Source organism: Macaca thibetana, chromosome 15, assembly GCF_024542745.1.
Source record: "Macaca thibetana thibetana isolate TM-01 chromosome 15, ASM2454274v1, whole genome shotgun sequence".
Classification (NCBI taxonomy): domain Eukaryota; kingdom Metazoa; phylum Chordata; class Mammalia; order Primates; family Cercopithecidae; genus Macaca; species Macaca thibetana.
The window spans coordinates 105,071,162-106,178,035 of NC_065592.1; the positions used below are offsets into that span (position 1 = coordinate 105,071,162).

The 1,106,874-nt window shown below is 46.7% G+C and overlaps 9 protein-coding genes, 4 long non-coding RNA genes, 1 other non-coding gene and 2 pseudogenes across 35 annotated transcripts; 11 read left to right on the forward strand and 5 right to left on the reverse strand.

Annotated features, from left to right (window-relative positions):
* Window positions 1-4,076: 4,076 nt before the first annotated feature.
* Window positions 4,077-7,376, reverse strand: LOC126937337 (mucin-5B-like). The gene is made up of 5 exons (XM_050760716.1): window positions 7,299-7,376; window positions 6,358-6,442; window positions 5,609-5,748; window positions 4,864-5,527; window positions 4,077-4,833 (listed from the first exon to the last, which is right to left on the reverse strand). Exons 1-5 carry the CDS (start codon window positions 7,374-7,376, stop codon window positions 4,538-4,540), a joined length of 1,263 nt encoding a protein of 420 aa, XP_050616673.1. The 3' UTR covers window positions 4,077-4,537.
* Window positions 4,077-872,252, reverse strand: NINJ1 (ninjurin 1). Of its 4 annotated transcripts, none has more exons than XM_050761592.1 (5): window positions 872,249-872,252; window positions 17,521-17,639; window positions 9,745-9,973; window positions 8,264-8,427; window positions 4,077-4,811 (listed from the first exon to the last, which is right to left on the reverse strand). In XM_050761592.1, the coding sequence occupies exons 2-4, from the start codon at window positions 17,593-17,595 to the stop codon at window positions 8,273-8,275; spliced, it is 459 nt and encodes a 152-aa protein (XP_050617549.1). In that variant the 5' UTR covers window positions 17,596-17,639; window positions 872,249-872,252; the 3' UTR covers window positions 4,077-4,811; window positions 8,264-8,272. The 4 variants fall into 4 exon arrangements, with proteins under 4 accessions (XP_050617549.1, XP_050617548.1, XP_050617547.1 ...); XM_050761591.1 differs by lacking the exon at window positions 872,249-872,252 and adding an exon at window positions 448,611-448,614; XM_050761590.1 differs by lacking the exon at window positions 872,249-872,252 and adding an exon at window positions 407,407-407,410.
* On the forward strand, window positions 69,652-210,407 carry WNK2 (WNK lysine deficient protein kinase 2). Of its 8 annotated transcripts, XM_050761574.1 has the most exons (31): window positions 69,652-69,879; window positions 70,420-71,102; window positions 116,465-116,637; window positions 117,654-117,874; window positions 124,117-124,274; window positions 127,805-127,893; window positions 129,274-129,493; window positions 137,022-137,313; window positions 142,061-142,260; window positions 145,532-145,687; window positions 146,170-146,361; window positions 148,156-148,767; window positions 151,034-151,327; window positions 151,888-151,937; window positions 152,779-152,947; window positions 153,103-153,219; window positions 156,920-157,090; window positions 157,193-157,238; window positions 157,796-157,915; window positions 158,009-158,119; window positions 178,422-179,254; window positions 179,612-179,681; window positions 181,925-182,013; window positions 182,107-182,795; window positions 187,895-188,109; window positions 189,111-189,302; window positions 190,096-190,194; window positions 196,767-196,811; window positions 198,301-198,557; window positions 207,368-207,479; window positions 207,721-209,052. In XM_050761574.1, exons 2-31 carry the CDS (start codon window positions 70,422-70,424, stop codon window positions 207,873-207,875), a joined length of 6,828 nt encoding a protein of 2,275 aa, XP_050617531.1. In that variant the 5' UTR covers window positions 69,652-69,879; window positions 70,420-70,421; the 3' UTR covers window positions 207,876-209,052. The 8 variants fall into 8 exon arrangements, with proteins under 8 accessions (XP_050617531.1, XP_050617528.1, XP_050617524.1 ...); XM_050761571.1 differs by lacking the exons at window positions 158,009-158,119; window positions 207,721-209,052 and adding an exon at window positions 210,209-210,407; XM_050761567.1 differs by lacking the exon at window positions 158,009-158,119.
* On the reverse strand, window positions 208,035-232,255 carry LOC126937825 (putative uncharacterized protein C9orf129). The gene is made up of 4 exons (XM_050761593.1): window positions 231,954-232,255; window positions 225,609-225,706; window positions 225,103-225,389; window positions 208,035-209,016 (listed from the first exon to the last, which is right to left on the reverse strand). Exons 2-4 carry the CDS (start codon window positions 225,684-225,686, stop codon window positions 209,001-209,003), a joined length of 381 nt encoding a protein of 126 aa, XP_050617550.1. The 5' UTR covers window positions 225,687-225,706; window positions 231,954-232,255; the 3' UTR covers window positions 208,035-209,000.
* LOC126938232 (U6 spliceosomal RNA) lies at window positions 255,280-255,391 on the forward strand. The gene has a single exon (XR_007720043.1). It is a non-coding gene; the product is annotated as a U6 spliceosomal RNA (small nuclear RNA).
* On the forward strand, window positions 300,173-317,074 carry LOC126937828 (uncharacterized). The gene is made up of 3 exons (XR_007719863.1): window positions 300,173-300,252; window positions 311,317-311,550; window positions 316,206-317,074. It is a non-coding gene; the product is annotated as an uncharacterized LOC126937828 (long non-coding RNA).
* Window positions 325,370-330,166, reverse strand: FAM120AOS (family with sequence similarity 120A opposite strand). The gene is made up of 3 exons (XM_050761594.1): window positions 329,638-330,166; window positions 329,030-329,150; window positions 325,370-326,574 (listed from the first exon to the last, which is right to left on the reverse strand). The coding sequence occupies exons 1-3, from the start codon at window positions 329,652-329,654 to the stop codon at window positions 326,488-326,490; spliced, it is 225 nt and encodes a 74-aa protein (XP_050617551.1). The 5' UTR covers window positions 329,655-330,166; the 3' UTR covers window positions 325,370-326,487.
* On the forward strand, window positions 330,248-445,409 carry LOC126937819 (constitutive coactivator of PPAR-gamma-like protein 1). 5 transcript variants are annotated; one of them, XM_050761575.1, is made up of 18 exons: window positions 330,248-330,956; window positions 349,741-349,987; window positions 354,861-354,943; window positions 376,626-376,754; window positions 377,928-378,024; window positions 395,392-395,492; window positions 395,712-395,998; window positions 406,987-407,074; window positions 409,169-409,396; window positions 411,970-412,144; window positions 422,664-422,913; window positions 430,036-430,150; window positions 435,771-435,980; window positions 437,183-437,366; window positions 437,937-438,074; window positions 440,478-440,619; window positions 441,564-441,660; window positions 443,522-445,409. In XM_050761575.1, the coding sequence occupies exons 1-18, from the start codon at window positions 330,483-330,485 to the stop codon at window positions 443,831-443,833; spliced, it is 3,357 nt and encodes a 1,118-aa protein (XP_050617532.1). In that variant the 5' UTR covers window positions 330,248-330,482; the 3' UTR covers window positions 443,834-445,409. The 5 variants fall into 5 exon arrangements, 4 of the variants coding, with proteins under 4 accessions (XP_050617532.1, XP_050617534.1, XP_050617533.1 ...); XM_050761577.1 differs by having other exon boundaries at window positions 395,395-395,492; XM_050761576.1 differs by having other exon boundaries at window positions 330,291-330,956; window positions 440,481-440,619.
* On the forward strand, window positions 457,555-562,100 carry PHF2 (PHD finger protein 2). 2 transcript variants are annotated; one of them, XM_050761580.1, is made up of 22 exons: window positions 457,555-457,842; window positions 512,912-512,997; window positions 519,333-519,447; window positions 528,536-528,696; window positions 532,019-532,160; window positions 535,943-536,129; window positions 537,175-537,337; window positions 538,646-538,733; window positions 539,207-539,313; window positions 540,869-540,960; window positions 542,207-542,296; window positions 542,882-543,250; window positions 545,536-545,655; window positions 546,147-546,265; window positions 548,268-548,446; window positions 548,572-548,642; window positions 549,666-549,826; window positions 556,099-556,376; window positions 557,429-557,524; window positions 558,193-558,302; window positions 559,095-559,479; window positions 560,107-562,100. In XM_050761580.1, the coding sequence occupies exons 1-22, from the start codon at window positions 457,745-457,747 to the stop codon at window positions 560,193-560,195; spliced, it is 3,306 nt and encodes a 1,101-aa protein (XP_050617537.1). In that variant the 5' UTR covers window positions 457,555-457,744; the 3' UTR covers window positions 560,196-562,100. The 2 variants fall into 2 exon arrangements, with proteins under 2 accessions (XP_050617537.1, XP_050617536.1); XM_050761579.1 differs by having other exon boundaries at window positions 457,604-457,842; window positions 549,663-549,826.
* On the reverse strand, window positions 817,339-821,060 carry BARX1 (BARX homeobox 1). Its single transcript, XM_050761588.1, has 4 exons — window positions 820,625-821,060; window positions 818,616-818,907; window positions 818,449-818,533; window positions 817,339-818,039 (listed from the first exon to the last, which is right to left on the reverse strand). The coding sequence occupies exons 1-4, from the start codon at window positions 820,845-820,847 to the stop codon at window positions 817,875-817,877; spliced, it is 765 nt and encodes a 254-aa protein (XP_050617545.1). The 5' UTR covers window positions 820,848-821,060; the 3' UTR covers window positions 817,339-817,874.
* LOC126937830 (uncharacterized) lies at window positions 821,532-823,613 on the forward strand. The gene is made up of 2 exons (XR_007719865.1): window positions 821,532-822,568; window positions 823,213-823,613. It is a non-coding gene; the product is annotated as an uncharacterized LOC126937830 (long non-coding RNA).
* LOC126937829 (uncharacterized) lies at window positions 866,351-871,542 on the forward strand. The gene is made up of 3 exons (XR_007719864.1): window positions 866,351-866,588; window positions 870,202-870,250; window positions 871,365-871,542. It is a non-coding gene; the product is annotated as an uncharacterized LOC126937829 (long non-coding RNA).
* Window positions 872,253-911,477: 39,225 nt separating the features above from the next.
* On the forward strand, window positions 911,478-968,404 carry PTPDC1 (protein tyrosine phosphatase domain containing 1). 6 transcript variants are annotated; one of them, XM_050761585.1, is made up of 10 exons: window positions 911,478-914,696; window positions 929,678-929,765; window positions 949,995-950,166; window positions 952,517-952,597; window positions 952,830-952,948; window positions 953,914-954,051; window positions 955,939-957,182; window positions 960,184-960,369; window positions 962,835-962,945; window positions 966,361-968,404. In XM_050761585.1, the coding sequence occupies exons 2-10, from the start codon at window positions 929,684-929,686 to the stop codon at window positions 966,475-966,477; spliced, it is 2,250 nt and encodes a 749-aa protein (XP_050617542.1). In that variant the 5' UTR covers window positions 911,478-914,696; window positions 929,678-929,683; the 3' UTR covers window positions 966,478-968,404. The 6 variants fall into 6 exon arrangements, with proteins under 6 accessions (XP_050617542.1, XP_050617541.1, XP_050617538.1 ...); XM_050761584.1 differs by having other exon boundaries at window positions 911,480-914,696; window positions 955,939-957,197; XM_050761581.1 differs by lacking the exons at window positions 911,478-914,696; window positions 929,678-929,765 and adding an exon at window positions 949,066-949,518 and having other exon boundaries at window positions 955,939-957,197.
* A 44,885-nt stretch (window positions 968,405-1,013,289) lies between these two features.
* LOC126937356 (lysine--tRNA ligase-like) lies at window positions 1,013,290-1,017,594 on the forward strand (annotated as a pseudogene). The gene is made up of 2 exons (XR_007719704.1): window positions 1,013,290-1,016,492; window positions 1,016,797-1,017,594. The product of XR_007719704.1 is annotated as a lysine--tRNA ligase-like (transcript).
* An 11,841-nt stretch (window positions 1,017,595-1,029,435) lies between these two features.
* On the forward strand, window positions 1,029,436-1,042,969 carry LOC126937712 (uncharacterized). The gene is made up of 2 exons (XR_007719826.1): window positions 1,029,436-1,029,559; window positions 1,039,320-1,042,969. It is a non-coding gene; the product is annotated as an uncharacterized LOC126937712 (long non-coding RNA).
* A 49,491-nt stretch (window positions 1,042,970-1,092,460) lies between these two features.
* LOC126938148 (uncharacterized) lies at window positions 1,092,461-1,092,525 on the forward strand (annotated as a pseudogene).
* Window positions 1,092,526-1,106,874: the final 14,349 nt, after the last annotated feature.

The following is a 1,106,874-nucleotide window of genomic DNA, read 5'->3' on the forward strand; positions in this document are numbered from 1 at the left end:
TTTTTTTGGAGTCTCGCCCTGTTGCCCAGGCTGGAGTGCAGTGGCACGATCTTGGCTCACTGCAACCTTTGTCTCCCAGGTTCAAAAGATTCTCCTGCCTCAGCTTCCTCAGTAGCTGGGATTACAGGTGCCCACTACCACACCTGGCTTATTTTTGTATTTTTAATAGAGACGGGGTTTCACTATGTTGGCCGGGCTGGTCTCGAACTCCCGACCTCGTGATCCGCCTGCCTTGGCCTCCCAAAGTGCTGGGATTACAGGCATGAGCCACCGTGCCTTTTTTTTTTTTTTTTTTTTTTTTTGATACAGAAATCTCGCACTCTGTCTCCCAGGCTGTAGTGTAGTGGTGCGATCTCAGCTTGCTGCAACCTGCGCCTCCTGGGTTCAAGAAATTCTTGTGCCTCAGCCTCCTGAGTAGCTGGGACTACGGGCATGTGCCACTACACCCAGCTAATTTTTTTGTATTTTTAGTAGAAACAGGGTTTTGCCATGTTGTCCAGGCTGGTCATGAACTCCTGAGCTCAGGTGATCCACCTGTCTGGGCATCCCAAAGTGCTGGGATTATAGGCATGAGCCACTGTGCCGGGCCCAGTCCTCTGATTGTTAAGAATAATGCAGTACAAAAAAAAAAAAAAAAGAATAATGCAGTGAAGAACCAGGCACTCCACTCTGATTGAACACAGGTGGAAGTGGAGGTCCCTAGGAAATGGAGGGGAGGGCTGGACATAGGGTGTGACGTGGGTTCTGTCACAATGGCCAGCTCCTCAGTACACACGGATCAGGTGCTCCTCCCTGCCTGGCCCTACCAGGCCTGGGCCCAGCACCTTGCATGGAGGCCCAGTTGCCTCCCCACTCATCTGGCATGAGCTGCCCTCGTCCTTCCTCTGCACATGTGGAATGAATGGGCCAGGTCCTTCAACGGTGAACCAGACAGGAAGCACTGCCCTGGGAGAGGGAACCTGTAGATCCAACAAGACTTAGAAGACACTTCCAGTGCTTTTAGGTGGGCAGGAATAAGCAGTGTCAAGGACATGCACAGGGCACCTCAGCCATGAAGAGACCCGAGCGAGGGATCCCTGTAAGGGAGTGAGCGGCCGAGGCTGGGCTTCAGGCTGGCACAGTGGTACCTCTTCACCTTGCAACAAGCCACTGAGATCTATGCCTGCCTACGTATCTATCGTCTATCCATCATCTATCAAACTATCCAATGTCATCTATTCTCATCTATCATCCATCTATCAATCTTTTCATCTTTTCCATCAAATTAATACAACAGCTTCTAGCAATCATCTCTTTCTAATCATCTATCTAATCTATCTATCCATCATCTATCTATTATCTATCTATCTAATCTATCTGACCATCCATCCATCATCCATCCATCATCCATCCATGTATCTACCATCTATCTATCTAATAATCTCTCTGTTATAGGAAAGAGGTTAGGAGACCCTCCCATCGCACTCTGCCCCGTTGGTCATCTCCAGCTGTATGTGACTGCCCCTACCTGCTCCCACACGTCACTGCTTCCCCAGCAACAGCCCAGCTCACAGCACTTGTGCACAGGCTTCCTTGTCCTCAAACCTTCTTCCCAGACTTCCACATGGCCCCTCGCCATCATCCCAGGTCACCTACTGACCTCCCTGCCCATCCCTCCTGAGCTCCCTGTGTGTCCCTCCTTGTCCCCCCCACCACCCAACTTGGTGGGTACATCTTGTTGACTTTCCAGGTCCCCCATGAGAGCAGAGCTGAATCCACAGGCAGGACAGGCTGGAGTGGATACATCAGGTCCTAGGATCCCATAGGGGCTATCAAACCCTCCCAGAAGCTAGCTTGACTCTCAGCAGCTCCTGGGCCTATTTTTTGTCTGTCCCTTGGCTGCTGTGACAGGTGCACAGGGCCTAGCACAGACAGGCAGGTGAGTGGGTTCTGCCCCAGACATTTACTGAGCACCTCCTATATGCTGGACAGTGCTGAGGACACAAGCTGCAGGTAGGTGGTGGCATCTGGTAGGAGAGCCAGGTCAGACCAAGGATCCTTAAGTAGGAGAAGCACAGACAGGGATGCGGGTGCCAAGCCCTGCCCCCGGCTCCTGCAGAGCCCCTTGGCCCTTAGGAGACCCAGCAGGTAGAACACTCATTCTTGGAGTGCCCGCCCTGGACTTGGGCTGGACTCAGACACCAGCTCCAGGGGGAGAGTCCACCTGGCTGCACTGTCTCTGGCAACATGGACAGTGACTCTAGCCCAAGGCACCAAAGCATAAACTGCAATGGGGCCAAGACAGTGATCAGGGAGGGGCGGCATCAGACTGGTCAGGAAGGCCTCCGGAGCAACCTTAGAGCTAAGCCCCGGCCAGCCGATGGGGGCCTGGAAGGATGCTCTTCAGGGGGCAGCAGCGCAGGCTGAGGACTGAGATGGGAACCCCAGAAATCAGGGTCAGAGCTGGTGGAGTGGTTGGTGAATGAGCCTGGGAGTTGGTGGGCGGGGAGGTTGGGGGCAGCCAGCATGGGTGTCTGAGTAGGTGAGGCCACCTTGGCATGGGGACTGCAGGGGGTCAGGGTGCACATATCCAACTGGGGATGGCCCAGGGCCCAGCACAGCCATCTGGGTTCGTCCCTCCCCCTTGGTCCTGGTGAACTTCCTTTCCTGGCCAAAGGAGGAGCTAAGACATGTGTTGGCCAACATCCGGCTGCTTGTGTGTGAGGCCAGGCACACAGGGGGCCTTCTCTCCTGCCGGACCGCCAGCCAGCCCACACCACAGGCCACGGCCAAAGCAGGGACTGAGTGCTAGGCGGCATGCATCTCAGTCAGCCCTGGCCACGCAACCTGTGGCCAACGCCACATCGCCTCCTCTCAGGACACATTTCGCACCCACCATATACCTTCACAGCTTCCTTTTCCACTCAGCACGTCTCAGAGCCCATTCCCGTATCAACTGCTTTTCACACCCTCTATGGGACAAACACAAAAGCGGAGAAAGCAGTGCCACAAGCTCAGCTTCTCGGCATCCACAGTCCACCTACTCAGTAGTTGCTGCTGTTTTCCCCGGGAGTGCTTTCAAGCAGAGCCCAGGTTAGACCCCTTCACTCAGGAGTGCTTCTGCTTTCCGTCACCTCAGCAATGGGGCTGTGCAGACCCGATGTCAGCCCAGACACAGGACTGCAGGGTGGGGGCCGCTCATCCATCCGAGGAACCGGGAGCTGGAGTCACCCCAAGTCATGGGGCCCAGCCCAGATGGGGACAGAAGAAAAGCGATGAGGAAGGAAGTGGGGGCCTTGGCAGTGCTGGAGGCCTCGCCCCTCCCCTGTGCCCCTGGAAGGCTGCTTGGAGGAGGAAAGGGCAGAGGCTGGCAGGAGATGCTCAGGTACCACAGCGGGGACACAGAGGCAGTGTGGGATGGAGAATGGGGCAGGCTGGCCCTACTCCCACCTCAGGCCACCAGATGCTCCGCGTCCCGGGAGATGAGGGGCTGGGGCTGGGAGGGCCAGTGGGGAGAACAGAATGGGTAGTGGGGGGTTGGGGAAGGACACGGGACCAAGGAGAAGAGAGTGAAGCGCCAGACACTGGTGGCCCGGGAGCCAGATTTCCACTGGGTGAGGGGTCCTGTGGGGCAGGTGGGCCCTGAGAATGCAGGGCCTGGTCCCGGCATGGCTCCCAGCTCCCCTCTGCCCAGAGAACGTCCCCGCTGACCACAGGCATCACTGGACACCACTGTGGGGAAGCAGCAACTTCAAACTGGGCAGAGAGACGCAGGGGCAGAACCTCAAGGCCTGTCAGCAGGCGGCCAGGAAACAGTGCTGGAAACGTGTGAGGGGCAACACGCCGCTGCTCCACACCTGACCCTGCCTGGGTCAGAAGTCACCAGGGGCTGCTGATGCCAGTGACCTCAGACTTCCACCTCTGTGCCTCCAAACCTCACCCCGGGAGATGTCAGGAGCCAAAGAGCTCCCCAAGCCAAGATTCTGGAGAAGGCGGCCCTGGCCAGAACCGTGTGCTCCTGACGCCCGTGCAGCATAGCTGGAGAGGGGACAGGGAGGTCAAGGCCGGTCCAGCCCTGGGAACAGGGAGATGGCACATGGAGCCTGACAAAGAGCATGGGCTTTATTGGTCATTCATGATTAGAAAAGTGGGCGCTGGGACCCCCGTGGAGGGGGCTGGGCTCTGCCTGGTCACTGCTGGTGCAGGGTATATACAGGGTCTATGGCCCTCCACAGGCTTGGCTGGCTCCCTCTTGATGGCCACCAAGCCCAGGCACTTGAGACCAGAGCCAGTGACCATTAGTAGGGCCAAAGGCAGTTCTGGCTGTGCAGGGTCCCTGGGTTAGGAAGTGGATAGAGGCTGGGGTCACCATGGCAACCCGGACAGGGCCCACGCGAGGTGGGGACGCTGGTGCTTCGCGAGACGGAGAGACACCTCCTCGTCCTTCTGGAATGTCCTAAGACAGAGGCTGGCCCTGGTCCCTCTTCCAGCCCATCCACGGACCTGCTGTGTGTCCTTGGGTGGGTCGAGACCCTTCTCTGGGCACAGGTCTCTGTGGCTATCCAGTTCTGACCCTCTGGGCTATTGTGGCCAGCCCCATGTGCCAGGAGGGAGCTGCCTCCTGGGAACAGCCGCCGAGAGACAAGAGTGGCCTCCTGCATGGCGCTTGGTCGCAGTCAGAGCAAGGGCTGGTCCGGGGACATGGTGCAGATGAGGCCGGCCTGGGCTCTGGCAGTCTGGGGAGTGCCACGTGCAGGGAGGTGGACACCTCACAGGTACGGCGGCTCCTGGGGTCGGGCGGCTGAGCTGCAGGGCAGGCAGCATCCAGGGTCCTGAAAAGGAGAGAGAGGAGAGGCTCTGAGCCTGGAAGGAGAGAGAGGAGAGGCTCCGAGCCTGGAAGGAGACAGAGGAGAGGGTCCGAGCCTGGAAGGAGACAGAGGAGAGGGTCCGAGCCTGGAAGGAGACAGAGGAGAGGCTCCGAGCCTGGAAGGAGGGAGGTAAGAGGGTCTGACCCTGGGAAGGAGGGAGAGGAGAGGGTCTGAGCCTGGCAGGAGGGAGAGGAGAGTGTCTGGCCCTGGAAGGAGACAGAGGAGAGGGTCTGGGCCTGGAAGGAGGGAGAGGAGCCTGGGAAGGAGGGAGAAGAGAGGGTCTGGGCCTGGATGGAGAGAGAGGAGAGGGTCTGGGCCTGGAAGGAGGGAGAGGAGCCTGGGAAGGAGGGAGAGGAGAGTGTCTGGCCCTGGAAGGAGACAGAGGAGAGGGTCTGGGCCTGGAAGGAGGGAGAGGAGCCTGGGAAGGAGGGAGAGGAGAGGGTCTGGGCCTGGAAGGAGACAGAGGAGAGGGTCTGGGCCTGGAAGGAGACAGAGGAGAGGGTCTGGGCCTGGAAGGAGGGAGAGAAGAGGGTCTGGGCCTGGAAGGAGGGAGAGGAGCCTGGGAAGGAGGGAGAAGAGAGGGTCTGGGCCTGGATGGAGAGAGAGGAGAGGGTCTGGGCCTGGAAGGAGACAGAGGAGAGGGTCTGGGCCTGGAAGGAGACAGAGGAGAGGGTCTGGGCCTGGAAGGAGGGAGAGAAGAGGGTCTGGGCCTGGAAGGAGGGAGAGGAGCCTGGGAAAGAGGGAGAAGAGAGGGTCTGGGCCTGGATGGAGAGAGAGGAGAGGGTCTGGGCCTGGAAGGAGACAGAGGAGAGGGTCTGGGCCTGGAAGGAGACAGAGGAGAGGGTCTGGGCCTGGAAGGAGACAGAGGAGAGGGTCTGGGCCTGGAAGGAGGGAGAGGAGCCTGGGAAGGAGGGAGAGGAGAGGGTCTGAGCCTGGGAAGGAGGGAGAAGAGAGGGTCTGGGCCTGGAAGGAGGGAGAAGAGAAGCTCTGAGCCAGGCTGTGACCAGCCCCAAGTGTCGGCGCCATTTGGACACCCGAACTCAGGAAGGAGAAGAGACTGATTCTGACATGAGAGGTGTCAAAGTACTCCATGCCTCAGTTTCCCCTCTGAAAATGGAATGAATATAGCATGGCCGGGTTACTGCCAGGACTTAAAGGCCTGGCCCACCATGGGGGGCTGGGGCTGGGCAGCTATGACCATAGCCACCCACGAAGCCTGAGACCTCTCTGGCTGCTCCAGACAGGACACACAGCAGCTTTGGCCTCCGAGCCTCTGAGGACAGCCCTAAGGTCCACTGCTGGGTCCCCACCTGGCCCACAGGCCCAGCACCCTCTTCCCGGCAGGCAGATAACTGATGTTTGGGAGAGTTAGGGAGTGCATTCAGCACACACAGCAGGTGGTTAATAAATGGCCTGGCCACATGCCCCAAGCCAGGGAACAGCTGACATCTAGGTGTTCTGGAAGGGGACAAATACAAACTGGAGGCAGCATCTGAACAGTGACTCGGACCCCACTGGGGCCGCTCAGATCCAGGCCCTTTCAGAAAGGTGACTTCAGGCTCCACGGCCGGGACACTGGGGCTGGTGTGACCCCACTGGGGGAATGGCCATGGGTGTGGTAGAGGAGCATCGGTCACCACGAGCTGCAGCCACTCCTAGCTGGCCCCTGTGTGGGGAGGGGCGAGGCCGGGTGGATGCGGGGCGTTCCCAACCCAGCTGCTGGCCCCAGCACCCCACCTCTTCCTCCACTACGCCCTCTTGGGGAATTTTTTTTTTTTTTTTTTTTTTTTTCCCCGAGACAGAGTTTTGCATTGTCGCCTGGGCTGGAGTGCAATGGCGCAATCTTGGCTCACCGCAACCTCCACCTCCCAGGGTCGAGCGATTCTCCTGCCTCATCCTCCAGAGTAGCTGGGATTATAGGCAGGCACCATCACACCCGGCTAATTTTGTATTTTTAGTAGAGATGGGTTTTCTCCATGTTGGTCAGGCTGGTCTCAAGCTCCTGACCTCAAGTGATCTGCTCGCCTCAGTCTCCCAAAGTGCTGGGATTCCAGGTGTGAGCCACCGCGCCCGGCCTGGGGAAATTTTTATATATCCTTGACACACAGGTGCTCTGTCCCAAGCACACTGCTCCTGTCTACTCTGCCGTGGGCCACCACTGGTGGAGAGATGGCCACCTGCCAGGAGTGCCCACCCCTCCCTTGGCAACTCACCTCCACCTCTGCTACAAACCGGAGGGGTGACCCCTAGGCCCGAGGTTGCAGGGACTGTGGTGTGTGGCCCTGGCCTGGCTGCATGGACTGTAGTGTGTGCACCATGTGGCCCTGACCATGGCTGCATCCTAGGCCTTCCTGTGGATCCTGCTCCTAGGCTGTGTCACTGGGCAGACGCTCACCCCCTCTGAGCAAGGACACAGGGAGAGGGTGTGTGTGGTGTGGGAAGTCTTCCTACACTGGGTGCCTCGTCCTGTGGGGACAGCCTCGTCCTGTGGGGACAGCCTCGTCCTGTGGGGACAGCCTCCGTCTGCATCCCGCACACAACCAGGCTCCAGCCTAGGGCAGGCAGCTAACAGACTCTGTGAGGTCCGGCACGGGGCAGACTTGAAGAGTCACAGGGGCTCATGTGACAAGATCCTGAATCCCACCGTCCTGGTTAGACTGGCACAGTGGGGTCAGGCAGGCGGTCATACCAGGGCCCCTTTTTCTCAGATGAGGGCTGGGAGGAAGCTTCACTTGCTAAGTGGAGCTGATAAGGGGTGCAGAGCCCCTGACTTATCAAGAGAAGCCAGAAATCTCTGGGTTTTGGGTGTTTTTTGGAAAGAATCTCACTGTCGCTCAGGCTGGAGTGCAGGAGTACAATCTTAGCTCACTGCAACCTCTGCCTTCTGGGTTCAAGCGATTCCCCTGCCTCAGCCTCCTGAGTAGCTGGGACTACAGGGATGTGCCACCACACCCGGCTACTTTTTGTATTTTTAGTAGAGACGGGGTTTCACCCTGTTGGCAAGGCTGGTCTCGAACTCCTGACCTCAAGTGATCTGCCTGCCTCAGCCTCCCAAAGTGCTGGGATTATAGGTGTAAGCCACAGCACCTGACCCAGAAATCTTTTTTTTTTTTCAGACAGATGTTCTGAATACATAGAAAACTTATGTTTAAGTGAGTTCTCCAGGATGTTCAAATGGTGGCTCTTATACACATTACATCTAAACATTGTGACCACAGGACCTCAGGTGGCCAGCACCAGTGGCAAGGCTGGCCTCAAGACAGTGGCCAGGCATTGGCCTTGTAGGTGTGGACAAGGATGCCCATAGTGTAGGAAGGTGTCCAAGGCTGGCCAGCCAGGGACTCGCCACACTGCGAGAGCCTCCGACAGTGAGCAACCCCAGGACTGCAGGCCTCGCACCCCATCTCCCGGCTCACCTGGGTGCCCTATTGCTGGGGCGCCATGTCCATCAAGGGCTTCTGGACCCCGAAGGCCGTGATGAAGATGTTGACTACCACGATGATGAACACCAGGCCCGTGGCCAGGTTGTTGAGGAAGTCCAGCTTGGCGTGCTTGGCCGGGTTGTTAAGGTCGTACTTGACTGTGGGCGAGAGAGGAGTGGATGGTGCCAAGGGCAGCCCAGATGCAGCACCCCAGCCTGGGACAGTGGAAGGGGACCCACCCCAGTGGTCAAGCTGTCCTGGGACATTACAGGGCCCTCAATCGCATTTACGATGAGTTTTGTTGCCCAGAGAAAAATACACGTTTTGCTGAAACACTGACAATAGCACCCCTGGCTTGGGCAGCCCCTCAGTCTACGACCCCACCTTCTGTAGCCCCCGCACTTTCCTTATAGGAATTGAAGCTATGGATGTCAACCAAAGGCCAGGTTTGGGCAAATGCACTGAGCCCTTTGCGGGCCTTAATCTAGTGATTCCTGCCACAAACTGTAGTTCTATTATGATGCCTGTTTTATAGGTGAGGCCTGGGAGGTTCAGCCACTTGCCCAAGGTCATGAAGTCACGAGGAGGACCCTGGGCCCAGGAGGTGAGGACTGGCATGGCTGAGGCTATCTCATGGCATGAGTCAACAAGAACCCAGTGAAACACCTGCCCTAATGCCCACAGGCCAGGCCCTGACCCCACTCTGTGCTCTTTCAAAATGCAGGGTGGGGCCAGGCACGGTGGTTCATACCTGTAATCCCAGCACTTTGGGAGGCTGAGACAGAAGGATCACATGAGCCCAGGAGTTTGAAACCAGCCTGGGCAGCATAGCAAGACCCCGTGTCTAACAAAAACAAAAAAATTTAGCCGGCATGGTGGCACATAGCTGTGGTCCAGGCTACCTGGGAGGCTGAGGCAGAAGGCTCACTTGAGCCTGGGAGGTTGAGACTGCAGTGAGCCATGATCAAGACAGAGAAAGACCCGGTTTCAAAAACAAAGCAAGGCCGAGCGAGGTGACTCACGCCTGTAATCCCAGTATTTTGGGAGACTGAGGCTGTTGGATCACTTGAGCTCAAAAATTCGACCAGGCAACATGGCGTAACCTCATCTCTACAAAAAATACAAAAATTAGCCGGGCATGGTGGTGAGCGCCTGTAATCCCAGTTACTTTGGGGGCTGAGGTGGGAGGATCACTTGAGCCCAGGAGATGGAGTTTGCAGTGAGCCAAGACTGTGCTGCTGCATTCCAGCCTGGGTGACTGTTTCAAAACACAAAACAAAACGAAACAAAAACCAAAGTGGAGGGCGTGGGGGGTGGGGTACCACTTCCTGGACTGCATGTCTGGGTGATGAGGGCCAGGGACTCGGCAGCTCCTTGAGAGCCAAGTGTGCAAGGTGGTGGGCACCTGTCCCGGGGGTGCGAGCAGATGCCAGCAAGGCGAGCAGGTGGCCCGGCTGCCCCACCCGGGGACCTACCGAGGAAGATGAGCAGCACCCCCACGCCAATCTGCAGCGCGAGGGAGATGGAGATGAGGACCACCAGGGGCACGTAGAAGGCGAAGCTGGGGCCCTGTTCCACGACGGCCTTCAGCTGGGACGCGTTGGCCATCAGCAGCGCGATGTCCAGCATGCTCTCGGCTGCGCTCTTCTTGTTGGCATAATGGTTCACATTGATGGGCCCGTGCCTCCAGCCCCAGCGGGCCGGCTGCGGGGAGGGGGATGGTCAGCAAGGAGGGTGGGGGAGGGGCAAGGGCTGCGCCTGAGTTGGGCTCTGGGGGTCGCTGGGCCCTGCAGGTGAGGGCTACCCTTGCCCCCACCCCGGTAAGTGCTCAGTCAGAAGTGCTTATTACCCTAAGGAGAGGCTGCGAGAATGTGCTCGGTCTTTATAAAACCTCCCCTAGGAATACAGTCCTGGAGAGAACGGAAATGACATAGCAACCCTAGTACATGCACTCTGGTTTTCCACTGGAAAGCGCTGCCCGATCCTTGCCCTCCTGCCATAGGCGCGGCTGCTTCTCCCTGCCTGCCCCTACCCGTCTGTGCCCTTGGCCTCCTCTCCCCCCACCTCAGAGTCTGAGCTCCTGATGCCAGGAAAGGAAGTGACGTGTGGGTGGACAGATCTGTGCACACTGGCCCAGGCAAGAAACGAGTCTTCCTGGGCCGGACCTAAGGGCTGAGATCGCCCCTGCCACCTCCCAACCTCCCAGACTTGGGGCCCGACAGGCCACTCAGCCTCCAGGCCTCAGCACAGGCCTTGCAGAACTATCTGGCCATTAGCAGCAAGCCCTCACTGAGGTGGGCCACCCAGAGCCGGGCCCCCACACAGCAGAGGCTCAACAGATGCCTTGGCATAGGACATACAGTGGAGCTTAGCTTCCACATTACTTCTCAGAGTAATCAAATGGAAATGCGAGTTCTGATGGAATCCTCTCTGCCTTAGGGGCCGATCTGGGAGGGGCCCCGTACAGTTCTCTTGGAGCCCCCAGTGACTTTCCCTGTTGCCAGATACTCTCAAGCTCCAAGGCCCCACACAGAGGCCACTGCTTCCAGGAAGCCTCCCAGGACTTCCCCTGGCAGGACATGGCCCTCTCTCCTGCCACAGGAAGGTCCTATCTAGCGCTGGCCCTTCGTTCCAAGGCAGGCCGAAGTATCCAACTTCCTCTTTCTCTGGAGCAAGAGTCTGCCCCTCTCAAGCTGCCCTGGTGGGGCCCTCTTCAGTCACTCAGGACAAACCTGCCAGCCCCTTGGCCCAGCCCTTTGTCCGCAGGCGCCCCTGAGCTGCCAGGCCCTGGACCACAGCCTCCCAGGACTGGTCACCTGCTTGGAGGCAGCTGTGAGAACCCACTGCTGGCAGCCGACCTCCTGGGGCCTGCTCTGGGAGATACTGTTTCCAGACTCATGAAAGATGCAGGCCGGGAGGCCGGGGTGCCGCAGGGCCACAGGGAGGGGCGGACACGGGCATCCATCCAGGCCTTGACTTTCTGCAGGCTGGAAGCATGCACAATGAAAAATACATGAGGCAGCCAACACAGAGCCAGCAGAGGCCAGGGGCCTTGCTTTCGTGCTGTGCGTTTTCAGTTTCATCTAAAATTATGTGCCCAGGAGGAAGAGACAGTGGGCGTCAGGGGACACCGGCGGGCTCTGCTGCTTACACCTGGGCCTGGGCATTCCAACAACCTGCCTTCAGCATCAGCCGCTCTCTAAGTAGCAAGTTTACGTGGACACGGGTGTGCACACGGACAGCCGCCTTTACCTGGGCCGGCCAGCAGCCCTGTCCCTGGGGCCCTGGTGTGCTCTCGGGTCACTCCATGCATATCCCGAAGCCACTATGGGGTCTGTACTTCGCCTCTCCCACCCTGGGCCTGACGCTGCACTCCCTGGGATTTCCCCAGGCCCCAGCACAGGCAGGGCACACGCCGACTGGGAGGCTGCACTCCTCTCCCATTCTACAGACCAGCAGATTGCAGCTCGGAGGAGGTTTGCCCAGAGCCACCTCCCAGGACTGTGTGTCCCTGTCCCACCATTATCCACTTAGGGGCTTCCTTCCAGGCTGCCCAGGGTCTGGGTGAGGACGGCCCAGACGTAAAGGCCTGTGCCTGGCACTGAGTTGGTCTCCAGCTCTGCTCTTGCGAAGCCGTCCAGAGGGTCACACCCCATCACACGTGTGCTCTGTGAGGTGCAGTGTCGAGGGGGCTGCTGGCCACAGTGGGCATGTGCTCCTGTTTCACAAACCTCAAGTGCCAAAGTGCCTTCTTTCAAGGCCACCCTAATGCTCATTCGGGTCTCCATCCCAGGACTTGTGCTGGGAGAAGGCGGCCAAGTATAGACCTTGTGAGGATTTCCACCTTCCAAGGGCATCTACACAAATATGTGCATGTTCCTAGTCACACAGGCACAGAAACACACATCCCCCAGAAAGACACACATAGACACGTGAGACACACAGGTGCACACAATACAGCACACACAAATACACATGCACATATATACACAAACTACACACACACATACATAAACAGACACACATGCCCAGGCTAACTGTGTTGGCCTCTGGGCAGGAGGAAGAATTCCCTTTTTTCTGAGCTCTGCAGAGCCGTTTAAATATTTCATAGCCATGCTGTCACGAGGAACACTCAGAGCCATTAAAAAGGGCCGTCCGCACAGAGCCCCCAGCTCCCGAAGCCTCAGCTCTCAGCACCCCCAGCCACGGGGAGCCTGTGCCCCTGCTGTCCTCATGCCCACTTAAGGTGGGTAAACTGAGGCCCAGCAAAGGTGGTTCCTTACCCAAAGCCACACAGCAAGTGAGGGCTTGGTTAGGATTTGAACCCAGGCACCGGGTCTCAGAAGCTCTGGTAGCTGACGCCATTGTCCCCTTAGGGGCTGAGCTCTCAGGGGCTCCCTGCTTCAGGCTCCAGCTGTGTCACTTCAGGACAACTAGCCCCACTTTGTGCCTCAGTCTCCCATGTGTACCACGAGGCTGTGGAGCAGATGCCCCGGGATGGCCTCCAAGCCCTAAGTGGCCAGCAAATGCCCTGACCACACACCCCTGCTGGTGAAGGGCACTTCCAGCCCATCCGGCCATCTGCTTCCTGTCCAACCTGCAGCTAAGGAAGCTTCTGCATGCAGGTCAAGCCCTGGCTCACCACAGCCCAGCCCATGGCCCTGACACAAGCTCCCCCTGCGTTGGCCTCAGTCTCCCACTCAGTGTATCTAGGGTTGCACCTGGGAAGCTCCCACTCACCAAGGGAGAGGCTGTGTTCCTCTCCATTCTACAGACCAGCAGACTGCAGCTCGGAGGAGGTTTGCCCAGAGCCACCTCCCAGGACTGTGTGTCCCAAAGCATAGGGCTGCCCCAGGATACAGCGTAGCTGGCAACCACCGCGGGCAGCAGGCCACATTGGGAGCGTCATGTGGAGGGGAGGGCGGCAGGGCCGGTCTGCTTCCCTGTCCCTCACCTCGGTGAGGGACACCTCCCACACAGGGAGGTCCCAGGGAGGACGACCCCACTCTCCCCCAGTCCTGGGCACTTGCCTCTATGTTGGGATGGGCCTTAGGGTGGCCGGGGGACCCAGCTACCACACGTGAGGGAGCCCTGTGGTCCTGACCGGCCAGCAGGAGCTGCCAGGAGCTGAGCCCTGCCGAGACCTGTGCCCATAGCTTGGACAGGGCAGGGAATAAACACCCTGGTTAATATATTCCCAGGGCCAGCGGGACTTTCCCAGAACCTCAGCAGCACCCGGGGCCTGGGGCCAGGCCAGATATTTCTCCTCTGAAAGTTAGGAAGGAGTCTTGGTGAGGAGGTCAGCTCTGGGCAGGGGCGTGGCTGGCTCTTCGTGCAACCTTCTGTGGACAGTCAGCCTCCCCACTGCAGGCTGCACGTGTTGGGGCTGGGCCGCACGGTGGGTCCCAGGGCCACTGCAGTGAGCATCCTCCGCTCAGGCAGGAGGGGTTGGCACAGAAGTGGGATATGAACTAGGCTTGCTGCATCCACGGGCCTGGCTCTGGCCGTAGCATAATGGGTGCTCCGGCTCACCCAGGGCTTGGATGGGCAGAGACAGGGTCAGGGGCTGTGGGTCCACAAATGTGGTGATGCATATCATCCACCCCTTCCAAGGGCCTGTGAGAAGCAGGGCTGGAAGCTGCCACAGCACCTCCTTTACCTCCCCAGTCCTGCCTCAACACTGACCACTCTATGCCTCAGTTTCCTCATCTGTAAAATGGGTAGACAAGGATGTGGAGGCGACTGAATGGGATGGCCTCAGAGGCCCCGTAGCTGGTGGAGCACATGGCAGTAGGTGGCAGGGCTGTTCTTCCTTGATGCCTGGCTCTCACTGTTTTGAAAGACTCTGCCTCCCCAACCAACTCCACTGACTCAAAAGCAGCTGAACAGGCTCACATAACAGTCACACGGCAAAGAAAGGACAGCCTGGGGCACAGGCTCTCCTGTGCTGAGCAGGACCCAGTGGATGAGGTGCCTGCCCGGGGTGCCTGGGGGGTCCTAGTCTAGACCTTGGCTGCTCGCAGCCTGTCCTGCTCACTGGCCCTAACCTTGGACTCAGCAGGCATTGGCAGACGGTGGGGGGACCTGAGAATCAGGCAACCCCTCTTCTCCCCTACCATATGCTAGGACCTGCCTGGGGCCTCCGACATCCCTTGTCTGACCCACCAGTAGGGGCATGAGCTGCTGTGCCCATTCCCCAGATGCCACACAGACAGGCGGGGACTGGCACTGGAGCCCTGCACCATCTCCTACTGGCCAGCCCAGGAAGCAGGCCCCGAGAGGGTCTCCCAGCTCCACGTCTGTGTTCCTGGCAGGAAATCCCCAGCAAGAGAGCAGGAAGTGCTGGGAGGCGGGGTCCCCACCGCAGCTGGGCCAAGCAGACCCACTTCCTGTGGACTCAGCACTGACCAGGAGTGGCCCTGAGACCATAGGGTTGCCTTTCAGAACTTGGCCCAGACCCTGCCAGCCTCAGGATCTGCCAGGAAAGCAGAAATGCGAAAAAGAGCAAACCTCCCCCTGGGCAGCTGAGGCCATGCACGGCCCAGACGGCAGGTGTACCGGGCACAGCTACCTGCGTCCGAAGACCATGCCTCTCGGCCCAGATGTGGCCCCAGGAACCTTCAACATGCGGGCCGTGAGGGTCAGGAAGGTGTGGCTGGCACCAGATGGCCGTGTCCCAACCCCATCCCCACCACCTCCCTGCCTTGAGACGCCCTCGGGATAACAGATTCAGGCCATTTTCACATTGAAATTGTTGTTTACTGTTCCTTCTGCTGACAGCCACAGCGAGCTGACTCAATCCCTGGACACTGATGGGGGCCCTCACATGAAGGGCCACAGGGGCACAGGACACATGGGGCGGGGGAGACCTGAGAGCTTCCCACGGCCGTGGCCCAACAGAGCCCACCCAGGTCGGAGTTCCACGTGCGGCTCCTCCCTGAGCCTCGGCCACCCTGGGAGGTGAGCAGTTGTGCCCCATTTTACAGAAAAGGAAACTGAGACTCTCCTTGGGACCCACGCTGGGCAAAGCACTGCCCTCTCCAAACCACTGCCAGGGCTCACCACCGGGAGAGGGTCTCCATGGCAGGCAGAAGTAAGGATGAGGGCGCTGAGTGCTGGCCTGGCTCTAAGCACTTCATGTACATCAGCCACTGAGTCCTCACCACCCTCTGCGGCAGGTACTGCAATCACGCCCATTTCACAGATGAGAAACTGAGGCACAGAGTGCTGACATGATGTGCCCAAGAAACGGAGAAGCAAGGTCTTGAGGGTGGGAAGAGGAACAGGTGTGTTGGGTGGTCCTGGGCCTCCAGGCTCGGTGAGTAGAGTGGCCCTCGAAGTTTTTACCCTTCAAGGGGAAATGTGCTCATCCTCACACTGGCTCATAGCCCTTCCACAGCTCCCTGGACACCAGACCGTGATCAGGCCTGCAAGGCCCCTCTCATCGGCCTGGCTTCCCATCCCCCCACCTCCTACCCAGCCCTCATGTGCTTTGTGGTCCAGCCTCCGAGCCTTTGCTCCTGCTGTTCCCTCTGCCTAGATGCCCTTCCACACATCTCAGAGAGCCAGATCTGCCCACCCATCTTCCCCACCCTCCAGGGCTCAGCGCCAATGTCCCCACCTCCACAGAAAGCCTTCCCTGACCACCATGCCCCGCCCCCCACAACGGGCCGCCAGCCCCTAGGGCACCCCATGCTTTGCCTTGGCCTCTCCTGCCCTGTCTGGGTTGGGTTCTTTCCAACCGCGGCGTGATGGGGCGGGGCTGTGTTTCCCTCCCTCTGGTGCCCAGAGCCAAGACAGTGATCCGGGAACAAATCCAACCCAATCTCCTCTGGGCCTGAGATGCACCCATCTCAGGAGGCACAGCCCATCCTGCCACCCGCAGAGGTGAGCAGAGACTGCTCTGAGTGGAGGGCACTGCCCAGGCAAGGTCAAGGGTGGGGGAGCAGTAGTATCCCTCCCTTTCCAAGGCGCTTCCAAGCCACTGCCCTGTTTACTACCTGACTTGCTTTCCCCACTTCCCTGAAGGCAGGTGGGAGCCTGTGTTCTGTCTTTATAAGACCATGTCTAAAAGGCCCAGCGAGGTGCGGCAACTTCCCAGGGACACACAGCCAGAGGAGCCCCCTGCCTATTGCTCCAAAGTGCTCACACATTGGGGTAGGGGCAGGTCCCTGGGGTCCTGCACACCGGTCAAGTCCTACAGTGCGACAGCTCCTCTCAGCCCTCAGTTTCCTCATCTCTAACCTAGCGACAAGTGTCCATGCAGCCCCAGGGCCATCCTATCCCGGGGCTCATGGGGCCCCACCTCCCTGAACATGGTCTGTCCCCACAGCACGGCCTAGGACTGTCCACCAGCAAGCGGGCAGAGCATCTTTGCCCCCGTCTGGTCCACGCCACGGAGAGGCCTGGAAAAACCCACAGGCTGCTGTTCCCTGCCCCCATCCCTGGGGGGTTGGAAAAGGAAAGAATGTCCAAAGTAAACAAGTCATCAGAGGGCCATGCCAGGACCTTGCAACAAACACAAGGTGCTCAGTAAGTTCTGAGTCCTGGGATGAAGAATTCGGAAGCAAGACCATTGCCAGGGCCTGCCCCTGCCCACAGTCCTACTAGGCCGGACAGGGCAAGCTCTGGAGGGCCTGTGGGGACATACACTGAAGGTTGTGTGACGTTTCTATTTCTCAAGGCAGGTAAGTGGAATAGGGACCACAGCGGGCCCCAAGTTCCCCCATCAAGGCACGCATCAGATTGTGTAGTCAGCGTGGGGTGACGTAAGTGTCTGCATGTCGCTGGTCTGGAGCCCGGAGGCTGTGACTCCTCTCCGCCCACCCCCGGGCAAAGTGCGCTGAGGAGCCGGCGCGGCGAGGCTGAAGTTAGAGGGGGCCGCGCGGGAGTCGGGGGAGGTCGGGAAAGCCCGGCGCCGGCAGTCCTTAGCCCGAGGAGCTGCGCCCAGGCCCGCTCCGCCGCGCAGCCAAACGCGGGCGCTGCTCAGTAGGGCTGGGGACGCCAGCCAGCCCTGCGCCCCCACGCCCCCACATCCCGCCCACTTGCCGGGGGTGGCTGGAACTCCCGTGGGCATCGTTCTGACCCTGATGGGGCAGGAGGGACTTGGCCTGGAGCGGGACGTCCCCCACCACTCTGCAGTGCGAACGCGGCGCGCACTCGGCCGGGCGCCCACAGGTGCCCGGGGAGCCGCGGCACCCGGAAAGGACAGGGCCGGGCAAGATCACGCAGCAGTGGGAGGAAGGTCTTACCGAGGCGTCCGGGGAGCCGGGTGTGCCCGGCGGCAGGCGGCCGTTGAGCTCGTACTCCTCGGTCCTCGAGTCCATGGTGCGGCCGCCCAGGCCACCAGGATCCGGGCCTGAGCGCGCCCGAGCCTCAACCTCAGACTCCAGCTGCGTGCCCGCCCCCGGCCCGCCCCCGGCCCGCCCCCGGCCCGCCCCGCAGCCAGCGGCTGCCCCAGACTCCGCCTCCACTCAGGGCGGAACCGGGTCTAGAGGCCATCCGCTGAGAGCGAGCGGTTCGGGGCGACTCCAACCTCTCCAGCCTGAGACGCTCCCGCGGGACCCCCCAAGGGAGGGGGCGCGACGCCGATGGCCCCAGAGGACCCTGCGCTGCATCTTGCTTTGAACCTCCGTCGCGGACACTTTTAATACACAAAATGAGGCCAAGAACAGACCTTTCCCTGGCCACCAGGCAAACTGCATGAAAGCGAGCGGGCGTTGCCGCTGGCGCCCACGTTGGGTTTTTCCCAGGCGGGGTTCGCTCTGAGAACCGCAGATCGCTCCAGCACAGCGCCTACTGCGCCCCTAGTAACAGCGTCAGAGTCCAGGTTTCCCCTGACTGCGGGTCACGCTGGCATGCAGCTTCCCACTCCCTGACCTTAGGCTTTCTTGCTGGGAAATGGGGGTTATGAGGGCACAGACTCCTGAAGGGGCGGGGGGAGGCACAAAGGGGATGAAGGTGCTTTGGCTCTCAGCCTCTCCTGCATGATGGAGCCCTCTCTGTGTCAGAGGACTAGAGGGAGCCTGACTTGCCCTAGGGTGGCACTCTGTGCCCAGGCCAGTCACCAGGGGCTGGGCAAAGTGTGTTGGACCTTCCAGCCCTTGGTTCAATCGGCCCTTTTCTCCCCAGGACGTGCTGGTAAAGCCTCTTCCAGGCTGGAAAGCCAGGTGAGATGCAGAGGACATTATTTCCCCTGGTGGCACTGGGCTGCAGGAGCTTGGGGTGAAGGCTAGGGTGCTGTGTCCTATCGGGGGAAGCTGCCCCCGATAATTCAACGTTATTTCATGTACGTTCTTTTCTATTTTCCTAAGTGTCAGCCAGTCTGAGAAATAAAGGGAAAGAGTACAAAAGAGAGAAATTTTAAAGCTGGGTGCTGGGGGAGGCATCACCAAGCTGCAAAATCAGCAAGTTTTTATTAGTGATTTTCAAAAGGGGAGGGAGTGTACGAATAGAGTGTAGGTCCCAGAGATCACAAATATCACAAGGCAAATGGAGGCAGGGCGAGATCACAGGAAGGGGCAAAATTAAAATTGCTAATGAAGTTTAGGGCACGCATTGTCATTGATAACATCTTTTCAGGAGACAGGGTTTGACAGCAGACAACTGGTCTGACCAAAATTTACTAGGCGGGAATTTCCTGGTCCTAATAGGCCTGGGAGTACTATGGAAGACCGGGGCTTATTTCATCCCTTATCTGCAACCGTAAAAGACAGACATTCCCAGAGTGGCCATTTTAGAGACCTACCCCTAGGAACACATTCTCTTTCTCAGGGCTGTTCCTTGCTTAGAAAAAGAATTCAGCAATATTTCTCCTATTTGCTTTTAAAAGAAGAGAAATATGGCTCTGTTCCTCCCGGCTCTCAGGCAGCCAGACCTAATGGTTATCTCCCTTGTTCCCTAAACATCGCTGTTGTCCTGTTCTTTTTTCAAGGTGCCCAGATTTCATATTGTTCAAACAATTTGTGCAGTTAATGCAATCATCACAGGGTCCTGAGGTGACATACATCCTCAGCTTTTGAAGATGGGATTAAGAGATTAAAGTAAAGACAGGCATAGGAAATCACAAGAGTATTGATTGGGGAAGTGATAAACGTCCATGAAATCTTCACAATTTATGTTCAGAGATTGCAGTAAAGACAGCCGTAAGAAATTATAAAAGTATTAATTTGGGGAACTAATAAATGTGCATGAAATCTTCACAATTTATGATCTTCTGCCATGGCTTCAGCCAGTCCCTCTGTTTGGGGTCCCTGACTTCCCGCAACAGTGTCTTTTACTTCTGGCCTTGGCCTCACTCCCAGATCCCACTGCTTCATAGCCCCCCCCCCCTCCAGGACCCACCCAAGGCGTGCATTCTCTCACCATGTCTGCTGGTGCCTCCACTAAAGCCTCCAAAACAGTGAGTGGACTCTTGACCCCCCAAACTCCCTGGGGAGGTCAGATGGGGGTCACCCTGGCAGGACTCTACATCCCAGAACTGCCACCAGTAGTTATGTGGGCTCAGGCAGGTGGCTTAACCTCTCTGCATCAGCTTCCCTTTTGGTGCTATTAGCATTAAAGGAGGAGACCACCCCTCATATTGTCTTATGCCCAATTTCTGCCTCCAAAGAAAGAAAAAGTAAAAACTAAAAGGCAGAAATGAAATCCACAGGCAGACAGCCCGGCACCACCCTGGGCCTGGTAGTTAAAGATTGACCCCAGACCTAATAGGTTATGTTATCTATAGATTACAGACATTGTATAGAAATGCACTGTGAAAATCCCTATCCTGTTGTGTTCCCATCTAATTACTGGTGCATGTAACCCCCAGTCACATACCCACTGTTGGCTCAATCAATCACGACCCTCTCATGTGCACCCCCTTAGAGTTATGAGCCCTTAAAAGGGGCAGGAATTGCTCACTCGGGGAGCTGGGCTCTTGAAACAGGAGTCTTGCCGATGCCCCCGGCCAAATAAACCCCTTCCTTCTTTAACTCAGTGTCTGAGGAGTTTTGTCTGCGGCGCGTCCTGCTACAGCATAAGCCTGGGGTTTGGTCAAGGCCATGTGAGCATGATCCCTTCTCCCTGCCTGTAAAGAAACAAGAGCAGAGAGAGGTTAGGTAGCAGTGTGCGAGATCACCATGCAAATCCTCAGGGCAGCCTGGAGCCCAGCCCAGTCTGGAGTTTCTTCCTGTAAGTGGAAGCCTGCTCCTGTGGCACCGATGGGGTCCGACAATGAACAAGAGGCACACAGACAGCTGCGTCAGTTCTTATTTTACTGTCAGCCCTGGAAAGTGGGCATCCCCCCCAACCTGACAGGGGAGGAAACTGAGGCACAGTTGGGGAGAGCCCAGGAGGGAGCCCTCAGCACCGGAGCCCCTCCTCAGAACTCCTGAGGAGGCTGTGCTGTCCTCTAGGCCACAGCTTGCCTGCACTGTCCCCTGCCTCATTGGACGCTCCCTAAGGTGAGGTCTGCTCGGCCCTCAGGCTGCACAGGTGGCCACCCAGCCAGCGTTGGAACCCTGTGCCTGCCTCACCTGTGTAGGGCTCCCATTCTCCCCCTGACCCCTGCCTCGTCCTTGCTGGGGGAGGGGGTGAGTTTTGTAAGTGGGGAAAATGCAAGTCACCATGAGCAACTTTTCAGGAAAAAAAGGATCTTCCACTCCACCCTGTCCAGGCCTTGCTCCTGACTTGGGCACATCTGTGCCACCTGTGGCAGGAGGTGGGCTGGGGGCATCACAGTGCCCAGAACCCTGGCCAGATGCCAAGCAGGTCTCCACCTGTTGTATGATTGAAGTGGTTGCTTGGCCTTTGTTTCTCCATCTGTTCATTTCTCAGCACTGTGCCCACCTGGAGTTGACAGCATGTGAGGGCCACCCTGGGAGGCCAGGGGAGTTCATCCTGACCACAGCATAGTCAGCATGCAGCAGCATGGCCACCCTATTTCCAGAAGGGCAGAGGAAGGAAGGCCAGCTCAGACCCCAGGCTCCGTTCGACCAGGCCACCAGCGGGACAGGAGGTAGGAGTGTATGGGCATGGGCAGGGCAGCAGGATTGCGCTTGTCTGGCTCCTCCCAATGGGGTCATCCCATGAAGGAGGAGCTGTTGTTGGCCCACTTCACAGCAGAGAAACTGAGGCTCAGGCTGTCACTGCCCCAGCTCTGCCTCAGAGGGGATCTGCAGGACTGGGTCTGGCATCATGACCCACAATGGGGATAGTTGCTGTTGTTCATGCATAATCAGGATACTGTTGGCACACCTGAGTGTTCACCAGCAGCTGGAAATCCAGCACCATCCACACAAAAAAGTATCTTGTGGCTCAAAACTGTAATCCCAGCACTTTGGGAGGCCGAGACGGGTGGATCACAAGGTCAGGAGATCGAGACCATCCTGGCTAACCTGGTGAAACCCCATCTCTACTAAAAAATACAAAAAATTAGCTGGGTGCAGTGGCGGGCACCTGTAGTCCCAGCTACTCGGGAGGCTGAGGCAGGAGAATGGTGTAAACCTGGGAGGCGGAGCTTGCAGTGAGCTGAGATCACGCCACTGCACTCCAGCCTGGGCGACAGAGCGAGACTCCCTCTCAAAAAAAAAAAAAAAAAAAAGGTGTCTCACAGGATGGGACAAATTGCTATTCTGGGGAGAGTACCGGCCCATGAGGGCTCAATTCCTGGAGGGGCAGGAGGTGGGGGACCACAGAGAAAATACGGCACAGCCAGAAAGGGCCCTGGGAACGAGCCCTGAGACCTTGGAAGGCCAAGGGCGGGTGGAGAGGCCCTGAGGTGGGAGGGGTTGGCGGGAGGGGTTGGTGGGAGGGGTTGATGGGCGGAGACCCCATCCTGAGAGTATTCCTTCCTTCGGGCCATGCGGCAGCTCCTCAGTGTGCTTCACCATTCCCGCTGTTTTTTGTTTGTTTATTTGTTTGTTTTTGTTGTTGTTTGTTTTTTTAGATGGAATCTCGCTCTGTCGCCAGGCTGGAGTGCAGTGGTGCGATCTTGGCTCACTGCAACATCCACCTTGCAGGTTCAAGTCATCCTCCTGCCTCAGTCTCCTGAGTAGCTGGGACTACGGGTGTGGCACCACCACACCTGGCTAATTTTTGTGTTTTTAGTAGAGACAGAGTTTCACCATGTTGGCCAGGCTGATCTCAAACTCCTGACCTCAGGTGATCTGCCCACCTCGGCCTCCTAAGTTGCTGGGATTACAGGCGTGAGCCACCGTGCCCGGCCACATTCCCACCTTCTAAGAGGAAGCTGGGAGGGTCGCAGCGCCAGTGACATTGGGAAATCAGCCTCAGGGTTTGTAAACCTGCTCTGTGCTGGCCATCCGACCCTCTCCCAGCCTCAGTTTCCTCAGCTCCTGGGGCTGCTGGGAGGACGTGTGGGTGTCAGGGCTCAGGCAGGCTGCAGCGCTGGAGTTCCCGGAGTTCCCGGAGTTCCCGTGTCTGCTCCGTCATCCTCATTTGCGTATGTAGTGTCTGTTTTCCCCACTGTGCTCAATGCTGTTTACCCAACTGTTCTCTGCTGGATCCAACCCAGGACAAGTCTTAAAGGCACAGTGTCCCCCGTGTCCCCTCCATCTACCTTTTTTTTTTTTTTTTTTTTTTTTTTTTTTTTTGAGATGGAGTCTCGCTCTATTGCTCAGGCTGGAGTGCAGTGGCGTGATCTCAGCTCACTGCAACCTCTGCCTGCCAGGTTCAATGATTCTCTTGCCTCAGCCTCCCAAGTAGCTGGGACTACAGGCACGTGCCACCACACCCAGCTAATTTTTTGTATTTTTAGCAGAGACGGGGTTTCACCATGTTGGCCAGGATGATCTCCGTCTCCTGACCTCGTGATCTGCCCACCTCAGGCTTCCAAAGTCCTCGGATTACAGGCGTGAACCACTGCGCCCGGCCCATCCACCTACTTTCAAGTTCTCCTGGAGACCATGAGTGCATGGCCTGTCCAAGACCAGTTTCTAGATGCTGACCCTGAGCTGAGGGACACGTCCCCATGAGAGACACAGAGGAGGGCTGTGGCTGGGAGGAACGGGTTGGCAGGTGCTCCGGCAGAGCAGGCCCATGTGTGGGTGGGTGTGCTCACACAAACACTGTATATGCACGAGGGCCCCAGGCCTCTGCGGAGCAGCCCACAGGGTATTTTGGGATGCCTGTCTGGTGCCCAGGGAGGCGTGGTGCATCCCTCTCCCCCGTCAAAGACTGGTGGATTCTTCTGGGGCTGGTGTTGTGTTGAGTTCAGATCTGCCCCTTCTGGCTTGGGGTGCGCTTCATCGCATGTAAAGTGGGTATATGGCAAGATGGTATGTGAGGACCATGGAGGCGTCACCTCAGCCCACTCCTCACAGTGCCACCTCAAGCAGGTGACTCCATCCCGCTGACCAAGAACGAGACCCCAGTGGGGCAGAGGACAGGCACACCGGAGGCCTGGGCCTCTCACTCACCCACTGTCCTAGGAGCTGGGACTGAGCACGGTCTGAGCGCCCCCCCACCGCCTGCTGTGGGGAGTACAGTTGTGTCTCTTGGACCTGGATAACATGTGGTGAAAGCACCAAGCTGTTGAAAGGTCAGTGGGTCAGACGGACCATGTTTTTACCCACAGAAAGCCTTCAGAAGCAGCCAGCCCCGGCCGCCTCCACTTCGGAGAGGCTTGCAGGCCGGGATGCCATTTCCACATCAGCAAGGGAGAAAGCGAGTTTGGCAAGGTGGCGTGGCATGCCCGAGGCGACCCAGTTCTGCATGCCCGCCTGCCCGCCTGCACATGCTCTTGCTAACGTGAGCGGGATGAGGACGGGACCGGCAGTTGGCCCAGGGCAGTGGCAACTCCCTGGAAGCCTGTGGTGTTGCCAGCACCAGGCGTGGCCCATCCACTCCCCACCCACCTGAGGGAGCCGTTACCTGGCATCAGGGTGGGCCCAGAGTCTGCGTTGCTATCAGGCGGTCCCCAGGGACCACAGCTCCCACCAGGTCAGCGGACAGAGCAGGGAGGTAAGGGAGGCGGGAGGGTGGCATAGCCACCCCATTTCCAGAAGGACAGAGGAAGGAAGCCCAGGCCTGCAAGGACTGGATGTGGCCATGCCATCATCCCCACACTAAAGACGGGATGGCAGAGACTCGGAGAGCCAAGGGACTCACCAAGGTCACCAGGCAGGGTCCAGTGGGAGGGGAGGCACAGCCAGGTCAAGGATGATAAGGGGCTAGGTGACAGGAGATGAGCACCACGCAGGTATGACAGCCTCTCATGCTGTCCACCACAGAGGAGCAATGTGTTCAGGCTGCACAGCGAGGCACAGCTGGCCCTAGAAGGCCACATAACAGCAGAAACAAAGTGGATGTCCACCACTAGGGAGTAGCTAAGTGGATAATGGCCATCTGCATTCGGGAGTGGGATGCTTCGTCTACAGAGCAAGCGAGGCCAGGCCAGGAGATGTGGAGGGGTCCAGCCGCACCGCGGGCAGAGAACAGGCAGGAGCTGGAGGCTGGCCCCGCTTCCTCTGCTGCGCCCTGACACACTGCTCTGTTCCTGCCTGTTTGTGCTTCCGTCTCTCCCACTGGGGCTCCCAGGGGCCAGGCTGGGGCTGATGCCACTTTGCATTTATGGACATCTGTGCCCAGCAAAGCTCTTGTCCCCAGCTGCCACAGCAAAGTGGCAGGGAGAGTAGCCATCCCCCACTATGTGCTCTCTTCTTCCCCCTCAGTCCCAGGCTGCTGACTTTCAGCTGCACCAGTGGCTTCTCAGAATCAGAGCTTCGTTTCCGTCTCCCCTGCAGCTAGAGATACCCTTATGGCTACATCTGGAAATGAAAGTGCGTGTGCAACCTCGGGGAAGGGATCCTAAACAGAAGGCGTGTGCCATTCTTTATTACTTCCTCTATCCTGCTGGCTGGAAAGTGGATGTAATGGCTGGAGTTCCAATAGCCATGTTGGACCATGAGGAGACCTTGGCTGTGGGAGCCTCAAATAGTGGAGCCGAAGACAGAAACAACCTGCATCCACAAAGCCTGCAGCACAGGCCTCCCTGGGCTGCCCACTTCCAGACTTCTTAAGTGTAAGTAAGGACAAAAACAAAACAAAACAGGCCGGGCGCGGTGGCTCAAGCCTGTAATCCCAGCACTTTGGGAGGCCGAGGCGGGTGGATCACGAGGTCAGGAGATCGAGACCATCCTGGCTAATATGGTGAAACCCCGTCTCTACTAAAAATACAAAAAAAAAAAAAAAAAAAAAAAAATTAGCCGGACGTGGTGGCGGGCGCCTGTAGTCCCAGCTACTCAGAGGCTGAGGCGGGAGAATGGCGTAAACCCGGGAGGCGGAGCTTGCAGTGAGCCGAGATCGCGCCACTGCACTCCAGCCTGGGTGACACAGCGAGACTCCGTCTCAAAACAAACAAACAAACAAAAACAAAACAAAACAAAACAAAAAAACAAACAACTATCCTGTTCAGCGGCTGCTGTAATTTGGTTTTTTTCTGATAGAGCTGATGTCAATCCTACTTTGCAAAAGTGAATTACATTATGTCACTGACCAGCTTAAATCTCCCTGAAGGCTCCCCATGACCATCCTTACTCGTGGCCCCTGCATACTGAGCCCCCACATTGCCTGACCCCCTGCCCTCCCCTCGCCCGCTCCACACTGGCCATCCCCTTCTTTTGTTCTGTCGACTTTTCTCTACCTCAGGGTGTTTGTCCTCCCCATTTCCTCCACCTGAATATCCTGCGCCAGATCGCCACGTGACTGGCTCCTTCCCTTCGTCACCTGAGTGCGGAACACCTGTCTACACCTGGCTCAGTGCCGGTGCTTGTGTGAGTGTTGTCTGCCCTTCTCCCCAAAAGGCTAGCATCTCAGTGGCAGTGGACCCAGAGGGAGGGAAATCCACTTCAAAGCCCCCAGGTGCCGCCGACAGGCTGCCCACCACCCAGGTGGTTGCCCGGGGCATGGCCTGGCCACGTTCTCTTTGTCCAGCCTCCAGGCACAGTTCCCAGGCGTCCCTCTGTCCAGCCTGCTCGGCCCAGCCCATTCCCAGCAAACCACTAATGACAGGGGCCGCCCAGGCTTCTTATTCTTGGTCCTGACATCGACCGCTGACTCAGGCCACAAAGCCACGGGGCCAGAGAGCATGGGAGCAAGGATGGGCCTCTGGCGGGGCAGGTGATCTGTGGTTTGGCGAACAGACATCCACCGGCGAATCAGATTCAGCATGGGTACCTCCCCCTTCCTCTCCCAAGAGCCCAGGCCGAGCTCCGAGCTCCGAGCTCAGCCTCATCCGCCGGCCTTGGCCCATCCAGGGAGCCAGCTGGGCTGAAAGCCCAACCCTGGGGCTACAATTAGGTAACATCTCTTTAGTCAACTGGGTCTCAAAGCTCAGTGCCTGGCCCAGGGCTCAGTGCACAGCCATTAACGGGCCAATGTGAGCTCGCATCGGATGGTGGTGGGGCTAGTGCACCCAGCCAGCAGGCCCCATCTCTCCTGCCTCCTCTGCCGGGGACCAAAGTCCCCCTTCTCCAAGTCTGGGGCACCTCCTCCAATAAACCCCCAGATTCCCCTGAGGGCATCCTCTCTGCACACACATGCCCCCTCACTAGGTCCACTGGGGCCCACAGGCTTCCCCTTCCCACCCTCAGCCCCCTCCACGGACACCCCATGCCCCAGGAGGTTCAGAGGGCTGAACAGTAGCCGTTTCCGTCTGTTAGCACCCAACAGCCTCCCACACATTTTCCCACCCGTTCCAGGCTGTTGGGGTGTCCAGAGCTATGAGTTATGGCTGTTTTCCTAAAAAATTTGAGGGCCGGGCATGGTGGCTCACACCTGTAATCCCAGCACTTTGGGAGGCTGAGGTAGGTGAATCACTTGAGGTCAGGAGTTGGAGACCAGCCTGGCCAACATGGCGAAACCCTGTCTCTATTAAAAACAAAAATTAGGCCGGGCGCGGTGGCTCAAGCCTGTAATCCCAGCACTTTGGGAGGCCGAGACGGGCGGATCACGAGGTCAGGAGATGGAGACCATCCTGGCTAACATGGTGAAACCCCGTCTCTACTAAAAAATACAAAAAAAACTAGCCGGGCGAGGTGGCGGGCGCCTGTAGTCCCAGCTACTCGGGAGGCTGAGGCAGGAGAATGGCGTAAACCCGGGAGGCGGAGCTTGCAGTGAGCTGAGATCCGGCCACTGCACTCCAGCCTGGGAGACAGAGCGAAACTCCGCCTCAAAAAAAAAAAAAAAAAAAAAAAAAAAAAAAAAAAATTAGCTGGGCATACTGGTGGGTGCCTGTAATCCCAGCTACTTGGGAGGCTGAGGCAGGATAATCCCTTGAACCCGGGAGGCGGAGGTTGCAGTGAGCTGAGATTGCACCAGTACACTCTAGCCTGGCGACAGAGCGAGGCTCCGTCTCAAAAAAATATAAAATAAATAAATAAATTGAAAGAGTGATGATACCACCACCACTGAGAGGCTGAGTATGGAAATGTTACCAAAACACCAGGGTTCTGTCTAGGTCCAGCTTCTCACCGCGCACAAAGCTAGTCACTGAGACAAGTACTGCCAAGGAAGAAGCTTTAATCAGGTGCTGTAACTGAGGAGATGGGAGCTCAGTCTCAAATCCATCTCCCTGACTGACTACAACTAGGGGTCTACAGAGCAGGGAAAAAACGTAACAATGTGTAAGAAAACAGGAACTGGAGAAGGGCAAGAAAGGGTCATGGTGAATCCGGGTCAGGCATCTCATTGTCTGGTTGTGGTGATTTATTAAAAAAAAAAAAGAAAAAAAAAAAGGAAGGTTGGGGGCAGTGGCTCACACCTGTAATCCCAGTACTTTGGGAGGCTGAGGCAGGTGGATCACTTGAAGTCAGGAGTTCAAGACCGGCCTGGACAACATGGCAAAACCCTGTCTGTACAAAAAAAATTAAAATGGGGCTGGGCGTGGTGGCTCATGCCTGTAATCCCAGCACTTTGGGAGGCCGAGGTGGGCAGATCACCTGAGGTCAGGAGTTTGAGACCAGCCTGACCAACATGGAGAAACCCCATCTGTACTAAAAATACAAAATTAGCCAGGTGTGGTGGCAGGCGCCTGTAGTCCCAGCTACTTGGGAGGTTGAGGCAGTAAAATCACTTGAACCTGGGAGGCAGAGGTTGCAGTGGGCCAAGAACTCACCATCACACTCCAGCCTGGGCAACAAAGGCAGAGTCCATCTCAAGAAAAAAAAAAAAAAAAAAAAAAAAAATATATATATATATATATGTATGTATAGAAGAGAAAAGAAAGCCCGTCTGTGAGACTATTGGGTGGGTCTCAATAGCAGTCGCTGCTGAGCACACTGTAGCCCAGGTGTGGTGTGCATGATCTCATTATGGGGTTGTGTCCTTTCTACAGATGGGGAAACTGGGGCTCTGAGAGCTGAGATTCAAACCCAGATTGCCTGAGTCCACACTGCACCCTCTGCCTCGTTTGGCTGGGTGCCAGGAGCTACCTTGCAGCCAAGGCAAAGCCCTTTCCTGTCCTGCCTAGGGAATTTCAGCCCACCTCAGGCCCAAGGCTGCCCCTAGCTTCCTTGATGGAGACCTCTGTGAATGTCACAAGAGTCCGCTGTGGGGCGGGGGCTTCAGGCTCAGGCTGTGGAAGCCTCCGGTCCCCACTCCCTCCCTGTGCTGCGGCAGGGACGGCACAGAGGTCAGCCTGCAACTTCTGAGCACGAGCTCACAGCAGTAGAACACCATCACTCCCGGCCTAGAGGGGCTCATCTGGTCCTGTTTCTGGTTGGGCCCGCGGTTTTCAAACTTGGACGTGCATCAGAACCCCAGGAGAGCAGAGCTCACTGGGCCGAGTCCCAAGGGGCTGATGCTGCTGGACCAGGAACCCTACTCCAAGCCAATGGGCACGGCTGTCCCTGGAAGTCCTGAGGCGGGGATGTGGGCCAGGCTGAGGATTGATGCAGGGGCACAGGTAGGGGAGGGCCTGCTTCTGAGCGACTGCCCCCTGTAAGCCTGGGGCGCAGTGCCTCCCACAAACCCTCACACTGTCCCTCAGCATGAGGCAGGTGTTCCCCCACTGTGGAAAAGTCAGGAGTCATCAGTGTGGCATGTTGGAAACAAACATACTGTAAACATGCCACTTTTAGTTATTTTCCTTGCATAAACCCGTGAAGGGACGAGGCCTAAAGAGGACTCTGTCCCAAGCCCGAGAGAGCCAGGCCCACATGTTTTCATGCTAGTTGGGATCATTGTGGTCAGGATGGGGATGTCCTCACTGGGTCAAGTAGAGGGTTGGTGAGCACATTCAGGCCAGCAGGAAAGCGAGTGTCGCCTTCATTTTGGTCAAGGATATGTCATCAGGGGCTAGGTATGGTAGCTCACACCTGTAATCCCACCACTTTGGGAGGCCGAGGCAGGTGGATCACTTGAGGTCAGGAGTTTGAGACCAGCCTGGCCAACATGACAACACCCTATCTCTACTAAAAATACAAAAATTAGCTGGTGTGGTGGTGCATGCCTGTAATCCCAGCTACTCGGGAGGCTGAGGCAGGAGGATTGCCTAAACTAGGGGTTGGAGGTTGCAATGTGTGGAGATTTCACCACTACACTCCAGCCTGGGTGACAGAGTGAGACCCTGTCTCAAAAAAGAAAAAAAAAAAAAAAAGATATGTCATCTGAGACAATAACCTTGAAAAGCAGGGGTCCCAGATGACCTTATTTGCAGAGAATGTAACTGCAGATGGCAAGCAGTGGGCTTAACTTTCACTGAGCCCTTCGTTCTCTGTCCTCTGCCCTCTGCCCCAGCCACTGCTGGCCTCATCTGAAGGCCATCTGTGCCTCACGGTCTAAAAACGCTGGTTTCCACAGCTGCTTCTCCTTCCAAATTTCCCTGGAATCTTGCTTTGGCGGCGAACCTCTGGTTCAATTCCTTCCTTTTAACCGAAGTCTATAGGAAAAATTTGGAAGTTGAAATATGCTAGTCCAAGAAAGTGGACGTGAAGTTCTGGGGACGGTGGGCTGCCAGGGAAATGGCACTGTGCAGGGGACGGCCCCTGGGACCCCCTGGTTCCTGTCAAGGGCAGGTAGGGGCCGGGCACAGTGGCTCATGCCTATAATCCCAGCACTTTGGGAGGTCAAGGAGGGCGGATCACCTAAGGTCAGGAGTTCAAGACCAGCCTGGCCAACATGGTAAAACCCTGTCTCTACTAAAAATACAAAAATTAGCTGGGCGTGGTGGCAGGTGCCTATAATCCCAGGTACTCGGGGGACTGAGACGGGAGAATAGCTTGAACCCAGGAGGCAGAGGTTGCAGTGAGCTGAGATCGCACCACTGTACTCCAGCCTGGGTGACAGAGCGAGACTCTGTCCCCACACACACACACACACACACACACACACGCAGATCAGGCAGGATGTGAGGTGTGTCCTCATGGCCAGGCATGGGGTGGGTGGGGCCGGATGACCACAGGGACTCTCCTATGGCCACTGCTGCTCAGGAAGTGGATCACAAGGAGCAGAGTCGCCAGACCCTTCAGTTCCCAGCTCCACATTTAAGGCAGGTCTGGCCATGAGCCAGGCCTCTGCATGTGACCCGGGCCTCACTGTGGCCTGGCTGCCTGTCCCGCCTGTGGATGTTGCCTGTGCTGTGCAGAAGCCACACAGCCTCCAGGGCGGCTCCCCAGAATGCCACATTTCCTGTCTCTGGCTCTGATGGCGTCTAGGCTGGCAGGGGTCCCAGCCCCAACAGGCCTGTTGCTGGGCAGAGCTCAGGGCCACGTGCAGTTGGGTCTGGCTGAGAGCATCTCATGGGTTGGTGAGAACCCTTCCAGCACAAAGGGGCATTTATCAGGCGGGGATGGCATGTCTCCGTCTGAACACAGGAAACACAGAAATAGCCTTTCACAGAGCGCCAGCAGGGCTGGGCTCGCCTGCTGTGGAGGGTGTCGGCTTTCCAACTACTTCTCCAAGCTGTGGACCCATCCATGTTCCCCAGCGAGTTGTTCTGTCCCTGACAGGGCGCTCTCTGAGAACGGTCCTGCTGCAACTGGAGGGAGAGAGGCAGGGAGGGGAAAGGGGAAGACTTGGGGGAGAAGGAGGAAGGGAGACAGATGGCGACAGACAGAGGGAGGGATGGAAAAAATGAGAGAGAGAGAGAGGGAGGGAGATGGAAACGTAGGTTGTCTCCACTGGAACAGTCTGCCTCCATGGTTCTCCATGATGGGAATGGAATTCATGTCTCACCTGACAGCAAGGGTCTCCACAGTATGACTTCACCTTCTTTCTCTTAGTAAGGCAAGAGCAGACAGGCAAACACTCCAGAAGTGACGGATGTGTCCCTGAAAATACCTGTCTTTCCCAGCTTGTACATCGTTGCTTGTGTTATTTCTTCTGCCTGTAATGACTCTCAAAATACCCAGACTGAAAAAGAATTAAGCCCCGCTTGACACCTATAAATAATTTCTCTCATTGTACTATGCTAAAAGAAACAATGATAGTAAAGTTTTAGAGAGGTAAGAAGCAGTCCTGTTGCTAGTACAGAGATTGAAGATTCAAAGCTTTCACTAATTAGGATGTGTTTGTCTCTCACATGAAAAAAGCCTGGAGATAGGCAATCTAAGGTCAGCATGGTACCCCCATATATATATATATATATATATATATATATATATATATATATATATATATATATTTTTTTTTTTTTTTTTTGAGATGGGGTTTCGCTCAGGCTGGAGTGTAATGGCGCAATCTCCGCTTACTACAACCTCTGCCTCCCGGGTTCATGTGATTCTCCTGCCTCAGCCTCTCAAGTAGTTGGGATTACAGGCGCCTGCTGCCCCACCCAGCTAAATTTTTTTGTATTTTTAGTAGAGACAGGTTTTCATCATGTTGGCCAGGATGGTCTCGACCTCCTGACCTCAGGTGATCCACCCACCTCGGCCTTCCATGGTGCTGGGGTTACAGGCCTGAGCCACCGTGCCTGGCCTGTTTCTTTTGTTTTCATTTTTTGAGACTGAGTCTTGCTCTGTCTCCCAGGCTGGAGTGCAGTGAGGCAGTCTCAGCTCACTGCAACCTCTGCCTCCTGGGTTCAAGCGATTCTCTTGCTTCAGCCTCCTGAGTAGCTGGGATTACAGGTGCCCACTACCATGCCTGGCTAATTTTTGTATTTTTAGTAGACAGGGAGTTTCACCCTGTTGGCGAGGCTGGTCTCGAACTCCTGACCTCAAGTGATTTGCCCTCCTGGGCCACCCAAAGTGCTGGGATTACAGGCGTGAGCCACCATGCCTGGCCCCCATAATGTTACTGGGGATCTTTCTTTTCTGTTTTGCAAAGTATATAACTTCCATCCTCAAAGTAGCCTCATAGTACACGAAGGCTGCCAGATAGCCAACCATCACAGTGGAGGTGAGGGGTGTGGACACTTGCTGATTGATGACCAAAATATCCCAGGTATATACCCTTTCACACTTTTCCTATGCTTTTTAAAATAAAGACACTCTTTACCAATCAGAATCACTGTACATATTATTTTGCCACTCAGTTATATCTACGACTACATCTTTTTATGTCATAAAAATTCTTCTGCAACATGTGACTGCTTGCAGTTCTATTTTGTGGTCGTATCATGATTTATTCAACCCAATGGACATTTATCTTTTCCTTTATTTATTTATTTATTTATTTACTTACTTACTGAGACAGAGTTTCACTCTTGTCACCCAAGCTGGAGTGCAATGGCACGATCGCAGCTCACTGCAACCTCCACCTCCTGGGTTCAAGCGATTCTCCTGCCTCAGCCTCCCAAGTAGCTGGGATACAGGCATGTGCCACCACACCCGGCTAATTTTGTATTTCTAGTAGAGACGGGGTTTCACCATGCTGGCCTCGAACTCTTGACTTCAGGTGATCCACCTGCCTCAGCCTCCCAAAGTGCCGGGATTACAGGTGTGAGCCACTGTGCCTGGCATCCTTCTTTTATTCTTCTGAAAACAACGCTATAATGACCATCCTCTCTGGTATGTAAATCTCTGCACACATACTTGAATGATTTAAGAATTAATTGCCAGCCTCAAGATGGCCCCCAATGATCCTTGCTTCCATATTCATAACCAGTGTAGTCTCCCTTCCCAGTAAATCAGGGAGAGTGCCTGTGGCCAATAAATTCCAGCAGAGGTAGATGGTGTGTGACATCTGAGGCTGGGTCATAAAGCACATTGTGGCTTCAGACTTTTCCTTCTGGACTGCTCATTTTGGGGGAAGCCAGTCACCATGGCATGAGGACAAAGCAGCCCTGAGGAGAACCAATCCCTTGTGGAGAGGAGCTCGGCCCCCAGTCAGCAGCTGATACCAACTTGCCATGTGTGAGTGAGTCACCTTGAAAGTGGATCTGCTGTCCCAGCCAAGCATTCAGATGAGACCACAGCTCTGGCCAGCACCTGACTGCAGTCTCATGAGAGACCCAGAGAAAGAACCATCCTGTTGAGTGTCTCTTGATTTCTTGGCCCGTAGAAATTGCTAGTGATAGTAAATGATTGTTTTTTAAACCACTAAGTTTTAGGTTAACTTATTACACAGCAGGAGTGATAACTTAAATGGTAACTATTTTGGCGAAAGAGGCCAGGCTCTGCTACAATATCAAATAAACCACATCTTGATGACTAATACGATAAGGTTTATTTCACCCTCACTTACGTCTGATGTGGGTAGGAGGGCTCTCCTGCTTGGCACTCAAGTCCCAGGAATGGAGGGTATTTTCACCTAGAAGCAGGACACTTCTTCTCACATTCAGGTGGTGAGAAATCCATGTTATCACACCCAGCAGCATGGGGCCAAGAAACATAGTTTAGTTGTATGCCCCAGAATATAACTAGATAATTTTTTAGTATTGCCTCTGCCACAGTGAATCAAGAGAAATAAAAATGACTACTATGTATTTGAAAAGTGAAAATTCCCAGAAGTACAGAAATGCATATTGAAACTGATTCACAGTGTTTCACTTCCTATGGCATAAACAAAACTCCCTTTTCGAAATCTGAGAATACCCAAACTTCCACAATTGCTACAGGATAAACACTTCCACACACAGCTGATAGGAATAAGAATGGGCTTGACTTTTCCAGATAACAAAATTGCAAGATTTATCAACAGCCTTTAAAATATTTATATTCCGGCCGGGCGCCTGTAATCCCAGCACTTTGGGAGGCCGAGACGGGCGGATCACGAGGTCAGGAGATCGAGACCATCCTGGCTAACACGGTGAAACCCCGTCTCTACCAAAAAATACAAAAAACTAGCCGGGCGAGGTGGCGGCGCCTGTAGTCCCAGCTACTCGGGAGGCTGAGGCAGGAGAATGGCGTGAACCCGGGAGGCGGAGCTTGCAGTGAGCCGGATCTCGGCCACTGCACTCCAGCCCGGGCGGCAGAGCGAGACTCCGTCTCAAAAAAAAATAAAATAAAATAAAATAAAATATTTATATTCCTTGACCCAAATAATTTTGCTTCTGGGAATGCATTCTAGGGAGATATTTTTTAATAAGATAAAAGCTTTATGCATAATTCACCATAGCATTATATGAAATAAGGAAAAATTGCAGGCAACTTAGATGTATGCCAGAGTAAAGATAAATTATGGCACCTCCATGCGATAGAATATGTGCAAGCATTACAGGAAGTACAGTGGAGCCCGTCAAAGCTGACGCTACAGCCTTACTTGGAAAAGACTGCAGAGCTGAATAATCAGCAATGATGTAAATGCAGACACATAGGAAATAAACATTGAAATGTTACCAGTGGTGTCCTCTGGGTGATGGGATGAGGTTTGCCTCCTCTGCGTCCTTGCTGTCCTTTCCCAGTTCCCCCAGGGGGCGCATGGCACATTTGTAGCTCTGCTGGTCTTTCTCTGTCCATCTGTTTATTTGTTATATAACAAAAATGCCCTTCTTCAGAGGGTTTGCCTCTGGTGCAGTGCCGTGTGTACTTCCTACATTATTGTCATTATTATTATTTTGAGATGGAGTCTTGCTCTGTCGCCCAGGCTGGAGTGCAGTGGTGCGATCTCTGGTCACTGCAACCTCCACCTCCTGGGCTCAAGCGATTCTCCTGCCTCAGCCTCCCGAGTAGCTGAGACTACAGGCACCCGCCACCACACCCAGCTAATTTTGTGGAGACAGAGTTTCACCATGTTGGTGAGGCTGGTCTTGAAATCCTGACCTCAGGTGCTCCACCTGCCTCAGCCTCCCAAAGTGCTGGGATTACAGGCATGAGCCACCGTGCCTGGCACAGAGGTTCCTTTTGATTCAGTGTCCTGGATCGCAAATGCAGGCAGGTGAGGCAGTAATGGTGGGGCCTCACGGTTGTGCCATGATGGGTCAGGAACATGGGGTCTGAGTATGGAAAACACTGAAGTGCATAGAGTTCTTGGAAAACTTCACAGACGAGGACAAAAACGAGAGAGTGTGGAGAGAGAGAAAGAAGGGAATAGGGAGAGGGAGGGAGGAAAAGGGGTGATGGGGGCCGAGCCTATCCCATTTTTCCCCCACCCCGGCACACCTCCATGGTCTGGTTGTCCCCTGAGGCCACTGCCCACCTTCTTGCTGACTTTGCTCGGGCTACAGTGACCATGAGCTCCCTCTAGCAAGTGGAGCTGTCCACGACCAGTCTGCCCGTCTGCAGTGATTGGCTTGGGCCCTTCCGACACAAGGGCTTGCTTCTGGCGGCCTTGCAACAGGTATCCTTGGCCAGGATTGGCCCCTTTCCTCTCTCCCTGTGGCCGTTGGACATAGGTGTGCAGCTCTCCAATTAGGGTGGCAGTTCTGGCTTTGGTAAAGGACACATCATCACCAAAGGCCAGTAACCACAATCGTCACCCATCCCTGCACTCAGAGTTTGAGGTGGGGGCCACCCCTGGGGTGAGGTACCGGCTCGCAGAGGCCTTGCAGGTGGCAATGCTAGCTCCAGCGGCTTCTAACAGCTGCCCTCACTCCCTGGGACTCACTACTGTCCTCGGGGTGTGGTGAAAGGCAGGAGCAACTGCTGTCACTAGGATCTGCCCACAGGGTCTGCCCTTAACCCTGGTGTCCACAAGACTGTAGGACAGAGGAGTCAGAAGCTCTTTTCTCTGTTAAAAATTCTAACCATATTAGAAAATAGCAGCATTGGGCCGGGTGCGGTGGCTCACGCCTGTAATCCCAGCGCTTTGGGAGGCCGAGGCGGGCGGATCACAAGATCAGCAGATCGAGACCACGGTGAAACCCCGTCTCTACTAAAAATACAAAAAATTAGCCGGGCGCGGTTGTGGGCGCCTGTAGTCCCAGCTACTCGGGAGGCTGAGGCAGGAGAATGGCGTGAACCCGGGAGGCGGAGCTTGTAGTGAGATCGCGCCACTGCACTCCAGCCTGGGTGACAGAGCGAGACTCCGTCTCAAAAAAAAAAAAAAAAAAAAAAAAAAAAAAAAAAAAAAAGAAAATAGCAGCATTTACTTCCCTCCTTTTTTCCACCTTGTTTCTGTGAATTGCGTTAAACATAAATGGCCATTAAAGTGGACTCCGATTATCATTTTTCTTCCTTCTCTCCATACTGGGCTCATGTGCTGGCCCAGCTGAGGATGAGGGAGGCACCCATTCTTCCCAAGATGGGTTTCAGAAGCAACATGAGGCCTCTGTTCGTGGAGATATGGAGGTAGGTGAAATGCTTGTGCTTCACCTCCAGGTCAGGTGAGAGTGTATATTTTAAAGGCAGCATCACAACTTATAACCAAATGTGCGTCCTCCCCTCTGGTGTCCAGTCTGAACTTGGGAGATGGTGGCCAGAAAATTCATCCTTGGGCACACTGCCAGTGTTGGTCTATAAGCTACCCATGTCTGTCCACCAGGAATGGGATGGGGCTTCATGTAACAGAAATAAAATTTCCTCCCACCCATCACTACAGCAGACCTGGGCAGCGACCGTCTTGCTCAGAGGCTTGATGTTGTGTGGGCCTCATCTCTGTGATGCTGTTGGCCTTCTCCTCAGGGTTGCTGCCTACTGGTCACAATAGGGCTGCTTGAGGTCCAGACAGCATGTTTGTGTGCAGTCTCGGAAGAAACAGGGAGGAGACCACAAGCCACATGGGCCCCCTTTTCTCCTGAAAGCAAAAGCCCTAAATTTCCCCAGTAGACTGCACCTTAGGTTTCAGGACCACCCTTATTTTCGAGGAAGGCTGGGAAATATGGAACTGAATTGGCCGCGTCTTGACCTGTCACCTGGACTGAATATGTTGTCCCCTGAGGCAGAGAATGGATATATCCAGTAATCCAGTATCCATTCTTTTTTTTTTTTTTTTTTTTTCTTGGAGACGGAGTTTTGCTCTTGTTGCCCAGGCTGGAGTGCAATAGCATGATCTCGGCTCACTGCAACCTCTGCATCCCAGGTTCAAGCAATTCTCCTGCCTCAGCCTCCTGAGTAGCTGGGATTACAGGCGCCCAGCTGTAATGCCTGGCTAATTTTTGTATTTTTAATAGAGACTGGGTTTCACCATGTTGGCCAGGCTGGTCTCGAACTCCTGACTGCAGGTAGGAGTGTTACCTGCAGTCCTACCCAGAGTGCTGTGATTACAGGCATGAGCCACCTCACCTGGCCACAAAATGTTTTTGAGGCTCATCCATGTTGTTACCTGGATCAGCGGTTCTAAAGTCCTTCTCCCTGCTAACCAGCACTCCTCTGTTGGGATGCACCCAGCGTGTTTATCCATGTACCTGGGGAATAGACGTTTGGGCTGTTCAGCTTTAGTTGTCACAAATAAATCTATTCCTTAAGACACTGGTGTGTAAGTACTTGTTTGAGTAAAGGTTTTTATTTCTCCTGAGTAAACAGAATGAAATTTCTGGATTATATAGTAAAAGTATGTTTAGTTTTATAAGAAACTGACAGACCATTCTCCGAAGTGACTGTGTGTTCCATGTGCTCCGTGTCCTAACACTTGATATTTTCCGGCTTTTGAGATTTTAGCCATTATAATGTGCTTGAAGTAGTAACTCATTGAAGTTTTAATTATCCCTTTCCTGGTGAGTAATGGTATTGCATACAAATTCATGTTCATTAACTCTTCATATATTTTCTTTTGTGAAGTGTCTGTTCAGGTGTTTGGCTCATTTTACAATTCAGGTCCATCTAAAACATTTTTTGTTTTAATTAGCTGGGCATGGTGATGCATGTCTGTAGTCCCAGGTACTCTGGAGGCTGAGCTGGGAGGATCCCTTGAGCCCAGGAGGTCAAGGCTGCATACAGTGAGCTGTGATCGTACCATTGCACTCTAGCCTGGGCAACAGAGCAAGACTGTGTCTCTAAAAAATAATAATAAATTTCAGGTTATTCATTTTTTTTAGCATTGGCTTTTAAAAGGAGTTCTTTATATATTATGGATACTTGTTCTTTTTTTTTTTTGAGACAGAGTGTTCCTCTGTTGTCCAGGCTGGAGTGCGGTGACTCGATCTCGGCTCTCTGCAACTTCTGTCTCCCGGGTTCAAGTGATTCTCCTGCCTCAGCCTCCCAAGTAGCTGGGACTACAGATGTGCTCTACTATGCCCAGTTAATTTTTGTATTTTTAGTAGAGACGCATTTCACCATATTGGTCAGACTGGTCTCAAACTCCTGACCTCAGGTGATCCACCTGCCTCAGCCTCCCAAAGTGCTGGGATTGCAGGCGTGAGCCACCACGCCTGGCCTGGATACATATTCTTTTTCAGGTATAGTTATAAATATTTTTTCCGGTTCTATATCTTGTCTATTATTTTCTTAGTAGTGTCTTTTGATAAGCAGAAGGTTTAAATTTTGAAGTCCAACTCACCAAGTTTTACGGTTATTTCTTTTGGCATCCTGTCCAAGAGGTCTGTTTCTTCCTCTAGGGTCACTGCATCTGTTCACTACCTCTGAGCTCCAAGTCACCCTTCAGTTCCTGCTCCGGGATAACATTTCTCCCTCCCAGTGAGTGCAGTGCCAGCCTTTCACTATAGAGGGCGCTGGGGGGCACTGCACGAGGAAGGGCTCTTTTGCCAACTCTGGACTCCCACAGCTGCAGGGTGGGTCCATGGTGTGGGGTGATGGTGCCTGGTGCTGGCCATGTACTCCAAATGCGTGTCCCCTTTTGACCCTGGCTGGTGACTACATTTCCATGCCCTCTTGATCTGGAATTCCACATGCTCCAGGCCTGCCTGCGCCCAGACTTGCTGCACGCCTGGCCAGCAGGGCCCCAGTTCCACAGTGCCTGCACCCCACCAGCAGCGGCTGCAGACTAGCCTGGCCCAGGCAAACCCACGGACCTAGCAGCAGACAATAGCACATCTAGTGGGCCTCAAATACACCTTCTCTGTGGAGGCCTCCTTCCACATGGGCCTTCCTGGTGCCTCCCTCGGCCCTCGAGCACCTGAGTTTTCTTTTATCTTCTCAGTGTGTTTCCTATCCCTGATGACACAGCCACAGAGATACTCCTCTGTGTCTTCCTCTGGAAGCTTTAGGTCTATGGTCAATGTGACATGAATTTTCTTTTGCCATTTTAACTGCTTTTTTTATTTTTGAGACAGAGTCTGTCTCTGTCGCCCAGGCTGGAGCGCAATGGAGTGATCTCAGCTTACTGCAACCTCTGCCTCTCAGGTTAAAGCAATTCTTCTGCCTCAGCCTCCCAAGTAGCTGGGACAACAGGCACATACCACCATGAATGGGTAATGTTTGTATTTTTAGTAGACATGGGGTTTCGCCATGTTGGCCAGGCTGGCCTTGAACTCCTGACCTCAGGTGATCCCCCCGCCTCGGCCTCCCAAAGTGCTGGGATTACAGGCATGAGCCACCGCGCCTGGCCTTAACCATGTTAAGTGTATAGTTCAATAGTGTAAGTATATCCAGATTTATGAAACAGATCTCTAGAGCTTTTTCATGATCCCAAACTGAAACTCTGTCCCCATTCAACACTGACTCCCTATTCCTCCCTCCCCCAGGCCCTAGCAGCCACCATCTGACTTTCTGTTTCTATGAATGCAGCTCCGCTGGGTATCGCATATACATGGAATCATGCAGTATGTGTCCTTTCATGATCCAGTTATTTCACTTAGCACAGTGGCTAAATGATGAACCTCAAGGTTCATCCATGTGTAGCACGTGCCAGAATGTCCTTCCTTGTTGAGACTGAATAACATTCCATCATATGGAGACACCACATTTTGTTTATCTGCTCATCTGTTGCTGGACGCTTGTGTTGCTTCTGTATCCTGGCTCTGTGGATAATGCTGCTGTGAACCTGGGTGTGCAGATAGAAGAAAATGTGTCAGTGAATGTGGCAGGTAGCAACAAGGAGATGACTTCCCAGTGCCTGCTCAGTGCTAACGCAGGGCAGTGAGGCTCAGGGCGGTGATGGGGGAAGGGTGCCAATGGAGCCGTCCAAAGCCTGCACATGGTGTTTAGGATTTAGAAGACAAGCAAACAAGTGCAGCGCGGCCTGAGACTGTGCTTTTTCTGCGCTGGTCATGCTGGGATGGACCCAAGAGGCATTAGTACTGTGCTATCCGCCTCCCTGCCTCCCCTCCACACTGTCTCTCACACGCCTCTCCCCTGTTAGTTGACCGTAAACCTATTTTCACAAGTGTTCAGTGTGAGAAGGGCTCTTGACTAAGTTAAGGCTCAGGCGCTGGGCTTGGAAGTGGCCGAGTGCCCAACCCCGTGTGTGGGACCACTGCTTGCGCAGAGGGGCAGCCCAGCATGGGGCCTCCGCAGAACGTCACTGCAGCCTTTGTTCACTGGCGTCTGTGGAGCCTTTTCCATTCTGGGCTGCCATCCCTTTGGCACCCAGAGGACTTTCCTGCCACCCAAACAGCAGATGGTCAGGAAATGAAGACTCACACTAACATCAACCAGAGGAAAATCTCATTCAATTGGCAGAATCTGCAGTGAGCGAAGCACGCGGCTGGACACATGTCATCTTCTTAGGGCAATGCCCTCTGCCAGTGGGACAGTAAGTGCTAGAAACCGTGGGCACTCTGGCCTTCGAAAGCCGATGACCCGCAACCAACCGCTGGGCAGGTCGGGGCCAGGGCTGGCGGGACTTTGTGTCCTCCTCTGGGTCCGCTTCTCTCCCAGGCTCCCAGGAATCGCTGGGCTTCAGGACTGGGTTCCCTTCTCCCTGCTGCAGACATGGGGTTACTGGGGGAGGCTCAGCTGGAGCATCTGCCATGGGTCAGGCCCTGAGCCAGGGGATCTATATGCTTTGTCACTCGGGGCTAAGTGTCACTATGAGTGACACCAACTGCAAAGTACCAGTTGCTTAAACAAGACAGACATTTCTTTATTACACAAATGATGTCTGGAGGTATGCTGTACAAGGCTGGGGTGGCAGCTCCACATTCTCCGGCACCTGTTTCCTCCTAGCTTCCTACCCTGCCATTCTCTACTTACAGCTTCCACCTCATGACCTAAGATAGCTGCTTGAGTTCCAGTCATCAAACTTGCATCCCAGCCAGCAGGAAGGAGGAAGGGAGGAAGAAAGGTATGCTCTGACCCTCCAAGACACTTCTCAGAGCTTTCTGGACACATTCACTCACGTGTCGTGGCCAGAACTTCACCACATGGCCACACCTAGCTACAAGGCAAGCAGGGAGATGTAATTTCTACTCCAGGCAACCATGTTCTCAAGTAAAGTTCAGGGTTTCTGTGCCTGAGGAAGAAAAAGGGAATGAATAGCGGAGGACACTTAGCCATCTCAGCTACACACACCTAATTTCTATAAGTTCTAGTAATATTTAAAAGTTTAAACCTTATGTATATGTTTTTGTTACAGACTAACCACACAGTATGAAATTCAAAATGGTGAACGGTTAACCTTTCCTTCCTTCTCCTATCCCCAAGGTGCCCAGTGCTACCAAAGGCCATCTATGCCAGCAGTCCTCAAAGAGGATCCCAGGACCACAGTGCCAGCATCCTTGGAAACGTGTTGGAAATGCAGATTCTCAGGCCCCGGCCTCCTCCACCCCACCGATTTAGAAGGTCTGAGGGTGAGGCCAGGAGTCTGTATTTTAGCAAGCCCAGTGGAGGGGCTCTGCTGCCTGCTGAAGTCTGAGCACCCCCGGGCTGAGCAAAATCAGGCTGATACATCTAGCTGTGGGTCTCCCTGGCCCCCATCCGCACCACTCTCACACTGCTCTGCCCAAGCATTTCAGGGAACAACGTTCAGGACCGTTCGTTTTCCCTTTCCTATTTGTTTGTTTATTTATTTTTATTTTATTTTATTTTTTGAGATGGAGTTTCACTTTGTTGCACAGGCTGTAGTGCAGTGGCAGGATCTTGGCTCACTGCAATCTCCACCTGCTGGGTTCAAGGGATTCTCCTGCTTCAGCCTCCTGAGTAGCTGGGACTAATTTTTGTATTTTTAGTAGAAACAGGGTTTCCCCATGTTGGCCAGGCTGGTCTCAAACTCCTGGCCTCAAGTGATCCGCCTGCTTCGGCCTCCCAAAGTACTGGGATTACAAGCGTGAGCCACTGCAACTGGCCCCCACTTCCTTTTTAAACAGCTTTAGTAAGATATAATTCACATACCATACAATGCACCTGTTTAAAGTGTGCAATTCAGTGCTTTCTAGTATATTTACAGACTTGTACATCTATCAACGCAATTTTAGAGCATTTTCATCATTCCTATTTATTTATTTATTCATTTATTTATTTATTTATTTTGAGACAGAGTCTTGCTCTGTCGCCCAGGCTGGAGTGCAGTGGCATGATCTTGGCTCACGGCAGCCTTCGCCTCCTGGGTTCAAGCGATTCTTCGCCTCAACCTCCCGAGTAGCTGGGACTACAGGCGCACACCACCATGCCTGGCTAAGTTTTGTATTTGTAGTAGAGACGGGATTTCACCATGTTGGCCAGGCTGACCTCAGGTAATCTGCCCTCCTCGGCCTCCCAAAATGCTGGGATTACAGGTGTGAGCCACCGCGCCTGGCCCCTTTTTATTTTTAATTTTGAATACTGATGTTTATTTACATTTTTAAAAGGCCTCCCAGCCATGCCTGTCCCCACCGCCCCACCCAGGTAGCCATGGTTATTTATGTATTTAGGTCTTCTGTTTCCTTCCAGAATGTCTTTTTGTAGATGTGTGAAGCAAACGCAAACTTAGGCTGTCTATCCACACAGATGGACGAGGGTAGGGGCCCTCCTCTCAGCCCTGCACTTTGTTTCTTTCTGTAACTCTTCTGTTTGGTAACAGAACCACTAGGCAGGCCCCTGGAGGGTCCGGGGGCACCTTGAGCAACAGGTTCTGCTTGTAGCAGGATCAGGACCATGAAGCTTCCAGTCCCTACAGTCAGACATCAGCATAGGGCTGTGGGATCCAGGAAAGTGACATTCCTTCTCCCATACTCCCCCCACAGACCCCCAACTCTAAACTCCAGAACCTGGCTCGTGGCTCCTGAGGGTCCTGCCTGGACTTCCTTATGGCTATTTTATTTTATTTGAGATAGGGTCTCACTCTGTGACCCAGGCTAGAGTACAGTGGCGCCATCTTGGCTCACTGCAACCTCCACCTCCCGGGTTCAAGCGTTTCTTCTGCCTCAGCCTCCCAAGTAGCTGGGATTACAGGCGTGCACCACTACACCTGGCTAATTTTTGTATTTTTAGTAGAGATAGGTTTCACCATGTTTCCTAGGCTGGTCTCGAACTCTTGACCTCAAGTGATCCACCCGTCTCAGCCTCCCAAAGTGCTGGGATTACAGGTGTGAGCCACCGCGCCCGGCCTTCCCCTAGGGCTCTTGTTTGTTGTCTGTTTCCCAAGACTGTGAGCTCGCCAGGACATGGTCTCTGTTTCTCTTTACTGCCATGAGCCTGGGCTCAGCAGGGGGTCTGTGTGAAGTACATCCTCACAAATGTTTGTTGAATGAATGAATGAATGAATGAGTCAGTCAGTCAGTCCCTGTTCCAGAGTTTAGTAACCGTAGAACTTTGAGCACTCACTTCATTTCCCTGAGTCTTGGTTTTCTCTGTTGAATGGGGATGAGAATCTTGACCTCGCAGGGTCAAGCATGAAATGAGGAACGGCTGTGGTCTAGTGCTGGACCTGGGCAGGGGAAATGTTTTCCTTTCCTTCCCTTCCTGGGAAAATGACAGTAGCCGTGAGCACAGATGCTGGTCTGTCAAGTTTATCATTTCTAACTCCCATGTTCTCAGAGCCCCTCATTAAGCCAGTCGGCCTTGATAACCAGCCTGTGTGGACAGGGAGGGCAGCAGGCGCCTCCCAGGACTGAGACGACAGGGTTGGAGATGCCTACAGCCGCCAGCAGGGGCCGCAGTGCACCTGGGCTCTGAGAGCAGGCCTGGTGTGGGAGGGGTAAGGAGGTGACCAGGGGCCCAGAAGGGAGGGGCAGGGACTCGGCCAGAGTGTGGCAGATCTAGCCGGAAGATTGATGGCACAAGCAGCCAAAGAAAAGCAATAGATTATCTGGATTTCATCAAAATTAAAAACTTGTGAAAAGACAACCCACAGAATGGGAAAAAAATATTTGCAAGGATCTTATATCTGATAGGTGACCAGTATCCAGAATATAAAGAACTCTCTCTCTCTTTTTTTTTTTTGAGACGGAGTTTCCTTCTTGTTGCCCAGGCTGGAGTGCAATGGCACGATCTCAGCTCACTGTAACCTCCGTCTCCTGGGTTCAAGCGATTCTCCCGCCTCAGCCTCCCGAGTAGCTGGGACTACAGGCGCCCGCCGCCATGCCTGTCCAATTTTTTTCGTATTTTTAGTGGAGACGGGGTTTCACCATGTTGGCCAGGCTGGTCTCGAACTCCTGACTTCAGGTGATCCACCCGCCTCAGCCTCCCAAAGTGCTGGGATTACAGGCGTGAGCCACCGTGCCTGGCCCATAAAGAACTCTTAAAACTTAACAACAGAAAGACAAACAGCCCAACTCACAACTGGGCAAATAATCTGAATAGACATTTCTCCAAAAAGAGATACAAATGGAGAATGAATACGGGGAAGCTGCTTGGCATCGTCAGCCACCTGAGAAAAGCATACCAAAGCCACAGCATGATTCTGCCCACACCCTCCAGCATGCCGGCGTTAAAACCAACAGGCAGGCCGGGCACAGTGGCTCATGCCTGTAATTCCAGCACTTTGGGAGGCCAAGGCGTGCGGATCACAAGGTCAGGAGTTCAAGACCACTCTGGCCAATATGGTGAAACCCCGTCTCACTAAAAATACAAAAATTAGCCGGGTGTGGTGGCAGGGGCCTGTAGTCCCAGCTACTCAGGAGGCTGAGGCGGGAGAATCGCTTGAACCCAGGAGGCGGAGGTTGCAGTGAGGCAAGATTGCCACACTGCACCGCAGCCTGGGCAACAGAGCGAGACTCGGTCTAAAACAAAACAAAGCAAAACAAAAAAACAACAGGCATAGGGCAGGTGATACCCTCCAGTATGCTGGCTTTAAAACCAAAACCAACAGGCAGAAGGCAAGCGTTGGCGAGGACCTGCAGAAGCTGGAACCTCACACATTGCTGGTGGGAATATAAAACGGTGCTGCCACAGCAGAAAATCGTTTTGGAGGTTTCTCAAAAGGTTAAACATAGAATGATCTTTTGATGACTGGGCATGGTGGCTCACACCTATAATCTCAGCACTTTGGGAGGCCGAGGTGGGTGGATCACCTGAGGTCAAGAGTTTGAGACCAGCCTAGGAAACATGGTGAAACCTGTCTATACTGAAAACACAAAAAATTAGCTGGGTGTGGTGGTGGTGCACGCCTGTAATCCCAGCTACCCAGGAGGCTGAGGCAGGAGAATCGCTTGAACCCGGGAGGTGGAGGTTGCACTGAGCCGAGATCACGCCACTGCATTCCAGCCTGGGTGACAGAGTAAGACTCCATCTCAAAAAAAAAAAAAAAGAATTACTTTTTGACCCAGTAATTCCACTTAGGTTTGTACAAAAACACAGTAGATGAGTTTTTTTTTTTTTTTTTTTGAGACGGAGTCTTGCTCTTCCGCCCAGGCTGGAGTGCAGTGGCCGGATCTCAGCTCACTGCAAGCTCCGCCTCCCGGGTTTACGCCATTCTCCTGCCTCAGCCTCCCGAGTAGCTGGGACTACAGGCGCCCGCCACCTCGCCCAGCTAGTTTTTTGTATTTTTTAGTAGAGACGGGGTTTCACCATGTTAGCCAGGATGGTCTCGATCTCCCGAACTCGTGATCCGCCCGTCTCGGCCTCCCAAAGTGCTGGGATTACAGGCTTGAGCCACCGCGCCCGGCCAGGAGTAGATGAGTGTTTATTGCAGCACTGTTCACAATCACCAAGAAGTGGAGACAACTCAAATGTCTACCAGCTGGTGAATGGATGAACAAAATGTAATTTATCCATTCAGTGGAATATTATTCAGCTACAAGAAGCAATGAAGTACTGATGCAGGCTAAACACAGATGAGCCTTGGAAGCAGCTCAGATGAGAGAAGCCAGACATTGAAGGCCACATACTGTATGATTCCACTTACATGAGATGTGCCGAATTGGCAAGTCTATAGACAGGCAGTAGATTAGTGGTTGCCAGGGGCTGGGGAGGGGGTGATGGGGAGTGACTGCTAATGAATACAGGGTTTTTAGAGGTGATGAAAATCTTCTGGACTTAGTGGTGATGGTTGCACAACTTCGTAAGTATACTAGATCACACTGAATTATATACTTTAAAGGGATGAAACTTATGCTATGTGAATTTTGTCTCAGTAAACTGTGTTGTTCAGCTTGAGAATTTTGTAGCGGATGGTTGGGCATTTCCCTGCAACGCTGGCCTCTTGGCAACCTCCAGGATGTTGTTATGCATTTCTGCCCAATTTCCAGACCTTTCGACCTTTCTAATTCATGTTCTCATTCATTCACCCCATCATTCTTTCTCTGGGCTGGAAAGTAATGGACCATCTGGTGGTCAGCAGCGTGTCCAGGGACGCACAGCTGAGGGGCCGGGCCGTGCAGGCGGGGGCAGGACGATTCACTGTTCCAGGGCAGTGACATGCGAGATGTGAATGCAGTGAGCCACCTCTGGGCAGACACCTGTCAGAGACTTGGGAGGGGCTCCCTGCATCCACTGGAGGTTGGACCTGACCATCCAGACTTTTTTTTTTTTTTTTTTTTTTTTTTTGAGACGGAGTCTCGCTCTGTCGCCCGGGCTGGAGTGCAGTGGCCGGATCTCAGCTCACTGCAAGCTCCGCCTCCCGGGTTTACGCCATTCTCCTGCCTCAGCCTCCCGAATAGCTGGGACTACAGGCGCCCGCCACCTCGCCCGGCTAGTTTTTTGTATTTTTTTTAGTAGAGACGGGGTTTCACCGTGTTAGCCAGGATGGTCTCGATCTCCTGACCTCGTGATCCGCCCGCCTCGGCCTCCCAGAGTGCTGGGATTACAGGCTTGAGCCACCGCGCCCGGCCCATCCAGACTTTTTGTGTCATGTACAACTTATGCACATTTTCAAAACAATTCCAAAGTTACAAACATTATCTCTGGGTAAATTAACGTATTCAACAGAATGGCAAATTAATATTGTGTTACAAGTGGCCCTCCTGCAAAACTACCCAAAGCTATGTCCCTTTCAGTGAGCTGCTGGCAGTGAGCTGCTGAGCCGAGATGGCGCCACTGCACTCCAGCCTGGGTGACAGAGCGAGACTCCATGTCAAAAAATAAAAAATAAATTTAAAAAAATAAATAAAATTGGAGGATGATTCAGGCAGGGCTGCAAGCACAGAGGAAGGTCACCGGAGAGCCCTGCAGGAACCTCTCCTCTGTGCAGAGGTGACTTTTCAGTTGGGATCTGACTGAGGAGGCAGAACCACAATTGAGTACTGAGGACAAGGGTGTCGGGAGCAGGGAGGGAGATAGATCCAGAGTCCACGGCTGGGCTCCTGGGGACCTCGGTGTCCTGCTCTGCCATCCAGCTTCTCCCTGGACACTCTGGTGATAGGGCAGTGGGGACAGGGAAATGGACCCAGTGAGTTGGGGAATGGCCAGGGCTGGGACAAGCCTTTTGCATTGCAGAGCCTCACGTTCCCCTCGGTTAGCCGCGATGATCAGACGAATTTCTGCCGCCGGGCATCGCCGGACACTGACTCTTCTCTACATCCCCAGGAGGAGGTGCCGGTGTTGTTCCTGCTTTCCGGTTATGGAGATGGCAGAGCCCAGGTTTGAGCCCAGTGGTGGGCAGAGAGCCTGGCCTGTCTTGGCTGTGGGAAGGTGCCATGTCCACACCATGCCACACATGAGCTGAGAGCAGGCTCGTGTTGTGGCTGAGGCTCTCCTATTCCCACGGCCAGATACTCGGAGGCTGGGAGGCCTTGTCCTGACAGCCATGCCATCATTCAGGTGTCCCCACACTCAGGACTCATGTTGGAGCTCTGGGCCCTTATAATGGGGCAGGAAGTTGCCAGCCCCTGTGTGGGCAGTTGGCAGAAAAGCGGTAAGAATGACCCCTGACCCGGCCAGGTGCGGTGACTCACTCCTATAATCCCAGCACTTTGGGAAGCTGAGGCGGGTTGATCACCTCAGGTCAGGAGTTCAAGACCAGCCTGACCAACATGGTGAAACCCTGTCTCTACTAAAAATACAGAAAATTAGCCAGGCATGGTGGTGGTCGTCTGTAATCCCAGCTACTCGGGAGGCTGGGGCAGGAGGATCACTTGAACCCAGGAGGAGAGGTTGCAGTGAGCCGAGATAGCACCACTGCACTCCAGCCTGGGCGACGAGAGTGAGATGCTGTCTGAAAAAAAAAGGCCCCTGACTCATGGGAAGACTGCGGAGCCTCCCTTGTAACAAGAGACATAGAAATTACTGCTCTTCTAATCTCAAAGTCAATTAGCGCTCTCGGTGGGAGAGGCCGCGGAACGGAGGCTCCCCTGCCTCAGCGGCAGGGGGTGCGAATTGGTACAATCTCTCTTGAGTGCAATCTGACAAAAGCTATCAAAATTACAAATGCATACACTTTTCCACCCGATAACTTCACTTCTAGGAATTCATCCTACAGAGGGGCATGACACGAGCAAGTCACAAGCTCATTGCAGCCTTATTCGCAAAAGCAGAATGGCCTGGTTACATAAACCACGATCCCTGTCGGATCAGGGGGAATGCCACACAGCTGTCAAAAAGAACAAGCACCGCTCGTGTAGACCGTATAGAAGATCTCTGAAGCATAGTGTTAGGCTGACAAGGAAGCACTGAGGGGCGGCTTCTGCAGGCTCTTCTGGTGTGAACAAATGAGGAAATTTAAGCACCTGCACTCTTGTTTGTGTGTAAACTTCAGAAATGAGGGTTGGGGTTGTCTGTCAGTGGATGTGTGCTGGGGAATCAGGGGTGTGAGAGAGGCTTTATCTTTTATACCTGTTTATACTTTTTTTTTTTTTTTTGAGACAGAGTCTCACTCTGTCTCTCAGGCTGGAGTGCAGTGGCATAGTTTGGGCTCACTGCAGCCTCTGCCTCCCAGGTTCAAGTGATTCTCCTCTCTCAGCCTCCTGAGTAGCTGAGATTACAGACATGTGACTCCTCATCTGGCTATGTTTTTAAATTTTTAGCAGGGATGGGTTTCTCCACGTTGGTCAGGCTGCTTTCAAACTTCTGGCCTCAAAGTGATCCACCTGCCTCGGCCTCCCAAAGTGCTGGGATTATAGGTGTGAGCCACAGTGCCTGGCCATACCTTTTCATGACAATAATAATTAAATATTTAATGACAATAATAGTTAAAAGATTTCTCACAGCCTCTCTTGGGTCTTGGGAAAGTTTTTTTTTTGTTTTGCTTTTCTTGTTTTGTTTTGTTTTGTTTTTTGATACTGAGTTTCGCTCTATTCCCCAGGCTGCAGTACAGTGGCACGATCTCAACCTCTCAACCTCTGCCTCCAGGGTTCAAGAAATTCTCATGTCTCAGCCACCCAAGTAGCTGGGACTACAGGCATCTGACACCACGCCTGGCTAATTTTTGTATTTTTAGTAGAGATGGGGGTTACACCATGTTGGCCAGGCTGGTCTTGAACTCCTGACCTCAGGTGATCTGCCTACCTTGGCCTCCCAAAGTGCTGCAGTTACAGACATGAGCCACTGCACTTGGCCTTGGGAAAGTTTTATAGCAGATGTCCAACACAATGCATTACTTTTGTTATCCTTATAAAAAAAAAAAAAAAAAAAAAAGCCAGGCACGGTGGCTCACGCCTGTAATCCCAGCACTTTGGGAGGCCGAGGCCGGCGGATCATGAGGTCAGGAGATCGAGACCATCCTGGCTAACACGGGGAAACCCTGTCTCTACTAAAAATACAAAAAATTAGCCGGGCGTGGTGGCGGGCACCTGTAGTCCCAGCTACTCGGGAGGCTGAGGCAGGAAAATGGCGTGAACTCAGGAGGCGGAGCTTGCAGTGAGCCAAGATCACGCCACTGCACTCTAGCCTGGGCAACAGAGCAAGATTCCGTCTCAAAAAAAAAAAAAAAAAAAAAAAAAAAAACCTTTAATATTTATTTGTTGTTTGTAATTGCTAAAGTCACATGGTACAGCTGTAGCTGTCCGTCTGAAAATACCAGAAAAGCAGCAAGAAAAAAAGAAATAACTGCAGATAATATTTGGTATAGTTCCTTGCAGTACTTTCTCTGAGGTCATTTCTTTATTTGATCTTTTTTTTTTTTTTTTTTGAGATGGAGTTTTACATTTGTTGCCCAGGCTGGAGTGCAGTGGCACAATCTCTGCTCACCGCAGCCTCCACCTCCCAGGTTCGAGCGATTCTCCTGCCTTAGCATCCCGAGTAACTGGGACTACAGTTGCATGCCACCACACCTGGCTAATTTTTTGTATTTTTAGTAGAGACAGGGTTTCACTGTGTTAGTCTGGATGGTCTTGATCTCCTGACCTCATGATCTACCCACCTTGGCCTCCCAAAGTGCTGGAATTACAGGTGTGAGCCAACATGTCCGGCCTATTTGATCTTTTAATAATTGTTCATTGAGTTTCTATGATACACCCAACTCTTGTAGTGCCAGGAACCCAGTGCTGAGTGTATCAGTGAACATTTGCTGCAGTAACAAACAATCTCAAAATCTCAGGCACTTAGGATAACAAATACTGACCTTTCATTCAGTTTATGTGAGGGTTTTGTGACAGCTACACTCTGCTCCTTGTACCTTCCCATCCCACAGCCAGAGTAGGCAAGGAGTAGTCACCCTCTGGAGGAATACAGGGGCCAAGAGAAACTGAAATCTTATCTGAAGCTGCTGCCAGTGCTGATGCACAGCCTTCGGCACTTGGGACTCAAGGCAAACAGAGTCTCCTTGCTGCTCTTTCAGTGGGTGAGCTGAGGAGCATTTGCCCCAGGCAGGAACAGCTGCGGACACATGACCAGGAGGAATATATAATCTCCCTACAGTGGAGGGGATAAATGAATGGCAACAGCATTACGACGACCTACCTCAGGGAGCAACAATTAATAAATGTAGCACCTCTTCCAAATAAAAAAGTGAAATTGTTTTACAAGCATTTCCCCACGCCTTTCACAATTTCCTTACAACCGTCCTCAGCCAGCGATTCCATCTGTTATGGAATAGGACATGTCCTGTTCTCAGCCCCAGGCCCTCTGGCCAGAACCTGTGACTGCTTCCAATCTTTTGGAATTTGTGTTTTTTTAAATGGAGTCTCACTCTGTCACCGAGGCTGAAGTGCAATGGCACGATCTTGGCTCACTGCCACCTCCACCTCCCAGGTTCCAGCGATTCTCCTGCCTCAGTCTCCTGAGGAGCTGGGACTACAGGTGCGCGCCACCACTCCCAGCTAATTTTTGTATTTTTAGTAGAGACAGGGTTTCACCATGTTGGCCAGGATGGTCTCGATCTCTTGACCTCGTGATTCACCCACCTTAGTCTCCCAAAGTGCTGGGATTACAGGCATGAGCCACCGTGCCCAGCCTAGAACTCTTGACCTCAAGTGATCTGCCCACCTCAGCCTCCCAAAATGAGCCACTGCGCCCGGCCTCTTTCGGCCTTTTGAATTACTCTTAGATAAACAACTTTATCCTTCAATCTCTGCTTTCCTTGGGGTAAATTCCTAGAAGTAGATCAAAGAGTAGGAAAATGTGAGAGACTTTTGCCAAATTGCTTTCCTGCAGGATTCTGCTGACTGGCCTGCCCACAGCAACACGGAGGGCACCCGTCTTGCCAGTCTTCTGCCAACTCTGGACCTTATTGGAACAAGAACAGCTAAACTCACGTGTGAAGACATCTGTTTGCCTTCATTGCCTCACAATTGTTCCCAATGAGACCACACTGTTGTCTTCTGGGTTTGTGACATTCTGTGACTCCTCCTTTCTTTTGGGAGCTTGGTCTTTACTGTGCCGATCCACATGAGTTTCGTGCATATTAAAAATGCCCTCTTGGTCCGGGCGCGGTGGCTCAAGCCTGTAATCCCAGCACTTTGGGAGGCCGAGACGGGTGGATCACGAGGTCAGGAGATCGAGACCATCCTGGCTAACACAGTGAAACCCCGTCTCTACTAAAAAATACAAAAAAACTAGCCGGGCGAGGTGGCGGGCGCCTGTAGTCCCAGCTACTCGGGAGGCTGAGGCAGGAGAATGGCCTGAACCCGGGAGGCGGAGCTTGCAGTGAGCTGAGATCCGGCCACTGCACTCCAGCAAGGGGGACAGAGTGAGACTCCGTCTCAAAAAAAAAAAAAAAAAAAAGCCCTCTTACGTTTCATGTCGCGTTCTCAAATCGATGGCTGCCTTCTAATCTCATTTAATATTTTTTAAATAGGTCAGATGTACCTTTTGCTTTTAAAATCTCTCCAACCTCCCCCCATTGCTCTTGTGTTCAGAGACACTCCCCACATCTGGCCGGTGCTCACAGATAACTAACTCCCTCTGGGCTGGCCGCCCAGGAGCCTAGAGACCTGGCTCTTTGGTGACCTGCTTGCTGGGGGCCCTTGGGCAGTTCTCTTTTCCTCTCTGGGCCTTGGTTTCTCCACTTGTCAAAAGAGTAGAATGTCCAGCCCAGGCATTTGAGGAGCGCCCTGGGAGAGGCCGAGGGCTCCTTGCGCCTGTCACCTCTGCAGCCAGAACGCCCACTGGCTTTCTCTCTCTGAGCCCTGGACGGGTCTGACCTCTGGCCTGGCCTGATGTCCACTCCTCAGCTTCAGCTCCAAGACCCCCTTTCCCCCTATCCTCCGAACCCACATCATCAGAGACCAAAGCCTGTTCAAGCCCCACAAAGCACAAGCGAAGCCTAAGCCACCCCATGTTCCGTAGCCTTGCGGGCTGCAGGGCTCTGCCCCAGCCTGGCCTGTGATGACCCTGTGGGAAAACACCCAGGGGCCCAGGCAGCTGGGGAGTAACCTGCTGCCGCCCTGCAGACATCACTCTTTTCCAGGTCTTTATTTAAAACAAAGAAGCCTTCTGGTCTCACCAAACCAATTATCTTGTGAAACAGCAATTCTTTTCTAAGATCAATATGTATTTGTTCATCAAAAGGGTCACTGCTGTGGTTTATTGATCAGTGACTTCCTTGAGCAGTTCACATAAAGCCTTTTAGAGAAACATAGGTTCCCGTTCCAAAGGCCACAAGAGAATGTGACTCCCTTGCAGGCATGTGCTGAGCACGGAGCCTGGGAGGACAGGGCTGGCATATGATGGGCACCTCCCATCTGGGGGTCATCTGGGAGTCCTCCCACGACCCCCTCCACAGCTTTTAGTGAGCTGTTTAACAGACCAGCAAACCGAGGCCAAGAGAGTAAGAGGCATGCCTGGGAACCCCTGGGAATTAGTGGAGACCTTCAAGGTGAGCCAAACCAGCCTCCCCAAGATCAAGGTCATGGGAAGGTGGGACAGGTGACCTTCCCCCTTCTTCTGGGATCAACCCCTATTCCAGCACCCTGCCCTCTGACCCCAGGTGCATGTGACCCAGTCTGCCAAATCAGAACACTGCAGCCCTCTTCTTGGTGATTGGTTTAGGGATGAGCAAATCCTTAAGTCAGCCAATAAGATTCCACTGCAAGGCTTTTCCTTGACTGCAGAGACCAGGCCAAGAAGGCCATGTGGGAGCTGCTGTGGTCATGGGTATCCCTCCAGGGGGAGTTGGACCAGGCATGACACCTTCATGAAAGGAAGTGGAGGCCGGGTGTGGTGTTTCACGCCTGTAATCCCAGCACTTTGGGAGGCCAAGGCGGGTGGATCACCTGAGGTCAGGAGTTCGAGACCATCCTGGCCAACATGATGAAACCTCGTCTCTAGTAAAAAATACAAAAAATTAGCTGGTCATGGTGCCGAGTGCCTGTAATCTCAGCTACTTGGGAGGCTGAGGCAGGAGAATCACTTGAACCCAGGAGGCAGAGGTTGTGGTGAGCCGAGATCGCACCACTGCACTCCAGCCTGGGCAACAGAGTGAGACTCCGCCTCAAAAAAAAAAAAAAAAAAAAAAAAAAGGAAGTGGAGCTGAAAGAGGGAAAGGAAGCACTTGTGTGCCTGGATCAAGCCATCCCTGAAACTATTACTGCTTACCAGAGTTTCCACTCTAGGAGTCAATGAATTTCCTTTTGGGCTTAAGCCAGTTTGAGCTAGCATTTTGTCACTTGCAAGCAAAAATGCTGAGATGTGCACTAGAGGGAGGACACATACTAGAATCAGCAGTGTCTCCACATTTGAGCTCAGAGTTTTTGAGTGAAGAGAGGCTGGCCTGCAGCTGTGTGCAGGCCACTCATTAGGGGAACAGCCCAAAGGACGGCCAGGGACACACAGAGGCAGACGCAGTGATACCTGAAGGCAGTCAATGCAAGCAGCAGGGAGAGAAAGCAAAAAGTAAATGTGGCAAAATCTCACAGTTTTTCTTGTGGGTTTGAAACTGTTCAAAATAAAAGTTGAGCCAGGCAAGGTGGCACACATCTGTAGTCCCAGCTACTTGGGAGGCTGAGGCAGGAGGATCACTTGGGCTTAGGAATTCGAGGCTGTAGTGTGCTATGATGGCGCCTACGAAGAGTCACTGCACTCCAGCCTGGGTGACACAGTGACCCCCCTCTTTATTTGAGATGGTGTCTCACTCTGTCGCCAGGCTATAGTGCAGTGGCATGATCTTGGCTCTCTGCAACCTCCGACTCCCTGGTTCAAGCAATTCTCCTGCCTCAGCCTCCGGAGTAGCTGGGATTACAGGTACGCAACACCATGCCCAGCTAATTTTTGTATTTTTAGTAGAGATGGGGTTTCACCATGTTGGCCAGGATGGTCTCGATCTTCTGACCTCGTGATCCACCTGCCTCGGCCTCCAAAGTGCTGGGATTACAGGTGTGAGCCACTGTGCCTGGCTGACCCCCTCTTAAAATTAAAAAAAGAATGAAAAATTTAGTAAGCAAAAACAACTCCGCTACCAATCTCATTCTAGCTGACAATGGGGAATGTCAGGAGGTGCGGTGTCAGGAGCCCTGCTCCACCCTGCTGGGCACCTTTGATTCTTGGAGCTCGGCCTCCTGAGCAGTGAGGCCTGGCTCAGGACCACCTGCCTCAGTTTGCACACACTCCCCAGGTACCAGCACATGACCTTGGGCGGGTGACTTTGACTTAGTGTCTCAGAGCCTGGCTTATCTGTAAACCTAACTCTGTGGGAGATCCTTCGCAGTGCACTTTCACACTTTCTCATTTTTGCCAACTCAAGAGGTAGAACCTGGCATCATGAGGACTCTTATTGTGGTTTCAATTGGCAATTTTCTCTTCATGAGCAAAGTTGCGCATTTTCATATCGAGAAGCTGTTCGTATTATTTTTCTGAGCAGAATCACAGTTCCTACTTTATAGGGTCACTGTGGGATCTTAAATCAGCTCATGTACATCGGGTGTGGACCAAGCTGGTCTAGAGGCTGACAGTTATTACTATGGAGTGTTGGAGGGGCATGTCCCGTGACTGGGTGACTGCCCTGGGTCTGCCCTAGACATTCGGGCTGGGTGGCACAAAAGTTACCTGTGTGTCTGATCTGTGTGAACTCTCTGTGGTCCACACCCCACGTGGGATCTATAATCTGCCAGCACTGGGTAGGAGGTGGGAGGGAGTCATGGTGGGAGGGGGCATGCCCCACCCAGGCCTCAGCAGAATGAGCTCACAGCAAGAAGGCTTGGATCTAGGACCCGCCCCTGCCTAGGCCCCAGCACCCATGCTGTGGTCCCCTCTAGGCCACTGCCCTGTGGCTGGGACTGGTGATCCTGTCAGAGACCCCCTGCAGGCGTTGCCTGAGGCCAATGTACTGGCTCCAGGAAAGGCTGCAGTCCTGCCCACCCACCCTACTCATCAAATGCCTGGGGCCTTGCTCCTCAGACTACTGAAAATGAGATGTGAAGATAACGCAACCCTGCACACACAACTGAAAGAATAGGATGAGCCCTATAGCAACATGAGGGAGAGACAAAAGGCAAGTCACTCATACTGAAATAGTCTGTCCTTGAGCCTATAGAGCAAGCTCCTGGGAAAGAACCCTGCCTCGGAGACCCCATGCATTTGTGACTTTCCTTGACACAAACAGTGGATGGCTGCCCCCAGCAAAGCATGGGACAGCCTGTCCCCACGGCCAAACCTCTCAGTGCACTTTCATGCTTCCTCATTTATGCTAGACCAATAGGTAGAACCTGGTGTCATGAGGGCTCTCGCTGTGATTCCAATCGACAATTTTCTTTTCATGAGCAAAGTTGCACTTTTTCCTATCTAGCAGCCATTTTTATTGTGTTTTTTTTGTTTGTTTGTTTTGTTTTGTTTGAGACAGAGTCTCGCTCTGTCGCCCAGGCTGGAGTGCTGTGGTGTGATTTTGGCTCACTGCACTTCTGCCTCCTAGGTTCAAACAGTTCTCTTACCTCAGCCTCCGGAGTAGCTGGGATTACAGGCGCACGCTGCTACGCCTGGCTCTCTCTCTTTTTTTTTTTTTTTTGTATTTTAGTAGAGACGGGGTTTCACTGTGTTGCCCAGGCTGTTCTCTGAGCTCAGGCAACCCACCCGCCTCGGCCTCCCAAAGTGCTGGGATTACAGGTGTGAGCCACCACATCTGGCCCATTTGTATTGTTTTCCTGTTAATTCTCTACTTACATTTGTCCCTTTATTTTCTGGGTTGTCAGTCTTCTGCATTCTATTTAGTGCCACATTTTCTGGGTTTTTGTTGGTGATTTTGCTGTTTCAAATGGCTGCAGGCACCGTGCTGAAGAGCTGCCCTGTTTTTTCTTTGTGTTTTGTTTTTGTTTTTGTTTGAGATGGAGTCTCGCTCTGTTGCCCAGGCTGGAGTGCAGTGGCACAATCTCGGCTCACTGCAAGCTCCGCCTCCCGGGTTCACACCATTCTCCTGCCTCAGCCTCCCAAGCAGCTGGGACTACAGGCGCCTGCCACCATGCCCGGCTAATGTTTTGTATTTTTAGTAGAGACGGGGTTTCACCGGGTTAGCCAGGATGGTCTCGATCTCCCCACCTCGTGATCCACCCACCTCGGCCTCCCGAAGTGCTGGGATTACAGGCGTGAGCCACTGCGCCTGGCCTGCCCTGTGTTCTGAAGCATAGAGAAGCTGTGATGTGCCTAGGGGAGAAAATGTGTATTAGAGAAGCCTCCATCACATGTGAGTTATGGTGCTATCAGTGCTGTCAGTTATGGTGCTGTTGACTGAGGTTCCCTGTTAGCCAATCAACTGCCCGTCCACAAAGAGGAGAGGAAACGTGCCGGTCTGTACATGGAGCTGATCGGAAAGTGTGTTGTGTTTTGCTGGGAGACAATGGTTTGGGATTTGCTAATTCAGTGTTGGAAAAGACTACAAAGCATCACTTCCCCGGATCCAAGAATTGACTGTATAAGCTGTAGATCCAGCTCCTGGATTGTGTGGCATTCTTAGAAAGCCCTCCCGTTTGGATCCTCTAAGAAATGACATTGTCTCATCATCTTCTTCTTCATCTCCTAATCCTGGGTTCCGTGCCCCTCGTCTGGGCAGCTTCCCGGCTGTCCCGGGTGGATGATGCCTCCCACGTGGTCTGTCACATGCTACAGTCGTTTTCCAAGGCAAGCACTAGGCCATGTGCACAGTAGGCCATTTGATAACGGCCTCATGTCCACCCAGGCACACCTTCAGTCTGAGTGAGCCAGGCACTTCCAGGGACAGGCACAAGCAACATGGACTGAGTCTGCTGGAAAAAAACAGAAATCAGGCAGGCAAGTTCATCAATAAGTGGAAAAAACCCTCTTCTATATTCACATGGAGAATGATGCGGCCCCTTTGGGGGTTCTCAAGGGGATGTGATCGGCTCCAATTGCCAGGCTGCCTGGGGCCCCACTGGGTGCAAATTGGAAATTCTGGGCAGGAGAGACCCCTGCCAGTCCCAGGCCTGAGTCAGCTCCCCCAGCTGGGAGGACAACCTGGCCTTGGCCACGGTCAGAACCTGCCTGGACAGCAAGTGTAGACTCTGGTCTGAGGACCCCGCCAAGCCCATTGGGTGGGGGCCGAAACTGGTGGCTGCCCAGCTCCTTCTTTCTGCTCTGTCCACACAGACCCCCGCTGGCTCTGTGGTCTTGACACACCTGTTGCTGTGTTCCCTGAACCCCCGAACCTCCGTGTCCCCCTGTGGAAACGGAGGTGAGGACCTGTGCCCAGGCAGATTGGAACGGGTGGCCATTTCTCTCTCTGTGGGCAGGCATTGCCGGCAAGGCGAGGACAAGGAAGCTGGGGGTCCAAGCCAAGGCCTGAGTTTGCCCAGAGTCAAGTGGACAGCAGTAGCCAGTTTCCCCAAGCTGCCCCAGCACACCTGATGGCCATCTCTGCAGCCTGCAAAAGCCAACACATCTGCCTCCTTTTGGGGCTGCTAAGACCTTCCCCAGGACTCTCTCACAACCAGGGATGAGGCACCTCCATTGTCCCTTTGACTAATGAGGAAACTGACATTCAGATAAATTAACTAGCCAGTTGAAGGTCATGGCCAGAGGGCGTCGCCAAGGCTTAAATCAGAGCCAGGAGCCTCCAGACCCAAGCTTTGAGCCGCGTTCAACACTCTCTGCTGAGCCCCCTCCTTCATCTCATGGTCTCGTTGGGGGTCTGTCAGCACCCCCTGTCTAAAGACACAGGCGGAACTGCCTCTTGTCTGACGTACAGACGCATGTACAAGAGCAGAAGCATTCACTGGCAGTGCTTTGGTGTATTTCCTTCCAGCGTTTCTTCCTGTGTGTTTTCACTTCACAGTATCTCTAATCATTACACAACTCCATGAAGAGAATTTAAATGGCTCAGCATTTTTTTTTTTTAGACAGAGTCTTGCTCTGTTGCCCAGGCTGGAGCTGGAGTGCAGTGGCACGATCTCAGCTCACTGCAACTTCTGCCTCCCGGGTTCAAGCGCTTCTCCTGCCTCAGGTTTTCGAGTAGCTGGGATTACAGGCGCCCACCACCACGCCTGGCTAACTTTTGTATTTTTAGTAGAGACGGTGTTTCACCATGTTGGCCAGGCTGGTCTTGAACTCCTGGCCTCAAGTGATCTGCCTGCCTTGGCCTCCCAAAGTGCTGGGATTACAAGTGTGAGCCACCGTGCCTGGCTTGACCATATTTGATTATGTAGGAATAGCACTGTTTCCTTAACTATATTATTCATAATGTTTTATTACAAATAATCCTTCAGTGAACATCTTTATACAACACTATCTGCATTGCTGGTCGCTTTGTTAGTGTAAATTCTCCAAAAGAGAATTACTAACTTAAAGGGTCAGAACAATTTTTAGACTCTTGCTCCAGTCACAAATTGCTTTCAGAAAGCCTGTACCAGTCTACACAGGTGACTCGATTTAAAGGCAGCAGGGGCCGGGTATGGTGGCTCATGCCTGTAATCCCAGCACTTTGGGAGGCCAAGGCGGGTGGATCATGAGGTCAAGAGATCGAGACCATCCTGGCCAACATAGTGAAACCCCGTCTCTACTAAAAATACAAAAATTAGCTGGGCGTGGTGGTGCGCAACTATAGTCCCAGCTACTCAGGAGGCTGAGGCAGGAGAATCCCTTTAACCTGGGAGGCAGAGCTTGCAGTGAGCCGAGATTGCGCCGTTGCACTCCAGCCTGGTGACAGAGCAAGACTCTGTCTCAAAAAACAAAAACAAAACAAAAAAGACAGCAGGTATAAGACAGTGGCCGTAGGCTGAGCTGGGGCTGGCAGGAATGGTCAGGGCCAAGGGGGAAGGCCAAATTCAGGGCCTTGGCAGGCAGTGGTTATGCTGGAGGGCAGTGAGCACACAGGGTTGGGCCTGGGGTGAACGTAGAATTAAAGGAGGGTCATGACTCAACTTTCTGTTTGTAAGAGAGGAGTCCCAAGAGAGAAGCCTCAAGGGAACCTAGGACTTGCCACAGAGGCCTGGGGACAAGCTGGATGGCAGCTGCAGGATGGAGTCATGGGCAAGTCCTCCTGGGCTCACCTCCAGGCTGCACGACCTGCTGGGTGTGGAGCTGTCATGATGGGTCCCCTCTCCATGCTGCATTTTCATCTCCGAATGCTGCCACATCCAGGGGGTCCTGAGGGTGAAACGAGAGCATTTTTGCAAAGCATTAGCTCAGCACCTAGCATACACTGAGTGCCCAGTAACGGTGGCCATTATTATCATTATTTCAGCTGTAAGACTTAACTGGGGTTTCACCACTTACTGGGCTCAACAATTCACCTCCAGCTTCTCACGAGTCCTAGTTCCTGTTCCTTGTGCAGTTTGGCAGTGGTCTGATCAGAGGAGGCTGGGAGGCAATGATGCTCTCCATGCCTGGGGGCTGGCCCCCCTTCAGCAGGAGTCCTGGTCGGCATCTCAAATACCTGCAATCCCAGGACGTTTGAGGGGCTAAAGCAAAACAGAAAATAGGACCTTTTATCTGGTGTAAGCCTAATCAAGTAAAATTAAATAATAACCCTGTAGTTAGAAGAAAAATGTTCAATCACGTTCATTTATTTGATCTGCACTCCAGCGTGGACAGCTGCACGCAGATAGAAGTGTACTTGCCACAGGGGCTGTGGGGGGGATCATGTTGAGGTAGTGACATTGTGCACAACTTAAAACACTTTTTTTTTTTTTTGAGGCAGAGTTTCGCTCCTGTTGCCCAGGCTGGAGTGCAGTGGTGCGATCTCAGCTCAATGCAACCTCCGCCTCCCAGGTTCAAGCGATTCTCCTGCCTCAGCCTCCTGAGTAGCTGGGATTATAGGCACCTGCCATCAGAGCCAGCTAATTTTTTATATTTTTAGTAGAGATGGGGTTTCATAATGTTGGCCAGGCTGGTCTCGAACTGCTGACCTCAGGCAATCTGCCCACCTCGGCCTCCCAAAGTGCTGGGATTACAGGTGTGAGTCACCGCACCCGGCCTAAAACACTTTTATTTGGACTTTTTCTGTTGCAAAATTTTTTGTTTTAGATAGTCTTACTCTGTCTGCCAGGCTTGAGTGCAGTGGTGTGATCTCAGCTCACTGCAACCTCCGCCTCCCGGGTTCAAGTGATTCTCCTGCCTCAGCCTCTGGAGAAGCTCGGATTACAGAGGTGCACCACCATGCCTGGCTAATTTTTTTTGTGTTTTAAACAGAGACAGGGTTTCACCATGTTGGCCAGGCTGGTTTCAAACCCCTGACCTCAGGTGATACGCCCACCTCGGCCTCCCAAAGTGCTGGGATTACAAGCATGAGCCACTGCACCTGGCCTTCTAAATTTTTCTATAATGAATTTGCACTCTTAAAAAAATCAATCCAGGCTGGGTGCGGTGGCTCATGCCTGTAATCCAAGCATGGGAGGCTGAGGTGGGTGGATCATCTACCTGAGGTCAGGAGTTCAAGACCAGCCTGAGCAACATGATTAAACCCCATCTCTATTAAAAATATAAAAACTTAGCCTGACGTGGTGGCGGGCGGCTGTGATTCCAACTTGGGAGACTGGGGCAGAAGAATCCCTTGAACCTAGGAGGCAGAGGTTGCAGTGGGCCAAAATCGTGTCATTGCACTCCAGTCTGGGCAACAAAATGAGACTCTGTCTCAAAAAAAAAAAAAAAAAAAAAAAAAAGAAAAAAAAAATCAGTCTGTATATCCACGCAATGGAATATTACTTGGACCTAAAAAAAGAATCGCGGCTGGGGGCGGTGGCTCACGCCTGTAATCCCAGGACTTTGGGAGGCTAAGGTGGGTAGATCACCTGAGGTCAGGAGTTAGAAACCAGCCTGGTCAACATGGCAAAATCCCATCTCTACTAAAAAAAATACAAAAATTAGCTGGGTGTGGTGGCAGGCGCCTGTAGTCCCAGCTACTCGGGAGGCTGAGGCAGGAGAATTGCTTGAATTCCAAGCGTGGGAGGCTGAGGTGGGTGGATCATCTACCTGAGGTTAGGCGTTCAAGACCAGCCTGACCAACATGATTAAACCCCATCTCTACTAAAAATATAAAAAATTAACCTGACGTAGTGGCAGTGAAGCGAGGTTGCAGTGAAGCGAGGCGGCACCACTACACTCCAGCCTGGGTGACAGAGGGAGACTCCACCTGAAAAAAAAAAAAAAAGAATCGCACCACTGCACTCCAGCCTGGCAACAGAGCGAGACTCCATCTCAAAAAAAAAAAAAAAAAAAAAAAAGAATCCAAAGAAATGAAATTCTGATACATGACAGAATATGAATGAACCTTGAAAACATGATGCTCAGTGAAATACTACACAAAAGGTCACACATTGTATGATTCCGTTTATGTGAAATGTCCAGAATAGGCAAATCCATAGAGACAGAAAGTGGACCAGTGGGTGCTAGGGGCTGAGGCGAGGAGGGAATGGGGAGCGTCTGCTAGTGGGGACAGGGATTCTTTCTGACGTGCTGAAAACGTTCTGGAATTAGATAGAGGTGATGGTTGCACAACGCTGAATGTACTAAAAACCTCCTAATCGCACACTTTATGAGAGTGAGCTTTACGGTACATGAATTATATCTAAATAAAGCTGTTATTTAAAAATCAAAGTGTTTTGATATTTGGGAGTAAAGGAAATGTTACATAATTTTTTAAATTATTAAAAACAGAGAAATAAGGACTGTGTTCTAGAACATTGCACCTCCTCCCTCTGCCCTCCAGACCCCCATCTCTGACTCTGGCGGCCAGATGTCCCTAGCAGCAGCAGGGAAGCAGGCCAAGCCAAGTTCACCATCCCCTCCCACAGCACACCCGCTCCAGAGCTCCCTCTGACCTTCGCCAATGGCCCCACATTCTCCCCCACCTCTCTAGGCCCCGATGTCACTCTCCCCTGTGGGCCCATGGGGAACATGTGGTAGCCTAGGCTTGGGGTCAATCGAGGAGATTTGGCCAGATCACCCCTGGGAAGGTCATACCCTGAAGAAAGCAAAATCCTGGCACTTCCCTGGCTTGCCCTTCACATGAAACGCTCTGCTCTGGATGTAAGCCGAAAGCGAGCGTTACCCTGGCTGCTTCTGGTCCCCAGTGAATCCAACGTTGGGTATTTCCTTGAAATGTCAGCCTCAACTTCCTGCAACCATGGCCTCGTTTCCAATTCTTGCCAGCTGTGCCCGATGATTTGTTGTGGCCACTGGGAATACGTCACGCCGGAGGATGCTGCTGGTTTTCCACTACAAACGGGCTGGCGTCAATTCAGCAATCATGGTATGTCAGTTTTTGGCCAGCTGTGCCCCTTAGCTTTTCTCAGGCTCTGTCCTCTGTCTCTGAGGGACTGGTGCCACCCAGTCCTGCACCATCAGACAGGCCATGGGTGTGTCCTCGTGCCTCAGGTGGCCACTGCCCTGGGGCTGTGGACTGCATTGTTTATTTCCTCCTGGGGGCATGGAGCCCCTCCCTCCCTGGACCTTTCAGTCAACCCTGAACTCCCTGAGGCCCTGCTGGACCCTGCACTTCCAAGAGCAGAGGAACAGGATTCTTTATTTTATTTTTTATTTTTTCCTTTTTTTCCTTCTTTCCTTCCCTCCCTTCCTTCTCTCTCTCTCTCTTTCCTTCTTTCTTTCTTCTTGACAGAGCACAATCTCAGCTCACTGCAACCTCCGCCTTCCGGGTTCAAGTGACTCTCCTGCCTCAGCCTTCTGAGTAGCTGGAATTACAGGCATGAGCCACCACGCCCAGGTAATTTTTGTATTTTTAGTAGAGATGAGGTTTCACCATGTAGGCCAGGCTGGTCTTGAACTCCTTACTTCAAGTGATCCACCTGTCTCAGCCTCCCAAAATGCTGGGATTACAGGCATGAACCACTTCACGCGGCCACAGGGTTCTTTAAATAGTGGGTACTCTGCAGCCCCTCCACCCCGCTGTGGAGCCTCCCCCGGGGGGCCAGAGCAGCAAGGCCCCCATCATCTGCCCTTTGAGCCACACGAGCTGGCTTAGCTGGCCTGACCCACAAAAACGGAATAAAAGCCTGGGTGAGCAGGACCTGGGGTCTTTTCCAGGGGCAACAGGTACCTGCCTGCCCCTCAGGGCCACCTGGGAGCCGGGTGTCAGTGTCCAAGTCGGGGAAGCTGTGGGGCTCCAGGAGCTGAACTTTCATTCCTCGCCTGAGAGAAACAAGCAACCCCAAGGGGCCCATGGCACGAGGCTGCTCTCGGTGAGCACGGTAAAACAAGATCTGCGGCCACCCTCGGTGAGCACGGCAAAACAAGATTTGTGGCCAGAGAGTGCAGTGGACGGTCTGCTCTGTTGCTCTTTCCACGCAGGTGTGCCCCCCGACGCAGGCAGCTTTTATTGAGTGCCATTGTGTGCCAGACCCTCGCAGCATGTGGAGTCTCCGCAGGACCACCTGGAAGCTTTCAAACACCTGAGGCCAGGCCCACCCCATCCCACACAGCAGAATCTCCAGGGGGTGGGGTGCACCTCAGGCCTTGGAGATGCTGCAGGGTAGCTGTGTGCAAGACTCACTGGGCTAGAGGGCGTGAGACAGGGTCATGCAGGTCTGACAGTGACTCCTACCAGCAGCTGAGATGGCCCAGCGGGGCCCACAATACAGATAGAAAAACCAAGGCCAGAGGAGCTGCGGGGGAGGTCAGGGTGACTCTGCCTTCCTCCCACAACCGTGCACTCTCTTTTCTTCTGTATTTGCAGTTTTACTTTTCTTTTTTCTTTTCTTTCTTTCTTTTTTTTTTTTTTTTGCGACGGAGTTTTGCTCTTGTCGCCCAGGCTGGAGTGCAATGGCGTGATCTTGGCTCACTGCAACCTCTGCCTCCCAGATTCAAGCGATTCTCCTGCCTCAGCCTCCCGAGTAGCTGGGATTACAGGCGCATGCCACTGTGCGTGGCCTTTTTTGTTTTTGTTTTTTTGTTTGTTTTTGTTGTTATTGTGAGACACAGTCTCACTCTGTTGCCCTGGCTGGAGTGCAGTGGCACAATCTTGGCTCACTGCAACCTCTGCCTCCCAAGTTCAAGCGATTCTTATGCCTCAGCCTCCTGAGTAACCAGGATTACAGGCACACACCACCATGCCCAGCTAATTTTTTTGTATTTTTAGTAGAGACAAGGTTTCACCATGTTGGCCAGGCTCGTCTGGATCTCCTGACCTCAGGCGATCCGCCCGCTTCGGCCTCCCAAAGTGCTGGGAATACAAGTGTGAGCCACCGCACCTGGCCTCCTTTTAGCTGTATAATCTGCCTTACCAGAACAGAGCATTACCCCAAATCTCACCTCTCCCTAGAATCGCAAATAAAGTCCTACATAGTGAAGTGTTGACTTGGGAAACTGGGGATCGTTTTCTGATTTGTGTGTCATACTTCAGAAGATTTCTAATGGAACCCTGTTGTTGGAAGGAAACAAGTTCTTCAACCATTCATCCGTCACAGCTGAGTCAGAAGCGTTGCGTCATCCCGTACCTGCCGACCTGCCTACCTCAGGCCCTACCCACCGGGAGCTTCCATCCTGCTGGTTGTCCTGAGGCTCTATGACCCACAGCACGAAGATACTGCAGCCTCGTCATGCCCTTTCCATTCTCTGACATCATCTTCCAGGAGTAGGAGCCCAAGCTTCCACAGCCCACCTGCTCCCACCTACTGCCACCTTCCTGCCACCACACACTGTCAGGCCTTTGTCCTGTCCCCATACCCTTCCTCAGGTCACAGGTCTTCCTGCATTCCCCCAAGCCACTTACCTGGCCTCCCTGGGCTCTGCTCTTCCAGCACTGTCCTCCCCATCTGATGCTCCTACCAGGGTATCCTCCCCATGGTGTGACCCAGGGGGCATTCAGGCAAGTGGCCTGGCCATGCTGGACCTGTGCACTAAATAGGTTGCCTGACTCCACTCAGAGGCAGACCTACCCCAGGGGGCAATTGTAGACTGAGCTCCCACTGGACATGGCCAGACCCTGCTCTTCCTTCTACCCAGTGACCCTCGACAGGCCCTGATGTGAGCAGAGGCAGTGAGGCTGGCCCCATCTCCCTTCCTCCCTTCTTTCATGAGCATTTGTTGAAAGCCTTCTGTTGCCAAGACTGTTGGGCATGACCATTATGCCCATCTCACAGATGAGCAAACTGACACCATGGTCCTGTTGCTTGCTGGGGCCCAGCTCCTGGAACTGCATCTGCATGGAGCAGGTGTGTGCCTGCACGTGCCCACTGGCTGGGGCAGGCTGGAGCACAGCCTGGACTTGGAAGAAACTTGTTTCACCAAAGGGGCTCCTTGGCATTGTGGAAGCTAAGGTGATAGCTGTGGATGGAGGTCACTGCCTCCACTCTGAGGCCTTGAGAAAGTTACTTAAAGTTGAAAAGTCTCTGGGCGAGACCTCAATGTACTCATCTGTTCTAAACATTGAAGACAAATGCTGCCCCGTAATCCCGGCACTTTGAGAGGCCGAGGTGGGTGGACCACTTGAGGTCAGGAGTCCAATACCAGCCTGAACAACATGGTGAAACCTCGTCTCTACTAAAAATACAAAATTAGCCAGGCGTGCTGGTGGGCGCCTGTAATCCCAGCTACTCAGGAGGCTGAGGCAGGAGAATTGCTTGAACCTGGGAGGCAGAGGTTTCTGTGAGCTGAGCTGAGATCCCACCACTGCACTCCAGCCTGGGCAACAAAGCGAAACTCCATCTCAAAAAAACAAAAACAAAAACAAAAATAGAAAACAAAAAACAAACCTCCAAAAGACAAATGCTGGCATCATGACCCTGGATCATGCAGCCTCAGGACGCCCAGCAAAGCAGACTACAGTACGTACACTCCCCGTCTTAGCAGCAGGGAGATGGAAGCTCAGAGATATCTAGTGACCTGCCAAAGGGCACATAGCCAGTGCTGTGAAGTCCTGACTTCCAAGGTCGGTCCAAGGATCCCTCAGGCTCCATCTGCCAGGATGCTGAGCTGCTCCTGAGCCCAGCCTGAGATTCCTTGCAGAGGAAACTGTGACCTGTCCACTACTGACTTAGCTGTGTACTCTAATGGTCATGGCTTGGCAGAGAGAATGAGCTCTCCACCATGGGAGGCGTGTAAGCAGGGATGCGTGAATTCATCCCAAGGGCTCAGAGAGCACACAGTGCTCTCTCAGGGACAGGCTGTCCCCCACTCCCCACAGCCTGGGCTGCTCCCTTGGGTGTAGCCATCCTTTCCCACGCATATCTACAAGTGTGGGTGGGCAGCAGCCATGGGTGCTTATGAACCTCCTCCAATGCTGGCAGGTACTTTGCCCACACACTGCCAGTGTGGCCTGTTGGGAGCAGGAGGAGGCCAGATAGGTGTGTGCTGGTCTCAGAACATGCTTAGCTCTATCCCATCCTGGTTTTCCCTTGGATAGGCTTGAACACACCCACCATGAACAGGTCTGTGGACATGGTGCCCTTCCTAGACTGACTGAATCCACAAGGAATTGGTAGCCTTTTAAGGTGGGCAAGCAGGATGACCAGCCCGCTCTGCAGGGCTGGATACTGGGGCTCAGGAAGGATCAGGACTTGCCCAAGTTCACTCAGCTGGTTAGGGGCAAGGTTAGGGGGTCTTTAGCCTCCAAAGGGAAGACAAAATATCCTTTTCCACCCTTGACCTCTACCTGGAAGACTCCTGCCCCAGGAGGTGCAACTTAGATCCCTGTCCCTCAGGCCTCTCCATCCTGCAGAGCTGGCATCTGCTGTTTGGCCTCCTCCTCGTGTGAGCTCTGGGCTCATGCCAGCGGACTCGAGCCCCGGAGTGCACGCCTGTCTCACAAGGTAGATGTGAGGATTAGATTATATAAATAACAGGCAAGTGCCAAATGCATAGCCCCACACCTAGCACACTGTTTAACCACTGGCTCTCTGGGGAGAAAAGTCCTGATTTGAGGTGTTTGCCAATTTCCATAGTGTAAATACTCCCAGCATTGCTGACTTCAGGCTACAGGGTGGCACTGCTGAACCCAGAGCTGGGAAGGCATGTGCACTAGTGCCCCTCACAAGTTAGTTTCAGCCAATGCCAGTGTCCAGCAGGGCTCCAGGAAGTCCTGCTTCTCTGGGTAACAGTTGGCTTAGCATATTCTTCCCTCTACATTGCGAAGGTGAGATATCACCTCTGCTGGCTTTTATGCCACACGAGTTACTTTGTGCCAGGGGCTCCAGGGCCAGCAGCCCACAAGCATCTTTTCATCTCTGGAAGTGTGTGTGTATCTGATGGGGGTGTCAGCCCAGGGAGATGGGGACTGAGATAAGAATACTCTGGTATCTCCCTTATGCCTCAGTTTCCTCACCTAGGATCATGCAGGCTGGGGTGAGAGTGAGGTGTTAGCTCAGGGCGTTGACAGGAGCAGGGCTCAGAACTTAGCAGTATGGTTACTGACACAGGTCACCTGCTGCATTATGGCCAGAGACGCCCAAGAGAGGGCTTGTCCGTGGGGGTCTAGTGGAGGAAGGACAGAGAGATCATGGAAGACTTCTTGGGAGAGGTGGCATCTGGCAGAAGTGGGAAGGAAGAACACTTTGGGTCAAGGGGCTTCTGGAAGCCTCTCCATATCCCATCCAAGGCATTCCAGCTCAGCCTCGGTCGTGGAAGTTCTGGGATTTAGAGTGTATAACTTCTGCCTTTGGCGCCTCAGTTTGCTCTAGATTGTGAAATGGGCACAATGGTCACCAGTGCCTCCCTGGGTGATGATGAGGTCCTCATGGTTCCTGGTGGTGAAGTGAGGGCAGGAAATGACATGCTGACTCCCACCAGGCTTAGCCCCAGGCTGGGCTCCCGAGGGTGGCGGTACCCCTGGTCCTTTTCTTCCTAGCCTGCCCATTCTGTCCTAGCACCGGGCCCTGAGGTCTGGCGCGCCGGGCTGCGGCGTGCTGAGGCGTTGAGCCTGCTGCCTCCTCTCAGGAACAAATAGGGTCCTCTGCAGCTGACAGCCCTGCGGAGCGTTCCAAAGAACTTCCGAGGCCAGGAGCGCTACCTCGAGCAAAGAGCCGCGGGTGGGACCCCAGGTAGCCGGCCCGCAGGTGGCCGCGCGCACCCGCCCGCCCGTCCGCAGCCAGGTGGGCGTGCCAGGCCCAGCCCCCTGCGCCGGTCCGGGGCGGGGCGAACGGAGCCCCGCCCTCCCCGCGCGCCGGGTCGGAGCCGGTGCGGGAGCGGAGTCGCGCGAAGCCGGCAGGAGCACGCGGGAGCGCGGCCCCGCAGTGGCCCGGCCCGAGAGAGCAGCGCGCAGGAGCCGGAGCGGCGCAGCGGCCCCCACCCCAGCGCGGACCTCGCCTGGAGCTCGGACCCCGGCCCCGAAGCGTGATCTCGCCCTCCTCGCAAGCCCCGGCCGCCGGGCCGCGGGCATGGACGGCGTCCGCTCGCCCTGTGAGTGCCGAGCCTCCCCCCAACGCCGCTCGCCGCCTTTGTGTGCGCGCCGCGGCGCTGCAGCCCCCTCCCCGCGCGCCCCTCCCGCGCCCCGGGCCCGCGTCCTTTGTGGAGCCGCCGCCAGGCCGGTGCCTTCCTCCCGCCCCAGGGCCTCCCTATCCCCTTTACAGCTACCTCCGGGACAGCCTAGCAGGACCCTCCCGGGCCGGGGCTGGGCAGGGCGCGAGATCCCTCTGCCGGCCTCCGGGGCCCTCAGAGACACCCTAGCAGGTCCTCTCTCCCAGGGTTCCAGGGACACCACAGGCCCGTCCCTCTCCGCAGCCTGAGGCTGAGCAGGGCACGGACCCCTCCTCCCCAACCCGAGCCTCTGGTCCCGTCTGCAGCCCCCCTTTCCCAGGGCCCCCAGAGACGGCCCCCGCAGGCTCTCTCCGCGGTCGGGGCTGGGCAGGGCGCGGACCCGGGGCGGCGCTGTCTCATTCCGCGGCCTGGGCAGGTGCGGCAGGGCCGGCGCTCACGCGGGCCTGTGTCCTTGGCCCACAGAGATGGACGGCGATGGCGGCCGCCGAGACGCCCCCGGCGCGCTGATGGAGCCCGGGCGCGGCGCGGGGCCCGCGGGCATGGCGGAGCCTCGGGCGAAGGCGGCGCGGCCGGGGCCCCAGCGCTTCCTGCGGCGCAGCGTGGTAGAGTCGGACCAGGAGGAGCCGCCCGGCTTGGAGGCGGCCGAGGCACCGGGCCCGCAGCCCCCGCAGCCCCTGCAGCGCCGGGTGCTTCTGCTCTGCAAGACGCGCCGCCTCATCGCGGAGCGCGCCCGCGGACGCCCCGCCGCCCCCGCGCCCGCAGCGCCGGCCGCGCAGCCCGGAGCCCCCGGAGCCCCCGCGGACGCCGGCCCCGAGCCCCTGGGCGCGCAGGAGCCCTGCCCGGACCCCATCGCAGCCGCTGTCGAAACCGCGCCTGACCCCGACGGCGGCCCCAGGGAGGAGGCGGCGGCGACCGTGAGGAAGGAGGATGAGGGGGCGGCCGAGGCGAAGCCTGAGCCCGGGCGCACACGCCGGGACGAGCCCGAAGAGGAGGAGGACGACGAGGACGATCTCAAGGCTGTGGCCACCTCTCTGGACGGCCGCTTCCTCAAGTTCGACATCGAGCTGGGCCGCGGTTCCTTCAAGACGGTCTACAAGGGGCTGGACACGGAGACCTGGGTGGAGGTGGCCTGGTGTGAGCTTCAGGTGAGGGCGCCCCAGCACGCAGGGGGCTTTCCGCAGGGTCTTTGCGCGAGTCGTCCTTGGGCCCGTCCTTGCTCCTGCGCCTGGCCTTAAGAAGCCCTGGGGGCGACGGAGCTCCATGTGCGTCGCCCTCTGTGTGGGTGGCCGGCAGGATGCGTACCAGGTGTGCGGACTGCATGTGCGGCCCGGCTGTGTCCGTGCGCAGGTTGCGGTTTGTGAGTCAGCTGGTGGCGAGGGCAGGCCTCTGGTGTGCTTTTGGTGTAAGTGTGCGCGCTGTGGGCATAGAGAGGGCCCTGGAGAGTGGGCCTCGGAGGCTGTGTCTCTTAGGCTGATGCTTCTCCAGTCCTGATGACCTACTTTAATGACCCAGGGAGTCTGGACTGTTGTGTCTTTGCAAAACAGTATGGAGGCTTCAAGGCCCGGTGTGTGCAGTTATAGAGTGGTTTGGGGGCTCTGAGCTGCCCATAAATTAGTACTTTCCTGTGTCCGGCAAGCTGTGGCTGCCCTAGCAGGGATACCTGCAGAAACTGCTTCTGACCCTGGGCCTGTGACCCAGAGGTGGTGCCTGGTAGAGCTCTGGGGCCGGCTGGGCAAGGCCTGGAAGTGTGATTAGTCGCCTCTGCTGTTCTGAGAACTCTATTTGTTCACAAAATGGACGTGTGAGAGGTCTTAAAACCGAGTCATGCAGAATGCGGGTGGGGGTTTTCTTGGCTGCAGAGGCTCTGGGTATGCATTTTTCATGATCCTGCCATCTCCGTGGTGTCAGCCCCAGCCCTGGAAGATTATATAAACAGCCACCCTAGCTGTCCTGGGCCAGCCTTGGAAGCAGAGGCCATGCCTGTCCAGGGGGTGTTTATAAGCCTCCCTCCTTGGAGGAGGGCAGCTGTCAGGCGTGAGCCAGTCTGGGAGAGTGCTGGCTGGAGGTGTAAATGTACTTCGTTGGCCTGTAAAGTTAGCTGGCCATCCAGTCCGGGCCTGACACCGGGCTGGGGCTAGCTGGGGCAAGCTGTGTTCTAGGGCCGCTGGCCACACTGCAGGACGCTTGTATTTTTGGTTCAGAAATGGGATTCAGTTGCTATATCCTCGGGCCCCTACAGGGTGGCCTGCATGTGTGTGCAAGCCTGGCTGATTCGGTGGGTGTCGACCTGTCGTCAGCCTTTCTCCCAAGACAAAGAGCTCCAGAGACCTGCCTCTCCACCACCTCTTGGTTCTGCCTTGGAGATGTGGCTTTTCAAGGCAGGGGTCAGTGGCATTGTGTGAGGTCCTTAGGAGGGACTGAACAGCTCCCCTTCTTCATGGCCCTGCAGGTTCTGATGGTACGGGAAAGGCGGTGGGTGGGGCAGGGGGCTGTGATCTGGGGGTCCTGGGGTGTGCTGGGCATTCCTGCTGCAAGGGAAGGCAGAGGGAAGAGAGGTCCTGAAAGGGGAGATGACTTTGATTCTGGTGAGCAGTCTTCCTGCTCTTGCCCACCGACCCGAGCACCCTCAGGTGCTGCCTCCCAGCGCTGCCTGTGCAGGCTGGCGGATGGAGCAGGGGTGCTGCCGCAGACTGGGTTTGAGTTAGATCTCAGCAGCCAGAGCCTGCTGATTTGGCTGGGGCATCTCGGGCGCATGTGACTCTTGGAGCTTGTTCGTTCCCATTCCCTTTAAGGAGAGGCAAGCAGTTCTGTCTCCGGGTCTGTCCCCTGCGGGCATGGGGTGGAGCCTGGCCTCTGTCCAGGGGTCTCTTGCTCCATGACTCTAGATGGGAACAGCAACCTGGAGGTGCTTCTGGTCTATATGCTTCTTGTCTATATGTTGATGTTCCTTGCCGGGATGTTACTGGTGCCCCAAACTGGTGGTTTCCCTGCACCTCCCCCAGAAGAAGTACCTCCAACATTTGTCCCTGGTCGATGTGTGTCATTTGGGATCAGCTCCCTCTGTCTGTGCTGATCTGAGAGGGTTTTCCACGAGAGGGAGTCTGGACCCGCTTAGAATAGCCCCGCCTTTGCTGGGAACCTGGTGTGTTTTGGGGCTGTGCTGGAAGCTGCCTCATCACAAACTGAGGACTGAGGGGAGCAGCCCCCAAGGTCGCCAGTGAGGAGATGGCAGGGCACGGTGGGATCAGGGGAGGAGGGCCCCTGCCTGTGTGTAGAGTGGTGCAGGCTGACTTTGTGCAGAGCTATTGGAGGGACTGATGGGGCTGCCTGTGTGATGTCGTGGGTGTGGGCCAGGGGCTGGTGGGCGTGTGGAACGCAAGAGAGTGGGGTGTAGGGCTGCAGGGAGATCAGGGCTGTGGGAGGGGCGTTGGACTCCACAAGGGGAGTGTGCTCCCGGGTGGGATGTGGGGTCAGGTCTCACTGAGCAGAGGGGCCACGCTGCCAGGGAAGGGCGACAGGTGGCCGCTCCTTCTCTAGGTGTGTTGGCTTTGTGCCGGGAGGGGCTCTCTTAGTCCACAGTGTGGAGATGCCATCCGGCACATGACCCCAGCATTCTGGGCATGGAGAGGGTTCCTGGGAGTCATGCTTTACACAGCGGAGGGAGGGTCTAGGGAGATGTTGCGTTCAGCCAGGAGCCCTTCTTGGAATTGCTCTTGGCCTCCATCCCTTTATTCCCCTACGCCTGCAGCACCTGCAGTCTGCCCAGGTGCCTGGGCTCTGTTCCCCTTCCTGCCCTCCGCAGGCCGGGGGGCCTCCCTGGAGAACTGAGAGGCGCTGGTGGGGGTCACTTGTGTTTTTCAGGGTTCCCTGCCAGACGGGGAAACGCCTTCATGTGGACCTAGTAAGCCTGGCTTGGAAGATGTCTGATTTCCTTTGATAATTAGCGTTGAAAGAGCTCCGTGGAGAGGGTGATGTTTATTTATCTCACATCTAAGGGCAGTGAGGTGTTTCACCTTCTGAATTCTCCAGATGTGCAAAGCTGGAACATGCACTGTTTTTTGTGGGAGAAGCCGTTTAAAAATACCTCCCTGTCATTCTTCTCTTGAATAAACTTTCATTCTTGGCAGCAGAACACATTACGGTAACAAAGAAGGAAGTAAAACACCAGAATCCCACCGCCTTCCTCCTTGCCCACATGTCCTGTGTTCCTGTGGCCATCTTTGGCCAGCCCTGGTTCCCCTGCAGACCCCTGTACTGTCAGACAGGGTGTGGGGTAGCCTGGGGCTCCGTGTCGGCTCTGGGAGCATCTGCCTCCTGCCATAGCCGGCCCAGCTACACTGGGGATGCCGATCTGGGTCACTGGCCTGACCTTCTACAAGACCCTCCTCTGGGGAGAGGTGAGGCCACAGTACGGCACAACGGGGAAATCCTGGTGTGGTACCGTGGCCACCACTTGCTCTGCCACCTTCTGTTGGGTCAGCACAACCTTGTTCCCTCCTCGTTTTGGTGTTGAACTTTTGTGACTTCCTTGCCCTTCCTGGCTACCCAGGTTGCTGGACCAACACTATTCCATGTGGCTCAGGGCTCCTGCTCTCACTTGCCTCCACCTTTGAGCTGGCCATAGGTCCCCAGATTGAGAAAAACCAGCCAACTCAGACCCAGGGAGGCAGCCTGTTCGCCTTTCCTGGACCTTCCTGTTTCTGCTGTGTCTCCCTTGGGGACCTGGAGTAAGCTTGGTTTTCACCCCCTTTAACAACACTGACCCCTCCCTGTCAGCAGCTCCCCACTTTGGGGGACACAGGATCTTAGGACCTCGGTGCCGCTGCCTCTCAGCTGCTGTGGCAGGGCTGGAACCTGAGTTTCCCGAGGTGGTGCTGGGGCCTACACCCAGCGTGGGGGTCTTTCTACTTCATGGAGACGTGCATTCCTTGATCCTTGGCTCACAGCACTTGCTGGGCCCTGGCAGAGCGGTGTGAGTCCTACAGAGGACTAAGGGTGGGGGTGCTGCTGCTAGTTCCAGAAAGTTACAAAGTAGGTCTTGCTGCTGCTTGGTGCTGCCCAGAGCGGGCAGGAGTGACGTGTCCTGCCCAGCCGGGTGTCTCAGTGTCCTGTCCATCTTCCTGGGTCTGGGAGCGGATAATGCCCGTGGAGACTCGCCCTGTATAGCCTGTGCCAAGCGGGTGGTCCCCCCACCATCCTCCAAGGACAGCCTAGCCACCCGACACCCTCTCTCCCAGCCATGAGCAGCCCCGCCAGTGCCAGTGCTGAGCTGGCCCACTGTCCCCTGCAGGTGGGATCCTTATCACCTTTCTAGGCAGGCCCTCTGCATGTCATGGGCCATGCAGCCTCCGGCCAGGGTTTGGGGCACTGGAGAGCCCGCGTGTTTTGCACCGATGGCCTCTTGTTGGAGGCCCGGCTGCCAGCCTCACCTGCTTTCAGCCCTGACCCAGCTGACATGGGGAGAAGAGGAGACAAGGGGGCGAGCCAGTGCCGAGCACAGAGGAGGTGCGTGGCACGCACTCACTGGGGCAAGACAATCAGAAGGCTTGACCCGATTTGGCTGGTGGTCACCCCTTTTTAAAATTCTCTGAAGTGCTTGGTTTTATTGGGAGAGTTGTGATGTGAAATCATTTGGATGCCAGCACTGAATTCGTTTTCCTGGGTGAGATGTTTTCTGCGCCATGCTGACCATGGTTTTGGGTTAGTTGGCAAAAAAGGCTGGCGCTAGCTGCCTGAAAGGCCTGTGCAGACGGGCTTTCCCCCCCTGCCACCAGGGCAGAAATGTGGGCACTGAGCTCTCAGTGGTGCTTCTGTCCCCGAGTGGTGGTGGCAAGGGGTGTGTCCGCAGCGATGACAGACAGCAGCCTGTGCAGGTCACTGTCATGGGGGACACGTTGAGGCTCAGGTACCACAGCTTGTTTTCTGCTAGAAGCAGGTGCTTCCGTGGCTCAGCCGTGCCTCGCGGGTGCCTGGCTGAGCTGAATCAGGACCAGGCCGCCATGGGACTCGAGCGTAGCTGTGCTGCTCTCTGAGCCCTGGAGGGAGGACCCCAGCCCTGGCTCAGATGTGTGGAGGGCCAGCCCCCACATGCTGCTCGTTTGATTTGCCTTTGCCAAAGCTTGTGTTTTCTCATTCCTCGTCAGCGTGTTAGGAGGTCTGCCAGGGCAGCTGGACACGCCCTCCCGCAGCACTGGAACCTTCCGTGGTGGCAGAAACATCCTGCCCCTGCATTTGTGTCTGCAGGCCCTGCGGAGTGCCCGGGATGTGGCTGGGGCAGCTGAGGGTCAGTGTTCTTATTTTTCCTCACATTAAATGCGGATGCGAATGTCCACACGTGCCCTGGCTGCTTCACGGGTCACCCGCATCTCCAGGCTTGATCTTGGGCCCTCCTCTAGGTGGCTGCTTTTCCAGAGGATAAAACAGACCCAGGTGACCTAGAGGTGGCCACTGGGATACCAGACAGACCCAGATGGGGACAGCTTATAGACCACTTCACAGCAAGGGAGACAAAGGGGCCAGGACACATCAGGGCTGGAGAGGCCCAGGAGGCGTGAGATGGGGCCTGCTGGAGACTCCCGGGGAGGACAGGATTGGGGCACTTGGGCTGTGAGGACCTAGACTTGGTGACAGTGCCATGACCATGTCAGGCTCTGGGAAGCAAGTGGCCACCGAGTCCAGGACAAGCTCCAGGTCAGTGGGAGGATCTCTTGGGCCCTGAGAGTTGCATCCCCCACCTCTGCCCTGTCATTTCCTGGGATAGCTGGGGGCTTACTCTCAGGTTGGGTAAAGCTTTGTTGATGGACAGCTAAACAAAAGATATCATCAAGAGAAGGGGAGAGAGCAGATGTTCCAGAAGGTTCCAGAGGCCTGTGCCTGGGTCTCAACAGCGCAGGCTTGTGTGTACGTTGACTCAGTGAGCATTTGTTGAGTGTGTGTCCTGGTTCTAGGCCTGGGGCTACCGTAGTGAGCAGGACAAGTCACCACCATGGGAGACAGAGCTGCAAGACCCGGAAACGTGTTGGGCAGGTTGGGGAGCTCTGAGGGAGGCCGGAGGAGGGGCCGAGTGGAGTCAGGTTTTGACAGGATCTCTCTGGGTAGAGGCAGGGGACCAGCAGGGATGTGACTGCCACTGTCTAGGTGTGAGACTACAGGGCTGGTACTGGGTGGGATAGAGGCGGGGAGGGGGAAGCATCAGATTCTGGGTGCAATTGAAGGTGGAGAGCACAGGATTTACATCAGATCTGAAGGTAGAGAAGGTAGGAATCGTCCGGGCGCCATGACTCATGCCTGTAATCCCAGCACTTTGGGAGGTTGAGATGAGTGGATCACTTGAGGTCAAGAGTTCGAAACCAGCCTGGCCAACACAGTGAAACCCCATCTCTACTAAAAATACAGAACAATTAGTCAAGTATGGTGGTGGGTGCCTGTAATCCTAGCTACTTGAGAGGGTGAGGCAGGAGAATCACTTGAACCCAGGAGGCAGAGGTTGCAGTGAGCCGAGATTGTGCCACTGCACTCCAGCCTGGCGACAGAGCAAGACTCGATCTCAAAAAAAAAAAAAAAAAAAAAAAAAAGGCCAGGCGTGGTGGTGGACGCCTGTAGTCCCAGCTACTCAGGAGGCTGAGGCAGGAAAATGTTGTGAACCCAGGAGGCGGAGCTTGCAGTGAGCCGAGATTGCACCACTGCACTCCAGCCTGGGCAACAGAGCAAGACTCCATCTCAAAAAAGAAAAAAAGAGAGAGAGAGAGAGAAAGGTAGGTAGGAATTATGGTGGCAGCAGCTTTGGGCCTGGCAGGATGCGGCTGCTGTCCTCGTGCGGGAGGAGGAAATGTGGATTTGGGGGAAGAGCAGGCCTTGGCTTGGGATGTGCTTAATCTGAGTGCTTCGTAGGTGGCCAAGGGTGGTCCTCGTGGGAGTGGGATCTCCCAGGCTGATCTGAGTTGGGAGCCTGGGTGGGCACCCCAGGAGTGCAGGGATAGGCCAGGACTGTGTCTCAGGGGGGCCTGGAGGGAGGAGCTCATCACCGTGCCCAGAGGGCCTGCCCAGGACAGGAGGGTGCTCCAGGATGCCAGCACTGTTTCAAAACATGATTCATGCAATGGGCAGCAGATGCTGAGTTTTAGGTGCTCAGACAAAATTGGGAACTGTACTGCACCTTAAAGACAACGGTCCCTTCCCTCGGGAGTTACCCTTCTTCCCACCCCTGGACCCTGCTGGCCACCATGAGTCCACGGTCTGGGTGGGGCTGGCCAGTGGTCCTGGGCTGGCTGGGCTGGCCCCTCACCTTCCAGGACAGCTGGGACCTGCAGCCCTTCTATGCCCATAGGCATCTTGTAGGTGTCTCTCAGGGCCTGTGGCTTGGGCCTGGCTTCAGGCTGCAGCTGGAAGATACCCAAGGTGATGGCATGAAGCTTTAGGTCGCCTCGTTGATGGAGAAGAACTTGACCTGGCCCAGCAGAGGTTTGGGCCGTGTGTCTGGGTCTCCCTTGTGGTCCGCCCTGGCTGTGCAGCCACGATGGGGCATCAGCATCTGCCTGCCGTGATGGGAAGCGGGGTTTGGGAGCCTTGCAGCCAGGAAGCACATCACCCAAAGGTCCCGGCCACCCTGCGCTGGTGCACACAAAATACCTCAGGGTTAGGAGGGCCCTGCCATGTTCCCAGTGTGTGGCACCTGTTTTTGTGAGCCTCGGTTTACCCTTTTGTGCAGTGTGGATGGTGCTAGCTGCCCTTCACGGCTGGGGGCACTATTGAGAGAAGTGTGTTTCACCTGAGCACACAGGGTCCTCAGGTCAACCTCTTTTCACCCCTCTTGCTCCCTCTGCAAAGTAAACAGTTGTCTCCAGCAGAGCTGTGGAGAGCAAGCCGAGCCAGCAGGTGGAGGCTGGTGCCCGGGGCTGCCTGTCTACCCGCCCAGAGCTGTGGGCACCCATGCCGCTGCTGCCTTAGCGCTTGAGCTCAGATAAGGAAAAGGGTGTGAACAGCAGCAGCTGGGATTTTTGAAAAGCAAGCTAGGATCTGCCTCTGACCATAGACAATTCAGGGCTGCGTTTTGGGGAATCCCAGCTGGGTGGAGAGGCCTGAGCGGGGATGCTGGAGGTTGGCAACCTGAACACTGTCTGCAAGTTTCCTGCTTCTGAGAGTTTTCACATCCAGTTCTCTTCCCTGGAGCATTGGATTCTAAGGATTTCCCAGAATACTTGATTACAACTTCTAATTTAAGTTAGCTCTCATTAAATTATATTAACTTTTTTTAAAAAGGACAGAAGAAAAGTGGTCAAGGCAGTGCAGTATTGGTGAAAGAACAGACCAGTTGATCAATGGAATAGAATAGCAAGCCTGGAAATAGACCCTCATGAATAAAGTCAACTGATCTCTGACAAAGGAGCAAAGGCAATAAAATAGAGACAAGATCATCTTTTCAACAAATGGTACTGGAACAACTGCACATCCACATGAGATAAATGATTCCAGACATAGAGCTTACACCCCTCACAAAAAGTAAAATTGGCCATATGCCTAAATATAAAATCCAAAATTATAAACCTAGTTTTGGCAGTGACTTTAGATAGAACACCAAAGCCACAGTCCTTGAAAGAAAATAATGATAAGCTGGACTTGATTAAAATTAAATGCCTCTGTTCTGTGAAAGACACTGTCAAGAGAATGAGAAGACAGGCCACAGCTGGGGAGAAAATATTTGCAATGACCCATCTGCTTAAGGACTGTTATCCAAAATATACAAAGAACTCTTAAAACTCAACAATAAGAAAACAATCAGCTAAAAAAAAAATAGGCCAAAGAGCTTAACAGATACCTCACCAAGGAAGACACACAGATGGCAAATAAGCATATGAAAAGATGTTGCCCATCATAAGTCATCAGGGAATTGCAAATTAAAACAGTGAGCTCCCACTGCACACCTACTAGAATGGTCAAAATCTAGAACACTAACACCAAATACTGGTGAGGATGTGGAGTGACAGGAACTCTCATTCATTACTGGTAGGATTGCAAAATGGTACAGCTATTTTGGAAGGTCTTTTGGTAGTTTCTTATAAAACTAAACACACTCTTGCTATGCAATCCAGCAACTGCGTTCCTTGGTATTTACCCAAAGGAGCTAAAAACTTAGGTCCACACAAAAACCTGCACACGGATGTTTATAGCAGCTTTATTCATAATTGCCAGAACTTGGAAGCAGCCCAGATGTCCTTCAGCAGGTGAATGGATAAACAAACTGTGGCACATCCAGACAATGAAATCTTATTTAGTGCTAAAAGAAATGAGCTATGAAGACACGAAAACACAGAGAGGAACCAGAAATGAATATTTAAGTGAAATAAGCCAAATCCGAGAAGGCTGCATATTGTATGATTCCAACTAGATGACATTCTGGAAAAGGCGAGAAACGATGAAGACAGTAAAAAAAAAAAAAAAGGATCAGTGGTTGCCAGGGATTAGAGGAAGGAAGGGATGAAGAGGCAGATTTGCAGGACAGTGAAACTGTTTTGTATGATACTTTACTGGTGAATACATGTCATTATACATTTGTGAAAACCCATAGCATGTACAGCACCCAGAGTGAACCCAAGTGTAAATGTTGGATTTTAGTTAATCATCAATATTGGTTTATCAGTTATAACAAGTATACCACACTAATGCAAGATGTTAATAATAGGGGAACCTGTGTGTGGATGTGAGGGAGTGTATGGGAACTCTACTTTATGCTCAATTTTCCCATAAATCTAGAATGTCTCTAAAAATAGTTGATTAATTTAAACAACACAACAGCTACATTAAAGATGTTTGCAGAAATGGGCCGGGCGTGGTGGCTGATGCCTGTAATCCCAGCACTTTGGGAGGCCGAGGCGGGTGGATCACCTGAGGTCAGGAGTTTGAGACCAGCCTGGCCAGCATGTTGAAAACCTGTCTCTACTAAAAATACAAAAATTAGCTGGGCGTAGTGGCGGGCGCCTGTAATCCTAGCTACTTGGGAGGCTGTGGCACTAGAATCGCTTGAATCCAGGAGGTGGAGCTTGCAGGGAGCCAAGATCGCGCCACTTGCACTCCAGCCTGGGTGACAGAGTGAGACTTTGTCTCTAAAAAAAAAGATGTTTGCAGAAATGAAAACAAAATCACCCATAATCCAAGTGAACACAACTGCTTTTATTTTTGAATAGGATCTTCTAGGTCTTGTTTACATGTATATATCATTTAAAAATATAGCTGCAGTTCAAGGTGTCACGACTTGATATCTGTCTCTGGAGTGTCTTTAAAGCTATCGTTTTGCAAGAGGCCATGGTTCTGAGGTTCGTTCACTGGTCTTAGTGCTGTTTTGAACCCTTTGTTGAGGCTGGCTGCAGAAGGGGTGCTGTCACTAGATGTGTTTGGGGAGTGGTGGGTCAGGCAGGTGTTAAGGAACTTCTCAGAGCCTTTACAATGCCCGCTGTGTTGTGAAGCTCTTGAAGTGTGCGAGGGGGAAGGTGTTGGGCTGCCTCTTTTTTTTCTTTCATTTTACAGTTATCTTATAAGCCAGGACTGGCTCGGGGAGGGGTGTAACAGGCTGACTCGTGGTGGAGGGTCACTGGGGCTCCCTCTGGTATCCACTCCCCCACCCATCCACCCCTCACCCCTGCTTTGTGGGCACTGTGTGTGCTTGCTCTCCGGTGGGGGAGATGGGACAATTCTCAGCTGTGAGCTGACTGTGGGAAGCAATGCTGACCTTTGATCCTACTCAGAATCTGGAATCTGGAGATGGCCAATGTGACAGTCCTGGAGGTGGCTCAGCAACATCAGCTGGGACATGAGGCTTTCTCTCTGTTTCTTCTGTCCTCATCCATGTTGGCATTTTGTTCCTAGTCTTGCTTGGCCTCATGGCTACAGTAGGGCTGCCACAGCTCCAGGCATCACAACCACATTTGATGGTGGGAAACAAATGGGTGGTTAGGTGGGGGCCAAGCAGCCAAAAGGTCAATTTCTCAAGCGACTTTGTTCATATTTTAATCCATAAAGAGAAATATTTAGCAGGGATTCTCTGGTCTCCTTGGTTAGCATGGGTTTGTGTGGCCAACTGTAACTGTGTGTGTATCTGGGAAAGGCTTGATTGGTATAACAGGTTATGATCTGTCCCCTGGGGCTGGGCATAGTGAGTTTCTGGGTTTCTGTTGGTCAGGAGGGGTGGCAGGCTGTGGATGGAGCGTGCCTGCTGTGTCTGTCTTGGTTACCTTGTCCCTTCAAGACCGTCAGTGTCTGTGTGCGCTAGAGCCCTCCTCTGCCCGGGCCTGCAGAGAACAGCACAGCACACATGCCCGCTGCATCTGCAGGCTCCTCCCTTCCCACAGCTCCCACACCCAGGCATCTGTGGGCCCTGATGATTTTCCTTCCCTCCTGTGTGGCCACCCCAGCTCCCTACCCTCTGTGCCAACCCTGGCAAAGCTTTTTCCTCTCTGCCAACAGTCTCGTTTTCATGTATCCCTAACGTTTTATTTTGGAAAACTTTGGAAAAACCAACAGAGAAGTTGGAGTTACCAGTTGTTGGTGTTTGCCACTGTCCTGTATATCTGTGCCTGTGATTTCCTGACCCATTTGCCGTTCACCCCTGGGTGCTTCAGCCTGTGTCTCCTGGTAGGAACGAGGATGCTCCCACATCGCGTCGACCCCCTGCCATGCTCCAGGCACTCCAGGATAGGACCTGAGGCGCTCAGTGAGGTCTCAGATGGGTGGACTGCGCGTCCCAGGGAAGGGATCCGGGAGCCAGTCAAGGATCGCGTGTTGTGTCTGGTTGTCATGTCAATTTCAATCCAGAACAGTCCCTCCGCCTTTTATTATTACTGTTAAATCTGTCAGCATTGTCTTCTGAAGGTTTAGAGCCAGTGGTCTTGCATGGAGACCCCGTCTGGATCTGTGTGGCATTTCTTTTTTTTTCTTGAGGGAGTCTTGCTCTGTCTCCCAGGCTGGAGTGCAGTGGCGTGATCTCAGCTCACTGGAACCCTCTTGGGTTCAAGCGATTCTCCTGCCTCAGCCTCCTGAGTAGCTGGGATTTATAGGTGTACATCACCATGCCCAGCTAAGTTTTGTATTTTTGGTAGAGACACAGTTTTACCATCTTGCCCAGCTTGGTCTCGAACTCCTGACCTCAGGTGATCCGCCTGCCTTGGCCACCCAAAGTGCTGGGATTGTAGGCGTGAGCCACTGTCTGGCCCTGTGTAGTGTTTCTGTAGGACCGTGTGAGGTTGTGCATTCCTGGCTCGGGTGCTGAGTGTGCAGGTCAGACCTGGCTAGGCTGTCCCTGTGGGGGACCTAGAGGAAGTCAGAGTGCTGTTATTAACACAGAAGTGACCATGCTCACGTCAGTGGGGCACTGCTCTAGGGGCATATCTGCTCCCTGGGCGGGAGGTGCTGCGATTCCCCCCTCAGTAAAGCTTCCCAGTTTACTAAGCAGGAAACTGAGGTACAGGAAAATACAGGATGTTGTCCTGTCCACCCGGGCAGCCAGGGGCTGAGTGGGACCCGCACGGCCTGAGGGGTTGTGGCACAGCCTGAGGAGGGTGGACTGCAGGCTGGGGTGGTTCTGGGGCTCAGGGTTGCCCAGCTCCCTCCTCCCTTTAGGTGCCTGAGGCATCTGAGCTGGAACTCAGTTAGGTTGAGTGGTTGATGCTACCAGGACTTGCTGTCAGCCTGGAGGGAGCTGAGCGGCTGCAGTTTCCCCAGGCAGGCGGGGCTTGCTGGCAGGAGGAGGCTGATGGGAACCCACCTGTTGCCCATCCAGCTGCTTTGGGTGGGGCCCCTCCTCAGGCCTCACAGGGCTGTGTTGTTCCTCTCACCTGCCAGCCTTGGACCGACTCTGTTGAGTTGGGGGAGGGTGCCCGGGCATTGGGTTTCATGGGGATGGGGGGGATGGCCACTGTGGAGGGGATGCTTCCTAGGGAAGATGACATGATGGACATGGAAGCCTGACAGAGGAGGAGCTGTCCACAGCCTCCATCCTCTGACATGGCAGTTTTCACTTCGGTATATGCCCTTCTTAGCTCGTTTTTTATACTCTCGGGCATTTTTGCTAAGTCATGATCACAGCGTCTGCGCTGATATGTGCAGTGAAGTGAATAGCCCAGACCTCCTCTGGGCGCCCACTCCCAGCCCAGCCCTGGACCTGCTGCCCCTCTGTCCAGCCCTGCCCTCTTGCCCCATTGTCCTTCCACCCCTGTCCTTGCTGCCCGAGACCTGGAGTTGAGCTGGGCAGCTTTGGTGCAGTCTCGGGCTCGGGGCCTTCTCAGGTGTGAGTCAGGCCTGGGTCAGACCCACTTGTCATCCTCTCGCTGGCTCGGTTCGGGGTGGGTAGAGGCCTGGCTCAGTCCCAGTCTGGCCCCCTCCAGCTGGACCCAGGCTCCCACACACGCTGCATACCTCCATGCTGTCCCCTGTGGCTGGAGGTCCTTGTGTGGACCTTAGATGTGTGGGCAAGTCCCTTTGCCCTCTGTGGAGTGCGGCTTCTCAGCCTGGCGGTGCTGGGATCACACAGGCCTCCCAGAAGGAAGATGACCGATGCCTGGGTCTGAGTGGGCCACCTCTCTCCCTTTCTGGTGGCACCAGGACTGAGCCGAGATGCCCTTGATTTTCGTGTTTTCAGGCTTCCCCCAATGTTGAGGACAGTCCTGAGCTCTGGACCTCGTGACCTCCCACTGTAGCCCTGCCCAGGTTGGTGACTCTAGGCTACGCTACTCCACCCGGTGGCGGCTGGGCTTGTGCGTCAGGCGGTGAGAGATGCCCTGGGCCTCCTATCTGGCCTTGTCCTGTGTCTTTAAGTTAGGCAGCCATCTTCCTGGGTCAGCCAGCTGCAAGGCTGTTGACATCTGCCCGGACAGGTCTCTTGGGATTTCTTGTCTTTAATTAAGAGTTTCGAGCAGTGTAGTGAATTTGTGTTTTGGAAGAAGCATTGAAAACACAAAGCTATGGGCCCGGTGCGGTGACTCAAGCCTGTAATCCCAGTACTTTGGGAGGCTGAGGCGGGCGGATCACGAGGTCAGGAGATCGAGACCATCCTGGCTAACACGGTGAAACCCCGTCTCTACTAAAAATACAAAAAAATTAGCCGGGCGTAGTGACAGGCGCCTGTAGTCCCAGCTACTGGGGAGGCTGAAGCAGAAGAATGGCGTGAACCCGGGAGGCGGAGCTTGCGGTGAGCTGAGATCGCACTACTGTACTCTAGCCTGGGCGACAGAGCGAGACTCCGTCTCAAAAAAAAAAAAAAAAAAAAGAAAAAGAAAAGAAAACACAAAGCTGTGGAGAAGAGCTAGGAGGGGCAGCAGTTGGGCAGGTTGTGTGTGTGTTCAGGGCAGTCCCAGCCCGGCGCTCCATCCCCTCAAGGGGGACGAGTGGTGGGCCGTGCTGAGCAGGCACTGCATGGGGATGCTGCCTGACTTAGTCTCAGCCTCCCCTGCCCTCGGCCCCACCTGAGAGTGCGCACCATGGAGGGTTGCAGGAGTTAAGGTGCTGAGGGGTGGGGAAGGTCCGTCAAGTGGAATTGTTGACTCTGATACCCCTGGGGACATGGATGGCTTATGGGGTGCCTCCTCGAGGCCTGGCCTTGCTCTGGCCCCTCGAGCCAGAGGTCCAGGGCAGGTTTGTCTGATGGGCTGTCCAGCCTGTGTCTGTCACTGTTGTAGCAGGTCCTGGGGCAGCTGGATATGGCTGGGTGATCTTCACAGGAGGGAGGCCCGAGGCTGTCTGTCTCTGCCCGGAGGAGGGCACGTTTCTGCACGTTCCCTCGAGAGCCAGCGGTGGTGGGAGATCCACAGCGTTGGGGAGCCCAGTTGCTGGCTGGACAGTGATGGCCTATTGTCCCCTTCAGCCTCTCGGCAATTGGACGCCAACCCTGGGCTGCCAGTGCTCAGTTCCTCAACCTGTCAGTCCCTCTGGTGCCCTTGGCTTGGTGTGGTTGGACGCAGTGAACTGGGCACCCTCGTTTGCGGCTGAGCTTGGGGAAAACGGAGCCCAGAGGACGCCGGAGCATGGCCCTCCTGCTCTGGGTACCTCTTGGGCCTCTGGATTGGGTGGCTGAGAGGTGAGACGGCCACATGAGCTCAGGGTGTGGTGGTTGTAGTGGGCTTTGTACAGACAGCCACCTGTGCCATTTGTAAAAAGAGGGTTAAAAAGGGAGGCATGAAAGCGGATAAACTTGGCTAGGCGCATTTATAAGAAGGATGAAATAGGGTTAGCTGAGGGAAAAGGGCAAAAACCTTTAAAACAGCTAGAAACGAAACAGAAGAAGATGAAAAAATACACGGAAATAGATTTGAAGATAGAAAGGGACAGGTGATGTTTTTTAAAGGTAAAGGAAAATAAAATGCTAACAGCAAGGGGCCTTGCTTTTACTGGGATGGATTCTTAGGGACAGTTAGTGTGTGTGCAGCCCCTCCCCAGTGAGGACCTAGGCGTCCGCTCATGGCAGAGGGTCCCGGTACCACCGATCCTTTCCATCCTGTGGCTGTACTCTGCCTGCTTTAGGGTCCTGCTTGAGATGAGTCTGTGCTCTTAACACCCCGTCTGTGTGGCCGAGGGCGTTTCACTGTCTGTTTATCTCTTGCCATCTGTGGACACCGGGGCTGTCTGGGCTGAGACTGTCCCGAGCGAGGCTGCCTAGTGTTCACCCTGGGCTGGAGGAGCAGGGGGAGTGGGGACGGGTCCAGGTGGGCTGCTGACCCGGCCTTCACGGCTCGAGGCCCCTGCGTGCCGTCCTAGGTGGGGTGCTCACGCTGCATGCTCTTGGCAGCCTGGGAGGTGGAACGTGGAGAACACGTGCCTGGCCACACGGCTCATTCTTCCTGCTGCAGAGCTTGTGGGAGCAGGGCTGGGGTGTCAGCCCGGCCTGGCCTGTTTCTAGCCCTGAGCACTGTGTGCAGAAAACTAGCGCCTAAGCCCCAGGTGGGGCGTGTCTGAGGGCTACGGACAGGTCCCGCAGGGAAGGCCCTTCGTTCCCTTCCCTGCCCAGGGTTATATGCCGGACCATGTGCCTCCCAAGTGCCCAGGACCTGCACCTCCCCCGTGTCCTGAGAAGAGCCCTTTTGGCTCATATCTGGCCTGTGTGAAATGGCCTGTCAGCCTCTGTAAATATTTGATGAAGGCAATGATAAAAAGACAAAGGCATGCTCTGTTCCCCCGAGGGGAGCGAGATGGTGACATTGGAACGTTCCGGCCCTGCTGGCTGCTTCCCTCAACTGTTTATGGATGGGGTTCAGGCAGGCCCTTTGTGTCCGCGCTCCCACTCACCGCAGGCCAGAGTGGAGCCCCTTGGGGCCTGGCAAGGCTGAGCAGAGGCAGCTGCCAACTTTCCACCTGGAAACCAGGCTGGGCCGATGAGGGTTGCTGGCTGCACTGGAGGTCACGGGGGTCTCACGCTCTGATGCTACCTGGGACATACGTAGGCCTTGGCCTCCAGGTGGGCTTGGAAAAGTGAGGGGTGACTAAGGTTTGGCGTGGGACGCTGACCATACAAGATGGCTCTGTGCCCAGATACCACTGGGCCCTGGTGGGGCGGCTGCTCAGCATGATACAGGCCACCCCCACCCATGCCTCACTCCATGGCTGACCCCAAGCTCCCGGCCCTGCTGCGTGTGGGGGCCTGGTATGCTTGTCAGGGCCTCTGCTGGGTTCCGTGTGCACGTGTGTGTGTGTGTGTGTGTGTGTGTGTCTCGCCTTTGGCTTGCTTGCCGGGGAACAGGCCCGCCCCTCTGGCGCTTCCGTGGGAATGAGGAGCCCTTTGAGTTGACCTAACTGAGGGGCCACCTGTCCCGTGGGCGGTCGGCCCGGCCCTACCAGGGGAGAGGACAGTTTCTGCTTGGGAGGGGCAGGAACTGCTCGGAGCCGCAGCTCTCAGGGAGGGGTGGGTATTTGCACGGCTGATGGCCTTTCCACAAAAGGTTTCTGCTGTGTTTTCTCGTTGGGGGAGGGAAAATTACATGTGGGTAGGGCTGGGGCAGGTGGCGTGGTGGGGGCCGAATCAGGAGGGTTGGTTCTGGACACCAGTGTGATTCTGGACACCACTGCAGCTGGGGCTCAATGCTTCTCCCTCACTGGAGCCTCCCTGAAGCCCCTGAGGAGCTTTCCCCCGGGGTGGGAACACTGAGGCACACATAGGCTGTGCTTGCTGGACGCTTGTAGCTGGAAGGCCTGCTCGGAAGGGCTAGGCTGCCTTTGCGGGGGTGGGGATTCTTGCTAGGGGAGACATCACCCTTTTTCCTGCAAGGACCACATCTAAGGCCATTTGCAAGCCACCCAGGCTGGATTCCACATGGCAACCGTTGGAGGAGAGGGGCCTCTGGGGTCTGTGTCCAAGTGGGTGATGCTGGAGGGTGGGAGGCACGGGATGCTCAGGGCCCCATAGGCCTTGTGGGGTGGGGCAGTGATGCTTCTGCTGGAGGGGTAGGGCCCAAAGCTTTTTGGGGGGTGCTGGGAAGGTCCTTCCTGGGGGCTGCAGGTATGACCCCAGTAGGGAACCCCAAGTATCCTTTGCTGAACTCAGCTCCAGGACCTTGAGCTGCGGTGAGTGGCGTGCCGGGAGTTTGGCCCAGGGAAAGGTGTGGCAGTCAGGACCGTGGCTGGAGTGGACAGTGGTCTGAGCTGGGGGCACTGGTGGGGGGTGGTAGCAGAGGATGCAGAGGAGTGGCCACCCAGGTTGGGGAGGCGTGGCGCAGGGTGGGGTAGGGGACTTGGGGGGGCGCCTGCCAAGTGAGGAGGTTTTGGGTTTTCACTGAAAGAAAAAGCAAATGAGAACAGGCAGCCCCGGGGAGCTGGGAGACCCTGGCCACAGAACAGGTTGGGAGGGAGCCTGTGAGGGTGGCTGCGGGGTCCAGGCCGGGGGCACAGGGGCTGGGTGACGAAGGCCTAGTCCCTGCAGCCTGTGGATGTGCCACTGCACGTGGCAGAGGTGACTTTGCAGATGGGATTAAGTTAAGTGTCTTGAGACTGGGAGATCGTCTGTCTTGGGCTGTCAGGGTCGGCTACACGTCGTCTTCAGGCCGTCCTAAGTGGGAGGCAGGAGCTTTGGGACAGAGAAGGGGATGTGGGTGTGGAGGAGGGAGGAAGGGACTGTGGGACAGGGAACGAGGCATCTCCAACTGTAAGAGAATAAAGGTGTTGTTGGAAGCCCTGTGTGTGGTGATTTGTTACTGAAGCCGGGGGAGGCTGCTGCAGCCTGATCACGGTCCCTACTGGTTACCCATGCAGCCCTGTGGACATGGTGCAGCCGGGGCCAGTCAGGCGCCCTGTGGGAGGGATGGCCCGAGGGCTTCCTAGACAAAGCTCCCTGAGCAGGGCCGGAGGCATTGATGGGGCCGCGGGATGGCAGCCTTGGGAACGGGTGTCAGGGAAGGCTGGCTAGTGTGTGTGTGTGGTGGGGATGGGGGGTGTATTCTAGCAAGTGCTGGAGAGGAGAGGGCTGACATAAGGCCACACTGAGGAGGTGTTTTAACTGCCTGCCTGGTCAGTGGGTACTAGGGGACCACTGAAGGCTCCTGGGGGAGAGTATATGAAAACCATTCAGAGATACAGGCTTCACAGGTGTCTGTGAGGTGCTGGGAGTGGGAGAAGCAGAGGCAAGGACAGCCTGGGTGCTCAGCATTTCTGCTGGGGAGGCAGACGAGGGCGAGCAGAAGAAATGATGGCCTCTGTCAGCTGCATGGAATGGAGAAAGTATATTAGGTTACAGCTTCCAAGAGTCAGGCAGGCCCAAGCACCTGCAGGTAGAACTGCCCAGGTTTGGAGTGGAGGCCAGAAATGCGGGGCCAGCCCTCGGGGCTGTGGGCCCCAGGAGGACTCAGGGTTCTAAATGTACTGGGAAGCCCCACTTTCCCCCAGCAAACTGTGGTCGGGTGCCCAAGGTGCCTGGCATGGGGGATGCTGCAGGAACAAGCTGCTGGCTCCCACTGAGGGACAGGGGTGGGGAAGGGTGCTGACTCTGAGCCATCACGGGCTGGGTGTGCAACAGGAAGGGACAGAGTGGGTGTTTGGAGGCTCTGTGACCTGGGCCGGCGTTCAGCGTCCTGCCTGGCTCTGATGTGAATGTTGCAGCAGATTGTCAGCACTCTCCGGGGCTCAGGGAGGCTCAGAGAGTGAGGGATGTCTGAGGACACCAAGGAGGAGCATGGGTGTGTGGTGGGGGTATGGGGACCCCCAAGCTGGGCAGGGCTTTGGGGCTGTGTCTGGTGGCCCTGGACTGACCCTGTCCTGCCTGGCCCTGGGTAAGGACAGAGGAGGCCTGAGTCCAGCAGGGCTGGAGAGCTCGTCAGGCTGGAAGCTACAGGCCCAGAAGCGAACTGAGCTTTCAGGGGACAGCTTCAGGTCAGAGGAGGCCAGTGGATATTGGAGTTAGGCACTCTGTAATATGTTGAACGTGTTGGGCTCAGATCAGAGCTATGTTAACATCTGTGGGAGGTCCTACTTTCCTCCATGCATTCTGGTACAAATTTTCCAGTTGAGCATACTACCTCCTCCTTACCCCTTCGTTTGTGGATCAGTGTTACCGGTGACTGGGAGGCTTGAGGAACACTGGGCTGGGACTGTACACTTTGGTAGCACCTTACCCACTTCCTGAGGTCAGGGCGTCTGTCAGCACAGATGTGTCAGTGAGCAGATGGCCACTCTGTGGGAGGGCCAGCACCAGCCTTCATGGGGAGTGGGCAGCCTATGTGCAGGTGGGAGCCCCTGGACCCCCCAGGTCTGGAGAGGCCATTGACCCCAGTGGGTGGAGGCTGGCACTCAGGCTTAGCCCTGTCCTGGGCCCCCTTGTTCCTGGGGGCCCACCCTGCTGGCCAGCCTCGGTCGTCTCCCCCACCCTGCTGGTCAGCCCCTGTCCGTCCCTACACCCTGTGCCTGGCCCCCACTCTGTCCCTCGGCCCGCCCCGCGGCCGGCTGTCTGGAGCCTGATCTCCATAGCAACAGTTGCTGCTGTGGAAGCTGGCGCCCGCTCAGCCTTATCCCGTGGGGAGGTATTTTTGGCACTGCTGAGGGATTTTATTTTATCTTTGGTGTTGACTTTTACTCTTTGAGTGACATAGACGGAGCTGGGGGCAGGCTTTGAGAAGCTTCTCTCTGGGGGACGTGGTGTTAAGGGCCGTTCTTCGTGGCCCCTTGAGTGCAGGGTCCTCCGAATGGCTTTCTGCTGGGGACACTGGCTCTGTGTGACGCCGGTGCCTTCTGGCAGCCTCTGGGCCAGTGGGTCTCAGGCTCCAGACGTGCTGGGGGCTTTGGATGGCAAGAGGAAAACCAGGGGTGGGTGTGAGTCTCAGGTAAAGCCACTAGATTGGTGGGGATACCCCTGGAGGCAATTGCTGAGTGCTGGCTGTAGTCTAAACCCCGTGCGGAGCCTCGGGGCACAATTTTATGGGATCCTCCTGCCCACAGCCCATTTTGTAGTTTAGGAAACGGATGCTGCAGAGGGTGGTGCCTGAGGGGCATGCGGGGCGCAGGGCATCGCTGGTGCCTTCTGTCCTCCCTGCCAAGGCCCGTGTGGACAGTCTGGAGTGCGTGTCTTTTCTCTAATATGTAGGGCCCCATTTCTTTGGGGCTTGGGGCTGTCCCTTTTGAGCCCTCTGGTGCTGGTGGTTAGGCCGAGGTGGGCACAGGGAGTTGCCAAGGGTCACCTGCAGTGACACGGGCATGTGGACCTAGGGTGCTGGGGGAAACCCCCACCCCTTCACCTCCCTGACCTTCGTGGCTGAGGGCACAGCATTTGGCATGCACTTGCCCTGGCTCCAGTCCCTGCCCGGGGACCCAGGAGACCCTGAGAAGCACGTGGCCTGCCCCACCCTGGCCCTGGATGCACCCGGGAGTTCTGGCTGGGGGTGGGGGTGGATTTCTAGGCAGCCATATTTAGTGCCCTTGGATGGGACAACACTGTGGAGGGTGGTAGCTGCGTGACTGGGGGAGGTGGGCGGGCCTGTCCCAGGGGCCAGCACTGGGCAGACGTGTGCTTGGCCTGCCCTTGAAGAGTGAGTGTTGACCATGGGCCCCAGTGCTCCTGCTGCCATCAGGGCCCCGAGTCTGGGGGAGGGACAGGAGGAGGCGGTGCCCTCTTGGGGAGGGCAGCCAGAGTCCAGGCCCAGAGTGACACCTGCTTCCCCGCCTTGCAGGTCTCCCCTTGTGTTTGTAGGTTTTCTGGGGACGCACTGTGGCAGTGACTGGTGTGCAGCAGCCTGGGGTTCCTGAGAGCTGGACATGGAGGGGGAGGCAGTGCGTTTTGTTCTGGTTCTGCCACCCCCTGGGAGTGTGGAGGACTGCCTGGCCCTGTCTCTATCTGCTGAGTGGGGGGGCAGTTCCCAGCTTGGAGGGGCGCCTTGGGGCTGCTTGTGATGCCCACCCTGCCAGGCTTCCTTGGAGAGCAGAGAGGCTGCTCCCAAAGGTTAATATCCTGGGGCATCCAGATGAGAGGCCAGGCCAGCTGTGCAGGAAGCTGAGACCAGAACCCCCAGGCATTATTATTAACCCGTTATCATGGGAACTTGCAAGCAGACCGGAAAGTAGAGGATGCCTGACAAACCTCACGTCCCACCCCAGTTAGTTATCAGGGTCTCCCGTATGTCCTTTACCTTGTTCTAAAATGCTCAGGCTTGGATAGCACTCCTAAGTTGCAGAGCCGTGGGTTTGACCTGCCCCAGATCACTGGCGGGGGGCCTTGTCCACCGTTCCCCTGCAGGCAGCAGACCTTCAGCTCCCCACCAGCTCCTGAGGAGGGTGTGCATCTGTCATTCATGACTTCATGGTCAGCGTGCAGTAGGTGTTCAGTGCACGTCCGGGGTGATCAGGCCAGCCCCTCCTTTTTTGGACCCTTCAGGAGGAGCCCAACAGGCTGGTGAAAGCTCAGGCAGAAGCATTTGGGGTTTGTGAGCTGTACAGAATTGGTAATTCTGTCTCCAGTGAGTGTATTTGGTGCAAACCCCAAAGCCATTTATAGAACAGATGCCAGAGGGAGCACTTGAGGAAATTAAACTCCATGGTAACCTCACTGTGGAAATGAAAATAGCCTCACTGTCAGTGCTCTGCTGCTGGCCTAAGTCACGGGCCAGGATCGCGGTGCCTGCAGCAGGGAGGCTCGCCTGCTGCCGGCACCCACGCCCTCTCCAGGCGCTGTCTGTTTTTAGTTTTGTGAAGTTCAGTAGATTGCAAAGAATTTGGGAAATACAGGAAAGAAAAAAAAAAAATTCCCGGGGGTTCAGAGAGAACACAGCCACCGTTCTCGTTCACAGTTCCATCCTCATGCCTGTGGACTTTAGGGGCACAGCTTTGTGTCCCGCCCCTTCCACGCGGCACCTTGATGCCTGCTCCCTTCCTTCTTGTCCAGGGGCTTCGTGACTGCCCTGAGGACCTTCATCTCCTCCCCAGGCCCTGCCTCCAGTGCCTGGCTTTTCTTGCTATTATAAATAATGCAGCAGTGACGATTCCCAGACAGAACACACAAGTATCTCAGTTTTGGTTGGTTTCCTGGAGGAGGGGACGTTCCCAGGTCCAAATTACCGGCTTTGGAGATGGGTGTCCCTTGTCACACCACCCTGCTGGAACCGGACGTTTCCACTGAAAGTGGAGTTTTTGTGTTCATGTTGTCTGCCGCCCTCTCACTTTATATTCTTCTGAGAAATATTTTGAAAACAATAGAGGTAACACGTTTTTGTAGAGAAAGGAGAACCACCCACACCCTTGTCACCCAGGCTGAAAGGGAGGCCTCATTTTTGTGTGTCCTGCCATTTGGCTGGTTTCTGTGTGCACGTTTTCTGTGTGCATGTGTCTCCATGTATACATGTTCTCCGTGTGCATGTGTTCTGTATGTGCATGTGTGTTCTCGGCGTGTACATGTTATGTGTATTATGTGTGTGCACATGTTCTGTGCACATGTGTTTTGCACATGCGTGTATTCAGTGTGTTCTCCATGTACCCGTGTCCTGTGTGTGCGTGTTCTGCACATGTACGTGTTCTCCATGTGCACATGTTCTGTGTGTGCATGTGTTCTGTGTGTTTGCGTGTTCTGTGTGTTCTTTGTGCGTGTTCTCTGTGTGTTTGTGCATGTGTTCTTGTGTTTTGTGTGTTCGCATGTGTTCTGTGTATTCTTTGTGTGTATTCGTGTGTCAGTGTGTTCTATGTGTTCTTTGTGTGTCCATGTGTTCTGTGTATGTTCTTCGTGTGTGTGTGTTCTGCGTGGTCTTCGTGTGTGTGTTCTTTGTTCGGTATGTTCTTTTGTGTGTGTGTGCTCTGTGTGTTTTTCGTGTGTATGTGTTCTGTGTGTTCTTCGTGTATATGTGTTCTGTGTGTTTTTTGTGTGTATTCTGTGTGTTCTTCATGTGTGTTTTGTGTGTTCTTCATATGTGTGTTCTGTGTTTTTTGTGTGTATTCTGTGTGTTCGTGTGTCTGTTCTGTTTGTGTGTGTGCTGTGTGTTTTGTGTGTGTTCTGTGTGTTCTTCGTGTGTGTGTGTTCTGTGTGTGTGTTCTGTGTGTTTTGTGTGTGTGTGTTCTGTGTGTTTTGTGTGTGTGTTCTGTGTGTGTTTCGTGTGTGTGTGTTCTGTGTGTTTTGTGTTGTTCTGTGTGTGTGTGTATATGTTCTGTGTGTTTTTTGTGTGTGTTCTGTGTGTTTTTGTGTTCTGTGTGTTCTTCGTGTGTGTGTGTTCTGTGTGTTTGTGTGTGTTCTGTGTGTTCTTCGTGTGTATATGTTCTGTGTGTTTTTTGTGTGTGTTCTGTGTGTTCTTCGTGTGTGTGTGTTCTGTGTGTTGTCTGCATGTGCTCATGTCCTCTGTGTGCATGTTCTGCGGCTGTGTGTGCTTTGCATGTGTATTCTGTGTATATGCATGTTCTTCGTGTGTGTTCTGTGAATGCATGTGTCCTCCGTGTGTACAGGTTCTGTGAGTGTGCATGTTCTACAAGTTGTGAGTGTGCATGTTCTACAAGTTGTGCGTGTTCTTTGTGCATTCACATGCATGCAGCAGAGCCCCTCCCTCTGATGGCGTCTTGGTGACCACAGCTCTGGGGGTGCTTGGTGCCCTGGCAGAGCAGCCTCATTCTTGAGATTTTCCTTTACAATCGGACCAAGATATTGCAGCTCTCATGTGAAACTGTGGCCTTGATCCTTAGGAATAGCTTTTTTTCTTCCAAATGATTTCCTGGAAAAAAAACTGCTGAGCAGAAGGACATAGACCTTTGAGCAGGGGAATGTGTTGGTGGGGCCAGCTCCACCCCACGTAGGTGTGAGCACCTGGCGGCCTCCCTGGGGTACGGAGTCCATGGCGATCTCCTGGGGCTGTACGGCCACAGGACAGGCCTGTGGCTCCTGAAGGCACACTGGCGCAAGGCTGGAACATGCTGGTCTCTGTGCCTGCTCCCCGCCCCTACCCACCGCGTGTGTAGCAGGACAGCTGTGGGCTGGGGCTGCTTGCTCTCCATTGGGGTGGCCCATGGAACACCTCAGCCCTTGTGTGCCTTTGAGACGGGACAGGTCTTATAGCCTGAGGTGGACCTCGGTCCCTTCTCCCTCAAGTCCAAGACCCTGGCTGAGGCCTCAGGAACCTTAATTTGGAACATCTGGGATTCTTCTGGTCTTGGTTTGTTCTTACCACTTCAGAGGGGGTTCTGTAGGGTTTTGGGGTGCTGTTGAGGAGGAGCAGTTCAGAGGAGAAGGGGCAGCTCCCAGGGCTCTGCTTGGGTAGAAGGAGCAAGCCTGCATGTGGTGGAAGGGGTCTGGGGTCTCTGAGCCAGGCCTGCTGGTGGCACTGGCTGTGTGGCCTCTCTGGGTGCCTCAGGGCAGGGTGGAGTGAGTGCTGAAAGTCGCCATGGCTGATGGCCCAAGCCCGCCCTTCCCCCAGGATGCCAGGGGGATTCTCCATGTCATCCGCCAGGAAGCACGTGGGGCTGGTCTATCAGGGTCACATGGTGCCTGTGCCCCCACTCTGACTGGGGGATTGGTGGGACACCCCCACAGCATGGCCAGGGAGGAGCCCCATGCCTGTGGGCACCAAGATCATGGCCTCTCTGTGGACAGGTGGAAGATGCATTTCCATGCTGTGGTGGGGACTTGGGGGTTCCCCTCTTTGGGGCCCCACAGTGAGGATGGCAGGGTTGGGCAGCAGTCCCACGGCCTGACCCTGCCCGCTTGGGTGAGCAGGGCCCATGGCTGGTGTGGCTGATCCACCGGCAGCCTCATGCACTGTCCCCACGTGAGTGACTTCCCTGCCTCTCTGCAGTAAGCGTTCCCACCCCGGGGATGTGGGCTGTGGTGCTCCTGAGATTTGGGGAGGACGGTGGGGTGTCGAGGGAGATGGTGCTGTTTGTGCTGATGGAGGGGTGAGGAATGGGCAGCGTGGGCAGGGATGGGGGACTGGGGCATTGCTCACTGTTGGGCCCCTGCTGGGTGACTAGGGGCGCTGGCCACAGTATGAGCCCGGGGCAGACCACTGGCTGCCAGGCTGTGGAGTTGGGTCAGGGGCGGCTGTCACGGGAGCGAGTGGGACCCCACTGTCTGCAGCTGCCTCTGGGCCCATTGAGCCCAGGTGCTGGGGAACTGGCCTTTCTGTGCACATGGGTACTGGGGCACTTGAGCCTGCCCCGCACCAGCCTGGTGACCTGTGCTCTCACTCAGATCTGTCCGCCTCCTGAGCCTGCTGAGATCATACCAGGCCCCTTCCTTGTGAGCCCGCAGGCTCCACTCTGCACCCCTGAGCAGGTGAGGGCTCTCTGCCCTTCTGGGCCTCAGAGTAGAGAGCGAGATGGGCAGGCCTGCTGCCTGAGGGCCGGTCTCTCCCGCTTCAGGCTCCAGGGCACCATCATGGTCATTTGTTCTCCAGATGTTTGTTGTCTCTTTTATGTCCCAGGCTGTGTGAGGCCAGCACAGACACAGACTGGTCTCAAGGGTGGTCCAGGGCTGCCATGGGAGCACCAGGGACTTCAGTGGCTTGCAGGAGAACATGTCCCAGAGGATGTCTACCCTCATGCGCTCATATCATTCAGTCATTCACTCTCTGCGTTCTTCACTGAGTCATTCACTCACTCACATATTCACTCATTCATTCACTATACATTCACTCACACATTCCCTCACTCATATATTCACTCACTCATCCACTCACACATTTACTCATTTACTCACTCAGTCATCCACTCACTCAGTCATCCACTCACTCACTCATCCTCTCATCCACTCGCTCATACATTTACTCATTCACACACTCACACATTTACTCATTCACTCACTCATCCACTCACTCACTCATCCACTCACTCATTCATCCACTCACTCATACATTCACTCATTCACACACTCACACATTTACTAATTCACTTACTCATCCACTCACTCATCCACTTACTCACTCACTTATCCACTCACTCATTCACTCACTCACTCACTCACTCATACATTCAGTCATCCACTCACTCATCCACTCACTCACCCACTCACTCATCCACTCACTCACCACTCATCCACTCACTCATCCACTTACTCACCCACTCACTCATCCACTCACTCACTCGTCCACTCACTCACTCATCCACTCACTCACTCATCCACTCATCCACTCATCCACTCATCCACTCATCCACTCACTCATCCACTCACCCACTCACTCATCCACTCACTCACTCATCCACTCACTCACTCATCCACTCACTCACGCAGTCACTCATCCACTCACTCACTCAGTCATCCACTCACTCGTCCACTCACTCATCCACTCACTTACTCATCCACTCACACATATACTCATTCACTCACTCATCCACTCACTTACTCATCCACTCACTCACTCATCCACTCACTCACTCACTCATCCACTCATACATTCACTCATTCACACACTCACACATTTACTCATTCACTCATCCACTCACTCACTCACTGTTCCACTCACTCGCTCACTCATCCACTCACTCATTCACTCACTCACTCACTCATACATTCACTCATCTACTCACTCATCCACTCACTCACCCACTCACTCATCCACTCACTCACTCATCCACTCATTCATCCACTCACTCACCGACTCACTCACTCATCCGTTCACTCACTCATCCACTCATCCACTCACTCATTCATCCACTCACTCATCCACTCAGTCACTCATCCACTCACTCAGTCACTCATCCACTCACTCACTCACTCACTCATCTACCTCATTCACTCATTCATTCACCCACTCACACATCACTCACTCATTTACTCATTTGCTCACCATTCAGTTATTCATCTACTCATTCATCATCTGTTCTCTCACTCATCATTCCTCACTCATTAGTTGTTTATTCACTAGCTCATTCATTCATTCACCTAATTTTAACTCTTCAATTGTGAGAGGTGCCCCCAGACCCTGCAGGAAATTACAAAATGGAGAGATTTCATTCCCTTTCTTCCCAGGCTACTCTAGGTTTCAGCAAAGCCAGCAGCCAGACATTGGGATGAGGATAGGTTAGTCATGCATAGAGTGGATTCTGTTGCTGGGCTTGGTGTGGCTTGACTGCCTGGTGGAGTCAGTGTGCGAGTGGCCCCCCAGCAGGACAGCATCCCAGAGAGGCTGGCCCCAGGCCCACCTGTCTGGCTGACGGATGTCTACTCACCCTGCCTGCTCAGAGGCTCCTATCTTGAGTCTTCCAGGATAAACCCTGGCTGTGTTGTTTCAGCCAGGCCCTCCTCTCCCTCCCTGTGGCTCCCAGAGTGGCCTCTGGTCAGGGGTACATGATGGGGAGGTAGCCAGAGTCAGGCTGCTGAGGTTTAAGGTCCGGCCTGCCCCTTGCTAAGCTGCTGAGCCTGTCTGAGTCTCCACTTCTCTCTCTGTAAAATGGGAGCAGCATGGACATGCAGGGATCATAGGACTGAGCCCTCAGGGCAGAAGTCCTATCTCAAGGTCACCTTCATGGGCGCAGTGTGTGGCTGCCCAGTAGGTCATGACCATTGGCAGATGTTTGTTTAAGGGAGAGAGAGAGAGGAAGGTGTGGAGGAAGGCGTTTCTTTATCTCTGGGTGTGAGTGAGAAAAAGACAGACTCTTCAAACTTGGGCTCTCCAGGGTGTGTGGTCTTGGGATGTTTGGACTCAGAATTTTGGACTCCGCCTTGGGGCTGTTCTCACCTTTTGAATGTGAAACGTCATAGGTGGAGGTGGAGACTATCATTTGTGTATCAGCCTACTTCCAGGAAGGGGCATTGACTGAGCCCTGAGCTCTGTGTTGTACTTTTGATCCTCTTCTGATCTTGGGAAGGGATACAAGAGCCGTCTTCCCAGAGTAGATTGGAGCAACAAGGATGGTTGTGCTTCCGCAATGGGCAAGTCTGGGAGGCCTGGGCTCTGAAGCTGGACAGCTGAGGAGGGCAGGGTAGCAGGTGACAAGAGGGCAGGGGTGGTGGGCTTTGCGAGTTGTGTTCATTGCACCTGTCATTTTATTTCACTTCCTAATTTTTGGTCATTATTTTATCACATACTCATGTATCCATGTTGGTAATTTTAACAACCAATGTGTATTCTCAGATGTGGCTGCCCTGTAATTAGATGAGCTATTCATGAATCTTTGGGCAATTTTGAGTTTGCACTTACAAAGTTCTTTATATATTTGTTTATAAATTTTTAGTCTTAACCGGGCATGGTGGCTCACGCCTATAATCCCAGCACTTTGGGAGGTGGAGACCAGTGGATCACCTGAGATCAGGAGTTCAAGACCAGCCCGGCCAACATGGAGAAACCCTGTCTCGACTAAAAATGCAAAATTAGCCAGGCATGGTGGTGTGTGCCTGTAATCCCAGCTACTCAGGAGGCTGAGGCAGGAGAATCGCTTGAACTCGGGAGGCAGAGGTTGTGGTAAGCTGAGGTCGCACCATTGCACTCCAGCCTGGGCAAAAAGAGCAAAACTCCATCTCAAAAACAAAGCAAAGCAAAAATGTAGTGGTTATGCTGGAGATTACAACATGTATCCAAAGTTATTGAAGTTTAATATAAACTAGCACTTTTCCCACATCGTGGGCAGTGTGAGCATCTTAAGACATTTGAACTCCATTTACCCACTCCTCTTACCCACCCCTGCTTTTTGTGTACTGTTATGTAATTTAACCCTTGCTGTTTTTTGTATCCCATATGACATTATTAAATTGTTCTTTTGTATAGTTAATACTAGCAGAGAGTGACAATGACTGGTGCATTTCTCCTTTCCGTTGCTTTCTGTTCTTGTGTTTCCGTCTCATACCACTTTCCCTTTACCTGAAGTTTTCCCCTTTGTATTCCATTTAGTACCCATTTGCTGCCGCTGCTATCTCTGTCTAAAAGAGTCCCTATTCTTATTTAAAGAATAATTTTGCTGGATACAGATTTTGAGATTAATAGTTTTCTTCTTCATCACTTTTTTAATGTTTAAATTTTATTTATTTATTTATTTTGAGACAGAGTCTCGCTCTGTGGCCCAGGCTGCAGTGCAGTGGCACAGTCTCGGCTCACAGCAACCTCTGCCTCCCGGGTTCAAGTGATTCTCCTGCCTCAGCTTCCCAAGTAACTGGGATTAGAAGTGTGGGCCACCATGCCTGGCTAATTTTCGTATTTTTAGTAGAGACGGGGTTTCACCATGTTGGCCAGGGTGGTCTCAAACTCCTGACCTCAAGTGATCTGCCCGCCTCAGCCTCCCCACCGCGCCCGGCCTCTTCATCACTTGAAGATGTTAGTCATCACTTGAAGATACATAGTCATTTTCCATGGTTTCTGTTGAGGTCAGCTGTCAGTCTACTTGAGGCCCGTTTGAAGGTAGTGCCCCTCCCCCACCCTTTGCTGAGTTTAAGATATTCTCTTTGTGTTTGATTTTTTGGAGTTTTATACTATAATGTGCCCAGATGTGGCTTTCTCTGTATCTAATCTGCTTGGGACTTTTAGCACTTCTTGAATATGTGGGTGTCTTGCTTCAATTTTAGAAGATGTGGGGGCATTATTATTATTATTATTTTAGAGATGAGGCCTTGCTTTGTCACCCAGGGTGGAGGTCACTATAGCCTAGGACCCCTGGGGTCCCATGATCTTCCAATCTCAGTCTCCTGAGTAGCCAGAACTGCAGGCGTGTGCCACTATGCCTGGCTGTTTTAATTTTTTTGTAGAGATGGGATCTCACTGTGTTGCCCAACTATGTTGCCCAAGCTGGTCACAAACTGGGGTATTATTTTTATTTATTATTATTATTTTTTAATATGCTGATTTTTGCATATTTAGTAGAGACTGTTTTGTCATGTTGGCCAGGCAGGTCTTGAACTCCTGACCTCAGGTGATCCTCCACCTCAGCCTCCCATAGTGCTGGGATTACAGGCGTGAGCCACTGCACCTGGCCGTATTTTAAAAATAATGTTTTGATTTCATTGTTTATACCCTCTTTTCCAGAACCCCATTTACACATAGGTTGGACTTTCTCCTTTGTCTTCTATAAGTTTTTTATTTTCTTTTTCATATGCATTTGTCCATGTTTCAGTTTGTTTATTTTCTACTGCCTTCCAGTTTGCTAATCTTCTTCTCACCTATGTCTAATCTGCTGTCGAACTCAATAGATGGGTTTAATTTTACTTTTTTAGTTCTAGATTTCCATTTGATTCTGATTTCATAGATTTTAGTTCTGGTGAAATGATTTGTCCTGCTATTTTTTGGGCCATACTAATTTTACACTAATTTTAATTTTGCACAAATTTTAAAGTCTGTGTCTGATAACTGCAATATTTGGATCCCCTGGGAATTTGTTGTTATTGTCTATGTTTTTCTTCTTTTATTTTTAATTTTCGTCACTTGGTCTCGTCTCCTGATCTTCTTGGTCATTTTTTATTGATGTATTTAGAAATTATGGACATATTTGAGGTTCTGGATGATTTTGTCTTTCACTAGAGATTTACTTTTTACTGCCTCTAGTAGGCAGCAGAATAAGAGCAAATCATCTTAATCCAGTCTGGAATTGAACTGATTCAAAGCTGCGTTTCAGCCCCTGTGAGGGCTGGCTGGTCTGTTCTGTTTTATCTAGGCTTCTAGTATACAGCCCTTCTGGCAGGGTATTTCTCAAAGCCTGCACGTCTACCAAGGCCTCTCTTCCTTGGCAGGCTCTGGGCTCTGATTGCTGTCTTCTCGGCCCTGTGAGGCTGCTGAAGTTCTGCCCTGCTTCTCTGCTTTTAGTCTACTGCTTAGTGCTGATGCTCCAAGGCATTCCTGTCCTATAGAAATGTCATGTGAGCCACAAATGTGAGCCATATGTGCAATTTTCAGCTTAGCAGCCACTTTAAAAGTATAAAAGGAACAGGTGGAAGCCAGGCGTGGTGGGTCACATCTGTAGTCCCAGCATTTTGGGAGGCTGAGTTTGAGACCAGCCTGGGCAACATGGCAAAACCTCGTCTCTACGAAAAATACTAAAATTAGCTGGGTGTGATGCTACTGGGGAGGCCGAGGTGGGAGGATTGCTTGAGCCTGGGAGGTCGAGGCTGCAGTGAGCCATGATCACACCACTGCACTCCAGCGTAGGTGACAGAGTGAGACCCTGTATCAAAAAACAAGAAACAAAAATTAGCCAGGCGTGGTGGCGAGCACCTGTGGTATCAGCTGCTTGGGAGGCTGAGGCGGGAAAATCGCTTGAACCTGGGAGGCGAAGGTTGCGGTGAGCCAAGATCACACCACTGCACTCCAGCCTGGGTGACAGAGTGAGACTCAGCCTCAAAAAAAAAAAAAAAAAAAAAAAAAACAGACCTAAAAAAACAAACAGGTGGAATTAATTTTAACAGGTGGAATTTAGTATATCTAAAATATTATGTTTTTGATGTGAATCAATAAAATTATCAATAAGATTCAAAAAAATCTTATTTATTTATTTATTTATTTTTTTGAGACGGAGTCTTGCTCTGTTGCCCAGGCTGGAGTGCAGTGGTGAGATCTTGGCTCACTGCAACCTCCGCCTCCTGGGTTCAAGTGATTGTCCTGCCTCGGCCTCCCAAGTAGCTGAGACTACAGGCACGCGCCCCCATGCCCAGCTAATTTGTGTATTTTTAGTAGAGACAGGGTTTCACCGTGTTGGCCAGGATGGTCTTGATTTCTTGACCTTGTGATCTGCCTGCCTCAGCCTCCCAAAGTGCTGGGATTACAGGCAAGAGCCACCGTGCCTGGCCCAAAAAATCTTTTAAGAAGATACTATGTCGCTGCAACATACTGCGCACTTACAGAACATCTCAGCCTGGACTGGCCTCATTTTAGGTGCTCATTAGCCACATGTGTAGCTACTGTTTTGGGCTGCACAACTTTACTGGGAGAAGCAGTGCTGAGTGTGGGGTTTTCTTTTCTCCAGAAGAGTCAGAACGGTGGCATGAGGATGAGTGGTGCTGAGGTTTATCTCAGGTATATGTGCGCTCTGCACCTGCCATCTCGGTTGTGGTCCCCAAGGCTCTTGCCACCAGTTCTGGGAGGTACTGAGGAGTCAGTTAATGGGATTGGGGAGCAGATGTGGGCAGCGGGGCCTAACCTCATCCCCATGCTGCTTTACACTTCCGTGGTCCTCCTGTGGCCCTGATCTCATGCTGCTGGGGCCATCTGTTGGTGCCCTCACTCCCCTGCCAAGCAGCCTGGTGCCATTCCTGGCTTAGAGGGACACCACAGATGTTTGTGCCTGGGTGCATGTTTATTCAGCAGACATCTCGACCTGAGGCCAACACTGGCCTTGAGCCCCAGTAGCCTGGCCTTCAAGGTCATCTTAGCTCTTGGTGATAGCTTGGGCCACCTAGGGGCTCTGGGTAGGGAAGGAAGTGAGGCCTAGGTGACTTCATTCTGGGCGTAGGCATAGAAGACTGAGCCAGAACCAGGGCCTTGTACAGTAGCAGGCACCAGAATGCCCAGCCCTTGCTTAGTGCCCAGAGCCACAGGTCTGGGTATTTCCCTATGTTGGAGGGGTGGGATGGGGGGAAGGGCCTGCCTTTGAGGGTCCACGATATTCCACAGACTGTTAGACCCTCACCCACTGCCAGCTTGGGGTGCCCTGAGCCTTTGAACCCTGTGTAGGGGCAGGGCAGCCACAGGGATGACCCCAGTAGCTTGGCCTCTGCAGCTGTCTCCTCAGAATTCTGTGGGACTCCACAGGATTCCACAGGCCTTGCCCTGGGGCTGCCCTGCCTGCCCCACCCCACAGGAGCTGTTCTTGATGGTGGAGCTGCTAACCCTGCTGACCTGTGTCCCCGGTGCTATCCAAATCTATCTTTAGGTGTCCCTGTGGGAAGTGGCCATGGGGTGGGGCTGGCCCTTTCTAGAAACCAGATACCAGATACATGGTGTGGTCAGATGCAGGAGTGGCCGCCTGGCCTGTGCCCACCGGGCTCCCAGTTACCTTGGGTGAGTGCCAATGTGTTCTCCTGGGGAGGAGCCAGGCCTGCAATCAGGAAAGTTTTTGGGGTGGGATGGCCCCATGGGGTTTTCTCTTCCTCACTTGTGTGCCCGCTGGGCCAGCCCCATTTTCATTTCATCCTGAGGTGGTTGAGCCACTGCTCTGGTCCAAGGCTGAGGGTTCGAGCAGACATTTCCCCATCAGGAAGTAATGTCAGTGTTCCCTTGAGAACAGGAAAGGCCTCCTCGTTTGGGGCTGGCCCTGCACAGTGTGTGCTGCCTGCACAGCTGCCTGTCCATGTTGGGGGGTGTCTGTGGCTGGCCCTGCACAGCTGCCTGTCCATGTTGGGGGGTGTCTGGGGCTGGCCCTGCACAGCTGCCTGTCCATGTTGGGGGGTGTCTGGGGCTGGCCCTGCACAGTGTGTGCTGCCTGTGTCCATGTTGGGGGGGTGTCTGGGGCTGGCCCTGCACAGCTGCCTGTCCGTGTTGTGGGGGTGTCTGGGGCTGGCCCTGCACAGTGTGTGCTGCCTGCACAGCTGCCTGTCTGTTGGGGGGGTGTCTGGGGCTGACCCTGCACAGCTGCCTGTCTGTTGGGGGGGTGTCTGGGGCTGACCCTGCACAGCTGCCTGTCCGTGTTGGGGGGTGTCTGGGGCTGGCCCTGCACAGCTGCCTGTCCGTGTCCGTGGGGGTGTCTGGGGCTGGCCCTGCACAGCTGCCTGTCTGTTGGGGGGGTGTCTGGGGCTGACCCTGCACAGCTGCCTGTCTGTTGGGGGGTGTCTGGGGCTGACCCTGCACAGCTGCCTGTCCGTGTTGGGGGGGTGTCTGGGGCTGGCCCTGCACAGCTGCCTGTCCATGTTGGGGGGTGTCTGGGGCTGGCCCTGCACAGCTGCCTGTCCATGTTGGGGGGGTGTCTGGGGCTGGCCCTGCACAGCTGCCTGTCCATGTTGGGGGGTGTCTGGGGCTGGCCCTGCACAGCTGCCTGTCCGTGTTGGGGGGTGTCTGGGGCTGGCCCTGCACAGCTGCCTGTCTGTTGGGGGGGTGTCTGGGGCTGGCCCTGCACAGCTGCCTGTCCGTGTTGGGGGGTGTCTGGGGCTGACCCTGCACAGCTGCCTGTCTGTTGGGGGGGTGTCTGGGGCTGGCCCTGCACAGCTGCCTGTCCGTGTTGGGGGGTGTCTGGGGCTGACCCTGCACAGCTGCCTGTCTGTTGGGGGGGTGTCTGGGGCTGGCCCTGCACAGCTGCCTGTCCATGCTAGGGGTGTGTGTCTGGGTTGTCTTGCTCTCAGGGCCAGGGCTGCCCCGGCTCCCTGGGGTTTGGTTGTCCTGAGTTGGCTGCACCCCTCTGCCCCAGGAACACCTATCCTGGCTCTCCCTCTTTCCCCTATGTCCGAGGGAGAACGGATGGGCGTGGGGAGCCTGGATGTGACAGGTTGGCTGTCAGGACTCACACAGGGCCAGGGCAGCCTACTGACTTCTGACCTTGAAGAGGGGGGTGGCCACCCAGTGACACGGCACCAGGACTTGTGGCTGAGACCAGGGGCCAGGACTGTGTCCCTCTGCCCCTCACCTGCCCGTGTTAAGCCCACCTGTAGGCAGGAGAGAAGGGCACCTGCATGTCCCTGGAGGGGAGGGGCATGGGTTCAAGCTCTCTCCCTTCCTCCAGCCTGATCTAGGACGAGGTGGCACTCTGACAAGGTAGGTTTCTGTCAGCCACTTCCCCCAAATGTGAATGGTCGGTATCCACCAATACCCCCAGTCCCATTGGTCAACATGCCGTGGGCGGGGCTGGCCACTGTCCTGGAGGGCCTGTGGCAGCCCTGGGTGATGCTGGGCTCGAGTCCCTCCTGCTCCTGTCTTTCAGAAAGTGCACACAAGGACAAATGCTCATCAGTTCTTCTGACCACAGTAGGGATACCTGCGTCCAAAAGTGTGGATATGGACCCTAGGGAGGAAGCCCTTTCCCTTTCCCCCTAGAGACCCCCTAAAGTTAAGGATGAAGTGTGGATCATTTCCAAGTTTGTCATTGGCTTCCTTTAAGGATGCCGGTCCTTGGGGAGACCCCTGTCCACAGAGGGCTGGGCAGGTGTCTGCTCGGGGCAGTGTGGGCCGAGGCTTAGCCCGTCTGGGGACCCGCAGTGCTGAGAACGGGGGCGCTCAGGTGGAAGAGGCTGTATGGGGGCTCCTTTGCTTTTATGGAGCTCTAGGTCAGCCCTGCAAGCTTTAAAACTTTTATTTGGAAACAAAACACCCGTATGCCATGTGCCCAGCTCCACCTGTTGCCACTGGCTAGCTCACCTGCTTCCTTGCTTGGGCTCTGTCATTTCTGATCCAGATGAGCGCAGGTACAGATGGTGGCGCTGGCCTTGGTGCCCTGCCCTGGAAGCCTGGAGAGTGCAGGCATGTCCGGGCCCCACCCTGCCTAGTGCTCGGCTCCTCTCGGCTGGGACATCACATGGTGTTGGAGGCCTGGGACCAAAGGGGATCCCCTCTTCCTCCAGGACAGGGTTCCCTGGCTGCAGCGTTGTGGGGGAGGGAGTCTTGGTTGTTTAAAGTGGTTCCCCCAGGGTGTGAATGAGCATAGGTCCTGCCTGCTTGATCTGCAGGGGGCCAGGCCTCCCCTGGAGCAGGTGCACTACCCAGAGCCCATGAGGGTATATGCAGGGTGCATCTTACTGGCTGAGGGCTGGACACTGTGGGGGACGGGTGCTGCTATCCGCCCAGTACACAAATGGGGAGCTGAGCTGAGAGGCAGGGTCAGTGTCTGAGCGTAGGTTTCACCCCGTCTCTCTGGTTGGAATAGCCTTTCCTGTTCTGTCCACTCTGCCCAACACCAGTGCAGGATGGGGCATGGTAGGGACGGGCCGAGGGTGAGGCCGGCTGTGGCAGCTGCGGTTCTGGGCAACTCCACCTGTTAGCACAGCCTTGCACCAACCCTGAGGAGACCTCCGACCTTTACTGTTTTGTGAAGGGGGGTGGGGCCCACTGAGTTAGAGCTGATTACCCTGCAGCCCAGCCAGGAGCTGACGGGCAGAGGGACTAACTGGACAGCGTGTCACAGCTGCTGTTGGGCAGAGGGTTGGGTCTCCCTGAGGCCCTAGCTGGGGAGACCTCCCTGGGGTGGCCTTCATGGCTCCATTCTGTGGTCCTGCCCTCCTCCTGGACTGCCCACACATTCCTGCCACGTGGTGACAGCTCCACTGGCTTCCCACAGTGGCCCTGTCTCTGCCCACGATGGAGGGTAATGGGTGGGCCTGGGATGGGGGGGGGGCTCCTGCAGCCTGCCCTGTGACCAGGGCTCTGTGGTGGGGAGGGTGGGGCCCTGCACAGAGGGCCTGGCCCAAAACTGACCTGCTGTGCTCATGCTGGGCGTGGGGGCTTCCTTCAGGCAGATGGGTGGGGACCCCTGACCTTCCCTGGACCTCCCTTGCTGCTGGCCCTTATGCTGGGTGCTGGTATGGGGGGCCTGTATGGACTGGGCACCACCCCCATTGCATGTGTTCAGTAAAACCTAGAGGAGTCCCTGGCATGGCTGCCAGCTGGTCCCGGGGAAGGACAGCTGGAGTTTTGTACGTGCTCGAGGGAGCGTGGAGAGTTCGTGATAAGGCCATGGCAGACTGTCTCCACTCGTCTACTGGCTGGCAGGATCAGGCCTTCTCAAAGTTCAACATCCACACACCAGAAGGTGGACAGAACGATGCTGGGCCTGCCTCCTTCTAGACATGATTTAGAGTCACCCACGGACACCCCAAGTAATTGGCATAAGAGCTCCATCTGGCTCGGTAACGGAGGCACTTTCAACAAAATTAGTTATCTCTTTGCTTTGGTCAACTATGCACTGCTAATTTATGGTAGTGATTCAGTCCTGAAGAAAATCCTGTGGGCCTTAGAGTCTTATGAACTAAGAAAAGCTAGATTCCAATAGGAACGATGTGATGGCAGGAAAGTGTGGCAGGGCAGTCAGTGGGAGGCTTTTGGGAGGAGCCACGTCGTGTCCATCAGCTCCGTGGGAATGGAGGTGTGTGTCCTGGCAGGAGCTGGAGACATGTTTATTCATGTGTTTAGAAACAACTGGTGAAGGGCATCAGATTGCTGACATTTGGGTTCCATGGGAAACATTTCAAAAAACATTTTTTGAAAGTCAGTATTTATAGAATGCTGGAAATGGCATCTTTTACAACTGTTTGAACCTATGATGACACATTTTACATCCCAGCTTACCCCTGGGGCAGGCAGGCACCTACTTCTTTCTGTGTGTGGGTGACAGGGTGAGTACCGGTGTGTATGTTGGGGGGCAGGGTGCCAGGTGGCCTTTAAGAGAGTAAAGCTCACTTGGCACCTCCCCCTGTTCCCTCTGCCCCTCCCTGCCCCTCCCTGCCCCCTTTCTTTGAGGCAGGGTCTTGCTCCGTGGCCCAGGCTAGAGTGCAGTGGCAGGATCTTGGCTCAGCTACACCCTCTGCTTCCGGGCTCAGGTGATTCTCCCATGTCAGCCTCCCAAGTAACTGAGACACCAGGCGTGTGCCACCACACCCAGTTAATAATTCCTCCCTCCCTTTTCAGATAAAATAGTATGATTTACAAAAGCAACCAGGGGCCAGATGTTCAAGCTCAGGTGTCTGCCTCAGAGAATTATAAACTTCTTGGAGCCCTTGACAAAGAAGACTGAATGTGGGAAGAGCCCAGTGCCGCCGTCTCACCCCTACTGAGCACCTCCTTCTCCGGCTGCACTCACCCAGATGGAGGGCGGCATCTGGGACAGGTCACTGGCATCAGGGTCCCTCTTCTGTGAACATTCGGGGGCCGTATCAGCCTCTGTGACTCCTTGCCCTCCTTGGCCACTTTTATTTGGTGGTGTCGGGAAAAATGTTCATCTTTATAATGATGTTCTTTTTTTTTGAGACGGAGTCTCACTCTGTCACCCAGGCTGGAGTGCAACGGCACGATCTTGGCTCACTGCAACCTCCGCCTCCCAGGTTCAAGTGATTCTCCTGCCTCAGCCTCCCGAGTAGCTGGGATTACAGGCACCCACCACCGTGCCTGGCTAATTTTTGTATTTTTAATAGAGATGGGGTTTCACCACGTTGGCCAGGCTGGTTCCAACTCCTGACCTCAGGTGATCCGCCCACCTCGGCCTCCCGAAGTGCTGGGATTACAGGTGTGAGCCACCGTGCCCAGCTATGATGTTCTTTTTAAAAACATGAATTAGAGAAAACACACAGTGGCGCACCTGTCAATACAGTTGTGTCATTTTGTTGCTCAAGATGAGGTTAAAGGGCCGGGCGCGGTGGCTCAAGCCTGTAATCCCAGCACTTTGGGAGGCCGAGATGGGCGGATCACGAGGTCAGGAGATCCAGACCATGCTGGCTAACATGGTGAAACCCCGTCTCTACTAAAAAATACAAAAAATTAGCCGGGCGAGGTGGCGGGCGCCTGTAGTCCCAGCTACTTGGGAGGCTGAGGCAGGAGAATGGCGTGAACCCAGGAGGCGGAGCTTGCAGTGAGCTGAGATCCGGCCACTGCACTCCAGCCTGGGCGACAGAGCGAAACTCCGTCTCAAAAAAAAAAAAAAAAAAAAAAAAAAAAAAAAAGATGAGGTTAAAGAGGGAACTTGGCTTTAAAGGAAGTGAGCGTGTTTGAAGACCAGCAGAGAATGCTGGAGGCGGCAGGTGGAAGAGCTCTGTAAGGCCTGCCCTTCGCTGGCCGGTGGCGGGTGCGCGGTGTTGATATCAAAATGGCTCCGCTGAGCCCACCGACCACTCACTACAGAGCAGGCCCAGCACCTGCCTCTTGTCCAAGTGGTGCCCTGTTGCCTGGCCCTGTAGTGACGTAAACCGCCTACTGCTCAAACATCATGCCTGCCCCAGAGGCTGCTTCCTCCAGGGACCCCAGACCTGCCCATGCCTTAGATGGGGTGGCGGGGGGTACCCTCCTCCCCAGGCTGCCTGAAACTGGAGCTTTTCCTCGGGGCCAGGGTTGCCCTGACTGGTAATTTTTGGCACAGTGTGTAGTTGAATATTTATTGGTTTTCTCATTTGTTGGCTGCATTCCCATGGGATTGTGAACAGCCCTTTCCACATACGCAGAGCCTCCGTGACTATCTGAGCAACTCCAGACAGAGCATGGGGGATGGTGTGGCTTGCTCTGCAGCAGCCATGCCTGTGCACTTGCCAAACCCTGACCTCCTGGAACCAGACCCAGACCCTCCCTCCACTTCGTGATGAAAGGGCAGGCAAGAGCCTGCTGGCCCCCAGCTTGGGTCGACTGGTTCAAATCTTCCAGACCTGGGAATAGCAGGGAGGCCCTTCCCACCAAGAGGGTGTGGAGTGTGTGGGGATGCCAGGCCTCCTGAAGCAGTGGGGACACTCTCCCGGGGGTGGAGGGGACAGAAGGGGACACATATGGTGGAAGTCTCATGCTGTCTTCCCAGTGTGTCCCTGTGGATATCATGGCTTTTGGGTGTGAGCACTTAAGTGACAGGGAGGCGAGTCCTTGGTTAGGCCCAAGCTCTACCAGAGACCTGATGCCCTCCCATGCTGCACCTGGGGCCTCTGTCCTGGGCCAGTTCTCCGTGCATGGGACTACTGTGGACAGAGATGCTCCAGGCTTCCTTTGGTTTTGATTTATGGCCCCATGGAACTGGAGCGAGTCCCTGCCGTAGGCTTGTCTTCCGGGGCTCAGCCTTGCTGGTTCTGGGCACTCCTCTGCCCGAGTGTGTGTGGGGCTCACCTCCTGGTGGGACCCAGTTCTGCCCCTTCAAGGGGTTGGATTTTGGGGTCCTGCCTAGCTGAAAGGGGGATGCCATGGAATCCCAAGTGTGCCCCTGGTAGGTCTGACATCTCCAACCGTTGCCCACTGGGGACTGTTCTGGCAGAGCAGGTGGCCCTGAAGTGTCATAGGAGGGGGCTGCCTGTAGACACCCTGGCATGTTCAGGGCAGGAACCTCTGATGCTCTCAGTCCACACCGAAGGCAATCCCTGGAGGTTTCCCAGGTATCCTGGGGGTGCTGGGAAGGCCCGTTGGGACCAAGAATCTTCTGACCATCCTGACTGTGTGACTCGTGCAGGCCCGGAGGGGCTTTGCTGCCCGGCTTGGAGGGTGTGTCCTGCCTCGCCTGTGTGTGACCCACAGGGCCTTTTTCCTAGAGCAAACAAGAGCTGGCATTGTCCCAGAATGCCTTAAATCTGTTGTCGTCTGATTGATTTTCACCACTATGAGGGAACAAGAGCCGTGAATTTGCATAGCACTGGGGACTTGGTAGGAAGAAGATTGGTGCTCATTGACCTTACCCTTCAGTGTCTGGGAGGGAGGAGTATCATGTTGAGTGAGCAGCCAGGATCCCCTGGCCCCTGACTCAACACCAAACCTTGAAGCACCGTGTGAGCCTGGCAGGTTTTGGGAATCGTTTAGGGATCAGGTGCATCTTCCTGCCGTGGCTTGCTGACTGTGAGCCTTCCTGGTAGGTTAATGAGTGAGTTCAGCCCACAGATGTTCATGGAGTTGCTCCTGCAATGCAGGCCAACCCGAGATCACCAAACAAGTGATGAGGATGTGGACAGGCTCTGTGGGGGGCAGCACACCCTGTAGGTGGGCTCCGGGCAGGACTCGGAGGGGGACACACTAACTGACCCTTAAAGTACCAAGCAGCCTGGGTGTGGTGGCTCACACCTGCAATCCCAGCACTTTTGGGAGGTCAAGGCAGGAGGATCTGTTGAGCCCAGGAGTTCAAGAGCAGCCTGGGCAACATAGTGAGACCACCATCTCTAAGAAAAAAACAAAATTAGCCAGCATAGTAGCATGCGCCTGTAGCCCCTGCTACTCAAAAAGCTGAGGTGGGAGGGTCACCTGAGCCCAGGAAATTGAGGCTGCAGTGAGCTATGATCACACCATGGCACTCCAGCCTGGGTGACAGAGTGAGACCCTGTCTCCCCTACCATAAAAATCACCAAGCAATGTGTCATGTTGATTAAAATAGTCGTGTGGCCTGGAATTTAAAATGAGATCCTCTTCCCTTCCAGGCCCACCTCTAAGAGGCACCATTAACCATTTCTGACTTTCGTGTCTTATATTTATCAACTTCGGTAGGTAACTGCTGTGAAAAAACAAAGACTGTAGTGCATGCAGGGTACGCCCCCCACCTCCCATTTTTTTCTTAGTCATTTAGAATGTGAACATTTTGCTCTGAAACTACAATGAAATCTTTTACACGTTACTGTTGGTGCTAAAACACTGGCAAAAATAACTTGTGCTATAAATGATTCTTTGAGTTTCTCCTAGAATCAAGGACTAAGCGCACTGAAAGGGAATTGTAAACTGACATGCTGTTTCCCAGAGAAGGCTTCCTGGGCTAACTGGCCTAGCTGAGCACTGCCATCTCCTCTCCAGCTTCCTTCACCCCCAGGGACCTCGAGGGTCACCCTGGGTGCATGTTTTTCTGTTGTGTTATGTTGTGTTGTGTGTTGTGGAAACATTTCTTCTGGGAACTTGTTCTACCTAGACTGCATGGGAAGTTAACTTTGAGCTCCTGCATGTCTGAAAATGAGTCCGGGCCGCCTGGCTTCGTGTCCATTTGGCAGGGTATAGAATTCCGAGTTAGCACGTTGAGGACACTGTCCCCGCCACCTGCACCCAGTGTCTCCTTTTAGAGTCACTGCTCATCTGGGCCGTCTTTTGTGGATAGGACTTGCTTGGGGTGCTGACATTTCACTAGAACAGCCTGGAGGTGGGCTGTTCATTTACTCTGACCTGGCCTTGGTGGGCCGTTTTATTCTAAATCGTTCTCCTTCCAGCTCAGGGAAATGCTATTCTACCATCTGTTTATACTTCCTGGTTCCTGTTCCTAGAACCCTTTTGACATAGTTTGACTTCCAGGCGGTTCTTCCATGTCTCTTAATGTTTCTCTTCTATTTTCTTTCTTCTACTTCTCTCATTTGGTCTTTGGATCTTTTTCCTTTTTTTGTTTTTACATATGAAAAATTGAAGGGTAATTTGCATGTAATGAAACACACAGAACTTAAGTGTGCAAGTCGAGCTCTGACAAACGCACATAGAGGTGCAGCCCATGTGTGCTGTTATGATGTGGAACATGTCTCACCCCCGACCCCGAGATCTCTTGGCTCCCACTTCTACCCACCCCGGAGGCAACCATTATTCTGATGGCATCCCCCAGATATTAGTCTGTCTTTTCCAGAGTTTCCCATGAAGATGGGGTCCTACCGGACATAGTCTTTTGTTTGGCCTCTTTTGTTTGGTGCGATGCTTTCGGCCTTCCCCTCTGCCGCTGAGAGGCAGGAGTGTGCTCCTTGTGGCTGCTGAGCCATGACCCCATTTGGATGGGTGCAGCACGGTTCATTCACCTGGCCCCAAACGTTTTTGTGGTTTCCAGGTGGGGCTATGATGAATTATGCTGCTTCCAGTATCCAAGTCCATTTTTTATGGACTTATGTTTTCCTTCCTCCCAGATGGATCCTGGGAGGGGAGTGGCTGGACACAGAGCAGGTGTGAACCCTGCCAAGCCGTCCTCTGAGGGCTGCACCACCTGAACTGCTGGCAGCAGTGTGCCAGGTGGGGCTCGCTGTTCCCCAGCCTCCCCAGCAGCTGGAAGTATCCATCTTTTTTTTTTTTTTTTTTTTTTTTGAGATGGAGTCTCGCTCTGCCGCCTAGGCTGGAGTGCGGTGGCGCGATCTTGGATCTTGGCTCACTACAAGCTCCGCCTCCCGGGTTCACGCCATTCTCCTGCCTCAGCCGTCCGAGTAGCTGGGACTACAGGCACCCGCCACCACGCCCAGCTAATTTTTTTGTATTTTTTGGAGAGGCAGGTTTCACTGTGTTAGCCAGGACGGTCTCGATCTCCTGACCTCATGATCTGCCCGCCTCAGTCTCCCAAAGTGCTGGGATTACAGGCGTGAGCCACCGCGCCCAGCCATATCTGTCTTTTAATTTAGCCTGTCTGGTGGGTGTGGGGTATATCTCAGTGTGGTCTTTGTTGGCATTTTCCCAGTGACTGATGATGCTCAGGCACTTTCCGTGTGCTGTTGGCCATTTCTGTGTCTTTGGTGAAGTATCTGTTCACATGTTTATTATTGAATTTCAGGAGTTCTCTATACATTTTGGATCTGAGTCCTTTGTCAGATTTATGTATTGAGAATAGTTTTTCCCAGTTTGTGACTTGACTTAAATAAATAACCATTTTTTTGGAGATGGGGTCCCGCTGTGTTACCCAGGCTGGTCTCGAGCTTCTGGGCTCCAGCCATCCTCTGCCTCAGCACCCCGAGTAGCTGGGACTCAGGCGTGAGCTACCGCACCTGGCTTAAAGAGTCGTTTTTGATGAGTAGAGCATTGTTTGCATTTTATTGTCTGGATTAAACATGAACTTTTTTGTACGCAGTGTTTCACTGGATTATGGAATATCTTATTTCTAAAATAACACTGAGCTTGTTAGGAAAGGCAGTCCCCATCCCTGTGTTAATTTGCAAGAGCTCTTTCTCGAGTGTTCCTTTCTCAATAGAAGCTTGATTTTACTTACTTGTGTCAACTCTTGAGTCTTTATGGGAACATTAATTAGATGTTTTTGGGAGTTGCCGTTGGTCTCTGAATTCTTTGTTTTCTCGGTTGGCCCCATCATGACAGTGGCTTCTCTGGGTATTGCCTGGCCCTGTGGTGATAGTCATCGCGAAGTCCCATACTGGAGTGAAGGGGAGCATGAGGATTCCTGCTGTGGGGAGGGGTCTGGCGGATTGATGGAGGAAGAAGGGTCTCATGGGCGTGGCCGCATTTGGGATGTAATTTTTTTCCCCAAGATGACCGTTGTCGCCATCCTGCCGCCCGCTTCTCCTCTCTGCTTTGGAGTCTGGCTTGCTTGACGTTCTTTGGGCCTTTCCGGAAGGATCCAGGGGTCTGGGCTTGCCTTTACTTTCACTCTGATCTCTCCCCTCATCAGTCCAGATTTACTTGCTTTCTGTCTGTTTAGAATTCCCTGGAATTTTGCTGTTCTGTGTTCAGTTATGTTTCTAGTTTCCTTCTGAAAATACACGTTTCTTTTCTGACGTTCTCATGGGAATGGTGGAACGGAGGCCGGCATTGCTCCGTGGGCTCATTGGACCAAGACAAGGAGTTGATCCTGGGGGCAGGCCCGGGTGGAGGTGAGAAGGGCGTGGCATGTGTGCAGCAGGAGGAGAGTCCTTGACTGGGCCTTTGGGCGTGGCTACCACCTCGTGAGGGGAAGTTGGAAGCACATGGAGCCTTCGGGACCATGCGGGCTCCCTGGATTTATTCTGAACCCTCTGTGGAGAGAATCTGTTGAAGTATTTGGGGGAAGGGAAGGGCCAGGATCCAGGGGGACTGCAGTGAGGGAGGAGGTGGGAGACAGGGTGGCGAGGGATGGGTGATGGGAGTCAGAGGGGAGAGGCGGAGGTTGGGCAGGCGGCGGGAGGGTGGCCGGTGCTGGGGCATGTTTGAATGTGGTGCCCGGGGTTGCTGGTCCCCTTGTGGGATGGTGGGTGGAGCGGGAGTGTGGGGCATGCACCTGACCAGGGCTCCCGGGTGATGATGGTCGTGTTTGTTTGCCGTTTTCTATTGTAAACTTAGGTCAGTGATTGGTTCTGCTGGCTTGTGTGGACACAGTGGGCCAAAGGTCTGGGGAGGTAATCTGCTGTGTCCCTCCTGCACTGGAGGGCCTGGGCTGCCCTCTGGGCTGCTGGCTGGTCAGTTTGTCTCTGCTGGGGCTTTTCTCTTCCCTCTATTCTCAGCTGTTGTCTCAGTCACCTGTCCACGTCTCCTCTGTTCCAATCTACTGGGCCCTGAGCACTTCCTCCGAGTTGTGTATACATTAGAAGTAAACTGATGGTTCATTCTTTTCACAAACACACAGAATGGGAGTGATTGTGGAGGAGGCAAAGGCCTTAGAGGTGTATTTTTGGGAGAAGTGCTCAAGTGTGGCTGTGTGGATTTACGAGACCTTCGGCTTCCTAGGATGTCTTTTTGCTGAGGTTCCTTTGTGGGGGCTGTGTCCAGGGTTGTGGGGGCCTAGGAGTCAGCAGTTATGGTGCCAGTGTCTGCGTGCCCCTCTGTCGTAGCCGCTCAGCTGCCTGTGGGTACGGGAAGGGCTGGTCCTACTGCGCCGCTGGGATGTGACACCGCCGTGTCCCCTCCTGTGTCCCATCTCTTGCTCACTTAGCATGTCTCTGGCCCTCTAGGACCGGAAGCTCACCAAGCTGGAGCGGCAGCGGTTCAAGGAAGAGGCTGAGATGCTGAAAGGCCTGCAGCACCCCAACATCGTGCGCTTCTACGACTTCTGGGAGTCTAGCGCCAAGGGCAAGCGGTGCATTGTGCTGGTGACCGAGCTGATGACCTCAGGGACACTGAAGACGTAAGCTCCGCTTCCGGAGGGCTGGGGCAGGTCCTGGCATGGGTACAGGGCCACCATAGCTAGGGGTGAGGTCTTGGGCTGCTGGGGCGGTCCTGGCTGGTACCTGTGGGAGGCTGTCTCCTCTTTCCTCTCCTGTGTGGGATGCCAGGAGGTGGAGGTGCTTGACTTCCCATGGAGATGGTTGATGTGTCTGTGGTGTCTGGGCCTTGTTTCTGGCTGGGGTTCTGTTTCCGCCTGGGAGCCAGCCTGGCACATCCTCAGGCTCAGGACGCAGGCTGGGCAGGGTGCACAGTGGGGACTGTGGGATTCTGAGGACGTGGAGGTGGTTAGCGAGGGTTGGGGAGTGGGGAGTGGGGTGGCCACGGCAGCTTGTTGCTGCTCACTAAGCCCCCAGTCTGCACTGTGGGGATGGGGGCTCCCCGCCTGGTGCTGTATCCTGGGTCCACCTGAATCGTTGGACCCTGCAGCCTTAGGCAGGGCCTCAGTGCCCCTCAGCCAGGCGGTTTCCCTCATAGGTGGATGTGCTGCAAGGGGAGAGCCTTTTCTCAGCTTCACCCACCACCTCCTCCTAGGTCACAGCTCAGGGCAGGCCACACAGGTGGCCAGTGGCAGGGAGAGCCCCACCTGGCCCCTGTGGTTCTGACAGGCCCTGGGCTTTTGTAACCCTCACCCCCGCGCCTGAGCATCTGCTGGCCGGGACTCTGTCCTGCCTTGGGCAACTTGTAAGTCAGCCTGGCACCGTCTCCCCATGAGGCCAAGATGGAGCTTAGTATGAGCTTTAGCAGCCAGGTCCTTGGCATGAGGGGAGCAAGAGGGTCGTGAGCCCACCCTGCTGCCTGCTCAGGGGCCTGGCTCCAGGGCAGAACTGTCCGGCCTTCCCATCTCACCTTCACTACCTGTCACAGGTGTGCGTCATGTGCACTGGAATGGACTTCCTGAGCAGTGTTAGGCGGGGGCTTTGCTAGGGGCCGCTGCCGGTGAGCTGCTTGGTGAGCTGTGCCTGTGCACCTCTGCAGGTACCTGAAGCGGTTCAAGGTGATGAAGCCCAAGGTTCTCCGCAGCTGGTGCCGGCAGATCCTGAAGGGCCTGCTGTTCCTGCACACGAGGACGCCGCCCATCATCCACCGAGACCTGAAATGCGACAATATTTTTATCACCGGACCGACTGGGTCTGTGAAGATTGGCGACTTGGGCCTGGCCACTCTCAAAAGAGCGTCATTTGCCAAAAGTGTGATAGGTAAACCTGCTTCTCCTCCCCAGGCCCTGGGAGCCCATGAGAAGCCGGGCAGTGTTCAGGGCTGGCGAGCATCCAGTTTTGTTCAGACCTGGTGCAGGAGACCCAGTGGGAGGAGCGTCTGGGCACGGGAGCCTCAGGCCGGGGTGTCTGGGCTACGCCGCCAAGCCTTTGGTAGCTCAGCTGGAGGGCCTGCCCACTCGTTGGATTCCCAGGCCACTTGGGCTGGGACAGCTGACTTGGCTCCCTCCCTCCCCTGCTGCCCCCGCCTTGTCCGACTCTGGCCCCAGATGGTCTTTGTGTTCCCTCCCTGGCTGTGGCTTGGGTGCCAGCTCTGATTGTCTAGCAGGGGAGGTGGGCTGGGTGCCGATGCTCGCGGTATGTGTGGGCGCTGTGGGCACTCGAGAGAGGGAAGCTGCCCTGACCACAGAGGAACTTGGGAAGTTTGTAGCCAGTGATGCTGGAGCTGTCTCAGTGGGCAGGAAGGGGCCACCCAGGCTGTGAGGCCCAAGACAGTGAGAACTTGCAGTATCTGGGGAATCCACATACCTGCGGAGCGGGGCACACAGCAGGCGCTGTGCACAGGGGAACAGGGCGCCGAGTAATTAATTCAGTTTGTTGGGCATTTCAGGCCTCGGTGCAGGCGCCCCTCCTGTGAGAAGCCTTCCCAGCCTTCTTTTGGGCTGAGATGCCCTCGACCCTAGGGACAGCTTCTTTGCAGAGACCAGGGGTCTGCGTTGTGCCATGTGCCTGGTCCCACGTGTGTTCCTGGCACAGTGGGTGTGAAGTGTCCACTGGTCCTGGGTGGGGCCTCCACGGACTTTGAAAAGATGCTTGGGTGGTCGTGGAGCAGCTGTTTCTGGGGTCAGGATGATGGGAAAGCTCCAACATGTGCAGGGCAAGAAGCATGGGTCAGGGCTCAGGAAGCCCAGATGGGACCCGATCGGATTAGACTGGGAGAGGCTCCCTGATTTTAAGACCCAGTGTGCCCCTAATGTGAGGGCAGGACAGTGAGCAGTCGATCTTGGGGCTTTGTGAATTCTTAGTTCTGCTGCATGTTTGGGGACAGAACTTGGCAGGTATGGGGAAATGAGACTCCAGAGCTGCTTTGGTTTGGGAAGTGTCTTCAGAATGTGACATCTGGGGCAGGGTGGCTGCCCGGGGGTGGCCCTGTGGACACAAAGCCTCTGGCATTCTGGGGGAGCTGAGTGGTGGGGCATAGGGGCTGACCCAGGGTTCAGTTTCCCCATCTATGAAATGGGTGTATGGGTGAGGGTCTCCACTCCCTCCTGGAGGGGCTGAGAGCAGGGGCCCAGGACTGTGGAGAGTCCATTCCCCAGGGCTTTGAGCTCTGCACACTTTCTGGGCAGATTTTGCAGGTTTGGCCTCGGAAGTGGTAGGAACCCAGGTCTCAAACCCCGGGCGCAGTCGGGTGGCAGGAGGGAGGCTTGGGATCTCCCACTCAGGAGTCAACACTCCTGGAGGAAGAAGCACAGCCCACTGTGAAGCGGCCGCCCTGCCAGAGCCCCTCGGCTTCCTCCGGCTGGGTGGCTCTTTGCCCTCTTGGAGATGAGGTTTTGAGTTGCTGGATCGGGTTGAGATGAAGGCCAGGTGTTTCCAGCAGGCACAGTGTGGAGACCTTGTGACCCGCATGGTTGCCCGGCGCTGTGGGCTGTCCCTCGTCACCCCAGCTTTTGCTCCGCTGGAGTCCAGGAAGCTTTGGTTAGAGAGGCTGCAACCAGGGGTGTCCTCAGCTGCTCAGGCTCCTAGAGAATGAGGCTGTGTTGATGTGACACCCCGGGGCTCTGGGCAGTAAGGCCAATCTTCAGCAAGGGGCCAGCAGCTGGAGGGGGTGGAAGTGGGGGACTGTGGCCAGTTCGGGGGTTCCCCTTAGGCCCTATTACCTAGGTGTCCCCCAGCTCCTATGAATGGGAGCCCCAGGTCTATTTATAGGAGCCCCCCAGGCCTGTTAGTAGGGCTCCCCTGGCTTGTGAATGGTGTTGGCTTTGGCAACCCACAAGTGCTGGCCCTGGTGGTAAAGGGGTCCAACCCTCCTGGGGTCTGTGTCCTTCTGGGATGCATGGTCCTGTTGGAAGGACAGCCTCAGGCCATAGGCCCCTGTCTCCTCAGGAGGAGGGCCCTCCCTGCTCACCAGTGAATGCCCTTGGGGCAGTTGGTGCTGTGGGCCCCTTTCAGCTGAGGCTCTCAAGGTCTCCTCTTGCAGATAGGAGAGGAGAGCAAGTAGGCATTTGGTTTGCACTTTACATGTGGCCTGTGCGAGGGACCAGGGTCAGCCACCGGCTTCTCAGGGCTGCTCTGGGAGGGACCTGGATAGATTGAGGAAGACGGGGTCCCTGTGCCCGATGTCATTCTCATTGTGAGGGCCCCGACCATGACCCTTGGGCCTAGCCATGTGAATGAGCAGGGTCTTGTGTGCCTCGGAGGTGCCCTGCCCACCTGGGAGGGCTTCCTGGAGGAGGTGATGATGGAAGCAGATCCAGTGGTGAATGAACTGAGGAGGGGCCAAAGTGAACCGAGGGTGGTTACTGTAGAAAGAGCCACCGGCTGCCCTGGATGATGGGAGGGGTTGGGCTGTTGAGTGGCTGTGGCACTTTATCCAGACCCTCTTTGCAGCCCCTAAGCAGCACTCAGGGGGGCTCCAGGCAGTGGAGCTGTTGCTGCCAACAGGTGCTGCCTGCTCACCTGCCCCCCTGAGAGCCCGGGAGGTGGGTTCTGCCTGTCTGGTGAGAGGAAGGATGAGGGCCGTCTGTGTTGGTTTGGTTTTAATAGAAATGGTGAAGATAGTTAGGGCTAAGGAATCTTTTGATTTCCCTAAAGAAAGTCATTGGTCTTTCGTTACAGATCTGGAAACAAGCAAATCCTAATGCAGGGTGGTTTTCAGGGGATACAAGGTGATTTTGGCATGAGGCTGGAGTGGGTCCCTCCCTCCTCTTATCTAGCCAGAAGCAGGGACCCCACCCTCCAGGAACCGAGACTGCCTAGTAACCACAGAGGGCTGAGCCACAGCCGCTTCTCCTTGAAAAGAAGAAGGGCCATTCTGCCAGAGCCCTTATCTGCCTGCGGCAGGAGGGGTCTGGGGAGGGGGCTGTGTGGGGCCTACACTGCCAGTCGGCACAGGCAGGCCCTGGCCTGGCTGAGGGAGACAGAGCCCTGACATCCTGACTTTTGCACAGTTGTTTGCAGGGACTTCAGGTGCAGATGAATGTGCAGAGGGGGCTGCGGGCAGGGGTGCCCCATTGGGTGGCTCTGCAGCTGATGGCTGTCCACGGAGTGGGGGGCAGTGGGTGAGACTGTCCACGGGACACACACATACACGCCCATTTTTAGAATTCAGATTTAAGTGACTGCAGTTTGAGGGAAAGATAAAAAGAGTCTGAGTGCATCAGTGTCTGAGCACCAGCGTCTGAGCATGTGCAAGAGTGGGCTTCATGAGGGGGTCCCTGTGCCCCCACTCAGAGCTGCCCCTATATCTGTGATCCACCCCTCAGAGCCAGGTTGTCTGGGGCCTTGGATTAGTTCCTACAGAGTAGCATCCTCGGTTCTTGAGGGTCTCAGAAGAGCTGGAGCCCAGGGACACTGTCACCTCTGTTAGACCCCCCAGTACTGTGCTGGCAGCCAGGCCATTGGGGTCCTCGCAGGTGCCAGACAGTGGCTGGCTCAGCTCCTGGCTTCCTGCCCAGCAGCCCTGGGGTTGGGGCTCCCTTGAAGCTTTTTCGTGCATGCAGATATGGCCGGGCTGAGGGCCTAGGATGTGGCTGTGGGGCTCCCTGTCATACCCTCCTAGCAGGAAGGAGCTTTGTAGAAGTCCCTCTCTGCACTCACAGGGCTGGGGTAGCGTGGGTGTCATTGTGGACAACCGAGGTGGCCCTGGGGAGTGAGTGCTTCCCATCTGTGGCTTGGGGCTTTCCCCTGAGTCAGCCGTCACGTCTCCCTGTGTGCCCGCTGCCATTAGGAGGGCCTCCTTGGTGGCTGTGGCAGGTCCAGGCCCATGCAGCAGGCAGTGAATCCCTCCAGGTGGCTGCCAGGGGACCCCTGGACACATCAAGAGAGTGGGAGAGGACAGGGAGCAGGTGTTCACGTTGTGGTCGGGCCAGGCTCCCAGCCACAGCTCAGGCCACTTCCTTTTGTGGCATTTTTGCTTCCTGCTCCAACAGGGCTGCTATTTAGTGAGAAGCTTAGGAAAGGAAAGAAACTTAAAAATATTAACTTAAAAATTATCAGTATAGGGCCTGGCACAGTAGCTTAGGCCTGTAATCCTAGCACTTTAAGAGACTGAAGCAGAATTGCTTAAGCTCAGGAGTTGGAGGCTAGCCTAGGCAACACAGTGAGACCCCTGTCTCTACAAAAAAAAAAAAAAAAAAAGAGAGAGAGAAAAAGAAGGAAAGGGGAAGGAAGGAAAGAGAGAGAGAAAGAGAGGGAAAGACAAAGAAAGAAAGGAAAAAAAGATAAAGAAAGAAATTAGCCCAGCGTGGTGAACACCTGTGGTCCTAGCTACTTGGGAGGCTGAGGTGGGACGATTGCTTGAGACTAGGAGGTCAGGGTTGCAGTGAGCTGTGTTCATGCCACTGCACTCGAGCCTGGGCAACAGAGCACGATCCTGTCTCAAAAAAAAAAAAAAAAAAAAAAAAAAAGTCTAGTGCAGCAAATTTTCAGTATAATCATGTGGTTGAAAAACCCAAAAGGATAAAAGTTCCCAGCACCAGGTCCCTCCACTCAGCTCCTGTTGTTTCTCATGGGTTCTTCCAGAGTTCTGTGTGCGTAGACTGAAATCTAAACAATATTCTGGTCCCAATTTTTATCTAAAACGTTAACTTTAAAAAAGAGTGGCTAGGCATGGTGGCTCACACCTGTAATCCCAGCACTTTGGACACTTTGGGAGGCCGAGGCAGGCAGATCGTTTGATGTCGGGAGTTCGAGAACAGCCTGGCCAACATGGTAAAACCTCATCTCTACTAAAATACAAAAAAATTAACTGGGCATGGTGGCGGACGCCTGTAGTCCCAGCTACTTGGAGGCTGAAGCAGGAGAATTGCTTGAACCTGGTGGGTGGAGGATGCAGTGAGCCAAGATCGCGCCCTTCCATTCCAGCCTGGGGGACAGAGCGAGATTCCGTCTCAAAAAAAAAACAAAAAGTAACACATTTTAAATTGAAATGACAGGTAAACAAAACATGTGCTTTTAAAACGCACTAATTAGTTAGCATGAGCTTTTAAAAAGAAACTAGAACATTTTGAAGACCTTCCAAAGTCAACAAATATCCAGACATTAAAAACATCCGTACTGAAGTCTCTAGTCGCCTTTCCTTGCATTCAGCGTGACAGACACGCACCCGGACTTATGTTATTAAAAAGGCCTTTCCAGTTGCTGTGTTATGAACGCAAAAGCTTATTATAGAGAATAGAGAAACCCCAGACCAATATAAGTAAAAGAAAAATCAGCGCTCGCGCCCGCAGACGTCATCTTGCCCTGGGAGTTTGGTTTTGCACAGGTGAGACCAGCCGGCACCTCTAGCCTCATGATCATTTTGCTCAGCCTGTGGTAACTTCGCCACGTCCTTAAAACTTCAGCCAAGACACTGTTTGTGCATCTCTTGTGTTTAAGAGCCACGTGCAGTTCCCTTCTTAGCAACTCTGTGGTTCTGTCAGTGGGCACCATTTTCTACCCCACCCCCATTCAGGGGCGCTGTCTTCGGTGTTGCTGATTGTTGTACGTGCTGCGTGACACTGTTGTGGGATGGGCTGAGTGTACCCAGCCTTTCCCCGCGTTGGGACATTTAGGGGTTTTGCGGCTTTAGGTAGCTCTGTAGTAACCCAAGTTCTTTGTGCTCCAGGGCATCTGAACGTGGCTGCAGCCGAGCCTGTGGCAGGATCACGGTGTCCACAGGCGAGGGCGTGCTCAGGGGTTTGCCTCCTTCCAGGCTCGGACCCCGTCCCCTGGGAAGTCGTAGCCTCCCAGCTTATGAGCAGGGGATGGCTCTGTCACCTGATTTCTAACTCTGGACTCCTGTGGTTCCAGGTGGAACTTTTGGAACCCCTCCATCTGTAAAGCACACCTGTGTCCCAAGTGAGGGGCAGGGCTGGCCCTGGGGTCCAGGTGTTCTGAGTGTGCCATGGGATGTGGAGGGGACATGGGGCTCTGGGCAGCCAAAGCTCCCGGGACACTGGCTCCAGCTCTTCCTGGGCCCGTGGCCAGCTGACCACTGTGTCTGTTGCTCCCGGGCGCAGGTACTCCCGAGTTCATGGCGCCCGAGATGTACGAGGAACACTACGATGAGTCCGTGGACGTCTATGCCTTTGGGATGTGCATGCTGGAGATGGCCACCTCGGAGTACCCCTACTCGGAGTGCCAGAACGCGGCCCAGATCTACCGCAAGGTCACCTGTGTGAGTCCACCTGGCCCCTTGGTTAATTAATAAGGACATGGAGGCCTCGGGCCGTGCCCTGGGCTGGGCTCCATGTGCCTCTGTGAAGCCCTCCTGGCAGCTGGGTAAAGAAGGAGATTGGCCATTTTACAGAGGGGGAAACGGAGGCTTAGTAGGGGGTTGGTTACTCAAGGTCTCCTACCTGAAGTGATGGTGGTGCATGGGGCGCTGTGGGCAGTGCTTAGCCATGGAGGCTGTTGCTCTCACAGCAGGGACGGTGGGGAGACTGAGGCTCAGAGAGGCTGGAGCCTCACCATAGCCCCCTGCCCGGAGGCGTGCCCAGGCCACCCATCCCCAGTGCTCACACTCTGGGCTGCCCATGGCTGCCTGCTTTCCTATCTTATTTTGAAACAATGGTTTGATTTCTTTTTCAGCTAAACCAGTCACCCCTACACCAAGTGTGTCTCTAGGCAGTCGTTAGCACCGGGCAGCTGGGAACATTAATCCCTGTTTTGCTGTCGCTGTGGTTTTTTTTCTTTAATCGGATGGCTTCAGCTGCATAAACAGATCTGTCTTGTCCTCCCTCTGTGGTGGCCCCGCTGGGTGGGGGGAATGCAAACAGAACATCTGGAAATGGAATGGCCAGGCCGAGGCTTTCTGTGCCTGTTTTCTGCACCGTGCGTCTTGTCGTGAAGCCCAGGGGCCTGCAGAGCTGTCCCTGACATGTGGTGTCCACGCTGAGGGCCCAGGCTGCCCTGATCCCTGCAGTCCCTGCTGTCTCCACATGCCACCTGACTGGATGGGGCTGCGCTGCCCCTTAGTGCTGCTCTGCGGCACTGTGGCTGCTTCTGCCGGTGCACCAGGGGCTGTGGTCCTCAGCAGCTGTGCAGCCTCACCCTGACCCATCCCTCCTTCCTGAGCCCTCCTTGCAGATTACTTGCATTTCTGTCCCTTGGTTGTTGTAAATCATCAGTCGCTTGGTTGTTCTGAGCCCCTCCTGTGTGCTCTTGAGGACGTGGGAGGGCAGACAGAGTTCTTGGCTCACTTGTGGGCCTGGGTCAGAAACTTCACAGACAGGTGCACAGTTTTCCATGGGTGCTGGAAGGAGTAGGGACCTGCGGGCTGTGTGCAGCGGCCCTCCAGGGAGGCAGGGATGGTCTGCAGCAGGGGGAAGTGGGGCGCTCCAGAGATCAAGAGCTCCATTTGCCAGGACTTGGGGTGCTGGTGTGGGATGGGAGGGCCCCTGGGTTCACTGTGGAGGGTGGATGGTGGTCTGTCCGGAAGCCATCCCAAGGGGCTGGTGGTGCTCCTTGACCCTGTGGGTGTACACTACTGGGCAGAGCCCTTAGGTTCTTCACTCCTGTGTCTGCCCCAGGCTGGGGGCTCCAGCAGCCTCGGCAGGTGGTCGTGCCCCCACTGTCCTCCCTGACCTTGGGAACATTTATGCTTTATATTCTGTATATTAAGAGTCAGGTGAAGCTTTTGAAGGCTGAATCATGTTGAAGGAAGAAGAATGTGATAGTTGGTACCCTCCATTGTGTTTAAAATTTTAAAAAATTAGTTGCTCATACACCGTCTCACTCCGCTTCCAACACAAAACAACCTAGCAGATTGCAAGCGGCACCTGGCCCCGCCCTGCTGCTTCTGAGGTTTGAGTCCGGTTGCAGGGCTTGCCCTCTGCTCCCTTCATGCACAGCCATCGGCTGGGCGAGGAGCCACCGTCCCTCAGGCTGCCACCTGCACCCCCCTGCAACAAAGCCGCATGGCCTGGCCCTTTCCCAGCAGCAGTGACCACAAATAGTACTTCTGCACACTCAAGGAGGAGGTGTAGGGAGGAAGCCCAGGCGTGGTTAGAAAGGCCTGGCTCTGTGGGAGGCGTCCCATCCTCCGCGTCATGGCGCTGCCTCTGCCAGCCTCCTGGCACAGGGGCCCTCATGGCCCTACTTGGGAGGCTCGGTGAAGCTCTGATCAACACCTTTCCAGAGACTGACTGCTGCATTTGAGGTATTAACCCCAGTATCGAATTCTGCAGCTTAGGTGGAGGTGTGCAGTGTGTTGTGGCTGGGGTGATGGTGGCTTTGACAGACATAGAGTGACCCAAAAGGTTCTAAATGGCAGGAGACCAGGCTCCCGGCTTCAAGCAGTGGGGAGGGGAGACCTTGGAAGGGAATTGCAGTGGTTTCACAGAATTCTCCAATTTATTCCCTGCTCTGCTTTATCTTGCTTCATCTGTGGGCATAGAGTTTCCATCAAAGTTGTGAATTTTTCAGCCGTTATGTCTTTATGTTCCCTTATCCTTTTTGGGATTCCAGTTTTATGGATGTCACGTGCCTGTGTGACCTTGGTAGCATTCCAGATTCTGAAATGAACGGAATAGAGCCTCAGTGACCATTTTTCTCTGCTGCACCACATCTTCAGGTTCACTCGTCTTTTTTCTGCAGTGTGTAATCTGCTGTCAGTCTGCTGCGGTGAAGTGTTCGATTCAGATGTACTTTTCATCTTGAGTTCTATTTGGTTCTGTTTTTTTTCTTTTTTTTTTTTTTTTTTAGACGGAGTCTCGCTCTGTCGCCCAGGCTAGAGTGCAGTGGCCAGATCTCAGCTCACTGCAAGCTCTGCCTCCCGGGTTTACGCCATTCTCCTGCCTCAGCCTCCCGAGTAGCTGGGACTACAGGTGCCGCCACCTCGCCCGGCTAGTTTTTTGTATTTTTAGTAGAGACGGGGTTTCACCGTGTTAGCCAGGATGGTCTCGATCTCCTGACCTCGTGATCCGCCCGTCTCGGCCTCCCAAAGTGCTGGGATTACAGGCTTGAGCCACCGTGCCCGGCCTGGTTCTGTTTTTATCTCTCATTTTTGTATGTTCATTTTCCTTTACTACTTGTGTGTATCTGTGAAGAGTTTTTACCTCCCCGTTGCAGCCCCTCTCATTTGCAGGTCTCTTTCTGTTGGCTGGCTTTTCCGCAGGCTCGTGGGCCACATTTTCTTGCATCTCAGCATTTCTAGTAATTTTTTATTGGATGCTGTACATTGTACACATCCTGACCTGTGTGAACTCTGCAAACTGCCCTGCCTGCAGCTCCCCGTGGTTCTTTGCCCGACCCTATGGCGTTGACTATATACATGTGGTTTTGTGTTCTGGTCCTCAGCAAAGGCTGGAGGGGACCCAGGTGCAGATACTTTGGGCTCTTTTTTTTTTGCTGTATGCTCTCTTCTTTCTGGAATTCTGCCTGTGGCCTCCTCAGCCTCCCTGAACTCAGCTCCACCCCTCAACTCAGGGGGCCACAGGGCTCTGCTGGGTTATGGTGCCTTGTTTGGGAACTGCTCTGGGCAGTGAGCTGGGGCCATGGGGGATTGTGTCCGTTTCTCCCAGAGCCCACATTTGGCGCCGCCCTGTCATCTCTTTCGCATACTTTGCCCAGTTTTCTAGTGGTTTGTGCAGGTTAGTCCGATGCCCATGTCCTGCCGTGACTGGAAGTAGGAGTTCCTCCCACCGTGGTGGAGACCTCACCTTCCGCGGCCGGTCGGGTCAGGTAACTCTGCTCTCTCCCTGTCAGGGTATCAAGCCGGCCAGCTTTGAGAAAGTGCACGATCCCGAAATCAAGGAGATTATTGGGGAGTGTATCTGCAAAAACAAGGAGGAAAGGTGAGTTCCCCTGAAGGGCTGGGTTCTGGGGTCCGTCTCCAGCTGAACTCATTCCAGCTGGCATTGAGAACTGCGTTCTTGATGAGAACACTTCAGGACAGACAGGTTCAGGCCAGGGTGTCTGGGGCACATCAGCAGGGGCTGGTGGGCACGTCGGTCCTGAGTGCGTGTGGGCGACGCCAGGCCAGGAGTCCAGGCCTCACATCCTTGTCTGTCATCTGGGAACCCGCTCCTTGACTTTGGGGACAGTCCTGTCCTTGGCTGGCTGCTCCTCCAGGACCCGGCCTGTAGTGTCTGAGCGCCCGGGGCTTCCCCAGCCCGTCTGCTGCTCCCTGCATGACTCCCATGCCAGCGGCTCTAGGTGCGGGCCTCCCTTTGGAGCCCTGACGTGTATTTCGTGGACCTGGTTGGTTGACCCGTCTCAAAAACAGCAGGCCTGGAACCGCTCCACAAAGCCGGCTCCCCACCTCCAAGCAGGGTCTGTCCTTCCCAGCCGGTCAGGCGGAAGACTGGGGGTGCTTCCTCAGCCTTCCCTCCCCTCACACTGGAGTACACCCACCATCTGATGTGACACCCCTCAGCAGTAAGCAGAGATGGATTCTGGATACTCGGAACCACGCAGGTGACTCTGGAGCACACACAGAGGAAGCCAGGCCCCAGAGTGCGTGCTGTGTGGTTCCATTTACAGGGTAAAGGGGGTTAGGTTAGTGGTTAGGGAGGCTTCTTTGGGTGGCCAAGGCCTGCAGAGCCCTGAAGTGGTCACAATGGCAACAGCCTATGGCTCGCCCTCCTGGATCCCGCATAGAGCCTTCGAGGCTGGGTCTGGCTGGGCCCCCGGTTCTGCAGGTCCTCTCCTGCGGCTCGCCCTCTGCCCTGCTCTCTGTCAACTGGCCAGTGTCCTGAAGGAAGCCCCCTTGAAAAGGTCACTTCTTCATGGCACTGGGCACAGGGAGCTCAGTGTGTGGGGACTCTGCCTCTGTGTCCATTTTAGACCTACCCAGGACTAACACTAAAATGTTTCAGTTGTGTCTTCTGGCCATCGAAAACTGGCTAGAACATCCACAGGGGCTGTATTTGCATAATGGGAGGACTCATGTTTTTCCAAATCCTCTTTTGTGTCATTGAATCTTTTGTGAGCATGGTTTTTTGGTTTTTTATTAATAATGACGGGGAATAAAGGAAGTCTTAAAACACTATGTGTTAATAGTAAGACCAGATTCACTGAAATCTTTGCTTCACCCCTGGGAGTGCTGAGACGTGAGGCCTGGCCTCAGGCACCTGCAGGTGTGCCTGTCCTTGCCTTGGTGTGCGTGGCCACAGGAGCCTGGGCATGGAGGCCCTGGCACCCGTGCCCCCGCCTGTCAGCTGCTCTCCCTCCAGGTACGAGATCAAAGACCTGCTGAGCCACGCCTTCTTCGCAGAGGACACGGGCGTGAGGGTGGAGCTCGCGGAGGAGGACCACGGCAGGAAGTCCACCATTGCCCTGAGGCTCTGGGTGGAAGACCCCAAGAAACTGAAGGGAAAGCCCAAGGACAATGGGGCCATAGAGTTCACCTTCGACCTGGAGAAGGAGACGCCGGATGAGGTGGCCCAAGAGATGGTAAGCGGGACTCAGGTGGGGTGTGGCGGATGCAGGTGTTCGCAGCTCGTGGCTTCCAAGGATGAGAACAAAAGTGGGCTGAGGGGGCTCGCTCCGGAGGGGACTGCGAGGCCGGCGGGTGCGGCGGTGCCGTCCAGGCAGGTGTGGGCAGCTGAGGTCTCACAGCCCGGTCACGTCTGCCTAGGGTCTGCACAGGGGTGGCCTAAGTGGGAATCCGCTCAAGGGCACAGCATCCCGGGGATTAGCAGCTCCGAGCCAGTGCAGTGCAGGAAGTCAGGGTGGGTGTGCAGAGAGCAACCCAGGACCTCTGACTTGTCAGAAAGGCCTCGCTTGCTTTGCCGGACTCTTGCTGACTTTGTGCCAATGTGGTGGCTTTGCGTTTGGGATCTTTGCCTTTCCTTTTGTTTGGGGCACTGTTGTATTGGGTTTCTGGGATCTGGGACTTTTCTACCTAGAAGGGCGGGTGGGGGGTACCTTTCCGCGTCTTCTCTTCCTCCTTCTCCTCCCATCATCTTCAGCTCTGTGGATGAGGAGTGGTTGGGCCGGGCAGCAGAAGTGCCCCTTTGTGCTGGGGCGTCATCTGGGCCTCAGCGGGGGGCACTGAGCCGGCTGGAATGAGAGGCAGAAGAGACAGAGCCACAGGCACAGGCAGAAGGGAGTGGGAGTGGTCCAGACGCAGTGGTAGGAGGAGAGGCCACGCTGACGATGCCAGGGGGTCAGCGATGGAGTGGGAATTGTGTGGGATGTGGGGACAGGCACAGCAGGTGGGATGGATCTAGATTATTCTGACTTGATTCTCAGGTCTCTGCCATCTAGTAAAATCGCCACTGCCCACATGTGCTATTAAAATATAAATTAATTAAAATTTAAAATCTACTTTCTCAGTCCCACTGGCCACATTTCAAGTGCTCAGTACCAAGGGTGGTTAGTGGTTCTTGTCTTGAGCAATGCAGGACGTTTCTGGCCTGGAATGTTCTGTGGGGCACTGCTGCCCTGGGCCAGGGGCTGTTAGAAGTTCTTGGACAAGCGGGCTTTGGTCACATCCCTGCAGATAGGGCATGTTTGCTGGGCATTGGGCAGTGGACGCCAGAGAGGGACAGTGGTGGGAGCCTGGCCTGGGAGGGCCCCCGGGCCAACGCTGCCTCCTGAGAACCCTCACGCGGGGCCTAGAGACAGACGGAGACGTCTTTGTTGTTGGCTACAAAACACGAACAAATGTTGACATTAAGTCAGATAACTTGATACGAAGGACAGGAATGTCTGTACCGGAACAGGTGAAAACAGAGTCACAGAGGGGAAGACCAGTGGGCACGAGAGGCTGGGAAGAAGGCGGTTCGTATCGCAGGGTAGGAAAGTTGCGTATTTTCAGTGAACACCCGAGCAGAAATAAATCCAGTGTGCTCATGGCAGAGAGCCCTCGGCTCATGTGTCCTGACCGCAGAGGTGCTCGCCCTTTCTTCTGTCTTTTAAATAAGCTTTTTCCTGAATATGTGACGTGTGTTGAAAATGTCCGTCAGTCACCAGTTCCAGGCTGATGATTCTTCCCAAGCTTCACTTCTCCAGGCCGGGCTGGGTCTCAGTAAGGGGAAGTGGATCATACCTGGATGGGGGTTGCACAGAAGTGGGAGGGGCGGCTGCTCTGGAAGGTTCCTGCGAAGGTCTCAGTCAGGTGCAGAAACTGAGGCTTGGCGATGCCATGAAGGTGCGTGGGCCCTCAGAGCCAGGAACGCTGGGGTGCAGTGAGCTGCATGTTTGTCACAGACTCTGCTCCTCCTGGCAGCTCCTTGTCCGTGGGGGTCCTGGTGTGTGGTGCATGAGGGATTCAGTGGGCCACATGGTATAGGCTACGCCGTGAGGTCAGTGCAGGGAGCAGCGGTCTCTCGGCTGGACTTCCTGCAACTGTGATCCCCGAGGAAGGAAGCAGGTGGAACGGGGCCGCTCCTGGGGCTGAGGGCTTTGGGCTGCATGAGCTAAGGTCCTGCTGGGGTCTTGGCACGCTTCCTACTGCTCCTAGCCTCTCCACAGCTGTAGGATGGGGTGCTTCTGGTGTGGACCTGAGTGCAGGGCCTCAGCACCTGGGACTTGGATTGGAGGAGATGCCTCCTCAGGCTGCCAGTGCCTCAGCCAGGGCTCTGCCTTCCCCTGCACAGTGGCCCATGTCCTGGGCTGTGATAGCACAATGAGGATGGCTACAGCATCCCACTGTGGGGTGATGCCCAGGCTGGCTTCTCTGTGGGGCTCCTGCAGGCTGGCTGCACCATCACCCCAGATGCTGCAAAGTGGCCACCTGTGTCCCCACCTGGCCCACTCTCATCTGGGTTGTCTCTGGTCACATCCCTGACCCAGACACAGAAGCCTCTGCTATGAGCAGATCTAACGGGGTTGATGAGCTCTGTGCTTCCTGGAGGATCTTTCATGGCTCTCGATGACTGTGTGGTGCACAGAGGTACATTTTCAGATCGAATTGCTCCAAGTTTGCTGTGAATTACTTTCGGATAATTAGCAGCACATCTGTCCTGTGACTTCAGGTGCACCATTTCTCTGCTGATGTAATACAGCTGTCCCTTCACACATTCAATGCAAATAGCAAGTGCTAAGTGAGGTGCTGCACAGGCTGTGTACAGCCTGCCAGCTAAGGACTGAGATGGTGGCTGCAGGCCAAGAACATCTTTCTGGAGGCACCTGGCTGGCCGCTTGGTGGGAGGGCTGAGGTTTTGAGAGGACAGAAGGTGGCCTCGAGGGAGGATGAGGATGACCTCTGGGAGTCTCACGCACAAGTGAGGATGAGGAAGGTCCTGGGGCAGCTGTGCTGGCTCTGCCTTGCAGGGAGTTACCTCTGTCCCAGTGCTGAGGTCTGGGCCAATGGCAAGGATAGGAGGACATTTGGATGACCTGGTTTTGATGTGGTGACAGCTCAGGAAGGACAGGAGAATGAGGCGCTCTTGTTCCTTCCACGAATGTGTTTATGCTTGGTCAGTGCTGGGGGGACAGGGTACGAGGGACTGGGGAGCCGTGTCAGGAGGCCAAGTGCTGCAGCGATGGCTGAGCGGCAGAGGGGACATCACAGCCGGCTCAGCGCTGATTCCAATATGGGTGGTGCAGCCTGGGGAGGGGCCCAGGATTCTATAGGAGCAGTGTTGCTGCCTCCAGCGGACCTCATGGCCTCCTTGCCTGTCTTGGGTTCTGTCCTAAGGTGGCAAAGCCTAGAACCTGCCCTGGGCCTTGTCTAGCTGTTCCCGAGACAGGCGAGCAGGAGGAGACTCACAAGACTCCGACTCCTCCCTGCTTTTCATTCACATGGAGACTCGGCCTCCCCGGCCCCGCCTGCCTCCTGCAGGGTCGTTGAGGATGCAGCTGTCCCTTTAACCTACAGCCTCTTGCACCCGTCACCACACAAGTCCCCACCCCAGCAGTTGGCTGAACTCTGGGGCTGTGTTCCTGTGTCAGTTCACAGCAGAGGCCCCTTGGCCCCAGCATCTTCACCCTCTTCTGCATCTTTTACATTTTTTTCATGGTGAGACACGTCTCCTGTGAAATAGAGCATCCAAGAAGAAGGGACACGACCTGTGCTCGGCTAAAGCACAACAATAAACAGCACCCGCCCCACTCTGCTAAGAACAGGGAAGGCAGCACCTCAAGAGCTGCCTGACAGCAGTTGGAAGCTACATGTGCCTACCTTGGGTCTCACTCCCTGGAAACAGCTTGTGTGCCCCGGCAGGTCGACACTGGGTCTCTATGGGGCCTTTCCAGGTTCTAACCTCACACTCCTCCTTCCCACCCATTTCAGACACCAGAGTCCGTCACTGGCCTCCCTGGGGTCCTGACACCAGCCCTGCCATGGGCCCTAGACTGGAGGGGCCTTGCCATGATGCAGTGAAAACAGCTTGATGTTTGTATATCTGCTGAGGCTAGAGAGACACTAGCACCTGGCTCTGAGGCCGCTCTTGTTCCTAACATCTGAGATTAGGCTGGGTGCAGTCACTCACGCCTGTCTTCCCAGCACTTTGGGAGGCCGAGGCAGGAGGATTGCTTGAGCTTAGGAGGCCTTTGCCGTGAGCCATATGCCGCTGCATGACAGCAAGACCCTGTCTCAAACAAACAAAAGTCCCTGAGATTAGCAGGTGTTGGGTCTTAGAGATGTTCCGGAATCCAGGTGAGACTTCCTTCTGGAAGGACCCTGAGGGTGGGAGAGGATGCAGATGGGGCAGAGCTCTCTTCCCCCTGAAGTCACCTCTCAACGAGTTCCACTGGGCGGATGGAAGGGGCCAGATGGAGCTCCCCCGGGAGAGACAGAGGAAATAGCGGGCTCTGTGGGGCCTGGGCCAGCTTCGATCTGGAAGGGACTCTGGGAGTCGGCCCCCAAGGGGATTCCCAGCCAGCCCTTCCCTCCACCTTCATACTCTCCTGATAATGCGATGTGCATGTGTGGCACTCACCATGGCTAAATGTTTTCCTGTTTGGGAAAAAAATAGAAGAAACACTTTAGAGAGGAAGGCTGGGGGTGATGATGAAGACAGAGTCTCCAGGGAAAACGGGCTGCGGGCTGCGGCACCAGCAGCAGATAGTAACGGCAGCAGGAGGACGTGGCCTCGGCAGCCTCTGGTCACGTATCTGGGCCAAGGTGGGCAAGGGTGGGGCCACGCCCTGGATATGACCCTGAGGCTACATGGAGCCTCAGGAATGGCCTCACCCACGTGCTCACTAGGAGCAGAGGCCTGGGCCAAACAGGTCTGGCAGGCTGTACATACCTGCCCCTGGGTGCCAGTGACAGGGACACCTGCTTCGGCCTCCCTGTGAGACCCCCTAGGGTTGGAGCCCGTTCTCTGGGGCTCCCTAGAAAAGAGTCCGCTCCGGACTCTGAGCCAGAAGAGAACCTGGTGCCTCGTTTCTCCTCCTTCCCAGCTGGGCTGCCCTGCTGCTGAGTGGCCTTGGGGCTGGTTTGGGGCCAGTGGTGACTCTGAGTGTGGGCGGGTCCCACTGACTGAGCTGTCACTCTCTGTCCCACCTCACTGACCCCCCTCCCCCACCCCACTCATGTCTCTTCTGAGTCAGGGGAGACTGACCGCAGCTGTTTTTGTTAGGGAACGTCATTCTGTGGAAAAAAATTGTCTTTTGAAACAAAGATTTTTGAATAATCACAAACACTGAAAAATTGCAAGGACACTACAAAGAACCATTTATTTTCCACGAACCATTTGAGACTAAGTGGCTGACCTGATTCCCCTGAAGCCCTGAATACTTTCATGTCTGCTTCCTGAAACTAGGGCACGGTCTTGCATCCGGAAGTACCGTCAATCCTCAGCCCCATCCTCCCATCCTCGGGCCACTCAGGTCCCCAGTTGTCCCAGTGACACCATCACGAGGCCTCTGGGCCCCTTCTGTGCCTGACTTCCATGTCCTGTCCCTAGGGACGGGCTCAGGCGTCCCTCGTGGGTGGGTCACAGTCAGGTCTTGCGTCTCCACAGGAATCTCGTGGAAGGGGCTGGGTTTGCATGTGTTTCCCAGGGGTGCACGGGTTCACCCGCCGGTTAGGCAGATGCTGGCTCTGAGCTTGGTGCAGGGCGCCTGTGGCTTCTCTAAGTGGAGCTCCTCTCACCTTTCGCAACTGTACGTGTCTCATGGAGAACGTCTGGGCACTGGAAATATCTGTTTGTCACCAAGCTTCCCGCTTATTTCTTTACTTGTCTGTGGCCTCACGGTTTTCTGTTTTACTCAATGGGTCCTGCTCCACGGATGAGCTGTCACATTGCTGCCTAGCGAGTCACTGGAAACGCCCTGGCCCCAGCCTTGGAGGTCAGGGATCAGGTGCCTGGGCTCAGGGCCCCAGTGAGGTGGGATCGGGTGTTGGCCAGGGCTGCAGTCTCAGACCCTGCCTCAGAACTCAGTTCTCTGCCAGGAGGGCCTCTGCATAGGGTCATTTGTGACATGGCTTCCCCTAGAGCAGATGATCCACAGGAAAGGGAGGGAAAGAGACTGGGTGAGGGAGCCACAGAGGAGAAACAGAGGGAGGGAGAGATGGAGGTCGAGAGGCCACACTTACCCGCCGTCCCCCACCTGATACCAGCAGTGACACCTCGTCCCTCCTGCCACCCCCATATGCAAAATGCATGTCAGAGTCTGTGGACATGTCCTTCAAACCGTCATTGTGTTACTGTGCATTTTGATGCTCAAAATGCCCCAGATTTGCCAGCGGGAGGCCCTCGGCACTGGCTCCCGTGCTGTTTTGCACGTCCCTGTCACTCTGAGCACGTCCTCACTGTCAAGCTCATCCTGTCCTTCTCCTGCCGAGCCGGGAGCTGCCGCTTCGTGGAGCCTCACCGCGTTCCTGTCCCGGCTGAGCTCCACGCGCTCCTTGCTACGGGTCCTCCTGGTGAACTCAGTTCACAAGTACACATGTGTCTGTGCATTTACACCACGAAGGTGTCGTGAGTCTGCCCGTGCAGTCTGTCAGTGTTTATTCACGTCTGTTGTGCGCTTCACACCAACAGCTCCAATTCCCATCCGGCAAAAAGGTTCCACACCTGAGGAGCCTGGTGTCCACTACTCCTATATATTTTCTTGTTTGGTCACTTTTGCGGGGTCGCCGGCCTCCAGTGGTGCTGTCACCACCTCCCCTCCCCCACAGTGTGACTCCCTCTGCGCCTGACACTGCCCTGAAGCCAGGATGCCCTCCTGCATGGGCACCTCCGCCCTACTGCAGAGGCCTGGCTGGTCCAGCCTGACCTAGCGCCTTTAGAACTGAGGTGCTCAGGAAGGGAGGGGAAGCGCAGGTGGATTTGGAATCTTTGTTCTCCCGTATTTTCATGTGTTTGTGATCACTGCAACTGCAGCCTGGCAAGAGCGGCCCCTTCCAAAGCCATCTCTTTCATCAGAAGAAAGAAGGTAGTTATTCCGCGAAGATTCTCTGCGAGCTTGGTAGTTATTCCGCGAAGATTCTCTGCGAGCTCATGATGTTTCCTGGAGACCTTGGGGCTCTTTTACAAATGCCCTCAAGGTTCTGCTTGGTAAATCAGTTTTAAAATTTGCCAGGCATCAGTGCATACCTTACTGGTCTAATACAAAACGCACATCCTTCCTCCATCTACAACTCGGGTGTGGCCCCGTTCCCCATCTTTGGGCAGCCCCAGACTCAGAGACATTTCAGGAAAATGCTAGCCCCAAAGCTCCTTGTCACCACTTCTGAGCATGGAGACAAGCAGGAGCTCCTTCCCGTCCGCCACCAGCCCGGGGGTGGCCAGGAGCTCAGGGAGCCCTGAAGTCCGGTCCAGGGGCTGCTCTGCTTCGCTTTTGGTGCGGACTCTGCGGGAGGCAAGTCAGGCCTGCGTGGTGGTGGTCGTCCTTTGCCTTGCCTGGCAAACCCCTGCCATGCCATCTCTGAGCTGGCCCTGCGGATTTTACGCTCAGTGGCAGTGGGGTGGCGAGTGTGTCCTATGTGGATGAACCAATGATGGGAAAGCACTTTAGGTAAGGGGTATGGGCCGGCGTGGGCTGATCCCCTGCGATGCTGACAACATGACTGCCTTTACAGATTGAGTCTGGATTCTTCCACGAGAGTGACGTCAAGATCGTGGCCAAGTCCATCCGTGACCGTGTGGCGTTGATCCAGTGGCGGCGGGAGAGGATCTGGCCTGCACTGCAGCCCAAGGAGCAGCAGGATGTGGGCAGCCCGGACAAGACCAGGGGTCCGCCGGTGCCCCTGCAGGTCCAGGTGACCTACCATGCACAGACTGGGCAGCCCGGGCCACCAGAGCCCGAGGAGCCAGAGGCCGACCAGCACCTCCTGCCACCTACGTTGCCGACCAGCGCCACCTCCCTGGCCTGTGAGTGCTCAGGGGTGGGGTGGCCATGGGTACCCCTCCCACCTAGCCTGCAAAAACCAGCTATTGGGCAAAGAAAAATGAAGTCCTCTGTCTTTATTGGAATGCTTTGTGAGGAAGGGGGTCAGCATAGCATCCCCTCGGAGGAGACATGGTGCAGCTCTGAGCTGTCCTCACATAGCGTGGGTGATTGCTTTCGCTGTAGGTGGTTCCCAGGAGTCCTGGCTGGGTGCCTGTGCCCCATGACAGGCTTGCCTTCTGCCAGCACCCTTGGTGCCAGGGCATGTCGTGAACTTCATAAGAGAGCAACTTTCAGGGTGGTGGGGCCAGCAGACCCAAGCACTGGGATGTGCAGGGCCTGATTCTGTGACCGGCCTGGGGCCGGTCCCCCCGGCCCACCATGCAAGGTGTGGACTCTAGGTATGGGTGAGCCCCGTTTCAGGGAAGGGACTGGGGCTTTCTCAGCATTTCCCGGTGGTCTGTAACCAGAAGGAGATTAAGATTCACAGAAGTCCATGTTCTCAGGACAGATGGGGACAGATGGGCCCTGAGCCAGCGGGGTCTGGTACAGCCAGTTCAGTCCCACTCTCTGCTATGGATCTGTGGACTGGGGGCAGGTTCCTTAACCCGTCTGAGAATGACAGTTCTGGCCCCTTGGGGGGAATGTGAAGGCCAGGTGAGGTGGCGGCTGCGGCTGCTTGGTGGGACATCTGTCCTGGGAACAGAGTGTGCTGCTTGCTGGCTTGGCTTGTGGTGTTGCCATGGGGATCTGCCATTCCCAGTAGTATCTCCCTTCTAAGGCAAAACCTTTAGGACCTTTTGTATATTTTCAGCAGGGTGTTACTGATGAATTGGCAGGAATCACTTTGGATCAGCCTTCATCTAAGACCATTTAGGGAGAACCTAGCATCTTCTGCACATACAGGCAGAAAAGTTCCTGCCTGTGCCTTCCACATCCCAAGAACTCAGCAGTGAGCTGAGGACTGAGGAACATGGCTTTGTTCATTCTGTGAATACACATGGGATAGAATGACAGAGCCAAGGGACCTGCCCGGGCCAATATTTCAGATCATTCATGTGCAAAGACTGAAATAGTCTGTTTAATTTATTTAATATGCACGTCCTTCATTTATCATTGAAATGGCTAGTTCTTGAAAGTAGGCTATTTAAATTCAAACAAGCAGTCATCATGTCGAGACTGTTCACCTACTATTTATGTCACTCAAACCTGCGTAGGTTTGCTTTGGAGAATAAAATTGGTACATTATTGCTCCATTTTCTGATACATCTAAAAAATTAAAGAGCACAGGCTTTTTGTAAGAAAAAATTCATGTCCGACACAGCACGACACACACACTTTTAAATCGTAATTGTGGGTTAAACAATTTCTAGGATGGGAGTTTAAAAATCTTCTTTTTTTGAACTTTGAAGAGACATAGTTTGAGGATATTTCTATATGTTTAGCTTGTGGTCAGATAGTCTAATTCAGGTTTGATCCACTGTGGGAAAATCAGATGGAGACATTGACCGACTGATGATTGCAGTTCAGGTGTGGGTGTTCTCTCTGCAGACAGGCCCACTTCCAGACTGACTGAGAAGGATTCTGTGTGTTTTGTGCAGAGGCCATGGCCATGCTTCTCAAAAACACTTTTTTTTTTTTTTTTTTTTTTTTGAGACGGAGTCTTGCTCTCTTGCCCAGGCTGGAGTGCAGTGGCCGGATCTCAGCTCATTGCAAGCTTTGCCTCCCAGGTTCACGCCATTCTCCTGCCTCAGCCTCCCAAGTAGCTGGGACTACAGGCGCCCGGCACTACGCCCAGCTAATTTTTTTTGTATTTTTAGTAGAGACGGGGTTTCACTGTGTTAGCCAGGATGGTCTCGATCTCCTGACCTTGTGATCTGCCCGCCTCAGCCTCCCAAAGTGTTGGGATTACAGGTGTGAGCCACCACGCCCAGCTAATTTTGTATTTTTAATACAAAATTACAAATTTTTAATATAAAATTTTGTATCTTAATACAAATATAATAATACGAAACAATAATAAAACATGTAGCCTACCACACACATAGAACACACACAGGCACACATAGAACACACACAAATACATAGGCACACCTACATATGCACATACATGTGGACACTCACACGTGAACACCTGCACACAGACATGTATGCCCCACGTGTGTGTACACATGCATGCCCACCCTGCATGCACATGGACACATGTATGTATACATATGAATACCCTCCACAAATGTGAACACATTCACATGCACACATACATGCACACATGTCTGCACTCATACGTGAATATGCACTTGCACACTCACATCCACATGTGTGCACACATGTACACCCTTATCCCCTTCTGTTTCATAATGGATAGCACCCCACATAGCCTTCTGCACCTTGCTCTCGGGTGTGCCAGGTAAGAGCAGGAACCCCATAATCCAAGAAGAACCTGCTCTGTGTAACAAGATTGGCACATAGACACACATTAGTGCATTGGAAGATGCAACAGTATGTCAGTTTTTACAGTTTTCCCTTGTGTTTTCTTAAACTGCCCATCAAGTGTCCTGACCAAGCGGGGGCTTCCTTGGTGACTCCATTTAAGCAGCTGATGACTGTAGTAGCACATTTGCCAATAGTTTCAAAAATGTCTTCTAAAATGTTTAATTGTGTAAGTAATGAACTCATTCACTTTTTTTTTTCTTTTTTTTTTTGAGATGGAGTCTTGCTCTGTCATCCAGCCTGGAGTGCAGTGGCACAATCTCAGCTCACTGCAACCTCTGCCTCCCAGGTTCAAGTGACTCTCCTGCATCAGCCTCCCTAGTAGCTGGGATTACAGGCATGTGCCACCATGCCCGGCTAATTTTCATATTTTTAGTAGAGATGGGGTTTTGCCCTGTTGGCCAGGTTGGTCTTAAACTCCTGACCTCAAGTGATCTGGCCACCTCAGCCTCCCAAAGTGCTGGGATTACAGGCATGAGCCACCGTGCCCGGCCCATATTCACTTTATTTTTTATTTTTTAAATTTTTTAATTTTTTTTTGAGATGGAGTCTCGCTCCGTCACCCAGGCTGGAGTGCAGTGGTGGGATCTTGGCTCACTGCAGCTGCCATCTCCTGGGTTCAAGCAATGCTCCTGCCTCAACCTCCCGAGTAGCTGGGACTACAGGTATGTGCCACCATGCCCAGCTGATTTTTTTTGTATTTTTATTAGAGGCAGGGTTTCACTATGTTAGCCAGGCTGGTCTCAAAGCCCTGACCTCATGATCCTCCTGCCTCGGCCTCCCAAAGTGCTGGGATTACAGGCGTGAGCCACTGTGCTCAGCACATATTCACTTTAAACATGTAAAATGTGGGCTGGGCACGGTGGCTCCTTTTGGGAGTCAAAGGTGGGTGGGTCACTTGATTCCAGGGGTTTGAGACCAGTCTGGCCTACGTGGCGAAACCCCATCTCTACAAAAGATAGAAAAATTAGCCAGGTGTGGTGGTGTATGCCTGTAGTTCTAACTACTTGGGAGGCTGAAGCAGGAGAATTGCTTGAGCCTGGGAGGTCAAGGCTGTAGTGAGCCGTGATCACACCACTGCAGTCCAGTCCAGATGACAGTGACACCTTGTCTCAAAAAAAAAAAAAATAAATAAATAAAATGCTACACATATGGTTAGAATCGCTCTACTTGAGACTTGTCGGGTCCATACATGTTCTCCCCTTCCTCCCCATCCTCCTTTCCCCTCCCCTTTCCAAGTGGAAATGAGCACTTTATGACCACTCAGCTCATTAAAAATCAGAGCTGCCTGTCTGATTGGCTTTGCTCAATTAAACCTCAGCATTTCTTACGTCTTCCTAGGTTACAGTAGGTTGTATCCATTCCTGGGAAAAGTTATTTTAACGCCAAGCCAACGGGATTTCCCCTTTGTTTAAATTATAAATGGACACAATAGTCTGAAATACAGCTCCTCGCGAAAATAGCGTGGCGTTTGTAAGTGGTAAATTCTAAAGTTTCTGTAGCTTTTGGCTTCTGGAAGCAGTAAACCCAAAGTACCGTTTCAGACAGGGTTTCGTTTTCCCCTCAGCTGGCATGACCCCACAGGTGAAGATGGTTCCAGGCACACCGGGGTCCTGTCTGCGCCTCTGCTAGCGGGTGGGTCTGTTTGGGTTTGATGGGGGCCAGGCCAGCCTGAGCCATGTGAGGCCTCTGGGGGATCTCAGGCCGTGGGCGCTTGGTGCCACCCCTGCCACTGCATCCACTGCACAGGGGAATGGTGGGTGCATTTCCCTCTCAAGGCCTCTCTGTGGGTGTTCGGACACCTTGGCCCCATTTTCCAGCCAAGTTAGTTCTGGTCCCGTGACCTCGGTCCCACACAGTGAAAACATCAGCTTTTTCTTACCTCGGACATTCCTTTGGCCTCCCAAGCCCCTTGTTCCCCTAAGAGCTGGACTGTGTGCTTGCCCCCCAGGCTGTAGCGGGCTGGTTGTGGGTACCTGTCTTGTGGGAGGGTTGGCACGATGTACCTGCCCTGGCATCATGCTGGCCAGACATGGGCAGTGTTGGAGTGAGGCACAGTGACAGCGTCCCAAGTATAGTTCTGTAGCAGCCAATTGTATAAACAGTATGCACCGGTTATTTATGTGATCTGGAGAAACAGTCAAACCTTTATTTTGCAGAAGAAACTATGCAGATGAGCCAATGTTCGTTCATGTGATATTTGGAGATGTCCACTCTAAGTCCTGCTTTTGTCCTCCCCAGCGGACAGCACCTTCGACAGCGGCCAGGGCTCTACCGTGTACTCGGACTCGCAGAGCAGCCAGCAGAGCGTGGTGCTTGGCTCCCTTGCCGACGCAGCGCCGCCCCCGGCCCCGTGTGTGTGCAGCCCCCCTGTGAGTGAGGGGCCCGTCCTGCCGCAGAGCCTGCCCTCGCTGGGGGCCTACCAGCAGCCCACAGCTGCGGTGAGTCAGAGCACCACTCCCACCCCCTTCCCCATCCCCACTATCTGTTCTGAGGGCCCTGAGGGCTCTGAATTCTATGATGGGCTGTCCAGGCTGCACTGCACTGTGGTCAGCGTTAAAAGTGGCCTGTGGTCAGTGTCCAGTCACACTTCCCCTGGGGAGACATTCAAAAGCCAGGCCCAGAGGAAAGCCGCGTCCTTGCTGCCAGCTGCGGAACTGCTGGCCGAGTAGCCCTGATGTTCCTGTAAAGACCTACTAGATAGGAAAGACACCCTCTTGGAAAAGAGACCCCAGGACACCCAGAGTTTGGGAGGCTGTGATAGAGCTGAGTGGTTCCCCCTGGGGGGCGGGCACAGTGATAATGGTGACAGCCCACAGCCACAGTCATGATACCCATTGACTTTGCCCTGGGTCTGCGACATTATCCCAGACTGTTCCACAGATCACGGAAAAGCATCATTTGTAAGAAGGAAACCTGAGATTCGATCTCACTGCCCAGCCTCCTGAGGGGCTCCTGGCACTTCTCTCCCACATACTGCATAGCGGTTAAAGTCAGAGCTATGAAAATAGGGCGGGGCTGAGGGGAACACTTTCGGGGAGCACGTGTGGCGAAGGAGTGATGGAGCCTCGGGCTGTGACGACGCGTGCGGGATGATTCCCACGGGAAAGACTAAGATGAGTGGGGTCACATTCGGCATGTATTTTTTTATTTTGATTTTTTCAAAACACTTTAGAAAGCAAAACACGGTGAAACCCCGTCTCTACTAAAAAAAAAAAAAAAAAAAAAAGAAAGCAAAACAATTGCTCTTTGCAGTCCCAAGTGCCCAGCCACGGAGGGGTTGCCCATGAGCCCCAGGCAGTAGATTGGTACCCTCAGAGGGTAGTTTATTTATTTATTTATCTGAGACGGCGTCTTGCTTTGTTGTCCATGCTGGAGTGCAGTGGCGCAATCTCTGCTCACTGTAACCTCCGCCTCCTGGGTTCAGGCAATTCCTCTGCCTCAGCCTCCCAAGTAGCTGGGATTACAGGCACGTGCCACCACACCCAGCTAATATTTGTATTTTTAGTAAAGACAGGGTTTCACCATGTTGGCCAGGCTGGTCTCGAACTGCTGACCTCAGGTGATCCTCCCTCGTCGGCCTCCCAAAGTGCTGGGATTACAGGTGTGAGCCACTGTGTCCGGCCTCAGAGGGTGGTTTATGGGGTGGGCTGTTTCACCTCCCGTGTGAGCCAAGAAGCCCAACAGGGACATCACACGTACAGCCACTGTGTACTCTGGGCCAAGCTCCTTCTTCCCTAGCGGGCAGCTCCTGCCTGGTGCTTTGGCTATGCTGGTTGTCACTCACACACTCAGCACTGTGGCCCGTCTTCTTGATGCCGTCTGAGCGTGGGCACATGGGCTGTTCTGGCCTCCTCTGTCCTGCTGGCTGCCCTGCTGCACCCGTGCATGTGGGATCGCCCTTCCCAGGTCTGCTCAGTCAGAAGGGTGTAGAAAGGCCCTTTGGAAAAGCAGTTGAAGCTATTTGCCGAGTCTGCCTTTGCTGACTGCAGCCCCAGCACTCATTTGCAATTTGCATTTGCGTTTTCTTCATTTCACAAAATGAAGTGAAATACAATTTTAAACAGCAGAAAGACCTCATTTAAGGAAAGGTGAGGCTGGATGTGGTGGCTCATGCTTGTAATCCCAGCATTTTGGGAGCCTGAGGCAGGAAGATCACTTGAGCCCAGGAGTTCTAGGCCAGCCTGGGCAAAAAACCAAGACCCTGTCTCTACAACAAATTAAAAAAAAAAAAAAAAGAAAAGGCTACTTGCTGCTCCAGAGTGGTGGTTCTTGGCTTTGAGGATTGGCTGAACTGGGGCTGGACTGGAATGTTCTGTCTGGCTCTCATTCCTCTTCAGCCTAGGTTAGGGCTTCCTGTGCCATGTGATGCCACATGAGGCACTCCTGGCCTGGGCTCCCACTGGTTCAAGTCCCTCTCCTGTGGCCTGGGTGATGCTGCTGGTGTCAGCATCAGCCTGGAAGCCAAGATACCTGAGCAGGGACATCACAGGTACAGTCACCTTGGACCAGGGGCCCGAGTCTCAGTCTTCCTACCCAGTGACACAGAGACAACTTATTCAAAAAGGATGAGGCCTGGAAGGAGTCCCCAGGTGCACTGAGGGCTCTCCCTACCACCCCTGTGCCTCCTGGGATGGTTGCCATGGTGATGTGCCTGCAGCGCCCAGTGAAGCAGGAGAAGCAGCCAAGGAGGAGCAGCCGCCGTGGGGCTGCCAGGCCGCCCTGGGGGCTGTTGGGAGCACGAGGCCACTTGCTCCTAGGCTGCCAGGCCCTGCCCGAGCTCCTGGGCTGTGCACAGTGCTCAGAGCTGGTAGACAGATGGTCCGGCCCAGTCGGGCCCATCCTCCACTCCCTGGCTTCAGGTGAATCCAGAAGCCCAGCTCGATCCCAGATACACTTGCTCCAGCCACTCACACCACGCTGCCTTTCATAAAGCACCCACCGCGAAAGACAAGTGAGGAGAGCAGTTTCGGGCATGTTGTCACTCATGTGATCCAGAGAACCGCACGGGAGGGAACGTTCGTGGCAGGGTGGGACAGCCACGATCCTCTGTAGCCCCGCCTGCTCCTCACATTCTCATTGTTTTGAAATAAATCCCAGACAGCAAGACACTTCCCCTGTAAATGATTCAGCCTCCGCCTCTGCACAATAAGGACTCTTAGAGAACAAAGCCCCATCCCGTTATTACACCAACAGATTAACAAATTCGCAGCAATTCCTCAATGGCAGCAAATACCCATTCTGAGAGCTTAGATTTCCCATTCTTCTGTGGTCTGTGTTTGCTCCGCTGCCGGACTGCCCACACGCTGTTCCAGGGCCCATTTCGCTTCATATCGTCTGTGAGTTGTGTATATGTTTTCATCTGACGTAGTCACAGTCATACGGACCGTGAGCTTCCCCAGTTTAATGTCCTCGGGAGCCTTTCTCCACGGTTCTGCAAAGCCCCTGTGCTGGCCTTTGTTGTGGTTGTGTAACGTTCTGTGGGGCTGACGTGCCCGGGCGCCCCTGGGCTGGGGACTGTGCTGTTCCTGGCCCTTCACTGCTATGAATGATGCCCAGGGCCGCCTCACTGCTTCTGCTGTCATGTTCCTGGGAAGAGGGACCCTGGTGAGGACCAGGCACAGGGATGACACGAGGCTACCCTGCCCCTGCCTGGGAGGGGGCCTGGTGGCCGAGAGCTGCTGCTGAGTGTGGCCGTGGTGCTCTCTGCAGCCTAGCCTGCCGGTGGGCTCCGTCCCAGCCCCCGCCTGCCCTCCGCCCCTCCAGCAGCACTTCCCGGATCCAGCCATGAGCTTCGCCCCCGTGCTGCCGCCGCCCAGCACCCCGCTGCCCACAGGTCCAGGCCAGCCAGCGCCCCCCGGCCAGCAGGTGAGTGTGGCACCTCCTGTGGCCACTGTTGCTCCAGGCAGGCAGTCAGCTCTGCTGGCCCCTGGGCCCAGGTCTGTGAGCACCTCCCTCAGACCCTTCGCTCACATCCTCTGTGGTTCCCCCAGGTATTTGGTGTGGCCGAGGGATGGGGGTAACTCTCGTATGTGCATGTGTATATGTGTGTTTGTACGTGTGTGTGTGCGTTTGCGTGCGTGCATAGCGTTTGCAGCACCCTGCACATGGAAGGCTCTGCTCACTCAGAACATCTCTCCAAGATCTGCTGTGTCGTGGCTCCAGGCTGACTGGAGTTATCTGAATATGTGTATGTGTGACTGTGCAAGTGTGTGTGCAGGTATGTGTGAATGTGAGTGTGTCCGTGTACATGTGAGGTTGAAGGTTGATATCCTGTCATGTGTAACCAGTGGGGTGCGCTTGTCTGGGCAGATTGGTGGTCTAAGAGGAGCTACCTTCTCTTCTTCCAGCCTCCTCCGCTGGCCCAGCCGACACCCCTGCCGCAGGTCCTGGCCCCACAGCCCGTGGGCCCCCTCCAGCCAGTGCCCCCCCACCTGCCACCGTACCTGGCTCCAGCCTCCCAGGTCGGGGCCCCTGCTCAGCTGAAGCCCCTCCAGATGCCACAGGCGCCCCTGCAGCCGCTTGCTCAAGTCCCTCCGCAGGTACTTCTAGGTTGATGGCTGCCATCAGTGGTGGCGCACGCTTTGCCAGGCTCTGGCTGGTGCACCAGGACACCCACAGAGGGGGTTGTCTGTGCATGTGACCTGTGACCTGGGGTCGGGCTGGCCAGGGAGTTGGGGCTGGGCTGGGGAGTCTGGGCCGGGCAGCGTGGGCTTTGTGCACAGTCATATGCACCAGGAACGCTCCAGGGACCCACACAACCAGCCATGTATCCCTTGGTGGGTGGCTTGGCTGCTGTTTCCTGCCCTCCAGCCTCACCTTCTCTCCCAACCTGGCAGGCTGCTTTTGGTCCTCCCAGGCCATGACACCTTCTGGGCTGTGAGTGTCGGATGGGGTCCTTCAGGGAGGGCGGGCAGCCCAGCACCCCATCACCCAGCACCCTCCCAGCAACATGCCCATCTGCCCTCAGCGTACCCATGTGCCCAGGCTCATCCAGGATAGGAAAAGGCTTGTTAGTCCAAGGTTGTGGACAGCAGTCTTGAGGTGGTTGCTGGGCTGGCACAGAAAGCAGGTGAGTTTGCCTCAGAGGAGCATTCTTCCTGTGGAGCTCCCCCAGGGCCGTGCGGCATGTGGCTCCTTGGAGTTCCAGAGCCAGCCTGTGGCATTGCTGACTGCAGGGAAGCCCAGCCAGCAAGGCTCGACTCACACAGCAGAAGTGACTTCTGCTGTCTCTCTCTGGGGACACTGTCCATCACTCGAGGGACCCGACTGCATGTAACTGGTGCAGAATGATTCCAGGGCCAGGGCACCATTGCCCAGGTAAATGGCATGGAGGATTCTAGGTGTTCCCGAGGCCTTCGGTGACCCAGACGAGAAGTGTGCTTCACTCTGAAGATGGGGCAAGCACGTGTTCCTGTGATTCACAAGCCCCACCTGGAAGATTCTTTTGTGTTGTCTCACCCTGCTCAGGCCCAGATGTCACCATAGGACGTTAGGCAGCTTCAGAGTCTAGTGAAATCATTATCTTGCTCGTTCAGACAGACAGGAGTTCATGTGCATTTTTGCTGCTTCTTGATTGCATGGAGGTGTAGGCCGTGACACACACCAGCATGCACAAGAAGGCTGTCAAAGATGGAAATGCTAAGTCCGCGTCGCTGGGTGTCAGCCACCCCCAGGAGGCACATGCATTGCTGAGAAGATATAGGCGAGGTTTCGGGAGTCCCTGCTGTGGGGAATGCTGGACAGGATAGGGGTGTCCCCTGAGCCAGCTTCGGTGGCTCAAAGATTTGCTTTCTCTGAGAACCCTCTGAGAAGTTAGGTTTCAACTTGAATTTGTGCATGTTGCAGGGATCAGGCTAAGGTGATTTCAGATGCTCAGGGCCAGTCTGGTGGCCCTGGCAGTCCCAGCCCTTCCAAATGAAAACTCTCCAGGGCTCTGAAGTCACTCCTCTATGACTCGTGGTCACTGCTCCTGCTGCTCACACTGTGTGAGCTGCCCCTGACTCCCTCAGAGCCCCCAGCAGGGCTGTCGTGTGTGTGGACACAGGGAGATCTCCCTGCGCTGGACCAGGGGTGATCTAGCAGGTCATTCCCAGCCTGCCAACTTTCCTTTTCTATTTGAAGAGCTTTACATGGTTGGGATTTCTGCTTCTATTGGGTTTATCTTTGGGTTCCCTTCAACAGCAGCTACACAAAGGTGTCTCGGAGGGAAAGGGTCATGCTCTCTTCATCCCATGTCCCCTCGTCCCCAGTGACTGTGGCTGTCCTTGCATGAAGTGCTGTGGTCAGGGACCCTGGTTGGGGCCCACACTGACATACTTCTGTGTCTCTTTCAGATGCCCCCGATTCCTGTTGTGCCCCCCATCACGCCCCTGGCGGGAATCGACGGCCTCACTCCGGCCCTCCCAGACCTGCCGACTGCGACCGTGCCTCCCGTGCCACCGCCTCAGTATTTCTCTCCAGCCGTGATCTTGCCGAGCCTCGCTGCCCCACTCCCCGCTGCGTCCCCAGCCTTGCCTCTGCAGGCTGTGAAGCTGCCCCACCCCCCTGGGACACCCCTGGCCGTGCCCTGCAGGACCATTGTGCCAAATGCACCGGCCACCATCCCCCTGCTGGCCGTAGCCCCACCGGGCGTGGCCGCCCTGTCCATTCATTCTGCCGTGGCCCAGCTCCCAGCCCAACCTGTATACCCAGTGGCCTTCCCACAGATGGCACCCACCGATGTCCCTCCTTCCCCCCACCACACGGTGCAGAATGTGAGGGCCACCCCTCCCCAGCCGGCACTGCCCCCGCAACCTACGCTACCCCCGCAACCCACGCTGCCCCCACAACCCACGCTGCCCCCACAACCTGTGCTGCCCCCGCAGCCAGCACTGCCTGTGCGCCCTGAGCCCCTCCAGCCCCACCTTCCTGAACAAGCTGCTCCAGCTGCTGCACCAGGGAGCCAGGTAATCACTTGCTGGGCAGGGGCTCACCCTCCCAGCGTCTGGGGACCCTCAGGACCCAGAGATGCAAAGGACTCTTGGCTGCTCTGTCCTCCCGCTCCCTTCGCTGGGCCTGTGCTGCCCCTGAGCACCTTGATTGAGGGGCAGCTGGGGGCCAGGCAAGGAGGCAGCTCTGCCCGGGGTGGCCCCTCTCAGGAAGAGATGTGTGTGAGGTTGAGGGAGGTGGGGGCTGGCGCCAGCGCGGGGCATCTGCGTCTCCTCCGTGTTCTGAATGCTCAGGAGGTGCAGGAGTCCGTGCCTGATAGGTTCTGTGTCCCTCCCTTCCCACGGCTCTATGGCCCCTGCTCTTGTGGTGTCTTTGTACCTGCCCTCACCCAGGCCCGGTCTGGCAGCCTTGGTGTGGCTGGCATTGGGGCACAGGGCGTCTGTCTGAGGTCTGCCCTTCAAAGAGCACCTTGTCAGGATGAGGCAGGGTGACAACCCCATCTTAGGGAGGGTGAGGAAGCGAGGCCAATTGCGGGGTGGGGGCTGGGGGCAGATGGCACTGCTGGCTGCAAGGGTGGTCATGGTGGGACCTGGGGCCATGTCCTGGTGTCAGGTCAGGTGGATACCTCGTGGCAGCATGCTGGCTGGCTGTGAAGGGGCGCTCTGGAACACAGGATATGCGCCCCGCTGGTGGGGGGCCTTCCCACGGGGATTTGCACCCCTACCCAGTCCACTCACGTTTTGGGACTTGCAGACTATTCTGTTCAAACTTGAGTGAGGAGAGAGAGGCTGGCATGGGAGCCTTCCCACCTGGGCATTCTCGCACCTGGGCCTCTTTACCTGGGTCCCATCCTTCCTGGCATTTTCCCACGTGGGCCTCTTCACCTGACCTCCTCCTGCCTGGCCTTACCCCAGCTCTGAGCCCTGTCAGTCCTGTAACTGTGGCACAGCCCTGCCTTTCGAGCCTCAGCCTCCGCAGGAAAGTGGCTGGCGTGGCCCTAATGTGAAGGGGTCTGGGGTGAAGCATCCCTGGTGCCAGGTGCCCCCCAGCTGTTAGTGCTGAATCCAGTCTGGAGTGAGCTGCCCCGCTGTGAGCCGTCCCTCCTGGCCATCACTTCTTGCTGTCTTATCTCCAGAGGGCTTTGTGTGTAGAGAAGGAAGGGGTGGTACATATTGGATAGCAGGGTGGCGTTTGATTAGACAGTGAGTGGGAAGAATCGCGTGCATCCTGTGGCCCACCTGAGTAAGCACTGTTGGTCCCAGCAGGTTTCAGCGGCAGCTCAGAGCCTGCTGGTTCACAGTCAGGTCTGTTTCTCAGAAAGCCGAGGGCCACAGCAGGGAGCAGGAGGGGGACCTTGCTGTCTGGGCCTTCCTACCTGAAGAGCCTTTCTGGCCACAGTTAGTGTCTACAGAGGGGTGCCCTGTGACATGTGAGGGTCACTGCCAGACTCAGTGGCTGTCCCTGCTGTTTGGCTGGGGAAGGGTCCAAAAGTCTGTTGATGAGCTGGGCCGGCCACCCCGTGGGGTCCCCTGAATGCAGCAGCTGGGGTGTCTGTCTGTCCAGGAGGGAAGTGGTCACCGGCCAGGCTGGGGCTTGGTATTTCCGACCCAGCCACTGGCTGCCAACAGAGGGTCTCAGGGCCAGCAGGCCCAGTGAATGTGGCTGTTCCTTCCAGCCCTGAGAGGTGAGAAGTTCCTCTACATTTTCAGCCTTCCTACCTCCAGAATGGGGGAAGAAGACAGAGGGTACTTGCACTTTCCAGTCCATGGTTCCTCTTTCCCCACTTGTCTTACCTTTTACTGCCGAAGAGCTTTTAGAGGGAGATGAGAACAGTGAGAGAGCCAAGCCGAAGCCGCCGTCGCCCTCCAGAAGGCGGCAGGTGTCGGTGTGCACTCTGAGGCCCTATGCGCGCTCTGACCAGGGGGCCAGATGGGGCAGGCTGCCGCGGGCCCCAAGGGGTGGTGGGGGCCTGGCTTTGATGCTTTGTGTGTCCTCTTCTCTGACCCTTCAGCCAAGCTTGGCAGGTTCATAGAGCCCTGTTCCTGACCTTTCCACACAAATAGACTCTTCCACAGAAAGGGCTGTGAGAATGCCTATGTTTGTTTGCTTCTGCTCACTCCATCCGGCAAATGTGCTCTGAGACAGGGACTCCCCTTGGGGAGGGTGTGGACCGGAGAGGGGCGTTCCCATCTTGGCCTGGGTGTTCCCAGATACACCTGGGCATGGCTCCCTCAGTGAAGGCAGCACCGGCCCTGACTTGCATCTTGTCCCCTGTGTCCCCAGATTCTGCTTGGCCACCCAGCTCCCTATGCTGTGGATGTCGCCGCTCAGGTCCCCACCGTGCCTGTGCCACCGGCTGCGGTCCTCTCCCCGCCTCTGCCGGAAGTGCTGCTGCCCACCGCCCCTGAGCTCCTGCCTCAGTTCCCCAGCTCCCTGGCCACGGTGTCCGTCTCTGCGCAGAGTGTGCCCACCCAGACCGCCACGCTTCTGCCACCAGCAAACCCGCCACTGCCTGGCGGGCCCGGGATCGCCAGCCCCTGCCCAGCTGTCCAGCTGACGGTGGAACCAGCCCAAGAGGTGTGTGCCCCTCCCCCCAGCTTGTCCCATGACTGGGCAGTTGCGGCCACCGGGGGTCCGCACAGTGACCTGGGGTCTTAGTCCTAGAGGTTGGGGTTGCTCGGCTCTGGGACAGTCACCCAGGTTCTGTTCTCACCTCTCCCTAGATTTCATACTTTCTGTAAGCCACATCAAGATGGAGGCTGTGATTTTTATAGATACAGGTTTAGAGGATGCTTTCCCTGGGACAGGATGCCAGAGACTGTGAAAAGCTTTCATAGCACCAATGTGTCCTTTTTGAGGGATGATCAAAGTGGGTTAACATTTTTGGAAAGGAAGTGGCTCCCAGCTTTTATTAATCCACTTGGGTCCAAGCGTTTCAACAAGATAAAAACCTCCATGCCTGCTCCCATTGTGATGCCCCCCCGGGTCGTACCCACCTGGCTGCAGAAGAGACAGGAGAAGGCAGGGGAGCAGGCTGGGCCGAGGCGGTGGGGAGGGAGAGCTGACTGCGCGGCTGTGCCCACAGGGAGGCAGGAGCCCGCGTGACCCGTTCTCTTTTCTCTGGGTTTTTATTTCAGGAGCAGGCCTCACAGGACAAGCCGCCTGGCCTCCCGCAGAGCTGTGAGAGGTACTGTGGCCCAGCCTCGACCTCGCAGGACGGGGGTGGGGGCGCAGGCCCATACAGCCACTCAGCCTGGCTGCTGCCGCTGCTTCACCTGGAACCCACTGCAGTTCACCCTGATGCCATTAGGGGTTTTTCAAACCTGACATGGTGGAGCCTCAGGGGCCTTCTCTCTGGGTCTTGCTGGCTGTTGGAGTTTGGTAGCCAGAGGCCCCTGGCTGGACTCTGGGTCCCTGCTCTGGTTTGCAGTGCTGAGAATGTTCCAGAACGGAGAGGCTATGGGCGGAGTTGGCAGTGCCCAGAGGCTAGGAGGGGGCTGGGAGGGTGGCTCCCTATGTACAGGGCTGAATCCAGCCCAGATCGTGGGTCTCCTGGCCTCCTGGGCTGTGGACAGAGGTGTTTCAGAAAATGAACTGTGTCCTTTTTTGAACCGTGACCATTTGTTCCACCCTTCTGGGGTTCTGGGCACTGCCTGTGCTTGGCATTTTGCAAACTGCAAAATGAATTGGCCTCACAACAGTGGTGGATGTGTTTCTGTTGCTGTGGCACAGATGGGGAAACTGAGGCACAGGGGCGGATTCACAGGTCAGGAGACTGAGAGGACCAAGGTCACGCAGTTAGTAGAAAGCCCGTGCTTCCCTCTGCCCATGCCACTTGGGTGCAGCAGGGAGCTGGGTGAGGGCCCAGAAGCAGGCTTGGTGTATTCGCACAGGACAGGGGCTGCCTCTGTAGGTCACGAATTTGGGCCCTGGAGACTCCAGACTGTTCCGAAGAAGTTGACTTTCCCCACCATTGCCGACGTGCTGGTTGTCCTTTGGTGCCATTAATATTCTTGGGTTTTGCTCAGCTACGGAGGTTCTGATGTCACTTCTGGAAAAGAGCTGAGTGACAGCTGCGAAGGCGCCTTTGGAGGGGGCAGGCTGGAGGGCAGGGCAGCCCGGAAACACCACCGCAGGTCCACGCGCGCACGCTCCCGGCAGGAGAGGGCCAGCCGGCCCCGGCTTACCATCTTGAACGTGAGTGGGCGGGGCACGCAGGGGGGCGGGGCGCGCGGGGGGCGTGGCGGGAGGCGCGTGGCGGGTGGGGGGGGCTGTGGGGGTGTGGCAGGTGCGCACGTGGGTACGCGCATGGCGGGTGCGCGCATGGCAGGTGCTGATGGCGCCCCTTCCAGGTCTGCAACACTGGGGACAAGATGGTGGAGTGCCAGCTGGAGACGCACAACCACAAGATGGTGACCTTCAAGTTCGACTTGGATGGGGACGCACCTGATGAGATTGCCACGTATATGGTGAGGCTGAGTCTGGGTGGCTTGCCTCCCGGTGTTTCTTGCGCACGTGTGGGCCTGAGCAGAGCGCCACAGGTCACATGTCGAGCCTGGCCCTGTGTGGAGGTGTCGGTTGGCCCAGGGGCTTTTCGGGGACAGTGCTGACCTTTTATGCCTTGGGCTCTTCCGCACACTGGGCGGAAACCCCTTGGATTTGGAAGAACAGCTTGAAGGATGTTCTAACCATTCTAAGATGCTGCTCCCTGAGGGCTTCCGGAGCGTCCGAGCCCTTCCTCCAAATAAAAGGAAGCCTTGTGGGTGGGTTCCTTGAGTGAGGCATGGGGAGGACATCCCGGAGTCTATCCCGGAGTCTAATGTCCTATGGTCCTTACTTAGAGCTTCTTCCAGCCTCCCCAGCTGGGGTGCGGGTTCTGAGCCCTGACCCATGTCCCATATCCCCACCCAGCTCTGCTTGCATCTCCCTCTGGAGCCACCCCTCCCTGCCTGTGCAGACCAACCTGAGTCCATGAGCACCTTGTAGGCCTTCACAGCCCCACACCTGTTGTCCCCAGCACCTGACCCAGGCTAGGAGTGGGGATGGTTTTCGGGCCTTCAGAGACTCTCCATCTGAAAGCACAACGAAGAAACATGGAAAGGATGCACATGTGTTCCTCAAACTTCCTGGTCCATCCATGACTGCCTCCCAGGAGGACATTCTCCCCAGACCGTTATTCCTTCATAAGTGAAGTTTAGGGAGCCAGGTCCTACAGGGGCCAGCAGCACACTGGACAGTGTTGTAGCGCTCACTCCAGATGGCCACCAAGTGCCTGGAGTGGGCTGGCATGAGTAGGGAATAGAATATTCCATTCAAGTTAATAAGATAGATTGCCCCATGTGCCTGCCTGCGGCTGCTGCATTGCACATCATCAGAAAGCTGCCCCCATTGGGCTGCATCCCCTTGACCACCCCTGCCCTGGCTTCATGAAATCCTCCTGTGGGCTTTGCAGGGGAAGCCCCTGGCTTTCTGCTCCTAGGCAGCAAGTCCCTGCCTTAGGGTCTGCTTTGCAGAGACACCCTGGACAAAGCCCTCCCAGAACCCAGGCCCAGGGCATCGTCCCCTGCAGCGTTAGAGAAATTCTTCTGACGCTTGCTACAGTGGTCGGGAAGACTTTGTTCAGGACTGTGGCAATGGGCGAGAGAGAATGAGTTTAACTCCGAATGCAGCAGACACCACAGGGGATTGGTAGCAGAGGAGCAGCATGGTGATGGGTGGCTGGAAAATAGCTAAGAGGAGACATCAAGGTTGGGGATTCTGGAGAAACTCTCGTAACAGGATCCGTGCTGCGGGCAGGTGAGAGGCTTTGTTCAACCTCAAAGGTGGGAGATGAGGAATATGGTCAGATACAAAGGCTGGGAATTCTTGCTACAACTGGCTTAGGCCGAAGACATGATGGGGCCTAGTCAAGCTTATTTGGAGGGTCAGAGGCGCCAGCTGTGCTTCAGTCAGGGAGGAGCCTTTGTCAGCAGCAAGCAGCTGGTTCGTCAGTGCAGCACGAACACCAGGTCCTCGCTGGGCTGCTGAAACTGGAGAACATTTCTTCTCTCATCTTACTGTGTTTTTAACCTGTGTCTTGTATTACTTTATACACACGTGTTTCAAACAGGATAAAGCATAATAATAAGTGCATTCCCGTGAAGTTATCACTCAGCCACCGGCTGATGCTGCGTGTGCGGCTGACGCTGCGTGTGTGGCTGATGCCTCCAGCGCCCGCCTGCCGGAGCAGGAAGCCACACACGCGACATCAGCCACATCGGCCTGTGTCGTATCCACTGGCCCCCTGGTTTTCAGTCTTCTTGTGTGTCTCTGTGTGTGAGTCTGTGAGCTGCACACATGTAAGTCCTGCACAGTAAGCAATGTGGCTATCTTTAGCTGTGTGCTTTGTAAAAATAGCATCTTCTCAAGCCTTGTTTTTTTCACTCAGCACTCGGATACTCCTCTCATTTTATTGCTTTTTCTGTCATCTTAGTAAACCAAGTCACCTAACATACCTGTCTGAAGTAAGCATGCTACAGATACACAAATTTGGTCTGTAAAAACAGTCCAGCAGCCCTCCTCCTCGTAGCCCGTTCCTATCCCAGGGACAGACTGGCTCCAGGGACTCAAGTTGAAGGGTGGGTATGTGGCCAGCAGGACAAGCTTCTGCCCGCCCTGTGGACTGTCTTCCTGTGAGCGTGAGGTACTGGCTGTCCTGAATGTCCCATCAGTGGTTAGAGGTAGGCAGTCCTTGGATTCATCATTCTGACCATGACGACCTTGCCAGCCCCTTAGTAAAGGTGGAACTGCAGAAGTTTCATTTAATTGGCGTGGATTCTAATGCCAGGTTTTACCTGGACCCTGTAGTTTTAGATTTTTGTTTTGTTTTCAAGTTAATTTTATTCTCAACATACTTAAAAAGAAACATAATATGAAAACATTTTCTAGTTGCAAAGGGGTTCTAGTTCAGTTTTGTTTAGTGAAAGTTTCACAAAATTGGAACGTTGCTTAAATTCTCGTATGTGGCACTCCAGTCACAGCTGGCTGGATGCTCCAACTTTGGCCACAGTGTACTCCTCTTAGACAACATCGCAGTCACATGCTACACTAAATTAAGCAGTGAATCACGGAACACAGCACAAGCCAGCACTTCGTTTAGGGGTATATGCAGGTGGTGCTGCTGGGGTTGGGGTCTGGGGTGCCAGGGGAGTGTGGAGCGCAGAGGAGCTCTGCTTTGCAGCCAGCTCGTTATAGTATAGGGCAGATGTGCCCATCCCAGAAGGGATCTGAGACCACGGATGCCCCAGGCAGGGCCTAGAGCATCTTGGTGACTGCAGAGGTGAGTGCGTGGGAGGAGGTACCATGGCAGGAAAGGGGTAAGGTCTGGACCCCACTGGGTGGTGGCACAGGCTGAACTTTCATTGGTATGGTTTTATGAGATGCACAGCATTCTCTCTGCCTGAGTGGCCAAGGTTGTAGCCAGAGCCTGGTGTGAGCCCAGGGTCACGTGCCCATTGTGAAAGCTGGGGACTTGGACGTGTCCTGAGTCCCTGGTCTGGAGGCTTTGTGGCATTCAGGCTATGGTGTGGGACCTCCCCTCAGCCATGACAGGAGCTGCTCGTTGGACATCAGGCCACGCTTGCCTGTGTGCCGGGGCCATAGTTGAAAGTCAAAGCCTGAGGCTGGGAGAGCAGGGGGTGCACAGACTGAGAGGTGACGTGTGGCCATCCTGCTATAACCTTCCCATCTCTCTGTTGTTTTCTGTCTCCCACAACCTCCTGCTGGCTGGAGCCTTTGCTTTCAAACCCACCCTGCTTGTCTGTCATGACTGCCTGGCCAAATGGACCCCTTCCCCTCTTCCCAGTCCCCATCCTTGGCCCCCTCCATCTTATGCACTCACCTGTTCTGCAGATGGCTGGATCGGCCTCAGGGTCTGTGACCAGCTGCAGCTGTGGCAGGGCAGTGCTGGCCCAGGTCCCATGCTTGGAGAACGGAGTTGCTTCTCAAGATGAGGCTGTTCTCCGCTCATCCTGGGGCCATCCATGTCACCTGCTGTGCTGTCCAGCCTCTGTCTTGGGGACCACACCCTTTGACCATGTCTTCCCAGGGTAGACATCCGTCAATCTGGATGAAGACCCAGGGCGGTCTTGGCTTGTGGGCGGTCCTCACCGGCAGTATGTCCCTTTGCAGGTGGAGCATGACTTCATCCTGCAGGCCGAGCGGGAGACGTTCATCGAGCAGATGAAGGATGTCATGGACAAGGCAGAGGACATGCTCAGCGAGGACACGGATGCTGACCGTGGCTCTGACCCAGGGACCAGCCCGCCACACCTCAGCACCTGTGGCCTGGGCGCCGGGGAGGTGAGGTGGTGAAATCGGGGTGGGATGTGGCGAGAGTGCAGTGGCTGGGCAGGTGGGCGCTGCAGCTCAGTGAGCTCATTTCTGACCCTCTACCTCATTCAGGAGAGCCGGCAATCCCAAACCAACGCCCCCGTGTATCAGCAGAACGGTGAGTCTGCAACTTCCCTCCCTGCTTTTAGCAGGCATTTGATGAAAGTCCTCGCTCAGCATCTTATCAGGGGTTTGGCCATTGCATGGGGGGATTATGGAAGCATGTGGTGACCAGGGGCCCCAGTCTGGGGACAGCTGCCCCGTCTGAGGAGCTGTCATCTGCAACCAGCATCAGGCCTTCATGGATGGTGCCCTGGGCATCCCAGGAACCAAGCCTATGCCAGGGGTCCTCTTGGGAGCTTCGGGGGCTGCCAGTGAGGCACCCCAGGTCAGCTGTGCACCTCTTGCCCTCTGGTGTGAGGGAAGAGCAGGCAGAAGCCAATCACCAAGGCCTCTTTACCAAGGGGACTGGAGAACCACCTGCTTCATGGAGGGAAGTGATGGGGATTAATGACTGGAAACAGTGTTCTCTGCCCACACCCTTCCTGGAGAAAATCCCATAAATGTAAAGGAGTTCCCCAGACCCACTGTGGCAAGTCTGCTGCAGGTGATGGGGGTCACACCGGCCTGGAGACGCTCACTCACTCAGCATGCTGTTTCTGTTCTGCCCTTCAGTCTTGCACACTGGGAAGAGGTGGTTCATCATCTGTCCGGTGGCTGAGCACCCCGCCCCCGAGGCCCCTGAATCTTCACCCCCACTTCCTCTCAGCTCCATGCCTCCAGAAGCCAGCCAAGGTATGAGCAGCCCGCGCCCACGCAAACCCCTCCCTGTTTCACGTGCAGGCCTCCTTCTGTGCATGACCCAGCCGGTATGTGCACAGTGCCCAGGGCTATGCAGGGGGCTCACCCTGCCCTGTCACCCATGGCACAGAGAAGCCTGTGGGGCTGTGTTCCTGTCCCTGTTTTCTGCCGAATCAGCTCAGTCAAAGCAGCCTCCAGGTTTGAGTCTGCTCTGTTACCCCACCAAGCAGGTGGCTCGCATGGCCACACAGGTGTGTGTTGAAGATCTCCACTGTCCTTCCTTCACAGTGTTAACCTGGCAACTCCTTGCTCCTGTCGCTTTCCTCTGCGCCGCACACCTGCAGCAGACACGCCTCTGCTGATTCTGCTTGCTTTGGGGGGTGGGGTGGGAAAGTCCCTGTTGGCGCTGAGACTCTGATTTTAAAGTGTTCACACAGACGTTTATCACTGTGCATTGATCTGCACCTGCATCTGCCTGTACCGATGCCAACAAGCCCGTGCTTTGGGCTGTCAGTTAAATCTTGATAGTCCTTTGGGAGGCTGAAAATAGTCACTTGAACAAATTTAAGGTTTAATTCCCTATCAGTTGGCAGGGGTAAGTTACTGATTATATAACTTGACATAACCTTATGGCACATTCATAAAAAATATCTGTAAATCATTTTTAATTTCATATCATGTGCTTCCAGTGACTCCCATTATCTTTTGGAGATTCGTTCCCATGGGGGACAGGTCAGCCTAATAACAAAATCCAAATGAAGCAACGAGCTGAAACAAGGTGACCTCAGGTAAAAGGCTTGGGCCCAGCCTGGGCTGAGAAATCGGAGAGAAGCAGCCTTGCCTACAAAATTGAATTTTTAAATAAGTATATGTTCATATATTACTTCTGGATTTAAATACATACACACCCAATTATAAGAAAAACCCTTCTAAGAGCTAATTTTTGCTGTGACGTAGGGGTGCAGGGCACACTGTGGTGTAAGTTTAGGGGACAGTATGGTTCATAGAAAGAAGTTAAACCCTCTTTCCTTCATCTATGCACTGAGTGACCTCAGGAAACCTGTTAGAGCTGGTTTCTTTCTGTATTAAAAAAAAAAAAAAGGAAAAATTGGTGGCAGATCTGTTAATTTAGATTAACCATCTACTGAGAATAACCAAAAAATGATAAACGTCATCTGTGTGAAGGCATTTGAAATCTGATCATAGTGGAGAATTATTAGGCTGGGATCCAGGGAAGGATGGAGACATAGGGACGTGAACCTAGTTTTGGCTCCTTTTCCCCAGGGAGCATCTCTCATTCCTGCAGGGGTGGCTAAGAGGCTGTGTGGCTTCAGCAGCCTCAGCAGGCTAGAGAAAGGGAGCTTATAGAGTCCAGGGCCCTGAGGGTGGTCTTGCTGAAGTGCTGTTCTGGAGAAGGAAGGACCAGCTGGAAGGAGACAGGCCTGCAGAGAGAGGAGCTCACCTCAGAGCATCTCAGCCCCTCATTAGGATGGTCTTGGAGTGCTGTGGGTTCAGGCATGTGCACGAAAGTCCTTTCTGCAGGAAGGAATATTATTCTGGGCCTCACGTGACTTGTATGAACAATTTTGTGAATATAATATCTGGCACATAATAAAAATGACCAAAGAGTTGGGTTCTGGGTAAGGTAGAGGAAGCACACACACTCATTTTTCTTTCCACTGAAATGCACTGTAAATCCTGGACAGATGTGTGGCATAGCTGTCTGAGTACTTGGGAAAATTTTAGCAATGGGAAGATTGGGGACACACCCCAGAATTCAAAGTGCCACTGAGCTGCTGGCGAGTTGAATGTTTTCCTCTGATATTTCCTGGTTTGAACGAAGTACAGCCCAAGGACCAGAAGCAAATGCTTTGGTGCAGGCAGGAAAGCCTCCAGGAGAGATCCTGTAGTTCCAGCTCCCAGACCAGGAAAGGCAACTCCTAAAGCTCAGAGAAGAGAGAGAACCCCTCCCCATTTCTCACCCCGCTTCTCTTGCACCAGCACCCAGACAGTTCTGGAGGTAACAGGAGCAGCAGGTAATAGGAACATGCAGGAGCCAAAATAGTGAGAGCAGAGAACCATTCTTTATTTGAGGAAGCCAGGGCTCTAGGAGCACAGAACCAAAACCTGTCGCATTTTTTTTTTCTCTGTCCTCATGCCACCTTGTCATTCATGGCACAGTTACAGAATTGGGTGGTTTCTGTTCAGAGGTTTGGAAAGGTGAGTCCTAGGGAACCAGGAAGTATCATGGAGAGCACAGAAAAGGAGTTTGGGAAAGTAACCCTGTAGTTGTTTATGGACTCCTGGGCTCACCCCCAACCTGTGCATGCATGCATCTGATCCTAATAGCATGTAAGAAACTTTGGCAACTGAGCTAACGAGTAGACCTCGCCCAGGTTCCAGTACACCTGTTTCAGATGCGATTAGTACTGCGAAGGCATTAAAAGTGGAACTGACCTGTAGCCACAGCCCATAGAAGGCAGGTTGCAACTTGCAGTCTGAATCTAACTAGGTTGATTGCCTACTGAAGCAAAAATATTAACGTTCATCATAGGGTTTGAACAAGTCTCGGGATTTCCTAATGTCATGAAAATGTTCAGAATAGAATTAGAAATAATTTGGCAAATGAAAAGCCATGAAAATGTTAACTTGCATGGAAAAAGATAGCCATGGTGCCAGTGACAAGATGATGTAGATTTTGGGATGATCTGACAAAAACTTTAAAGTAACTGTTATAAATATAACTGAAAAAGCAGTGACAAACATTCTTGAAACAAATGATAAAGTAGAAAGTATCTGCAAAGAAACAGAAGATGCAAAGAAGAAACAAATGGAATTTTTAACATTGAAAGTTAAAATACCTGAAATCGTCCAACTGGAAAACAGGGGAGAAAGATAGAAAAAAATAAACAGAGCTTCAAGGAACTGTGGAACAATAACTAAAGGGCTAACTTGTGTGTCATTAGAGTCTCAAAAGGAAAAGAAAAAGAATGTAGTGCTGAAAACATATTTGAAGAAATAATGCTAAAAATCTCCCAAGTTCGGTGAAAGACATAAGTCTACAGATTCTAGAAGCTAAGCAAACCCCAAATAGGTTAAATGCAAATCAATCTGCTGAAAAGTAACGACAGCCAGACCCAAATTACGCATTACCTAGATTGGAACAGTGATTCGAATGACTATAGATTTCTCACCAGAAGGTGTGGTGTTCAGAAGAAAGCAGCAGTCCATTTTTAAAATGTTGAAAGAAAAAACTGACCATTCAGAATTCTGTTTCCAGGGAAAATACCCTTCAAGAATGAGGCTGAAGTAAGGCCATTCTCAAATAAAGAAAACCAAGGGAATACATGGGCTGCACATCTACTCTAAAATTAGAATTACTAAAGATCTTCAGGCAGAAAGGAAATGAGAGTAGGAGATAACCTGGAATATCCGGGCTGAAGGAAGAGCAACAGAAGTTGTAAATATAATAGACTATTCTTCTCCTCGAGTTCTTTAAAACATTTCTGACAATTGAAGTAAAAAAAAGATTGTAACAATGTTTGATAGAGCTTTCAATGTATGTAGATGTAATATATAACACAACTATGATATGGCAGGTTACCTATACGTTACTACATTCCAATTCAAGTGATAGACTACTAATTCTTTTTTTTTTTTTTAACCTTCCATTCCACCAGTGTGACAAATGGAAGGTAAACTACTAATTCCATGTAGACTGTGAAAAGTTAAGTATATATTTTGGAATTCCTAGAGCAACCACTGAAAGAATTGTAGAAAAAGATGTGTATAGGCAAAATTGTAATAGATAAGATGAACTAAAAAACTTCAAAGGCCAAGCGTGGTGGCTCATGCCTGTAATCCCAGCACTTTGGGAGACCAAGGTGGGGGGATCACCTGAGGTTAGGAGTTTGAGACCGGCCTGACCAACATGGAGAAACCCCGTCTCTACTGAAAATACAAAATTAACTGGGTGTGGTGGCACATGCCTGTAGTCCCAGCTACTCAGAAGGCTGAGGCAGGAGAATCATTTGAACCCGGGAGGTGGAGGTTGCAGTAAGCTGAGATCGCGCCACTGCACTCCAGCCTGGGCAGCAAGAGTGAAACTCTGTCTCAAAAATTCAAATAACCCGAAAGAGGAAATGAGAAGAGAAATAAAATAATTTTTAATTAAAAAACTGAGAGAAAAAAACCCAGAAAACAAACAATAAAATGGCAGACCTTAATCTAAACATACTGATAATTAACCTCAAGGTAACAGTTTTAACACATCAATTAAAAAAAGTAATTATGAAAATGGATTAAATTTAAAAACCAAACAACTTGAGCTAAGTATATGCTATCTACTAGAAAGTTCAAATACAATGATACTGATGAACTGAAAGGTCAAAAGAAAAAGGATGGTAAAAGATAGCCCATGCAAACACAAATCAGAAGAATGCTGGAGTGCCTGTTTTAATTTCTGACAAAATAGACTTCAGAGCAAAGAAATTACCAGGGTTAAAAAGAGACTTTATTTATTTACTTACTTACTTAATTTTTGAGATAGAGTCTCACTCTGTTGCCAGGCTGGAGTGCAGTGGAGTGATCTTGGCTCATTGCAACCTCTGCCTCCCTGGGTTCAGGCAATTCTCCTGCCTCAGCCTCCCAAGTAGCTAGGACTATAGGCACACACCACCATTCCCAGCTAATTTTGTATTTTTTGTAGAGACAAGGTTTCACCATGTTGGCCAGGATGGTCTCAACTCTTGACCTCATGATCCAACCGCCTCGGCCTCCCAAAGTGCTGGGATTACAGGAGTGAGCCACTGTGCCCAGCTGACATTACATATTTATAAAGAATAAATTCATCAAAGGACATAACAGCCCTAAATGTATACACACCTAATAGCAGAGCTTCAAAACTAACAGAACTGAAAGCAGAAATAGACAAATCCACAACTATAGTTGGAGACTCCAACACTCTCAATAATAGATAGATCTAATAGAAAATTAGCGAGAATATAGAAGATCTGAAAACACTATCAACTAACTTGACCTAATTGACATTTATAGAACACTCCACTCAAAAACAGAATACAGTTTTTTCAAGTACGTATAGAACAGTTAATATAGCCTGAGTTATAAAACAAAACTTAACAAATTTAAAAGTATTGAAATTATGTCAAGTATGTTCTCCTATACAGTGTAATATAAAATTAAATAACACTTATAAATAATTTACGGGTAAGAGAAAAAGTTGGAAGGAAAACAATTTAAAATGAACAAGAATGAAAATACAGCATAATAAACTTGTGGGATGTAGTTAAAGCAGTACTTAGAGGGAAATTTATAGCACTAAAATGCTTAGATGAGAAAAGAGGACTCAAGTCAATAACTCAACCTTCTACCTTAGGTAGAAACAAGGAAAACCTATAGGAAAATAAACTTGAAGCAAGCATAATGAAGAAAATAAAGACAAGAGCAGAAAGCTGTGATATCTGAAACAAAAATCATAGGCAAAAACCAATGAAACAAACTTATTTTTTTAGAAGTTAATAAAATGATAAACCTCTAGCAAGAGTACAAGGAAAAAACGAAATACCAATACTAAAGAGAACACATAAAAGACCAATATCAGGAATAAAAGAGGTATATTACTGTAAAGGATAAAAAGATAATACTGCAATAGTCTGAACAAGCCTACAGACAAATTAAACAATTTAGGTGAAAGAGACTAATTCCTCAAAAGCCATAAACTACTAAAAGTCATCTAAGATAGAATAGATAATCTGAATAGCCCTGTACCTATTTTTGAATTCATTCTTTTAATAATGAATTTGTAGTTAAAAATCTCCCCAAAAAGAATTCTCCAGGCCAAAATAGTTTCACTGGTGACTTCTGCCAGACATTTAAAAGAGATTCAACACCAATACCACTTCCACAAAATCTCTTCCAGAAAATAGAAGAGGAAAGAACACTTCCCAAATCATTTTACAAGGCCAGCACTGCCCTGATTTTAGGACCAGCCAAAGACAGTACCAAAAAACAGAATGATAGACCAATAAGTCTCATGAACATAGAGGGCAAATATTCTCAAAATATTAGCAAGTCAAATTCAGTACTATATTAAAAGGACAGTATGCCATGAGAAAGTGGGTATATGCTGGGAGAGCAATATTGAAGAGTCAGTCCACCATGTTAATAGTCTAAAGAAGGAAGAAACATATGATCATAACAGTTGACACAGCAGAATCATTTGACTAAATACAACATCCATTCATGACAAAAATCCTCGGCAAACAAGCTAGGCACAATTGCACATGCCTATAGTTGTAGCTCCTTGGGAGGCTGAGGCAGGAGGATCACTTGAGGCCAGGAGGTCGAGGCTGCAGTGTGCTAAGATTGTGCCTGTGAATGGCCACTGCATTCCAGCCTGGGCAACATAGCAAGACCCAGGTTTCTTTAAAAAAAAAAATATATATATATATATATATATAATTCTTAGCAAACTAAGAAAATAAGGGTACTTCTTCAGTCTGATTAATGTAGAACACACACACACACACAACATAAAAACCCACTGTTTACAGCATATTAGACCAAATGTGTTCTCCCTAATATTGAGAAACAAGGCAATAATATGTTTTCACGTATCTTATTCAGCATTGAACTGTTTTAGCCAGACTTAAAGACAAGCAAGAAACAGAAGTGAAAGGTATGTGGATTAAAAAGAAAGAAATAAAACTATTTTATTTGCAGATAACATGATTTCATATGTATGTAGATGATGACATGGATTCTACAGCAACAACTCCTAGAACTAATAAGTGAGTTTAGCAATACCATAGGATACACAGTCCTCATACAAAAATACCTCAATATTTCTATATACTGGCAGTGAACAATTGAAAACCCAAAATTTGAAGGCTCTACCATTTATAGTAGCTCCCCACAAAAGGATATACGTGGATCCAAATTTCATGAAACATGCAGAATCTGTATGCTGAAAACGACAAAGTACTAATGAAATGAATCAAAGGTTACCTAACTAGAGAAGCATGCTGTGTTCATGGATTGGAAGACTTAACATAGTAAAACTGTCACTTCTCCCCAACTGGATCTGTAGATGCATTGCAGTAACAAAAATTAAAGCAGACTACTTTTTGTAGATATTGACATTCTAAAATTTATATGGAAGTACAAAGGACATAGAAATGGCTAAAACCATTTTGAAAATGGAGAATCAAGTTAGAGGGATCACACTACTGAATATTAAGATTACTATGAAGTTACAGTAATCTAGACAGTATAATATTGGCAAAGGGATTGGTACACAGATCGGTGGAACAGAATGAGCCCAGAAATAGACCCACACAAATATGGCCATTTGATTTTTTTGAGAAAGATGCAAAAGCAATCCAAGAAAAGATAATCTTTTCAATAGATGTTGGAACAATTGGTCATCCTTATGCAAAAAAATGAACCTTTAAGCCTCACATTTTACTCAAAACTTAATTCAAAGTGGATCAAATGTAAAATGCAAAAACTGTATAACTTTCACAGGGAAACATTGGAGAAAAATCTTTTTTGATCTGTGCCAGGCAGGAGTTCTTAGACCTGACACCAAAAATATGGTGTATAAAAGAAAAAATGGATACAATGTCAAAATTAAAATATCTTGCTCTGTGAAAACTGCTGTTAAGAGAATGAAAAGACAAGCCACAGACTGGTAGCCAATAATGGCAAATCACATATCCAACATGGTGTCTGTGCCAGGCATATGTAAAGAATTCTCAAAACTCAACAGTAAAATGAGCATTAAAAAAAGGAGCAACTCGGCTGGGCACAGTGGCTCACGCCTGTAATCCCAGCACTTTGGGAGGCCAAGGCGAGTGGATCATGAGGTGAGGAGTTCAAGACCAGCCTGGCCAAGATGGTGAAACCCCGTCTCTACTAAAAATACAAAAGTTAGCCGGGTGTGGTGGTGGGCGCCTATAATCCCAGCTACTCGGGAGGCTGAGGCAGAGAATTGCTTGAACCCAGGAGGCAGAGATTGCAGTGAGCCAAGATCACGCCACTGCACTCCAGCCTGGGCGACTGAGCTAGACTCTGTCTCCAAAAAAAAAAAAAAAAAAAGAGCAACTCACTTGAGCAGATGACCAGACACTTCACCAAAGAGCATATAAGGATGACAATTAAGTCCATGAAGAGTTGTTCAATATTATTGACTCCTGGGGAAATGTAAATTAAAGCAGCCACAGGGAGGCATCACTGGACACCTGTTAGAATGACTAGACTGAGTGCATCAAATCTGGGTGTGGCTGTGGAACAGCTGGAACTCATACATTTCTGGGGGGATGTAAAATGATACAGCCATTCTAGAAGACAGCTAGGCAGTTTATTATAAAAGATAACCTTACTATATGTCATAGCAATTTTACTCAGTTTTTACCCTAGAAAAATGAAAACTTACGTTCACTTAAACACCTACGTATGAACGATTACAGTTTTACTCATAATTACCCAGTTGCCAAAACCGGAAACAACCCAGTTTTCCTGCAGTGGGTAAATAGATAAAAACTATGGTACTTTGAAAAAGCAATATATCATTGGTAAATTGATCAACATGGGTGAACCTCAAAGGCCTTAAACTGAGTGAAATAGGCCAATCTCCAAAGGCTTCGGACTGTATAATTCCATTTATAATGACACTTTTAAAAAGCTAAACTATAATAAGGAACAAGGTCAGTGCTTTCCAGAGATTAGGGGAGTGTTCTTATATAGGGAACATGCAAGGAGGTGTTTTGGGGTGATGGAATTGTTTTCTATCCTGATTGTGGTGGTAACTAAATGGATACATGTGTGTCAAAACTCATAGAACCTACCTGTAAAGAAAAAGTTAATGTTACTGTATGGTAAGTTTTAAAGTTCTTTCAAGTTTACATGTGTTGAAAAAGATGACCAGGCAGATAATGAGACAGCGATGAGATAGCATAAGGGCAAAGCAGCAGAAACCATCAACAATAAAAAGGGCCCTCATACTTCTGCTTTAGGCCAAGATGGAATAGTAGGCTCTAGATTTGTTTTCCTTCAGAAAACAACTTAAAAAGCATTCAAAATGTATAGAACAATGTTTTTTTCAAGGCTTTGAACATCAGTCAGTGAAGGATCCTGCAAGACTGAAAAGAGTCACTACAGTTATCTCAGCCCACTGCCTTGAAAAAGTCTGTATTCCAGAGCGGGGAAGGAAGAGCCCAGGCCGAGCGTGGGAGATTGTGGAGTGAGGAGACCAACCTGAGAGTGTGGAGAGACCCAGATGTCAAGAATTTCCAAGGCGGAGTTCTGGAGAGGAGAGAGCTGCGGAGAGAAGAGTCTGAAGATAACGGGCGATTCCCCTGGATGATTTAGCAGAACACTGTGTGTGAGGAAACTCACCCAGGCCGAGGAGTGGCCCACCATGAAGGATCAGAGGCAGTAGACCTGGGAACTCACACAGGCCTGGGGATGTCTGTTGCTGCCAGCCAGCTGGAAAGCCTTATAATTCAAGGGGTTTTGGGTACAGTACAAAAAAGGGGCTTGCCTCAGTCCTGGAGGATAATTAGCCCTAGACTAAGTGCTTCTCTTATCTCACCTGTCAGATCTTAAGAGCAGGATCTGAGAAAATCAGATTGTTTCAGAGTAACTTAACTGCATCCCACAACACACTTCAAGAATGTTTATAGGAATACAAATTCATCCAGCACCCAATATGGTATATTTTACATCATCTGGCATCCAATCCAAATTATGAGACAGGACAACATAAGAAAAATGCAACCTTCTAAACCAAACCATAACTGATACAGACATTAGGATTAGCAGACAAGCACATTAAGACAGTTACTATAACTGTAGTTCATATGTTCAAAAAGCTATGGAAGTGTAATTCACCATACTGATCAACTAGAAAACAAAATTCATATGGTTGTCTCAATAAATGCAGAAAAAGCGGTTGACAAAACCCAACAATTGTAAACATCCTCAGAAGACTTGGAATTGAAAGGAACTTCCTCAACCTGATGAAGGGAATATACAGAATCCTACAGGCAACATCGTACTTAATGGTGAACAGCCGAAAAGCATCCCCAAAGATCGGGAACTAGGTGAGGATGTCTGTTCTTCCACCTCTCTTCATCCACCTGGAGCTTCTGGGCAGTTCACAAGAAAAGGGCACAAAACACATCCGGGTTGAAAAGGAAGAACTAAACCCGTCTTTATTTACAGAAAACCTGTTTGTGTAGAAAAACAAATGGAATCCCCATCACAACTAGAATCAGTAAGTGAGCTGGGTGGTAAGATACGTGATCAGTATATGAAAAGCAGTTGTATTTCTGTATGCTAACAACAATCAAAGATTGAAATTCTAAAAAATTATTTGTGTATGGATTATTTAGGGTTAAACCTGACAATATGTGCAAGATCTGTACAGTGAAAACTGCAGAACAGTGCTAACGGAAATTAAAGAAGATCCAAACAAGTGCCCTATTCATGGGTCAGAAGACACGGGATTGTTACAGTGCTCATTCTCCCTAAATTGACCTACAGAGCCAATGAGCTGCAGTGAGAAGACCAGCAGTCTTTGTAGAAACTGAGAAGCCAGCTCTGGATTTCACATGAAAACACAAAGGACATGGAAAATTGGAAACAGAACTAAATCAGAGAACTAACAATGCCAGATTTCAATAATTATTATAAAATTCCAGTAATCAAGACAATGTGGTATTGATGCAAAGACAAATAGATCAACAAAATGAAACAGTCTGGAAATCAACCCACACAACCTACAGATGCTTGGTTTTTGATAAACATTTAAATGACTTTCAGGGAAGAGAGGATAATCTTTTCAGTCTTAGAACAGTTGATCATCCTTATACAAAAAAATATATACATATATTTATTCATAGTGCATGCTATATACAAAAATCCACTCAAAATAGAATGGAGAACTAAATGTAACACTGAAGACAATGAAACTTATAGTAGAAGACCTAGGAGAAAATTTGTGTAACCTTGGGTCAGCAGAGATTTCTAAGATACAACATCAAAGTATGATCTGTAAAACAAAAAATTAGTAAACTGAATTCATCAAAGTTTAAACTGTCTACTCTTTGACAGACACAAAAGGAATGAAAACCTAGGCTAGAGACTAGGAGAAAATATTTTCCAAGCATATATGTGATAAAGGTCTTGTATCCAGATAATATCAGGAACTCTGAAAAGACAATGGTAAGAAACGATCTAATGAAAAGGTTGGTACAGATGCTTCACCAAAGATTATGTGGATGTCAAAGGGGTGTATGAAAAGATGGTTATTCAGTAGGGAAATGCAAATTAATACCACAATGAGACACCTATTAAAATAACTAAACTTTAAGAGATCACGTGTTGGCGAGGCCATGGAGGAGCTAGAGCTCTTATGCACTGTATGAAATGCTACAGCCACTTTAGAAAACAGTTTGGTAATTTCTTTTAAAAGTATATGTGCAGATAACCATGTGATCCAGCCATTTTACTTCTGTGTACTTAACCAAAATCAGTTAAAATAGATGCCTGTACACTGCAAAGGAATGTTCATAGCAGCATTATTGATAATAGCCAAGACCTGGAAACGGCTCAGGTGTCCATCCTCCATGTTTCTTGAGTTGAAATGTGCAGCTGATGAATGCTTTTGTGTTAATTTCATCTTCATTGAAATCAGATCCTTTCCCCAGGATTTGAGGCTGGGGCTTATTTTCTTCAGCACTGTGAGGACAGCACTATTCCTTGTCTACCGGCATATGTTATCTGTACTGTGGCAGAATCTTCCAAACCTTTAAAGAACCTGTTTTTTCTCTAACATTCTTTGAATTTTTCCACCTGCCTTTGTGAAACACTTTGTGGTTTATTCATACACTATAATGCTACTCTGCAGTAAAAAGGAATCAATTGTTGGTACCCATTGCAGCATGGATGATTTTCAGAATAATTATGCTGAATGAACACAAGAAAGAATGCTTGCCATGTGACTGGACGTATATAAAATTCTAGAAAATGCACAGTTATTCGTGGTGGCTGAAAGCAGATCAGTAGTTGGGAACAAAGGCGTGGCAGGAAAGGAGAGGGAAGAACGGATGCAAAGTTCACAAGGAAACATCCAGGAGGGTGATGACTATGTTCATTGGATTGATTGTGATGATTTTACTTATATGCCTGTGTCAAAACTTAGATATGTGCAACTTATTGCAGCAATTACACCTAAATAAAGCTATTAAGATCCAAACAGCAGTAACAGAGCATGCCAGCAGAGGTTCCTGATGGTGGAGTTACCAGACTGAGAATTAAGTTTGCCTACTGCATTAAAAGAGACAAATGACTAGATTGAAATTTTTGTCAAAGAATTAGAAACTATGCCAAAGAAAAAAAGGAGCTAAATGGAAGTTGTACAACTGAAAAATACATTAGTTAAAATTAAGACATCAGAGGATGGTTTGTACACTGCCAGAGAGAGAATCAGCAAGCTAAATAGGTAGCTCTAAAGAAACTAAAGTAAAATAAGGATAATGAAAACAGCAGAAAATAGAAAAGAGGTGCTAAGAAATATAGAGGTTACAGTGAGATGATCAAACACGTCGTGTAATTGGAGTCCCAGAAAGCAAGAGAATGCGGCAAAAACAAGTTTGAAGAGATAATGCAGAGAATTGGAAGGCTTGAAGCCACTAATTCAAGAAACTTCCAAACTCTGTAAGTTAAAAAATAAATCCGCACTTACATATATCATAAAGTGCTGAAAACCAAAGGCACATGGGAAAATTTAAAGGATGCCAAAGAAAAAACAGGTTCTTTAAAGGTTTGGAAGCCCCTGTCTCAGTACAGACAACATATGTCAGTGGACAAGGGATAGTGCTGTCCTCGCAGTGCTGAAGGAAATAAGCCCCAGCCTCAAATATTGGTGAAAGGATCTGACTTCCGTGAAGATGAAATGAAGAGAAAAGCAGTCATCACCTTCACAGCTCAATTAAAGAAATACTATCCCAGCACATTGGGAGGCCGAGACGGGTGGATCACGAGGTCAGGAGATCAAGACCATCTTGGCTAACCTGGTGAAACTCCATCTCTACTAAAAAATACAAAAAAAAAAAAAAAAAAAAAAAACTAGCCGGGCGAGGTGGCGGGAGCCTGTAGTCCCAGCTGCTCGGGAGGCTGAGGCAGGAGAATGGCGTAAACCCCGGAGGCGGAGCTTACAGTGAGCTGAGATCCGGCCACAGCACTCCAGCCTGGGCGACAGAGCGAGACTCCACCTAAAAAAAAAAAAAAAAAAGAAATACTAAAGGGAATATTTTTAGACAGAAGAACAGTGACTGCAGATGAAAGGCCAGAACGCAGGTAGGAACAAAAACCAATGGAATTATAATTGTATGAGTACATCTAAGTGCATTTTGACTGGATGTGAAAAATAATGTCTTGAGGTTTAAAATGTTTGGTATGTTACAATGCATGAAAATGGGGCATATTTATCAGGAGGCAGGAGATGCACTTAAAGGGCTCCAGGATTCCATGTTGCCTGGGCAGAGAGCCAAATCAAGAATGCACGTGATAGTCTCTAGAGTAACCCCTGTGAGACTCGTAGAATAGCAGATAACCTCCACACTTGTGGTGGAGGGGGCAGGTGGGGAAGGAGTTTTTTAAAATATGGCAAGGAAGGAAAGAAACAGAAACACTGACCATGGAGAGCACATAGAAATCTTTAGTAAGATGCTAGTTTTAACCCAAGTAGATCAGTAATTAAATGTAAATGGACTAAATCTCAAAGATTTTCAAAAGTGAAAAAAACCAGGACAAACTAAGACATAAGATTATAAAAATATTAAAAGTAAAAAAAAAAAAAAAAAAAAGGAAAAAGAACACACAAATACTAACCTAGAGAAAGCTAATGTCTATATTTTTATATCAATGTAGATTTTAAGGCAAAAACGTAATGGTGAAAGACTCAGCTGGCCAGGAGGATACAATAATTTAATGTTTGCTTATGTTTAGTAATAAAGCCTCAAAATGCATAAAGTAAAAATTAACACAACTAAAACAAATGGAGCGATTTACAGTCCTCATGGGATATTTCAACTTTTGGAATAGGGAGACACTCAGTAGGGATAGAGAAAATTTCAACCACAGAATTAGTATCTTATATATACAGGACACTGTACTCGGCAGCTGAAGAATACACTATTTTTTCATGCACACAGCGTATTTTTAATTTAACCTTACGCAGACCCAAAACAAATCTCAACAAGTTTCAAAGAATCAAAATCACTTGATGCATGCTTTTGATTGAAGTTGGAAGTAAACCCAAACTCATTAACTAGAAGATAACTAGAAAATATCCACATTTGATAGCTAAAGCAATGCATTTATAAATATCTCATTAGGCAAAGAAGGAATTGCAATGGAAACTAATAAAACATTCTGAATGATGATAAGAACGTCATGCTAATGAAAATATTACATACCAAAATTTGTGAGATGCAGTTACAGCATATTGAGCAGAAACTTTGTAGCCTTTAAATGCACATATTGGACAGGAGAAAAGTCTGATAGTAATAAAAGTATTTACTGCAAAAAGTTAGCAAAAGAGAAAATGAACCCAAATAAAGGAGAAAGTAGAATAGATAAGAACATAAATTAATGAAATAGTAAACACATATACAATAGAGTATCCACAGAGCTTAGCAATGGTTCTTTGAAAAGGCTCATAGCATCAGTAAGCCCCCTGTGATGAGACTGACTAAAGGAGAGAGAGAGAATACATACGTAATCAATATTAGGGATGAAAAGGTGGGGGACACTGCTACAATCCTATAAACATTAAGACAAATATAAGAATGTGAAAATTTCTTTGGATTGTGTCTTAGGGAACTACAACTTACCAAACTTATTGAAGAAGAAATAGAAAATCTGAAAAGCGCTATAAACATTAAAATGTCAAATCAGTCATTAGAAGCCTTCTCATGTCTACCCTTCCTGGTGGCAAGATTGCTGGAGCAACTCAGAGTGTATAGTCTTTCAGGTTCAAGTGCAGGCAGAAAATAGAGACCCTTTTCAAAAGGTTTCATACGTCTGGCCCTGACTCCCATTATGCAGAACAAGGACACATTCTCTAAAGCAGTCGTGGCTAGTGGCTGGAATCCACGCTGACTTGTGCCCAAATTGCAGGCACAGCCCTGGAGTTAAAGTAAGTGACACTTGTTCCCAAGAGGAAATTTGGAGTGGCACTACCCAACAAGGAAGCAAATGGATGCTGCATAGTTAAAAAACAAAAACAAAAACAAAACACAAGGAATGTTCACAATAATGAGAAAGATGGACTCACTCAAATGTTAGGGAAAGAGAAATCATAGTTGAAGAAAAGGCAGTGAGAAAGAAATCAGGCACATAAGTTTGGACCCCTTGGCCTCCATCAAAGTGAGTGTCCACACACAGAGGTGTGTATAAGGGGAAGAAAACCTTCCTATAAGGAAAAGTTTCAACTTGATGGCTTTACCACAGATACTTAAGTAAGAAATAATTCTGATCTAACCCAACACGTCCAGAGAACAAAGAAGCTTGTTTTATCAAACTAGCATAACTTTGACACAAAAATCTGACTGAGAACATTATAAAATAGGAAGATAACAGGTCAGTCTCTCCCTCTTCCATCAGCACTTGCAAAAAATACTAAACAAAATAGTAGCAAATTAAATCTAGTGATACATGAAAAGAGTATGTATGACAGGTTACTAAGTTGCAGTGATTTCAGAATGCAAGGTTGGTTTAACTTAATTTGAATAAACAATTTATTCAGGCCGGGCGTGGTGGCTCAAGCCTGTAATCCCAGCACTTTGGGAGGCCGAGACGGGTGGATCACGAGGTCAGGAGATCGAGACCATCCTGGCTAACACGGTGAAACCCCATCTCTACTAAAAAATACAAAAAACTAGCCGGGCGAGGTGGCGGGCACCTGTAGTCCCAGCTACTCGGGAGGCTGAGGCAGGAGAATGGCGTGAACCTGGGAGGCGGAGCTTGCAGTGAGCCGAGATCCGGCCACTGCACTCCAGCCTGGGTGACAGAGCGAGACTCCGTCTCAAAAAAAAAAAAAAAAAAAAATTTATTCACTGTCCCAATAGATGGGAAATTCTATTTTTACAAAAAAAAAAAAAAAAAAAAAAAAAAAAACCCAGCAAATATTCTTAATGGTGAAATGTGGAATGCTTTCTCTTTGAGATGGGGAACAAGATAAGGATGCCCATTCTCACCACTTCTATTCAGTAACCTGTGTCCTAGATATTGTGGGGGGCAGTGGGGGTTGGTGGGCAGGGAAGGAAGGAAGGGGTAGAGGTAAAAAGGGAGAAAGAGAAAGAAGGGAAAGCAATAGGATTGAAGAAGCCCAGGCCCTGCCTCATGCAGCTTAATCTGGATTTCTGGGGGTAAGACCCAACCTGCAGCCCAGTTTAAGAGCCAACGCCCTGACCACTTTTTATAAGTATATATAAGGAAGTGTCATGGTGGCGTCACAATCACTTTATTTTTCTTTTGAAGAAAATGGTATTTATTTCTAAACACGGTCTTCCAAAGAAAATGTTTGCTTGTTTGAGTTGGTACTAACTTGAGGTTGGTGTTTTTCTATTATCTACTCCAATATCAACTACTCTGTAAATGGAAATAAATACATAATGTATGCCACATAGTAGACACTCAGCTGAATGATTGTTCTGATCAATATAATGCTATATAGTGTTACATAAAAGGTAATATTCCTTTTAGCATTACTATTTTTTGTTAAAAATGTGGGCAGAACAAGATAACTCTTCTTTGACTCAGAAGCTCTACCTATAAAATTATTGGGCTAAATAGCAGTTATTTCCAAGGAATACGTTTGCTAAAACTCTTTCTATTTTGAAGAAGAAATAATCGTGGCCTTTTGGTAACACTGTAATTTTATCATTTTGCCTCAATATCTAATAGCATTAAAACAATTACTGTTTTAAAAAGTGATAAGGATTGGAAAGGAAGAAATAAAACTATCACTGTTTGCTGATAACATGATTATATACATAGAGACTTAAATTTACAGATAAATTAGAATTAATAAGTTAGTGAAGTAGCTACAGACTGCAGTTATCTTTATACCAACAACAATCAGAAAATAAGGAATATTGAAAAATTCAATTTATATTAACACAAAAATGCCACACACCAGTGTATGAGTCTAACAAAAAGTATGTAAGATCTGTATACCAAAAACTATAAAACATTGAGAGAAATTTTAAAAAGAAATGAGTAGGAAGATATGTACCATATTCATGGACTGGAAGATTCAGTATTATAAAAACTTCTTCCCAACTAGGTCTGTAGATTCAGATTCTAACCATTTCTAAATAAGCATCAACAAGCTGATTATATACTCTATAGAAATGCAAAAGCCAGTCAAAACCAAGACAGCTTCTAGAGGAAGGATATCATTCTCCTAGATGTTGTGACTCATGTAAACCTGGAGTCACAGAGATAGTCTGGTCCTAGAACAAGGACAGAGAAATTGAGCAGTGGAGTCAAGACAGCTCAGAAGCAGGCCCACATCTTTGGACACATCTTTGGTTGACAAGAAAGGTCCGATTGCCAGACAGTGGAGACAGGATGGCCTTCTTAACAGAAGGAGTTGGACAGTAGGCTGTCCACACAGGGAGATGACCTCACACCACACGCAAAACTCAGTAACAAGTGGCTTGTGAATCTCTAAGAGGGAAAACAGTAAAGTTCCTAGAAGTAGTAAGAGGCAGTATCATTATGGCCCCCACGTAGAATATACATGTTCAAGTTCCACAAAATATGCAAGTGGGAAAGACTGGCTAAAAATTGGTTAAATTTGACTGTATTAAAATCAAGAACTGTTGTTCATCAAAAGACACCACTAATCGAGCCCATAGGCAAGTCACAGAGCGAGAGATGTCTGTAGTAAAGATTGCCCCCAAACAATTCTCTACCCAGCATCCATGAAGAACCACAAATTAAAAAGAAAAGAGTGACAGCTCTGTAGAAAAGCAGGAAAGAGACTTGAACAGGTGTGCCCTGAAAGAAGATACCCAGATGGCCAGTGAACACAGGAGAAGGTACTCGATTGAATTAGACATTATCAGGAAAATGCAAATCAAAACCACACTGAGCTATCACCTCACACCTGTTAAGATGGCCGCTCTCAAAAACAAAGGACAGCAAGTATTGGCTAGGATGTGGAGACAGGGCACCTTTGTGCAGTGTGGTATAAATTAGTACAGCCATTATGGAAAACAATGTGGACCTTCCTCAAAAAATTAAAATAGAACTACCATATGATCCATCAATCCCACTGCTGGGTATATATTCAAGATAATTGAAAACAAGGTTTGGAAGAAGTATCTGCTCTCCTGTGTTCACTGCAGCGTTATTCACAATAGCCAAGATATGGAAACAACCTAAGTGTCTATTGACAGAGGAATGGATAAAGAAAACGTGATGTGTTTGCACAGTGGAGTACTATTTAACCACGGAAACAAGGAAACTGCCATTTGCGACGACATGGATGAACCTGCAGGACATTATGCTATATGAAATAAGCCAGGCACAGAAAGACTACACGATTAATTCCTCTCATATGCGGTATCTAGAACAGTCAAAGCCAAAAACAATCAAAGCAGAGAGCAGAATAGAAGTTGCCAGCGGCTGGAGGGAGAGGGAAACGGAGTTACCAAGTTCAGTGGACATAAAGTTTCAGTTTTATAAGCTGAGGAGGCTCTAGAGCTTTGACACACAACATCGTGCCTATAGTTATAATAGAGTATCGTGCTTTTAAAAATGTGTTAAGACAGCAGATCTCATCTTCAATGATTTTTTCCACAATTAAAAACAATAACGAACCACAATGAGACGCCGTCACATGGTCCTAGGGGTGCTCAGAGGCTGCCGATGGTGGGGGCATTGACTCCGCTTGGGGAAGCAGCTTAGCACCCCTACATAAGGCTAAAGGGGATTGCAGCTCCCCACTGGCGTGTGCCTGGCGGGACACGGGCCCGTGTACACTGTGCCTCAGTTTTAGTCGTGGTCCCACCCGGCCACAGCCCAGCCAGCACCAGCACAGAATGGATGTGTGCATCGTGGTGCAGTTGTGCAAACACAATAAGAACACATCTCACAAACACAGGTGAGAGAGCCCAGGCACCAGAGAATAGAGTGCCATTCCATTGATAGATCATGCAGCCCTGGACCATGGTGTTTAGAGAGACAAACGGTAAGGTCGGAAAGAAGAGCAGTGGAGGAAATGCTTGTCAAATTAGTTTACCTTTGTTGGGCCAGGCTGGGGATGGGGGCCAAGGGAGTCTGGGGGCACAAGGGAGGGCATCAGGGCCCTAGTAATCTCCCCATTCTTACCTTTTATTTTTTAAACAGTTTTCTTTTTTTGTGTGCATTTTCTGTGTGTGTTTTAAAAAGACAAAGTGGACTGGGCATGGGGGCTCACGCCTGTAATCCCAACACTTTGGGAGGCTTTGAGGCCAGCGGATTGCTTGAGCCCAGGAGTTCAAGACCAGCCTGGGCAACATGGTGAAAGCCAGTCTCATATGAAAAACAAAAATTATCCAGCTGTGGTCCCAGCTACAAGGGAGGCTGAGGTGGGAGGATTGCTTGAGCCTGGGAGGCAGAGGTTGCAGTGAGGTGAGATTGCGTTACGGCACTCCAGCCTGGGTGACAGCCCAGACCGTCTCTAAAAACAACAAAAATAAGGTTGGGTTGCAAGTGAGGAAAACTGGGCTCCAAGGCCAATTAAGTTTGAGAAACACTGTCCTGCCACCTCTCAGATGCCCGCAGTCCTTGTGAGCCTGGTGGAGGCTCCGTGAGCTCCTGCACAAGGCGCTGTGAGACTTGGTTAGACTGCTGGGGTTTTGGACCTCCCATAAGGTCACTGACCAGCCCTGGCTGCGCTTCTGACCATACCAAAGACTGGGGGTCTGAATCTGAAGGCTCCAGGCTCCTGCACACTCCTGGGCATGGAAGTGTGTACAGCTCACTACTTAAACTCTAATTTTTAAATTTCCTTGAATAACTTTTGTCCAGTGCAAGAGAGACAAGAGCCGTATCTTTCCGGAGCTGTCCGTACAGGTGACAGACAGATGACAGGCAACAGCCGCAGCTGATGGTCACATGCTGCAGAGGACACAGAAGGAAGGGTGGTGCTGGTTCAGCTGCAAGGGACACTATGGGAACTGGGACCTGGAGTTGTGAAGCTGGTGGCCCAGAGACCTGTGGGAGGGGTTACAGGAAGCAGCAGCCAGAGCTGGGCTGAGCTGCAGGCAGGCAGGAGCCTGGTGTGTCAGGAAACAGAGAAGACCAGCACGCTGGGGCCATGGCCAGGCCGTGTGAGGCATCTTTTTAGCCAGGGAAGAGACAGGTAGATAGGAACTGGAGTACCCTGGTACAAAGGCATTTTCCCCATTTCTTCTAGATCCAGCGCCCTATAAAGACCAGCTGTCCTCAAAGGAACAACCCGGCTTTCTAGCCGGTCAGCAGCTCCTGAGCCAGGCGGGCCCCAGCAACCCTCCTGGGGGGCCCCCAGCCCCTTTGGCCCCCTCCTCCCCTCCTGTGACTGCTCTGCCCCAAGATGGAGCAGCTTCAGCCACCAGCACCATGCCAGAGCCAGCATCAGGAACTGCCATCCAGGCAGGGGGTCCAGGGACCCCTCAGGGGCCGACCAGTGAGCTCGAGACTTCTCAGCCACTAGTGGAGACTCACGAGGCCCCGCTTGCTGTGCAGCCCGTCGTGGTGGGCCTAGGACCTTGCGCTCCAGCTCCAGAGGCCGCCTCAACCAGGGAGGCCAGTGCCCTAGGGGAGCCCCTGCCAGCTCCTGCACCTGAGCCCAGCCCCCACAGCGGGGCCCCACAGCCCACCTTGGGTCAGCCCACTCCCCTGCTTCCTGCCTCAGTGGGGGCTGTCAGCCTGGCCACTTCTCAGCTCCCAAGCCCACCCCTGGGACCCACCGTCCCCCCACAGCCACCCTCGGCCCTGGAGTCGGATGGGGAAGGGCCGCCCCCCAGGGTGGGCTTTGTGGACAGCACCATCAAGAGCCTGGACGAGAAGCTGCGGACTCTGCTCTACCAGGAGCATGTGCCCACCTCCTCAGCCTCAGCCGGGACCCCTGTGGAGGTGGGCGACAGAGACTTCACCCTGGAGCCCCTGAGAGGGGACCAGCCCCGCTCAGAGGTCTGCGGGGGAGACCTGGCCCTGCCCCCAGCGCCTAATGAGGCGGTTGCAGGACGTGCCCAGCTGCCCCAGCCCTTGGTAAGTAACTGCCTTGTCCCAGAGACACCGCCCTGGGTCAGGGGCTGGAGCCCAGGCGCGAGCCCGGGGGTGGGCAGGCATCTCGACTATGCAGAGCCACCCTCACTCAGGGCCTGTCCCTCTCTTGATGTCCCACCCACGTGTGTCTGACTCACCCGTGCATGTTTTGCAACAAGTGGCCCCTGTTTGGGGTCATGCTTGTGCAGCGTCAGGTGACACAGCCCCATCCATGCACACAGAGGGACTGGGACAGCCCAGGGGCAGCTTGAGACGAGGGGAGTGGATTTGCAGATACAACTGCTGAGACGCTGACGTGTGAGTCTCACAGCTCTTCTCTTTTTGTGTTTCTTTCTCCAGGTGGAAAAGTCAGAACTGGCCCCCACTCGAGGGGCTGTGATGGAGCAGGGCACATCTTCGTCAATGACAGGTAACAGCTTCCTGCTGAACCCTGCATTCGCAAGGTGCTGCCCAGCTTCCTTGCCCCAGAACCTTCTGCATCCACATCCTCATCTTTCATCTTTTAAGGGATAAAAGCATTTCTTGAAGATCCTTTTATCTGTAAGGGATCCTTTAGCATCTAGGGTGGGGCCCAGACACAGCAGGAGCCCGTCATGATTTAATTCAAGCTTGTCCAGCCTCTGGCCCGTGAGCTGCATGTGGCCCAGGATGGCTTTGAATGGGCCCAGCACAAATTGGTAAGCTGCTTATGAGCTTTTCTTTTTCTTTTTCTTTTTTTTGCAATTTTTTTTAAAGCTCATCAGTTACTGTTAGTGTATTTCATGTATGGCCCAAGACAATTCTTCATCTTCCAATGTGGCCCAGGGAAGCCAAAAGACTAGATGCCCCTGGCTTAATTAAAACCTACAGAGTTCTAGAAGGAACCACATGCTAACACTCCAGAGAGAGGAAGTCCTCCGGGGAAATGGATAAAGCCCCGGTTGGTGGGTGCTGGGATGTTGCAGGGACTTGTCACAGTTCCTGGGCTCTCCAGTGGCTGAGGGTCTGCACACGTTCCAGTGGATCCACCCCAGCCCTTGCTTTTCTTCAGCAAGGTAACAAGATGCCCACAAAAACCCAGGCTTACTTCAGCTAAAGCCGAGCAGTGTGCTGGGGGGCCCTGTGACTGCTGGGAGCGCCAGGGCCAGGGCAGTCCCTGAAGACCTGGTGCAGGGCTTTCCCTTGTGGCTCCTGGCTGCCACTGCTGTCTGTGGAAACGCCTTTGCTTTGCTTCTCATTTCATTATCTGCCTGCCTCAGTGTCCCTTCTAAGGGAGCTGGACTGATCTTGTGAGGTCTGAGCTTCCTTCTCAGCCCGGGCTTTCTTGGGGGATGGGCACAATATGAATCAGGATTCCCGTGAGCCTCCTCACGGAAACCTCAGTGCACATCAGCCGCAGGTGGGACCCTGTAGTCCCGGGCCACATTTATTTCCAGACTTTAAGAGGGCTTGTGGCAGCTGGCACTGGGGTCAGAAGCTGTGTACTCAAGGAACTGGTGATGTTTAGCCTGAGGAAGATGAGGGACGGGGCAGAAGCAAGAGTGTCTTTGCACAAGGGTGGAAACGAGAGGTGGTGTTGGAGTGCCAGCCCTGACCACGCTGGGCTGCGTGTGGCGCACCTCTTCCTTTGGCCTCGTGCTGTGAGATGTGTCCGTCCCATGGGCCCCTTGGGCAGATGAGCAAACTGAGCTTCAGTAACATACAAATGCTATAACTTGTACTCCAAGTCCATGCTCTTTCCAAAGTGCGGAACTCATGGGGGAAGCTCCAAGGAGACGGATTCTAGTTTGACAATAGTGACCTTTCCTGGCGGTTGGAGCCATTTAGAAGTGGAGAGAGTACATTTGACAGTGAGCCTCCTATCCCTGGAGGTGGGCACGGGGATGTGAGGAGGGGAGTCAGGTGTTGCCCACGGGTTGGGGACATGTGATAGGGACTAGATTTGGTCTCCTTGGGAATCTGATTTGGGTGTTGTTCCCTTGTGGGTTTCCAGTGGGGTGTGCAAAGGAGACACGTGTACATGTGCGGGCGGCCCCAACCTCCCCAGAGACTCCGTCTGCCCTGCCACCTTTCCCGCGGCCCATAGGTCTGGCTCATGCCCTGGCCTGCCCACGAGTTTCTTTTGTCACATGAGGGTCTCAGCTCAGGCGAGGCCCCCATGTCAACTTGCTTGGCTTTTCTGATTGCCTCTTCACGGCAACCCTGGGAAAGCTGGTCAGAAATAGCTCCCTAGACAGAGAGCACTGAAACAGCTGCAGGTGCAGTGGGCGACAGTTTTTGAGACACCCTGGGAGCAGGGCTGGAACCCGGCCCCGTTGATCTGTGTTGTGGGACCCTCTCACATCAGACGGTGGGGCGAGACAGGGTGCTGGCCTTCGGGTGCACAGAAGGCCTGGCTGCACGAGGGTGCCCGGGGCTGACGCCTCTTCTCTTGCCCAGGTTTATTGGGCATCTGTCATAGAATGCCATGGGGCCAAGACATCGTGGTGTATTTTCAGTTCCCAAAACTGCTGTGAGCACCCACAGCTGGCTCCTCCCAGTGCCCACTCCCGTTGTCCTGCCTGGCTGGCGGCACTCCCGTGGGATCACTTTGGGCTGCTTTGGGTCAGCTGTGAGCCATCTCTGCCTCTTCCTCCTCCTTCAGCCCCAGTAACGTTTCCGATGTTCCCACAGCAGAGGCATCTCCCAAGAGCATGCTGGGCTATGACAGAGATGGAGGGCAGGTGGCCTCAGACTCCCGTGTGGTCCCCAGCACCCCCCAGGTAAGGGCGACTTGGCGACCCCCTGGCTGGTTGGCAGGGTTTGCTCTGTGCTGATGCTCACATGAAACCTCTTCATCTCCGCTTTTTCCCAAGGAGGTACCTGCTTTTGTGAGACCTACACGCGTGGAGCCCACAGACCGGGATGGTGGAGTCGCTGGAGAAAGCTCAGCAGAGCCCCCTCAAAGTGGCGTGGGCATTTCCACAGCGGGGGGCCAGGCCAGCCACCCCCAGACACTCGGCGCTCGAGCTTCGGGGTCCCCTCGGAAACATACAGAGCAGCAGGATGCCAGCTCACCAGCCAAGACTGTGGGCCGCTTCTCGGTGGTCAGCACTCAGGATGAGTGGACCCTGGCCTCCCCCCACAGCCTGAGGTACTCCGCCCCTCCCGACGTCTACCTGGACGAGGCCCCCTCCAGCCCCGATGTGAAGCTGGCGGTGCGGCGGGCACAGACGGCCTCCTCCATCGAGGTCGGCGTGGGCGAGCCCGTGTCCAGCGACTCCGGGGACGAGGGCCCTCGGGCGAGACCCCCGGTGCAGAAACAGGCGTCCCTGCCCGGGAGTGGCAGTGTGGCCGGCGACTTCGTGAAGAAGGCCACCGCCTTCCTGCAAAGGCCTTCTCGGGCCGGCTCGCTGGGACCTGAGACGCCCAGCAGGGCAGGCATGAAGGTCCCCACGATCAGCGTGACCTCCTTCCATTCCCAGTCGTCCTACATCAGCAGCGACAACGACTCGGAGCTCGAGGACGCTGACATCAAGAAGGAGCTGCAGAGTCTGCGGGAGAAGTAGGTCCTGTGGGCGGGAAGCGCCGCCCCCTATCCCGGGCCGTGGCACCACTTCCCAGTTGTGAGGGAACCCTGGCACTGGGGCTGAAGTCCTGGCCAAGCGGCACCCGCTTGGAGCTGCCAAGCAGGTGACAAGGGAGTGATGAAGGCTTTTGTTTTTGAGACAGTCTTGCTCTGTCACCCAACCCGGAGTGCAGTGGCGCAATCTTCGCTCGCTGCAACCTCCACCTGCCAGGTTCAGCGATTCTCCTCCCTCAGCCTCCCGAGTAGCTGGGACTGCAGGTGCCTGCCACCATTCCCCGGCGGATTTTTGTATTTTTAGTAGAGACGAGGTTTCACCATGTTGGCCAGGCTGGTCTCAAACTCCTGACCTCAAATGATCCACCTGCCTTGGCCTCCCAAAGTGCTGGGATTTCGGGTGTGAGCCACCAGGCCCAGCCTCCCTGTGGTTTCGAGTAGGCAGTCTCCCACTCAGAGTCCTCCGGGCTGGGCCGGCCACCACCCTGCTGTCTGCCTGGCTTCTGGCTTCTCTGGATGCCACGCCTCCTGCTGCCCTTGGGGGTATGTCTTGGGGGATCGCTGAGGCATGTGTCTTCCTCACTCTCTCTGCTCTCATCTGTCTCCTTCCCTCTTTCTTCTTTTCTCCTTCTCTCTCTCTCTCTTTCCCCCCTTTCATTCCTTCTCTCCCTGTCTCGCTTCCCCTCACTCTGTCTCTGCCACTCTCTCTATTCCTATATGTCTCTCCTTTCTTTGTCTCTCTCTGTCTCTCTCTCCCCCTCTTTCTCTTCCTCTCTCTTTCTACTTGTCTCTTTCCCTCATCCAGCAAATATTTATTCTGTCTTGCTGCAGCTGGGGGGTTACTGAGATGTCCTTCGGGATGGGAGGGCTGACACCAAATTCACCAGTGCCTGAAGGCACATTTGTAAGTCGCGTCGTGTTGGAAATCACAGGCTTAGGTGGGAGGAGCCATGCACATCTCCTTTCTCTCCTACGAACCCTCTCTGCACAGTGTGCACAGGGGCTGAGAGACTGTCTGCCCAGGCTGGTGGGGTGCTCAGTGCCGTGCATTGAGGATATAGTGAGTGTCTGTGTGTTCTTGCAGAACTGAGGAGGGAACTGGAGCTGCTGGGAGAGGCGGGAAGGTAGGGATGAGTGGAATCACTGCTGATCTTAGAGGCATCCAGGAGGGTGGCCCCCACTGGCCACATGGCTCAACAGATTCTTGGTGGAGGCCAGAGAGTGGATGGGGCCCAAGGTGGGCATGACCTAGAACTTTTTGGGATAGAGGGCAGCAGATCCTGGGCACGTTTGCTCAGCAGGAATGTCACCCTGGGGAGACAGTGGTCAGAGTCAGCAGGAACAAAGGGGAGCTGAGATGTTGCCAAGCCACAGACCAGCTGTGGCTGCTACGAAGAGAGGCTTGTTGGGGGCAGGAAGGTGTGGATGTGAAAACACTGGGGAGAGGAGCTGCTGTAGGCTCTGAGAGCCTATATCCTGGGTGACAGGGGCCAGGAGCCAGAGACAGAGGGTAGAGATAATGGGGTAGGGACTAGAAATGGCAGAAGTGGTTGGGAGCCAGGGGCAGGGGGGGCCTAGGGAACGGGCAGGGAGAGGACCGGAAGGAGAGAGTTCCAGTAGCCTAAGAACAGGAAGGTGAATGCTGGGAGGGCCGTGGAGTCCGGGGGGAATTGGGGGCTATTTAGGAGAGGGTGGGGTAAATTTTCAGCCTCAACTGGGAATTGAGGTGACTTGGCCTCTGATAGGCAGTAGCCAGCAGCTCCCCAACCTTCCTTTCATTTGAACCCTCTGAATACCGAGGTGCCTGCGCCTCACTACAGCATTTCTGCCATGAGCGCTGGGGTTTCCTAGGACTCCAGGAACCCTGTGCTGAGCCCAGGCTGTGCTTTCAGATGTCCCAGGCTGCAGGGTTCTGTGGTGAGCAGCCCAGGGGCAGCTTGGAGCAGTCAGGGCACCCCCAGTGTGGGAGCCACATTGCAGTCTGGGACCGTGGGAGCTTGGCCATGTGGGTGCAGCCTCGGAGCAGAGCCACCAGCCTGGATCAGCTCCAGCCTAGATAAGACGCTCCCCTGCCCACGCAGCCGTTCCCCAACCCTGGGGCAGTCAGCACTCTCTTGAAATAGTACTCCCTTCCAGAAGATCATCTGATGCCGTGTCTCCCTGGTGTTTGTAGGGAGAAAGCCGTTTGGAGTTTTGTTTTTATTTATTTCTTTTTTTTAGTAGAGGAAGTCATTAAAAAAAAAAAAAAGCCTATGTGGTGGGTGTTGAAATTCAGGAGTAAAATCAGAACTTGTTTCCTCATTTCCGACCTTGTGAACTACCTGTTTTCCTTGTCATCAAAGGAAGAGGAGGGGCACTTGGGGTGAAGGCAAGGGTTTACAGGCCTCCAGCCAGGGCCCATGGGGTGGCCTTGGGCCTTGCAGAAGCTCAGAGCACTGTGATGCAGCAGGGAGGCTCAGCTCCTCCCTCCCCATCCTCTCCTCTCCATCCTCCCCTCACCTTCCTCCCCTCACCCTCCTCCCTTCACCTTCCTCCTCTCTCCATCCTCCCCTCACCTTCCTCCTCTCTCCATCCTCCTCTCTCCATCTTCCCCTCACTTTCCTCCCCTCTCCATCCTCAACTCACTTTCCTCCTCTCTCCATTGTCTCCTTTCCATCCTCCCCTCACCTTCCTCCCCTCACCCTCCTCCCTTCACCTTCCTCCTCTCTCCATCCTCCCCTCACCTTCCTCCTCTCTCCATCTTCCCCTCACTTTCCTCCCCTGTCCATCCTCAACTCACTTTCCTCCTCTCTCCATTGTCTCCTCTCCATCCTCCCCTCACCTTCCTCCCCTTATCTTCCTCCCCCTCCATCCTCCCCTTACCTTCCTCCCCTCTCCATCCTCCCCTCACCTTCCTCCTTTCTCCATCTTCTTCTTACTTCCTCCCCCTCCATTCTCAACTCACTTTCCTCCTCTCTCCATCCTCTCCTCTCCATCCTCCCCTCACCTTCCTCCCCTCACCCTCCTCCCTTCACCTTCCTCCTCTCTCCATCTTCCCCTCACCTTCCTCCTCTCTCCATCTTCCCCTCACTTTCCTCCCCTCTCCATCTTCCCCTCACTTTCCTCCTCTCTCCATTGTCTCCTCTCCATCCTCCCCTCATCTTCCTCCCCTCTCCATCCTCCCCTCACCTTCCTCCTTTCTCCATCTTCTTCTTACTTCCTCCCCCTCCATTCTCAACTCACTTTCCTCCTCTCTCCATCCTCCCCTCACTTTCCTCCCCTCACCCTCCTCCCTTCACCTTCCTCCTCTCTCCATCCTCCCCTCACCTTCCTCCCCTCACCCTCCTCCCCTCACCTTCCTCCCCTCTCCATCCTCCCCTCACCTTCCTCCCCTTATCTTCCTCCCCCTCCATCCTCCCCTTACCTTCCTCCCCTCCCATCCTCCCCTCACCTTCCTCCCCTCACCCTCCTCCCTTCACCTTCCTCCTCTCTCCATCCTCCCCTCACCTTCCTCCTCTCTCCATCTTCCCCTCACTTTCCTCCCCTCTCCATCCTCAACTCACTTTCCTCCTCTCTCCATTGTCTCCTCTCCATCCTCTCCTCACCTTCCTCCCCTTATCTTCCTCCCCCTCCATCCTCCCCTTACCTTCCTCCCCTCTCCATCCTCCCCTCACCTTCCTCCTTTCTCCATCTTCTTCTTACTTCCTCCCCCTCCATTCTCAACTCACTTTCCTCCTCTCTCCATCCTCTCCTCTTCATCCTCCCCTCACCTTCCTCCCCTCTCCATCTTCAACTCACTTTCCTCCTCTCTCCAGCCTTCCCTCACCTTCCTCCCCTCTCCATCTTCCCCCATCCTTCCTCCCCTCACCAACCTCCCCTCACCAACCTCCCCTCACCTTCCTCCCCTCATCTTCCTGCCCTCTCCATTCTCCCCTCACCTTCCTCCCCTCTGTATCCTCCCCTCACCTTTCTCCCCTCACCACCCTCCCTCACCATCCTCCCCTCGCCTTCCTCCCCTCTCCATCCTCCCCTCATCTTTCTCCCCTCTTCATCCTCCCCTCACCTTCCTCCCCTCTCCATCTTCTGCTCACCTTCCTCCCCATCCATCCTCCCCTCTCCATCCTTCTCTCACCTTCCTCCCCTCATCTTCCTCCCCTCCATCCTCCCCTCTCCATCCTCCCCTCACCTTCGTTCCCCTCCATCCTCCCCTCACCTTCCTCCCCCCTCATCCTCCCTTCTCCCTCCTCTATCTTCCCGTCCCCCTCCTTCCCTTCCATCCTCCCCTTTCCATCCTCCCCTCGGCCTCCTCCCCTCACCTTTCTCCCCTCTCCATGCTCTCCTCTCCATCCTCCCCTCATCTTTCCCCTTAATCCTCCTTTCTCCACCATTCCCTCTCCATCCTCCCCTCACCTTCTTTCCCTTCCATCCTCCCCTCAACCTTCCTCCCCTCTCCATCCTCCCTCACCTTCCTCCCCTCTCCATTCTCCCCTCACCTTCCTCCTCCTCCTCCATCCTCCCTTCTCCATCCTCCTCTCTGCATCCTCCCCTCACCTTCCTCCCCCTCCATTCTCCCCTCACCTTCCTCCCCTCCGCGTCCTCCCTTCGGCCTACTCCCCTCCCCATTCTAGCCCCCTACTTTCTTCCCCTCTGTTTCTTCCCCTCTGCATCCCTTGGCCTTCCACTCTCTGTTTCCCCCATGGGGGAAGTAACGCACATTTGCCTGATAAACAGAGGCAGTCTCTGGTGCCTGGCACCTGCTGGTTTCCCCTCGCCTGTGTTCGTGTTTGGGACGTTCATTGTAAGTATCAGTGGAAGCGGTTTGAGTCTAGGTATTTGGAAGTTTGAGGCCCCTTAGTCTGGCCCGTGCCGTTGGGCACATCGATGCCAGAGGCCCCCCACCTTGGCACCTCCCCATTTAGATGTGAACAAACAGTGTCATTTTACAGCCCCCGTGTGGCGCTTTGAGTGGTCCAGGCCAAGGCACAGGCGGGGCGCCCACCCTGCACCCCATGTTCTCCCACGGCGCCTCCCTCCTGGAGGGGCTGGCGGTATTGGAAACACGGAGGAAACCCAGCGGTGCTCCCTCCTGTCCCGTCCTGCAGGCACCTGAAGGAGATCTCCGAGCTGCAGAGCCAGCAGAAGCAGGAGATCGAGGCTCTGTACCGCCGCCTGGGCAAGCCACTGCCCCCCAACGTGGGCTTCTTCCACACAGCGCCCCCCACTGGCCGCCGGAGAAAAACCAGCAAGAGCAAGCTGAAGGCGGGCAAGCTGCTGAACCCCCTGGTGCGGCAGCTCAAGGTCGTGGCCTCCAGCACAGGTCGGCCTCCGGGCGCAGGGCTGGGAGGGGAGCGGGCCTGGGGACCCCTGAGTGAGCCTGGGAGGTAGGCTCCGTGCAGGTGTGACACCCTCGGACCTCGAAGACCACTCGGGGTTGTCTCCTTACTGAATCTCCTTTCCCTGGAGCAGGGGAGTCATTGCAGCAGGAAGGCAGTCCTGGTCCTCTGTCCTCATGCAGAGAGAGGCAAGGTCCGTGAGTGGGCAGGGGCTGCTCAGCGCTGGGCCTGAGCCCCTAGGCTGCAGGCTGTGCCAGGGAAGCTCAGGCTGCCCTCCCTCACCTGCTCCTCTGCAGGGCACTGCATGGACGGATGGCGGCTGCTTCCTTTGACCCATTTCTCGGTGTGTGCCAGCTGAGCAGCTGTCGTTAGGGGCTGGGGAGGACGGGAGGACGGTGATGATCTCCCAGTCTGGTTAAAGCTGACACCTAGTCCTGGAGTGGCACTGTCCTGGCCCCGGGCAGTCACCAGCCCACATCCCTGCATGTCAGGGCTTCCTGAGGCCTGCTGAGCAGCAGTGCAGCCTGCTTGCTGGTTGAGAGCCCCGGCACTCTGGGCTGGAGCCCCTGTGAGCCCAAGTCCCCAAGCATGCCAGGCAAGCCACCGTAAGCTCACTGTAAGCCCACAGCCTTTGGGGTATACATCCATGAATTATACCCATTACACGAATTCAGAGAAAGTTCCCAGAGCTAAGGGAAGACTGAGATGAGAAGTACACAGGCCACTCTGTGCCTGGGTGTGTCTTCTGTCACTGTATTTGCTCAACACAAGTCCCGCACGGTAGTGGGGGCTGGTAGAGACTGGGCACTTCCTTTGCTCTTCCCCATCACTCCTGTGTGGGAGATGCGGCCACGTGCCTGTGGTCTGCAGGAGACGTGAGCTTCCCCAAGGTCACCCAGCAACGAGCAGGCAGAACAGACTCGATCCACACAGCCCCGACCCGGCGGGCCTCATCGTGCCTGTCGCCTCTTCTCCCCCCGCCCAGGTCACTTGGCTGACTCCAGCAGAGGCCCTCCCGCTAAGGACCCTGCCCAAGCCAGTGCGGGGCTCACTGCAGACAGCACGGGCCTGAGCGGGAAGGCAGTGCAGACCCAGCAGCCCTGCTCCGTCCGGGCCTCCCTGTCTTCGGACATCTGCTCCGGCTTAGCCAGTGATGGAGGCGGAGCGCGTGGCCAAGGTGATTTCCAGCTTGCCTGTCTCCGAGCATGTGCTAGCCACGTAGGGCCTCAGTGGTGTCCCCAGGAGCACACCCGTATTGTGTAGAGGGGTTGCGAGCTGTGGCAAAGGCTGTTGAGAGGCTTCTTTTAAAAAGGAGAAAGAAAAGAAAAAAGACGTAGTCTGTGGATGAAAGGAATGGAGTTGTCCCAACCACCACCAAGTCTTGCTTGTCAGCAGCTCAGGGGGAGGTGATGCTTTGCTAGAGCGGACCTTGGGGAAGTGGCTAGGACTGGGGAGGGCAGGGGACCTGGCATCCGGCCGTGTGCTCCGGCGCCAGTTCCCAGGCACTGGCTGCCCCACCCCCACCCCCACAGCGGAGCCAGATGGTGCTAAACACCGGGTCCTTCCAAAGTCCAGAGGGCCGGCTGGGGGGACGAGGGCACAGCTTTCGAGCTGGGAGTTTGGCCTTGAGGAGGAAATTCTCTCGTCAACGCTGCGTGGACAGCAGCAGCTGCTCAATAAGGTGCTCTCCTGTCCTCACCATCTCTGTCCAGAGAAATCATGGTGACCATGAAGCCGCCCCGCCCCGCCCGCCCCACCCTGCCCGCCCCTCTCCGGGCTGCTTCTCTTCTGCTCTCCCACTGCCTCCTTCCCATTACATGGTCAGTGGCTTTGGTGCTCCGGGCTGGGCTAGATGGAGCCGTGGATGTTAAGTGACGAGGCTGGTGTGGCTGTTGGTGTGGAGGAGGAATCGCAGCAACCTGTACTTGATGAGTGTCTCTTTGTTTTCTTCCCTTTATATTCATTTGCAGGCTGGACGGTTTACCACCCAACGTCTGAGAGAGTGACCTATAAGTCTAGTAGCAAACCTCGTGCTCGATTCCTCAGTGGACCCGTATCTGTGTCCATCTGTCTGTATTTGTTCTTTTGTATTTTATCACCTCCTGGCCCTTGGTTTTCTCCCCCGACCCCCTCCCTGTCTTCATTACCTTTCATACATTTCATAGGATGCCTCCCCCACCCCATTGAAGTCACCTATTTAATATCAAAGTGGAACCCCATGAGTCGGTCCCCGGAGCGGCGGCCGCCCGCGCCTACCCCCCAGCCCCGCACAGCGCGTGTGCATGCTCATGGCTGGTGCCTGGGCACGGAAAGCATGTGCAGCGGCTGGCCTGCCTTCCGCCCCGGGCACCTCTGCCCAGATGGTCTGGGGCCCTTTGCGTTTTTTTCGTCACCTCATTTATTTAATTTTTTTTATGTTGGATGTAGTTTTTTTTTTTCTGTTGCAATTGTGGCAAATATACATGTCCGCTGTCCCCAGTTCCAGCGACAACAAAAAGACAACCCCAACCTCCTCCAGATGCACAGTGTGTGTCACGCGTGTCTGGACTGTGAAGACATGCACATAGTGAGCCTATACGGTTCTAAAGGTCACTGGAGGGCGTGGTTTCTGTACCAGGGCCAGATCCCAGCACCCAGTACCCTGCCTACCCACCGCCCCGCGCCCTGCATGTGGAAATGCTGAGAGAACGTGCTCCAGTTCGGGCCTCCCCAGCCCCTCCCCACTGGAAGGGCAGGTCTGGTCCCCTCTGTCATTGCTCCTCACCCACCGCTGTCTCCAACCCAAAATAGGAGAGTGACGGCCTCCCGGGCAGCTCTTCTTTGGAGCATGCATCCTGCCTGGCCGGCTCCTTCCCTTCCTCCAGCCAGTGGGAGCACTTTAACTGCTCTATTTTCCTGTCACCTCCTGTGACCACAGGGATGAAGTCAATGACGCAGTTCCTCCAGTCGCTACTAAGCCAAAACCCAGTCCCAGCCTTGCTCAGATCCCCTGGAACACAGTTAGTGCCCAGGATCTCCATCTCCAGGGAAGGCTCTGCCTGCCTGGGGCCAGTCCCAAAGCAGGCAGTTTGTTTTTCACCCTCAGGACAATCGGCCAGTGAACCAAAAGCTGCGAGATTTTTAGGCTTTTGTCTTTTTAACAGGAAAATTAAGCTTTTTAACAATTGGATTGGATATGCTGGTTTGGGGCACGTGACTTTTTGCTTGTACAATAAAGATACATTGTACTTGTTGGGAGCCAGAGGCCATGCCCGTGGGAGGCGTCCACTGCCATCCACCCACTCCATCAGAGGTCCACGTGGGTCATCGTTCTCCAGGCAGGCAGGTCGAGGACACAAGGGCCATGTAGAAATGCCAGGGCCTTCCCAGGGCTTCCCGTTCGTCTGTTTAACAGGCTGCCCCGTTTCGGCCACCGTGTCGTCTGGGCCGTTAGTCTGTGGGTCTGGGCGGCCTGGTGTCTGGTGAGTTGCTGAGTTGAGTCTGGGGAGGGGTGGGCGCCTCCCCCCACACCCCTGCGTCTCTGGGTCCTCTTATGGCAGCCAGCTGTGGTTCCTTCTCCGCAGCCGGTTCCCGGCCCTGCTGGCCTTGTGCCTCACTTGCTGCTCCTCTTCCGGCTCCTGCGTGTGTGGCTCGATCTGGGGCTGTCACTGGGGGTGAGGGCACCTGGGAGACTCAGTGCAGGGCGTTGCTGTCGGGTATGGCACCTACCCAGGCCCCACTTCCACCCCCGTGCTGTGTTTTGTGGTATTGCTTGTTTTCACGGCTTAGCCCCCATCAGGCAAGTCTTGGTCTTAGTCTTTTTGGGCCATAATGTCTCCCCCAATCCCCTGACACTCTGAAGTTGCTGGCCAGGGAGAGCCCAGGTGGGCCCCTCCCCTGGGCACCTCTCAAGCCCTGTCTGGATCAGCTCCAGGCCTCTGAAGTCTCTGCCACTCTCCTGGGATGTGATGTGGCTGGGACGGGCCCCTCCTGTCTCTGCCCTGGGCTCTGGAGGCTGGACTTCTTGTTGAGCCATCCACTGGCACATCTGCCGCTCCTGGATAACCCACAGGGCAGCGCAAAAGAGAAGGGAGAGCTGTGGGGTCTGTGAGGAGACCAGGCACCTCCAGGGGAAAGACTGCAGGGGCGGGGGCAGCCCTGTGAGCGCTGAGGCTGAGGACTTGGGCGGAGGCCGTGGGATTGCGCCAGGCTTGGAGGCCAGGAGGGAGGGATGCAGGCAGGGGTAGTGTGAGCAGATGGGCAGGAAGACGCTGAGGTGGGTGCATGGAAGATGCCGAGGAGTCGGGGGTCGCGCTGCAAGTAGAGGAGGAGCGGGGTGGATGCCAAGGCGCGGCTAGGGAGGGGCAGCCGGCGCAGCCTGTCCAGCCGTCGCTCCCTAGGGCCTAGGGAGAGCTTTCAGCTCACTCTCCTGGTGTGGGGCACCCCACTTCCTGGAAGAGAAAGTTCCAGGAAAACAGAATGTGTTAAAATTTGAAGTATAGAGGGATCCTGGCCTCTGTGAAGATCAGAGGAGATAAAATGGCCCCAGGCAGGGTGGGTTGAGGCCAGGCCAGAGGGTGGGCTGGGGGTGCCCAGGTGGCTGTGCCCAGGGATAGAGCAGGGCAGTGCAGCAGGCACCTCCAGAGGCCTGAGCTGACTCGAGGTGCAGGACAGGGAATAAAGCAGTGGAGGCTGGGAGCAGCAGGTGGACAGACCCCTAGGGAGTGCAAGGCCCCTGCTTGGAACCCCTATGAGCTGGGCCCCTTGGCACAGACCTGTCACCCAGCTTGCAGACGCCCCCTTGTGGTCAGCAGATGCTCTGGGGCGCTCACATGACTCAGTGCCCCAGAGCAGTCTTTTTTTTTTTTTTTGAGACAAAGTCTCGCTCTGTTACCCAGACTGGAGTGCAGTGGCGAGATCTCAGCTCACTGCAACCTCCGCTTCCCTGGCTCAAGCAATCCTCCCACCTCAGCCTCCCAACCACAGGTCTGCACCACCACACCCAGCTACTTTTTTTTTGTATTTTTAGTAGAGACAAGGTCTCACCATATTGCCTAGGCTGGTCTAGACCTCCTGGGCTCAAGCGATCCACCCACATTGGTCTCCCAAAGTGCTGGGATTATAGGCGTGAGCCACCTCACCTGGCCCAGTGCATTCTAAGGGATGTTGCCCTTGGAGACGGGGAGGAGGGTCAGGTGCCGATGCTGAGATGGCACCTCTGGTCATGGTTCTGTTGGTTCTGCTGGTTAGAAACGGGTCCTTCTGGATCCTCCCACCTGACCGGGCAGGTGCTGGCACCCTGTGGGCCTTTCTCTGCACGCTAGAGCCATGGGATTTCTCTTTGGGTTTTCTCCATGTTGGCTGTTGGCTGCAGCATGTTTGGCTCAGGCACCCTCCGGCGTCACTGCACGGTCCCTTCTAGGCCTTCTCCCACCGTGGAATGCTTTCATCCCTCCCGGCGGGGAGAGAGTGCGTGCTCAGCGAGCCCCTTTGCAGCAGGTGTTCAGGCGGCCTCGGGGTAGAGGGCATCCAGAGAGGAGGGCCCCCACCCTGCACTGCGCCCACCAGGCCCTGCCCTCTGCAGCCAGGGTGGTCAGTGCTGCGCACCACTGTGGGCTGTCTGTGGAGCAGGCCTGTGTGCGACAGGGCCTAGTGCAGTGTGGGGTCATTTAGCTCAGGGCAACAAGAAAACAGCCTCAGGTCTCCCTGGGCAGAGCCAAGGCGGATCCTGCTTCCCAATGCATGCTTTGTAGACAGTTTTTGGCTCAAAAACATGGTTGTTCAATACGTAGACACCCTAAAAGGGGTTTCGTCCCTGGATGCCCGTTTTTCTCTTGTGAAAAAGGAGCCAGTGCTGACCGTGGTGGGGGCTGACCCAGCTGAGGGCGCGTGGGAGGTCGTAGGGGGCTGAGGTGAAGCCACCAGGGCGCCCGTGACGGGAGGTGAGCTGCCCTGTGGGCTGCTGGGCGGTATTGAGCCCTGTGAGGTGAAAAGTGAGTGTGACAGATCGCTCAGGGGCTGACCACTTTTTAGGCCCCCTGTCCCAGGCACACACCCTCAGTTTGAATCCTTCGTGGTTGAGAAGTCTTCTTGGCCACAGGCTGAGGGTCTGGACGGGGCAGGTGCTCGGGGCACCCAGAGGCCAGGGCCGTTGACCCGAGAGCAGGCTGTTTCTGTGCCAGAGCGAATCAGGGCTGGAGTGGGGAGGGAGCCTCCGCTTGTGCCTCGGGGGTTCAGCCGATGTCGGCTGCACAAAAGCAGGAGATGCCAAGTCCAAGAGCCGGCCCTCCTGTCATCCTGCGTGCTGCCACTTTACATTCTGGGAAGAAAGCAGCGGATCTCCCAACAGCTGGGATGAGGCCGCCAAGCCCCCGCCCCAGCACCACTGAGCAGTCCAGGGCCTTGGCGCTGCCTCTTCCTGGGCCTGGCTAGGGACGGAAGCCCCACAGGGAGACCGAGGTGGGCCTGGCATCAATCAGCAGCCTCCTGAAAGTTTCCTTCGTTCTCCCATTGCTGCCTTATGGACAGGAGGTGGGGGTGCTTGTCCTGGCACAGAGCGAGTGGCAGGGGGCCGGGGGGGCTGTCTTCAGGTGCCATCTGCATGGTGGGCAAGTGAGGGGCAGCGCCCAATGCAGGCTGAGGCTCTGGAGAGGTGGACTAAGGAGCCACCTAAGGATGGGCAGGGCTGTCCAGAGTGTGGAGAGGTCTCTGCCCCAGTCCAGTTGTCTGCTGTGAGTGGCCTTGAAAGGCTGGCACCCATCAGTTTGCCCGGAGGTCTAGGAGCCGTCTGCACACTGGTCACTGGGGCCCGAGTTTAGGTAGGGCCCATGGAGGCCTCCGTGGGCCAGGGTTGCTCCCTGGCTCTGAGCAGGTGCGGTGTCCTCCACACACTCCAGACCCCGGGTTCCCAGGGTGGTGAGTCAGTCCCAGCTCTGATCGCAGGTCCAGGCTCCCTCTGGTGGTTCCCAGCCGGCAGCTGGCCTGTTTGGTGTTCTTCCCAGCAGGGCAACAGCCAGGAATTAGCCCTGAATGTAGAGTTCCAGCCACACCAAGAGCTACCAGATAGGCACAGAGCAGCTTTTTGAAGCACCTGGCTTAGGGCCATCTACATGGGACCATGGGCTATAGCCCCCCACAAAGCCTGCCAGGGAAATTGGTGCTCACCCAGTGCCCCTACACATTGGATCCCCCCTAGGCTACATCACAGACTTTAGGGGCCCCTCCTGCGCTACAGAAAACCAGCCATACCTCCCCTGCAAACTTCAGTGAGCCATCGAGGGGATATCAACTCTGTGTTCCTGGCAGGGTTTCATCTCAGAACAGAGCAGCCAGGGAACAGCCCTTCGGAGCTGCTCACCCAGAGCCTACTGGTCTGAATCCCTCCCGCTGCGCTCCCTCCTTTTTATTTGAACAGTAAAGTCTGCAACAGAACGCCACCTCACCTTTCTTTCCCCACATTAGCTCAGGAACAGACAGAATGGACTAAAAATACTCAGTTGAGCTAAGTTTCCAAGTCCAGGATGCACAGCTCAGGCCGAGCGTGGGCCGAGGAGCTGGACAACAAGTTGCCCACTGTCCCCCGAGGCGGGAGGCATGGGCCCTTCTGGAGAAGGCAGGCAGACGTCGCCAGGTTTTCTGAGTCCCTGGAAGATCAGAGTCGCTCCTGTTTAGGTCTCTCGGGAACAGCTCCCTGCTGCGGAGGGAGTGTGCTCCTGGCAGGGGGCCGTGGGCTGGAGTGTAGACAGAGCCTCCGTGCTAGTGTGGCTTTGCTGAGTGACCTTGGGGAAGCCTGAGCCTGTTCTTGCCCGTCCCAGCTCTGCCTGCCCATAAGGATAAGCGGGGATGGCCGCGCCTTCCGGCCCAGCCTGCCCTGGGGACCTTGTCCCCACCAGGCTGGGCACTGACTGGCTAGGACGTTGCATTCAGTGTACACCAGGTGGCCTCTGGGTAGTTGGGACCAGTCAGTTTAGTGGCGGTCCGAATTACAAGGAGGCCAGAAGTGTTCCAGGCTGAGGCCTTGCCCTACCCCTTGTGGATACTGACTTCTAATGAGGCGGCAGTGTCCCCAGACATTGGGGTCAGTCCCTAGATAGAAACCCTGGGTCCTCTACTCAACACCTGCCGCTGACCTCATCACCTGAGGCAGCCATCTGAGATCCAGACTTGGCCTCCAACCTGCAAAACAATGTATCTTTTTGCACTTGGAAAACCTCTGATGGGCTTCGGCGGCCAAGCCCAGCCGTGCCCGGCTCCATTCCAGAGCTCCCGTGGCCGACTCTCAGCAGGGTGTCCTGCCTCCGTCAGTGGGGCTCCCAGAAGCCTGATGTTTGAAAGCCAAGCGCTGTGCTTTGCTTTTTTCTTTTTTTCTTTTTTCTTTCTCTTTTACTTTCTTTGAATATGCTTCTAGAGACAAACACTTCTCCCTGAAGCTTGGGGGCTTGGCCCTGGCACCTCTGCCCCCTCGGCGAAGCTCGTGGGAGCCTGCACCCTCTCTCCGGGGGCTGCCCCGTTTCCCCCAGCCGGGTCGGCCCTCTCTCTGAACTGCTGCCTGTGTCTGCCCCTCCCTGCACACTGACGACTTTTGCTTAGTGTGGTAGCGTGTCCCGGTGTGTGCTGTTCTGCCTAACTCTGTGGTCTTGTGTCGTTTCTTTCTCCCTTGCAGGGTCTGCCCTGAAGCGTCTCTGCCTAGGCAAAGAACACAGCAGTAGTAATTATCCGGGTTTTTTCCCCCTTTGTCCTCTCTCATTGCATGGGCTTTCTCGTGGCTAGTACACATCAGGGTTCCCGCGGCTGGGCGGGCGTGGGCCGGCCCTGTGCCTGCCCCGCGCCTGCTCCATGCCTCTCGGCCAGGCGCCGCTTCGCTTCTGCCTGGCGGGATCGCTGCCCTCGGCTCCCCCGTGTGTCTCCGTGGCGCCTAGAGTTTGTGCGGTCTCGCCAGTTCACATCTAACGGGCTTATCCTTCCCCGGAACACCCGCAAATTGCCAATCATTAATTGGCTCCTTTTCCAAAACCATAGGAATGAGTATTTCCTTGAAGTCCTAAAGATGAGTGCCTCCCCACGAGGAGAGATGCCAGGACTGAGTGGGTATTAGTCTCCCTGGGCCACTCACCTTCTCTCTCTCTCTCATCTTTCTCTCTTGAAAAAAATTTTTTTTTCTTTTCTGGCTGAACTTTTCATGTAGGAATAGCTCCATGTGTGTCAAATCTCATCACTAATTTTTAATTGTCTGTGTCTGTGCTTTTTCATTGCTAGCCACTAAAGTCCACTACATTTTGGGACAGCTTGTTTGAAGAGATGGTCATTAGGCTGTTTTTCTATGCAGAACATTTTTAAATTGGCTTATTCAAAATTGCCAACCAGAAATGACATGTGTTGTGTGGAAAGGGTATGATTTAAAAATTTTAAAGTCTCGTTTATGCTTTGAATGAAGCAGCCGAGTGCTCTGGTGTGCTAATAGTCAGCAGAGCGGCTCCCAGCTCGCTCCTGCAGCAGGGCGTTGGCCGCAGCCCACGGCAGGAGCTGGTGGGGCCTCATCAGGCAGCCCCAGGCATGGGTACCCTTTATGAATACCTTCCTCTAACGCTCTGGTCAGGACAATTTCTACGTCTGGAATTCCAAACAACCAGACCATTAAAATTCATGGGAATGCAAGTCAGACAGCCCTGGCAGGCATTTTCCCGCGGGCCAGGGGGCCGCCTGCAGGCCAGCCAGCCAGCCGCGTGTGCTGAGCGCTCACACAGTACTCCACCGCCCTGCGTCCTCATGTTACGGCTGAGGATGCACAGGCCAGAGAGAGCCCGAGGAACCTGACTCTAGGCACCGTGACGCCGAAGCCCAGTGTGTCTGGCTGTGCCAGGAATTTCCTGAGCTCTCTCACACGTGAGTCTGGGGACGGGCAGCGGTGGGCACAGAGTGGATGCTGAGCAGAGGCTGCCGGCTGCTACAGGGTCCTGTCCCCTGGCCTGGCTTCTGAGGTGGGTGATGGCCACCTGGCACAGCCCATGGAAATGCCCCACCGTGTCTGACCCTGGGCAGCCAGGCCCCTTAGTCCGACCGCCTCTTGAAGCAAGGTGCTGCCTGGCCCAAGTGAGACCATTGTCTCAGCTGTCACGTAAGAACGAATGCGGCCAGCCCACTGGGGGCCTGGGCGCACGTGTGGCGTCACCAATCCTGGCCTGTGTGTGACTCCCCAGGGTCCTCCACCAGCAGCCTGGCCCCAGGCCCTGAGCCAGGCCCCCAGCCCGCCCTGCACGTCCAGGCGCAGGTGAACAACAGCAACAACAAGAAGGGCACCTTCACGGACGACCTGCACAAGCTGGTGGATGAGTGGACGAGCAAGACGGTGGGGGCCGCACAGCTGAAGCCCACGCTCAACCAGCTGAAGCAGACCCAGAAGCTGCAGGACATGGAGGCCCAGGCAGGCTGGGCTGCCCCTGGCGAGGCGCGGGCTGTGAGTGCCGGGCGGGCGGGGCGGGGGCTCCTGGGGTGGGGTAGCCTTGCCTCCAGCATTTGCTAGTGCCCTGTGTGGCAGAGGGGTGTCCAGTTAAGCTCTTCACCTTCATGATCCGAGTTCATTCTCCCCACAGCCCCAAGAACTAGGCTTCTCCACATTACAGATTGGGAGGTGAGCGACGCGCCCACAGCTCTGCAGCTGGCAGGTGGAAAGGCCAGGCCAGGCCAGGCCGGGGCTGTGACTCCACAGCTCAGATACAGCAGCAGCCCCAGCCTGGGCAGCCCGAGCCCTGCACTCAGAGCAGGTGGCCCCGGTCTTGGCGGACGGGCCCACCTCTGCCTGGGTTCTGTTTGTGCCCACGCTGGAGACCAGGGCAGCTGTGCTTGTCACCCAAGTGACACCAGCCTCGGGCCGTAGCTCACACGCACCTGAGCCAACGTGGGGCAGAAGTGAGGACCTGCTGTCCTAGGTTTCACACCTAACTTGTTCTGATGTCAGCGTGAGTTGGAGAAGCATCTGCTGTTTTGCAGCTTTCTGGAGGGGTTTGTGGAAGACTGGTGTTATTTCTATCTCAGATACTTAGTAAAGGTCATTTGTGAAGCCATCTGGGCTGGAGTTTTGTTTTTCTATTTTTTAGCGTGGGATACTTTCCTCTATGATCTTTTACCTTACAAATTTTCAAACACAAAGAAGAGTTGAAAATTCTGCCGTGAACATCCTTAGTTAGACCCACTCCGTACACTCTTAACTGACATTTCTGCTGTATTTATCACACACCTGTTCATTCCTTGAGGGCCCAGTGGTTACTATGGATTCAATTTCTTCTGAACTTCTCACACCATTTGGATTTTCTGTTTCGTTTTGTTAAATTCTGCCTTTCTGGCGATTGGTATCTCTCCTCTAAATTTATCTAAAATTGTAAATTGCCATAAAATTATCCATAATAGCTTTTATTTTTTTCCATTTGCAGGATTTACAGTGATGTCCTGATTTCATTCCTGACGGTGGTGATTTCTGCCTCCTCTCTCTCTGCCTCTCCTTTGCTCTTTCTTTTTCTTTATGCAGTCTCCTTAGGGGTGTCCATTTTATTAGCCGTTTCAAAGAACACATTTTGTGTTTGATAGTCTTTAGTGTGTGTTTCATTAATTTATTTTCTTATTTCTTGCCTTCTATCTTTGGGTTAATTTTGTTGTTCTGGAAAGTTTCTTAAGACATGTTCATTGATTTCTAGCCTTTCCATGATAATGTAGGCATTCAAGGGTATAAAGTGCCCACTGATGGTTTTAGCTGCATCCCAAAAGTGTGCAGCTTCTCATTAACTTTTGTTTGAAAATACTGTATAATTTCTGTTGCTATTGGAAGTAAGTGTGGTTGTTAGTTTTCAGATGACCTTTTGTCAGTGTGTTTTCGTGTGGCTAGGAGAGCAGACTCGGTGCTTTCGGTCTGTGGAGATCTTCCGGGACTGGCTGTTGACCCGGCTGTCAGTCTTTGTTGCTGTTCCAGATGCTGGAGCTGAATCTCTTTCCCTCTCTCCACATCCACACTCCCAAGCTCCACCACTGTGGCTTCTGTTCTGAACCACTGCAGGGCCCTCTTGACAGGTACACCTCCGCCAGTCTGAGTCCTCAGATTGATTCTCAGTGGAACCCCATTATTCTAGGACAAAGTCAGGAATCCTGAACATGGCCCCACAGCTCTGTGAGGCTGCACCTGGAGCCTGGGCAGGCTCATCTCTGCTGCCTGGGCTCCAGCTATATCGGCGTTCAGGATTAGCAGAGCTAACTGTTGTTCAGATATTCTGGATTCTTTTTAAGTATAAGGGTTTTTTTTAACTATTAATTTTGTCATGGCAAAAAATATAAAACACAAAATTTACCATTTTACCCATTTTCAAACGTACAGTTCAGTGGCATGAAGTACATTCAGAGCACTGTGCAACCATCGCCATCCATCCACTGAACCTTTTCATCTTCCCCAAGGAAACTCTGTCCCCATTAAACACTAGTTCCCCAGCCCTCTCTCTGGCACCTCTGGTTTCCCAGGCCCTGGTAGCCTCTGTCCTTCCTTCTGTCTCTATGACTTTGACAACTCTAAGTACCTCATATAAATGGAACCATACAGTATGTGTATGATTGGTGAATGGCTTATTTCATTTGATACAGTGTTTTCAAGGTGCATCCATGTTGTAGTATGTATCAGAACTTTTTAAAATCAGCCAGGCGTGGTTGCACATGCCTGTGGTCCCAGCCACCTGGGAGGCTGAGGTGGGAGGATTGCTGGAGCCCAGGAGTTCGGGGCTGCAGTGAACTATGATCGCACCACTGCACTCCAGCCTGGGCGACAGAGCAAGACGCTGTCTCAAAAATAAATAAATCCAGAATACTGTGCTGCCACCACCACTGTTCATCTCCACCTTTTTTTATTGTGTGAAACTCTGTACCCATTAAATAATAACTTCCTATTGTCCCTCCCCCAGCCTCTGGCAACTTCCATTCTGCTTCCGGTCTCTCTGACTTTGACTCCTCTATGTACCTCATAGAGTGGAATCACACAGTGTCTGTCTTTTTCCACTGGCTTATTCTGCTTAGCAAAACGTCCTCCAAGGGCACCCTTGATGACATCCATGTTGTAGCATGTCCGATTTCCTTTCCTTTGAAGGCCAAGTGATAGTTCATTGTATCTGTGTACCACATCCATTCTCAGTGGAATCCTGTTATGGGATTGTCTGTCATTTCTGTGAGTGGACAGTTGGGTGACTTCCATCTTTTAGCTGTTATTAATCTGCTGTGAACATAGTATCCCTTCAAGATCCTGCTTTTATCCTTTTGGGTATAAACCCAGAAGTGAATTGCTGGATCATATGATAATTATATGATAGTTTTTCGAGGAACTGTTTTCAATAACAGCTATACCATTTGACATTTCCACTAACAGTGCACAAAACTTCCAGTTTCTCCACATCTGTGCCAACAAAAGATTTCCTTTCTGGGTTTTTTGGTTTTGTTTTTTTGTTGTTTTCTTTTTTTTTTTTTTTTGAGACAGAGTTTTGCTCTTTGGCCCAGGCTGGAGTGCAATGGCACGATCTCGGCTCACTGCAACCTCCACCCCTCAGGTTCAAGCAATTCTCCTGCCTCCCGAGTAGCTGGGATTATAGTTGTCTGCCACCATGGCCAGCTAATTTTTGTATTTTTAGTAGAGATGGGGTTTCACCATGTTGGTCAGGCTGGTCTCGAACTCCTGACCACAAGTGATTCACCCGCCTCAGCCTCCCAAAGTGCTGGGATTACAGGCATGAGCCACTGCGCTTGGCCATCCTTTCAGGTTTTTGATGGGAGCCATCCTCTCAGGTGTGAATTGGTATCTTGTGGTTTTGCTTTACATTTTCCTAATTAAGTAGTGACATTGAGCAGCTTTTCATGTGCTTATTGGCTGTTTCTATGTCTTCCTTGAAGAAGTATTTATTGAAGTCTTCTGCCAATGTGTGAATCAGCTTGTTTTTTTCATTGTTGAGTTTTAGGAATTTTCTGCATAATCCAGATATTAATCCCTTATCAGATATATGATCTGTTGGCAGTGCCTTTGGATGCACAAAGGTTTTAAAATTTGTCTTGTTTTCATTTGTTGCCTATGCCTTTATATCCAAGAAATCACTGCCAAATCCAATGTCGTGAAACCTTTTCCTTAAGTTTTCTATTAAGAGTTTTCTGGTTTTTGCTTTGACATTTAGAATGAGTTGATTTTTTCTTCTTCTTCTTTTTTCCTAAGATTGTGTCTCACTCTGTCGCCCAGGCTGGAGTGCAGTGGCGCAATCTCAGCTCACCACAACCTCCACCTCCCAGGTTCAAGCAGTTCTCCTGCCTCAGCCTCCCAAGGAACTGGGACTACAGGCGCCCGCCACCACGCCCAGCTAATTATTTTATTTTATTTTTAGTAGAGACGGGATTTCACCATGTTGGCCAGGATGGTCTCAATCTCTTGACCTCATGATCCGCCTGCCTCAGCCTCCCAAAGTGCTGGGATAGAGTTGATTTTTGTGAGGCAAGGCAGGGCTCCACCTTCTTTTTTTGGTATGTGCATATCCAGTTTTCCCCACAGAAGTTGTTGAAAACTGCTTTCCCCCTTGAATGGTCTTGGCCCCCTCGTGGAGAGTCACTGCAGCGTAAGAGTTTACCTTCATCTCTGGGCTCTCCTCTCCTGTGACTCCCGCAGTGTGTTACTCATCCACTTCATGGTGGACCACAGACCCCTCTGGCTCTGTCCACTCTGCCACCTTTTTCCTCTGCTCCTCACACAATCATTTCAAGTGTCTCCAGCTTGCTGATTCTTTATTCTGCCTGCTCAGATCTGCCAGTGAACCCCTCTAGTGAATTTGTAAATGTCAGTTACTGTTTTCAGCTCTTCTAGTTCCACCTGGTCCCCTTCATAATTCCTGTCTGTTGATATCCTCGTTGTGTTCCTGTGTGATTTTCCTGACTTCCTGCAGTTCTGTGTCCGTGGCTTCCGTGAGTTCTTTGAGCACATTTAGGATATTTGATTTAAAGCCTTTGTTTACTAAGTCCAATGTCTAGGCTTCCTTGGGGATGTTTTTGTCAGTTAAATATTTTCCTCTGAATGAATCATACCTTCCTGTTTTATTTTCTTTAGATTTTAGGTCAGTAAATTTTTCTTTGTGTCTAAACTGCTGTTAAACCTATCCATTCAGTTTTTAATTTGGGTTATTGTGTTTTTCACTTGAATTCTTTCTTTTTTTTTTTTTTTTTAAACCACATCTGCCATATCTTTAAAAAAAAAAAATGGTTTCTAACTCTCTACCAAAAATCTCTATCTTGTATCTCCTTCACATAATATTTTTTAGTTTTTGTTTGCTCTTTGGCCTAGTTTTTCTTCATATTGCCTTGTCTTTTCTTGTGACTTTTTAAATATTGTGTGTAGAACATTGTAGTTGAAATTTTATTTGCAAAAAAAATTTGAGGTCTAATAGTAGGTTTCTCATTATTGTTTAATTTGCCTTAGAGCACCTTTTCATATTCTTATCAGCCATCTTTTAAAAAGTGGTCAAGGATAGTGACCATTTAAAAGTTGATTTATTTATCTTATTATTATTGATTTGTGGGTGTTCATTATATATCTTTTGTCGTATACAAGGGGACTTCCAAAAGTTCACAGAACAATGAAATTAAAAGATAAATATAAGAAATATATGACTGGCCATGGTAGCTCACACCTGTAATCCCAGCACTTAGAGGCTGAGGTGGGTGGATTGATTGAGTCCAGGAGTTCAAGACCAGCCTTTGCAATATGGCAAAACCCCATCTCTACAAAAAATACAAAAATTAGTTGGACTGCCGGGTGCGGTGGCTCACGCCTGTAATCCCAGCACTTTGGGAGGCTGAGGCGGGTGGATCACCTGAGGTCAGGCGTTCAAGACCAACCTGGCCAACATGGTGAAACCCTGTCTCTACTAAAAGTACAGAAAACAAAAAACAAAAAACAAAAACAAAAACAAAAAAATTAGCCCAGCATGGTGGTGGCTCCTGTAATCCCAGCTACTCAGGAGGCTGAGGCAGAAGAATCGCTTGAACCCGGGAGGCAGAGGTTGCAGTGAGCCGAGATCGTGCCATTGCACAACAGCCTGGGCAACAAGAGCAAAACTCTGTCTCAAAAAAAATAAAAAAATAGCTGGGCATGGTGGTGCATACCTATAATTACAGCTACTAAAGAGGCTGAGGTAGGAGGATCGCTTGAGTCCGGGAGTTCAAGGCTACAGTGAGCTGAGATGGCGCCACTGCACTCCAGCCTGGGTGACAGAGCAAGACCCTGTCGGAAAAAAAAAAAAAATAGCTGGGCATTGTGGCGCATACCTATAGTTATAGCTACTAAAGAAGAAATAGAAACTTTTTTCTTAACACGAGCGCCATCAAGTTCAAGACACCTTTATGAGCAATGATGCCAGCCATTTAGTCCCTCCCTAAAGACCTAATGGTTCTGGGAATTTAACCATGGCCATTGAGTCTTTTTTACATTATTAATTGACAAAATGGGTACCCTTTACAGATGTTTTAAAATTAGGAAGCAAAAAGAAGTCAGAAGGAGCCAAATCAGCACTGCAGGGTAGATGCCTGACGATCTCCCATGGAAACTCTTGCAAAATCAGCCTTGTTTGTTGAGAGGAATGAGCAGGAGCACTGTCATGATGGAGATGGACTCTCTGGGGAAGCTTTCCCGGGAGTGGGTTTGCTGAAGCTTTGGCTAATGTTCCCTCAACACTCTCATACTAAGCGGATGCCACTATTCCTTGTTACCCCTCCAGAAAGTCAGCAAGCAGAATGCCTTAAGCATCCCAAAAGCTGTTGCCACAATCTCTGCTCTTGACTGGCCCACTTTTGCTCTGATGGGACCACTTCCAGCCCTCAGCGCCATTGCCTTGACTGCGCTTCGTCTTCAGGACCACACTGGGAAAAACATGTTTCACGTCGTTACAGTTCAAAGAGAGCTTCACGATCTCCATCCCACTTGTTCAAAGTTTCCACGGACAGCTCTGCTGTTTCCCTGCGCCCGATCTCGGTGCAGTGGTTTTGGCACCCACTGAGTGGAAAGTCTGCTCAACTTCCATTTTTCTGTCAGCATTGTGTAAGCTGAACCTACTGAGATGTCTGCGGTGTTGGCCACTGCTTCTGCTGTTATCCAGTGTCCTCTGCACTTACGGCTCAGACCAGATGAGTGTTTTCCTCACCAAGTGGTACGGACGGCCTGCCACTGTGGGTTCTGTCTTCAGCATGGTCCCATCCCTTCTTAAAACAAGTCAACCATTTGTAAACTGCTATTTTCTTTGGGGGCATGAACCCCGTAAACTTTTCAGAAAGCATCAGTGATCTCACCATTCTTCCACCCAAGCGTCACCATCCATGTGATGTTGGTTCTTGCTTGGCAGAATTCACGTTATTGTGATGGAGGCTCTTTTCAAACTGAAATCTTCTCCTTCTTAGTGCCTCAGACTGCCTCCTCTTCAGACATGTTATAATGAGTTAGTACAAGTGTATTTGGGTGCGAAGATCTTTTTTGAAAGTCATGCATAGTTTTTTCATGATATGTATTTACCATGAATTTTTTGAAGACCTCGTAATGGATATAGTCTACTGATCTGTGGCTTCTGTTTTTGCTTTCTTAGTGGTGAACATGAAATGGCAAAAATTTTAATTTTGTTTTTCCTAAAAGCTTTGCAGCTTTAGCTATTGCTTTTGGTCCGGTGAGCCATCTCAAATGAACTCTCGTGTATATTCTGATGTAGAGGTCAGTCTGTTTTCTTCCTCTATGCATATCTGATCGTTCCAGTCCCTTCCTCTCCATACTGAATTGTACTGAATTGGGCAGACATTTGTCAAGTGGCCGTCGGTGTGTAGGTCCATTTCTGAATTTGCTATTTTGTTTCCTGTAGCAATTCCCTTATTGTGGCAACACCACACTCTCTTAATGACTGACGTTTTCTAGGAAGTTTAATCTTTGCTCAGGAAAGACTTTCAGTATTGATCTTCTTCAAGAATTTCTTGATTTTTTTCAGGTCGTTAATATTTGCATATGTTTTAGGAACAGCCTGTCACTTTCTGTAGGCTAGCCCACTGGGATTTCCATTGGGAGTGTACTCAGTCTGCCGATTAGCTGGGTGAGATTAGACATACGAACAACACGAGCATTCCTGTGAACGTGGTGTCCATTTACTGGCATCTTTTTTGTTTCTCTGCAGTGTAAAGACGTTATACATCTTTCATTAAATTTATCCCTAGGTAGCTGACGTTTTGGAATGCTATCATAAATATTAGTTTTCTTTAAATTTCCTTTTCCAGCTTCCTGTTACTAGAATATAAAACTATGGTTGACTTTCATATCTCATATCCTGCGATTGTGCTAAATTTGCTATTAGTTCTAGGAATTGGTTTGTCCGTTCTTGTGGGTTTTCTGCACACACAGTCTTATCATCTGCACGAGGCCAGTTCTCCTTCTCTCTGTCCATTCTGTGCGGGTGACTCCTTTTCCTGCCCGCCTGGAGATCCCTGCTGTGTCGACTGGAAGCATGGAGGCACCTCGGGGAGGTGTTGGGCATTTTGCTGTGGGCAGGGGCTCAGCTGTTAGTTCCGTAGAGGCCCTTCCAGATGAGGAGCCCCCTCCAGCCCTGGCTGCTGAGCATGATTTCCAGGAAGGGGTGTGGAAGTCGCCGAGTGCCCTCCATGCACCTGTGACCAGTGCCCAGTGGGGCCCTCCCTGGAGTGGAGCGGAGTGACTCCCCGTGGCCAGCAGCCTTGCCTTCCTGGGGCACACCCCGCATACGGCTTCTCCCCGGGTTGGGAGAGTGGAAGGGCTGCCTTGCCACCACCTCCCTGCACGCTTGCTTCGCCCAGGTCCTGGGGCGTTGCGCCTGCCAGCTCCTGGGTGGTTCATGCTCCTGTGAGGGCACTGAGCAGCCAAGCAGGAGGCCTTTGTGGTGGCTGAGTAGAGGCATGTGGGGCCACTTACGCGCCCTCAGGGGCCAGGCCCCACCAGTCCTCCTCCAAGGCCCGTTCTGGCTGGTGGACATCGGGTGTGTGGCCTAGAGACTATCAGGCTGCAGCTTGGGGAAGCAAACAAGGGAGGGTGATGGTTCGTGGCCCCACACCATCATTCTGGTGTCAGCCCTGAGGGGGTGCCTGTCACCGCAGGTTCCAGGACCACTGTCTCCTGAAGATGGAGAAACCGTGGCACCTTGGGGGCCACTCAGGGAGGCCAGCTGATTGCAGCCACGTGTACCTTCCTCTTCTCGTCTCTGTGTTTTGTAGATGACCGCACCTCGAGCAGGAGTGGGGATGCCACGTCTGCCCCCAGCGCCCGGCCCTCTCTCCACCACGGTCATTCCCGGAGCCGCCCCGGCCCTGTCCGTGCCCACACCAGGTACTGCCCTCTCCAGCCTCCCAGCCCCATCCTGTGCTCTGCCTCTGGGTCAGTACGGAGGCCTGCTCCCAGCTCCAGTGTCCTGGGGGCCCTGGGCAGGCCAGGTGGGCCAGCTGGGGGCACAGGGCAGCTGGAGCCCCCCGCAGGTGCCCGTGCTGCCGGTCTTCTTGCGGCCACCTGTGGTCAGCATGCCCGGCGCCCGGCTGCGGATCACGTAGCCTTCTGCCCTGTCCCTTGCCAGATGGTGCCCGTGGAACCGCCCGGAGAAACCAGGTGTGGTTTGGCCTCCAAGTCCCCCCCACCGCCTGCTGTGGGCACAGCACTCAGCCGCGAGGGGGACAGCGGGTGGGCAGCAAGACTGCTTCCTTTGCGGCTTCAGACCCTGTTCGCTCCTAGGTTCCTGTGGTCCACGCGCCGTCTCCACACCCACTTCCTATACTTGAGTTGGTGGTTAGAACCTTGTCGTCACCCTGCAGAAGTACAGTGCCTTGAATGCCAGCTTTTCCGTTCCCTGATGAAAAGATATGTTTAAAAAAATTATCGGAAAAGGTTTCATTTGCAATTGGCTTGTGCATTGATAATCTTTATTTACTGTTTTAAGTTGCAGAGATGTGAATGGTTTACAGATCTGAAGCTGAAGTTCAATCTTTGGTTTTCTGTTGTAAATGCCTTTTTAAAACATTGAATTAGCTACCTTAAGTACTGAAGAGCTTCCAGTGCTAGGCGAGCCCTGCTTTGTCCTCAGTAGAGTGCCGGTTCCCTGGGCTCATCCAGGGGCTGAGAGACGGCAGGACGCTGGGGCAGGGCACACTGGCGGAGCTGCTTGCTCAGTAGGGAATGTCAGCTGCTGCACTGGGCCATGAGAAATCCACCAGAAAACGTTAGGTGAGCAAACATGCCTCGGCGCCAGTGGGCTGCTGTGAGGATAAGGTGTGTGTTGGGCGTAGAAACTCTGGCTGCCCGCCCACCCTGTGGAGACAAGCACAGCTCCTTCAGCTGGAGAGGCTGCCCTCTCTCCTGCCCACTTCCCTCCCTTCTCCATGATTTCCATGGAGGCCTGCGGCTCTGCTCACCCCTGGCACGCAGACCGCTCTCCTGTCCACCACTCAGTCTGCTCTGCGGAGGGCGGGGTCATTCTTCTCCTGGAGATTTCAGTGGGACTCGTCCCCAGCGGGCACAACACAGCCCTTGGTGGGAGGGGAAGGCCCCAGCCTCCTCCACCTCCTGCTGGAAAGCAGGCTGCTTGGGACTGCCCAGCTGTGAATTGTATAGTTTCTGTACTTATTAGAACTGGGTACATTATTTTGGTTCAAATCTATTATTCCATCAATTCAGTTAGAATTGAATTTTCTAGGTGTTATGCAGAATCTTCTGCCAGGGCACGATGCTGTCGTAAGAGATTTCTGTTCTCTGTACTGGGCCCCCTTGCCCTGTTCCTTGAGTGAAGTGGGGGCTGCCCTCACCTGTCCCCCTTGCCTGTGAATCCCTTCCTCGTACATGGTGGTCAGTGGCACGGAATCCCTAAGAGATTGTATATCTGAAGGAGAAAAATAAACACTTTTGCTCGAAAACAGTGTGAAACAACATCTTTTTCTTACCCTCTGTCCATATAAAATCCAAACCAACCAGCCTCCTAGGCAGCACAGGAGTTGGGAGCCAGTACTGGGCTCAGCTGCATCCACACCTCTGGAGGAGGGCACTGAGGGGCTGTGGGTGCCACCGGATGCTGGGCAGGGCTGGCCCTGGCAGGAGTCTGAGAGCAGGGCATCTGGCAGGGCTGCCTGGCCCCCAACACTGCCCCTGCCAGCTGTGGCCTGGGCCCTGAGCACAGTCAGCTCTGCCGGTCGGGTTAGCTGGCTGGGCTTCCTACCACTGTGCACCTGGTTACGCTTAGCAGTGCCACAGGCTGTGCCCATGATGGAGGGAGCCAGCCTCCTGGTCAGCGAGACACACCTGCAGCCCCTGTCTCCAGGAGGCTTGGTTTGCATCACTTGCTGCAGCCCCTGGGGCCACCCTCTTTGCTCCAGGTGGGCCGAGCTCAGGGGAGGTGGGAGGTCCTTGGACGAGCTTGGGCTTGTTGAGAGAGGACTTGGGGCTGGGGTTGCCCGGGTATTATGCAAGGGCAGTGGCTTTCCTGGTAGGCACAGGGGCCTTAGGGAAAGTGGCCATCCAGGGTGGGGACTCATCCTGGGGGCACAGTGCATGGTGGCAGCCAGCCCCCCGGCTTCCCACTAAAGACAGCCTCCAGCTGACTGCAGTCCCTCCTGCACATGCTGCATCACAGGCCTCACCGTGAGCAAGCTGAGGGTCCCAGTGTCTCCTGCCCGGGCCACTGTGGGGGCTGCCATGGCTGTGGGGCCACCTCCTCAGAGAGCTGCAGCGGCAGCCTTCGAGCTTCTGCATGGAGGGAGGAGGAGCGCTCGTCCCAGAGCCTCCTGTTTTGGGTGTTGGGGGCAGCTCGCTCCCAGATGCTCCGGACAGTCCAGGAGCTGAGCGTCTGGGTTTCTGGCAGCCGTTCAGTGTGCTGACCGGTCACACAGAGAAGGGTGGCCCAGGTGACAGAGGCTGCCAGGGCTATGCTGAGGACAAGACCATCTACACAGGGCGTGGGTCACGGCAGAGCTGGCGCGGCCTTCCTGTCGGCAGCTCGGGAGGGCGTCAGGGCCCGGCCTCGGCGAGCGGCCAGCACCGCAGCGGGCCCACAGTGAGTGCGCGGTTTTGTTTTCCAGATCCTGAGGGTGAGAAGCCTGACTGACCCCGCCTAGACGCCAGGCCCACTTCACGCCGTCTAAGTGGAGACGTGACGGACCCTCAGGGCCAGCTGCTCCTCCTGTCCAGTTCACGCTGTTTTGTAACCACTTTCTAAGCATTTTTTATTCACAATTGGAAACACAAATGTAATGCAAGAATAAAAAATATTTTGGGGCAGAAAGGACTTTGGTTTTTCAAACTCTTTCCTCTCTGGTGGCCCTCCGCCAGCCAGGTGACTGGGATGTGACGGCGGTGGGGGGACATTCCCAGAGCCCTGGCACGCTCAGGGCAGCTCTGTTCCCTGCAGGGCCCTGGAGGTGGCGGCCCCCGGGAGGCTGATCTCCACGTTCCCCCGATGCCAGCTGGCATGGACTCGGGGTGCTGGGTGCCTCCTGGCCTTTGCTCACAGAGCTCCATGAGGCAGGGCCTTCCCTCTGGTCTTTGGAGGCTTGAAGCCACCCACCACCCCCACGCCCACCTCCCAGGCACCCTCCTTCCAGAATTCACTTGTACTGGCAGGGAAAACACCAGTGGCCTGGGGTCGGAAACCTCTGGCTGTGGGTGGCAGGCCTGAGACCACCGGCTCCTTGGAGGGCTGCATTCCCCCCACTCCTGGGAGAAATGTTTTTCATCCTCCTAAGTGTGAAAAACGAGGAATGTTGGCATGGCCTCACCAAGAAAACATGCCATGGTAAGGTCCCCAAACCCTAGCCTGGCCAGCAGGCACAGGGGCCTTACGCTGGGTCCAGAGGTCTAGGGAGAATTTGGGGCCCCATGCATCACAATGAGAAAGCATTGCATCTTTATTGTCATTAATGTCTAACTGCAACTTAGCATTTCCTCCATTAACAGCACCTGGACTTCATCACCACTAGAAACCACAGATATTGCTGTGCCGTTTCATTTACATCCATGACATGGTGCCCTTCCCTGAGATGTAAAACTGTCCAGCCGGCTGATAAGAGCGGTGCTGCCTGCCCGTCTCAGACATGAGTCTTCAGGGCACGGCAACGCTGCTTCCCCACAGGAGTGTCGGGGATGCCACCCCGGTGTGTGCGGTGGCCTCGGAGCCCTGGTTCTCCTCCGTGTGATCAGCAGGGTAGGCCTCCTCCAAGCCTCAGCTGGGAGCAGGGACGGCACAGTGCTAGGAACATGGCTTCCCTTGGTCTTAGTTTGTGTTCTCTTCTGTTGGTGGCTCATGTGACTGGTTTTCTGTGGACCATAGTAATGCGGTTTGCCTTTTCTTTTTTTTTTTTTTTTTTTTTTTTTTTTAATGAGACAGAGTCTTGCTCTGTTGCCCAGGCTGGAGTGCAGTGATGCAAACTCGGCTCACTGCAACCTCCGCCTCCCAGGTTCAAGGGATTCTTCTGCCTCAGCCGCCTGAGTAGCTGGGATTACAGGTGTGCGTCATCCGACCCGGCTAATTTTTGTATTTTTGGTAGAGATGGAGTTTCAGCATGTTGGCCAGGCTGGTCTCAAACTCCTGACTTCGTGATCCGCCCGCCTCAGCCTCCCAAAGTGCTAGGATTACAGGCATGAGCCACCGTGCCCGGCTGCAGTTTGCCTTTCAAACTGCACATTTATTTTAATCATTCTCTGTAAGTGAATAATAGTGTAAATGTCAATGGTAAAACTTGGTGGTAGTGTGGTAGTAAATAGTAGTAAAATGGTCAATGAAACGGTAATGGTCAAGCCAGCACCCTCTGGGGAGATTCTGCACAGTGCACTTCCAGGACTCTGGGGCCCCGAATCCCAGCTTCATCTGCTGCTCAGAACCACCTAGCAGCCCTCCAGGGGCCCCAAGGCTCAGTCTCAGAATCCAAGGCTCTTGGTGTTCAGCCTCACCCTCTAGACGTGCTTCGGGCTTCACTGCTGCCGCATAGCGTCCGAGCCGGGCCCGGATTCATTCTTGACCCCCCCAGTCCCCAAACCCCCTTCCATCCAGTCTCCGCGCTGCAGCCTGCAGCCTGCTCTCCCCTCTCCTGGGTTCTAGCGCAGAGTCTGGGTGGATGGCTCACCAGAGCCCCCGAGACCTCAGCCCCTCGTGTAGAGTTCTCATGGATGCATGTTCTTTGTTATGCTTGACTTCCTGAAGGCAGGAACTTAAAATTGTTTTTTGATAGCCCTGCACCTTCCAGAACAGTCACTGAGTGAATTGTGCTGATGAAGGCAGACTCTACTTTGGGCAGGTGAAGCTTCCAGTGGGAGCTTACTGGCTCTGATCACAGCATTTCCGGGATAGAAAGGACCCTGCCAGGCCCCTCCTAGGACAGCAAAGGCAGCACCACCTGGGGCCAGTCCAGGCTCCTCCTGCAGGGGCAAGGCAGCCAAGCCACAGCCTCTGTTCTCCAGTGTCATTTTGTTCTTAGCTGACCCCAGCATCCAACCAGACTTCCAGTGTCCAGGGTGATATCTGTGCCTCATCTCCAGGCTGAACAGCTTCAGTTCTCTGAAAAGTGCTTATTACTAAAGGGCTGGTAAGGCTAGGCACGGTGACCCATGTCTGTAATCCTAGCACTTTGGGAGGCTGAGGCAGGAGGATCGCTTGAGGCCAAGAGGTCAAGGCTGCAATGAGCCGTGATCACATCACTGCACTCCAGCCTGGGTGACAGAGTGAGACCCTGTCTCTAAAACACAAACTAAAAAAAAAAAACAAAAACAAAAAATAAACCACCCAGAATCGTGTCTTCATTCATTGGAGAATGCAGTAAGCCTGGGCCGGGATGCCTGCTTTCCACGTGGTTAAGGGAGGTCAGCAGTGGTGACCACTCTGTACACATCGTGGTTGTGGTGCCTGAACTTGGCTTTATTAGACTTGCCCTTGAGAGGGGGCAGAAGGCCCGCATGCCACAGGCATCACTGTGCTGGTGGTGGCTCATGCCGTCCTGCAGAGGTGCGGAGAAGAGTCCCTCACCCTGAGAGGACACTGGGGGTCGAAGGCTGCCCGAGGCCAGGCTGGAGCGGGAGGCAATGCTGCCCATGCAACTCTGTGAAGAATCGTTCATTTCTCACTGAGGGGACAGCAGGGATCAGGGTCCTGGGCTTCAGGGATCACAGCCACAGCCAGCTGGTTCTGCCGCCCAGTGAGGCTGTGTGGGCTGGGGCAGGAGGGCTTTGGAGCAACAGCAGTTCCTAAGAATTGATCCTTTTGAGCCCAAGCCCTCCAAATTTGATCTCCAGCTCAAGGTTCTGTGAACTTCCACACCCATAAATCCAACTGCCTCTCCCCTCTCTCCATGGAGATCCTCAAAGTCATCTTGAAGACGCTCCACGTTGTAAGATGATGTCGCTCCTAAGCTTTGTGGGGTCTTTCCAGATGTCCCAGTTTCCCAGGCTGGCATGACCAGTCACCCGGTTCATTCTCAGTCTAGGACTCAGACTCATCCTTGTCCTCTCATTTCCCAAATGTGGGCTGCGAACAGCCGAGTAGATGTTTTAGCTGAAATGTCCCCGACCCCCCTTCCATCCAGTCTCCCCACTGCGCCCGCATGATCTCTTCAGAGTCAAACAATGGATGCCCTGGTCCAGCTTCCCTGCCCGGCTCTGCCCTCTCCACGTCTTTCCTACCTGCTGCTCCCCTCATTCTGAGCCCCACCACTAGGCGGGGGCCCTTGAGCCCCAAGGGGTCCGGCTCCGTCCTCCTAGGGCCTCACAAATGCCTACTAGGCCCCCGGGGCGTGCTCCAACTTCACTTCCCCAGGCAGCCTCCCCAGCTCAAGGATGGGTCAGCCTGCTGCCCCTGTGCTCCCTTCTGAATGTGGTCTTCCCTATGGACCTCCTGCCTCACTTTTCAGAGTGTGATGATGCACGGCAGAGGCCACAGGGGAGCCCATGTGTGTCCCCCTCCGTCCCCCTCCAGCCTCCCCTTGGCTGCCGGCCACCTAGGCACAGAAGTCCTGTCTGTTTCACTTCCTGTTTCCTCCTGCTCCTACGAGGGAGGCGCTCAGCCCGATTCTGTTGAATCAGTGAGTGGAGGCTGGGGACAGGGAAGAGGGTGTGTGGATGGAGGAGGGGTGGGCAGGGGACGCGAGAGCAGCCGGATCCTGGGCAGGGTGAGGAAAGAAGGTGAGGACGCAGCCCCTGGGGAAGCTCAGGTGGAGCTGGAGGAGCCTGTGGCTGCATGGAGGGTAACAAGAGTCAGCAGCCACAGTGGACAGCCCCGGTCCCCACAGGCTTACCTGTTCAGCACAGTGGGCTTAGGGAATGTTGACAGGCATGGGTTTCCCTTTTCGACCTGCTTTGAAATAAGAGCCAAGGACAGCACACCCTGTCAGGGAAACAGACAATGCTGGAACTGGGTGACTTTGAGGAAGGTTCATACATAAGGAACTGTTTCCAAAAGTGTGGGTGTCTGGAAGTCAGTGTTGGTAGACAGAATAATGTCCCCTCAAGGGGCCCACATCTGAATGCCTGGTCCTGTGCATGTCACCTTCACATGGCACCAGTGCCCTCACCGATGGGACTTGGGACAGGATCTTCTGGTGGGGAGAGGCCATGATAAGCCAGGCAGGTGCAGCATTATTCCAGGGTCCCTCCATGCAGGAGGGAGGGGTCAGGGGAGGAAGTGTGACAGGAGCAGCAGGACCGGGAGAGCAGATGCTGCGTGGAGACTGGGAGGGGAGGACAGGGCAGCAGCCCAGGGCCTTGGGCAGCCTGGGAAGCCCGAGAAGGCAGGAGGAGCCCCCAGTAGGAGCCTGCCCTGCCCAGACCTTGACTTTCGCCCAGCAAGACTGATTCTCAGTTTTATCTTCCGGGACAGGAGGAAAATAAGTTTGTGCTGCTTGAGGCTGCCAGGTTGGGGTGAGACCTCAGAGCAGCAAGAAACACATGCATGCAGGAACGTGGGGCCGTCCCCTTCTAGCCATGACTGGCTCCAAGCCTGGGGCCACCACAGGAGGGTCATGTTGGAGGAGCCCCAAGGAACAGAGCTGTGAGAGTCACCCTGGAAGACGAGCACAGCCTACAGCCCACGACAGAGCCAGCTGAGGTGGCCTCGCAGGAAGGAGCCGGGAGGCTCAGTGCCTGGCCCCAGCCTGCCCCTGCCCCTGGTTTCCTTCTGGGGTTCCCCGGGGGCTGGACCCCAAGGAAGCTGGCAGGACAGGAGTCCGTGTGAGCTGTACCCCGCAGCTCAGCCACAGACAACAGATGGCGAAGACAGAGCCTGGGGGTGGAAGGACAGGCTGGTCACACCGCAGACCACAGGGTCAAGAGCCGGGAGAGGCCAGGGGCCTGCGGGCTGGACCTGGGGAACGAGTTCCCGCTTCCCAAGGCTCAAGCAATGCCCTTGGAGAGGGTCCCCAGCTTTGCTCTGCTTCCGAATCCTGAGCGGAGCCTGCAGAAAACACAGATGTCCAGGCCACACCCAGCAGCATCTGAGGAAGACACGGAGGTGGGGAGGGAAGGGGCGGCGGAGGGCGGCTGAGGGTGAATGCTCACTGCTGCACCCGCTTCCTCCCCACTGTCTTCCTAGTAGCTCTCTGCTGGGAGAACAACTTCCTGTCCTCACAGTGTATCTGGAGACTCAGTAGCTGACTTCACCATGACCATGCCCTTGACTCTGAGTGGAACACATGGGTCATGTGTCTGGAATCCATATGTGCCCAGCATCCCATGAGCTTGGCACTAGAATGGGCTTTCGGAGAGAGAATGGCAACTGCAGTCTCTTTTGGTTCCTCAGTAAATTGGAGGGACCTGAACTTTGCCCAGGCAGGCTTGACATTCTGTTTATTCCACACAGCACAGTTCAGGAAGAGATTGAACTCGGCTAAGCCATCCTTTTGTGACCTTGTATTTGACGATTCTAACTGGAGGATGTTAAGAGTGAGAAGCAGAAGCTCCTAACAACAGGGCAGACAAAGGCACCATGTGGAGAAACGCCCAGGAGCCCTTCATGACCCAGCGCCGGGGAGCCGGGCGCAGGCAGAGGCTGCTGCACATTTACCACACTCAGGCCACGTGCCGGCCTCAGGCTGGACAAGCTCAGGCCTTTGGTTAAAGCCTTTCTAGCACATCGATATACTTTCCATTCACAACCTATTCTGAAGTGAAGGGCATTCCACGTGGACAATATTCACAGCAATTCTAGAGACAGGTCTTATCCTCCCTATGTCACTCCCAGTCATTGGTCCCGCCTCTGAGAGGAAGACAAGTCTCTTAATACTCAACAGACAGCTTCCAAAGTTTGTCTCTCCTCTAAGTATTACTGGGTCTTCTTTTGTTCACAAGGATGCAGAACAATGTTCCAAGTACTATTATGTTTCTAAACTTTAAGATTCTTAATTTTCAAGAAACAAATAACTATAACCACGTAACTATGTATAACCAATAACTATACCCTTGATAATATTTCAATATACTCCAAAAGGAAACTTTGAGTCCATTTTACATTCAGCAAGTTAATATTAAACTATGTGGCACATCAAAAGCTTTAAATTAATAATGTGTGTTTTAAGTGTTACAAACCACGTCAAGTGTACATCTAATATATGAACCAACAACTTAAAATACTACAGTTGAGTAGGCTGTGAGTTCCTTGTAGTTAAATAAATTATTACAAAGAGTATTATTATGAAAGTATGTGCTATGCCAAGCACTAACAAGATGTAGATGTGGTCATGAGCTAGCTACAGTAAAATGAAAAGGAAACCTGTGCTTGAGACCTCTTCTGTGTCATGATTTACCATAATTCTGAAGCAAAGTGTTTATGGCTGCTATTAAAATTAAAATTGAAGGGGAGAAACAAAGCACCCTGAAATTTGAATGAAAATTAAAAAGAAAAAAGTATGTAAGCTGTCATACAGTATTTATATTTTCCTAGGATGCTAGATGTTACTAAAAACTAAATCTCAAAAATATTTAAATAGTCTGAAAAATAAAGATCTATATAGACTACACTTTTGGAAAACTTCAGAACCTTATCAAGAATTTAGTAAAGGGTTCTTTTTATCATAACACTGATTCAACTATCTGGTCAAATCACTCATTAGTCTTCTAGGTAGTCTTTAAGGAAAGGAGTATGATGGAATGTTCAGTCTTCTGAAGTCAAATCTACACAAGGATATTAAATTACATTAGAGTTTTTTTTTTTTTTTTTTTAATAGAGATGGGGTTTCCCTCTGTTGCCCAGGCTGGAGTGTAGTGGTGAGATGACAGCTTGCTGAAACTTCGACCTCCCTGGCTCAAGCCATCCTTCCGCCTCAGCCTCCTGAGTAGCTGACTACAGACTCACACCACGCTGGGCTCACTTTACTTTTTTTTTTTTTTTTGAGACAGAGTCTTGCTCTGTCACCCAGGCTGGAATGCAGTGGCACGATCTCAGCTTACTGCAACCTCCTCCTCCCAGATTCAAGCAATTCTTCCTGCTTCAGCCTCCTGAGTAGCTGAGATTACAGGTGCCTGCCACCACGCTCTGCTAATTTTTGTATTTTTAGTAGAGACAGGGTTTCACCATGTTGGCCAGGCTGGTCTTGAACTCCTGACATCAGGTGATCCATCCACCTTGGCCTCCCAAAGTGCTGGGATTACAGGCGTGAGCCACCATGCCTGGCCTACTTTACTTTTTGTAGACACAAGGCCTCGCTATGTCGCCCACGCTGGTCTCAAACTCCTGGCCTCAAGCAAACTGCCTACCTTGGCCTTCAAAAATGTTGGGACAGATGTGAGCCACCACACCTAGCCTAGAAATGTCTTACTTGCAGAAAGGTTCTAAAATGGCTAATCAAAGATTTTGGCATACTTAAATTGTCCAAAAGACAAAACCTATTCTTTTTTTTTTTTTTTTTTTTTTTTTTTTTTTTGAGACGGAGTCTCGCTGTGTCGCCCAGGCTAGAGTGCAGTGGCCGGATCTCAGCTCACTGCAAGCTCTGCCTCCTGGGTTTTTACGCCATTCTCCTGCCTCAGCCTCCCGAGTAGCCGGGACTACAGGCGCCCGCCACCTCGCCTGGCTAGTTTTTGTATTTTTTAGTAGAGACGGGGTTTCACCGTGTTAGCCAGGATGGTCTCGAACTCCTGACCTCGTGATCCGCCCATCTCGGCCTCCCAAAGTGCTGGGATTACAGGCTTGAGCCACCGCGCCCGGCCAACCTATTCTTTTAAATCAATGGATTGATGGGAGTGAGCATCACCAACCAAACAAGGAAGCAACACAGATGCTGAAGCTCAGGTGACTTTTTCTTCACCTGCCCGTGTTAGATCAGCTGCTAGACGCTGATGACAAACTCTTACCATTTTACAGACTTTAGGATAGTCAACTACAAGCTACAATTAAATATTCCTGGGGCTGGGTGCAGGGGCTCGCGCCTGTATTCCCAGCACTTTGGGAGGCTGAGGTGGGTGGATCACTTGAGGTCAGGAGTTCGAAACTAGCCTGACCAACATGGTGAAACCTCGTCCCTACCAAAAATACAGGAAAAAGTAGCTGGGTGTGGTGGCGGATGCCTGTAATCCCAGCTACTTGGGAGGCTGAGGAAGGAGAACTGCTTGAACCCGGGAAACAGAGGTTGCAGTGAGCAGAGATTGCACCACTGTACTCCAGCCTGGGTGACAGAGTGAGACTCAGTCTGGAAAAAAAAAAATTCCCCAAATTGCCTCTATTTTACCTTCACTGTTTAATTTGAGTACAGGATAGTGAAATGTCAGTCCTCTTAATCATCTATTTTGCTAATGTGTAAGATACATTCTACAATAAAACTTTACAGCTGCTAATATAAATAGCAGTATTCAGTTTATTCCAATTCTGAAATTAGTTCACCAAGGAAAAGAAAGAATCAGGTACAATGTAAAGAATAACTGAAAATCCAGAAATACCATATTCCCAGACATGATCTAACCACTAATCATGATTTCATATTTTATGCTATTACTTGAATAAATTTTGCTATTAGAATTTTGGAATTAAAAAAGCTTTTGTTATTCTGATACCATCAGTTAGTTGTTTGCTAGCTACTTTTTCTTAAAGGTCAGTGAATTGTAAAAAGCATATTTCACAGAAAATATAAGATGCCTTGTGTTGCACTTTAAAAATCAAATTTTGGAGTTGGAATTATACTATTTAACTACTTTCTATGCTAGGTAATGTCACAAACTACTTTAAAAGAGTTACATCTAACATATAAGTATTCATGAAACACAGATTATATGTATAACTAACACCCATGGGTGTAGAAAAATACCATTCACTCCCATTATCATATGCAATGAAAGAAATGTTTACTAACCCATTTACAAGGGCACATTTGCATTCTTTTCCTATTGGCTCAGCTTCTTTTTAATGAATGTCCACAATCACTAAGTGATACCGTGGCAAACTCTAGTCTTCCAAGATGGCTAAGAGACAGCTAATCAGCATCACATTTTATTAATAATTCCAAAGACCATAAAAAATGTATGTTGTAGGCCGGGCGCGGTGGCTCAAGCCTGTAATCCCAGCGCTTTGGGAGGCTGAGACGGGCGGATCACGAGGTCAGGAGATCGAGACCATCCTGGCTAACACAGTGAAACCCCGTCTCTACTAAAAAATACAAAAAACTAGCCGGGCGAGGTGGCGGGCGCCTGTAGTCCCAGCTACTTGGGAGGCTGAGGCAGGAGAATGGCGTGAACCTGGGAGGCGGAGCTTGCAGTGAGCTGAGATCCGGCCACTGCACTCCAGCCTGGGCGGCAGAGCGAGACTCCGTCTCAAAAAAAAAAAAAAAAAAAAAAAATGTATGTTGTAGGAAATATAACTTTCAGCAAAAGCCACTTTTTCTGATGCTGCCAACCTGTGAATCAGCTGTTCTTGGAGGCACAGCTATTTAGACATGACACCCTTCCTTCAGACGATGTGATCTTAAGGAATTCAGTAATTATGTGATTTATTAACATAAGACAGTATTTACTGACAAGACCGGACAAACTGAAAAGGCCTTCTCACCTACTCCTGGAGTCCTCCCAGATTCCAGACACCCAGTGTAAGAAAACAGGTGTTGAAAGCTCTGCTGTCACTTCAAAGAGAATAATCACAACAATAAATGCAAAGGATAATGTACTAGAAACTGTGGAAATCTTAACCTCAGGTATGAAAATGTTCAAATAAAAATACTACTGCATGCTAATCACACAACAACAAAAAGAAGCACTGCAGAAATGGTTATGAAGCTTTATGAGAGCAAAAACAAATGAAGAGGGAAAACACAACAACCGTTAAGAAATAAGGACAAAGAAGGCATTGCGGGAAAGAAGCACAGAAAAAAAATATTATCCCTGAAAGAAAATCTGTTGACTAAAAAAAATCTGTTCTAAATACTTAATTTAAAAATTTCTATTCTGGCCGGGCGCGGTGGCTCAAGCCTGTAATCCCAGCACTTTGGGAGGCCGAGACGGGTGGATCACGAGGTCAGGAGATCGAGACTATCCTGGCTAACACGGTGAAACCCTGTCTCTACTAAAAAAAAAAAAAAAAAAAATTCTATTCTAACACACTGTCCATTTGGGAGGCCTACACAAACATTTCCTTAAAAAATTAGCATGACTTCAACTATATTTTTAAAAAGCCTTGACACTTGGAAAAGACTATGATAATAATTAGAGTAACTTATCTCACTATTTACTTAGAAATATTCTATTTAAAAGTTGACCAACAATAGGAACTTCGCAATTGCACAACAGAGAAAGTAAATGAACAACACTCAGTGGCCAATGGCATGTTTCCACATCTACTAGAACATTCTGTGACTTACACTATCTACCCTGAACCATTCACCACGTCTCCATTCACGCAGTGGTTCAAATAGAGTTCCTGTGTTCATTCCACAATAAACCTCAGTAATTCACACATCACAGTAGCTGTAACCGTTTGTTAACAGAAAAAGAATATGTCTTCATACGTAAGATGGATTTCTTGTAGGTACAAATAGCTAGGTCTTGATTCCATCAGACAGCCTCTTTCTTTTAATTTGCATATCTACACCACTGATGTTTAATTATTGATATATGTGGATTAAGAGCTACTTACTATATTTGTTACTGTTTTCCATTCTTTCTCCATGTCTTCCATTCTTTTTCTTCTTTCTCTTGTTTCAGCTGAGCACTTTATATGATTTTGCTTTTTCTCTTTACAGGGGGGCACAGGGTCTAAAGTCCAATCATTAGGTGAGTCTTATAATGAGTCTCTGGGCTGTGATCTTCACATGTGACTCTCAGTCCCTGACCCTGCTTAGCTGGGACAGGATGGCTATGGGGAGCTAGATTTGGGTGTTTCCTTTCCCTCAGATTAATTAGGTTCTGGTGAAACCCAGTGGGTTAGGCTCTGGTTAGGTAGTTTCAAATCCTGAGAGAAAGCCTTGTTAAGAACAGAGTGTTCTGGCTGGGCATGGTGGTGGACACCTGTAATCCCAGCTACTCGGGAGGCTGAGGCAGGAGAATCGCTTGAACCTGGGAGGCGGAGGTTTCAGTGAGCCGAGATCGCGCCACTGCACCCCAGCCTGGGTGACACAGCAAGACTCCGTCTCAAAAAAAAAAAAAGAAAAGAAAAGAAAAAAAAAGAATGTTCTGTCACATTTTAAAATAATTCTCTTTTCCTTTCCCTTGCCACAGGTACAAGAGATTTTTCTCCAATATTTACCATGAGAATCTGGTAGAGATCTAGCAGGTAAAATCACAAATGCATGTGGACCCCCACATCACCAGGCCCTCTGGAGTCTTTAACTCTCAGGTTTGTCCACGTTGACCCTCCAACAATCTATCAATGACAGTTTAGGTTTCCTTGCACCCACACTGGTTCCTGCAGAGGTTTCTACTCGTGTGCTTCTGCTCCACCACATACAACGCATTCAACACGCTAGAACCCTTGCAGGAAACCATAAACATCATCCCTATTTGCTAGCTGTGGACACATAAATCCAAGTCACACCCGTGCACCTGCCAGAAGCAAAGGATGCCCGTGATCAAGGGTTTGACCCCAAGCTGAATGCTAGTTTCTGACCCCGAAGCCTTCAGGAACAAGCACCCTTGTCTCCTCTGCCTTCGTTCATCTCAGGTCTAACATGTCTGTCTCTTCTTTATTATAATAAAAGTAGAAACAGATTCAAGGAAATTAAGTCACTGCTAAGTCACACAGCTTGAATCCAATCTTTTGATTACAGGGTGTACCCTGCATTCTTCACGGCATTTCATACCACAAGGATCGGAAAACACAAGCCTCTGAGCAGGTCAAATTCCAGTGGCAGAAACAAGATGCATCTCCAGAAAACAGTAAAGATGCCATACCAGGGATAAAGACGATAAGCACTGCAAGAGGTCAGAGGGAGGCCAGATGCCCAGAACTCCAAAAAGCTGATCAGAACCTTCACAGACAGGTAGGAAGTGCATACCCAGAAAAGACAGGACATGCTCAGGCAGTCCTACTCACTCCAAGTTCAGCTCATCCTAACAAAGACGACGATATGGTTTGGCTGTGTCCCCACCCAAATCTCATCTTGAATTGTAGCTCCCATAATTCCCACGGGTCATGTAGGTATCTGGTGGAAAGTCACTGAATGTCTTCCCTGTGCTATTCTCATGATAATGAATAAATCTTCCAAGATCTGATGGTTTATAAAGGGGAGTTCCCTGCACACGCTCTCTTGCCTGCTGCCATGCACGACGTGACTTTGCTCCTCCTTTGCCATCCACCATGATCGTGAGGCCTCTCCAGCCATGTGGAACTCTGAGTCAATTAAACCTCTTTCCTTTGTAAGTTACCCAGTCTTGGGTATCTCTTTATTAGCAGCATGAGAACAGACTAATATAGACAACTTGCCAAATTAGATGGGCAACTCACATTCTTCTCATTCCTTCCCCACTGGAGGAACAAGCACCTCAACTGAGACGTGCTCCAGTCACAACCTACATCCCCAAGTCAGCACCCTGACCTGGTTTCCACATCTCCATCACTAGCACTGAACTCTTGTTGGGGTCATAAATCTTACTGCTTTTTGTCTTACTTCTTACCTATGTTTCAGAGTTCAGAAAGAACATTTCTCACTAAGATGAAAACTGTATGTATAGACACTTTGATCTTGCTACCTGATTCACATTTTACAACAAAATGCACATGCCTTAGAATTCTAGTGCATAAGGGCTTCTAAGACCATCTTGCGGTTGTTCTTGTTAGAGGTTAAAACTTTGAATATTCAATTGCAACTCTTTACTTCATTTTAGAGTTTTAGCACTACACACATAGCAAATAAACATTTATGAATTTTACACTTCTCTGCACATACAACAAATAAACATTTATTAATTTTATACTTCTTTGCCATAAACAGGGTATGCATCCCTGGATGGCAGAGAGCCCTTCAGTAACCTCTGCCCTGGGTCAACAGACATTCGTTCCCATTTTACAGATGGACAGAAGACAGAGAGGAAAGATCACCTGCCTCAGGTGACACTCCAGGTAAGAACTGGCATGGAAACTGACAACTACATCTGTTAGATTTCTTACATCAGAAATAGATGTAACATCAACCAGCCCTGGTTATCTACTCTGTAGAGTTTACACTAAGGAAAAGGAGACAATGACTTAAAGGAAAAACATTTTCTTTCTCTTTCTTATCTTTTTTTTTTTTTTTTTTTTTTTTTTTTTTTTTTTTTTTTTAATATAAGACAGTTTAAAGGTAGGGGAGGAATACAAATTTAAAATTTCCTTGATCAGAATTTTTTTTTTCAGAGATGGAGTTTTGCTCTGTCACCCAGGCTGGAGTGCAGTCGTGTGATCTCGACTCACTGCAGCCTCTGACTCCCAGGTTCAAGTGATTCTCCTGCCTCAGCCTCCACAGTAGCTGGGATTACAGGCGAATTCCACCACGCCCGGCTAGTTTTTATGTTTTTAGTAGAGATGGGGTTTCACCATGTTGGCCAAGCTGGTCTTAAACTCCTGAACTCAAGTGATCTACCCGCCACTGACTCCCAAAGTGCTGGGATTACAGGTGTGAGGCACCACACCCAGCCTCTTCAATCAGAAACCAACTATATATTTGCGTACTCATTTACTCAAGGACACACAGTGTTTTTATTATTATTATTATTTTTTTTTTTTTTGAGATAGAGTCTCGCTCTGTTACCCAGGCCGGAGTGCACTGGTGACATCTCAGCTCACTTTAACCTCCACTTCCTGGGTTCAAGTGATTCTCCTGACTCAGCCTCCTGAGTAGCTGGGACTACAGGCACATGCTACCACACCCAGCTAATTTTTGTATTTTTAGTAGAGACGGGGTTTCGCCATGTTGGCCAGGCTGGTCTCGAACTCCTGACCTCAGGTGATCCACCCACCTTGGCCCCCAAAAGTGCTGGGATTACAGGCATGTGCCACCACGTCCAGTCCACACAGTATTTAAAATACTCTGTAAGGAAACAATTCCAGCCCGGGTCTAGGCAGCTTTCTAGGGTTTTGCTTGGACAAACAGTGTTATTTCAAAAGTGTCCTCTGATCTGCTGAGTTTAGGAGGAGGAGAGGAAATTCAGAGCTCCCCTGATCCAGGAGCCAGGAGATCAATGTTTCGGGGGTCGGCAGGGGGTTGCTGTGGTGGGTGTGAGTGGCACCACACCAGACAAATGGCCCCATGTTTGGGGCATCACACAAACCAGTTCTTGTCAAATTCCTCCCCAGAAAGGTTCCTGTGGCTCCAGGTCATGGGGCTGGGATGGTGCAGGTTTTAAATCATGGAAACTTCAAAGAACATACCTACTCTTCCTCTCTCCTCTCTGTCCAAGGAGCCCCCGTCTGAGTACAGACTGACCATCACCCACCTGCAACAAACTACATCTTTGAGCACAACACCAGCTGGGCTGGCAGGCCAGAAGGCAGCTTCCCCAGGTCACTACCAGCCAGGAAGCACCCCACAACCTGTGCACCACTCACTTTGTCGCCCCTCCGCTGCCCTCGTCGTTGTCGGAAGATGACGATGTAGAAGAGCCAGGGAAGTAGGCGGAATCCACGTGGTTGGGGCTGCCGCTCTGGGCCGGGTTGATGGGCGAGGACCGCTCATACAGCGGCGTGTGCTTCCCTTCGTGAGGAATGTTGCTGTAGCTGTTCTGCTCCGTCAGATTCTTCCCGCTTGTGTCCAACGTGAGAGGTGCTGGCTCAGAGAGGCTGTACGGGTATGGACCCTGGCCCGGGGCGCCCCCTGGGCTGGGCACCTGTGGGGCCTGAAGCGAAGGGCACAGGTCACGTGCACGTGGCCAGCAGGACCTGACTCAGGCCCAGGCCGATGTTTCCCGGCTCATTTTTATTTCAACAAACACTGGCATCTATTTCACACATCTATTCAAGAGCTTAGGAACTTATTTTGGCATTCATTGAAATTCTATGCACACACCGTGTCTGAGACCGGCCACCCCACCCAGCGCACGCAGGGAAGGCCTTACCACGGGCTTTGCTTGCAGAGAGGTCTGCGGAATGTTGAGCATCTGAGGAGGAACATGCGGCGGCACCATCCCAGGCATTCCAAACGGACCGGGTCTGGCTGCTTCACCAACACAGAAAGAAAAGAATCACACAGCTGTGAACAGAAGGCGTTTCCCAGGGCATCCTGGCGGCCAGCCCATGGCGCCAGGGATCTCACCCTCACCTGGCTCAGACATCAACACCACCATGGGTCCCACTTCTCAGAAATCATTACAAATTGCCATTTCACAGTAAGGACAACTTAATTTTATGATGCTCGATTTGATGGACTGGGACTGGGATTCTAACTTTCCAGGTATCTCGGTGAATTTGCCTTAGTGGTTCTGCTCTCCGACCGAACAGTTTCCTTTGGGACTCTTCTGTTTAAAGTACATTGCGGCCGGGCGCGGTGGCTCACGCCTGTAATCCCAGCACTTTGGGAGGCTGAGGCGGGCGGATCATGAGTTCAGGGGATCAGGACCATTCTCACTAACACGGTGAAATCTCGTCTCTACCAAAAATACAAAAAATTAGCTGGGCGTGGTGGCGGGCGCCTGTAGTCCCAGCTACTCGGGAGGCTGAGGCAGGAGAATGGCGTGAACCCGGGAGGCGGAGCTTGCAGTGAGCCGAGATGGCGCCACCGCACTCTAGCCTGGGCGACAGAGTGAGACTCCCTCTCGAAAGAAAAGAAAAGAAAAGAAAAGTTGCAACTACCATTAGGTTCTCAGCTAACTAGTGAGTTTTTTAAATATAAAAGGAATTGTTTTTCATTGTTCAGCAATTAGGTGACACACTTTAACACGTATTACAAGATGACTAATTTGGGATTCTGTGTTCTCTTAAAACCTAATTCCGTAAACCTGTCCTGATGTGTGCTGGCACGTGATAGTCATCGTTCCCACGCCACCTTGCAAAAGTGAAGAAACCTGTTTGGGAACGGATAGCCACGCGGAGGAACTGAAGCATGACAGCAGGACAAGCAGCCGGGCCAGCCTGAAGCTGGGAAGGAAAGCAGGGCCTGGAAGCCTCCACACTCAACATTGCATCTGGCCTTGACGGGTCTAAGAACAGGAGGAGAGCTCAGGGGCCACGTCAGCCAACAGAAGCGAATGAGTGAGTAGATGGTGCCCATAAAGGGCTGTTCCAGAGACGGCACAAGACCCGCAGTAACAAGGACCGACTGGGGCCCAGATGTCAACAGCACTTCCAAACACCACCATCAGGAAACACGAGGACATGCGACATGGACCCCCAGGAGCTGCACTCCCTCTTGGAACACTTAGGGGCTGAGCGCCTGTGATGTGTCAGGCTGAAGACTGGGCTGGGGGATGCCAGGAGCCCTGAGGTGGTGTCAGTAAGACATATATTATTGAAGACACAGAGAAAATAGAAAACCTGTGTGAGACACAACAGATCCGCCAGGTGCTCACACGGTTGCACCATCTTTTCCTTGGGCTTGTTTTAAATGTGGGAGAAAACCAAGCCTAAAGCTTCCTGACTCCAGTTTCCCTCTTTACTCAGTAGATACGCTTCTACAACCTCTTCATCTGAACACCAGGTGATATGCTTAGGCTTCAGGTCCCCCCTCAAATCTCATCTTCAATTATAATCTTTATAGGACCCATAATCCCTGTGTGTCAGGAGACACCAGGTGGAGGTAACTGGATCATGGGGGTCGTTTTCCTATGCTGTTCTTGTGATAGTGACTGAGTGCTCACAAGATCTGATGGTTTTATAAGGGGCTCCTTCCCCTTTGCTCGGCACTTCTCCTTTGTACCACCTTGTGAAGAAAGTGCCTTGCTTCTCCTTTGCTTTTGCCAGGATTGTAAGTTTCCTGAGGCCTCCCCAGCCGTGCTGAACTGTGAGTCAACTAAACCTCTTTCCTTTATAAATTATACAGTCCCAGGAAAGTTTCTTTATACTAGTATGAAAATGGACTAATACAGTAGTACTGAAGAGAGTGGGGTACAGCTATAATGACACCCCAAAATGTGGAAGCAACTTTGGAACTAGGTGACAGGCACAGGTTGGAACAGTTTGGAGGTCTCAGAAGAAGACAGGAAGATGTGGGAAGCTTTGGAACTTCCTAGAGCCTTGTTGAAAGCTTTTGACCAAAATGTTGATAGTGATATGGACAATGAAGTCCAGGATGAGGTGGTCTCAGATGGAGATGAAGAACTTTTTACAGCTCAGTTACCCACTTCCTCAAAAGAATCACTTACGCCTATATGCGGCTGTGTGGCTTTTGCTCTGAATTAAAATAAGATACAATTCCCAAAGGAATGGTGTTAAACTCGAACCTTTTAGAACTATAGTCGGCCTTACCCCAGTCCCCATTCCTAGCCCAACCTAACAAATGCTCATCCATTACTTGGCATATTATTCTGAAATGTTATGTTAAACAAAACAAAAAAGACTACAAAGCAAGTCTTTAAAAAAAAAAAACCAACTATACAGGCAAAAAAAAAAAAAAATTATACAGGCAGACACTATAATTTTCAGGTGTTACCAAAAAAAATATAGCTTTGAAAATGTTGACTCCAAGATTAAATAAGTCAATATAATTCCTACCACCTTTAGTTTTTGTCGCTTGCAAACATAGACAAGGCAAAACTTTTCAACCATTTTAAGCATGTACAACGGACATGTTTACTAAATCTCAATAGTCTACAGAAGATAAAAAGGTATAGAAAGGAAACTGTCATGTCACCTGTTCCCATTACACTACAGATCCAGTGTCCAGAGAGGCCGGGTGGGGCCTGGAGCACAGTGGGAGGGCGCGGCGGCTGGCCATCCTGTAGGGAGAGGAGGACCAGCAGAGCCGGGGCTGAGCCTGGACTGAGACCAGGTGCAAGGTCGGTGCCCAGGCAGGCAAAGGATGGAGGACCAACTCCCAAGAGCTAAGAGCCCAGGGGCAGCTGATGCTGGTCCAGAGCCTGCGGTGCTGGCCAGACTCCATGGGAAGAGCCAAATGCCGGTGCCCAGAAGACAAGGCCTGGTGACAGGAGGAGGCAAAACCTGAGGGATGATGAGCTTGAAGAAGGCTAAGTGCAAGGCCCATGAGAAGTAAGATTATAAACTCAGTGAACAGGCACGTCCTGTGCAGCACGTGAAAGAATTCAGAACAGCGGGAAAAATTAAACCACGGGAGCAAATTTCAAGTCAACAGAAACAAGAACTTTCTAAGAACGAGAGCAGTTCAACAATGAAAAGGGTTGCTTTACTGACTGCTCGACTGCTCGTACAAGAACATTCTACAGCAGGGAGCTGGGCTGAACTTTACTATAAGCATTCCTCACTCTCCAAATGTTTTCCATCCCTGAATGTGGATAGTGAGAGGGTAGACATCACGAATACGGCATCATTCAAATCCACCCGGTGCCCAAGTCTCAAGTAGCAAGTTTTACCTAAATGTATTCAGTTCCTGGGTTCAATTATTCAGTTTGAACAGAATATGTGTACTGACTGAGCGAGGTTCAAGAAGGCAGAATAGAAACATTACATCGCATTAAGGCTGGTTACGGCGGCTCATGCCTACAATCCTGACACGGGGAGGCTGAGGCAGTTCAGACCGGCCCAGACAACACGTCAAGACCCTGTCTCTACACACTCACAAAAGCAACACAAAAAACAAACAAAAATCCCAAATCCCATTTAGGCACCGAAATGTGTTTTGTAAGTCTATGATGAAACAAGATAAATGAGTTTCTGACCATTTGTGGATTTTGGAAAAGCACAACCTAAAAGGAAACTCTACCAGCTCTCTATTTTGAAGTCACTGGTAAACTGAACTGACATTCCTCATTTGTTACCAAATACTGAAACGCCAATAACAAACCCAACATTAATCAACCTAAATGCATCCACTTTGGGAAGACACACGCTGCAGTCTTTTAAATCACACAATGGCTCAAAGGAGGGTGTAGGTTCTTCCAAAAGATTCGATTTTTAAGTTCAAAATAAAAATGACCTTCCAAACTGGCCACAAGATCAGGCAGCCTGTGTCACTTCCTACTTCACTCTAATTACCACGAACTCACTGAAAATGGAGTGAAAGGTCGCAGAGCAGACACTGAAAGCAAAGTCCCCAGCACCAGCAGGAGAGTCCAATTTTCTACTTGGGAATCCTGGACCAGAGGCGCAAGATGAGTGGCCTTTCTACTCAAAGAGAGTAATGCCCTGACTTCCCTCTGGTGCCCTTTATTCTGTCAGCCTCCGGGGCTTAATATCAATGTCATCTGCATTAGCTTTAAAGATAAAAACTGGCCTGGCGTGATGGCTCATGCTTGTAATCCCAGCACATTGGGAGGCTGAGACGGGTGGATCACGTGAGATCAGCAGTTCGAGACCAGCCTGGCCAACATGCTGAAACCCTGTCTCTACTAAATATACAAAAATTAGCCAGGCGTACACACCTGTAATCCAAGCTACTCAGGAGGCTGAGGCAGAAGAATCACTTGAACCCAGGAAGCAGAAGCTGCAGTGAGCCAAGATCGCGCCACTGCACTACAGCCTGGACGACAGAGTGTGACTCTGTCTCAAACAACAACGATGACAACAACAAAACTGATAAAGATGAACAAGGACACATCTCAAAAAGAGCAAGTGCAGACTGGCATGTACAATACAGCCTTTAATTAAAAAGCAAAGCAATGCTATTAATTATGCCATAGGTATGAGGTGAGAAAATCTAAAAACATGTTCAAGGGGGCTGTACATGACTTAGGCCTGATGTATCTCTTTTTAAATAAAAGAATGATCTCAAGCACCGGTTGCCATTTGTGTAACCTGAAGTAGGTATGCCACCACTCATTCTACTGTTCCTTCTATTTTTTGTTATGTTAACAGGTTTTCTTAACAACCACAAAAAAAACTTTAGTGAAAACCTAGGAAAGGACGAGTGTAGTAAGCAAAGTTATAGGACAAAGTGAGGATTTAATGGAACACATTTTTAAGGAATGTCAAAAATTTAAAGTTATTAGTAAAATACGGCAAAAGTGTAATATTGAATACCTGGTGAAAATAAAATTTTTAATGTTAATTTTTATTTTAAGTTCTGGGGTACATGTGCAGGATATGCAGGTTTGTTACTTAGGTAAACATGTGCCATGGTGGTTTGCTGCACCTGTCAACCCATCACCTAGGTATTAAGCCCAGCATGCATTAGCTCTTTTTCCCCATGCTCTCCCTCCCCACACCTCAACCGCCAACAGGCTGCAGTGTGTCTTGTTCCCCTCCCTGTGTCCATATGTTCTCATTGTTCAGCTCACACAAGTTAGAGCATGCGGTATTTGGTTTTCTGTTTCTGTGTTAGTTTGCTGAGGATAATGGCTTCCAGCTCTTTCCATGTCCCTGCAAAGGCCATGATCTCATTCTTTTTTTTTTTTTTTTTTGAGACAGGGTCTTGCTCTGTCGCTCAGGCTGGAGTGCACCAGAGCAATCTCAGCTCACTGCAGCCTCCAGCTCCCAGGTTCAAGCGATTCTTGTGCCTCAGGCTCCCGCGTAGCTGGGATTACAGGTGCGCGCCACCATGCCAGGCTTTTTGTATAATGTTTTTAGTAGAGACGGGGTTTTGCCATGTTGGCCAGGCAGGTCTTAAACTCCTGGCCTCAAGTGATCCTCCCACCTTGGCCTCCCAAAGTGATGGGATTACAGGCGTGAGCCACCATGCCTGACCTGATCTCATTCCTTTTTATGGCTGCATAATATTCCATGGTGTATATGTACCACATTTTCTTTATCCAGTCTATCATTGATGGGCATTTGGGTTCAAAAGTCATAATAATAGCAAAAAACATATTATTGATGCTGACAGCAGGGACATGGCTAAATATGGCACCTGCACACTGTGGAGTATCATATCATCTCTGGAGAAAATAAGGAAGTCGACACCAGCTTCTATAACGGGCCCCACTTACTGGTCCTAGCCCCCAGGCTTGGTCAGTCCCCAATCCCCAAGGCCGTCCCTGCCCCGTGCTGAGCCCACTCTTCTGCAGGAGGCCTGGGGTGGGGGGGCTCCCCTCCTGCCCTGACCACAATAGGCCAGAACGTGCACCGGATGGGTCAAGCCGTCCAGCGGTCAGCCAGGCCTGGCCTGGGGCAGTGTGGGCCGCCATGTGGTCTCTCTCACGTTTTCACTCTTTCTTCCCTAGAGGACCTGCCTCTATCCTTTGGCCCTTTTGCTAGAGCCTCAGCTGTCTCAGGCTGTATGACTGCAGAAAATCACGTTTCAAGGGAATAAATCTGTAAGATTTTACGGTGAATGAATATTTCAACCTCTTTGGATTACCGCATGGTCCACGCTGATCCCAGAGGCGTTTACTCACCCACGTAGTGTGGTGGCTGCAGTGACGGAGGCTTGCTGGTCCCAGAATAATGTCCGCTTGCTCTGTTACATCCCAGAGCTGATTCTCAGGGCTTGGGGGCTGGAAAATGCTCGGCAGGCGGCAGCGGCCGCGGCGGGGCGGGGCTGGGCTGGAGAGAAGGCGGCGGCGTGAGGGTCCGGCGGCGCTGGAGACTCGGGGGGCAGCAGCCAAGGCAGGGTCGTGCTGGGCCCAGCGCGGGCTCCAGGCTGCGCAAGCGAGGTACCCCGGTCCCCGCCTCCGCCCCGCCTCAGCCGACGCCCCCTAGCCACGGAGGGGAAGGCGGCCGCGGGCCCCGGGCCTGTGAGCTCCGAATCCTGCGCCTTCCTGCTGCCGCCGGGCTGGGGGCTTCGAGGGGCGCGGGGAGAGAACGGGGGTATGCAGGGACGCCTGGAGGTCCGCTGCCGCCTCCTCTCGGCTTCAGTCTGCAGGCAGCTCTTCCCCAGCAGAGCGCGGGGCGCCCCCGGCCAGGCTCGCCTCTCCCGGCGCCCGCCGCATTTGAAAACACGGCCTTTCCCACGCGCTTCCAGCCGGTTCCGCCCGCGCTGCGCTCCGCTCTTCGCTCCTCTGCTGGCCCTTCGCTCTCGGCGTCCCACACCCGCTCCTTCCTCGTCGACGGCTTCCTCTTCTGCTCCCACACCGGTCTCCCGCCTGCCTTCCAGCACCATCCCTTTCGGATATGGTTCCTCACAGTGAAGTAAGCGTCAGCGCCCCAAATCTACTGGGGGGTCCATCAGCAGTACAGACTGGCCGGCTTTATGTGCCAGGTCGGCTCTTAAAAAATATGCTTTAAACCTAACGGCCTCAAAAAAAAATTGTGTTATCAAAAGTAGTGGATAACACTGAAATAATTTTTAAACTAAAAGGCTAGGCCAGGTGCGGTGGCTCACGCCTGTAATTCCAGCACTTTGGGAGGCCGAGGCAGGTGGAACACTTGAGGTCAGGAGTTCGAGACCAGCCTGGCCAACATGGTGAAACCCCTTCTCTACTAAAAATACAAAAATTAGTTGAGCATCGTCCCAGCTACTCGGGAGGCTGAGGCAGGAGAATCGTTTGAACCCAGGAGGCGGAGGTTGCAGTGAGCCGAGACTGCACCATTGCACTCCAGCCTGGGAGACTGTCTCGAAAAAAAGAAAAAAAGAAAAGAAACAGAAACAGAAAAAAAAAAAAAAAAGGGCTCAGCGACTGTTGGAAATCATTTATTCATTTTTTTCAAAAGTGCATGGCCTCTCATATCATATTTAGCAGATGTAGGACATTTGCCCATCTTACTTGGCAAAAATGCTTCTTAAGGATTTGATAGTGGCCCAAATTCATCAGTGTTTAAGTTTTTCTGAAACCAATTTGAAAACTTAAAAAAAAAGAAGAAACATTATATGAATAACGAGGAAGCTGTTTCGACAGTCACTGTTAAAGAGCTTTTAAAATACGCTCCACATGTTAATGTATGAAAAGGAAGCTGCCAGGCTGTCTTGTAAGGGATTATTTAGAAGTTTGAGTAGTCTTAGTGTTATGTAGCTGTTTTAGGAAAAACATTCTTTTTCCATTAACAAATGTTTACAACCACTGTGATGTGAGAATTACTGAGGTTCGTTGTGGGATTAACACGGAAACTCTATTTGAGCTGCCACATGGATGGAGTAAATGGTTCAGAGTAGATGGGGTAAGTCACAGTATGTAACATGCCATGGACACTGAATGTTAATTCATTTACATTCTCTGTTGTGCAACTGCAAAATTCCTGTTGTTGGCCTACTTTCATCCTTTTATGTTTTGAGGCAGAGTTTCATTCTTGTTTCCCAGGCTGAAGTGCAATGGCATGACCTCAGCTCACTGAAACCTCTGCCTCCCAGGTTCAAGTGATTCTCCTGCTTTAGTATCCCAAGTAGCTGGGATTACAGGCACCTGCCACCATGCCTGGCTAATTTTTGTATTTTTAGTTGAGACGGGGTTTCACCATGTTGGTCAGGCTGGTCTCCCTCTCCTGACCTCAAGTGATCCACACCCCCTTGGCTTCCCAAAGTGCACTGTGCCCGGCCTAGCCTACTTTTAAATATAGCATTTCTAAATAAATAATGAGACAAGTTATTCTAATTATTAGAACAGTCTTTTCCAAGTGTACAGGCCTTCTAAAAATATAATTGGCCAAGGTGGGTGGATCACAAGGTCAGGAGATCGAGACCATCTTGGCCAACATGGTAAAACCCTGTCTCTACTAAAAATACAGAAATTAGCTGGGTGTGGTGGCAGGCTCCTGTAGTCCCAGCTACTCAGGAGGCTGAGGCAGGAGAATCGCTTGAACCCAAGAGGCAGAGGTTGCAGTGAGCCGAGATCACGCCATTGCACTACAGGCTGGGCAACAAGAGCAAAACTCCATCTCAAAAAAATAAAAAAGAAAGAAAGAAATTGGCAGTGAGGTAGAGAAACAGCTGGATTGGTTACAGGTTGGCATTTGCCGTATTTGAACACAGTTTGAACAATTATCAGTGTATGAGTGGTTGAAGTATGGTCAAGACTCAGCTGTTGTTACAGGCACAGACTCCTAAATTAGGTTTTCAATCTTGTCTTCCTATTAAGCTACCTTACAGTTTGTCCACAAGAACCCAAATATAGAAGTAAGAGTCTTTCTCAGGCCATACTTAGTTTGCTTTTACAGAAGTGACAGCAGAGCTTTCAACACCTGTTTTCTTACACTGGGTGTCTGGAATCTGGGAGGACTCCAGGAGTAGGTGAGAAGGCCTTTTCAGTTTGTCTGGTCATGTCAGTAAATACTGTCTTATGTTAGTAAATCACATAATTACTAAATTCCTTAAGATCACATCGTCTGAAGGAAGGGTGTCGTGTCTAAATAGCTGTGCCTCCAAGAACAGCTGATTCACAGGTTGACAAGGTCAGAAAAAGTGACTCTTGTTGAAAGTTATTTTTTCCTACAATGTACATTTTTTACGGTCTTTGGAATTAAAATGTGATGCTGATTGTCTCTGGGGAGTCTTGGAAGAGTACAGTTTGCCACGGTATCACTTAGTGATTGTGGACATTCATTAAAAAGAGGCTGAGCCAGTAGAAGAAAGATTGCAAATGTGCCCTTGTAAATGGGTTCGTAAACATGTCTTTTATTGCATATGATACTGGGAGTGAATGGTGTTTTTTCCACACCCATGGGTATTAGTTATACATATAATCTATATTTCGTGACTATTTATATATTACATGTAACTCTTTTGAAGTATATTGTGACATTACCTAGCATAGAAAGTAGTTAAATAGTATAATTCTAACTCTAAAATTAAATTTTTAAAATGCAACATATGATATCTTATATTTTCTGTGAAACATGCCTTTTATAATTCACTGACCTTTAAGAAAAAGTAGTTAGCAAACAACTGTTGGTATCAGAATAATAAAATTCTTTAAATTCCAAAATTCTAAAAGCAAAATTTATTCAAGTAATAGTATAAAATATAAAATCATGATTAGTGGTAAGATAATGTCTGGGAATATGATATTTATTTCTGGATTTTCAGTCATCCTTCCCATTGTACCTGATTCTTTTTTTTTTCCTTGGTGAACTAATTTCAGAGTTGGAATAAACTGAATACTGCTATTTATATTAGCAGCTGTAAAGTTTTATTGTAGAATGTATCTTGTACATTACATTAGCAAAATGGATGATTAAGAGGACTGACATTTCACTATCCTGTACTCAAACAGTGAAGGTAAAATAGAGGATATTTGGGGAATATGTAATTGTTGTAGTTTGTAGCTGACTGTCCTAAAGTTAGTAAAATGACAGAGCTTGTCATCAGTGTCTTGCAGCTGATCTAACAAGGATGGGCAAAGAGAAAGTACCTGAACTTCACCATCTGTGTTGTTTCCTTGTTTGATTGGTGATCCTTACTCACATCAATCCATTGGTTTTCATCTTTTGGACTAATTAATGTATGGCAATATCTTTGATTAGCCAGTTTAGAACCTTTCTGCAAGTAACACATTTCTAGTCTAGGTGTGGTGGCTCACACCTGTTCCAACATTTTGGGAGGCCAAAGCAGGCAGATTGCTTGAGACAAGTCTGAGCAACATAGCAAGGCCCTGTGTCTACAAAAAACGAAGTGAGTCCAGTGTGGTGATGTGACCCTGTAGTCAGGCTGAGGCGGGAGGATGGCTTGAGCCAGGTAGGTCAAAGCTACAGGGAGCTGTGATCCCACCACTGCACTCCAGCCTGGGCAAAAGAGGGAAACCCTATCTCTATTTTAAAAATATTTTGATGTGATTTAATCTCTTTGTATAGATTTGACTTAAGAAGATTGGACATTCCATGTATACTCCTTTTCTTAAAGACTGATTTGACCAGATAGTTGAATTGGTGTTGTGATAAAAAGAACCCTTTACTAAATTATTGATAATGTTCTGAAGTTTTTCAAAAGTGTAATCTATATACTGTAGATCTTTATTTCTCAGACTATTTAAAGATTAAAGATTTACTTTTTAGTAACAATCTAGCATACTAGTGTGAAAGGAAAACATCTTGGGCCCCCAAAATCACTAAGCTAGAGGAGAAATTCAAGCTGGGAACTGCTCAGGGCAAACCTGCCTCCCATGCTATTCAAAGTCATCCTCTGCTCACTGAGATAGATGCATATTCTGATTGCCTCCTTTAGAAAGGCTTCTCGGAAACTCCCGAGAATACAACCATTTGTCTCTCACCTACCTGTGACCTGGCAGTCCCCTCCCTGTTTCAAGTTGTCCCTGTCTTTCTGGACAGAACCAGTGTATTTCTTACATATATTGATTGACGTCTCATGTCTCCCTAAAATATATAAAACCAAGCTGTGCCCCGACTACCTTGCGTGCATGTTGTCAGGACTTCCTGAGGCTGTGTCACGGGCATGTGTTCTCAACCTTGGCAAAATAAATTTTCTAAATTAACTGAGACCTGTCTCAAATTTTGGGGGCTCACATTTGGTAACCACGGAGGGATTCCGAATGGAGATGACCCCGACCTTTGGCAAATCTCCTACTGATGCTTGGTACCAGCATGAGCTAACTTTATGACTCATACCAATAGGAAAATTTGTTGAGATCTGAGAGCACCACCTCCAGAAAATTTCTGCTCTTCCAAAATTTGGTTGAGATCTAAAGTTTATTTTGCTGTACAACTCCTCTTTTTTTGGAGTTTTACTTGCTTCCAACACAAGGAGGTCAAGGTTTTCCTGCTTCCATAACGACGGAAGGCAGGGAACTCCTGTATGAAGTTTGAGCTTGCTTCCACAGGGAAGACGTGTTTATTTGTATTTTTTCCCTGCTTCTAGGATTGTGGAGCGCAGTCTTCAGCCTGAGACCCATCCCTAGGTAAGTCACTGAACTGGAGTTTTGTCTTGGCTAAAGTTAAGATTAACAACCAGCTGGTCTTAATTTCTCCTTACCATTAGAGTTCAGTGATCATATTGTTGTTGGTTTTTTGTGGTGTTGTTTGTTCTGGTCTGAAGTTGTTGTTTAAGAATCCTAATTCTAGTTTGGAGATGCATTCTAAAGGATCTTCTCTACTGCTCTTTCTCTCAAATTTAATCTTAATTCGGTTTGTGTGTATGCATTTGCATAAGGAACTGAACTGTTGTTTTCATACATTAATGAGAGACTGAATTTTCTCAGCTCCAAAGGGAAAGAGCATTTACTCCTCCCAGCTGAAAGGTGCCCCTGGGTGATGGGGGGCCTCGTGGGAGTGTCTAGGAGGTTAACCCCGCCATGACATGCAGCAGCCTTGCAAGGAAATCTCCAGCAAAAATTAATATAAAAAATGGATCATCCAGGAAACGCATATAAGGGCTGATCACCCACCGTTTTGAGCCCTCTCTGAGGTCACAGACCTCTAGAGAGACAAACTGAAACATGTAAGAAGGAGGAAACGATGCAGTAGTGACATACTGTGGAGTCCGGTGCACAAGCAGCACACATAAATCCACCACACAAAAACCCTAGGCCACAGCTCAGTTCCTCTTTTTAAGAAAAAAAAAAAAAAAAAAAAGCAGGAAACAATCTAACAATGAGGAGAAAACAGGAGAATGACCCCCTTTTGAGCACTCCATAGGTTTTATGGCACCTCTACTTGCCAAAGTTTATGTAAAATCAGAATAATACGGTCTTCATGCACATTTACATCAAGGAAAAAGAGCCCTAAGGTCGACCTGCAAACTATAGAGTTTCTAAGTCCTCTTTTTCTCTATTTTTTTTCTTTTCTGGCTGCTCTAAATCTGCTGTTATTTTTTCTATTATGACAAAAACCACTATTTAGATCCAACAAGTTCTTTTTGCAAGCCAGTAAATTTGTGTTTATCTCACGGCTAGAAGTTCTGAAGTAAAAGCTATAGGATCATTGTGTGTGTGTGTGTATTTAAAAGGCCTTATAATTTCTGTAATTTTATGTTTAATTGGCAATTAAATGTGTTTTAATTTCCCTCTAGCACACCAAACTTTTTCTATCCATACCTTATAATGTAAATTTTGCTATTTGACTTTCACCTGAGTTGCTTCCTTTAACAGGCAATTTCAAGGCTATTTAGTTGACAACTGCCCAGGGTTGTGAAACAGGTTATCAAGAATCTGAAAGTCTAAAATAGGAAAAAAAGAGGTTTTTATGAATCTATAAAATGTACTTCTGTTGGCATGCCTAATATGTCTATGTATTTATGCATTGTGTACACACTATTTCACTACTACAAAATATATAAAAGAGTGCTCATTAATTGGCTTAAAAATGAAATAAAAGTGCTGAAATCAGATAGTAAAAAAGGAAAAGACTAGTCAAGTGCTTTTTCAAGTTTATGTAACTTAATTAAAATATTTAATAAGTAAGCTAACTTTAAAATTATTGGCAAAGTAATCTTAGAAATGTCTTAAGAATTGCCAGCATACATTTTTGTTTGCATTTATTAATCAAGCAATTTCATACTATCCCTGCCAAATACTATAAGGTGTCAAAATTTGTCACAAGGGTTACAAAGCTATAAACCCAGCCCAAGACAGAGTGATCTTTGCTTGTGTAATCTTTAATAAATAAGACATTGATATTGGTTTAATGAAAATAGCTACATCTTGAATTATTTAGTAAAATTACCATAACTTATAATCTTGTAGCTTTAGGCAGTCTAGTCCACAGGCAGTAAGGAGCTGTGTTTTGGGAAAGGAAAAGGACTGTTAATATATTTGCTTCAAAGCTAAACTATAAACTAAATTCCTCCCAAAGTCCAGGAATGAACAAGGACAGCTTGGAGGTTAGAAGCAAGATGGAGTCAGTCAGGTTATATATTTTTTTCACCATCTCAGTTATAATTTTGAAATGGCAGTTTCATGGCTTTAAATCATGACTATTGAAGTTTTCATAAGTAATCTAGCTAAACTAAGTAAATTATTGTTGTTTGTCTCTAACAGGGTAAATGTAATGTTATAAATACTTGTAGACAAACTTGTTATACTTTAGAACCTAAAATTTCATTATTTGGGTATTTTCCAACAAATATATATTGTAGGAAAACATTCTTGCTAAAAAAACAGTATGTGTTTTTTTAAAAAAGTGAACAAGTTTTATATAATACAAAGCTTGTTTATAGGTTATGTATAGGCTGGGTGCAGTGGCTCACGCCTGTAATCCTAGCACTTTGGGAGGCTGAAGCAGGCAGATCACCTGAAGTTGGGAGTTCGAGACCAGCCTGACCAACATGGAGAAACCTCGTCTCTACTAAAAATACAAAAAATTAGCTGGGTGTGGTAGTGCATGCCTGTCATCCCAGCTACTTGGGAGGCTGAGGCAGGAGAATCACCTGAACCCGAGAGGTGGAGGTTGCAGTGAGCTGAGATTGCACCATTGCACTCCAGCCTGGGTAACAGGAGTGAAACTCCATCTAAAAAAAAAAAAAAAAGGTTATGTATAAACCACGGTAAAAGGAACCAGGAAATAAGAGAGATGTAAAGAAAGTTATAAAACTAAAGAGGTTCACTGGGCACAATGGCTGATGCCTGTAATCCCAGAATTTTGAGAGGCCAAGGCAAATGGATCACTTGAGGTCAGGGGTTCGAGACCAGCCCAGCCAACATAGCAAAACCCCATCTCTACTAAAAATACAAAAAAATTAGCCAGGTGTGATCGTGCATGGCTGTAATCCCAGCTGCTCGGGAGGCTGAGGTGGAAGAATTGCTTGAACCCCAGAGGCAGAGGTTGCAGTGAGCCGAGACTGTGCCACTGCACTCCAGCCTGGACAACAGAGTGAGAATCCTTCTTAAATAAATAAATAAATAAGTGAAGAGATATTTTTGTGGGAAGAAACCTTAAAAAGAAATAATTTTATATGAGAAAGAATCTTGTATGGTAAATTTAGTCCTAAAATAAAATGACTGGTTGTTTAAGAAAGAGGGATGTTCAAGACAAACCAGAAAGTCCAAGAATGTCATGAACGGTCAGTGTAAGTCACAATAAAAGAATTTGTTTAAAAAAACACACAAGAACATTTATAAAGTCAGGCTGTCATATTGTCATTAAGTTTTGGTTTGCTTAGGAATAAAAACTAATGTTTAAATCTTTTTTTTTTTTTTTGAGACGGAGTCTCACTCTGTCACCCAGGCTGGAGTGCAGTGGTGCAATCTTGGCTCACTGCAACCTCCGTCTCCCATGTTCAGGCGATTCTCCTGCCTCAGCCTCCACAGTGTTGGGACTACAGGCGCATGCCACCATGTCCGGCTAATTTTTTGTATCTTTTTAGTAGAGATGTTTTAAACATTTCAAATTACAAATTATGTCTTTTTCTGACCTAATTAATCATTTAAGATATTAGGTTCCCTAAAGTCCAAAAATGACATAATTTGGCTTATTTTGGTGCAAAAATTATCCAGGAAGCACTGTCAAACATGAAATGGTGTTTGGTTTTCTTTGGGATGTATTTGTATAAATATGTTATTGGTATGTGTTCCAAAATTATGGGAAACTCCTATAATTCTGATATATCTTAGAGGACATTGTCAGTAATAATTATAATTATTATATTATATTATTGTGTGCCACAGAGATAACAAATTTCCTTGTCAATTGTGTCTTTGATTATGGCTGCCCTACAACTTTTTGTCATGCATGGACAATTGTTGTCTTGTTTAGGTCCTCTTTAGAAACTGGTTCTATAGGCTGGGTGTGGTGGCTTACGCCTGTAATCCCAGCACTTTGGGAGGCTGAGGCAGGTGGATCACGAGGTCAGGAGATTGAGACCATCCTGGCTAATATGGTGAAACCCTGTCTCTACTAAAAATACAAAAAAATTAGCCGGGTGTGGTGGCAGGCGCCTGTAGTCCCAGCTACTTGGGAGGCTGAGGCAGGAGAATGGCATGAACCCAGGAGGCAGAGCTTACAGTGAGCTGAGATCTCCCCACTGCACTCCAGCCTGGGTCACAGAGCAAGACGAAGGAAGGAAGGAAGGAAGGGAAGGAGGGAGGGAGGGAGGAAGGAAGGAAGGAAGGGGTTCTATAATCAGTTATAGAACTCTAACAGGTGTTCTTTGTTTTGTTCTTTGAGACAGAGTCTCGTTCTGTTGCCCAGGCTAGAGTGCAGTGGTGCAATCTCGGGTCACTGCAACCTCTGCCTCCTGTGTTCAAGTGATTCTCCTGCCTCAGCCTCCCAAGTAGCTGGGATTACAAGTGCCCACCATCAGACCTGGCTAATTTTTGTATTTTTAGTAGAAACAGGGTTTCACCATGTTGGTCAGGCTGGTCTCCAACTCCTGACCCCAAGGAATCCACTTGCCTCAGCCTCCCATAGTGCTGGGATTACAGGCATGAGGCACTGCTCCTGGGCTCTAACAGGTGTTCTTAAATGTAGGTTTCTGACAACTTTGGAGGTTGTGACATTAGAATAGAGGGAAAAAACTTTCAGGACTTACATGAAGAGCTGAAGTGTTCAGGAATATTAAGCAGAACAGGAGTTAACTGCATAAACTGAACTGATAGAAGACTAACATTTTCAACTTTTGCTTTAAGTGTTGCTAATCCTTTGTTTTGTTTTTTTTAGTATTGAAACTTTTCTTTGAACAATCATATATACAAAATTAGGAGCGTATTTGTTTCTCTCTACCTGATTTCCCCAAAATCTGGAAACTATTTGCGAGTATTCTTAACTTATGGCAATACAATTATTTGCATAAATGCAATAAGAATCTGTTTTCATTTGTAACAGGACACAATTGGAGGAACTGGTTATTTTACCAAGGCTTTGACTGGAATGGTGTGCTCTCCTTTAAGGAATCAAACTTCACTTATGGAGCCAATAAAAGCCCTTGGTATTCTATGTTTTTGGTGCTATTTTGAAGAGCTTTAAAGACATTTTTATCTTCAAATGCTACATAATTTGTGTATGTGTGTGCACATGTGCAGAGTCTTCATTGCTTGGAATTGGATAGATTATATCCCTTGGTACCTCACTGTTGATTTGTACATAGCAGACAACTTGCATATATAACTGTGTATATTTTCAGCAACATAATAAGCACCCTGTAAATCTCCTCCCAAAACAAAAGCTTCACTGACAATAACCCATAGCTACTTTCTGGTCCTTTCCCTTCTTCTTCTTCTTTTTTTTTTTTTTTGAGATAAAGTCTCACACTGTCACCCAGGCTGGAGTGGAGTGGTGCAATCTTGGCTCACTGCAACCTCTGCCTCCTGAGTTCCAGTGATTCTCCTGCCTCAGCCTCCCGAGTAGCTGGGATTACAGGCACATGCCACCATACCTGCTAGTCTTTGTATTTTTAGTAGAGATGGGGTTTCACCATGTTGACCAGGCTGGTCTCAAACTCCTGACCTCATGTGAGCCATGCCAGCCTCCCAAAGTGCTGGGATTACAGGTGGGAGCCACTGTGCCTGGCCTTTATTTTATAGGTGGGAGCCACTGTGCCTGGCCTTTATTTCCAAATTTTTTATTGTGCTATTAAACATAAATTCATTCATATGATGTTGTACATTTTATAAATGGTAACTAGATGTGCATCTGATTTATAGAGAACATTTTTCCCTTTCAATTTTGAAGATTTTTTGTGATATACCACATATACTTTGAATTTTTATGTAGTCAACTCTGATAAATTTCTATTTATGCTTTTGTTTGCTGTTTTTATTGCTACCAATGCCCAATTCTGATAGACACGAAACTACATTTTTTCCAGGTTTTACGTCATTTCATTTTTTCATTGAATTAGCTCTAAATAGCTTAGCCACACACCTAGGGTGTGTTTAGTATTCTCTAGGCACTCAATCTCTGAATCCTCACAATGATACTAGGAATTGCTAACTCCTATTTGAGACTTGAAGGGGTGAGTAGTCCAAGGTGGTGCAGCAAGTAAGCCATGAGGTAGAGATCTGAACCCAGATCTCATGTCTTTAGTCACCACTCTAAATGTATGGTAGAGGCGTGGCTCTCACATTTTTTCTTTTCCTTTTTTTCCTAAAGAGTTACACAATATTTCAGGAATTTTTACTGAATTTATTATTTGAAAAATTTTTAATTTTATTCTAAGTTTTATAATTACTAGAGTCTGGTTTAAACCAGTGTCTTTCTGTTCCATTAATTTGTCTTTTGAATTTTCTGCCAAAATTATGTGCTATATTACTTTAATTATGATAGTTTCATTAAATACTTTAATGACTGGTAGTATAATTTCTATTGATTACTCTTCCTTTTCCTCTAAATGTCTATCTAGTCTCATTTCACCTATTTATTCTTCCAAATGAAACTTTCTTGAGTCACTTTGTCAAGGTACAGGAAAAATTCCTTTGGGATTTTGATTCCCAAAGTTGATGTGTTAAAAAACTAAGTTCTTCTGATTCAGAAGCATGGAATGCCTCTCTTTTTATTCAGGTCTTCCTTGTGAATCTCTAAGTGAAGTTGTATTGTTTTCCTCCAACGGGTGCTGCATGTTAGCAGTGCACAGAGGAGACTGGTTTTCGCATTGGCATTGTATAACCACAGTGCATTCTCATTCTCTGTTTAGTCTCTATGATGGTTCAGTCTCTATATTGCAACAAGTGTTTATTGAGCACCTACTATGTGCAGGCACATACCACTGGGAATACAGTGGTGACCAAGACAAAGTTCCTGCTCTCATGGAGTTGACATTCTAGATGGAGACATAGTCTGTATAGACAGAAACCACACTATGTCCTCATCAGGTGGCACTATGACTGCATATGGTTTGTTCCCACCAAAGTTCATGTTGCAATTTGACCCCCAACATGGTGATGTGGGAGGTGGGAGCTAGTGGGAGGTGTTTTGGTCATGGGGATGGATCCTTCATGATGTCTTGGTACCGTACTCCTGGCAATGAGTCCTTGCTCTGGAGAGACGGGATTAGTTCTCACAAGCCTGTATTTCTTCCCATAAGAGTGAGTTGTCATAACGACATGATGCCCCTCGGGTTTTGTCTCTTTGCACTTATTTGCTTCCACTTTGACCTTCTTTGCCATGTTAGGACAACACACAAAAGCTCTCACCAGAAGCCAAAACTGTGCCCTTGAACTTCCCAGCCTGCAGAATTGTGAGCTAAATATAAACCTGTCTTCCTTATCAATTATCCAGTCTGAGGTGTTGTCATAGCAATACAATTTGGACTTAGACAGATAATGATAAATACTATGAAGAAAAACAAAAATAAAGTAGGTGTAGCAGGCTAATTAATGACCTCACCAAAGAACTTCACATCCTAATCCCTGAGTTGGGGAGGCTACCTGGGGAAGTGAAGCTGGAGCAGAGATCTGGCACCGAGTAGGCACTTGTGAGGCCCTAGGAGGACGGAGCCAGGCCCCTTGGGGCTCAAGGGACCCCGCCTAGTGGTGGGGCTCAGAATGAGGGGAGCAGCAGATAGGAAAGACCTGGAGAGGGCAGAGCCGGGCGAGGACGCTGGACCGGAGCATCCATTGTTTGACTCTGAAGAGATCATGCAGGTGCAGTGGGGAGACTGGATGGAAGAGGGGTTGGGGACATTTCAGCTAAAACATCTACTCGGCTGTTCGCAGCCCACATTTGGGAAATGAGAAGACAAGGATGAGTCTGAGTCCTAGACTGTGAATGAACTGGGTGACTGGTCATGCCAGCCTGGGAAACTGGGACATCTGGGAAGACCCCACGAAGCTTGGGAGCGATATCATCTTACAACGTGGAGCGTCTTCAAGATGACTGAGGATCTGCATGGAGAGAGGGGAGAGGCAGTTGGATTTATGGGTGTGGAAGTTCACAGAACCTTGAGCTGGAGATCAAATTTGGAGGACTTGGGCTCAAAAGGATCAACTCTTAGGAACTGCTGTTGCTCCAAAGCCCTCCTGCCCCAGCCCACACAGCCTCAGTGGGAGGCAGAACCAGCTGGCTGTGGCTGTGATCCCTGAAGCCCAGGACCCTGGTCCCTGCTGTCCACTCAGTGAGAAATGAACGATTCTTCACAGAGTTGCATGGGCAGCATTGCCTCCCGCTCCAGCCTGGCCTCGGGCAGCCTTCGACCCCAGTGTCCTCTCAGGGTGAGGGACTCTTCTCCGCACCTCTGCAGGACGGCATGAGCCACCACCAGCACAGTGATGCCTGTGGCATGCGGGCCTTCTGCCCCCTCTCAAGGGCAAGTCTAATAAAGCCAAGTTTAGGGACCACAACCACGATGTGTGCAGAGTGGTCACCACTGCTGAACTCCCTTAACCACCTGGAAGGCAGGCGTCCCGGCCCAGGCTTAACTGCATTCTCCAATGAATGAAGACACGATTCTGGGTTTTGTTGTTGTTGTTGTTGTTGTTGTTTTTGAGACAGAGTCTTGCTCTGTTGCCCAGGCTGGAGTGCAATGGTGCAATCTCTGCTCACTGCAACATCTGCCTCCCGCGTTCAAACTATTCTCCTGCCTCAGCCTCCCGAGTAGCTGGGATTATAGGCGCCCACCATCATGCCTGGCTAATTTTTGGTATTTTTATTAGAAATGGGGTTTCACCATCTTGGCCAGGCTGGTCTTGAACTCCTGACCTTGGGTGATCCACTCACCTTGGTCTCCCAAAGCACTGGCATTACAGGCGTGAGCCACCATGCCCAGCCATATTGTTTTTTTAGAGACAGGGCCTCACTCTGTCACCCAAGCTGAAGTCCCATGGTGCAATCATAGCCCACACGATACCTGGCTAATTTTTAAATGTTTTGTAGAGACAGGGCCTTACTATGTTGCCCAGGCTGGTCTTGAACGCCTGGCTTCAAGCAATCCTCCCACGCTGGCCTCTCAAGTGTTGGAATTACAGGTGTGAGCCACCGCACCCCGCCTATTTACTTATATGCACTTAAAAAACTTACAGCATTTTTTACTGCTCCCATTCTCACCATGTGATGTACCTGCTTCCCCTTAGTCTTCTATCATGATTGGAGGCTTCCTGAGGCCTCCCAAGAAGCAGGCACCACTCTGCTTCCTATACAGCCTGCAGAACTGTGAGTCAATTAAATATCTTTTCTTGTGAATGACCCAGCCTCAAGTATTTCTTCATAGCAATGCAAGAAGGGCCTAATACAGGGCTATTTCTCTCTGTTTTTTTGAGTCAAGTTAGACTTTTAGTTCATTTAACCTAGAACTTTTATGCTAATGCAGATGAAGTAAGAATTTTGTAGGTTTCTTATCTGTTTCACTTCTAGGACCACCATGATCAACTAACAAAGGCCATAGATTTGTGGAATCACAGTTTTGAACTGCTGCTTTGCCTCTGCTGTTCCTTATGGTAACTATGCCCATCTTGCCTTTGGTGATTGAGTGCATCCACTTGGCCTCTGTCACCCTGGAATCCAATGACTCCTATTGCACATAGTTTTCTCAATTCAGTTACCACATCTCCTATGTAAGTTCTGGCCTATACAGAAGAGCTATCACAGAGCTTTTCAAGAATGCTGGGGATCTCTTCACATGTTTTTTCTTCTTTTTTTATTTTAGAGACAGAGTCTTGCTCTGTTGCCCAGGCTGGAGTGCAGTGGTGCAATCATGGTTCACTGTAATTTGGAACTCCTGGGCTCAAGCCATCTTCCCAACTCAGCCTCCCAAGTAGCTGGGACTACAGGCACATGCCATCACACCTGGCTACTTTTGTTTTAGAGATGAGGTCTCACTATGCTGCCCAGGCTGGTCACACAGTCCTGACCTCAAGCAGTCTTCCCACCTTGGCCTCCAAAAGCACTGGGATTACAAGCATGAACCTCCCCACCTGGCCACCAATTTATTTCTCACAGTCATGAAAGGTGTATCTTTTGGACTCTTTCAGGGTGGGAGAGTAGGTCTTAGTTGACATATCTATTCTAACATTCCAGTCTCCCTAAGCCTTTTTATACTTGTTTTTTATTTTTAACTTTTGTGGGTACATGGTAGGTGTATATGTTTATGAGGTACATGAGATGTTTTGATTCAGGCATGCAATGTGTAACAGTCACATAAGGGTAAATGAGTTGTCCACAACCTCAAGTATTTATTCTTTGTATTACAAACACTCCAATTATACTCTTTTAGTTATTTTATTTTATTATTATTTTGAGACAGAGTTTTACTTTTGTTCTTCAGGCTATATAGTGCAATGGCATGATCTCGGCTCACTGCAACCTCTGCCTCCCGGGTTCAAGTGATTCTCCTGCCTCAGCCTCCTGAGTAGTTGGGATTACAGGTGCCCACCACCACACCTGGCTAATATTTTTGTACTTTTACTACAGACGGGGTTTCACCATGTTGGCCAGGCTGGTCTCGCACTCCTGACCTCAGGAGATCAATCTGTCTCACCCTCTCAAAGTGCTGGGATTACAGGTGTGAGCCACTGTGCCTGGCCTCTTTTAGTTATTTTAAAATATACAAGTTATCATTGATTGTAGTCATCCTGTTGTGCTATCAAATACTAGATCTTATTCATTCTACCTAACTGTAGTTTTGTACCCAGTAACCATCCCTACTTCCCCTTCCCAACACTACCCTCCCAACCTCTGTAGTCATCATTCTACACTCTACCTTCGTGAATTCAATTGTTTTAAGTTTTAGCGCTCTTAAGTAAGTGAGAACATTGGAAGTTTGTTTTCTGTGCCTGGTTTATTTCACTTTGACCCCCCAGAGTTCCAGCCACGTTATTGCAAATGACAGGATCTCGTTTTTTTGTGGCTGAACTGTACTCCATTGTATATATGTACCACATTTTCTTTATCCATTCATCTGTTGATGGACACAGGTTGCTTCCAAATCTTGCCTATTGTGAACAGTGCTGCAATAAACATGGAGTGCAGATGTCTCTTTAATATACTGACTTCCTTCATTTTGGGTATATCTCTAGCAGCAGGACTGCTGAATCATATGATACCTCTATTTTTAGTTTTTTGAGGAACCTCCAATTATATTAATTTACATGCTCATCAACAGCATACAAACATTTTCTTTTCTCCATATCATCACCAGAATTTGCTGTTGCCTTTTGGATAAGTCATTTTAACTTGGGTGGGATGATATCTCATTGTGGTTTTGATGTGCACTTCTCTGATTATCAGAGCTGGTGAGTACCTTTTCATATACCTGATCGCTGTTGGTATGTCTTGTTTTGAGAAATGTCTATTCAGACGTATTGTTCATTTTTTATTCTGATTATTATTAGATTTTTCCCATAGAGTTGCTTGAGCTCCCTATGTATTCTGGTGATTAACTGCTTGTCTGATGAGTAGTTTGCAAATATTTTATCCTATTCTGTGGGTTGAAATATTCTCTTCACTTTCTTGATTGTTTCTTTTTTTGTGCAGAAGCTTTTTAGCTTGATGTGATCCCATTCATCCATGTTTGCTTTGGTTGCCTGTGCTTGCGGTACCTAAGCCTTTGAATCCCTTCCTCTACATTTGATCAAGGCAGATCAGTCATTTCTAACTTGCTCACTGTGCCCTGACTTTCAGCCCTTGTCCTGTAGGTTTCCTGCTTTTGTTCTTTTGTCAACATTTTAGGGGTTTGGGGAGGAACAGAGATGAACATGTATGCTCCATCCACCATGTTTAAAAGAGACATCTGTCTGTGCCTGTTATAGTCCCCAAAGATGAGATATGAAGTCACTTCTGAGAAGGCTGATCCGCAGGGGTACACGGACCAGACTTGGGGGATTCTTCTCTTTCTCCCACTCCTTATCTCACACCCATCACTACCAATCCTATCAGTTCTGCTTTCAGAACATGACCAGACTCTGGGCACTTTTCCTCTCCATTGCTCCCACCCTAGCCCAGGCTGCCTGGATTCGTCTCTCACCAGGATTTCTGCAGTCGCCTCCGACACCACCTTCTTGCTTTGTCTTCATTGGTCTATTCTTAGCACATCAACCAGAGAGATTTCTCTTAAAAGTCAGTTCCTGTGACTGCTCAACTGTAACCCTCCAGTGGCTTCAAATTTCACTCAGAAAAGTATTTCAGGTCCTTACCATGAGCTATAGGGTCAACACAATCCACATCCACTACCTTCTAACACTGGCTCCCTGCTTTTCTCAGCCTCAGCCATCCCAGCCTCCTTTCTGTTTCTCACATGCACTAAGCACATGCCAACCCCGGCATCTTTGCACTTGCTACTCCTTACCCAGACACTCCCATGGTCATTTCATCACTTGCTTCAGTATTCAGCTGAAATGTCATCTTCTCAGAGAGGCCTCCCCTGCTTGTGTATCCACTTGTGGCCTTAGCACACTCATCATTGTTCTTGATCTCTAAGCACCCCCTTTTGACCTCAGCCCCACTACAACAAACAATTAATGCTGTTTGTTGGTTTTCTCACTTCTACTTTGGACCCAGGAAGACTCCCAGGACAGCACCTCTCAAACCGAAAAGTGTATATAAACCAGAAAGACTTAGAACAGCACTTCTCACAGCATAATGTGCAAATTGCTTGGGGCTCTCATTAATTTCAGATTCTGATTCCACAGGTTGGGGACATGGCCTGCAATTCTGCCTCTTTGACATGTGCCCAGGAGGTGCAGATGCTGCTGACCCCGGGTGTTACGGGCTGATTTGTGTTCCCTAATGTTTATGTTGGAACCCCGTCACCCAGTACCTCAAAAGGTGGCTGTATTTGGAGATAGGGACTTTGAAGAAGAAGTAATTACGTTAAAATGGGATCATTAGGATAGGCCCCGATGCAATATGACAGGTGTCCCTATACAAACAGGAAATTTAGACACAGAGTCACACAGAGGAAAGACCATGTGAAGACACCTCAGAAGAAGCCAAACCTTCCAACACCTTAGTCTCAGACTTCCAGCCTCCAAAATTGTGAGAAAATTAATTTCTGTAGTTTAAGTCACTCAGACTGCAGTACTTTGTTATGTCAAACCTAGCAAACCAATGCTAATTTTGGTACTGAGAAGTGCGGTGCTGCTGTAACAAATACCTGAAAATGTGGAAGTCACTTTTGAACTGGGCAATAGGTAGAGGAAAGAAGAGTTTTGAGGCACCTAATAGAAAAGCCTAGATTGCCTTGATAAGATTCTTGGTAGAAATATGGACATTAAGGGGCATTCTAGTGAGAGATCATAAAGAAAAAAGGAAAGTTGGGCTGGGCACAGTGGCTCACGCCTATAATCTCAGCACTTTGGGAGGCCGAAGTAGGCAGATCATGAGGTCAGGAGTTTGAGACCAGCCTGAACAACATGGTGAAACCCCATCTCTACTAAAAATACAAAAATTAGCCAAGTGTTGGTGGCATGCACCTGTAGTCCCAGCTACTCAGGAGGTTGAGGCAGGAGAATTGTTTGAGCCTGGGAGGTGGAGGTTGCAGTGAGCTGAGATTGCACCACTGCACTCCAGCCTGGGTTGCAGAGTGAGACTCCATCTCAGAAAAAAAAAAAAAAAAAACAGAGAAAAGGAGAGTTGTTGAAACAGTTTCTACCACCTTAGAGAATACATATATTGCCATAAACAAAATGTTGCTAGAAATATGAATGTTAATGATGCTTCTTATGAGGTCTCGGATGGAAATGAGGAACATGTTGTTGGAAACTTGAGGAAAGGTGATCCTTATTAAAAAGTGGCAGAAAACTGGACTGAATTGTGCTCCAGTGTTTTGTAAAAAGTAGAGCATCTAAGTGATGCCCTTGGATATTTAGCTAAAGAAATTTCAAAGCAGAGTGTCAAAGGTACTGCCTGGTTTCTCCTTGCTACTTATAGTAAATTGTGAGAGTGTGAAGGTAAATTGGAGAAGGAACTTTTAAGCACAAAGGAACCAGAATCTGAAGATTTGGAAAATATTCTATCCATATTGCAAAAACTGAGAAAGTGTATTCTGGAGAGAACACCAAGAATGTAGCTGGAAAAGATTTGCTACAAACAGATTACAGTGTGGCTTATGGACCCAATTAACCATCTTAGCAGAAGTGTTGCCAGCCTGTACTGAAAGGAACAGACAGCACAAAATGGAGGAAGACTGTCAGATTTCTGAGATTCTACAGGATAAGCCAAAGAGCTGTCCAACTGTGAACATCCTTCAAGAAAGAGAGGAATGACTGAAGATAATTCAGAAACCAGCAAGGCTCTGCCGCAAAAGGCCAGAGGGCAAAGGTCTGGGGTCATTTTGTTCCCCAATATTTCAATCCTTCAAACCCTGAATCCCTTCTCTTACTGCTCAGGACTTGTACCTCCCCTATCTATTTAGTTTTAGAAGATACCGCAGGCTTCAATCCATTGCTCATTCCTTCTTTTCCCAGTCCACTCTATGTCTTTCTTGAGGTTCCTCTGGACTGAATGTTTTTTCAGGGGTGTTGAGTGTTAAACAGGTAACAGGTAAATGTTTGTGTTGCCTACTTCTAAGCTTTAAAATATACTTATCCGGCTGAGCATGGTGGCCCTTGCCTGTAATCCCAGGACTTTGGGAGGCCAAGGCAGGCAGATCACCTGAGGTCAGGAGTTCGAGACCACCCTAGCCAATATGCTGAAACCCCATCTCTACTAAAAAATACAAAAATTACCCAGGCGTGGTGATGGGCACCTGTAATCCCAGCTACTTAGGAGGCTGAAACAGGAGAATCACTTGAACTCAGGAGGCAGAGGTTGCAGTGAGCCAAGATCACGTCATTGCACTCCAGCCTGGATGACGGAGTGAGACCCCATCTCAAAAATAAATAAAATATATTTATCCCATACATATTTATCACAATAACAAGCACCCTCTGAACACAGGCAAACACTGATAACACATACTCACACTCGCATATACATAATTTTCAAATGACCATAAACATTCTTACCACAAACAAAATTTGTTAATGGAGTCATCGATACTCTGACCATACACACACCCAAACCACCAACACAGACCGCACTTTATCTCAGAGCCCGTATTGACCATACACCCTCTAAGCGCACATACACATTAACCAAACATACCAACACACAGATTACACAATGGCTATGCACCCTGTGGCCACACAAAATTGCTGAACACAAACACACACATTCACACAGGAACTATGGCTGTGCATGTGTGCTTTAATTATGGTCATTCCATACCCCAGTATCAACATGGATGTCAAGAGTTGGAAGGGGCAGACATGGCACAGGGACAGAATGTGGGGGCCGGTTAGGCTACTCTTCCATCAAGTAAATCTGATACCCACAAAGCTCATTGCTACATTTACTTGAGATAGAAGAAACAGGAAAGGCCAAGAGGGTATAAAATAGTATTTTTAAGTGTCATAAGCAAACCCATCACCAAAAATCAAAATGTAAAAGACAATGATATTTTAATAAGCTGTGAGGAGAATGCATTAAAGATTCAATGTAGTTCTAAACAGTGAAAGGCAAGATACTCTGACTGGAAGAATACTCATTATTGCTTTTGAAATTCTAGGCAAAATATTCATTGGTTTAAAACAGTTCAGGATAAAATATTTCACTTTCATTGAGTAGCTTGCATTGGACAGCAATAAAGAAAGCTGGACAAAATACACACACACACACACACACACACTGAAGGACCAGAGATCTCAGTCTCATGCAGACAGAGCTTGAGGGGCTACAGTCCCTGAGAAAAGGGAAGGAAGCACAAGAATGAAGCAACAGGTTCACATGGGCTTTTCTCCTAAGGCCTTTACACATTTGCACAGCAGGAGCAGAGAATCCAAGCAGAAAAAGGTAAGTTCTCTGAGTTAAGGAAAAATATACAAAAACTCCGTTTAAACAAACAACTATGACTTCTTCTAATCAGATGTAGTAAACGTATAACAACAATGAAAAATCAATTTAATAAGCACTGTATGTTTTTAAACCCCAAAGGAATGTGGAGGCAAACAGGACTAAGTCACAGACGATGTGAGTGAGAGAGAGAGAGAGAAAGAGAGAGGGAGAGAGAGAGAGAAAGAGGGAGGGAGAGAGAGAAAGAGAGAGGGAGAGATGGAGTGTGTGTGTGTGTGTGTGTGTGTGTGTGTGTATGCATGTGCATGTGTGCATGTGTTAAAGGAACTGACTGGCCCAAATGTGGAGGTTAGCAAGTCCCAAATCTACAAGGAAGTCTGGCAGGCTGGAGACCTAGAAAAGAGTTGACTTTCAAGTCTGAATGGAGTTTTCTAGCAGAATTGCCTTTTCTTCATTGGAAGTCAGTATTTTTCTTAAAGACTTCCAATGATGGGATGAGACCCACTGACATTATGAAGGGCAATCTGCTTTACTCAAAGTCTACTGATGTAAACATTAATCCTATCCAAAATATACCTTCACAGAAATATCTAGAATAGTGTTTGACCAAATATCTGAGTACCGTGACTGCTCAAGTTAACACATAAAATTAAAGTGTTGTTCAAGTTTTCTATTTTCTTATTTCTCCTGTATCTGGTTGTTCTATCCATTATTGAAAGAGGGATATTGAAGTCTCTTACTATTAGTGTGGAACTATTTCTCCCTCTATTCTGTCAATGCTTGCTTCTTAGATTTAGGAATTCTGGGATTTGGTGCACGTATGTTTACAAGTGTTATAACTTGGTAAATTGACACTTTAATCAATGTATCATGTGATTTTTGTGTCTTGTAACCATTTTTGATTTAAAGTCTATTTTGTCTGGTATTAATATGGCCACCCCTGCTCTTTTTTTGGGTTACTGTTTGCATGAGATATCTTTTTGCATCCTTTCACTTTCAATGTAGGTATGTCCTTAGATCTGAAGTGCTTCTCTTGTAGACTGAATCTATTTGGATCACATATTTTTATCTCTTCTGCCAATCTGTAACTTTTGATGGGGTAGTTTAATTCATTTACTTTTTAAAAATTATTTATTAATTTATTCTGAGACAGAGTCTTGCTCTGTCACCCAGGCTGGAGTGCAGTGGCACAATCTCTTAGTTATGTACATGTCATCTCCAGAATTTTTTGTTCATTTTTACAATTTTTCTCTTTGTTGATATTCTTACTTTTAATATATCATTTTTCTTATTTCTTTTAGTTCTATTCCTATGTTGTCATTTAGCTCTTTCAGCATATTTAAAACAAATTTTTAAAAGTCTTTTTTAAAAATAAGTCTGGTGCTGTGTTTTCTCATGTATGAAGATCCACAGAAGCAACTTTCAATATTTTCAGTTGTTGCTTCTAGTATTTACCTATATGTTTCCAAATAATTTGTTATTTTGCTAAATTGACTTATTTATTGTATACATTATCTATTGACACCTGTTGAACATTTGAGGTTTAATTTTTCTTTCTTTTTGCTCATGTTTACTTCCTCCTCCCCTCATGTTTTCAATGTAATTCTATTATAATTGGAGTTTTAAATGGTAGTTCATGTTTACATTATCATAATTACGTAAATATTGTTTGTTGCTGAACACAGAATTCTTGTGGAGGAGGTTCATTCAATGTCCCTCTTCCCCATGGGGGAATAGTTTTTGTTTCTGTTACTTATAACTTTAAGTATATCATGTGTTTATCCTGTGAAGTGAAGTTGTAGTACCTTACCAGTTTCCTCATAATGATGAAATAAATGAAATCTGTAGAGTATGTTCATTTTATATCTGTATGAGAGTCACGATTTTATCCTGTTTTGAAAATAGTTCTTTTACAAGTGCCCCTGACTGATTAGAACATCTATCCAAAGAAATGTGGAACAGAAAAACACAAATACATTTTTAAAAGATTTAGTGTCACAGGCATTTAAAAATTGTGATAAAATATATATAATCTACAGTTTACCATTTTAACTATTTTGGTGACATTAAGTGCATTTGTATTGTGCAACCATCACTACTGTCCATCTCCAAAACTTTTTATTATCTCAAAGTGAAATTCTATACCTTGTGCTCACTTCGGCAACACATATACTAAAATTGAAGTGATACAGAGAAGATTAGCATGGCCCCTGAGCAAGGATGAAATTCTCTACCCATTAAACAGTAACTCCTCGTTATTTCTTCCCTAAGCCTCCAGGAACCACTGTTCTACTTTATGTCTCTACAAAGCACTATATAATGTTACCTATGGGTTTTTCATATATAATTTTTATTATGTTGAGGTACCTTCCTTCTTTTCCTAGTTTGCTGAATTTTTTTTAATCATAAAAGGATGTTGAATTTTGTCAAATGCTTTTTCTGCATCATTTAAGATAATTATGGTTTGTTTTCCCCATTCATTCTATTAATGTGGTGTACTGATCAATTTTTGTATGTTGAACCATCCTTGCATTACAATAATAAACCTCACTTGGTCACAGTGTATAATATCCTAGTTTTAATGTTACTAAATTCAATTTGCTAGTATTTTTGGGGATTTTTGTATTAATATTCTTAAGGTATATTGTTCTGTAGTTTTCTTTTCTTGTAGTGTCTTTGCCTAGTTTTGGTGTCAGGATAATGCTGGCCTCACAGAATAAGTTAGAAAGTGTTTTTTCTGATTCAACTTTTTGGAAACATTTGAGAAGGATTTATGGTGGTTCTTCTTAAATATTTGGTAGAATTTACCTGTGAAGCCATCAGGTGCAGGGATTTTCTTTGTTGAGAGGTTTTGTTATTATTATTAGTTATCTGTCTATTCAGATTTTCTACCTTTTCATGGTTCAGTTTTGGTAGGTTTGTGTTCCGAAGAATTAGTCCATTTCATCTGGATCATCTTACTTCTTGGTGTACAGTTGTTCCTAGTACTCACTTAAAGTCATTTTTATTTGTAGAATCTGTAGCAATGGCTTCACTTTCATTTCTGACTTCAGTAATTTGAGTCCTCTTTTTCTTGTCAGGCTAGCCTAAGGTTTGTCAATTTTGTTGATCTTTTCAAAGAACCTACTTTGGATTTCATTTATTGTCTCTATTTTTTTTTCTATTCCTTATTTATATTTGCTCTAATCTGTGTCATTTCCTCTTTCTGCTAGCTTTTAGTTTAGTTTGTGCTTTTCTAGTTCCTTAAGTTGTAAAGTTAGGTTGTTGATTTGAGATTTCTCCTTACTAAATATATGTTTACAGCTATAAATTTCCCTTTTATCTCTGCTTTTACTGCATCTCGTAAGTTTCTGTATGTTGATTCATCTCTAAGTTTTTTCTAATTTCCCCTGTGATTTCTTTTTTGACCCACTGGTCATTTAAAAGTGTGTTTAATTTCCACCTATTTGTAAATTTACCAGTTTTCTTCTGTTATTATTTCTAACTTAATCCTGTTGTGGTCAGAGAAGATAATTTGTATGCTGTATATCTTTGTGTATCTATTGAGACTTGTTTTGTGGCCTAACATACGGTTTATCTTTGTGAATGTCCCATGTGCATTTGAGAAAAATGTAGATTCTCTTGTGTTTTTGGAGTATTCTGCATATGTCTGTTAGATCTAGTTGGTTTATTGTCTAGTTGGTATTCAAGTCCTCTATTTACTGACATTTTCTGTCTCGCTTTCATATTCATTTATAAAAGTGGAGTATTGAAGTCTCCAACTATTACTGTAGAACTATTTCATCCTTCTGAAATTTTTTGCTTCATATATTTTGATGGTCTGTTATTAGATGTATAAATGTTTATATTTTTGGTAAGTTGATTCCTTTGTCAATATATAACGTCCTTTTTGTCTTTTGTAACAGGTTTTGAGTTAAAGTCAATATCATTTGATGTTAGTATAGATCCTCTTTTGGTTACTATTTGCATGAAATATCTTCTTCTGTCCTTTCACTTTCAACCTCTTTGTATCTTTGAATCTAAAAAGTCTTCTTTTAGACAGCATATAGATGATCATGGTTTTAAAATTCATTCTGCAAATCTCTGTCTTTAGATTGGAGAGTTTAATCCATTTATATTTGAAGTAATTACTGATATGAAAGGACTTACTTCTGCTATTTTGCTATTTTTTTCTATAGGCTTGTAGATTTCTTATTCCTTATTTCTTGCTTTACTGCTTCCTTTTAGTTTAGTTGACTTTTTGTAATGAAACATTTTAATTCTCTTTATATTGCCTTTTGTGTATGTTCTATATCTATTTTCTTTGTGGAGTTGCCATGGGGATTGCATTTAACAGCCTAAAGTTATAACACTCTAATTTGAATTTTTACCAGCTTCACTTCAATAGCATACAAAATGTCTGCTTCTATACAGTTCTGTCCCTACCTCTTTCACTTATTGATGTCACAAATTACAATATTTTTCTGGATTTTTAAATTTTTAAAATAGATTCAGGGTGTGCAAGTGCATTTTTGTTTCATGGATATACTGATTGCATAGTGATGAAGTCTGGGCTTTTTAGCGTAACCATCCCCTGAATAGTGCACATTATACACAATAAGTAATTTATCATCCCTCACCTCCCTCCTCTCACCTTTTGGAATCTCTAATGTCTAATCTTCCACTCTCTATGTCCATGTGTACACATTGTTGAGCTCCCATGTATATAAAATATAACTTTAAACATTTTAAAATTTTATGGTGAGACTTTGAATTTTCTGTTTCTTTGTATGCTTTGTGATTTTTATTGAAAACTATATATTTGAATCTATAATATGATAACTTTAGAAATCTGACTCTTCTTTCTCCAGAGGTTTGCTTTTTTTTTTTTTTTTTTTTAACAAAAATTGTTGTAGGATGTCTTTGTGCTAGGAATCAGACTTAGTTGTAAACTTCAGGTTTTCTCAGGTTTTTTTTTAAGCCCATGTCTTTCCCTGAGCATGTGTGGTGCCTTCCTACACTCCCCCATATATGTGGTTGCTTTGGAATGTCCTAATTCTTAAATGTCAGCCAAGTCTTCCCCTGGAAGCTGCAACCCTTCAAATAAATTCCAGAGTTTCAAAATAATTACATCAGGCCGGGCGCAGTGGCTCATGCCTGTAGTCCCAGCACTTTGGGAGGCCGATTCAGGCAGATCACCTGAGGTTAGGGGTTTGAGACCAGCCTGACCAACATGGTGAAACCCTGTCTCTACTAAAAGTACAAAATTAGCTGGATGTAGTGGTACATACCTGTAATCCCAGCTACTTGGGAAGCTGAGGCAGGAGAATTGCTTGAACCTGGGAGGCAGATGTTGCAGTGAGCCGAGATCACACCATTGCACTCTGGCCTGGGCAACAAGAGCGAAACTCTGTCTCAAAAAAAAAAAAAAAAAAAAAAAAAACCACACAAAATAATTACACCAGATAGATTCATCCAGCACAATTGTTGTTAAAGTGAAGAGAGGGATTCTTCGTGCTTCCTGTTCACCCATCTACCCTAATGACACAAACCCATGTCACCGGGTTTGAAACCTGCATATATTTTATCAGACTGCATAATGAATACAGTTTCTCTGAAATGTTACTTTAAAATTAATCTGTCATAGAGTATATGTGGCAAAGCCATTTAAGAAAAAAGGAAACTTTAGGTCTGTCAAATAGAGATCATCTGACCAAACTGACATGATAGATAGTGTCACATAAGTTCACCTTCATTGCCAGTCCAACTTAATACAATATAGGATTGAAGATGAACTATCTGTAGGAATATTGGTCTGCACTCTTTTTGCTCGTGTCCCAGAGGGTGGTAGGGGTATTGCACTGCACTAAAATCTTCTCTCTCTTGAACCTGATGCCTTTTATAATTTCACAAATACAATGTGTCACTCTGTGCTACTAATAAATATTTAATGTGTATCTATCATTTTAAAAGGGAGATGCGAATAACCTGTCCAGTGTCTTGGCTCTTACATGGAGCTCTGGTGTCTGGAAGCACTTCACCTCTCAGAACGTGATAGCCTTATTTCACTTAGAGAATACATAATCTTTTCTTTAAAATGTATACACTTATAAACTTATAAAAGCAATATGATACGGCCGGATGTGGTGGCTCATGCCTGTAATCCCAGCACTTTGGGAGGCCGAGGCGGGCAGATCACGAGGTCAGGAGATTGAGACCATCCTGGCTAACATGGTGAAACCCTGTCTCTACTAAAAATGCAAAAAATTAGCCAGGCATGGTGGCGGGCACCTGTAATCCCAGCTACTCGGGAGGCTGAGGCAGGAGAATGGCATGAACCTGGGAGGCGGAGCTGGCAGTGAGCTGAGATCGCACCACTGCACTGCAGCTGGGGTGACAGAGCAAGACTCTGTCTCAAAAAAAAACCAAAAAAAAAGCAATATAATACAATACCAACATTTTGAAAAGTATATATATATATTTTGTGAGACAGAGTTTTGCTCTTGTGGTCCAGGCTGGAGTGTAATGGCATGATCTCGGCTCACTGCAACCTCCACCTCCTGGGTTCAAGAGATTCTCCTGCCCCAGCCTCCTGAGTAGCCGGGATTACAGGCATGCGTCACCATGCCCGGCTAATTTTTGCAACAAGAGCGAAATTCCATCTCAAAAACAAAGCACAAAAAACCAAAAAAAAAAAAAAAGAAAAAGAAAAAGAAAAAAAAGAAACACGGATACAAAATACTAGAATAAAAATGAACAGAACATCAGTGAGTGGTGGGAAAACTTCAAGTAACCTAATATATACACGTAACTGGAGTCTCTAGAGAAAGATAAAGCACAATAACTCAAAAAAATAAAAATAAAAACTTTTCAAATCTGATGAAAATCTAGACTCTCAGAACCAGAAACCTCAACAAATCACAAGGACAAGAAACATGAAAAAAACTAAGCCAAGGCACATCACAGTCAAATTGCTGGAAAAACTGACGTCAGTGACAATGGCAGCCAGAATAAAGAAAGACACACTGCATAGGAAGGAATGAAGATAAGGAGAACATCAGGTCTTTCTGATTTTTGTGTTTTGTTTTCGTCAGAAAAACACAAGCCTGCATATAATGAAGCAGTACCTTAAAGTACTGAAAGAAAAAAAAACACAAAAAACCTGTCATCCTAAAATTCTGTACCAAAAGAAAATAGCTTCCAAAAACGTAGACATAATAAAGACTTTTTAAGGCATACAAAAATGGAAAGACTAAATTAGCAGCAGATCTGCACTATAACAAATGTGGTTTTCTACATTTTGAAATGAAGGAGATTGATCCCAGAAGGAAATCTGGATGCACACCGAGTCATAAAGGGCAATGGAAGTGGCCGGTGTGGTAGAAGATCTATGGAAGACTTCCCTCCTTCTGTTAAAATTTTCTTTAAAAGGTAATCGATTGTTTCGAGCAAAAATAATAACAATGTGGCTGGGTGCAGTGGCTCATGCCTATAATCCCAGCACTTTGGGAGGCTGAGGTGCGCGGATCACTTGACATCAGGAGTTCGAGACCAGTTTGATCAACATGGTGAAACCCTATCTCTACCAGAAATACAAAAATTAGCTGGGTGTGGTGGCAGGTGCCTATACTCAGGAGGCTGAGGCAGGAGAATTGCTTGAACCCGGGAGGTGGAGGTTGCAGTGAGCCAAGATCGTGCCACTACACTTCAGCCTGGGTGACAGAGTGAGACTGTCTCAAATAATAATAATACTAATAATACTAATAATGATGATGATGATGCAGTATGAGGTCTACAACATGTAGGTATAAAATATATGACAGCATTAGCCCAAAAGCTAGAGGATACCAAATGGAAATTCACTGAGATGGAGTCTCGCTGTGTCTCCCAGGCTGGAGTACAGTGGCATGATCTCGGCTCACTGCAAGCTCCGCCTCCCGGGTTCACGCCATTCTCCCGCCTCAGCCTCCCAAGTAGCTGAGACTACAGGCGCCCACCACCACGCCCGGCTAGTTTTTTATATTTTTAGTAGAGACGGGGTTTCACCATGTTAGCCAGGATAGTCTCGATCTCCTGACCTAGTGATCCACCCGCCTCGGCCTCCCAAAGTGCTGGGATTACAGGCTTGAGCCACCGCGCCCGGCCGAAATTCACTCTTGTAAGCCTCTTTTTTTATATGCAAAGAGGCGTGATATTATTTCACAATAGATAACTATAGATTAAAGATGCATATTATAAACACTGAATCAACTTTTTTTTTTTTTTTTTTTTTTTTTTTTTTTGAGACGGAGTCTCGCTCTGTCGCCCAGGCTGGAGTGCAGTGGCCGGATCTCGGCTCACTGCAAGCTCCGCCTCCCGGGTTCCCGCCATTCTCCTGCCTCAGCCTCCCGAGTAGCTGGGACCACAGGCGCCGCCACCTCGCCCGGCTAATTTTTTGTGTTTTTAGTAGAGACGGGGTTTCGCCGTGTTAGCCAGGATGGTCTCGATCTCCTGACCTTGTGATCCGCCCGTCTCGGCCTCCCAAAGTGCTGGGATTACAGGCTTGAGCCACCGCGCCCGGCCTGAATCAACTTTTTTTTTAGATGGAGTCTCGCTCTGTCACCAGGCTGGAGTGCAGTAGCGTGATCCCGGCTAACTGTAACCTCCACCTCCCGGGTTCAAGAGATTATCCTGCCTCAGCCTCCGAAGTAGCTGGGACTACAGGCGCACGCCACCGCGTACTAAAAGTTTTGTATTTTTAGTAGAGACGGAGTTTCACCATATTGGCCAGGATGGTCTCAATCTCTTAACCTCGAGATCCACCTGCCTCAGCCTTCCAAAGTGCTAGGATTACAGGCGTGAGCCACCGTGCCAGGCCTTGAATCAACTTTTATAGGAACAAAGGAGTTGTATCTACTAAGGCAAAAAGTAGGAAAATCTAGGATCATAAAAATTGCTCAATTAATTAAAAAAAAAAAAGAGAAAAAAGGAAACAAACGACAGATAAACATATAGAAAACCAAGAGCCAGATGATGGATTTAAACCCAAGTATGTCAACAATCACATTAAATCTAAATGTTCTAAACATTCCAATTTTAAAAGATTATCAGACTGGAAAGATTGCAAGACCTATCCAATTACTGCCTATAATAAATTAAAAAGGCACAGGTTAAAAGTAAAAGAAAGGAAAAAGATATGTTTAAAAAATGAAAATAAAGCTAGAATAACTACATTAATAGATTTAGTGCAAATATTGTTACCAGGACAAAAAAATGGTCATTTCGTAATTATAAAGGAGTCAACTAATCAAGAGAAAATAATAATTTCTAATTTTTCTATACCTAATAATGGAGCTACAAAATACAGGAAGCAAAAACTGATAGAACTGGAAGGAAAAACAGGCAAATATAAATTATACTCAGAGATTCCAACACACTCTCTTGACAATTGACAGAACAAGTATACAGAATATCAGTAAGATTATAGAAGATTTTGACAACAATATCAAGTTAACCTGATCTAATTGACATAGAACAGTCAAAAATAGCAAATACAAATTATTTTCACATGCACATGGGAAATTTACCAAGATATTTTCTGGGCCATTAAAAAATCCCAAAAGTATAAAATGACTTAAATTGTACAAAGTATGCTCCCAGACCATAAATGGAATTAAATTAGAAATCAATAACAAAAAATTATCTAGAAAATCTAATATGTGGGAACTAAATTAATTCTAAATAACTCAGAGTTCAAGAAGAAATAAAAAGGGAGATTAGAAAGTAAGTTGAACTCGCCGGGCGCGGTGGCTCACGCCTGTAATCCCAGCACTTTGGGAGGCCGAGGCGGGCGGATCACAAGGTCAGGAGATCGAGACCACGGTGAAACCCCGTCTCTACTAAAAATACAAAAAAAAATTAGCCGGGCGCGGTTGTGGGCGCCTGTAGTCCCAGCTACTCGGGAGGCTGAGGCAGGAGAATGGCGTGAACCCGGGAGGCGGAGCTTGCAGTGAGCCGAGATCGCGCCACTGCACTCCAGCCTGGGCGACAGAGCGAGACTCCGTCTCAAAAAAAAAAAAAAAAAAAAAAAGAAAGTAAGTTGAACTCAATAAAAATAAAAACACAATATCTAGAAATCTGTGAGATCAGCTAAAGCAGTACTCAGAAGGAAATTTATAGCAGTAAACTATCTTTTTTAGAAAAAAGCAAAAGGAAAAATCAATAATCTGTTTCTACCTTATACAGCTAAAAATAAGTCAAATGCAAAGTAAGCCGAAGAAAAATAATAAACAGCATAAATGAATGAAAGAGAAATAGAACAGAGAATATCAATGAAACCAAAGCTAATTCTTTAAGGCAAAGAGAATGGATAAATCTCAAGTCAGACTGGTCAGAAAAAAGGAGAGACAGAAGAAACAAATAACCAGTATCAGGAATGATAGTGGTAACGTCACGACTGATTCCACAGATATAAAAAGATAACAAGGGGATACTATTTTTAAAAAACCTTTCTGCTAACAAATGGAAATTTAGATATACAAATTATTTTAAAGACACAGTCTATCAGTGCTTACTCAAGAAGAAACAGATAACCTAAATAGCTTCATATCTGTGAAGCTATTTAAGTTGAAGAAGTTTATTCTGTAGTTAAAAATCTTGAACAAAGAAAGCTCAAGACTTGTGGCTTAACTAGTGAATTCTGTCAAAAATTTAAGGAAGAAATAATGCTAAATCTAACAAACTGTTCCAGAAAATTGGAGATGAAGGAATATTTCCCAATTTATCCTTTAAGATAAGCATTGCCCTGAAATCAAAACCGGGCTTTTTTTAAAAAAAAAAAAAAAGGAAAGAAAAGAAAACTGCAGGTTGATGTCTCCGTGACTATAGATACAAAAATTCTTAACAATTTTTTTTTTTTTAAATCAAAACCAAAAATATATGACCAAGTGAGGTTTATCCCAGAAATAGTATCCCAGGGTTGGTTTAATATTTAAAAATCAATCAGTAGAATCCACCATATTAACAAACTAAAAAACACCATACAATAGTTTCAATTGATACACAAAAAATATTTGATAAAATCCTACTTCCATTCCCGATTTAAAAAAAAAAACAAAAAACTCTCGGCAACTAAAAATAGAAGTGAACTTCCTCAAGCTGATAAAGAGTATGTGCAGAAAATCTACTGCTAACATTAAACTTAATTGTGTATGATTAAAGCTCTCTTCCTAAGTCCAAAAATAAAGCAAGGATATTTGCTTTACTCACTTATTTTCAAAATTATGGTAAAGCTCATAGCCAGTACAATCAGGGAAGAAAAAGAAACAAAGGCATCTAGAGTGATAAGGACTAAGGGGAAAAAATGTCATTCTATGCACAATAGGATCATCTATGTAGAATATACAATGGAGTCTCCAAAAACTTCTAGGCTGGGCGCGGTGGCTCACGCCTGTAATCCCAGCACTTTGGGAGGCTGAGGCGGGCGGATTGCCTGAGGTCAGGAGTTTGAGACCAGTCTGACCAACATGGTGATATCCCGTCGCTACTAAAAATTCAAAAAAATTAGCCGGGCCTGATGGCGTGCGCCTGTAATCCCAGCTACTCGGGAGGCTGAGGCAGGGGAATTGCTTGAACCAGGGAGGTGGAGGTTGCAGTGAGCCGAAATTGTGCCACTGTACTCCAGCCTGGGCCACAGAGTGAGACTCCATCTCAAAAAAAGAAAATCAAAAACACAAAAACCTTCTAGGACAAATAGATGACTTTAACAAGTTGCAGGAAACACAATCTATATTTTTTTAAAAAAACTTGTTTTATTTCTAATAATCATATCAAATAATGGGAAACTGAAAATTTTTTTTTTTTTTTCCAGACGGAGTCTCGCTCTGTCGCCCAGGCTGGAGTGCAGTGGCGCGATCTCGGCTCACTGCAAGCTCTGCCTCCAGGGTTCACGCCATTCTCCTGCCTCAGCCTCCCGAGTAGCTGGGACTACAGGCGCCCGCCACCACGCCCAGCTAATTTTTTGCATTTTTAGTAGAGACGGGGTTTCACCATGTTAGCCAGGATGGTCTCGATCTCCTGACCTCGTGATCCTCCCTTCTCGGCCTCTCAAAGTGCTGGGATTACAGGCTTGAGCCACCACCCCCGGCGGGGAAACTGAAAATTTAAAAACATCATTTACAGTAGCATCTAAGTATATTAAAATAGGATAAATCATTCAAAAGATTTATGTTACATATGACCATACATTTTATTTATTTATTTATTTTTATTTATATATATATTTTGAGACAGAGTCTCACTGTGTTGCCCAGGCTAAAGTCCAGTGGCACAATATCGGCTCATTGCAACCTCTGCTCCCGGGTTCAAGCGATTCTCTTGCATCAGCCTCCTGAGTAGCTGGGATTACAGGTGTGCGCCACCACGCCCAGCTAATTTTTGTATTTTTAGTAGAGAAGGAGTTTCACCATGTTGGCCAGGCTGGTCTTGAACTCCTGGCCTTAGGTGATTCTCCAACCTCAGCCTCCCAAAATGCTGGGATTACAAGCGTGAGCCACTGTGCCAGGCCTGATCATACATTTTAGTTATACATGTGTTATGAAGACAATAAAATATTGCTACTTTTTTGCTTAAATACAATTAACTTTTAAAGATACTTAACAAAAAACATGTTTTTCACGTTTTCATTATTGTTTGTACTCTTCATTCCTTCTTGTAAATCCATATTTCCGTGTGGTGTCATTTTCCTTCTGCCTTAAGGACAGACATCCTTTAACATTTCCTGTAGTTCAGGTCTCCTGTCAGCTTTGCTGGACTAAAAATATATTTGTCTTTTTAAAAATCAACTTTATTTTTTGGAGCAATTTTAGGTTCATAGCAAAATTGAGCAGAAAGTACAGCATTTCCATAAACCCCCTTTACCAACACACGCACAACCTCTCCCACTATCAACATTCCATACAAGAGAGGTACATTTGCTACAACTGATGAAGATACATTGACCCATCAATATCACCCAAGTCCATCCTTGATATTAAGGTTCACTCTTGGTATTGTACATTCTATGGGTTTGCACAAATATATAATGATGTGTATTCACCATTACAGTATCATACAGATTACTTTTACTACTTCTGTGCCCCACTTCTTCATCCCCTTCTCCTCCCTAACACCTGGCAACCACTGATCTTTTTACTGTCTCCATAGTTTTGCCTTTCCCAGAATGTTTTGTTATCACACAGTATGTAGCCTTTTCAGATTGGTTTCTACCACTTCGTCATTTGCATTTGTTCCTCCATGTTTTTTCATGGCTTGATAGCTCATTGCTTTTTAACACTGAACAATATCCCATTGTCTGACGGCACCATAGTTTATTTTTTTTCATTCACTTACTGAAGGACATTTTGGTTCCTTCCAAGTTTTGGCAGTTATGAATAAGGCAGCTGTGTGCAGGTTTGTGTGTGGACATAAGTTTTCAACACCTTGGGCAAATACTTAAGAGCTTAATTACTGGATCATATGGTAAGGGTGTGTTTAGTTTCATTTGGCAAACTGTACTGCCGAGTGGCTGTACCGGCTGGGTGCGGTGGCTCATGCCTGTAATCCCAGCACTTTGAGAGGCCAAGGCAGGTGGATCACCTGAGGTCAGGAGTTTGAGACCAGTCCGAGCAATATGGTGAAACCCTGTCTCTACTAAAATTAGATGGGTCTGGTGGTGCATGCCTGTAATCCCAGAATTTTGGGAGGCTGAGGCGGGCAGATCACTTGAGGTCAGGAGTTCGAGACCAGACTGACCAATGTGGTAAAATCCCATCTCTACTAAAAATACTAAAAGTAGCTAGGTATGATGGCGCACGCCTGTAATCCTAGCTACTGGGGAGGCTGAGGCATGAGAATCACTTGAACATGGAAGGTGGAGGTTACAGTGAGCCAATATCCCACCACTAGACTCCAGCCTGGGCAACAGAGCGAGACCCTGTCTCAAAAAATTAAATTAAATTAAATTAAATTAAAAAGTGGCTGTACCGTTCTGCATTCCCATCAATAATGAATGAGAGTTCCCACTGCTCCACATCTTCACCAGTATTTGGAGTTGTCAGTGTTGTGAAGTTTTGTGATTCTAACAGGTGTGTAGTGGTATCTAAATGTTAATTTACAATTCTGTAAAGACATATGATGTTAAGCATGTTTTCATATGCTTATTTGCCATCTGTATATCTTCTTTGGTAAGATGTCTGTTCAAATTTCATTTTATTTTAATTAATTAATTAATTATTATTTTATGTGCACATAATCTTAACACGCTTTTAAGCACACAGGTTAACTACAAGCAAAATGCTATACAGCAGCTCTCTGGAATATTTTCTCTTGCATAACTGAAACTATACCCACTGAACAGCAATGCCTCATTTTCCTCTTCCCCTGGTAATCAGCATTCTACTTTCCATTTCTATGGTGTTTGATTACTTTCCTCATATAAGTGGAATCATGCAGTACGTTTCCTTCTGTGCCTGGCTTATTTCACATAGCATAATGTCCTTAAGGTTCATCCATGTTGTCACATATGATAAAATTTCTTTCTTTCTTAAGGCTGAATAATATTCCACTGTGTGCATATAGCACATTTTCTTTATTCATTATCTGTTGATGGACATTTAGATTGCTTCTACATCCTGGCTGTTGTGAATAATGTTGTAATAAACATGAGTTTGCAAATATCTCTTTGAGACACTGATTTTAATACCTTAGGATAAATAACCTAGAAGCGGAGTTGCCAGATCATAGGAATAATTCTATTTTTAATTGTTTTGAGGAACTCCATGCTGTTTTCCACAGAGGCTGCACCATTTAACATTCCCATTAACAGTGCATAAGTGTTCCAATTTCTCCAAATCTTTGTCAATGCGATTTTTCTAATAATGGCCATCCTAACAAGTGTAGTTTTGTTTTGCATTTCTGTCATAATGGATGTTGAGCATCTTTTCATATACCTAATGGCCATTTGTATTGTCTTCTTTGGAGAAATGTCTATTCCAATTCTTTATGCATTTTTAAATTGATTTATTTGTTTTGTTTTGTTTTGCTTGGTATTGAGTTGTAGGAGTTTCTTAGGTATTTTGGATATTAATCCCTTATCAGATACATAATTCACAAATATATTTTCCATTCCATAGGTTGCCTTTCCACATTGTTGATTGTTTTTTGTTCTGTTTTGCTGTGCAGAAGCTTTTTTTTTTTTTTTTTTGAGACAGGGTCTCTCTGTTGCCCAGGCCAGAGTACAGTGGCACGATCTCAGCTCACTGCAACCTCTGCCTCCTGTGTTCAAGCAATTCTCGTGCCTCAGCCTTTGAAGTAGCTGGGACTACAGGCACGCACCACCACACCCGGATAATTTTTGGTTTTTTTTCTTTTTTTTTTTTTTTAAGTAGAGATAGTGTTTTGCCATATTAGCCAGACTGGTCTCGAACTCCTGGCCTCAAGTGATCCACCTGCCTCGGCCTTCCAAAATGCTGGGATTACAAGAGTGAGCCACCATGCCTGGCCCAGAAGCTTTTTATTTTGATGTAGCACCACTTGTCTATTTCTGCTTTTGTTGCCTGTGTTTTTGGTATTGTATCCAAAAAATCATTACCAAGAACAATGTCATGAAGAGTTTCCCCTCTGGTTTCTTCTGGAATATTACAGTTTCAAATTTTATATTTAAGCTCTTAATCCATTCTGATGTTTTTTTTGTTTGTTTTTTGTTTTTATTTTCGGTATATGGTGTATGGTAAGGGTCCATTATCATTCTTATGCATGTGGATATCCAGTTTTCCCAACACCATTTACTGAAGAGACTCTTCTCTCATTGTGTATTCTTGGCATCCTCTTGACGATCAGTTGACCATATGTATGCATGGATTTATTTCTGGGCTTTCTATTCCATTGATCTGCGTGTCTGTCTATATGCCAGAACCATACTTTAAAAATAATTGTATCTTTATAATGTGTTTTAAAATCAGGAAGTGTGGTGCCTCCAGTTTTGTTCTTCTTTGTTTTGGTGATTTGGGGTATTTTGTGGTTCTGTATGAATTTTATAATTTTTTTTTTATTTCTATAAAAAATGCTATGGGGGCGGTGGCTCATGCCTGTAATCCCAGCACTTTTGGAGGCCGAGGCAGGCAGATCAGGAGGTCAGGAGATCAAGACCATCCTGGCTAACACAGTGAAACTCTGTCTCTACTGAAAATACACAAAAATTAGCAGGGCGTTGTGGTGGGCGCCTGTAGTCCCAGCTACCCCGTAGGCTGAGGCAGGAGAATGGCATGAACTCAGGAGGTAGAGCTTGTGGTGAGCCGAGATGGTGCCACTGCACTCCAGCCTGGGCGACAGAGCAAGACCCTGTCTCAAATAAAAAAAAAAATGCCATGGGGATTTTGATAGGGATTGCATTGAATCATTGATCATTTTGAGTAGCATAGACATATTAACTACATGAAATCTTCCAACCCATGAGAACAGGATGTTTTTCTATGTGTTTGTATCTTTAATAATTTCTTTCATAAATGTTCTATAGTTTTCAGTATACAAGCCTTTTGCCTTTTTAATTAAGTTTATTTCTAACTGTTTTATTCTTTTGAAGCTACTGTAAATGGGATTGTGTTTAAATTTCCTTTTAATTTATTCAATGCTAGTGTATAGAAATGAAATTGTGGCCCAGACTGAAGTGCAGTAGCATGATCATAGTTCACTGTAACCTCAAGCTCCTGGGCTCAAGTGTTCCTCCTGCCTGAGCCTCCTGAGTAGCTGGGACGACAGGCGTGTGCCACCACATCCGGCTAATTTTTGTATTTTTTTGGTAGAGTCGGGGTTTCACCATGTTGGCCAAGTTGGTCTTGAACTTCTGATATCAAGTGATCTGCCCATCTTAGCCTACTAAAGTGCTGGGATTACAAGCGTGAGCCACCACTCCTGCTTTTTAAAAGCAACCCCCAGCCATGTAGAGTGTGCCAGGTGTCAGGTTCCACTTTGAGCTGGGGCCCGAGGGGAGTGGGTGGACGGGTGGCAAGTAGCTGAAAGAACACTCGAGCGACCATAGGCAGTTGGGACATGGATTTATTCTCTCTCTCCTACAGAGTCGGCAGTGCACTTATATGACTTACAGACAATAGTGGCTCAAAGCCAGGTATAAGCTCACACAAACAGGTTACATTAAATGGCTACATAAATATGATCACATAATGCACAGGGTTGTGTGCCCGCACTCTAGACCTGCTGTGTCATGCTGTGCTGGATGTCTGCCTCGGCCTGCTCCTGACTGAAGCACAGCCATTCTTTCTACACTCTATCCCCTAGACTGGGAGAGCCCTCGTCGTGGGAAGACGTACCCACAGGGAGGAACCCCGGTCTAATAGGTCACAGTAGCAATACAGGGAGCAACAACTCATTACTAATACTCCCATGGTGCTGCCTGTAATTATTAGGGTTCAGCGTAGGCCAGAGCCCAGAGACACCCACCGTGTCTGTAGGAGGTTGTCAGTAAGGCTCTCAACTGCCTTGATTTCCTGGGGAACTCCCTGCAAAGCTGCTGTTACGTTTTGTTGATTGTCAGGGATGAAGGTACAACATTGAGTTCCCAAAAGAGCACGGGTGCCACTTTGGGCAGCTGTTCATATATCTAGGACCATCCAGCTCTGCAGTACCACCTTCCTGGTTTGATCAACCTCGTCTGTCAGCAGAAGGAGGGCAACTCAGGTGTAATTCGAGGCCCAAGCAGTGTGCTCCATGAGGGCCGTAACTTGCATTTCCACAGTTATAACACCTGTTCCAGGAATGGTTAATGCTAAGGGGTAGAGCCATCGGGGGCTCGTTGAACTCGCAAAAACCAGGAATGTAGGGCCTCCCAGTTAGGTGGGCATCTAGGCAATGTGGGAATGACAGTGGCAGGCACATAAGGCCACCCCCAGGTACAGCAGCCAGTTCAGTTCACTGGCACATATGACTGTGTCTTCACAGACCCATAAACTCTGTGGGGACACAAAGTCCACTGGGGATCGACCTTGATGAGGCCGCCTATTCCATCATACCAGGTGTGGTGACATGTTATATTTATGCAGGCTATGGCGGGCATCTGCCCCACGGTGATGTTACCCCAGTGTTGCTCTATACATCGTGGTACCTGTGGTGGGGGCACCACGTGTTCTCCCACTAACCAGCTCCATCCATCATAGGCACTGTGGGTCAGCCAGGGGGCAGGCATGCTGTGGGTTTTGCTGTGCTATGTTCCAACGCCAGCCATGGGACCCCAAGTCTCTAACCGTGTCCAGTTTTCCACAGAAGCTGGATGTGTGTGCCAGGGCAAAAGCCATCTGCACTGCTGCTGGAGGGGTGGTGCAGATCCAACAGTTGGAAGCTTTGGTCACCTCAGCATAGGCACGGGCCCCAGTCCACGATGCTGTGGGAGCATGTCAACCTACTGTTGAAACGACAAAGCAGGCGCAGGTACCAACAGGGGTAACTCATAACCCTCAGGTAAAATACAGGACAACCTTTCATCTCCAGATAACAATGCAGCCACCAAGGACTTCTGCCCTGGGTGACGGTACCACACCCTTTCAGCTCCCCATGGTTCCCTTGGGTCCTGTATCCATGCCAAAGTAATCAGGGAGCTCATAATAGGACACACAGACAATACATATGTCCCCCAAAGGAGGGTTCCTTCCCCAGCCATTCCCCTATGAACAGTCAACCGTGGAGGCCACATACTAAATACCTGAGGAGTGGCATGTAAATCATACTGTAGCCCCCGACCCCCACACGCCCCCCGCCACCAGGGAGGTACAATAGCCAGCCATCGGCAATGGGGGGCTTGGAGGGTCCAGGACCAAAGCCAGTTGTTCTCTTCCCCTGCCTTCAGGGCCGTTGGGGCAGGCAACAACAATTACCATTCATCTCCATACCTGGTCGGGGGAGGTCATCTTTGGTGTGTGTCTGTAGCTGGATGCGGGTGGCGGTCCGGTGTAGCAGTCCCTGCACCAGCACCGGGCCGCCTTTCCGTGGCTGTTCATTCAAGGTTTGCAGCACCAGGTCCAACCTTGGACTCCAGCCCCACAAAGACAGGGGAGTAACATACAAGCATAACCTGTTTTTCAGGGGTCTGTTATATCGCTCAGTCATACCAGCAGCTTGTGGGTTATGTGGAACATGGAACCTCCACTTTATAACCATCCGTTGTGCCCACTGTTGTATCGGCTGTTCAGTAAAATGTGTTCCCTTGTCACTTTCAACAGTCAGAGGAGGACCGTATAGGGCACACAAGTGTTGCAGGGCCTGAATGGTCTGTTGCTGGTCGGCTATCCTGCAAGGGTAGGTAAACAACAGACCGGTGGCCACGTGTGCAGCTGTCCGCACATGCCTATGCCCCTGCAACCTTAGCAGCGGCCCGATGTAGACTATTTGCCACCTAGTCAAGGGAATCTGCCCTACTGTCGCTTGTTGTGTAACCTTGGACAGCTGTCTCCATCTCGGGTATGCCTGTGCACATGCTGGGTACTTTTAGCAGGCCTCCCAGGTATCTTGTGTGGGCAAGGATAGACCCCAGCGCTTATTGACCTGTTGCATTAGTTCACCTCCTGTATGGCCCAATTTTCAGTGCAGTCATTGGGCTACATCTTGTGTAGGTGCTGACTCCAACCACTGGACCTTGGCCAAAGCATCTGCCTTGTCATTCCCAGGGGCAGCCAAAGGCACATGGCCTGACACGTGATAAATAGTTACATCTTTTTGGTAGCCCCATTTCCCAGAGGTCTTGCCACATGGCCTGGCCCCAAATGGGCTGGTGGCCAACTAACCAATTCTGTAACTTCCAAGCAGTTAACCACAAGGTCAGGCCTCGATAAACTGCCCAGCTATTGGTACAGATTACCATAGGTGTCTCCTCCTTGGTGATCACCATCTACACTGTCCTGAGTTCAGCACATTGACTACTTTGCCCACACCCGGTATCAAACCATATGGTATCAGTACTAGGCTGGACCACAACAGCAGTCCAGGCAGTAATAACACCCCGGCCGGACCCATCCGTATACCATGCCCCATTGGGAATTGGGAAGCATCCTTCTTTAAATGGTGATGGCTCAAGGTTTAAGGGTGCCTCAGGAGACCCATGGCCTTACCTTGCATCTTGACTACAGGTCCCAAGACTTCTTGTAATTCTACTGCTAAGGGGTTCATACTCAGGGTACTCCACTATTCTAAGTAGGCACCCCACTTTGCTAAGGAGGATGTCTGTGCCATCTCAGTCTGGGGGGTCATTATCCATGGACATACCCACCCTGCTATTGGGTAAGTCATCTGCACGATGACTACAGCCTGCCTCGCCACACTCTCACAAGCCTGAAGGGCGGCATATGTAGCTGCTAATTGCTTCTTTATCAGTGAATACCGGAGCTCAGCTCCCTTTCAAAGTTGGGACCAAAAGCCTACCCATGTTCTAAAGTGCTCCGTGCGCTGCCGCAGGCTCCAGCCGAAACCATCTGTGGCCACATGCACATCAAGTTCAAATGGGCACCCTGGATCAATTACTCAAAGGGCCTGCACTTACTGTATGGCCTGCTTGGCTGCCAGAAAAGCCATCTGAGCCTCATTGTCTCAATCCCAGGTAGCTCCCTTTTTTGTCAGCTGATACAGTGGTTTATCATCTGAGTCAAATGGGGCCCAAATGCCCGCCAATATCCCAAGAGGCCCGCAAAAGTCTGTAGCTGCCTCATCATTGTGAGCTGGGGATATGCCTGAATTTTATCAATGATGACCTCTGGTATAGCCTTTGTCTTACTCAACCAGATATCTCTCAAGAAATTGACAGACAATCCAGACCCTCGAACCTTGGATTCGTTGACGGCCCAACCGCATGCTGCCAAATGTTGTCACAAGAGGGGTGCCGCCGCTTCTAAATCTGTACGAGAATCAGAGGTTAGCATAATATCACTAATTATGACATTTGCCATTTCCAGGTGGCTAAATCCATGGCAATGAGACCATGACATATGGTGGGGCTATGCATATAGCCCTGTGGCAACATTGTGAAAATCGATTGTCGCCCTTTCCCTGTAAAGGCAAACTGTTCCTGACTCTCTGGAGCAATGTCAGTTGAGAAGAATGCATTGGCCAAGGCCACCACATAGTGGAATTCCATTGTCAAGCAGACTATCAAATCCATGATAGACGATACAGCTGCATGTAAAGGGCGTGTTACTTTATTTAGTTCTGGATAATTCACCATCATTCACCAAATTCCGTCAGGCTTTCTGATTGGTGATACCAGAGAACCAACCACAGGGGCTGTGGGTGCCATGCCCTATCTGCACCTCCTCTAACTTCTTAATAGTCCCAGTTATCTCTGTATGCCTACCTGGCAAGCGGTATTGATGGACAGAAGTAACCCGTCAGGGTTGTGGCAGGACCTGGGGCCGATGATCCATATATCCGCACAGTACTGGCTTAACCACACGTACTTGGAGTTTGAATTCTCCAGCTGTGGTTTGTAAAGCCAAGCCATGTAGAATATCCATGTTCCCCAGAATCTATTCAGGTTTGGGAGAGATGTACACAGTGTACAAGCGGGAAGCCAAGCAGCTTATGCCAAGGTGCAAAGATACAGATTTTACTTTCACTGACCAGCTTCCATAGTTGTCTACATAGGCAGCCTTGCCTGGAAACTTATCCAGGTTCCCATGGATGAGGCTACAATCTGTCCTGATGCCTACCAGCGCCACCACCCGCTGTACATTGGTGGGGGACCAGTGGATTACCAATTCCACATGTGACCTCTGGTTGTCCGGTGTACCCCCAAGTTGGGCACCTTGGCCAGTTCGCTAATCAAACACAAAAGGCTGTACACCTCAGCCCGTCTGCAAGTAGTCCTTGAGCTGGAGCGTCTGGGAGCAGCCTTGTCCTTCTCCCTCTTGGGCATTTTCTGGAATTGGTGCTCCCGGGACAGTTGCCTCCACAAAGTTAACAGCACTTCAGTGGGTTGCTTATCAATTTTCTCTCAGTCAGCCCTAGCCAAAATTAAATCAGTCCACATCTGCTTGAGGGTCACTCATTGGGACCCCTTTTTGTCTTGTGAGGTATCCCCTGCAGAAGGGGTACCTTCCCCTTTTTTATGGTGTGGATTCCCGGGTCTCGCCGACAGTCCTCTGCTTCCCTGAGGGACATCATGGCAGTAGTCACCTCATATGTACGGTGCCCCACATACGGAATGAGGACAGTGGCGAGGGAGCCAAAGGCCCTGAGGGGCGCAGAGCCCAATACGAGGTCCCTCATGTGGGAGAAAAAGCGTTCATCACCTGGTCCTTGGATATGCAGATGGAACAGAGCCTGCCGTATACCCAACTCCCCAATTACTTGCACTAAATCTGTATACGAGTGCCATTTACTCACAGTTTCTGGTATTTCTCCAGCATCGTTCCATACCGTTTGTATGGCCACCATCAGCCATTCAATTAGGGTGCGGTTGCCTTGCCCCAGTGCTAACCGCCTGCTCACCTGCAATCGCTAACGGAGGGAGGGATGAGTCGTGATGGAGGCCAACCTTTCCATTTCAGAGGTGGAGCAGACGATAGGCTCGGCTCCCTCATCCCAAAGCCATCCAGGTGGGTAGAGGTTCCCCCGAGTGCTGTCGACACTGCTTACCTAATTCCCGCAACTCAGTTGGCCTATAGGCACTGTATGACGTCTGCTCCATCATAGTAGGGGGTCCCTGAGCCCACCCCTGGGGCCCTAACGGCTGTTCATGCTGTATTTTCTGACGGACCACTGGGTGAGCCCACAAAACAGATTCTTCCTCCTCGGTATCAGACGGAGCAGGGGTCTCTGACCACGATGGTGGGCCCAGGCCTGCACTAACCGCAGGCCCTAATTCTGGTTCCAAGCTGTGTAGCTGGACCTCCAGGCACTCTGCTTGCACCTGGAGGTTCCTTACCTGCACTGCATCCTGCAGGGACTGAGCGTGCACTTCCCATAGCGCAGTAAAAAATGCCCATCCAACTGTGCTGGCAAAGGCACGCTCCTTCTCGGGGCTCTGTGCTTCCAGGTGCATCCGCAGCCTACGCTTGCATTTATCCATGAAGCCATCAGTTCTAAGGCTTTTCTTTTTTGGAAAGATTTTAAATTACCAATTTATTCTCCTTATTAGCTATAGGTCTATTTAGAGTTTCTATTTCTTCAGGATTTGTCTTGGTAGGTTTTGTGTTTCTTGATGTTTATTTCCTTTAGGTTATCTAATTTGTTGGCGTAACTTGTTCATAGTATCCTCTTATAATCCTGTTTATTTCTCCAAAGTCAATATTAATGACCCGCTTTAATTTGTGATTTTAAAAATTTAAATCTTCTCTCATTTTTTTCTTAGCCCATCCAGTTAACAGGTTGTCAATTTTGTTGAACTTTTCAAAGAACAAATTTTTATTTTCATTGATTTTCTTTATTGTTTTTCTATTCTCTATTTTATTGATCTCTGCTCTAAGCTTTATCATATTCTTTCTTCTGCTAGCTTTGGATTTGGTTTGTTCTTCTGTTTCTAGTTCCTTAAGTTGTAAAGCTACACTTTTTATTTGAGATCTTTCCTTTTTCATTTTTGAAATGGAGTCTCACTCTGTCGCCAGGCTGGAGAGTAATGGCATGATCTCGGCTCACTGCAACCTCTGCCTCCTGGGTTCAAGCGATTCTCCTGCCTCAGCCTCTCAAGAAACTGAGACTAAAGGTGTGCCACCACACCCAGCTAATTTTTGTATTTTTAGTGTAGACGGGGTTTCACCATGTTGGCCAGGATGGTCTTGATCTCCTGACCTCATGATCCGCCCGCCTCGGCCTCCCGAAGTGCTGGGATTGCAGGCGTGAGCCACCACGCCCAGCCTGATCTTTCCTTTTTATTTTCCTCTCAGAACTTCTGTCCCATATGTTTTGGCATGTTGTAATTTCATTTTCATTCATCTGGAAGTCTTTTCTAATTTACTTTCTAATATATTCTTTGATCCACTGGTTGTTTAAGATTGTATTGTTTAATTTCCACAAATTTGTCAAGTTTTTAGTTTTACTTCTGTTATTGATTTCTAACTTCATCCCATTTTTGCCAGAGAGGATATTTTGTAGGAGCTCTAACTTTTTAAGTCTACTGAGACTTAATTTTTGATTAACTTATGGTATATCCTGGTAAACGGCCCATGTGTACTTAGAAGAATATGTATGCTGCCGCTGTTGGGTAAAGCATTTTGTGTCTATTAGATATAGTCGGTTTATTATGTTGTATCCTACTATTATTATAGAACTACTTTTATTTCAATTTTGTCAGTTTTTGTTTCATATATTTTGATGGTCTGTCAGTAGGTGTATAAATGTTTAAAATTTTTAAACTTCTTGCTGTATTTAACCCTTTATTAATATATAAAATCTTACTTTGTCTTTTCGAAATAGCTTTTATTTAAAATCTATTTTGTCTGATATTAGTAAAGTTACCTTTGTTCTATTTGGTTATTATTTGCATAGAATATCTTTTTCTGTCTTTTAACTTTCTATCTCTTTGTGTCTTTGGATCTAAAGTGAGTGTTCTATAGAAGCACATAGATGATCATGTGTTTTTAACCATTCTGCTAATTTTGCCTTTCCATCAAACAGGTTAATCCATTTACACAAAAAGTAATCATTGATAATGGGCTGGGTGTGGTGGCTCATACCTGTAATCCCAGCACTTTGGGAGGCCATGGCAGGTGGAATGCTTGAGACCAAGAGTTTGAGACCAGCCTGGCCAACGATGGTGAAACCCCATCTCTACAAAACATACAAAAATTAGCCGAGAGTGGTGGCTAGCACCTGTAGTCACAGCTACTCAGGAGACTGAGAATTGCTTAAACTCAGGAGGCAGAGATTGCAGTGAGCCAAGATCATGCCACTGCATTCCAGCCTGGGCAACAGAGTGAGTCTCTGTCTCAAAAAAAAAAAAAAAAGTAATCACTGATAAGGAGGGATTTACTTCTGTCATTTCGTTATATAGTTTCTGTGTACCTAATATTCTTTAATGTCCCTCATCTTCTGCATTACTGTCTTATTTTGTGTTGAGTTTTTATAGTAAAATGTTTAAATTCATTTCTCATTTCCTTTTGTATACAGCAATACTCACTTATTCGTAGTTTTGCTTTCCATGGTTTTAGTGACCTACAGTACAGTACAATAAGATATTTTGAGAGAAAGGGAGAGCCCACATTCACATAACTTTTATTACAGTATGTCATGATAATCATTCTATTTTATTATTAGTTATTGTTGTTAAACTTTTACTGTGACTACTTTATAAATTAAACTCCATCATAGGCATTTATATATAGGAAAAAACATGGTATTTATAGGGTTCAGTACTATCTGCAGCTTCACGCACCCACTGTGGATCTTGGAACATATGCTCCACAGATAAAGGGGGACTACTATGTATTCCATATCTATTTTTTGTGGTTACCATGGGGATTACTTTTAACACCCAAAAGTTATAACACACTAATTCGAATTTATACCAGCTTAATCTCAATGACATACAAAAACTACTCCTTTATAGCTCCTTTTCCCTCCTTACAGTTGTCGATATTACAAAATTACATGTTTATATCTTTTGTGACCAGAAACATAAACTAATAACTCTTATAAGTACATTGGTCTCTTACATTTGTAGACAAGAACATCTGGAGTTACACACTAAAATTACAATAATACAACTTTTTAGACTGATGATTGTTTTTAAATGTATTCTAAAATGTATTGGTTTAAAAGTATTCATATCTTAAATAGTGTAGAAAACATAAATTGGAGGTACAAACATTATTATTGTTACAATAGTGCTAACTTTTATAATTACCTATGTGTTTTTCTCATAGATAAGTATTTCTTCACATGATTTCAAGTTTCTGTCTAGTGTCCCTTCATTTCATCCTTCAGGACTCCCTTGAGCATTTCTTGAAGGGCAGGTCTAGTGGTAACAAACTCCCTCAGCTGTTGTTTATCTGGGAATTTAATTTTTCCCTCACTTTTGAAGGAGAGTTTTGCTGGATATAGAATTCTGTATTGACAGGTTTTTTTTCTTTTAGCACTTTTAATATATTGGCCCACTTCCTTCTGGCCTCCAAAATTTCTGATTAGAAATCTGATGATCATCTTATTGAGAATCACTTTTATGTGATGAGTCCGTCTCTTTTGCTGCTTTCAAGATGTTTCTGTCTGTTGAAAGTTTGATTATAATGTGTCTCAGTGTGAGTCTCTTTGAATTTATCTTACTTAAAGTTTATTGAGCTGCTTAGATGTTTATATGTGTGTCTTACATCAAATTTGGGAATTATTTCTTTGAATACTCTCTCTGCCCTTTTTTCCCTCTCCTCTCCATCTGGAACTTTGACAATGGATATGGGTCCACTTGATGGTGTCCCACAGATTCCTTAGGCTCTGTTCACTTAAAATTCATTTTCATTTATTTATTAGGCCATTCTTACATTGTCATAAAGAAATACCTGACTGGGTAATTTATAAGAAAAGAGGTTTAATTGCCTCACAGTTCTGGAGGCTATACAGGAAGCACAGTAGCATCTGCTTCTGGGGATGCCTTTAGAAGTTTATAATCATGGTGGAAGGGCAAGTGGGAGCTTGTATGTCATATGTATTAGTCCGTTTTAATACTGCTGATAAAGACATGCCTGAGATTGGGCAATTTACAAAAGAAAGAGGTTTATTGGACTTACAGTTCCACATGGCTGAGGAAGCTTCACAATCATGGCAGAAGGCAAGGAAGAGCAAGTCATATCTTATGTGGATGGCAGCAGGCAAAGAGAGGGCTTGTGCAGAGAAACTCCATTTTAAAAATCATCACAAGGTGTGGTGGAGGTTGCAGCACACCAAGATTGTGCCATTACACTCCAGCCTGAGTGACAGAGCATGACCCAATATCAAAAAAATAAAATAAAATAATAAAAACCATCATATCTCGTGAGACCTGTTCACTATCACAAGAACAGCATGGGAAAGACCTGCCCCCATGATTCAGTCATCTCCCAGCGGGTCCCTCCCACAGCACGTGGGAATTATGGGAGCTATATGATGAGATTTGGGTGGGGACACAGAGCCAAACCATATCATTCCACCCCTGGCCCCTTCCAAATCTCCTATCTTCACATTTCAAAACCAATCATGCCTTCCCAACAGTCCCCCAAAGTCTTAACTCATTTCAGCATTAACTTAAAAGTCCACAGTCCAGAGTTTCATCCAAGACAAGGCAAGTCCCTTCTGCCTATGGGCCAGTAAAATCAAATGCAAGTTACTTACTTCCTAGATAAAAAGTGGTTACAGGCATTGGGTAAATACAGCCATTCCAAATGGGAGAAATTGGCCAAAACAAAGGGGCTACAGGCCCCGTGCAAGTCTGAAATCCAGCAGGGCAGTCAAATCTTAAAACTCCAAAATTATTTCCTTTGACTCCATGTCTCAATCCAGATCACGCTGATGCAAGAGGTGGGTTCCCATGGTCTTAGGCAGCTCTGCCCCTGTGGCTTTGCAGGGTACAGCCTCCTTCCCGCCTGCTTTCTTTCTTTCTTTCTTTTTTTTTCAGACGGAGTTTTGTTCTTATTGCCCAGGCTAGAGTGCAATGGCACAATCTCAGCTCACTGCAATCTCTGCCTCCTGGGTTCAAGCAATTCTCCTGCTTCAGCCTCCCAAGTAGCTGGGATTATAGGCATGTGCCACCATGCCCAGCTAATTTTGTATTTTTAGTAGAGATGGGGTTTCACCATGTTGGTCAGGCTGGTCTTGAACTCCTGACCTCAAGCGATCTACCCGCCTTGGCCTCCCAAAGTGCTGGGATTACAGGCATGAGCCACCATGCCCCAGCCTACCCACCTGCTTTCACAGGCTGGTATTGAGTGTGTGCAGCTTTTCCAGGCACATGGCACAAGCTGTCAGTGGACCTATCATTCTAGGGTCTGGAGGATAGTGGCCTTCTTCTCATAGCTCCACTAGGCAGTGCTCCAGCAGGGACTCTGTGTGGGGGCTCTGACCCCGTATTTCCCTTCTGCACTACCCTAGCAGAGGTTCTCCATGAGAGCCCTACCCCTGCAGCAAACTTCTGCTTGGACACCCAGGTGTTTACATACATCCTCTGAGATCTAGGTGGAGGTTTCCAAACCCCAATTCTTGACTTCTTTGCATTAGCAGGCTTAACACCATGTGGAAGCTGCCAATGCTTGCACCCTCTGAAGCCACAGCTCTACCTTGGCCCCTTTCAGCCATAGTTAGAGCAGCTGGGATGGAGGGAAACAAGATTTAATGGCTCTCCTACTGGCTTTCGAACTTGCATGGGGCCTGTAGCCCCTTCTTTTTGCTGATCTCTCCCTTTTGGAATGGGAGTGTTTACCCAATACCTATAACTCTGTTGTATCCGGGAAGTAACTAATATGTTTTTGATTTTACAGCTTCATGGGTGGAAGGGACTTGCCTTGTCTCAAATGAAACTTTAGACTTTTGAGTTAATGCTGGAATGAGTTAAGACTTTGGGAGACTACTGGGAAGGCAGGATCGTATTTTGAAATATAAGAAAGACATGAGATTCGGGAGGGGTCGGGGCTGGAATGATATAGTTTGGATATGTGTCCCCACTCAAATCTCATATTGAAGTGTAATCCCCAATGTTGGAGTTGGGGCCTGGCAGGAGGTAATTTGATCATGGGAGTGGATTTCTCATGAGTGGTTTAGCACTATCTTTTTGGTGCTGTTCTCATGATATTGAGTTCTCATGAGATCTGGCTGTTTGAAAGTGTGCCACCTTTCTCGACTCTCCCATGTCTTGCTCCTGCTTTTGTCATATGATGATATGGTTTGACTGTGTCCCCACCCAAATCTCATCTTGAATTGTAACTCCCACAATTCCCACGTGTTGTGGGAAGAACCTGGTGGGAAGTAATTGAATCATGGGGGCAGGTCTTTCCCGTGCTGTTTTCCTCATAGTGAATAAGTCTCGCGAGATTTGATGGTTTTAAAAACAGGAGTTTCCCTGCACAGCTCTCTCTTCTCTTGTCTTCCACCATGTGAGATGTGCGTTTCACCTTCCACCATGATTGTGAGGCCTTCCCAGTCACATGGAACTGTAAGTCCATTAATCCTCTTTCTTTCATAAATTGCCCAGTCTCAGGTATATTTTTATCAGCAATGTGAAAATGGACTAATACAGTAAATTGGCATGAGTAGAGTGGGGTGCTGCTGAAAAGATACCCAAAAATGTGGAAGCAACTTTGGAACTGGGTAACAGGCAGAGGTTGGAGCAATTAGGAGGGCTCAGAGGAAGACAGGAAAATGTGGGAAACTTTGGAACTTCCTAGAAACTTATTGAATGGCTTTGCCCAAAATGTGGATAGAGGTATGGACAATAAAATCCAGGTTGAGGTGGTCTCAGATGGAGATGTGGAACTTGTTGGGAACTGGAGAAAAGGTGACTCTTGTTATGTTTTAGCAAAGAGATTGTTGGCATTTTGCCCCTGTCCTAGAGATCTATGGAACTTTGAACTTGAGAGAGATGATTTAGGGTATCTGATGAAAGAAATTTCTAAGCAGCAAAACACTCAAGATGTGACCTGGGTGCTGTTAAATACATTCAGTTTTATAAGGGAAGCAGAGTATAAAAGTTTGGAAAATTTGCAGCTTGACAATGGAATTTTTAAAATCCCATTTTCTGAGGAGAAATTTAAGCCAGCTGCAGAAATTTGCATAAGCAATGAAGAGCTGAATGTTAATCCCTAAGACAATGGGGAAAGTATCTCCAGGGCATGTCAGTGGTCTTCACAGCAGCCCCTCCCATCACAGGCCCTGAGGCCTAGAAGGAAAAAATGGTTTCATGGGCTGGGTCCAGGGTCCCCATGCTGTGTGCAGCCTAGGAATTTGGTTTCCTGTGTCCCAGCTGCTCTAACCATGGCTGAAAGGGGCCAAGGTAGAGCTCAGGCTGTGGCTTCAGAGGGTGCAAGCATTGGCAGCTTCCACATGGCGTTGAGCCTGCTAATGCAAAGAAGTCAAGAATTGGGGTTTGGGAACCTCCGCCTAGATTTCAGAGGATGTATATATGTCACACTGGTGTGAGAGGTAGGCTCCTGAGGCTTTGGGCAGCTCCATTCCCATGGCTGCTTTCACAAGCAGATGTTGAGTGTCTTTGACTTTTCCAGGCACAAGGTGCAAGCTATTGGTGGATCTACCATTCTGTGATCTGGAGGATGGTGGCCTTCTTTTCACAGCTCCACCAGGCAGTGCCCTAGTGGGGACTCTGTGTGGGAGCTACAACCCCATATTTCCCCTCTGCACTGCCCTAGTAGAGGTTTTCCATAAGGGCTCTGACTCTGCAGCAGGCTTCTGCCTGGACACCCAGGCTTTTCCATACATTCTCTGAAACCTAGGCAGAGTCTCCCAAGCCTCATTTACTCTTGCACTCTCTGCACCCCCAGGCTTAACACCACATGGGACTTGCCAAGAGTTATGACTTGAATCCTCTGGAGCTGCAGCCCAAGCTGTACCTGAGCTCCTCTGAGCAGAGGCTAGGGTCTGATGGCTGGGATGCAGGGAGCAGAGCCTTGGGGCTGTGCAGGGAAGTGGGACCCTGGGCCTGGTCCATGAAACAATTCTTCCCTCCTAGGTCTTAGGCCTACTAATGGGAGGGGTTGCCATACAGTTTTCTGAAATGCCTTTGAAGCCTTTTTCCTATGTCTTGGCTATCAGCACTTGGCTTCTTTTTAGTTATGCAAATTTATCTAACAAGTGGTTGCTCCACAGCCTGCTTGAATTGCTGTCCCCAAAATGCCTTTTCTTTCTTTGCCACATAGCCAGGCTGCAAATTTTCCAAACTTTTACACTCTGCTTCCCCTTTAAATATAAATTCCAGTTTTAAGTTATTTCTTTACTCCCACATATAAGCATAGGCTGTTAGAAGCAGCCAGGCTATATCTTGAATGCTTTGCTGCTTAGAAATATCTTCTGCCAGATACCCTAGGTCATCAATCTCAAGTCCAAACTTCCACATATCCTTAGGGCATGGAGACAATCCAGCCAAGCTCTTTGCTAAGGCATAACACACATGATCTTTGCTACAGTTCCCAATAAGTTCCTCGTTTCCATCTAAAAACCTTCTCAACCTGGCCTCCACTGTCCATATCACTATCAGCATGTTTGTTATAACAGTTTAACCGGTCTGTAGGAAGTTCCAAACTTTCCTTCATCTTCCTGTCTTCTTCTGAGCCCTCCAAACTCTTCCAACCTCAGCCTGTTACCCAATTCCAAAGCTGCTTCCACATTTTCAGGTATCTTTATAGTAATACTTCACTCCTGGTACTAATTTTCTGTATTAGGCCATTCTTGCATTGCTATAAAGAAATACCCGAGACTGGGTAATTTATAAGAAGAAAGGTTTAATTGTCTTACAGTTCTGCAGGCTATACAGGAGGCATGGAAGCATCTGCTTCTGGGGAGGCCTCTGGAGGCTTACAATCGTGATGGAAGGCCAAGTGGAAGCTTGCATGTCACATGGTGAAAGCAGAAGCAAGAAAAGAGAGAGCAGGGAGGTGCCACAATTTCAAATAACCAGATCTCATGAGAATTCATTCACTGTCATAAGGCTAACACCAAAGGGTTGGTGCTAAGCCACTCATGAGAAATCCAACCCCATGATCCAATCACCCCACACTGGGGTCCATCTCTAACATGGGGGATTACAATTCAACACGATATTTGGGCAGGAGCACATATCCAAATGATATCATTTTCTGTTTCTCAGACTTAATGATTTTCATTGGCCTGTCTTCAAGTTTACTAATTCTTTCTTCTACCTACTCGAATCTGCGTTTGAATCACTCTAGTAAATTTTTAATTTCTTTTTTGTACTTTTTAGCTTCAGAATTTCTTTTTGGTTTCTTTTTAGGACTTCTGTCTTTTAACTGATATTTCCATTGTGTTCATGTATTGTTTTCTGGACTTTCTTCACATCTTCCTTTAGTTCTTTGAGCATCTGTAAGACTATTATTTTTCAGTTTTGTCCAGTTGGCCTGTCAGATCTGTCATCTGGCCTTCTTCAGGAATAGTTCTTGTTGATTTATTTTTTCCCTTTGAATAGGGTATACTTTCCTGTTTTTTTATATGCCTTGTGACTTTTTTGTTGAAAATTTGACATTTGAATTTACTAATGTGATAACTCTGGAAAGCATATTTATTCCACTCCTCAGGATTTGCTGGGTTTTGCTTTTATTTAAATTTTTTTCTTTTCTTTTCTTCTTCTTCTTTTTTTTTTTTTTTTTGTAGATAGGGTCTTACTCTGTTGCCCAGGCTGGAGTGCAGTGGTGTGATCACAGCTCAATGAAACCTCAACCTCCTGGGCTCAAGGACTTCTCCTGCCTCAGCCTCTCAAGTAGCTGGGGCTACAGGTACACACCACCATGCCTGGCTAATTTTTGTATTTTTTGTAGAGACAGGGTTTGCAATATTGTCCAGGCTGGTCTCGAACTCCTGGGATCAAGTGATCCACCTGCTTTGGCTTCCTAAATTGCTGGGATTACAGGCATGAGCCACCGGGTCCAGCTCTGTTTTTGCTTTCTTAGCTGTGTAGGCTATCTCTGTGCCAAGGATCAGTCTGAGGTGTAAACTTAAGCTCTTCTCAGGTTCTCTCTGTGCCTGCACCTTTGCCTAGGCATGTGCAGTCGCTTTCTAATTTTCCCTGTATATGCCATTGTTTTTTAGTGCCCTAGTCTTTAATGTCTGGTTCCCAAAAGGGGAAAGAAAAAAGAAAAATGAAGGGGGTGGGGGAAAAGAAAAGATACTTAGTCTTTTAGGTATCCTGGTGATCATTTTAGCTGGAGTGGGGAGGCTTGTACCAATACATAGAACTGCAACCACAAAGACCTCCAGGCCCTTTGCACCTCTCTGATCAGAAGGAGCAGTCAGCAATCAGAGCACGGATCCTTGATACTTGGAGGACAGAGGGCTTTTTCTCACCTTGGCTTCCACCAGCTGTGTGCAAGCCACTCCAGGAACACAGGTAGAGCTGCCTGCCAGGGGTTAAGGATGGAGAATGGGTAGCTGCTACCATGCTAAAAGCTGAAGTTAACTGCAATTTACATCCAAGCCTTCCCTTGGAAGTTCCAAGCCATTAATAGACTCAGAGTTCCAAGATTGTCTGTCATCAAGCAAACTCTGTCAGTTCATCTACTTTCTGCGTAGAGAGAGATCCCCGATGTTTGCCACTCTGCCATCTCCCGAGAATATTCTGGGTCTCCTTCACTTTTGAAGAATAATTTTGCAAGCTACAGAATTCTAGGTTGGTGGATATTTTTCTCTCAACACTTTAAATAATTCACTTCACTCTTCTTGCTTGGATGGTTTGTGAAGAAAAATGAGATGTAAATGAGATGTTTCTCTACACGTAAGCTTCCCCTGCAGTTTCTTTCATGATTTTTCCTGTATTTTTGGCAGTTTGACTATGAGATGCCTAGGTGTAGGTGAAAGACACATGTCTCTTCACTATCAGTCTAAAGGTGATGCCCCACTGCAGAATTCCTCAGCTTTACTTTGCATCAGAATCATGAGAAGAACTTGCAAAAAATACAGATGTCTAGGCCCCACCTAAGATCAACTGAATCAGAGACATCCAGGGGGGGCCCTAGATGTGGATGTTTCCTATTGTACTGTCTTCCGCGTTGTCTTCTCAGTAGTTCTTTTCTTGGCATCACAACTTCCTATTTTTATAGTGTACCTGGAGGTTCAGTGTTTTATCTCACCATAAAAAAGTCCTTAAATTAGAGTCTAATATAAGGATCATCTGTTTATGATTCACATAGATACTGCATCACATGAACATTGCACAAGAATGGGCTCTTGGGAGAAGATTTTCAGGTGCAGTCTCTTCCGGTTCCACGATAAATTGTAGGGACCTTACTTTAATAAAAAGAAGGCTCCAAGTAATGCTTATTTTGCACATCATTCAGATTTTATTAGAAACTGCTCAAACCTCAAATGGTTACCTTTGCTCTTCAAGGAGGTAGAATGATTGATATGGTTTGGCTTTGTCTCCACCCAAATCTCACCGTGAATTATAGCTCCCGCGATTCCCACGTGTCGTGGGAGGAACCCTGTGGGAGGTAATTGGATCATGGAGGTGCATCTTTCCCATGCTGTTCTCATGACAGTGAGTAAGTCTCACGAGATCTGATGGATGTATAAAGAGGAGTTCCACTGCACAAGTTCTCTCTTGCCCACCACCACATAAAAAGTCCCTTTGCTCTTCCTTCGTCTTCTGCCATGATTGTGAGGCCTCCCCAGCCATGTGGAACTGTGAGTCCATTAAACCTCCTTTTCTTTATAAATTACCCAGTCTCGAGTATGTCTTTATTAGCAACAGGAGAATGGACTAATACAATGATCTCAACTAAAAAGATGATTAAAAAAGAAAGGTGATGACACTACAATAGTTATATTTAAATAGTTATATTTAAAAACATATGTAGTTTTTTGACTAACTCAGCTAAGCCATCATTTTGTGACCTTATAATTGATCATCCTAACTGGAAAATGTTGAGTGAGAAGGGCAGGGCAACTCCTAATAACACAGCAGACACAGGCACCACGCAGGGCAACACCCAATGGCCCTTCATAACCTGGAGCCAGGGAGCCGGCATGGGCAGGGACTGCTGCACGTTCACCACACTCAGGCCACGTGCCGGCCTCAGGCTTGACAAGCTCAGGCCTTTGGTCAGAGGTCCCATGGCTGCGTGGAGGTGCATGGGAGGGGCAGGAGGGAAGTGGTTCCCAGGAAGAGGCACGGCTCCAGGAGAAACTGCTCCATGGAAAGTCAAGCTGGTTTGCACGAAGATGGTGGTGGAACAGAGGAGAGAAGGGAGGGCATTTGAAGGTAGGATCTGTGGGACACAAGATGGATGGGATGTAAAGGGTGAGGAGAAGCACAAGTCAGGAAGGATCTGGGGTCCGGGCTGAGCAGCGAGTGGGCCGGGGGCATTCGAGAGTGCAGCTGGCAACAGCGCCCCTGCAGAGCTGGACACAGGCTCTGCCACATGATGCTGCCCTCCCTGCCTGATGCGGGGCCCCAGCAAACCAACTGCACCAACTTGCCACCCGCACTCCCATCCAGGATGTTTGTGACCTTGTGTCTCAGCCTGTGGTGAACCTTCTGCCAGCCTGCCAGCCCTTTCATTTCACCCCACTTCTACCCAAGAAGCATCTCCATGTCTGATCCCAGTAAGGGCATGACATATGACCATGCAGGGTCTCAGGTCCCACCTAAGGAATGGGAGTCTGCACTGCAACAAGACCTCCAAGTGATTCCCAGGTACCGTGAAGTTTTCAGAGCCTTGTAAATATCTCCTACCCATCCTGAAATATTCAGCTCAGGGCCACCTCCTCCAGGAAGCCCTCCCTGACCATCCTCACCTCCCAGGCCATGACAGGGACAGTGAGAGAGCGGGTGTTGAGGCAACCCTGACTGTTCCATTACATTCTTGAGCATTTCCAGCTCATGAGTCTTTCTCTTCCACTGGCCAGGAGCTCTGGGGGCTAAACTTCTCTGTACCCACACCTCCAGAGAGGTGTAAATGCTTCATACTTGGGAGGCCTCGCCATGCCCTCAAGCCCTTCTTGCACCTGCCCTTGGGGTCCCTGTTGTGAGCTCAGCTGAGAGGCAAGGCCACCTGGTCATGAGGGCCGGCAGGTATTGTAGACACCAAACAGAAGTGCAAGACGGATGTACCTTCCCACGCTCTTCCCTGGGGGACCCGCTTCACTGGGCTCTGCAGCAGGACCTGTCCTTGGGTCCCACAGAGACTTCCCTGGGGGCAGTTCCCTTAATTAGATCATTAGGAAACCTCTCATTGTCGTCCCTCACTCCTCCTCCCTGCCCCACAACCGCCCACAGCCAGCCCAGTCTATTCTTCCTTCTCCATCCCTGACGACCACCCAGGGCAGCCCCAGAGCTCCCAGGAGACCCTGTGAGGACCCTCACCAAATCCCAGCCCCACCCTGCACCCTCCCTGGGGTTATCAGGCAGCACTGAGGTCCCCACCTGTGCACCTGGCCCTGCCCACCGTCCTCTCCATCTTTCTCCCCCATCTTTCTCCAATTCCCCCGGGACAGCCTCTGAACCCTCAGGGCCTTGATCCTGCTTTGCTGCCAGGAATATTCCCCTGGACCTTTCTGGCTGCCTCCTGCCCTATTCAGATCTCAGCTGAGTCACCTCCCAGTGTGCTCCCTCCCCGTTAGCCCTCGGCCCTATCACAGGTGTCTACAGAGCTCCTGTTACCATCTCATGTATACTGGGCCCTGACGTCTGCCTGCCCACCATGAGGACGTGAGCTCCATGGTCCTCAGGCCTCCTGGGGCTGTTTTGCCATCCCGCCTCCCAGGTGCCTGCATCAGTGCTGAAGACATTGCAGCTCACGGATATAGACTGACTGCATAGACGCCAGTGAATACAGGGGCACCCACGCTTCTGCTCTGTGGAGCTGCACGTGCTGCCCAGGCTTCCTGTGCGCCTGTCCCTGTTCCTGCCTGCTCTGCTCCAGGAGGCTGACTTGTCTGCTCTGCAAGGCCCAGGCTCCCCGGGTGCTGGTGCCTGCTGCAAAATAAGAAGCAATGGTGGCAAAATGTCCACCTCCCTAAATTAACTGTAAAGGCTAGAACCAAAATACTCAAAATATGATGAACTTTGAATGGTCTTGTTTATGACTCTATTTGGGCATTGTTTTCAAACCAAAGTTGATTCCAGCCAATTTACTGTACTATTTTCTAACGAGAGCTCATAGATTAGAAATGGTCTTTGTTTTAAACCTTCCCTTCTCTCTATGTGTTTGGTCAAGGGTGGCGCATAGGGCCACAGGACTGAAGGGTCTCCGCAGAGGTGTTACCTGACAGACCTGGATTTCAAGTGTAACAACTCAGGAGAAATTGATTTGAACAGGGTCCTACACTGCCAAGAGTTTTCCTTGGATCCAGTGTGTCACCATCCAATCCGAGCATCCTGGATGGGGTGACTCCACTCTGTGGACACACAGTGACCTAGGCCCCTTCCCTTGTGTGGCACAGACATCTGCAGCTCAGGCTCCCTAGGTGCACCTTCAGTTCTCACCTCTTCAATTCTCCTAGTCCTCTTCAGAAATCCACCTTTGCAGAGGGTGGCAGGTCATTTTTTGGCCCCAGCATATTACCTTATAAAGCCATACCTCCTTTTATTGCACTTAGCATGATTGTGCTTTGCAGATACTGTGATTTTTACAAATTGAAAAATTTTGGCAACACTACATCGAGCACGTCTACCAGGGTCATTTTTCCAACAGCATTGCCTACTTCATGTCTCTGTTACATTTTGGCATTTTTTACAGTATTTCAAACTTTCACTATTACTGTATGTATTATGGTGATCTGTGATTAGTGATCTTTGGTGTCACTACAGTAATTGTCTTAGGTTTAGGCAGCTATGGGAATTTCTTAAAACACCACAGCAGTGAAGTCTGCCACATTGATTGACACTTCCTTTCATGAAAGATTTCTCTGTAGCATAATACATATAGTAATAGTGGAAGTTTGAAATACTGTAAAAATTGCCAAATTTTTACAGTTAATGTGGTGTATCACATTTATTGATTTGCATACATTTAAACATCATTGCCTCTGAAGGATGAATCCCACTTGATCATGTTGTGTGATCCTTTAAATTTAATGTTGAATTATGTTTGCTAGTGTATTGCTGAGGATTTTTGCATCTATATTAATCAGGAATAAGGTCTATAATTTTCTTGTCTTCTGATGTCCTGGTATGGCTTTTGTACCAGGGTGTCTTAGTTTGTTCTGCATTGCTATAAAGGAATACTTGAGGCTGAGTAATTTATAAAGAAAAGAAGTTTATTTGGCTTACAGTTCTACAGGTTATACAAGAAGCATGGCGCCAGCATCTGCTTCTGGTGAGGGCTTCAAGAAGCTTCCACTCATTGTAGAAGGTGTTGGGGAGCCAGCATGTCACATGGCAAGAGAGGGTGCAAGAGAGAAAGGGAAGAAGATGCCAGGCTTTTTTTAGCAATAAGATCTTGTGGGAACTACTAGAGTGAGAACTCACTCGTTACCGCAAGGAGCATACCAAGGTGATCATGAGGGACCTGTGCTTATAACCCAAAGATCTCTCACTGGGCCCCAACTCCAACATTGGGGATCAAATTTCAACATGAGATTTGGAGGGGACAAATATCCAAAGGATATTACAGGGTAACACTGGCCTCATAAAATGAGTTTGGAAGTGTTCCCTCCTCTACAATTTTTTGGAAGAGATTGAGATGGATTGGTATTCTTCTTCAAATGTCTGGCAGAATTTATCCATGAAGCCATCTAGACATTGACTTTTCTTTGTTCGGAGAGTTTTGGTTATGATTTCAATATCCTTAAAAGTGGTCTTTCAGATGTTTCACTTCTTCAAGATTCAGTCCTGGTGTGTTGTGTGTTTCTAGTAATTTACACATTCCTTCTATGTTACCCAATATGTTGGTGTATAATTGTTCATAGTAGTCTCTTAGGATCCTTTGCATTTCTGTGGTGTCCATTTAATGGCTCCCATTTCCTTTCTTTCTTTATTTGAGTGTTCTCTCTGTTTTTCTTAATAGGTACAGCTAAAAGTTTGTCAATTTTGTTTATTTTTTCAAAAACACCAAGCTCTTGGTTTCATTGACTTTTACATCTTTTCAAGTCTGTCTTTAATTTCTTTCTCCTCTAGTTTTTATTCTTTCCTTTCTTCTGCTGACTTTTTGCTACTTCCTTAGGGTGAAAAGTTATACTATTTGAGATCTGTTGTGGTTTAAAAGCATCCCTCTGAAGTTCATTTGTTGGAAACATAATCTCCAATGCAACAATGTTTGGAAGTGGGATCTAGTGAGAAGTGACTGGGTCATAAGGGCGAAGTTTTTATGAATGGCTGATGTCATTATTGTGAGAGTGAGTGAGTTATCATGAGTACGTTGTTATAAAGCCAGTACAGCCCTGATGTCTCTCTCTGTCTCATGTGCTCTCTTGCTCTGCTGCCATGGGATAACACCACAAGCAGGCCCTCAGCAAATGCCAGCACCATGCTCTTGGACTTACCATTCTTCAGAACTGTGAGAAATACATTTCTTTTCTTTATGAATTACCCAGTCCGTAGTGTTCTGTTATAGACAAAGAAAATGGATTAACACAAGATCTTTCTTTAAATATGGGTGTTGGGCCGGGCGCGGTGGCTCAAGTCTGTAATCCCAGCACTTTGGGAGGCCAAGACGGGTGGATCACGAGGTCAGGAGATCGAGACCTGGCTAACACAGTGAAACCCCGTCTCTACTAAAAAATACGAAAAACTAGCTGGGCAAGGTGGCGGGCATCTGTAGTCCCAGCTACTCAGGAGGCTGAGGCAGGAGAATGGCATAAACCCGGGAGGCGGAGCTTGCAGTGAGCTGAGATCCGGCCACTGCACTCCAACCTGGGCAACAGAGCGAGACTCCGTCTCAAAAATAAATTAAAAAAAAAAATAATAATAATAAAATAAAATAAAATAAAATAAAATAAATATGGGTGTTTATCATTCTAAACTCACCTGTCAGAACTACTTTGATTGCAGCTCACAGGTTTCAGTATTTTGTGTTTACTTTTTTCTGTTTTGTTTTGTTGGCCTCAAAGGATTTGTGTTTCCTTTTTGATTGACCCATTGTCTGTTCAGTAGTGTGTTGTTTAATTTTCACATATTTGTGAATTTTCCAAAATTCCTTGTTGTTCTGGTTTCATACTGTTGTAATAGGGAAAGAGATGTGATGTAATTTCAGTCTTCTTAAATTTGTTTAGACATTTTTTGTGACCCAATGTATGCTCTATCCTGGAAAATGTTTCTTATGAGCTTGAGAAGAATGAATGTTCTGTTGCTTTTTGATGAAATGTTCTGCATATGTCTGTTAGGTCCGTTTGGTTAAATCACAGTTCAAGTCTAAAGTTTCCTTATTAATTTTCTGTCTAGATGATCTGTCCATTGTTGAATGTTGCATATTAAAGTTCCTTTCTATTATTGCATTATAGTATATCTCCCCCTTTATTTCTGTTAATATTTGCTTTGTATATTTAGATCATCCAATGTTGGGTGCATATATGTCTATAATTATTTAGATCCTCTTGATGAATCAGCCCTTTAATCAAGATACAATGACTTTATTTGTTTCACTTTAAAGTTTTTGATGTAAAGTCTATTTTGTCTGATATAAGTGTAGCTGCTCCTGCATTCGTTTGGTTTTCTTTTGGATGGAATAACTTTTTCCATCCCTTCAGTTTCAGTCTGTATGTCATTAAAGGTGAATTGAGTCACTCGTAGGCAGCATACAGTTGGATCTTGTTTTTAATCCATTCAGCCATTCTTTTTATTTAATCCATTTTCATTTAAAGTAATTATTGATACATAAGGATTTACTTTGTTATTTTCTGGTGGTTTCAGAGTATATTTGTTGCTTTCTTCCTCTCTTGCTGTCTTTCTTTGTGATTTTTTTCTCTTTTTTTTTTTTTTTTTTTTTTTTGAGATGGAGTCTGGCTCTGTCGCCCAGACTGGAGTGCAGTGGCCGGATCTCAGCTCACTGCAAGCTCCACCTCCCGGGTTTACGCCATTCTCCTGCCTCAGCCTCCGGAGTAGCTGGGACTACAGGCGCCCACCACCTCGCCCGGCTAGTTTTTTGTGTTTTTTTTTTTTTAGTAGAGACGGGGTTTCACCATGTTAGCCAGGATGGTCTCGATCTCCTGACCTAGTGATCCGCCTGTCTCAGCCTCCCAGAGTGCTGGGATTACAGGCTTGAGCCACTGCGCCTGGCCTTTTCTTTGTGATTTGATGATTTTCTGTAGAGACGTGCTTGATTCTTTTCTGGTTTTTGTGTTGACTATAGGTTTTTGCTTTGCAGCTACCATAAGTCTGATATGGTATAGTTACAATGGTTCATTTTAAGCTGATAACAACTTAACTTTGATCACATACAAAAACTCTACACTTTTATTTTTCCCTCACTTTATATGTTTTCTTTTTTTTTTTTTTTGAGACGGAGTCTCGCTCTGTAGCCCAGGCTGGAGTGCAGTGGCCGGATCTCAGCTCACTGCAAGCTCCGCCTCCCGGGTTCACGCCATTCTCCGGCCTCAGCCTCCCGAGTAGCTGGGACTACAGGCGCTGCCACCTCGCCCGGCTATTTTTTTTTGTATTTCTTAGTAGAGATGGGGTTTCACCGTGTTAGCCAGGATGGTCTCGATCTCCTGACCTCGTGATCTGCCCATCTCGGCCTCCCAAAGTGCTGGGATTACAGGCTTGAGCCACCACGCCCGGCCTACTTTATATGTTTTCAATGTCATAATATTTACCTTTTTAATATTGTGTATCTGTTAATAAATGATTATAGAATATTTATTTATTTATTTATTTAATTATTTATTTGCGATAGAGTCTTGCTTTGTCACCCAGGCTGGAGTACAATGGTGTGATCTCAGCTCACTGCAACCTCTGCCTCCCAGGTTCAAGTGATTCTCCTGCCTCAGCCTCCTGAGTAGCTGGGATTACAGGCACACGCCACCACAGCTGGCTAATTTTTATATTTTTAGTAGAGATGGAGTTTCACCATGTTGGTCAGGCTGGTCTTGAACTCCTGACCTCGTGATCTGCCCACCTCAGCCTCCCAAAGTGCTGAGATTACAGGCATGAGCCACCATGCTTGGCTAGCAATAATTATTTTTAATACTTTTGTCTTTAGCCTTTATGCTACAGTTAAAAGTGATTTACACAACACCTTTATGGTGTTAGAGTAATTTGAATTTGACTCTATGTTACTTTAACCACTGGGTTTTATACTTTTATATGATTTCATGTTACTAATCAGCAACCTTTCATTTCAGCTCGAAGAACTACCTTTAGCATTGCTGACCTTTAGATGGGGTTTTTGTGGGGACTTTTTTATTGATGCTGTTGTTGCTTTCTGTTTGTTTATTTATTTATTTTTTTTAACAGTTAGGCTCCTCTTCCATAGGGCTGCCATAGTTTGCTGGGGGTCTACTCCAGACTCTGGTCACCTCAGTCCCTTCCGCACCTGGAGGTGTCACCAGTGGAGACCGCAGAACAGCAAAGATGGCTGCCTGCTCCTTCCTCTGGGAGCTCCATTCCAGAAGGTCAGCGACGTTATGACGGTGGGACACCTGTATAAGGTGTCTGACGACCCCTGTTAGGGGGTCTCACCTAGTCAGGAGGCATGGGATCAGGCACCTACTTAAGGAAGCATTCTGACTGCCCCTTGGCAGAGGGGTGTGTGCTGCCCTGCGGGGAATCCCACTCGACCGGACTGCCTAGATTCCTGAGAGCCAACAGATGGAAAGACTAAGTCTGCTGATCTGTAGAGACTGTGCTGCCCTTTCCCCCAGGTGCTCTGTCCCAGGGAGATCAAAGTTCTGTCCATAAACCTCTGCTTGGAGTTGCTGAAATTCCTGCAGGGAGGCCCCACTCAGTGAGGAGAGATGGGTCAGGGTCCAGCCTAAAGAGGCAGTCTGGCTACGATTTGCCACGGCCGCTGTGGTGCACTGTGGGGAATTCCTCCTGGGTCCAACTGCGTAGTGTTCTCGGCTCCAGCAGGGGAAAAGCGACAGACTGGAGCTGCAGTTAAGCCTGTCGCCCCTCCCCCAGGAGCTCAGTCATCTTAGGCAGCAGGCAGCAGCAGTGATGATGGCTGCCCCTCTCCCCGGGAACTTGGTAGTCTTAGGCAGTCTCCAGCTCAGTGGCTGCTGAGAATCTGCACAGCTCTGTGCTTGGGATCCATGGCCATGATGGTATGGGCTTACAAGGGGGATCTCCTCATCCATGGGTTGCACAGATCTGCGGAAAAAGCGTGGTTTCCCGGGCGGGGTAGCACAGTCACTCACCACCTCCCTTGGCTGTGGGTGAGAGCTCCCCTTGCCCTGTGTGGCTCCCAGGAAGGCTATCACACCACCCTGTGTTCCTCACTCTCTGTAGGTCGCATCAACCCCCTAGTCATTCCCAACAAGAGAAACTGAAGACCTCAGTTGCTGGTGCTGGATTCACTCACCGTTTTTGTTCTTAGTGGGAACTTCTAACAGCAGCTGTTTTTAGTTGGCCATCTTGGCCCCTCCTGCCCACTTCCCTTTAGCATCTCTTGTAAGGCAAGTCTAGTGATGAATGCCCTCAGCTTTAATCTTTCTGGGAAAGTATCTTGCCTCCAATTTGAAGAACAGCTTTGCCAGGTAAAATATTCTTGGTTGACTTTTATTTTTTCTATCAACATTTAAAATATTTCATTCTACTCTCTCCAGGCCTACATGATTTCTGCTGAGATAGCCACTGATAGTCTTATGGGGATTCTCTTGTTTGTGATACATCACTTTTCTCTTGCTCCTTTCAAACTTTTTTCTTTGCCTTTAATTTTGATGGTTTAATTAAAACCTTTCTTAGTGGGCTGGTCTGATGGTAGCAAGTTATCTCAATTGATGGTTCACAGTCAGTTACAGATAGAACCCCTTATTCTACTGTTTTCCCCCTTCTCACTATGCACTTGGCTAGTCTTTTTTTTTTTTTTTTTTTTTTTTTTTTTTTTTTTTGAGATGGAGTTTCACCCTCATTGCGAAAGCTGGAGTGCAATGGCATGACCTTGGCTCACTGCAAACTCCACCTCCTGGGTTCAAGTGATTCTCCTGCCTCAGCCTCCAGAGTGACTGGGATTATAGGCACATGCCACCACACTCAGCTAATTTTTTGTATTTTTAGTAGAAACGGGGTTTCACCATGTTAGCCAGGCTGGTGTCGAATTCCTGACCTCAAGTGGTCCACCCGCCTCGGCCTCCCAAAGTGCTGGGATTACAGATGTGAGCCACCATGTCCGGCCCTGGCTAGCCTTAAAAATTGATTAATTGGCTGGGTGTGGTGGCTCACGCCTTTAATCCCAGCACTTTGGGAGGCTGAGGCAGGCAGACCACGAGGTAAAAAGATTGAGACCATCCTGGCCAACATGGTGAAACCTTGAATATACTAAAAATACAAAAATTAGCTGGGCGTGGTGGTGGGCACCTGTAGTCCCAGCTACTCGGGATGCTGAGGCAGGAGAATTGCTTGAACCTGGGAGGCAGAGGTTGCGGTGAGCTGAGATCACACCCCTGCACTCCAGCCTGGCAACAGAGCAAGACTCTGTCTAAAAAAAATTAATAAATAAAGTAAGCTTTTCCCCCTTTCTCTATCTCTTCTCCTGGGACTTCTGTGACATGTATTTTAGTTCTCTTCATGATGTCCAATAAATCCCATACACTTTCTTTACTCTTTTTCATTCTTTTTTCTTTTTTCTCCTCTGCCTAGATAATTTCAAATGGCCTGTCTTCAACTTCACAGGTACTTTCTTCAGCTTGAACAAGTTTACTCTTGATGTTCTCTATTGCATTTTCATTTTATTCATTGTATTCTTTAGCTTCAGAATTTCTGTTAATATTTTTTATGCTTTATGTCCCTTTGTTTACTTCTTGCTTTATTCATATATTTTTTATTGATTTTGTTGAGTTGTCTCTCTGTGTTCTCTTGTAGCTCACAGAGCTTCCTTAAAATAATTATTTTGAATAATTGGTCAATTTGTCATTTTCCATCTTTGGGGTCAGTACTGGAACCATATTAGTCTCTTTTGGTGATGTCATATTTGCATGATTCTTCATGTTCTTTGTAGCCTTGCTACAAATGTCTATGCATTTAAAGGCACAAACACATCTGTTTTACAGACTGGTTTGGGCAGATAAAGACCTCCTGGGTCTTTACATTGCTGGGTCCCTGGACTGATAGATAGGTCTGTCTCCAGGATCACAGATGAGCTGGGCTTGAGCGAGGTAATTTGGCTGTTTACAAATCCACAGCTGGGTCTGTTGTTGGCAGGCCTGTTACCATAGGTACAGATAGGCATGGTTCCTATCAGAGCTTCAGGTGGACAGGACTTCCTCTGGCATATCAGTCCAGTGGGGCTAGAGCCGTGTCATAGAGCCACTTCTGTGTCTGTAGTCAAAGCCATAGGCAGCAGGCCTGTTATCAGGGTGCAGACAGGTGTGGCTCTCACTGGGTCTCTGTGTGGGAAGAACAGCCTCCAGGACTGGAGCTGAGTCACAGGGCTGCTTCAGGGTCCACAGTTGGGCCGGAAAAGCAGGCCCACCACTTTTCAGGTGGCTGTGTCTCCTATCAGATCCCTGAGTGGACAGGACTGCCTCCAGACCACAGCAGAGACTGGTACTGAGTGTCAAAGCCACTACAGGGTTCATGACCAGGACTGACTTCAGTGTCCACAGCCAAAACTGAGGTTTTTGGTCCTGCTATTAGGGACACAAGTGGGTGTTACTTGGTCACTGGTCAGGCCGGACTGAGATCAGGGATGGATCTGGGTCACAGGGCCACTTACAGATCCACAGTTGGGTTCATGGCCAGCTGGCCTGTTACTGGGGACACGAATGGGCATGGCTCCTTCTGGTTCTCTTGGAAGATGGGATGGGCTGCAGGACCACAGCAAACTAGGGCTGACACAGAGTCCTTAGGGGGAGGGGGCTGCTTCGGTCTGCAGCTGGGACCATATACAGTGAACCAGCTCATGGAGTACAGGTTTGCCTTCTCAAAGGAGCTCTTCTGGGTCTTAGACTTCTCTGGAGTTTCACAGTCTCCTACCTGGATCTCAAAGCTCTCACAAAGGCCCTTTAATCTGTGGATGGCTGCCAGATGATTCTGTAGAGGAATGCAAACTGGGGGCCACCTATTCCACGATCTTGCTGATGTTTGAAGAAATTCTTTTAACAATTCTTGCAAGGTCTAACAGCAGCAAATTAATTTTTGTTTGTCTGAGAAGGACTTTATTTCTTCTTAACTTAAAAAAAATAGACTTTATTTTTAGGGCAGTTTTAAGTTTACAGCAAAATTAAGAGTAAGGTACAGAGATTTTCATCTATCCTCTGCACACGTGCACACTATCCCTGACCATCAACATTCTCCACCAGCATGGTACATTTGTTACAACCAATGAACCTACATTAACACATCACTGTCACTCAAAGTCCAGAGTTTACATTAGGATTTATTCTTGTTGTATATTCTATGGGTTTGGAGAAATGTATAATGACATGTATCCCTTATTACAGTGTCATGTGGAGTATTTTCTTTTTTTTTTTTTTTTTTTTTTTTTGACATGGAGTCTTGCTCTGTCGCCCAGGCTAGAGTGCAATGGCATGATCTCAGCTCACTGCAACCTCTGCTATCCAGGTTGCAGCAATTCTCCTGCCTCAGCATCCCCAGTAGCTGGGATTACAGGCACGCACTACCACGCTCAGCTAATTTTTGTATTTTCAGTAGAGACGGGGATTCACCATGTTGGCGAGGTTGGTCTCGAACTCCTGACCGCAAGTGATCCGCCTGCTTTGGCATTCCAAAGTGCTGGGATTACAGGCATAAGCCACTGTGCCTGGTCTATGTAGAGTATTTTCACTGCCTTAAAAATCTTCTGTACTCCAGTTCTTCATCCCTCTATCCCTCACCCAACCCGACAACTGCTGATCTTTTTATTGTCTGCATGGTTTTGCCTTTTCCAGAATATCACATGACTGAAATCATAGAGTACGCAGCTTTTTCAGATTGGCTTCATTTACTTAGTAACATGCATTTAAGGTAACTCTGTCTTTTCATGACTTGGTAGCTCATTCCTTTTTAACACCAAATAATATTCCCTTGTATGGACTTCCTCCAAGTTTGCAGTGGAGGAAGTCCCAGGGGGTCACAGGGCCACTTATGGATTCTCTTGGTTCCGTAAGAGGCTTTGCAGACTGTCAAGAGGCTTTGCAGGCCAGTTTATTTATCCATTCACCTACTGAGGTGCATCTTGGTTGCTTCTAAGTTTTGGTAATTATCAATAAAGCTCTATCAGCATCCATGCAGATCTATTTGTTGACATAAATTTTCAACTTATTTGAGAGTTATTTTTAATAGGTACACATTCTCATTTTACAGGATGAAAACAGTTCTGTGGATGGATGATGGCGATGGGAGCATGATAGTGTGAATGTGCTTAATGCCACTGCACTGTACATTTTTAAATGGTTAAGATGGTAAGCTTTATGTTATGTGCATTTTACCACAATTTTTTTTTAGACGAGAATGCATTCCAAAATCTACTAACTTGGTTTCTTGGTAAATTACCTTCAGTAATGTTCCAACATTACTAGGAATCAAAACCTTAAAATAGGCATATCTTTTGATCCAGTAATTCCATTTCTAGAAATGTATTCTAAAAAAATCAGACATGGCAATAATATTGTGAATACACACACATTTTGCCAAGCACGGTGGTTCATGCCTGTAATTCCAGCACTGTGGGAGGCCAAGGCAGGGGGATCATCTGAGGTCAGGAGTTCGAGACCAGCCTGACCAACATGGTGAAACCCCATCTCTATTAAAAATACAAAATTAGCCGGGTGTGGTGGTGCATGCCTTTAATCCCAGCTACTCGGGAGGCTGAGGCAGGAGAGTTGCTTGAATCTGGGATGCTGAGCTTGCAGTGAGCCGAGATCGTACCATTGCACTCCAGCCTGGGTGACAGAGTGAAACTCTGTCTCAAAATAAATAAATAAATAAAAACACACCTTTACTACCTAATATTTTTACATAATGAAAAATGGAAAACCACTTAACTGTCCCAAAATAGGCAATTCATTAAATATTTCTTTGTATATCACCATACAATGTAACTATTTTAAAAATTATGGCAGGCATGGTGGCTCACGCCTGTAATCCCAGAGGCCCAGGTGAGCGGATTGCTTGAGCCTCAAAGTTCAAGACCAGTCTGGGCAACATGGTGAAACCCCATCTCTACTAAAAATACAAATTAGCCGGCATAGTGGCACCGGCCTGTGGTCCCAGCTACTCAGGAGGCTGCAGTGGGAGGATCCCTTGACGGGGGGATGTTGAGGCTGCAGTGAGTCAAGATGGTGCCACTGCACTCCAGCCTGGGCGACAAGACAATAGCAATCACAGTAATAATAATGATCTAGTTGGCCGGGCGCGGTGGCTCAAGCCTGTAATCCCAGCACTTTGGGAGGCCGAGACGGGCTGATCACGAGGTCAGCAGATCGAGACCATCCTGGCTAACACGGTGAAACCCCGTCTCTACTAAAAAATACAAAAAACTAGCCGGGCGAGGTAGCAGGCGCCTGTAGTCCCAGCTACTCGGGAGGCTGAGGCAGGAGAATGGCGTAAACCCGGTAGGCGGAGCTTGCAGTAAGCTGAGATCCGGCCACTGCACTCCAGCCTGGGCGACGGAGCAAGACTCCGTCTCAAAAAAAAAAAAAAAAAAAAACCACAAAAATAATGATCTAGTTGTGTGATTTTCATTAAATTTCATTCCAGTATTTTGTTATGTTGAAAAAAGCAGATCAAAAAACAGTGCAGACAACGTGTGTGTGTGTGTGTGTGTGTGTGTGTGTGTGCGCAAGGCTTTTCAAGTGATTTATCTAGAGAACTATCTGACAAGCATCCGAGATCATGTTAAAACCCTACCCAGCTGAACCTTGGGGAACCTGCATAACCTTTGATTCACACAAAAAACCACATCTATTACTTGTTGAGTGCTGATTCTGGCTCAGGCTCTTTATGTACATAGTCCATTTAATCCTCACAGCAGCCCTTCGTGGTAGGCACATTTATTATTCTTGTTTATAGATAAGAACTCAGGGAAGTTGAGTGCCTGGTTCAGGCTCACAGCCAGGCAGCAGCAGGATGGGGAAGCTGGAGGCCAGGCTGTCTAATTCCATACCCGCAGCAGCAGACTGCTGTCCCACAGAACCCTCTCTACACACAGGCCTGGGTCAGGACAGTATTGCAGGTTCAAGGAATTGAAGAGCTGATCAAGAGGAAAAAATATGACCACAAAGTGACAGTAGCACACACATGCTTTATTTGGGAGATGCTCTAAGAAGGCTGCACGCAGACGAATCCCCTCAGGCATGAGCCTGTCAAAACACCGTACTAAAAGAGAGGAAGGCAAGGGAGCTCTTGGGGACAGGATGTGAGAGATGGGGGAGCTCCTGGGTACAGGATGTGAGAGATGGGGGAGCTCCTGGGTACAGGGTGTGAGAGATGGGGGAGCTCCTGGGTACAGGATGTGAGAGATGGGGGAGCTCCTGGGTACAGGATGTGAGAGACGGGGCTTGCACATCTAGACGATGTCACACAACAGCCCGGTAGGGAGGATCTGGGTCAGAGCTCCCAAGGGCATCAGTGGCTGGGGGTCCCCATAGCCTCAAAGTTCATCTTATCCATGGCTAATAGATGGTGGATATGGTTTTGTGGAGTAGGCAAAGCAGGTGACCTGTAAATGACTAAAAATATGCTTATCTGGGCTACATTTAAAACAGCTGGATGTGTAAAATTTGAGGTCGATGAATGGATCTCAGCCTATTGTTAATCAATAAAAACACTAGTGGCCAATATACCCAGGGCAACTTTGGTTTATATAACATCTTTGACTGATGTAACAGACTAGCCAGTTGAGGGCTGCATCAATCATGGGTCCCTGAAATGGGGATACATACAGCCAGCTGGAGGAGCCAGGCAGTGTCAGGAGAATGGTGGATACCCTTCCCCTCACCAACAGGGAGTGTGGCTGCAGTTGAGGGCAAGGAATGTCCTCCCTGTGGGGCAGGGACAATGTTGTTTTCAGGTGTTTTTCTTTTTTACTGTGATTATATATGTATATAATTTGGTATATATGTGGTATATATTTTATATATATATATTTTATATATAGATGCACCATAAAATTTATCATAGTAATAATTTTTAAGTGTACAATCAGTGACGTTAATTACATTAACGATGTTGTGGTACCATCATCTCTATCCATTTCCAGAAGACTTTCATCATTCCAGACGAAAATTCTGTACCCATTAAACAATAACTGCCAACTTGCCCCTTCTCCAGCCCCTGGTAACTGTGATCTGTTTTTTTCTCTCTATGAATTTGTCAATTGTAGGTACTTCATATAAATGCAGACATACAGTATTTGTCCTTTTGTGACAGGCTTATTTCACTTAGCATATTGTTTTCAACTTTCTTTTTTTTTTTTTTTTTTTTTGAGACGGAGTCTTGCTCTGTCACCCAGGCTGGAGTGCAGTGAACGGATCTCAGCTCACTGCAAGCTCCTCCTCTCGGGTTCACGCCATTCTCCTGCCTCAGCCTCCCCAGTAGCTGGGAATACAGGCACCCGCCACTTCGCCCGGCTAGTTTTTTGTATTTTTTAGTAGAGACGGGGTTTCACCGTGTTAGCCAGGATGGTCTCGATCTCCTGACCTCATGATCCGCCCGTCTCGGCCTCCCAAAGTGCTGGGATTACAGGCTTGAGCCACCGCGCCCGGCCTGTTTTCAACTTTCATCCATATTGCAGCATGTGTCAGAATTTCATTCCCTTTTATTGTTGAATAATATTTCTTTTTATGTACATACCATATTTTGTTTATCTATTCATCTGTTGATCAAAGTTTGGGTTTTTTCCATCTTTTGGCTATCGTGAATGAAGCTGCAATGAACATTGGCATACAAGTATCTATTTGAATCGTTGCTTTCAATCTTTTGGGAATATATCTAGAAGATGAAATTACCGGATCATATGATAATTCTATGTTTAACTTTTTGAGGAATCACCAAACTGTTTCCTGCAGCAGCTGCACCATTTTACATCCCAATCAGCAATGTTGACTGTTCAAATTTCACCATTTTACATCCCAATCAGCAACGTTGACTGTTCAAATTTCTCCACCTCCTCATTCTCACTTGTTATTTTTTGGTTTTGTTTGTTTGTTTTGATAATAGCCACCCTAATGGGTATGAAGTGGTATCTCATTGTGGTTTTGATTTGCATTTTCCTAATCACAAATGAGGATGAACACTTTTTCATATGCTAATTGACCATCTGTATTTCTTTGGAGAAACGTCTATTCAACTCCAAATTTTGATGAAATTGTTTTTTGTTGATAAGTTATAGGAGCTCTTTATATATTCTGGATATTAATCCTTTATCAGGTATATACTTTGCAAAATTTTTCCCATGCCATAAATTGCCTTTTCACTCTTTTGATTGTGTCCTTTGATGCATAAGTTTTTAATTTTGATGAAGGCCGATTTATCTCTTCTTTTGTTGCTTATCCTTTTAGTGCCATGGCCAAGAAATCACTGTCAAATCCCATGTCTTGAAGCTTTTTCTCTATGGTTTCTCCTAAGAATTTTGTGGTTTTTAGCTCTTATGCATAGATCTTTGATATATTTTGAGTTAATTTTTGCATATACTAGTAGATAAGTGTCCAACTTCATTCTTTTGCATGTGGATATCTGGCTTTTCTAGTACCATTTGTTGAAAAGACTGTCCTTTCCCCAACTGAATGGTCTTTTCACCCTGCTCAAAACCATGTATGTGAGAGTTTATTTCTGGAATCTGTATTCTATTCCTTTGGTCCATATGTCTGCCTCATGCCAGCACCATATTGTTTTGACTACTGAAGACTTGTAGTAAACTTCAAAATCAGGAAATGTGAGCACTCTAACTTTGCTCTGCTTTTTTCAAGATTGTTGTGGCTATTTGGGTTTCCTTACATTCCCGTATGAATTTTAGAATGGGTTTTATTATTTCTACAAAAGAAAATGCCTTTGTATTTTGATAGGGACTGAACTGAATCTATATATCACTTTGGGTATATTTTCATCTTGGCAATGTAAAATCTTCCGATCTATGTCCATGTATTTTTGTCTTCTTTAATTTGTTTTAGCAATGTTTTGTAGTTTTCAGTGTACAAGTCTTTCAATTCCTGGGTTAAATTTATTCCTAAGTATTGTATTCTTTTTTATGCCATTCTAAGTGGAATTGTCTTCTTAATTTCCTTTACAGATTGTTTATTGTTAATGTAGATAAATGCAGATGATTTACTGTGTATCAATTTTGTATCTTTCAACTTTGCTGAATTCATTTATTAGTTCTAATAGTTTTTTCATGGAATTTTTTTTTTTTTGAGACAGAGTCTAGCTCTGTCGCCCAGGCTGGAGTGTTGCAGCGCAATCTCCGCTCATTGCAAGCTCCGCCTCCCAGGTTCATGCCATTCTCCTGCATCAGCCTCCCGAGTAGCTGGGACTACAGGCGCCCACCACCACACTCGGCTAATTTTTTTGTATATTTTAGTAGAGACGGGGTTTCACTGTGTTAGCCAGGATGGTCTCAATCTCCTGACCTCGTGATTCACCCCCCTCAGCCTCCCAAAGTGCTGGGATTACAGGCATGAGCCACCATGCCTGGCCTTTCGTGGAGTCTTTAGAGTCTTTTAAAACCTATTTTTCACTGCAAACAGAGAAAATTTTACTTCTTTCTTTACAATTTGGGTGTCCTTTATTTATTTTTCTTGCCTAATCACTCTGGTTAGAACTCCTAACACTATGTTTTGTAGAAGTGGCAAATGCCTGTCTCAGTGTCCTGTTTCTAATATTAGGGGGAAGGTTTTCAGTCTTTCACCATACAGTATGGTGTTAGCTATGGGTCTTTCACAGTCCTGGAGATTAGGACTGGAGATCTTGGATAATCGTTTTAGAATTTCACCACAAGAAGATCCCAGGCCTAGCATAATGCTCTACTTAACCAGGTATCTAGAAATACTTGCTGTGCTTATTTTCTCTTTTCCCTCCAGGTCCTGTCCTTATCCCTTTCCACCTTACTCTGTGCCCCACAGTTCTACTGGTCTTTATGGACTTCACTGATGGATTTCTTTGTCCTCTGGTTTCCTATTAGGTTTGCCAATGGGCGGCACTAGCACAAGGTTAGAGTGTAGGAGAGTGAGGATGGGTATTTATTCCCCTGCCTCCCTCCCTGCTGGGTCAACCTGGGTTGACTGTGTACCTTTATGGGAAACTCTTCATATGACCCCCTCTGACCACTGCTCCCTTAAGATTCTCAATTATTCTTTCTTTTCTATTCAGGCCTAGGGACGGTAATGCTGCCGCACCACCCCTTAATCCTGCCCACACCTTTGCAAATAATGCTTTAGCCTACATTCTGCCTAATTACCCCGTTTCAGTGTTCCATCTATTTCCTCTTGGAATCCTGACTGATAAAATACTTGCATACGAACTTTTCCAAACTGCCTCCATTCATTTACTCATTCATTCATTTCCTCACTCAATAAACATTTTTTTTTGATAATTAACTATATGCCAAGCACAGTTCTAAGCACTGATGATAAAGCAGTTAATAACACCTGAAAACCCTGTCCTCTCAGAATTTATATTTGGGCAGGGAAGAGGGAAAAACAAACAAGCAACATATATACTATTATAACAAATAAGCAAAATATTTGATCCCAGATATGATCACTGCTGTGGGGCGAAAGAAGAAAGGGTGTAGCTAGCACGGGTTAGGATTTTTGATAGGGTCGTCAAGGAGGGCTTCATTGAGAAAGCAACATTTTAGCAAAGATCTGAAGGAGAGGAGAATTTATGTCACTTGGCTATTTGGAAAAATACCAGATAAGAGGATCTTTCAGCAGGACCATGCCTAGCCAAATCTATAAATAGTAAGGTGGCCAGTGTGGTTGGAACAAAGTAAGGAGAATGGCAGATGAGGTTGAAGCGATTCAGCCCACAAACGTGGCTAGTCTACTTACTATGATCTGAACATTAATACTAATGAAGATAAAGTTTTATGGATCATGTGTCCAGGTCACTGAAATCTCTATGCTTATCTCTACTTGATATGTTTGACTCATTTCAACTCTGAGATCATCCTGTCCATAAAGAGAACAAGAGCTTACCCAGTCAGCATTAGGTCAGTCTTGCTTCTCCTTCAACTCTGATGTTGAAATCTAGTTCTGATAAACAGAGTTAGGCCTTGTCCAGTTGTGCACAAGCCCCAGCACTGCAGTCCACATCTAATAACTAGACCACTAGCTTTGGTATCACACGGAGGTCCTGGTCTGATGTCCTTCTTATTACCACAGTTCCTCTAGGACTGGAACTCTGCTTTCAGAGGAGTGAGCCCTGACTCTGGCCCCACCCTGGGCCACTGCTTTCTGCGTCCCCTTCCCTGCAGGATCAGACACCAGTGGGCTCCATGGACCTTCTACTACTGCCCCCTGTTGGGTCCTTGCCTGTGCCGGCTCTGATCCTACACAACTGCCTGCTTTCTGAGTTCTTGTCCCCCTCAATTTGACCCATCCCATCACCAACCAGGTTGCCAACTGTTTTTAATCACCCTAAGTTTTAAATTGTTTTACTGCAAGAATTTCAGTTTTATTTGGTGGTAAAATAATTTTTTAAAGTTGATAAAGTATTAATCAAAGAAACTGGAACAATGACCAGATATTATGTTAGGTATGATAATGGTAGTGTAGTTATGCCTTTAAGAGAGTCCTTATTTAAGACAGTCCTTAGAGCTCATACTGAAAAATTTGTGGCTGAAAATTATACGATGCCTGAATTTTGCTTTAAAAACATCCAGTGTAGGAGGGGAAGGGGACACAGATAAATCCAAATTGGCCATAAGTCGATAATTACTAAGCTGGGTGACAGGTACGTGGAAATGACTTACACTAGACTCTTTACTTTTATACATTACCATTTTACTTTTACTTTTATACATTAACATTTAAAAATAAATAGGTGAAGGGATTTGTACATTGGCTAACTAGGTGCAAAAAAATAAGTTAGATAGACCATACCTACAGTAAATTCCAGATCAATCAATATGAGCGACACCAGGGAAGAACCAGAGGAAAATATAGGCAAATATTTACCTGATCTCAAGGTGAAAAATATCCCTTCAAGCATAAAAGGAAAAAAAAAACCATAGAGGAAAAACTTAATTGACATGATAAAATTTAAGAAAGGCTCTACATTAAAAATAAAAATTAAGAAAGCCTCTACGTTAAAAACAAAAAAAAAAAATCCTTTTAACAGGACAGCAACAAACTGGGAAAGATAAGAGGATCTTTTAATATGTTTTAACTAAAACGTATTATATAAGGTAAGCATTATTATACTTGATGTAAAAAGAGCTTTTATGAAATAAGAGAATAACGCCTCAATATAAAAAGTGTCAAAAGACATGAGTGGGAAATTACTTGAAAATACACATATATGGCCAAAAAGATATATTTTAAAACCTCAATCTCAGCCAGGCACAGTGGCTCATGCCTATAATGCCCATACTGTGGGAGGCTAAGAAGAGAGGGTCACTTGAGGCCAGGGTTTCTTTTTTTTTTTTTTTTTTTTTTGAGACGGAGTCTCGCTCTGTCGCCCAGGCTGGAGTGCAGTGGCACGATCTCGGCTCACTGCAAGCTCCGCCTCCCGGGTTCACGCCATTCTCCTGCCTCAGCCTCCCGAGTAGCTGGGACTACAGGCGCCCACAACCGCGCCCGGCTAATTTTTGTATTTTTAGTAGAGACGGGGTTTCACCGTGGTCTCGATCTCCTGACCTTGTGATCTGCCCGCCTCGGCCTCCCCAAAGTGCTGGGATTACAGGCGTGAGCCACCGCGCCCGGCAAGGCCAGGGTTTCAAGAGCAGCCTGGGCAATATAGCAAGACTCCACCTCCAAATATATATATATATATAAGCCAGGCATTAGCTAAAAATAAAAATAAAAAAATTAGCCGTACCTGCAGTCTCAGCTACTTGAGAGGCTCAGGTGGGAGGATGGCTTGAGTCCAGAAGTTTGAGGCTACAGTCAGCTGTGATCACACCACTGCACTCTAGCCTGTGCAAGAGTGAGACCCCATCTCAAAAACAAAACTAAACTAAAAAAAACACCTCAATCTCAATAAAAATAAGAGCTACCATTTTTGATCCATCAGTTGAGCAAATTTTTGAAAATGATAACACTTGGTGTGGGTAGAGTAGAAAACAGGCACACCATTCATGGTATTAGGGTGGTGACATGATGCCACCTTTCCTGGGAGGAATCTGGCAGTGGGCATCAAAGGACTAAGATAAGAATAGTTAGACTCTTTGACCTGACAATTCTAATTTGGAAATTTATCCTTAGGAAATTAGTAGACAGAAATATACTGATGCTCAGTGATGTTTGTTACAGTGTTATTTACAATAATAACACACTGTAATCTCAGCACTTTGGGAGGCCAAGGAGGGGGAATTGCTTGAGCTCAGGAGTTTGAGACCAGTCTGGGCAATATGGTAGAGCAATATCTCTACTTAAAAAAAAAAAAAAAATTAACTGGGTGTGGTGGTGCACGACTGTGGTCCCAGCTACTCTTGAGGCTGAGGTGGGAGGATTGCTTGAGACTGGAAGGCGGAGAATGCAGTCAGCCGAGATCACACCATTGCATTCCAACCTGAGCAACAGAGCAAGACCCTGTCTCAAAAAGCAACAATAATAATAACACACTGAAAACAAATGGAAACGTCCACAAATAATGATTTGGTTCATTCATAGCATATGGTATAGCTTATTCACAAGATAGAATACTATATAGCCACAACACACACTACAACTAATGTATATTATACTCAAAATGAAAGCGTGAGTACCTTCCCATATCCTGGAATATTTGTTGAAAACATGATTTCATGGCTACTACATATTCTCTCTAGAATTCACACTTATAGATACTCATAGATTAATACATATCTCAAAATGTTCCTGGTGGTTGCTGCTGAATAGTAGGGCTCAGCATGCTAATTCTCTTTATCATACTTTTCTGGATTTTACAAAATTTTGACAATGAGCGTATATTGCTTTAAAATCAGAAAAACAGACTCGAAACAATTACAAAATCAGAAAAATGAATGACACTAAAGAAATTTAGACTTGGGGAAGGATGCCAAAAAGGATCTGCCATACCCCGTGTACTGCCTCATGTGATCCGGGATGAATTCAAAGCATGTGGGGACGTGCATGTCCAGGGTTGCATAGTCAATCAGGTAGCAGCCCAGCCCAGCCTCTGACTCCAGGAACTTGTCAGTGCCCGCCCCTCTCAGAGGTGTCTTTGTGGACACTTGTGGTACTCAGTGGTTTGACAGATGCAGGCTGATCAAGGAAAGCATCTGGTAAACTGTTATGTTAAAAACCTAACAGATCCTTGTCCAGGTGCGGTGGCTCACATCTGTAATCCCAGCACTTTGGGAAGCTGAGATGGGTGCATCACCTGAGGTCAGGAGATCAAGACCAGCCTGACCAACATGGTGAAACTCCATCTCTACTAAAAATACAAAAAATTAGCCAGGTGTGGTGGCATGTGCCTGTAGTCCCAGCTACTTGGGAGGCTGAGGCAGGAGAATCACTTGAACCCGGGAGGTGGAGGTTACAGTAAGCCAAGACCACGCCATTGCACTCCAGGCTGGGAGACAGAGCGAGACTCCGTCTCAAAAAAACAGCAACAAAAAGAACCTAACAGATCCTGTACTTTCTTCTCAAAAGCTTGACGGATATCATGAGGCAAGTGAAGTACTAGAAGCAAAAGTATACTTTACTGACGTCTACATACATTATTATTAGACCTGACAATGATGCTTTTCACACTCGCTGCATTATTTATAAGCCTACTGGTTATTTACATTTTAAAAAATCCCCCACAGAGCCTCACATAGTACTACGGATGTAATGATGTCTAATAGAGCTTTTTGCTGTTGCTGTTTTTTGCACTTGCTTTTGTTGCTGTTTTTTCTAAAATAAATAAATAAAAACTTAAATTATAATATTTATCATATTAATTGATGTGTATAGTTTTTAAAAATCAAATAGTAATAGAAACAAAATAGCATCCCTTGCGCCTCCCCTCCCTATTGCTCCCTGGTCTTAAACTGTCATAAGAAGTCACGAGAAACCATGTACAAATTGTTAAGCCATTTCTTCTGCAATTTACCTTCCAATTCCTAAGGAATATGCATGTGCTGTTATTTATTTTAGACGTTATCTTTTTCCTCCCTGTCTTGACAGATGTCATCTAGCTCAAGTGCACTTTGCTTTCCCTCCCCCATTCCCCTGGTGTAAGCATACCACAGTCTTTGAGTTCACATTATTATTTGTGTCATGTCGATACTGTTCACATGAGCCAGGAAGAGTACAACTTTTTTCTTAAATTATCATCTCTCAAAAAATAACTTTGTTGTCTGCATACCTGTCTTCCAGTGAGCCAGAAGCCTCCGTATGTCAGCAAATCCACTGGTGCCGTGACTTCCCACTGAGCCTCCTGACTTCCTGTTCTGCACTGGCTTGTCTGCTTCCCGGACCTGCTGCACAACTTGCTCCGAGTCCTATACTTGACGTCCTGCTTTTAGATCCCATGCCTTCCATGCCATTGGTTTACAAGTTTATTTTCCTGGGGTACTTCCTTCAGGAACGTTCAAGGAGAGAGCAAAGAAGGTAAACTTTTGCATGCTTGCATGTCTCTAAGTGTCTTTCAGTTGACTGAAAGTGTGGCAGAATGTAGACTACTAAGGTTGAAAACTATTTCTCATTGAATATGGGGATCATTTTTCTTCAGTTTCCTAGAGCTGCTGCTGAAAGTCAGCTGTCATTCTGACCTCAGTATCCTTATGCATGACCTATCTGCTTCTCTCTGCAAAGCACTGTCTAACAGACACAGAACAGAAACCGTCTATGTCATCTAAAATTTTCCAGGAGCTACCTTAAAATAAAAAGAAACAAGTGCAAGTAGTTGTAATAATATGTTATATTTAGCCCAATATTTAAAAAATTTTAAATATCATTTTGGCCGGGCATGGTGGCTCAGGCCTGTAATCCCAGCACTTTGGGAGGCCGAGGCAGGTGGATCACAACGTCAGGAGTTCAAGACCAGCCTGACTAATATGGTGAAACCCCATCTCTACTAAAAATACAAAAATTAGCCGGGCATAGTGGCGCACGCCTGCAGTCCCAGCTACTCAGGAGGCTGAGGCAGGAGAATCGCTTGAACCGCGGAGGTAGAGGTTGCAGTGAGCCAAGATTGCGCTACTGCACTCCAGCCTGGGCAACAGAGTGAGACTTCATCTCCAAATACATATATAATCATTTCAACATATTTTCAGAATGAAAACTATTAATGAGACATTTTACTATTTTGTTTTCTACTAAGCCCAACAATATTCAGTGTCTACTTTACACTTACAGCACATCTCCATTCAGAGCGGCCGCATCTCCAGTGCTGAACAGTCAGCCATGGCTAATGACCACCGTATTGAACAGCATTAATTTACAAGCTTTCAGGATTTTCTCTTGATCCCAAATATATGAAAATTTCAGGCCAATATATGTCTAGATGTGGGTCCTCTTCATTGTCATGCTGGGCATCTATCGAGCCCTTCCAATCCAGAGACTCATACACTGCACCTCTGACAGGTCTTCTTGAAGACAAAGAACAAACAATAGTGTTAGTAGTACTATTATCACGCCCACTCTTCACATCCTTTTTCTCTGTTCCTCTTTCTGGAACCCTATTCAGTCAGGTATCAGGCCTTCTGGATTGATTATCTGAATTAATTGCACTTTCTCTATTAGCCTTTTCTGTTTTACTTCCTTTTTGTTCTGCTTCCTGGGAAATTTCTTTAATATTGCACTCCAATCCTTATTTGATGTTTTTAGTTCAGCTGCCACAATTTTGTTTGAGGTTTTTCTTCTCTCTTATATTCTAATACCTGTTCTGTTTCATGAATGTAATGCCTTATTTTATTTGTCTGCTGACAGAAATAAAAGATTTTAGAAGTTTTATTCTGGCTGGGTGTGGTATTAAGAAAAGATATTAAAAGTTTTATTCTGGCTGGGCGTAGTGGCTCACACCTGTAATCCCAGCACTTTGGGAGGCCAAGGCAGGTGGATCACCTGAGGTCAGGAGTTTGAGACCAGTCTGGCCAACATGGTGAGACCAACATGTATTTTTAATTTTCTATTAAAAATACAAAAATTAGCTGGGCGTGATGGCGGGCAACTATAATCCCAGCTACTTGGGAGGCTGAGGCATGAGAATCACTTGAACCTGGTAGGCAGAGTTTGCTGTGAGCCAAGATCATGCCACTGCAAACCAGCCTGGGCAACAGAGTGAGACTCGGTCTCAAATAATAATAATAATAATAATTTTTAAAAACAAAACTTTTGTTCTGTTCTCTTCATCACTGCTGCTTCCCCTAACTTCTGTTCTCCTGATATTTGTTCATTTGGGTCTGTGTGTAGTGTAGCATCTTTTCTTCAAATAACAGGTGATGCTTAGTGGTCTTTTCCCCTTCCAGAGGGAGAGACTGACAGCTCAGTGGAGTGTCTGGGAAGACAGCCCGGGCTTGTCAGTCTGGGACTTCTCTATAGGATATTCAAGAGGCAAGCCAAATTAGAAAAAAAAAAATTTTTTTTGGAAGACTCCCAAAACCAGAATTTGAGACATTTTTTCTACAGTCTTTCGAGATTTTCCCAGTAGATAACCTCCTGCCTGTGGGTAGCCAGGAGAGTTAGGGGTGGAACAGAAGCCTAACAGCAGAAATAATCAACAAAGGGTTGAAGAAGAGCAGCAAGGATTTTGTTGCTTAGTATGCAGATTTAATTTTAACCCGCCCTCCCTTCCTCCCTTCCCCCTGTCAACCTAAAATAATCAGAAATCTCAGGCTCCACTTAAAAGAGTTTATTCAAGCGCAAGGGTGAGGGCAGCAGACACCAAAGAATGGTGATCATCACTCCTCGGTGTGGGGAAAGGTGAAGATCATATAGGCAAAAAAACAGGGGTGCTGAACAGAATTGCAACATTTTCTTTCTTGTTTGTTTGGAGACACAGTATTGCTCTGTTGCCCAGGCTGGAGGGCAGTGGCGTGATCTTGGCTCACTGCAATCTCCACCTCCCAGGTTCAAGGGATTCTCAAGCCACAGCCATCCAAGCAGCTGGGATAACAGGCGTGCGCCACCACGCCCGCCTGGCTAATTTTTTGTATTTTTAGTAGAGATGGAGTTTTGCCCTGTTGGCCAGTCTGGTCTAGAACTTCTGGCCTCAAGTGACCTGCCTGCCTTGGCCCCCCAAAGGGCTGGGATTACAATTGTGAGCCACTGTGCCCAGCCAGAATTACAACATTTTTTTCATTTTTTAATATAGGATATAAAACACACACACACGAGTTGGCTGGCCACCATTGACTATACTCTTAAGAGTTACTCAACATTCATTGCAAAGAGGTAAGGGTCTCTATCTCCAATGTCATTTAGTTGAGGTTTGAATGAAGAATAGGAAGCGTGATTAATTCTCAACACAAAGCTCAGAAGCAAAGGTCATGTACCAGAGAAGAAAAATAGCATGTATGTGACTCAGTTTCCATGGCTTAACTGTTTCTGCTGGCATAACCAATACAGAAGGTCCTCAAACTTTGTTTTCTTTTCACACCTTTTCTCTCTTCCTCCTTTCTTTCCTTTCTTCTTCCCCACCTCTCTCTCTCTCTCTCTCTCTCTCTCTCTCTCTCCCCCCCTCCCTCTCCCTCCCTCTCCCTTTCTCTTTCTCTTTCTGTCTCTTTAGCGCAAAGCCTCTCCTCTCACCTTTGTCTGGGGTCCAGGTCCGGAGCCTCTACCCTTCCATGGTCTACATAAACCTACAGTCTCTGGCCTGGGGCAAGAGGCGTGGCAATTTCTTGATTTCGTGTGTTGGGGGAGGGATCCAGGCAGCAGCCTCTCCGGTGCCAGGACCTTGTCTCACTTGGTCTGCAGGCCGGCCTCTCTCCAATCGACTCAATTACCTCTGCTCCACCGCTTCTTCCCTCCAAAAATATCTGTCAAATCCCCTTGTCTGTTGATATTTCCTTTCCTGTTCTCTTTATCGTTGGAGATATAGCGTATTTTTAAATTCTGTTCCTTTAATTTTAGTGAGGTCTCAAAAGGAAGAGTTGAAAATGGCCACTCTTTCTACTAGAATGGAAAGTCCTCCATTCCAGACTTGTATACATCATCTGCTCCTGATTTTTGGCTAGAAAAAGTAATAATTATATTATCCATGATTAAAGATGTGTCTACATGATTCCAATATAATTTGCAAACAGTCCATGGTTATATTCAGTGCTGTTATATGTAAAAATGTTTATTTAGAAATAGAATGCTTGTTCCCCAGTGCCACAAAGAAATAGCACTCGAACATAAATTTAATTCTCCCAGCAAGGCCATTTTTACTTTCCGCAGAAAGAGTGCTTATGGCAGATGGAACAATGGCGAGAGGACACCTGAGCAATGGAGGGAAGCAATTTTTATCCCTCACGCAGTTTGTCCCTGCTACTGTATCCTGTCTCCATTGGCTGGAGCCAGACCTCACAATCTAAACTAAAACCCGATTGGCTAACAGTTTAAAACTTTTCTAAACAGGTAAAGGCAATGGAAAAACAAAGCAAAAAAGGAAGTTGCTTACGAAAGGACTTACAAAAGTAATAAGATTCCCAAATAAGGAATAAACATTCCCAAATAAGGAAGGGGCATAAGCTGCGAGCTGAGACATGCCTGTGAGCACGTCTAGCACAGATACCCTGGTTAAAGTGCAAGCACGTAGAATGTACTACGTGCCTGTGAGCATGTCTAGCATAAAGTTAGTCTTTAAAAGAAACTATTAATTCTAACACTTAGGATTTTTTCTTTAACAAGAAGGGAAACTTTGAAGAGGAACTTTTTATTTTCTATAAGTGCAATACACCCAAATCAATACAATATGAAATGTTTTATTTAAGCATATCTAATTAAGAAGTATTTGTACATTGCATCTATTTTTGAAAGATAAAATATGAACAATAGTAAGAATACTAATATGACTGATTGTTTTCCTTGTGACTACTAACACAACTGCTAACACAATTCGATTGGTTGATGAGAATCTTTTTGGGAAAATTTCTCCAACATTTAAAAAATAAAAATGAAAACTTGGTAGTCAGCAGTTTCTTTCTGGGAAATTTATTGTCTATGTTTAAAAATTATAAACTAAAACTTTTAGCTTTGTCTTATGTAAAATTAAATATTTTTATTTAATTTATTTATTTAATTTTTATTTAATAATTAAATAAGGTTTATGTACTTGTCAGGATTCTTCAGGAAACGGAGGATACACTTTTCTGGGATTTAGAAGAGAATCTCATGAAGGGCCTATTTCCAGCGGTGTGGACCGGGCTAAAGGAACCAACAAGGGATGTCGAGGGACCCAGGTGCCAGCCAGAGTGGCCTGAGACAGCAAGGGTGAGAAAGCACTGGAGCTGTCATCTTCCTGGGACTCAGTCCTTGACAGGGCGGGAGGGCGTGGAGGTAGAAATAACCTGGCAACTCCCTCTTTTTGCTCCCTGGGCTTCACCTGCTGACGAAATCCAACCAAAAGCAAGAGAAGGACATCAGTGCAGCTGGCCTGCGTGGGTCAACCCCTGAGGCTGGCAGCTATAGAAGGACAGAGAAAGAGCAGAGCAGGGGAGGAAAAGGAACAGAACCAGCTGCCTCACAATACAAAATTGTTGGTGTGGGCTTAATTTGGAGAGAATCGAAAAGCTATTTGGTAACCAACCACTGGACTTGGGATAATGGTGTCTCCCATTCCAACTGTTCTCTAAGTTTTCCATTCAATATTTTCTTTAGGTTTATAAATTCTGTGTACCAAGGACTACTTGGTGGTTCTGCTTGCAAAGAACCTATATTTGCACATTTAGGAATTTCTAAACAGAGATGGAGATTAGAGTCTCTTCACAACTGAAGTAAAACAGAAATGTTCATGTTTTTCTTTAAACACTTTCTAGTGTTAACAAGTTAATTTAAAATGTAAGTGAAAATCCATTCTCAAATCAATGGTAGCCATTTAATTTTGCTGACTTCTTGTGCTTCAGATTTGAAGTTTAGTGATCTCTCAGTAAAATCTTAAATGTTGATTTTCTTTTACGACCCATGAAAGATGATACTTTCAGCAAAGTCTTAAGCATGCAAATAAAAGTTCATTTTACTATTATTTTTTGTTTGGATTTCATTGAGCTATTTTGGGGTTAATCTTTTGGCCCTCACACATGCAGATCTCCTTCGAGTTCAATGGGTGTTATGTGCATGGAAGAACTTAAGAACTGGGCCTTTGGTTTATTTCTGTAATACTCACTTGAATTGCCTCTGCTTGGTTTTCAAAAGGTGGCTTCCCGGATTTCTATTCATTTGTGCACTGCACTCTCCCTTTCCCTTTGTAAATTTGGACAATTCATACCCCTACCCTCTCTTTGGTGTCCAGAAGTTCTGGTCTGTGAAGCACTGTTGCTTAGCAACAGGTTAACTGGCTCTTCCTCTCTATGGGGGACTACAAAAAAGCCGGTCAGAACCTCTACAAACTCTCATTTATTGAGGAATACAGATGCAGTTTCTTATGCTGCATTACTGATGGGCCATATGGTGTAAATTCTATCTTTAAACTACAGCAAGATAGAAAATGCATGTTTCAAAATCAAAATTTAAAAAATTCACGCTGGCGTACTTGTTTGGCTTGATTTTTAAAAAATCCATTTGCTTAAAAAGAGTGCTTTTAATGAAATAAGGTACACATTCCCCCTGAATTAATTAATTAATTAATTTGAGACAGAGTCTTACTCTGTCGCCCAGGCTGGAGTGCAGTGGTGTGATCTGGGCTCACTGCAACCTCTGCCTCCTTGGCTCAAGCCATCCTCCCACCTCAGCCTCTCAAAGAGCTGGGACCACAGGTGCATGCCACCACCCCTGGACAATGTTTTTGTATTTTTGGTAGAGACAGGGTTTCACCATGTTGCCCAGGATCCTCTGGAACTCCTGAGCTCAAGCGGTCCACCTGTGTTGGCCTCCCAAAGTGTTAGGATTATAGGCATGAGCCACCACACTTGGCCTCCCCTTGAATTTAAACCAAAAAAACAAAAACAGACATAAGTTTAAGTTGATTACAGAATCTTTTCCAAAATATCTTCTCTTACTAAAATTTCTTTCATGTAAATATTGTTTGGAATAGAGAGAGGGTGGTGACAAAATAATCTTCCTGTATCTTCTATCAAGTTTAAATAGACAGTGGAAGCCAATTTGGGATTCACAAATACAGTACTATGACACTTGGAGAAATAAAAAACTTTTAGAAAGCATCTTTAGGAAATTCTAAGGTTAAATACCATTGAACTGGGGAACAAATAAAGCTAAGGTAAAATCTGGTATTTTCCCATTCAGTAATAAACAACCACAACATGCAGATTCTTCACCTGCCAAGCAAGCAATTCTAAAAACCCCTCTTGGTAGGAAAGGAGATAAAAAATTATATTGAAGAACACCTGTCTGGGCTCAGTGGCTCACGCCTGTAATCCCAGCACTTTGGGAGGCCGAGGCGGGTGGATCACCTGAGATTGGGAGTTTGAGACCAGCCTGACCAACGTGGAGAAACCCTGTCTCTACTAAAAATACAAAATTAGCTGGGTGTGGTGGTGCATGCCCGTAATCTCAGCTACTTGGGAGGCTGAGGCAGGAGAATCACTTGAATCCAAGAGGCGGGGTTTGCAGTGAGCTGAGATGGCGCCATTGCACTCCAGCCTGGGCAACAAGACCAAAACTCTGTCTCAAACAAATAAACAAACGAAAACACCTGATTACCTACAAACAAAAACAAAACAGCTCCTCAAGTTTAAATTTTATAAACTTTTTTTAAGTTTTGGGACTACTTGCTGGCCAGGATGGAGGAGGCACAGCACAGTTCAGTTCTCCCACTCATCAAAACTAAGGATTTTTTTTTTTTTTTTTTTTTTTTTTAAGACAGAGTCTTACTCTGTCGGTCAGGCTGGAGTACAGTGGCGCAATCTCAGTTCACGGCAACCTCTGCCTCCTGGATTCAAGTGATTCTCCTGCCTCAGCCTCCCAAGCAGCTGGGATTACAAGCATGCACCACCACACCCAGCTAACTTTTGTATTTTTGCTAGAGGTGGGGTTTCGCCATGTTGGCCAGGCTGGTCTCGAACTCATGACCTCAGATGATCTACCTACTTCAGCCTCCCAAAGAAAACTAATAATTCTAGGCCGGGCACGGTGGCTCACACCTGTAATCCCAGCACTTTGGGAGGCTGAGGTGGGTGGATCATGAGGTCAGGTGATCAAGACCATCCTGGACAACATGGTGAAACCCCGTCTCTACTGAAAATACAAAAATTAGCCAGCCATGTGGCGTACGCCTGTAGTCCCAGCTACTCAGGAGGCTGAGGCAGGAGAATTGCTTGAACCCAGGAGACGGAGGCTGCAGTGAGCCGAGATCACGCCACTGTACTCCAGCCTGGGTGACAGAGCAAGACTCTGTCTCAAAAAAAAAAAACAAAAAGAAAACTAAGAATTCTAAAAAATGAAATGCCAACTCCTTGAGGTCTCTGGAAAGTAAATAATGGCAGGCAAATTGGAAGAAGGAGGGTGACAAAACTTGAAGAAGTCACAAAACAGGCATGTGTTTCCCAGTTTTCTGTACTCCTACCCCTTTCAGGTTTTTTATTTTTATTTTTATTTTTTTGAGACGGAGTCTCTGTCACCCAGGATGGAGTGCAGTGGCACAATCTTGGCTCACTGCAACCTCCACCTCCCAGGTTCAAGCAATTCTCCTGCCTCAGCCTCCCAAGTAGTTGGGATTATAGACACCTGCCACCACGCCTGGCTAATTTTTGTATTGTTAGTAGAGACTGGGTTTCACCATGTTGGCCAGTCTCGAACTCTTGACCTCAAGTGATCTGCCCACCTCAGCCTCCCAAAGTGCTGGGATTACAGGCATGAGCCACTGCGACCAGCCCCTTTCAGCTTTGATATAAAGATAGCCAGCCCCCCAGCAACCCCCTGTCAAGCAACTTCCCAGTTGACATGTGCAGTAAAAACTCCAAGAAGAGCTTGGTCTCTCTGGCCAACAGACCAGGAAAAGGAGCCACTGTGAACCAAGGAATGCAGGGGGAAATCCCTGTGTTCTTCCTCTCTCTCCCTTTCTCTTTCTTTCCCAGCCCTGCTTTGAGGGAGACCCCAGTCATGCTACCATAAAGAGGCAGATGGGCAACAAAACTCCAAGACGTTTCTGTGAGCCAAGCAGTGTGTGTTGACGCATCCTAGAGAAGAGAGAGCTAGAGGAGGGGAATCCCTAAGTCTGGGTACGGGCTGGCACAAGTCCTGGGCTCAGGCCTAAGCCGCACATGCACAGGCAGACACAGAGAAGCGAACAGAGTCCTTGAAAATTGAAGAGGTGCCACTGGGACCACCACCACAGAAGGGGAGACAGTTTGTCATCTGAACTTAACTGAGTTGGTTGTCTGCTTACAATCAATCTTCTCCAGGGGATTTTAACAAGCTGCAGACTCTCGGGACTTGGTATTCAAAACATCCAGAATACGATCCAACATTACTAGATGCTCAAGGAACCAGGTAAGTATGACCTATTCACAAGGAAAAAGACGACCAACACATGTCATTCCAAAAATGACTCGGATGTTGGATCATCAGACAACAACTTAAAACAACTTTTATAACTATTCTCTTAAGATGAAAACAAAGGGCCAGGCTCAGTGGCTCATGTCTGTAATCCCATCACTTTGGGAGACCAAGGCGGGTGGACCACCTGAGGTTGAGTGTTCAAGACTAGCCTGGCCAACATGGTGAAACCCTGTCTCTACTAAAAATATACAAAAAGTAGCTGGGCATGGCGGTGCACATCTGTAATCCCAGCTACTTGGGCGGTTAGGCAGGAGAGTTGCTTGAACCCAGGAGGCAGAGGTTGCAGTGCATAAAGATTGCAGCCTGGGTGACAGAGTGAGACTCCACAAGAAAGAGAGAGAGAGAGAGACAGAGAGAGAGAGAGAGAGAGAGAGAGAGAGAGAAGTTTTTGATGGAGACACAGAAGCTACGAAAATTACAAATGAGAATTCTAGAACTGAAAAAATTATATTTCTGAAGTTGAAAAATGTAACGGATGGACTTAGTAGCAGAATGGAAATGACAAAAGAAAGAGTCAGTGAATTGAAGACAGATCAGTAGAAATTAAACAGAGGACACTGAGAAAATGGATTAAACAGAATGAACAGAACTTCAGGAACCTGGGAGACAACACCAGAAAATCACATATATTTGACACTGGAGTCTCAGAGGGAAAAGAGAAATTGGTGCAGACACAAAAAAAGTTTTTAGAAATAATTGCTGAAAACTTCTTAAATTTGACAAACAATAGAAATACACATTCAAGAAACTCAGCAAAATCTAAACAAGATGCTCAGCATAACATAATCGAACTGCTGAAAATCAAGGATTTAAAGAATCCTGAAAGTAGCCAGAAAGAAACCCAATACATTAGGTATAGGGAACAACAATTCAAATTGCAGATTATCTCAGACATATAACAAAACATCGTGTAGGCCAAGATGCAGTGGAACAATATCTTTAAAGCACTCATAGGAAAGAATCATCCACCCAGAATTCTATACCCAGTGCCAATATTCTTCAGGAATATGGACTTCCTGAAGAATCAGAAAATATGTCCACAAAGTCATTGGAGATCCTCTCTTCAGAAGCTGGGGCCTAATTCCCTTACCCTTGAGTGTGAGCCAGAATGAGTGACTGACTTTTAATGAATAGATCAGAAGTGACATTTCATGACTCTGAAATTTTAGTTACTATGGTGAACACCAGTTGCCTGACAACATGTGACAACATGGTTCAAATTTGAGTTACCAGAATATATTAACTGTAACTGCATGAAGTTCAAACTTTCTGCTAGCTCCCCAGTCCACAAATCACTACATAATAACAAAGGTACATCATGATCAGTGACCAATCATGTCTCTTCTTTCCAAAACCTGTGGGTGATTGGTCACTCTGCGTTTGTGTTCAGTTCATGCACAGACAGCGAAGTATGAATTGTGTGGCCTCCTTGTCTCCCAGTGATAAACCCACAGGCATTTTACACAAATGGATATTCAAAAGAGAAAATGGACAAATAAAGATAGAAGCGCAGCAAAGAAACTCAAAACCGAAAACACTGAAAGTGAATGGAAATCAAACATAAACGGGGTCACTGAAGAAACAGACTATGGGATGCTGGCACTGCTGCCGAGAAGGTGAATTCATCCAATAAATGAAGAATGCGGTTGTGATGGAAAGGATGATGTCCCAGAGGAAGGAACGTCAGCAAAAACCTTCATGTTGAACGGACTTGGAGATATTTCATGACATTGAAAGCAGAAAGGATAAAATATTAGAGGCTGATCCAAACTTAGAAGGGGCATGACAGGTTTTTGAAACACAGAAAAGGTGCTCGCTGCATATCATAAGGTACATGACTTTTGAAGAAGGCAAGCACTGTTCAAATGTCTCTTGATGGTTTTTAGGAAGACATCAAACACTTTAATTCCCAGTGTTGCTAATGTTTTAAATTACAGCGTACAAAAATATTTATTGTTTCCTTATACATTTCTAACAGTACAAGATTACCAATGTTTTGACAATTTTCAAAAGACAGAAAAAAATCACAATTTTACCCATTAATGATTATTCACAGCACATGGCACAGTTTCAGGTTGGAAGGTCATTTTTACAGTTCTGACCGCTGTTCAAGTGAGGACTGTGTTTTATGTTGGGAGCCTCTGTGCTCTGCTACAATTCCCTGAAGAATGTTTCTTTTCTTTCTGTTTTGTGGGGCAGTCAGCCTCGTTAGCCTGAGTCCGCAGGTCCTGCGTTGCCTTCTGTTTGCTAGTGGTGATCCGAGCGTCAGTTCAGAGTGTGGCTGTGTTGCTTGGGCTCTGCCTCTGGTATGTGCAGCTCTGGGATGAGCACAGAATTCTGCTCATGTACAGAATAAGAGAATCCTCTTTTCAGGACTTTGCGCTTCAGGATTTCCCCCCAGACTCCCTGGCACCCAGGGGGCCCCTTTTCCTCATCCTCTGGCTTAGAAGGATGGGCTTTCTCTCTGATGATTACCTGCCCACTTTCCATTTTGCCAAAAGGAATGCCCCTCAGGCAGAAAGCAGAGAAGGGGGAAAAAAAAAAGATGGATTAGTTCTACATTCTTCAGACCATAGGGTCATTTTTTCCTGCTTCCTCTGGCTGGAAAGACAGGTTTTCTCTCAGGGTTTTTTTTTTTTTTTTTTTTTTTTTTTTGAGACAGAGTTTCGCTGCTGTTGCCCAGGCTGGAGTGCAATGGTGCAATCTTGGCTCACTGCAACCTCCACTTTCCGCGTTCAAGAGATTCTCCTGCCTCAGCCTCCCGAGTAGCTGGAATTATAGGCATGCGCCACCACGCCCAGCTAATTTTGTGTTTTTAGTAGAGACAGGGTTTCTCCATGTTGGTCAGGCTGGTCTCGAACTCCTGACCTCAGGTGATCCGCCCGCCTTGGCCTCCCAAAGTGTTGGGATTACAGGCGTAAGCCACCGTGCCCGGCCTGACTAGGGTCACCTTTAGGTCAGGACTGAGAGAGAAAAAGTTTAAAAAAGGAAAAAAGCCAGGGATTATAGCCACACTTTCTAGCTTGCAGGGGCCCCATTTACCAGAATGTTTTAAGAAAGTTCCAGACTGTTTTCCCATCAGTGTATGAGGGTTCCAGTTCTACATCCTTCTCAGCAAACAAATTAACCATATTTGGCATAGGATTTCTAGACCTGTAGGTTATGGAAATGTCACAGTACATTTTGAGGCTGGTAAGGAGTTCTGTGTTTCTCATGAGAATCTTTGTGAGAAGATGTAGATATTGGCTTCATAATAATAAAGTGAATTTGTGGTATTAAATAAATGGAAAATAAAAGGCAAATGGTACAAATTGAGAGTTCTTGAGATGTTTGGACTATGAAGGGATTCATTACCTAAAGAGTGGCTTAAGATTCAGAAGGCATAGCTTTACAGTCTCTTTGTCTTCTAAGGGCAGGGTATCTTCTATCTTCCAGGATAGGGTATAGTTAAGTCTTACCAAATATGCAATAAACTTGTTGTTTAGGGATATTCAGCATTCCTTTTCCCTTCCTAAAGGTACTCAGGTTTCTTTCTCAGAAATTGTATATATTCATCCCTGAGAGGTCTGAGAAAAAATTAAAAAAAAAATTGTGTCTACTTTTGATGAGATTTGTCAATCCAGGAACCTGTCTCCCCATATTAAAGTCAAAGGAACTATATACTGCTTTCACTGCTGGGCTGGGGACTCTTAGTACCTAAGTTTGGTCCATTCTACTCTTTTTTATGACTTCGAATCTTGAGCAAATGACTACAGTAAGATTGGGGTTCATTCATGTCATCAACAACACCCCAGCTGTATTGTTAAAAGTACCTGTCATTATTAGTTCCCACCCAGTCTTATTCCTGGTTCTCCAAACTTTCACAATTTTTTTTTTTTTTTTTTTTTTTTTTTTTGAGACAGGGCCTCACTCTGTTGCCCAGGCTGGAGTGCAAGTGGCATGATCTGGGCTCACTCCAACCTCTACCTCCTTGGCTCAAGTAGTCTTCCCACTTCAGCCTCCTGAGCAGATGGGACTACAGGTGCACACCAGATCTGGCTAATTTTTGGATTTTTTGTAGACAATGGGTTTTATGTTGCCTCAAGAAAAATAACGTCAGGGTAATATTAAGTCTTTTATCAGTGACATGTAACTGATTTTAAAATGTTATATAGTGCTTCCTAGTTTAACCAAACTGGAGGCATGTTTTATATGATGGGCTGATGTCTCATGAATAACTGTGCCAAAATCCTCATTTCTGAGTGCACTGATGCAGTAGCTGTCTCAGGTCCCTTAGCTCCCAGATTGGGCCAACTCTCCTTATACCACACCCGGGACCCGGGAGGAATGGGGAAGTGGGCACAGCTTTCCCAGACTCTCGTTCCACCCTGAGGATAAAGTATTGCAGTAACTTTCTTCCTGCCTTCCAGACGCACTTGCATTCTTTCTGGAGCTCTAGTCAACCCTGACCTCTTCCTTTGTCATCAGCAAGGTCACAGGCCTGAGCTGCAAGTCTTAGCTGTTTCCAGAAGGGTCACTGTGTGATCCCACCTATATCTGAGGTCCTAGACTCCTCAGAGGAAGTCAGGTTCATGTGATCTAGGCTACTCAAGCCTGGGGCTGGGGCGTTTTCATATCCTGGGATGAGAGACTTGCTTCCTCTGGAAAGATCTTTATGGTTTACACAAATGCACAGACCGCTTAATAATAGTCTCTAAAATGTATACCTTAAAATGGCTTTGTACTTAGGGAAATTCCTAATTTAAAAAAAAAACAACTCATTTGATTTATATCACATTGTAAAATATAGTTTACTTTAAAATATGATCCTGAAGATTCCATCAGGCAGTGTTTAAGGGATGACTATGAAGTTTTAGCCCTTAACAGAGTATACTCAACTGGGTACTGTCTTTCAAAGCAGTCCCTGTCAATGTTTGTCCATTGATTCCATAGCAGCTCCCACTGCCCACCCTGCTTGAGAAGCCTCTTTGGAAGTTGCCTAGAGTCTACAGCACTCATCTGAAGGCCCTCCATGAGAACAACTCTTCTTTCTCTCTTCCACATAGATACTTTTGCATCAGCCCAAAGCTATTTGGACACAAGTGTGGTGAACACGGTAAGAAAAAAACAAACGAAGCAACAAAAACAAAAAGCAGGCAGTGCTGCATTAGACTGAAAGTGAAAGCTGGAAACTCTAAGCACCTATGAACCGCCAGGGCAGTGTTGGTTGCTTTCATCCACATGGTCTCCTTTGGTGTTCTGATGCTTGTGAGGCAGTATCCCTATTGACAATGACCCTAGCTTGGAGGGCTGAGAATTGCTGAAAGTGATGCTGTTTATAAATGGTAGAGTCAGGACCCACACATGGGTGTGGTCTGCCTGCAAAGTACATGTGGAATTTGGAGATGGGATTACCATCCCCGCTATAAAGGGCAATATGATCTGTGGCCAAGAGGGTTGTACAGGGTACTTAGTTACACAGATCACACTGATCTCCTTCTCCTCTTTCTTTTTTCTATGCAAGTATATAATCTATTTGTCTATATGTCTGTCTACCTTGGTAGATTGGGCTCCTTGAAGAAGGGATTACATTTTCTTCATCTCCATATCCCCAGTAACTTGCCAATGCCCAGTATACACCAGGGACTCAGTCGCTGTTTGTCTTATTTTCTTGTTCACTCTACTCTGACTTAGGACATGTCACTTTCTCCTCTTGACCTTCACATTCAGATGTGTTAATAGAAGTGGATAAAGATCACTCTAGCTTTAAAACACCCTCCAATATAGAGAGAACTCTGAAACCAGAAGCAGAAGCTGAGGAATGGTGAATAGAGCATTTTCCTTCACACAGTGGGCATTAGGGTGGTATCCTGTCCCTTGAATGCCTCTGCAGAATTTGACCCTAGTTTTTCAAACTGGACTCAAGAATGATCTTAGTGTTGGTGGTTTTGTGGTTTTCCTCGAGACTTTGTTATTAACAGAACAGCTTCTGGAAATCTGAAAAGAAAAAAAACAGGCAGTTTACGTATTAGTTTGGAATATGAAATGCATTTTGTCATGGTCTCCAGAGTCTGAATATGGATCTCCGTGGAGCTCTCCTATACTCTGCTACTGCTAACTCATACTACTAGAGAGAGAGCAGAGCCTGAAGATCAAAACACTTCTCAACTGCTGACACACTGCTGCAGTGTGGTCAGTTACTGATCTACCATTTATGAAGCAGGCCTACAGATGTGTGTGTTCTTCTGGGTAATTAAAATTGATAATTAATTAACAGGGCTGGTGCTAGGTAAACGTTATAGGTTAGAATCCCAAGTGTGGATTAATTTGCTCTCTTCACAGACTCCCTGCACTTAGCTCCAGCCTGCTGGTCTCCCAACATATGCTAACGATTACATGGGCAGGATCAAGGTCTCTTATTACCTTGTTTGAAAAACTGGAAACTCATCTGTTATTGCTGGTGGTTAGACACCTCCCCTAAGTAAAATATTAATTAAAGATATTAGGCTGGGTGCGGTAGCTCATGCCTGTAATCCCAGCACTTTGGGAGGCAGCAGCAAGTGGATCACTTGAGGTCAGGAGCTCAAGACTGGCCTGGCCCACATAGTGAAACCCCCTCTCTACTAAAAATACAAAACTTAGCCAGGTGTGATGGTGTGCACCTGTAATCCCAGCTACTCTACAGGCTGAGGCAGGAGATCACTTGAACCTGGGAGAGGGAGGTTGCAGTGAGCTGAGATCACACCACTGTACTCCAGCCTGGGCAACAGAGCAAGACTCCATTTTGGGGGGCAAAAAATAAATAAAATAAATATAAAATAAAAAAAGAAAAAGTCCCCAATTATTAGTTGTCATATTGTGACCCCCAAGAAGACATAACTTTTTATTAAATTTTAAACATAGATGTTTATTTTTACCTCAACATTTAAGCAATTTAACTTCAAACAACCCCCGAATTTGAGCTGAGAATGCAGAGTATATAAGCGTTTGTCAGCTAAATATTTTGCCTGCCATCAATAGTTACTCAACAAAAAAAGTGTTTTTTTAATAAAAAAAAAGAACACACAGCTAAATAGGGCAACTAAGAATTGAGTTTTATGTGTTATGATACAATAATGAATTTTAAACTTTCCAAAAGTACAATAACTGGTCTATGTTCTCGAGTATAAGTCTAGACAAATACAGTTTCTGGAAATAACTACAAAAGTCAACATTTATTGAGCATTTGTTGTGTGGTAGGCACACAGATTATCTGATTTAATCCTTAAAACAACCTGGGAGGTTAAGTACTATTAATATGTTGATTTTACAGATGATAAAATTCAAGGTTCAAACAGGGTAAATATTTTTGCAACGGCACAGACTTATCATAAGACAGATGCTGGGGGCCTGACTCCAGAACCTTAGAACTCTACAATGTAATAAGGTGAAAATAAATTTATTTCCAGAATTTCAGATACTGGCACTAGCATTTTTTTTTTTTTTTTGAGATGGACTCTCGCTCTGTTGCCAGGCTGGAGTGCAGTGGCGTGATCACTACAACCTCCGTCTCCCGGGTTCAAGCGATTCTCCTGCCTCAGCCTCCCGAGTAGCTGGGACTACAGGTGTGCGCCACCACGCTCAGCTGATTTTTGTGTTTTTAGTAGAGGTGGGGTTTCACCATGTTGGCTAGGATGGTCTCGATCTCTTGACCTTGTGATATGCCCGCCTCGGCCTCCCAAAGTGCTGGGATTACAGGCGTGAGCTACCACGCCCGGCCGTACTAATGCATTTTTAAAAATTAAAAGCAAGAGTATTTAAAGAAAAGGTAAATACATGGAATGCAATGCTATGAATGAAAATACAAGTGATTAAAAACTACTACTCCTCACCTTGTGAACCTGCCTTGGGTTATAGAAGGAAATTTGGATATTTCTGGATTTTACCTTATTATTTAATGGCTAACTGTATTATTTCTTTTATTTATTTATTTATTTTTGAGATGGAATCTAGCTCTGATGCCCAGGCTAGAGAGTGCAGTGGCACCATCTGTGCTGACTGCAACCTCTGCCTCTCGGGTTCAAGCAATTCTCTTGCCTCAGTCTCCCGAGTAGCTGGGATTACAGACGCACACCACCAGGCCCGGCTAATTTTTGCATTTTTAGTAGAGACGGGGTTTCACCATGTTGACCAGGCTGGTCTCGAACTACTGACCTCAAATGATCCACCCGCCTCGGCCTCCCAAAGTGCTGGGATTACAGGCGTGAGCCACCGCACCTGGCCTGTGTTATTTCTAGATAACATGTCATCCTGGCTTTGTGACTAATTTGATGCATAAGTGAGTGGCATAACTTGTCAGTCTGTTTTTAAATGTAACTTCTTAAAATACCAACAGCATTTAATTTATGTATATATGATACTGGCTTGTATCTGACGTGGCTATCAGAAAAGAAAGCAGAAAAATCAAACTTGCCTTTTTCACCGGGAGTATGGGGGCTTCTTTGACCAAATCGTGCGCGTGCAGGCTCCATGTGCTGGGAAGGGGCTGTCCGGCCACAGCCTGTCGGTTGCATCCTGCTCCTCTACAGAGGTTTCTCCAGAAAAAGAACAGATGGAGAGGTGAAAGTAAGTAAAAGCGGCACTTTAAAACTTTTGTGCTGGGTTTCTAAATTTATATTCTGAAAGGCATTAATCTCTTTTTGAAAATGTTTTATGCAAGCCTAATATACATACAGTATCAACCTCATTTTAGAAGCAATTACGACAGAGCTTAGGAACAGAATTTACGTAAACGACCTCCTTCCAGAAGATGCTACTAAACCAACAAGATTTAAATCCCTCTCCCTAAGAAGGGCAGGGCGACCCACTGCAAAGGCGCACGTTTCAGCCTGGCCATTCCGCAGTGGGAACGCAGGCTTTCCACGCTGCAACAGACCTGTGCTCTCAAGACAGTCTCTTCCGTGACGAGCAGGCGCTTAGGACTACCTGTACCTTCAGACATTATGGTGCGTTTGGCCATGTCATTTGTCATAGGTGTAAAAACCACTACAACCGAGAGCCCGAAGCTGCTGGGATGAGCACCTGCCGCGGAACTGCATTCTCGCGCTCCTTCCTGCTCTTTCCAAGAAGCCCGGCGCGGTCGGCCAGCATCCCGCTCCCCCGGACCCCGCAGTCAGTGTGGGCAGCAGGCCCAGAGCGGTGCGAGCCCACCGTGGCGTTAGAAAGGCTGCGTCCCGACGAGCAGAGTAATTCGGCCTCCGGCTCACCCTCAAAGCTCCATCTTATCGCCGCTTCCCTCAGGAGCAGGCGAGCTCTTCCCCAGGACCTGCTTCGCGGCTTCCCCTCGCCGGAGTACCGCCGGGCGGAGGCGGCGGCCTCTCTGGTCCTGCGGGGAACAGGCCGCCAGGAGGGGAGCGGCGGCCGACGGGCCTGAGGCGGGCGAGCGGCCTGTGGCCTCCAGGCGCGGCCTGCTCCGGCTCAGGCGCCCCCTGGATCCCGCCCCGGCCCGACTCCCGGCCTCCGCCTCCGCCGCAGCCGCCTCCGGGAGCCCCGAACCGCGTCCCGCCGGCGCCGCCTCTTCCGCCTGCTCGCCGGCGGGCCTGCGCGGGCCTGGGCGGCGTCCGCGCCGGGCGGGTCCGCTACGTCAGCGCCGCCCGCCCGCCCCGCCCCGGCCCTCAGCCTCGGCCTCGGCCTCGGCCTCGCAGCGGCGGCAGCGGCGGCGGCGGCAGGTCCCTCCCCAGACATGGCCCTGGGAGGCGGCAGCACATGGCGGCCGCGGCGGCCATGAGCGCGCCCCCGACCCGCCCCAGTCCCCCCTAGAGGCCGCCGCCCCCGCCCGCCCGCCCGCCCGCCCGCGCGCCACGGCCCCACCGCCCCCGGCCCCGCCGCCCCCCGCCCGCACCCGCGCCCGCGCCCCCGCCGCCGCCATGGGCGTGCAGGGCTTCCAGGACTACATCGAGAAGCACTGCCCGAGCGCCGTGGTGCCGGTGGAGCTGCAGAAGCTGGCCCGGGGCAGCCTGGTGGGCGGCGGGCGGCAGCGGCCCCCGCAGACCCCGCTGCGCCTGCTGGTGGACGCCGACAACTGCCTGCACCGCCTCTACGGTGGCTTCTACACCGACTGGGTCAGCGGCGGCCAGTGGAACCACATGCTTGGCTACCTGGCGGCGCTGGCCAAGGCCTGCTTCGGCGGCAACATCGAGCTCTTCGTCTTCTTCAACGGCGCGCTCGAGAAGGCCCGGCTGCACGAGTGGGTCAAGCGGCAGGGCAACGAGCGCCAGACGGCACAGCAGATCGTCAGCCATGTCCAGAACAAGGGCACCCCGCCGCCCAAGGTCTGGTTCCTGCCGCCCGTCTGCATGGCCCACTGCATCCGCCTGGCGCTCATCCGCTTCCACGTCAAGGTGAGGCCGGGGATCCGGGCGGGCCGGGGACCGGGGCCGCGCCGCACCCCTATGCCCCTTCCCAGGGCACAGAATGTCGCCCGGCCGTGGCGGCGCTGGGGGCAGCGAGCTCCCCCTGCCCTGGCTCGGGATAGCCGGGCCGGGCCGCAAGATGGATGGCCGCGGGTGCAGGCCGCGCGCTGCCCAAGCCCGCCTCCAGCTGTCCCTGTTCGGGGTCCACGGCCGCGTGGGGACACCTGAGGGCTGGGAGAGAGCACCGGACCAGAATTCGGAGGCGGCAGTGTCATCATCCCGAATATCCTTAGTTTTTTCCCGTCCTATGGGGGCGGGCAGGCTATCACTCACCTTCAACTTTGACAAAATATGACTCCCTTTTCTAATTTAGCCTGTTCTTTCCCAGCAACAGGTTCATCTTGGAAGCAAGCAGGATACAGAGTAATAGAGGGGGTTTCGCCAGGGCCCTCGGGGGCTGCAGATATCACTGCTGCCGCCGCCGCCCTTGCCAATGCTGTTAGCCCGGTGACAGCGAGACGTGTCTAAGGGCCAGTGCCCTGGCCTCTACTTCAGAACGCAGTGCCCTGTCCGTGTTCCTCTTAGTACAGGGTGTTTAGAGAATCTTTCTATGACTTTTTGTGTTAGATTTCAAAGAACCGTGCACTTTGACAGGATGGGATTTGTCAGTTCTGTGACTTCACGTCGGTGTGAAAGAGGTCTTTAAGGCAGTTCGGTTTTGTAGATCCCACGCGAAAGGAGTCCTTCAAAGTCAGGGGGCGAGCTACACGGGGCGTGAACTCGCAGGATTTATTTTTCGGGTGCACAGTAAGTATTCAGTGACCTTCAGCGGCGCCCTGACGGGTGGGTAATCAGAGCTCTACATCACCGGCCTCCTCTGGCCCTTTGGCAGAGGGTTCCGCAGCTGGCACTGGGCCAGAGGAGAACTTCAGGACCCAGCAGTGACTGTGGAGATAAGCACAGACATGATCCTGGACTTCACGTTCTGATTGCTTGCTTTTTTCATTGGTTTTCTTGAAAACAAATTTTGGGGGCCTTTTTGGTGTCTTAGCTCTCGCCACTCTGCCTTCCATCTTGTCATTCTTTGACATTTCCTTGAAACTGCTGGAGCTGAAAGTTTGTGAAATTCTGTCTTCGCGGTTGCCCCCGGTGCCCGCGAGGAGATGGTGGTAGTTAAGCCTAAAATGATAGCGGAAGTCCCACCCACGATCCGGTTGCAATTGGTGAGATGGTGTTTAAGTCGTGGGTGGAGGCGGCCGGCAGAGTCCCGATTGGCCCCTGCGCCTGGCAGACACACAGCTGCCATTCCTCTGGGAAGTTCGGGTGAGAGGAAGTGCCTGCCTAGTAATTTCTGAATCGGAGCCTGGGGCGCTCAGGGAAGTAAGGTGCTGCCATTTGTCTGAAGCGATCCATCTTCCTAATAGAGCGTAAAAGTGTTCAAAGTTTGGTCTTGTTCAGAGATGGAAAAGACTACTTAAAAGACAGGATGGGCTGCACTTACTTGCCTTTGGTAACCGCACAGCTATCTACTTAACTAGTCAGGCGAGTTTCAAGGGAACACTGTGAATATTACTTAGGATTAGAATCAGTGTGTATGCATATGGTCACTGTATCTTTAAAGAACTGTTGAGTTCTTTTTAATTCTACAGTTTCTTTATCTTTGCACCCCTTTGAATGCCTCGCACACCTAGTAGGTGCTCAGAATTCAGACCAATGTGTAAGTGTTTGGAAACTAGATTTAAGCTCCATTTCAGATCGTCTTTTTCACTTAGGTTTCTGGACACGGGATAATTTTGTCTATATTTTGCTTTTGCTAAGCTTTTAATTATTGAGCTAGGATCATATTATAGTGTAAATTGCACAAAATGAGTATTGTAATGACTCGATTACTTGGTGGTCTCTTAGCTGGCAACCTTACTTTTTTGAAAAGTGCCTGAGAGATTTAGCTACTAGAAATTTCTCAGCAACCAAGCAAGATGTCAGGAAGTTTGGGTACAATGTTGTGGGGGTTGGCGGGCGTGGGGGGGTGCCTTTACTTTCCTCACTGAAAAATCCTTTTAAGCTCTCTCACTCACGGACTGGTCTCTTTTTAGATGTAATTCTAACAAGCTTGGTTATCTATTTTCTAAACTCAGCTTGAGAAGAGGGTGAAGAGGAGAGTCTGCCAGAGGCAGGAGCACCATTAATAGCAAGAAGTGACAACAAGAGTGAAGATTTAAAAAGCTATAAAAAGCAAACATAATTCTGGGGCTATTTTAAGAAAAGGAAAACAACCCTATGTACTTCAGTGGTCCCTGAGGGTAGTGCAATGTGTATTCTGTAAGGATGATTTGGAGTCATAACAATTAATATTCAGCATTCTCTGTTTAAGGGATCGAAACAGCGTATACCACTTAATAAAATATACCCTTAAAATGGTTAAAAGGTTTAAAACCATGATGAGGTATCACTACAGGCCTATTAGAATGGCTAAAAGAGAAAAAAATTTGAGCAATACCAAGTGCTAGCAAGAATGCTGAGCAACTGGATCCTTACACATTGCTTGTGGGAATGCAGAATGGCACCGCCACCCCAGAAAACAGTGGCAGTTTCTTATAAAGTTAAGCATACATTTATCATACCATCCAGCAATTCCACTCCTGGGTATTTTCCTAATGAAGACTTTTGTTTGCGCAGAAACTCGTACTCAAATGTCCATAGCAGCTTAAATCATAATAGCCAAAACGTGGAAACAAAATATCTTTTAATAAGTGAATGGTTAAACTACTGTATAGCCATACTATAGAATGCTGCTTAGCAAGAGTAAGGAAGGTGTAGGTAACAACTTGCATGAATCTTTAATTAAGGTTTTATACTGAGTGAAAGAAGCCAGGTTCAAAAGGGATGATTATAAAACTATAGTGATGGGGACCAATTCAGTGGTGCTGAGAGTAGAGGAGAGGAAGGATGTACACATTAAGGGGACAGCAGGAGAGAGCTTTGTGGAGTGATGGAACTGTTCTGTATTCTGATGGTGGTGATGCTACCATACATTAAAATCAGAATGATTCATCCAAAGTAAACGTGTTAATTTTATCGTATGGTAATTTTTTTAAAATTAAGTAAAAACCACTGGCAAAGGAATTGACATGAACACTTCAGTATATATAATATTGGGTAAATGAGACATTTATGAAAACTTTAAGCATCTTACTGGTGCTTTCTCGTGTTTCGTAAATTGGCGGAGGGGCATAATTTCTTGTTACCCTTGCTTAGAGAAATCTTTTTTTTTTTTTTTTGAGATGAAGTCTCACTGTGTTGCCCAGGCTGGAGTGCAGTGGCGTGATCTTGGCTCACTGCAACCTCCACCTCCTGGGTTCAAGCGATTCTCCTGACTCAGCCTACCTAGTAACGGGGATTACAGGCGTGTCTGCCATCATGCCCGGCTAATTTTTGTGTTTTTGATAGAGACGGTGTTTCACCATCTTGGCCAGGCTGGTCTTGAGCTCCTGACCTCGTGATCCACCCGCCTCGGCCTCCCAAAGTGCTGGGATTACAGGTGTGAGCCACTGTGCCCGGCCAGGAGAAATCTTTTTTGACTTAGAGTTTATTTCATTTACAGAGTAATAATTGTATTTTTTGTTCAGTAGTAGTAATTGTATTTCTTTAACCATTAGAAGTTGGTCTACGTGGAAGGAGAGCCAGAACAATGAAAATAATAATAATACGTTGGCCTGTGTATTGACTAGTTTTGGATAGGTCCTGAAATAGCCTAATTTGAACTTGGTTTTAGCTAGTTACTTGGACAGTTTCCTCTTGTGTGCTTTGGGTCATTATAACCTTTGAAACTTCAGTAAATGACTTATGTTTATTTTAAAATCTTGGTCACTGGAGCTTTCATAAATGTTTCTGCTATATGACTTGTGGTATCAGTGTAAGGGTTTATAATGAAGTCCTTCAGATCTTCTGAATTTGCTTCCATTGGAGTTTTGTTAAATAATGCTCTTACATAAAATGGCGTTCATGCTTTAAGTCAGTGGAAGAATGTGAGGTTAGACTATGGTTTAGAATTTTCGTGGTTAGCATAATTACATGTTTGTATTTAGAGATGATTTCTCTTCATGTATACTTGATGGGGGAGAGAATGGTATCAGACCAGGTCCTTGCTAGGTCCTTTCTCACATATGCCATCTCATTTAATCCTCAGAGTGCTTTGTTACCCCATTTTACATGCGAAAAAACAGGATCTAGTGATTAAGTGACATCTGGGGACAAGTCATTAGTAACCTCAAGACGGAAGTGGAGTGCTAAAGTCAAAGTTCAGCTTCTTTGTGTAAGAATACTTTGTGGGTGTGCCTACCTACAATTCACCCTCAGGTCAATTATGATAGCTAACCGCTTCTACTATGTTTTCTAGTTAGGATAGGAATAGCCAAGCTTCTACTCAGAAGAAAAGTTTCTATTCAGAAGAAAAATGTCCATCAGTAGATCCTGAACGCTGACAGTATATCTTATTCTTAAGGACCTTTAATTGACTGGAAGATTTTTAAGATTAAAAACTGACCATATTGTACCTCAAACTAGTCATTGTATATATTTCTCTTATTGTACTACTTTTGTCACTAGTTTAATTCACATAGCATAGTGTCTTCAAGATTCATTCATGTTGTAGATTGTGTCAGAATTTCCTTAACTTTTAAGGCTGAATAATACTCCACTGTGTATGTGTACCACATTTTGTTTATCCATTCATCCACTGGTGGATGCTTGGGTTGCTTCCACTTTTTCACTATTGTGGAGACTGAATAATGCTTTTATGAGCATGGTATACAGAGAGCTGTTCGAGTTCCTGCTTTCGGTTCTTTTGGGTATATGCTCAGAAGTAGAATTGCTGGGTCATATGGTAATTCTCTGTTTTTCTTTTTAAGGAATTGCCATACGTTTTCCACAGTGACTGTGTAGGCCATATATTTTATGTCATAAGTTATATAATACATATTATTATAATATAGTTCTATTTTTTCACATTAATGTGATCACGCTATACGTTATTCAGCAGTTTGCTTTTTTATTTGTAAGAAGTCTTTCCATGTCTATACTTAGAGCTCTAAATCTTTTCAGTCCCTAAATAGTATTCCATAATTTATCCAACCCCGACAGATGGTGTACACATGGTGTATACATACAGTAGAGCCAAAGGTATGCACATTTTAAAAGCCACGTAGGGCCGTAGAGTCAACATTGCCAGACCTTCAGACTCTGCAAGAAAGCCAGAAACCCAGATTTTATTTAAAATTATTCCATTTTAAAAATGCCAAGTGAAGGAAAACTTGGTTCTAAGTTAGCTTCAGCTCTTGTGCCAACAATTTATTTGAGCACTGATCTTTATCAACAATTATCATGGTCATCGAAATCTCTTCCTTCTTTTTTTTTTAACTTTAAAATCAAACCTATCAGAAACCACTCTGTCTCTTCCTGTCTGCCTCCTTGAACCTTTTCCAGTGATCACAATGCTTCCATTTCCGGGGGTTACTGCAATATGATGTTTCCTTAATGCCACAATCCTCTTGGCCACTTCCATGGTATATTCTTTATTATGTACTTCTCAGTGTTACATCTTTTGAGGTGAGTGCTAACCACAAGTGTATTCAACATCTCACCATTTCCAAGGCACAGCCTCGCTGTCCTCAAAGACTTCAGCACCTGGTTTTACATACTTACATATTGTTTAGACTGTGTCCCATCAACACAGACACTGACTATTCCCATCTCTAATCTGGCATTCTGATTCTGCAACTGGAGTGAATTTCTAATTGCACTTTAGATACTCCAGAGCTTGGACTATATAATTAGTGAGAAAAGTGACCCCATCTTTAACACTTCTGAATGCTGTGTCCCCGTCGCCCCTTGCCACTCCCACCGTCTGTCCCCTGCTTGCCTTCTGCCATTTCTCTTTTCCCATTCTGTTGGCTTCCTTTTTAGCTATAACTAGCTTGAGCTTCATGATCACACACTTCAGAGTTACACCCTCTACCGCCATAGAGTCATGCTTGCTATTCCAGCGTCCCGTCCTCCCATTCCCTAGAATAATGACACACCAGGCCAATTCTGGCTCAGTAGTCTCCTACTTAACTGTTATACTCTTCCTTTTTTCCGGTACCCCCAACATTTGAATTCACCATATTTACCCAAAAGCTCTAAGAAATGCTTTGCAAACTGTTTGGTGGGTTGTGAAACCGAATTATTGGATGTTTGCCATTATTTAAAAATGACAGAGAATAAAATAGAATGAAATATAGAATGCAAGGCATATACTATAGGTCAATTCCTTGTTGTTACACTTTTGTATTCCTGTAGGTAGCAGTCAGAATGGCCTCTGCAGCCACCCCCGCTCTGCAGTGGAACTAATCTAGCACAGCTTTGGCAGGGTGGACGGCCACATCTTCAGGGAGGTCACTCTCCTGTTGGGACTTGAGCAAAACCATTAAGTCCAAATTCCTTGTTCAGACTTGTAGACCTTCCTGCGACCTGAACAAATTCATTTGACCTTACTTCATGTTTCACAATCCCTCTACTGTACTTTTTTAAATGTTCCCAACCCAGCTGCTCACTATGTCCCCAAGAAATATCCAGCTTTTGCGTATGTCATTCCCTCTTGTTTAACTACTGTACTGTGTCCTACTTTTGCTCATCAAAGTTTTACTTATACTTCAAAGCCCATGTCAAATGCCAGCCTTCTTCATGGAATCTCTTGATATTTGAAAAAGTGGACCGGGAATACACACACAGCATAGTGTGTGTGCAGTGGACATTCTGTAGTCTGTTGTATTGCACCCACCTGCATAGCTGCATATTTACCTTCCCCAGCCACCCGTAGTCTCCTTGAGGCCAGGGACTGTGTGTTTACTCCTCTTGTACCCCCTTATGCTTACCATAGGCACTCAACTCTAATCAGAATATTTGCTGCGTTCCATTATATAGCCAGACAGATTATTTCAAAATCTGGATCAATGGCCATTACTTAAGATTTGTTTTTTTTTTTTTAATCTTAAATTTCTCATACACTCTTTTCTGACTGGTTCCCAATGGTGATTAATTCTCCTTTCAGCAAACGCTTGAGTGCCTGTTAATGCCCAGGCCTGGAGGAGTGAACAGAATAGGAAAGGAAGGAAACCGTTAGGGAACCTATAGCCTCTGGGTTGAAGAGGTTCATTTAAATCCTTTTTTTCTTGTTTGGAACTTTCTTTGATACTGTAGAACAATATGTTTACTCAGTGAAGACCTGTGAGTGGCTCTCAAGTAGGGTTAACAGTTGAGACATTTGGCAGGGGACATTTGGCAGTGCCTGGAGGCATTTTTGGTTGTCACAGCTGGGGGAGGATGTTAACTGAAGGCATCTATTGGGTGGAGGCCAAGGATGCTGCCAAACATTCTACAGTGCACAGAACAGCCCCCATAGCAAAGAATAATCTGGCCCAAAATACCAGTAGTGCCAAGGTAAGGAAATTTTGGTATGAGCAAATCAAAAAATTCTAAGCTTTATCCTTTGTAAAGTCATATAAATGTTTGCAATAGAGATGTCCAAGTATACCAGGAAGAAAGTAATCAAAACCACAACTTAATTTTCTGAATCAAAATATACACAAGTATACTTCCTCCTATGTCTAACATATTTAGATCGACATTGTTCTTCATTTTAGTTTTCTGAGATTTATATGAATAGGAAGAAACTAATTAACACATATTACACATTGCAACCTTAATAAGCACTACACTGTAGGAATAAATGTCAAATATCGCGTAATATGCAGAAGAGAGATTTTAGGATTTGAAAAATTAGACTACTTTCCAGTAGATTTATAGGCACAATTTTCTAAATAAACCAGGCATTTAAATGAATCACAGTTCAGATAAAAATATTCTTAAATTCTCTAAATGTCTCCATATAGTTCACCATTTATTTCATTTTTGCTTTTTTTTTTTTTTTTTTTTTAAATTCAAAGTCTCACTCTGTTGCCCAACCTGGAGTGCAGTGACACGATCTTGACTGACTGCAACCTCTACCTCCTGGGTTCAAGCAATTCTTCTGCCTCAGCCTCCTAAGTAGCTGGGATTACACGCCATGCCCAGCTAATTTTTCTATTTTTAGTAGAGATGGGGTTTCACTATGTTGGCCAGGCTGGTCTCAAACTCCTGACCTCGTGACCCACCTGCCTTGGCCTCCCAAAGTGCTGGGATTAAAGGTGTGAGCCACTGCGCCTGTCTCCATTTTTGCTTATTTTTATGTTTTCTCTAGAAGTAAATCTGATGAAGACCTTGCCTGTTATCCAGCTCTTGGAACGGTACTTGGTGTGTAGTACATGTTCAGAAAATATTTGATAAATGGATATGAATCACTAGTTACAGGCAAGGAAGTGTGATGACAGAAAGATGGTAGGAAGCAGAAGTTTTAAAGTCCCCATAGAGTTAATTCCAAAATCACTGGTGTCAGCTTGGCCACCTGGTGCAGAGCTTTTATCTTTGAATAAGCCTTTTATGCTTCTTAACTTAGGAGATGTGTTGAGGGCATAAAAGGGGTGACTGCTTAGGGAAATGGGCTGCATTTAGCCACCTTTCCTCTTGTTATACCTGGCTTTATCACACATTGTTTCTAGGCATCTTAGGGAAAAGTGTAGAGTTGAACTTGACCCACTGCAATATTTGCAGAGGTGATGGTCAGTCTGCATTATAGAGTTTAGGATCCGTGATTTAGAAACAGTACTTTTGTGCTCCAGTCATTTGGCCTTTCTCAGTTGTCTCTAGAATCAATTAACTTTCTTGAAAGGATGAATTTACCATGTTGGTGTTTTACTGGTTAGTGCAGGGAAGTATACTAGAGGGTTTATTGCTGGAGGGTTGACTTGACAGGTCTGAAGTGCATCGTTCATCCTCTGAGCTGGAGCATATTTATGAACAGTAGTAACAAGCCAGCCCAGACTGTTGGAGGGGGTCACTGGGCTCCATGGATGAGATGTTTTAATTTCCTGGACCTATGAAGAGTTTGCAAGTGTTACTATCTTGAAATAAATAGTATCAACCTGAGGTTCTTTTTCCTAAATTATGAAAATTGAAATTTTATGTTTTATATTTTGGAATGATATTTTAATAAGAATGATGTTACTAGGATTTAGCTGAGTCATTAGATTACTAGAGTAGGCTAAATAGATTATGAATACAAATTATGTGGGTGTGTCCTCCTTTTATCATTTTATTTTTTTATTTTTAAAGTTTGTAAAGTTTAATTTGCATTTCTTTCATGACATCCACTCCTTTATTGTTATTATTATTGTTAATATTTTTAGAGGGAAAAATCAAACAGTTTTACAATTTGAGCATCCCAAATCTGAAATGCTCCAAAATCCAAAACTTTTTGAGCACCAGCATGATGCACAAAGGAAATGCTCACTGGAGCATTTTTGATTTTTGATTTTTGAATTTAGAATGTTGAACTGGTAAGCATAATAACAAATATTCCAAAACCTGAAAAAGCCTGAAATCCAAAACACTTCTGGTCTTAAGTGTTTCAGTAAAGGACACCTAACCTGTGTTATTGAATAACCATTGAACCAGACTGTGATCACATCACAAGCAGTGTGTGCAAAAGAGATTGCAAAAGCAAAAAAGAAGTATCACCCTTTGATACAGCCTGGCAGATACAAACTATTACATACATGCTATTTGTCGTTAGTCAAAGGAAAAGGAAAACTCTCCCTTTTTATAAGTAGGAAGTTAATTTTGGAGCCAAGCACCTAGGCCTTCTGAGAAGACAGGGAGATACCCTTCTTTTTATTATTATTGTTAATTAAAATTGTGGTAAAATACGCGTAACATAAAATTTACCAACTTAACCATTTTTAAATGTATAGTTCAGTGGCATTAAGTGTATGTGTGTGTGTATATATATATATATATATTTTTTTTTTGAGATGGAGTCTCACTCTGTCACCAAGGCTGGAGCGTGGTGGTGTGATCTCAGCCCACTGCAACCTCTGCCTCCCGAATGCAAGCGATTCTCCTGCCTCAGCCTCCTGAGTAGCTGGGATTACGGTGTGCGCCTGCCACCACACTCGGCTAATTTTTGTATTTTTAGTAGAGATAGGGTGTCACCATCTTGGCCAGGCTGGTCTTGAACTCCTGACCTCAAGTGACCTACCACCCTCGGCCTCCCAAAGTACTGAGATTGGCATTAAGTATATTCACATTGTTGTTTAACCACCACCACCACCACCATCCATCCCTAGAACTTTTTCCTCATCCCAAACTGAAACTATGTACCCGCTAAACTGTAACTCCCCAGTCCTTCTGTGCCCCAGCTCCTGGTAACCACCATCCTACCCTCTGTCTCTGAAGTTGTGTACTCTATGAACGTCATATAATGAGATCGTACAGTGTTTGTAATTTTGTGTCTGGTTTATTGCATTTAACACAATGTCTTCAAGGTTCATACGTGTTGTAACGTGTCAGAATTTCCTCCTGAAGGCTCAGTAACATTCTGTTGTATTGGGTAGACCACATTTTGTTTATCCATTCATCAGTGGATAGACACTTGGGTTTCATCCTTTCTGTCATTGTGAATGGTGCTGCTGTGAACATGAGTGTACTGACATCTCTTTGGACCCATTCTTTCAACCTAGAAGTGTAATTGCTGTATCATAGGGTAGTTCTGTATTAAGTTTTTTGAGGAATCACCATACTATTTCCCAAGAGGCCACACGGTTTTACATTCCCACCAGCAATGCACAAGGGATATATTTTTCTCCACATATTCTTGTTGACACTTATTTTCTTTTTTTAAAAATAGTAGCCATCCTAATGGGTGTGAAGTATACATGTCTCATTGTGGTTTTGATTTATATTTCTGTAATAATGAGTGAAGCTGAGCATCTTTTCATGTCCCACTCCCTTATTTTAATAAATGTTTTCCTTGTTTTTAAGATCGCCGTACCCAATTCTCATTTATTCTAAACGAGATGTGTAAGATAAGCTTATTCAGCTATGATTTCGCCTTACCTGAAGAGCGAGAGTTCTTTTTAGAGGCATTGCTGCTATGTGTCATAACATTTAAATTCCCCTTCAAACAGCAACAAAACTCTGCCACCAAATTGGAGTTGACTTTTTTTAAATGTTCTCATTCTTTAGTTGGACTAGAGTAGGGAGCAGAAGCTTCAGCGTTAGTTTTTCCCACCTCAGAGCTATGGACTGCCCATTGGGAAGAGGCCCCAAACTGCCTTTGTGGTAGTTGTTTTTTAAAACAAAATAATTTAGGTGGACCTATACGCTCTTATGATCAGGTTGTTTTATATCTTCTGAATCAGATAGCGGGCTGGAGGATGTGTCACGTTGTTCCCTGAACTGGTGTAAAATTATTCTGAAGAAAAGCCAGGTTAACGGTGTTTTCCTAGTGTCAGAAAATCTATGTATGAGAACCCATAGCATTTCAGGTCCTGTGTGAAAAGCATAAAGAAACCTTTTTACGCAGCTTCCCTAAAAGTACATAGGAACTGACATTTGTCCAGTGCTTATTATTTGTGAATGCTTCTGAGCTGTTTACATGTAGTATGTTTAATCATCGCAGCTACCCTATGAGATAGAGGAATACCATTATTCTTACAGATGAAGAAATGGAAGTACAGAAAGTGTTAAAGTAGGCAGTGGAGTTCACCCAGCTGGTGCCAGAGACACAAACCTCATTGTAGAAGTGTTTCTTCACTGGAGACTAGGAGTAAGTAACAGTGTTAAGTTTTTTTTCTTATGGGGTCGTCCCGTAGCTGTGTTTCAGAATTAATAAACAATTATACTTGCCAAGTAAGCTTGGGAGTTTTTTAGTCATTATTCTTAGTAAAAGTCCTAAGTTTTGATATATCTGCCTTTTTAATGATGAAATGTAAATCTAATGAGATAAAAAGATTTACCTAGGAATATTTGGTAAATTTAGAGTGGCATAAAATCATCATCTTAAATGAAGTACAGAGTACTTTCTTGAGACCAGAAATGGGCCCTTTTGCCACTTCTTAAACTTCTTAACACTAATAACACCTACCGCATTTCTTGGGGAGGGGTAGGCAGGGAGGAAGAAGCTGGGAAGTGTTGTGCTTCCCATGCTGGCTGCCCCAGGTTAGAGTGTTCTATTGGACACTGGCCCCCTCATCACTTCACAAGCGATGAGAAGCAGAATGCTCCTCGGGGTTGTTTACAGAAGGAATTTGAGAGTTTCACTTCCTTGATCTCAAAGCTGGCATTTTGATAGAGTGGAAATGGTAGCCCTGACAAAAATTAATCAAGGCCTGGTGCTTTTGAAATGGCAGATACTTTCAGTGGCTACTAGCCTGGGACTTTCAGTAAGGAGGCAGCTCATAGTTCGAAGTCTGATTTACCTCCGGTGAGTGACTTTACCCCCTTTCAAGGGCTACCTGTAAGTAAGTGTTTTCAGGGCTTAATTTTTTACGTCATTTTGTTCTTCGAGGGGGTTCAAAATGAAATAATTTCAACATTGTGTTTAATAGTTTTAACTCACTTCTGAAATTAACATTAAGAGCTGGAAGTACACATTTCATTATATTATGCCCAGTCCAAGCCAGGTGTTGGAAGGCCAGGGAAGAGAAGAAGCAGATACGTAAGAGTGAGAGAGTAGCTTAGTACAGGAACAGGGAAAACAGGAAGGCGCTTCAGAAGACCAGATGAACAGCATGGGAGCTCAAGTCTGTCAGACCCTGAATCCCCAAAGCTTCAGCCTGGTACTTAATGTTTATTCTTAATTAAATAACTGCCTCGTAAGTTATTTTGATGCAACCCGGAATCTTTTTTCCATTCCCACCCGAACGTTGCATTGTATCATCTTTTTACCCCTGCTCATATCCTTGACCAGATTTTTAACCAGACTTTCCATGATTTAAATCTTAAGGAATTGTCTATTGGGCCTCTTACGAATATTCTTAGTAGTTTGACTGCATTTATTCACTCATAAATTAATTGGTAACCAAATTCCATACTTTGTAGGTTTTCCTGTTTCTTTCAACTGGACTATCTGTGGGAAGTTTTCTGTTTTTATGTAATAGGCTTTTTGAAACTTGCATTTAGGCCAGGATTTATTTTTCCCGTGTCTGTTATACTTTGTTCATCTAATAAAGTGGTTTGAAATAGTCTTTCAGCTGATGTCTTGTCTTCTAGAATATTGACTTTTTTTTTTTAGAAAAATGAACTTATTTGGAATAATTTTATAGAGAATTTGCAAAGGTAGTAGAGACTTCCCCAATATCCTTCACTCAGCTTCCAGGGAATGTTCACTTCCTGCTAGCTGGCACAGTGATCTAAACCAAGAAACTAGCCTGGGTAGACTACTGTGAACTTCATTATGGACTTCATTTGGATTCCATCTGTTTCCCAGCAGTGTCCTCTTCTGTTCCGGGACTCTGGTCAGGACCTCTGGTATCCTCCATCCCCTGTCTTCTGGCACAGCTTCTGTTTGTCTTTGGTGATCTTGACACTTTTGAGGAGTACTAATCAGGTGTTTTGTAGAATGTCTCCAATTTGGGTTTGTCTGATGCTTTCTCTATATTAAATTATGGCTGTGTGTTTGGGAGAAGACTAGCCCAGAGGTGTAGGGCACTTCTCAGCACCCACATGGCACATGGCATTGACTTGGCTTAGCACTGGACAATGCCAACCTTGGTTGCTTGGGTAAGGAGCTGTCTGCAGGTGTTTGCTCTGTAGTGACCAGTTTTCCTTTCGCTCATTTGTAACATCCTCATCCTTTGGAAGCAGTAATTAAGTCCAGCCCACATTCAAAGGGGAGAGGGTTAAACTCTACCTGTTGGGGAGAAAACTATATGGTATTATTTGAATTTTTCTGTAGGGAAAATGTGTCTCTTCTCCCTTCATTTATTTAATCACTTATTTTTATCATTATGGGCTCCTGTCCTCTTTCTAGGGTCATAATCAATTCACTTGGGGTTATATCCAGCTCTGCCTTATCCTTGCTCACATTGTCCTGGCTCTGGCTGTGGGAGCTCTCTTGGGTTGGCCTGTGTGACACATGCCATCCTTTTGTTTTGGGAGTGCTTCCTTGCTTTCTGGACCTACAAGATGCTTTAGGTGCACCTTGTGTTTTCCTGCTCCAGTGTCAGCTGTCTCCAAAGAGAAGCCCTGGTTCTTTGTCATGGAGAAGGTGCCTGGAAACCTTGGTCTGGGTGCTGGTGTGGTCCTGCTGCTGGGGTGTCTCTGTGTCTGGGCCCTCATAACTGACAGCTTCAGGTGCTCCTGCTGCTTGGGGGCCCCTGTGAGGAGATCTATGTGGACACCAGATCTTCCATTGTTTCTGTACCCACCTATGTGTGCATTTTCGCCTGAATACCAGTTCTCACTGATGTCTCATGGCTAATCCAGCACCATGAGGTTCATTCTAGCCTTCTCCTTTTGCAGATTATTTGTAGTTTCTCTGACAGTGAGGACCTGGCTCATATAGCATTTGCTTTAACCCTAGTGTTCCTGCAAAGTCATTTCAGAATTGTTAATGCAGATTCTGGGAGGCATGCTTAAACAAGTGGAGTACACTGGTTCCCAGGTACTCAAGCAGTTTCAGTGAGGCTATTTCATACATTTTATAATACAATTGTATACATTTGTCAGTCTGCATTCTACCCTGGCATCCCCTGACACCCTGGTTGATTTGTTTTTTCATTTGCATACATTAAAGTTTATTCTGTGTGTTGTACAATTGAATGAGTTTTGACAAATGCAGAGTCATCTTGTTCCTACCACCCCTAGGCAATTGACTTTTAACTCTTTCATTCAGAGTTTTTTCTGATTTTCTTTGCCAGATCTGCTGTCACCACCGCCCCCCGCCCCCCCATTTCCCCCATTGAGTAACTGCGGAACTACACTTCCATACTTCCATTATTCACCCATGGAAAAGGACATCCTCTCTGTTACTCTTGTGGTTTTTAATGCCAGGTTGCACTTCCTCAGATGAAAGCACAATTAATTTTAACGAGAGGGAAGAGTTCTAGAATTTTAGAAGTTGAAGGAATATAGAGATCTGTGAGATTTTACATTGGTTGTTGGGGAGGTTGTCCTGGCAGGTTGGGTATCTGGGGCAGAGCTGGAGCATGGACTCTGATTTACGCCCCCCTCCCGCCCCCCCCACCCTCTTTACTCAGGAGACTTGAGAAAGGAAAGATGGGCTGAGGGCAGCTTGGGAGAGGTCCTACCTTTGCTGCAGGTGTGAAGCTGTGTTCATGGGTGTGGTCCTTTATTTTTTGTTTTAGGACACAAATTCTAGCAGTTAGATGTTTGTTTAATGCTCTGTCTGGTTTTGGGAAGGATTATGGTATTGTTAATCATTTGCAAATTAGAGTTGTACTGAATTATTAATAGTTCAATCACTTTGCTTTTTAATGCCAATCTAAAATCAAGTGTTCTGAGCAAATAGGTGATTCTGTTATGGGTGGAGGAAGGAGGTAATTGTGAAAAGCCCCACATGCCACCTTTGTTTTTTTGGTTTTTTGTTTCTTTTTTTTGAGACGGGGTTTCACTCTTGTTGCCCAGGCTGGAGTGCAGTGGTGTGATCTTGACTCATTGCAACCTCCAGCTCTCAGGTTCATGAGATTCTCCTGCCTCAGCCTCCTGAGTAGCTGGGATTATAGGCGCCAGCCACCACACCTGGCTAATTTTTTTGTATTTTTAGTAGAGTCGGGGTTTCACCATCTTGGCCAGGCTAGTCTCGAACTCCTGACCTCAGGTGATCCACCCACCTCGGCCTCCCAAAGTGCTGGGATTACAGGCGTGAGCCACTGCGCCCGGCTACAACCTTTGTTTTATAAGGTTCTACTGGATATTGGCCTGTACTGAATAGACTGTATCTTACTAGTTTTATTTGCTAATTTAAGGACTCTTTGGGGAACCATCAAATGCAACACCAAAACTGGGGCAGTTTTTAATTTTTTTTGGTGCTTGCTGGCTGCCAGCACCAAGCTAGACCCTTGATACAAAGATGCGTAAGCTGTGCCCCTTGTCCTCTTGGAGAGACATACATGTAAAAGAACAGTAGTTTGCCTGGAGTGCTGTAACAGAGAGATGACCAGAGTGTAGGTATGGTTTATAATAGTACTTCCTCAGCTTTTTGTTAGGTTTTTTTTCTTTTAAAAAGGAATTTTTAAAGCATAATTCAACCACCCTGATTACAACTATGTTGGCCTTTGCCTTTTTCTTTGCAGCCTTTTACCACGAACGAAGTTTTATATAGTTGTGTATACACGATATTGTATTCTGAAATGCTTTTGTTTAATACTTTACCTGAAGCTTTTTCTGTTTCTCCATAGTACAGTGTAGTGACTGTGTCTATCTCTGTAATTTATTTTTTTCCCTTAGGAGTCTACCGTGATCCTTTTTATGCTTTTAATGTTGTTTATTTAGTGAATTGGTTTCTTAGGCTGTATTTCCTGGAGTGAGGTTACCGGGTTAAAGAGTATGAACGTTTTACAGCTCTTGAAATATATTGCCTGCTGTTTTACAACACTGACCACATTACTTGAAAGCTGCCAGATTAGACCTGATCCCTGCTACTCTCAGACTTCATCATCCCCCACTTTTCCTCTTGATCCCAGGGTGGGAGCACAGTGGGTCCCTCTGTCCAGGCAACAGGCCAAGCTCACTTCCTGGCCTTTGCACGTCCCCCGCCCATGCCCCATGGATACTCTCCTTGGAGGTCCTGCCCAGGGCCAGCCCCTCCTTTCAGGTCTTGGTTAGAAAGCCACTTCTTGTGAGATGCCTTTGTTTCCACTGTGGGCCAGCAGCCCCTTCTCACCCAGGCGTTGTTCCCCACCCTGTGAAACTAGGAGATGAGTGCTGGCTGTCTCTGAACTCCCTGCTGATGGAGGTGGGCGGGGCTGGGCTCTCACCTCCTTTTAGCCTCTGTTTTAGTTCTGCCCAGCTTCCTTCCCAACATGTGTGAATCTGAGGAACAAGCTGCCTTTTCTAGATCTCCTTGGAGGAGTGAGGGAGGGTGAGCCAAGAAAGGAGTGGTCACTTACTGTCTCCTTTCATTTTCGTGTCTCTTAACAGAGTGTATAGACTTAACTATTAAAGATGTCTGGAAAAAAGCCAGTAATTTCTAATGATTTTAAAGTAGTTTAAAAATCACTGTAAATGTAAAGTTGTACATAATAAAAGGATTTGAGGTAAAGAACTTGGATTAGAAATTACCATTTCTAGAAGTGAGAGGATGAAGCAGGCCTAATTTTAGATTTTTAAAAAATCTATTCTGTTTTAGCTGGTGTACAGTGTTTTTAGATTGAGGGATAAAACAGCAGTTTCCTATTCTAAAGAATAGAATGTTATTTGACTGATTGGATGTTGTTGTGTTTTTTGCTTATGAAGTAAATTGTTTTTATTGAAATATTTACCAAGAATTCAGAAAGTGATTTCTTCTTTTACGTACGCATCTTGAAAAGGTTTGCTTTGCCTCTCAGTGAGATTTCGTTATAGCTAACTTTCCAACAAAATGTGGCAACTGCTTTTATGATGAAAGTTGGTGAGAAGTGAGGTGAACTCTACAGTGATGTCCAGTAGAATTATCTGAGGTAATGAGGCTGTTCTGTCTGTGCTGTCCAATTAGTATGTTAGCTTCTGGTGTCCTGTGACCACTCAGTACTTGAACTTAATTTTGAATTTAATTTAATATAAACTTTCTCTCAGTGTAGCCACACATTGGACAGTAGTTTTAAAAACTTAAGGTTAAGAATGGCACACATTTTTCTCCTCTAAGGCCCTGTGGAGAGTTAATACTCCATTGTTACTGGAATCACCTAATTTAGTTTAAATTAATGTTCTCTAAATTACCTTATCCATTGTAGAAACAAAAAATCTGCCAGAAATTTAGTTGTGTTAATGAGTATGTGAAACAGCAGGAGAGAATTTGGTGGTCTTGAACTGTAAATCATTTAGAACATTTTTTCCAGGTGTTTTTGCTATATTTTTTGGACTAGAGAGAGTCCAGAGGACTTTGACTTCTCAGAGGTGTTGCTTCTCTGCTTGCTCCTTCGTGTGTTTTGGAAATCGTGGATGTTTCAGTGGGGATTCAGCAGAAGTAAAGAGGGTGTCTTAGATTTTTCATCACTGAAAAGGCAGTTGATGTAGACCTAGTCCTGACATAGTGTGTGGGACTTAGAATAAGCCCATGGCAGTTACATTGAGGGTGAACGTGTGCATCCTTACACAGTCTCCACGTGTGGAAGGCTTTAGGAGGAGGATAACTGGTTGACAGGTAGGCGAGGGATCATACTTTTATTTTATTTTAAAAATTCTGATGATTTCACCTGACGCATTTGATCTACTTTGAAGAAATGGTTTGGTTTCATTGACACTGGGTGGCTTCTTTCTGTCTCCCTCTTTCCCACCTGTTTGTTTTCTTGTGTCTTTCTCCCCGTCTCTTCCTTGAAAATACTGTCATGGGGTCAGCTGGCTTTGTGTGTTTTCAAGCAGGGTGATCTTTGAGCTTGACAAGAATTGAAAATTGATTTGTAGTCTAGATGGGATCATAAGTTACTGACAAGAGATGATTTAAATGCAATGTCCCACAGAAATTTCTTAGTGGAGCAATGTGTCGCAAACTTTATTATGGCATTTTTTTGACTGTTTGGCTTTCATGGATAGTTTCCATAAATGTGATTTTTCAGCTTCTGTGCAAACATTTCTGCTTATTGAGCTTGTTGCTACAGTGTTACCCTACATCTGATGAAGTTTTTTTCTCGTTTGCCAGGTTGCACAGAGCATTGAGGATCACCATCAGGAAGTGATTGGTTTCTGCAGAGAGAATGGTTTCCATGGCTTGGTTGCATATGACTCTGATTATGCACTGTGCAACATCCCCTACTATTTCAGTGCCCATGCCCTAAAACTGAGCCGGAACGGGAAAAGTCTCACCACAAGCCAATATCTGATGCATGAAGTTGCCAAGCAACTGGACCTGAATCCAAATCGTTTTCCTATTTTTGCTGCTCTCTTAGGTAGGTGGAGCAGTGTGAAAATATTTTATAAGGGAGTGACCATATGATGCGCACATTGATCTTTTAAGTATTTCTGTGCTTGAATGTTTTGGATGTGTGTCTCACATTGAAGAGAACCAAGGTGTGGGCTCTTCCTTAGCCTTCCTTGCTTTGTATTATTTTTTTGGCATAGCTAATGTGCTACTTTTGTTCTTAAGTGTTTGTTGAGGTATTGGTATCGTTCTATCCAGGAATTGTTCAGATTAATTTTGTGAATAAACTTGTTTAAGGTTTTGGAAAACTAACATTCTAAATCACAGATGTCAACACATGGTCACTAGGTAAATTAGACATTTAAACCTTTGACATAAATTATGTTTATAATAGAAGAAAATATGCTATGGGGTTAGAACAGTGATGTTTTCACCTCATTTTCAGGACACTCACTACTTTAGAAGAGAAACAAAAATAAGCTATCGTACCTTGTTTCCAACACCTACATTTTAAGTAAATGTGTACATGTCTTTAAAAAATTTCCTTGGAGGAATTCCTTATGCTGAATACCCAGAAAGGGTGAAATGTTGTTTTCACTATGACATATTTTAATTTTCTTTCATTAAAAATAATTCCCCCATGCCTGTAATCTGAGCACTTTGGGATGCCAAGGCGGGTGGCTCATCTGAGGTCAGGAGTTTGAGACCAGCCTGGCCAACATGGTGAAACCCTGTCTTTACTAAAAATACAAAAATTAGCCAGGCATGGTGGTGGGTGCCTGTAGTCCTAGCTACTTGGGAGGCTGAGGCACAAGAATGGCTTGAACCAGGGAGGCAGAGGTTGCAGTGAGCCGAGAGTGTGCCACTGCACTCCAGCCTGGGCGACAGAGTGAGACTTTATCTCCAAAAAAAAAAAAGAAAAAATTTCCCAAGAGGTAATATATTTATCTGTCCCTTTATATTTGCATTGTGTGTTTTCTTTCTTTGCTCTTTTGTCAGCTACCCTTTCTTATGCTTTCATTGTGCTTGTCTCACCCTACTTTAATATCCAGCTCTAGTTTGCTTAGAGTTGATAAGAATCGTGTCCAACTATAAGTAAACATGTTTTGGAGGGAGGCACTCCTGTGATTACAATCCACGAATTGGATGGGATTTGGGGCTGTTTCGGACACACAAGGCCAGTCTGGGAAGCTGCGTGGTGTCCAGTGCCCAGTTACTGTGCTCCCTTGCAGTATATATTCTGTAGAGGCTAGCCGTCCAATCCAGTCCTGTTCAAGAGGGGATTACATTGTGGATTAGTTTTAGAAATGCCTAGTTATCAGAAAGATTTTTATAAACACTCCAAAACAGTTTTACACAACTAGAAATTGTAGTGAAGGAGTCACAATTTATTTTTACTTTTTTGGAGGGACTGGTTCTTTATTTTAAAAAGACACTTGCCAATCAATATTCAGTATCAAAACAGTTGCGCTATTGATTTCTCTTTCTCCGAGTTGGTCTCAAATGAGAGTACATTTTAAGCCAATAAGCCGTAGGATATATACCTAACAGACCTCCTAGAAACCTTATCAGAAAATGGGGACTGGGTAGGAAAGAAACTTTAAAAGATCAGCAAACTGCCAGCCCATGGGCTGCAGAGGCTGTGCTGTTCAAGTTTTCATCTTTAAGATATCTTTGGACAATTTTTTTGTTTGTTTGTTTTAATGGAGTCTCACTTTGTTGCCCAGGCTGGAGTACAATAGTGTGATCTTGGCTCACTGCAACCTTCGCCTCCATGGTTCAAGCAGTTCTCATGCCTCAGGCTCCCGAAAACTGGGATTACAGGCGCCCGCCACCACACCTGGTTAATTTTTGTATTTTTAGTAGAGACAGGGTTTCACCATGTTGACCGGGCTGGTCTTGAACTCCTGAGCTCAAGCAATCCACCCACCTCTGTCTTTGCTGGGATTACAGGTGTGAGCCACCGCACCCAGCATTTTTTTTTTTGAGACAGGTTTTCACTCTGTTGCCTAGAGTGGAGTGCAGTGGTGCAATCTCGGCTCACTGCAACCTCCGCCTCCCAGGCTCAAGAGATCCTTCCATCTCAACTTCCCAAGTAGTTGGGACTAAAGGTGCATGCCACCACGTCCAGCTTGTTTTTTTGGTGTGTGTTTTTGGTTGAGACAGGGTTTCACCATGTTGGCCAGGCTGGTCTCCAACTCCTGAGCTCAGGGCGATCCACCTGCCTGAGCCTCCCAAAGTGCTGGGATTACAGGCATGAGCCACCGCGCCTGGCCACACAATTTTTTATATATTATCTTGTGAAAGCATTTCATGTTTTACTATATCAGTCAGTCAACAAAATTGTGATTTCACAAGTTGTGTTTGTTTGAATCTAATCTCAAATACAGTGCTTAGTAAGGGAACTCTTGTGCCTTTGGGGATTTGGGGATTAAAACTAATCTTTTAAATATATTTTCAAATATTAAAATATAAAAGGATATTTCCTCTGATGTTAAAAGTGAGTATGGCAGTGTCACATTATATGGAAAGTTCCATATTTGCTTAAATGCTATGCAAAATAACTTGGCATATTAATTGACTTTGAATGTGAAAATCACATGCTCTTAGAATATGGATGCCTTAGCTCATTTGAGAAATGGAAGAATACTGTTTATCTTGTTTAAGAAACATTGAATATAGTATTTGGAAAATGATACCAACTGATACGTTTCTAGCTTGTTAGTCTGTGAAGTTTTGAAATAAATGAAAAACAAAATCAATTGCAATATGTTGTCAATTTAATTTAGGGCTTGGAATCTCTTCAAAAAGTTTAGTGAAGTTATAGGTAAGCTCCTGAGTTTTTGTTGTCGTTGTTGTTTTTTGAGATGGAGTCTCTCTCTGTTGCCCAGGCTGGAGTGCAGTGGTGTGATCTTGGCTCACTGCAACCTCTGTCTCCCAGGTTCAAGTGATTCTTATGCCTCAGCCTCCCGAGTAGCTGGGATTACAGGTGTGTGCCACCACACCTGGCTAATTCTCACCATGTTGGCCAGGCTGGAAAAGTTTCACTGTGCTCAAATGAGAAAGCTTATTTTTCTTTTCCCTTCTGTAATGGAAAGTATAGCTCTATAAAGTATTTTGTTTTAGGAATGTTGGAATATTCACTTAAGTATTTCACCCAATTTTTCACAGGGACTGTTACTAATGTTCGAGTTGCCTTAATATTATTTCAAATTGAAGCTTCCGAAATTTCAGACATGTCATTCCTCTTTTTTTTTTTTTTTTTTTTTTTTTTTTTGAGATGGAGTCTCGCTCTGTCGCCCGGGCTAGAGTGCAGTGGGGCGATCTTGGCTCACTGCAAGCTCCGCCTCCCGGGTTCCCCCCATTCTCCTGCCTCAGCCTCCCGAGTAGCTGGGACTACAGGCACCCACCACCACGCCCGGCTAATTTTTTGTATTTTTTAGTAGAGACGGGGTTTCACCATGTTAGCCAGGATGGTCTCGATCTCCTGACCTCGTGATCCACCCGTGTCGGCCTCCCAAAGTGCTGGGATTACGGGCGTGAGCCACCGCGCCTGGCCAGACACTTCATTCTTCACTGTGAAATTCTATGCAATCCCTTAACAGAGGAAAACAATATCAAACACAGCAAACCTGGGCAGTTACGGTTCAGATTTGCTCATTTGGACATCACGGGAGTTCAGTACCTCTGGATTGTGTGTTTGGAATACAGGTGGAGTGTCCCTTATCTGAAATGCTTAGGACCAGAGATATTTTGAAGTATTTGCATATGCCTAATGAAGTATCTTAGAGATGGGACTCAAGTCTAAGCATGAAAGTCATTTATGTTTCATATATACCTTATACACATAGCCTAAAGGTAATTTTATAAAACATTTTAAATAATTTTGTGCAGGAAACAAAGTTTTGACTGCCTTTTGACTACGTGCCATCTTATGAGCAGAGGTGTGGAATTTTCCACTTGTGGCATCATGTTGATGTTGAAAAAGTTTCAGATTTTGCATCATTTTGGATTTTTGGACTACGGATGCTCAACCTGTATTATAATGTAGCAATATTCCGAATGGTCTTACTTTGTTTTGCCTTCTGTTAGTAGCAAATTAATGAATCTGCTATCATAATGTGGAGGTGATTAAGTCATGTTATAAAAATCACGGTTGTTTAGGAAATTACTGCTTGGAGATTTCAGTGAGATAGCTAACCTACTAAAGATCAGGTATACCAGGCATACGAACATGATTGTGAAAGTAGAGTATTCCCCGCAAATACAGTTTCTCCATTGAATACAGTTTTGTTTGTAGACTGTGACAGCACTGGTGATAGGATGAGCAGCTTAATGGCCTCATGAGTATTATTGTAGGATGGGCCTTTTCACATATGTTTGTGGGTGGTGATGGAAATTATGGGAGAAGGGTGTTGATTCATGTTACAATCAGCAGTCATTGTCATTTAATCTTGCTAAGAAAGATTTTATAATTGTGCAGGTTTCACATTTGGTGTTTTTATGTAATTTTGAACCATAGCTATTTCATGAACAGATGAAAGCTTGAACCACAGCCATTTCATGAACAAATGAAAACTTGAATCTAATTGGTGTTTGATAGCCTGACATTGTCAAACTGACCTTTTGCAAACTGGTGTTTATTTTTAATACTGTGCTGTGAGGTTGCTTCAGTTTTATGCAGTTCTTAGGCTGAATGCTGCTGGGGCTCCACTAGAAATTCCCGTCATTCTTGAGGCAGCTGCAAGGATTCTGCCTGCTGTATGTTGCTTTACGTTAAGAGATGAAGAGTTGTTCTCAGTTTCTGTTTGAAAGTTTTCTACTAGAGATGCGGTGCTTTTAAATGTTTTCCTGTGTTACTTAAGATGATTGCTTTTATGTTATCCATGTTTATATTCCAGGAAATCACATTCTGCCTGATGAAGATCTGGCTTCCTTTCATTGGAGTTTACTTGGTCCAGAACATCCACTAGCCTCACTAAAGGTACAAATTTCACTTTATTTGTCTAGCATTTGTAATAATCAACTGTGAGTTTGCTATTACGGGTTTTTTTTTTTTTTAATTTTTATGTTTTAGATGGGGTCGTGCTTTGTCGCCCAGGCTGGAGTGCAGTGGCGCGATCTCGGCTCACTGCAAGCTCCGCCTCCCGGGTTCATGCCATTCTCCTGCCTCAGCCTCCCGAATAGCTGGGACTACGGGCGCCCACCACCACGGCTGGCTAATATTTTGTATTTTTAGTAGAGACAGGGTTTCACCGTGTTCGCCAGGATGGTCTCGATCTCCTGACCTCGTGATCCGCCGGCGTCGGCCTCCCAAAGTGCTGGGATTACTGGCGTGAGCCACTGTGCCCGGCCTGCTATTACTTTAATAACATGTTAGGCCCTTTATTGGTGGTGCTACAAAGTTAGCAATATCATGTTTTGCTATGATTTCAGGATATGCATTGCCTTAAAAAGCAAGCAACAATGCTACCATCCTTTGTTCTCAACACCTATATGTTAGGTAAATGTATAAATGCCCTTGAAAATTTCCCTTAAGGAATTCTTTGTGCCTTGTACCTAGATAGAAGGAAATCTTTGAGCTGATGTTTTATATATTAATTTTCTTACTTAAAAATTTTAATTTTTTCTCTAGGTAGCATAGTTGATAAATTTTATAACTAATTTTCTACAATTATAAAATAATCTAAAGCTTTTGGATGATGGGGGAGACTCAAATTCATTAGATAAATGATCCATTTGTACTGTTTTGTTAAAACTTAATATTATTTTTCTCTCTTTTGATTCCCTTCCTGTTTGTGATAGTAACAGACATCAGAGAGGGAGGCACTTAACTCTGATTTTCTGCAGTGGAAGGTGTCTGTGTTTGATGTGAGCATAGGAGTAATGAGTGAGATTGGCACGAGGCACTGGAAAACTTCGGCTTGGACTTGTTAGTGACTCTTGTGATTGCAGTGATCATTTATTTGTCAGGTTCAAATGCCTTTCTTGACTTGGGCAAATGGGAAGATGGGGACCTAGACTTTGGATCTGCTTCCTGCCCTGGGACTGCTTCCTTATAGTAAAGGGTGGCGGTTAAATTGGGTGTTTTCTGAAGGGCTGTAAAATTCTGAATGTTGTTGTAATTACCCTCCCTCCATAAACAATTTTAATTGGTGGCTAGTTTCAAATGGGAGTTTTTCTTCTACATTTTAATTTACCTTTAACTTTGGTCATACCCAAAAGCTTAAGTAGAATTCTTTCCTCCTCTCATTTTGTTCCTTGCTATTTCAAACTCTTTTTCTTTTTCATCTCTGGCATGCTATAAAATGTTCTCCTTTTCACCCTAACAGGGTTTGATATGGACTGTTTTCAACTTCTTGTTCAAAAATTAGTTTTTCTCCTCTTGTTAGAAATTACCTTTCTGGCCATAGAATCCCTCCTGTATGTTTTCATGAATGAAGTGATGTGATCTGTCATCTGGACCCTAAGCTCCTGGTGATGCCATGACTGAAATGCGGATTGGGGAAATGCAGCGTGTCATCAGCTGAACTTCAGAGCACTGCACCTGTGCTCAGTAGCTCTGTTAAGCATTATGCTTTTATAAGTGAGACACAAATGAAGGCTTGTTTCCTACAAGATTTATTTTGTTTTGAAGAGCAGGGGTGAGATACTCCCAAGGTCTCTGGCTATATGTGTATGTCTAAGTTAAACTAGCCCTGCTTCATATGTCGCAGGGTTAGAAGTGAAGAGCTGTTTGAAGAATTATTGGAAAACCAGCTCAATTTATTGCCAGGTGAATAACATCATTACATGTATATTTTTCCTAAATTTTGTTAAGAAAATCTTTAAGTATGAAAATGTGGAAAGAATAGAGAATGTGTATCCATATATCCACCATCTTAGTCTGACAATTATAAACATTTTGCCATAAAGTATATGTCTGTGTTTTGTTTAACAAAAACTCTTTGGAAGTAAGTTGCAGATGTAACACTTTACCCATGGAAATGTCAGCTTGCTCCACCACTTCAGCTTGCTCCATCACTTCCTAAAAATAAGGACATTTTGTTACTTTATCCTATTAGTCTTATGACATCAACTAAATTAATAATAATTCTCCAATATCATTTTTTTTTTTTGAGACAAGGTCTTGTTCTGTCACCTGTGCTGGAGTGCAGTGTCTATTATCATTTAATATTAAGTTCATATTCAGATTTTTTCAGAGTCATTTGTAGGTTTTTTTTTTTTAATCAGGATCCAGTCAAGCTTTATGGATGCATTTTGATATTAACTGAGTACTTTTATGGCATATTGGAGAAGAAATCCTAAATTATTTTTCAGATGACTTGATAAGTTGTAGGATTTTAAAGTCAAAACCTGAAATGCAAGCACACCTGATTTTGAGATAAGTTCAGAAACTGCATTTGTTAGCCACTTTAAATTTTTTTTTTGAGACAGAGTCTTGCTCTGTCACCCAGGATGGAGTTAGGGGTGAGATCTTGGCTCACTGCAACCTCTGCCTCCCGGGTTCAAGCAATTCTTCTGCCTCAGCCTTCCAAGTAGCTGGGATTACAGGCGCCTGCTGCCATGCCGGCTAATTTTTGTATTTTAATAGAGGGGTTTTCACCATGTTGGCCATACTGGTCTCAAACTCCTGACCTCAGGTGATCCACCCACCTCGGCCTCCCAAAGTGCTGGGATTACAGGTGTGAGCCACCGCACCTGGCCCACTTTAATGTTTTGACCGTTCATTCACATGTTGTATGCAGCACCATTTCAGTAATTTTAATGTACATAAGGGAAATTGGATGTGGTTTTCTCCCCATGAGCATGACTGATGGATGTGCTGCAGAATTGTATGTATCCCACCTGCTGTGTAGTCTCTTTCTTTTTTCCCAGTTATAAAACCAATTGCATCTTTCGAAAATTTGGATAGTTGTTACATATCTCCATAATATTCTGAGTTTTACTTTCTGAAATATTCTTTGTGTTTTTGTATTGTGTTGAAATGATGAGAGGTTTAAGATTATGGTACTGCATTTTAAAAGGTGCTTTGAATTGATTAGATATTAACTTCATAGAACACCAACTCTCTGTGAACAATAATAAATTTGGCTTTGGCGAAATAGTACAAATATAATATGATAAAAGGGATGGAGCAAGAAAGCTTAAGCTTGAGGATGCAAAATCACGTGTCTTTAACAGCTGTTTTTCTAGTATACTGTGTTAGAAAGGGAACCAATAAAAATCATGAGAAAATTTCTCTTTTTACCATCTGATGAAAATCACAAAATACCATGGATAGGAAGTCATTAGTCGTCGATAATTTGTGTGATTCCAAATCTTCAGTATGTTGGTAGCACTATGAATTTTTATTTGTTTTGTTTATGAGTAGCATTCTTAGACTCATCTTTTAAACATGTGTCTTTGCAAATTTCACTACATGCATTCATTCATTCACTGTGAATTTTTAACTCTCTGACTGTCGTTGAACCAGCTACATCAGTTAGAAATTGTGAAGTCCTCCTTGACTGTCCACAGTCCTGGGGTGTGCTGAAAGAATAGCACGTCTGCTTTGGGGCTCTGGGGGCTCAGAAGCATAGGGAAGAACAACTGTTAAATCGTTGGGTAATATCTGCAAAGAGGAAAGCTAGGACAGAAGCCACATTCTGTTTTGTCCTGCTTTATTAGTTAGTAGTAGATCGTGCTTATTACTAGATTATGACTGCAATGTTAGACATACTTAGAACCTAAAATTGGTAGAAGGCAGTAGGAAATAGGATGTAAGGTGACTTTTTCATACGTCAGTGGTAACCTTAAGAGCTGCTACCGAGGTGGGCGTCGAATTTCTTAGGTTTAGTTGCAAAGAATATTTCATTTATGTTCAGGACAGTTGGGCCATTTCATGTAACTTGTAAAATTGTAGGATGGTGTCAGGGGTCAGGGAGTGTCTAAGATGTGGTCAGTTCTATAATGAGAGTAAGAAAACGAGAGTTATGTGTTACTCCCTATTCCTTGGGAGACCTGGCTGTTGAGATTCCTCACTGTAGTCCTGGAGATGCCTAGAGGCTGGGCTGGAGTGTGACGTCTGTCTCCACCCAGGCCCAGGTCCTGCAGAGCAGGGAGCCTGGCAGCAGATGATACAGAGTGGGCTGGGCCAGGATGGGTAAAACCCCAGGGCTGCACAGGCACCCAAGCCTGAGGCTGCGTTTACCTTACTTTGCTGTAAGTAAGTTACTCTGTTTGATTGGAAACGTAAGAGAATCTTTTATATACCAGAAAGAGTTGAGATACACTCCTGGAATGTACACTCCCTCCCAAACAATGGGGAAGGCATTCCAGGAGTGCATCTCATTTCCGTGCTCATTTAAACTTTTTCCAATGGCAGTATTTCTTCAAAGGGTCATATCTTTAATAAGGAAAATACATTGAATATCCTTTCAATGTGTTTTTGGACTCTGTTATAATTAGGAAGATTCGGGATTGTATTTACAGTAATGAAAAGTGGGTTGGATGCATATTGGTCTTTCGAAGAGGCTCCCACTGCTTGTGTTGCTCTGGGCTGCTGTGCTCCTTTGATGGTTTTGGTGTGGCTGGCAGTGTTGCATGAGAGAAATGGAAGGTGTCAGGCAGCCTGGTACCCAGACAGCTGAGCCCACAGAGCATGGGCTCCAGTCCCAAGCCCAGCCTCTGTGTCCCTTCAGGTGGTGCCCCCATGCCTACCTCCTCCTGTGCCCTGGGAGTGGTCGGCCATTCAGTCTGCCTGGTCATAAGGTTTAGCGAGCCTGTGGGTGCCCTGCAGAGCTGGTGTGGCCTGTACTCATCAGAGGGTGCCTGTGGCTATGGCAGTCCATCCTGGGCAGGGTCCCCTGGCTGTAGACACCTGCTAGGTGAGCAGTTTTTCAAAATGTGCTTTTTGGGGTTTTAAAAATTGTATGATTTTGTGTCCTAACTGGGTACGGGAATTTTTTATCTTGGGTGGGCATTTTGTTGTTTTAATTTTTTAGTATGTTTTATAGATGTTTGCTGGATTTATTTTTTTAAAAACATAATTTCTTGTTGCCTCTGGTTTTCTTGAATCTTGGGTTTTTTAGAACACTTTATAGAAGGCTTTTTGTCACTTGGGTGTTCTACATTCTATTGACCTCGTATTTGGATATAATAACATTTAAGTTGGACCTGTTTAGTGTCAGGTCATTGTATTCATTTTGATGGTTTTTGTGTTCCTGAACTTCATATTCAATTTCATATATTTTGAGTTTCCATCCCTGCCAGTTGTTTGTGATTGCCAAGTATCCCCAACCACTGAGCCCTTTGAGCTCCTTCTGCCTCCTTGTCTGGGACACCCCAGCTTGCAGATTTTATGTGGGTTTACCCTTTCCTGAGACTTCACTACCAGCAGTTCTACTTTCTAGTTAGGTTTAGTCCGTTTTACTCTGTCTACTCTGCAGTTCCCAGTCTTTTTGAAAGACCCCATCTCTGTGTGGTGAGCCTCCCCTAGAAGTACTTGTCCTCCTCCAGCCCTTTCTGACCCCATCATCTGGTTGTCCTAGGGCCAGGCTGGGCCCTGGGCCAGGCTGCACTGTCATCCATGGAACGCCGTCTTCTCTGTATGATCCTCTCTCGGAGCTTCCCCTAAAGTACGCTTGCTTTCTTCTGCATCATCTTAGGAGCTCCCTCTCATTCCTAGCCCTGGCATTTCTTCCTTTTGATTTAAATGTCTTTGTGTATTTATCATCTTACCACTCTGATTCACTTATTTTTGGTAATCTTTTGCCAGCTTTATCTTTCCCTGAGCCACCCGTATACCGGGGGCAATCTATCAGGCCATATCAAGAAAACTTTTAGATTCACCTCCATTTTTTTCTTTTTGGAGACGGAGTTTTGCTCCCTTGCCCAGGTTGGAGTGCAGTGGCGCAATCTCGGCTCGCTGCAGCCTCTGCCTCTTGGGTTCAAGCAGTTCTCCTGCCTCAGCCTCCCGAGTAGCTGGGACTACAGGTACACGCTACTGCCACGCACGGCTAATTTTTTGTATTTTAGTAGAGATGGGGTTTCCCCTTGTTGCCCGGCCTGGTCTCAAACCCCTGAGCTCAGGCAGTCCGCCTGCCTTAGCCTCCCAAAGTACTAAGATTATAGGCGTGAGCCACCGCGCCCGGCCATTCACCTTAAATTTTACCCAGGGGTATCTTTAACTATATTTTTTATGTCTTATTGTCCTCAACCAGAAGTCATTGAGTGTTGCTTTTAAAACATGTCCTTTAGGGCCAGCAGTTGGGTCTGGCTCTGAGAGAGTAGTGAGGAGGGTAGCATCAGGATCTCCAGGAGCAACAATGGTAGGGCTGTCAGTCTGGCCTTCTCATCACAGGGACCATGTCATCTCCAGGGTTGGAACGCACAGCAGACCCCACAGTGAACCAGTCTAGTAGTAGATCAGGGCCCTTCGAGACAGAGAGGAACTGAACAGTCCTTTTTCTTGGGTTTCCCGGATGGACACTTGGGTGGCTGTTGCAGCTGCTGCTCAGCCTGTGGTCCTAGTGACCGCTGTGCCTGGTGCCTGTGTCCGGACTAGGGCGAGAGGTGCTGGTAGGTCTCATGCAGTGCCTGGAGCCAGCTTCCATTTGAGAAGAGCTCTAGCATTTCAGGCACTTTGAGGCTTCATTGTGTGTGACGTATACCATGTAACCTTGCTGGAGCTAGGTTGGTGATCAGATGACTTGATCTTTCTGAAATCTTTTTTTAAAAAATTAAGTTGGTTATAAACTGTAAATAAATAGAAAGATGGACTTTGTTTATTTCTGACTTTCACCTATATTGTCATAGCGGGAGGGGGTGGTTCTGATTCTATGAACCCTCCAAAGAAGGAATTTCTCCTTACATGTTAGTGTTAATTGAAGTTCACTTCATATATTTTTTTCTTAATAAGTCATTATATAATAGTTTAGTAAGAGCTAAGAAAAACTTCCTAAAATCTAAGTACTTATTTAGCTTTAGAAAATATAATGTTAGGGGCCTGGAAGGTAAGTAGATTAAAACATTCTTCTGTTTCTTTTTTTTTTTTTTTTCTAAACATAGTCTAAATATTGGGGAAAAAGGAGAGACAGACAAGATGAGGTAGTTTGACTGAACCCTCTGATTTTATTAATCTTTGTAGTCTTCATATGTCTATTGCATTTTTACTGTCTTAACTAGAAGCCTACGTTATCTTTTTTAAAATTCTCTTTTTTATTATAAAAATAATTAGAAAAATTTAATCAGTACAGAAATATGTCATGTGAAAATGAAAGGTACTTATAATCCCACTTCTCAGAGATAACCACTTTAAACAGATTGATATTTGATCCTTCGAAGTGTAATAAAAATGTCTATCTTGCTAGTGGTGGTCATCATTGTCACCATCCATCATCATGCATGTGATGCATCATGTGTGTGACATTAGCTAAATGTTTTTAATGGTTAATGTATACAGATTCATTGTACTGAATTTTAAGCTTTAAGTCTTGAAAACCTGCATTTGATAAGAAATTTGTTCTTTGCTTCTTTTAATTTACATGTGGGGTTGTTAAATGAAATAAGTTAAAATACAAACTGAACTCAAAAGAATTTCTGCTTGTTTATATCTTCCAGTCAGTCTCCTTCTCTGTTCCCTGTTTGTTTTAAAATAAAACTGGAAAGCTTAGAATTCTGAGGAATCTGCTGGAATCTCTTGGGGCTCAAGAATAGTTTTTCTGTCTCTCTCTTTCTTTTCTTTTTTTTTTTTTTTTAAGAGACAGGGTCTTGCTCTGTTGCTCAGGCTGGAGTGCAGTGGCTGTTCACAGGTGTGATCATGTGCAGTACAGATGCAAACTCCTGGGCTCAATTGATTCTCCTTCTCCTGCCTCAGCCTCCCAAGTAGCTGGGACTACAGGTGCGCACCACCACACCCAGCTTCTGTCTTTTTTTCACAGATTAGGAATAGGTCTCCTGTCATATTGCTGGGAAGAAAGGGATGTACGTTGTGGGAGGTTTGTGCTCCTTCCTTGTTGCAGGATTGCTTTTAGTTTGGCTCCTCCTGTGGAGTGAGTGGGACTGCCAAGCAGAATTCTTCCTGATTGACCTGGAATGGACGACCCTGCCAGCAGGAGCAGGAACAGAGGCCAGCAAGGGAAAGACAGACACAGTCTGAATGGGATCTGAAAGATACTGTGTTGGTAGTGCTGGCACTTACGGTATCTCTGGGAGAGAGACCTGGAATAGAGCAAGCAAAGAGAAGCTCAGTAATAGTGTCTTTGCTAACTGTGCTTTATTATTATTACTATTATTCTGAGATGGAGTCTTGCTCTGTCATCCAGGCTGGAGTGCAGTGGTGCGATCTTGGCTCACTGCAACCTCTGCCTCCTGGGTTCAAGAGATTCTCCTGCCTCAGCCTCCCAGGTAGCTGGGACTACAGGCATGCACCACCACACCGGGCTAATTTTTGTATTTTTAGTGGAGACAGGGTTTCACCATGTTGGCCAGGCTGGTCTCGAACTCCTGACCTCAGGTGATCTACCCGCCTCGGCCTGCGAAAGTGCTGGGATTACAGGCATGAGCCACTGCGCCCAGCCTGCTAACTGTGCTTAGAACTAGAATGCTCTAGTTTTATTTTAAATAAGCAGCATAATGTCAGTCTTAAAAATGAGAGTGTAAACATTTTCTAGCTTATTTCCTACCCTGTGAGTTCATAATGTCAGCCCTGTTTCTAACCAGGCTTTCTCCATCACTTTCTGCTTAGCATATTCACCTTCCTCTGAATGCCATGGTGACACGTGTGAATTAGTGCCGTGTCCTAGTCCTAGTCCCATGTCTCCCCCTCCACTCATGGCAGATCAGACACTGTTGTTGCACTCTAACTGTACACCGAGGGCTCCTCAACCTAGAGAATATCACCCTCAAGACATTTTGCCTGGGAACTGCCACCACCCCCTGCCCAGCCAAATCTGGCACCAGATTTCGTGCCAGGCAAGTTCCTTCCAAGACATTCTTGGTCAGAAACAGGGCTTGAGCTGGGTATGGTGGCTCATGCCTGTAATCCTAACACTTTGGGAGGCCAAGGTGGGAGGATCACTTGAGCTCAGGAGTTTGAGACCAGGGCAACATAGTGAGACCCTATCTCTATAAAAAATAAAAAAAACTAGCTGAGTGTGGTGGCATGCCCCTGTAGTCCCAGCTACTTGACAGGCTGAAGTGGAAGGATTGCTTGAGCCTGGGATATCGAGGCTGCAGTGAGCCTTGATCTGTGCCACTGTGCTCCAGCTTGTGTGACAGAGTAAGACCCTGTCTCAACAAAAAATAAAAAGAAGCAGAGGGCTTGCTAGCAACAGTCCCAGCTATGTCCAGCATCTTGGTTTCTTATATCTCTTGCTCACGGCCCTTGTCCAGGGTCAACTTCTCTTCCTGACCCTCTTGCTGTGTCTTTGAGACTCTAGCCCCTGTCACCCCAAAAAGAAGCCATGTCTGCATTGGCAGTCACTTTCCACTTCTTTCCGTCTGCAACCCCTTGGCCAACCACTAATATGATTTCTGTCTCTACGGATTTGCCTATTCTGGACATTTATTTATTATTATTATTTTTTTGAGTCGGAGTCTCACTCTGTTGCCCAGGCTGGAGTGCAGTGGTGCAATCTCGGCTCACTGCAAGCTCCGCCTCCTGGGTTCACACCATTCTCCTGCCTTAGCCTCCTGAATAGCTGGGACTACAGGCGCCCGCCACCACATAAAACCACACAACATGTGGTCTTTGTGTCTGTCTTCTTTCACTGAGTATAGTGCTTTCACGGTTCTTCCATGTTGTAACATGTATCTATACTTTATTCCTTTTTTTTTAAAAAAAAAAAGAAAAAAGAAACTGTCTCCTAGGCTGGAGTGCAGTCAGTGGCACGATCATAGCTCACTGTAACTTTGAACTTCTGGGCCCAAGCAATCCTCCTGCCTCAGCCTCCTTAGTAGCTAGGACTATAGTCACGTACCACCACACTGGGCTAATGTTTTAATTTTTTTTAAGAGACAGGATTTCACCATGTTGCCCAGGCTGGTCTCGAACTCCTGGCCTCAAGCATCCTCCCACTTCAGCCTCCCATAGTGCTGGGATTACAGGCATGAGCCCCGCACCCAGCCTACTGCATTTTTTTTTTTTAAATGACTGAATGATATCCCATTGTGTGAATATATGACATTTTTATTGCTCTTTTCATCAGTTGGTGGACACTTGGGTTATTTCTACCTTTTGACAATTATAAATAATGTTGTTATGAACATTTGTGTGTAAGTTTTGTGTGGATGTTTTCATTTTCCATGGGTATATGGCTGGGAGTAGAATTGCTGGGTCATGTAGTAGGTCTGTGCTTAGATTTTTTTTTTTCTTCCTTTTTCTTTTCTTTCTTTCTTTCTTTTTTTTTTTTTTTTTTTTGAGACTTTTTTAGAGTCTCACTCCTTTGCCCAGACCTGTGGTATGATTTTGGCTGTCTGCAACCTCTGCCTCCCAGGCTCAAGTGATTCGCTTGCCTTAACCTCCTGAGTAGCTGGAATGACAGGTGTGTGCCAGCACACCCGGCTAATTTTTGTATTTTTAGTAGAGATGGGGTTTCACCATGTTGGCCAGGCTGGTCTCAAACTCCAGACCTCAAGTGATCCGCCTGCCTTGGCTTCCCAAAGTGCTGGGATTACAGGCATGAGCCACTGTGATTGACCTATGTTTAGCTTTTTGAGGACCATCAAACTGTTGCCACAGCAGCTGCACAGTTTGCATTCCCCCCAGCAACGTGTAAAGGTTCTGATTTCTCCACATCCTTACCAATGCTCGTTATTGTCTGTTTTTTTATTTTCTCCATCTTAGTGAGCTTAATGAGGTTTCCCATTTTTGTTTTGATTTGCATTTCTTTGACGACTGATGATGTTGAATATCTTTTGCTGTGCTTATGCGTCATTTTTAGACCTTCTTTGGATAAATGCCTCTTCAAATCCTTTGCTCATTTTAAAATTGGGTTATTTGTCTTTTCATCATTGAGTTCTAAGGGTTTTTGTTTTTGTTTTTTGAGACAGAGCCTCGCTTTGTCTGGAATGCAGTGGCATGATCTTAGCTTACTGCAACCTCCGCTTTCTAGGTTCAAGCAATTCTCCTGCCTCAGCCTCCTGAGCAACTGGGACTACAGGCATGCACCACCATGCCCAGCTAATTTTTGTATTTTTGGTAGAAACAAAGTTTCACCGTGTTGGCCAGGCTGGTCTTGAACTCCTGACCTCAAGTGATCCACCCACCTCGGCCTCCCAAAGTGCTGGGATTACAGGCGTGAGCCACCGCACCTGGCCTGCATTCTAATGATTTTTAATATATTCCAGATGCAAGTCTATTATTAGATGCATGATTTACAAATATACTACTTATCTTTGCAATAAGTTTGCATCTCAAAGTATTGTCTTAAGCAAAGAGTCAAACCCAAAGGAAATCTGTCTGATCACATTTATATAAAACTCTAGAAAAGGCAAAGCAATAGTGATAGTGATAGAAGGTGGACTTGTGGTTGTCTGGGACTGTGGTGGGAAACGGACACAGTGGGACTCTGGGGTGATGGGAATGTGATGTTTTCTTGATTGTGATAGTAGTTACACTATTGGAGGCGTGTGTTGTAACTCACTGAATTATATGCTAAAATTGATGGGATTTTATTCCATGCGAAATATTTCAGTAAAACTGATCTGAAAAATGCTGGTGTCTGACTGTAGGCAGCCCCTCCATGTGGGCAGTATCATTCTATTCTCCTTCCCAGTGACTGTGAGCATTCGTCACTCTCTCCTGGGCCTCTGCTCAGTTTCACACTGCTTTCTCTTAGCAGGTTCTTTCTGCCAGAATATTGACACCTTCAGGCGTGGTCCTCCTCAACTTCTCTTTCCTCATCTACACATTTATTTTCCCGTTTTTATTTCTTTTCTAGCCTGACACTGGAGTATTCCTGGCCTTCTTGAACCTTTGTCATTGAACATATCTGGTGGAACTTCTGTATAATATCTCCCTCTCTCTTGGTTCTTGGCCCTCAGTTTGTAAATATGAACAGATCTGCCCCATATTCTTCTGACTACCATCTTGTGGTAGCTCCTGTCACATCCCCAACACTTAACTTCCTTCCCTTGAATCTCATTGTCTTAAGATTGCTTTTGTCAAGACCATGGATGCCCATGAGAGCTGATCTTGTGGCTGGTTTTCCGCCTCATCATACTCCTCCTCTCCTCGCCGGGACCCTCCCGCCTGGCTTTCCACATGTCAGTGTGCTGTAGTCTTTCTTTTCCTCCTCCTCGCCTCTGTTGCCTCCTACGGGTTCCATCTGTACTGTGATTCTCACACTCTCCTGGCAGATCTGTGCTGAAGTCTTAGCTACCCTGAAATGTATTTCTCCAGACAAGTCCCCTTCACCGAGCTCTCCACCCTGTCCTCTCTACTTGGATGTGCACCTGCACGTCAGATTTGGCATTTCTGATCTACAAATGTCTTCATCTTCTCTAACTTGGCTTGTCCTCCTGTGTTGTACTTGCCACCTAGTGCCACCAGTGACCCTGCCAGTCATCCACGGTAGAACTTGGGAGTCATCTTTGATTCTTCCCCTTCCTGCATCTGCTCTGATATTTCCTGAATTGCCACATCCTCTCTTTGCTTCTGTTTCAGCCACTGCTTGCTGGGATTCATGCGGGAGCCATGGAGCCTCCCTTTTGCTGATCTTTTCCTCGGCTGTCCGTCTTCCACATGGCTCACAAAATGATCTGTTTAAATTCAGGTCTGATCTCATCATTCCCCTGTTTAGAATTTCTCAGTCACTCTCTTCATCTGTAGCAGTGATTTGAATTCCACGTATCTGTTAAAAAAAAAAAGTTGGAAGACTACTGTTGTGTTGCCAACTCTTAATTTTTCTAAGTAAGAATATTGGAAGAAAAAGGAATTCACCGTCTACCATCTTTTCATTAAATAAGCACATTTCAACACTTAAAAAAAGGCGCAATTTCGAATGGAAGATAAAAAGACCACAGTGCTGTGGCTAAGTGTGTAGAGTCCACTCAGCCACTCACCTGGTTGGCTGTGGTGGGTACTTAGTAAGCTCCTCTATAAGATGGGGACGTTAACAGTGGCTACTCATAGAGTTGTGAGGATTATATCGAGTATGCATCCTTAGGGCACGGCCTGGGTACACAGCCTTCGAAACTATCAGAATACATGACAGGTATTCCCCCAAGAAGGGAAGGTGACCACAGTACACGACAGTTTCCTCCTTGGACTGGTGGCAGCTTTTTGTAAAGAGATCCTGTCACTGCACGATGGAGCCCAGGTTCCAGCAGGGCAGCTGAAGTCGCCTCTGGCCTACCTGCCTTTTCATCCTGGGCTCCAGGCCTATAAAGTGGAATGGATCACTTTTCTTTGTTCAGTTTAAAACCTTTAGATACTTCAGTATACGTGCATAGCAGTTTCCATCTTCGGAGTGATGATCACACTTAACATTATTTGTGATTAATTGCATTTTAACAGCCTTTCAAATCTTTATTTAGGCAAATGTGTACAGAATACTGATATATGTCATAACATTTCACGAATTTTGAAGGCATGACTATTAGTGGTATCTGACAATTCTAGGGTCTACGTGTTTTCCTTTCCCTTGACTGTTAGAGTAGAAAACCGTGGGCCTGCAGGGTGCATTTGGTGATTCCATAGCTTGGAGGGCTTGGTCAAAAGCACAGACTGCTGGGGCCAAGGACTGTGGTGGTGACAGTTTCTTGGGGACCACACTTTGAGCTTCACCCACCTTGGATGACCAAGGAAGCATTTCTGCGTCCTCAGCCCCCGGACCTGTGCTCCACTGTGTCCTCTCGGGGGCTCCCTGAGAGACTGGGGCAACGTTTTGTCGCCAAGAAGAATGTGAGCTTCTCGAAGTCAGGAAATTTGAAGGGTTGTTCTGTGTTCCTTTTTTCTAGCACAGGCGTCACCCATGAATGAATATTGGCCAAATCGAGCTTCCGTTTCCCTTCCTTGAAATTGCCAAAATGCAGAGTACTTGCCCTTCACCGTTTTCCACTTGGTAATGAAGTGGATCAGTTCTGCTTCAGCAATGATACTTTGTGAAACTTGCATTTATATTCATTTGCATTTTAAATGAGCAGCCAAGAGACACTTTGGGAGCAGTGGCACCAACAGTCTCAAAATCATTTAATCATAGTTTTGTATGGTATATTTAATTAGCTTATACATCCCACAGGAATATGACCGAGTGGATTTTAGAGATTAGGTTAGACCCTGTCAGATGATCCTGTCTCGTGGTACATGTTAGAGAGCTTTGAAAGAGTTTTCAATCAACATATTACATGAAAAGGAATACTGGATTTTATTGAATCCTTTGAGTACTGTGGCATGTTGGGTTTGATTTAGCAGTTGGAATATTACAAGGAAAGTTCATTTAAACGAATTCACAGCTGTAGAAAAAAGGTTTGGGTTTAAAGATATAACCAAGAGTGAGACTGCAGATTTTTAAGCAGTGAAATATTAGAAAACAATGAATAAATAAATAAATGCTTCTTTAAGAGGGGCTAAATTATTTCTTATTTTGTTTCAGAAACCAGGAAGAGATTGTTTTCTTTGGATTTCAAACGTCGTTATAGTGTAGTTGTTTCTTAGCTTCCTTAAGGTGCCCCTTGAGTGCCTGAAATAATTCACTGAAATCGGTGACTCTAAAGCGTCAAAGATCTTTTCTGTCTGGAGTAGCCACCATGCAGCTTCAGTGAGGGCTTCCCATTGAAGTCCCCCTTGAGGACGTGCCTGACAGGTTTTCCATGGACTTTTTTGTTGTTGTAGTATGTAGTATGGGTGCCAGCCTCCACTCTTCACCCGTAATACAGGCCTGGTAGATAGATCGGTGAGAACACCTACTGCTTGTTCTGAAAGTTACGCTTGGGGGTGTCAAGCTGCTTGGAGATGAGGCCAAAGGCTCACCCTGCGTGGCTGTAGCAGAAGTCCAGCCAGTGCTCCCAGCACCACCCATTTGGGAAACAGGCCCAGTAGTGTGGCCAGGCAGGTGTCCACACCACTGACCCAGCTCCAAGATTGCAGCCTCCTGGAGGTTTTTTTTTTTTTTTTTTTTTCAAAAAAAGCAAAAACAAAACAAAGGTTGTCAAGAGTGGCCAGAGGACTAGAGATTGTCATAGGGGACAACGGGGTGCCACCGCTCATGGATTGTGACATGTCAGGGAGATAGCCCTGCGGCGTGCTTGTCTGGGTCAGGTTTGGTGGCATTCTGCATTCAGCAAAGCCCTGCATGCTATATCCATCTGTCAATGATGACTGCAGAACACGTTTTTCAGTAGGAAATGATGAGGAGATTTGGGGAAAGATGAGCTAAAAGTGAAAATCTTTCACATAAGAGGATATTTTTGCATAGAGACAATCATCAATTTCTACCCAAACAGTATCTATTATTTAATGATTCTGCCTGGAAGCAAAGGGGTAAGCTGAATCTTTCAGAGGTCTTTCCCAGTCCTAAATTATTTTCTTGACCTACAAAGCAGGCAAAATTTCAGTCACAATTGGTGAAATTGCTACGCAGTGACATGAAAAAAGCAATTGATCATAAGCATTTGCTTGTTAATTAAGTTTACTTACTCTCCTTAGAGATAGAATGTACATATGGTTCTAGCTCTAGATATGTCACAATTTATTTGACTTTTGTTTTTTATTTTTAATGTTAAGTATTTGGGCTAAGATTTAAAAAACTGATTAAAGAAAGCTGAGGAGGAAATAAATGGGACATTAATTACAATATTTTATACGCTGTCTCTAAGCAGCAGACACTTCACTTGTTTAGTTTGAGTGTTAATTTTGTTTTTATGAATAGGCAAGGACACATTACTGTAACCCTCCTGTGTAGTTACTGCTGTGATGAGATGAACCACGTGCTATTTTAGAATCTCAGGGAAAGTTAGCAACACTGCTGATGACGCTTTTCATGGACGAACAAGTCTTGATGTGTTTTTTCCCAGTTGGAAGTATATTGATAACTACCTTCATGTGTGTGGTGTTTATACAGGGCTGTGTGTGTGTGTGTGTGTGTGTGTGTGTATATGTATAGGGTTATGTAGATAGATAGCATAGAAATTAACTTCTCATACATATATGCTTTTATCCTGTTAAAACATTTAACAAGTTTCTAAAGGATTTATCCTAGAATACCTTTTAGTACCAAGATTCCCTGGTATATTTAAATAAAGACATATGTCCAACTTTCCAATCTATCCGTCTTCTTCAATTTAAAATGTCTCATGTAAAGTCCATCCATATGTCCCTCTGGTGTTGCATTTCTGTCTCCAGCCACTTTCTCATGTGGCAGGGGTGGGATTTGTTGATGTGACCAGGCCCTTAGGACAGCACCTCTGACTCCTCCTGCACCTGGGTAGCGAATGCACACCAGGTCCTGACCCTAAGGATTAAAGACGACGTCAGGGAGCTCATCCTGGATTGGCTTTAGAAGGCTAGATTAGGAGCCATCCAGGAGGGAAGCAAGCTTGTCTCTGCACAGGCTCGGAGCTGCCTGTGGAGTCGGGTGGTGGAGGGTGGCTGGTGGGGAAGGTAGCTGCATGGTCAGCAAATTAGAAAGGGCCAGTGTTTTCGGCGTTAAACCAGAGGTAGCATGTTTGATGTTATTGAGCTGCTCAGAAGGATTTAGGGGACACTTTAATTATGGCACCTGTTTACTTCAAGGATCTTTTAGCTGCATGTTGTAGGGCTGGGGATAGTGATGACAAAGATGTCCACAGGAACAAAAGCAGCGGTTTCTGTTGTTTTCTTTTGAAGTGGGATGGGAGTGAAGTAGGGCTGCCCAATTACTTGTGGTGTCATGGGTGTAAGCCATCGTCATGGGCTGCACATGCCCCTGGGAGACAGGAGGCCCTGTACCCTTCTCTATGAACTTCTTTACTTCTGGGGAAAGCCTGTTGCTGTTGCCGCCTGCTCTGGCCCGGGAGGCTGACTCGTTTGCTATGCAAGGCCCAGGCTCTCTGGGTGCTGGTGCCTGTTGCAAAATAAGAAGCAATGGTGGCAAAATGTCCACCTCCCTAAATTAAACCACAAAGGTTAGGACCAAACTATTAAAAATATGATCTTTGAGTGGTATGGTCTTGTTTTTGAGTGTATTTTGGCATTGTGTTCAAACCAAAGTTTATTCCAGCCAATTTAATGTACTATTTTCTAATAACAACTCTGTTTTAAACCTTCCCATCCATATCAAACACAATGATGTTGAGGTTAAGAGGGACCCTTTCTCTAAATGAAAATATGATACTTATTCTATATAATTTTGGAGGGCCCAAAGATGTGGAATCAATGTATTTGTAAGAAATGTATTAAACAATCTTCATTTGATAAACAGTACCTTACAATCCTAATGCTATCTATCAAAGTTGAATGAGAGCAGTTTCAGCATCAACTCTTGAACGGTAGCTAAACTAACAAGAGAGTACCCAAATGTGCTCTAAAGGGAGCAGCACCGGCTGATGTTCTGCCGAGTCTGTGAGTGTCCAGGACCCAACTACAGGGAGATAACAGGCAGGTGCTCTGTACCCAAGCCCTCACATGGTGACCTGCCTCCCTCCTGGGGGCCCACTGTCCCCCGGGGGCTTTCAGGCCCTGTGGGTTTTGGGCAGAGTCCCAGCAGCCTAAGGGCCATTTGGGAAAGGCTGAAACTTGGCTTCACAGTCAGCCAGCTTCTGTCCGAAGTGGTCATTTTCTTCCTGGAACTCCTGGAGCGCGCTGTCAGTGGGTCCGGCAGCCATCCAGTCTTCCTGGGCCCTTTCTTATGGAAGAGGATCTCCCTCTGAAAACTAGAAGTGTCTTCCTCCAATTCCTAGTGGTTACAGGTCTGACACATGCAGTTTAAGTACTAGTGCACCTTGCGAGGTCTCTGCTCGAGGTCCAGGCAGTAGGTGTCCTCCTGTGTGAACTCCTACTGAGGCCCCATCATGGGTTCTCAGTGCAGTTCAGGCAGAGCAGGAAGCTTCAGCTGCAGCTTTGCGAGCTCCTTCCCCAGCTGTGCCCTTGTGCCCTGCAGAGAGGCCTGCTCACCCATCAGACTTTGGATTTGTGCTGTGCGTTCTTTACTCCTTTGGAATTCTTCCCACAGTTGCTTATCTGTTGCTCCAGTATTTCCTTCAGGACATTTGAAGGATGCACCTAAGTCAGCATCACCATCCACATTCTTTGGAGGAACTTGTAACCGGGATGCTAGCGGACCACCATATCCTGCTTCCCTGTTCCCCTCCATTTCCAAGTCTCCATCTTTCACGTGGTCTCTACTGCTTTCCAGCAGATGCAGGATGCTTGGAGAGGTGTGAGATAGGGAGGTCATTCACCTCACTCCAGCATTCATGGCTTGTTCCATCGTTGTCTGTGCTTGCTCCGGCCTTTTCATCTTCCCCTTCTTGTCTGCAAGCATTGCTTCCATCTCACAATTTCTTGGTCGGGCAGCTCTGCAGGTTGCCAGTGGTCAGTGCTGTCATTCAGATCATCTGTGCTTTGCCCCAGAAGATCTTCTCCATCGTGCTGTGAAGCATGTGGGACCTGCTTTGTTCAGTCACTTGGGGAAATCCAGGAGGCCTGCTTGTCTGTGCTCTTTCAGAAGCTCACCTAGGTCCTGGTAGGAAGACCTGCTTGTTTCATTTGGAACTTTCAAGCAGGGGGTTTGGAGTGATCGAGGACTGGCCTCTGGCGCGGGCAACATTAGGCCACCACCAGCTTGGGGTGCTAGCCGCATCTTGGATCTGGCCGTTCTGTGGACCTCACCCTGGGCTGAATACCTTTGAGCCGACTCTTCTTTTCTTCCCACTGTGCGTCATGAATGTGAAGGCCACCACAGCAGTGCATGCCCAGATCACACAAGGTTTCCATAGGTTCACTGGCACTAGTTCCAGGATTCTGTACATCACTAGTACTGCTGCCTACAGGGGGCCCAGCAGCAGCTGAGTAGCCATTGTGTGGTGGGCGGCAGGCCCTCCGTGGCTGCCAAGGGCTCTGCCTCCACTTGCTAGTGGCCTGTGGGCCACAACTGACCACTCGGAACCCTGTGGAGGGTACTATCGCTAACACAAACAAGGGCTGCCATGACAGATGTGTGAGAATTAATATAGTACTATACATAAAACGCTTAAAAGAGTGTCTAGCTAAGATATGTTAGCTAATATATCATCGTGATCCTCAACAACAACAAAATAATAGTAACCTAATACACCGTTATGGCTCACTGGAACATGTCCCTGTTTTGTGCATTTCTCACTCACAGAGACTTGGAAAGGCAAAGGCACTTACCAAAGGGGGCTCTGCTGTTCTGCAGCCACCTCCTCACATACATGGAGCCTTGGAGAGCAGGGGCCTGGAGGGGAATGACAGAGAAGTCATGTCAATTTTAGGTTTTCCAGTACATATAATAGAAATGTTTACACAGTACTGTAGTTTATTAGGTGTGTAATGACATTACATCTGAAACACAAGGTACATCCCTTAATCAAAAATACTTTAGTGTAAAAAAATGCCATGATCTCTTGAGTCTACAGTGAGTTGGAATCATTTGGCTGGCGGAGGGTCTTGCTAATGGTTGCTGACTGATAAGGGTGGTGGTTGCTGGAGGTTGGGGTGGCTGTGGTAGTTTCAGGAAACTGGACAACATTCAAGTTTGTCACATCAGTTCACTCTTCCTTTTATGAAAGATTTCTCTGTAGCCTACGATGCTATTTGATAGCAGTTTACCTACAGTAGAAATGTCTTATGAAGTTGGAGTTAATCTCAAACCCTGCCACTGCTTTATCAACTAAACTTATGTCCTATTCTAAATCCTTTGCTTTTATTTTGACATCTTTGACAGCATCTTCACCAGGAGTAGATTCCATCTCAAAAAGCTGCTTTCTTTGCTTGTCCATAACAAGTATTTCCTCATTTATTCAGGATTTATCATGAAGTTGCAGCAATTTGGTCACATCTTCAGGCTCCACTTCTAATTCTGGTTCTCTTGGGATTTCCACCACATCTGCAGTGACTTCCTCCACTGAAGTCTTGAACCCCCTCAAAGCCATTCACGAGAGTTGGAATCAAGCGAGTCTTCCAAGCTCCTGTTAAAGTTGATGTTTTGACCTCCTCCCATGAATCATGAATGGTCTTTTTTTTTTTTTTTTTTTTTTTTTGAGACGGAGTCTCGCTCTGTCACCCAGGCTGGAGTGCAGTGGCCGGATCTCAGCTCACTGCAAGCTCCGCCTCCCGGGTTCACGCCATTCTCCTGCCTCAGCCTCCCGAGTAGCTGGGACTACAGGCGTCCGCCACATTGCCCGGCTAGTTTTTTGTATTTTTTAGTAGAGACGGGGTTTCACCGTGTTAGCCAGGATAGTCTTGATCTCCTGACCTCGTGATCCACCCGTCTCGGCCTCCCAAAGTGCTGGGATTACAGGCTTGAGCCACCGCGCCCGGCCATGAATGGTCTTAATGGCATCTAGAGTAGTGAATTCTGTCCGGAAGGTTTTCAATATACTTAGCCCAGATGCATCAGAGGAGTCATTTTCTATGGCAGTTCTAGCCTGATGAAATGTATTTCTTTAATAATAAGACTTGAGTGTCAAAATTACTCCTTGATCCATTTTGGGATGAGGAATGAATGTTGTGTCAGCAGGCATGAAGACAACATTCATTCCCTTGTATATTGACATACAAGGGCTGGTCCCTCTGCAGGCTCTCGGGAGGATCCTGACCTGTCCAGCCTCGAGTATCTGAGGCCCTGTCATGCTGCATCACTGCCTCCTTTCTCCAAATTTCGAGGACCCTGTGATTCCCTTGGGCTTGTCTGAATAATCCAGGATAGGATTATTATTTGGAGATCAGCTGACTGGCAGCCTTCATTGAATTTTGCCACATAATGCAGCATGTTCACAGGTTCTGGAGAGGAGGATGTGGACAGCTTTGGGAGGTCATTGTCCTGCCTACCACAAAGCTCTTATTATGTGGTTAGTCTTTTCAACCTGTTAACTTACGTTTTTCTGGTATCAGCTGTTTTTGGCTAATGAGATGTTCCTACACTTTATTTGATATTCTTTGTCACTTTCCTCAAACATGCCCCTCAACAGGTAGTGATACCATTTTTCTCCAGTTGGAGCTGAAGTTGGCCTTTGAAGGTGGATTCAAGAACTTGGTAACTGCATTTATGCTTACAGTTTCAGGGAGTCCTGGGCTGTAATCTAAAGGTCCTACTGGTGCAGGCCTTCATCTTTACTGGTTGGTGTTGAAAGAAAGGGAGCGAATGGTGGCTCCAAGCCTTCTTTCTGGGCTGCTTTGTGCTTCACTTGTTATGGATGCAGGTCCTGGGCTTGGAATTAATTGCAAACAAGTCTTGGACTTCTCAGAAGTGGTGGAAGGCTGTCAGATGCTCTTTTCACCCAACACAGTTTAAGCAGCTGAGTTGTATTTCATCCACTGAAAGGAAAATCTTGTTCTTGAGCTTCAAAATGTGAACCGCTCAGGGAAGTCTTAGGGCCAAGATCTCACAGGTGGACAATCATCAGGCACTGATAAGATCTTAGATAGTAGCTCCTTGTTGAAATTTCTGGCTCCTGCATTCAGATTAGCCTGGTTCTGGTTGCTCACCGTCCACTGTTGACACCTGCGTTTGTTTTCTCAGGTCCGGGCCCACCAGCTGGTCTTGCCACCTTGCGACGTAGTGATCAAAGCCGTTGCTGATTATGTACGCAACATTCAGGACACCTCTGACTTGGATGCCATAGCTAAAGATGTTTTCCAGCATTCACAGGTAAAAAAAAAAAAAAAAAACCAGATTCATGGGATACGACTTTGCATAGTAGTGTGGCCAGGTTTGGAAGAAGGGGACTTGTGGGTGCAAGCTGACTGGATGGGTCTGAGAGCTCTTGCTCAGGCCACTGGAAGAAAGCTGCAGGTTGCAAGGCCGAGGCTGAGGTAGCCTGGTCATGGTCCCTGCCAGCCAGGAAGTCTCAGCTGCTTCACCCAGCTTTTCCAGCCTGAATAGAAGGAGGGAGATTCAGTTAGACAGTTGGTGAGGTCTGCTGCTCATAAGTTCTCGAGCTTAATAGAATCTGTATTTCAGAGTTTTCAGAATATGGACTGTATCAAGTCAGTCATATGGCATTATAAATCTCTGATTTGTCTGTTTTCTTCAGGTGATGGTCAGGGATTTTCTTCTTTTTTGGGGAAGTAGGTATGCCAACAAGTTGGCATCAGTAGAGTAGGCAAGGCTCTGTGAAACTCCTGCCGTGTCTCTGGAGAGCTGAAATCTGGCCAGGCACGGTGGCTCACGCCTGTAATCCCAACACTCTAGGAGGCCGAGGCGGGCGGATCACCAGGTCAGGAGTTTGAGACCAGCCTAGCCAACGTGGTGAAACCCTGTCTCTACTAAAAATACAAAAATTAGCCAGGCGTGGTGGCAGGCGCCTGTAATGCCAGCTACTTCGGATGCTGAGCCAGGAGAATCGCTTGAAACCGGAAGGCAGAGGCTGCAGTGAGCGGAGATCACGCCACTGCCCTCCAGCCTGGGTGAAAGAGTGAAACTCCGTCTCAAAAAAAAAAAAAAAAGCTGAAACCCTGGGTAGGCACATCCCCAGTCTGTCACTGCCCTCCGTTCCCTTGGTGCAGATGGCTTGAGATTCGTCTCCGGGCAGGACCAGAGACCGAGCAGAGTGGAAGTCAGAGAAGTCCTAGAGCTAGAACCCAGGGCCCTGACTACCACGTTGGAGTTCTGCTCTTATAACTACATTGCTTTAAAAGAGTTCACATTTGGTTTGATTCTTTTGTAATAATCTCTGGATTTTCCCTGAAAGTTTTAACGTCATTCTAAATTCTTCTCTTGAAAAGCTGCAGAATATTATACATGTGCTGAATTATAAAAACATTGTGATACACATGACCAGTGGCACACTCATTTATGAAGGTTTTCCTGCCTTTATTTCAGTCTAGAACAGATGACAAAGTTATTCGATTTAAGAGAGCAATTGGATATTATTCAGCGACTAGTAAGCCTATGTCATTTCATCCACCACATTACTTAGGTAAGTAAATAAAAGCCTGTGATCAATATTGACCATGTGATAATCCAAATAGGTTTAAATATTCACCATATAGTCTTGTAGATTTATGTTTCTGAAACATGATTTTCTGTAGTTATGCCAGTAAGTATAGCCAAGGTTCCTGGGCAGACTCAGTAGCAATCCCTGAAAATATTGAGGAGGAAGAGAACTTAACAGCCTTCGTAGGATGAAGAAGAATCAGAATCAGAGGGCATCGTGCAGATGAGGCAGCAGGTCGAGGGGATGTTGATGTCTTGGCAGCTCTGAGATATCTGCTTCTAAATACAGAATTGCCTGAGGACATAGAAGAGCCTCCACAACTGCAAGTGACTTCATAAATGCAGTATATTTGTAGTTTCTCTTTTCTTGACCTCTGCCTTTTTTTTTTTTTTGAGACGGAGTCTCGCTTTGTTGCCCAGGCTGGAGTGCAGTGGCGCAGTCTCGGCTCACTGCAAAGCTCCGCCTCCCGGGTTCACGCCACTCTCCTGCCTCAGCCTCCTGAGTAGCTGGGACTACAGGTGCCCGCCACCATGCCCGGCTAATTTTTTGTATTTTTGTAGAGACGGGGTTTCACCATGTTAGCCAGGATAGTCTTGATCTCCTGACCTCGTGATCTGCCCACCTCGGCCTCCCAAAGTGCTGGGATTGCAGGTGTGAGCCACTGCACCTGACCTTTTTTTTTTTTTTTTTAATTCTTTTTTGTTGTTGAGCAGAGTCTTGCACTGTCGCCCACACTACTCCCAGGAGTGCAGTAGTGTGATCTCGGTTCACTGCAACCTCTGCCTCCCAGGCTCAAGTGATATTTGTGCCCCAACCTCCTGAGTAGCTGGGATTACAGGCATGCGCCACCACGCCCAGCTAATTTTTGTGTTTTTAGTAGCGATGAGGTTTCACCATGTTGGCCAGGCTGATCTCGAACTCCTAGCCTCAAGTGATCTGCCCATCTCAGCCTCCCAAAATGCTGGATTACAGGCATGAGCTACCACGTTCGGCCTGTGGAAGATCAAAAGTTAATTCAGAGATTTGAAATTGGGAAAAAAAAATATTTATAAGCTGTTAGCCTGAAGCCTGCTTCATAATGACCATCTTGTGGAGGTTATAAAGCACTAAATCGTAAGTAGAAGTATGAGGAATAGACCCCAACTCTCGTTTAAATTGTGTTGTTCGCTTCATATAAGTTAACAAAAGAATGAATGCATGTACAAGAGACTCTTACTGGAAGGAGACTTTTTGTTTATTTGAGAAGACTAATTCCAAAATTGAAAGTGGCCTTAGGAGCTGCACCTTTCATTTATTCAAGCATGGTGTCTGCTGTGTGCTATTGGAGATCTGGGCATTGGAGATCAGAGGCATGGCACTGGCTTTGGCTGCCTATGTATGTGGCTGGGTGGTAGACAGGGAAACGTGGCCTGTGCTGATGCCCTGTAATAAAGGAGGTACGGCTTGTAACTTGGAGATGGGCATGGGTGGAGGCCAGGGCTGCTTGGCCCTGGCCTCTCCACTGGGAGGTCAGTAAATGGCAGCAGCCTCCCGGTGGGGCTCTTGGCTGCTCTCTCGCTCCCCTGCAATCCATTTTCTTCCCAACAGCCAAAGTAATGTTTAAAAATGGCAATTGGACTGTGCTACTCCCATGCTTAGAATTCCCCACTGGCTTTCCATCAGACTTGGAATAAATTCCCCACTGCTTACCCTGCTTCCTCCCCATGATCTGAGACTGCTGGCTCCTCACTCCTGAGCGCAGCCGCCTTTCTTGCCTTGCATGAACTGAGGTAGCTTCTGCCCTGGGCCTCTGGGCCAGCTTTTGTGCCTGGAGGGCTCCTTTCTCTGATCGGCTTGTGTTTGTGCCCTTCTGATTTGTGAGATCCAGGCTGTCATGTTCTCCAAGGTCTGCCTGGCTTTAAATCTCTGCACATTCCTTGGCTTCTCTTTTTCACCACTACCACCCCTTCCCCCGTCATTCCCCACATTGTGAAGTCTGGGGTAATGAGGGCCTATTAGTCACCTTTATTTTACTTATCCCCAGTGGATAAATATTTGACTGAATGAATTGATCCACTTGGTTTTTAAATCAAGAGAGTAAAGTGATGAGATGTGTTTTAGGATTAGTTTTGGAAAAGGGGGCACAGAGCATCGGCAGGAGGGAGACTAGCTGTATGCCGTTTCATCAGTTAGGGTGAGGCATTATGGGACCAGATCGTGGTGTGTCTGCTGTATACCCTGCATACAGAAGATGTCTAATAATTGATTGTGGCGATGATGGGGAGCATGAACGTTGCCACCTGTGGCCTACTGCCTCCTGACCTTGGGCTCCCTATTTTATTAGAATGGGGTCTTTATGTGAATATTAAAAGAGAAGGAATATGTAAAGTGCTTTAGTGAAGTACTTGTTCAATCATTCAATGCCCTTTTAGATCATTCTGCCTATGAGAATAACAGATACTGTCTGATAGTAGATACTGTCATTATTCTTCTCGTTGGCAGAATGCCTTCAACAGGCACGGAATGACTGGGCATTAGAATGAGCAGTGAGGAGCCTGAAAGGAGCACTCAGAGGTGGGGCTGGCAGCCTCCTGTGTTTCGCTGACATTGTGCTCCTGTGGGACAATCTGTATGGCAGGTGTGGTTTAGAAAGTCCTTAGAGTGTACTTGGGACTAGAAAATCTGCTTGGGAGACAATTAGGAAGATAAGTATGGAGAAAGGCAGCACACTTAACATTGCATTGATCTGGGCTCATGATAACAATCATGAAGATGTTTTGAATAGGCAAGGTGAGTTAAGTTTGAATATCTTAAAAATATGTTCTGCCAAGTGCTTTTGTGTTCTTATCAAATTATTAAGATTTTAGGTAAGTATTTTAGAGATGAAGTTTACTCAAAATTTAGTTTCACTTTCATTTTCACTACTGGGTGGCTTATGGAGAACAGGAAAGTAACTGGTAGAGTCTGGGATGTTTGGGATGATAGTTGCAGGCAGCTTAGTGTAGGCATGAACTGCCTGTAAATCCTCCTGTACAGCTTTCCCTGATGCTTCTGGGTGTTGCAGAAATGCGGGTTGTATGTGAAGGGACTAACAAAAGTACAGGCACAGAATGACAGCCAGGCAGGAAGTTTGGGCAGTGTAGAATTTTAAGATGACTGGTATGCAGTCTGGAATGGCAGGAGGCAAGCTTGGAGAGAGGCTTCAGGCAAGATTGGGAAGGACGTTTTGTTTCAAGCTACATACACACAATTTGAAACTAGCAGAAATGGATTCTTGTAAAAATAACTTTAGCTTTTTTCTGATAACTCTGAAGAAACATAAGTTATATTAGCTCTCATTGATTTTTTTCCCCCTGCATACTACTGGAATCCTACCAGTGAAACTAACAGGATGAAGACTGGAACCTAAGTTGAAAGTCTAGAAGGAACAACATGGAGTCGGTGGGACCCTTTCTGGCACCCCAAGTTAGAACCCACGATACATTTTTCGTAGAAATATTTTTATAGGTAATAGATAGGTCCTAAGTGGTGTTTGGTGATCTGTCATAGAATCCAACCACAGTCCATTATGTTATTCTACAGGAAGATAATTCAGAATTTTGAATAACCAATGTGGGGATATCACTTTCTTGTTATATTAGAATTTGTCTTATTAATCATTCAGAAATTGGAACGTGTGTAGAGTTTTGGAGAAGTTTTAGGGTAATTGTATGATCCGCTTAGAGAGCATGGCTATAGGGGAAAACATGGGGTGAGTTGATCTAACCAGAGGTTTCTAAACTTGGCTGGAATTTTAGATTCCACCTCGAAACTGCTCTTTCAGCATCTTCATGGGGCCTTAGGAATTTATATTTTTTTAAAAAGGAATGTTCCTAGTTAGATACCAGTTGGCCTGGCTTTTAGGAACCACCACTCATCCTCTGTGCCTTTCCTTGTAAGCCTGTAAATCTATCGGCAATATTGAGAAAATCACCTGAGATATCTAAACAGTTATTGGGTAGTGTAGAGTTTTTAGGAGGACACACACACACACACACACACACACACACACACACACACACATATACAGACACACGCACTTGCAGTATAGTCTCCCAGAAATCATGTATTTTGAGATGATTTTGAAAATAAGTGGTGATGAGATACATTTTTAAATTTTATTTTTTAAGCATTCACTATGTCATAATTACTAAGCGAGGACCTGCGTATCTGGAAATGATTGTGATTTGTTCTTTCTGTCACATGTAAAATCTGCCATAGCTCACCAGGAAATCACCAATGTAAATGCAACACGAATAAGATATGTGATAGTTGAGATTTCAAAATATTTAGTTCCCTGGTTAGACCAGTTGCTTAAAAATCATTGGTGGAATTTACAAAATAACAAGTAACACAAGTGTTAGGGTCTCACCTCAGATCTGTGGATGTGGAATCTGGGCACAGATCCTGTGTGCAGGTGAAATTGAGGCTGAAGAAGCATCCACTGTGTCATTGGCCTTCCTTAGTGAAGACAGTAAATGAGCTCCTACTGCACATTTTAATTGCACATTTGTTAGAATGGTTAACATAGAAAACACCAATAACACTAAATGCTGGTGAGGATGGGTAGCAACAGGTGGTGTTGCTAATGGGGATTGCAAAAATGGTACAGCTACTTTGGAAGACAGCTTCGCAGATGTTTATGAAGTTTCCAAGTCATGCTTGTTGGTGTTTGCCCAAAGGAGTTGAAAACTTATATCTACACAGAAACCTGCACACAGATATTTAAAACAACTTTATTCATAATAGCCAACACTTGGAGGCTACCAAGATGTCTTCAGTAGGTCGATAGGGAAATAAAGCTTGGTATATCTAAGCAATGAAATAATCAGCACTAAAAAGCAATGAGCTATCAAGCCATGAAAAGATGCAGAGGAACATAAGCACATATTACTAAGTGAAAGAGGCCAACCAGAAAAGGCTACATACTGTGTGATTCCAACTATAGGACATTCTGGAAAAGGCCAAAAGTATGGAGGCAGGAAAAAGATCAAGGGTTACCAGAGGTTGTGGGAAGGGAGGGATGATTAGGCAGATTTTTAGGGCAGTGAAACTATTCTGTATGATACTGTAACGGTGGATACATGGCATTGTACATCTGTCCATATCCAGAAAATGTACAGCACCAAGAGTGAACCCTAATGTCAACTGTGGGCATTAGGTAATCATAACGTAGCCAGGTTTGCCTCATTGATTGGAACAAATGTGTCACACCAATGCAAAGTGTGTCCTCTGCTCAAAATTTCTGTAACCTTGAAACTGCTCAAAAAAAAAAAGGCCTTTTTTGTTTGTTTGTTTAAAGTAAAGAGCTGGTTGATTTGTGGATTTCATGACAGGCAGTGCGCTGGGTGCTGAATGGTGTGGTAAATAAGAGAGCAGTTACCTTTGCCCCTGCAGATGAATGCATAGTGGGGAAGTGAACACCTGGGAATCCTGCAGGAAAGAGAACAGGAACTTTAAGGAAGATCAACCTGATTGAATCAATCTACGATTAAAGTGACGATTCTGATTGATTAGATTATTGTCGAGTGGGATTTGGGGGTTCAGTAGGCATCTAGCAAGGTGCCAATATGGGAGGAAGTGTATTCCATGCAGGGGAGGTGGCGTGTGAGAGGTCCTGAGGTAGGAGGACATAGTGAAGAAGAAGAGGAAGAAGAATGTGGCCGAAGCACAGAAAGCAGGGAGAGCGGTCAGGTGATGCTGAGAACGGTAGTGCAGTTGCCAGGCACCACCTTGGATTTTAGACTTTAGTCTTTTTTTTTTGAGACGGAGTCTTGCTCTGTTGCCCAGGCTGGACTGCAGTGGCCGGATCTCAGCTCACTGCAAGCTCCGCCTCCCGGGTTTACGCCATTCTCCTGCCTCAGCCTCCCGAGCAGCTGGGACTACAGAACCTCGCCCGGCTAGATTTTTGTATTTTTTAGTAGAGACGGGGTTTCACCGTGTTAGCCAGGATGGTCTCGATCTCCTGACCTCGTGATCCGCCCGTCTCGGCCTCCCAAAGTGCTGGGATTACAGGCTTGAGCCACCGCACCCGGCCTAGACTTTAGTCTTAGAACATGAAATCTCATGGAAGAATTTTTACCTGTAAAAAAATGATTTTGTAACTATCATACTGCAATGTGTTAGTCTTAGAACATTACTAATATCTTAGCCCTCTTATATGTCTTCCCTGGTTGCACTCCTCGACTCTCTACCACCCTCAGTTTTGTATTATTCTCTGCTTCTCTGTATAATTTTATGTCTGTATGTCTGGATACGAAATAGTTTCATTTTGTTTGTTATGAAATAAAATCATATAGCATGTACTCCTCCGACTTGCCTTCTTAATATTTATATTACTGGGTTTCATTCATGTTGGCATAGTTCATTTTTTAATGCCGTGCAGCATTCCATTGTATTAATATATATTCGTCCATCCTACTGTTGATGGAAAATGGACTGTTTCCAGCTGCTTGCCATGATGGATAGTGCACTTGTGAACTTTGTTTCATGTGACCTGATGTGCACAGGAGTGGAATTCCAGGGAACCTCCGGGGTAGGGCTCTGCTCAAGCCTCTGCTGCTGCCGGACACGGATGCACCTATTTATTCTCCTGGCAGAAGTGAAAGAACTCTCTCGTTCCTCCACGTTTTTTTTTTTTTTGGGGGGGGGGGCTGGTGATTATGAAACTATATCCTGTAAAGGTTTCAGTTTGCATTTCCCTGATTACTAATGAGGTTGAGAATCTTTATGTTTATGGACCAGTAGGGTTTCTTCCATTGTAAAATGCTTGTTCATGTTGTTCGCTTATGTTTCTGTTGGGTTGTTTTTCTTTTGGTTATTCATAGGGATACTTAATATATATATTGGACGCTAGTCAGATATATGGACTGCAAATAAGAATCTCCCAGTCTGTGGCTTGCATTTTTCTGTCTTCATGATGTGCTTTGATATCAGAGTTCTTAATGTCAAATACATGAATTTTTCCCTTTATCGTTTGTACCTTTAAGTCCTATCCTGTATTTATGGTGAGATGATGTCATGTCTGAGATTTGCTTCATAATAATGCAGTAGTGGGCAAAGAAGGGTGGAAGTGCAGATGACACACAATAGGCCGTGTGCTGGTTGATTTTGAAGGTGGTTGGTAGATACATGTGGCTCATAATACAGTTCCCTTTTTTCTTGTGTATGTTTTAAAGTGTTACATGAGAAGGAGAAAAAACGTAAAGGAAGAATTCCTCCCTAGCCTGAGGTGACAAACATTTTGTCTTCTAAAAGTTTTATTTATGATTTTGCCCTTTGATTCTACCTGGCACTGAATTTTGTTTATGGTTTGAGTAAGGGAATTCAGTTTCTTGTTCACTGTGTGGAGAACCTGTTGCCTTAGTATTGTCCACTGAGAACGCTGTCCTCTTCTGACATATCGAGTGTCTCCATGTGGGTCTGTTTCTGGGCTCACTTCTGTTGAATTTCTAATTATCCTCGTGCCACAGAATTACGCCATTCTAGTCACCATAGCCTTGTAATAATACTTGATGTCTGGTTGGGCAAATGTGCCCATGTAATATTTCTGCAAGAGGTTGAGACTGTTCTTGATCCTTTTCATTTTTATATACATTTTATGATCCTTGTGGAGATTTTGATTGGAATCACACCAACTCTGCAGATCAATTTGGAAAGAATAAAATCTTTATTATTGAGTGTACCAAAGAAAATGTTACATTTCTCTATTGATTTGAATTGTCTTGAATATCTTTCCATAAACTTGAATTTTCTTCATTAAACATTCATAACATCTTTCATTAAAGATATTGCTAAGTATTTATTTTTGGGTGCTATTTCTATGTGTGTCTTAAATTATATTTTCAAATTAATACTGTAAGTTGATTTTATCTTAACAACTTTGCTCAGTTCTTATTAATTTTCATAGTTGATTTGTATCTTGCTTTGGCTGATTGTGTCTTCTCTAGTATCTTTTTTATCTCCGTGATCCTCTGAGCCAGCTGTGACTTAGGGCATGATTTTTTTTTTTCTTCTTTTTTTTTTTTTGGTTTTCAAGATGGAGTCTCGCTCTGTCCCCCAGGCTGGAGTGCAGCAATGCAATCTCAGCTCACTGCAACCTCCACCTCCCGGGTTCAAGCAATTCTGCTGCCTCAGCCTCCCAAGTAGCTGGGATTACAGGCGCATGCCACCACGCCCGGCTGAGTTTTGTATTTTTAGTAGAGACGGGGTTTCACCATGTTAGCCAGGCTGATCTTGAACTCCTGACCTCATGATCTGCCCACCTTGGCCTCCCAAAATGCTAGGATTACAGGCGTGAACCACCGTACCTGGCCAGGGCACGATTTTTAATAGAAGGTGTGATGGTGACTGTTCTTGTCTAGCCCTTGATCTTAAGGGGGAGTCTGATGTCTTGTCATCTTAACCCTTAGCACTGTCTCCTCTACCTTTTCCAGATTAAAGAAATGTCCTCATGAAAGAGTTTTAATCTGGGAGTGGTGTGCTGAGGTATGCAGTTGGATTGCTCAGGCCTCAGTGTGCCGAGGGGATCGGGGTGGTTAAGGGCAGGTGTAGGGAAAGGAGTGGGAAACTCTTTCAGCATTGAGGCAAGGCATGGTTGCAGTCCCTGGGGCAGGTTCTCCTCTGTGGGAGGCAGGAGTGCTGGGTGGATTTTACAGATTTTTGGGAGATAGAATAAGTAGATAGTAGATAGTGATGCTTGATTATAGAAGCTCAATGAAAAGAATTCTGGGGAAATGGCTCCCAGAGTTTTGGCTTGAGCAGCTCAGGTGAGGATGCCATTAATGAGATAAAGATGATTGGAGGAGGAGCAGATTTGAAGGATGGTTTTGGACACGAATGTTGAGGCGCCTTCTAGGATCCCGGTGGAGATGAGAAACGGGCGTTAGAATGCACAGGTGAAAGCAGAGTGAGGAGCTAAGCTGGAGTGCTGGGTTGCAGCTTTGCTGGTGTGCAATGCTGAGAGGAGCCATGGTGGTGGAAGTGGAGGATAAAGAGATGGCGCCCCTGGGGCCAGATGCAGGAGGTGGATACACAGAAAGAGTGGCACAGCGAGGCTAGGGGAGATACCCTGTGCACAATTGTTAGCAGCGCTGAGTTCTGAGAGGCTGGGCAGGATGAGGGTGCCGCCTGATAGGTGGAGTGTCAGAAGGACCACTCAGGGCAGGCTTCTGCTGAATTTGGGACTCCCAAACCTTGTGTATGTACAGTTGGTTGGCCCTCAGCAACAGGCAGTAGATCCTAGGAAAAGTCATTTTTAGCTTTCCTTCTTCCTCAGTGTAGAAATTCATAGAAGAGGATAGGATGGGTGGCAAGCTCAGGCCTCTCTCCAGTCATTTCCATAAAGGGGTGGGGCTTTGAAATGCAGGGGAGAATTAAACAGGTTGAAGTCGTTACGGGGATGATGAATGCTGAGAGAGATGGGTTAACGATACAGAAAGGATGGTTTTGGTGCACATGTGGTTTTACAGTGGAGGTAGGGGAGCTTGATCTCTCATAGCAGACAGCCTCCTGCTACCTGGCCTTTTGAAAGTCCAGCCTCCACTAAGCAGCATGGAGAGGTCACAGAGTGAGCAGACCGAGGGCAGATACGTAGAGCAGCCAGAATGCTGTGTGTCAGAGAAGAAATTTGCAAAATAGGACCATGTTGAAAAAGGTGCTGATCAGCACTAAGCAAAGAACAGATGCTGTTCAGCAACCAGGATGTTGTACAGCAACTTGGTCCTGGTCACAGCAGCACAGTGACCTCTGGATGTAGCAGCTGCCAGGTGCTTGGGAAGGGCCCCGTGGGGTGTTTCATTGGTCAGGAACCTGTGGTCAGCTTGTGTCCTGACAGGTCCCCAAGGCTGGTCACATTCTACCAGACCAGACTGTGTCCGAGGGATCACCTTCTTGCAACGCCCAGTGACTGACCTGGATGGCTGAGTGGTCTGGGGTGGGCACTGCTACCTCCAGCTCGGGCAGCCTGCCCAGGAGAGGGAATTCATGTTGCGAAAGTTACTTGTGACAAACCTGAGGGAGAAGTCGGGCTGGTCCTGGGACTGGTGTGCTGGGCTCTGGCCATGGGGCGCCTGCCGCTGCTTTGCTGTTGGGCATCACTCCATCCTGACTGAGAAGGGCTCCTGTGCTACATGAGGTCTGTGTGTCCGGCTGCTCCCCTGACTTTTCCTCAGAATAAACAGCCCTACTTCATGTGTCACCACAGCCCTGATCCCTGTGTCACATTGCTCAATAGATAGTGTTAACAGTTATTTTGAAAATACACGTGCTCTCTCTCCAGTAACATACCCCCTAGAATCTGAGGAGAAGATGAGAAAATATCCCACTTGGAAGCTGAAAAGACAATATGTAAAGAATGGTTTTAAATGCCGGACAACTGATCCTAAGCTGTGGAGAAAAGGTGTTCAGCCTCTAGGGAACCCAGTGGCATGCCACTCAGACCCTGGAGGTCTGAACAGAGCCCACTGCAGGCTCTGGTGAGAAGTCTGTAGTGTAACCTGCCTGAGACAGCTGAGTCCTCTAGCAAAAGGGCCAAAGCATAGAGGCAGGTCCTCTAGTGCGGAAAGAATGGAAATGTGAAAGAGACCACACGGTGGCCCACACTGCCCCAGGCCATGCCTGGCTGACAGCTGGACGGCTGGACCCACCTGGACCCACCCGGTGGCCCTCCTGTCCTGTTGTGGTCTGGGCAGAAGAGGAACCCCTGGGGCCTCCTGCGGAGGAGTGGGCTCAGCAGGGGACATGGATGGCCTCGGGGGTTGGGACTGACCAAGCCTGGGGGCTATGACCCGTAAGCGGGGCCCATTATAGAAGCTGGGGATGACTTTCTTATTTTCTCCAGAGGTAGTTTGATACTGTGCAGTGTGGAGGTGCCGTATAACTTAGCCATGTCCCTGCTGTCATTGTCAAGAACGTGTTTAGATTTTTGCTACTATAATGATTAAAAAAAATTTTTTTTCACGAGGTATTCAATATTATACTATGGCTGTATTTTACTAATAACCTTAAAAATTTGACATTCCTTAAAAATGTGTTATATTAGGCCGGGCGTGGTGGCTCACGCCTGTAATCCCAGCACTTTGGGAGGCTGAGGCGGGCGGATCATGAGGTCAGAAGATCGAGACCATCCTGGTTAACACGGTGAAACCTGTCTCTACTAAAAATACAAAAAATTAGCCGGGCGCGGTGGCGGGCGCCTGTAGACCCAGCTACTAGGGAGGCTGAGGCAGGAGAATGACGTGAACCCACGAGGCAGAGCTTGCAGTGAGAGGAGATCGCGCCACTCCAGCCTGGGTGACAGAGACTCCTCATGAAAAAAAAAAAAAAAAAGTTATATTAAATCCTCACTTTGTCCTATAGCTTTGCTTACTAGACTTGCCCTTTCTTATTTTTATACTAAAGTTTTGTTGTTGTTGTGATGAATAACTGTTAAAAAAAATAGAAGGAACAGTAGAGTGAGTGGTGGCATACCTACTTCAGGTTACACAAATGGCAACCTGTGCTTGAGGTCAGTCTTTATAAAAAAGAGATGCATCAGGCTTTTCTAAAAGTCATGTACAGCCCCCTTGAACGTGTTTTTATATTTCCTCACCTCATACATATGCAGTAATTAATACATTGCTTTAATTTTAAATTAAATGCTGTATTGGGCTTACTATTCTGCACTTAGTCTTTTTGAGATGTGTCCTAGTTCATCTTGATGAGTTTTTATCTTTAAAGCTGACGCAGATGACGTTGATCTTAAGCCCTGGAGGCTGACAGAATAAAGGGCACCAGAGGGAAGTCAGGGCATTACTCTCTTTGAGTAGAAAGGCCACTCATCTTGCGCCTCTGGTCCAGAATTCCCAAGTAGAAAATTGGATTCTCCTGCTGGTGCTGGGGACTTTGCTTTCAGTGTCTGCTCTGCGACCTTTCACTCCATTTTCAGTGAGTTCGTGGTAATTAGAGTGAAGTAGGAAGTGACATAGGCTGCCTGATCTTGTGGCCAGTTTGGAAGGTCATTTTTATTTTGAACTTAAAAATCGAATCTTTTGGAAGAACCTACACCCTCCTTTGAGCCATTGTGTGATTTAAAAGACTGCAGCGTGTGTCTTCCCCCAAAGTAGATGCATTTAGGTTTGTTAATGTTGGGTTTGTTATTGGCGTTTCAGTATTTGGTAACAAATGAGGAATGTCAGTTCAGTTTACCAGTGACTTCAAAATAGAGAGCTGGTAGAGTTTCCTTTTAGGTTGTGCTTTTCCAAAATCCACAAATGGTCAGAAACTCATTTATCTTGTTTCATCATAGACTTACAAAACACATTTCGGTGCCTAAATGGGATTTGGGATTTTTGTTTGTTTTTTGTGTTGCTTTTGTGAGTGTGTAGAGACAGGGTCTTGACGTGTTGTCTGGGCCGGTCTGAACTGCCTCAGCCTCCCCGTGTCAGGATTGTAGGCATGAGCCGCCGTAACCAGCCTTAATGCGATGTAATGTTTCTATTCTGCCTTCTTGAACCTCGCTCAGTCAGTACACATATTCTGTTCAAAACTGAATAATTGAACCCAGGAACTGAATACATTTAGGTAAAACTTGCTACTTGAGACTTGGGCACCGGGTGGATTTGAATGATGCCGTATTCGTGATGTCTACCCTCTCACTATCCACATTCAGGGATGGAAGAGATTTGGAGAGTGAGAAATGCTTATAGTAAAGTTCAGCCCATCTCCCTGCTGTAGAATGTTCTTGTATGAGCAGTCGAGCAGTCAGTAAAGCAACCCTTTTCATTGTTGAACTGCTCTCGTTCTTAGAAAGTTCTTGTTTCTGTTGACTTGAAATTTGCTTCCGTGGTTTAATTTTTCCCGCTGTTCTGAATTCTTTCACGTGCTGCACAGGACGTGCCTGTTCACTGAGTTCATAATCTTACTTCTTCAAGCTCATCATCCCTCAGGTTTTGCCTCCTCCTGTCACCAGGCCTTGTCTTCTGGGCACCGGCATCTGGCTCTTCCCATGGAGTCTGGCCAGCACCGCAGGCTCTGGACCAGCATCAGCTGCCCCTGGGCTCTTAGCTCTTGGGAGTTGCTCCTCCATCCTTTGCCTGCCTGGGCACTGACCTTGCACCTGGTCTCAGTCCAGGCTCAGCCCCGGCTCTGCTGGTCCTCTTCTCCCTACAGGATGGCCAGCCGCCGCGCCCTCCCACTGTGCTCCAGGCCCCACCCGGCCTCTCTGGACACTGGATCTGTAGTGTAATGGGAACAGGTGACATGACAGTTTCCTTTCTATACCTTTTTATCTTCTGTAGACTATTGAGATTTAGTAAACATGTCTGTTTGCACATGCTTAAAATGGTTGAAAAGTTTTGCCTTGTGTGTCTTTGCAAGCGACGAAAACTAAAGGTGGTAGGGATTATATTAATTTATTTAATCTTGGACTCAACATTTTCAAAGCTGTATTTTTTGGGTAATACTTGAAAATCATACAATGTCTGCCTATTTGTTTATTTATGAGATGGAGTCTCACTGTGTCACCCAGGCCAGAGTGCAGTGGTGCGATCTCTGCTGACTACAGCCTCTGCCTCCTGGGTTCAAGCGATTTTCAGCCTCTGCCTCCCGAGTAGCTGGGGTTATAGGCACTTGCCACCACACCTGGCTAATTTTTTTTATTTTTAGTAGAGACGGGCTTTCGCCATGTTGGTCAGGCTGATCTTGGACTCCTGACCTCAAGTGATTCGCCCGCCTTGGCCTCCCAAAGTGCTGGATTACAGGCATGAGCCACCGAGCCAGGCCAGTTTTTTGTTTTGTTTTGTTTTGTTTTTTAAGACTTACTTTGTTGTTATTCTTTGTTTTGTTTAACATAACATTTCAGAATCATATGCCAAGTAATAGAGGAACATTTGTTAGGTGGGGCTAGGAATGGGGACTGGGGTAAGGCCCACTGTAGTTCTAAGAAGAGGTTCCAGTTTAACACCATTCCTATAAGAATTTTATCGTGTTTTAATTCAGAGCAAAAGCCACACAGCTGCATAGAGGTGTAAGTGAGTCCTTTGAGGAAGTAGGTGACTGAGCTGTAAAAAGTCAAGATCACACAGCTGAGGGATTGCAGTGCGTGTTTCTTTTCATTCTGAAAGAACTTTTTACTATTTAACAACTATTTTTAAAGTTACGAAATATTTTGAAATATAGTATACTTTTTTGGCCTTTTTTTCTTCTTTCGCTCCTTGTCTTCAGTCAGCGTACTTTTTTTTTTTTACCGAAAGCCCACCTCTCTAGTAAGTGTGGAAGGAAGAGAATGAGAAACTGGTGGTGTGATCTCTACTCTGGAGCCTCGCGTCGCTTCTGAGAAAGATGCCGCTTGTTGTAGAGAAGATACGTAGCGGTTCTGCTCAGCTGCACTTGGGCATGGAGAACAAGAACCAATTTAGACCCAGGCCTGAATCCACAGAGGCAGACCCTGGGTTAGGAGGCACTTCTGCAGCCTTCAGAAGATGCAGACCAATTAATTAACTCATTGGACTGCTTTGATAGACTAGTGACTTGCTCTGTGGATTCACAGAGAATTATTTGAGGTCAATGATTGGAATGTGATTTTAGAAAATATTCTTTCCTTGGAATTCTTTGGTTTTATGCTGTAATGTAGTTTGTTTGTTTGCTTTAAAGGAAAGTTTGTGCTTTCAAGGACGGTTTTAGGATGTAATGGCCAAAAATCAAACAACAAAAACGATCATCTTCACTTGAATATATGGGTGCTACATGAGTCTTGCTTTTCATTTGTATTATTCCAAAGTTAGGTATGTGAGGTCAGCCACAAGATATTATACACTAGACATTTTACATTGATTTAAATTATACTGTCAGAGCTTGAATAGATTTTATAATATTCTTTGGGCCAAACCTGCCTATCAGAATCACCTGTGAACAGTTTTTTAATAGTGACTTTGATTGCACACGTGGAGGTGCAGATCTAGTGAACATACTGTTTTAGGAACAGCTCCTCGTATTGTCTGTGCCATGCATGTGTGTGGTGTGCCATGCATGCACGTGTGGGGTGTGTTTGTGTGCACTCCTGTGCTTATCCGCACCTGTGTGTGAGTGAGCACTTGATCGTGCATGCACATCCCTTAGAAGTGTGGACCTGTGGACTTACTGGTCAGTTAGGAATGTGTTGTGTGCGCGTGTGTGTGCATGTTGTGTGCAAGTGTGAGGTATCTGTGACTACACACATGCCAGTCTCATTATTCCCAGCTTCTTATACTGCAGTTGTCTTTGTTTGGTACTAAGGTGGAAGCTCTGCCAAGGTTTTTTCTTGGTACGAGCCAGGATCAAAGGGTTGTGGCGTTTTAGAGCTTACAAGCTGAGGGCCCTTGGAAGGCAGGAACTTCAGACGAATTCTAGTCTGTAAGGTTCCTAGTTGTTCTCTGGGGGGAGTCAGCAATGATCTGTGCTTCACTCCCAGCATCTGTTGGCTGTACTTGGCTCTCAGGAGGCTGGACCAAGGACAGCATTTGCTCTCCTGGTCTCACCACACCGGTATTGGCTTAGGGAGCCTCTTGCGAATGCCGCCATGGACGTTAGCTTTTCAGAGAACGAGAGTGAAGGTTTGGGGAATGTTTCTGTCCTTACCTGTATTGGCAGTAGGCAGTGTGAGAGGTGGTGGTTTGTGGGTTGTGTTCCCCTTGCCTGGTGTTTTCTTCTGATTTCATACTGCTATAAAGAACTGCCCCAGACTGGGTAATTTATAAAGGAAAGAGGTTTAATTGACTCACAGTTCAGCATGGCTGGGGAGGCCTCAGGAAACTTAGCATCATGGCGAAGTTGAAGGGGAAGCAAGGTACCTTCTTCACAAGGCAGCAGTAAGAAGTGCCGAGTGAAGAGGGAAGAGCCCCTTATAAAACCATCAGATCTGGTGAGAACTCATTCACTATCATTAGAAGAGCATGGGAGAAACTGCCCCTGTGGTCACCTGGTCTCTGCCTAGACATGTGGGGATTGTGGGGATTATAATTAAAGATGAGATTTGGGTGGGGACCTGAAGCCTAAGCATACCACCTGGTGTTCAGATGAAGAGGTTGTAGAAGCGTATCTACTGAGTAAAGAGGGAAACTGGAGTCAGGAAGCTTTAGGCTTGGTTTTCTTCCACATTTAAAACAAGCCCAAGGAAGAGAGAGTGCAGCCGTGCAAGCCCCTGGCGGATCTGTTTTGTCTCACACAGGTTTTCTATTTTCTCTGTGTCTTCAGCAAAGCATCTTACACCGCCTCAGGGCTCCTTTCATCCCCAGGCCCAGTCCTCAGCCTGACACAACATAGACGCTCAGCAACTAAGTGTTCTGAGAGGGAGTGCAGCTCCTGGGGGTCCGCGTCCCATGTCCTTGTGTTTCCTGCTGGTGGTGTTTGGAAGTGCTGTTGACATCTGGGCCCCAGTCGGTCCTTGTTACTGCGGGTCTTGTGCTGTCTCTGGAACAGCCCTTTATGGGCACCATCTACTCACTCATTCACTTCTGTTGGCTGACGTGGCCCCTGAGATCTCTTCTTCTCCTTAGACTCCGTGAGGCCAGATGTTGAGTGTGGAGGCTTCCAGCCCCTGCCTTCTGTCCCAGCTTCGGGCTGGCCCGGCTCCTCGTTCTGCTGTCCTGCTTCAGCCATTCCTCCATGTGCTTTCAGTCCCCTAACAGATTTCTTCGGTTTGCAACATAGCGTGGGAATGATGACTAGCACATGCCAGCACACATCAGGCAGGTTTATGAAATTATGTTTTAAGAGAACACAGAATCCCAAATTACTCATCCTGTATATGTGTTAAAATGTGTAACCTAATCGCTGAACAATGAAAACCAATTCCTTTTACATTTAAAAACTCACTAGTTAGCTAAGAGTATAATGGTAGTTGCAATGTACTTTAAACAGAAAAGTCCTCTTGCTTGACAAAGGTAAAGGAAACTGTTCGGTCCAAATTTGTTCCTTTCATGCCTGCCAGGGCTTCTGGTTTTGCAGAGACCTCAGGCTAGGAGCAGCCCTAAGCAGGGAGACTGAGTTACAGAGAATCCCCACCAAGTTGCAGGCAGAGGGACAGCCGAGGCCCTCGGAAGTGCACGAGAGGAGAACCACTAAGGCAAATTCACCGAGATACCTGGAAAGTTAGAATCCCAGTCCCAGTCCATCAAATCGAGCATCATAAAATTAAGTTGTCCTTACTGTGAAATGGCAATTTGTAATGATTTCTGAGAAGTGGGACCCATGGTGGTGTTGATGTCTGAGCCAGGTGAGGGTGAGATCCCTGGCGCCATGGGCTGGCCGCCAGGATGCCCTGGAAACGCCTTCTGTTCACAGCTGTGTGATTCTTTTCTTTCTGTGTTGGTGAAGCAGCCAGACCCGGTCCGTTTGGAATGCCTGGGATGGTGCCGCCGCATGTTCCTCCTCAGATGCTCAACATTCCGCAGACCTCTCTGCAAGCAAAGCCCGTGGTAAGGCCTTCCCTGCGTGCGCTGGGTGGGGTGGCCAGTCTCAGACACGGTGTGTGCATAGAATTTCAATGAATGCCAAAATAAGTTCCTAAGCTCTTGAATTGATGTGTGAAATAGATGCCAGTGTTTGTTGAAATAAAAATGAGCCGGGAAACGTCAGCCTGGGCCTGAGTCGGGTCCTGCTGGCCACATGCGCGTGACCTGTGCCCTTCGCTTCAGGCCCCACAGGTGCCCAGCCCAGGGGGCGCCCCGGGCCAGGGTCCATACCCGTACAGCCTCTCTGAGCCAGCACCTCTCACGTTGGACACGAGCGGGAAGAATCTGACGGAGCAGAACAGCTACAGCAACATTCCTCACGAAGGGAAGCACACGCCGCTGTATGAGCGGTCCTCGCCCATCAACCCGGCCCAGAGCGGCAGCCCCAACCACGTGGATTCCGCCTACTTCCCTGGCTCTTCTACATCGTCATCTTCCGACAACGACGAGGGCAGCGGAGGGGCGACAAAGTGAGTGGTGCACAGGTTGTGGGGTGCTTCCTGGCGGGTAGTGACCTGGGGAAGCTGCCTTCTGGCCTGCCAGCCCAGCTGGTGTTGTGCTCAAAGATGTAGTTTGTTGCAGGTGGGTGATGGTCAGTCTGTACTCAGAGGGGGGCTCCTTGGACAGAGAGGAGAGAGGAAGAGTAGGTATGTTCTTTGAAGTTTCCATGATTTAAAACCTGCACCATCCCAGCCCCATGACCTGGAGCCACAGGAACCTTTCTGGGGAGGAATTTGACAAGAACTGGTTTGTGTGATGCCCCAAACATGGGGCCATTTGTCTGGTGTGGTGCCACTCACACCCACCACAGCAACCCCCTGCCGACCCCCGAAACATTGATCTCCTGGCTCCTGGATCAAGGGAGCTCTGAATTTCCTCTCCTCCTAAACTCAGCAGATCAGAGGACACTTTTGAAATAACACTGTTTGTCCAAGCATAACCATAGAAAGCTGCCTAGACCCGGGCTGATTGTTTCCTTAGAGGAGTGTTTTAAACACTGTGTGTCCCTGAATAAATGAGTTCACAAATACATAGTTGGTTAAAATTTGATCGAGGAAATCTTAAATTTGCACTTTCCCTTTCCTTTAAACTGTCTTATGTTTAAAACAAAAAAACAGAGAAAAAAAATTTCTTTCCTTTAAGTCAATGTCTCCTTTTCCTTAGTGTGAAATCTACGGCGTAGATAACCAGGACTGGTTGATGTTACATCTATTTCTTATGTAAGAAATGTAAGAGACATAGTTGTCAGTGTCCATGCCAGTTCTTACCTGGAGTGTCACCTGAAGCAGGTGATCTTTCTTCTCTGTCCTCTGTTGATCTGATTGAAGGGCTCTCTGCCATCCAGGGATGCACACCCTGTTTATATCAGGGAAGTATAACATTAATAAATGTTGATTTGCTAAATGTGCAGAGAAGTATAAAATTAATAAATGTTTATTTGCTGTATATGCAATGCCAAGACTCTAAAATGAAGTAAAGAATTGCAGTTGAATATTCAAACTTTTAAATTAACCTCTAGCAAGATAATAGATTGAGTACCCATTGAATCAGAATCTCTGGTTGGGGCCCCCAAATTTGCATTTTACATAAACACCTCAGTCAGTCTTTAGCACACTGAAGTTTGAGAACAACTGGTAGATGGTCTTAGAAGCCCTTACGCACCAGAATTCTAAGGCATGTGCAGTTTGTTATAAAATGTGACTCATATCAGCAAGGTCCAAGTGTCTGTTAAATACAGTTTTTGTTTTAGTAAGAAATGTTCTTTCTAAACTCTGAAACATGGGTGAGAAATAAGACAAAAAGCAAAAGAAGTAAGCTTTATAACCCCAACAAGAGTTCAGTGCTCATGATGGAGATGTGGAAACCAGGTCAGGGTGCTGACTTGGGGATGTAGGTGGTGACTGGAGCATATCTCAGTTGAGGCGCTTGTTCCTCCGGTGGGGAGGGATTGAGAAAAATGTGAATTGCCCATCTAATTTGGCAAGTTGTCTTTGTTAGGATGAGCTGAACTTGGAGTGATTAGGACTGCCTGAGCATGTCCTGTCTTTGCTGTGTACACACCCTCCTCCCTGTCTGTAAAGGTTCTGGTAAGCTTTTTGGAGCTTGAGCATCTGGCCTCCCTCTGACCTCTTGCAGTGCTTATCATCTTTATCCCTGGTATGGCATCTTTAGTGTTTTCTAGAGATGCATCTTGTTTCTGCCACTGGAATTTGACCTGCTCAGAGGATTGTGTTTTCCGATCCTTGTGGTATGAAATGCCATGAAGAATGCAGGGTACACCCTGTAATCAAAAGATTGGATTCAAGCTGTGTGACTTAGGAGTGACTTAATTTCCTTGCATCTGTTTCTACTTTTATTATAATAAGGAAGAGACAGACATGTTAGAGTTGAGATGAATGAAGGCAGAGGAGACAAGGGTGCTTGTTTCTGAAGGCTTCGGGGTCAGAAACTAGCATTCAGCTTGGGGTCAAACCCTTGATCACGGGCATCCTTTGCTTCTGGCAGGTACAGGGGTGTGATGCGTGTGCCAAGTAGGGACAGTGTTCATGATTTTCAGCAAGGGTTCTAGTGTGTTGAATTGGTTGTATCTGCAGTGTGTAACGTGCCCCTTAGGCTGTGCATAAGAGAACAGAGAATAGCTTTCATAGTTTACCAAAAAAAAGTCACTACTTTTTTAAGCTTTGGTTTAGAATTGAATGGGGACCCCGGGACCTATGTTGCTTTTTCAGGATGGTCCTAAGGGAATGGAAATTATTCATTCTCTTAGGCAAGAAATACTTAGGCATTTATTTACCAGTGGACAGGGCAGAGGATAGGAGTGATGAGGTCTGTGCGCAGAGCTTGCATTCTAGAGGACAGTATGTGAGCAGTGAACATAGAAACCCTGACGAGTACATGAAGAAGACGTGCCGAGAGTGAGGAGCGGGGAACTGGGAGCGCTAGAGCAAAGCGGGGCCGGAAGACTGGGAGAAAGAAGCAAACCTGCTGATGGGCTGTGGTGTGAGGACCAGCAGGGCTGGGCCGTGCACAGCTGGATGTGTTCTAAGTACCACGGGAAACATCTAGGGCAAGCTTGTTATCCCGTGGCCCGCGGGCCGCACGCAGCCCAGGATGGCGTCCCAACACAAATTCATAAACTTTCTTAAAACAGGATGAGATTTTTTTTTTCTGATTTTTTTTTTTTTTTAAAGCTCATTAGCTATCGTTAGTCTATTTTATGTGGGGCCCAAGACAATTCTTCTTCTAATGTGGCCCAGGGATGCCAAAAGATTGGACACTGCTGATCCCGAGTGAGCTTAGCATGACCTTAGGCTGGAGAGACCCTGGTGTTTTTTTGGAGGTGAGTTTACTGCCACCTTGATGCCATTTACCCTCGAGACAGTGGGTCTCCGGACAGTCAGACCATTCAGCTAGTGGAAACAGTTGAACTCCAGAACTCTGGTCTTAAAATAAATTGATGGTAGAAATGTTTATATGTATGTATATATTTTAAATTTTTTTTGAGATGGAATTTTGCTCTTGTTGGCCAGGCTGGAGTGCGATGGCATGATCTTGGCTAACTGCAACCTCTGCCTCCCGGGTTCAAGCAATTCTCCTGCCTCAGCCTCCCGAGTAGCTAGGATTACAGTTGCCCACTACCATGCCCAGCTAGTTTTTCTGTATTTTCACTAGAGACGAGGTTTCACCATGTTGGCCTGGCTGTTCTCAAACTCCTGACCTCAGGTGATCCACCCGCCTCGGCCTCCCAAAGTGCTGAGATTATAGGCGTGACCCACCGGGCCTCGCCAGAAACATTTATAATTTCTGGACTATAAAATCGCAGAGGCGATTGGCCTTGTAGATGCGTAGCAAGATGTGCCCCCACCTGCTATGCTCTGCCTCTCATTGTCCAGCCCTAACTTCTTCTGTCTCTGTAGTGGACGTTCAGTGATACCACAAGGAAGGAATAATGTGGGACACCCTGCAAAATAAACGGCCTAGTTTCCCCAACAATAAATCAGTGGCACTCTTTTAAAGAGTGGTAGTGATGGGCGATGGGGATTGTTACAGAAAAAAAGAGACAACAAAAAAAGAAAAAAGCTTCCTATGAATTAAACAGGTAAGTGCTTTTCTAAAATTATTATTATTATTACTGTTTTAGGGACAGGGTCTTGCTGTTTCACCCAGGCTGGAGTGCAGTGACATCATAACTCACTGCAGCCTCAAGCTCCTGGGCTCAGGTGATCCTCACACCTCAGCATGTTCCCCCTGAGATGAAAGACATGTTCCACCATACCCAGCTAACTTGTATTATTTATAGTTATGGGGTCTTGCTGTATTGCCCAGACTGGTTTCAAACTCCTGGCCTGAAGCCATCCTCCTACCTCTGCCCCTGAAAGTGCTGGGATTACAGGCATGAGCCACTGTGTGCAGCCGACGGCAACTGTTTTAAATGGAAAAAGATACAAATGTGCTGGGTGTGGTACTGTACACCTGTAGTCCCAGCTGTTCAGGAGGCTGTGGCGGGAGGAATACTTGAGCCCAGGAGGTCGAGGCTGCAGTGAGCTATGATCATACTTGTGAATGGCCAATGCACTCTCTCCTGGGCAATGTAGTGAGAGCTCATCTCTTAAAAGTATAAGCATGGAATTCACAGAGGAAGCAGCCATCGATAAACATAAAAAGTTGTTCACCCTCAGTAAGAATATCAAAGTTCTATAACTTAGAACATAAGATACCTTTTACAAAAGCTTATAAAATTGTCAAACATTTATTTTTGAAGATAAAATGTGGTGAGGGGTTATGGACGGAGTTATTGGGTCCTGGCTGTCGCCACTGAGCGTTGCTTGATGTTGTCATGACTTGTGGACGTCTGAGAGCTGTGTGACTTCGGGTGCTCTTTGTGGAGATTTGCTCTGTGCCTGTAGGAAGGTGGCTGTGGGGTGTGCATGGCAGCAACATTGGTGGAACAGATGTGTGTGACCCCATGCTGTCATCAGGGTTCATTGCGCAGGAGCCTCATACATACTACAGAGAATCTGCTTTTATAACCCCAAGTTCATGGGGAGGCATCCACACAGATGGCAGCAGATCGGGAAATGCTCTCAGCCAGTCCTCAGGGGCAGTAGAGCAGTCTTCATCTGCGTGCGCTTGGCAGCTCTGAGCTTTATCTCTTCTTTTTGTTGTATTTCTTTAATATCTTATTCAGCGTTTTAGTTTCTTTAGTTGGGTGAGTTGTTCAGTGTCTTTGTACCGTACAGTTCTCCTGTGCTGTTGGAATGGAAGTCATGGGCTGTGTTACTCTTTTGAAATGTAAATTTCTCTTTAGAATTTTTGGAAAAATCTGTTAGAGGAGGAGTTCTTAGAATGTGAGAAGACCCCTTGCCACATAGCTGTGCCTGCTTGACGTATTTTTCCAACAAAATTGAAGGTGAACCCATTAGGAGCTCAGTTCTGAGTCTGATGGGCTACTTTGAAGAGACACAACACTCTCTTTCTAGCATGTTCCTTGAAAGAAAATAGGCTGGTGCTTGGGTAGTGATCAGAACTGGCAGTTATTCTAGGCCTAAAACAGTTTGGCAATAAAATAGGAAAAAGGGGCCACGTGTGGTGGCTCATGCTTTAATCCCCACACTTTGAGGGGCTGAGGCTGGGGGATTACATGAAGCCAGCCTGGGCAACATAAAATTTAAAAATTGGCTTGACGTGGTGGCGTGTGCTTGTGGGTCCAGCAACCTGGGTGGCTAAGACAGCAGGATCACTTGAGCCCAGGATTTCGAGGCTGTAGTGAGCCATGATGGCACCACTGCAGTCCAGCCGGGCAACAGAATGAGTCCCTGTCTCTTAAAAAGGAAAGAAAGAAAAGGAATGAAATGTGTGGCTTTCTAAGTAATGTCTCTGCCAGTTCCTTTGTTAGAGCGGTAGAGCAGTACCAGCATAAACTTGCTTTATTCTTGTTTAAATTTTAAAAATTAAGGTGACATTCTTGTCTTTTTTTCCTTCCTGGTGCCTATCAGATGTTTGTAATCTTGTTTCAGTTGAATTAAGAATTACAGCTGAGGCTAGGTGCCATGGCTCATGCCTGTAATTTCAGCACTTTGGGAAGCTGAGGTAGGCGGATCACTTGAGGTCAGAAGTTCAAGACCAACATGGTGAAACCCTTTCTCTACCAAAAAATACAAAAATTAGCTGGATGTGGTGGTGTGTGCTTGTAGTCCCAGCTACTTGGGAGGCTGAGGTAGGAGAACTGCTTGAACCTGGGAGGTGGAGGTTGCAATGAGCCGAGATTGTGCCACTGCACTCCAGCCTGGGCAACGGAGTGAGATCCTGTGTAAAAAACGAAACAAAACAAAACAAAACAGTTACAACTGAATCCTTGTGGAGGTATTTATTTTATGTTATTTTCGTAGATTCATTTGGATTTGCAAAATCTGAATCAAATCTGAGGTTGATGTATTACAATTTTTAATTCTTTGTTTTATACCTTTTTTCTAATTATCATCTTGATACAAAGTTATATAGAATTCAAACACTGGAAAATACAGTATAGAGAATTCCCCATGATCTTACTTCTAGAGAGGTAATTATATTTGAAAGATTGGTGAATATTCAAGCACCTTATTTTCCTCTGCATCTGCTAAAATAAGATTTTTACAATAACTAGGTCTATCTTAGGGAGAGTAACTTGCCCTTTTTCCTTTTCTTCCATCTTTTATACTTAATATACTTATGTAACTATGTATTCTTATTTGTGCGTGTAAGTATTAATATGCATATGTACTTAATACCTAATATTTAATAAGATCTATATATGTCCACTTTATTGCTTTAATATTTTTGCATAAAATTACTGACATTTTAAATTAGATATGTAAAAGTCCTCATTCAGAGAGAAGACTGACTGAGTTTTTTTCCACCTTGTGTCCTTGTTTGTATCAATGTGCTTCATTTTCTTGAGAATTTATATATGTATCTTAGTGGAGAAAGCCCTGTGGCACAGGACATCTCCACATTTATTATTTATTTTGACATGTGGTGTTATGGAGGCATCTCTTGCATAAGTCTTGTGTCCCCCTGCCCTGTGAATTTTTGCTGATGACTTGTCCTCCCTGGACCAAATCTGGACTGTGAAGACGGACCACAGGAGGGTAGGCTGTTTGGTGTTAGCATGCTCCGTGAGCAGCACTGAGACCGCGCTGTTGGCAGGAAGCGGTTTGCTCAGAGTTTCTTGGTTGGTATTTCTCGGTGGCGTTGTGACCTGAAGCTCGCAGGACCTCAGAGCGTTCAGATGTGCATGGCAGGTTTGCTGTGTTGTTTGTATATTAAATTAGCTGATGAATAAGCTCAATGAATGGTAGCTGTCACTACTTTTTAAAAATTAACTATTAGTATGCTAGAAAACCAGAACACTGGTTCGGTTTTTAGTGTAAAATAACTAAAAGAATTTTATTTGGCTCCCTTTGATCTGGTATCCTAGGAAGCATGTACCTGATGTGCCTGTTTTGCTTGAAGATGGTGTTGAATGTTTTTCGTGTCCTTTAAGTCCTTTCCAACTCCACTTCCAAAAAAACTTTGTGTTTCACAAGGAGAATTCCATCGTGCCCTGCTCCAGGATCCTGAGGCATGGGTCCTGGGGCTGAGGGAATGACTTTACTATAGCTGTGGGTTTTTCTTTTAGACCGTTACACTCTTGTTCCAGACAGATATTTGCTTTATATTTATGTTTTGACTTTTTAACACATGGTACCATTTCTAATACCTTCTCATAAAAGTGATTCTGAATTTTATACGTTGGCAAAAATTAATCATGATCTATATCATTACATTGTGTGCTAGCCATCCACTAATCTGTGTAGACATTTCGTATTGGTCTTAAGACAGATGTGTTGACACAGTTAGGTGTCTCTGAACCCTCACTTGCGGGGTCCAAGGGGACTGCTCCGTGGCCAGGTGGGGCTTCTTGGTCACACAGTCTTCTGATGACAGCGAGAAGCCCTGACAAGGCTGTGAAAGAAGTTTGAGCCATCATCTGACTGCCACATGGAAAAGCGCTTTCTGTGTTCCTGACATTTTAAGCTCACCCATTACGTGAAGGAACCTGAATGTGTGATGTTAGCTTAACTAGGGCATGAGGAGACTAGACCTATCAGGTGTCTGTCTCTGTTACTCTTGTAGCTTCCCTGGTCAGGGCACCCAGGTACTGGTGCTTCTGTAGGGAACTAGCACTTGACAGGGCAGGCCCTGCAGGAGAACTCTGAGCATCTGTCCAACCAGGCCGAGGCTTTCTGCTGCCCAGGCCCTCTGTTACACTATCAGAGGCCCTCCCGGCTGTCTGTTCTCAGCCCTGTTGAGTTGGGGAGCAGATAGAAATGAAAAATTTATACATGCCAGATAGTTCTGCTGTGAATTTGATCTTTTCTTTTCTAAATTTAATGGTTTATTTTCTTCCATTTTGGTGTATTTGCCTTTGCTCTTTCCTGTTGACACAGAAGTCAGCTTTTACTTAATGTTCTCTTTCTTTTCTGCTCCATAAAGGAAAACTCTACACCCCTGACAGTCAGGAACATGAGTGACACGTCATACGCTGGTATACTTGGTGTAAACCAAGTTTTATTTGGTGTTACTTGGTGTAAACCAAGCATCATTTAGGAAATAATTCTTATTCACACCAGAACACCAGTACATTTCCATCCTAGTCTCACCAACTTGCTGAAAGATGGAGAAAAGAAATCATTCAGTGACTAGAACAGTTTGCTGTCCTCCCAGGCTTTTGTACAGAAGCTCCAAATGTTCCTAGTGAAGTGAGGCCTTGGCACACCTCTCTGACAGCCTGCGAATACCCTATCCTATAGTGCTGGGCTTCCCCAGCCACCGAGCTGACTTGCCAGAGTCACCCTTTCTGTTGCTTGCGTGCTGCATTCTCACATATGTATGAAACTGTAGCCACGGCTCAGCTCTGCTGTGGTAGCAGGTGCCAGTAGTTTGAAATAAGGGTCTGGGTTTGAATCTAGCTGCTTTATTTGTGACTGTGGGTAGATTCCTTCTCTCTGAGCCTGGATTTGATCATTTTATCATTAGAGATTTATAGTGTGGGGGTGGGGACGAGATTGTGAGAGCACCGCAGGCTTCCTGCACAGTGCCCGGGTCACTGACTCTACTTCCCTGTAGCTAGTGCCTGTCTCAGCACATCTCAGTGCAGTGTGAGACAGTGAAACGTCTGGTTTACCTACATGGTTCCAGGTGTCAGTTTAAGGTATTATTAGTTGTGTGAAATGAAACATAAATATATATAGAAGTAGTATTCTAAAATGTTATCCATCTGTTCTTCAAAGCAAGGCATTTGTCATGTTCAATTTTTTTTTTTTCAAATTGTAAAGTAATATATTTGTCCTATTGAAATATATTGGCCTTCTCAAAATCTGTTTCTTGTCAAGATGCTTTTCAGGCAAAATTTTAGATTTTGTAGTATGATTGTTAGAAGGTTATATGAGCATCCAGATTATGACATTTATTTTTCGATTGATAATCGACGTAGAACAACACTAAGGCTTGCGAGTGTAGGGGTCTCTGTGATCTCAGGTGGCACTGGCATGAACCTCTTGGCTCTCCAGTTTTAGTAGAGAGGTGCGTCCCCTCCTTGGTTGGCACTTTCCTAACACTCAGCCTCCCCTGCCCCACCATCCTAGGTGCATGATCCTCTAGATCCTCTTACCCTGCAAGAGCCCCAGACACTCTAGGGACAGATACCCCGGGGATGGGCGCTTGGGGGTCTGCATGGTTAATAAGCATTCCACATGAGTCTTTAAGCTTAACAACAGTTTGAGAACGCTTATTGTTCTTTACATCCAATGGAAGATAAGCAAGATTTGTGCCAATGTTGCCATGTACTTCTAGGCCAGGATTTAGTAATTTATTGCCCCCTGCATCTCCCAGCTTACTGACTCATGCTTCCCTATCAGCACATGGTCATCCACCTCCTGATCCTTTCTCCATTGTCTGCTCACATTGTGCCCTCAGTGACTGCTTTCTCAGTGGTACAGATCACCACACTCTGGGGATGCCTGCACTGGTTTTTGATGTGTCTGAGCCACTGCTGGTGTCTCCTCTAGTTTTAAGTTGCAGGCAGAGATTGTGCATGAGGTAGTGAACTTGAACAGGGCAGTGGTTTCTCCAAGCTCCATGAAGACCGGGAAACCTGAACAGGGTGGGTGAACTTTTCATGGCGTGCGTGCGGTATCCTTGGCTGGATGGGTCCATCGTGCGACAGTGGAATCTTTTTGCTTTTTTTTTTCCTTTTTTAAAAGACAGACCTAAAATGAAGTTGATTGGAAGACAGGAAAATTATCTGGTCTTGAAACCTCTCCATCTGTCATGTGAGTCAGTTACAAAGGCAGGCCAGTTGACCCATGCTGGCATGCCCTATGGCCAACACTGGTTTTCAGAAGGTAGTTTGGGCATAGAACCTTATAGTGGAAGGGTGAGTGCACGGAGCACCACAGCCATCCCTGCCTCAGGGTCACACTGTGTACTGAGGCTCCAGTGTGGTGCTGCGTCCTGCTGGCCCTGCTCAAGCCCCTGCATATCCTCTGCTACCTGTAGACAGTGCATTTCACATTTGCCTGAGGACTATGGTAAACCCATATACTACAAGTGAACAAAGACTTTTAGGAAATAATGCTCATTCACACCACTCATTCTGGTCTGTCTGGTTTCAGTTTTTTTAAATGCTCATTAAACCCATGAAATTGTTTTCCCAGACTGTTATGGGTAACAGCACAGTTATCTCTTATTCTGGAATTTGAGATGCTGTGATCTTCTCATCTCTTTTTCCTTACCCCTTTTTTTCTCCCTACTTTGTTAAATAAAGCCATCCTCCAAATAAGTTCCCATGAACTCCCTGTTCTGTGAACCCACCAAGTTTGTGCCATCTCGCTTTGCCTAGAGTGTACCTTCCCTGCCTTTCAGATTTGCCAGTTCGAGTCACCTCTAGTTTTAGCTCTAATGCCCCCTCCACATGAATAGGCTGGAGTGCCCTGGGTGATGTATTATCGCCTTACATTTATTTATAAATTATGTGTAGTATTCGATCCAGATAACATTTAAGTTTTCTACTACCTCATAATTGCCAATTAAATGCCGATCTTTTGTCTCGCTGTGACAATGGAAAGATCCTCCACGGCAAGGCTGGCCTTTGTTTCCTCTGCATCCTCCATAGCGCTAAGCACATCACAGACCATCTCTAAACTGCCTGGTGACTCCTCTAAGTTAGACGTTCGATAGTTTCTTTTCCATAGTATGTGGTTATCACCTACTCTTTTGAAGCAGGAAGAAATAACTACTATAATAGAGTTATTTCTCGACGTGTTTATTTTAAAAGTATTGTTATCATGAGCCTGCAGACTTAGCTCAGGCCCTTCTTGTCATTGTCAGCTGGTTTGTGAAAGTGATTGGACAGTAATCATGTTCATTTTATGTTTAGCCATATCAGCGGGAACAAGATTGGCTGGGAGAAGACGGGAAGCCACTCAGAGCCTCAGGCACGAGGAGACCCAGGAGACCAAACAAAGGTAGAAAGTCTATGCCTTTTAGTTTTTGAGTTCTGACTCATTTTGTATTAGCATACTGTATTAGTGATCAAATAGTGAAAGATAATATCTCTCTTTTAATCAGGTCATGTAAACCTTTACAAAGGGGATAAGCGGGGAAGGAAGAGTTCAGAGCTACACCCAAGCCTGCTGGTCTCTCTGCTAGTCTCTCTGCATGGCAGGCAGCTGATTTCCTCGTTGTTTGCTCTCTGCATCATCTTGGACAAGGTGCTTAGGACCTTCCTGAGCCCACATTTGTTGTAGGTTTTTGTGAAGATTCACTGAGAAAGCACCAGGGATGCTAAATTTAACTTCCCCCCCTTTTTTTCTTTTTCTTTTTTAAAAAAGTTTTTTATTTAAAACATTTTTTTCTTTGTTTTTTTTTTTTTTGAGATGGAGTCTTGCTCTGTCACCCAGGCTGGAGTGCAGTGGCGCGATCTCAGCTCACTGAAACCTCTACCTCCAGGGTTCAAGCAATTCTCCTGGCTCAGCCTCCCTGGTAGCTGAAATTATAGGCGTGCACTACCATGCCTGGCTAATTTTTGTATTTTTAGTAGAGACGGGGTGTTGCCATGTTGGCCAGGCTGGTCTCAAATCCCTGACCTCAAGTGATCTGCCCTCCTCAGCCTCCCAAAGTGCTGGGATTACAGACGTGAGCCACCACACCCTGCCTCTCCACTTTTCTTCTACTTCTACTTGTTAATTGTGATATCTAAAAATACCTTTTCAATTTGCAAAGCCACGTCTGCCACATGTGATTACCAAGAAGGAGCAGGTTTCCTGCTTGAAGGTTTTGGTGGTTAATATGCAGGGTTGCCTGAATATCAGACGTTTGTCTAAAGAAGTCGTACTATTAAATGATTGTTCTACAAATAAGCAACAAAAATCCTTTGTGGATACATATTATTTTCAAAGCACCTTCCAAAGCATTTTGAGTTGTTTCACATCTGTATTCTTATGGAATGGAGAGTGTAGAAAATACTAGTGAATTATCTATGAGTTACTCTTCTTAAGACTAATTTTGGCACTTTGTGTTTTAAAGAATAAAATTAAGCACTTAATTACACACCATTATAAAGAGTATACTTTCGAAACAGAAAAATGTGTATGTCTTTAGGGTGGCCTTAAATCAATCAATAAGCAATTCTTATTTTCAACATTTATTCTGATAAATTTTATCATACAAATAATCATTGCTCTTGGGCAACTATTCAGATAATTCAGACTGTGCTAAAGTGTCTCCCTTCCTTTTTCCTTTCCTTAGTTCTACTGCCTCGCCGCAATCCATCACTGTGGTAATAATTTGGGGTCCAGACTCTTTCCTGTTATGTTCATACACTCCACATCTGGGGGCTTAGTTGTTACAGAATGGGTGTTTTCACCGAACAGTGTATCATGAACCTCTTTCTATGTCATTATCCGTAGATCTGAGACCTTGTTTTTAATGGGATTATGCTGTGGCTTAGCAGGTTTTTGGGGCTTTTGGTTTAATCATTGCTTGTGTATAGTTAGGGCTTTATAATGACTACAGAGAATGCTTGAGTTTGGGTTTTTGTTTGTTCTTTAAGTACCAGCTGTGGCACAGAGTCAGCCCTGGATTAGAATTCCATTTCTATGTGTTAGGGTTGTGTAACTGTGTTCAGACTGCACAGCCTCTTGGAGTGTTGGTTTTCCTGTTTGTGTAGAGATCTTAGGCAAGGTCTCGAGAAAACAAACACAGGAATGGACCACATGAATGATGGACAAGTGAGAGCCAAACAAGATAGCGAGGCTTCCGTCTCCCAACACAGAGGGACTGCAGGGTGACACAGAACAGCGGGGAGCAACAGGCCCGCTGTCCTGTGGCACAGTAGATGTTGATCTGTTTCAGTGTGGGAAGCTGTTCAAGGAGAGGGACTGGATCAGGGTGCTGTCTGTTTCTTCTGTCTTTAGGGTGGCACCAAATCTGGTCTCTCCAAGACAGGACTCAGCTTTGTCCCCTCTGTGTACGGCAGGTGAGCAGGCACCTAACATACTTTAAATGAATGCAAACATGACATATACTCGTTTTCCTCCCTTCTGCTCTCTGCACTGTAGGCAGAAGGCTCGTCCACTGCCTCTTCAGGAAGCCAACTAGCCGAAGGCAAGGGAAGCCAGATGGGCACTGTCCAGCCAATCCCGTGCCTCCTGTCGATGCCCACCAGGAACCACATGGACATCACCACACCTCCCCTGCCCCCCGTTGCACCTGAGGTGCTGAGAGTGGCCGAGCACAGGCACAAGAAGGGGCTGATGTACCCCTACATCTTCCATGTCCTGACGAAGGTATTATCAAAGGGGCCCTGGAGTGGCTTCTGTTATTTGATGAGTGGCCATTCCTATGGGTGTTTTGTCCTTTTGTCCTTTTTTGAACCATTTTTCTGTCTTACTAATCTATTTGAAGCAAAGTTCACTTTCCCCTTTCTAAACATTGAATGAAAGATGAACATTTATAACTGTAAATACAGTTTAAAAGTAACTCGTGAGAAGTCTCACTTTTTTCCTTCAACTTAGTATAAAATAATTTTATACTTCCAATGAAATAATGCATCACATTATTTTATGACTTGTAATTTTTTTCTTTTTATTTCAATTTCAGAATTTTCTTACACCATATTTGTGCTGTAACGTCAGGTTTAATTCTGATGTCAGATACAATATCTGCTTCCTTTATCATTTGTGCTTAGAAAATGTTTCCCCCTTTGAATGGCTCATAGTACTTCATGTGTTTTGACTTGTTCATAACCTCATTGAGTGTAGTTTTAATAGTGCTAAGAGCAAAAAATGGAATACAGGATTTTGTTAACACGCGCATAGTCAGAAAATGCAACTGTCTTTTTATACAGTGTCATAATTTCACTTTATTAGTGTCTTATCGCATGTATGCTTAAATATATACATATAGTGTGGCATCAATTATTTTTTAATCTTGGTGTCTCAGATGTATCTATGTGTATTTAAATTTCCTCAGTGATGTGTAGTCTTTACGTTGGCACTTTTAATCTTAGCCCCGCAATTTAACAAGTTACCTCAGTTACTAGATTAATCCTGCAGAATTGGTTTATTACTATCATGTATTATTAACATGTTTTCCTCAGTACCTATACGACCATATATAACCAGACTTTTCTGTCTGTTCTCTACAACCCATCTGTGGTTTGTAAAATAGAGTCAATAAATGCAATAATGAACTCCTGTTCTCTAATACTCCTGAGGTGGACTTCAACTGTTAACCGACTAATCCAAATACTGCTTACTTTTATTAATTAAAGGACATGGAAAACATGTAGCCAGTACTATTTGCTCAGATCCTTTAATTTATTTTTTAGTTGTAATGCCTCCAAATCTCATCTATTATTTGATATGGGTATGCATTTATAGTATCACTTTTCAGATTATGGTTGTAAGGTGAACATTTTATTTTTCAGGTTCAACATAAATTATAAAGGGTAAGTGAAAAGTAAGTGTTGTGGGGAGAGCATTTTGCTAAGTTTAAGGAACCAAAGTTTTGGGAAGACCTCTTTCAAAACAACGTGTTAAGAAACACTCATTCCTCGTGGGGCTGTTTGAAATGTCAGGTCCCCAGGAGCCACCTGATATGTCCACACTGCGGGATCTGATGCCCGGAGAGTCGGTTAGATCTATGTGAGGGTTGCAAGTTGTACCGACATACTTTCTTATTTCTTATGAATTTCAAGGACAAAGACTGATAAAATGACATGGTTGAGATAATTGTCTTTTCAGATTTTAAAATGCTACTTAAGTTTTTTCAGTTTATCCTATAAGCTGAATGGCTCTGGTATTTAATTGCCCAGGCTAAGACATTTACAGTGAGATGCATCTTTATGGTAATGAAGAGAATTTGCAAAGCATCATATTATTAAGATAAATATTCCCTAGGTGAGAGTGTTAGAACACATGTAGCTACTGGATTAATGAATATGAAAGTACGGAGGGTAAGGGGAAAGACCAGCTTTGAAATTAAACTTACGTGAAAGAAACAGCAGATGTTACAAAATTATTATTTAAAGCATATATATCAGTGAACTTCACAGACATTGAGGTCATAAGTGCATTTTTATGCTCTGAGTATAATTAAATAAAATTTATTGCATGATATCTTGAGATGTTGATGCTATAAGATCCCTGAGACTGATAAATTTTGGTAACAATCTCAGCTGCCAAAGGCCATAGTCAGTCATTTGTCTCTTGGCAGCACGTTCTTGAGTCAGATGCGGTTCTTGCCGTATTGGTCCTGGGACATGAAAAAGATGGAGTGCTTTTGTTTTCTGCCCTAGTGGCTAGGCATGTCCTTACCCGCAATGAGACACATTTCTTGAACACCTGCCACACTATGGCAGAAGCCTAATACATGAGGTGGTAATTTGCCGTGGAAGAACTTGGCAAAGAAAATTTGACCATTATATTTTCAGGATACTCAGTTCTTTAGTTTGCATGTAGGTCATTGAAAATTTTCAATTATATTGCATATGACCATCCCCACTCTCTAAATAAAAGTTGCAAGTTCTCCGTCTTTTCTATTCTGTTTGTTGTCTGATGTTATCTGTCTGGATTGTTTCAAAGACTTTGGAACATCTACATGGTTTTCTTTTGTTCTTGGTTTCGGATTAAACATAAAATAATGCAGATTTTATTTTGATTCTTTGAGCATATGCTTTGGCCACAGCCTGCCAAATGAACTCTTCCTAAACATCTTTATTTAGGCAAGTTATTAAGCAGTTGATTTGGAATGGAATTGCAGTGTCGTTAACTGGAGATAATACAGTGTATTTCTGTGAGTGTATTGTAAATTCAATGTGAAAAATGTGCAATGTTATTCTGCTTTCTTCCATGCAAAGGGTGAAATCAAAATTGCTGTTTCTATTGAAGATGAAGCCAACAAGGACCTGCCTCCGGCCGCTCTGCTCTATAGGCCAGTTCGTCAGTATGTTTACGGAGTCCTGTTTAGTTTGGCAGAAAGCAGAAAGAAAACTGAGAGACTTGCTTTTAGAAAGAACAGACTTCCACCAGAATGTATGTACTGTAACAATCCATTGTTTGTTTTCCTCGGTACCTCGTAATCTCTTGTGCGTTTTCTAAAGCCTTAGAAGAATCATGACTGAGTTGACCCCGAGTGCCTCTGTGTAAAGGAGGTGGGCCGTCATCGGGGCAGTAGGCCAGGGTAAAAGCTCTTAGAAAAGGAGGAGAAGCCACAGACTTTCTTCCTCAGTAACATTCCAATAATGATGTTTATTCGGTAAAATAATAAAACAGGTTTACACTTTAAAGTGAATATTGATCTGAAAGCAGACCTGAATTGCCGCCACTCTCTGTAATTACCACGTCTTGGTAATCAGGACGAGTGTGTTTCTGTGCTCTGGTTTTCATGAAACAAAGATCTGCTCTCTCCAGAAGGCCAGGGTCCTGGAGAAAACTTCCAGCAGGTCTCTGATTGGCCATGTGTGTGCCGTTGGAGTGCCACCACGCATGGCTCTGCAGCTGTAGCGAAGGTCGTGGGACTCACGGATCGTCGCAGGATTGTGATGATTTGTCTCGGAATCCTCTGAGACATGTGCACTTCCAGCTGATCAACTCTGGGAGTGGGGGGTGCAGGTGGAAACACTGAAAAGGATTGAAAAGGTGGTCAAAGATGAGGTCAAAGCATTTTTCTTTTATCTTCTAGTGGGCTTGTGTAATACTTGGAGAAAATGATGCCTTTTTGTTCTAGGTAATTTTATTTCCTAATGTAAGGAATGTAAAAGTAACTGTATATTTAGTTGGAAATATAGAAAAGAATCCTCAAACATACAGTCTAAGAATATTATGAATTGTGAAAATTGTAAATTACTAGATCATTCTCTGAGCCATGGATAATTAGTTACAGACTATTTGTTTGTGCGGTGGGTCAATGCAGGCCTCCTGAGATGATGAAGCTCCTTGTCAGCACTGATTGTGTGCAGTGCTGAGCTTTGGAACTTTAACCTAAGTTCATTAGATTTAAAATTTTTCTGTTTGCAATTACTGTGACAAACTTGCAATCCGTAAGGCGTTACAGTGAAGCACTTCTCACTACCCTTCCTTGGTGATAGTTGTCCTGAGAGTGGTTGCTGAGCTGCTAGTGTGACTGTCACTGGCAGGAGGTGATCAGGACTTCTGTGTCTTCGATGGCTGGAGATACCATGTGGAACAATGAACATTGTAAATGACATTCTTCTCAAAGGTTCAGGACATTCTTCAATGTACCTGTTTTCATTCTTTTCTCACATTGTGTGATCCATTTGCTCACAAAAGAATGGCATTTCTTACTTTGCACATGGCTGGTCACTTGTCCTGGCCTGTCACTACTCTTCACTTCTCCTGCAGCCTGACCAGGCCCTCAGACCTCCTTTTTTCCGTTGTTCCTCTCTCCCGGGCTTAGCTTGCCTGCGCTGCAGGCTCTGTCCAGTCCCAAATCCTGTGACATCCTGGGTGCTGCAGCTCCTTTGTCCGCAGCTTCAGAGCACTGCACTGGCTTCGTGGTAGAAGGTATTATTTTTTATTTGCTTGTGTGTTCTAAAAACAGTGTTACCTTTACACAGCAAACTCCTTTAGGCATTTCCAGTGATCACCTCGGGCTGAATAGGAACGGGCTTTGTGGCTTCTGTGCTGTCCCGTGGAGTCAGATGTGACTGTCCCCTACCCCTCCAGAGTTGGGCCATTCGGCATCATTGGTGTGCTGCGGTACCAAACATGCCCAGGAAGTGGAGTCTTGACCTCGTGCCTGCTGCATGTCTGCAGCACGCACGTCTGATGGTGCTTCTCATGCTAGCTCCCTGTCAGCTGTCTTGGTCTAGGTTGAGAGGTCTCTGGCTGGGCCTGGGAGAGGCTGTCCTGTTAATGCACAGTAGAGAAAGCTCTCAGAAGGGCCAGCATGTGCAGAGCATGTGGATGGTGGGGGGCAGGAGGAGAGGTGGGGATTGTGGAAGCCAGGGCAGGCCACAGCTTTCGTGGTGTCAGACTGCCCTGACTTTCTCTGAGCAGACCAACTCCAGCTGGAATCAGAAGTCACAGGAGTGCCATCAAAGGAAGAAAAGACAAGAAGGGTTGGGGAAGTCTGAAATGACTCAAGCGAATGGGGGTGCCATTGATGTCGGTGGAGGAGGAAAGGGACACAGGAGAACACAAAACAAGATGGTCGCAGCAGGTGGCACTGGATCTTCTCTTGAGATGTGGCTGAGATGGCCAAAGGAAGGCTGTACCTTCAAAGTGAGAACTTTCAGGAACTCCCTTCCCTCCTTTCCTCTTCTCCTCCTTCTTTTTAAGGATGGGAGACTGAATAGTTTTTGGTTATTGTTATGTTCTTTTTTTGACCAATGGGGAGGATTTAGTGGGGAAGAGGTGAGTTTATCACAGAGAATAGGAAAAAATTAGTCCTGATAAAGAGTTTGTATTAGTAGACTTAGGTGGGAAGGAGGAGCAGAGGCAGGAGTTCATACTTTGGGGCCACCTTTGTTGGTGAAGGCAGGAAGGATTGGGGATAAGGATGCATCAGATTTGGTTTGGGAAAGGGAGTCAACTAGCACTGAGGAAAAGGACAGAGGCCCAGCCAACCGCACTTGTTAATTGATCATGGAGCCTGGGTATTTTCTCCACTGTGGAGGCTGAGCTTTGCCAATGGTAGTTTGTACTTCTTTGATGGTAAATGAGATTTTAAAAGTGATTTCATAAACATTTATGTCTTTTGCTATTGTGTATATTACTCTTAGAGCAGTGTGCAGCAGGCAGTGAAAGAATGAATAATTGGTTTAGGTACACACGGCTTGTTGGAGATGAAGACCTGGTTTGGTGCATCAGAAAATTAAACTCATGTGAGAGCGTGCGTAAGTGCTGAGATGCTTTGAAAGGTCAGTGGTAAACAAATTGCAGTCTTTTCTGCTCAAGTGGTTTATGAACTTTGATTTTGACTTTTCTGTAGAGATGGGAAGCCATTGAAGGTTTGTTACAAATGATGTTTCCATTTAGAGAGATGAGTTGGATAGCGATATATGGACTGAACCAAAACAGAAATGAAGCCTTTAAGTGTCAAAGATGGAGCAGGTGCAGATGACCTTTGCGTAGACAGTTAAGACACTAGAATGTAAGTGTTTAGAAAGATGCATTATTAATGTGCTATGACAAATACAAGTTTATTTCTGAATGGAAAAGATGTATAGATTTGACCTGAGTTTAGAAGTTGAGAGACCTTACTCAGTACCGTAATTTCAGTGGGTGAGATTTTTATAAGCAGCTTTGGAATCTAGGTCTTTATAGGGAGCTGATAAAATTGAACTTGTTTCATGCGTAGTTACATTCATGAGGGGGAAACAAGCCTATAAAAAAGGTTTTTATGTCAGTGATACATCCATGATTATCACCCTAATTGGAACACCAGCTCTCCAGAAGGGATATTTTTGTTTTGAGAATATCTTGTGATTGTTAAGCCTCAGTGCTCTCAACTTGCTCAAAACCAACCTTGTTTGAGAATGGAGTAATGTGCACAGTGTGATCTATGTTCATGAACATTGCATGCATTAAAATGCCTTCCATATAACCTGTTCATTAGATTTTAGCTGATTAAATACTGACCCTGCTCGGACCATTGATTTAAACTTCCTTATTTGAAATATCTATTAATTGGTAACACATATTTGTACTAAGGAGAGTGCTACAGCTTCTTGACAATCTAAATAGGATAGGAAAATGTCTGATTGTGCCACAATGAAGCTGACATTGAAAAGTTTCTCAGGAGTTCTTGATTGACAAGATGGAACAATGATTGTATTTAGATCTTGTTGAAATTTGCTGTCTAATCTATGGCCACTCTTGGACCACATGTAGGTTGAATGAAATTATTGTCATACTGGAAGATCCATAAGCCAAAGAAAGTGTCCTGGGAGGCCATGTCCCTGTGAAGGATTGTTCTCCCCCAACCCTGCTTCCTTGGCTTTCCGAAGTGATCTGGCAACCCAGCCCTCTGCATATGGACTCCAGAGAGAGCCTGCTGCTCCAGCAGCTGGTGTGGCCATTTCTGAATGGAAAATCTGTGATCTAAAATAGCTTCAGAACCTTATCTGCACAGCTGTATGTTCCTGTTAATGGTCACTGTAACAATAAGGATTGTCCCAAGATGGCCTTATTATCGGAGAGAACTATTCAAAAGGCAAGCATGTTGAAGTCTTAAGAGTTGCTTAAAAATATTTAACTCTCAGCAGATTTAAGTCACGTATATTCATTTGGAAACCTAGTCAGTGATTAAGGCATATGGTCAAGTGTTCATAATTTATAGCTAGCTTTCCTGTGATTTACTAAACTTTCATTTTTAAAGTCACTATATGGCGAAAGTAGGATATGAGACCCTCAAAAATTTCTAGCCCTTCTGCTCCTGAACTAGGTGATAGCAAAAAAAAAAAAGAAAAAAGAAAAAAAGAAAAAGAAAAAATTCCAGCCTTTTGCAAGTCATGTTGTATTATGTGCTGGCAATTTATTTTCCACACCTTTCTTTCCATCCTTAAGTTCTATAATTTCACTTTTAGGAAATTCAGAAGAATATTTGCTTATCATGGCAGTATATGCCTTGGAATTCTAAGCCCTCTCAGTAGTGTACGTACAAGAGAACTATTAACACCCAGGGGCATGCAGATTCCTCCAGACGTGATCCACGGTGATAGTGGCACCTGCTGGTAGGGAAGGTGGAACCCAGAGACCTTTTCTGTTGATGCTGGAATAAAGGCTGGGCCCGGAGATGTGTCCAGGGTCTGACGCAGGAACTTCTGGCTTTGAAGCCTTCACTTTGCAAAAATACAGATACTGTGGCGAGTTTCTTCTTCTCGTTCCTGTGGTAGAGGTGTTTATGTGCCTCTGTGGCTTTTCCTCCTTCAGAGTGCCTCTTGTCGCTCCCAGTCACTGGGGTTCTTTCTCTCCAGGGGTCAGTGGGAGAGGCTGCAGTGGTTTGAGGGCAAATGAGACGGAATAAAAGGCCTACATTTAAAAAGATTGTAGGGTAATAAGTATCCCCAGCTATAATTGAAGAGCACAAAGTTCAGAAAGTAAAGCTTAGTGATTTACACATTTTTAAAATTAGCATCATCTTAATAAAATTGGCTTTTGTTTCTTGCCTCCCATTTCCTACAAAAGTCTTCCCTAGTACCTCAAAATTAAGTAAGTAAGAGAAACAGGCTTATAAAAAGTAGACAGATAAAAATTATACACACATGAAATAAATACGTGGAATGAGGGAGCAAGTTTATAGATGAGTACTATTTTTATGAAAGATTTTCCTATATTTATTCCTGTATTTTTAAACCACCAAGAAAAGCCGAAAGGAGCATTTTTTCCTGGTCTAGTTTGCTTTAAAAATGTTATTTGTGCTAATAATTGGAATTGCTAATAAAAAGTAAACTAAGTCTGCTCACTGGATTATATTATGAAATAGAATACTTTAATCAATATTACTGTACTGATTGAATATTGTGAAAATTGGTATTGTAAACATTTTTCCCACGATTTCTATGAAGGCTGCTAATAAGTCTGTCTGAATTTCTTTATTCTACAAAGCTTTCTAGGAGAAGCATTAAGGTTTTTTTCACAGAACTTTGAGTAGACCTAGCACAGCAGACAATTGCTTAGGAAGGCAAATGATATGACAGGCCAATTTGTGATATTACTCTTTTGGATTAATATTTGTTTCATAAGTCCTCGTACTCTTTTTTTTTTTGTAACCAGTGTTACTTGTCAATCCTTGAGCTTTTGAGTTTCTAATATATTATGAATAACATACGTGGAATGAGGAATATGAACAGCATTTATCTACATGTCTGTAATACCGTGTTCTGCTACATGTCCTGTGCCTTACTAAGCATTTATATTTTTGTGGACAGTGGGCTGCTCCAACCTCAAATATCAAAGGTTTGAGAAAATATCCACAGCCTTTTACCTTTGAGAATTACAGAGGGTGCTTACAGACGTATCAGCCTGAGGAAGAGAACCCAATGTGCTACCTACATGCTGGGGCTGCTTAGAAATTAGGGGGCAATTTTTCTATTAGAAGGAAAAAAAACAGTCTTCATTGTATCCACTTTTCTGTTTCTGTCCTAATATAAATGAGTTGGAGGTTTTTGTTGTTGTTTATGATCATAACAACCCCAGGAAAGCTCGTCAAGTATAATAGTGGCTGCTCCCTAAATACACACAACCAGAGTCTAGTCGGCCACCATCTTGGAAGCCATTCATCTGCCTGCATCTCTTCCTAACCTATGAACACGTGTGCATGCATGCTGCAGTTCTCTCTCCTATGTTCTTAGTGGGCATTGCTAATTAATGGTCGTGCTCTGGCACTGAGCTTAGAGACATACTTTATAATATGATCTTACAGGCGGCCACTCCGGCAAGTTGGGATTGGCTTACAAAATGAACCTGGGCTAGGATAGATCCCAAAGTCAGCATTATAACAGATTTCCAGGGTGGCTTAGTTGTCATGTTAAGTGTGCTACTAAAAGAAGATGATTAACATCTGATGGAAAACATTGAGTTTTTTACTGACAACTTAAGTACGATAGTATTTTATGGCCCCAAATTATATTTTGAAGGGGTGCTTTCTGTAAGAAAAATGTATTATAAATTTAGCCTCCAGTAACATGTCTGCCCTAGAATTGTTTTTGCCAGTGTAAAAATATGGTTGAGTTTAAGGTAAGGAAGACAGTTTAATATTCAGTCTTTCAGAAGTAGGCTACTTCCTGAAGTAGTGAATTTTTCTGACAGTGAAAAGATGAGACGAATATTTGTTGATGGTGATACGTGAGCTGACCTCCAGGAATCTTACTGTTTTAGTAAGATGCAGTAGGAACATGTTTCCCTTCCAAACTACCAGTACAGAGTTCGTTTTACACTACCATGCTCTAAGACCCAGACGGTAGCCACCCAGGATGTGCTGGAGCCTAGTGCCATGGGCAAGCCCACATACCCCCAGGTTTCTGTAAAAGCTCAAATTACTTGCTGGGCTGGGTACTTTGTATTTGCTTATTTCCTGTGGGTTGAGTAATACCGTGAGGGCTAAGAAGTCCTTCCTCCTGGGCAACAGTGACTCTTCGGAAGAAAACAGCAGCCCAGAGAGAGAAGAGCAGCAGACGTTCTCATCTCTGGTGGCTACCCTCCAGCTGCCCCTTTGCAGGGGACTTGTGAAACAGAGCCAGGCATTTTTCTTTCCTCAACTTCTTCCACTCTTGAGGCTGCTATTTCAACCCGAAAATTGGATGTCCCTTGGAATTCTTCATAAACACTCATTTGTAATTAATTTAATGTAAGTAATGTATAAAATGTGAATTGATCTCATTATCTCTACATAATGAGGGGTGCTAGGTGCTTTTTATGTTTAATCATCAGAAGTGTGTTGCAAAGTTAGGTGTTACCTCTTATCTTAGTCCCTGGATCTAGGCCCAGGTCTGAGAACCCAAGGAGACCCTCCCTCTCAAGCACATGCCTGTGCAGATCGCCAGCTTCCCCCTGTCCCAGCCCTACCTGGCACATAGTAGATGTTCCGTAAATACTTATTAACTGATTGGCCTAAGGTTCCACCTCTGTTCTCTGGTGGAATACTCAAAAGTTCTCTAACTATTAGAGATGAGCACCTTTGCTTCTGGAGCAAGCCTTTGTGTCAGTCACATCTTTTTTCTTTGATAAAGACATGTATTTCCTGAATTGGACTTGCTGTTCTTGTCATGACTGTTGCACGTGGGCAACAACATGCTTAGTGCTGTGAAAGAGAACACTAACCCCCTCTGTGCCTGCTGTGTCTACAGGCTTACCCGGGACAGTTCTGAGCCCTTCTAGGACTCGGAGCAGCCTTTGGCTGGAGTATTGCCATGAGTTCATCAACAAGAGTCCAGTTTCGGCTCTCAGGAGTGTGTCTACCTGTTTCCTTCTGGGCTGTGCTGAGTCTTGAGACACAGCACCAGGCCAGGCTCATTCAGGTACACAGGAGGCCCTCCGAGCTCTAATGGGGAGAGTTGTCAGAGCCTGCAGCTGGAGCGCAGATTTCTGAGGATACCATGCATTAGGACTAGTGCCTGTGACCTCCTCTTCACTTTGTGACCTAGGGCCTCACAGGATGAACTCTGCAGAGGCCTAAAGGTTTTGAAATTGAGAAGGAAAATCTACCAATAATTTTTTTTTTCTAGAATGAAAACAAAACATGAATGATTGTTAAAATGATTAAAGAGAGGCAAGAACAGAGCCGATGAAAGGGAAAGAAAAAAATGACAAAGCTAAAGGCCAATTTAGTAAGATTGCCTCTCTTGAAAACCCGTAGGGGTCTCCTGACATGCACCACATAAACCCATGCTCTGTGTGTGGGGTATGTTTCAGTGTGTGTATTGTGGTATGTGTGTGGTGTGGTGGGGGGTGTGTGTGAGGTGGGGCTTGTTGGGGGTATGTTGTGTGAAGTATGCAACGTGTGCATGGTATGAAATGTGTGATGTGTGTGTCCCATGTGTTTGCGAGGTGTGCTTATGTAATCTGATAGCAACATAGCGTATTGGCGAACAGCTCATTCTGGAAGCTCCCCTTGCCGGTTGTTCTCTTGGGGTGAAGCAGTCTTGGTGTTGGGTCACAGGAGGGAAGGCAGGTCGGCTCACAGGAAGGCCTGTGCATGGTAGTGGTGGTTGTGGAGATGATCCTGTATGTTCTGACACTACTTCTGGAAAAGCTTCTGGAAGCTGAGCTGTGCTGGAGATCACAGGATCGGGGTGGGGGCGGTGCCTTAGATTGTGCGTCCAACGACAGGGTATGCTTCGTGATGGAGACTTTATTGGTTTTATATCTGCACCTAAAAGTATTGAATAAAAACAAATAAGCATGTATTTATATATACATGTATGTCTGTTTTGACTTGATGGACTTTAAAGCATTTGGAGTGTTTGAAATATTTCTTTAACATCTAAACACTAAGATATTCAAATGTAAATGAAAGATATTTGCCTAATGAGAGCAGTAACATTTTGTAAAAGGAAAATTTTCAGTGACTGCCTTAACTTGTACCCCAGCTCTGCCCGACAGGCTTCACATAAGGGGACACTATCTGGAGTTGGCTCCAGAAGGGCTTGTCACAGAGCCCTTGCCATGAGGTCTTGACTCAACGTGTTCCTATAGGTAACACTGTTACCTGACTTGTCAGGTATTGAAATGTGTTTAAGCATTTTTTTTCTGTTGCTGAGAAACTGTGTATCCAAGTTTCTAACTCCTGGCGTTTTTCATGACATTTTAAGAGATTATTGTATTGCCTGACTATATTTAGACTCAGTGGAACTGGAGATTAGCCAGTAATACCTTTAACTCTGTCCTGCTTTTGGACTCTTCAGAATGCCTTAGGTATTACTTTAGAGAAGACAAGCCCAGATAGATTAATGTAATTTGGGTAGAATTAATATGTTGAAGATCAAGTTAGAGTTTATGATAGCATCCTGGTCTCCGTACAGCCCCTGGCCTTGGAGTGGGCCGTGTACTGGAGTGTGTTAGCCAGGGACGGCGTCTTTGCCCATGTGTAGCAGCGCTGGGCAAGGGACCACACCAGGCCCTGCTTTGGTTCTGGTGTTTATTCAACTAGAGTGAACCACTTGTTAATTATAAAATGCACATCCAGATTTCCAGATTTCCCTATTGGGTTGTTACCTCAGTGCAGTTGATGAGATTTTAACATTCTGCTGTGCAATATGGATTGTTTTTGTTTTATTTCCTTGTCATTGTTTTTTCCTTAATTTATGGGGAAATCAAGTGGGAAAATGTGCATGTTTATGTATTTGTAAGAATTAATTGACTAATAGTAAAACATCTGTGGATAAAAGGTATTGTTTCTGTATTATATCAACTTAGAACTTCTTGTCTTTTCTGAGGCGAAATGTTGGATAACTTTACACTCTGTCTGAAGTCTTGCTGAATAGAATTACTGTGTGCTGGCATCATCTGGGACTTCAAAACTTGGAATATTTACATCTACTTATGTTTTACTGGCCAGTCTTAAAAATAGAGTTTAACAGTTACATTTGTTGAAGTGGGAGGTTTAGTAAAGTGGCTACTGCGTGCAAATTATTTCTCAAATCTAATTTATGAGGGTATTTATCCACGTAGAAAGGGATTAGCTGTCCAAATTGGATTTTGTGTGTTAAAATAATTAGATAACCACATACTTCTGTGAATTACACTAATTGTTAAAACTATGTGTAGATATAAAATATTAAAATGGATTTTGTCTAACATCTTGATTTATACATACTAATTATATGAGAAAATCAAGTCATGATTTGATTGGATGAAACTTATTTGTGGCCTAACTGAAAATCTGAATGAGCCATTAGTTGCACAGAATAGAGGGGCAAACAAAATACCCACAAGGACTTGATGATTGGTGGTTTTGCTAAGGAGAGAATGCATTGTTACCTGAGAGGCCAATCTTCAGACCAGTTACTAGAGCTGCTTGTTTTTGTTAAGACTGAAAGTAGGTGAATGATGCATGAATGTGTCTTTTCTGGCTTTTTTTTTTCTGTAGTCTCACCAGTGATCATTAAAGAATGGGCAGCTTACAAAGGGAAGTCTCCCCAAACCCCGGAACTGGTTGAAGCTCTTGCCTTCAGGGAGTGGACCTGCCCCAACCTGAAGAGGCTGTGGTTGGGCAAGGCGGTAGAAGACAAGAACCGCAGGATGAGGGCCTTCCTGGCCTGCATGAGGTCGGACACCCCAGCCATGCTCAACCCTGCCAACGTGCCCACTCACCTCATGGTGCTCTGCTGCGTCTTACGGTGGGTGCCATGCATGGGAACTGGGACCTGGGTCCCAGCCAGGTGTAAGGGCCGTGACCACGGTGTCAGATGAGTTTGAGAAAGGATGTAAAGTTTATTCCTGATCAATCATGTTGTCTCTTGAAATTTATCCTCATCCTATATTTATATATGTGATAGAAGTGTAGGTTATGTAAATGCAAAATATATTTTAATTTATATGATACAATATGTTTATAGGTATATTTCGTAAGCATGTATGGTATGTAAATATTATATAATGATTTTAAATATAGTTTATTGTTTAAATATTGAAGACTTTGAAGGCTATAAGAGGGGGATTCTTGTTATATATTATTTGGAGTTCTTCTGTAGGGAAAATGTGCCACTTCTTCCCCCTTCATTTATTTAATCATTTACAGTCACACATTGCTTAATGATGGGGATACATTTTGAGAAATGTATCATTAGGTGATTTTGTCATTGTGTAAAACATCATAGAGTATATTTACACAAACATGATGGTCAGTATTTGTGTATCTAAATGTGAAAAAGGTACAGTCAAAATATGGTATTATAATTTTATACCATTATATATGTAGTCCGTTGTTGACCAACACGTTAGTGTGGCACATGCCGTATTTATATCAGTATGGGCTCCTTTCCTCTTTTTAGAGGGTCATAATCAATTCACTTGGGGTTATATCCAGCCCTGCCTTATCCTTACATTGTCCCACACTCTGGCCTTGGGAGCTCTCTTAGGTTGACCCGTGTGACACACAGCATCCTCTTGTTTTGGGAGAGCTTCCTTGCTTTTTTGCCCTACGAGATGCTTCAGGCACTTTTTGTGTTTCCCTGCCCCAGTGTCAGCCATGTCTCCAAAGAGCAGCCCTGGTTCCTTGTCATGAAAAAGGTGTCTGGAAACCAAGGTGTGGGTGCTGGTGTGGTCCTGCTGCTGGGATGTCTTTGTGTCTCTGCCCTCACAGCCCACAGCTCAGGTGTATGGGTAGATACTGTTGATGTTTTGAAGTTCAATTGAGTTGGGATGCATACTGGATGTTCCTTAGGTTTTGGAGTTGATTGGTTTGGTTTGGTTTTAAAAGAACCTCAAACATAGAGAAACGTTGCAAGTACAACACAGAAACTTTTTTTTAACTTAAGTACTTTACTGATTTTCTAACAATTGATGGCATTTTACTTCATAACCACCGTAGAACCATTAAAATCAATCCACAGTGATGCTATGGTCCATTCCACCCTTCAGAGCTGTTAGGCTTGTTGTCCCAACAGTGTCCTTTATGACAAGGAACCTGTTCCTGTTCCAGGTTATCTCTGCTTTCAGGAGTGATGCCCTGCCTGGGGATGCACACCTCCTTCTGTCCCGTTAGGCAGGACACTGGCTCTGAGGGTTTGGTGCAGGGTGACTGTGGCTTCTCCATGTGGAGCTGCTCTCACCTTTTGTAACCATCTCATGTGGAAGTGCTTGGAGGCCCTGTAAAGGTTTCACTCCTCAGAGAGCCAGCACATTTTTATCAGCATGGACTCAGAGCCTCCTGTTTCTCTGGGGGCCTTCAGCTCACTGCACCATCATCTGTTTTGATGTTCCCTTTGTCACCTTGCAAACTGGCCTTCATCATCTTCTCTGAGCACCTCCTTTCTTCTCCACAGATGTTCTGCTTGCCCCTGTGTCTCCCTGCCTCAGTCCTGGGATCCCCATTTCTCCAAGCAGCCCCAGTTCCTCCCAGTAGGGGATGGCATTTAGAAGCCAGGCTCTCAGAGTCGGAGGTTCCGTGCTGCGGGAACTTTGCCGCCCTGGCCCTCCCAGTGCAGCATGGGAGGATCCACCCTAACATTGCTGCTGCGTATTCCTGTATCTCATTGAAAACAGTGGATTCACCCCGGTCCTCCCAAGCTGGCACAGTCCAGTGTCCCTCCCCGTGTTCCTAGGGTACGGTCTAGCATCCTGCTACATTCTTAGCTTCTGACTCTGGCAGTGAGAGGCTTGGCTGGGAAGCCCCATGGCCCCTTACGTGGTCAGGATCCCTGTGTGGCGCAGTCCTCATTGCCCCTGCTTCTTTTGGGGGCCGTCTCACCCTCTGGGCTGGCACTGCTTTTGTAGGCACGACTGACCATCCCTCCCACTGGGTCCCAACTACCTGACTTCAGGAAGGGAGGGACAGAGCTTATTCATGTTTTTATTTCCTGGTGGTTCTTAAATTGATAACAAATGTTAAGGCCAATAACTTACTTAGGAAGACTCAATTAAATGGAGATTGACTTAGATCACAGTGTGTCAGCTGAACGTGATTTCCATTGAAGACTAACTGATGGGAAAGACTCCTTTTTTTAATTTTGTTTTTGAGATGGAGTTTTTTGCTCTTGTTGCCCAGGCTGGAGTGCAATGGCGTGATCACGGCTCACTGCAACCTCCACCTCCTGGGTTCACGTGATTCTCCTGCCTCAGCCTCCCAAGTAGCTGGGATTACAGGCATGCACCACCACGCTCGGCTAATTTTTTGTATTTTTAGTAGAGACGGAGTTTCACCATGTTGGTCAGGCTGGTCTTGAACTCCTGACCTCAGGTGATCCGCCCACCTCGGCCTCCCAAAGTCCTGGAATTACAGACATGAGCCATTGTGCCCAGCTGATTCCTTCTTTATTTTTGTTTTTAGAGGCTTCTGGTTTCCTCTGATGGCACATTCAATTAAGGATATGTTTCTATCAATAACAATATTATATTCATAGAAAGTTTAAGACTTTGGATTCTGTGAGATCAAATTAGCAATAATGAATTTGATTTTTTTTTTGTATTTTTCTCTTCCAAGTTTAGTGTGATACATGGCCTTTAATCTAGCAGAGCACCTGACTGGCCACCATATACTTGACCTAAGGTACATACTGGGACCTTGAGTGAGGACACACTCTGGGGCCCCGCAGCTGTGGCAGAGGATGAGCTGCTATTGCACTGTAGGAGGCTAGGGTCACATCGTTTCAGCTTCGTGTTTAAGTTCATGCTCAGACTCTTGATGCCGTCCCATCTGCTGTATTTACTCTGCTCCTCCTGTGGCTGGTGCCTCGTGGCCTGCTGTGTGTGAGCACTGAGATGCACGGACAGGGAGGAGGCCATGCATGCAGCTGGTCCTCATGGCATTGCCTCCCAGCCCACTCTTCTGTTTGCTCTTCTCGATGCCTGGGGCCTGGCAGCGGAGTGCTGGCCCTTTCTCAGCAGTGATCCTGGAAACACCTGAGCCATCTCCTCAGCGTTGTTGAGATGGCCGTCAGCAAGACAGAAATGAATGGGTACGACCATGCTCCAGTAACCTTCTCTTTACAAACACAGGTAGCCAGCTCATGGCTATAATTTTTTTATTCCTTTGTAGACTATTGTCAATTTCTTCTGGACACGTTTCTTCATGATTAGAGTCAGGTGATGCATTTGGGATGGAACCCCACAGAAGGGGTATGGTGGTCTTCTCATTGCTCCCTAAGGCAGTTTAGTTTTTGCTTTTACTAGTGATGTTAACATCGATCACTTGGTTAAGGTAGAGTTTGGGCATACATGTATTTTAAATGTTATACTAGGGCAGCAATTGGGATGGGCAGCGGAAGAACATCAGTCAAATCTCTAGAATCCCTGATAGCAGAGACGGGGGATGGAGTCTGAGCAGAGGTGGCTGCTGTGTGAGGGTGCAGGCTGAGGGCACAGAGCAGAGCAGGTCTTTGTTGGGGTTGCAGCATGGATAAAATAGACAAGGCTCTTGTCCAAAAGCAGCAGCTTATGTTCTTGTAGGAGCAATATGGCAGACACAAAGATGCAGACTGGGTTAGGTTTTAGAAAAACTTGACTTAAATCAGTAAATACAGTAACAGAGATGGAGGGCATAAGGCTCCAGAGCGATGTTGGCGCCGTCAGTGTGTGCTCTAGAGGTGCGACCTGGGTGGTTGGAGGTCAGCCTGGGTGATGCAGCAGGCAGCCTGTGCTGGCTGAGGCCTGCTTCTGTCCTTTTGGAGCTCTGGGTTCACCCCAGCTTCCATGCTTGTAAAGGGCAGCGAGAGGAGATAGGGTCAAGGTCATTCAGCCTTAGGAGAGCTCCAGAACAATTTATGCTGCCCCCACCCTTCTGTGGTAAGGAAACGAAGGCTGCGGGAGGTTGCACAACTCCCTGAGGCCCTATAGCTGGCTATATTAGCCCATTAAATAACTTTCATAATCTGCTTGATTGCACGGAAAAGAACATGGAGAGAAAAAATTTCCAGAAATATCATAGGTAGATTTAGTAGTATAAAAGGGATCTGAAAACATTCTAAATGCACAGGTAGGAATAGCACAAATAGAGAAGCTGACCAAGAGTTAAGTTCTCAGCCGCTCTTACCTTGACTCTTAACCAGGATCTCTGTGTTTTGGTATTTTATATATGTATATGTATGTATGTATCTAGTAATTCATACTCTGTATCCAGCAAGGTGTTCAGAGGACCTACGATGAAAAGGGTCTAAACACTAACTCTGTTATAGAACACCAGATGGAGGAAATAGCAGATAGTCTGACCAACAAAATTGTTTGCTGTCCTGGCGAAGTTGAGTTCTGAGAGTCTTAGCTGCCAGGAAAACCAGGAAAGATCTTGAGAGAACCAATGTGTCTGCAAGACAGTCTTTTTCTGATTCAAAAAAAAAAAAAATTTCTTTTTTTTTGAGACGGAGTCTCTGTTGCCCAGGCTGGAGTGCAGTGGCGCCATCTCGGCTCACTGCTAGCTCCGCCTCCCGGGTTCACGCCATTAGCTGCCTCAGCCTCCTAAGTAGCTGGGACTACAGGCGCCCGCCACCTCGCCCGGCTGGTTTTTTTGTTTTTGTATTTTTAGTAGAGACGGGGTTTCACCACGTTGGCCAGGATGATCTGGATCTCCTGACCTCGTGATCCGCCCGCCTCGTGATCCGCTCGCCTCGGCCTCCCAGAGTGCTGGGATTACAAAATTGTAAAAGGAACCAATAGCCAGGGGCTGAGGTAGGGAAGACTGGGGAGTTGTTGTGTAAGGGGAACAGTTTCAGTTTGGGAAGATGAAAGGAGTTCTGTGGATAGATGATGGTCATGGTCGCACAGCGATGTGAATGTGCTTAATGCCACTGAACTGTACACTTAAAAATGGCTTAAATGGTAAATTGTATGTGTATTTTACCTCAATTTAAAACATAAAAAGAAATGAAAATAAAAGGAATATAAAACATAGATATTTAAGGCAAAAAACATTGCATATAATCTTTTTGAGACAAAAATGGGAGGAGGGGACCTTCTTCATATTTGCTGTTTCTTGCATCCAGCCCTGATTAAAACTCAGTAAGACCAGGCCGGGTGCAGTGGCTCACGCTTGTAATCCTAGCACTTTGGGAGGCCGAGGCGGGTGGATCACCCGAGGTCAGGAGTTTGAGACCAGCCTGGCCAACATAGTGAAACCCTGTCTCTACTAAAAATACAAAAATTAGCCAGGTGGGGTGGCGTGTGCCTATAGTCCCAGCTACTTGGGAGGCTGAGGCAGGAGAATCACTTGAACCCAGAAGGCGAGGTTGCAGTGAGCTGAGATCATGCCACCGCACTCCAGCCTGGACCACAGAGCAAGAATCCATCTCAAACAAAACAAAACAAAACAATAAAAAAAACCTCAGTAAGACCATTGTATTTAAGATTTGTGGCAGTCAATCAATTGCAAAGGATGTGATTTTTGTCATTGCAAATATTGATGGTTTAATTAAATGAAACTTTCACATCACTCTTTTATGTATCTCATCAAATATAATTACTATAGAAATGTAACATTCACTGTTTGTTCACCTTGAAATTGCATTTACATCCTACTTTTGCCACATTAATTTGACCATGATGTATATAAGCTCTCTGTGCCTCAGTTTCCCCTTCTCTAAATTGGGATAATTATTATTCCTGTCTCAGAATTTCTGTAACAGTAGATGAGTTAAAGTGTGTGAGGTGCTTAGACCAATGCCTTGGCACCTAGTGAGCACATAAACTTTCCGCTTTGGGCTTCAACTGAAAATATATCTCAATGAGCTGTCTAGAACCTCCCCTACTTAGTTTGTGTTCCCATGGATGAATATTAATTAATACAAGAATGACTTAGTGCTCAGCACCAACTCTAACCCTGGGTTTTGTTAACTCAGATTTTAAGCACTGAGCAGACTTCGCAGATGGGAATGGAAAGAGCTTTGTTAAGCATGTCATGGTTCTCTGAACTCCTTTTGAATTATTTGCCAGAGATCACATAGTAATCTATCATCAGAAGTTATTTTTAGTGATCAGCTGGCAACCTGATTAGGTCATCCTTCAAGTTTATTGAATGCAAAGAACTGGGAACCATTAGACTTCAGAAAGGTTTATGACTAAGTCATTATAGTTAGCCCTTCACTTTTTCACACCCAGACACACTCCTTGGGGTTGTGCCTCGTGCAGTGCTCCAGGGTGTTTGTGATTCAGGCAGTGCTGTTACTGAGAAGGGAAGGAGACTCCTATGTGGACCTGTTCCAGTTGAAGATTTGGAGATTGATTGTCCTTTAGCAGCCACTTCAGGGTGCACACATTTTGCTGTGGTTCTAGTGATGGTCCTACGCATTGCTTTTCTTGAGTCTGACTCCCACTCACCTTGTGTCACCGACCCCATCTTCGGTTGTTTACCTGCTCCACGGACCTGCAGCTGCAGAGTGGCCAGGCAATGGTCTTTGCTTTTCATCTCTGGATTTGTCTTTCTTATTTATACCTAGAGTCTGCCTCCTGGGTATCCTGGCTTGAACAAAGAAATGAATGAATCCTGAAAATTGGTACTTAGAATGTGCTTTCAGGGTTTAAATGCTTCACAAGAGTTAGGTTGTATCAAAAATCCCTGACCAGCTAGTTTTCAGTCTCCACAATTTAGTGTGCTGTTTTTAATTACTCTAAAGTAAAAACATTCTGATCATCCTGTTTGCATTTGTAATGGCATCATCAAATGAAAGTAGAAAAGTAGAAAAACTGAATGAGAAATCACATGAGTCTTCTTAGCTCACATCATCCGGAATTTACCTAGAACCTCCCACTGGGCTTGTCCATGTGACGGGCGACCACTCAGTAATCACCAGCCTTTCGTTTCTGCCTCTCACCAGGTACATGGTGCAGTGGCCGGGAGCACGCATCCTGCGGCGTCAGGAGCTGGACGCCTTCCTGGCTCAGGCGCTGTCCCCCAAACTCTACGAGCCTGATCAGCTCCAGGAGCTCAAGGTAATTTGTCAGCCTCATTGCATTGTCTTGGACAGTCTCGCTTTGGATTTTGGTGTAATACAGCTAACTTTCAACAGGCAGAATTGCTAATTCTTTAATTGCTTTAGTCCACTGAACTAATAATACTAATATGATAAGAACTTGATCAATCGCCTTCATGGCAAAAGGAATATTCCTTTCTAGTTATGGATTTGCTATCCCCAGTTTGGAAGTGATTAGTCCCACTTTGTCAGAGAATGGTTTCCCCTTGTTTACCATTGGATGTTTATTCTTATTTATCACATCATGAAATAAACTTGCCTTTTATATTTTAGGGGGGATTCCAAACCCTGAGAGGGCTTGATCTTAAGAATTTTCTAACATCTAGCAAGGATTCTTTTTCTTATTTCATTTCACTGTTCCTAATTACAACTTTGGTTTTCTCTAAAAAATATTCTTTGCCCCTCTACTAGTGTAAAATCCCTTATAAAAACCACTTGAAGAACGATGTTACATCATCATTTCTATCCCCTTTTAAGTCAGCATTTAACATCATATTCCTTTTAATTTTGCCTTCTAGTAATTCCTTTTGTTCTTTGTTTTAACAATATTGATTTTTCTCCAAGTTGTCACCTAATTTTTCAGTGTGAATATCTTTTTCAATATACTTTCATTAGTTACCTGGTTCACATGGTTGTAATTGCTTTCTAATTTCCATATTAAATTTTAGAAAGTTCAAGACTTTTCAAAGCTAGTTAAATTAGTAGATCAGCCTTTTCTTTTCAATGTATAGGGTTTCGTTTTTTTCTTTGCCATCAGTTCTTTTGTTTTGTTTTATTTTGTTTTGTTTTATAGAGTTTGATTTGTAATCAGTTAATCTCCTTCCACAAAATTGCCTTCACCTTTAGATCTTTTTGGCATTCTTTATGAAGGCATTCTTTTCATGGAGGGGAATTTTAGGCTCACTTAATAGATTTTCAGTATTCAATAGTTGTTGCTTAATAAATTTCTAGTTTATCCTAAATTATCATGTTAAATTGAGTAATTTGATGTTAAGTGGCCCTCCTCAATTGTGTGGAGCTCACCTGAGACTTCTTATGACTTAGAAATAAGCTAAGTAAAAAAACCAAAACTTAGGAGAATTCACTTCAAATTGTATTCTTTACTTTGTAGATCAAGCTTTTCTGTTTGTTAGACAGAAATTATTATTTTTAATGTTTTTGAATTTACGTTTCTGTTTTCAATGTTTGGTCAGGTGTCCCCGTCAGGCAGTGTGGCTGGTGCTAAGTCAGGTCCTTTCCCGTGTCCTCACCTGGTTTGTCTCATCACCACCGTCTTCGTCACAGACTGTGCTTCAGGGGGTTGGAGATACTTTTGCTAGAGTGTGGTGCCATCCCTCTACCTCTACTCCTGTTTCTCTTATATAGATTATTACATCAGTATTGACATCCCAGTTCTGAAAATCAGACCGCCAGGTATCAGGTATGCCCACTAAGCCTTATTCACCATCAAGTTACTTTTACTCAAAGTTCATCTTATATCCCATATCCTTTTCATTTTTGGATCAACACATAGGATATAACTTTTGAAAAACAATCACACTCGAAGCTTTCATTTTGGTTCTTTTGAGATCTTAGTGCTTTCATGGTTTTCTCCTGGTTCTTCATCTAAAGCCAGACATTTGTAGAGATGTGCTTAGAAAGACATATGTATGTATAGTAAACTTCAGTCTGACTCATCGATCCTCTGGGTCTTGCTTGTCTGGAGGTCGACAGTTCCCTTTAATAAGAGCAGCCTAAGTGCTTCATTTTCATGATTAGTATAAATTCTGAAAGAGCTATAAGGAAAAATAGCATTTGCTGGGGGGAAAGGCAGTTATTTGCTTTTTTGTTTTTTAAGATTGAAGATCCTCTCAGCTATCATCAGATTGAGAATTGATAGGAATGATCATTATTTAAATGCTACAAAAATTCCTATGCAGAGCTGAGGGTTCCAAAATTCAGTGATAGAAAATTAAATTCTAAAATTGCCTTTTCGTTTGACCATTAAAATTTTTTGCAATATCAAAAGCAGCAACAGTGCTTTGTTGTAATACACCATTTCATGGTTTGTGATATAGTCAACTCTTGAATGTTAACTGGTGTGTCTGGGCCTGCTACCCAGTTTGTGGATTGCCCAGACCCTGTTTCTCTTCTCCCATTTATCACCCACTCTGTGGTTGGCCATCAGAGGAGGAAAAGAGGAAGGAAAAACCCAGTGCTGACAGTTAGGACTCTTGTTAGCTTTTTCTGATGGGAGGTTTGGTGGGAAAAGACATTGAAACCATTAGTTACAATGAATTTTTAAGAATTTCATCTCATCCATGCTTTCTTCGTCCGCCATGTCCATGAATAATTGAGAGTGTTCCATGTGGCTCCTTGAATACCTGTGACAGTGATTGATGACCCTCATTTTTCCTGTTATATTTTTTAAGCCCTTCTCCTAGGTTACCAGCATGAATGTAATTAAGGTAAAATTAGCACTGACCCTGTGTTTTGAGGAGGGTGGGTAAAGGATGAGAAGGAACTTTGTACCATTATAGTATTTGTCCAGTATCTTTCTCCCTTGCCTTGACATCCCTATAATTGCCTTAAATTCTTTTAACAGTTTCACATGCCAAGTGCAGAATATAAAAGATGGAAAATGAAGAGCTTTAAAGACAGTATTAGGGGCGTGCAACATGTCTGTGATACGTGTAAGAATTATTTTGCATATAGGTAAATATGACAAATTGAAGTAAGAGTCTGTTGCCCAGTAATCAGATGTTGGACGAAGTAACTTTACTGGAATTTGGTTCTTGAGCTAATTGGTCAGAGAGATTAACTTCCATATTTGTATTTCCTATAAAGTCAGAATTTTTTGTCTGTATTTCTCTAGTTGAGGAACTTTGGATGATGTTGAGTATTTTATCTCAGTTGATAGAATGAGGTTAGAATGTGAGTATTGCAGCCATTTTTATAATCAAGCATTCAGATTTGGGTTCTCCCAATTACCAGCTCTGTGACCTTGAACCCTCTGGGACCCGTCTGTACAAGGGAGTACTCTTTAGAGGGCCTGTGTTCTTTGTTGTTTAGAGATGGCAGTGAGATAATGAAAAAGCAGCGCTTGATACATATTTCTTAAGTTCCCCATAAATATTAAATATTATTATTTATATAACTAACATTTAGGGAAAGAAAAACACCACATAATGTAAGTTTAAAAAATTGTCAAAGGAAGCACATTTACACCGCAATGAAGATTTTATTCAGATTGTTTATGCAAGCTCTTATTCTAAGAACTTTTCTCTGTTATATTAATGCTAATTGAACTGTTAATTATCTTGAAACTATAAATATCTTTTAAAAAATTCTTAAAAGTATAATCCTTTAATGTTAAGGCCATTTAATACACACACACACACTCACACACACACACTGTAGCCTTGCTATATTCTTCCTGTCAGCAAATGTGGAGATTAATAGTTTTAACTAGAGTGCTTCTGTGCCGTATACATCTGCTGCTGTTTCTTAAGTTTGGCATGCAGATAGCCATTTGGCGGATGAGTGGTTTTGAGTTACATTGGATGTGATCATCACCAGCCCGTTCCTAAGAAACACCTGCAGGGGCTGGGCGCTGGGGCTCATGCCTGTAATCCCAGTACTTTGGGAGGCCAAGGCAGGCAGATCACATGAGGCTACGAGTTTGAGACCAGCCTGGCCAACATGGTGAAAACCCAACTCTACTAATAAAGTACAAAAATTAGCCAGGCATGGTGGTGCACATCTTTAATCCCAGCTACTAGGGAGTCTGAGGCAGGAGACTCGCTTGAACCCGGGAGGCAGAGGTTGCAGTGAGCCAGGATTGCGCCATTGCACTCCAGCATGGATGACAGAGTGAGACTGTTTCAAAACAAACAAACAAACAAAAAACCATTAGGGTGGTACTGCATGTGCTTTCACAGAGGGTGTTGGTGGCATTTTATGTTTTGACATTTGGACATTTGGATAGCCAGGCAAAAACTTTATAGCAACATTTTCGCTCCCTAATCCTTGACCTGGCTTCTCTGTTCTCTGGCGTAGGGCAGAGAGGGGGCACAGAGGCCCCTGGGCTAGAAGCAGCGGGGTCCCACCTGACTGGAAGGGATTTGTGGTCATCATTTCTGCAGTGCAAGGGGCCAGGAGATGGTTGTCCTATTATTCATGGGCCACACCTCTGCTTGGCTGCTTTCTGGCAGGGTCGGCTCCCTCTTTCTGCCTTGAGAATTCTCCCTTTCTGCAGCTCAGAGGTGGGGGTAGCTGGGGTCTAAATGAATCAAGTACATTTTCTCCATTTTGTTGTAGTATGACCTCTGTTCCTCCACTTTGCACGTAAATATAAAAATGCATCTAATTCTATCACCCCAGCCCTACCTGCCCCCAAGGGAACGTTTTTTAGTTCATTTCCCAACAACTACATGGGAAAAGGAGGAGCTGGTGATGTACAATAGGATCCAGAGGTATAAACACCTTTTATAAATTGGTGAACAGACTTCTCCAGGTTTGGAAGGTTAACTGCATTGTGAAAATTTAAAAAAAGGTTGGGAAACAGTGTTAGCTGATAATAGGGAATGTTAACACAAACAACAAGAACAGCAGGTGATCATAAGTTTATTAGCATTTGGCACCAGAATGACCTTTTTCTCTTTAATGAAAGGCCCTTTAACCTGCCACATACAGGCATTGCTTAGATTGATCTCCCATAAACATTGCATTCTTGAAAAGCCACCAAAGTCGGAAGACAAAAGCCAGAGCAAAGCTAAAATTTTATCCTGGATAATCCACAAACTAGGTCTTTCACACACAGATGATCAAGAGTTGACTGTACTCATGTTAGTGTTTCTTACTCTGCTTATCAGACACTAGAAGCGTGGGCTCTATGTACAGAAGGTAGGCACCCAGCTCTCAACACTGAGGGAAGTAGAAGTCTGTGCAAATTCTAGTAGTATGTATGGTTCAAGAACCATATTTTTGTTGTCTTCTTTCATTTATAAGCTATCCATTTCTCCAAAAGACATTTTGGCAGTCTTACTGATAAGTTGCAGTTAAAAACATTGACATATAAAATAATGTAAACATAAAGTACAAATTTATTTTAGAATGTAATTATACCAAATATTTTTAAATGTAACTATTTGAAAATGCAGAATCTTAATAGAGTGTTCAGTGTTGACACTCTTTCTGTTAATACGTTACCTGTGTGCAGATCTGAAATGTGAAGTGTTACTTCACAGAGAGATTGTGGAGCTCTGGACTCTAAGGAGACACAGATCATTGCTCATTTTGTCACATGTCAGCCTTAAGTGCAGTGTTACCCTACACTGCAGAATGCTTTATAAACTCAACCTGAAATACTTGAGTATATTTATAAAATATTCTCTTAAATTCAAATGTGTTAAATTACATAAGTATTTCTGTTCAAATGAGGCCAGTGTTAGGTCAATATAAGGTAATGATAGGACTACTTAGTGGTGCTGTTTCGTTGAGGGATATTCTGTTAACTTTGGAGAGTTTTAGTAAGACATTGGAAGAATTTAATACTGTAGTACTCTTATTCCATAGAAATTACTCTTTTCAATTTAAAGATTGAGAACCTAGATCCCCGAGGAATTCAGCTATCAGCTCTCTTCATGAGTGGAGTAGACATGGCCTTGTTTGCAAATGATGCATGTGGACAGCCAATCCCCTGGGAACACTGTTGTCCTTGGATGTATTTTGATGGCAAGCTCTTCCAGTCCAAACTCCTCAAAGCCAGCCGGGAAAAGACCCCCCTCGTCGACCTCTGTGATGGTCAGGTATGCTGGGGCCGGGTGGCTGCCTTTAACTGCAGCGAAATAAAGCTCATTGGCCAAATCTGTCATCTTTTGTACTGTATTTATCATCCTGTGTTTCAAGATTCTGTTTTAGGTTGGGCCTGGTGCTGAGTGTCACTAAATGTCACTTCAGTACCCAGGATGAGCCAAGCTCCTGATATAACATGGTTTCTCCTTATTTGTGGTAGTAATGTTCTAAAATTCACCTCAAATGCCAAATGAGTCAATACTGAACCATTGCTCCTAGGGGAAATACAAGGCGCTGGGTTCCTTCAAGGCTCTGGACACATATTTTTGTCAACCAATCTATATAATCTTATTGCATGTGCATTTTGGTTTAAAGACACCTTATATAGTATGGATTGTTGACTCGTTATTATTGAACTCACAGCCAGTAGCTTCTGTAACATGTATTTTCTCTGTAAGGCACATTACAGCCTCCTTGTGCATTTGGGAACACCAGACAGCACTTCAGCATTATTTGTTTATTTATTTATTTATTTTGACACGGAGTTTCGCTCTTGTTGCCCAGGCTGGAGTGCCGTGGTGCGGTCTCGATTCACTGCAACCTCCCCCTCCCAGGTTCAAGTGATTCTCCTGCTTCAGCCTCCCAAGTAGCTGAAGTTACAGGTGCCTGCCACCATGCTCAGCTAATTTTGGTATTTTTGGTAGAGACAGTGTTTTGCTGTGTTGGTCAGGCTGGTCTTGAACTCCTGACCTCAAGCAATCCACCCCCGTTGGCCTCCCAAAGTGCTGGGATTACAGGCGTGAGCCACCGCACCCAGCCGGGGAGCATTTTAAACAGTGAAACCACCAACAAAAAAGGACAAAAATGTGAAACACGTGGCACCTAATAAACTGTGAAAAGGATTCTTGTTTTCAGTATGAGCTGAAACAAGAAGGCAAGCGTTCTCTTGTTTGACCTCAGCTGGGGTCAGCGCATCAGGCAACAAAACTTTTTGCTGTGCTCTGCACAAGTCTGCAGATGACCAGAAAACTGCCGTGAGTATTGATTTTTGTGGTTACAAAGAAACATTAGCAAGTAGGTGAATGTGCAGATGTAGAATTCATGAATAAAGGGAACCCACTGTACAGTTGATAGATCTTATTTCTATAGTGCTCATTTAAATTCAATTAAAGCCCCCTGTGGATGGCATTTTCACATGCTGGTCCTTGACTTCCAGGCTGATCAGGCTGCCAAGGTAGAGAAGATGCGCCAGAGTGTCCTCGAGGGGCTCAGCTTCTCCCGGCAGAGCCACACGCTGCCTTTCCCGCCGCCTCCTGCCCTGCCCTTCTACCCCGCCTCTGCGTACCCGCGGCACTTTGGGCCTGTCCCACCCTCTCAGGGCAGGGGCAGAGGCTTTGCAGGTGAGTTGACTGGGACGTGATCCTGTGGGTAACAGATGCCATTTTCCTGTAAAGAACGTGCAGCCCTTATAGGCAAGCCCATCTGCTGTGTTGACCTTGTCACTGTTGGTCTTGGAGGTCCCGCAGCAGCAGTTCTTCAAGTCCGTGAGGAGCAAGTTTGATCCTGGAGATAGGGGAGAGGGACCTGCTGCTGCGAATGCAAAAGCTGCATCGTAAAATCTGTCAGTCAAGCTGAAAACTCTGCTCACATTTTAAGATATATTTTTTTCTCATGTATAAGGGAAAATAAGCCCACCCAGGGCAGAGACAGCCATTTTCCAGGACTCATCTCCCAGGGCGCATCCTGAGCCCCATGCCAGTGCCCTGTTGAACGACCTGCTGCAGGGAGGGTGGCCTTACAATGCTGGTCCCCAGGGACCATGGGCACAGGACAGCGAGGTGACAAGAGGGGCCAGGAGACCCCTCCATGGCAGCTGGAGGAGGCAGGGGCCACTCTGCCCGAATATCCAGCAGGGCCCTGAGTCCTGTCCCTTACACTTCTCCCCTCTCTCTCTACCCCGGGTCCCACAGGCGTCTGTGGCTTTGGAGGCCCCTATGGGGAAACGGTAGCAACAGGCCCTTACCGTGCCTTCCGTGTGGCAGCAGCATCGGGACACTGCGGAGCCTTCTCAGGCAGTGACAGCAGCAGGACTAGCAAGTCCCAGGGCGGTAATTATACCCACCCCTTCCCAGAGCTTCTGCCTGCCAGCACTTCCTTCGCTCCATCGTCTGGCGCCTTCCTTCCTCTACTGTCCTCATGAGCCCTTCCTCCAGCAGAACGGCCTTTCTTCTGGGTCCCCGCTCTGGCCCTCACTGACCGCTCCTCCTGAGACTCTCTGCTCTCAGGGCTCGGCAGCGGCCCTGCTGTGGCCAGTCTCTCCTTTCAGGGTAGACCACTGAGTGTCCACCTAGAACAGAACCTTTCTGTGCACCTGGGTAACCTGACCATCGCCTCGTGTTCATAGGATGAGCTGCTGACTAATAGTGGCGTTTCTTTCCCAAGCAGCCATCTTTTGGTAAAGATTATCATGCTTGTATAGAACATTCTAATGGTCACAGAATTCCTGACATAAAAAGTCTGTCGCAGTTTGTTTCGCAGAAACATTTGTAAACAAAGATCTAATGTTGGGAATATAAACAAGGCAGTTTACTGTAGATTCCCAGTGCTTCTCTTTGCATTTGTATTCGACTTGCAAAGGAGAAAAGGGTCTTAACATTTAGCACAGGAAGCAGTGTCCTGTGACGGGGCTGTAATCGGAAGCCAGTCACCTGTGTCTTTGACCTCATCCCGCATTTTGGGACTGCAGATCTAAATCTGCCCATCAAGTCACATAACAGGACTGACTGTTCAGATGTGATTTTGGAGTCACATTGAGGATGGGCAAGCCTTTCTCTCTTGATTAACAATGTTTTTCCAACTCAATTACATGGGATAGTTAGGGAGGCCAGCAAGGGAACTGTGCGGGAAGGTGACTCTTGCAGATTTGGCCGTGGGTCACCCCCTCTGTCTGCAGGTCGCCTCTCCTTTCCCTGGTGCAGCTGCATGCTTCTCTGCCTCCTCTGTCTGCAAACCGGCCTCCTGCAGGGTGCTACTCTGCTCTGTGACTGCTCCTTACGCAGCTCGCAGCCATGTTTCCTCTCTGCTTCTTGATTTGCTTCAGCTCCTTCTAGTGCCTTGAAACTGAGGCTGGCCCGTAGTTGGGATCAAAGATGGAGGGAGAGGGGAGATTGCACTGTGGATAGTGTAGGGCAAGAAGTGAATTTTTAGACTGGAATGATAAAAGGAACCTGCTTCCTAATTTTCTTAAAATTGTGTCTGGAACTCAGATTTGCACTGCCTAGTATAGTAGCTGCTGGCCACTGCTCTGTTGAGCACTTCAGCTCTGGCTAGAATGTGTAAAATATGTATCAGATTTTAAAACTTAAAATGGGAAGCAGACTAAAATAGCTCATCATTTTTTTATCTTGGGCCAGGCACAGTGGCTCATGCCTGTAATCCCAGCACTTTGGGAGGCCAAGGAGAGAGAATTGCTTGAGGCAGGAGTTCAATACCAGCTTGGGCAATATAGTGAGACCCCTGCCTCTACAAAAAATTTTAAAAATTAGCCAGGTGTGGTGGTGCACACCTGTAGTCCCAGCTACTCAGGAGGCTGAGGTGGGAGGATCGCTTGAGCTGGGAGGTCAAGGCTGCAGTGAGCCATGATTGCACCACTGCACTCCAGCCTGGGTGACAGAGCGAGACCCTGTTTCAAAAAAAAAAAAAAAATCTTGACTACGTGTTGAAATACTGTTATTTTTGATACACTGAGTTAAATAAATACATTATTAAAACTTCTTTTCTCTGTTTCTTTGTACATTTTTCATGTGGCTACAAGAAAATATAAGGCTTGTTGTAGGTTTCTGTTGGACACTGCTGAATTGCCACAGCTAACACCAAGATGATAGCTTATTATTATCCATTTCCACTGTCAGAAAACAAGATGCTTGGGGGTCTGGTTTTATTTGCTTATTTTTTTGTTTTTAATCAGAAGTTTTGCTGCTAATTAGCAATTAGAGAATTTTCTTAGGTCAGAAAGCTTACGATTTGCAGTAATCAAAAGAAGTTAGTAAATTTCTATTTGTGACTTTGCTTATGGAAATTCTAATTTAAAAATACAATAAGAAATACAGGCTATGTTTATTGATTCTATGATGTTCGGTTAAGGTAGTAAACCTGGAAGTATTTGCCTAAAGAGAAAAACATTCTGAGTTTGCAGATTTCCATCTTGGTAGTATAGAAGGCATGCCAAACGCACCTGATGACAACACTTTAGTGAATCTGTTTCTATCTAAAAAGGCTTGCACATTTGCAGTTGTAACCTAATTCAGTTGTCATGGGTTCTTCACAATCGTTTTAAGTCAAACAGTGTGCACATAGATACACTACATAATAAAAAATTGTACAAAACAGGAGAAAGTAGCTTCATAGTAAATATAAACCAAAACTGGAAAGAAGTTTCTTGCTTTTATCTTTTTGCTATTCTTAATTCTGTGATTGTAAAGATTTTGTCTTTTCATATATTTTTTGTGCAGGAGTCCAACCTATACCTTCTCAGGGAGGCAAACTAGAAATAGCTGGCACTGTGGTTGGCCACTGGGCCGGGAGCAGGCGGGGCCGTGGGGGCCGGGGGCCCTTCCCCCTGCAGGTGGTTTCTGTCGGAGGACCAGCTAGAGGGTAAGTTCTGGGCCACGAAAATGTCTTTTGTATAAATAACGAAAACAACTTCTAACTTGCTTTTTTGACTTGGAAGTTTAGTAGGAACATTTTTATATCGTTAGATACATTCTTTAATATCGTTTGCATTTATTTATTTATTTAAGATGGGGTCTCACTGTCACCCAGGCTAGACTGCAGTGGCACAATCACAGTTCAGTGTAGCCTTGACTTTCTGGGCTCCAGCGATCCTCCCACTTCAGCCTCCCGAGTAGCTGGGACCACAGTCATGTGCCACCATGTCTGGCTAATTTTTGTATTTTTGGTAAAGACAGTTTCGTCCTGTTGCCCAGGTTGGTCTTGAACTCATGAGCTCAACCAGTCCACCCGCCTCAGCCTCGCAAAGTGCTGAGATGACAGGTGTGAGCCACTGCACACGGCCTTTAACATCATTTATAATGTTTGCATAGGATCCCATTTATAGTATTATGTAATTATTTAATTAACCATTATTAAATAATTAACCATGCAATTTTCAATTAACCAGATGCCTTAGCAATTTTTTTGAAGTAGCATTTTTAAAGTATTAGTTTTCAAATCAAATACATTGGATATGGGGGATGTAGCTCCGGGGTAGAGCATTTGACTGCAAATGTATTGGATATGAACCAAAAAAATAAGATTGATTGTTTGGAATAAATCTTCCCTATAATCATACTTAATCTGTTTACACCTAGTGTTCCATTATTGGAACGTGAAGCATGTGGGAGTTATTTATGTCCTACTGCTCAAAGTCATACCAAAGTCTGATTGCAAAAATTCAAAAAATGGCAACTTCCGGCATCAATGGGTTAATTCAGTGCTTCATAAAGTGTAAGACTGGATGGCTTCAAAGTCATTTGATACTATCTTAAATGTCTGTAACAGATTTAAGTGTTTACTGTTGTCCTTTTTAATTCATTTAGGCGTCCAAGAGGAGTTATTTCCACCCCAGTGATTAGAACATTTGGAAGAGGTGGAAGGTACTGTGGCAGAGGTTACAAAAACCAGGCAGCAATTCAGGTAAGAAGACAACATGATGTTTGTGCCAGTTCAGGGCCCTCAGGGATGTCTCCTGTCTGAGCTTGCACTTCTAGTGCCTGTGCTCAGACAGAAGGGCTGTGAGGGTAATGCTTTAGCTGTCAAGCATCTAACACAGTAACTGGCACACAGCTGCTCACCAAATGTCCATTTCCTAGAGCCCAGATCATTTTGCTGTTGAGTGCCTCTTCAGGTGGTCTCTCCCCTTTGCCATGACCCTGTGTCTCTGGTGGCTTCCCGCCTGGTGTGACACGATGGGCTGGGCTCACCTTAGGCATTGCCTGGCCCTGACGGAGCTGGAACAGCCACTTTCAGTTTCTTTTTTTTTTTTGAGATGGAGTCTTGCTCTGTTGCCCAGGCTGGAGTGCAGTGGCACAGTCGTTGTTCACTGCAACCTCTACGTCCTGGGTTCAAGCGATTCTCATGCCTCAGCTTCCCCGAGTAGCTGGGACTATAGGTGCGTGCCACCACGCCTGGCTAATTTTTGTATTTTTAGTAGAGTTGGAGTGTCACCATTTTGGCCAGGTTGGTCTCGAACTCCTGACCTCAGGATCTGCCTGCCTTGGCCTCCCAAAGTGCTGGGATTACAGGCGTGAGCCACCGTGCCCAGCAGTCCTGCTATATTTTTATGTTTTGTATTACTTGTCTCAAGGTTCAAAGAAAATGATTGCATTGATTCATGGAGAAGGTGTGTTAGTATTTCTGAAATTTTAGGGTTGGAAGCTAAAATAGAGGCTGTTGTAGGAGAGTATGTGGGGACCCTTGGTTTATGGAGGTCATTCCTTAGGCAAGGGTCACATCTCCATCTGGTTGAGTGAATGGATTTTGTCATCAACAAGGCAAATACCCTGGTTTTCAGAATAGGAGGCCTAGAAGATGCTGGAAGTTACCACCATCTTTATTGGGAAGGGGATGCGATGACGAGAGCTGGAAGATTTCTGTTCTTGTCTGTAAAATGACCGTTTGAAGGTGAAAACCATCCATATTTTCTTCAGCACCGAGTCAGTCTATGACAGTGGCTCTCAGCCCTGGTGATTGGCCCCCAAGGGACATTTGGAGACGCTGATTGTCACGACTTGGTGTGGGGCACTGGCTTTTAATGAGTGAAGCCTAGGGATGCTGCTAGACACCCTACGGTGTATGGGACAGGCCCGTCACGGAGAGGAAACAGAGCCACCGTATCACACGCCAAGCTTGAGCCTGGTCTAATGATAGAAACAATTCAAGATGTGTCTTCACGGCCTTCACAGAGAGCCATGTCTTTCAGAAAATGGGCTGGATTAGTCTCAAGGACCTTTTTTTTTCAGAGAATTATTTTTAAATCTATTCAGAGGAGCGGGGAAGGCCCATTCAGAAGAGCTATTTCACAAAACGTGGTGCTTATCAGTGCAGATTTCTTGTTGAGGTTCCCTAGCAATGAGTATAGTTCCCCAGTAGAAATGGGGTATGTGCACTACTGCATGTCACAGGCAGATGTGGGAGACCCTGTTTGTTTTGTGGCGGTGGGAACAGTCGCAGTTTTAGAGAAGACTTATTGAGGGGCGTTTGTTACTTTAAACAATTTGGTGCCATTCAAAGGATTAGACAGATCTCCTGAAGGGGGAATCTCCCTCATTTTCAGATATTAACTACAGAGAGTTGAGAGAAGGGGCCGTGGAGGGAACTGACAGAGACAGGTAGAGCGTCTGCCGCCCAAAAGTCAAAGCAAAGACAGGGTGAGAGGGACCCAGCTGGGCAGTGTCTGCTGTTGAATCTTCAGAGTGTCATTAGGCCAACATTTGCATCCTCTCTCTACTGTTTATCAGAAACCACCTTCTCATTTGTTGTCCTTCATTTTAAACAGGGCAGACCTCCTTACGCTGCTTCAGCAGAAGAAGTGGCCAAAGAACTTAAGTCAAAATCTGGGGAATCGAAGTCCTCTGCTATGTCTTCAGACGGGTCCCTGGCTGAAAACGGAGTGATGGCCGAGGAGAAGCCGGCTCCCCAGATGAACGGGAGCACGGGTGACGCCAGGGCCCCCAGCCACTCTGAAAGTGCCTTGAATAATGACTCTAAAACGTGCAATACAAATCCTCATTTAAATGCACTAAGTACAGACAGCGCTTGCCGCAGAGAAGCTGCTCTGGAGGCAGCTGTCTTAAATAAAGAAGAGTAAACTTATTTTTTATAGAGGGTGAAGGATGCTGGAAGGGTAAGGATTTAGGAATATCTGGAGAGAAAGAGAGCCTGCAGTTATGTACATTTTGTCCTTTCCGTAAGAGAAAAATGAGGACTTTGGAAATTCAGATCCCTCTTTGATATCAGAGATTTAAACAACACATTTTTAGTTTTAACCAGTTGTAGTCAAAATGCTACAATAAAACAAAAAAGAGAAAGAAAATGAAGAGCATTTGACTCCCGCACTTAAAATGAAGTACACATAAAGTTTAAACTGGTTATGACAAAAGCCTATAGTTGTGTTTCTTGAACTATAAAGAAAACAAATTTTGGCAGTCTTTAAGTATATATAGCTTAAAATATAATTTTTAGCATTTGGCACCATATGTATGCCATTATATTTGATTTTGCATTACTGTTTCACAATGAAGCTTTCTTTAAGGCTTTGATTTTTATGATTATGAAAGAAATAAGGCACAACCACAGTTTTTCTTTCTTAAATTTCATCACTGTTGATGTGGTTCTTTTGTGTTAAAAAAAAAAAAGTGCAACTATCAGAACTAAAAAATTATAGAGTAATATTGCCGTTCTGCTGATTTTAAATATACAATACATCATACATACTTTACAAGCAAGTTAAATGGAGATAAAGTTGAAATCTTAGAAGATGCAAATGACCTTTCAAAATCAACACAATGTGTTCTGAAACTTTCGTGACTAATACCATGCATCTGTGATCAATGAACTATGTGGTTTTGAATCGGATGTAGACCATTAGTACTACTACTTGAGCTAAACTTCTGCATGGTTCATAATTTTTAAAGTGTGTAGTTAATATGCATGTTATCGTCCTTTCTTCCATTCTTACCAGTATGTGCCCATTTGCAAAACAAAAATGCTAATAATCAGTAATAGTCCTATAAAAGATGTTAACTCTGTTTAGTCATTGACTGATCTTGCTCTAACCTTAAAATTTTGTGATTATTGACCTCTGTTGCATTTATTCTAAAGCCCCCCAAAAATTATCTAGCCGTTTCGAATATCAACATTACCCTGGTGTATTCACTGCTGTATGCATTATTGTTCTTTGTTGCTGTTTTATGCCTTCATATTAGCAAATATGAAATTCTGTGAAAAAAAACCCTTTGATCTTAAAAAACAAAAAAAAACCACCCCCCCCTTCTGTAGCAGGAAACAAATTGCTTGTTCTTGAGAACTTTCCCATCAAGAATTTAGTAGAAGCAGGTATACTTCTATCATTTTGATGTTTTTGTTAATGTTTCCAAACAATGTACTTTGAAATCAGAATCACTTCTTATCGTTTTCATATACTTCTGATGCTCTTCATCACATTAGTGATCAGAAATGAGGTGTAATTCCCCAACCCCTGCCCGCAAGAGCTAAGTAGGATCTTACTGTAAGTTGAAGGGAGTTTTGCCCTAACTCATGGATTGTGCAAGAATGAACTGCTGTTGGGTTTGACTGACTGTCGATGGATTGTGGTGTGGTGTATCTGAAGGCTATTGAATGCAACTTACAATGCTTAATAAAAATCTTTATTCTTTTAGTATAAAGTATGGCGTGGCTTTTAAATTCACTTGTAAAAGCTAATTTTACCGAGGTTTAATTCAAATCGAAACAACTACTGAAAAGATCGGAAAACCAAAGTTTAAAAATATTTTACCTTTTCAAAGTAATTCCAGGTTTCCGGCTTAGAGGAACATTAATATATGATTAATTTGTTTGATAGCTAAATTTCAAGCAATCAAGGGGATTAAAAAAAAAATTCTGATGAAGCAGACTTACAGAAAAGGTTTTTTTAAGCCCCGAGGAAGCAATAAATTTGACTCCACCACGTTTTAAAAGCTGGATGTTAGAAATATAGTCCGTTTTTCATGCTATCCTTTTGATTGACGGCTCTTCTCTGCAGCCTGATATGAGGTCCCCGTACCCAGGTCCGCCGAACGCCTGGGGAAAGCGTCCCGTGCTGCCCCCTAGCGGCGGATGGTGGGCTAACGGCGCCGGAGGCGGCCAGGAGAGCCGCGGCGATCCCGCTCAAGGGAGGGGCTGGCGCTCGCCCGGGGGCGCGTTTCCTTCCTGTGGAAGGGCGGGGCGGGGCCTTGCGTGGCGCTTCCTGATCCGCCACTGCGCAGGCCCAGGTGCGCGCGCAGCCCGCAGGGCGTGTCCGTGTGGGTGAGGCCTACTCCCTCCCTGCTTTTTCCTCCCGGCGGCCGAGCCTGCGCCGTGAAGCCCGTTCTGTGTGCGAGGCCGGCGCCGGGCCCAGCAGAGACCCCTGTGTCCCGAGAGGGACCGAGCAGACCCCGGGAGCTCGAGTGCCAGCAAAGCCCGAGCCGAGCCAGTTTCTCCAACTAACACCCTGAGAGCTCTCCTGGTCCTGGCTGTTCAGACCTCAGACGAATTCACCCCTTTTTATGGGGCGGGCTTTCAGAGTTTGAAGGAAGTGAAGCCAGTATCACTCACTCCAGGGCCTCTTCCTACCCCCACTCGCCCGTCCCTGACGGTGGCCCGCTGTTTCGGGCCTGCGGCTGAGTCCCTCTGCGCCAGCCTTCCGGTGGCGGGCCCCCCAGCCCGTCTCTGTGCTGTGGGAAGATGGGGGCGCCCGGACGTCTCGGTCTTTCAAAAACACGATTCCACTGAGGACCCTGCCTGTGACGGGAACAAGTCTCACCCACTCTGGATCGCACATGCCTGGCAGAGGGACAGCGTTGTGGAGGAACACCTTCCAGGCCCACCAGCTTCCACCACCCATTGCTAGGCAGTGCCTCTCCCACCGTGACAAGCATGCACTTTTCTTCCCTCTCCCAAGGGGCAGGTCCACCCCACTTGAGAATAGCAAACTGACGGGGACAGCCCTCTGGCTTTAAGAGGGGAGAGGGACAGGCTTCTGAACAGCAGAGTCTCAGCAGCAGGAGCGCGCGCATGTCAAGGGTCCCGCTCAGCTCCCTGACAAGCAGGTGCTCCTTCCTTCCGGTGGCTCTGGTCTCTTAGCTGCAATTCCTGTAGGTGAGAGAGCAGCACAGCTTGCTCCAGGTCAGTCTCAGCAGGGACTCGGCTGCAGTCCAACCCTTAGCTCCAGGTTGGGTCTGTCCACCCGCTCCTAAAGCCCCAGTAGGTGCAGGCTTGGGCATTAAGGAAAGAGGAAGGGAGAGGGTGCTGGGGCTCCAGCGATCCTGTGGCTGGAACAAGGAGGCCAAGGACACCCCTCCTTGCTGGAGCCATCCTGGCCACTCCTCCCACACCACCAGAATTGCAGAGGAAGGCCTAAGGGCCAGTGACTCTGGGTGGCGCTGGTGCGGGCTGGACTGAATGGTGATGCTGATGTTTCACCTTCCTGGCAGCATGATATCCTGGGGCAAGTCGTATGCCCTCCCGCCTGGCCATTTATTCTTTTCCTTTTCAAAAATAGGTTTTACTTTTTTTTTTTCTTCTTTCAAAAGCAGTATGTGTTTATTGTGGTAAGTTTAAAAAATACTGGCTAGATACACAAAAAGGAAAAGAAGTCCCCAGTGACTCCTCCATCCTGAGACACCTGTTTTTAACATTTAGTCTCTCTCCTATGCAATATATAGATTCTTTTCTTATACAAAAAATAATCATGTTAATATTTTGTAACATTTTCCCCACTTAGCATCATTTGATGATTGCCTTTCCCTACCATACCATATCCTGTCACAGTCCCACAGACTCCACGGTGGGGCTGCACCTAACATATTCAGTCTTTCCCCACCAGCATGGTTGGACATTTCCTTGTTCTGCAGGCACTTGGGGAGAGTCCATGTCAGGTCCAGCCCTAGGCCCCATGGGATAGATGTCAAGGCCCCTGCCTTTCTGGCATTTACATTTGAGTAGGGGGACAACATACATGTGTACAAATAAGAATATTTCAAGCAAGAAAATGAGAAAAAGAAGATGGGGAGATGGGTGGCATGGGCAAATGATGCAGCCATGAGTGGAGGCTATCTGGGAACACAGGTCTGGGCCAGGAGCAGCAGATGGAGCACCCAGCTGAGGAGAATCCGTGGAGAGCGGAGAGCCCCATGGCCACCCTGAGGACAGGGCTTGCTGTGTCCTCCAGTGCTGTGGTCTGTTGAAGGCTTTGGGGCAGGACGGGTTGTGCTTGGATGCCCAGTGGGCTCCAGGTATCCACGCTACCCTGTAGGTGGGTCTTGCGAGGACCAGTGTCATTATTCCTGGTTAGCATTTCACCAGAAGGATCTCCCAGTGGGGAAGGGTGAGGGAAGGGAGTCTTTTGGTGCTCCTGCTGATTTAGCCCTGGAATGCTGCTTGGTATCCAGGGTCCAGAAGCCGTTTGTCTGTACTAGCCTGGCTGCTGGGCACAGTCAAGGCACTGGTGTTTGCCAATTTGACAGGTTAAAAAAATGGGTTTTTATCTGCATGACTTTGATTTCTAGTGAGGGTGAACATTTCGCCTCTTACATTTAATTTGCCCATAATTTCTTCATTTTTCAATTGACAGGGAACTTCTAACGTCTCTCCTGGCTGTTTCATGATCTCCCAAACAATCAGGCCGAAGTAAGAATTTTAAGAAATAATTCACTGTCTGTGCCTTCCTCTGTATCATCACCAACAAGGACCAAGGTAGTGCTAGGCTGCTCTGCCTTCCAGGACACCCCTCCTTGCCCTGCATTCCTTCTCCCTGCTCAGAGGGAACCCACCCCTGCACTGCACGGGGCAGACAGCAGAATACATGTGTTTTATGACGGACGCTAACCTTGGGGCTGACTCTCATCCCTCCCCCCCTTTTATTCTACTTTCAGTTCTTCTGAGAATACACTGATTTCTTGTTAGCCCCAACTCCCTACCCCTACTCACTATATCTTGGACAAAAGTCCTTTGCTACTTAGCTCCTCATGTTGTGGAGTAGACGGTGCAGAGGCCTTTTTGCCAGGAGCCTGCGCTGGCCAGCCTGTCAGCTCTGCCCTCATCCTCCCCACCTTGGTCCCCAAGCTGTCTGGTTACTCCTCCCTGTACCCCAGGGAAGCCTCCAGTCTTGGCCCTAACACAGCTCAGGCTAAGTTGACCAAAGACCTGCAGATGGGGCAAAATAGGCTTTTCATTAATGTGCTTTGCCCTGTGCTGAACTGGCTGTGGGACTTCACCAGAGTTTGTAAAGGACAGTCATGTGAAAGTGCACTCAAGAAAAAATAAAAATGCAACAGCAGTGGTAGTAAGTTCTATGAAGGACAAATGCAGAGGAAATGAGGAATTTACATGGGTGGGGGTAGGAGGAAGGTGTCAGGGAAACCTCTCTGAAAAATGACCTAGAGGGCAGGTGGGAGCTACCCAAGCAGATTATGGGCACCTTGGGTGGACCAGGATATCCTTTTCCCATGCTGTGCCCAGCAAGTTCCATCAGTTCAGGAAGCAAACAGCTGGAGGCACCTGTGTAGACCCATCCTGACCTCATGAAACCATGCCTACTCCTAGCATTTGTGCATGTCCATCCCCACAAACTCAACTGATGCCAGTATGGGCTATAGAGAGGGTCACATCAGTCCCAGTTTGCCCACGATAGCCTCAGCCAGTTTGCCCAGGATAGCCTCAGCCAGTTTGCCCAGGATATCCTCAGCCAGTTTGCCCAGGATAGCCTCAGTTTGCCCCTGTTCTGGTGCTTTATTAACAGCACCCTTTTGGATAGTAGTAAATAATGTGGTCACCTGGCTCAGAGACTTGTCCACAGGCTCACTGCATCCAAACATCACAGGACCATCCTAGAGATGGTCAACAAGGAGGGTCACTTTCATATCTGTCAGAAAAGCCCAGATGGCTTAAAAAATTTCCCCAGGTACTCCAAGAAGGGGCCCAGTCTTTGAAGTTTCTATGCAGTGACCAAATCGACTCATCTTTCACAAATACACAAATACACACCCAGCCTCGAGCTAGTATTTCCTTTCTAACATCTTCCACCCCTTATCAATTACTAGTTACCTGTCTCTTGCTCTGGCCTATGGAATCTATGGAGGTAGGAATGTTTCTGCCTTGTTCACTGTATGAAACCTGCATTGGTTGTGTGCCAACAAAATAACCTAGATTAAATGGACAAATTTCTAGACATACAAAACTTTCCAAGACTGAATGATGAAGAAACAAAAAATCTCAACAGACCTACAACTAGTAAGGAGATTGGATCACTAATCAAAAACCTCACAACAAAGAAAAGTCCAGGAACAGATGGCTACACTGGAGAATTGTACCAAACATTTAAAGAAAAACTAGTACCAGTCCTTTTCAAACTCTCACAGAAAACTGAAGAGGAGGGAATACTTCCAAGCTCTTTCGATGAGACCATGATTACCATGATACCAAAGCCAGACAAAGATACTAGAATGCTACAGACCAATATTCCTTATGAATATTGATGCCAAAATCCTCAATAAAATACTTGCAAACTGAATTCAGTAGCATATTAAAAGGATCATATGCCATGACCAAGTGGGATTTATTCCCAGAATGCAAGGATGTTTCAGCATCCAAATATCAATCAATGTAATACACATGTTAACAGAATGAGCAATAAAAACCTACATGGTCATCTCAATTAATGTAGAAAAAGCATTTAACAAAATTCAACACCCTTCCTTGATTAAAAAATTAAATACATTAGGAATAGAAGGAAACTTCCTCAACATAGTAAAAGCCATATGTGAAAAGCTGACAGCTAAAATCTTACTCAATGGTGAAGAGCTGAAAGCATTTCCTGTAAGATCAGGAAGAAGGCCAAGGATGCCTACTCTCACTACTTCTATTCATTATAGTACCGGAAGTCCTAGCCAGAGCAATTACACAAGAAAAAGGAAAAGAGAGAGAGAGAGAGAAAAAAAAGCCATCCAAATTGGAAAAGAAGTAAAATTATCTGTTCATAGATGACATGATCTTATATCTTCATGTAAGATCATCAAGATATAGGAACCCTAAAGAGTCCACAGACATAAAACCATCCCAAAACCTATGAATTTAGTAAAGAGCAAGATACCAAATCAACATACGAAAATTAGTTGGCCGGGTATGGTGGCTCATGCCTATAATCCCAACACTTTGGGAGGCCGAGATGGGCGGATCATGAGATCAGGAGATTGAGACCATCCTGGCTAACACGGTGAAACCCTGTCTCTACTAAAAATACAGAAAAAAATTATCTAGGCATAGTGGCTGGTGCCTGTTGTCCCAGTTACTCAGGAGGCTGAGGCAGGAGAATGGCATGAACCCAGGAGGCGGAGGGTGCAGTGAGCCGAGATGGCACCACTGCACTCCAGCCTGGGCAACTGAGTGAGACTCTGTCTCAAAAAAAAAAAAAAAAAAAAAAAAAAAAAAAAGATGGGCGCGGTGGCTCACGCTTGTAATCCCAGCACTTTGGGAGGCTGAGGCAGGCGGATCACAAGGTCAGGAGATCGAGACCATCCTGGCTAACACGGTGAAACCTCGTCTCTCTAAAAATACAAAAAAATTAGCCGGGCGTGGTGGCAGGCGCCTGCAGTCCCAGCTACTCAGGAGGCTGAGGCAGGAGAATGGCATGAACCCAGGAGGCGGAGCTTGCAGTGAGCCGAGATCGCGCCACTGCACTCCAGCCTGGGCGACGGAGTGAGACTCCGTATCAAAAAAAAAAAAAAAATTAGTTTTGTTTCCATACACTAACAATGAACAATCTTAAAACAGCCAGATGCAGTGGCTCACACCTATAATCCCAGCATTTTGGAAGGCCGAGGCAGGCGGATTGCCTGAGGTCAGAAGTTCGAGGCCAGCCTGGCCAACATGGGGAAACCCCGTGTCTACTAAAAATACAAAAATTAGTCAGGTGTGGTGGCACATGCCTGTTATCCCAGCTACTCGGGAAGCTGAGGCAGGAGAATCACCTGAGTCTGGCAGGTGGAGGCTGCAGTGAGCCGAGATCATGCCACTGCACTCCAGCCTGGGTGACAGAGCAAGATTCCATCTTTAAAAAAAAAATCTGAAAAAGAAATTATGAAAAAAATCCATTTATAATAGCATCAAAAAGAATAAAATACTTAGGAATAAACTTAGCCAAGGAGACAAAAAGCTTGTACACTGAAAATGGAAAACTACCAAACACTGCTGAAAGCAATTTAAAAAGACACAAATAAATGAAAAGACAGCCTGTGTCTATGGATTATAAGACTTATTGTTAAAAGGTCAATCTCTTAAAAGCAATCTACAGATTTACTGCAATCCTTATGAAAATCTCAACAATGTTTTCTTGCAGAAATAAATTTTCTAAAGGAAAAATCCATTCTAGAAATCATATGGAATCTCAAGGGACCCCAAGTAGCCAAAATGGTCTTAAAAAAAAGAACAAAGTTGGAGAACTCACACTTCCTGATTTCACACTTAGTACAAAACTATAGTAATCAAAACTGTATGGTACTGACATTAAGACAGACATACAGACAGACAAAATACAATAGAGAGCCAAGAAATAAACCCTCACATATATATGATCAAATGATTTTCAACAAGGGGCCAAGACAATTCAGTGAGAAAAGGACAATATTTCTAACATGATGCTGTGAAAACAAGATATTCACATGCAAAACAATGAAGTTAGGTCCTTACTTTACATCATTTACAAAAATTAAAACGAATCGAAGACCTAAATGTAAGAGCTAAAACTGTAAAACTGAGAGAGAAAACTAGGGAAAATGCTTCATAATATTGGATTGACAATGATTACTTGGATATGAAACCAAAAACACAGGCAAAACAGGAGAAAAAATAGATAATTTAGACTTCACCAAAATTTAAAACTTCTGTGCAAAGGACACAACAGGGTGAAAAGGCAATCTATGGAATGAGAGAAAATATTTGCAAATCATGTATCTGATAAGGGGATTAATACCCAGACTATATAAATGGCTCCTAAAACTCAACAACCAGAAAACAACTCAATTCAAAAATGGGCAAAGAGGCCAAGCGAGGTGGTTCATGCCTATAATCCAGCATTTTGGGAGGCTGAGGCAGGAGGACTGCTTGAGGCTAGGAATTGGAGAACAGACTGGGCAACATAAGGAGACCCCAGTCTCTACAAAAAATTAGCTGGATGTGGTGGTGCCTGCCTGTAGTCCCTGCTACTTGGGATCTCTTGAGCCCGGAAGTTTGAGGCTGCAGTGAGCTATGATCATACCACTGTACTCCAGCCTGGGCGATGGACCAAGACCCTGTCTCTCTCTATTAAAAAAAAAAAAAAAAAAAAAAAAAAAAAAGAGGCTAGGAATTTGAATAGATGTTTCTCCATTAAGCACATGAAAAGATGTTCAACATCACTAGTCATTAGGGAAATGCAAATGAAAACCACAATGAGATCCCACTTCACACCCATTAAAGATGACTTTTACCAAATAAAAACAAAAACAGCAACAACAAACCAAGACAAATACAAAACAGAAAATAGTAAGTGTTGATGCAGATGTGGAGTAACTGGAACTCTTGTGCATTCCTGGTGGGAATGTAAAATAGTATAGCCATTGTGGAAAATGGTATGGCAGTTCCTCAAAAAATACAAACATTGAATCACCATGTGATCCAGCAGTCCCACTTCTGGATATATACCCAGAAGAAGTGAAAGCAGGGACTCCAACAGTTATCTGCACGCTGATGTTCATAGCAGCATTATTCACAATAGCCAAAGGATGGATGCCACCCAAGTATCCACTGACAGAGGAATGGAGAAACAAAGGGTGGCACATACATACAATGGAATATTATTCAGTCTTAAAAAGGAATTCTGACCCATGCTACAATGGGGACGAAACTTGAGGACATTATGTTAAGTGATATAAAATGGTCACAAAAGGACAAATATTGTGTGGTTCCATTTATATAAGATACCTAGAGGAGTCAAATTCATAGAGACAAAAAGCAAATGGTGGCTGCCAGGGGCTGGAGAAGGAGGGGTTTGGTGTTTATAAGGGACAGTTTCCACTGGGGACTGTGGAAAAATTTCTGGAGATGGATGGTGGTGGTGGTCGCACAACAGTGTGAATGTACTTAATACCACCAAACTGTGCATTAAAAATGGTTAAAATGGTAAGCTTTATATTATGTATATGTAACCCCAATTTTACCAAAAAACCTGCATTTGCACTCAACACGTTTAGTGAATATGTGAACCACAGGCCCTGGAGCAGGCTGTGCTGATGGCTGGGTAGGAAGGGGAATAAAACACATCCATGCTGCAGCGGCACTGTCATTGCAGCACCAGGGTGCAGGTGTGTGGAGGCCCTGGAGCTTGTGAGCCCACCCATGCTGCACCTGCACAATGCCAGCCTGACTGAGTTATGGGTAGGGACATCTTGACCCTGGCATTGCCTCCTAAGTACTGAAGTGCAGCTGAGCCCTGGGCAACAGGGAGGGTGTGGTGGGCAGGCACTGAGGTACCAGGCAGTTAGTAGTTGAGGGAGTTAGTAGTTGGCTAACTACTAAGCAGAGGAGGCCATTGAGTTTGAAAGGCAATGAGGTGTGGGAGGCAGTAAGATGCTACCTGAACTTCCAAGGCCACCATGCTCCTCCTCTCTGGGGCCTTTCCCTCCTTACCACCAGGCAAGAGTGAGTTCACTGTGCTCCTTGCCCTCTCTCAGCAGTCCTATCGTGGCCTTTGCCCCCAGCTCACCTTCTCGGGGGGGTGTCCCTCTAGCCAGTGCCCTTCTTTCTACCCAATCATCTTGTATGCATTGATGTATGTACTGACTGTCTCCCTTTACTCCAATGTGAACTCCAACACAGCTGAGACTCTGCTGAGTCCTCAGTGTCTACAACACTGCTTGGGACACAGTAGATGCTCAATAAATACCTCAGTAGAGGAGTGAGAGAGAAGCAGGGAAGGAGAGAGGAATGGGGAGGCGCGTGTCCCGAAGGAGATGGAGAAAAGAAAGGGGAAGTCAGCTGGGTGCAGTGGCTCACGCCTGAAATCCTAGCACTTTGGGAGGTGGAGGCGGGCGGATCACCTGAGGTCAGGAGTTTGAGACCAGCCTGACCAACATGGAGAAACCCTGTCTCTACTAAAAATAGAAAATTAGCTGGGTGTGGTGGCACATGCCTGTAATCCCAGCTACTCGGGAGGCTGAGGCAGGTGAATTGCATGAACCCGGGATGCGGAGGTTGCGGTGAGCTGAGACCACACCACTGTACTCTATCCTGGGCAACATGAGTGAACTCCATTTAAAAAAAAAAAAAAAAAAAAAAGAAGAAAACAAAGAAAAAGAAAGGGGAAGCCATAGGGACAAGCCAAACAGAGGGAGCTTGTGGGGTCGTGATGATACTTGTTTTATCCCACAGACGACAGGCAGCCATGGAAGGGCTTTGAACAAGAGGAATGTATCTGGCGGAGCACAGGAGGTGCAGGTGGGCACAGAAGACCATCTGGAGGGCAGGGCTGGGAGGTGGGTGGGGTGGACACCCCTGAACGACTAGAGGGGAGGCGGAGCTTCTCCAGACACATTCTGTGCGGTGGCTGCGGGGCAGGGAGCACAGACCCAGGACTTGGAGATCAGCCGAGGGCTCCTCACTGGCTCCCACCCTCTGCCGTCTCACCAGGGAGCAGACATCCTCTGTCCAGCTAGGTGTTTAATTGCTTAGCGCCTCAGTTTTCACTTCTGTGAAATGGCACCAATACCAATACCTAAAGGCACCAAAGGAGAGTCCTGAGTATGCATTAATAGCCATCATGACCCAGGCATTTGCTAAGTGCTGACAAATATCTGGCTGGGTACTGGTAAAACCTCATGAAGAACCGAGCCCAGGGCTCTGTCCTGGTAAAAGCATTTGCTAAATGTTGGCAAACTACCCTCATTGTTTGTAAACAGGCTAATAGGAGTGTAAAGGGATGGGGGGCTACCCACATCAGGGCAGCTTCCCCTGCACCACAGCAGCCTCTAGAAGTTTCCAGCTTCATCTGGGCACTGCTCACCTGACTGCTTTAGTACTGCTGTAAGGGCAAGGGAGAGAGTGTGTCCATCAAGGAAATGGGCACCACTCACCTGAAACCCTCCTTTTGGGCTCTCAACCTTCAGGCTGAGCATAATATATAATAGTAGACAACGGCTTAAGAGTTACTTCTTTCCCAGAACTTTAGTATGTAAAAAAAAAAAAAAAATTCCAGGCTTTCACCCTGGAGGAAGGCAACCAGTGACAACCGGAATTCAGGTAGGAAGGCCTATTGCAGGCCATCCTGGCCAGCCCAGAGGTGTGGGAGCTGGGGGTCTCTTGCTCTTTCCTCTCCCTCTATGGCCAGCTACTTCTTCCTCTGTCCCCTTCCCCAATACCCAGTTCTTTGGGCACTGCCCTGAGTCTGTATCCACGGGGTCACTTGTTGGGGGTGGGTGGCTGACTCTGAGGGCGGATTTTTGCTCAGTCAGAGGAAGGACCTTAATTGAGCCGCCTGCCGTGGAGCAAACAGCCCCTTGGCAGCAGCAAGTGGGCGGTGATGGTGAGGGGCCGAGGGGCTAAGGAGCCTTGTTATGGATGCTGCTAGGAGACTGGGTCAGGTTTTCCTTCCCGAGATTCTGGAATTCCGAGCAGGGGTGGCCCGCATTTCCCAGCATGATGCGGATTTGGTGAGGGAGGATGGGGAGAGAAAGACGGTGAGGGAGGAAGGGCAGGCAGGGATGTGGCCCCCGCCCAGCGCGGATGCCCCAAGGATGCAGCGCTGGTGGGGCAGGGAAGGCCTCTAGAAAGGGTGCAAGTGACCACTCAGAGCGCACCTCCGCTTCTCCTCCCCACCGTGGGGGCTCAGCTCCCTGGACACGGGGGCCAGGGTTCCCGTACTCCTCGCCCCTTAGGTCACGGGCCTGGGGGGCTCAAATGCCAGGGAGCTCTCTCTTGACAGAGCTGACCCGCCCGTGCCAGCGCACTCCCCGCCCGGGCTTCTGTCCTCTTCCTCTGGGGCTGAGCATCAGGGAAGTCCGCGGGATCCTGCGAGGGAGGCGGCAGTCCCCAGCCGGGAATGAGGGGAAAGGGGAAGTGGTGTCCCAGCCAGAAACTCAGTGGGGAACGGGCAGAGGCGGGAGGCAGCGCAGTCGAGGAGGAGGAACACCCCACCATCGTGGGGGTCATTAGAAAGTTAGGGCCAAGTATTTGCATGTCGGCCTTCTAGACTAGGAAGGCTCTCCTGCGGGCTCCGCTTCCGCACCCCGGGTCTCCCCGCCTGCCTTGCCCGGGTTCCCCCAGCTCATCTTTTCCCCGGGGCCCCGCCCACCTTCTCCCCGGGGTCCCACCCCACTTTCAGCCTCAGGGCTCCCCCAGCTCACCTTCGCGCCCGCGGACCCCTGGGTCTACCTTCAGCCTTGGGGGCCCTCCTCGGCCTATCTTCCACCTTCGGGATCCCTCCACCCGCCTTCTCCCACAGCGGGGTCCCCCCGCCCGTCTTCTCCCCCGGGAGGGTACCCCAACCCACCTTCTCCCCCGCAGGGTTCCCCAGCCCGCCTTCCCGGCGGCGGGAGCGGCGGCCCAGGCCGGCGGGCGGAGGCGGCGCCACCCGGGGCGCTGACGTAGAGGCCGCTCGGCGGCCGGGGTCCCTTCGGTGGGGCCGCGGCTCCCCGCCCGCCGCCCCCGCGCGTCCATTCCCTTTTGTGTCCCGCGCGCGGCCCGTCCCCCGCGCACACTCGCGCCCTGAGCCCCGCGGGCCGGCGGGCGGCTCCCGGCGCGGCCCCTCCAGCCAGCGCGCCCGGCATTGTGTGGACGCGCCCGGCCGGGAGCGCGCGCGGGGGCTGTCGTGCGCCCCCGTCCCCGTCCCCTCCCGGCCGCGGCGCCGCCTGCGCCCCGCCGCCCCCGCCGCCCCCGCGCGGCCCGGCCCCCGGCCCGGCCCGGACCGACCCGGGCAGCGCAGCGGCGGGGCCGAGCGGCGGCGCGGCGCGGCAACATGGCGACGGTGCCCGTGTACTGCGTCTGCCGGCTCCCCTACGACGTTACCCGCTTCATGATCGAGTGCGACGCTTGCAAGGACTGGTTCCACGGCAGGTGAGCGCGCGGCGGCCGCTCGGCCCGGCCCGGCCCGGCCCGGCCACCCCGCCCGACCGAGCCCCGCGCCCCCGGCTGCGCGCCCGCAGGCCCGGCTCGGGGACGGGCCGCCGCCGCCGCCGCATTACGGGCGCCCGGGTCGGGGCTGGGCCGTGCCGGGCCGCGCGCCCTTTTGTGCCCAGGGCGGGGGCGCCAAGCACGGGGCCCGCGCTGGGCGCCCCTGGCCGCCGCGCACAAAGCGAGGCCCGCGGGCCGGGAGGTGGGCTCGGGGCGCGGGGAAGTTGGGGCTCCAGGCCCGGGCCAGGCCGCCTGTCAGCGGGGTCGCGGCGGCCGCAGAGGCCGGGCATCCAGAGGGAGGCCCAGGCCCGGAGCCCCCGCCGCCTCCCCCCTGCGAAGTTGCAGGAACTTTCCCCGCGCGGGCTCGGGGCTGGCCGGGCCGGGAGAAGCGGGCGCGCAGCCCGGCGCGGGTCCCGGGAGAGGCGCGAGTGGCGGGCTCCGACGCCGGCAGGGCTGGGGCGTCCGTGGGGGCTCCGGCGAGGTGGCAGCCGGGGCGCCCACCCTCCGCCGTGGCCTGCGAGCTCCCTCGGACCTTGTCCCCAAGGGCAGGACCCTTCCCCGACCCCCGCGGAGCAGCTAGACCCGGCAGGCCTGCAGGTCCCCGGGCGGGAGTGTGGTGACAGAATAGTGTCTGAGTTGGGTAAGGGGGTTTGTTGTGGCTTTGCCGCCTCCTCCCTGGCCTTCAGCTTTCCCCTATTCCCTCCTCTCAGTTCCCGGCAGGAACACCAGTTTTGACATATCTTACGCTCCTTAAGGAAGACGGTTGGGGGGGGAAAGGAGGTAACGCTAGGAGACACTGAAAACCCCAGCCCTCTTGGCCCTTGCCTGTGGCCATGACCTGGCCCCGTGCCTGGGGTAGGTCCCTTCCCACCAAGAAGTAAGTGGAGGAGGAGGAAGAGGAGGTGATAGTCTTGCCCAAACTGCTCCAACAGGTTCTCTTGCATCTGACTTTGCCTGTGGGAGGTGTTTGGACCCGGGGCTAGCCAGGGCTGTGTGCCCTCTGGGGCTCCAGTGCCAAAGCACCAGGAGCAAGCAGCCTAGGGGAAGAGAGGGGGGGTGTGGTGGTGGGTGCTCTGGGATTCTCCTTCCAGAGAGGAGACTCTCTTGCTGGTTCTAAGCCTGGGTCTTCAAGACTTGTCAGTGGCCCTTAAGAGTGGGCTGTGGCCCCGAGTCCAGTCCTGCCAGTTTACATGTGGGGACCTGGGTGATTGGGATGTGACAGGGCCTGCTACGTCTGTCAGCCCCAGTCCTGAGTCCTACCTCCATGCTGTAAGAAGGGCCTGGGACTCTGTGGGATGGGGATGCCCACGGAAATCTGGGCTGCCTTCCTGAGTATGCCCAGGGCGATGGAAGCCCCTCAGAGCAGGGGAGACTGAGTGTGAACACCGGGCTCTGCCCAGAACAGGGCTGACATGCACACCGTCAACTGGCAGCCATCAAGAAGTTCATGGCCGGGCCAAAGTGGGTGAGAGCCTCTAAGGCTCCTCATATCCAAGGATGCTGAGCAGCTGGCCCTGAAAAGCCCTGAAAGTGGTGGGGCCTGTCCCTTCTCCCCCATCTCCGCCGGGGCCCTGACCTGACAAGCAGTCACCCCGCTACAGAACTCTCTGGGCACCTGTGTCAGCTCCTGGCTGCTGCCCACACTTGGGGCCCAGACTGGGGAGGGTGAGAGGGCGCGAGAAGACCTTTGTCTCACCGCTCAGGGGTCCCTCTGGGAAGGGAAGGCTAGTTCTGAACTAGACTTTGAGGCCAAGGGAAAAACTCCAGGACTGAGGGGCAGACAGGCGACAGGGGCTGAGAGCTGGCCTGAGAGCTGGTTGCTGTCGTTTGCTGTGCTGGCCTATGCAAAAATCCCCAAAGGGGGGATGTTTGGGGAGGCTCTATCTCCTTTTTTCTTATTTGAGGTCTCTGATTGAATCCAATACAGGCAGTTGATCAGCACAGATTTCTTCTCACCTATTTGGGGTGGCCGTGGGGTCTGAAAGGAGCTGTGCTTTCCCTCGGCCATGAAAGTCATTTTCTCCTGCATCTAATCGAGGGTCATCTGCCAAAGTGAACCCTATGGGGAAAAAGCCTCTGGGTGTGCCTGCTCCCCGATGGTTCTGGGCAGGTGTGTGATGGGGAGGACAGGCGTCAGGGGTTGGTGGGATTGGTACAGCTCTCACAGCCGTGGGCAAAGCCCTTGGTCTCTCAGCATCACTTTTCTCATCAGTGAAATGAACGTGTGTGACCAGACCCCTGTGTTCACCTCCAGATAGTCTCGTAGGGCCCCAGTGGTTCTTTCCTCATCTTCGTACCGTTTGTACTGTGATTTACTTCCTATTTAACGTTTCAACTCACTTTTTAAAAGTTTGAATACTTTTAAACTTTTTATTTTGTGGGGATTTTAGACTTCCAAAAGAGTTCCAAAAATGGCATAGTTTCCCTGTATCCTTCCCTGTCTTTCCCTCCAGTGAACATCTTACCCAGCCATGGGACCAGGACCAGAATGAAGTTAACGCTGGTGCCGGGCTGCTAACTAAACTACAGACTTTCTTCAGATGTATTTAACCAGTGTTCTCCCCTTAATGTACTTTTTCTGTTCCTGGATCCCACCTTGCATTTAATCCTCATGTGTCCTTACTTTCGAAAATATTGCTTTTAAAAGGAAACTTCGTATCATTCCCTGAAATAGAACATTACTGTAACTTGCCATACACAGTAACTATCAAAATAAACACACAACTATTAGAGTAAAAAGGCTGTCTGTCCCACCTGTGGTCACATCACATTCCTCCAGCCAGCCCCGTTTTGGGGAGAATTGCAGAGGGTCTCTAAGTCGTCACCCACACTCACAGTGGCTGCGTCTTTGCTCTTGGCAGCTTTGGCGGCAGCCGAGAACTTGTTTGGGATAGACCTTTGGCCATTTGTGGGGCCAGAGCTTGCTTCTAAGGTGAGTTTTCCTACTCAGGGACTCTGAGCACCCCTCCCAGTGTTCTTGCCGTGGTGGGTGGGGCTGCCCCGCTGGCCTGGGTTGGGAAGAATGTTCACCATGGGGAGGGAGAATTGTGTTCTATCCTTGGGGTCATGCATCCTCCATTCACTGGAGAGGCAGTGTGGAGTGGAGGTCGGGGAAACAGGCCCTCCTTTCAGGCTCCCCACTGTCCTTGGGATGTGTGTGCCATACCTGAGCTGTCCCTTCACCAAGTTCTCGCAAGATTCTTCCTCCAGCCCCATCTTGACCGTGACTCATCACTCCTGGGGTAGGGATCCTCGTCAGCCCAGCCTTTCTTCACTGGCACCGACTGGGGTGCTGTCACAGAATTTGACCTGGGAGGGATGGATTTTTGTGGCAGGACCTGGCAGGAGACAGCTGGAGGCCTGTTGCCTTCGGAGGTGTCTTGTCTGCCTCGTTTGGTGGGGATGTGTGGCTCTGCACAGGCACTGAGGAGGACCTGTCCTCTCCTCTTAGGGATCTCACTCTTGCACAAAGCCACTTGGGCCACACACTGTGGTCCCTTATGCCCGTGTCTTCTAACTGGAGGATGGAGACCAGACCCCATGCCCTCCACCCCTGCCTGCAGCCGTAAGGTAGATGACCTGGCATCTCACTTTGTCACCAGCTTACTTTGAATGATTTCAATCTGGGAAGCAGGAATGCTTCTGTTAAAGTTTTAAGCATCCTTCACCCGTAGCTTTCTGGCCCTCTTTCCACTGCTTGTTCTGTTGCACTGGAAGGGGTTTTGGAGGTATAATCAGTAAAACTGACTTGAGAGAAATTGAAAGCTGTTCAGGTCACTTAAGTGACAGACATTTCATTCATACCTCAGTAAATATTTGTTGGGCATGTATTCTGTACGGAGTTCAGAGCTGGCTGTGAGGGCCCAGGGGTTAGCCAGGGCCCTCACCGAGGTTAGCTCAGCTCCTCTGAGAATGGTGGCAGCCACCCTGGAGGGGGAGTGTCTCAGCAGAGGAGGGGCAGGAGTGGACTGAGGTTTTGACAGGGTGTTGCTGTGGGGACAGGTCGGGAGGAAGTTAGGGGCAGGGAGCCAGTGAGGAAGCCCTGCATGTGTACCCAGGGGGTGGCGAGTGGGGACTGGGGTCAGGAGAAGGGTCACATTCTGGAAGTGCTCAGAAAGTGGAGTGGACAAGACTTGCGTGACATGGCTCCCTCCAATTCCTGTGTGTCTGTCTGTCTGTCTGGGCTCAGTCTGCCCTCCTCCTCAGGGCACTGTCTCTATGTCCATCTCCCTAGGGATGGAGTTGGCCTTTCTGGGCTCTCATTGTGCCCACCCAGCCTTAAGCTCCTTGGGGCAGAGCCATGTCCAGGGGCTACCTGCGAACACCGCCTGGGGCTGTGGCTGTGCCCTGCAGGCCAGCTCTGTTGTTGGCCAGTGGAGTGTGTGTGTGAGAGGGAAGGAGGTCCTGCCATGGGTCAAATCTGGGTGATCAGAACTGACAGTTAAATCCTAGAACCTCAAATGCTGGGGAGTACTGGGGGAAGGGGTTCTCCTCATGGAGATGTTGTTGTGAAGTGTTTAGGAATGATGATTAATCATTTTACAACAAGAAATTCTCCCCCTGTGTGAGTTTTTAGAGTTCTGGAGGAGGTGGGAAGAATGTCAGGCCAGCTTCTAGAGGGGAAAGTAGACAGCCCTGTCTGTCAGCGCTTTCCAAAGGGGGTGTGTCTTGAAGGAAGCAAGGAACTTCATCTTAATTGTCAGAATGTTTGCTGGTTTTAAATATAGTTAATATTTGGCTGGAAGTGTGCTTGGTGTGAACCTCTGGACTGCAGCCCACGTTTGTTTGGGGCTGCTTGGGTGCAGTGTGGCCACAGATGCCCTAAAATCTGGGCAGAGGTTTGGGCAGACCCTGCCACCCCTGGCCACCCTGTTTTTTGGCCATCCCGATAGTACCTCGAAATATGCCAGGTCCTCTAAAAGAGTGAGTTTTTCTGGTGGGAGCAAGTGTGGGCTGGAAAATAGTGTTCCATGTTGCAGTTATCTGGGAAAATCTCACTTTTGAAATTTAGGGTGTGGGTAAAACAAAGTCCATCTCTTGGTTTTTTAAATAACACAGGCCTGATTGTGCTGCAGAAGCTAACGTTCAGTTGGGGTTTAATGCCATAGGGGTTTTTCATTCATCATGTTTGGTTCACATGTCGACTGTGAGGGGCAGATAGTGTGGGTCACCCTGTCACCTCCATTCCCAGCATGGACACAGCAGCAGCCAGGGCCTCTGTCACACGCAGGTCTCTGGCTTCATCAGGTGCACTCTGAGCTGCAGCAGGTGGACACACTCACCTCCCAGGGGGTGCAGGTGAGGATGTGGTACCTGGCTTAGGTTATTCTGGCTCAAGGGCCTGAGCAAATACAGGGGCTGATAACTGCTCGTGTCCATGGTTTCGGCAGGGTAACACGGACGGAAATGTAGTCACAGAGGAAGGCCACATACTGAGCTAGGGGATGGGAGGTGCTTCCTTGTCCAAGCAGCTGACAACAGCAGCTCCCTTCTGGGTCTGAATATGCCCAGTGTCTCTCAGGGTCTCTCGCTGTAGTGCCTTCCTCTCTGCATCTCTCCTTCTCTGTCCCCTATCTTCTGCCAACCTTGATTCTCAGCTTTTTGGTTCCATGGCAGATATGTGGCCCTAGCTCTGGGGGTCCAGAATGGGACTTGGCTTCTATGCTTCAGGGTGCAGGACCTATTTACTTTTCTCCCGGACCCCCCACCACCATAGTGCTGGGTCACTCACAGAAAAACATATGAGCATATTTAGAATTCTAGCCAGTGGTTTGGATCTCAAAGCATAGGAACTGAAAAATCTTTGTGATATCTGTCCCTGTCTATCAAAGCTCTCCGAGGGAGGCGTGTCTTGAAGGAAGCAATTTGGCGTGAGCCTCATCTTAATCACCAGAATGTTTGCTTTTACTGAAAATATTTAGCTAGAAATGTGCATATAGGGAAACGAGCCTTCTACCTTTTTTAAAAATTAAGGTGAAATTCATGTAACATAAAATTAACCGTTTGAAAGTGTGAAGTTGAGTGGCATTTAGTGTCTTCATAGTGTTGAACAACCACCACCTTTATTTGTTCCAAAACATCTTCCTCACTCCTAAAGTAAACCAGTGGCCAGTAAGTAGTCACTGCCCTTTCTTTCTCCCACTAGCCCCTGACAGCCACTAGCCCCTGACACCCACCAGCCCCTGACAGCCACTAGCCCCTGACACCCACTAGCCCCTGACAGCCACTAGCCCCTGACAGCTAGCAATCTGCTTTCTGTCTGGATAGGTGTGTCTATTCTGGATATTTACTATTTCATATAGAGTCATACAATATGTAACCTTTTGTGTCTGACTTCTTTCACTTAGCACAATGTTTTTGAGGTTCATCTACATTGTATCATGTGTCCGTGTTTCGTTGATTTTTATGGCTGAATAATATTCCATTGTGTGGACAGACCACAGTTTATCCATTCATCAGTGTATGGGCATTTGGGTTGTTTCCGCCTATGGCTGTTGTAAATAGCGCTGCTATAAACATTTGTGTATAAATATTTGTTTGAACACCTGTTTTCAGTTCTTTTGGATATATACTTGGGAATGGAATTGCTGGATCATATGGTAATTCTATGTTTAACTTTTTGGGTAACCAGCAAACTGTTTTACACAGGAGCTGCATTATTTTAAATTCTCCTCAGCAACATTCCAATTTCTCCACATCCTCGCCGACACTTGTTTTCCTATTTTTTTTTTTTTTTAATTAAAGCTATCCTAGTGGGTATAAAGTGGGGATTTCTTTATGTTTTTGACTAGCATTTCTCTGCTGACCAGTGATGTTGAACAGCTTTCACATGCTTGTTAGCCATTCGTATATCTTCTTTGTACAAATGTCTACTCAAGGACTTTGCCCACTTTTACATTGGATTGCTTGTCTTTTTATTGCTGAAGTGTTAGAGTTCTTTATATAGTCTAGATACTGTATCTTTTTTTTTTTTTTTTTTTGAGATGGAGTTTTTCTCTTGTTGCCCAGGCTGGAGTGCAATGGCGTGATCTCAGCTCACCGCAACCTCTGCCTCCCGGGTTCAAGTGATTCTCCTGCCTCAGCCTCCCGAGTAGCTGGGATTACAGGCGTGCGCCACCACACCCAGCTAATTTTGTATTTTTAGTAGTGACGGAGTTTCTCCATGTAGGTCAGGCTGGTCTCAAACTCTTGACCTCAGGTGACCCACCCGCCTTGGCCTCCCAAAGTGCTGGGATTACAGGCATGAGCTACTGCGCCCGGCCTAAATACAGTATCCTTATCAGATACATGATTTGCAAATACATTTTTCCATTCTGTGGGTTGTCATTTCACTTTCTTGATAATGACTACTGATGCACGAAAGTTTTTAACTTTGATAAAGTCTAGTTTAGCTCTTTTTTCTTTTGTTTGTTATGCTTTTGGTGCCATTTCTAAGATTTCTTTGCCAGATCCAAGGTTGTACAGGTTTACTTCCATGATTTCCTTTAAGAGTTTTATAGTTTTGGCTCTTATCTTAGGTTTTTGATCCATCTTCTGTTTATTTTTGTAATGATGGAAGGTAGGAGTCCAACTTTATTCTTTGGAAGCTGGATATCCAGTTGTCTCAGCATCATTTGTTGATGACTGTTCTTTCTCCGTTGAATGATCTTGGCACCCTGGCCAAAAATCTTTTGACCACATACACAGGGGTTTATTTCTGGACTCTCAGTTCTATTCCATTGGTCTATATGTGTCTCCTTATGCCAGTACCACACTGCTTTGATTACTGCAAAGTTGTATTAAGTTTTGAAAGCAGAAAGTATGAGTCCTCTGATTTTATATTCTTTTTCACTGTTGTTTTGTCTATTTTGGGCTCCTTACATTCCATATGAGTTTGAAGATTGGCTTTTCCGTTTCTGCATAAAAAGGCTGTTGGAATTTTGATAGGGATTGTGTTCAGCCTGTAGATTGCTTTGTCATCTTAATAATATTAAGTCTTTTGATCCATGAACATGGGATACCTCTTCACTTATTTGTGTTTTCTTTAGTTTCTTTCACCAGTGTTTTATAGTTTTTGGTTTATGAGTCTTTCACCTCCTCAGTTACATTTATTCCTAGATGTTTTATTCTTTTGGATGCTATGGTAAATGGTATTATTTTCTTAACTTCTTTTTCAGATTGTTCATTGATGGTACTTTTATCCTTTTTTTGTAATCACCTTTTAATGTGTGGTGACCGAATTTCCAGAACTGTACACGTGCAGAGTGCTGCCCACCCCTGGCAAGCTCTCCGTGTTCGTGCATGTGCTGCTGTGTGCCCCAGTGCATGCCTACATACTTGCGAAGGAGGGTTGCTATCTTCTTTTTTAACCGTAAGTCAGATGTTGAACTAGGCATTTTCCATACATGTGTAAGACTTCTCTCATGTTGTATATGGGTCTCCATCTCCTTTCCCTGACCACCATCCTCCCCAGGGGCTGTCTTTTTGGCTACCTGCTTCTCTGCTGAGGATGCTTTTGTGGAGCAAGGCCAGGGTTCTGGATTGCTAGAGTAGGGACAGCAAGCACAGTTATGGAGCAGTGCCAGCCGCTCTGTGTGAGCAGCACGTGGCCTCATTGGTCTCCATGCATCGAGTGGATGGTTCTGCTCAGGTGGAGTGCATGTGTAAAGCCCTTGTTCATTCTTGTTCCTGACATGCCATGGGTTGGGCACAAGGCCACAGTATTGGATAAACATGAGGATCTGACTGGCCTTGGAGAGTGCTTTGGGACCAGGATCTGACCTGGGGACTGATACACCCACCCCTGGGGCTGCCAGACTCAGGCGTTGAACCCTGACCCCAGCACCTTCACCCCACAATTCCAGATCACTAAGATCTTATTGTAACTTTGTGATTTTGTCCCTTATTTTACCCTTCCCCTTATAAAACCCCGTCAAGGCATATTCTGTGTATGAATCTCAGGGAAAGCTTGGGCCGTGGAAAGAGTAGTCAGGAAGCACTTCCCAGGAACACTCGGCCTGGTGGGAAGGCAACGTCAAGTGGAGCACGAGGCCCTTCCCTGCCAGGTCCCACCTCACCAGCCTCCTAGGCTGACCTGCTTTTGCTGGAGCAATGGTACAGACTGATTTAGGGGTTCAGGCCCATTTCCCTGAAGGAGAGACTGGGGCCTGGGGTCCTAAGACACGTGGTGTCCTGGAGCAGTATAGAAACCGCGGCCTTAGCTAGTCTTCTGCGCATTGCCTGGAGAAGGGGTGAGGTGAGGCTTCGGGAGGGCTCACTGAACCCAGGGGAGAGGGAAGGACCCCGTGGCCTTGCATGAATCAGCACACACAGGCTCAAGTCGGAAGCAGGGAGGAGTCTCACTAAACCTTCTCTGGCTGGAGTCAGCCAGACATGAGGATTAGTTGCCCTTGGTGCTTGTGGAATCTCTCCCTGGGAGTGGGAGGCACTGTGGCGACCACTGCCCAGCAGCACGTGGCAGAGGCGTGCAGCAGCAGCCAGGCAGGGAGAGGTTTCCTCCACTGTTTGTACCCAGCACTAGGCACTTCTGGATGCCACCCTGTTCCTTGCAGCAGCTCCCCTGGTGGGCTTTGGATGGAGGGGCTACTTAGGAGAAGCCAGCTGGGGGAGGGCCAGCAGCCGGCCAACAGCCCCCACTCCTCCCATGCCAGCCAAAGTGCAGGCTGGATGGGAACAGTCTGTGAGGCTTTTGTGCCACTCCTGGCTATGCTTGGTCACTCTGCATGTCACACATGAGGAATCCTGAGTCTCAAAAGGGCCCGGGCATCCAGCATGAGCTGCGCCAGGAGTCAAGAGGTTTGCCATGACTGGGCTTGGCTCATTGTTCATCAGTGAGCATGTCCATCAGTCTGTCCGTCTAGCTGGTGACGTTTCCTGAGCACCGTGGGGGGCCAGGCTCTGTTGTAGGCACGGGCAGCAGTGAGGAAGACCGCATGGCCCCTGCAGCTAGTGCCGGGGGACAGGGTTGGGGTGGCGTGGCCCTCATCACCAGCCACCTACAAGTCTGTGCCAGAGCAGATTGGGGTGACAGTAGACTGCCCTGTGTGGGGTGAGGGGCAGCATGTGGCTGGCCCCCAAATGAGGGGAGATATGGTTAGGGAGGCACCTTGACCTGTTAGCCATGGGTGGGAGTTACATTTTCGCCCCAGTGCAGGAAGATGAGGACAAGGCACAACTTTCTTTAGTTTGCAGTCTATAAAGTTCTCTCAGAGTTCTGTGGGAGGCGTGGAGTATAGGGCAAGATGGAGAGAGGTCAGAGACTAGTTAGGGGCTGGCAGAGCCCTGGGTGAGGGACGGAGGAGCCTCAGGTGAGGGACAGAGGAATCCCAGGTGAGGGATGATGGAGGAGCCCTGGGTGAGGGATGGAGGAGCCCTGGTTGAGGGATGGAGGAGCCCTGGATGAGGGATGATGGAGGAGCCCTGGGTGAGGGATAGAGGAGCCCCGGGTGAGGGGGATAGAGGAGCCCCGGGTGAGGGACTATGTGGGAGCCCTGGGTGAGGGATGATGGAGGAGCCTTGGGTGAGGGATGATGGAGGAGCCCTGGGTGAGGGATGGAGGAGTTCTGAGTGAGGGATGACGGAGGAGCCCCGGGTGAGGGATGATGGAGGAGCCCTGGGTGAGGGATGACGGAGGAGTCCCAGGTAATGGATGGAGGAGCCCCAGGTGAGGGTCCCATGGTGGAGGGTGAGGGGTGGTGGAGGAGCCCCTGGTGAGAAACGATGGAGGAGCCCCAGGGATGATGGAGAGGGATGATGGAGGAGCCCTAGGTGAGGGATGATGGAGGAGCCCCAGGTGAGGGGGTAGAGGAGCCCCAGGTGATAGGTAGAGGAGTCCTGGGTGAGGGATGGTGGAGGAGCCCCAGGTGAGGGATGATGGAGGAGCCCCAGGAGAGGGATGATGGAGGAGCCCTAGGTGAGGGATGATGGAGGAGTGCTGGGTGAGGGATGATGGAGCCCCGGGTGAGGGATGATGGAGGAGCCCCGGGTGAGGGATGATGGAAGAGTCCCAGGTGAGGGACGATGCGGGAGCCCCAGGTGAGGGATGGAGGATCCCCGGGTGAGGAACGGCAGAGGAGCTCCAGGTGATGGGTGGAGGAGCCCTGGGTGAGGGATGATGGAGGAGCTCCAGATGGTGGGTGGAGGAGTCCTGGGTGAGGGATGGTGAAGGAGCCCTGGGTGAGGGATGATGGAGGAGCCCCAGGAGAGGGATGGGAGGAGTGCTGGGTGAGGGATGGGAGGAGCCTCAGGTGAGGGATGATGGAGCCCCAGGAGAGGGATGATGGAGGAGCCCTAGGTGAGGGATGATGGAGGATGGAGGAGGTAGAGGAGTCCTGGGTGAGGGATGGTGGAGGAGTCGGCAGAGGGAGCCCCAGGTGATGATGGAAGAGTCCCAGAGGAGTCCTGGGTGAGGGATGGTGGAGGAGTCCTGGTGAGGGATGATGGAGGAGCCCTGGGTGAGGGATGACACAGGAGCCCCAGGTGAGGGATGGAGGATCCCCGGGTGAGGGATGGTGGAGGAGCCCCGGGTGAGGGATGACACAGGAGCCCCAGGTGAGGGATGGAGGATCCCCGGTGAGGGATGGAGGAGCTCTGAGGGGGATGGGAGGTCTGGGTGAGGGATGGAGGAGCTCTGAGGGGTGGGAGGGCTGGACAGTAGGGTGTCTCACCCTACCACCCTGCCTGTCAGCCACTGCTTCTGCCCGAGCTCCCCCAGTGCCAGTTGGAGGGTGGAAACACTAGCTGCTATTTGGTCTGGAGGTTCTCATGGGACAGTGTTTGTTATGTGACTCTTGTGATCCCAGGCTGTGTTTGTGTAGCCAGCCCTCTGGTCCACCTAGGGCCCATCTGTCCCTGGAGCCACCCATTGGCTTCACTGACCGGTCCCCTCTCCAGCAGCGTGGGCCCCCTGTCTGCTGGGTAGCCCTTGACCCTGCCATTGGCCGTCTTGCCACCTGCCCGCTGTGTAGACATGTGACTTGGATCCTGGTGAAGGAGGTGGCTGCATGGCGGGGTGGGCAGGTGAAGAAGCAGCACACGGTCACCTCCCTGGAGGCCCCCATGACAGTGGGCTGGGTGCCTGGACAGTCGTGTGTCTGCGGGTCTGGGCGGCCACTGCACCTCTCTCCCTGTTGCTGAGCAGCAACTGGGGGCAGAACCACGGCTCTGCGGACCTGTTTATCTCAGCGCCTGACCACATGCTCTGGAGGGAGGACCTGTGCCCTGCACTGTGTGGCCCTCGGCAGGCAGGTCACTTCCTGTCGCAGGTGTACATCTGGATAAAGACGGTTCCGTCTTCCTGCCTGGTGGCGTTGTGTTGGGGACCATGGGACTGTGGGGTAGAAGGGAGCAGCTCCAGGTGAGCTCTGGAGTCAGCTAGGGTGAGAGGGCCGTTCTAGCCTGGGGGCTATGAGAAATGATTCCTCAGGGCAGACACAGCCCTTCTCAAAGTTAAGCCAGCAATGAGAACTCCCTTTGGAGGTCGGAGGGCATAGATCTGGAGGGAGCCTGTACCTGAGAGGCCCGAGTCCGTGGGACTCAGAGGATGAGCCCAGCCTTACTGAAGCCGCCCTCCCCACTGTCCCCTCACTCCCTGCCTCCTAAAAAAACACTCTATGGGCTGGGCCCGGTGGCTCACACCTGTAATCCCAGCACTTTGGAGGATGAGGTGGGCGGATCACGAGGTCAGGAGTTCGAGACCAGCCTGGCCAACCTGGTGAAACTCCGTCTCTACTAAAAATACAAAAAATTAGCTGGGCGTTGTGGTGGGTGCCTGTAATCCCAGCTGCTCCGGAGGCTGAGACAGGAGAATCACTTGAACCTGGAAGACGGAGATTGCAGTGAGCCGAAACTGTGCCGCTGCACTCCAGCCCGGGCAACAGAGCAAGACTCTGTCTCAAAAACAAACAAAAACACCCTGTGAAGTCTCTGTTCCTGGCCCTGAAGGCAATGCCAGGAGTGACCTGATGGTATTTATGTTGAGGGAAGCCCCCCTGGCTACTGGAAGGGCCATCCTTCACCCCACCAAGTGAAGAAGAGGGACCTTGGAGGCAGCAGGAAGGCGAAGCTGCTTTCCCAGGGCCCTCAAGGTCCAGGGACTCTGAGGCTTAGTCATGTCCTGATATGTGTCTTTCCCTTGTTCCTTATGCAAAGCAGCTGTCCCAGCAACAGTGCTGGGAAGGAACCAAGTGCTCAGTGAAAGTTTGGAGCAGGAAGCTTTATAAGTAGGCAGATTTGGGTTCAGTTTGAGGGAAACCTTTCTAATAATTGAAACTGGCCCCACAGCAGACGCTGTGTGGGGAAACTGTGGGTATGGTGGGCAGGGTTTCTCAGCCTCTGCACCGCTGACGTCTGGGCTGGAGAATTCTTCGTGTAGGGGCTTTCCGTGCACTGTAGATGCTGAGTCCTGGTCTGCACCCAGCAGATGCCGGGAGCATCTTGATGCCTGCCCCCCGCCCACGTTTGTGACAACCCAGAGTGTCTGCAGAAATTGCCAGCTGTCTCCTGGGGGACACCGTTATGCCCAGTTGGGGGCAAGAAATGACTAACCTTCTGCTGAATGCATCGTGTCTTTATCACTTGGAAATGAAACTCAGTGACCCGCCTGTCTTTTCTTACATTTATTTATTTTTGGTAAGGCGTCAGCTGCATTTACTCATTTGAAATTTTTTGATTGAATTTATTTTGCAAACAGAACATTAGCACGTGGTAAGAAAAGTTTTAAAAAGAGTGAGAATTCGAAAGAAATGCAGTGGAATGCGTGCCTCTCCCCGTCTCCCCGCTCTTCTCTCTGGAACTGACTCCCTTCCAGCTCCAGAGATGTCTCGTGTTTCCACAGCCACCCCTTTTCCCTCTCCTCACACAGACAGCAGTGCGCTATGAATGTGGTTCTGCAGTGACCCTGGGTCCTCACTCTCGACCGCTGGGACTGCAGCAAACATACTCCTCCTGCACTTCCTGCTTCCCCTGGTTGGCATGTAGCTCTTTTCTCAACCAAGGCCACTGTGGTGTTGCTCCCTGGCTATCCTGGTCTGTATGTTTTTGTGCATGTATGCATGTATATCTGCTGGATATATTCCAATAAGTAAAGTTGCTGGGCTGAAGGATACAGCATTTCAGATTGAAATCGTCAGATTGGTTGTACCGATTTCTCTACACACTGGGCAACACATTTTCTGAGCTTTTGATCTTTGTCAATTCAACCTGAAAGGTGAAAAAGAGTAGCTCACTATAGTTTAATGTGCAGTTACCTAATTATTGAGTTCACTGTCTTTTCAATCCTTTCCTCCCTAGAGTTGTAGAGTTGTGTCGGTAGCCCTGGTACTTTTTAATGAAAACAGAAAAGCAGGTTTTCCCTGAGAAGTCAGACATGAGAAGGGTGCCCCACTTTGATAGGCTGGGAACAGGCCCTTCCTCTCTCTACCATTCCTGACCCAGAGCTGGTGTAGCCCCACAGACCTCCAGGGCAGGTGCTTGCTGGATGCTCAGTCTGTTTCCTAAATACTCCTCTTTGTTTGACTCTTGTTGTGAGGCCAAGCCTCATTTGCTTTATTTTCCCCATAAACTTTTAATTTTAGAATTATTTTAGATTTACAGAGAAGTTGCAAACATGGTACCAAGCATGTCCACATACCCCGGCCAGTGTTCCTGAATGTGCACATCTTACATCTCTGTGGCAGGAGCCAGTGTCCATTCCCACCAAGGAGGCTGCAGGCTTGCTGGGGCCGCGGTCCTCCCTGCAGCATCCTTCCCCAGCTGGGACCACCCCGGAGGCCATGGGCTGGTCCTCAGGTCTCCTCAGCCCCTCTGGTTGCAGTGGTGTCTTCTGACTCCCCTTTGTCTTGTGACCCTGGCACACCTGAGCAGCACTGCTGAGATTTGAATATCCCTTTATGACTTGTGTTCCTTTGAGGGGCCACTTCTCCCCAGACGCCCTCACACACCTCTGGGTGGCTCCCCAACCTGAGTGAGGACATCCCGACAGCTCCGGGGCCATACTTGGCCTGGTTAGGTGGCAGACTGCTGTGACCCTCCAAGGGATCCGGCATCACTCAGCAGACAGGTGGTGGGTGAGGCCCTGTCATGGGGGCCAGCAGCCGTGGCTCCTGTGACCCATGCTCACTCACAGTCTGCTGGGACTCAGGGTCCCGAGCACCCCTGCCCCACTGACATTTGTCTGGCCCTGACTGTGTCTGTGATAACCATTTATGGCCACAGATGCTTTTTCCTGATCATAGTTTCTTCTAGATCCCAAATGTGTATTATTTTATTACATTTTAAACTATCGTTTGGAAAGGAAGACGGTAATGAAATTGGTCTTCTGAACTCACCTCTGTTAAAAGCCAACTCTCGTAGAACAGTTTGGGATTGGGCTAGGCACCCATTCAGGAGCAGGCTGTACAGTGGCCTTGCTGCACGGGCGCCTGCCTCTGTGACCATGTGAGAGGACATGCGGGCTGGGGGCGTCTCAGGGAGCAAGCCCCTCTTTTCACAAGTGGGAAACTGAGGCTATATAGTGAGTTAGGGGCAGGGTGAGGACCAGAGTCCCTGCTTCCTTCCTTGGCCTGTTCTTTCCCTTACACTGCATTTTTTCTCTGAATGAAATCTCTGTAACAGAATTCAGCTTCGATCCTAGGGAGACCCCAGACCCTGGGCAGGGTCCTCGTGGGTGGAGTGTCCTGGCCTACATGTCTGAGTGCAGGGGTCCCCTCTGCTTCTGGCCTTGATGAATGACAAGCTTTGTCACCGCTTCCCTGGCAAGGGAGTCAGAGGAAGAAGCCTGAGACAGCGTCTGTCAAGAGCCTAGTGCCCCACAGGGACCTCACCCCTGGATGCCTGGCCATTGCTTAGGGACCTAGCTGTGTGGCCTGCTCCTAGTCTGGCTCCTCACCTGCAGAGGCTTTGAGGCTCTGGGCTGTGAATACATACCTGCCTGAGGGCATTGCTGGGAGAGCCAGCTCCTTCCCCAGCTGCTCAGCGCCTACTCTGCTTCCTGCCTGCACTGGTGTTTGTGCATTTCACTCTTTACTCAGAGGTCATTGTAATTCTTCCTTCACCAGGGACACTTTGGTTCCCATTCTTGGAGGTCCCCAGTCTTGCCATCTTGTGATGGGCGGCAAGGCCAGGGACTCTCAGTGTGCACCTCTCAGGAGCCTTTTTTCACTGGGGCCACACTGCTGTTCCTGGCCTGCTGGGATCTCAGGGTCTTTTTCTCAAACTCCTGGGGGATCCCTGGGAAGATAGTTGCCTCTGTGGGGGCTGCTGGTCCCCACTGTGGGAGCAGTGGAGTGATCCCAGGCAGACACCACACTCAGGGCTGGCCCCTTGTTTACTCATTTGGGGAGCGCAGCATCATTGCCCCATCACTAAGCTGTTTAAAAGTATCTGCATCCCTTGCCTAGTGATTTAAGCCATGGGTTATTGGTGAAGTTCCCCTAGCAACACTTGGCAACCTGTAATTTTTACCGATTGCCTGATAAGAGAATGTTTCATGGCGGTTCCTGGAATATCCCACCTGCTGGGTGGAGCTTAGGGACAAGACCTAATGCTTGTGGTTGCTTGGTGAGTCTCTGTCGCCCAGTGTTCAGAGGCTCTTTCCCAAGCCAAAGCGTGCTGCTGTCCGTTCTGTCTTCTGTTGGTGCCAGTGACCAGAGGTGTAGCTGGGGTATCTCAGCTGGCGTCTGCCACCTGCAGTTCAGTTCATCCTGTGAGCCAGGTCGTATCCCCGTTTTATAGATGTGAACACTGATGTTCCGAGTGGCTCAGGAGCTGCAGACAGAGGGGGCCAAGTACCAGCCAGTGGCCTTGCACCTCGGCTCACGGTCCACCTGGCTGTTGTTAAAAGTATTGCTAGAGAGGCCCTAGCTGGTACCATCCCAGCCTCATAGCCCCCGACTCCCTCTCCAGCTGGAGGACGACAGCTCTGTCCTGCTCCAGGCCCCAGGCCCTGCAGCCGTACCCTCAAGGGGTCTAGGGCAGGGCACATCCAGAGGTCCTTGGAGGGAGGGCCTCAAGCTGCTGATGGCCATCCAGGTTTCCATATCCTAATCTTTACTTTTCTTGTCCTTTATGCCAAAAAAAAGGGGGGGTGCTAAGAAGAGATGCTAGACTATTCCTGTTCCAGCAGGATGGGACATGGCAGCACCCCCTTCCCTGGAGTTGTTGGGAGGGCCTCCTTCACTTCCATTTTCTATTCCAAAGCTGACCCCTGAGGGCTGCACCCCCTGGACCCAAGGCACCTGCCAGGTCATTACCCTCCAGGGTATGGTGGGGGCTAAGGACAGGGGCCTCACCTCCCTTAGTTTAGAGTTCCTATTTCTGTTAATATGACCTCGGACTACATTTGCTCTCTGGTCAAATTTGTCTTGTGTCCCTGAGGCTTTTATCCAGATAGAAGGCTGTAATTCCCAGAATTTCCCAAAGGAGATATTTGCTCTACATCTGCATACAATTGGTTTCCTTAGAAACCACTGGAGTAAGCTCCAAAACCTGCTTCAGATTTTTAAAGAGACCATGCCCTTTATCTGTAATATCTGTTAAAAATCCTCCATAACAAACTTAAAAGTATATAAATAATGAATATTTTGGATGTTCGTTTAGTTTATCAAGAGTTCTACACTGTTGAATGATAGAGTTGGGATGATTAGGCAAATGACAACGTCCTCACATAATCGGAAATTATGCAGTCATCAGCCGTGATGTTTACAGCAAGGCTTTAATGCTATGGGGATATGTTTATGATGATATTAAATGAAACACTGCACACACAATGTGATGGCTGGTGTCAACCAATTAAAATAGAAGATGGTCTAGGAGGAAATATGCTAACATGTTAAACGTTAAGATTATTTTTTCCTCCCACTTTTGTACTTTTCTATACTTTCCAACTTGTTTTCCAAGAGCAGAATACTTTTATAATCAGATATAAACAAGGAAATAAGACATCAGGAAATAAGACAGATCAGGGTTTTTTTTTTTTTTTTTTTTTTTGAGATGGAGTCTCACGCTGTTGCCCAGGCTGGAGTGCAGGTGGCGCGATTGCACTGGCCTCCTGTTTTTCGCCTGCCTCAGAGTTTTATGGGCTGTGGGTTTTTATAGACACTGGGTCTCGATCTCCTGACCTTGTGATCTCTTCGGCTCCCAAAGTGCTGGGATTACAGGCTTGAGCCACCGCGCCCGGCCGGGCTGTGGGTTTTATAGACACTGGGGCTGGGGTAGCTCTTCCTGCTGCATAGCAGTTTGCCTCAGGCCTCCCTGAAGGCTGTAGTGGGTGAGGTGTCTCTGCCCTTCCAGCACACCCCCTCTTCTCGTGGGACCCCTCCCATTAATGCACATTAGCTTGGTCTGTAGCCTATCTGCCTCTGATGGCCAGAGCCGCCCGAGGGTCCCTGTGGCTGGACAGGCCATTGACCTCGAGGCTGCACGTAGAGTTTTCAGTTGAAAAGGCCCAGTCAGCCCCTCCGCTGCTTTGGGAACATTCCAGGTTCGGGAGGCTCCTGTTCCCAACCTCTTCAGGCTGATGTGTTCCGGACTCTTGGGTCAGGGATGGGCCTCCCGTGGCACCAGGAGCAGCCACCACTTCCCAGAGCAGCAGGGCTGTCTCGCAGCTGTCATCAGGTGTACTTCCTCACCCCAAGTGTCTACTGCAAGTGGGGATCCCAGCTTATGGACACCTGCAGAGGACTCCACAGGCTACATGAACTGAGCTTCCTCTGGCACTGCCCTCCTGATGATTGGCAGCTAAGCTCCCAGTCACTGCTCCCAGTGACGGCATGAGTGGGAGAGCGCATTGAGACCTTGTGCCTAAAGCATGTGGGTTGCAAGGTACATGGGGATTTGATGGAAGATGGGACTGCTGGGGAGAGCCCAGTTTACGCCAGCCTTAGCCCACACAGGCTGAGGGCACAGACCAGCCTAAGTTCCAATCTGAAGATGTTATTAGGTTGGTACAAAAGTAATTGCGGTTTTTGCTATTAGTTTTAATGGCAATTACTTTTGCTCCAGTCTGATATCATTCTGAAGGAATTATGTATCTTCATTGGAAGAATGGAGATTCTTCCTGCACAGGCTTTAAAGGAATACTTATAGTTACTTAGGTATCTACAGTGCCAAACAATCACCAGCAGGTACTCAAGTACTTACAAGTACTAAAGGAATACTTATAGCTACTAAATACTTATAGATGCTAAATAATCACTAACAGGTACTTGGGTACTTATCTGTAAAGGAGTACTTACAGATATTTGGGTACTTAGAGATGCTGAATGATTACTTGCAGGTACCCAAATGCAGATATGAAGTGATTAGTTATAACTATTCAGGTATTTACAGATACTAAATAATTACTTACACATACTTGGGTACCTACTGATGCCAAATTATTACTAACAGATACTTGGGTAATTATGGACACTAAATGATTACTTATATGTACTTAGATACTTACGGATGCTATGTGATTACCTGTGGATGCTCACATACTTATGGATACTCTTCGCCTGGAGGTAGAATAGGGAAACCTGACCCCACAATATGAGGAGCCACTTTCAATTGAATCTACTTTAGGAATGACAGTAAGGAATTTCTGAAAATATAATGTAATCCTGAAGACATTTAGGATTTGGAGTCACAGAAGATATTTCCTGGTTGTCTTTGTGGTGTGACCACTCATTGGCCCAAAGCTGTGTCTGCAGTGCGTTGTTCATGGCTCCTGTCTGCATGTGCAGACACACTTTACACAGACCGAGATTCGCATCTTCCGTGAACAAGGATGAACGTGACTGTGCGTGCACCCACTGGGCATATGTGTGTACGCATAGCTGGTTTGCAGCTCAATATGTGCATAACCAGAGATGCCTTCCTCTTGATGGAGCTTCCCTGAGGATGCTAGACCTGGATTTCCTGAGGTGGATTTCGTGAAACAAAAAGTCAGCATCCTGATGTTAATCCATTTTCTCTATTTCCCTGAGCAGGCTAATTTATAAGGGTTGTGTTAATGTTAGTTTTACTCCTGTCTCACAGGCACCGGTGATACTGTACTCTTTCAGGTTTGATGACTAGTCTTTGAATTCTTATGTCTGTGGCTGCCAGCAGAATGGGGGCATTTCCCAGTTGCTGGCTTACCCACGGTCTGTCCTCGTGGGTGAACTGCCCTCCTGGCTCCACTGCTCCTGTCCTCTCTGGTTAAGCTCGCTTCTCCTCTCCTGTGTGCTGGGTCTAGGGGCACTTGAGGCAGGCTGTGTGGAGTGGGGAGTGTCCTGGGAAGCTGACCTCAGTCCAGCATGATACCTTTGCACAGCTGTGGGTTGGGAGGAGGTTTCCTTGTTTCTATCAGGACTCTCTGTGCCTACCAGTGGCGGGCAAGCTGCGTGTCACCTGGCTGGCGGCTGGAGGAGTGGAGCTGACTGAAGCTTCCCTGGGGCCCCTGCAGTTTTCATTTAGCCCAAATTCAGCACCAGGGATCAAGGCTCCATGGATGCTTGAAGGAATGAAGGAGTGTTTGAATGAATGAAGAAATGCATGTGCACCGGCTAGCTGGTGTGTGCTGTGATGTCTCAGCCCTAAAATCCTGCCCTTCTTGAATATGGTAGGCTTCTTGGTGGGCCAGGTTTATGCTAGTGGGAGAGCCAGCCCCCAGAACCTTCAGAGGGCTGGCAGTCAGGGGAGGGGTGGGGCTCAAGCGCCACTCCTCTTTGTAGCAGGAAGAGAGGCTGTGTGGTGCTGGAGGGCTTCATCGTCTCTGGCCTCCTGTGTGCCTAGGGAGCTCGCTTCCCAGGAAGGTGTGGATGCATGCAGCTGAGCATGTGTCTCTGGGCAGAGTCTGGCAAATTGCACCTTCAGGCCTCAGTGTTTTTGCCAAGTTTTTTTTTTTTTTGAGATAGAGTCTCGCTCTGTTGCCCAGGCTGGAGTGCAGTGGTGCAATCTCGGCTCGCTGCGACCTCCGTCTTCCGGGTTCAAGTGATTCTCCTGCCTCAGCCTCCTGAGTAGCTGAGACTACAGGCATGCGCCACCAAGCCCAGCTAATTTTTGTATTTTTAGTAGACGGGGTTTCACCATGTTGACCAGGATGGTCTCGATCTCTTGACCTTGTGATCCCCCCACCTTGGCCTCCCAAAGTGCTGGGATTACAGGTGTGAGCCACTGCGCCCGGCCTCTGCCAAGTTTTAAAAAATCTTAAAAGGAGTGCCTGGCCATGGGATCCGGCCAGGCTGCAGGAGGGCCAGGCATTCTGGGTCTTTGGTCTTAGCTTCTTTTTGCTTCTGGGGCTCCGCACCCTTTAGCTCTGAGAAGTGGAAGGCTGAGCCGCAGAGACCATGCAGACCCTCGGGCCACTGGGCTTGGAGGGAGACTGTGCAGGTAGCTTACCACCCGCTTTCTTTCAGGAAAGGGGAGCACGGTGGGCTGACCTGGGTGAGAGTACAGAGCCCTGGAATCAGGCAGGCTGTGGGGCAGGAAGCGGGGTGGGGGCGGCATTGGGGGTGGGCAGTGGGACATTGGTCCATAGCATGGCTATGGCTTGGCTGCTCGGCTTGGGTTTCGGGGTACAGGTGTGGTAGAGTGTTTTAGGATCTGCCAGGGAGGAGCCTGGTACAGTCCTGAGGTGAGGGAGGCTCATCCCCGTGAGGCTGGAACCTACCCTTCCTGTGTGGCACTGCAGTCACCTTGCTGCTGAGCGCCTTTTCACGTGCCCCTTACATTTGTGGGTTCTTCCAGCCTCCGTTTTGGGAACAGTGTTGGGAAGTATCTCATAGCCAAGACTGGGGGATTTTTAAAGAACTCTCCCCTTCCTCTCAGATCTTCCTGAAATTTCCGAACCCCTCCTCCTTCCCAGGAGAGCATCTTGGCCTGACACCTCTCCTCCTCTGGGCACCCTGGGGTCCCCCTGATGGGTAGGGGTCCTCAGGTCAACATGGGATGTTGGGGGCTCCTCTGCCAGCTCAGTTGGCTGTCAGTGGGCTTTACGGGCCAGCCAAGTGTGTTTTGTTATGGCTGAATGGTCCCCAGCTGGGGTGGAAGCTGGCAGGCCTGCCCCTGCAGCTCCTCAGGCCCCTTAGGGGGAGGCCTGCCATCTGCCTGGTGACACCTTAGGGGTGGGGCTTGAGAAGTCCAGATGCCTCTAAGGGGAGACAGGAAAAGCCCGACTCAAGCCAGGCACGCAGCACACTGTGGACGGGTTATTTTGACAAGTGAGCATCAGGCTTAGCATTTAATCGCGATTCACTCCCAGCCAGTGAATGGGGCCGTGCTGCGGGAACCCTGCCACTGTGCTCATCACCAGGACCTTGGCTCCCATCCTACCAGAGGATGGCAGTCCAGAGGGACACTGGGTGTCTGTCGGGCAGTCAGTCCCTGGGGCCCGGGTGGGCTGGATGTACCCTTCCATAAGTGGCAGTTCTGAGAAAAAAACAGCTGCCAACCCCAGTCAGAAGCGGGTTGTGTCCATGATAGTCCTGGCCTCTGAACCGCACTTGTCCCGTCACCTGCTAAGAGCAGGCATGGTGCAGACAGTCTGTCACCCCCCCACCCTCCCAAGAGCTTGTTCGTGAGTGTCAGGGTGGGGGTTCACCCTGGCAGACCCCACTGAGCAGGGGCATCCACAGGGCCCTGGGCTAGGATGAGGCTGTACTTTGATCGTTATTCCTCAGTCCCCATCCCAGGCTGCTAGCACAGGGCAGGCAGGGCAGGGCTCACATGGAGGCCCTTGTTTCTTTAAAAAGTTCATTTTAATCACCTAACACAGGAATGCATTTCCCTAAGAAGCCCATCGCCTCGTCCTGTAAGCCCCTCCCTTCCTGTTGGCCTGTCCCTGCTGCCCACACCGTTACAGGCTTCCCACTGAGCCCCACGTTTTGACGTGGCTGGTATGTCCGTGTGCGCCCTTGGAAGCAGCGTTGTTTTGTACCGTGCGTGCCTCTCAGACATGATGTCATTTATTGCTCTGTTGCTTGGCAGCCTGTTTCTTGTGTCCAGCACAGGTCTCAGCGAGCTGCCCCGTGTCCATCTCCATGGGTGTGGCTTTCGTGGTATCCCAGGGACCCTCTGCAGGGAGATGGGGAAGTACCAGGTGGCCTATTGCATGCACCTGCAGGGGCTCTCTGGGGTGGGTTCCGAGGAAGGCCTGCCGGACCTTGGGCTGCTGCTGTGTTTGTTTTTGCTGTCATCATCTTCATTTTCAGGGGGCAATGATGGGCAGGAATTAGGTGGCACTGGCCTGGCTGGAGGGTGGCTGTACCCACTGGGAGGTTGCCCCGCAACCACGTTGTGGGCTGCCCTCTCCTCTCTCATTTCCCAGAGGCCAGCTCCTGTTGCTCCAGCAAGCCCAAGAAGTGGAACTCCATTGGGATCCAGGCAGGGGTTCCTGACAAATTCCAAATGACAGTGGCAGAGGTGGTGCGAGGAGATGGAGTGCATGGAGGTTGGAAACAGTGATTTTAGAAAACGAGCCAAAGAGCATGCCACACTCACTGCCCGAATGCCAGTGTTTCAAAACCAGGAACCAGTGCCGGTGAAGCCGCTCACGGGGGACTGGCCTCTCAGCCGAGATACTCGATGGTTACCTGTGAATTTCACCTTCTCTGGACCATAACATGCCACCACAAAGGCTGATGTGATGTGGTCCAGTGCCTCATTTCACATGGGAGCTGCTTGCAGCAAGGGGGATCTGGAGCACAAAAGGGATTTAGAGGTGCTGGTGGGGCCAGGTGTATACATGATGCCCAGCCACGCTCCCAGTTCTGTTGATCTGAAACTCTCCTGACTGGCTGTCCTGCTTTTTTGTTTGCTGAGTCTGGCCACCCAGGTGCAGACCAACCCTTTGTCTTTATCAATGAAGACGTTGAGGCCAAGAAAGATAGGACGTCCATGGCCCTCATGCTGCCCAGGAACAGCCCCGGGGATTCCCCTGGCCCCCAGCTCCATGCAGCCTGCGTGGCCAAGTGAGAGGAGGTACCTGCTGTGCTTGTGGGTGGTGTGTGTGTGTGATGTTTGTGTCTTTGTGGTCCGTGCGTGTGTATGTGTGTAATGTGTGTGAATGTGTGTGATGTGTGCGGTCTGTGTAGTGTGTGTCTGTAGCATATGTGCATGTGTGTGTGGTATGTGGTGTGGTGGTGCGTGGGGTGTTGTGTGTGTGTGTGTGTGTGTGTGTGTCACCCTGACAGTCTGCTGGAGGCTCTGGTCCTAAGTGGTAGGCACCTCACATTTCTTCCGAGGGGAAGAGGCAGCTCCTGGAGGGCAGGACAGGCAGTGTCCAGAGCTGCTGCTTTGTGATCTCCCAGTCCGAGGCCTGTCCTTACCTGTGGGGACCCACATTACCTTAGCCACACTGCTCTGAGGGGGAAAGGCCCAACATGGGACAGTATTGCAGTGTGGGACAGCTTTGCAATTCAGATCTGCTCCACCACCTCAGGTGTGACCAGAGTGAGCCCTTCACCTCTCTCAGCCTCTTCCTGCTCACCTGTAAGATGCAGATGACACAGCCATCTTGCAGGTTGTGGGATGGTGGCCCTGGCGTGTGTGAGGGCTGGGTAAGTGGTGACACAAGCTCCATGCTGCGGCAGGAAGCAACCCTGCCCCGAGCTGCTGCTCTGCTGAGCTGTGGGGAGGCCAGCCTCCCATGCAAAGCCTAACCAGGCCTGATCCTGCTTAGCTTCCAAGACTGGACCAGATCTGGTGTGTTCAGTGTGGGGTTGCTGTAGATGATCTGAGCCTCCTAATGCAGGTGTTTGTCCACCACATTCAAGGAACAGTTACGTTTGTATTTCTGGATTTATAAATGTCTAGAGTGACTTCAGAGAATGACAGAATCCTCCTGCAATAACTGAATAGCCTTCCAATGTGCTATGGAGTGTAAGGGTTTGCTTCTGCAGTTTTTATTAATTAGCACAAATGACTTTGTCCCGTGAGTACCTACATCCCCTAGGAGAAAAAAAAGGCAAATGATCCTTACTTCCCCTGGCTGTTTGTGTTCAAGAGTGTGCAGAGCTTTGCATTACCATCTACTGAAACCACGTAGACTGGCTGGGGCCCACCCAGGTTTGGCTGTCTGCACATATACAGCCAGGGACCCCAGCCCAGGGTGGGAGCCTCTTGAGGGCCCCCAGTGGCAATTGTGTGAGAAAGGGACATTGTAAGTAGCATAACTTTGTAAAATAGTTAAGGTTGGTTCGGGCTTGAGAGGGAAGGAATATCAGACACTGCAGTAGTGCTGAGTTTGCAAATAGGCTGTGACAGGTGGAAAACACACCTAAGAGGGCCTAGTCTTTTATTCCCTTCAGTGTCTTTATTTGATAAATAAAAGAGGAGGAATTAGCCAGTGGTGGACTTAAGCAAACGTTTTGGGTTGGCATTTTGGGAGGGCTCAGTGTGTGGTAGGCAGGATGGTTGGCACCCCCAGGCTGGCCCACTGCTGCAAGGGTGTCTCCATCGTCCCACGGAAGACCAGGGGGCGGCTCAGTGTGCAGGGAGGGCCTCAGCAAGGTCTTGGGAAGATGTGTGCAGAGCCCCTGTGAATCTCGTGGATTCCTTGTTGGTGCTGAGGGCTGTGCTCAGGCACCCCTGTCCCTAGAGGAATCAGTGGCTCATTAGTTTCCTGGAACTCTAGGGGCAGAGCAGCCAGGGTCCCTGATGAGGGTGGCAAGCAATGGGAGGAGGCTTGTGGCTTGTGGAAACGGAAGGGAGCCTGGTGAGCGTGCAGGTTTTCTCACGGGGAGCTCACGCCCAAGGATGGGGGCGCAGGGGTGATAAGGTGGGGTGGGGGTGGCCAGCCTTTTATCAATTCCACACCATCACATGGCCATCTGTCCTCCCCTCTGGAGCTCTTTTTCACCTGTCCATCTTCTTCCATCCCGGTGGCTGCTAACTGGGCTTTCCCGTCCTCCACCTGCTTCTCTGTATCACAGCCTGGGTTATTTCTTCAGATCTCTCTTCCAGTTCACCAGTTCCCTGAAGATGGTGGAACTATCGAGCCAAAGTATGTAATTTGTTGTTTAAATTGTTTGTTGAGTTTTACATTTTAAAGTCATTTTTCATTCCTAGAGATTCTTTTTTTTTTTTTTTTTAATTTGAGATGGAGTCTTGCTCTGTTGCCCAGGCTGGAGTACAATGGCACGATCTCAGCTCGCTGCAACCTCCGCTTCCCGAGTTCAAGTGATTCTCCTGTCTCAGCCTCCTGAGAAGCTGGGATTACAGGCGCACACTGCCACACCTGGCTAATTTTTTGTACTTTAGTAGAGACGGGATTTTACCGTGTTGCCCAGTCTGGTCTCGAACTCCTGAGCTCTGGCAGTCCACCTACCTCGGCCTCCCAAAGTGCTGGGATTACAGGTGTGAGCCACCATGCCCGGCCTCCTAGAGGTTCTTGTTTATCAACTTTGATTATTTTTTTCGAGTGTGTGTGAATGTGCGGTTCCCTGTTTTGAATATTGTTTTCCCAGCAAGCTCATGATTATGCCTGGGTTCTAGCTCGGGGGACGTCTCTGCCACCTGGAGCCCTGGGTGCGTGGGAAATGACAGAAGCATCTTTTTAGATTCTCTGGGCTCACTCTTGGGGGCAGATTTCCAGGAGTAAGGTTATTTGGTCAAGGATTGTAGTCGAGTTGTATGGCTCATTTGTTGTGATGTTGCCCCTCAAAGGGTCACTTAGGTGTGGTCTAGCCTCCGGACAGTCTGGTGAGGCCAGCATGAAGAATGGAACCTTCTAGCTGTCCCAGAGCTGAGGCTGGGAGCCCTATCCAGGGGTCTCAGGATACAGCAGGGCAGAGGTGACTGCTGTGAAGCAAGGGAACCGCTGAGTTGCTTGGACTGGGGCAGGGGTGGAGGGGCATGGAGGTGGGGGCTGAGAAATGGAGTGGATGCCCAGGTCTGCCCTTTCCTCTCAGGGCCCCGGGACTTCAGAGGTGGCTGGGCTGGATGATCACGTTCATGCCATGAATCTTGCGGATTCTGTGTTGGTGCTGAGGGCTGGGCTCTGCATCAGTAGGCTATGTGGACTGGAGAAACAAAGGCCAACCGAGACACTTGCTTTCTGTGATCCCGGTCGGAGAAAAGCCCCCAGGGTCAGAGGCACTCTGACGGCCCAGGAGAGGCCAGTGGCTGCACACTGCCTTCCCGACCCCGACTCAGCTGTGGGTGTCTACGGCAGGGAAGGCTGGCATTTCCGGCGACAGAGTGTAAGGCTTTGACAAGCAGTAGACATGGTCTGTGTTGTTGTGGTTATTTTTGAGAAGCTCGCGGGCTTCCCAAAGTAATGCTGGCTCTGGACTCCCGTAGGGCACACTGCTGGGGTCACCATTCCCCTCTGGGCCAGCCCTCACCTCGGGACCCACAGCTGCTGATCTCTGCCTCCAGCCTCTCCCTGCTTAAGTCCAGTTGTGGAACATTCACCCACAATGCAGACCTCATGGAGCCTGGGACACCCCTATCATCTGCAGATTCAAGGGGGATCTGACCTCAACCTGCTGTCAGGACATGCTGGGTGCTACCCTACGTCACTGCCAGGGCCACCTCAAGGTGCACATTCACCTTTCTTTGCCTGGTGGTGCCCCTCACCTGCACACCTACCTGCCTGGGGAAGCCTCATTCATCTGTCAGGACCAGCCCCAGCATCGCCTCCTCCCAGAGGCGTTCCTCTCTCCCATGGCATCCCCGTAGGGTTCTGTGTGCCCTGATACAGGGCGTTCTCTTTAAATGCTCATCTTCAGTCTGAGGCCTGGGGCTGGCTTTGCTTCGCCACTTCCAGATCCCGCAGCCTGAAGCCTGGTCCAGGCCCCAGCAACCCATGGCTGGAGTCAGGAGAGGGCAGTGCGTGCCCACTGGCCTCTCCTGGACTGTCAAAGTGAGCATCTCTGCTGAGTTGGGCAGAGTACCAGCTTCTAACTCTGGAAACAGACGGGGGAGCGCAGGGAGGCACAGAGGGGATTCTGAGATGGGGACACCCCTCTGAGATGGGAAAGACAGGTTGATGTGTGGTAGGGCAGAGGCCTGCGGGGCTGAGGTCTGGGCAGGGGTGGCATAGTGCAGGGGCCGGGGACCGAGTGAGTGAGTTGGCGCTCCACTCCTGGGTGCCGAGGAGCCCTGGAGGAGGAATGGGCTCTGGCAGGGGCAGGAGGCCTTGCTGTTAAATTGAGCGAGACTTCTTTATAGTCGTAGAGGATTCTAAGATTCCGTAGCAGCGTGGTTCGTGATCTCCTTACCCAGTAAACAGAATTTCTTTGTTTATTTTTCGTTTTTTGAGACCGAGTCTCGCTCTGTTACCTAGGCTGGAGTGCAGTAGCGCGATCTCGGCTCACTGCAAGCTCCGCCTCCTGGGTTCACACTATTCTCCTGCCTCAGCCTCCCAAGTAGCTGGGACTACAGGCGCCTGCCACCATGCCTGGCTAATTTTTTGTATTTTCAGTAGAGATGGGGTTTCATTGTGTTAACGAGGATGGTCTCGATCTCCTGACCTCATGATCCGTCTGCCTCGGCCTCCCAAAGTGCTGGGATTACAGGCGTGAGCCACTGCGCCTGGCCAGAATTTCTTACATTCTAGTGCTTATCCATTTGCATGCACATTCTTATTTTAAGTAATACCTGAGATAGAATCCTTGAATTCTGAGCCTTTCTTTAGCATTTCCTTTATGAGATTTTCCCATCTGGGTAGTTCTCCCCTTTATGTCTTAGCATTCCCACCCATGACCACTGATGACCCCAAATTTCCCCAGGATCTTTCCTTTAGGAAGCGTGTAGACATGCATACAGAACTTTTTCTACGTGATTTGTTTTTAATAGACTTAAGTCTTGTAGAACAATTTTAGATTTTCAGTAAGACAGAGTGAAAAGATCAAGAGTTCCCACATAACTCCTCCCCCCACTTCCGCATTCATAACATCTTGCATTAATGTAGTATGTTTATTATGACTGATGAGCCAGTGTTGATACATATTCATTAACAAAGTCTGTAGTTTACACTAGGATTTACTCTTTGTGTTGTACGTTTTTATTTTATATATTTTCTGAAACAGGGTCTTACTCTGCTGCTCTGGCTGGAGTGCAGTGGTGTGATTAGAGCTCACTGAAACCTCTAATGGCTGGACTCAAGCTGTCCTCCCACTTCAGTCTCCCAAAGTGCTGGGATTACAGGCATGAGCCACTGCGACTGGCCTTCTGTGGGTTTTGACTGTAAAGTCAAACCATTACAATGTAATAGACACCATTAAAATGTATCCGTCATTGCAATGTAATACAGAACAGTTTCATCTAAAGTCCTCTGTGCTCTGCCTATCCATCCCTCCCAGTACCCCCAGACCTCTGATAACCACTGATCTTTTTACTGTCTCCATAGCTTTGCCTTTTGCAGAATGTCATGTAGTAGAAATCACACAGTATATAGGCTTTTCAGATGGGCTTCTTTCAGTTAGTAGTATACATTTAAGACTCTTCATGTTTTTTTCATGACCTGATAGTTCTTGTTAGCACTGAATAATATTTCATTGTCTGGATATACCACAGTTTATCGATTCATCTACTGAAGGGCATCTTGGTTGCTTCCAAATTTTGGCAATTATAAATAAAGCTGCTGTAAACATCCATGTGCAAGTTTTTCTGTGTAAACACGTTTTCAGCTCCTTTGGGTAGATACCAAGGAGTATGATGATTGCTGGATCATTTGGTGAGAGTATGTTTAGTTTTTTGTTTTGTTTTTTTTGCCACAAGGTCTGGCTCTGTCGCCTAGGCTGGAGTGCAGTGGCGTGATCTCAGCTCACTGCAACCTCCACCTCCTGGGCGCAAGCCAACCTCCCACTTCAGCCTCCTAAGTAGCTGGGACTCTGCCACCATGCTCAGCTAATTTTTGTATTTTTTGTAGAGATCGGGTTTTGCCATGTTGCCTAGGCTGGTCTTGAACTCCTGAGCTCAAGCAATCCACCTGCCTCAGCTTCCCGAAGTGCTAGGATTACAGGCTGGGCGCCACCATGCCCAGCCTGTTTAGTTTTATAAGAAACCACCAAACTGTCTTCCATAGTGGCCGTACCATTTTGCATCCCCACCAGAAATGAGAGTTCCTATTGCTTCACATCCTTGTCAGCATTTGGTGTCGTCTGTGTTCTGGATTTTGGCCTTCATAAACTCATTGTTGTTTTAATTTGCATTTCCCTGATGAAATATAATGTGGAACATCTTTTCATGTACTTATTTGCTATCTGTATATCTTCTTTAGTGAAGTGTTTGTTTAGTTATCTGGCCCAATTTTTAACTGGGTTGTTTGTTTTCTTATTGTTGAGTTCTTTGCAGACTTTGGATAACAGTCCTTTAACAGAACATATTTTGAAAATATTTTCTCCCAGTCTGTGGCTTGTCTTTTTTACTTTCTTAACAGTGTCTTTTGCACAGCAGAAGTTTTTAATTTTAATGAAGTCTAACTTAACAATTTTTTCTTTCATGGATCGTGTGTTTGGTGTTGCATCTAAAAGTTTATTACCAAACCGAAGGCCATCTAGATTTCCTCCTGTTATCTTCTAGGAGATTGATGATTTTACATTTTACATTTAGATTTATGATTTAAAGTTTTTTTGTGTGAAATGAGTAAGATCTTTGTTGATTCGTTTTCTTTTTTTATTGCATTTGGATGTCTAATTATTAGAGCACTATTTGTTAATCAGACTGTCTTGTCTCCATTGTATTGCTTTTGTTCCTTTTTCTAAGATTGGTTGACTATATTTGTGTGGGCCTGTTTCTAGCTCTGTATTCTGTCCCATTAATCTGTTCCATTAAAGTCCATTCTTTTACCAGCACCACACTGTCTTGATTACTGTAGCTTTATAGGAGGCCTCCAAGTCATGGAGTGTCAGTCCTCTGACTTTGTTTTTCTCCATCACTATTGTGTTGGCTATTATGGGTCCTTTGCTTCTCTGTGTAAACTTCAGAATCAATTTGTCAATATCCACAAAATAACTTGCTGGGTTTGTTGTTGTTGTTGTTTTTTGTTTGTTTGTTTTGAGACAGGGTCTCGCTCTGTTACCCAGGCTGGAGGGCAGTGGTGCGATCTTAGCTCACTACAACCTCTACATCCTGGGCTCAAGTGATCCTCCCACCTCAGCCTCCCAAGTAGCTGGGACTACAGGCCATGCACCAACATGCCTGGCTAATTTTTGTATTTTTTTTGGTAGGGAGAGGGTTTCACCATGTTGCCCAGGCTGATCTTGAACTCCTGCACTCAAGTGATCTGCCTACCTCGGCCTCTCAAAGTGCTAGGATTACAGGTGTGAGCCACTGGCCTGGGATATTGATTAGTATTGTGCTAAATGTATAGATCAAATTGGGAAAAACTGGCGTCTTGACAATACTTAGTCTATCCATGAACATGGAATATCTCTCCACTTAATTCTTTGATCTACATATTTTGTTATATTTATATCTAATTATTTTATTTTCAGTGTAAATGATACCATGTTTTAAATTTCAAATTCCAAGTGTTCATTTCTGATAAATAAGAAAGCAATTGACTTTTGTATATCAATCTTGTATTCCTGCATCCTTGCTATATAATTGCTTATTAATCAGACCATAGCAGCATGTAATGGAGAGAGAGGGAAAGAGATGAGAGAGAGAGAGAGAGAGAAAAGAGAGGAGAGAGGAGGAGAGAGGAGAGAGGGAAAGGAAAGGAAGGAAGGAAAGGAAAGAAGGAAGATGGATTATTAGTCCAGGAGTTCTTTTTTGGTCTTGTCTTATTGTATTAGCTAGAACTTCCACGACAGTGTTGGAAAACAGTGGTGAGAAGGACATCGTTGCCTTTTTCCTGATCTCAGTGGGAAAGCTTCAAGTAATCCAGTAATCCTAGTTACTCAGGAGGCTGAGATTAGAGGATTACTTGAGCCCAGGAGTTTGAGGCTGCAGTGGGCTATGATTGCACCACTGTACTCTAGCCTGGGCAATAGATTGAGACACTGTCTAATAATAATAATAATTCTTTTTATACATCATTGGTTTTGGGGGGAATTTTTGCATGAGAAATACTGATTGGTAATTTTTTTTTTTCTTGCGATGTGTTTGGTTTTGGTATTAGGGTAATGCTGGCCTGACAGAATGAGTAAGGACGTATTCCCTCTGCTTCTATCATCTGAAAGAGACTGTAGAAAGTTGATATAATTTATCCCTTTAATGTTGGTGGAATTCATCAGTGGGTTCTATCTGAGCCTGGTGCTTTATGTTTTGGAAGGTTATTAATTATTTATTCAATTTCTTTAATAGTTATAGACCTAGTCAGATTTCTGTTTCTTCTTGTGTGAGTTTTGACAAAGTATATCTTTTGAGGAATTTGTCTCTTTCGTCTAGGGTATTGAATTTGTGGGCATAGTGTTGTTTCATCCTTTTACTTTTAGTCTGTCTGTGTGTTTATATTTTAAGTTGGTTTCTGTTGGACAACATAGTTGGACCTTGTTTTATTTTTATTTTTATACTTTTAATCCACTCTAACAGTGTCTGCTTTTTAGTTGTTATATTTAGGACCATCGATATTTAAAGTGGTTATTTATGTAGTTGGATTAATATATACCATATTTGTTACTGTTTTCTGTTTATTGCTCCTGTTATTTGTTTTTTCTTTTTGTCTTCTTTTTTATGCCTTCTTTGGCTTTGAGCATTTTCTATGATTCCGTTTTTTCCTCCTCTCAGCGTATCAATAATGCTTTTTTAAAAACCTTTTTTTAGTGATTGTTTTAAAATACGCAAATACATTTATGACTAATCCAAGTCCTCTTTCAAATAATTAGCACTCTATGGGTATAGCAAGAAGCAGTATTCCTGATTGTTCCCTCCCATGCCTTAGAATATTATTGTTACTCACTTACTCGTAAACTCTAGTCATGAAGTAGTCATGAAGTACATTGTTGCTGTTGTTATGGTGAACAAATTTGTCTGCTAGATCAAGAATAAGAAAAAAGTTTTTATTTTATCCTCACTTGTTACTTCCCTAATACTCTCCCTTTCTTTCTGCAGATTCTAGTTTCTGACCTATATCATTTTCCTTCTCTCTGAAGTTCTTTTAACATTTCTTGCAAGGCAGATTTACTGGTGACAAATTTTCTGAATTGTTGTTTGTCTGATAAAGACTTTATTTCTCCTTCACTTTTGAAGGATAATTTTGCTGGATACAGAATTCTAGGTTGGTGGGTTGGTTTTTTTTTTTCTTTCAGCACTTTGAATGTTTTACTCCACAGTCTTCTTGCTTGCATGATTTCTGAGGAGAAGGCCAAGCGTAGTTCTGTCCTTGCTTCTCTGTAGGTAAGGTGTTTTTAGCCCATTCTCTCACATTTTTCTTTTTTCTTTTTTTTCGAGGTGGAGTCTTGCTCTGTCACCCAGTCTAGAGTGCAGTGGCATAATCTTAGCTCACTGCAACCTCCTGGGTTCAGGCAATTCTCCTGCCTCAGCCTCCCAAGTAGCTGGGATTACACGCATGTGCCACCACGGCCAACTAATTTTTGTATTTTTAGTAGAGACGGGGTTTCACCATGTTGGCAAGGTTGGTCTTGAGCTCCTGACCTCGTGATCTGCCTGCCTTGGCCCCCCAAAGTGCTGAAATTACAGGTGTGAGCCACTGCGCCTGACCTCCCTGACTTGTTCCAAGATATTCTTTTTGTGTTTGATTTTTTTTTTTTTGTGGTTTGAATGTGATATGCCTAGGTGTAGATTTTTTTGGCCGGGAGGTTTATATCCTGCTTGGTATCTTTTGAACTTTCTGGATCTGTGGTTTGCTTCCTGTTATTAATTTTGGAAAATCCTCAGCTGTTATTATTTCAGATATATCCTCTATTCCTTTCTCTTTTTCTTCTCCTTCTGTTATTCTTATTACATGTTGTTACACCTTTTGTAATTAACCCATAGTTCTTGAATATTGTTTTGTCATTGTTGTTCCTTTTTGTCTTTATGCTTCAGTTGGGGACGTTTCTATTGGCGTATCTTCAAGCTCTCTGATTCGTTCCTTGGGTGTGTCCAGTCTATTGATGAGCCCATCAAAGGCATTCTTCAGTTCTATTACAGTGTTTTTGATTTCTAGCGGTTCCTTTTGTTTCTTTCTTAGTGTCTCAACCTCTCAGCTTACATCGCCTATCTATTCTTGCAGGCTCTCTGTCTTCTTTATTAGAGGCTTTAGCATATTAATAAATTCGTGTTTAGGTCGTTGCAACATCAGTGCCATCTCTGGGTCTAGTTCTCATGTTTGCTTTGTCTTTTCAGACTGTGTGGGTTTTTGTTTTGTTTTGTTTCATTTTGTTTGCTTTTATTATACTTTATAATGTTTTTGTAGTAAAAAAAAATTGGAAAACAAAAAGACTGTTCCTTTATACACTACCATCCAGAGGAGGTCACCTGGAGTATCTGTATACACTTCCTCCCTGCTCCTATTTGGAGAAATGTGACTTCTGGGGCTTCTTTTGTTTTAGTCTGTACGTTTCCCTGGGATGGTCTTAGAGCAGACCTGTGCATTGGGCCTCCTGCAGCAGTGCCAGGCAGTGATTGTTGAAGGATTGAAAGTGCTGTGGCAAACTCAGTCTCCACTCCTGACTTTCCTGTCCTTGTTTCACAGATCAGAAGATTGGGCAGGATGGGCTTCTGTTCAGTCTTCTTTCGGATACTGTGACAGCCTCAAGTTCTTGCCTGCTTCTAGCAGCTTTCTCTGGAAGTTCTGTGCATATCATCCCTTTTTTTTGACTTGCATTCTATACAGATTTATTTTTGAGAGTCAGAAGAGTATTCTTGGCCAGGCGTGGTGGCTCACACCTGTAATCCCAGCACTTTGGGAGGCTGAGGTGGGTGGATCACCTGAGGTCAGGAGTTTGTGACCAGCCTGGCCAACATGGTGAAACCCCATCTCTACTAAAAATACAAAACTGGACAGGCGTGGTGGTGTGTGCCTGTAATCCCAGCTACTCAGGGGACTGAGGCAGAAGAATTGCTTGAACCCAGGAGGTGGAGGTTGCAGTGAGCCGAGATCACACCATTGCACTCCAGCCTGGGCAACAAGAGCAAAACTCTGTCTCAAAAAAAAAAGTATTCTTTTTAAAGTCAGTTATAAAATTTTAAATTAAAATAGCTCTGGTTTGAATCAAAGCAGTTTGTTGGGATTAAAAATATTCCTTTTATTTTTTAATACAGGGTCCTGCTCTGTCCCCCAGGATGGAGTGCAGTGGGGTGGTCGTAGCTCACTGTAGCTTCGGACTCCTAGGCTCAAGTGACCCTCCCACCTCAGCCTCCAGAGTAGCTAGGACTATAGGCGTATGCTACTATGCCTGGCTCTTTTCTATGTTTTGGAGAGATGGGGTGTTGCAGTGTTGCCCAGGCTGGTCCTGAACTCCTGGACTCAAGCCATCTTCCAGCCTCGGCTTCCCAAAGTGCTGGGATTATAGGTATGAGCCACTGTCTCTCACCAGGATTAAAAATATTCTTTAAAGTTCTTGATGGGTAGCAATATATATATAGAGGAAAATACTCAGTAGTCAAAACTTTGTCTCCAGTGAGAAGCCTGCCTTCTCTTCCTGCCGAGCACAGCCACCGAAGTGTGACCTCTCCAGAGATGGCCACTGCAGTCAAGGGGCTGTGTGTCTTTCCTGAACATTCTGATTACAGACGGGCATATTTATGGATTTCCTTCGATCTTCCACACACACAAAAGGTGTGTCTGTATACTCTTCTGCAACTTGTGCTCTTTGCTGAACAATATACGTCCTGGAAATTGTTCCAGATCAGCAAATACAGGATTTGTACTTCTTGGCACTCCAGAATATTCCTCTCAGTCTCCCAAGAATGGACACTCAGCTTGGCTCTAATCTATGGCTGCTGCAGTGAATACACATGATCCACATATCTATGGGGAGAGGACGTATAACGGGGTCTGTGTCTAAAATACCAACAGCTCCTACCTAAGAAGTTTTTACTAACGTGTGTTTTTGCCAAGAATATGGGAGAATGCTTGTTGGTCTGTGGCAGCAGGAACATGTGAGGCACACCCTAGGCCTTTGACCTTTGCCGGCCTGATAGGTGAGAAATCTTACTGCAGTTGCAGGTTCCATTTATTACTACAAGTGACGTTGCACAGCTTCTCATATGGCACAAAACTGTTTGTGTAGCCTTTTATATAAACTGTTTACTTAAAGTCACAATTTAAATCACTAGTCAGGCAGATACGTTTTCATTTTGTGATTTGGAAAATGAATTTTCGTATTGTATACTACATCCTTCACATGCATTTCAGTAGATGGAGGTTTCCCTTAGGTACATATGACTCCTTTGCCAGCAAACTTTTATTTTGAGTCTTGATGTTTTTTAGAATAATAGGCAGCTGTGGTATTGTCCTGAATTGTTTTGATTTTTGCATCCACAAGGTTGGCTGCAGCAGACTCTGGCAGGGCTCTGGGAGGGGTGTCCCCCACCCACCAGTGTCTCTATGCGGGTGTGAGAAGGGCCAGTTCTCCTCTGAGGCCCATGCCGTAGCCAGCCCTGACATGCTCTTGTGTGCTCACAGATGGTGCCGATGGGAACTCCAGGGCTTCCCCACTTCCTCTATAAGCGAGCACAGCTGGTGCCAGGCCTCTAGGCTTCCTGGTCACAGAGCTTTAGCTGTCTGGGGCTATTGAGATGTTCCTGGCAAAGCACTTTGCCTGAGAGCTGAGTAATCAGGGCTTGTGCAGGGTGAGTGACTTGCCTCCACGGTTCAGGTGGCTCTGCTCCGTGTGTGATTCCCATTGGTCATGTTTGGGGTTTTCTTTGAGCAAATATATTCTAGAAATGTAGTTAAGAAGTGAATTCCCAGAGAAGCGGGTCAAAGGCAGCACCTCGGCACAGACTCCGTGGCCGCGTGCAAAGATGCCTGCAGAAGGCAGCTCTGGGACTTGAGCCATGCATTTGGGCTGCTCCTCTAGATGGGATTCCGTGGTCCCCGTAACAGAAGTTGGAGCCCCGATGGGTCATGGAGAACCCTGGGTAATTAGTGATGGGGCACTTAGGGTTGGCCAAGGGCCCTAAAACAGACTCTGCTATAGTGGTGCCCAGACCTGGCTTGTCTTTAGAACCAGGTTCTGACTCAGTAGGTCCCAGTGGGAATTGGGGTTCTGATATTTTTTTTTCTGAGACAGGGTCTCACCCTGCCTCCCACACTGTAGTGCAGTAGAGCAGTCATAGCTCACTGCAGCCTCAAACTCCTGGCCTCAAGCGAGGAACTCCTCGATCCTCCTGCCTCAGCCTCCTGAGTAGCTGGGATTTACAGGCATGTGCTACCATGGCTAGCTAATTTTTAAATTTTTTGTAGAGTCAGGGTCTTGTGTTGCCCAAACTGGTTTCAAACTCCTAGGCTCAAGTATCAAGGATACTACCTGAGCATCCCAAAGCACTGAGATTGCAGGCATGAGCCACCACACCTGGCCCACATTTTCAGACCAGAAGTCTCTATGGGTTGTCAGCTCCTGGGCTGGCCCCTCTCCTCCTGGCTGCTGAGTGGACCTGGTGCTGCTGCCTCTACACATCCCTTTCTTGCTGTTTAATCCTCACAAGTGCCTGTGGAGTAGGTGGCGCATTGTCCCTTCTCTGGATGAAGGAAGGCACTGAGTTACCTGCTCCGAGGCTCCCGACAGGAGAGGCACAAGGTGTCAGGACTTGCCCTCTACCTCAGACCATGGGCACCTCCCTCTAGAGTGAGTGACTTTGGCTTATAGGGTCGTCACCCACTTGTGACATATTGAGAAGTTAAAACAGCACAGGCTCTTTAAGCAGCACAGGGTGGACCTCACTTCCTCACCCAGCGGCAGGGCATGTTCCAGATTCCTGGAGCAGTGTCCCCGGGGCAGACATGGAGGGTGGTGAGGCTCCCCTCCTGCCTGCTGGCCCGGCTTCGTTTCCCTCTTGGCTTCTATACCCCGTGACTTCTGTTTCTCATGTGGCTTCTGTTCTCAGCTAGCTTTTGTTCCGTCTGGCTGCCCTCTCCTGCTGAAGAGAAGCACAATGAGAAATGCAAATGAAGGCATCATGGCTTGGGAGGAAGAAACTTTGGGTGAAGTGCGGGCACAGCCCAGCTGGACAGAGGCTGCCCAGCCGCTCCATCCTTTCTTTAAAGACAGGAAGGGGCTGAGCTGGGATCTGTTCAGCTCACAGTCCTGGAGGAGTGGACATGGCACACTTGGGAAGAGAGAAGAGATGTTAACATTCTTTCCACGGAGATTCTGTGTTTTCTGTCCATGGAGTTTTGCACTTTCTCAGCTACTCCCTGCCAGAAATGAAAGCTAGGGTCATGGTCCATCAGCCCAGCAGAAAAAAAGTGATGATTGTGGTGGTGAGGATGGTGATGGTAATGATGATGGTGGTGATGGTGATAGTCATGATGATGGTGATGATGGTGACAGTGATGGTGATAACAGTGGTGGTGATAATGATGGTGATGATGGTGATGGCAATGATGATGGTGATGATGGTGGTAATGATGGTGATGGTAATGGTGATGATGGCAAAGGTGATGATGGTGATGGTGATGATGGTGATGGTGATGATGGTGATGGTGATGATGATGGTGATAGTGATGATGATGGTGATAGCGATGATGGCAATGATGGTCACAGTGATGGCAATGATGGTAGTGATGGTGATGGTAATAAAGATGGTGATAATAGTGATGGCAGTGATGATGGTGATGGTGGTGATGATGGTGATAGTAATAGTGATGGTGATGATGGCGATGGTGATGATGATGGTGATAATGACGTTGGTGATGGTGATAGTAATTAATGGTGATGGTGATGATGGCGATGGTGATGATGATGGTGATAGTGATGATGGTGGTGATAGTAATGGTGATGATGATGATTGGTGATGGTGATGATAGTAATGATGGTGATGATGGTGATGGTGATGGTGATGATTGCTGATGGTGATGATTGGTGATGGTGATGTTAGTAATGATGGTGATGATGGTGTTGGTGATAATGATGGTGATAGTGATAATGATGGTGATAGATGATAGCAATTATGGTGATGGTAATGATGGTGATAGTAATGATGGTGACAGTGATGGTGATGACGATGGTGATAGTGATGATAACTATGACAAGCAGTAAACTATCTTTACAGGCACCATGGTAGGCATGGGACATACAATCCCTCCAGTATTTCTGTCATTGACCTTCTACTGGGTACGATGATCCACTCTCTGCAGAGAAGGAGTCTGAGACTCACTGACGTTGATTACCTCTTGTGGTCATACAGTTGTTGGTGGCAGTCATTGCCCAGGGTTTCTTCGTGCACTGGGTGTCACAGGCTGCAGGTGGTGCCCCATGTGCTGCACTGGGAGCCCTGCTCTTGCCATCCTGTTAGCCCCTTGACACTGATCTTTTCCCTCCTCCCCACAGGTTCCTTGTGAGACACCTGGGGGACTCCAAATAGCAGGAATCCATCAGCCCACTGGTCTGAAGACAGGGGTCCTCAGCTTCTTTCCAGGGTGGATGGCTTAGGAAGCCTTCTCTGCAGGGGACCGGGACACAGGAAAGCCAGGAAGAGATGAGCTGGGAAGCGAGCTGTCAGGGGCCATTCTGGTTTTGAAAGTAAAGCGGGACTTTTGTTGCTTGTTATAAAAGGAATACATGCTCATTTTCTGTGGTTTAGAAAACCGCACAAAAGTGTAAGGAAAGAAAGAACGTGGCCATTGCCTAGCACCAGGGAAAAGGGCTGTAGTTTTTAGTGTCTGCCTAACTCTAAACTTCTAAACTAAAGAACTTGTACAACCCATTGGTTAATGGCTGTGTAATACTCCCATCATATGAGCGCATCATGCCCTGGTTACCTGACCCTTACTGGGGATGTGTGCTGTTCCTAGTTTTTGCTGTTTTAAATAGCCATGGGAGGGTTACCTGACCCTTCCTGGGGATGTGTGCTGTTCCTAGTTTTTGCTGTTTTAAATAACCATAGTAGGGACTACATTAACATGAGTCTTTGTGTGCATCTGTGCATTCTGCCTTAAAATAGATTTGTCGATGTGGAATTCTGGCCTGAAGGGCACAAATCTTTTTAAAGCTTTTGATACATACAGATGGGGTTCAGGAAACTCCTTCCCAAGTTAGTCCCCTGACTAGAAGGGTAAGAGTGCCTGCCCTGCAGCCCCACCTGCATTGTGGCTTTGTATTATTAAAAGATAAGCCTCGCCAGAGGGACATTTGTAACTTGAATGTGTGCCTGACGCCAGCTGAGCTCTGACAGAGCGCCTTGAACCCTGCGCCAGATGCTGCAGAGGGCCGCGAGGTAAGGCGAAGTCTGCCTGTTTGCCCCACCTCTGGGAGTGAAAGAAGCCACTTCCTTTTTTTATTTGATGTTTCTCCTATATGTGTGTATATATATATGTTTTTTTCTGAAACAGAGTTTCGCTCTGTTGCCCAGGCTGGAGTTGGAGTACAATGGCTCAATCTTGGCTCACCGCAACCTCCGCCTCCTGGGTTCAAATGATTCTCCTGCCGCAGCCTCCCAAGTAGCTGGGATTACGGGCGTGTGCCACCACACCTGGCCGATTTTGGGTTTTTAGTAGAGACGGGGTTTCTCCATGTTGGCCAGGCTAGTCTTGAACTCCTGACCTCAGGTGATCTGCCCACCTTGGCCTCCCAAAGTGTTGGGATTACAGGTGTGAGCCACCGCACCCAGCCACTTTTTGTTTAAATGTCAAAATTAGGTTCAAAAATTATGGTTTACATTAAATAAATGTTCTGAACAACAATAGAAGAAACCAGGAATGCAATCCAGTTGTGCTGTTCAGGAGATCATTCCAGGCTCGGCATGGTCTGGAGGGTGGCATGGTTGGAGGGTGCCTGAGCCAGGGGCCAGGGCTAGGTGTCCATCCCTGGCTGTGCTTCTGTGCTGGACCCTCCAGCCCCCCTGAAGGCAAGCCCTAGCCGACTCAAGGCCTCATGGCAGGCTGCGCCCTGTAGCCTACAGCAGGGCCACAGCTCCATGAGCGGGGCTAGCAACCACTGGCATGCTTGGGGTCAGAATTCCATGTCACCTGTGAGAGCGCCACTGTGTCCTGTCTGCAGAATAAGGATTCCTGTGGGAAGAGCTCAGAAGAGACGCTTCCCCTCTGGGGCCGCCCTTGCCTGAGGGTCTTAGGCAGCCGGAGCAGCACCCAGGAGAGAGCGCAGGTTTTGTGGGGAGCAAGCTACTTTCCTAGAAAGCAGGCAGGCGTCTTTAGAGATCCCAAGAGGCAATTGTGGGGCCTCTGGAAGCATCTGAATTCTACACTCCCCACCCCTGACCCCTTTCAGTTTTCTTTTTCTTAGCCATTTCCTTTGATGTCTATATTAGTTAGGGTTCTCCAGAGGGACAGAACTAATAGGATATATATATTTATATAGGAGTTTAGTAAGTGTTAACTCACACTATCACAAGGTCCCACAACAGGCCATCTGCAAGCTAAGGAGCAAGGAGAGCCAGTCTGAGACCCAAAACTGAAGAACGTGGAGTCCAGTGTTCAAGAGCAGGAAGGATCCAGCACAGCAGAGAGATGTAGGCTGGGAGGCTGGGCCAGTCTAGTCTTTTCAGGTTTTTCTCCCTGCTTTATATTCCAGCCACACGCTGGCAGCTGATTAGATGGTGCCCACCAGGTTAAGGATGGGTCTGCCTTTCCCAGCCCACTGACTCAAATGTTAATGTCCTTTGGCAACATCCTCACAGACATATCCAGGATCAATACTTTGCATCCTTCAGTCCAATCAAGTTGACACTCAGTCATTGCAGTGTCTCATCACCGCCACCCCCACTCACCTCTGTGTTTGAAATTTCTTTTTTTTTTTTTTTTTGAGACAGAGTCTCTCTCTGTCTCCCAGGCTGGAGTACGGTGGCGCGATCTCTGCTCACTGCAAGCTCCGCCCCCCCCCCCCCATTCATGCCATTCTCCTGCCTCAGCCTCCCGAGTAGATGGGACTACAGGCGCCCACCACCCGGCCCAGCTAATTTTTTTGTATTTTTAGTAGAGATGGGGTTTCACAGTGTTCATGAGGATGGTCTCTATCTCCTGACCTCGTAATCCGCCCACCTTGGCCTCCCAAAGTACTGGGATTACAGGTGTAGCCACCGTGCCCGGCCTGTGTTTGAAATTTCTATTTTCTTTCTAGTTATTGGACTTTGGGCACTAAATTAGATTTAAACTTCTTTGGAGTTGACTCAGTTTGGGGAAGCTGGGGTCACAGTTGGCCCAGATGAACCCAATAGCCAGCGTGGCCTCATCTGGTTGTGCAAGTGAGCTAATGCAGCTGTTGTACCTGTGCCACCTGAACACACAGCCCTCCACCCCTTTCTCACCACTGGGGCCCCCCAGGGGCAAGGTGAGTGTGGTGGACTGAACCACGTACACATGACACACTCATGGGCACACGCATAGACAGGCGCACAGACATGTACACACACACGCATACACATGGCAGTGTACATCTGCCTGCATACTCGTGCACACACAAACGGGCATACAGGCACACACAGTGCACACACATACACATGCATGCGTGCACACACCTGCATGTGCATAGATGTGGACATAGAAACACACGCACATAAGCACACTTACTTTATTTTGGGTTTTCCACCAAAAAGAATTGTACCATACACATTCTTCTCAAACATGCTTTTCTTCACTTAACAATATATTTTTGATATCTTACCATGTCAGTAAGTAAAGATCTATTTTATTTTTAAAAATTGTAATAGTAACAGCATCCTGGTCACACAGCACTCTGCGCTTGCACACCTGTGTGTGTGTATGCCTGTGTTTGTGTCTGCATGTGTTTGTGTCTATATCTGTGTGTATTTCTGTGTGTGAGTGGTGTGTGTCTGCATGTGTGATGTGTATGGTGTGTGCGTGTGCCTGTGTGTGGTGTTTGTGTGTCTCTGTGTTTGTGTGTCTGCACGTTTGTGTGTGCACATGTATGTTTGCATATGTGTTGTGTGTACATGTGTGATGTGTGTGTGCCTGGATGTGTGGTGTGTGTGTGTGTGCCTGGAGGTGTGGTGTATGTGTACCTGCATGTCTGTGTAATGTGTGTTTATCTGTATGCGTGGTGTTTGTGTGTCTGTGTGTGTGTGGTGTGTGTGCACGTGTGTTGTGTGTTTGCATGTGTGGTGTATATGTCTGTGTGTCTGCATGTGTGTGATGGGTGTCTGCATGTCTGTTGTGTATTTGTGTGTGTCTGCGTGTGTGGTGTGTTTGTGTCTGTGTGTGATGTGTGTGGTGTGTCTGCATGTGTATTTGTGTCTGTATGTGTGTGGTGTGTTTGTGTCTGTGTGTGATATGTGTGTGGTGTGTGTCTGCGTGTGTATTTGTGTCTGTATGTGTGTGGTGTGTTTGCGTGTTTGGGGTATGTCTGTGTGTGATGTGTGTGTCTGCATGTGTGGTGTGTGTGCGTGTGTGTGTCTGTGCATAGTGTGTTTATGTATGCCTGCATGTGTGTTGTATCTGTGTGTGTGTTGTGTGTGTGTGGCATGTGTCCGCATGTGTGTTGTGTGTGTGTGGTGTGTGCATGTGGTATGTCTGCATGTGTGTGGTGTGTTTGTGTATGTGTGTCTGCATGTGTGGTGTGTGTGTTTGTATGTGTGCTAAGCCAGGTCCCAGGCCTCACTCTAGTGCTTGGTCACTTCCCTGTGGGTCTGAGTCCCCTTCCAGCTGCTCACAGGCAGCTGCCTGTCCTTCCCCACCGTGGGGTACACTGGGGATCTGCAGTCCTCGCTGCCTGTGCAGAGGTGGGTCACCCCCAGGCCTCACTGGCTCAGGCGGGTGTTCTCCGCTTCTCCTTTGTAGCCCTGAGGCCTGGGTCTGTCCTTGGTCCTTGCCCTCACCTTACCCCTCAGCGTGCCTTTACGAGACCCCTGCCCAGCCATCTCCCAGCTCTTGGGAGGCCACAAGCTGCGACACAGACCCTTGGGCCTGTGAGTGGGTGGAAACACCACTCTCGTCGTAGCCCCTCTCTTAGGGACCAGGCAACTTCATCCTCACTGGCTGAGGAGGACTTGCTCAGAGGACCTGATCCGGCATCCTGGGCTGGCGTCCTGGGCTGGCACTTTGATCCGCTGACCTTGCCTGTACAAGACTGAGCATTCAAGTGTCCTCAGGGTGGAGTGTGGAGGCCAAGAAAGCGGTCGGGGGGGTGGTGGATGTGGGCCTTCGCTAGGCTGGTGCTCAGATGGCCCCCTCAGTGGCCCATGCTCCACTCCTGCTGGTAGCCCCTGGTGGCCCGTGCTGCATGCCTGCTGGTAGCCCCTGGTGGCCCGTGCTCCACGCCTGCTGGTGGCCCCCGGTGGCCCGTGCTCCACGCCTGCTGGTGGCCCCCGGTGGCCCGTGCTGCACGCCTGCTGGTGGCCCCCGGTGGCCCGTGCTCCACACCTGCTAGTGGCTCCCCATGCCCTGTGCTTTATGCCTGCCGTCCAGCCGTGGTGGGCCTGTTGCGGCCCCTGAAGTTTGCACTTCGGCCAACAAGCTTCTGTTGTAGCACGAAGGAGTGCAGCCCCTGGGGCATCTCAGGAGGTGCCGCTCTTAGCCAGGGTTAAAAAGGGAAAAGGGCTGGCCAACTTTGTCTTTTTGTTGATGTTCTGTTTAATACTAAGGTCCTGGGGTGACATTTGTGCCCCTGGTGGCCTCTGAGGTCTGTGTGTGGCCGGGCACCGCCTCTCTCAGCTCCTGGGTTTTCTCCTGGTCTGGTCTGCCCTGAGTTATTGGAGAAGCAGAAGCCCTGCCTAGCACAGCCTTAGAAGGCATCCCTGGGCTTCAGCTCAGCCACATGCCCCGCTCGCCCTCGGATTCTGCAGTCCTGGCTCACCGCACCACAAGCAGCCTGTGGCCTACTCTTTCTGCAGATGGGGGTGGGCTCCCGGAACAGACCCGCAGGGCCCAGCCTGGGGGTGCGCGAGGCCGGGTGGCCAGCGGCCTGCAGGGGGCTCCAGCGCCTGTTCCCAGGAGGGAGAGTCCCACCTTCTGTCTTCTGAAAGGTCTGAGTCTGGGGCCTTGGTTCTGTGAGGACCGTCCTCACCCCCTCCCCCACATCTGGGTCCTCACGGAGCCTCTGTCTGTGTCCTGGGATGCATCTCCACGCTGGGGCAGGGGCAGCAGGTGAGGCACGAGGGCCTGTTTGCAGGATGCAGGTGGATGAGTGGGTCTGGCTGGGGGGTCCTTTGGGAGCTCAGCTCCTGTGAGCCAGCACTGTCCCCATGGGCGGCAACCTTTGAAGTCAACAAAATCTGGCTGGTTGCCTCTCAGGTGGCCCACGATGGGCTTCCTGCAGAGGGCAGAGTGGACACAGGCCGCAAGTACATGGGCATCTGGGAATTGCCCCTCTGCATTAGTGAGGGGATGAGGTTGGTTGTATGTTAATGAGAAAGAAGCATGTGCTTGTTTTTGTCTCTGAAGTAATGCAGTCTGCTAACATGGCCTTGGGATGCCGTAACTGTTTTGGTGTTGCCTGGTTTCCTTTAGATTCTCAGTGTCCTATGCTCCTTTCTTTAGTGCGAGGAAAATATTTTCCATTTTTCTGTGGTTATTCTCCTCTTATTTTTCATTTTGCCAACTTTCTGAGTAATTTCTTAGGGGGCATTTAGAGAGCTCTAATTCTGGTACAATAAAATTAATGCCCAGTGTTAGCAAACAGCCTCTCCTGTGAGGACAGGATGGCCCCCGATGGAGCTCACTCTACTGGAGCTTGCACGGTCGGGGCCCTGGATCCTCATTAGGTGCTGTCTCCTCGGCGTATAGTGGCAGAGCCAGGCTGAAAGCCCTGAGACTTAGTTTCACCTGCCAAGTGGCCCCTGTCAGGGTTGGTGGCACAGGCGGTAGGGGTTGGAGCAGCGATGCAGATGTAGGGTCGGTGCCAGCAGGGGATCTGGCCTGGATCCCTGCGGAGGGTCCACTTCCTACAGCCTTGGTGGGGGAGGAGGGGCAGCCCAGTGGCCACCCCACCCTGGTGGGCAGGCCTTGGATACAGCCCCTGCGTCTGGCCCAGGCACCTAGGTGGTGAGGGGGTGCTGAGGCCTTTGGTTCTCTGAGCTTCTTTTGGGCAGCAGAAGGACCCTCCCACCGTGACCACCTCTCTTTTCTCTCAGTCTCTCGGAATCTCCTGCACAAAGCAGTAAATGACTGACCAAGGCAACCGTCCTGGCCAAGGTGAGGTCTGTCCCCTGTGCCACCCAGTTCATGGGTGGGTGGTGCTGGAAGGAGGAAGCCCGCAAGGGGCCTCTCCTTGTGTAAGTGAATTGGCTGTGCCAGGGAAGAGTGTCCAACAGTGGACACTGTCCCAGAGCCTGCAGCCACACAGGTAGGCACCGCATGGAGGGCGGGGCCAGGTGTGAGGACCATATCCCCACCTGACCTTTGTGCCTCTGACCCCTGGTGCTGGCTGTACACGTTCTTGTGACCCCCAAGCCTCGGCCTCCCCACCTGTAAAGTGGGCTTGTGCTGCCTCTCCCCAGGATCCAGGATCCTGTGCCAACGTCCAGAGCCGAGGAACCTGATTCTTGGTGGGGAGGTGTATTTTAAGGACATATTGATCTCCATCCTTGTTTACTGACTGCAGCCCTAATTCCCATATGGCCTTTGGACAGGGCAGTTCCCTCTGCACCCTTGGAGCCGAGGTCTGGAGAGCCCTTCAGCTACTTCTGCGGTGCGCCAACCCCTGGACTATTAAAAGGTTGTTGTTTACTAGGGATGTGCCCAACCATCTGGGGCATTTGGGGGCCTTTCCATGCACCAAGGTGGTCCAGGCTGTGGGTGCAGCTCCTGGCTGTGACTTGTCCTTCCTGTGCTGAGTCACTGACTCACCATGGCTGTTGTCACCTTGTCCCTGCTACATCACAGGGAGGGGTGAGGCCTGGGATGCCAGAGGGATGGAGTTTGAGGAGACTGGGACTTCCTTACCCTCACAGGCACTGCTGGGGCCTCATACAGGCTTCGATTTGGGCTTGGGGTCCAGTCAGGGCCCAGCCAGTCTGTCCATATGCCAAGCCTGAGGTCACCCTGAGGTGTGTTTCTTAGCTCGGTTGGCAGAATAACAGCCCCTGCTGTCACCCATGTCCTAATCCTGCAACTTTAAGTTGCATGGCAAGAGGAGAGGAAGGGAAGCTGTGGATGGAGTTAGGACTGTGGATGGGGAGACTGTCCTGGATGACCTGGCGGCTGCAGCGTCGTCACAGTAGTCCTTAGGAGGGGAGGAGGGCGGGAGGAGGGTGGAGTCAGGGCAACATCTGTGAGAGCTCAGCTGGCCATCACTGTTTTTGAACGTGGAAGAGGCCAGGAGCCAGGGAGTGCAGGGGCCTCTAGGAACTGGAGGAGGTGGAAACAGATTCTCTCTAGAGCTTCCAGAGGGAGCTGCCCTTGCCCATGCCTTGATTTTAGCCCAGTGTGGCCCATTTGGACTTCTGATCTCCAACCTGGAGAGCGAGTCCCTCAGGGGGCTCCTATCCGAAGGCCCTGTGAGGATCCTGGTATTTCCAACCTCTCACCCTAAGTCTTGTCCCCAGAACAGCCATGTTTCAGGGAGTGCTGGCTCTGCTAACTGAGCCCCGAGTCTGTCTGTCCTACTCTGAGTTTGGTGGTCTGACCTCTGACCTTCTGCCTGAGGGTCAGCAAAAACCCATAAAGGCCTGGCAGGCAGGTGTGTGTGATGGGCCATAAGTGTGCAAGGGCTCTGCTGGGATGGTGGCAGAACCAGGTCAGGGTGGTGTAGGCCATCCTGTGCCTTCGTCTGCTCCAGATGCTGCAGTGAGGGCACAGCCTGGAGCAGCCAGGGGCCAGGTGAGGGTGTGGACATGGGGCATGGGTGTGACTATGGATGTGTGCATGGACATGGAGCATGGATGTGGCTGTGGGTGTGGATTTGGGGTCTCACATGGATGTGGGGTCTGATATGCAGTGTGGATTCTGGGTCTAATTTCTGGGCTGCAAGAGCTCAACCAGCTCCCCTCCAGGGCAATGTATTATAACATGTGTCCTTGAAATGAGTAATGATGGTGCTGAAGGGACTGTTCTCAGCTCCTAGCTCATCTGGTCCCACAAAAGTCCTTGCATGTGGCTGAAACTCAGTGTCACTGATGAGAACCTGAGGTATACATGGCACTGTGGTCAGTGCATGTGACGTTTTCTAGCCCTCTCCTGCCCTCCTCTGTGCTGAGCTCTTCTTCACACGCCATAGTGCTGTGCCCTGGTCCCGTTCCTGGCTTTGGGCCTTTGCTTCTATTGGGCAGACACCCTTAGTATAAACTTCATGAAGGAAGAATATTAACACTTTGCCATATTTGATGTATTTTTCATAGCGTGCATTTTAAAGTTTGTTTTGGTGTTTTGGAGCATAATTTTCATCCATCAGTGTTCTTTCTGAGTTTCCTTTCCAATTTTTGTTTGTTTCTTTATAAAGAAAGTCACTTTGCACCCTGAGAGCAGACAAATATTCCCTCACATTGTGCTTTAGATGGCTTTTCTTTTACACTTGACTCTTTGGAGTGCATGGATTGACTTTAGCTTGTGTTCTAAGAGAGTGAACTTTTTATTTTCAAAAACAGTTTGCTAAGATCTTTTTCTGGGCCTCATGCTCTGTTTCCAGAACTCAGGACTGTGGTGGCTGTGGAAGAGAGCATCCGTCTAGGGCCCAAGACCCTGGTGGCCTTGCAGGGTTAGTCTGATACACTGGGAACTTGCAGTAACAGCTCACTCTAATGAGTATTCACTCTGGGCCAGGCCCACCCATCTCTTTACCCGGCTTCATTTGCATGTATAAATGCTCCAAGGCCAAGGGCTGTACTATCCTTAGTGAATGAATAAGGAGACTATTCTGTCTGTGGGCAGGCACTTAACCTCTCATACCTACCTCAGTTTCCCTATTGTGGTAAATAAGGCTAATAATAAGAATTCCCATTATTGCAGGGTTGCTGGAAAATAATGCTATTAGAGTTCTTGACATGCTGCCTGTCTCAGAGTGAGCGCTCAGCCAGAGTTAGTGATAATGGAGTTGGTGATGGTGGTCATGGTGATGGTGAAGGTCATGGTGATGATAATGTTGGTGAGGATGATGATGGTGATTGAGGTGATGATAATGATGGTGTAGCAATGTTGGTGATGGTGATGAAAATGATGGTGATGAGGGTGGAGGTGATGATGATAATGATGGTGTAGCAATGTTGGTGATGATGATGGTGGTGGTGGTGATTATAGTGGTTGAGATGATGATAATGATGGTGTGGTGGTGGTGGTGATGATGAAGGTGGTTGAGATGATGATAATGATGGTGTGGCGATGTTGGTGATGGTGATGGTAGTGGTGATGATGATAGTGGTTGAAGTGATGATGATAATGATGGTGTGGCAATGTTGGTGATGGTGGTGGTGAGGGTGATGATGATGGTGGTGGTGATGGTGGTAGAGGTGATGATGATGGTGTGGTGATGGTGATGGCGATGGTGATGGTGGTTGAGGTGATGATGATAATGATGGTTTGGCAATGTTGGTGATGGTGATGATGGTGATGGTGAAGGTGAAGATAATGATGATGATGGTGGTGATGATAGTGGTTGAGGTGATGATAATGATGGTGTGGCAATGTTGGTGATGGTGTTGGTGGTGAGGGTGATGATGGTGGTGGTGATGGTGGTAGAGGTGATGATGATGATGGTGTGGCAATGTTGGTGATGGTGTTGGTGGTGAGGGTGATGGTGTTGGTGGTGAGGGTGGTAGAGGCGATGATGATGATGGTGTGGTGATGTTGGTGATGGTGATGGTAATGATAATGATGATGGTGGTTGAGGTGATGATGATGATGGTGTAGCAATGTTGGTGATGGTGATGGTGGTGATGGTGAAGATAATGATGATGGTAGTGATGATAGTGGTTGAGGTAATGATGATAATGATGGTGTGGCAATGTTGGTGATGGTGATGGTGGTGATGGAGATGGTGATGTTGTCACTCTTACAGGGCCAGGTTCGTTTTTCCTCTTTTATTGAGTTAAAATTCACATAGCATAATATTAATCATTTTAAAGTGAACAATTCAGTGGTACTTAGTAAATTCACAATGGTTTGCAACCATTGCCTCTATCTAGCTTCAAAATATTTTAATTGCCAAAGGAGACTCCGTACCCACTAAACAGTAACACCTCATTCCTCTCTCCTCCCACCTTCTGAAAGCACTACCAGTCAGCTTTCTGTCTCCGTGGATATGCCTATTATAAACATATTATCATTTCACATAAGTGGAATCATACAGCATTAGTCCTTATGTATCATGCTTCTTTCATTTAGTGTAATGCCTTCAAGATTCATCCACATTGTAGGGTGTATCAGGACCTCATTCCTTTTTAAGGCTGAATAATATTCCATTGTACATACAGATTAAATGTTGTTTATCCATTCATTGACGTTTATCCAAATGTCAGTGGACATTTGGGCAATTTCCACTTTTTGGTTATTGTGAATAATACTGTTAGGAATATTTGTGTACAAGGATTTGAGTACCTATTCATTTCTTTTTTGTTGTTGTTTTTTTTTTAGAGACAGAGTCACGCTTTATTGGCCAGGCTTGAGTGCAGTGGCACAATCTCGGCTCACTGCCACCTCTACTTCCTGGGTTCAAGTGATTCTCGTGCCTCGGCCTCCTGAGTAGCTAGGACCACAGGTGTGTGCCACCATGCCCAGCTAATTTTTGTATTTTTGATAGAGGCAGGGTTTCGCCATGTTGGTCAGGCTGGTCTCAAACTCCTAACTTCAAGTGATCTGCCCACCTTGGCCTCCCAAAGTGCTGGGATTACAGGCATGAGCCACAATACCTGGCCTGAGTACCTATTCTTAATTCTTTTGGGTATGTATCTGTCAGTGGAATTGCTGTGTCACATTGTAATTCTATGTTTAATTTTCTGAGGAAACATAAAATTTTTCTCCACAGTGCTTGCACCATTTTACATTTTTACCATTGATGTAAGAGGGTTATGATTTCTCTACATCCTCTCCAACACTTACTTTGAAAAAAAAAAAAATTGGCCAGGCACAATGACTCACGCCTGTAATCCCAGTACTTTGGTAGGCTGAGGTGGGTGGATCACCTGAGGTAAGGAGTTTGAGACCAGCCTGACCAACCCCATCGCTACTCAAAATACAAAAATTAGCTGGGCGTGGTGGCAGGCACCTGTAGTCCCAGCTACTCAGGAGGCTGAGACAGGAGAACTGCTTGAACCTGGCAGAGGTTGCAGTGAGCTGAGATTGCGCCACTGCATTCCAACCTGGGCGACGGAGCAAGACTCCATCTCAAATAATAATAATAATAATAATAATAATAATAATAATAATAAAATGTAGCCATCCTACTGGGTGTGAAGTGTTACCTTACTGTAGTTTTGATTTTAATTTCCTTAATGACTGAGAATGTTGAGCTTCTTTTCATGTGCTTGTTGTCCATTTGCATATTTCTTTGAAGAAATGTCTGTTCAAGTCCTTTACCTGTTTATTAATCAGATTGTTGAACTGTAATAGTTCTTTACATCTTGTGGATGCTGTGCCCTTGTCTTATTTATGGTTTGCAAATATTTCCTCCTGTTCTGTCACTTGCCTTCTTACTCTGTTGGTAGTGTCCTTTAATGCAAAAAAGTTTTTAATTTTGATGGGATCCAAATTAGCAATTTTTTCTTTTGTTATTCATGCTTTTGGTGTCATATCTAGGAATCTATTGTTGAATTCAGGGTCATGAAGATTTACTCCTATGTTTTAAGAGTTTTATAATTTTAGCTTATATTTAGGCTGTCAATCCATTTCTAGTTAATTTTTGTATGTGGTGTGAGGTAGGCATCCAACTTCATTCCATTGCATGTGGATGTCCACTTGCCTTAGCACCATATGTTGAAGAGATTATTCTTTCTCCATTGTGTGGTCTAGGAACCCTTGTTAAAAATCAGTTGGGTGTTGATGTATGGGTTTATTTCTGAGGTCTTAGTTCTATTGCATTGATCTATATGTCTATCCTTACGCCAGTGCCACAGTGTTTTATCATAGCCTTGTAGTAAGTTTTAAATCAGGAAGGGTAAGTTTCCTTAGCTTTTCCATTTCCATAAACAAAGTTGTTGGGATTTTGATAGGGATTGCATTGAATCTGTAGATTCATTTAGGTAGTATTGCTGTCTTAACACTATTAAGTCTTCCAGTTCATCAACATGGGATATATTTCCATTTATTGTATCCTTTAAGACCTCTTTCAACTGTGTACAAGTCTTGTGTTTCCTAGGTTAAATTTATTCCTATATATTAATATTTTGTTATTTTTGATGCTATTATAATGGTAATTGCTTTCTTGATTTTATTTTCAGATTATTCATTGCTAGTGTATAGAAATCCAACTGGTTTTTGTGTGTTGTTTTTGCACCTTCAACTTCTGAATTTATTTATTAGCTATAGAAAGTTTTTCTGCGTATGGATTCCTTAGAGTTTTCTATATACAGGATTATGTCATATGCAAATAAAGATAATTTTATATCTTCCTTTCCAATTCAGACTCCTTTTATTTCAGGAATTTTTGTGTCCTAATAGCTCTGGCTAGAGCTTCCAGTACTGTGTTAAACAGAAGTGGCAACACAATGGGCATCCTATTTTGTTCCTCATCTTATGGGAAAAGCTTACAGCCTTTCACCATTGTATACAATGTTTGCTGTGGATTTTTCATCGATGGCTTTCATCATGTTGAAGAAGTTCCCGTCTATTCCTAGTTTGTGGAGTGTTTTTATCATGAAAGGATTTTGTTAAGTGCTTTTTCTGTATCAATTGAGATGGTCACATAGGATTTTTCATCATTGTGTTAATATGGTATAATGTGTCTTGGGGAGGATGGGGAATTGGGGAAGGATTGGGAGAGATGGGAACATAGGAATGAGGCAGAGGGCTGTGCTGGCTCAGGAGAAGGAGCCCAGTGAGCCCTGCTTCTTCTTGTATTTTACCCACTTAATGAGATCTGTCCTCCTGGGTGAAGGAAAGAGAAGCACAACTTCTGCTGTCCCAGCCTCCAGGACAGAGCCCCAGGGTTGCATCTTTTTCTTCTTGCAGTCAGACGTGATGCTTCAGGGGTTGAAGCACTGATTTATTTTTATGTGCTGAACCATCCTTGCATTCCTGTGATAAATCCCACTTGGTCATGGTGCATTGTCCCCTTAATGTGCTCCTAGACTTTATTTGCTGGTATTCTGTTGAGGATTTTTACATCAAGAATCTGTTGAGGATTCTGTAGAGATACTGGTCTATAGTTTTCTTATAGTGTCTCTGTCTGGTTTTGGACTCAGGGTAATGCTGACCTCATAGAACGAGTTAGGAAATGTTCCCCGCTCTTCTATTTTCTGAAAAAGTTTGAGAAGGATTGGTGTTATTCTTCTTTAAATATTTGATAGAATTCACTATTGGTGGTTCTGGGATTTTCTTTTTGGGGGAGGTTTTTTGATTCCTGATTTAATCTCTTTACTTGTTATAGGTCTGTTCAAATGTTCTGTTTCTTTTTGAGTTAGTTTTGGCAGTTTGTGTGCTTCTGAGCATTTCTCCATTTCATCCAGGTTATGTAATTTATTGACCTATAATTTTTCATAGTATTCTGTTATAATCCTTTTTTATTTCCTTAAGGTCAGCAGTGTCTTTATGTTCGTTTTTTTGTTTGTTTGTTTGCTCTGATTAAAAACAGTTTGCTTCATGCACATCTGTAGCTTCCATTCCAGGTAGCTTGCTGCCCAGACCCCCTTCTATAGTGACATTCTAGGGCTGCCTGGGGGGAATGTCCATTTTTAAAATTACTGGTCAGTTTTATCTACATGCATTTGCTCACTAGAGGAAGATGTTGAAGTATTTTCCAGTTTGTTTGCTGCATTCTTCTTCTGGGAGTTGTCTGGATCTGTGCCCTGCCCATTATCCACTGTGTTCTTATTTAGTCTTGGAGCCTCTTTACATGCTACAGATGGCCATTCTCATGTCACTTTTTTTTTTTTTTTTTTTTTTTTTGGAGACAGAGTCTCACTGTGTTGCCCAGGCTGGAGTGCAGTGGTGCAATCTCAGCTCACTGCAACCTCCGCCTTCCGGGCTCAAACAATTCCCCCACCTCAGCTTCCCGAGTAGCTGGGATTACAGGTGTGTGTCACTATGCCCTGGCTAATTTTTTTTGTATTTTTATTAGAGACGGGGTTTCACCATGTTGGCCAGGCTGATCTTGAACTCCTGACCTCAAGTGATCCACCCACCTTGGCCTCTTAAAGTGCTGGGATTACAGACATGAGCCACCACACCTGGCCTCATGTCACTTTTAACTAAAAAAAGTATCAGAATAAAACAAAGCATTTCCATTTTGCTGGGTTTGCTTCTGCAGAAGTTTATTGATGTCTTAGGTTGTATCCTTTGATACTCTGTCTTCATTCCTCAAATGGCTTAAAGCCTGTAGCCCTGCCATCTGCGTGGGAGGAGCGCTCTCTTGTTCTAAGTCTCCAAGCACGTTTGCAAGGGGTCTGGAGGAGCTCCAGGGAGGGAATGAGGAAAGAATAGTTCTGTGTCTGGAGTCCTGGGCATGTCCCAAGGCCAGGCTGCTAGGCCTGTGTCTGGGCCTCTTCGTGGCCCCCATGAGGATGAGCTGGATGGGTGGCTATGGTGTGGCCCGCAGGAGGGGCTCCGAGCTGCCTTTGGTGTTTTCTGACCCCTCAGGTTACCCCTGGTGAGGTGATGGGGACAGCCAGGCTCTGAGAACCCCTCTTCCTTCCCTGCCCCCCCGGTGATGGGGCACTGGTGGCCCTCACCCAGGCTGGCTTGCTGGATGGCCCATTCATTGGGTCCTCTTAGTGGGGCATATCTAGACGCTGCAGAGGCCTTTCCAGGAGGACATCTCTGCAGCTCTTTCCCTCCACCCTGCTTTCTCGATAGAACACTGTCCCTGCACAGCTGTGCTCCATCTGGTCCAGGTTCCCAGACGATGAGCAGGGATTCTCCCTAGAGCTTGGCAGATGGAAAGTGCTTGAGGGGGTGCTGAGTGCCGAGGTAATGGTCTGTTTCATCTCATTTCAGCTGTGTTGGGGTAGAAGAGGAGGAGGCGCCCGACATCGACATATACCACTGCCCAAACTGTGAGAAAACCCATGGAAAGTCCACCTGTAAGTACCGCAGCCCGAGCGGCCACCTCTTGCTGACGAGAGCGGCATCCACCCTGCCTGCGCTGTGTGGAGGGCGAGGTCTCTGCTGGCCCTGGGCCCTGGGTTGCTGGGGGCAAAACGCCCTGAGTAGTGTCTAGGGCTGGGGACTCTGCCAGCCTAGCTTTCTGTCCCCTGTAGCCTCACTAGGCCCACTGTAGCCCCTCCTGATCAGCTCCCGCTGGCAGAGGCAGCTGTGCACAGACCCAAAGGGCCTTCTGAGGCCTGGGGAGAGGCCAGGCCAGCCTGAGTTAGGGGGACACGGACGTGGGGACCTGGATAAATGGTGATGCGGGGGTTTTCCAGGGTCCCCAGCCTAGCCCGGCCCAGCCAGCCACTGCCACACGGGGGGGCACAGCCTGTTTGTGTTTTCTGGGCACGTGCATTGTTGGTGGGCTCTGTCCTCCCCTCCTTTTTCAGCCCTGCCTCATGCCACCCACCTCCTCTGCAGAGAATCTTGGAGGGCCTTTGCCTTTCCCACACAGCCTGCTGTTCGTGTGTCCTAAGGGCTGAGGCTCCGTTTTCTTCTTGGCCCTTTCAGGTGTGCTGGGTCCTGGGATGCAGGCTTGGCTCACACTGTTCAGGTTCATCCAGGTGAGCTGGAGGTTACATGAGCCTTGAGCTCCAAGCCTCAGCCCTGGTTGCAGACAGGGAGCTGTGTGGTGGTCTGCAAGGACTCGGGAGGGGTGTGGCCGGTAGACAGGACAGATGGTATGGATGTGGGTGTGTTTGTTTAATGTGGCGTCTTGTTTCCACGTCATTGGAGGGTCTTGGGTGCTCACAGAATCTGCAGGCTGGACATGGGCCCTGGCTGGGTCAGCTGATCACATCCCTGCTGACCTGAGCCCTGGAGAAGTCTGTGGTATTTTGTTATGGCAGCCTGAACAGAGTGTGACATACACACAGGCACGTGCACACACACATACACATGCACACATAATGTAAGCGTACACATACATGCACACGCGCATGTGTACAGCCAGGCAGGGCCTGGGGGTCCCACCGCCTGCTACCTCAGCACTGTCTGCTAGTTTGGATGTCTCTCCCTGGGCGGTTGGCCATAGGAGACGGGAAGGGGAGCCTGCACTGATGTTTTAGTGCAATAGAGGGCAGGTTGGGACACCAGGCCTCTGCCCAAACTCCCCGCAGGCACAGGGGCAGGGTCTGGGTGAGGCAGGCACACAGGACTCCCATGGCAGGTGGCTGTTTCTGGGGATGCCTGGGGACATTAGAGAAATCGAAACTGTGTGCTCACCCATGTGTAAAACCTGCCCAACCCCAGCACCACACCATTGCTCTACCCCAACCCCAACTCATGCAGGAGCCCCCAAGCAAGGACCCCTTGAAACGTATGCTGACTATCAGGAGAAGGGGCTCCTGGCCCAGGGGTTTCCGACACTTTCTTTTCTACCAGTCTGAAAGCCTCTTCTCAAGTGATGCACATGTGTACAAACCACACAAGAGCAACGCCACCCCAGCATCCTCCTGAGCCCCCCACTCAGGGGACCTGAGAGGGTCCTGCCTCCCAGGAGAGCACGTCCTGGGGTGTCCTGGCTCCAACCCTGCTCTGCCCTGACACCTGCCCCCTAGGCCCCATGGGGCAGCCCCAGATTCCCACTGGAAGCTCAGCCCTGTTTGTGTCGTTCCTGTTGTAAAGACAGCTTGGCCCTGAGCTTTCCAGGTGAGCTCATTGAGGTGCCAGAAACACGAAGATACCCCGCCAGGCTGATCCTTCCTGCTGTTTCTGAGCAATAACCAGATGATAGGTTAATGAGCTTGCCATAGGCAGATGCATTCTGAGCATAAATGCAGCCAACTCTTGGGGACCAGGAGTAAGAAGGCAATTTAGGAATCCCGGAACCTCCCCACAGGCAAACCATCGGCCTGTAAGTTCAGAAGAGCTGCTAGCTTCTCCTCATCCCCCTCTTGCATATTTGTTGAGGCTGTGCTGGGGATCGGGTCGAGACCTGAAACACATGCAGCCCCCGCCGTTGTCCAGCAATGGACAGGCACAAAGTGTTCAGGCCTTGGGAGAGGCCAAAAAAGAGCAGCCCGGTCCTCAGAGTAGTGAGAGCCCCACCTGCCCCAGCCCCAGCATCACCAGCTGCGAGGCCAGGCCTCCAAGGCTCCCTCGACCCGGCCTCAGCTCACAGAACAGGGGTGCTGGGGCCCCTTCCACCTATTACCTGCATCCTCCCTCTGCCCCTGCTGATTCCATAGGACTCATCCCACAGGGCTGTGGGGGTCTGGTGCTTCAGCTTGCAACTGGGCCCCAGTTACTTAACTGGGCTTAAGTAATAGAAAATTGATTTCTTACAGTTCTGGAGGCTGGAAGTCCAAGATCAAGGTGCTGGCTGATTCAGTGTGTGGTGAGGGCCTGCTTCTGGTTCGTAGACAGTGACCTCTTGCCGTGTCCTCACATGGTGGAAGGAAGGAGGCAGCTCTCTGGGGTCTCTTTTATAAGGACACTAATCCCATTCAGGAGGACTTTGTCCTCATGACCTCATCACCTCCCAAAGGCCCCGCCTCCTAAGATCGTCACCTTAGGGGTCAGGATTTCAACAAATACATTTTGGTGGGACGGATGTTCAGTCCACGGCTGTGTGCATGTGTGTGTGTGTGTGTGTGCAAGCACGTGTGTCTGCATGCACGTGTCTATGTGCTGAATGTGCTGTATAAATTCTGTGAAGCAGATTTTCAGTCATTATTGAGGGACGTGTGCTCCATCAGGGACAAAGGTACACGGTTCTAGCACCTTCCACCAGTGTGTATGCTCAGATTTGAAGTGAGTGTGCGCTGTGCCCAGAGTCTGTCTGTGATGCCTCAGTTGGTCTTTGCATTGACTCCAGGCACGCCTTGCACACCAAGGCGCTCTAGGGACAAGAGGGCCCCTCTGTGTCCCTGGAGAAGCTCTAAGCCAGTGCTGGGAACCTCTGGAGGCCTTGAGCCTGCCTCCACCTGTCCTACTCCTGCCACCCTGGCTTTCGGGTGGGGATGGGGGCTGCTCAGGGTTCCAGAGCGAGCTGTGCCTGAGGCCTGGTCCTCACAGTTTGCCCCCTCTTTTTGAAAGCCACAGTGGTGGGGATTGCAGGATCCCTCCCTGTTCCAGTATGTCCCTTGAGCTGATTTTGGCCATGGCCTGTGGGCAGGGACCATAGGCCCACAGGTTTACCTGACTGACGGATTGGGTACAGGGTGTCCCAGGGTGCCTGACCAGGAACTCGGGAAGGCATCCCTATCTGATGAGGAATGGTTAGAAGCGGGCCTGAATTGCAGCTCCTGACTTACACGCAGTCACTTATCTTATTGAACTGACTTTCCTCATCCCGTCCTGCCCCGTGGGTTTGGGGTGACTCTGCTCAGCGGCTGTCTCGGTGTGTTGTCACAGGGGCGCTGTCGTCATGCTCCGCATGTGGCTCTGGGACAGGGTGCCCCATGCCAGCAGCAGGAGGGACAGTCGGCCTCCTTGCCCCTCTGTGTACCTTTGCTGGTGACCTTGGCACGGCCCCACGTCTCTGGCCTCAGTTGCTTCATCCGTGACGTGTGGACCCTGCCCCACAAGAGAGGAGGTACACAGGTGTAGCCGGGGGCCCTTGGCCTCAGTGAGCGTCCTCGGACAGGAGTGTGATCGATGAAATAATGACCATGCAGACAGGTGATGGGGAGGATGCCCTCACCCTGCCGGCCGTGCTGGGCCCCTGTGGGCTCCCCTCTGTGGCACCCTGTCTCTGTGGGCTGCCTCCTCTTCCTTGATCTCCTCAGCCAGCCCTGAGGCCTCTCCCAGCTGCAGTGTCACTGCTGCCGCGTAATCACAGGGCTGCCTCGCGCTCCTGCCTGGGCTGCCTCGCGCTCCTGCCTGAGCCGCCGCCGTCCTGGACCTTCATTGCAGCCCCTCCTTGGAGCCCTGCCCACACTCGGTACTCCTCACAGGTGGTAACCTAAGGGCAGGCAGGGAGCTCTGCTTGGTGCAGAAAACTCAGCTCTGGAAGTTTCCTCCCTAGGTCCCACTTGGCTCCCCCATGGAGTAGATATAACGGCCTCCATTTCCACGAGGCCTTCCAAGGCAGGGAAGGCACTTTGTGAACTCTGAAGCCCTTTGCTCCCTTGATACCCACACCTCCCCCGGTAGCAGCAGGCCCAGCAGGAAGGTGATGGTATTCACAGTCACCGAGGCTTAGGACTGTTGGGGGGTCAGGAGGGTCTGGGCTGTCATTGGGGGTGTCTTTTTTCCAACTCCTTTACGCTCTGGGCTGAACATCTCAGCACACACACTTCTAGGGCCAGCCTTGGCCCCCTTCCCATCTCAGCTCTTAAGAAGCAGGGGCTCCCAAGCATCTGAAGCTTGGGTGACACCTGCTCCAGCACTCCCAGCCTTGCAGGGAGCCAAGCTACTCAGTGAATGCTTGCAAACTGCAACAGGAGGGCAGGTTGGAGTTATCTGTGGCCCTGGCATTGCCTGGCTCAGGCTGGCACCAAGAGGGCAGGAGCATGGGCTGAACTGAGCCTTCTCTGTTGATAGTTATGAAGGCAGATGCATCTACCTCTCCTTCCGAGTTGCTCTGAAGCTGAGCAGCCAGTGTGACAAGGATGGGAGACTTCATCTGCCTGCAGACACTCCCCCTGTGCCCACTGTGTGCTGGGCCCAGTACTGGTCACAGGGGGCACCCAGGGATGAGCCCAGGGTCTGTTAGGAGCACCAAGCCAGCCTGCGAGTGTGTTCTGTCCGTGGACAAGCAGCTACCACGCCAGGTGGCTTTGCCCTGAGAAAATGCCCAGCGGAGTCTGGAGCAGACACTGTGCATGTGCCAACCTGTATCCCACAGCCACCCCACAAGGCCTGTGTGAGCCTTTCTCTAGTAAAGGTGAGGCACAGAGATGTCAAGTAATTTGCCCAAGGTTACACAGCTAGAAGAGGATTGGCCAAAACAGATTGGAACCCTTTTTGTTGCTCATCTGTGTCTGATGCTTCCTTCAGAAGTCCTGGCTTCTGGCCTTGACTCTCAGATTTTGCCAAGTTTCCATAGTGTCCATTTGAATTGTGGGCAGAGAGATTGAACACAATGCGAAGGTTCTTTGCAAATAAGAGATCCCAGCCCCACCCAGCCCTGCTCCTTTGAGTTGGTAGCAGAGCCTGCTCAGAGGCAGGCATTGTCACTAGGTGATTGTTAGTTCCGTTTGCCCCCACAGCCACCGAGACTCAGGAGAATGACACATGGCCTTCTAAGGCCCCCATCCCCTGCGCCCCCCACCTCACCTTTGTCTGTGAAGGAAGAGCACCGTACGGGCCCTGCCTGGCTCTGCTCTTGAATTCAGTCCCTTTCCTGCTCAAGGGTCAGCCTGTGTCAGACTCAGCTAAGCAGCCCCCAAGGAGGGCATCTCCATGCCCCGATGGGCCTCCCTTACCCCAGCTGCTCTTTTCTGCCTGGTTGAGTACAAGGCTGGGAGCTAGGGACATAGCAGGGTGGAGAAGAAATTGCTTCCCTCCCTTCAGGGACTTGAAGTCCAGTAGGGGGGTGTGTGCGTGCATAGGGCTTGCGGTTCGGTAGGGGTGTGTGCATGTGTATGTACATGTGTGTGTGCATGCGTGTGTGTGCATGCATTGTTCCACGGGTGTGTAGTCCACTAGGGATGTGTGTACATGTGCTCACATGCACATGTAAGAAGTCCAGGGTGTGTATACCTTGTGCCCCGGGAGAAGGTGTGACCTGGGCAGTGTGAGGAAGTAGGTGGGGTGGACAGGTCCATGGTTGGTGGTGGGCAGGGGAGGGCTGGAGTGTGGCCAGCACAGAGGAGCGGGGATGTGCACCACCTGGAGAGGTGGGGAGGAGAGGGAAAAAGATGGTGGGACCTGACCTGCCCCTGTCCGTGGCTGTGGCTATTGGGGTGATGGAGGTCCCAGTAGGGAGGTGACAGAGTCCAGCTGTGGAGGCCTTGGGATGGTGAGGCCGAACCGTGGCTGAGGACCTTTTCAGGAGTTGCCTCCCTGGTGGTCTCTGCAGACTCAGAGCCTGAATGAGGAGGGGTCCTGGGAGACCCCAGCTTCTGGGTCAGGGAATGGAGGACAGTGGTGCCATCCGCGGTGAGGTGTGGGATGGGAGAGGACACGAGGTCGAGGTGGGGAGTTGACTCCTCTCTCTGTGTGTGGCAGGGTGGGGGTGTCATCAGCCTTGGGAGGTGAGTGTGAGCCCAGCAATGTTGGGAGTTGTTAGTAGGCTGGGTGCCAAGGTTCTTAGGGGAGGTTGTGGAGCCCTGCTGGGGCTGCGCTGTGTGATGGACCTTTCTTCCGGTCTCCTCTACAGTAAAGAAGAAGCGGACCTGGCACAAACACGGACCGGGGCAAGCGCCCGACGTCAAGCCTGTGCAGAACGGCAGCCAGCTCTTCATCAAGGAGCTGCGGAGCCGGACCTTTCCCAGGTGGGCTGGCCCTCCCTCTATGCTCCGCCTACAGCCAGGGGATGAGCATTCTCTCCGTCCCTCGCCCTGCTATCCATCACTGGGAGCTCCCTCTGCTATGCTTGCTGGAAAGCAGGAAGCAGGGAGCCTGTCTCCTGGAGGCAGCATAGTCCGCACCAGCAACCCAGAGCTCCCTGCAAATGGGCCAAACTCTCCTCCCCTTGGTCAGCACTTCCCTGGGGGTGGGGAACAAGCATTGGCGACCCTTCTCCAGCTGGGTGGAAGGGACCTCTCTCCCAACCTGAGTATGCCCAACACCTGCCAGGTACTCTCCTGAACCCTTGGCTCCCAGTCCTTCCTCAGCCCACACGCGTGCTCCCATGACCCAGGCAGGCGTCATCCTCATGTCTCCTTCTCAGAGACCCCCAGTGCCCACACTCTTGTTCTGCATGAGGGCAGAGGACAGAATTCTGGCCACAGGGAGGACGCAGCTGGGAGCAGCTCCTGGTGAGAAAGGAGTTGTTTAGGGGAAGCACCTCCGAGCTGCCCTGTGGCCGTTCTTGAGCTAGAGACAGTTTCTGTTTGTCACACAGCCTTTATTTCTCCCTCACTTTTGAGGGATAATTCCGCTGGACACAGAATCGTAAGTTGGTGGAGTTTTTTTCTTTTGACATTTTAAATTCCAACTCCCTTCTTGGTGTGTGATTTCTGATGCAAAATCCAATGGAACTCTTGTTCTGACTCCTCTCTGGGCAAGGTATTTTTCTCCTGGCTTCTTTATTTTTTCTTTTCTGACCTTCATTGAGATAAAATACATATAATACAGTTCACCCATTTAAAATGTGCAGTTCAGCGGATTTTACCGTATTCACAGATATGTGCGCATCACTGATTTTGGGACATTTTCATCACCCCCAAAATAAATCCCATTACCTTTATACATCATCCCTGTCTTCCCATCCCCTTTCCCAGCATGTCCTTAGTAACCACTAATCCACTTTCTTGTTTCTGTAGATTTGCTTCATATAAATGGAGCTCTACAACAAGACTGGCCTCTTTCATTTAGCAGAGTGCATTCAAGGGTCATCTGTGCTGTGGCATGTGTTAGCACCTCACTCCTTTTCTGAGGCTGAATGATATTTTATCATATAGATATTCCACATAGGTACTCTGTCCATTCATCAGGTGATGGTCATTTGCGTTGTTTCCACTTTTTGGCTACTATGAATAATTGTGCCATAAACATTTTTATATGAGTTTTTATGTGGACATATGCTTTTATTGTTTTAGGAGTGTAATTGCTGGGTCATATGGTAACTGTTTAACTGTTTGAAGAACTGTCAGACTGTTTTCCAAAGCAGCTTCCCCATTTTACCTTCCCACCAGCAGCATATGAGGGTCTCCATTTCTTCACATCCTCACTAGAACTTGTTATTATCTGACTTAACTTGATTCTAGCCATGTGGGTGGGTGTGAACTGGTATCTTATTTTTTGATTTTCATTTCTCTAGTAATTAGTGATGTCGAGCATCTTTTCATGAACTTGTCGATCCTTGTATATCTTCCTTGGAAAAATGACTATTCAGGTCCTTTGCCCATTTTTATTTTTAGTTTTTGCTTTTTAAAAAAATTATTGAGTTTAAAAGTTTCATATATAGTACATTCTAGATACAAGCCCATTACCTGATATATGATTTCAAAATACTGTCTCCTATTCTGTGGGTCGTCTTTTTACTTTCTTGATGGTGTCATTTGAAGTAGAAAAGTTTTTAATTTTGATAAAGTCCAATTAATCTATTTTTTTTTGTTGTGCTTTTGTTCTCATATCTGAGAATCCATTGCCAAATCCAAAGTCATGAAGATTTGTTGATACATTTTCTTCTAAGAGTTTTGTAGTTTTAGCACATACAGTTTGTTCTTTGATACGTTTTGAGCTTATTTTTATATACGGTGTGAGGTAAGGATTGAACTTCATTTTTTTATGCATGCAGCTCTTCATTTGTTGTAGTACCATTGGTTGAAAACACTATTCTTTTGCTAGTAAACAGTCTTGGCACCCTTGTCAAACTCAATTGGCCATAGATGTGTTTGTTTCTGATATTAAATTCTATTCCACTGATCTACATATCTGCTTATGCCAGTACCACACAGTCTTAATTACTATAGTAATTTATAGTGAGTTTTGAAATCAGGAAGTACAAGTCTTCCAAGTTTGTTTTTCTTTTTCTTTTCTTTCTTTTTTTTTTTGAGATGGAATCTCACTCTGTCACCCAGGCTGGAGTACAGTGGCATGATCTAGGCTCACTGCAACCTTCACCTCCCAGGTTCAAGTGATTCATCTGCCTCAGCCACCTGAGTAGCTGGGACTACAGGCTTGCACTACCAAGCCTGGCTAATTTTTTGTGGTTTTAGTAGAGACGGAGTTTCACCATGTTGGCCGGGCTGGTCTCAAACTCCTGCCCACCTCGGCCTCCCAAAGTGCTGGGATTACAGGCGTGAGCCACCACGCCTGGCCAAGTTTGTTTTTCTTTTTCAAGTTTGTTTTGATCATTCTAGGTCCCTTTTATGTGAATTTTAAGGTCAGCTTGTCAATTTTTACAAGGAAGTCAGCTGGGATTTTGAAAGCTATTGCTTTCAATCTGTAGATCACTCTGCAAGTATTTCAATCTTAACAATGTTAAAACTTCTAAGCTGTGAACATGGATGCTTTTCCATTTATTTAGATCTTTTAAGTTTCTTTCAAGAATGATTTATAGTTTTCAAAGTATTTTACATTTCCTCTGTTAAATATATTCTGAAGTATTTTATTCTTTTTGGTGCTCTTGTAAATAGAATTGTTTTCTTAATTTTCAGATTGTTCATTGCTAGTGTGTGGAAATACAATTGATTTTTATGTGTTGATCTTGTATCTTGCAACCTTGCTGAACTAGTTTATTAGTTCTAATAGTTTTTTTAGAGGGTTCCTTAGTATTTTCTATACACATATGATCATGTCATTTGCAAACTGAGATAGTATGACTTCTTCCTTTCCCATCTAGGTGACCTGTATTTATTTTTCTTGCCTAATTGCTGTGCCAAGAACCCCCAATATCACCTCGAATAGAAGTGGCAAGGTGAGGGTGGTCAGGGCCCCACTCAGTACTATCAGCATGCCACACCCAAGGGAGAGCTTCAGTTTCACTAGTCAGAGCTGGATGCAAGAAGGCAGCCCTCACCCCTTGGCACTACTTGCCACAGACTTAAACTCAGCAACCGTCAGCTGGGGCAGAATGAGAAGTGGAAGTCCTGCTTTTCCAAGAAGAAAGCTCTCTAGCTGGGAGCTGGTGGGGATGAAGCCTGTGTTCTTGGCTGTAGCACAGTGGAGTGTCCTCTCTGAGCTCTGAATGGGAATGGAGGGGGCAGTCTTGGTCCAAATGTCACAGACTCTTCTTACTGAGTTTTTGGAGATTTTCTTAAATAGATGTTTCTTCATTTGCTCTTTGGTCTTGGGACCATTTCCAGAAGGCTCTGAATAATTGTTTTTTAAATAATTTTCACCAGTTCATTGTCATGCTGGAAGTTGACCTCGCTCATCTGACTTCTTTCAAGATATTTGCTTTGTCTTTTTTTTTTTTTTTGCAGTTTGAATATGATATGCCTAGGTGCAGAATTTTTGGCATTTATCCTCCTTTATGTGGTCTAATATTTTTGGATCTTTGGTTTCATGTCTGCCATTAATTTTAGAAAATTCTCAGCCCTTATTACTTCAAGTAAATATTTATTCTACTGCATTTTCTCTTCCTTTTTATATTCTCAGTATGCACATTACACTGTTTGTAATTCTTCTTCTACATTTCTTGGATATTCTACTCCTCCCCTTGACCCCCACCCACCTGCTTCTTCATTCTGTTTGGAGTTCAGGCTGGAAGTTTTTATTGACGTAACTTCAGGCTTACTGGTTCTTTTCTTGGCAATGTCTCGTCTACTGATGAGCCCATCAAAGGCATCCTTCATTTTTGCTACTTTTATTATTATTTTTAAATTTGTAGCCTTTCCCTTTTGGCTGTGTCTTAGTTTCCATTTCTCTGTTTACATTACCCATCTGTTCTTACATGTTGTCAGCTTTTCCCATTAGTGTAGCTAACCTATTAATCCTAGTTATTTTAAATTTTCTGTCTGATAATTCAGAAACCTGTGCTATGTCTGAGTCTTGTTCTGATGCTTGCTTTGTCTCTTCAGACAATGGTTTTTCTTGCCATTTAGCAGGCTTTATAATTTCTTGTGAAAGCTGGACATGATGTATTGTGTAATAGGAATTGAGGTAATTAGGGTTTAGTGTGAAGTTTTATGTTAATCTGGGTAGGACCTGGGCTGTGTTAAATTTGCTCTAGCTCTAGGTGCCAGAGATGTCAGCTTCTTCTAGTTTCTTTGTTTTTCTCCCGGTTTCTTTGGGTTTTCCTAAGAATTTCATATTAAACAGAGTCTGTGTCTGCAGCTCTCTCAGTTATAGTCAGCTATTGTTATCCTGATGTATGGTGGTAAGTTTTGGGGAGGGGAAGTGTTCTATAATTTCAGGATTAAATCTCAGTTTTATAGAGTCTGGGCTGTGATCATTAGGAGCATTTCTCAGCCTTTTTAATTTTTCTTTCCTTATCTGAGACAGGAAGGCTAGTGGGAGCTGGAGGTGACCAGTTGCCTTCCCCATGTCCAGTAGAGTCTGATACAGGGGAGCAGACTTTTGTTGTGGAGAACAACACTCTCGGTGTATTTAAAAATAGTTCCTATTTCCATCCTCCTGCCGGATTAAGGAGTTTTTAACTCTTAAACTGATCTACACTTAACTTTTGGCAGTTTGTCAAAAGTTATCACTTAAGTGTACCTACAGGTCACTGCCTCCAGCAGCTTCTGCTCCAGGTAAGGCGATCTCAGCTATGATTTTCTGTCTCCTCAGATTTTGGGTGGTTGGTTGTTTGTCCTATGAGCTCGATTCTCTGATGAATATAAGAAAAGTTGTTGATTTTCTGTTTTTTCAGCCTTTTTCTTGTGTGGAAAAGGGGAGTGACAACATCCAATCTCTTTACATGTTGGAGTTGAAACCGGAAGTCCAGTTCCACATTATTTTAGCCACCTTATATTCATTGGGTTATCTGTTGTTTTATTGTTGAGTTGTAAGAATTCTTTACATAGTCTGGATACTTGTCACTTACCGGGCACTTTGTCCCATTCTGTGTTGTCTTTGTACTTTCTTGACAGTGTCATTTGAAGCACAAAAGTTTTTCATTTTAACGAAGTCTAACTTACCTCTTTTTTTCCTTTTGTTGCTTGTGCTTTTGGTATCACTGCTAATAAATCATTGCCTAATCCAAGATCTTGAAGATTTATGCCTTTGTTTTCTTCTGTGAGTTTTATAGTTTAAGCTTTTATATTTAGGTCTTTGACTCATTTTGATTGAATTTTTGTATACTGTGTGAGGTAGGAAGAACTTTATTCTTTTGCATGTGGATATCAATTTTTCCTAGCAACATTTATTGAAAAGACTGGCCTCTCCCCATTGAACTGTCTAGGCACTCTCATTGAAAAGCAGTTGATTGTGGGTGTAAGGATTTATTTCTGGGCACTCAAGTGTATTCCATTGCTCTGTATATCTTTTCTTAGGACAGTACCACAGTCTTGACTGTAGGAGCTTCGTATTGAATTTTGAGGTTGGGAAGGGTCTTCCAACATTATTGTTCTTTTAAAAATCTGTTTTGGTCATCTGAGTGCTTTGCATTTTTATTCAGCATTCCAAGTTTAGTTTGTTGGTTTCTGCAAAGAAGTCAGTTGGGATTTTGGTAGGGATTGTGTGGAATCTGTAGATTAGTTTTCCATTGTTTCTTGAATCCCACACCTTTCTTCTAGGTTTGATTTCCTTCTTACAGAATTATGTCTTTTAGTTCTTTCAGCAAAGGCTTATGAAAAATATACTGTCTTGTCTGACAATGACTGTCTTTTTTCTTACATGATTCTAATATTCTAAAATGGATCTAAAGTTCTAGAGTGAAAGCTATTTTTCTTTAATTCTTTGAAAGGTATTTTATTGTCTTTTGACATCTCTTGCTAATGAGATGTCTGTTGTTAGTCTAGTTGCTGTTTCTTTATATTGTTTGATGTACTTGGTACATGAGTGTATGGTACTGCCTCTAGATGTTCATTTGTTTTTGTTTATTCTGCTTAGAACTCAGTAAGCCCCTTTAATTTGGAGAGTCACATGTCACTTCTGAGAAATACGGTTTTCTCTTTAGTAGCATTTCTTCTGTGTTCTCTATATCATTTAAAAATTTTTCTTCAAGTTTACTATTTTTTCAGCCATCTACTGTTTAGTGCATCCACTGAGTTTAAAAAATTTTGATCATCATATTTTTTATTTCTAAAATTTCTATAAATTTCCTTTTCAGTGTTGCCTGGTCTTTTTTCTTTTTTAATACATCCCTGTGCCTTGCCGCATCCTCTTGTTTTCCTTCTGAATGTGTTCCAATATATTTATCTTCAAATCTCTTTTCAGTTGTTCTGTTATCCTCAGTTCTGGTGTCTCTTTGGACTGGTGCGTCTATTGACTGACCCTCTTGGTGGTTCACTTCCTTCTGTGGAGCATGGTGCTTCAGCGGGGTCACATTCCACTGGGACTAGTATGTCCTTGGCTGCTGTCCACCTACAAGATGGTTTGTGTTTGCCTTTTGCTAAGGTCTTATGGTTTTCACAGATTAGTTCCAGATCCAGTTTGGGGTTCCCAACCGATGGGTTTAGTGCGAGTTTGGAACTCTCACTGCTAGACAGGATCTTGGCATTGGGATTCATCAAGGGTAATTTTCTGCCTGTGGCCCAGGTGGATGGGAGGCCTTCCCCGTTGCTTTCAGAGCTGCGTTTGAATGGTTTATATACCTCGAGTTTCTCACACAGTTGCCTGTACACATTCTTTCTTCTTCCTCACCGTCCAGTACCCCTTGGATTATCTTTAACGCTATTCCCATGTGGTCAAAGCCAACGGACACTCTTCAGTTCTGATTTTAATTGCCCTCTTGGCAAAATTAGGCACTGCAGCCCTCTCGATCCTTGAAGTCCTGTCCTTTGTTGGGAATGGGCTTCCTCCCACCTGCCCGCTTCCTCTCCTGGTAACTGCCCTCCTTGAGGCATTTCTGGGGACTTGGCTCCACAAACTCTTTAGCTCTTCTGAGCTTGAGTCCTGTCTACCCAACTGGCACGTCCCTGGACAATCTGACATGTGTCTTAGACCACATGTGTCCCCAGATCAGCTCTTGGTCTGTCCCTGTCCCCTGCTTCTGCCCCTCTACCGTGGGCCCTCTGTAAATGGCCTCGCCTCTGCCCCTCTGCTCACAATAGTCTCCTGGCTGTCTGTATTTGCCTCTTCCTGTTCCCTCCCACTTTCTGAGCTATCACCAGACTTATTGATCTCCTGAACCCACTTGGCCCTTTCCCTGTCCCTTAGTCTAGGCATGGTGCCCTGAGCCTCCTGATGCTCTGTGCCCCCACTCTGCCCTGCTGCAGACCACTGTCCACACAGCAATGGACAACCCGCAGACTACACCGCTGCCCTACTTAGAATTCCAGAGGCTTGGCTGGGCACAGTGGCTAACGCCTGTAATCCCAGCACTTTGGGTGGCTGAGGTGGGTGGATCACCTGAGGTCAGGAGTTCGAGACCAACCTGACCAACATGGTGAAATCCCGTCTCTACTAAAAATACAAAATTAGCCAGGCATGGTGGCACATGCCTGTAATTCCAGCTACTCAGGAGGCTGAGGCAGGAGAATTGCTTAAAACCTAGGAGGCAGAGGTTGCGGTGAGCCAAGATTGCGCCATTGCACTCCAGCCTGGGCAGCAAGAATGAAACTCCGTCTCCAAAAAAAAAAAAAAAAAGAATTCTGGCGACTCCCAGTGCTCTTGGTGTGCAAAGAATTCCTGCAGTTCCCAGTGCTTCTGGTGTGCAGTGGGAGCCCTCCAGCTGTGGCTCCTGTCATTCCCATACCTGCTGCTGTCTGTCCGCGTCAGAGACCTTGGGTGGTGCACTCCTCCCCTCGGCCCTGCCTTGCTGGGTGCTCTTGCCCCTCTTCCCTGCTGTCCTCCTCCCCAGCGCTGCTCACAGCTGTGCCCATCCCATAGAAGCATGTCCCCAGGGTCACCAAACAGAGGCTGTTCTGGCAGGCCCTGTGGACCACAGCTGCCCAGGGACCTCTCAGGGAGCAGGAGGCAGCCTGGGGCATGGACTGGGGCTGAGAGCTCTGGGTCCAGCTATATGACCCTGGGCAGACCATACTCCCCCTGGGCCTCATGTCCCTGGGAAGATTCCTAGGGTGTGTCAGTGCTCTGCCAAGGTCATTTGTCCTGTTTGCCTGTGGGCCCCTCTCATCTGCCTCTGGCCCTGTGGTGGTGGCCATGTCCAGTAGGGAGCAGGCCAGGACTGGATGCTCTCGTCCGGGTCCTTGGGGCTGACACTGCACATGCTGTTCATCCTTGCCAGCCAGGGGCCTCCTCCCAGCTCTGCACCTCTGCTGCTTCCTCTGGGGCAGGAATGTGGGGACAGGCTAGGCAGGGCGAGAGAGAGACAGGAGACCTAGTTTTCACCCCGTGCTCTCTATGTGGCCTTGTCCAAGGCCTTCCCAATATCAGAGCTGTCTTAGTGGCTCTTGTTCCTGAGCTGTGATTTGGTGGCCCTGCCGGGGAGAAGCACCTAGCTGAGAAGGGGTGCATGGGAGGTGCAGTGGAGGAGCTGCCCCCATCCTCACCTATGGGTCAGCCTGGGTGCTGGTGGTGGGGGAGCGACCTTGCTTAGGCCCAGGCGCCTCTTGCCTCTCTGTCTTGTTGGGAAGGACAGGCCCTTGTCACCTCTCGACATTTCCATCTGACACATGTGAGACCCCATGTCCCTGCTCCCCCAAACAGTGGGGTTCCGGAGTCATCTGCCCTGGCTGCCCTATGGTCCCACGTGTGACGTCACGGTCAGGCCTCCTCCTGTGGCTGTGGGAGGTGGGTGGCCAGACCCAGGCTTGCCTCTCCAGTGCCGAGGCCCTGTCCACACCTGTCCTGGTACAGGAGGCCTCGGGCCCGATGTGGCCTCTGACCTGTGCTTCCCTGCAGTGCTGAAGACGTGGTGGCCCGTGTGCCAGGCAGTCAGCTTACGCTGGGCTACATGGAGGAGCACGGCTTCACCGAGCCCATCCTCGTCCCTAAGAAAGATGGGCTGGGTCTGGCTGTCCCGGCCCCCACATTCTATGTCAGCGATGTCGAGAACTACGTGGGTAAGTGCCATCCCCTTCACAGTGCTCTGGGCCTGGAGCCGGGAGTGCTGGGGCACCCACCACTGTGCATGCTGTTTCCCCGTGCCCTGGCCGTGTCCCACGTGTGCCATGAGCAGGGGAGCCTCAAGGCTCACTGTACTCTGTTCCCGGTACTCTTAGATCAGACCCTGCGTCCCACTGAGATGACAAATGACCTGGCAGATCCCTTGCCCTCCCAGATACTCTGACTGCAAAGTGGGGGCTGGTCTGGGAGACCCTTTGATTCTGGCAGCTATGAATTGCATTACTGTGGGTGCTACTTGACACTGTCATGCCTGGGAGGCCCTGGTGGTGCGGGCCCATGTCCCCAACCTGGCTACCTGATTAGGGGCCTGGCCACCTGATTAGGGGCCTGGCCTTCCTCATCTGCACCATGACCTGCCCCCATGGCACCAGAATCTCCTCCTCGTCTGGATTCCATATGGGTTCTAGCCAGTGCCATTGCCATCAGCAGCGCCCACTTCATGTCCCCTCCAGAGCTACTGGGCTCAGGTGGGCACTTGTGGGTAGAGGAGGCACCTGTGGGGGTGCCGTTCAAGAGGCAGCGGCAGGGAGAGGCCAGCACACCTAGCAGTGTCCCTGACAGGTCAGCGGCCACACGGCCAAGCATGGAGGCCCACATGGTTGCAGGGCCTCAAGGTGCTCATGGGGGATGCCTGGATGGCCGGCCCGGGGAGGAACAACCCTGAACGGGCAAACACCCAGGACAGAAGATGGGCAGGCAGGCACACTGGCCTCTCAGTGCTGGGGCTCCGAGATGACTGGCCCCACCGCTCTGAGCCTCACTCTCTTCCTGTGTGCACCCCTCATGGGGTATGTGCTGGAGGTGAAATGAGGTCACCTTTACAAGCCTGTGGGCACATAGGGGCACCCACCAGGAGGCCATCAAGTTCAATTTCAACAGGGGGCTAGGGCCCTGGATTTTCTTTAGAGTCACGTGGACACCCTGGGGCTACCGAGACTGAGCTCCCAAACTGGTGGTGAGGAGGAAGAGCGAGCACCGTGGTAGCTGTCAGACATCTCAGGAAGAAGGGCTAGAAAGTGCTCATCCTGGGACCTGGGGTGAGGATGTTGGGTGTCCATGCAGAGGGGCTGATTCTGTGGGGTTCTTACTGAGGAGGAGGGCAGGCTGGACATAGTTGGGGCTGTGGCACTAGCTCTGTGGCTGATCCTGCCCTGAGCCGGGATCCAGCGCCTGGTCTCGCCTGTGCTCGGCTTTCCCACGGGTTTGCTTGAGAGCGGGCCGTGGCCATCTGGTGGGCTGTTTCTGTTTTGCTGCACAGTGCTGGTCAGGCAGCCTTGTGTACCCCCACTGTAATGTTCATACAGCTTGCCGGGCCAATGCTCTTTCTCACCTTCCCAGACCCTAGCATGGTGCATACAGGATAACATCTAATACATAGTGAGGGCCTGCCCAGTGCCAGGCACTTTTCTAAGCTCTTCCCATGTAAGAGCTAATTTCCTCCCTTCCACAGCTCTGAGAGGTGGGTCCTGCCCTGCCACCAAGACCCTGGACTCACCTAATCATGCGGGTGGGGCCTGGTTTGTCCTCTGGCCCTGTTCCCTCCACAGCTGTCCCTGAAAAAGCAGGGAGGAGATGGTTCGTAGTTTGTATTGCTTCTATGTCTTTTTTTTCTCTTAATTTTTTTTTTATGATGGAACTTTATAAACACACACAAAATTAGAGAAACAGTAAACCCTCATGCACCCAGCACCGGAAACAAAAACCACCAGTTTTCGGCTGATTTTCTGTCTCCCTACTTTTTTGTTCTCTTGTAGTATTTTAAAAGGAATTCTGATGACGCATGGTAGCTCATGCCTGTAATCCCAGCACTTTAGGAGGCTGAGGTGGGTGGATTTCTTGAGGCCAGGAGTTCGAGACCAGCCTGGCCAACATGGCAAAACCCCGTCTCCACTAAAAATACAGAAATTAGCTGGGTTTGATGGTGGCACTGGTAGTCCCGTCTCCTCGGAAGGCTGAGACAGAAGAATCACTTGAATTTGGGAGGTGGAGGTTGCAGTGAGCCAAGATCGTGCCACTGTACTCCAGCCTGGGAGGCAGAATGAGATTCCATCTCAAAAAAAGAAAAAAGAAAAATTCTTTTTACATACATCATTTTACCCATAAAAATTCTAGTACATAGCTCTAGCAGACAATTTAAAAAATATATAATCACCATTCCATCATCGCACTGGATTATATTAACAGTAATTCCTTGGTGCATGTAAGACCCAGTTTAATTCTTCCCAGTTGCCTCAAAAGTGCCTTTTTACATTTGGCTGTGGAATCCAAATGAGACCCTCACATTGCATTCGGTTTTTATATCCCTGAAGTCTCTTTTATTCTGACAGCCCCATTTTGTTTTATCCTGTTGGTTTGTTGGAGAAAAGGCCATGTTGGTCCTGCAGAATGTCCCACATCCAGGATTTGGTTGCCAGCGTCCCCAGTGGTATCACTAAGCAGGTCCCTCTGTCCCAGGTGTTTCCTATAAACTCGTGGCTAGAGGCTTGCTTGACTTGCCTTCAGGTTTTTGGCAGGACTCCCTCTGAGTGGGTGTGCTTCCATCCGTGGGGAGGCCTATCGTGCCTGACCACACTCTTGCAGTGATGCAGACAAGGCCAGTGGCCCCGGCACCCACCTCATCTGTCCACACTAATCCCACAGCCTTGCAGTTTGTGGTCAGAGGAGCCATGGAGAACTTTTGCAAAGGGCGACTGGCAATTCTGTCCTTCCTTGTCCCTCTATCAGTCATGAGTCTTTTGTAATGAAAATTTCCTCCTCAGCTCATCTGGTTATCCTGAACTTTTCTTTGTCAACTACAGAAAAGGCTTTTCCCTTTATTTGTTTGCCAATTCTCAGAGTAATGAATAGGTGCCCTAGAAGTGCAGGGGTTTTGATAGCTTAATTTTTAAAATGTAGGTATGTCTCATGAATTACTTGGAACATACACTAAAATGTATTTGCTGTTCGTCTGAAATTCAGGCAGGCCAGGCGTCCTGTGTTTTTAGTTGTTAATCTGGCCACCCTTGCTGAGGCCTGTGTCCTGGCTGCCTCGCAGCATCACCAGGCCAGAGGAAGAGTGGTCAGGGTACTTTGTTGAGCCAGGGGAAAAGCAGGCAGGTGAAGCTGGACGTTGGCACCTAGAGCCTCTGCACCCAGCCCCTGGCAGCTCCTGCTGTGTGTGAGGGCAGCCAAGGGTGTGTGTCCACTCCACACATCCTGGCCTCAGGGAGGCTGTGCCACCTTCCCAGGGTGCTCAAGCTCCTCCCGCCACCTCCCCAGGGCCGGAGCGGAGTGTGGATGTGACAGACGTCACCAAGCAGAAGGACTGCAAGATGAAGCTGAAGGAGTTTGTGGACTATTATTACAGCACCAACCGCAAGCGGGTCCTCAACGTCACCAACCTCGAGTTCTCCGACACCCGGTGAGTGCTGCCACCTGGGGGTGTGGGGGCTGGGGTTGGGGCAGGGGCGCTGTGCTGTCCTTGGTGAGAAGCACAGGTCGAAGGTCTCAGAGTTGGAATACTGCACACGGCACACACTGATTTTTCCTGTCTCTCTCTCTCTCTAAATTTTTTCATTTTTTCCTTTTTTTTTTTTTTTTTTCTTTAAGGCTGGCCCACACTGTTTCTCTTTTTAAAGTATGAAGGTGACACATTGAGAACAATTCAAACAAAAAAAAGGAGTAGAAAGGCAAAGCATCCTCTGGTCTTGGCCCTGCCCGTCCCACTCCTCAGAGAGAACCGTTGGTAACGGTGTGTAGTTTTTTCCGGAATGCATACTCATGACACACTGAGACCTATGACACCCCCACTTCTGGACACACAACATTCACGCTTATTCATGGACACACCAATACTCATGACGCCCACTCGTGGACACACTCATGACACTCACACTGACTCATGGACACTCCAATGCATGAGACACTCGTGACAGTCTGACCCTCACATTCGCTCATGGACATACTCATGACACGCTCACCCATAGATATGTCATGCACCCACAGTCACGACACCTCATCCCTACTCACAGACACCGATGCGTGGTGCACTCACACTCACGGACACACTCGCCAACACTCGTGACACAGCACACCAACACTCATGGACGTACTCGTGACACATTCATAGACACGACACACTAGCGGACACATGGACACACGTGACACACTCAGCACTCACCAACACAGGGTACACTCACACATGGACACATTCGCCAACACACTTCTGACACGTTCACAACACACCGGCATACCGCTCACATGACATGGACATGTGATACACACTCATGGACATTCACGGACAGACTCCCAATACACAGACACTGACACACTCAAACACAATAAATAGACTCATGACACGCTTATGACACGCACTTCCTTGATGCACTGAGACACTGACTCACTGGCACACTCACACTCCTAACACCTGCATCCCTGGCGCAGTTACCAACACCTGCACACACCCGTGTAGACGTCTACACTCACACATGAGATACTGCAGTGGCGGCTTCTGTGACCTGCCTCCCTGCTTTCCAGGCAAGGCGGGCCCCACACAGATGTGCCTTGGTTGGCCTGGTCCCGCTGAGTTCCTGGCGCGAGTTGTCGTCAGCCCTGCAGTCGCTGGCTGGGGCATCCTCTGTCAGGGCTGACCTACACCAGCCTGGCTTCCTGGTGGCAGAGCTGCTGGCCCTGCACTTTGTGGCTCTAACCTTGTTCTCCCCACGGGCTACCGGCTTGGGTGTGGTCGGTGCCTGCCCTGGATCCACCCGTCACCCCCTCTCCATCACATCATCTCTGCTCTCCTGCTGGCCCCTGGGAACGATCCACAACACTCAGTCACTGTAAGGCATGGGTGGCTAAGGATGGCTTCAGTCTTCATCATTTCCATCATGCCTGTTTCCTGAAAGCACATAACATGTGCAAAGGGGTAGGTAAGGAGAAACAAAAGTATTACCTAAAACCACACCAAGAAAGAGAATACAAAACTATGCCAAGAGCCACAAAAAGGGAATATGGCTGTGCATGGTGGCTCATGCCTGTAATCCCAGGACTTTGGGAGGCTGAGGCAGGAGAGTCACTTGAGACCAGGAGTTTGCAACCAGCCTGGGCAACAAAGCAGGATCCTGTGTTTATTTTAAAAACTTTAAAAAAAAAAAAAAATGTAATGAGCTTTCAGTTTGGTTTGAGCTTCCTAACAGCAAAGGCAAAAAGGGAACTGGAGTGGGTTATGGTACCAGAGAAAGTGGTATGTATTGCTTTGGTACCAAACAACATAACTGATCGTGTTTCCATCAACTTAATTTACTGCCCTGCCTGGGTTGAGGGGTTCTCACAGAGAGATGTCTGGGTTATAGAGCTAGGGAGAGATGGTACTTTGGCATGTGGTTTTCTGTTGGGCCTTTCAGGGCCATCCCTTTGCCTCCTGTTTCCACAGGCCCAGTCCATGGACCATTAGGGGGTTGTTTGCAACTTTTGTTGGGCACTGACCTACCAGAGCCTTCACATGGGCTTGGGTGGGGCCGTGGAGTGGGCTCTGCTTCCTCAGTAAGTCTGTCCCCAAGGATGTTGGTCAAGCAGGTAAGGTCAGGCCTGACCCCATGTGCTGTCTGGGGTAGCTCTTGGGGCCTGCTGCCTCAGGGGGGCCCACAGTGACCAATGTACCCCCAGACCAGAGAGATGCCTGCTGTGTGGCAGGTCTAGGGTGATGTGCCCCCTGCTGGTAATTCAGACACACATCACACCTGGACTCTGCTCATGGTGGCCTTGCGTGTCCATGGGGGCTTTGAGGACCACCCCCCGCCAACTCAGAGAAAGGTGTGGCCTGCACCTAAACAGGCCAAGCAGGGGGAAGAAGGACGTTTGAGCGTGTGGTGGGAGGCAGGGACAGCCTGGCCCCTGTGGTGTGTGGTGTTTGAAGGACATGGCTGGAGATGGGTCATGAGGGCCCTTGTGGCAGGGAACCCTCTCCTGTGGGCAGCAATGTGCCCAGACTGCTGAGGTTTCAGAGGTTGGCAGTGGGTGTGAACTCATGGGGGATGAGGAAGGGTGCTAGTTTGGAACGTGCTGGAGATTTAAAGGTGAGGTCTGTGACTGAAGCTGGTAGGATTGGGGTGGCGGACTCTGCTTGTGATTTGTGACAGTCTTGTCCAGGGACAGCTTGTCCAGGTTGGTGTGGCCTTTGGGCAGAGACAGCAGCACTTGCAGATGGGCTGACAGAGACCTGACAGGCCCTGTCTTCCTGGAGGCAAGAACTCCCAGATCTGGTTCTTAGTGGCACCTGAAATGTCACTGCACGGGTGCTGTTGAGCTTGACTTTTTTTTCTTTTTTTTGGAGACGGAGTCTCGCACTGTTGCCTAGGCTGGAGGGCAGTGGGGTGATCTCAGCTCACCGTAACCTCCACCTCCTGGGTTTAAACAATTTTCCTGCCTCAGCCTCCCAAGTAGCTGGGATTACAGGCACACCAACATGCCCAGCTAGTTTTTGTATTTTTAGTAGAGACAGTGTCGTGTCTCGCCATGTTGGCCAGGCTGGTCTCGAACACCTGACTTCGTGGTCCGCCCACCTCTGCCTCCCAGAGTGCTCAGATTACAGACGTGAGCCACCGTGCCCGGCCTAATTTGACGTTTTTGATGAAACGTAACGCATTTTATCCAGGACAGTGACATTTCATTGAATCGAAGACTGCCTCTGCATCTCCCTATCTTCCCTGGATATGAGTTGGCTGGATTGGACAGTGACCTGACATGGCCAGGGTTCGTGGGCGCCCTGTCGTCAGCTCTGGAGAGCAGTGGCTGTTATCCAGGTGACGCCAGAGGCACCTGGGCTGAGTGTGAGAAATGATGTCTACGCTCCAGCCCAGTGCACCACAGCCACGTGCATGTGGCCAGTCTGGAAAGACTTGCTTTCCAGTTCCCAGGAAAGGAGGTTCCCTCTTAGGGGTGGATGGTTTTGGGGCCTTCTCATCATCTTCTGAGGGTGGAGGCCAGCCTCAGACCCAGTCTCCTGCCAGGGCCACAGCCAGTGCCTGGGCTTGTTCCGCCCCCTGTGATCCTGTTTGCTCCTCTGTGAAATGGGAGCTGTGACACATGACCTGCAGGTGGTGAGAGAGTGTGGGACATGCCTCACAGAGCCTGTTTCCCTCTCCAGGGGACATCAGAAAGGGAGTCCCAGGTTCCCTCACCACCTTCCTCTCCCACCCCCAGAATGTCCAGCTTCGTGGAGCCTCCTGACATTGTGAAGAAACTGTCCTGGGTAGAAAACTACTGGCCAGATGATGCATTGCTGGCCAAGCCCAAAGTGACCAAGTACTGCCTGATCTGCGTGAAGGACAGCTACACCGACTTCCACATCGACTCGGGGGGCGCCTCCGCCTGGTACCACGTGCTCAAGGTGAGCCACGCCCCTCGGGGCACCTCAGCCTTGCCATGGCCACGACCGATCTGCAAGATCGTCTGCAGTCCCCACAAGCCCTGACTGTGGCCAGGATGCCACTCCCCAGAGGGCCCTGGACCGTCCATCCCTGGGACAGGAGGCCACTGGAGATGTCTCTGGGTGGAGGGGCAGGGGTGCATGTGGGACCAGAGAATCGCATGAGTGTCTCCTTGTTCTAATGGGATTCAGGCTCGTTAACAGCTGGGTGAGGCCGCTGGGTGGCCGTGCACTTAGAGGAGAAAGGGGGTGTTGCAGACACATCCTGGAAGAGGGGCCAGCCATAGCCAGGGCCCCGCGCAGGAGCCAGTGGGCAGGATGGGGGCATCTGAGGGGGCAGGGAAGGCTAGGTGCTTCATCATCAAGGCTGAGAGAGGGAAGCCAGAAGAAAAATGAGACATAAATAGCAATAGGAACAAAGGAAACCCTAAGTTATGGGCTCCCCCAGTTGCTAACTGAACTTCTGCAGACCAGCTGGAGCTGGACCTGGGGCTGGGTGGATGCATGTGGTCGTCCCACCTCTGGGAGGCCTTGAGCAAGTCACTGGGGCATCCTCGGAACCTGCCTTGGTCCCATTGCAGTAGGACGGGGTCTCGCTGCTCCCGGGGCAGAACCCCTCCTGGGGCCTGCCGTAAGACTGCCTGGGACACAGTGGCATCATTTGACCCAGCCTGGGATCCAAGTGGCTCTCAAGAGTGGAGCTACCTGGAATGCTTTTGATACCCAGTTACAGCTTTATTTGCAGCCTGGGTACCCACACCATTTGTAGTGCCTCAAAACAATGTAATGTGGGATTATGGGCTTTAGCTCTTGACTGTGCTGGGGGCCCAGATACCCAGAACCTTCCTAACACCCACACTTCTGAATTGCAAAGCACCTGTGCCCTCAGTGTTGCAGGCAGGAGTCGTGGACCTGGGCAGGGTACTTTTCACTTTAGGACCTGTCACTTGCACCCCTACCCCCGCATCCTGGCATGGGCGGCTCTGCCAACAGGTTCTCTTGGCAGGGGGAGAAGACCTTCTATCTCATCAGGCCGGCCTCGGCCAACATCTCCCTGTATGAGCGCTGGCGGTCTGCCTCTAACCACAGCGAGATGTTCTTTGCCGACCAGGTCGACAAATGCTACAAGTGCATCGTCAAGCAGGGCCAGACCCTCTTCATCCCATCAGGTGAGTGCGGGCAGCTTTGGGGACCGTGTCCTAGGGATTGCCGGGCCTCATCAAGCTTAGTGCCCTGTCCCTTGGGCCGTGTCCCCACCACGGGGTCTCTCAGCGTCCCTGGTGTGCCTGCTCCCTTGTCCGGAACTTACCGCCACCCCAGCCCAGTCCCTGCAGAGGGCCCAGCCACGGGGCTTGTTTTGTCTGGTCAGCATGAGCACTCCTCACCACCGAGGCCACCTTGGAGCTGCACAGCCAGTCAGCCGCCTTCACATCCTGGCTGGGCTCACTGTGACCGAGCCCACAACTGGAGACCCAACTCAGAGAGCCTTGTGCGGGGACAGCAGCCACGCCATCAGAGTCAGTGAGGGAGGAGGACACTAGCTGCTAATTAAGGCAATAGTAGGGGACATTTTGAGCCTGTGCTAAGGGAGAAAGCCCATCATGAGCCACTGTGTGCCCCTAGATGATGGTAGAACAAATCCCAGACATCTTGCTGTTTCACTTAAATATTCCACTATTTCTGAAGGACTTCTTTTCCTTCTAAAGTAACATAGCTGCAATACTGTTCTCACACCTCGAAAAATGAATAATTAACAGCAATTCCGTAGTATCATCAAATAGCCAATTGGTGTTCAGATTTTTAAATCGTTTTATAGATTTTTTTTTTTCATTTTAAATAAGTATCAAACTGAAGCCCTCATATTTTAATGATTTATAAGCCTCAGAATCTTCTGTAATCTCTGGGTCCTTCCTCCCTCCGTTGGCTTTCTCACAGTCACAGCTATTTAGGAAAGAGTTGTGGATTTCCCAGGGTCTGGCCCAGGCTCTGTATCTGAGGATAACCTGGGGACCAGTTCCAGCTCTGGGGGCGATGCAGCTGCTCTGGGCTTGTCTCCTGCTCCTGAGCGTGGTTGGGAGGCCGGGTAGCTGGACACAGGCTGGAGCTTCCTCCCTCTGTCTGAGTACTGACCCTTCAAGTGGCCTGAGTGAGTCCCCTCAGCTCTGGGCCTTGGTTTCTCTGTCTGTGCGGGGCTGGACTGACTAGTCTGTGCCGCCTCAGACACAGCCTCTCCCCCGACTCCCTTCCGTGGAGGCTGGGGTTGGACCAGGGCCAGAGAGCTTCTCCCAGGGAGGCCCCAGGCTGCTGGTGAAGCTGCAGAGGTGGACAGGGCACCAAGGTATAGGCAGGCAGGAGCTGGATCCTGGGCTGGGCTGGGGAAGGCCTGTGCTGGTCTCCACCGCTCCCTGATCTGGAGCCATGAGAAGCCCATTCATGGTAGCAAGGTGGGGCACCAGCCACTCCCCTCTCTCTCCCAGGCTGGATCTATGCCACGCTCACCCCTGTGGACTGCCTGGCCTTCGCGGGACATTTCCTCCACAGCCTGAGCGTGGAGATGCAGATGAGGTAGTGCCTGCCGCGCTGTCTGCCCTCGGGCTCCGCAGGGCAGTGTCCTCCCTCTAGCTGGGTCGGTGCTGGACGCCTTGGGCTGAGTCCTGCCACAGCCCGCCTGTGGGTGGCCTGGACATGACCATCAGCCTCTGTGGGCCTCTTCGTGATGTGGAGGGAAGGAGGAGGTGGGCTCTGGGGTCGTGCAGGCCGGCTCCCCGAGGGACCTGGCTGCTGGACGGTTGTAGTTGCCCTTGGTGGGGTTGGGGTTGGGGTTGCTTAAAAGGCTGCTGCCTTCTCTTCTTGGGCACTGACAGAGCTCTCATGGGCCCCAAGGCCTGCAGCCACCAGGGCAGTTGTCCCCTGGTCCTCTGCAGCTATGCAAGGCCCAGTGGGGAGGTCTGAGCTGGTGTGTCTGGGGCCTGGATTGACGCCCAGTGTCACCTGCTTGATGGTCAGTGCACTGAGAACTGCTCTTTGGTGGCTTCCAGAGCATATGAAGTGGAAAGGAGGTTGAAACTGGGCAGCCTGACTCAGTTTCCCAACTTTGAAACTGCCTGCTGGTACATGGGGAAGCACCTGCTGGAGGCATTCAGAGGTACTGGTCACTCCGGGGTGGGTGTCCAAGCCTGGGGCTCTTGGCTGTGGGGACAGCCAAACCTGGGTCAGGGCTGACTGTCTGGGTGCGAGTGCCGCCTTCCTGTGGCCTGAGCAAGGCCCTTTGGGACTCAGCCCCCTGGGGCTCAGTTTCCCCATCTGTATAATGCAGGACTGGATTGAACGGCCTGGGCCTCTCTTTCTGATTGGACTGTCCCTTGTTTTAGAACAAACACTGGGCTGTGGGTTGAGAGGGGCGAGTGTGCGTGGCCTTGGTGCAGGTATCAATCACACCTGCTCCACCCTCCACATTGGGAAGCTGGAGCCCTCGCTCTGTCACCAGCTGAGGAATGGGTGTGAGTGGGCTCTGGGTCCCCTTAGGATCCCTCAGGGGCGTGGCACCTGGACTGTGAGGCAGGCTTGTGGCTCGGTCCTGGCCCTCTGTGGATGCACTGTGGCATCCCTGGGCTGCCCCTTTCTGTCCCAGGTCCTGCCTGGCCATACCGTCAGAGTTGAGAGCAGGTGGCTCCTGGCAGCCGCCACCCTGTTCAGGCCTCCAGACTGCCCAGCAGCATGAGGGAGCCTACAGGAGAGTTTGTATTTGTGTGTGACTTCCTTTCTCAGTGTGCCCTTCACCAAAAGTTACTCTTAGCTTTTCTTTTTTGGTTCTGATAGTAGCCAAGAGTTCTTTTATGCAGAACCCTTTGCACTCTGGCCCTAGTTGGAGAAGGTAAAATGGTCCTTAGTTGTGGCTGGCCAGGTTTCAGTAAGATTTTCCCGTTGCTCCCCAAATGTGGAGCCCTGAGCTTGACTCTGGCAGAAGGAAGTGCCCAAGATGGGAGTCTAGCCCTGCCCTCAGGGGACTCGTGCCAGGGAGGCAGGGATCAGGGCAGCATCCGGGAAGCCACCCCACAGGGCCAGCCTGACTACTGGCCAGCTAGGCCACTGTGGCCATATCCTCTCTGCCTGGGCCTCCCTCTCTGAGTGGACGACAGTACAGTTGGCCCCCAGGACTGAGAGGACCCAGGGAGCTGCCATGGTCCTGGTGAGTCGGAGCCCTGGAGCCCTGGAGCCCTCTCCAGTGGGAAGAGGGAGGGAAGCCCACGGCAGGAGCACACCTCCCAGCTGGACTGTGGTTGGTCCCTCCACTGTGCTAAGGGGCGTCATGAGATGGGAAGAGGTGCTTGGGGATGCCTTGTGTGGGCCCTGGAGACAGCCGGTGGCCCGGGTCCTGGCATGTGTAGCCCCTTGCTCAGGCAGGGCTGGGGTATTGGGCAGAGTGAGGAGAGCCAGACAGCCTGTGTTAGGGGCCTGGAGGGTGAGACAGTGGGAGGATGGTGGGAGGGCCAGTCTTTCCTCAAGCAGGGGAGGCCACCAGGAGGATGGGCACCCCCAGGTTCCAAGAGGAACTGTTGGCAGTTGAGCTGGTGGCCGTGGGTGGAGGGAGACCTCTGGAAGGCTGGACCTGGCATCCTCCGGTCTGGCTGTATGGCTGGGCACGAAGGCACCTGTGGGCAACGGACATCCACCCATCTCACCCAGTGTCTCCTTCCCAGGCTCTCACAAATCTGGGAAGCAGCTGCCCCCTCACCTAGTCCAAGGAGCTAAAATTCTCAATGGTGCTTTCCGATCGTGGACAAAGAAGCAGGTAGGAATCATGTTACAAATGCCTAGGGCAGGAGAGCAGTGATAGGTGGGAGGACCTCCCTGGAGACCCAGCAGCAATGTCCAGGACTTGTCCTGCTTCACTGAGATCCAGCCTGGGAAGGATGGTGGTGCTCCCCTGCCTGGCTTGGCCCAGGGTGTGCCTTTGCCCCAGACACCCCTGCTGTCCACTGATTGGGCCACCTGAGGGCTGGGGGAGGACAGATGTAGATGCCGAGCCCCCTCCCTCAGGGGCTCACAGCTTGGTCACAAGTTGGTGGGAGGAGGGTGAGCAGGTGCCAGTGCCTCCTGGGAGGAAGGTGGGTCTGCGGGTGGAGGACAGATGGCTCATGGTGGGATGACACTGAGCACAGAAAGGCCTGGAACCTGGTGGGGGCAGGGAAGGACTGGGGGAGTGGCTGGCTCCAGGACAGGGAGTGCTGGGGACACCCTGTCAGCTCCTCCTGGCTGGCCCTGGCATTAGCTCAGAAGCTAAGCTGCCTGATAGTGGGTGCAGCACCCCAGCCACCTTGCTCTGTGACCCGGGCAGCCCCTCCCTGTGACTCTTTCCGATGTGCGCGCCCCCACAGAAGCCACTTCCTGTGTTCCTTAGCATCTTCCCTTGGTTTTGGCTACAGAACGGAGGGGAAGGCCTGACTCAGCCTTGGGCACCCTCTGGGACAGTGTTTCCTGCTGGGACTGTCATTGTGCAGAGGCACTGTGGCCGCTCCTGGGAGGAGGACCCTCTCCCAGGCCAGAGAAGGCCAGTGGAGATTTACAGGCAGCTTTCAGGAAGGCCAGGCTGCAGGGAATACTGTGTGCAGCCTGCCTCTCTCCTGGATGGGCCACACAGGAGAGGCAGCCAGTGCACTCCCAGGGCCATCCTGCAGCCGCCACCTCCCTCAGGTCTCAAGGCCCAGGGCAGTCCAGGGTGCCCCTCCTGGCTCATCTCAGCCAGGTGACCAGGTGGAGTGGCCTCTGACTAGGAAGAAGGGATGGGACCCATGTCCACTCCATGGCCGGCTGGTGGTGGCCTCAGGCAAGCTTGTCCTCTCGGTACTCGGTTTGTCCCCCTATTGATGGGGGCTCACAGCAGAGGCCTCTTGCCAGGGCAGAGTTTGGCTGGGAAGCCCCTCGCCTCATGCTGATCAGAGTGGCTTGGCAGTCAGGCGACAGCCTGCAAGAATGCAGGGGTAGGTCAGGGCCACGGGACGTGTCTGGTGCTGACCCTGGGCCTGGTTGTCCTGCAGGCTTTGGCAGAGCATGAGGACGAGCTCCCGGAGCACTTCAAACCTTCACAGCTCATCAAAGACCTGGCCAAAGAGATCCGGCTCAGTGAGGTGGGGCCATGTCCGGGTGCTGGGCTGAATCCCCAGGGATGGGGGAGGGCCGGCCTGTCTTTCTCTGGGCCCAGGGGCCAACCTGACAGACAGCTGCCAGCTCCAGGAAGGCCAGTGCCCCAGACAGTCCTCCCTGCACTTTCCTAGGCGAGCTTGCCTTTGTGAGGGCTCAGGGTCCCAGGTCTCTGGCTGGGTCTGTGTTCTGGTGTGAGTGTGTAGGGACTGAGAGATGGCACCAGCCTCTCTGAATCTCCCATGGGGAGGGCACTCTGTGGGAGGAGCCCCTGACTTAGCCCCTCAAGTCCCAGCTTGTGTGATCCTGGATGAGCCCTCAGCTGCTGTGCTGAGGTAGAACAGAAGAGCCTTGGGGAGAGCAAGTGACTGATGGCATGTGACGGGTGTGTCACACAACAGCGTGGGTTGGGTGTGAGTGTGTCACATGATGGTGTGGGGTAGCTGAGGCTTTCTGGACTGACAGCTCCCTACCAGCCTGGCAGTGAGGGTCTCCAGCGTCCTGGTATGTGGACCCTCCTGGGCCACAGTTTGGCAGAAGCAGGATGTGACCCTTTCCTTTCTGTATCCCAGAATGCCTCCAAAGCCGTCCGACCGGAAGTGAATACTGTCGCTTCGTCAGATGAGGTGTGTGACGGGGACCGGGAGAAGGAGGAGCCCCCGTCTCCCATTGAGGCCACCCCGCCTCAATCCCTCCTGGAGAAAGTGTCCAAAAAAAAGACTCCCAAAACTGTGAAGATGCCCAAGCCGTCCAAAATCCCCAAGCCCCCAAAGCCCCCTAAGCCCCCAAGGCCCCCCAAAACGCTGAAGCTCAAAGATGGAGGCAAGAAGAAAGGGAAGAAGTCCCGGGAGTCAGCCTCGCCCACCATCCCCAACCTGGACCTGCTCGAAGCCCACACCAAGGAGGCACTGACCAAGATGGAGCCGCCCAAGAAGGGCAAGGTGGGCCCCCCTCACCCTGACTCCCCACCTCAGCACCAGAGGTGCTGCAGCATCTCTTGGGGGCCAGGCCCATGGAGATAGCTAGGGCCCATTGTCCTTGTTCCCCGGGGACACCTGGGAAGATGTGGGGGTCTGGGCTCTTGCTGTGGGCTCAGTTTGCCCAGAAGATGCACTTCCCTGCCTGGTCCTGATGCAGTCCTGCTGCATCCAGGTCCAGACCCCCCCAAGTGGACAGGCTGTGCCAGCAAGCCACAGAGCAGTGGGCCTGGAGAGGGGCCCTCATTGAGGAAGGCAACACAATGTGTGTGTGCTGTGGCAGAGGTGGCACCCAAGAGGGCCACCTGGTGGAGGAGGCATGGTGGTTTTCCAGGAAGGGATGTCTAGTTTAGGTTTCCTAGCCAGATGAGTAGTTGCCATGGGACAAAGAAGCCCTGGGTCCTCCCTGGGGCCAAAGCATTGAGGTTAAAACCTGAAGGTAGATGAGGTGTCTGTGCAGAAACAACAGGGAGAATGCCATTGGAGGGGAGGGGGTTTAGGGGTGAGGACAGGACCAGGGTTGCCCTGATAGTTTGAGCCCCTGTGGACAGTGAGAGAGATGGGCCCAGCCCTGAAGACCTACTCTGACTAGAAGATCTTAGGTCTGGGCTTCAGGGACCATAAACCCCTGAGATCAAGCACCATTGAGTGTGAGCTTCTGCCAGGAGGAGGTTGTTATCCACTTCCTGGGGGCCAGGACACTTCAGGGCCAGTATCACAGGGGTGTAGTGGGACACTTTTGTGTTCTCTTTAACAGGGCAAGCATGAATGAATGCATGAGCAGATGAGTGGATGGCTAAATGGCTGGATGGATGAATGAATGAATAGATGTACGAATGGATGGATGAATGGATGAACAGATGGATGAATGAATGAATGAATCGATGAATGACTGGATAGATGGATGGATGGTTGAATGGATTAACGAATGGATGAATAGATGAATGTATAGATGGCAACATGAATGAATTGATGGATGGGTAGATCGATGGATGAATAAATGAATGGATGGATGGGTGAATGGGTAGATGGATGGATGGATGGAAGAACAAATCAATGAATGGGTGGGTACATGAATGGATGATGAATGAATGGGTAGATGAACGAATGGATGAATGAATGGATGGATGGATGGATTAATGAAGGGATGGATGGATGAGTGGGTAGATGGATGAGTGCATAAGATGGATGGGTAGATGGGTAGATGAATGGATCCTTGGGTGGATAGATGAAAGAATAGACGGATGGTTGGGGGGGTGGGTGGATGGGTGGGTTGATGAATAAATGGATGGATGGATGGATGAACAATAGATGGATGGAATGGATGGGTAGATGGATGGATGAATAAATAGATGGATAGACGAATGAAAAAATGGATGGATGGATAAATGAATGGATAGATGAATGGATGGAAAGGTGGATGAACAAACAAATAGATGGGTGGATAAATGAATGGATGGATGGGTGGATGATGAATCAACAAATGGTGAGTGGATAAATGGATGGATGAACAAATGGGTGGGTGGATGAATAAATTGATGAATGGATGGATGGATGGATGGATAGATAGAGGAATGGATGGATGGATAGATGGATGGATGAATGAATGGGTGAGCAAATACATGTATGGATAGATGAACAAATGGATGGATGGATAGGTGGGTGAATGGACCGATGGATGGATAAATGAATGGATGGGTAGATGGATGAATGGGTGGATGATTGAGTAAGTGGATGGGTGGATGAATGAATGAATGAACAAATGGATGAATGGATGAGTAGATGGGTAGATAGATAAATAAATGGATGAGTGGATGGGTAGATGGATAAATAAATGTATGAGTGGATGGATGAATGGGTGGGTAGATGAATGGGATGAACGAATGGATAGATGGAGGGATGAATGAACAAATGCATGGTACATGGATGGATGAATGAACGAATGGGTGAGTGGATGGATGGGTAGATGGATGGGATGAATGAATGGATGAATGGGTGGGCAGATGAATGAACAGATGGATGGAAGAGTAGCTGGATGAACAAATGCATGGTGGATGGGTGGGTGGATGAATGAATGAATGAATAAATGGATGGATGGATGGGTGGATGAATGGATGCATGGATGGGTAGATGGATGGAGACTTGAACTGCAAGCACATGGACCAGAAAGAGACAGGGAATCTGTGACTCAAGGGAGCCCCACCGACCCTCTGTGTCTGCCTCTGGGTCACAGCAGCCCTTTTTTCTAGGCCACAAAGAGTGTCCTGAGTGTGCCCAACAAAGACGTGGTTCACATGCAGAATGATGTGGAGAGGCTGGAAATTCGAGAGCAAACCAAGAGCAAGTCAGAGGCCAAGTGGAAATACAAGGTGAGACATGCACGTGTGCATGCGTGCGTGTGCGTGTGTCAGCTCGGTGAATGTGAGCAGAGATGAATCTGTGAGGCCCTGTATGTGTGAAGGAATGTGCAGACATGTGTCTGCTTGTCCTGAGTAGGTAGTACCATGGGGTGTGGTTATGTGGGTCTGAGGTACGTGTGACCACCCATGGACTGCCTTCCTCTGAGTTCGTTGGGATGCAATAGATTGAATGTGTCACCCTGTATGTTAACAGTGTTTCCCTTCACTGTCCACACTCTGGTTTTCATTCCCACTCCCTGGGGGCCAGGCAGCATCGAGGCACTGAGTCCATGGGGTGCAGGCCCCTGAGCACCCCACAGCGGCCTGGGTGGCCACCAGAGCTATGGGTGACTTTCCTTAGGCGTGTTCCCAGCAGCTGCCTCTTCCCACTGACACTAGTCGGGGTCCTGACCCCCCACTTCTGTGTGGGGCTCAGAGACGGCCCTGGTCTTGCTTTTCAGAACAGCAAACCCGACTCCTTACTGAAGATGGAAGAGGAGCAGAAGCTAGAGAAGTCACCTCTAGCTGGGAACAAAGACAACAAGTTCTCTTTTTCCTTCTCCAACAAGAAACTCCTCAGGTATGTGAGTGCCTGGATGGGAGAGGTGACCTCACACGTGCCCCACATCACACACACCGTACATACTGCATCACACACACTGCTTTATACCACACACACACCATGCATGCAGTCTGCATCTCACACACACACACCACACACTGCATCACACACAACCACACACACTGCATATCACGTACCCCATACACACACAGCCTTTGCCTGACACACCTCCGGGGACCCCTCTCCCTCTGAGCTGCTGACCTCACTGACTGCAGCCCCTGTTCCTGGCACGTCTTCTTCAGACCTAGACACCAGCAGAGCCACGTCCCTGCCTCCCACCACACTCCACCTGCAGGGTGGGTGTGAGGAAGCAGACATGCCTGGGTGGGGCTGGGCTGGAGGATGCAGCCAGCCTGCAGTGAGGGATGGGCCCCCGAGTCGGGGAGGGAGGCTGTGGGACTCCATGAATGTTAGATGTGTGGCTCTCGTGAGCTGGTGCTGAGGACGTGCGTGGGGAACAGGGTCCTGGCTCTCAGAGCCAGTGGGGAGGGCCTGGTGTGAACCCAATGTGGGACCCTGGGTGCTGAGAGCGTGACCCATCTGGGAGTCAGGAGGGCCTCCTGGAGATGGCCCTGAGCAGAGATTAGGGGGTGTGTTTGGGTGGTGTGGTCATGCTGGATGAGCCTCGGGGTAAGGTGAGGGTGCTGAGGGCTGTGAGCGCAGTGGCAACCTCAAGAGCCTCACGGTTCCAGTGGCAACGCTTGGGCCTGTGTGTGTTCCCAGTGCGTGGGGCGTGTCACCTGCTGAGGCCCCAGGCCTGGCTGGAGTCAGACAGGTTCCAGCAGGAGGGGCGGCCACTTTTCTGCAGCAGCCACAGATTGACTTGGCCGGGTTGTAGTTTCCTCATTGAAGAGATGGGAGGAGAACGCCTCTTTCTGGGTGGTGGAGAAAGGGAGCAGTGCCCAGGCAGAGTCTTGTGAGGGCCAGGGAGCTCAGGGCAACAGGTGAGGCCATTCAGCCAAGGGGCAGGTCTGCAGGGTCCTGTGGCTGCCCAGCTTCGTTGCCCTGGGCATGTCGCTTGCTTTATCTGAAGTTAAAGGTTCAGGGGAAGCTATTAGATGGCATTCACTCTGTGATGGTGCTAGGGAGTTGAGGGTGGAGATGAGAAAGAGCGGTGTGACTCTAGCCCGTGGACACTTGTGTGTTCTGTGGCCCAGCCCGTGAGGCAGTGGGCGCCACCCCTTCACTTAGGGCACTGGAAGCAGCCTCGCCCGGCGCTCTGTCCAGGTGTCTGCACTTCCACCTGCTCGGGATTGGCGCTGTGTCTGTTTGAAGTTCCGGACTTTTCTGCCTCAGCCTGTTGTCCCTGCTGCCATAGAGAGAGAAACCTGTCCTCAAACCCCTGGGAGGGCCAAGCTCTGAAGTAGTCCTCCTTCGCCCCGGCAGGGAGACAAATTACACACTATTTCTTAGACCGTTACATTTATCCGGTATCCCTGGCCCGGAGTTTATTTTTCCAACATAGCTATGGAGAAAAAAACCAGGAAAGTTGGATCCTGTTCTGGTTAAAGACCGATTCAGCATGTGCCAGGATTCCCAGGCAGGCCGGAGGCAGGGCTTAAGCTTGTCCAGTGGCCCTGGGACAGTTGGGGGTCACTGTCTTGAGCATCTAAACTGCCTGGGGAAGGGCTCTCTCTGCCTGAATGTGGTGCGGGGGGAGGCACAGCATTGTGTAGGAGGCCATGGGGATGGGGGTGTCGTTTCCTGTGGGCAGGTAGCTTCCCATCGTGGGGACTGAGGGCCCAGCCTCGCGCCTGTCTGCAGAGGCTTGGGCCCTCCGCCCTCCTCCCATCTCAACTCGCCTGAGCCTTCTTCGAATGGAAATTCAAATGGTGGCAACATCACTTGCCTCCTGGAGGCCATCCTGCCATGGCTCTGGCAGGGACCCCTTGGGAGGTCCCGCCGGTCCACTGGCCTTGGGGCTGTGTGGATGCTGCTGACCCGCTCGCTTCTGCCCTAGCTCCAAGGCTCTCAGGCCCCCGACGAGCCCTGGTGTGTTCGGGGCCTTGCAGAACTTCAAGGAGGACAAGCCCAAGCCCGTGCGGGATGAGTATGAGTACGTGTCGGACGACGGCGAGCTCAAGATCGACGAGTTTCCCATCAGGAGGAAGAAAAACACCCCGAAAAGGGACTTGTCCTGTGAGTTGGGAGGGGGTGTTGGGGGAGGGGTGTGGGAGAGGCCCGTCCCTCCTCTGAGAGGTCTTCCCGGGGTGGCTGGCTCCCTGCAAGGCTGCCTGCTGGACTCCCATCTGCTGTGCTTTCAGTCCTGTTGGATAAGAAGGCTGTGCTGCCCACGCCTGTCACGAAGCCAAAGCTGGACTCAGCAGCGTACAAGGTGAGCTGCCTTCCGGGCCCGCCTTGGTCTCGGGGGCCATCTCTGGGCAGTCCCCAAGGCCATAGTTTGAGTAACTCCAGGGTGGTCTCTGAGGGTGTTTCTGCATGAGATGGTGAACGGGCCCCTTACCCTCACCCCACCCTTTCATGAGTGTTCTAAGGTCACGTCCAACTCTAAGACACAGTGGTCATCTCTGCCTGGGCTTGCGAGGGGTGTGTCCCCACTGGGCCCCCTGCTGGGGGAGGTTATCAGGATCTAGTGGATTAACTGCTTTCCTCCAGCCTGAGGTCCCTCTGGGGCTGCAGGCCCTGCCCCCGCCTCTTCCAGCCACGGCGGCATCTCTTTACATGTGTTACACACTGGGGCTCTCTCGTGTAAGGGTTCCTTTGAACCAGAGTTCCTCTGTGAATACAGTGCACAGTGTGAAGACAGTCTGGTCCTTTGTGGTTCTGAGAGAGCTCTGGCACCCGCGTCTGACCTATGTGTCTGTGTGTCGGCCATCCAGCCCTGTCAGCTCCAGGGGCCTCTGTCTGACCCCAGCAGTGTTCATTAGAAGAGCAGTGGCTCTTTAAAAACGTTAAAAAACTGGCCGGGTGCGGTGTCTCACACCTGTAATCCCAGCACTTTGGGAGGCCGAGGCAGGCAGATCATGAGGTCAGGAGATCGAGACCATCCTGGCTAACACAGTGAAACCCCGTCTCTACTAAAAATACAAAAAATTAGCCGGGCGTGGTGGCGGGCGCCTGTAGTCCCAGCTACTTGGGAGGCTGAGGCAGGAAAAGGGCGTGAACCTGGGAGGCAGAGCTTGCAGTGAGCCGAGATCGCGCCACTGCACTCCAGCCTGGGCGACAGAGCGAGACTCCATCTCAAAATAAATAATAAATAAATAAATAAATAAATAAAATGAAAACGTTAAAAAACCTAGTTTAGTCCCTGAAGGGAAAAAGTATCCCCCTCCCAACTCCCAGGCCGCTTCGGTGGCCAGACCCTCCCCTGACCGAAGCCCTGTGCCTCACACAGCAGAGTGACGACTCCTCGGACGAGGGTTCGCTGCACATCGATACAGACACCAAGCCCGGCCGCAATGCCAGAGTCAAGAAGGAGAGCGGGAGCTCGGCGGCCGGCATCTTGGACCTGCTGCAGGCCAGTGAGGAGGTCGGCGCCCTGGAGTACAACCCCAGCAGGTGGGCCCCACCACCCGGCAGCACCCAAGAGCGGGGACCAGGCAGGCCCAGGGCTGGCCCTCGGCCACGGTGGTGGGAGCCTGTGAGTTAGACGCACAGCTGGAGCCAGTGCTGAGCTGCCCCTGTGCCTGGGCAGAAGGGCAGACCTCAGGGTACAGATGCTGGACTGGTTGGTCCCACTAGGGCTTTGCTTTCAATCAAGGGCTTCTTTTTCTTTTTATTTTTTGGGTAAATTCTCTCAGAGCCACAGGTTTTCAATTTTATGTGCCGAGACTGTTGTATTTTTCACGTGGAAATCTTACGGGAATTTCCACATGTACTACAGACAGGTAACCCAGGGGGCAGAGCTGTAACCCCTCCATGGTGCCCCTGAGCCCATGCAGAGGGCTGCAGCTGCCACAGGGGAGCACAGCCCTCCCGGTCCTCATGACAGCTGCAGATTCCCATTGCACAGATGGGGAAACCGAGGCTCTGAGGGCTTATACTTGGACATGGCCACACTGCTAGGAAGCCGCAGAGGCAGACCCAGAATCTCCATCTGCCTGATTGCAGAACCTGAACTTGGGGGTCCTGGGGGGTTGACTAGTGCTGGGCAGTGATATCTGGGTGTGTGCGGCTGGTCCCTTGTCCAGCAATGACTTGGACTGAGGAAGATGGACCCCGTGCTTGGGTCCCGCTTGGTTCCCAAGATCTGCCTGAGACTCTGGTTTCCAGAATCGATGGGCAACCCAGGGCCGTCCTGCTAACTGCTCGACACAACCTCAGGCTTGTTCAGTGGCAGGTGGAGGCCGCAGGGCAGGCCTGCTTTTAGACAGATGGCGGGGCTTGGTCAAGGTGGATTAAGGGCTTGATTGAAAAGAGCTTTTGCTAAATCAGTTGGCCGTATTTTATTTCATATATTACTGTTTTACATGCAATATTATGTTCATGTAATATTGATCAGAAAGCCAGCTGTAAGATGCTTTTTTTAATGGGAGTGAAGCATGACGGGAGGCTTCCATAGCGCCTTAGGGGACAGATTTCCTGCTTGGCACTAGGTGGTTCCTGTCCATGTTAAGCCTCTTGCTGCAGAGATGTGCTTGTGGCTGGGGGTGAAGCTTGGCTGTGAGCTCCTCCTCCCTATTGGAGGCTGTGGTGCTCCACACAGCTTGTTGGGGAATGCCTGTCTTCTGGGAAGAAGTATGCACTAGCCGACACCTCAGTGACTGGCCTTAGGGGTGGGAGAGGCCCCTAAACACTCTAGACCCCTCCCAAGGTCCATGGAGAGGCCGGGGGGCCCTGAGGGTGGGGGGTGTCTGATGCCACCCAAGATGAGGGCAGACAGGGCCAAGAGCCCGTGGGCCACCAGGTGCTTTTTCATGGGCACCTGGGGCTTGCAGGGGGCATGGAGATGGGGACAGAGGTGGGGAGGGGTTTGTGCTTGAGTCTGTGAGGAGGCGCTGTGTCCCGGGCTCCCGGCTGTGAATCTGAGCCCGGGAGGGAGTGGGGCAACCCATCCGTGGACACACTGATCACAAAAGACCCAGAGCTTCCCCGCCCCGCACGACTAGCCCGCGCCTAGGGGTGGTGTGCACGTGCACATGTGCCTGCCAGGGGCCACTGAGGCCACCAGCCCCCCTCAGCCCGCTGCAGGCAGTTCCTCTCCCAAAGTCTCCCATTTGGAGCGTAGGTCAGTTTTTGATGGTCCATTTGCTCTGTTTTAAGTATCGGCTGCTTGGAAAAAACTGCTGAAGAAAATGGAGGAAAATATGTTAATTTATCGTGGATAGTTTGCTCAGTGTTTACTGCTGAGGGAAAAGGAGAGGATTTGAGTATGATAATTGGTGGATTAAAAGTATTATTTTCCATGCTGACTAGTTAGACGTTACTCATTGATTCACCAGCAACCCTGCGGGCCCCGGGCATGCAGCCCTCACCCTCTTGGGTTGCCCAGATGGCATGGCATGCACCCTCATAGTGGGTGTCCCTGGCCACCCCCTGTTCCCCTGTGGCTGGGTGCAGACCCCCACCCTCCAGTCTGTCTTGGCCTTGCAGGCCAGTTGAGGTGTCGGGGCAGGGCCTGCCAGAGGCTACAGGGCAAGCTGCGTGCTCTGGCTGGCTCCTGAGCTGGGGCTGGGAGAACCTGTTCCTGTGGAGATGTCAGTGAGGGCAGAAGTGACCGCGCTGTCTTAGGCAGGCCTTCAGCGCTGCAGCTTGTGTGGCAGGGGCAGTGTGGTCCTGGCCCTGTGGGGGCAGCTCCCGGCAGTGCCTTCTGAGGAGCGCTCGAGGCTGACCATACTTGATTTCCGCATTGTTGTGCCTTTCAAACCTCAGTCCTGTTCAGTTCCTGTGAAACCCGAAATGCAGCACAGCCTAGTGTGTCTCAGACAGGGCCTGGGAGGTGGCATTGGTGAAGGCTGCAGCGAGGGTGCCTCCCCCGGCACTGGGCATCCCCCCGAGTCTGCTGGACCCTCAGAGAGCAGTGAGTTCGGGCCTCAGCGCTGTCCAGCATGGGCAGCTTTTGTCCACGTTGCCTCACCAGCCCTAGGACTCCCTCTGTGCCTGGGCTCCCAGGGGCAGCTTCCTCTCCCTGTCCCGCTGCAGCAGAGCCTCAGTCTCGGGAGCCCTCTTGCTTCTGAACTGGGACTTGTCCTGTGGGGGCCACTGCCCCTGGTGCCTCAGTCTCCGTGTCTGGTAACAGAGGTGGGCACAGGCATGCAGAGCTGTGTGGCCCGCCTGCCACTGCGTTGGCTTCTTCTTTCCTGTCTCACATGTGGGCTATCTCTGGCAAGGGGTTCCGGGTATACAGGCCCCCATACAGTCCCTGGGTGTGCTCACAGCCACAGGCTTGCCAGCCCCTCTCATTTGAATGGCTTTACTGAAAGTGCCTCCAGTACTTCTGGGAGGTGGTGGAGAGGGCATGGGCAGCGCAAGAGACAGTGATGCTGATGCAGGAGTCCTGGAGGGGCAGGTCCAGGGAGCAGAGGGAGAGGATGGTAGGCACCCCGTGTGCCTCAAGTATGGGCCCAGGAGTGGCTAGATGCAGTGACAGGTGTGGCTGGGCCTCCCCTGTAAGGTGGGGTGGGCTAGGTGCCGGGTTTGGGCCACAGGGAAGTGGGCAGGGGTGAGGACTAGAAAGGGATGTTGCAGGGTGTACCTGCTGGGCTGGACCACGTGAGTGGTGGGGAAGTCTGGGGCACCTGTCCTGGCTACACACAGCATCTGGAGCCCAGGGCGGGCCCCTGTCTCAGAGTTTCTGGGTGGGGCCTGGGCCTCGACATGTGAAAAGCTGCCCAGGTGGTTCTGGCGCACAGACAGGCGAGAGTCCTGGCTGCAGGGAGTTGTGGGCTGGGGTGGGGCAAGGCCCCATGAAGAGGCCAGGGCTGGATCCCATGAGAGGGCCTGGCAGGGAGGTCCCCAAGGAGCCCAGGACTTGGCCTTGGGGATCTTTGCTGTCCAGCAGCACCAAGAGCCTGGTTCTGTGGGATGACAGTGGTCACCCCATCTCACCACTCTATGAATCTAGACAGACTGATCACAGACCGGGTGTCTCAGAAGCTTCGGGAAGGAGGGGAGCCAGTGTAGACAGAAGAAGGTGTGTGCACAGGCATGGGGCAGAGGATGAGGATGCGAATGAGAGACAGGCGGGGCATTATGGGAGGGGGCCACCTGAAGCTGAGGGCTGTGGGGTGTGGGGGCAGGGCAAAGGGAAAGTCTGGGAGTCTGGAGCCTGCCACAGTCTGGTGAACTTGGGCTGAACTGAGGTGCAGCTATGCCTGTTCAGGTGCAGATGCAGCTGCAGGTCTGTGTGCAGGTGGGGGTGCAGGCTGGGGGTAGGTGCAGGTGGGGGTGCAGGGTAGGGGTAGGTACAGGTGTAGATGCAGGTGTGGGTGTGGGGGGTAGGTGCAGGTGTAGATGCAGATGGGGGTGCAGGGTGGGGGTAGGTGCAGGTGTAGATGCAGGTGGGGGTGCAGGCTGGGGGTAGGTGCAGGTGGGGGTGCAGGGTAGGGGTAGGTACAGGTGTAGTGCAGGTGTGGGTGTGGGGGGTAGGCGCAGGTGTAGATGCAGGTGGGGGTGCGGGTGTGGGGGTAAGTACAGGTGTAAATGCGGGTGTGGGTATGGGGGTAGGTACAGGTGTAGATGCAGGTGTGGGTGCAGGTGTAGATGGGGGTGCAGGTGTGGGGGTAGGTACAGGTGTAGATGCAGGTAGGGCTGCAGGTGTGGGGGTTGGTACAGGTGTAGATGGGGTACAGGTGTGGGGGTAGGTACAGGTGTAGATGCAGGTAGGGCTGCAGGTGTGGGGGTTGGTACAGGTGTAGATGGGGTACAGGTGTAGGTATGCAGGTGTAGATGCAGGTAGGGCTGCAGGTGTGGGGGTTGGTAGGTGTAGACAGGTGTGGGTGCAGGTAGATGCAGGTAGGGCTGCAGGTGTGGGGGTTGGTACAGGTGTAGATGGGGGTACAGGTGTGGGGGTAGGTACAGGTGTAGATGCAGGTAGGGCTGCAGGTGTGGGGGTTGGTACAGGTGTAGATGGGGTACAGGTATGGGGGTAGGTACAGGTGTAGATGCAGGTAGGGCTGCAGGTGTGTGGGGGTTGGTACAGGTGTAGATGGGGTACAGGTGTGGGGGTTGGTACAGGTGTAGATGCAGGTTGGGCTGCAGGTGTGGGGGTTGGTACAGGTGTAGATGGGGGTACAGGTGTGGGTGCAGGTGTAGATGCAGGTAGGGCTGCAGGTGTGGGGGTTGGTACAGGTGTAGATGGGGGTACAGGTGTAGATGGGGGTACAGGTGTGGGGGTAGGTACAGGTGTAGATGCAGGTAGGGCTGCAGGTGTGGGGGTTGGTACAGGTGTAGATGGGGTACAGGTGTGGGGGTAGGTACAGGTGTAGATGCAGGTAGGGCTGCAGGTGTGGGGGTAGGTACAGGTGTAGATGCAGGTAGGGGGCAGGTACAGGTGTAGGCAGGTAGGGCTGCAGGTGTGGGGGTTGGTACAGGTGGGTAGATGGGGTAGGGCTGCAGGTGTGGGGGTTGGTACAGGTGTAGATGGTGCAGGTGTGGGGGTAGGTACAGGTGTAGATGCAGGTAGGGCTGCAGGTGTGGGGGTTGGTACAGGTGTAGATGGGGCTACAGGTGTGGGGGTTGGTACAGGTGTAGATGGGGTACAGGTGTGGGGGTAGGTACAGGTGTAGATGCAGGTAGGGCTGCAGGTGTGGGGGTTGGTACAGGTGTAGATGGGGGTACAGCTACAGGTGTGATGGGTAGGGCTGCAGGTGGGGGGTTGGTACAGGTGTAGATGGGGTACAGGTGTGGGGGTAGGTACAGGTGTAGATGCAGGTAGGGCTGCAGGTGTGGGGGTTGGTACAGGTGTAGATGGGGCTACAGGTGTGGGGGTTGGTACAGGTGTAGATGGGGTACAGGTGTGGGGGTAGGTACAGGTGTAGATGCAGGTGCGGGAGTGGAGATAGGCACAGGTGTGGATGTAGGTGTAGTGGGGGTAGGTACAGGTGTAGATGCAGGTGCGGGGGTGGGGGTAGGTACAGGTGTAGATACAGTTGCAGGGGTGGAGGTAGGCACAGGTGTAGATGCAAGTGCAGGGGTGAAGGTAGGTACAGGTGTAGATGCAGGTATGGGTATAGGTGTAGGTACAGGTGTGGATGCATGTACGGGTGTAGGTGTAGGCACAGGTGTAGATGCAGGTGCAGGTGTGAGGGTAGGTAGAGGTGTAGATGCAGGTGCGGGTGCAGGTGTGGGTGTGGAGAGGAGTGTGGGTCACTGGGGAGAGCGTGTGCCATGGGAGGCAGTGGGCTGCACTGCCCCATCTCAGGGTGACATCTGGGAGGATTCCCTACAGAATGGGGTAAGGAATCCTCAGGGCTAGTTCTGCAGTTGGGAGAGAGGCATAGCGTGGACCGAGGGGGTACACAGAGTGGCTGGGGTGCAGGAGGGAGGTCACTGGGTCGGCTGGCTTTAAGGTGGGAGAGACCAGTGTGTGATCATGTGAGGGTCTGGACCCTCCTTCCCATCTGCTGTCTTCCCAAGTCTCCTCTCCATGCCCATCTCTCTCCCCAGGCCTCCAGCCTTCTCTGTGGTATATGGGTGGATGAACAGAGCTGGATGGGGGCAGTGGCTGGCCTCTTCCAAGGGAGAAGTCATCAGCTCACTGCCACCCTCTACTCCACGCCCTCTGCCTGCCACCTGGGCCAGGAGTTTGTGCAGGCTATAGACTGTTGTCTAAGTGCCTGGGCTGCAGGCCAAGAGCGCTGGGCTGAGTGCCTGTCTCTCTGTGCCCGTAGCCAGCCCCCGGCCTCCCCTAGCACGCAGGAAGCCATTCAGGGAATGCTGTCCATGGCCAACCTGCAGGCCTCCGACTCCTGCCTGCAGACCACGTGGGGCGCCGGCCAGGCCAAGGGGAGCTCGCTGGCCGCCCATGGTGCCCGGAAGAATGGGGGTGGCAGTGGCAAGAGTGCAGGCAAACGACTGCTGAAGAGGGCTGCCAAGAACAGCGTGGACCTGGATGACTACGAGGAAGAGCAGGACCACCTGGATGCCTGCTTCAAGGACTCAGACTACGGTGAGTGTCACTCCTGCATGGGGCAGGGCCCACGCTCAGCCCTAGAAGGCCTGGCTGAGAATGGAGACAGTAGCATAAACATGCAGCTCTCCAAGTTACAGCCGGCCTCAGCTCAGCAAAACCCTCGGCCTCTGACTGCTGTCCTGGGAGACCCTCCTGTGAGCGAGACTGGCCCTGGCCCACATCTGGTGGACAGACGTGGGCTTCGTGGTGGGGCCTACTCTCCTCTGACAAACAGAATGACAGCACAGTGAACTCCTGTTTTCTGGGCTCTGTCGGGGGGTGTGGTGCCGGGCGCCATCTTGCCTCCTCCTGAGCCTTGGTTCCTGGGCGTTCCTCAACAGGCCTCGCAAGTTGAAGGACCACGACCTGCAGTGAGTGCAGGGTGGCACTTGGCTTGTGAGGGTCACAGGGTCACTGCGTCACCGTGTTGGGGCAGCTCCCCAGCAGCCACAGGTCATGCCCTACAGGGTCCCCTCCACCAAGACCTGTCGGGCAGGGCGGGGCTGTCAGAGCCCACCCTCCATGGACGTTAGACGTTTTCCCTTTTCATAGCATCAGAGACTTTTCACCAAACAGAACGTTTCCTGGAGCCTCAAAGTGTTCCTCTTGCAGGAGCGGAGATGCCCTAGTCTGATTGTGGGGTCCCATCCTTCCCTGGTCCCCCAGTCTCTGCTGCAGCTTCCTCCAGGTGGGGCCTCTGGGGATCTCAAGCTCCGTGAACAGATGTACGGAGGGCAGCCCTTAGAGGCCAGGAGCTTGCAGGCACCGGGGCTAGGCTGGGCAGATGAGGCTGGTCAGGTAAATGCAGATGCCCTCTTGTCTGGGCGAGTCCCTGCCCCTCTGGATAATCTCTGGGGCACCTATGCCCATGCCTGGGGTGTCCTCACCATGGGCAGTTTCCATCATAGCCAACAGTGACAGTGTGGCAGGCCTTAGCATAGGCCCTGGGGTCGCTGGTGAGGAAGGTCTACAGCCACCTGTACTCCCCCGCCCCTCTGTGGCCCCACCCTGCACTCAGCGGGCCCCGCCTTCCCTCTGCCTCCCTCTAGTTTACCCCTCACTGGAGTCAGACGAAGACAACCCCATCTTCAAGTCCCGGTCAAAGAAAAGGAAAGGCTCAGATGATGCTCCCTACAGCCCAACAGGTAGTGCTGGGACAGGGGTGGGGGGTCCACCCGACACCCAGTGTGGAAGCTGTGACTTTGTCTGTGGTCCCTCCAGCCCCTGAGAATGTGGGCTCAGCTCTGCACCTGTCCTGTCCCAACAGCTGGGCGGCCCGTCCCGCTGGGGATGGTCGGCCACTTTCAGGAGTGCTGTGGGCTTCCCTTCTGCTTTGCTTCTGGGGACCTTCTGGGGACCTGGGAGCCCAGATGTGCTCTACACAGTCCCCACTCAAAAGCCCTCACTCCTCTGGCCGGCTTCTCTCTGGTTTCTTCCTCAATGGGAAGCTCTGTGAGGGTCACCTTTGTACCGGGGGCACCCCCTTGATGGTGGCTGAGGGACACCTGCTGGGGCAGCAGTGGGGTGAGGCCTTGTCCTCCTTCCACGTTACCCTCACCCGCCTGCCCAGCCTCTCTGATGTTGCTGGGCCTCCTGGGCTCTGCGCCGTGCAGACCCCACTGTGGTATCCTCCTCCTGGGGTGGAGCAGCTGGCCCTGCCCTATTGTGAGGCGGCCTCATAGCCAGGAAGCCCGGTGCTCAGGCCTGCCTGGCCAGGGGAAAGGCTGTGGTGGGGGCAGGGTAGCCCCCCACCAGGAGGGGTGGACAGGCCGCGGCCTACCGCTTGAGGGGGGCTGGCCCTTTTCTTCCACAGCAAGGGTCGGCCCATCAGTACCAAGACAGGACAGGCCTGTGCGTGAGGGTACACGGGTGGCTTCCATCGAGACCGGGCTGGCGGCCGCTGCAGCTAAGCTGTCCCAGCAGGTGAGGAGGGGCGAGGGAGAGGGACACAGGGCAGCCAGGTCCCTGCTACGCCCACCTGGGCTCAGGTTCCCCAAGGCACCTATTTCTCCACCCCATGCACAGACCCCCTGAGCCAGGGGCAGTCACAGGCTTGACAACATTTGATTAGAGAGTGCCCTGTTCCTCCAGGCCCTAAATTCCCCGCGTGGGGTCCGGGGAGCTAGGAATTGACGGCTGGGGCCCTGACGCTGGACAGCCCCATCCGTGCCGAGGCTGGGCTGCTCTCTGGTGCGACAGCGGCATGGGGGGAGTGCCCCTTTCCCTCCCCCCATCACACGGGTAGTTTTGAATTGTCCTCAGGTGGGAAATGAGGTGTTCTGTCTCTACATGCTCCTAAAAGTTCATCGCCACCTCCCAGCTCAGAAATGGAGGCTCCTGGAGCCTCACGTACCCTCCAGACCAGGCCCGACCTCATCTGGGTGCCCAAGGAATTTACTACGATCAAAGCAATATTCCTCCAAAACTGGGAGATGTATATGGCCGCTGCGTGGGGTGATGGGGTAGGAGTGCCATCCTACAGGCTCAACTGCTAGGTTAACTCACACTGACGGGGAGGCCAGGCAACTGCTGTGGGTGCTGGCACCCTGTCCCCTTGCGTCCTGTGCCCCCGGTGGCCCAGAGTCAGGCCTCAGGCTCCTACTGCCCAGCCCTGCTATGCTTAAGGGCCCCTGGCAAGGCCATGCTGGGAGCTCCCTGCTCTGTTGGCCCAAGTGGGCCGTGCGTCTGAGTCTGCCCTGCATGTTTTGTTCAAAGGAGGAGCAGAAAAGCAGGAAAAAAAAGAGTGCCAAGAGGAAGCTGACTCCTAACACCACCTCCCCTTCCACCTCCACCTCCATCTCTGCTGGCACCACCTCCACTTCCACCACGCCGGCCTCTACCACCCCTGCCTCCACCACCCCGGCCTCCACCACCCCGGCCTCCACCAGCACAGCCAGCAGCCAGGCCTCGCAGGAGGGCAGCTCGCCAGAGCCCCCGCCTGAGTCTCATAGCAGCAGCCTGGCCGACCATGAGTATACAGCCGCTGGCGCCTTTACCGGGGCCCAGGCGGGCCGCGCCTCCCAGCCCATGGCCCCTGGGGTCTTTCTCACACAGAGGCGGCCCTCCGCGTCGTCTCCAAACAACAACACCGCTGCCAAAGGTACCGTGCCTGCTGGAGGGAGCCTGCAGCCCCACTGCCCTGCCTGCCCCCTTGCGCAGTCCCAGACGTGCAGACTCAGCCTGTGGTAGAGGGCAGCACATCCGGAGGGGCTCCTGTGCCTCAGGTGGCAGGGTGCTGTGGTCCAAGTTAGTTGCGTCTTCGTGTGAGCGTGTCCTACGGCACAGGACATGTGTGCTTTCATCCTTCTCCTCAGTGGGCGTGCTCAGCCCCTGATCTGCCTGCACCCCTGCACCCCAGCCGTGGGGCTGGCCAGCTGTGGAGACTGAGTGACGCAGCACGGGGTGCTGACAGTGGCTCCTGGCCTTGTTACTGGGGGTGGGGCCCAGATATCCTCGCATCCTTCTCGTAATGCCATCCCCAAGTCCATGCCCATCCTACCTGCCAGGGCCCCTTGAGGACATGGCCTCTGAGGTGGAGGCTTTGCCGGTGATCCCGGAGTCCTGAGGGGTGCTGAGCTCGGAGCTGGGGCCTCATAGGCCCATTTTACAGATGCGGGACTGCAGGCTGCCCCTTGGTGTTAGCGGGACCCTCCCCCGCACTGGCATGCCGCGCTCCTTGCCATCTAGCTCACCTTCCTTTTTTGTGTCCCCTCCCCGACTCCCCTAGGAAAACGTACAAAAAAGGGCATGGCGACCGCCAAGCAGAGGCTTGGGAAAATTTTGAAAATTCATCGGAACGGGAAACTGCTCCTTTAAGGTTTGGAAAGCCAGGATCCTTCTGCTCCGCTCAGGACCCCCGGAGCCCCGCGAAAAAAACACCTGCCTCCCAGGAGGGTGCTGAGCTGCCCCACCAGGGAGGGCCTTGCCTCTTCCCGGCTGCCATCACCCCAGTGAGCGTCTGTCCCTTCAGCCGGCAGAGCAAGCCCAGTGCGGCCCCTCGATTTGAAAATGGACGTCTTTTCTCAAGTTGCTAAGAGTGACCTGTCCCAGAAAAGCGGCCCTGCAAGTTTGAGGACCGTTCATTCCACTTTAAGGACAGCCTCCAGGCTCCCCTGAGCGTGGGTGTGATTGCAGGGCCTCTGCAGCTCTGCTGAGAGCATGAGTCCTTCAAGGAAGGCAGAGTGAGCCAGTGCTCACCAGCCCCAGAGTCGGAGCTGGCCACAGGCTGGCAGCCTCCTGGGGCTTAAAAAAAAGGCAAAGAACACAGAAAGAGGAGGCGCAAGTGGGATGTTTATGTCCCCCCTTCTCTTCCTGAGTGATTCTCAGCCAAGTCCAGACCGTGCTCGGTGGGCGAGGAAGGGTCTGCCCCGAGCTCCCTGGTTGGCAGGTGGCAGCAGGATGGTGTGTGTCCAGCCTGAATGCCCAGGAGCATTTCTCGGGGGCAGCTAAGACTGGCAGCTGGGTTGGTGTGTTAGCAGGCAGGGGAGCCATTGTGGGGTCCCCAGGAAAGGGCAAGGGCTCAGCCATATCTTGGGGTCTGGGAGACCCAGGCTAAGCCATGTGGCAGGGACCATCTTGCCCTGCTGGCCACACTCTGGAGAAGCACTTCTCAGCCAAGGCGCCCCTGCCCTGGGACTGGCGGGGCAGGGGCAGTGGCCAGGCGGCCTGAGGACTTACGGTCGGCACTTCTCTGTTCTCCCGTGTCAGCGTGTGGTGTCGCCTGCATGGGTCGTACCTGGATGGTGTGTCCACCATCGACACGGAGGGGCTGGATTTGTTTCTCAGGCAATCCTGTATTTTAATTTTAGATGTATTTCCTGAAGCATATTTTTCATAGAATGTAGCGTGTAAATAGCTTTTTAAATAACTTCTTTTTTATAAGAGTAAAAGTATCTTTAGGAATTTCTTTCTATAGAGTTCTTCATTAACATTTATACGAGTTTTTTGCTGAGTCAGATGGACAGTTGGGTTCTGATGCTTTTTCCTTCTCCTTTCCTTTTATTATTATTATTATTTTTTTCTTTTAAGAACTAAGGTATTGCCTGAAAAACAAGTGATGTCTGTGCAGCCTTACACTCTCTTTACAGAAGCGAATAGTACACAAAAGATCTATTCCAGACACATTTTGAAGATGAATCTTCAACTTTAATACCAGCTCTTTGTTTTCCTTCTTGTATGATGAGGGGATTGGGGGATACAGTTATTTTACTAGCACCTTGTGAAGTGTTTCCGTGTTTTGTGATGCTGTAATTTATTAATGTTTGTAGCTTTTTATATTTGTACATTTCTTATGAGCTTTGTTTATATACCCATTACCTGGATGTTTTGTCCACGGGGAGAGGCAGCTTGGTGGAGGCCTTATCCACTCCCACTTGTCCTGTTTGGAGGGACGCAGTCCCCAGGGCCCGAGGCTGGGAGAGGGGGAGTCTCGTGGGGCCCCAGGCTTATTCAGAACCGGTGTTTTTAAAGTTTCCTTTACCCTGCCCTTGTTGAACATTTATATAATCTAACCTGGACATCAAGCTGTTCTCTCTCTCTCTCTTTTATTTTTAATTTTATTATTATTATTTTGGCAACATGTACATTTCTAACAAAGTTTATCGTGGCTATTAAAGTGTTTTATTTCCCAATTCATATTACTCTTGTATCGAGTCCATGAGGTCTAAGGCAACTTAGATCAAAGTTTTAAAAAAGTAAAAATATTTCAGGTTTTGTACAGAACCATGTCTGTGTCATTTCTGCCTTGACTGTAGTTGTTCACCCTGGCAGCGAGGGCAGTGGGGAGACGCCGGCCACCTGTGTTCCTCATGGAAAGCCTCAGGTTGCCCCGCCTGAGGGGCACACACAGCACCCCAAGCTGGCTGGCAGGAGTGGGCAGAAGAGACCCTCGGTGGCTGCAGGGGTGGCAGCAGCCTTTGAGACTCTGGCTTTGCCAGTCCCAGCCCTGAGGATGTCCTCGGGAAGCCTCTGGAACCTTCTTTTGGACTCATGGATATGGGGTTTGGCTGGGTCCAGCAGGCACACACATGTGCACCCCAGCACGGATGCACACCCAAAAGCATTCAGTGCCTTGCCGAGCTCCAGCCTAAGTCTGATGTGATTACAGCGAACTACCAGGAGCAGCCCTTGCCTGACAGAGGAACTGAAATGGTGCGAGCCCAGGGAGGGTCGCTGGTGCGTGGCAGGCAGGGCTGCTGGGACATGGGTGAGGCCCGGGTCAGTCTGTGGGGGGTGGTGCATGCGTGGGGCGCCGGTGACAATGTTGAGGACCACGGATAAACAGGCCATTTGGCATTTATTGAAGAAACGTGAATAACCTCGGGCCATTTGGGCAGTGCAGACGTTGAGAATCTGGGGCTGTGATGATGGCTGGACTGGCCCAAGCCTCCACACATGGGGTCTTGCCCTGGCATGGGAGCTGGGAGTGAGATAAGCTGGGGACAGGAGTTTGGCCTGGGTCACCCAAGGTCTCTCAGCTTGCAGCTCGCTGAGCAGGGTCGGCCTTGGCTGCCGACACCCTGAGGAAGTGGGAAGCTGGTTCCCCAGTAGACCCTGAGCAGAGGGCCCTGCCGTGCCGGGCGTCCGACCCACCCCTGCGAGATTCCAGGGGGTTTTGTCAACCTGCAGGTCTGTGGTCATTCACTCCGTGCAGTTTGTCATGTGACACCGGAAACTAACCCAAGGCTGCCCGTGGGCAAGTCCTTTCTTGCTCTGAGCTTGCTTTCCTCCAGTCCCTGCTGGGGGCTCGGGGGGGTGCTCCCACCACGCACGGTGGTCGAGCCCCCAGAAGGAACCCGTCCAGGACCTGGGGACTGCAGGATGGGGTGGGGTCCCATTGCTGTCCCCAGGTGGTGCCTGGGACCCATGCTGGGGCTGCCCAGGCTGCCAGGCATTTTGGATGCCCCTGGGCTGTGGGCACTCCCACAGCCTGAGCCACTCCGCGGAACCCCACAAGAGCTGAGTGTCCTCTGCACACCCCAGGCTACCTGGGAAGCTGGCCTGTCTTTGCCAGGTCCAGTCAGAGACTGTCCTGTGGTTCCCCCAGGAGTCCCCACACCTTCAGCCCCACAGCCACTGGGATAAAGTGTGCAGCACCCTCCAGGTCCAGGCTCTGAAGCTCCAACCACCCTCAGGCTGGCCGGCCCCCTGGGCCCAGCAGCTGGATCTAGGTGGAGATGTCTGGGTGCTAGTTGGGTCCATCCCTACCAAGCACTGCTGTTAGGACTCACATGAGCTGAGCACCCTCGGCCCTCGAAGGGGCTTCTGCGGCTGCCCAGCATCTCCTGGAGCCCGGGCTCCTCCCTGTGCTGCACTCAGGCCGGCCCGGTGTCTGGAGCCCAGCCCCCATTGAGTGCCAGGCAACCTGTGAGCCAGGTGTCATGCAAGGATCCTGCCCAGGTGTGTGGCACACAGACCTGGTCATGCATCTCTGGGTGTGCTCCTGAAACCAGGAGGCCAGGGGCCCATGTTCCCCAAGCGTGCCCCTAGCTGTGGCTCTTCCCCTAACTTTGGTGTCGGTGCTGACTGCCCTGTGACAGTGAAGTCGGGAGGGTGAGGTCTGGAAGGGAGCTGCCCACCAGCAGCGGACTTTGTGGGTCACGCCTCTGAGATTCGGGCCTGTCTGTCCTCTGTCCCTGCAGCCTGCCCGGCTTGGCCTGAGCAAGGTCAGCACACAGTACGGTGAACACACACAAGCAAACTGCCCCCAGTCCTGCCCTCCAACGCTCGCTGGATTCCAGTTGTTTACTGAGCGGCTGCTGTGTGTCCAGCACTGTGTGGAGAACCTGCCCCAGCCTTCACCATGACTGACAACCTGGGGCAGGCATTGTCACCAGCCAGTTCTGCCCAGGAGTCCACCGAGGCTTGGAGGAGGCGCTCGCTACTCACGGTGGAGCGGGACCCACACCTGCCACCTGTACCACAGGACCACAGGACCACAGGACAGCATGTGGGGGAGACATGCCTCCAGGTGGGAAGGGCAGGTCTGCAGGGGCCCCTGGAGCTGACCCGTGGGAAGTGGTGTTTCTAGCAACATGAGCAGAGGCGGAGGCAGGCAGCCATACCCTGGGGCTGTCAGACATGGGCCCTGTGGGCTGAACAGAAAGGAGAGTCTGCAGTGGCTCAGAGCAGGGCCCTGGGGCCACCCTCACAGTGGAGGGATGTGGCAGGCCCTTGGGGGGCCGGGCAGTTTGGGAGCAGGTGGAGTGGGCTCTCCAGGACTACAGCTTGCTGTTGGTGGGCCAGAGGCAAGGGACTCTCCCTTGCCCCTGCCAGGTGCCCATCATCTCCATGCCTGGTGGGGAGCTCAGAAAATCGGCCAGCTCAGTCTATTCTGCAGGGCCCTGCCTGTGTATGTGCCCAGGTCCTTTGACCCCGGCTGGACCCAGAGCCAGTCCCTGAACCTGCAGTTGGCAAAACAGGGTTCAATTTGCGAACCTTTGGGGCCATACCCAGAATAACCACCGGGGGGCAGGGCAGGGCCGGGAACAAGGAGGACAATTGCGTGAGGTTATTTAGTGCCTGGGGCTGGGGCGGGTGCTGGGACTTAAGGGCTAATGGCAGGCCTGACGGTAACTACAGGCCAAAAAAAAAAAAAATTACAAGCATGCTGTGAGTGCTGGGAAGGCGACAGTAAAAATCAGCTTAGTCATTGATGCACCTGTGCTGTGTTACCTTGTTCATGCTTCACAGTCTCCCCCTGAGGGAGATCTTCTGAACGTCTCTATTTTACTGATGAAGAAACTGAGGCACAGAGTCTCTCAGCTGCTAGAGCAGGAATTTAAGTCCAAGCAGGTCAGCTCCAGAGCCTTTGGTCTTATAAGCGAAACCTGCAGAGAGAAGTTCTGCAGTCAGCAGCCAGGAGGCCGCTTGCAAGGTCTGCGAAAGGAGGGCTGTGGGTGTGGGCCAAGGGGTGGTGCAGGAGCAAAGGCCCTGAGGTGGATGGCTGCAGCCAGGGCCTGAGCCAGTGGAAGGGCAGGGCGGAGCTTGGAGCTCATCTAAGGGGCACCAGCGGCTCTCTCTAAGGGCTGCAAAGAGGCCCACCCCTTTTCCCTAGATAGGCGGGTCTCCTTCCCCTGCCTGCCCCAGCCTAGCCTGAGCTCTGTGCCCGTCCCAGCCTCGCCTCTGCACAGCCCTGGGCAAGGAGCCCGATTTGTGGATGGTGACACTGAGGCAGGTGTTGTTGGGAACATATGGCAGCCAAGGGACTCTGTCCTCCTTGTTCACAGTATCAAGAGGCTGGAGGGTGGTGCGGAAGGAAGAGTTGAGAGGGCTCACAGTCCAGGGTTAAAAAAGAGAGAGATGTTGCTGATTTTAAAATCCAAGCTGTGTTCCAGCCCTCATGAAAGCAGTCTCCTTAATAACAATTCCCAGTGGTGACGGTGACATAAACACTCAGACAGAAGGTCTCAGACATCAGGGTTCAATACCGCTGGTCTTGTCCAGTGACTCTGTGGCCAGTGTGGTCACAGTTCCTGAGCACCTACTGTATGCTATGCAGGGCACTACAAGCTTTCCCCCGGCTGGCTGACCACTTAGCATGCTCCCTAATCCCCGGCGCACGGAGGGAACAGGGCTGGGTCATGGGCTGGGCAGGCTTAGACAGTCTGGCCTGGGGAGCCTTTGAGCAGAGCCTTGAAAGCCTGAGAGAAGAGTGTGAGCAGAGGGGACAGCCTGTGCCAAGGCCCTCGGGCAGGAGCCAGCTTGCTGAGGAAGAGCCAGGAGGCAGTGAGGTGAGGAGAGGGCGCTGAGAGCCAGCAGGGCCAGGGTTAGAGCGAGGCTTCATCCCCTCAAGCCCTTGGCAGGTCCTTGCCTTGGGGGACAGCCTCAGCCTCCTTGTCTCCAGAGTGGGGGTGATGGCGCTGACCCCACATAGAGTTGCTCCAGGGCCCACGCCTCTGTGAGTGCCCCCCACTTCCCAACAGCCCCTTGAAGGGCACTCTTACACCCTTCTGCAAGCCTGCTCAGAGGGTCTTGCTCACTGTGTGACCTCGGGCAGGTCACTTTCCTTCTCTGGGCCTCTTTTTCCCTCTGCCTTCCTGACAGCAAGGCTGCCTCCACCTGGAGGGGCAGGGGGCAGGGGAGGTCTCACTGGAGCTGAGGCAGGGGAGAGGTGTCCCCACCCAGGCTTTGACTTCTGCCCTCGAGGCCTTATCAAGAGCGGTGATGGCCTGCAGAGCTGCCGTGGGCGGCCAGGCCTGGCCCGAGAGCTGCCGCGGGTGGACCTGGCACCCAAGCGCAGCAGGAGGTGCAGGGGTGGCTGTGTCCTGGACCTCAAGGCATGTGCTGGCCGGGCCTGTACCGATGCTTAAACACTTACTCATTTCCAGTTTTTGGTTCTTTCTCATATTTTGGAGTAAAAAAAAAATGTTTTTTGGCTGCAACTTAAAGTTTTTGTCTGCAGAGCCCTGTGGCCAGAGGAGCTGGCTGTGGTGACTGGGGTGCCAGGCGGGGTGCCCTCAGGGGCCCAGTGGGCTGTGGATGCCTGATGGATGCCCCCTGGCAAGCCCCAGCCGCCCCGTTGAGCCACCCATTGCCCTTGAAGCCTGTTCCAGGCCGAGTCCCACTGCTGCCTCATCCAAACAACCCCAGCGATGCCACCTCGGTAGAAAAATGATGCTGTTCCATTAACATCTGACACGGATTTGCAGGCCCAAACATTCGAGCGAGCTGTAAACACCCGGCGCTGGCTGGGCCCTCGCCCGGCCTCCAAGTAGGATCCTTGTCATTAATCGTCCTCCCGCCGGCCCGGCTGGGCCCTGGGCCCCACTGTCCAGTCAGTGCTATTCCAAAATCGGAATCCTCCTCGTCCCTGCAAACTGCACTTGCCAAACAATAGATGCGCCGGCTTGGCAGGCAGGAGCAGAAAGAGAGGGTGCACCCCACTTCTCGTGCTGATGTGGGGGGTGGAGGTCCTGGCGCTGCCCTGCCCCACTGTGTGACCTGGGTCCTTGACTTCCTGCCTGTAAAACACAGCAATACCCCTGGCCTCCTGAAGGGCTTGTGAGAATAAGAATCAGGGGCCTGGTGTGCCATGATTCCACCTGCCTGGTGTGCTCTTGGGGACAAGTCTCTCAGGCTGCCTGGTCGGGATGAGTGGGCTGCCCAACGGGCTGGAAGCTCCACGGAGCCCTCTTGTCCGCACACCCTGGCTGGGAGCGGCCCACTGCAGTGCTGTGTGATTGCTGCTCACTGTGGCTGATTTAATAGGTGTATGAGGCCACCTCCGCGTTGTTACCTGTGTCTTTTTACCCAGAAGAGGAAGGATTTTGTCCATGTGTTGTCTAGCATCAGGAGTACCCCGTGGGTACACCAATATGAAGTTTTATCTGCTTGTCACAGGGAAATCTTACATAAATGTGCAGTGACCCACATATTTGGTAGAGGAAGCTCTGGTCTGCGACATGCCCAGAAGTACATTTGTATTTCCTTCCTTCCTTCTTGGGCTCCTTTCTGTTAGCGTTTAGGAAAACTACATGTCTTCGCCTCCAGGGGGCCATCGGCAGCTCTGCTCTGCTCCCTGGGCTGGCGGGGCCCGCAGGGGGACAATCATCTTACCTTCCGGTGCCATCAGGATTACAGAGGTAAGCCACCTTAGCTCAGTGCCCGGCTCCTAGGGCGACCCACACGATGTTTACTGGATTATTATCATTGCTCAAAAAAGCCATTTATTTCACTTTTAAATCTGGGGAAGAAGACAGTCCTGTTTCCTTATTATTTGCTTTTTAAACCACGCAGCTCTGCTCCACTGGGATGTATCGTAATTCGCTGCAGAGCACTGGGATCGCCCGGATATATTCCCCACTGGTATCCAAGTATTTGTGGCATATAAATACACAGAAATTAGTTTCCTGGTGTAAAAGTTTAATCAATGTCTGGACTCTGCTCCTCCAGCGTTTCCACGTGCAATGCTGGAACATGTTCCCAATCTACCACATCCTTCTTGTCCTCCTCGGATTGATGAGCTGCAAACCCATGAAGCAAACCTGAAGGCTGTTGATGACCTCAGTCTGCATCCACTCTCCCTGCTCAGGGAGGAGGGGTGCGCTCTCCTGGTCAAACCCTCCCTCTTTCCCCAACTCAATGCAGACACTCTCTGGGCTTAGCTCTCCACTTTACTCTGGGGCAGGGCATGGGGGGAGGGCATGCAATCTCCCAGGACCCCCTACACCAGCCCTGCCCTGTCTAGGTCTCCTGATTCCCTTCTTTATTGCCCCAAATTCAGCTTTGAGACACCATTTCCTCTGGTCACTTACCAGCTCAGCCACCATCTGTGGCTCCCCACTAACTGTTACGGGATCCTGACATTCTGTGTCCTCCATTCTCTTGTACTGCAACTCTCACAGCCCCAGCAGGGCATCCTTTGGGCAGTCATCAGGCCTCTCCAGGCCCATTTCACCCCTGAGGGTGGTCTCCGTTTGACCCCATGTTGGCTGGTGCTGGGGCCAGAGTGGTGAGCCAGCTGTGATCCTCCCGTTGGGGAGCCCCAGCTCCTGGGCAGGTGAGGGCCTCAGTGGTGAGTGGGTAGCAATGTGAACAGAATGGCCAGGGACCCTGGAGGAGAAAAGGACTGGAGACCAAGGTGAGGAGGGGCACACAGGGAATTTTAGGAAAGGAAGTGCCAGAATGGAGTCTGACAAGAAGAGACTGTGATCCCAGGTGGGGAACGAGGGTGTCAGAGGAAGGGGCTCCAGGCAGGGGTACCCATGAGTGCACAGTAGGGGCCAGAGTGACAGCAGGGAAGGACAGGGGGCAGGTCTGGTGGCTGGTCAGGCTGCTGGAGAAGTGCGACGTGTATGGGCTTTGCAGGGTCCTGGGGCAGGTGGGGGTGGGGGGAGGAGCTGCACTGAGCTTGGCCCTGCAGATGCGGATTAAGACACACAGTGTATCCAAGTGGCCCTTCTGGAGTCTGGAGTTATCGCTGTTTCCTCCTCTGAGATCCCAGTGATTCATGGCCTGAGAGTGCACAGGCAGGCAGTCAGGGGCATGGTCAGGCAGCAGAGGGGTGGGTCTGGCCACTTCTACCACAGTGGGCTTGGCTGGCCTAACCAGGCAGGCCAGGGGCTCATGGAAGCCCAGATGGCAGAGGGCAAGGCTTTGGATTGCCCAACCACAGCCCATGCCAGACAAGTGGCCACTGGCCCTCCATCCCATACTCCTCTGAGGGTGCCCATGTCTTCCTGGGTGCTCGGCCCAAACTTGGCTAGACTCTGTGAATTGGAAGCTGCCTTCCTGGGCCAGCCTTAGGGGTGAGGCCTGGAGAAACGATTTCCCCTCTAGCCTCAATCTTAGCTCTGGTTCTGAGGCCATAAACCAAACCAAAGAGAAGTAGGAATGCAGCTCTGGGGCTGTCAGCTATTGTCTATGGCCCCCATCCCCTGGCAGTATGGTAGGCACCTGAGGCCAAGTGACACCAAGTGGGTATTCTCATGACCCATCCAAAAACAACCATACTTCAGGCTGGTGGGAGAGACAGATCCTCCCCTACTAGGAAGCCCTGTGGAAGTCCAGGTAATGAGAGCATTGAGATTTGAGCAAGATGCTTCAGGGTGGATTACTGAGTTAGAAACTCCTTGAGAAGCAGAAGTGGGAACAGATGGTAAGGGTTGAGGGACCAAGAGGAAGGGAGGTGGTTAATAAGTCCTGAGCTGGGGCCAAGGCCAGAGTCATGAAGAGGACAGCATAGATTTGAGAGCCACCTGTCTTCCTGTAAATCCTGGGAAGCTTGGAGAAAATGCCTAGCTAAGAGAAATGAAACCAACTGAGGAACAGACCTCCCATTCCCCAGAGCAGGACCATCCAATAGAGCACTCTGCAGTGACAGAAATGTTCATATTGTGCAATTGAGCACTTGAAATGTGACTAGTGTGACTGAGTTACGAATTTAAGTTTTTTTCTCTTTTTTCAAAATTGAGTGGATCTGTGGAACAAAATTTTAAATTTTATTTAATTTTAAATTAATCACGTGAAAAATCAAAGAAATAGAAAAGCAAAAGAGAAAAATCAATGAAACAAAAAATTGGTTCTTTGAAAAGATCAATAATATTGATAAACCTCTAGCTAGAAAAATTAAGAAAAAAAATGAAGAAGGCACAAGTTACTATTATTACAAACAGAAGAGTGGCCATTGCTACAGATCCTGCAGGCATTAAAAGAATAAGTGAGTATTAGGACCAAGTTTATACAAATAAGTTTGACAAATTAGATGGAAAAATTCCTTGAAAAGCACAAGTAACCAAAACTGATGCAAAAAGAAATAGAAAATCTGATTAGCTATCTGCATATTAAAATTGAATTCATAATTAAATGTCTTCCAACATTTTATAAAGATATGATATATAAAGTCTTTCAGAAAATAGAGGATTAGGCAAAACCTCTCATTTTATAAGGCCAGCATTACCCTGATATCAAAACTATAGACATTAAAAATAAATTACAAAGAAAACTATACACTTATATTTCTTGTATGCAGTCACAGATTCTCCACAAAATATTAGAAAACTAAATCCAACAATATATACAAAGGATAATACATCATGTTGAAGTGATGTTTATCTCAAATCTGTCAATGTAACCAGACTTAGAGAATAAAGAAGGAAACCATATGACTAAAAATCACTCGATAAAACTGAGTACCCATTCAAGACAAAAGTTTCCAGAAGTGTAGAACTAAAAGGGAATGTCCTCAGCCTGATAAAGGGCATCAATGCATACTTTATGGTGAGGAGACTGAATAGTTACCCCCAAGAACAGAATTGAAGTAAGAATATCCACTCTTAGCACTTCTATTCAGCTTTGTAGTTAGCCAATGTAATAAGGCAAGAAAAAAAAATTAAAAAACATATTTTAGATGGCACTCACAGATGGCATTATTATATTTGTAGAAATTCCTCAGGAATCTACTAAAGAGCTACTAGAACTCTTTTGAGCAAAGACCTGGAGCATGAATCAGTTTTGTGTATAATGGCCAAAGGAGGAGACAAAGAGAAAAAGTGGTAAGACTGGAAAGATTGGCAAAAGCCAGTTTATCAAGGTTACAGAATACAAGATCAATACTAAAAAGTTAATTGTATTTCTATATGCTAGCAATGAACAAGTGGAAAATGGAATTATAAAGCAATACTTTTTACAGTAGCATAATAAAGATGAAATATTTCAGGATGAATTTAACAAAAATATTTGCAAAGCCTATACCCTAAAAACTACAAAAACTGTTGAGAGAAACTAAAGAAGGCTTTAAATGAAGAGATTAAGTGTGTTTACGAATTGTAAGAGTCACTATTTTTAAGATTTTATTTTCCCCAAACCAATATATTCATTTATTGTAATTTCAATCTTGGCAATATTTTTGATAGAAACGGAAATAAATTGACATAGAAATACAAAGGACCTAGAACATCCAAAACAAATAAGTTTCAAAAAGAACAAATGGGGAGGACTACACTGGTTGATGTCAAGAGGCAATATAAAGTTATAAAGACTTCTTATTAGCTGGGTAAACAAAACAGTGTAGTAGATAAAGAAAAATGGAACTGAATGGAATATTCAGAAATTAATTCACATGCATATGGTTAATTGAGTTTTAACAAAGGTATGAAGGCATCTCAATATGGAAAAGGAATGTCTGTTCAACAAATGGTGCTGAAAAACTAGACATCTGCCTAGGGGCAAAAAGGTGAGCCTTGACTCTTAACTCATACCATACACAAAAATTAAGGCCAAAGGGATTCAAGACCTAAACTTAAATGTTAAAGCAATACATTTTCTAGAAGAAAATATAGGAGAAATCTTAATAAACTTGTATAGGCAAAGCCTTCTTAGACTGAACACAAAAAGAACAAAACATAATATTAAAAAATTGACAAATTGGACTTCAAAATAAATTTTTTTGTAAGTTTCTAATAAAAAAATTAAAAGATAAGTCATAAGAAAGCTGTAAACCTACAGATAGAGGAAGTTAAATGAATTTCAAATAGGATAAACCTAAAGAAATCCACATCAACTAAGACACATTACATTTAAATTTATGAAAATTACAAAGACAATATCTTTTTTATGAAAGTCTGAGAAATGGCACATTTCCTACAAAGGAGCACCAATTCAAATAACAGCAGATTCCTCATCTGAAACCATGGAGTTCAGAAGGAAGTGGTGCAACAATTTTCAAGTGAAAGGAAAGAACTGTCAACCCCAAATCCTATATGCAGTGAAGCTATCTTTCATGAATGAAGAAGAAATAAAGACACTCTCAGATGATCAAACACTAAGATAACTTTTTGCTAATAAATCCACTCTTAAAAAAATAGCAAAGAAGAAAATAATAGCAAGAATACTGGGACCTTTAGAAAAGAAAGAACAACAACAGAATAGACAAAAAGACAAAATAGAAGTAAATGAAATAGTTAAAAATAGAAGTAAATTCTTCAAAAGAGTTCTTTAATCACATTTTGTGGTTGAAACAAAAGTAATAGTACCCTCAGATGTGGCGTTCAATGTATGTAGAGGAAATAATTAGGAACATTATATTTTGAAAGTTGAGACTATAAACGAAGTGGAAGTGGAAGTAAGATTTTTAGACATTACTCAGATTGGTAAAACATTTGCGCCACTAGATTGCAATAAATAATGTATGTACATGGTAATATCTAGAACAATCACTAAGCATACTATACAGAGCTGTATTATTAAAAATCACTAAAACTAAATCAGAATGGAACTCTCAAAAATGTTTAAGTAATGCATGGAAAGGCAAAGAAAGAAAGAAAGAAAGAAAGAAAGAAAGAAAGAAAGAAAGAAAGAAAGAAAGAAAAAAGAAAGAAAGAAAGAAAAAGAAAGAAAGAAAGAAATAGAGGAATAAAAAGCCAAAAGGAACAAATAGAAAATAACAATAAAGTAACAGACTTAACATGTCAGTAATTGCTATAAATGTAAATGGTCTAAACACATCAATTAAAAGGCAGAGACTGGCAGTGTGAATAAAACATGCTTCAACTATAGGCTGTCATCAAAAGACTCACTTCAAACATAATTATATAGATAAGTGAAAGCAAAAGAATGAAAAGAGAGATATACATTGCAAGCATTAATTTAAGAGAAAAGAATAAGTGACTAAAATTATATCACATAAAGTAGAATTTAGAAAAAAGATAATATCTGGGAACAAAGAGGGACATAATGATAGAAGCATCATTTCATCAGGAAGATAGAGCAATCCTAATATTCATGCATGAAACAACAGAGCTTCAAAGTACATGAAGCAAAAATTGATAAAGCTGAAAGGGGAAAGAGAGAAATCTACAATTATGGTTAAGACTTAAACACTCAACTCTTAGCAACTGAAAGAACAATCCACTGAACAACAGAAGAATGCACATTCTTTTCAAATAGCCATGACATTTACCAAGATAGACTTGGGCCATAAAACAAACCTTAACAAATTTTAAAATGTGGAAATCATACAAGGAATGTTCTCTGACAATTCCAGTTTAATCAATAGTCAGTGATTTAATCAATGATCACTTAGAAATCAATAGGACAAACACAAAAGGAACATCTCCAAACACTTGGAAAGTAAACAACACATTTCTAAATAATCCATGGGGCAAAAAGAAGGTCTCAAAGAAAAATAAATAATAAATATAACTGAGTAAAAATTAAAATGCATATCGGCTGGGTGCTATGGCTCACGCCTATAATCCCAGCACTTTGGGAGGCTGAGGCAGGTGGATCACGAGGTCAAGATTTTGAGACCATCCTGACCAACATAGTGAAACCCTGTCACTACTAAAAATACAAAAATTAGCTGGGTGTAGTGGTGCATGCCTGTAATCCCAGCTACTCGGGAGACTGGGGCAGGAGAATTGCTTGAACCCGGGAGGTGGAGGTTGCAGTGAGCCGAGATTGCACCACTGCATTCCAGCCTGGGCGACAGGGAGAGACTCCGTCTCAAAAAAAAAAGGATATCAAAATTTGTGGTATATGGCAAAAGCCATGCTGAGAGGGAAATTTATAGCATTAAATGCTTATATTAAAATAGGGAAAGTTCTCAAAACCGTAATCTGCATTTGTAATGGACTAAATGCTTGTGTCTCTTTAAAATTTATGTGTTGAATTCCTAACTCTCAATGTGATGATATTAGGAGATGTGATCATTGTGAGGTGATTAGTTCAGGAGAGTGGGACCCTCGTGAATGTGACTAGTGCCCTTATGAAAGGAAACAGAGAGTTCTCTTGCCACTTTCCATCATGTGAGGATACAGTGAGTACCTGGCAGTCTGTGAATCAGGAAGTGGGACCTCACAGACACTGAACCTGCCAGCACCTTGATCTTAGGCTTCCCAGCCTCCAGAGCTGTGAGAAATAAATGTTTCTTGTTTCAGCTACTCTGCCTATGATATTTTTGTTATAGAAGCCTGAACAGACTAAGACAACATTCATACCTCAAGAAATCAGAAAAAGAAAGGCAAAATATCTCCAAAGCAATCTGAAGAAAGGAGATAATATAGGTAAGAGCATAAATTGGTGCAACTGGAAACAGAAAAACAATATATAAAATTAATTTTAAAAATTATTAAAGTTTATAATCTTCTAAAAAAAAAACCCTAAGATAAACAGAGAAAAGACCTGAATCACCAACACCAGGAAAACCCAAATCACCAATACCAAGAGGGAATATCCTAAGAGACTCTGTAACCATTTAACATGTAATAAGGGAATACTGTAAACAGCTCTATGCTCATAAATTTGATAACTTAGAAGAAATGGACCAATTTCTCAAATATCACAAGTAACCATCAATCAAGATGAATAAGACAAACCGAATAGTCTTATTGCCATTAAATAAATTGAATCGATAATTTTAAAGCTTCAAAAAAAGAAATCTTCAGGCCAAGATGGTTCACTGGAAAACTCTAGCAAGCACTTAATAAATAATTAGCACCATTCCTACATAATTTATTTCAGAAAATGAAAGAGGAAGAAACACTTTCTAATTTATTCTATGAGGCCACCATTATCCTGATACCAAAACCAGAGAGAGACATTACAAGAAAAGAAAATGACAGACCAGTATTTCTCATGAACTTAGATTTAAAATGTCCTCAACAAAATACAAGCAAATAAAATCCAGCAGTATAAAACAAATTACACTATGATCAAGTAGGATTTATTCCAGGAATATAAGGCTGGTCCATTATTTAAAAATCAACAATACAATCTACCATATCAACAGGTTAAAGAAGAAAAATATAATTATATCAATTGATGCAGAAAAAGCTTTTGACAAAATCCAATAACAATTAATGAAAAGCAAAACTTAAGCAAACTAGGAGCAGAGAGGAACTCCCTCAATTTGCTAAAATAAAATCTACTAAAACCCTATCGCTAACACCATACTTACTGGTGGAAGACTGAATGTTTTCCCTCTGAGTTGGGGAACAAGGAAAAGATGTTTGCATCACCACTGTTATTTCACACAGTACTGGATGTTCTAGCTACTGTGATGAGGCAAGGAGGAAAAAAGCACACAGATTGTAGAGGAAGAAATGAAACTGTTCCCATTGCAGATGACATGATTGTTTATGTAGAAAATCCAAAGGAGTCTATAAAACAAAACAAAACAAAACAAAAACTCTTAGAAGTAGTGAGTTCAGCAAGGTTGAAGGACAAAAGATCACTATACAAAAGTCGATTGTGTTTCTATATACTAACAATGAACATCTGGACACTGAAACTTAAAACTACAATACCATTTTTACTCACTCCAAAGAAAATTAAATACTTAGGTATAAGCATAACAAAGCATATACAGGGTCCGAAACACTGACAATTACAAAATGTTGATAAAAAGAAATAAAAGAAGACCTAAACAAATGGAGAGTCATACCATGTTCATGAACTGGCATACTCAACATGGTAGTCAGTTCTTTCCAAACTGATCTATAGGTTTAACGCAATTCATATCAAAATTCAGAAGGCGTTTGGTAGACATAGAGAAACTTATTGCAAAATATATATGGAAAAGCACAAGACTTAGAGTAATGTTTGTGTTCTCTCGAATTCATACGTTGGCATCTTAACCCCCAGTACCTCAGAACATGACCTTATTTGGAGACAGGGTCTTTACGGAGGTATTCAAATTAAATTAAGGTTATTAGGGTGGGCCATAATTTAATATGTCTGGTGTCCTTATAACAAGGGGGAACTTGGAGACAGACGCACACACAGGAAGAGCACCAAGGAAAGATGAAGACCACCATCTATAAGCCAAAGAGAGAGGCCTGGAACAGATTCTCCCTCAGCCCTTTGAAGGAACCAATCCTGCTGGCACCCTGATCTCAGACATTCATCCTCTAGAAAAGTGAGACAGTACATTTCTGTTGTTTAAGCCACTGAGTTTGTGGTACTTTGCTATCGCAGTCCTAGCCAACTATCCATAATATAATTAGCTAAAACAGTTTGATCGAAGAGGAATAAAGTGAGAGGAATCACTGTACTTGAAGGTTTACTCCACAGTTACAGTGATGAAGACAGCATGGTGCTGTTGGAGGGATGGACACAGATCAATGGAACAGAACAGAGATCCCAGAAAGAGACCCACACAAGTACAGCCAACTGGTTTTTGACAATGGTACAAAAGCAATATGGTGGAGAAAGAACAGCTTTTCCAATAAATGGTGTCGGAGCAATTACACATTCACAGACAAAACAATGAGCCTTGACCTAAGCCTCACACCTTATAAAAATATTTACTCAAAATGGCTCATAGTTTTAAGTGTAAAATGTCAAACTAAATGACTTTTAGATGAAAATATAGAATAAAATCTTTACAATTAGACTAATAAAAAGGTTTTTAGACTTGATACCAAAATAACCATCCAAAAAAGAAAAATTAATAAAAAATAAATACTTTTGCTCCTCTGTGAAAGACCCATTAAGAGGATAAAAAGAGAAGCTACAGCCCATGAGAAAATGTCTGCAAGCCACATATCCGACAAACGCCTAGGATCGAAAACCCCTCAACACCTAACAGTGGAAACAATCTCATCAGAAAACTGGCAAAATGCTTGAGCAGACTTTCTCCGAAGGTGATATGCAGATGGCAAATGAGCAAGCGAAAAAATGCTCATCACTAGCCATTTGGAAAATGCACATTAGACCCACAATGGGATATTATTACACACCTATCAGAACAGCTAGAATAGAAAATAGTGACCACACCAAATGAGGTTAGGATGCAGATAAAGCGGATCACTCACCCATTCCTGGTGCAGTCATTCTGGAAAGTACTTTGGCAGTTCCTTTTAAGCCTATAAATGGATTTACTAGAGGACCCAGAAATCGAATTTATCTGAGAGAAATGTATCCCAGAGATAAACCCTTAGGCATTAATCCCTGAGAAATGAACAATTACTTTCATATCAGCTTTCATTGTAATAGCCGAAATCTTGAAACAGCCCAGATGACCTTCAACAAGTGAATATTGAAATGCATTGAGGTACATCCACACCATGGGTGCAAATTGGTGATAAAAAGGAATGAGTATTGATGCACCAGAAATGTGGATTAATCCAGGGAACTATGCTGAGCAACAAAAAAGCTAGTTTCAAAAGGACATAGACTGCGTGATTCCTTTCATATAATATTCATTAAGTAACACAATTATAGAGATGGAGAACAAATGAGAGGTAGACCAGGGTTAGGGCTGTGGATAATAGGAGTGGGATGATGCCCACTTTGGGATGATCTTTGGAGATGGCATAGTTAAAGATCCTGATTCTGATGATGGTTACATAAAGCTACACATGATAAGACTGCATAGAGCTATACTCACACACACACACACACATTAGTGCATGCATAATGGGAGAAATCTGAATAGGTTCCATGGATTCTACCAATGTCAATTTCCTTGCTTTGATATCATACTCTTGTTATGTAATATATTTTCAATGGGCAAGGTTGGGTGAAGGGTGTATAGGACGTCCCCATACATTTTATTTTTTGCAAATTGTTTTGAGTCTACAATTATTTCAAAATTAAAAATTTAAAAAGGTGCCACAGTTTGGAGGAAAAAAATCTAAATGGAATATATTGTCGGAAATACATGAAGAACTCTTAAAGCTCAATAGAAGACAAAAAACACAATAAAAATGGGGCAAAATATTTGAAACCCTTCAAAATGAGGATATTCAAATGGCCAATAATCACATGACAAGGTGCTTGGCATTATTCACCGTGGAAATGCACATTAAAACTGTGATGAGGTACCACTCACTACATTTCCACTAGAATGACTAAAATGAAAGTGATTGACCGTGTGTTGAAGAAAATATGAAGCCACTGGAACTCTCACACAGGAGGCAGCAGTATAAAATGCTCCCCACTGGGCAAAACATTTTGGTAGTTGCTTATCAAGTTAAACACGTACTTACCATAAGCACCATCCAAGGTTATGGCCACACAGGACCTGGCAATAGCAGCTTTATGTTCCTTTAACTGGAAACAGCCCCCAAATCAAGCAACAGGTGAATGGATAAACAAACTCGGATGCATTCATACAATGGAATACTACTCAGCAACGAAAAGGACTGAACTGCTGATATGCACAACCACAGGGATGAATTTCAAAATCATTATGCTGAACCAAAGAAGCCCACCTAAAATAGTACCTGTGGTATGATTCCATTTATATAAAACTCTTGAACAAGTGAAGTTTGCCTAATGGTAACAAAGGCAATTACTGGCTGCCTGGGGCCAGGGCAGGTGATGGGGTGGGGATTAAGTACCAAGGGATATGAAGGAACTCTTCTGGGGTGGGTGTGTGCTATAGCTTCACTGTGGTGAGAATCAAAACACATCGAACTGAATGCTGGAAGTGGGTGGATTCCATGGCATTTAAATCATACTTCAATAAAGTTGATTTTAAAATGCCCTTTTCTAAGGCTAAAGTTCAGTCTGGTTAATCACCCCCAACATCCCAGCTTGGGAGCTTGGCACGGCCGGTGCCTTTCTCTTCCCGGACAGAGACTTACATGTAAATGCACTCTTCCCCTACTTTGCTTCCTTCAGGCAGTAAGCATAATCCTGGCCAGGCATGGTGGCTCACGCCTGTAATCCCAGCACTTTGGGAGGCCAGGGCGGGTGGATCGCCTGAGGTTAGGCGTTCCAGACCAGCCTGACCAACATGGTGAAACCCCATGAAACTCTGTCTCTATTAAAAATGCAAAACTTAACCAGGCATGGTGGTGCATGCCTACAATCCCAGCTACTCAGGAGGCTGAGGCAGGAGAATCTCCTGAACCCGGGAGGCAGAGGTTGCAGTGAGCCGAGATCATGCCATTGTACTCCAGCCTGGGCAACGAGCAAAACTCCTTCTCGGGGGGAAAAAAACAAAAAACATAACCCCGCAGAGGCTGACGTGTGCCCCTCTTTGCCCGGGGCTGTTGTCCATCCAGAAGGCCCTTCCCTTCACTCTTGGTCTGTCAAATACTACTTCTCTCTTCCAGTCTGTTGCAGGCATTTCCTTCTGGAGGAAGCTTTTCCAGGGTCCCAGGCTTAGTCGGGCCTTTGTGGGTCCTTCGAGTCCCTGTGGTGCCACAGTCCTGACCTGCTGTTTTGTCTTTCCAGAAACCCTGGCTCCCTTCTGCCCTAGAAATCCCTCCAGGGCAGGGACCTCCACCCACAGGGCTGGCACAGAGCCCCTGAGGCCCGGCCCTTAGGCCCCCCTGTTCAGTGTCTGTCCTAAAACGGCCAGGGCTTCTGCTGCATTTGGGGAAGGAAACCCACATCCAGTCTCAGAGCGGATGGCCCTACCTGTGTTTGGAAATCCAAGCCTGACAGGTGGGGTGGGCCTCGCTCTCAGGGGTTCAGAGCTGATTGGTTAAAAGGTTTTATAAAAGCGTGCTAAATAGACCGTGCAATTGTGAGAGAGAGTTCTTCTCTGGTGGAAATTACCCAGCCATTTGGTTTTTATTTTTGCAAACGTGGCTCCGCCCTTTTGAACACTCACTTGATACGCCTTCGCTGCCGTGTAAACACCAGGCTTACGGGTAATTGCAACAGAACACTGTCTTGCTTAGGGAGCCTCCACAGGGCGTCCCCTCCCCGACTACTGCGGGTAAACATGACTTGGCCTTGGAGCCCCGCGGCACCCACCCCCAAGGCTTCAAGGTCTAAAACGTGCCAGTTGGGTGCCCACCCCACAAGACAAAGGCTGGGGCTTGTGGAAGGGGCTTTCTCCGTGGGGAAAGGGAGCGAGCAGCTTCCTCGGGCCTCAGCCTTGGTGTCTTGTCTCCCATGTTCGCTGAGTAAGGGATGTCCTTACTCATCCTTCAGCTCTGGCATCCCAACTTGAGTCCCCAGGGACAGAAGAGCTCCAGAATGGTCTCCAGGCCACCCCCTCCTGCCCACCCCAGGGGGGCCTGCTCCTCCTTGCCACACCTGGAGGCCTCAGCTCCAAGGACTCTCATGCCCGCCATGCGCAGTTCCACCCTGTCCCCCTCGCGGGTGGCCTTTACCCGGGAATTGACATGAGTGTTCCTATTTGGTGCTCAGACTCCTAAAACAACTCAACTCTCCCTTGGGGAGGACCTTCCCTTGCTTCCATGAGCTTGGGGTGGGGGGCTGCACAGGGCTGTGGGGGCATCTGAATGACTCCGCCTCCATGCAGGCACACAGGCCCATGGAAGCCAGGGCTGGGGGCACTTGCAGGCCCTGGGTTCAGCTTCAACCCAAGCCCGGAAGCCTCTGTTCTCCTGCCCAGGGCTGCCTCCCCTGCCACACCTCAGCCACAGACCCTCACTCCTCCCAGGCATCTGTTCTTCCCTGGCTGAGCTCTCACCAGAGGGACGTTCTGCACACAGAACCACTGAAGCCTCTTGGCTAGACCTTGCAGCCTCGTGTGGTCCTATCAAGCTGCAGGGAAAACAGAGCAGCGAGCTGGGAGGGGGAGGCCTCCAGGGGAGGTCTGAGCCTCCCTCCTGTGCAGCTAAGGAGGAGCCTGGCTCAGCATCAGGTCAGGTGTGGAGGGAGGGAGGAAGAGTGAATACTGCAGTCACAAGGTCTCCTCGAGCCTCAGTACCCTCATCTGTAAAAAGATGTGGGGCTGAACTTCAACTTCTTGAACTTGCAAGGCTGCAGTGGGCGTTAGGCATGGTGACATGTGTGAAACTCATAACTCTGGCTGGATACAGGATGGACGGGTGTAATTGCCAGAATTATGGGCACCAGATGACCTCTGAGCTAAGAGCCCTCTGCCTAGCTGGGGCCCAGTCTTTCAGGTCAGCCCTGGTGGTGGGTGCCTTCTATACCTCTGGAAAGGCCACAGAGTGGGAGGCTACTGGGGAACATGTTCCTGCCCCAGCAACACCAGTCTGAGCTTCCCCAGACCCTGGCCCCTGAACTCAGTGACTGATCAGCTTGGTTCCTGATGAGCTCTTGCCCTAATTGCTACTTTGCCCCCTCTGAACTCCAGTGTTCTGGAATTTTCTGCCAGCCTAAAGGGCAGGCATTGGAGAGTATCCTTGACCCCACTGTGGGGATACTTCCTGATCCTGTTCTTATAAATGCTGCTGAGAGCTAAAGGCAAGCCGACTGGTGGCACGCTGAGGAGATGAGCTGATGTCTCAGCCTTTCAGTAAATGCGGGTGCAGTGATCCCTGGCGTCCCCCTTGGCCACTGGATCCATCATTTATGTCATTGGAGTGTCCCGAGGGCCCTAAAGGCAGCAGAATGGAACACTTGTCTCTTGAAACAAATGAGGACATGGGGTCCTAGCAAGGTGAACCCACTGGAAGCAGACCCTGAGACAAGCCTTTGAGTACACTAGTTTGTCTGGGAGGGAAGCCCAGGAAATAGCAGCAGTGGGTGAGGAAGCGGGGCCAGGGCAGAAATGAAACCTCGGTTCCCCCACCACTCCTGTCAGCGGCTGGTTGAGGGCTGCTCCCAAGGGACACCTGTATCCTGGCACCTCCCCCATATCTGGCATTGGCAGAGGGCTCTCTGGTGACTGGACAAAGCCCTCCAGCCAGGAGTCCCACCTGCCAGGTTGGACGTCGACCCAGAGCTGGAAGTGGTGAGTTCTGAGGGGCGGGTGGGCAGTTGTGGTGTCTGCGTCAGGACACGTGTCAGTGAGCCTGTATCTCGAGGACATAGGAATCTTGCTCCTTGTCACATCTGCATACCCGGCACTTGGCTTGGCCCTGAGAGGGCATCCCTCCATTCCAAGTGGAACCTGCCTTGGAAGATGCAAACAGCTGGAGACTCCTGGAATCATCTGGAAGCTTCTTTGCTCATTTATCTGGCTGGGGAGTGGGATGACTCACACGGCTTGGGCTTCCTCACAGCATGGTGGCTTCTATGAGAGGCTGCAGGGCTTTGTGGCCAGCGGTTCTGTGAACCTATTGGAAGCTGGGCCCTAAAGCAGGAAACATTACAGAGCCATTTCCTCTCACTCTGTCAGTCAATGAGGTCACAAGCCCAGGGACATTCCAAAGTAGGGACATGGAACCCACTTCTTGATGGGAGAGATGTCAGAGAATTTGCAGCCAAGTTTAGCATCAGCACAAATAGCAGTAGTGATAATGACTGTTCACTGAGCTGGGTGCTGGGTCTTGCCCAGCCCCTCCTGCCCACCCATGACACTCTGTGAGGTGGATGTTACCACCCTCAGGGTACCCCAAGAGGAGTCAGGCCAGCAGTGTGGGCAAGATTTGGCCTCCAGGGTTTTCCTTCCAGGCTCCAGAGCCTGCTTCCCTTTTGTTTTGTTTTATTTTATTTTTACAGAGACAGGGGTCTTGCTATGTTGCCCAGGCTGGTCTCAAACTCCTGGCCTCAAGCAATCCTCCTGCCTTGACCTTGCAAAGTGCTTGGATGATAGGCGTGAGCCACCCCACCTAGCCTCCCTTTCCCATTTGTAAATCACTGCACACCATTGTTGCATGAAGGCCTTCATTCTGTCATCAAATATTTCTTTTTTTTTTTTTTTTTTCTTTTGAGATGGAGTCTTGCTCTGTTGCCAGGCTGGAGTGCAATGGCATGATCTCGGCTCACTGCAACCTCCACCTCCCGGGTTCAAGCAATTCCCCTGCCTCAGCCTCCCGAGTAGCTGGGACTACAGGCGTGTGCCACCATGCCTGGCTAATTTTTTGTATTTTAGTAGAGATGGGGTTTCAACATGTTGGCCAGGATGGTCTCGATCTCCTGACTGTGTGATCCACCTGCCTCAGCCTCCCAAAGTGCTGGGATTACAGGCGTGAGCCACCGCGCCCAGCCCAAATGTTTCTTGAGCGTCGGTCATGGCCGCCAAGCTGGACGAGGCCCTTGTTTCCTGGAGCTCATGGATGGGGCTTGAGAGGCAAGAAACTGACAAGGACATGCCAGTCCCAGGAGGGTTGGGGTTAGGGGTGCAGTGAGGAGTAGGACAAGGACTAGTGATCCGAGACCTCAGTACAGAGAAGGCCTGAGGTATGCACAGACCCAGGGGAAGGGCCCTCCAGGCACTGGATACAGTACATGCTAAGGACCTGGGTGCCACTGAGCCAGGTGGGTGTGAGAGCTGACAGCAGAGACTTGGGAGGTTGGGGAGCGGGTGTGAGTGGAGAGGTCACCTGGAGTCGTCCTTAGGGCCTTGCAGGTGGAGGGGAGGCAATGGGAGGGATGAGTAAAGGAAGGACTCACCAAGGCCACCCCAAACCCTGTTCTGTCCCCTCCCTCTCCACTCCCAGGCCACGTGCTTGGATCTATAAGGAGGACTTGGCCCCCATGAAGACCTGGACGTCACTGCCAAGGCCAACCCTCTGTCCGCCTACCCCCATCCTCTCCTTGGTCTCAGTCAACAGGCGGCAGATCAAACGGCCCCCTAGGGCCTGGCCTTGCCCATCAGGGAAACATCACACTGCTCTGGAATGAGGTGATTTCGAGCAGCCGATGCAAGGAAATGGGTATTTATGTAACGGTGGGCATGGTTTTTATTTTCCCTAATTTTCAGATTACTTTCGATTAGGCCTCTTTGGAGTAGAAAAGGCTTGAAGTGAAATCGATCCTGCCTAAATCATTATGGCCCGCCCAGCCCCAGGCCGCCTCTGCAGACAATTACCCCAGACCCTCGGGTTAGGGGGCAAACTCCAGGCGGGGGATACTTCCTCAGAGCTCACCCAGCCGAGTGGCCAGGGCCCTGCTGGATGGGGCCTTTTGTGCTCGTGTGGCACACAGCGGTCATTGATTCGGTTCCTCCGGCCAGGGGGCGGGGGAGGGAGCTGAGGAGAGCAGTTCCCACAACATCTGGACTCTATCTCTTCTTCCCACTCCCAGTCAGGACTAGGAGGGGGTGGGGAGAGGGAAAAGAGAAAATGCCCAGGCCAAATTCAAATGCTTTCATAAATTTTGCACTAGAAATGTTTTGACATGAATATTTTTGTCAGTCTCCGGCATTTGCCCAGAGAAACTCAACTCCACACAACAGCTCGAATATATTCTCTGGTTGACTCTGGAGCCGCTTGCTGCAAGGCAGGCAGGCTGGCCCCAGGCACCTGTGAGGAACGCCTGGGGCAGGCAGGGGCACTGGAGACCCCAGTGACGTCTGGGGAAGGCCCAGGTGTGGCACCCCGCAGCCAGGGGGCATCCTTCCAAGGTCCACCCAAGCGGGTACTGCCCGGGCTCTAGCCGAGTGCTGAGTGGCTGGAAGCTAGACCCAGAGAGATGGAGGGAAGGAGTGGATACCTCGGGAGGAAACGCCACACATATTAATAGTGGGTTTCTTCTAGGAAGCTGGAAAAAACAGTCTCTTTTGGTTTTCTCTTTTTCTTGACTATATTTTTTCCACTTGTCTATAATGGGTATGAATTACTAAAAAGCTATTAAAACTATATCTCTTCCTAAAAAAAATGAAGCATAAAATTACCACACGACCCCCAGTTCCAATTCTGGGTATATACCCACAAGAATTGAAAGTAGGGGTTAGGCGCGGTGGCTCACGCATATAATCCCAGCACTTCGGGAGGCCAAGGTGGGTGGATTACTTGAGGTCAGGAGTTCAAGACCAACCTGGCTAAAATGGGAAAACCCCATCTCTACTAAAAATACAAAAATTAGCCAGGCGTGGTGGCGCACACCTGTCCTCCCAGCTACTTGGGAGGCTGAGGCATGAGAATAGCTTTAACCTAGGAGGCAGAGGTTCCAGTGAGCCAAGATTGCACCACTGCACTGCAGGCTGGGTAACAGGGCGAGACTCCATCTCAAAAAAAAAAAGAAAGTAAGTAAGGACTCTAAGGACTCTAGGAGATATTTGGCATTGTTTGTCCTACTGACAGGTTAGGCAGAGGTGATGCGTCCATCCTGGGAGGAGTGTCTGCCTGCAAGGGGGAGGCCCTTCAAAACCCTTCAGAGCTCTCGCTCTTTGCTGAGGATGCATTTGAGATGAGGGCTGCTGTTAGAGCCAGTGTTGAATCAGACCCTTCCCTATAAATCCCACCCCTCCATAAGTCACATGGGACATACATTGCAGTGAATGACTGGAATGATCAGAGACCCCTGCAGACTTTGTGGGACATAGGATCACATCTCTGTTGCTTTAAGCCACTGAGATGTGGGGATTGTTCGTGGCTGCAGCAAGACCAAGACAATCCTGAGTGGTGCAGACGTTTCATAGAATGGATTTTCTAGAAAAATTGAGATCTGACCACAAGAGGCCCATGCTACCTCATGGAAACAAGTGGCTGAGCTGAGTGGTAGCTTTATTTGGGGTCAGGGGATCTCCACTTTGCCTCAGTCTTCACCCAGCCCGTTCACTCACTTATGCTCACTCTGGCTCATGTCCACACCACATCTGCTGCTCTGACTTGGCTTCCCCCGCAGGAGGGCCACACGAGGTCACCGTCGGAGCCTCCCCACTGCTAAGAACCCCTGCGCCCAGGAGAGGCTCTGAAACTCAGCCACCCCGAAGGGCCTGAAGATTGTGCCCACCCAGGGGTGTCTCTGTCCAACACTTAGCATTGAGCGTGGTGGGTAGTAGGTGTTGGAAACACTTTCAGGACTAACAAACTCTTAAACTGAAGAAGTGACACTCCACAGTGGGACTCCAGTTGGAGTCAGGAGGCAGGTGCTGTCTCCACACGGAAGTCTGACCATACTCACAACCATCTGCTCACTTCTGTTTGCCAGACCTGGAACACTTTATAGGGGCTCAGAAAAGGTGGTAGGCACCTGGAGTAAGAGGACAGTGAGGCTCAGAGAGGGGAGGTGACCTGATCAAGGTCACGCAGCCAGCAAGGGGAGAATGTGAAGGGCCTGAAGCCAAGGCTCACATTCACTCACAGGATCTCCTTCACGAGGGCTTCCCAGAAGCACCCAAGGATCTCCTGATTCTCCTGCTCTTCTCAAAGGTCATCAGGCTTCCCAAGGTCTTCAGAGAAAGACCTTAATCTTCCTTCTTTCCTGGAAACAAACAAACAAACAATCATCACTGAATGCTACGGGTCCTGTTCAGATACAAGTCCCACACCTTCCTTTGAGTGCTTTGAGTGTAAGTGACCTTACTCCCTTACAACTCAGGTTATTCCCAGAGCTATTCCACTCAAAAAGTAGATTTTCCCCTTGTGAAATGCTAGGATTTATCTGGAAATAGAATGAGTATTTTCCCTTCACTTGTAGAATTAAGATGGAAAATCTGAGAAACGTTCTCCCTCCTTCTTCCTTGAGTATTAAAATAACATCTGTTTGCTTCAAAAGTGAATATACCCAGCCTGAGAGGACTATATACATGGAACCTGTGTTGGGAAAGGCAAAAATCCAATTGCTTGGTGCAGTTAGGTCAACATGGCTGCCAGGCGAGCCAGGATGTTGAGCTTCCTGCTTCCTACCTCCCTCCTTCCCTTTCTCCCTCCTTCATTTCTTCCCTTTTTTGATTATTTTTTAAATGTGACAAAGTATGCATCACATAAAACGTATCATTTTAGTCATTTTAAAGTGTAGTTCAGTGGCATTAAGCACGTTCACAATGCTCCACAACCATTGCCACCCTCCATCTCCAGAACGTTCACCAGCCCGAACTGAAACTCTATACCCACCAAGCAGTCACTCCCTGATCTTGCCTTTGCCAGCCCCTGATACCCAGTATACCCTGATACTCTCTTATTTCTGAATTTGTCTATTCTAGGCACTTCATGTCAGTAGAATCATACAATATGTATCCTTTCATGTCTGGCTTATTTCACTTAACATTGTGTCTTCAAGGTTTATCGTGCTATAGCATGTGTCAGAATTTCATTCCTTTTTTACAACTGAATAGTATTCCACTATATATCTACACTACATTTTATTTATCCATTCATCTGTTGGTGGACACTTGGGTTACTTCCACCTTTTAGATATTGTGAATAATGGTGCTGTGAATATTGGTGTATAAATATCTGCTTGAGTAGCTGTTTTCAATTCTTTTGGGAATATATCTAGAAGTGGAATTGCTAGGACATATGGTAATTCTATGTTTTTCTTTTTGAGGAACTACCATACTGCTTTCTACAGTGGTTGCATCATTTTACATTCCCATGAGCAATGCACAAGGGTTCCAATTTCCCCACATCCTGGCCAACACTTGCTATTTTCCATTCCTTTCATAACAGCCATCCTAATGGGTATGAATTGCTATTTTATTGTGGTTTTAGTTGGCAATTCCCTAGTAATTAATGATATTGTGCATCTTTTGATGAGTTTATTGGCCACCTATACAGTCTTTGGATAAAATATCTTTTCAATCCTTTGCCCATTTTTGAATTTGATTGTTTGATTTTTATTAAGTGGTAGGAGTTTTTGTTTGTCTGTTTGTCTGTTTGTTTGTTTGTTTTTTAAGAGATAAGATCTCACTCTGTCATCCAAGCTGGAGAGCAGTGGTGCCATCGTGGGTCACTGCAGCCTCGACCTCCTGGGCTCAAGGGATATTCCTGTCTCAGCCTCCCCAGTAGCTGGGACTACAGGTGTGCACCACCACATCTGGCTAATTAAAAAAAATTTTTTTGACAGAGATGAAGTCTTGCTATTTTGACCAGGCTGATTTTGAACTCCTGGCCTCAAGTGATCCTCCCACCTATGCCTCCCAAAGGCATGAATCACTGCACCCAGCCCAGGATTTCTTTTTTTTTTAATATATATATATTTATTTATAAGAAATGTATATTTTTATAAAGAAATATAAATATATTATATATATTTATGTAATATATTATATATTTATAAGAAATATATATATATTTGTTGTTGGTAGTGGTGTTTTGTTTTGAGACGGAGTCTCTCTCTGTCGCCCAGGCTGGAGTGCAATGGCACGATCTTGGCTCGCTGCAATCTCCACCTCCCTGGCTCAAGCGATTCTTCTGCCTCAGCTTCCCAAGTAACGAGGACTACAGGTGCATGTCACCACACCCGGCTAATTTTTGTTTTTTTTTTAAGTAGGGATGGGAGTTCCGCTACGTTGGCCAGGCTGGTCTGTAACTCCTGACCTCAAGTGATCCACCTGCCTCAGTCTTTCAAAGTGTTGGGATTACAGGTGTGAGCCACCACACCCAGCCTCCTTATATATTTTGGATATTAATCCCTTATTAGATACATTATTTCCAAATGTTTTCTCCCATTTACATGGGTTGTCTTTTTATTATTCTCTTGATAGTGCCCTTTTATGCACAAAAGTTTACTTTTTTTTTTTTTTTTTTTTTTTGAGACAGAATCTCTTGCTCTGTTGGCCCAGACTGGAGTGCAGAGGCACAATCTTGGCTGACTGCAACCTCTGTCCCTGGGTTAAAGCAATTCTCATGCCTCAGGCTCCCAAGTAGCTGAGACTACAGATACCTGCCACCATGCCTGGCTAATTTTTTGTATTTTTAGTAGAGATGGGGTTTTGCCATGTTGGTAAGGCTGGTGTCGAATTCCTACCTCAAGTGATCCACCCACCTGGGCCTCCCAAAGTGTTGGGATTACAGGCATGAGCCACCATGCCCAGCCCTTTAAATTTTTATGTAGTCTATTTTTTATTTTGTTGCTTGTGCTTTTGCTGTTATACTTTAAAAAATCATTATCAAATCCAGTAACACAAAGGTACTCCCTATATTTCCTTCTAAGAGTTTTATGGTTTGAGCAAGAGTTTGTGTGTTTGATCCACTCTGAGTTAATTTTTGTATTCAGTGTAAAATAAGGGTCCAACTTCATTCTTACATGAAGACATCCAGTTGGAAATCCAACACCATTTGTTGAAAAGACCATCCATTTCCCACTGAATGTTCTTGGCACCTCTGTGGAAAATCATTTGGCTATATATACAAGAGTTTATTTCTGGGTTCTCTATTGTATTTCATTGATCAATATGTCTGTCTTTATACCACACCACACTGTTTTGATTACTGTAGCTTTGTAGTAAGTTTTGAAATTAGAAAAAGTGAATTCTCCAACTTAATTTTTTTCAAGATTGTTTTGTTTATTTGGGTTCCCTTAACATTCTATGTGAATTTTAGGATGGGTTTTTCTATTTCTACAAAAAATGCCATAGGAATTGCATTGAATCTGTGAACTGTTTGGTAATATAGCCATCTTAACATCCCTATGAACTTAAAGACGTTTCTATGAATATGAAATGTCTTTCCATTTATGTCTTTATTTTCTTTTTTTTTTTTAAATTAATATTTTTATTTTTTATTTATTTATCTTTCTTCTCCACACAGGAGACATGGAGCCCACTTACAAACTAGATCCAATTCCATGAAATCCAATGTTCTTACATAATTAATTTTATGTATACTAGTTTTTCAAACGTGCCAACAATTTTTGTGGTGTCAGGCTGACATGTAGCTTTAGAAAACATTATTTCTAGAATTATACACATAACATTGCATTACAACAAACAAAAGTCATTTTTAAATAGGAATATTCTAATGAAGAAGTGTTGTGTTTCATTCTCTAACAAAATTTAGATCCTTTAAATACCATATTCAACTATTTCATTGACATTCTGGTGGGCTTCCCTGGGTTTCTCTTACCTAATAATAAATTATCAGGGATTATTTTTTTTTAATTTATTTATTATTATTATACTTTAAGTTCTAGGGTACATGTGCATAACGTGCAGGTTTGTTACATATGTATACTTGTGCCATGTTGGTGTGCTGCACCCATCAACTCGTCAGCACCCATCAACTCGTCATTTACATCAGGTATAACTCTCAATGCAATCCCTCCCCCCCTCCCCCCTCCCCATGATAGGCCCCGGTGTGTGATGTTCCCCTTCCCGAGTCCAAGTGATCTCATTGTTCAGTTCCCACCTATGAGTGAGAACATGCGGTGTTTGGTTTTCTGTTCTTGTGATAGTTTGCTAAGAATGATGGTTTCCAGCTGCATCCATGTCCCTACAAAGGACACAAACTCATCCTTTTTTATGGCTGCATAGTATTCCATGGTGTATATGTGCCACATTTTCTTAATCCAATCTGTCACTGATGGACATTTGGGTTGATTCCAAGTCTTTGCTATTGTGAATAGTGCTGCAATAAACATACCTGTGCATGTGTCTTTATAGCAGCATAATTTATAATCCTTTGGGTATATACCCAGTAATGGGACCCACCCGGATGGCTGGGTCATATGGTACATCTAGTTCTAGATCCTTGAGGAATCGCCATACTGTTTTCCATAATGGTTGAACTAGTTTACAATCCCACCAGCAGTGTAAAAGTGTTCCTATTTCTCCACATCCTCTCCAGCACCTGTTGTTTCCTGACTTTTTAATGATCGCCATTCTAACTGGTGTGAGATGGTATCTCATTGTGGTTTTGATTTGCATTTCTCTGATGGCCAGTGATGATGAGCATTTTTTCATGTGTCTGTTGGCTGTATGAATGTCTTCTTTTGAGAAATGTCTGTTCATATCCTTTGCCCACTTTTTGATGGGGTTGTTTTTTTCTTGTAAATTTGTTTGAGTTCTTTGTAGGTTCTGGATATTAGCCCTTTGTCAGATGAGTAGATTGCAAAAATTTTCTCCCATTCTGTAGGTTGCCTGTTCACTCTGATGGTAGTTTCTTTTGCTGTGCAGAAGCTCTTTAGTTTAATTAGATCCCATTTGTCAATTTTGGCTTTTGCTGCCATTGCTTTTGGTGTTTTAGACATGAAGTCTTTTCCCATGCCTATGTCCTGAATGGTACTACCTAGGTTTTCCTCTAGGATTTTTATGGTATTAGGTCTAACATTTAAGTCTCTAATCCATCTTGAATTAATTTTCGTATAAGGAGTAAGGAAAGGATCCAGTTTCAGCTTTCTACTTATGGCTAGCCAATTTTCCCAGCACCATTTATTAAATAGGGAATCCTTTCCCCATTTCTTGTTTCTCTCAGGTTTGTCAAAGATCAGATGGCTGTAGATGTGTGGTATTATTTCTGAGGACTCTGTTCTGTTCCATTGGTCTATACCTCTGTTTTGGTACCAGTACCATGCTGTTTTGGTTACTGTAGCCTTGTAGTATAGTTTGAAGTCAGGTAGCGTGATGCCTCCAGCTTTGTTCTTTTGACTTAGGATTGTCTTGGAGATGCGGGCTCTTTTTTGGTTCCATATGAACTTTAAAGCAGTTTTTTCCAATTCTGTGAAGAAACTCATTGGTAGCTTGATGGGGATGGCATTGAATCTATAAATTACCTTGGGCAGTATGGCCATTTTCACGATATTGATTCTTCCTATCCATGAGCATGGTATGTTCTTCCATTTGTTTGTGTCCTCTTTTATTTCACTGAGCAGTGGTTTGTAGTTCTCCTTGAAGAGGTCCTTTACATCCCTTGTAAGTTGGATTCCTAGGTATTTTATTCTCTTTGAAGCAATTGTGAATGGAAGTTCATTCCTGATTTGGCTCTCTGTTTGTCTGTTACTGGTGTATAAGAATGCTTGTGATTTTTGCACATTAATTTTGTATCCTGAGACTTTGCTGAAGTTGCTTATCAGCTTGAGGAGATTTTGGGCTGAGACAATGGGGTTTTCTAAATATACAATCATGTCATCTGCAAACAGGGACAATTTGACTTCTTCTTTTCCTAACTGAATACCCTTGATTTCTTTCTCTTGCCTAACTGCCCTAGCCAGAACTTCCAACACTATGTTGAATAGGAGTGGTGAGACAGGGCATCCCTGTCTTGTGCCAGTTTTCAAAGGGAATTTTTCCAGTTTTTGCCCATTCAGTATGATATTGGCTGTGGGTTTGTCATAAATAGCTCTTATTATTTTGAGGTACGTTCCATCAATACCGAATTTATTGAGCGTTTTTAGCATGAAGGGCTGTTGAATTTTGTCAAAAGCCTTTTCTGCATCTATTGAGATAATCATGTGGTTCTTGTCTTTGGTTCTGTTTATATGCTGGATTATGTTTATTGATTTGCGAATGTTGAACCAGCCTTGCATCCCAGGGATGAAGCCCACTTGATCATGGTGGATAAGCTTTTTGATGTGTTGCTGAATCCGGTTTGCCAGTATTTTATTGAGGATTTTTGCATCGATGTTCATCAGGGATATTGGTCTAAAATTCTCTTTTTTTTGTTGTGTCTCTGCCAGGCTTTGGTATCAGGATGATGTTGGCCTCATAAAATGAGTTAGGGAGGATTCCCTCTTTTTCTATTGATTGGAATAGTTTCAGAAGGAATGGTACCAACTCCTCCTTGTACCTCTGGTAGAATTCAGCTGTGAATCCATCTGGTCCTGGACTTTTTTTGGTTGGTAGGCTATTAATTATTGCCTCAATTTCAGAGCCTGCTATTGGTCTATTCAGGGATTCAACTTCTTCCTGGTTTAGTCTTGGAAGAGTGTAAGTGTCCAGGAAATTATCCATTTCTTCTAGATTTTCCAGTTTATTTGCATAGAGGTGTTTATAGTATTCTCTGATGGTAGTTTGTATTTCTGTGGGGTCGGTGGTGATATCCCCTTTATCATTTTTAATTGCATCTATTTGATTCTTCTCTCTTTTCTTCTTTATTAGTCTTGCTAGTGGTCTATCAATTTTGTTGATCTTTTCAAAAAACCAACTCCTGGATTCATTGATTTTTTGGAGGGTTTTTTGTGTCTCTATCTCCTTCAGTTCTGCTCTGATCTTAGTTATTTCTTGCCTTCTGCTAGCTTTTGAATGTGTTTGCTCTTGCTTCTCTAGTTCTTTTAATTGCGATGTTAGAGTGTCAATTTTAGATCTTTCCTGCTTTCTCTTGTGGGCATTAGTGCTATAAATTTCCCTCTACACACTGCTTTAAATGTGTCCCAGAGATTCTGGTATGTTGTATCTTTGTTCTCATTGGTTTCAAAGAACATCTTTATTTCTGCCTTCATTTCGTTATGTACCCAGTAGTCATTCAGGAGCAGGTTGTTCAGTTTCCATGTAGTTGAACGGTTTTGATTGAGTTTCTTAGTCCTGAGTTCTAGTTTGATTGCACTGTGGTCTGAGAGACAGTTTGTTATAATTTCTGTTCTTGTACATTTGCTGAGGAGTGCTTTACTTCCAATTACGTGGTCAATTTTGGAGTAAGTACGATGTGGTGCTGAGAAGAATGTATATTCTGTTGATTTGGGGTGGAGAGTTCTATAGATGTCTATTAGGTCTGCTTGCTGCAGAGATGAGTTCAATTCCTGGATATCCTTGTTAACTTTCTGTCTCGTTGATCTGTCTAATGTTGACAGTGGAGTGTTGAAGTCTCCCATTATTATTGTATGGGAGTCTAAGTCTCTTTGTAAGTCTCTAAGGACTTGCTTTATGAATCTGGGTGCTCCTGTATTGGGTGCATATATATTTAGGATAGTTAGCTCTTCCTGTTGAATTGATCCCTTTACCATTATGTAATGGCCTTCTTTGTCTCTTTTGATCTTTGATGGTTTAAAGTCTGTTTTATCAGAGACTAGTATTGCAACCCCTGCTTTTTTTTGGTCTCCATTTGCTTGGTAAATCTTCCTCCATCCCTTTATTTTGAGCCTATGTATGTCTCTGCGTGTGAGATGGGTCTCCTGAATACAGCAGACTGATGGGTCTTGACTCTTGATCCAGTTTGCCAGTCTATGTCTTTTAATTGGAGCATTTAGTCCATTTACATTTAAGGTTAATATTGTTATGTGTGTGAACTTGATCCTGCCATTATGATATTAACTGGTTATTTTGCTTGTTAGTTGATGCAGTTTCTTCCTAGCCTCGATGGTCTTTACATTTTGGCATGTTTTTGCAATGGCTGGTACCGGTTGTTCCTTTCCATGTTTAGTGCTTCCTTCAGGGTCTCTTGTAAGGCAGGCCTAGTGGTGACAAAATCTCTAAGCATTTGCTTATCTGTAAAGGATTTTATTTCTCCTTCACTTACGAAACTTAGTTTGGCTGGATATGAAAATCTGGGTTTAAAATTCTTTTCTTTAAGAATGTTGAATATTGGCCCCCACTCTCTTCTGCCTTGTAGAGTTTCTGCTGAGAGATCTGTTGTTAGTCTGATGGGCTTCCCTTTGTGGGTAACCCGACCTTTCTCTCTGGCTGCCCTTAAGATTTTTTCCTTCATTTCAACTTTGGTGAATCTGGCAATTATGTGTCTTGGAGTTGCTCTTCTCGAGGAGTATCTTTGTGGCGTTCTCTGTATTTCCTGGATTTGAATGTTGGCCTGCCCTACTAGATTGGGGAAGTTCTCCTGGATGATATCCTGAAGAGTGTTTTCCAACTTGGTTCCATCTTCCCCCTCACTTTCAGGCACCCCAATCAGACGTAGATTTGGTCTTTTTACATAATCCCATACTTCTTGCAGGCTTTGTTCATTTCTTTTTCTTCTTTTTTCTTTTGGTTTCTCTTCTCGCTTCATTTCATTCATTTGATCCTCAATCGCTGATACTCTTTCTTCCAGTTGATCAAGTCGGTTACTGAAGCTTGTGCATTTGTCACGTATTTCTCGTGTCATGGTTTTCATCTCTTTCATTTCGTTTATGACCTTCTCTGCATTAATTACTCTAGCCATCAATTCTTCCACTTTTTTTTCAAGATTTTTAGTTTCTTTGCGCTGGGTACATAATTCCTCCTTTAGCTCTGAGAAGTTTGATGGACTGAAGCCTTCTTCTCTCATCTCGTCAACGTCATTCTCCGTCCATCTTTGATCCATTGCTGGCGATGAGCTGCGCTCCTTTGCCGGGGGAGATGTGCTCTTATTTTTGGAATTTCCAGCTTTTCTGCCCTGCTTTTTCCCCATCTTTGTGGTTTTATCTGCCTCTGGACTTTGATGATGGTGATGTACTGATGGGGTTTTGGTGTAGGTGTCCTTCCTGTCTGATAGTTTTCCTTCTAACAGTCGGGACCCTCAGCTGTAGGTCTGTTGGAGATTGCTTGAGGTCCACTCCAGACCCTGTTTGTCTGGGTATCAGAAGCAGAGGCTGCAGAAGATAGAATATTTCTGAACAGCGAGTGTACCTGTCTGATTCTTGCTTTGGAAGCTTCCTCTCAGGGGTGTACTCCACCCTGTGAGGTGTGGGGTGTCAGACTGTCCCTAGTGGGGGATGTCTCCCAGTTAGGCTACTCAGGGGTCAGGGACCCACTTGAGCAGGGAGTCTGTCCCGTCTCAGATCTCAGCCTCCGTGTTGGGAGATCCACTGCTCTCTTCAAAGCTGTCAGACAGAGTCGTTTGCGTCTGCAGAGGTTTCTGCTGTTTTTGTTATTTTTACTGTGCCCTGTCCCCAGAGGTGGAGTCTACAGAGACAGGCAGGTTTCCTTGAGCTGCTGTGAGCTCCACCCAGTTCGAGCTTCCCAGCAGCTTTGTTTACCTACTTAAGCCTCAGCAATGGCGGGCGCCCCTCCCCCAGCCTCGTTGCTGCCTTGCCGTGATATTGCAGACTGCTGTGCTAGCAATGAGGGAGGCTCCGTGGGCGTGGGACCCTCCCGGCCAGGTGTGGGATATGATCTCCTGGTGTGCCTGATTGCTTAAACTCAGTATTGGGGTGGGAGTTACCCGATTTTCCAGGTGTTGTGTGTCTCAGTTCCCCTGGCTAGGAAAAGGGATTCCCTTCCCCCTTGTGCTTCCCAGGTGAGGCGATGCCTCGCCCTGCTTCAGCTCTCGCTGGTCGGGCTGCAGCAGCTGACCAGCACCGATCGTCCGGCACTCCCCAGTGAGATGAACCCAGTACCTCAGTTGGAAATGCAGAAATCACCGGTCTTCTGTGTCGCTCGCGCTGGGAGTTGGAGACTGGAGCTGTTCCTATTCGGCCATCTTGCTCTGCCCCTATGTCTTTATTTTCTTTCAGCAATGTTTTATAGTTTTCAGGATACTGGTTTATCATGTTCTTCATTAAATTTATTCTTAAGTATTTTATTCTTTTTGATGTCATTATAAATATAATTATTTTCTTAATTTCCTTTTCATTGTTACTACATAGAAATGCAATTAATTTTAGGGATACTGATTTTATACCCTGCAACTTTGTTGAATTGTTTGTTAGCTCTGATAGTTTTTTGGTTTTTATTTTTTATTTTTTGGTGTGCAATCTTGAGCATTTCTACATATAAGATCATATCACCTTGTTTTTTTTGAAATCTTAGATTTAGGGGGTTCATGTTCAGGTTTGTCACATGGTATATTGTGTGGGCTAAGGCTTGGGCTTCTAAAGATCCTGTCACCCAGCTAGCAAACATATCACTTAATAGGTAGTTTTTCAACCCTCGTCCCTATCTTTTTCTCCACCCTTTTGGAATCCCTAGTGTTTAATGGTCCTGTCTTTGTGCCTATGTATACCCAATGTTTAGCTCCCACTTACAAATGAGAACATGTGGTATTTGTTTTTCTGTTTCTTCGTGAATTAGCTTAGGATAATGGCCTCCAGCTGCATCCATATTGCTGCAAAAGATATTATTTTGTTCTTTTTCATGGCTGTATATGTGATGCAAGACAGGAAAGCTCCCAAAGTGGGGCTGAGCTCACAAGGGTTCTTGGCTTCACCCAAGAAAGAAGTCAAGAGTAAGCCAGTCATAGGGTAGAAGAAAACAGCTTTATCAAAGTGTCTGAGCAGTGTTTGAGCTCTGGTGGTATTATAGCTCCATGACTTCTCCTGCAGAGCAGGGCTACCCCAGAGGCAGTGTGCTGACAGTAGCAGCTCAGGGCAGTTTTGCAGTTGTATTTATACCTACTTTTAATTACACATAGCTTAAGGAGAAGTTTATGCAGAAATTGCTAGGAAAAGAGTGGTAATTTTTGAGTCATTGCCATGGAAAGGGGCAGTAACTCCTAGGTGTTGTCACGGCAAGGTGAACTGACATGGCACACTGGTGGGTGTGTCTATGGAAAGTTGCTTCCACCCTGGCCCTGTTTTAGCTAGTCTTCAACTTGGTCCAGTGTCTGATCCCCACCTCTGGAGTCAAGTCCCGCCTCCTACCTCAATATATACTACATTTTCTTTATCCAGTTCACCATTGATGGGCACCTGGGTTGATTCCATGCCTTTGCTATTGTGCTATTTATTGTGCTACAATAAATATATGAGTGAGGGTGTCTTTTTGGTAGAACAATTTATTTTTGTTTGGGTATATACCCAGTAATGGGGTTGCTGGGTTGAATGGTAATTCTATTTTTAGTTCTTTGAGAAATCGCCAAACTTTTTTCCACAGGGGCTGAACTAATTTGCATTTCCACCAACAATGTGTATACAGTCCCCTTTCTCTGCAACCTTACTAACATCTGTTATTTTCTGACTTTTTAATAATAGCCTTCCTGACTGGTATGAGATGGTATCGCCTTGCAGTTTTGATTTGCATCTTTGTGATGATGAGTGATGTTGAGCATTTTTTCATGTTTATTGGCCACTTACTTGTATGTCTTCTTTTGGGAAGTATTTGTTAATGTGCTTTGACCACCTTTTAATGGAGTTATTTTTTTCATGATCTGTTTAAATTCCTTATATATTCTGGATATTAGTTCTTTGTTGGATGCATAGTTAGCAAACATTTTCTTTGTCAGATGCATAGTTTGCAAATATTTTCTCCCAGGCCCTAGGTTGTTTCTTTACTCTGTTGGTAGTTTCTTTTGCTGTCCAGAATCTCTTTAGGTTCTAACAGTCCATTTCTGTTTCTGTTGCATCTGCTTTTGAGGATTGAGTCATAAATTCTTCACCTATGCTAATGTCTAGAAGGGTGTTTCCTAGGTTTTCTTCTAGGATTTTTATAGTTTGAGGCCTCACATTTAAGTCTTTAATCTATCCTGGTTAATTTTTGTATATGGTGAGAGGTAGGAGTTCAGTTTAATTCTTCTGCATATGGCTAGCTAGTTTTCCCAGCACCATTTATTGAATAGGATATCCTTTACCCATTGTTTATTTTTGTTGGCTTTGTCAAAGATCAGTTGGTTGTAGGTGTACAGATTTATTTCAGGGGTCTGTATTCTGTTCCATTGGCCTATGTGTCTATTTTTGTTCTAGTAACATGGTGTTTTGGTTACTGTAGACTTATTGTACAGTTTGAAGTTGGGTAATGTGATGCCTCCAGGTTTATTCTTTTTGCTCAGGATTGCCTTGGCTATTTGGGCTTGTTTTTGGTTCCATGTGAATTTTAATTTTCTTCTAATTCTGTGAAAAATGGCATTAGTAATTTGATAGGAATAGCATTGAATCTATATATTGCTTTGGGCAGTATGGATGTTTTAATGATATTGATTCTTTCAATCTATGAGCATGGAATATTTTTCTATTTGTGTTGTCTATGATCATGTCATCTTTGAACAAAGATAATTCATTTCTTCATTTTTAATTTGGATGCCTTTCATTTCTTTTTCTTGCCTAATTGCTCTGGCTAGGACTTCCAATACGATGGTGAATAGAAGTGGCAAAAGTAGGCAAAGTCTTGCTTCTGATGTTAGGGGAAAAGCTTTCAGTCTTTCATCATTGAGTATGATGTTAGTTATGGGATTTTCATATATGACCCTTATTATTTTGACGAAGTTCCATTCTATTCATAATTTATTGAGTGTTTTTTAATCATGAGAGAGTATTGTATTTTCCTGCAATAATTCAGATGATTATGTGTTTTTTTTCCTTCATTCTATTAATATGATGTGTTTGCTTGTTTGATTTTTATATGTTTAACCACTCTTGCATTCCTGGGGTTAATTCCAGTTGTTCATGGTAATAATTATTTTACAATGCTGATGAATTTGGTTTGCTAGTATTTTTGTTGAGGGTTTTTATATCTGTATTTATGGGTGATATTGTTCTGTAGTTTTCTTGTACCATCTTTGTCTGGCATTGGTATTGGATAATGCTAGCTCCATAGAATGAGTTAGGAACTATTTCCTCCTCTTCAATATCTTGGAAGAGCTTGAGAAGAATTAGTGTTAATTCTTCTTTCAATATTTGGTAGAATTCAACAGTAAGCCACCTGGACCTGGGTTTTTATTTGTTGCCAGGTTTTGAATTACTGATTCAATCTCCTTACTCGTTAGAGGTCTATTCAGATCCTTCATTTCTTCATGATTCAGTTTGGGTACATTGCGTGTTTCTAGAAACTTGTTCATTATTTCTAGGTTATCCAATGTGTTGGTGTGCAATTGCTCATAGTATTTTCTTATAATCTTTTTATTTGTGTAAAATCAGTAGCATTGTCTTTATTTTCATCTTTGAATTCAGTAATTTGTGTCTTAACTCTTATTTTCTTTGTCAGTCTAGTTAGAAGTTTGTCAGTTTTGTTGATCTTTTCAGGGAACCAATTTTTTGGCTTCATTGATTTTCAATATTGTTTTTCTACTGTCTATTTCATTTATCTCAGTACAATTTTTTTCCATCTGCTAGCTTGAATTATAATTTGCTCTTCTTTTCTAGTTTCTTAAGGTGTACAGTTAGGCTATTTATTTGACATCTTTTTAAAGAAACGTATGTGTTTACTGCGTACTGTTTTCTCTTAGCATTACTTTCTCTGTGCCCTCTAAGTTTTGGTAGGTTGTGTTTTCATTTACATTCATCTTAAAGTATTTTCTCATTTTCCTTGTTATTTCTTGTTTAATCCATTGATTTGTTTACAAGTGTGTTGTTCAGTTTTCATATATTTGTGGACTTTTCAGTTTTTTCTTTTTGAGACACAGTCTCACTCTGTCACCCAGGCTGGAGTGCATGGTGCGATCTCAGCTCACTGCAACCTCCGCCTCCAGGGTTCAAGTCATTCTCCTGCCTCAGCCTCCTGAGTAGCTGAGACTACAGGCATGCACCACCATGCCCAGCTAATTTTTGTATTTTTTAGTAGAGATGGGGTTTCGCTATGTTGGCCAGGTTTGTCTTGAACTCCTGACCTCAGGTGATCCGCCTGTCTTGGCTTCCCAAATTGCTACAATTATAGATGTGAGCCACCACGCATGGCCTTAGTTTTCTTTTTGTTAATAATTTATAGTTTCATTCCTTGTGATCAGAAAAGACACTTTGTATGACTTCAATTTTTAAAAAAAGTATTAATATTTGTTTTGTGGCCTAACATGTTCTATCCTGGAGAATGTTTCACGTGTACTTGAAAAGAACCTGTATTCTGCTGTTGTTGGGTGGACTGTTCTGTATATGTCCTTTAGGTCTAATTGGTTTTTGTGTTGTTCAAGTCCTCTGTTTTTTATTGGCTTTCTGTCTGGTTGTCCTATCCATTATTGAAAGTCAGGTATTGAAATCTTCAACTACTATTGTAGAGTTGTCTGTTTCTGCCTTTAATTCTGTTAATGTTTCTTTGTATATTTAGGTGCTTGGTTGTTTGGTGCATATATGTTCATAATTGTTATGCATTCTTGATGAATGACCCTTTTATCAATATATAATGACTCTCTTTACTTCTTCTAATTGCTTTGACTTAAAGTCTATTCGTGTGATATTAGTAGAGCTATTCCGGCTCTCTTTTGGTTACTATTTGCATGGAATATTTTTTCATCTTATTAATTTTTATCTATTTTGTCTTTTGAGACAGTGTCTTGCTGTGTTGCCCAGGCTGGAGTGCAGTGGCATGACCTCAGCTCACTGCAACCTCTGTCTCCTGGGTTCAAGTGATTTTTGTGACTCCACCTCCCAAGTAGCTGGGATTACAGGTGTGCACCACAATGCTTGGCTAATTTTTATATTTTTAGTAAAGACAAGGTTTCACCATGTTGGCCAGGTTGGTCTTGAACTCCTGGCCTCAAGTGATCCACCCACCTTGGGCTCCCAAATACTGGCATTACAGGTGTGATCTACCATGCCTGGCCTCTATTTTTTCTTTAGATCTAAAGTGAGATTCTTATAGACGGTGTATAGTTGAATCATTTTTTTATTCATTCTGTCAATCTACCTTTTGATTGGAGAGTTTAATTTATTTACATTTAAATAATTACTGATGTGGAAAGACTTACTGTTGTCATTTTGTTCTTTGTTTTCTGTGTATCTTACAGCTTTTCGTTTCTCAAAAGAATATAACTTTTTATTCTCTGTATAATCCTATACAGACATACCTCATATTATTGCACTTTATTTTATTGCATTGCTCTCATTACTACGTTCTTTAGTGTTTTGTTGACTTTTAAAAAAATAGTGAAGTGTTTTGATTCCCTTTTCATTTCCTTTTGTGTATAGACATTTTCTTTGTGATTAATATGAGCCTTGCATTTAATATTCGAAAGTTATCAATTCAAATTGACACCAACTTAACTTCCATAGTATACAAATCAGTGCTTCTACACAGCATTGTCTGCCCTTTTAGGTTATTGTTGCCACAGATTACATCTTTGTACATCGTGTGCTCAGTAATATAGATTTGACTTTCAAATCACATAGAAAATAAAGAGTGGAGTTATAAACCAAATTTCAAATATTATTGGCTTTTACATTTTCTCATGTATTTGCCTTTATTGGAGATCTTTATTTCTTTATGCAGGTTCAGGTGATATTTGAGATCATTTCTTTTCAGCCTAATGACTCCCTTTAGCATTTCTTTCAGGGCAAGTCTAGTAGGAAGAAACTCTCTCAGCTTGTGTTTACTTGGGAATGTCTTAATTTTGCCCTCATTTATAAGGATAATTTTCCTGATACAGAATTCTTAGTTGAAAGGTTTTTTGTTTTTGTTTTGTTTTTTACTCAGCACTTTAAATATTTCATTCCCACTGCCTTCTGGCCTCTGAGGTTTCTGATGGGAAATCAGCTGATAATCTTATAATGGATTTCTTGTCACATGTGACGTGTTGCTCCTCTCTTGCTGCTTTGAACATTTTCCCTTTGTCTTTAGTTTTTAATACTTTAATTATAATGTGTCTTCGTATGGACATCTTTGAGTTTTCCTACTTGGAATCCCCACAATGCATATGTTGTTATGCTCAACAATGTCTCACAGCTCCCTTAGGCTCCATTCCCTTTTTTCATTGCTTTTTCCTTCTGTTCCTCAGATTCAATGGTTTTAATTGCTCTTTCTTCAAGTTCACTTTTTTTTTTGTTCTGCCTGCCCAAATCTGCTATTAAACCCTCTAGTAAGCTTTTCAAATTTCAGTTATTTTACTATCCAGAATTTTTGTTTGGCTCCTTTTTATAATTTCTCTTTATTTATATTCTCATTTTGTTCTTATATCTGTTCCCTGATTTCCTTCAACCCTTTGTACCTATTTTGCTTTAGCTGTTTGAGCATTTTTAAGAGTCATTTAAAAATCTTTGTCTAATAAGTTGAATTTGACTACTATAATATAGTACATTTTAAGTCAGTTTCTTTCTCTTCTCTAGGGTTTCCTGTTGCTCGTTTGATGATCCCAGATGGAGTTGACAGACTGCCTGCTACCACCTCAACACCAAGACATGCTGCACCAGAGAGGGAGTGAGACAAGAATAGGTTAAAACAAAACTTTCTTACTATCAATATTTTGAAGATTATTTCCTTATTGGGCATTAGCTTGATTGCTCTAAACACTTGACTACTTTCCAGACTTTGGACAAATTTGGTTCTGATAGTTGCTGCTTGATGTTTTTTGAGGTGAGGGAAGAATGTTACTATGGAGGAAAAGGAGCTTGGTTCTTCCTGGTTCACCATTTTGTTGATCACACTCTTGAGCATTCTTTCATGAAAACCCTCTGATTGAGAGATGATGTGGTGCCCGGAAAGGGACTCTCTGAGCCACACCTGGGTACCAGAGTCAGACAAGCCTTGTGTATAGCAAGTGCACTTGGTCACCATGGGAACTCTAGGGGGCGGGTGTTGTGGCCCTTCATTGAGGGCAAGTTTAACTGATGCCTGTGCTTGTTAGGAGGGATCTCTTGAAGATATAAGGATGAGCATGGGAAGCAATACTGTGTGCAATTAGTAATATCTGCCCAGGAATGGGATGTGGGGGGGGGCACATGTATTGCATATTTGTCATCTGTGTTCCGTGACCGACTTTGATCCTTTTACATGTGGGGAAATTGAAACTCAGAGAGATCCACACAACTGATCCATTGCAGAGCTGGGCCTTGGACCCAGAACCCAGTACCCAATAATCCTGTACAGAAATACCTCATATTATTGCACTTTGTTTTACTGCATTGCACAGATATTGCATTTTTAACAAATTAATGATTTATGGCAACCCTGCATTGAGCAAGTCTATTGGCACAATTTTTCCAACAGCGTGTATTCATTTTATGCCTCAGTGTCAGAATTTTTTTAGCAATAAAGTATTTTAAAATTAAGATATGTAATTGTTTTTAGACCATATACGATTGCACTCTTAGTATACTATAGTATAGTGTAAACATAACTTTTACATGCCCTGGGGAAAAAAAAATGTGTGTGACTTGCTTTATTTTGATATTTGCTTTATTGTTGTGATCTGGAACCAAACCTGTAATAGCTCCATGGTATGCCTGTATTCTGAATATCTATTGCTACATAGCAAACCACCCCAAAGCTTTGTGGTTCCAAACAATAACAATCTTATTATTTTCAAAGATTTAATGGGTAAGAAACTGGAACAGGGCACAGTGGGAACAACCTATCTCTGTTCTACAATATCTGGTACTTCTGCCGGGTCTTGTGTGACTTCAACAGTTGGGACCTAGGATTGCTGAGCATGATGGTCCACTTAAAGATAGCATTCTTGCTCTTTCTAAGGGACTGGGATGGCTGAGGAACAGGCCAGCTTGGACTGTCGACTGGAGTGACTCCACGTGGCTTTCTGTGTGGCTTGGGCTTCCTCACAGCATGGCAGCCCAGAGCAGTGGGACTTCTTGGGACTCCAAAGGTGGGTGTTCCAGTGAACAAGGTAAAAGCTGCATGGCCTTTTGTGCCTTGGCCTTGGAAGTCACACAATTCTGTTCCTTGACTCTTTCCTTGGTCAAAACAGCCATAGCCTACCAGATTCAAAAAGGGCAAGCAGGCCCACTTCTTGATGGAGCAGTGTTAAATAGCTCGCAGTCACATTTAAAAACTGCCGCATCTGTCTTTGAATCTGTATTCTTTGTACTGACACTGGCTTCCTGAAGGGCCTATCAAGCTGCCAGAGAAGAAAGCATGCAGTGACCTCTACTTCTGAGCTTTGGGGGGCACCAGGAGGGTGGGGCAAGGATAGGAGCTCCTCTGCCATATTTGGACAACACCCTTCTGAATGATGTCATAGACCTGGTAGCCTTGAGCTGGTGGTTAGGAAGCACCTCTGAGCAAACCATGACTGCAGGGGGAAGAAGGAGTTGGAACTTATTAAGCACCTACTGCATGCCAAACACCTATATCCAGCCCTGGTTACAGGTGTTGGTTATTCCACATACAGTAGGTGCTTAGGAGGGTGGTCGGCTGGGTAATGGGAACAGAACAGAGCCTGGGATATAGGGTATAGGGCTTATTATTGGTATTATCACTTCATGTTTCCCAGAGAGGCCTCCGTGGGTCACTGCCCCCGTCAATGAGTTCTGAAGAGAGAAAACAGAGGCCATGGTTCAGTCAGTATGGGGAGCACTGTGTTACCGACACCCCACTGCGTGTTAAGGTCAGGCGCCACATCTCGTAGTCAGTTGCTTTGACGAGTGGCTCCAGCTTTCTCTAGCTGCTCTCTGGGCCTCAGTTTCCCTGCCTGCTGGCCAATAGAGGGCCCTGCCAACTCTGGCTGCCTATGACCAGGGTGGCTCCAGAGGGTGCTGCTGGGAAGGGTGCCAACCCTGCCTCTCTGCAGGCGAAACTGGGCATGCCACTCACCTCTCTGGGCCTCAGTTTTCCTCTGAGCATTGAGGGAATTTGGGGGTTTCCATGTTCCTTCCAGTCAGAAACCAGATGCTGCCTTGTCCCCCAACCCTAGGCCTCAGGAACAGTGCTGGGTGGTCATTTTGGAGGTTTTCTGTCTCTGTCTTTCCCAGTGAGGTTTGCTGGGAAATCTAAGAATAGAATCCAGCCAGGCTGTAGTGGCGGCCAGCTGGAACCTGATATAGTCACATATGAGAACTGGTAGGCCTGCATGCCGACCCCCGACAGACCAGAATGGGATAGAGGCCAGAATATGGCCGTGCTCATTGTCCTCACTCCTACCCTGCTGCCCTGAGCCCAGCCCAGTCCTCCTGCTCCATCTGATTGAAAATCAGGGTAAGTAGGGTGATGGTTTAGGCTGCAGCCAGGACAAGACGAGAAGGGTCTGTGCCTGCTGTGGCCTCTGAGCTCTGGAGTCAAATGTGAACTGTGGAAGAGGCTGCCTGGAGTGGCAGAAACCCTACCTTGGAATGGGGAGCTGGCTCAGCTACGGGCTCACTGTGTGAGCCTCAGCAACTTGACATCCCTTTCTGGTTTCAGTCAGTGGCACCACGCCTCATGGTGCCATCTATATTCTGGTTCCGATTCAGTGGAGGGGAGACTCTGGGCCCCCTCCTTGAGTGCCTCATCTATCTGTCTGTCTATCTGTCTGTCTGTCTATCTATCTATCTATCTATCATCTGTCTGTCTTATCTATGATCTATCAATCATCTATCTTATCTATGATCTATGTATCATCTACCTATCATTGATCTGTCATCTAGCTAGCTAGCTATCATTTATCTTAACTCTGTTAAAATTTATTTATTTTTGTCATCTATCTAAATCTGTCTTCATCATCATCTTTTATCTATCAAAATCTATCAAAATTTATATATTACTTATCATCTATTATCTATCATCCACTTATCAATCAAAATCTGTCACCTATCTATCCACTTATCATCTGTTTCTATCTGTCCACCTATCATATATCACCTATCTAGCTCTCTATTATCTATATCTATATCTATCCATCCACCTGTCATCTGTCTCTCTATTATCTATCTCTATCTAGCTATCTATCCACCTATCATCTATGTATCACCTATCTATATCTCTATTCTATCTATCTATCTATCTATCTATCTATCTATCTATCTATCTATCATCTATCTATCTAATTATGACTCACACCAGTACTCTAAGTCACCAGGTCAAGGATGGAGTCTGGATCTGCTTGCTTTGTTTGTTCCCTCTCAGGTGACTTGCTGTCCAAGCCAAGTGGAGAAGAGCAATGCAGTTCTTAGTGGTTTCTGCCTCTGGCTAAGCCAAGATTTCTCTCTTAAAAAAGAGAGAGGCACAGACCTCATTCACAGGAAGAGCTCCTGTCCGCAGTGTGTGGTTTTCAAATGCCAAGCAGCTGGCCTGGATGAGCCTAGATTCCTCCTGTGGTTGTCTCTGTTTTCTTGTTTCCTGACCACATGGCTCTGGCTGGAGGGTCAGGACACCAGAACTGAGGCTCAGGCCTGGGCTCCCTGATCTGGGGTTCCATCTCTAAGCAGGAGCACTCCCTCCCTGTTCCACCCTGCAGTTGGTTGTGGGTGCTGCTTACATGTTTCCTGACACTGTGGCCGTTGCGTTACTGTGCATTTACCCCTCCATCCCTACCACCTGGGGATGCCTCCCCAGGGCCATTCTCCCTGCCTATCACTGTCACATCTGTGAAGCTGTTCCTAGTCCCCAGTGTGCAGTGAGTGGGGGAGGGTTCATAGGCAGGGTTTATGGATGACCGACGTTGTGGATGACAGTGTGTGTGTGTGTGTGCGCACATGTGTGCATGCACGTGTAGGGTGCGTGTGTGTGCATGTGCATGGTGTGTGTGCTCACAAATATGCATTGTTCCGGGTCATGGGCACAGAACTCCATCATATTCTCACAGGAGTCTAGGACCCCCAGAATATTAGATTCCATCCCTATCATAGATTCTATCCCTATCAGGGCTCAGAGATTCATTCCTTGACCCCTCCTCCTCAGGACTCACACTGTGGCTAGCTTTGACTCCTACAGTGGTCACAACACTGTTCTCAATTTGTTTTCTTTAATGGATCTGAGATGTTAGAGACCTAGGGCAAGTGATAAGTTCTTACCCATCATTGTCTCCTTGGTGGACCCAAGTGACAGCCTCAGCCTCACTGTTTAAGCAGGCACTGGACTCCAGTGGGTCATTTGCAAAACAGTTCTGGGTCAAATGGCCTCAGGTGTGACTGGATACAGGTGTCCCAGTGATCTTACCAGGATCCTGAGTCCCGCTCAATTTCTGGGCTCCACTTAACTATTTTTGACTCTAATATCAGACAGGCCTGCCCTAGTGGTCACAGGCAGCCATGAGCAGTTCTGGCAAAACCCTTCCCTGACTCCAGCCCTGCACAGAGCTGCAAAACTATGCTAACCTCCCCAGTGAATCAGGGCCTCTTCTGAGCCCTGTGGGGGTAAGGGCGGGGAGCACACCGTGTTGATTGGCTAGGTCTGGTCACATGTTTCCCATAGGTGGCAGGGCCTTAACCCTGCTCCACAGACCAAGTGGGAAGGAGGGAGGAGGAACATTCCCCAAGTGCCAGTCAAAGACGTGGATGCAAGAAGCAGGAGTGAATGTGGGGAGGCCAAGACCAAATGTTCCCAACAACCAACAACCACAGTTGATGAAGGATGTGTTGATGAACGCACAGTATCCAGTTATGATGGTTAATTTGATGTGTCAACTTGTCTGAGTCACAGGGTGCCCAGCTAGCTGGTTACACACGATGTCTGGGTGTGTCTGTGAGGGCCTTTCTGGATGAAATCAGCACTTGAATTGGTGGACTGAGCAAAGCACGTGGCCCTCCCCAGTGTGGTGGATCTCATTCAATCCCTCTAGGGTCCAAATAGAGTAAAAAGGCAGAGGAAGCGGGGATCTGCCCCTTTTCTTCCTGCCTGCCTGTTCGTGCTGTGACTTTAGTGTTCTGACCGTAAACTGGGACCTACACTCTTAGCTCCCCGGCTTCTCAGGTGTCTGGACTCAAACTGGAATTACAGCACCGCTTTCCTGGGTCTTGAGCTTGCAGACACCACACTGCGGGACTTCAACCCCTCCATAAACACACAAGCCAGTGCTTCATAACGCATTGCAAATGCCTTCTTTTATATATATATACACACACACACATGAGAAAGAGAGAGGACATAGAGATTGGAGATATATATATATATATATATATCTGTGTGTGTGTTTTGTGTGTGTGTGTGTGTGTGTGTGTGTGTGTGTGTATAATTAGCCATCAGGGAAATGCAAATTAAAACCACAATACCGGCCAAGAGTGGTTTTGAGGTGTAATCCCAGCACTTTGGGAGGCCAAAGCAGGCAGATCGCTTGAGCCCAGGAATTCAAGACCAGCCTGGGCAACATAGTGAGACCCCATCTCTACAAAAAATACAAAAAATTAGCTAGGCATGTTGGCATGTGCCTGTAATTCCAGCTACTTGGGAGGCTGAGGTGGGACGATTACCTGAGCCTGGGAGGTTGAGGCTGCAGTGAGCCAAAATCGTGCTACTGAACTCCAGCCCGGGTGACAGACTGAAGCCCTGTCTCAAAAAACCCTCCAAAGCAAAACAAAAACAAAAACAAAAGCAAAACAAACAAACAAACAAACAAAAAAACCCAGCCCACAATACCACACTCTATATATGGTGTGGAGAGAGAGAGAGGTATATTCTCTTGGCTCTGTTTCTCTGAAGAACCCTAACACTCCAGTGCCTCTCACAGATTACTTCTAGTCATCACACGAAAACAAGAAATAGGCAAGAAAACAGGGGACATGTTACCTCCTTTTCACAGACGGTGAATGTGACTTGTAGGGAGCACATCTTACCCCAGGAGGCAGTTACCCAGAGAGGACTGGAACCCAGTTCTTTGCGACTCAACACTAAGGGGTTTTCACTGCGCCAAAGCTCACCCCATGCTTGTTGAATGACAAATGCACAAATGGAAACAAGCCATAGCCAGCGCTGGGGCCTGACGGGCATGATGGAGATGCATGAGCCGTCTGTCCCCAGGGTGAGCAAGGCCAGAGGTCAATTTCTTGCAGTTTCCGGGGAGAGATCTTTTCCCCCAACTCCCTGACATTTTTCTTGGTGGCAACTTCCCAGCTTCCCTGGCTATTCTCTTCCCAAGGTGACATTCCAGAATGCCGGCACCTCAGCAGACAATATTCTGAGGGATCAGGGCTTTTTGCAGAATAATCCTGGCTGGTGACCGGGACAAACCTCGGTTTGTGGCTGCAGGGAAGCTGGTAGTGCAGGGGCTGCCCAGGTGGGGTGCAACGCGGGCCCCAGACCGTCCCTCTCCATTCCACCACAGCAGCTTCTTCCCCTTGAGAAGTGTTCCTGGCAACTTCCTCCACTAGAGGAGGTCTATGAGCAGACCCAGGCAGAGCCAAGAACTTCCTAATGGTCCAAGTACCTGTAGGTCCAAGTGCCTTCCCCATGAGGAATGGAGCCTTGGCGGGCAAAGCCTCCTTTTCAGCCCAGATCCCCTCAAAGTCCATTTGTCCCGGGTTTAGGAGTACTGCTTTTTCAAAGGCACGCGTTTTCAAAGGAGGTTCAGCTGCGTTCCTGGAGCTGACTTGGTAACAGGCAGCTTTTTGAGACGAGGTCATAATTTTCTAGTTGGACTCCATTGGTTCTGGGGTCAGGGATTGGTTCTTTGGAGGGGAGCCCCAGGTGGTTGAGACAAAGAGAAAGGTTTCCAGAGTTGGGTGTGGTCCCCTGCTCCAGCAGTGTGGGCTCTGCTGTGGTGAGTGGGAAGCATCATTTTGTTACATCGTTGATTATTTTAAATTACATTTTCCCTCTGGAGTTAAGTGTAAATTCACATGCAGTTGTAATAAATGATAGAGAGATCCTTGTACCTTTTTACCCTGCTTCTTCCGATGGTAACATCTTGAAAAACAACTGCAGTACAGTGTCACAGCCAGGATACTGACATTGACACAGCCCAGACACGGAACAGTTTCATCATCCCAAGGATCCCTCATGTTAAACTTTCATAGTCACATCCACTTCCTTCCTTCTCACCCTGTCCCTGACCCTGGCAACAACTAATTTGTTCTCCATTTCAATAATTTTGTCATTTCTAGACTATCATAGACATGGATTTATATAGCATATAACCTTTCCTGGTTGGCTTTTTTTCCCTGACTCAGCATAATTGTTTAGAGATTCATCCACAATTTTGTGTACATAATTTCTTTCCTTTTGGTTGCTAAGGGGTGCCCCATGGTATGAACATACCATAGGTTAGCTCTACCCACTGAAGACTATCTGAGCTGTTTCCAGCTTTCAGCTATTACAAATAAAGCTGATATGCCTGTAATCCCAGCACTTTGGGAGGCCCAGGCGGGCAGATCATGAGGTCAGGAGATCAGGACCATCTTGGCCAACATCGTGAAACCCCATCTCTACTAAAATACAAAAAAAAAAAAAAAAAAAAAAAAAAAATTAGCTGGGCGTGGTGATGCGCGCCTGTAGTCCTAGCTACTCAGGAGACTGAGGCAGGGGAATCGTCTGAACCCCAGAGGCAGAGATTGCAGTGAACTGAGATCATGCCACTGCACTCCAGCCTGGCGACAGAGGGAGACTCTGTCTAAAAAAAAAAAAAAAAAATTAAATTAATTAAAAAAAAAAAAAAAAGCTGATATGAGCATTCACGTCCAGGTTTCTGTGTGAGTCTCCATTTCTAGGATAAATGGACAAGAGTATAACTGCTAGGTCTTTTAGTACTTCTATTTTTAAGTTTACAAGGAATTGCCAAAGTATTTTCCAGAGTGGCTGTACCATTTTAAATTCTCACCAAGAAAGTATGAGTGCCCCTGTTTCTTCATATCCTTGCCAGCATTTGGAGTTGCCGCTATTTTTTATTTTAGCCATTCTGATGGGTGTGTAGATATTACTCCATTGTGGTTTTAATTTGCATTTCCCTGATGGCTAACGACATTGAACATCTTTTCATGTTCTTGTTTGCTAACGGATTATCCTCAGTGACATGGCTGTTCATGTATTTTTTTTTCCTCCCATTTTCTAATTGGTTTGTTGGGATTTTTGTTTTTGGTTGAGTATTGAGAGTTCTTTCTATCTTTGAGGTACTGTTCTTTTTTTATATGTGGTTTATAAATATTTTCTTACAGTTATTGACTTGCCTTTTCATCCTCTTAATAGAGTTTGATAGAGCAAAAGATTTTGACTTGATGGGGTCCAATTTATCAATTAGGCTCTTATGAATCATTTTTTGTTGTCAAGTATAAGTACCCTTGGCCTCGCCTAGATCACAAACATTTCCCCCTATTTTAAAAAAAGTGTTTCTTTTAGTTTTATGTTTTACATTTAGTTCAGAAATCCGTTAGAGCCAATGTTTGTAAAAGGTATGAGGTTTAGGTTCAGGTTCCTTGTTTTGTCTATGGATGTGCAATTGCTCCAGCACCATTTGTTGAAAAAGTTATTCATCCTCCATTGAATTGTTTTTGCACCTTTATAAAAAAACTGATTGAGCATGCTCATGTGGGCCTCTTTGTGGGACCTCTGTTCTGTTCCATGGATCTGTGTATCCATCCCTCCACCAGCACCACACGGTCTTTGTCACTATAGCTGTGGAGTAAGCCTTAAGGCTGAGTGTGAAGATTCCCCATACTTTATTCCTCATCTTTGTCTGCAGTGCTTTAGCTATCCATGGCTCTGTGCTTTTCCATATACATTTTAAAGTAACTTTGTCTGTGTCTACCAAAAACCATGTTGAGATTTTTGTAAGGATTGCATCAAACTTATAGATCAGTTTGGGAGAACTGACATCTTTACCATGCTGAGTCTTCCAATTTGTGAACACAGTATGGCTCTCCATTTATTTAGGTCTTTAATTTTTTTATCAACATTTTGTAACTATAAACATTTCAAGTTCTGTACATGCTACATTTCACCTAAGTATTCTGTTTCCTCTGGAGTGAGTGTAAATTTTATTGTTTTTAATTTCAATTTTCACAGGTCCATTGCTAGAAATGCAATAGATTTTTGTATGTTGCTCTGGTATCCTGCAACCTTGCTGAACTCATTTGTTAGTTCTAGAAAACTTTTTGTAGATTCCTTTAGATTTTCTATACAAATAACCATGTCACCTACATGTAGGGATAGTTTCGTGTCTTCCTTTACAACCCATGTGCTTTTTCCCCGGTCTTATTGCCATGACTAGAACTTCACTATATGTGGAATAAGAGTAGTGGGAGTGGACATTGTTTCCCTTTTCCCAAAATCAGAGGGCAGGCATTCAGTCTTTCACCATTTAAGTAAGATGTTAAATGTAGATTTTTTTGTACATACTCTTTATGAAGTTGGGAGAGTTCCCCCTCTATTCCTAATTTGCTGAAGTCTGTTTCATGAATGGGTGTTGAATTTTGTCAAATGCCTTTTCTGTGTCAATTGATACAATCATTTTGTACAATGATTTTTCTCCTTTAACCTGCTGATATGGTGAATTACATTGATTGATTTTAAAATATTGAACCAACCTTGCATTCATGGAATAGATCCCACTTGGTTACGGTGTATAATTTTTTGTTTCACATTGCTGGGTTTGATTTGTTTATATTTTGTTGAGGATTTTTGCCTCTGATTTCATGAGAGATATTGGTCTGTAGTTGTCTTTTTTGGTACTGTATTTGTTGTTTGGTCTTGGTATCAGGGTAATACTGGTTTCAGTATTCATCTCTTCAGATCATTCCACATCTAACACATCTCATTGTTGATGAATGGGGATTATATTATGAAACTCTTGATTCTATTTAATCTTCTTTTTTTTTCTTCTTTTAATCTGGAAGTCCCCTGTCTCCATATAATACAAGGGGCAAGTGGGTGTGGATATTTAGCTTTCCCTTTGGCCCTGATGATACCTTCTTGGCTGAAGTGTGGTACCAACTCAAATCACTGCACTGTCTCTTAATGGAGATACAAGATTACCCTCCTGCTGGGCCCCACTGATACCAGGGAGGGGAAGAGGAGGACTGGCTCACAGTTTTGTTGCTGCAGGGAGGGATGCAAACTCAGTTCCTCACTGGGCCTCACTGACACCAGGGGCCCTGACTTATATCACTTTGCTCAGTCTTATTGATGCTGGAGGTGACGGAGGCTTAGGTTGTCACTGGATCACACTAACACCACTGGCAGGAGAATTGGGGTGCCACCTGCTTCTTCTGGGCAGAGGATGGAAGATGAACAGCCCACTCAATACCATCCAGAGTAATACTAAGCAGAGAATGGAAGGTTGACTTCCTTATCAGACCTGCTGAAACCACAAGGGTGAGGTGGGTATAGGTTTCCCTTCATCTTTGGCTGGAGTAGGGTGGGTATTGCCAGTTTTCTGCTATTAGGCTACCTGTCTTCATTTTTTGGCTTGGGAGAATAGACTTTAAAGATTTTTATATTCTTTTATTGTGGCAAAATACACATAACATAAAATTTATCATTAGTTACATTTAGTGTATTTACAATGTTGTACAATTGTCATCAATATACATTTTTTTTTGAGGCAGAGTCTTGCTCTGTTGCCCAGGCTGGAGTGCAGTGCCATGATCTTGGCTCACTGCAACCTCCACCTCCTGAGTTTGAGCAGTTCTCCTGCCTCAGCCTCCTGAGTAGCTGGGATTACAGGCGCCCATTACCACACCCAGCTAATTTTTGTGTTTTTAATAGAGACAGGGTTTCACCATGTTGACCAGGCTGGTCTCAAACTCCTGACCTCAGGTGATCTGCCTGCCTTGGCCTCCCAAAGTGCTGGGATTACAGGCGTGAGCCACTACGCCTGGCCTACCAATACTAATTTCTATAACATTTGCACCTTTAAAAGGAAACCCTGTCCCCTTTAAGCAGTCACTCCCTGTTCTCTCCTCCCCTGTCCCTAGCAACAGCTAGTTGCCCCCCATCTCTATTGTATGATTCCATTATGTGAAATGTCCAGAATAGGCTCTACTGTGGCTTTTTGTGTCTTATGTCTTTCACTTAGCATGATATTTTTGAGGTTCATCAGTGTTGTGGTATATATCAATACTTTGTTCATTTTTATGGTTGGATAACACTCCATTGCCTGCATAACCACATTTTTTTTTAATCCATTCATCCGTTGATGGACATTTGGGATGTTCCCACTTCTTGGGAAGCATTCATAGCACATCCTTCTGAATGTTCTGCTACGAATATCCATCTACAAGTTTTTGTTGAACACCATTTTTAATTCTTTTAGGAATATATCCAGAAGTGAAATTGCTCAGTCGTAGGGTAATTCTACTTTTAAATTTTGAGGAACTGCCACACTGTTTTTTCACATCAGCTGTACCATTCATTTTACATTCTAGCAGCAATATATGAGAGTTCCAGTTTCTCCACATCCTCACTGACATTTATTACTTTCTGTTTCTTTTTCTTAATTTTAGCCATACTAGTGGATGTGCAGTAGTATTTCTTCATCGTTTGGATTTGCATTTTCCTTATGTCTAATGGTGTCAGCCATCTTTATGTGCTTGTTGGCCATTTGAATATCTTCTTCAGACATGTCTATTCAAGTCTTTTCCTCAATTCTATAATTGAGTTGTCTTTTTGCTGTTCAATGGTAAGAGTTTTTTTAAATTTAAAACTTTAAAAAAATTGTAAGACGGGATCTTGCTACATTGCTCAGGCTGGTCTCAAACTCCTCTGCTCAAGTCATTCTCCCACCTCAGTCTTCTGAGTAGCTGGGATTACAGGCATGTGTCACCCTGCCCAGCAACAATTCTTGATTTATTATGGACACTAGACTCTTATCAGATATTGATCTTGCAAATATTTTCTTCCATTCTGGGGATTGTCTTTTCACTTTCTTGATAGAGTAATTTGGTGCATAAAGGTATTTAATTTTAATGAAATCCAGTTTACCTATTTTTTCTTTTGTTTCTTGTGTGGAATAGGCCTTTTTCTTTTTCTGACTGCTGGTGGCCCTCTGAGATTGATATCATGAGTATTCTCATTACACAGGTGACAACTGACGGCCAGGGAGTCTGAGTGATTTGCCTGTAGGTAGTGGAGCTGGGTTGGAGGCCAGGCAGCCTGTCTGCAGAGCTCTGCTGTCTTTCAGACAAGCAGGTACTGAAGGCTTCACTGTTGGTCTCCAATGCTGTGAAATGATGGGATATAGCACAGTGACATTCTTTGTATAAAAACCAACTACCTCACTTTTAAGAAACCAATTAGTGCTATCGGAAAACTCAGATAATTCATAGCCATACTATAACTACCATGCCATATAAAAGTCTAAGCCTAGAATTTCACAGAGGTTACCTTCCCACTAAAATTGAAGATGCCAAAAGGCAAGTGATGCAGGAAGACTTTCTCAGAGTTAGACTTGCAGTGTGGCTAAGCCACCTAATTTCATCTGAGTCAAATTCCAATTAGGTTGGAGAATTAAGCCATTGATACGTTAATCAAAGCTGACTTAGAACAAAAAAACAAAACAAAACATGGAAAATTTTAAAATTTCAAATATGATTTATTTTCTTTTTAAAAACAGGTATCTCTTTTCCATGATTCAAAATTCAATAGGTAGAAAAGGGTGCATGGGAAAATCCCTTCCCTCCCTATTCAGTCCCAGCCACCCCATCCCTCCTATTTCCTGCACATCCTTCCAGGTTTTCTCTATGCACAAACATTTTATCCATATATGCTTCCATTTTAAGCAAATACTGTCTAGGTGCACAGATGTTGTGCCTTGCGATTTTTTAACTTGCTACTCTGTCTTGGAGATTAGTCCTCATAAGGATATATAGAGCTTCCTTGTTCCTTCTGATGACTTGGCCTCATCCTCTCTCCCCGTTCCCTTCCCACTGGATCTTTGGAAGTCAGAGCTGAGAGCAGAAGCCCCAGCAGCATTGCCATTACCTAGCTCTGAGTCCAAATCTTCCCCAGTCCCCACAGCACACTTGTCTTGCTGATGCCCCTCAGGAACCTCTGCAGAAGCCAGGAGAGCTCCTGAGACACAGGGGGCCCTCCTGTGCCTTTTGGGATGGAGCTGGACCCAGCAGGGAGAGGGAAAGGAGAGAGTTAGAGGAGGCAATGTCCATTCAGACCCAGCAGAGGAAAAATAGCTTCCTCCTGCCCATGCGGGCCTCACTCCTGGCTGTGAGCTCACCATAGGGTTTCCAGGCCTGCCACCTCCCACAGCCGCAGGGCATGCCACCTGGGCATGCCACCTTCCACAACCCCAGGAGGGAGGAACTACTCCTGCACCCAGCAGGTGAGGAGATGGGCTCAGGGGAGAACAGGACCTGGCTACGCTTTCAAGCTGGCTTGTGACTATGAGGGGGTTCAACCCCTGCCTCCACCCCCTGTAAAAATGGCTGAATGTTTTTGTTCCTCTTGGGAGAACACACACCCAGTTTCCCTGCAGAGCCTAAGCTCTGGGGCCAGACAGCCCTCCATTGAGTCCTGGCCTGCCCTGGGCAGTGGTGCGGCCCTGGGCACCCTCCTTCAGCTCCGTATCTGCACCTGGGAAGTACCTGGCAGCGGGAAGACTGTGCAGGTCCAGGATGTGAAGGGGTCTAGGTAGTACCCAGCTGTCTGAGGAGGAGATCCCGCTGACCGGGTGCTGAGTGCTCTGGCTCCTCCATTACTGGAACGAAGCCCTCCTCCCTCCTGCCAAAGACGCCCCTGCCCCCCAGGACTTTCTAAAGGGCACAGAGCTCCCTGACTTGCCCCTTCCCAGAATTCTGGCTGTCCTGCTGCACCTATCTGATAATTTGGCACAGGTGCACAATCCCAGGTGCCCTCAAGTGGGTCTGCCTCCTCTGACTCTGCCTGGCTCTTGGCTCTGTGAGCACGGAGCTGGGGTGCTGTCAGACACAGTTGCAGCTGCCGGGTTCCAAGGCATGCTGGAACCTGGACGTGTGGGGAGGCAGAAGGCTAGGAAACAGCCCCTCTGAGGAGCCTTCTATAACCCACCCCTGACCTCGGAGCGGAAGCACGGAGGTGGAACAGGATGACAAGACTGTCTGCCCCTTGGTCTGAGACCACAATGTGTCTGGTGGATGAAGGGACAGGGCAATGGTAGCTGTTTCTGCTGCCTACCCTCCATCCTGCCATCTTCTGTTTTTCTTTGGAGGCTCACAGGTCTCCTTCTCTCCTGGTCCAGGTGGTTTAGGTGGCGCTGACACTCTGGCCTAGTCCTTGGTCAGCACATATGGCATTGCCCTGGCTGTCATAATGGCCTCAGAGCCATCTGACCTATAGCCCGATCAGAATTTGGCAAAGTGGGTAGAAATGCACCACAGGCTCTGTGCAGTTTACGAGGACCTCACTTTAATGACATAGGCAGGTTAAAAAAAGTAAAAGATTAGAAAAGGTAATACCATGCAAATACTAATTTTTTAAAAGTAGAAATGTTTATATAAATATCAGATAAAGTAGACTTCAGAGCTAAGAAAATTACTAGAGACAAAGGGGGACATTATATCATGAGAAAAAGCTCAATCCACCGGGAAGACATAATGGTCCTGACTAAACAACAGAGCCTCAAACTGCACAAGGAAAAACTGGGAGAGCTGAAAGGAGGAACAGCCAAATCCACAGTTATAGTCGGTTCTGCGCACGTGACCTCAGCCGTCCAGTCAGAGAGAGCCTGGGGTGTGGGAGGCTGCCGGGTGGGGCGGGAGACTGGCGTCCGTGACCCTGCAGAGGCGCCCGCACGGGGGATGCGGCTCCAGGACTAAGAGGGAGGGTGATCATCACATACCGTCGGAGTCCGCAGCCAGCGTCTCTGCTTTGTCCCCCAGGGCCTTTGCACATCCCCGCTGGTGCCAGGCAAGGTTCCGGCCACTGGAGCACACGCTCACCGAGAACACAGGCTGCGAGTGGCATCTCTGACCGTCGGCTGCTGCTTCTGTAGACTCCACCATGTCTCGGGGCCTAATGGTGAGAGCTACGCGAGACAACTGACGTAAGACCTACTACCTTACCTGTCACAAAGCTGGTGCTCAATACATGCAAACTCCCTGTCTCTAGGCGCAGAAAAAGAGACTGCATCTTGGAAATGAAGAGGTGGAGGGAGGCCGCTGGTGTGTGCAGGAGCCTCCAGACACAGCCGACATTCAACAGCCCACCCTGCTCCTAGTCCCCAACGGGCTGAATGAGAGGCGTCAGAACCACAAATCCCCAGCTTCAATTCAGTGGCCCTCAAGTGCCCTATCTGAAAGTTCTCATGGCAAAATCTCAGCTAAAGGCAGAGAAGACCCAATCTTCTCCACACATTAGTATTAGGTTTGACTATCATGAACAGAAAATCCAAAGTTACAGTAGCTTAAGAGAGATCAAAATTTATTTCTCTTTCATATAAAAGATGCAGAGGTAGGAATGAAGGACCCTGGTCCTTCTGTCTTTCTGCTCAGCCTTCCTCAATCCACTGCTTCCATCCTGTGGTCAAAGATGGCTGCTTGAGCACCAGCCATCACAGCTGCCATTCCAGCAACTGGGAAGTAGTGCAAGTGGTAAAGAAGGGCTCACCATCTTCTATTTACATCACTTCCATGAAGTCGCATGTGGAATTTCTGCTGTGATGACATTGGCTATACCTACCTGCACAGGAGGCTGGGAAGTAGAGACTGCTCATGCATCCCCCCATATGATTATGAGTAAGCATGCATGGAAGAATGGGCCATAGGGATATAACCATTCTCTCCTTCTCTTGCAGCCAGGGTGAGCACTGACCCCTTTTAGCCTCTGTGTGTATTTCCCTGTCATCACACCTGAGCCATGATCAAATCTATTCTTGTTCTGGCTGGGTCTCTACCATCCTCAGGGGAGCAAAAGAAGGTGTCCTGAGCCCCAGATGGCCCAGACAGTGCCACAGGGCGCAGGTCAGCAGGGGATAGCTGTGGTAATTAGTGGGGGATTCTCAGGGAGAAGGGTTCACATCTCAGCTGCCCCAGTCTCTCTCCAGAGCTGCCCTGTGAGACAGATGCCCTTCCTTAGGGACCACACTCACTTCTGAAGCCCCCACTCTGCACTGACAGCTATCTGTGAGGTCGTGTTGGTGCAGTGGGAAAAGCCCAAGACTTGGAGCTAGGAAGACATGGGTTTGAATCCCAGCTCTGCCGCCTACTTGCCGTGTGACCTTGTGAGGGGGTGAGGGTGGTCCTACCAGCTCTGCAGCCTCCGCTTCTTCATCTGTAAAGTGGGGAAAGGATTGTTGACAATGGAGGGGTGTTACGAGTAGCATCTGGACAGCACATCCACCTACTCCTCATGCACTTATGGAGCACCTCTTGTATGCCAGCATGTGTTTGTCTCCAGGGATAGGAGCGAGCAGGTGGCCAACCAGATAGAACTCCCTTGACTCTGGCCTAAGAAAGGCAGTGGAAACAACCCCAAGTGGAGGTGTGTTACCAAGGAGCCCCGGAAGCCCCAGGAGCCTGCCTAGGGCACCAGGAAGCCTGGGGTCAGGGCATGCCTCCTGGAGGAAGCTGCAGTCGCTGAGGCCTGAAGTCTGAATGGAGTCCCTTAGGCATTGCAGTAGGCCCCCAGGTTCCCACCTCCTGTTACTCACAGCCTTGTGGTCCCTTCTACATGGACCAGGGATGTGTGTGACCAATGTGTTTGAGTCTCCTAGAGCTGCCATGGCAAAGTACCACAAACTGGGTGGCTTAAAACCACAAGAAGTTATTTGCTTACAGTTCTGGGGCCAGGCCAGGATCAGGGTGTTGTTCAGGTTGGTTCCTTCTAGGTGCTCTGACAGAGAATCCTTTCCATGTTTCTCTCCCAGCTGTCGATAATCCTTGGCATTCCTTTGTTCCTAGAGGCATCACTCCAGTCTCTGCCTCCATCCTCACACAGCCCTCTCTCTGTGTCCTCTGGGTAGCTGTGTCCTCATGCTGCCTTTCTGTAAGAATGCCACTTATTGAATTTGGGACCCAGCCTAATCCAATATGACCTCATCTTAACTAATCACATTCTCCAAATATACTATTTTCAAATAAATTCATATTCTGAGTTTCTGGGTACACATGCATTTTGATGGGTATTTTCTTTTTTTTTTTTTTAATTTTTGAGATAAGGTCTCATTCTGTCACCCAGGCTAGAGTGCAATGGTGAGATTACAGCTCACTGCAGCCTCAACCTCCTGGGTTCAAGTGATCCTCCCACCTCAGTCTCCCTAGTAGCTAGGACTACAGGCATGTACCATCATACCCAGCTGATTTCTAATTTTTTTGTAGAGACAGGAATTTTCCATGTTGCCCAGTCTGGTCTTGAACCCCTGGACTCAAGCAGCCCACCCACCATGGCCACCCAAAGTTCTGGGATTACAGGCATGAGCCACTGCACTCAGCCTTGATGGATGTTTTCAAACCAATACACAACAGCATATGGCAGACGTGATGGCATATCACTTCCAAAATTAGGTTATAAAAGACTGTGAGCCTTCCATCTTGCCTATGTTTCTCAGATCACTCACCCTAGGGGAGTTTAGTCTCCATGTTGTAAGCCCTCTCAGAAGCTTGTAGAGAGGTCCACATGTTGAGGAGCTGAGGCCTCCAGCCAACAGCCATGGGAGTGAGTCCAAGCTCTGATCCAAGTCACAAGGATCAGAAGCAGATCCTCCGGTCTCAGTCAGGCCTTCAGATGAGACCACAGCCCTCGCTGACAGCTTAACTGCATCCTCACAATAGACCTAAGCCAGAGCCACCCAGCAAAGTTGCTTGTGCCTTCCAGATTCACAGGAACTGTGCAGTTATAAGTGTTTGTTGTTCTCAGTTGCTAGGTTTTAGGGTAATGTGTTATGCAGCCATAGTGAGACAGCACAGATGAGAGGAGGGAGGGAGGATGCTCCAGGCACAGGGAAGAGCATGAGCAAGACCTTGCACACAGTGGAGTCTGAGAAGCTAGTGGGAATATGTCTGGAGGTGGGGCCAGAGTGGTCGGCCCTGGCCTGGAGGCTTCCTGACCAGGCCCAGCATCCAGCACATCCTCCATAAACAAAGCTGATGGCTGACATTTCTACGATGGGCTGCAGATGGTGCCTGTCCTCTAGCCTCCTGCACATTTTAGGGGAAATATCTGCCTTGACCACAGCATGGGGGTGTCCGTATTGCCCCTCCCTGTGCTGCCTTTTGTTTATGTCATGTTTTGTTATTTCTGGGTTCCCCGTTTACAGTCACCAGATGTTGGCTGCTTTTAACCCTGTTGGCTGGCACTAGTAGAGTTCTAAGGAAGAGGCGCTGCCCAATGTTGCAGAGAGTTATAAATGAGTCCATTAAGGGAGGTGGATTTGCTAAAAGGTTGCCTTCGCTCCACCTGGTCCAAAGCATTGCTTGCATGATCGATGATTCCAGAGCCTTCAGACACGTCTTAAACTTCAGTGCATTTTTAATGCCTCAAAAGTTTCCAATTAAAGTCAAATGGCTCTTGGCAAAGCCCAAGACATTTTTACTAACTAAAATAAATACCTAAGCAGCCTCCAAAGTTTATTACTTCACGCGGGTGAGGATAAGCAGTTAGGAGGTTGGGGTTAGGAACGTGCTAGGAATGGGAGGCCCAGGGAACCCATGAAAGTCTCCCAGAAAACAGTGCTGGGGTGGGGCTTTTTGAAAAGTACACTTCCACTTTTCATCTTCATCAGCCAGGAGTGAGGCAGGGGCTGATGAGGTGAGGGTCACAAGAAGGAAGGTGCTGGACTGAGGTCAGGAGGCTGCAGCCAGCTCCAGCTTTGCCATGTGCACTTTCTGAGCCTGTTTCTGCACTGAGTTCCTGGTGAGGTTTAACTGGGCAGGTGTGTGAGGTCTCTAGAAGATGTGTCTGCCACAGAGAGTCCCCAGGGTTGCCAAGGGTCAGGGCTATCACCCCTTCTGCAGGTGACCTCTTCATCTGATGGCCCCCAGCACTCGGAATGGCCAGATGCCTTCTCTCCTCTGCTTCCTCCTCACCCCTCTCGTTTGCGTACCTGTCAGGGAGCATAAATTCCCAGGACACACACAGGTCTGATTTCAACAGCTTGCTGGTGTCTTGGAGAAGGAGCAGCTCTGAAGAGCTCAGTGTCTCATTATGAGAAGAGAAGCCCTTGCTTTACAGTATTTAGTACCTAGAAGGTTCAACTAGACTCCTGGACAAAAGGGAGGGCCCTTCCTTCTCTCCCAGCCTGAGGTGTTAGCCTTTCCTGGGAACCTCTCTTCCTCCCTGAAGGATCTGCCTTTCCCCTGCTCATTGACACTAGGAAGGCCACCCCCTTCCAGGGACCAAGAGTCCTACCCAAGGGGCAAGCAGGGCTAATGGGCTCCAGGCAGGGGTGTTCAGGAGGTTCCTTCAGGGAGCTGGCCTGGAAGGTTGAGGGGAGGGCAGCTTGGGCAGGGCCTGGCCCCACTGGGTGGGAAAGGCCGGTTCCTGGGGCAGCTGGCACTCCAGGCACATGGTCAGCACGCGTAGCTTGATCTGAGAGTGGGAAGACACACCATCCCCTGTGACTTTCTCTGTGTGCCTCCTCCTCTGAGAACTCGAGCATCAATGGGTCAAGACCCATGTAGGTCGACACTGCATGGAAAGGACCCAGTTTGCAAGCTGGGGATTTTGGACAAGTTGCATGAACTCTTTGAGCTCAGAATCCTGAACAATGCCAAAGTAGTGGTAACAGATGAGAAAGACGTATCTGCAGCAGGGCTGGGCAGGTTGGGGTGGCTGCACTTGGCAGGTCAGGTCCTGGGTGCCTCCATTCTCAGCACCCCAAGGCCAGTGAGCCTCCCGATTCAGACTGAGGACACACCCGGTCTCCCGCCCTCTGTGAATCATTCAAGTCCTCTGGGCTGGGCTACGGGGTCCTGTGAGGCCTGAGAAGACCCTGGCATGGGGAGGGCAGCCTAGCCCACCTTTCTGACTGCTGCCTGCCCGGCAAGGTCCCATCTACACTCAGCAGGCTCAGAAGAGAGGGTGGTGTGACCACACTCTGCAGATGGTAATTCTGGGGCACCAAGAGGGCATGGTTTCTCCAAGGTCCCAGGTCCAGGGAAGGGCCGAACTGGGGATTGAGACCAGCTGTGACACCACCCAGGCCACCTCTGCTGTGCTGGGTCTGCCCTCTGACCGCCCAGAAGCTGGGGTGAACTCCAGCAGGGGTGAACACCGTGCTGGGGTGAACACCGTGCTGGGGTGAACACCATGCTGGGGTGGGCAGCACGGTGCCCGGCTCAGGCCAGCCCAGGCAACAACTGCTTCACAGAGCCAGAGTGCTGGACTTACATGAGAGCCCAAGGATTGCTGGGCTGTCCCAGGTTACGGTGCTGGCTCTGACCACGGGGTTGCTGGGAGCTCTTCCAAGAGAGCAGCTGCTGACCACCTCCCGTGCTCATCTTGCCAGGCCCATGTGATACTCTGAGGTGCCCGGCCCCTCCTACACCCTCCCCCTGAGCTCTCACAGGTGTGAGAACCCCTGCAGACCCCTGGTCCTCACGTCCACGTCCCCCGCTAACTCCTGTTTCTGGGCCCTCCTCTGCCTGCGCCTCCTCACCCTGCGGGAGGAGCCCGGGTCCCTGTGGGGGTCATGGGGCCACATCCTGCAGCCAGTTCCAAGGCTTGCCCATTGCCCAGCCCAGCCACGATGCCCACAGCCTCACTCCAGGTTCAGCATGTCCCTTAGAAGCAAGGGATCATCCACTGCAGATGGGTTTTGAGGGGCCTGTGACCGGATGGTGACAGCTGTGGCTCCTTGGTGCCAGGCAAGAAGCACAGAGGATCTGACTTTTTGAGTCATCAGTATTGCTCTGTTCAGCCAATGTCCTTGGCATCCTAGGTGGGGGAACTTCTCCAAGGTCTTGGAGCTTAAGGATGCTGCCCCTGCCAGGGGACAAGTACAGCACAGCCTCCACTTTGACCCTCCAGCCTGACATTCCCAAACTCCATCACCCACTCTGTCCTGTGTGTGTGTGTGTGTCCGTGTGTGTGTGTGTGTGTGTGTGTGTGTGTGTCCGTGTGTGTGTGTGTGTGTCCGTGTGTGTGTGCGTGTGTGAGCCTGAGACAAAGACACACTCCAAGCCTCTGGGGTTGTTGCTCAGGTTCCAACTGTGTCCCGCCATGGGTTGCTGTCATTTCCTTAGACTCAGCTTCCTTCAGCAAGACGGGGTAGCTAGAAGCATCACTACAAGCAGACAGTGGGGAAACTGGGGCTCGGGGCTTGGGGCTCAGGGCTTTCCTGGGTCCAGGCTACAGGGAGGTGGCTCCATCTGGCTGGAGCTGTGGGAGTCATAAAGAATGAAGTTGTGGCTCCAGATAAAGACTGTGCCATGGGATTTTAGGAAAAGAACAACCACAAATGTTAATCTCGTTTCCTCACCAAAGAATCCTTGATGGGATCAGCCAATAGGGTCATTCCATGGAGTGCACTGACTATTTCAAGGGGGAAGGGGTCTCACCCTACTCCTCTTAAAAATTTCTCCTATTTTTTAAACCTCCTTTTCTGGTTTTTCTTTGTTTTGAATTATAAATTGCTCAATTGCCCTTTTCTCTTGTTACTTTGTGGTGTTTGTAACTAATATTCTGACAATTCTGGAAAATCCAAGAAATAGAACTAAGAGTCCAAGGGTGCCAGGGTGGGCAAGGGTATGAGCAACATAGGCTCCTGCCCCATGACTGGCTATGTGACTTGGCCCTGGCACTTGGAAACCAGTGTGACATCAGCTAGCAGAGCTAACAGATGCCTGCCCTAAACCCAGCAATTCTACTCCTGGGTGAGTCTCCACACATATGTACCCAGAGACAGGCACAAAAATGCTCCCAGGAACTTTGTTCAGAGTAGCAAAGGAGTGAGGTAGCCCTTGGCAGTATAGTGGACAAATTGTGTGAATTCATACAACAAAAACAACACATTGAGGACAAATTAGTTACAGCAACGTACTTAGCCATGTGTGAATCTTAAGAACATGATGTTGAGTGAAGAGGCCAGTGACAAAAAGTATATATCATATGGTTCCATTTTTATCAAGTCTGAAAGTATGCAAAATTACACACTACAGCATTTAGGGATGCAGACACCCACGGTGAGATGAAATCTGAACAAACAAGGCAATTGTTAACACAAAATTAGGGTGGTTGTTACCTCTAGATTGAAGGGATGCCCACGGGCATTTCTATTTCTTAAGCCAAGTGATGGGGCATAGATGGGCATTTCTTGGTATTCTTTACCCCTTATATGTGTGTTATACATCATCATTCCTATGACTTCACTATTATTGGAAATAAGTAAGGAGTTTATTATTTTACTTTCCTTTGTGTGCTAATAGCCCAGGCGCCTGCCCTGAGACACACAGCCCGGTTCACCTTCCTCCCTGCCTGCTGGCCTCACTCTCTCTTTTTCCCGCAGATCCTGGCCAGACAGGATGGCTTTGCTTTTCCTCTAGGGTCTAGCCAGAGGCCTCTCTACTGTAGCCATAGGGAAGACTCCCCGATCTCGTCCTCCACATCTGCTCTCAGATTGAACAAGGGATTCGTGATAAAACATTTTGATTTAATATTCCCAGTGTGTCCTCCCTGTCCCATCAGTTCATTCTGGATGTTCTGTCCTCTCTCTACCCCTCCCAATACACTGGGAAAATGCTTCTGGAGGCTCCCAGTCAACAGTGGGGACGTTCTGATCCAGAATGCAGATGCTTCACTTGGTGTCCTTGGCCTGGTCTTGCCAAACATCCAGCCTCTGTCCCTGGGCGTGGTCAGCTTCTCCTTCCTTGGGGTCCAGACTCCTCTTCCTGAGGCTCATCACCACCAGGACAGGCTGTGGAGCTGCTCTGCAGTCAGGACACAGGCCCATGGGGGCGTCCCATGGCACTGGGTTTGTGGCTGTGATTGGCCAGAAACACAGGGGTTCAGTCCCCCGAGTGATGGGCACCCCATTTTTTTCATCACTGGGTGTTATGAGTTGAATAGCACCCAATCATGAGTTGAATGAATGCCCCGCCAAAGTTATACTGAAGTACTGACCCCCAGGACCTCAGGATGTGACCTTATTTGGAAATAAGACTGTTGTACAGGTAATTTGTTAAGAAGCCATACTAAAGCAGAGTGGGTCCTAATCCAACATGACATGGTCTTACAGGAGGAGAGACACAGACACGGACCCACAGAGGAGAAGGCCGTGTGATCACCGAGGCAGAGGTGACGTGCTTCAGCCACAAACCAAGGAACTCCAAGATTGCAGGTCACCACCAGAAGCTGGAAGAGGCGTGAAGGATCTTCCCCTGGAGCCTTCAGAGTGAGTGCGGCCCTGCTGACACCTTAATTTCAGATTTGCAGGCTCCAGAACTGTGAGAATAAATTCCTAATTTTTTAAGCCACCAAGTTTGTGGTGGTTTGTGACGGCAGCTCAGGAAACAAACACACTGGATATCTCATCACCAAATAAAGCTAAAACCACCTGAAATTCCATCACCCAGAGGAAATTGCAGCTTCTGACAGCCGCGCCTCCCGAGTGGTTCCTGTGCATAGCCACTGCACTGATTTATAGCGCCGAGGTGTGCGTCTCGGACTGCTCTGAAACCTGCTTGCAGATATATGGTAGGTATTTACACGTGGATCTACAGCATGGATTCAAATGAGTGCAGCATTGCATGCATGGAAAGAACAGGCTTTAACAAAGCTGCTGTTGGTGTATACTAAGGTTATTTCTTTGCTTCCTCCCTCTCCCTTTCACCCTCTCTTATATCCTCTCTCTCTCTTTCCCCCTACACACTCCTGCTCTCTCTCTCTCAAATCTCCCTGACTCTGTAAAGAAATGAGAAAACACAGACCTTTCTGATCACCAGTGTTTTTAAATGCCTGTGTATTAATGACTGGTGAGTATGTGCGTTGACGAGTGGAAGGCAATCTTTCTTGTCTTAAATGAGAAAAAGTCATAGGAAAAATGGGCTTTGTGTTGTCAGACATTAGCCTGAGCAGACGCCCTCTGAGCACCCGACTCTAGGGGCTTCCTGAAACCAATTGCATTTTTCCTGAAGGAGTGTGTTTAACGTCAGCACCCTGAGGAGCTCGGCCGAGAAGAGCCCCGAAGGCCAAATATTTACACAGCCAACCCCGGAGCCCCATGGAAATGACCTCATGAACGTTGTTTCTAATTCATAAGACATGGTGATGAATAGTGTATAGGAGCCACAGCCTCTCTAATCCTCGCTCCAACACTCAGGGAATGGGTTCCTGGGTGGGGAGTGAGTTGGGGATGGCAGGAGAAAAAGACTTAGATGTCCTGCAGGAGTGGGTTTCAATCTTGGCTCCAACTTCCTTGTTGTGTGACTTTAGATAGGTCATTGCAGCTTTCTGAGCCTCATTTCCTTCTATAAAGTGTGGATGAAAAGGATGCCAACTCCCAGATCTATGGAGAAGATGGAATGGAATGATGAATGGAGCAGCTTCTAGGCAAACAGCAAACCAATAGGAGGTGTCACGAATGCTCTCTTTGCCCTTGAATTTGGCAACCCCCGGTTAGAAAGCTGCTGATTTGTGACTGTCCTCTGGCCCACCATCCAGTCTCTGCCTGTATCCTCAGCCTACTTCCAACTGGACAAATACTGCATTTTCCTTGTCCCTTTGGTTGAATATCACTGAGGAGCATATTCTACATTGGTTCACAGGGATCTCCAGTGGGATTAAGCTCCAGTTGCCTACAGTGGTATGTTTCTTAAAAAGGTACCTTCTACTTCTCTGCCTGCTCTTCCCTGTTTCATGACCCTACTCCCCTTTTGGTGTTTCCTGGAATTATGCCTCAAATAAACTACTTGCACTTGTAGTGCTTGTCCACAGTTTGGCTTATGGAAAAGCCCAAAAGGATGTGTCTTCTTCATCTCCAAATCAACCAAACTTCAGTTCCCATGGCCTGCAACAACTGTCTCCCTGTTCTCAGCAAATTGTACCCCATTCTTCCAATTACTCAAACCCAAACTCTGAAAATATCTTTGATCCCTTTCTTCATTGACTTCACGTCTGATCCATCACCAGTATTCTCTTGCCTCTAACTTCAAAACATATCCAGAGTCTCTGCATAACATATTCATATTGCTGAAAAGCAATTGTAACAGGAAATATCTAAGAGAAAAAAGAAGCATTGTATACAGAAGTACAAAGATAAGAAAAACAGCTGACTTCTTCTCAGAATCTACGCAAGTCAGACAAGAGTGGGGGCAAAATGAAGCTAAAGACAACACCAAATGCAGGTGAGCAGACCAACAGGAACATTGTTGGTGGGAGTGTAAAATGGTACAGCCACTTTGGAAGAAAATCGGGCAGTTTCTTACAAAGCTAAATGTACTCCTGCAATACAATCCTCAGGTAATTCCCTTGGTGTGCACTCAAATGAATTGAAAACTTATGTCTACACAAATTCTGCACACAAATGTTTATAGCAGCTTTATCCATAAGTGCCCTAAACTGAAATAAATCGATATTTTTCAATAGGTGAATGAACAAACTGTGATATGTCCATCCAATAAAATAGTATTCAGCATTAAAAAGAAATAAGTGATCAAGCTGCAAAAATACATGGAGGAAACATATACATATGTTGCTAAGTGAAAGAAGCCAATCTGAAAATGTTGCATACTGTGTGATTTCAACTATATGACATCTTTGAAAAGACAAAACTATGGAGGCAGTGAAAAGATTAGTAGTAACTAGGGAGGAGAGAGAGAGGGAGGGATAAATAGGTGAAGCACAGAGAATGTTTAAAACAGTGAAACTATTCTATATGATACTGTAGTGGTGGATACATGTCATTATACAATTTTCAAAACCCACAGAATGTACAACTGAAGATTGAACCCTAATATAAACTATGAACTTCAGTTAATAATAATGTATCAATATTGGCTCATCAATTCTAATACATTTACAACACCAATGCAAGATGTTAGTAATGGGGGAAACTGTGTATGTTTGGGGGAGGAGGAGGTGTAGGAGAACGCTCTGTATTTTCTGCTCAATTTTTCTGTAAACCTAAAACTTCTAAAAAATAGAGCTGATCGATTAAGAAAAGATGACATCAAAGATTTGCAATTTCTGTTCTATTGAGAAAGAAACTTGGAAGTCATCACTTCTGTCCCTACAACGAAGAAAGGTGAAGAAATGGAAAATCAACAACTCTTAAATCCACCCAAGAATTGAATTCGTAGAGGAAATGGCCAGACTTAAAACTGGAGAGCTGAACTACACCCAAAACAACAGAATATACACTCATCTCTTTGCCACATGGCACATATTCTAAAATCAATCACATAATTGGAAGTAAAATACCCATCAGTAAATACAGAAGAGCTGAAATGATAACAAACAGCCTCTCAAATACAGCACAATCAAATTAGAAATCAAGACTAAGAAATTCACTCAAAACCATACAATTACATGGAAATTCAATAACCTGCTCTTGAAGAACCTTTGGGTAGATAATGAAATTAATGTAGAAATCAGAAGTTCTTTGAAACTAATGAGAACAAAGATACAACATACAGAATCTCTGGGTCACAGCCAAGGCGTGTTAAGAGGGAGATTTATAGCACTAAATGCTCCCATCAAAAGGTGAGAAAGATCTCAAGGTAACAACCTAACAACATGACTAAAAGAACTTGAAAACCAAGAGCAAATCAATCCCAAAGCTAGTAGGAGACAAGAAATAACCAAAATCAGAGCTGAACTGAAGGAGATTTGAGACATGAAAAACCTTCCAAAAGATCAACTAATCCAGGAGGTGGTTTCTTTGAAAAATTAATATAATAGATCACTAGCTAAACTAATAAAGAAAAAAAGAGAGAAAATCCAAACAAAACACAATTGGAAATGACAAGGGGGATGTCACCAATGACCCCACAGAAATACAAACAACCATCAGAGAATATTATGAACACCTCTATGCACATAATATCTAGAAGAAATGGATAAATTCCTGGACACATACACTCTCCCAAGACTGAATCAGGAAGAAATTGAATCCCTGAACAGACTCATAAAAAGCTCTGAAATTGAGTCTACCAACCAACCAACCAACCAACAAACAAACAAACAAAACCCCAGGACCAGACAAATTCACAGATGAGTTCTACCAGATGTACAAAGAAGAGCTGGTACCATTCCCGCTGAAACTATTTCGAAAACCTGAGGAGGAGGGACTCCTCCCTGACTCATTCTATGAGACCAGCATCATCCTTATACCAAAACCTGACAGAGACACAACAAAAAAAGAAAACTTAGTTCTTCACAGAACTAACAAAAACTATTTTAAAATTCATATGGAACAACAACAACAACAAAAACCCCAAAGAGCCAAGGCAATCCTAAGCAAAAAGAACAAAACTGGAGGCATCACGCTTCCCAACTTAAAACTGTTCGTCAAAGGTGATTCCTCAAAGACCTAAAAACAACACTTAAAACTACAGGCCTATAGTACCAAAACAGCATGGCACTGGTGCAAAAGCATGCATATACCATAGAACAGAATAGAGAATGCACAAATAAGGCCACACACCTACAACTATCTGATCTTTGACAAACCTGACAAAAACCTGACAAAAACAAGTAATGGGGAAGGGACTCCCTATTTAATAAATGGTGCTGGGAAAACTGGCTAGCCATATTCAGAAGATTGATACTGGACCCCTTCCTTACACCATACACAAAAATTAACTCAAGATGGATTAAAGACTTAAATGTGAAATACAAACCCACAAACTCCCTGAAAGACAACCTAGGCAATATCATTTTGGACATAAAATGGGCAAAGATTTCATGATGAAGATGCCAAAAGCAATTGCAACAAAACAAAAAATAGACAAATGGAATCTAATTAAACTAAAGAGCCTCTGCACAGCAAAAGGAACTATCAACAGAGTAAAGAGACAACCTACAGAATGGGAGAAAAATTTTGCAAACTATGCACCTGACAAAGGTCTCATATCCAGCATCTATAAGAAACTTGAGCAAATTTACAATAAAAACTAAACAACCCCATTAAAAAATGGGAAAGGGACATGAACAGACACTTCTGAAAAGAAGATATACATGTAGTCAACAACCTTATGAAAAAAAGCTCAACATCACTCATCATTAGAGAAATGAACATCAAAACCACAATGAGATACTCTCATACCAGTCAGAATGGCTATTACTAAAAAGTCAAAAATAACAGATGCTGGGAAGATTGTGGAGAAAAAGGAATGCTTATACACCATTGGTGGGAGTGTAAATTAGTTCAACCATTGTGGAAGACAGTGTGATGATTCCTCAAAGACCTAAAAACAGAACTACCATTTGACCCAGCAATCCTATTACTGGGTATATACCAAAAGGAATATAAATCATTCTATTATAAAGACACATGCACGTGGATGTTCACTGCAGCACTATTCACAATAGCAAAGACATGGAATCAACCTAAATGACCATCAATTGTAGACTGGATAGAGAAAACGTGGTGCATATACACCCTGGAATACTATGCAGCCATGAAGAAGAATGAGATCATGTCCTTTGCAGGGACATGGATGGAGCTGGAGGCCATTATCCTCAACAAACTAACACAGGAAGAGAAAATACCACATGTTCTCACTTATAAGTTGGAGCTAAATGATGAGAACACATGGACACATAGAGGAGAACAACAGACACTGGGTTCTATCAGAAAGTGGAGGGTGGAAGGAGGGAGACGATCAGGAGAAATAACTAATGGGTACTAGGCTTAATACATGGGTTATGAAATAATCTGTACAATAAACCCCCATGACACAAGTTTCCCTATATAACAAACCTACACATATACCCTGAAAGTCAAAATAAAAGTTAAATTTTAAAAATGTAAAAAACATTTTAAAAACTGGAGAGTTAGGAAGATACTGAAGAGTTAGGTTAGAATTACAGCTTACCATCAGCTGAAGCTACTGCTAAAGTCAGTGACTGTAGAAATACTTGGGGCAATTGGCTTCATAGCTCATGTTTTATTGTTTTTGAGAACTGGAACCATTTCTTCCTTAAACATTTGGCACAATTCAGGAGTGAACTCATATGAGCTTGGTGCTTTCTATTAGGAAAGTTATTAATTATTAAGTCCTTTAATACACATAGGCCTATTCAGGTTACCTATTTCTCCTCATGTGAGTTTTGGTAGTTCGTGTCTTTCAAGAGATTGGTCCCTTTGATCTACGTTGTCAAATTTGTGTACATAGAGTTGTTCATAGAATTCTTTTATTATCCATTTATTATCTTTGAGATCAGTAGTGATGGCCCCTCTTTCATTTCTGATATTGGTAATTTGTATCTTCTCTCTTCTTTTCTTCATTAGCCTGTCTAGAGGTTTATCAATTTTACTGATCTTTTCAACAACTAGCTTTTGGTTTTGTTGATTTTCTTTAACTATTTCTTGTTTTTAGTTTCGTTGATTTCTGCTCTAATATTATTGTTAATTTTCTTCTGCTTACTTTGGATTTAATATGCTCTTTTTTCTGGTTTCCTAAGGTGCAAGTTTAGATTTTTGATTCTAGGTATTTCTTCTTTGTAATATACGTATTCAATGCTACACGTTTTCCTCTAAGCATTGCCCTCTCTGCACTCCACAAATCTTGATGTTTTATTTTCATTTTATTTCATTCAAAATACTTTAAAAATTCTTTTGAGACTTCTTCTTTAACCCATGTGTTATTTAAAAGCACGTGGCTTAATCTCCAAACATTTATGGATTTTTTCAGCTTTGTTTTTATTATTTCTTATAGTTTAATTCCATTGTGGCCTGAGAGCATATTTTGTATCATTTCTATTCTCTTAAATGTGTTGAGATGTGTTTTATGGCCCAGAATGTGTCCTGTCCTAATGAATATACCATGTGAGCTTAAGAAGAATGTACATTTTGCTGTTGTTGCATGTAGTGTTATAACAACATCAATTTGACCCAGTTGATTGATGGTGCTATTCAGTTCAACAATATTCTTACCAATTTTCTGTCTGCTGGAGCTGCTAATTCATGATAGAGGGGTGTTGGTGTGTTGAATTCACCAACTGTCATAGTGTTGTCTATTTCTTCCTGCAGTTCTATCAATTTTTGCCTCACATATTTTGATGCTCTATTATAAGATACAAACCCATTGAGAATTGCTACATCTAATCAAAACCACAGTGAGATACCATCTCACGCCAGTCAGAATGGTGATTATTAAAAAGTCAGGAAACAACAGATGCTGGTGAGGCTGTGGAGAAATAGGAACACTTTTACATTGTTGGGAGTGTAAATTAGTTCAACCATTGTGGAAGACAGTGTGGCGATTCCTAGGATCCAGAACCAGAACTACCATTTGACCCAACAATTCCATTACTGGGTATATACCCAAAGGATTATAAATCATTCTATGATAAAGACATATGCACATGTGTGTTTAATGCTGCACTATTTACAATAGCAAAGACTTGGAAGCAATCCAAATGCCCATCAATGATAAACTGGATAAAAAAAATGTGGCACATATACACCATGGAATACTATGCAGCCATAAAAAAGAATGAGTTCATGTCCTTTGCAGGGATATGGATGAAGCTGGAAACCATCATTCTCAGCAAACTAACACAGGAACAGAAAACCAAACACCACATGTTCTCACTCCTAAGTGGCAGTTGAACAATGAGAACAAATGGACACAGGGAGGGGAACATCACACACTGGGACCTGTCGGGGGTTGGGGGAAGGGGAGGGAAGAGCATTAGGACAAATACCAAATGCATGTGGGGCTTAAAACCTAGATAACGGGTTGATAGATGAAGCAAACCACCATGGCACATGTATACCTATTCAACAAACCTACACATTCTGCACATGTATCCCAGAACTTACAGTTAAAAAAAAAAAATTGCTATGTCTTTTTGGAGAATTGACACCTTCATTGTTAATTAGTGTCCCTCTTTATCCCTGATACATATATTTTTTGCTCTGAAATCTGTGTTGTCTTAAACTAGTATGGCTACTCAAGCTTTATTTAATTAGTGCATTAGCATGGTATACCTTTCTCCTTCCCTTCACTTTTAATCTGTATCTTTATATTTCAAGGAGCTTTCTCATAGACCACATATTCATAGGTCTTTTTTAACCTTCTCTGACAGATGATTCTTATTTAAAATGATTATTTATATAGTCAGATTAATATCTGCCCTATCTGTAACAGTTTTCTATTCATTGCCATTGTTCTTTGGGTTTTATTTTTGTTTCTGTCTTCTGTTTTTAATTGACTTCTCTAAACTAGGCACTTTATATTATTCCATTTTGTCTTCTTTCTTAGTATATTAATCGCACTCCTTTAAAAAATTGTTTTTTGTGGTTGGTCTAGAGTTTGCAATATGCATTTACAACTTAATTTGGTCCACTTCCAAATAACACTGTACAGCTTCACAGGTAGTGCAGGTGCCTTATGACAGAGTATTCCTGATTCCTCACTCCCCTTCCTTTTAATATTGTTGTCATTCATTTCACTTATTCCTAAGCTCTAATCAGCAAATACATTGTTGTCATAATTAGTTTGAACAAACTGTTTTCTGTTAGGTCAATTAAGTCTAAAAAAAGAAAAAGAAAATATTTTATTTTACCTTCATTTATTCCTTCTCTAACACTATTTCTTTCTTTATGTACATCCAAGTTTCTGGCCTATAATCAGTTTTTTTCTGTCTGAGGAATATCTTTTAATATTTCTTATTTAAAAATTCTACTTGTGACAGATTACCTCCATTTTTGCTTTTCTGACAAAGTATTTCTTTTCATGGAGATGTCCACATGGCTTTCGTTTTCAATTCTGTTTATGTGATAAATCAAAATTATTGATTTGCATCTGTTGAACCAACATTGAATCCCAAAGCTCACTTAAGAAAAATTAGATAACCTGAATATTCCTGTCTGTTACCTAGATTGCATTCATAGTCCTATGTCTATTAACTAGATCACATTCATAGCTAAAAACCATTTCTTTAGTAACATCAACACGTGTGAGTTCTCTGACTATACCAAATATTTAAGGAATAAATGACAGTGACTCTACATCAACTCTTTCAGAAAATACAAGAAAAGAGAACACTTCTGCACTCATTTTATTGGGGTAGCATTGCCCTGCTACTAAAACCAAGTTATTAGAAGAAAAACAAAGCAATATTCCTCATGAACACAGACCAAAAAAATGCCTAACAAAACATTTGAGACTTAAATCTAGACATAAATATAAATAAAATATTAAAAAACCAAAAACACATTGTATATCACGATCAAGAGATTTTGTACCATGAATGCAAGGTTGAGTGAATATCTGAAATTCAATCAATATAGTTCATATTAACAGAATAAAGAAGTAAACCTTATGATTAACAGAATTTTTAAAGAAAGGATTTGATGAAAGTCGACACACATTCATGATAAAATTCTTGACGAACTAGGGATAGAAAGAACTTCTTTAATCTGATGAAAGCATCTATAAAAAGCCTACAGCTGGCTGGGCACGGTGGCTCATGCCTGTAATCCCAGCACTTTGGGAGGCCAAGGGTGGATCATGAGGTCAGGAGTTCGAGACCATCCTGGTCAACATGGTGAAACCCCGCCTTTACTAAAAATACAAAAATTAGCCGGATGTGGTGGTGGGCACCTGTAATCCCAGCCACTCTGGAGGCTGAGGCAGGAGAATCGCTTGAACCCGGGAGGCAGAGGCTGCAGTGAGTCGAGATTGGTCCACTGCACTCCAGCCTGGGTGACAGAGCAAGACTCCATATCAAAAAAGAAAACCAATCAGTGCAATATACTACATTAGTAAAGTGAAGGAAAAAAAAACAAACAATTATCTCAGTTGATTCAGAAAAAGCATTTGGGAAAAAAGCCCAACATTCTTTCACGGTGAAAATATTCAGAAAACTAGGAATAGAAGGGAACTTCTCTAACATAATAAAGGCATCTATACAAATCCAATAGCTATCGTTATAGTCAAGATGAAAGACAGAAAACTTTGCTCTAAGATCAGGAATAATATAAGAATGGCTGCTTTCACTGGTGCTATTGAATATAGCACTGGAAGTTCTAGCCATAGCAACTAAGTAGGAAAAATAAATAAAAGACATGCAAATTAGAAAGAAAAAAATGAAACTACCTCTATTTGCAGCTGACATGATCGCATCTATAGACAATGCTAAAGAAGCCACACAAAATTTACTAGAGCTAATAAATACAACAAAGTCTCAAGAAACAAAATCTTGCAAAAATAAATGTTGTTTCTATACACCAGAAACAAATAATCTGGAAATGAAATTAAGGAAATAATTTCATTTACAATTGCATCAAAATAATAAGATATCTAGGAATAAACTTAATCAAAGATAGGAAAGACCTGTATACTAAAAGCTATAAATTATTACTGGAAGAAATTAAAGAAGACCTAAATAAATGGAAGAATATCCTTTGTTCATGAACTGGGAGACTTAATAGTGTTAAAATATCAATACTAATGAGGCTATAGACGAAAAGCCAAGCTCAGTTTCTTCCACTACATGCTCACAATAGGCTCTGACACCAGATGCCTGGGGATTTTTCCACAACAGCAGCATGCCATCAATTCTGCAGGGACATCAGCTGGGTGTCCCCCAATTCAGTGGTGGCATATCTACCTGGAGATAGCATCAGATCCCACAGATTGAGGGCTCATTCCCACAAAACTGCCACCTACTTCTGGCCAGGTGCGATGGCTCTTGCCTGTAATCCCAGCACTTTTGGAGGCCGAGGTGGGTGGATCACCTGAGGTCAGGAGTTCAAGACAAGCCTGGCCAACATGGTGAAACTCCATCTGTACTAAAAATACAAAAATTAGCCGGGTGGTAATGGCACATGCCAGTAATCCCAGCTACACGGGAGGCTGAGGCAGGAGGATCGCTTGAGCCTGGGAGGCGGAGGTTGCAGTGAGCCGAGATCGCATCACTGCATTCCAGTCTGGGCGACAGAGTGAGGCCCTGTCTTTAAAAACAAACAAACAAAAAGGCATATAACTCAAAAGATACTGCCACATGACTAGAATCCCATTCAGTCATTAATAATTAGTCCAGCCTGTCATCATATAGTATAACTATGTCTTCCAGGACAAGAGCACTCAGGTTTGCAGGCTTCCAGTGGTGTCAGCAAACAGATACCTTCACCCTTTCAGGCATCTGGCATAATTGAGCTAAGACATAGTATCAACTCTTGCTCCAAGCCTCTTTTGAGATGTTAATGTAAAATTGTATTTCCCTCCAATCATAACCCTTTACCCTCAGCTACTATTTTTCTAGCTCTTCATTTATACCCAAGTTTTTTCACCTTTGGAAGGATGTTAAGTTCAGCCACTGTGCTGGTCTGGATTGCAGGCAACAATATTAGTCTACCAAGTGCCTCCCATCAGTTCACTCCCATTCAGACATGGTAAAGTTACACAGGTGAAGGATTAGTGGCTATTTTTACCACCAATAAATGTAGCTGCATTCACTCTTAGCTCCAATTTTGTCAGATAGGGAACAGGCACAATCCATCCCCATCAGGCACTTGGGAATTCTGACATAAGTTTTAAAAACAGTTACAGTTTCTTGTTTAGGAATCATCCCTGCTTCCAGCACTTGTAGTTGCAGCCCTGGTCCTAGGACCACTGCACCAAGTAGTGGGTAATACACTGAGGCTAAGTGGGGATAAAAAGAAGAGAATTATAGTTGTTATACCAAACTCCTCCTCTCTTGGCAAGTATTGCATAGTCATACCAGCATCCTTCCCTGGCCCCTTCCCCAGATCCACAGAAAGAGAGATTTCCATTGAGGACACTCTTAGTACCTTTTATGTTGAACATGAGCACACACTCATGAAAGTGTAGGCCAGCCCTTCATGTTTTTATCTGCCCTCATTTTAAATAACCAATGTTTTGTTTTGTTTTTAATAAATATTTTTAAAATTTCAATAGCTTGTGGGGTACAAGTGGTTTTTGGTTACATGGATAAATTGTATAGTGGTGAAGTCTGAGACTGTAGTACACCCATCACACTAGTGGTGTACATTGTACCCAATATGTAGTTTATTTCTCACCCCACCTCCTCTTTTTGAGTCTCTGTAGTCCATTACACCACTCTGTGTGCCTTTACATATCCATAGCTTAGCTACCACTTATAAGTGAAAGCATATGGCATTTGATTTTCCATTCCTGAGTTACTTCACTTGGAATAATGGCCTTCAACTCCATCCAAGTTGCTGCAAAAGACATTATATTGTTCTTTTTTATGGTTGAGTAGTATTCCATTGCATATATATACCACATTTTCTTTATTCACCGGGCAATGGGCACTTAGGTTGGTTCCATAACTTTGCAATTGTAAGTTGTGCTATAATAAATATATGTGTGAAGGTATCTTTTTGATATAATGATATAATGACTTCTTTTCCTTTGGGTAGATAACTGGTAGTGGGATTGCTGGATCAAATGGTAAATCTACTTTTAGTTCTTTAAAAAAATCTCCATGCTGTTTTCCATAAAGGTTGTACTAATTTACATTTCCATCAACAATATATAAGTGTTCCCTTTACACCATATCCATGCCAACATATATTGTTTTTTGACTTTTTAATAATAGCCATTATTGCAGGAGTAAGGTGGTATCTCATTATGGTTTTAATTTTCATTTCCCTGATGATTAGTGATAGTGCACATTTTCTCATATGTTTGTTGGTTATTTCTTCTTTTGAGAAATGTCCATTCATGTTATTTGCCTGATTTTTGATGGGATTATTTGTTTTTCTTACTGATTTGTTTGGGCTCCTTGTAGATTCTGGATATTAGTCCTTTGTCAGATGCACAGTTTGCAAACATTTTCTTTTATTCTGTGGGTTGTCTGTTTAGTCTGATGATTATTTATTTTGCTGTACAGAAGCTTTTTAGCTTAATTGGGTCCCATTTATTTATGTTTGTTGTAGTTGCATCTGTTTTTGGGGTCTTAGTTATTAATTATTTGCCTATGCCAACATCCAGAAGAGTTTTTTCCTAGATTAATTTCTGGAGTTTTTATGATTTCAGGTCTTAGATTTCAGTCTCTGATCCATCTTGAGTTGATTTTTATATAAGGTGAGAGACAGGGACCCAGTTTCATTCTTATACATGTTGCTAGCCAGTTTTCCAAGCACCATTTATTAAGTAGAGTGTCCTTTCCCAAGTTTATGTTTTTGTGTTTTGTCAAAGATCAGTTGGTTGTAGGTTTTGGCTTTATTTCTGGGTTCTCTATTATGTTCTATTTGTCTGTGTTCTGCTTTTATACCAGTATCATGCTGTTTTGGCAATGATAGCTTTGTAGTATAATTTGAAGTTCAATAATATGATGCCTGCAGATTTGTTCTTTTTGCTTAGGATTGCTTTGGCTATTTGGGCTTTTTTTGGTCCATATGAATTTTAGGATTTCTTGAAATCCTAAACATGAAAAACAATGTTGGTATTTTGATGGAAACTTCATTGAATCTATTGACTGCTTTGGGCAGTATGGTCATTTTAACACTATTGATTCTTCCAACCAATAAGCATGAGATGTGTTGCCATTTGTTTGTGTTAATTCTTCTAATTCTTCTTGAGTTTATTTTTTATTTGACTGTGCATTTCAAAAATTTCTTTTTCTCCCTTAAGGATGTGACTTTAATGTTTATAGTTTATTGTAGCCTAATTCAGCTCTTGGTGCTTTCAGAGGTGAAGACTCTGTATGAGTTCCTTGGTTATAGAGATTCTTCATATGATGGCTTTCTCAGATATTGGTTGTAGTAGCAATGTGCTCAGTGTTTGAGCAAGTTCATTGTCTTCTATGGGGTTGGAATGACAGAGGTCTCTTGAAGATTACCTTGTTCCCTCAAGCTGTGCATTTATTTATTTATTTATTTATTTCCCCAGTATTTTATTTACTGGGTTGAATAGTTCAGGCTTCAGGTCAGTAGAGGAGGTGTGCTTGGGTTGAAACTGGTTGTGGTTAAAGCAGGTGGGTAAATTCAATATTCAGAAGTGGGAAAAGTCCCAGTCTTGACAGAGGTGGCTGGGGGAGCTCTCAGTGAAAGACACTGAGGTTTTATCAGGGGGAAAGGTGGAAACCACTTCACCTCCCCTGTCAGTCCAGCAGTAAAGTGATCCACCTCCCAGACACACTCCTGACACAGTGTTCCAGCTATTCAGAACAGACAGGCATCTCTTTTCATCTGCAGAAATGTTGATGTTCTAAGTAGAGAGGAATTGTGACTCTATCTCCCATGCAAGCCTGAACCTGGAGGGTGCTTCATTTGTGGGGATGCAGTCACCCTGAATTTTTCCAGAAAGGCTGTCTGTAGGTGCACCCATGCCAGTCTCCTGTGGGAGAAGCCTCAGTTGTTTCTGCAGTGGTTGACAAGGGGGAAAAACAGTCCCCTTCTCCAAGACTCTTCATGAGCACCAGGGCTGCCTAGATAACCAATGTTTAATGGCTTGTTCCACTTCTCTATTAAACTATTACTCTAAGGGGGATATCTCTCTGCCCATTGCTGGACATAAGGACTGTACTGTGTGTTCCTTGGCCAGAAGAAACGATGACTGGCTTCCAAATGTGTGCAATATCTCCTGTTCTGGTTTTAATTCTACTGCATAAGCAAAGCCCAGTCCAGAGTTAGTGTCTATGAGCCAGGGTTGTTCTAGCAAATCCCATTTATCTGACACTACTGAATGGAAAAAACACAAACTGTTTTTTCTCAGCTCTCACACCACAAAAATCAACACAGAAGACTTCCAAGACCAAATCTGTGAGAGTTTCTCCCCACAAAAAGCAGCCATCAATTCTGCAGGGACATCACCTAGGTGTCCTCCAATTCAATTTAATTCTGCACAATCTACCTGGAGATAGCTCCAGATGACACAGGTTGGAGATGCAGTCCTACAAGACTGAGCTTCACTTCTTTTTTTTTTTTTTGAGATGGAGTCTCACTCTGTTGCCCAGTCTGGAGTGCAGTGGCACGATCTTGGCTCACTGCAACCTCTGCCTTCCAGGTTCAAGCAATTCTCCTACCCCAGCCTCCTGAGTAGCTGGGACTACAGGCGCACACCACCACGTCTGGCTAATTTTTTGTATTTTTTAGTAGAGATGGGGTTTCACTATATTGGCCAGGCTGGTCTTGAACTCCTTACCTCGTGATCTACCCACCTCGGCCTCCCAAAGTGCTGGGATTATAGGCGTGAGCCACTGCACCAAGCCTGAGCTTCACTTCTGATGCCAATTGCAAGCCCCAGGTTATATTGTCTGTGCTTCTGACCAATTGGCTATACATCAGGATTCTCACAGCCCCCTTTTTGGGTTTGATTAACTTGCTAAAGTGACTTGCAGGATTCAAGGAAACACTTACCTAAATTGATTTTTTAAATAAAAGATAATTAAAACTGACACAGATAAAGAGATGCATGGATAAAAGCATGCAGGAAGCGACATGGAGCTTCCATGCCTTCCCCAGGTACACAACCCTCCAGGAACCTCCACATGTTCAGCTATCTAGAAGCTCCCCAGCCCTGTCCCTTTGGGTTTTTATGAAGGTTTCATTACATAGGCATAATTGGCCACTGGTGACCAACTCAACCGTTAGTCCCTCTCCCTTCCCTGGAGATTGGAGTGTGGGATTGAAAGTCCCAACCCTCTAATCTTGCCTTGTTCTTTCCTATGATCAGCCCCCATCCTGAAGCTGCCTAGGGGCTGCGAGCCATCAGTCAACTCATTAGAATGTGAAGAGTCATCACTTTGGAGATTCTAAGAATCTTAAGAGTTGTATGCCAAGAAAAGGTAAGAAGATCAAACACAATATGTATTTCACAATGTTACAACTACCCAAAGTGTTTTACAGATTTAATGCAATTTCTATTAATATTCACATTGTTTTTGCAGAAGTGGAAAAACCAACTCTCCAATTCATGAGAAATGCAAGAGGCCTCAAAGAGCCACAATAATATTGGAAAAGAAAATCAGTTGAAAAACTTACACTTATCCATTTTGAAACTTATTACAAAGCTAGAGTAATGAAAACAGTGTAGTATTAGCATCAAGTAGACATAGAACAATGAACTAGAATTGGGAGTTCAGAAATAAATCCATACATCTACAGTCAGTTAATTTTCAGTGAGGGTGCCAGGACTATTTGAAGGGCAAAAGAACAGTCTCTTTAACAAACAGTGCTGGAACAACTGTATTTCCACATGCAAAAGAATGAAATTGTGCCCCTATCTGACTGTATATCACAAATATTAACTCAAAATGGGTCAATGACAAAACTTAAGAGCTAAAAGCATAACGCTTTTAGAAGAGAACATACTGGTACATCTTCAAGATGTTGGATTTGGCAACAGATTCTTAGGCATGATACCAAATCATAAACAGCAAAAGAAAAAAAATGATAAATTTGACTTCATTAAAATTTAAAACCTTCGTGCATCAAAAGACATAATCAAGAAAGTGTGAAGACAACCTACAGAATGGGAGAAAATATTTGCAAATCATATATCTGAATACTAAACTTTCAGCATTCAGAGTGTATAAAAAACTCTTACAACTCAATAATGAAATGAGAAAACCTTTTTAATGGGCAGAAGGTTTGAACAGACATTTTCTCAAAGAACACATACAAATGGCTGGTAACATATGAAAAGATGCTCCACCTTATTCATCACCAGGGAAATGCAAATTAAAATCACGATGAGATACCACTATATTCTTTTTAGAATGACTAAAACAAACAAGCAAACAAAATTCCAAGTGCTGCTAAGGATGTCAATCAACTAGAACGGTCATAGATTGCTGGTGGAATGCAAACCTGTACAACTACTTTGGAAATAATTTTTAATTTCTTATAAATGTTAAAGTATATGACCTAACCATTCCACTTCTGTGTATTTACTCAAGAGAAATGTGAACATATGTCCACACAAAGACTTGTACTTTAATGTTCGTATCACTTTTATTTGTACTAGGTACAAAATTGGAAACAACCTAAATTTATCAAATGTCAAATTGATAAACAAATTGTGATGCATCCATAAATGGAATACTACTCAGCAACCAGAAGGAATGAACAACAAAGACATGTAACAATATAAATAAATCTCAAAAGTATTACACTGAGTGAAAGAAGACACACAATAGGCTACATATTGTAATATTCTACTTACTTGAGATTCTGAAAAAGGCAAATCTATAGTGATCAAAACAGATCAGTGGTTGCCAGAAAATGGCAGTGAATTAAGTGCAAATGGCCATTAAAAAATATTTGGGGTGATGGTATTATTCTATATCATGACTGTGGTGGTGGTTACACAGTTGAATCCATTTGTCTAAATTCATCAAACCATATATTTAAAAGGGCTACTTAAAAAAATTGACATGTCATCATTTTACATATTACAGGGTACATAATGATGTTTTGATACATACAATATGTAGTGATCAGATAAGGATAATTAGGATATCCATCATTGCAAACATAAATGGCTATAATTTCTTGATGTACGTCACATCTCAAAAAAGCTACCTTTGAAATCCACACCCAGAGTCAGTTCCATTAGGGCCATCCCACTGCTGCCACCCTGGACTCTGCCCAGGCAATTGCATTTGCCTCCTCCCTGGAGCCTCCTACTGTCCATTCTCTACACAGCAGCCAGAGGGTCCTTCCACACTCCAGAGTAGCCAAATAGATCCTTGTAAACATAAATCATATCTCATAACTTCCCCACAGCAGATTCCCGTTTCGCTTAGGAGAAAACCCACATTCTTCTGTGGCCACCGGAGTCTCTGCTGACCTCCAGCCTTACGTCCCTCTGCTTTCCTGCGCTCCACCTGCCTGCCCGCTAAACTGGCCAAGCTTACTTTGGCTTCAGACCCTCGACATGCCATCTTCTAGCCACACATTTCACCCTGGACTCTGTCCCTCACCTCATAGCTCAGCCTAGATAGTGCCACTTCCCAGACTCTTAAGGTGACATTTCCTAAGCTTCACTTGTTTGTGAAATTTCTTCTTGATTTTTACCATATCAGCATACTGTCTGCACTATCATTTTGTAAAATTTTATTTACCCTTACTCCACTTTTATTTAAATAAGTACACTTCAAGAAAGAGATTAGAATATAGGGGCAGGTAAAAAGGGAAAAGATAAAGAAAAATACATTTAGCAAACTATCTAAAAGTAAGCTAATAGCAGGCAAAAACCCCCTCCACATTTTTTTTTTTTTTCTGAGACAGGGTCTCACTCTGTCACCCAGACTGGAATGCAGTGGTGCAATCTCAGCTCACCGCAACCTCCGCCTCCCAGGCTCAAATGATTCTCCTGCCTCAGCCTCCCGAGTAGCTTGGATTACAGGTGTGCATCACTATCACCCTGCTAATTTTTGTATTTTTAGTAGAGATGGGGGTTTCACCATGTTGGCCAGGCTGGTCTTGAACTCCTGACCTCAAGAGATTCACCCATCTCAGTCTCCCAAAGTGCTGGGATTACAGGCGTGAGCCACTGTGCCTGGCCTCCCCATCCACATTTAAGTAAAAGTAAATCAGTAATGAAGGGGAACATCTTATAATGACATGAGCCATTTAACTGTTTTAAATTTGCAAACACCTTAGAATAGAGCTTCAAAATACATAAAGCCAAAACTGACAAAATAAAAATAGGTAAATCCACAGTCATCACAGAAGATTTTGACACATCTCCCTTGGTAACTGATGGAGCAAGTGTAAAGTATCTGTAAGGATATAAAGGATTTTTTTTTTTAAATGGGTAAAATAGTTTTACTTGTGAGATCAATGGGTCCTAGTCTGTCTTTACTTTGGTGAGTCATTTGACAACGCTTTTCTTGATAACCTGATAAAATGAATAAATGTAAGTAGTACGAGTCTAAAGTTAGGAAGATTTCAGTGGCTAAAGCAACTCAAAGAGCTAGCACTAAAAACTTGTTCTTGGTTCCATCCCTATTTCATTTAAATCGTACATAACTACCAGTGATGATAGAATCAGTTTCAAATTTTTCTTAATAGTTCGAAACATTGGTCAAATGATTTGAAATGAAGTCTGTGAGATAAAAGCTTAATTGGTATGAAGGCAAAGTCTCGTATATTGCTTTTTTTGGTGTGAACATAGCTTAACATTAAAAAATTTGAGAGACATATGTTTATATAAAAGTGCACAACTTCATTAGTTTGTACTTCTTGTACACCCATGAACCAGGGCATTGAATAGTTCCAGCACCCTGGAAAGCTCCCTTGTGCGTCTTCTGAGTCAATACTCTTCCTCAGAGAGGTGACCAATATTCTGCCTTCTATTATCATTGATAAGTGTTGTCTGTTCTTAAGTTCTTAAATGTGATATAAACGGAATCATACATACATACCTATATATAAACATATATTCATGTGTATGTGCATACATATATATGTATATATCTGTCATCTCTCCATCATCTATTTATTTATCTATTGTCTCTCATATAGCCATCTTTCTCTCTATGTGTAAATGTATGTATCTACTTATGTATCTGTCATTTATCTAAAGGAAAATAGATTGCACTCATAAAAAGATAAATGGTCAAAATAATGAATCTAGAGATAGACCTTACACTCTTCATAAAATTAACTCAAAATAGATCATAGATCTAAAGGTAAAATGTGAAAGTAAAGAACTGCTAGAGGCCGGGTACAGTGGCTCATGCCTTTAATCCCAGCACTTTTGGAGGCAAAGGCTGGTAGATTACCTGATGTCAGAAGTTCAAAACCAGCCTGGCCAACATGCTGAAATCCTGTCTTTACTAAAAATACAAAATATAGCTGGGTGTGGTGGCGTGTACCTGTAGTTGCAGCTACTTGGGAGGCTGAGGCAAGAGACTCCCTTGAACCTGCGAGGCAGAGGTTGCAGTGAACCGAGATCATGCCACTGGACTCAGGCCTGGGTGACAAAGCGAGACTTGGTCTCAAAAAAAAAAAAAAAAGTAGAATTTCTACAAGACAATATATGAAAAACCTTGGGTATGGTAGTGACTTTTAGATACAAAATCAAAGGTGTGGTTCATGAAATAAATAATTGATGAGCTGGAATTTATTAAAAATAAAAATTTCTGCTTTATGAAGGACAATGTGAAGAAAATTAGCAGACAAGTCACAGACTGGCAGCAAATACTTGCAAAAGACACATCTGATAAAGAACTGTTAACCAAAACATGAAAAAAAGACACCTCTTAAAACCCAATTAAAAAAAACAAGAACCCAATTTAAAAAACTGAGCCAAAGACTTTCAGAGACACTTCACCAAACAGAATTTACAGATGGCAAGTAAGCTTATGAAAAGATGCTCCATATTATTGTCAGTAGGGAATTACAAATTAAAACAATAATGAGATACCACTATATATCTATTAGAATGGCCAAAATCCAGAACAGGGACATCAAAAGCTGGTGAGGATGTGGAGCAAGAGAAACTCTCGTTTATTGCTGGTGGAAATGCAAAATGGTACTGCCACTTTGGAAGACAGTTTGGCAGTTTCTTACAAAACTAAGCATACTCTTACCATACAATCCAGCAATTTTATTCCTTGGTATCTACCCAAAAGAGCTGAAAACATGTCTACACAGAAAAACCTGCACATGGTTATTTATAGCAGCTTTATTCATGAATGCCAAAACTTGGAAGCAACCTAGATGCCCTTCAGTAGGTGAATGGATAAACATGTTTATCCACTCTGATATCCAAAAGACAAGCCACAGAATGGGAGAAAATGATATTACTCTGCATGAAAAAGAAATGAGTCATCTAGCTATGAACAGACATGGAGGAAGCTTAAATGCATATTATTAAGTAAAAGACGCTGGTCGGAAAAGCCTACATACTGTGTGATGCCCATTGTAGGACACTCTGGAGAAGGCAAAACCGTAAAGACAGTAAAAAGGTCAGTGATTGCCAGGGCATTAAGGGGGAGCAAGGAGTGAATAGGTGGAGCACAGGGGATTTCATGGCTGTGAAACTATTCTGTATGATACTATAACAGTGAACACATGAACACATTAGGCTGCTATAGCAGCCCAAACACTCTAAGACATCTGGGATATCTTTGAGCTTCAGTTTCTTCTTCTTCGAATCAGGTATGATTGTCCCCCACCCATGTTATTCCTTCCATCCTTCATTCATTTAGCAAATATTTATTCAATACCCAAAGCCAGTCCTGTGCTGAATGCTGTGGAAATGGTGGAACTAAAGCAGATGAAACCCTTACACATTACACAAAACCTATAGAATGTACAACACTAAGGGTGAACACTAATATATAATGTGGACTTTAGTTAACAAAAATGGATCAGTTTTGGCCCATCAGTTGTAACTTGGTTGCAGTTAGATGCCATCTTGCATTTCATCCTCAAAACATTTCTGTCCCCCAGAGTTCAGGAGTCTCCTTGATTCACCCTTTTGCAATCCACCAGCTAACTCTGAAGCATCTGCCTTCAGATACCCCTACAATCTGCCCCCTTCTTCCATGCCCTTCTTGGCCATGGGGCTGAGCCCCCACAGTGCCTCTTGGACTGTCACACTTCCCCCTTGAAGCCTCCCTTTCCCATTTGTACCTCCATAGTCAGGCCCCACCCCTCCTCTGCTCGCAGCCTTCTGGCAGCTTCCATGGACCTCACTTGAACGTCCATGGCCCTGACTCATCTCTTTCCTCCACCGCCTCCCCCATGGGCCTTCCTCACTTCCAAGTCTCATGCCTGCCCTGCTTCTGCCCTTTGCCCTTGCTCTCCCCTCTCTTCATCCTTGTGGATTTCTCCCTCACTGGCCACAAGACTGTATTCAAATGTTTCCTCTCACTGAGGCCTCCCTGAGGTCACCTGACTGAAACTGCCAGGCTCCACGCCAGCCCTCACTACTCCTGTCTTCCTCTCCTGAGCTCCTAGACCTCTGACAGATGTAAAGTTTACTTTACACAGTCCTTACTGTGGTCTTCTGTGCTGGGGCACCAACTCCACAAGGGCTTGGTCCTCCTGAGGAGGAAAAGAAGGCTCTCGGCCAGACTGGGTGTATTAAGAAGCCATGCTCATATTCGAACCATTGTTTTGTGTATTTTGTTCCTCACTACTGTATATATAGTTGATAGTGCTAAGTATTGTTTTTTGAAATAGTTAATGTTTCTAGATGTTCTGAAGTGCCCAATAAATGTTAAAATTAAAGGTAGTAAAATAACACAGTTTGTACATGTTTTTGTGTTAAAATTCATATGAAATATTGTTTTGGGGAGGGGATGGGATGGCCAAACCACCTGTTCAGCAACACACATTGTGTCTGTGCCCTGGTTCAGGGGAGGAGGGAAGAGAAGGAAGTGCAGGGAGCGCTGTGTCGTGTGCTCACAGTGGCGTGAGATGGGCCATCGGTGCTCATGTCTGTGTGTTTTGTTTTACTTATCTGTGTATAAGTGGTGAGTATAAAGGCCAAACGAGTCCTAATTTACATCTCATCTTTCTAGACCTTAAAGAGGTTGTCAGTGTATAACAAAAGTAGAGTTCATAAACTAATGTATTTCGTACATTTTGTTTCAAAATTCCTAGGAAAGATGCTTTTCTGAAAATCTGAGCATCATTGTTGATGTTCACGGAGCATCGGCAATGGATGCTTCATGGAGATAGGAAGGGTCCTAGGTCAGAATGTCCATATTTCAGACTCTTTCGAATTATAACTATGGTTACATGTGTACAGTTTATTCCAGACTGCTGTGTACACAGTGGACAAATTCACTCCTTACCTGAAACAGTTTGTCTATCTAGAAGTGCCGGACCTGTGTCAAATTGTAGAGGTAGTAAAATATCACTTTGTAAATATCTTTTCCCTAAAATTTATAGGAAATATTATCTTTTGGAGATGGATTTTTTTTTTTTGAGATGGTGTTTCGCTCTGTCACCCATGCTGGAGTACAGTGACCCGATCTCAGCTCACTGCGACTTCTGCCTCCCAAGTTCAAGCGATTCTCTTCCCTCAACCTCCTGAGTAGCTGGGATTACAGGTGCACACCACCACACCTGGCTAATTTTTGTAGTTTTAGTAGAGATGGGGTTTCACCATGTTGGTCAGGCTGGTCTTGAACTCCTGACCTTGTGATACACCCGCCTAGGTCTCCCAAAGTGCTGGGATTACAGTCGTGAGCCACTGTGCCCGACCGGAAATGGAATTTTTAAACCGCATCTGTGAGCAGTATAATACTGCTTATAGTTGTTCAATGGCTTAGCAGAAGTGGGAGGGGAGGAAATTGCAAAAGGTGATATGCCTGTGTGTTCATATTGAGACATTTTTAGACACCATTGTTGTGTATGTTTTGTTTTGCTGTGTATATATGTATATAACAGACAAATGAGTCGTAATTTTGAAACATCTAGTCTCTAGATGTTAAAGAGGTTGCCAGTGTATGACAAAGTACTTAGTAAAATTAGCACAATTAGTGCAAAAAATAAACAAAGAAAAAGAAATTTTGGAAAATGGAAACCTTAGAAACAGATCAGTGGGTTTCCAGGAGGTTGAGAGATGTGGGGATTATTGAGTGAAGCACAGGAGATATTTTAGGGGAGTAAAACTTACGTATGGGATACTATACTGGTGAATATAAGTTATTAAGCTTTGTCCAAACCCATAGAACTTTACACCACAAAGCCTCAATGCATGTAAATTAAGAAAAATAATGTAATAGGTTAGGTAATCCCTGGATAAGTGCAGAATGTGACAAAAGAAGCTAAACATATTAAAAATATATAAAGCAACCTCACCGAAAGAGTGGCATAAGTAAGTAACTTTGGAAATTAATAGAAACTGTTCGACTAAAGGAAATGGAAAAGAACATTAAGAGCAAAATGAAGAATCTGTATTAAATACGGATTTTAGTATTTTAGTACGTTAGTAGCAATAATAGTATTGATACACTAATTATGACAAATACAGCATACTAATGTAAGATATTAGTCATAGGAAAAACTGAGTGTGAGATATATGAGAACCCTCTGCATTATCATCACAGTAATTCTGCAAATCTAAAACTGGTCTAAAATTAAAGGTTAACTTAAAAATTAATTGAGCATCCATAAAAAATACATACAAAATATATGTAATTACATATAATTACACATTTTAAAATATTTATACTAAATATGGTCCTATATATGTGTGTGTGTATGTATGGGGGGGTGTGTGTGTATATATACACACACACACACACACACACACACACACACACACACATATATATATATATAATTTTTTTTTTTTGAGATGGAAGTTTGCTCTGTCGCCCAGGCTGGAGTGCAGTAGCGTGATCTTGGCTAACTTCAACCTCTGCCTCCCCAGTTCAAGCAATTCTCGTGCCTCAGTCTCCCAAGTAGCTGGGACTACAGGTGTGTGCCACCAAGCCTGGCTAATTTTTGTATTTTTAGTAGAAATGGGGTTTCACAGTGGTCAGTTTGGCCATGCTGGTCTCAAACTCCTGACCTCAAGTGATCTGCCTGCCTCAGCCTCCCAAAGTGCTGAGATTACAGGCATGAGCCACTGGGCCGGGCCAATTGGGCATATTTTTAAGGGTTTATTTTTGGATTCTCTATTCTGTTCCTTGATTTATGTGCCTGCCCTTCAGCCAGTACCATGTTGTCTTGATTCTTGTAGCCACAGTATGCCTTGACATTGGGAGGAGTGATTCTTCTTATTTAATTAGTTTTGGTTCAAAATCGGCTACTCTAGGAACTGTGTTTCCATATAAATTTTGGACTAAACTTGTTTAAGTCTACAAAAAAAAAAAAAAAAACCCTGAGATTTTGAGAGTAATTGTGTTAAGCCTATACATTTGTGGAGAAATAACATCTTTACTATACTGAGTCTTTCAATCAAAGAACACCATACGTATCTCCATTAATTTAGGTTTTCTTTCATTTATTTCATCAGAAATTTGTCATTTCTATCACACAGATTCTGTACATGTTCTGTTAGTATTATACTTAATAATTTTATTAACTTTGTAGTGGTTTAAAATGCTGTTTCATTTTTGGTTTTGATTTCTGTTGTCAGTATGTAAATGATTTTTACATGTTGATCTTGTATCCAATGACATTAATGAATTCATATATTATTCCTAGAAGGTTTTTAAAAAAGATTCCTTGAATTCTTCTACAAAGACATTACATCATCTACAAATAGATATAATCTTATTTCTTCTTTTCCAATCTGTGTACCTTTTACTTATTTTTCTTGCCTTACTGGCGTGGCTGGAACATCCAGTAATATGTGAAATAAAAGTGATGACAGCAGGCATCCTTTTCTTGTTCCAAACTTTAGAGGAAAAGAATTAAGCCTTTCACCATTAAGGATGATGTTAGCTGTAGGGACTTTTTAAAAAAGTAAACAAGTATTTATTAGCAAATATAGACAAAACGACTCATACAATCTATCCTATAGGTGAATGAAGCCTCAACTCCCCATCATTTTAGGTGCTGAAGCCATCATCTCGCATAGAAGGTGCTCTAAAGGTAAATGTGACATGACACAAGAGGTGGGTGTCTTAACGGTTAGCATCAAGGAAACAGGTCAGCCTTCTTACCATTTCTCAGATTCAGAATCATTTAGTGCTCAAACCTCAGATGCCATTTCTAAGTGTGCAGCCTTCTGCACCTCTTACTAGATTTTTTTGTGGTAAAATATACATAACATAGTACTTACCATTCCAGCCATTTGTAACCATACAATTTACTTGCATGAAATACATTGAAAATGTTGTGTAACCAACATTACTATCAATATGCAAAATATTTTCCTCATCCCCAAATTAAACACTGTATGCATTAAGCAATGTGTTCTCATGCTCCCTTTCAACAAATCCTTGATAACCTCTGTTCTACTTTCTGGTTCTGAATTTGCCAGTTCTGGGTACCTCATATAAGGGGAATCATACAATATTTGTGCTTTTATGCCTGGCTTATTCCACTTTGCATAGTGTTTTTAAAGTCCATCCATCTTGTAACATATATTGAAATTCAGACCTTTTTATGACTAAATAATATTCCATTGTATGCCTGTACTACGTTTTGTTGTATATTCATTCATCTGTTGATAGAAACTTGGGGGCTTCCACCTTTTGACTATTGTGAGTAATGCTGCTATGAACATCAATGTACAAATATCTGCTCAAGCCCCTGCTTTCAGTTGTTTTGGATATATTGGATATTTAGATGTGTATCTAGGAGTGGAATTGCAAAGTCACATGCTTAATATTTAGAAGAATTGCAAAACTGTTTTCCACAGAGTCTGCACCATTTTACGTCATCAGCAGCAACATATTAGGGTTCTAATTACTTCACAACTTAGCCAACACTTATTTTTCTTTTAAAAAGTATTAATAGAGGGGGGCGCCCAAGATGGCCGAATAGGAACAGCTCCAGCCTCCAGTTCCTAGCGTGAGCGACACAGAAGATGGGTGATTTCTGCATTTTCAACTGAGGTACTGGGTTCATCTCACTGGAGTGTGTCGGACAGTCTGTACTGGTCAGCGGGTGCAGCTGAAGCAGGGCGAGGCATCACCTCACCTGGGAAGCACAAGGGAGAAGGGAATTCCTTTTCCTAGCCAAGGGAAACTGAGACACACAACACCTAGAAAATCGGGTAACTCCCACCCTAATGCTGCGCTTTACCAAGGGTCTTAGCAAATGGCACACCAGGAGATTATATCCCACACCTGGCCTGGAGGGTCCCACGCCCACGGAGCCTCCCTCAGTGCTAGCACAGCAGTCTGAGATCTAACTGCAAGGCGGCAGTGAGGTCAGGGGAGGGGCGCCCACCATTGCTGAGGCTTAAGTAGGTAAACAAAGCCACCAGGAAGCTCAAATTGGGTGGAGCCCACTGCAGCTCAAGGAGGCCTGCCTGCCTCTGTAGACTCCACCTCTGGGGACAGGGCATGGCTAAACAAAAAGCAGTGGAAACCTCTGCAGATGTAAATGTCCCTGTATGACAGCTTTGAAGAGAGCAGTGGTTCTCCCAGCATGGAGGTTGAGATCTGAGAATGGACAGACTGCCTGCTCAAGTGGGTCCCTGACCCCTGAGTAGCCTAACTAGGAGACATCCTCCACTAGGTGCAGACTGATACCTCACACCTCACACGGCTGGGTACACCTCTGAGACAAAGCTTCCAGAGCAAGAATCAGACAGCAACACTCGCTGTTCAGCAACATTCTATCTTCTGCAGCCTCTGCTACTGATACCCAGGCAAACAGGATCTGGAGTGGACCTCAAGCAAACTCGAACAGACCTGCAGCTGAGGGTCCTGACTGTTAGAAGGAAAACTAACAAACAGAAAGGACACCCACACCAAAACCGCATCAGTACATCACCATCATCAAAGACCAAAGACAGATAAAACCACAAAGATAGGGAAAAAGCAGGGCAGAAAAGCTGGAATTTCAAAAAATCAGAGCACATCTCCCCCTCCAAAGGAACACAGCTCATCACCAGCAACAGAACAAAGCTGGATGGAGAATGACTTTGATGAGTTGAGAGAAGATGACTTCAGTCGATCAAACTTCTCAGAGCTAAAGGAGGAACTACGCACCCAGCACAAAGAAACTAAAAACCTTGAAAAAAGAATGGATGAATGGATAACTAGAATAATCAATGCAGAGAAGACCCTAAAAGAACTGATAGAGATGAAAACCATGACACGAGAACTACGTGACAAATGCACAAGCTTCAGTAACTGACTCAATCAACTGGAAAGAAGAGTATCAGTGATTGAAGATGAAATGAATGAAATGAAGTGAGAAGAGAAGTTTAGAGAAAAAAGAGTAGAAAGAAATGCACAAAGCCTCCAAGAAATATGGGATTATGTGAAAAGACCAAATCTATGTCTGATTGGTGTGCCTGAAAGTGACGGGGAAAATGGAACCACGTTGGAAAACACTCTGCAGGATATCATCCAGGAGAACTTCCCCAACCTAGTAAGGCAGGCCAACATTCAAATTCAGGAAATACAGAGAATGCCACAAAGATACTCCTTAAGAAGAGCAACTCCAGATTCACTAAAGCTGAAATGAAGGAAAAAATGATAAGGGCAGTCAGAGAGAAAGGTTGGGTTACACACAAAGGGAAGCCCATCAGACTAACAACAGATCTCTCTGCAGAAACTCTCCAAGCCAGAAGAGAGTGGGGGCCAGTATTCAACATTCTTAAAGAAAAGAATTTTCAACCCAGAATTTCATATCCAGCCAAACTAAGTTTCATAAGTGAAGGAGAAATAAAATCCTTTACAGACAAGCAAATGCTTAGAGATTTTGTCACCACCAGGCCTGCCCTACAAGAGACCCTGAAGGAAGCACTAAACATGGAAAGGAACAACCAGTATCAGTCATTGCAAAAACATTCCAAAATGTAAAGACCATCGATGCTAGGAAGAAACTGCATCAACTAATGAGCAAAATAACCAGCTAATATCATAATGACAGGATCAAGTTCACACATAACAATATTAACTTTAAATGTAAATGGACTAAATGGCCCAATTAAAAGACACAGGCTGGCAAATTGGATAAAGAGTCAAGACCCATCAATTTGCTGTATTCAGGAGACCCATCTCATATGCAGAAACACACATAGGCTCAAAATAAAGGGATGGAGGAAGATCTACCAAGCAAATGGAGAACAAAAAAAAAGCAGGGGTTGCAATCCTAGTCTCTGATAAAACAGACTTTAAACCATCAAAGATCAAAAGAGACAAAGAAGGCCATTACATAATGGTAAAGGGATCAATTCATCAGGAAGAGCTAACTATCCTAAATATATATGCACCCAATACAGGAGCACCCAGATTCATAAAGCAAGTCCTTAGAGACTTACAAAGAGACTTAGACTCCCATACAATAATAATGGGAGACTTTAACACCCCACTGTCAACATTAGACAGATCAACAAGACAGAAAGTTAACAAGGATATCCAGGAATTGAACTCAACTCTGCACCAAGCGGACCTAATAGACATCTACAGAACTCTCCACCCCAAATCAACAGAATATACATTCTTCTCAGCACCACATCGCACTTATTCCAAAATTGACCACATAGTTGGAAGTAAAGCATGCCTCAGCAAATGTACAAGAACAGAAATTATAACAAACTGTCTCTCAGACCACATTGCAATCTAACTAGAACTCAGGACTAAGAAACTCAATCAAAATCGCTCAACAACATGGAAACTGAACAACTTGCTCCTGAATGACTACTGGGTACATGACGAAATGAAGGTAGAAATAAAGATGTTACTTGAAACCAATGAGAACAAAGATACAACATATCAGAATCTCTGGGACACTTTTAAAGCAGTGTGTAGAGGGAAATTTATAGCACTAAATGCCCACAAGAGAAAGCAGGAAAGATCTAAAATTGACACCCTAACATGACAATTAAAAGAACTAGAGAAGCAAGAGCAAACACATTCAAAAGCTAGCAGAAGGCAAGAAATAACTAAGATCAGAGCAGAACTGAAGGAGATAGAGACACAAAAAACCCTCCAAAAAATCAATGAATCCAGGAGATGGTTTTTTGAAAAGATCAACAAAATTGACAGACCACTAGCAAGACTAATAAAGAAGAAAAGAGAGAAGAATCAAATAGATGCAATAAAAAATGATAAAGGGGATATCATCACCAACTCCACAGAAATACAAACTACCATCAGAGAATACTATAAACACCTCTACGCAAATAAACTAGAAAACCTAGAAGAAATGGATAATTTCCTGGACACATACACTCTCCCAAGACTAAACCAGGAAGAAGTTGAATCCCTGAATAGACCAATAGCAGGCTCTGAAATTGAGGCAATAATTAATAGCCTATGAACAAAAAAAAGTCAAGGACCAGACAGATTCACAACCGAATTCTACCAGAGGTACAAGGAGGAGCTGGTACCATTCCTTCTGAAACTATTCCAATCAATAGAAAAAGAGGGAATCCTCCCTAACTCATTTTATGAGGCCAACATCATCCTGATACCAAAGCCTGGCAGAGATACAACAAAAAAAGAGAATTTTAGACCAATATCCCTGATGAACATCGATGCAAAAATCCTCAATAAAATACTAACAAACCAAATCCAGCAACACATCAAAAAGCTTATCCACCATGATCAAGTGGGCTTCATCCCTGGGATGCAAGGCCGGTTCAACATATGCAAATCAATAAACGTAATCCAGCCTATAAACAGAATCAAAGACAAAAACCACATTATTATCTCAATAGATGCAGAAAAGGCCTTGACAAAATTCAACAGCCCTTCATGCTAAAAACTCTCAATAAATTTGGTATTGATGGAACGTATCTCAAAATAATAAGATCTATTTATGACAAACCCACAGCCAATATCATACTGAATGGGCAAAAACTGGAAGCATTCTTTCCTTCTGATTGAAGAACTCCCTTTAGCATTTCTTGTAGGACAGGTCTGCTGTTGAAATCCTTTGACTTTTGTTTATCTGGGAAAGTCTTTATTTCTCCTTTACATTTGAAGGATATTTTCACCAGATATACTATTCTAGGATAAAAATTTTCTTCCTTCAGTACTTTAAATATGCTATGCTGTTCTTTCCTGGCCTGTAAGGTTTCCTCTGAAAAGTCTGCTGCCAGACATATTGGAGCCCTGTTACATGTTATTTGTTTCTTTTCTCTTGCTGCTTTTAGGATTCTTTCTTTATCCTTGACCGTTGGGAGTCTGATTATTAAATGTCTTGAGTTAGTCTTCTTTGAGTTAAAACTGCTTGGTGCTTTGTAACCTTCTTGTACATGACTATTGATATCTTTCTCCAGGTTTGGAAAGTTTTCGGTTATTACCTCTGAACAAACTTTTCTACCCTATCTTTCTCAACCTCCTCCTTGAGGCCAATAACTCTTAGATTTACCCTTTTGAGGCTATCTTCTAGATCTTGTAGGCATGCTTCATTCTTTGTATTCTTTTTTTCTTTTGTCTCCTCTTATTGTGTATTTTCAAATAGCCTGTCTTCAAATTCACTAATTCTTTCTTCTGATTGATTAATTCTGCTATTAAGAAACTTTGATGCATTCTTCAATATGTCAATGGCATGTTTCAACTCAAGAATTTTTGCTTGATTCTTTTAAATTATTTCAATCTCTTGTTAAATTTATCTGATGGACTTCTAAATTCCTTCTCTGTGTTATCTTGAATTTCTTCGAGTTTTCTCAAAACAGCTTTTTTGAATTCTCTGTCTGAAAGGTCCTATATCTCTGTTTCTCTGGGATTGCTCCCTGATGCCTTCTTTAGTTGTTTGGGGAGGTCATGGTTTCCTGGATGGTTTTGATGCCTGTGGATGTTTTCCAGTTTCTGGGCATTGAAGAGTTAGGTATTTATTGTAGTCTTCATGGTGTAGGCTTGTTTGCACCTGTCCTTCTTAGGAAGGCTTTCCAGATATTCGAAGGGACTTGGGTGTTGTGATCTAAGTCATATCTGCATTAGGGGGTACCCCAAACCCAGTAATTCTGTGGCTCTTGCAGACTCATAGAGGTTCTGTTCCCTTACTTTCTCCCAAACAAATGAATTATCTCTCTCTGTGCTGAGCCACCTGGAACTAAGAGTGGGGTGACAAAAGTACCACTATGGCCACTGATGGAACTGCACTGGGTCAGACCTAAATCCAGCACAGCACTGGGTCTCACCCAAGGCCTTCTGTAACTATTACTTAGCTACTGCCTATGTTCTGTCATGGCCTTAGGGTTTTACAATCAGTAGGTGGTAAAGCCAACCAGGCTTGTGTCCTTCCCTTCACAATAGCGAGTTACCCAAGGCCTCGGGCAGGCCCAGAGATGCCATCTGGGAGCCAGGGACTGGAGTTAAAAACCTTAGAAATCTACCTGCTACTCTATTCTACTGTGGCTAAGCTGGTACTCATACCACAAGGCTAAGTCCTTCCTGCTCTTCCTCCCCTTTCCACAGGCAGAGGAACCTCTACTTACGGTCACCACCACCACGACCACATTGGGGGTACTGCCAGGATACTGCTGATGTTCACTTAAGGTTCACAGGCTCTTCAGTCAGCTTGTGGTGAATGCTGCCAGGCCTGAAACTTACTCTTCAGGGCAGTGAGCTCCCCTCTGGCCCAGGGCAAGTCCAGAAATGCCATCTAAGAGCCAAGGGCTGGAATCAGGGATTATAAGAGCCCACCTGGTGCTCTACCAGGCCAACTGTGGCCAAGCTGGTACCTAAAATGTGAGACTAAGTCTCCTTTACTTTTCCCTTTTCTTTTCTCAAGCAAAGAGAGTCTTTTACTGTAGCTACCACAGCTGGAAATGTGCTGCATCTCACTTGAAGGCAGCATGTCTCAGAGTCTCACCCAAGGCCCATGGCGTATTACCTGGGTACTGCTGCTGGTTCTTCAGGGCCCAACGGCTCTTTAGTCAGCATATGGTGAATCCCACCAGGACTGGGTCTTTGCCTTCCAAGCAGCAGTTTCCCTCTGGCACAGGGTGTGCCTAGAAATGTCATCTGGGAGCTTGGGCCTGGAATGGGGTTCCCATGATTCTGCCTGGTACCCTATCCTATTGTGGTTGAGCTGGTCTCTTAGATGCGAGACAAAGTCTTCTTTACTCCCTCCTCTCCTCTTCTCTAGGGGAAAGGAATCACTTTTGTTACTATGAGCTGTGCTCCCTGGGGAAGGATGTAGGGTGGTGCCATCACTCCCTAACTAGCTGGTGTCTCTCTAGGTTGTGTGTCCCAAAAAGTCCACTGGCTCTGAGCCCACCACAGCACTAGGACTTGCCTAGGAATTGTAGTTCTTGCAGCCTAGACTGCCTTTCAAGTGTATTTAGGATCCCAGAGGCCTTTAGCCCGCAGTGGTGAGACTTGCTGAAACTCAGGTTCTGACCACTGGGATGGGCAGTTCCCCTTCAGCTAGGGCTGGTCCAAACTCTCCCTCTGTGAGTGAGTGTTGACTGAGTTTAGCCCCATTTTGCTTTCTGCCGTGACAGAGAAGCACTGAGTTCAATGCAGGGTCCCATAATCACTGAGCTCTCTCTCCCCTAAGTGCACAGATTCTCCATACCACATGACCACTGCCAGGGGATGGGAGAGGGGTGGCGTCGGTGATTCAAAATTGTTTTTCCAACCTTCTTCATTGTCTCTTTTAGCAATATGAAGTCAAAACCAGACATTGTGATTATTTGCCTGCTTTTTGATTCTTAAGGTGTTTCTTCTGTGTATATAGTTGTTAACTTTGGTCTTCCTGCAGGACAGACAATTGGTGAAGGCTTCTATTCAGCCATCTTGCTCCAGCCTCTCCCAAACATACTTGATTTTGATGAAATCCAATTTATCTATTTTTTGATTTTGTTACCTGAACTTTTTATGTCATCTATGAAATCTTTGCCAAAGCCAATGTTGGGAAGATTTTTCCCTAATGTTGTTTTTTAAGAGTTTTATAGTTTTAGCTCTTAAGTTTAGGTCTTTGATACATTTTGGATTAGTTTTTGTATATAATATAAGCTAAGAATCCAACTTCATTCTTCGGCATGTGGATATCTAGTTTTCCACACCATTTGTTGAAAAGACAAACGTCTTTTCCCCAAAGACAAAAGTCATTTCCCCATTGAGTGGTATTGGCACCCTTGCCAAAAATCAAATGACCGCACATATGAGAGTTTATTTCTGGGTTCTCTATCCTATTCCACTGGGCTGTATATCTGTCCTTATGGCTGTACCATCTTGTTTTAATCAGTATGTTTTAATGTTTAGAAGTTTGAATCCTCTAACTTTATTGTTCTTTTTCAAGATTACTTTGGCTATTTAGAACTGCTTCCAATTTCATATTAATTTGAGGATAAGCTTTTACATTTATGTAAAAAAGGCTGTTAGAATTTTGATAAGATTGTGTTGATTCTATAGATCTCTGGGTGGTATTGACATCTTACCACAATGGAGCCTTTTTATCTATGAACATAAAATATATTTTCATTTCTTTAGATATTGTTGAATCTCTTTTAGCAATGTTTTGTAGTGTTTATATGCAAGTCTCTCACTTCCTTGCTTAGATTTATTCCTAATCATTTAATTCTTTTACATATATATTAGTCCATTCTCACATTGCTATAAATTACCCACCTGAGACTGGGTAATTTATAAAATAAGAGGTTTAATTGACTCACAGCACCACAGGTTGTACAGGAAGCATGGTTGGTAAACTTTCAATCATGACAGAAAGCAAAGAAGTAGACATGTCTTCACATGGTGGAGCAGGAAAGAGTGAAGAGGGGAGATGCTACCCACTTTTTAACAACCAGATCTCATGAAAACTATACCATGAGACAGTGCTAGGGAGATGGTGCTAAACCATTAGAAACCATCCCCATGACCCAGTCACCTCCCACTAGGCCCCACCTCCAACATTGGAAATTACGGTGCAACATGAGATTTGGGTGGCGACACAGAGCCAAACCGTATCAGATACTACTAAAAATAAAATTACTTTCTTAATTTCTATTTTGAATTATTCATTGCTGGTGTATAGAAATACAACTGATGTTTGTGTTTTGATCTTGTACCCTACAACTTTTCTGAATTTATTAGCTCTAGGAGCTTTCTTAGTTCTTTGGGATTTTCTATATATAGAATGATGCCATTTGTGAATACAGGTAGCTTTATTTTTTCTTTTTTTTCCAATTTTGAAATCTTTTATTTCTTTTTCTTATCTAATAGCTCTGGCTAGGACTTTTACGACAATGTTAGATAGTAGTAGTGAAAACAGGCATCCTTGTCTTGTTCTTGATCTTAGGGGAAAAGCTTTCAATCTTTCACCATTGAGTGTGATGTTAGCTGTGGGTTATTCATTAATATTCCTTATCATGTTGAACAATTTTCTCTATTCTTAGTCTTCTAAGAGTTTCTTTGTAATCATGAAAATCTATTGAATTTTGTCAAATGTCTTTACTACATCAATTGAGATTATCATGTGGTTTTGTTTCTTCATTCTATTAATATGATGTATCACACTGGTTGATTTTCTTATGCTGAACCACCCTTGTACTCCTGAGATAAATCTCTTTTGGTCTTGCTATAATTTGAATGTTTTCTCCTCTCAAACTCATATCAAAAGTTAATTGCTATTGTAACAACACTAGGAGATGGGACCTTTAAGAAATGATTAGATAATGAGGGCTCTGCCCTCATGGATGGATTAACACCATTATCACGAGAATGGATTTGTTATTGAGAGACAGGGTTCCTTATTAAAAAAGAGTTCTGCCCCCCTTTTCTTGTTGCCCACTCTTTGGCCTTCTGCCATGTGTTGTTTCCATCATGTTATGACACAACAAGAAGACTCCAGATGGTGGCAGCCAGAACTGTGAGAAAATAAATGTATGTTTTTAAAAATAAATTACCCAATCTGTGGTACTCTCTTATGGCAGCACAAAACAGACTAAGACAGCCATGGTGAATAATTCTTCCAATATGCTCTTAGATTTAATGTGCTAATATTTGGTTAAGGATTTTAGCATCTGTATTCATAAAGATTTTTGTCTGTAATTTCTGTTGAAATCTTTATGTGGCTTTGGTATCAGAGTAATGCTGGCCTCATAGAATGATTTAGTGTTCCCTCTTTTACTACTCTTTGGAAGACTTGGAGAAGGCTTGTATTAATTTTTCTTTAAATGTTTGGTAGGATTCACTGGTAAATCCACCTGGTCTGGAACTTTTCATTGTTGGGAGATTTTTGATTATTGATTAAATCTATTTACTTGTAATAGGTCTGTTGAGATTTTCTATTTCTTCTTGAGTCTGCCTTATAATTTGGCATTTCTTCCAGGTTATCTGATTTGTTGGCACACAAGTGTTTGTGGTATTCTCTTATAATTCTTTTTGTCTCTGCAAGGTCAGTAGTAATATTGATTTCAGTTATTTCCATCTTTGCTCTTTTTTTGTCAGTCTAGCTTAAGGTTTGTCAATTTTGCTGATCTTTTCAAAAAACCAGTTTCATTGATTTTTTTTTTAAGTATTTTGAATATTTTTTAGAGACAGGGTCTTCCTATGTTGCCCAGTCTAGTCTCAAAACTCCTGAGTTCAAGCGATCCTCCCACCTTGGCCTCTCAAAATGCTGGGATTACAGATATGAGCCAATGCTCCTGGCCAGTTTTATTGATTTTAAATATTGTTTTTCTATTATATTATCTATTTTATCTTCACTGTAATTACTATATTTTCTTCCTTCTGGCAGCCTTGGATTTAGTTTGTTCCTATTTTATTTTAGTTCCTTAAGATGTAATGTTAGGTTATTGGTTGAGATTTTTCTCTTGTGTAGGCATTATAGCTACAAATTTCCCTTTGAGTGATGATTTCATTCTATCCCATAAGATTTGGCATGTGATATTTTCATTTTTAATAGTCTATACGCATGTTCTAAATTTTCCTTGTGATATCTTCTTTGACCCATTGGTTGTTTCAGAGTGTGTTGTTTAATTTTCACATAGTTATGAATTTTCCAGTTTTTATTCTGTTATTGATTTCTAACTTCATCACCATGTGGTCAGAGAATATACCTTGTATGATGTCTATCTTTCCAAATCTTGAGACTTATTTTGCAGTCTATCCTAGAGAATGTTTCTTGTGTACTTGAGAAAAATATATATTCAGGTGTTGTTGGGTAGATTATTCTGTATATGTCTATTAGGTCTAGTTGGTTTACTGTGTTCTTTAAGTTCTATTTTTCTTTACTTGTCTTCTATGTAGTTGTTCTACCTATTATTAAAAGTGAATTATTGAAGTCTCCAACCATTATTGTAGAAATATCTATTTCTCCCTACAATTCTGTTCATTTTTGCTTCATAAGTTTTAAGGATTTGTTATTAGCTTTGTAAATGTTTATAATTATGATATCATCTTGCTTTATTGAACATTTTATTGACACAAAATCTGCTTCTTTGTCTCCTGTAAACTTTTGGGATTTAAAAGCTGTTTTTTGTCTGATATTAGACCCCAGGTCTCTTTCGGTTGTTCTTTGCATGATATATCTTTTTCCATTCTTTTACTTTCAAACTGTTTTTGTCTTTGGATCTAAAATGACTATCTTCTAACAGTGTATAGTTGGATCATGTTTTTTTATGTGTTCTGCCAATCTCTTTCTTTTGATTGTGTAGTTTAATCTATTAGATTTAAAGTGATTATCGATAAAGTGGGACTTAATTTTGCCATTTTTCTATTTGTTTTCTAAGCACCTTATGACTTTTTTCTTCCTCACTTCCAGCATTATTGCTTTCCTTTGTGCTTATTTGATGTTTTTGTAATGATTATTTTTTCATTTCCTTTTGTATCTATTCCTTAGCTATTTTCTTTGTTGTTATCAAAGAAACTTAATTGCACTTAACATCCTAAAGTAATAATCTAATTTCAATTAATACTACCAATTTTGATAGCATGCAAACAATCTCCTCCTATACACTACTTCTGTCTATCCCTTTCTAGTATGATATCACAAATTACATCTTTATACATTGTGTGCCCAATATATAGATTAGTAGTCATTGTTTTAACACATTTGTCTTTTAAATTTTTTAGGAAAAAAAGGGAACTGATCATAATCCTGAAAGACATAATCCCAAACAACATAAACCTAAATGTTGAAGTCTTGAAAGATCAAAATCCCTCAAGTCTAAAATCCCCCAAATCCCAACCCCAAATGATCAAAATCTTAAAAATATAATTCTGGAAAAAAATAATTAAAAAATTTATTAAAAGGTATTTATTTACTTTTTGAGCCTCAAGTGGTACAAAAGGGAATTTATTTCAGAAACATAGGAAAACATGACAGAACAATTTATAGGCCACTTTACACAATAAGATAGGTAATATTAACATACACATTTTTGCAAACATAAACACTCAGGTACACTAATAACAGCCACATAGGTAAATCAGTTATGAGCAGATAAATTATATGCATAAAGAAATAGATCAGAAAGGGAAATATATAAGTGCGTATAACTATGATTGGTAATTGTGTGCACTCAGCTTTACAACTGTGGTCATCTGAAATGCTGTGACGGACAACCTAAATCTTTTGAGGAGATCAGTAAAAAATCATGATGGTTCGCCACAACATATGCTGTCACTCAAAGAGCTGATATCTTGAGGAATTTTATCTTTCACACATGCAGATGTACGAAAGGACATCTCTTCATTTATTGAGGAAGTTTGAATGTTTTTATGTGCATGCATTGTGCTTACACAGAGTCAGCACTGCGACAATGCACTTTTGTGGAGTCAAATTTCTGATTTCAAGCAGCAGAAGAAAAAGCTGCCCAGCTCTCAGAGAGAGACCAACTTGCCTTTTGTATTTGTTGTCATCAGATACCTGGCTGATGGGATGGTGTCTGCCAAAATTGAGTATAGATCTTTCCCATCCAGTCTGCTCAGACTCACACGTTAATCTCCTCTGGTGACATCCTCACAGATACAACCAATAGAATACTTTACCAGGTTTATAGGTACTTCTTAATTCAGTCAGGTTGATATTGAAAATTAAGTCCAAAAGTCCGCCCCTTGTCAACTTGACATCCATACATGTTTCCTTAAACTATATTTAATTTTTAGATAAAGACAATAACAATGTAATAGTTCTACCTAACATACAAATACAATTAAATACAAAGGGTGCAACATGGGGGTTGCCTGGGGTTCCTGTGTACAACTGCAAATGCACTAATACCATCCCCAGAACTCAGCTTTTTGGATTTCAACATTTGGGATTTTAATCTTTTGAGATTACAACTTTCAGAATTTTAGACATTAGAAATTTTAGACTTTAGGAATTTAGACCAGAGATTTTTATCGTTTGGGATTTTTAAAAACTTGGAATTATGACATTTGGGATTGTGTCTTTCAGGATTATGATCCAGATACACAACAAATGGATTTACAAAGTAAAAATAATTACAACTTTTATAATCTCCCATGTATTTGCCTTTACCAAAACTCTTTATTTCTTTATACAGCTTTGAGTTACTGCCAAGTGTCCTTTCATTTTACCTTGCAGGACTTCTTTTAGCATTTCTTGAAGTGCAGATATAATGGTAACAAACTCTTTTGGCTTTTATTTATCTGGGAATGCCTTAATTACTCCTTCATTATGGAATAACGGTTTGCCAGATGTGGAATCTCAGTTGAAAAATTTTCTCTATCAATTCATTGACTATCAACCCACTGCCTCTGGCTTCTAAGATTTCTGATGAGAAATTAGCTCACAGTCTTATTGAAGAACTTTTTATGTAATGAATTTCTTCTTTCTTGCTGCTTTCTAGATTCTTTGTCTTTTTACAGTTTAACTACAATCTGTCTCAGTTTGATTACAATGTGGGTCTCTTTGAGTTTATCCTCCTTAAAGTTTGTTGATCTTGGATTTGTAGATTAATGTCATTCATCAAATTTGGGAAGTTGTCAGTATTTTCACTTGTCCTCTTTTCTCTCTTCTCCTTCTGGACTAGCTTGATAGTGTCTCAATGGGTCCCCTAGGCTCTGTTTACTTTTCTTCAGTCTTTCTGTTGTTCTTCTTCATTATCAATAATTCCAATCATCGTCCTATCTTCAAGTTCACTGATTCATTCTTTTGCCTGCTCAAATCTGCTTTTGAATACCTCAAGTAAATTTTCATTTCAACTCCAGTATTTCATTTTGGTTTATTTGTATATTTTCTATCTCTTCACTGATATTTTCATTTGTTTATGTATTTGTTTTCCTGTTTGTTCATGTCTTTCTTTAGCTCCTTGAGAGCCTTTAAAACAGTTGTTTTAAAGTCTTTGTGTAGTCAGTCCACCATCTAAGCTTCCTCAGCAATAGTGTCTGTCAATTTAGCTTCTTTGAATGGGCCATACATTCTTATTTTTATGTTTCCTTTGTGATATTTTTGTTGAAAACTGGGCAATTAAATCTTATAATGTGGCAACTCTGAAAATTATATTCTCTCCCTTCCTCAGGATTTCCTGTTTTGTTTTATTTTTGTACAGTGCCTCTGTACCAGGGATCATCCTGAAGTGAAAGCTTAAGGTATTCTTAGGTCTTTTGTAAGCCTGCATTTTTTTTTTTTTTTGACTGTGTTGCCCAGGCTGGAGTGCAGTGGCATAATCTCAGCTCACTGCAACCTCTGCCTCCTGGGTTCAAGCAAGTCTTGTGTCTCAGCCACCTGAGTAGCTGGGATTACAGATGTGCACCATCACACCGGGCTAATTTTTGTATTTTTAGTAGAGACTAAACATAGTCTGTACTAAAATATGGTTTCACCATGTTGACCAGGCTGGTCTTGAACTTCTGGCCTCAAGTGATCTACCCACCTCAGCCTCCCGAAGCGCTGTGATGTAGGCATGGACCACTGTGTCTAACAAAGCCTACATCTTTACCTAGGCATGTATGTTGGCTTTCTATAGTTCCCCATATATGCAATTGCTTTTGAATGTCCTAATCCTTAAATGTGTAAGTCTCAAAAGAATAAAAAGGAAAAAAAAAAAACCCTCAGATACTGCATCTTTAAACCTCTTGGATGGTACTTCAACCGGTGGAGTTGAAACAATGGCAGCTAGCCTCTGTGCATCTGTCCCAATGATTAAAAGCACCAATCAGAAATCAGAACACAAAATCCCAATATTTGAAGGATGAGATTCTTGTTTTGTACTCTAGTTCTAGCAAGCTGCACCAAGAACTAGGGAATGTGCCTGGTTGGTAGGGGATGAATGGCTGCTACCACATTAAGGGCTAAAATTGACTGAAATGAACTAGCCAAGCTTTTTTCTGGAAGCTGTAAGTGTTCAAATGGACTCCCAAGTTCCAAAATAGTTACTCCAGATAGTTTCTGCCTTTATATTTGTTGTGTAGGTGGAGAGACAGATTCCCAACCTTCCTACTCGGTCATCTTTCTTGACATTATACTTAGTTGTAGGTTTTTTTAAATAAATGCTTTGTATGGGGTTGAGAAAGTTCCATTCTATCCCAATTGTACTGAGAATTTTATCATTAATTGATACTGAATTTTGTCCAATACTTTTTCTGCATCAATTGGTGTAAAATGATTTTTCTTCTTTAACTTGTTGCTATGTTGGATTACACCAAATGATTTTTCTAATACTGAATCAGGTTGATGTCCCTCCAATAAATCCCCCAGTCATAGCATGTTAGTCTTTTTATACCTTACTGAATTCAATTTGCTAATATTTTATGCAAGATTTTATGGGTCTAAGTTAGTCAGAGATATTGGTGCATTTTTCTTTTGGTGGTTTTTTAAATTTTTTTTTTTTTTTTTTTTTTTTTTTTTTGCTGATTTGGCATCGAGGTAATACTGGGCTCATATAATGAATTGGGAAGTGAGCCCTCTTCTTCTATTTTTATTTCCACTTAGCTTCCTTTACACTCTCCACTTTTTAAATATGATGGTTTTAAGTATGTCCTCTACATAAATTGAGCACTATATCAGATGGTGTTATAACTTTTGCTTCAACAATAAAGTACAATAGCTAGGAATGGTGGCAAATACCTGTAGTTTCAGCTACTCAGGACACTGAAGCAGGAGGATTGCTTAAGCCCAGGAGTTTGAGTACAGCCTGGGCAACATAGCGAGATCTCATCTCAAGAAAACAACAAACAAACAAACAAACAAATATACCAATAAAGTATGATTAAGATACTCAAGAAGTGAGGGATTGTCTATTATGTTTACTTCTACTTTTGCCCATTACCATGTTGTTATTTCCTTTCTGAAGGTACCCAGACTTTTGTTAATATTCTTTTTCTGTTAGAGATATGTTCCTTTACCTATTCTTTCAGGATAGGTGGGTCTTCTAGGAACAGATCCTCTTACTGTTTTTTCATTTTAAAAAACATGTATATTTCCCCTTCAGTCTTGAAGATAGCTTCACTGGATATAGGATTTGGGGTTTCCAGGTCTTTTCTTCCAGCATTTGAACAATGTTGTGCCACTTCCTCTGGCCTTCATGGTTTCAGGTGAAAAATCTGCTGTCATTTCATTTGAGTTGATTTTTCTTTATAGGTAATACACAACTTCTCTCTGGTGCTTTTAAAGATTTTTTTTCCCTCTATCTTTAGTTTTCAGAATTTTAATTATGATGAGTCTTCGTATTATAGATGGAATGTTTTTGTCCCTCCCTCAAATTAATATATTGAAGCCCTAACCACCAATGTGATAATATTTGGAGGTAGGGACTTTGGGAGGTAATTAGGCTTAAATAAGGTCATGAGCGTGGGGCCCCCATGATAAAATTAGTGTCCTTATGAGAAGAGAAAGAGAGACCAGACCACATGCACACACACACTGTCTCTCTTTCTCTCCCTTTCTGTCTCCCTCCCTCCCTCCCTCCTTCCCTTTCTCTTCTCTTTCCTCTTTCTCTTTCTTCATGTGAGGACACAGAGAGAAGGCAGCTCCTGCAAGCCAGGAAGAGGGCCCTCACTGGAAATAAAATCTGCAGGCACCTTGATCTTGTACTTTCCAGCTGCCATAAGGGTGAGAAATATACATCCATTGTTTAAGCCACCCCGTATGTGATATTTTGTTACTGGAGCTGACTAACACACTAAGTGGAGATTTCTTTGGGCTTATTTTATTTGTGATTCACTCGGTTTTTTAAATCTGTAGGATTAGGTCTTTAACCAAATTTGAGAAGTTTCAGTCTTTCTTTCTTTCTTTCTTTCTTTCTTTCTTTCTTTCTTTCTTTCTTTCTTTCTTTCTTTCTTTCCTTCTTTCCTTCTTTCCTTCTTTCCTTCCTTCTTTCCTTCTTTCCTTCTTTCTTCTTTTTTTGACAGAGTCTTGCTCTGTTACCCAGGCTGCAACCTCCACATCCCAGGTTCAAGTGATTCTCCTGCCTCAGCCTACTGAGTAGCTGGGATTACAGGTGTATGCCACCATGCCTGGCTAATGTTTTTGTATTTTTAGTAGAGACTGGATTTCACCATGTTGGCCAGCCTGGTCTTGAACTCCTGATCTCAAGTGATCTGCCTGCCTCGGTCTCTCAAAGTGCTGAGATTACAGGAGTAAGCCACCATGCCCAGCCCATTATTTCTTTAAATACGTTTGCTGTCACACACTCTTCCTTCTCTCCATTTGGGACATCAATGATGAATGTTAAAACTTGTTATTCTTTCACAAACACTTGAAGCTTTATTTATTTTGTTCAGTCTAGTATCTCCTTATTATTCACATTGTATGAATACTACTGTTGTCTTCAAGTTCTCTGATTCATTCTTCTGTCATCCCTACTTATCCATTAAGTACAGTTAACAAGTTAATTTGGCTGTTGTATTTTTCAGGTTAGTTGCCTGTCCACAGAAGTGATGATAGTATTAACAAGTTTCCCAGGAGTTCTTTGGATGAAATTCAGTTCCTCATCTGTGTGTAGAGGTGATCATTGTATCTCTCAGTTCCTCATGTTGCATTGGGGTGGTAGCATGATTTGCTTTCTTTTCTCTATGTTGAGTTGATAGTAGTACCACTTCATTCATTCTCTGGACATTGGAGTGAATGCAGTATCACTCGGGATTTCATTCATATACTAGGTTAATAACAGTATCAGTCACATCTTCATCGGTACATTGCTGTGATCACAGTATTACTCAATTCATTATCTGCTCCTTGGGGTAATAGTAGAGTCATTAAGTTCATTAGTTCTTTGGAGTGATGATAATATCGCTGTGTTCCTCATCTGTACATTGGGTTGATGGGGCAACATTTGATTGATAATCTATACCTTGGGAATAATAGTAAGATTACTTGATTTCTCACCTATACCTTGGGATGGTAATAGGATCTCTCTATGTCTCATCTGTACATCAGATTTGGGAATGCTTGCATTGTATACTTGCCAGTTGGGCATCTCAAATCAAAAAATCCCAAATCTGAAATGCTCCAATGAGCATTTCTTTTGAGCATCATGTTGGTGCTCAAAAAGTTTTGGATCATTTTGGATTTTAGATTTTCAGATTTGGGATGCTCAACCTGCAGTAGAACCACTCGTTTCTCATCTGTACATTGGGTTGAGTGGCATAACTTAGGTTAAGTGATATCACTGGGATCAGCATCTGTACAGTGAGGCAGTAGCAGGATCATTCATTCCCTCATCTGTATATTTGGCAGTAGTATCACTGGATACCACATCTGTGCTTAAGGATGATGATATAACTTGGCTTATCTCCTGTGCTTTGGGGTGTTTCACAGTGAGAAGGCCTATGCACACCTTTCCCAAAGTCAGAGGAAGCTGATAGGACAAAGAAAGAGGCCAGTTTCTTGGAAACCCAGTTTCTTGGAAAGAAATGTTTAATAGTGTCTTACTAACAGAAACCATGTCTGTGTCTTTGACAGCAGGGAGACAAGATGGTGGATCCCAACACCATTACCTTAGATCCAGGGCTTATTACACACTATAAGGGAAGGGTAATTTAGCAGGGATGGGTAGAACAATTGGGGCTATGGGTTTTCAGAGTTTGAAGGCACTGGTCTGAGGCAGTGGGGTAGGAGTCCTATTGTGTACACTCAGGCATGTAATCCACTTCTATGAGCCCCACTCTTCTTCCCACTTGCTCAGGCATTCCAGGGGACAAATGTCGTATTGTTCTGGGTGGGCACATCTGAGCACCATCTGTCTCTGGTTTTGAGGTCACCTCCTAAAGAAGCCTTTACTGACTGTCTTCTCTGATCCTGAAAGCCTTTTCCACACCCCAGTGTTTGGGTCTGTCTGTTTGCAGGTCTAACTCTGTCCTAGATGAGACTGGGAGCTCCGTGAAAGCCATGCTTCAGCCAGGGTCTGAGGGGGCTCATTCTCCCATGACGCAAGAGGCTGAGATGGCTGGAAGCTATCCTGCCTCCCGTGGAACCAGGCCAGCCAAGCCAAGATGGAGGCTGCTCAGGGGCCAGACACCCAGCAATCAGCAGCTGCCTCTTCCAGCTGACACCTCTTCTGAGTCAGGGAGATGCGCCAGCCAAATCCTGATCTACCCTCTCCTGATCATGTCACACCCCCACTCTGACCTTAGTCTCCCCAGCTGCAGAACGGGGTCATGATTACACGAGAGCATGCAGTGGAAGTGTTCAGTGCACAAGAAGGGCTTAATCACCATCAGCCATCATTGCGGTTGTCGTCATCCCCTTCCCAGGCAGAGACGTGCCTGGCCTCTCCTGTTGGCCCTTGGAGGGTGCAGGGGCAATGGCCTCAGGCCCGCCCTCCAGACTCGTAGTTAATGAGGAGCTGATAAATGACAGGGCCATGTGGGCTCCGCTTCCAAAGCTGTCCCTTGCAGGCTGTCAAAGCAGCGAGTGTTTACATACTCAGAACAAGTGTCCTGAGGCCTGCACTTTGTCAGACACTTTAACACGTGTGGCAGGGCTGGATGGCCCAGCTTCATCCCCAGTCTGGCTGGCATAAAGGTGACTTACTGGGAGAAAGTACAAGGAATGACACCAGTTCCAGGGCAGGATGAAGACAGCTCTTATCTCTCTGGGTACTGGAAGTCCAGGTGTCCGGCTGCAGGGGACTCCCTGAGACAATGGCACCTGACCAGTGTGTGTGTGGAGTGGGACAGTCCCAGCTCTAACGTTGGCTCTGCCACCTTGGCCGTGATCAGCCTGAGCCTCGAGGTCCTCAGCTGCATATGTGCCAGCCTCACAGTCCTCACATGGGGGTTTGCTGTGTGGTGGGGCGGGGCAGGCCTGGAAGCTCCGGGACCTCCACTTTGCCTCCATTCTGCACATGGTAATCATAGTGGTGGTGATGGCCCACCAGCCTCACACAGTAAATGCTAGGTCCCCGGCCCTGCTTTGAAGCCCTTCAATATATTATTGAATCAACACAAAATCCCATGAGGCCAAAGCACAAAATTATTGAATTTTCAGAAGAGCTCAGGGAAATGAAGTCCCTCCCTGGGGTCCCACAGCTGCCACCTTTAAGCCTGGGAGGTGCGCTGGTCTCCACCACCTAGTCAACTCAGGAATGGGCTTGAAGATTCAGACAATGAAAGCAAGGCTTGAAAAGGCTGAACGACTTCTCCCCAGGCAGAGATCAGACAGAAGAGGCTCGGCCAAGATCGGAGCCTAAAGCCCATTCATTCTGTGGACTCCAGGAAGAGTGGTCCCCGCGTCCAGGCTACCCAGGCTGCTGTGGGTGCCATGCAGTCAGCCCCACAGCAGCAGCAGTTGTGGTCACAGGGACAGCCCTGCCCATACCCGCTGGGTGTTGGCCTGGCCTCTGTCCTGGAGCCTCTTAGGTTTCTCTCTAGCCTCTCTTGGAGCTCATGACATCCTCCAGGGAAGAGGTTCTGCACTCTCTCCCTGTGGTGGGGCCAGCTCTGAGTTCATGGTGTGACCCTGCTTGCTGGGAAAGTCTGGGATGACTGCACCATTCATGATTGGTGACTTCCTGGAACTGAAGGTCGCCTTAGTCCCACCCTCCTAGAGTCCTGGGTCCTCGGGATGCCCCTAATGCCATCCAGGCATGCCCCACCCTCCACCCGCTCACCTGGCCCTTCCCTGGCCTGCAATTTGACCGTCCCTACCCTCAGCCCCTCCATGGCCTATCACTACCATTCAGGTACCCAGCTCCTCTGATCCCTCACCAAGCCACTGGTTCACCCCTTCCCATGCCCGGGGCTGGCAGGACCAGAAGCCTCTGCCCATCACGCCCTGTCCGTGTGACCCTGGGCAGCACCACCATCCCTGAGCCTGCAGGTCCCACTTGTATGCCAGTGATGATGTTGAAAAGACCTTGCTAAAGTCTCAGGATACAAAATCCATGGGCAAAAGTCATGAGTGTTCCTTTACACCAACAATAGGCAAGCAGAGGGCCAAATCATGAATGAACTCCCATTTGCAATTGCTACAAAGAGAATAAAATACCTAGGAATACAGCTAACAAGGGATGTGAAGGACTTCTTCAAGAAGAACTGCAAACCACTGCTTGAGGAAATAAGAGAGGACACAAATAAATAGGAAAACATTCCATCCTCGTGGATAGGAACAATCAATATCATGAAAATAGCCATACTGCCCATCAAACTACCATTGACATTCTTCACAGAATTAGAAAAAACTATTTTAAATTTCAGATGGAATCGAAGAAGACCCAGTATAGCCAAGACAATCCTAAGCAAAAAAGCTGGAGGCATCACACTACCTGACTTCAAACTATACTACAAGGATACAGTAACCAAAACAGCATGGTACTGGTACTAAAACAGATATATAGACCAATGGAACAGAACAGAGGCCTCAGAAATAACACCACACATATACAATCATCTGATCTTTGACAAACCTGATAAAAATAAGCAATGGGGAAAGGATTCCCTATTTAATAAATGGTGCTGGGAAAACTGGCTAGCCATTTGCAGAAAACTGAAACTGGATCCCTTCCTTACACCTTATACAAAAATTAACTCAAGCTGGATTAAAGACTTAAATGTAAGACTTAAAACAATAAAAACCCTAGAAGAAAACCTAGGCAATACCATTCAGGACATAGGCATGGGCAAAGACTTTATGATTAAAACACCAAAAGCAATGGCAACAAAAGCCAAAATAGACAAGTAGGATCTAATTAAACTAAAGAGAGTCTGCACAGCAAAAGAAACTATCATCAGAGTGAACAGGCAACCTACAGAATGGGAGAAAATTTTTGCAATCTCTCCATCTGACAAAGGATTAATATCCAGAATCTACAAAGAACTTAAACAGATTTGCAAGAAAAAAGCCCATCGAAAAGTGGGCAAAGGATATGAACAGACACTTCTCAAAAGAAGACATTTATGTGACCAACAAACATATGAAAAAAAGCTCATCATCCCTGGTCATTAGAGAAATGCAAATCAAAACCACAATGAGATACCATCTCATGCCAGTTAGAATGGCGATCATTAAAAAGTCAGGAAACAACAGATGCTGGTGAGGCTGTGGAGAAATAGGAATGCTTTTACACTGTTGGTGGGAATGTAAATTAGTTCAACCATGGTGGAAGACAGTGTGGTGATTTCCTCAAGGACCTAGAACCAGAAATACTATTTGACCAGCAATCCCATTACTGGTATGTACCCAAAAGATTATAAATCCTTCTACTATAAAGACACATGCAAACATATGTTTATTGTGGCACTGTTCACAATAGCAAAGACTTGGAACCAACACAAATGCCCATCAATGATAGACTGGATAAAGAAAATGTGGCACATATACACCATGGAATACTATGCAGCCATAAAAATGAATGAGTTCTTGTCCTTTGCAGGGACATGGATGAAGCTGGAAACCACCATTCTCAGCAAACTAGCACAAGAACAGAAAACCGAACACTACATGTTCTCACTCCTAAGTGGGAGTTGAACAATGAGAACACATGGACACAGGGAGGGGAACATCACACCCTGGGACCTGTCAGGAGGTGTGAGTGGGTAGGGGAGGGATAGCATTAGGAGAAATACCTAATGTAGATGATGGGTTGATGGGCTCAGTAAACCACCATGGCATGTGTATACCTATGTAAAAAAACTGCACGTTCTGCACATGTATCCCAGAACTTAAAGTATAATAAAAAAAAATTTTTTTAAATAGAGAAAGAAAATGGTCATATGGCCCATCAAACTACCATTGACATTCTTCACAGAATTAGAAAAAACTGTTTTAAATTTCATATGGAATCAAAGAAGACCCCGTATAGCCAAGACGATCCTAAGCAAAAACAACAAAGCTGGAGGCATCACACCACCTGACTTCAAACTATAATACAAGGCTACAGAAACCAAAACAGCATGGTACTGGTACCAAAACAGATATATAGACCAATGGAACAGAACAGAGGCCTCAGAAATAACACCACACATCTACAACCATCTGATCTTCAACAAACCTGATGAAAACAAGCAATGGGGAAAGAATCTCCTATTCAGTAAATGGTGCTGGAAAAACTGGCTAGCCATTTGCAGAAAACTGAAACTAGACCCCTTCCTTACACCTTATACAGAAATTAACTCAATATAGATGAAAGATTTAAATGTAAAATCCAAAACCATAAAAAAAAAAAAACCCTAGGAGAAAACCTATAAACCTAGGCAATACCATTCAGGACATAGGCATGTGCAAAGACTTCATGACAAAAATGCCAAAAGCAATTTTACAATAGCCAAAATTGACAAATGGGATCTAACTAAACTGAAGAAAGAATCATCAGAGTGAATAGGCAACCTACAGAATGGGAGAAAAGTTTTGCAGTCTACCCATCTGACAAAGGCCTAATATCCAGAATTTACAAGAACTTAAACATATTTACAAGAAAAAAAAAAAACCATCAAAAAGTGGGCAAAGGATATGAACAGACACTTCTCAAAAGAAGACATTTATGCAGCCAACAAACATTAAAAACATTAAAAAGAGCTCAACATCACTGATCATCAGAGAAATGCAGATCAAGACCACAATGAAATACCATCTCACATCAGTCAGAATGGTGATTATTGAAAAATTAGGAAACAATAGATGCTGGCTGGGCTAGGGAGAAATAGGAACGCTTTTACACTGTTGGTGGGAACGTAAATCGGTTCAACCATTGTGGAAAACAGTATGCTGATTCCTCAAGGATCTAGAACCAGAAATACCATTTGGACCAGAAATCCCATGACTGGGTATATACCCAAAGGAATATAAATCATTGTACCATAAAGACACATGCACATATATGTTTACTGAAGCACTATTTACATTAGCAAAGACATGGAACCAACCCAAATCCCCATCAATGATAGACTGGATAAATAAAATGTGGCACATGGAATACTATGCAGTCATAAAAAGGAATAAGATCACATCCTTTGCAGGGACATGGATGAAGCTGGAAGCCATTATCTTCAGAAAACTAACACAGGAACAGAAAACCAAACACTGCCTTTTCTCACTCATAAGTGGGAGGTGAACATTAAGAACACGGACACAGAGAGGGGAACAACACACATCAGGGCCTGTTGCAGGGGGTGGGGGGGTGAAGGGAGGAAACCTAGAGGATGGGCCAGTAGGTGCAGCAAACCACCATGGCACATGTATACCTGGGTAACAAACCTGCACATTCTGCACATATATTTCATTGGTTTTTTTAGAAGAAATAAATAAATATATTAAAAATTTTAAAAAAGGAAATACCTTGCTAGGTTTCCTTCTGCTTCATAGCAGCCTGAACTCGGCAGGGGAAGGTGCTCAGTCCTATGGCTCTGGGAAGAGGGTCAGCTCTCTGCTAAGGTGCTGTGTGACCCCTGGTAAGTTAATTAGGCTCTCTGTACCTCAGCCTCCTCTATAAAATGAGGGTGATAAGAATGCCTACCTCAAAGCTTTGTTCTGAAGGTTCAATTAGCTACTATATGTGAACAGAGTGCTGGACACACAGCAGGTGCTACGTCAGCGCTTCCTATCATTAGAGTGACTTTTATCTGTACTTTCGGGTGTGGCTGTGATTAGTGCTAAGAAGTGGAATAGGCCTGGACTCACCGTCTCTCCCTGCATGGTGCCCATTAGGGCCCCTGTCCCAGTTCGTCACTCAGCCAGGGAGCCGGGTGCCCAGGTCTGCCTGCCTACATCCACAGAAGAGCCACCTTGGCCTGCCTGGCCCCTGAGGAATGAGCCTCGGCTGCAGGTTTATCTCCTCCTGGGCAGTGGGCATCCTGGGCCAGCCTGAGGATTCCTGGCCCCTCCTAAGCCTGCCCTGGGCAGATGCTCAGCTCACACCATGTAGAGGTTTCAGAGGGGGCAATGCCACTTTAGACTTGGAAACCTAACCTGCTTCCAGCCTGGTCCTACAGTGACCAGCAGGGCAGTGTGACCACCCCCTTCCCCAGGGCACCAGTCTCCACCTCCCCTGCCCATGGTACTACCAAGTCCCAGGCAGGGCAGACAGACATGCTGATATCACACAGTAGGCGCTCAAACAGGACAGTCACTGACAGATGGGCTGCTGGAGCTTCTGAATCCTCCACTGCCAGCTGTCCCTTCCCCTCCCATGTGTCCCCTCCCCCATCCATTGTCCCCTCCGCCTGTGGGGAGTGACTGGTGGTTGTGTTTAAGTGAGTAATTTGGCCCCCGTTTAAGAAGAGGAAGCAATAATAGCGGCCGTAATTGTCCAAATTACTGCTGCCCCTTCCAGTTTGACATCTGCCTAATGACGGCGGATGGAAACCTGACCCGTGGCCGCGGGCGGGTGGGTGGTGATGGCTGCTTGGAGCCGAGCGTCCCGTCCCCAAGGCTGGCAGAGGCCCTGCTGGCCTGTGCTGGAGGCTCCAGGGCTGGGGGCTTCAGTGCGGAGTCCAGGGGTTCCTCCTGACTGAGTTGAGGGATGGACCCAATTCATCTCAGAAACTCAGAAACTAAAGCCCAGAGGGACAGCAACTGCCCCACGGCCTCAGAAGGTGGCTGGACCAGGGGATGGGATGGAGACTGTTCACTGTTTGCTATTTAGTAGTTTTCAAATTTTGAACCAGATACTGCGTTATCAATCCAAAATTTAAAACAAACAAGACAGTGCCTCTCCACCTGCAGCTTGGATGGCTCCTGACAGTCAAAGACACCTGCTTTGATGTAAAAGCATCTAGTGAACAGCAAGGGGCTCTCCTGTCACCAAGGCCACTTGGCCAGGACCTCACTGTGAGGACACAGGGCACGAACCAGCCTCAGTCTGTTGACGCTCCCCTCTGAAGGCTCTTAGGGCCAGCGGGCCCAGGAGCTCCTAGTCACGGGGTTTCATGGACCTGTCACTTTTTAAAAGCTAGGAAGAAGCCTCCCCAGGGTTGCTCACTCTGTGTCATCAAGGACAGACCCAAATGGCCCCGACACGAACCCATTTGTTATCTCCAAGCGGCAGAGCGCTCAGCATCAAGGACTTTCTAAGAAAGGACCATGGTGATGGCTTTATGACCTGCCTGGTATGAACCCAGCTCCACTGTGAAAGGACAGAGGGAGCTATTGGCCACGGGCTGAGAAGTCAGGGTGGGGGTGGGGTTTGCTGCAGGTGCAGCAGGTTCCAGCTACAATATCCTTGAGAAAGGCTCACTCTCCACCTCACAGTCGCATCCCGCAGGTCTTTGGCAAGCTCAGGCTGTTGGGGACAAGGAGAGGATAAGGCAGCAGGGTTTAGAGAGGATTGGGGCCCTCCCAGTCCTCCTCTGCAGGAGCCAGGAGCCCCAGCTGCTCCCACTTACATAGTCAGGTTGCTTTGGGATGGCAAGGAGCTGAAACCATTGGCTTCTCGGGGTCCCTAGAGGATCAGGGCCCATTGCTGGGGACCCCTGCAGACTGGGATACCAATACTGATCTGGCTCAGTGGGATGGGGTTCGCCATCAGGATTAGGACGATACTAAAAAGCTGAAGAATATGCTGTTTCTTCCACTCCTGAGTGGCTCATAACAAATATCCCTTCAGCTGCTTTTCTGGAAAACTCTGAGCTCTGTGTAGGCCCTTGCCTGGCGTTGGGTCAGCTCTGTGCTGTGGATCGAATGCTAGACCATTTCCAATTTCCTTTTCCAAGAGGAGCTTCTTTTTTCATTCATTTAGCAGGCACTTAATGTCTGTTGGCTGAGGGTTCATGCTGTGTGGGGTGGTGCAAAGAATTCTAGATTTCGAGGCAGAGGCACACAGGTTTGAATCCACAACTCTGCCCTTTTGACATCTTGAGCAGAGCTGTTCACTTCTTGTCCCTCAGTTTACTCCTCTATAAAATGGGAATAATAATGCCAGTGTTGCGGGGTTGCCTTGAGTGCACGATGGGTCCCCCAGCCTCACACGGGCCTGGGGATCTTCCTGTAGGACTCTTGCCTCCAGTGGCTCCAGGCTTGCGGCCCCTCCTCTCCATGGGTTCATTCAACCCCTGCCCCGGGGTTTGTTGCACATTATCTTACCCTTACATTTGCGGGCTGCCCCAGAGCTGTAGGGTAATAGGCTGATGGACTGAGAGGATCCCAACACCAAGGTGGTCGGTAGGCTGAACAGACCTGGGTGCTGGCTGAAGAGAGGGCACCAGACCTGTGAGGATGAACGAGTCCCCTGCCCTGGACACTCAGATGGCTGGGGCCTTTGCTGGTGAGAGTCCTCAGCCCCAGCTCTGCGGTCCTCTCCCTACTTGTGGCCTCAGGTGGCCTGAGCCTCAGGTTCTCGTGTGTGAGATAGAGACTCCATTCCCCATCCACTGCAGACCTGGGAGAGAAGGAGGGAGGGGCATTGAAGGGGAGAGAGCTAAAATGTTAGTGAGCACCCACTAAGTGCCAGCCCCATTGTAAGAGGGTCTCACCGACCCCTACGCCGTACCAGAATGGGCCTCCTGTCACAGGCAGGTCAGGCCCAGGCCTCTGAGCACCTGTGTTATGGGATGATGCTCAGCAGCCCGAGGCTGTGACAAGCTGGGCGATCCTCAAACCTGGCTCAGGCAATTGGCCCAGAGCCCTGCTAGGGGTGGCCTGAGGCGCCCACGTGGGGACCTGGGCTGGACCCGCCACTGACCTGGTCCCGCTGGCTAAGTGTGCACAGAAACCAGCTCAGAGTGCCCAAGCAAGCCGCCAATGGCACCTGCAGGCGTCTCCAGAATTCCTGTAGAGGAGGGGCTTGGAGCTGACTCGGGTTGCAGAGGGGGCCCCAGGCTGTGCCTCCATTCCCGCGCCCTTCTCAGGCTTCCTCAAAGCAGCCACTTTCCAGCCACTCGCTAAGAGCCCTGCTTCCTTCCTTCCGGCCTCACGGCAGTTGGGGCCTCGGAAAGAGCATAAAAATGTCTGGATGACACTCTTTCACCTTTATTATATACAGAGGCCCCTCATCTCCTGCCTCTCAGGAGCGCCCCTCCGCTGGCCCTGCAGGGGCGTCCGCAGCCCCCGCGTTTATCTGCGGGGAGGAATGTCTGCGAGGCCGGCGGGACGGAGCCTCCTCCACCCATCCATCACCGCCTGCCGAGCCCCTGACTGTGCCGGGCAGGCCACGGTGCGCCTCGGGAGGCCCGGCTTGGGGGGCGCCGGAGGCCTGCTCAGCCAGTGCCCAGCCCCAGCAGGGGGGTTTGCCCAGCCTGACACCAGGGGCCCCCGGCCTTGGGCCCGGGTAGGCCCGGCCCGTCTCCTGGCTGCCGGGGGACTAGGATCCAGCACCCCAGTGGGGGCAGGGCTGCTGCAAGAAGGGGCCGACGGGAGACAGGTCTGGGGGTCCAGAGCAGGGGCAGGCTGGAGACCAGAGGGGGCCGTTTGAGAGGGACTGAGACACTGAAGGTGCAGGACTCCCAGTGCCAGGGCCAGCTCAGCGTCCTCCCCTAGACAGGGTCCCACATACACCCACCTGGGGAGAGTACACGTGGAGAGAGTCAGTATCCGTGCCTGCGCTCCTGTTCATACACTGTTTTATACACAAACATGAGTGGTTTTTCCACGGTTCCCATGTACTCTGACTTTTCCAAGAAGGCAATGCCTATGGGAGACGTGGGACAGCCACACCCTACTTCGTAAAGCCCTGCTGGGTCTCCTGGGAAACGGCAGCTTGCCTGGCACTGCGCAGGCCCGCACAGATGCGCCGTTGTCACCCAGCAGTAATTCCCAGGTTGCACATGCCTAGAGAAGGTGTTGGCGGGACACAGTTGCGCCTCTGACTGCCTTTAATTCCGACATCTACTTGCCTCATTGTGCAGGCGTCTGAGGGCCACCTGACGTCGTCTGGTGTCTCTACGCCTTGACACTTGTCTATTGAAATGCACCTTTTTTTTTTTTTTTTTTTGAGACGGAGTCTCGCTCTGTCGCCCAGGCTGGAGTGCAGTGGCACGATCTCCACTCATTGCAATCTGCAACCTCTGCCTCCCAGGTTCAAGCGATTCTCCTGCCTCAGCCTCCGGAGTAGCTAGGGCTGCAGGCACCTGCCACCACACCCAGCTAATTTTTGTATTTTTAGTAGAGACGGGGTTTCACCATATTGGCCAGACTGGTCTGGAACTCCTGACTTTGTGATCTGCCCACCTTGGCCTCCCAAAGTGCTGGGATTACAGGCATGAGTCACAGTGCCCAGCCTTGAAATGCACCTTTTAAAAAATTAAGTGTTAATTTCCTTTGCCTTCCTCAATTGTAGTTGAGGTATTAGGTGGTAACAGGATGTCAAAAAATTCATCAGGAGGTGGGTGCTGGTTCTTACTGGGCAGGTGGGCAGGCTGAGGGATCCACAAACTTCTCCCCTTTCCCTCCCACTACTTGCAGGCTTGCAGCCTCCAGGTAGTCACTGTGCTCGGCTCACAGATCTCCCTTCCCAACTCCGACAAGAACACAGGAAGCGGGAGAGCCATCTAGTGATGGTCCCACCCGAGCGCACTGTTGCAGGCAGAGTACTCACTCATTCACTAAACAAATATTTGGGCACCTGCTCTGTGCCAGGCCCTGCTCCAAGTAGCAGAGGTACACATGAGCAAAACAAGTGCAACCTCTGAGCCCCTGAACTGGTGTTCCAAGGAGGAAAGCCAAAAGGAGACATCTAGACAGAAAACAATCCTTTTAAAGAGAAAGCAAGTTGAAGAAAGTCACACAAGTCATGGGCCAGGAGGTCAACAACTTTGGCTCAGGTGGCCCAGGAGGGCTTCCTGGGGAGGTAACGTGGGTCAGAATCCTGTGACACGAGCCAGAGCCGGGACCCACACAGCACCGGGGGATGCAGCTGTTCTCCCCATGAGCACCAGGCCAGGAACTCTGAAGTACTCTTGGCCTTTCCCTCATGGTCATGAGGTGGCTGCCACAGCTCCAGACATCACATGCACACAGGACCACAGCCGAAGGCAAGGACATGGAATGTGTGTATCTGAGGCTGGAGGTGGCACCTGGAACAGCCTCTTTCATCTCCTTAGGGAGGATAAATCTCTTTCAGACTCCTCCTTCACAGGGAGTTTTTTCTACATTGTCTCACTGGCCAGAACTGCCGGCCCCTCTCCTACCCTCCTTGACTGGAAATTAAAGCGAGGGTCTGGCTCTCTTGCCCTTCCAGTGAGAGTGGGGAGAGGACATGGGGCTGGCTGTGGGGGTGGGCTGGACCCATCAGAACCTGTGATGCTTACCTCCAGGCATTTCCTAAAGGTATCTGACTCTTTTTTTCTCCAAGAGCATATGGGACCACGTTCTGGGGACCTCTGCCCTGGGGAAACATTGCTGAAGGTGGTAGGAGCCTCCCGCTGGCTCTTCTCAGGGGCACAGCCCGTTGGGGCCCAAGTTTGAGAAGAGTTCTCTTGAGTGCTGATGGCCTGGAGCCCAGGAGCCCAGGGAGGAACCCAGGAGCCCAGGGAGGAGCCCAGGAGCCCAGGGAGTAACCCAGGAGCCCAAGGAGGTTAGGTTTCGGGAAAGAGGTGGCCCCAGCAGATTCTCCAGACGTTTTTGACACATGTAATTGTGGTTGGAGAAGAAACAAAACACTTCACAGCTCTTAGGAAAGCAGTCACAGATCTGAGGGACTAGGATTGATGAAGTTCAATATCATTCCTATGGCTCCTAGTCAGGGCTAGCAAATTACAGGTGAAGCCAACTAAAACCACATTTCCTATGAGATGGAATGGATGGAATGGGATCAGCCCACTAAGCCAGGAGCTTCTCCAGGGCGGGAATCGAACCCTCCCTCACTGGACTCTGGTCATGTTAGCTAGCCTTCTCACTGTTCCTTGAATCCCCCAGGCTGGTCTTTCCCCAGGGCTTTTGCATGTGCTATTCCCTGGAGCACTGTTCCCCAGATGTCCATTCACATAGCTCCTTTCCTCACCTCCTCAGGTCTTTGTTCTAAGCTCCTTGCTCAGGAAGCTCCTGCCCCATCTCAACATGTCTCCCAGAATCTTGCACCCCATCAACCACCACCTTACCGTCCAACATACAGTTCCCTGTCTTGTTTGCAGCCTCCACACAGAGCCTGGCAAATGGTACATGTTCAAGAATTCATTCATTCCTTTATCCATTCATTCAAGAAACACTGATTAGTGCTGACGGTGGGAGGTGGAGGTCATTAAAATCCCTCAAGAACCGCTCAGTCTGGTGCGGAAGACAGACTTGTAAACAGACCATCATGAAGCCGCGCTGTAAGTGCTGGGAGTGGGGGCACAGGCTGATGAGAGACCCTGAAGGAGGCATCTGAGTGCCCCCTTGGATGGGGGGAGGACAGAGAAGCTGCCACATGAAGCCCAGCTGAGTTGAAATGAACTGGACACCAATTTCGTGCAAAGATTTCTGCAGGGTGCCCAGGCCAGGAGGTGGGAGAGGATTTGGGGCATCAGGACCCTACAGGGTGTCCCCGAAGGCTCAGAGCCTCCATCCCAGGTGCTGACGGGAGCATAGGTGTGGTTGAATTGGTCATATATTTCTATCTGGCTCTCTCTGTGTGCAGCCACACACCCTGTTGTGGCACCTGGCCTCGTCACTGTGCCCAAGTGCTGATGTGGGCAGAGCACAGACAGACCCTGGTATCTGTCGAGGGAAGGACACCCAGCGACTGCGGCAGCTGCTGGGCCAAGCCCTCCCGGCTCAGGTGCACACGGTGCAACCCCCACCTTCCTCGCCCCCCTTGAGCTCCCTAAGCCCTCTGTTTATACAAGCAGCAGCCAGCAATACAAATCACCTGCCTCCACTAATGGACCAGCCGCCTGCCGAGGCTGGCCTTCTGACAGCTGCAGGATGCTTTCAGGAAAGGCTTTTGACTCCCGGTGACACTAGGCTACAGTCTCTTGCTTCAAGCCCCCACCCCCACCTGCAGAGTCACACAAAGGATGGCTCCGAGCAAAATGCCCTGCACGGAGGCAGGAAGAGCTCTGCTCAGCAACACGGGGGGCTTCTTCATTCTCTGGTGGGACGTGGATGTTCTCAGGAAGGGGAGCAGAGGAGCACAGCAAACATCCACACCCACAAAAGAAGTGCTTCAACTTCGTGAGAGGACGTGGAGGGCCCAGTTGGGTCTAGCACTGGCAGCACCTGGCATGCAGCCCTGAGTGGGTCCCCTTCCCTCTCTCTCTGGTTTCTCTGACCTCGGTGCTTCCTAGAGTAGAGAACTGATGCCCGTGACATTGCCCATCAGCTCAGAGTGCACAGACACAGGGCGTCCTAACAGTGCGGTCCCTGCGGAGGGGCAGCACCCCCTGCCGACCCTCTGGGCCCCTCTGGGAGCAAGCCCGCAGCAGCGGATCTCTCAGGCTCCAAGCTCTGCAGTGCTAGAATTTAATCTCATCGTTTGCTTCCTGTTGTCTTCACTTTCCTGGCTATGCTTCAGTTTATGGCAAGTTCTGTTGGGTTTTATAGTAGTGGTAAAAAGGCTCCTTTGAAGTAAATTCGACTAAGGAAAAGAAAGAAATCCATGGAAGGGAAAAGGAGTGAATCATAGTGGAGGGTGTGGCGGAGCCTGCACGGGCTTGTGACATGAGGCATAGACAGTGGTCGGTCACCCTGACCTCCCAAGCTCCATCAACCTGCATCCAAACCCAGTCTGGGACCCTGATTTGCACAGTGGCCCAGCAGAAGGGGTACGTTCCTCTTTCCCCTTTCCACTGGCCCATTGCCCTCGAGCCCTTCCTCACCTCCCTTCCGTGTGGGAGACGGAGGTGGAGGGGAGAAGCTGGCAGGTGTCCCTCCCTCTCATCTGTGCCCAGAGACGTGCATGGCCCAAGCACTCTGCAGTTGCCCTGGATGATCTGAACCAGTGGAGCCACTGCTCTCTGTCCTCCAGCTTTGGTGGCAGCAGCTTCCTGCTGGCACTAAGTGCAGCCCACCTTTCTCTAGGATGTTCAACCAGGTCTCTGCCTTAAATGCCCTGTATTCTAATCACACGAGGGCTTTCTGTGACTCCCTCTGTGGGCTGAGCCCCATTCTCTAGCCCCTGCTGGCCTCAGGTACGCTGTGAGAGGCCAACACACGGAAAACAGCTGTCCCGCTCAAGTCCTCCGTGGGCGTTTTCCTCTGCTGTAAAGCTTTCCCCGTCCTACCTTTTCAAAGTTTTCATGATCTTCTGCCTAATCGGTGGGCCACTCTTGACTTTGCCACACCCCCTGGGATTTAGGCTTCCTCTAATGTCTGTGAAGCTTGTTTGACATGAAGAGGTGGACATAGCTCAGAAAGGGTTATGACACCATGGCCATCCCCAGCCACGCCACTCACCCACTGGATGTTCCCAAGCTGGCCACGACCTCTCTATACCTCGGTGCTCTGATTTGAAACGTGGGAAGGGTCTGTTGTTCCTCCAGCCCTAAGATAGGTCATCATATGCATACAGCTTCTTGCTTTTTAAGTAATTATGATAAGACAAATATTCTCAAGAGGGGGATTACGTTGCCAAGGACTGTGAGCACTTGGGAGGGCTGCTTCCAGTGTTTTTAATGTCTCCATTGCAAATATTGCAGCACGCTAAACTCACATATCATTGTAGGTTCTGATGGACAATTTTTCCCTTTATTTATTAACCACATGTGGGCTGGTCTCTCTGTTAAAAAATTCCAAATAGTCATTAATTACTCCCAATGATTGCAGGGTTTTGAAGGAGGTTTGGAACCAAATGGTGGAGGAATCCCTACTCCCCTATAAAATCCTGCAGCCCTCACCCACCTGACAGCAACTTGCAGCCAGAATGAAAAAAGCAGGAATTCTCACAAATGGCTTTGAGGCACTGCCTAGCACCAGCTCGGATAACTACTTTTTAATAGACATAATAGCTTTATTGAGATATAATTCCCATAACATAAAATTCACTGTTTTAAAGTATACAATTGAATAGCTTTAGTATTCAGAGTTGTGCAGTCATCATCACTAATTCCAGAGCATTTTATCCCCTTAAAAGGAAACCCCATGCCTGTTAGCAGTCACTCCTAAATTACACTGTGTCCCCAAAGCTCCTGACAACCCCCAATCTCCTTTCTGCCTCTATGGATTTGCCTGTTCTGGACATTTTGTATACATGAATCTTATGCTATTTGTCCTTTCGTGCCCGGCTTCCTTCACTTAGCATGATGTTTTTAAGGTCCATTGATATTGCAGCATGAATCAGCACTTCATTCCTTTTTGTGGGCAAATAATATTCCATTGTATGTGTCTGCCACATTTTCTTTATCCAGTCATCTGTTGGTTAACTCTTGGGTTGTTTTCGTCTGTTGGCTATTGTGAAGAATGCTGCTATAAACATACGTACGCATTTTTATGTGGATGTTTTCATTTCTCCTGGGCATGCACCTGGAAGTGGATTGCGGTCATACGGTTAACTCTTTTTAGCATTTTGAGGAATTGCTAAACTGTTTTCCGTAGCAGCTGTACCATTTTGTGTTCCCATTGGCAATATATGAGGGTTTCACCTTACCTGCATCCTCACCAATGCTTGTTATCATGTGTCCTTTTGATGTTAGCCACCCTCGTGGCTATAAAGTGGTATCTCAGTGTGGACTTCATTTGCACAGTGCTATTGAGCATCTTTCATGCACGTATTTGCATTTGTATTGCCAATATTTGGAAAAATATTTGAATAAATATTTATTCAGATCCTTTGCCCACTGAAAAAAATTGGGTTATTTGTCTTTACTGTTGAGTTCTTCTTATATTCTGGACAAAAGACCTTTATCAGATATATAGTTTGCAAATATTTTTTTCCCACTCTGTGAGTTTTCTTTTTACCTTCCTGATGGTGTTCTTTGAGGCACAAAAGTTTTTGATTTTTATGAAGTCCAATGTATCTGTTTCTTCTTTTGTTGCTTATGTTTCTGGTGTCATATCTAAGAATCCAAGGATATGAAGATTTACTTCTAGTTTTCTTCTAAGAGCTTTGTAGTTTTATCTCCTACGTTTAGGTCTTTGATCCATTTTGAGATAATGTTTGCATATGGGTTTGTATATTGTTCTTTGTAACAAATTTCTTTCTGAAGCTGACTACCTTAAAATGGCACTTTAAGAGAAACAGTTGTGGTGTCTGGCTCATGTTGTTTTTATTAGGAACAATACTTGTTGGTTTTACAAGGCAGCTCATCATGAGGAAATCAATGGTACACCCACCATCTCATTCCCCGCTCACCCAGCCCTATACATGTTAGCGACTCCACTTCACACATGGAGACATGGAGACTTGTGAGGAGGAGGTAAAATCAAAGAGACAGAGTGAGGCGAGCCTGTGTTCTTTAACCCTCCTACCCTCCTCCCCAGGAAAAAACAAGCTTTGCTATGAAGTGGGGTGACCTCCTTACTCACCAGATTCTTTCTTCCTCAGAAACCCCAATCTACTGACTTCTTTGGGCTGTTTGAGGTGTAGGTAGTGACTTTGGGCTAGATTTTCTATGCTCTCTGTTTCCTACATCAACAGCCTCATCTATCAAAAGGAAGGAGGGAGGGAGGAGGAAGGAAGGAAGGGAAGGAGGGAAAGAGGGAAGGAAGGAAGGAAGGAAATAGGAAGGAAGGAAGAAAAGAAAAGAAAGAAAGAAGGAGGGAAGGAAAGGAGGGAGGGAGGAAAAGAAAGAAGGAAGGGAGGGAGGGAGGGAAGGAAGGAAGGGAAAAAGGGAAGGAAGGAAGGAGGGAAGGAAGGAAGGAGGGAAGGAAGGAAGGGAAAGAGGGAAAGAAGGAAGGAAGGAAAAGAGGGAAGCAAGAAAAAAGGAAGGAAAGAAGGGAAAGAGGGAGGGAAGGAATGAAGGAAGGAAGGGGAGGGGAGGGAAAGAAGGAAGGAAAGAAGGAAAGAAGGAAAGAGGGAAGGAAGGGGGAAAGGAAAGGAAGGGACAGAGGGAAGGAAGAAAGGAGGGAAGGAAAGGATAGAAAGAAGGAAGGGAGGGAGGGAAAGAGGAAAGGAAAGAAAGGAGGGAAGAAGGGAGGGAGGGAGGGAAGGAAAGAAGGGAGGCAGGGAAGGAAGGAATGGAAAGAAGGAAGAAAGGAAAAGAGGGAAGAAAAAAGGAAGGAAGGAAAAGAGGGAAGGAAAGAAGGAAGGGGAGGGAAAGAAGGAAGAAAGGAAAGAAGGAAGAAAGGAAGGAAAAGAGGGAAGGAAGGGAAAGAGGGAACAAAGGAAGGGAAAGAGGGAGGGGAGGAAGGAAGGAAGGAAGGAAGGGGAGGTCATTTCCTCAAGGAAGTAAAAGTGCAGCTCCTCTCTGGGCTCCCCTGAGTAGAACATGAGAACATGACTAAATCAAAAATCAGGTATGTCTCTAGAGGGAGCTCGTAAATCCAGGTGGACAAGCCCTCCATTACTACAAGTGCCGGAGACAAGCTAAGGCCTGGGTGTGTGCACAGGAGACTGGAGGGCTCTAGGAGCCCTGGCTGGAGGTGGGACCAGGTTCAAGCCCATCCTCTGCTCACAGCCTGGGTGATCCTGGCAGCCACGTGCCCTCCTTGCTGGGGCTCAGGTGCCTCATCTGTCAAGCGCCGGTGGCTGGGACGGGATCCCTCAGCCTGATAGGCTAAGACTCTAAGTGCTGCCGGAGTTAAGGCGGCAACACAATCTCCAAGCCTGTCAGGGACCCCTGGTAGCCGGGTGAGTGATGGTCCCGGGGGATTGGCCAGCTGTTTGGATGTCCCATAAACACAGCCTTAAAGTGGCTGGTTACGCCCATCCATCTTGCCCTTGGGGCCGCGCCCTGGCGGCTTTCTGAGTGGCCCTAGTTGACATCGGCGTTGGCCCCTTCCGGGTGGCGCTGGGCCGTTGATGGGCTCTGTGATGGATGGGTCTCCACTGTAGAGGTGCCACCGCTCAGGACGCCCGGAGGGTGATGCTGGGGGCTTCAGCAGGAACGTCCGAGTGGAGGCAGAGCTGTTCTGCTGTGGCTGCGGCCCTGATCGGTGGGATTCAGAGCTGAGAGTGAGGTAATGAGCCAAGTGCTTCCAGGGTCTACAGACGGAGGTGGCCCAGACACGTTGTACAATAGATTTTCTAGAGTTTCCTTAGTTCCACAGAAACCTGCTCCCTCCCCAGGGCTGTAGGCCTTTTGTGTCTCCCCTGGTCACAGATGGAACACCAGCCCAGCCAAGCACAGGGCTTCCCTTGGGGCAATAGAAAGTGGGGATACTACGGCCAGCCAGGCCACTCAGGGGTCTGAATTCAGAACAGCTGTTTTTTCTGATTCCTCCAGGGACCCCTGTACAAACAACAAAGTTATTTCTCTGCAACCTCCGGGTCTGACCACGGATAACTGGCTGATTCCTCCTCCTGGCATTCAGGGTTGTAGCCCTGTGTTCTGGACTGAGGGCTGGAGACAGAAATAACAAACTCACCGAGCTCCACTGACTGCCTGCTGCTGGCCGCACATCACAGCCCGTGGGTAGCACCGTGGCCTGACTTTGTGCAGAGCCGCTGACATCCCCAAGGTACTCAGGACAAGACTGAAACATTCTGAGGCCATGCCCCATGGTGTTAGAAGGGATGGTGTGAGCAGCCCGTCTTCTGCTCGTCCCTGCAACATGCCTTAGGGTCTCTCAGGGGCATTGTTCATGACGGGAAACTCGGAGGGCCTGGCCACAGACAGAGGTGACCCACAGTGACTGAGTTGGAGGGGTGGCCCCCAAGCTGGGGAGAGGTAGAGGACTGATGGAGATGGCTAAGGTCATTCCTCATTTACCCCCAATGGCCCTAGTTTTACTGCCCTTCCCATTACCTGCTTTCTCCGAACACACGCTCCCTCTCTTACCTGGCTCTCCCCCACCATTCTCACTAGAAATGTACTCTGGGAGAAAGGAAGGGCCCTTGGATCCCAGGAAGTTCCTCTACAGCTTCCCTAGATGTTGGGCATCTGCTGCTCTACTTGCATGCCCTGCATGACGGGGAGCTCATCACCCATCAAGCAGCCCTCCCCATTTTTCTGTCCTTACTGCTGATCTCTGCCATGCTCCCACCCCTCCCAGGGACCCAGTTCTGCTCTCCTAGCCCTAGGACTCCATCAGCTACTCCTGCCCCAGGACTGGCCCTCAGAGACAGGGGACAGTGAGTAGATGTCACTACTTTCTACTTAGGCTGTTAGTTGAGTCTAGCAGCCCCAGTTCCCCAGGCCTCTTGTCACTTTAGCTGCCTGCTGCGGACATGGTGGTGTCCCTCCCCAGGGTCCCAGTCCCAGGCCATTCTCCTTCCCACTAATGATCATTTAGCTTACCTACCTGCCCACTTCGGCCACTTGGGGCCAGAAAGCCTTGCTGGTCTGGAATCTGTCACGTGCCAGGCCGAAGTATTACTGCTAGTCCCTATGGCGCATTCCCAGCCAAACATTGGATGGACAGCTGTATAGGCTGCAAGCTTCCTTCTGTCCCTGTGGCTGTCTTTGCAGCTATTCCTAAACACCTGCTTCTCCCTTTCATTCTGGGCATGTCCCTAGTCCCTTTGAAGTTAGGTGTGGCTGTGTGACTTGCTTGGGAAATGAAATGTGAGCAGAAGAAACATGTGCAGCTTCAGGGTAGAAGCCCTGTCCCCTTCCCCTGAGTGACTGATGGGCTGGCCCGTGAAGGCACATCATGTAACTGACTGAAAAATGCATTTTTGTATGTGCAGACATGAGATGTTGGGCTTGTTTGTTACTGCAATGGAACCCAGCCCACCCTGACTGTTAGACCCTGAAACTATAATCAGGGCAAATCTCTGCCCCTCTTCATAGCAGAACGTTCTCCATCTACCTAGTGACTGTTCCCAAAGCACTAGAAGCTCTCTCTGCACCATCACCTTTCCCAAGTAGTCCAGGACATGAGAGGGGCTCAATATATATTTGTTGAATAAGCAAAGGAGGAGCTCTTTCTCACCCAGTGGCATCCCTGGGGTTATGCGCAGCCACCTATTGCCTCTATTGCACTAAGACTAAATCCCCAATTCCCCACCAGGACCTGCCTGGTCCCCACCAACATCCTCAGCCTCATTGTCTCCCTGCTCCTCCTCCGCACACCACTCTGTCTCGAGCACAAGCACACCCAACCTATCTTCCCACCCCAGGGCCTTTGCACATGCCATTCCCTTTCTCTGGATCACTGGATGATTTTTTCTCATGTTGCAGGCCTCTGCCCAAATGTTCTTCCTCAGAGCATTCATCCCCGACCACTTGCATCTCAAGGCGTCCCCTACCCACATCACTTTTTAAAAAACATTTTATTTGAAAACAATATACAATTTATGGAAAATTTGCAGGGAGGAGAATGGGACCAAAAACACCTGCGTACTCCTCACCTACTGTTAAGTTTGTATTATTTACTGTGTGATTTGCTCTTGTTCTTTCTCTCTGTCTCTATCACTGTGTCTCTCCTCTGTGAGACACATTTTGAGGGTAAATTGCAAATGTCATAGCCCTTGACCCCGAAATACTTTGGTGTGGATTTCCCAAAAATAGAGTTATGCTCTTATGTAACTACAGCTCCGTTCTTGACTTTGGTGACATTGAAATTAACATTAACATTGACAAAACACTTTAATCTGCCATCCATGTGCCAATTTTGTCAACTGACACAATGCTGCCCTGATGCAATGCTGCCCTTTATAGCATGTCTTTCCCTTCCATCACCCCATCTGATCCATGGTCAGGTATTGTATTCAGTTGTTTTGTCTCTTTGGTCTCCTTCAGCCTGAAATGGTGTCCAAAATCTTTTGTCATCTTACATTGCATTGACATTTTTGAAGAATACAGTGTTTTTAGTGAAATGTTTCTCACTTGGAGTTTGTCTGCATTTCCTCCTGTTTGGGTGTGGGCTGTGCCTTCTAACCTGGTGTCAGTGGTGTTAGGGATGTGCACTTCTAGGGCATCACAACTGGTGGCCCCCGATGCCCACCTGCCCCCCCCCATGGTGGTCAGTGGTCGATTTTTGTCACCCTGTCAGGGTGGGTCCTGATTTCTCCACTGTATAACTTTTCCCCGCTCCTTGCAATGAATACCCGGTCTATGAGGAGACACTTACAGAGCGTGCAAACACCCAACTCCTTGTCAAAGCTTTCTACCAGATTTATCAGCCATTTATGACTTTTGCCTGAGCCAATCTTTGCCACAATGCCTGCAAAATGTTGATTTTTCCACCCAAATCCTCCCCCAACATTTCCCAGCTGGCTCTCAACTGGGCAACAGAGGGGGAGAAAGTCTTTTTTTTAGAGCCACAAACCTGCCACAGTTTTGTCAAGTGACACAGTGCTGCCCTGATGCAATGCGGCCCTTTGTTGCATATCTTTCCCCTTCACCACCACATCTGGTCTGGGGTCAGGTATTATATACCTGTATAAACAGTGTATAATCTTCTTTTTTTAGTGTATAACAACATGTTCCAGGCTAATAACATATTGTTCCTGCCCCAAGTTTGGAATCAGCCATTTCTCCAAGGAGCCCTGGATTTCATTCCCATGGATGGTATTAGAGACCAACATCTGGGTACAGGGTGTGCTCACTGCCACTGAGGTGTCTGCTTCAGAGCTCTCTCAGCAGACAGAGCCAGATACACAAGATGTGTGCATGCATTCAAGACCTTACATACACACACCACATCATATTCTATAATAGCTTGTCATTCCATCATGCTTTTTTGTAGGTTGAGCTGGAGTGATCTGGGTGACTAATCTGATACCTGTTTATCCTCCCTCTCCCTGATCCACTCCTAAGTGCCCTGGAAGTGGGGATTGGCCTCCTGTCTTTTCTTTTGCTGTGTGCCCAGCTTGGAGATCTTGAAGAACTTTCAAATGAGTGAACCCACCTCTGTAGGCCCCACAAGGCTTTGCATGAGGCTGTCAGGTTTCCAGCAATGGTCAATGGAACAAGTTAGCTTGTTGGACCGTGTGGTCTCAGGCCCTGGCTTGTGGCAGCAGGCAACAGCCCTGTGACCCTGCTACCTGTCTGCAGCCCTCCTCATGCCATCCCTCTAGGGACAGAGCTGCTCCCAGGCCCCTCTGTGCCCATTCCTTGACCCTCCACACTAGCTACAGGTGCAAGGCAGCACCTAGAGTTCTCACAGCAGCCCTGCTCTTTCAGGAATCAGAGCCCCATTTTGCAGATTAGGAAACCAAGGCTCAAAGAGGCTCTGGCATCTCTTTGGAAAGAGATTGTGGAGCAGATTTCTGCCCAAGAAAATCATGAACTGCCCACATGAACCAAAGGTTTTGTGTGTGCAGAGTGGAACATCTGAGTCTGTCCATTTCTTGGTTGGACATGTGAATAATGTTTTCAAAAGAATTTTTGATTTGATGTCCTGGCCTAGCAGGGCTGCTGTGGGTGAGCCGCATTCCACCTGACTCACCTGGTCCCAATTCCAACAGTGTGAGAATTCCCCAGGACTGCCTTCCTGCTCCCTCTCTGGCACCTAGACTGAAGCAGAAAAAGCTCGGGGCTGACTCATGCTGCCTCACATAATTCCTTGGTGACCTTCAGCACATCCCTCCGAGCCTCAGTTTCCTAATCTGTCACTGGGGCTAAGTATCCTCCCCCTTGCAGAGTTGTTGGGGAGGAAGAGTCTCACCTCCCCCAGAGGCCTTGGGAATGCACCCCACGGAGGTCCCATTGCTGTCCCGCAACTTCACAAGCTGTGTGACCAGCAGACACGAGAAAGGGGAGGGCAGCTCATTTTTCAAACAAAACGGTATCAGATGTGTGATTTGGTTAAAAAAATATATATTTCTGGCAATGGCTTCAGCTTTGCTCAAGAGAGAACTGGGGTTGGGGGAGGAGGTGGAGGGGAGGCCGTTCCAGTGGCTTAAAAAACCCCAGATAAGTGTACGGTGATTAAGCGCAACCATTAGCTCTAATGGGCAATAATTGGTGATGAGAAATAATTTTCTAGGGCACAACTGCCCCTGGTGCCCCCACGCCCGGCCCCAGCAAGGGGACAGCCAAAGGGCTGATTAACTCCCAGGCTGGAGGAAATGTCGGAGGCACAAAAAGTTTCCAGATTCGAGGGTAATTGGGAGAAGTTATTTCACTTTCCACATCAGGCTGATGAGGGGCCACCCACCTGCCGGCGAGGGAGGGGCTCAGCCGGCTTCCTGCCCAGGAATGGAGGGCCACTGTGCAAGGGGCAGGGGTGGCCAGCATGGTTAGAGGGTGGGGGCAATTCCCACCTGTGTCACTGCTGGCCCTGTGACCCAAGGCAAGTCACCACAGGGTCCCTTCTCTGTCCTGACTTGCTCCCCAACCAATATTTGCACAGGCCCTGGTCCTTTTCTCCTCAAAATTCACAGACAGACAAACCCACCAGCCAGCAGTTCAGTCTTCCCGAGTGCCCTCCCTTCCCCCAGAGCCTGCCCAAGGACCTGCTAGTGTTAGCGTACCTTTGTGGGATTCAGGGGAAGATGCCCCTCCTGGCCGCAGGCTACAGCCTTCCCTGAGTGTGTCCAGCAGGAGCTGGCTGGACTCCTTGGAGCTCCTGTGTGCAGTGCACAACCTGCCCAATAACGCTCTGTAGCCCGGCAGTGCTCGTGTCTTCATCTCCTTCCTCCTCACTCTGTCCACTCAGCCTGTCCCCAGAAAGAGCTCTTGGTCACTTCAAATGGGTGAAGCCAAAGGCCCCAACTCTCTGCCCCCCACCTGCCTGCTCCTTCCTTCTTCAGCTCTGCTGCTTCCAAGACCTGCCTTCCTGTCTGCCTCAGCCTCACTCCCCTCTTCCCCAGCCCAAAGCACAAATTCTCCCAACCCCAACCCAATCTCTCGGAAAGCCCTTTGCCCTGGGGACTTACTGCACACCCTGATCATCTCCCTCCCAGATCTGCACCTTTCCCTGGGTCCATGAGTGGGCCTCTCTCCTCTCTGTCTTACTTTCTCTTCCTCTCCCTCCTCCTCTCCACGTGTGTGTGTATGTGTGTTCAGTGTGTTCTTCACAGTGATTGACCCAAGTGAGTGAGACAAGCATGGTTCCTGAAGCTAAGGAGACTTTGTGCAATAGGAAGTCCTTTCCCTCCCCTGACTCAGGGCTGCAGTGCTCTCCCAGGCATGAGACTGAACTCCCCGTCACAGGAGGCGTGTAACCAGGCCCTGTATGGCTGCACCCCTAGGATGCTGCAGAGAGGAGTCCTGCCCTTTGAGGGCCTAGATGGGATAATCTAAGGAGGTGCTGGCCTAGGATGAGCTGAGGCCTCTAGGCTGACCCCAAGGCAGCCTCCTCTAGCTGTCCTCTCTGCCCTCTGCAGGCCAGGGCCTCAGCTCCCAAGTTGCAGGTGAGGCCAGCCTCAGGATACCTCCAACACTGACCACCTGCCAAACCTCTCTGGGCCACAATGTCCTCCTCTGAAAATGAAACTCGTGGTGTTACCAACCTCGCGGGACTGACTGAGGATGAAGGCGCTGGCCACAGAGGTGCTTCCAGGACTGACTGGCGCCCAGAAACCTCCAGGACAGCAGCTGCTGGGATCACCGTGTGGGGCAGTGAGACATGGGGGCTGTTCCGGCTGCAGGACTGCCCCGTCCCAGGTTGTTGCCCACAAAGTCCCCTCTTTATGCGCTGCGCCCCCAGAATTGCGCAGCATCAGTTATAAACGTAATACTCTGTGGCCGGTGCCTTTGTAAGCACTGTAGATGAGTGTGTTTATTCTTTCTCCACACCTCTGTGAGGTGGGCATTCTTGTGACCCCTATTCCATCGGCGAGAATCGGGGGCAGCCAGATCCAGTAACTTGCCCCAGGCCGGTGGGCACTGAGTGCTGCGCCTCCTCTGAGCCTAGCACTCTGGCCTCACAGTCGGTGCTCGTAGCACTTCAGCTGTACGACTCTAACAGCAATTACAGTCATGGCCTTCGCCGCCGCCACCATCCCCGTTTGGGTTGGAGAACACAATGCACCGCGCACAGGCTGTGCCAAAGCCCACACGCACCCTTTGGCCTCCATCGTGCCCTCTTCACAGATGAGCAAACGGAGGCCAGACGTCACCGGCAGGCGGCGCTGCGGAGCGCGAGGCCTCGCACCTGCGCGCGGAACGGCGGAGGGGACGCACGTAAGGTAAAGCCGGACCTGGACGCGCACCTGCGGGGAGGGGGTCTGCGGGAGAAGGGGTCTGCGCGGGGCGGGTTGCAGCCCCTCCCGGCGGTGCGGGCGGAGGCAGGGGCGGGCGGGGGCTTTCAGCAGCTCGTCCGCGGAACATTTGCATGTAATTTGGGAGCGGGTCACATGTGGGAGTCATCAGGCGGAGGAAAGGCTCAATCAGGGCCTAATCACTGTCTGTTTGGAGGGGTCTGGGCCCAAGTGAAAAATGAAAACGGGGCTATTTTGCTTGAGTGACAGCCATCAGTGGCCACCTTTGACCTCCCCACTCGGGCTGGGTCTGCCCGAGCTTTAAAAACCAATCATCAGGGAAAGGGTAGGAGGGGCTCCCTCTCCTTGGCTCTCCCCTCCCCCATCCTTTTCCCTCCCTGGACCTGGGTTTGTAAAATTCATTCATTCACTACTCCCATTCATTCTTTCCACAACCCATCCTGGGGCAGCAGGACTCCCTGGTCAGGGCCCCTGGGACAAATGCCGGATTTGAGTTCTGACTCTGTCACTTGCCAGCCGGCAACCTTGGTGAGGTGACTGTCAAGCGTCAGTGTTCCCATCTGCGAAATGGATGCAGGGCGCACGCAGAGAACGGTTTATGTTGGTGAGGAGCTGAGGGAGGCGGGGCCGCAGCGGCAGGGGGCGAGCCCTCCTTCAGCCCTCCTGCTAAGGGACAGGAGCTTTGCAGAGGAGAGCCAAGAGATCAGGTAGGGTGCAGTGGCTCTGCTTTTTGCATGAATGCATACCCTTCCTCCCCACACCCTGTGCACAAGGCGCAACCTGGTTCCCAATGTACAGAAGAGGGGCCTCTGCCAGGTGAACAGAAGAGAGTGCACACGCAGGCCAGGGAGACCGAGAGAGAGCAGGGAGGTGCCGGACTGCCCACGGGCAGTGAAGGGCAGTGACTACTCCCTAAAGCAGCCATGAGCCCGGACTTGGTTCACCCCGGCATGGAGGGACTCAACCCACTCTCCCAGAATGGTCTCCAGATCCCCACAGACCCAAGGGCCTGGACCGGGTGGTATAGAGTGATCAGTGCAATGGCGGCCTGCAGGCCACTGGGGGCAGCAGAGAGGGGCCGCGACTGGCTCAGGCGGGACAAGCTCAGCCAGCAAGCTTCTGCCAGCACAGCCTGTGGGGGCCAGCTGCGCCCCACTGCACCGGCTGCCGGGCCACTGTGCCTCTGCCCTCCCTGCCACGCAGTGGAACCCTTTTGCCCCAAAGGGGCCCTTGGAGTCGTCCTCCCACGGCCGAGGCTGGGAATTCCAGGCAGCCGGTGCAGCTGCGGGTCGGTGGCCCTTTCAGGCCTGAGGAATTGCTCCGGGGGCCGGGGGGGCGGGGGCTGGGCGCCCGGTACATTAGCGCCTGCTTTGCTCGCTGATGGTGTTTATAGGGATGTGGAACGGGCCTCCAGGAAACCGTCTGGCAGGCTGGGCTTCAGCAAATGGATTGCCAATTAATCAGCATCTATTTATGAGAACGTTTAAACCATTATTAATGTAGTGTAAATACGGAACCGCTGGCGGACCAGGGCGGGCGGGCGGGCAGGGGGCCATCTGCCGAGGCTGCCATCACATTCCTGGGGAGTGTTCCCGCTCCCACCCTCCTGGGGAGGGGTCCCACCCCTTGCCCTCATCCCTGGCCAAGCCTACTCCAGGTGCCGGCTTCCTCCTGCTGGGCCCTGCTGGTTCTGAGACCGGCGGCTGCAGCCTGCCAGGTTCTCAAGTTTTTCACCCAAGAGGCTGAACAGGGGCGTGAAGGGTGAGTCCCGCCTCAGTCACTCAGCGGGGGTCCGCGGCAGCCCCTGGCAGGCCGTGGCGGGGCTCTTTTCCACCCAGGGGAAGACTGGGCAGGTGTCCCACGCTGGGCCTGGCCGCCTCTTCCCCTCCTCCTTCCTGCTCTGGACAGCGGATCTCAGCCTCACTCCGACAAGGCTCAGCCCCTGGAGGCAGGGGAGGAGCGGTTGGGGCACTTTCTCAGCCCCTCCCTCACCTATGGGTCCCAGTTCCCAAGGCTTCCCCCACCCTCAAGACCTAGGGGCTCTCAACTTTCCCCCCCGCTATCCCAAGGACAAAACAAGGTGATTTGTGCACCCTGCTGGCACCTCCACTTCTCTCCAAAGATACCAGCTGAGCCGTCTGCCTCCTCCCTGACCCGTCTGGGCCTCCAGCATACATTAAGCCAAGCTGGGTGGCCTCTCCGAGAGCTGGTGCTGACCAAGACACCGGAGCCAGCCTGTGCCGTGGATTGGGGGGCTCCAGGGCTTTCAGCCTGCTCACCCCAGTGTCCTGATGATCCTTCTTCCTCAGTGTCACCTCAGATGGCTTTTTCTTTACCAACTGTACCCATTTTACAGATGAGAGACTAAGGTTTAAAATGGAGAAGGAGCTGCCTGAGGCCACAGAGACAGGGAGCCAGAACTGAAGCGAAGCACCCCCACCCACTACCCACTACCCGCCACCCACCATGTCCTGTTCCTCTGCAGGCCTCTGAGGTTCCTAAACTACATGACCACGTATTCTGAGACCTCTGAGTTTTTACGAATGCTCCCCAGAGTTTTCCAATCTCTATGTTTCATTAGCTGTGCTCACCTGGGCCTGCCTCCTTTCTCTGAACGCTTTGCATGGAGGTGGCCACACACCTTAATCCTGGATGTCAAGCAAGAGCAGTTAGCTTGAGAGTTCACTCTGCAAAAAAGAAAACAAATAATGAGTCTGAGCTTTGATGCTGGCTGTTATCAAACATCTTTAGCAATTCCGAGGACTTTCCCTGCTCTGGGAAATTGAGGTGTTGGTCTAATGGGAGCCCTTGACAAGGAATGCCATGAGGAGGTGGCAGCACAGTGCTGAGGAGAGGGCCAAGCCCTCCAAGGCAAGTGAGCTGCTACCTCCTGTCCCCACCCTGGGAACAAGGCCCTCCCTCCCCAGGCGTGTGCCCTGTGCCACACTGCTAACACTTACGGTTGGTGTATTGATTTCTTCACTCAACTCTGTGCCCCTTGAGGATGGGGACAGCATTTTCACCCCCATTACATCCTGGTGCCTCGAGAAGATGCCAACCAATGTTTGTTGACTGACCTACCACTTGGGAAATTTCTGCTTGGCACCGCTTCCCCAGGCTCCCCTCTTTTCTCTCTGGCACCGGCCCTCTGCCTTGCTGGCTTCAGCCCTGGTCACTCCACCAAATTCCAGAGCCAGCCTAATGCCCAGAAGCATGGAGGGGTTCAAGGAGCTGGGACTAGACCAGACAGCCTTTAAGATAGACGCCGCATCTATCCCAACCCACCCGTGTGGGAACACCAGGCCTCAGGACAGCCACCTGCCAGTGGTCACTCGGCACGCCAGGAAGCTGAGGTTTCTGACGTCCTGAGGGGCCCCCAGAGCTGCCCCATGTCCCGGGCCCGGGCCCCCAAGCCCTGCTGCACTGGCATGCTGGGAGGAAAGAGAACAAAGACGAGGCGTGTGCCCCTATTTCCCGGCCCCGCTCCCTGCCCCCCATTAGCCTAGTGAGGCTTGTTTATATTACAGCAGGAATTATTCCAGCCCTAATCAGAGGCCCTGCGAGGTTTCGGCATTCGAGGTATTTCTTTACCCAAGGACACTCTCCAATCCTATAATTTCCATTTCCCCAGACGCCCCTGATTGAAAGCAAACATTTTATATTTGGAAAGGAAAAGGGCTGTGTGCTATTCATAGACCAGCCTGGCTGTCCAGAGCTAGGTCCTGGGGGGCTGAAGGCCTGAAGGGATGGACAGATCTGGGAGGTTGGCAGGGGGCATGGCTAGGTCCCAGGCAGGAGAGGTGTGGGGAGATCACAGCCCAGGGGTGGGGAGACCGAGGGACAGAGAGAGAGCCCCTTGCCACCGACTGCCAGGCCAGGGATGTCTGGCACTGCACATCCTCCCTGGTTGAGGGGCAATATGTGGGAAGGGGGTGCTATAGTAGCAGAACCTGGGGCTGGGAAGACAGTGGGTGGGGGTGCAACTTGAGCCTCTTCCTCCTCTGCACCCCCTTGCCAGGTAGCTTCACTGCCTCTTGCAGGTGAGGATAGGAGGCGCATTGCAGCGATGGGACAGAATACATTACTAACAGTGGGCCTGGGGACAAAGGCCAGCGTTTGCCCGAAGGGACTTTGAGAAGTCTACTGTTCAGGGGACTCTGTCTCCACTTCGGGCCCCTCTGTTGTCTAATATTCAGCTCCCCCTTCTCCTCCAGGTGCTGCCTATCCCTCTCGAGTCACACTCACCCATTGCTCCACAACTTCTTAGGGGCTGAGAAGCACATGGACTCCACACCAATCCCAGGCCAGTCTGCTTCCCTCGCCCTTCCCTTCTGAGTTCTCTCCTCCCTCCCTCGATATGGAAGTCCAGGCAAGGACCATGTGTCCTTCATGGGAGGATATCAGACCCCCACTTACTCGAAGCTTACTAAGCAAGCCTTTTGGAAAGATGCCTCCATCAATCCTTAGAAGCAGATATGATTATTCCCATTTCATAGATAAAGAAACCAAGGCTTGTTGAGCTTGAGTTGCCATTGTCCCATCTATGTCCCTTGAATCTCAGTGCCTCAGCACTCACCTTCTGAGACCAGTGTAAATAAACTCAGACATGGTGTGCTGGAGGTCACAGCCTGCTGGCACGTGCTGAGTGGGGCACACACTATTCTTATTGGAATGAATGGATTTCAGGGAAGCAGGGAAATGAAAAGCGACTGCAAGTTTCTGCACTGTATAAATCTGTATGATTGGAATGATTAAGGGACTGCATTTGGAATTTAATTTTTTCCTTACAATCTAATTTTTATTTTTATCAAAGTCATGCATTGCAGCATTTTGTTAACTGCTTTATTGAAGCATAACTGATATGCAGTAAAATGCAAACATGTAACGTAGGAAAGTTGATGAATTCTTTTTTTTTTTTGAGACGGAGTCTGGCTCTGTTGCCCAGGCTGGAGTGCAGAGGCCGGATCTCAGCTCACTGCAAGCTCCGCCTCCCGGGTTTACGCCATTCTCCTGCCTCAGCCTCCCGAGTAGCTGGGACTACAGGCGCCCACCACCTCGCCCGGCTAGATTTTTGTATTTTTTTTGTAGAGACGGGGTTTCACCGTGTTAGCCAGGATGGTCTCGATCTCCTGACCTTGTGATCCGCCCGTCTCGGCCTCCCAAAGTGCTGGGATTACAGGCTTGAGCCACCGCGCCCGGCCGATGAATTCTTAAAACAGTTTTTTTGAGATACAATTCACATACTTTACAATTCACCCATTTAAAGTGTAAAATTCAGTGATTTTTGGTATATTACATTATTAATTGTTTTAAATTGTGGTAGAGTATATGTAACACAAAATTTGCCATTTTAGCTATTTTAAGTGTATAATTCAGTGGCATTAAGTAATGCACATTGTTGTACAACCACCACCCCAAACAGAAATTGTACCCATGAAAGAGTAACTCTCCATTTCCCCTCCCCTCTAGCCCCTGGTAAACTCTAATTTTTGTCTCTGTGATTTTGCTTATTATAGCTATTTCATGTAAGTGGAATCAGAGTATGTGTCCTTTTCTGTCTGGCTTATTCCACTTAGCATGTTTTCAAAGTTCATTTGTGCTGTAGTATGTATCAGAATTTCCTTCCTTTTTCTTGTGGAATAATATTCCATTGTATGGATAAACCACATTCCTCTGTTGATAAAAGGGTGAGTTGTTTCCACCCTTTGACTAATTGTGAAGAGTGCTACAATAAACACTGGCAAACAAGTATCTGTTCAAGTTCCTGTTGTCAGTTTTTTTAGGTATATAGCTAAGACTGGAATTGCTGGGTTATATGATAACTTTTATGTTTAATTCTTTGAGGAACTTCAAAACTTTTCCATGGTGTTGGTACCATTTTACATTCTCACCAGGCATGTATGAGGGTTTAATTTCACCACCTCTTTGTCAACACTTGTTACTTTCTGTTTTTTAGGTTATAGCCATCCTAGTAAGTGTAAAGTGGTATCTCATTCTGGTTTTGATTTGTATTTTTCTAATGACTGAGGATGTCAAGCATGTTTTCATGTCTTGTTGGCTATTTGCCCATTATTTAATTGGATTATCTTTTTGTTGTTGAGTTGTAAGGGTTTTTATGTATTCTGGATATTAAACCCTTATCAGATATGTGGCTTGCAAATAACTTTATTCCATCCTGTAATTTGTCTTTTCACTTTCTTAATAAAATTGATATGCTTCTGTACATATGTGTGGGTGTTTGTGTCTATCTATCTATCTATCTATCTATCTATCTATCTATCTATCCATCTACCTATCATCTATGGAACCCTCACCACAATGAAAATATTGAACATATAATTCACCCCCCAAAATTTTTCATGTGTAGCTTTTTTCACTCAGCCTAATTGCATGGAAATTTATCCGTGCTGTTGCATGTATCAATACTTTATTCTTTTTTATTGATGAGTAGGATTCCATGGTATGAATACACCACACAGTAGTTTGATCATTCACCTGCTAAAGGATACTTGGGTTGGTTCCAGTTTGGGACTCTTAATTCCGGTTATTACATAGTTTCTCTGAACATTCATACGCAAGTCTTCATTTCTCTTGGGTGTATACCTAGGTATATAATTGCCGGGTAATATGGAAACTCTAATATCTTGAGGAACTGCTAAACAGTTTTCCAAAGCAATTGCACAATTTTGCTTTCCCACCAACTGTGCATAAGGGTTATAATTTCCCTATAAACTTTTTAAAATTCTGGTCATTTTGGTGGATGTGAAGTGGTATAGCTCATGATTTTGACTGGCATTTGTCTGATGACTAATGACGGCAAACATCTTTTTATATTCTTAATGTCTATTGTATATCTTCCTTAAAGAAATGTCTATTTAAACCCTTTGCCCGTCTATAAATTGGGTTATTTGTCTTTTTGTTATTTAGTAGTAATTTTTTTTATATTCTGGATGCAAATCTCTTATACAATATACGATTTGCAAATATTTTATCTCACTTTGTGTGCGTGTGTTTTTTTACTTTCTTGATGGTGTCTTTTGAACTGTAAAATGTTTTAATTTTGATGATGTTCAGCCTATTTTTTTTTTTTTTTTTTTTTTTTTTTTTGCTGTTCGTGCTTTTGATGTCATATCTAAGAAACTATTTCCCATTTAAGATTCTGAAGATCTACACCTGTGTTTTCTTCTAAGACATATAGTTTTAGCTTTTACATTTAGTCTTTGATTCATTTTGAGGTAATTTTGGTATGTGGTGCAAGCTAGGGATACTCCGTCATTCTTTTGCATGTGGATATTCAGTTGTCCTAGCACCATTTGCTAAGAAGACTATTCTTCCTCCATTGAATCATCTTGATACCCTCATCATAAATCAATTGACTATAAAAGTGAGAGCTCATTTCTGGACTCACGGTTCTATTCCATTTAAATAAAGATCTTTCCTATACCACTGCCAAACTGTCTTGATCACTATTGCTTTGTAGTAAGTTTTGAAATAGGAAAAGAATGACTCTTCCAACTTTGTCCTTTTTCCAAGATTATTGTGACAATTTCAGGTCCTTTGAATTTCTTTATAAATTTTAGGATCAGCTTGTCAGTTTCCAAAAATAAATCAGCTGAAATTTTGATAGGTATTGCATTGAATCTGCACATCATTTTGGATAATATTGCCTTCATGACAATGTTAAGTCTTTGGTCCATGAATATGGGATGAATATGGGATATTTTTCCATTTATGTAGCTCTTTAATTTCTTTCAACAATATTTTGTAGTTTTGAAAGTAAAAGTTTTGCACTTCTTTTGTTAAACTTATTCTTAAGTATTTTATTATTGTTCATGTTATTGTAAATAGAGTTGTTTAGAAATGCATTTGATTTTTATATATCAATCCTATATTCTGTAACTGTGTTGAACTTGTTTATTAGTTCTAATAATAGATTTTTAGTGAATTCCTTAGGAGTTTATGTATAAAAGTTTATTTCTTCTTCAAATAGAGATAATTTTATTTCTTACTTTTCAATCTAGATACATTTTATTTTTTCTTACTCAATTTCTCTGGTTAGAACCTCCAGCAAAAGTTGAATAGAAGTGGTGAGAACAGACATCCTTGTTTTTTCCTTGATCTTAAGAAAAAATAATTCAGCTTTTCATTATTATATATGAAGTTAACTTCATGGATTTTTCATTGGTTTCCTTCTATTCCCAGTTTGTTGAGTGTTTTTTATCATAAAAAGGTGTTAGATTTTGTCAAGTGTCTTTTTTTCATCGATTGAGATGAAAATATGGGTTTTGCCTTCATTCTGTTGATGTAGTGTATTACTTTAACTGATTTTCAGATAATAAGGCAACATTGCATTCCTGAGATGAATCTCATTTGGTCATAGTGTATAATTCTTTTTGTACATTGCTGGATTCTATTTGATAGTGTTTTGTTGAGGATTTTGGTGTCTATACATAAAAGTGAGAATGAATGAAACATGGTTTTCCTGTGGTGTATCTGTCTGGTTTTGAAATAAGGGCAATACTGGTCTCATAGAATGGGGTAGAAAGTACTCCAACCTCTTTGCAAGAGTTTGAGAAAAAATAATATCAATTCTTCTTTAAGGGCTTGGCAGAATTAACCAGTGAAGCCATTTGGTCTTGGGCTTTTTTGGCAGAAGTTTCTCTGATTACTAAGCCAGACTCTTTACTTGTATAAGTATATTCAGATTTTCTATTTCTTCTCAACTCAGCTTCAGTTGCTCTCTTTTCTAGTAATTTGTCCATTTCATCTAAGTTATATAATTTTTGGCACACAGTTTTTCATAGTATTCCATTGTAATTGTGTTTATTTCTGTAAAGTCAGTAGTTATATCTCCTATTTCACTTCTGATATTGGTATTTTGAGTCATCTCTTTTTTTCTTAGTCAGTCTAGATGTAGTCATTAGTGTAAAAATGATTTATACTAGTCCTTAGTGTAAAAAGGAATTTACACTACTCCTTAGTGTAAAAGGATTCATGACTAAGTGTAAATTTTGTTGTCTGTTAATTTGGTTAATTTTTTTTGAGAACCAATGCTTGATTTATTTGATTTTCTCTATTATTTTTGTATTCTCTGATTCATTAGTTTTCACTGTAATCATTATTTCCTTTCTGCTGCTTACTTTGGGCTCAGTTTGCACTTCTTATTCCAGGTTCTTAAGGTGGAAGGATATTGATTTGAGATCTTTATTTTTATTTCATGTAATTCACATCTATAAATCTCTCTCTAAGCAATATGTTAGCTGCATTCCAGAAATTTTCATGTGTTGTGTCTTCATTTTTATCTATCTCAAAGTATTTTTCTAATTTCCTTTGGGATTTTTTTAACCCATTGGTATTTCATAGTATGTTGTTTAATTCTCACATATTTATGAATTTCTCACATTTCTTTTTGTTATTAGGTTTCAATTTCACTCCATCGTAATTGGAGGTCCTAATTTATACAATTTCAATTATTTTAAATTTAAAATTTATTTAGGCTTGCTTGGTGATCTGCCCTGTTGTCTGTCCTGTAGAATGTTTCATTTGTGCTTCAGAATAATGTGATTCTGCTCTCGATAGGCACAGTGTTCTATACATATCTGTTAAGTCTAGTTTGTGTTTATTGCTGTTCAAGTCTTCTATGTCCTTGTTGACCTTTTGCCAACTTGTTCTATCTATTATATAGAGTATTGAAGTTTCTAATTATTATTGTTGAATTGTCTATTTCCACCTTCAATTCTGTTAGCATTTGCTTCATATATCACAGGGCTTTGTTGTTAGGTGCACATATGTTTATAATTGTTACAACTTCCTGATGGATTGACACTTTTATCATTATAAAATATCCCTATTTATCTTCAGGGAAAAAAATTAAAGCTATTTTATATGGTATTAATATAGCTACTCCAGCTTTCTTATGGTTGCTATACGCATGATATATCTTTTCCATCCTTTCACTTTCAACCCATTTGTATCTTTGAATCAAACATATCTCCTAAAGTCAACATATAATTGGATCATGCGTTTTATTCAGTATGACAATTCTGCTTTTTGACTGGATTATTTAATCCATTCTAAGTTAATGTCGTTATTGATATCGTTGGACTTACATCTGACATTTCATTTTTGTTTACTATATGTCTCCTTTATTTTGTTCCTCTATTCCTCCTTGATTTCTTTCTTTAGTGTGGAGTTAATATTTTCTAGTATAACATTTTAATTCCTTTAATGATTTTTTTCTCTATATTAAAAAATTTGTTGACACATAATAGATGTATATATTTTCAGGATATATGTGATAAATTAATACATTTATATAATTTATAAAGATGAATTTAGTATAACTGGAATATTCACCACCTTGAATATTTGTTTTTTCATTATGCTAGAAACATTTGAATTATTCTCTTCTAGTTATTTTGAAATATGCAATAGATTATTAGAAACTACAGTCACCCTAGCAACCTGTCAAACATTAGATCTTCTTTCTTCTGTCAGATTGTATATTTAGACTCATTAATTAAACCCTTTTCTCCCGCCTCCACCTTCCCAGCCTCTAATAATCACCAATGTACTTTTTATATTTATGAGACCCACATTTTTTAACTCCCATATATGAGTGAGAACATGTGACATTTGTCTTTCTGTGCTTAGCTTATTTCACTTAACATAGTGACCTCCAGTTCCATCCATGTTGCTGCAAATGACTGGATTTTGTTCTTTTTTTATGGCTGAATATATTCCATTGTGTATATATACACCACATTTTCTTTATCCATTCATCCATTGATGGGCACTTAGGTCGGTTCCATGTTTTGGCTATTGTGAACAGTGCTATTGTGAATGTGGGAGTTCAGATGTCTTTTTGATATGTTAATTTCCTTTCTTTTGGATATATACCCAGTAGTGAAATTGCTGGATCATGTGATAGTTCCATTTTTAGTTTTTTGAGAAATCTTCATACAGTTTTCAGTAGTGGCTGTACTAATTTACATTCCCACCAACAGTGTAGAAGGGCTCTCCTTTCTCCACATTCTCGCCAGCATCTGTTAATCCCTGTCTTCTTTATAAAAGCCATTTTAGCTGGGGTGAGATGATCTCTCACTGTGATTTTGATTTGAATTTCTCTGACAGCGAAGTTGAGCATTTTCTTCATATACTGTTGGTCATTTGTATGACTCCTTTTGAGAAATGTCTTTTCAGATATTTGGCCCATTTTAAAATTGGATTATTTGGAGTTTTTGCTATTGAGATATTTGAGCTCCTTATGTATTCTGGTTATTAATGTCTTGTCCGATGAGTAGTTTGCAAATATTTTCTTCCATTTTGTAGGTTGTCTTTTCACTTTGTTGATTGTTTCCTTTCCTGTGCAGAGCTTTTTAGCTTGATGTAATCCCATTTGTCTATTTTTGCTTTGATTGTGCTTTTGCTTTGATTGTGCTTTTGAGATCTTACACACAGAAAAATCTTTGCCCAGACCAATATCCTGGAGCAGTTCCCCAGTGTTTTCTTCTAGTAGTTTCTTAGTTTCAGGTCTTAGGTTTAAGCCTTTAATCCATTTTGATTTGATTTTTGGATATGGTGAGAGATAGGGCTCTAGTTTCATTCTTCTGCACATGATTATCCAGTTTTCCAGAACCGTTTATGGAAGAGGATGCCCCTTCCCCAGTGTATGTTCTTTGTGCCTTTGTTAAAAATAATAGACATATATGTGGGTTCTCTATGCTGTTCCATTGTTCTATGTGTCTTTTTAAAATGCCAGTACCATGCTGATTTGGTGGCATATTTTGCTATATATACTACCATGCTGATTGTAGTATGTTTCAAAGGCCACATGATGCCTCCAGCTTTGTTCTTTTTGCTCAAAATTTCTTCATCGAATAGATGTGGCTCCATGTACATTTTAGTATTTTAAACATTTCTATGAAGTACGTCAATGTTATTTTATAGGGATTGCATTGAATCTGTAGGTTGCTTTGAGTTGTATTGTCATTTTAACAATATTAATACTTCCAGTCCATGAATATGGAATATCTTTCAATTTGTGTGTGTGTGTATGTGTCCTCTCCAATTTCCTTCATCAGTGTTTTATAGATGTCCTTATCTAGATCTTTCACTTCTTTGGTTAAATTGATTCCTGTGTTTTCTTTTTTTTTTTTTTTTTTTTTTTTTTTTTTTTTGAGATGGAGTCTCGCTCTGTCACCCAGGCTGGAGTGCAGTGGCCGGATCTCAGCTCACTGCAAGCTCCGCCTCTTGGGTTTACGCCATTCTCCTGCCTCAGCCTCCCTAGTAGCTGGGACTACAGGCGCCCGCCACCTCTCCCGGCTAGTTTTTTGTATTTTTTAGTAGAGACAGGGTTTCACCGGGTTAGCCAGGATGGTTTCGATCTCCTGACCTCGTGATCCGCCCATCTCGGCCTCCCAAAGTGCTGGGATTACAGGCTTGAGCCACCGCGCCCGGCCAGATTCCTATGTATTTTATATTTCTGTAGCTATTGTAAGTAGAGTTGCTTTCTTAATTTCCTTTTCAGATTGTTCACTGTTAGCGTATATAAGTTCTACCAATTTTTGCATATTGATTTTGTATCCTACAGCTTTACTGAATTTGTTTATCAGTTCTAGAAGTTTTTTGGTGGCATCTTTAGGTTTTTCTAAGTATAAGATCATATCATCTGTGAACAAGGATAATTTGACTTCTTACTTTCTAATTTGGACCTCTTTTCTATATTTCTTTTAGCTAATTGCTCTGGCCAGGACTTCAAGTATTATGTTGGATAAAAGTGGTGAAAGTGGGACTCTGCCTTGTTCCAAATCTTAGAGGAAAGGCTTTCAATTTTTCCCGATTCAGTATGAGGTTAGTTGTGGGTTTGTCATATATGGCCTTTATTATTTTGAAACATGTGTCTTTAATACCCGTTTGTTGAGAGTTTTTAACATAAAAATTCTTAACTCTTAACTTTTTAACATTAAAACTTAGCATAAAGGGATGCTGAATGTTATTGAATGCTTTTTAGCATCACTGAAATGATCATATGGTTTTTATTCTTGGTTTTGTCAATGTGATGTAACATGTTTATTGATTTGAATATGTTAAACATCCTTGCATACCTAGGATAAATCCCAGTTAATCATGGTGAACAATCTTTTTAATGTGTTGTTGAATTTTGTTTGCTAGTATTTTGTTGAGAATTTTTGCATCTATATCCATCAGTGATATTGACCTGTTATGTTCTTTTTCGTTGTATTGTCTGGTTTTGGTATCAGGGTAATTCTGGCCTCAGAGAATAAGTTTGGAAGTATCCTCCTGTTTAATCTTTTGGTGAGTTTGAGTAGAATTGGTATTAGTTCTTCTTTAAATGTTTGGTAGAATTCATCAGTAAAGCCATCAGGTCCTGGGTTTTTCTCTAATGCGAGACTTTTTATCACATCTTCAATCTTGTTACTTGTTCTCGGTCTGTTGAGGTTTTCTATTTCTTCATGGTTCAATCTTAGTATATTGTATGTGTCCAGGAATTTTCCATTTCTTCTAGGTTTTCCAATGTGTTGGCATATAGTTATTTATAATAGCCTCTAATGATTCTTTGTAATTCTGTGGTCTCAGTTGTTATGACTTCTTTTTTGTTTCTGATTTTATTTATTTAAGACTTCTCTCTCTTTTAGTCTAGCTAAAAGTTTGTTGATTTCATTTACCTTTTCAAAGAATCAACTTTTCATTTCATTGATATCCTGTATTTTTTTAACTTAGATGTTTCTTTGCTAATTATCCGTCTGGATAATCGGCCCATTACTAAGAGCAGGGTGTTAAAATCCCCTACCATTATTGTATTGCAATCCATCTCTTCCTTTAGATCTATTAATGTTTGCTTTATATACGTGGAAGCTAGAGTTAATTTGGTGTATATATATTTATAATTATTATATTATCTTACTTAATTGATCCCTTTATCATCATATGGTGACCTTCTTAATCTCTTTTCACAGTCTCTGATTTGTAGTCTATTCAATCTAATATAACTGTAGATATTCCTGCCCTTTTTTGGTTAGCATGTAGTAGCTTTTTTGGTTAGCATAAAATATCTTTTCCCATTCCTTCACTTTCAGTCTATGTGTGTTTTTATATGTGAGGTGAGTTTCTTGTAGGTAGCATATAGTTAGGAATTATTTCTTTATCCATTCAGCCACACTATGTCTTTTAATTGGAGAATTGAGTGCATTGACATTCAGTGTTATTATTGATTAAATGTGGACTTATTGCTGCCATTTTGTTGCTTGTTTCCTGGTTGTTTTGTAACTCTGCATCCTTTCTTCCTTTCCTATAGTCTTCCTTTGTGGCTAAGTGATATTCTTTGGCATTATGTTTTAATTCTTTTTTTATTTTTAGTGAATCTATTATAGGTTTTTGCATTCTGGTTACCATGAGGCTTACAAAAAATCATGTATATATGTAACAAATTATTTTGAAGAGATGACAACTGCTGTGCACAGTGGTTTAGGCCTGTAATCGCAATACTTCAGAAGTCTGAGGTGGGAGGATTGCTTAAGTCCAGGAGTTTGAGACCAGTCTGGGCAACATAGTAAGACCCTGTCTCTACAAAAAATGTTTTTCTTAAAAACTATCCAGGCATGGTGGTGTGTGCCTGTAATCCAGCTACTTGGGAGGTTGAAGTAGGAGGATCACTTGAGCCCTGGAATTTAAAGCTGCAGTGAGTCATGATCACACCACTGCACTGCAGCCTGGGTGCCACAATAAGACCCTGTTGAGAGAGAGAGAGAGAGAGAGAGAGAGAGAGAACACAGAGAAGAATAGAAACAAAGAAAACATTTTTTAAAAACTCTACAAATTAACTCCATTCTCTCAACATTTTGACTTTATGTTGTCTCAATTTACATATAATGCCTATCTCTTAATAGGTTTCTATAGCTGTTGTTTTTGATAGATTTGTCTTTTGGGCTTTATACTAGGGTTAAGAGTGCATTGCACACCACAATTAGAGTATTAGAGTATTCTGGGTTTGTATGTGTACTTAATTTTACAAGTGAATTTTATACATCAAAATGTTTTCATTCTGTTCATTAGTGTTTTTCTTCTTTCAAATTGAAGAACTCTCATTAGCATTTCTTGGAAGATGGATCTGATGGTGGTGAATTCTGTTTTTGTTTGTCTGAGGATGACTTTATCTCTCCTTCATACTTGAAGGACAGCTTTGCTGGGTACAGTATTATTAGCTGACAGTAATTTTTTTTCTTTCAGCACTTTGAAAATGTTATACCATTCCCTCCTGGCCTGTATGGTTCCTTTTGAGAAATCTGTTGCCAGACAAATTGGAGTTTCTTTATATGTTATTTGCTTCTTTTCTGTTGTTATTTTTTGGATCCTCTCTTTGTCCTTGACCTTTGAGAGTTTGATTACACATTGGAGTAGTTTTATTTGGGTCTTGCTCTGTCACCCAGGCTGCAGTGCAGGGGCATGATCATAGCTCACTCTATCCTTGACTTTGCAGGCTTAAGCAATCCTCCTACCTTAGCCTCCTGAGTAACTGAAATCACAGGTATGTGTCACCACATTCAGCTAATTTTTTAAATATTTTGTAGAGACAAGTCTCACTATGTTGCCTAGGCTGGTCTCAAATTCCTGGGTTCAAGCGATCCTCCCACTTTGGTCTCCCAAAGTGCTGAGATTATAGGGGTGAGCCACTGTACCTGGCCTGTTTTGAACTTTTGATCAGAAATTTCACATATTGCCATCTCATTAGGGTCAGTTTCTGGTTTCTTGTTTTGTACATCTAGAGAAATCATGGGTCCCTGTTGGCTGTTGTTTCTTGTTGATGTATGTCTATATCTTTGCATTGAAGGCTTAGTTATTTGTTTCAGTCTTATCTGGCTTGTTTGGTTGTTTATTGGATATGTTTCCTCAGAGATTCTTTGTCGTTTATCCATTGATTTTCTTTCTTTTTTTCTCTGCTAGGTTTCTGCCTCCTTCTTTGCACTAGATGGTACCTTAAGCCCAGGTTTGCCTCAGTTCTAATAAACAAGTAGTGTCATGTGTCTCAAATAGGGGAGGTCTCAAAGGGGATGACTCAGTGGTGTGGGGCTGCTGTCTATAGGCTCATGCCCAGGGGACCTGTGGGATGAACCCCCTACAGCATGGTGCTGGTGAACAGCCACTGTGATTCGGTGTCTCCTTTGACCAAGTTACAGGGTTAAGTTTCCAGGGCTGGGGTGGGTAGTCTAGCCTCCCTCTTTTGTCTCTGGCTATCCTCAGGGATCTTTCTTCTTTCAGGCATTCCTGATACCTCCCATGGTTGAAACAGGAATGGGTCACCTGCCAGTGAACCCAAGAGGATAAGGAAGTTGGCTTACCACCTTGATCTTATTTTTTCCAGTATTTTTCCAACTGTGAGTTGGGGAAATTTTTCTATGCACTAGGTGCTGGATGGATTGTGGGGAGGGACATTGTGGATATGAAAATCCAATTTCCTTACTGTCTGCTCAGAGTTTGTTCACTTCTCTGTGGCTAAGGGAACCACATATATTCTCCTGATATTTGAGTTCTGGAATATTGCTGGTGATAATGTCAATGCTGTCTATTTGTTTCTAGTTTTCTGTGGGAGGAGGTGAAGCCAGCTTGCTTCTACACCATGATTTTGGAACCAGAAGTACTCCAAATCTCTATATTTTCTGAGTTATTTCTTTGGTGGTTGCTCTAGGGCTTCCAAAGAGTCTAAATGTATCAGAATCTACTTAGAGTTCTTCTAATTTAATTTCAGTGAACTATAGAAATGTTGCTTCTGGAAAACTCTGTGCCCTCTTTTCCTTTTTGTGCTACTATTGTTATATATATTACATCAGAATATGTCATAAACCTATCAATACACTGTTATAATTATTACTTTATATATGGACACTTCTGTATAGAGAACAAGTAAATTTTTTTAGCTTATTATATTTGCCTTTTTATTTGTCATTTCTGGTTCTCTTTATTGGTTCCTGTGGGTTTGAGTTACCATCTGGGATCATTTCCTTACTCCAGTACCTGCCCACCTCCTCTGTGCTGTTATTGCCAAACATATCACATGTATAGGCCTAACAATACCTATATGTTAGTGTCATACATATGTATACATGTATATACATATGTATGCATATATACATTCTGTTTCATACAATTGCTTTTAAAATCAGGTAAGAGAAGAAAGCAGAAAATATGCATTTGTTTATTTATTAATATTTGCATAACTACCTTTAACAGGGCTCTTTTTTTAATGTGGGTTCAAATTTTCATCTGGGTTTACTTGCTTTTAGCCTGACTGATTTCCTTTAATATTTCTTATAAGGTGAACCTGACAGCAGTAAATTCTCTCAAGTTTTGTTTATCTGGGAATGGTTGTATTTCACCTTCATTTTTGAAAGATGCATTTGCTGAATATAAGATTCATGGTTAATATTTTTCTTTGAGCACTTTAAATATGTCATACTACTAAGCAGTCAGCTGTTCATCTTATTGGGGTTCCTTTGTATGTAATTTTTTCTTCTTGCTGTCAAGATTTTATCTTTGGTTTTGGCTTTCAGCATTTTTACTATGTGTCTAGGTGTGGCTGTCTTTGTATTCATCCTAATCAGATTTTGCTGAGCTTCCTGGATATACAGATAAATGTTTTTCAGCAACTGGAAGTTTTCAGCTATTATATTATCTCTTTTCTTTCTTTTTTTTTTTTTTTTTTTGAGACAGAGTCTTGCTTTGTCACCCAGGCTGGAGTATAGTAATGTGATCTCGGCTCATTGCAACCTCTGCCTCCCGGGGTCAAGTGATTCTCCTGCCTCAGCCTCCTGAGTAGCTGGGATTACAGCTACTGCCACCATGCCTGGCTAATTCTTGTGTGTGTGTGTGTATGTGTGTTTTTTTTAGTAGAGACAGGGTTTCACTGTGTTGGCCAGGCTGGTCTCGAACTCCTGACCTCATGTGATCCGTCTGCCTTGGCCTCCCAAAGTGCTGGGATTACAGACATAAGCCACCACACATGGCCTCAACCATTATTTCATCTAATATTATTTATGTTCATTTCTTCTCTCCACCCAGTATTTCTGTTACATGTGTATTTGTGTGTCTAAAGGTGTCCCACATTACTCTGAGGCTCTGCTCATTTTTTTCAGTCTGTTTTTACTCTGTTCTTCAGATTGCATGGTCTCTATTGATCTATTTTTAAGTTCACTGTGTATTTCTTTTGCTAGTTAAAATCTACTGTTGAGCCCCTCTAATGAATTTTTCATTTTATTTATTACACTTTTAAATCACAGAACTTTTGGTTTTTTATAGTTCCTATCTCTATTAATATTCTCCATTTGATGAAACATGATCTTCCTATCTTTCATAACTTCTTTAAGCATGGCTTCCTTTAGTTTTCCAAACATATTCCTAATGCATACTTTGAAGACTTTGTCTGTGAAGTATAGCATCTGGAGTTTCTCACAGGCAGTTTCTGTTGCCTACATTTTTCCTGTATATGGGTCCATGTTCCTGTTTTTTTTGTTTGTTTGTTTGTTTTTTGTTTTGCATGTCTTATAATATTTTGTCGGAAATGAAAACATTTCTGGTAATATAGCAACAGTGGAGACTGATTGCCCTTCTCCCTCTCTGAAGCCTAATTTTGTTTGCTTATGTGTTTTATGACTTGGCTAGACTATCTTAGTGAACTCCATTTCACTCACAGAATGAAGTCTTTGGTGTTGCTCATCAAAAGACACAGCCTGGGACATGCACAAAGTTATCTTGGGATGAGGATGGTTTTAGCACACTCTCTTTGTCTCTTTTCTGATCTCTCTGTTAAGCTGTCTGTTTCATTTGATATTACTCTCCATCCTTTAGACTCCACTAATTACCAGCTGATTGCTTTATGTCTTTTTTGACAATGCCCGGAAACATTGATTTCTGAGCAGCCTAATCCAATTAAATTTGGAGAGGGCTAGATTTTGAGCTCAGTCTTTAAGGTTTGTTCTGTACCCAGGGGAAGTCTTCCTAGCTATCCTTTCCCAGATTCTCCCCGGTGACATAGATGGCCTATGGTTTAGCTTGTTCCTCTTAATTAAGAGCAACTATTGATTTTGAGAGCATCCTTAGGCTTAAACTTCTCCAGTCTCTTTCAAATAATGTCAGGTCCTTTGTGGAGAGAGCTTTTTCTATGTGCTGCCTCTCCCCTGGCACAGTCTCTGAGCCCTGAATGGGCCTATGACCTCTGTCTTCATTGCTTTCCTATTTTGGTGTAAACACTGCCTTCAGCTGAGGCAACGGTGGTTAGGGTGCCAGTATCCTTGCCTGATGTGCTAGGGTAGAGCTTCTGTCCTATTGGCAGAGGAAGGAAGCTCCATATCTCTCAGCCACATTCACCAGGAATTCTTCAACTTGGAATTGAAGGGGATTAGAAATGCGGGTGGTCTGCCCTTCTCAGTAAGGCATGGAATGACTTGGTTGGGAGGAAGAGGGAGAGGGAGCACCATATTTTGATCACACTCACTCAGAGTGGAGCTTCTGTGAAGCTGAATAGAGAGGAAGCGGGAAGGGGAGGGAATGGGCCATGGCTCAATGCCACAGATTCTTGCTATTCTTACTGAGTTTTAATGTGTTTTCTTGAATAAATATTTCTTCATTTGCTGTATGCTGCAGGACAATTTCCAGAGACTTTCAATGACTTCTTAAAGAAATGTTTTTTAAAAAAGTAGCTGTTGACAGTCTTCCTTTTCTGGTGATGGGGTTTTGTGATGTTGCCAGGCTGGAGTAAAGTGGCTATTCACAGGTACAATCATAGTGCACTACAGGCCTGAATGCCTGGGCTCAGATGATCCTCCTGCCTCAGCCTCCCAAGTAGCTGGGAATTCAGGCTTGTGCCACCATACCTGGTCTAGTTTTGCTTTTTCCACTGGAAGTGAGTCTGCAAAGATTCGTATTCTAACATCCCACTATTGCTTCTCAGTAAACTGACAAATTGTTTTCCTAAGTGTTTGTACCCTGTTACATTCCCACCAGTTCTAGTTTCTCCTCATTCTTACCAACATTTCATATGGTCAGCCTCTTTCCTCTTAGCCATCCTAATAGACATGTAATCTGACAAGGAATTAATAACCAGAATATATAAAGAGCTCAAACAACTCAAGAGGAAAACATACAATAATCTGATTTAAAATGGGCAAAAGATCTCAATAGACATTTCTCAAAAGAAGACACAAATGGAAAACAGGTATATGAAAAGGTGCCCAACATTGTTGATCATCAGAGAAATGCAAATCAAATGCGATGAGGTATCATCTCCCCCCAGTTAAAATGGCTTTTATCCAAAAAACGTACAATAGCAAATGCTGGTGAGAACGTGGAGAAAAGGGAACGCCCACACACTGCTGGTGGGAATGTAAATTAACACAACCACTATGGAGAACAGTTTGAAGATTCCTCAAAAAAACTAAAAATAGAGCTACCATATGATCCAGCAATCCCACTGCTAAGTATAGACCCAAAAGAAAGGAAATCAGTTTATCAAAGCGATATCTGCACTCCCATGTTTATTGCAGCAATGTTCACAATAGCCAAGATTTGAAAGCAACCTATGTGTCCATCAAGAGATGAATGGATAAAGAAAATGTGGTACATATACACAATGGAGTCTATTCAGCTGATAGATATGTAGTAGTAGTATCGCATTGTGTGTGTGTGTGTGTTTGTTTTGTTTGTTTGTTTTTTGAGACAGAGTCTCACTCTGTCGCTGGGCTGGAGCACAGTGGCACAGTCTCGGCTCACTGCAACCTCTGCCTCCCAGGTTCAAATGATTCTCCTGCCTCAGCCTCCTGAGTAACTGGGAGTACAGGCACATGCCACCACACCCGGCTAATTTTTGTATTTTTAGTAGAGACGGGGTTTCACCATGTTGGCCAAGACGATCTCGATCTCTTGACATTGTGATCCGCCCGCCTCGGGCTCCCAAAATGCTGGGATTACAGGCATGAACCGCCGTGCCCGACCTTCGTTGTGTTTTTGATTTACATCTCTTGATGATTTCGATGTTGGGCACCTTTTCATGTGCCTATTTGCTATCCATATATATTCATTGGTGAACTGCCTGTTCAAAGCTCTTGGCTATTTTTAAATTCGAATCTTTCTTACTTTTTAGTTTTGAGAGATGCTTTGCAAATTTTTTCCCCCCAATCTGTGGCTTATCTTTTCATTCTATTAACAGTGTCTATTGCACTGCAAAAGTTTTTAGTTTTGATGAAGTTGAAGTTATCAATGTGTTATTTTATGTATGGTGCTCTTGCTGTCGTAGCTGGTAAGTCTTTGCCTAGTCCAAGGTCACAAGGTTTTCTGCCATGTTTTCTTCTAGACATTTTATAATTTGGAGGTTTACATTTCAGTATATTTTATATGAGGACTAAATTTGGGGTATAAATTTTGGGTTGAATTTTGGGTTGAATTACTTGATCCAATTTTTCCAGCACCATTTGTTGAAAGACTGTCCTTTCTCCACGGAATTGCCTTTATCTGTAGTCAAAATTCAGCTAAATACATTTGTGAGAATTTGTTTCTGGATGTTTTCAGTTCCACTGATGTATTTTCTATCTTTGTGCCGGTGACACAGTTTCTGATTACTGTGGACTTTATGGTAAGTTTTGTAATCAGATAGTGTTTGTCCCCCAATTTTTTCTTTTTTAGAAAAAAGTTTGATTTGGTGTCTTTCTTATATTTTCCATGTCTTTACTTAACCTTTTGAACATACAGAATACAATTACAATAACAGTTTTAATATTCTTTGCTAATTCTAGCATTTGTGTCCCTTTTAGGTGAGTTTTGATTGATCAACTTTTCTCCTCATGATGGATTGTATATTCCTGCTTTCTTTCATGCCTAGTAATTTTTTATTGGGTGATAGTCATTGTGAATTTTACCTTGTTGGATGCTGAATGATTTTTCATTCCTGCAAAGATTAAACTTTGTTCTAAAACACAGTAAAGTTACCTGGAAACAGTGTGATGATTTGGGGTCTTGCTTGTTTCTTAGGTGGAGACAGGGCAGTGTTCAGTCTACAGCAAATTATTCCCTACTAATGAGGCAAGACTTTTCTGCATAGTCTGTGTAATGCCCTGTTCATTGGCGTTTGCCAATCTGCCTGGTGGATTCAGGCACTATTCCTGGTCCTGTGTGAGTACTGGATATTGTTATTGCTAATCCTTTCAGGTGATTCTTTTTCCATCCTTCAGTAGTTTCTTCACGTGCATGTGCTGATCCAGACTCTATTAAATACTTCAGAGAGACTCTCCGCAGTTCTTTGGAGTTCTCTATCTATGCAGCTCTCTACTGTCTAGTACTGTGTCTTACAAACTGTAGCCACCTAGTCTCTGCAGACTCTTAGCTCTGTCTCTCAAGTCAGTGAGACCTCAAGACTCCATGCAGTTCCCTCTTTCTATACCATGGCCTGGAAACTCTCAAAGGCAGTGATCTGGAGTAATTGTAGAGTTTGCCTCCTTTATTTCCTGGCTCCTATAGATCACTGTCCTTCAATGCCTGATGTCCAGTGTCTTGAAAAACCATTGTTTCATACATCCTGTTTATTCTTTTGGTTGTTTTAGGGAGAAAGGTAAATCTGTACTATCACTTCATCTTGGCCAGAAGCTGAAGGCTTTTTATAATTTAATTTCATAAGTTTATTTGTATAAAGAATGATTGCCTTGGAGAGGTATGGGGGTGTGGACTGGAAGGCTAGAGTTTGAGGGAGCAGGACCAGACATAGAGACAAGTATGGAGGATTTCATGGTCACTGCTACAGCCCCGTGGCCCAGGGTGGTTGGAGACCTGGCAGGAAGGGCTCTGCACAGGGCTCTGGCTGCCTCCTCCCTGGGGTAGGGCACCTGTGACTCCTCTCAGACCCTTTTGGTGTCCAAACAAGGCTCTGTCCTAGGCATATCCTGTCCCATGTGTAGCCACCAAGGTAGCCACCAAGATCAGTGACTCATAATGCCTATTCATATTAGCAGTTCTGGATGCAGGGCCCTTGGCTATAACCTTGAGATGGGCCGGGAGAGCCCTTGCCCCTCAGATTGCCTGGGACTGTGTGCTGGCTTCCCAAGAAAAAAGTCAGTGCATTCTTTGACCTCAGACATCCATTCTAGGAGTTTGTCCCCAGCTAGCTAGACTTGTCAACAATCACAAGAAAACCTACAATGAGTTTCACTGTGGTGGCATAAGAACAAAAGATTGAAAACGATCTGTGTCCTCCAATAGCAAAAGTAAATAATTTATGATCCTTCTGCCCAATGGAACGCCATGCTGCTGATGAAGACGCAGAGGCAGATCCAAACATCCTGATAGGGACCAGTGACCAGGATGTATTGTGAGGTGGAAAAGACTAGGTGCAGACAGAGTTCAACACATGCTGTATTGTATCAAGCCATGCAAATCCCTGTTTTTCACTTTCATATAAATGGAGTCATACATTACGGAGTCTGCTGTATCTGGCTTCTTTCCCTCAACATGATTTTTCTGAGATTCATCCCTGTTGCTGCATGTGTCAACAGTTGGCTCTTTTTTGTTGCTGGGTGCACTGTGTGGTTGCACTCCACTTTATCCAGTCTCCTGCTGATGGGAATCTAGGTCATTTCCAACATGGGAGAATTCTTAACAAAGTTTCTATGAACATTTTATACAAGTCTTTGAATGGATAAGTGATTTCATTTCTTCCAGGCCAGAGCTTGGGACTCTATTGCTGAATCATGTAGGAAATATACTTTTAACTTCATGAGAAACTGCCAAACCTTCCCTAACATGATTTTACTGTTTTACATTCCTATCAGCAATATATGAGGTATGCAGTACACCCTCACCTACACTTTGTATTATCAGTTTAGCTTTAACTATTCTGGTGGGTGTGTAGTAGTGGTATCTTGTGTTGTTTTAAAGTGAGGAGCACTTTCACGTTTTTTCTTTTTTTTAGCCTTTTACCCATTTTTATTGGGTTATTTTTATTGAGTTGTAATGGTTCATTATATTGGATATATTAACAGTTGAGATAGAGAAAGAGATCAATTTTATAGATCTTTTCAAATAACCAACTTTCAATTTAATTGATTTTCTCTATCTTTTGCTCACTTTTTATTTTATTATTTTAGATTCGGGGGTACATGTGCATGTTTGTTACATGGGTATATTACATACTGGTGGGGGTTGGGCTTCTAGTGTACCCATTACCCAAACAGTGAACCTTGTACATAATAGGTAATTTTTCAACCCTTTTTCCCCCTCTCATCCTCCCCACTTTTGGAACCCTCAGTGTCTAGTATTTCCATCTTTATGTCCATGTGTACCCATTGTTTAGCTCCCAGTTAAAAGTGATAACATGTGGCATTTGATTTTCTGTTTTTGAGTTGGTTCACTTAGGATAATGGCCTCCAGCTCTATCCATGTTGCTACCAAAGGCATGATTCCATTCTTCTTTGTGGCTTCATAGAATTCTGTGGGGGGTGTGTGTATGTGTGTGTGTGTGTGTGTGTATAACATTTTCTTTATCCAGTCAACCGTTAGTAAAACACTTAAAAGTTGGTTCTATGACTTTGCTATTGTGAATAGTGCTGCAATCAATGAACATATAAGTGCAAGTGTCTTTTTTTACATAATGATTTGCTTTGGGTAGATACCCAGTAGTAGGATTGCTGGGTCAAATGGCAGTTCTATTTTTAGTTCTTTGAGAAATCTTCATACTGTTTTCCATAGAGGCTGAACTAATTTACATTTCCACCACTGGTGTATAAACTTTCCCTTTTCTCTGCATTTACACCGGCATCTGTGTTTTTTGTTTGTTTTTTGTTTTTTTTTTTTGTTTTTTTAACTTTTTAATTAATAGCCATTCTGACTGGTGTAAGATGATATTTCATTGCAATTTTAATTTGCATTTCTCTGATAATTAGTGATGAGTATTTTTTCATGTGTTAGCTGGCCTCTTATATTTCTTCTTTTGAGAAATGTCTATTCATGTCCTTTGCCTAGTTTTTAATGAGGCTTTTTTTTTTCTTGTTGAGTTGTTAAAGTCCCTTGTAGATTCTGTATATTAGTACTTTGTTGGAGGCATAATCTGCAAATACTTTCTCTCGTTTTATACATTGTCTGTTTACTCTTTGTTTTAATTTAGTTATTTATTTATTTTTTGCTGTGCAGTATTTCATTGATTTCTGTTCTTTATTTCCTTTTTTCTATTTTGAATTTGATTTCTTCTTTTTCTGGATTCTTAAGGTGGTTAGATAATTGATTTTTTCTTTGCTAATATAAGCATGTAAAGCTATAAATTTCCCGTTAAGCACAACTTTACCTGCATTCCACAAATTTTGATAAGTTCTGTTTTAATTTCATCAGTTCAGAACATTTTCTAATTTCCCTTGTGATTTCCTTTTTGATCTGTAGGCTATAGAAATGTGCCACTTTAAAATATTTGAGGGTTTCCTTAGTATCTTATTATTATAGATTTCTAATATAAGTCTGTTAAAGCTAGAAAACATATTCTATATGCTTTAAATTCTTTTACCTTATTGAGACTTGTTTTGGTGAATGTTCCAAGTACACTTGGAAAAAATACATATTTCCAATATAATTTTCTGTAAATGTCAATTTGGTTAACTTGGTTCTTAATGTTGTTCAATTGTTCTATATCTTTACAGAATTATTTTTTAATCAGTTACTTAGAAAGGAAGGTTAACTCTCCAACTATGTTTGTTAATTCGGTCTATTTGTCATTAGTTTTGTCATTTAGTCCTGTCAAAATGCTTCTCTGCATTTTGAGTGTCTGTTAGTAGGTGTGTTTGTGTTTAGTGTTACTAGTTCTTTTTATAGAATTAACTCTTAGCATTATAAATTGATTCACTTTCTCCAGTTTCCATGTCTGTTACATTTTCCCACATAGTTACCATTCCTAGCATTCCTCATTTCTTCATACAAGTCTGTTTCCACCTGATGTTATTCCTTTTCAATTCAAAGAAACTTCTTTTAACATTTCTAGTAGGTCAAATCTACCGGTTATGAATTCTCTCAGCTTTTGTTCATATGAAAATATCTTTATTTTTCCTTTATTTTCAAGGGCTGTTTTTGCAGTCTGTAGAATTCTAAATTGACAAGTATTTTTTCTTTTAGAATTTCAGAGATATCATTCTATTGACTCGCCTTGTTTCTGATACTCAGCAGTGTTTTGGTTTTTGTTGTTGTTGTTGTTGTTGTTGTTTTTCAAGTCTTTGGCTACTCCATATTATAATTGTGTCTTTGCCTGGCTGAAAGTTTTCTCTGTAACTTTGCTTTTTAGCCATCTGAATATGATGAGTCCTGGTATGGTTTTCTTCCTATTTATTCTGCTGGAATTTAATTCAGCTTCTTGCCTCTGTTGGGTTTATAGTTTTTATCCAATTTCAAACATCTTCTCCAACATTTTTTCCTGTCCCAATCTCTTGCTGCTTCTTTTGGGAACTCAGCTGCATGCATGTTAGATTGATTGACATTGTCTCACATATTTCTGAGGCTCTAGATGGTTTTTTTCTGGTCTTTTCCCCACTGTATGCTTCATTTTGGATAGCTTCTTGCCTTGTCTTCATGTTCAAGCCTGGTCTTTTCTTCTGACATGTCCAAATTTCACTTTGCAAATATGTTATTTATCAGTTTTTGAATTTCCACTTGATCCATTTCTGAAGTTTCAGTTTCTCTGCTGAGATTTCTCATTTGTTCACTCATTGTGTCCATTCCCCTCTTTAAATTCTTGAGCATATTATAACTAATTAAAGTTTTTGTCTGTCAATCCAACAAATGATTTATTTCTATCTCTTTATGTTGACTTTTTTTTTTCCTTCTGGTTGTGGGTTCCCCTTTCCCTGTTTTTTGGTTTTGTTTTTGCATATCTAGTAATTTTTTGTTGCATTTTAAACATTGTGGATGCTATGATATTGAGAGCCTGGGTGTTGTTTTTCTTTAAAGAGTGTTGACTTGTTTTCTGATAGGCACTTAGTTTACTGGAGAATGATTGGTACCTGTTGTTAGGCTTTTTATGGTGGGCCTAGAGTAGCCCTTCACACTGGCTGGGCAGAATTCCAATGTCTCCAAGAATTGTCCAACGTCTAGAATCTCCATTTACCTCTCAACCATCTAGCAGAGGTTCTCTGCTAAATCTAGCAGAATCTCACCCTAATGCATTTGCAGCTTAGCATTCTGCTAGAGACTCAGTTCTTCTGTACAGAATTCTACTACTTCTCTGCATAGCTTCCTCCTTCCCAGTACCCTGCCCTGCAAACTCCATCTGCCTCAGAAGTCCCAACCTCCAGTCTTTCCTCTGCCCATGGAGCTCGCTTTGTAGGTTTATATCCCTGTGCCACAGTTCGAAAAATGCTTCCAGACAAAAAGCCAGAGCAAATGCGGAGCTCGCTCTGTTAGAAGTGTTTCCCTTCTCCCAAGCATCACAGCTCTGCTTTGTCTGCTGCCCAATGCTTGAAGGCAATTGCTTCATATATATTTGGTCTAGTTTTATAGCTGCTTATGATGCTTATGGATAGGGTAAATCTGATACTCTGTACTCCATCATGACCATAACTGGAAGTACAGACTCCCTCTTTATTGTTCAAATTTTACAGTTAAATTTTTCACCTCATGTATATATTATTTTTGTATTAACTTCTTCAAATGTTGGTGTAAACATCCCCAGTACAGGCAGTGCGTGACTCGCCTGTTCAGCTTCTGCACTACCGCCTCACAGCCTGCCAACCACTCTCCCTCTCCCTCTCACCTGAGAGGCGTCTGAGAGTTTGAAATGAACTAACCCTCGGTGTGCATACTGGCTCAGCCACTTACTAGTTCTGTGACTTTGGGTAAGCTGACTTAATCTCTCTGATCTCCAGTTTCTTTTAGGCAAAATAAAGAGGATAATCCTTTCCTTATAAGACAGCTTTGAGAATTGGATGAAATTGTTCCTCTAGAGTGCCTTCTACAAGTCCATACTTTCATGGAAGTACTCAAAAATGTTTTTTTCTTTCTGTCCTCCCCACTCAGTGCTCCAGTAACGGAACCCTTGGTCCAGAGCCTGGGATGTTGCCTTTTGCCCACTGGAATTCCCACCTTGGAAGAGTAAGCACAGGGGATCGTCCAGGCAGCCAGGAGGCCAGCGAAGCCAAGTCCGTCAGGACGGCCTGGGAGCCTCCAGGAAGCTGTTAGGAGTTGCCATGATGGGTGCATTTGGACTCACAGAATCTGCCTTCCAATCTCAGTGCTGCTTCTACTCCTTTGCTATGTTAGTTCTCTCATTCCTGTTAAAACTGTTTTCTTATCACAGAATGGGGAAATATGTTCCTTGAGGATAAAAATGAGAGGTCATTTATGAACATGCTTGGGAAGGATGATTTTATGTTGTTTTGCCCTTTCAGGTCTCTGCCTGTTAGCCCCCATCATGGCCCTTGTAAAATGTAAGCCTGCTCATTCCCTGGCCATGCCCCCACCCAGCTCCCCGCTACTGACAGGACAAGGTCCAAGCTCCTCACCCAGAGCACAACATTCTCCATAAGCTGGTCCCACTCCATCTCCAGTGACTTTTCTCTCCACTGATCTCATGTGCCTCTGCCTCCACCCTTCCAAAGCTAAACATTTTGTGTGAAAACTTTTGGTTCTTTCCTGCCTTCTCAGGCTTGTACAATATGTTTTACTACACAGAAAAAATTCCCTCCAATGTCCGTCTGACAAGCTCCTGTTCATCCTTTAAAACCCTGCTCTGATATACCATGCTCCTTTCTGCCCTCTGATAAGCCAGGCAAAGTGAGTCATTCCTCTTCTTTGCCATCCTTGGCCCTTCCTTCTTGTGGTTATCATGACAATCCTGCTGAAAGGGAACTGTGGGGTTATTATCAATCTTTCCCTGTACTGTGAGCCCACTGAGAACAGGGCCCAATATCTTTTCGATTTTCAACAGGGTTCCCAACTGGGAACCCTGACCCGGAAGGGCAGGAGAACTGATCAGTGCATAATGGATAGTGGGTAGGTGGATGGGTAGGTGGATGATGGGTGGTTGGATAGATGAGTGGGTGGATGGATGGGTGGATGATGGATGGGTGAATGGATATGTCAATGTGGGAGTTAATTAATGTTTATTCTATCTGCCTATCTGTCTTCCTCTTTAGAGTCTTAGGTCTTTGAAGACAGGTCCATACCTTGTGTGTTTGTATCAGGACAACCACAGACATTGCCAAGAAATGTAACTGTTCTATTTGCACACCTTCACCACCTGGAAGCTCTTTGAGGACGCGGGTCGGGTCCATCAGATTTCTCTCTGTACTCCTCTCTATATTTCCCCATGTCTGATATAGACCCATCAATGGCTCCCTAGAATAAAATCTCCACTCTTCACTGTGCCCACAGCCCCAGTGACCTTGCCACTTCCATCAGAGCCCTCACACCAGTGACCAGACATACAGACCGACCTCCTGACCATCCCTCAGATGTGCTAAGGCCAGTTCTGCTTCTGGACTTCTGAACAGACACGTCTGGTAAATCCAAACATTTCAGATGGTGAACAGTCTTGAAAGCAAAATAAGACAGGGTAGGGCAGGAAGGACGTCCAGCAGTGTCACCCCAGGCTGGCCCCTTTCTCCCTCTGGAGCAGGAAGCCCTTCCTGCAGGACTCAGCTCAGGACCTGGTGATGGAGGTGCCCAGGGTCTAGGGAGGAGTGTGGAATGATGAGGGGCAGAGGGTGCTGCCAGCCATGGGAGGACGTGGCAGAAAGCTCATGTGCTTATTTGTTTGTTTATTTGCTAGGATTTTATTAAGCACCTACTATGTATCATGCACCTACTGTTCAGGCACTGAGCAATGCGGTAAACAATTCAGCTAGGTCTCTGCCTTCAGGAGCTTACTGTGCTGTGGGGGAAATATAGTAAACACTCAAGCCATTCAGCACTGTGCATAATATGTCAAATTGAGGTCAGGGCTAGGAAGAAAACAAATGTGCAGTGGCATCATGACGATGGCCGGGGCCCTCTGAGGGGAGAAGGAGCTGGCCCTGCAGTGATGGGTTAAGGGTGTTCCAGGCAGAGGAAACAGCGAGTGCAAAGACCCTGAGGCAGGAACGGGGAAGCCAAAGTGGTGGCTGGGGTGTGGGAGTGGGGGAAGGACAGGAAATGAGAAAACAGAAGAGGCCCAAAGCCCCCTGTGGTCTGATGTGCCCAAAAAGTATAGGAAATGAGTGCTGGACTTGACAAATGAGTTTCACATCAAAAGCCAGATGCCCAGCTTCTTCTAAACACCGGTATTGCTGGCATCTCTGAGCCTGTAAACTGGTCATGAGTCTCGCTCCTGCCCCTGCTGGGTTGGGCGGGTGCCTCAGCCCCATAGCTGGAGTAAGACCTATGCTCCCAGGCCTGGTATTTGCACCCACACCCCTGCCGGACTCTCCATGGGTTTCATTTATCCCCTGAACTTCACATGCACCTATGTCAAGCCCTCCCTGGCCCCCACAGGAGAGAGGCCCATCGCTCCCCCTGTACCCCATCCTCCAGGTACAGACTCCAGCCCAGACCCTAACAGGGCCCTCGTTTCAGACTTCTTGCCGGCTGCCTCTCCTGGTCCTCTGCTCAGCTCAGCTGTGTTGGGTGCCTCCTCGGGCCCTAGATGGAGCCACCTCAAGCCCAGTTCACTCTTAGAGGGGCCTTGGCACAGCCTGGGCAAAGGAAATGAGATAGCCCTGGAGGTAGGGGGTCCATCCTGCCCTCCCCATCCCAGAAAAGCTTGGCCTCCCTTCCTGGTTGGACCCAGCCTTCCTGGACACCCCCACCTGACTGACACCCACAGTCTCTGATGCTATATCCATCGCATTCCCTCATTTCATCCTCACGGCAACCCAGGAAGCAGTGCTTTGGTGTCCTCATCTTGGAGGGAAAGAGCAGAAGCCCTTCGAGAGACAGTTCTGTCTGGCCTTGTGTCCCCTCTGGGACTTGTACCTCAGCCACTGAATGAGGCTGCTTCATGTAGGGCCATCCCAGCCTGGGGGCCCAGCCCCTGCACCTGCCCTCAGAGCTGCATGGCCCTGTTTATGGAGCCAGCCCCCAGACACCCCAGGCTACCATCCTGTGACTTGGGGATTCAGACACATCACCCCACACCAAAGCAATGGCCTCAAACAGCCCCTCATCCCCAGCGGCCAGGGCGGCCCGTGAGCAGATCATTAAAACCGAGTAGACTTTATAAACTTGGGCTTAATGTTAAGTACATAAGAAAATCTCTGTAATTTCCCGCCGGGCAATGGGGATGTTGTCTGGTTCCTACAGGCCATAATTTTTGGGGAGAAAAACGTTTTTTTCCCCACAAATGATGGGAAGTCGGTAGTTACGGTTACGGCTGGCTGTTGACGTTGGGAAGCTGTTCTGATGCCCAGAATCCCACCTACCTCAGCTAAATGGTATCTTTATGAAATTAGCAGAACGCGGCTGCACCGAGGGGAGGCAAAAAAAAAAAAAAAAAATGAACTTTCAAATTTTAAGTATAATTGGAAAACTGACCTTTGGAAAATATTTTCCCACCCGATCCCCACGCTGAGGAAGAATGGGTGCTTTATGCCGAGGTGAACAGGCGACCTTGAGGAATTAGCTGCCTTCATCTGGAGGGGGAAGTGAAGTTGTGACTGGTTGCCGGGTCCCTCCGGGTGTCCTCGGGTTACAGGGTTTGTGGTCACTGACCCAGGAGGGGCTGGCAATGCTGAGGCCAACCCTGGGCTGGGGCCTGAGGACCAGTGCCGACACTCCTGGAACCCGGCACCCTCCTGGCCATTAGCCGTGAAGCCCAGGCTGTCCCTCTTGGGTGGGCACCTGTGTACTGAGCACACAGCCTGGGGAGCGGCGGCGCCACGGGGCAGCAAAGGATTGCACAAATCGGGCCATGCAGTGCTGCCAGCATGCAAACGGGGAGGGGGCGTGACCCGGAGGGGGTGATCGACCCACGTGGGTCGAGGCCTGGAGCCTAGCGGAGGGCGGGGCGGGGCCGCTGGGGGCAAGAGCCAGCAGGGGCGTCTGTCCCCAGGCCCTGAGGCAGGAGCGGGGGCGGTGCGGAGGGCGGGGGCAGCGCGGCGAGCCTGGAGCTAAGTCGCTGGAGAGGTGGGAAAGGGCCTGAAGCCTGAGAGGGCAGCGGTCGGGACCCTCGGGCAATGAGAGCTAGGGAGAGTCCATCTGGGAGAACACGTCCTCGGTGTGCTGTAAAAAGACCCCTTTGGCTGCTTCGTGGAGGGAGGCTCGGGAGAGCGTGGAATCAGAGGCGTGGAGGTGGGGCAGGGGCTGCCAGGGGGCGGTGGCTGAGGGGGCGGAGGGGGCTGAGGGCATGGACAGGCTCGTGAGTGCTGGGTGGTCCCGCGGAAAGTGCCTGGGGCGCTGGGGGAGCTCTCAAGAGACCGCGTGCGGCCTGGGGACCTGGCTCTGGGGGCTGCCATCCAGGATCAGAAAATGTCCCAGAGGAGAGGTTGGGGTGTGCCAACACAGAGTGAGCCGTGCACTGGCTTGGGACTGAAGGAACTTGAGGTGTCTTTGATACCCGTATGTGGAGATGCCAAGAAGGTGTCCATTGGGCTTCCAGGACCTGCCAGGCTGTGCACTTGGTGCTGGGGGCTCCGAACCCAAATGAGTAAGACAAACGCTCAGCAACTTGGCAAAAGTCTATCAGAGCCTTGAATGCATGGTTACATCCACCCTGAGCCTCCGTTTCCACAGCTATAAAATGGGGTAATCGCAGGGGAGGAACGACAGGCTGTGGGTTTGGGGATCCCTAACGTCCCCTTTCTTGCCCAGGACCTGTGGCATCTGCCCACTACTGGCTGCGGAGCTTGGCCATCCTGGCATGTTTTGATCCTCCCTCTACAACCCTCTGGGGCAGGCTGTTTCCTATGAAGGACGCAGAGGGTGAGTCTCCAACAGCTGAAATCACACTGACCGGAATACCCTTGTCAGGACCCCCATCCCGGAGTGGCCTCTGTCCCCTGCTCCCAGCTGTGACTTGGGCCCATTATGCCACCTGAAAACTGTATTGCCTGTTCCGTTGGGGACAAACTGAAGCTCCAGATGCTGCAGTTGACTCAGAAGCGGTTTCAAGAAGGAATGTGGCTGGAGGGCTGTCCTGGGGCCTCTGCAGGAAGGAGCCCACCAGCTCTTCCTGGATGTAGGAGGGCAGGCAGCCAGACCTCTCCCCAAATTTGGAAGCCTGGCCCCTGGTATCTAAGGCTGTTTCCAGATCCTGCAGCGATAGTGTCATTCCTTTGAGTGGGTTTTCCCCACCAGCAAAGCCCTAGTGGCTTTGTCCTTCCTGTAGCGTCCTCTGGGCCCATTCTTATCATCCAGGCTCTGGGGCTTACCAGGGCCTCTGGGGCCTGCTCTGTGCCTGTTTCTGGGTGCTGTGCTGTAGAATGCACTACCCCCTTTCTATAACCTTATGACAGAGGGATACTATTGGTCCTGTTTTCCAATGAGGAACCCAGAGAGCAAAGAGACCTGCCCAGTGCCAACAGAAAGTGAGAGGAGGAGCAGGGGTGGACTCCTGCTGCCTGGTTACCCTCTGAAGCCAGTGTAGCTCTTGGCATGCCTGGGGGCCTGGGTATCTCCAACCCATGTCACGCCAGAGTCGCAGCTTACCGCAATGCAAAACATGTGCCTTTGTGTCCAGAGTTGGTTCCTTCTAGCATGTTTTTGGTCTTGCTGACTTCAAGAATGAAGCCATGGGCCTTCGTGGTGTTACAGCTCTTAAAGGTGGCAGGGACCCAAAGAGTGAGCAACAGCAAAAGAACAAAGCTTCCACAGCATGGAAATTGACCCAAGCGGGTTGCTGCTGATGGCAGGGGGGAAAGGGCAGGGTGGCCAGCTTTTATTCCCTTATTTGTCCCGGCCCACGTCCTGCTGCTTGCCCATTTTACAGAGTGCTGATTGGTCCATTTTATAAACCTCTAGCTAGCCACAGAGCACTGATTGGTGCGTTTTTACAGAGCACTGATTGGCACATTTTACAAACCTCTAGCCACAGAGCACTGATTGGTGCGTTTTACAATCCTAGCTACAGAGTGCTGATTGGTGCACTTTACAATCCTCTTGTAAGACAGAAAAGTTTTCCGAGTCCCCACCAGACCCAGAAGTCCAGCTGACTTCACCTCTCATCTTCAGTGGGGGCCAAAGGCGGGTGTGGTGTGATATAACACCTTCGTGACTTCAGCTGGTTGCTTTGCAAAGTGCCTGGGATAGGAAGTGAGGAGCAGGCAGCAGGTGCTGGGCCCAGGGAGCACAGCGGGTTCTCCTGCCTCTCTCCAATCCCCTAACCCTGGGAAGTCTGATTGGCTGACATAGCAATGTGGTCCTGCAGAAGGTACAACACTCAACTAGTGCCACCTGTGCCCTGGGACCTGTTAGAAACTCTTGGTACCCTCTGTCGCAGCTCCCTGCAATGTAGGTGCCATCATCACTGTACTTACAGGTGGGGAACCAGGGGCGCCCAGTCAGGTCTGAGGGTGCATAAGGCCCTGCCTCCCAGCGTGGGAAGCCAGGGAAAAGAGGGGCCCATGGGCGGATTTCTTAGGCTTGTCCTCTTTGGAAGAAAGGAGAACATTTACTAATTACCATTCGCTAATTACCATTCAGGCAATTTCCATAATTGTCTCAAGAAAAGATTTGATCAGCCAAAACTGTGAGCAGAAACAGCCTCAGCGGGGGGAAGCCAAAGGCACAGCACGGGGAGCAGAAACCAATGGAAACAGACCACACAGGCCACGGGGAGCCCCGGAGCGGCTGGGTCCAGTCTAGGCCCCTCCCCATTCTATAGAAAGGGAAGCTGAGGCGCATGGAGGCCAAATGGCCGGGCCCAGCTCCCATGGAAAGTCTGAGCAAAACGGCAGATGGTGCATTGTGTAGGTTGTGCGCCGCGTGGAGACATTGGTAGCGTTGAAATCCATCAGGGCACATTATGGGGTTCCCTCTTGAAAACCCTCCCAAAGACAATGCACGGTTCCTTGAAGCTAATTGCTTTAGTTTGAGGTAATATTCGTCACAGAAACACCAGCAGTAACCTTTGGTCTTGGCAAATTCTCCCTTCAATCACATAACGTAAACAGCGATAAACGAGGGCTTTTTAAGGCTTTCTTCATAATGCGTTACACATGCATTTGTTACTGAATCTGCGTGCGCTCCAAGCCCTGAAATCCGAGCTCAGCTGGGAGGTGAGTGGGCTGGTCCGCCTGCGGTGGGGTCAGCGTCCCCAGGAGACACCCAGCCCGGCCGGGCCCCTTCCCCCACTCCTACTCCTCCCCTCTCCTCTCCCCCCTCCTCCACCTTCTCACCGGCTTCTCTCCCTCTCTTCCCTTTCTCTCTAGCCTTTCTTCTACTCGTCTCCCTTTGTCTCATCCTGCATCTCTTCTTTCTTTTTTCTTTCTGTCTTTCACTCTCTAGGCCTGTTTGTGGTGGTTCTTGGCCTCAGTTTCTGTGTGCCGGTGTGCTGCTCTCTGATTTTCTCTGTATTTCTCTCCTTGTAGGATTCTCTGTCTCTCCTTGTCTGACTGATTCTCTCTCTTTGTCTCTTCATCTCTCTCTCTCATCTCTCTGTCTCTCCAACCGCCCCCTTACACATGCCCTGCAAAGAGCCTGGCTCCACCTCCTCCTTCCTTTTCTGCCCAGGGGATTCAGAGGAGTATTCACCTAGGGTGGGGAATTGCAGCAGTGGAGGATGAACAAAGCATTCGGGAGGCTCACAAGAGGGCTTATGGTCTTTAGGTGGGGGTGGGAGAAGTCAGGGCAGGCTGCGTGGAGGTGGTGACATTTGAGCAAAGTCTGGGAGGAGCAACAGGAACCGGCCACCTGGAGGTGGCGAGAACAGCATCCCAGGCAGAGGAACCATGCACGCACAGGCACAGGGAATGAAACCCTCTCGCTGTCTGCATGGCCCTCACAGCACAGAGGAGCGAGTGCCCTGATCTGCTAGGCCAAGAGGAGGGCAAGGTGCAGAGAGGGCACCACTGCTAGAGGCAGGCTGTGAGTGGGTGACGGCAGGACCCAGCCACCTCGCCTGATCAGACCTGGGCCCTCCTCACTGAGGCAGCTCTTGTTGGCTTCCCGTCCCCAGGGATCTCTGCAGGTTCCACAGGTGGACAAACAGAAAGCTTCCAGAAAATGGAAAGCTATCATTTATAGGGAGGGGAAATGTTGCAGGACTGTGTTAAAAGTCCATCTTCTTCCCCAGAAACCTGCCTGGTTCATCTCGGGCATGTCAGCCCCACCTCTCCAGGCTGCAGGCCTCAGGGTGTCCGCTCCCTTCCCCACTCACCATTGCCCACCTGGCCTCAGTCTCTGCGATTCTCAGTCACGCCCTCATCCCCATCCTGGACAGCGGCAGCCGCCGCCTCTCAGGCCCTGGCTTCCCTCCCCCGACAGCCTGACCCCACTGTGGCCACCCAAGCCTGACCATCCCTCCTCGGATTAGACCCTCCATGGCCATCTGAGAGAGAAGCCAGCCCCACAGCATCACAGAGACCCTACCTCTGACCCCTCCGTCAGCACTGAATGTTAGCTTCTGAGGGGGGCCTCTTGCGGCCCAGGCCCTGCAGTTTTCTTCACTGTGCCCCCAACACACACACACACACACACACACACACACACAATTTACTTCTTTTCTTGGGTCACTCTCCACCCCCACTTGACTGGGCTCCTAGGGCTGGGTTTTGCCTGCCCTGGCAGGACAGTGTCCCTGAGCTGAGAACCTGACACTGGGGTGGGCACAGGAGGGGCTGCAGGCAGGGGAGCTGCAGGGTGCAGGGACACCATGCAGGCATCGGGGCCCCAGGCCTTTCCAAGGGACACTCCTGTCCCCCAGGTGCCCATGCCCTTCCAGGGAGGCACTCTCCACTTACTGGGCTCTGCGATTCAGAGAACGGACCCTCAAGGGCCGCTGGCCTTACCTGTTAGCAGCAGGCCCCAGGGCTGCTCCAGGAAAGGAGCCAGAGGCCTCAGCAGGCCCTCCTGCTACTCAAATAACAAGAACATTGAACATTGCAACATTGCGGCAGTGTAAAGGTAAAAGGCCAGTTTCCTTCAGCACTCACTTTAGTGAGCCTGAAAGAGATTTCCTGACCACCCCAGCCCAGAACCAGCCCCACGGTGGAGTGTCAGCAGAACCTTCATGCTCCTCTCTGGCAGCTCCCTTGAGCCTTCAACCCCCGTGCCCAGTGGGGGCTGGGGCAGGGGAGGTGGAGGCGGGTCCTGCGGTCTCATTCCTAAGGTCACTTCCTAGGAGCATCTCCTCTGTGCCCTCCGACCTCCGAAACCCCCAATCCTGAATCTATACCCGCAACGTCATGGTGAGGGTGGGTTTGTCAGGTTTTAAAAGCTTTATTTTGTGGGATTAGGAATGTTTGAGTGTTCCTTTAATTTTTCTTCTTTAAAACATCCTCATGCATTACATATGCTTACCCAGGTTTGATATATTTCACAATTATAAAATAGTTTTTTAAATACAAAGGGCACATGAATAACATTATCCATTAAGGTTAAATATCAGCTTAAGATAATTAAAGTGTTTTAAGATCTTAGCGTTCTTTGCAAGGAATAAAAATAGTTATTAATGTTAGACTTTGGGAAGTAACACATATTATAATTTCTAGAGTAATCTCAGAAGAAAATGGTATCTAATTTTCAAACTAGTAGTGGAAAAAATGAAATGCTAAAAATAATCAATTCAAAGGAACAGAAAAAAGAAATATGGAACAGACCACAAATAAAAAGCAGAAAATAAGATGGAAAATTAAAGCCCAGCTACACCAGTAATTACATTCTATGTACATGGGCCAAATGCTTCCATAAAAGACAAATGTCATCAGATTGAATTTTAATAATTCGAACTACATGCTCTTTTTTGTTTAAATGACAAAGTTAATTTATAATTGACACATTGTAATTATACGTATTTATAGGGTACATTTTGATGTTTTGATGTATATCTGTTGTGTAATGATCCAATTAGGGTAGTTAATGTATCCATCACCTTATGCATTTATCATGTATTTGTGGTAAGAACATTCAAAAGACCCCCTTCTAGCTATTTTGTAAAATGCAGTACTCTTTACCATAGGCACCCTATTATGCAATAGAACACCAGAACTCATTTCTCCTCTCTAACTGTAAGTTTGTACCTGTCCACTAACCTCTCCCTGTCCTCCCCAGTCTCTCCCCTCCCCAGTCTCTGGTAACCACTGTTCTACTCTCTGCTTCCATGATTATCCATTTTTTTTCCTTTTTAGATTCCACATAAGGGTGAGATCTTGTGGTATCTGTCTTTCTGTGTCTGGATTTTTTCCGTTAACATAATGTCCTCCAGGTTCATCCATGTTGCCAAGATGACAGGGCGTCCTTCTTTTTGTGGCTGAATAGTATTCCATTGCATATGTACCACATTTTCTGTATCCATTCATCCGCTGACCACTCTTAGATTGACTCCATATCTTGGCTGTTGTGAATAATGCTGCAATAAATGAGAGAGTGCAGATAAGATACCTCTTCAACATGCTAGTTTCATTGCTGGATCATATGGTAGTTGTATTTTTTATTTTTTTGAGGAACTCAGGCTGTTTTCCGTAATGGCTGTACTGGTTTACATTCCCACCAACAGTGTATAGGAGTTCCCTTTTCTCCACATCCTCACCAGCACTTGTTGCCTTTTGTCTTTTTGGTAATGGCCATTCTAACTGGAGGGAGATGATACCTCATGGCGGTTTTGATTTGCATTGCCCTGATGATTAATGATGTTGCACATTGTAGTTTTTGTTTGTTTGCTTGCTTTTGTTTTGTGTTTTGAGATGGAGTCTCTCTCTGTTGCCAAGCCTGGAGTGCAGTGGCACGATCTTGGCTCACCGCAGCCTCCATCTCCCTGGTTGAAGCGATTCTCCTGCCTCAGCCTCCTGAGTAGCTGGGATTACAGGTTGCGCCACCATGCCCAGCTAATTTTTGTATTTTTAGTAAAGACAGGGTTTCACCATGTTGGCGGGGCTGGTCTCGAACTCCTGCCTCAGGTGATCCACCCACCTCGGCCTCCTAGAGTGCTGGGATTACAGGCGTACATTGTGTTTTGATGTATGTCTCCCCGACCACTCAAACAAGCCTGAGACCACCACTCACTTCCGCAACAAATCTGTCACCAGTTCCTGTGCAGTCTCTGTCCCCAGAGCCCAAGTCCCTCAGACTGCAACCCCTCTGAGGGAGGAGCCGTCGGTCCCCAGAGCCTGACACACAGTGGAGCTCAAGAATGCCCCTAAGGGCATCTGTGTATGGAGCGTCTGCAGAACTCACCGTCCCTCAGTTCGGAATGGAGTCACGGGGGTTCGAGCACTGGAGGGTCGTCAGACTCACACCACACCAAACCCTGACACGAACCTTTATGGCTGTGTGACCCTGAGCATTCGTTCTTATGGGGCCTCAGTTTTCTCATCTGTAAGATGGTAATAAATTCGCCCCAGGCTTGTCAGGGAGCCTCAAGGAGATGAAGCTGATAGCTCAGCACTGGTGAGACACAATGGGAGGGGATGGAAAAAAAGATGATGAAGATGGTAAGAGCAGTATGTATGTATACATGGGTGCATACATATGTGTATATATGTGTGTGTACGTATGTGCTATGTATGCATGTGTGTGCATGTGTGTATGTCTGTAATCTGTGTGCTTGTATAAATGTATGGCTATGCAAAAGCTTGTATGCATTTGTGCATGTATATGTATATCATATATTTATCTAGGTTGTACATGTGTGAATGTATGTGTGCATTTATGTGGGTATGTGTATATTGCACATTTACACGTGTGTGTGTGGGTATGTCTATCTGTATGTTTTTATGAGTGTATTATTGTATCTGTTTTCTGTGTGCACATGTACGTATGTGCGTGTATATGTGTGTACACGGATATATGGTGTGTGTGCACTTGTGTGTATTGTGTGTCCATGCAAGGCATGTATTCGTGTGTGTGCGTATGTATGTGTGTATCACTCACTTTATCACACTGGCCCTGTGAGTTTTCATTTCCAAACCCAGATTTGCTGTCAGACTTTTCCCTGAAAGCCTGGTTGCCAACTGCTCAAAACAAATCGCATCAGAGGCTGTGTGCGGGCCTTTGTTCTGCGCAGGACACCAATGGCCTTGTTATGTTAAAGAATGCACTCACTTCACACAGAGGGGACAAGGAGGAAGTTGTGAGTCCAGCCCTGCAGGGATCAGCGAGAGCTGAGTGACCAGCACAGTGGACGGTGACATTCAACTGTTGATGCACTGTTCAGAGGGCCAGATGGCGGTAACAGGCAATGATGAACTTTACAGACACAGCGCTGAGCAGAAAAATCAAAACACCCACAGGAAAAACTCACAGGCACAAAACAGTATGTGTTCAAGAAGCAAATTCCAGACAAAAGGAAACCCCGAACACATAGGAATGGGGATCTCTCGGGGAGGGATTTGGAAACAAGGGAACAAGTCCGAAATTTAAATTAGAGGGCGGCCTAGCCAGCCAGTAGGGCTGACTCCCTGCCAACTGAGAGCACTGGGTAACGGGCCCAGATGAAAATAACAACTGCAGTTTTACACACAAAAGGCACAGACCCTGTGAAATACTGTCAGAGTGGAGTACAAGGATGTCACGATGGCCACAGTCTCCTGGGGCTTCCAGGAGCTTCTCACTGGGCCGGGGAGGGGGGTATTCTGATCAATGCAGCAGGCACCACTCCTGGCCTGAGGCCCCTTGACACATTTTCATCAGGAACCCAGGGCTCTGGGGAGTTCATGCCCATGAGTAACCAGTGAGAACTCGTGGAGCAGGTGGAGTGGACATGGATGTGCAGAGAGCCCCCCAAATCCAAGCCTTGCCCAGGGCCTTCTGTTCCCTCTCAAACTGTGGGCAGAGGTCCCTGGAGAGACAGTGAGAGGACAAGGTCATTTCCTGCCCAGCAGGTCCCCACCCCTGTCTCTGGCCTGGGAGAAGCCTGAGAGCCAGCTGCTGGGGAGCCCATCCCCAGGTGGAATGGCCTGGGCAGGGGATGAAATGTCAGCTGTGGGCTGCCAGGCTGGAGTTCTCAGCTAGTCCTGACCGTGCATCCCACATCCCACCATCCCAGAACCCCAGACCGTAGCAGCAGCCAAGCCTCAGATATCTCGTGCTACCACCTGCTTGTTCCCCGTCCAGGAGGCCAAGGCTGGAGGGAAGACACAGGGACAGGGTGAGGGTCTTACAGCCATGTCGGCTCCTGAGCAAGGCTCTGTGGCTGGTGGGGTTCATCCTAGGGGATGGGAGGAGAACAGAAACTTCACATGCATCACATGCACACATAACGCATGCACCACACAAGCCCCACACACCACATACACACACGTGCACCACACACACACACACACACACACACACACACACGGTACTGAGCAGCCACACTTTCCAAAGCCCGACTGGATGCCCCAGCCACACTGCGGCCCTGGGTTCCGTGGGCTGGGAGCTGAGCCTATGGGACTAGGACACCTGCCCACAGTCACTCACACAGCCACCCCATGACTGAGCCCAGGTGCCTCTGACCTCCTGCTCTGTTGGTGTTTGGACGCCAACTTGGCCACTCTCTCCTCTCACAGTTGGGGACGCTGAGATCCAGAGAGTAGCTGCGACACAGCTGGCAGGTAGCAGGATGGGGCCTCCCACCCAACCAAACCCTCAGGCCTTCCCTGGCCCCTGGAGCTAGATGATTCTGCACTTTCCTCTGGCAGGACGAGTCCTTTGCTATTCTTAGTGTAAATCTGTCTCCCCTTAGACCTCCGCTCCTCCGGGAAGTTCTCCCTGGCTCCCTCTCCCCGCGCCGGGATGAACTGGTACCCCTGTGATGCATGCAGCACCTGTTCCAACTTGGACACACAGCGGTACTCCTTCCTCCCACCTTCCTCCCACCAGGTTCTCTGAGACAGAGACCCTATCTGGTGGGTCCTGTCCATGCCCAGCACCCAGCCGAGTATCAGGAGCCGACAGGGCAGCTGCACTCTTATGAGTAAGCAACCAAACAGGGGATTGCCCCAGTGTCCTCTATTTATTAAGCAAACACACAAAGACACCTGACCTCCTATGGTCTGGGATTTAGTGGACCTGTCAGGTCCCACCCAGCCCTGGCCTCCTGCACCCTCTGTTCCCACAGTCTTGAGGTGAAATCCACTGCGCTACCAGCACCTGAGGCTCCTTTGCAGGGAGAGAGATGCCCTGAAGCTGCTAGAACCCACTTTGCATCTGCACCTGAAGGATGGGGAGCACCTCAGAATTCAGACCTCAGGCCTTATCAGTCCTTGGCCGGTGACCATCAGGCAGGGGATGTGGCAATCCATGCTCCACATTGGAATGGGCTTGAAAAGTGCCCAGCGGGAGGGTCATGGGCTTTGCCTGGCCTCACACCCTTGCTTGCCTCCTCTGCCTTTTCTGCTCTTTCCTCATAAGTCACCTTCACACCAGCCCTCAACTCAGGCTCTGCTTCTGGGATTGGTTATTGAAAATTGTCCTATCCAGTCTGGGCACACTGGCTTGTACCTATAATCCCAGCACTTTGGGAGGCCAAGGTAGGAGGATCTCTTGAGGCCAGAATTCAAGACCAACCTGGGTAACACAACAAGACACCGTCTCGCTATATAAAACACACACACACACACACACACACACACACACTCAGTAGCCAGGTGTGGTACTGCATGCCTGTAGCCCCAGCTACTGGGAGGATCACTTGAACACAGGAGGTTGAGGCTGCAGTGAGCCGTGACTGTGCCACTGCACTCCAGCCTGGGTGACAGAGCAAGGTTGCCCAGAGCAAGGCTCTGTCTCTTAAAAAAAAAAAAAGAAAGAAAGAAAAAGAAAAAAGAAAAATTGTCCTAGCAAGCACATTTTTGGTGAGACTCTGGAGTTGGGGCCCCAACTGGTGGAGGGCCATAGGGACCCCACTGTTAGTGCTGAGTGGAGTGGCAGAAACCACTGGCTGCTGCAGAAATGCACCTGCTACAACTCCCCCTTCCTCCAAGTTGTGGGGCGGGGGTGGGCCCGGACCAGGCAATGCATCTAGCATTTAAGAGATGGGGGCGGATTGTAATAGGAAGGGCTGCAATTTGCTGTAGGTGGATGAGATGTAGAATGGAAATCAGCTCAGGTCAGGAAATCACAAGCAATACCAGTGGCCTCACAGCCATGTTTAAAGAGCTCCTGGTGCCCTGCAGCTGGGTCATGGGCTGTGAAAAGAGCTGGGAGTAGCAGAACCATAGAGAAACCTGAATTCAGAGCTGCCACAGGGCTACCAAGGGCAGAAGGGACCCTGTGACCTGGTGCATGGGTTTCCTGTCTCTGCTATAACAAATCATTACAAACCGAGCAGCTTTGAGCAATACATTCACGCTCTCACAGTGCTGTGGGCCAGACAACAGAAGTTCTGTATCTTCAGGCTCACCAGGGTTCCCTGCTTAGGGTCTCACAAGGCTGAAACCCAGGTGCCAGTCAGGCTGTGCGCCTTTCTGGAGGTGCTCAGGATGAATCTGCTGCTAAACTCATTCAGGTTGTTGGTTCAATAGTGCTTCCTGTGGTTGCAGAACTGAAGTCCCCTTTCTTGTTGGCTCTCAACCAGGGTTGGGGGGTGTCTTTGCTCCTAGAGGAAAGTGCCACATCCCATCCAAGTGTTCCACATAGCTCCTCCTGTAGCAGAGGGTCAATTTTTCTTAGACTTCACATCTCTCTGATTTCCTCTTCTGAGATATCCCTGACACCAACTGGCAGAGTATTTTGCTTTTAGGAACTCAAGTGATTAGATTGGGCCCTACTGGATAATCTAGCATAATTTCCCTATTTCTGGTCTGTATCCCACAGCACAACTGCAAAATCCATCTTGGCATGTAAGGCAGTTTATTCACAGGATCCAGGAGTTAGGGTGGGCATCTTTGGAGGGCATTATTCTGCAGACAACAGGTATAATAAAGTGAATATAGCCTGATGGACTTTGTATTGGTTCATTCTTGCATTGCTGTAAAGAAATACCTGAAACTGGGTAATTTATAAGACCCTTGGGAGTCCACCACTTGCACCAGTGTGCCCTAGATATAAGACATAGAGACGAAGGAGATTATTTTGGAGCTTTAAGATTTAATGGCTGCCCAGCTGGGTTTCAAACTTGCATGGGGCCTGTAGCCCCTTTCTTTTGATTGATTTCTCCCTTTTGAAATAAGAATGTTTACCCACTGCCTATACCCCCATTGTATCTTGGAAATAGCTAACTTGTTTTTTATTTTACAGGCTCATAGGTGGAAGGGAGTAGCCTTGTCTCAGCTGAGCCTTTGCACTTTGGACTTTTGAGTTAATGCTAGAATGAATTAAGACTTTGGGAGACTATTAGGAAGGCAGGATTATGCTTTCAAATGTGAGAAGGATATGAGATTTGGGAAGGGCCAGGGTAGAATGATATAATTTGTATAGTTGTCCCTGCTCAAATCTTATGTTGAATTGTAATCCCCAATGTGGGAGGTGAGGTCTGGTGGGAGGTGTTTGGATCATGGGGGCAGATACTGCATGATTGACTTGGGCCATCCCCTTGGTGATAGGTAAGCTCTTACTCTAAGTTCACATGAGATCTCATAATTTAGAAGTGTGTGGCACCTCCACCACTCCTGCTCCTCTCTCTCTCTCTCTCTCACACACACACACACACACACATGCTCTTGTTCTCACTATGTGATGTGCCTGCTCCTCCTTTGCCTTCTGTCATGATTGGAAGTTTTCTGAGACCTCTCTAGCCTGCAGAACCATGAACCAATTAAACTTCTCTGCTTGTAAATTATCCAGTTTCAGGTATTTCTTTATAGTAATGTAAGAATGAACTAATACATAGTCCATCAGGTTATATTCACTTTATTATTTTTTCTCTCTCCTCCTCAATGTCAATAATTTCAATTGTTGAGGTTGAATTGTTAATTGTTCAGTTGTCCTATCTTCAAGTTCACAGATTCTTTTGCCTGCTCAAATATGTTATTGAATCCCTCTAGTGAATTTTTCATTTTCATTCTACTTTTCAGTTTCTTGCAGGTTTTAGCCCCCAGGGCTGCTCTTATGGGCTGATGTTGAGTGCCTGTGGCTTTTTCAGGTGCAGGGTGCAAACTGCTGGTAGATCTACCATTCTTGGGTTTGGAGAATGGTGGCCTCCTTCTCACAGCTCCACTAGGCACTGTTCCATTGGAAACTGTGTGGACTCCAACACCACATTTCCCCTTGGCACTGCCCTAGTAGAGGTTCTCTGTGAGGGCTCCACCCCCACAGCAGGCTTCTGCCTGGACATCTGGGTTTTTCCTACATGCTCTGAAATCTAGGCAGAGGCTCCCAAGCCTCAACGGTTGCACTCTATGCACTTGCAGGCTTAACACCACATGGGAGCCACCAAAGTTTATGGCTTGCACACTCTGAAGCAGTGGTTCATGCTATACCTAGGGCCCTTTGAGTTGAGGCTGGAGCTGGAGCAGCTGGGATGTGAGGAGCAGTTCCTTGAGGCTGCATAGGGCAGTGAGACCTTGGGCCTGGCCCATGAAACTATTCTTTCCTCCTCGGCCTCTGGGCCTGTGATGGGAGGTGCTGCCATGTAGGTCTCTGAAATGCCTTCAAGGCCTTTTTTCTTGCCTATCAGCACTTGGCTCCTTAGTTATGCAAATATCTCTAATAAATGGTTGCTCCATAGCCTGCTTGAATTTCTCTCCTGGAAAAGCTTTTTCTTTTTCTTCCACATGGCCAGGCTGCAAATGTTCCAAACTTTTATGTTCTGCTTCCCTTTTAACTATAAGTTCCAACTTTAAGTCATTCCTTTGCTCCCATAACTGAGCACAGGTTGTTAGAAGTAGCCAGGCCACATCTTGAATGCTTTGCTGCTTGGGAACTTCTTCTACCAGGTACCCTACATCATCACTATAAAGTTCAAACTTCCACAGTTCCCCAGGGCATGAATAGAATGCAGCCAAGCTCTTTGCTAAAACATAACACATGTAACCTTTGCTCCAGTTTCTAGTAAGTTCCTCATTTTCATCTGAGACCTCATCAGCCTGGATTTCATTTTCCATACCACTGTCAACATTTTGGTCACAACAATTTAACCAGTCTCAAAGAAGTTCCAAACTTTCCCTCACCTTCCTATCTTCTGAGTTCTCCAAACTCTTCCAAACTCTGCCTGTTACCCAGTTCCACAGTTGCTTCCACATTTTCAGATATCTTTATAGCAATGTCCCACTCTTCAGTACTAATTTTGACGTGTAAGGTGCCACCAAGTGGACCAGCATATGCATAATGGGAGTCCAAAAAGGAGAGGAGAAAAAGAGGTAGAAAATTTATTTGAAGAAATAATGTCCAAAAATTTCACAAGTTTGATGAAAGACATGAATCTACAAATCCAAGAATCTCAAAAAATTTTAAGTAGGATAAACTAAACAAAAAACCCTACCAAGACACAAATTGTTGAAAGACAAAAGAGAATCTTGAAAGCAGCAAGAGAGAAGTGACTCATCATGTACAAGGAATTCTTTGATAAGATTAACAACTGATTTCTCATTAGAAACCTTGATCACCAATAGGCAATGAGCTGACATATTTAAGGTGCTAAAAGAATAAAAAACTGTCAGCCAAGAATTTTATAAACAGCAAAACTGTCCTTCAAAAATGAGAGAAAAGGGGATGTGTGTGGTGGTGAGAGAGAGAGAGAAAGAGAGAAAGTAAGACATTCCAGATAAACAAAAGCTGAGGGAGTGCATTACTGCTAGAACTACCCTGCAAAAGTACAAAAAGGAATCCTTCAGATGGAAATGAAAGCACACTAGACAGTAATTTGAAAATGTTTAAAGAAGTAAATATCTCTATTAATGTCAGATACATGGGCAATTATAAAATCCAGTGTTATTTTTGTTTCTAATTCCACTTTTGATTTACTGCATGTTTTAAAATGTAAATGCATAGAAATAATTATAAATCTAAATCTATATTATTTGGCACATAACATAGAAATAAATAATTTGTGACAAAAAATAACATAAAGAGGAGGGCAGAACTGTATGGGGCAGAGTTTTTGGATGCTATTGACATTAAATTGATAAAAATTCAAATTAGATTGTTACAAATTTAGGATTTTAAATGTTATTCCCACGGTAACCACAAAGAAAACACTTAAAGAATATAGACAAAATAAAATAAGAAGGGAATCAAAATGTTTCACAACAAAAAAATTAAGCAGAAAATAAGGCAGTAATGGAGGACATAAGGAGAAAAAAGAGCTAAGACATAGAGAAAATGCTAAGACATAGAGAAATTTCTGCCATACCAAAATGGCAGAAATTAGTCTTTCCTTGACAGTAATTATTTTAAATGTAAATAGAATAAACTCCCCAATCAAAAGGCAGATATTGGCCAAATGAATTAAAACAAAAACAAAATAAGCCAGGCACAGTGGTTCATGCCTGTAATCTCAGAACTTTAGGAGACTGAGGTGGGAGGATCACTTAAGGCTAGGAGTTCAAAACCACCCTGAGCAACATAGCGAGACCCTATCTTTAACAAAACAAAACAAAACAAAAATCTAACTATATGCTGTCTACCAGAGACTCACTTTAAATTCAAAGACGCAAATAGGTTGAAAATAAAAGAATGGAAAATAGATTCCATGCACATATGGGAACCAAAAGATAGTGGCAGTGCTTATACTAATATAATTTAAGTAGAAAATTGTTAAAAGAGACAGAGAAGGGCATTGTATATTGTATAAAAGGGTCAAATAATCAAAAAGATGTAACACCTAGAAACATATGCACACAAAACAACAGAGCCCGAAAATATATGACAAAAGCATTGTCACATTTGATTAGAGAAACAGACAGTTCAATATTAATAGCTGGATATTCCAACACTGCATTTTCAGTAATTCAGACAACATATAAACAGAAAATGAATAAAAACAGACAATTAAAGGACACTGTAAACCAACTAGACCCAAGAAACATTTATAAAGCACTCTACTCAATGACAGCAGAGTACACATTTTTCTCAAGTACACATGGAACATTTTCTAGGATAGATCATATGTTAGGACACAAATAACTCTCAATAGATTTAAAAAGAAAAATGTGTAAAGAATCTTCTCTGACTACAATGGAATGAAGCTAAAAATCATAAAGAGGAAATCAGGAAAATATACAAATATGTGAAAATTAAATAACACAGTCTTAGACAATCAATGTGTCCAGGAGAAATAATACGAGAAATTAGAAAACACTTAGAGTTTAATGAAAAAGAAAATGCAACATACCAATACTCAGGGGATACAGTGAACACAATGCTATACAGGAAATATGTCACTGTAAATGCTTATATTAAAAAATAAGAGAGCTCTTTAATCAATAGCCTAACTTTACACATTAAGGATCTAGGAAAAAAAGCACAAACCAAATCCAAAGCTAGCAGAAAGAAAGAAATAATAAAGATTCTAGTGGAGATAATTGCACTAGAGAATAGAAAACCAAAAAGTTGGTTGCTATGAATGGAATTGTGCCCTCCAAAATTTATATATATATATGTATTTATATATAAAAATATTTTTATATATATTATATGTTAACTTATATAACATATATGTTGTATATTTATATTTATAATATATTTATAATATCTAATATATTAAATATTTTATATAATGTGTAAATATTTTTATATATCTATATATATGTTGAAGCTCTAACCTCCAATGTGGCTGTGTTTGAAGATAAGGCCTTTAGGAAGGTAATTAAGGTGAAATGAGGTCATAAAGGTAGGGTGCTAATCTGATAGGTGTGGTGTCCTTATAAGAGAAAGAAACATTAGGATTCTCTCTGTCTCTCTCTTTCTCTCTGTCTCTCTCACTCTCTCTTCTCTCTCATGCTCTATCCCTCTCTTTCCTAGTATTCAGGAGAAACTTCGTGTAAAGGCACACACAGCAAGAAGACAGCTGTCCACAGCCACGAAGAAAGCCCAGCAGAAACTTAATTTGTAAGTACCTACAAATTCATGAACTTCTAGCTTCCAGAACTGTGAGAAAACAAATGTCTGTTGTTTAAGCCACCCAGTCTGAGATATTTTGTTATGGCAGCACAGACTAGTACGTTGGCTCTTTGAAAAGTTCAACAAAATTGACAAAACTTTAGTTAGACTGACAAAGAAAAAAAAGAGTCAATGCATATAACTAAAATAAAAAATAAAAGTTGGGATATTACTATTGACTCTACAGAAATAAAAAGAATTATATGAAAATATGATGACAAATTTTGCACCAAAAAAATAGACAACCAAGATGAAATGGACAAATTCTTAGAAACACAAATTACCAAAATTGATTCAAGAAGAAATGGAATATCTGAACAGATCTTTAACTATTGAGGAGATTGAGTTAGTAAAGACCTTCCAACAAAGAAAAGTTCACAACCAGATGACTTCACTAGTGAATTCTAACAAACATTTAAAGAAGGCTTAATACCAATCCTTCTAAAACCCTTCTAAAAATGGGAAGAGGAGAGAAAACTCCCAAACTCTTTCTACAAGGCCAATTACCTGAAATCAATGCCGGGTAAAGACATCGCAAGAAAATTAATTTACAGACTTTATGAATATAGATGTGGAAATCTTGAACAAAATAATAGCAAACTGAATCTAACAGCAGGGTAAAAAAGAGTATACACCATGACCGAGTGACCCTTATCTTAGGAATGCATATTGGTCTGACGTAAGAAAATCAATCAATGTAATACATCACATTAATATAATGAAGGCTAAATAGGAGGAATAAATTCAAAAGATCTATTGCACATCATGGTAACTAGAGTTAATAACAATATATTTTATCCTTAAAAATTTAAGTGAGATTTTAAGTCCTCTCACCACAAAAAAGATAAATATGGGAGAGAAAGCGTATGTTAAACAGCTTGACTTAGCCATTCCACAGTGTATACAGATGTCAAAACATCATGTTGTCTACTACATACAGTTTTACTTATCAATTAAAAATAAGTCAGTTAATTAAATTAAAATTAATAAAATAATAGAACAAAGGATGATCATCCCAAGTGACACAGAAAAGTCATTTGACAAAATCCAACATCCTATCATGAAAAAAAAAAAAAACCTCTCAGAAAACTAGAAATAAAAGGAAATGTCCTCAACATGATAAAGGGCATTTATGAAAAACTCATAGCTAACATTGTTGATGGCTATTGTAATACTTCGGTTCTTGTCTTCTTGGTTTAAAATAATTTAAACAAGAGACACACGGCAAAGGAGGTGCAGCATAGAGTAATTTATTGCAAAGGAAAAATAATATTTTGAAAGTTAGATGCAGAATAGACAATACCCCCCGAGTGAAAAGAATTCAGGGCAGGCCGCTCCTAAGGATGAGACAACAAAGACGGGCACTAGGGAGGCCTCCTTTATGGGAGTCTTACATGAATATTCATAAGGATGTGGAAAGAGGTGTTGCTCGTAAGCATGTTCTAGAGGGTCCTCTGGGTACACATGCACAGTAACTACATGCTCGTTCACACATCACATGCCTCATTAGCATCTTAAATCTCCACCCAGGGGTGTGATTTTTTACTATTATAATGAGCAGTTAGTTTGAGGACAGGTAAAATCAAAGTGCGTATGCTTTCTAGAGGGGACAGTCCCTAATGAAGATAGCTTTGCTTGAATTAGCTCAATTACAGTGCAAATGCTGAGGTTTATGGTGTTGATTAGGCGGTCACCATGGTCCCTGCATCCCCAGAACATGGTCATTTTCTTGACTACCTGTCCTCTGTCAATATCATATTCAATGACGAAATATTAAAAGTGTTCCTCATCACATCAAAAACAAGACAAGAATGCCTGTTTTTGCCACCGCTATTCTACATTGTACCGGAAGTTCTAGCCGAGCAATTAGAGACAAAAATTAATAAAAGACACCCAAATAGAAATAAGGAGGTCAGGTTGGGTGAGGTGGCTCACACCTGTAACCCGAACACTTTGGGAGGCCAGGTGGGATTGTTGCTTGAGCTCAGGAGTTCAAGACCAGACTGAGCAACATGGTGAAACCCTGTCTCTAAAAAAAAAAAAAAAGAAAGAAAAATTAGCTGGGCACTGTGGTGCATGCCTGTGGACCTAGCTACTCAGGAGGCTGAGGTAGGAGGATCTCTTGAACCCCTGGAGGTCGAGACTACAGTGAGCTGTGCTAATGCCACTGCCCTCCAGCCTGAGTGACAGAGTGAGATCCTGTCTTTCTCTCTCTATATATAAAAATAGACAGATCTATATCTATATATAGACATATAATATATAAACATATATATCATACATATAATTATACATAAATATATAGACATATATATCATTATATCTATATATAGATATATATATAGAGAGAAAGTTAGTTAAAAGATTTTTTAGTTAAAAATTAGTAGAAGATAGTTTTCATATATATGAAAAAAAGAAATAAAGAAGTAAAACTATCTCTATTATCAGATGACATGGTCTTACATATAGAAAACCCCAAAGTATCCATAAGAAAGCTCTTAAAACTAACTTAAAAATTCACCAATGTGGCAGAAGACAAAATTGACATGCAAAAATTAGTTGTATTTCTATATACCAGGGATGAACAATTCAAAAAGTAAATTAAGGGAGAAATTTCATTTACAATAGCATCTACAATAATAAACCCTAGGAATAAATTTAACCAAAGAGGTAAAAGATTTATTTGGACACTGAAAACTGCAAAACATTGCTGAAATAAAGAAGATCTAAATAAGTAGAAAGACCTCCCATGTTTATGGATAGGAATACATATCATTAAGGTGTCAATACTACCCAAAGTGATCTACACATTCAACACAGTCCCTAATAAAATTCCAAAAGTCTTTTTGCAGAAATGGAAAAGTTAATCTTCTATTTCATATATAATTGCAAGGGATCTCAAAGAGCCAAAACAATCTTGAGAATGAAGAACAGTTTGAATGAACCATACTTTCTGATTTCATAACTTACTGCAAACTTACACAATCAGAAGAAGTGAGGTACTGGCATAAGGATAAATGTACGTACCAATGTAATAGAACTAAAAGTACAAAAATATACCCATACATCTGTGACCAATTGACTTTTGACAAGAGTGCCAAGTCCATTTTTGGGAAAAGAATAATCTCTTCAACAAATGGTATTGAGACAACTGGATATTTACAAGCAAAAAATAAAAATAATAATAAAATTGGACCAAACTCGACAGCATATACAGAAAAGAACTCTAAATGGATCAATGACTTACATATGACAGCTAAACCTATAACACTCTTAGAAGAAAACGTAGGGTGTAAATCGCTGTGACTTTGAATTGAACAATGGATTCTTAGGTATGACGCCAAATATACGAACAACATAAAGATAAAGGGATAAGTTAAACTTCAACAAAATCAAAAACTTTTGTACATCAAAAAACATTATCAAGAGGGTGAAAAGACGCCTACAGAATGAGATAAAATATTTGCAAATCATATATCTGATAATGGTTTAACATCTAGAACATATAAAGAATTCCTACAATTCAATAACAATATAAAACAATCCATTTCAAAATGGACATTTCTTCAAAGAAGATATACAAATGGCCCATGAGTACACAAAAAGATGCTCTGTATCATTAGTCATTAGGGAGATGTTCATCAAAACCACCAGGAGATACCTCTTCAAGCTCACTAGAATGGCTAAAATCAATCAGTTAAAACAGAAAATAACAAGTGTTGGCAAGGACATGGAGAAATTAGAACCCTCATACATTGCTAGTGAATCGTAAAAAATTGTTTGGAAGTTCCTCAAAAGTAAACATAGAATTACCATGTGACCCAGAAATTCCACTCTTAAATACACACCCCAAAGAACTGAAAACAGGACTCAACCAGATACTTATATGCCGATGTTTATTTTAAAATTATTCACAATAGCCAAAGGGTGGAAACAACCCAAGTGTTTATCAACAGATGAATGGATAAGCAAAATGTGATATATACATACAATGGGAAATTATTGAGCCTTAAAAAGGAATGAAATTTTGACACATGCTACCACACAGATAAACCTTGAAAACATTATTCTAAGTGAAATAAGCCAGGCACAAAAGGATAAGTATTGCATGCTTGCATTTATGTAAAATATCTGTCACAAGGAAATTCATAGAAACAGAAAATAGATGAGCAGTTTCCATGGGCTGGGGTGAGGGGAGGGTGGGAAGCTAGTGTTTAGTAGTTACAGACTTTATTTAGGGTATGGAAAAGTTTTGGAAATAGATAATAATGATGGTTGCACGACATTGTGAATTTAATTAATGTCCCATAATTGAACACTAAAAATGGTTAAAATGGCAAATTTTGTTTTATATATATATATACACACACACACATGAACAACATAAGAATAATACATAACACATAATACATAATACGTAAGAATAATACAACATAAGAATATATACATATAGATACATGTATACGTATACATATGCCACAATTTTTGAAGTTGGTAATGTATCATTGAAGTATACACTTCAAATGAATGAATCGTATGTTATGTGAATTCTATATCAATAAAGTTGTTAAACTGTATATATTCTATAATTATATGCATATATAATTATATATCTAGTTGATCGTTGAACAATGCAGGGGTTAGGGCCACTGGCCCCCTGCACAGTTGAAAATCTGAGTATAACTTTTGACTCCCCCAAAATTTACTACTGATAACCTCCTGTTGACTGGAAGCCTTATTGATAACATAAACATACATATTTTGTATGTTAGATGTGTTACATGCTATATTCTTAAAGTAAGCTAGAGAAAAGAAAACGTTATTAAGAAAATCATAAGGAAGAGAAAATACATTTACAATACTGTACTATATTTATTGATACTGTAAGTTTACATCATCTGTTTACAAGATGAATTGTCTATCTGAAATGACATCACCTGCAGCTGCAGACCTCAATCTATGGTACATATCAAGCAATTCCACTTTCTCTTGCAACGTCATGGCTTTTCTCTGCTTCTTGGGAGCACCTCCAAGTATCACTAGTGGCACTTTGTGTGGGCCCCATGGTGTCAGTCAAGATTTCTGGTATTGCACTAAACGCAATGAAAAATATGTGAGAACCATGAGAGATCACTTTCTACTGTGATACTCAATTTACCAGACAAGTGAACTGCTCATGTTGAGATAATTAGGGTCACATGGTATTTTAAGTGGATACCTGCAACACTTCAGCTCACCACAACAGTAACAGGAGGTGGCTGTGAAATTATTACAATAGTACAGCATGTGCTACAGTTAATTTTATGGGGTTACAGTTTAATACTGTATCTTCATGTTTGTTTAGCTTTCTCTCAACTGCAAATGATGCTATGTACAGTCTGTGTTTGCGCATGTAAGTTTTGATCAATTTTAACTTTTAAACAATAGATTTGTGTCTATCTCATGGTAGTAATTTATAAAAGTAGACTAGTATCTACATATATTTTATGTACTCATAACATACCTAACTTTTCTTCATCTTTTTGATATTTCTAGGCTACATGTCTTGTCTGAGAGTTTTTTCAAATTGTTGCCCATCTCCAAAACTTTTCAAATATTCTATTGAAAAAATCCTCCATGTAGGTGGACCCACACAGTTCAAGCCCATGATGTTCAAGGGTCAACTGTGTGTGTGTACATATGGTTTGTTCAATGGTGATAAGTATTAGAAAGAAAGGCAAAGCAGGGAAGTGGAGCAAAAGTCTCACTGAAGAGATAACCTATGATGAAGATCTGAAGGAGGTGAGACAGTGAACACTGAGGGTTTTGGGAACAGGCCAAAGGAATAGCCAGTGTGAAGTCTTAGAGGCAGAAGCATCCTGGCCTGTCTGAGAACACCTAGAGCACAGGAGCAAGTGGGAGGGGTTGAGAGATGTGATCAGAGGGTGGGCAGGGGCTGGATCGTGCAAGCCCTCTTCAGGGAGAGACAGCTGTGGGAGGGCTCTGCGTAAGGAGACACCAGTTGCTATGTGGAAAGGAGACACAGGAAGCCAGGGCAGAGGAGGGAGTCCTGTGTGGAGACCACTACACTAGCGAGAAGCAATGGGAGCACAGACTAGTGTGACAGTAGGTGTGAAAAGAATGGGACTTCCCTACTGTATGATTCAAATTCTAGGACATTCTGCTAAAGGCAAAAGTATAGAGATGGTAAAAAGGTCCGTGTTTGCCAGTCAGGGGGAGAGAGAAGAGATGAGTAGGTAGAGCATAGAAAATTTTTAGAGTAGGAAAATTATCCCATATGATTCTATAATGGTGGATACAAGACATCATGCATTGGTCACAACCCATAGAACTTTACAGAATGAACAGTGAACCTTAACATGTAAAAAGTTTTAAAAAATCTCTTAGGATGTTGGGGGTCCCAGGGTGGAATGCGGACGTGACAAGAAAATTGAACCGTATTACAAATGCGTAAAACAAACTCACTGAGCAGGTAGGGGGAAATGTGCTGATGTGAGTAACTTGGAAAACGAGTGGAGTCCGTAAGACTAAAAGCAGAATCAGGCGCAGTGACTCACGCCTTTAATCCCAGCACTTTGGGAAGCCAAGGCAGGCAGATCGCAAAGTCAAGAAATCGAGACCATCCTGGCCAACATGGTGAAACCCTGTCTCTACTAAAAATACAAAAAATTAGCTGGGCATGGTGGCACGTGCCTGTAGTCCCAGCTATTCAGGAGGCTGAGGCAGGAGAATTACTTGAACCCGGGAGACAGATGTTGCAGTGAACCAAGATTGTGCCACTGCACTCCAGCCTGGCGACAGAGCAAGACTCCATCTCAAAGGAAAAAAAAAAAAAAAAGACTAAAAGCAAAAGGAACTGCACATAAGCAATGTACTCTTGTTGATAACATTGTTTCCCACAGGGGTATAAGTTAACAAATCTTCCGTCCATGCATACTGGAATGTATTAAGTAAATGAATGGTGGATAGTGGGAGCCTATTTCTCACTGTTGGAGGGGCCACTACAGACAAGCAAGGGAAGAGGGCTAGCATGATCCATGTGGTGGTGGATTAGAGTTGGAATCATTAGTATGAACCCATGTTAACTTAATATAGATATGGATATATATTTCCATATAGAAATATTTAGAGATATGTGTATATACATAGGTTAGTCTAAACACATGTATTTTTTTGCACTGTTAGCTGAGAGTACCTAAAAGAAATAACACTCTAATACTGACGAGCACACCTAGCACCCAGATCTTTATTTCTAACACTATTTTCCAATACACAGAACTTAGGGCTTCCTGGAGAAATAGCTGATTCTAGGACTGGGGCAGGAAATGTACAAGATGGACCTGTAGGGTCTTGTAGTGGCAGAAAATAAGGAAGTGCTCCACACACACACACACACACACACACACACACACACACACACACATTGATGGGGACATGTCAAGGATGCACAGGAGCCAAAGAAACAGCTTCCAATGGCCAAAGCTGGAACAATTTGAACAAGAAAATAAAGTAGCATTGGGTTATAATCCAAAGGATAAAACAACTATCCACGACGCCATGCTGATACAAACAAATGAACGACTAAATTAATAAATGTGGAGAAGATACAGCTCTCTTGTGCAGAATTCCAAATAAATTATGTAGACACTCCACCCTCAAGGAAGGGGAGCGTAAGTCCCGCGCCTTAGGGGCAGGCTGCACGTAGTGACTTCCTTCCAACGAGTGCAATTGGAAAGAGAGGAAAAAGAGTAACTTCACAAATGTACAAATCTTACAAACACTATCTCAGACAGGTGATTAAGGACAACAGTAACAGTCAGAAGTCGTGTGGATAGTGTGTACCTTTGATATGATGTAATAAGAATTGTATTTTACCTCTAGGGTTTTCATCCCCAAAACCCATAATCTGAACCTTATCATGAAAAAAATCAGGCAAATCCCAACAGTGGGGTATTCTACAAGATACCTGACCAGGTATTTCCCCAAAATCATCATGGTCATCAAAAATAAGGAAAATCTAAGGAACAGTCACAGCGAAGAGGAGCCTAAGGAGATGATATGGTTTGGGTCTGTGTCCCCACCCAAGTCTTGTGTCAAATTGTAACCCCCAATGTTGGAGTCAGGGCCTGGTGGGAGGTGATGGGGTCTTGGGGGTGGTTTCTAATGGTTTAGCACCTTACCCCTAGTGCTGTTCTCTTGTGATAGAGTCGCCATGAGATCTGGTTGTTTAAAGTGGTAGTGCCTTTCCCCTCTCTCTTCCTCCTGCTCTGGCCATATAAAGACGTACCAGCTCTTCTTCCACTGTGATTGTAAATGTCCGGAGGGCTCTCTAGCCATGCTTCCTGTATAGCCTGCAGAACCATAAGCCAATTAAACCTCTGCCCTTGATAAAGTACCCAGTCTTGGTATTTCTTTATAGCAGTGAGAGAGCTGACTAATACAGAAGAGATGATGACTGAATGTGGGATCCTGGATGGGGTTCTGGAACAGAAACATTAGGGACAAACTAAGGAAATCTACAGAAACCATAGGCTTCAATTTTTAAAAATAACATTACTTGGCCGGGCACAGTGGCTCACGCCTGTAATCCCAGCACTTTAGGAGGCTGAGATGGGTGGATCACAAGGTCAGGAGATCGAGACCATCCTGGCCAGCATGGTGAAACCCCGTCTCTACTAAAAATACAAAAATTAGCTAGGTGTGGTGGTGTGCACCTATAGTCCCAGATACTCGGGAGGCTGAGGCAGGAGAATCGCTTGAACCTGGGAGGCAGAGGTTGCAGTGAGCTGAGACCCTGCCACTGCACTCCAACCTAGCGACAAAGAGAGACTCTGTCTCAAAAAAAAATAAATAAATAACATTACTTACACTTGCTAGGGTGGCTATTATCAAAAAATAATTGTCAAGGATGTGGAGAAATTGGAATCCTCAAACATTCCTGGTAGAAATGTAAAATAGTGCAGCCATTGTAGAAAACAGTTAGCAGTTCCTCAAAAAGCTAAGCCTAAAGTTACCATATGATCCACCAATTCTACTTCTAGGTATATACCCAAAGAAACTGCAAACAGGGAGTCAGAGGCTTGTATAGAATGTTCATAGCAGCATTACTCACAGTAGCCAACAGTGGAGAAAAGCCAGTGTCCCTCAACAGTTGAATGGATACGTAAAATGCAGCATCTCTGTACAATGGAATATTATTTCTCATTAAAAAGGGAAAGAGTTCTAATACAACATTTTAAATTTAACCTAAATGTATTAATAAAGGACAGAATGAACTTGTGCTCAGAATTTTCCATTTCATTTTTTAAGGCAGAGTCATTTTTTTCACACATGCCAGAAAATGTTGGTCCCATTTTAAAAGGTTTGACCTCGTGGCCTTTCCTACTGTCAATACAATGACTTTTGTGGCAGAGTCTGCAAGCTCAGCATCAAACCTGCTTACTCCTCTTCCTGGCATATTGCCAAATGGCATCTCCCAATCTTCCCTGTCACTAGGTTGTGTTGTGTGACTGAGTCTGGCCAGCAGGATGTACAGAGAAGACGCATGCTGCTTCCAGATCCTTCCACAAGATTCTTAATGCTGGTCCCCTGGGGGCACCTGGGAAGCTGTGGGTTAGAGATGGAGGAGGCCTATCAACCTTGACCTTGGGATGACTGAGAGAGCAGAGGCCCTTCACTCACTTTCCCCCACAGCCAACAATCAGCAGTGTTCATCCTAGACCATATGTGAGTGAGAAACCAACTTCTATTGTGTTAAGTCATTGAGATCTCAAGATTCCTCTGTTTTGGCATTGCCTTAAATGATATAATTGCTTATGCTGTTTCTATGTCCATCTTACTGATAAGGAAATGGGGTCTCTGAGAGGAGAAGGGATTTGTCCAGAGTCACATGGCGAGGAACTGCAGCTGTGATCAGCAGCTCTGTGAAAGTGAACTTGCCCAGTGAAACATCAGGTGTGATGAGACACGCAAACATGGAGATGACTGTCATGAGGAAGTTTTCATACAGATCCCTGGAAACAGGAGGCAGGGCAGGCTGTGCAGGGCCACACGAAGAAGCACCAATTTGGTCAGGAGGCAGAGGGAGTGCAGGGGAAGCATGGGCTCGAGTCTTCATCGGGGTTTCCACTGGAAGAGATGGGTGATTCCAGGTAAGCAGGCTGAGGATTGGCTGGTTTGGATCATTTCAGTGGGCTCTGGGGTACAGGGACTGTCCCTGGCTCTCTGGTACCTGCCCTGGGGTGAGGGCAGGGGGATGGTGGCCCAGAGTGCAAGGGCCCCAGAGAGGAGGTGGTGGGTGTGGGCTCTGGGTGGATTGGTCTGCATTGGAAGGGTGTGATCACAGGAATTGGTTAGCCCAGGTAGGGGAAGTTCCTCCAGTGTCAGCAAGAGTCAGATGTCAAAGCATCAGAACACAGAAAAAAAAAAGGCCTGGTTAAGAGCACACAATGGCACATCCCAGCTGCAAAGCTAACTCTGGACTTTACACTTGGAAGGTACCAGCTCCTTCCTAGCTTCCTGACCTGACTCTGGGCTTCTGTGGGGTGGAGCCAGAGGAGGCTTCTGAGTCCTGCAGACCTCCCTGTGGGTCACTGTGGCTGACAGGTGCCAGACTGGGAGAGGTCTTGAGTGTCAAGTTAAAGGAGTTTGAACTTTATGCTGGAGGTGATGAAGAGGGAGCCCTGGAAGATCCCTGAGCTGAGGGGGAACTTGATCGGATCTCTGAATCAGGGTGGCGAATCTGGCCATGGTGAGGGACATGAATTGGCACAGGTAACAGTGAGCTACTGCAGCATAACAAACCACCTCAAAATCCAGGAAACATTCATCATTGCTCTTAGCTATGCCCACAGCTGGGTAGTTGGTTTGGGATGGGCTGGGCTGGGCTGGGCTGACTCAGGCATTGGAGGAAATTGCTGTCCACCCAGCTCATTTTGGCTGGCCTCTCACATATCCCATAGCTGGTTGGTGGGAGGCTGGGGCATGATGGCTTTAGCTAGTGTGGCTCCCCTCTGTTCCACGTGACTCTCATCCTCCAACTGGCTGGTCCAGGCTTGTCTGCACCTTGTGTCAAGGTACCCAAAGAGAGGAGGGATGTGTGCCTGTCTTCTGAGGCTCAGGCTTGGAACCAGCAACTTCTAGCTCCACTGTGTTCTGTCACCACAAAAGTCAAGAGGCCAGCTGGGATTCACAGAGCAGGGGATCAACTTGACCTCTTCTTGGGAGGAACTGAAAGTCAGATTGCAGAGGGTTGGACACAGGAAGGCTGCTAGGAACTGAATGTTTGTGTCCCCCCAGATTCAAATGTTGAAATCCTAATCCCCAATGGGATGGTATTAGGATGTGGGGCTTTTGGGAGATACTTAAGTCATTGGAGGTGGAGCTGAAACTGAACCAATAGTTGTATAGACAGTATATATGTGTGTGTGTGTGTGTGTGTGTGTGTGTAGATATATAGGCAGTATATATATGTGGGTATATATACCGCCTACATATATATATCTACACACACACACACACACACACACACACACACACAGAAATTGACCCTTCTGGTCTTAAAGCTTGAAACTTACATTTGTTTTATCTGAGTTCCTTCCTCAGGGAAGAACTCTCAGGCCTTTCAAAAAAAAAAGTAACAAAGAACTGAAACTCATCCAGACAATGAGATGCCAGGCCCTTCATTCATCGTAGTTGCTTCCTTATCCCTCCCTAGTTCCCAGTTTTTTATGTGTTGTTACGTTTCTTCCCTGCTGTATGAACCTCTAATTTTAGCTGGGCAGGGAGAAGGATTTGAGACAGAGCTCCCACCTGCCCAGCTGCAGCACCCGATTAAAGCCTTCTTCCTTGGCAATACTTGCTGTCTCAGTGATTGGCTTTCTGAGAGAAGCAGGACCTAGACTGAACCCCTGGTGTTTCCCTAAGAGAGCCCTTGTAATGGGATTAGTCTCCTTATTGGAAGAGACACCAAAAACTTGCTTCCTCTTGGCACTCAGCCATGTGAAGATACAATGAGAGGAAGGCTGTCAGCACACCAGGAAAAGAGCCCTCACCAGATACTGGATCTGCCAGCACCTTGATCTTGAACTTTCAGCCTTCAGAACATTGAGAAGTGAATGTCTATTGCTTAAACCATCCAGCCGATGATAATTTGTTATAGCAGATCCAGTTGAAACAGAGGTCTAAAGAGTTGACACCATTTTTTTGCAATCAATCTAGCACAGGAATTGACAAATCTGGCCTGCTTCCTGTTTTTGTAAATAAAGTTTTATTGGGACATAGCCATACCCATTTTATTACATATCACCTATGGTTGCCTTTACACTGTCAAAGCAGAACTGAGTGACTGACAGAGCCTCTGTGAACTGCAAAGCCTAAATATTTTTTATTTGACCATTTACAGAAAAAGTTTGCTGGCCCCTGATCTAGCACAAGGTGAGGAGAAATGAAGACCCAGGGATATTTTGGGAGGCAGCCAGAGTCACCAGGGATGACCCAGGCCGGGCTCAGCCCAGAGGCACTGAGACAGGCACTGAGATGGGTTAAGAAGCAGAAGCAGTGGAGTTCAAACCACGGCACCCCCATCCCTTGCTCACTGGGTGGGTTCACCTCACCACCCAGCCTCAGCTTCAGGCTTGGAAAACGGTCGGAGTTACAGCCACCTGGGGGTTTTCGAGGATTCAGACAGAACATCCGTAAACACCCTTCCCAGAGCCTGGCACAGGTGAGGGCTCAGCAGAGAGGAGCCTGGCTTCCCAAAGCCCCATCAGGGTCTCTAGAGCAGCCCCTCCCACCTCCCTCCTGCTCTGCTGGGAGGACGCATTCCTGCAGCTGCGCATCTGCGGGCAGATCTGCTTCCCTATCTGCGTTCTGCTAATAAGGAGAAAACACACTTGGCGAGGTTAGACAAACAGCCGGGGAGTGATTGACACGGCCCCAGCCTCAGTCAAGCCTCTCCCGCCTGCACTGTGAGCTCCTGAGAAAATATCGTGTGTGTCCAGGCTCTTCCCCGTGCAGCGAGCTGTTTGCTTTCCATTAGCCTCAGATTGTGCCCTTTAGTCACACCACGTCCATCAGCACTGGAAGGGGAGGAGCCCGCTCTCAGCATACCCTGGGCCACATCGGTGCTGGCTTGCATTTTCCCCTTTACTGTGGGACATCCCAGTTGATCTCAAAGTGTCCCCAGGTGCCCTGGCCCTGGCCTATCCCATCTGCCCAGTGCTGCCTCAGGCTGCTCTGCCAGGGGATCCCCCATTTAGGCTCTGAGCCCAGGTGCCTCCTGGGCCGCCTTGGCAGCTGAGTTGAGTTGGGCTGGGCCTGGGTTTGAACAGCTTCCTGGGTAGGTCTCCCATGCAGTCAGGCTGGGACCTTGCCTTCCAAAGCGAGCAGGAGCCTCTGGGATGGACTGGTTCACCCAAACAAGGCACAGATCCCCCTATGAAACACTTCCATGTGCGGAGGCACCTGGGGCCGGGCTGATGAAACTGCAAGGGAGCACTAGTTTCTGCTCAGGAGGTCCACAACACCCACTTGGTTTCTAAATCGGGTCTGCCCTGGGTCTGGAGTCTGACCTGGGTCTGCCCTGTGCATCTACATGGGGCCAGGGCTGGTGCTGGGGAGCTGAGTCAGCTTTGCCAAGGTGTGCAGCCTGGCAGGTACTCTCACCTGTCAGGTGGGCTGACTGCTCCCGCTGAGACAGGAGGAAGGGCCCAGCCTCAACCTGGTCCCAGAGTGGTCTCAGCAGGAATGAACAGGCTGAGAACCCCGCCCCCTTCCTGCCTCTCCCTGCAGGGCTCCCCTCACCTCTCTGCCTGCTTCCACCTTGGGGACAGTTACTTCAGTCTCAGACCCTGGCTTTTTAATGTCAGATCAACACCCACCAGGGGGCTGCCTCTGAGCGATTCATGGTCATTTCCTAGATGTTTTTGAAAGTAATAGTTTGCAAAGCAGGGAACAGGGTTCAAGAATGATAAAAAGAGTGGGTAGGGAAAGAGGTTTCAGAATCTAAAATCTTGCCTTCCAGAGTTGGCAGGGGTCTCTGAGATGGACCGGTTCACCCAGGCAAGGCACAGATCGCCCTGTGAAACACCTCCATGTGCAGATGGAGAAACTGAGGCTTACCTTGGGAAGGCCAGCTGCCAAAGCCCCAAGAGATGGCCCAGAATTCCCACCCAGGCCCGTCTGAGCTCAAGGCACCGCCCCCTTCCCCCATCCTCCACTCCATACCCACAGAATGATTTTCAGCTTTATGGCCCATATTTTGGAAATCTGGTCATTATGTGTCTTTCCTGGGCTCCTGTCCCCTCTCCGTGTGCTCATGCCATTTCATGGCATTATTGCAGCATGGAGCACTCATTTGCTGGGTGTGCTGGATAAGCCACAGCTTGCTAGGGCCTCGGTTTCCCCATCTGTCCACGGGAATCAGAATGCCAGCCTGGTGGGGGCCATGAGCCACCTGAGAAGAGCCCTGAGAGGTGCTGGTGGCTGCAGATGCCTGGGTGCCCAGGCCGCGCCCACTTGCCCCTTGAAGCCTCAGGCCCGAGGGCCCTGTGCTGCCTGCCTCCCCAGGGGCTGCCTCTCTCCTCCATTCACAGGAGGGGAAATTACCCATTAATGAGAGAGAATTACAAACGCAGCATCTGGCCCACCGCCCAAGGTCCCTGGGTGAGTAGGGAGGGAGCGACGGTGCTGGAAGGGGAATTGGAAACAAATGCACGGGGGTATTTTCTTTGGTGGACCCGAAGTCCCCTCCCTACGCTGCTCCCCACCACTGTCCCAAATTTGGACTTTTACGGAAATGTATTTCATGCCTGGGCTTCCCATGAACTCTCTTAATTCAATTGAGAGGCCATTATCGGCACTGGGAGTAATGGGCTGTTTCCGCAGCCTGGAGGAGACCAAGGGGATGGGTGCACCTCTCCTCTGCAGGTGGGAGAAGACCAGGCTGAAGGCCCTACCCTGGTCAGGTTAGGCCGTGAGAGCCAGGTGCCCAGAGGGGTTGGAGGGTGAGTCTCAATGGGATTCTTGCGGTGGTGGGGGCCGGGGTGGGGGGCAGCAGTCCTGCTGGAAGCAGGAGGCAAAGGAACCCCAGATCCCACTGGTTCCTGAGAGGATGAGGCTGGTCTCACCTCCTGAGAGGGAGTGCTGGGCCACAGCAGGTGCCACCTAGTGGCCCTGCCCAGGGGCACCAGGTATCCCTAGTAGCCCTTGAGGGATTGATGGAGGCAGCATCAGGGCCTGGGCTGGGAGGAGCCGTCAGCCGAGGTGCTGGGGTCCCTCTGCCAGGAATCACCGTACCCACGCTGTTCCTTCCCCTGGATTCTCCCCCCACTACCCTTTGCAGGACTCCTCCTGCTCATTCTCTGGTCAGAAGCCCCCACACCTCTCATGGCACCCACGACTGTTAGTGGCCCTGTCCCCCCCACAATCTGAGGGCTCTGGGAGTATAGAACCAGCACAAGGCCTGGAACAACACAGGGTGCAGGTGGAGGCGGCTGGAGAGAGGCCCTGGGAGGTGGGCCCGGGTGCCTCCCGCCCCAACTCCGGGCCACAGCTCCTCCCAGCAGAGGGGGTCAGCCGCCCGGCAGTGCCTGCAGAGTGAACTGTGAGACTCGGGTCCGCCCCCAACCTCTCCACAGGCCTCATCTATCATAGTGTCCTAGGGATGCCTCTGGCACCAGCCTCAGCAGGCCGGGCACCCGCACTGTGAGGGCAGCAGGTGAGCCAATATCAGCAATGGGCTCCGCTATGCAGAATGGGATCATAGTCCCGCAGGTGGGAACTGGCGGGAGGAATGCATGGTCCCACCCCAGGAGAGTGCCAAGGCCAAGGGAGAGGAGGCTCAAAGGCCTGAGGCCCCGCAGAGCCACCTTCCGGCCCCAGCTGGCCTTTTCCACCCCTCAGGAGGCACCTTGCCTCTGGGTCTCAGGCAGGAGCCTGGTGAATTCGGTGGCTGGTAGGCAGTTGCAGCCTCAGAAAGCAAAGCCTTTGGGAGCCTTTACTTTCTATTTTGTTCTGAACAGGATTCCGAACTGAGGTCCCAGACAGCAGAGTGCAATGCCCAGGGCCCTCAAGGTGAGCTGTGCACGAGTGCAGGTGAAGGGCAGCCCCGGCCCTAGCCTACACCGGATAGGTGCTGAAGGGGATGGAAGCTAACCCAGTGTCTCCAAGTCCTCTGTGCCCTGGGAACATCTCTGGTTTTCTACACAAAATGGCTTGAGTGCTGCCAAGTCCCCACATCTCCCAGCCTCCTTGGCCTCAGGCGGGCCATGGAACAATGGCCATGGGCAGCAGTGATGGGTGTCACTTCCAGGCTGGGGCAGGCAGGGGCCAGACTACATCTTCAGCTATTTCTTCCTCTGAGCCAAGGGGCACGTGGTACAGCTGCAGAATGTGGAGTTGCCTGAGCCTGGGGCCCCAAGGGGCTGCATGAGGAGCAATTCCCCAACTGACCACTGCATCAGAAATAAGCCTTTGTGGTGCCAAGTCTGAAAATGAGGTTGTGTGTTTCTGTGTCCAAGGACTGGCTAGGCACCAGAAATAGGGTGGCAACAAAAACCAGCACTGGTATAGTGTTTGCACACAAAGTGAGGTGCATCCCATGTCAGAGGCTGGAGGGATGAAGACCCACATGGCCATGAGAACTTACCTAGTGACCATGTGGCTTGGAGAGAAGAGATGGGAGGAGCAGACGTCAGGGGTAGGGGTGCGGGCTGCCACTGGCTGCAGCTGTCCAAAGATGGCAGGACAGACAGGTGCTGAGGAGAGAAACTCGTCAGACTGCAAGCAGAACAGGAAAGGAGAGGGTCCAGAAACTCGCCGGAGGTTAAAGAACCAAACAGCTACTTCTCAACTCCAAATATAGATGATGAGCTGAAAAGGCCTTTGAGGGGAAAATGCCTCCTAAAATCTTGCAGCCCATCACATTGCCTTGGGCACGATGGGACTGAAGGTGCATCTGATTCAGGGTGTTTGAGGCTGAAAGTCTCAAGGTGGCCTTCTCTAAGACAGAGGGGGGGGAGGGAGCGAGGGAGAGTGGAGATTCGTTTCCTGGAGCTGCCAGCACAAAGCACCTCAGGCCTTGGTGTGCTGGGTTAGGCTCCACCCTAGGGACTTCCTGTAAGTGTAGTCACCTCTTTAAAGACCCTGTCTCCAGAATGGAGCCATCCCATTACTGGGTATATACCCAAAGGATTATAAATCACGCTGCTATAAAGACACATGCACACGTATGTTTATTGCGGCACTATTCACAATAGCAAAGACTTGGAACCAACCCAAATGTCCATCAATGATAGACTGGATTAAGAAAATGTGGCACATATGCACCATGGAATACTATGCAGCCATAAAAAAGGATGAGTTCATGTCCTTTGTAGGGACATGAATGAAGCTAGAAACCATCATTCTGAAAAAAACTATTGCAAGGATGGAAAACCAAACACCGCATGTTCTCACTCATAGGTGGGAATTGAACAATGAGAACACTTGGACACAGGAAGGGGAACATCACACACAGGGGCCTGTTGTGGGGAGGGGGGAGGGGGGAGGGGGGAGGGATAGCATTAGGAGATATACCTAATGTAAATGGTGAGTTAATGGGTGCAGCACACCAACATGGCACATGTACACATATGTAACAAACCTGCACGTTGTGCACATGTACCCTAGAACTTAAACTATAATGAAAAATAAATAAAATAAAGACCCTATTTCCAAATCAGATTGCATTCTGAGGTACCATAGGAGAATCTGGGAGGACACAATGGAGCCCATCACAGAGGGAGAATAAGGGGGGAGAGAGACTAGAGGCAGAGGGAAGGGGACAGGGAAAGGCACACGTCTGGGTGCAAAAGCAGACATAAGCAGAGACTGAAATTAGGCCTCAGAAAGCACTGCGGTCATCACAGTGGTCTGCTGGGAGCCCTGACTTCCTGCCAAAGACAACCTGAGCATTGTCAAGCCGTAAAACAAGCCCTGGGCTCCTATCCGTCTCCAGGCTGGAAGTGGCTGACAGGGCTACGCACCCCCAGAGACAGCCCAGTCCCTACAGCCCATGATATGAATGGCCGGTGAGGTGACGGTGACAGGAGGAGACTCTTCTAGGGGAAAAAGGAGGGGCCAGAGCAAACCGTGGACCAGGGAATCGTGCCCAGAGAGCAGGAGCAGCGGCTCGAGGCTCGTTTCCCACCCAGAGTGGAGGCCCTGGCAGCACAGGGAGTAGGAGGCGGTTCCCCCATGGGAAGAACTTGGTGGCGCCACTGTCACACGACAGGATGAGGGGCTCCTGTCTGCAGAGGTGCTCACTTGCTCGGGGCTGACAGCCCTTCCCTGGACCACCACAGACTCTGATGGGAAGGAGTGGGTGGCCTGAAGTTCTGAAGGACTGTGCATCTCCTAAGAACCTGCGGCTCTGGGTTTCCGTTGTTCCAGGGTCCTGAGCGTGAAGAGTCTAGGTCCTGAGGTCCTACCTTTCTAGGACTTGGAGCTGTGCTGGTCAATAGCCAGTACAGCAATGAGAGGGGCTGAGCAGAGCCAGGCTGGGGGAGGAGACCTTGGGCCCGTGTCCGGCCCTGGCCCCAGAATCACTGGGAATGGGCAGTCCCTGGAACAGCCTCCACCAGCAAAAGTCAGGGCGGTTCCAACACAACCCCTGGGGAATACAGCCAAGGCGGGCAGAACTTCAAATGCTTTGGGGTTATTTTATTTTATTTTACATAAGTGGAGGCAAAAATTGGTTTCTCGTGTGGTCTCAAGCTTTCCAAGTCATAACATCACTCCCAGCTCCTCCTGAAGGGAAGAGGCAGAGGCGGCGGGGACTCCAGCTCCCTCCTCACACAGAGCCACCTCCGGACAGAGCAGCAGCAGTCTCCCCGCTTGCTCGCCCCTCAGGGAAGGGATGCCCTCTGTGCAAACCCCTCCTGGGCCACTCACTGCCTGTGCTACCTTGGCAGGTTACCCAGCCTCTCCACACCTCCGTCTCCCAGATTGCCAAACGGTCTGGCAGTGTCTTTCACAGGGGCTTCCGTGCCTAAGCCCATCTAGGGGCCATGAGTCTCACGACAGCCCAGGCAGTCAGGCCTCTCACCTGGGGGGCCCTGGCTGGGACTGTCTTCCTCTCGGTGGGACCTCAGAGGCAGCCTCTCCCTCCCATAGAGCCCAGCCCACTCAAGGCAAGAGACCTGCTGGCCCAGTCTAGGGGGCCGGCGTGTACCCTTCGCTGCCTGAGCCTCCTTTCTCAGAGACCTCAGCCATGGTCTCCCTTTCCTCCTCCACCCCTACCAGCCCCACATCACTCGGCCTCCATTCACCCTGAAGAGGAGGCTCCCAGGATGAGCACCCAAATGCTTCTGACTGGTCTCACTGCCCTACTCCCTTCCCTTCCCCTCCATCAGCCCAGACACCAGAGGAGAATTCCCAGACCCCAGCATGAGCACACCCTTGTCCTGCTCAAGTCCTCCATAGCTCCCTGGTACCCCCAGGACAAAGTCACCCAGGGCCCTCTGAGGTCCTGCCCCAGCTCAGCCTTGCAGACTCCTCTCCCTCCACTGCCCTCCCAAAACGTCACCAAGTCCCCGAAGGCCCATGTCCTCCTTTCCACCTTCCTTCCTGCCTCAGCCCCAGGCGTCCCTGTGGAGCCTCCTGATCTCCAACCTGCCACCCCCAACCTCCCAGAGCTGCCTGTGCGGCACCTCCTAGGCTTTCTTCCCTCACAGTTTGTGGTTGTTGACAAGCCGTAACAGTTAGCTCCTGCTGCGTAACAAGTTACACCAGTACTTTGTGGCTGAAATCCACAAGTCTACTTTTGCTCATGAGTCTACTGGTCAGTCAGTTCTTCTGGCCTCCACTGACCTTGCTAGACCCATCTGTGGGTCAGATGGCATTTGGCTGGGAGCTGGCCTCTGTATTCATTTTTCCATTGTTGCATAAAAACTACCACATATTTAGCCACCTTAAACACCACCGTCAGTTAGCTCACAGGTTCGCAGCTCGGAAGCCTGGCCTGGCATGTCTCGTTTCCCTTCTCAGGGTCTCACAAGGCTGAATTGAGGTGCCAGCCAGGCGGAGTCCTCATCTGGAGGCTCTGGGGAAAAATCCACTTCCCAGCTCATCCTTGTTGGCAGAATTCAGTTCCTTGAGATGAGAGGACCCAGGTCCTCATTTCCTCCTTGCCCTCGGCTCCTAGTGGCCTTCCCCAGCCCTGGCTGTGATGGCCCCCTCCGTCTTCAAAGCCATCAATGGAGACTTCCTTGGATGAAATTCCTCTCATGCTTTCGATCCCGGGCTGCCTGTCTCTGATGTCTAGACCGGACTGAAAGGGCTCTCCTGAGTAGGTTAGGCCCACCTGAGTCAGTTCCCTGTCAATTAAGGTCACCTGATTGGGACCTTGATGGCATCTGCAAACTCCCTTCACAGCAGCAACTGAGGAGTATTTGAAGGACTAGGGGAAGGCATATGTCTGCTGGAGGGCTTGGAATCGAGGGATTCGTAGATCCTGCCCCACCAACCTTGTTCCATGCTGGCATCAGTTGGCCATTTGCTAGAGCAAGGGAAGAGATGGGCCCCATCTTTCTCCACCTGGCAGATGTCTGATGGCAGAGGCTGTTCCAAGAGAAAAAGCAAATTTGCAGCGTCAGGGGACCTGGTCATCCAGCAGAGAGCATGGCCCTGGGAGTCACCTCCCTGGACTGCAGAGCCTACCTGCGTGTGTCCTCCACTCCGGGCCCAGGGGCAACTAATGAAGGCTCAGGGAGATGGGGTTGGGTGTGTCCTGCCTTCCTGGCAACCTAGTCAGTGGATCCTGTGACCATCCCCAGAACAGTAGTCCCCACCCAGGAGCATGCTGGGGTCACTCGTCCTGTCATCTCCTCTTCCCAGGTGCCCAGCAGGAGAGAGGCAGCCACACACCTGTGTCTGGCCATCAGGATGCAGAAGTGAAAGGCACAGCCCCAAGCCTCCCTCAGTATTTGCGTGCCAGATGATGGGGACTCGAGCAGAAACTAGATAGGGATGGAGACTGGCCTCAGGGGTCTGTGTCGCAAACTGTGGCAGGCTCCCAGAGGACACACCTACACCCATGGCTCAGCCCAGCTTGGAATCGGGCGAGGCTGGTCACAGGCTCCCTGGAGATCCAGGAGGCACCATAAGAGAGGGAGGCACTCGGCCCCCAGCGTGCCCTGGGGGTGGGGGTGATATTCTTCAGCAGGGAGGGATGCTGAGGCCAACACTGAGATCATTTCAGGAGAACGGCCACAGAGGAGGCAAAGAAGCAGGGAAGAGGAGAAAGAGGAGGTGCCGCAGAGGATGAAGGGCCGGTGGATTGAAGAGGTAGGGGCTGGATGGGTGTTAACCTGTCAAGCATCCACTGGCCTCAGACACTTCCTGGGCACAATCCTCTGTCCTCCCACTGTAGGGGAGAAGTAGGACAACCATCTCCACCTGACAGAGGACCCTGAGACGAGAGAGCTCCTGGGCCCAGACCAGGGACGGGCAAGCATTCCTTGCCATCATCATGAGCTGTTCAGGCCTCCCAAGGGTGGTGGCTCATCCTGAGGTGCCTTCCACTGCAGCTCACTCTAGGCTCTTGAGGCTGGGGAGGAGTCTCTCCCTGTTGTGGGCTAAAATTCATCTGCTAAAGGTTGACCCAGGCTCTGTCCCAATCCCCTGGGGAGGACACATCCTCTGGGCTGGATGGACAGACATTCAGGGCACCAGCCAATGACATGCCTCAAATCCCCTCCCAACCAGGACAGCCCTAGCCCACCTTGCCCAGTCCCTCAGCCCCTCAAGGAGCCCCTCAGAGGCCCCACTCTTTCTTGGACAGTTTTGGTTCTAACATCTCAGTGCCTGCAGGTCCGTGGGGCCTCTCGTCTCTGTCCCAAGAGGCCCACCCTGTGCTGATGCAGGCAGACCCCAGAGCCCAAGGTGGGAGGGAAGGTGAGTTCTCGAGCTGTTCCTCCTGGTGCCCCTCCACAGAGTCCCTGCATCACCTCCCACGGGGGAACCTCCACCAGCCTCCATTTCACAAGCATCCATGGGCACCTAGTGGCTGGGCTGCCTCAGTTTGCTCATCTGCAAAATGAAGGTAGTGCTGACTGCCTGGGAGACTTACAGAAGAAATGAGGGGTGGCAGGTTGGTGCAGGCGGGTATACACTACCTGAGGGCTGGGGCCCTGGGTTCAGATCCCCACCCTGCCAGCTTCTAGCTGGGTGACTTTAGCACAGGGAACCGGATGATGGGGGCTGCAGAGCTGCAGGGAAGAGAGCAGTCTGAGAGTGCTCAGGGTCCAGGGGCCATCCCGGGACAGAGCCCAGCAGCTGGGCGGTCCCTCAATGATAGACACCCACCTATCACTGCAGCTCAGAGCCAAGCCCTTCCCACTGGCTCAGGGTAGCAGTAGCCCCAGTGAGGATCCACCCAAGGCTCTGTCGGGCCTGTCATTCAGGCCTAATCCTGGCTCATTGTCTGCCTGCCAGTGGGGTTTTGGCTGCCACCTGCCCCGCACCAGGGTGTTGTCACAGAAGAATGTGGCAGGTGGGGGTAGGCGGGGGCCATCCTGGAGGGGTCTCTCCCCACTCAGGCAGGTAGAGGGCTGTGGGAAGACAATGGGCAGTCGCCTGGGGACTCTCCCTGGGCTGCTGCCATAACCCCATCTTTGGGTGACAGGGGCTCCTGAGGTCAGGGATTTGCAAGTCTCAGACTTCCAGAGCTTCGTTTTAGTGACTTGCGCTGCCTGACTCATGGCAGGGCTGGTTACGCATCAAATGCATGAAACACACAGCAGGGGCATCAATGCCCCCAGTTGGGCTGCAGAACCTGGGCTTCTGGGGAGCAGCCCTGGCTCGTGCAATTCCCAAGTTTCCATGGCAAGATGAGGCCAAGATGGGAGTGTGGAGCCCACAGCAGGAGCTGGGCCCCTCCTCGGGCTGCCATGAGCTTCTCTGAGCCTGTTTCCCCATCTCTGAAGCAACTTTGATCCTCCCCCAATGTCCTTCCAACCTGCCCAGGGACAAGATGCCCCTCACCCTGCAGGAAGTCCCCAGCAGCTTCCTAAATCTCCTCTGACCATTCTTGGTCATTGGAAGTCCTTTAACTTCAAATGTCTCACGTCTGTAGTACCCACCCACTCTGGCCTGTGCGTAGCAGGAAACGGACAGGGCTGGCCTTTGCAGAGGGAAGGACAGAAGCAGTAACCGGCTCCAGGGTGGCTGTGTGCCCTGAGCCTGGTGACATTCGAAGCTGATGCTGTTTCTTGGGACGTCTGTGGTTGTCTGGGAATATCTCTCCTTCTGTCCCCTCTCCCTGCAGGCCTCACCTCCAGTGGCTTCCTGGGACACCCTCCCATGTCTGCTGTGTGAAGAGGCCCCAGGGGCACCTTCTCTAGCCTGGCAGCTTCTACCCACCGGGCACACAGAGGTGTCCCTCACCAGCAGAGGGCAAACAAGATATGCTGGCCACACAGCAGAGACTCCACACACAGCCCCTCTCCTGGAGGCTCCCTGGGGCGTCATGGGTCTTCCTGCAGCGGAGACATCCATGTCCTGCACCCTGGTCACTGGCCTCACTTTTACCCACCAATGGCTCTTTCCTTACAAGGCGTTCCGCAGCCCATGGGTCAGAACATTCTCCAGCCAGGAGGGTGCCTGGCAGGTATGAGGCACTCCTCATACCTGGGAGTTACCTCCAACTCATGCCCCGTGGAAGGTGCCGATGGCTCCAGGCTCCCTCATTCTGGCTGGGGTGACTGATGTGGGCTCTCCAGGTCTCCCCAGCCCTGCAGCAGGCCTGAGCCCCAGCAGCCACAGCGGTGACCCCAGTTGCTGTCTCACTTCCCTACTCCCTTCTCTACTCAAGTGCTCATCACTGGGAGGTGAGGGGCCGGTGAAATTGGCCTCACCACCCTCTTTGCAAGTCCTCCATATGGAATGTGGGACAGTTGGCCCCGCTTGTCCTGCCCTTGCCCCTTGAAGTCCCAATAGAAACATGAGCAAAAAGACCCTTTTGATGCACCACGGCCCATGTACCGAGCTAAGCCCACGACCGTGCACAGTACAACTGCTGGGTGGCAGCGATGCATGGGGACAGCAGGGTTCTGACAACCCCCTGGGGTTGCTTGAGGTGAGGGTCCACCCAGTCCTGCTTGGCTCACAGCCCTGGGTCCTGGAGCCTACCCCACAGAGGACTCTGAGCCCCCACCTGCTGGGAGGACGGGAGAGAGACAGGTTGGTGTTTCTCCCGATGCCCGCCTGGCTTTGGGGGGATGAGGCAGTGGCTCCCTGCTCAAGGCTACAGCATCACTGGCGTCTCTCTCTGTCCTTTAGGCTGGGGCTTGGCCCACAACCCACGCTACCTCCTTGTTGGCTCCCAACCTGCCACACATCCTAGGAGGCCCTTTATGAAAAAGAAGACCCCAGCAGATATGTAACCTTTGCCCTCGGGACCTGGTGGACAGAGGCCCATCTCTGGATATGTCCCAGCCCTGCCCCAACTCACTCTGAGCCCATTGACAAGTCACTCTGCCTCCCTGCCTTCTTCGGGCCTCAGTTTCCCCATCTATGAATGTCAAAAACATCTACGGAAAGGGCTTGGAAAGCGGGAGTTCCCAGAACACACCTGAGGTCCTGAGGTCAGAGGGATTTGTCGCTAGCACTGGGAAGGGCCCTCCTTTCCTGTAACGCCTTCTTCTGCACCCAGCCCAGCACCTCTGGCCACAAGCTGGGGTCTTTCCTCTGTGAGACTGAGAGGGAAACAGAGTCACTGGCATTGCCCAGGGAGTCACCCCAAAGACCTGACTTCCTGATATGGGCCTGGTCAGGCAACCAGTAGCACCTGCTCGTGCACTGAATAGGAGCCCAGCCTGGGTCTGGGGAAAGGAAATGACATTTCTTGGGCACCTTCTTGTGCCTGAATGTGCTGGAGTAACGTGTGTGCACTGCTGTGTTGACAGCAAGCCCGGGAAGAGCATGTTGTCCCTGTGGCCATTTCACAGATTGGGATGCTGAGGCTGGAGAGGTCAAGGGCAGAGTGAGAGGCAAGGCCTGGACAAGAACCCATGCCTGTCGGCTTTGCTCTCCCTGGCACTCCAGCCCTAATGAAGGCAACCCGCACCCCACTTCCCAGACCCCACTCCTCTGACCATCCCCAGACTCAGCTCTCACTGCTAGAGTCCCATGGGTCCTTCTCCTGGGCAGTGTGGTGGGCAGATCCTGAGGTGGCCCCAGGATGCTCGTCCCCAACGCCAGTGTCCCCTCTGTGGAGTCTGAGGACCAGTGAGCACAGTGGGAAGCCTCCCACAGCGAAACACCATTGCTGCCCTCTGCCCAGAACAACGTGGCCTCAGGGTATATGATGGAGTTTTCTTCTTAGAATATCAGATACTGTTAGAATCTCAGCCTTCTGCACCTCTCCAAGGGGGAAGCCACGGCTCAGAGAGGGGAAGTGGCTGCCTAACAGCAAGCCATTGTCCCTAGAAAAACACCCAGGAGGCTCAGAAAGAATGAAGAATGTTAATTGCAGCCTTGTTTTTGTAGCAAAACCCTGGACCCACCTAAGTGTGTCTCCATCAATAGAGGTGTGACTGAGTGAAGGAGGAAGCTGCAGGGCCGTGAGGAGGTGGGAGGCCCTCTGCGTGTTTGGGCAGGATGGACCTCGGAGATGCCGGCCCGGCGGGGCCCAGAGCAGGGTCCCACGAAGGCCTTTGACAGCCCGGCAAATCCTGAGGCAAACAAACCAAGCCTGAGAAGACATTTTTGAGACAACTAGGGAAATGTGGAGGCTGAATGGGCATTAGATGATCTGAAGGAACACTGCTGACGTTGGTGACAGTGCTGATGGAATGGTGTTAGTTAAGAAAAGAGGAGCCCTGCCCGTGGAGGCAGACACACCCTGAGACACTTGCCAGGGAGTTGGGGATGCCTGGGATTGGGGGAGGGGCTCAGAGGAGCCAAGATTGGCCGTGAGCGGGTGACAAGTGGGGCTGGGCTGTGAGGACGTGGGGTTGTTTGACTATTTCGTCTATGGAAAATTGTGACAAAATGAGTTAAGCACCATAATGCAATAGTACGTATTTTCTATACACACACACACACACACACACACGCATGTAAATAAAGGCATTTCTTTAAATGTCTGAAGGGATATGTTCCAAACAGGTAAAGGTGTTCACTTCTGGAGGTAAGGCAGGGATTTGGGAGGGAGTGACGTCCACAGGGACATTAATCTTAACTTGTAAGGTTTTAATATTTTCAAGAGCTATTGCCTGCAGGTTTTACTTACACACTTGAAGGCTGCCCCCCGCCCTGCTGTGGTGTGAATGTATGCCACAAAATTCACATGCTGAAACTTAATGGCCAGTGTGACAGTGTAAAGAGGTGGGGACTTTAAGAGTGACTAAATCACAAGGGCAGACCCCTCATGGATGGGACCAGGGCTCTTCTAAAAAGACTGGGGTTTTAGAAGTGGGTTTGCTCCCTTTGACTCTTCCACCATGTGAGGACACAGCAAGAAGGCCCTTACAAGACACCAATGCTGGCACCTTGATTTTGGACTTTCCACCCTCCAGAACTATAAGAAATAAATTTTTCTTGTGTATAAACTACCCAATCTCAGGTGTATTGCTACAGCAGCACAAATGGACTGAGATATGCCCCAACCAAAAAACGTAAGAGAAAGGAAAAGGCTGACACCATGGGCTTCGATGCTGGCTTGAGAGCCAGGTATCTCAACAGCCATGTCTGCACTGCCTTGGGGTGGGGGGCTTAAGGGAGATGGGTGACCCCAGGCCTCTGCCCCTTCTGTACCTGCACATCCCATTGTGTCACCTCCAACTCAGCCAGGAGATAGATAATCACAGATGAGGGAAGTAGGAGTGGTGTGACCCCTGAACTCCTGACCACCCCTCTGATGCTGTCCCCAGGGTGGGAGCTCCAGCTCTGCTGCCTTGACTGTGGGACTAGAGAAAGAGATTTCCATGTCCCCCAAAAGTCCTGTCTGACCAGAACCCAAGAATGTAATCCTATTCGGAAATAGGGTCTTTGCAGATGTAATTGGTTAAGACAAGGTCATACTGGATTGATTGGGTGGTTCCTAAATCCAATGACCAGCACGTTTATCAGAAGAGAGGACACACAGAGATCCACAGGAAGGATGAGGCCATGGGACAGTGGAAGTAGAGATGGGAGTGATGCAGCCACAAGCCAAGGACTCTTGGGGCCACCAGAAATGGGAAGGGACAAGGAAGGAGCCTCCCTTAGAGCCTTTTGAGCTTGGACTTCTGGCTTCCAGAACCGTGACAGAATAAATTTATATTGTTTAAGCCACTGAATTTGTGGTCATTTGTTATGGCAGGAACTAGGCCAGTCTCCATGTGTAACATGGGGAAAATAGCAGTATCTGTCTTGAGATCACATTGGGCTTCAACATATGGGTTGGAGGGATACAATTCAGTCCATAACAGTCTCTCTACTCCTGTTCACTTCAGCCTACCCTCACACTCACCCCAAGACCCCATCTTACACCCAGATCTCACCTGTCTTCACTCTCCTTTACCCATCTCTCTCACCAACAGGCCCAAGTCTCTGAAGCAGCCTGGGCCTGGAAAAGATGGGACTTAATTCCTCCTTGTTCCCACAACCCATCTCCATCCCCTCCTCCCTTATGGAGTCTACAGCACCCACATCCACTTCCTACGATGTTCCCTCTCAGAGAGCTCTGGCCTCCTGGGCCTCTAGGACAGGAAGTCACATGGAGAGTGAGGCCCTGGGATGAGAAAGGGGTGGGGAGTGAGAGGTGCCCATTTCCAGCCCCAGTAGAGGTGCTGGGAGTAGGTCCTGAAGCCTGCAGCCTCGATTGAGTTGGCCCAACTGGCCCCACAAATGCCACGGGAGCACACAACAGCAGCTCCTGCCCAGCTCTGCATGAATTGCAGAGTTTCAAGCAATTAAATTATTGTTGTTGTTGTTTCAACCACTAAGTCTTAAGGTGGGTTGTTTCACGGCAATAGCTGATGGACACAGGCCTCCATTCATCTTTGGGGTTTTGACCAGAGAAATGAGGGTAGTGGGGTGCAAACTAAGAAACTACTGCTGTTGCTGGCACCTGGAAGAGAAGCTTTGGGATGGGGCAGGAGCATCTGGAAGTTTGGTATAGCTTCTGTCCCCGCTCTAGGCCTCAGCTTCCCTCCTGTAGTATCAGAGTTAGAAATGTATTGCAGACTTAGGACATTTTCAGTCCTTGTAGTGAACAAGAGGAATCTTGGGCTGGCCGGAATCCATAACACCTTGTTCTAGAAACAGCACCCAGCTTTATTTCTTAAAAAAAAAAAAAAAAAAAAAATGGAGACAGGGTATTGCTATGTTGCCCAGGCTGGTCTCAAACTCCTGGGCTCAAGTAATCTTCCCACCTCGACCTCCCAATGTGTCCAGCTTTCTTTCCAAGGTTCCCTGTTCCCTTGGAGACAATCAGCTGGGACTGCTGCTCCAAGGCCTTCCCTCCCCTTGTCATCGAGAGGTGGGCATGCAGCCAAAGGCTCCACCCTTTCCTGAAATCCCTCCACAGTGCAAAGGTGTGAGGACTGGTCCTAGCAGCAGCTGGCTCCTTCCTAAAAGGTCCCCAGCTGAGGGTTCTGTGCAGCCTATAGAAACAAACCCAGCATCATGACTGGGGTCCAAGATCAAGGGCCCAAATCCCCACTCTACCACTCACCAGCTGTGCAACCTCCAGCCAGCTGTTCACCCTCTTTGTGCCTCAGTTTTCATATCTGTACAATGGGCTATGGTACCCGCTGGCAGGGCTGCAGAGAGGATTCAATGAGACTGTATGTGCACATGCTTAGCATGGTGTCCAGCACACAGTGAGCGCTCAGTGAACCTTAGCTGATGTCGTTGCAGTTACTAACATTATTACCATCATCTCTGCCTTCAAGGTCTTATGAGGCTGACCCTACTGTCTCTCAAAATCCAAAACTCTAGCCTCCTCTCAACTCTTGAGCTCTCCCATGGCTTCATAACCTTCCCGTTCATCCCCTTCTTGCTGTTGCTGTCGACCAGGCTGCCCCGGCTGTCACAGCTCATGGCACTGCACAGAGGAGCCCAACGGGAAACTGACAGGAGCAGCAGAGGTGTGTGGCTAGAGCAAGGCGGGCGGCGTGGCCCAGGGTGTTCTCTCGGTGGCCCTCTCACCCTTTAGGAATCCAGAAGGCCCTGAAGTGGGGGGCGGGGTCAGCCCCCAGAAGAGGGTAGTGGGTCTCCCAAGTTGTATGCACCGCCCCACCTATGCAGAGGCCAAGGACGACGCTAGAGTATATTATGCTGTGGGAAAGCCTTTTTTTGAAATAGAGAAATAGAGACAGGATCTCGCTACGTTGCCCAGACTGGTCTTGAACTCTTGCCTCAAGCAATCCTCCCACTCAGCCTCCCAAAGCGCCGGGATGCCTCGTCATCTTGCTAAGGGAATGAGGCTGTGCACAAGACAGGAAGGAACCCCATGGAGTACATGCTGTGGGCTAGCCCTGGGCTGGGTGCTCTCCCTGCCAATGGCACCAAATATCAATGACAGCCTCTGAAGTGGCAGCTGGTGCTCTCTGTGCACCTGCCTCAGTGCATCAGGTGCAGCAGGGACACATAGTATCCCCATGTCATCGATGAGCAAAGTGAGGCACAGTGAGTGCCCATGGTGGGGCCAGCGCTGGATGCAGACAGCAGCTGGGGTACAGCCCCTGATGGGCAGCCTGAGCAAAGAGACTGGCAGAGGTCATCTGGCTCTAGTGGACTGAGCCAGCGTGGGAGCCAGGAACTGCTGAGCTGGTCCTGCCTCCTGTCCCTTCCAGCCACACTCCACCTCTGGTCACTCTTGGGGGACAGTGTCCCATTCCCCCGGCTTTAATTGAAAGAGTCAGGGGAAGCCGCAGTGAAGCCCGGCGCCATGGCTGCCGCCTGCCGGAGGCCCTTGGCGGCCGCAGAACCTGCAGTCATGCAAATGATTAATGTCAGCTCTGTGGAGGGCTGGGGCCACAGGAAATTGGAGTCGATGAATTTAAGAGAGAAACTCTTTGTTTAAACAGAACTACTTTAGAAAATAAATACTGCCGAGCTTGATGGTAAATACAGATATTTGTGCGGGATGGAGCTGGAAATATGAATTTAATAAAGCTGGCGGCACGTGGACCTGCTCCGTGGGCCTCTGAATGTGTCCCAGTAGCTGGGAATGCAAAGCTGGGCAGCCTGGTGGCCGGTGCAGGCTCCACACTTACTTGCTCTGTGACCTTGGCAGCTCTTGTTCCTTCCTGAGCCTCAGAAGGATCCACACAGTCTCCAGCTGGGAGTGTGGAGATAGCGCCACCCCTGCCCCAACAGGTTCTCAGCCACCATGTAGCTCCCAAGCCGCCACCACGGCACAGTCATTCTGGGGTCTGAGGCTCTGCTTGTGCTGCAGTTTCCCCTCTAGCCATATCCTATGATCTTCTATGACCAACAGGCCACCTTCTCCAGGAAGTCCTCCCTGGCTGTGTGGCCTGAGTGGCCATGGCCACACCCACCAGTTGCCCTTTGCTGTGGTCCGCAGCCTCCCAAGACTGTTTTGGGTAGAGCAGCCTCCGGTGGGTGTCATCACCGCTGCTGGGAGAGAATGAGACTGGAACTCCAGGAGTGGGGAACAGTCACCCAGGTTCAGGCAAGAACCAACAGGAACAGGGCCTGGTGGCTGCAGTGGTCTTGGGAAGAGCAGGGCCCAGGGATGACAACTGCCCAGCTTCTCAAGGTCCCTGAGGGCCCAGCACTGGCTGGATGGAGGTCTCTGCACCTCCTGCTTCCTACCCTTCCTGTGACACTTAGGAGCACCTTCTGTATACTGAGACCCAGCGACACAGACAAAAGGGAACGAGTCCCTGCCCTGGTGGGGGCTCAGATGTGGGCGTGGTAACCTGCAGGGAGAGATGGGCGCCTAGGCTGCGACCAGGCCAGGAGGAGTGGGGTGGCTGGTTTGCTTGGGGTAGCCAGGAAGTTCCAGGGCAGAGGCCATGGAGAATGGCCGGTGATGGGAGAGAGGCCACTCCTTACAGCCGTGACTCCCTGTATGTGGCTATCACCCTGCCACATGTGGGTGCTTCCTGCGCTGCAGGTGGGGAGCTGGCTGTAGCGTGACCATGTGAGCAGTGTCGGCATCTTACACCCCAACCCAAGAGGCAGAGGGTAGGTTGGGCAGGCATCTGGATCTCCTCATCTTCGAAGTGGGCACCTACTCAGGATGCTCAGAACAGAACGGCTGATGCCGCCCATAAAGACAGAGTCCCTGGGCCGTCCCCGCGACATGCTTCAGCAGCCATCGGAAGGCCCCATAGACACAGGTCACACTGCAGGCTGCTGTCTCCCTCCAGACAGAGGCCCCGCACCACAGAAAGCCTCTGGCCGATATCACAGTGACTCTGGGTCTGACTGGGCCAGTGGAGACCCCAGAGGCGGGCTTGCTGGGGAGGGGCAGGGGCATCGGGCCCCACAAAGGCCAACTCCAGGCTTTGGGCAAGCCCCTTTCCTCCCTGCACACAGGGTATTGTGGGGGTGAAATGCAACACTGCACAGGCTGGCCACAGGGTGGCAGGGGCTCACTGCCCCCAGCACACACTGTGCCCTTGACTATCCTCAGTGCAGCCCTGAGAGGCAGGGGTTAGTGCTACCTCCACTTTTCGGGAGGGGGAAACCAAGGCACAGAGAGGGATAGAAATGACTTGAGGCCTCATACAGCATGTGCTAACGCTGGGCTGTGGCCTGAAGTGGCCGGCTAGGGCCTGCAGAGAGGGGCCGCCTGGAGGCCAGCCCCCCATGCACCTCAGCCCCACCTGGCTCCACAGGGCTGGACAGACAGAGGGCTCCACCATCGTAGCCTGGCCAGGGTGAGGGGGTCCACTGCACCCTCTCTCAGATGAAAAGACTAAGTCCTCAAGGAATGTCTGGCCAAGGGACCACCCTCCCCGGAGTGTCTCAAGGCCTCCTGAGGGCTGACAAGACAGATGCCTGGAGGTGCCTGCCCAGGCCTCGGGGCATACCCTCCCCTCCAAGACGCAGACGTCCCACTGAGAGCAGTGCACCCCAACATGGTCACAGGTGACAGGCTGCCAGTATCGCCAGCGGCACCTGGCCCTGGGCAGACCCCGTGATGGGGAACAAGTCTCAGAAGCTGGGGCCCTGATGTGTCCCACACGTGCCGGATGACGGTGATTTACACGGACCTCCTAATCCCCCGCCGGGCACCCTGACTCACACGGCCTGGCACCCCTGCCCGCGCCCGCAGGTGGACGGGCACTTACCGAGACGGCTGCACCACTGTTATTTTTTCATAAGCCTGCCTTGAAATTTGTCAAACCACATATTGTTCAAGCATACGCCCGTCAGAAGAGCCTGCCGCCAGATGGGCTGGCTCCCCCCGACACTTGCTCCAGGCAGCACGGTTATACATAGACCTCGGCTTTATGTCAAGCCTTTAAAAGAGGGAAATAAAAAAAGAAGAAGGAGGAGAAATTTTTTAGAAAGAAAAAAGAAATGAGTTGGATTCTGAATAGGCAAGACTATGACGGTGCACAAATCCTGGCTTGCCGGTGCCCTGGTTTTATATGAAAACTCCGGCCAGCGGTAAATAAAACTTCCCGCCTGTCAAACCGTTCATTAGCGAGGTGCACATAATTTATGTACTTCAGAGCTGCCTTCAGCCAAGCTATCACACGGCCAGCATGCTTCATAGGTGTTAGTGTTTATACGGACAGTAAATAAATGTCAAACACACACAAAATCCACTCTGAGGCGGGCGCTGACGTGGCCCCATCCATCATCCGCCCAGCTGGAGGCTCCAACCAGGTTGCCAGGGCCCACGGGCCGCCTGGCCTGGCAGCAGGGCTGGCGGGGGCGGAAAAGGCTTCGTGCAAGAAGGGAGAGGCTGTGGGGCTTTTCCCACCTGTTTGAAGGCAGCCAGGAGGCCCAGGCCAGGATGGGGCTGGGACTGTTGCATTGAGATGGCCTGACCGCCTCCTGGTCCCGGTTCTAGCTTGTCCCCTGAGCTGACTCTCAAGAAGCCAGGCCCAGGGCAGGCTCCCAGGGCTCCTCGGGGTGTGGGGGTTAAAAGGACCTGGTGTGTCCCAGCACTGCCAAGCCCGCCAAGCCTGGAGCCACCTCAGAGGCCAGCACGGTCCGAGAGCTAATAATAGCAGCACCGTTTGCTGGGGCCAGGCCGGGGCGGGCGTTTCCATCCATCAGCTCACTGGCTCCTCATCCTGCCTACCAGGTAGGTCCTGTTTTTCAGAGTTTAGAGCTATTTTTAATACGAACTTTCAAAAACTGTTTTTGCAATTCTTTTACATGGTTCACAATTCAAAATGTACAAGTGGCAAGCATTCAGGGCCGGGTCTCCTCCTCCCTCAGCCCCCACCGCGGTCCTGTCCCAGAGGCAGGCTTTTCTGCAGTTTGGGGTGGGGTTTCTGTGGGAGAGCATTTGCATAACAGCGTCCTGCCACTGTGCTGGCAAAGCTGTGACTTACCCACACAGCCCCGCCCCTGCCTTTCTCCCTAAGGGCCACAACTCGGCTCAGGCCTCCACAGACACAGAGGTTGCCCCAGCTTCCTCGAGGAGGGGGCACACCCTCCCAAGTCAGTGCCCCTACACCCCAACAACCAACAACAAACCAGGGCTCTGATAACCACGCTGGGGGGCTAATGTGGTTTGAATTACGTTCCCCTAAATGTACATGTTGAAGCCCTAACTCAAATACCTCTCCGTGTGACTTTATTTGGAAACAGGTTGTTACAGAGGTAATTAGTTAAGATGAGGTCATAATGGAGTAGAGGGGCCCTAATCCAGCATGACTGTGTCCTTATAAGAAAGGGGGAAATTGGCCGGGCGCGGTGGCTCACGCCTGTAATCCCAGCACTTTGGGAGGCGGAGGTGGGCAGATCACGAGGACAGGAGATCGAGACCATCCTGGCTAACATGGTGAAATCCCCTCTCTACTAAATATACAAAAAAAAAAAAATTAGCCCAGTGTGGTGGCGGGCGCCTGTAGTCCCAGCTACTTGGGAGGCTGAGGCAGGAGAATGGCGTGAACCTGGGAGGCGGAGCTTGCAGTGAGCCAAGATTGTGCCACTGCACTCCAGCCTGGGCGACAGAGCGAGACTCCATCTCAAAAAAAAAAAAGGGTGAGGGGGTGGAAATTTGGAGACACACACAGGGACTGCACCGTGTGAAGATGGAGGCAGACACTGGGTGATTCCTCTGCAAGCTGCAGAATGCTAAAGATTGCTGCCAAACACCAGAGTTAGAACAGCCTGGCAGATTCTCCCTCACAGCCTCAGAAGAAACCAACCCTGCTGCTCTGTTGATCTTGGACTTCCGGCCTCCAGAACTGTGGGACAGTAAACTGCAGTTTGAGCCACCACGGGTCTAGTGCTTGGTTATGCAGCCCTAGGAAGCTGATATGGGCCACTGAGGGTCTGGAGCACCCGGATCTTCACCACCAGAAACTCCCCAGTGGGTGGGTCTGGGGTTGAATATAGGCCCCATTTCCCTGGTGCTCAGCAGTCACCTCACCTCTCTGGGCTCAGTCTGTTCATCTGCACAACGGGACGAGTAACAGACCTGCCTTGGCTGCTTCAGCTGTGGATTGATAGAATCGCCCTAAAGGGCTGTAGCGCTGTGCGTGGCACACAGGAACCCTCAATGGAAGTCAATAGATGCTGCTATTCAGGGACAGCTCAAGCTATTCAGGGACAGTTGAGGGCATGAACCCTCAACTGAACCCATCGCCAGGAGCAACTTGCTGCTGTGTGGTCTTGCAGGGGCACCACAGTGAACCCCACCTCGGGGTGGTTCATCCCACACAGTCCAGTGAACCGGAAGTTGCTGGGATGAAGCAAGAGCAGATCAGAGTGACCCAGACATCACAGCCTGAGTCCAACCTCCTTGTTCTACAGGTGAGAAGGTCGCTCCAGAGAGGGAGAGGCTCAAGGCCTCCAGCGAGTCTATGTCCCGGGGGGCTGGAGCCCCAGGCTTCCTCATTTAGCATCAGTAGCCACAGCCCGTGCTACCATTCCCTACCCATCTTCCCACAGGAAGACAGGCAATGTTGGGTCTTCCCACTGCAGGACTCCTGTGGCCAGATGAGCCCCTTAGGAAGCCTGGCACTCATCCTCCCAGGCCATTGCATGGGTTAGCTGTGGCTGCAAAGATGCTATATAGCAAACAACTCCAACAGCTCACATTTAGCACACCAAGCACACATTTAGCAATACGACAGAAGCATGGATTTGTCTCCACGCCTGTGGCTCAGTTGAGGTTTGACTGAGGATGGGTTGATGGAGACTGAACTCAATGGAGCAACCTGACTGCCTCAGGTCCCGGACCAACAGCCATGTGAGTGCCCCAAGAAGGCACATTCGTCCTGGGGCAATGTCAGATGTACAAGAGGGAAGCAGTAGCACAAACACACACTCTGAGCATCAAGGTCCTAGACCACAGCTGCCTCCCACTTGTCCAAGCAGTCAAGGGTAGGGAATCAAGCCTCCTTCCAGGAGCAATTGCAAAGGACACAGATACCAGGGAATGAGGAGTTGAGGCCATGAAAGGAGTCGGCTTCAGCCCTCCTCCCATGAACCCATGCAGAGCACCCTGAGCCAGAGGAGGGAGGTGGCACACCGATTGTAATAGTCACCAGGGCACACTTTAGAAAAGTGTAACTTGTCCATCATTTTGTAGCTATGGCTTCTTTGAGCACCGCAAAGCACAATCGGTCAGGACGAGGCCCTCTGCAAGAATAATGTTAAATACATAAGATCCCGAGGCCCACAGCTCTGGCCAAGCCTGAAGGTGGTGCCCACAGGGCTGGAATTTGGAAAAACTGACCTAATCCAGGCCATCTCCTGCCCAGAGAACATTTGTATTTTTAATAGGGACCTCCAAGGAAGAAACCAAAGGCATGACAGATGGTGACATTTCAGGCCCTATATGAAATGAGGTGAGGTGGGAGAGGCACGTTAAACCACTAGAGACAAAAGTAGCTTTGGAACACACAGATAAGGACGAGCCTTGGCTAGTGTCAAGATTCAAGAAAAAACTGCCCCAGAGCCCCAGCTCCCAGCATAATGAGGTTCACATCCATGGCATGGCAAGAGCTCCTGTGAAATCAGCTAAGAGTCTTAGTTGACCGCAAGCTGAAATGAGGACTTCACAGCTAAACAGAGATACAGTCTCAGGCTGCACGAAGAAAACTAGGTTTTCTCAGAAGCTGAGAGGGTGGCACTTACGCTGTAGCTGGAGAGAACTGCTATCCTCCTCCATCTCAAGAAATGTCCTGTTTCTTGCTCTACATTTTGTAAAGGACATTAACAAACCATCACTGGGCATTGGCAGTATTCAGTAAACAGCTCTTATGCCAGGGAGGGAGGGAGGTGGTTCAGAGATGGGACCAGAACCAGCAGAAAACAGTCATCTCAAGAGGTCAGAGCCGGGGTCACCCACCTGCGGACGAGCTGCTACAGGGCCCCTCTGGTCTGTAGTCCAGATCTGTGCTCCTTCAGCCTGGAGACTCCAAGGATGGGCCAAGGTCCACAGCGTCGTCGAGCTCTACTTTAAGGTATCAGGAGCCCAGGTTACAGAGAGGATACTGAGGCCAAGAGGATGTGGGAGCCATAGAATTGGGTGCACAGTGATGGTATCTTAGTGACAAGTGACAGAAACCAAATGCAAACCAAAAACAAAGAGAAGCGCATTCGCTCAATTAAGTGGAGAGGCAGCAAGGGACGTGGCAGCAGCAAGCCCTGCCCACAGCTCACAGTGTGAGAGGTGCAGCCAGGGCACAGGCTGCCGGCTCCAGGCCGGAGAGTCCACCAGCAGGCGGCTCTCATTCCAGGAAGAGACTGGCAGGAAGGAGGCGCCAGAGCTCCTGGGGAAGCTGCAGCTGGGTCTCCCTCTCCTGGGCCAGTTCTGCCTCTGGTCCTGGCCCATGGAGGATGTTTGCATGAAAGGAGGCAGGCGAGAAGGGAGGAAGGGAGGAAGGAAGGAAGGAAGGAAGGAAGGAAGGAAGGAAGGAAGGAAGGAAGGAAGGAAGGAAGGAAGGAAGGAAGGAGGGAGGGAGGGAGGGAGGGAGGGAGGGAGGGAGGGAGGGAGGGAGGGAGGGAGGGAGGAAGGAGGAAAGGAAGGAAGGAAGGAAGGAAGAAAGGAAGGAAGGAGGAAAGGAAGGAAGGAAGGAAGGAAGGAAGGAAGGAAGGAAGGAAGGAAGGAAGGAAGGAAGGAAGGAAGGAAGGAAGGAACCCCCTGCGCCCAGGCCCGGATCCGATCCCCCACAACAAGACCTCCCCAACCCCACCGTGCCTCACCACAGGCCCTACCACGCTACAAGATGCCCTCCCACACCCTACCCCAGCCCTGCCCTAGGCCCCACCTCATTCCAGGCCCCTCCAGGGCCCCACCCCATCAGAAGCCCCACCCCAGGCTGTCCTGCCTCACTCAGCACTCAACACTCAGCTTTGTATCTTCTGCTGTGACCTCCTCCATCCCCAACCGGGCCCTTGGCATTCCTGTGCCCAAGGTCCCACCACAACCCCCACCACTCTCACTTCCCAGCTGAGTGAACTTGGACGAGGCCTCAGTTTCCTCCTCTGCAGGATGCGGTGCCTGCCTGCACTTGGAGATCAGCCTTCCCAGCTGCTTTGTGGAGTGCCTGCCACACGGGGTGGGTCCACAGACCAGAGACACAGGGGTGCACCCAGGGGACTATTCCTGGCCACCACCCTACAACACAACCCCAGAGACCAGCACTTCGCATTTTGTAGGGGATTTTCCTACTGACTCCCCACTGGGTGTCCCCATGGCATGGCTTTTGGTGTTTTTCCTCCTGTTCCAGGACTAGCCCCCTAATTTCACACAGGCACCTGCCTGCCTTCTGCGTCTGTATGGTTCCGATGGATCAGACCCCATCCTAGCGCAGCAGTCCTGATGCATTGGTCTGCCTAGCACCACGATAGGCCATGAATGCACAAGACCAAGTTCACCCAGTCAGAGCTCACTCAGAGCCTTAGCTGGGGTCAGTGGGGAAGAGGTCACGTCCCTGACCACTGAAAGGACACAGGCTTCCCTGGGTGCCCATGCCAGCTCTGACTTTGCAAGGGGAGAGACCATCTGAGAATGAAGCTGGCAGAGAGGCGCACACTGGAGCCACTGGATCCAGCTGTGCCTGAAGGCAGACCTACCCTGGACTTGTCAGCTACATACTTCATCCTTGGACTTGGATTTCTGATGCCTGCAGTGAGATGAGAAAATCGAGTCTCAAAGGGCTTGGGATCTATACTGGGACAAAGGTGAGCAGACATCGGCCTCAGGTCACATGACACCAAATGCTGTCCTCCACCACATGATGGCCTCCACACTCCAAAGGTGCTGAAGGACGTGTATTTGTGTGTGCAGGTGTGTGAGTGCTTGCGCATGTGCATGTGAGAACATATGTGTGTGGACGAGTGTGTGTGCGTGTGTGTGCAGGTGGGTGTGCATGTGAGTGTGTGTACATGTGATGATGTAGTGTGGATGTGTGCATGTGTGTGTGAGTGTGTGAGCAAGTGTGGGCATGTGTGTGTACATGTGATGATGTAGTGTGGGTGCGTGCATGTGTGTGAGAGAGTGTGTATGTGCGTATGTATGTGCTGTGATTGCCCTGAGCCCCCAGCAAACAGACAAAAGCTCACTGAAGGCAGAGGGTAGAAGCCAGAGGGCTGGCACACCCGCAAGGCTTCCTACTGAGTTCCCCAGGAGCTGGGGACATGTTGTATCTGGTGGCAGTTCTGGGAGAAGTTCTGGGATGTGCTACTAAGCACCAGAAGCCTCTGCTCCCTGGACCATCCACCTGAGGCCCAGTCCTATCCTGGTGCATCGCCCAGCTCCGTGGAAAGGACAGTGGAGGGAGGCACTGGCCTGGAGTCAGTACACCATCTACTCCCTAACCTGTCCCATCACCCCCGCTCCCGCCCCTGACTTGCCAAAGGAGCCAACAGCTTTTACCAGGCGTGAAAATCAAAACCTGTGAGGGTTGGATTCCCAGGAAGAGGCTTCAACTAGCAGCAACCTGAGCCCTGGGCTGTACACACCCCACCATGGAGACCCTGGTCCACAGACATCACCTTACCGCCTAGATATGGGTGTGGCCTTCCCACCTGTGCCTCATGTGCCCCTTCTGTCCCCTCCCCAGCTCTCTGCCCAGCAAGGGCTGCCTCTACCTCCCAACTTGGCCAGTGGCCTTTGTGATGTCTCTGCTGCCCTCTCCCATCTGGCCAGTTGCTTTTTTTTGTTTTGTTTTTGTTTTTGTTTTTTTTGAGACGGAGTTTTGCTCTTCTTGCCCAGGCTGGAGTGCAATGGCACAATCTTGGCTCACTGCGACCTCCGCCTCCCGGGTTCAAGTGATTCTCCTGCCTCAGCCTCCCAAGGAGCTGGGATTATAGGCATGCCCCACCACACCTGGCTAATTTTGTATTATTAGTAGAGACAGGGTTTCTCTATGTTGGTCAGGCTGGTCTCTAACTCCTGACCTCAAGTGATCCACCCGCCTCAGCCTCCCAAAGTGCTGGGATTATAGGTGTGAGCCACTGCGCCCGGCCAAGCTGTCTAATTTCAACTCAGCCTTCAAATAGCACTTCCCCAACCCAAGTGGAAATTTCCCTTCCTACGGTGGGCACCCCTCCATCCCTTGGCACTCACCAATCTCCCTTGAGTCTGTGCAGTGTCTGTGTCCCCCAAACCCCTCCAAGCAGAGCTTAGGTGTCTCCTACCAGCAGTTCTCAAACGGGGGCAAGTTTGGGTCCCCTTTACAACATCTGGAGACATTTTTGGTTGTTATGACTTAGGGGGTGCTACTGGCATCTGGGGAGTGGAGGCCAGGGATGCTGCTCAGCACCCTGCAGTGCACAGGACCACTCCCACCCGGGAGAACGATCCAGCCCCGACATCAATCTTGCCGAGGCCAAGACCCAGCCTGGGCCCAGCGTCCAGCCAAGGCTGGCACCCAGAAGTGCTGGTGGGGTTTGCTGAACGGAGCAACAGGCAGGGCCCCCCTGGGCTGCAGCACTCCCACCCCAATTACTTTTCGCTTCCCCTAATCCTGTTGTCAGAAGACAGCCAAGGAAAACACGCGCAAGTCCCCACTGACCGATGCACGCAGCCTTGAAGAATTAGGTTTCGCAGTAATTAAGCTCATCCGGTACATGTGCAGCAAGGCCTGGCCATGCCGCCTCTTGCCAGCCCCCTGCCCCAGGACATGACAGGAACAGGGTGATGGGTGATGGGATGAGGGGATGCTGGGGAAACATATTCTGGGGTTCAGGAGCGAGGAAGGTGGCAGGTGATGGGATGCTGAGGGTGTCAGGATGGAAGTCTGAGGCTGACAAGGTGACAGCAGTACTGGAGACAGGGCAGCGCCTCCCACGTCCTTGTCTGGGGAGGGTCTTGGTGGATATCAGGTTGCCTGGGCCAGTCACGGCCCCCAGGCCCACAAGGAGGAGGAGGGCGGCTCAGGAGAGCAGAGGCCCAGCTGGGCTGATGGCTGCTGCTTGGCTGTTGCTCCCGCACCCCCAGCTGTCCTCTTCTAAGCCCCCTCCAGGCCAGACACTCCCCCTGTATGCCGGCCCCTCGTCTTCAGGAGCCTTGCCTTTCTGTCTCTTTTTGTCCTTTTCTCTTTCTCTTTCTTTTAGCCTCTCTCCCCTAGGCCCCTTTTTCTCTCTGCCTCCATCTCTCCTTCCCTGTCTCTCTCTATCTTCTCAGTCTCTGCTTCTCTGTCGTTGCATATCCAGGTCTCGCCCTCTTTCTGATCCCCAGCTCTGCTTCTCTGGACCTGTGTCCCCACCTCAGACTCCTTCAGCCCCCACTTTTCCCGGAACCACACCTTTTCCCACCTCTCCTTCCCAGCCACTGGAGTCTGAGGGTCTGGTAGACACCTCCGTGGCCTGGAGGCACATGGGTGGACAGGAGCTGTCCATGTGCAAGGACTCTGGGGAGCAGCGGGCAGTGCTGGAGGAACTTCAGGTCTGGGTTCTGGCTGTGTCTGACTCTCCCCTCTCTGTGCCTCAGTTTCCTGCTGGGGAACTGGAGAGCTGGGGGCCTCTGTCCCCACACCCCTGCTGCTCTGCTCCACACCCAGAGGCCGGTGCTGTTTCTGCCAAGGCACTCGGCTATCCTGGGCTCATAGTCCTCTGCGTTCCCAAATTGCATCAGCACCACCAGGACTCTGCCAGCAGGAAGAGGGTGGACCAGAGAGACTTGGCCAGGCCAAGCCATGACCGCATCATTTTGTCTTAACACGTAGCCACACCCAGTGCATGGACCCTGCATCTGTCCCCTGGGAGAAGAGACTTCAATAGAGAGACAGCAGATCTCTACAGGCCTTAGGATGGCACTTGATTAATCTCTGTGTTTGAGAGACTTGGACTAGACTGGGACAACCACGATGGCCCCTATGTATTGCCCTGGCATGTGCAGGAGCCTGGGGTAAAGATCGATGGTGCCTTATGCCTCCAGGTCCCCATCCCTGAGCCCCGAGCTATGTGCCATACACCTGGTGGGTGCCAACGAGAGGCCTTTAGGAGCTTCTAATTCCCCTCCCAGTGCAGGGATTTCCCCCACATGCCACCCAGATGTGCCCACCCAGTCCCAGCGGCCTCTCAAGGAGCCCAACAAGGGCAGAGCCCAGGTGGGAGGACGGAGGGGCATGACCTGACTACTCCTGTCAGCTCAGGGACACACAGCACCCCCACTGGCCCTTCCTCTTCCCCCTCTAAGCCACCTTTTCGTCACCAGCACTGTGTCCCGCTGAGGTCTGGGGAGTGGAAGCCAGGGATGCTGCTCAGCACCCTGCAGTGCACAGGACCACTCCCACCCGGGGGAACTTCAGGTCTGGGTTCCAGCTGTGTCTGACTCTCAGTACAAGCTCTCACATCACCTTCCTCTGCCCTCACCACCTCCAGTGGCTCTCCACAGCAGTGGGCCTCCTGGGTAGGACTCTGACCATATCCCCACTGAAGGGCAACATGGAGACCCCTGGGCACCCAAGCCCAGCATTGAGGTCGATGGTCAATCTCAGGTCCCAAACTCTGACTGCTATTGCTGCAACCTTAGAAACACAGCAAACCAAGAGCCTGTACCTGATGTCTGGCCTGTGATCGCTGAGATGGGAAGCTGTGGTGGGCAGCGATGGGCTTGGGCATACTGACAGTGTCAGATCCACACACCAACCCTTGTGACGCAGAGCAATCTGAGCCTCAGCTTCCCCCTCTGCCCCGGTGACCAAGTGACAGAGGGCCCCCGTGCACAGCAAGTGGCAGGGGGTGACAGGCAGAGGCCAGCCAATGGAACGCCACCTGTGCACCTGGGTCGTATCAGAGATCTGTAAATGAGCAGTAAGAAAGAACTACAAAGGTCAGTGTAAAATTTCACTCGCCGTTGACCCGGATGGCATCTTTGCCAAATCAAATGCTGGAAGGACATTGCCTCTGTTCCTGTGCTAGTCACAATGCAATGGCTTCAGATCCAGGGCACTTTTAACCTGAATCAGCATTATCAACATCTTCTCCATCATTTTCTTCCATTCAGACCATAAGTTTGTCAACGAAGCCTCTCAGGCCGAATCTAGTCTATAGCCTGCGAGGTAAGAATGGTGTTAACATTTGCAAAGAGCCTTAGCAGAAGAAGAAAGAAGATGGAGAAGGAGGAAGAGGGAGGCGAGGGGGTGAGAGCAGGTGCAACAGTCACCGTAAGCAGCCAGCAAAGCCTAGAATATGACCTCTTGTGGCAAAGTTTGCAGACCCTTCATCTAGACAACCTATCAAACAATAAATTGATCCTTGATTTGTAGCATTTACAGCTCTCCACGACATTTGTGGCCGGTTTCAAACTATTAACTTGCAGTCACTGAGCACAGTATTGGGAAGAGAGGCCGGGAGCAGCAGTCACGCCGTACCTCCCATGCAGGAACACACGCAGCAGGACTTGCAGAGCACGGATAACAGCAGCACAGCCACCCTTTGTTCTAAAACAGCTTATAATTCATTTAATTGTACATTTATATAATTGACTTTTCATAACGACTGTGTTAACACCTGGCTCACACATCCCTGCAGCGCCACAGCCAGCCGGCAGCAGACTCCTCCGCTGATATGGACAGCTCTGGGTACAGGTGAGAGTCACAGGAGGCAGCTCTGTGGCACCAGCCACATTTCATCATTGGAGAAACTTCCACTGGCTAGTGCTGCTCCAGCCTTTCTTAAGGCCTTGTTTAAATGTTCTGTCCTTTTCTAAACTGGGCCACACCTTGACAGAGAAGCTTGTATGTCTGCACTTGGAACATTAATAGGGGAGAGGCCTGGAGGGCCAGGAGGGTGGTGGCAGTAAGAACTGGTATGAGACCCCAGCATGGGAAAGGGCACTCAGCACAGGGCAGGCTTACAAACCAGGTGCTTCCGCTGCATGAGAATGGCCCTGAATGGCAAGCGCCGCAGCATCCAGGTATAACTGTTTAGCCCCTGTCACAGTGCTCAATAAAGATGCGTTAAACAGACCGGGCGCAGTGGCTCACACCTGGAATCCCAGCACTTTGAGAGGCCAAGGCGGGCGAATCACTTGAGGTCAGGAGTTCAAGACGAGCCTGGCCACCATGGTGCAACCCCAGCTCTACTAAAAATACAAAAATTAGCAGGATGTGGTGGCGCACACCTGCAATCCCAGCTACTCGGGAGGCTGAGGCACAAGAATCGCTTGAACTGGGAGGCAGAGGTTTCAGGGAGCCAAGATCACACCACTACATTCTGCCTGGGCAGCAGAGTGAGACTCTGTCTCAAAAAAAACAAACAAAAAGATATGTTAAACAAATTAATTTTCACATAAACACAGTTACGCTCCACCTGGAGCTTGGGTTCAAATCCTGGCCCCACCGCTTGAGCAACTGTTATAGACACCTGCTGACACCTCTCCTTCAGGCACAGCCACCAATTTTCATTGAGAATGCCTCAGCCTCTGTCTATGTGGTTTACAAGGGGCTATCCAGACCCTGGGATGCCTAAGTCTGTTTCAGTGGGCCCAGCACCGCCCTGCCTGCCACTGTGACCGTTATAGCAGTGACCACAAGCTCCAGTCAGAGCTCCTCCTAGGCCTTTTCTTGGGCTCTTGGAAAAAGGCTTTCACTTAAGGCTGCTGACAGGATAGGGGGACTCCTACCAGGCCTGGGCCACCACAGGAGAGGGGGCAGGGCCCAACTGAAGCACCTGTTCCCTTCCTTGGAGCTGCCTGCGCTCCTGGGCTCTTTGGTTACGCAAGCCAAGAAGTCCCCCTTCTACGTTACAACCAGTTGGGGTTGGTTTCCGTCACTGGTAACCAACAGAGTCTGGGTTAACATGGCAGGTCATTTAATTTCAACTTCCCCATCTGTAAATCGGAGGCCACCCCAACTTCTCCAAGACTGGCCATGAGGACAAACCCTGCCATCCCGGATCTCTGACAAGAAAGTGGGCCCCAGAAATCCAGGGTCAGAGGCTAGGGAACCAGGCAGTCCAACAAAAGCCTGGCCAGATGCCGGGCAGGACAGCTGAGCAGGAGCAGGTGGTGGAGAGCCGCTGGAGCAGAGGGAGGAGGAGCGGCATAGAAGGAATCCAGATTGTGGCCTTCCATGTTCAGTTACTGACACGGAGTCTGGCCCGGGCCGTCTAGGAGACTGGAGAAGGGTCACCCGGGGCCACTCACCTCATGGTGGATTAGAGGGAGGGCAGGGTGAGTGGCAGCTGAGGACATGGGGCAGTCTCCAGGCAAGGCCGACACCTGGGCTGGTGGTCTAGCGCACTCATTCGGCACACTCCCAGCTGTGGCCCACCCTTTGTGCCTGCCCTCCATGCCCCACCATTTGCCCAAAAGCCTCCTAGGGCTCACACAGTCACAGCCGAGCCCCAGGCACTTCAGGCCTTTCCCCATGGCTGCCCCTTACTCCTGCGAGCATGCCCCCTGCAACCCTAGCTCTCCGGGCCTCCATGCCAGGTGACCTCCTGCTTCACCTTCAAGGCCCAGATGTAGTGTCTCCTCCTCCACGAAGCCTTCCTTGACCTCCCACTGAAATCAGGCTCCACATCACAGAACTCGTCATGAATGTCCCATGGGTCCTTTCCCCAGGAAGGGCACAGGCTGCACCACACCAAAGCCAGCCCCCAGGCCTCACCCCCACCAGCAGAGGGTGGGCATTAAGAGGGCAAAAAGGCAGGGTCTGCTTTCTCTGACCGCTGCCTGAGAGCTCCTCTGAGGAAGGCGAACACACAGAGGCATTTCTTTCATTAAAAAGAAACGACAGAAGAAAGAATGAACAAACACCGGAAAAGAGGCGTTCTTGGAAGTAGCTTGCGTGCTGGACCCAGCTGGGCGGGCGGCTTTTCCCTCTTCTGATTTTCCTATCCCGCTCCATCTTGGTCAGATACCCAATACTTCCTTTTGGAGAACATATACATTTGTTTGACTTGGAATATTGAATTTGGAGGCCGTTCAGCAATTTCAAATTTCAGGAGTGGGGCAGTGGGGAGACACTGTAAATTAAAAAATTCTTTCCTCTTCGGTTTCTACCCAAGACTGTATATTTTTTGATGGCAAAATTAGGGATTAACTATAAACATCTGTTTGTTCGATACTGACATGGTTGTGAGAACAATTACCAAAACCATTGGTGTAGGGGGAGGGTTCGGACGCTGCAAGTCCGCAGTGGAAAGCTCTCGGTCTCCTACCAGGGCTCTGGAAGAGCCGGGCGGGGCAGAGGGGACAGGGACTAGGAGGGAGAGATTCAGGAGAAAGCAACAGGGACAGTCCCTCCGACCATCACCCCAGCGCTGGGCAAGTGTCTCTCTCTTCCCGCCCCAGCCCTGCCCTTTCTGCCCAGTCCTTGTCACCTGAAGCCTTACTCCTTCAGCAGCCTCCCACAGGTCCTTCCTGACCACCTGCTCTTCACCAGGCACTGTACTAGACTCAGGATACAGCCGTAGACGAGACAAGATAAAAGCGTGACTGCTCACACGGCCACCACACTGTGTGTGAAGGAACAGCCACCAGGCCACTCAGGTCATGACTCTGTTCATGACAGTGATGACAGGCAGGTGCCCCAACAGAGACACAGGTACAGCCGTGTCCATGAACGACAGGCCCTGATGGGTCTGGGTTTGAGAAAGGCTCTAGAGAGAATGGTCTTCAAGTAGAGTGTGGAAGGATAAAGAGGAATTAACTGCTGGGCGCAGTGGCTCACACCTGTGATCCCAGCACTTTGGGAGGCCAAAGCAGGTGAATCACTTGAGTCCAGGAGTTCAAGACAAGCCTGGGCAACATGGTGAAACCCCGTCTCTACTAAAAATACAAAAATTAGCCGGGCGTTAGGGTGTACAACTATAGTCCTAGCTACTCAAGGGGCTGAGGTAGGAGGATCACTTGAGCCCAGGAGGTTGAAGCTACAGTGAGCTGTGATCGTGCCACTGCACTGCAGCCTGGGCAACAGAGCAAGACCCTTTCTGGAAAAAAAAAAAAAAGAGTAGTTAACTAAGCAAGGGAAGTGGGGAGAGCCTTCCAGGCAGATGGAGTGGCCTGTGCAAAGGCCCTGGGGCAGGAGAGTGTGTCTACTTGGGGCTGAGTACAGAGAGCCTGTGGTGTGGAGGATGTGGCTGAGGCTTAAAGCACCTGGGAGCCCTTGAAGGATTTTTTTGTTTTGTTTTGTTTTTTATATTGCTTTAAGTTCTGGGGTACATGGTGCAGAATGCACAGGTTTGTTACATAGGTATACATGTGCCATGGTGGTTTGCTGCACCCATCAACTTGTCATCTTGGTTTTAAGCCCCGCATGCATTAGGTATTTGTCCTAATGCTCTCCCTCCCCTAGCCCCCAACCCCGACAGGCCCCGGTGTGTGATGTTCCCCTCCCTGTGTCCACGTGTTCTCGTTGTTCAACTCCCACTTAGGAGTGAGAACATGCAATGTCTGGTTTTCTCTTCCTGTGTTACTTTGCTGAGAATGATGGTTTCCAGCTTCATCCATGTCCCTGCAAAGGACATGAACTCATTCTTTTTTATGGCTGCATAGTATTCCATGGTGTATATGTGCCTCATTTTCCTTATCCAGTTTATCATTGATGGGCATTTGGGTTGGTTCCAAGTCTTTGCTATTGTAAATAGTGCTAGAATAAACATGTGTGTGCATGTGTCTTTATAGTAGAATGATTTCTAATCCTTTGGGTATATACCCAATAATGGGATTGCTGGATCAAATACAATACCCTTGAAGGTCTTTAAGACTGATCAGTGCACAAGGTCAGATCTGTGCTTCAGGGAGATTCTGCCGATAGCAACTGAAGGAGAAAAGCAGAGCCATGGGGAGACCCACGGGGAGGTGGCAAGCTCCATAGACATGACAGGACTCAGAGAAGTCAGAGGGACAGACAATGATCTATTGAGACTCAGGGTGGTGATGCCATTTGCTACAGTAGGGAGCTGGGGAGCAGGAGTTCAGGGGAAGGTGTGGAGTCTGGCTTCAGACATGGTGAGTTTGAGGGACTCATAAGACATCTGGGGGACCTCAAGGAAGAAACTGGCTCTAGGGGCTAAAATCATGGCAAGACCTGGATCAGGAGTCCACATTTGGGAATTACTGGCATGGGGGTGGTTTAGAGTGAGAGCAGCAGGGCAGAAGCCTGACCCCTAGGAACCCCTGGCCTGAAGGCTCAAGAAGGTCCTAAAAGGAAAACAGAGGACGCTGGACAAGTAGGGGTTGGGAATCTGGGAGCTGTATTTCAGGAGGAGAGGGAGGCCACATGTTGTGGATAGTCAAGAGGTGACAGCCACCGTCTAGATAAGATACCAGGTGTGTTCACTTGTTAACTCCTCACTACAACCCTGGGGGGTAGTTGTACCACTGGCCTCGTCTTACAGGGAGGGAAACTGAAGCACATAAAGGTGAAAGAACCTGCCTTATGTTTGAGAGCTTGGAAGCAGCAGCAACAGGATCTGAACCAGGTAGTCTAGAGCCAGAGCCTGCGCTGACCACTGCTGCACACTGCCCCTGGGTACTGCAAGCTCTGGGTCTGCTGACATGAAGGTCACTGGTGGCTGGATCGGCCAGCTCAGGCTGCCATCATGAAGCACCTTGGACTGAAGGCTTAAACGACCACATTCGTTTCCTCAGCATTCTGGAGGCTGGAAGTCAGGTCTGGGTGTCGGCAGAGTTGGTTTCTCCTGGGGCCTCTCCTTGGCTTGCAGGTGGCGTCTTCTCCTTGTGCCTTCACATGGTCATCCCTTTGTGTGGGCCTGTGCCCTCATCTCCTCTTACCTGGACAGCAGTATTGAATCAGGGCCCACCCTAAGGGCTTCATTTTACCTGAATCATCTCTTTAAAGACCCCATCTCCAAATGTAGTCACGTTCTGAGGTACTGGGGGTTCAAGCTTGAACCTCCATTACATATGAATCTTGGGGACATAATTCAGCCCATCACAGTGACTTAGTGAGAGCAATGTTGGCGGAGAAAGCCAGATGTAGGGTGCAGAGGGTGTGAGAGTAAGAGGACCTGAGACAGCTGGGGAGGGCAACTCCTTAAGAAACTTAGCTGTGAGTGATGTGTGCTGGTTCTCTATGTCTGGGTAACAAATCATGCCAAACTGTAGTAGCTTAAAATAACAATTCATTTTTCTGGTGACTCCTACTTGGGTTTTGCTGGGGCTCTGGGGTGGCTGGGAGTGCTAAGATGGCCTTGTGCATATAGCTGGCAGTTGGTCTGGGCCATTGGCTAGGAGTATCTTGGTTCTCAGCCCCAGGTTCCCTCCATGTGGCTGCTTGGGCTTCCTTACAGCATGGTTGCTAAGTGTCAAGACCCAGCACTCCCAAAGGACAAGTCCAGGGTGCTAGTGTGTATTAAGCTTCTGTTTGCATCATGTTTGCCCATGGACCATGCTACTCACATGGTCAAGCCCAGAGTCAGCGTGGGACGCATGGCTCATTGAGAGCCACCAAAGTCAGTATGCCACAGGGCCAAGACACAGCTGACCAGCGGAAGGACACTCTAAGGTTGCAGCAGGATGTATTTTACAAATGGTTGTGACTTGCTCATGTTTAAGAGCTGACCAGAGAGTGGTCAATAGAGAAGGGAGAGGCTGAAGATAAGGGCAGCAGAGTGATGATTTAAAACATGTAGAGCTATGCTTTACTGAGCATTTACTGCATGCCACGCTCAATTCTAAGAGCTGGCAACAGCCCAGCAATGCAGTTTCCATCTGCACCCTCATTTCACAGATAGGGCTCACTGCTCTGGGACTGAGCTGTATGCACAGAGAGAGTCAAGAGGTCTCCTGTTAAGCCTAATCTCAAAGTCCTCGTCCCTAACCGCACACGTCAATGCCGTGGAGGAGTGAAGTAATGCTCACTGGGTGTGATGGACTGGTTTGTGTACCCCAAAATTTGTATGTTGAAGTCTTAACCCCCAGGATCTCAGAGTATGACCTTATTTGGAAATAGAGCTATCCTGGAAGTAATTAGTTAAGATGATGTCATATTGATGTAGGGTGGGCACTAATCCAATGTGACTAGTGTCCTTAGAAAAAGGGGAAACTGCCGGGCGCGGTGGCTCATGCTTGTAATCCCAGCACTTTGGGAGGCCGAGGTGGGCAGATCACCTGAGGTCAGGAGTTTGAACAAGCCTGGCCAACATGATTAAACCCAGTCTCTACTAAAAATACAAAAAATTAGCTGGGCGTGGTAGCAGGCACCTGTAATCCCATCTACTCGGGAGGTTGAAGCAGGAGAATCACTTGAACCCAGGAGGCGGAGGTTGCAGTGAGCTGAGATTGTGCCACTGCACTCCAGCCTGGGCAGTAAGAGCAAAACTCTATCTCGAAAAAACAAAAAATAGAAAAAGAAAAAGGGGAAATTTAGACACAGAGACCTGCACACTGGAGATTCCTTCCTAAAGGTAAAGGCAGAGGCTGGGGGTGATGCTTCTACAAGCCAAGGAAAACCAGTGATTGCTGCAAACCACCAGAAGCTTGGGGGTGGCCTGGACAGGTTCTCCCTCACAGCCTATGAAGGAATCAATCCTGCCAACACCTTGATCTCAGATTTCTGACCTCCAGAGCTGTGAGACAATGCACTCCTGCAGTTTAAGCTGCCTGCTCTGTGGGACTTTGTTACAGCAGCCCAGGAAGCTAAAGCACTGGAGGAAGAAGCCAGGGAGGCTGGAGAGAGTGGACCCCAGAGCTCAGGGGAGGAACTGGCTTCAGACAGGAGGACGCTCCATCCTCCTCCCAAAGGAAGCAATTAGTGATTGCTGTGTAAGAAACCATCCCAGGGGCCGGGCGTGGTGGCTCACGCCTGTAATCCCAGCACTTTGGGAGGCCAAGGCAGGTGGATTAACTGAGGTCAGGAGTTTCAGACCAGTCTGGCCAACATGGTGAAACCCCATCTCTAATAAAAATACAAAAATTAGCGGGGCATGATGGCAGGCACCTGTGATCCCAGCTACTCCGGAGGCTGAGGCAGGAGAATTGCTTGAGCCTGGGAGACGGAGGTTGCAGTGAGCTGAGATCATGTCACTGCACTCCAGCCTGGCTGACACAGCAAGACTCTGTCTCAAAAAGAAAAGAAAAGAAAAGAGGGACAGAGAAGGAAAGGAAAGGAAGGAAGGAAGGAAGGAAGGAAGGAAGGAAGGAAGGAAGGAATGGAGGGAGGGAGGGAGAGAGAGAGAGAGAGAAAGAAGGAAGGAAGGAAGGAAGGAAGGAAGGAAGGAAGGAAGGAAGGAAGGAAGGAAGGAAGGAAGGAAGGAAGGAAGGAAGGAAGGAAGGAAGGAAGGAAGGAATGGAGGGAGGGAGGGAGAGAGAAAGAAGGAAGGAAGGAAGGAAGGAAGGAAAGAAAGAAAGAAAGAGAGAGAAAGAAAGAAGAAACCATCCCAGTGACTCATGCCTGTAATCCCAGCACTTTGGGAAGCTGAGGTGGTCTGATCACTTGAACCCAGGAGTTTGAAGCCAGTCTGGGCAACATAGCTGAACCTCCTCTCCAGAAAGAATACCAAAATTAGCCAGACATGGTGGTATACATATGTAGTCCCAGCTATTCAGGAGGCTGAAGTAGGAGGAGAGCCACTGCAATCCAGCCTGGGTGACAGAGCAAGACCCTGGCTCACACACACACACAAAAGTGGCTTAAAATCTCCGGTTTCACAAGTCTATGAATGCACTAGGCCTGTTCATGGCATTGTCTGGTGACTTGGACCTGGACTGGCTGGTCCCATCTGGCTCTGCTCCATGCGGTCTCTCAGCTGGCAGATTAGCCCAGTCTTGTCCCCATAGGCAAGGGCCAGGAGAGTCGGGGTTGCAAGGACCCCTGGGGCTGAGCTCAGAGCTGGCATGTCTTCAATTCCACCACATTCTACTGGCTGAGACAGGCTCAAGGGGGCCGGGGGCAAGGGCATGGACACAGGGATGCCTGAACGGGTGAAGAGTGGGATATTTTCACGATCAATCTATCACAGATGGTGGAGACTTGAAGGCTTGAAATCATCACCACAGAGGAAAGGGGGCAGGACTGACCAGGAACCTCAGAAGGATTTCCCAACAATACCCACTCCTCTGCAGAGGTGGAAGACCCTGAATTTGGCAACCACTTGAACCGAGCAGGTGTGCACTTGAGTCAGCGCCTATGGCTTCAGGGAGAGGTAGGCGCTGGAGGTCCTGATCCGTGTGGTATTTGGGACAAGACACACAGGCAGAAAAGCCACGGGAGCCCCTCAACCTTGTTCAAGCCCTGCCTTCACCACCCACTTGCCAAGCAAGTTACTTCCCTTCTTGGTGTCTCTGTTTCCTCATCTGTGAAATGGAAAAAAGAAGAATACAGTCCCCAATTAAAATCCAGAAGACCCTGAAAAATGCGAGCTGTTTTGGTAGGTTTGTGGAAACCTGGGTTGGCGCCATGCCCCGCCCTTGCAAGAGGCCATCTGTGGACTACTTACCCTCTTGAAATCATCTCCACAATCCGTTCATCATGTTTCACAACATGAGACACATACATAATGCACGGTTCACGTGCCTTCCAACATCTGAAACACTTAAAGCCTGAACCATCCAGCACCAAGGTTTCATACTAGGCAGTTGGGACAGGAACTGCTGGAAATGTGGATGAACTGACTTCGTAAAGGGCCCAACCCAGTGCCTGGTGCATGGTGAGTTTCCTGCTGTTACAGTTGAAGCAATCCACGGGGCGAAGAACCCAGCTAACATCCCCCTCCCGGGCATGCTTCTTAGTATCTCAAGAGGCACAATGCCTGGCAAAGGCCAACGTTTGTCCAGTGAATGAATGAATGAATGATGTCTTAGCTCCCTGACTGCACCGCATTCTCTTTAAGGGCAGGGGCCGTGCATTGTTCCCCTCCTCTGTACCCATGGTACCTGCTATAGAAACCGGCCTGAAGCAAGCACTAATAGATTCGGGATGAACAGGGACCTCATCTTTGCACCGCAGCATGAGCTCCTTGAGGCTAAATTGAGCCTCATGAATCCCATGGCTTGTGTGCAGAGCTCAGAGTTGCACAGGGCAAGTGTCTGGAGACTGAGTTAGGTAATGGATGAATGGAGCTCCTCACTGTTGAATCAAGTCAGTTCTAGGCTTATTTCCATTTGTTTCCAAAAGCACTAAGAGAATTTCAAAATTTCTTAGCCTCAGTACTATATAAACAGGAAAAATAAAAGTCTGTGGGGCTATACTTGTCAGCTGTGGCTGCCATAACAAAATGTCACACACTGAGAGCCTTAAACAACAGATATTTATTATCGCACAGTCCTGGAGGCTGGAATTCTGAGATCAAGGTGTCGGTAGGGTTGGTTTCTCCTGAGCCCTCTCTCCTTGGTTTGTAGACAGCGTCTTCTCCCTGTATCCTCACAGGGTCACCCCTCTGTGTGTGGCTGTGTCCTCATCTCCTCACAGGACTCAGTCATGTTGGGTTGGGCTCACTGATATGACCTCATTTTGCCTTAATTACCTTTGTAAAGACCCTGTCTCCAAATACAGTCACCTTCTGAGATTCCAGGGGTTAGAACTTCAACACAGGGTTGGGAGAAGGCACAATTTGGCCCGTCACAAGGATTCATGCCATAGTTCTGACCACAGCAATTCTGCTGTCTTAAAATTAAAAGAGCACAGACATTCACGTTCCCCCAAAACAGAAAGTTCTTTCCAACTACAATGGCAGCTTGGCACAGGGAATCAAGGGCAGACTCTTGTCCACCCTCAGTTGTGTCCCTTCCCTGACCCAGGTCTCAGTTTTCACCTGTAAAATGGGGACATAGGAGCAGCTGACGGCTGACGCCCCACTTGGTTTCCAGCTTGGCGAAGGCAGGAGCCAGTGCCAACCAGCTACAGGAATAGTCAGGACATGGGGACGGGGCGCTGCTCTGCGGTCGAGCTGAGCCCCATGTGGGTTCAGTACCAGACTAGTGACTCCATCTTTTGGTCCTTTCAGCACCACAGGGAGCCCAGCTGGCCTGCACCCCTAAGCAGTCAGGAGGAGGCTCCCACCCAGAGGGACCCTGGCCGTGTGTCCTGCAGGGCAAGCGGGTGCTCCCATGGCCTAGGTAGCTCTGCAGTCCTCACACCTTCCCTGGGACTCTAAAAGTAGTGTTTGATCCCCAGGTGGAGGGGCAGAGAGAGTGGGAGTGGGGGGTGAGAGTGAAGGAAAGAAGAAAGCGGGGAGGAAGAGGAGAGAACCAATACCTGGGAGACCCAGCAGCAAATGCCGCTGGGGGAAGGTCCTTGGATGATTTTCACTTGACCATTTTGTTGCTGGGCCTCAGGAATCACCTCTTCGCCAGCTTCCTGCCCCTCTAGCATAGGTTCAGCTACAGTGGGAGTCTCCCAAGCAGGCCTGATTGGTCAGCACTTGAGACCTCTCCAGGGGGAGCCCCAGGAAAGGGTAGAGAATGTGTCTGCCTGGTCCTGTCCCTCCTGTATTCCACCAGCCAAGGCCTCCAGGAAGCGACACCCCTGCATTTCAAGCCCTAGGAAGCCTGAACTTCCGGTTTGACAGTGAGGGGCCACCCAGCATAGCCTGGCACTGCACAAGCCAGGGTTGAGGGGATCACAAAGGGCGCATGGTGTTTTATCCCCGTAAACTCACACTAACCACTCTGCTCCTGGGTATCTGCCAAACACTCTTTCAGCCTGAGAGCAGCCCTGGTGTGGTAGCAGATGGAGGTGAGGATTGGGGTCAGCCTGGGGTCTGCCACTAGGGGAGTAGTTCGGGGACCTCCTGGGCACATCCCAGCAGCCATCAGGAGCAATGGGCGGGATCCGTCCCAGCAACACAGACGGACTGTGAAAAACCACAGTGCGGTGTTCAAAAAGCAAGACGCAGAAGGAGGCACGGTAACAGCACAATTTCAATGGTCTACGTTAAAAACTCTTCTTATTCATTCATTTCCTTGAACAAACATTTACAGAGTGCCTGTATTAGCCAGGCACTGTCTTGACCATCCAAACAATGATACACATTTCATAAGAACATAAAAGCAAAACCCCCTAAATACATCACAACAGTCATGTGCAGGAGGGGAACGCACATAAAGGAGAGATACAGGGCCCAGGGCCGGCTGGCCAGTACTTTGCTTCAACGTATTGGCACCTGGGACCCCACAGCCCGAAGGCAAAACAACACATCCATGAGTGCCTCTGCCCATCTGCAGGCAGTTTTTAGGGGAAATGGAAGAGTCCCCTCGTGGGAGGAGAACGCAGTCTAGACCCAGTACTTGCAGTTCAGCAAGTGAAACGCAGGCCAGATTTCAGCCCCACTCGCCGCACAGCTGTCAGCCTTGGGCAGTGCTGGACCTGCAAAACTGTGCGTGGCTGTCCTGCGTGCAGCTCAGCAGTTAGTACACCCAGTGGTAACACACAAGGTAGTTGGATAGGGAGACAAAGGGAAGTAGAGAGATGATCAATTTTAAAAGTACAGGAGGGAGGTAAGAGTCTCTGAGCTTCAAACCTGTATGGAAGGACACACCCCAAATCCCTGTGGCTAGCGGTCTTGATGGGAGAGGAATTAGAGAGACTCACAGAGGGGGCTGGGATTCCAGGTAAATTTTACTTTAGTCTTTATTGAGTCAACAGACGCTTGACTTTTTAATTAAAAATAAAGCAAAGGATCCCTTTTGCCTTTCTGGTTGAGTGTGCCATCGGGCAGGAACTGCTGGACGGCAGGAGGCACAGTGTAGGGAAGAGGGCACAGATGGGCTCTAGATGCTGGGCTCTGTGCCCACCAGGAGGAGGAGAAAGCACCAGGGCATGGGAACCTGAGCCTCCCTGCATTGCCCACCACCCATCCATGGGCCTGAACTGCTTGGCCTGGCCTCAAGCCGCAAGAGTGGCGTGCAGGCCCCTGGGGCTCTGAGGTGGAGAGCGAATGGTCAGAGGTCATGGATACACTGTGTTTCGTCCTCTGCCACTGCATTAGAAACCTGGCATACCTTCCAACATCTGCTGGTGCCCTTTTGAATAGAGACAGAGCAGCCCTCAGGATCTAAGGCTTCTGACTCTGCAAGATCATAGTTTAGCCAGAAGTTGATGACCCTTTTTCTTTTATTGTATTATTTTCTTAAACTTACTTTCTACGTACGGCAAGACGATACTGGTTTTCCACTAACTGCAGTGATATAGGCTTTCTTTTTTAAAAAACACTTTATTTACATCTTATAAAACTAGACATACTCTGACTATATAATCCAGCAATTACACTCCTGGGTATTTACCCAAAGGAGTTGAAAAATGTATGTCCACATGAAAACCTGCACATGGACCCTGATGGCTGCTTTATCCATAATAATTGTCAAAACTGGGAAGCAACCAAGATGCCTATGGATAGGTGCATGGATAAACAAACTGTGGGACATCCAGACAACGGAATAGTCTCCATTGTTAAAAAGAAAGGGGCTGCAAGCACTGAGAAGACAGGGAGGAAGTTCAAATGCAAATCACCAAGTGAAGAAGCCAATCTGAAAAGGATACATGCTGTGTGACCCCAACTATAGGACATTCTGGAAAAGGCAAAACCACGGAGCAGTAAAAAGATCAGCGGTTGCCAGAGTTTGAGGGGAGGGAGGATGAATAGATCAAGCACAGGTGGTGCTGAGGGCGGTAAGTCTACTTTGTGGGATTCTATAGTGGTGGATACATGGCATTAGACATTTGTTCAAACACATAGAGTATACAGCACCGAGAGAGAACCCTAACGTCCGCTGGGGACCCTGGGTCTTGTTGTGCATTAATGTAGGTTCATGAGTCGTAGCCAATACCCCACTCTGGTGGGGGGAGCTGATTATGGGGGAGGCCGTGCATGCGAGGGGAGGGGCATAGAGAACTTGCTGCACTTTCCTTCAGCTCTGCTGTGAACCTGAAACTGCTCTAAACAATAAAGTCTAGTTTTTAAAAATTAGAAAATTCAGAACTCTGAAAAGAAGAAATTATGGTTATTACTTTAAAATAAATGGAGAGCTCTACCAACAAAAAAAACAGTGAATGGGTTTAAGGAGAAACATGAAGCGATAGACAGTCAGTCAGTCAGTCAGCCAAACAGTCAGATAGCCAGTCAGTAATACAGATAGTCAGCCAGTCAGATAGTCAGTCAGTAAGTCAGATAGTAAGTCAGTCAGTCAGTCAGCCAGCCAGTCAGCCAGTCAGCCAATCAGTCAGTCAGTCTGTCAACCAGTCAGATAGTCAGTCAGCCAGTCAGCCAGTCACTCAAATAGTCAGCCAGTCAGCCAGCCAGTCAGATAGTCAGCCAGCCAGTCAGATAGTCAGTCAACCAGTCAGTCAGCCAGTCAGCCAGCCAGCCAGTCAGTCACTCAAATAGTCAGTCAGCCAGTCAGATAGTCAACCAGTCAGTCACACAGAGGAGGCTTCTACTTCATCCTCGGAAGAGCTTGGAGGGCTTCCTGGAGGAGGCAGTTTCTACACTGAATCTTGAAAGGGAAGCACGAGTTCACCAGGCCTAGAGGCCAGGCAGGCATTTCAGCAATGTGTCAATGACATGGTTGGCCAAGGTGGGGTAGGGGTACGCTGTGAGCGAAGCACCAGAGACTGAAGCAATCATGTTCCTTTGAGACCAATGGTGTGGCCACTTTCCACACAGTGTCTACTTCTAAGATGGACACTCAGAGCCAAAATCACCCTCAGGAAAGAGTCACGTCCAAGACTGCCAGTACAGCCCATGACAAGCCCAGGCTGACCCAGCCTGTCTTTATTCCAACTTGGAAATGGACCTCTTGTTCCCTCAGTTGAGCACCAGCTGAATGAACAGCTTTAATTGAGGTGGGGTACTCACAGGTAAGGTCTCCCAGGACCGAGGGTGCCTGAAAAACCGACTTGCACATGCATACCCAGTTCCAGACAAGTGTGCAGGGACGGGGCGTGGTGTGGACTTAGTGTCACGTGACTATGTTCTCACTGCAACCCCTGCAGTGACAGAGGGGTTTACGCCTAACACATAAAGACTCTTACAGTTAATAAGAAAACAGGTACCTAAGTAGAAAAATGGACAAAAGTCTTTCATTTTGAGACAGGGTCTCACTCTGTTCCCCAGGTTGGAGTGCAGTGACACAATCACAGCTCACTGCAGCCTTGACCTCCTGGTCTCAAGCAATCCTGCCCTCCCAGCCTCCTGAGCAGCTGGGACCACAGGTACATGCCACCACACCTGGCTAATTTTGTACTTTTTGTAGAGACAAAACATAGTAGGGACTATGTTGCCCAGGCTGGTCTCAAATTTCTCACCTCAAGTGGTCCTCCCACCTGGGCCTCCCAAAGTGCTGGGAGTGCAGGTGTGACCCACCACACCTGGCTGAAAGTCTTGAATAATCATTTCACAAGAGAGGATATCCACATGGCACTACATATATGAAAAGGTGCTAATGCAAATTAAAATCCCAGCGAGCTAGCACTGCACACCCACCAGATAAGGTACAATGAAAGAGACTATGCCCAGTGTTGAGGAGGATGTAGAGCACTGAGGATTCTCCCGGGAGGAGGATAAGGTGGTGTTGTCACTTTGGAGAACTGTTTGAAAGATCCAGGAAAGCTGAACCTATGCATATGCTGTGACCCAGCAGTTCCACCCCTGGGTACAGATCCTACTGAAATGCACAGACAGATTGACCTAGAGATGTTACTCAATCCATCAGCACACCCATCACTCATTCCACAAGTACTTATCAAGCACCTCCTATGTGCCAATCACTGTCCTGAGAGCTCAGGACACACATGATGAAAGAGACTAAAGTGCTGGGAGATTGCATTCTGGAGGAAGAGAGATGCAAATAAGGCAAAATAAGGACAGCGGATGTGTGCCCAACAGGGATACAAGCTGCGGAGCACCCTGGAGCAGTGAGTGGGGAGAGGGGCTGGGCTAGACTAGGGGTTCTGGGCTGGGGCTATAATGGGGTGCTCACTAAGGAGACAGTATCCGCATATCTGAGCAGCCTGTGAGAGGCCAGAGGGAGTGGACTGTGGGCAAGTCTGGAGAAGGAGAGTCCAGGCAGATGGAAGAGGGTGAGCAAAGGCCCTGGGGCAGATGTTGGAGGAATAGCCAAGAGGTCAGTGTGGCTGTGGGTCTTAAGCAGAAGGGGAGGTGGAAGCAGTTAGAGAGGGGAGGGGGCCTTCAGGAGAGGCGAAAGAAAGGCAGGGTCTGGCTGGGCGCGGTGGCTCACTCCTGTAATTCCAGCACTTTGGGAGGCTGAGGCAGGCGGATCACGAAGTCAGGAGATCAAAACCATCCTGGCCGACATGGTGAAACCCCGTCTCTATTAAAAATACAAAAATTAGCTGGGTGTGGTGGCACATGCCTATAGTCCCAGCTACTCAGGCGGCTGAGGCAGGAGAATCGCTTGAACCCGGGAGGCAGAGGTTGTAGTGAGCCAAGATCGTGCCACTGCACTCCAGCCTGGCGACAGAGAAGGACTCTAAAAAAAAAAAAAAAAAAAAAAAAAAAAAAAAAAAAAGAAGAAGAAGAAAGAAAGAAAGAAAGAAAAGACAAAGAAAGAAAGGCAGAGTCTATCTCCCCACCAACAGGAGCTGATGGAGACAGGGCTAGCTCTCACCCTGCTGCATGTCCCCAGCACAAATCAGGCACTTCACAGCTTCTCAAAAATGCAGCAAATCAAGCCATTCTCATGGGGACAGGATCTGGGCTGCCTGGTCTTCCACTGTGTCCATCAAGTGTCTAGACCATGACCTGACACATTTCTTATCTGACCAGCCCCTTTCCTGGGGCCTTGGCAGTGACTGCCACCTGGGCAAGCAGGCATCTCATGCCACCATGTGCAGGAGAGCTGCAGCACACATATCTAGGCCCCAGAGGCTGCAGCACCACAGATGGGAGGTGTGCCAAGGCCACTAGGCGAGGGCACTAACAGTACCCCAAGGGCAGAGCTGCCCTCCATGCTGTGGACCACTCTGCAGCCCCACAAAAATCCCTGGCCTAAGCAGAGAGCCTCCTGGTCATATTACAAGCAGCCTAAATAAGACACCTTTAATAAAAAGGAAACACACAACCCCATTTATATAGCGTGTAAAATAGATTAAAATAATTTTAAACACATGAGTAACTCACAGAGACTTTAAAAAAAAATCACAAGCAGCACTTTGTGGTGAAGACTTCCAGGAACAGGGGCTTGTCCTGCAGACAAGGGACCCCAAAAGACAGGGGCCAGGCCATGGATTTTGAGAGGTGAAGCCAGCTAGACTTCCTGAGTCAAGTGGGGACTTGGAGAACTTTTCTGTCTTACAAGAGGATTGCAAAATGCACCAATCAGCCCTGTAAAAATGCACCAATCAGCACTCTGTAGCTAGCAAGAGGATTGTAAAATGCACCAATCAGCAGGATCCTTAAAGTAGCCAATTGCTGGGAGGATTGAAAAAAGGGCACTCTGATAGGACAGAAATGGAACATGGGCGGGGACAAATAAGGGAATAAAAGCTGGCCACTCCTCAAATCAGCAGCGGCAACCTGCTCTGGTCTTCTTCCGAGCTGTGGAAGCTTTGTTCTTTTGCGCTTCACAATAAACTTTGTACCACCGCTCTTTGGGTCCATGCCACATTTCAGAGCTATAACACTCACTGTGAAGGTCTGTGGCTTCATTCTTGAAGTCCACGAGACCATGAACCCACCGGAAGGAACCAGCTCCGGACACAATGGGACTCCTACGATGTAGCCCTGAAAGCTGCCCTTTCCAGAATGGGACACTGAGCCTGGCTTATACCCAGGTACTATGTGGCAGAGCAAGGTGCTAGCGCCATGAGCATCCAGCCTGAGTCCTCCCTTCCGTTTTTCATGCTCTCCACCAGCTCAGACACACGGGCAGAGATGGTGGCCCTGAGGTTTGGGGGTGGGCAAGGAAATGTGCTTTGGGTCTCACCCACTCACCCTTGGCTTCCGTCTCCTTATTTAGGAAACAACTCTAAGGGCTAGTGCTGCCCACTTGCTGCAGCTGTCTTTTGACGGCCCCTCCTGAATCACACACCTCCTGTGATGGGGAACTCACCCCCGACAGACATCCCTGGCAGCTGACACTGGGAGGAAGCTTTTCTTTGCCGGCACCAGCTTCCCTAGGAGAAGAGCCCCGGAGGTTGTTTCCCAGAACTCCATGGGAGGACTGTCCCCGGCCTACCCTTGCTCCTCTCATGGGACCTGGGCCCTCTCCTGCAGCCCACCTTGGTCCTCCTACCGGGATGCACACCTTCTCCCTGGATCAACTGAGCTGCTCCTCTTCTCTGTGAGTTCCCAACCCTATTCCTTGCCCACCTCTAATCACAGACATCAAGTCCCAGCTGCCTGGAGGGCAGCCAGCAGGGAACTGCCAGCGGCTGGCACCACTTCCCACCTCTACTCCCCAGGGTCCTTTCCACCTGCCACAGCTCAGGCCTCTCATTAAAGCTCGTTCAGCTCAGCCAGCCACCAACTGAGCGCTCCTCAAGATGCACCTGAATCCCGCCTCTGCCACATCTGATCCTGCCCCATCATTTCTCATCTGGATGGTGGCAGTAATTCCCACGGCTCCCTGCCTAGACCCTCTTCCCACCTCCAGACACGGCAAGAGGAACCCCTCAAACCTCCGTCAGATCGCCTCTCTGAGGGAAAGCAAGGCTCAAGCCTGCCCCACAAACTCTTGCCACACTGGCTGGGCCCTTGTGCCTGCTGTGCCCTCCCCTCCCACTTCTCCCTTGCTCCCGTGTCACCAGCTCCATGGGGCCTGTCGGACTGTGCACCCATTCCTCTTCCTTGGTTTATTTTCACCAAAGCACTTCCATTTGGTGACCTATTACATCTTTACTTACTAATTTTGTTCACTGTCCCCACAACTGGAGGTGGCTCCCAAGGGTGGGGCTTTGCCTGTCCTGCCCTCAGCTGTGTCCTACAATCACCAGGTGCCCAGTTGTGTGCACCGAATGTACTAACAGGTGAAGAAAGCAGTCATCAGCTTGGAGTCAATGATGCAGAACAGGAGGGAATGCATGCTCTCTGAGGGGATGAGCCAAGCCCAGAATCTTGTCCAAAGAAGGCACAATAACTTTTCAGTTGTGGTAAAATATGCACAACATAAAATTTACCATTGTAACTATTTTTAAGAGTTCAGTGGTTTCAAATACAGTCACATCGTTGTGCAACCATCATCATCATCATCCGTCTGCATAACTCTTTCCATCTTGTAAAACTCAAACTCTGTCCCCCTTCAACACGAGTTCCCCATTGCCCCTCCTCCAGCCCCAGAGTAGGCTCACTGTCCACTGGCTAGCAAATTGTCAGAGTCCAGTGAGAGAACACCCAGGCACCCAACAGGTTACATGAAGTGGGTTTGTTCCTTACAGATAGGCAGCAAGGGACAACGGAAGCCTGGGATCCCCTGTCTTGTTCATTCATGTGTGCCCCACTTGCACCCCAGCTGAAGGGTCCTGGAAAGCAGGTCTCGGACTGGGTTTTAGACCAGGGAGCAAAGAGGCTTGCTGGCTAAACCACTGAAGGACATCCTGCTTCTATGGTGGGAACTAGAACAGAGCCAGGGTTGCCCCAGCCGTCCTTCTCTATGGGTGTCATAGCCACAGCACATTCTACAGTTATTCTTGAGAACTACAAGTTCAAGGGGAGAAGCGAGATTGTCCAAAGCCACCTAAACCCTGGCACTCCCGGTCTACTTTCTGTCTCTATGACTTTGATGACTGTAGGGACTTCATATAACTGGAATCACACAGTATTTGTCCTTTGCTGACTGCCTTATTTCACTGAGCATAATGTCCACAAGGTTCATCCACATTGTAGCATGGGTCAGAACTTCCTTCCTTTTTAAGTGTGAATAACATTCCATTGTGTGTACAGAGCACATTTTGTTTCTCAGTTCATCTGCTCATAGACACTTGAGATGCTTCCACCCTTTGGCTATTGTGAATCATGCTGCTACGAACATGGGTATACAAATAAGGCACGAATAACTTCTTATTGTAAGATCAAATAAGGGAATGAGGAAATGAATACATGAATAATGAAAAAATGATAGTAAAGAGTATCCACACTTGTGCTTCTCCCACAGCCCCACTCACTCCCTGCCCGTGATACTGGTTTCTGCCACCAAGGCCTCCTCCTCCTCCTCTTTCTCCTGCCTTGCGCATCCCCCATCAGCAAGAGCACAGGAGCTCCATGTGGACTGGGCCTCCAAGAACCCGCTGGGCTGCCCAGCGGGGCCCCTTCACAAAGAAGCACACCGTCCCTTCTTTAGAAGGGGTCCTGCTTGCTTATGTTCACAGGATGTCCAAGGTCTCCTTGAAGATCAGGAAATCTAGGCAGCCATCCCAGCCTCTGAATAGCCACTGCTGGCATCACACAGACCGGGTATCAGGGAGTGTGCGGTCCTCCTTGCTTTCTCCTCCTTTCCTTCCCTCTTCCTTCCTCCTCCTCCTCCCCCTTACACACCAGGGAGGCTGCTGCATGATTAATGCAAAGCTGCTTGAAGCAGAACGTGGAAGATTCCAGAAGCTCTGAGCTGGGCAGGGTCCTACTCTTCAGCTGGTCTTAAACCTCATTTTGCAGCTATCCTGTTGTTCAAATAAAAGCCTACCCAGAATCACAACAGTTTAGAGACATGAGGGGAGCTGCTTTCATGGTTTCCCCTCCCCACGGTGGCCCTCTATGGAGCTTGCCCATCCACTCATGTTACACAGGGCAAGACTGATGCCACACAGCTGACAAAGGGTGTGGTGTCCAGCAAATCAACCCAGGGGCAGCTGGAGCTTGACCTTGCAGGGGAACTCTGGGAGCCAGTGTGGACAGCACCCCTCAGCATCATCTACCTGGGGATGAGGCAGGTCTCTATCCACAAACTCCCACCCACCCCTGGTTGAGGACCACTTTCAAGGGTGGAAGGGGTGAATTTCTTGGCACTTTCAGGCTGCTACAAGGGCAGGCTTTGGTGGCAGCAGAAGCCCTCAGCCAACTCAAAGCCAGAGCTTACAGCTGAAAGAGCTGGGCCATCATTCATTCATTCATTCATTCTTTCTTTCATTCACTGCAGGGCCTGATGGGTTTTATTGCTGCTGAAGCATCAGTGTAGGAATGACATGGCCTGACCTATGAGACCGTGAGGAGTCCCAAGAGTGGAGCACCACTAGGGTCACACCCATGCTGCCAAAAGCCTGCCAATCAGCCCGCCCCTGCCTCAGTTTACCACCAGCAGGCAGGAGAGGAGAGGGTGTTGCATTCCACCAGCTGTGACAGGGAAGGCCAAGCTAACTATTGTCATGAGATATTCACACATGGGTCATAACCAGACAGTGAGAGTTTGGCCAGGACCTTCGAGTGTGTAAGTGTTGGGGCAGCAGGACATTCACTCATCCGGTCCACAGATCTTTGCTGTGCACTTGCCACATCCCAGTGCTATCCAGGACCCAGGGTGCAGGACAGGCAGGGTCTCTGCCCTTCCGGAGAAGACATGCCAGTGGGAGAGATGGGCAGCAGCCCATCAACTGGTAAGCTCCCGAGGACTGCCCTCATGTAAGTGCCATGAAGACAACAGAAGGGAATTATACCAGACCCTCAGGGACCCCAGCACAAACTTGCCTCCAAAGCCCAGGCTCTCTCCTTGCCAACAGTCCATCATCAGCCCACAAGGAGGGAGGAGCAGCAAAGGCCTGCAGAGAGCCAGCCCTGTCCCCTTGACCAGAACAGGGATGCCCCCTGCAGTTCTGTGAGCTCCTCCATCCTAGTAGCTCCCATCAGCTCCAGGGACACCACTTGAACACCAAGTTATACCCTCACATTTGTTCCAAAAATATTTTGGGAGGAAATCCCACTCATTGCATGTCTAGGCACCCAATGAGGACATGAGATCGTGTTACCAGTTCCTATTTTAAAGAGGGGGAAACTGAGGCACAGAGAAGACAGGTAACTTGCCGAAGGTCACACAGCTAACAAATGGTGAAGCCCTGGGTGTTAACCACAGTGCTAGGCTGCCCCATGGCTCAGCTGTGCTTGTATTTGGGCCCTTCACTGATTGAACTCAAAACAGCTGTATTCTGGAATGAATTGCAACGCAGTTCAGCGAGCTAAACCTTCTCCGGGAATCTTCTCAGGGCTGAAGGTACAGGACTAGCTCATCAAGTTACTTTGGGCTGAATTACATCCCAGCTCTGCTTGCCATTCACTCGGTGTGAGACTCTTTTCTAAGCCTCAGTTTTCTCATCTGAGAAACAGATTTCACAGTCTCTGTCTCAAAAGGTTTTCGGATTAAGCACACAGGGATTAGCCACGGCCATGCCCGACATCAGTGCTTCCAAAATGGTGGAGGTGGGGATGGAAAGGCCCCATCCTGGGCCTGGCACACATAGCTGGTCCCCAGTGCTAGCTGGCTTCTATCCCTGCCTCTGCTTGGAGAGGGCCTGGGCCCCCTTCAGGCTCCAGGGCTGGGGAACGATGCCACTTGGTGCTCCTGCCCCATATCCCCACGTGGAGCCCTGGACCATTCCCAAATCCTGCCTGCAGGACCAGCCCAAACCCCTCTAGACCTTCCCCCTGCCCACACTCAGCCACCAGCCACCAGCCACCATTCAGACAGGAGGAGGGACTTCTACAGATATCCCTGGGGGGAAAAAAAGAACCACTCAGCCAGCATCCTCTGAGCCAGTCTGAGGCTGGGGAGCGGGATGGTATCTGAGCATTTGCAGAGTTTAAGTTCCTTAAAGTGCAGGGGAATGCTGGGTGGAGAGGAGCAGTGAGAGACCTTGCCCCAAAGATAGATCCCAGGTAGATACACTAGGCATTGTGAGTGGTGGTGAGTGCCAGAGAGCACTGCAGGGTGAGTCAGGGTCTGAGCAGTCCTCTTCTGCGAAACGCCCCTTGGGAGCCCAGGAGGGAAGAAGCAGACAGTCCCTGGCAGCCGGGAGCCCAGGGAAGAGCATTGCAGACTGAGGAACAGCATGTGCGAGTGCCCTGGGGAAGGAGGGAAGTTGGCTCATTGGAAAAGCAGAAACACAAAGAGGAAGTTTTCTGTCACTTTCCATTGTCTCCACTACTAGGCAGGGAACTCGCTTGTTTCTGTGCTCAAGGTCACATGGCGGTCTGGGGGACAGCTGGGCTGCCTTCTTTCAGTAACTCTTTCCTCACCCTAACTTTTCCACCTTCCTCTCCTATCTGCACTTTCCCTTTCCTTTCTCCAGCCTGTCTCTCCATTTCTCCCCCTGGCTTTCTGCCGTTTTTGTGCCTTCCCACCCCGACTCTCTCACACACACTTCCCTGTTTCTCCTTCTCTCTCTCTTAAGACACTGCCGCTGTCGTCCACCTCTGTCTCTGCTTTCTGCATTTCTTGCCCCGTGTTGTGGTCTCTCCTCCCTCGGGGTTGAGTCCCTCTGCTTGTTCTCCCCTGCCTCGGCCTCCACCTGCCCCTTGCACGGGCGGCGCCGCCTGCCGTGCGCAGCGCGAGCCTCGCTAATGCGTTTCGCATGGCGCGTCAGTCAAACGCCCTTCTAATGTCCTTAAAGCACGCAGAAAATTGCATCCTTATGAAAAAGGAGAAAAAAAGCAAATTGCCTGGTGGAGGCGGAGCCGCCGCGGGGGCTGGGGCGGCTGCGCGTGCGGGCCGAGTTGCGTTCGGCAGGGCGGACTGGGGGCAGCCGTCAGGGGATCTCCCCGGCCAGGGCGCAGGAGCAGGACGCTGCCTCTTCCCAGCGCTTCCAAGTGGTGCCTGGGCCCACATCCTTGCCTGCTCTCTCCCACTCTTCCACCTCTCCTTGCTCGTTCTCCTTGCTCCTGGCCTCCCACTGCACCGCCTCCCACTGCACCGCCTCCCTCCGCACCACCTCCCTCCGCCAGGCTCATAACCGCCTTCCGACCATTGCACTTGGTTTCCCTCATCCCCAGGCGCTTTTCACAGCACGGCCCCTTCCTCCTGGTCACTCAGGTCTCCACTGAAGGGTCACTTCCTGAGACCAATCTTCCCAGACCATCCTGGCTAAAGCCCCCACCCCACTCATCTTCTATCACCTGCTGCATTTTCCACTTGACAACGATCACTCTCTGAAATCATCTTGTGGATTTAATTGTGGCTTCTTCACCGTCTGTCCACCCCTCCCTAGCACCGTGTCTGGCACGCAGAGGTCATGTTGAACAAACTGGTGAACAAATGAGTGAGACTTATTCCAGGCCGGCAGGGGCTTTGGAGACCCTAAGGCATGTGGGGCACCCCAAGCTGGACCTTGAGGCTGCTGAGTGAGGGGCAGTGGAGACTCGCCAAGCTGAAATCAGATCCAATTCGTTGCTAACGGTTTTGTGTTAGTTGCCTAACATCTGTGAGGTTTCTCTTCTGGAAAATGGGAGCAGGAGCACCTACCTTACTGGGGTGTCACTGGATGGACAAGGTAATTCAGAAGAAACTGGCAGGGCAGATTCTGTCCCTAGCGCTAGGAATTGTCTGCCACACTCAATAAGTGCTTGTTAAAGGAATGAAGGGCTGACATAAGAGCTTGATACCTATCAGCGGGTTCATGCTGCCTCTGATGTCAGATGCACGATTATTTCCCGAAGCATTGAGAAAGAAAAGTTGTTTAAATATTGCGAATGGAGCCATAGCCCATTGCTCTCATATCACCTGGAATTTTTATATTATACCTACTCAAAGATCTCTTTTTAAGGCTTATTAGGACATAGATTTAAAAAAAAAAAAACAGATCACTATTGAGTTTACATCAAAACGGCAACTATCAGCGCAATCAATCAGCACTGGAGGTATTCCTAAAACTTCTTTGAGGTCAGAGGCACCTCTCTCAGTGGACACCCTCTAAGCTGCTCCTCCCCTGTGAATTTCTGTGCCTTGCTGAAGGTCACCCACCCATCCCCAAGCTGCTCCTCCCCTGTGAATTTCTGTGCCTTGCTGAAGGTCACCCCCCCTCCCCAAGCTGCTCCTCCCCTGTGAATTCCTTGGCCTACCTGAAGGACTCCCCTCCGTGGTCTTCCCATCCAGAGTTGGTGCCTGAGAAGCCAGAGGCCACCACTGTCCACTGGAATGGCTGGATAACCTCGGCAAACCTGCGGGAGTGTGTGGGGGGTTACATGGGGCATCCATGACACCCACAGCCTCTGGTACCCTCACCCCCATCCCAACTGCCAACTGTCATGGAAACCAGACTTTAGAGATGGGAAGATGCTGTGTTAAAGTTGAGACCTACGAACTCTACTGTGTAAGAGCTAAGACAAATTGAACTTCTGAAGTCACACCAGTGAGGGTCCCCCTTTCAAAGTCAGAGAGATCCCAAGAGGGAAGGCCCTGCCCTGGAGAGGCCTCTGACAGTCCTGGTGCAGGAAGTTGTGAGTGGCCAGGGTACCAGAACAGGGGTAAAGAGCTGAGCCAGACTGAGTCAGCAACTGCTGGCCCTGTGGCTGCAGTTACCTTTCCGCCCTGCCCAGCGGAGCGAGGAGTCCCAGCTCTCTTACCTCCCTATAGTGGGGTTGGGGAGGTGGCATTGGAGAAGTTTTCCTTCAGCTCCGAGATCTGGCCCCCGGCTGAGCTGGAAGGGAGGGTGGGGGCGGTAGGTGGGACCACTGGGGAACCCAGCCTGGACAGAGGGTGCAGAGGTTCCCAGCATCAGCTAGTCTCCTCCGTGGACACAGGAACCCAAAGTGGGCTCAGGGGATGTCCTTTGCGTTCTTTCTCCGGTACTGTCATTTCTAGGGCAGAGGCTCCCTGACCTGTAGAAAGGAAATCAGGCGGGGGAGCAACAGAAAACAGAGGAGGTGCCAGGTTTCTGCTCGGACCCTGGAGCTCCAGGAAGATGGGGAGAGACGGCCAAGTGGAGGTGCTCACTCCAGGTTGAGAGGACCACATTTTGGCCACCCCTAGCCGGCCCTGCTTGGTTTTCCTGTAGCACAGTAAGACAGTGCCCTCCGGTTCCAGGGGACAAAAACTTCAGATTCCGCTGTTGTCGACTTGGGCCAGGACCCGCGCTTCTTTATTTTTAATTTTTTTTATTTTTTTCTTTCTTAGTCCCCACAAGTGACCCTCTAGGGGAATCCAGAACAGGGAAGGGAGCAAGCCAGAGGAATTTTTTTTTTTTTTTTTTTTTTTTTTTTAGGTGAAGAGTCGGGGGAGGGATGGGGCGTCCCGCTCGCGACTGCGCTTGCGACTGTCCTCGCGGTGCGGGGGCTCTGCGTGGAGCCGGCGGTGAGCTGGAATATCCAAGCCGGCTGCAACTGGCCTTCCGTTTCCTACACGCTTCCTGCGTGCCGGGCCCAGCTGGGCGCCGCCCAGATCTTCTCTCTCCTGGGACTCCAGCTCCCCTTCTACTGACCAGGAGAACGTCTTGCTCCGAGCCAGGATCATACCAGTCGAGAAGCGACCCCCTCCCCCATCCCGGGCCGGAGCCCTTCTGCCAATCCTCCCCCCAAAGACTCCCTCATTCCCCAAGCCACCTTGAATAAAGCACAATGAGCGCAAACTTCGCGCCTCTGGGCGAACGCTGCCTCCAGTCTAATCCCAGCCTTCTCTCCGCCCCCAGCCCTTCGCGTCCCCAGGGTCCAGGCGGTTGCAGGCGCTCCCCACTCCCGCAGGGCCACAGCTCTCGCGAGACTCCTGAACCCTCTCCTTCCTCTGGCTGCGGCCCACGGGCTCCGGGAAGCTCAGCCACCGCCTAGGCCCGCGCCATATCTGGGTTTTGTTTCCCAGGAACTTGGGGATGAGAAGAGACTTGTGCATGGAGGGGAAGAGGAATGGGATTCAAAGGACCCTTTCTTCAAGCCCCGGGCCTGAAATGAGGGATGCGACTGCTGCCTGCAGACAGAGAGACAACCTCAGCGCTCGGTGGCTGGGGCGCAGTGGCACGCAGGGCGGGCGCCAGATAGCTCCAGTCCGGCACGCGCAACCCGACAGACCGCGTCACCTTGGAAGACAGGATGCAGTCCTTTACCTAGAGTGGCAGCTTTGCGGGCTTGGTCAGCACGGGGTCTCTGGGCCGGCGGGCAATCATCTGCCTCTGCGCCTTAGCTCCTTGGAGCGGGCCTGGAGCTTCCTTCGGGTCTCAAGGGTTCCACCAAGCTAGGAAGCCCTGAGCTGCCCAAACACAATGGCGTGCAGCCGGCTACTCTTCCCCGGTCTCGGGAACTCGGTCTGTCTCTGCTTTCCCTGTCCCGCCAAGGAGCACAGAAGTGAAGGCAGTGACAAAAACTCCACCCCTCCCGCACTGCAGGGCCTGGAATCTGGTCTCCCTCATTTGAGGCCCAACTTCCCCACTGACCCACAGGTGACCTCCGACCGGAGTTCCCGCATCAAGTTCCCCTTTGTGCCTGGAGGGGGCTGTTCCCGCTGAAATATTGGGGCCCTTGTGCTCTGACTCCGGATTGGCCGGACCCCCTCCCCCACCTGTCAGAGCCCTGGTCCTACAAAGACCACTAGGTCCAGAACAGCAAGGCACCTTGGGAAAAAAAGACTCACAGGGCAGCTAATCTGCCGAAGGTTGCCCTCCTCGGATTTAGTAAAACCGGAGAGCCCAGAAGGAACTGTGACTGATGCTGGTCAGATCCCCCTCCTTGCCCCTCTTGACTGGTGTAGGTACATTCTACCTTCTTCCACAACTCTGTATGATAGAGACATAGCTGGAAACCAGGTCCCTCAGGCCTCCCTTTCCACGGAGGTCAGACCTTCACTTCCTGTCCTTTCAAATGGAGAAGATTAAATGCAGTCAGGTAAGTCACTTGGCTGCTGGGACCAGTGCAGGCAGGGTGGCTAGGTTGAAAGACCTGGGAGTAACCCCAAGGCTGGAAGGGATTAGGGGCCACAGTCACACACTGATGGTTCATTCATTCCAGGCAGTCAGGGTTGGTTAGGTGTTCTGGCTTCTCAGGAAAAGCAGGCGAGTAGTCTGGTAGCTGTTTGCAAGGCTGAATTAAGAACCCAGAGTGAGCAAGAGCTGGTTTCCCACACCTGGCAGGACTAGGGTGAGGAAAGTGGCTGCAGCCCTCAGAAAGTGCTTGCTCTCTCCTTCTCCTCTCCCCACACTGCCCCCCCCCCCCCCCCCCCACCAAACCCCTCATTCCTTCAGGCCTTGAGGTTCCAGGAGGGGAAGTCAGAGCTCAGGTTCTGTGAAGAGCCTATCAAGCCAAGATCTGAAAGGCAAGGTGTTGCCACAATAGGTGGGGGCCAGAAGAGGTCACTTTCACATTCTGAAACACAAAACTTGCAGCTGAGTTGTTTGTTCCTGAATCTCTTTTTTTCTTGTGCCTAAATCTCTTTTCCTTTTTGAGCCTGGAAGGACCTGGCTTCAGGAACTCTGAATGACCAAGTTTCATAGTCTTACTGAGCTTTAACCAGTAAAGTGGCTGTCGCTCCATCCCCACCTCTGGTCATCCTCCCCACCCCCAGCTTCAGGAAGCACGAGGACAGGAACCTACAGGCAGCCCTGAGCCCAGCCTGGACTGCAGGAAGACAACTGAGACTTCTATGAGAAGGGGGCACCTGAGGGCACACGCAGCCAAGTTGTGTCCCTGCAAGGGACCACCTTCCCTAGGCCGGTGTCAGCTGAGTCCTCTCTCTGCGTCAGCCAGGTGCCCTCATTGCCCGGAGCTGGAACTCAGGCGCCCAGGCGCTGCCGCCCCGAGTATCCTGCGGAAAACGTGAGAACTCTGGGGAGCCACTGCTGCCGCAAGGACCCGCGCGCTGGTGGGGGCTCTGTCCAAACCTCGCGTCCTCGACTTCCCATCAGCCTCATAATGGGTTGGTGAAGACCATCTCAAGAACCGCACAAACTGGTACTTCAAGTCCCAGGAAACCGAAACAACCACCGAGGCGGCTGTCTGTCCGGACCACTTCCGGAGCGAGCTCTGCGGAGGACCTCTGGCTCCTGCTCCTTTGGGCACCCGCGGTGCGGCCAGACCGCTCCTGCCAGCGACTCTCTGGCTGGCAAGGAAAAGGAGGTGGAGTTCAGACTGGCCCCTCACGCCCAGAGAGGAAGCGATTCCTAGGATCCTGCAGCCACCGAGCCGCCCGCCGTGCCTCGCCCGGGCTTGGTGGCCACCGGCACAGCTGCCTTCGACAGAGCCGGAGGAAAGGAAGTTTAAGCAGCAACTGCCGGCGTTCTGCTTATCTTGCCGCGCCCACCCGCACCCACTGCGGATTCAGAAGCTGCTCCACCGAGCCCGATTGTTTCATAAAATATTTTATTGGAAAAAAAAAGTCACCGTCTTCGCAAGAGGGGGTAGGGGCCCCAGCGACATCGGGAACCCGCCTCCAGGCCGAGCCGACCGGTTGCCCCGGGGGTCTCAGGCCGTGGTGGCCTGAGCCCAACCGCCGGTCCCCGACGTCCAGAAGCGGGTGTGTGCCTGGAGGCTCCCCGGCCGGGAGGGCAGGCCCCAGACGGGGTGGGGGTGCAGGCGAGGAGCGGGGCGTGAATGCGCGTGGAGCGCTCTGCGCCACGGAGCTCAGAGCAGAGACTAGTAGCTTCCGCCGCGCTGGATGCGAGTCTCCCAGGTTAGAGCCCAGAAGCGCGCTGGGACCTGGGTCTGGCTTTAGGGTCTGTGTCCTTCCTCGTTTGGCCCCAATTGTCCGCATTCAAGATCATAATAAAAAGATTTAGGAAGTAAACGTCTTGGACGCGGAAGGGCCGGCTCGCAGGTTTCCGCCGGGTGAGGGGGCTGCGGGCGGCGCGGGCATCCCGGGCCCGGCACCATATGCCGCCCTCAGTCCTCGCGGCTCCTGTCGCTGGGCTCGCCCGGCACCTCCGCTGGTTTCTCCGCATCCTTGGCGCGCTCCTGCTCAGTGAGCTGCTCACTCGTTGGAATTGAGTTCTTCTTGGGCCGCCCCTTGGGCTTGGTGGGAGACTCCAGGCCGCCGCCCTGCAGCACCTGCACGGGGGACCGCCGGCACCTGGGTGAGCCAGGATGTGGACTGGGGATCCCCGAGGATACTTGCACCCAGGTGGGACTAGGGAGTACAGGAAACCATATGAGGAAATGGTGGGGAAATGTCCCGGGAAATGGCGGCTATTTGTCCAAATGCCGCTGGGGAGCGGCCTGGCCTGGAGAGCATAAGACTGCCAGGAGGCCTGAAGATGCCGCGAGAGAGGAAGAAATGTCGGCTTAGCCAGGCACCCAAGGGGCAGAAAGAGCTGAGAGAGTCCCGGTGGGTACCAGGCACCGAGGGAATGGGGAGGTTGGGCAGAGTCTCTGCGGGGAGAAGGAGGAGAGTAGCTCTGCATGGCACCGGGGCATGGCCCAGGAAGCCGAGGGGCGGGAAGCCACCAGGCACACTCACTATTTTCTTCCACTTCATCCTCCGATTCTGGTACCACGTCTTCACCTGCAACTGGCTCAGGCCCAGGGATTCAGCAAGATCTATTCTGGAAAGAGCAGGGCGCACCCTCAGCAAGGCAAGTGATCACACTCCCACAGCCCGCTGGCCCCAGCCTTGCCCCGTCCTACCTGTCCGGCGTGGAAAGGTACTTCTGCTTCTCAAAGCGTTTCTCCAGGCCCATCAGCTGTAGCTCGGTGAACACAGTGCGGCTCCGACGCCCCTTCTTGGCCTTGGTGCCTGGCTCCCCAGGGCCTGCCGCCTCCAGCTTCCCGCGGAGCTGCAACTCGAGTGGCAGGTGTGGCGCACCCGCGGCGCCGGGCAGCCCAGGCCCCGCCGCCAGCAGCGCAGAGCTCAGCCCTGAACAGCCCAGCGGCGCCAGTGGGAACTTGAACACCGCCGCCTGCTCGGCCTTCAGCACGGCTGCGAAGAGAATGGGGAGCCGGGTGAGCTAGGACCGCGCTCCTCTACCCCAGGGACTGCCGCACCATGTGCCGACGCGGGTACTCGCGCTTGGCCGGTGCCACCCAGCGCAAAATCTCCACGCCCTGCCCCTCGGCGCCGGTGGCGCAGATGGAGACCCTCCTTAACGCTGCTGTTCCCCAGATCTGGGAGGGAGTATCTCCTCGACCCCGTCCGTGCTGTCCTGGAGTTCCCCAAGCCTCAGCGACTCTGAGATCTCGGGGTTCTTGATGAACATGTTTGCAGCTGCGAGAAACTCGGAGTGGTCTTGTCTTTCGGGGAAAGAAGAAACCAAAAATAAAACGGCAGCCGGTCCTAAGAAGATGGGCGTTTGCTCCAACCAAATCAGCACTGCTGCTTAGAAAAAGAATATGCACAGAGCGTGCACATTTGCTCTTCCGTGCGTGGCACAACAGCTAGGAGTCATCTGGGCTGGACTTGGGTGCTTCCCGGAAATTCCAAAGTACCCTGAGAACCTGGAAATTACTGTTGGCGTTTTCTATTTTCAGACGCTTCCCCATGAAGATGTTTCCATTTTCTTCAGTCCTAAAACGACTGTGTGCCCGCTTCAAACGAATTAGTAACAACAGAGCAGACGGAGATGAAAGGTAGCCAAATGGCGGAGTCCCAGATGGACTTAGAAGCAGCGCGCTGGCCCTGCCGTTTCCAGGCTAGGGAGCACCGACTGGGAGGTGGGGTGTGCAGGGAACGCGACTTGAAGGGCTGGGGTCCCGGCTACAGCGTAGAAGCCTCCCTTCCCCGACAGGCCTGTCACTGAGGTGCGAGTCCTAGCCCGGCTGGAGTCGGAAAGGGTAGGGCAAGGCGCAGGTAAATGTGGGGCAGAGGACCCGCAGGGAAAAGGTAGGAGATGGAAGCCAGACCGACCCCAGTGAGAGAAGCCGAGGGAGGCCGACCCGCAGACGGCTGGAAAGCGAGACAGGAAAGACAAGACGAGGGTGGAGTGCGATGGAGAGGGCACCATCAGGGCAGGGCAGGCCCCGCCAAATTGGGAGAAAGGGCAGAAGCTGAAAAGGTCTGAGCAGGCCGTTCAAGCCCTGCAGAGGCCCAGCCGACCTGAAAGCAGAAGGGACAGCCAGGCAGCTGCTCACAGTCAGGCCTCTGACCCCGAGGCAAGGCCCAAGCAGGTCCGCACTGCGGCCAAGGCGGCGTTCCTCGCCCGCTGGAGCTCCCGGGGGCTCCGGGCCGCCTTGGGCCCGCGTCAGCACCCAGCCCTCGGGAGCGCAGGCCTCCTCCCCAGAGGTCCGACTTCCCTGTCTTGGGCAGCCGCGGCCACTCCCGGCCAGCCCTCTGCGGCGAAGCCCAGGCGCCCGTGGCCTGAGGTCGCTTCCACCCACAAGAGTCCGTAGCCTGGTCGTGCGCCTGCAACCGGGATGCTCACTCGGGGTCCCCGGGCTGGAGGCCGAAGGGAAGCAGTGAAGGAAAGAGCGAACACCCTCCCCGGGCGGCCCGCGGGCACGAGGCCTGGTTTCTCTGAGGCCTGGCGTTTGCACCCTCCGCCTCCCGCCTGGAGGGCTCCGAGAGACAGTCCCAGAACTTGCGCTCCCAGAGCAGCTTCCCGGGGCTGCTTCGAGGCCGCAGGAGGCTCGGGGCGCCCCTGCGGTTCAGCTCGCTGTCTCCCGCCAAGCCCTGTCCGCGACCCCGCAGCCGCCACACGTACCCAGGTGGCTGTGGAAAGGCCGCGCCGCCAGCAGCGCCTGCACGCCGAACTTCAGCAGCTCGCCCGCCGCGGCCGCGGCGGCTGCGGGCGCGGCGCCCTTGGGTCCCGGTGGCTCCGTGAGGATCTCCTCAATCATGAAGCTGCGATAGCGGTGCGGCCGGTGGTCCGCACAGCCCTCGGGCGGGCCGAAGCGCGCGGCGCCCGGCTCCCCCGGCCGCTGCATCGCGGCGCCCACGGCTGCGCCCGCTGTTTGGCGGCGGCGGCGGCTTGGCTCCGGCGCGGGGCCCGCGCGGGACTCTAGGCCGGCCCGCAGCTCGGGGCGGCGCGCGGGCGCCGGCTCATGCCCCCTCCCCCGCCGGCCGGCCGGGCGGAGGCGCAGGGCGCGGGCGGGGCGCGCGGGGCTCGGCCGGTCGGACCCGGGACTGCGCCCCCGCCCCGCGCCGCCGCGCCTCTTGCCCGGCCAGCCCCGCGTCACTGCCCCGCCCCGCCCCGCCCCGCCCCGCGCCGCCGCCCCCAACCCCTAGGCTGAGCCGGAGGGAGGGACACAGAAGGGAGGGAGGCGGAAGGGAGGCCAGAAGGGAGGGGGCCGCGTGAAAGAGGCCGGCTGACCGAGACCGAGGGAGACCCAGCGGAGCGCACGCCCTGGAAAGAGAGAGCCGGAGAGTTCGGGAGGCAAGACCCCCAGAGACGAGAGTCGGAGGGATCAACGACACAGGTGAGAGAGGGGGCAGAGGGAGACGGCGTGGGCCAAACAAGAGTCGAGAGAGTGTGATGTGAGGGTACCAGGGACGCCACCGAGATGTGCACAGAGACCAACAGAGGCGTGAGAGCCAGCGGGCTGTGACGTGACGGAGGGCACAGAGGCAGGCGGGGCAGAGGGAGGGGGCGGTAAAGAAAGGGGACAGCTAGAAAACGAGCGGCTTGATCGGCTTTTAGGTAGCCCCGGAAAGGTCGGGAGGAGGAGGGGCAAAGGCCGCGCTCCTCAGCTGGGAAGGAGGTGGTCCGAGCAGCCTCCAGTCCTGGGCTCAAGACCGCCAACCCGGCATGGGTGAGGCAGCGTGCAGGGATGCAAGGGGCAGAGCGGTAGGGGCACTTGTGCACCCCGCCCACCTCTACCTCAGTTTACCATGTACGGCCTCATTTCTCTCCGGGCTGCCCTGAGAGAAAAATGTTCTCCAGCCGAGATTTGCTTGATTTGCAAATTCAAGTGATCCATGGACACATCCTTCTTGACAGCCCCCAGGAGGCTGTGGGCTGGTTACATCCCCCTAGTTAGAAAAGAAAAAGGATTGGAGGAGAAGGGAAGGATGCAGCTTTGTCTTCACCCAGCTTTGGAGTATCAAGAAACCGTTCCTGGGCGGAGTGGGGCAAGGGGGCCACAGGCTGCTCTGAGAGTGTAAAGACCAAACCCTGGTGGGACCTGGCTCCATTGCGGAGCCTCAAAGCTTCCAACATGATGGAGGAAGTTGGCAGTGCCTTCTCTAGATCTTTCTTTCCATCATTAGAGAGTATAAACCCAAGCCGTGGAGTGAACGACCCCAAAGCTACTCTACACTGAACTCCTCTCTTTGGTTCTGCCACTACTGGTGAAACCACTGACCCTTTCTGGGCCTCAGTTTCCTTACCTGTCCTGAGGAGATGCTGACACCTGGCTCCAGGGAGACTGTGAGAACTCAGTGAGGGGGTCCTGCACGCCGAGGGTCCTGCACCCTGGGAGCCCTTAGGTCTGTTTGGAGAGAAGACAGTTCCTCCAGGCAAGAGGGGAGAAGTGTCCCCAGGAGGTAGGGAGAGGAGTACCTGCCCTTCTCCTCCTTCTCAGGAATCACTGGTCCTACCTCCCAGCCCCATCCGCCATTGCCAGTCAGTGCCTGACGCACTGTGGGTGTCCTGGGCCACCCCGACTTCCTCTATGAGCTCCATGCGGGGCCTCAGTCTTCACCCCAGGTAACTAGAGCTTACCACACCTATGGCCATGCCCCCCACCCAAGTTGAAGTCCTTTTTCCAGTGCCAGCTGCTGGTGGGGAGGCCTTCAGGCTGGCCCTCAATCCCTGGCCCCTGCCCCAGACTCGGGGGTGGGGGTGGGGGACAGGTGGGGAGGACTAGGAAGTGGCCCAGATCCTTTGTCTGTAGGGCTTGGAGTGAGGACAAAGACTACCTTCTCTGGTAAGATCCCAATCCCAAGAGCCCACTGTCCCTCCTTCCCAGTTGTTGCATGACTTTCTGAACTCAGAGTTACTACTGGGACTGAAAGAAGGTGGCCTCGATGGCCGCCAGTTGCTTCAGACTCCCTCAATGAGTGGTGCTGTGAGCCTACATGGTTCTTTGGAAAGGGTGGAGAGGGCACCACTAAAAGCAACAGTATCCCACACTGAGCAGGCCACCTCGTGGGAGACCAAGAGACCAGGAAGCTGGCCCTGTCACTGTTGGCCAAGCAGCCACCGACATCCTACTTGGCAAATAGAAAAAAGCCAGTGTCTCCTGGGAGGCCGGGGCAGGCATTCGGCTCCCCTCACCCATGGGTAGACTCAGAGAACCCTCCCTAGATGAGTGCAGTGGTATCACTCAATTCAACCATCTCCTTTCTCAGATGGGAAACTGAGGCCTAGCGAGAGGCAGGGCCTGGTGCAGGGACTACAGTCAGTAGGGCTGGTTTACTGTTGCTCCTTGTACAGAGCCATATCAAGCCCTTTTTCCTGACTTCCTCCCTCACCTCCCCCATCTTAGCAGGGCCCCTGCCCCCTCCTCACCCCCTGGCTTCTACATCTCCCTAAGGGCATAGCCTAGTGGCGGTTTCTCCCTGAGTAGGCCCAGCTAGCCTCTGTCCCATCCCCTGTTATTTGGGCCCTAACAGAAGCCACCCAAATTTGAACCATCTCTGCCCCATGCTCAAGACCTCAGGGTCTCACATCCTCAAAATGGTCCCCAGATTCCAGATTCAAGGATCACACTGTTCATCAGCTGTCACTAAACTTATTTTACTACGAGCCATCCTCCTGGGATAGTTCCTTGGTCAGTTTGTGGGGGAGGGGGTCATTTTCAGGATGGAGGCCTCATGTCTAGATTTTGGGGAGTCAGAAGACTAGTGCAGCCCAGCCCTCACCCCATTCCACAGGTGTGCACCCCCAGCTCCTTGGACACTGGCCAGGACCATTTCCTGCAGCCCGAGGCCAGCCCTGCAGCATGAGCAGAGGGCGGCTTTGGGAATGAGGCCCTGAGGGCTGGAAGGAGAATGCCCATCGCCTAGGGAGCTTTGGGAGACCGCAGCTGGCTCCAGGGGCTGACAGAGCCAGGGTCCTGCCCCCGGTCGCCCAAAACACCTCCCTCGCAGGTCTGTCTCTGGTCCCCCTGGCTCCTGCTAGACGCAGCCTCCCCGTCACCCGACCCCAGGGCAAACCAGCAGATAAACCCCTTTTCGGCGAAAATTACACAAAACCGGCGGCGGCGGGGCCTCCTCTGCTCAGGCGCTGCCGCGTTGGCGGCCGAAAAAAGAGGCTCCCGGAGAACGGGAACCCCCTCCCTGTCTAGGACACCGAGGCCGAGAGAGGGGAAGCCTCCTCCCCAGTGGGGTGCAGTCTGGGATCGAAGTCCCCACCCCAGGGGCGCAGCTGCCAGCCCGACGCCTGGGACATCCCCCCTCCCGAGGCCTCTAGCCGCCGCCGCGAAAATCCCGGAAACCGTCCCGCTCGCGGCGGGCGCAGTGGAAAAGGTGACCTCAGCCCCCCGGGCCAGCCGCCCTCCCTAGCAGCCGGGCGGCGAGGGGCTCCGGGCGGCAGGGGGTCCTCGGCGCCGCCCAGTCGTTGGATGAGGGCCCTCGGAGCGCAGAACCGGCCTCCTCCCCACCCATGTTCTGCCCCTCACACCCTACAGCCCCTTTGGAGGCTGCGGGACTGGGAGGGGACCACCTCATTCCCACAACCGAATCCCCTAAGCATTCAGGTGTAGGTTGCAGAACCGCCTCCTCTCCACCCACACACTTCTTCTACTCCAGCGCCTCCCAGACGGGACTGTGAAATGGCTCCGCGCGCGAAGGGGTCCGGGAGCCGTTCGTTGTACGGGGGGGAAGCTGAGTCTGGAAGAAGCACTGGGGCGGGCTCAGCGGCCAACGGCCAGGGGATCGTGCATTGCTTGGAGGACGCTGGGCTCTCCTCCATCTGCCTCGGCCGTGGGCAGTTTGTTTCCGCTCCCACTTGCAGCGGGTCTGCATCTTAATTGGCAAAACGAAGTGGGGGCCGCGGTGGAGCGGGGGCTTCTTCCAGAACGGTCAGCTCACCTCCGGCTGCAGTCGTCCCAGCAGCCGCCTCTGGGGGGTCCCACGCCCTCTTACTGGTTGACGTCCAGCCCCTAGGGGCCCAGGTGGCCCCGGGCCACCTCATCTCGCGGCCTTCTGCTCCCGGCGCAGCCTTGAGCGCCCCGCCGCCCAGCACACTGTCCGTCCCTGGGGACGCGTCACTAGCGCTGGGAATAGAGCTCGTTTCCTCTTTTCTTTTCTTTTTTCTTTTCTTCTTCTTCTTCTTTTTTTTTTTTTTTTTTTTTTTTTTTTTTTTTTTTTTACCTTTGGTTCTGATTGTCTAGGCTGTTGGTGCCGTGTTGGTGGTGCTATTGGGACTGGGGCACCGGCCTTGGCCGCAGGTGTGCTGTGCCCGACAGAGGCCGCCTGGACCTCGCTCGGAACGCACCGTCCGGATGGGCTGCGGCGTTCGCCTTGCTTTTGCCCTGAGCAGAGACTGGCAATATCTTTCCTAGCTTCAAAACAGAAAATCTTGGAATTATAAAATTACCCCGTCCCCACGCTTACAGGATTATCTCCTGGAGACCACCAACTCGCTTTCTCTTTGGAGAAGCCAGTCTCTGTGATGCTTTCTTCCATGAAAATTTCGAACTCAAATGTGGGCATTCGTTTTGAGTCATTTCAAAGCCCTAGAAGTTCGGGGTCAAATTGTGTTTGGGGTGACAGCGCCTTTAGACACATCCCCCTCTCTTTCCAAGCTCCACCTCTTGGAGCAATTTACAAATTTGTTCCTTTGGAATTCGCTACTTTATTTTTGTTTTGTAAGTTTTGTTGTTGATTTTTTTAAAATGTCTAATTTTCTATGGAAGTATGAGTTTAAATACATCCAACAGCCCAGCATAGTGGCAAGCGCCTGTAGTCCCAGCTTCTGGGCAGGTTGAGGTAGGAGGATTCCTTGAGCCCAACAGTTCGAAGCTGCAGTGAACTATGATTGCCCCACTGCACCAGCCTGGGCGACAGATCCAGACCCCGTCTCTTAACAAAAATAATAAATAAAAATAAAAGATAGATCCTTAGATAGGTAATAAAAAACTCGCTCCAGCGACCCGGAGATGACCCGGTTCTTGGTCTAGGAACCCGAGGTGATGCTCCTGGACATGCAGAGCTGCCAGCCCGCCGCTACCCTCCCAGTGTCCAGGGCCTGGAGGGTCCCGCCTCCATTTCACACCCACCGCTCTCCAGCCCCAGCGGCTCCCGCAGAGACCTTGCTTCGGAGTCCAGTTACACAAACCAGCGGCGCCTGAGGCCACACCCAGAGTCAGGAAGTAGCCGTCTGGGTGCAGGGGCTCGGTGAGGCCGGCCGCGAAGACCAGAGCTGCTGGGCGCCGGCTGCAAGGCCGGGTGGGGGCGGTGCTTGGGACCCGCACGGGTGCTCTCCCGCCGGCGAGTGTGGACCCTTCGAGAACGCTCCCTGGGCCCAGGTCTGACCCCCACGCGTGTGCAGCTTCGACCCTTCGAGGAGCATCAGGGTCGGTGCGGACCGACTACGCAGGCCCCCCCTGCCCCATCCGGGCTGGTGCCAGGCTGCAGCTCGAGACCTGGTTTCCACCCCAGGCTCCCACAGAGCCCATGAAGCGCTGGTCACAGTCCCTGGAAGCCGCGGACCAGGCTCCTCTAGGAGCCTTCCCGACACGCAGAGCCTGAGACCCCAGACAGCGGCCGGCTCACGCGGGCCAGAACGCGGCGAGGCGCCCGCGGAAACGGCTCGGCTTTTCTTTCTTTTCCCCTTTTCTTTTCTTTCATTATTTGCATTTTTTCCTCTTTCTTCCCTTCTTCCACCCATTTCCCCCTCCTCTTTCTTTTGTTTTTTAAGTCCTCCCCCCACCCCGTTTCTTTCTTTTATTGCTCGCTCATTCTCTCTCTTGTCTCCTCTTCTGCTCCCGCTCCCCGCCCCTTTCTGTTCCTTTTCATCAGAAGGACTGCCAAGTCACAGTCCCGTCCTCCTAATAAAAGAAGAGGCCTTCGTGCTCGCGGTGCCCACCAGGTGCCAGGCGCTCTGAAGCTCTATCTAGTATGTTTAACAGGCACAGAGCTCTTGGAGGGTTCTACAGCCTGTGGAGGGGGTGCGGGATTCTTTCCAGCTTGGGCAGCCTGGGGAGCTAGGCCTGGGATTGGGGAAGGGGTCTGGGCCCTGGCCCCTTAACCAGGTGAGATGGACCACAGCATCTCCTCCAGAATGTCTCCTGGTGGCAGGGAGGCCAGGCCAGATCACATTGCCCACGTTCCAGCAGGGACTTACACTTGCATCTGTCCTTCCTGACACAGGACTCTACTGTAGCTACCAGTCCTGGCTTCACCTGCCACCTCCCCACTCCACCACCCTGCCAGGACTGGAAGGGAGGGGGCTGGGCACTGCCTCCTCCAGCAGCACCTCCCACTGGGTGCTGCTTGGGAAGGGATGGAACAGGGGACATGGTGCTTCTTTTACAGACAAGAGTTCTGGGATCTAGGGGGGAAAAGGAGGCTACAGCCACACCACCCCTCAGATGCCAGGCAGGATCAGCCTCTGGTACCCTGGCTTCAAGACAGCCCTCCTGCCTCCTGCTGGTGTGAACTGACTGAAGATGACACACAGAGAGGATGGGGACAGGAGCTGGTGCCACCTCCACAGGCACTGGGCTTCCCTGGGCCCCTCTCCCTTGTCACACCTGTACTTTCTGCCTTGTCCCTGCCCCTGGGTGCCAGGAATGGGCTTACAAGCCCAGTTCCCACATGGTCAAATCCCGCACATTTGCAGATAGGCAGAGCACACAGGGGACCTCGAGATGGTTTGCAGACATCTTCCTACTACTGCCCTTGAGCAAGCCCATTTCCTGTCCAAGCCTCAGTTTTCCCATATGAAAAAACAGGAGGGGGTTTTTAGGTGAATCTTCCTCCTTGCCAGTGTTAACAACTTAGGTCATGGATTGAAAAACTTTTTCTATAAAGGGCCAGATAAGCAAATGTTTCAGGCTTTGCAGGCCACATGGCCCTGTTTCGTGACTCAGCCCAGTCTTTGTAGTGTGAAAGTAGCCCTAGATAATGCATAAATGAGAGGGTATGGCTGTGTTCCAACCAACTTTATTTATAGATATGAAAATCTGAATTATATCTAATTTTCATGTCGCAAAATATGATTTTTTTTTCAACCACTTAAATATGTAAAAACCATTCTCAGTTTGCTGGCCAAGCAACAACAGGCAGTGGGCCACAGTTTACCAATTCTTGTGTAGTTTCAATTATTCTGATTGCACAAATATTGCACTTCCGTATCAGACATGTTGCCTTATGTTAACATTTTTTCTTCTGATTTCTGTTTTCCAGGAAAGGATCTGTTAGTTTACCAGTATTTGGGCCTTAGGAACACAGAATCACCTGGCTCATTTCCTACTCCCATGTCTGAGTTCTCAACAATTTAAGTGTTTCCCTTATGAATACCATACCCAGACACTGGATTGCACAACGTACAATCACCCTCTCACTTAATCCTTGCAACAGCCTTTGGAATAGAGATAATTTACCCTGCCTTCCAGCTCCTTGCACACCCCTGGAGACAGGGCGCTCACTCCCTTCAGTGGCTGCCTAACAGACTGCTGAGAGCCTAGTGACCTAGGCTTGCAGCCCCTTAAGGGTGAAGGCCACCCCCGGGGAGAGTGCCTCTTCCCAGCCAGCCATTCCCAACCCCTGGCAATTCCATCTAAATCCTCTCCAGCTGTTGAAATGTAGATGGACAGGGGGCCGTGGCTCTGACTTTCTGGGAGTTTCCCAAGCCTTGAGCCTTTGCAGCTGCCAAGTGACAAATCTTGCAGGGACTAGGCAAAGGGAAAGAATATGACAGAAAAATAGAGATTATAAATGTGTTGCTTGCTGGAAGTGCTTCCAGGAAATCTTGCTCACAGGGAGGCCTTATCGCCCCGCCCCCGCAACTTCCTTGGTTCTTGCGCCCTCTGCTGGTCATATTGAGTCTTAACCATGCTCACTCGGAACCGTTCCTCTTGTGAAGGAAAACAAGACTGCATGATCGCACTTGTATGTGGAATCTAAAAAAGCTGACATCATAGAAATAGAGTGAAATGGTGGCTATTAGGGCTGGGATATGGGGGAGAAATGAGAAGATGTTGGTCAAAGGGTACAAACTTTCAGTGATAAGATAAATTCTGGGGATCTATGTACAGCATGGTGACTATAGTTAACAATGATGTATTGTGTGCTTGAAATGTGCTGAAAGGGTCGGTCTTCAGTGTTCTCACCAAAATGGTAACTATGTGACGCGATAGATATGTTAATTAGCTTGATTGTGGTGATCATCACAGTATATACATATACCAAAACATCACATTGTACACCTCGAATACATACTTTTTTTTTTTTTTGAGACAGGTATGACTGTCGCCCAGGCTGGAGCCCAGTGGTGCCATCTCAGCTCACTGCAACCTCCACCTCCCGGGCTCAAGCAATCCTCCCACATCTTGGGCTCAAGCAATTCTCCCACCTCAACCTCCATAGTAGCTGGGACTGCAGGCACACACCACCATGCCCAGCTAATTTTTGTATTTTGGATAGACATAGGGTTTCACCATGTTGCCCAGGCTGGTCTCCAACTCCTGCGCCCAAGCAATCTGCCTGCCTTGGCCTCCCAAAGTGCTGGAATTACAGGCATGTGACACCATGCCCAGCATATATACAATTTTTATTTGCCCATTATACCTCAATAAAGCTGAGGGATTTTTTTTTTTAAAAAAAGGAAAAATAATCTAGTACTTACTTTCCTTCTCTATGTGTCAAACACCTTGCTGGATGCTGAAGATACAAAGAAAAAGATATCTTAGCTGCCCACGGGAAGTGCAGTTTAACCATGCAAAGATGTACAAATGTGCTCACAGCCAATGGCAAAAGCACAGCATGCAGAAGGCGGTGGACACAACGGGAGGGAGCATGCCATGGAGCAGAGGCGTGCGGGAGGCCCTGAGCCCCAGGGGTGGGGAGCTTCCAGACACACGCAGTGAGCTCATGGCTTCCACTGTGTGGTGCTGGTGTTCCAATCAGCGGGCCACACAGCACAGGTTGGATTTTAAATGTTTGGATACTTTTAGAGCCAGCTGCATCTGACCTTCAGGGACTTAAGAGGCTGAGCTCTGTGCCCTGTAATGAAGCCCAGGGGGATGCTCTCTGGGCCTGCTACTGAAAAGGGGAGTCTCTCAGTACGTTGTGGGTTCCACTGTGCACTCCCAAACCTGGAAGAGCCCTAGTCAGTCTTCTAGGGAGCACACCGTCTGTGCAAGGCCTTGTGCCCCCTGTTACATGATCTCATTTAAACTCAGTCTTCTCACTCTAGGAGACTGGCAATTTTACCCTTAATTTACTAGCAAGGAAACTGAGGCACAGAGGGGTGACCTCATTTGTCTGAGAGGTGGAGCTGCAGTGCTCCCTCCACAGTATCACAATGAACTTTTTGGGGACCCCAAAAAGTCACCTTCTGACTTAACCCCTACTTTCCCTCGCTGATTGCCACTGAGACAGACCTATGGCTCTAGCTGCCACAGGTCACCCAAGCTGGGAGACCACGGGCACACCAAGCTCACTGTGTCCAGATCTGGACATATTGTTATCCACTTCATCCTGCTCTGAGTGGAGAAGAGGGACTGGAGCAGCTATCCCCTGCTGACACAGCTCACTGACCAGGGGGTTCCCTGGGAGGCAGCCCTGTTCCTACCCAAGCACAAACAGCAGGCAAGGCATCTCCACTCAAAGGGCAGGGCCCTGTGGACTCAATTCTGGTCAGGACACCCATGGTACTGGGCTCCTTCCATAGGTTGGCCCTGTGCTGGTCCCAACCTCATCCCATTGTAGCTCAGTCTAGGAGAGCAGGACTGCCATTTACAGACTACGTAACTCCCAGGGGTGTCACCGACTGTGCTGAGAATAGCACTTCTTGATTGTGCAGTGTGCGACCCACACAACTGTGCCCAACAGTCCTGCCAATTATTTGTTTGCTTCTCTTCTCATCAAACCAAATGGATAGAAAAGGTTGTTATCATTGTTTTGAGTTCTGCCTGCTCCTTCCCCAGATGATAAGCAACATATTGAAACAAGGGAAGAAAACATATCCTATCTGCATACTTCCTGTTAAAAATCCACCTTAATTTATAAATCTGCTGGCTTTCCGTTTTACGTTTCTGTTACAGATTAGAGCAAAATTAATCCATCAAAGTGTTTGTGCCCTACATAATCCATCCCTTTGAATATAGGGGATCTATCAGTGTGATAGGATAGCATCGCCCTGATGGTGCTACCTGATATAGCAAAAAGGATTTTGAGGTCCCTAACTGATTGACTTTGAACTGATCCAAAGGGAGATTGTCCTGGGCCTGACTAATTGAGACAACCTCTTTAAGAGGGACTGGGGCCAGGCACAGTGGCTCACGTCTATAATCCCAGCAGTTTGGGAGGCTGAGGCAGGCAGATCACCTTAGGTCAGGAGTTCGAGACCAGCCTGGTCAACATGGAGAAACCCCATATCTACTAAAAATATAAAAATTAGTCAGGCATGGTGGCCCATGCCTGTAATCCCAGCTACTTGGGAGGCTGAGGCAGGAGAATCACTTGAACCCAAGAGGCAGAGGTTGCAGTGAGCTGAGATCACACCACCGCACTCCAGCCGGGGCAACAGAGCAAGACTCTGTCTCAGAAAAAAAAAAAAAAGCAACTGAGGTCTTCCCTGAAGTCAGAGAAGTTCTGCCAGCCTTGAAGAAGCCAGTTGCATGTTGCGAGCGGCCGACAGAGGGCCCGCATGGCCAGGACCCAGAGCAAGCAGGTAAACTCAGCCAACAGCCTGAGTAAGCTCAGAAGCAGGTCTTCCTTGGCAGAGCTCCAGGTGAGACCGCAGCCTGGCTGGCACCTTATTGCTGACTTATGAGACCCTGAGCAGATCCTGACCCATGGAGGAGATAATAATATGAGATAATAACAGTGTTTGGTTTTCAGCCGCTGAGTTGGCAGAGCTTTGCTGTGCTGCAGTAGCACCCAAGTTCAGCCAGGGAGGTGTGTGTGTTGGGGGGAACCTCATGTCTGCCACAGGAGAGAGACCACAGGAGGGCAGACATCCTGTTTGAATCTTCGTCTTCTACCATCACCCAGAGGCAAACCTCAGAGTCCAGGCCAGTGACCCTGCCTGCAGAGGGACTGTGATGTCCCTTATCCCTATAGTGACTGCTGGTGCCCGAGGAAGCCCCTTCGGCAAGAGGCTGTCCACAGCATGGACAGGAGAACAGGGGGCCACATTCTGGCCAGCCCTGGTGTTGTGATGGCCTGCAGCCGCCACCTTGCTGTGATTCAGAAAGAGCAGATCCTTGGCTCACACCCATAATCCTAGCACTCTGGGAGGTCAAGGCAGGTGGATCACCTGAGGTCAGGAGTTTGAGACCAGCCTGGCCAACATGGTGAAACCCTGTCTCTACTAAAAATACAAAAATTAGCTGGGCCTGGTGGCGGGTGCCTTATTCCCAGCTACCTGGGAGGCTGAGGCAGGAGAATCGCTTGAACCTTGGAGGCAGAGGTTGCAGTGAGCCAAGACTGTGCCACTGCACTCCAGCCTGGGCAACAAGAGTAAGACTCCATCTCAAAAAATAAAAATAAAGAAAGGAGCAGATCCGAGGAAGACCCTGCACAGAGAGGGGAGGCCCCTCTGACCCAGGCAAGTCCCAGGGCAGAGGTGGCAGCCATCCTCTGCTGAGGTGGCGGAGCTGCCAGCGGTGGACGCAGACCAGGCAGCACATCTGGTTCCTTTTTCTCCTACCCCTGGTTTAATTGTCCTGGGCTCCAATATCCGGGACAGGGTGGCATGCAGAATTTGACTACATTCTCAGACCCTAGTTCTGGTGGCTAGGGTCACCCTGCTCTGCGCCCACTACAGCCTCCACCCCACCCAGCCCCACTCTCAGGTCACAGGTGCTGCCCATAGGAGGCCGCCCCTCCCTCTCCATGCTCTGCAGTAGTAGTGCCTCCCAGCCTGCTGGACCCAGTGTGGGCTCTCAGGAGGCTCCTGGCACCAGCACCGGCCGCGGCCGATGCCTGACACAGCCTGTGAGATGCCATGTTCTGCCAGCCAGGCCTGGGCTGGAGCACCCTGACCATTCCTCTACCCCCTCCTGTCCTCCTCTCACTTCTCCCAGGTTAGGGGTCAGTGGGGATGTGTGCAGGTGAGGCAGACCCAGGCCTACCCCAAGGGCTTTGAGCCACACGGGCTGTCTCAGCTGATGTGAGCATGGCACTAATCAACAGCACACCCCAGCAGGAGTCACTCACTCCCCAGGTACTTTCTGTCTTTCCAATCATGCTAAGTCCTGAGTCTGAGTTTGGTGCCAGCGTGGTCTCACTGTGCTCACAGGCCCATCACTGCCAGACAGCCGAGCCTGGGAGTGTGAAGGCACAGCACTGTGCGATGGGATTCAGACCCCAGTTAAGTGTGTCCACAGTTGCTAGGTGATGCTGGGCTTTTATATTTATTTATTTATTTATTTATTTACTTACTTACTTATTTACTTACTTACTTATTTTTGTTTGTTTGTTTGGTTGCTTTTTCTGAGACAGTTTTGCTCTTGTTGCCCAGGCTGGAGTGCAGTGGAGTGATCTTGGCTCACTGCAACCTCTGCCTCCCAGGCGCAAGCGATTCTCCCGCTTCAGTCCCCTGAGCAGCTGGGATTACAAGCACCTGCCATCACTCCTGGCTAATTTTTTGTAGAGACAGAGTTGCTAGTAGAGATGGGGTTTCACCGTGTTAGCCAGGCTGGTCTCGAACTCCTGACCTCAGGTGATCTACCTGCCTGGTCCTCTCAAAGTGCTGGGATTACAGGCGTGAGCCACTGCACCCAGCTTTTAAAACTAAGATCCAGATCACTTTAAAACACATTTATTCAGTAAGAACATATTGTCATGTAAAGAGAACAATCGGATAAAGGAAGCACTGGTTATGCATGAGGAAACAGCAAGAACATGAAGATGAAGGTGCGAGCAAGGCGGCACAGGGTTCAGTTCAAACCTGTCCTGCTCAGTGTTGGAAGCACATTCCTTCTGTGTGCCTCAGTTTCTCCCACTGAGAAATGGGGATACCACTAGCACTTGCGTCCTGGAGTTCTCATGATGCGAGGACCAGCTGATGCAGCAGATGACTCATGCTGGTGAGTCATCTGTTAAATAAACTGGACAAATGAGGCAGGGGAGCCCTGCACCAGCACAGTGAATCCAGGCTGGCTACCACTGCCACCAGCTCGCCCTCCCTCCACCAAGTACTAGGGGCCCTGCCAGAGGTGGCCTGACAGTCGTTCCTTCAGGGGATTATGTGACCAGTGTTGGCCGGGGCTGCCCCAGCACCGACCGAGACCCACAGCCTCAGCTTCCTTGACGCTTGCTTTTCTTGTCCCTCCAATGGAGGACTCAGCTTCTATAGGAAGAAGTGATTGGCACTGGCAAGGCTTTCCTCAGTCAGTGGAGTGAGAACGAATGAAGTGAATGAATGAAGCACTCAGGAAAGCTCTGATGCTGCCATGCATGCTACCTTGATGCCCTCGATCTGAGCTAGGACAGTGTCTGCTACATGTCCTGCAAGCCACAGAGAGAGCCCTGGGCCTCCAGCAGAGGTCCACATAATCCATCCTGTCTGAAAATGACCCCTGGGCAGAGGCCTCACCAAGAGATGGGGACAGCAGCTGCGGGGGCCACATGCCAAGGACGCCATCCACAGTTGGAGCACATTCAGCGTCCACTTGCTTCCCTGACCAGCAGCAAAGTGAACCAGAGTCTCTTTGGCGGGAACCAGATGGCCATGGCCACCGGGTGCAGCCTAACGTCTGAGGTGGGGGTGGGTGCGAGATGGGGGCCCCCGAGGCCTGCGCCTCCCAGAGCGTCCATGCAGCCCGGTGAGGGGTGAAGTGTGGCTGGGGCTGGGGGAGGAGGCTGGTTGTTGTTTGTGTCAGTGTGCAATGCCTGGAGTGCTGCGAGCCCTCTCCTTGTCTGGAGATGACAGCCTAATCCCCTTTCCAAGTGGGGCCACCGCCCTCTCCAGTGCTGGGCCACCCATGTGAGGCCAGAGCATGCCTGGAGGTTGGGTGGGGGCTTTGTGCTGCATAAACCCTCCAGTGACATGGACATCTGGCCAGAATGTCCTTCCTGAAGGCCTTGGTCACTGGTTCCCATAAAGCTGCCATCTCGGGAAGTCGGGGCAGGATAGACTTGGTCTCCGTTTCTGTGTGGCCCTGTCGCGCACACTTGCTCATCTGCTGTACTCGCCTCTCCTGCACAGGGATCCCCAGAGGCACTCGGGCTCAGACCCCTCTCCCCGTGGCCCCCCCACATCTTCCCCTCCAGCCCTGCCTGTGACTGGTGAGTCCCTTCGCTCCTTCCTCTGGCTGAGGAGGCTCTGCCTGCCCCTCCCGGCCGCCCTCTGCGTCCTCAGAGCTCTAAGCTCCCTCTGGTGAAACGCCCACGGATCTGTGGGAAGAGCCTCCGGCACCGGCACTGTCCAGGACCGTTAGAGGTAGAATGCCTTCCTTGAAGGGCGGCTGAGGACACCAAGGGTCCCTGGTGTCCTGGGCACAGGGCCTGGCTATGGCAGGTGCTAAGTAAATAAAGAGGTTGATTTGCAGCCAGCTCATAGTCCATCGCCTCCAGAGCCCTCCCTAGAGGAGACTCTGTAAGGGCCCCTCTCTTCTGAGAAGCCTCTCCTTCCCCACAGGGCTCCTTTGTCCCTGGCCCCTCCTTCCATCTCCACCCCTGACTGCCCAGGCCCTGCTCATGGCTTCCAGAGCTTCCCCTTCTCATTCGCCTAAACTCCCTGGTCCTTGCCTCTGTCTAGAGCCTGCTCTCAGCACTCATCATTGGATGGGCAACAGTGGGCACAACTTTCTCACTTTCTGATGGGGAAACTGAGACCAGAGCAGGGAGGGACTCACTCCATCCACACAAATAGTGGCAGAATTGGGACGACATGTCAGTCAAGACAGGCTGCTGTGATGAAAACCTCCAATGCCTGGAGGCTTGCAGGGCCGGGGTTTATTCTCTGTCCTGCAGCCGGCCCCTGACATCAGTGGGGAGCCAGGCTCAGCCTCTCCGTCCGCCAGCCCCTGGCCCACAGAGTGGTCCCTTCCTCTATTCAACAGGTGTTTGGTGCAGCTTACTTACTGTCAGTCAGACCTTATGACTTAGCTTGCTGTGGCACTTTGTCCAGCCAGCTCTTCTGGGGAAGAACAGAACTCTTCAGGGGAAAGAGAAGCTTGTTTATTTTTGTATTTTAAAAAAATCCCTGCCACTAGTTTCTGTTCCTTGGGAACAGAAAGGGCCACCAATCTCCACCTCCACCCAGTACTGATACATGTCTAGGAAGATGGAAAAGTTCTGATATTTTAAATGCTGAAGCGGGGGAATCCAGAACAGGGCCATCAGCGCCTGGTTAGTTTCCTGTGGTTGCTGAAAAAAAAAAAAAAAAAAGAAGCACCACAGCTGGGTGACTTAGAGCAGGGGACATTCACTCTCTACAGTTCTGGAGGTCAGAAGTCCAAAACCAAGGTGTTGGCAGGCGACGCTCTCTCTAAAGGCTGTAGGGGAGGAGCCTTCCTTGTGTCTTTTAGCTTCCAGTGAAGGCCAGCAATCCTTGGCTTGTGGCCACATAATTCCAGGCACTGCCTCTATCATCCCATGACCTTCCCCATGTGTCTATGTATGCAGACACATACATACATGTGTCTGTGGTCTCCTTATAAGACCACCAGTCATTGTGTTAGGGTCTGTCCTTATTCAGCCGGACCTCACCTTAACTACCTACATCTGCAAAGATCGTATTTCCAAAAACAGCTACATTCATAGGTTCCAGGAGGTTAGGACTTCAACGTATCTTTTTGGAGGATATGATTCATCCCACAACACTGCCTATATGGCATCTTTGTACAAATCAGATAAAGACTTCCCCTCCTACAGATAGGCACAGCTGCAGCCAGCAGAGCACAGCTGGGTTGGAACCCCCAACTAGCACCCTTGTGCAGTGAACAACCCACACAACTGCAAGCAGCCACCCTATCCAGGAACCTGTCCATTTATAAGCTTAACATTCATCCCAGGTAGAGTCCAGGCCAGAATTTCAGCTTGAACCTGGGCCGGCACATGTCACAGAGCCCAGGGAAATGGCACCTCAGCAGCGCCTCAAAAGTAAGGCTGAGGCAAGGGGGCCTTAGTGCACCAAAGGGAGGATGGGATAGAGGTCCACACAGACTGTCAGATCTGCCAGCTGCTACTCTGGGTGCAATCGTCCATATTAGCCAGAATGATCTTCCCTGGCACCAGGGTCTGACCCTGGCTCTGCCCAGTGCCCCGCCCCCACGCCTCTGGACCTGAGTGGTAAAAATGCAGAGGCCCACACGGTCCTGAGTCATGAGGAAAATCTCGCTCTGCATTTGGTTCTTGGAAGGAAACACATGTTGGAAAGCTTTATTGCCCCAGAAAGAAAACTCAATAGTCCTCATGCCGACAGGGGTAACCTTAGATGATTTGGGACCCATAACCCATGGATGCCTGGGGAGAAGCCACCTGGGCCAGAAACCATCAGGCCTGGGCCATTGGGAGCCCCAGGAGCAGCCCTGGGTGCAATAGCTGGTGCCCGGCACACAGTGTTCCCTTGGTGGGCTCAGGCTCCTTGTGTGTGAATGGTGCCCAGCGATGCCTACCTCCACTGCCATGACGAGCTCAGTCCCCATGGCCCTGTGTTGTCATTGCCACAGGCTTTGTGGCATTAGCAAAGTTGCTTCACAGCAGAACCTCGGTTGCCCTGTCTGTGACAGGAAGGCTGGATTCAAGAGTTCTTAAGGCCCCTGCCAGCCCTGGCATTTTTGGGTGAGTCACCAGTAGCACCAGCCACATTCCCTGTAAGCTCAGGGTGCTCTGACAGCCCTGGGAAGGCACCAGTAGAGATCCCCTGGGTTCCTTTTAACTGGAAATCGTATCATCCTAGGATTAATGTCCTCTAGCAAAGACCTGACTCCAGGCCCAGAATCACCACTTTGTTCCTCAGCCTGTTACCATATTTCCTGGGCAGTGTCTTTCCCCTCCTGTGTCTGATCCTACATGCCCTGCTTAGTCAGCAGTTTATGTGCTTTAACAAACCTGATAGCAGTTTATGTTTCATTTATGTGCTCGTCTGATGTGGATGCTGCTGATCTGTGCAGGGTTTTCACCATGCAGTGACTCAGGGATCCAGGCTGGTTCTATCTTGCAGTGAGTACCTCCATCCTCTGGGGCCTCAGAGTCCTCTGTGTCTAGGTGGTAGGAGGCTGTGATGAGCTGAATATTTGAAGTGTCGTCTTCTCTTATTCTATGCAACAACAATGAACCATTTCTCCATCAGATTGTGATGTATGATGAAAAGTGAATTTTATACAACCAACAATGATCAACTCAGTGATTGGACCCAGAAGAAGCTGCAAAGCACTTCCCGAAGCCAAACTTGCACCAAAAAACAGTCATGGTCACTGGTGGTCTGCTGCTGGTCTGATCTACTACAGCTTTCTGAATCTCTGCAAAACCACTAAATCTGAGAAGTGTGCTCAGCAAATCAGTAAAATGCACCAAAAACTGCAATGCCTGCAGCTGGCATTGGTCAACAGAAAGGCCCGAATTCTTCACGACAATGCCTGACCACGCGTTATACAACCAATGCTTCAAAAGTTGAATGAATTGGGCTAGGACGTTTTGCCTCATCCGCCATACTCACCTGACCTCTCGCCAACCGACTACCAGTTCTTCAAACATCTCAACAACTTTTTTCAGGGAAAATGCTTCCACAACTAGCAGGATGCAGAAAATACTTTCCAAGAGTTTGTTGAATCCTGAAGCACGGATTTTTACACTATAAGAATAAACAAACTTACTTCTCTTTGGCAAAAAAAATGTGTTGATTCTAATGGTTCCTATTTTGATTAATAAAGATGTGTTTGAGACTAGTTTTAATGATTTAATATTCATAGTCTAAAGCCGCAAATTGTGCACCAACCTAATATTTATTTTTAAGTGCCTCCCAGGGGCAGAAAGGAGATTGCTGGACTTAGGGGACAGGGCATAGATTTTGACTCAATTCAAGGAAGAGCTTTTGACAAGCAAACCTAAGAGAACAGGGGCATTAGGAGGCAGTGAGCCCCTGGCACTGGAGGCTTGCAGGTTGAGCTCACAGCTCCTATTGCTGTGGGAGGAGGGAGCAGTGCGGATCAGTGATGCAAATGTGAGTGTGCACACGAGGCACGAGGGGAGGGGACTGCAACACAGGTGGCTGAGTGTCAAGGGTGGGACTGAGAATCTGCATTTTTCATTGCATTGGCCATGCATGCAGACGCATTCTCAGTGCATCTGCATTGGCCCAGGGACCAAACTTTGAGAATCCCTGGTGTAAATAATCTTGAGATAAACATATTCCTCAGTGACCATGTACCGCTCAGGAAATTCAGTCTGAAACTGGGCTGCTTAATCTTTCAGCATTCCATATGTTCTATGGTGACACCAACTCTATGGTGGTATTTTCTTCTATGGTGCAACTCTGCTTAGTGCAAATGAACAGGCTAGTCTGGATTACTTGCATCCTTCACTGGTATCTAGACAGACGTGAGCAGGTCACATCCGTGTACCTAATACTACTGCAGATCTGACCCAGCTCTGCAGGCTTCGATGTGTCAGGCGTATGGCACCATCTCCTCCAGCCAAGTGTGCTCCTGGCAGGTTTTTGCTCACTTTCACATTGAGAAAAATGTTCACAGATGTGATCATCCACAGGCATGAAAACAGCTTTCTGAGGCATTTCTGAGGCAGGAGGAGTTATCTGGCCGTCATGCACTAGCACATATTTTGAACACTGGACATGTTGGCTATTGATTGAATTCAGCAGACACTGCATCGACCTTTCTAAAGACATCCAGTGCAGGGCTAACTACAGAAGAATGGGCAACTGCTCCGTTAGCCCACAGGGAAGGAGGATGCCAAGTCCTGTTCTGGCTGTGCACTTGCACACTCGTTTCCTAGTGCTGGTAACAGTTAAGTCACTTAGTGATTTAACACAAATGTATTATCTTACAGTTCTGAAGGTCAGCAGTACAAAATCAGTCTCTCTGGGCTACAGTCAAGGTGTCAGCAGGGCTGGTTCCTTCTGGAGGCTGCAGGGAGAATCCATTCCCAGCCTTTTCCAGCTTCTGGAAGAGGCCACTTGCATTCCTCTGCTCATAGCCCTGCACTGCACCAATTTTTGCTCCATAATCACATCTGCCTCCAAATTATAGGGAACCACATGGATAATTCAGGATAATCTCCTGTCTTAAAATTCTAACTCAACCACATCTGCAAAGTACCTTTTGCCATATAAAGTAGCCTATTCACAGGTTCTAAAAATGTGAACGTAGATACCTTAGGGGGCCATTATTCTGCATACCAGGCCCTGGAAGAATGCTGACTTGGCCAGGCTGCAGGCCACAGAGCAGGTGACACCAAAGATGAGTGCTGAAAGCCAGGTGAGGATGCTGGATGAAACGGCACCATAGGTCCCAGGAACCCAGCTGGCCCTAGGACCAGCATCGAGAAGGGGCTTCAGCATCAGGAGCTGGGCTGGGGTCTCATGCCTCTTCCTGTTTTTATCCTTCAAGCAACTCTGTGAGTATCTCTTTTCAGAAGAGAAACATGCAGACCCAAGATGGTAAGTCACCTAGAACTGAATCCAGACCCACACAATTCAAAAACTTGTGTTATTTTTACAATGCTACAGTGAGAAACGGCACTGTGGTAAGAATTTGGGGAGCAAGTAGGCTTAGGCTTAGGAATGGGTTATACACATATGAGAAGAAAGAGGGAAAGAAAAGGAAGCTGATGGTGTTGAGGGCCACCCTTAGCCTAGTGCTACACAGGGTGTCTTCAGTCCTCATGAAAATCTGATCAGTAAGTATCATCACAGCTGTTGGTAGAGATGAGAAGGCAGAAGCTCAGAGACATTGAGAGACTAGCTCACTCCTGGAAAGCAATGAATAGGGCCCAGGTTTGGGTCCACTCAGCTGGCTGAAGCCAGGCTTTAAAAAGTTCTTGTTCCATGTCAAGGATTTGGGACTTCATCCTGTGGCACAGTGACGAAGAGCCATTCCTGCCCTGATGCTCAGGGTGCACAGCACTCACATAAGAAGGGAATTCTGGTGGTGGTAGAGCCAGTCTGTGTGTGGGATAGGAAGGCTGGAGGGCCCCATGGGAGGCTGCAGAAACCGTTTGCACAGGAGTTGACATGCAGCTTCCAAGGAGTAATAATGGGACAGAAGAAGCGTCTGCCACCAAGTGGAACAGGCGAGGTGGGCATCAGGCACCAAGGAGGGCTCCAGGGCTCTCGCCTTAATGGCCGTGAGAGGGAACATGCAAGAGACAGCTTTGTTGCATATTAAGAGCAATGCCTGCTCCTGGTTTTAATTTTTTTTCAAGAGGGCAGAGGAGAAAAAGGTAAAAAGTAGAAACTGCTCATTCTTCTCCAATTCCAGTTAAACTCACCAGATGCAGCCCTAATTAACATAGTTTCATTTGTGTTCTTTCAGAAATTTCTCTGAAACATAGATATTTGGAAGGAAGACAGTAAGGTTAACTGGAATCCATTGAATCCGAGGTCCCATCAAACATCAAGGCATGGAGAGGTGAGGGTGCAGAAGCATGGCAGACAACTCAGAAGAGGGCTTTAAAGTTTAGTAGAGGGATCTGGGCTGAAGACGTTCATGACGCATCCTCAGAAAATCCAACTTCTGGGGTCTGAATATACCAGGAACTGTCATTACAATGATTTGTACCAGATATTATATTCTAACCACTGTTCCTAAGTGTGGTATCAGAGGTGAACAAGGCCTTTTCCAATAAGGTATTTGCATGTATCATGGTAGGAAATTTCTTCTGCCTGAAATCTTCTTAGTTCAGGGATTCTGAACTAAGGATTCAGATTTTCATCTGCTTTATTGAAGGGTGTGTATACTATAGTTATTTAGGCACAGGTCTCTTCCTTATTTAAGATCTTGATGTTCAAAAATTTAAAGTTAGCCTTGAATACAGGGAAGATTTTGGTTGCATGTATTTCATTATGGGGTATACCTTTGCCCTCTCCGGTGCAAAAAAAATTACTAAAAGAAAATTGATAAATTCCTGGCAACATACAACCTCCCAAGATTAAATCAGGAAGAAACTGAAACCCTGAACATGAAACCCTGAACAGACCAATAATGAGTTCCAAGATGGAATCAGCAATAAAAGACCTTCCAACAAAAAGAGCCCTGCACCAGGTGAATTCACAGCCAAATTCTACTACATGTACAAAGAAGTACTAGTACACATCTGACCAAAATTATTCCAAAAAATCAAGAAGGAGGGTAATATGGTTTGGACCTATATCCCTACCCAAATTTCATGTTTCAATGTAATTCCCAGTGCTGGTGGTAGAGCCCGGTGGGAAGTGATTGGATCATGGGGGCAGTTTCTCATGGTTTAACATCATCCCCCCTTGGTGCTGTGGTCACAAGAGTAAGTGAGTTCTCATGATATGTGGTTGTTTAAAAGTGTGTGGCACCTCCCCTTTCTCTCTCTTCCTCCTGCTCTGGCCATGTGAAGTGCTTCATTCCCTCTTTGCCTTCTGCCATGATTGGAAGCTTTTCGAGGCCTCTCCAGAAGCAGAAGCCACTATACTTCCTGTACAAACTGTGAACCATGATCCAATTAAACCTCTTTTCTTTATAAATTACCCAGTCTCAGGTATTTCTTTACAGCAATGTGAGAACACATGAATACAGAGGGATTCCTCCCTAACTCATTCTATGAAACTGGCATCATCTTGATATTAAAACTTGGCAAAGACACAATAAAAAAAGCAACAGTCTAATATCCCTGATGAACATAGGCACAAAAATCCTCAACAAAATACTAGAAAACTGAATCCAGTAGCATAACAAAAAGTTAATTCACCATGACCAAGTAGGCTTTATTCCTGGGATGCAAGGTTAGTTCAACATACACAAATCAATAAATGTGATTCACCACATAAATAGAATTAAAAACAGAAACCACATGATCATCTCAATAGATGAAGAAAAAGCTTTCAATAAATCCCAGTATCCGCTCGTGATAAAACCCTCAATAAACCAGGCATTGAAGGAACATACCTCAAGATAATAAGAGCCATCTATGACAAACCCACAGCCAACATCATACTAAATGGGCTAAAGCTGGAAGCATTCCCCTTAAGAACTGGAACAAGACAAGAACGCCCAATCTCACCACCCCTATTCAATATAGCACTAGAAGTCCTAGCTAGAGAAATCAAGCAAAAGAAAGAAATAAGCGGCACCCAAATAGGAAAAGAAGTCAAATTATGTCTCTTCGCTGGTGAAATAATACTATGCCTAGAAAACTCTAAAGACTCCATCAGAATGCTCCAAGACCTAATAAATAACTTTAGTAAAGTTTCAGGATACAAAATCAATGTACAAAAATCAGCAGCATTTCAGTACACCAATACGTTCAAGCTGAGAGTCAAATCAAGAATGCAATTGCATTTACACTAGCCACAAAAAATACAATATCTAGTGATATGGTTTGGCTGTGTGCCCACCCAAATCTCAACTTGAACTGTATCTCCCAGAATTCCCACGTGTTGTGGGAGGAACCCAGGGGGAGGTAATTTAATCATGGGGGCTGGTCTTTCCCGTGTTATTCTCATGACGGTGAATAAGTCTCATGAGATCTAATGGGTTTATCAGGGATTTCCACTTTTGCTTCTGGCTCATTTTTATCTTGCCACTGCCATGTAAGAAGTGCCTTTCACCTCCCACCATGATTCTGAGGCCTCCCCAGCCATGTGGAACTCTAAATCCAATTAAACCTCTTTTTGTTCCCAGTTTCGGGGGTGTCTTTATCAGCAGCATGAAAATGAACTAATATATCTAGGAATATATCTCACCAAGGAGGTGAAAGACCTATACACGTAGAACTACAAAACGCTGCTAAAAGAAATCATAGGTGACAGAAACAAATGAAAGAACACTCCATGCTCATGGATTGGGAGAATCAATATCACTAAAATGTCCATACAGCCAAAGCAATCTACAGATTCAGTGTTATTCTTATCAAACTACCAATGTCATTTTTTCCATTTTTTCACAGAATTATAAAAAAACTACTCTAAAATTCATATGGTACTAAAACAGAGCCTGAATAGCCAAAGCAATCCTAAGTCAAAAGAATGAAGTGAGAGGCATCATATTACCCAACTTCAAAGTATACTACAAGGCTACAGTAACCAAAACAGTATGGTACTGGTACAAAAAATCAGATACATAAACCAGCAGAACAGAATAGGAAACCAAGAAATGAAGTTGAACCCTTATAACCAACTGATCTTTGACAAAGTTGACAAAAATAAGCAATGAAGAAAGGACTCCCTATTCAATAAGTGTTGCTGGAATAACTGACTAACCATATGCAGAAGAATAAAAATAGACCCCCTATGTGCCACCATATACAAAAATTAATTCAAGATGGATAAAATGCCTAAATGTAATACATAAAAATATTAAAATCCTATAAGAAAACCTAGGAAATACGCTTCTAGACATTGACCTTGGGAAATAATTTATGACTAAGTTCTCAAAAGCATTTGCAACAGAAACAAAAATAGATAAATGGGACCTAATTAAATGAAAGAACCTCTACATGGCAAAAGAAACTATCAATTTAGTAAACTGACAACCTATAGCATGAGAGAAAATATTCACAAACTATGCATCTGATAACAGTCTCATATCAAGAATCTATAAGGAATATATACAAACAAGCAAAAAACAATAGCCCCATTAAAAAGTAAGCAAAGGACACAGATATTTCTCAAAAGAAGACATACAAGCAGCCAACAAACATAAGAAAAGAAAATGCTCAACATCACTAATCATCAGATAAATGCAAATCAAAACCATAGTGAGATATTATCTCACACCAGTCAGAATGGCTATTATTAAAAAGTCCAAAGATATTATGTTGACGAGGCTATGGAGAAAAGGGAATGCATATACATTGTTGAGGAAAATGTAAATTAGTTCAGCTACTGTGGAAAGCAGTTTGAAGATTACTCAAAAAAACTAAAAATAAAACTCTTATCTGACTTAGCAGTCCCATTACTGGGTATATACCCAAAGTAAAATAAATCATTCTACCAAAAAGACATATGTACTCATATGTTCATTGTAGCACTATTTATAATAATAACAAGGGCATGGAATTAACCTAGGTTGCCCATCAATGGCAGATTGGATAAAGAAAATGTGATACATATAATACTACACAGCCATAAGAAGGAATGAAATCATGCAGCAACATGGATGCAGCTGAAGGCCACTATCCTAAGCAAATTAATGCAGAAACAGAAAACCAAATACTGCATGTTCTCACTTATAAGTAGGAGCTAAATATTGGGTACACATGGACATAAAGATGAGAACAATAGACACAGGATTATAAGAAAGGGGAAGGTGGGAAGGGAGCAAGGATTGAAAAACTAGCTATTGGGTTCTATGTTCACTAACTGGGTGATGAATTCAGTCACACCCCAAACCTCAGCCTCACACAATATACCCTGTAACAAATTTGCACATGTGCCCCCTGAATCTGAAATAAAAGTTGAAATTTTGAAAATATATATGACTAAAAAGATATTAAGACTGAGCTTTATTTCCTGCAATGGTGGACTAGCTTGTTTCAAATTAACACCAAGAACAACTAGAAAAGCTGGACAAAATATAAATAAATATCTTTTTGACAGCATTGCAGAGAGACAGTAAGCCCAGAGAGGGGAGCTTGATAACTGATATATTTTCTCCTCAAGACATTTGCCAGTAACAAATGCTGTTGCAGCTGAGAGACCTAGAAGCTGAGCAAGATTGTAGGTGGTGGCATTGGCCTAGGGGACAATAATTGTCATGCAAAGTCAGCCAAAGAGAAAAGGCCCTGTCAAACACCTCAGGCTCTCAGGTAAGCAAACAGGAAGAATATTAGCTCTTACAAGGACCAAAGCCAGCTTTAAATCAGCTCGGCCTTTTGTTTGATTAAGGTGATCTGCCTCTCATTAACTTCTTGCCAGAAGCAAAGACAAATCCTCTCTGTATGAGACAGAATCCAACATCTCAAATTCCCTCAATGATTTTTAAACCACAGTCTGACACTCAATCAAAGGTAGGCTAGCATACAAAAAGACAAGAGCTGACCAAAATTGAGAGAAAAAAATAAGACCAAAGACAGACGCATAGAAGGGCCAGATATTGGAATTATCAGACATGTACTTTAAAATAATTATGTTTCATATATCATATCATCAATACATCAAATAAGAAACTGGTTAATTTTTTTAGAGAACTGGTAACTATTAAAAATAATCAAATGAAAATTCTAGAATTGAAAACTATAATAACTCAAATTAAGAACTCAATGGATGTCTCCATTTCTGTCCATAACGGAGTAAATGCTATGGGAATTGCTGTCAGGCTATTAAAAAAAAGAAAAAAACAGAAAACCAGATAAAATATCTAAAACAAAAGTTTTCAGAAACTGCCAACACAAGTGCCAGCATACACTACCCTGAGGCACAAACAGTGTCAGTGTAAAGACACAAGAAATGCGAAAAAGCAAGGAAATATGACACCCCCCAAAAACCACAATAATTCTCCAGCAATAGATCTTAAACAAAAAGAAATTCTTGAAATCCCAGATAAAGAATTCAAAATATTGATTTTAAAGAAGCTCAATTAGATGCAAGAGAAAATTGAAAAACCAATACAGAGAATCCAGAACATCAATTTATTATATGAACAAGATATCTATTTACCAAGGAGATGGATTTTTTTAAAAACACCAGATATTCTGGAATTGGAGAATTCATTGCAGGAAATACAAAATACATTTGAAAGCTTCAACAATAGATTAGGTTAAATAGAAGAAATAATTTCAAAACTTAAAGAAAGTCTCTTGAAATAATCCATTCAGAGAAAAATAAAGAAAAAAGAATAAAAGAGAAAAACAAAGTCTTCAAAATATTTTGTACAATATAAAGCAATAGAATTTATGAATTACTGGTATCTCCAAAGGCAAATGTTAGATATAGTGAACTCCAAGTTTCTCTTCAAAGAATCAGTATATCAGTATGTTCGACTGTCTTATTCTTTGATTCTCCATTTTAAAGTTTAACTTCTTGGTTCTCTTTGCTCCCTGCCTCCAATTTCAGTAAACAACTTTCCCACCAGTTCTAATCAGTTCACATCTGTTCCCCTGGTCACCTGCTTTGACCTGAGTCACCCCAGTCACCTGCTCCATCCTGAGTCACCGCTGGTCACCTCCTCTGACCTGAATCATCCTGAGTCACCTGTTCTGTAACCACCCTTCCTGCCAAATTACCCACCCCGCCACTCTGGCTTCTACCCCTGCTCTCTTTAAAATAGCCAATTGGAATTAGCTTAGACTGTGCGTTCCAACCCTAGCCAATAGGGGAATGACACAGCAGTAGGGGCTACCTGTGTCAGGAATAAGAACCCCTTCTCCTCCCTTGTCCAGGTGTGCTCTTGCCATTACTCCATCCGTGAGTTGCACCCTTCTATAGAAGTAAAAATTGCCTTGCTGAGAAAATTAAATTTATGTTCAAGTGCTATTTCTTTGCAGCACTGAGGAACAAGCATTTTGTTTCTAACACAAAGAGAAATCAAAAGGTTTAGAAAACATATTTAACAAAATAGTAGATTAAAACTTCCCAAATATGGCAAGAGATTTAGATATTCAGATATGTGAGGCTCAGTGACCCCCAAATAAATGCAACACGAAAATGTCTTCACCAGGGCACATTATAATCAGACAGTCTAAAACAAAGCGAAAGAGTGAATTCTAAAAACAGCAAGAGAAAAGCATCTAGTCATTATAAAGGAAAGCCCATCAAACTAACAGCAGACTTCTCAGCAGAAACCTTACAGGCCAGAAGAAAATGAGATAATATATTCTAAGTCCTAAAGAAAAAAAAAAATCAGTTAAGAATACTATATCCAGCAAGATTAACCTTCATAAATGAAGAAGAAATAAAGTCTTTCCCAGACAAGCAAATGCTGAGCGAATTCATCACCAATAGACTGGACCTTCAAGAAATGCTCAAGGGAGCCCTAAACATGGAAGTGAAAAGATAATACTTACCATGATTAAAACACATGAAAGTATAAAACTGACTGGTAAAGCAATCACACAAAGGAGGAAGAGAAAATAATCAAATGGCACCATTACAGAATTCCCCCAAACCACAATGACAAACAGTAAGAGAAAAAGAAAAAAACAAAAATTTGGAAAACAATTAGCAACATGACAGAAACAAAACCTCACATAGCAACAATAACCTTGAATGTAAATGAATTAAAGTCTCCACATAAAAGACAGACTGGATGAATGGATTTTAAAAAGTGGCTCAACTATATGGTGCTTACAAGAAACTCAAAACTCACCTTATCTGTAAAGACACATATAGGTTGAAAGTAAAGGAGAAAAGATATTCCATGCAAACAGAAACCAAAAATGAGCAGCAGTAGCTATACTTACAACAGATGAAACAGCCCTTAAGTCAAAGGCAGCCAAAAAAAAAAAAGACAACATTCTATAATGATAAATCAATTCAGCTAGGCACAGTGGCTCACACCTGTAATCCCAGCATTTTGCAAGGCTGAGGTGGGTGGATCACCTGAGGTCAGGAGTTTAAGACTAGCTTGGCCAACATGGTGAAACCCCATCTCTACTAAATACAAAAATTAGCCAGGTGTGGTGATGCACACCTGTAATCCTCAGGAGGCTGAGGCACAAGAATCACTTGAACCTGAGAAGCAGAGGCTGAAGTGAGCTGAGATCATGCCACTACACTCCAGCCTGGGTGACAAGAGCAAGACTCCGTCTCAAAAAAAAAAAAAAAAAAAAAAATCAATTCAGCAAGAGGATATAACAATTCTAAATCTATATGTACCCAACACTGGAACACTAGATTAATAAAACAAATATTACTAGACTTAAAGAGAGAGAGATAGACCATACTACAGAAATAGTAGTGGACTTCAACACCCCAGCAGACAGATTACCTATGCAAGGAATCAACAAAAAACCATTGGACTAAACCTGAACTTTAGACTAAATGAACCTAACATATTTACAGAACATTCTAAGCCAACAACTGCAGAGTATACATTCTTTTCATCAGCACATGGAACATTCTCCAAGATAGACCATAGGTTAGGCCACAAAAAAACTCTCAATAAATTTTTAAAAATCAAAATCATATCAAGTATCTTCTCAGACCACAGTAGAATAAAACTAGAAATCAATACCAAGAGGAACTTTGGAAACTACAAATACATAAAAATTATGTATAAAAAACATGCTTCTGAATGACCACGAGGTTAATGAAGAAATTAAGATTAAAATCAAAACATTTCTTGAAACAAATGAAAATGGAAACACAATATACCAAAACCTTTGAGATACAGCAAAACAGTGCTAGGAGGGAAATTTATAGCATTAAGTGCCTACATCAAAAAAGTAGAAAGATTACAAATTAACAATCTAATGATGCACCTCAAAGAACTAAAAAAGGAAGAACAAACAAAACCCTAAATTAGCAGAAGGAAAGAAAGAACAAAGCATAACTAAATGAAATAGAGACTAAAGAAAATACAAAGGATCAATGAAGCAAAAAGTCGGTTCTTTGAAAAGATAAACATAATTGATAAACCACTAGCTAAACTAGCCAAGAGAGAAGACCCAAACAAACAAGATCAGAAATGACAAAAAGAGATATTATAACTGGTAACACAAAAATATAAAAAAGATCATCAGATGACAACACTAACACCTTTATCATGCAAGCCTTGGAACCCCAGCCTGGCCTGCATGAGTATGCTCAGACAGTTGCAAAACAGTTCCACTCCTCTCAGCTTTGGGTCAACACCTATCCCTACTATACCCCTGGTCAGCAAGAAGAAGTTAGAGCAGATTTTGTCCTTTTTCCATCTTCTTTATCCAACACCTTAAGACTAAGGTGTTATAAAACCCAAATGGAGGGATTGAAACCTCCATTGCAAAATTGTAACTGAGGCAGTGAAAGAGATCTGACCTAACCAACTCCATCTTGCTTCTAACCTCCAAGTCATCCTTGTTTATTCCTGGGCATAGGCTGAACTAACTTTAGGAGGAATTGAGTTTATAGTTTAAAACAAAGATGATAACAGGCCTTTCCCAAGGCAAATCCCCTTTTTGCCTGGGGATTAGACTGCCTTTGCAGGACTAACAAATTAGCCACAAAATTAGAAATTATGGTTTAGGAGTCATGCAGCTGGAGGTTACAAGATTCTGACCTTCCCTAGACTGCTCCTAAGATCAGTGCTTAAAATATTTTGCAGACTCTGCAATTAATGGATCAACTGGCACCACCCAGATCAATAAACTGGCTCATCTGATCTTGTGGCCCCCACCCAGGAACTGACTCTGTACAAGAAGAGTCAACTGTCTATGATTTCATCTCTGACCTGACCAATCAGGACTTCCAGCTCATTGACCTTCCCCACCCACTAAGTTGTCCTTAAAAACTGATCCCCAAATGCTCAGGGAGACTGATTTGAGATTTGAGTAATAATAAGACTCTGGTCTCCTGAAAAAAAAAAGTCATCAGAGACTATTACAAACAACTATATGCTTACAAACTAGAGGAAATAAATAAATTCCTGGAAACATATAACCTCTCAAGATTGAACCAGAAAGAGATAGAAAACCTAGAAAACCTGAAAAGACCAATAACAAGTAGTGAGATTAAATCAGTAATAAAAAGTCTTTCAATAAAGAAAAGTACAGGACCAGATGGATTCACAGCGAAGTTCTACCAAATGTACAAAGAAGAACTAATATCAATCTCTTGAAATTATTTCAAAAGAATCCAGGAGGAGGGAATTCTCCATAACTCATTTGATGAGGGCAGTATCACCTTGATACTAAAACCAAACAAGGACACAACAAAAAAGAACGCTACAGAACTACAGACCAATATCCTAGATAAACACAGATGCAAAAGTCCTCAACAAAATATTAGCAAACTGATTTCAACACCACATCAAAAAGATAATACACCCTGATCAAGTGGGTTGTATACCAGGGATGCAAGGATGGTTCGACATATGCAAAACCAATAATTGTGATACATTGCATAAACAGAATAAAGACAAAAACCATATGATCATTTCAATAGGTGCAGGAAAAAAATTGGTAAAATTCAACATCCCTTCATGATAAAAATCTTTAACAAGCTAGACTTAGAAGAAACATACCTCAAAATAATAAAGGACATATATAAACCCCAAGCTAACAACATACTGAGTGGGGAAAAGTTGAAAGCATTTCTTCTAAGAACTAGAACAAGACAAAGATGTCCACTTTCACCACTCCTATTCAACAGAGTACTAGAAGTCCTAGCTAGAGCAATCAGGCAAGAAAAAGAAATAAAAAGCATCCAAGTTGGTAAAGAGGAAGTCAAATTATTCTTGTTTGCTGATGATATGATTTTATATCTAGAACCCAAGAAGTGGCAATGAAAGCACAGAATGTTAACTTAGGTCACAAGGCAGAGTGGCTTTTATTGCTAATCTTGCAGGGATTCTAAAGCAGGCAGTTTGAGTGTAGGATTTTTAACTTTGTTTTAAGTCAGATTTTTGTTCTTTAATTTAGTAAAGAGAATTTTTAAGGTTAGCCATGACACTATTACATGTCTTTTTAAAAAATTGATCTTCCCATCAATTGTTTACAATAAGAAATTTCTAAAATATATATTTTTAAAATTTAGGAGTCTAATTTAAAAGATCCATCTTCTGGTCACTAACAATTAGAATTTCCAATGGCATACTTATTCCCATAGCAGCTAAATCCAATAGCCTCTTCAGAGAAGGAACAATCTCAAAGATCTGCCTCCCTGGTGCCCCGCCACTCAAGGGAAGAAGCTAAGATAGACAAATTCTCCCAAGAGCTTGGCACATTTGGAACAAAAAGTCTCAGGTTTCCAGGGATTTTTATACTGGCTGCCTGACATGACCCAAAAATCATGCCCCCTCCCCCACTGGGTGGCAGAGACCGAGAGAGTGCTCCACTTGATCACAATTGAAACTCTTGAGGAAATAAGACAAGATGAGAGGGAAACCCCTCTGGTACCTCTCTTTAAGATACAACAACAAAGAAAGACAAAGACAAAGGGAAAAAGATGATTTGGAGGCATAAAGGGATCAAACAATATGACCCAAAGTACCAAAAAGTACACCAGAGTCAATACACCAAGATTAGTCACACACAAATCCTTTTATTCCATTAACGAAAAGTTTTGCAGAGGAAGCTGATTTTTACTATCCATTTGACCAGATTGTACAGAGAGAGAGGTCAGAGTCTGGCTGGTAAGAAAATCTTACTCTTCTGCCAGCTGCTCAGGTCCTGGATTCCCCTAACTGTGGCTTCCAGAAGAGCAGAGCTTTGATCATTCTGCTCACAGCATTAGACTTTCAGAGTCAAGAGAAAAGTTCCCTTTTTCCTTCCGAAGTTTCTCTGAAAAATTAATTCACAAAAGGCAGGTTAATTAGAGAAAAGGCATACACATTTATTTAGTGTGCATACACATGAATCTTTAGAATGAAGGCCCAAAGATGCAGGGGAAATTGTCCATTTTTGTGTTTAGGTTTAACAAAGTAGGGACAGTCATGTAAAATAGAATCGGACTAAAAGGGTATGATCTACTGCTAATAGACTGAGTGGGAAAACCCAGCGAGGCCTATCTGTCTAAATTCCTCTTGGCTTCTCTCAGTATGTATTTTTTTCTTTGGGGTGTGGGGCACGAACCTCTCTGGAATGGGGGTCTTATGACCTACAGTCAAACAAGGTCAGATTATTTCTTTATGGCCAATTTTTACACAGAAAGGCAGAAGGAATGTTAGAGCACTATTTTTATGTTTCATGGCTGGCTTTGGGGAAAAGGCATTCTGGTTTTCATGACCTGCCTTGGGGAAGAGAGATTCTAGTTTCTATAGTTAGCCTTGGGGGAGAATGGGAATGGGACTGAGAAATAGGAGGTCAGGACAGAGTTAGAGAAAACTTTTGCTTTTGAGGCTATTTTGAGGGCTTCATTTGGGGTAGTGTTTTCTGAGTTCCAATGCCAGCATTATTTTGATACCAAAATTAAACAGAGGCATTATAAGAAAGATATTACAAACACATGTTTATTGCCAAAAATTCCCTAATAAAATTTTAGCAGTTTGAATCCATCCATAGAGAAAAACTAAAACATATCATGACCATGTGAGGTTTATCCCATGAATGCAAGATTGTTTTAATATTTGAAAATCAGTGTAATTCACCATATTAATAAGTGAAAGGGGGAGGTGATTAAGTTATAAGGGCAGAGCCTCATGGGTGGAATTAGAAACCTCATCAAAGGACTTCAGAGAGTAGTTTGTTCTCTTCTGTCTTTCCATCGTGTGAAGACACAGGGGTTTGCCCTCCTGTCCCTTCCCCTCCAGAGGACACAGCATTCAATACTATATTGGAAGCAGGGACAGCAACCCTCACCAGACACCAAGCATGCTGGCACCTTGATCTGGACATTCAGCCTCCAGATCTGTGAGAAATAAATTTCTGGTTTTTTTTTTTAATTACCCAGTCGCAGGTTTTTTTTAATAGACATATTAATGGACTAAGACAAGAGTCAACACTGTCAAGTTGTCAATTTGTGCCAAATTGATCTATAGACTTCATATGTCCTCAGTAAAAGTCCAAACAGGCTTAATGTGGAAATTGCCAAGCTGATTCTAAAACATAATGAAAGGCAACAGACCTAGAATAACAAAAACCCTTTTGAAAAAAATGAATATTACCTAAAATGAAGAGTCAGCATAAAGTTACAATAATAAAGACAGTGTGTTACTGGCACAGGGATAGACATACAGACCAATAGAACTGAAATGAGAATCCAGATGTATATATCAAGTCAATGGGGGAAAGGTATAGAATAAAAAGGTATTCATATAGGAAAAAGCAAATCTGAAATTTTACTTCACATCATATACAAAAAAATGACCGTAAATGGAGGGTAGTTCTAAATGTAAGAGCTAAAGCTATAGTACTTCTAGAACAGGGGTTACAATTTTTTTCTTTAAGGAAACAAATAGTAAATATTGTATGCTTTGCAGGCTGAAAGATCTCTATTGCAGCTACTCAACTCTGCCATTGTAGCACCAAACAGTCATAGATAATACACAAACAAATGGGTGCGGCTATGTTCCAGTAAAACTTTCTTTACAAAAATAGGTGGTGTTCCAGTAAAACTTTGTTTACCAAACTGAGGGCTGTAGTTGCAGGTCTTTGTTCTAGGAGAAAGCAAAAAATAAAATATTTTTGACCTTAGGTCAGGCAAATATTTTTTAGATTTAATACAAACGCATAAACCATGAAAGAAAATGAATTAACCTTCATCAAATTAACCTTCATCAAAATGAAAACTTCAACTTTTCAAAAGAAAATGAAAAGATAAGTCATAGACAGGGAGAAATTTTTGTGTGTGTGTGTGTATATATATATTATATAATATATAAATTATATATATAATATAATATATAAATTATATGTATATATATAATTTTTGAGACCATGAAATTTGTGGAGGACGAAAAAGGAGAGCTTTACATCCTATAAAAGGTTATAACCTGCAGATTGAGAAACAAGCTCCTAGCCCAAACCAGAAGCATATGTTTCAAAGATGAAGGGAAGAGGCTGGGATTTATGCCTGTTGGGGTTAGTGATATTTCGCGGGTTATAGGAGAATCTATGAATATTTATGAGAGAAACTAAATGCATGCTCAGTGAGTAAACATGTATGTTAAATACATTCCACTTTGGGGTAGAGATTTAACAATAAAATGAAGCAAAATTTGGCTGTTTATGTCAAGAGGTGAAAGACAGGACACAAAGTCATCTCATGCACAGCCTCTGTGGACTGGCCAGAACCAGGCTCTGGCTGGTGGTTGTCTACCAGGAAGGAATGCTTTGTAAGGCTGGTCAGTTGTCATGGCAAGACCATAATAAGAGAGGGGAGGTCAGCTACGATGTCAAGCGGTCTGTCAAGGTTGGTGGGGAAATCTTCCCAACATTGTTTCTCAGGAACTGGTTTCTGTTTAATTATGGGAAAGAAAATCTTGTGCCAGTTGGCAAGGTAGGGGAGTGTTGAGGGGTCACTGACCTCCTGCCTGGCCAAAGCTGTAGAATTTGGTTTTAACATGTTCTGGGTCTCTTTTTGCCACAGGGAGTCCATTTCAAGGGCCTGACCCAATATACAAAGAACTCTTACAAGTCATTATTAAGTTTAACAACGCAATTAAAAATATTGAAACAGATATTTGACAGAAGAGAATGTATACATATATAATATGTACATTAAAAGACACTCAATATCAGGGAAATTCAACTTGAAACTACAATGAAATGCCATTATACACCAAAATGGCTAAAACTGAAAATACTGGCAATGTGAAGTGTTGGAGAGGATGCAGAGTAACAAGAGTGCTCATACACTGCTAGTAGGAATGCAAAATAGGAGAGCCACTCTGGAAAACAATTTGGCTGCTTCTTAGAAAGATAAACACACATTAACATATGACCCATCCAATTCCACTTCTAGATAATTACCGAAGAGAAATGAAAACATATGTCCACACAAAGACTTTTACATGAATGTTCATAGCAGTGTTCTTCATAGTAGCCCTGTATCAGTTACGTGCAATCAAGAGACAGAAACCACGCGGTAATTTTTATACAGAAGTTTAACATAAAGAATTACTAAAACATGATAAGAGAGTAACTTATCATATAGTTATTTGATCCTAGAGCTGAAGGAGAATACTCGAATAAGGATTAAACTTGGAAGCGGGGATTCTTCCCAAGTCTGGGATTTGGACCTTTGTTAGAGAAGGGGTGATCACAGCCTGCTGGAGGGGGAGGAATTTTGATTGGTTGCCTTGGCCAGAGCTGATCCATAGTTCCTGGGCAGCTGACAACAACCTTCTGGAGCACAGGCAAGCTGATGCTGGTGGGCAGATGTGCAGAGGGATCAGGGCACCACTGTGGGCACAACGCCTAGAACATGCCAGTGTCCATGTCAGGAAGGACAAGCAGAGGTTTTCACTTGGCCTAGCCAGGGCTGTGAGGTTGCTAAGGGACTGATGGCTGAGACAAGCACCAGTGGATCCCCCCGCCCAAACACACACACATGCTGAGACCATATATCAAGAGCAAGAAAGAGCAAAACATAGCACACCAGCATCAGAAAGAGAAGCCCCCTTCCTCCTGCAATATCCTTCCAGCATCCTCTGCTCACGAAGTTTAATTAATGTCATGTTCACCGTAAAAAAGAAATGCTTATAGAATCTAGGCCATTATTGCACAGCAGATATCAGAGGGTGAATTTGAGCTGAGAAGTAATAAATTAGTCATTGCCACCATCCACTTCTATGGCTACTTATTTTTCATATGTACTCTCCATATACATGTGAACTCCTGTACAACAACAAAAGAACTTCACACTTCTTAACAAAATACAGCCATCCTTCTTACAAGTGAAGTTCTCATCCTTACCCCAAATGAGAAGACTCATTCTCAAAAGTCATTGTATCCACTGCCAGTTATATTAATTACTCCTCAATTTCATTTAGTTTCCACTGGATATTCTACTACCTAAAGACTAAAATGCAAAGTTAACTTCCTGCAACTTGAATATTTAAAAAATAGAAGGAGAATGAAAAAACGATTAGTATGTATAAATAAACACATGCATTTAATAAGCAGAGAGAAAATACCCAAAGCTACCACAATTTCCATTTCTATAATTGGTCTTGAGGTGGTAGCTGATATCTATGGCTTCCTTCTTCAACTTCCCATTGCATATTTTCCTTTTCCTCAGCAGGAAGTGCAGCTTCTCTGCAATATTTACCTTGTGCAGTGACCCAGGCCTTTATTCCCAAAGGGCCTGAGTCCTCAATTGTCCTGCCCTCTCTTTTAGTTGCTGTTGTTTTCCATGAACTTCATGACTGGGCATGGATGTATGGAGAGACGCCCCCAGAAAATCTCCTGGGTTCCAGACCTAGTTCTCCTTGTCTTTATTGTGCAGGAGTAACCCCTTTTCCCCTTCATAACCACCGCTTTGTAAAATGATCAGAATCAATCATTCTTGTGAGTAGATTCACCCCTTTCTGCCTATTGATTCAGTGGCATAAAGAGATCAAAATGGCACAGCGGCGGTCTCATCTTCCAATTTAATGGAATCATTATTGTGGCCCCTAATGGAAGCATTCCCTTCTTGTGAACTAAGAGCTCCAACACAGCAACGTTGAAAATTAGACAGTAAGCAGACAATCTGTGAATGATTGTTTTATTTGGCCTGACAGTGGACAGAGTCACTCCCATTTCCACCTCTTGATACCCAGATCCATGTGTTCTGGCTATGGAGGGGACAGGACCATATAACAGTGTCTGATTTACTGCATCCTGCAAAACAGTACCCCTTCCTTTTGGGGTGCTGTTTTCAAACTGGCATCATAAGTGAGTCTTCAACAAGCCATCCCACATTTCAATTAGAAGAACTGCTTCTGGGTGATGGAGTATTGGCAAGACCAGTTAATTTCATGGGTATGTGCTCACTGCCACATTTTCTTTGCTGTGAAATTAGTTCGCTGATCAGATACAATGTTGTAAGGGAGGTCTTGATAGGGAATAAAGTATTCTGTGAGTTTATGGATGCTAGTGCTGACATTATGGATGAGGAAAGAAAATCTATTCCAGAATATGTGTATATTTCAGTGAGACCAAGCTCTGCCCCTTCATATTAGAGAGGCTCAATGTAATTAACCTAACACCAGGTGGCTATGGAGACTTACCAGGGCTCAATGTTGTTCAGTCCGTTGGCAAGTTAAACACTCATCAGTAGTAGTATCAGCCAGATCACCCTTGGCAGGGAGAGTTTGTGTTGTTGAGTCCATACATAATCTCCACCTGGCCACCATGACAACTTGTTTATGGGCCATTGGGCAAGCGCTGAAGTGGTTTGGGAAAGAGGCTGACTGACATCTACAGAACAAGTCATTTTTTTTCACTTGGTTAGAAGCCTCCTCTTCAGTGAATGTCCCTTTGGTGGTCATTCACATGGCACACAAATATATCTTTACATTCTGTGCCTGATCAAAGAAATCTGTCCACATACCTTTTCCCTCGATTTCTTTATTGCCAATCCTCCAATCCTGTTCCTTGCAAGTGCCTGACCACTCAAGCAAACCATTACTTATCATGAATCAGTTTAGATTTGTACTTCCAGCCATCTCTTTCCCCCTCTCATAACCAAAATAACTGCTCAAAGTTCTGCCTACGGGGACAATTTCCTTTCACAATGTTGTGTTAGTCTGCTCTTCAATCACTATAAAGGACTACTTGAGGCTGGGTCATTTATAGATTAAAGAAATTTAACCAGCTCACAATTCTGTAGGCTGCTCAGGAAGCATGGTGCTGGCATCTGCTCTGGTGAGGGCCTCAGGAAGCTCATAATCATGGTGGAAGATGATGGGAAGCCAGAAAATCATATGGTGAGAGTGGAAGCAAGAGAGAGAAGGGAGAGGTCCTAGACTCTTTTAAACAACCAGATTTAGTGTGAACTAACTGAGCAAGAACTCACTTATCACCAAGGGAATGGTGCTAAACTATTCATGAGGTATCCCCCCCAATAATCTAATTACCACCCATCTCCAACACTGGGATTCACATTTTGACATGAGATTTGGAGGGGACAAACTTTCAAAGCATATCAGCTGTCCTCCATGATCACCTTTTAGTGTGGTGCAAAAATTAATCTGTGGGCAGTAACCCAGGCTCGAATTCTTCTTTCTTGGTTAACTGGTTGTAAGAAACATTATGGGAAGCCAAAGACATGTGTTAAGGGACAGAAGACAATGCAACAGAAGAAAATGCATTTTGAGTCCCTAGCAGTTGAGATAGAAGGAGTCTGAGCCATCTGTTCATGTCACTTACTTGTACTTTCCAGAACTACCTGAGTTTGGTTTCTTATATGCCGTTTCCATTCAATAATAGAATGCTGCTCTGTACACTAAGTCTTATGACTAGGTAGATCAGACAACATCAATTCATGATGGAAAGGTCAGGTTACATGGTTACCTTATGTTCCATGGTTAAGTATTCAGTCTCTATGGAGGCCCAGTAGCAAATCAGAAGCACTTTCTCAAAAACAGAATAATAGATTTACTCCAGAATTCTAGAGGTCTTCACTGACTCCAGAATCCTAGAAGTCTTCACTGTCTACTGTACTGTTCTACTGGTGCTTGTCAGAGGCTCCACAAAGCAATTCTATTTGGCACTGACACTTCAACTATCACAGTCTCTGCTGGATCACAGGACCAAGTGGTAGAGCAGCTTGCCCTGAACTTGCTGCAGAGCTTTCTCTTGTTCTGGGCCCCACTTGAAACTGAAAGATTTTCATGTGATTGCGTAGACAGGTCAAAATAGCACACTTAAATGTGATATCTATCACCTCCCAAAGTCCCCAAAGACCTAACAAATGCAGTGCCTATATTAGTCAAGGTTCTCCAGAGAAATAGAACCAATAACATAGATATGGTAGAAATACAGATAGAGAGACAGATTTATTATAAGGAATTGGCTCACACTATTATAGAAGCTGAGAGGTCACAAGATTTTCCCTCTACAAGCTGGAGACCCAGGAGAGCTAGTGGTAGAGTTCCAGTTGAAGTCTGAACGCCTGAGAACCAGAAGAGTTGATGGTGTATGTTCTAGTTCAAGTCTGTCTGAAGGCAGGAGACCAATGTTCCAACTTAGACAGCCAGAGAGAACAAATTATTTTCTTGCCCAAGTTTTTGTTCTATTCAGGCCTTAAATGGATTGGATGCGGCCCACTCACGTTGGAAGGGCTATCTGCTTTACTTAATCTAGCAATTCAAAGGGGAATCTCATCCAGAAACACTGTCACAGACACACTCAGAATAATGTTTAACCAAATATCTGGGTACCCCAATCAAGTTGACATAAAACTATCATGGTGCCTCATATTTGTGTGTGTCTAATAGCTTCAAGGTGCAGCAATTTGTCACATACCAGAGACAGGATATCCCAACATGCTTCAGACTATTGAATCCCCAGAAATTTATCTGAGGTGACAGGCCCTTCTCACCACCTGAATTTCTGTGGGGTGTATCTACTACCCTCTGGTTTACATACATCTTACTAAGACATCTAAAGAACTTGCCACTTCTTATTCGTTAGATCCATCAGCATAATGTCATCAGTAGATTGAGCCAGTGTGATATTTCGTGGAATGTCAAGACAATCAAGATCACTTAGACTATATTACGGCAGAGAGCAGCAGAACTAATGTAGCCTATGGCAACACCGTAAAGGCACACTATTGGCTCTGTTGGGTAACAGCAAACCACTTCTGGTGGTCCTCACAAACTGATGTGGAGAAAAATGCATTAGCCAGGTCAATAGTTGCATACCAACTGTCAGAGGCTGTGTTGACTTGCCCCAATAAAGACGTTACATCTGAGACAGCAGCTGAAATTGGAATTCCCATGGGTTACATTTATGACAGTCTGTGTCATCTGGCTTCTGCACAGGCTAAACTGGTAAGTTAAATGGGAGATATTATAGCTATCACCACCTCTGCTTGTTTCAAGGCTTTGATGGTGGCATTTACTTCTGCAGCTCTCCTAGGAATGCAGCACTTCTTCTGGTTTACTATCCTGATAGGGAAGTTCCAGGTGCTTCCACTTAGCCTTTCCTACCATAGTGATCTTCACTGCATGGGTCAGAGAACCAATGTGGGAATGTGCCAGTTGCCATGTGTGTCTGTTCCATGTATGTCTGTTCTGTAGTGTATGCCTATTTCCATAGATTGTGCTGAGATCTGTCCTGACTTACAGATCTCTCTACATTTGGGAGCTGGGAAACAACTGCAGGGTGGGTCTGTGGACTAATCTGGCCCACTGTTAGTGAAACGTCAGACTCCATCTATCATCTTACCATCATAAGCCTCTACTTTGACTTGCTGACCATAGTGGCATTTTGAATCCCTAGGAATTAGCCCTAATTCAGAGCCAGTTTCCAGCTTTCCCTAAAAGGTCTGGGCATTTCTTGTTCTCCAATGCACAGTCACTTTAGTAAATGGCCCACAGGTCTCTTTAGGGAAGGCTTGGAGGTAAAGGTATGGTACAAACCTGGAGCAACAGTGAAGGGCTGTCTTTTCTCAAGGGAATCAAGTCTCCCCTTCAATCAAGGACCTCAAGGTCTGTGAACTGACTTAGGAAACTAAGTTTGGAAACAAGTTTGGAAACTAGGTAAGAGGCCAGGACTCTCCACTGTGGCCCCTCAAGTCAGGTTTTTGGCTAAAGATCTAGAGTTTTTCCTTTCCTATAGATCAGGCCACACTGTAGTAGGTGACCCATCTATTTTATTCCTAGGCACACCAAGATCAATGAGCCACCACTAATGGGTTCTGCAAGCCAAAGCATTCTGATTATTAGTACATTTCTGCCGCCTTTTTTGATAAATATACCCATCTTGTTTTTGATGGCTAAGTGCTGTTACATGTCCTCCTCTACTCCGGAATCTCATAATTCCAGTTGAAATCAAGGAGCCCATCTCAATAAGAATTTGCTACAGTCATACCTGGCCGACCACAGTGCACTTTTCCCAACTCAGGTACTCCTCACTCTCATGTATTTCCCAATGTCTTAGTGAAGGGAATGTCTTCTGGGCCCTCCTGTGGAACAGTTTGGGAGCAAGTATGCAGGTCACACATGATAAGACCAGTCCAACATTTTTATCTCCCTAAGCCTTTGGATTCCCTCCTTCACATAATGCCAGGGAAGCACTAGCATCTCAACCTCACCTAATGTAAGCCAGTGTTAAGCCCACATTTCAGTCACTCAACCAGGTAAGCTGTTAGAGCCGCCTCCAGTAAGACAATAAATTCAAACTCTTTAGTAAGTGCACCCTTGTCAATGAATTCAGTTTATCTGGTGTTATATGCTATCTTCCTTAGTCTAACACCCTTAGAAACAATTTTCACACATGTTCTCCAAGTTTCTACTGATATGTATCAGTGAAGCCTAGAAAGTCTTTCAGTGTTTGAGCTCTGTCCTCCTGGGTCATAGTGTGTACCTATTCCCATAGATCATGCTGAGATCTGACCTGATTTATAGATCTAGTGGCAACAGGGAATGGCTGTGGTGAGTATGAGAAGGATGAGTATCCCTTTTTGAGGCAACTGTCCCAGGTGAAGTTGCCACCTTTAAGCAGAAGAAGCTGTCTCCTTGGACAGCAGAGGGCAAACCATTTTGAGGGAGGCTCAAAATGATTTGTGGGTTCAATATTGTCAGTTTCATCTGGGTCCAATCAGATTTCTCTAATCCACCTTTCAAGATCCCATTCTTTCCTGATCAATACCCTAACTTTCAAGTGAGAAACATGGCAAGACTGTGAATTTACTGTCATTGTAATTCAGAAACGTGCATAACTAAATTTTGTGTTTGGTTTTCAGCAGTGTTGTGGCTATAAGAAATAGAGACTTTTGGGGGCTGTCATGGAAGCTCTCTGGTTATCAGAGATGACTTGAATTGAAAGTTAACAGGCCTGAGCTTCTCCTTTTCTCTCTGCAAGAGCTCAGTGTACCCAGAAGAATTCATCTTACACCACAGCCCTTACAGTTATCATTACTGTCATAATGGTCAAACACAGCAGCCACTTGGCTCACAATCAACCATGCGGATGCTGCTGAGTTACTAGCCTCCCATTTCCCAGTAGCAAGGAGCTCAGCACTGCATATGAGCACGAGGGCAGGACCCAACCCATCCTCAGACTCCATGTTCACAGGTCTCTTTCCTGAGATCAGTCTCAGAACCAATTCTGTATCAGTTTGGACCAAGCAAACTAACAGGCAAACCAGCAGTTGGCCGTGATTCAGGAGAGGAGTCACTGTACAGTAAGCAAGGGAAGTAGAGTATAAAGAATTATTAAACTGTGATTCAGCGAGTACTGTAAAGATGTAAAGAAAGCTCTAACCAGTATCTTAGGGCTGGATAAACAAACTGTGGTACAGGGGAAAAAAAAACGTGATATATATGATCTTGCATATGGTATGTACAGAAAGAACAGGGCCCCCTTTCCCCAAGAATGGGATTTAGACACTGTTGTTGAAGTGTGGTTGCAGCTTATTTACTTGATGGCACAGGATTTTGCTGGGCTGCATGGCCAGCACTGGTTGACTGTCCCAGGGCAGCACAAAATAGCCTTCTGAGCTTGCCTGCTCACTGACAGGACAGTACACAGCTTCTGGTGCACGGTGTTCATGTGGGGAGGCCCAAGGCAAAGTGGTCTCTAGGCTTGACCCAAGGCAGCAAGGTTGCCAAGGGACGACACACTCTGGGTGCATGGCTGGGTGCAGTGCCACTGGGTATCTGCAGTGCTAGAGGATGTGCAAAAACAAGAAAAGGCAGAACATAGCACACAGGAGTACCAAGAAGAGCCCCCTTTCTCTTGCAATGTTTCTCTAGCGCCCTCTGCTGACAATGTTTAACATTTTGCTCACTGTAAAAGGGAAATCAGGCCATTAACAGGGAAAAGGCACTCTTAGGGCAAATCCACAGCCATGAGGCAATAAATTGATAACCGGTACATGCCCCAAAGTAGAAACCATACAAATGTCCAACAGCAGGTGGTACATCTTTACAATGGTATATTACTCAAAATAAAAAGGAATGAACTACTATATGCGTAATAACACAGATGCATCTCAAAAACATTTTGCTGAGTATAAGAAGCCAGGACCCAAATAGTACATCCTGTGTCATTCTATTTATATGAAAAACTTTAACAAGCAAACCAGCATTTGACTGTTACTCAGATGAGGCATCACTGCAAAAGGGCACGAGAGACTTTCTGGAGTGATGGAAGTGTTCTATATTTGATTTTACAGTGGTGGTTACTTGAGTTATGTTCATTTTTCAAATCTTATAGAGCTCTACACTAAATGAGTGCATATTATTTATATAAGTTATGCTTTAATAAAGTTAATGTTTGAATGTTAATGGAAAACTATGGCCTTTCAATAAAAGCAGGATCATTGAGAATTCAAACCCTTCAACATTGCAGGTTTGGGTTACCACTGTGTTAAGTAGAATCTCAACCAGCTGAAGTACTAGCCAATAGCAAAGAGAATGTAGGAGAGGGTAGTGAAGGAAGAAAATCAAAACTATTGACCATAGCTTCAAGACTAGTTGCATAAATGAAAACTGTAAAATAAAGCATAATTTTATGGTGTGTGCAAAGCAAGCATTTTCCTTCCTTTTTTCTTATTATTTATTAAGTAGTTTTGGTAATAATCTTCCATACTTTTGGGGCCATAGAATGTTCAGGTGGGATTTTAAGTGAATCAGAAAAGGAATTAATACCCAGACATCGTTATGGTGACTAATATGACTCTGTGTTTCCCCTTTGGGGGATGAGAATGACAGCAACTCCCCCACCAAGTATGGCTGCATCATACTGGAAGAAGTATGATGTTCTGTTATTTTTGTTGTATACAATTTTGCATATAGGTAGTAAGATGTGTAGCAATGCTGAGCTGCTAAAGAAGTAGACTACATGAGCTATTTTTGTTGTAACCTAGCCCATATCCATTTTTTCCCTTTTCCTCTACTACTGGAACTGGGAGTCCAAAATCTATATTTCCTAGATTGACAGCTAGAATCATCAGGTTCTAACAATAAAAGGCATGAGCAGGAGATCAGAACTGAAGAAGACATATACTTCCTGCTCGTGGCTCAAATACCAGGTAGTTGCTTAGTGGCTGTGGGAAGGGCCCTCTGAACTCCTGTGGCCCATCCCAGCATCTGCAGCATAGGAGTGGGGAGCAGCTTCTGGATTCCTGGATATCACGCCTTCCTTTTGGCTCTTCCAGCACTTTCAACTCATTTGTAACCAATTCCCCACATAAATTCCTCTCTGTTTAAATATCTAATGTGGTCTCTGTAATAATAAAAAGCTACAGTATCAAAAATTGTGGTTTGGTAAAGAGGGCAGGTGGAAAACTATGTTCAACTTCCTTATCTCCCAGAATCCAACTAAAATAAAGGTGTAAATATTTACAAAACTTATCAACCCAAATAGCAAAAGGAACAAGAGGCAAAAATATCAACAGATGAGAGTTCAATCCATTTACTGCAAATTAAATGTGGATAGAAATCTGCCAGTGTTTGAAACGAGAGAGAGCCACAGTCCAGACACAATGGTTATAAGTAGGTGCTTGTCTTAGTCGGCTCAGGCTGGCATAATACAATACCATAGACTGGGTAGCTCCAACAACAGAAGTTAATTCCTCACAGTTCAGGAGGCTGGAAGTCTAAGATCAAGGTGCCAGCCCATTTGCTTTCTGGAGAGGACTCTCTTCCTGGTTTATAGACAGTTGCCTTCTTGCTGTGTCCTCACAAGGTAGACAGACAGTAATTTTTCCAGCATTTCCTTTTATAAGGACACTAATCATATTGGATCAGGGTCCCACCCTTATGATATCACTTACTTCCTTACTCCAAATACAGTCACATTTGGAGTTAGGGCTTCAGCATACGAATGTGGAGTTGGAGGAGACACTATTCAACTATTCAGTCCATAGCAGTGGATCACATAAAATATACCCCGTAATTCCGGCTTCTTGAAGTTCTTAGATTCCTTCTAATGTAGATTATGCCAGGGAGGTCTTCGCATCTCAATTTTATTGACTGTAGTTCACTGTTGGACCCAGGTTTTAGCTGGCCAGGCAAATAAATGTTAGAGCCACCCCCCATTGATGCAGCTAGGCATTTAATTCAGAATCTCAGGTACTGGCATAATACTGGTAGAATTTTCCCAATTTAACATTATATTCCATCCTAATTGAACTATCATATTTAGAATCCTTTCTCACATGTATCATTCTGTTGTTGCTGATATTAATTGGCCAAGCTGTTCTGTTCTTTTTATGGATAAGCTATGTCTATCTGGGTCAGACTGATCACTTATCCACACTGGGTTCTGACTCTAGTTATGAATCCAGAAGCAAAGAGGGTGGTGGGGCGGGTGTTGAGGATAAGAAGCATCACCCTCAGGTGGGGTTAGTACGAGGCCTTCAGGCAAAGGAAGGATAATCTTCTCTGGCCAGGTTAGGTCAAGTAAGTGTAAAGTACTTAGCAAAATGCCAGACAAATAGTAAACATTACATAAGTCTTTATACTCTGTTTACAGTTGTTACTATCAGCTGAGTCAGTACTGGTGAGCAAGGACTTGGAAATTTCCCAGTCTGTCCTCCCATCCAGCCTAGCATGGGCACAGATGAAGGAGGAGCTGTGAGGTCCTCAAGGCCGAGGAAGGAGCCCTGAGGAGTCGGATGCAGCAACGAAGTCCAAGCCTGCTATGCATCAGAATCACCTTAGGAGATTAAAGTAGATTCGGACTTCTACCTCAGCCCTCTATATCAGAATCAACAGGTGAGGTCACAATGTGGGCGTTTTTAGAAACTCCCCACCTGAGTCTGATAGAGTAGGTACCTAGACGAAGGAAGAAGACCCTTAGCCTGAGGCCTGGATGCAGGTCACTTGTCCTCACAGAGAGCATTTGGCATGGCTGTGGGACCAGGAGCCGGCATGACACGGCAGCGTGCTGAGATGCAAGAGGTAGAAGGTGGAGACACTGACTGTGTTTGCCAAATGATTCAGCAGACAGGCAGAAGGCGGTGGCACTCGGGCTTACAGGAAGGAAGGGTCAGAGAACAATGTTTTGGGGATGGTAGGGTCCTCATCATTTTTGTAGCATAAGGGGAAAAATCAAGAGGAAGAGATTAAAGACATGAGAGGGGTAAAAGGTTTGAAAGTGAGGTCCTAGAGGGGGAATGAGATTTGGAGCAAGTAGAGACATTTTGGGAGAGAAAGACTGGCACCTCTTTCTCTAGTAGTGAAGCAAAGAGAGGTGCAAGTAAACTGGAAAGGAAGCTGAGGAAAACCCAAGCATGACAGCTTACTTTGCTCAGTGAAGTGCAAAGATGGTGGCTTTCAGAGAGTGGAAAAGATGGTGGTAAGGAAGTTTATCTTTTAGCTTTATTATGTACTGCAAAGGACCCACTCTCCTCCCTTTACCTTAACCTCAGTTTTCGTTTATGTTAAATGAGTATAATAATCCCTGCCTCAAAAGGTTGCTGTAAGGATTTAACAATATCAAACCTATAATGAGCTCGCTTCTAACCACTTCAGAAGTGCTACTGCAACTGTCCACTCCATGAAGACTTTGTCAGGGTGATGGGAATGTATCTTCTAAGATCTTCTTCAAAAGTTGACAAAAAGGACTTCTGGTTCTGGACAAGATACAATAGACTCACTTCTTCCTATTCCTCCACCAAGTAAAACTAAAATCCCTGGAGATATATAACAAAACAATAATCTGAAAGGTGGAGAAAAGGGGAGACTGGCTAGGGACCTTGAGACCTGAGGAACAACACAGGGATGGGCTCCCTGGGTTTTTTTATTTTTTTATTTTTTTATTTTTGTTTTGTTTTTGCCTCCTATATCCCAGACTTGGAGCTGAACAGGCGGGCAGCCCACAAACACTAATGGGCATAGACAAAAAGAGGTCCCCTAAAAGCCTCTTCTCTCTAGCCAAAGGAACAGGAAAGGGGCAGCCTAGAAAGACAGAAAATATTTAGACTCTAACTTTTAAAGAAGAACCAAGTAGAAATTTTAGAACTAAAATACAAATTAAAACACCAATCAAACCCCACAGAAAACACTGCAGCTCCACCTCCACTGGCCAAGAGCTAGTGCAAAGCCTAGACTTCCAATTTTAGCAACGTGGCTGTAACAAGGTGACCCCTCTCACCCACTGGGATGGTGTCAGAGAAGGCGATGCAGGGAGCATGAACTTCCACACCTGTTCTGAAGTAACGAGGAACTGCCTCCCTGGGGTGTCAATAGAAGCCAAGGGGGAAGCTGGACTTCCATCCCCACTTGGCAGTACCAAGACAGCGTCCTCCTTCTCCCACTAGTGCAGTGCCAGAGAGGGCCTGCTGAAACAAAGGATTTCAAAAAGAAACATACTCAATATGTTTAGAACACACTAGAAAATCACTAAACAATGAATCAGGAAAATCTCAACTTGAATAAGAAAAGACCATCAACAGAAGCCAACACTGAGAGGACACAAATGTTGGAATTATCTGGTGAGGATTTTAAAGCAGCTATCATAAAAATGTTTCAGTGAGCAAACATGGATGCATGTAAAACAAAACAAAAATATAGAAAATCTCAGCAAAGTAATATAAGACGTAAAGAAGAATCAAGTGAACATTTTAGAACTAAAAGATACAAATGAAAAACTCAATGGATGAGCTCAATGGAAAATGGGAAGAACAGAGTAAAGAATCAGTGAAGTTGAAGTTAGGATAATAAAAATAACCCAATCTGAGAAATTACCCAATCTCTGGGAAATGGAGAAAAAACAGACTGGATAAAAATAACTGCAGCCTCAGAGTCCTATGTAACTATAACCCAAAAAATCTAATACTATGCCATTGGAGTCGCAGAAAGAGAAAAGACACAAGGTAAGGCTTAAAAAAGTATTCAACAAAATAATGGCCAAAAACTTCCCAAATTCAGCAAAAGACATAAAAATAGATTCAAGAAGCTAACTCTGAACAGTATAAACCTAATGGAAATATGCCAAGACATATCAGTCAAACTCCTGAAAACTAAAGACAAAGAAAAAAAATCTCAAAAATAATGAGAAACACCACTTTATCCACAGGAGAAAAAAAAAAAATGGCAGCAGATTGCCCCTCAGACACCGGGATGGTCAGAAGGGAGTAGCACAGCATTGTTTCAAGGAACTGCAAGGAACTGCACGGAACTGTAAACCCAGAATTCTACATCCAGTGAAAATATCCTTTAGAAATTAAGGGGAAATCAAGACATTATCATATGAAAGAAAACTAAGAGAATTTGTCAATAGTAAATTTACCCTTAAAGATGCTCTTGAGATAGAAAGGAAATGATAAAAAGAAGAATTTTGGAACATCAGGGAGGAAAAGTAAAAAATTGAAAGAGCAAAAGTATGGGTAAATGAAATAGACTTTCCTTTTTTTTTTTTTTTTTTTTTTTTTTTTTTTGAGACAGAGCTTGGAGTGCAGTGGCGCGATTTAACCTCACTGCAACCTCCACCACCCGGGTTCAAGTGATTCTCCTGCCTCAGCCTCCCAAGTAGCTGGGACTACAGGCGTGTGCCACCATGCCCGGCTAATTTTTGTATTTTTAGTAGAGACAGGGTTTCACCATGTTGGCCAGGCTGGTCTCGAACTCCTGACCTCAAGCAATACACCCGCCTTGGCTTCCCATTACAGGTGTGAGCCACTGCACCTGGCCTCCTTCTCTTGAGTTTTCTAAATAATGTTTGGCAGTCAAAGCAAATGAATGTTACCTTGAGTCTACTATGTAACATGGAGCATCAGTGTTAGGCATGCCCTGTAATTGAGGTTTCAAGCTAAATGGAATAGTTTATATGTGTAAAATGTTTAGAACAAGCTAGGCGCAGTGGCTCGTGCCTGTAATCCCAGAACTTTGGGAGGCCGAGGCAGGCAGATCACTTGAGACCAGGAGCGCCTGTAATCCCAGCTACTTGGGAGGCTGAGGCAGGAGAATCGCTTGAACCAGGGACACCCAGGTTGCAGTGAGTCGAGATCACACCACTGCACTCCAGCCTGGGCAACAGAACAAGACTCAGTCTCAAAAAAAAAAAAAAAATTAGAAACCTGACACATTAAGGAATAAATAATTAGTTATCTAAATGCAATAAATGTAAAAAGACAGAAGTCAAGAGAAGGACACCCACTAGCAAATAAGGCACTGAAACCTTCTGTCTTCTCCCCTAAATGTGGGCACAAAGCAAGGGTGGGCAGAAATCCATCTAGCTTTTCCATTTGAGTCCTATACTGAACTATCTGTTCTTAGTGTACCAGGGTTGAGGTGGTCATAGCAACTATTTTAGTGTGCTTGGGCTACCATAACAAAGTACTGTGCAGTAGGTGGCTTAAACAACAGAAATTTATTGTTTTCACAGCTCTGGAGTCTGGAAGTTGAAGATCAAGGCCCAGCTGCTTGGGTTCCTGGTAAGAGCTCTCTTCCTGGCTTGCAGTGGACACCTCACCGTGTGCTGACATGGTCTTTCCTTGGTGCATGGGAGAGGCAGTGAGCAATCTCTCTCTTCCTCTTCTTTTTTTTTTTTTTTTTTTTTGAGACAGAGTCTCACCCTGCCCCCAGGCTGGAGTGCAGTGGCACAATCTTGGCTCACTGTAACCTCTGCCTCCTGGGTTCAAGCAATTCTCCTGCCTCAGCCTCCTGAGTAGCTGGGATTACAGGCACCCGCCACCACACCCAGCTGATTTTTGTATTTTTAGTAGAGACGGGGTTTTGCCATTTTTGCCAGGCTGGTCTCGATCTCCTGACCTCAGGTGATCCAACCACCTTGGCCTCCCAAAGTTCTGGGATTACAGGCGTGAGCCACCACGCCCGGCCACCGGGATACGGGAGTGAGAAATCTCTCTCTTCCTCTTCTTATAAAGCCATCAATCCTGTCATATTAGGACTCCACCCTTATGACCTCATTTAATTACCTCCTAAAAGCCCCAACTCTAATACAGTCCCATAGGGGGTTAGGTCTTCAACATATGGATTGGGTAGGGAGAGGGCACAATTTAGTCCATAGGGCAAATCTTGGAAGCAGATGTGAGTTCTTCTTAGTCTTTATCCGCCCACAGGCTTTCATGTTGCCAACTCAATCAGACCACTAAAATCTGTTCTCAGAGAAAAGTCTCCCCCTTCATTTTCTGTCCTGAATATACACTTTTCCCCAGGCCCCAAGCCACAGAGCCTGGAACATCAAGAAACCATTCTGTTCTTACTGCTCTTATCCAACCTCTTTCATCTATTTCAAAATGTCCTCACAGCCCTAATTAGGTAATGAATTAATCAACAAAGTTGCTGGTTAATTGGCTTTCATTTTTGGAAGTACTTCCAGAAATGTCAGGAGAAATGACATTTTTCAGAGTTTAAAAATGCATTGCTCAGCCTGAAATGCTGTGCTACATGAAAAGGTTTCCTGCTAGGCTAGATCAGAGTGAACAGGGGGAGGTGGAAGGGGGCAGGATGATTTCTCTGTTTCTGTGGCGGCCTGCTGCACTCTGGAGTGTGCGTCCTCTACTTTCTCCTCTGACTCTGTTTCAGTGGGCTAGACAGAAAAGGGCACTGCATTCGAAGTCAGAAGACCAACGCCACAGTCTCGGACCATAACCCAGCTCTGTCACTAACCAGCCACCTGGCCTTGGATGTCAGTTCCCCGAGCCTTGCCTATAAAGTGGATGTTAACCTGCCCCATCTAGCCTTCAGAAAAGAATTAAATGATTATGTGTGTCATCTATAAAAGGGATATAAGTCTATTCAATCTAGCCTTTTGCAATAATTAAATAATTATATATGTAAAAGAACTTTGTAAACTGCAAAATACGATTACACAGTCCTTTTCAAAGTATGGGCACCTAACTCAGGCTAGGGTAGAGAAGCTGGGGGAAGGCTTCTTGGAAGAACTAATAACTGAGTTCAATCATGAAGGTGAGGAAAGGAAAGCAGGGACATTCTGGGCCAAGAGAGCAGCATGGCAACAGTGAGAGAGGACCTGGCACATCTGACAAAGTGCCTGAAGTTTGCATAGCTAGGTTTAAAAATTAAGGGAAATGGAGTGGGAGGAAGGATGCTAGAGAGAGAGGGTGAAGCATTTTGCACACCATCCTAAGGAGTGTGGACTTTTCACGAACTTGGGAAACAATGAAAGCATTTAAAGAGGGAGTGCCATGATCAGAATTGTATTTGGAAAGCTCACTTGGTGGAGAGCAATACAGAAGACGGATTGGAAGCAGTCTAGACTAGACAGAGCAGTCACTCAGGAAGCAGGTGCAGTAACCCTGTTGAGGATCTAGGGTGGGCAACTGTAACAGAAGTGGACGAGAAGAGTTAATTAATTAGTTAATTAATTCAAGTGGTTCTGAGGAGGTGGAATCCATAAGATAGATGGCTGGTAAGCATGGAGATAAAGGAAAAGATCAAAATTGACTCCCCAGTTTCTAGTTTGGGCTAACAGATAAATGGTGGTGGTTACATTCACTCGGCTAGAAGGAGCAGTTAGAAGGAAAAAGACTAAATCAAGTTTTAGAATGTAAAGTCTGTGGGATAAGAAGTAGAGGTGTCTAATGACTGTTAAATACAGGGTTCTGGAGCACAAGAGAGAGATCTGAAAAGGACAAATATAAGATAAATATAAGACAAAATTATGTTTTAGAATCACACCACTGACTTATAGCTCGTATGGAAGATACTCTACATCCAGCTGTTTTCAAACTCTGTACCCATTTTCCCCAGAATTTTTTAAAAAGGAAATCAAACTGGAACTCCAATATCTAAAATATGTTTTAAAAGTTCTTTAGATGGTTTAAATCTTCATCTTGCATGGACCATGGTTTTAAAGCCCTCAGATTCATAACGATCCGAGAATATTGCTGCCTAGATACACTTTTCCGGGATAGAAAAGCCTCAGTAACATGGCCAGTATCACATAACATTTAGTTAAGAATTGCCCTCCATATCCAATGTAAATTTCTTTTGTCTACTTAAGCCCATTGTTTTAGATTCTGGTCTTCACTGGAAACAGATTAATTTCTTGTTGTCAGCTTGCACAATAAGAGTTTACAACTTTAAACCTGTGATTTGACTATTACAAACATATGGATGAAAAATTTTAAATGCAGTTGTTAGATGTTTCCAAATTTTAACTGATAACATTGACATTATTTATGCTCATGCCCATAGAACACGGACTAAAACAATAGTTAAAATTGCCCAGAGGGCGCTGTGTGGTCTGAGCCTGGCCTACCTGTTCAACCTAATTGCACGGCCTTCTCCCTCTTGCTCACTCTTCTGCCACAGTGGGCTTCTTTTTATTTCTGGGAGGCACTGGCCTTTATTTTCACTGTTTTTTTGTTTGTTTGTTTGTTTTTGTTTTTAATAATGACTGCAAATAAGCTGATACACAAATTAAGCCCTTATTTTCACTGTTTTTTTCTTTATATAATGACTGTAAGTAAGCTGATATACAAATTAAGATGAAGGGCAGAAATGAGGTCACTTCCTTCCTCTTAGCTGTTAGTTTCTTCATGTATAAAATAAGAAGGTTGAAGTAGATTAGGGTTAAACTCGGGGGTGGGGAGCTCAGCGATATGAATGGGGGTTAGTAAGCTTACTAAAACCAAACTTTTGCCCATGAGAAGGCTAGAAAAGGAATAAACATTTACTAAGTACCCTCTTAACAGCTCATTTTTCCTCAGAGTTACTTAAAAGTAGGTGCTGTTATATCTACTTTATCATTTCCATTTTCAGATGAGGAAATGGTCCCACAGAGAGGCAAGACAGCTTTATTAAGGCAGAGCTAGAGTTTACAAGGCCAAATAAAACACAAAAACAAATTTATTTGCTTTTATATAGAATTATATCAACTTAATAATGTAACCAAGATAATCCAGTTAGAGGAAAAAAAAAAAAAAAGGAAAAGGAAGTGTATCGGACATGGCCCGGTGGTTCATGCCTGTAATCCCAGCACTTTGGCAGACAGAGGTGGGAGGCCTGCTGGAGCTCAGGAGTTCAAGACCAGCTGGGCAATATAGCAAGACTCCATCTCTACAAAAGATTTTTTAAAAATTAGCCAGGCACGGTGACATGCGCTGCAGTCCCAGCTACTCAGGAGGCTGAAGTGAGAGGATCATCTGAGCTTGGAAAGTTGAGGCTGCAGCGAGCCATGATCATGCCACTGCACTCCAGCCTGATGACAGAGTGAGACCATCTCTCAAAAAACAAACAACAACAAAAAAAAAAACAGTGTATCTTTGTTTGACAGAACCCTTTCAAAATACGGGCACATGTGGGAAGCAGATTATCAATGGTGTGCCTCTGAACAAAACTTGGAAACCAATGTAATAGTCCTTTTCTAAAGCAAAGACCTCCAGTTCAAAAAGTAGTACCAGGAATCTAAGGAAACCTGTTGACAAAGTATGTTCATTGACAGCTAACTGCCACAAGAGGGCAAAATTCGCAGGAAAAGGAATGAGGTTGATCAAGTCTGAAATCTCACTTTTGCCTTCTCCACTTAGAATATCCTTTTTCTTTTAGATATTGTCTTGATTTTTCAATTTAGTAAGAGCTAACTTATAAGAATTGGTTATTTCTTTGGCCTGAAATCCCTCCCACACTTTCCTCTCTCCCTCCCTCTGTTAACTCACATTAATATTCAGTTGTCACCTAACTTATTATTTCCTTAGAGAACCTAAGGAACCTTAGAGAACTTGCCTGGACTAGGTTTGTTCCCTGCACATACACTCACTCCAAGAGCATCTTGCCCTTAGCCATCAAAATACTTTACATTTTTGAAGTTTCAAACTTCTAAATTTTAAGCTTCATATAAGGGCAAGGGACAAGGTTGATCTTTTTTGCAGTTCAAACCTAGAGGCCAGCCCAGCATTTGAGTCATAGTGGGTATAAACATTTAGTCAATGAATAAATTAATGGTAGATTTTAGGGGGAAAAAATCTTCCCACCAAAAATAAGCAGATAAACCTGCAGCTACCAACTGTCTATCTTATCTGGTCTTTTACTCTGTATAATGGTGGGAGATTAGCAATGCATATGAACTATTTAATAATTCTTTAGTGTTACACTATTTTCCATAATTGTTAATGTAATTTGACCATCAACTCATGGAGCAGTCAACTACAGTAATAATAACTGAGTCTCTGGCGGCTCATAGAACAGCTCGGACATAGTGTGAAGAGGGGATCTCCTCCTGGCAGCTGAATGGCTTCTCTCCAGTATCAGGGGTGTGAACTGTGGCATTCTCCTGAAGTGTGCTGCAGCTGCTCCATGCTTTCCAGCCATTCAGGTTTGTTGTGTGCAAAAAGCCTGAGCACAATCCATCAGGAAGCTCTGAATAGGATCCCTGCTCCTTTTTGATTTGTGTGCTGATTTCAATTTATCTCAAATTAAATTTAATTAGACGCTGAGCTCCTGCTGTGTGTAGGAAACTGTGCTGACTGCTTTAGGTGATACTGAGCAGTGAAAAGAAGTTTGCAGTCCAGTAATTCTTATTTCAGTCCTGTGATTCTGTCATTCACTTTAAAGTTATATTTTGGACAAGTAAGTCTTCAAGAGAGCCTAATAGGATCCTGTGTTAGGTGGCAGGTAGGAGCAGGGTTAAGTTGTGAAGTCAATGGGAAGAATATATTCAGTATGTTCTTATTGATTTTATCATTCTAACTACAGAAAGTAAAGCTCAACAAAACTATCCTTCAGAGGGGATAAGCACTAGATTAAAGGATTAGTAAATATTGATTACATGGATTTAAAATTAGTGGGGGCCAGGTGCAGTAGCTCACGCCTGTAATCCCAGCACTTTGGGAGGCCGAGGTGGGCAGATCGCTTGAGGTCAGGAGTTAGAGACCAACCTGGCCAATATGGTAAAATCCCGTCTCTACTAAAAATACAAAAAATAGCTGGCCGTGGTGGTGGGCACCTGTAGTCCCAGCTACTTGGGAGGCTAATGCAGGAGAATCGCTTGAACCCAGGAGGCGGAAGTGGCAGTGAGCTGAGATGGCGCCACTACACTCCAGCCTGGGTGACAGCCTAGGTGACAGCCTGGGTGAGACTCAGTCCCCCCAAAAAACTACATAAATACATAAAATAAAATAAGCAAGGTTATATCACAGTGATGCTCAACGTGTTCAGCATAGAGGTATCCTGTTTACAAAATCCTCTCTCCAGCTTCTCCACTCCAAATACTCCAGCAATAATCTATTTGCTACCAGTTTCCATTTACTCAATGCCTGCCCCGGGCTTTAGAATCGGCAGGTATAAACTGCACAGTCAGTCTCACTCACTCCCATGCCTTCCTTTATGCCGCTACCTCTATTCAGGCTGCTCCAGCACCAAAAGCCTGGCAAACCACTTAGCTTTAAAATCCAGTCCAAGCTTTACATCCTCCAACTAAGACTCCCTCTTTCCTCTGGGACTCTACTTTGTAGTCACTGCTTATTCATATGGACACCAACGCTCGGCCCCCCTACCCAGGGTGTAAGGGCAGGCACCTTGTCTTACTCCTGTGGTACTTCCGAGCTAGCAAAGGGCCTCAGGACATTGAAGAGCCTCATTCCCTCCATGTGTTCCCTAAGTTTTCCACAGATGAACTGATGGCCTTCGAATCAGGAGCCACAAACTCTATCTTCCCAACATATCCATAGCCATGGCCCTAAAATACAGGGTACTTTTCATAAGAAACTGTTTTAAGAATCTTAGAGTCATCTGAGCTGGAAAGAATCTCAAAGATCACATCTAATCCTCTTTCAAGTGAAAATTAAGACCAGAAAAGTTCAAAGATCTTGTCTCAAGTCCCAAGTTCTCGCAAGAAAAGCAGGGTGCGGTAGTTTTCTATTGCTTCATAACACATCACTACAAACTTAGAGGTGAACAACTATATTCATTCATTAGCTCACAGTTCTGTAGCTTCCGAGTCCAGCATGGCCTAGTTGGGTTTTCTGTTCAGGCTCTCTTCAAAGCTGAAGCAAGGTGTCAGCCAGGCTGAGTTCCAGTCTGGAGGCTCTGGGAAAGACCTGCCTAAGCCTATTCTTGTGGGCAGGTTCAGTTCCTTCCAGTTGCAGGACAAAGGTCCCATTTCCTTGCTGGCCATTGGCTGTGAACTGCTCTCAGCTCCTCATGGTCTCCTCCATCAAAGTAAAAACATTGCAGCAAGCCCTGTCCACTCTTCGAATCTGACTTCTGCCACTGCTACTGGCCATAATGAACTCTCTGCTTTTAAAAGTCTCATGTGATTAGACCAGGCCCCCTTGTATACTCTCTTAACATCAGCTGTGCTATATAATATTTACTGCCATGTAATCATGGCAGTAAAAGCAATCAAATTAACAGTCCTAAAGATTATATAGAATGTGTACATGGGGATGGCAAGGAGAAAAATCTTAGAAGACATAGAATCCTGCCTACCATGTAAGGATGTGGGAATCACATAGACATGGATTTGATAGCAACATTGCCACTTAACATCTCTGCAACTGGGCAAATCATTAAATTTCACTGAGCCTATGTCTTTTCCTCTGCAAGATGAGAATAATAAATACCCCACATGCCTATACATGCCTTTTGTAAGGGTTAAAGAGAAAATGGATACGAAAGTGACTTTTTTGTGTGTGATATGCAGCCTCGCTCTGTCACCCAGGTTGGAGTGCAGTAGCACAATCTTGCCTCACTGTAACCTCTGCCTCCTGGGTTCAAGTGATTCTCCTGCCTCAGTCTCCTGAGTAGCTAGGATTACAGGCGCACACCACCATGCTCAGCTAATTTTTGTATTTTTAGTAGAGACGGGGTTTTACCATGTTGGCCAAGCTAGTCTTGAACTCCTGACCTCAGGTGATCTGCCTGCCTCGGCCTCCCGAAGTTCTGGGATTACAGGCATGAGCCACCACACCCAGTCTGAAAGTACTTTTAAGGTATAAGTCACTACCTGGCAGGGGCTAATTGAAGTATTATGAGCAAGTATATGGCACCCCCAAATAAAAAGATCCTTAAGGTTAGAGGCTTAACGACGTGACAAAATCAGGGGCTGAGTGAGCCTTACTATCTTTTAGTGACAATAAGATGGAAGTTTACAGCACCAAGAAACAGAAGGTAGATAAAGAGTTTCACATGGCCATTTATTACCTATCTAAGGCAATGCCAAGCCCCATTCAGATATATCTGGACTGCTTCTGGCCCTCCACTGAAGGTGGGATTCTTCTTCAATCTGTGGGACAGTCCTGGACCTCCATGCTGGCATGGTTCATCTAGTACAGTTGGGACCTAACTCAGATCACTGTCCTACAGATGAAAGCAAGGCACTGCAGAGGTGAACAGGCAAGTGTTTCGGCAAGGAACACAGCCTGTCTACCCCTCCCTGCTTCTGAACATTAGGGCAGAAATTGTGAGTTATGATAACTCTCTAAATTTAGAACACTGAAGGGCAAGATTCTCTGTTGTCTGAAAAAAACCACTGAAAGCAAGCCAACATAAGCATCTGTAGGAGCTCCATTTTTCTCTTCCTTCAGTGTGGCTTAGTTTCTGAGAGAGGAGCACACAGACCTTGGTGCAACTTGCTTAAGAATGATGATTATAGTACATGAACTGTTTCCTTCTTAAGTAGAACAAATAATTATGTGATAGTCTCCTTCAATCCTTCCTTGCTAAATACACAAAAAGCATCTGCAGAATGAATAATGAAATAAACCAACCAACCAGTGAGCTGGAACCCACTTCTCTTCACTTCCCATCCAACACTTTCTAGTACACAATTCTGTTTCCCACTATGCTGGCCTGGTGTCTGCCTTCTGAACAGAATAAGCAAGTAGTGAGGCTCTAGCTAAACTTAAATGTGCTAGCTCCAACAGCCCCTAGAAATTCCAAGCCAGGCTGTCAAATTGAAACTGTCTCTAGACAATAGCCGTGCAGCTGAGGAAGTGAGCAGCACGCTGACCATCTGCTCCCTTTCTTCTCTGGGGAGCTGAGCTGAAGGAATTCACGGAGGTTAATGAGCCCTCTCTGGCTCGTATAGTCTTGCACAATCTGTGGGTCTGGGTCTCGTCCATTTAGAAGATAAACACACACTTGAAATGCCTTGGGTGTGCACACGCCTATACAGTGATTAGAGCTCTCTTGCCAAAGTGATATGCGAACTTTTTAGAGGCTATAAAGGAATACTGGAAAACCACTCGGCCTTTGTAGTCAGAAAGCCTTTGTAGTTCAGGGTTACAACCCTTGATTTCTCCACTTATTAACTGGGTAACTTTGGTTCCTTTTACCTCTCTGAGCTCTGTTTCTTCATAGATAAAATGGGAATAATACAAAGAGTTATGCCTTGCAGGGCTATCATGAAAATTAAATTAATTAAGTGTGCAAAGTGCTTGGTACAGAACATTCAACACATGGGCTACTATGGTTACTGGTATGTAACTAAACTCCTTCTCAAATACATTTCTATACATTTACTTCTTCAAACCACCCATGGTATTGAAACCAAATGTTTGAAACTATTCCATAAAGATTCACTAAGTGACTAATACACACCAGTACCTGCACTGGGTGATAAATATTGAGACAAATAAGAGAATGGCATAAGAGAAAGGGGAAAGAAAATAATATTTATTGAGAACCCATACTGAGCTAGGCACTGCACTAAGTGCTGGGAATCCCAGGCAAGTAAGTCACAGCACTGGAATTTAATGAATTTAATGCTTGATTTTTCATTTCACACATTCATTCCTTAAGAGAAATCAAGCTCATGAAAGTTCCTATGGCTTTCTGGTTACCAGAATCTCTACTCTGAATTTCACTAGAGCAGAAGAATGTACCTCAGAGACTTGCTTCACACTTCAGCCAGGCCTGAGCTCCTTCTTTCTCAGCTTGCCACTCTTCTCTATCTTCAGTTGCCCATTTGCAGTGATGAATGACTAGTTTCTCAACCAATGCCTTGGTGCCCTTGGCCTCAATATTATTGTTTTTGAAAGTAATTGTGGTGTGGCAGGATCATGCTGCCCTCTTAATTAAGGGCATTTGTGGTTTGGTCTTTGTCCCATGTCCTCCTGGTCAATTATGCTTATTTATTCCCTGTTGTCAATTTGTCACTAATAAGTCCTCTCATATAATGTTATTACAGCACAAGTGATACACTTCTATATAATTTCACGAAAAAGTAGACATTACTGGAACAAAAAGTGCTTAGAGAACATGATGAAGAAAACATTTCACAGTGTTGGTTTGTTCTCTATTTCCCACAAATCTACAGTAACAAGTTACAGATTTCAAAAATAACTCTAGAGTTGCCCCTCTCAATTGAATAACTCAATTTTTAAAAAAACTCATCACAGGACAATAGCAATCAATCTATTTTGCGACACAATAATTCTAAAACTACTAAAATGTAAATGTTAAAAGAAACCATAAACATTCTAGAACAAAAATAAGTGAAAGGTTTTATGCCCTTAGGTGGGAAAGACATTTCTAAGCATGCCATCAAAGGCAGAAAGCATTAGGAAAATCAATAGAATTGATTTCAAAAAACATTAAAAACTTTTCTATGGCCAAAAATTCCCCATAAACAAAATTATCTCCTAGAAACAAAATAACTAAAATATTAACAAACATAAATAAATAAGGAAACATATTTGCAATCCACAAACAAAGAGCACAACATATGAAGTGCTTTCACAATTGCAAAATGGGCAAAAGTCATGAAAAGACAATTCAAAAAACACAATGTCCAGTAAACATATAAAAAATATGTTTGAGTTCACTAATTTAACAAATACAAATTAAAACAATAAGAAATATTTTTTTCAGTCATTAGATTGGCAACTAATAAACTTATGAGTAATGCCAGTGTCGGCAAGTTATGCATACAAACCAGCATTCTCATACATTCTTAGAAATACAAATGGGCTTAGTTTTCTGGATAACTATGTTACAACACGCAAACAAAAAAAGATTTTAAAAGTATACCATCTGACTCAGCAATTCACTCTGGGTATTATCCTAAGGAAATAATCAGAGAAGTCACAAAGGTATGTGCATGAGAACATTTGCTGTAACACTGTTTATAATGAAAAATTCAAAACATCCTAGTATCCATAGAGGACAGTTAAATAAATTATGTTACAGTCCTATAGTAGAATACTATGTTACTATTAAAAATTATAATGATTCTCTCTCCCTTGTTGGCTTTGAAAAAGCAAGCTGCCATTTCTGAGGTCTATGTAGAGGACCACACCACAAAGAACTGAGGGTGGCCTTTAGAAACCGACAGCAGTCCATTGCTGATGGTCAGCAAGAAAATGGTGACCTGTCTATAGCTGCAAGGAGATGAATTCTGTCAGTAACCTGAGGGCACATGGAAGTGGATCTTTTCACAGTTGAGCCTCTGATAAGATTGTAGTCCTGGCCAATACCTGGATTGCAATCTGTTGACAGAAACTGTGACAGGACTAATGATGCACAGAAACAGATAATAAATGTGTGGTGTTTTAAGCCGTTAAGTCTGTGGTACTTTGCTCAGCAAAGCTAACATGTTATGTAAAAAATAGTTATGAAACAGTATGTATGACATGATCTTAAAGTATACTTATATTTGAATAAATGTTCATAGAAAAATGTCTTGGACAATGTAAACCACCACGTGTATTCCTCATACTTTTCTGCCTTTCTTGAAACTTTTCAATGAACATGTATATTATCAAGATAGATGTATTCTCATTTTTAAAGAAAAAACTATATTCAAAACTTTAGGAAGAGAGTTTATCTGTGATGGTGTAAATTTTGTGTCACAATTATTCTACAGTTTTAAGCCCTTAGAAATTTAGAAAACTAAAGAATTTATGTATAACTAAATAATTTATGTATAAATAATACAGTGATCTTTTTTTCCACTGGGGAATCCTGTTGTTATTGAGTTGGAACTCCAAGAAGGTTGTTAGGTAAACATAGAATGAAAGTAAAACCCACATATTACTCAAATTTGTGGAATAACCATCCAAGTTACAGTAGAGAAATGATATCTACATAGTCCAGATTTCCCATACAGTGCTTATTTAAAATACTAAAGTTATTTTTGTTTATAAAATATAATCCTAATAACTATAGAATATACCTTTCGAATGGCTGGAATACAGTATTTATATCCACTTGTAAGATGTGAAAATCAGCTAGAGACTCTGCGCTATAGAGTTTGCTGAAGCAAACATCACACACGTGACCTCTGTCCATGATTGTGCTCTCTATCCAATTTAATAATCTTTTCATGATCCAAAGGAAATCTCATCCCCTCCCTAGGGGGGCGTGTTTAAACACTCTCAACTTCCTATCCCACTACTTTCCTTCTCACAATTGGCAGACAATCTGGTTGGCCTAACTAGGGTTATCCATCTATCCACTAGTTGGGGGAACACAGGGCATCTTAATAATGCCACCAAGACTACACACAAGGTGGAGAAATAATTTCCCCAAAGCAAGGGAAGGAGTGGATGCTATGGCCAAAGGATGCAAACTCCCTGGCATGGTACACATGATCCATCACGACAGGACACTAACTCCTCAATAGGTTCTTCTACCCCCTCTTTCTTCATAGCCAGTGTCACATACGCTGGCTTCTCTCACATCAACATACTTTTACACTACCTGATCCCTCTGCTTGCACTGCCATTCCGCTTACTTGGCTTGATCCGCTCAAGCTTGATTTTCAAGACTCAGGTCAATCATCATTTCTTTAGAAAGTCTTCTCTAACGAAAATCCCTCTTTTTCCCTCTCTCCAGCCAGGTTGGATACTCTTCTCATGTGCTCCCATACCGCCCAAATACCTTTATCATGATGTGTTCCAATTGTTTGTATACTTGTCTGTGTCCCCATAGACTGTGGGCAGGGCAACGTCTAACTCACCTTAGAATTGTTCATGCTTAGTTCAGCACAAGTATATACAAGACATTGTTTTTTAAATGTATGAAACCAATCTTTTTTTTTTTTTTTTTTTTTTTTTTTTTTTTTGAGATGGAGTCTCACTCTGTGGCCTAGGCTGGAGTGCAGTGGTGCGATCTTCCCTGCAACCTCCGCCCCTGGGTTCAAGCAATTCTCCTGCCTCAACCTCCCTAGTAGCTGGGATTACAGGTGTGCACTACCACGCCTGGCTAATTTTTGTATTTTTAGTAGAGACAAGGTTTCTCCATGTTGGCCAGGCTGGCCTCAAATTCCTGACTTCAGGTGATCCGCCGCCTCGGCCTCCCAAAGTGCTGGAATTACAGGTGTGAGCCACTGTGCCTGGCCTCCATTACTTACTATTAAGTCCAAGTATGTGCACAGTTCTCTGTAGGCCAGTGCTGAGAAATACCAAGTCAACGTTTTCAAATCTCTTTTCATCTGTTGCTTACTAAAACAAATTTTTTACATCATTACCATACTGGTGTTTAGATGTCACACTATTTTTGCATTGGTGTATTATGTGGGGCCTGCTTCCTGAGCCACAGGGCAGTATCGTATCTCCATCTTCTTTGTTGATTCCTGTCAGCTTTAGGCAGAGTGGCCTTTGTGGACTTGGTACAGAAAATAACATTCTCAGGTCCATGTGCTTGCACTCTGCAGCCAACTGGTATCAGACCATCTGGTCAATCTAACAGCCTCTCTGCATTCAGTTTGTCACCATTTCTATCTTCTAGTGTCATCTGCAACATGCGGCTAGTAATGCCTACCTAGAATTAAATGTGAAAATAGACATAAAGTATCCAGTATAGGGTCTGCCACAGAGTATGTATTTGCCTAGTGAGTTGTTCTGCACATGCAGGGGAAGGACTTATTTCTACTGAGCCGTGAGACACAGGAACACTTGCGAGGGTGAAAAAACAAGATGCAGCAGAGATTGCAGTTGCTTAATTAAATTCATTCCTCCCTTCATTTTGGAAAGAAGATTTTTAAGGGCATCAATGTGCCAAGTTAAGATTATAGTTCCCAGCTCTGCGAGGTCATGATGCTACATTCGAGTCTGTAAGATGTAGTTAGAAGGTTTTGTGTGCGGCTTCCAGAAAGGCTCTTTCTAAAATAAGGATGTGATGGCTGGAGCTCCAACTACTATTTTGGCCCATAAGGCAGATTTGTGGACGGAAGCAAGGCTGTGCGGATGACAGAGCCGAACGAGTTTGGTTACCTTCCTCCCACTTTCTTCTATGACAGAGGGGAAAAGTCCCTCGTGGGTTTAGGATACTGGAATCTGGGGGGTTCTGTTACACGCAGGCAAACCCCGTCAGCCACTCTGTAAACTGCTGGGCCTTGCCCTCACCCAGATTCTGCTCCTCGGATTTCTCTGAATCACCTGGGGCCGCGATGCCGTAAGAGTTGGGCCGCCAGAACCAGGAGAAGCAGGGGGAACAACACAGGAAGCAGGCCGGGAGAGAGGCGGCCAGACGTCTGGTTCAGTCCGCGCTGCTCCAGGGCTCTCCTGGCTCTTCCTCCTTCACTCGTCTCGACCCAGCGGCCGGGGAGCGCGAGGAGCCAGCTCCGCCGCCGTCCTTCTTGGCCCGCGCCGTCCCCTAGCCGTCCTCGCGCCGTTCGCTTCCCCAGGGTCCCCTTTCCGCAGCCGCACCATCCCCTCAGCCTCCCTCACGGTTCCCTCACCGCCCGCGCCTGTTCGAAAAAGCCCAGAGCCGCCGCTCTCGTCACGGTCCGCTTCAGGCCGCCATTGGCCGGCACACGTCACGTGCGGCGTCTGGCGGCTGACATTGGCTGGCGAGCGGGCGCGCTGAGGGCAGCGCAGGGGACGCGGCCTCAGCAGGGGCGCCCCGTCGCGGGGAGCAGCCTAGGCGCTCGCCGGAGGACGCTGTCCGGCGGGCGGGGCCGGGATCCCTCTGCCTCCTGGGCGCGTCGGGAGCAGCGGGGATCGGTGCCGCGCCGTGAGGGTGCGCAGAGGCTGCCCTAGAGCCCGCTACCCACAGACCCTCCGCGGGGCAGCGTCTCCGGGCCGGCCGCGCCCTGGTCTGCCGGCCGCAGACGACGTGCGACACGGACGGCGCGTCCTGCTGACCCCAGCCGGCGCCGAGGGCTTGGAATCCCGAGCGGGAAAAGGTTCGGAATTTGCAGCTAGTTTAGCCGCACACTCAGTATGGCTGTTTCAGATTTGTTTTTTTGAACGTCTAGTTATTAAGTGATACGTGGTTGGAGGCAAATCATTGAGGGTCGTGAGCTTGAAACTAAAGTGTAAAGGTCTTGGATTTGAGGATCTCACATTCAGATGTCTGCAGGGACCAGGCTGGGAGATGCTGGGAGAACCCCCACGTTCTGGGATGGCGAGCGCCTCTCAACTGCCGCTCAGAGCGATCTCAGATTTTTCATGAGAAAGTTGAATGTCGGGTTTTTTATGTGAAATCTCTTAATTTGTAAATGTTGGCAATCAATTAAAAAAAGAAAGAGAGAAACACTGGAAGCCAAACAAAAGACATTTATAAGCTGGTTCTAGTCTGCCAGTTTGTGCCCTCTAATTTAAATCTAATTCTGCCACTAAATTAGTCACGTGACCTTGACCAAGTCACTTATCTCTCGGACATGCATTCTCAATATGGCTGATATTGCTTATGTTCTTAGGGGGGCAAAAAGATCGTAGATATTACCGTTCTTTGTGGCCTTCCAAAGAGCCTCAAAACAAGCAGATATACATTATACCTATGGCATTGAAATTGTATGGGGTTGGCAGATTCGGAAATAAAATGTCTAAAACGTCTCCTGGGAGGAGAGGGGGGAAATCAAGAAAAGGTTGAGAAACACTGCTTTAGGGAGGTGGATAAGCAGATGATCCTGCGATAGTTGTGTATGTGGAAGGATTAAAATATACTGGCATTCATAGACTGAGAGCTGGAAAACTCCGAGAGGTCATCTTATAAAAGTTCCTTGCCAGGCACTGTTAACACACACACATACAGGTACATACATGTATACACACATACATATGCCCACACAGTTTTATTTGATCTCCACAACAAAGTGTCATTTCATTTACTGTATGGGAAAACAAGCTCAGAGCGTTTGGGTGACTTGCCACAGTCAGAACTATTAATATTAAATGGAAGAACTGGGATTTAAATCCAAGTCTATATGGCTCCAAAACCACCCACTCATCCTGTTGGTTCCCAGCTTGTCCAGTTGTGTCTAAACCTCTTAGTGCACAAGAATTCCACCTTGTGGCTTTTTAAAAATGCAAAAATCTCCGCTCCCACTCCAGAAATGAGGATTCAGTATCAGGGACAGGACTGGAGGATCTGCATTTTCACACCCTTCTAGGATGATTCCCGTATTGGTGACCCAGGGACCATTTTAAGAATGATTGTTCTAGTCTAATTTCCCACCCAACCCCAAAGGCTTCGTGGGGTTGTACCCAAGGGGCTCAAATTTCTCTTCCCAAACAGAGATTCCGTCTCCTTTTGCAGACAAGTGACCATTCAAGCTTTGGAAGGAAATCTTTTGTTGGAGAAAACCAAGGTTTAGGAGACAGCACCCTATGCTGTGGAACAGCTTTCATTTTGAGACAGTCTTGACAGTTTTGCTGTGCTTTTGTAAATAGGAGCTTCCTTCTGTGCTATTCTGATCCTCCTTGAAAACTAGGTTCAAGGCATTTATTTGAAAGTTACTATTAAACTTTTATTATTTATTTATTTTGAGACAGGGTCTCACTCTGTCACCCAGTCTGGTCTCATACTCCTGGGCTTAAATTAATCCTTGACCTCCTGTAGTGCTGGGATTACAGGTACAAACCACCACACCCGACCTCACAATGCTCTTAAAAGCACATCCTTTTTCTATTTTTTTTTTTTTAATTATACTTTAAGTTCTAGGGTACATGTGCACAACGTGAAGGTTTGTTACATATGTATACATGTGCCATATCGGTGTGCCGTACCCATTGACTCGTCATTTACATTAGGTATATCTCCTAATGCTATCCCTCCCCGTCCCCCCACGCCACGACAGGCCCCCGTGTGTGATGTTCCCCTTCCCGAGAAGCACATCCTTTTTCTTTCTCTCTCTCTCTCTCTTTTTATTTATTTATTTGTTTATTTTAAGTTTGAAACAGGGTCTCGCTCTGGTGCCCAGGCTGGAGTGCAGTGGTGCAATCTCAGCTCACTGCATCCTCAACCTGCCAGGCTCAAGCAATCCTCCCACCTCGGCTTCTCAAGTAGGTGGGATTACTGCTGTGTGCCACCACGCCCAGCTACTCTTTTGTGTTTTTTATAGACATGGGGTTTCGCCATGTTCCCCAAGCTGGTCTTGAACTCCTGGGCTCAAGTAATCTCCCGCCTCGGACTCCTGAAGTGCTGGGATTACAACTGTGAGCCACCGTCCCCAGCCTGGACATCCTTTTTCAAAACCAACAACTGCCTCAAAGTCCAGACATTTTCTTTGTTCTAAATTAAGCAGTATAGAGGATGTGAAAATGTATACATTGAAATGTTTCTTCAGAATCATGTTTTATGTAATTTACTTATATATTTCTTTTTCTAAAAATGATGTAAGTTGAGTAATCAAAATATTTCTTTGCAGTTATTATCTGGATCGTTTCGTGTACCTAATGTGGTGTTACTGAAAAAGTTGTATTTCATTTTTCTGGTTTCTGTGGTGGCAACGTGGGATACAGGAAATAAAGTGGGTTTAAGGAAGAACTGGTGTTCTAATCCCAATTCTAGTACTTTCTAGTTATATGACTTTGGGCCGGTGACATCCTCTCCGATTCTCAGTTCTTCCTCTCTGATTCTCACTTTACTAATCTTTAAAATGGGGACCGTGCCTCCAGGGTTGTGACATTTATATGAGACAGCATGTGTAAAGCCCTAGTAGAGTGCTAAGCACAGCTATATTCTGTTAATATTAGTTTTTTTCCTCTCTCACTCTCTTCAGAGCAAACTTATGAGTTCCTATCCTGCTGTAATATTTAAGATCATTTTCATTTCCAAAAAGATGCATTTTCTGGAGCACTTAACTATATGTGAGACATTTAAAATTTCATAAAAATATAGCGGGCCATCTTTTTAAAAAACTTTGCTGAGAAAACTAAGGGCAAATTGACTATCTAGTTTCTTACCAGGTTTTGCTCTCTATGACCAAAATCATCCATTTGTTAATTCAGCAGATATTTATTAACACTTATTATGTGCCAGGCAGTATGGTACATGTAGACAATATAACTGTAAAGAAGACAGACAAGGTCCCTAACCTAAAAGAAATTATATAAGAAAAAGATAGTAAGCAAATAAAGTAATTACAGATTTTAATAAATGCTTAAACAGTAAAACTGAATAATGTCAATGAATTTAACATGGTGAAAAAATACGTTCCTCACTGAGTTTAAATTTGTGAAAAAATATTAGGAGATTATTTTAAACTCTTAAGTCTCAATTAAGATTTTGAAATGTGTCTTCAGTGAAAGGTATTAGTAAAAACTAATTTTTAAAGTTTATTTTAGTCATTTGAGTAGTAACAATAACAAAATAATAATAATAGAATAAATAACATAAAGGAAAAAAGTCAGCCATATTCCCTTCATTAGTATTTTGGTCAATCTGCTTCAGTTTGTGTATATTTATTTTTACATACTTGTACACAGTTTTGTATTTTACTTCCTTTAAACTGTAAAAATTTTTACCATTTTTACCATTAAAAAGTTGATTTTTAATACATTGCCAAGATAATGTTCTGCAGCTAATCCCAACACATATCTTTTCTAACTCCTTTTACCTGAAGACTCCTAGGTGCTGACCATCCTGACTTGGGTAATTTATAATATTCACTGTCATCATTACTATTATTTCTTGAACACTTCTTATGTTTCTGATACTTTATATCAGTGGTCTACCTGAACAAGGTCTCCTTCACCATGTCCATTGAACATTGTTATTGGATGGCTATCTCTTTCTTTCTACCTCATAGTTGAGTTAGTATTTTCAGCCCCCGTGCTGACTGATCTCTACATCTTCCTTCATTCTATATGCCTATTTTGTAAAAGTTCTGTCATGCCTCCAGCATAATCAGCCTTATCATGTACGAATCAACTGACTCTAGTTCAGTGTTTTCTTTCCTTTGAGCAAAAGCTCTTTGGAAACAGAGATAATAAGCAAGGACCACAGGGGAGGTTTTCTTCTCTCTGTGATTAGTTGCATTTGTTGCCTGGTGCACATGGGGAAAGTATTGTCATTAGATCATTTTCTTCTGTTCCATGTGATGCTGCTGTTTAGATAGTTCAAAACAGGGAAAACAGAGCCCTGCTAATTGCTTGTGGATTTTTAAAGTGTGAATGCCCTTAATAGCTTAAATTCTTTTTTTTTTTTTTTTTTTGAGATGGAGTCTCGCTGTGTCACCCAGGCTGGAGTGCAGTGGTGCGATCTCGGCTCACTGCAAGCTCCGCCTTCTGTGCTCATGCCATTCTCCTGCCCCAGCCTCCCGAGTAACTGGGATTACAGGCGCCTGCCACCACGCCCGGCTGATTTTTTGTATTTTTAGTAGAGATGAGATTTCAACATGTTAGCCAGGATAGTCTTAATCTCCTGACCTCGTGATCCACCCGCCTCGGCCTCCCAAAGTGCTGGGATTACAGGCGTGAGCCGCCGTACCCGGCCTAATAGCTTAAATTCTTATAAAGAGATTGTAGAATAATTGTACTTTTAGCCTACACCTTCTAAATTCTGTTTTCTAAGTGATTATTACTTGGATCCGTGGTAGACCTCCTATGTAGACAAACCAACTTAAAAATCCCTCAAATTTGTAAAGATGTAGATAAAACTGAACTGTCTTTATTAAATTCTACGTCTTCTGTTGCCAGCCAGTTTTAACTTAATACTACATTGTTTATTTTGTTACTCAAATTGTTTCTACTTTTGCCATTGGGAGCTCTTTCAGTTGCTTCTGCATCTTTTTGACATTCTCATCCATCCCTGTGTTTTGAGTACTTCCCTACTTTTCTGGCACTACGTGATGCTCCAGACTCATCTTGTATATTCCCTGCTCTAGCCCTAAAATTAATCATTTCAACCAAGGATCCCTGGTTCCTTTTATTGGAAAATAGTATTAGAAACCAGATTTGCTCTGATATGCTCATCACTCTTGGAGTGCCATTGCTTTTAGGCCGTTGTCAGTGACCATAGGTAGGAACTATATGTATGTATATTAACTTGTGTATGCATACACATTTTTATTTCTATTTTTACTTATCAGTGTCTATATTAAGCCAAAGAGAATTTCACCCTGATGTCTTAGAATCTAACTGAGAACTACACAGTTTATTCTAACCTTTCCTCCTTATTTATCCATAACCTCCCAGTCCATAGTGAGAAATCTGGCTCCTACCATTCACCATGCTTTTACTTATTTTTTCAGTTCCAGTATACAGGTACAGCAGTATCAGAACTGTTAACCCATACTTCCATAAAAACCAATTATAGAATGGTGCTTATGTACAAGGCTTTTTGTTGTTGTTGATTTCTCTTACAGTTTCCATTCATTTCCAAAGTTTCTTACACTCCATCCTCCCCATCCCCTTCAGTGAGATTATGTCATGTCATGCATTTATTATACAAGCATGCCTCAGAAATACTGCTGGTTGGTTCCAGACCACCACAATAAAGTGAATATCACAATGAGGCAAGTCACACAAATTTTCTGGCTCCCCAGTGCCTATAATAGTTATGTTTTCACTAGACTGTAATTTATTAAATGTGCAGTAGCATTAGGTGTAAAAAATGTATATATGTTAATTTTAAAATATTGCCAAAAAATACTAAGGATCAACTGAGCCTCCAGTGAGTCGTAATCTTTTTTGGTTTAGGGTCTTGCCTCAGTGGTGATGGCTGCTGACTGATCAGGATAGACTTCTGCTGAAAGCTGGGTTGGCTGTGACCGTTTCTTAAAATAACAATGACGTTTACTGCATCAGTTGACTCTTCTTTCATGAAAGATTTTTCTGTAGCATGTGATGCTCTTTGATAGCACTTTGCCCACAGTGGAACTTCTTTCAAAACTGGAGTCAGTCCTCTTAAACCCTGCCACTGCTTTATCAACCAAGTTCAAGGAATATTCTAAATCCTTTGTTTTCAGTTCATCAGAGTGCAGCATCTTCACTAGATGTAGATTCTCTATCAAGAAATCACTTTCTTTACTCATCCGTAAAAAGCAGTCCCTCGGGGCCGGGCGCGGTGGCTCAAGCCTGTAATCCCAGCACTTTGGGAGGCCGAGACGGGCGGATCACGAGGTCAGGAGATCGAGACCATCCTGGCTAACACGGTGAAACCCCGTCTCTACTAAAAAATACAAAAAAACTAGCCGGGCGAGGTGGCGGGCGCCTGTAGTCCCAGCTACTTGGGAGGCTGAGGCAGGAGAATGGCGTGAACCCGGGAGGCGGAGCTTGCAGTGAGCTGAGATCCGGCCATTGCGCCCCTGCCTGCGCGACAGAGCGAGACACTGCCTCAAAAAAAAAAAAAAAAAAAAAAAAAAAAAAAGCAGTCCCTCATTCATTTAAGTTTTATCATGAAATTGCAGGAATTTAGTCATATTTTCAGCTCGACTTCTAATTCTACTTCTCTTGCTGTTTACACTACATGTACAGATACTTCCGCCACTGAAGTCTTGAACCTCTCCAAATCATCCATGAGTGCTGGAATCAGCTTCTTCCTAACTCCTGTTAATGTTGGTATTTTGACCTCCTCCCATGAACTGCAAATGTCCTTCATTTGTGATTCATAAAGGAAAGTTCCTGTTACTATCCATCCTTGCCAGTACTTTGATATTGCTAGTTAGATGTGTAATGGTACATACTATGGTTTTAGTTTGCACATCCCCTATACTGAGCATCTTTTCACATACTTATTTGCCATCTATATGTTTTCAGCAAGGTATCTGTTCAGATCCTGTGCCCATGTTTTTTAGTAGAAAATTTAAAATATAGTATCAAAGTTTTATTTATAATTTTAAAATAATTATACATTTCGAACAATACAGAGATGTATAAAGGGAATAAAATAGGGTATACTCTTCCTCTTTGCTCCACACCTAAATCTCTGAAAATGACTCCCCCCATCTCTACAAAAAATACAATAAATTAGCTGGATGTAGTGGTGTGCGCCTGTAGTCCCAGCTGCTCAGGAGGCTGGGGTGGGAAAAACACCTGAGCCCACGAGGTCAAGGCTGCAGTGAGCCGTGATCGCACCACTGCACAGCAGCTTGGGTGACAGAGTGAGACCCTGTCTCAAAAAAATAAAAACTCATCAGCAAACCAAAGATCATGTAGCTTTTCTCCTATTTTTTTTCTAGAAGTTTAATAGTTTCTGCATTTACATTTAGGTCCAAGATACATTTTGAGTTAATTTTTATGTAAGGTGTGAGTGAGGTTGAAATCACTTCATATAAACATCCAGATGTCTTACATCATTTGTTGAAAAAACTTTTCTTTCTCCATTGGATTGTCTTTGCACCTTTTTCAAAAATTAGTCGACTATATTTTTCTGCGTCTATTTCCAATCTCTCTATTCTGTTCCATTAATTGAGGTGTCTAATGTTTTGCCCCTCTATATTTATTGTTGTAGCTTTATATTAAGTCTTGAAATCAAGTCATGTAAATCCTGCAACTTTGTTCTTCTTTTCCTGAATGGAATTGGCTATTCTAGCACCTTTCCCTTTTTATATAAATTTTAGAACAAACTTGTTTATGTCTACAAAATACCTGGCTGGGATTTCAATATGAATTTTATTACACCTATAGATCAACTTGGAGAGAATTAGCATCTTTACTATGTTATCTTTCAATCAAGAACACAAAGTATTTCTTCATTTATTTAGATTTACTTTAAGTTCCAGGGTTATGTGCAGGATGTGCAAGTTTTTTACATAGGTAAATGTGTGCTATGGTAGTTTGCTGCACAGATCAACCCATCACCCAGGTATTAAGCCCAGCATTAGCTGTTCTTCCTGATGCTCTTCCTCCCCCGACCCCCGACAGGTCCCAGTATATGTTGTTCCCCTCTATGTGTCCATGTTTTCTCATCGTTCAGTTCCCACTTACAAGTGAGAACACGTGGCCTGAGTCAATTTACCGAGGATGACTTTGTATCTTGCAACCTTGTGAAACTTACCTATGCAGGAGTTATTCAGTAGAGTCTTTGGGGTTTTCTGCATCCATAGACAACCATGAAAGACAATTATGTTGTCTATGAATAAAGAGAGCTTTCTTTCTTTCCAATCTGTATACCTTTCTCTTTTTTTCTTATTACACTTAGCTAGGACTTTTAATATGAAGTTGAATAGAAGTGGTGAGAGAGCACATCTTGCCTTGTTCCTGATTTAAGGGGGAAACATCAAGTCTCTCACTGTTAAGTATGATATTAACTGTGACTTTTTAAATATAGTCTCTATTAGGTTGAGGAAATTCTTTACCTAGTTTTGGTATTAGGTTAATGCTAGCCTTACAGAATGAATTGGGAGGTGATCCCTACTCTTCTACTTTCTGGGAGAGATGATAGAATTGGTATTATTTCTTCCTTAAATGTTTGGTAGAATTCACCAGTGAAACCATCTGAGTCTGTTATTTTCCTTTTTGGGGAAGTTTCTTTTCTAATTTCACTACTAATTTTATGACTTTTTCAGATGTAGGACTATTCATTATCTATATCCCCTTGAGGGAGTTTTTGTAGTTTGTGCACTTGAAGGAATTGGTCCATTTTATATAAATAATCACATTTATTGGCACAGATTTACTCATAGTATTCCTTTATTATCTTTTTGCTGTGCATGGGATTAATAGTGCTAACCTCTCTTTTATTCTTAATACTGGAAATTTGTGTCTTCACCCTTTTTTTTTTTTTTTTTTTTCTTGGTTAGTGGTCTGTCATTTTCTTCCTTCTTGCTTTAGGTTTAAATTAGTTTTCCTTAGTTTCCCAAGGAGGAAGCATAGGTTATTGATTTTAGGTCTTTCTTCTTTTCTAAAATACGCTTTTACTGCTATAAGTTTCTCTCTAAACATTACTTTAGCAGCATCCCATAAATTTTGATGTTGTGTTTTTAAAAATTACTTTGATTGTAAAATACACATAACAAAATTTATTATCTTAACCATTTTAAGTGTACATTTCAGTGCTATTAAGTACATTCACACTGTTGTGCAATATATATATGTATACACTTTAACTTTTACTTAGTTCAAAATATTTTTAAATTTCTCTTGAGACTTCTTAACCTATGTGTTATTTAGAATTAGAAGTGTGTTGGGTATTTTTCAAATATTTCCAATTACCCAACTGTCTTTCAGCTATTGATTTCAGTTTAATTCTGGTGTGGTCTAAAAATATACTTTGTATTATTTCTCTTCTTTTACATTTGTTCAGGTGTGTTTTATGTCCCAGATTGTGTTCTATCTTGGTGACTGTTCCATGTGCTCTTCTGTTGTTGGATGGAATGTTCTATATATATAAATTAGATCAACTTAGTTGATAGTGCTGTTCAAGTCATCTCTATCCTTACTGATTTTTCTGCCTCTTAATCAGTTACTGAGAGAAGGATGTTGAAGCCTCAACTATAAATACAAATATATAGTGGGTTTGTCTATTTCTCCTTTAGTTTTTGCCTTGAATTAATGAAGTTAATATTTTTAGTTCTTGCAATTGGATGTATGATCAATTTTGAGTTAATTTTTATATGTGATAATAAGAGATTGAGGCTCATGTTTTTGCCATATGGATTTTCAGTTGTTCCAGCACCCTTTGTTGGAAAGACTATACTTTGTCTACCTCATTATCTTTACATTTTTGTCAAAAATTATTTGTCCAGTAGATGTAGGTATATTGTTTTTCATTCTGTTGTTCCTTTACTCTGTTTTTAAGCTGCTACCTCACTCGTTTTATTATTGTAGCTTGAAATCAGGTGGTGGTGTTCTGACAACTTTTTCTTCTTTTTCAAAGTTCTTTTGGCTAATGTGCTCCTTTGCACTTCCATATAAGTTTTATTTTATTTTTTATTTTTCATAGAGACATGGTCTCACTCTGTTGCCCAGGCTGGAGTGCAGTGGCAGAATCATAACTCATTGCATCTTCGAACTCCTGGACACAAACGTCAGCCTCCTGGCTTAACCTCCCAAGTACCTGGACCACAGGTGCACACCACCACAATCTGCTAATTTTTATTTGTATTTTTTCGTAGAGGTGGAGTCTTGCTGTGTTGCACAGGCAGAGTGCAGTGGTGCAGTCATAACTCACTTCAGCTTCAAACTCCTGGGCTCAAGAAGTCTTCCCGCCTCAGCCTCCCAAGTAGCTGGGAGTACAGGCACACACCACCACACCCTACTAATTTTTATTTGTATTTTTTGTAACGATGGGGCTCTCACTATGTTGGCCAAGCTTGTCTTGGACTCCTGGCCTCAAGCAATCCTTCTACCTTGGCCTCCCAAAGCTCTTGGATTACAGGTGTGAGCCACCACTCCTGGCCCATATAAGTTTTAGAATTGGCTTGTCCGTTTCTACAAAAAGCCTTATGGGATTTTTGGTGGGATTGTGATCTACAAATTATGATGGAGAGAACTGATGTCTTAACATGTAGTCTTCTGAACTGTGAACACAGTAGATCTTGCTATTTATTTAGGTCCTCTTCAATTTTTCTTAGTAGTATTTTATAGTTTTCAGTGTACAAGCCTTTCATATCTTTTGTCAGATGTATGCCTAAATATTTCATACTTTTTGATGTTGTTGCAAATGTGTTTTAAATTTCAATTGCATTATTCATCTCTATTACATAAAGTGATTAATTTTTATATATTGATCATATTTACCACAACCTTGCTAAATTAGCTTACTATTTTTGTAGATTTTTTGCAGATTTCACTGGATGTTCTGCATAGTTGAGCATGACATCTCTGGGTAAACATAATTTTACATCTTTGTTTTCAATATGGAAGCCTTAGATTTATTTTTCTTGCATTATTGCTCTGGCTAGAACTTAATACTATGTTGAACACAAGTAGTAAGAGTGGGCCAGGCGCGGTGGCTCAAGCCTGTAATCCCAGCACTTTGGGAGGCCGAAACGGGTGGATCACGAGGTCAGGAGATCGAGACCATCCTGGCTAACACGGTGAAACCCCGTCTCTACTAAAAAATACAAAAAACTAGCTGGGCAAGGCGGCGGGCGCCTGTTGTCCCGGCTACTCGGGAGGCTGAGGGAGGAGAATGGCGTAAACCCAGGAGGCGGAGCTTGCAGTAAGCTGAGATCCGGCCATTGCACTCCAGCCGGGGCAACAGAGCGAGACTCCGTCTCAAAAAAAAAAAAAAAAAAAAGTAGTAAGAGTGGACATATGTGTCTGCAGAGGGAAAAACAATACTTTGAATGAAAACCCAACCTATCAAAATTTGTGAGCCACACCTTGAGCCTTGTTGAGAGGGAATGCAAAACTGGTCCAGTATTTGAAGTTTAGGCAGTATAATCACCATCATAAGCTAAAGAAAAACGTTACAGGATTTTATCAATTGGTGCTGAAAAAAAAATTGGCATACCTTGACACCCATTCATTATTTTTTAAAAACTCTCAGAAAATGAAAGAATAAAATAGAACTGCCTCAACTTGAAAAAGACATCTTTTTCTTACAGAACTTACAGAAATACAGTCAAAATTTAGTTTAAATTCATAGAAGTATTATTGTTTTTATATATCAATCTTGTATTCTGTCACCTTCCTGAACTTACTAGTTCTAATAGTTTTTTAAGTAGATTCCTTAGAATTTTCTATATACAGATTCACATCATTTGCAAAAATAGTTCTACTTCTTCCTTTTCAATATGGAAACATTTTATTTCATTTTCTTACATTATTACACTGGCTGGAACCTCCATTACAGTGTTGAATAATGCTAATGAGAGTATATATTCTTATTTCTGATCTTAGGCAGGAACCCCTAAGTTTTTCACCATCAGGTGTGATGTTAATTGTGGGTTTTTCAAAGATGCTCTTTATCAGGCTGAGGAAATTTGTTTATAAACTTAGTTTACTGAGTATTTTTATCCTGAGAAGACAGATTTTTGCAGATGCTTTTTCTCTATTGAGATGGTCATGTGGTTTTTGACATTTATTCTATTAATATGAGGTATTACATTAATTGATTTTTGAATGTTAAACCAACCTTGCATTCCTGAAATAAATACAAGTTGGTCATGGTGAATATTCTTTTTTTATGTTGTTGGATTCAGTTTGCTAATTTTTTTTTAGGATATTTGCATCTATATTCATATATATATTGGTCTTTGGTTTTCTTGTGATGTCTTTTTCTCATTTTGGTATCAGTGTAATACTGTGCTCACTGATTGCATTCTAACATGTTTGCTCCTCCTCTTTTTTTGAAAGAGTTTGAGAAGGATCGGTGTTAATTCTTTTCTAAATGTTTGATGGAACTCATCAGTGAAGCCTGGCTTTTCTTTGTGGAAAGGTTTTGAAATAGTAGCTCAATTTCTTTACTTGTTAGGGGTTTATTCAGATTTTCTATTTCTTCTTGAGGCATTTTTTGATATTTTGTACCTTTACGGGAATTTATTTTACCTTCATTACCTGTTTATCTGCATACTTTTTGTCACAGTATTTTCTTATAATCCTTTTCATTACTGTATTTGGTTATAACATTCCCTTTTTCATTTCTGATTTAGTAATTTGAGTCTTCTCTCTTCATTGGTCAGTCTAACTAAAAAGTTGTCCATTTTGTTTCTCTTTTCAAAGAAACAACTTTTGGTTTCATTGCTGTTCTCTATTGTTTTACATTTTACTATTTTATTTATTGCCACCTTAATCTTTTTTATTTCCCACTTTCTTAGTCTGTGTTGTGTTGCAATAACAATACCATGCACTGGGAAATTTCTAACGAAAAGTCTTATGTTTTACATTTCTGGAGGCTGAGAAGTTCAAGGTTAAGAGGCCCATATGTGATGAGGGCCTTCTTGCTGCATCACCAATGGCAGAAGGCAGAAGGGCATAAAAGCATGTGTATTAGAAAAGAAAGGGATCGAACTCATCCTTTTATTAGGAACTCACTCTTCTGATAACAGCACTAATCCATTTACGAGGGCAGAGCCTCGTAAAGGTCCTCTTAGAGACCTATTAAAGGTCCCGTCTCTCAATACTGTTGCATTAGAGATTAAGTTTCCAACACAGGAACTTTGGGGTATACATTCAAGCATACCTCCTACCTTTTGCTCGTTTGAGGGTTTATTTTGCTCTTCTTTTTCCAGTTACTTAAGGTGGAAGGTTGGGTTATTGATTGAGATCTCTCTTCTTTTCTAGTATGCACTTGTAGCTACAAGTTTCCCTCTGTGTACTGTCATAACTTCATTCCCTAAGTTTTGGTATTGTGTATGTTTGTTTTCAGGCAACTCAAAATATTTTAGATTTTTCCACTGTATGTTTTTCTTTGACCTTCACCCGTTAGTTATTTAAAGATGTGTTTAAATATTGTTTAACTGGTATATATTTATGACTTTTCCACATTTTCTCTATGTTGTTGAATTTTAAGTTAATTTCATTATGATCAGAGAGCATATGTTGTGATTTCATTCTTTTTTAATGTATTGAGGCTTGTTTTATGACCTGGCATATGGGCATATGGTCTACCTTGGAGAGTGTTCCATGTGCACTGAGTTCTGTTGGGTCTGGAATTTTCTGCTGTTGTTGGGTCTGGAATTTTCTTTAGATGTCTGTTCTGCAAAAGGAGTAATTATGCAAAATGATCCCCAAATGCTGAAAGAGCTGAGAAACCAGAGAAGGAGGCAGACAGATCCGGTTTGTTGGTATTGGTGGATTTATTGAGGGCACTTATAGAAGTGTGGTCTTTGGTGGCCACAAGACAGGTGGATATCTGTACTGTTGCTCTCCAGACCCAAGGCTTATATACCATAGGGAAAGGGTATGCATACTCTAGCAAAACAAAGGCAACCCTCCAGAATAGTCAAGAATGCTAAATCCCTCCCAAAGTGCTGGGATTACAGCCTATAATTTATGTGATAACATCAAGGTCGCTTTGATCTAAAAGCAGGAGTAGATGTTCTTACACTAGGGATAGTAAATAAAGTGGGAATTAGGAGACATTTACAGGACTGGGGCGAGTCAGAAGTCAATATGGTGGACTAGCATCCAAGATGGAATTACTTTTGTCTCCATAGCATCACTTAGGATTATATAATTCATTGTGTTCTTCTGTTTTCTTGTTGATCGTCTGTTTTGTTTTTCCATCCATTATTGAAAATAAGGTATTGAAGTCTCCAACTATTGTTGAATTGTCTATTTCTCCCATCAATTTTGTACGTTTTTATTTTATGTCTTTTGGAACTCTGTTCTTAGGTGCACAATGTTTGTAATTATTATATCTTCCTTATTAATTGACTGTCAGCATGATAAAGTGTCCTGTTGTCTCAAAACAATTTTTGTCTTAAACAGTATTTTGTGTGATATTAATATTGCAATATCAGCACAATTTTGATTACTTCTTGCATGGTATATCTATCTCCATCTTTTTACTTTGAGTCTATTCCTGTCTTTAAATCTAAAATGTGTCTCTTGTCAATAACATATAGTTGGATCATTTTTTTAATCCATTCTGCCGGGCGCTGCTTTTTGATTGGGATGTGTAATCCATTTTCATTTAATGTAATTACTGATAAATTAGGATTTATTTGCCTACCTTTTTTTTATAGCTTATGTCTTTTGTGTTCCTTTATTTCTCAATTCCTGCCTTCTTTTATCTTAGGTATTTTTTATTATGCCTTTTCAAATCCCTTGTTTCTTTTCTGTATTTTTTGAGTTACGTTTTTAGTGTTTCCTCTGGGGATTACAATTGGCATCTTAATTTAAAACAGTCTATTTCAGATTGATACTTAATTTCAATAGTATGCAAAAAATTTTCCTTTAGTGTGTTTTCATTCACTTCTACCTCTTTTGTACCATTGTCATAAAATACAAATTACATCTTTATATATTATAAGCTCATTGACTCATTTTTATAATTATTGCTCTATGCAGGTATTTTTTAAAACAGGTCAAGAAAAAAGCTACATATATGTATTTTTATAATATCTATTTAGTTATCTTTATTGATGTTCTTTATCTCTTTGGATCTGAGAATCACAATGTACTGGTTTTTTTTTCATTTCAGCCTGAGGGATTCCCTTTACTATTTCTTCTAGGACAGGTCTGCTAGCAACAAATTCTCTCAGGTTTTGTTTTGTTTTGATCTTGAGATGTTTTAATTTCTCCTTTTTGGGGAAAGGGGCAGATTTTCTCTCTTGTCGCCCAGGCTGGAGTGCAATGGCATGATCTCAACTCACTGCAACCTCCACCTCCCAGGTTCAAGCAATTCTCCTGCCTCAGCCTCCCAAGTAGCTGGGACTACAGGCATGTGCCGCCACACCTGGCTAATTTTTTTGGATTTTTAGTAGAGACGGGGTTTCACCATGTCGGTCATGCTGGTCTCGAACTCCTGACCTCAGGTGATCCACCTGTCTCACCCTCCCAAAGTGCTGGGATTACAGGTATAAGCCACTGCACCCGGCTGTCCTTCATTTTTGAAGGAGAGTTTAACTGGTTATAGAATTATTGACTGACCATTGCTTTCTTTCAAAATTGAAGAAATAGTCATCTCACTCTCTCTGGCTTCCATCTTTTCTGATGAGATGCAATCATCTATACTAGGGCCATAACTTCCCCCCTTGGTTTTAGTTGCCCCTTCACTTTCATGTGCTTTCTGTCTTCCAAAAGCTTACTGAGAGCGCAGGTTCTTGGATAACCAACTCCTGTTCCTTGCTCTATGGGCTTATTCTTTATAAAATTTCTCTAACAGTCTTTTCTCCAGAGTCTCAGGAGGAAGGGAAGGCTAATCTATGAGTTAAATCACTGCCTAAATGAGATGTCCTATATATCTTGCTATGGATGATCTGATCTAAGCCTGTGAATTCCCAAGAGCTACACACCTGCCTGTGTTTTTAGACACCCAGGCTTGCCTCCCAGATACACAAAATAGGTTTTACAGAATAACTGTTAGAAAAATAGAGAAATAGTTCACGAATTGAAGAGGTAGAAAATCTTGTTATTCTTCCTAGTCTGTATATAAATAGGGATGAAGTGAATAACAAACTCTGCTATACTCAGTATTTTGAGATTTTTCTATTGAACTAGCTGAAATTATTATTATTCTTTTTTAAGACAGGGTCTCACTCTGTCGCCCAGGCTGGAGTGCAGTAGTGTGATCATGGCTGACTGCAACCTCTACTTCCCAGACTCAAGCGATCCTCCTGCCTCAGCCTCGCGAGTAGTAGCTTTCACTACTACTATAGGGACTATAGGTGCTCACCATCACACCTGGCTAATTTTTTATATTTTTTGTAGAGATGGGGGTCTCACTATGTTGCTCAGGCAGGTGTCAAATTCCTGGGCTCAAGCGATCCTCCCATGTCAGCCTCCCAAATATTGGGATTACAGGCATGAGCCACTGCAACTAGCCTGAAATTATCAATTGAAAAAAATTTCAAGCAGTGTCACAAAAGATGTATTTAAAGGTAAACATAATTATGTATCTACAATATTTATATATTTGTTAATAGGGATATTCAGATAATGAACATGTATTGATCATAAAGTCACATTATGGTGTCCAAATTGTGGTATCTGGTACTTCACTAAAAAGTGTCTGATATTTGGAGAGTCTTTGATCTTGTTGATACCACCTGTATAGCAATGCTCAGATTTCAAGTGATGTGTTTGTCTTAAAACAGAATTTTGGTAGCCAGGTCTCATCCAGGAATATGAGCTTGTTTCTACATCTGGTTGATGATGTAGGTCTTCCTGCTGTATTTCATGATTTTGTGAAGGTTGGCTCAGGAACTATAAAAAGAAAGTTTATAATGTTTGACAACTAAATAGAACCCAGGAAACAGACCTTCACAGGAACCTATATGAATATGAATACTTGCTGTTAGGTAAATGCAAACTGCTTACCTAGTGCAGTGGTTCTAAAAGCATCAGCATCACATGGAAACGAGTTAGAAATGCAGACTTCTCAGTTCCACTCTAAAACTACTGAGTGCAAACTCTAGAGGGGAGTGCCCAGCAGTTTGGGATTTTAAGAAAGTCATCCAGGTGATCTGATGGGTTTAATTAGGAATTGTTGGCCTTTCGATGAGCTTAGAAGCATCTTTGGAGTATCTTTGATTTGAGGTTGATTGAACCTATGGGAATAAGTTTCAATCAAATAAGCCACCTGTGGCTGCTTGTGGGAAAAAGGATGGGAAATATAGAAACCTTGGTTGTAAAAACCAGCTTCATCTATAGTTAACATCTTACCCATTCTTTATTATAATGTGTTTTCTGAAGAATCCAAATCAAATAGCCTATTTCTTTAAACGATGAAATAGCAGGGTTCCTGCTGAAGTGTTGTTTTCCCCCAATCTGTGATTGGTCTCCTGAGAGCCTTGGAGACTTCTCTAGGGTGTATCTGAGGTGTGAAATCACAAAGCCCGTGAAGGTAATAGTGTAGTAAACTCTGCCAGAGACAACACGTTTCTAGGTGGCTCTCACTCCTTTCCCCAGGACTAACCGTATCAGAAATGTTGAGGGGTCTGAAAAAAGAAAAGGGTTTTTTTTTTTAAATGTTGCCTAGCTTCCTCTGGGGTGACTTGAAAAGAAAAGGAATTTTATATAGTCATGTCATTTTTTTAGGTTATAAATTCAGAGGTGAGGACATTTCAGTTTAAAAGAAATCTATTTTTGTTTAATTTTACTACATAAGGAATCATAAGCAGTGCTTTAATTCCTCAAGAAGAAAATACTACAGTGGTATTAGGAGGCTGTTTTTATAGCATTTGAGCCACATAAACCTACATACAATAAATCTTTACTCACCCCTACATGATGAGGGATGTGGGTAAAATATGTAATTGATACTAGGGAAGGCATCCTAAAGGAGAGAAAATGTGGGCTGAGGGTAGAAGTTACTGCTATCGTGCATCTGTATCAAGCCTCTGTACCTTCTGCTGAGAAGAAAACAAATCCAACCCTCAGGGAACTGGAACACAAATCTGTCACATAGAAAATGGGCAGGAAGTTAGAGATATAAATGTGATCAGGAAGACTAAATAAGAATAACGCTATTCCTTGTGTTTGCGTAGTGCTGCCACATAATTATATATGTTCTTAGCAATAACCCTGAGATGGGTAAGGCAAGATTACTGTTCCTACCTTACAGATGAAAAAGCTGACATTCAGAGAGGTTAAGTGATAAAAGTGTTGGTGGTGGTGGTGGCAGCTGCCTTTTATTGAATGTTTATTCATGTATATATCCAACAAATCTATTCCTTCATGGAGCTTACATTCCAGTAGGAGAAGGCAGACAATAGACAGGACAAATAAATAAAGTATATAATGTGTTAGATGTCATAAGTGTTGTGGAGAAAAATGAAATGGGGGAGTGATTTAAATTTTAATTAGGGTGATGTGGAGGGTTTTGAAGAGAGGGGTGACATGACTGACTGAAGTTCACAGGATTACTGTAGCTGCTGTATTGAGAATAGATTGACTTACATGTTGGGGACGGAATTAGGTCTGCATATACATTCTCGGGTCATCTTTACAGTGATCCAGTAGGGTAGGTAGTAAGTCTCAGAGATATTAACAAATGTGCCTAAGATCACCAAGCTAATACGTGCCAACTCCTCTATTGAAATGTGTTTGGATTTTATAATCTTACATTTAGACTAGCATTCCTGTTTCTGTTAGGAGATAGGAGGCTAAAATGTATAAAGGGGCCATGTTCCTGATATTTGTCTTTGAGATAACAGTGAATGAAAATTTTGATTAAAAAATCAGTAAATTATTAATATCTACACAAAGGAAAACAGATTGAGTAAATAAAATTTATGTGAGCCCATTGATTTGGACCGAGTTTCTGCACTAGACCCTAATAGACCAAATCAAAATGGAGTCAGTCGTGCTACGTGCCACATAATTAAACTAAAACTTAAAACACAAACCAACAGGAAATCCACAAATGGGCCAGTTTTCTAGGAAAAAGCAAAACAAAACAGGAGATTCGCAGCATCCGGTCGGAAGGGGCCCAGTCAACCTGGCCAGCATAAGGAAGTCACTGCTTAAACTCATACAAGGAGAGTAACCAGAGGATAACCAGTCTGCTCTTTGTACTGGGCTGTTTCCCTGTTCCTGCTGCAGCTGCCTTATAAAAAGCCAATTGTCCTGCCATACCCAGTGGAGCTCCTTTCTATTTTGTAGAGTGAATATTATGTTGCCTAGTTCATGAATCATGAATAAAAGCCAATTAAATATTTAAAACTCTATGTGTTTAAATTTTATTATTTAATAGGTCTTTATTGTTCAGAAACTATATGTGTAGTCCTTAAGAGCACAAACTCTGGAGCTGAACTGTGGGAATTCAAATTCCAGTTCTCATGCTTAGTAACTGTGTAACTTTAGGCAAATTATTTGACTTCTCTTTGTCTTAGTTTCCTCATCTATAAACAGAAATAATATACAGAACTGAATACATGCTTACTATACAATCAGCAGTTGTGCTACTTGGTATTTACTCAGATGAACAGAAAACTTAGGTCTACACAGAAATCTGCGCATGAATGTGTATTCATCCTCGCTTAAACTTGGAAGCAACCAAGATGTGCTTCAATAGGTGAATGGATAAACTGTGATATATCCAAACTATGGAATATTATCCAGTGCTATAAAGAAACAAGCTATTAAGCCATGAAAAGATATGGAGGGACCTTAAATGAACATTATCCAATGAAAGAAGCCAGTCTGAAAAGGCTACCTACTCTGTGATTCCAACCTTGTGACATTCTGGAAAAGACAAAACCATGGAGACAGTAAAAAGATCAGTGGTTCCAACATAGCACATGTATACCTATGTATCAAACCTGCAGGTTGTGCACGTGAACCCTAGAACTTAAAGTATAAAAACAAAAAAAAGCAGTGGTTCCCAGGGTTTCAAGGAGAGGGACAGATTAATAGTTGGAGCACAGAGGATTTTTAGAGCAGTGAAACCACTCTGCATGATACTATAGTGTCATTATACCTTTTCTAAACCTACAGAATGCACAACACAGAGTGAGCCCTAATGTTAACTATGGACTTTGGGTGATAATTGTGTGTCAATGTAAGCTGATTGTAACAAACTTACCACTCTATGGGGGAGTCTGTTGGGGGATGGGTATATGGGAAGCTTTTGTACCTTCTGCCCAGTTTTGCTGTGATTCCAAAACTGCTCTAACAAACAAAGTCTATTTTAAAAACAAATGGGAATGTATCAGGACGAGCCACAGACAAAACTCCTCAGACACCGAGTTAAAAAAGGAAGGGGTTTATTTGGCCAGGGGGCATCGGCAAGACTTCTGTTTAAAGAGCCGAGCTCCTCAAGTGAGCAATTCCTGTCTCTTTTAAGGGCTCACAACTCTAAGGGGGTGCATGTGAGAGGGTTGTGATTGATTAAGCAAGCAGGGGGTATGTGACTGGGGGCTGCATGCCCCGGTAATTAGATCAGAACAAAACAAGATAGAGATTTTCACAGTGCATTTCTATACAACGTCTGTAATCTACAGGTAACAGAACCAATTAGGTCAGGGGTCGATCTTTAACTACCAGGCCCAGGGTGCTGTGCTGGGCTGTCTGCCTGTGGATTTCATTTCTGCCTTTTAGTTTTTACTTTTTCTTTCTTTGGAGACAGAAATTGGGCATAAGATGATATGAGAGGTGGTCTCCTCCCTTATTCCCCCCTTTTGAGACTCTCACTCATTTTATTAGTGGGAGTTCTCACTTTCATTTTCACTACCCATGTCTTCTTGCAAGACAGATCAATAGTGATTCATATAGTACACTTGTGCTGAAGCATTTTGGTGAACTAAGGTAGCGATGAAGCTTTTTATTATTCGAAGAAGTGCAGGTAGCAAACAAGGGAGCAGTAAGTAGGTTCCTATTAGTATTATAACTCTTATTATAAGAGTTTTAAATCCTCCTAGCACTGGGAGCCATTTTCTAAACATGGCCCTAGGATCAGATCTATGCCACACTTGCACGGGCACATGTGCTAGTTTTGTCATATCTCTAACCGTGTCTTCAACTACTTGCCCTTGATTATCTATGTGTAGGCAGCAATTAGTAAGGTTAAATTTCCTACTGATCTCTCCTTCAGCTGCTAGCAAGTAGTCAAGAGCTAATCTATTTTGATAGATAGCATTTCTCATCTGAGTTTCTTGCTGGGCCAGAATAGTCAAGGCTCTGCTGGTTTTATTAGTGATTATTTTGAAGACAGCTTGTAACTATATGATTCGGTTGATCAGGTAAATGGGGGTCCAGTATCCCCATGAGCCGTCTTGTGCCTAAGTAGCAGGCCTATAATATTGTATGATTCTCTCGGGGCCATTTATCATTTTTTCAATTTCTTATAGCTATGCTTCTCTTTTCGCGGGAAGCATAGACAGGGAAGCCCAGGAGTTCGCCTGTTTTTATGGGCAGTAGGAAGAAAGATGGTTTAATAGTGCCAATAACACAACTGCCTGCCCACTGATCAGGTAATTTGGCATAAGCTCTATGCCCACATATCCAGTATAATCCAGTGGGGACTGTCCAGTCCCGGTGGGACTCCAGGTGGGTTCACACAGTTTGCAACTTTGGGAATTTATTAAATGGATTCCTCTCTGTGTGATTTGAACTCCACCAAGTGACTGTTTCTGTGGTACCATTATACAGTTTCTGTCTCAGACAACTAAGTCATCCTACGGAGTGAGTGAATTCTTTTTCTTCTCTAGCTATGCAATATTGTCCTATAATTGAGGCTTTTAGGACCCAGAAATTATCAGGGTGATTCTTTTGAGCCAGGAATTCATCAGGAACTGGGTCTGTAGGTACTAATTCCCAGGCTTCCTATGGCCACTGATCTCTTATTACAGTTCCTCCACATACATAACATGAAGTGACATTGAGAGACTGTGCTACATGCTTGGCTAATTGCAAAAACAAATTTCTTGTTTTTCCTGGAATTTCTGATACTGGCACATTTAGTTCATCATAGAGAGTTTGGAACACTGGCTTAGGAGAGTGTTTGTAAACTTCTCCTCAAACCAAGATATTTACTCAAGGATCCAGTCTGGCCCCATCGATTCCTAAGGTCACACACTCCTCTTTTTTCCAGCGAAGATCAAAAGGATTGGTTATTACCAGCTCTAAGGGGTTACATTGACCCTTAGTACAGGAAGGGCCATTTTTTCCTTTCCAAAGGCGGACTGGATCCTTCTCATCATTTGTTTTTTCCAAGTGGCCTAAATGACACAAGACCAGTATTTACATTTATTTCCACACAGTCCTAATTTATGACAGATGTACTTATTTTCTGCCATATAGCCTCTTTTCTAGTTAAGAGAACTACACCTTATTCCTAACTTATTACTATTAATGACAGCACAGACATCAAATTTTAAGGTGACTTGTTTGGGCACCCTTTTTTTTTTTCTATTTTAGCTAACACTTTACTCGTATCATTTATGAGCCCCTATCAGTCTTCAGTTCTTAATCTTGTTTTAAAAAACTGTGGTCATGGGAGACTCAGATGTGTCATAACACACATCAGGTTGGTCATTTCCTGGGCTACATACCTTGTATAGAATAACATTATACAAACATTCTTTTTAGAGTTCCAGTACACTTACAATAACTGTAAAATAATAGGACCTTAGCAACCTTTGGTCCTACCTCAGTGACTTGATGTATACACTGGGAACAATCCTCAGTCTGAGGAAGGTCAGTTGAAGTCCTTACTGTACAAGTCCAAATTGTCTGAGGAAGGTCAGTTGAAGTCCTTACTGTACAAGTCCAAATTTTAAGGAAAATGAGTCCCGCGATGAGTTTCCTCATGCTTTGGCCATGTGTGGACCAGTCAGCTTCCGGGTGTGACTGGAGCAGGGCTTGTTGTCTTCTTCAGAGTCACTTTGCAGGGGCTGGCGAAGCTGCTCCCGTCCACGTACCACTCAGTCTACTGATGTTTAAGGATGATCTCGGAGGTCGGGCCTGCTAGAATAAACTGAATCCAACACCTCTACACAGTTACGTTCAACTGGGCTCTCTGATACTGGGAGCAAGTGGTGAGGTTTAGGGTGTTGCAAACTTCAATGGTTATATGGGAATTTTCACATAGCAAGGTTTGGTACTTGGTTAATCTAGCATTTGTTAACCAATGATGTCCTTTGGTATTTATTAAAGTTACCACAGCATGGGGGGCGCTTTATATTCAGGTTTTGCCTAAGGGTTAGTTTATCTGCTTCTTGCGCTAACAGGGCCTTTGCTGCTAGGGCCCTTAGACCTGGGGGCCAGCCTTTGGAAACCTTGTCTAGTTGTTTTGAGAGATAGGCCACTGGCATTGGCCAGGACCCCACAGTCTAGGTTAAAACTCCAACTGCCATTTTTTCTCTTTCTGACACACAGAGTGTAAAGAGTTTTGCCAGGTCAGGTAGCCTCAGGGCTGGGGCTGACGTGAGTTTTTCTTTTAACTCATGAAAAGCTCGTTGCTGTTGGTTGTAATAGATGTAGTTTATCTAATCTACATTTTTATTAACTGTCACCTACTAAAATATTGACTCCAATCCTGCAGCTATTTGATTTGACGCTTTAAATTGATCTGGTATTCCTCGTGGGACTCCAATTGCATCTAAATAGACATGAGAGTCGAAAGACCCATAAGGGGCTTCTCTCACTTTATGATGTCTTATTATTATTTTTTCCTTCTGGTTGATGAAATGCCAGGGTGAAAGGGATAGCCAATTGGACATAAAGCACAAGTGCCACTCCAGTTATTTGGCAGAGTGCCCAGTAAAGGTCCACCACAATACCACCACACATCCGCTCGGGGTTGAACAAGGGCTGACTGATTGATAAGCTCTTGAAAATTCCTAAGCTCACTGCATCCTTTCAGGTCTCCAAGGAATGCTAAGTTTACTCTCTGTCGTGAGAGACACGAAGTGAACTTAGTATTGGGAGACAGAATCTGGATGGCCCTCGGGCTGAACCACAGGGTGCCGGACTTTGGGGTATAGCAGAGAGAGAGTTTGGCATGACTTATTACTCCAGGCTGTAGAATCCTGGAAAAGAGCTACCATGCAGCCTATGCCTGGTCGACTGGAGGACCACCTTAGTAGAAGGGGGAAAATCTGGGCCTCTGGCCTGCCGTGTGCACAAGCATAACAATTGCTTTTGTTTAATGTGCAGATGGAATATTTGATCCATTTTAACCAGGCATTTGCATCTTGGTATCCTGTCTTAATTGCTAAAGTTTGTTTTAAGTCATTAACTTCTATGATCCTCTAGTAAAATGAATGTATGGTTTTAGGGAAATTACAAACACTGGCTGGGGCAGCCCATCCTTGCTCTTTAGTAGTCCACGGAATGTTGGACCAGTGAAAGCTCTATATCGGGGGGGGGGGGGCAACACTCCTGGTTGGCACTGGGGTCTTTATCGAAATCTCGCTGGATTAAATGGTCCTAGTTTACTAATGCCTCATCTGAGGAGAGTCAGGAGGGACAGAAGTACTTTTCTGAAGTAGAAAGCTGTCTTTGACTTGGCAAGTCCTCACAGGGTATAACAAGGCAAGCATTAAATGCAATAGTTTGAGGTGAAATTGACTTGGTTATATTAATAACTAGATGGTCAGCAATAGAATGAGGAAAGAAGAAAGAGTAATAGAATAGATTAAAAGAGTTAAATTTTTCCTAGCTTTAGTTTGGTAGGGTTTTCCCCTGGGACTATGGCCCACGACTCTGGAGGGAGTGGCACTTTCTTGACTCGGGTGTGATGAGTCCATTCTTTTTTGCCGTACGAACAGCAGTCTTGGTGGTTAGCAGCACAAGGTAGGATCCTTCCCAGGCTGGCTCGAGTTTTTCTTCTTTCCACCTTTCGATGAGAACGTGATCTTCAGACTGGTGCTGGTTTACTGGAAATTCTAGGGGTGGTACTTAGACTTTCAGTTTTTTTGTTTGTTTGTTTTTTGTTGTTGTTGTTTTTGCGAGAAAGGAAAGTGGAAGATAAACCAAGTATATAATTTTTAAGAAATTGACCTTTTGTTTTAAATGTGGGAACCTTGGCAGTGGACTTTATAGTCCTTAAGTGCCTTTTTACTGAGAAATTTCCTTTAGCACCTATTTTTATTAGTTTTTAAACCAAAGAAAGCCAAATACCATTTTACATTTAACAATGCTTCTCATAAGATTTTTATACCAGATAAGCTAAATGTTATCTTTATATTAGTGTGTTATTAATATTAAACCTTATTTTAATAAAACCTTGTAGACATATTTATTTAATTTTTAATGTTTGACCATAAGGTACGATTTTATAGACTCTTTTTAACCTTCTATAATTTTTGCTAAAGAGCAGGTTGGTGCTTTAAGAAAAACCTGTTATGCTTTTACTTTAATATCCAGTTCACAGAAAAACTGGATGATACTTCTTTAACTTTAGCTGATATGTTGACACACAGAATGTTCTTTACAATTAACATTTTAAAACTTGCTTAAACCTTCAAAACAATAATTTTTTTAACTTTTTAATGTAGGTAAAAATGTACATTCTTATGCCTCCTTATAATCATTTTACCAAAGGTATATTTTGCTTTTCTTATACACCTTGCACATAAACTGATTTTTTTTTTTCAGTAGTTTTACATTCAGGAGGCCTAGTTACATTTAAATTATACAACATTTTTTGCATAAATTCTTTTTTTAACACACTTTTTTTATAACCTTTTTTTTTCTTTCACGACTTTTACAGGCAATTTTTCGACATGCCTTAACTTTCTGACTTATTACAAACATTTGCTTTCTTTAAACAACCAGTTAATTTATTTCAGGACAAGAATTTACCATATAACACTCTTTTTGTATAAATTCAGCCCCCCCCCCTTTTTGCCTTTTTCTTTCAAAGATGATAACCATTCTTTTCCAAAGTGAGCTTTTTTTTATGTCTGTGAACTAGACTGTCTAAGGCCACAAGAATAGAAGTTACTATAATACACGTTACACTGTTAACTTTTAGCAAACTTTAGTTTTGTTGAAAACCTTGTAAGTATGGGATTTTAATTATCCTTTGCTATTAATAAGACCTTGTTTTGTCCAAATTAGAATTGGTATGATGGCTTTTAAAGGAATAGGGTACACTTTTTTTTTCTTAACTACTTGTATATTTCTCTTTCTTTCTTTCTCTCTTTGACGTTGTCTCTCTCTCTTAGACTTTCCTTTTGCCTCTGTCTCTTCCTGTCTCTCTCTGCCTCTGTCTTTCCTTGCCTCTGCCAGCCGCTTTGCTGCTGTTCTTTCAACCACTGTGTGTTGGGGGCGGGGGGTATAGAACCAGCTGTAACCAAGTGTCTATGTACAGGAACTGGTCTGGGTTCCCTGGCTCACATGTTACCTTGTGCTATACCTTTGAAACAAGGGACCCGTTTGGAGTGGGCAAGTTCCAAAGACTAGTCTTACCAAGTTTTAGATGTCCAGACTCCAAGTGCCCGTTCCTTCCCAGTGTTCAGCCACTGCGTTGATCCTCCATGGGGGCCTACCACACACTGCTTTGGCAAGGCATCCCACTGGGACAAATGCCTACCCGGGAGCGCTCTCAGAATCCGCGTCCCTGGGGCTGGTCGGAGTCCCCGCAGGGATATTCCACAGGGCAGGCTTCCTTCTAATGGCCAACCTACCTCTAATGCTGGCCAGTCTATCTTACACAAAGTTTTAAGTTTTCCTGGTGTCATAGTACTCCATAGTCTCCCTTAAATCCTTTTTTTGAAATTTTTCAACATAGTTCCTAGTGGGGTGGGCTTGCTTTTGTGCCTCACCCATGTTTCCTCTAGACAAAACACCACACTAACACCACACGCACACCACAAAACAAAGAACGGGTAAAAAGGGGACACACACACTTTTGTAGTTTACACCAAACCAAAATCAAAACCAAAATCAGAGTATCCAGAAATCCAAGCTAAGTCAAAACCAACCACAAAACAAAGAACAGGTAAAAAGGGGACACACACACTTTTATAGTTTACACCAAACCAAAATCAAAACCAAAATCAGAGTATCCAGAAATCCAAGCTAAGTCAAAACCAAAACCAAAGTATCAAGCAATCCAAGTCAAGTCAAAAACAAAAACCAAAGTGCCGGTACAGGCACACCATGGGTGATCAGGCCATGCTTCCACTCAAATGGAGTGGGCAAGTTCCCAAGACTAGTCTTACCAAGTGTTAGATGTCCAGACTCCAATTGCGCGTTCCTTCCCAGTGTTCAGCCACTGCGTTGATCCTCCATGGGGGCCTGCCACACACTGCTTTGGCAAGGCGTCCCACTGGGACAAATGCCTACCCGGGAGCGCTCTCAGAATCCGCGTCGCTGGGGCTGGTCGGAGTCCCCGCAGGGATATTCCACAGGGCAGGCTTGAGCCACCTTGACCATCCACCATTCACCTCGCTTCCCGGTCAGGGAACCAAGAAATGTAGCAGGACAAGCCACAGACAAAACTCCTCAGAAACCGAGTTAAAGAAGGAAGGGGTTTATTCGACCGGGGGCATCAGCAAGACTTCTGTCTCAAGAGCCGAGCTCCTCAAGTGAGCAATTCCTGTCCCATTTAAGGGCTCACAGCTCTAAGGGGGTGCATGTGAGAGGGTAGTGATTGATTGAGCAAGCAGTGGGTACGTGACTGGAAGCTGCATGCACGGGTAATTAGATCGGAACAAAACAAGATAGGGATTTTCACAGTGCATTTCTATACAATGCCTGTAATCTATAGATAACAGAACCAGTTAGGTCAGGGGTCGATCTTTACCAGGCCCAGGGTGCGGCGCTGGGCTATCTGCCTGTGGATTTCATTTCTGCCTTTTAGTTTTTACTTCTTTCTTTGGAGGCAGAAATTGGGCATAAGACGATATGAGGGGTGGTCTCCTACCTTAAGAGTACTAGTGGTAGTCAGTAATGTGTAGTGAGGATTAGATGAGCTAAGATTATATAAAGCACTTGGAACAGTACCTGGCATGGCGTAAGCTTATGTGATTTAGTTATTATATTATTAATGAGCATAAAAATATTTATATGGCTTTTATACGTTCCCTCATGTAGTTGGGCTTCCACTCCTATTTTTTGCCACGTAAGCTTAAGTTTTTCAACCTCAAATTCTTCTGCTACGATTGCTGTCATAGAATCTAATCACATTGACAATATTTATTTAAGTGTGGGCAGAAGGCCTCCTACATCAGAATGACCTGGGGTGTGAATTGATAATACAGATTATTACACTCCTCCAGATCTGCATTTCCACAAGCACCTTGTGTAATCCTGGTGCATTCCAGAGTTACAGAGCTAGTGCTGTGAAAGTCTGGGAAGGATTATACCACTTCTGACTTCCCAGGCACTGCTTAATGTATTTCCCCACAAATTTGTCCAAAAAATACACATGTAGATTTTGGCAGAGCACCATGTGTCTGAGAAATAGAAAGGAAAGTAGTGACCTAAGAATTCTTCAGTCCATCTCAGAACCTAGTCTCTTGTGAAATGACTTCTATGAAGTAGAACATTCTTTGTGTTCTACTTTTCTTAACAGTGTGAGTAATAGTCCGTTCCTGCACTTACGTTTTAAGTATTCGGTACTAATTAGTGAGTGTGTGGCTAATTCTAAACAGGTGAGTCATTTGGGTGCTTTTAGGAATAAAACGAAACTGTAGGACTGAGAAAAATATCTGTCATTGACAACAGGAAATAGAAATAAATAATATGTGATTTTGCAGTGAAATGACAGGGTTATTATTCAAACCCTTCTCTCCTGAGTCTACAGCCAGGCATATAATATAAGTTCAGTTGTGAGTGAAAATAATGTTTTTTAAGTCACAGGAGGTTGGCCATTACTGACATTTTGTTTCTTTTTTGTTTTTGAGGCTAGAGTGCAGAGACGCGATCACAGCTCACCGAGGTTGCAGCCTCAACTTCCTGGGTTCAGGTGATCCTCCCACCTCAGCCTCCCAAGTAGCCAGGACTACAGACATGTGCTACCATGCCTGGCTAATTTTTTTTTTTTTTTTAATTTTTTTGTAGAGACAGGGTTTTGCGGTCTTCCCTAGGCTGGTTTTAAACTCCTGGGCTCAACTGATCTGCCCATCTCAACTTCCCAAAGTGCTGGGATTACAGGTATGAACCACTGCACGCAGCCCATTACTATTAACAGGACTGTTGGACAGGTGTTAATAGAATGCTTTACACATTCTTGTAAAGATAGGAGAGAAATGAAGTGAGTACAGACTTAAGAAGGGAAAAAGCAAAAAGATATTGCGGATACTGGTTTGCAAATTAAGATAACAAATATTTATTGAATACTTAAAAACCAGGTGTTGTGGTAGGAACACACACACACACCTCTTTCTTCATCCTCACAACAACCAAGAAGAGTAAATATTATAGTCCTCATTTTATAGAAGAAATTGAAGCTCAGAATGGTTCATATAACTGACAGTGAACAGAGTCAAGACTTAAACACAGAACTTCTGATTCTAAAATATAGTTTAACATACTTGACATATAATTTTTGATCAGCAATTATATACAGTTGGACTATAAATGAATGTTTTTGTGCATAGGTAATGCATATTGGACACTATTTCACAGTTCCCCTGAATTTGTTATTTGAAGATGGCCAGAGGGGATTTTCACTTCCAACCAAGATGAAACAAGAGAAATTAGATATTTATTAATACCCTTCTGCCTAAAACAATGAGAAAACTGGACAGCATATATAAAAAATGTCTTTTGGATTTTGGAAAGAAAGCACCTGAAGACCTGGATCTCTGAGAGAAGAGAAAGAAGCACAGTGAGTTTACCATTGCACCAACTGTCTCCCTGGGGGCAGTTTCCAAGGCTTCAGTGCAGACTAAGACAGAGCTTTCCCAGAGGTGTGCAGAGAGCAGAGTTCAGTGTGGCCAAGGTGGCTAGAATTTACAGAGTCAGGTCCTGGAGACGTGAGAGCAGCACAGGAAGGTGCAGAGGGCCCTCAAGGCTTTGCTGACCCAAGGTGTTTGGTTGAGTACCGATCTGCACAAACTCCTCTTTGGAGCAGGAATCCAAAGATCTTGGAAGAACAATATCTTCAAAAAGCAAGTAGGTAGTATGATTATGATAGTATGATTAAGAAAGAAGCTGAAAGATTGTAGGGCTGTGGTGAAGATATATATTACTTTAGTCAGTAAGAAAAAAAACTATTGGGCCAGACGTGGTAGCTCATGCCTGTAATCCCAACACTTTGGGAGGCTGAGGCGGGCGGATGACTTAAAGTCAGTTTGCGACCAGTCTGGCCAACATGGTGAAATCCCATCTTTACTGAAAAAAAAAAAAATACAAAAATTAGCTGGGTGTAGTGTCAGGCACCTGTAATCCCAGCTACTCGGAGGGCTGAGGTAGGAGAATTGCTTGAACCTGGAGGCGGAAGTTGCAGTGAGCCAAGATTGTGCCACTGTACTCCACCCTGGGGGACAGAGCAAGACTCCATCTCAAAAAACAAACAAGCTGTTAAAAACCCGGGACATTTTGGGAGGCCAAGGCTGATGAATCACCTGAGGTCAGGAGTTCGAGACCAGCCTGGCCAACATGGCAAAGCCCCATCTCTACAAAAATCCAAAAAAAAAAAAAAAAATTAGCTGGTCATGTTATCACATGCCTGTAGTCCCAGCTACTCAGGAGGCTGAGGTAGGAGAATCACTTGAACCCAGGAGGTAGAAGTTGCAGTGAGCCAAGACTGTGCTATTGCACTCCAGCCTGGTCAATAGAATGAGACTCTGTCTCATAAACAAACAAAAACCCCAGGGAAATCTATATAAGAAACATACTGTCCAAATTTACAACAAAACTGAATATGCTTTTATTTTAAGCAACTGATGGAGTGAAAGAAAAGATAATCCATTTGACATTTATGCTTGCAATGTCTTACTTTAAGCATCATATAATTTGGTGATACAAGATGGTTAAAAAAACAAAAGTATGTGTGCAGAGATTATATGTGTATATGTATTATATATGATAGCGTGTCCGGAATTGGTGGGCTCTTGGTCTCGCTGAGCTCAAGAATGAAGACGCGGACCCTCGCAGTGAGTGTTACAGTTCTTAAAGATGGTGTGTCCAGAGTTTGTTCCTTCTGATGTTCAAATGTGTCCAGAGTTTCTTCCTTCTGGTGGGTTTGTGGTCTCGCTGGCTTCAGGAGTGAAGCTGCAGACCTTCACAGTGAGTGTTACAGCTCTTAAAGGCGGTGCGTCTGGAGTTGTTTGTTCCTCCCATCTGGAGTTGTTCATCCCTCCTGGTGGGTTCATGGTCTTGCTGGCTTCAGGAGTGAAGCTGCAGACCTTCGCGGTGAGTGTTACAGCTTATAAAGGCAGCGCGGACCCAAAGACTGAGCAGCAGCAGCAAGATTTATTTCAAAGAGTGAAAGAACAAAGCTTCCACAGCGTGGAAGGGGACCCGAGCAGGTTGCCACTGCTAGCTGGAGCAGCCTGCTTTTATTTCGTTATGTGACCCCACCCACATCCTGCTGATTGATCCTTTTTACGGAGAGCTGATTGGTCCATTTTGCAGAGAGCTGATTGGTCCGTTTTGACAGAGTGCTGATTGGTGCGTTTACAGTCCCTGAGCTAGACACAAGAGTGCTGATTGGTGTATTTACAATCTTTTAGCTAGACACAAAAGTTCTCCAAGTCCCAACTAGATTAACTAGACACAGAGCACTGATTGGTGCATTTACGAACCTTGAGCTAGGCACAGGGTGCTGATTGGTGCATTCACAATCCTTGAGCTAGACACAAAGTGCTGATTGGTGCATTTACAATTCTCCAGCTAGATATAAAAGTTCTCTAAGTCCCCACCAGATTAGCTAGACACAGAGTGCTGATTGGTGCATATACAATCCTCCAGCTAGACATAAAAGTTCTCCAAGTCCCCACCTGACTCAGGAGCCCAGCTGGCTTCCCCTAGTGGATGCCACACGGGGACTGCGGGTGGAGCTGCCCGTCAGTCCCGCACCACGTGCCACCACTCCTCAGCCCTTGGGCAGTGGATGAGACCAGGTGCTGGGGAGCAGGGGGCGGTGCCCATCAGGGAGGCTCGGCACGGGAGCCCACCGCAGGGGAGCTCGGGCATAACAGGCTGCAGGTCCTGAGCCCTGCCCCACAGGTAGGTGGCTGAGGCCCAGCGAGAATTCAAGCATGGCGTGGGTGGGCTGGCAGTGCTGGGGGACCCGGCAGACACCCTCCAGAGCTGCTGGCCCAGGTGCTAAGCCCCTCACCGCCCAGGGCCGGCAGTGCTGGCGGGCTGCTCCAAGTGCAGGACCTGCTGAGCCTGCGCCCACCCGGAACTCACGCTGGTCCACGAGCTCAGCATGCGGCCCCAGTTCCCACCCGCGCCTCTCCCTCCACACCTCCCTGCAAGCAGAGGGAGCCGGCTTTGGCCTCGGCCAGCCCAGAGAGGGGCTCCCACAGTGTAGCGGTGGGCTGAAGGGCTCCTCAAGCATGGTCAGAGTGGACGCTGAGACCGAGGTGGCACTGAGAGCGAGCGAGGGCCACGAACACATTGTCACCTCTCAATCCTCCCTCTAAACAGGACACCCCAACTGCTGTTGGGAATTTGGCCGATGACCGCTCTAGCTACTTCCTGCTGGATAGGGGAGCTGAAGGGACCCTGCAGTTATAGTGACCTCCAGAGGGGAGCTCTCTAAGCCAGTGAAAGTGCCAGCAGGTGGGTCCAAGGGTCCTCGGTAGAAGTTGTTAGTTGAACTCATTTGGGATTCTATTTGTAAGACCACCTGTAGCTTGATGGCCTCAATTCTAGAGGAAACAAATTTGACAAGAAGGTTAAAAATACAGGGCCCAAAGGCGAGTAACAGCAAGATGGCTGCCATGGGACCTAGAAAGGGGAGAAGCCATGTTGCCCAACTCCAGAGGTTGGTATAAGAGTTTGAAAGGTGTTGTCTGATTTCAGAAGCCTTTTCCTGTAAATGCCAGGCAGCATCTTGTACTATCCCTGACTGGTTAGTGTAAAAACAACACTCTTCCACTAAGAAGGTACAGAGTCCTCCTTTCTCAGCAGTGAGGAGGTCTAGGCCTTGGTGGTCTTGGAGAGTCACTGCTGCCAAAGAGTATATTTGGGATTGTAGAGCAAGGATAGATTCTGTTATTTCTTGCAAACTGTCTGAGAAATCCTTTGAGAGCGTGTGGTAGTAGGACAGTGAAGTAGATAAACTGGCTATTCTGGTTCCTGTGGCAGTAGCAATTCCTAACCCTATAAGTAGGGATATTAGTTGTATGGCTCTGTGCTGATGGACCTGAGCTTTGAGGGGTACTGATAAGGTCTGATTTCCTGGGGCAATGTTAATGTTGGGACTTAGAAAGACTAAGGTGCAGGTGCCTGTCCATTTAGTGGGGAGGCAGATGTAGGTCGACATTCCACATAAGAAGAATATACCTTAGCTGGGTAGACAGAAATTTACCCTGGCTTTTAAAGGAATAGGGTACACTGTTTTTTCTTTACTACTTCCATCTCTCTTTCTTTCTCTTCAACTTCTCCTTTGTTTGTCTCTTTCTCTCTGACTCCCTCTTTGTCTCTTCCTCTCTTTCCTTATTTGACTTTCTCTCTGTCTCTTCCTCTTTCTCTCTTTTCCTTTCTGCTGATCTTTCCCTGCCTCTGCTAGCAGCTTATGCTCTTGTTCTCCCCTCTCCTTCCAATTTTGTTGGTTTTAGCAGTGTAAGACTGCCACCTTCTTGTGTGCTATAACTCCATAATTTCCCTGTGGTATTCATTGGGGTTTCCCCCAGAGATTAGGAACTCCCCTTTTTCCATATTGCAGCATGGCCATGTGGGATCAGACAAGCATACCTGCTATCTGTTTACACATTTACTCTTCTTCCCTTTTCCCAGTTCTAAGGCTCGGGTAAGTGCCACTAGTTCTGCTAACTGGGCACTGGTCCCTGGGGAAAGAGGCTTACTTTCAAGTAGTTACATCACTAACTATAGCATAACCTGCCCTTCATATCCCATTCTCCACAAATGAACTTCCATCAGTATATAGGTTAAGGTCAGGATTAGCTAAGGGGACTTCTAAGAGATCTTCTTGGGTGGCATAAGTCTGGACTATAATTTGTTGGCAGTCATGCTCGATTGGTTCCCCATCCTCTGGGAGAAAAGTGGCAGGGTTGAGGTCCACGCATGTGCGTATTTGAAGCACCGGTCCCTCAAGGAGTAGTGCCTGGTATCTAAGTAGGTGGTTGTCTGATAACCATAAACTTCCTTTGGCACCTGGTGTGCCATTTACATCATGAATAGTCCAGACAGTGAGGTCCTTTCCTTGTGTTATCTTGACAGCTTCTGACACTAAGATGGCCATCGCCTCAACTACCTGTAAACAGTGAGGCCAGCCTTTTGCTACTACATCAGTTTCATTACTTAGGTATGCCATTGGTTGTGGGGTTGTCCCATGAGTCTGAGTAAGGACTCCAAGAGCTATCCCTGCTCTCTGTGATGTATAAAGAGAAGTTTTGTCCTGTTGGAAGGATTAAAGTTGGAGTTTGTACTAGGACCTGCTTTAAGGTTTTGAAGGCTATTTCTGCCTCTGGTTTCCATTTTACTAGATGAGTATAGAGTGGCCTGGCTAGCTTGCTGTATCCGGGGATCCACAGTCAGCAAAAGGAACACCCACAACTGTTTTAATGTCTTAGGGTGAGGATAAGCCAGTATAGGCTGTATTCGTTCCTTGCTGAGGGCGCTGGTCCCTCTGGCTAAGATTAGGCCTAGATATTTAACCTGCCGTAGGCAAAGCTGGGCCTTCAACTTAGACACCTTGTACCCTTGATTAGCTAGAAAGTTCAAGAGATCTAGAGTAGCCTGCTGGCACAAGGCTTCTGAACTGGTAGCCAAAAGTAAATCATCCACATACTGAAGTACCAGAGTGCCTGGACTTGAGAAGTGGCCTAGATCTTGGGTCAGTGCCTGAACAAACAGATGAGGGCTGTCCCTAAACCCTTGGGGCAAGACTGTCTATGTAAGTTGGGATGTGTGGTCTGTGGGATCCTCAAAGGCAAAGAGAAACTGGGAGTCAGAGTGCAGGGGAATACAGAAGGCACCCTTGAGGTCCAGAACCATGAACCATTCTGCTTCCTCTGGTATATGAGAGAGCAGGGTATAGGGGTTGGGTACAACCAGATATAGAGGAATTACTGCCTCACCGATGAGTCCAAGATCCTGCACTAGTCTCCACTGACTGTTCAGTTCCTACACTCCTAGAATTGGAGTTTTGCAGGGACTGTTTCATTTCCTTACTAAGCCTTGAGCTTTTAAATGTTCAACAATATCCTGAAATCCCCCATGAGCTTCAGGTCTCAAGGGACATTGCCTTCGATAAGGAAAAGGGGTGGGATCCCCTAACCTGATTTGGATCGGGCGAGCATCCCTTGCCCCTCCAAACTGTCCCTCCAATGCCCAGACTCCAGGGTTGATTCCTCTTTCAAGGAGGGGACAACAAATGGGTAACTTGTTCCCCATATTCATGTAGATAGTAGCTCCAGCCTTGGCTAATATATCCCTCCCTAGTAAGGGTGTGGAGATCCATACTGGGGACGGCTTGCTGACCAGTAGGGAATTTGTCCCTTTCTTCGGCTGTCATTCTATCATTTACTTGACTAAGATACCAGGTATCTCCAAACTCTCGGGCTGCAGCTAAAGCCACATTATTTTCATTAAAGGCCAGGGTTTGATCTAACAGTAGCATGACATCTCTCCAAGCAAGGTCGAAGGTTTGCCCTAGACCCTGTAGGACATCCATGTACCTATCAGGGTTGTCTGAAAACTTCCCCAGGTCTGCCTTAATCTGCTTTAAGTCAGAGAGGGAGAAGGGAACATATACCCGGGTTGGGCCAAATTCCCCTCCCCCTACAGTTTGAAGGGGACATAACCGATAGCTTGGGGGTTTTTGTGGTCGTTTTGAGATTTATTTGCTTATTTCCTTCTGGGCAAGGGAGATTAGAGAAGGATTATCATTAATAGGAAGGGGAGCTATAGGGAGGCTAGGATATGGGGTAAGCTGAGAGGTTCTCTTGTGAAATATAAATTGTAAGCTTTGCATAGTTGTGTATTCTCTCTCAATGAAAAGAAAGCTTGGTCATAAGGTATTTTACTCCATTTGCCTTCCCTCTTACAAAAAAGGTCAAGCTGCAGGATAGTATTGTAATCTGTACTTCCCTCAGGTGGCCATTTTTCCCCATCAGAGAGATAATATTGGGGCCAAGCCATAGTGCAGGAAAAAATGAGCCACCTCTTTTTTCAGGGTTTGTGGGTCAAATTCGTCCCAATGGCTTAGGATGCATTTCACAGGTGAGCCTGTTGATGCCTGAGTGTTTCCCATCTGAAAGACAAAACCGCCCACAGTTTTGGTTTGTGTTGTTTCTCCACCTGCCCAAGAACCCACAACGGTCCCTGGACCCTGCTGATAGGAATAGTTGCGCTCACTGAAGCAGCAGCAGAAACACTAGTTCTCCTCCCAGACCACAAGGAGGATCGAGGAAGGTCAGATTTAGTGGCCCTTACTGACGCATTCTCGAAAACCCACACGCTTGCCTGTCCTCCTAGACCACAAGGAGAACCGAGAAAAATCTGATTCAGTGGCCCTTACCAACGCATTCTCGAAAACCTGTTAGAGTCCTAAGCAGTCTCCTGTTAGTATTGGGACTTTACCCCCATCCTATAAAGATGTTATGCCCCAAAAATGAAGTGGAGGACCATGCCCTGAGGGAGGGAAGGGATCTCCAGAGTTGGAAGAGTGATGCCTTTTGTCCCCACTTATATGAATAGGAAGGATACAATTTCTGAGGCTCCCCAGATCCTAGCTTCAGGAATAGCTTTTGTTAGGCCTGTTTGTCTGAGAAGGTATCCTAAAATTCCAGGTAATCCCCCCTACAACAGGGCTTTGGGCAAAAATTATGTCTTTCTGATTGGTGAGCCCGGGTGCCTAAAGAAGGTAACAGAGTCTTCGAGTTTATACTAGAAGTCATTTTTATTGGTGAAACTAGAAAAGCACCAGAGACAGGGAGTGATTTTTAAAAGCGGGACTAGCCTCAGAGAAGAGAGGTGAGAGGAACTTTGTCTGGCAGACATTAGGACCCAGGGGGCAAGAGTCAGGATAGATAGGATAGATGGGCGAGTCTCGCTTTGATGACATGCCTTTGAGACCTCTGCTCATGGCCGTAGGGTCAACTAACTTGTTGTCGGGACCCCGGAGCTCAATGGCTTTCCTCTCTGTCAACCTTCGGCTCAGCCCAGAGGTACAGGAAAAGTGGAAGCTGGTTCCAGGCAAACCAACGCTCCCAACTCCAAAGACTCGGGGGTTGTTAGAGAGCCCTTTCCCAGAAAGCTTAACATCTGTGTCTTTAGTCCAGCGGCCACACTAGTCACTTTTAACTGGCCGACAGGTGCCTGGTATTTAGTCCCTGAATTCTAAGGAAAAATAGGACAGAATAGCAAGCGAAAGGGGTCCGATGGTACTCACTGCTTGGTGATAGGTGATAGTCTCACCGCTTGGCGATAGGCAATGGTCCCTTCGTGGTTGCCAAAATGTATCTGGAATTGATGGGCTCTTAGTCTCTCTGACTTCAAGAATGAAGCCGCGGCCACTTGCGGTGAATGTTACAGTTCTTAAAGATGGTGTGTCCAGAGTTTGTTCCTTCTGATGTTCAGATGTGTCCGGAGTTTCTTCCTTCTGGTGGGTTCGTGGTCTCGCTGGCTTCAGGAGTAAAGCTGCAGACCTTCACGGTGAATGTTACAGCTCATAAAGACAGCGCGGACTCAAAGAGTGAGCAGCAGCAAGATTTATTGTGAAGAGCAAAAGAACAAAGCTTCCATAGCATGGAAGGGGACCTCAGCGGGTTGCCACTGCTGTCTCAGGCAGCCTGCTTTTATTCCTTTATCTGACCCCACCCACATCCTGCTGATTGGTCCATTTTACAGGGAGCTGATTGGTCTATTTTACAGAGAACTGATTGGTCCATTTTACAGAGAGCTGATTGGTTCATTTTGACAGTGCTGATTGGTGCATTTACATCCCTGAGCTAGACACAGAGTGCTGATTGGTGTATTTACAATCGTTTAGCTAGACACAGAAGTTCTCCAAGTCCCAACTAGATTAGCTAGACACAGAGCACTGATTGGTGCATTTACGAACCTTGTGCTAGGCACAGGGTGCTGCTTGGTGCATTCACAATCCTTGAGCTAGACACAAGGTGCTGATTGGTACATTTACAATTCTCCAGCTAGACATAAAAGTTCCCCAACTCCCCACCAGATTAGCTAGATACAGAGTGCTGATTGGTGCATCCACAAACCCCGAGCTAGACAGAGTGCTGGTTGGTGCATATACAATCCCCCAGCTAGACATAAAAGTTCTCCAAGTCCCCACCCAACTCAGGAGCCCAGCTGGCTTCCCCTAGTTGATGCCACGCTGGGACCACGGGCAGAGCTGCCTGTCAGTCCCGCACCACCCGCCGGCACTGCTCAGCCCTTGGGCAGTGGATGGGACTGGGCGCTGGGGAGCAGGGGGCAGCACCCGTCCAGGAGGCTCGGACAGCGCGGGAGCCCACGGGGAGGGGGGTGGGGGCGGTGCTCGGGCATGGTGGGCTGCAGGTCCTGAGCCCTGCCCCACAGGGAGGTGACTGAGGCCCAGTGAGAATTCGAGCAGGGCCCAGCCAGCAGTGCTGGGGGATCTGGTGCACCCTCTGCAGCTGCTGGCCTGGGTGCTAAGCCCCTCACTGCCCGTGCCGGTGGCGCCAGTGGGCCACTCTGAGTACAGGTCCTGTGGAGCCCGCACCCACCTGGAACTCACGCTGGCCCGCGAGCGTGGTGCATAGCCCTGGTTCCTTCCCACGCCTCTCCCTCTACACCTCCCTGCAAGCAGAGGGAGCCAACTGTGGCCTCGGCAAGCCCAGAGAGGGGCTCCCACAGTGCAGCAGCGGGCTGAAGGGCTCCTCAAGTATGGCCAGAGCAGATGCTGAGGCCAAGGAGATGCTGAGAGCCAGTGAGGGCCGCCAGCATGTTGTCACCTCTCAATAGTGATAACAATTGTATTTTGTCTCACATTTAGAATAAGTCTACAGATAAAGCTTGAGAAAATTATAGATTAACTGAAATTTAAAAGTTAAAAATCTTCATATAAAAATGGTATGGTTTTGGGAGGCCGAGGCGGGTGGATCACGAGGTCAGGAGATCGAGACTATCCTGGCTAACATGGTGAAACCCCGTCTCTACTAAAAATACAAAAAACTAGCCGGGCGTGGTGGCGGGCGCCTGTAGTCTCAGCTACTTGGGAGGCTGAGGCGGGAGAATGGCGTGAACCCGGGAGGTGGAGCTTGCAGTGAGCCGAGATCAGGCCACTGCACTCCAGCCTGGGAGACACAGCGAGACTCCGTCTCAAAAAAAAAAAAAAAAAAAAAAAATGGTATGGTTGGCAGAACTTGAAAGTGGAGGGGAAAAGCAAGTGGACAGTAGTGTAAGTTAACTAATTTACATCGAAAGAATCAAGATACTGTTTAAAAATGATAGAATAAGAGACGGTTAAAGGATATTCACCTTTAAAATTTACAAAGATAATCAGAATTTTAAATTACAGAAATAATCAGAAGACAAATATTTTGATGTATTATATAGGAGAAGGTCTGGCATGATGGAAGGTAGGATAAATGAGCCAGTTTCCTCATCTTTAAATCAGGAATTCAGTAGTATGATTTAAAGATGGTAGCATAAGAACCAGAGGTCTAAGTATAGTGATTATTACCCGCAGCCCCAGAATAACTAAAGTGAGAGTTTAAATGGTTTACCTCTGTGGGATAAAACTTGGCTTGGGGGGATAGAAGGTAGAGACTTTCATTTTTCATTCTGTTACCATTTATTCACTTTAAACTTTCATATATGTTTAGTTATCCCTAGTGAATATCTTTTTTAGCCTCAAAATATATAGACCAGCTTTATTCTTTGACTGTTGTTGTATCCTGATGTGTCTTGAGATTGCTGAAAATGCTAAAGTGATAACAAGCCACATAAACTTTTCAGATAAGGAAGATGACTGGTTTTGTTCTTATTTTTGATGATCATTTCACATCTGGGAACTAGGCTCCAGTTCTGGGCACTAGAATATTGATGACTATAGAGTGTGTATATAGAAAAGAGCATCCAAGCTGGTGAGGAGGTCTAGAAACATTACTTATGACAAAAGGTAAAGGGAACTGCTAATGTATCATCTGGGAAGCTATACATCAGAAGTGAGGGGAGCATGATCACTAGCTTTAGATATATGGAAGAAGGGGTGTATTGTTCTGTGTGAGCAGAAATAGGACCAGTGGGTAGAAATTACAGAGTGGTAATATTATAAAAAGCTTTCTAGCTACCAGAGCTGTGTAATGATGTCACTGTTACTGTTTAGACAAAGATATTGTGGAGAGTATGCTCACATTTGGTTAGGATTCTCCTAAAGGAACTTCTGAAGTTCCTTACAACTTAGAGTTTCTGAAGGATTAGTTAGAAATAAGTCTTTAAAGTAGTCCATAATTGTAACCCATAAGAGTACAATTAACTCAACATACACTTTTTTAATAAACATTGTGTTAGTCCATTCTCCTGTTGCTATAAAGAAATACCAGAGACTGAGTAATTTATAAAGAGGTTTAATTGGCTCACGGTTCTGCAGGTGTACAGGAAGCATGGCAGCATTGGCTTCTGGGGAGGCCTCAGGGAACTTTTACTCATGGCAGAAGGCAAAGCAAGAGCAGGCATCTTACATGACAGAAGCAGGAGGAAGGCAGAGGGAAGTGCTGCACCCTTTTAAACAACTGAATCCAATGAGAACTCACTATACAGTACCAAAGGGGGACCATGCTAAACCATTCATGAGAACTCTGCCCCCACCCATGATCCAGTCACCTCCCAGCAGGCCCCACCTTCACCTTCAACATGGGGATTACAGTTCCACATGAGAGTTCAGTGGGGACACAGATCCAAACCATACAGTTTCACCTCTGGCCCCTCCAAATCTCGTGTCCTTCTCACATTGTAAAATACACTTATGCCTTTCCAACAGTACTCCAAAGTCTTTACTCATTCCAGCACTAACTCAAAAGTCCAAAGTCTCATCAGAGACAAGGCTAGTACCTTCCACCTATGAGCCTGTAAAATCAAAAACAGATTAGTTACTTCTAAGATAAAATGGGGATATAGGCATTGGGTAAATACTCCCGTTCCAAAAAAGAGAAATCAGCCAAAAGAAAGGGGCTACAAGCTCCATGCAAGTCTGAGACCTAGCAGGGCAGTCATTCATCCTTAAAGCTCCAAAATACTCCATGGGCACACTGATGCACAGGGTGGGTTCCCAAGTCCTTGGGCAGCTCAGCTCCTGTAGCTTTGCAGGGTTCATCTCCTAAGGCTGCTGTCATGGGCTGGCATTGAGTGCCTATGGCTTTTCCAGACACAAGGTGCAAGCTGCTGGTGACACTGTCATTCCGGGATCTGGAGGAGAGTGGCCCTCTTCTCGCAGCTGCACTAGGCAGTGCCCCAATGGGGGCTCTGTGTTGGGGATCCGACCCCACATTTCCCCTCTGTGCTGCCCTGGTAAAGTTTCTCTGCTCCTGTAGCAGGCTTCTGCCTGGACATTCAGGTTTTTCCATATATCCTCTGAAATCCAGGTGGAAGTTCCCAAGCTTCAACTCTTGCATTCTGTGCACCTGCACGCTAAACACCACATAGGAGACACCAAGGCTTATGGCCTGCACCCTCTTAAGCAGTATCCTGAACTGTACTTGGGCCAATTTTAGCTACAGCTGGAGCTGCTAGGGTGCAGGGAGCAGTGTCCTGGGGCTGCACAGGGCAGCAGGGCCCTGGGCATAGCCCACAAAACCACCCTTTCCTCCTAGGCCTCTGAGCCTGTATTGGGAGGGGCTACCTGGAAGGTCTCTGAAATGCCTTCAAGGCATTGTTCCCATTGTCTTGAGTATCAGCACTTGCCTTCCTTTTCGGTGTGCAAATTTCTCCAGCCTGCTTGAATTGCTCTCTTGTAAATGGACTTTTCTTTTCTACCACATGGCCAGGCTGCAAATTTTCCAAACTTCTATGCTCTGCTTCCCTTTTAAATATAAGTTCTACTTTCAGGTCATGTCTTTGCTCATGCATATGAGATAGGCTTTTAGAAGCAGCCAGGTGACTTCTTAAACATTTTACTTCCACTAGATACCCTAAATTCTCTGTCAAGTTCAGAGTTCCACAGATACCTAGGGCAGGGGCACAATCCAGCCAAGCTCTTTGCCAAGGTTTAACAAAAGTGACTTTTGCTCCAGTTCCTGGTAAGTTCCTCATTTCTATCTGAGACCTCCTCAGCCTGGCCTTCACTCTCCATATCACTATGAGCATTTTAGTTACAACCATTCAACAAGTCTCTAGGAAGTTCCAAATTTTCCCTCATCTTCTAGTCTTCTGAGCCCTTCCCACTCTTCCAACCTCTGCCCATTAGCCAGTTCCAAAGCTGCCTTCTTATTCCATTCTCGCATTACTATAAAGAAATACATGAAACTTGGTAATTTCTAAAGAAAAGAGGTCTGATTGTCTCATGGTTCTGCAGGCTGTACAGGAAGCATGGCAACATCTGCTTTGGGGGAGGCCTCATGGTGGAAGGCAAAGGGAGTGGGAGCAGGAGGAAGGGCAGGGGGGGGGTGTTGCTACACACTTTTAAACAACCAGATCTCATGAGAACTCTACCACAAGACAACATCAAGGAGATGATGCTAAATCATTCATGAAGGATCCACCCCCATGACCCAGTCATCTCCCACAGACTCTACCTCCAACATTGGTGAACACAATTTGACATGAGATTTGGGTGGGGACAGATCCAAACCATATTAGACATGTTTTCAATAGGCTTTAGAATACAAAGATAAATAAGATATGAATAGACTCAACTCAGTCAAGTATGGTCCATTTCAGTTTTTCTGGCTTTTCCATTCTCTAGATACATAAAGGTAAACCAGTCATACCTCCTCCTCGTGACCCCATGGTCTACAGGGGATACTGTCAGGTATACATGTTTCATTACATTACAGCTGAAGAGCAAAGAGTGAGGACAGGGAAAGCTTCACAAAAAAAGTGATGACTGGTCCAAGTTTGTCACCAACATGCTCTGTGACTTTCCATGCTGGATCATGTGGGACAAGGCAGGACCTTCTCTGGGACATGGTTCATAACATCTTATATACAAAATAGCCAGGGCTAGAGTCCCAGCTGCTCCAAAATTCCATGATTCTAATATGGTGATACTTGTTTTTCCCATCAAAATGTTTTAAGAAAATAGTCCAAATTTTAAAATATGGTAAAAAAAAAAAAAAAGTTTTATCTAAGTCTAATCTTAATGGCTATCCTTTCAAATTAAGTTTTTGCTAATGAATTTCATGGAACAACTTGTTCCATTAGTCTGTTTACTTAATGTCTTTATGTAATGTTTATTTGAAATATTATGCACATTATAAACTTTTGCATTAATTAGTATGATACCCAGTGTATGACATTATTATTATTTCAGAAAGCATTCTTTTTAATTTCACTTTAGATCACCCCTGTGATTTTAATTCCTGTATTTCTTTTGAAGGGAAATAGCTTTATCAAATAGGATTTTAGATTTTTAATTTTGTACTTCTTGAGCATATAAAGATTGCTTTTAGAAGTAAAATTTTAGTGAACTTGAAATTCTCAAAGAATCACTGAGATTTGAGAAGTGACTTTTTCTTAGAGGAATGATCCAGTGCACCAGAGAAAAATATTAATTAGGGCTGGATTTAATTACCACTGTAGATTTATTGGTGCAAGAATTTTGACAAGTTTTTATTGACTTTAAATAAAATTCATAGCCATTTAATAAGCTAAAAAAAGTATAATATTTGACCCCCCAATAATAGATGTTCAAACCATAAACATGGTTTTGCAAAGAAAATTATTAAAATCATTATTTAGAAAAAACTTTAGAATTGTGTTATTTTCTCTTATATCATAGTCAACTCCATAAACTTTTCTGGGTTATGTGCTTGCATTTTACGGAAATAGTTTTATCATTTGTAAAATTCCACAACTGAGTTTTGTTTTCATCAATATTTACATTGAGGTACTGTTAGGAGCTACAAAGTGGAATTACACTGTTGTTTATCTGGAAGCTCAAAAATGTTGAGATCATCTTTATTAGAATTTCTTTCATCTGCAGCTGTGTACTAGTTGAAAAAAACTGATGGAAGCTGAAAGATGGGATTAACTACCACCCTACTACTTAGTGTGTGTTAATCCTACTGACACGACTTCTACCCCTTTAAAATAGGGGATGAGAGCTACTTCGTAGAGCTCTTGTTAGAAAAAAGTGATTTAATATTGGTGTCTGGCATATAGAAAAAACTTAATAAAGATGATAGTTTTTGTTTTTTTGACATCTAAGAAGATTTAATTAACTTTCCTCAGTGGAAACTGTATCATTTTAGCAATACAATAATGTCTTAGCCATGAAATTTAGCATGTGTAATTAATGTAAAAATTATTGAGGTATTTTACATTGTATTTTTTGTGTTAAATTTTCAGCATCTTGTGTGTATTTTACACTTACAGCACATCTCAACCTGACTAGCCATATTTCAACTATCCGCCACTTGACCAATGACTGCAGCATTGGATAACAAAGATCTAGCCATATTTTGGGTAATTAATAAATGACTATCCCAAGGCAAACTTTCAAAACATAATTTTTCTTTCCAACAGACTACCATGGCTGCAGGAGTCTTGCCTCAGAATGAACAGCCATACTCTACCTTCATGAATAACAGCAAGTGTGTTGCAAACATGAAAGGTAATACCTCTTTAATACACTTTTTGTCTCTCTGTGCAAGCTAGCATTTAATAAAAGTAGCTATATGAATGGACACAAAAGAAAAGGCTCTCTTCTTCATCTTGGCCAAGATGATAAAGCAGTGAGTAATACATGCAACTTGGGATTCTAATATGAAGAAGAGAGCCCTACTTCTCCCAGTGTTTTTTCTCTCATGCTGTTTTGCTTTTTAATGATACCCCAGGCAAGGACAAGTGTCATGACTTGAACTCTTACTACCACATTTGCCCTTTACTCTTCCTGACCATCACAAGCTCTGAGCTGGGAGCCTTCCTGCTTCTACTTTCATGTTGCTGGTCTTGCTGCCACCACCAGCAGTTAACCAAGAGAGATGTTAAGTAATTTCTCTTGGCAGTACCACTTGCAGTATTTTCTAACTGCCCCCTTGGGGCTTTGCCGACATTCACTTTAGTCCTACTGTATAGAGAACTTTGAAGGATTTCTCCCCCAAGTATAGATTTGATGATAGGAAGAAGAGTAAAGGAGTAAGGGTCTAACTAAAGGTATTGAGTTCAACACTTGCTAGAACAAGTCAGTTCTGTTGTGTTCTTGTTGGAATCTGACCACTCCACCAGGGGGCGTTCTCTCTCATCAAGAAAATCATTGTTTCCCACTTCTCATCTTGTCCAAACTCCATATCCTTGTAGATCCTCCTTCATCCGTCTTTGCTGTGTTTCGCCCTAGAGGCACTAATACTACTGGTAACTACCATTTGTGGACAGCTTCTAGGTGCCAGACTTAATGTGTTAGTTTCCCTGGTCTTAGAAAGAAGTATTGTCTAAAACAAACGCAAGAATGATGTCTACTGGCTGCTTCCCTTCTAGAATAATGTTTCCTTCCCCCTGAGTAACTCTTCATCCAACAAGTCTGAGTCAGATGAACCTTTCTCCCTTTTCTTTCTTCTGTTGTAAATGTTACCTCTTAGTTGGTGTTTCTCAATGGCAATTCTGTTGTCTTTGGGGGTGGGACAACTCTTTGCTGTACTGGAGAACTCTGAGCAAGCATCTCTGCCCCCTCCCACTAAATCCAGTAGCATCCCCAGGTTCCAGTGACAATGAAAAAACCCGGCATGTTTCCAAACACCCCCAGGAAGGTCACACCACCTCTATTGCGATCCACTAGGTATGCTGACTTTTACTTTTCCAAAAAACATCTTTTTAATTAAAATTTTCCTCTTAGTATAAATGCAGCTAATTTTTAGTTAGGAAAAAATCTAGACAAATAACATTTGCTTTATAGCTAATTTTAGTAAAGCATATCTCATCTATAAAGATAGTTATACTTTATTATGTTTGTGGATGGGAAGTATTTTTTTAAATGTTATATAGTGAATCATGGGAAAATGTAATTGGGGGATACATAAATAAAGTATTTATTTTTAAAGGAAAATAGAAAACTTATCAAGAAGTAGCTGTGGAGTGAGACAGACCTAGAGTTAAATCTTGATTCTACTAGTTAAAAAAAATTTTTTTTTTTTTTTTTTTTGTCTTTTTGAGATGGAGTCTCACTCTGTTGCCTAGGCTGGAGGGCAGTGACACGATCTTGGCTCACTGCAGCCTCTGCCTCTCAGGTTCAAGAGATTCTCCTGTCAGCCTCCCGAGTAGCTGGGACCACAGGTGTGTGCCACCACGCCCAGCTGGTTTTTGTATTTTTAGTAGCGATGGGGTTTCACATGTTGGCCAGGCTGGTCTCAAACTCCTGACCTCAAATGACCTGCCTGCCTCAGCCTCCCAAAGAGATTACAGGAGTGAGCCACTATGCCTGGCCATTAAAAAAACAAAACAAAAAACTTTTATTATGGAAAATTTCAAACACAAAAGTATACAGAATAAAATAAAGATACCCATATTTGTATCATCCCCCATGTATGCATCATCCCTCAAATATGTACCATAACCCAGTTTTAACAATCTCAGCCACTCACTTCTCTCACAGTTCCCTGCACTTTGAAGCAAACTGAGGCATCGCATCATTTTATTTGTTAAATAACCACATCATTGGCCCGGCCCGGTAGCTCACACCTGTAATCTCAGCACTTTGGGAGGCTGAATTGGGTGGATCATAAGGTCAGGAGTTCGAGACCAGCCTGGCCAATATGGTGAAACCTCATCTCTACTAAAAATACAAAAAAATTAGCTGAGTGTGGTGGCGTGTGCCTGTAATCTCAGCTACTTGAGAGGCTGAGGCGGGAGAATTGCTTGAACCCAGGAGGTGGAGGTTGCAGGGAGCCAAGATCATGTAGTACCCCTGCACTCTAGCCTTGGTGACAGAGTGAGACTCCATCTCAAAAATAATAATAATAATAATAATAACAATAAGCCACATCAATACTACCATACCTCAAATAATCAACAGTATTTGCTTGATATCATCAAATATCTAAACAGTGTTCAATTTCTAATTGTCTTATAGATATACCATAGATATATTTATATATATATCGTGTGTGTATAATTTGTTTGAATTGGGATTCAAAAAAAGTCAATACATTGTAATTGGTTGCTATTTAGCTTCAATCTCTTTGCTTTTTTCTCTCCCAGGCTGGAGTGCAGTGGCATGATCTTGGCTCCCTGTAACCTCTGCCTCCCAAGTTCAAGCGATTCTCATGTTTCAGCCTCCCGAGTAGCTGGGATTACAGGCACGCGCCACCATACCTGGCTAATTTTTGTTTTCTTAGTAGAGACAGGGTTTAGCCATGTTGGCCAGGCTGGTCTCAAACTCCTGGCCTCAAGTGGTCCACCCACCATAGCCTCTGAAAGTGTTAGGATTACAGGCATGACCTACCTTGCCCAGCTTTCAATCTCTTTTAAACTTGGGCTTCCCTCTGTCTCTTTTTCCTTACAGTTTATTTGTTGAAGAAAACAGGTTTTTTTGCCTTGTGCAGTTTGCCACAGTCTGTATTTTGCTGATTGTATCGACATGGTATTTTCTATAAATTGGTAGATGGATGTAGAGTCTAGTCAGATTTTTTTTTAGTTGGCAAGACTGTTTCATGGGCAGTGCTATATTCCTGCCTCAGGATGCCCAGGCTGTATGATTGTCTTGCTTTTTGTGATGTTAATTTTTTTATTTTGAAATAATTTCAAACTTACAGTAATCGTACAAGAAAAGCACACAAAAGAACTCCTACATTCTATTCACTCAGAGACCCCCATTCAAGTTTTGTCAGCAGTCCCAATAATATCCTTTAATAGGAAAATGATTCTGGTAATGTTTTTTAAATCCCTTTCAAAGGCCTTAGTCACTCCTTTCTTGACCTTTATGACCTTAACATTTTTTAAGATTACAGACTTTTTTTTTTGTAACATGTTCCTCAGTTTGGGTTTGTCTCCTGTTTCCTCATGATAAGACTGAGATTATGCATTTTTGGTAGAAGGATCACAGATAGCACAAGATGTCGTTTTGCCCCATCACTGTTTAGTTTGATCACATCAGTAAAGCGGTGTCTGCCAAAGTTTATCCATTATAAATTATTCTTTCTCCCCTCATAATTAATATTTTAAGGAGAGATGCTTTCAGACTACATAAATATCCTGTTCCACATCCAACTTTTACCTAACAGCTTTAGCATCTATTACTGTTTCTTGCCTGAATTAATTATTACTGTGATAGATAACTGGAGATTTTCTTCCCCTGCCCAACGCTCCAATAACTGGAGATTTTCTAATTTCATTATTCCTTCTGTCTTTATTAGTTGGCATTCTAGTGTAAGGAAGAATTTCCTGTTCTTATTTGTTCAATTGTTTATTTATTTAGCATGGATTCCTGTTTTGCTCAGTGGATTGTGATCCTTTACTATGATTTATTTGGATGCTCCAGTTTCCCCATATTTGGACAGTAAGAACCCCTTCAAGCTGTTTACAATGTCCATTTTACGTGTCCCCGCCATTCCTGTATTCCTCACTCTCTGGCACAGCAAGATCTTCCAGCTCATCTTATTCTTTTCTTGCCCTGGCCCAGAAATCAGCCATTTATTCAAGGAACCTTGGTTCTTTTTAGTAGGAAATGGTACTTAGAAACCAAGATCTGGTATGCTCACTACTACTGGAATATCATGATTCCCAACCCCTTTTAGGGGACAGAGCTAGGAAATACGTGTTCATACATATACATAAGTATCTGTCCATTTTTACGGGTACAGTCATCCCTCCTTGTACACAGCGGATTGGTTCCAGGACCCTCCCACCCCCGGTATACCAAATCCATGCATACTCAAGTCTCACAGTCTCCTCTGTGCTACCCACCCGTGCTAAAGGGTTTTGCATCTTGCATATACTGTATTTTCAGTCCCTTTTGGTTGATAAAAATCTGCATATAAGTGGACTAGCTCAGTTAAAACTTGTATTCAAGAGTCAACTGTATATTTATTTCTGTTTCTGTCTATATATATTGAAAACCACAAGTTCACTTTGGTACTTCCAATTCTTTTTTTTTTTTTTTTTTAAGATGGAGTCTCCCTGTTGCCCAGGCTGGAGTCAGTGGCACAATCTCTACTCACTGCAACCTCCGCCTCCTGTGTTTAAGCAATTCTCCTGCCTCAGCCTCCCAAGTAGCAGGGATTACAGGCACCCACCACTGTGCCCTACTAATTTTTTTAGTAGAGACAGGGTTTCACCATGTTGGCCAGGCTGGTCTTGAACTCCTGACCTCAAGTGATCTGCCTACTTCGACCTCCCAAAGTGCTGGGATTATAGGCCTGAGCCACCATGCCCGGCCAGTACTTTCAATTCTAATCCAATATTACACCATCTTTATAGCTGTTCCCATTTATAATTATGTAAGAATGAGAAACCTGGCTCTTATTATCCCCAGTATGTTTGCTTGTTTACTCAGTCCTCCTTTTCCTAACCAGTCTCTCAACCCTGCCAGGCCATCACGCAACTCAGCTGTATTTTCCATACAGGGCCCGTACCCTGCCAGGCCCCACAGCATATGCCATGCACCTTACTAGTTGCCTTCCTTGTGTTGCCCTGACCTCTGCTAGATGACCCTTGCTTAGGCTTTATGTACGATCTTTCTCTTTGATTATATATACATGTTTAATTAAAATATTGAGATAATTGTACATTTACATGCAAATATAAGAAATAATACAGAGGGATCATATTTACCCTTTATCTAATTTCCACCAATAGTAGCAGCTTGAAAAACTATTGTGTAATAATAGTATCACAGCCAGGATATTGACATTGTTACGGTGAAAATACAGAACAGTTCCATCAACACAGGATCCTTCTTATTTCCTTTATAGTCAAACCCATCTACATTCATAACTCTGGCCTGTGGCAACCACTATCTGTTCCCCAGTTCTATAATTTTGTCTTTGCAAGAACGTTATGTGTATAAAATCACACAGTATGTAACCTTTTAGGAGTGATGTTTTTCAGTCAGCCGAATTCCTTGGAGTTTCATCCAGGTTGTTGTGTGTACCAATAGTTGATTCCTTTTTATTGTTGAGTAGTATTCCGTGGTATGGATGTACCACAGTGTGTTTATCAGTTCATTCACTGAAGGGTATCTAGATTCTTTCTAGTTTGGGGCTATTATTAATAAAGCTGCTGTAAACATTCGTGTACAGATTTTTGTGTGTAGATGGATTTTTATTACTTTGGGATAAATACCCAAGAATTTCCTTTCTAGGTCATATGATAGTTGCATGTTTGACTTTATATGAAACTGCCAAACTGTTTTCCAGAGTAGTTGTACCATTTTACATTCCTACCAGCAATGTATGAGTGATCAAGCTTCTCTACATCCTCACCAGCATTAGGTTTTATCAGTATTTATTTTAGCCATTAGAGCTATATAGTGGTGTCTTTTGTGGTTTTAATTTGCATTTCCTTAATGGCTAATAATGATAATCTCTTTTCATGTGCTTATCTGCCATCTGTATATTCTCTTTTTACATATCAGTGCGTGTCTTTTATCCACTAATTTTTTTTTTTAACTCTTGAGTTTTAAGAGTTCTTTATATACTCTAGATATTAGATCTTGCTCTGATATGTGGTTTGCAGATACATTCTCCCACTCTATAACTTACCTTTCTATCTCTTCATATGATCCTTCTCTGAGAAAAAGTTTTTAATTTTCATGAGGTCCGATTATTCTTTTATGGATTACACTTTTGCTGTCAAGTCTTCAGAACTTTTCATCTATCCTAGTGCCCTGAAGCTATGTGAATGTGTTTGTAGATTCATTATTGGGTTTCACTGATCTAATATATCTGTCCATCCACCAATACTACCCTGTCATGAATACTGTAGTTATATAATAGGCCTTAGTATTGGATAGAGTGATTCTTCCCACTTATTCTCTTTTTCAAGATCATTTTAGATAGGACCTGTGACTTTAAATATGCTTATTTATGTCAACAAAAAATATTACTGGGATTTTGATAAGAATTAAATTTGTAAATCAATTTGAGGAGATTGCCATCTTTGTTGCATCTTCTAATTTATAATCACAATATGTTTCTCTGTTTTTTATATCTTTGATTTCTTTCATCAGAATTTTATAATTTTCAGCATATAGATTTATATATTTTTTTAATTATTTATTTATTTATTTATTTATTTTGAGACGGAGTCTTGCTCTGTTACCCAGGCTGGAGTGCAGTGGCACGATCTCGGCTCACTGCAAGCTCTGCCTCTCGGGTTCATGCCATTCTCCTGCCTCAGCCTCCCAAGTAGCTGGGACTACAGGCACCCACCACCACACCTGGCTAATTTTTTGTATTATTTAGTAGAGATGGGGTTTCACCATGTTAGCCAGGATGGTCTCGATCTCCTAACAGCATGATCCGCCCGCCTCGGCCTCCCAAAGTGCTGGCATTACAGCCGTGAGCCACTGCGCCTGGCCAGATTCATACATGTTTTAAGTTTATACTTAAGTATTTCATTTTCTTTGGGGCGATTTTAACTGGTATTGTGGTTTGTTTGTTTGTTTGTTTGTTTGTTTTGAGATGGAGTCTCACTCTGTTGCCTAGGATGGGAGTGCAGTGGCATGAACTCAGCTCACTGTAACCTCTGCCTCCCAGGTTCAAGCAATTCTTCTGCCTCAGCCTCCTGAGTAGCTGAGATTACAGGCACTTGCCACCACGCCCAGCTAATTTTTGTATTTTTAGCAGAGACACAGTTTTGCCATGTTGCCCAGGCTGGTCTCAAACTCCTGACTTCAGGTGATCCGCCTGCCTTGGCCTCCCAAAGTGCTGGGATTACAGTCATGAGCCACCACACGTGGCCTAGGTATTGTGTTTTTAAATGCAGTTTCCACATGTTTTTTGTTTGTGTATGGAAATGCAATTGATTTTGGTGTGTTGATTTTATGCCTTACTACTTTGCTGAGCTCACTTTCCATTCTGGGAAGTTTTTGGTGATTCCTTGGGATTTTCTTACATAAACAATCATGTCTGCAAATAAGGACAGTTCTGTTTGCTCTTCTCCAATTCATATGCTGTTATTTTTTTTCTTGCCTTATCATAGTAGCCTAAAGCTTCTACCAAGCAGAAGTCACAAGAGCAGAATCTTTGCCTTCTTCCTGATTGTGGGGCGAAGGCATTCAGTCTTTTCCTTTTCAGTATGATGTTAGCAGTAAGTTTTCCATAACAAGTTGAATTAGTTCTCCTCCATTCTTAACTTGCTGAGAGTTTTTATCATGAGTCAGTGTTGAATTTTTTTTTGTCTAATGCTTTTTCTGTGTTAATTGATATGATCATATGATTTTTCTTCTTTAGCCTGTTGGTGTGGTGGATTATATTGATTGATTTTTTTAATGTTAAACCAGCCTGTACCTGTAATAAATTTCATTTGGTAGTAGTGTATAATTATTTTTATGCATTGCTGGATTTTATTTGCTCATATTTTGTTGAGGATTTTTTTCCTAAGTTCAGGATTGATGTTGGACTATAGTTTTCTCTTTTTGTACTCTATCTGCTTTTGGTATCAGGGTAATGTTAGCCTCATAAAAGGAAGTGGGAAATGTTCCTTCCTCTTCTATTTTCTGGAAGGCATTGTGGAAAATTGGTGCCCATTCTTCTCTAAATGTTTGGTAGCATTCTCCAGTGAGGTCGTTTAAGCCAGGAGATTTCTTTTGGGGAACTTTTTGTTTATTAATTCAATTTCTTTAATTTTTATAGAACTGTTCAGGTTGTCTCATTCATCTTGGTTGAGTCTTGGTAGTTGGCAGTGTTCAAGGAGTTGATCCATTTCTTCTCAGTTGTCAAGTTTATATCAATGATTTCTGATTTGTTTGTGTTAGTTCCTTGTTATTCTTTAAATGGATGCCAGATCTGCAGTGATAGCTCCTGTTTCATTCCTGAAATGGGTGATTTGTGTCTTTGTTTTATTTTTGTCAGTCTTGCCAGATCTGTAGTGATAGCTGTGTTTCATTCCTGATATGGGTGATTTGTGTCTTTTTAAAATTTTTGTCAGTCTTGCTAGAGGTTTATCAATTTTATTTCTTTTTTCACAGAGCCAGCTTCTTATATCACTGATTTTCACTGTTGTTTTCCTGTTTTTAAACTTACTGATTTATGTTCTTATTTTTATCTGTCCAATGCTTGTTTTGTGTGTGTTTTGCTCTCATTTTTCTAGTTTACTTTAGGTTGAAATCTGGATTGCTGATTTGAGACCTTTCCTCTCCTCTAACATAAGCATTAAGTGATAGAAATTTCTTACAAATCTCTGCTTTACCAGCGTCTTACATATATTTTGATATATTTTCATTTTGATTCAGTTCTGTGTGTTTTGTTAATTTCCTTCGAGACTTCCTATTTGACTTATGATTTATTTGTAAGTTTGACGTTTAATTTCCAAGTCTTTAGAGTTTTTCCTGTTGTCTTTCTGTTATCGATTTCTAGTTTGATTTCATTGTGGGTAGAGAACATTCTCTGTATGATTCCAGTTATTCTAGGAATCAGTGCCAAGACTCATTATAATTAAAGTCCTTATTGGAAATTTTCAGCATATCATTTATCTCCATTTTAATGTCTGTTGATTGTTTCTTCTGATTCAAGTTGTGATTTTCCTAATTATTGGTATGACAAGTGATTTTCAGCTGTATTCTGTACATTTTGGGTCCTTTTTTTTCTTGCTTGTCAGGCAGTCTTCCTGTTGAAGCACTGCCCAGGAGCCAGGTGAGTGTGTATGCCCAGCTCCCTGTTCAGCCTTACTGACACCACCCCAACAAAAGTTGGGTGATTAGAAACACTGCCTCAGTCCAGATGACGAGGTGGAATTTCACGTCTCTCACCAGTTCTCTTTGACATCTTTTTAGTGAAAGTGGGGCATTGCCTTGCACTGTCATTTAGCCTTTGAGTCGGGGGGATAAGATCAGCAACATGTGAAAAAAAAAATCTGGACCCCACTGCCACCTAGGAAGAAGTGGAAGCAACTCACACTGCTTTGTTTCTGCGAGGTGTGACTGAAGCTCATTCCTGGCTGGGCCCTGTGGTCCTCAGGGGAGGACAAGGTGGGAAGTGTAATGCCAACCCTCCCACCTCCCACCACCTCTTTCCTCCTCATACCAGGTGCAGTTGGGGGTTCACCTCCCCACTGGACCCCATTGACACCAGGGGATTGGGAAATGGGAATGTTGACTATCCTGCTTCACACCCCATCATTCTGCTTCATTGATGGCAAATGAGTGAGGAGGCTCCACTCCTCTTGAAGCTCCCCTGTTGCTTGGGGAAGCGGCAGCAGATACATGAATACAAACTAGCCTTTCCTCCCACTGCGCTGTTCAGTCTTGTTGACACCAATTGAATGTGGAGGTTTGTCTCCCTACTGGGCCTCGCTAAGATTGAAGTTTGGGGGGAAATAGAGTGTTTACAGGCCCCCACTTGCACAGCTTTGTTCAGTGTCCTTGATGATGGATGAGAACGAAGGTTCAAGTCCCCACTGGGTCCCACTGACGTAGAGGCAGGTGGTGAGCCTGGTGTTGACTAATCCCACTTCAAACCACCCTGTTAAGACTGGTTGTTGCTGGGTGAGGCACAGCTCACAGATAGACCCCAGTGACACCAGCCTGGCGGGGGAACTGAAGCACTGCCCATTTCTACTTGATGGGGGGAAATCATCTTTCTGCTCAGGTCACCACCGCCACCCAGCAGGGGAATCAGAGTGCCACCTGCTTTTTCCAGTTGGGATATGGAAAATTAGCTCCCTGATCAGCCCCAAAACCACCCACTGGGGGAATCAGGGCACCACATGGTCCTTCTAGACACAGTAGAAGATGAGATCCATGTTTATCCCTCTGACACCACCTGATGGGAGAAGTAGATTGATCCCACTTCTGCAGAGCAGGAGTGTTTGATAGATGATCAGCTCCCTCTCCATCCTCTCTGAAACTGGGGGTTGGAAGACGATATGGCGTTTTTAACTGGAGTAGTATGGGTATTGCCAAAAATATATTCAGTTGTTAGGTCACATTTTCCACAGACCTTTGGCAAAGGGGGACAGGCTTTTCTTATAGCTTGTTCTGAGTTGAAGGCTTCTGCAGCACCCTGTTGGGGATATACGGGAGGCAATAAAGAATCCCAGGTAGCTCACAGCCATATTGTTCCTCAAGTCCTGAGGTCCTTAGACAGTCTCTCCCTCTCAGAATCTTCCTATGCTTATCTGTTCTATTGTGTCCAGAGTTTCTAAGTCGTAAGGATGAGGAATGGGTCAACTCTACCTGGACAGAACCAGAAGTCTGCCTAGTAGCTTTTTGTTTTATTGAGGAAAGGAGAGCAGGAAGGAGGGAGAAAGGGAGAATTTCCTTTAACTTCTTTGAGGTGTAATTATCAATAATTCACCCGTTTAAAGTACCAATCCAGTGTTTTTAGAACATTCAAAGAGCTATGTAACCAGCACCACAGTCAGTTTTGGAATATCATATTTGGATGTCATCCCAAAAAGAAACCATGTGCTTTTTTGTTTTGTTTTGTTTTGTGGGGTTTTTGGTTTTTTTTTTTTTTGTTTTGTTTTGTTTTGTTTTGTTTTTTTGGGACGGAATTTCGCTCTTGTTGCCCAGGCTGCAGTACAGTGGCACGATCTCGGCTCCTGCAACCTCCGCCTCCCAGGTTCAAGCAGTTCTTCTGCCTCAGCCTCTCAAGTAGCTGGGATTACAGACTCATGCTACCGTACCCAGCTAATTTTGTATTTTTAGTAGAGACAGGGTTTCACCATGTTGGTCAGGTTGGCTGGTCTCGAACTTCCGATCTCAGGTGACCCACCTGCCTCAGCCTCCCAAAGTGCTAGGATTATAGGCGTGAGCCACTACACCCGGCCTCTTTGTACTCTTTAGCAAGCCCCGGCTGCCATTCTTTCCCTCCTCCCTAGCCCCAGGAGCCATCAGACTACTTTCTGTCTCTATAGATTTCATTTTTTCTGGGCATTTCCTATAAATGGAACCATATAAATATGTGGTCTTTTGTGATTGGCTTTTTTCACTTAGCATAATGTTTTCAAGGTTCATCCATGTTGTAGCATGTGTCAGTGCTGCTTCCTTTTTATGGCTGAATAATTGTTCATTGTGTAGATATACCACATTCCACTTATCCATTCTCCTGATGGGCATTTGGACTCTTCACTTTTTGGCTATTATGAGTAATAATAAAACCTGAGTTTTTATGTGGACATATTTCATTTTTCTTGGGTATTTACCTAGGAGGAAAGAACTGGGTCATTGGGTAACTCTGTTTAATCATTTGAGGAACTGCCAGATCATTTTCCAAAGTGTTTGCTTCATTTTATATACCCACCAGCAGTAGATAAGGGCTCTCATTTTTTTTTTTACATCCTCATTGATACTTGTTATTATCAGACATTTGATTCTAGCCATCCTAGTAGGTATGAAGTGGTATTTCATTGTAATTTTAATATGCATTTCCCTGATGACTAGTGATGTTGAGCATCTTTTCAAGTATTTATTGAAACTTTTTACATCTTTTTTGGAGAAATGCCCACTCAAATTATTTGCCCTTTTTAAATTATTGAGATATAAGTCACATACCATAAAATTGACCCTTTTAAAGTGGTCATTGGTTTTTAGTACATACTTAAGGCTGTGCAGTCATCAACACTATTTAAATCCAGAATATTTTCATCAGACCAAAAAGAAATGTTCTACCAATTAGCACTTGTGAATACAGAGGAATAAGCAAACTCAGTTTCTCCTGCTACACTCTCATAACACGTTTCTGCCACCAGATGTGTGGGATTTTTTTCCACACACCAAACAAGCAATAAATTATGCAGGGGACTCCAGATGAGTGTCCTCCAATTTAATTCTGACATTATCTTCCTAGAGATAGCGTCAGATCCCACAGGTTGAGGGCTCAGTCTTATAAGATTGCCTCCTACTTCTGATGCCTGTCACAAGCCCCAGTTTGTTTAACCTGTGCTTCTGACTGGCTGGCTATAAACTGGGGTTCCCACACCCCTCTCTTTAGATTTCATTAATTTGCTATAGTGGCTCACAGTACTCTAGGAAACACCTTTACCAATTTATTATAAAGGCTGTTACCAAGGATGGAGATGAAGAGATACAGAAGGGTGAGGTATGGTGGAAGAGGCACAGAGCATCCATGCTGACCCCAAGTGTGCCACCCTCTGGCAACCTCCATGTTTTCAGCTCTTTGAACCCTGTCCTTCTGAGCTTTTATTAAGGCTTCATCACATGGCACGATTGACTAAACCACTGGCCATTGTTGATCAAGTTAACCTTCAACCCTCTCCCCTCCCCAGAAGCTGGATTTGGTGCTGAAAGTCCCAACACTGTAATCCTACCTTGGTCTTTCCAATGGCCAGCCGCCATCCTGAAGCTGCATAGGGACTGACAGCTACTAGTCAACTCATTAACATATAAAAAGATATCACCTTGGAGATTCCAGGGATTTCAGGAATTGTATGCCAAGAAAGAGGGACCAAGACCAAACGTGTATTTCACAATATCCCAACAGTCAGTTCCCATTCCACTTTCACCCTAGTCCCCCTGGGAAACACTGTATCTACTTTCTGTCCCTGTCAATTTGCCTCCTTGGGACATTTCATATAAATACATACTGTCTGTTGTAATTTGCCGGTGTCCTTTCTTTCACATTGATTCACATTAGTCTTGGATAACTTGCTTTTAATCTGAAGAACCTCCTTTATATTTCTTACAAGCTGAGTCTGCTAGCAACAAATTCTCTGCTTTTTGTTTACCTGGGAATTCCTTTATTTCCCCTTCATTTTTGACAGATAATCTTGCTGCGTGTAAGATTCTTGATTGGCAGTTTAATATTTAGCACTTTGAATATGTCATTCATCTACTTTCTGGTCTCCATGGTTTCTGATGAGAAGTAAACTATTAATCTTTTTGAGGTTTCTTTGTACACAAGGAATCATTTTTCTATTTGAGCATTTTTACTGTGATGTGTTTTAACGTGGATCTATTTGTGTATATCCTACTTAGAGTTTGTTGAACTTCTTGGATGTGTGGATTAATGTTTTTCATCAGATTTGGGAAGCTTTGAGCCATTATTTCTAAAAGTTTTTTCTACTCCTCTCTAAACTCTCTTTCTGTTCACTTATGAGGTATATGTTGGTTCACTTCATGGTATTCCACATTTCTGTGAGGCTCTGTTGATTTTTTCATTTTTTATTTTCTGTGTTTTTCAGAGTGCGTAATCTCTATCAGTCTATCTTCAGGTTCTCTAATTCTTCCTTCTGCCACTTCAAATCTTCTGTTGAGCTCCTCAAGTGAATTTTTCATTGTTTTTGTACTTTTTAACTTCTGAATTTCCATTTGCTTCCTTTTTATAATTCCCATCTCTTTATTGGTGTTCTCTGTCTGATGAAACAGTGTCATCATAGCTTCTCTTACTTCTTTAAACATGGGTTCCTTTAGGACTTTGAGCATATTTGTAATGGCTGCTTTGAAGGCTTTGGTATATCAGATGCCTGGCCTCTCTACCAGAGAGTGTCTATTGACTGTGTTTTTCTCTGTGTATGGGTCATACTTTTTTCTTTCTTTCCATGTCTCATACTTTTTGTTGAAAACTGGACATTTCAGATAATATTTTTTAGCACCTCTAGATACTCTTCCCTCCCCGGGCTTGTTTTTGTTGTTATTTGCTTGTCTGTTTGGTCAGAGACTTGACTAGACTATCTTAGTGATGGACTAGTCTTTTTTTCTTCATAGTTTGAAGCCTCTGATGTGACTCCTAAGAGGGCATGGCCTTGGCCGAGCAAACACAGTCACCCTAAGAAGACAATGTTTTTTTTCAGCAGGGCACCCTTTCTCTCTTCCACGCATCTCTCTGTTATGCTGTCTCCCTCAGTTGTTAGCACACCAGCTGTTGGGTTCCACTAATTACCTGCTGATCACTCTGTTGTGTTTGACAAAGCCCTGGGTCATCTGTTGCCCTACCATCTGATTTAATTAAGTTTGGGTGGTGGCCATTTTTGAGGTCAGTCTTGAGGTTTGCTTATACTCCATGAGAGGGCTTAGTCTCCTTCCTTGGTTCTCTCTGGCAAGCTTGTGTGACTACAGTTCAGCTTATTGCTGTCATGAAGCTAAGAGGCTACTCATTAATAACTGCTTAACCAAAGCCTCCATTGTTTTTGAAAGCATCCTAGGCTTGAGCTTCCCCATGCTGTGTTTCAGGTAAAGATAGTTTTGTAGGGGGAAAGCTTCAGAATTCTCTGTTTTTAAGGCCTGCTTCTCCTTCTGGATGAAGTCTACTAGCCATGTCTCTGGAGCTTGAGGCAGGGACAACAGCCCAGTTCTCTGAGTGATCCCCCTGCTTTGCAAGGTGAGCAGGAATAATAGCTTCTGGTCTTCTTGGCTTGCCTAAGTGTGGAATCTTTGACTTACAGATGGGGTGGAGCAGGGGCACTTGGGAGAAGCCAGCCAGGGTGAGGAGGAAATCCATATGGGAGGGCAGACCAGCAGTGATGAAGCCTGAGCCAGATAACACCTGTGTGGGAGAGTGACCTGGCCCGGGGTTTTAGAACATTCCCAGGCATCAGAACATGGGTCAGGTTGGGAGGGCTCCGTGTGGGGCAGGGTGACCCTACATGGAATATTGGAACATAGGCAGGGTGAGGAGAGCATCTACCCAGGTGGCTGGCAGCAGCAGCTTGGCATATGTGTTAAAGTCCAGATGGGACGAGAGAGGCATCCACATGGAGGAGGGAGCAGAGGCAGTGATGGGAGACTGGTTACATGTAGGGGGCTTGGTCACTTAGGTAAATATATTAAAGATTATGGTACCCAGGCTTCTCACAGAGTTATAATTATAGGTACAGTTGTGGAAAGGGTGGAAATTAGAGGAACTCTGTGGTGTTGGCTTGGAATTGGTAGTGTCAGGGTAAACTCTTGGTTTTTCCATATGTATATATGCCTACATACGGAAGTAAATAGAGATGTAAAGTGTGGTAATGTGTGTGCTTGTGCATAATATCCATATGCTTTAGCTCTGTCCACTGAGAGGGCCTGGCAGCAGTAACACTAATGGCAATGAGCATACCTAACACACAGCCATCGGTTTCTAGATATCATTCTTTACTAATAAATGCAAGGGCTTCTGAGTCTAATCCCGAAGAAACAGCTTGCCCAAATTGAGAGAGACTGCTACAAAGTAACTGGCCTATACTCTTCGAAAGTGTCAAGGTCATCAAAGTCGAGGAAAGACTGAGGAACTTGTTCTAGTGTGAAATAGGTGAAAGAAACAGGACAACTACATACAACATGTCCTTTTTCTGTAAGGAACATTTTTGGAGTAATCAGTGAAGCTGAGGTCTGAGGAACAGAGGGCAAGTAGTAATATCTCAACCATAATTTTCTGATTTGGGGTAATTTTCAAGAATATCTTTGTGGGAAATACACACTAAATTATTTGGCGTAATGGGGCAGTATTTCTGCAAGTTATTCTAAAAAATTCAAGGAAAAATATTCTTTCTTTTTTTTTTTGAGACAGTCTCACTCTGTTGCCCAGACTAGAATGCAGTGGTGCAATCTCAGCTCACTGCAGCCTCTGCCTTCCGGGTGCAAGCAATTCTCCTGCCTCAGCCTCCCGAGTAGCTGGGACTACAGGCACACACCACCACACCTAGCTCATTTTTGTATTTGTAGTAGAGGCTGGGTTTCACCATGTTGACCAGGTGGGTCTCTAACTCCTGACCTCAGGTGATCTGCCCTCCTCAGCCTCCCAAAGTGCTGGGATTACAGGCATGAGCCACCATGCCCAGCCAAGGAAAAATATTATTTGTGCTCTTTTGTACCTTTTCTGTAAGTTTGGCATTGATTCAAAGTAAAAAAATAAAATACTCTAAAAAATATATGGGCCAGGCATGGTGGCAGGCACCTGTCTTACTGACTACCAAAGAGGCTGAGGCAGGAGGATTGTTTGAGCCCAGGAATTCAAGGCTGCAGTGAGCTATGATCATGTCACTGCTCACTAGCCTGTGTGACAGAGCAAGGTGCTGTCTTAAAAAAATTTTTTTATTAAAACTAAAGTGTTCAATTGTGTTGTATGCTGCTGCACAGTCAAATAGAGGCTCTAAAGAATCCACCTTAAGATAGAACATCAGAGACCATAGCAAGAGCAGTTTGATTTGAGAGTGGAGGCAGAGACCAGAGCTGAGTAGGCTGAGGATGAAACTTGTGACACGTGGAGATGGCAGGTGTAGTCACCTTGGTTTGGAGGTTTAGCTATGAAGGGGAGAGAAGAAGGGCCCGCAGAAGAAGGGAAATTATAGTGAAAGATCTGGAAACAATTACATATACCTGGGAATGTTTGAAAAACAGAAATAGGGAAAGTCTTGGATAAGTTCTGTCTTCGGATATTTGAAAAGTTCTGTCTTTGAATATTTGAAAATCTTTCAAGACAAAGAGATGCTTTATTCTTTATTTTTAGTGGGAAGAACCAGAACCAATGTTTATAGAATGGATTTTAACACTAGAGAACATTTGAAGCCCAGTGTGGTGGCAGGCATCTGTAGTCCCAGCTACTCAAGAGGCTGAGGCAGGAGGATCCCCTGGGCCCAGAAGTTTAAGTCCAGCCTAGACAACAAAGTGAGACCCCCATCTCTAAAGACGGAAAGAAAGAAAATATTTGAGCTGTCTAACAGTGGAATCGTCAGTTCCCTTGTGAAAAGTGAGCCTCTTGTCACAAAAAGTGGAGAACACAAGGCTGGAAATTCAGCTGTACAGCAAATTCCTGGAAGTGACTCCTCCGTGGACTTAAGAATGCGGATAGGTGGGCCTCCCACACCCACCAGGCACCCACTGCATTCTCAGCCTATTGTTCTATGACTTTAGGAAGTAATGAGCCCTTTCTGAAATCTTGAGTATAGAAGGAAATTACCAGTTCTTGGTGTTCTAGATCTCACTTTTCAGTGTTTTACCTGCCCACTTGTAGAAATTAAGGAAGAAAAGACTCAGTACTCACTGGTACATTTTAGTAGGTTTCTTTGTTGTGTTTATTGTGACTGATTTCATATTTGTCATGATCAGTATCTCATTTAGTTCCTTAAATACTGTTCTAAGTTTGGTTCTCGTGTCCGGAGGTGGGTACATTTCTCTTCGTCTACCACATCAATGCAAGATATATTCACAACACCTCATTATTGGGAACACTGAGCAAGCATGCAGAAAGGGCTGCTTTCACCTTGCAGAATCCTGTTTGCATTAGGCTTGACTTCCTTAGACATTGACACAGGGTCACTGACTGTACAGTAACTGGGGTCAGCTCTCATTTTGCGTTTACTTGAGGTCAACCCAGGTCTCAAGATTTCACCACAGAGATTATTCTTGAGGTGATCTATAAACCATCCCTTCCTTAGCTTGGTCTAAATAAGTCCTACCCCTACCCCTTATCTAATGAAATTAGTGTTCATTTTTAGTGTAGTTGAAAGCAATTATTTTAACTCTTCTCTGTAGATGTCCTCAGATACTGGTTCTCCAGGCCATGGACTTATCTCTGCAAAGCTCACCACTCTTGTCTCTCAAGAGCTAAGTTAACATTCTGGAGTGCCACATACTCAGAAGCACAGACTTGCCCAGAAATATTCATAGACTCCCTCTTACTCAGATAACAAATACACAACTCCTTAGTTTGAGCATTTAGGGCCTCCTGCCAATAAGTTCATGTTCCTGTCTTGCAGAGCTCTGTGCAACTGCTGTTTCTGTGTTGCCCTTAGGGTCCTGAGGGCCTTGCCTAGAATCATCCTCATGTAATTCCTCTGACAGGAAAGCTGTGCTTTCTTCCATGGCTGTATTCTAAATAACAAAGGCATGATACTACACATAGAGTAGGAATTTGAACACCAAACTGGAATTCTGTGTCCCTGTCTTATTTGACAAAAGTGCACATTATTGGGGAGATGGGGGCGGCATTTTAAAAGGAGCTTGGTATAGCATTAGTAATCGTTAAAAGAAAAGAAAATAGCCTCATCTGTGGCAGTACAGTAGTTTGTTTCTGTGCACACACATCTGAAATACCATTTGTGTAGAGAGAGAGCGAGCAAGCGAGGGCGCAGCCTGACATTAACAAGGGAGGAGGCGGACAATGAGTACATTAGCGGTTGTTGCACTTTCTGTTTTCTTTATATCCTTTATCTTCAAGTTGCAACCTCCCCCTCATCTAGTTCCTTTAAAAATGTGATACTTAGTGAGTTTTCTTTATATGCCTCTGCCAAGACATTATTGAAGCTTCTTTTTTCCCTCACTGCAACAAAAGGCAGAGAATGATGTTTTGAGTTTTTGAGAGGCACGGCTACTATAACTGTCCAGCAGAGGCATAACTAAGAAGTGGGTTTTCATATTCTGAAAATGAACACTTGAAGTTAAACGTCTTCTGATAATATATCATCTCTAAAAATATATTTTTTAAATCCAAGTATTTCTTTAATAGTTTTACCAAGAAAAAATAGAAGTGGTTTTGGTTATGAAAAACTGGATGATATTTTGATAATGTTGTAAAACATCCAGTATATCCCACTTTATTACAATTAACTTTTTTCTACACTATTCAAACGAGGAGTAGAAAGGTAATTTTTTTCAAAATATCCAGAGACAGGTTGTGAAAGGAATAACAGAATTTAAGCCTTTTAACATGTATGTAAAAGACAGTTTTTGCATCATGAAGACAGTTTTCTAAATTCACTACAATATTTTGGGGAGTAATTCTTTGAGTGGTTAGATATTTTAAGTGCATTTGAGAAACAAAATTTAGTAATCAATATATTTAAAATTTATATTATTCTTCCCTATATTTGAATAATTTGCCCAAAATGCAATCTATTCATATTGGATTTTGCCTGTTCAGATCTAAGTGGGAATCAGTAGTTTCTTTGTTCGTCGCCATGGAAACCAGTCAGCCAATCTGAATGGCTCTTAGATCATACAGAACGATGCAATGCTCCCTGCTCTCAGTGAAAGTTCCTCACTGAGTAAGTGGGGCTGACTCTTCCCTGCCTCTGGCTCTTGCCTCCCAGTGCCATGCAGGTGCAGGATGCAACTAGGCGGCCCTCAGCCGTGCACTTCCTCAGCTCCTTTCTCCAGGGCCGCCGGCACTCCACCTCAGACCCAATACTGCGGCTGCAGCAGGCCCGGCGGGGCTCTGGCTTGGGCTCCGGCTCTGCCACGAAGCTTCTGTCCTCGTCCTCTCTCCAGGTGATGGTAGCTGTTTCCTCAGTCAACCATGCAGAGGGAAACCCAACTTTCCCCGAAAGAAAAAGTAAAGGTCTCTTTCTTCTTATAGATTGCCATACCTTTGTATGTAAGTTTGAGGAATGGGAATCGGCTGTGTTGTGCTTATACCTTTTTAAATATTGGCAGTTTATTCTATACTATACTTTTTGCTGTTATGCTAAGTATTTTAGTGAATATATAAGAGGATATAAAATGATCAAATGTTTTGTGTTTTTTAATTTAAAATATAGGTTTGAACAAAACTCATTCTCTTGTAAAACATCTGCTTTTACAGTTTCTTCCTCCTAATTGCCAGTATGTATGGAGATTATTATATGTGAAAGCTGTTTTACATTAAGAGATACACGTCACTTTGATGGGGAAACAGTTTTGTTTTCTTGACAAGATGAAGGCGATTTTGCACTGGCTTGTCATCTGCCATCCTGAGATAAAACGGAGGCTGTTTCCCATGTTACAATTTCATTTGGAGAGTGCAATTTTGAATTTTCCTTTCCTTACATGTTCTAGGAAATTTAGAACGTCCAACACCAAAGTACACAAAAGTAGGAGAGCGTTTACGGCATGTCATTCCTGGACACATGGCGTGTTCCATGGCGTGTGGTGGTAGAGCTTGCAAGTATGAGAATCCAGCCCGCTGGAGTGAGCAGGAACAAGCCATTAAAGGGGTTTACTCATCCTGGTGAGTGATCCTGTTGGTCTTTCATAGCTCTGTTGGATACAGGAAAGACGCTCTGTGTGAGCCAGGAGCCCTGAAGTGTGGGAGGAGCAGTGTGGGACTCTGAAGTCAGGACTTCACTTTGCCAGTCAAGTCTGGCTTTGCCCTAGCTGTGTGTTCTTGGCCTATTGACCCTTGGTTTCTTTATCTGTAAGGTGGAAATAATAAAACCAAAACCATAGGGATTTTCTTAAGTAAGTGAAATGATATATATAAAGTGTATTAAGAAATGGATAATCAGATAGCGCTTAAATTTCAGAAATGTTTAGAAATAATAAAACTGTTCAGCTATAAATTTGAGAAAATTATGAGATACATGTGGAATTTTTCAGTTTCATGCAAGTAAGCTTTAGCTTTTATGTTATTCCTATATTCTATATGAAAAGTCACATTTTCATACAAATACCCTTCAGTCTACCCTAATAAAAGTGGTACAAGTTGTCAGCTCGGTAGAAAACAGAAGATATTTGCTTTTTTTATGGTGTGTAAGTGCAATTAATATTGTTCTTTAATCATACTGCTTTTTAATAAACAGTAAACTAGTCAAATACACCTTTTTGATGTAACATCTGAAAAATTCTGATAAATCACATTTAAAGCATACTTAGAAGAATTCACTGTTAATTCTAATAGTGAATTATTTTATTTATCAAGAACCCATTTTTAAATTAGATATTTGTCAAGTGGCTTATCCAGCTTACAACCTGTACTTTTTCATATTGGATTTGCTCAGTACATCTGTAGTGATATAGTCTGGGGTCCACTGTCATTATTGTTCACTACAGGTCATATTCTGGTCCATCACTATCATACTAATAGTATGAAGAAGGAAACATTCATAGTCCGACAAGAAAATTTCTAATAATGTAGCTTAGGTCATTTGTGTATTTTTGCTTTATTGCTGACTAAATCCTGTGAGTCTTTTTCACCTGGGTCCCATGTTAAACCACATGTCTTCTTTCAGAGGGAAAGGTGTCATTTTGGATCCTGTCCTGCCAGTCTGTGTTATTCCCCTGAGATTCATATGACCCACAACTTCCAACGCACTTACCTTATATATCTCATTAGGCCACTGATGAGAAATTTGAACAGAACAGAGTGAAGCCAGAGCCCAGAGGCCTGACAAGAGTAATAGTCATTTATTGGACATCTGCCCATTCATTCATTCAGTAAATATCCATTTGGCTGTAGGCCAGTCAGTGTGCTAGATGCTTTCATACTAATATCTTTTATCGTCGTAAAACTCTTGTGAGCTGTTAATGCCATTTTATCGATGAAAGAATTGAGTTCCAGAGAGACCAAGTAATTTGCCACCAAGCTAGAAAGTAGAAAAGCCAGCATTTGAAACCAAGCCCCACTGACTCTGGAACCCATAATTGTCGCCAAATTACAGTAACTCATTTTTTTTTCATAACTGCATGTCAGGATTTGTGCCAAAGGCTTTACATCCACATCATACTGAATTCTCACACCAACCCTGTGAGACAGGCATTATTATCCCCATTTAACACCTTAGGTAACTAAGATTCAAATAGTTGAATAACTAAAAATATCTCCCAGTTGTCCCTTCTCATATAAGTCACTACCCATTGAGTGACAATCCAGACTGTTACCTTCGCCACCAGCTGGGTTTTCTCCATCGTGTCCACTAGAATCTCTTGAGAGTCCTTGAAAATACTTTGCTGGAATCCACAAATAATTTATGTCCTGGAATTTTTTCCAGGGATTTAAGAAGCTAGAGTTTCTTAGAGCTCTAATCAGCCAAAATTGAAGCCGGATTTGTATAAGAATATTCTTACATGGGTACACCAAAATCTCAGAATTCACCACTAAAGAACTCATCTATGTAACCTGAAATCATCTGTACCCCCAAAACTATCAAAATTTTAAAAATTAACCTAAAGAGAAAAAAAGCAAAGTATCTAACAGTGCCTTTACTACACTACCTTTTGTACAAAAAAAAAGCAGAGAAATAAGAATAAATGCTCATATTTGCTTGTATTTGCAAAAAGAAACACTAAGATGATAAACATGAAGTTAATACAAATGACTACCTATGGGGAACAAACTGAATGGAGTGGATGAAAACAGGTAAGAGCAAACATTTTAGTGCATACTTTTGTGTATTGTTTTGATTTTATTGAACCATGAAACTGTATTACCTGTTCAAATAAAATTTATACACAAAAAAAGAATATTCTAACAGAGTTGTTGAAATCATAGAAAAAAATCATCGCTCAGGGCTGGAACATCTCTTTGGGCTGGAACCTCCTAGGTTGCAGCACATCTCACCAGTCCCTCCACCCATTTGCAGGGTCACTGATAATATACTGGCCATGGCCCGCCCATCCTCTGAGCTCCTGGAGAAGTACCACATCATTGATCAGTTCCTCAGGTAAATGCTGTATTGTTCACACACGAGTGAGGAAACTCATGTGTTTGTTCTTTCATTGCCTTTGTTTTCAAGTGAAAAAGTGCTTTCATTTTAACCATAGGCAGTGAAGGGTGTATTTCAAATGAGAAATTAAGATTTTGAGGGTAATTAATAATGTTGATTAATGCCAAAAAAGGTTATTTTTTTTTAAATGCTGGTTCCCAACATGACTGACTGCCCTTTTTCCTTTAAGCCATGGCATAAAAACAATAATCAACCTCCAGCGCCCTGGTGAGCATGCTAGCTGTGGGAACCCTCTGGAACAAGAAAGTGGCTTCACATACCTTCCTGAGGCTTTCATGGAGGCTGGCAGTAAGTTCCTCCCACCCTCCTCTCATGAATTATCAAGGGCAGCACTCAGAGGCTTTTCTCTGCTGGGGTCTTAAATTGAAAAGGTGATGGAAATAAATACCTCCTGCATAGTAGTAAGGATCAGAAAAAAATGAGCTACCATTCTCTTTGGTATTGCTGTTGGAAGTATAGGATTTCTTTTTTCCTGTAAGAGGGATGTTGGGAGGAGACCCCATAGTAATAATGATTAACATTTAATTAATGCCAGCCACTGTTATCTCATTTAACCCCTAAAGCAGTTGTGTAACAAAGTTGTTGTTATTTCTATTTTACACATGAAGCCACATGGGGCTTAGAGAATTACCTACTTGCCTAAGATCACACAGCTTAGAAATGGTAGTCAGGTTTGGAACCTGGACATGCTCCAGGTTTACTGCTGTCCAGCCCTGCTCCCAAAATGACGCCCAGGAATTCTACTTCTAACAATTTCAAAGCCACCTCAATCACAGGAGCTTTGGGATGAAATACATTCAACATGTGTCCTTCAAACCAGGCTGGAAAGGATAAACAATCTTGGAACTTGTTTTAAAGACGCTTATTTACACTGGATAGAAAACCTATATATACTGTCTTAAGCTATTTATCAGTCATTAAGACACATTTCCCTGCTTAAACAAGAGTGTATGCTTTCCCTCCATAGCTGAGTAACTAGAGCATGAATCACTGACTTTATTAATTTGTAATTCTAATTCACCATAATTCTTTCTGGCTGAGTTTCTGCAGGAAATGTCTTCAGTAATATAAAATATGCTTTGTGAGTAAACGTGAACAGTAAAGTTACTGGGAATGTAAAATCCCTCTTATTTTATGCAGTGTATGCACTGAGATCTACATGCCTCAGTGTAGATCTGTGTACTTTTCATTAGTGTATGTAATTTCGTTAATTTCCTGTATGTTGATTTTCTTTTCCTTTTCTTTTTTCTTAGTTTATTTCTACAATTTCGGGTGGAAGGATTATGGTGTAGCATCTCTTACTACTATCCTAGATATGGTGAAGGTGATGACATTTGCCTTACAGGAAGGAAAAGTAGCTATCCATTGTCATGCAGGGCTTGGTCGAACAGGTAAGTCCTAAGAGGTGGTTTATTGCCTTGTAGGCGTATTTAAACATAAGAGGAATAAGATTTCCTAATTTGAGGAAAAATGTTTCTCAGAATCTTGTCAAAGCTTTGGAGTCAGGTGGAAGAAGGGAATAAGTTCTGGTGTTCTGTACCACTGTAGGGTGTCTATAGTTAAAAATCATATATAGTTTCAAATAGCTAGAAGGAGGATATTGAATGTTCCCAGCACAAATACATGATAAATGTTGGGGATTATGCATATACTAAATACACTGATCTGGTCGCTATACATCATATGTATTAAAACATCACTATATACCCCATAGATATGTATAATTATTATGTCAACTTTAAAAACTAAATCAAAAATAATTTTAAGGTATTTGAAATACCATAAACAGGTAGTTACAATGACCATATGTATGTCATTTTAAAGTCTTTAGCAACAATGTGAGTTGGAGAAACTGCAATTTGAGAGAAGTAATTGGCTACATTTAGTAAGTGCCAGGGCCAAGCTTTAAATCCGTGGTTGTCTGACTCCAGAGTTCATGTGCTTTCCATTTTTGGAGGTATAAGGGTTTTGTTTGTGAAGAAGAGTCTATCTGTGCCTAGAATTCTATTAAAAAGTCAGTGATTTGACTTAAAACATTCAGCTCAATTTCATTACAGTGCTGATATTAGGGCAAAAATAAAGGCTGTAGGGCTGAAATTTTCATCGTCATCTGATCCAACCACATGCAGCTCAACTCTGTCCACAGTATACCCAGTGTACCTGTGCTCCTGCCAGGGGTCTGCCGCATACCTGGAAGCGTGCTCAGGGGAGGAGACTCAGCTCTGCTTGAGATTGGTAGCTCTTAGGATCAAGCCAAAATCTCACTGTTTGTAGACATTGACATGATAGCTCTGCAGACATTTTACATTTATACTAAGATCTTCTGTGTCCTAGTGAGAAAGATATGTTATTCCCGACTGTGAACTGGAGAGCATGCAGTTTTCAGAGGTTCTGATTTTCATATGTAACAAGATGTTCACAAACTTGGGGATCACACAGGTGTATTTGATTTGCCTTTTACTTTAATATTGACTGTTACATTTGAATTAATTTATTATTACCTTTTCACTAGTAATTATTACCTTTTAACTAGTAATAATCTTACTAGTTATTCCTTTTAATTAGATGTTAATGAGAGTACATAATGTTTATACCATTAAGGCTGGCTTCCTTAAGATTGCTTAATTTTCCATAATTGCTTATGGAAAAATAGACTTATATCATGGTCTGAAGAAAAACACATATTAATATAGGCACAAATCTGGAAAAAGAATTGCCAGGAGGAAAAGTAGGCTGTGAATATGAATAATCCCCAAAGAAGAAACTGCCATGGTAGGGACAGTGCCAAGCTGGGATGTGCCAGCAGTTGATGGCAAAGATGGCAGGGTGAGAGGTTCCAAGCACAAAGTGTATGGATTGACTGGATGGAAATTCTCAAGAGCTGTTCAGAGTGGAAAATAGAAACAGGATTTGCTTTCTTCTGTTGGAGTTGAGTAGAACAAGGAGGATAGATGGGCCAGATGATCAGTTTCCCTTCCCTCCTGCACACTTACTCACCTGCATTGTGCTTGTGCTGGCACAGCTCTGGGCTACTGAGATGACTCAGTCATGGGGAGGGGGTGCCACGTAGACATTTAATAAAGTTCTGCACAGTAAGGAACATGCAATAATAACACCTCTACAAAAAGTCACAAAGTTATCATCATAATTGTCCTTAAAATGTGTCTCTATGTATTTGATTTCTTAATGCATATTCAAATTGTAAATCATCAAAGAGCGATAAATAAAATAAAAATGTAAATTTTTCTCATATCAGTCTTCTCTTCTTCACTGTTTAGGTGTCTTAATAGCCTGTTACTTAGTTTTTGCAACAAGAATGACTGCTGACCAAGCAATTATATTTGTGCGGGCAAAGCGACCCAATTCCATACAAACCAGAGGGCAGCTCCTCTGTGTAAGGGAATTTACTCAGTTTCTAACTCCTCTCCGCAATATATTCTCTTGCTGTGATCCCAAAGCACATGCTGTCACCTTAGCTCAATATCTAATTCGCCAGCGTCATCTGCTTCATGGTTATGAGGCACGACTTCTGAAACATGTGCCAAAAATTATCCACCTAGTTTGCAAATTGCTTCTGGACTTAGCGGAAAACAGGCCAGTGATGATGAAGGACGAGTCCGAAGGACCTGGTCTCTCTGCTGAAATAGAAAAGACCATGTCTGAGATGGTCACCATGCAGCTGGATAAAGAATTACTGAGGAATGACAGTGATGTGTCCAACCCGCCTAACCCCACTGCAGTGGCAGCAGATTTTGACAATCGAGGCATGATTTTCTCCAATGAGCAAGAGTTTGACCCTCTTTGGAAAAGGCGGAATGTTGAGTGCCTTCAACCCCTTTCTCATCTGAAAAGGCGGCTCAGCTACAGTGACTCAGATTTAAAGAGGGCCGAGAACCTCCTGGAGGAAGGGGAGCCTCCACAGACAGTGCCTGTCCAGGTCTTGGTTGGCCACAACCCCAGGCAGCAGAAGCGCATAAGCCATTGTTACATCCCACAGTCTCCAGAACCAGACTTACATAAAGAAGCCTTGGTTCGCAGCACACTTTCTTTCTGGAGTCAGTCTAAGTTTGGAGGGCTGGAAGGGCTCAAAGATAATGGCTCACCAATTTTCCATGGACGGATCATTCCAAAGGAAGCACAGCAGAGTAGAGCTTTCTCTGCAGATGTTTCAGGCCCACACAGCCCTGGGGAACCAGTTTCACCCAACTTTGCAAATGGCCGTAAGGATCCAAACCCTACTCACCAGCAAGTGTCTCACTGTCAGTGTAAAACTCATGGTGTTGGGAGCCCTGGGTCTGTCAGGCAGAACAGCAGGACACCCCAAAGACCTCTGGACTGTGGCTGCAGTCTGAAAGCACAGTTCTTGGTTGAACATGAAACCCAGGACAGTAAAGATGTGGCTGAAGCAGCTTCACACTCTACATTACAGTCTGAATTGAGTGCTGAGGCAAGAAGAATACTGGCGGCCAAAGCTCTAGCAAATTTAAATGAATCTGTAGAAAAGGAGGAACTAAAAAGGAAGGTAGAAATGTGGCAGGTATTATTAGTACTTTATTTAATTATAGACATGTTGGAAATATGTCAGGGCAAAAGTGTAATACATTTTCCCAAACTTATTTATTATAGAAATGTGAAGATACGTTTGCATAATACTTAACTTTCAAACTTCAGGTTTCTCATCTCTGATGCAAACCTGATGTTTTAGAAAAAACACAGGATGTTTGTGTGGTTTCATTTAAATCTGCATATGCAAGAAAGCACTTGGTACGATGCTTGACCCACACAAGGCATTGATATTAGTAGCTTCTTTCTTTCTTCCTGGGTCTATGGGGACAACTGGCCCACAGCAGACAGCATTCGAAACTGACTTGAAGCATCTTTAACCTGAGATCTGGCAGAGGGAACCATACTTTGAGAACCACTGACCTACAGACATAAATAAAATAGTTATTTTCCAAAGCTCATCAATACTAGTGCTGAGCAAGGTCAGAAAAGTGAGGCTGTCTCCTTGGCATCCCCTCCTTCAGACTTGCCAATCCCGCTCTAATAGGGCAACTATGGGAAATCAGGAGAGCAAGTGGGTGGAACCACAGATTCCTACGTGCCATTCACTTTGGCTGAGATGAGGTCTTTGGGGTCCATTTCTTAGCTTTTACTTCAATTAGAATGTAAATTTTTAACCCTTTTTTGTGTTGTGCTTTTACTAGGATACAGTCATAAGTCAGCCATACTTTCTTTGCCCCGAATGAGCGAGCACCTGTTCTCGAGAAAAGATAGGCCTTATAAACCTAGCTATCAGAAACAGCTAAACTAACCCAAAAGGAGGCTGACTTGGACTGTCGTGAATCACCAAAATCTTGACTTTTGAGACCATAACCTACTGTGAATTATTTTAATAGCTCGCTTTCATAGTCTGCCATTGATTAAACAAGGCATATACAATTTCTGAGTGCCAGTATCTCTTCAGGTGCAGAGGCATGAAAAATAAGTTTGGAGCTTCACACTAACCTACAACTATATAATGGGAGGAGAGAACTTTTGGTAAAAATTTGATTCTTCAGAATTGTGTTTTGCCTATCCAATAGTTAAATGTATTGCTTTCTTCCAAAATGACTTGTTTTCTTTATTTTCTGCTCCAAACTGAAAAAGTCTTTCATTCAGTCAGCAAATGTTTCCTGGGCATTACTGTGTGTTAAGAGTTAGCAAGCAAGAGAGTCTTCTATTTTAGATGAAAATCTCGCACCCTCACTCCTGGGTCAGCCCCAGTGGCTGTGCGAGCTCTGCCTGTGGTGATGAAGTGTTCAGGAGTTGGTTTGGGCCAGACTGTACGTAGAGTATATGAAAGCATTTTCTGGAGGTGAACACAGACCTTTAATCAGGATAGTTTTGTGTTTTTTTTTCCTTTCTAGATTTTATTTTAGGACTTTTAGTCATCAAAAAATCAGCTGAATTCTGGAAAAGAATAAAATGAACATTATTTGAATAGTATAATGCCATCCATGCCTGTACTAGACCATTTCACATATATTATTTCATGTGATTTTTCACAGTTATCATAGAACATATCTGTGAGGCAGATGATACTATTTCTACAGTCTTTGTTAATCTTATGAATTCAGTGTCACAGATGAGGATGCTAAAGGTCACGAAGGTTAGAGGGTAAGTGACTTGCTCAGGGTCACATGGCGTGCATGTGGCAGAGTCAGGGTACAGCTCATGTGTTTAATACTTTCCATTATCCCAGGATTCTTGGCTAACCTCACTGGAAAGCCTCAGGAAACATCATGATAAGATAGTCATTTTACTAAGAGGGTTTTTGAGTAGTGTCAGTTCTGCCCAGATTGTCTGCTTCATAAGATTGAATCAAGAGCTACTTTGTTTTATACATGATCTATGGGATAGGAAGGACTGTCAATAACAATGTATTGGCGTATTCATAAGATAATAAAAACAAACCCAGTACCAGAGGGCCCTTGTGGTGTAACAGAAACAGCACAGACTCTGGAGTAAGACAGAACTGGGTATGAACACCCCCTTTGCCATTTTCTAGCTTTTGGCTCGTAGGTGAGTTATTTCATCTTTCTTGAGCCCCAATGCATTTACCGGTGAGGAAGCTCCCTGCTGGGTGCCATTTGAGAGTTAGAGATAAGACAGGCATTACAGTTTCAGTCCCACTGTGTGCATGTAGTAAATATTGGATAGGTGAATGAACGAGTGAATGGTAGCAATTATTACACTTACTTCTATTGTAAAAATGTATTTGACTCACTGAAACATAAATCTGAACCCTATCAGAAATTCATTAAAATCTTTATCTCACTTTTCCTTTGCTCTCTGTGAGGTAAAGTTTTAAAATCTCATGCTTAAATTTTCTCTAAGCAATTGGAGTATCAGAAAAACTTTCCAGTTATTTTCCCTATGTCAGATTTCAGGCTTATTGTTAAATCCTACATAGGATTCTAAAAAGATATTTCAAAGAAGTACATATGCCCCATTTACCAACTTTCAAGCACCTTCATTTTATTTTTGCAGACTTCGAAGCTCAGTCAAAGCCTTTCCTTAGACCCCAGGTTAATGTATAAATGTTCCCTTATTTCTACTTTTTTGTCTACCATCTACTTTATTGCAAAAAATAGTTCTGTTTTGTTCACCAGAAGCCTGAAAAGGAAGGCTCTTCTGAACTGTTTCTGTGGTTTCTGAATAAAGTAGAGAACTTGGATTAACTAAGCCCTTTCTCTATGCTATAAGCTTTAACCGACCTTATCTCAGTCAGTCAGCCCAACAACTTGTGAGGCAAGGGATGAGTTTCATAGAGAGAAACTGAGGCTCACAGAATTCAATGTCTTAGTCCAGTGTCCAGCCTGGAAGTAGAGAGGCTGGGAGGGGTCCCCGTTCTGCACCCTAGAGCCTGAGTCTTTCACTCTCGTGGGCAGTGCGAGAATCATGCAGTGTCAACTGGTGCACCTCTCTCTCCTCTCCCTGTCTCTATCTCTGTTTGTCTGTCTCTTTCTCTTCCTTTTTAGAAAGAGCTTAATTCCCGAGATGGAGCTTGGGAAAGAATATGTGGCGAGAGGGACCCTTTCATCCTATGCAGCTTGATGTGGTCTTGGGTGGAGCAACTGAAGGAGCCTGTAATCACCAAAGAGGATGTGGACATGTTGGTTGACAGGCGAGCAGATGCCGCAGAAGCACTGTTTTTATTAGAGAAGGTAAAGTGGCTGTAGGACCAGTTAATGACTGTAACTGAAGCCCTTAGTTTTTCACGCAGAAAAAAAAATCCATTATAAAAAAGGGAATTCATACAGAACCCCAAATCTAAGTCTAATTTAATAGTTTTTCTAAGAGAAGAGAAGAAACTGATACCCAGTGTAAACGCTTAGAAAATACAAAAATAAAAAATAAAAAGGAGAACTATCCATAGTCCTGGGAGAGGCACTGCAAACATTTTCAAATCTTTTAAACTTATCAATATGTATATTAACTTGTTAAAAATCATTTTAACATGTAAGTTTGTTTCATTTTTGCTTAAAGTTATAGCTGTTTTCCCGCAAATAACACAAGCTTTTCATAAATATTGACTGTAACAGATATGATGCTATAACACGAGACTGTGCCATAATTAACCACTTTTTCATTGTTGGGTGTTTGTTTCTACTTATTTGCTGTGAGCATGCATATGAGAAAAATTATGAAGTAGGTTGGGATATGCACTCATTCGTATTTTTAAAAAGGGGTAGGTGTCACACATACATGTATATGTAATTTGTATGTGTAAAATACAGATGTTTTCTATATTTTATGTATAAAATATATATGTTTAAAATGGAGAAGGAGAAATAAGAAACTGGTAATAGTGATTACCTTTAGGAAAAGATATTAGAAGACAATGGATCTAGGAAACAGGAGAAATTGTATGAATCCTTTTATACAATTTATCATTTTTATCCATACAGTGATACTAAATTTTCAGTTTAAAATAGGCTTTGTTTTTGTTTTGGTTTGGTTTTTTTTGAGACAGTTTCGCTCTTGTTGCCCAGGCTGGAGTGCAATGGCACGATCTCAGCTCACCGCAACCTCTGCCCCCTCGGTTCAAGCGATTCTCCCGCCTAGCCTCCCGAGTAGCTGGGATTACAGGCATGTGCCACCATGCCCGGCTAATTTTGTAATTTTAGTAGACAGGATTTCTCCATGTTGGTCAGACTGGTCTCAAACTCCCAACCTCATGTGATCCGCCCACCTCGGCCTCCCAAAGTGCTGAGATTACAGGCGTGAGCCACCGTACCAGGCCTGTTTTTGTTTTAAGAAACAATGTTATCGAATAACCAACCTTGAGTTACCTACTATGCTGCATGTAAACATCTCCTCAGTTTCTAAATTTCACTAAAAATCTTCTGCTGTTACTACACAGACACACACACACACGGACACATATGGATGGATGCACACACAGACATACAGATACATGCGCTCACACACATGTACACAGATACAATACACAATACACAGACATGTGCGTGCCTGCACACACAGACACTCACACACCACAGTTACCCAATACACATCTTTTAAGAAATAATTTTTCCTGTATCTGAAGTCCTTTTCTTAGGATATTTTCTCAGCAATTAAATCACAAACATAAAACAGGAGATGATGAGAAGGGAGATTAATGTTTGGTAGGTGACTGGGCCAAGCCCTTCAGGACATAATTTGCATTTTCTCTTCTGTTTATCTCAATACCCCTTAGAGGTAGAGGCCCGTTTCACAGACAAAGAAAGCTGAGGTTGCATGCCCAAGGTTGGCACCACATGTCAGAGCAGAATTCAAGCTCAGACCACTCTGGCACAAAGCCCATGTGCTTTCTATTACATAAGGCTGCCTGTTTTATACTATTTCACCCTCACCCCATGTATAGGGCATTTATATTGCTTCACGTTTTTTACTTTCATAGGCATCATTGTAATGATAATTTGTGCTTGCAGGTGTTTCTTTATTATAGATTATGCTCTTGTAGGTTTTCAGAATTGAAATTAGTGGGTCTCTGTACATTACATCTTGGATATGTATTGCTGAAGGTGATGGAATTTCTCCTTTGCTAAGGTGAACAGCCCCCAGGAGTGAAGTCAGTGGGCGCATTTTTAAGTATCTTACCCCCTTAGGTTGGAGGCTAAGCACTTAAGCACTGCATTGCTCCTGGGGGACTGGGGCTGCCCTTGTCCTTTTCTTTGTCTACCCCCTCCCTCCATATCATCTGCAGTGGCTGGGTACCCAGATCCTGACCACTCAGTGCCCAGTTAGTTAGTCCATGTATCTCTATGACATGTCGCCATCTACTAGACAACTGACATGATTATATCCAGAAACAACAAGAATGGGAAAATCTATTCAGTTCACGGCAAGAGAAACACTTGGTTTAAAATTGCACTGATCTTCAAATTTAGTTTTACTTTGTGAAATAGCTAGCCAGCTTTGATATTATCTCCTGAAAACTTTTCAAATTATATTAACACATAATAATAAACATTTGTTGATGTTTAGATATTTTGTTAGATATTTTGGCATTTGACATTACGAGTACTTGGTCACAAACCAATTCTTGACTCTGAGATAGTTTTGAATCGATTTATTGAGGCGTTTTTTGAACACATTTTTAAAATTTTGATTTCTACAAAAACAGGGACAGCACCAGACTATTCTCTGCGTGTTGCACTGCATAGTGAACCTGCAGACAATTCCCGTGGATGTGGAGGAAGCTTTTCTTGCCCATGCCATTAAGGCGTTCACTAAGGTGGGTCACACTCTTCTTTCCCCTCTCTGAACCACAGATCAGCATCATCTTTGTAAATCAGAATCCAGAGGTCACCATCCTCCTCTAAAATAAAACATGTATGTGTACGTTTTCCCTTCATGGAAATCTGTTTGACATTTCTTCTAAGTAGTTGCAGAGTTTTAACCAAAAAAAAAAAAGTTTCCAAACAATGATCTTAGGAAAAACTGAACTGTGGGTTTTTTGAAGGAGAATGTTGGAACAAAGAGCTTTTATATAAAAGAAAGAGAGAAATAACTGAGTATTGAATACATATTTTTAGATCATGTGCCTAATCAGAGTCAGAGAATCTTTGCTTGTTGAGCCAGTTCTACCTTGGGTTTAAGTAAGAAACCATTTATTGAAAAGTAAACATCCCGGCCGGGCGCGGTGGCTCAAGCCTGTAATCCCAGCACTTTGGGAGGCCGAGACGGGCGGATCACGAGGTCAGGAGATCGAGACCATCCTGGCTAACACGGTGAAACCCCGTCTCTACTAAAAATACAAAAAAACTAGCCGGGCGAGGTGGCGGGCGCCTGTGGTCCCAGCTACTCGGGAGGCTGAGGCAGGAGAATGGCGGGAACCTGGGAGGTGGAGCTTGCAGTGAGCTGAGGTCCGGCCACTGCACTCCAGCCCGGGCGACAGAGCGAGACTCCGTCTCAAAAAAAAAAAAAAAAGAAAAGTAAACATCCCACATTGCTGATTCAGTACTGAGTCCTGGTTGGCAAATCCTAAGGAAAGAGTTAAAAAAAAAACAAACAGGTTTTATTTCTAAAAGCCCATCCTTTTGGATGCAGCAGTTTTTCCTGGCTGAAGAAAGAAGAAGCCAGGTTCTTACCGAGAGAAAAGTTTCCCCTTACCCCATCAACTATAATTTGTTTATTACTTCTCATTGATATGAAAGTATCTATAATTTGTTTGTTACGTCTCATTGATATGAAAGTGTCGTTAAAGAACCCAGCTTTTGAATGACAACATCTGTGGTAACATTAATAAGTTATTAATTATACTCATTCACAAGTTGTGAAGATTCTTCCTTTTTAATATTTGTCCAGTCTGCTTCCCCTCCACTCTTTCCAGAGTGATGTTCTTACTTCAGGCCTTCCTTTTTCCTCATCTGGATTCTATGGCACTAACCACTGACATCTTTTCAATCTGTTCTCAACTGTTTCCAGAGTCAGTAGTCTCAAATCCAAACCACGTGGTCCTTTACATCTGTATTTACATTTTCATAGACTGAAAGGCTACCCTCCATGTGAAGAAGGTTGTAGTTTGGTGTTTAAGAAAGTAAACAGAGCCGGGAATGGTGGCTCATGCCTGTAATCCCAGAACTTTGGGAGGCTGAGGTGAGCAGATTATGAGATCAGGAGATGGAGACCATCCTGGCCAACATGGTGAAACCCCATCTCTACTAAAATACAACAATTTAGCTGGGCGTGGTGGAGGGCGCCTGTAGAATGTTCAAGAATGGCTTGAACCCGAGAGGCGGAGGTTGCAGTGAGCCAAAATCGCGCCACTGCACTCCAGCCTGGCAACAGAGTGAGACTCCATCTCAAAAAAAAAAAAGGTAAACAATTCAGACCATTGTTAATATTAATAAGGAGTTTTTTTGCAAATAGGATATACAGTGTAGTTATAGATAAAATTAAATTCTGAGCTTGACTGAAAAAAAATCTTAAGATTGGTCTCTCTGAAAGCAGTAGGAATTCTTTACAACTTCTGTTGGCCTTTTAAGGGGATATGAAGGAAAAGTTAGAGATAGCAATTGTTCAAAATCCGTCTATAGAAAATGTTAGGAGACAGTTTTCCTTGGGTCTCTCAGGTCTCTTCATAGTCTGATGAGCAGATGCCCTGACCACTGTCTTTGGGGATCAACTCTTCACTAGTGTCTGGAGAGCTCTGCCTGGAGAACAGAAGGCACATGTTCTGACTTCCCGGATAATAAAAATGTTTCCCTTCGGGGCAAAGGTTGGCAGAATTTTTTGCAGCCCCCTTGTGAAACATTGGAGTTTCCTAAGCTTGGGGCTCCTCAGCTATGAGGCAAACCCCGTGCTTGTGCAGCCTCCACCTAGGCCCCTCTGCATTGCCCCCATGAGACTTGGGAGACAAAGAGAACCCATGTGAACATGAAGCACGTGCAGCTGTGAGAAATAAAAGTTGTCTGTCTCTGACCCAGAAATCTCGTATCTTCTACCAGTGTCCGTAACACTGGCAAGCTAACAGGTCAAAGTCAGATCCTTTACAGTTGTTGACAGAGGGAACAACCTTCCATTTTCAAAATTTATCAGAGGAGAAATTCCAGAAGGAGAGAAGCAGTGATTGTGTGACCCTGATTCTTTCCCAGGGAGTCACACACTATTCTGGGAAGGGGGCTGAGGGTGGGTACTTGCTCTGGTTCTCAGTTCTGCCATCACTCCTAACCCAGAGTATGGTAAACTTGGGTGAAAAAATGCAAATATGTGTAAATAGTGCTCTCCCATCAAGGGGAAAGGAAATTTACCTTTATCAAGGTGGGGTTTGTTTGTTTGTTTGTTTTTTGAGACAGGGTCTCACTCTGTCGCCCAGTCTGGAGTGCAATGGCACAATCTCAGCTCCCTGCATCCTCTGCCTCCTGGGCTCATGCATTTCTCCCACCTCAGCCTCCCAAGTAGCTGGACAACAGGCACGTGCCACCATGCCTGGCTAATTTTTTTTAATTTTTTGTAGAGATGAGGTTTTGCTCTATTGCCCAGGCTGGTCTCGAACTCCTGGGCTCAAGCGACCCTCCCACCTCCACCTCCCAAAGTGCTGGGATTACAGGCATGAGCCACCACGCCTGACCAGTTGAGGTTTGTATATATGTGCCAAACATATTTAGACTCACAGATACGCTATCCTATGAAGGTGGGTATTATTATCTCTGTTTTACAAAGGAGGAGATCGAGGTCCAGAGAGGTTGGGTATGAGATGAGGGCACATAGCTAGCAGGTGGGGAGCTGGGCTTCTATTCACGTCACTCTGATTCTGTCCAGAGTGGCCACAGGGCCTCTTAGCAGGACGTATACAGCTGATGTGCTGTTTTAATACAGGAAACTTTTCCCTTATACCATCAATAATAGTCTCAAAAAATTCACTTCACACCCACTGTTGACTTGCTTCATGTCTGGGTGTGTATAATTAGACTAAATATCCAGGCACTAGATTTAATTTTGGGGGTTTTCATTCATAAGTTTGGTATTGACATGGTTGGCAGTTCTAATATAGTCTTTCAACTAAAATGTGTGAAATTTATTATGTGTATTTTATATAGAGTTTTGTTCGTAAGTCTGTTTTTTTCTCCACCCCCTCCTTCTCTCAAAATAGGAACTAGTTAAAATTCTTGTTACAGTGTCCTGAATATAAATTTCTTTATCACCAGGTTAATTTTGATTCTGAAAATGGACCAATAGTTTACAACACCCTGAAGAAAATATTTAAGCACACGCTGGAAGAAAAAAGAAAAATGACAAAAGATGGCCCTAAGCCTGGCCTCTAGCTTTCCCTCGTGGTGAATATTTCAGACCTAAAGATCCAGATAGTATCTCTGTTCATATGTGAATAAGTCGAAGTTTGTGGGGCTACTTTTTCTCATAGCACTTTATTTTGAATGTCGTTGATTTGTGCTGAGAATGGTTGTCCCTATTTGAACCAATTATTTATTTTTAAATATCCTTGAGCTACATTTTTGTTTTGAAAAATTGCCATAAATTTGGTGCCACTTTCTTTATTTGACTGAGTTAATATTATTGCATTAACATTTTAAGTATATAGTGTTTACATTCTTATTCCTTTTGACGTTTTGGAAATAATCATAACTTGTCTTTCCAAAATAACCATTTTCTTGATGGAACTCTTCCTAGAGTTTTTACCAATTAGCTAACTTCAGTAGTAAAACCTCATTGTGTGTCCATTCCCCCACAAATGAACTAAGAAAGTCACCAAGTGTCTTAAGCTGTTTTATATTTGTTACGAAGAAGGCTATTGCTATAATATTTTTAAAGGGTCTTTTTTAACTTTGAAATTTTTTGTTTTTCCTTTTCTTTTTATAAATGTAACAGAGGGTTTCAAAGCATATTATTTTTCAGAGAGATTTAGTTTTACTTTAATGGCGTGACCGTGAAGTGGTTGGGATTTTTTACTTGTAGAAAGTAGACTTGCTGTTTGTCAGATTTCCAAACAACCTTGCCAGCCTTGGCTGTCAAAAGGAGGCAGGAGCAGTTCTCAACACACCAAGCCTTATTCCCACTCCCTTGGGTTGCTGCTAAGCCAAATAGCATCTTTACAGAGAGGAAGTGGGATCAGAGGCAGGAAGTGTGGGAAGTTGCTAAGTAGCAGGGCTTGCCTCTGTCCTCCCAGGGACTCCACAGGGACATTCGTGCAGGGCAGGGGCTCTGTGCCAGCCCTACTCTGTGAGGTGCCACAGCCACTCTGCAGAGGTGACTCTTGGAGCTGGAGGAAGTCAAGACTGGGCCACTGTTTGTGCTGATGGTGAATTAGCATGAGCAGTGTGGCCCTGGCCCCACACTCCCAAATCTGCCACTCTATAAACCCACTTGCCTCAAGGTTCGATACTTGGCTGCTTTCTTACAATGAGAATTAAGATTTTTAAACTGAAGTTGACCATACAGGTTGCATTAGCCCTAACTGGCTTCATGTAAGAAGGGTGGCTGCCTAGACTAGTTCCTTGTAAGCTGAACCATCAATTAGCAGTTGAAGCCATACTTTTATTTAAATTAATATGTGGAGATACCAGAGGCCAAGCCACAGAGAGGATAATAGTTTTTCCCAGTAAAGGTGATATTAATCAGACTAATTTCAAACTAAAGAAGTTACTACCTAAAGACAGAATTCAGGGGAAGCAAGACTCATTTAGAACAAATGAAATTTCTCCAGTCCTACATTTCTGAATTAACCTCTAGCACATCAAAAATATTTCAGTCATTATCAGTCTCACTAACTCTAATGCCAAATGCTAAATGCAGTGTTCTTTCACACTGTTTTAATTTTCTTGGGAAATCAAGTCCAATGGATGTTAATTAAGTGGGTTGCCCATCCTCTTTATGACGGCATTAAGAGAGCACTGTGCTGTCAAGTGCCTGGCCTGGGAAAGAAGGGGAAGAAACAATTGCATTTTATCCAAAGGTACACTATAAAAATACAGTTTTTACCAAAAAAAAAAGATGTTTGTTCTCATCTCAGTTGGCCTCATTTGGGCAAGTGACCCACAGGTCTTTTGGCGAGTTCGCTATTTGCCTGTTGAAATACTTGTTTCAACTTAGAGAACAGTTATGATGTGACCTTAGCATTGCACGACTAAAATTCTAAGCCTGAAACCTGAAAAAAGAGATATGACAAGGGAAATTAATCAGGCTATATATAAGTATTGTATTTATTTGAATAAAAGCAAAAAGAACAACCCATAATCCTAGTCTTGTACTTCTTTACCTTGATGCTCTAGGACATCTGATGATAAAGACAAGGTTTTGCTCTTAGATTTTCCTGACTGACAGATTGAGTTGTCGGCTGAGTCACTGAGCCAAGCTCTAGTTAGTTCAGACTCCTTCTGTCAGTTCAGCATGACCAAACACTGGGGGGTTGGGATAGGTGAGTTCTAAGAGGAATAGCTGAGGAAAATCTCCAAGCTGACAAGATTCCTACCTTCCCATATTTGGCTGAGGAGTTCTTTGTAGCCCAGAGGACAGAAATCTCACCTATTGGGAGAAGTGATAAGGTTGAAAAATTCAGTTCAACAGAAATAGGAAGGTTAAGGGCACACACATATTAAGAACTTACCATGGGCCAGCCATATCCGTTACCTCGCTGAATTATCTTGACAGAGAGAAGTCTTTTTTATTTCATTTATTTATATATATATATATTTTTTTTTCGAGATGGAGGTCTCACTCTGTAGCCCAAGCTGGAATGCAGTGGCATGATCTTAGCTCACTGCAACCTCCGCTCCCAGCCTCAAGCCATCCTCCCACCTCAGCTTCCTGAGTAGCTGGGACTACAGGCACACGCCATCACATCCGGCTATTTTTTTTTGTAGAGATAGGGTTTTGCCATGTTACCCAGGCTTGTCTTGAACTCCTGAGCTCAAGTGATCCTCCCACCTCGGCCTCCCAGAGTCCTGGGATTACAGGTGTGAGCCACTGCACCTGGCCTGAGAAGTCTTAATCATAACTGTATGACGTGAGATGTGGAGTCTGATGGACCCTGTGCTATGCCCTCCTCTCTGCTCATGTTAACTGCCTATGGGACTCTTAACCTGGCAAAGCTGCCCAGTCAAAGTGCCTTCTCAGGGACCTTGAGGTCCCTTTAGCACTAAATGTTATGATGGCATTAAGAGAGCACTGTGCTGTCCATAACTTAGTAAAAATATTACACATCTGTCCTCTGGAAAAGGCTGAACCAGCTCTATTACTATCATATGATGCTCTCTAGTATATCACACTTAGAGGAAGTACATGATTTCTTGCCACTATTGCCTTTTGTTACTTCAGAGAGCTTAATAATGCCCTTTGAGACAAATTGCTGCTGGTAGTAGAGCTCGCTTCATTTATTTATGTAACTCAGAAAATCTGTGCTGAGTTACTTAGTCATATCTTCAACCAGCTTCCCAGCGTCATCACTCTGGATTCCATGAAAACCACCATATATCATAATTCAATAGAGATAAAGTTTCTCTATTTTCTCTTAAATGGAGAATGCTTGCTGATATGATTGGGTGCTATTTCAGGCCAGTCTCCAGATGTCTGAAAAAATATCCAGGGACAATATAATGTAGATTGAGTGCAAGCCACAAGTTCTTGACATCTAACAGCTCCCATGTAATTGGGAGGTCCATTTAAAAATGACAGCTTACTCATAGGATCTTTATTATTGTTCCAAATTAACAAGCATTAGTATATTTTCAGTGCAGGTAAATCAAGAACAACATTCTCTTTGATGCTTTTTATGAATGGCACAAGATTAGCATGTTACCTAAGAGAGCTTTTCTCAATGCTAGATGGCTGCAAATTGTTTATAGATAAAGTAGCAGGAGAAAAATTCAACAAAATCCTGTTTCTCAGTGATGCATTATTTTTTTAGTTATGCTTTTAGGCATGAGCTAATCTCTGATTACCTCAACACTGACAATAAAACTGATTTATAAGTAATCACAATGGAACCATTCAGTGTTGGAGCTTGACAAGCCTTTGTTCAAAGCTTGTCACTAAAAATAATGTCCCAATAAGACTTAAATGTCATAAAACCTTTTGCAATGAAAATAAAAGTTTCATACATCCATTGAAACTTATACAGTAAGAGAAGCCTGCTAAGCCCTTGCCTCTCGGCTTTCTTCATTAAAATGAAAAGATATTTTACTCTTGAGATTGCCTATTTTAGAGAAAAATTACATTTTGAAGATGGGTTCCTACTTACCTGATCTTTAGAAAGCAGTCTGACATTAGCCTCTGGTTTTGATTTAATGAGTTGCTTTATCATTTTTTTTTTCTCATCTTAAAAATTAAAACAAACCAGGCATGGTGGCTATAATCTTAGCACTTTGGGAGCCGAGCCAGGCAGATCACAAGGTCAGGAGTTTGAGACCAGCCTGGCTAATAGGGTGAAACCCTGTCTGTACTAAAAATACCAATTTAGCCAGGCGTGGTGGTGGACACCTGTAGTCCCAGCTACTTGGGAGGCTGAGGCAGGAGAATCGCTTGAACCTGGGAGGCGGAGGTTGCAGTGAGCCGAGATCACGCCACTGCACCCCAGCCTGGGCAACAAAGCAAGACTCTGTCTCCAAAAAAAAAAAAAAAAAACAAAACAAACTACTGAGACTTTTGATTTAGGCTGAACCACAGGGAGTGGCCAATTTTTGGTAAAAAATGATCAAGTACTGGCCATTTCATGTGGTTCAACCTAATATCAAACTCAGTATTTCCAGGACTAATAGGTGACATTTCCTGAATTAATTTTGGTAGGTTTAGATTAGGTGGTCAATTATTTTCTCAGACTCTCCTGTGTGCCCACAGCAGAGTTCCAGCACAACTGTAAGCAACAAATACGACACATATTCTTTCAGCAACATGTCTGTGCCTCTTCTGCTTGGCCCTCTGCTAGTTCTGGGGACACACAGGAATTATGTATTCAGTCATTCATCCCTCTAGGAGTCATGTTGCCTATCCCTCAAAATTCATGTGTTGGAAACTTAATTCCCAATGCAACAGAGTAGGAAGGTGCAGCCTTTTAGGAGGTGTGTAGGTCATGAGCGCTCCACCCTCATGAATGAGCTAATATTCTTAGTAAAAGACCTGATGGAGGGAATTCTTTTTTTGCTCTTCCACTTTGTCATGTGAGGACACAGCATGCTCCGCTTCAGATGGCGCAGCATGTAAGGCACCATGTTGGAAGCAGAGAGCAGCCCTCACCAGATGGCAGTGCCCTGATCTTGGCCTATCCAGCCTCCAGAACTGTGAGAATAAATGTCTGTTTAAGTTGCCCAGCCTGTGGACTAAGACCACGATTGGTACCAGGGGAGTGGGGTGTTGCTAAAACAAATACCTAAAAATGTGGAAGCGGCTTTGGAACTGGGTAATGGGTTGAGGCTAGAAGAGTTGTGAAATGAAAGCAGGAAAAAGCTTGTATTGCCATGAGTGGAGCATTAAGGGTGATTCTGGTGAGGGCTCAGAAGAAGAGGAGAGCTGTGGGGAAATTCTCACTCATTCTCCTGAGAAACTGCGTAAGTGGTTTTGAACCGAATGCTGATAAAAATATGGACTGTAAAGACCATTCTGATTAGGTCATAGACAGAAATGAAGAATATCACTGGAAACTGGGGAAAAGGAAACTTGTTACAAAGTGGCAAAGAACGTGACTGAATTATGTCCATGTCTGTGTTCTAGGACCTTGTAAGGGGCAGAACTTAGGAGCAATGAACTAGAATATTTGGCAGAAGAAATTTCTAAGCAGGGAAGTGTGCAGGATGCTGTGTGGTTTCTCTTAACTGCTTATGTTAAAATGTTAAAATGGGAGAAGAGAAATTATTTAAAGACAGAATTTATAATTCAAAGGGAAGCAGAACACCAAGATTTGGACAATTCTTAGTCCAGCCATGTAAAGAAAAAGATTTAGAAAATTCTCAGCCCAGCCACGTAAAGAATAAAAAAGTATGTGTGATGGCTCATACCTGTAATCCCAGCATTTTGGGAGGTTGAAGCGAGTGGATCACTTGAGGTCAGGAGTTCGAGACCAGACTGGCCAACATGGTGAAACACCGTCTCTACTAAAAATACAAGTTAGCTGGGCGTGGTGGCAGGCGCCTGTAATCCCAGCTATTTGGGAGCCTAAGGTAGGAGAATCACTTGAACCCGGGAGGCAGAGGTTGCAGTGAGCTGGGTTGGCACCACTGCACTCCAGCCTGAGTGACAGAGTGAGACTCCGTCTCAAAAAAAAAAAAGAAAAAAAAAGGAGTTTTAGGCCGGGCATGGTAGCTCATGCCTGTAATTTCAGCACTTTGGAAGGCCGAGGTGGGTAAATCACTTGAGATCAGGAGTTCGAGACCAACCTGGCCAACATGGTGAAACCCCATCTCTACTAAAACTATAAAAAAAAAAAAAAATTAGCCAGACATTGTGGCAAGCACCTGTAATCCTAGCTACTCGGGAAGCTGAGGCAGGAGAATCACTTGAACCCAGGAGGTGGCGTCTGCAGTGAGCCAAGATCGCATCACTGCACTCCAGCCTGGACAACAGAACGAGATTTTGTCTCGAAAAAAAAAAGTGTGTTTAGAAGATAGCACACAGGGTGTGGCCAGGCCACCATTTGATGAGATTAGTATGGATACAAGAAAGCCATGTGCCATTTGTCAAGACAATGGGAGAATGACCCCAAAGGTATTATGGACATCTCGGGACAAGGGGAGGGGGCAACCATGCCCATCAAAAGCCCAGAGTGCTAGGGTCTTGGGGACAGATGGATTTTGAGGAGGGGCCCAGGGTGCCCATGGGACCTGTGTGCTCATTGCTGAGGGCCACCTTGGATCTCTGCACCCTGCACTCTGGCACAGTGCTCCTTGGCCACCCCACCTCTGATTCAAGCAGGCCCAGGTCCAGGTAGGACCACTGCTTTGGAGGGTGCAAGCAGTGAGCCTTGGTACATCTACGTGGTGCTTAATTCCGCAGGTGTGCAGAGTGCAAGAGCTGTGGAGGCATGGCTTCCTTCACCTAGATTTCAAGGAGTGCCCCCTTCAAGGCACTCCACTAGGCAGTGCCTAGTGGAGTCATAAGAGTGGGGCTGCCCCAGAAACCCCAGAAGTGTAGAAGCACCAGCATAGAGTGCCAGTCTGGGAAAGCTGCGGGCAGGTTATTTCAGTGCATGGGAGCTGCAGCATGGGCTATACCCAGCAAAGCCATGTGGGTGGGCCTGCCTGAGGCCATGGGGACCTAACTTCCACCCCAGTGTACCTGGAAGGTGGGATATGGAGTCAAAGATTATTCTCATGCTTCAAGATTTAATGTTGGGCTGGGCACAGTGGCTTGTGCCTGTAATCCCAACCCACTGGGAAGCCCAGGAGGGAGGATTGCTTGAGGCAGAAGTTTGAAACCAGCCTGGGCAATGTAGTGAGACCCCATCTCTACAAAAATAAAAAAAAATTAGCTCAGCAGAATGGCACAGACATGTAGTCCTAGCTACGGGAGAGGCTAAGGCAGGAAGATTGTTTGAGCCCAGAAGTTCATGGTTGCAGCAAGCTATGATCGTACATGGTCTGCTCTCCAGCCTGGGTGACAGAGCAAGACACTGTCTCAAAAAAAATTGAAATTAAAAAAAAAAAGATTTAATGTTTGTCTTGTTAGGTTTTGGACTTACGTGGGACCTCTTACTCCCTTCTTTTCTATTGCTCCCTTTTGGAATGCGAATGTCTGTCCTGTGACTGTTCCACCATTGTATTTTAGAAGTATATAACTTGTTTGATTTCACAGGCTCACAGCGGGAGAGCAATTTGCCTCAGAATGACTCTTGCTTTGAGTCTCATCCATATCTGATTTAGATGGGACCCTGTACTTTAGCTTTGAATTGTTACTGGAACAAATGAAGACTTTAGGGGCAATGGGATGGAATGAATGTATTTTACATACAAGAAAGACACAAATTTGGGAGGTCAGAGGTGGAATGTTACAATCTGAATATGTACCCCAAAATTTGTAGTGTTAAGGAGGTGTGGCCTTTCGGGAAGTGTTTAGTTCATGGGGCCTGTAGCCTCATATGTTGATTAATGCTGTTATAAAAGGGCTTGACGGCGAAAGTGTGGTCTTTTCTCGTCCTTCCATTTTCTGTCATGTAAGGACACAGCATTCCTCCCCTCTGGAGGATGCCGCATTCAAGGCACCATTTTGGAAGCAGCTAGCAAACTTCATTAAATGCTGGCATCTTGGATCTTGGCCTTCACACCCTCTAGAACTGTGAGAAATGAATTTCTGTTGTTTATAAGCTACCCAGTCTAAGATATTCTGTTATAGCAGCACAGGCAGACTAAGACACAAGTATGGTGCACATCCATACCTACAGCAGCGCTTGTCCATGACATTTTCTGTATCTCTGTTGTCACCCTAATTAGTTTGGCATTACCTACCATCTAGATGCCTCCTTCAGTCCACACTTTCATTCTTTATATACAATGCTGGATGATTAATACTCAACATGTCCTTCAAAACTCAGCTCTTTTTCCTTGGAACAAAATATATGCTAATTAACTTTTTGTTAAATGTAATTAAATGTATCTACCTGACTACCACACAGCCCAAAGAGATGGGGAGGTGTTATAGACTGAATGTGTCCCCCATAAAATTCATGTGTAGAAGTCCTAACCCCAGTAACTCAGAATGTGATTGTCTTTGGAGGTAGGGTCTTTAAAGACGTAATTAAAGTGAAATGAAGTCATTGAGGTGGCCCCAATTCTAATCTGACTGATGTTCTTATAAGACGAGGAGACTGAGTCCAGACCCAGTGGCTCATGCCTGTAATCCCACTACGTTGGGAAACCAAAGCATGCAGATAACTGGAGGCCAGGAGTTCAAAACCAGCCTGGGCAACATGGTGAAACTCTGTCTCTACCAAAAAAAAAAAAAAAAAAAAAAATTTCCGGACATGGTGGCTCATGCCTGTGGTCCTAGCTCCTTGGGAGGCTAAAGTGGGAAGATCACTTGAGCCTGGGAGGTGGAGGTTGCAGTAAGCAGAGATTGCGCGACTGTACTGCAGCCTGGGTGACAGAGGGCAACCCTATCTCGAAAAAAAAAGTAAAAAAAAAAAAAGAGAGGAGACTGAGACACAAACATGGACAAAGGGAAGACTATGTGGAGACACAGAGAGAAAATTGTCATCTACAAGCCAAGGAGTGAGGCCTCAGAAAGAACCAACCCTGGTGACACATTGATCTCAGACTTCTGGCCTCCAGAGCCATGAGACAATACATTTCTGTTGTTTAAGCCACCTAGTCTGTGGTACTTTGTTATGGAGCCCATAGTAAACTAATACAGAAGACAAAATTCCCTGCTGTTCCTTAATTCTTCCACTATAACTTGTGTGTATTTCTTTATATCTTATTTCTTGTATATCTTATTTCTTGATTTTGCCTGTTTATAAACTTTACATAAATTGAATAATGCTGTGTGTATTCTCCTGTGACTTGCCTTTTCTGTTCAACATGCTATTCACATTTCTCCATATTAATGTGTAAGCTGTAGCTTATTTGTATTCACTGCTATATGGCATTCCATTGTGTGGATATTCCACAAATTACCTCTTTTAAAACTTGTGATGGACATTTGGGTTGTTTGTATTTTCACATGTCTCTGGGTATACATGTGCAAGAGTTTCTGTAGGCTATGTAGCTAAGAGTAAAATTTGTGAACTTTAGGGTATATACAATTTCAATTTCCTAGGTAATGACAAATTATTTCTCAAAATGATTGTACCAGTTCATATTCCCAATAGCAGTAAATGAGAGTTCCCACTGCACTGCTCTGCATCCTTGTCAACACTTAGTATTGACTGACTTTTTGATTTTTGCCAGATTCAGTTGGTATGAGATAGTACCTCAAATGTGTTACCTTGTTACATGTTTTGAGCCATTTGTGTTTCTTTTCTCTAGTGCTTGTTCATGTATTTTTCAATTTTTTTACTGTAGTAAAATATATATAATGAAATTTATCATTTTACTCATGTTTAAATATATAGTCCAGTGTTATTAAATACATTCATAAATGTTGTACAGCCATTACCACTATTCATCTATTTAACTCATCATTTTGTAAAACTGAAATGTTATACCTATTAAGAACTCCCCCATCCTCCAACATGCCAGCCCCTGGTGACACCATTCTTTTTGCGTCTCTCATTTTAACTACTCTAAATAGTGGAATAACACAGTATTTGTCTTTTGTGACTGGTTTATTTCACTTAGCAAAATATCTTCAAGGTGCATCCATGTTGTCGTATAATGCAAAGTTTCCTTCCCCTTTAAAGTGGAATAACATTCCATTGTATGTATATACCACATTTTGCTTATCCATTCATCTTTCAGTAGACACTTGGGTTGCTTATGTTTGAGCTATTGTGAATTATGCTGCTGTGAACATAGGTATACAAGTATCTCTTCAAGACTCTACTTTTAATTCCTTTGGGTACACAGCCGTAAGTGGAATTGCTGGATCATATGGTAATCCTGTGTTTAAATTTTTGAGGAACCACCACACTGTCTTCCACAGTGATTGTACCATTGTATATTCCCACCAACAGTGCCCTAGGGTTTCAGTTTCTCCACATCCTTATTTTCTGGGTATTTTTGATAATAGTCTTCCTCATGGATATGAAGTGGTATCTCACTGTAGTTTTGATTTGCATTCCTTTAATAACTAGTGATATTGAGCATCTTTTCATGTGCCTATTGCCTTTTCATGCGCCTATTGCCTTTTCATGTATCTTCTTTGGAGAAATGTCTATTCAAGTCCTTTGCTCATTTTTCAGTTGGTTTGTATTTTGTTGTTGAGTTTTAGTTCTCTATATATTCTGGATATTAAGTCCTTATTAAAGATATGATTTGCAAATATTTTCTCCCATGCTATGGGTTGCTTTTTTACTCTATTGACTGTGTCTTTTGATGCACAAAATTTTTTAATTTTCATGAAGTCTAATTTTCTATTTCTGTTTTGTTGCCATTTCCAAGAAATCACTGCCAAATCCAATGTTGTGAAATTTTTGCTGTTTTTTTTCCCTAATAGTTTTATTGCTTTAGGTTTTACATTTAGGTCTTTCATCCATTTTGAGTTCATATTTTTTACATGACATTAGATAAGGGTCCAATCACATTATTCTGCATGTGGATATCCAGTTTTCCCAGCACTACTTGTTGTTGAAAAGGACTGTAAGGTCTTGGCACCCTTATCAAAAGCTATTTGAAACTAGATGTGGTGGTATGGGCATGTAATCCCAGCTACTAGGGAAGCCGAGGCAGGAAGATTGCTAGAGCCCAGGAGTTCAAAACCAACCTGGACAACATAAGGAGACCCTCTCTCAAAAAAAAAAAAAAAAATGGTGACTGGGCACAGTGGCTCATGCCCATGTGATCCCAGCACTTTGGGAGGCTGAGGCAGGTGGATCACTTGAGGCCAGGAGTTCAAGACCAGCCTGGCCAACATAGCCAAATCCCATCTCTACTAAAAATACAAAAATTAGCTGGGTGTGGTGGCATGCACCTGTATTCCCAGCTGAGGCAGGTGGATCACTTGAGGCCAGGAGTTCAAGACCAGCCTGGCCAACATAGCCAAATCCCATCTCTACTAAAAATACAAAAATTAGCTGGGTGTGGTGGCATGCACCTGTATTCCCAGCTACTTGGGAGACTGAGGCACGAGATTACTTGAACCTGGGAGGCAGAGGTTGCAGTGAGCCAAGATCGGGCCACTGCACTCCAGCCTGGGCAACAGAGCGAGACTCCATCTCAAAAAAAAAAAAAAAAAAAGAAAAAAAGAAAAAGAAAGTAATTAGACCATATATGCAAGAGCTATTTCTGGGCTCTCTATTTCATCTCATTGGTTTATATGTCTGTCTTTTTGCCAGTGCCATACTGTTTGGATTAGTATAGCTTTGTAGTAAGTTTTGAAATCAGGAAGTGTGAGTTATCCAGCTTTGTTCCTTTTCAATGTTGTTTTGGCTATTATTAAAGGTCCCTTGAGATTCCATATGAATTTTAGAGTGAACTTTTTTATTTCTACAAAAAAAAAAATCATTGGGTTTTTGATAGAGATTTCACTGAATCTGTAGATCACATTGGGTAGTTTTGACATTTTAACAGTAATCTTCAGTCCAGGCACTGTGGCTCACACCTGTAATCCCAGCACTTTGAGAGGCCAAGGCAGGTGGATCACCTGAGGTCAGGAGTTTGAGACCAGCCTGACCAACATGGCAAAGCTCCATCTCTCCTAAAATTACCAAATTAGGCCGGGTGCAGTGGCTCACGCCTGTAATCCCGGCACTTTGGGAGGCCGAGGCAAGCAGATCATGTCAGGAGATCGAGACTATCCTGGCTAACACGGTGAAACCCCATCTCTACTAAAAATTTAAAAATTAGCTGGGCCTGGTGGCAGGAGCCTATAGTCCCAGCTACTTGGGAGGCTGAGGCCGGAGAATGGCGTGAACCCAAGAGGCGGAGCTTGCAGTGAGCTGAGATCATGCCACTGCACTCCAGCCTGGGCAACAGAGCGAGACTTTGTCTCAAAAAAAAAAAAAAAAAAAAAATGAAATTAGCCACGCATGGTGGCACATGCCTGCCTGTAATCTCATCTACTCAGTAGGCTGAGGCAGGTGAATTGCTTGAACCTGGGAGGCTGAGGTTGTCATGAGCCGAGATCGTGCCACTGCACTCCAGCTTGGGCAACAAGAATGAAACTCGGTCTCAAAAAAACAAAACAAAACCAAAAAAAAGCAACACTAAACAATATTCTTCCAATCCGTGAACACGGGATATGTTTCTATTTATGTTCTTTTTTAATTTATTTCAGCAATGTGTTTTTAGTTTTTATTGTAGGAGTTTTTCACTTCTTTGGTTAATTGTATTTTACTCTTTTTGATGTTGCTTTAAATGGAATTGTTTTTGTAATTTTCTTTTAGATTGTTCATTGTTAGTGTATACAAATGCAACTGATTTTTATGTGTTTATTTTGTAGCCTGCTATTTTGCTGAACTTACTAGTTTTAGTAGGTTTTTGGTGAAATCTTTAGGATTTTCTTTATAAGATTATTGCATTTACAAACAGATAATTTTACTTCTTCCTTTCCAATTTGGATGCCTTTTATTTATTTATTTTGCATAGTTACTGCAGCTAAAACTTCTAGTACTATTTTGAATAGAAGTGGCAAAAGCAGGCATTCCTGTCTTGTTCCTGATCTTACAGGAAGAGCTTTCAGTCTTTCACCATGATGTTTATGATGTTTGCCGTAGGTTTTTGATATATGGCCTTTATTTTGTTGAGATAGTTTCTTTCTGTTCCTAGTTTGTTTCGTGTTTTTATCATGAAAGAGTGTTGAATTTTGTCAAATGCTTTTTCTGCATCAATTGAGATGATCGTGTGGGTTTTTTTCTTCTTTCTGTAATGTGGTGTATTACATTGATTGATTTTCATATGTGGTACCATCTTTGCATTCCTGGAATAAATTATATTTGGTCATGGTATACAATCCTTTTAAAATGCTGCTGAATTTGTAGAACTTTGTGGAGAATTTTTGCATAAATGTTCATAAGGGACTACCTGATCAGAAAATGGGTAAAGGGAGTTCTATAAACAAAAGCAAATAATAATAGAAGATGGCTTGGAACTTCAGAAAGGAAAAAGAACATTGGAATGAGTAAATATAATGGAGTAGCCTCATGATTCTATTAAATTACATTTAATGGTTGAAGTAAAAATTGTACCCTTTGATGTTGTGTTTAATGTATATGGAATAAATACCTAAGGCAATTATATTTAAGAACTAGGGAGGGTATGAGGACATTATGGAAGTAAAATTTCTCTACTTCAATTAAAGTAATAAAGCATCAATAGATGTTAGACTGTGCTAAGTTACATTTGGATATATGTACTACCTAGAGTAATCACTAAAGAAACTGTACAAAAGTGATTTTTAGAAAATGTTCAGATAGGCCCGGCGCTGTGGCTCGTGCCTGGAATCTCAGCACTTTGGAAGGCCGAGGCAGGCAGATTGCCTGAGGTCAGGAGTTCGAGACCAGCCTGACCAACATGGTGAAACCCCATCTCTACTAAAAATACAAAAATTAGCTGGGCATGGGGGCGGGCACCTGTAATCCCAGCTACCTGGAAGGCTGAGGTAGGAGAATTTCTAGAACCAAGGAGGCGGAGGTTGCAGTGAGCTGAGACAGGGCCATTGCACTTCAGCCTGGGCAACAAGAGTGAAACTCTGTCTAAAAAAAAAAAAAAAAAAAAAAAAAAATTCAAGTAACCCACAGGAAAGTAAGAAAAGAAACAGAGGAGAAGCACAGAAAGCAAGCAGAACACAAATAATAAAAAGGCTGATTTAAGCTCTGACATATCAGTAAATAATTTAAATTCAAACGGTCTCAATATACCAATTAAATAATTGACAGAGTTGATTTAAAAACCATGATTAATAATATGCTGTCTATAAGAAACTCACTAATGTCACAAGTTGTTAAAAGTTAAAGGATAGAAAAAGATATATCATGCAAACATTACTTTTTAGAAAACATTAGATACAGAGTTTAGAGCAAAGCAAATTACTACTATTATACATAAGTATAATAGGAGTATCTAAACAAGAAAAACAAAGTAATGGAAAAAAGTAAGTGTTAAAAAGCTATAATGCAACAAAAGTGTTGTTCAATAAAAGAAGACTTAAAACTATATACTGAAAAGTTACTCCATTTACATGGGAAAATCAACCCAGCTGGCCAACAATGAGAAATGTTCTGGTAAAATTGTTGAATTTTAAAGGGAAGAAGAAGAAAAACAAACAAAAAACCTTTGGACAATCAGAGAGAAAAAGACCAAGTCATTTATAAGGGAAATGATACCAGATTGACATCAGACTTTTCAAAAGCAACACTATGCCAGAGGACAATGAGTTCAGATGCTCAAGTGTTAATATAGTTTGAATGTTCTCCCTGCCCAAATCTCATGTTGAGATGTAATCCCTAGTGTTGGAGGTAGAGCCTGATGGGAGGTGATTGGATCATGGTGGGCAGAGTTCTCATCAATGGTTTAGCACCATCCCCTCTTGGTACCATATAGTGAGTGAGTTCTCACAAGATCTGGTTGTTTATAAGCACTGCCTCCCTCTCTCTCTCCCTCGTGCTCTGGCCATGTGAAGATACCTGCTGTAGCTTTGCCTTCCACCATGAATAAAAGCTCCCTGAGGCCTCTCCAGAAGCAGATGTTGCCATGCTTTCTATATAGCCTGTGGAACTGTAAACCAATTAAACCTCTTTTCTCATAAATTACCCAGTCTCATGTATTTCGTTATAGCAATGCAAGAACAGGCTGATACAGAAAATTAGTATTGAAAAGTGTGGCATTGGCCAGGCACGGTGGCTCAAGCCTGTAATCCCAGCACTTTGGGAGGCCAAGACGGGCAGATCACGAGGTCAGGAGATCGAGACCATCCTGGCTAACACGGTGAAACCCCGTCTCTACTAAAAAATACAAAAAACTAGCCGGACGAGGTGGCGGGCGCCTGTAGTCCCAGCTACTAGGGAGGCTGAGGCAGGAGAATGGCGTAAACCCAGGAGGCGGAGCTCGCAGTGAGCTGAGATCCGGCCACTGCACTCCAGCCTGGGTGACAGAGCGAGACTCCGTCTCAAAAAAAAAAAAGAAAAGAAAAGCGTGGCATTGGTATAAAGGTACCTGAAAACATAGAAGCAGCTTAGGAATTGGGTAACAGGCAGAGGTTGGAGGAATGTGGAAGGCCCAGAAGAAGACAGGAAGATGAGGGAAAATTTGTAACATCCTAGAGACTTGTGAAATTGTTGGAACCACAATGCTGATAGTGATATGGAAAATGAATTCCAGGCAGAGGAGGTCTCATACAGGAATAAGAAAGTTATTGGGAACTGGAGTAAAGATCACTTTTCCTGTGCTTTAGCAAAGAACTTGGCTGTACTGTGCTCCTGCTCTAGGGATCTGTGGAACTTTAAACTTGAGAGTGATGATTTCGGTTATCTGGTGGAAGAAATTTCTTTTTTGTTTGTTTGTTTTTTTTGAGACAGAGTCTCAGTCTGTCACCCAGGCTGGAGTAGATCTCGGCTCACTGCAGCCTCTGCCTCCCAGGTTCAAGCAATTCTTATGCCTCAGCCTCCCAAGTAGCTGGGATTACAGGCATGCACCACCATACCCAGCTAATTTTTGTATTTTTAGTAGAGACAGGGTTTCACCATGTTAGCCAGGCTGGTCTCGAATTGACCTCAAGTGATCCACCTGCCTTGGCCTCCCAAAGTGCTGGGATTACAGACATGAGCCACAATGCCCAGCCTTGGAAGAAATTTCTAAGCAGCAAAGCATTCAAGATGTTACCTGGGTGCTTCCAAGAACCTGTGTTCATATGTGTGAGCAAGGAAATGACCTGAAACTGGAACTCGTATTTAAAAGGGAAGCAAAGCAAAATTTGCGGCCTGGCCATGTGGTAGAAAAGAAAGGCTCATTTTCAGGGGAGGAATTCAAGCAGGCTACAGAAATTTGCATAAGTAAAAAGGAGCCAAATGCTAATAACAGAGATAATGGGGAAGAGCCCTTGAAGGTACTTCAGAGAACTTTGTGGCAGCCCCACCCAACCCAGGATAGGAGGACTAAATGGTTTTGTGGGCCAGTCCCAGGGTCCCACTGTCCTGCACAGCCTCAGGACACTGCTCCCTGCATCCCAGCCACTCCACCTCCAACCATGGCTCAAAGGAGCCCAGGTCCAGCTCTGGCTGCTGCTTCAGGGGGTGAAAACCATAAGCCATGGTGGCTTCTACTTGATGTTAAGCATGTGGGTTCACAGAGTGCAAGAGTTGAGTCTTGGGAGTCTCCACCTAGATTTCAGAGGATGTATGGAAAAGCCTGGATGGTCAGGCAGAAGCCTGCTGCAGGGGCATAGCACTCATGGAGAACCTCTACTAGGGAAGTGCAGAGGAGAAATGTGGAGTTGGGGCCCCCACACAGAATCCTTACTGGGGCACTGCCTAGTGGAGCTGTAGGAAGAGGGCCACTATCCCCCAAACCCAGAATGGTAGAGCCACTGATAGCTTGCACCATACGCCTGGAAAAGCTGCAAGCACTCAACACCAGCCTGTGAGAGTAGCCATGGGGGCTGACCCCCACAAAGGCACAGAGGCGGAGCTTCCCAAGGCATTGGGAGCCCACCCTTATACCAGTCTGCCCTGGATTTGAGACATGGAGTCAAAATACCTGGCCAATTTCTCCCTTTTGGAACATGAGTATTTACCCAATTTCTTTTGGCCAATTTCTCCCTTTTGGAACATGAGTATTTACCCAATGCCTGTACCCCCATTGTATCTTGGAAGAAACTCATTTGGTCTTTATTTTACAGGCTTATAGGTGGAAGGCACTAGCCTTGTCTCAGATGAGATTTTGGACTTTGACTTTTGAGTTAATGCTGGAATAAGTTTAGACTCTCGGGGACTGTTGGGAGGGCATGATTGTATTTTCCAATGTGAGTAGGACATGAGATTTGGAGGGGCCAGGGGTGAAATGATATAGTTTGGATGTTGTCCTCACCCAAATCTCATCTGGAATTGTAATCCCCAATGTTGGAAGTGGGGCGTAGTGGGAGGTGATTGGATCATGAGGGGCAGAGTTCTCATGAATGGTTTAGCACCATCCCAGCCTCAGTACTCTATAGTGAGTGAGTTCTCACAAGATCTGGTTGTTTAAAAGTGTATAGTACCTCCCTCTTCTCTCTCTTCCTCCTGCTCCAGCTTTGTCTTCTGCCATAAGTAAAAGCTCCCCAAGGCCTCCTCAGAAGCAAATGCTGACATGATTTCTGTACAACCTGTGGAACAGGGAGCCACTTAAACTTCTTTTATTATAAATTATCCAGTCTCAGGTATTTATTTATTTATAGCAATGGGAGAATGGACTGATACAAATATCTTGTTAAGATGTAAATATTATCCAAAGTAATCTACAGAATAAATAAAGTTTCTGTAAAAATTCCAACATTCTTTTTTTTTTTTTTTTTTTTTTTTTTTTTTGAGACAGAGCCTTGCCCTGTCACCCAGGCTGGAGTGCAATGGCACCTCACTGCAAACTCCACCTCCTGGGTTCATGCCATTCTCTTGCCTCAGCCTCCCGAGTAGCTGGGACTGCAGGTGCCCGCCACCAGGCCTGGCTAATTTTTTTTTTTTTTTGTATTTTTAATAGAGACAAGGTTTCACCGTGTTAGCCAGGATGGTCTCGATCTCCTGACCTCATGATCCGCCCGCCTCGGCCCCAATAGCCTTTCTTTACAGAAATGGAAAAGAGATTTTCTAATCAGCCAATGCAACCTTTGTATATGTAAAGACCACAAACTTACATGAACATAGATGATATAGTTTGGCTCTGTGTCTGCACACAAATCTCATGTCAAATTGTAATCCCTATGTGTTGGAGGAGGGGCCTGATGGGAGGTGACTGAATCATGGGGGCGGATGTTCCACTTGCTATGTTCATTATAGTGAGTTCTCACGAGATTTGGTTGTTTGGAACTGTGTAGCACCTCCCCCTTGGCTCTCTCTCTCTCCTGCTCTGACACGTAAAGACATGCTCTCTTCCCCTTTGCCTTTGGCCATGACTGTAAGTTTCCTGAGGCCTCCCAAGCATGCTTCCTATAGAGCCTGCAGAACTATGAGTCAATTAAACCTCTTTTTTTCATAAATTACCTAGTCTCAGGTAGTTCTTTATAGCAGTGTGAGAATGGACTCATACAGTATAATAACTTATTTGAATATTGTTCAAATGAGTCCTTCCTGAGGAGTCTTCTAGACTAGGGATCAGAAAACGATGGTCTGCAGGCCAGTCTGGCTCACTACTTGTTTTTGTGTGGTGCATGAGCCATACAAAAAGTGTAACGTAAATATCGATGGGTCCATATAGATATAAATAAATGTTTCAACTTGAAATAAGTGGGGGAGATTAGATAAATTGCCTGTACAGAATAATTCCAGATTAATTTGTATAGCTAATTCCCTCTCCCCGCCACCAAAATGGGGGATGCACTTAGTAACTTGCTTCCAAAAAGTAGAGTATTGAAGTGAGGTTGTGGGGACAGAGAATAAGTTTACAGTGAAAAAAACCTGACAAACCCTACCTCAGCCATGTGATCAAGGTTAACTTCCTCAGTAATGTTGGAAGCATGTTGATAGCATGTATCCATGATATATTGTGATGAGAATGCCACTTTACTTCTGCAGCCTCCCTCTCCATAGTTAGTCCCTAATCCCAGACTAACTATGAGAAAAACATCAGGCAACCCCAAATTGAAGGACATTCTGCAAAAAGTCTGGGAAGTTCTTCTCAAAACTACCAAGGTGATCAAAGACAAGGGAAGTCTGAGAAACTGTCATAGACCAGAGAACGCTAAGGAGACAGAATGAATAAATGTAATGTGGCATCTTGAGTTGGATCCTGGAACAGAAAAAAGACATTGAGGAAAAATTAATGAAATCCAAACAAAGCATCACGTGTAGTTAATAACGATGTGCCAATGTTGGTTTCTTAGTTGTGATACAGGTACCATGGGAAACTGGGTCAGGAGTATATAGTGATTCTCTGTACAATCTTTGCAACTTTTCTTAACCTGCAAATATTATTTTTTTAAAGTTTATTTTTAAGAAAGTTTTAAGGTATATATTAGACTGAATATTTGTGTCTCCACAAAATATATATGTGTTGAAGTCCCAAACTCCATGTGACTATATTTGGAGATGGGGCCTGTGAAGAAGTGATTATGGTTAAATGAGCTCATAGTGGCGGTGTGCTCGTAATCTGATAGGGCTGGTGCCTTTATAAGAAGAGAAAGATACCAGAGGTCTTTCTCCACCATGTGAGGACACAAGAAAGTGGACATTTACAAGACAAGAAGATGGCCCTCCCCAGGAATTCACCCTGCCAGATAGTGCTCTGGGACTTTTATCCTCTAGAACTGTGAGAATAAAATTTCTGTTGTTTAAGCCACTCAGTCTGTGGTATTTTGCTGTGGCAGCCTGAGCTGACAAATATGAGGTGCATGACTGTACTATGGCGGGGGTGTGCACAGGATGCTACTAGAACACTACGAAAGAAATACAATAATACATTATAAACTTCTGATGGTACTATACACGACAGCCTCTGAAATATTCACCCAAAACTGGAACCTGAATCACATCTAACTATAAGTTTAACAGAGGACCGAGAATCACTTTGAAGACAACATGGAGATGCAACCAGAATAATCATTCTCTAAGAAGCTATACAGGACAAATAACCTGCATTCTTCAATAAATAAATTACAAGGGAGAGACTAGGAAGGAATCAATACACTGAAAAGGACCTATCTGCCAAATACAATGTGTAGACCTAGTTAGGATCCTGATATGAATAAACTATTGTAAAACAGCAATGACAACAGCTAGATATTTTATTATATTAAAGAATGATAATCATTTGCTGTTTGTTTTGAGATGAAATCTCACTCTGTGCTGGAATACAGTGGCGTGATCTTGGTCCTTACTGGGGCACTACTTGGCTCACTGCAACCTCTGCTTCCCAAGTTCAAGCAATTCTCCTGCCTCAGCCTCCTGAGTAGCTGGGATTACAGGTGCACACCACCATGCCCAGCTAATTTTTGTATTTTTAGTTGAGATGGTGTTTCACCATGTTGGCCAGGCTGGTTTCAAACTCTTGACCTCAAGTGATCCATCCGCCTCGGCCTCCCAAAGTGCTGGGATTACAAGCATGAGCCATCGCACCCAGCCTATCATTTGTTTTTAAAATTCATAAATTTTAAAGACACAAACAGAGTTATTGGCAAATAAAATAATGCAGTGTGGGCAATTTGTTTCAAAATTGGTAGAGGGAAGTGTCCTCATAAGATCAGGACATAGGCAGAGAACTGAACTGAGTTATAGATGAAACAAAGTTGGCCATTGATTTATCGTTGTTAAAGCTGTGTGGTGAATTCGTTATTCTATTTTCTCTATGTTTTAATACCTTTGAAATTTTCCATGATATAAAGCTAGAAAACAGCAATATTTTTTCATCATTTTGAAAAAACTTATATAAACTATATATGACCTCCCCTTCCAGCCAAGATGGAGTAACAGAAACTGGACTTAGCTCCCTTCTGAAACAAGCAAGCACACACAGTGACAAAAACAATAGTATATAAGACACTGGACCTCAGGCAATGAAAGACAGTGATCCCTGAGAGATGAGAAAAAACACTGAACTGCACAATCGCCACAGCCTACCACCCTGAGAAAGCTTCCAGACTGTGGCAAAGAGAGAACAGAGGCAGAGCCTGGAAGATTCCTGGACTTGAGAAGATGGAGCTGAGGGCCTGGGAGACCAAGGCAGCTTGAGTTGATGGAGCAGAGTCCAGAGAGGAGAGAGACACACTAGCAAAAACTCCCAAGGATCTGCAGTGAGACACCCTGGCGTGTTCAGATGAGTACTGATCACTTCATTCATGAGGAAATTACCATGTTAACAAACTGAGAAAAGAAAAATGTGATAATCTTAAGACATAGAAAAAGCATTTGATGAAATCCAACAAGATTCTTGATAAAAATTCTTGGCAAGTTGGTAATACAAACTTTCTCAACCTGGTAAAGGACAGCTACAGAAAACCTACAGGCACCATCGTACCTAGTAATGATGAAAGACTGGACGCTGATCCAATAGGATCAGGAGCAATTCCAAAATGCATGCTCTTGCCACTCCTATCCAGCATTGCACTGGAGGTTCTCACCAGTGCAATTGTTACAGTGGGTAGCCAGTCAGACATGAGCAGGGCAGGGGAGGCACCCCCACCAGGAATGTCAGGCCACCATCAGGTGATGGCCAGGCAGTTATTAAACTGTCTCTCTGAAATAATTATTGGTTGCAGGCAGTGCCAGGGAAAGGCAGTTTCCCAACAGATAGAAACACCTAAAACTGGTGATCAGCAGCTTCCCAATAAGGTCTCAAGAGTTGGATGAGTGGGCTCAAGCATGTGCACTAAGAGGCAAAATGGTGGAGTTTAACTGGCATATGACCTTCCTCTAGGAATGCTAGACTGGTAGAGGAAAAACACCTGAAGTGAGCATGCATATGACTCCAGTAAACACACTGCACATGTGGCCTCTCCCAAGCGCTAGCAGGCCACTGCACATGCAGTCAGCCTACCCCAAGGGAAGAATCAGGGGAGAAGTAGTGCATGACCCCGGAAGTATGCCAGTGTATAAAACCCTAAGTCAAAGGTCAAACTGTGCACTTGAATCTCTCAAGTCGCCCGCCTGGCCCTCTTCCAAGTGTACTTCTTTTCATTCCTGCTCTAAAGCTTTTTAATAAACATTCTCTCCTGCTCTAAAACTTGCCTCTGTCTCTCATTCTGCTTTATGCCCCTCACTCAAATTCTTTTGAGGAGGCAAGAATTGAGGTTGCTGCAGACCTGTACACATTTGCCGCTGTTAACACAATCAGGCAAGAAAAGAAATAAAAGACATGGAGAATAGAAAGTAAAACCAGCCGGGCGCGGTGGCTCAAGCCTGTAATCCCAGCACTTTGGGAGGCCGAGACGGGCGGATCACGAGGTCAGGAGATCGAGACCATCCTGGCTAACATGGTGAAACCCCGTATCTACTAAAAAAATACAATAAAACTAGCCAGGCGTGGTGGCGGGCGCCTGTAGTCCCAGCTACTCGGGAGGCTGAGGCAGGAGAATGGCGTAAACCCGGGAGGTGGAGCTTGCAGTGAGCTGAGATCCGGCCACTGTACTCCAGCCTGGGCGACAGAGCGAGACTCCGTCTCAAAAAAAAAAAAAAAAGAAAAAAAAGAAAGTAAAACCATTTTTATTCCCAAACATGATTGTCTATGTAGAAAAGCTGATGGGATCTAGAAAAATAAAGCTACCAAATCAAATGAGTGAGCTTAGCAAAGCAGAGGGATACAAGGTCAACATACAAAAAAATCAACTGTGTTTCTATAAAGTGGCAAGGAACAATCCAAAATTGAAATTGAAAAAACAATGTCCTTTACCATAGCATCAAGAAGATAAAATACTAGGGATAAATCTGCCAGAAAATGTGAAAGACCTGTTGTATTCATTTCCTAGGGCAGTCATAACAAATTACCACCAACTTGGTGGCTTAAAACAGCAGTGTATTTTCTCACAGTGCTGGAGTCCAGAAGTCTGTCTGACATCAAGGTGCTGGTAGGGCTGCAGTACTTGCAAAAGCTCCGAGGAACAGTCTGTTCTTTGCCTCTTTCTGCTTCTGTTGGCTTCAGATGTTCCTTGGTATTTCTTGGCTTGTAGCCCCATCATTCCAATCTCTGCCTCCATCTTCACGTCACCTTCTCCTCCCTCTGTCTTTCTCCTCTGTATCTCTCTTACAAAAACATGTCTTTGGATTTAGAGCCTGGAGAATTCCGGGTGATCTCTGCATCTTGAGACATTTAATTGTATCTGCAGAGTTCTTTTTCCAAATAAAATCACATTCTCAGACCCTGGGTATTAAGACATGGGCATATGTTGGGGGCAGGGGCTATGATTCAACTCACTACACCCATACACTGAAAACTACAAAATACTGCCGAGAGAAATTAAACTGACCTAAAATAATGGAGACGTGCACCTTGTCCATGAGTCAGAGGATTCAAGATTGTTAGAATGTCAACTTCCCCCCATCATTGACCTATATATTCATTGCTAATCAAAATTCAAGCTGGCTTTTCTTGTAGAAATTGACAAGCTGATTCTCAAGTTCATGTGGAAAGGCAAAGGATCTAGAACGACCAAGACAACTTTGAAAAAGGACAAAATTGGGGGGCTAACACTAACTGATTTCAAGAACTACTATAAAACTACAGTAATCAATACTGAGTGGTTTTGGTATATAGATAGATTACTGGAACAGAATAATAATTCTAGAAGAAGACCCATGCATATATGGACATAGGATTTTTGACAAAGGTACAAAGGCAATGGAGCAGAGAAAGGATAATCTTTTTTGTTTTGTTTTCTTTGTTTTGTTGTTTTTTTGTAGAGATGAGGGTCTTACTGTGTTGACTGGACTGGGCTTGAACTCCTGCCCTCAACCATCCTCCCCCATTGGCCTCCCAAAGTGCTGGTATTACAGACGTGAGTCACCTCACCTGTCTGAGAAAAGATAGTCTTTCAACAAATGGTGCCGGGACAATTGGACATTTATATACATATATAAAAGAACTTGGATGTATATCGTTCACCGCATTAAAACATCAACTCAAAAAGGATTGTAAACCTAAATGTAAAATCTAAAATTATAAAATTTTTAGAAGAAAACATGAGAGAAACATGTGTGGCCTTGGGTTAGCTCAAGATTTGTGAGATACAACACCGAAAGTACAATCCATAAGAACAGGTCGGTAAAGTGAACTACATCAAAATTTAAAATGTGTTCCTCAAAAGACTGAGAGAGAATGAAAACAAAAACAAAAAGAAAATCTTAACTGCTCCATGAGAAGAATGAGAAGACAATCCACAGACTAGGAAAGAATCTTTGCAAAGCATATATCTGTTAAAGGACTTGCATCCGGACTATATGAAACCTCTCAAAATTTGACAATAAGAAAAAAAGAGCAGCCCAAACTTTTAAATGTGCAAAAGATTTGAATAGAACAACAAAGATAAACGGTTGATAAATAAACACATGAAAATATGCACTATTAGTCATTAGAGAAATGCAAATTAAAACATCATTAGCTTTAGAGAAATACACACTTTAGAATGGTTAAAATTTAAAAGACCGACCATACCAAGTGTTGATGAGGATATAATGAAACGGAAACTCTTATCCACTTCCAGTGTGAATATAAAATGGCCCAACCCATTTGGAAAATGGTTTGGCAATACCGTATATGATCCAGCCATTCTGTCAAGGCATTTGAACCACAGCCAACTCCATCTTGAATAGGAGCTGGGTAAAATGAGGCTGAGACCTACTGGGCTGCATTCCCAGGAGGTTAGGCATTCTAAGTCACAGGATGAGATAGGAGGTTGGCACAAAATACAGGTCATAAAGACCTTGCTGATAAAACAGGCTGCAGTAAAGAATCCGGCTAAAACACCAAATCAAGATGGCAACAAGAGTGACCTCTGGTCATCCTCACTGCTACACTCCCACCAACGCTGTGACAGTTTACAAATGCCATGGCAACGTCAGAAAGTTACCCTATATGGTCTAAAAAGGGGAGGCATGAATAATCCACCCCTTGTTTAGCATATCATCAAGAAATAATCATAAAAATGGGCAACCAGCAGCCCTCGGGGCCGCTCTGCCTATAACATAGTCATTCTTTTATTCCTTTACTTTCTTAATAAACTTGCTTTCACTTTACTCTATGGACTTGCCTCAAATTCTTTCTTGCTCGAGATCTAAGGACCCTCTCTTGGGGTCTGGATCAGGACCGCTTTTCTTTTTTTTTTTTTTTTTTTTTTTTTTTGAGACAGAGTCTTGCTCTGTCGCCCAGGCTGGGGTGCAGTGGCCGGATCTCAGCTCACTGCAAGCTCCGCCTCCCGGGTTTAGACCATTCTCCTGCCTCAGCCTCCCAAGTAGCTGGGACTACAGGTGCCCGCCACCTCGCCCGGCTAGTTTTTTGTATTTTTTAGTAGAGACGGGGTTTCACCGTGTTAGCCAGGATGGTCTCGAACTCCTGACCTCGTGATCCGCCCGTCTCGGCCTCCCAAAGTGCTGGGATTACAGGCTTGAGCCACCGCGCCCGGCCAGGACCGCTTTTCTATAACAATTCCACTCCTAGGCATTTAGCCAAAAGAAAAAAAAATACATATGTCCCTACAAAGACTTATACATGAGTGTTCACAGCAGCTTTATGTGGAATAGCCAAAAACTGTAAATAACACAAACATCCATGAACAGGTGAACAGATAAACTAACTGTGGTTATAAAAATAGGTGAAATACTAGTTATCTATTTTAAAAGAATGAACTATTGATACATACAACAGGAATGAATTTCAACCTAATTATGCTGAGTGAAAGACTCTAGACAAAAAAAGAATTCTATACTGTGTGATTTCATGTATATGAAACGCTGGAAAATACAAAGTAATCTGTAGTGACAGATAGCTGATCTGTGGTTTCCTGGAGGTGGGGAAGGGAGAGGAAGGAGGCATGGCCATAACTTAAAAAGCAGGTTAGTTGCTTGCCACACACGGTGTCCAGTTAACAAAGTGAGATCTGGTACAAAAAAAAGTCAGTTTATTCCGGAGCTGGCTTATGGAAAGAGGCACAAAGCGCCATGACTTTAAATGTGCTGCTTCACTTTTGGAGCAGAAAAGTTTTATAAGGTAGGAGGTGGGCCCCGCGCGGTGGCTAACGCCTGTAATCCCAACACTTTGGGAGGCCAAGGTGGGCTGATCACAAAGTCGGGAATTCAAGACCAGCCTGGCCAACATGGTGAAACCCCATCTCTACTAAAAATACAAAAATTAGCTGGGCATGGTGGTGTGTTCCTGTAGTCCCAGCGGAGGCTAAGGCAGGAGAATTGCTTGAACCGGGACCCAGGAGGCGAAGGTTGCAGTGAGCTGAGATCGCACCACTGCACTCCAGCCTGGGCGACAGAGCGAGACTCTGTCTCAAAACAAAAAGGCAGGGGGTGAAGTGTGCATGGGCAGGGGGACCCACTGCTAGTTTGGTGCCTTATCTATCCAACAGTTGAGCTGGCGCCTTCCTGGACAGAAATAAGTTGTAAAGGTGGCCACACCAGTATGCTTTTGACATGCCCTCCACATGGGTACAAGTTCCAAGGCAACCCCTGGAGGTGAGAGTTCCATGGGGTATGTTGCAGTCTGCAAATCAACTGTCAACTGTCAAGGAGAGATCCTCTTGGAGCATTGCCCTGTAGGGAGTGTCTGGTGAGGGGAGGTGAAGATTATATTTGCATTTCTGAAGGCCAAAGTAGGAAGTGGGAAGCAGAGAGGGAAAGAAAAAGAAAGAAAGAAGAGAAAAAAAATTTTTTTAATTTAAACTATCTCTTGACTGGGCAAGGTGGCTTATGCCTGTAATCCCAGCACTTTGGGAGGCCAAGGCAGGCAGATCACTTGAGACCAGGAGTTCAAGACTACCCTGGCCAACATGGTGAAACCCCTATTCTCAACTAAAAATACAAAAATTAGCCAGGCGAAGTGGCATATGCCTGTAGTCTCAGCTACTCGGGAAGCTGAGGCAGGAGAATCACTTGAGCCCAGGAGGCGGAGGTTGCGGTGAGCCAAGATCACGCCACTGCACTCCAGCCTGCGCAACAGGGTGAAACTCTGTCTCAAATAAATAAATAAATAAATAACCTCCTGACCATCACCTGATGGTTGCCTGACATTCCCTCCCACCCCTGTAGGCCCTCTCCTGCCCTGCTCATGTCTGCCTGACTACCTGCTGTAACATAATGGTGGTGGTTTTCTCTGGGGAGGGCCCTGGGAAGGGTTGTTATAAACAAGGGGAACTTGAGCTTTAACTATCATTTGAGTTTTTGTGGCACAAATGTGCCGATGTATTAACTGTGTTATTTTTTAAAGTTAGAAAAACATTTTCCAGCTCACAACTGAGCTCTGATGTTTGTTGATTCTGAATCTTCAGCAAACCTCTATGAGTTGTAATATTTTTACAGTAGGAGCTTTGTTTTTACAATCTAAAATATCTTTAAATGAACTGAAATTTATTTTTATTTAAAATGTTTTTCCTAAGAATTTCTAAAGGACTGTGTTTGGAAAAATCTGCTTTTTAACAGATGTCTTACATTCCCTCCTCAGTCCTGCTCTAAATATTACTTGGTAAAAGTAACACACTATTTTTCTAGACTCTGACTAATGTTTTTTTGGGTGTTTTTTTTTTTTTTTTTTTTTTTGGCCACCGCCCATTCAGAACTCAACCTCCATTACCAGATGTTTGTCTTCCTGCTTTCTATATTTAAAAGTCACAGATGAGATTTAGCTGGTATAGCCACATAATTATTTTTTGTCAACAATTTAAGGTTTTGATAATCGGCATGGGCAAACTAATTTGAAGACCAAAACAAAACCAAAAAATCTTGATTTAATTAAAGAGCTTAGGAAAGATTTCAGCCTGTCTGACTTCCGCAGGGCAGGCCAGGAGGTCAGAATGGCGCTCAGAAGTCCTCCTCCGCAGGAATTCTAACCGGGAGCGCCTGCTGGCCGCTGCCCAGACACTGAGTCATGAAGAAACCCCGCGTGTAAAATAATCCTTCAGGCAAATGGGAAACGGTACCTTAGAATGGACTGTATCAGAGCCATGGACTTGAGATTTGAATGAAATATGGAGCCAGCTAAGTTCCTTCCCACTGGCTCCATTCATTCAGCACTTCCCTAAGGGCATATTCGGAGTCCTTCCTGGGCTTAGGGACACAAATGGACCGCGGACGGCGTCTGCTCCTCAGCAGTCCAACTAGGGAGGGAGGCAAGCTGTGGGAACAGACTGCAGCCCCAGTGGCTTCTTACCGGGAACACACCGGGTCATGTGAGGCCAGGAGCCCTCTGGGAAGAAGGAGAAGGCTCCACAGAGGAGGGGACATGCCTTGTGGATTTGTGTGCAGGGAATTCTGGACAAGGAAACTATAGATCCTAGCACTCCCGGCCTTTCATTCTGAAAAGCCAAATCATTCTTTGTCCGTGGACTGTAGGGAGAGATTGGGGTAGAAATAAAGTCAGTGGGTCATTCTGGTGTCAAATGTCAAAGAGCCCCAACCCCCACTTTTTAAAACAGTCCACAAACAAGTGAGCAAGAAGTAGCACATTTCTTCTCTTTCTTTAAACCAACTCGGTGTAGACTTCAAGCCCCCATCTCTCCCCAGGCAGGTGAAAGACCTGATCTCAGTCATGCCAGGCCTCCGAGAATGTGCCACGGTCCCGAGACCATCCGCAGCCCTACAGGTTGGGCCAGGTCCTCTGCTCCCCATCCCAGGGCCTGGGCTGTTGAGATGTGGAGCCTCTGGGTAGGGACCACCAGCAAAGCTGGAACACGTGTGTATTCTCTCTTTAAAGGATAGAAATGTACCTAGAGGCCAGCCTTTCCAAGCATGCAGAGGACCCCTCTCCAGCTGGGCTGGGGAGTGAGAGCAACCCTGGCATTAAGCCTGTTCCCATTCCACCATCTGCAGTGGATGGCTCTGTCCAAGGTTTTCAACCACAGACATCCTGGTAATCAGGTTCTGGGAATTCAGAGACCTAGCTTCTAATGTGGCATCCTCTCTTGACCCCAAGAAAATCACTTTTGTCTTTCTCTTTGTATGAAATCGGCTGGCCACACCCCCAGTCATTCAATTTGTCTACAGATTCTTGGGCAAATGTCTTTCAGCTCCAGCTCCCTGTCTCCACCCCCGGGTCAGTCTCTGGGTCTCTTTCCGCTTCCCCCCACACCCCTCATGGCCTGTCTGAAGACGCATCCTCCACATTCTTTCCCTACTTCCAAGTCTCGTGGTTTCCCTGGCTTTGTCTGACAGGTACCAAAATGGGTCCCAGCTGGAGTGCAGCTTGTCCCACACAGTGGGGGCCGGTGTCACATCATCCCACGCAGCACAGCCCCCTCTCCTCTGAGACCCCACTCCTGCTGTGTTTCCACCCTTCCCCCAGGGACATCTGTCCTCCTGGCCCACTTCAGAGGACCTTCTCCATGCACTTCCCCGCACCTCAGGCCAGTGACCTTCTCTTAGTCTTTGGAGAACTTGGCAAATTCTTCTCCTCAGAGAGCACTCACTTCCTGCAGTGAGTGTGCTGCCCCAGCCGATTTCGGGCTCCTGGGAGGCAAGGGTGGCTCAGGACAAAGATTTCCTCAAACCCACAGAGCCCGCTGGTGTCCAAGCGGAGCAGAGGAGGAGGAGAATCTGCTACAGGGAGCAAGAGTGTGGAGAAAATTGCAACGAGGCAAAACCACATCAGCATCATGAACTACAGGCGGGAATGGGACAGGTTCCACAGAGTCAGGAAAGGGTCCACCTCCATTTAAGTCGGGTGGCCTCTGGACAGGGGCGCGGGGGTGTGGGGCAGACCTCCCCTTCTCTGTCCCCCCATTTGTCCCCCCGCCAGCCTGTGTGTCCCCTCCCTGGGTTGCACTCCCACCGCCTTTGCCCTCATCCCTGAGTCCCCAGGCATCTGGCCTCTCTGGAACCAGTCACTGGTCATGTCTGAGGTTCCAAATCCTCTGCCCCCTCTGACCTCAGAAGCAGTGTAGACTTACTGCCCACTCTCCTGCCTTGGCCCCTCTGACTGTCCGAGCCCTTTTCTGGGCCCTACTCCTCCTCCTGGCCCAAGAGTCAGTGCTGCCCACACCCCTCACTGCCTCCTGGGGAGGGGTCACCCCACTCACTGCGCCCATCCTTCCCAGCCGCTGTGGCCTGGGAGCTGGCATTTGCCACCCAGAGCCAAGCACAGGGCCCTGGAGCTTGTCCTGCCCCACGGCCACCAGGATGAGGGCTGGCTGTCCTGCCGCCTCCTGTACCCTCTCTGTTTCATTTCCATCTGTAAAAGGCAGTGCCAAGAATGGTGGTTGTCAGAAGCTAAGGGGAGGGGAATGGGGAGTTGTTTTTCAGTGGGGACAGAGTTTCAGTCTGGACTGAGCCAAGAAAAACATTCTGGAGATGAATGGTGGTGTTGGTTGCACAATCATGTGAACGCATTTAATGCCACTGATCTGGACACTTAAAAATGGTTAGGATGGGCCGGGCGCGGTGGCTCAAGCCTGTAATCCCAGCACTTTGGGAGGCCGAGACGGGCGGATCACGAGGTCAGGAGATTGAGACCATCCTGGGTAACACAGTGAAACCCCGTCTCTACTAAAAATACAAAAACTTAGCCGGGCGAGGTGGCAGGCACCTGTAGTCCCAGCTACTCGGGAGGCTGAGGCAGGAGAATGGCGTGAACCCGGGAGGCGGAGCTTGCAGTGAGCTGAGATCCGGCCACTGCACTCCAGCCTGGGTGACAGAGCGAGACTCCGTCTCAAAAAAAAAAAAAAAAAAAAAAAAAAAAAATGGTTAGGATGGTAAATTTTATGTTATGCATATTTTGCTAAAAGTTTTTGTTTTTTTCGAGACGGAGTCTTACTCTGTCGCCCAGGCTGGAATGCAGTGGCACCATCTTGGCTCACTGCAACCTCCTCCTCCCAAATTTAAGCAGTTCTCCTGCCTCAGCCTCTGCAGTAGCTGGGATTACAGGTGCCCACCACCACCCCTGGCTAACTTTTGTATTTTTAGTAGAGACGAGGTTTCACCCTGTTGGCCAGGCTGGTCTCAAACTCCTGACCTCATGATCCACCCGCCTTGGCCTCCCAAAGTGCTGGGATTACAGGCAGGAGCCACTGCACCCGGCCTACTACAGTATTTTTAAATGAGAAGAAAGGGCATTGCCCAATTGTTTTGCACTGTTGCTTACTGATTAAATGGGATGATGTTTGCAGAATACTAAATGCTATGCCCGCATCCAATAACAGTTCCATAAATGACCTCTAAATTATCTCTAGATCTTCAGTCACAGTCTCCAGTTGCCTGCTAGACACTCCCACGTACCCTTCATACCTCACCTTGGGGCAAATGAAGTGCCCACTGGGGCTGACGCACCCAAGAGCAGAGCCCAGACTGAATCCCACTCTCAGCCTGTTCTCCACTCTCAGCCTGTTACTCTCAGCTCCACTCAGCCTGTTCTCCACTCTCAGCCTGTTCTCCACTCTCAGCCTGTTACTCTCAGCTCCACTCAGCCTGTTACCCCTCAGCCTGTTCTCCACTCTCAGCCTGTTACCCCTCAGCCTGTTCTCCACGCACAGGCGCCTGACGGAGGGAACCAGAGCCCAGACTGAATCCCACTCTCAGCCTGTTCTCCACTCTCAGCCTGTTCTCCACTCTCAGCCTGTTCTCCACTCTCAGCCTGTTCTCCACTCAGCCTGTTCTCCACTCTCAGCCTGTTCTCCACTCTCAGCCTGTTACTCTCAGCTCCACTCAGCCTGTTACCCCTCAGCCTGTTCTCCACGCACAGGCGCCTGACGGAGGGAACCAGAGCCCAGACTGAATCCCACTCTCGTTACCCCTCAGCCTGTTCTCCACACACAGACGCCTGACGGAGGGAATGGGTGGAACGAGACAGGCCTGGCCAGTGCAGCTCCCAGAGTGGTCCCCACTTGGAAAGTGGGGTGCAGAAAATGAGAGTCAGGATTTAGAAACTCTATGCCAATCTGTCAGTGTCTGATGAATAGAATAAATAAAGTTGGGTTTGTATTCTGGATGTCTTTCAAAAACATTTTTCCAGTAGTTTATCTTTACTTTATGACAGTGTTGATCGGTGTTACATTAGAAATTTTTAAAACGAGACCAGGCACCATGGTTCACGCCTGTGATCCCAGCACTTTGAGAGGCCAAGGTGGATGGATCACTTGAGGCCAGAAGTTCAAGACCAGCCTGGCCAACATGGTGAAACCCCGTCTCTACTAAAAATACAAAAATCAGCCGGGTGTGGTAGCAGGTGCCTGTAATCCCAGCTACTAGGGAAGCTGAGGCAGGAGAATCGCTTGAACCCAGTGGGTAGAGGTTGTAGTAAGCCAAGATTGCGCCATTGCACTCCGGCCTGGGTGACAAGAGCAAAACTCTGTCTCAAGAAAAAAAAAAAAGAAGAAGAAGAAGAAGAAAGAAAGGAAAAGAAATTTTAAAAAAGAACTAGCCCTTTACCATAGATAGTTCGAGAAGCCCCAAGCTAGGCTGTGCCAGGATAACAGATCAATTCCTAAATCTCAGTGGCTTAACCAACAATACCTGCTTCTTGTTTGAATTCCCACGGGGCGGGCTAGGTGGCTCTCCCCAGATCCAGAACCCAAGGCCCGGGGTTGCTGTGTAGGGGACGGTGGACGGAGGAGGCTAGAGCTTAACTGCCCGCCTGCTGCTGTGTGTCCTAGGACCAGAAGGACTGTACAGCCTGGGGGAGGCTGAGAAACACAGCACAGCCAGTGGATAGTGGGTGACACGAGGGTCTGCCACCATGCCATGTAGATCTGAACCTGGGCCCTGCTCCTGGGATCTAGGTTTCTGTAAAGGGGCTGGTCTTCGCTGTCATTAAGTGCCTGAGTCTTAAAGGCAAAGGGCCATCTTGGGCCCCTGTCTGTCTGTGTTTGCAGGACCTGCCCTCAGGCAGCCCCCAGCCCAGCCCCATAGCTTCCCATCTCCTGCAAACTATCAAACACATACTGCATTTCTTCAGTGCTCAATAAACTGTGAACACTCTTGTTAAACCAGACTACTCACTATCTTCACATTTTTCAGCTCCTCGCCTTGGCTCTAAACAGTTCCTTTCCTGGAATCCACCTCTCCTCAGTCCTCTCCTTCATACTTGCATGTCCAAGCACGACCTATCCTTCAAGCCTCAGCTCAAATGCCAAGTCTTCCAGGAAGGCTTGTGCACAAGCCAAGAATGAGCATTAGAACACCCAACTGATAGTGGCTTAAGTAACAAAGACATTTATCTTACCAGAAGTCCCCAGCAAGGTGGTTCCAGGTTCTTTCAGCAGCTCGCTGATGTCAAGGTCAATGGTCTGGATCAGCATCTGTGCCGACCTTCAGGGCTTTACTTCTTGGTCACAAGACAGCTGCTGTAGTGCCATGATCACATCGTTGCACAACTGCAGTCAAGGCAGAAAGGAGGAGAGACAACAGGAAAAAAAAAAAAAAAGTAGTCAGTTTTCCTTTTTTATTATAGAGGGAAGCATTTCCTAGTAAACCTTCTAGCAAAATTCCCCTGACATCTCATTGGTGAGTACTAGTCCATGTAGCCAAACCTGCCCTAAATGTTGGGGTGACTGGGATAGTATCTGGCCTGGGGGATGACCTTTACGTAATAGTCTCGTCCATCATGGACCTGTCTCAGGAGTTAAGAGCAGCCAGGGTTCTCCTAGAAAGACAAAAGGCAGCCGGGTGCAGTGGCTTATGCCTGTAATCCCAGCACTTGGGGAGGCTGAGGTGGGCAGATCACTTGAGGTCAGGAGTTCGAGACTAGCCTGGCCAACATGGTGAAACCCCATCTCTACTAAAAATACAAAAATTAGCCGGGCGTGGTGGCGGGCACCTGTAATCCCAGCTACTCAGGAGGCTGAGGCAAGAGAATTATTTGAACCCAGAGGCGGAGCTTGCAGTGAGCCAAGATTGCACCACTGTACTCCAGTCTGGGCGACAGAGCAAGACTCAGTATCAAAAAAAAAAAAAAAAAAAAAAGGCAATGGCTCTAGTAGAGTCAGCAACAGACAGAGGCTGCCACGCCTTCCCCATCCTTTGTTTCCATTTGCAAGTAGTCTTGTATTCTCCAAATGTTTACAGCTACTTATCTCTCATGGCTCATAATATATCCTACCTTATCGTTATCAGTTAGGATTGCAAACCTGGCTTTTAGTGGCTTTGTTGTTCTCACATAACAATAGGTTGGAGAGAAGTGAGCATTAACATAGGTCCAGCAGTTCACTGATGTCAGCATCCGTATTGTGATTCTCTTGGTGGTTTCCCTCATGGTTACAAAACGGCTGCTGCAACTCCAGCTTTTGAGTCTTCACACGAGGTGGAAAGATATGGGGAGGTATGGTGAAATTTGCATGTTTCTTTTTTCAGGAGTGCAAAAAATTTGCATGTTTGTTTTTTCAGGCATGTGGACTTCAACACGTTTCACTAGACAAAAGCATATCACATGACCACCCCTCGACGTTAGGCTGATGAGGGGAGTGGTCAGTGTTTCTGGCCTTGATGGAAGATGGTCAGGTATGCCATGACTGGTGGGCCAGCTGGGATGCCTGCAACTCTCCTTCTGTATCTGTCTTCTCCATTGGACTGAGAGCTCTGTGAGAGCAGGGATAATTGCCATATTTCTTTTTTATTATTATTATTTTATTTTGTGTAGAGACAGGGTCTTGCTATGTTGCCCAGGCTAGTCTTGAACTTCTGGGCTCAAGCAATCCTCCTGCCTTAGCCTCCCAAAGTGCTGGGAGTGCAGGCATGAGCTACTGCGCCCAGCCGATTTCTTATTTATGACTTGGACCTGATTATACAGGAGTGTTGTGGTAAGTAACTGGGACAGCACATGCTGAGAACTCATATGTGCTGAGCCCTCCAAGAGTGGCTGTCACCACCATGAACAAGGAACAGTCACAGCACCTTCAGCCCCCCAGGGCCCATCTTGTGTCTTGAACACATTTGATGCTGGGTGCCTGCGTGCTGAATAGGGGCTGATTGTTGGGTGTAGGTTTTTACTCCTTCCTCCCTGCTCCCCATGGTCTCATGAGCATGTCTAGCAGTGTAACACACCCATCCTTTTTTGTGTGTTTGATATGGAGTCTCACTCTTTCACCCAGGCTGGAGTGCAGTGGCGTGATCTCGGCCCACTGCAACCCCAATCTCCCAGGTTCAAGCGATTCTCCTGCCTCAGCCTCCTGAGTAGCTGGGATTACAGATGCGTGCCACCATGCCTGGCTAATTTTTGTATTTTTAGTAGAGACAGGGTTTTACCATGTTGGCCAGGCTGGTCCCAAACTCCTGACCTCAGGTGATCCACCCGCCTCGGCCCCCCAAAGTGCTGGGATTACAGGCATGAGCCACCGTACCTGGCCACACCCATACATTTTACCATGAACCTTCACATCTATAGGACAACCTCATCTATGAGGCAACATGGCCTGCCAGGAAAAGAGAGAGTCATATGGAATGTCACACATTGCAGCCTTGGAAAGGTTATCCTACCTCTCTGTGCCTCAGTTTTTCTGACTTAATGAAAGCTAATTTCTTGAGCCTCTTGGGGCTGTGGAGATAAGAGATAACACATGACAATGCTGGCCCAATAGAGGTGCTCAACTGGTGCTCCTTGTTCAGACTGGCTGATCCTCCAGGAGCCCCCAGACAGGCAGGCGAGACAGGCACTGGGACTGGGAAAGGGCAAGTCACAATCCAGAGACTGGAGATGCCCAGGGTCAGAGAACTGGAAGGGCTGAGAGATGGCCTCGTTCAACACGCATGAATGAATGAACGGGAGAGGCCAGGAGCTACCTGCCTCAGATGGTCCAGCTATGGTGAGGGGTGGCCCTATCCCCCAACTTCTCCCTGTTAACCGGAGGCTGGGATGCTGTGCCTAGGGGTAGCTGGATTTTAGTAGGTTCATCTTCTCAATTACACAGGACCACAGACTCTTTCAGTAAAGAGCCAAAAAGTAAATACTTAAGACTTTGCAGGTCATGCATGGACTCTGTTGCATATCTTTGTTTTTGTTGTTTTGTTTTTTGCTTTTTGTTTTATACAATGTCTAAAAAATGGCCAGGCGCGGTGGCTTACGCCTGTAATCCCAGCACTTTGAGTGGCCAAGGTGGGTGGATCACCTGAGGTCAGGAGTTTGAGACCAGCCTGACCAACATGGTGAAGCCTCATCTCTCCTAAAAATACAAAATTAGCCAGGCATGGTGGCACATATCTGTAATCCCAGCTACTCAGGAGGCTGAGGCAGGAGAATCGCTTGAACCCAGGAGGCAGAGGTTGCAGTGAGCCAAGATCACGCCATTGCACTCCAGCCTGGACAACAAGAGTGAAACTCCGTCTCAAAAAAAAAAAAAAAAAAGTCTGAAAAATCTGAAAACCATCTTGGCACACGAGCTGCACAGAAAGGAGCCGCAGCTGGATTTGGCCTCCTGGCTCCCTGACATGTCCTGGCACCCCTGAAGCACTCAAGGAGCTTCCTTTCTTCATCCCCTGGAGGAAAGCCAGGCCTGGCCATGGCGCTATTGTGACGTGGCTCCCAGAGCAGTTCCGGGCCTGTTCTAGCATCTGGCCAGGGCAGCAGCCTGAAAGCCGTGGACTTGCTGGGTGCAGCAGTGTCCTGCCCGTGCGCATGGAGCTGCTTTCGTCGCCCGCACTGCTGCTCTCCTGCTCCCGCACAACTTCTGCAAACAGTGGCTGGGGCTGATCTTGCTTTGCCAGAATTGCACCCAGGTCCAGGGACGGTTCTGCTGTCCAGTGTGTAGGAAAATAAGAGGAAGATCAGGGCCCTTGCACTCCACGAGGAAGCAGACTTCTTTCTGAGCTGCACTCTTCGGACCCCGGCCCACGGGAAAACTGGGGACGCTGGGCCCCAAAATGAAGACTAGACAGGCAGACCCACATCTCTGAAGGGCTGCGGGCGGGCGTCGGGGGAGGGGAGGACAGGCTTTTCCTTTAGGCTTAGAAGACCCACCGGGACCCGCAGGGAGGAGCTACAGCAGGATGTACATTGTGGCCTGAGGTTGGAGAGAACGTTCCCACAGAGCAGCTTGTTCAGTATGTGCTGGGGTAGGTAGAGCCATTTATTAGCACTTGCTAGGTGCCTTGTCACTGTGGTGGAAGACCAGAGAAGCAGAGCTGATGAGGGTTCAGACTTCGTCCTTCAAGGAGAGATGGACCACGCATATAATGGGAGACCCCACAGTGCAGGTCTGCAATGCACCGCAGGGGACAGGAAGGCCACAGGGGAGGCGCTGCTGAGTAGAATCTACAGTGGGACTGACGCTGATGGAGAGGGCAATCCAGGAAGAGAGAGTGGCAGATACCAAGGCCCGAGAAAGAGGACCTAAGAAAGGAGGTGTTCGAGGGTCTGGCCCGGAGATCAGGGAGGCTTGAGTATAAGGTGCTGTGGGAGACACCTGGGGCTTTGGGGTACCCACCCGAAGGGTAGGTAGGACATATTCCAGGAGGCCCTACACATCATGCAAATGGCTTTGCATTTTATCCTGTAAGCAGAGGGGAGCTAGTGACACATTTTAACCTGGAAAGGGTCGTCATAACGTTGACATCTGAAAGCACAACGTCACACGGTCTCATGGAAACGCTTTGTGTAACAGTTCCCCAGCTGGACTGTAGGAACCATGATTGGTGTTGCTCCGGGCCCTTTGGATATTCGTGGAAGGAAGGAAGAAAGTCTAGAAGGAATAGGTTGCAGGCAGAGGAATCCTGAGGGGCTGGAGGGCAGGTAGAGAGACAGGCACTGATCTCCCAGGCAGTCATCACCTGGCTCTTGGGGGAGGGGTGCCGTTAGGTGACTGCAGAGACAGGGGCAGCAGCTCAGAAGCACCACACATTTGGATGGATCATTTTATTTCTCAACCTGGAATTTTCACTTATTTGTATATTTATTTTTAAATCATGTCAAAGAAATAGTGTAGAAAAGAGTTTATAATGAAAAGCAATGCTGCCATCCCACCCCTAGTCCCGCTTTCCAGAGGCAATCTCTCCTTACTTTTTCTACATCATTCTTCCTGCAGTCACCACCACAGCTCTGAGTATGTGCTCATCTCGCCATTCTTCGTCCACTGGTTTTAGACGCTACTGGCATTTGCTGCCTCTCCGACGACCGAGCTTCTTGTGCACAGCTCCTTCCTCATCTTCCGTCCCTGAGCAGGTCCGTGGCAGCCTTAGTTTCTCTATTGTGATTTTAAGTTATGCACCAAGCAACTAGAGGTAATGGCACCCTCTGAAGCTCCCCTTTGTAAGGGAGGCGGTCCTTGTCCCCTGCCCTGCTCTCTGGCTTCCCTCCTCCCAGGTGACAGACACACAGGCTCCTCAGACTCCGGGAGCCCTTAAGGAACCTGCAAAGGGCACAGGAAGTATGCTGGAGGTCTTTGCAGAAATTTTGTTGAGACTGGATTTGGGGTTTGGGCAGGTCATGCAGGTGCCATCCCAAGAAGGTTGAGCACGTGTAGCCAGGCGTCCTCACCCTGACGGGACACAGAGGATCGAGCGGAGGGACAGTGCTGACTGGGATACCGGCTGTACCTGCAGCCTAGAGAGGGTGGGAAAGAGCTTGGGATTGATTGAGTGGAGGCAGAGATTTGAGAGAGGAGGGCGGGAGAGGACTGGTGTGCCCAGCTCTGAAGGCAGGACCTCTGGGACATTTTCAATGCTCTTCAGTTTTCTTTGAAAAGAAAAAAGGCCCAGATCCCAGGTGCTGGCCCATTCATCTTCCCTGAAGTATTCATTCTGCTGAATTCTGGAAAAGATTTATACACCAGTGGCATTCTGTAGTGAGTGCTAGGCTGGAATTCAAACCCAGGTCCACCTCTTTTCAAGACAAGTTCTTTTCTCATTTCTGAGGGGCCAGGGAAATTCTGAGTGGGGTAGAAAAGAAATCACTTCCCTGCACTGGTTCTGTGGGGGCCAAAAGATCAGGAGATGATTGCCATTGAAAAGGTAGCTTGTTACTCACAGTTCCCAAGAGGAGGGAGCCCCCCACCATGCAGGGCCGCATGGGGAAGCCCCAGGGTTGATCAGGAGGCAGAGGGAATGGCAGGGAACTGTGGTCTAGGGCCTTTGCTGTGGTTTCCACGGGAAGAAATGGGGAAGGGAAGGGAAGCAGGCTAAAGACTGGCTAGTGTGAATCATTTCAGTGGGCTCTGAGGCATAGGAGCTGCACCTTGGGTCTGGTAATTAGGGCAGGTGGACAGTGGCCTGCGGGTGAGAAGGCTGGATGGTTGGGGGTATGGAATCTGGGTTGGTTGGTTTGCATCTGAAACGCACAGTCCCAGGTGAGATCCTTTACTCTGTCTAAGAGTTGGCTAACCCTGGGAGGGCAGGCCCCAGGTGTCAAAGCATCACAATACAGACAATAAAAGACACAGTGAGACCTGGTCCTTCATTCTCTGCACTCCACTGGCATATCCAACTGTACAGTCATTGACTGTGAGCATTTGTCTTACCACTGGGCTGAGTTTCTGTGGAAGACAGAGTAGGTCCTAACCAAAACTCAATGGATTGAAGGAACGCAGGCTCGTTTCACCTGATGGAGCTTGTAGTGACTTGCATGACAGATGCTGGTAACAGGTCCACAGCAGGGCCAGCCTGGAAGTGCTATCTTGCAGGGTTCTCACAGTCACTTCCTTCTCTAGGTCTTGTCAGCCTTCCCCAGGGTGTAATGTGAGTTCTTTCCTCCTCCCAGATGGTGTTTTGGTGACCAGGAAGGGACGTATTTCAACCTTCCCCAAAGATGAGGTGGCCTTTGGCCTCAGGCATTTGCCACAAACTCATGTCATCTCTGTGTCTTAGGACATTTATTTGAGGGGCAGGGGAACAAATGGATTGCAGAGAAACATCCTGGCTGAAAATATCCTGGCAAAGCTTAAGGAAGTGCTTGAGACACTTCACACCGAGGAGCACAACCAGCTCGCTCAGCTGTGTGAAAAGCGTGGAGAAGTCATTAATCTGGTATTAAATTATACTTTTTAAAATTTTCTTTTTGCCATGCTGTCAAATTACTCAGCAACCCTACGTAGTTGAAACCAGATGTTTACTCAGGAGTATAGGAGAGGATTACTTTCCAAATCCACAACGCAATGCTAACTTTATTCTTGATTCGTAACGTGAAGCCCAGGGACGAATATGTGTGTGTGTGCGTGCGTGTGGGTGTGTGGGTGCGCGTGTGGGTGTGTGGGTGCACGTGTGGGTGCATATGTGTGTGTGTGGATGTGTGTGTCCGTGTGTGTGTGTGTGTGGGCAGGTGTGTATGTGTGTGCGTTTATGTGGGTGCATGTGTGCATGTGTGTGTATGCATGTGGGGGGGTGCGTGTGTGTGCATGCACGTGTGTGCATGTGTGTGCATGTGTGGGTGTGTGTGTGGGTGCGTGTGTGTGCGTGTGTGTGTGCATGTGTGTGTGTGCACGGGTGCGTTTGTGCATGTGTGTGAGTGCATGTGTGCGTTGCGTGTGTGTGCGTGCGTGTGTGGGTGCGTGTGTGCATGTGCATGTGTGTGGGTGCCTGTGTCTGTGCGTGTGTGGGTGCCCTGCAGCCCACAGTGGGGTTGAAGGGGTCACATGTAGAAGGGGCTCAAACAGCTACAGTGATTTAGGAGATTTATGAGACTCCAGCCACCCTCAGTCATCTCAGAGAGGGGGTGGGATAGGATGAGACTGGCGAACTATTCCTTCTGCTGCCTCCTGAATGGCTGGTGAGGAGTGACTCCTTTGGAGAGCCGAGTGAAATTCTGGCGTTTGGATGCTCAGCACACGTTTTCCGCGCAGTGTGTCATGTGAACACTTGGTTGTTTCTGTGCAATGCTCTGTACATTGTACATTTCTACACACATATCTACAGTGTGCCTTGTTACAAAACTATATGTGTTCTACAAGACATTCCACATTCCCTTGCTAAGGGATCTTCAAAGGGAATTTTGAGGTAATTTTCCCCTTTGGCACTGAGTTTAGGATGGATCCTTGTGTCAGATGGGATACCCCTTAAAAAGTCTTTAATTCTTTGCTGTTGACAAAGCACATTTACAACCTTTAGCCTACTTGACTCCCCAAGCAATCCCAGAGGGGTAGGAGAAGGCAGAGTTTCCATGTTACATAGATTAGGTAGCATCAGCCACCAGCCTTAGGGGCCTCATCTAGGTTGCTTGTCTTTGCTAATTATCAAGTGTAAAATAAGTTGACAATTTTTTTTTTTTTAAGATGGAGTCTCACTCTGTCGCCCAGGCTGGAGTGCAGTGGTGTGATCTCGGCTCACTGCAAACTCCGCCTCCCAGGTTCATGCCATTCTCCTGCCTCAGCCTCCCGAGTAGCTGGGACTACAGGCGCCCGCCACCACACTTGGCTAATTTTTTTGTAATTTTAGTAGGGACGGGTTTCACCATGTTAGCCAGGATGGTCTCCATCTCCTGACCTCGTGATCCACCCGCCTCGGCCTCCCAAAGTGCTGGGATTACAGGCGTGAGGCACCACATCCAGTGTCCTAAGTTGACAATTTATTTGGAAGAAGTCAAAAGTATTCATGAGACTTCATAATTCTGCTGTTAACTTGAAACTCTGAAGCCAACTCCCAAAGCAGAGATGTGGCTCTGAAAGAGGCTCTGGAAGAGGGTCTCCTAGCTCTGAATCAGGTCCCCCACGGTGGGGCAGGGTCACTCTGAGATCCTCTACCCTCAGCCAGCCGTCTGGGCCACTCCTCTCTTCCTTGCAGCTTGCACTTCTGCTGAGATCAATGACATTGCTTGGGACAGGCTAGGTCAAGCCCCTGAAGTGCAATTACGTATTCCTCTTTAGACTATGCCTTTAAGAATTGGTTTAGTTTTTCACAAATTTGCTACGGTTCTGCCTCATCTTCAGCAGTCACCTCCAGGGTATTCATTTAGAGCCTGCCCCTGAGCTGAGTAAGGAAGGGGAGGAAGCAGAAGCAGCAGGCAGGGGGCATGGCACCTCTTTGATCCCCTCCGTCTAGAAATGTTCTCAGCTCTGAGTCCCGTAGTGGGGCTTACTTTGTTTGTGGAGGTCCTTGTAATATTATCAATAGCTACCAGTGGTTTAATGTCATCCAGGTGTCAGGCACTACTCCAGGCATCTTATGTGCATCACCCTATTTAATTCTCACGGCAGTCCTATGAGGCAGGCGGTGTGGCAACATGGGAAAAGCTCTGACCTTAGACTCAGAAGGACCTTGTCTTCTAATCACAGTGCTGTCCCTTCCTGGCAAGTTACTTACCGCCTTCTGAGCTTCCTTACCCATAAAACCGTACTATGTAGGCTGGGTGTGGTAGCTCACACCTGTAATCCCAGCACTTTGGGAGGCTGAGGCGGGCAAATCACTTGAGGCCAGGAGTTAGAGACCAGCCTGGCCAGTATGGCGAAACCTGTCTCTACTAAAAATACAAAAAATTAGCCAGGCATGGTGGCATGTGCCTGTAGTCCCAGCTGCTTGGGAGGCTGAGGCAGGAGAATCACTTGAACCCGGGAGGCAGAGGTTGCAGTGAGCTGAGATTGTACCACTGCACTCCAGCCTGGGTGACAAAGTAAGACCCTGTCTGGAAAAAAAAAAAATACTATCTAAGGCAAAGGGTGGTGGTTGTGTGAGGATTCCATGAAATAACAACATGCATTTACTAAATCACGACCAGACCATCCTAGTACTACCATCACTTCTGTTCTACACACACCAAGGTGTCTGTGCAACTGACTTTTAATACTTGCTTCACACATTCACAATGTCATCAGCCTGGGTAGGGCAGGTCTCTAGTGCATAGGGCTAGAAAAGGAAGGAAAGAAAGTTTCACTGACTTTTCTTTTCTCAGTCAGATGTGCCTAAGTGATGAAGAGCCAATGTGCAGGATATTCAAGCTCTTTGGGGACCACAGTTCTCGCCAGGTAGCCAAGATTGCTGATGCGTACACAGAGAGAAAAGCTTTGCTGAGGACATTCAGCAGGTGCTGCAGAGATCTGAGAGCACAGCCCAGGAAACTGAGGTATGGCTTGAATGGTTCCTCTCTTGTCCCTGCATTAACAGGAAGACAATGTTTGGTTCTGGATTCAACAGTTTTCTCTTCAGAGCACTAGGCCAACAAAGGTCGTGTATAAATGCAAGGGAGAAATCATACATTGCATTCTCTAGAGACAGGTTCCCCTTGAGTCTGTCCTGAAACATGCCAAGTTTTGAAATGTGCACCTTAAGAATTGGGTCAGTCCTGATTACTTTCAGGACTTCAAAAAGTAAACAGTTACTAGCCAATTAATTTGCCTTCCCTGAGTTCAGGAGATGGAGCTAAGAGTCGAGGGAGACCACAGCAGTTAGAGTACATAGGACAGAGTTCAGAGAGGAGATGGTTACACAAAGAGAGATCCTGCAGACCTGTTGAGGGTCTTCCTTGACTACTTAGCAGTGAACTGATCAGCATATGTCTGTGAAGACACTACCCAAGGTTAGACAAGAAAACAAAAATACTGAGGGAAGAGCACCTGATGCTTGCACAGGACAAGGAACAATGCCTATTTCCACAAGACCGGAAAAACTCATACATCGTGGAACAATGGGAAGAGTACTCAGAAGGTCTTGCCTCCGAGTAGTCGGGAATGATTAGCCCTAGATGAACCACTGCTGTGGATCCACCTAAAAAACAACGAAAGCAAGACCAGAAAGGATCAAACTCTTTCCAAGTAGCTCCACTGCATCCCATAACAAAATTGACCATTTATAGGAATACAAAAATATCCAGCTCCCAACCAAGTAAAATTCAAAATGTCTGGCATCCAATCAAAGATTACCAGGCAGGCAAAGAAGCAGGAAAACATCGTCTATAATGAGGACAATAATCACACAATCAAAATCAAATCAGAACTGAGACAGATGTTAGAATTAATAGATGAAGACACTAAAAGTTATAATAATTATATTCCATATTTCAGAACGTTACAGACAGAAAATATAAAAATAGGCTGGAGTGCAGTGGCAGGATCTCGGCTCACTGCAAGCTCAGCCTCCTGGGTTCACACCATTCTCCTGCCTCAGCCTCCTGAGTAGCTGAGACTACAGGCCCCCACCACCACACCCGGCTAATTTTTTGTATTTTTAGTAGAGATGGGGTTTCACCGTGTTAGCCAGGATGGTCTCTATCTCCTGACCTCACGATCCACGCACCTCTGCCTCCCAAAGTGCTGGGATTATAGGCGTGAGCCACTGGCCTGGTCAAAAATTTTTTTAATTTAAAAAGAATTTCCTTATGGGAAAATTATGAGGGAGGTGTGTAGCTGTTTTATCTTTGTAGCTATCTTATTTATGAATAAAATGGGAGGCAGGTTGCCTGACACAGCTCACTGCTTGACTTTTCCCTTTGGCTTAGTGATTTTGTGCCCCAAGATTTATCTTCCTTTCACAAGAGGTATACATTGTTCATGTGCAGGAAGACTCAACATTGTTGAGCTGTCGGTGCTCCCCAAATTGTTCTATAGCTTTAATCCAATTATTAATCCAATTGTTATTAATCTCAGCAAACTTTTTTTTTAGTTAACAAGGCAATTCCAAAGCTTAGATGGAAAGGCAAGGATTCTAGAGTAGCCAAAACAATTTTGAAAAAGAACAAAGTTGAAGCGCTAACACTACCTGATTTGAAGAACTATTATAGCTGGGTATGGTGGCTCTCGCCTATAATCCCAGCACTTTGGGAGGCTGAGACTAGAGGATCGCTTAAAGCCAGGAGTTCAAGACCAGCCTGGGCAAAAAAGCAAGACCCTGTCTCTACAAAAAATTAAAATAAAATTAGCCAGGTGAGGTGGCATGTACCTGTAGTCCCAGCCATCCATTTGGGAGGCTAAGGCAGGAGGGCTGCTTGACCCTAGGAGTATGAGGCTGCAGCAAGCTATGATTGTACCACTGCTCTCCAGCCTGAGCCACAGAGTGAGACCTCTCTGAAAAAAAGATTTTTAATAAAAAACAAAAATCAGAAAGTATTATTATAAAGCTATAACCATCAAAACAAAATAATATTGGCATAAGGATACACAAATGGAACAGTGGAAAATAATAAAGAGTTGGGAAATAAACCCACAAATCTGAGCTCTTACAAGGCTACAGAAGCAATGCAGTGGAGGAAGGATGGCCTTTTCAGTGAATATCCATATACCAAAACATTTTTTTTTAAAAAAAAAAAAAAGGAAAGAAAGGTAGAAAGGAAGGAAGAAAACAAAGAAAAAAGGAACCGGCATTGATCCTTAACACTATATGTAATAGATCTCTTAATAGATTATAAACTTACATACAACATCTAAAACTATAAAACTTACAGAAAAAAAGGAGAAAAATATTTGCAAAGCACATACCTGATAAAAGGTAAAGAATATAAAGAACTCTCAAAACTCGACAATAAGAAAACAAACAACTGAAAAAAATTGAGCAAAGTATTTGCATACTTCACCAAAGAAGCTACACAGATGAAAAAAATAAACATATGCAAAGGTTGTCTTAAGGAAATGCAAATAAAACCAGGAGATAGCACTACACCCCTCTTACAAAGGATAAAGCATACCAAGTGTTGATGAGGATGTGGAGGAACTGGAACTCATACACTGCTGTCAGAAATGGTATAGACACTTTGAGACAGTCTGGCAAATTTTTAAAAAGTTAAATATGTGATCCAGTCATTCCATTCCTAGGTTTCAAAGCATGTGAGAATAGGAAATGGACATGCATACAGAGACTTGTGCACAAATGTTCAAAGTAACTTTTTAAACTAATAGGCGTGAACTGGAGACAACCCAGATGTACAGATGAATGGAGAAACAAATTGATATACACAAGAACCCATGAATGGAACCGAAAATTGCTGAGTGAAAGAAGCCAGACAAAAAAGAGCAAGATTCTGTTCATATAAAATTTTAGAAAATGCAAACTCATATACAATTAGAGAAAGAAGGTCAGTGATTGCTTGGAGAGGCAAGGTCAGGAGTGGGTAGAAGGAAGGCGTGAGGAAACTTTTGGGAGTGATAGATATGTTCGTGATCTTGCTTGTGATGACGGTTTCCAAATACCAAAGAAGTTTCAAAACTTATCAAATTATACACTTCTTGGTACATAAATTACACTCAATAAAGCTATTTTATTTTATTTATTTATTTATTTGTTTGTTTGTTTGTTTGTTTTTCCCCGAGATGGAGACTTGCTCTGTCGCCCAGGCTGGAGTACAGTGGCGCAATCTCGGCTCACTGCAACCTCTGCCTCCTGGGTTCAAGCGATTCTCCTGCCTCGGCCTCTGACTGGCTGGGATTGCAGGCGTGGGCCACCATGCCAGGCTAACTTTTGTATTCTTAGTAGAGATGGGATTTCCCCATGTTGGCCAGGTTGGTCTCGAACTCTTGACCTCGTGATCCACCTGCCTCTGCCTCCCAAAGTGCTGAGATTACAGGCATGAGCCACCGTACCCGACAATAAAGCTATTTTAAAGATTTAAAGGATATTGAAAAACTGAGCTTACTGAACTCTAGTATGCATATGGCATTATCAGAAAACAAAATGCATACTTTCCTCATTCATTTATTTATTTGTCTGCATCTCTTGGATGTCTGTCAGGTGCTAGGCCCTGTGATGGTGACTGGGTGTACAAGAGAAAGCAAGACAAAGTTCCAGCTCAGTGAATTTTATTTCCCCAGTTGTTTACAAATGCTTTGATTTGACCTTTAGATAAATTTGTCAACCATTAGTATCTTGGTTCTACTGAAGGAGTAAGAACACTTTAAACTGAAATTCTTTTTTCTTTCTTTTTTTTTTTTAGTTGAGATGGAGTCTCGCTCTGTCACCCAGGCTGGAGTGCTGTGGCACGATGTCGGCTCACTGCAACCTCCGCCTCCTGGGTTCAAGCAGTCCTCTCGCCTCGACCTGCCAAGGAGCTGGGATTACAGTCGCACATCACCACATCCAGCTAATTTTTGTATTTTTAGTAGAGACGGGGTTTCACTGTGTTGGTCAGGCTGGTCTTGAACTCCTGACCTCAAGTGATCTGCCCACCTCAGCCTCCCAAAGTGCTGGCATTACAGGCGTGAGCCACCCCACCTGGCCCCATTTTAAGCTGAAATTCAGTGGCGGTGAAGAGCTAAATTAATACTTTTGAGAAATGCCCCTGCAATGGTACACTCTGAATTGGAGGGCTCTGTTCTGGACCCTAACGATCCAGCTTAATGGTACACTCTGAATTGGAGGGCTCTGTTCTGGACCCTAACGATCCAGCTTAATGGTACACTCTGAATTGGAGGGCTCTGTTCTGGACTCTAACGATGCAGCTTAATGGTACACTCTGAATTGGAGGGCTCTGTTCTGGACCCTAACGATCCAGCTTAATGGCTCACTGGGGGGTACTGAGGAAAACCATAACTCTATGTGCTGGGAATCCAAGTGTATTTTAAATGAGAAGCAGGGCTGGGGGAGATAAACAAGCTTATTCTTGTGTGAACTTCTCCATGGGAGTTGTCCTATTCGAAAACAAGTGTACTGTACCATTTATTCCTTATCATAAAAACCGAAATTTGAATGACTCATTCAAGCTAACAAATAAGGTGGAATCTATGTTAAATCTTTTTCATATTTGTGGCTCTGTTCTCAATAGAAAGCCCTAAAATATTTATCAGAAAATAGATCATTTCACTTATCAGAAAATAGACCCTTTTACAAGTATAAAATAATCCACAACTTGTAGCATTTTAATATTCCTATATAGAACAGAACTGTAAGTTTTCTTGGAAGCTGAAGTACAACCAAACTAGTGTTAAAAATTCAAAAGAAATGTTTTAAATCTTAAAGGACCCAACTGGGTGAAGGATACAAATAAATCAAGAGTCTTCTCTTTATTAACTTCTTTCCTTTCTTGACCCCATGTGCCAACATCTCAGGAAACACTCACTTCCAGTTACTCTGCATAGAGTAGTCTGTGTTTAGTAACTATTTTCTGGACTCGAGGGAAATAAAATGGCCACAACCTCCGGGAGATCTACCCTTCCTGTCTTTCCCAACTTCTACAGCTCACTTGGCCACTTCTTAATGTTCATCTTCCTCTATCACATCTACAAATCTTGGTGTGCCCCACTGCTCAGCCCTCAGGCCTGTGTCTACATTCTCTCCAAAAATAATCTCAAGTCCCTTCCTTTAAAAATCCTCTGTGCTGATGACTCCCACAGCTAGATCTCCAACTCAGATCCCTGTCTTGATCCCAGTCCCACAAAACTGCCTCCTTGAAGTCCCCATAGGGGCCGGGCATGGTAGCTCATGCCTGTAATCTCAGCCCTTTGGCAGGTAGATGCAGGCAGATCGCTTGGGCCTAAGAGTTCCAGACCAGCCTGGGCAACATGGCAAAACCCCATCACTACAAAAAACACAAAAATTATCCAGTCTTAGTGGTGTGAGCCTGTAGTCCCAGCTACTCGGGATGCTGAGGTGGGAGGATCATTTGATCTAGAAAGGTCGAGGCTGCAGTAAGCTGTGATGGCACCTGCACTCTAGCCTGGGTGACAAAGTGAGACAGAGAAAAGAAAGGAAAGGAAAAGAAAGGAAAGAGAAGGAAAGGAGAGGAGAGGAGAGGAAAGGAAAGGAAAAGAAGAAAAGAAAGAAGAGAGAGAGAGAGAGAGAAATCTTGACGGGATGCCCTCAAGCATCTCAACCATAACATGCACAAAAGAGAATTCTCAATTCCTTGCTACCCACCCCAAAATTCCTCCTCCTAACCTGCTGGACTCCAGGTACCATGGCTCCCCAGGGATCGGAATGACTGGGGCTATCACCGCAGCACCCCTCCTTATGAATTGCATCTGTTACCGGCAGCAAATCTGAGTGGGTCTGCAGCAACCTGAATTCTTGCCTCCTCAGCAAACAGAATTTGACGGAGGGGAATAAGGTAGAGGGAGAGACTGAGGCAAGTTTTAGAGCAGGAGTGACAGTTTATTAAAAAGCTTTAGAGCAGGACTGAAAGAAATAAAGTATATTTGGACCTGGAAATTAACGTACTATCCTCATCACTTCTGGGTCGGGCCCTCTGGGAAGATGGCAGCAGTGCAGGGAGCCGAGGTGAAAGTGGATGGTAGCGAGCCAAAACTGAGCAACAAAGTCTCTGTTGCCCCAGCTGGAGTGCAGTGGTGGTGGTAACCATTAGTTCCAGGGTGTTCTGCCATGTTGACACAAGCTGCTGTAAGGCTTGTTAGGGGGTCCCTGCGCAAAACCTCCTGGGTAGAGTTGGGTCGCAGGGAACTGCGACTGGGTCAACTTGCTCCTTTCACAGCGCCTCACAAGGATAAGCCATTTTCTGATCAAAGAAGTGAGCTGAAGAGACGCCTGAAAGCCAATAAGAAAGTAGCAGAGAAGGAAGCCAAGCGGAAAGAGCTCAGTGAGAAACAGCTAAGCCAAGCCACCACTGCTGCCACCAAGCACACCACTGACAATGGTGTGGGTCCTGAGGAAGAGAGCCTGGACCCAAATCAATACAACAAAATTCACCGTCAAGCAATTCATCAACTGAAGGTCAATGGGGAAGATCCATCCCCACACAAGTTCCATGTAGACATCTCACTGACTTCATCCCAGAATATAGTCACCTACAGCCTGGGGATCACCTGACTGACATCACCTTAAAGGTGGCAGGTAGGATCCATACCAAAAGAACTTCTGGAGGAAAGCTCATCTTCTATGAGAGGGGGTGAAACTGCACGTCATGGCCAATTCCAGAAATTATAAATCAGAAGAAGAATTTATTCATAATAACAAACTGTGTCAGGGAGACATAACTGGAGTTCAGGGAGTCCTGCGAAAACCAAGAAAGGTGAGCTGAGCATCATTCCGCATGAGATCACACTGCTGTCTCCCTGTTTGCAGATGTTACCACATCTTCACTTTGGCCTCAAAGATAAGGAAACAAGGTATCACCAGAGATATGTGGACTTGATCCTGAATATTTTGTGAGGCAGAAATTTATCATCTACTCTAAGAGCATCACATATATAAGAAGTTTCTTGGCCGGGCACAGTGGCTCAAGCCTGTAATCCCAGCACTTTGGGAGGCCGAGACGGGCGGATCACGAGGTCAGGAGATCGAGACCATCCTGGCTAACATGGTGAAACCCCGTCTCTACTAAAATACAAAAAAAATTAGCCGGGTGAGGTGGCGGGCGTCTGTACTCCCAGCTACTCAGGAGGCTGAGGCAGGAGTATGGTGTGAACCCGGGAGGCGGGGCTTGCAGTGAGCTGAGATCCGGCCACTGCACTCCAGCCTGGGCAACAGAGCCAGACTCCGTCTCAAAAAAAAAAAAGAAGTTTCTTGAATGAGCTGGGATTCCTAGAGATTGAAACTCCCATGATGAACATCATCCCAGAGGGAGTTGTGGCCCAGCCTTTCATCACTTATCACAACAAACTGGACATGAATTTATATATGAGAATTGCTCCAGAACTCTACCATGCTTGTGGTTGGTGGCATCGACCAGGTTTATGAAATTGGACGCCAGTTCCGGAATGAGGGGATTGATTGATTTGACACACAATCCTGAGTTCACCACCTGTGAGTTCTACATGGCCCATGCAGACTATCACGATCTCATGGAAGTCATGGAGAAGATGGTTTCAGGGATGGTGAAGCATATTACAGGCAGTTACAAGGTCACCTACCCCCAGGTGGCCCAGAGGGCCAAGTCTATGATATTGACTTCACCCCATCCTTCCAGAGAATCAACATGTTCATAGATGAAAACTTCTGTACTGCCCTGGAATACGGGCTGCCCCCCACAGCTGGCTGGGACATGGGCATTGACCAAGTCGCCATGTTTCTCATGGACTCCAACAACATCAAGGAAGTACTTCTGTTTCCTGCCATGAAACCCGAAGACAAGAAGGAGAATGTAGCAACCACTGATATGCTGGAAAGCACAACAGTTGGCACTTCTGTCTAGAAAATAATAATTGCAAGTTGTATAACTCAGGCGTCTTTGCATTTCTGCAAAAGATCAAGGTCTGCAAGGGAATTCTTGTGTGTCGCTTTCCATTTGACTACCGCGGTTCAGTTCAGTCATCAGAAAAGAGACAAAGAATTAAACATTTCTTTTTAATCCTTGTTACCAAATAAACCATTTGTCTCTTCTCAAAAAAAAAAAAAAAGAAAGAAAGTACATTTGGAAGAGGGCCAGCGGGAAACTTCAGAGTGCATTGTTTGACCTTTGACCGGGGGTTTTCTACATTGGCATGCTTCCGGGCAGTTGCGTCCCTTCTCCCCTGATTCTTCCAGTGGGGTGGGCTGTCCCCATGTGCAGTGGCCCGCCAGCACTTAAGAGGAGCTGCATGCACAGTGCGTTTACTGGAGTTGTGAGCATGCTCACTTGAGGCATTCTTCCTGTCCTGGTCGAGTGTTCCTAGACAGTCATATAACAGTTACACTCCACCATTTTACCCCTTAGTGCGCATGCTTGAGCCCACTCCCCCAACTCCTGAGTTTTTGTTTGTTTGTTTGTTTTTTGTTTTTTTCTCTTTTTTTTGACACGGAGTCTCACCCTGTCACCCAGGCTGGAATGCAATGACACCATCTTGGCTCACTGCAACCTCCGCCTTTCAGGTTCAAACAATTCTCCTGCCTCAGCCTCCCCAGTAGCTGGGATTATAGGTGCCTGCCACCACACCCAGCTAATTTTTGTATTTTCAGTAGAGACAGGGTTTCACCATGTTGGCCAGGCTGGTCTCAAACTCCTGACCTCAGGTGATCCGCCCGCCTCAGCCTCCCAAAGTGCTGGGATTACAGGCATAAGCCACTGTGCCTGGCCAGGATCCCTTTCTTAGAAGGCAGAAAACTGAGATCCAAGTCTACCCAGCTAGCAAGAACCAAGGTTCTCCTGGGTCTGTGTGGCTCCACTGGTGTGCTTTCCTCTACTTTTTGCTGCCCCATCTGGAAAGACCTGATCACCGGGTGATACTGGTACTGGGTTTTATTTATTTTACTTATTTTTGAGAGAGGGTCCTGCTGTGTCACCCAGGCTGAAGTGCAGTGGCACAATCACGGCTCACTGCAGCCTTGACCTCCTGGGCTCAAGGGATCCTCCCATCTCAGCCTCCAGAATAGCTGGGACTACAGGCATGTACCACCATGCTCAGCTAATTTTTGCATATTTTGCAGAGATGGGGTTGTGCCATGTTGCCCAGGCTGGCCTCAAACCCCTGAGCTCAAGCAATCCACCTGCCTTGGGTCTCAAAGTATTGGGATTACAGGTGTGAGCCGCTGTGCCCAGCTTGGTGCTGGGCTTCAGGGGTGAACTGAAGACCACCAGTTCTAGAGTATGAGATCTTGACTTTTTCTAGAAATGTTAGAATGGTTGTATCTTAGATTTCATTTATTCCCCTCTAAATTATTCAGGTGATTTCTTCCATGTGGCTATTCTTTCAACAATGGTCTGCATTTGGCTGTAGCAGAAGTCCATGAGCAGTGGCTTTAAATAATTAGGGGTTCTATTTTTTTACTTTAATGAAATGTCTCAAGGTAGGAAGTCAAGGCTGGCTGGCTTGGGAGCCATGATGCTCCAGCCCTTTTCTCTCAGCTATTTGGTATGTGCTCTTGTCAGCAAGTAGTCACAGGATGACTGTTGCATATAGGCATCCTGTCCGTGATCCCGGCAAGGAGAAAGGGAAGGATCAAGACTGGTCCCGGGGGCACCTACCCACTTTTAAGCAGCTTCCCAGAAGCCCACCTGACTGGATTCTACTTCTGCTTCCATTGCACACCTGGTTACTCCCAATGTCAAGAGAAGCAGGAAATGAATGTCGTATTTTTAGCTGCCCACATTGGTTTCTCCAAAAAATCAGAGTTCTTTGGGTAGGAAAGAGGTGAAAAACGGGTAGTGGTCTGGCAACCAGCAGTGTCTGCCAGGTCTGGGGCCTCCCTGACTCAGGGTGGAAGCCCGGGCAGAGCAGAGCCTGTGGGCTGGAGGGCCTCCCTGCAGGGCTTGCCTAAGTGTGTGTTAGTGCTCCCTTGGCAGGACACACAGAGGCTCATCAGACCTGCCCACCAGTGCCACCAGCAGAAGGACCATGATCGAAACCATCGGAAACTGCCTGATCAGCGGCATCCACAGCTGCAGCTGCATGGTTACCTTGAAGCAGGAGCTGGAGCTGGAGCATGGCTCCGAGTTGGAGAGGATGCAATGGGTGGCCCGGGACCTCACAGCCCCCCACCAGCTCTGCCATCAGATGCTGAGGCTCCTGCAGCAGCACCCGAATGCGGTACAGTTTCTGCAAGAAAGGACAAAAAGCTCAGGATAGAGATGAAGAGGCTCATGCATGACGGCATGGTCCCCCAGGTCCCTGAAAAGGACAACGTGTCTATCGGGCACTATTTTCAAGAGCTCATTAAAGGAATAGATACTGCTGGCTTGGTCCTGCCTGAGTTAGCCCAGGCGTTGGCCACCGCGGCCAGGCTGCCCCAGGCCTGCAGGATGGGCGGGGCCGTGCAGAGCGAACTGTTGGAACAAACGCTCCAGGAGATTTTATGCAAGTCAGAGTTGGGCTTGCTGCCAAAACCGAACAAAGAGGCAAAGCTTCGTGGGGACCCATGTTATTCCTCCTCCACTTCCTCCACTGGTGTGTTCTCCACACAAGGAAGTGGGTTTAGGTCTAGGGAATCAACAGTGTAAAGTCGTATTTTGGCCTCAAAATGTCAAAAACTTTCATCATTTTGTCTGTAATTTGAAAGTTGCTAGACTTCACTTCTTAAAAAGAAAAAAAAGAAACTTTCCACATTGTGATCTCTCTCTTGATTTGGGTTATTCTGCTGCTAATTAATCATCCAGAGTTTTTTTTGTTTTGTTTTGTTTTTGTTTTTTTCATTTTTAATGGAAACCTGCTTTAAAAGCTTGTTGCTGAAAGCTAACATAGGAGGACTTTAACTAGTGGGAGATGCTGGGCTTAGCTGGGCTGGAGGTGGTGCAGGAGGTAAGTTCTTGGCACAACTGAACAGAACAGCATTGTGCTCTGATGACTTACTATGCAATTCCAGCTCAATTGAGCTTCAAATACTAGACATTACAATGGCAATGACTCCACACAAATGAAGCCTTTGGTTAGCCCTTGTCCATGGATTTTGTTCTTTTTCCATCACAACAGTCCTAACTGCAGTTTATTCAATGCTTACCATAGACTACTATGCACCCTTCGTATTAACGCGTTAATTTAATTCTCAAAATAACTAAAAGAGCTGAGAATTATTATCTCCACCTTATAGGTAGACACTCAGGGTCAAAAAATGTAAATAACTGATTTAGGATCACACATTTACTTAAACAGTGAGCCGTAAAACAAATCCAAGTCCATCTGGGTGACGCCTAGTTTCTTGTGGGATATTCCCAAGTTTCTGAAAGCAGTACTGATTTGGAAATATCACCTTAAAGAACACTGCTGGCCTGGGGCGGTGGCTCACACCTGTATAATCTCAGCACTTTGGGAGGCCAACGCAGGAGGATCACTTGAGGCCAGGAGTTTGAGATCAGTCTGGTCAACATAGGGAGACCTTGTCTCTACCAAAAAAAAAAAAAATTCTTTTTTTAAATGGTCAAACGTGGTGTCCCCCACCTGTAGTTCCAGCTACTTGGGATGTTGAGGTGAGAGGATCGCTTTAGCCTAGGAGTTCGAAGCTGCAGTGAGCTATGATCGTGCCACTGCACTCCAGCCTGAGTGATAGAGTGACATCCTATCTTTAAAAAGAAACCACTATTACAATTCTCCAGGAGTTCACTCACTCCTCTTTCCAGTCCACTAGTTTTTATTAAACATTTATCTTAACATTCAGTGTTGATGAAATACTTTCTGCATACCTATTTATGCACAAGCACCGAGTTGAATGCTTTATGTACGTTACATTATGAGAACTCCATTCCACCTGCGGAGGCAAGCATTTGCCTCGTGCCCCGTGCCCACCGAACAGACAGATGAACTGAGGTGAAAGAAGATCAGCAGTTTGTCCAAAATCGCAAATAGCATGGTAGAAATGCGGATTGCAGATGTCACTCTCAAGCCAGTCCTCCTCCTAACCACTTCATTAGTAGCATCTCTGGTTGCAAGTGACAGAAATTCCTTCCAGCTCCGGGGAGAAAAGAGGGAAATGTACAGCTTCTGATGCTCAGTGGGGAAGCGGGGGAGTGGCCTTGAGGATGCCTGGATGTGGGGACTCAGCTGCTATCATGACCTCTTTCTCTGCTTTTTGTCTCTTTTCCTTTCTGAGACAGAGTCTTGCTCTGTCACCCAGGCTGCAGTGCAGTGGCGTGATCTCAACTCACTGCAACCTCCGCCTCCCGGGTTCAAGTGATTCATTCTCCTGCCTCAGCCTGCCGAGTAGCTGGGACTACAGGCGTGTGTCACCACAATCAGCTAATTTTTGTATTTTTAGTAGAGATGGAGTTTCGCCATATTGGCCAGGCTGGTCTCGAACTCCTGACCTTGTGATCTGCCCGCCTCGGCCTCTAAAATGCTGGAATTACAGGCGTGAGCCACCATGCCCGGCCTTGTCTCTGTTTCTTTACTCTTGCTTTGCTTTTTCTGCTGTGGGCTGACTTCTTCTCACATGTCATTACAGCTTGAGATCTGAGGCTAAGAGGACTTCCTTCTCCTAGTTCATGTTTACTACATTTCCAGGAGGGGACACTGGCCTTACTGAGGTACTGTCCCCTTATAAGACTTACCAGTGTGTGTTACCCACTCACCTCCGTTTTTAAGGTACTGTGATTAACAGCTGAGACCAAAACCCCACTAACTAAAGTGGGGCAGGAGCTGTATTTCAAAAGAAGAGGCCGCGCTTCCAGGCCAGAGGACACAAATTTAGATGACTTCAGAGGCCAGGCTCGTAGTAAGAATGAAGCAGGCTCAATGGGGACTGTGACAAACAGCAGAGCCCATGCTGCACATAAAGAAAATATTGTCATGTTGGAATGTAGGCTGAGTGTAGCCAGAGATGCCAATTTTTTTTAGAAAAGCAAGAAATCTAGATTTTTTTTTCCTGTTAAATGTCTTGATTCTTTTGCATGCTGTCAGCTAGTTAAAAATAGCTTTAAAACATTGCGTGGGTGTAAGAAAGAACTTCTGTGAACCAGATGTGACCCCCAGGCCATCACCAGTTTGCAAACCCCTGGTTGTAAGTAGAAAATATAATGAATGTCCACTCCACCCGGGAATGCTCCCTGGGGAGACTCACTGTGCCTGGGCCCCCAGCTGTGGGTTTTCTCTCTTTCTGCTGTAAATTCTTCAAGAGGCAGCTTTTCTGAGCACAGAGAAAATGGGAGGCTCCTAGGTGAGGTTTTGGAAGGCACTATCCAGACATCACCCTCGTGGTCAAAAAATCCATGATGCTCTGCGCTAAGACAGACCTGGGCTGACTGTTGCAGAAGACCCAGTGTATTAGGCAGGGTTCACCAGAGAAACAGCCAAGAGGAGCTATATCCAGATATAAAGAGATTTATTATGAGGAATTGGCTTGTGTGATTTATGGAAGTTGAGAAATCCCACAATCTGCCATCCACAAGCTGGTGACCCAGGAGAGCTAGCTGGTGGTACAGTTCAAACACCTGAGGGCTTGAGAGGTGATGGTGTAGATTCCAGTCTGAGTCTGAAGGCCTGAGAGCCAGGAGCACTGAGAGCAGGAGAAGATCAATATTCCAGCTCAAACAGGCAGAGCAAATTCAACCCTCCTCCACCTTTTTGTTCCATTTGGGCTTTCAATGGATTGAATGCCGCCCACCCACACTGGGGAGGGCCACTTGCCTTCCTCAGTCTGCCAATTCAAATGCTGCTGTCTTCCAGACACCCTCAAAGACACACCTGGAAATAATGCTTGGCCACATATCTGGGCACCCTGAGGCTCAGTCAAGAGGACACATAAAACTGTCACACTCAGGAATAAGAGCAGGAAGTCTAACCTGTGAACAGTCGGGAGACCAAGAGGCAAACTCATCTTTGCAACACCATGTGATGAGTGTCGGGCCGGAAGGGAGCAGCTACATGAAGGCAGAGCACTACATCTCTCCCAGGGGAAGGGCTTAGGGAGGGTGAAGGTCACAATTTCCAGGAGGATGTGTTTGCTTTCCCTTAGTTGTTTCAGTTACAAGGAAAACAGACTTGTTTGTCCATTTTAAGAAAGGTAGAGGGAGGGTTCTGTCCTAAGGCTGGATGGAGACAGATAGACAGGTAGAGTTGTAATCATGAGATGGCAAGGCCTCTGGGACACAGGCCTTAGGGACAAGGGGTCTCTGGCTGTGGTTTGGGGTTTGGCTACTCTAGGAACCTCAGCTGCAGGACTTTGCTGGTCTACTCACTACTCAGCATCTCTGCCCAGTTATCTTCCTGGGCCCAGCCAGTTGCTTCTCTCTCAACTTATTCATACTTTCTGTGAGTCCTGACTCTCATGAGCGAGACTCCCCTTGTGGCCACTCCTTTTATTTGTATCCTTCAAGCTCCGCCTCCACTTTTTTTTTTTTTGAGGTTTTTCATTTTGTTTTGTTTTTGAGGTGGGGTCTCCCTCTGTCGCCCAGGCTAGAGTGCAGTGGTGTGATCTCAGCTCACCAGGTTCACTGGAACTCTCTGCCTCCTGTGCTCAAGTGATTCTTGTGCCTCAGCCTCCCGAGTAGCTGGGACTACAGGCATGTGCCACCATGGCTGGCTAATTTTTTTTTTTTTAGTAAAGACGAGGTTTTACCACGTTGCACCATGTTGCCCAGGCTGGTCTCAAACTCCTGAGCTCAGGCAATCTGCCTGCCTCGGCCTCCCAAAGTGCTAGGATTGCAAGCATGAGCCACCGCGCCTGGCCATCTCTTCACTAATTGTACACTTCAAGAGAGATTTATTGAGTACCTACTGTGTTTGCCAGGCCCTGTTCTAGAATGTAAGATACAGTAGTGAAAACATGCCAGACAAGTTCCTTGCCCTAATGGGGGTAGAACATCAATAAAACAAGCAAGATGGAGCCAGAGAGTGCCAAAATGTTATGTTACAAAAACGGAGTGGTGAAATCTGATTTAAGGTGGAGATTTACACTGGGTGGCCAGCAAAGTCCTCTCTAAATAGGGGAGGTTCAAGTGCCATCTGGGTGACAAGGAGCAGCCAGACGAAGATGGGACAAGCATGCCAGGTGACCTGAGCAGTGGCAGGAGTGGCGAATGGAGAGGTAGGCCCAGGCTGGACACAGGAGCATGCTCAGACTGGAACCCAAGGAACACCATGGGCTGCTTTGCACTGCAAGCAGGTTGTTCTGTTTGATCCCAAACTGCAAAATGCATGCTCTTCCTATCCGTTGCCAAATAATGATCATTAATGACAACCAGGCTCTGTTTATCACTCAGCAGTCCCAAATCACTTTCCTAGGTATGATCTAGCTGAAATATGAAGTCTCTATCCAAAGGTGTTCCTAGGAAACAGAGTTGCTGGACATTCACTCATGTTTGTTCTATTCCAAAGGCTGCATGTTCTCTCCACAAAATGCCCACATGCATGTCTGCCACATTGGGCCAGCTTCCAGCAAAAGTATACCCAAATTTCAGGGGCTTATATGAGATAGAAGTCATGTCTTCCTCACTTAAAGTCTAAGCTTGTGTAGAAAGTGCCCTGTGATGCTACCAGGGGACTCAGGTTAGCTCTTCACTGCTGCGTGCAACTGGTGGGGACAGCGGCTCTCCACCACACCCCAATTACACCCAGGTAGCTAGAAATCAGAAAGCGGGAGAGAGAGGAAATCCAGAACCCCCTTCCATCCTGCTCACAGCTCACCAGCCAGAACTTAGTCACACAGGCACGCTCAGGGGGTCATTTAAATCTACTCTCACCAAAAAACTGGGTTTCTGTTTACTATAGAAAAAGGAGACATTGGATATTGGGGAACAACTATCAGTTACTGGCATGGCTTTTATTTTTATATTTTTTCCTAATTATGAAAGCAATACATACTGCCAGGAATCCATATATTATATAGGCCACAAGTAATTCCAGAGTTAACTGCTGTTTAAGGCAAACGAATTTTTTGTAACCTTAGTTCTCACTTAATAATATATCCTGGCTGGGCACAGTGGCTCATGCCTGTAATCCCAGCACTTTGGGAGGCTGAGGTGGGTAGATCATGAGGTCAGGAGTTCAAGACCAGCATAGCCAAGATGGTGAAACCCTGTCTCTACTAAAAATACAAAAATTAGCTGGGCATGGTGGCAGGAGCCTGTAATCCCAGCTACTCAGGAGGCTGAGGCAGGGAATTGCTTGAACCCAGGAGGCAAATGTTGCAGTGAGCCAAGAGCGCGCCACTACACTCCAGCCTGGGCGACAGAGCGAGACTCTGTCTCAAAAAAAAACAAGAAGGCCGGGCACGGTGGCTCATGCCTGTAATCCCAGCACTCTGGGAGGCCGAGACAGACGGATTACGAGGTCAGGAAATCGAGACCATCCTGGCTAACACGGTGAAACCCCATCTCTACTAAAAATACAAAAAAAAAAAAAAATTAGCCGGGTGTGGTGGCGGGTACCTGTAGTCCCAGCTGCTCAGGAGGCTAAGGCGGGAGAATGGCCTGAACCCAGGAGGCGGAGTTTGCAGTGAGCAGAGACCACACCACTGCACTCCAGTCTGGGAGATGGAGTGAGACTCCATCTCAAAAAAAAAAAAAAAAAAAGAAAAAAAAATAGCATATCCTGATAATCTTCCCATATCAATAAATATAGATCTACATTACAATCAGAACTTCTTTATTTTTTAAATTTTTTTTCCCTTGAGACAGAGTCTCGTTCTGTCGCCCAGGCTGGAATGCAGTGGCACAATCTCAGCTCACTGCAACCTCTGCCTCACAGGTTCAAGTAATTCTCCTGCCTCAGCCTTATTTGTCTGTATCTCTTGGATGCCTGTCGGGTGCTAGGCCCTGTGGTGGTGACTGGATGCACAAGAGAGAGCAAGACAAAGTTCCCGCTCAATGAATTTTGTTTCCCCTGTTGTTTACAAATGCTTTGATTTGACTTATAGATATTTGTCAACCATCAGTATCTTGGTTCTGTTGAAGAACTAAGAACATTTTAAGCTGAAATTCTTTTTAATTGAGATGGAGTCTCACTCTGTCACCCAGGCTGGCCTGCCATGGCATGATCTCGGCTCACTGCAGCTTCTGCCTCCTGGGTTCAAGTGATCCTCTCACCTCAGCCTCCTGAGTAGCTGAATTATAGGCACATGCCACCACGCCCGGCTAATTTTTGTATTCTTAGTAGAGATGGGATTTCACCATGTTGGCTAGGCTGGTCTCAAACTCCTGACCTCAAGTGATCCCCCCTCCTCGGCCTCCCAAAGTGCTGGGATTACAGGCGTGAGCCACTATGCCTGGCCATGATCATACCTTCTCATGGCATGTTTGGACCATAATTTATGCACTCCCTATGGTGTACTGGTAGATGGTTGTGATTTGAGGCTACTATAAACAAGATGATGCCTGTGGAGGATCTTTGTATGTATGTCCTGTTATTTTCTAAGCATAAATTCCTAGCAGGGCTAAATGCTGGATTAAAGAACACTTTTAAAGATTCCGATTCTTGCTGCCAAATTGGCCCGTAGAATTGTAGAAATTTATACTAATGCCTCCAGTGTTTCCTTCTACAATGCCACTGATCAACTAAGAGATGAGAACGCTTTCATTGTTTTTTAAAGATTTGTCTTTATTTGACTACTAGTGAGGATGAGCATCTTTTCACATGTATTTGCCATTTTCTTTTGTTAATTGTCAGTTCACATCCTTTTAAACAGACCATATTTTAATAGGAGTGTTCACTTTATCTTACTGATTTGAAAAAAAAAATCCACTTTATTAAGGATAACATATTAGCAAATGCTTATGTAGTACTTATGTGTACCAAGCACTGTTCTTAGCTCTTAAGATGTTTATATTCATCTTTTCAACAGCCTGTAAGTACTGTTATCCTTCTTTTATAGATGAAGAAACTGAGGCACAGAAAAGATAAACAATTTGCCCAGTGTATAGTTGTACAGCTAGGAAGAGGCAGAACTAGGATTCACACTCAGCAGTCTGGTTCCAGATCCTTGCTTTTAACCACTGGACATTCAGATTAATGTTTTGTCTCTTAGAGATGTTTTTAGACTTTTACAATGTTGCCAATTTTTGTCTTTTAACTTCAAAGTTTTTTAAAATTCAGTTTTCATGTATATTGGCAAATCCATTAACATTTTCCAAATGGATTCCACTTTAGGGTCATTTAGTTGGCCTGTAAGGGTAAAAAATGAAGCATAGATAGGAAGGTAAAGGGTAATGTATGTCATATGCACCTTTGCAAACTCACCAAGAAGTTTCCGATGAACATATGAAGAAAATGTCAGAAGGGCTCATAGTGCTATACGGCTTCTTGTTATAAATTTCTTCTAAAACACACTGGCCCACCAGCCTCTACTACCAACCTCTAATTGAAGCTCACAGCACCTTTTAACTCTGATATTCAACAACATCCTGATTTATTTGCTCATACTTTCTTCCCACTTCTGCCTACTTCATCATTATTAGATTTCATTTAATACCGCCCTACTGATGTGCTAGGTACTTGGCATAGACAGGAACGAAACAGTTTCTGCCCTTGAAGAGTTCCACATCCCCTGCAGCATAAGCACACAGTTTCCCTGAACTGTACTCTATCCAGCTCTGGGGCCTGCTCTCTCCTTTCTCAATACATCTTCCAACCTCAAGAAGTCCTCCCTAAATCCCACCCATGGCTCAAGCTCAAGTTTTCCCCCCTCTAGTTTCTTGTCCACTTTAGCTCACAAAATAAAGTCCCCATCAAAAACAACAAAACGAAACAAACTCCTTTGGCACTTACTGCATGCACTAACATGAGTGCTAAAAGGGGAGCTGGTATCACCACCTGAGATCATAAATGTAAACGTACAGCATGTCAAGTACTATTTCCCATAGTTCTATTACAGATAAGGACCCAAATTTTTAAAGTGTTGCTCAAAGTCACAAAGAATTACTAAAAGCACAGCAAGAGCCCAGGTCTTGGGGTTCTCAGTCATAAAATCTTAGAACTGGCAGAGACCTCAAACGGTACCTTAACTAGTGATTTCAGAGTCCTAGCATGTGAAAGTTGTAATGGGGATGGAGGAACTCTGCTTTGGATTAACTTTAAAACAAGAAAATCAAGGATTGCTTTGAAAAACGTTTTAAGACAAAAATCTTCAAAACATGGGATGGAAAAGATAACAAAAGAAAGCTCAGGGAGGCTGAGGTGGGAGGATCTCTAGAGCCCGGGTGTCAGGGCTACAGTGAGCCGTGACCCGCGCCACTGCACCAGCCCTGGAGACAGAACGAGAGACCCTGTCTCGAAAACACAAGTAAACAAAAAAACTCTCAGACCCCAAAACTTAAAGGAATAAAAGTAAAAGGTTGGGCGGACACAACTCCTCCATTTGACAGACGAGCAAACTGAGGCACAGAGAGCTGGCCTGACCAAGGCCTCCTGAAGGGCACAGGGTCAGCTGACAGAGAAGGGCCCGAGGCTGCACCCTGGACAGCGTTTGGACCTTCCGGGTCGCGCACGTGTAAACTGCCCCAGAAGCCTGAGGAAGCAAAGCAGCCGCCCCGCCCCGCGGGAAGTGCGTTCAGCGGCCACGTGACACAGCCAGCCCATCACGCGCAAAGGGCGGGGCCCGGAGGACACCACTCCCGCCACTCTCCCAGCCCTCCAATAGGAAAGAAGGAGATGGTATTGGTAGGCGGGCCAGACCCGCCTTCCCCGCGGTGGACGCCCCGCGCGAGGCGGGCCCAGCCGCCGCCCTCCAGTCGGGGGGACGGACGAGCTCAGCTAGGCCAAGGCGAAAGAGCGACGCGCACTTCAATCAGACGGCTTCACCAATGGGCTTGAGCGCTTTCCGTGGCGCCCGCCCCTGCATCGGCCTCCCGGCGCCCGCGCTGGTTTCCCTCAGGCCGCCGCGGCGGCGCACGCCCGCGCCTTCATCCGGGTCCTGGCGCGCTGCTCTCCCGGCGGCGGCGGGCCCGAGAGCCGGGACATTCCCGCGGCGGCGACGGCCCTCTCCGCGAGCGCGAGGTGGGTATGGCGGCCGCGGCGGCGAGCGCGGGTCCGTCGCCATTTTTTCTCCCCGAGACTCGCGGCAGCGGGTGGGCAGAATGGGAGAGCCGTGGGCCGGCCCGCGCCCGTCCGGCTAGCGCGGGCTGGGACTCGTGGGACGGCCTGCCGCCTCCAGCGGGTGAGTGGTCCCGGGAGGCCGGCGGGTCGCGAGCGGAGGTTGCGGGCGCTCGGGGCACGGGGGAGGGGTGCCGCGTGGCCGCCGCGGGGCCGGCCCCAACCCCCTCCGCTTCCCGCCCAGCTCCTCACCGACAGGGCGGGGGAGGGGGGTCATTCTTCACATTCCTTACCCCGCCCTTCCCCCCGCTTCAATCAAACTTGGGGCGGGCGGAAGGCCCGCCCTCCGGCCGGCGCCTGTTGGCCGGCGCCGCCTCATACTGTGGCGTGACTGGATGTAGGCGCCGCCAGGTGCCTCTGACGTCACTTCCGCTATCATGTTTGTGGGCCGGGGAGACCTTGGCCTTGGGGGTTGGGATGAAGGAGGGAAGGTAGGAAGTGCGAGGGGCGGGGGGACGGGGCGGGAAGGCGCGGGCGGGGAGGGCGGGAGAGTCGTGGCTGGCTGTATGCCCCTGCTCCCCGCGGCCAAGTGCAGCCTCCCTTCCTGAAGCAGCTGCTGCGGCTGGAGGTCCGCTGCGGCAGCCGTCCTTGGCGAGGGGGAGGGGAACGCGGGAGCGGGAGGAAATCGTATCCCGGGGGACGGGGCTTGGAGATTTGGGACTCGGTGTCACCGGAAACAGCGCTGGCCTTTTGACTCGACACTACAAACTCTTGGAACGGAGTGCCTGGAGAAGGCTTGCTGATAAACTTCCCCGGCGGGCTCCAGTGTGAGGAATGTGGTAACCTGTATGTCCTTGGCCAGTAATGCCCTTCGGTCTTTCAACTTTTTACAGTAGATTCTGTGTCAGAGGTGATGGTATGTATTTTTCAACTTTCCGGTTTTTAAAAAATTGACTAATGAGAGGGTGGGCAGACAAGAAAAAAGGCAGAGAAGACAGGGAATGTTAAAATGTTGAGGTAAATCAGGAAACTGGTTGAGTTTTGCTTTTTAACCTCATTGATAAATACTGCTTTCTTGGCATCCAGTTCCTAAAGTTAAAACATCATGTGGCATTCCTTTGCATTTATTTCTGTTGGCCTGAAGTGTAAGAACATTGAATGTCAATTTCCAAATTTATGTGTAGTTTAGGAAATAATAGTTTATATCCAGAATTCTTTTGGTGTTTGGCAGGGCCTGGTTTTATTTACTGTATATTCAGGAAGTACGTGTACTTAGGGAAGTGAAAACTTGGAAGTTACTTTGGGTTTTGTGAGAATGTTTGATTTATTATACATATTTGTTAAAAGTTTACTTTGAAACCTCAGCTTTGAGAATAGACAAATTTCATGACGTCTTGTGAATTCAGTGGTATTAAATAGCATTTTAAAATGTATCACTTAGGTACAATTACAGTGTGAGGGAAAAAGTTAACTTTTTTGGATAGTTACATTGCAGTGACAATTAGAGAGTATTTTTATGTGTAGATAGGCTGTGGGTTCCCCTCACTTAAATTGAAGCTCTGTTGAACTTGAGACCCTTAAGAATCTTGCAAGTGTGAAAAGTGGAGTGAAACAAAACCATTTCTAAAACGAAAATGTGTAAGTAACTGCGTTCAGTTTTACAGAGTGAAGAAGTATTAAAAAGTTAGTCTCAAATGTTTATACCTTAAGGTCATTTTGTTCCTTTAACTAGACATTTCTTGGGTTAGAGAGCAGTACACTAGACATTGTGTATTTTTTATTTTAATAGCTAAGATAGTATAACTTCTCATATGGGAATTACTGAGTGTTAAGAGCGCCAAACTAGTGTTTGAAACTGTAGGTCCTGAGTCATTGTGTCATGAAGTCACTTTAGTGGGTGGTGATCCGAGTTTTTGTGAAAGTAGAAAATATTCAATTGAATACAAAATAGCGTGGTGATGCAGCTCGACACGTGTATTCCTGCAAAATAATCCTGTGAAGCTGAGCGTCAAAAGTTGAAAAACTTATTCTGTAGGGTGTTTTTCTCGTTAATAGCATTGTATAAGGTATTATAGTTTAATATTTTTTAAGGAGTATTAAATGGGCTGTTTATATTTCGAGGAACATGAGCCGCTCACTTTAGTTTTCACAAGTTGGGAAATAAATTTGCCATCCATGACTAGTATGCGTTTTAATCATAGTATTTTTTAATAGCCTGCGAAGCTTTTCTTTAGACCATAAGAGATCTTTTCCATCCCAGAGTATTAATTGCCAATTATCTGTCCGTGTCTAGATGAGACTAGAAGAATCCGAATCCCCAGTAGTGAGTTGTCAGCATTGCCTAATGTGACCTCAGGACTGATCGGTATATGCTTTTTGCCTGTGTGGGTGTTCTGAGCATTGTATAATCACTTAAGAATGGACTTCATTAAATAAACAGACAAAATATGAGAGCCATTACTCTATTTTTGGTACTAAGTCTTTGAAATCCAGACTGTGTTTTACACTTGTGGCACATACACTTGGGGCTAATCACATTTCAGGTGCTCAGTAGTGACATGTGACTAACAGCTACCAAATGAACAGTGCAGTTTTAGTGCACTGTTTTTAAAAAAAATTAGATTTTTTAAAATTAGATTTCTCTTGCTGAATAGTTGTAGTTTCAGATAAACAGTCAAAAATGTTGTCTCTCCACAGTTTCATCTCAATTGTGAAGAAATTGCATTAGGTGATTTTTTTTTTCTTTTTTCTTTTTTTAACGATAGAAACAAAGTCTCACTATGTTGCCCAGGCTGGTCTCCAACTCCTGAGCTCAAGTGATCCTCCTTCCTCAGCCTCCCAAAGTGCTAAGATTACAGGTGTGAGCCACTGGGTTCCTGGCTGAATCAGGTGATTTCTTAGGCCCTTTCTAGATACAAGATTGAAGTATTTTGAGGCAGCTGACAGCTATACTTTTAAGTTTCTTTTGCTTCTCTAAGAATAAGACATTTTGGGTGATTGTTCTACAATAACATAATGTATACAAGTTGGGAGTATTTTGCTTTTCTGTTAAGCACAGTTGGCCTTTCTGTCCAAGGATTTTGCATCCTTGAATTCAACCTCGGATGGAAAATATTTGGAGAAAAAAAGTATATACAACAAAAATAATACAAACAAAAACAATATAGTATAGTGACTACGTAATTTTACATCGTATTAGGTATTTTAAGTTATATAGGAGGATGTGTGCAGGTTACATGCAAATATGACACATTTTATAAGGGACTTGTTTCCTCCGGGAGAAGGAAGTATCCTGGAAGCAATCCCCTGAGGATATTTTTCTGCTTTGTGTGAATTTTTTATTAACAGGAAGTTACAGTACTTTTTTGGTCACCTGAGAAACCCACCCCACATTTTTATTGGCCACTTACATAATTCTTGAATGCTTAGAAGAGAACTTTTTTCTTAATGAATTCACTCTTGCGCAGTATAGACTATGAATTGCCTACTAAGGATCCAGTTAATTATAGTAAACTGTGGAATCTAGATTAAATAATTAGACCCTACTTTTTTTCTTGGCTGGAGGGATGTGTACATTACATAGTGGTTTTTTCAACCCAGGAACATAACAGTGTAATGGAGGATAGGAAGGCAGAAGATTTTTAAAGGGTTGAGAAATAATGGTTTATGTATAATGGTCAGCAAGACAAGCCAGCCAAGTTGGATATTCTTTAAGACTATCTTAAGTGTCTGCTATGTGTCTAAAAGTGAAAGGAAATAAGGAATAGTCCTAGTACTTAGCCATTCAAACCTGACCTAGTACTTGGCCATTTCAAACTTAATCTCAGGGTTAGTGTGATGTTTGATAGAATAAGAAATAAAAATCTTAAATTAGAATTACGTTAAATTTCTTTAGAGAAATGTAGTTATAAATGTGAAGAATTCATTATCTCATGTGTTGCACATGCTCTATCGATGGAAGCAAAATACTATCGGAGAGTTTGCTTATTAATGTAATACTCAGCCTAAATCATTGTCAGATAATTGTTGATAACCAACTATTTGATTTTGAAAGAAATCTATTATAGTAGCCAGTGTTGTAATTTTGATTTGTATTTGATTATAGAATATGAAACAAAGATGAGACTGGAGGAAATAGTTTATTTTACTTGTGAACTTTTTGAGCTACTTTGTTATAGGAGTATTTAAATTAATGTAAAAGTGTAAAGTGTAGGGAAATGTCTTAGCTCAGAAAATTTAAACTCTTACTAGATATTAAGTGCTTAAAAGGTAGAGTGTGCTTGCATTTGGACTAAAGTTTAGTGTATTTTAAGAAATTAGAAGCTATTTTTAAAAATATTTTAAAGTTAGGAATGTGTTCCTCAGTGTTTTCACCATAAGTCTGTGGGGATAGTACATACGTTAATTAACTTGATTTAGCCATAATATAAACCTGTTTTACGTACACCATAAAAATACCATTTTTATGTTAATTTAAAACAAACTCATTACAAAAATGAAATTAGGAATGTGAATGTTAATGACTTAGTTATGAAAACTTACTTGGTGTAAATGTAGATATAGACAAATCTATAACTAATAGATTTGCCTGCTTGTAGTATGCTTTAAATTGATAGTATTTTTAACCATCACAAGTATATCTGGAAAGGTAAAATTACTGTTAGGATAGTTTGTCAAATTAATTTATTAAGTACAGTTGCCATTTATTGAGTTAACTTCTCAGTCGTTAAATTTCTTGGCGTGTATCACAGTCCTGACAGCAGCCCCATGAGGTGTGGATGTTATAGTTCCCCCAAGTGGCGATGAGAGAACACAGCCACTGAGTAGCTGCTTGGCTGCTTGACCCAGAAACCATTGCCGTTAACCATTTTCCTGTACTGGTTTGCTCAGCTGAAAAAAATAAGTTGAAGATACATTTCATCTAAGTTGAATTTTGACTTTTAGTTGCTATAAATTTATTTATTATTATTATTATTATTATTTGAAATAGAGTTTTGCTCGTTGCCCAGGCTGGAGTGTAATGGCGCAATCTTGGTCCACTGCAACCTCTGCCTCCTGGGTTCAAGCGATTCTCCTACCTCAGCCTCCCTAGTAGCTGGGAATACAGGCGCACGCCACCATGCCTGGCTAATTTTTGTATTTTTAGTAGAGATAGGTTTTCACCATGTTGGCCAGGCTGGTCTGAAACTCCTGACCTCATGTGATCCACCCACCTGGGCCTCCCAAAGTGCTGGGATTACAGGCGTGAGCCACTGCGCCTGGCCAGTTGCCATATTTTTTTTTTTTTTTGAGACGGCATCTTGCTCTGTTGCCCAGGCTGGAGTGCAGTGGTGTGATCTTGGCTGCCTGCAACCTCCACCTCCCGGGTTCAAGCAATTCTTCTGCCTCAGCTTCCCGAGTAGCTGGGACTACAGGCGCATGCCACCACACCCAGTGAATTTTTGTATTTTTAGTAGAGGGGAGTTCACCATATTGGCCAGACTGGTTTCGAACTCCTGACCTCATGATTTGCCCGCCTTGGCCTCCCAAAGTGCTGCGGTTACAGCCATGAGCCACTACACATGGCCAGTTGCCATAACTTTTAATGGGAGGGTAGTTCCACCTATAGATTGAGGTAGTATGTGAATAACGATAGAAAGTGGATATAAAAGTATTTTTGTTACTTTTTAAGACATAAGTATCAGAAGGCCCAAATTTTGATAATTTAGCTAGTAGTATCATGCCTAAGAAGTAAACAAAGGCCCAGAAATTAGATGATATGTCCAAGGACATAGTAAATGGAGAGCCAGCATTAACTGTAGACAGAAAAATTTCAAGTACTAAATGTATACTGGCTATCAACCCACTCTTTCCCATGAGGCAAGCATTATATAGTTGTGATTAGTTAGTTAAGATTTTTAATTAACTTCCAAATGAATATTTCCATGGGTTCTTGTAATCCATAAATTCATGGATTATGTTCAGTATTTATGAGAGCTCACCCTGACTGAACATTGCTTTTCCTCACCTTTTTTGTCTAATCAGTGTTTTCTGAACTGCAGGTTGGGAACCATTAGATTATAAAATCAGTTTATGTATATAATAAAATAACACATTAGAGTAAGAGTATTGATTTGTAAGCAATATTATTTATTGGATTATTTATATACATATACTTTTCAAAAAATTGAGGGTCATGTGATAGCACTTGGTATGTAAATTACCAGAGTGTTTTCTAGCAATAATGTATTTATATAGCTGGATTGAGAAAGAACAATACGAAGTAAGCATGTGACACCAAGGTTGGAAAAAAAATTAATTTGAGAAAATTGGTAAGCGGTTGAGGATTGTAGTAGAGGTACCAGATGCTTTTTCGTTCAGCCATTTTTGTTTTTTGTGTTTTGTGTTTTTTTGTTGTTGTTTCTGTTTTTGTTTTGGCTGTTACTGTTTTAAAAGTAAGGACTAGGCTGGGTGCAGTAGCTCACGCCTGTAATCCCAGCACGTCGGGAGGCCAAGGCGGGCAGGCAGATCACCTGAGGTCAGGAGTTCGAGAACAGCCTGGCCAACATGGTGAAACCCCATCTTTACTAAAAATACAAAAATTAGCTGGGCGTGATGGTGCACGCCTATAATCCGAGCTACTCAGGAGGCTGAGGCAGGAAAACTGCTTGAACCCAGGAGGCGGAGGTTTCAGGAGCCGAGATCACACAATTGCACTCCAGCCTGGGCGACAGAGTGAGACCTCGTCTCAAAAAAATAAAAAAGTGAAAAATAAAAGTAAGGACAGTGCTGATTCATGGGAAATATTTTGGCTTATAAAGAGCCTGAGTTTAGGGACGAGTGTGTCTGCAAGTTCGTACTTTGCATAACCTGGCCTTGTAGAATTGAAATGAATTGAAATGGTCTAAAATGTAGTATAGTTTGGTGATGCAGTTCTGTCTCCTCTAATTTGGGGCAAGTTGTTAAGTTTCTTAGCACCAGTTTTCATCTAGAGATGATGAAGTAGTGGGGCCTTACATATTTTGGATATATGGTATTAATCCCTTTTTCTTACAGACACATTGATACTGCAGCTAGGAAAGCTGAGGGACTTTGGCTAAATTTCTTTTGCAAGGTTTCAGTGACAATGAATTAGTAGTAGGGCCAGGATTTGAATCCTGGTTTTTATTGACTCTAAATGAGTAATGCTGTGAACATTTGAGTACATGGTTTTTCAATTCTCTTGCTCTTTTTTTTTTTTTTTTTTTTTTTTTTTTTGCAGGGAGGGCCAGGGTCTCACTCTCTTGCTCTGACTGGAGTTCAGTGGTGTGATCATAGCCCCCTGCAACTTTAACTCCCAGGCGCGATCTATCCTCCTGCTTCAGCCTCCTGAGTAACTCAGCTGGGACCATAAGCCTGCACCACCACACCCAGCTACGTTCAGTTCTCTAGGATATATACCTAGAAATGGAATTGCTGGGTCATACGGTGAACTGTTTTTTACTCATCACCAACCAGTTCCAGCATCAACAATCAATTCTTCAACTCGACACCAACAGAGTGTCCTGCAATTCAATTTAATTCTGAAACTACCTGGAGTTAGTACAAACCTCACAGGTTGAGGGCTCTAACATGCAAGACTGCACCCGCTGCAGATGCCAGTTTCAAGTCCCAGGTTTCCGCCTGAATTTTTAACCAACCAGCTATAAATTAGGGGGTTTCACAACTTCTTCCACTGGGTCTACAATTTGCTGGGATGGCTCACAGAACACAGGAAGACACTTAACTGTCACTGGTTTATTATAGCCAGATGAAGAGGTCCTTAAGCTGAAGTCCGGGAGGGTTCCCAGCAGAGGAGCTTCTGTATCTATGGAGTTAGGGTTACACCACCCTCCTGGCAAGAAGATGTGTTTTTCAACTCAGAGCTCTCCAAACCCTGACACTTAAGGGGTTTTTGTGGAGGTTTCATACTTAGGCATGATTGATTACATTATTGGCCTTTGATGATTGGCCTCCAATCCTCTCTCCATCCTCTCTGCCTTACCTGGAGGTTGAGGGGGTGAGTCTGAAAGTTCCACCCCACTAATCACACCTTGGTCTTTCTGGTGACCATCACCCTCCTGGGGGGATGATAGGAGGCACCAATCAACTCAGTAACATTAAACAGACATTCATCACGTGGGAAATTCTGAGGGTTTTAGGAGCCGTATGCCAGCCAGGATCTTCAGATGGAGACAAACACCAAATACGTATTTCTGATTCCTCTTACAACAACTGTTTGACTTGTCTACACTGTTCTCCAAAGCAGCTGCACCATTTCACATTCCTACCAACAATCTAAGGGTTCCAGTTTTCTCCGCAGCCTTGTCAACACTTTCATTAATTTTATTAGCCATCCTAATGAGTAATGTAGTATCTTTTCATGTGCCTGTTGGCCATTTGTGCTTATGAGTTATATCTTTGAAATATCTATTAAAATAATTTTGCTTACCATTAAATTAGATTGTTTTAAGCTACTTTTTTATGTGGTATGTTTTGCACACCAGTATACAAAGAAGAATGCAAATCCATTCTTTTGCATGTGGATATACAGCTGTCTCTATGTTATTTGTTGAAAAAATGATTCCCGGCCAGGCGCGGTGGCTCACATCTGTAATCCCAGCACTTCGGGAGGCCGAGGTGGGCTGGTCACAAGGTCAGGAAATCGAGACCATCCTGGCTAACACAGTGAAACCCCGTCTCTACTAAAAATACAAAAAAAATTAGCTGGGCATGGTGGTGGGCACCTGTAGTTCCAGCTACTCGGGAGGCTGAGGCAGGAGAATGGCGTGAATCCGGGAGGCGGAACTTGCAGTGAGCCGAGATCGTGCCGCTGCACTCCAGCCTGGGCAACAGAGACTCCATCTCAAAAAAAACCAACAAAAAAACGATTCCCAGTTGAATTGTCTTGGCATGGTTGAAAATCAGTCGACCCATGTATGGGTTTATTTCTAGACTTTAAATTCTACTATACTGAGCCGTATGTTTTTTATTACATTTTGCAATTTTAAAAATTAGTGCTTTTGATTACTAAATGACTACAAAATAAATGTAGTCCCTATCTTAAAAAATGATCTTTGTAGTAGCTACCTCCTAAATATGAAGTCTGTAAATTAAAGAGTAATAATACGGTTTAGATTACTTGGGGTTATTAAAGATTTTGGACTCTACCTTCAGCGCACGTATTACCTTTCTGTCTAAAGAATCCTGACCCTGAATCAGATCCAGGTGATTATCTTTGATTTAGTTCTATTAAGACCACTTCGTGTTTGCTGGCATGGGATAAATGAGTAGGTTCGTTTAAAAATTAGTTTCTCTCTGTGTGTATTTTTTATATCATCTGATTGTACGTTGGTGCATTTGGATTATGCATGATATACAGCACTTTTGGGTTTTGAAGTCATTGGATTTTTAATTAGAGGCTGTTGTGTTTAATGATTTTTTGTTTCTTGAAGGATAAGTTATTTCATAAATTTTCATTTATAGGAACTATAAGAACAACAGTTCGGTAAAAGGTGGTGGTAAGAAGGTGATTTCTGAATCTTGTAAATACATGGTTTTAGGAGTGGATTCAGATAACCAAGCATTTAAAATACTATTAATGAAATACAGGAAATGAAAAGAAAGCACAGCATAGATTATGCATGTAGCCAAAATGTTGAGTTAAATTTCATTTTCAACATAAGTGAATGGTCTAATACTTTTTTTTTTCTTGTCACTCACACAGGAAACCAAGATTACCGAGGAGGAAAAAAAAAAGCCTTCCTGTGGTGGTCAGCTGTGATTCCTTTTCATCATTCACTCTGGATGTTCTCTTCACTGTGGGATGAGGTAGTAGGTTGTATAGTTTTAGGGTCACACCCACCACTGGGAGATAACTATACAATCTACTGTCTTTCCTAACGTGATAGAAAAGTCTGCATCCAGGCGGTCTCATAGAAAGTCAGTTAACTAATTGTACAATATTTAAGATTAACTTGTCTTAAAAAGATGTAGTGCAGCATTTGTTTATGGCCTGTAAGTTTATTACTTTAGAGGTAAAGTCTGTAGCAAGTACACTGGATGGGGGTGGGGATACCTTTTGCTTCTTGTCTTATTTCTCTGTGTCAGAATAAATGTATTTTTTTATTTTGATTGATGCTGATAATTTTATGTTGACATTTTCTTTTGAAAGAGATTGTAATTTCCATTCCAGAAGAAAAGATTGCTCTATCAGAGTGAGGTAGTAGATTGTATAGTTGTGGGGTAGTGATTTTACCCTGTTCAGGAGATAACTATACAATCTATTGCCTTCCCTGAGGAGTAGACTTGCTGCATTATTTTGTTTTTATTTAGATGATATTAAAACTCAGAAGAATTAATTTTGACTTTCTGTATTTACCGTTTATCAGTTAATTTTCTCTGTTCAAGTATAGTACAGTAGCACAGAGATTAACATTTAAATTTTTCACATATGGTATATTTCAGAAATTTGAAGTTAAGCAAAAATCTTAATGAGTAGAGAAAGTAAGTAAGTAGCCTTCAGGAAATCTTAATTAGAGGACCAGGCCCTTTTGGAATTGTGAATAGGTTTATAGCCTTACATCCTGGTACACATGTCCAAGGTGAGGTCCTGGGTGGTAAAGGTAAATACATATTGGAAGGGCACTGTGTGAGCCAAATGAGTCGGATTAATCATGATTATTTCCAGTTTGGGTTTTGGGTGGTCTTGGAGAATGTTGTAAGCACTGCTTCATTGATATGTTGATTGAGCCAGACTTTACTCAGCAGCTGGAAAAGGAGAGATGGGAGATGGGCTCTGGGTTCTACTTTTGCTCACTGGTAAGTGCTAAGATCTCAGCTTTGTCCTCAAACCCTGAAGTAGTCCTTCATTCACACAGTGGAATCACTTGAAAATGTCAGATGGGGAAGTCCATAGGTTGCTGCTTTAAAGAAAATAGAAAAAATGCTGGAAAAGTTTTCTTGAATTTTAACATCCATGAAGGCCCATGTTTTAGCTTTCCTCCGATGGGCAAGCCATACTCTTAACTTGGGTCTTGTAATCAACAAGCAAGGCTAAAAGCTCTCTAAGTGCATGTTGCTTAAACTATTTTGTGTTGGAAAAGAGGCAGTGTGGAGGTGAGGGAGAAGTTCCTCCCTCTCCAGTCATTTCTAATAAATGGAAATTTAAGGAGAAATTTTTGTTTATCTTTAATATCTAAGATAATCACTGTGCAGTGCCATTGGTATTTTTCATGGGAGTAGCAACATCAGACTTCTTTGGATGGGCCCAACCCAGGTGACTTACTCGGGACCAAATTTATGCCTTTTGTTTTATCCACTGTGGACAGCTGCATAGATAATTGGTCTTTGTTCTAAACTGCACATAAAAACATGGGAGAAAATGACATTTGTTGCCTTTTGATGTGCCAAAGAAGAGTGAGAATGTTCTAAGAATTCTCTTTGGCTTAATCTTTGTGAATTGAAAATACGTATAACTCTTTTGGTGAAAGTGTAGCAAGTACAGTCATGAAATTTTGTGGTTTTTCTGACACATGTTCTTCCAGCATAATGTTGCCACCTTCAGTTGGAAACGTATCTTTAATAATTAAACTAAGCCCTGCAGAAAAATTAATTTATATATTAATTACGTATGGACATTATTAGCTAAGCAGAGTAAGTAAATTGAAATAAAACTTTAAAAGTGCCTTTATGGATAGAGTGACTAAAAGCTTGTTTTTAATGATGATGAAATTCATCAGAATTTGTTTCTGTTTACTTTAATTCAGGGGTCAAAAACAAATACCATCAGAGGCCCAGGAGGGGCTAGCTGTAACTGGGAAATACAGTAAATTAATTTGCTGTGGTTGATAGCAAGTAGGGTTTACATTGTCACCTACTTTTCCAGTTACCAGGAGAGACTGGAGATTTTATGAAATTTGATATTTAAATGTTGGTAATTGGGTCGGGCACCATGGCTCACACCCGTAATCTCAGCACTTTGGGAGGCTGAGGTGGGCGGAGCACCTGAGGTCAGGAGTTCAAGACCATCCTGACCAGCTGGTGGTTTGTCTTTAATAAAAATACAAAAATTAGGCCGGCCGTGGTGGCTCATGCCTGTAATCCGAGCACTTTGGGAAGCCGAGGCGGGTGGATCATCTGAGGTCAGGAGTTCGAGACCAGCTTGTCTAACATGGTGAAAACCTGTTTCTACTAAAAATACAAAAAATTAGCTGGGTGTGGTGGTGGGCGCCTGTAATCCCATCTACTTGGGGGACTGAGGCAGGAGAATCACTTGAACCCGGGAGGTGGAGGTTGCAGTGAGCCAAGATCACACCACTGTACTCCAGCCTGAGTGACAGAGCGAGACACTGTAAAAAACAAACAAACAAAAAAAGTAATTAAATGTTTAAAAGTCCAGGACTCCAGTAATATGTGGTGGGCTGAGTGTTAGACTACTGGCTTACATCCTGTGATGTAATTAGATTACTTTCTTGTTCCTTTGTGACCTGAGGTTGCATTTTAAGCAAATATATTTGCGACTTTTTACCAAGGTCATATATGGCCAGATAACTTTGCAAAAGCATGAGTGAAAGAATTCTGATTAGTTTGAATTTGAACCAAAACTCAAAAGAACATGACCTAATTTAACAGGTTAATTTGAAGTGCATCTGCCAAGTAGAAGACCAGCAAGAAAAAAAAAATGGGTTCCTAGGAAGAGGTAGTAGGTTGCATAGTTTTAGGGCAGGGATTTTGCCCACAAGGAGGTAACTATACGACCTGCTGCCTTTCTTAGGGCCTTATTATTCAACGGTAACCTGTTTCCTTGCTACTTTGCTTTGGTGTAAGCAGAGTTCTTTCTGCAGGTTTTCTCAAATGAAAACATTACAAGAATACCAAAGAGCAGTGTTTGCATTAGGGATTTATAAACTGCAGCATGGTGCTGACATTGATAACTGAAAGTCAACTAATGAGAATTTGAGACTTCTGAAGTATACTTAGTTGCTGTGTCTCTCCCTTTTGGGGTCACTGGAAAGTTTAGAAAGCATGGTTTTGTTTTTGCTCAGGTTTCTCTTGTCTCGATGTCTACATTATGTCTGAAGGAAAGAATTTAACAAAACTTGAAATACTGCTGTTTTTCTACACTGTAAATATTTATCTTGCCATGTTTCTAGGTTTGTCTTCTGGATTTAAAATTTGGGGCTGTTGGGATGGAATTGCATGGTGTGGGAATGGGTAATTGAGCTGCTGCTCATTATGGTATGTAACAGTGATTTGTCTGTTTAATATGTATAAGAACTGGAAGGTCAATAAAATGAAAATGATTTCCTTGACGGGGTAATGGTGTTACATGTTTTGTTACACATCTTTTCAATAAAAACATTACATACTTCAAAACTTGTGGTTTTTAAGTCATACTTATCCCCATCCTTGCAGTATTAGATGTATTTTTCATTTGTAATTACTATGATTTGTTCTTAGTTTCATTTCTCATTAGCAATAATGTGGTCATTGGACGATCATTTACAGATGTGTTAATAAAGCTAATGCGAGCCATTTCCAGCTCTTCCATTTTTGTAAACACTTGTGTGACTTTTTACAGACAATTAACTGCTCAGGATCGCCCTCCATTTTGTTTTTGTTTTTGTTTTTGAGATGGTCTCATTCTGTCACCCATGCTGGAATGTAGTGAAATGATCACAGCTTGCTGCAAGCCTTGACCTCCCAGACTCGAGCTTCCTAGTAACTGGAACTAGAGGTGCACACAGCCATGCCTGGCTAATTTTATTCTTGTAGAGAGAGTTTCGCCATGTTGCCCAGACTGATCTTGAACTCCTGATTATCTTCTGACCTTTACCTCCCAAAGTGCTGGCCAGGACAGCCTCCTTTCTTTACTTGAGTAATTACTGTTTGAGTCTGCTCAGGCAGACACTACCTTGTAAAAACTCTTATCTCTCGTTTCACTAGTTTGAGCATTTGTTCTAAGAATGAGACTGGAATTTGTGCATTAGCATGCCATCTTTTTCCAACTATTTTGAACAGTAGTATATTTAATTTTTTTTTTTTTTTTTGAGAGTCTCACCCTGTTTCCCAGGCTAGAGTGCAGTGGTGTGATCTCTCAGCTCACTGCTGCAACCTCCACCTCCTGGGTGGAGTAGATGGGATTTAGGTAATTTTTAAAATTTTTATTAGAGATGAGGTTCCACTATGTTGGCCAGGCTGGTCTTGAACTCCTGGCCTCAAGTGATCCACCCACTGTGGCCTTCCAAAGTGCTGGGATTACAGGTGTGAATCACCCTTGCCTGATCATGAGCAGTTAATACATTTAAAAGGCTCCAGGGGTGAGAAGGCTGAAAGGAAATTCAGTGGAATTTCCCATCCTGCCCCTCTGCTGCCCAGCCCCTTGTTCTAGTGGAAGGAAGGAAGCAGGTTCTAGGGATGTTCTCATACTTGGGGCTTCAAATTTCCTTTATGAATTGAGATAGTTGGGTATGTTTTCTAAGGTACCTTACATGGTACAGTTCTTTAAAGATTTTAAGTTGTGGCAAAACTGCATCAATTTCATGTGCACTGATTTAGGTGAAGATGTGTAGGAAAAGAGCAAGGAAATGAAGTGTGATAGGATTAGGGGTGATTTCAAAATGAGTATTTCTGCCTGGCGTAGTGGTTCACGCCTGTAATCACAACACTTTGGGAAGCCAAGGCAAGGCCGATCACCTGAGGTCAGGGGTTCAAGACCAGCCTGGCCAACATGATGAAACCCCATCTTACTAAAAATAAAAAATAGCTGGGCATAGTGGTGGGCACGTGTAATCCCAGCTACTTGTGAGGCTGAGGTAAGAGAACCGCTTGAACCAGGGAGGTGGAGGTTGCAGTGACTGGAGATTGCGCTATTGCACTCCAGCCTGGACGACAGAGAAAGACTCTTAAAGTATTTCTAGTTTCACTTATTCTAAATTTATCTCTAATCATTTTTACTGAAATTCTTGAGTCACATCCGCTAGCCTTTTTTCTACTCTGTTGAACTAATAATTTTCCAGGTTCCTTGCTCTCCCCTCATTTTGTTTCCTACTTTGCTTTCTGTTGTTGGGGTCCTGTGAGGACTGGGAAAGGAGTTGAGCCCTCTTAGGACTGGTCATCAATCTTTACCCTGAGCAATGTTTTGTTTGCTGGTTGAATGGTTGACCTGAAGGAAGCATCAGACCCTTTGGGATTCTGAAATCCTACTTCTTGATAGAAACCCATAACTTATTTTAGTTTGACTTAAAAACTATCCATAAGTAAGCATGTGGTGTTGGTGTAACTGCATTGAACTGGTAACATCAGAAAAACGGGTAAAAATGAGGTACCCCAGCGATACGGAAGCTTCGTGACTGGTGTCCTAGATTGTTTCTAGCTTTTCTTCCATCCCTAACACGTGGTTTCCATTCTCAAGGTTACCTCTGTAACAACTGACTGCTATAACTGGCCACATCATTTTTCCAACCATGAAGATGGAAAAGGCAGAAGAGACGTTTTTATGGTTGAACTCATGTAGTTTTCTCAAGAAATGCCACCTAGTGACTCCTTTATGTGTAATCCCTTGGAACTGTCACAGACTACTTTAGACCAAGGAACCCTGGAAAGTGTGGTCCTGGCAGGACTGATTGCCAGGCTGAATAGAATCAGGGTTCCACTAGTAGGGAAGGAGAGGAGAAAGGAAATGACAGTTATCTGAAGTAATCAGCATTAGGAAAAAAAACTTGGCAAGGACTGACAAGCTCTGTTCCACTCTTGCCATTTAAAGAAAAACACCAAGTGGCCTCCGATGAGCAGCACTCCTGACCCTGGACTTGAGAAATTTTCATTGGGAGTCTGATGAGGCTCGGAGTTGTGTGGGACTGTTTTCAATTTCAAGCAGAGGAGCAGAGAAAGCTGGTTAGATGAGGGAGGCTTCCCACATTACTTGGACCCTACAATATATATGATCTCTGTCACAGGGCCTGGTACAGAACCAGAACAATAAAGCATTTTTTAAAGTAATAAACCTTAATTTTTAGAGCAGTTTTAGGTTCATAGCAAAATTGAGCAGAAACTATAGAGTTCACATATAGTTCCCTGTTTCCTATGCACACATTGCCTTCCGCACTATTGAAGTTCTGACCATAATGGTACATTTTAATAAAGCACTTTGTTTTTCCCTTTTCTTTGAAGTTGTTCCATCATGAGAATTAGGCTAAAAGTCTTAGTTTACTGCCCCATGGAAGGAAGGACAAATAACTCGGCAATGACCAAGTAACATGTTCTTAGCTTTGAGGCCAAAATTGGCTGAAAACGTCAGAAGGAGGTACACAGAAAATGATTTTTTGGAGTTCTGCATAAATTTGAAGAGGTAAACCTGGAGAGCTGAAAACAATGAATTATTGTTGGGAACAAGCCCTCCAAAATCTGGCCATAAACTGGCCCCAAAACTGGCCATAAACAAAATCTGCAGCACTGTGACCTGTTCATGATGGCCGTAACACCCACACTGGAAGGTTGTGGGTTTACCAATGAGGGCAAAGAACACCCCGCCCAAGGGCGGAAAACCGCTTAAAGGCATTCTTAGGCCACAAACAATAGCATGAGCGATCTGTGCCTTAAGGACATGCTCCTGCTGCAGTTAACTAGCCCAACCTATTCCTTTAATTCGGCCCATCCCTTCGTTTCCCATAAGGGATACTTGTAGTTAATCGAATATCTATAGAAACAATACTAATGACTGTCTTGCTGTTAATAAATATATGGGGAAATCTCTGTTTGGGGCTCTCATGTCTGAAGGCTGTGAGACGCCTGATTTTCCACTTCACACCTCTGTATTTCTCTGTATGTGTCTTTAATGCCTCTAGCACCGCTGGGTTAGGGTCTCCCCAACCAGCTGGTCTCATCAAGTTATATGCAGTGGACTAGAGAAAGATGCATATTGAACCATGCCTTTTTTTCCACCCAAGAATAGTTACTAGCAAGCAGTAAGATGTGAGAAAATGAAACCAGTCAGACTGCTGAGTGCTGGAGAAGACGTCCATGTGCACACTCTTGTCATGGGCATGGTTGGGACTACCTGTGTGGATTAAGGGGAATCCAGGATCAGGGGATGGTTGATTTGCATTTTTTCCCCAGGGCATAACCTGAGACCACAAAGCTAGGGAAGGGTTGTGTACATCGTGGCCCCACAGCAGTGAAAGACTTGAAGAATGCTCTGGCTAAAGACAGGTAGGCACTGTTACTTGCCTACCCAAATATCCCCTTGCTAGGAGAACCTTGATTTTGTTGAGGTATGGATCTCAGGAAAGTTACCCTAGGTTTTTGTCTGGGGGTAGGCATGTGACCAGATTTGATTAATGAGATGTAAGGAGCAGCAGTAGGAAGGTTTATTTTCTTCCCCACCCCAGAGTCTCGCTTTGTCACATAGGCTGGAGTGCAGGGGCGTGGTCACGGCTCACTGCTGCCTTGACCTCCCCTACTCAAGTGATCCTCCTACCTCAGCTTCCCAGATAGCTTGGACTTTAGGCACACACCACCATGTCCGGCTAATTTTTTTCTGTTTTAGAGATGGAGTCTTGCTGTGTTGTCCAGGCTGGTCTTGAACTCCTGGGCTCAGGCATCCTTCTACCTTGGGCTCCCAGAGTGCTGGGATCACTGGTGTGAGCCACTGCACCTGCCTACATCATGCTTAGGTTTGAATGTGGTTGTGTGATGATCAGAGCTACTGCAGCCATCTATGACCACTAAGGGTCAATAATACCAACCTAGAGTTCCGACATTATTGAGCTGTTGAGTCAGTGCCAGCATCTGGTCTCCTCTACACTTTGTATTATGTGAGAAAAATGAACTACCTTATAGTGAACAGGGGTTATGAAACTTGCAGAGAAAAGCTCCCCTCACAGGATCCCGCATAGGGAAGTCCAGGGAAAGCCCCTAAGTGTGAGGGAAGAGCAAAGGTGCTAAGAGCCCATAGTTAGGAAGAAGCCTGTGGCTTAGATAAGGATGGTAGACAATGGATCTCTGACATCTGTAGCAGGACCATGAACGTGAGCATGAACATGAAGTGGTGAGAGGCTGACGGCAAGACCACATTTCTGAAACTGGGATCTTAGAAGCAGCAGACAGTATGGACCAGACAGTAAGGACACCCCTCCTTAGTGATGACATGAGTTAAGCCCTTTGGAAATTTAGATCCTCTTGAATTTGATAAACTAACTCTCCTAAAACTGCTTTAAGTCAAGACAATTCCCTTAAATGGATGAAATGTCAGTGTTCTGCCATTAGTAGACATGGGGGCTCAAGATACTCAGCAACAAAAATTTTTGTTACATTTTTGCTCTCTTGAATGGCAACTGCAAACTTTGAACCTCTGCAGTTACCCTAATGCAGAACTTATTATTTATAGACTTTTCATGACTTACAATGAAATACTGATATAGAAACAGATGTTTAAAAGAAAATTATATAGCTTACCTCAGGTAACGTAGCCTGTTTCTTAAACCCAAGGTCTCATTTTAGACACCTAGGTATATTGTCCAGAGTACTGAACATGAGCACATTTCACATGACAGGCTCTCAAATGCAAGTAGGTATGGGTGGGTGGGTGGGTGAGTGGGGGTGTGTGTGTGTGTGTGTGTGTGTGTGTGTGTGTGTGTGTGTGTATAGTCCTTGTTTTGCCTGGCATCTTGTTACAGTAATTCGTGCACTTAAAAACCATGTCCTGCTGGGCGCGGTGGCTCACGCCTGTAATCCCAACACTTTGGGAGGCCGAGATGGGTGGATCACGAGGTCAGGAGATCGAGACCATCCTGGCTAACACGGTGAAACCCCAACTCTACTAAAAATACAAAAAATTAGCCAGGCCTGGTGGCAGGCGCCTGTAGCCTCAGCTACTCGGGAGGCTAAGGCAGGAGAATGGCGTGAATCCGGGAGGCGGAGCTTGCAGTGAGCCGAGATCACACTACTGCACTCCAGCCTGAGCAACAGAGCGAGACTCCGTCTCAAAAATAATAATAATAATATCTGCTTGATACATCCTTCTTTCGTGATTGGGGAAAATGGTGACTTAATTCCTAAAAGAATCATGCAATATGTAGACCTTTGAATATGACTTTTTTCATTTAGCATGTTTTTAAGGTTCATTCTTGGTGTGATTTTATATATATATATAAATTTTTTTTTTTTTTTTTGAAATAGGTTCTCACTCTGTTTCCCAGGCTGGAGTGCAGCATTGTGATCTTGGCTCACTACGGCATCGACCTCCTGAGCTCAATTGTTTCTTTATATTGCTGAGTAGTATTCTCTTGTATAGATATCAAATTTTCTTTATCTTAATTTTTTTTGAGACAGAGTCTTGCTGTGTCTCCCAGGCTGGAGTGCAGTGGCGTGATTTTGGCTCACTGCAGCCTCCGCCTCCCAGGTTCAAGCCTTCTCCTGCCTCAGCCTCTGGAATAGTTGGGATTACAGGTGCTTGCCACCACGCCTGGCTATTTTTGTGTTTTTAGTAGAAACGGGGTTTCAGCATGTTGGCCAGACTGGGCTCAAACTCCTGACCTCAGGTGATCCATCTGCCTTGGCCTTTCAAAGTGCTGGGATTACAGGCGTGAGCCACCACACCAGCCTTGTTTATCCTTTCACCAGTTGGTGGGTATTTGGATTTTTTTTTTTCTAGCTTTGCTTCTTATGATTAATGCTGCTACACAGCATTAATGTCCACAATTCTTTCTGTAGACATCTGTTTTCAATTCTCTAGGAGAAATACCTAGGAGAGGAATTGCTGAGTTGCATGTTAAATTTAACCTTCTAGGAAAATGTCAGACTGTCAAACTATTCAATTGTTTCAGCACCATTTGTTGAGAAGACTGTCTTTTTTTAGTTGAATTGGCCTGGCACCTTAACTGAAAATTAATTCACTATATATAGGAGGCCTTATTGCTTGACCTCTATTCTGTTTCATTAATCTATATATCTTTATGCTAGTACCATACTGTTTTGATTACTGTGGCTTTATAAAGTTTTGAAATTGAGTAGTATAAGTCCTCCAGTGTTGTTCTTTTTCGAAATTGTTTTTGCTACTCTAAGTTACATGCATTTCTATGTAAACTTTACAATCAGCCTGTAAGTTTCTTTAAAAATCTTGGATTTTGACAGGGATAGCAAATTGATAACAATGCTGAGTTTTCCTGTCCACAAACCTGGAATGATCTCTCAATTTCTTTAGATTTATAATTTGAGCAGTCTTTTGAAGTTTTCAGCATGTAAGTCTTACACTTCTTTTATTAAATTTATTCCTGTTATATTCTTTTTTTTTTTTTTTGAGACAGGGTCTTGTTCTTTTGCCCAGGCTGGAGTACAGTGGCTATTCACAGGTGTGATCATAGTGTACTATAACCTTGACTCCTGTGCTCAAGTGATCCTCCTGCCCCATCCTCCACATAGCAGGGACTACAAGTGTTTGCCACTGTGTGCAGCTCTTTATTGTTTTTGATAATATTGTGAACATATTGTTTTCTTAATTTGATATTCAGATTGTTCATTGCTAAATACAGTTGACATTCATATACTGATCTGTGTCTTGTAGCCTTATTAAACTCATTTATTAGTTCTGGTAGTATCTGGGGGGATTCCTTAGAGTTTACTACAATTTGGATCATGTCATCTGTGAATAAAGACAGTTTTACTATTTCTTACCAATCTGGGTGCAATTTATCTTCCTTCTGCTTCTTAAAAAATTGCCTTCTTGCATTAGTTAAAACCTTCATTACATTACTGAATAGAAGTGGTAAGAAGAGGTATCTTAGTTTGTTTTATGCTTCTATAATAAAATACCACAGACTAGCTAATTTATAAAGGACAGAAATTAGTTTCTCACAGTATTGAAGCCTGGGAAGTCCAAGAACAAAGCACCAACATCTTGTGTGGGCCTTCTTGCTGCATCCTCACATAGTGGAAGGTGGAAGGAGAAGAGAGAGCAAATCCACTCCCACAAACCCTTTCTATAGGGTCATTAATTCATTCATGATGGTGGAGCCCTTATGACCTAAACACGTACTCTAGAATTTCTATTTGAATTTCTTTTTATATTTTCTATGTATTGATATTCTGTTTGTTCATATATTCTTGGTTCTCTCTAGTTCTTTGTTCTTGATTTCCTTCAGCTCTTTGAGCATATTCAGGTCAGGTGATTTAAAACCTTTTATATTTAGTCTGGGCTTCCTCAAGGATGGTTTCTATTAATTTCTTTACTCCTATTGGCTAGCCATACTTTCCTGTTTCTCTGTATGCCATACAATTTTTTTATTAAAAATGGGATATTTGGGCTGGGTATGGTGGCTCACACCTGTAATCCCAGCACATTGGGAGGCCAAGGCATGCGGATCACTTGAGGTCAGGAGTTTGAGACCAGTCAGGCCAACATGGTGAAACCCGCCTCTACTAAAAATACAAAAATTAGCCAGGTGTGGTCGGGCGTGCCTGTAATCCCAGCTATATGGGAGGCTGAGGCAAAGAGAAAGTAGGCTTGAACCCGGGAGGCAGAGGTTGCAGTGAGCCAAGATCACACCATTGGACTCCATCCTGGGCGACAGAGCGAGACTACATCTCCAAAAATAAATAAATAAATACATAAAATAAAGGGGGGATATTTGGAATATTATAATGTGAAAAGCTGATTCTCCCTCCTCCCCAGTGTTTGCTGTTGTTGATTGTAGATGTTTGCCATCATCCAATTGTTTAGTGACTTTTCCAAATTATATTTGCAAACACTATATTCCTTGTCTTGTGTGGTCACTGAAGTCTCTTCTTTTATTTTAGCAGTTATTTCACAGAGATGTGCCTTAACAGCTGGGTCCAAAAAGAAACCAAAACCAAAAAACTCTCTTAGTCTTTGCAGATTGGATCTGAGCTGAGGAATTCCTTCAATGCTTAGCCAGGCTGTCTATGACTCTGACTTAGTCTTTACCTCCTGCTTGCACAGAGTCCAAAAATCAGCCAAAGGTGCAAGCCTAGAGTTCTATCATTCTTTTTTTATGAGCATGTTTCCAGCCTTGTGCATGCATATTGCACTCTGGGTTCTCCGGTATACGCAGTAGCCCTTCAAAACCATTAATTCCCAAGAAACTTCTGCCTCAACTTCCTTCTTTCCAGATGTTTGATTCTGTATGCCACCCACCAGCCCCTGCACCATTCACCATACCTTGATCCAGCCAGCTGTGTGTAGTATATGTCTTTGAATGCTTTTGACAGATGTCATCTGGAAAACCACTCTGGCCTGAAGGCGTTGTTAAAAAGCTTTTCCTATGCACCAGTCCCTCAGGGAATTGTCAGGTCAAAACCCAGAGCCAGGCTGGGCGTGGTGGCTCAAGCCTGTATTCCCAACACTTTGGGAGGCCGAGGTGGGCGGATCACGAGGTTAGGAGATGGAGACTATCCTGGCTAACACGGTGAAACCCTGTTTCTACTAAAAATACAAAAAAATTAGCCAGGCGTGGTGGCAGGCACCTCTAGTCCCAGCTACTCGGGAGGCTGAGGCAGGAGAATGGCATGAACCCAGGAGGCGGAGGTTGCAGTGAGCCGAAATGGCGCCACTGCACTCCAGCCTGGGCGACAGAGCAATACACAGTCTCAAAAAAATAAATAAAACAAAAACTCAGAGCCATAATTTTTGGGCAACATGGTTATTGGCATCAGAAAGCCACACTAGGAATGCAGGTCCCTGTTCCCATTGCTATTGGTGACCTGGGAAGTGGAATTGATAAGAAAGGAAGCAAAAACAAAAATTTCTTTTTTCATTAAGCACTTCCCTGGTTGCTCCCAGTTTTGTATTAGAATCCAGAGTTTGAAAAAGTTGATTCTGTCAGATTTTGCCAGCTTAATGGATGCTTCAGTGGAGGGACTGGACTGATTATTGGAACTCCCTACTCCATCATTTATGTGGCATCACCTAACTGCTTTTGCTTGCCTTAGAACTTCCAGCACAGAGATGAAAAAGAATGGTGAGAGAAGGCATCCTTGCCTTGTTCTTGGTCTCACCTGGAAGACATTGAGTCTTTCACTGTTAAGTATGATGTTAGCTGTAGCTGTTTTTAAGAAAATCTGTATCAAGTTTAGGAAATTTCTCACTATTGCTAGTTTTTTGAGAGTTCCTATGAATGCTATGAATTTTGTCAAATGATTTTCTGTATTTATTAGTATAGTCATGATCATGTGGATTTTTAAAATACATATTTTGAAATTTTTGTTCTTTTTTATCTTTTTTTTTTTTTTCTTTTTTTTAGAGACGGACTCTCGCTTTGTCGTCTAGGCTGGATCTTGGCTCACTGCAAGCTCCGCTTCCCGGGTTCACGCCATTCTCCTGCCTCAGCCTCCGGAGTAGCTGGGACTACAGGCGCCTGCCACCATGCCCGGCTAATTTTTTGTATTTTTAGTAGAGATGGGGTTTCACCGTGTTAGCCAGGATGGTCTCAATCTCCTGACCTCGTGAGCCACCCGTCTCAGCCTCCCAAAGTGCTGGGATTACAGGCTCGAGCCACCACACCCGGCTGTATTTATACATTTTCAGTGTATAAAGAGCAGCATTGCTGCTAGCACATCCCACCTCCAGCCCTAAGGCGGTTTTCTCCTATCTCAGTAAATAGAACATACAATCGGTTTTACTTCAAGGGGAGACGTTCCATTGCCCAGGGATGGGCAGAAGACTGATGCCTTTCTCTATCTCAACTGCCAAGAGGCCTTCTTTCCTCTTTTACTAATCCTCCTCAGCACAGACCCTTTACAGTGTCGGGCTAGGGGATGATCAGGTCTTTCCCTTCCCACGAGGCCATATTTCAGACTGTCACATGGGGAGAAACCTTGGACAATACCTAGCTTTCCTACGCAGAGGTCCCTGCAGCTTTCCGCAGTGTTTGTGTCCCTGGGTACTTGAGATTAAGAGAATGGTGATGACTTTTCACAAGCATACTGCCTTCAGGCACTTGTTTAACAAAGCACATCCTGCACAGCCCCAAATTCATTAAACCTTGAGTCACCACAGCACATGTCTCTGCAAGGACAGGGTTGGGGGTAGGGTTACAGATTAACAGCATCTCAAGGCAGAAGAATTTTTCTTAGTACAGAACAAAATGGAGTCTCTTATGTCTATTTCTTTCTACATAGACAGTTCTATGTAGAACTGTACTTTCTACAGTAACAGTCTGATCTCTCTCGCTTTTCCCCACAGTTGGGAGCCACCTCAGCTCCCCTGCAAGGCCAGCAGGGAAGCAGTCCACCTCCCAGACACACTACTGACCCAGTGTTCCAGCCATTGAGATCAGACAGGCACCTCATTTTGTCTGCAGGAAGGTTAATGTTTGAAGTAGAAAGGAATTGTGAGTCTACATCTCATCCAAGTCTGAACATAGAAGGTGCTCTCTACTGTGGGGATGCAGTTACCCCAAAGTGTTCCAGCAAGACTCTTTATGGTGTACCCACACATGCTCCCACTGGAAAAGCCCCAGTTGTTACAGCAGTGGTGGACAAGGGGGAAAAAAGTCCCCTTCTCCAAGACCCTTCATGAGCATCAGGGTCACCTGTGTGTTGGGGTAGAGCTTCAGACTTTCCCTGCTGAGCTCAGTACTGTAACTGTGCCTCTGCTGAAAGGGACTTTGCATCAGCAGAAAGGTCTAGGACTCAAGGCCTGCATCTGGATTTTTTTCTTCCATGGGGTATTCCCTTGATGTGGTGCACACCCACTTCCCCTAGGAAGTTTCCCCTAGGAGTAGGATTCCCTAAGAAACAGACTACTGTGAATGCTGCTGCTCCTCTGCGTCTAGCCGCCCAGTGGAGCTGCCACACTCCAGGCTGGTGCTGGGGAACGTCTGCAAGAGATCCAGTGATGTGACCTGTCCTTAATCCTCCCAGCAGCAAGTACCAACACCCCTTCTGATGCAGGTCGCAGGGGAGCGACGTAGACTGTGAGATTCCTTGATTCTAAATAACCTTAATGTGTTGGCTTTCTCAAATGCTGCTTGTCGTAGCAATGAACCTGTCATGTGGACAGATCAGGACCTCCTGGTTAGCCAGGGTGGTGCAGGCAATGGTGATAGCTGAGGTCATGCACAAGTTTTCTCGTTCCTGGGCACAGTGCTATTCTACCCAACGATGCTGTAATGTATCAGTTGGCCTCCAGCCAGGAGGTGGCACTTGCAAAAGAGCACCAGCTGCAGTAGAAGTGGTGGGATTAACTGCTTTGCTTTATGTTAATTGCCTTATGTTACCTCAGAGAGGTACTCTGGATTCTCAGGCAATGGCCATAGGGCTCCCAAAAGTTGCTGTCCCTTGTAGTAAACTACCAGGGCTGGTGTAGGGGCAAAGCCAGGTAGGGGCTGGGTCAGGGCATGGGTCAGCCATGCTTTGGCTCTCCATGTGCAGGGCAAGCAGAGAAGCTCCTGTGGGGTTTAGGGGCCATTTCTCTGGCCACTGGGGTAATGTTTCAGGAAGGAACATAGCCGCCTCTGCCACACAAAAGAGTTCACAAGCCTCACCCAGCTCTCACGCACTTGGCAAGGCAGGTCTCTCACCTGCAGTGTTCACTAGCAGCTGCTAGCTAAATTCCAGGCTGTGTAAGCTCAGAACTCAAAACTGCCCTAGGCCATAAGCCTTCCCTGTGGAGACAGGAACCAGCGTTCAGGCCATGCCCCTTCCCAATCTACCTGCAAAGCAAGAGTGCCCAGTTCCTGTGCCTGTGGCTGCAGCACACTTCTTACTCACCCACTGGTTCTGGTCAAGGGAGTTCATCCCCACTCAAGATTATATGAATTTCAGTTGGGAGCTTCTTTCAACCTGCAAGCTCTGCCTGAGCTAGTTAGTCAACTTCCGTGAGGTCCTCTGTGACACAGAATCAGGAGTGGCTTTCCTTGGTCTGTGCTGGAGACTAGGAATGCATGCAAGGCTCTTCTTGCTGCTGCTCTTACTTTTATATTCCCCCACCACTCCCTATATTAGTTCCAGTGCTGGGTAGGGTTAAGGCCTTCCCCTGTGGGCTGGACTGCCAGGTTACCTGGTGGGGATGTATATCCTGGAGGCCGTCTCTCCCCTGTCACACTCTGAGGACTTAACAGTTTTTCACCTGGCTCACAGCGGGTGTAGGCTGCAGCCTACTGCTTCTTTCAAAGGGTCTATGGTTTCTGTTTTTCTGTTCAGTTCCTGTATTGCTTCTTAAAAAAAAGTTCACAGTATGAATTTCTACTCACCATTTTGTCTCTCCAAGTGGGAGAGTCATGCTGACACTGTCTCCAATCCACCATCTTGGAAAGAAAAATAAAACAAAATGTGATTTTTCTTAGTTAGCCTATCCACATGGTAGATTAGATTGATTGATTCTCAAATATTGAAACAGCCATGCATGCCTGTAATAAACCCTACTTGTAATCATTTATTAGTTGATTTAAATGTGATCTCTTTTCTTTGAAATACATTTAAAATAGTTTTTAAAAGTCTCTGCTAAATCTATTGTTTGGGATTACTAAAAGATGATTTCTGTTGACTTGTTTCCTAAGTATAGAACACACTGCTGGCTGGGCATGGTGGCTCATGCCTGTAATCCTGGCACTTTGGGAGGTTGAAGCGGGCAGATCATGAGGTTAAGAGATAGAGACCATCCTGGCCAACATGGTGAAACCCCATCTCTACTAAAAATACAAAAATTAGCCGGGCATGCTGGTGCACACCTGTACTCCCAGCTACTTAGGAGCCTGAGGCAGGAGAATTGCTTGAATCTGGGAGGCGGAGGTTGCAGTGAGCTGAGATTGCACCACTGCTCTCCAGCCTGGCAACAGAGCGAGACTCTGTCTCAAAAAAAAAAAAAAAAGAAAAGAAAAGAAAAAGAAAAAATTGACATTGTACACATTATGTTATAGGAATGCTACATTGTGATTTGCCCCAAAGGGGGTTGCTGTCTGTTTGTATGATACACTTGTCTGGACTAATTCTGTGGAATCTGTCTCCACTACAATGTGAGGCTGCTAATGTCTGCACTCACATTTCTTTAAAGAGACAGGCTTTCTAGAATTACTCTTGTTTCAGCATATTTTGTCAGCCAAAGATTAGTCAGAGGTTCCGTTCAAACATCTTAAGCCAGTTAGGTCCCCACTCTTTGCTGATAGATCTGTGTATGGTTTGGAGAATGTATTTGCTGTGGTTTGAATATTTGTCTCCTTCAAAACTTGGGTTAAAATACAATCCTCAATGTGGCATTATTAAGAGGTGGGGCCTTTAAGAGGTGATTGGATCATGAGGGTTTTGTCCTCATGAATGGATTAATCCATTCATAGATTAATGGATTAGTGGGTAAATGGATTAATGGGTTATTATGGGAGGGGAACTGGTGGCTGTATAAGAAGAGGAAAAAAGACATGTGCAAGCATGTTAGCATGTTCATTCCCCTCCCCACATGATACCCCATGCTACCTTGGAACTCCACAGAAAGTCCCTGTCTTAGTCTATTTTGGGGTTGCTATGAAGGAATACTTGAAGGTGGGTAATTTATAAAGAAAAAATATTTATTTGGTTCATGGTTCTGCAGGATGTACATGAAGCACAGCACCAACAGCTGCTCCTGTGAGGCCTCAGGAAGCTTACAGTCATGGCAGAAGCCAAAGGGGGAGCCAGCATGTGGCATGGCAAGGGAGGGAGCAAGAGAGAGAGGGAGGAGCTGCCAGGCTCTTTTGAACAACCAGATCTCACGTGAACTCACAGATTGAAATTCACTCATTACTGTGAGGACACACCAAGCCATTTATGAGGGATGCACCCCTATGACCCAAACACCACCTACTAGGCCCACCTCCAACATCAGAGGTCACATGAAACATAAGATTTATAGGGGACAAAACAGTCAAACCGTATCAGTCCCCACCAGCAAGAAGGCTCTCACTAGATGTGGCCTCTTGATCTTGGACTTCTCAGCCTCTGTAACTAAAAACTAAATTTTGTTTCTTATAAAGTACCTGGTTTTGGGTATGTTGTTATAAGTAAAAGAAAACGGACTAAGAAAGTAATCAAAGTTTAGGCTTTCAAATCTTCCCTAGCTCTTATTTCTTTTGAGCCCTTTCAGGCCTTTTCTACATGTGTGCACAGTCTTGCAGTCATCCAGGAATGTGTGAATAGCTCTAGTCCTCTCCGGCCTCTTCTACACGTGTGTGCAGCTTTCCAGTAAGTTTGGGACGTATGGAGAGCCTATCAAGGTTCTCTATGTCTACCTCATTTTTAACATCTCCTTGTTAAATTTCTGGTTAGTCTGCTGGTGCCTTGCTTTCCCCCAACCAGGACTGCAACCTCAGGGTAGCTGAGTCATTGTCCTTTCCTATTTGTTTGATACCTAGATTGCTGCTGTTTTTGACAGAGTTGCTGGATATAGGGCTTTTTGCACTCTGCTTCAAGTAAAGTGAGTTCAGTTCCCCCTGGCAGAAGACTGTAGAAATAATTGTCCCAGAGAAAGACATTCAAATACTGACCTTTAAGAGAACCCTAACTAAAAAGCTGGCACATTGCCTGATTACTGGACAATCAACAGTTCTGAAAATGTGGTCCATGGACCTCCTGGGGATCCTTAAGATTATTTTGGGGATCCAAAATATCAAAAAAATTTTTTTTTTTTTTTTTTTTTTTTTTTTTGAGACGGACTCTCGCTCTGTCGCCCAGGCTGGAGTGCAGTGGCCGGATCTCAGCTCACTACAAGCTCCGCCTCCCGGGTTTACGCCATTCTCCTGCCTCAGCCTCCCGAGTAGCTAGGACTACAGGCGCCCGCCACCTCGCCCGGCTGGTTTTTTTTTGTACTTTTTAGTAGAGACGGGGTTTCACCGTGTTAGCCAGGATGGTCTCAATCTCCTGACCTCGTGATCCGCCCGTCTCGGCCTCCCAAAGTGCTGGGATTACAGGCTTGAGCCACCGCGCCCGGCCCAAAAATTATTTTTATAATATTTTATATCCTATTTACTTTTTTCAGTGTGTTAATTTTTGCACAGATAGTCCAAAAGCAATGATAGGTAACACTGCTGGTCCCTTTAGCATGAATCAAAGCAGTAGTACCAAACTATACTAGTAGTCACTTTTTTCTTCACTGCCATACAAAGAGTCATTCAAAAGCCACTTGGGGCCAGGTGCAGTGGCTCATGCCTGTAATCACAGCACTTTGGGAGGCCAAGGCAGGCAGGTCACTTGAGGCCAGGAGTTTGAGACCAGCCTAGCCAACATGGTGAAACCCCATCTCTCTTAAAAACATAAAAATAGCCAGGTGAGGTGGCTGATATGGCACCATTGCACTATAGCCTTGGTGACAGAGCGAGACTCTGTCTAAAAAAATAAAAATAAAAAGCCACTTTGGCCAGACACAGTGACTCATACCTGTAATCCCAGTACTTTAGGAATCCTTGGCAGGTGGATCACTTGAGGCCAGGAGTTCGAGACCAGCCTGGGCAACATGGTGAAAACCCATCTCTACTAAAAATACAAAAAATTATCTAGGTATGGTAGTGCATGCCTGTAGTCTCAGCTACTTGGGAGGCTGAGGTATGAGAATCACATGAACCCCAGTGGTGGAGGTTGCAGCAAGCTGAGATCGCACCACTGCACTCCAGCCTGGGTGACAGAGTGAGACTCTGTCTCAAAAAACAAAACGAAACAAAACAAAAAACTTCCGGGCACAGTGACTCACACCTGTAATCCTAGCACTTTGGGAAGCCAAGGTGGGCAGATCACTTGAGGCCAGGAGTTTGAGACTAGCCTGGCCAACGTGAAACCCCATCTCTACTGAAAATACAAAAATTAGCCAGGTGTGGTGGCGGGCACCTGTAATCTCAGCTACTCAGAAGGCTGAGGCAGGAGAATAGCTTGAACCCAGGTGGTAGAGATTGCCGTGAGCCGAAATCATGCCACTGCACAGTGAAACTCCATCTCAAAATACAAAAACAAAATGCCACTTTTACTGAAGAATCTCCTTGCTGAAGTAGTAAATTTATTAATTTAAAAAATTCTCCACCCTTATATACATGAGTTTTTAGTATTTTGTATGATGAAATGGGAAGCGTGCATAAAGCATTTGAGCAATTATTTGAGTTTGTGAGCTTCGGTAACTGATTTTTTTTTTTAATGTCTTCCCCCATCATCCAGGCTAGAGTGCAGTGGCATGATGACGGCTCAATACAACCTTGACCTCCTGGGCTCAAGTGATCCTCCCACCTCAGCCTTCCAAGTAACTGGAACTATAGGAATGTGCCACCATGACTGGCTAATTTTTTTTTTTTGGTAGAGACAGTGTCTCACTATGTTGCCCAGAACTCCTGGGCTTAAGCAATCCTCTTGCCTTGGCCTCCCAAAATGCTGAGATTACAGCAATGAGACATGGTGCCCAGTCTGATTTTTTTTTTTATATATGTAGGAAAACCATTTTTATTTGAATTACTGATAGACAAAAAATGAATATTCAGACTTGGATATCTGGCAGGCATTTTCTTAAAAATTAATAAAATAAGCCTGTCATTCTGAGAGCGTTTGTTGCCAATGATAAAATTTGAGCTTTCAAGCAAAGTTTAGTATTTTGGAAATTTGTATCTGCTTCTCAATATTTAAAGATGCTGCCAATAAGATCAATGATAATGATATTTTTGATATTATATAAAGAATTGTGCTGCAATCCCAGCTACTTGGGAGGCTGAGGCAGGAGAATCACTTGAACCTGGGAGGTGGAGGTTGCGGTGAGCCAAGATCGCACCACTGCACTTCAGTCTGGGCAATAGCATGAGACTCTGTCTCAACCAAAAAAAAAAAAATGTGTTAATATTGGAAAGCCCTGCATATCTCAGTGAACCAGTAGTTTCCAAAAGACCACTTCATGGTGTAACAAAATCATATATGGGCCCATCTGATAGGGGTTTAACATTTAAAATGTATAAAGTACTCAACTCAATACCAAGAAAGCAACCCAATTAAAAAATAGGCAACGGACCTTAAAGGACATTTCTCAAAAGAAGATATACAAATGGCCAACAGGTACATGAAAAAATGTTCAACATCATTAATCACTGGGGGGGAAATGCAAATTAAAACCACAATGAGATATGATGTCACACCTGTTAGAATGGGTATTATCAAAAAGATGAAAGATAAGTGCTGAAGAGGATGTGGAAAAAAGGGAACTCTTATACATTGTTGGCAGGAATGCAAATTAGCACAGCCATTATGGAAAACAGCAAACATAGAGGTTCCTCAACAAACTAAATAAGAACTCCCATAAAACCTAGTAATCCAACTTCTGGGTATATATCCAAAGAAACAAATCAATATGTCAAAGGGATATCTTCACTCCCATGTTCATTATAACATTATTCATAAGAGCCAAGCTATGGAAACAACCCACAAGTGTTCATCAACAGATGAATGGATAAAGAAAATGTGATTATATATATATATACACACACACACATACACACACACACACACACACACACACACACACACACATATATTCCCCAATGGAATACTATTCAGCCTTAGAAAGGCTGTCATTTGTGACACGTGGATGAATCTGGAGGACACTATGCTGAGTGAAATAAGGCAGACACAGACAAATACCATGTGATCTAACTTATCTGTGGAATCTAATGAAATTGAATTCATAGAAAGCAGGCCGGGCGCGGTGGCTCAAGCCTGTAATCCCAGCACTTTGGGAGGCCGAGACGGGCGAATCACGAGTTCAGGAGATCGAGACCATCCTGGCTAACACGGTGAAACCCCGTCTCTACTAAAATACAAAAAAAAAATTAGCCGGGCGAGGTGGCGGGCGCCTGTACTCCCAGCTACTCGGGAGGCTGAGGCAGGAGAATGGCGTAAACCCGGGGGGCGGAGCTTGCAGTGAGCTGAGATCCGGCCACTGCACTCCAGCCTGGGCAACAGAGCCAGACTCCGTCTCAAAAAAAAAAAAAAAAAAAGTAGAATGAAGGTTACCAGGGTGATGGGGATGGGAGGGAGAGAATGAGGTGTCATTGATCAAAGGGTAGAAAGTTACATAAAAGGAGGAATAACTTTTGCGATCTATTGCACAACAGGGTGCCTATAGTCAATAACATGTTAAATATTTCAAAATAACAGAGTTGGCTGGGTGCAGTGGCTCATATCTGTAATCCCAGTGAGAGGCAAGCCAGCTGGACTTCCTAGGTCGAGTGGGAGACTTGGAGAACTTTTCTGTCTTACAAGAGGATTGTAAAACCCACCAATCAGTGCTCTGTAGTTAGCAAGGGGATTATAAAATGCACCAATTAGCACTCAGTAAAAAAGCACCAATCAGCACTCTGTAGTTAGCAAGAGGATTATAAAATCCACCAATCAGCACTTGGTAAAATGCACCAATCAGCAGGATCCTAAAAAGTAGCCAATTGCTGAAGGAATTGAAAAAAGGGCACTCTGATAGGACAAAACGGAACATGGAACGGGACAAATAAGGGAATAAAAGCTGGCCACCCCCTCCTACAGCCAGCAGCGGCAACCCCCTGGTGTTCCCTTCTGTGCTGTGGAAACTTTGTTCTTTCACTCTTCACAATAAACCTTACTACAGCTCACTCTTTGGGTCCCTGCCATCTTTAAGAGCTGTAACACTCACTGCCAAAGTCCGTGGCCTCATTCTTGAAGTCAGTGAGATCACAAACCCAGCAGAAGGAACCAACTCCAGACACACTAGCACTTTGAGAGACCATGGTAGGCGGATCACCTGATGTCAGGAGTTGGAGACCAACTTGGCCAACATGGCGAAATTGTATCTCTACTAAAAACATAAAAATTAACTGGGCATGGTGGCATGCATCTGTATTCCCAGCTACTACTTGGGAGGTTGAGGCACGAGAATCGCTTGAACAAGGGAGGTGGAGGCTGCAGTGAGCCAAAACTGCACCACTGCACTCCAGCCTGGGTGACACAGCAACACTCTGTCTCAAAAAAATAAATGAATAAAAAATAACAGAGTAAATTTCAGATGTCTCTACACAAAAAAAGATAAAGTGATGGATATGTTAATTTGTTTGATTTAATCATTCCATGTTTTATACATATATTAAAACATCACACTGTACCCCATAGATGTATACAATTATGATTTGACAATTTAAAATATTAATGAATTTTAAAAAGAGCAGCTTTCTGGCCGGGAGCAATGGCTCATGCCTGTAATGCCAGCACTTTGGGAGGCTGAATCTGGTGGATCACGAGGTCAGGAACAAGACCATCCTGGCCAACATGGTGAAACCCAGTCTCTACTAAAAATATAAAAAATACAAAAATTAGCTGGGTGTGGTGGCACGTATTCCCAGCTACTCGGGAGGCTGAGGCAGGAGAATGGCTTGAACCCAGGAGGCAGAGGTTGCAGTGAGCCAAGATCGTGCCACTGCATTCCAGCTGAGCTACAGAGCAAAACTCCGTCACAAAAAAAAAGCAGCTTTTTATAAAAATGATTTGCCTATTACCTTTTGAGTAGTCTGATAGTATCATCTGTAAACCAAAACAAAAAAACAGAAAACAAAATTAAGTGTGGGCAAAGATATATACTCAATGTGAAAAATAAGTTAATGGATTTAAATGTAACAATGAGAAAAATTTATTGACAAGTATTCAGATTCCATAGTGCAACTAACCTTTAAGAAACCAGTATTTATTAAATTTTGGTGTGGTGTCAAAGATGAATATCCATAATTACCTAAAAGGGTTGTTTTTTAAAATGCCCCATTTTCCAACTAGAAATTTGGATGAAGCTGTCTTGTCATCACATACTTCAACAAAAATAAATGTATATCAACACAGAATGAAGGCAGAAGCAGATATGAAAATCTACTTCTATTAGGCCAGACATTAAAGAGATTTGCAAATACATAAAACAATGCCACTCTTCTCCCCTTTTTTGTTTTGTATACTATATTTTTTTAATAAAATGTTACCTTAACAAGCAATAGCTTTATTTTAGCTATTTTATTTTACTCTTTTTTTTTTTTTTTTTTTTTTTTTTTTTGAGACAGGCCCTCCCTCTGTTGCCAAGGCTGGAGTGCTGTGGTGTAATCATAGCTCACTGCAGCCTCTAAATCCTGGGCTCAAGCCATCATCCCACCTCAGCCTTCCAAGTAGCTGGGACCACAGGTATGCGCCACCACACCTCGCTAATTTTTTAAATTTCGTAGAGGTGAGGACTCACTGTGTTGGCTAGACTGGTGTCGAACTCCTGGGCTCAAGTGATCCTCCTGCCTCAACCTTCCAAAGTTCTGGGGTTGCAGGTGTGAACCACCATGCCCAGCTGTTTTCATTAAAGTATTTAATTTTTTAAAATTTCTAATATGGTAAGTATTTGTAGATTTAGTCCACTTAAACAGAAGCTCTTTGTGTCCTGAATAATTTTTAAGTATCTAATGGAGTCCTGAAACCAAAATGTTTAAGGACCACTGCTTTGGAGGTCACAATATACATCCTTAACTTATCATCATCTTTGGTTTTATTTTATTTTATTTTATTTATTTTATTTTATTTTAGATAGAGTCTTGCTCTGTCTCCCAGGCTGGAGTGCAGTGGCTCGATCTCGGCTCACTGCAAGCTCCGCCTCCCGGGTTCCCGCCATTCTCCTGCCTCAGCCTCCCAAGTAGCCAGGACTACAGGCGCCCGCCACCATGCCCGGCTAATTTTTTGTACTTTTAGTAGAGACGGGGTTTCACCGTGTTAGCCAGGATGGTCTCAATCTGCTGACCTCCTGATCCGCCTGCCTCGGCCTCCCAAAGTGCTGGGATTACAGGCGTGAGCCACCGCGCCCAGCCATCATTGTCTATTTTTAAGATGCTACTTTGTGGGCATATAAGAATTTTACAACAGTGTACTTCCAATTGCTACCCTCCCAAACTTTATGCTCTTGTTGTCATATATTTTACTTCACTATGCCAGAATCCCCACATTATATTGTTATTTTTACTTTAAACAGTTGAGGCACCCAGGAACATGTACTGTTCACCACTCCACTTAAAAAAAACTTTGCTGTTCACCTGTGACAAGTGCAGTTGCCTGAGCGCCTCCTGCTGCAGGGCTTTCAGGATCCGCCTTGGCTTTAGAACTGAGGACATGATTTCTGTGCCAATGACTGAGCATGGCGGCTTACTAGGGCTTGACCATTTCGGCACAATGCAAGACTCCTCCAAAGGTCTTGCTTTGCTATGAAGCTCCTTACTGGGTTGCCTAGGATTTTGTCAGCCCTCCCTGCCAAATTCTGCCTCCTCTTCCACTCTTTTTACAGGTGTTCAGTTTACATCGCGGTTTGAAGCCTTCCCCTGCCAAATTCTGACCCTCTTTTTAAACTTTCATGAACATTATCCTCAATAAACCTCTTGCACTCCTAACTCTATCTCAACATTTGCTTCCTAGGGGACCCAACTGACTAACAGTCTTCGTTTTTCAAAAAGACTTTATTTGGTGTTTTACAAATTTCTTCCTGCAGAATTGAGTTTCTACCTGGTATCATTTCAGCCCTTCAGCCTAATGGATTTCTTTTATCATTCTGTGTAGTTTCAGTCTGCTAGAGGCAAAATGTTCGTCTCTAGCAGCTTTTGTCAGTCTGACATTACTTCGTCTTCATTTCTGAAGACTGTTTTCACTGGATACAGAATTGTAAGCTGACAATCTTCGTCTTTCATCATTTCGAAACTGTCGTTCCATTGTCTTCTGGCCTCTACTGCTTCTGGTGAAATGTCCAACATTTTTCTTGTACTGTGCCTCTGTGTGCATTATGTCTTTTTTTTTTTTTTTTTTTTTTTTTCTGGCTGCTTTCAAGATTTTATCATTGTCTTTGGTTTTTAGCAGTTGATGATAATAAGCCTATATGTGGATTTCTTTGCATTTATCCTGCTTGGGGTTCACAGAGCATCTTGGACTTGTGGGTAGATATAGTTCACTGATTTTGGTAAATCTTGGCCATCAAATCTTCCAATATTTATCTGTCCCATGCTTCCTTCTTGTGCCGCAATCACATATGAGTTAAACTATTCAATTCTGTCTCACGTATCTCAGAGAGATACATGTAACAGACACTCTGTCACATTTTTTGAAATCAGCTTTATTAAGGAATAATTGACATACAATAAATCACGCATATTTAAAATGTACACATCCATGGAACCATCACTGGTCAAGATAGTAAACATATCTATTACCTCCAAAAGTTTCCCCATACTCCTTTGTACACTTTCTCTCCTGGTCCACTGTAGACAATGCTTTCTCTGTTTTCTTCTCTTTCTTTTCTTTTTTTTTTTTTTTTTAAACAGAGTTTCACTCTTCTCACCCAGGCTGGAGTGCTATCGCACAATCTTGGCTCACTGCAACCTCCAACTCCCAGGTTCAAGTGATTCTCCTGTCTCAGTCTCCTGAGTAGCTGGGATTACAGGCATCTGCCACCATGCGCAGTTAACTTTTGTATTTTTAGTAGAGATGGGGTTGAGATGGGGTTTCACCATGTTGGTCAGGCTGGTCTCAAACTCCTGATGTCAGATGATCCACCCACCTCGGCCTCCCAAAGTGTTGAGATTACAGGTGTGAGCCACCACGTCTGGCCCCCTTCTCTGTTTTATATAACTGTTGATTAGTTGACATTATCTAGTGTTTTGTATGAATGGAATAATATATACTAGGAAGTTGGGCTTCTTTTACCTATTGGAGTGGCTCAGATTAAAGACTAACCATATTTTGTATGTCAAGGATGTAGAAGATGTTTCCCAACCTGTGTTGAGATGTTTCTATGTTACTGCATGTATCAATAGTCTGTTATTGTTTTTACTTAGTAGTATTCCATTATATAGGTAGAGCACAGTCTATCCATTCACCATTACATGGACATTTGGATTGTTTTCAGTTTGCTGTTACAAATAAAGCTATGAGGAACATTTGCGTACAGGTATTACATAGAGATAGATTTCATTTGGGGTAAATACCTAAGAGGAGAATGGCTGGATCATATGGTAATTATATGTTTAACTTATAAAGAAACTGCCTCAGTTTCCCAAAGTGGTTATACCATTTTCAATTCTCACCAATTGTGTATCAGAGTTCTAGTTCCTCTACATCCTTGACAACACAAAATATGGTTAGTTTTTAATTTTAACTATTCCAATAGTTGTTTACTGGTATCCCATTGTGGTTTTTATTTGCATTTCCCTAATAACTAATTGTATTGAGCTTTTATACAGTGCTTATTTGCCATCCATATATCTTATTTGTTAAAATTTTGTTTATATCTTTTGCTTATTTTTAAAATGAGTTGTTAGTATTCTTGTTACTGTTAAACTATATAAAGAGTTCTTTCTATATTTTGGATACAAGTTATTTGTCAGATATCTGCTTTGCAAATATTTCTTTACAGCCAATGGTTAGCCATTTTCATTGTCTGCACAGTGTCTTTTGAAAATCAGAAGTTTTAATTTTGATGAAGACTAATTTATCAATTAGTTCTTTTATGGATCATGCTTTTGGTGTCATATCTAAGAAACCTTTGCCTGGCCAGGCCAGGCGTGGTAGCTCACGCCTGTAATCCCAGCATTTTGAGAGGCTGAGACTGATGGATCACCTGAGGTCAGAAGTTCCAGACCAGCCTGGCCAACATGGTGAAACCATGTCTCTACTAAAAAAACAAAAAATTAGCCGGGCATGGTGGCGGCCGCCTGTAGTCCCAGCTACTCAGGAGGCTGAGGCAGGAGAATGGTGTGAACCCGGGGAGGTGGAGCTTGCAGTGAGGCGAGATCACGCCACTGCACTCCAGCCTGGGTGACAGAGTGAGACTCCGTCTCAAAAAAAAAAAAAGAAAAGAAAAGAAAAACAAAAAATCCTTGCCTAACCTAAGGTCATAAAGATTTTCTCCCTGTGTTTTATAAGTTTTGTGTTGTTGTTTCTTAAACTTTTTATTTTAACATAACTAGATTAACATACAGCTGTGAAATAATACAGACAGATCACATATACCCTTTATCTGTTTTTTCAGTAGTAACATCTTGCATAACTGTAAGTATAGTATCACAACTAGGAAACTGACATTGATACAATCCTCCACTATTATTTAGATTTCAAGAGCTTTTTTTTTTTTTTTTTTTTTTTTTTTTTTGAGACGGAGTCTCGCTCTGTCGCCCAGGCTGGAGTGCAGTGGCCGGATCTCAGCTCACTGCAAGCTCCGCCTTCCGGGTTCCCGCCATTCTCCTGGCTCAGCCTCCCGAGTAGCTGGGACCACAGGCGCCGCCACCTTGCCGGGCTAATTTTTTGTGTTTTTAGTAGAGACGGGGTTTCGCCGTGTTAGCCAGGATGGTCTCGATCTCCTGACCTTGTGATCCGCCCGTCTCGGCCTCCCAAAGTGCTGGGATTACAGGCTTGAGCCACCGCGCCCGGCCGATTTCAAGAGCTTTACATGCCCTCATTTGTGTGTGTGTGTAGTTCTGTGTGATTTTGTCATATGTGTGGATTTATGTGACCAGCACTATAGTCAAGATATAAAACAGTTTTATCACAAGGATCATTTATGCTAACCTTTTCTAGCCACAACTGCCTTCCTTCCTTCCCTATCCCTAATCCCTGGTTACAATTAATCTGATATACAACTCCATAATTTTAGTATTTCAACAATTTTATATAAATGGAATCATGTAGTATATAACATTTTGAGGTTGGCTTTTTTCTCTTGGCATAATTATCCCCATTTTCCACTAAGCCTACCCTTTTGCTTAAGCTGGGTAGAGTCTGGTATACCTCATTGCAACCCCAAGTGACTGAAACAGCAACAGGAAAAGCCTCAGGGAAACATTACACAGGAAATGGCACTGCCTTCTACAAGAAATGCCTTAGTTTCTTTACTTGCAAAATGGAGATAAAATTATGTGCCCTGTCTGCTTCACAAGTCTCTAGAGAGATTCTTCTAGAATAATGAATGTGAATGAGCTCTGTAAAATGTACATTGCCATGTACCTGTTATTGCTAATGATACAAGTTTTGTTTATTTGTACTGCCTCATTGTCTATGGAACCCAGGTCTTCTCCCCTTCGGTATTTCCACTTTCTGGTTTGGGCCCATCTTTTCTCACCTGGAGCTTTCTATGTGCTAGATATCCTGACTCGGCACTTTAGGCATCTGTGCTATCCCTATTACAAATATGGTCTATGAATTCCTGACTCCAGCTCTTACTAGCTTTGTAGTGTTGGAGAAATAATATAACATCCCTAAATCCCAGTTTCTTTATTTGTAAACTGGAGATAAAAATAGCATATAGCTCCATAAGGGTTGTTGTGAGAAATGCCATGCTTATGGTGTGTGCCTGACACACCAGAAGTTACTTGCCCAAGGCCACGTGGTCAGTATACATCAGAGTTTGGCTAGAGTCCACGTTTGTGATGCTAAAGATATCATTCAGGATCACTGAATTCTGTGGTCTCTCAATAGCTTACTTGAGTTTTCTGCCTCACCTTGGTTACATACTCCACAAGATGCCAAGAGAACTGAGTTACTTAAATAATTAAAAACAAAACAAAACAAAACACCATGCTTTTAAGGTCTCTCCCTTGACCAAAGACCTTTGTTTGGTTCTCAATGCCAGGGACTCTCTTTACTACTCCAGATTAATTATGCTAACATTCAAGTCTCCTAACAGTGCTAGACAAAACTTACGTGTCAAATATGCCTCATTGCTATGTTTAGCCCATGAGTGCCCTGGCTGTACCTGGAATTCTGGGCACATACAAAGATGGAGAGGGCTATTGATAGATTCGGTGGTAGAGGGCATTTCCCAGGGAGAAAATAATGGGGGTGAAGATCAGGGGACAGGGAAGTATGATGGTGTATATGGGAAAAAGGAAACAGTCCATCGAACAGCATGTTGGCTGCATGAAAAGGGGGAGTTGCAGATGAGACTGGAACATTAGCTGGACTGTGTAGGCCATGAGTGTGGGTCTAAGATGCCTACTTCCTGTTTAATAGGCAATTGGGAATCCTCAGACACGGTTTGAGAGCTGAGGACGGGCCATCTGTGCCCCTGAAGGACATCTTGCCTCGGTTTTCACTCAGACTGTCTCAGGGTTTACATAGTCAGTCTGGGGTAGACTCAGCACTCCCACCCCATGTCCTTCCCCTCATGGTCTCTGGGAGGCCCAGCCTCACTCACTATCGGAAAAGTGCTATCAGCAGTCTCATACCACTGAGATGCTGCGGACTGAAGACCTGAGAAAGCTTCTGGAATGCAACATGACAAGATCTCATTCTCTCCGCTTGTCTACATGGAAATCTCTCTATGCCTCATAGCTGTAAAATGGAGATAACAGCACCTGCTTTGGAGGAGTGCTATGTGGATTAAGTAAGAAAATGTAAGAAGAGTGCATAGCATAGGGCCTGGCACTAAGCAAAGCACCCAACAAAGCCTTTGCCCTGGTCTTCCCTCCAGCACATTCCATATACAGATTTGTCCAGTGTGTGGGCATCACCTGAGAAGCAGCCACTCAGTTTGTCTTTCAGGAAACACAGCCAATCCGTGGTCACAGAAAGAGATGACTGGAGATTCAGATTTCCAGTACATTAGAAAGCACCTGCAAAGGTACTTCCCTTCACCTCCTGGGAGCCATCAGTGAGCTCTCCAGGAGAGCAGTATGATGTAGAGAAAGAAACAAAGGAGATGGAGATAGTCATGTTTCTCCTCATTCATGGGGTGAACTTGGGCAGCACCTCCCTTTCTCTGATTCTCAGTTGCTTTGTTGAAATAGGGTTGATGTGAGGGGCCAGTAAGATAATACAGGTAAAGTGCTACATGGTGGCCGGCACTACTAGCTCCTGGTGGGGGCCGATTCTCCCACATGGGTGCCTGTGAGACTCAACTAAGGGGAAGAGCAGTCAAGATGGTCAGAAGCTCCCTTGTTGCTTTCTAGGCCCTTGCTGTGACCCATCCCTCTGGGACTGGCTCTGTTGTAAGGGTAAAGAAGTTCTGTGACATCCATGTGCCATGTCACTTTCCATCTGGGAGCAGAGGCAGGCGCATCAGCTCCTTGGCCCTGTGCTGGTTCTGCTGGAAGGTTTTATAAGAGTATTGTCCAGTAGAAATGTAGTGTAAGCTACATGTGTAAGTTTAAATTTGCTGGTAGTTACATTAAAAAGAATAAAAAGCAGGTGAAAGTAATTGTAATATATTTATTTTGTTTAACCCAATAGAGGTTGAGTATTCCTAATTTGAAAGTCTAAAATTCAAAATGCACCAAAATCCAAAATGGGCATTGACATGATGCTCAAAGGAAATGCTCATCGGAGCATTTCAGATTTTGGACATTGGATTAGGATGCTCAACCAGTAAGTATAATGTTAATGTGTCAAGCCCCCCGCTCCTCTCCTGCAAAAAATCAGTAATTTGAAACACTTCTGGTCCCAAGCATAGAAAAGAGATAGTCAACCCATATATTCAAAATATTATCATTATAATATGTAATCAATATTAAAATATTAATGAGTTTTTTTATATGAAGTCTTCAAAATACCGTGTGTGTCATAAACACATCATGGAAAATAGTCTTAATTAGGACAAGCCACATTTCAAGAACTCAAATAGCCATTACTATGTGGCGGCTGATGGCTTCCTCATTGGAGAGTTTACGGCTTAGACTCGGCTTCCTGGAAACAGAGCCATGCTGCCATCTGGTGGTTACTTTGTCAAATAACTCCTCGGGCACCCACCCTGGGCTGGCCCCGTCGATGGCAATGAAGACAGAAGTCACATCCTTCCTGCCTTCGGTGCCCTCAACCTAGAGTTCAGCGCAAAGGATGCAAAGTCCCAGAAGAGAAGCCTATCTGCATGCCCTGAGATTTGAAAGTAAAAAGGCTGTAAGATGAGGAAGTCTTTCACAGATGTGGAGATGAGAAGGGGAAATGACCTGCTTGGGGTCTATGTGATAAATACGTAGCTGCCCTGAGGGTGAGGACAGCCTCGGCCCAGCCACCAGAGTATCATACGTAGACCGAGGCAACTGCCTAGAAAATATTGGTTTTGTTTGTTTGTTTTTTACAAAGTAGTGAATCCATTCATGTTTCAAAATGCAAAAGTGAAGTTTCCCATCCCCACTAATCCTAACTACCCAGTTCCCGTTTAGTGAGGCATCACAGGTAATGAATGCTGTGATAAGCATGTACACTTTATTATTATTTTGAGACAGTCTTTTTTTTTTTTTTTTTTTTTTGAGACGGAGTCTCGCTCTGTCGCCCAGGCTGGAGTGCAGTGACGCGATCTCGGCTCACTGCAAGCTCCGCCTCCCGGGTTCCTGCCATTCTCCTGCCTCAGCCTCCCGAGTAGCCGGGACTACCGGCGCCCGCCACCTCGCCCGGCTAATTTTTTTGTATTTTTTTCGTAGACGGGGTTTCACCGTGTTAGCCAGGATGGTCTCGATCTCCTGACCTCGTGATCCACCCGTCTCGGCCTCCCAAAGTGCTGGGATTACAGGCTTGAGCCACCACGCCCGGCCTTGAGACCGTCTTAAGGCTGGAGTGCAGCGGCGTTGATAGAGACAGGAGGCAGCCAAGGCACGCCCCCACCCTCGGACCTCTGACCCCCACCTTTAAGGCTGAAAAACCAGACTGCAGGTCCAGATGAAGCCCGCCCTTGCCTGACTGACTCTGAATACTGCCCACCTGTGAACTGGGAGGACTGGGTGGGGCCTCGGGAAGTTCACACCGTTTGTAGCAGGAGGGACCTGGCCTTTCCTGTTCCTATGTGGTAACCTGGGATTCATTCGGTGAGGTGGAGAGCCTGTTAGCAGGACTCTATCTCACTTTGCTAAATTGTTTTTCCTTTGTGCCCAATAAATTCCATTTCCCCTCACCCTTCAAAGAGCCTAATCATTCCTGGTTGTGCGACAAGAACCTGGTTTGTCCTACAACCACGTGATCACAGCTCACTGCAGCCCCGACCTCCCAAGCTCAAGGGATCCTCCCACCTCAGCCTCCTGGGTGGTTGGGACCACAAACATGAGCCACCACACGCGGCTAATTTTTTGTATTTTGTGTAGAGACAGTTTCACCATGTTGCCTAGGCTACTCTCAAACTCCTGGGCTCAAGCAGTCTCCCCTCTTTAGCCTCCTAAAATGTTCAGATTACAGGCATGAGCCACCATGCCCGGCCCCACTTATTATTTTTACATGTGCAAGTATATCTGTGGAATAGTTTCTTCAAATGGAGTTGTTGGACCCAAGGATATGTGCCTCTGTAATGTTGATACAGAATATCATTTTTAAAAATCAGCTTTTAAAGATACAATCTACATATAATAAACTCACTATTTTAAGTGTACAATTTGACAAATGTGTATAGTTGTGTAACCAACACCATGATCATGATGTAGAACATTGCCATCACTCCAGGAAGTTCCCTAGTGGTCCTTAGCAGTGAATTTCCCCACTCCCACCTCAGCCTCTGACAACTACTGATCTGGATTCTGCCCTTATAATTATAGTGGCCTTTTCCAGAACATCATAGAAATGCAATAGAAAGTAATCTTTTCTGTTTGGATATTTTCACTTTGCACATAGATTATGCAGTTCATCCATATTGTTGCGTGTATGATGTATCAAAGTACAGCAGATCCTAGAATAATGTTTTGTCCAACATTGTTTTGCTATAATGTTGACAAGAAAAAAAAATCGATTCTCTGCTGAGGCCACTGTCTGTGTGATGTTTGCACATTTTCCCCACGTCTGGATTGGTTTTCTCTGGGTATTCCGGATTATTCCCACATCCCAAAGATGTGCACGCCAGGTTAATTGTCATGTCTACATGGCACCAGTGTGAGTGAGCTTGGGTGTGTGAGTATGGCTGAGGATGGGATGGCATCCTGTCTGGAGTTGGCTCCCGCCTTGCACTCTGAGCTGCTGGGATAGGTTCCAGCCACCTGCAACCCTGAACTGCAAGAAGCAGGTTGGAAAATGGATGAATGAGTGAATACAAATTATTGTTAAAAGAAACTCTGTAAAGTATATGATAATCCTACAATGCATAACATTAAAGAAAACAGTATGAAAGCTCTCAGCAAGCCCTCTGTATTTGTGATTCTTTTTCAACTGCATTCGTAGGAGGTGCTACTGATAATTTTTGCTTTGCAAACATTTATTCTTTGTTTCAGCCCACCCCCACTATGACCACTGTCACTTACTGATTCACCAAAAATTGTGTAAATTGTGTAAATAGTGATCTTACTTGTTTTTATTAATCTTTCTCAAATGTATGTATAGCTCACTTCTATTTCAATGTGTAATATTAGAAGTATTTGAGGTCTTTATTTAGATATCTGATGATGTTTTAATGACAGAAATATGCCCTAGGAACTTAACTCTTATATACATCAATTAGCCTATGGAAAGACTGGTTACCTTATATGTCATTTCACTTAAAGTTGTTATTTCCAAGAACCTATTGATGTTAAGTGAGGACTTTCTGCAATACCTTTTTTAAATTGTTAAGTGATATCATATTCTATAGATACATCAGTTTATCTGTTTACCAGTGGATGGACATTTTGTTTCCAGTTTGTGACTTCTATGACTAAAGCTTCAGTGAACATTCAAGTCTTTTTTTTTGCCCCCAGAGATGGAGTTTCGCATTTGTTACCCAGCCTGGAGTGCAATGGCATGATCTCGGCTTACTGCAACCTCCGCCTCCTGGGTTCAGGCGATTCTCCTGCCTCAGCCTCCTGAGTAGCTGGGATTACAGGCATGCACCACCACGCCCGGCTAATTTTTGCATTTTTAGTAGAGACCATGTTGGTCAGGCTTGTCGAACTCCTGACCTCAGGTGATCTGCCCACCTTGGCCTCCCAAAGTGCTGGGATCAAAAGTGTGAGCCATCACACCCAGCAGAACATTCAAGTCTTTAAAGTTTCCTTTCTCCTGAGTAAATACCTAGAAGTGGAATTTCTGGGTGAAATGAGAAGTGAATGTTTAGCTTTATAAGAAAATGTCAGAGGTTCCAAGATGGCCGAATAGGAACAGCTCCAGCCTCCAGCTCCCAGCGTGAGTGACGCAGAAGACGGGTGATTTCTGCATTTCCAACTGAGGTACCAGGTTCATCTCACTGGGGCTTGTTGGACAGTGGGTGCAGGACAGTGGGTGCAGCCCACGGAGTGTGAGCCAAAGCAGGGTGAGGCATCACCTCACCCGGGAAGTGCAAGGGGTCCAGGAATTCCCTTTCCTAGCCAAGGGAAGCCATGACAGATGGCACCTGAAAAATTGGGATACTCCCACCCTAATACTGCACTTTTCCATTGGTCTTAGCAAACAGCATACCAGGAGATTATATCCCACGCCTGGCTCTGAGGGTCCCACACCCACAGAGCTTCGCTCACTGTTAGCACAGCAGTCTGAGATCAAACTGCAAGGCAGCAGCGAGGCTGGGGGAGGAGCACCTGCCATTGCTGAGGCTTGAGTAGGTAAACAAAGCAGCCAGGAAGCTCAAACTAGGTGGAGCCCACCGCAGCTCAAGGAGGCCTGTCTGCTTCTGTAGACTCCACCTTTGGGGGCAGGGCATAGCTGAACAAAAGGCAGCAGAAACTTCTGCAGACTTAAACGTCCCTGTCTGACAGCTTGGAAGAGAGTAGTGGTTCTACCAGCACAGAGTTTGAGATGTGAGAATGGATAGATTGCCTCCTCAAGCTCAAGTAGCCTAACTGGGAGGCACCTCCCAGTAGGGACTGACTGACACCTCATACTGCCAGGTGCCCCTCTGAGACGAAGCTTCCAGAGGAACAATCAGACAGCAACATTTGCCGTTCTGCAATATTTGCTGTTCTACAGCCTCTGCTGGTGACACCCAGGCAAACAGGGTCTGTAGTGGACCTCCAGCAAACTCCAACAGACCTGCAGCTGAGAGTCCTGACTATTAGAAGGAAAACTAACAAACAGAAAGGACATCCACAACAAAACCCTATCTGTACGTCATCACCATCAAAGACCAAAGGTAGATAAAACCACAAAGATGGGGAGAAACCAGAGCAGAAAAGCTGAAAATTCTAAAAATCAGAGCTCCTTTTCTCCAAAGGAATGCAGTTCCTTGCCAGCAACGGAACAAACCTGGATGGAGAATGACTTTGATGAGCTGAGAGAAGAAGGCTTCAGACAATCGGTAATAACAAACTTCTCCGAGCTAAAGGAGGATGTTCGAACCCATCGCAAAGAAGCTAAAACCTTGAAAAAAGATGAGACAAATGGCTAACTAGAATAAAGAGCATAGAGAATACCTTAAATGATCTGATGGAGCTGAAAACCATGGCATGAGAACTACGAGATGCATGCATAAGCTTTAGTAGCCAGTTCAATCAACTGGAAGAAAGGGTATCAGTGATTGAAGATCAAATGAATGAAATGAAGTGAGAAGAGAAGTTTAGAGAAAAAATAATGAAACGAACAAAGCCTCCAAGAAATATGGGACTATGTGAAAAGACCAAATCTACCTCTGATTGGTGTACCTGAAAGTGACAGGGAGAATGGAACCAAGTTGAAAAACACTCTGCAGGATATTATCCAGGAGAACTTCCTCAACCTAGCAAGGCAGGCCAACATTCAAATCAGGAAATACAGAGAATGCCACAAAGATATTCCTCGAGAAGAGCAACTCCAAGACACATAATTGTCAGATTCACCAAAGTTGACATGAAGGAAAAAATGTTAAGGGCAGTCAGAGAGAAAGGTCGGGTTACCCACAAAGGAAAGCCCATCAGACTAACAGCAGATCTCTTAGCAGAAACTCTACAAGCCAGAAGAGAGTGGGGGCCAATATTCAACATTCTTAAAGAAAAGAATTTTCAACCCAGAATTTCATATCCAGCCAAACTAAGCTTCATAAGTGAAGGAGAAATAAAATCCTTTACAGACAAGCAAATGCTGAGAGATTTTGTTACCACCAGGCCTGCCCTACAAGAGCTCCTAAAGGAAGCACTGAACATGGAAAGGAACGAGCAGTACCAGCCACTGCAAAAACATGCCAAATTGTAAAGACCATTGATGCTAGGAAGAAACTGCATCAACTAACAAGCAAACCAGCTAACATCATAATGACAGGATCAAATTCACACATAACAAATTAACCTTAAATGTAAATGGGCTAAATGCTCCAATTAAAAAATACAGACTGGCAAATTGGATAAAGAGTCAAGACCCATCAGTGTACTGTATTCAGGATTATAAATCATGCTGGTATAAAGACACATGCACACATATGTTTATTGTGGCACTATTCACAATAGCAAAGACTTGGAACCAACCCAAATGTCCATCATGATAGACTGGATTAAGAAAATGTGGCACATATACACCATGGAATACTATGCAGCCATAAAAAATGATGAGTTCGTCTCCTTTGTAGGGACATGGATAAAACTGGAAACCATCATTCTGAACAAACTATCTCAAGGACAGAAAACCAAACACCGCATGTTCTCAGTCATAGGTGGGAACTGAACAATGAGAACACTTGGACACAGGACAGGGACCATCATACACCAGGGCCTGTCGTGCGGTGAGGGGAGGCAGGAGGGATAGCATTAGGAGATATACCTAATGCAAATGATGAGTTAATGGGTGCAGCACACCAACATGGCACATGTATACATATGTTACAAACCTACACATTGTGCACATGTACCCTAGAACTTAAAGTATTAAAAAAAAGAAAGAAAAGAAACTGCCATACTGTTTTCCAAAGTAACTGTACCATTTTCCATCACCACTCGCAATTAGGGTTCCAGTTGTTTCACACCCTCAAACACCTGGTATCGTTGGTCTTTTGAATTTTAGCTCTTCTAGTGGGTGTGTAGTGGTATTTCAATGTAGTTTAAATTTACACTTGGCTGATGACTAATGATACTGTCCATCATTTTTGTGCTTACTCACTGTTTGTATACATTCTTTGGTGAAATACCTGTTCACTTTTAAAATATTCTGTCCATTTTTAAATTGAGCTGTTTGTCTTCTTAGTATTTAGGTATAAGTGATCTTTATATATTCCAGATACAAATCCTTTGTCTGATACAGCAGTGCCCCATTGTCTGATTCAAGTCTCTTGATCTTGCTCTCTGCAGTTCCAGTTACTTCTGGTCAATTGCAGTCTGAAAATAGGTGAATATAGTACAATAAGATATTTTGAGAGACAGAGACCACATTCACATAACTTTTATCACAGTATATAATTATAATTGTTCTATTTTATTATTAGTTATTGCTGTTAATTTATTACTGTGCCTAATTTATAAATTAAACTATATCATAGGTATTCATGTGTAGAAAAAACCATAGTGTATATAAGGTTCAGTGCTACCCACCACTACAGACATCCACCGAAGGTCTTATAAGACATCAATTAGCCTATTTTACCATAGGCTATAAGAGCACATTCTTATGGCTCCCCTTGCCCAATCCTTCCTCCTCCCCTGTCCTTTCATAAGTGTTACTCCTTAATAATTGCTTTTCTACTCCTCGATCTCGGCATCTGCTTCCTGAAGGACTCAACAGACACACATCTTTAAAGAAAAATAGGCAGATTTATAAACAGGCAATTCACAAAAGGAATGGTGAAATAATTGGGAAAATGAAAATTTAGGGTATAGTAAGATAGATGTTTTTATCTATCATATTAACAGTTTAAAGAAGTTGAATAATATCTCTGTTGGCTAGCATGTATTGGGAATGTAAATTGTGAAGTATGTGGTCATGTAAATTGACATACCCATTTTGGAAAGCTGTTTTGTAAAATATATTTAAATTATATGTAAATACCATATGACTCAGAAATTTCACTTTTTAAATGTACTTTAAATAACATTTGCCAATGTATGAAATGAGGCATGTTCAATAATATGCATTGTAACATGATATATAATTGTTAAACAGTTCTGGAAAGAAACAAATTGAAACTGACAACAGTACATGCCCCTGAGGTAGTTTTGTAGAACCAATTGAAATTAGAGATCCCTTTATTCTTTAGCCAAGATTATAGTGATTTTTTTAAAAAAATTTTATTGTGGTAAAATATACATAATATCATTTTAACCATTTTTGTAAGTGTACAATTTAGTTGCATTAAATGCATTCACAATGTTGTGTAATCATCACCACTATATATACTCAAAATTTTGTCAACCCCAACATAAACTCTGAATCCATTAAACAACAATTCCTCCTTCCTTCTTTCCCTTCATTCTCTAGTAATCTCTATCTTACTTTTTGTCTCTATAAATGTGCCTATTCTATCTGATACAAGTGAATTCATACAATATTTGTCCTTCTGTATCTGGCTTATTTCACTAAGCATAATGTTTTTGAAAGCCAACCATGTTGTAACATATATAAAAATTTCATTTCTTTTAATGGTTGAATAATATTCCATTACATATATATAGCATATTTTGTTTATTCATTCAACAGTTGATGGACACTTGGGTTGTTTTCACCTTTTGGCTATTGTGAATAATGCTACTGTGAAAAGTGGTGTACAAATATCTGTTTAAGTCCCTGCTTTCAATTCTTTTGGATATATACCTAAGAGTAGAATTGCTGGATTTCTGTATTTATCATTTGAGGAACTGACTGATAAGTTGTATTCCACAGCAGCTGCACTATTTTGCACCCCCACCAGCAATACAAAAGGATTCCAACTTCTCCACATACTTGTCAACACTTATAATTTTCTGTTTCTGAAAAAATTATAGCCATTCTAGCAGATGTGAAGTGATATTTCACTGTCATTTGATTTGCACTTCCCTAATGGCAAACTTCCATGTGCTCATTGGCTATTTGTGTACTATTTTTGGAGAAGTGTCTATTCACATCCTTTGCCCATTTTTAAAAATTGGATTGTTCCTGCCAGGCACGGTGGCTCAAGCCTGTAATCCCAGCATTTTGGGAGGCTGAGGTGGGCGGATCACGAGGTCAGGAGATCGAGACCATCCTGGCTAACATGGTGAAACCCTGTCTCTACTAAAAACACACAAAAAATAGCCAGGTGTGGTGGCGGGCACCTGTAGTCCCAGCTACTTGGGAGGCTGAGGCAGGAGAATGGCGTGAACCCAGGAGGTGGAGCTTGCAGTGAGCCGAGATCGCGCCACTGCACTTCAGCCTGGGGGACAGAGCAAGAATCCATCTCAAAAAAAAAAAAAAAAAATTGGATTGTTTTCCTGTTGTTGGGGGTATTTTTATTTTTATTTTTTAGACAAGGTCTCACTCTGTCACCCTGGCTGGAGTGCAGTGGCACAATCTCAGCTCACTGCAACCTCCGCTTCTGGGCCTTAGCTATCCTCCCACCTCTGCCTCCCAAGTAGCTGGGACTACAGGCACATGCCACTATGTCTGGGTAAAATTTGTATTTTGTGTAGGGACGGGTTTTGCCATGTTGCCCAGGCCGGTCTCAAACTCCTGGGCTCAAGTGATCCATCCGCCTGTGCCTCCCAAAATGCTGGTGAGAAGTGAACCCAGCTGGACTTCCTGGGTGGAGTGGGAACTTGGAGAACTTTTCTGTCTTACAAGAGGATTGTAAAAATGTACCAATCAGCACTCTGTAGCTAGGACTGTAAAATGCATCAATCAGCGCTCTGTAGCTAGCAAGGGGATTGTAAAATTCACCAATCAGCACTCTGTACCTAGCAAGAGGATTGTAAAATACACCAGTCAGTGGTCTGTAAAATGCACCAATCAGCACTCTGTAAAACGCACCAATCAGCAGAATCCTAAAAGTAGCCAATCACAGGGAGGATTGAAAAAAAGGCATTCTGATAGGACAGAAACAGAAAATGGGAGGGGACAAATAAGGGAATAAAAGCTGGCCACCCAGCCAGCAGTGACAACCCACTTGGGTCCCCTTCCATGCTATGGAAGCTTTGTTCTTTCACTCTTCACAATAAATCTTGCTGCTGCTGACTCTTTGGGTCCATGCCATCTTTAAGAGCTGAAAAACTCACTGTAAAGGTCCGTGGCTGCATTCTTGAAGTCAGCGAGACCACAAACGCACCGGAAGGAACCAACTCCAGACACACAGGGAGCCACCACGCCCAGTCAAGAGTTCTTTATATATTCTGATTACTAGTTCTTTATCAGGTATGTGACTTGCAAATATTTTCTCCCACTCTAAAGCTTGCCTTTACTTGATAGTGTCCTTTGATGCAGAAAACTTTTAAATTTTGATGAAACCCAAGTTACTTACTTTTTTTCTTTTTTCTCAAGACAGAGTCTCGCTCTGTGGCCCAGGCTAGAGTGCAGTGGCACAATCTTGGCTCACTGCAACCTCTGCCTCCTGGGTTCAAGCGAGTCTCCTGCCTCAGCTTCCTGAGTAGCTGGGACTACAGCCATGCACCACCACGCCCAGCTAATTTTTGTATTTTTAGTAGAGACAGGGTTTGACCATGTTGGCTAGGCTGGTCTGGAACTCCTGGTCTCGAGTGATCCATCCACCTCAGCCTCCCAAAGTGCTGGGATTACAGGCGTGAGCCACCACACATGGCCTTACTTTTTTTCTTTTGTTGCTGGTGGTTTTGGTGTCATATCCATGAAACTATTGCCAAATCCAATTGCATGAAGATTTTCTCCTAAATTTTCTTCTAAAAGTTTTATAGTTTTAGCTCTTATGTTTAGATCTTTGATGCATTTTGAGTTAATTTTTTATATTGTCTAAGATAAGGATCCAACTTCATTCTTTTGCATGTGGATATGGTTTTTCCAGTACCATTTGGTGAAAAAATGTCCTTCCCCATTGAATGGTCTTGGCATCATTGTTGCAAATCAATTGATCATATATATGTGAGAGTTTATTTCTGAACTCTTTTCTATTGCAATAGTCTATATGTCTGGCTTTACACTAGCACCATAATGTTTTAATTAATGTAGCTTTGTAGTAAATTTCAAAGTTGAGAAGTATGAGTCTTCCAACTTTATTCTTTTTAAAGGTAGTTTTAGCAATTCAGAGCCCTTTGTAATTCCATATGAATTTGAGGATCAGTATAATGTTAAGTCTTCCTGTCCATAAACACAGGATGTCTGTCCATGTATTTAGATTAGGTCTTTTTAAATTTCTTTCAGCAGTGCTTTGTAGTTTTCACTGTACTAGTCTTTTGCCTTCTTGGTTTGATTTATTCCTATTTAATTATTTTAGATATTACTGTAAATAGAATTGCTTTTTAAGTTTCCTTTCTGGATTGTTTGTTGCTGGCATATAAAAACAACTAATATTCATATATTGATTTTTACACTGCGACTTTGCTGAATTTGTTTATTAGCTGTAGTAGCTTTCATGTGGATTTTTGGGATTCCTGTGAAGAGAGATAATTTTACCTCTTCCTTTCAATTTGAAAGCCCCCCCTCGACACACACCTTTTTTTTTTGTCTCATCTAATAGCTCTGGCTAGAAACTACAGTATCGTGTTGAATAGCACGACTGAAAGCAAGCATTTTTCCTATTCCTTATCTCAGGGGGAAACTTTCAATTTTTCACCATTATGATGTTAGCTGTGGACTTTTCACAAATACCTTTATTATGTGGAGACATTTCCCCTCTAATCCTAATTTTCTGAGTTTTTATCATGAAAGAGTATGGGATTTTGTCAAATGCCTTTTCTGCATCAATTGAGATGATCATGTTTTGTTCTCCATTCTGATTATGTGATCCATTACATTGATTTTCATATGTTGTGCCACTTTTGCTTTCCTGAGATAAACCACATTTGGATATGTGACAGAGTCTTGCTCTGTCTCCCAGGCTGGAGTGCAATGGCGCGATCTTGGCTCACTGCAACCTCTGCCTCCCGGGTTCAAGCGATTCTCCTGCCTCAGTCTCCCAAGTAGCTGGGATTACTGGTGCACGCTGCCACACTCAGCAAATTTTTTTTTGTATTTTAGTAGAGACGCGGTTTCACTGTGTTGCCCAGGCTGGTCTGGAACTCCTGAGCTCAGGCAATCCACCCGCCTCATCCTCCCAAAGTGCTAGGATTACAGCACTTTGTGAGCCACACCCAGCCCAAATAATTCTTTTAATATGCTGTTGGATTCAGTTCACTAATATTTTATTGAGGATTTTTGAACCTATATTTACGAGAAATATTGGGCTATAATTTTCTCTCTTGCGATGTCTTTATCTGACATTGGCATCAGAGTAATGTAGACTTGAGAGTGAGTTAGGACTATTCTCTCTTCTTCTTTTTTTTTTTTTTTTTTTTTTTTTTTGAGACGGAGTCTCGCTCTGTCGCCCAGGCTGGAGTGCAGTGGCGCGATCTTGGCTCACTGCAAGCTCCGCCTCCCGGGTTCACGCCATTCTCCTGCCTCAGCCTCCCGAGTAGCTGGGACTACAGGCGCCCACAACCGCGCCCGGCTAATTTTTTGTATTTTTTCAGTAGAGACGGGGTTTCACCGGGTTAGCCAGGATGGTCTCGATCTCCTGACCTTGTGATCCGCCCGCCTCGGCCTCCCAAAGTGCTGGGATTACAGGCGTGAGCCACTGCGCCCAGCCTATTCTCTCTTCTTCTGTATTGTGGAAGAGTTTGAGAAGGATTGATGTGAATTCTTCTTTAAACATTTGGTAGAATTCTCCAGTACAATTATCTGGTCCAGGACTTTTCTTTGTTGGGAGGTTTTTCATTACCAATTAAATATTCTTACCTGTTATAAAGCTATGCAAAATGTGTTTCTTCTTGAGTCAGTTTACATGATTCATGTGTTTTAAGGAATGTGTCCATTACTTCTAGGTTATCTAATTTGTTGGCATATAGTTGTTCATTGTATTCTCTTACAATCCTCTTTATCTGTGTACAGTTGAGAGTAATGTCCCCACTTTCATTTCTGATTTTAGTTATTTACATATCTCTTTTTTTCTTTGTCAGTTGAAGTAAAGTTTAGTCAGTTTGTTGCTCTTTTCAAAGAACAACTTTTGGTTTTATTGACTTTTCTCTACTGTTTCTCTACTCTCTATTTTATCTCTACTCTAGTCCTTATTATGTTGTTCCTTTTGCCAGCCTTTGACTTAGAATGTTCTTTTTCTAGTTCATTAAGGTGTAAAGTTAGGTTACAGATTTTGAATATTTTCTTTTTAAAAGTAGGCATTTTCAGTTCTGGATTACCTTCTGAACACTGCTTTTGCTGCATCTCAAAAGTTGGATCATGGGGTTTTCAGTTTGTTTGTATCCATTCTGCCAACTGCTGTTTTTTATTTAAGAGTTTAACCCATTTATATTTAAAGTACATACTGATAAGGGAGAACTTAGCTTTTCCATTTTGCTACTTGTTTTCTATATGCCTTATAGCCTTTTTGTCCTTCATTTCCTCCATTACTGCCTTCTTTTGTGCTTAATTGGTTTGTAGTGGAACATTTTGATTCCCTTCTTCAATTGATGCCAACTTAACTTCTATATCATAAAAGACTCTGCTCCTACATAGCTCCATTCCTTTGATGTTATCACTGTCACAACTTATATTTTTATATATTGTGTGTTCAATAATATAGATTAATAATTTTTATTTTTTTATTATTATTATTTTGAGACAGAGTCTCGCCCTGTTGCTCAGGCTGGAGTGCAGTGGCGTGATCTCGGCTCACTGCAAGCTCCGCCTCCCAGGTTCACACCATTCTCCTGCTTCAGCCTCCCGAGTAGCTGGCATTACAGGCGCCTGCCACCACGCCTGGCTAATTTTTTGTATTTTTAGTAGAAACGGGATTTCACCGTGTTAACCAGGATGGTCTCAATCTCCTGACCTCATGATCCACCCACCTTGGCCTCCCAAAGTGCTAGGATTACAGGTGTGAGCCATGGCACCAGGCCCAGAATATATATTTTAAAACTTTACAACAAAGTATAAAAGAAAAAGCAGAAAAAAATTAAATACGAGAGAATATATACAAGTGGCTATTAAGCATGCGAAAAGATGTTTAACATCATCATTAAAAAAATGCAAATTAAACCAGCAACCAACCAGTAAATAACTACAATAACTATTTAAATAGTTTAACTGTTTACAATAAATAGTTCTGTTTGTCCCATAGTTACACCATTTGCACTAGGTACCAAAAGGCAAAGTGGAAGTTATATTTCTATTACCAAAATGACCCATCAGAAAAATTTTTGCTTCTTGTTCTCATGACTTTGCGTTCCATTGGCTTAGAGATTTTAGTACTCAAAAGAGGAATAATTTCTCTGGGGCACACCACAGTGATTATACTGAACTGGAAATTGAGACTATCTGGCCATTTTGAGTTCTTCATAGCACTAGAGCCACAGACAAAAAGATTATGCTGGTGGAATAAATTAACTAGTATTTTGCCAAAGATGCATTTATATTCATGATGGATGTTGGTATTAATTTTTTCTTGTAATGTCCTTGTCAGATTTTGATATTAAGATTATGCTGTTTTCACAAAACAAATTGGGAAGTGCTCCTTATTCCTGTGTTTTCGAAAGCACTTAAGATTGGTATTATTTCTTCCTTAAAATATTCTACAAAGTTCACCAGAAGAGCTATCTGGGCCTGCAGTTTTCTCTGAGGGAATTATGACTAATTCAATTATGTTAACAAATTATAACTATTAAGTTTTCCTGTTTCTTCTAAAGTGAGGTTTAACATAGTTTATATCTTTTAAGAAATTTATTTCATCCAAGTTATTACATTTATTGGCATAAGCTTGTATTGCAGGAAGTCAGGGACCCCGAACGGAGGGACTGGCTGAAGCTGCAGCACAAGAACATAAATTGTGAAGATTTCATGGACATTTATTAGTTCCCCAAATTAATACTTTTATAATTTCTTATGCCTGTATTTACTGCAATCTCTGAACATAAATTGTGAAGACTTCATGGACACTTATCACTTCCCCAATCAATACCCTTGTGATTTCCTATGCCTGTCTTTACTTTAATCTCTTAATCCCGTCATCTTCTTGGTAAGCTGAGGAGGATGAATGTCGCCTCAGGACCCTGTGAGGATTGTGTCAACTGCACAAATTGTTTGTAGAGCATGTGTGTTTGAAAAATGTGAAATCTGGGCATCTTGAAAAAAGAACAGGATAACAGCGATGTTCAGGGAACAAGGGAGGTAACTTTGAACTGACTGCCGGTGAGCTGGACGGAACAGAGCTATATTTCTCCTCTTTCAAAAGCAAATAGGAGAAATATCACTGAATTCTTTTTCTCAGCAAGGAACATCCCTGAGAAAGAGAATGCACCCTGAGGGTAGGCCTATAAACGGCCCCCTTAGAAGCGTGCCATCTTTTATAGTCGAAGCCAAAGGGATGAAATAAGCCCCAGTCTCCTGTAGCGCTCCCAGGCTTATTAGGACGAGGAAATTCCCACCTAGTAAATTTAGGTCAGACAGGTTGTATGGTCTCAAACTGTGTTTCCTGATAAGATGTGGTCAATGACAATGCATGCCTGAAACTTCATTAGCAATTTTAATTTCGCCTCATCCAGTGGTCCTGTGATCTCGCCCTGCCTCCATTTGCTTTGTGATATTTTATTACCTTGTGAAGTATGTGATCTCTGTGACCCATACCCTGTTCATGCACTCCCTCCACTTTTGAAAATCGCTATAAAAACTTGCTGGTTTTACGGCTCGGGGAACATCACGGATCCTGCCGACATGTGATGTCTCCCCCGGACACCCAGCTTTAAATTTCTCTCTCTTGTGTTCTTTCCCTTTATTTCTTAACCCAGCGGAGACACTCAGGAAATAGAAAAGAACCCACGAAACCATCGGGAGTGGGTTCTCCTAATAAGCTAGTGCATAACTTACTGTCCTTTTAATTCTAAACTGCTGATCCTCCCAGTTTTGTTTCAGATGAGGAATTTGTGTTCTCTCCCTCATTTCTCTGTCTCTGTCTTATTTGGTGTACAGGATACTTACGCTGGCAACTTTGTCAATCTGTGAACTACGTTACCCAGAATTCACTTCTTACGGTTTTGGGTCGTGAATCTGCATGAGATTTTGGAAGCAGAAGCAGTCTCTCTCTGAAGCTGTTCAGTGTAAGATAGTTGATGGACAGATGCAGAGTTGCCTGGTAGTTTCCAGCTCATCCTGGTGCTCCTCTGTTTTACATCCAGCTCTCCTTCCCAGCTGCTGACCCCAGCCCTGTCAGGAGATGCTTGGCTGCAAACTTTCAGAAGTGCTATCTAAACAGAGTCAACAGCCACCTATGACCTTGTTTCCATTCCCATTTTGGTAAGTAAATGTGCTAGGCTTCTCCAATTCTCTCTCTTTTTTTTTTTTTTTTTTTTTTTTTGAGACGGAGTCTAGCTATGTCACCCAGGCTGGAGTGCAGTGGCACGATCTGGCTCACTGCAAGCTCCACCTGTCAGGTTCATGCCATTCTCCTGCCTCAGCCTCCTGAGTAGCTGGGACTACAGGTGCCCACCACCACGCCTGGCTAATGTTTTGTATTTTTAGTAGAGACGGGGTTTCACCGTGTTAGCCAGGATGTTCTTGATCTCCTGACCTCATGATCCACCTGCCTCGGCTTCCCAAACTGCTGGGATTACAGGTGTGAGCTACCTCACCCAGCCTACATGAGTAAGTTCTTTAATGGCGATTTGTGGGATTTTGGTGCACCCATCACCCACGCAGTATACACTACACCTTATTTGTAGTCTTTTCTCCTTCACCCCCTTCCCATCCTTTCCCCCTGAGACCTCAGTCTATTGTATCACTCTTAGGCCTTTGCAGCCTCATAGCTTAGCTCCCAATTATTAGTAAGAACATATGACATTTGGTTTTCCATTCCTGAGCTGCTTCACTTAGAATAATACTCTCCAATCTCATCCAGGTTGCTGCGAATGCCATTAACTCATTCTTTTTTATAGCTGAGTACTATTCCATTGTGTAGATATACTACAGTTTCTTTAACCGCTTGTTGATTGATGGGCATTTGAGTTGGTTCCATGTTTTTGCAATTGTGAATTGTGCTGCTATAAACATGTGTGTGCAAGTATCTTTTCCAAATAATGACTTCTTTTCCTCTGGGTACATACCCAGTAGTGGGATTGCTGGATCAAATGGTAGTTCTACTTTTAGTTCTTTATGGAATCTCCACACTGTTTTCCATAGTGGTTATACTAGTTTACATTCCCACCAACAGTGTAGAAGTATTCCCTGTTCACCACATGCATGCCAACATCTACTATTTTTTGATTATGGCCATTCTTGCAAGAGTAAAGTGGTATTGGATTGCCAATTATCTCTTTAAGCTCCAATTTGTCATCTAGCACCAATGCTTCAGAAGGACTTCTGAATCTTCACTTCTCTAGCTCCTCCAACTATTATGTAAGGTATAGCTCCTAATTTAAGTCTCTCATCCAACAACACTATTAAGGCTCTGCTTTCCTGAACAAAACCTGAACAATGTCCAATTTGTCAATACAACAAATACAAATTAGTGGGGATTTAGCTAATGCAGTGCTTAGAGGAAATTTTATAATTTATTTTTTATTTTTATTTTTTTGAGACAGTCTTGCTCTGTCGCCCAGGCTGGAATGCAGTGGCACAATCTCGGCTCACTGCAACCTCCACCTCCTGGGTCCCTAAGGCTCTGCTTAAGCACCCACCTCCTGGGTGCTTAAGGCTCTTTTCAAAGAATCAACTTTTGGCCTTTTAATTTTTTAATTGACTGTTTTATATGTCATTGATTTCTACTCACTATTCTTTCCTTCTGTTGACATTTGTCTAATTTTTTCATCTTAATGTGTAATTTTAGATCACTGATTTCAAACCTATTTACTTCTTAAATACAAGCATTTAAAACTGTAAAATTTCTGTGACCAGGCACAGTGGCTCACATCTGTAATCCTAGCACTTTGGGAGGCTGAGGCAGGTGGATCACCTGAGATCAGGAGTTCAAGACCAGCCTGGCCAACATGGTGAAACCCCATCTTAACCAAAAATACAAAAACTAGCTGGGCATGGTGGTGAGTGCCTGTAATCCCAGCAGCTCGGGAGCTTGAAACAGGAGAATTACTTAGACCCAGGAGGTGGAGGTTGCAGTGAAACCTCAAAAAAATAAAAATAAAAAATAAATTATAAAATTTCCTCTAAGCACTGCATTAGCTAAATCCCCACTAATTTGTATTTATTGTATTTTCATTATCTTTTTTAAACTTTTAAGTTCAGGGGTACATGTGCAGGTTTGCTATAAAGGTAAACATGTCATGGGTGTTTGTTGTGTAGGTATTAAGCCTAATGCCCATTGGTTATTTGTCCTGATCATCTCCCTTTTCCCATCGTCCACCCTCCAATAGGCCCCAGTGTGTGTTGTTCCCCTCTATATGTCCATGTGTTCTTATCATTTAGCTCCCACTTATAAGTGAGAACATATGGTATTTGGTTTTCTGTTCCTATGTTAGTTTGCCAAGGATAGTGACCGCCATCTCAACTAATGTCTCTGCAAAGTACATGATCTAGTTCTTTTATATGGTTGCATAGTATTCCGTGGTGTATATGTACCACATTTCTTTTATCTAGTCTATCACTAATGGGCATTTGGGTTGATTCCATGCCTTTGCTATTGTGAATGGTGCTGCAATGAACATACATATGCATGTGTTTTTATTACAGAACAATTTATATTCCTTTGGGTATATACGCAGTAATGGGATTGCTGGGTCAAACAATATTTCTGTGTTTAGGTCTTTGAGGAACTGCCATACTGTTTTCCACAATGATTGAACTAATTTACACTCCCACCAACAGTGTATAGGTGTTTCTTTCTCTCTGCAACCTCACCAGCATCTGTTATTTTTTTACGCTTTAGTAATAATCATTCTATCTGGTGTGAGATGGTATCTCATGGTAGTTTTGATTGGCATTTCCCTAATGATCAGTGATGTTGAGCTTTTTTTCATATAATTGTTGGCCACATGTATGTCTTCTTTTGAAGTGTCTGTTCATGTCCTTTGCCCACTTTTTAATGGGGTTATTTGGTTTTTTCTTACAAGTTTTTAAAATTCCTTATAGATGCTGGATATCAGACCTTTGTCAGACGCATAGTTTGCAAACATTTTCTCCCATTCTGTAGGTTATTTGTTCACTCTATTGATAGTTTCCATTGCTGTGCAGAAACTCTTTAGTTTAATTAGATCCCATTTGACAATTTTTGCTTTTGTTGTAATTGCTTTTGGTGTCTTCATCATGAAATCTTTTCCTGTTCCAACCAGGCATGGTGGCCCACGCCTGTAATCCCAGCACTTTGGGAGGCCAAGGCGGGTGGATCACTTAAGCTTAGGAGTTTGAGACCAGCCTGGCCAACATGGTGAAACCCAGTCTCTACTACAAATACAAAAATGAGCTGGGCATGGTGACTCACACCTGTAATCCCAGCTACTTGGGAGGCTGAGGCAGGAGAACTGCTTGAACCTGGGAGACAGAGGTTGCAGTGATCCGAGATCGTGCCACTTCACTCCAGACTCCAGCCTGGGTGACAGAGTGAGACTCCCTCTCAAAAAAAAAAAAAAAAAAAAAAAGAAAAAAAAAAATCTTTGCCTATTCCTAGTCCTGAATGGTATTGCTTAGGTTGTCTTTCAGGATTTTTACAGTTTGGGGTTTTGTATTTAAATCTTTAATCTGTCTTGAGTTTATTTTTGTATATGGTGTAAGGAAGAGATCCAGTTTCAATTTTCTGCATATGGCTAACCAGTTATCCCAGTACCATTTATTGAATAGGTTGTTCTTTCCCCCATTGCTTGTTTCTGTCAGTTTTGCCAAAGACCAGATAATTGTAGGTGTGTGGCCTTATTTCTGGGTTCTCCATTCTGCTCCGTTGGTCTATATGTCTGTTTTTGTACCAGTACCATGCTGTTTTGTTTACTGTAGTTGTGCAGTATAGTTTGAAGTTGGGTAGTGTGATGCCTCCAGTTTTGTTCTTTTTGCTTAGGATTGCCTTGGCTATTTGGGTTCTTTTATGCTTCCATATGAGTTTTAAAATAGTCTTTTCTAGTTCTGTAAATAATCTCTATTACAGTATAATAAGAATAGCATTGAATCTATAAATTGCAGTATGGCCATTTTTATGATATTGATTCTTCTTATCCGTGAGCATGGAATGTTTTTCATTTGTGTCATCTCTGATTTCTTTGAGCAGTGTTTTGTAGTTCTCTTTGTAGAGATCTTTCAGCTCCCTGATTAGCTGTATTCCTAGGTATTTTATTATTTTTGTGGGGATTGTGAATAGGATTGCATTCCTGATTTGGCTCTCAGCTTCACTGTTAGTAGTGTATAGGAATGTCTGTGGAGAAAGGATCCTCCAACCTCATCTGATAGCCATGAGATTGAATGAAATGGTATAGATTGAAGCTAGTCAGACTCCACTTTCCCTTCCCTCAGTGTCAGTGGGTTCCAGTGAGAAGCTGAACTTACACATTTACTCAGAGACCATGAATGTAAGTTAGTGCTCTGCTTTTTCTGGAAAGGTGTCAGTAGGGCTGAGGGTGGAGCCAAACTTACCCTAACCATCTGAAAGAGGCAGTATAAATTAGTACTCTACTTCTTCAGGTTGGTGTCAGCCAGGCTTATCAGGGAGCTAAACATTCACTCCCACCAAGACCTGTGTGCTATACCCAAGCAGGGGGAATGCTGTTAAACAAGAAACTTTTGTAGAACATAAAGTCTCACATTATAATATTCCAAATATCCAAAATATAATTTTAAAAATCACACATAATACCAAGAACCAGGACAATTACAACTTTCATGAGAAAAAAATAATCACTATCAACAGATGCCAACAGTGATGAATCAGATATTGAAGTTCACAGGCTATCATAAAAGCAGCGGTCATAAATATGCTCCAGTAAGTAATTGTGAATTCTTTGAAACAAATGGAAACAATAGAAAATCTCAGCAGAAAATTGGGAATATTAAAAAGAACCAAAGGGAAATTATTGAACTGTAAAAACAATAACTGAAATTAGCAACTCACTGAAGGGCAAAATAGTTAATTAAACATGACTGGAGTATGAAATAATGAACTCAAGCTGGGTGCAGTGGCTCACACCTGTAATCCTAGCACTTTGGGAGGCTGAGGCAGGTGGATCGCTTGAAGTCAGGAGTTCGAGACCAGCCTGGCCAACAAGGGGAAACCCTGTCTCTACTAAAAATACAAAAATTAGCTGGGCATGGTGGCATGTGCTTATAATCCCAGCTACTCGGGAGGCTGAGGCAGGAGAATTGCTTGAACCCGGGAGGTGGAGGTTGCAGTGAGCAGAGATCACGCCATTGCACTCCAGCGTGGGGGACAGAGTGACACTCCATCTCGAAAAAAAAGAAAAAAGAAAAAGAAATGAACTCAGTGACAGATACATAGCAACTACACAATCTTAACAACATAGAGAAACAGACTAGAAAAGAATGAATGGAGCCTCAGGGTCCTATGAGGCAATACCAACAGATGAAACATTTGTATCATCAGAGTCCCAGAAAGAGAAAAGAAAGAGTATGGGACTGAAAAATATTCAAGGAAATAATGGCTGAAATTTTCCCAACGTTGGCTAAAGTTATAAACCTGCAGATTCAGGAGGCTGAGCTAACATAAATAGGATAAGCCAAAAGAAATCCATGCCAGTACACATTATAATTAACCTTCTGAAAACAAAACACAAAGATGTGCTTGCTTCAGGCTGGGCACAGTGGCTCACGCCTGTAGCAGGCAGATCACCTGAGACCAGGAGTTCGAGACCAGCCTGGCCAACAAGGGGAAACCCTGTCTCTACTAAAAATACAAAAATTAGCTGGGCATGGTGACGTGTGTCTGTAATCCCAGCTACTAGGGAGGCTGAGACAGGAGTATAGCTTGAACCTGGGAGGAGGAGGTTGCAGTGAGCCAAGGTTGTGCCATTGCACTCCCACCTGGGCAACAGAGATTAGCATGGCCCCTGTGCAAGGATGACACACAAATTCATGAAGCCTTCCATATTGGAAAAAAAAAAAAAAACAAAAACTAAACACACAGAAAAAAATCTTGAAAGTAGCATGTGAGAGAAATGACACCTTACCTATAGGGGAAAAGCAATTAAAATGACAGCAGATTTCTCATCTGCAACCATGCATGCTAGAAGGAAATGGCACAACATTCTTCAAGTTGTGAAAAGGATTGTCGGTGGTGAAATCTACATCTAGCAAGAATATCCTCAGGAATGAGTAGAAAATAAAGAATTTTATTTCTCAGACAAATGAAAACAAAGAGTATTTGTTGTTAGCAGGCCTACCTTTTAAAATGGCTTAAAATGTCAAAATAGGAAATAAAAAGCACAAAGAGGCTTGGAACTTTGGAAAAGAACAATGGAATGGGTAAAAATGGGAATAAATATGAGGGACTCTCATTCCCTTCATGAATTTCTTACATCATATTTGATATAAAAATTTTAACATTACATGATATGGTATTTAATGTATGTAGAGGAAATACTTAAGAAAATTATACTTTAAAACTAGAGAGGGATTTCTACTTCTGAAAACATAGAATAGACATAGTTTCCCTATTTATCCCGTTCAGTACAGATAAAATCAAACAGAAATCCATGAAAGGTGGGGGGATGAAGCCTGACTGATTAGGTACCTGGAGACCTGAGGAAGAACACGGAAGCTCCCTTGGCTTTCTTTTAGCCTTGTATATCCCAAACTGGGTGCTAGAGAAGCCTGCAACACAATAGTGCCAGTGAGCACAGGCAAAAATAAACACCTAAGAAACACTGACTCTCTAGTCAAAAGATCAGAAAGAAGCAACCTAGCAAGAGATACAATTTAAATATTAATTTATCCACCCCTAACACTGCAGACAAAGTTCAGGCCCAGGCCCACCCCACAGATGGCTGCGTGGGAAGCCTAGAATTCTACCACCCTTGCCAGGTTTTAATGAGGCACAGTGATCAAGTCAGAGAAAGCTGAGTGGGGAGCTGAGACTTTTATCCTTATGATCCTTATCCCTCCTCCCTCCACAGTGTCAATGGAGACTGTCTGTGGAACCTAGACTTCCAGCCCCATTTGGGCTTAACAAGGCACTCACATTCCCATACATGGGTCCCAGAAGAGACCTAGTGAAGATTCAGGACTTTCACCATTTTTTTTTTTTTTTTTTTTTTTTTTTTTGAGACGGAGTCTGGCTCTGTCGCCCAGGCTGGAGTGCAGTGGCCAGATCTCCGCTCACTGCAAGCTCCGCCTCCCGGGTTTGCGCAATTCTCCTGCCTCAGCCTCCCGAGCAGCTGGGACTACAGGCGCCCGCCACCTCGCCCGGCTTATTTTTTTTTGTATTTTTAGTAGAGACGGGGTTTCACCGTGTTAGCCAGGATGGTCTTGATCTCCTGACCTCGTGATCCGCCCGTCTCGGCCTCCCAAAGTGCTGGGATTACAGGCTTGAGCCACCGTGCCCGGCCAGGACTTTCACCATTACCCAGCAATAATGAAGCCACACCACTATGGTGTTAGTGGAAACCACGTGGGGAGCAGTATTAAGACACCCTGGTGCCTACCAGCCAGGGTGATATTAGCAGAGGCCTAGAGGGGAACCTGAACTCCTGTCCCACTTAGCAGTAATGAAGAGCCCCTTTCCTCTGGTGTCAACAAAGGCTGAGTGGGGAACCTGGATTTTCAATCCTGAAGCAGAAGAATCGCTTGAACCCGGGTGGGGAGGTTGCAGTAAGCCGAGATCGCACCATTGCACTCCAGCCTGGGCATCAAGAGCGAAACTCCGTCTCAAAAAAAAAAAAAAAAAAAAAAAAAAAAAGACATGTTAACCCAGAAGTCTATATCCAGAGAAGAATATCCTCTTTTGGAGTGTTCAAGACATTCTTTTTTTTAAGACAGAGTCTCACGCTAATGCCCAGGCTGGGATGCAATGATGCTGTCTCAGCTCACTGCAACCTCCGCATCCTGGATTCAAGCTATTCTCCTGCCTCAGCCTCCTGAGTAGCTGGGATTACAGGCATGAACCACAACGCCCAGCTAATTTTTGTATTTTTAGTAGAGATGGGGTTTCACCATGTTGGCCAGGCTGGTCTCAAACTCCTGACCTCAAGTGATCTGCACACCTCTGCCTCCCAAAGTGTTGGGATTACAGGCACGAGCCACTGCACCTGGCCCCCAGACATTCTTAAAGGACTTAAAAGTAAATTTGTCACCAGCAGATATACCCTGAAAGAATGGCTAAATGAAGTTTTCTAAACAGAAAAATAAAACAGAGAGTCTTGGAACATCAGGAAGAAGGAACGAATAAGAAGAAAAAAATGTAGGTAAATGCAGTAAACTCTTAAGTTTTCTGAATAACTTTGTTGAAGCAAAAATTATATCACTGTCCAATGTGGTTCTCAATGTATTCAAAGGCAATATTTAAGACAATTATAAATGAGGGTGGGTAGGGCAGGCACGGTGGCTCATACCTGAAATCCCAGCAGTTTGGAAGGCCAAAGCAGGTGGATCACCTGAGGTCAGGAGTTGGAGACCAGCCTACCCAACATATGAAACTCCATCTCCACTAAAAACTACAAATATTAGCCAAACATGGTGGCAGACACCTGTAATCCCAGCTACTTGGGAGGCTGAGGCAGAAGAATCACTTGAACCCGAGAGGTGGAGATTACAGTGAGCCGAGATCGTGCCGCCTGGGGGACAGAGTGAAACTCCTCTCGAAAAATAAATAAATAATAAATGAAGGAGGGCAAAAGGATGTAAAGGTAAATGAAGTTTCTTTTGAGATGGAGTTTCGCTCTTGTTGCCCAGGCTGGAGTGCAATGGCATGATCTCAGCTCATCGCAACCTCCGCCTCCTGGGTTCAAGCGATTCTCCTGCCTCAGCCTCCCAAATAGCTGGGACTACAAGCATGCACCATCACACCCGGCCAATTTTGTATCTTTAGTAGAGATGGGGTTTCCCCATGTTGGTCAGGCTGGTCTCCAACTCCCAACCTTGGGTGATCCGCCTGCCTCGGCCTCCCAAAGTGCTGGGATTACAGGCATGAACCACTGTGCCTGGCTGGTAAATGAAGTTTCTACACATTACTGGGACTGGTAAAACACCAATATTCAGGAAACCAGCAAGATATAACTATTTTATTTATTTTTTGAGATGTATTACAGGCATGCGCCACTACGCCCAGCTAATTTTTTTATTTTACTAGAGATGGGGTTTCGCCATGTTGGCCAGGCTAGCCTTGAACTCCTGACCTCAGATGATCCACCCGCCTCAGCCTTCCCAAAGTGCTGGGATTACAGGTGTGAGCCACTGCACCTGGCCAATATAACTTTATATATATATATATATATATGTGTGTGTGTGTATATATATATGTGTGTATGTGTGTGTGTGTGTGTGTATATATATATATATATTTAATAGTTTAACTGGAAGTTGCTCCTAAGGGCATACAGCAAATCAAGAAATATTTATTTAAGAAAGTCATGGTAAGAACAGCTAGAGTCTGTGGCACTTAAACCGTAGCACACTCTCTCCATTCCCTACCCCCAGCTCAGATTTTTTGGAAGCTCCATTCTGGGTAGTTGTGGCCATGAAGACAGGGCCCCCTCTCCTTCAGCTCCTAATCAGGGGATATGGCGTATCACAGGAGGGATAGGTTTCCAGCATTCCTCATCCTCTTTCATTCCAAGTTAAAGAGACTAAATTCCTGGTGAGACTGAGACCTCCCCCCACTCAACACCTACTCCTAGGGTGGAAGCTCTACCCCAGCTGAACACACCAGAACAACTAGGCGGAATATCAACAACAGATGACTTAACTCTCACCAACTAGTTCTAACAGAACACTCCATCTTTAACAATGGAAAAATACACATTCTTCTCAAAAGCATATGAAACATTTTTTGGGATAGACCACATGTAAAGTAATCAAACAAGCCTCAGTAAGTTAAAAAGATTAAAACAAAGTATGTCTTTGACCACAATTAAGTAAAATTATAAATTAATAACAATGAAAAATTGGAAATTCACAAATATATAGAAATTTAAAAATACATTTTTAACCAATGGGTGAAAGAAATGAAAATGAAACCACAACATACCAAAACTTAAGGGATGCAGCTAAAGCAGTGCTTAGATAGAATTTTTTTTTTTTTTTTTTGAGACGGAGTTTCACTTTTATTGCCCAGACTGGAGTGCAGTGGTGCGATCTCTGCTCACTGCAACCTCCACCTCTGGGGTTCAAGCAATTCTCCTGCCTCAGCCTCCCAAGTAGCTGGAACTACAGGAACCTGCCACCATGCCCAGCTAATTTTTTGTATTTTTAGTAGGGACGGGGTTTCACCATGTTGGCCAGGCTGGTCTCAAACTCCTGACCTCAGGTGATCCACCCACCTCGGCCTCCCAAGTACCAGGGATTACACGGGTGAGCCACTGCACCCGGTCTTAGATAGAAATTTATACCTGTAAATGCCTACCGCCGCGCGGTGGCTCACGCCTGTAATCCCAGCACTTTGGGAGGCCAAAGTGGGCAGATCACCAGGTCAGGAGATTGAGACCACCCTGGCTAACATGGTGAAACCCCGTCTCTACTAAAAATACAAAAAATTAGTCCGCATGGTGGCGGGCGCCTGGAATCCCAGCACTTTGGGAGGCTGAGGCAGGTGGATCACGAGGTCAGGAGATCGAGACCAGCCTGACCAAGATGGTGAAACCCCGTCTCTACTAAAAATACAAGAATTAGTCAGGCATGGTGGCAGAAGCCTGTAATCCCAGCTACTCGGGAGGCTGAGGCAGAAGAATCGCTTGAACCCAGAAGGCAGAGGTTGCCGTGAGCCGAGATTGTGCCACTGCAGTCCAGCCTGGGTGACACAGTGAGATTCTGTCTCAAAAAAAAAAAAAAAAAAAAAAAAAAAAAAGAATCCAAAGCAATTCTTCACAAATTCTTCTAAGAAACAAAAGAGGAGAAAACGCTTTCCGACTCATTCTTTGAAGCTAATATTGCTTCGATATTAAAATCAGAAAAAGACATCATGAGAAAACTACAAACCAATATCTCTTATGAAATAGGTGCAAATCCCTCAATTAAAAACTAGCAAACTAAATCCAACAACATAAAAAAGGACTAAATACCACATTCGAGTGGAATTTATCCCAGAAATTCAAGATTAATTTAACATCCAAAAATCAATATAATGCATCATATTGGTGGAACAAAGAACAAACCCCACAGGATTATCTTAATATTCAGAAAGAGCATTTGACGACATTTAAGTGGTTCTGTTCCACTTGAAGATTTATATCTTCAAGATGAAAACATTCAACAACAAACTAGGAGGAGAAGGTAACTTTATTGTGATGGTTAATTTTATTTGTCAACTTAAGTAGGCTAAGGGATACCCAGATAGCGGGTAAGATATTATTAATGGCTGTGTCTGTGAGGGTGTTTCTGAAAGAGATTTGCATTTGAATCAGTAGATTGAGTGAAAAAATCACCCTCACCAGTGTGGGTGGGCCGCATCCAATCCACTCAGGGCCCAAATAAAACATAAAAGTAGAGGAAGGGTGAATTCTTTTTTTTTTTTTTTTGAGTCTTATTCTGTCCCCAGGCTGGAGTGCAGTGGCACAATCTTGGCTCACTGCAACCTCCACCTCCTGGGTTCAAGCGATTCTCCTGCCTCAGCCTCCCAAGTAGCTGGGACTACAGGTGCCCGCCACCACGCCGAGCTAATTTTTGTATTTTAGTAGAGATGGGGTTTCACCATGTGGGCCAGGATGGTCTCTTGACCTCATGATAGGAAGAGTGAATTCTTTCTCTCTGCTTGAGCTTGGATGTCTGTCTTCTCCTGCCCTCAGATATTAATGCCCCTGATTCTTGGGCCATCGGGTTCAGGCCAGTACTTATATTATCAGCCTTCAGACTCAGATTGAATCATACCACTGGCTTTCCTGGTTCTCCAGCTGGTAAATAGTAGGTCATGGGACCTTTGAGCTTTCATAACCAGGTGAACCAATTCCCAAAGTAAATTTTCTTTTATGTGTTTTATATATGTAAATATAAAATTGGTTCTGTTTCTCTGGGGAACCCTAATACAGATTTTAGTGCTGAGAGTGGTTTTAGTGGAACAGAATTTTTAAGATGAGTTTTCTGAATTGGTTCTGGAATTGGCTGTCTAGTATGAATTGATTTAAAGATGTTAATAATTCTATTTCCGGCCGGGCGCGGTGGCTCAAGCCTGTAATCCCAGCACTTTGGGAGGCCGAGACGGGCGGATCACGAGGTCAGGAGATCGAGACCATCCTGGCTAACACAGTGAAACCCCGTCTCTACTAAAAATACAAAAACTTAGCCAGGCGAGGTGGCAGGCGCCTGTAGTCCCAGCTACTAGGGAGGCTGAGGCAGGAGAATGGTGTGAACCCGGGAGGCGGAGCTTGCAGTGAGCTGAGATCCGGCCACTGCACTCCAGCCTGGGTGACAGAGCGAGACTCCGTCTCAAAAAAAAAAAAAAAAAAAAAATTCTATTTCCAGTGGTAAAGAGAGAGCACTGATAATCCGTGGTATAAACCAGATAATCCATGGCATGTTCATATAGATACACAAAATATCTACATTGGATACTCCCAATCAACCACGTACAAGAAGCAAGGAGATAAGTGACTTTGTATATGATACTTTCAAACATTTTTGGAAAACTAAAGAATATAATGATGTTGGCTAATGCTAATGTCACTGGACAAAGTGGTGAAAGAAAAGGACAAACTCAGGGATTTGAATTCCCAGGTCAAGTGCTGCATAAATGATCCAAGAGTTTCTAGGCGTACCCTGAAGGAGAGCCTTATCTCCTGTAGGCACAGGGCTGAAATTGCTGAAAAATCAAATGCAGAACCTCATTCTATGATTGGCTGAATTACAGCACAAGTTGAACTCCAAGCCGCGTAGGTGTCTACTCTTAAAGTGAGGACATTGGAAAAGAATGGAGTTCTGTCAACTTGGATGACTTTAATAAGGCTAGAGACATTGAGCCTCCAAACTCTGATGAATCTTTTTGCCAGTGGAAGAGGTCTCCCCAAACCCAGTGGAGTTGGCCTCCAAACCTGCAGTGATATTGGTCTTTCCACGTCTGCCTGAGGGGATTAACCTTGCATTGCCTGAGGAAATGGTAAAGACCTACCCTGAGGCAGTTGTCTTGCAAGACACTGCTGGGTTTTCTCAAGACCCGTATGCACCACCCCTTTTCATTTCTAAACCTATACCTAGACTGAAGTCCCAGCAGGTCCCTAAAGATGAGGTACAAAGTGTAACCCATGAGAAGGTATACTATATTCCAAAAGAACTGCTTGATTTTCTAGTTTAAACAAGTAGAAAGCAGGGAACATATTCAGGAATCAATATTAAGGGTGTGGGGTAATGGGGGAAGGAACAGAAAGTCGGATCAAGTTGAATTCATTAATATGAGCCCACTAAGCACAGATTCTACACTTAATGTTTCAGCTCAGGGACTTAGAAAGGGCTCTCACAGTTTGGATGGTTGGCTGAAATGTGGATCCAAAGATTGACCACTGTGAGTGAACTGGAAATGTGCAACTTCCCTTTGTTTATTTGTTTTGTTTGCTTGTTTTTGAGACAGAGTCTTGCTCTGTCGCCCAGACTAGAGTGCAGTGGTGTGATCTCGGCTCACTGTAAACTCTGCCTCCTGGGTTCAAGCGATTCTCCTGCCTCAGTCTCCCAAGTAGCTGGGATTACAGGTGTGTGCCACCATGCCTGGATAATTTTTGTATTTTTAGTGGAGACTGGGTTTCACCATGTTGGCCAGGCTGGTCTTGAACTCCTGATCTCAGATGATTTCCCCACCTCGGCCTTCCAAAGTGCTGGGATTCCAGGCGTGAGCCACTGTGCCCAGCCATCATCTGTTCATTATTCTTATTTTCCCTGCCCTCTTTTGAATTAAGTATTTTTAATGATTTTAGTTGTCTTTTGTTGGTTCATTGGGTATATGTTGGTTGTGTTACTTCAGTTATGTCTTTGAGTTTATATTACACATCTTTAATTTACCACAATTTACCTTCAGTGGTATTATACTATTTACACAAAGTAGAACCTTAAAACAGTGTGCTTCCATTTCAACCCTGGCCTTTGTGTTATCATAGTTATGCATTTTACTTCTATATATATCATAAACATCACAATACCTTCTTATTACTTTAAATAGTTTATTATGTATTAAAGCTATTTAAATAGAACCACAGCTTTTACATATTTTTTCTACTGTTTTTCATTTCTCTGTGTGGATCCCTATTTCCATCTAGTATCCTTTTCCTTTTGATTGAAGGACATCCTGTTTTTTCACTGGGTAAAAAATTCTAAGGTGATACATTGGCTTTTTTTTTTTTTTTTTTTTTTTTCAGTGCTTTAAAGATGTTGCTCCTTTTACCTTGCTTTTTTTTTTAATTTTTATTTTTTGAAATGGAGTCTCGCTCTGTCGCCCAGGCTGGAGTGCAGTGGCACAATCTCGGCTCACTGCAACCTCCACCTCCTGGGTTCAAATGATTCTCCTGCCTCAGCCTCCTGAGTAGCTGGGATTACAGGCGCACACCACCACTCTCAGCTAATTTTTGTATTTTTAGTAGAGACAGTGTTTCACCATGTTGGTCAGGCTGGTCTCGTACTCCTGACCTCATGATCCGCCCGCCTTGGCCTCCCAAAGTGCTGGGATTACAGGTGTGAGCCACTGCGCCCGGCCACATTTTTTATTGAATGAAATCTGCCATGATCTTTGTTCATCTGTACATAATATGTCTCCTTTTTCTGGCTTATTAAAACAAGTTTCTTTATAGCTGCTTTTAAGCAGTTGTACCTTGGTGTTGTTATTTTCATGTTTCCTTTGCGTGGGCTTCACTGAGATGCTTTAATCTGTTGGCTTATAATTTTCATCAAATAATTTTCATAATAATAATTTTCATTTGAGTATTTTTATCCCTGTTTTACTTTTAATAGTTTCCCCTTCCATGTCTTCAGGCTAACTTGTTTTTCCCCTGAAATGTCCAGTCTGCTGCAATACCAACTGTGTTAGTCAAGGTCCTCCAGAGAAATAGAACTAATAGGATATATATGGATATATGTATACACAGGATATATAAAGAAAAAAGTAATAGGATAGGAAAAAACTAATAGGATATATGTGTGTGTGTGTGTATATATACATATATATTCTATCTGTTCATCTGTTTATCAAGAGGGAGAGAGATACTGATTTATTTAAGGGATTGGCTCATACAATTACAGGGCCTGGCAAATCTGAAATCTGTAGGGCAGGCAGGCTGAAAATTCAGGTAAGAGTTGATATTGCAATCTTGAGTCTAAAATTCATAGGGCAGGACAGCAGCCTAAAACATCAGGAAGGATTTCTGTTAGAGTCTTAAGGCAGAATTTCTTCTCTGGAAACCTCAGATTTTGCCGTTAAGGCCTTCAACTGATTAGATGAAACCCTCCCACATTATGGAATGCAATTTCCCTTAAAGTCAACTGACTGAAAATGTTCATCACACCTGTAAGATGTCTTCATGGGAGTATCTAGACGACTATTTGACCAAGTAATTGGTCATTATAGTGTGGCCAAGTTGACATCCAGTATGGCATGACGTATAGAAAAACTCTTCTAGAAGTGTTTCCTGTAGTTTCTTGAAGTTGTAGTTATAATAAATGTTTTAATGCTCTTATCTTGGTATTTCTTTTCTTTTCTTTTCTTTCTTTCTTTCTTTCTTTCTTTCTTTCTTTCTTTCTTTCTTTCTTTCTTTCTTTCTTTCTTTCTTTTTTTTTTTTTTTTTTTTTTTTTTTTGAGATGCAGTCTTGCTCTGTCGCCCAGGCTGGAGTGCAGTGGCACGATCTCAGCTCACTGCAAGCTCCACCTCCTATTTTTTTCTTTTTTAGACAGGGTCTTGCTAGGTTGCCCAGGCTGGTCTGGAACCCCTAGGTTTAAGCAATTGTCCCAATATTTTTAAGCAGCCTCCTAAGTAGCTGCAACTACAGACACATGCCACTGTGCCCACCTTGTGCCCTTACCTTTTCATTATATTTTCTGTGTCATTTCTATTGGTTGACTTTTCTCTTCATTTTGGGGAATATGTTCTTTGCATGCTAGCATTTTTTTAATTGGAATTCTAAAATCCAGGGTCTTAGGATGGAAGCAGGGCTAAGAATAGAAAAAAAAAATCCCCGGTTTTGCCTTATTGGATGCTGGATAGTTTTGTATTCTTTTAAATATTCTTGAGCTTTTTATCTGGGATGCAGTTAAGTTACTTGGGAACAATTTGATCCTTTCTAGTCTTGGATTTAAGCTCTATTAGGTGAGACCAGAGAAGCATTTAGGTTAATTTTTGCCCCCACTAGAGGCAAAACCCTTTCGAGTACATGACTTGATGCCATGTGAATTAGCATTTCCACTCTGTCTGGTGGGAACAGACATTACAGTATTGATGTTCTTTTTGAGCTCACAGTATTGCCCTCTAGCCCTTTCTAGTGTTTTTTACCCCTAATTTTGAGGAGTTTCCTCACGTGTACATGCTGGTCAGCACTCAACTAGTATCTGAGGAAGAGGACTCTCTGCACATCTCCGGCGTTCTCTCTCCCTTTCTGTACTCCGCTCTGTGAACTCTAGCTGCGTAGCCTCCTCAGATTCCCAGTTCCATCTCCTCCAGGTGAACTCCGTGCTCCACTTGACTTTCCCTTCTCTGTGCTATGACTTGGAAATTCTCTCCATCTGTGGAGATCACTGCTCTTCATTGTCTGATGTCAAATGTCTTCAAATGTTTCATATATTTTGTCCTTTTAAATGTTGACTAAGGTGAAAGGCTAAATCTGGTTCCTGTTACTTCATTTTGAGAAGAAGCAAATAGGAAGTAACTTAAAAATACCACTTTTATCAAATTCTTAGAAAAAGAGTATGTCTCATTTTGCAAAGACTTTGGTACATTTCTGAGCGTATTATTCTCTTACATCTAATAAACAATTTTTGTGTTAGTAAGATAACTTTAATTGCTACAGTATTAAATGTCCTCAAGTTTAGTTTTTCCTTATCTTTCTTCTTGTAATCAATTGGAATTTTAAAAAAAAATTCAGAATCTTCTTCTTTATAACAGGAAAAAAACCCAGTATTTTTGGCATTTTTAGAAGTACATTCATACACACTGCCATTGAAAACATGCGGGTGGGAGGTGGCACAAGATGGGGGAATGCAAGGCTCCACTGAGCATTCCCCCTTGTAAGAAAAACAACTTAACTGTAATCCCAGCACTCTGGGAGGCCGAGGCGGGCAGATCACCAGATCAGGAGATCGAGACCATCCTGGCTAACACGGTGAAACCCCATCTCTACTAAAAATGCAAAAAATTAGCCGGGCATGGTGGCAGGCGCCCTGTGGTCCCAGCTACTCGGGAGGCTGAGGCAGGAGAATGACATGAACCTGGGAGGTAGAGCTTGCAGTGAGCCAAGATCGCGCCACTGCTCTCCAGCCTGGGCAACAAAGCGAGACTCCGTCTCAAAAAAAAAACAAAAAAAGAAAAGAAAAACAACTTAACAACTATTTACACAAAAAAGCACCTTTACAAGAACGAAAAATCAGGTAAGCACAGGGACTGAAGAGGTAGGAAAGACAGTCCTGAATCACCAAAGCCCCTGACCCATCCCCCAGCAGTGGCTCTGGTGCGAAGAGAGAATCTGTGTTCTTGGGAGAGGGCAAGCGCAGCAGTGATGAGATATTGCATTGAACTCAGTGCTGCCCTGTTATACCAGAAAGCAAAACTGGATCAAACCCAGCCGATGCCCACCCATGGAGGGAGTATTTACACCAGCCTTAGCCAGAGGGGAATCACCTATCCCAGTGGTTGGAATTTGAGTTACTGCAAATCTCACCACCTCTGGCTGGAGGGCCCTAAATAAACTCGAAAGGCAGTCTGGGCCACAGGGACTGCGACTCTTAGGAGAGTTCTAGTGATGAATTGCGCTCAGAGCCAGTGGACTGGGGAAGCACACAACCTACTGAGACAACAGCCAGTATGGCTAAAGGAGTACGCCACCCCTCCCCTAACCCCAGGCTGCAGAGCTCGTGGCTCCAAAAAAGATCCCTTTCTTCCACTTGAGAGGAGAGGGGAGAGTGGGGAGAACTTTGTCTTGCACCTTGGGTACCAGCTCAGCCACAGCAGGATAGGGCACCAGTCAGAGTTGTGAGGCCCCCTTTCCAGGCCTGAGCTCCCAGACACACCTTGGGCCATAAGGGAACCTGCTGCCTTGGAGGTAAGGACCAGGCCTGGCAGGATTCATCACCTGCTAACTGAAGAGCCCTTGGGCCCTAATAGCCAGCAGCAATACCCAGACAGTATGTCGTGGGCCTTGGGTGAGGCTCTAAGACTTGCTGGCTTCAGGTGAGACTCAGCACAGTCCCAGCTGTGGTGGCTCTGGGGAGAGAGTCCTTCTGCTTAAGAAAAGTGGAGGAAAAAGGCCTGGTACGGTGGCTCACGCCTGTAATCCCAGCACTTCGGGAGGCTGAGGCGGGCGGATCACAAGGTCAGGAGATAGAGATCATCCTGGTTAACATGGTGAAACCCCGTCTCTACTAAAAATACAAAAAATTTGCGTGGTGGCGGGAGCCTGTAGTCCCAGCTACTTGGGAGACTGAGGCAGGAGAATGGCGTGAACCCAGGAGACGGAGCTTGCAATGAAACGAGATCGTGCCACTGCACTCCAGCATGGGTGACAGAGCGAGAATCTGTCTCAAAAAAAAAAAAAAAAGTGGAGGAAAAAGTAAAGAGGACTTTGTCTTGCACCTTAGGTACCAGCTCTGCCACAGTGGAGGAGAGCTCCAAGCGGGCTGTTGGGGTCACTGATTCCAGGCCTTGGCTCTTGGACAGGCTTTCTAGACCTGCCCTGGGCTAGCAGGGAGCCCACCTCCATGAAGGGTGAGTCCCAGGCCAGGTAGCATTCACCACAAGCTGAAGAGCCCTTGGGCCTTAAGGGACCCCTGGTGGCAGCCTGACAGTGCTCCCCCATTGGCTTGTGGTGGCAGTAGCCTCTGACTTTGGAAAGGGGAGGGAAGAGTGGGAAGGACTGCATCTTGTGGTTTGAGTGCCACCTCACTCACAGTACAATAGAACTACAACAGGTGGGTTTCTAAAGTTTTTGACGCTAGTCTCTGGCTCCCAACAGCACCTCTGGACCTTCCCAGGGCCTAGAGGAACTCATCACCCTGAAGAGAAAGAAACAGACCTGGCTGGATTTGCCACCTGCTGATTGTAGAGTCCCGGGGCCTTGAGTGAACACAGGCAGTAGCCGGGGAGTGATTACAGGAGGCCTTGGGTGAGACCCAGTGCTGTGCCGGCTTCAGGACTGACCCAGCACAGTCCTAGTGGTGGTGGTCACACTAAGGGTTACTCCACCCCCAGCTACAGGTAGCTCAGAACAGAGAAAGAGAGACTCCATTTGTTTGGGAGAAAGTAAAAGAAGAGAACAAGAGTCTCTGCCTGGTAATCCACAGAATTCCTTCAGATCTTGTTTAAGAGCATCAAGATGACACCTCTACAGATCTGCAAGAACCACAACATTACTGGGCTTGTGGGCACTCTATTGACGATACAGCTTAGAGCACAACACCCAAGTCCTTTTGAATATCTGGAAAGCCTTCCCAAGAAGGATGTATACAAACAAGCCCAGATCGTGAAGACTACAATTAATTAATACCTAACTCTTCAATGCCGAGACACAGCCGAACATCCGTGAGTATTAAAAGCATCCAGGAAAACATGACCTCACCAAATGAACCAAATAAGGCATCAGCAGAATTGATGAAGCAGAAGAAAGAATTAGTGAGCTTCAAGACAGGCTATTTGAAAATACACAATCAGAGGAGACAAAAGAAAAAAGAATAAAAAACAATGATGCACACCTACATGATCCAGAAAATAGCCTCAAAGGGTCAAATCTAAGCTTTATCAGCCTTAAAGAGGAGGTAGAGAAAGAGAGAGTGGTAAAAAGTTTACTCAAAGGGAGGATAACAGAAAACTTCTCAAATGTAGAGAAAGATATCAATATCCAAATACAAGAAGGTTATAGAACACCAAGCAGATTTAACCCAAGAGAAGGACTACTACTCCAGGACACTAAAGTGGGCAAATTCTTCTCAAGAAATGCTCCACAGGCACCAGCAACTAAGGCAGAAATGGACAAATGGGATCACATCAAGTTAAAAAGCTTCTGCACAGCAAAGGAAACAACAAAGTGAAGAGACAACCCACAGAATGGGAGAAAAGATTTGGAAACTACCCATGTGACAAGGGATTAATAACTAGAATATAAACTACCCATCTGACAAAGGA

Coding starts and splice junctions, on each gene's coding strand:
- PTPDC1 (XM_050761581.1), top strand. CDS start 949,275: ATGCAGGTGCAGGATGCAACTAGGCGGCCCTCAGCCGTGCACTTCCTC. Junction 952,598..952,829: donor ATCATTGATCAGTTCCTCAG/GTAAATGCTGTA, acceptor TTTTCCTTTAAG/CCATGGCATAAAAACAATAA. Junction 960,370..962,834: donor CACTGTTTTTATTAGAGAAG/GTAAAGTGGCTG, acceptor CTACAAAAACAG/GGACAGCACCAGACTATTCT.
- LOC126937825 (XM_050761593.1), bottom strand. CDS start 225,686: ATGCCTGGGATGGTGCCGCCGCATGTTCCTCCTCAGATGCTCAACATT. Junction 225,390..225,608: donor CTCTGCAAGCAAAGCCCGTG/GTAAGGCCTTCC, acceptor CCTTCGCTTCAG/GCCCCACAGGTGCCCAGCCC.
- FAM120AOS (XM_050761594.1), bottom strand. Junction 326,575..329,029: donor CCATACTCCCGGTGAAAAAG/GCAAGTTTGATT, acceptor TTTTCTTTTCAG/ATTTCCAGAAGCTGTTCTGT.
- LOC126937819 (XM_050761575.1), top strand. CDS start 330,483: ATGGGCGTGCAGGGCTTCCAGGACTACATCGAGAAGCACTGCCCGAGC. Junction 330,957..349,740: donor TCATCCGCTTCCACGTCAAG/GTGAGGCCGGGG, acceptor CTCGTTTGCCAG/GTTGCACAGAGCATTGAGGA. Junction 412,145..422,663: donor GAACAGACTTCCACCAGAAT/GTATGTACTGTA, acceptor TTTTTTCTGTAG/TCTCACCAGTGATCATTAAA.
- WNK2 (XM_050761574.1), top strand. CDS start 70,422: ATGGACGGCGATGGCGGCCGCCGAGACGCCCCCGGCGCGCTGATGGAG. Junction 179,682..181,924: donor CACATCTTCGTCAATGACAG/GTAACAGCTTCC, acceptor ATGTTCCCACAG/CAGAGGCATCTCCCAAGAGC. Junction 189,303..190,095: donor AGGCGGAGCGCGTGGCCAAG/GTGATTTCCAGC, acceptor ATTCATTTGCAG/GCTGGACGGTTTACCACCCA.
- BARX1 (XM_050761588.1), bottom strand. CDS start 820,847: ATGCAGCGGCCGGGGGAGCCGGGCGCCGCGCGCTTCGGCCCGCCCGAG. Junction 818,534..818,615: donor TACCTTTCCACGCCGGACAG/GTAGGACGGGGC, acceptor TGCTCTTTCCAG/AATAGATCTTGCTGAATCCC. Junction 818,040..818,448: donor GGATGAAGTGGAAGAAAATA/GTGAGTGTGCCT, acceptor TCCCCCGTGCAG/GTGCTGCAGGGCGGCGGCCT.
- LOC126937337 (XM_050760716.1), bottom strand. CDS start 7,376: ATGCAGACGGAGGCTGTCCCCACAGGACGAGGCTGTCCCCACAGGACG. Junction 6,443..7,298: donor CACAGGACGAGGCACCCAGT/GTAGGAAGACTT, acceptor CCATTCCCCCAG/TGGGGTCACACCAGCCCCAG. Junction 5,528..5,608: donor TCTCCTCTCTCTCCATCCAG/GCCCAGACCCTC, acceptor CCCTCCTTCCAG/GCCCAGACCCTCTCCTCTGT.
- PHF2 (XM_050761579.1), top strand. CDS start 457,745: ATGGCGACGGTGCCCGTGTACTGCGTCTGCCGGCTCCCCTACGACGTT. Junction 528,697..532,018: donor CGATGTCGAGAACTACGTGG/GTAAGTGCCATC, acceptor CCACCTCCCCAG/GGCCGGAGCGGAGTGTGGAT. Junction 536,130..537,174: donor CCTGGTACCACGTGCTCAAG/GTGAGCCACGCC, acceptor TTCTCTTGGCAG/GGGGAGAAGACCTTCTATCT.
- NINJ1 (XM_050761592.1), bottom strand. CDS start 17,595: ATGGACTCGAGGACCGAGGAGTACGAGCTCAACGGCCGCCTGCCGCCG. Junction 9,974..17,520: donor CCGGCTCCCCGGACGCCTCG/GTAAGACCTTCC, acceptor CCCTCCCCGCAG/CCGGCCCGCTGGGGCTGGAG. Junction 8,428..9,744: donor GGTGCTGCTCATCTTCCTCG/GTAGGTCCCCGG, acceptor TCTCGCCCACAG/TCAAGTACGACCTTAACAAC.